The following is a 1,153,433-nucleotide window of genomic DNA, read 5'->3' on the forward strand; positions in this document are numbered from 1 at the left end:
AGTGACATTCATCACATTGTCATACGTCTAAAGTTATCCTCATAATTTTCAGCTGAACTGGAACCCAATAAAAAAATTATAAAACGAATCAAAGAAATCCTAGTAAAGTGATATAAATTACTACTTATAATTTACAATTTGTATGCAGTCAACAAGGAAAATTAATAATTATTTATCAAATTTGATTAGATGCCTCATAGCTGTAATTAAAGGTGTTTTGAATTTTAAATTTGTACTCTTGTTAATTTTAAGAATCATCTATCAAGAAGGATATAAGTTGGCCTGTGAAATTTGAATATTCTCCAGGGTTTTCCTGAAGATAGGAAATTTTGCCTGAGATTGTGGTTCAGATCACCTCCCCCATCTATCTGTTTCACAGTAAATGGACATGCATACTTAATTTGGGTGTTAAACCATAATCTTTGTGAATTTAGCCCAGCATGCAACTCAGCCCCACACAGCCACTCACTCATTTCCCACAATGGGATTGGAGAGATGGGGAAGGATAGCAATGAGAAAATTTCTGGATTGAGACAAAGACACTTTAGCAGGGAAAGAAAAAGCAATGCACAAACAAACCAAATGAGGCATTCATCCAACACTTCCCATTGGCAGTTAGATATTCTGCTATCCTGAGGAACGTCAGAATTCATGAAGCTTAGCAGTTACTTGAGAAGTCTAACACCATCACTCAGAACAGGACACAGCTGGAACAGCTGACCCCAATTGACCCAAGGGATATTCCTGCTATATGACATCATAAGCAGCACATGCAGCTGGAGGGAACATTCTAAGTTCTTGTGCACCCACAGACTACTTGCTGGTGGGCTGGGGGAGGAGGAGGAAATAATCAATGCCTAAAACTTGCCTATATTATCAAAACTGCTTTGGTCACAAATCCAAAACTCAGTACCATATGAGCTGCTATGAAAAACATTATCTCTCATCACAGCCATAAACCAGCAGAGCATTTAACCAAGTTATTTTACCTAGTATGTATAAGGACTTGCAGCAGACCTAGGCTCTTTTTAAACAGTCTCCAAAACCCTGTCTGGGATACCTTTGGCATCTCATATGACATCGGGTATCTGTAACCAGGCAATAAATAAGTTACAGGTGCTTAATCATTGCAGTTTACAGCCCAGCACTCTATCCAGCTCATGTGTTTGATTTTTAACAACCACTGAATACACACCTACCATAAGTGCTTAGGCAAATCAGCGTAAGTCCTATCCTATAAATGCAGCAGCCTTTTCCAGACTGGAAGTGTAGCTTCAACAATTTATTAAAAAATTACATGCAATTTACTCCTTGATTCAAAAAGTACTAACATTTTTGCAAGTGCTTTTAATTATGAGATTTTTGTAAACAGTGACTTAAAAAATGTAATGTGAAATTTGCCCAGCTTGATGAAAGCAATTTTAAAAAATCCCTTATAGCAGTCATCAGCTTAGGCTTTTAATTGTGTAGAAAGCTTCTTTTCTACAGAGATAATTATACAGAGCTATTTTGAAAAACAGTAATAGAATTGAAAACCAACTTCAGCTCTCCAACCAGATTTTGCAGTGTTCTGATGTAAGCCACACCACTGTAAAGCTCTGAACAGAATTAGCAGCCTTATTCTGTCATGCTAGGTCATCACATCTATATAATGGGCAATTGATAGTGTCAACACAATGGCAATTAATTCCTATACTCATGTTAGAACATAAAGCAAGGGAATTACTTCAGGACAGCACTGAAAGTCCAGACTAGCATGCAGGAATCATGCCAACATGTTTGCACTGTTTCTGGAATTTAATGTGACATCCACACTGTTGCCCTGAACTCTATGGATGAAGCAACACACTGAACAGTAGTTCAGACAGCTTTATGCCATATTCAATTCTTCACATAAGAAGCCCAGGTTCTCAAAACAAGGATGATCAGCACAGCTTGTTTAATTGGAAATAGTGACTGATGCAGTGAAAGACAAGAGCAGGTATCACTAAACTGTTATAATTTAGAGAGACACACCATTTTATATCAGATTGTATATCTCTGTGTGTAAGTGTACAAACAGCTAAACTACAGATCAAAGTATATATGTTCCATGAACAACACTCACAGCACAATAGCTTGCCATCAGAAGTTACCTTAAGCTCAGTCCAGGTTTATGCAAATTTCCTTGAACTAACTGCCACAGAAACAAAAAGTTTCAGAGTATAACCAAGAACAGCATTGGTCCCCATGCTGAGTCAACCTGCTTACTCCTTAACTATTAACAACGTTCAACCAGACAGAGATGGCATTCAGAGCCCAGCCCTGGAATACACAGCCGTAAACCAGTCTGGTGCTATGCACAAACTTGATAAAGGTGAATTTTCTTGCCATTTCCAGACTATTGATGAAAACATGAAACAGGATAGACACCAAGTTAAAACTCAGAGGAACTCCACTTGCAACTGGCCTCCAGGTAGAGTACACACTGTTAAGCCCTTTCCTTCAGATTCATCCACACAGCCAGCACTCTACCAAGCTATTAATCCACCCATCTACACTGTAACATCCTTCTCTGAACACAGAGATGCTCTGATAAGCAGGGTTAAAAGCCTTTGCAGTCCTGGAAGTAAAAAACCCACCACTCTCTGACATCCATAAACCCCATTGCAAATGCTGAACTTGTATTAAAGGGTAGTCAGGTTAGTCAAGATTTATTTACCCTTGGTAAACTCATGCATACCCACTACCTTCACATGGCCAGTATGTGCTTTATTCACAGAAAAGTTTTACAAGGGGTGAAATGTGGTTTATCAGCCCCTACCTGGAGTTCCACTGACATTCCCACTCACCATTTATAACAAGCGCAATGTCTCTGTCTGTTTCCAGTCATCAAGGGACTCTGCTGGTTCCATGAGCAGCTATAGATGATAGTAAGCAGCCTCACAATGACACGAGTTGTCTCTGTGACTTTCTCATTAATAAGAGTCTCAGGCCCTCTGCAGTCTCTCTGCCAAAAATATGGTGACTTTAAATCTATGGGCTTTAAATCTGTGGCCAGCAGTAAACTTTCTGTGCAGATGGTATGTTTGGTCAACAGCTAGATAATGCTTCTGCTCCCATCAAAACAGGGTCTCCATCTTGGTGCTGATAGCCTGTTAAGGTCCAATTCTCCCACAGATCCTCCTTAGTAGAGCTTGTTCCCCTTTATGGCTATTGTGGTGTAGTATCCATATCTATAAGATCAGATCTGACATCAGAGAAGCCTTTCTTTTACTCCAAAACCTTCAAGCCTGTCTCATCTTTCAGGTCTCCATTCATGAGTCACTCAAACACAGTCTCTCTATGTATGGCTTTCCTTCTCTATGAAAAGATCTTCCCAATGAGGGAAGAACTTAGGCTCTTCTCTCTGTAAAGTTTCTATGAAGCTCCAGTCAACCCTGGTTTTTTTCCTTTCTAATAGCACACAGCCTGCTCATCTGCCCCATGTAATATTTCACAGAATTACAGAATCATATAGGTTAGAAAATACTTCTAAGATCATCCCACCCTCACTTTTTCAGGTAGTTGTAGAGAGCTATAAGGTCTTCCCTGAGGTCCTTTGCTCCAGGGTAAACAACCCCAGCTCTATCTACTGTTCCTGAAGATACTTACCCCCTAGACCCTTCACCAGCTCCATTGACCTTCTCTGGACACACTCACAGTCTTTCCTGCTGTGAGGGCCCAGAACTGAACACAGGATCAGAGGTGCAGCCTCATGAGTATGGAGTATGGGGGGGAAATCACTGTTCTGGTCCTGCTGGCCACAATACTGCTGATAGAGGACAGGATGTCATTGGCCTTCTTGGCCACCTGGGCTGGCTTGTTCAGCTGGCTGTTGACCAGCACCTCCAGATCCTTTTATTGCTGGGCACCTTTCCAGATACTCCTTTCCCAGTCTGTAGCATTGCTTGGGGTTCTTATGACCCAAGCAGGGGGTGGTTTTCCACCCAGCAATGCAGGGCTTTTACCACCACTTATTTCCTGCAAGTGAGACCACTGTGTTCCACAGGCAGTCCTAGCTGCTCTAAATCCAAAGCCATCTTCTCATGACCCTCATCTGGGTCAGAGCCTCTGATATGCCCAGGTATCATCCCCAGAAGGAGACCATGCCCTCTGGAACACCACCACTTGAACTCCTACATAGTCTAGAGCAGCCTCCAGATGCTGCTGACTGTTGTCTCTGGGTATTCATACCAGCCAGATTGAGAGACTCTACCTGAATTGCACCTGTAGTACCCTTCTACACAGCAACCCAACAATCACAAAACAGACAAAAAAAATCAAGGACTCACCAATTATGAAAGAGATAAAACCAATAAGGGATAAAAATCTGACAAGTCCAAGTGACGGATTTGCACCAAGGATGGAGCAACACTGTACACAGTTACAGACTGGGAGAGGAGTGGCTGGAGGGTAGCCCTACAGAAAGGGATCTGGGGATGCTGGTCAGCAGCAGCTCAGTGTGAATCAGCAGTGTGCCCTGTCAGTCCAGAAGGGAATTGCCATAAGATAAACCACCACAGGGGGAACTTAAGCACATCTCTCTGCCTACCTCACATTTACTGTTAAATAAAATCCGTGTTATTGACTTAGGCATAAGGTCTCATTTGCACCTTAATTCAGGCAAAAGCTTAATCTAGTCATAAGACACAGGAAGCATCCTACCCTTTCTAAAGCAATTGTCAGCCTCTCAGTCAGCACTTAGAGTCACTTAGAATTCAATTGAATTTTCTGAATTCAAGTGTCTTTAGGTAACAGCTTACTGTTTGACTTACTTTTTTCAGAATAGTTCAGAGAAACACTCTGCATTCACAGGAATATTTGTGGTCCACTACTGGCAAGATATTGAACTAAGATATTGAACATATTGAACTAAGGTCTCGGTTGGGCTTTGACCTTGATGCATCAAAATCTATAGCAAAGGTCTACTAAGGCAGACCCACAGGAAATCCAATCCATTTCTCTCTGGAAGGACTTCATGAGAACTGTCAGATGAAACTGTAGATGCCACTGGAATGTATGAAGCTTATGTGCCATTCATAACTGAAATATAAATCCAGTTGTGCAGGTTTTGGAAGAGATAGAGTTAATTTTCTTCACAGTAGCTAATATGGGTCTATGCTTTGGATTTGTGCTGGAAACAAGGTTGATAATGCCCATATTTCCAATATTGTTGAGCAGTGCTTGCACAGAATTTTTTCCGCTTCTTGCAGTGCCCTGACAGTGTGGAGTCCAGAGGTGCACAGGAAGTTGGGAGGAGACAAATCTTGGACACCTGAACCCAAATGACTCAAGGGATATTACACATTACATAGTATCATGCCCAGCATATAAATATGAGGGAAGAAGAAGGAATGAGGGACATTTGAAGTGATGGCTTTTGTCTTCCCAAGTCACTGTTACACATGATGGAGCTCTGAAAACTTTCCTGGCTGAGCACCTCTCTGCCAATGGGCTGTTGTGAAGGAATTCCTTGTTTTTCTTGTTTTCCTTTGTTTGTGTGTATGGCTTTTGCTTTACTTATTAAACTGTCACTCTTTCAACCCACAAGTTCTCTCACTTTTACCCTTTTGGTGCTTTTCTGCATTCAACTGAGGGGGGATGAGCAAATGTCTATGTCAGGTTTCATTGCTAGCAGGGTTTAAAACACATGGTAACACTGCATCTATGATTAACTCGAAACAAACTCTCTTTTATCTCTATAATCTATGTAATTCTGTAATTCTCTTTTTTCTCTATCATCTATGAGACTGTCTGTCTCTTTAAAGCTGTAAATTCTCAGGGTAAGGTATGTCTCCAAGTATAACTAGATGAAATGACAGAATTTTTGTCATTAGTTAAGACTGAGTCACTATCTTGATTGAAATAATTATGCATGCATACCCACAGCTACAAAGAATCAGTGCTTCATTGCCAAGAGTGGGATAGCCATCAAACTTAGTTACTTCAGTATAAAGTGCTTAGTACATTAAAAATAGTTTATGTTAAAAATATTTAGTCCAATTCCCATCTTATAATGTAAACGTACTGAGACATTCAGCTTGTTAACATTATGTTGTCACTGAATGTAGTTTTCACAAGCCAATACCATCTGCTAATGCCCAAATATTTTCCTTCCATTCAGGCTAGTTGAAAGTAACAGTAAAAACAGTCTGGTAGGCAAAAGAAATGTGCTAAACATGCTGATACACATATATATCAATACAAGGCATTTTAATACTGCTTTATGCCATAGCTAAAATTTAAGCTCTTACTTTTGAAATTCAATAGAGGGAAAAGTGAAAAATTCTTGTGAAGATCTGGAAAAACAAAGGCATTTACTGACACATAGAAGTGTTAAGATCCTAATTCCACTTACTTTAAAAGAAATCTTAGAGAAAGTAATTACTACAGTAAGTAGCAAACACTCATAAGGTTCTTCTGTATTAGCAACATTTGTTTCAGACCTCATCTTCCATGAATTAAAAAGAAAGTCTCTTCCTTGAGTAATTTTTTTCTACTTATCCCAATGACACTTTTAACATTCTGTGATGTGGAGTTGTGTTTTCATGTTTTATGGTATTTCATTTCAAAATGGTTCCTTCCTTTGTACCTCTCTGTACCCTCTTGGTTTAGCCCTCGTTTTCCTGCCTCTCCTTATGTGTCAGTCACCCCCAAAAGTACTGAATCATTCCCCTGTCTCCTCCCGGGTGTCTTGCCTGTCACTCGGCATCCCCTCCCTTCTGTCTAGAAGCTTCTACAGAGGGTGTCGGGTGATTGGATAAGGGCCTGGGGTCTCTTCCCTGTTCCTCCCTAACTAGGTACCCTGATTGTCAGCCACCAAGAGAGCCACTCCTATGTTTTCTCCTATTGGTTAGCCAGGATTCCCCTCCCTCCATATATAAGTTGTTGCTTTCACCATTCCGGTGCTCTCTTCAGTTGGAGTCATTCGAGTTCGGTTGGGCTCCGGGGGTTTCCTCGGAGTCTCAATAAACTTTGAAGTTATCCCTCTGAAGAGTGTCGTCCCCATCATTTGCCAGTGAGATCAGCCCAGTCTCTTGATTCACGAAGGTACTTCCCAAAGCCTAGCAGGGTCCAGTGGGGAGTGCCTCCTGCTGTCCATACACCCCTTGGTGAGCTAGCCAGGGCTGGCAGGATATCAGATCCTGCAGAGCGGGGATAACGCAGCACTGTAACTCTTTATAGAACAGAAATACTGTTCCAAGTAATCCCCATTCATTGTTCAGCTTCTGTGCCTGACTCCAACCATCTTCTGTTTTCTAGTCATTATTTTCATGAAATAGACAAAAAAACAACAACCACAAGTTGTCTTCAGGAAGGCAAACTAGCTATGGTAGCATTTAAATCTATTTTTATTTGGCAGGGGAAGCATTTATAAATTTATAAATAGACTCCAATAAACTCATTTCACTTGGTTTTATTATCTGTATTGATTGCTGGTCTCAGTTGCATTCAGCCTCAAAGACAAACAGCCTCAGTAGCCAGCAGCTCTTCACATCAGCTGCCCTCTTACAAAGTCTCTTTTCCAGCTGGAGCCAGGGAAATTCTTTCACCTGTACTTTACTCAGAGGAACCTATGCAGAGGTAGAGAATAGGAACAAATATAAAAATACATAGCAGCCATGTCAAAAAAGCGTGTGCTGTGACTAGACAGTTTTCAGAGATATGGCTTGGGATTTATAGGCGAGTTGGTGATGTAATGTTCTTAAAACCTTTTCCTCTTACTCTTTTATTGTTGAGTTGGTGGCAATAATGAAAGCTATGGTGGAATAATCTTTCCATGTTGCAGCACTGATCATTAACTCACCAGTGACATTCCATTAAACAAGAGGGTTTATATTTTTCTCCCATAAATTGATTACTCTACCAGTTTTAGTCTCAATACTTTCTACTAAGTTCAGGAAGAAAATCTCAATTCAATTTAATGAGCATTGGATTGTCTTGCTCTTGTATGTACTCAATTTCTATTTCAGTGTTGAAAATGCTGACACTGAGGAAAGAAATGAAATTTCAGTTTTAATTTAAAAGACCATCATTTGAATATCTCATCACATCCTGGTGTTACATATGGCTTTCTCTAATTTACAAAGGTGATTTCACTGGTGTGGTTTGACATAAGGCAATACCATGTGAGGAAGTCGAATTAACCAACTTAAAGAAACATACCCTAATTCTGGTGTATAAAATCAAGATAGTTGCAAATGATAAGATTAAAAAAATTGTAATTATTTTTATTATCAGTAAAAATGTCTTCCATTCTCTCCCTAATGAAGGCTTTATATATAGAAATAAATAGTTCTTCTGTGTGACTGAAGATTACATTAGTCAATGATGCAAATTTTTGAAGAAATAAACCCAAGATACCAAGAGTTTTAGAAAGAATTTCTCCTAAGGAAAAAAAAGAAACGCAAACACATAAATACACATTTAGATACATACATGTCTTTAGATATATATACTTGCATCTCAGCTGAATACCTATTGTGAACATAAAAACTAATACTTTTTGTGCTCATTTTCTAGTTTTCATATGTATGAATAAACAACTGGAAGTGTTTCTAATGACAGTTCAATCTGCTGATAGCAAAGGCTATTTAAAAATATGGCAGTTTCCTAATTTCCAGCTGATAACAAGATGACTCTTTTTAAAAGAGGTTTACAATGAGTTTCAAGAAACAAAGCTATCAAACAAAAAAAATGGCTGCAAAGCGACAAGATGTAAAATATATGACTGTTCTCAACAATGATATTTATTGACTGACTTAAGAAATATGTGGCAACAATTTTTCAAATATCTTGGAGACCAGAAAGATGTCTATGCAATGCTTTCATTTAAAAAACAATTTTCTTCATAGAAAAGCTATTTTTGGCATGTCATTCTGAATTCCTGTACCACTGCTTGAAGATATTTTCTATGTTACCAGAAAATATTGCAGCATTGTAGTCAAAAATGGATCTTGACATCTGCCATTTATAAATAGAGATTTCTTGATAGAAATTTTTATCTGTAACAGAGTTAAAACCCCAAAGAAGATGAGAAACCAACCCAGCTTGGACCTAAGACATTATTTAATAATTAGTACTGCTTCACAATGATGAGATCACATTTTGAACTACCCTATGAGACTCAGATGATCTGTTAGGATAATTTTTAGACTAGAGGTAGAGGTTATGTCCACCACTTACATTCTTAGTCTCCTAGACCCATGAACATGATTCACTGAAGGCCTTCTGGAGCTTTTAAACAATTCAAAGTATTCATTCTTTAGAACAGCATAATAAGAAAATACATGATTTTATACTTGAAGGATAATTAGTAATTTAATTCTTCCCAGGTATTCAGATAGCCAATTTTTACAAGGCTGCACAAGGGGGAAAAACTTTTTCACTGTAGAAAGTGATAATTTTGTGATATGAAGAGTGAACTTTCCTTTAGTAAATTTGCGGTGTTAGACATCAAGTCTATCCATCACAGGATGATATACATATACTACAAAGAAGTGAATTTTCTCCTTTCTGACCCCCAGCTGTCCATTTGTTTCAACATTCTTTGTTGTTTTCTGATGCATGAAAATATGAAGGACTTGCCAAAGCCAATCACTATAAACTTAGTAATTCTGCATGTCTAAGTTAGCTGCTTCTGATTTTTTAATTTTGTGCTATCTTGTGATTCTAACTTTTACCTAAACCATCTAAAAGGATGGGAGTAAGGTTATGCCGTAACTGAGTGTTTAATAAAAAAAACAAAAAAAAAAGAATAAAAAAGGGAAAAAAGGAAAAGGAAAAGGAAAAGGAAAAGGAAAAGGAAAAGGAAAAGGAAAAGGAAAAGGAGGGAAGGGGAGGGGAGGGGAGGGGAGGGGAGGGGAGGGGAGGGGAGGGGAGGGGAGGGGAGGGGAGGGGAGGGGAGGGGAGGGGAGGGGAGGGGAGGGGAGGGGAGGGAGGGAAGGGAAGGGAAGGGAAGGGAAGGGAAGGGAAGGGAAGGGAAGGGAAGGGAAGGGAAGGGAAGGGAAGGGAAGGGAAGGGAAGGGAAGGGAAGGGAAGGGAAGGGAAGGGAAGGGAAGGGAAGGGAAGGGAAGGGAAGGGAAGGGAAGGGAAGGGAAGGGAAGGGAAGGGAAGGGAAGGGAAGGGAAGGGAAGGGAAGGGAAGGGAAGGGAGGAAAAGAAAAGAAAAGAAAAGAAAAAAGAAAAGAAAAGAAAAGAAAAGAAAAGAAAAGAAAAGAAAAGAAAAGAAAAGAAAAGAAAAGAAAAGAAAAGAAAAGAAAAGAAAAGAAAAGAAAGAAAAGAAAAGAAAAGAAGAAAAGAGAAAAAAGGAAGAAAAGAAGAAAAGAAAAGAAAGAAAGAAGAAAGAAGAAGAAGAAAGAAGAAAGAAGAAAGAAGAAAGAAGAAAGAAGAAAGAAGAAAGAAGAAAGAAGAAAGAAGAAAGAAGAAAGAAGAAAGAAAGAAGAAAGAAGAAAGAAGAAAGAAGAAAGAAAAAGAAGAAAGGTGATGGAGACTTAAGAGGCATTAGATTTTCTGTAAAGAAGTAAATGCTAGACATTAATCTCAATGTATTCAACACATAATCAGATTTCCTTTTTCATTCAATCAAGGAAGATTCATGAAAACAAATTTAAGTAAAGTAATACTGTATGATACTGGAAAGCAGAAAAAAAATTACAGGGTCAGAGCCTCAACTGAGTTTAAATGCATTCTAAAATTTCAAGGTAAATTGGTCTTTATTACTTTACATCAGCTGGTGATCTATAGCCTTATTTTTTATGTTTACCCATATCAACAGTACTTCTTCCTTCTCCCTAAATCTTTAGAAGAATAAAGTAAAGTCTGAGTCTTACAAGAGCAGATATTTAACATTATTGGCAGCAATTTAATATTATTGCCATTAATGCAGTATTTATTCTGTTACTCAAAGAATCTCACTGAAATATTTCAATTGTCATGTAATTTACACATTGAATTAGTTAACAATCATCTTTGCAAGTAGAAACTTGTTCTGTATTCTCTGTGCTTTACCAAATTTCAAAGGAAAGAGAGAAATATGCAGTTATTGTGGACAGAGTGCTAGGCTGAAGCAAAATTAAGATTTGTTTTGCATCAATCTAGTCTTTCTAAATTACTGAAGCTCTGTCTGAAAGCTCAGTCTAAAAAAAATATAAAAGAATCAGGTAACTGGCCCTTTCTTATATTAGACTAATGTCAGAAAAGAAAGAAAAAATTACAGGAGCAATCAGATGTATTAAATAATCAGGTCATGGTTTCCAAGGCAGTATGAAACAATTTCCTTCTGTAAAGAAAAAAAGCACTTATATAGCACAAATTTTCACAAAAGGACAGGTTTTCCCTTCAAATAGGATAGACTCTAACATGTAAAGAGGTAGGAGCTTTTCTGCTTCAGCAAAATGTAAGTATGCTGTGAGATGCAGCACCTGGGCCTGAATCTTTGGCAAAATAAAATTACAGATATTTTAAGAGACGACAAGTATTCAGCATCCCTTTACATACAAGGATATGCACTAGAAAGTCATGAGCCTGATCTTTTCACTGTAGAAAAGCATGATCATCCTCAGTGTGTAAAACTGCACCTTTCATAGAACCTGCACAATGGCCAAGGGCACACAAAATATTGCACAAACAAAAATCAGAAGATTATCTGGGCTTCTCTGCAGCACTCTAAACTCAAATACAGCGTGGCTAATGTTCCAGCAGGGTGTAAAGAAAAACAAAACTCCTGCAGATCTCAGGGTTTCACTTCTTACACCAGTGTTAAGTTTCAACACACACATTTCAAGCAATATCTTAAAAATATGATGAAGCTAAGACCTGTAATAAAAAGTGGATAGCAAATTTAACTTGTACCAGTGGAGTTCACAAAAAATCACCTGAGAATCTGGATTGAAGTGCTTCCTAAGACCAAATCTGTAATATCCAAGATATGTAATTTAGCACACACTTTTATCTAGCTTTTAGTTCACAACCTTTTTGTAGGAAGTAAAATTATGCTTCCTAATTTATAAGGTACAACTCAGCTTTTGCAAATAAAATAGCTGGAAGTGCAGAGCAGTAGATGAGGCAATTTTTTTAGTGTAAAATTAGTTTGACATCATCTTTCTTAAGTAACTGGAACATTGTATATTAAGCATGTAAGTAATCAGTGCTGCTGTTAATTCTTCAGATATAGGTCCTTTCTGTAGCAAAGGAGGACTACACCATCTGCACATAAGCTTGAAACTAATTGTTAATACAACCAATATTAATGTTGATTATCCAGATTTATATTAAATACAAGTAAATCTGAAGACAGCCTTTTCATGCCTTCCTTTTCCCACTAGCTAAAAAAGCACAAAACGTTTACTATGTAATGAAATATTCTTTTTTTAAACACACTGTTCACAAGCCTATTGAGGAAACTCAGTGTGCCATTGGTTCATATAATCCTTCCTTGGTTATAGCCAATGATAATGACAGTGTTTGAGGGACAATGGATTTTATTCCAGGCTACGAGGCAGAACATTATAAATCCTTTTAATAAAATAAACATTTCAAAGGCATTTAAGAAAAAACAACAACAACCAAGAGATCTTTTGAGTTTCCAAGTGTAACACTACTACTTTTCTAGGGTGATAAAAAAAATAATTAAATTTTTTGTACCCTGAGGCTTTGCTTTTGCTAGTAAAGTATACCTGGCCAGGTCCTAACTTTGAGTGCTGATATATGTTTGCATATATTGTTTAACTCTTTGCCTGTTCCTTGGCATGGAACACACCAAATTAGCATCTTCCCACACAACTCTTGTACAAAGACTGATGCCACTGCCTACTGGAGCCCAGGCTAGTTCTCTGATATTCTGGAGCAGTGTTGAGAGTAAGGAACTGCCCTGGCTGGGGAGAAGCCAAAGACAGAATCTTAGAACTATCACAGCTCTAAGCCGAGAAGTCTGCTCCAAGGCAGGTAAAAAAGGCAGAGGAGACTCTCCAGGCCTTGACGTTCCAACTGGTTTATTGAAGCCAAAGGGCTCAGAATGCAGAAAGACCCAACACTACTACAACAAAGCCAAAGGGGCCAGAACAAGGAGAGCCCCCAGCCCCTATGGTCTTGGGTTATAAAGCATCACAAAACAGGGGGTGGATACCAGAGAACAACCACTAGGGCAGCACTTGGGGTGGAATTTCAGGATTACAACCAATCAGGATGGGGGGAAGAGAAAGGGCTCAGTTGGGGATTGGTTCAGGGAACAAATGACATGGTACTTTCCAGACCAAGGGACAGGGTTACCTTGACAGGCAGGGCAGAACAGGCAGGGTTGCCTTGATAGGCAGGGAAGGGTCTGGAATAAGGGGAGGGGACACCTTGAGGGACAGCTGGAAGGGAGGGCACAAACTAGGAAGAAACCAAGTTCGGGCAAACATGGGGGATAACAGAGTATACCATTTAACAATCAACTTAAACTTAATAAAGTAAACATGAACCACAACAGATTGGGGAATGGCATGGGCTGTGGGCTCTTGAAGCAGCCTGGAGGAGATTATCTGAAGCCAGCATTATTATGTCCCTGAAAAAATAGTTTGGAAAGACTACTCAAAGCCACCACTGCTCAGAGTGGCTCACTAGCAGCAAAGTCAGTCTCAGTTAAGACAGGGACACAGAAATTTATCAGAAGGAGGAGGAGAGAAATATTTCTTATTGCAAGTAGATCAAGCATAGTTTCTTTCTTTTTCTCTACCTATATCAGATACTTGTATCTTCTGCCTGGTTTTATATGCTGTCAACACCATTTTGAGTTAGGTTAGTCCAAAAGGGATTTAAGATGCCTGTTTAGTACCAATACATTTCTTTCTCAAAGGTACACCAAATGTGCAAACTAAGACTCTGGAATATTTTACTATCCCAAAGAGCTAGAGCTTCCTATAATTCAAAGCATCCAAAGGGTAGCTGAATTTAACCTGAATAGGACAGGTGAAGAGGTGATGCCACTGGGGCTAAGGGAAGCAAACACGCTCCCTAGCATCCTTTGTAACATGGAAAGGACTTTGCATGCAATAAGATACGAGGGTGCACATATGAACCTGAAGTAATGCATCATAGAAAGGAGGCACACCAAAATGGTGCCATGTCCCTTGCTGCCAGAGCAGAAAATAAATACTAGACAACTTCATTTACTAACAGAATTATAGCCTCAGTAAAGTGGAAAACCATTTAAATACCTGCCTAAGCACCTATATCTATTGAATTACAAAGAGTATGAAGTCAGCCTCAAAATGAAAGCCCTTAAATACTATTAAAATATGTGGTATCATGCTAGTCAATTTTTGGATTATATGATTCAGTCACTATCAATAATATTCAATACATTTCATTCTCATTTTTTCATTAGTAATATTCAAATATGGATAGAAATATTTAATACTAATGCCCATATGGTAAATATTTTCCATGAATTTGTAAAACTGGGCTGAGAAATATTTTAAATTTTGAGTAGAGCATAAGAAAACCTCTATTTTAAAAATGGACTTCCCCTTGCTAATATCAGTGGACTCAAGCAGTCCATTTTAATCCAAATCAACCTCTAGAAAAATGAGATATACTCAAATATTTCAACGGGACATTTTGAATGGATTATAAAGTAAAAAGTAGTTTTAGTATAAGGGAAGGATTTTCAGAGGCACAATGGGCATTAGAACATTTGTTACTTTCGTGTACCTCTACCACTTCTATTAATTAATCTTCCCAAGCCTATGGAGATCAGAGCTTATTTATGTTATTTATGTTTGTGTCAGTGACAGGCCACTCAACAAATACTTGATTGATAAGCTTAATTTTCTAACACAGCATAAATACTGTCTTCTTTGAGTAACAGTCTAGATCAAGGACTGAAACTACAGGTCAGCCAAATTCTGCAATCTCACTACACCTAGTCTACAAAAGCTAAGCTACGTAACAAGCAAAGACATATAGAAAGACTGAACCTTTGATGTACCACGTTCTCAGAAACAAAACAGCAAATATGCATAAAGAGTGGGAGAAAAAAAAATATTTTATGATGTATCCTTGGAGTGAGGTTAACAGGGCCTCAATTCATTCTTCCACTAAGCAGTCTCCCTGCACCTCCCAAGGAAAGACAGGTGTGAACATGACTGCTCTGTGGATATACTGCTAGGTTGTCAGAAAGCCACAATGCCCTGGCTGCCTGAAGAACAGAGACTGTAGGAACATGCCGTGGCTCTCTCTGCCCTTGCATGCAAACTCCTCTTCGTTCAGAAGTCACTAGCTGTAACTGGGTCACTGTGGCATTTTCAGTAAGTATTACTACTCAGAAATCCATTCCCCCAGGTGTCTCTAACAAGACCTTTTCTTTGGTCCCAACAATTTCCCACATAGTACTTTTGCATAGATGCACAAGTGGAGTAAGTCTCATGTTTTACTTATGTCATCAAACTTCCAATCTCATGCTCAGTTTATGAAGCTCTGTCAAGTGTAGTTTCCTCTGCTATAAAGGTAAGGAGTTGCACTGAGACTGTGCTGTTGTTCACATCAGTTCCTAATTCAGAAAAATGTCTCATCACAATATTGTCAGTATAGTCATTATTCTCAGAAAAAAAATTAAAAATTAAAAATTAAGTAACTCCCATGTTCTTCCAGAGTGTTAAGATTAGTGTCCATGTAGAATCAGTGTTTAAATTAGCTCACTCTTCAGTCTTTTCCTGTCACTATTTCCTAGAAGGTTACAGACACTATTATTACACTTACTAGCTCAAAAATATGGCAGAACTGCTCTCCCAAAACTCTAAACATGCTTTCTGCACCTAAGAATAATATCATATTGTTTCTTTTGTATTTATGGGCATGTGGTTTACCAGAGTGCACTTGAATTAATAGGAAATTTCATCCATTGTAAAATTGTACCAATAAATGGATTGTCTTGTAACTGACACAGCCCAGGCATAAAAATGAGTTATAATTTCAGTATACTGCTACTCAACCATCAATGTCTATTTTTAAAATCTATGTGTGATGTGAATTATTATTGTAATCACTTGGCCTTTATCTATATGTAGCTAAGAGAGTTGAAGACAACATGAGTGTCTCATCTCTAGCCCATCTAGCCAATACCAAATTCATTTATATATCATATCTTTTGATTAAGTAAAAAATAAAAGCTTTTGAACAAATTATTTATTTATACAGATGTTAAAAATCAACAGGAAATTAAAATTGACAAAAATGTCAAACCACTTTAGCGTACAGGTTACAAATGAGAAGTGATGGATGATTTCAAGCTTCTGAAACAATTCTTTTACGAGAACAGGATTGGATCTCACTGAAGAATGTAAAAAATACTGACTTTGTTTTTAAGCAAGCTCTTGTGATAAGAAAAGATAATTGATCAAAGACAAACGATTCAGAAATAATTCAACCAGTCACGGCACAAAGCTGCTTCAATGCAACATATTCAAAAACTGCAGTAAATCTGTCTGTTATAATTGGAATTCAAATCACCTTGACCTTTCCTAGCACAGAGCAGAGTGCCCCTCTGAACCAACAGCAGCATCTGCATCCTCATTCCATTTTAATCAGAGCTCAATTTGGATTTCTCTGTCTCGGCAATCAGTGCATCATAGAGCAAGGAAACTGCAGAAATAAATGAGGTGTTGCCTTGTTCCAGTTGATTAAAACATGATTCAAGGTGACTTTTAGGTGACACCACAAGTTGTCAGAGCAGCAGTGTACTTTTCTTTATGATGGAAAAAAATGTGTGAGGGATGCTTATTTCCCCTTTCTCAGATAAGTGACATAATTGAAATGAGAGCACTGGTGTGTCCATGAAAATATATCAGTGTCTTAAAGAATCCTATTACTAGACACAGTAGAAACTACATCTTGGATAAGCTTCCCATACTGTGGGTAATTATCACAAGCCAGAATGCTAATTGCTTTTCGATCTGCTCTGTGCCTTCTGTGAGTCTTGTTGAGGGCTGCTGGGGCTGTACCAGACACTTAATGAGACCAAGTTTATCAAACTACAGCACCAGCTATTTCCAAGTGAAGAACAGGAAAAATAGGTCTTAAAATGAAAAGAAGGGGGGGAAAGAGAGGAAACTGTGGAACAACAAGAATTAAACTATAAACTTTTAATTAAAATTTATTTTCTGGTGTTAAGTAATTATGTCTTCATCACAGATAAAAAAGATGTAAGTTTATGTGTCATGGTTTGGTTACTTGGAAAGGTGAGTACTTGTTCTGTATTTTAAAAAGTTTGCTTGTTAGCACAAGAGAAATTAGGAATTCATAAAGCATTTTTCCTTTCAGTTCTGACTATTGTGGTTAAGAACAATTAAGGATGGGTGTCTATATATATTTTTTCACTTTCTTGTGAAAAGTGACAAAAAAAAAAAAATTGGAAATCATCTTCTGGATAACACACCATGCCTTTGATGGTAGATTTCATTTTACGCTCTGAGACTCCAAAAAATATGTAGGATGGGCAATGAGCATTTTCCTGAAAGCCAACCCAATACAAAATTACAGTCAGAAGACATGGGAACATTCCCACATTTATCTGTTTTACAATATTTGTTATCTTATAATCAGATCTTTTTAATGAACTCAAGGGACTACGCAGGTAATCACCAAAGTAAGCATTCAAGGTATCATTAAAACACGGTAAGATGTATTGACTGCTTTGGTGAAGTCACCAAGTTCTACTGAATCTTCAGGGAAAGAAAATCTTCAGAAAAGGGAAAAAATAGCATCAGTGCTTGTGATGTAATTATTTCTTCTTATCATCTCTAAATTAGAGATTAGAAAAACAGGTGAAGCAAGGTATGCACCTCTAAAGCAGAGAAATAGGTGTTTGACTTTAGTTCTGCAAAACCTGTCAGTTCTCAGTGCTGACAGTTTCAAGTGCAGAGGTCAAAAGAGCAGCACCAGAGAGCACCAGTCAGACCAGTAAGTTAAGGACCTCAACAACAGTGACACTGGTCACAGCAGCTGTGAAGATGAAAACAAACCTGAGTAGATCAAGTGTGCAGATTATATCACAAATTGTAGATGTCAGCATTTGTGCATGTGTGTGTATTCACCCACCTTAATAGAAAATACTTTACTATTCTTGTTACTACTTAAAAGAGTAAGACAGACTACTGAAAAATAAGGATTTTAAACCTACACTTCACACATTCTAGCCCTACCCATTCACACAAGCTGATGAAGTCAAGCTAGCCTTGCTAACAGGCTGTTTTGGGTCTTCATCTCTCAGTACTTAAAAAAACCCCAAACTTTTAATAGTCTAATTCAAGAGAAACAGATAAATCACAGAACACAGATTTACATATAATAAATATACATTTGATTCATCTGGTTGAATTCTGTTTCTCTTGTAATCATAATTATTATAATATGGTATTAAAGTCCCTGATCTCTGCCTCTCGAAATAGGTGCAAGCTTTACATCTAATAAGGATTTTTAATACCTGAATCATTCCCCGAACCTTACATTACTCCATCTCTAGGGCAATCTCATCTTCCCTCAGAAAAAGTAACCTACTTCCAAGATGAAGCCTAACAATCGGTTATTCAGTGAAAATACTATTTTTCTTTTCTCTTGATTTTCCTGAGAACAGTCTATTTCCCTTAAAACTGCCATGCCCTAATTTTCTAGAACTTTTTAGTCAAGTAAATTCTTGACAGCTTGTCTTAATATCAAGTATTATTGCAAATAAGATAAGTATGCCTCAGCAGTGGATATAACATTCTCTGAATTCTCAGTACAATCAGTCAACAAAAATATTTAATTTCATACATCCTTTACCACTTCTATAGTAATTGCAGAAGGTACTGCAAATGAATTCTAAAATGAAAGTTTAGAAGCAGCAGTTGATGCATGATGTATGTGTAAGATTGCCTTCTGCCAGTTCTTTCCACCTCTCCTCATCATGATCCATACATTATGGAATTAAACTTCGGAATGAAAACCACAGAAAAGCCATAGAAAGGAGAAAGAAAACAGAGATAAAAGATAGCTACATGGTAGATCTTTGTCCTCTGTATGGACCTACTCTTATTCATGAGATCATGACAGCAATTAGGTAAAGCAACATTTGAACAGTTAAAAAATGGGATAGGGGGAGGGAAAGAAAGGATGAAATAAGACAAGCTTTCCCTAGCTGGTATAAACAAGTACAATAAGAGTATGACTTTATCCATGGTATTATCCTCCTGCTGAGTCATTTTCTTTCCCCATTTTATTACTGTATGAAATAGAAGGGAGCACCAGTATATCTGTAAGATGACAGAGATCTTTAAAATCAGGTAACACATTGCAACAGGAATCTTTGAAGCTCAGAAAGTCTCTTCCCATGGAAATAATCTCAATATCATATGAGTTCTTTCTACTCTCTAACTCTCTAGATGTGCTGACCATGGTATCAGGAAGAGATGATGAATCTGCTCACAATGAAAACCAGTCAAAAGCAAAAAGCATTTTTTTCCATCTGTCCTGTGTTCCTCTCCTATTTTCCAAGCAAAATTTTAAAAAGAAATGAACCTGTGTTTTGGGGTTGTTTGATTGTTTGTTGGGGAGGGGTTGTTTGTTTATTTTGTGGAGGGTTATAATTTTTAAAATATATATCAAGTGATAGTTATCAGGGGAAATTACAATTCTGCTGAATTCTGAAGGCATATTTTCTTTTATTAGACCTTTATCTTTGAGATGCTTATATTAACACCTAACATTATAGCATGTTTTTGTTTGTTTTGCGTTTTGAGGGTTTGTGGTTTTTGACATCTAGACAATGTTTTGACTATTCTATCCTTTTTGTAGTTATGTTAGCAGTTCTGGATTGTGTTATGGACTACTTTCCAAATGTAGGCAGCTCAGCCCCACCCAGCTGCTCATTCACTGCCTCTCAGTGGAATGGGAAAGAGAATAGAAAGGGTAAAAGTGGAAAAACTCATAGTTTGAGATAAACACAGTTTAATAGGTAAAGCATCTTTAAGAATACACAGAAGGTTTTGTCAACTTTTCTCTTTTTGGTTATCTTCTAAGTATGATATATTATTATGATCCTTCGTTTAAGGAAGCCAGTGATGTTAGAATCAGGGATTGAACTCTGTTACAGTGACCAAATCTACAAGATTCAAGTTGATCTCGCTAGTAAGGGGCCACAGAGCCCACTGCAGTTAATTAAGAGTCATTCAGTGTATTTCAACAGAACTTTATATCCCTAGCTAATATTGTGGAATTCTTTGTCCATGAACTCATAACATCTCAAAATGCATCTAAATATTTATTCTACATTTAAAAATATTTTAAAAGTGAGAAATTAAGAAATAATACGAACAAGCATAAACAACGATCAAGGTTAAAAAATTAGAGAAGTGAAGGGCAAAATAACCTAGCACAACTTTGAACTTTATAGGTCATGAAATTGTTGCTTCTTTCAGAAATTATAACATTTTGAAATTGAAGATTGTATCTCTTTTTACACTTTGCTTTTTTAATTTTCTCCACTGTCCAAGTTTAAAAAGGTTAGATGCCAGTATAATCTAGACTAAGACCATCTGTGACTGATTTTGAAAGGTTACTGAGAGAGAAATCAGATGCGCGAGAAGCCTCAGGGAATCTAGCTGACTCCTATTGTTTTCTAATAGATCTGATATTCCAATGAAAGACAAAATTACTGAAGTCTTGCTTGGATTCCCAGACAACACATCAGGATTCCTAGGCAGTCAAATGAGAACATATTTTACTACCTTCTTCTCCCTAATATTGTGACAAATTTTTGTCAAAATCTGATGCTTGCCAGAGATGTTGCGAGCACTACCTGCATATCATATGCAAAGTCAAACAAATAACATGCATTTATTCTTTATAACCACTAACAACTGTTCAAACTTCACAAGTCCTGCTTAAGAAAATAGACAGACTATTGCAGTAGAGAAGAAAGGCCAAAATTAACATTCATCACATTATTTCTGCAATTTTCTACCTGTCTATCATCAGGTCACACCAATAATCAGGGTTAACCTGAGGAAAAGAAAATGTTGTCTAGTCTTAAATGGCGCAGTTTAGTCCTATAAAGGGCTTTGAATATTAAAGGGAGAATTCTCCCCAGGGTCTGTGAGAGACACCAAAGCATAGAAAAAAGAACTTTAACCACCATAGTAACCCTACTCATTAAAAAATGGGGATGTGATGCTTTCTAACCAGCAGTTTCCCAGGAATAGATATTATTCAATAGGTATGAATCAAAGAAATCTGTATATTTGGAATTCAGGAGTCTAATATTGTGCAATGCTAGTCAAGATTGGGAGAAAATTTTCAGATTAATAATTTCTTTGCCCAAAATGAAAGTAATCTGAACTGTTTCTGAGAGAGTGATTTACTCACAGAAGAAATACAGATGCAAAATATTTGCAAATTATACATTTCATTTGGGTCAATTCAGATAATCTATGTGACTTAAAGAAAAGGAAAATAAAGTTTTTTATTTCAGCCAGCAAACCAACCATCTATATGAGCACAATCTAAAATCTATTCAGAACAGATATCAAAAAACCATTGTGCAGTCTAGACTAGAAGCATGTAATCACCATATAGAAACAGGAGGGTTTTGATGTAGTGATCTTTTGTCAGATTGCTTCTTTCCTTCAAATACCATGATCTCCACCCTCCCCTGCATTCAGTTTTGGAGAAATTTCAGATTCTAATATGATGTTATGAAAACCAGGATAAGATATACCTACACTTGGTCTAAAGGACAAACAGGAATGCCATCTGTACAGGAAGCCAAGGAACTTGCATTCTTTTACCTTATCTCTCAATAGTTTTCTATTAAACAGGAATAATAAACAGGAAGAAGATTGACTTCAAGAAAGAGAAATACTGCCCACAATGAAAAATTCTGCTCCTTTGTGCAAGCTCTTGCAGAGATCAGAGATAATTTTGAAACTCATTGTTTTAAAACTATGATTTTTTAAACATTTAAAAAGTGCTTTCTCTGCACCATCTTTTCTCCTCATAAGGAAAAACATGCTTTAGTAAAACTTTGAAATACAGAAACTTTTAATGATAATTATTGAATTTGATATGCAGTAAGTTTTTGCTTTAAATCTCATGTATCAACTTGACAGGAAAAAAAAAGGTGATGGTACTTCTGGAATCCAGATACATGTTAACTTCTAGATCTAAATTACCTTTTCATAACTAATACAAATTTTCATAATTACCTAGATCTACATTTGTATTTATTCTGGACATCTAATAATCTGGACTGGTTATGTCAAGCTCCTCTTATCAAGTTCCTCTTAAAATGGTACCAAAATGCTTCTTGTAAGTAGTCCAGCAGAGAATGAAATCCCTAGACATTTAATTCCTAACCTTTAGAAGTAGTTATTTATTTTAACCATTTTTAATTATTTTATATAATGCATGATTTTGAAAAATGCAAGGACATATTGTTATTATAATCTATTAGGGAACTTAGAAGCATGAAAATAAAGTTGCATTTTATTTTCATGCTGTTTCTTTTATCAAAATAACCATATTTGGGTTTTCACTTTCTGTCTGCCATTTTAGCTACATTTTACTTGCCGTTATTTGGCATTTTATTTTGGCTCAGAGGATGAGGTGAAGACATAATTCATTTGTCTGAAGGGTGAAGACATAATTCATTTGTCCTTCTGAAAGCTGAACTGCCTCCACAGTTCCAAAACCACAGAGCAGGCAACTGAAATTAAAAGAGCAGGCAACTGAATCTCTGGTTTCTCTGAATCCTTCAAACTTATTGTGAGTGGCTGTTCTGCTTGTGCTAAGAAATTCTTTGAATTTGAACACATTTTCTAAGTGGGTTACTTGGTGAGATTAAATAAAACCCCAAGTCAGCTAATTGTTTCTCAATCAGGCTTGAATTATACTGACATATACCAGCTAGTAAGGCAATTTCTTAAGCTGACTAATCATACAGAGAGGCTGTAGCAAGTAGCAATCTTAACAGTAGCGGAAGAATATCATATTTTCCTGTAAATATAAGAAGCAAAAAGGAACAATCACTTTGGCTTTTATAACAACTTTTAAAAAAAGAGTCTTGTTTTTTAGTAATGTATAAGGTACAGAAATCATAAACAGGTTTCCAGACAGCATGTGGCTAAGTTGTACCATCTTAAGCATGTCATAGAAAGCTATTTTTTTGGGGAGTGAGGGTTTGGAATCCATCGGTTTTGGATCTGTGCTGATGCAAAGAGAGAGAAAAAAATTAAAATAAAGTATGCTTCAGCACAGTGTGCCAGTATAGAAATTTTACTTTTCTACTGAGACATAATTTTTATTTTTGTTCAGTACAGAATTACAGGACATACTGCCAAATTCTGGACTATGGTAAAACCAAGTCTGAATGCTGCAGAAAGTTCAAATTTCAGAGAAAAAAAAAAACACAAGCCTTCCATCTGGAAGGCCGTGACTCTACATTCCAGGTGCTAAAGTACTTTAAGTTATTAAACTGCTGCACCTAAGCAATACATTTTCCCTGCAATATTATGAATTGTGAGCCACATACATCTTTCTCAACTTGCCTTTTTCTACAATTTCTAAAGCATCTTTTTGGTTTGCCATGTGAAACTTCTGCTAAAGGACTTGATGATTAAATTTATCAGATTCTGGTATATGATATCAGAATTTCAGAGGCATAGCTTTTAATACATATCTCATTTTCTACATTGAACATGCCATTAAGAAACAAAGCAGAGAAATTTTCCCCCTTAATTTGTTTTTAAAAAGAGATAATGATTTTATTTGTTATTGTCCTGGGTTGTAAGATAAGCTTGTATTCTATTTGCCATCTGTCGAAAGGTTGGGCAGGTTTTGTTATCTCTCCCAAAGACAATGGTTTGCCCCGTAGAGGCAATGGTTTGTTTATACACTATTGACTGACTCACTGCCGGGCTGGTAAATGTAACACCGTGAGGGGTCCCACCCAGAGGGGGAAGCCAAGCACTCTATTATTGTATAAAGGGGTAGCTTTTTGGGGGAGGAGGCAGCTCTCTTTGCGGGACTCCCAGAGAAGCAGCTCGCTCTCTCTCTTTGCGGGATTCCCAGAGAAGCAGCTCTCTCTCTCTGCTTCGCGGGATCTCGCAGCGAAACAGCCGGGGAGGCGGCGGCGGCGGAGCTCGGAGGCAACCCCGGCGCAGAGGAAGACCGGCCCCACTGCCACCAGATCTTCAGAGGAAAACTATACCCTTCAAAAGATCACCACTGCAGCTGCAGTTCATCAACCACTGCAAGGGGAGCAATTATCCCAGCAGGACTGCTACTGGCACCCCGAATCCTCAGGTTCTGGACTTTTTCACTGGTTTTGTTTGTACCGATTGCATTTGCCTTTTTAAATTGTTGTCTAGTTTTCTCCTAGTAAAGAATTGTTACTCCCATTCCCATATCTTTGCCTGAGAGCCTTTTGATTTAAAACTCCTAGTAATTCGGAGGGAGGGGGTTTACCTTCTCCATTGCACAGGAGGCTTTAGCCCTCCTTCGCGGATTCCTGTCTTGTCGAACCTAGACAGATTTGTATCCACCCCTTATTCTATTTCCATCTGCACACCATGAAATCTTACACCCAGTTCTCTCTTAAGACCAAGTTCCCCTGTGGTACACAGCGGGTCTCCCCATCTTTCTGCATTACCCACCAAGTGTAACCAGGTCCTTGAGCAAAGACAATCCCACGAATGGGTTGGTCTTTGCCTGAGGTGGGATTAATCCAAACAGTTTTCCCTAAAATACCTTTCATATGTACTACAGGGACCTTATCTCCATCTACTGTGTGTAAGGGTTCTGACTGAGCAGGGCCAGCTCGATTGACAGACCCTCGGGTGTTGACCATCCAGGTTGCTTTTGCCAGGTTAATTTCCCAGTTTCTAAATGTTCCCCCACCAAGTGCCTTTAGGGTAGTCTTAAGGAGTCCGTTGCACCGTTCAACTTTGCTGGCATCTGGAGCATGATAGGGAATATGATATATCCATTCGATACCATGTTCTCTGGCCCAGGTGTTGATAAGGCTGTTCTTGAAATGGGTGCCGTTGTCAGACACAATTCTCTCAGGGGTGCCGTGTCTCCACAGGACTTGCTTTTCCAAGCCTAAGATGGTGTTCCGGGCAGTGGCATGAGGTACAGGGAAAGTCTCCAGCCATCCAGTGGTGGCTTCTACCATGGTCAACACGTAGCGCTTGCCTTGGCGTGTCTGGGGCAGTGTGATGTAGTCAATCTGCCAGGCCTCCCCATACTTGTACTTGGACCACCGCCCACCATACCATAGGGGCTTCACTCTCTTGGCCTGTTTGATGGCAGCACACGTCTCACAGTCATGGATAACCTGAGAAACACTGTCCATGGTTAGATCCACCCCTCGGTCTCGTGCCCACTTGTAGGTGGCATCTCTGCCCTGATGACCTGAGGAATCATGAGCCCATCGAGCCAGGAATAACTCCCCCTTATGGTGCCAATCTAAGTCTATCTTTGACACCTCTATTTTTGCTGCCTGATCTACCTGCTCGTTGTTTCGGTGCTCCTCATTAGCCCGACTTTTGGGGACATGGGCATCTACATGACGGATTTTCACTGTCAGCTTTTCCACCCGAGAGGCAATGTCTTTCCATATATCAGCAGCCCAGATTGGCTTTCCTCTATGTTGCCAGTTGGCCTTCCTCCACCTTCCCAGCCAGCCCCACAGAGCATTGGCTACCATCCATGAATCAGTATAAAGGTAGACCTTTGGCCACTTCTCCCTTTCAGCAATGTCCAGAGCCAGCTGAACGGCCTTGAGTTCAGCGAGTTGGCTTGATCCAACTTCTCCTTTGGTAGCTTGTGCAACTTGGTGTGTGGGGCTCCATATGGCTGCTTTCCACTTCCAGTTCATCCCTACAATGCGACAGGAACCGTCAGTGAAAAGAGCGTAGCAGGTCTCCTCTGCTGGTAGTTGGTTGTATGGTGGAGCTTCTTCAGCCCTTGCCACTTGTACCTGCTCCTCATCATCAGTGAGACCAAAGTTTTCACCTTCTGGCCAGTTCGTAATTATCTCCAAAATCCCAGGGCGATTCAGGTTTCCAATACAGGCGCGCTGAGTGATGAGGGCAATCCATTTGCTCCATGTGGCGTCAGTGGCATGGTGGGTAGTAGGAACCTTTCCTTTAAACATCCACCCCAGCACCGGTAGTCGGGGTGCCAGGAGGAGTTGTGTTTCTGTGCCAATTACCTCCGAGGCTGCTTGAATTCCTTCAAAGGCAGCCAAGATTTCCTTCTCTGTGGGAGTGTAGTTGGCTTCAGACCCTCTGTAACTTCGGCTCCAGAATCCCAGTGGTCGGCCTCGAGTCTCCCCAGGCACTTTCTGCCAAAGGCTCCAGGACAACCCATGGTTCCCGGCTGCAGAGTAGAGCACATTCTTGACCTCTGGTCCTGTCCTGACTGGGCCAAGGGCTACAGCATGAGCGATCTCCTGCTTGATCTGGGTGAAGGCTTGTTGCTGCTCAGGGCCCCAGTGGAAATCATTCTTCTTTCGGGTAACCAGATAAAGAGGGCTCACAATCTGGCTATACTCGGGAATGTGCATTCTCCAGAAACCTATGGCACCCAGGAAAGCTTGTGTTTCCTTTTTGCTGGTTGGTGGGGACATAGCTGTGATCTTGTTGATGACCTCAGTGGGAATCTGGCGCCGTCCATCTTGCCATTTCACTCCCAGGAACTGGATTTCTCGGGCTGGTCCCTTGACTTTGCTCTTCTTGATGGCAAAGCCAGCTTCTAGTAGTATCTGGATGATCCTCTCACCTTTCTCAAACACTTCTGCTGCTGTGCTCCCCCACACAATGATGTCATCAATGTATTGCAGGTGTTCTGGAGCCTCACCCTTTTCTAGTGCAGTCTGGATCAGTCCATGGCAGATGGTGGGGCTGTGTTTCCACCCCTGGGGCAGTCGGTTCCAGGTGTACTGCACACCCCTCCAGGTGAAAGCAAACTGAGGCCTGCATTCTGCTGCCAGAGGAATGGAGAAAAACGCATTAGCAATATCAATGGTGGCATACCACTTTGCTGCCTTGGACTCCAGCTCGTACTGGAGTTCCAGCATATCCGGTACAGCAGCGCTCAGCGGTGGAGTCACTTCATTTAAGCCACGATAGTCCACAGTCAATCTCTATTCTTTGTCAGATTTGCGCACAGGCCAGATGGGGCTGTTGAAGGGTGAGTGGGTTTTGCTGACCACCCCTTGGCTCTCCAGCTCCCGAATCATTTTGTGGATGGGGATCACGACATCTCGATCCGTCAGATATTGCCGGCGGTGCACTGTCGAGGTCGCAATTGACATTCGTTGTTCTTCCACCCTTAGGAGTCCTACTGCAGAGGGGTTTTCTGACAGTCCAGGCAAGGTGTTCAATTGCTTAATGTCTTCTGCCTCTACAGCGGCTATTCCAAAAGCCCACCTGAGTCCCTTTGGGTCTTTGTAATATCCGTTCCGGAGGAAGTCTATGCCTAGGATACACGGAGCATCTGTGCCAGTCACTATAGGATGTTTCTTCCACTCCTTCCCAGTCAGGCTCATCTCGGCTTCCACCAGAGTCAATTGTTGTGATCCCCCTGTCACACCAGCAATGGAAACAGGCTCTGCCCCCACATGTCCCAATGTTATCAGAGTACACTGTGCACCAGTATCAACTAAAGCATCATATTTTTGTGGCTCTGATGTGCCAGGCCATCAGATCCACACTGTCCAGAAGATCCGGTTTTCCCGTGCCTCTCCCTGGCTAGAGACAGGGCCTCTCTAACACTGGTTATTATTCCTTTCCTGGGCATACATACTAGGGGTCCCTTCAAGGGGGTCTGACAGATCATACCCACAAGCCTGGTCATGGGAGGTTGAGGCTACCTTCACTTTGGTGGAACTCCCCCGGTTAGAGTTTCCCTCCTTGAGTTGACGGACCCGTGCTGCCAGGACAGAAGTGGGTTTCCCATCCCACCTCCCCATGTCTTCCCCATGGTTACGCAGGAAGAACCACAGATTAGCCCTTGGGGTGTACCCTCTCTCTCTAGCTGGGGATTGTTGGGCGCTGATTCTGGGGCCTGTGACTCTCACGGGTGCTGTATTAACCTTCCTTATCTCCTCTTTAAACTCCTTAATCACAGCTGAGATATGAGCCTGCATTGGGCCATTAATCATACTCTCATAATTCCTAAGTTTGTTGGCAACAGAACCCACTGTCTCCCGGTGGGCATCAGCATTGATTGTTGCAATGAAGGTGGTGTATTGAGATGGCCCAAGATTTGCCAGACTCCACAGCATTTGTCCCGTACACCTGACCTTGTCGGGGTCATTATTGTGTCGTCCATCCCTCCCAAAGAGTACCTCCAATACTGCCACTTCCCTCAGCTGTTGGATCCCTTCCTCGCGGGTCTTCCAGCGCATTCTATGATGGTGCTCTTGCATTCTCTCTCTGTGGACAAACCTCTCCCTGACACTCATTAAGAGCCGCTCCCAGAGAGAAAGGGACCCTGGTTCCCTTACAAAAACCTGATTTATACCCGAGTCCTGGGTCAAGGGTCCCAAGTTCCTTGCCTCACCACCGTCCAGCTGCACGCCTGTACCCATAAGATCCCAAACCCGGAGTAGCCAGGTAGCATAAGCCTCACGCCCTCGTTGCACAATGTCTTTATGCAGATTACGAAGACTTTCGTACGTCAGGGACTCGGTGATGATAGCAATCTCTGGCTCCCCTGTGGGTTGTGAGGTTCCTCCATTCCTGTCCCTATCTGCAGGGTGCTCTGCTTTCACCTTAGGCTTCCTTGTTTCTACTGGGGCAACTGCTGCTGACCATGACTGCCTTTGTGGTTCAGCTGGAACCTGGACAGTTGTAACATCTGTGGGTTCCACAGCTGTACTATTAGACTGTCCCTCCTCAAGGCAAAGGGCCGGTTTCTCACCAGCTGGGGAAATGCACTCCTTCAGCATCTCTCGTATCTCCTTAACCAGAACCCTCACCCAATCTGGGCGGTTCATTTCTGAGGTGGGCTGTGGGGCAGGGTCAGGCTCTGGAGCAGCAGCATCTCGAGTCTGTGGTGTAGGTGTGAGGGTAGTTATCCAGGTTAATCTTCCCTTATCTCTGAATGCTAAATATAACAGGCCTATCAGCAACACCACCCATTGTATGATATCATTAGCACTTAGAAAGGATCTTAACCCTTTGAGAACTGGTGGAGCAGACCCAAAAAGATGGTTAAAAGGTTGGGAGAAAGTTTGCCCAGGCGCTATTTCCTCACAGTAGGTACCGTTATTAAAGTAACCCCAAAAACATACAGTTAATGTGTGATAGCTATGAATCCATGTACCTGCCTTCCAGAGGAAATTAAAGATCCATTAATTCCTCACCCAATTAACCCAGAAGCCAAACTTGATAACAGACACCGTAGCCTTAGTTATAGGACCCATTTTTAGATAAGGGTCTGCAAATGGGAAAAGTATAGCTACGATCACATGCCACCCAAACCAAGGTAAACTAGACCACATGGTGATGCTTAAGATGTTTCTACACGCAACAAAAAACCAAATTACTTAAGAACTGTTAATCCTTTTTGTTAGGAAAATAAGGCCTTTTTGTTCATAATATAGAGTCTCTCATATTCACAGAATAGAGTTTTAATTAGAGTTTTTACTTGTCTGAACATGTTCTCATTTTGCCAGGCATTCCAGTGACTATCTCTCAAGGACGACTTTGTTACAAACTTTTTAGGGAGTTAAAACTGTTTTGAGAAAGCTGCTGCTAGGCACCCAAACACCTAAGAGAATAGATATGTTTCAAGGACAGTTCCGTTACAGACTTAGCAAAACATGTAAACGTGCCTAGAGATAACATTTCTTGTTTTTGAGGGAATTTCCAGGTCGCAGAGACAACCTTAAAGAAGACCACTAGCGCCACCAAGAGGCAGAGAACGACCACCTAACAACAGGGTGCGCCTGCGCAGAAGAGACACCGGAGCGTCACCAGAACGTCACACATCCGGAAGAGACAACCCAATAAGTGGGGGGGAAACGGGGAACTAGGCGCGGTAGTTGAAACGACTGCCGCCCAGCGCGCGCTGGTTTGCTTTCGCTTTCCGCTATTAATAAATCCTTTTAATTGGATTTGACAGCCTATTGTGCTCGTTTATAACACTTTTTCCCTCTCAATGCCCTCGAGCCGCACGTTGGGCGCCAAAATCTGTCTAGGTTCGACAAGACAGGAATCTGCGAAGGAGGGCTAAAGCCTCCTGTGCAATGGAGAAGGTAAACCCCCTCCCTCCGAATTACTAGGAGTTTTAAATCAAAAGGCTCTCAGGCAAAGATATGGGAATGGGAGTAACAATTCTTTACTAGGAGAAAACTAGACAACAATTTAAAAAGGCAAATGCAATCGGTACAAACAAAACCAGTGAAAAAGTCCAGAACCTGAGGATTCGGGGTGCCAGTAGCAGTCCTGCTGGGATAATTGCTCCCCTTGCAGTGGTTGATGAACTGCAGCTGCAGTGGTGATCTTTTGAAGGGTATAGTTTTCCTCTGAAGATCTGGTGGCAGTGGGGCCGGTCTTCCTCTGCGCCGGGGTTGCCTCCGAGCTCCGCCGCCGCCGCCTCCCCGGCTGTTTCGCTGCGAGATCCCACGAAGCAGAGAGAGAGAGCTGCTTCTCTGGGAATCCCGCAAAGAGAGAGAGCGAGCTGCTTCTCTGGGAGTCCCGCAAAGAGAGCTGCCTCCTCCCCCAAAAAGCTACCCCTTTATACAATAATAGAGTGCTTGGCTTCCCCCTCTGGGTGGGACCCCTCACGGTGTTACATTTACCAGCCCGGCAGTGAGTCAGTCAATAGTGTATAAACAAACCATTGCCTCTACGGGGCAAACCATTGTCTTTGGGAGAGATAACAAAACCTGCCCAACCTTTCGACAGATGGCAAATAGAATACAAGCTTATTTTACAACCCAGGACAGTTATGAACTGCCAAGTACAGATTGAAATTTTGAGAGTCTAGTGAAAACATGCTTGGGCCCTTGAGATCCCTTGCCATTTATTCAGTTGAAGGGTCTAGTAGTAGGGAAGAATGTATGAGGAAAGAAAAAAGCATTAATGAAAATAAGATTTATACTAAAAATATATAATAAAGATACAAGATATGCTGCACTTCAGGTGTTTTCTGGAATCACAGGCAGAAGAGAAGTTGTAGCCACTAAGACCGCCTATTTGAAAGAAATAAAGACCATAAGTATGAACTCACCTACTGTATCTTCCTAGAGAAAGGAAATGCTGCTTCCAACAACACAATGATTTAACAGGAAATATTGTTATAACAGCCAAGAGATGCAGTGGTCACATATACATGTGTGTATACAAAGCATACATTTCTCCAGGGTTCTCACTTGCTAAATATTACTTGGTTTACTTTTCCTCACCAGTAATCAGCAAAGAGAAGTGACAAGGCTGATTGGCACTCTGAAGAAAAGAAGTTTTACTTGATACCATATACCTGCATTATATTGGCAAAATGAATCTAGATATTGTTTGCTACTAAGTCAGTTTTTTTCCATTAAAGTGTTAAACTTTTTGTTGTTGTTGTTGTTGTTTTTGTTGTGATGTAAACACATGAAGGACTGAGGATAAACAGGACTGAAGATAATTGCATCCATAAGTCTAACTTTCAAGGCACCTACATGTTGGTAAGGAATCATTAGATGTGTTGAACTTACTGACTTTCATTGACAGTTAAAGATAGAACATTTATATGCCTTCATTTGATGATGATTATAAATAAAGTTGCAGAGACTGGATTCAATCTAAAGATTCTCAGACATACTTAATAGTTGTGTGAAAGCTCTTAGGTTGTTCCTATATCATAGCATACATATTCATAAGAAAAATAAATAACATTTTATTATACAAAAGGTTTGGTGTTTTTTATTATTATTGTTGTTTCTTTGAAGCAAAATTCAGTCAATTCATTAGAAGTAGTAGAGATAAGGATGGTTTTATGTACAATTTTTTAGTAATTATTCAAGAGTCAAAGCCTGAAATGTCCATCCTTCATTTAAAGCTTGTCTTGTCTTAACCTCAGCTGGCAGCTCAGACCCAAATTGCTACTCACGCACTCAGCTCCAATGGAATGTGGGAGAGTAATGGTGAGAAAACTCATGGATGGAGATAAAGACAGTTTGATAGGGAAAGTAAAAGCCAAGTTCACAAGTAAAGCAGAGCAAAGAATTTACTCACCAGGCAGGCCTTCAGCCATCCACAGGAGAGCAGAGAGCCATTACACATGAAACAATGACTTGGGAAATAAATCACACCACTTTGAATATCCCCTCCTGCCATGAGCTGTTCCCACAATGGTGAGAGTAACCCAGGTTTTTATTAATTTATCACTTGGGGTGGATTAAAGTGAAATGACACTGAATGATCAGTATTTGTACATACATACATACATATATATATATGTGTGTGTGTGTGTGTATGTGTGTGTGTGTATGTGGGGCTTATTTTGGAACAATTTGTTTGCAATGGAAAGTAGTTATGTAGCCTTTTGTTTATTATTATCTATAGCAATATAGCAATATGAAACATAAAAATATTACCTAGGAAAATGTATAAGGGAGAGAAAGAAAGGATATGAATACAAATATAAATAACCACCATCCATTGATCTTCTGATGAGACTTGATTGTTGCAGCTCAGCTTTCCCTTGGTGCAAGTGGTAGTCCATCAGGACTGGGGTAAGAAGCCCACAAAATACATTCTGACAAGTTAAACTATACTCAGGTTAAGTTGGGAACAGTCTGGTACCTCTTCTAGGAGTAAGTAGCTTTCAGTCTTCTGGTGCAAGGCCTCAGAAATGAATCTGAAGGTGCTTTGGGCGCCTTTGGTAGTTTCTGACACCTTCTAAAACATGAGAGCTGTCTCTTATGTCAGCTCAGTTGAGGCAGTTATGTCCCATCAGATAGGAGATAGGAGATAGGAGATAGGAGATAGGAGATAGGAGGGGGGAATTTTACAACTGAGCTGTATAAGGCAGGGCCGTTAGCATGATAAGAGGCACCATCTTGAATTGCAGGATTTGGCTCTCATCCACCTCAAACCCTGGCTTGTAGCCACTAGACACTGCCAGTTCACCCTCTCAGTCTTTATGAAGATTGGCCATTGCACACCCAAAATCTCATCTCCTCCCCCTGGGAGGTTTAAACCTGGCCTCACCAAAGCACACTGGTGCCTCCACAAATGGGCAAATGTTTTGAAACATTAGATTTCAGAACCTTTGTGCTCCTCCATCTCCTCACTGTGGGTATCGTGAAGAGTGGAAATGTTGTATAAGCCCAGCTCAGCAATGACTAAAATATCCCTGGGTTATCAATGCTCTTTTGGTCACAAATCCAAAACAGTAGCTGCTATGAAGAAAAATAGCTCTCATCCCAGCCAAAACCAATAGACAACTTCAGTACAAATGGAGTTTAATTAACATCAAGTCATGCAAATTTAAATATTTTTATAAAAATATGGTGGTAGACACATATAAGACATTTCAATGGTCCTGAAGTAAAACGCAAGCCTTGGAAATCAGTTAAAACAATGAAAAAAATAAAACATGTAAAATATATGAACTGAATCTGAACTGAACTACACTGACAAATTCATGTTGTTCTCTAGCTACTGAATGTTTCTTAATAAGGTACATTAAACTGAAGTCCAAAGCTAGAGCTAATAAACACTAAGCTGATAATTCCACATTAAGGAGAGGGACACTGGTGAACAGCACACACCAGAATACTTTAAAAAATAATTTCATTAAGTCAAACTCATTCCTGCACATTTTTTTGCATACTATAATAGGTCATTGTCAAATGTGATATATTTTTAATATTCTACAAGGTCAGCAGCATGCTTTCTACTTGTAGGTATTTCTTTGTGCTGCTTAACAATTTGCATCCATAGAATTCAGCATCCATGTGGGGCTCTTATTATAGGACTTTTGAATACATTGTCCTTCTCTGTTGTAATTAATCTTTTAATTGCCTGATCCTACTTCAGAAGAAAGAATTGGTCAATTAATGCAGGTACACATGTCTACATATACTATCTGTGCCTGCCAATAGCATTTCTTTTGACACTTCATTTAATGAAAACAATCTTAGTGATTACTTTTTAGAGTTTACCATACCTTCATCAAAACACTTATGATTTTCAAGGAAGACTGCTTGATTTGTTTTGGTAAAACTTGTTAATTTTCTCTTATTTTGCTTCTATGAAAGAAGTTAGTTTCTCATTACATTTGTGATTTTGATTTTTCTCTAGCTCCCTGAACTCAATACACATTCAACATGCATTCTTCTGGCAGTTCGGGGTACCTGAGGCATTAAAATCAAGGACTGCAGTGATGACTTTTGTGACCTGTGATGTGGAGAATTTCTTAGGAATGTGTATCTGAACCAGTATAAAAACTACCATTACTAAACACCAAGTGGCAATCTGGAAGCAACCTATTTGAATGACATAACAGCAATGGATCATCTGACAAAAGGGTATGGTCTCCATTGAAATGCACAGTTAAGGTGTATGATAATAAAAAGTGTGACAAAATGCTACCCATCAAACTTGAAATCAGCTTTCAAATCAGTAAAAATCTGCAGTTAAGTGCTCAAAAACAAACTGAAAAAAAAAATCTAAGACCATGTTCCCAATACTAGGCAACAAAGAAATAGAAGTATTCAAATTGAAAAATGCAGTGATTGTTGTATCCATCATTTTTGTAGCATTTAAATTTACTTATCAATTATGGGATTAAGGTATTAATTTTCAGTCAGTAAGGTGAAATGTGCTTGATGGTTTTATTCAAGGTCAAATGGAAATAGGAATTCTAACAAGTGAAATATTAACAGTGTTTTTAAAATAGAAGCAATGTAGAAAAAGAGGAGGCAAAACAGTTAAAAGATTTCCACCATGATTCTTGAAAACTCTGGTAATCATTGAAGCTAAGCAAAACAGGGATACATTGGAATCCAAGATTTCAGTACAAGAAGAATAAATATATGGTTTTGGTAACTACTTTAATATTTTTAGTTCAGATTATAGAAGGAATATACAGAATTTGTGTTCTAGCTAGTAAATATTGCTGCTAAAAATACAATAGATCCATTTTTATCAAATGGAGAGTTAAATAGAAGCACAGAATTTTGAAAAATTCAAAATTTTGCCTTTCAGTCCTATAATTCTGCCAGCTTTTATAATCTTCTCTTTTTGCTTAAAGACTATTCACAATAAAAAAAAAAAAAGAACAAACTCACATAAAGAGCTTTTATATCAACAGCATCAAGTTATTTCAGTAAAAAGGACACACAAATAAAGAATTTGATTGGTTTGTAGGAAAACAGCTTTCTTTCAGTAGAGCTCAGATGAAACAACCTCTTCTGATTACTACTCATGAAGGTATAAAGATTGGATGTGAGACTTCTTGTTGCAGTCATTTCAATAATTTCTTAGTTTTCTGGAGCAGAAGCAAATCCCATCACCTGACACACTGGCTGCTCTGGAGATGACTATGGCTAGCCTGATCTCCTGACCAAGAGAGGCTGCCCCCTGTCCACCCCTTGGGTCAGTTTGGGTGGCAGTACAAGCAGGGCTGCTTAATTCCCAGAAGTCTCAAGGCTGCTCTGTGCGGCTACTGTTGGTATCCCAAGTCGAGAAATTGGGAGTAAAGTCAAGAGAGAGATCACCTGTGTGGGGTCCCAAGAAGTCTTCATCCTTGACTAGGTCCAGGGACACTTGACAGCAAATACAGGGTTACAACAGCAAAAGTATGGAGGAGGGAATGAGAGGGGGGATACAACTGTAACCAATGGCAGAAGTCCTGGGGAGGAGCACAAGGCGAGGAGTATATACTGACAACCAATGGGGGATAACAGGGGAGGAGAATAAACTAAACATACCAATGGGTACTCAAGGGATACAAGATAGACACAGAAGGTTCTAGGGATAAAGGTGGGATTTCTGTGATGGACAAAGGAAGAAGGCAGGGTTTCCCAAAGTGACAGGGAAGGGTCTGGAAAAAAGGGTAGGTCGATGGGTAAATGGACAGGGAAAATGGGAGGGTACAATTCCAGGGTAAACCAAACATAGGGGACAATCAGAACAAACCACTTAAAACCTGTAACAGGAAAACACTTTAAATTCATAACAGAAAGCACGACACCACAATCACCTTCACCTAGCTATGGCCAAAGCCAGTTTAATTCATGCTGACATTTGCAGATAGTCAACTGGCATACTTGCCCAGTTGTGTTCTCCAAATACACTTCAGATTCCACATTACCTGATTTTATACCAGAAACTGACACAATGAACCACCAAGGAAGCCATATGAAGTGCATGAAAAATGCCTCTATTTTCTCTTTCCATATTTTAGACAGTCTAAATGTACAGACTACTGTGATATTGATGCAGCAAGGACAAATATAAGAAAAAAAAATCAAGGTTTCATAACTTAAGGTATGCTTTGGTAGTCTGCGCATTTTGAGGTCATGCAGTATTTTTAGGTATTATAAATAAATATGACCTGTAAGCCATTAAGTCTGACTTGGAGACTGTGACATACAGCTGTTATACATACACAGTCCCTTGGATTTTTACAAAACCTGACTAAGGTCAAGGAACCCTGTGCCTTCCTTCTCTCATTTATATTTTATGATTCAGGAACAAGAGGAAGTTCTCTAGATAGCTATTACTGAGTCACACAGTAGATGGATATATTTCAGATTATGATTTATCAGGGTCAAAATGTGGTGTAATTCACCAGAGTTTGATACAATTGCCTTACAGATACTTAAATTATTAGGAAATAGCATATGACAGCTTTGTTTCACTTCAGAAATCCCTAGTACTTGAAAAGATATTCACATTGTTTCTTCCACAAGTTGTGATCATAGCATTAGTAATGTTATTATCAGTTCTCTAGGTAGCACACAATTAATGTATTCTGACATATTCATCATGTGCATATTTGTTTTGACATGACTAAGAGCTTTTTTCATTTTCATTATATTTCTTAGCCAAAGGCAAAATTAGGTCCTTTGCCAGTTTTTGTTCTGTGCTAAAACTAAAATTCTATACATGGAAAGAAAAAATAGTAAAAAGAAAGTATTGATAAATGTGAACTGAATTGTGAAGTATGTTCTTTGTTGTCTTATAGAAACTCTAACACAAAAATAATGAGATCATCACTAGCCTGGGGCTTGGATCCTAAAGCTCATGCTCCCACAGGACTTTATGAACTTCTACAGTCTCATTAAAATCAATAGTAGTATTCATGAGATGAAAATTATTTGCATGCTTAGGTCTTTTCAAAGTCAATGCTTTTATTATTTGGATTCAGGCTCAAAGTTTTCAGTGACTAACTGTGCCAGTAGCTGACTGAAAGAGTAACAGAAAAAATATGTCTGTCATGCTGAGTTCAAGAAAAAATACTTTATTCTTTTCACCTTCCCTCTTCTGTGTGCATTGAATATGTCAACAGCCTGATACAACAAATCAGCATACCAGTGGTTTATGAATTTTTTTTAAGTATGCTTAAATCAGCATTCACCAAGTATAGATTTATTTTCTATTATTGTAACTGGTTGTGGTTGTTGAAGTACAAAAATGTTACAGATTTTATACGTAAATCATGCAAAAGCACAAAAATAATAAAAATAAAAGGGCTAGTGTGGTGAAGACATCTAAGGTTCACATAAAAGAGAGACATCTAGGAATTTCAATTAAACAAGAGGTGGAGGAAATAGAACAGAGATCTTCTGTTAATGGGACCAACACTGACAATGCACAGATATCACCTAACTCTGATCTTTGCAGTTCAGCAACAGCCAGCAACAAGATGCAGCAACTGGATAAAGGAAAACCAGAAATATCTCACTGACCCCTTGTTAGAGAGTCAGCAGTAAGAGCCATAACAGAAGCACCAGTTAAATTGCAATGTCCATTTGTCTATTCTTTTTTTACTTCCTACAGATGAAAATAGGCTGTTCCTCTTACATATCTCTTCTGTAACAAGAACTTGATAGCCTAGTGCTCCTGTGTTCTTCAGCTAGGAGCTTCAGATGAGGGAGAAAGTAGATAAGAAAGTCAGTCACTCTACTTTTTTGAGAACTTAGTCTAGATGAGACCTTACAAGGTGTCAGCTTGATCAGGTTGCTCAAAGCTCCATCCATAGTAACTTTCTACATTTCCACAGATGGAGCATGCCCAATATCTCTGGGAAACCTGTTCCAGTGCTTCACCACCCTCACAGTGAATAATTTCCTCCCACTATCTCATCTAAGCCTTTCAGTCTTTCAGTTTAAAGACACACCCCCTTGCCATATCACTACATGCTCTTGTTGAAATCCCCTCTCTAGCTCTCTTGTAGACCCCTTTATGTACCATAAGGCTCATTTCTCCATGTAGAACAACCCCAACTCAGCCTGTCTTCATAGGAAAGATGCTCCAGACATCTGATCAGTGTCCCTCCTCTGGACTTTCTCAAACAGGTCCATTTCCTCATGTTGAGAGCCCCAGAGCTGGATGCAATACTCCAGGTGGTCTCATGAGTTCTGAAGAAAGAGGGAGAATAACCTCCTTCAACCTATTGCTGGATATACCTTGCTCACAATTTTATTAAAAATAACCATGTTGACATGTTGACATTTACTTCTTAGAGACAAAGATAAATACAGCTATAAGACTATTATTGCATTTTTGCATTTTTAAAATTTTCCTCCCTGACTTACTTGGATGAATTCCTTTTGCAGGTAAAAATCATGGGTATGTGTATTTCTATGCTTAACAAAACTGGGATAATATTTTCGATACTAAATTTCTTAAATAGCAAACAAGAAATGCCATGAAGTTCAACGAGCACATCCCCCCTCTCAGAAAACCCCAGAGGAATACACACAAGGACAGTATATGCAATGTACTTACAAAATTGTAGATTCTGAAGTTCCCAAAGATGATACGAGAGTCATACATCTGAAAATACTATTACAGGTTTTTTTACCTCCATTCTTTAGGAAAGGTGAATAGCAAAATTAGTATTGAAACAGCAACTGAATGGAGTAAATCCAAAGCATTTCAGAATATTAAATGAGATTATCCTTTTCACATATAAAGATACAGAATAGCTTTAACTTATATTTTGATTCATGCTGTATAAACCTATTTTTCAGATTTTATCAAATCTTGGTTTTCAATAACAACATTGTGTATCTAAGCTCCAAAACCTTCATTCTGACTAACTGAATCTTCAGACATACACTCTATTTAGCTACTTTTCATCATCTTACATATACTCTAAGCTATCTATTACATTTGCAACCACCATAAGTCAACTGAATTTTCTTTTAAAGTTTTCTTTTACTCTTTTTTTTTAAATATATTTTTTTTCTTTGCAAACATGTGCTATATAATTTTTATCTCCATGTCTCTTTCTCCAAAAAGCAAGAGAATTGTCAGGAAGTAAAAAAAAGAACACACAATCACTTGGTTTTGATAATATAAATGCTATGGGGAAGTACAGCCACAATGTTCTAAACTGAAGGACCTTCTAACACTGTCTGCTTATATGTAGGGGATATGTACAAAATAGGCACTGTGAAGTATAAGAAGTTGAAAGGGGAAAGATGATTACACAGAAAGAAGTGAGAAAAGAAAATCCTTCAGGAGAGGAGGGCTTGGAATATTGGCTACACAGACTTTATCATTCTGAAGCCATTTCCCACAGCATTCTCTTGGACAAGATGTCTGCTCATGGCTTGGCTTAGGAAACTCACTGCTGAGTAAAAACCTGGCTGGATGGCCAGGCTCAAAGAGTGCTGGTGAAAAATGTTGAATCCAGCTGGTGGCTGGTCACCAGTGGTGTTGCCCAAAGCTCAGTATTGGTTCTAGTCCTGTTTAACATCTTTGTGAATTATCTGGATGGAGTGTACCAGGGGATCGAGTGCACCCTTGGTGAGTTTGCAAAGAACACTAAGTTGGGAAAGAGTGTTAATCTGCTGGAAGGTAGGAAGGCTCTACAGAGGGATCTGTACAGGCTGGATCAACGGGATAAGGCCAGTGGTACGATGTTCAATAAGGTGAAGTGTCAGGTCCTGCACTTCAATCTCAACAAACCCATGGATCCAATTTCAGTTGTGTAGAAGTTTTGAAGCTACACAGACTGCTCACTTATTCTAATTCCTGGACTGACTAGTTCAATATATAGCTATCAGAAGCCAGTAGAATTTTCCTCTTTATGTTCAATTCATATAGGTTTGTCATGAAGTGTGGCTCCATTTCCAGTGTTTCTATTCAGAATGTAGCCTTAAGTATACTTGCTGCCATTTGCTCAAATTCAAGTAGCTGCTATTAATGCCTCTCTTGTATCCAAAGCAAGTCATTCTCATGTCAAACAGATAAAGAAATATTCTCTTAACACTTGCTAAATTTCACTGCACCATGTATATGGACTTCAACAATACAAGAAATTTTTTTTTTCGAAATTTTTTACGTTCCCCCCTTCGCACAGCCCCCTGAATATCAGGCTAGCCCAGAGGTCTGAGGCTGTGAGGGGAGGAATATCAGGAGATGGCAAAGATTTCCAAAAGAGGCTCTTACCCTGATATACGTTGGTTCAGCTCTCTTTATTCTGTGGTGTCCAAGAGGAAAGTGGGGCAAAAGAGGACGAACAGGAAATGTCAGGGGTCTATATAGACTTTGGACAGGGTGGGCTTCTCTGGCTCTCCACCAAACCCGTTGGGGCAGGAAGGAGGGGTCCAGGGTTATCTTGATGAGAGTCACAGGGTCCCGGGGAAGGGGAAATAGAGTGCCCATGAGCTCACTGTAACACCTCCCCCTTATTTGTTAAACAGGTTACAGGAATTCACTGGACTTGATTCAACCCTGAGTATGGGTTTCCCACCACCTACAGTTGGTGGCGTAGTCAGGCCTCCTCAGGTTAGCCAGCCCTATGTGGTTGACTTCTGAGGCAGAAGGTGTGAGATCCTTAATAGCCTTGAAAATCAAGTGATGCAGGATCCCGAATGCCAAGGTTACAAGGAACAAAATAACAAGGAGTAACAAAATTGATTTCTCTAAAAGGGGAAAGCAAACATTTTAAACATATTAAAGTTTCTGTTCCTGCCTGAAGGAATTCACGCTTGGGAACATTCTTCTTCTTCCATCCAGTGGCGTCTTCTCTTTGAAGCATCAGCTACTTGCTTCCTGTCCCCTTTTGTCTGACCTGGATTCTTGGGGACAAAAGGTTTCACCCACTTCTGGGGAATCCACCAAGGGCCTGAGGGAGTAGCTACACATGCACAGCCACGACCCCAGGTTACAAGTTCCTAGGGACCATTGGTTTCCCAAGTTTCTGGATCCCTAATCAAGACGGGGGGATGCCGAGACAATTTGAACTGCTTGCCATTGTTAAAGTGACGAACAACAGGTGGACTCATGTTTTCAAATGAGCAGTTCAGAAAATTGATGGTAAACATGCTTTACAGAGCCTGCCTCATGGAGACATCCACGGAGCTGAGCTGTTTTGTTTTTTCAATACCTGTTTGAGCATCTGGTGTGCATGCTCGACTACAGCTTGACCTGTGGGGGAGTGGGCAATGCCAGTTTTATGTTCCAGTCCCCACTGTTGGAGAAATTCTAGAAACTCCTTGGATATATACACTGGGCCATTATCTGTTTTGATCATTTTTGGAACCCCTAATACTGAAAATGCTTGCACTAGGTGTTGTTTGACATGTGCAGCCCTTTGTCCTATATGAGCAGAGGCACACACTGCACCTGAGAATGTGTCCACACTTACATGAACGCATTCAAGGCGATCAAAACTCTGAATGTGTGTGATGTCTGTCTGCCATGCCTCACAGCTGCTAAGGCCTCTGGGGTTTACCCCCATGCCCAACGATGGCACGGCCTGGAGCTGGCAATTAGGACAGTTGGTCACAATGGCTAGAGCCTGACTCCCTGTTGTCTGGAACTGTTGAATCAAACCTGGCACATTCTGATGGTAGGGCTGGTGACTCAGCTTTGCTTGTTGGAAGACATCAGGGAGACGTGCTTTTTCGACTGGTGCAGCAAGGGAGTCTGCTTTGCGATTCCCCTCTGCAATCTCACCTGGCAAATCAGTGTGTGACCTTACATGCATCACAAAGAATGGATGCTCTTGGTGAGATTAAATAAATCAGCTTTGAGAGCAACCTGAAGAGATGTTCATTTTCTATTTCTTTGAGCACAGCCTGCTCCGCCCTGGACACTACCCCTGCCACATAGGCAGAGTTTGTCACCAAGTTGCTTGGCTCAGAAAACTTCTCAAAAGCTCTCACCACTGCAGCCAGTTCAGCCACCTGGGGGGATCCTTCCACAAGCTCAACATCAGCTTCCCAGTGCTGAGTCTGTGGATTTCTCCAAGTCATCACTGACTTCTGAGAAGCCCCAGAGGCATCTGTGAACACTGTGAGAGCCTTGAGTGCCCTCTGGCTCCTCTTCTCTTGAGGAATAAGGTGGAATTCCTCATTGAACAACTTGTGAGATGGGGCATGGACTGGTATTTGTCCCCTGTAGTTGTCCAGAGATAACTGGAGACTGGCATTGCTCTGGAGCAAATGCTCAAACATCCCTTTGGTCAATCTCTCAGGAGAGTTCCTTCCCTCCTCAGAAAGCCTGACTGGGAGGTGAATACATGCAAAGTCACACCCTGCTAATTCACACAACCTCACCCTGGCCTTCTGAATCACCTTTGCTATCAGCTCTTGTGGCCTAGTGATGGTTTTGGATCTTTGGAGCGATAGGAAAACCCATTCTATGATTAAGAGTGGATCTTTCTGCCCCTCGATCCGCTGGAAAATCAACCCATGCAGGTGTAGCAGCTTTCCTGGAACAATGAACTGGAAAGGCACATTTGGGTCACACCGGTGTACCTGCCTTTCTGACAAGGCCTTTGTACCTTTTCCATTGCTGTCTTTGCCTCTGGGGTCAGCTCCCTGGGGGAGGCCAGCTCCCTCTCCCTTCAATAAATTGAAGAGGGGTTCTAGATCCTCATTTGTGAGGCCTAGCCAAGGCCTTACCCAATTTAAAGACCACACAGCGAGTGGAGGTCTGCTAGTGTTCTGGGGCTGCAATTGATCTCTAATTTCTGAGGGACAATGGTCCTTGCAGAGATTTCCAGGCACAGGTATCTCCGAGGTGGCATTCTTTGAACTTTGTTTTTCTGCAATTGAAATCCAACAGCGGTTAAAACTTCAACCACTAGGTTAAGTGTGTATTGGAGTATAGAGTCATTGGGAGTCCATGTAGTGAAGGATGATGGCATCCTTTCTCTCTTCATGTACCAGAGACAGTAGTGCTGCTACATACTGTTGGCATATGAAAGGACTGGATTTTAGACCTTGGGGCAAAACTTTCCAGTGATAGCACTTCATTGGGGCTTCTCGATTGATGGTAGGAACCAAGAATGCAAACCTTGGGGCATCTTCAGGGAGAAATGGAATTTGGAAGAAACAGTCCTTTATATCTAATACAGCTAATTTCCAGTCTTGGGGAAGAATAGCTGGACTAGGCATGCCTGGTTGGAGAGGTCCCATGTCCTCTACAATTTTGTTTATTTCTCTGAGATCGTGGAGCAATCTCCACTTTTCCTTCTCAGGCTTCTTTACTACAAAGACTGGGAAATTCCAAAGGCTGGCTGTCTCTTGCAGGTGCCCTTGAGCTAACTGCTCCTTCACAAGTTTCTCAAGCGCCTCAAGTTTCTCACTACTCAAAGGCCACTGTGCTACCCACTTTGGGGTGTTATCCAACCACTTTAGCTTGTGGGCAGGGCACCCGACAGTGGCTACTTCCAAAAATCCTGCGGTGTCTTAGGAATTGTTAGCTGGACTCCCCACTGGGACATGGTGTTGCTCCCCCACAGAGGAGCCTTATAGTCTGCCACAAATGGGCAAACACTTGCCAATTTCCCATCAAGTCCCTCAATTTGCACAACATTTTTTGAAATTTTTGCCAGTGTGGTTCCTCCTATACATTGAAGTTTGCCTGTCACAGGTTGCAGTTCCCAGTGTGGTGGCCACATGGTTTTAGGTATTACCGTGATGTCTGCACCTGTATCCAAAACCCCTTCCACCTGAAGGTGCTCCGACCCATGTGCTAGGTTGCATGCCATCAAGGGTCTATCCTCTCCTACTACCTCTGCCCAGTAGACTTCTGGTGATTTTCCTTCTACTGTTATTTCTACTGGGATGGGGATGGCTTGTACCAGAATTTTCCCCTTTTCTAGATAAAACGGAGGGTGTACACATTGTGCCAACAGCATAAGACTGGATATTTTTCCCTTAGTGGTCATGGGAACTATTTCAGTCTCTGGAGGTGTGTATGCTGTGTCCCCAATAACAAAATACTCACTGTCCAGTTCCATATCGTATGCCTGCCGGTCTTGTGAGCTGTTTGGCAGGTCCACTATAATAACTTTCCAATCAGTGGATCTGAAATGAAATCCTTTGGCAGTCACTAGGTGAGGTCACCCTAATGGCTGCCAAACCTTGTTAGTTGTACATTTTACATTTTTATTTATCTCTCCCCCCCCCACCATGAGTCCCACCCTCCCCATTATTTGTTAAGAGAGAGGCATTTTCCCGTGTGGGTCCTGCTATATTTATATCTTGGCGCGTAGTTGTTTTAGTAGCGGGTTCGCACTGAGAACCTAGTTTTCTTGTTTGTTGATCTGTCTCTGGTTCTGGTTTTGAGGACAGTTTCTGGCAAAGTGTCCTGGTTTCTTGCAATGCAGGCAGATGATGTGCTGCAGCTCTTGTGATGACATTGGTTGCCTCCTTGGACTTGGAGCAGCAGTGGCAACAGGCTGTAGTTCTGCAGATGTTGTATGGCTGTCAGGGGTATTGAGTAGCTCTGTTCTCCTGGAGCAGTCTCTCTGAGTGAGACTAGGTGCTGGGTCGAGAGGAAGACTGAGGATAATTCTGCGACAGGTCTCGTTTGCATTCCTCTGAGCCATTTCTTTAATCAGCTCTGTTTGTACTCTAGTGTCTTGCACCTGTCTTCCCACTTGCGTTCTCAAACAATCTACAAACTGTAAAAAACTCTCAGAAGGAAGCTGTTTAATGTTAATATAGCTGCTCTTAGCCTCAGTTATTGGTAACTGATACAATGCCTTTTCTGCAGCATTACAGATTTTTTTCAAAACCAACATAGATAACAGTCTGGTTTGTTTTTCTGGGCATTGTATGTCTCCTGTACCACATAAGTGATGCATTGTAATAGGATTGCCATCACTGTCAATGGCCTCACTGGGTGTCTGTTGTATTTCTTGTAAATTACTGTCAAAGCTGACTTCCACTTACTTTCCCATATCTCATATTCAGAAGGTGTTAGTAAACATTTAAATAAATCAGTGATATCTTTGGATACCATTTCATTTGAATTTAACGTTGCCCTTATCATCCCTTTAAAAATCTCACTGGACCTCCCAAATTCTCTCTGTATTTTGCAGATCTCTGTTTTGTCTCTATATGGTAGTGGTTGGTATGTTCTGGTACCGTTTCTCCTTGCTAAATAAACAACCGGTGCTGTAGATGGTATAGGGTCCTCGGCAGGGGCAGGGTTCTGTCCCCCCCGTCACTTCCTGGGTTCCGGTGAGAGGCAACTCCCACCCCTTTTCTCGGGGTGCTGGTGCCACTGTGGAAACTCTGGCCCCGCCCCGGCTGTGAGCTGCTGGGCTGCACTGACCTCTCGCCACCCTGCTGCCCTCAGTGCCGGGGCTGGGAGCTGTGCAGGGGCCGGCCCTGCCCCCGTTCCTGTTCCTGGGGAAACGCGGGAGGGACGGGTGGGTAGGGGCAGGAAAGGATTGTGACGGGGAGGGGGAGTGGATCGGAGCACATGGTCGCCGCCGTTATACTGCCGTGTAAGAGAAGGGTGACCTTTTTGTTCGATGCAGCTGCAGATAGTAATTTGTTTCAAGGAAGTTTGTTTTTTTTTTACAGCGGTAATAGGCAACAGGCTGTGACTTGCTGATAACACGCATTCCTAAGCTTTTACAGCGGTAGTAGGCAATAGGCTTTGCATTGCTTAACTGATAACACGCATTTCTAAGATAACACGTATACTTGAGACTGTGAGAATCCCTAGATCAAAGGACACCTGTGAGGAAGACAACCAGCCTTCATCCCACGACCACCAGAAGGCAGAAAACGACCACCTAGCAACAGAATGCGACTGCGCAGAAGAAACGAGTGAACTAAGGAAGAAGATAAAAAGAGCGAACTAGGGGATCACAGGCGTGGCAGTTTGGCGGAGCGGTTGCTCCCCTCTGTCGCCGCAGCGCTGCTTTTTGCTTTGCTCTCATATACTCTATTAAATGAATTAAATAAATTCTGTTAATTGGATCAGATGGCCTCTTGTGCTCACTCATAACAGCCGTGTGTGTTTCAGAGGCATTGCAGGGTGCTGTGGAGAGAATTCCTGTTTTGGAGAAATCCAGACTATATTTCTCAGAAGAACCAGGTGTTAGAAGAGGATACAGGGTGGGTGAAGGGATATTAGAGCTGGGGTACTGAGGGGGTGGTTAGGTGGGGGAAAAGGGATTATTCGGACTGTGATTCTGTGTTTGTTTGCTGTTTTCTGCTTCTAAAATCTTTTTTCGGGCTTGTAAAAATATCAGAATAAAGCGAGAAGCTTTATGTTCACCATTTTCGACTTTTAAAGCTAATATCTGTCCAATTTGGTCCCAAAAAGAAAGCGAATTCAGTTCTTGCACAGTAAAATTTGGTGTTTCTGCTAGTAGCCAGCATACGAAATGCAGGAGGAGCTTATTTGAGAACGGTACATTGTTTAAAATATTGCTAAGGTATTTTAGTGTGCTCTTTTGTTCCACCGATACTTTTGCACCCATTATTTTAATCGTATCGCTGGTCTATTCTCCACCAGACTTCGTAACACAGTACGAATTGTTTGAATTCCCGCCATCACAGGATCCAAACGGGGGCAGTGCGGGGGGAATGGGCGCTTGTGCCGCCGCAGCCGGAGCGGCTCCTGCCCTAACTCTGGGACAGGGGGTTTCCCCTGCTGCTGTGCCACAGCTGCTGTCTCCCTCCCGTCACTGCACCCCCTGGGAACGCGGGTCTCAGCCCGCCGGCTCCACGCTGGCGTGCGAAAGGTTCCTGGCTTTACTCCCGCAAGCAGATCCCCACAGTCACTATGGTAGCTCCTCCCAGTCAGGTGCAACCCTGGGGTGTCGCGATCGGAGGACTTACCAAGCCTGTGAACTGTGGGGTTCATCTGTGAACTCGTCTGGGATCCTTCTCCAGCCAGCCCACCTGGGGTCCGAAGGCAGGGTCCCCGACCTTTCCGTGTCACTCAAAGCCTTTAAAGGCAGCAAGAGTAATAGGGCAGTTGACTGTCCCAAAAAGCTATCGAGATCCTCTGAAATAGAACCTCCAGCTTCTTCGTGGGCTTATGGCAGCACACGTTGGGGGCCAACTGACGTTCCGCCCCTCACACAGCCCCATGAGTATCAGGCTAGCCCAGAGGTCCGAGGCTGTGAGGGGAGGAATATCAGGAGATGGCAAAGATTTCCAAAAGAGGCTCTTACCCCAGTATATGTTGGTTCAGCTCTCTTTATTCTGTGATGTCCATGTGGAGAGCGGTGCAAAAGAAAACGAACAGGAAATGTCAGGGGTCTATATAGACTTTGGACAGGGTGGGCTTCCCTGGATCTCCACCAACCCCGCTGGGGCAGGAAGGAGGAGTCTAGGGTTATTTGATCAGAGTCACAGGGTCCCGGGGAAGGGGAAATAGAGTGCCCATGAGCTCACTGTAACAAATTTTGTTTCTTCAAACATGACTGGGGTTAACTGAAGTTTCTCTTTATTCTCAGAACATTAAAACACTGCACAATTATGGAAAGGCTGCATCCAATTTCACTGCACCATGTACATGGATTTCAACAATACAAGAAATTTTTTTTTCAAAATTTTGTTTCTTCAATCATGACTGGTGTTAACTGAAGTTTCTCTTTATTCTCAGAACATTAAAACACTACACAATTATGGAAAGTCTGTGTAGAAAATTTCTGCCTCTCCAGGACGGTTTAGGTGAATGTAGACAGTGATCTCTCAAGGCTGCTCTTGGGGGATTAGGTTTATTGGGGATGCAGGAAGGTCCTGCCTTGTGCTCCCAGATGCAGCACGTGGCAGGGCTTGAGAGGGTGGGGGAGGGGAGAGACAAAAGGATGCTCAAGGAGAGGGGAAGTTCTAAGAGAGGTGAGGGAGTTCCAAGAGAAGCATGGCGCCTCAAAGCCCTCTTTTCAAGGAGCTTCAAGGTGGGCTGGAACAAGGCTCAGGCCAATGGGGTTACAGGCACTTGATGTTTTAGAAGAGGGTACAGGTGTGGGGTGAACCATACAGCTTCTGGGGGCTGAGATGGAATAGTCCACTTGACCCCAGGACCCATCCATAGCAGGGGCGTTGTCCGGCTAGCTGGGAGAACTGTTCTCATCCTGGATGCATTATTTATGGATAATCATATTTATCTATCTTCTGCAACAAGGCTGCATCCAATTTCAGTCCTGAAAATTAAGAAATTGTGCATTGGTCCCTCAATGGCTGATTAAAACCATGTCATCGCTGTTCCTATAGGAGATCTTTGATTTAATATTTTTCTCTCTGTCCTGGGGTGACTATGCTGCTGAATTGTATCCCCATTTGTCTGTTTAGCCCAGAAATAAGTTCTGCACCTTTAAAACCAGATCCAAGAGCAAAGGGAGGGGGAAGTGGTTGCGTGCAGTTTTGTGTGTGCAGAAGCTTCATTTTCACTGCCCTAGAATTCCTTTTCTCTTGGTGCATGTTGTCTGCAGCACAAACAGTGGGAAAGAGCTCTCCTTTGCTTTTAGTTAGTTTTTTTAAGATAGCTAAGGCAGAAAAGTTCCCCAAACTGTGACCTTTTTCTTCTTGGAACTGATCAGTTCTGCTCTGGACTGAAAATCCAGAAAAACACTGGGAGCTTACACCTGTGGCCCACCAGGGATTTTCCAGCACAGGAGGGACTGATAAGAGACTGAGTGAGCCAAGCTACAGCCCATGACAAGGACTTTCTGATTTTGCCATCTCTTCAGAACAGAATATGTTTTATTTTTTAATATTACTCATTTTTCCATGTTTGTGAGTACTTTGCTTGGAAAATAAACAGTTTTATTCTACTTTTCTCAAAAGAGGTTTGCCTCCCAAACTGACTGGGAGAAGGGCGGCTTGAATTTGCTTTCAAGAAAAGACCAGAAGTTTCCTCACAAAATTTGCCCTAAACCAGGACATGCTCTCAAAAGTATTCCAAGCACTTCACCATAGTTCTAGACACAAGACAACTAGTGAATATAATATCTCCACAGCCACTTCTTCACATCTGGGAGACGAACAACAGTGTTTTGTTTAACTTCTGCTAACAGCAGTAACTATTGTTCCATGGCAAAAGGAAATATATAAATTGCAAAGGGAGTTGTCTTTGAGAAAAGCTGAAGTTCTTCATTCTCCCACACATGAACAACTAATTGCAGATCATGTGAAGGACATGGTTTTCTTTGGCAGGCTCAACTAACTCAATATTTAGCTCAACTGTCTTCAGGGCTGTAGTACTGGACTCCCTTTCCATAAACAATTAAAATCATAAAGTTGCCCAGTTTCATTGAGGCATCATGTCCTTGTTTTCTCCAGAAGTCAAGTATGGCAGAGGGTACCAGCTGACACAGTAGAGTAACCAAGATTCTGACATTGCGTGCCAATGTTTTCACAGCTATCCAGGTAAAAAAGCATGTGTATCCTACAGATGTGATCAAAACCAAGCACTCAAAATGAGGCAGAGTAGCAATAAAATGTGAGAGTAATATCTAGATTCCTACTTCTAGACATACTTTGATCAAGTGCGTGCAGTTATACCCCCATCTCATGGCTAGTTGAAGCAGCTATTGTGACCTACTACTGACTGAAATAAAGGAGGTGATCTATAAATAAAGGTATAGAAATCTACTTCTGATTTTGACAACTTCCTCTTTGAGACACCTTTGTTTTTCTCTAGGAGAGACAACTTTTTGGCTCTGAAAGGAAATCTTAGAAGTACACAAAATTATCAGTTTTGTTCAAATGACTCCTTTCTCAGAGTTTCATAGGTCAAATGTTCACAAGTCTTCCAAATATTATGAAGGGATAAAACTCTATTCAAGGAATAAGAGAAATGCTACACAACTTTCTTGAAGAAATTGCTTTCATCAGGCACAGAATAGCCACAATTCAATATTCTCTTTGAAATAGAGTTGGTCAGTTCCAAGATTAAGATTTGACAATGCCTTATATGAATAAAGCTGAGCAATAAATAAAGCAATAGGGTAATCTAAACTGTATGGGTAGATAGTTGTTAATATTTTTAGGAAAAAATAGTTCACTGCCGAAAGAGAGGAAATACTAAATCAACAGTTTTGAAAGAACTGTACAGTAACCATGATTAAGAAGAGAATTAGCATACACAGATGCACTGACTTTGTTTGGGTGGTGGTAATATCATGCTTTCAATGGTCTTACTGGAATTATTTGTTTTAAGAATATAATTGATCTCATAATTAACTGATGTGCATTAGATCAAGCTTTTGTGTGTGGTACCTTCCCAAAAGTCTGTTCAGAAAACAGAATTAGGTTTGGAAAGGATACTGAATAACCTATAATTAAAACATAACTAGTTATTTTAGTAGATTGTATAGTAGGAAGCCTTTTTTAAATGAAATGTCAAGGCCTCTAGCTATATACAGAAGAACCTTAATATAAAAGAATTTAAGTCTTGAAACAAAAAAGAGGATCCTTGTTAAACATTAATACTGGATTGCTGTGGAAGAAATTGTGTTATAACCAGTCAAAATTTTTTTGTATAGCAAAGACTTGATTGGCAACTGCAATTTAGCAGATCTACATTCCATTCATTTCTGTTGGAACTTTTTACAGTCTTATGACTGGGACAAGGAAAAAAAAAAGTAACACATCAAACGTTTGAAAATTGGTACTGTGCATAAGCTGAAAGGTTTTTTATGTCTACCTAGAAGTCTAGAAAAACAAAACCAATAGGATTTCAGCAAGACTGAGAAGTTGTATGTCTCTGGGTCCCAGCGTGGTTCTCCAGTGGATGGAGATTTCTCGGGGCAGAGACGGTGGAATAAAGAGGACTCCAGCCGAAGGCGGGTTGACTCCGAAGTAGCTTTATTCTCTGAGGGCTAAGTGTCAGGGACTGAGCGAAGGGGTACAGGCAGACAGCCTCACAGAAAGGGAGCTTGCTTCAAGAGCCCCGTGCAGGGGGCGGGCTGAAACATATATCTGGTCCAGGGTAGGAGGGTCAGGGTATGAACTGTCCAATGGGGGAAGGGCTCGGGAGTGGGTGGAGGAAGGTAGACAGGGGGAACATCCAATGGGAGTAAGAGGAAGAAGTGGCAGCTGGGGAAAAACCAATGGGGTTACATAGAACAAAGAACTTTCCAGAACAAAAGGGGAATACAGATAATGATTGATACTGCAAAAAGGGGCGGTAACACATGACTGACAGTTTGGGGGGCAAGGACTTAAACTACTTCCCATGGCATTATTGGGGGGCTACTCTCCACACCCCCTCCCACATCTCCCCCATTTTTATTTAATAAATAAACTTCCCCTAAAGCCTTAACTAAAGTCTTCTTAAATATAACTAGGGCTGCAGAAATAATTAGGATGATGACAAAAATCCATAGGAGTCCTTTGATGATCGAGGCTGCCCATCCAGGGACTCCCCACTGTGTGAACAGTTTGTTAACTGGGTCCACAGCCAAAGTCTCAGTCTTGATGTCTTGAATTTGAGTTTGGATCCGCTGGATATTCACTTGTATGGAGGTACTTCTTGATGTAAGGTTGAAGCAACAAAGTCCTTCAAAGTCCTCTCAACTGTGGCCATGGGCTAGTAGCAGGAAATCAATTGCTGCCCTGTTTTGTAGGGTAGCATGCCTGGTGGTTTGCTCGTCTGCTAACAGGTCTGAGAGGGCAGCAGACGACGTGTTGGCATGCTTGCTAATCCAACACTCCAGGTGAGAAAGCTCACTGAGGGCTTTGGCGACTGCATACCATGGCAGAAAAATCGAAGCCGCAATCCTCTTTGTCTTGCCCCAATTATAAATTTCTGAATCACAATTTTGATCAAATTGGTCATAAGATCTTTTAGAGCGAGCCAATTGTCTTTCCCTTTTCCAATCCAAAATTTGAGTTCTGTTGGGAGTGAGGGTAGCGAGCTTGCCAAGGCTGCATGGACCTCCCTGGAGCCGAGACGGGATTCCTGACCATACTCGGTCCCCACAGATAAGGAACATCCCCCGGGGCAACGACTTAGGGCGAGTGGAGGAAATAGAGATAACTTGACTAGTATAGTTACACCATGTTTGTGAATTGTATTTCTTACTCAGAGGTGTTACATTTTTTCTATATGTATTTTTGGCCAAGTCAATTCCATGCCAATTTTGACTTGGCCGTCTATAATAAAACTTCACACAATACATGGCGGAGGAAAACCCCAACAGGTCCAATTCTTGGGGCTCCTCTTTGCTGCTAGGTAAGATCTTCGTCCACTCGTCCCAAGTGTCGACGGGGTTTGGTCTCCTACCTGTGGTTCGGAGCAGGTTGGAGTTTGAGACTGGCCAATCCTCAGCAACCAAGGGGACCCCCACCAGGCATGTGGACAATGGGTTGTCCACATTGCCCATGGCCAGACAGAGATTGTCTTGCTGCAAGGACTTTGCCAGCATGACCCAAACGTTCTCCTTCAGCTGTGGGACAATCCAGCCGTCTGCCGTTTGCAGCCACAGGGTGATGACAAGTGTGGCGACGACGGCCAGCTGGGCGCAGCGGGGTGAGTGTAGTGATTTCTGTTGTTTCATCTGGGTTGGTGTTCCTTGGGCAGCCATCTTTAAATAACTAAAGTATAGAAAGAAAATATTTAGGAAAAATGTGGTCTTCTTCCCCAACTCCCCCTTTAATTCTAACTAAAATAACATTTAACTGGGGTAGGAGCAACGGGTAAGGTAAGAGGGAAGAGGAAAAGGGATGGAAGGAGATGGGGTATTAGGGAGGTTGTCAGCCAAAGGTGGTGCATAGAACCGGGTGATGAGTGTTCTGGAGACTATATTTTGGTATTGTTTTGCTGTCTTTTTTTTCCTCCTCTTCCAGGCGGCCGCGGTGTCTGGCGGCACTGGAGCAGGTGCTGTTGAGGTGTTCTTCGGTTGGGAGTCCATGTCGGTAGAGCTTTCTAAGAATGGTTTTACATATCTTGCCGGAATCCACTTGGAGCCTTGTCCTGTGGAAACACAAGCATACCCTCTCCCCCAAGTGATGAGCGGGTATGGGCCGCTCACTTGCTTGGATTCCGGATCTTTTATGAATACCGGCGGGCGTTCTTTAAGTTGGGCTCTCGTGTTATTATAAAAATGTCGGAGGACTGGTGGATTTGGTTCCTTTTCCGAGCAGTTTAAAAAGTTTAACACATAAAGTGCTTTACAGACCCTTTCTATCGGGGTCATGGCAAGTGCTGAATCTTGTTGCTGTTCTAGCAGCTGTTTTATATTCTTGTGAGTCCTCTCGATGATGGCTTGGCCCATGGGATTGTGGGGAATGCCGGTGGTATGGGCAATTCCCCACTGTTGTAGAAATTGTTCAAAACGGGCAGATGTGAACCCAGGTCCATTATCTGTTTTAATTGCTCTTAGGACTCCCAGGGTAGCGAAAGCCATATAGAGATGTTTGATTGAGTCTTTTGTCTTCTCCCCCGTATGGAGAGAAGCAAAAACAGCACCTGAAAAGGTGTCTACAGATACATGCATATATTTTAGTCTGCCAAAAGGGCTGTAGTGGGTGACATTTGTCTGCCACAGCTCCAAAGCCCCCAGTCCTCGGGGATTGACCCCCGTTGCCATAGATGGTAGGGCAAATGTCTGGCAGCTGGAGCATGTGGCAACAATTGATCTTGCCTGAGCTTGTGATATTTTAAATTGGCGAGCGAGGGCCGGTGCGTTCTGATGGAAAAACGCGTGGCTGAGCCTCGCTTGGGCAAAAATGTCAGGTAGATTCGAGGAAAGTGCTGGTGCAGTAAAGGTAAGGGGCATGGCAAGTTGGTCCGCTCTCCGGTTACCCTCGGCAACAGGGCCTGGCAGGTCTGTGTGGGCTCTGACGTGCATTACATGATACAGTTGCTCTCGGTGGGAGATCAGCCAAATTAAATTCGAGAGCAAGTGGAATAATTTCTTTTTTGAGATGTCTTTGAGTAGGGCGTGTTCTGCCCTTTCTGCTATCCCAGCTACATATGCTGAATCCGTGACTAAGTTAAATGGCTGTTGAAATTTTTTGAAGGCTCTCACGACTGCTGCAAGTTCAGCAATCTGGGGGGAGCCCTTAACTATTTGGATGTCAGACTCCCACTTCTGACTATCCGGGTTCTTCCAAGTGATCACCGACTTGTGGGACTTTCCTGACCCATCAGTGAACACCGTGAGAGCACCTTTAATAGGCATTTTACTTTTGAAAGACTTTGGGGCCAAATAGAGTGTGTCTTTAAACAGTTTGTGTTTTGGATAGTGAATAAAAATATGACCAAGATAGCTGTCAAATGCAACTTGTAGATTTTCATTTGTTTGCAAAAGTGACTCTAATTGCTCCAAATTTAAAGGCACGTAAATGCACGCCGGGTCACACCCTGCGAGGGTCCGGAGGCGTTGCCTAGCCTTGATGATTATCTTTGCCATTAACTCTACGGTAGTTGAGATCGTTTTTGCTGGCTGGTGCGGAAGGAACAGCCACTCGATAATAAGGAGTGGGTCCCTCAGCCCAGCATCCCACTGAAGCAGCAGCCCATGGAAGTTGGGACACTTACCAAGGATGGCAAGCTCTAGAGGGAGGGACCAATCGACCCGATGTGCCTGGCGGGACCTGATGGCATCCGCGATGCTCTCCAGGGCTCCCTTTGCGACAGGTGTCAGCTCGCGTGGAGAAGCCAGGTCACCGTCTCCTCGCAGGAGATTGAAGAGTGGCGCCAGCTCCTCCGTGGTGAGTCCCAGGAGAGGCCAGATCCAGGTGATGGTTCTACAGATTTGTTGCAGGTCCCACAATGTCCGTGGCTTGTCGTTGATGGTTAATGACTGGGGTACGATGGTCCTCCCGGTGATGACGAATCCCAAATACTTCCATGGGGCTGACAGCTGTATCTTGTCCTTCGCAATCTCGAATCCTGTGGCCTCAATGGCATCAATGGTCTTTTTAAGTGTAGTCTTTAGGTAAGTCTCAGTTTTCGCACAGATTAGAACATCGTCCATATAATGAAGAATTATTGCTTCGGGGAAAATCTTCCTAATAGGGGACAACACCTGTGCCACAAAGATCTGGCAGAGCACTGGAGAATTTTTCATTCCCTGGGGCAAAGTGGTCCACTGATACCTCTTATAAGGTTACGCCCGATTGATGGATGGTACCAAGAAAGCGAACCTGGGAGCATCTCCGGGAAAAAGTGGGATGTTGAAAAAACAGTCCTTGATGTCGATGACTGCGAGCTGCCAATCTCGGGGAAGCATGGAAGGGGAGGGAAGGCCAGGTTGGAGTGGGCCCATGTCCTCGATGACTTCGTTGACCCTGCGTAGGTCTTGGAGCAGGCGCCACTTGTCTTTGCCGGGTTTTTTAATCACAAAGACAGGCATGTTCCAGGGACTGGTGGAGGGTATTAAATGTCCCTGGAGCACCTGCTCCTCCACTAGGTTATTGAGCGCAACCAATTTTTCCACCGGAAAGGGCCACTGGTCCACCCACACCGGATCATCTGTCTTCCAATTCAGTGGTGGGGAGGTGCGCTCCGCAGTGGCCCACACTAAAAATCCCATGCAGGGCAAGGAATATCCAGACGGGCACCCCACTGGGACAAGACGTCCCTGCCCAATAACATAATATTGGATGAAACAACAAATGGCCTAATTGTGGCGATCTGCCCCTCGGGACCCTCCACGCTTACCAGGTGGCGACTCTTGAGGGAGTTGACAGCTCCTCCCACCCCAGAGATTGTGCCGCAAGGGGGCATCAACTCCCAGTCGCGGGGCCACTTTGCTCGGGGAAGGATGGTCACATCCGCTCCGGTGTCTGCTATGAGTTTGAGCTGGATAGATTTTCCCTGCTGAGAAAAAGTGGTGTCAATAAGTGGTCTGTCCTTTGATACGTTATGTGTGAGGAAAACGTATTTGTTTTCCTCGTCCAAATCTATGGAGTCCAAAAAGTACATTAGAACGAGGGGGGACCCCTTATCCAAGGTATATGGTGGATGGTGGCACACTACCGATACAGTGGTTTCCGACCCTGGTGGAAAACTCACAACTTCTGGGAGGATTTCCAGTTCATGAGGGGTGTGCCTGCTGTCGCCAAGGATCAAGATGGTGGTTTCAAGGCCGGAGTAAGGGGGCTCCAAGAACCCTGCGGGAATGCGTACCAGGTCCTCGTCTTGGAAGGTGACTGTGATGGAGCTGATGAGGACCCGGCGGCGGCCAATATCTATATTGCTTGCTCTTTGGAGGAGGCGGAGTCCGTCCTCGGGGCTCTGCCAAACCTCTGGAATTGGCCGCTGGGCCACTGATCCTCCCAGATGGTAGGGAGGGCAGGGCGCTGAGAGGGGCAACTTGTTGTCCTCGCGCAGCCCCTCCTCGCGCTCCACGGCCCGTTTCCCGCTGGCAGGTGATGCTGCGGCTGGGGGTTCCTGTAACCTGGTCTTGGGGAGGAAGCATAAGGTTCGTGAAAGCGCTCGGGGGGCCAGTAGGGACAGTTGACTTGAATATGTCCAATCTGGCCACACCCAAAACATCGCACAGTGTTTAAGTTCAGCATGGCCTCCCCAATTCCCTTACTCATGGCCAAGGCGACTGTTGTTTCGGTGGATGTCGCCTTTGTGCAGGCTTCCACCATCTTGGCAATCGTTGGCTCAGGGTCTTGGGGTAGTGTGAGCAATACCTTTTTAGTTTCAGCAGTAGCGTTTGTAAAAGCCATCTTCCTTAACAGCTCTTCCCTCGCTGCCGGATTATCAATTTGCCTGTCGATAGCTTCTTTCAGGCGATCCACAAATCTAATGAAAGTCTCTTCTGGTCCTTGTATGATACTGGAGAAGCTCTGGAGGGGGGTTTTGCCATCTGGTATTTTGAGCAGGGTGACCCGGCCGGCCTCACGGATGTCATCGAGGAGGTTTGTTGGTAGCAGTATTTGGTCCTCCGGCTGGCTAAAGTCGCCTTCTCCCACCAGTGCTTCCACTCCCTCCTCGCCATCTCCTAGTGTGTGCCTCAAATCATATTTTTGTAGGAGAGGCTTGAGCAGCTTTTTCCAATGGATCTCCCATAAAAGAAGTTCAGTGGGAGTGAACAAAGATTTGGCTATGTATCTCAAATCATGCTGCACAAGGGTGTGACCAGAAAAGGTAAGATCAATTATATTTTTGAAGAATGGTGACTCTCTCCCATAGTCCTTGGCTGCCTTACGGAGTTCTTTTACTTCAGCGTAAGGCAGCTGTTCCCATTTCACCCTGTCCCCTCTACCCTTTATCACGGGTGCCGCAAATGGTCCAAGATCTTTAGCGAACTCCAAGTCCCCCTCCTCGATTGCCTTCTCCCTTATCTGTGCCCATCCGCCTCCTGACCGAGGTGTAGGCCGGGGGCTGTCGCTGTCCTCATCCTTGGAAGAGGATGAGGCAGGACGGGTCAGGGCCCAGATCTTCTCCCTGACCGAGGGGCCTCGATGACAAGAGGCCCAGTAGGCCAAGATGGCCTGCTTCCGGTCAGGCCTGCTTCCGGTTCCGGTAACATGAGAACCGGAAGTGGCTGGAGAAGGGGAGGCGTGGCTGGATCCACCCACCGGGGCGTGGTTTTCTTGAGGGTTGATCCCTCCCACCGGGGGTGTGGCCTTGGGGAGTGAGGGGGCAGATCCCGACGCTGTCACAATCAACGCAGGTGGAGGGGCGGGACCCGACGCGGGGGCGGCACCCGACGAAGGAGGGGCGGATGGGGGGGGTGAAGCAGGTAGAGGGATGGCGGGAAGGGAGCCATTTTGTGAGTTAAGAAGAGGCTGCTTGGCCATGTGGCCAGCGCCATTTTGAGTAACGTGCATGCATAACTCAGGGATGGAACAGCAGGGTTTTAAACCAGGAGATTTGGGATGTGGGACATGGGGGTCGGAGTGGCTTGAACTGGGATAGCCAGTCCCAGCACAAGAGAGGGACGGGGTGGAACGGGGAGCAGCAGGGAGACGGTGGCAACCCTGTGCCAGGGTTTGGCAGGTTCTGCTGCCCGATCCACCCTTAAGGGAAGTGGGAAGAGGATTGGGGGGGGGTGGAAGGAGGGCTAGGTGAACCAAGACCCAAAATCTCCCCTTTTTGTTTAAATAATGTAAAAATAGAATGAAATAAAGGAAAATAATGTCCCACCCTAAAATTCCCTTTGACCTGCTGGTCGTACAACAATCTCCCAACTCTTCCCCAAAAGGTGACAGAACAGAAATCATCGCTGCTAGTATCAGGGAGATGATCAAAAATAAAATTAACAAAAGATTTCAATTCCGTTTTGTTAAAAGAAACATTCCCCAGAACAAGGGAGGTTTTAACTTGGGAATAAAAATCCCGCCTGATTGGAGAAAGGCGGTTGCCCATTCTCCTAAAGTAGAAGAAATCCCCAGGAAGCAAAGGAGAGAAATGAAACAGAAGTGGCCGGGTCAGTGCCAGAAAGGAAGGGCATGAAACTCACCAAAGAGACGCCGGCTGAAAAGAAAAGAACCTCAGTGGGGTGGCAGGAGCACTGCAGGTCCTGTAGGTTCGAAGGCGTTGACCGAAGCTGCTGTTCCAAAGCGACGGGGTGTCTGCAGGTCACCAGGCAGCCGATCTCCTTAAACAAAGAGTGGTCGCCGGTGATACTGGACCCGAGCGGTGCTTTAAATCCTCGAGGAGCGGGTCACAGATCCTGTCTTCTCAAAGGAGTTGCTCAGGGCTGACACCCCAGTGGTGTCAGCCTGTTCGGGCGCCAGTTGTCTCTGGGTCCCAGCGTGGTTCTCCAGTGGATGGAGATTTCTCGGGGCAGAGATGGTGGAATAAAGAGGTCTCCAGCTGCAGGCGGGTTGACTCCGAAGTAGCTTTATTCTCTGAGGGCTAAGTGTCAGGGACTGAGCGAAGGGGTACAGGCAGACAGCCTCACAGAAAGGGAGCTTGCTTCAAGAGCCCTGTGCAGGGGGCGGGCTGAAACATATATCTGGTCCAGGGTAGGAGGGTCAGGGTATGAACTGTCCAATGGGGGAAGGGCTCGGGAGTGGGTGGAGGAAGGTAGACGGGGGAACATCCAATGGGTGTAAGAGGAAGAAGTGGCAGCTGGGGAAAAACCAATGGGGTTACATAGAACAAAGAACTTTCCAGAACAAAAGGGGAATACAGATAATGATTGATATTGCAAAAAGGGGCGGTAACACATGACTGACAATTTGGGGGGCAAGGACTTAAACTACTTCCCATGGCATTATTGGGGGGCTACTCTCCACACCCCCTCCCACAGTTGTATTCAGAGAAAAGAGGCAAAAACGCACTTGCACCTAATATTAGTCATTCTCAATCTTAAACTGAAAAGAAAGCAAATGAGCAACTTTGAACTGATTGCAGGCTTTTCCTGTGTTTTGTCTGTATGCAACATAAGCATGTATAAAACCTATATAATCTCAGCTTTTTGCAGCCAAAGCAAAAGGAGACTTAAGGAATCACAACACTATCAGGTGAATATATTCTTCAGAAATATAAAGAAGGTAACCTCATGGTTACCTTGTGATAAGAATAGGCATTTCCAAGAGAACACAACTTGTTAAAATGTACTCAGTAGTCATGAAAATTCAAGCATGTCAGACTGGGCAGCAAGCGCAACACAAAATAACTTGGTATATTTCCCTGAATATGACTACAAATGCAAGTCTAGAAGGTTTTTTTTTTCAGATTTCTTAGGAGAAAAACTTTATAAAATTTATTTGAATTGCAAAATACTGTATTCAAGGAGGAACCATTAACTGCATGATTATAGGATAAGGAACAATATCCTAGTATGCAGCTGTTTGGAAAAGAGAAGCCATGAATGATCGCAAGACTGGAGATCAGTTGAAGTCAATATAGGCCCAATGTTATAACCAAGATAGATGGAATACTTGGGAAATAAACAGCACTGTACCTCATTGAATCCTCAGGTAAATTTTGAGTAAGATAAACTTGTTTGAAAAACATCAATAGAATCATGTTTCCCAGAACTGCCACTGAAGAAAAACTGAATGAAGTAGTCTTTTGCAGTGAAGCCTGTGGTAGACATGCATCAGAAAACATGTTCATGTGCATGACTGCTGAAGAGAGAAAAGAAAGAATACACATTCAGAGTGCACTATCATCAGATCATACAGATAATACAGAATTGCATGTAATAGAACCCAGAACCTTTTTATCCAAGTACTTCTAGAAATTGTAAACGATAGTTCAAACTGATTTTCACATCAGATAACAACAGGTATGGTGAATGATCTTGAAAAAAGTACAAGTGGCTGGCTGACTCAATGGTGTAGTCCACCTGAGTGTATCCATACCCATGTTTCAAAAACTCTACCTGTAATAACAAGTATTCCCAAAGTAATTTTAGCTGTGCATCAGCTAGGATGTTTACTCACCTACCTAAAATTTCAGTAGGTCAGGGCATTAGTTGTTCTCCTGAAAGGTTTTAGAATACCTGTAAAAAAATAGGAGAATTAACATGCCAAATTTAAAGTGTACCTTTGCCATTCTTGTTACTTTGATAGTCATCCTCAAGAAAATGATCAATCAGAAGTAAGAGAATCATCCCCGTGAAGCCACAAGATGTATTTAACTGGGATTTCTATATTTTAGATTTAATCCTGGAAAAAAAAAAAAGGATATGAGAGGGTACAGCTTGAGCTGTAGAGAAAAGATCACTCGTCAACAATATTGATACTGAGAAAAAAAGGTAAAAGAACTATATCAACTTCAGGGAAAGATGCCCAAAGTTATTTGGACATACATTTTATACATTGGAAAATGTATAAAATATATGAAATAAGCTCTAGGATTTGTTGAGACCAATCTAAATGTAAGTCTGCCTAGTCATTTAAAGATAGACATGACAGTGTACCTCATTTTCTAACAAGGGAATATTATTTCTAAAGGTCAAAATGTACTATAATTCTAGTCTTCATGTAGAAAGAAAAGGTAACCACTCTTCTAGTAGTCCCCAAATACAGCCTTTTTTTTCTTCCTAGCAGTTTGCTATGTGTTTTATCGATAACAGAAGAGACATAGACTATAGTAAAGATCAATAAATGGGAATGTGTTGAAAGATAAGCAGAGTAGTGTAGCTGGGTAGCCCACAAGGGACGGCGATGACACTGGCAGTAAAAGACCACAAGCCTTTTGTCAGGCTCATGGCTCTCAGGACACACTTGAACTCATCTTGGCCTGTCTGTAGCCAAGTCTTTGCTTTTCTGTCTGTATCAGCAATCATCAATCAGCTGCTCTAGCTTTTTTTTGGCTTTATCAATCATGTTGTGGCTATTGTTGCATGTACAACTAACATGTAACAAGTGTTAGGTGGGCCATAGGCTGGGGCTTCAACATGGTTCCCCAGCACAAATTTCTCCCAGAACATTTGTACAATTTGTCCTTTCATCATCAGGCAGGTGATAAACCAGACAATTGCACCAAAACTTGGCCCTAAGCCAAGGCTGCAAAAGCCATGGAGAGAAGTGGTTGTACTCAGGGTGTGACAACAGCTTGATGAAACTGTGCAGAATGAAATCTCTATTATGGCTCTACAATCTAATGCAAGACAGATAAACACAGGAGACTCAATGGCTGTTAACAAGTCAGCAATGGTCCTTCACTCTTCATTAAAGGAATGCAATCACGAGAGTTGGCAAAAAAAGTTTTCAGAGTAGCAAACCTCCCAAAGGTAGTCAGCATCTATGTAGCACAGTCACTTTGCTCCTGGTGAAAGAGTCTGGGTGCTGATGGCTCACCTCTAATGATCATCTTTATGCAATTATAGGGAGGAAGAGAAGTGCATTAATGTCTGCCATAAGGTTCATATTGCTGGATGTTAGGGTTTTTTCTGTATTTTTTCCCCTTTTCTTTCTCTCAGGGAATTTTCTTCCATTTGTTGCCTAACAGATGGGAAGAACCAATACTTAAGAGACAAAAATGGCAAGGTGGGAGGAAGGGATGCAGATGGCTGCACTATTTTGGCTGGGGGGGTTTTCTCTTGAGAAGGGCAGAGATACTGTGAGATTTTGTCTGGGTGGGTCAGAGGCTGGTCTCAGTTCTTCTCTCTCTGTCGCTCTCAGGACTGGAAGAGGAGGTGGCATTGTTGCTGTTGTGGAGAGAATTCTCTCCCACTGTGAAGTTCAGCCCTTCAGTTGCTTCTCCTATTGTAAGTGAGGCTTTGCTTGTAACAACGGTTGTTGAACTGGGATCTTATAGATCATCCGCTAGCACTGGAAAGGACCCTCACCTTCTACTTGGGTGCCCCAGGGTAGAACCTGGGACCTCGACTCCTGAGCCCCTCCCAGGGAGTGTCTTCCAGCTATCTGTAGGAGAGCAGCAGCTGCTGCAATGTTCTGCTGTCTTCTGCTGCTGCTTCAGGCTTCTTGCTACACTTCAACCCAATATCCTGTGTCCACCCAATCCCCTGTGGCTCCTGCTATGCCTGTGGAGCTTCTATGACATTTTGTTTGCCAACCTGGGATCTGGTGTCCTGTGCCATTCCAGCTGCTGCCCCAAGGTTCCCGCTACTGCCTATTTCACCATATTGAGAGGCACTGGGACCAGCTGCCCTTGGGAGTTTGTAACAGAAGCCACATTTCTGTCTCTTCTGCTGGCGCACTTGCCCTTGTCCATGTGAGAGAGATGGCTGAACTCATACCACAGTGCCCCTGCAGCTTTTGAGGAATCATTGCACCTGTCCTGCCCATGGGGAGCCAGCAGTGCCCCTGCCAACTGTGACCAGAACTATGCTGATGGGGAACGTGCCTGTGGCCCAGAGGAAGCTGTCACTGGGTTTGTGCTTCTGTTTGGTGTTGCTGCTGTTGCTGTTTGTTTCCCATGTTATACGTATATAGATACTAGTAAGGGACTGTTATTCCTTTTCCCATAATCATTGCCCAAAAGCCCCTTAATTTCAAAGTTATAATAATGTGGAGGGAAAGGGGTCACATATCCATTCCAATAGAGGTTTGCATCTTGTTGTATTGTGTTTTTATATTTCTGTAACAGTTCTGTAATGGGTTGCCTCTCCACCCCCATTTTCTCTCAATGTTTCTGTGAAAAACTGCATTGATTTGTGTGTTCATTAAAAAGTGGAAGATTAGGGTAGAGGAAAAGTGTGGGGGTCAGGACATGGAACTGGCAGGCTTGAGCAAGGCTGGTAACCGCAAGCAAATTTCACATTGTAATAACTATATATGGAAGAAAGATCTTGCAGGACTGGCTGGAACTGATAACCACAGTGAGACCCATCACCCTTCTTGTGAAATCAATTGTTGCCATCTTAGCACAATGCATAGGGGAAGAAGAAGGGAAAAAAAAAAGTATAAAAAGGGACTGAAGAGAGGGAGGGGTGTCAGCCTTTAGTGAAGCACAGACTCCCGGCTGCGTCCAGCGCTGTTTGCTTGATATTGCTTGCTGTAATCAATAAAGAATATTAATTAATCTTAAAAGGCTAAATCAAATTATTCACCTCAATTTATAACAAATTTGGTGCCGTGACTCGGATTGGAACACGCCGGGGGGGAAGCCTCGCTAAGGAGGCTCCCCACTGCCTTTGCTTTAACAGTGGCCTTGTGGAGATGCTCCTCCCCGGTCTCTGACCAACCAACCTAAATTCCAATAGCAAGCAAAGAACTGCCGGCAACCCCCTTAATCTTTGTGCACGAAGCCCCGGGTGAAGATACTGGATGGTGTAAGTATTTTCCGAAGGACCTGGTGTCTGGAAGAGGCCTGTTCTGGGAGAACGGGACCGCTCAGTTGAGGGTGTTGGGGATCCTGGAGTGTGACGAGTGTGGTGCATGAGAGGGGAGCCGGCAGCTCAGATTCCCCAAGTGAGTGCAGACCTCATAGTAGTGCGGTTCCTATATCTGGCAACGGACTGGGCCACGAATTGAGAGAAGCAAGTGTGTGTGTGTCAGAAGGCACTCCAGAAAATGGGTCAGAGGAAAAGCAAGCCTGTTGAACCCATGGGTGGGGGACAACCTGTAAAACTTCCCCATATTCCAGAGGATAGTCCATTAGGCTTAATGATTAAGTATTGGAATGCCTTTCCCTCTAGGAAGGGAAAAAATAAAGTAAAAATGGTTCATTACTGCATGGAAGTTTGGGGGGGGGGAAGCAAATAAGAGGGGATCAGTTATATTGGCTGATATTTGGGTCTTTTGAGGATTGGATCTATCAGGCCTTAAATATTTATGTTAATTCCAATACCCTTTAATTCAGAAGAAAGTGAATATGCAGCTCTCTGGATAAGGGGAGAGACAAGGGCGAAATTATTTGCTCTCCATATCGGGAGGAAGAAAAAGAGGTCACAAAAAATTGAATTAGCCCCAGGTATCCCTCCTCCCTATATACCGCCACCACCACCACCTCTTCCATTGCCACCTCCACTGCCACAACCTTTATACCCCCCTCTCCTGGAACCTTTGCTAGTAGACCACCTGGGTCCCTCGGCACCCACTCAAGAATTATTGGAGGATGAGGAACCGGAAGGTGAAAGGTCAGAGGAAAGTATCCCTGAAGGTTCTCGGCGAGTAACCTGAAGCCAGACCCGACAAAAGGAAAGGCAAGAATTAGGTATATTTCCCCTTAGGGAGCATGGAATGGGAATGGTAGCTAGACCAAATGCAGCGCAGCCAGGTCAGCCTGCCCCGATTTTAGGAATAGGGTACATATCCGTCCAGTTGAATTCAGGAGACATTTGGAAATTTAAAAAGGAAATGGGACATTTATTAGAAGATCCTTTAGGGGTGGCAGAGCAGTTGGATCAATTTTTGGGACCTAATATTTCTACTTGGGAGGAGATGCAATCCATTTTAGAGATTTTGTTTTCTGCAGAAGAAAGGAGAATGATTCGAGAAACAGGCATGAGAATCTGGGATGATGAATATCAACAGGGACCATTCGCAGATCCTAAATGGCCCCTACAGAATCCCCAGTGGAATAATCAAGATCCATTACACCGTACCCATATGGGCAATTTGCGAAATATAATAATACAGGGAATAAAGAAGGCTGTCCCTTGTGGACAAAATGTACAAAAGGCATTCAAGGAACAACAAAAAAAGGATGAAGATCCAACTGAGTGGTTGGAGAGGCTGAGAAAAGCCTTTCAGTTATATTCAGGAGTGGACTGTAACACTCCTGGAGGGGAGACACTGTTGAAAGTTCATTTTGTGGTAAACTCATGGATGGATATTCAAAAGAAGTTTGAAAAGTTAGAAGGGTGGCAAGCAAGGGGGCTAAATGAGTTACTGCGGGAGGCTCAGAGGGTTTATGTTAGGAGGGAGGATGAGAACTACAAGAAGTAGTCTAAGATTATATTAGCAGCTGTAAGGGAAGGACAGAAGCAATCTCCCCAAAGGAGGGGTGGTGGCCACCCAGGAGGCTTGAGGGGAGCTGATCGACAGGTGCATGAAGGAAGACAAGGTGGAGGAGATAGGATTGCTTGCTTTTACTGTGGGAAAAAGTGACATATGAAGCGGGAATGCCGACAGAGGATGGCTGATGAAGAGCAGTTTAAGGAAGATCAGGGCTGTCAGGGGCTCTATCTGCTGAGGACCAGAGAGAGAACAGAGACCCTGGTAAAAATAAAAATAGGTCCCCAGCAGCAAGAATGTATGAGTTCCTTGCGGACTCAGGGGCGGAAAGATTGACCGTCCAGACCCTTCCCCAAGGGTGTAAGGTTTAATCTGAAATAATACAGGTGATTGAGGCCAAAGGGGAACCCTTTGGAGTACCTGTAATCAAGAATGTATTCTTAGAAAGTAACTCCAAATTTGGAATTGGGTCATTTTTATTAGTTCCAGAAGCAGATTATAATTTACTGGGAAGAGATTTGATGGTTGAATTGGGGATAAGGATAGAGATTATTAAGGGAGAACTAACACTAAAATTGTGTCCTCTCCAGGCTGAGGATGAGAAAAAGATTAATCCAGAGGTTTGGTACACCCCTGATAGTGTAGGAAAATTAAATACTGAACCCTTTGAAGTAACTATTAGGAACCCAGAGATACCTGTCAGAATTAGGCAATTTCCTATACCTAAGGAAGGGAGGGAAGGACTGAAACCAGAAATAGAAAGACTTTTGGAAAAGGGACTTATAGAGCCATGCATGTCCCCTTTTAATACCCCCATCTTACCAGTAAAGGAACTCAATGGTAGTTATAGATTAGTACATGATTTACAGGAAATTAACAAAAAAAACGTTGAAAGGTTCCTGGTGGTAGCTAACCCACATACTCTTTTAAGTCAACTTGGCCCAGAAACCAGTGGTATAGTGTAATAGATCTCAAAGATGCTTTCTGGGTTTGTCCCCTTTAAGGAATCTTCTAGAGATTATTTTGCTTTTGAATGGGAAGATCCGGATACACATAGAAAACAACAATTGAGATGGACAGTCCTTCCCCAGGGATTTACAGAATCCCCAAATCTGTTTAGACAAGCTTTGGAACAAATACTGTCAGGTTATTCTTTAGGAGAAGGGATGGTGTTATTACAATATGTGGATGATTTATTAATTGCAGGGAAAGAAGAAGAAAAAGTGAGGGAAGAAATTATAAAACTCCTAAATTATCTAAGCCTTAAGGGACTTAAAGTCTCTAAGTTGAAACTGCAGTTTGTGGAAGAGGAAGTCAAATATCTTGGGAATTGGTTAACAAGGGGAAACAAAAATTGGACACCAATAGAATCCAGGGAATACTTTCCCTACAGGCCCCACAGAACAAAAGACAAGTCTGGCAGTTACTGGGACTCTTTGGGTATTGCAGACAATGGATCAAAAATTTTAGTGGAAAAGTTAAATTTTTGTATGAGAAATTAACTAATGATGGGTTATTAAAATGGAGCACCAATGATGAAGACCAATTAAAAGCCTTAAAAACTGAATTAGTAAATGCTCCAGTCCTTAGCCTTCCAGATTTGAAGAGATAATTTTATTTATTTATTAATGTAAATGAAGGGGCAGCATATGGTGTATTAGCTCAGAATTGGGCTAGGAAAAAGAAACCAGTGGCATACCTCTCCAAACTCCTCAATCCCATTAACCGGGGATGGCCCACATGCTTGCAGGCGATAGTAGCTGCTGCTTTTCTGGTAGAGAAGGCTGGGAAGATAACCTTTGGAAGTGAGCTAAAAGTCTTATCTCCCCATAACATTCGTGGAGTTTTGCAACAGAAGGCCAACAAGTGGATAACGGATGCCAAACTCCTAAAGTATGAAAGCATCCTAGTCTCCTCTCCCAAGTTAAGCATAGAAACAACGGGCCTGCAAAACCCAGCCCAGTTCTTATATGGAGAACCAATTACAGAACTAACACATGCTTGCCTCCAACAGATAGAAGAACAAACAATAATAAGGCCAGATCTTGAGGCAGAGGAGCTAGAAGAAGGGGCTCGATTGTATGTAGATGAGTCCTCTCAAGTTCTGGAAGGGAGAAGGGAATGCAGGTATGCTATAATAGATGGGGAAACATTTAAGACAGTGGAATCTGGTCCCCTTAGCCCCAGCTGGTCAGCCCAAGCATATGAATTATATGTGGTGCTTAGGGCTCTAAATTTATTGGAAGGAAAAAGTGAGACTATTTTTACTGATTCTAAATATGTCTATGGAATAGTTCATACTTTTGGTAAAATCTGGGAAGAAAGGTGACTTATTAATTCACAGGGAAAGGGGCTGGTACATAAAGAATTAATTCAGCAGGTATTACAAGCTTTGAGGGGGCCGGAGAAAATAGCCATTGTCCATGTAAAAAGACATCAGGTAGGGATTGGAAATTCGATATGAGGAAACAATTTGGTGGACCAGGAAGTGAAACGAGCAGCCCTGATGAATCTAAAGCCATGGACAGGGCTTGTCACGCGGAGAGAGGATTGCTCCACTTGAGCTGATTTAGAAGATCCACCGTGTTGGGCTTGCTGGAAAGCCTATGGGATAGACTCAATAAAATGTGCCTGTGATACCCCTCGAAAGAAACATTGCTGGTTTCACGGACCTATTGGTTACATACTAGCCTTCAACATGCAAGAAAAGGAGAAATTAGGCCAGATGGGGATAAGAGAGAAAGAGGAAGGCAAATGGGTATTGCGCAATGGGTGGGAAGTACTCCCAAAAGGGATGGCAATAAGGGTCCTACAAACAATCCATGAGAAAACCTACTGGAGTACGCAAGCCTTAGTTGATCAATTTGCTATTAAATATATGTGTATAGGAGTCTATAACCTTGCAAAACAGGTAACTCAACAGTGTTTAACTTGCCAAAAAGTGAATAAACAACAATTGAGAGAAAGACCAATGGGCAGCAGGGAGCTAGCACAAAGACCCTTCTCACACATACAAGTAGATTTTACAAAATTGCCAAAAGTGGGGAGATATAAATACTTATTGGTACTGGTAGACCATTTGACTCATTACGTGGAAGCTTATCCTTCTGCCCGAGCCACCTCAAATACTGTAGTAAAAATATTACTAGAAGAAATTATTCCCCGATATGGATTAATTGAATATTTAGATTCAGATAGGGGACCTCATTTCACTTCTAAGGTCTCAAATGATGTTTTAACAGCATTAAGAACTCAGTGGAAATATCACACTCCTTGGCATCCACAGAGCTCAGGGAGAGTAGAAAGGATGAATGGGGAAATAAAAAAGCAACTGACAAAATTGATGCTAGAAACCAAGATGTCATGGGTCAAATGTTTGCCTCTGGCTTTATTAAATATTCGAACTCAACCCCGAACTGATGTAGGAATCTCCCCATTTGAAATGTTATTTGGAATGCCTTATGATATGGAAGCCCCCATGGACCATCCGTGCTTAAAAGATTCACAGATTAAGCATTATATCATACAAATTATGAACCGAAGGCAGGAATTGAGAGAAAAAGGGATGTTGACACAGAGGCCACCTTTAGACATTACATAAAATTAAACCAGGGGACAAAGTGCTTATTAAATCCTGGAAAGAAAATTCTTTAACCCCACATTGGGAAGGCCTCTTTATTGTTCTGCTTACCACAGGAACTGCTATACGGACAGCCGAGAAGGGGTGGACACATGCCAGTCGAGTTAAAGGTCTGGTCACCACAGATGACCAGTGGAAAGTGGCCAGCCAGCCTGGAGATTTGAAGGTTACCATTAAGAAAAATCAATGAACTCTGTGTGCATCATTTAAGTCGATTGCAAAGGGGAACAAAAAGATATATAATTACCTACTTGTTAGTGATTATTTGGTAGCTTCTAATAAGGTAGATTGTGATTGTTATCCTTTCGTGTGTGTTAGCAATTATTTTAGTGATTATTTAGTAATTTGTAGTAAGGTAGATTGTGATTGTTGTCCTTTTGGGTGCTTTGCATGTAAAGTTTGCAAGGAATAGTGGGGGGTCCATTGCCAAGGGGGGAGGCCACCAACTGGAGTCTGAACAGAAATCGTGTTAAAATCAGGGGAATTGGAAAATCAGTAGATTCATTTCAAGTCTGAGGACTGGTGAAGAATATACACTAAAGGAGTGCATCAGGAAACTTTTGTTTCCATACTAACGAACCCACTCCATTTGTTGCCCAAATTATAAAAGGGTGTTGTTGGAGGGAACTAAAGGGGGGTCCCATGCAACCCACCCCCAGTCAAAGATAAAAATTGGGAACAGTATGAGGTTAGATGGGAGCAAGGGAAAGGACGCCTAGGCAAGTACCGCTGCTGCCGAGAAGATGGTTTACCTCGCAGCTCAAAGCACCTGAGTCGATGAGCGAGGCAGAAGGGAAAAAGCCAGGTCCCCCCCAAATGGAATAATGTTGAAATGCTCCAACTATTGCCTACCGAGTACTAGCTCCCCCAGACGACCGGTCTGATTGCCCTCAAAACACCAGAAAGGCAACAAACCCAAAAGGGGAAAACAGGATATTATGCAGTAAAAACAAGGTCAGGACCCCACCCTTATTGGCAGATTATTAGTATTTTAATGCTTTGTATCATACATAAAAGGGAGGGTTCCCCGGCTCTGCACCAACCCTTTAAGTGGATGCTAACTAGAGTAGATGGTAGGGTAATTCGGAGTCAGATAACATCCGGACCCCCTAGTTTTACCCCACGGTTATGCAAATTAGCCCCTGTAGAGCCCTGTTTTAATAATGCGGGATTTTACATGTGTCCAGCATTGAACCCAGGGAAAGGGTATTGTAATTACCCTGGAGAATATTTCTGTAGGTACTGGGGGTGTGAAACAATAGCCTCAGTCTAGCAAGCAGCAGGAGATAGATTTCTTAAAGTATCATGGGGACCCCATGGATGTACACCTCCACAAAGGGATTCTAGCAGCACCTTAGTGGGCGAGTGGCAATGAAATTGCCAAATTGTGTACTTAAACATAACTGAGCCCATAGACCCAGGATGGATGGTGGGAAAATCATGGGGCTTTTGATATTAGGAACCTGGAAAAGACAGAGGGAGTGTATTTACCATAAAAAAAGAGCTTGCTCCGCCAGGCACACAGGCAGTGGGTCCTAATCCTGTAATAGCTGGGAAAGAAGAAAAGGCCTACTCTGAAATAAGAGTACTTCAAGGGATTTAACAGTTAGGAACCAGACAACTGATAACCAAAATGCAACACCTACAACACCACCAAGTGAGGATTCCCGGTTTAACACTCTCTGGAAGTTAGTTGAGGGAGTATATAAAGTCTTAAATGCTACTCAGCCAGAATTAACAGAACACTGCTGGCTCTGCTTTAATATTAGGCCTCCATTTTATGAAGCTGTGGAGATATCTGAAAAAGCACGACGTCTTAATGGTAGCAATCCCCCGCCATGTAATTAGAAAGATTCCCGGGGTCAAGGGATGACTTTGGCTTCAATAACAGGAAGGGGACGATGTATTGGCAAAGTACCCACACACATGGAATTTTTATGTGAGACTTTTACTAAAACTAAGTGGAAGGATACCCCAGCTAAATGGTTAGTTCCCGCTGAAAACACCAAGTGGATCTGCTCAAAAAGAGGACTCACCCCCTGTATTTCCCTAGAAATATTTAACGAAACCTCTGACTATTGTATACAGGTAGCTGTGATTCCCAAAATTATCTATCACCCCAATGAATATATGTATAATGTACAAAACACCCCAGTACATAACTTACAAAAACGAGAGCCTCTCACCGCACTTACAGTGGCAGTTTTGATGATAATGGGGGGAGTGGGTGTCAATACAGGAGTAGCCTCCCTAGTAAAACAAACAAAGGAATTTAATTCCCTGAGGGTTGCTGTAGACGAACATCTAGAACGTATAAAACAATCAATATCGGCATTGGAAAAGTCAGTAAGGTCCTTATCAGAAGTAGTTCTGCAGAATAGAAGAAGACTGAATCTACTATTCTTACAACAGGGAGGACTGTGTGCGGCTCTCCGGGAAGAATGTTGTGTGTACGCAGATCACACTGGGGTGGTACGAGACACCATGACAAAACTAAAAGCGGGACTTGAGAAAAGGAAGAGGGAAAGCGAGGCCCAACAGAGCTGGTATGAGACCTGGTTTAATTACTCCCCTTATTTAACTACCCTGCTATCTACAATTGCGAGTCCTTTGATATTATTAGTGTTACGATTAACATTTGGTCCATGTATATTCAACAATGTAATTGGAATAGTAAAAAGAAGATTGGAAGCAGCACAGCTGATGCTGATCAAAGCCAAATATGAAGCTCTCCCCAGAGATCCTGAAGTAGGAGAGACTTTGATTCTAGCCCATGAAGAAGTAAAATGATTTAATGAACAAAATGATAAAAGAGAAAAGAGGGGAATGTGAAAAACTACATTGATTTGTTTGTTCATCAAAAAGTGGAAGATTAGGGTAGAGGAAAAGTGTGGGGGTCAGGACATGGAACTGGCAGGCTTGAGCAAAGCTGGTAACCGCAAGCAAATTTCACATTGTAATAACTATATATGGAAGAAAGATCTTCCAGGACTGTCTGGAACTGATAACCGCAGCGAGACCCATCACCCTCTTGTGAAATCAACTATTGCTGGAACTGATAACCGCAGCGAGACCCATCACCATTCTTGTGAAATCAATTGTTGCCATCTTAGCACAATGCAGAGGAGAAGAAGAAAAGAAAAAAAAAGTATAAAAAGGGACTGAAGAGAGGGAGGGGTGTCAGCCTTTAGTGGAGCACAGACTCCCGGCTGCGTCCAGCGCTGTTTGCTTGATATTGTTTGCTGTAATCAATAAAGAATATTAATTAATCTTAAAAGGCTAAATCAAATTATTCACCTCAATTTATAGTAGTTTTCACCCTGAGTTTTCCCACCGTTTCCTCAATGTCAGTCTCCCTGACAATGCTCAGTCACTTCCCCCTCTCCTCCATGGTACCATGTCCATCACCCGGCTCCCCATCCCATTCTTCCCGAATCTTCTACTGTGGACCTCGAAGGACTGGATGAGGGCCAGGGGTCCTTCCCTTAAGTTTCCCCATTGGTTTTTGCATGTGTCTATCCTTTCACTTTCCACTCCCCCAAATCCCCCCATTGGTCAATGGGTGTTCCCTTCCTCCTGTTACCACCCTGGTATTTAAGATGTTGCAAAAGCCTTGAGGGCACTTTTTGCTGCTGGACACTGTAATTCGGAGCTCTCCAGATTTGGGATTAAACCTGAAACTCTTTCCCCAGCCTTGAGTCAGCTCCCTCATTACCTCCTTGGATGCCGCCTCTCCGCACAAGGCAGACAGTGTAACTTTCTGCCTTAGCTGCTCCCCGACTCTCCTCAAGGTACAGGGGAGTGTTCCCTGCAGCTGACTGTGTCTCTGTCGGGCAGCAGAAGCCAGGGGGCTTCAGATTAGCACGGTGGCAGCATCTTCCTTGGCAGGAGCCCGTCTCTCTAACCAAGACTTATGTAAAGGCTTTTTTTCTGAGAAATCTATAGAATCCAAGCCTGTACAACATGTAGATATATTGTTTACAGCAGATTATAAATCCACTAGTAACTTGCTATTCCAATTTTCATTAAGTATTGTTCCCATTTAAGTCACATTTTACTACATGGCTAATTTTCCATGTTTGGTGCTTACAATAATTACTTCTGAGAGAAAATACCAGAAGGAGGTTGTAAAAAAAGCTAGATGAAAATACAACAATGCTTTATCACCTCTAGTCTTCAAAAAAAAAAAAAAAATCAGAGACAGGAACTTCATAGTTAGACTGAAGATTGAAATGAAATATTCTAAACCTCTTCAGGCCTGTTGATGGCATTCTGTAACTGAGAAATATCAACATTTTGCTTACAATCCTCCATTGTGCCTCACAGGTAGATGAGGTACTTAGATAAAGAACTGGAGCTTTAAGTAAAGTAGTAATGATTCCAAATTAAATACAACTGTACAAATATCAATTCCATTGATAACTTTGCCTTGAAAAGCTACCTGCACAGTTTGTTCTTGTGTACCTTTCAAACTTAAATAAAAAAAAACCTCTTCCTTAGGTTACCTGAAATTTTCTTTCTGAGAATAATGCAAAGAAATATGCAAAAAAATGCATAAATTAATAATTCTTTCCATTTTTTCTTGACTTATATAGTCTAACAAATTCTTTCTCATTGAAATAAGAAAATAGTAGAAGTAGAACATCTCTCAGCTGTTACAATACAGAATAGCTAATCAGAACTTAATATGTTGTCGTTAGCAAAGAGATGGAAAAGAGGTAAATATTTGTTCACTTGACATAATGAGACATTCAAGACATTGCAGCAGAGGTAATTGTGCAAAAGCTGATATTTTTTAATGTTTTGCCTAGTCTGCACTTCCCCTCCCCCCCAAAAAGGTGGCTGTTTCCTTTTTTAACATTCTCACAAAAAATTGCCAAGTTCCTTGAGACAAAATTCTTAAGATTTTATGCATGAGTTTCTTCACTAGAATGTAGCATTTCTGTCTTAGTTACTATTGCATACACAAATGTTCTCAATAGTAAAACAAATTATTTCCTGAGAGCCGTGTTTGATATAATGCAAATCAGAAATGGAATACAATATCAGAAGTACATGATCAAGAGAATATTCATATTTCAGTAAATTATTTACTTGATATAAGACATGACTGTTTCTCACTATTCATGTAACTGATGAAGAGTTCTTTACTTTCATCATCATTCTTGAAGCATAAGGCTTTAACAAAAACTCTGTTCAGACATTTTTTAAAAAAAAAAGCAGGTAACAGTTTTCTATGTAAACTAAGGTTTGTATATATAAAGAATAAAGAAGAATATAATAAAGAAGTGAATAATATAATAAAGAAGTGAAGTATAAATTCAATTGATGTTAAACTATAAGGAGCTTGTAGAGACTAATATAATAGCTGCTTCTTGAAGAAAACCACAATATTTTTACCCTGCACAGACATTGTCACTGTTACTAAAACTAAAATCTGCAGGTTTTAAGTATTTATATTAAATATTCAATACATTCATCTTAGAAGAACACACCCCCCCGTAAAACTCCATCTCTTTTCCATTATTGAGACTAAAAATCATCCCAAATCACAGAATTTATCAAATAGACAAATCATTTCCTAATGTCAAATCTTCAAAGTTCTTCCTTTTATGTTGTTTGTAATTTACATCAACTAAACCTCTGATGTATGACATTTGTCTAAGAAAGGAAATAGGATTAGAATCTCACAGATTGGAAGGGACCTCCAGAATTCCTGTTGTCCAAGACACTGCAAAAATTCAGACCAGTCAGAGCAGGTGTTTCAGGGCTATGTTCAGTTGCATTTTAACGATCTCACAACCTCCTGAGGTAACCAGTCAGAGCAGGTGTTTCAGTGCTATGTTCAGTTGCATTTTAACGATCTCACAACCCCCTGAGGTACTTGTTCCAGTGTTTGAACATTGTTGTTCCAGTTTGAACACTTGTTCCAGTGTTGATCCTCATGGTAAAAACTTCCTTATATCAAGCAGGTATAGCCTCCTTTTGCAACCTGTGTTTTTGGTATGTCATCCTTCTACTGTGAACATCCTGTGAACAAAAAATCTGATCCTGTACTCAACATAACCTCTCAACTGAGAGTTATAGTTAGACTTAAAATTTACTCATCACTTTCAGTTCTTTAAATTGGACAAGTCCATTTTTCTTAGTCTCTAATTTCATGTCATACTACAGCCCACTACCATATTTGTGGTCCTCTTCTTGACTCACCCCAGAACATCACTGTATTTCTTGCATGGAAAAGTCCAAATCAAGCAGACCACACCCGAAGGGGTGTCACAGGTAAAAGAGATGCTGAACTCCTCAAGGCCGTCCTTTTCAGGATGTTCTGTGGGCAGGACTCAAGAAAGAGTAGGGACAGAGTCTGCCTGTAAAGAGTAGTGTCAGAACTTCAGGCTTCAGAATTTTTCAAATATCAGCATGGAAGGTAGCCAGGACAAGATGCCAAGACATGAGACACTGCTGTAATTAATTTCTACAAGGAACACCAGGTGAAAGATATCAGTGTTTGTGAGTTTCAGTAAACCTGGACATTTCCTGCCTCTACCTTCTTTCCTTCTTGTTTCAAAATTCTCTCTCACCAAAATTTCACCCTATAAATTCTATATTCATTCAAAAATTAACTATCACTTTTGGTCTGAGCTTCAAAAATTCACCATTTAGCATTGCCTTTGAATAAGTCAAACATTTTCTACTCCATGCAGGGAGTATTTAAATGACCTGATCAGAGGTTATTAGACTCCTGCGCTGCATCTCACTTCAGTTTCTGGATATCTGCTAGGTGCAGTGCTATACTACTCTAATGGTAAGTTATTCACAGGAGAAGCAGTGTGTGCATTATAAAGCTGTAACAGGTCACAGACTTTGCCTTTTCCTGCTTCTGGTATTGACTTTCATGAGCTTTAGCTAATGATTTCATTGCAGAGGGAGGTACTTGGGATCTGGTTTTGGAAACTTCTATTAGAGGGCAGCAAGAGTGAGGTTGCACTTCAAGGAATGACAAGGCAGGAGCCAACTCTGATAGCACAGGCAATGTCCTCACTGCCAGGGCATTATCTTGCAGCTCCTGTGCAGGATAAGCAATGTCAGATGGCAAAAACAATGGGTTCCAATGATAGTCCTGTGATCTTCAACCAAAGGCAAGGTCAACAAGTAGGGACTGAGGTTAATCCATTAAAGTTCTGTGACTGCTCAGGGAGGGCTCGAGACACGATCAGACCCTGGCATAACCACAGCATAATTCAGGCCTGATTGCCTTGACCTGAACTGAGATGGAGTCTTTTAATGGATTACTTTTTCTTTTTTTTTTTTTTAAGAGAATAATAATCTTTCCTCTTAAAGCCTTATCTTTATCCCTAAGCAGAAATCAAATGGATGGAGAAACAGGTTTTGCATGGTATGAATATTTATCATAACATTTTTATTTGTATTGATGCTTTCTGGTAATAAATTGTTCTTATTACTTTTATTTTCATTTTGTTGTCTTTTGACAGACTTGTGGATGTTTGTAAACACATTCTGTAAATCCATACTATGGCACAAGCTAAGTCCACCGCAGAACATAGAGACAGCTAGCTATTGCATAACATGGGGAATTAGATACCGGAAACTAGTGCTGTGGAAAGGGAGCTGGGGGTCCTGGTCAACAGAAAGTTGAACATGAAGCAGCAGTGCCCTGGCAGCCAGGAGGGCCAAGCATGTCCTGGGGAGCATCAGGCATTGCATCACCAGATGGGCAAGGGAGGGGATTGTCCTGCTGTGCTTTGCACTGCATTGTCATCACCTTAAGTGCTGGGGGCAGACTCTGAACTCCTATCTCTGTTGACCAGGACCTGAGGGAATGGCCTGAAGTTGTGTCAGGGAAGGTTTAGATTGGACATTAGAAGAAGTTCTTCACACAGGGGGGCTTGGGCACTGCCACAGGCTGCCCAGGGAAGTGATCACAGCACCAGCCTGACAGAGCTCAAGGAGCATTTGGACAATACTCTCAGACACATGGTGTCACACTTGGGTTGTCCTGTGAAGGTCCAGAAGTTGGACACAATGATCCTTTTGAGTCTCTTGCAAGTTAGCATAATCTGTGATTCTGTAATAAAGCTGGCTATCTCCCAAACAGAGTATTTCTTGACATAATAAGGCATAGTATTTGACCTCATTATCCTTGTCATTTCTTACAACATGAGTCCATAACAAATTAAACTGTAAGAGTTTTTAGATATAATTAGTGAAAGAATATTGAATAAGAGGACTTGAAATCAGCTAACAGCAGTAAAAGCATCTCTGTGAAGGGTGCTAAATGGAGCCTCTCCTTGACCTGAGATTTCAGTTCTATAAAACATTTTTAAAAAGACAGATCCTCAGTATTACACAAAGCCCCTCTAAAACAGATGAGGCTCAGTCATCCAATCTGTGCAGAGTTCATCTTTTCCTCTTGCTAGAGGGAACAGAGGCAGAGTCATACAAGACTGAGAAATTGCACACTGCCAGCGTTAGTAAATACAAACTGTATCAACGGTATCATCGGTTTTTATTTATAGATGGTAAACCTTTCATTTTCACATTTGCATGTCTCTTTTTAACCCAACTTTTTTCTTTTTGTTTCCTTTTTTGTTGTTGTTGTTGAAGAAAAGTAGATGAAGAGGAAAATGTTTTCCTGTTAGCAACCAAAAGTCAAACTCAGCTTAAAAACCCGTACCTGCTGCTTTACTAAAAGGGAACAAATAACAACAGACAATACAACATCCTATTAGGGACCAAACAATACAAGAGACGAAAGTAAAACACATAGCACCTACAGAAGTTTTTTTAGATTTAATAATAGATTTAGAACAAGTCTATTATTAGACTTACAAGCTTTGTAACTGAGCCAATCCACCAAAAAATCATGACAGAGCTTGTGGAACTAAATTAATCACTTACGATAGAAAAAAAACCTTTTAAAAATGCACATCTCCAGTCTTATCAGACAGAAAAATATCATGAAATTGAAAATCACCCTGCTGTGACCTCATATGCTATGTCCTTTTATCCTCACAGACCACTGGATTCCCTGAATATTCTCATTTCTCCTCTGTTTTCATAACCTGAATATGCCAAGATCCTACTCTTCAGAGCAAACTCTCTCCCACAATGAGTTATGTTGTGGGCTATTGATCAGATCTTCCAGCTGGCTCTGCACAAAACATGCATGGTTAAAGCAGTCTGTCCTCATCAGTGCACACAACAACAGAGCATTCTTGGCTCATACCTGCAAGCAGGACTTAAATATTAGGCAATAACATTATGGAGAAGGAGAAGAGGGAGAAATCTCAGCCACAGACTTTTAGTAGAATGTAATATTGAAAGCTATGAGGCAAATTGTTTCTGCTCTCTAAGCAGTTTATCTCTCTAAGGTTAAAAGAAACATTTTGGTTGGTTTTTTTTAGCTAAAAATAAATTTGGAATTTGAAGTAACTTTCAATAGGGAATACAGGCTAAGTATACAGCTAGTAAGTGTCTGTACAGTTTTCCCCTCAAATAAGTAATTTTTAATATTAGTTTATATTATTCTGTATTATCTCTAAAGAAGAACATGAAACAATAGTGTCCCTGAGTATTAGGCAGTCTAAACAGGCATGTTCATTCTTTTAAGGCATGTTTTATAGAAACTGAGTATGCCTTTTTTTTCAGTAGTGAAAGTCATTTCTACTCAAAGTAGAATTTATTCCATCTAAAGGAATTAATTTAATAACCTATTTATAATAAGGATGATTTAAAAAAATTAGTTTTTGTAGTGTAGTTACAATAACTGAGTAGTAACAGTAGCAATTAACATGTATGTGTGATAGCCAACCTGTATCTGGTCGCGGCTCTCCGGTATGGAGGCTCCGCCGATACGGTGGTAATAAGAATGCGTGCACCACGGCAGGTTGTCTCTCAGGCGCTGCTTTATTCGCTGAGGGCTGGGTGTCAGAGAGGATCCGCAACCCGTCCGCTCGGCAAGGGAGCAGGCTCCGAGAGCCCCGAATAAGGGGCGGGGTAGGGCTTATAACAGGTGGCAAGTAGGAGGGACAGGGTACAAAGGGTCCAGTAGGAATAGGGTTCGGAGGAGGAGTTGGGATGGGATAATTGGGGTACAGCAAATGGGGATGAGGGAAGGGGGCGATAACCGGGGAAGAACCAATTACAGACAGAGAACTTAGGAACATTCTGGAACTAAAGGCAAGTACAAAAATGATTGACACAAAGATGGGCATAACTGACAGTTACATAACATAAGGGGAGTGGTAGATTTGATGGGCAGCTTGGAGGCGGGAATCTATACAACAGCCTCCTCCCAAGGCATATTCGGGGGGGCTTTTCCCAAGTCCCCTACCACATCTCCCCCTTCTTTATTAATTAAATAAACATTCCCTAGAGTTTTAACTAACATCTTCTTAAAGATCGCTAAAGCAATAAAAATAATAAGAACGATAACTAAAATCCATAAAAGTCCTCTAATAATCGAGGCTGCCCATCCCGGGACGCCCCATTCAGATAGCAACTTGGTTGCAGGGTCCACAGCCGAAGTCTCAGTTTGTAGGTGCTGAACTTGCGTCTGGATCCGCTGGATGCTGGCTTGAATAGATTTGCTTCTCGATGTCAAGTTGAAACAGCACAGTCCTTCAAAGTCCTCACAGCTGTGGCCATGGGCTAACAGCAGAAAGTCTATTGCCGCCCGATTTTGGAGGGTGGCCTGCCTGGTGGTCTGTTCGTCCGCCAAGAGATCAGAGAGGGCGGCGGACGATGCGTTGGCATGCTTCGCTATCCAGCACTCCAGGTGAGAAAGCTCACCGAGGGCTTTAGCAACCGCATACCACGGTAGGAAAATGGAAGCGGCAACCCTCTTTGTTTTTCCCCAATTATAAATTTTGTCATCGCAATTTTGATCAAATTGGTTGTATGATCTTTTTCGTCTGGCCAATTGTCTCTCTTTCTTCCAATCCATAATTCGGGTTTTATTTGGAGTGAGGGTAGTAAGCTTGCCAAGGCTACACAGTCCTCCCTGGAGCCGAGATGGGATGCCTGACCATACTCTGTCCCCACAGACAAGAAACATCCCCCGGGGCAACGACTTGGGACGAATGGAGGAAACAGAGATAATTGGACTTGTATAGTTACACCAGCTAGCTGAATTGTATTTTTTGTTCAATGGCGTAACATCTTTTCTGTAGGTGTTTTTGGCCAAGTCAATTCCATGCCAATTCTGACTTGGCCTCTTGAAATAAAACTTTACACAGTAAGTGGCAGGAGAAGACCCCAACAGATCCAATTCTTGGGGCTCCTCTTTTGAATTTGGCAATATTTTCATCCACGCGTCCCAAGTGTCGACCGGGTTAGGTCTCCTGCCCGTGGTTCAGAGCAGGTCGGAGTTGGAAACCAGCCAATCGTCGGCTACCAGAGGGACCCCCACCAGGCATGTGGACAACGGGTTGTCCACATTGCCCATGGCTAAACAGAAGTTCTCTTGCTGCAAGGACTTTGCCAGCGTTACCCAGACGTTTTCCTTTGGCTGTGGCACAATCCAGCCGTCCGCTGCCTGCAACCACATGATGGTAAGAAGTGTGAGGCTTGCGGCCAGCCGGATACGTTGGGGTGTCCACTCTTGTGGGTTGTTGGTGGATGTTCTTTGGGCAGCCATCTCTTGAGGCTCGCTGTAACAAAAACATTTAATATAGAACTTATACTGTGATTCTCCCCCAGCTCCCCCTTTTCTTATTAATAAAAGTACTAAAATGAATTGTGGTGTGGGCAATCAGGGGCAAAGGGACGGCGGGTAAGGTAAGTGGGTAAGGGGAAGGAAATAGGAGGGGATGGAGTTTGAGGGGAGTCATTGATCGGTGGGGGAAGGTAGCGTCTGGTAAGCAGCGTCCTTAGCACGATGTTGGGTGTCCATTGTGACATCTTCTTTTTTCTTCGGCGCCAAGCGACCGCGGAGTCTGATGGCAATGAGGTAGGCGTTGTTGTAGTTCTCATGGGAGGATCGGCGATGGTGCTGTCTTCTAAAAACGGCTTGATGTTTTTCCCCGGGACCCATTTTGGACCTTGGCCTGTTGAAACACAAGCGTACCCTCTCCCCCAAGTGATGAGAGGGTACGGGCCGCTGATCTGCTTAGTCTCGGGGTCCCGGATGAGCACTGGAGGCCGCTTTTTTAAGTGTGCCCGCGTATTGTTAAAAAAGTGCCTAAGTACAGGAGGGTCAGGCTCTTTTTCTGAGCAGTTGAGGAAGTTTAATACATAAAGTGCTTTACAGACCCTTTCCACAGGAGTCATCACTAGAGTGGCATCATGCTGTTGTTCAATGAGTTTTTTAAGTTCTTTGTGGGTCCTCTCCACAATTGCCTGTCCTGTATGATTATGGGGGATGCCAGTGGTGTGGGCAATCCCCCATTGTTGGAGGAAGTGGTTGAACCGGGCTGATGTAAACCCTGGTCCATTGTCCGTCTTGATGGCCTTAGGCACCCCGAGGGTGGAAAAGGCCATGAAGAGGTGCTTAATGACATCCCGGGTCTTTTCTCCAGTGTGGAGAGAAGCAAAAACGGCGCCTGAGAAGGTGTCGACGGACACGTGCATGTACTTAAGTCGTCCGAATGGGTTATAGTGAGTAACATCTGTCTGCCACAGCTCCAATGCTCCCAGACCTCGGGGGTTGACCCCAGTGGGTAACGGTGGTAGAGCAAAAGTCTGGCAGCTTGGGCATGTGGCGACGATGGATTTGGCTTGTGATAGAGATAGTTTGAATTGGCGAGTGAGCGCAGGCGCATTTTGGTGAAAGAATGCGTGGGTCAGCTTCGCCTGTGCAAAGGTGTCCGGCAAGTTCGTAGAAAGTGCAGGTGCAGTGAATGTGGCAGGCATGGCAACTTGGTCCGCTCTCCGGTTGCCCTCGGCAATTGGGCCAGGCAGGTCTGTGTGAGCTCGGACATGCATTATGTGAAACAGTTGCTCCCGGTGGGAGATAAGCCAAATAAGATCCGAGAGCAGCTGAAATAATTTCTCGTTTTTGACTTCTTTGAGCAAGGCATGTTCAGCCCGCTCGGCTATCCCGGCGACATAAGCCGAATCTGTCACCAAATTAAATGGTTGTTGAAATTTTTTTAATGCTCTCACGACCGCAGCAAGTTCTGCGATCTGGGGGGAACCCTCAACTATCTGGATGTCGGACTCCCACTTCTGACTATCTGGGTCCTTCCAAGTGATCACCGACTTGTGGGATCTTCCCGACCCGTCGGTGAACACCGTGAGAGCACCTTTAATTGGTATTTTACTTTTGAACGATTTTGGAGCCAGATATAGAGTATCTTTAAACAATTTGTGTTTAGGATAATGGATCGAAATTTGGCCAGGATAGCTATCAATTGAAATTTGCAGATTTTCATTTGTTTGGAGCAAAGATTCCAATTGTTCCAGATTTAAGGGTAAGTAAATGCATGCCGGGTCACACCCTGCGAGGGTCCGGAGACGGTGCCGTGCCTTGATAATAAGTTGTGCCATTAATTCTGCGGGAGTAGAGATCGTTTTGGAGGGCTGGTGCGGAAGGAACAACCACTCGATGATAAGGAGTGGGTCCTTCCGCCCAGCGTCCCACTGGAACAGCAACCCATGGAAGTTGGGACACTTACCCAGGATGGCAAGGTCCAGGGGAAGCGACCGATCGACCCGATGAGCCTGGCGGGACCTGATGGCATCCGCGACTCTCTCCAGGGCTCCTTTAGCGGCAGGTGTCAGCTCGCGCGGAGAAGCCAGGTCACCATCTCCCCGCAGGAGGTTGAAGAGGGGCGCCAGCTCCTCCGTAGTGAGTCCCAGGAGAGGTCGGATCCAGGTGATGGTGCCACAGATCTGTTGCAGGTCCCGCAGTGTCTTCGGCTGGTCCTTGATGGTGACGGACTGGGGTACGATGGTCCTTCCCGTGATGACGAATCCAAGGTACTTCCATGGGGCCGTCAGCTGAATTTTCTCCTCTGCGATTTCAAATCCCGCAGATCTAATGGCTTTTACAGTCTTTGTTAACACAGTCTTTAAGTATGGAGATGTTTCTGCACAAATAAGCACGTCATCCATGTAATGTAGGATGGCGGCCTCTGGAAACAGTCTCCGAATCGGGGATAAAACTTGCGCTACAAACGTCTGGCACAACACAGGGGAATTTTTCATTCCCTGAGGCAAAGTGGTCCACTGATAGCGCTTGTAAGGCTCCGCCCGATTGATGGAGGGGATGGAGAAGGCAAACCTGGGAGCATCTCCGGGATAAAGTGGGATGTTAAAAAAGCAGTCCTTGATATCGATGACTGCGAGCTGCCAATCCCGGGGAAGCATGGAAGGGGAGGGAAGGCCAGGTTGGAGTGGGCCCATGTCCTCGATGACTTCGTTGACCCTGCGCAGGTCTTGGAGCAGGCGCCACCTGTCTTTGCCAGGTTTCTTTATTACAAAGACAGGTGTGTTCCAGGGACTGGTGGAAGGTATTAAATGCCCCTGGCGTACCTGCTCCTCTACCAAGTTGTTGAGCGCTATTAATTTTTCTTCTGGAAGGGGCCACTGGTCCACCCACACTGGATCATCAGTTTTCCAATTCAGCGGTGGGGAGGTGCGCTCCACAGTGGCCCATACTAAAAATCCCACGCAGGGCAAGGAATGTCCAGACGGGCACCCCACTGGGACAAAACATCCCTTCCCAACAGCATAATACTCGATGAGACAACAAAGGGTCTCACCGTGGCTATTTGTCCCTCCGGGCCCTCCACGCTTACCAGATGTCGGCTACGAAGGGAATTGACCGCTCCACCCACTCCAGAGATAGTGCCACAAGGGGACACCAACTCCCAGTCGCGAGGCCACTTTGCCCTGGGAATGATGGTGACATCTGCTCCGGTGTCTGCCATCAGTTTGAGTGAGATGGACTTCCCCTGCTGAGAGATGATGGTATCGATTAATGGTCTTTCTCGGCATACATTTTGGGTGAGGAAGACATATTTGTCCCCCCCACCCTGGTCCTGATTGAGTTCGTCGGCTGTGCTGTACAAAATATACATTAGGGCGAGAGGAACTCCCTTCTCCAGCGTGAATGGCGGGCTGTGACACGTAACGGAGACCGTTACCTCGAACCCCGGTGGAAAGCACACCACTTCTGGAAAGATGTCAAGTTCCAGGGGTGTGTGCCTGCTATCGCCAAGTATAAGGACGGTGGTATCATGGCCGGAGTAAGGGGGCTCCAGGAACCCTGCGGAGACGCGTACCAGGTCCTCATCCCTAAAGGTGACGTTGACTGAGCTGGAGAGGACCCGGCGACGGCCAGCATCTAGATTGTCTGTCCTTCAGAAGAGGCAGAGTCCGTCCTCTGGGCTCTGCCAATCCGCTGAAACTGGCCGCTGGGCCACTGGTCCTCCCGGATGGTAGGGAGGCCAGGGCGCCGTGAGGGGCCACTTGGTGTCCTCGCGCGGCCCCTCCTCGCGCTCCGCGGCCCGTTTCCCGCTGGTGGATAGGGCTGTGGCGGGGGGTTCCTGGGAGCTGGTCTTGGGGAGGGAGCATATTGATGGTAATAACGGTCGGGGGGCCAGTGGGGACAGTTGGCTTGAATGTGCCCCATCTGACCACACCCGAAACACCATATAGTGTTCATATTGAGCATCGCCTCTCCCACTCCCTTACTCACGGCCAAGGCGACGGTGGTTTCAGTCGACGTCGCTTTGGCGCAGGCTTCCACCATTTTAGCGATGGTCGGCTCGGGGTCCTGAGGCAACATGCGTAAGATTTTCTTTGTCTCCTTGGCCGCGTTGGTAAAGGCCATCTTACGCAGGAGCTCCTCTCTTGCAGCCGGATTGTCAATCTGTCTGTCGATCGCCTCCCGCAGGCGGTCGACGAACTTGATAAAAGACTCATCAGGTGCTTGGAGTATGTTAGAAAAGCTTTGGAGGGGTTTCCCCCCATCTGGTAATTTTAGGAGAGCAATCCGAGCGGCCTCTCTGATATCATTGAGAAGGTCCAGTGGCAGCAAAATCTGGTCCTCTGGCCTGCTCAGATCGCCCTCCCCAGCCAAAGCTTCAAGTCCTTCCTCTCCCTCTCCTAGTGTGGCTGCCAGGCTGTACTTTTTGAGGAGAGGTTTTAGTAACTTTTTCCACTGGACCTCCCACAGTAACAGTTCAGTCGGTGTAAACAGCGATTTCGCAATGTACCGGAGGTCGTGGGGAACAAGTGTATGTCCAGAAAAGGTAAGGTCCAAAACATTCTTAAAAAATGGCGAGTCTCTCCCGTAATCTTTTGCTGCCTTACGGAGCTCTTTAATCTCAACGTAAGGCAGCTGGTCCCACTGTGGCCTTCCCCCTCTACCCCGAGTCACGGGTGCCGCGAGGAGTTCCAAGTCCTTAGCGAACTCCACATCCCCCTCTTCGATCGCCTTCTCCCTTATCCGGGCCCACCCTTTCCCCGGCCGATGTGCGGGCCGGGGGCTGTCGCTGTCCTCATCCTCCGAGGAGGATGAGGCAGGACGGGCTAGGGCCCTGAGCCTCTCCCTGACCGAGGGGCCCCGGTGACGAGAGGCCCGGCAGGCCAAGATGGCCTGCTTCCGGGCAGGCCGACTTCCGGTTCCGGTGGCGTGGGAACCGGGAGTGGCTGGAGAGGGGGAGGCGTGTCCGGGCCCACCCACCGAGGTGTGGCCCTCCCCCCCGGGGGTCACACCCACTGGGGCGTGGTCATTGGGTGGGCAGGTCCCCCCCACCGGGGGTGCGGTCTCAGGGGCCAGAGGGGTGGATCCCGACGCCGGGGCGATCGACACTGGAGGAGGGGGGGGGGACCCGATGCAGGGGCGGCACCCGACGAACGAGGTGGTGGAGGTGGGGGTGGCTGAGTGATGGCGGGAACAAGGTGTCTTGGGAGGACATTTTCTGTCTTGTCTGAAGGCGACTCGGCCATGTGGCCGGCGCCATTTTGTTCTTCATGTCCCTTATGGGGACAAGGTTTCTCTATAGAACAAAAGGGGTTTGAACAGGGAGAATTGGGGAGCGGGACACGGGACTCGGAATGGCCCATACTGGGATGGCCAGTCCCAGCATGAGAGAGGGACAGGGTGGATTGGGGAACAGCAGGGAGTCGGCAGCAGCCCTGTGCCTCAGTGCGGCAGGGTCTGTCGCCCGATCCACCCTTAGGGGAAGCGGGGGTAGGAATGGGGGAATCGGAATGAGGGGTAGGAGAACTGGGTCCCAAGCATTCCCGCTTTTTATTAAATAATGTAAAAATAGAATGTAAGAGAGGAAAGAAATGTCCCACCCTAAAGTTCCCCTTAACTTGTAAATCGTATAGCAATCTCCCAACTTTACCCCAAAATGGAATAGAAATAAAATCATCCCTGTGTGTATCAGGGAGGTGATCGAAAATAAAATTAACAAAAGATTTCAACTGCCCTTTCTTAAAAGAAACATTCCCCAACACAAGGGAAGCTTTAACTTGGGAGTAAAAGTCCTGCCGGATCGGGGAGAGGCAGTTGCCCATTTCCCCGACTAACAAAAGCCCCAGGAAGCAAAGGAGAAAAGAAAAGAAAAGAAAAGAGGCTGGGTCGGTGCCCGCAGAAGGGGGCAAAATACTCACAAATCCAGATGGACCGCAGCCGAAAGAAAAGGTGCCTCGCTGGGGTGGTGCAGGCGCTGCGAGTCTCCGCGGCTTGGGCGCTCCACCGGAGCGGCGGTTTCCAAGCAGAGGAGGTGTCCGCAGCCCACGGAGCGAGCGGTCTCCTAAAACGAAGCTCGCACGCTGGTGGACCAGCTCCCAAACGGCGCTTGAAATCCGGCGAAGAGCGGGTCACGGATCCTGTCTCTTCGCGGAGACACTCCTGTGTGACACCCGGGTGGTGTCAACGTGTTCGGGCGCCAGTTGTATCGGGTCACGGCTCTCCGGTATGGAGGATCCGCAACCCGTCCGCTCGGCAAGGGAGCAGGCTCCGAGAGCCCCGAATAAGGGGCGGGGTAGGGCTTATAACAGGTGGCAAGTAGGAGGGACAGGGTACAAAGGGTCCAGTAGGAATAGGGTTCGGAGGAGGAGTTGGGATGGGATAATTGGGGTACAGCAAATGGGGATGAGGGAAGGGGGCGATAACCGGGGAAGAACCAATTACAGACAGAGAACTTAGGAACATTCTGGAACTAAAGGCAAGTACAAAAATGATTGACACAAAGATGGGCATAACTGACAGTTACATAACATAAGGGGAGTGGTAGATTTGATGGGCAGCTTGGAGGCGGGAATCTATACAACAGCCTCCTCCCAAGGCATATTCGGGGGGGCTTTTCCCAAGTGCCCTACCACACCAACCATCACAAAACAATAAGCTAATTAAATAAAAAATATTACCAGGAAGAAGCTATTGTCTCCTTGATGCATTTAACAGCCATTATAGATACAGGTTCACATCAGGAATGTTGCATATTTTTATATCTATCACTTTCTCTTAGAAATTTTATAAATATAAATATATGACATATATATCTTATTTCAGAATAACTGTTGAATAACATTTTTAAAACAAATGAGAAACTCCATAGATTAGTGTAATGCAGTAGAAAAAAACCCATGAAAATCTAAGTAGGAACATGGTGGGTTAGATGTTGGTTAATAGAACTGCTACCTGGGTCTTCCAGAGGGAAAACTGTTTAGAAGAAAATATCCATTGAGAGGCATTCCTGAAGAGTAAATGAGTCCAGAAAAGCTGGATATTTTTCATTAAGGAATTCTTAAATTTGCAGGAGTTGGTATTCTCCATGTGCTGAAAAACAAGCTGGCAGGGAAGAAAATCATACTGGTTCCATAGAGAGTTTTAGCTAGAATGCTGCAATAAAAGAGAGTTTACCACCTGTGGAAGAAGGGGCAAGCAAAGACTACAAGAACATCAAAGATTTTATAAAAGGATCCTTCTGACTTGCCTTGCATAGTTGACTTTAGGGGATTACTTGTACCTTTTCTTATTTTCCCTGTGATTTCCACTAGCCACTTCTAAGATAGCCAGTCTTGGTAATCACTTATATTGTTCTTAATTTCTAATTTCTAAGAAAGATCATTCCATTCCTTTCATGAACTATAACATAAATAAGAACATAAAAGAAAGTATTAGGTTAGAATACATTATACAAATTTAGCTGAAATTAATTTAGTGAGAATTTGTCTTATCACTTACAAGCTGGCACCAGTATAAGTACCACACACACACACACACACACACATAAGATAAAGTTTTCAGGATATTATAAATATATAGATTGCAATACTAAGATTAACAGGGAACACAGAAAAGAAAAACTAAATCCCAGTTAAATATTGTTGAACATGATCACTTCAAACTAACCTTTTAAATACATTATTTCATTATTAGAATACATTTGAAACAAAACCTAAATTTTCATTCCCACATAATATGACTGAAATGTTCTACACAGAAACTGAAATACATCTCTTTTGATTCAGACAAGAATGTAACATTTTATCCCACCACCCATTGTAAGACAGTGTCAGACTGTACAGAGGAAAGTAAAAAAAAGTGGAAGACTGATGGTTTGCTAAATTTACCTGTATTTCACACTATCCTCCTGTATATTTGCTGCACACAAACATGCTCAAGGACATGACCACTTAGAATCTCCTTTAAGCACTGAAATGATACATTTCGTGAATAGTCTAAATACCTCAAAAAAGACTAAGAAGACTTTCTCAGGACTAAGGAACATGGCAAAAAATATATCTGGAATAATTATGGTGAGTAAAAAGGGTAAATTGATGAAAAGGTCTTAGGCTACATCAGAACACGTCACTGGGAAAAAGAAGATAGTGCTGGGAGCTGAACCGGACAAAGAACCTGGGTATTAAAACATGCAGAAAACAAAGAAAATATTTGTTTGATGAGACCAGAATAAGAGGATAGAAACTATATCAATGAACAATTACATGAGAAATTTAAATGAAAGTTTGCATGGATTGGAGGAGAAGGAAAATATATCAAATATGCTCAAACTGGCTTATATGAGTAAAAAAACAGACAAGAAGTTGAAGGAAGCAAAATGAGATTTCCAAAGGCTGAAAATTACTGAGGTAAGGAGTATCAGCCTATAGCTGAAAAGAGACCAGATGGAAACCATTTGGAAAAAGCATATCAGGGTAACACAGGAGGATTCTTACATTCATCAGCACACATTTTATATCTCAGACTTGAAGTGAGAAAAAAAAAAACAACCAAACAACCAAAAGCCAAAAACTCAACAAAAAAGAAATCTCTGTGGCTTCATGAACACAAATTGCAGCATTTTGCATAGTTAGACCCCTATCTCAGCAGTAGGGTTCCATGTGATGAAGTTTTCAGGTAAGACAGAGGGAAGGACATTAGGAGGATGGGCAAACTGGAAACCAAACACTTTTTAAAGTCTTTATTATAAATGAAAAAAAATAGAATTCTAGCCATAGTCCATTACTTTTTAAATTCAATCTATATTTCTAAACACAAATACAGACCCATGTGTCGTGTTTTAAACCCAGCTAACAATCAAGCACCACACAGCTACTCACTCGCTTTCCCTCCACTGGTTCAATGAGGAAAGAAATTGGAGGATAAAAGGCAGAAAACTTCATGGATTGAGATAGTTTAATAGGGAAAACAAAAGCCATGCACATAAGTAAAGTAAATCAAAGGATTCATTCCCTACTTCCCACTAGCAGGCAGGCATTCAGCCATCACCCAAGGATTCTGTCACAGGTAACAGTTACTTAAGCAGACAAATGCTATCATGCCAAATGATTCCCTATTGCTCTTTCTTCCCTCAGGTTTATATGCAGAGTATGATTCCATATGGTGTGGAATATCTTTTTAATCCTTTTGAGTCAGCTGTCCCAGCTATGTCCTCTGTGCACCCCCAGCCTCTCCACTGGGAGGGCAAAACAAGTAGCAAAAGGCAGTGGCTCTATGTAAGCCATGCTCAGCAGTAACAAAAACATCTCTGTATTATACATGCTGTTTCCAGCACAATCTCAAAACATAGTCTAATATTAGTTTCCATTAAGACTATTAAATCTACCCCAAAACTATCATGTTTTGTCTTTATTTGCTGTGAAAGGCATACCAGAAAGTAAAATCATTCACCTTAGCTTTCAGGTCTATAGTCTAAAGAATTTGGTATTTTCATTTTTTCTGCTGTTTCTTCTGTTTCTGTTTAGATATATAGTCTAACCATTTTCCAACTTTCTTTCTGATTTACTGTCACAGTTGGAGGTAAGTGGATTAGTTAATCTGTGCCATTTTCCCCTTCCAACTGCTCCTGATAGCTCTCAATGTTCTCACTAAACCTGATGCTTATTCAGCTGCTCACTGTCTTCAGATGACTCTTCTTTGCATTCATTCCCTTCACCTAGCAAGGTGGCAAAACATGGCACAAGTACAGCTGATGTACAAACAGCTGATAGAGGCAGCTCCCTTCCTGAACATCTTAACTGTGAGCATATGGTTCACAGTTTATAGTTTAACATTACTAGCTTGCTACCAAAGTAGTTAGAGATAAAAATGATTACAGCTTAATCAGACTATATTTAAATTTTTGTCCTAGAGAATGAGCAGAAGCTACATCTTGATTTCTCCTAGTAACAATGACAGAAGTTGCAGCTGCTTCTGTTTTTACAACCAAAGAAACTATTATGATAATTTAATAGGATATTCCACATAACAGAGAAAATGTTCAACTAGTAATAGTTCAACTATTGCAACTTCTAATTGAGTTAGAATATATTGTTTATGAAAAGAATTCTGACAGTTTAAAGATGTCAGCTTATTAATGTTCATTCATTATTTAATTAGCATCTATGGATGCCTGCTCTGTGTGAACTAGAACTTCGATCCATGCTGTAAAAAATAGTCCTCCCAACTGAGGAGTTGAATAGGACCATGCAGAGACTATCTGTATTAAAAAGATCTTTACGACTGGAACGCTGGGGCTTCTGTGCCTTTTATCAATGTTTAATCTCAGAAATCTATTAGGGGGCTAGCTGGGTAAAATATAATGCTTGTGATACACTATGAAAACAGGTTAATGATTTTTCTCAGCTTTAAAATTTATTTCCTCAGACAGTAACTCAATGTATCCTGAAGAGCATGCTATACTGTCCAGTTTAATTCTCACTGTCATTAGTGTACTGTGGATCAAGGTGATGATTCAAAAAGAAAAATGTCTTGAACACTCACCGCCACTCATCTGGGGACAAAACTTCCCCAAAGGGGAAGGATGATTTTGCAAGTTTCTTTGGAGAGATGACAGCATACTAGGTGCACAGGATAGAGGTGGTGACTTCATACAGGCCTGAGCTGGTGCTCTCAGAGAAAGTTAATAGCCTTCACAGGAAGCAGATTTCTCAGATTTATCTAATTCCATAGAGTTTGTATTAAGCTTCTATTTGGACTACTATTTTTAACAATACCTTCAGAAAGCTCTTTTTTGCCATTCTAATGTAAATTTATAATTGCTATTAAGTGCTCAAAAACTTCATGTTTTTATAAGAAAAAAAAGAAACATCAGAACAGTTTATGACTGTGACGGTGTGACTGTAACCTGCTGCCCAAAAAAAAAACCAAACCAAAAACAAAAACAACAACAACAAAAAAGCAAAACAAAACAAAAAACAAGCAAACCAACCAGCAAAACAAAAGAAACCCACAAACCCAATTTTTTTTTAGTGACTAGTTTCTGAAACATTTTACACAATGGTATTTAAATAAAGACATTTTTCTTAAATTATGTTTTTAGTGAGGAAAACACATGCTCATCCAAAATATCCGTATGGAATTAATATGGAATTAACTTCAAAACTACTGTGTTTTCGTGCAGTCCTGAGAAGTAGAATGCTGAAAAATTTGAGAAGGATATCATCATGTGACATCAGTGGATCATATAAAAAAAACATATCATAAAATAAGAAAAGATCAAACCATATAGGCCAAATCATTAGTTTGACCCTTTAATGCACTGTATAAAATGACTCAAATGTCATAGCAGTGAAAATGGGTTAAGAGTATGTCTGGAACAAAAGTAAGAATTGAAAATATATGCTCCTATTTTGTTTAGAAAATTAGATGTTTGAAAAAATCAGAGGAGCTACTTTGGCTTTACAGTAGCTAACTTCAATAGACATATTTTTTTCTCCTGTGTAAATTTTTGGTTCATACCCATAGAAAATAAAGAAGGGATTTAGCTACAATTAGTTTCACTGAGCAGTAAATATGGATTCTTATGCCATTTTATGAGAGTTTGAGTCACCATTTTTTATCTCCTATGAGGAAAGAAAAAGATTATATACTGCATTTTTATACTTTGCAGAAACATTTTTACTTCAATTACTGTATATTTATTTGAAAAGATTTTATTCTCAAAGCTGACCATTATCTGTTCAGTTTGGTTTTGAGATCAATCAGCTTACATTCTTAGCTACACTGAGTGTTCCTCTGGATACTATTTAGTACAAACTCCTTCCAGTTCCAATCCAAGAAAAGATTGTAATGTTGTCTCCTAGGACAGGCTTTGCATTCAACTTTTTTAACAAGTTGCATTAATGAAGAAAACAGTAATAAGGTGAAAAGTAAATATTTGTGACTGAATTTCTAGAAATTTTTCTCCCCCAAAATTTTGAGAAAAGTACATAAAAGCATAAAAGATAGAAACAATACTTGTTTCCAGTCCTGTAGAAGAGAATAACATGGAGTGGAATAAAACAGAATGGAATGGAATGGAATGGAATGGAATGGAATGGAATGGAATGGAATGGAATGGAATAGAATAGAATAGAATAGAATAGAATAGAATAGAATAGAATAGAATAGAATAGCTTCATTTGGAAGGGACCTAAAATTATCATTTAGTCCAATTGCTGACCAAAAGCTAGAGCATGTTATAAAGGGCATTATCCAAACTGTTTCAACACTGACACGCTTGGAGCATTGGCCACCTCTCCAGTGTTTGACCACGCTCTTAGTAAAAAAATACTTTCTAAGGTTCAGTCAAAACCTTGCCTGGTGCACCTTTGAACCATTTCCATTTCCACACATGCTGTCACTGGATATAAAGGAGAAGAGATCAGAGCATCCATCTCCACATCCTGTCCTCAGTAAGATGTAGAGAGCAATAAGGTGATGCCTCAGCCTCCTTATCTCCAAACAGAGTGAATCCAAAGTACTCAACTGCTTCCCACAGGACATTTCTTCCAGCCCTTTCACCAACTTTGCTGCCCTTTGTGCCAGACCTTTACATCAGCCTGAAATGCTGGAGCCCAGAACTACATACAGTACTCTAGATGTCTCCTCCCATGTTTCCCCACAACCACAGCCTCCCAACCAGTGTGGCAGTATGGGAAAGAAAAAAGGACGTGCTGTTGTGCAAGGACTGTTAAGCAGTATCTAAAACATCCCTGAATTATCAATAATGCTTCCAGCACAAATCCAAAACATAGCCCCATACAATCCACTTTGAAACAAATGAACTCCATTGCAGTCATTGCAGTCAAAACCAGCATACAACTTCATGAAATACATCTGTGTTTTGGCCTTGCCCAAGACATTTTTTAAGAGTAATTTACTTCTTTTCCTTTAGCATTTAAGAAAAACAAAATGAATGTAAGCAAAAGTAGGAAAAACAAAACAAACAAAAAAAAAAAACCAAAAAAAAACCACCCCCCCCAAAAAAAAACAAACCCACCAACCACCCAATGAATAGCATTTATTTTCCCCAGTTTTCACCATGGCATTTAATTGCCTCCCCAACCTGTATTTCTTTTTTTTTTATTTTAGCCCCATCATAAAAATAAAATAAATAAAAAAATTCAGAAAGCATAAAACCCAGAAACAAAGCAAAACTGAGATTAAAAGATTCTATAAAGAAAGGAACCATCTGTTACACATGCACAGTTCACTCTGATCATTAGAACGTGTCTTGCCTCCCAAGACTTGAATGACAGTATCAAGCATTTACATCCTCCATGGAACTATATGAAAGTAAGAATTCTATGCCTCAGAAAGATCTTATAAAAAGCACAATCTCACACTAAACAAGCAAACAAGGAAAAGCTTATTTTCCCAGTTTACTGGTCATTGGTAAAAGAGATCTTGATTTTGGTGTTGATTTCTTTTTTTTCTCTTCCCTTCAACTCATATATAGACTTATAACTGACATATAGACACCCAACTCTGCTCCACTGAATGATATCCATACGAAAAGAGATATACAAGCAAATAAAACTACTTTACACATGGGTATGGACAAACTTCAAATGCATTGCTACTTTCAACAGAAACAATATATTCTGTAGCTAAAAAATATTTGGGGATGTTTTTTTCTTTAAAAAATTACTGCCTCTGTTGTGACTACAATTCACTGTAAAATGCCTACAGCTGCTGAGGCAGTACTGTTATCTAAATGTTGCATTACATTGAAGTTTCTTTCAAATTCTGATGCTCTTGGGTTTCACACTAGCCAGGAGGCATTTTCAGTGCAGAGCAACAGATCACAGAATGTGATTCTGCCTCTAGATCTTATATCACCTGGTAATAAAAGCTCACACCATACAGTTTATTTACAAGATTCTTAACTGAAAGATACCAAACCTTCTCGTATATCAAAATGATTCATGCAATGTAGTTTGTATGACTATTTTATCCAATGTCAGGCTTGTAAAATTGATAAAATTATCTGTTATTTCCAAAGACCAGTCTATTTCATGTAAATGGAGCTTCCTAGTGGAAACTTTTATGTGAAAATGAACATTTATAACGCAACCCCTAAATTCTAAATTACAGATACCAGCTCTAACAAAAACAACTCTCTGTGGCCTCAGCAGACAATTATTATCACATTTAATTGTAAAGTCCTTCTGAGGTTTAGTATCAGTGTCAAAAGTGGCAGTGTTAACCAAGATACTTATAAGTAGACCACATTGCTAAAATGTAAGGTAGTCTGAGAATAGTAAGATCATTATAGCTTGCTCTATAAGGGAATGTGACAAATTTCATGCATCTGTTATTTCTCAAAGTGATAATGTGGAAGTGGACCTTGTTATATATGTTCTTTCTTCCATGCCTCTCCTTATTTCACTCTGTGAACTGGCAAAGCAGATGATGAGGATAAACTTGTTCTGCATACTGGCATATAAAACCTCTATCCCCTATCCTTTGCTCATGCCTACACTATCCTTCATTCTTCAGCTATTAAATGGGTATTATTTTTCCATGTTTAACTGTTACTTTCTGAGAGATTCAATGATACTGCTTTTACTACAACAAAGACAATTGCTTTATTAGGGAGTGGTAACAACTTTTTAGAACAGTAAAATGACAGTGGTGTGTTATCCAGGAAAAACAATGCAGGCAGAGCGATTGGCCAAAACTAAGTACCTATGTCTTACAGCAGTTATCAATAAGTAGTAAAATGAGCATCCTGTTAGAATATATGATGTCTTCATGGATTGTTCTAGGAAAAATCCCTAACAATATATGTACAAAAGCATACTGAAGCTAGAGGGAAGTCATTAAAGAATACCTAATTTAATTTTGAGCTTTGTACTCAGAACTGGTATGGCTTTCTTAATACACAACATATTTATTATTAATTCACACTATAGGATGATCCTTCACAGTCTTCTTTGGATTCACAAAAGGCTGCTTGATAAACAAAAAGCAATAATTAACTGATCTCTCAAGAGGGAGAGGATACACAGTCTGTCACTAAACACATAAAAAAAAAAAAGCTTAATCCAAAAAAAGCTAATTAAATAAGTGTCTACAGATAAATGGAGGCAGACTAAACTATGCTTCAGAAGAAAATCTCTATGTAGTGCATTCATTACTTCAATATGTTTGTTACCTGAATAAATATAGCATTCTTCAGACTCCATGCATCTTCTGTCTGACTAATAAAATTGCATGCTACAAACTGAGTTAATTATCCTTGCTCTGTACTAACCCTGTGACTATCCCCAGGAAAGTACCTGAGGTTTTCATTCAGTGCCAGAGGACTACAAAACAGAGGGTTGGTAGAATAGCTGGTTTTGGATTGTTATCAGAAATATCTGAAAAATCAAAGAATTAATCACTCCTGGGCACCACATTTCACCTCTGGATGAAGATTTGATACATAGGTTTTTAAAAATCCATTAATTCAAACTTATTTAATGTACAGTCATAAAGTTTTTCTGTCTGACCGTTTGTTCTTTTAGTAGAAACTTTTTCTATCAGAGAAACTCTGGAACAAAAGATTGCCATTGCATCAAAGGCTTTGGGTCATGACTCTGTCTGCTAGCAAAAAGATATTTAAATTGTATTTTTCCTCAGAAAAGATAATACTTGCATGTACTTAAAGGAGTCCAAAAGCTAGACCTTCAAAGAAAATACAGTGCATCTTTGCACTATATGGTAGTGCATATATGGTAGTGCACCAGTATATGGTGGTAGTGTTACAAAAATCTTCAGATTTAATATTACAGTACTTCAAGAAGAGTTACTGTGATTTACTTTCAGCACACTTCTTAAATTTTTTCAGAGAAATGGGCACTTTAAAAGAGAAATAAAAATCCTATATATGCAAGTAGCTCTTTCTTGTTGGTGTTGTTATTTGTTTTTTGGTTTTCTGCTTGTTTGTTTTTCTTCTTCACTCATTGATCATTTCCTTAAGACCACTTATCCCCATTTGTAAAAACTCCAAAACAGCACATTGGCCATTCAGAGAAAAATTCAAAATTGTCAGTTCTCCATTCCATGGCATAAATTAATAAATGTAGTATTTATTAGGAATACAAATATTTTCATTTATAGTGAATACAGCTTCAGTACATGGTATTGAGTGCAAACAGAAGGCATGGAATGACTAAAACTGTAACCTATATTCAGAGATAAACAAGGTTAACAAAATATTTATAGATTCAAAGAAGCTTAAGGAAAATGTAGCCTATATTCAGAGAGGAGCAAGGCTGACAAAATATTTATAGATTCACAGAAGCTTAGGGAAAAAAGCTTTGAAATAAAAAAGCTTAAACAATTATATAGACTGTACTGTATTTGATAAAAATTGATCTTTAAAGCTGAGAACAGTGGTATAGAAGTGTAAACCAGTAGCAAATATGTTATGAAAGCCAAAGCAATGTTGCCAGGTTTGGAACACTGCAGTTTAATGACACTCCAGCAGAAACTCAATAGATATAAGATTTTGTTCTGGTGAGGTGTACCAGCAGAAGAAACAGAAACTGTACACATGTTTTGCAGCAGTTAGGCAACACCTGCATTCCCAAGAAGCTGCTCTGAATATTATTCTGACTGAAATGTAATTCTTCATCCCATAATACTGTGGGTTTCATTCATCTCCTTCTCAACTATTGATATGTTGTTGGTTCCCTAGCATTTTGAAAGGTTGATAACTGATTGCTTTGTACATATTACAGCAGAAAATGAAAGCTGGGTAGACATATATTTTTATATCAACCTGCTGTTTTTGTCCCTAGTTATATTAATATATTGGTGTGTACTTTGGTGAATAAACTTTATCAACTACCAATACAGCATATCTTAGGTCATATATCCTACTGCTTTTCACTTACATTAGTAGTGCTGTCCAAAATTACTCCACTTTACTGTTTTATAATATGTACTGTACTATTGTGTTGAAATGTTTCTGTTGTCTTTCCAGTCTGAGAATCATTCATACAGTTGTATTGAGAAAACAAGAGAGTTAACAGACTGTAATCATGATGTGCTGATGACACAGAGAATCTGTGCAATGAGAGTGACTCAGTTAGTTCAGCAAACTAGAGACTGTAAAAAACATATAGTAACAGATTTTAGTCAAGTAAATTAGGAAAGTTTACATAAAGTACATGAAAATACCTGATATTGGAATAAAATCATGGTTATTTCATCACTGGTAAAGTATCATAATTTCCACAGGAATGTTTTTCAGTGAATCATATAATTACCTAATCAAAGAAGAAAATAAAAGCTAACATGTTTAGCATGTTGTACCAAAGCCTGGAAAAAGAAATTCTAATTCCTCTCCCCAGGTGGTTAAAATAAATTACATTAAATAAAATTAATTTGTATTGAAAATATATGTCAGAATGGGATATCATAAATTGTATTGACTGCAAAGTTCACACTTTCAACCCATCAAGACTTCTAAAAAATTCTCACTGTTGATATAGCTGGGATGAAATCTCTCCTACATACATCAGCACAGGATGGACAGAAAAAGAACCCAAATGCAATTTTGTTGAAATATATGAGAAATCCTTTCTTATTCACTTTGATAAGACCATGATTAAGAACAATATTCTGTCAGACCCAAAGTGGAAAAAATATCTGTAATACTGCTGTGATAAAGTACAATGCCACTGTTTCCCTGTTAAATATGTTGCAAACATAACTTCCTCTGTGATATGAAGTTGAAAATTAGCTTTCATGCCAGTGCTACTAAATCAGAGTAGATTTGTAGTAAGTATAGAATGTCCAAAAACTTAATTAGTTCACTCACTATTAATGGAAAATACCAAAGGAAATGGGTTTCCAGTGACAGAACTCTAAATTTCCAAAGTCTCTGCACTTCTGCAGTGTCAGCAAGTTCCACTGAGTTCTGCAGTGGCCCCAGTTCAAAAAATTTAAGATAGAGAGTTTGTTAATGGGCAGTTTGGAAGATTTATCACTGCTTTGTACATACTACAACAGAAAATGAAGGCACATGGAAACTAAGGAAGTGATTGGGGACAGTCAGTGTGGCTTCAACAAGGAAAAGTCATGCCTGACAAAGTTGGTGGCTTTTTACGATGGGACTGGAACACTGGTAGATGAGAAAAGAGAAATTTACCTCATTTATCTGCTCCTGTGCAAAGCATTTGATGCTGTACTTCTTGCCATCCTTGTCCCTAAAGTGAAGACACATGGATTTGACAGATGAGACACACAGTAGGTAAGAAATCGGCTGCATGGTCATCCTCAAAGATTTACAATCAATTGCTTAATATCCAAGTGGAGACCAACAAGAAGTGACATTCCTTGGGTATTGATATTAAGATCAGCACCATTTAACATCTTTGTCAGTGACATGTGGGATTGAGTGCATTCTAAGTAAATTTGCTGATGACACAAAACTGTGTAGTGCAGTCCACATGGTGGAAGGAAGGGATGCAAAATCCAGAGGGACCTTGACAGGTTTGAGAAGTGGGCCTGTGAAAATATCACAAAGATCAACAAGGCCAAGTGTAAGGCCATAGTCCTGGGTCAGGACAACCCCAAGAACAAATACAGGCTGGGCAGAAAGTGGATGGGGGGGGGTAGCCCTGAGAAGAAGGACTTTGTGATGTTCATGGATGAGAAGTTCAATATGAAACAGCAATGTGCACCTGCAGCCCAGAGAGCCAGCTGCATCCTGGGCTGCATCAAAAGCAGTGTGACCAGCAGGGCAAGGGGGAGAATGGCCCCTCTACTCTGCAGCTGTGAGACCCCACCTGGAGTGCCGCATCCAGTGTTGGGGTCCCTGGCATAGGAGGGACATAGAACTGTTCGACTGAGTCCAGAAGAGGGGGACAAAGATGATCAGCCAGCTGGACCACCTCTCCTTTGAAGACAGAAGGAGAGAATTTGAGTTATTCAGCCTGGAGAACAGAAGTATCTCTTTTTATATCAACTTCCAGTAACTGAAGAGACATTACAAGACAGATGAAGAGAAACTTTACAAAGGTATCCTATAGTGATAGGACAAAGGGGAATGGCTTCAAACTGAAAGAGGGTAGATTGACACGGGATACCAGGAAGAAATTCTTCACTGTGAGGATGCTGAAGTTGCCCAGAGATGCTGTGGATGCCCTGTCCATGGAAGCATTAAAGGATAGGTTAGATGGAGATTTGAGCAAACAGGTCTAGTGGAAGGAGTCCTTGACCATAGCAGGGGTGTTGAAGCTAGACAATCCTTTAAAGTCACTTTCAACCCAAAGCATTTAATGATTCTGTGACAGACGACCTTCTTCAGGAGGAAACGTAAAAATATGACAAGCATCTGCTGTTTAAGCATAGGAAGGTAAGTGCCAATTATGTGAGGTCCTTTAGCAAAAATGAATAACCTATTGAGAAAATGAAAAAGATTCAGAGAAAGTTGAAAAAATGCTTGAAAAAAGCAAATTGGGAAATTTCTTCACTTGTTTACAGCACAATTAATTAGAATGCTTATTTTTCTGAAGCAGCTACCAGGTTGCTGGCAATGGTTCCCAGGTAAGTAGGAAGCAGACTGATTTCTACATTAAGAGAAAGCAGTTAAAAGTGATGCCATGGTGAAATGGTTTCTACACAAGAACAGTATTCATATAAGATAATAAAACACTGTGTGATCAAAATAGAGCTGAATGCATTTAAAACTGGTTAAGATAGAATTAGTCTGTATTAAGACAACTTGTATTCTTTTTGAATGTGAGTCTTTCTGTATTATAAATTCAAACTGATGGAAGCAATGAAACCAAGTTTTTTTAGATGATAGATATTAGCACATAATTGAAAATTAAACAAGAATGTTTCTGAAATATGCCCCTTCCCCATGCTGTACTGTGGGAACTTTGGCTTTATTCTGGGTTCCCATGTGGTGGTGAAATTCTTCTTTTAACTTGTGCTTCTAAAGAAAAACTCTGTAGGCTTTTGCTGTTTGGTCTCAAGGCAGTTTATTGTCAGTTATCTAAAAGATTGTCTTCTTGGGCTGTGGCTGCTTGGTCAGCGGCTTGGGCAGAGACACGCACACACTTTGACATCCTCTCTATTTGTTGTTTTTTTCGTCTCTCTCCCCGCTCAGGGCTGCTGCTATCTTTTATATGATATAGTATGTATTACATGTTTATAGTTTTTTTTTAATACCTACTACTTATATTACAAAGTGCTTTTCTACTTTAAACTAATCTGTGAGTGCCAACATCACTAAGAACATGGAGGTAAGGAAAAAGGAGGAAGAACAGGATCAGCTCATTTTCTTCTATTTTAGAACTTCTGACCCCCATGTATAAAGTAAAACCCCCCCTGTATAAGTATTAAAACTCCCTTGTACAATACTAAAAAAAATTCCCCTCTACTTTGTAATTACTTTTACTATACTATCTAACCTTTTGTGACTGCTTGTTCTACCTCTAAAGTTAGTAATTCATTTTATGGCTCAAACTTAAAATTACAGCTGTTTCCAGCTGTCTGTTAGGGTCTAAAATGCTTCTGACTAAGGCATGGAACTTCTAAAAATGTCTGAGAGACATTTTGAGTTCCCACACTGTACCATCCTCAGCATACTGTAAATTTTAAGTTTCTTTTTAAAGTCTTTTAGTTCTTATACAAAAATCTAGAGAGGCCCTTAATATTTTTCTGTCTTCTAACAGGCTAAATGTGAACATTAATTATATATCATAGAATCACAGAATGTCCTGCATTGGAAGGGACTAATGCAGGACAAAAATAATCTAGTTCAAAATCTAGCAACCAAAATCATCTAGTTCCAAACCTGCTGCTAAAGACAGAAAACCTTCCACTAGGCCATGTTACTCATCCATCCTGTTCTTGAATACCTCCAGGAATGAGGAGTTCACAAGCTCTCTGGGCAATCTGTTTCAGTGCATCACCACCCATACAGTAAAAAATTAATTCATAATATTTAATCTCAATCTATCCACCTTCATCCTAAAGTCATTGCCCCCTGTTCTATAACTACATGCCCTTGTGAAAAATTCCCTCTACACATTTCTTGTAGGCCTCCTTCAGGTACAGGAAGGCTGCTATAAAGTCACTCTGAAGCCTTCTCTTTTCCTGAACAACCTCAATGCTTTCAACCTGTCTTTATAGGAGAGGTGCTTGCAGACCTAGGATCAACTTAGTGGCCCTCCTCTGGACTCATTCCAATAGGTCCAAGTCTTTCTTGTGTTGACCCTACTTGATAATTTCACTAAAGCTCATACTTGTTATAAATCTTCAGTATCTGCTTAAATCACTCTGAAGATCAAGGAGATGCAGTAAGTGCCTTTAGATAAACATAACTTAAACAATGCAGACTTACATGGGATATCAGACGTCTGCATTAGGTTCTGAGATAGGAAGAAAAGATGTCATGTGATGCTCAAAACAATTAAGGCAATTAGAAGGCCAAATTACAAACACAAGCGTGACAGCTATTTTCAATTCTCGGTTCTTTATAGGGTGTTTATATTTACTCTAGAATTATACAATACATGGACCCAGATAAAAGTATCATAATTCACTCACAGGCAGCCTATAAAAAGGCATTAATCTCAGCATATTCACTGAATAGTAGTTGAGCACCATTTCCTAGGCGCACTATTCAAGTGCACTATTATGTTTGGGAGTATTTTCAGGACATTGTTGCATTCCTTCCAAAGAGAAAACTGTTTTAGAATTCTATGTAGCATTAACATGTATTAACTTATTTTGAAAAAGCATGACCTCTAAAGAATGAAGTTATTAATCCTTATTATTACAATCTATTATGTTCCATCAGTTCATCACACAGGTATTTTATTTTGATACTATGAATATGAGCCAGGATTCATATTACCCTGAAATATTTTTCGCACCATATATTATATTTTATCAATTTAACAATGGCTAGACTTTTGGAAATAAAATGTATTGTTTGCTTCATGTAAAGTTTAAGGTGTCAAGTCAGCAATGCTCTTAGAACTATGGCACAAATTCAATGGCAACATTGAGAAACTCTCTTTGGGAATATGTAGGGACAAGCAAAGTTCAATTAAACTATGAAAGGGGAGTAATCATATTTAAAATGAAAATTTGAAACAGAAAAATCAATCCTTAATAACAAAACAGGTTATTATTTATATTTTTAGGCAAATATACATTTTTACCTCCAGAGACTTTTTACACAAGATGATCAAAAGGAATATAATTATTTTTATGACTGTTTATTTCACAGAGCTGAACTGTAGCTCTAAGGAATGCTTAGCACTTGGCTGTTATTTCTGAAGGGCAGTTTGGGCCACCTTGGTTTATGTTATGATTGTGAACCTCTTACTTTGGTTTGCAATTCTTTCCCTTGCTTCAAGGCTGGGAAACTTACATATTATGCATATTATTATTATTAATATATATTATTATATGCATTATTTACATATATTATTATATACATATTATTATAACTTACATGTGTAATATACATATTACAAGATCTATAGCTTGGTAGAAATTATGAAAGTATTTTTGTAATTGTATTGAACATAATACTCACAAGCAATTCACTTTCAGTATTTTCAGTGCCTTCATTAAACTGAACAATCTCCTAGAAATTTAAAATTCTAGCAGCCATGTTATATATGGTGAAAGTAGTTTGCCTTCTTCCCCTAATTCTACACGTTAATCTAATTTTCAGTAGTGTTAATTTAATTTTCAACAGTATTCATCTATTTATTGGTTTTGTAAATCTAGCTGCTTTGTAGGGTTTCTCATCTGGTTTATATTTAACATGGCAGCACACACATGTTTGGGTTCTGCTTCAAGTATTATACAACTTGAATGCAAACAGGAAAAGCACGGTTGGAGTCAGCATGAACAGCTAAGTAGTTCCAATTCAAGCAATTTAATCAAGATGAAACAGCCCTGAGGTGATGTTGTTTTTGAATTCTTTATGGGGCTCTCAAAAGTGACAGGTGCCTGCAGGCCTACAAATTAGAAAACATGGATCTGCTTCTAGGAAAATCACAATTTGTGCCTTTTTGTAATCTAGTCTCAAGAAAAAATTAATGCATATTCAGCTACTCAGATGGAAAGTTGTAGGTCTTTGAAAGTAGCAAATCACATTCTACAGTTACCACCACGGTTCTTAAAGCTTCTCTGCTCTATAATGACTTCTTAAGTTTGCTACTCTCTTTTTCTTGTCATTCTATATATTGAATTAAGTGAAACAATTAAAATTCCAAAACCACTTTCCTTGAATTTGAACTAGGCTTAAATATGACTAATGTGTACACCTGGTGTATGCAAGGTTGTGCCTTATAGGAGATATGCATGGAAATATATTAAAGTGATTCTACTTTAGTATTTTTAAGACTGTATGAGGCAGAGTATCTGAAAGTTTGCTTAGGCCAAGTACAAGAAACTCTTATTCCTCCTAGCTGTAAGACAAAATCACCAGATTTGTGTCTGAAAGACACAAAACTGTCAATAGATGACACTTTGTTTTTGAATGCTGCTACAAAAAGTGGCTTTGGCCCTGCCTTAGCCATAGCAGCCAAAATGTCTCCTACTGGCTCAAGTCAGCATTAACCTCCTTGAGGCCTCATCAGGACAGGATTCTAAGATCTTTTAACTTCCATGCCTCCATCTTTTTTTTTCTGAGAAAAAGTACTTTAACATATCTTTCTGAACTTTATTTGTGGGTAAACCTATCACGCAACTCAGGAATAATAGAATTTTACCACCTGTTGCCACAGTTTAGCAATTTTAGGTAGCTTCATATAAATGTAGATTTAAAAGCCCCTTATAATAAAATATCATTACAGTATAGTTCTTCTAAAATAAGCCAAAAGTCCTAACACATTTAGTGATGTTTTACACCCATTTGTTTTTTCTGCAAGCAAACTGGGGCAATGAGTGTGCATGTCTTTGCTCAAAAGTCAACATCTTCAGAAAAAATTTTGTCTGAAAAATTGAGGAAAAGGGCTTTACTTATCTCATATAAGCTAATACTGATTGTTGGTAAATAAAATTTTTTTTTTAATTAAAGGGCAAGTCTATTCTTCTAAGCTAAGCATAACATGGAAATAACACGGAAATAATTCTGGGCATAAATGTTTCAAAACTTCAATATTTATTGAAAGGATTTCCAAATGGTCATTTTAAAAGCTGAAATATTAACATGAAAAAAAATTCTAAAAGAAAAAGAAAGAAGAGGATCTATGTGAACTCTTTGGAATTAGCTCAATAATTCTAAAGTTATTAGAAAGTCTCCTCTATTGGAAAGCAAAGCATGCTGAGCTACCTTGGCACTCTATTAGGGATGAACATATAATCAGGTACAATAAAGCTTAAAAAAAGCTTTATTAAGTATTCCAAACATGAAATATAGAAATAGATTGTAGTGTCATTTGCAGGGATGTACCAAAAAAAGGTCTACTTCTTCTACTGTAGACATTTTCATCATAATTCAATATTTCTTTTCTTAATTGAAATTTTCCAAGGAATCTTTCCAGTCTTTATTCAATATGGTAGAAAATACCTAGTTTGATTTCTCTTAGTATTTCAAAGCACTTTAGTGGGACTTTTCTGTTCTGACCATATGGCATAAGTATGAACACTTCTAAATTCTTTTTACAAGTGAATTCACAATAAGTTAAATAGATAGGTACATCTATCTATTAGATTAGTTATCTTTTTTTTTTTCTTTTCCAAACTAAGGGCAACACTAGACTTTTATCTTTCTTTCATTGATTTTAGATCTGTTAATAGCTGTAGCTTCTCAGAAAACAGGTATTTGAGGAAGAATTTTATGGCTTGACTTAATTAAGAAGCTGCTGCAACTACAAAAAGCAGTTACAACACTGCCAAACTCAAAAGACAGCATGTGGTGAAGACCATGGTGAGTGGGCTGTAACCTGTGCAGCCCATGGAGGCTAATGGTGGAGTCCCTGGAGGACCCCATGTTGGAGCAGGTGGATGAATGAAGGAAGCCATGGGAAATCCACAATGGAGCAGATTCCTGACAGGACCTGTGGCCTGGTGGAGAGAGGATCTCACACTGGAGCAAGTTTACTGTCAGTGATAGTAAAAGGGTTTTAAAATCTGGGGATTAAGGGTTAAAAGGGAAAATAGGCCCTGGAAAAATTAACACCCTAAGCACATGGAGAACTCATACTTGCTAGAACTGCACTGTGTAGCTAGTACATGATAATTGATATAATTGTTAGATGTGATGATTGTTTAGTAATTAAATATAATTACTGTTTAATCACAGGAATAATAATGAGAAACTCTGGTCAGTGACCTAAGAAAGATCATGAGAAACTCATGTCACTGTATTGTATTGTATTGTAGAACAATATTGTAGAACAATATAAATTTAATAATTAATATGTGAGTTATGTAATGATAGAATATAAAATATTTTCTGCTCGAAAGCTATGTTAGAGTCAGATTTGGGTCTATACCCCTGATTCCCAGAGCTCTTAATAAAAGCACCTGCACATAACCCGTGATTGTGTGTGTTTCCGAATGCTAACATCAGGACTTGTGACCCTGTGAGGAACCCACGCTGGATCAGCTTGTGAATAACTGCAATCAGTGGGATGGGCCCCCATTAGAGAAGCTCAGGTAGAAATGTCTCCCACAAGAAGGACCTCATGCTGGAGCATGGGGAGAGTATGAGGAAGGACGAGTGGATTACACAGCATGTCTTATCACAACCTCAATTTCCCATGCACGAGTGCCACTTGGGGGATAATGATAGAGAAGTCAGAAGTGGAGCTGAGCCCAGGAAGAAGGGAAGGATGGGAGGAAAGTGTTTTAAGATTTGATTTTACTCCTTGTTGTTCTGCTTTGATTTGCTTGATAATAAACTAATTTCCTCAAGGTTTTTTTGCCCATGGCGGTAATTGCTGAGTGATCTCTCCTTGTCCTTATCTCAACTGCTGAGCTTTTAATTGTATTTTCTCTCCCCTGTGGAATTTAGAATGGGAATGAGTGGCTTTGGTGGGCATGTGACGTCCAACCAAGGTCAAACCATGACACTCCTTAGAAGATTTCTGTATGGTAATAGTAGCTTAATTATATCCCATAACAATCTGTGGTGTTTGAGAAATCTAAAGTATTGCAAACCTACAGTAGTAGGTTGGTGAACACTTAATCTTGTTTCTCCAGCTGAAAATTCTTTTAAAATATTTTACCTCCAGAGGATTACATGCAACCATTCAAGATGTTCCTTAAAATGTGTTTGTAAATTATTGATAAATATTTGTGTAACATCCTCTTTTTATCCATACTTTGCATATAATGTGCATATAGTATACAGTATGCAGTCTTTTGCAGCTTTTTTTCAGAGATCAGTGCAAAGAAGTGACACTAAGCAGGCAACAAGGACAAATTTCTATGGAACTTGAGAACAAATCTTAATTTCTTGTCAAATATATTTATTTTTATACAGTGGTTTTTTTTTTTGTTCTTTTTTTTTTTGGGGGGGGAGTTTATTTGGGTTTTTTGTTAAGAATGTAGACACAGTTTATTATCTGGTTTACTTTTTTGTCACTGCTGTTTGGCTGTAGGCTTCAATTTAGCACTGCACCACTACTTCATAATAGCCCTCCAGCAGACCTAGCTGAACACAGATACCAATCTCAACAAATCTAGCTGAAACAGGAGAGAAAAAGAGTAACTTCCAGACCAAAGTGATCCCTGTCTTAAAAACTATAAACAACAAGCCAGCTTCAAGAGCCAAAGAAGGAAATACTGCTTATTCTACTCTGAGAAGTAGGGGACATAAAACTTGTACAGTATTTTACTACTTTTCAGCTGCTATGATGGCTCGCTAGGATCACAAGAAACTTGAAAGTTGTCATAATTTACATTTAAGGTAATTAAATTCAGCTTATTTATTCAGGTCCTTCCTAACACCCTTATACATATTACCTGCTACTCCTCTGTAGCAAAGGTGATAGCTTCTCTGTTATATCCTCCCTGATGCTGGAAATTAAACACATGGATAACAAGATGCCCAATATTTTAGAAGTGAAACCTTGCTACCTTCCATTCAAAAGGCAGATGTTCTCTAAAAATATTTTACTTTTGAAACAGTTATTTTTCCATGTGCATATCAGACAGACAGCAAAAGCCATGGTATTGCTGCATTTAGACATATCTTCCTGTTGAATGTTTCAATTCACCTGAAGAAGTAGGCATCTGATATTAATATTCCACAACATTAAAGATTTTTAAAAATCTATGAAGAAGTGGCATCTGAAGAAGTAGGCATCTGATATTAATATTCCACAACATTAAAGATTTTTAAAAATCTATGACTCAGGGGTGTGACTAAAATGAAATTATTTCCCCACACCTCTTTCCCCAGTACATTATAAATAATTTCTAAGTTTAAAGCATGAAATGAGAATTACTAGTTTAATCTAGCAATTTTTATTGTTTAAACTTTATTGTATTCCATTCTCACCCTCCCACATTTCATCTCAGAAAGGACAGAGACCCTGTTCAAGTTTCAGAAACACAGATATGAATTGTAATAATTTTTTGTATATTGATGATGCACAGATTTGAATTCTATTTGGGTTAGCCAGTCTGTCACTGTTTTCCTGATATTAATATCCAGTTAATATTTCTTCTTGTATACTGTGACCATAAACTCTCTGACAGACAAAAATGCATGTAGTAGTATTTTGGAGACAAAAAAAAAGTTTAAAAATGCTCAGCTGGCACTGAGAAAACCTCTATGTATTGGTACAGCTTTAATCACAACATATGACCTCTGGAAGCATTTTCCAAACCCTTTAATTCTGTGAGCTATGATTTCATACTTCTGTTTTAGAAGATTTCAAAAGTGGCTCACATTCTTTCAAAGACTTAAGAACAATGCTGGGAAAGGAAGGGAAGTTGAAAAGGTAAAAATAATATTCAGGTTTGGTTATGGGCAAATGACATGAATTAGTCAAAAGTACATTTTTTAGTCCTTAGCATTAAATTTGTCATAATTTCTTTCCCTAGAGTTCCTCAGATCTCATAGTGAGTGCATCACAGAAATGTCAAACACCCAAGAAAAAAATGTAAAACTATTTCTCTTTCTTTCTTCTACTCACTGAGTGAGCACTTGATGAGATGGAGACAAAGGGGCCAAATATAAATCTGTGATGATGGAAAGAATAAAAGTTCATTATGGAATAATGCCCTGAAATAATGTTTCCAATAATATTTCCTCAGCAAGTGATATGCTTTCCACATATATGACAAAAGAAAATATTTCACCTTTAGTACTCTTTCCATTCACTTTCTCCTTTATCAGTAAGCTCTTGCTTTTTGTCTGTTTGCTGCTGGGATTTGACAGTGAGTTAATCACCAGCTGTGACACAGTCATCTGCAGTCTGTAGTGCAGACTCAGATGGCCTAACTTCCACCTGTGGATTTTCCCAGCAGTCTTCTACTGGTTTAGTGCTTCTAAAAGTCTGGAGCAAGTCAATAGAAGGGCACTGCAGCTGAAGTGGAATCTGGACCTCAGTGCACTTCTGCTTAGGGATTTGATTTCTATTTCATTTCCTTCAAAGCTGTGTTAACAACATTCCACCCACAGTTCCTATGAAGCAATTTCAAGAAACCTGATCCCACCAGAAGCACAGCTCCTACTCTAAAGGATGTTTTCAGAGGAGGACTTTTTCAAGGCCAAACTCCCTCCAGTATGCAGCATAGTCTGTCTTCTACTTTTACTAGGGACAATTAAAACAGACATAAAGATGACTTTTTTTCCCATTTCATCCTATTCCCCTTTGTCTGTAACAGGATATAAAGTATATTTAATCATATCTAAGAAGAAGGTTTGTCTTAGGTAAAAATTCCCTTCTTTTCCAAAGCTTTCAGCATTTGATTTCCACGAGCTGAATTGGATCCCTCACATTCCTCTCAACTCTAGAATCTATGAAATTGACACTTCTTTTTGTGCAACATTTGTAAAGATTAAAAAAAAAAAAAAAAAAAAGAAAGAAAAAAAACCACAAACCAACCAAATGTCAGAAAACTACAAAATCCCAAAAACCAAACCCAAAAATTGCAGAGCAGAATTATTGTACTGCATATATCTTACTATTTGTAGAATTCCATAATTAAATCCAGTTTCTGAATTCCCAGGCTCTAAATAAGAGAGCACAAATTACAGAGAGACATTTTGGTGATGCTGTGACTCATATTCTTTCCTCAGCTACTAGAGGGTATATTTGAATTACCATATCCAGAAGTTTTCTGAGAGCCTTGGAAGCCAGGTGCTTGGTCCTCTTTCTAACATTCACGACAGAGCTATTTTTTTGCTTCAGACTTAAAAAGGAAACCTGAATACACAAATCAGATGTAGGCTGTTACATGCACTAATTTCATTTGGCTCCCAGTTATGATTTCCAGAAATTTACTGGAAATATGATTACAGCCAAACCATAACCTAATGCCTTGAGCGGTTTCTCAGTTACTTTTTTACATAAGGAAGAAAATACATTTTTCTCCTTGTTCTTCATCTGTCTTGTTTATGTGAACTCATATCTTGTAAGTGTATATATATCTGATTACAATGACACCAAGTGAAAAATGAGAACAGTGGGACCACACAGACACATGCAGCTAATCTTCCACATAAGTGCTCCTGGGATGTAGGACTTAGATTGTAAACAGTTCAAGGTAAGGATGCTCTCTTGATAAGGTGCATGTTTGCCTACGGTAGAAGATTTGATTCAGAATAAGCTACCTGTCTTAGGTTGACTGTATGATGCCTTTATCCCCAGTCGTCTGCCCTGTTTATGTGGAATAATAAATTCTACACCTTTAAGACTTATTCTGTAGAGGGTGGCCCTGAATACTGTGGCTGAGCCTCTACAATGTTAATAATAAGCTCGCACCAAGGCAGGATGTCTCTCTAAGGCTGGTTTATTCGTCGAGGGCTGGGTGTCAGTAGGGATCTGTGACACATCCACTCAGCGAGGGAACAGGCTCAGAGAGCCCTGAGCAAGGGGCGGGGTAGGGTTTATAACCAGGTGCAGAGTAGGAGGGGCAGGATACAAAAGATCCAATAGGAACAGGGTTCGGAGGAGGAGTTAGGATGGGGTGATAGGGATACAACAAATGAGAATGGGGGAAGGGGGCGGTAACTGGGGAAGAACCAATTAAAATCAGAGAACTTAAGAACATTCTAGAACAAAGGGTAAGTACAAAGGGTGATTGACAGAGAACTAAAGGTGGGTATAACAGATGATTATATATAACTCGGGGGGAGTGGTAGGTTTGATGGACATCCTGGGAGGCGGGAATTTACACCACATCCTCCCACCATGGCATGTCAGGGAGAACTCCTCCCAAATCCCCTACCACGTTATTCCAAGAGTGAAAGGGCTGGGGAGGGGGGGGGAGCGGAAGGAAGCGTGGACTCCTCCACATTCCTGCTCCTGGACTGTGTTGTCTGCGGATGGACAGACAGCGAGACAGAGCTCTCCTTTGCTTTTCTAGTTAGATTTAGTTAGCTGAGGCAAAGAAGTTCCCTGGACTGTGTTTTTTTCCCCGTTCTTTGGACCTGCTCTGGACTGAACCCAGAAAAACAGCGGCAGCTCCGGGCGTGGGCCGTGGCATTTCCAGCACCGGAGGGACTGAGTGAGCTGAGCTGCAGCCCAGGGGGATTTTTCTGAGTTTGTCTCTCTCTTGGAGTAGAAAGAAGTCTTATTGTTTAATATTGTTTAATTTTGCTTGTTTAATAAACAGGTTTTTTCAACTTTTCTCCAAAGAGGTATCTTTCCCTAACTGGTTGGGGGGAGGGGCCAATTGAATCTGCTTTCCTAAAAGGAACCCTTTTTGGGGTTCTCTCCCCAAATTTGCCCTGAACCAGGACACTACCAGTCACTAGTAACAATGAATCTTATATTTATAATTACATGGTACTCAAAACTGTGCAACTGGTTTTGGACAAATCTAATTTATTTGATAATCATCTCTGTTGGTATTATTAAGAGTTTTTTGCAAAGGTCAGGCAGCACAGAAACTGTTATGAATAAATTCAGTTTTATATTAAAAATGTTAATTAAAATGCTGCAAACTGTTCAAACCCCGTTAAAATCCCCTTATGTGCACCCTTGTTATGTTTCCCCCTTGTCCCCGTTTGCCCCTCACTTTGTGACCGCCAGGATGTTATCGCCGCTGCTCCCCAAAATGGTAGCCGCGCCGACTCCGGCAAATATGCAAATCGCTAACCGAGTGCAAAACCCCGAAAAAAGCCCCAAGGACAATGAGCCACACCAAATTTGGGGCCGCGGACCGGACCGGACGATCGGCAAAAGGTCCCTGGACATCGCCGGACCCGCGGAATAACTGCCGACATGCCACCCTAATATAAACAGCGCGACTGCAGAATCAGGACCCCGGGCAACGAGCTGCAAATTGCCTTCCTGGGCACACCCGTGAGGACAGAGGCCCTGGCTCTGCTGCCTAGCAGACCCGATCTCCTCCTCCTCCGCATCGCCACGTGGGAGCAACGGTGGTGCGCGCGACCCCTTGGGCCCCCACCCCAGAGCTGGTCACCTAATAAAGGCCTTAAGAAGGAGCAGGTCTCCTGGCCCATTTATTTCAGCTGGGGGCTCGTCCGGGATTCATGCCACACCTGAAGAGGGCGCCAGGATCGGGACGGCCACCCATCCTGGGCCTCCAGGACTGCTGGACAGACCCGGACAGCGAGGGACCAGCTCGAGGCAGACGACGCAGAGGAGCGCCAGAGGGTGAGAACCTCGGTGGCGGGCGTGGGAGACGTGCGAGTGAGGTGTGAATGAGACGAGGGCCGGCAGCTTGGACCCTTGAAGTGATGAGACCCCTAGTACCGCGGTTCCGGACTCCCGCGAGGGGGCTGGCCAGGAACGGGGGGAAGCGAAAGGAGGAGGAGTGAAAGAGGCGTCTCCCGGGGTTATTGAGGGCCCCCTCCAAGCATGCAGGGGATAGCCAGTGTGAGTGGCACGCAGGGGGTTAGGTTCCCTCAAAGGAACCGGAGTGGCTTGGGTAGGTCTGGGCGTGGGGACTACCCGGGCATTGTGCGAGTCCCACGCAGTCACTGAGTGCCCCCAGGCACTGCCGGCATCGAGCGCTCACGAGGGCCCTGACTTCCTAGGGTCGAGCCAGAAGCGCTATAGGTGGTGTGCTGCCGCGGTCCCAGGGAGTGGGGCCATAAACCCACGCCCGAGGGCACCGGGGTGGGGAGTCCAGTGGAGGGCAAGGATAGGTGCCACACACACCCGCACGCATCCCTATCAACTAGGCCACTCTGCTGGAGAGGGGTGGTCAAGCCCGTTCGGGCGGACGGCGATAGGGGGAGCAGACCGGAGTCTCCTGGACCCTTCCTGCCTCCGTGATCAAATCGAGGAAGGGGCCGTACCAGAACAGGGCGGTCTGACCTGGGAGAGGATCCGTCCGACCCGGCGGGAGGTCAGGCCAAGGAATGTCCTGGCGCAGGGGGCTTCTGGTACGGGGTACCCTGGCTGGTGCAGCCTAACAAGTGCCCAGGAGCAGGCAAGGCACGGGGGTACCTAGGGGGTCATACCACTAGGGTGGGCCCTGGCATCGGAATAGCCTAGGGGGTGGGCCTAGGGAGTCAGTGCCGAAGGAGTGTGTGCGGGGCATCGGGCTGGCCTAGGGGGTAGGCCTAGGGAGTCGGTTCCGTAGTTCCCTCCCTCAACTTGTAAAACAAATGGGCAAATCCGTGGGGGCGACCACCTCATAGAAGAGGACGGAGGGAAGAGGTGTGAGTATGATCACCCGGGTGAGCGAGTGTGAGTGTATTCTTTTGTGTTTGTCCCCTGGAGTGTAAGTGAGTATTTGAGAGGGATTAAGTTAGACTGGGGGGAAAAGGTTTGTGTTGGAGTTGAGCAGTTTTGTTTGAGGAGTGTATTAAGTTAAGTTGTTGGTTCCCTCCTTCATTTTGTAAATCAAATGGGCAAATTTGTGGGGGTGCTCGTCTCACAGGAAAGGAAGGAGGGAAAAGAAAAAGAGATTTTGTGTTGCCCGTCAGTAGTTTTCCGTTCTGGTAGGGGCACCTTAAAGGGATTTAAGTTAGAAGTTTAAAAATGGGAAAGTGTGTAAGAGAAGAATGCCCCAAGATGAAGAGGTGAAAAATATCCCCCTGGCAGAGGAGTGTCGGGATTGGTTCGCCTTTGAATGGGAATATCCAGACAGGAATAGGAAGATGCAATTGAGGTGGACACGCCTACCTCAGGGATTTACGGAATCCCCAAACTTGTTTGGGCAAGCTCTAGATGTGCTATTGGAGCAATTTCAGCAGGAAGAAGGGACCAAGATATTGCAATATGTGGATGATCTATTAGTATCAGGAGAGCAAGAGAGGAAAGTCAGGGCTGTGAGTGTACGGCTATTGAACTTTTTAGGAGAAAAGGGGCTGAAGGTATCACGGGACAAAGTGCAATTTGGAGAGTCAGAGGTCACTTATTTGTGGCACATAATTGGAGGGGGTATAAAAGACTGAGCCCTGAGAGAATAGCAGGGATAGTGTCTATTCCAGCTCCCAAAACAAAGAGAGATGTGCGAAAGCTTCTGGGGCTATTTGGATATTGTAAGTTGTGGCTGGATAATTATTCACAGAGTGAAGTTTTTATACAATAAACTAGTGGACCCAGAGCCAATCGAATGGACATTGGATGATGACCAAAGATTGCAGGATTTAAAAAGCAAGTTGTCCTCAGCCCCAGTATTAAGTCTACCTGACCTCAGGAAGGATTTTGATTTGTTTGTGAGTGCAGAAGAGGGAATTGCTTACGGGGTACTTGCCCAGGAATGGAGAGGGTCCAGGAAACCAGTGGCATTTCTATCAAAGCTACTGGACCCAGTGGCTAGGGGGTGGCCTACCTGTCTCCAGGCAATAGCAGCTGCAGCAATCCTGATAGAAGAAGCCCAGAAGTTAACACTACAGAGGAAAATTAAAGTGCACACACCACATGATATCAGGACAATCCTCAGCCAAAGAGCACAACAATGGCTCACAGACCCTAGAATTTTAAGATATGAGGTGATGCTAATAGACACTGAGAATCTAAGTCTTGATACCTCTAAATGTATTAATCCTGCCCAGTTCCTCTCCGGGGAGCCAGAGGACAAATTGGAACATGATTGTGTGGAATTAATAGACATGCAGACAAAAGTAAGGGAAGACCCTGGGGACGTACCTTTACCGTACGGGCGAATATTGTTTACAGACGGGTCCTCTAGAATGGTTGCTGGAAAGAGAGCCTCTGGATATGCAATAATAAATGGGAAAGATATGGAAGTGATAGAAAAAGGGAAGCTGCCTTCAACTTGGTCAGCCCAGTGCTGCGAGGTCTATGCTCTAAAAAGAGGATTGGATCTATTGGAGGAGGATTATGGCACTATTTATACTGACTCACAATATGCATTTGGGATAGTCCACACGTTTGGAAAAATATGGGAAGAAAGAGGGTATTTAAATTCAAAAGGCAAAGGCCTAGTGCATACTGAGCTGGTGAAATTAGTGCTGAAATCTTTGCAGAAACCATTTGAGATAGCAGTGGTACATGTAAGAGGACATCAAAGGAGGAATACCCTGGAAATAAAAGGAAACAGACTAGCAGACCAGGCAGCCAAGGAAGCAGCTTTGGAACAAGGGGAACCAATTAGGATCCTAAGGTTGGAGAGAGGGACAGAACAAAGAGGGGACGAAGCTGAGCCAATATTCAGTGAAAAGAAAAGAAAGGCTATAGAGGAACTAAAGCTACATCAGGGGAAGCAAGGGGAGTGGCTAACTCCAGATGGGTGGAGATTTTTAAACCAAGCATTAGCCCGAAAGATACTGAGATACACGAACTGACACACTGGGGAACCCAGGGGTTATGCGACCACTTCCTCAGGGAAAACCTTTGTATAGGAATATATGATCTGGCCAAAGCAATAACTAAAGGATGTATAATTTGCCAAAAGATAAATCAGAAGGTAATGAGAAAAGTAGAACCTGGAGGAAGAGAATTGGCTCTCAGACCTTTCAAAATATCCAAATAGACTTCACTGAAATGCCTCCAGTACAAGGGTACAAACATCTATTAGTAATGATAGATCACCTCACCCATTGGGTGGAAGCTTTTCCCACAAAGAAGGAAACCGCAGAAGTGGTCGCAAAACTGATCCTGGAGGAAATCCTTCCCAGATATGGTTTGGTAAATACTATTGATTCTGATAGGGGACCTCACTTTGCTGCTCAGGCATTACAGCAGGTAATCAAGGCATTGGGGATAAAATGGAGATTACATACTCCATGGCACCCCCAGAGCTCAGGCCAAATCAAGCGAATGAATAAGACCCTGAAAAATGTATTAACCAAATTAATAGCAGAGACCAAACTGAATTGGTGTTTACCCCTGGCTCTACTGCGTATTCGAACAAGGCCTAGAGTAGACATAGGAGTGTCCCTTTACGAAATGATGTTTGGGCTCCCCTTTCTGCTATCCCCATACAGTGTTGGCAACTATGATGATGGAGAAGAGGCTACCCGCAAATATCTAAGAGCTATTGGGAAGACTTTAGAGGGTCTCAGAAAAAAGGGATATATACCCCAAACTTCCCCCCATGACACCAATGTGCACTGTATTCAGCCCGGGGATTGGGTACTAATTAAGTCTTGGAATAATACTCCCTTAACCCCAAAATTTGAAGGTCCCTTTCAGGTATTGCTGACCACCCACACTGCAGTACGAACCCAGGAGAAGGGTTGGACCCATATTACCAGAGTCAAAGGGCCAGTGTCATCTCCAAGCCAGACATCTGACTCCTCTGCATCCTCTGAGAAACCAACAGACAAGACATCTCACACTAATCCAGGAGAGTGGACGGTAGTCCGGGACCCAGAAAACCTGAAAATCACATTCAAAAAGAAAACAGGAAACTAGGACTGTGCCAAATGAAATATTATTAGCATTGTTGCTAAGAACTGTTACAAGTCAGAATTGTTTTAAGGTTTTAATGTTTTAATGTTTTAAGTGTTAAGAGGTTTGAACCCCCTCTATAGGGAATAATTTCTCCTACTGAGCACTTTCTAAAGAGATGATAAGAAAAATTAACTAATAAGGAGTGAGGCAGCCGATAGTAAAAGACTCTATGGGGCTCTTAGGGAAACCTCAGACCCAAGAGGCAAGACCGGGGGGTGTCAAAAAAGGGAAAAGGGCCCCTACCGGACTCTTGGGGAAGTTAATGTTGCTGCTAATACTGGAGGGCTCTCTCAGTAGAGAAAGAGACCCTTGCACGAAGTGTTACCACCCCATTTATGATGGGGATGACTTGAGGTCCCTATTCAGAGTCCATACCAATATAAATCCAGGCTGCTTTAACCACTCCCAATTAATCACTTGTCAGGAAGACAGAAAAACATATTGGACCACAAAGAACACTGCCTCTTATAGGCAGCGCCTGCTTGGGGAGTGCCCAGTAGGAGAGGAATGGTTCTGTTTCGAGCATGAGGGACTAAAAGATCTGGTAAAAGAAAAACAAGTAATGCATGAGAATGGTAATTCTGACAATTTTGTGGGAAAGAACTTATTTATCGACCTGGTGGAAAAGATAAGTAGGGAATTGAATTTAACTAACTGTTGGGCCTGTGGGAGTACCCAGATGACAGAGATCTGGCCGTGGGAAGGGAGTAGCTTGAGCCCATTGGATGTTCTGCAGTGGAGATATGTAGGGGTAATCACTGTAGGGGTAATCAAGCCGGCCTTTTTCCTTCTCCCTAAGAAATCAGGGGCACACCTAGGAGTCCCAGTCTATGATGACTTAATCAAAAACATCTCCAAGGAAATTTGCAAATTGGCATACGTTGGAAATCAAAATTGGACACCCTTAATAAATAGTGACTGGTGGGACGAGTTCTGGTCCCTAAAAGGGACGTGGTGGAAAAAGGCCGCCTTCATTACTGTTTTGCTCCATAGCAGGGTTATTGTTTCTACCTTGCCTCTTCCCTTGTTTAGTTCGGGCACTAACTTCCATGGTCAGGGGTAGTATCCAGTTGTCTGAGGCATCTAACCAAGATCCAACAAAAATCATGTTAATGAAAAATAAAGAACAGAATCATGAGAATGCCAGGGAGATCTATAATAAATTCCAAAAGCTCAGGAAAGTCTATTTCCAGGAGCCTGAAACAGCTAATTGATGCGGGCAAAAGCCCGATCAAACAAATAGAGGGGGGAGTTGTTATGAATAAATTCAGTTTTATATTAAAAATGTTAATTAAAATGCTGCAAACTGTTCAAACCCTGTTAAAATCCCCTTATGTGCACCCTTGTTATGTTTCCCCCTTGCCCCCGTTTGCCCCTCACTTTGTGACCGCCAGGATGTTATCGCCGCTGCTCCCCAAAATGGTAGCCGCGCCGACTCCGGCAAATATGCAAATCACTAACCGAGTGCAAAACCCCGAAAAAAGCCCCAAGGACAACAAGCCACACCAAATTTGGGGCCGCGGACCGGACTGGACGATCGGCCAAATGTCCCCAGACATCGCCGGATCTGCGGAATAACCGCCGACATGCCGCCCTAATATAAACAGCGCGACTGCAGAATCAGGACCCTGGGCAACGAGCCACAAATTGCCTTCCTGGGCATGCCCGTGAGGACGGAAGCCCTGGCTCTGCTGCCTAGCAGACCCGATCTCCTCCTCCTCTGCATCGCCACGTGGGAGCAACGGTGGTGCGCGCGACCCCTCGGGCCCCCACCCCAGAGCTGGTCACCTAATAAAGGCTTTAAAAAGGAGCAGGTCTCCTGGCCCATTTATTTCAGAAACCTCATTTAAAACCCCTATTTACATTAGTTTCTTTTATTTCCCCAGAGGCATGAATGAATTGCTTACAATTTTTAGCTTTTCATTTTGCCTGAATAATAGAGAGAATGCATGACAAAATGTTTTACTGCTTTTAGAAGTGAACATGAGTCCAACATTCTTGCTTATTTTTTTTAAACCTCTAAAGCTCTATTAAAGTGAAATGTATGTTTTCATTCTTTGATGTATGGACTGTACCAGCTAATTACTCCTTTCTAGACAAATTAAATTTTTAAGAATGTCATAGGTTATACTTCATTCATGTGGAACCTTGCAGCTTGTTTTCTGCTGAAACAGAGAACAAGTGAAGTCTTTTTTCCATCACAGTCATTGTTCTGATGGTTAAATTGTTTGTATGCAGGAAAGTAATGTTCCTTGTTTCAAAATGCCTGGATATTTCAGATTCTTAGTATGTATTCTATGTACTACACTGTTCCACATTTTAAAGTCTTTTTCTTTATATACAGAAGAGAATTATTTCTCTTTTTTGTAAAAACACATCTTTTGGAAGTCTTTTTTCATTAACTTTCACTTTTATTTTTGACTAAATTATAATGATGTAATTATTTTTCATGTGTATATATAATTTTATCTATTATATAAAACTTCCCTAAAACTTATGAAAATTAGCAGATATACAGTGAATGTAAAGGAGTTTAATTTATGAATTTGGTCAGTATTTTAAAGACAGGAATATATCTTCTCCCTCAGGCTATATAACTCTATACTCTTTGCACTTCTTACTTTCTTTTACATAATATTATGCAAACAAAGAAGGGTTATCAGTGGTCACATAAATGATTCCTATTATTTTCTTACAGTGTACTGATTTCACATGCTTTAGTCATTAATTGGTATGAACTAACTTTTTTTTAACCTTCCAGCAGTCTTTGTAACTGGATTTTTTTTCTATTGTCTGAGTCACTTTAATGCTTTTTTTCTGAGTTTCTATTTTCACCCCTCTTCTGCCATTACCTTTTGTGTTTGCTTTTGTTCAAGCCCTGAGTTGTAACAGTTTGACAGACCCTTTATCATTTTTGCCCCATCTGTGATAAATATAGGTTAAATACAGTTGCTCCATGATAAACATACCAATTTATTGATATAGAACAATATAGGATTTCATTTTGAACCAGTGGTGCATTTTATAGTTGACATGTACTCCCTGTGGAAGCACTACCTCTGTCATCTTTGGTTTCCCTTTTTAGTGCAGATAAAACAGTTTTCGACCTAAAGTGCTTTGAAAAGCAGTGGACTGCTGCTTTGACCTATGGATGCCCTGCAGTCCCTGGACACTGGAAGACACAAAGACCTACAAAGGATTTGTTTCAGTTTATAATGGTAGCAGAGAGCACTCACTTTGTTTAGGCTTGATAGTCCATCATCCTTGCTTATTTTTTGTCATTGCTGTCAGTTTAGGTCTCCAATTTCATACTCAACAGAGCTTAAGTAACGCTCAAAGTTTAGAAGATTGTATGCTATTAGGAACCATTTGCCCTGTGTAGGTTAAGGCGTCCTTAAACCCTTCCGTGAAGAGCTCTGATTTGTATTTCTGCAAGGAAAGGCAAGGCAGAAAAATATAGGTGCAATTTCCCTTTGGGTTTCAGCTATGTCCCCTTATTCAAAAAAACAAGTCCTGCATCTACAGACTCTAACGCAGTTACAAGGGATGGTTCTTACTTTCTGGGTCAATTAGTCTTCTTCATTACCTCTGTCCCTCTATGATGCCTCCACAGTTCAGCACCACTTTCCAAGTTAACCTATAGTTTTCTCTGTTTCTCTGCTGTTGGGAGGAAAGGGTTAAAACCAGAAGATTTAGTGAGGAGGGGGAAATAGTTATAGCTAGTAGTGACTTTGCAGCTGGTAATACTAATAATATTGGTGTGGGAAAATTCCATTTATTATGCCCATTGTTGTTCATCCTCTGCCTATTTTGAGAGGTAGAATTCCTGTGTAGAGACAACACACTCTCACAGACGTGTGAGCCATGCTGGGAGAGAGGAATCACAAAACACAGCCTTGTGTTTAACTGCAGATGCCTTTTGTTATATTAAGTGGACTTCCCTGCCCCAGCCTTTAGGATGAACTAAACCTAATGGAGCCTGTGACCCCATGTGTCTCTGATTCCCAGTGTTGTTAGCAAGGCAATGAAATAATTCTGCTCTTTGTATTTCAGGTGTGGCTTGGTGGTTGTCCTGGCTACCAGGATGTGTCAATTCACACACTTACTCATTATATCTAGGCTGTAGATGTTTCAGAACAGGTGTTTCCCATTACAAAATGGGAAATACTCAGCTCCTTCATTGATGTAATTGAAATTTACTTTGACCTGGTCATTCATTTTGTTTGGGTAACATTTGTTTGCCCTGTACATCGAAGTACTGTAAAAACCAGTCAAAGTAGTGTAAAAAACTTCAGGAAATTATATATATATTACCTAAATATTCAGGTATTTTAATATCTGTTTTAATCATTATTCAGGATTGAAAGACAAATACTGTCATTTTATACCAGGTAAAATAAGTGAATTTACACATTTGTAAGCAAACATGATATTAGATATGTCAACAACTTGAAATTGTGATGTCCACTTTAAACTAAAATGCTGCTTTCAGATTATATTTAAAATTGTAATTTTGAAGTAAAATATCTAGTTCAAATTTGTAACTTGTTAGAAGACTTGTGATCAACAGAAGCATAACTTCAGAATATCCCATAGAAAAGTGTAGTTTTTTAGTACAGAGGATGAAAAGAACTGGAATAAAATTGCAAAATTTTGGAAGAATAATACTTTGGTACATTTTTCTGATGATCAAGGCATTTCTTCAGCAATGTCATAGTTTCTATATGAACAAAACTGGACTGTGTAAAGTATGCTATGTTTAGTATTGCATGAACATTGTTGAACCCATGTATTAGTAGGGAATTCATAAGAATTCAAGGTACTCAACACAATTAGACCAGGATTTCATGTTAACGAATAGGAAGAATTTACTTTACAGGCAAATGGCACCAAAAACCCCAAAGAACTTTGAAAACCCCATATGACAAGTCAATTTCTTTTTCTACAGACCTATTTAGGAAACATACATATGTGATGAATGTGTAACTAAAGAATGATAATGTAAATAAGTATGATGCAAATCTATGGAATGATGATTCTTTCAAAGAAAAAAATAGGTAGGTTATTTATTAAACTAGAAATCTTACCAGATTTAAGCTTCTAATTTTAAAGAATTTGGGACACTGCAAATGGAAATCTTTTCATTAGCAAAAAGTATGGAAGGTAATTGGACATCAGGTTTCAATCTAATTGTTTTAAGAAAATTCATGGCATTTCCTATTCTCAGGCCTGCCAAAGAATCAGGATTGAATCATAGACCTATAAATCTATCTATTATCTTTGAAAATATGAGAAACACCAACCATTTTAATAACTAAGTAAATGGCTAAAAAAGTCTTATTCAGCCCTAAATAAAACAAACATCAGTTAACATCAGTATTACATAAGTATGTTTGCCAGAGCATAGCTCTGTTTAACAGCTTGCAGAAATTGTTGTTCTACTTGAACTTATTCAACAAAACAAAAAAAGTAACACTGTAAAGTGTTAAAAAGCAATTGGATTACTTATACTGGTATATCTTTAGGAAAAATGAATTTATATTATAGTCAGAATGTCTTCTACATCAAGCCTGCAGCCAAATTCCACCTGAAAAAATGTTACTAGAACTGTATTCACAGAATCTACATGATTACCAAAGCCTGCTACCTTCTGAAAAGTTGTTGAAGATCTCTGTGTTTAACAAAATTTGCTAGCAGCTATATGATTATATAACATGAGTCATTGGAAACACTTTGAGACCTGTATCACAACAGGCATATGGAGATATACCTGATGACATTAGGAAATCCAAGCTGAAAGTGAAAATGGAAAAAAAAAAAACAAAAACAAAAGAATGGAAGATAATGCACCTAGATTTCTGCATGTTACAGCAAACTTCATTATCAGATTTCCAATAGAAGGGATCAAGGGTAAAATCTGATACTGTGGAAGACAGTAATAGAAGGGTCTGAATCCACATTAGGCAGGACCATTCTCTGAAAATGTGTCTCAAATGTAACAAAGGTGAAGAAACGTGTCCTTTCAATGTATTTAGTACTCAGGTTGGTGAAATAATTGGTAAAAATATGGTATTTCAACCCTCACAGAAATAAGATGCAGTGATTAGAAAAAAGGAAATGCAATTTCTAAATGTTAAAACCAGGATCTTGGGTAAATGAAACAGAGTTACTTAAGCAGTGTATCAGCAAATAATAAATCACCAATCAGTCACCTGACAAATAATAAAATAATAACTGAAACATAAATATAAAATAAAATATTGATTTTCAGAAGGGAAGAAAACCAAAACAAAGCAAGGATTAAGAATCAATCTTAGCAATAGCGAACATCTTCCTATACTGCACAAGGAACCATTTCCAAAGGTGTAAAATAATAAATTTAAAACATTCTTCTCAAAAGTTTTGTATTTCATGTTCATGGAACTCGTGAGAAATTTCATGAAATTTGTGAGCAAGAGAGCAAGGGTTGATTTTTATGTGGACATTGTCCAAGGCATTGCAGATATTTCTAAAATGCTGAAGGAAAAAAGAAATTATTTGCACCAAAAGCAATTTGATTTCAGAAATTACACCAACAGTATACAGTTAGGCAAAAGTTACATATTTAGAAAAAAAAAAATTTAAATTATGAAATGTTCAGGAGTTCTATGCTTCATTCATTGATTTGTTACTGTTTGAACTTAGACAAATAATTTAAGTTATGTCTTCATCTATCCAAAGATAGTGAAATGCTTCTGACCTCGTAAGCTCAACTGAAATTCTTGCTTGCAGAATGCCTCTTTACAGGGTTAAAAATATATATAGTCACCTATGTAATTTGTCAGAATACGGTGTCTTTCTTCATTCTGAGATCTATGAAAAACTTCCTCTTATGTATTTACAATGAAAATCTGTTGCTGGCCAGAGACTGTCTTTTGCCCCGATTATATGCATGTGAAACAGGGAGAATTTATTTTGATTAGGAATATTTTATGCCACTACAAAAAATAATTAACTTTTTTTTCTGCTTATATCTGTGTATGTTATGAAGAAGGGAAGTTTTCTATTTATTCTTTATTCTTTAAGGTATATTTTGTCATCATGCTACTTTTTTAGCCAAATATTTATAGCAAAATAGATACGAAGTAGAACATAATTTTTACTTTCCTAGCAACATTTTCATTTCTATAGATCCAGAAAAGGCAGAATTGAACAAATGTCATTTTTACTTAAGCTGGTTAAAGTAAATATTATTTCTGAAAGCAATTTGTTATGAATATCTTTGAAATACCCAGCATTTGAGAAGATATTTGACTTGTAGTTTCTTCTACTGGGGGAAGCTCAGGGTCATTGTAGTAAATTATTTGCCAGTTGAGAGGAAGTCAGATGTTCAGAAATATTTTCTGTTGCTGGAGCTTTTAAGAAATGTTTTAGATATGTACCAGAAATAGCAACTTATATTCAGTAAGCTACTCTTCAAACACCAGTGGTATAAACCTGTTTGCTTTAAAAATTATTCATATATGAGAGAGGTGGAAAAAATCATCAAATCTCTAGTGTTATGGGAAAAAAACCTTAGTTAGACTTTAATTAGTGCTTAGCAGTCATTTAATGAATGTGTCCTCAAAGCCTAATCCATCAGACTGTAAGTAGCATTATCACTGGCTTAAAAACTATGTATTAACAAAAAGTTTTATAAAAATTGTACAGAAGAGCACCAGGGAACTGCATCACTATGAATTCCACATCTGTGAGCTAGGTCTGATTCTCTTGGAGAATTGAATTCTATGAATGCAGCTGTAGTCTGAGTAAACAAGCTGAGGGCTGGTCTAATGCTTTTGATTCTTAGAAGTGTAAGATGATATCTTGGATTTTTATAAATAGTTTATGACAAAATTAACTACGTGCTGAATTTTATAGAATAATTATGAAGATTACCTGTTAATTTCTAAAAAATATTTCAATAATTGATAATTGGCACTCAGAGCCTTAGTAAAATCATAACACTGAAATCCTAAGTACTGGAGTTACTGCTACTTTTGAGAGTAACTGCAGTTAAAACATAAAACCATGAAATATATATATATAAAAGCTGGATTTTGCAGAAGAAGGATATGCTTTTCTGAGCTACTAGGATCATTAGAAAAAGTCTTTAAAGAAAAGCATTAGAGAAAAATCTATACTGATCAGAATTTTAGAAGAATTAGTGTATTTGGAAGAGAGGACAAAGATAATGTGTGTAATTTGTAGAGAATGCATAGATCTGTTGCACCCATGAATTAGAAATCTACTAAGCATAATGTAATTAATATTACTTTGCCTTGGTCATGAGCAATCAAAGTGTGGCTGCATCTCAGAAAGTTAATTGAATCTTGAACTTCATCACACAAAGAAGTGTGACCAAAAGGTGGGGGAGGTGATTCTGCCTCTACTCTAATGAGGCCCCAGGTGGAGTGCTATATCCAGGACTGGAGCCATCAACATAAGTGCAGGAACCTGCTGGAGGGAGTTCAGAGGAGTACCATGAAGATGATCAGAGTATTGGAGCACCTTTCCTACGAGGAAAAGCTGAGATAATTGGGATATTTTAGCCTGGAGAATGGAATGCTCTGGGGAGACATTATAGAAGCCTTTTAGTTCCTGAATAGGGCCTACAAGAAAGATAAAGACAATTTGAAAGGGCATGTAGTGATGGAACAAAGGGTAATTCATTTAAACTGGTAGGTAATTTCATTAAACTGGTAAACTTGAAAGATGGTAGGTTTAGATTGGTTATTTAGAAGGAATTCTTTATGGTGAGGATGATGAGGCACAGGAACCTGTTGTCCAAAAGAAGCTGTGGATGCCCCATCCCCAGGTGTCCAAGGCCAGGCTGGGTGGAGCTCTGAGCAACCTGGTCTAGTGCAAAGTATTCCTGTCCATGGCAAGGAAGGTGCAACTGGGTGATCTTTGAGATCCCTTCCAAACCATACTATTCTATGATTCCTTGATTAAATAGTTAACTCCCAAAGCAATTTACATAAACAAAACTGATGTAATTACCCTGAAACATAACCAAGGTAGTATAGGAAGAAACCTGTCATCTCTTTTTTATTACTAAATTAGTAGTAGTCTACAGAGATTATTTGGGTGTAGTGGAATTTTTTTGTACATAATGCAGGCAAGGCCCTTGGAAAGATTCTGAAAGGCTAATACAGCTGTTATGTTACTGGCAAGATGTGGCATGTATTATAACAAGATTTGAGACCATGTAAGTAACTATTTTCAAAGAAGTGATTCATGGTATATCAAGTTCAAGAAATAAGCCTCTTACATCTTATTGATAAATGTTGACACAGTGCTTGCTCCTGATAGTTATCTTTTGTTACTTTCCTCTGCCTATGAGTGTGACTTTTTTTTCTACACTTTTTCTTCTATTTCCTGGCAAATCCAAAATAATAATAATAAATATCCACAAACAAACACTATTTTTGTTTGTATAAACCAGCTTTTGGTGCATGCTGGTAAAGCTCCAGTAAAGCTGGTAGAATACATAGGTTCAAGACATTTAAATTATTAACTGTTTCATTCTGTCCATACTCCTCTTTTTAGATAATAATGATTTTGTTTTGTCAAGACCTATGACACACAAAGCCATGAAGACCAACAAATAAGTGTGATGTTTGAACTGGAAGTGCTGAGAACTGACATGTTGAATAGTTGTAGTGAAAAAGATTATAAATACCTCATTGTGCATTAGTCGTTATATCAATCATCCTCAAAATAACCACAAGACCTAAAAACATAAAGCAAGAAAACAAATACCTGCCTACACAGGTATTTGTCTCTGAGAGATCACTGGGGTGTATAGTGTTTTTTAAATTTTTTAGAAAAAAATAAGTGAAAACTGTTTTCACATTGCCAGTTTGTGCAGAGATATGCTTGAGGTATACTGTGTTACCTCTGAAGATTCATTGCCTGCAAATCTTTGCCCACATAGTTCAGCAAATTAAGAGCAACTTTTCTGTCTGTGGCAAAATCTCCAGGAAGTTCTGCATAACATTACTTTATGAGAAATATCATCATTTGAAGTATTTTTTTTTTTTTTAACAAGAAACTTCTTAGAGGTATTCCTATCTGTCCTGTAAAAGCTACAACTGATAATCATGCTTACATGACTCCCATATTTCTTAACTAAAATTTCAGCATATGAACTAGATTAGGCAAAATTTTAAAGTATGGTGATTTTTTAAAGCAGGTTGTTTGTGTTCAGTCACAACAGACCAAATTTCAGATGTTAAATATTGTAATTCTAACAATGCCACTGCCACCTCAACCTTCAGATTACAAAACTTATACATAATCACAAAATGGGTTGACATTATAGGAAATAGAATTTAAGAATGGAATTTGGGGTGATGGGGGGGAACAAAACAAAATAAGCCAAACACTTCAGATGTCAGCTTAGATTGGAGTTGGCCATAAATAAGTATCAAATATGATTTTGCATTTGTTAGCAGACTGTTAAGGAAAACATGATGCAGCCAAAGTATTATTCCCCTGGAATCTCTTTAACTTACACCTCTGCATTCAGGCTCAGATTTCTGTAAAACTGAATACAAGCAAATGCTGATTGCAGCTCTGGTAGAATTAAAATTAATCTATTGTACATTAAATAATTGGGATGATGATGACACAATTAGTAGATAGTGACTTCTCCTGTGCCTGTCTTTTTCTCCAAATTCTTATTAAGCAGATGGAAATTTTATACTTGTGAAATAAGAAAAGTATATCTCAGAGTTTTTAATCAAAGCTAATTGAAAATGAAACAATGTGTGATACATGCATGGCAGCTATCTCCCTTTATAGCTGCTGACAACACAAGATTGTTATTTGAAAGGACTTGCTTCTCCAGGAGTTACAGAAAGAAAAGCAATATTATCTAGTGCAGAAATTCTGGTGGAAAACAAGTTAAATTTGCTGTGGATTATTTCCTTCTCTTTTTCTAGGCCAAATCAAAACTTGATAGAATTACAGAAGGCTTGAACTGGAATGGACTTTAAAGATTATATACTTCCAGCACCTCTGTCATGGACAGGGATACCTTTCACTACACCAGGTTGTTCAGAGACCATTCAAACTGGCCTTGAAAGCTTCCATGGTAGTAGGGCATCCACAGTTTCTCTGGGCCTGTCATCTTTTGGGGGTTTTGTTTGTCTTTTTTTTTTTTTTTTTTAATGGCTTATCTCTTCTGACCTCAAAATCATAGACTCAATGGTTTTAACCTCCTTTTTATACTGATTCCTATGATTTAGGTGCCTTTCAGGTCAGGCATGCTCAACTATATTTTCCACAATTTTGCATACTGTCTGAGCTAGATATTGTTCTGTACTTTATGGCAGACCTACTTTTTAAATATAAATTTATGATCCATAATTACAAATGTACAGTGTTAATTGAGCAGGTTTAAGGTCTATACTTGTGGGGACGCGCTGCCTGCACCAGGACACTATAGGTGAATGGAGACAAGAGATCTCTGAAGGCTGCTCTTGGGGTTTAAGGTTTATTAGGGATGGAGAAAGGTCCTGCCTCGAGCTGCCAGACTCAGCATGTGGCAAGGCTTGAGAGGATGGGGGAGGGGAGAGACAAGAAGGTTCTTTAGGAGAGGGGAAGTTCCAAGAGGAGGGGAAGTTCCAAGAGAGTGTCTGGCCCCTCAGAGCCCCCTTATCAGGGGGCTTCAAGGTGGGCTGGAACAAGGCTTGGGTCAATGGGGTTACAGGCACTTGATGTTTTAGGAGAGGGATACAGGTGCGGGGTGAACCATACATTTTTTGGGGGGTGAGATGGAACAGTCCACTTGACCCCTGGACCCATCCGTAGGCAGGGGCATTGTCCGGCTAGCAGAGGACTGTTCTCATCCTGGCTATATTATTTATGAATAATTATATTTATCTATCTTCTCCAACATATACTCGTGTTCACTTCCATTTATTTCTCAGCCAAGTTTGAAAAATATTCCTTTACTTCTTAGCAGTCAAGGGTTTAACTTTTAAAGACTCAACCACCAGGCTTATAAATACCAAGCAAATATGCATTGTCAGTTTGCAGTGAGTATTCAAGTCAGTGGTGCTAATTGTCTTGTGGTTATGGAGAAAGTGAAGCTGCTAATCAGATATGAAGTATATTTAGGTCCCTAGCTGGCTTTGATTCTTTCAAGGGAAAAAAAAGTAAAGAAAAAAACAAAAACCACCACCACCACCACCCAAAAACCCCCAAAATACCCCACCCGAAACAGACCAAAACAAAACCAGAAAAACAAAACAAAACAAAACAAAACCAAAACCCTACCAAAACCAACAAAAAAAAAAAAAACACCAAAAAAAAAAAAAAAAAAAAACCAAGAAAAGATTTGGCTCTTTGTTTAGTCCAGAAAACTTTTGGAAGTCTTAATTTCTTTGCATCTCGTGTCCTCTTTTGCTCTGCATCACTGTAATTTATTTCTTAACATTTTGTATATTTTGAGAATTATTTCATTAATACTGCAAATAAATTGAAGTGTAATGAAATGGGAGCAGTATAAATAAAAAAAGAATTAGAGATTAGAGCAAATTTATTAAGGAATCTTGTGCTAAAACTAGCAGTGCCTTGGTTTGTAATCCATTACAACCACTGTTTTAAGTAATAAAATAATAGTGTGTGTCTTAAAAATCAATGTCAAGTTACCAGAAGAAAGTAGTAGTGCCTTGAAATACTGCAGGGCAATCCTATTATGTACAAGGTTGGCTTTGACAGTTCTGTAGGTTAATGAAAAAAGCCTGAAACTGTCTTTCTCTGCTAAACATCTTCAGCATTAGGCACTATATGCAGTAAGTGTGCAAAGATTAATTATGTGTCATGCTATTTTTTTCTCTTAAAAATTCAACCAGACGAAGTGGATTTAGATATCTTGTAAGCAGTTCTCTTTTAAAAAGAAAATTGTGAGGACCCCAGCCTTGTTTTGGGGCCACATGTGGTGGTGAAATTCCTCCTCCAACCCGTGCTTCCAAAGAAAAACTCCGCAGGCTTAGCTGTTCGGTCTCAAGGCAGTTTATTGCTAGTTATCTAACAGATTATGTTCTTGGACTGCAGCTATTTGATCAGTGGCCTGGGTAGAGGCACACACACACCCTGACATCCTCTCTATCTGCTGTCTTCTTCGTCTCTCCCTCCACCCAGGGTTGCTGCTATCTTTTATAAGATATATTACGTATAACATGTTTACAATTATTCCCCAATACCTACTACCTACGTTGCCAAGTATTTTTCTACTCTAAACCAATCTGTGAGTGCCAACATCACCAAGAACATGGAGGTAAGGAAGAAGAAGGAAGAAGGATGGGTTCAGCCCACTTTCCTCCATCTTAGAACTTCTGACCCCCATGTACAAAGTGAAAACCCCCCTGTACATGTGCTAAAACCCCCCTGTACAATACTAAAAAAATTTCCCCTCTACTTCGTAACTACTTATACTATACTATCTAACCTTTTGTGATTGCTTGTTCCACCTCCAAAGTTGGTAATTCATTCCATGGCTCAAACTCAAAATCACAGTTGTTTTTCAGCTGTCTGCCAGGGTCTAGAATGCTTCTGACCAAGGCCTGGAACCTCTAAAAATGTCTGAGAGACATTTTGAGTTCCCACAGAAAATTTATTAAACTAGAGAATATATATATCTATTCACTGAAATACTTTTTAAATATTTTCTGTTGTTCAAATAATTTGAATGCTAAAAATCTCAAGATAACATATCTAAGCAAAATGCGTGATAAAACTAGAAACTCATACTAATGCAGAGCTAACCTTCAACACTATTTTGTGTAATTCCAGTCTGGATGCAAGCAGTGCAGGTCAGGCCTATGACTGATTAAATATGAAAAACAATCTTCTGTGTATACCCTTCTACTAGTTTTGTTGATCTTTTTATTTTTTTTCCTCTCCTTTTCCTTGAGCAATACCCCAGAGTTTACCTTCACCCATTGCTGTTGTTTCAACACTTTCTCAAGAATTTGACTTGGGCTTACTGAATATCCATGTTGACCAAAAAAAGAAAAAATGTCTGATTGAGTCAAGAAAACTTCTGGGGATGGTTTTAAGACAGATTAAATTTCTCATGGTAAAGCTGAAATAAATTCTGGAGATGTGAAAAAGGAACAATATATTAATAGTTCAATTTTCTTGGTATTAATTTAAAGCATGTTAGATACATCATAAATATATATATTACTCTCTTTAGAATTACTATGACTGCTTTATTCTTATTATATGCAGACTGAGGAGGAAGATATGAAGGCCACAAGGAATCAAGGACATATTGTCTTGCTACAGAGAAACAAAGAAAGCAAAGAATGTCTAATTAAAAAAAAAAAAAATGATTACATTACTATCAAGGAAAACAAGCAAAATCTATAAATGTAAACACTTTTCAGCTATTTCAGTTAGCCTATATTTGTTCTGTGAAATATTGCAAGACACTCCAGACAAAAGCCACAATGCAAAGTAAAAACAAAGACTGTGAGAAAGTACCATTAAGAGATTTGGAAAATGACAGCTCTCTGTCCTAAGAAGAACACAATGTGTGAATGTCTATTTATCATTTATAGAAACTAAAACACCTGGGAAATGAAATCCTACTTGAGATATGTAGAAATAGTTAAAGGCACTGAAATTATTTCTCAAAGTAACACAATACAATGGTCATCTTAAAGACTACAAAACTAACAGTATGCCAAAAATTATGATGGTAAATTTGAGGAGCAATAGCAATTGGCAGCTGAAGACAAATACAAGATTTATGTATATGAAAACCTTATTTTGGAAGGTTATGTGATATTCCAGAATGTCAAAAATGACAAAGCACAAATCAGAATTTGCTGAGAACCTGCAATTTAATTTTAGGGAGTTAGATGGGGTATGGTGTTTCAACACTGTGTATCTATAGGGATTAATCTTAAAATCTGCTTTTGCATGTTTTTCTTCTATAATGCCATTATTAGAATGCTGGAAAAAAAAGAAGATTCATTTTTCTTCTTAGTAAATTATAAAGCTTTGAGGAACAAGCATTTCATTTTTCAACTTCTCTGCAGTATGATGAGCATTTTAAATAAGCACCAAAAAGCAAACAGAGAAAAACATCCAGACAAATGTGAAATTAAGCCTTGCATGAGGCTTAATTTCAGATGTCATTATTAGTGATGAGAAAAAGAAAAAGAAAATATAAGAATCAAGCCTGGAATCTGAAACATGCACCAATTGTAATTTCTGTTTATCAAAATCCAAGCTTGCCATAAATGTAATTTTGCTAATACCTTTAAGAAAGACATGTTCATGTGCTTTTGGGATCCTAAATTGAACTAAGAATATCTTTTAGAAATTTAATGAAAAAAATTGTAGTATCAATAACAGTTAATATAGGCACATTTCCTATCTTCATTACAAAGGGAGTTTGAATTATGACTTTTGGCTCAGTAAAAAAAAAATTAGTATTATGTTAGCAATCTTTTTACAAAGAAAAGAAGCACAAAATAATAATTAAAACATCATTTCAGTTTAGATTCTCTTGAACAACTTTGAAAATCTAAAGGGAAAAATATGTATCAGTAGTTACAGATAAAATTTTCTCTTGTTTTTGGATGGCAATGACCCTGCCAATATATTGAAGCAAAAGTTAATTAAATTAATTAAATGAAAAATGCATTAGAAAATATGTATATGAAGAAATTTACTGTCTTAACATTTCAGGAAAATCAGAATTGATTCTAGAGGGAACATGTTAAAAATTGTTAAAATAATTATATTTATTTAGGAATGTGCTGACTTCAGTGGAAGTTGATTTGAAACATAAATTAACATTCTGAGTAAAAGAAAGATAAGCAGGAGGTAGATGAAAATGCAAGAAATTATCCAAATCAGGAAATGAATTAGAAAATGAGACATTAATGATTTCCCATCTAGTAGATAATCAGTTGTTGCAGTGCCACCTGCAAAAATAGTCTGATGAGAACCAGATCTAGCAAACATGTATTCCACATAGTCCTAATATTTCATATTTGGTTTGAGAGACATAATTTTTATTTGATGCTTATGTGCCTCTTTACCTATTTCTACAGAAAATACATATTTTTACATCAGCAGCAAGGAGAACCTGTAATTAAACTTATAATTAAAAATATTAAGCTTACATATCAAAAGGTACAGAGCAGAAAAGTGATGTCAACTGCTTTCTGTTTTTGTCCTTTGTTCTTAACTGCACTTCAAGGGCAAGGGGAAAAAAAAAAAAAGAGGACAAATCCCTCCTTACACTGTACATATCTGTGAGAAAAGTAGTATCACTTCATATGATTTAGAATGTATTTCCCTTTTCTTTTAAATTTCCTCATTGTTTCTTTTGCTTTTAATTTTACTTTGGTATTTAATTAAGTTTTCTGTGTTCATGATGTTTCAACGTATCATCACAGAGTATAAAACAGCTGCCCCATAAAGCACAATTGAATTTAAACTTTTTATTTATTTATTTAGGCATCATACCAAAGAAAAACACACAGCCTTTCATTTTAATAATTGTCATTTTACATGTACTTTATCAGGCTGCAGTCACTAGTGAGTACCCAAGAGCAACCGCAAAATCAATTTCTTTTGATTGTTTAACTTTTAAACAATATTCTGTATAACATTTCCATGTCAAGAATGATAATGAAATTTCATAGAATTTTGAGGCTGAATGCCTCTCCCTTTAGTGAGTCAAGGACAACTGTAGAGCTGCTGCAAACCTACAGGTTCTCCCATATATTTTTACCTCAATAATGAGCAGTGTCATTGAAATTTTTCCCCTATATTTTCTTGCTGCTGGAAAGCTGTTGATATCAGCTGAGTATTGTAGGATATAACAATCTGATACATTCCGATAAAAATAGGAATATGGCTAAAGTATTGTGTAAACCATTATTGTTTTGAATATTTTCTTTTGACCTGAAATAAGGTTATTAAATACCATAAACATGAATTTAAAATCCAATAGTACACTGTATCTCTTACTATAGGAATTTTACTTGGGAATAGAATTTAGGAGATTGCAGTACTCTTCGGGACCAGATGAAGTCATTAGTAATGCTCGGGACAATAAAGGATAATGCAGTGTCATTTCACAAGGCATACACTTCTGCAACATTGGAGAAATCTTGCCATCTTTTAAATTTTAGAGGGATTTGACATAGATTTTAGTGCAGTTAGGATTTCAGCTGACACTATTAAAATGTGAAAAAAGACCATGTGTTCTTGAACTCAAAAGTCAGTACTAAAGACAAAGAATAGGAGGGTATGAAAACAGTTTTTATCTTGCCAATATTCAATGTAAGGTGATTGACTTTCACCCATGAGAAACTGAATGGTAGGTAGAGAGAAAGAGGTCTGTGGAGAGAAGGAAATGAATTTAATGAGTTGTGTAGCTAAAGGTATCCACCAACAGAAACATGACTTCCAAATAGCAGGCATAAAAAAGGAGCTGAAAATAAAGAACACTTGGACATACTTAACCTCTAAAGCAAACCATGAGAAAGTGTGAACATCATTTAATGGAACTTTTAAGCATGCTTTCGTCACTATTCTGTTGTATTAAGAGCAAACTAACTGCAGTTCAAGAGGAACAGAAACTAAAAGAGAAAACAAATATTTTTTAAATAAGTAATTAGACTAAGTTTAATACTAAATTTTCTGATGATTCTAAATTGCTAATAATTCCCTTGAGGGTGGAGAGGTTGTGCAGAGACCTGGACAAACTGGAAGCCTGAGCAATCACCAACAAGAGAAAGTTTAATAAAAAAAAATGCTGGATTCTGAACCTGGGATGGTGCAACTCTGGATGTACTGACAGACTGGGGAATGAGAGGCTGGGGAAATCAGGGCTGCAGAAAGGGACCTGGGTGTCCTGGTCAGTGGCAAGTTGAACATGAGCCAGCAGTGCCCTGGTAGCCAGGAGGGCCAACCCTGTCTTGGGGTGCATCAGGCACAGCATCACCAGCCGGGCAAGGGAGGGGATTGTCCTGCTCTGCTCTGAGCTGGGACAGCCTCACCTCGGGTGCTGGAGGCAGTTTTGGGTGCCACAATATAAAAATGACATTAAAGTATTAGAGAGTGTCTAAAGGAGGACAATGAGAAAGGTGAAAGGCCTTGAGGGGAAGCTGTATGAGGAGCAGCTGAGGCACTTGGTCTGCTCAGCCTGGAGAAGAGGAGACTGAGAGCAGACCTTATTGCAGTTACAACTTCCTTGTGATGGGAAGAGGAAAGGCTGCCTTTAACATGGGGACAAAAATTTATTAGTTTATCTGCAAGCAGAAAGGCTGAGATTTGTAATACTCATGTGTTCAAGACCTTTTTTCATGATGACGGTTGATAACAACAACAACAAAAAATTCTAATTCATCTACAATGAAATAACTGTGAACTTGAGCGTAGAGCATGATGCTACACAACATTACCAGATTTTTAATCTATTGTTGTTGAAATTTATATCTTATAAACATTTTCCACAAATGAATAAGATGGCCTTGCCCATCTCTCTCTTCTGTTAAATTTAAAGAGTAATTTAATACATTGTAATTTTTGTAGAAAAGGCTATTTAGTGACTTGGTAACTGAATAGGCTATTCAGTGATTTGGTCACTATATCAGTGACCAAGAATCACTGCCTGAAATTTCAAAATAGAGACCTCAAATCTGAAAGCATTTTTTTAACTTTTTAGAGTGTCTTCCTCTCTCTAAAAAATTTCTATAGAGTTTCGGATTATAACTAGAAAATGCATACTGATTGGTATTTTTTACTCTCAGTTGAAAATGTAACTCATTTCCAATCCTATGATGCTCATCTTGTCTGATAAAGAGTAAGTTTAAAAAATAAAAAAAGGTTGATATTTGTTAATAATTTTTTTCCAGATAAAATCTCCTATAATGTATAGTCATAAATTTGGGGGTACTCTTAAGTTTGGTGATTAATTTAAAAGCTACTTAAAAGTTGTTTTTATTAATCATTCTGGTTATTGTGTTGATATTCTGATGTTCATTAAAATTCAAAAAATGTTCATTCAATTACCAGAAACAGAGAAACACAGAGAGAAATTCACATTGAATTTATGCTGTCCTTCAAACATATGCTCACTGTTAAGCAGAAGTAGTTCACACTGAAAAATCTTAAGAGTATTGAAGGATTCTAGGCTGAACTGAAAGCCTAAGAAAAGTAAATAATCTACCTAAATTTGCATCACTATAGAAAATACTAAACTCAGATTTTTCAAGTTGTAAGCTTAAGAGACAATTTGAATTTGACATGCTCCTGCTTTGATTCATATTTTGTAACAAACTCCTCAGAAGTTTCTTACAATAAATGTGACAATTTTTTTTGTCCCTTTTCCTCTAAAGCCATGTCTTTTGCCATCATAACTTATTGACAAGTAGATTATCAACAATAGAAAGAATATTCAGAAGTTCTGTCCATACAACTAAATACCTTTGCTCTTATTCCTAAAATCTTTAATTTATCTGGATATATCTGGCATAGAGATGCCAAATTGCTGCAACTTTTTCTGATTAAAATTCTGATTCTAATTTTAAAATTGTTTCACAGTTCAATAAAACCCTGAAAGACAATGACATAAAACCCTTTAAAATCTTAGTATGAGTAAATTAGTCTTTTAGAATGCCTACTGATGTTCAAATTAATTTTAGTTTCAAAGACATTTTCTTTAAAGTGCATAGTACTCTGATTTGTGGAATGTAGCAATTTGAAATCCAGACAGTTAGAGAGGTAAGTAGTAAAAAATTAAAGTACTATTGGCATACAGAAATTTTAATTTTCTACTTTTTTATTCTGGTCTTGTAAAAAACCCTGATATATAGCAAACTAAATCTACATCAATACTACAAGGTAACATAAAAAAGGAATTAATAAATATTTGAGAAAAAAATGAAGTGTGTCTTTTTAATTGATGTCTTCTTGAAAGCATGTGTCTTTCCACTGTTCTATTGGAAAATTATCACACAACAGCTGAAGAGACTACACACACTGAGTGGATTTTTCAGGAAAAAGGGGATCCATTCCATTCTTTCATTCCAGTGTTTAGGAATCCAGACAAAAGCAAATAGTAAAAAATGCTAAATAGTACTAATGACTTAGTATACAAATATGAAAATAACACTTCTAATCAAAATCAATGTTTTTCATTTGATAAGAAAAGAGCTTTTAGTTGTCTCAATGGGCTTTGATCATATTTTGTCTCAGGACAATGTACAAGTTATGCATTTTACCACAATTCATTTGATCTAGAAAAGAATTTTTCTAAATTGCTGTATTTCCATCTCTGGCCTTCCACATAACTTGCATGTGATGTTGCTAAACATTCCTTTTTTGAGCAGCTTCAAGGCCAAGATTCTATCTGCCACATAATATTTGTTGTCATCTTTAGAGTACTCATCAGTTTAGGCTTCACGTGTGTTTATTTTTACAGGCTCTACTGTTGCTGTACTCCTCTCTCTGCAGTGCAGCAGCTGTACCCTGGGATTCAGCCAGCATTATACTGCAGAACCTCTTCCTGGCTCCTTTCAATGATAAATATGTTATGTATATGTAAAACTTGTATTGCCCCCATTTTCTGCTTCATATACTTTCCTGCAACACTTAAACAAAAAATGGGAGAAACCATTTCAGTGTGTGTTTATGAAAATAGGTTACTGCTTCTCTCTTCAGCTCCACTGTTCTATCAATCAACATCAAAATATTTATCAATACATTCTTCTGTCAGTACTGTCCCATCAAAAAACTGTGAGAAAGCATACTGTAAGAAGTCTAATCCAATTAAAATAAGACAGGAAAAGGACTATACACTATATCAAGAAACTACGCAATATATTTAAAAGGCTATGAAAATCCCTCTACTTTGCTAAGATCATGAAGCAAGTTCAATGAAAGAGTATGAAGTGAAAGATGTTTCAAGTGTTCAGAGGTACTAAAATAATTAATTTAAAAGTAAAAACGTTCAACCACAACTGTAATTCAGAGAGAGATGGTAAGTTCCACTGCCACATTAAAGCAATTTATACTGCATAGTTCACATAAGCCTATATTTAATATTGCCCTCAGAACAGGTTACACAGCGTTAATCAAATATGTAAGTCAGATTTTTATTGAATAGGCTTTGTTGCATAATCTGTAACAAACCCCCTTCTATAACTGAGTTACATTTTGCTTACTGAAAAGAATGTGATGAAGTAATTACTCCTGAATTTGTGCAGCCCATGATTTCCACAATTCAGTAACCTGGAGGGTTACTATGTATGAGAGGATGCCTGGGAGATCGGTCATAAAAGTGTGTTTTGTTTCTAACAGTGTTTAATATGATGGCCAGGAAAAGCTGGACAATAAAAACTAATTTTAATGAAGATGTGAAAGTTCAGTGAATGAAAACCTAATGTGCTCCAGAATGGATAAATTCAATAAACTGATCTGTTAGGTGACTAAGAATTCTGGATCTATTTATCTCATATTTTCTGGGGAGTTATGACATTTGATTATTCATATGTTTCTGAGGGAGAAGCTGAATTTAGCATAGAATCCAGAATCACTAGAAACACAATGATCATATAGCAACAAAATAGTAAATGTGTTTATATGGTAATTCTTACAAACATTCACTTTGAACTCAAAAAAATTGTGATTTTTTTCCTTTTTTCTTTTTTTTTTAATTTTTTTTTTCTCTTGGAAAAATTAAAGGTTATTTCTTTGTTCTCCTTGATACAGAAGAATGCTTTTTACAAATATCAAGTGCCTCTTCCCTTTCATGCTGAAGTACAATGGCACTGCTCTACTGTTCATCATTCTTTCAGAGAAGCCATCAGGAAAACTTCCACATGCTGAAGTTTTTCTTAAACAACAACAACCACAACAAAAACCATTCTCATTCTTTTTCCTAAAAACCTGTGAACAATTCTAACTCTCCAGTTGTGGGTCCTAATGCTACTGTTACCGTTGAGGATATGTGCAATTTCTACAATGCCTGGTCCTTTGACAATTTACTCCAGTGAGGAATGTCAGCAGCGCTCTGCCTTCTATGTTTAGTATTTTCAGAGTGAATTCTTGATATCCTCAAGGTCTTTTTATTACAGACCCTCTGCTGCTCCCTCTTTCTGTAGTAGGTGCAAAAATTGCCTGATAAAAACATGTGAACTATGCTCATCCAATAACTCCTCAAGAAATTCAAAAAAAACTTAGTAATTCTCACTATCCTAACCACACCTTAGTCTGCAAAATTGTTATCAATTTTCAGAGTATCTTACTCTGCTGTTCTTTTCGACCTTTCTTTCTTTCCTCATACCGCTCATGTAGGCATATTTTTTCAAGAGCTCTTGTCAATATTGCTATGTCACACGTTTTTCAGGGGAAAAAAAAAGATAGATTCCTATCACTAGTTTTGCAACATTTACCAGAGAAGGACATTAAAATGCATTAATCTTTTTTTCTATAATAGAATTCTGCAGTTGAGTTTGTACATTGCTGCTGTCTCATCTGTGTCTCCTCTGAAAACTGACACAATATTATTGCCTTATGTGTAAAGAACTTAGCAAACATTTAAATGGGCTCAATCTGCTATTCTGATCAAATTTTAAGATAATCTCTCTACAGAATTATTATTTTTTTCCTGAGAATACAGGAAATATTAAGTAATTTCAAAGACACACAGTCACCAAAATAGTTCAAATAGTCTTACAAATATGTTGTTATTTCTATCCTTCCCAACCTGAACAATGTGTGGTTCTTTCACATGACACTAGGAGCACCAACTGTCTAACCATAATCAAATTATTGTAAAGTATCATTAGTGTAATACAGAATTCTTATCATCACAATAGCAGAAACTTTAACTTTCTTTCTGATTATTTTTCCTGTTCATGGTATAAATTGAAGGCAGAGAATTCTTTTGTTGTTCTTAACTGCTTTCTCCCTCCCTCTTCCTCACTTAGTTCCAGTAAAGAACTGGTATCTTCCTAATGTGTGAAGGTTATTTTAGATTAAAAAAAAAAAAAAAAAACTACTAACCTTTATTTCTAAAAGGTTTTGATATTTTAAATAATTCTTGAAAGTCAGTGTTGAAAGATAAAGTATTCTGGATTTTTCTAAGATAAAATGAAATTGCAGATTTTTCTCATCTCTTCTAATATGTTTTGGCAGTTTATGCTTTTGTTGCTTCTCTTTGATTTCAGAAATAGGATTTTTTTTTGTACTGTAGACTGGAGAATATAAATCTTCTCATATGAAGTGTTTGCATATGTTTGCAAAATACAGATGGCAGTGGCAACACATGAAAAGAACCTGTGAGAAAGTTCATTCTTTAAAATACACTGTACAGTAATTAATACACAATGGTAAGGCAAAGTAATATTCATGCATGCAATGTAATAAATAAATAAAGAAGCAAGACTTGGGATGTTGTTGTATGCATGCTTTATGTTGTCAGCAATATGACATGACAAAAGTAAATATTATACACATTATACATGTGTGCAGTTCACAAAAGGGAAAGCAATTATTGTAGTAAAGGACAATAAGGAAGACAAGTTTTGAGTAGTCTACACTTAGCTGAGAAAATACTGATCTAATGACACCGGCATAAAAATAGTATGAACACTGGAGCATGAAATCCAGTGGAAGATTTTTAATAGTACTCTGATGCTATTTTTGTCAAATGTATAGATAGTACCATAAATAGTGAATAATACAGTAAATACTCTTGCTGCCTCTTCATTTATGGTAAGCAGCAACAGAATCCTTTCTCTAACAATCTTTTTAAAATATATTTAAATAGTGGAAATACTTTGAGAAATTGTCTTGAAAGATGCAGCTCTCTTTCAAGAGATACACCCAAGAGAAAAAGTGGTGTATATTTTACAATATTGAAGTTTTTGACCCTGGTCTTCACAGGTTCTCAAGTAAAGAAACATTTTCTTTAAGAGATGAAAATACTGTCATTTTTCCAATGCTCAGGATTCTGAAGGTAATTTTGAAAGTTAGAACACGGGCATATTGCATCCAATACTTAGACAAGAAGAAGCTGCAGGTATAATTACTTAATCTAAAGTATATCTATTAAAAAAAAAAAATCCAAGAAAACCCCAAAAACCCAAAACCAGATGCCAGAATTATTTAAATATTAAAAAGGTGAAATTAATCAATCTTTCTCACCCAAACCCCAAGATGTAGCCTTGGAGGAAGATCATGTCAGAGAATATTTAGGCAAATTTGACATACATAAGACCATATGCCCTGATGGGGTGCAGATATGAGTGCTGAGAAAGCTGGCTGGTGACACTGCTAGACCACTGTCACCTATGATGATGTCCACTTATGATGTCCACCAGCCTTCTCTGCAGTCACGAATGCATCCCCTCAAGGCCTATGAAATTGTGGATGTCAACTTTGTCTTGGTGTTTGTTTTGGGGTTATTTATGATGTTTAGTCTATTGCCTGATCCTCTGCTTTATGCCCAAAAATGCTTGCTTTATCTTTTAGGTGTAGACGGGGGAGATTTAAGCTCTTTGGCAGCTTTCCCAAAACCTCACTTCCCAGGCTTCAGGGATGTCTGGGTGCAGTCGTGGTTTTGCTTGGTTTTGTTAGCCCGGGCAAGAATTTTTTTCTTTCCTGGCTGTGGAGAAGATGCAGAAGCAATTTTTCTGCAAATTTTTGAGGTGACAGCTTCTTAGTCCAAGACCAGAGAAATAGGACCTGGAGTAGAGGGTTTAGTCAGGATCAGCAATAAAGAGACCACTCGGTTCCACCCCCAAACCTCGGGAAAGCCGAGCCAGGGAGCAAAAGCACATGCAGAGGCTCTAGCCCAGCTGCTTCATCTGCTATGGAGGGGAGGTCAATGCCAGAGACTCACCAAATTTTATCTGTTGCCCAAACTGCAGCATGAAACTCCTGTTTGGCTTTTTTTTTTTTTCCACTGAGACAGACACTGGTGCCATCTTCCACTACGTGGCATGAGCCAAGTTTTTTCCCTGGCATTCTGGGGTTTTGTGCTGGTGTGCATGAGGGTAAGGTTTAATATCTAGCATTTAATTACTTTTCTGCCCTTTGCCTTGTGGACGTGCTGTTTGTTAATTAACTGTTGAGGATTTTTTGCACTTTCACTGTTAGTATTCATTTCCTATTGGTGGAAAGGGATTGTTGGAACCCTTTTAGAGGAGACAACTCCTTCTAGAGTGTCTTTTCCTAAATTTGTTTGTAAACTGAGACAGGATTCTCTAATGTTGAGGTTCAGTATTATATGACCTGATACACATAGGGAAACGTTTGATAGAAATGCTCCAAGGAACTCCAGGACACAATTAGAGAACACTATAGTCATCAGGCATACAGTGACTGATAATTCTTTCACAGTGCAGACCTACTGCCAATTTTTGTAGGTCACAACTGTATCTGCTATCTGCATTAAACCATACTAGTCACTGCAGAGTATGACTGCTTTAGCTACAAGAAGAAACAAGTAAGTTTGGAAGTGTCGTTTACTTTCTCCTAGCAATGCTTCATATTTTATTAAAATACTGTAAAGAAGGATGTCCCTTTTGAAACAAAAATATACTGTCATGGATCTCACATAGGAGACATTTTGTGTGTCATCTTGAAATCTAAGAAGAGAGCTGGGAGAAGGGCAAGAAATATGTTGTTTGTTTTCTTCAGTGAGACAAGAAAAAGGGAAATCATTAAGTTACCATTGGCAATAAATAAAAAGGACTATTTTGTGAGATTGAGCATATATCAGATAAAGACGTGCCCTTTCCCTTTCCCTCCCTAACAGACCAGGTTATCAGTCAGAGTGACTTAACAGCCCTATTCTATGCAGTCCTGCAGAATCACAATTTAGCAAAAGGAGATGTTCTTGCAAGTGAACCTCAAGCACTCTTTCCCCTAGCCTCCCTGAATCTTGCTAAGCTTATTTTAGTATTAAGGCATTAACATTTTATCTCCAAAGTCCAGGCAAAATAGTAAATTCACGTTTTGCACTATATCCTTCTCAATGAATTCCAAATGACTACATTGCCTCTTGCCCAGGGATCAACTGCTTCACCCTAGGATAAAATGCATTTCAGTACTGTCAAATACTCCTTTTCTATGAGTACCATCTCCATCAGAAGAGACTCAAAAAATAAACACAAGACACAAGCACAAAAATAAAAAAATAAACACAATTGGCAGGCAAAGATTTTACCTTCACAATCGTGCAAACTATATGCCTGTATGTACAAACAAGGGGGTCTCAACAAAACACAAATGTAAAAATAAAACATACAAGAGATGGATGCAGGGATGTGAGTTAGGATAAAGACATTGTCAAAGCTTGCAGGGATTAGGTTAGAAGAGACAGGACAATATGTAAAAGATCTTTATTCATGACTTGGGTGATTATCAAGTCTGTGGATGATTTAAAACTTTAGGGAGCTGTTCATGCACCATGGTTGTGCTGCCATTCAGATGGACAATTCAGATCCTGCAGCAGTACGTGCTGGAGGACAATAGGCTGGAAGTCAGCCTTGAAGAAAATAACATCAGGATCCAGGAAGACTACAAATTTAACATGTTCCAGTGATGTTTGCTGTAACAAGAAGGTCAACAGCATTTGGAACTCTACTACAGGAATACTGTTGGCCGGTCAAGGGGAAATGACCAGTTTACTGGTAAGGTCAACCTAGAATTCTTGGTCCATTCCTGGACTTCACAGTATGAAAAAAGACATGGACACACTGGAGTGTGTCTGGTAAGAGACCATTAAAATTATTAAAGGGCTGCATGAGAGGCTGAAAGAGATGGGACTGCTCCACCTGCAGAGGATGAGCCAGCCTTAGAGAGGAAGAACAAGGAAATAAAGAGATGATAAGGCTCTTAGAGTAATTTTATGCCTTGCTTTTCTGTTTCTATCATTTTGGGAGTAAAACCTAAAACCTAAACCCAACAAACCAAAGTAATAAAGGAAAAAAAACTCACCTAGGGTGGTACCTTAATACCTTTAAGATGATCTTGACTAGGAGAATGGAAAAAACCTTTTACCAGTCTCCATGAACAAAAAGAAATATAAAACAGACAGCAAACAACATGCCCTTTGTAACCATAAGGAAAACTGAAAAAAAAAAATAAAAAAAAGAAACTTAAAAATAATCTTGGCAAACAAATTATTTGTTTGCTACTGTCTTCAGTGAAAAGATGAGGTAATAACTGCCAGGTCCAGAAGTGCACTTTCCCTTTCCACAAGATTACCTTGCTGGACTCAGGGTCAGCTTGATGATTAAAGTTGTTGCAAAAGGCCAGAACAAACCTCAATGGAGGCTCAGCTCTGCTTTTTGTAGGTGCTGCTTTTAAGCTGATGTCTTTGTTCCTGTCTCTCATCTGAGCTATCTTTTCACAGAACAATAGGAAGGGACTGATCTGCAAAGCAAGGTGAGCCAGGCACAGAGAACCCTCTCACAACCAGCAGGACAGTGACCTCACCAACATGGACACAGTCCACAATGTCTGAGCTGGAGAATGGGTCTGAGACAACATGCAGGATCGGCAATCACTCAGTAAGATCAAAGTAAGAAGAAAATATCGAGATTTAAAAGTAAAACAAGCCTTCAGGATACAATCAGGGAGGTATAAAAGTGCCAGAGCAGGTGCAGTGCAGCTTACAGGAGGTCTTGCAGCAGGTCCCAAGCAAAGGTGGTAGAAGGGAACATCTGCTGAGGCTTCTTCCAGCACTCCACAGAGCTCTTTCTACTTGTCAAACTGGTAGTCAGCTAAATTCCTAGAAGGAGGGAAGTGAACTCCAGGTCCTGACACATAACATAGGAATTCCCATTAAGATAATGATTCTTCAGTAAAGGAAAGAACTCTCCAGGAAAACATATTCTAACCTTTTGAGGCCAAAATGTAGACAGCTGAGCAGAATTTAGTGACACAGACTCAAAAAAAAAAAAAAAAAAAAGGCAAGTTTACTTATTTTCTTTGATTTTACACTGTTCTTACTTTTTTATTTATTCCCTATTATTCATTTGGGTTAATTACTAGTCTGTCCTTCACTGCACAAGAAGAAGCATTTGTGTTTCTCTTTACATCAAAATCTAAATCCATCATAACTGAGTAGGATTTAGATCCTGGAGAGGCTTCCAGGCAGCCCAGAAACTCTACGAAATATCAATCAATTTTCTTGATGGGCAGTTGTTAATCTTGTGCTGAATATTCCTGATTGTGTAAAAATAGGTGTTTTTGACAAGAAATATACATGACTAATTAAGATTGAAAATTATTCTATTAATTAAAATCCTGTTAACCTTATTCTCATTACTCTTAATTGTATTTCTGGTTGAACGACAGCAGTCATTAGATATGGTTTAAATACATTTGCAAAGTTTCATTTGTAAGTTTCTCTGTATTAAGTACATTTAAAATAAGTATTTGCAAATATATTGAAATATATTATCATCTGACCTCGTATTTTGGTAATTCTTACTCTATTTGGCAGGTGATTCTATTTTAAAGATGAATGGCATGTTACATTTGTTTGGGGCTTTTTTTCTGTTTGTTTGATTTGTTTTGGTTATAAGTTTTTTATTTGTTTTAGTTTTGGGGTTTTTTTTGGCCAGTGAACTTCTGAGGAAATCTTAAACTGCCTTAAATCAGAAAGATTATGAATATGACTCCTAGAAGTAATATAGTCAGTGAGTGCTTGCAATGAAGCATGACAGAGGATTAATTTCTCCTGTGTGATTTAGAGCCTTCTCTGCTAAATAGGACACATAATTTCCTGCAGTAGGAAATACATAGAGACTCTGTGTACATTATCTTTTTGCTTCGCTACTAGTGCGGCATTCACATGTTAAACCCTCTCTGCAGCAGTAAGCAATTCAGGGTAATGTTTCCCTGGGCTTTCTCTGTGCAAGCTAGAGAAATAAACTCAAAATATTTTTTAAATAATTAAAAATTGACTTATGGTTTCTATTTAGGTCCTCTACGTTTTTCTGGGTATACACCAGAAAAATTATATGTCCTATTCAAATTGATGACATAACATGGAGCTCAGTTCTGAGTATTAGCTGTGTTTTATCAGCTTATTTTGCTCTTTGTGCCTGGAGCATTTTCTATTGTCTCCATTGTTCAATAGATAAATATTTGGATATTGTGAGTTTAAATATTCGATTACAGAAATCTCACAGGCTAAAGCTAAATCTTATTGATAGGCCTGTTTGTCAGAATTTGAAACCCCAACAAAAAAAATCTGTTTTTCAATGCATATAGGCAAAATTATGTGGGCCTTATTCAATGACAAATTGCAATATATATTTCACAAAAGCTTAGGGAGAGATAACATTTGTACTATAACATTAATGACCTTTTGCTCCTCGTTGTGCAGTAAGCACATTTGCAACTTAAAATCATCATTTAGACTGTACTGTGTATTGTAAGTAAGCATTGTACAGTGCTAGCATCTTAACTACCATTACCGCAGTGCCACTGATGATAATAAAAGATAAAGAAATTTAAATAATTTTCCTCCATATAGACTTTCTTCTGAAATTTAATGTTTATACATTACCCAGAAGAAACAATGATGTCCATTATATCCATTTTAAAAACAGAAAAAGTTGAACACTGGCAGCTAAATAAATACATTACTTTTAAGAATTTGTTGTGAAAAGGTATGAAAATGTACATAATACACCACTCAAAACAAATTAACAGTTCTTATCAAGCTCCAAATGACAAGAATTTAATCAAAATACATAACTCTTTTTTGACAACAAAACCCATAATAGGGGAGAATTGAGTGAGTGCACGGAAATGTCATCAATGGCTCAAGATTATGTAGGACATCATCCAGTAAGGTAATACTACTGCAGGAAAAGCAACATTCAAAATTCCTGACAAGCTCAACATTCGTACTATTGCACTTCTCCTTTCAAAGTTTTTCCCAGTTTGGTCCTTCTAAGCCTTTCAGGACAATGTTACTTAGCATAATGCCACTGAAAGACCCTCCATCTTTTGACCCTTAATGAAAATACACTTTACTCCCCAGCAGAAGTTTACAATTTTCTGAGGCTGCTGCACGATGCTTTGTGCTAGGGAAAGGTCTTTCACTGTGTGTCTCTTGCACTGGGAGCTGGTCTTGTATACAATAACAGCACATTTAATTTGCTTATGTTTTGCAAGGCTTCAGTATCAAAAACAATAAAACTATAGAATATGGTTTGTCAGAAAAATTCTGTTATTGGCAGTGCCATCATATATTGTGGCTATTGCTAGGGGCAGGTCTCAGATTTTATATCAAACTGCTGCTCCTCACAATTTAGGTTTGTGTGGCTTTGAACCTCAGCTTTGTTTTAACTAGGTTAACTACTGCAGATTTTTTTTCTTCCCCAGATAATTTCTTTGATTTACCTTTCTATAGGGCTAAGCTTAGTTTTATAGGCATAGTAGCCTCAAATAGTTATTTTGTTTAGACGTAGGTATTTTTGACCCGCCAGGATGATATAAGATAGCTCAAGAGAGCCTAGAGAAGTGGACACCTAGGAGGCTCCAAATTACAGGCATGGGGTAACAAGAGACTGGACAAAAACAGACATGAAGAAAGAGAATTTAATTATTGCCTTTTAACAACATTCTGAATTTGAAAAAAAGTAACAAACAAGCAAAAATCAGTTGTCATGTGGGAACATCAGTCAGTGGCTGAAGGTTGTACTGGTGGATTAAATGTATCCTAGTAATGCATACAGGCTACTCTTTCTCTATATAAGTCACTGTGTTTTAGGGAACAGAAACTATTTCCAATGAGAATTAGGTCTCTATGCAAATATTTAATTCCTGAAGCTAGAGACCCTATGAATTTTCATGAAGATACTTTTATTTTTAAATACAGTCATTAGTTTTTCTGTGTTTTACTGAAAAGCTCAGAGAAATTTAATTCTATTGTGCTGGGATTTAGGAATTTGTACACAGTTGAAATAATTATCTGTATTTTAAATGTCTAAGAAAGTCTTGACCTAGGCTAACTCTACCAAACAATGCTTATGCAGAATTCAGAAATTATTACAAATACTCCATTCCAAGTAGATTAGATGTGGACATGATGTTCAGAAAAAGATAAATATTTAGGTGTTTGCTGAGGAAGAAAAACCTCTAGATGTTTGGTTATGAGTTTTTCCATTTCAGTGGGCTTTGAGAATAGCACAGCCCATTTCATTCACTAACATCAGTGTGGCCCTTTGAAGGTTTGAATTTTGTAAAAAAGACTAATTCCTGTTGTCTTAAATAGATCATAGAGAGACATAAATTTAAAGTAGATCTGATAAATTCCCAGACAAATGTTAAAAAATTTGAAGTGGATGATCTTTACATAGAGAAGGCAAATATAGTCCTAGAAATGTTACATATTTAGTTTTGCATCATATTTTAGTGAATTATTTGTCTGACCAAGAAAACAATATTATAAATATTAACAGTGATGAAAATAAAAAAATTCATTTAAATTGGTTTGCACTTTTATAACAATGTTCACCCTGAAGCTCATTAAAGCATTCAGATAGAAAATAAAGTATATTGTGATTTATGGACATGCATTGCATTATATCATATTCGTATACATAACTTTGATGGCTGAAGTCAAAGTCTTTAATAAATGGATATTTACCTTCTCTTATTCACCAGTATGTTTACCAAAACTGAATTGAGTAGCTCTAAACCTTAAATACTATCTTCTATATCTTAAAATAGATAAAAGAATCTAATTAAATTGTAACAGTTTCCTAGTCTATGAAGATAAGGACCCCAGTGGCCATCTGTTCCAACCTCCCTGCTCAGACAGGGTCATACTAGAGCACATGGCACAGGATTGTGTCCAGAGAGTTCTTGAATATCTCCACTTAGAGAGACTCTACAACCTCTCACGGCAACCTGTTCCAGTGCTTGATCACTCTTAAAATAAAGAAGTTTTTCCTCATGTTCAGGGGCAACTTCCTGTTCATTATTTTCTGCCCATTGTCTCTTGTCCTATTGCTTAGCATCACTGAGGAATAGCGAAAAATACCATATAGAACACAAAGAATTAAGTATCATTATCTTTTTTATCTCTCAGAGCTTGTACCTTGGCTTCTTTCCTAAGCATGCCCTTCCAGATCTGAAAAGGGGATTTTTCTAAGGAAATATGAAATAAAATTGACAAAATCTATCCTCAGTAGTCTTGTATTTACATTTGAGAATTTGAAACAAGTCTTATATATAGATTTTTCCCCATCTGTCAAAAAAGATTTATCTTAAGCATCATTAAAAATAATTAATATTTTAGGTTTCTACATTAAATAGCTGAATATGCAGTGCTTAATTTCAAGCCTGTGAGTAGTCTGAGAATTTTAGGAATGTGTTAAGACGTGGCAGAACTTGAAACCTGAATGATGTATTCAGCAATTGTATTAATTGATAGATTCAGTGTTTTTGTACAATGTAGAAAGCCCATTTAATTATTTCCCGTGAAAGGTGTAAAAATGTTGAATCCTGACTTATTATTTTCTTTGAAGAATTTATCAAAGGAATCTCTAGGAATAGGCAAATCTGCTATTTGTTATTAGATGTTCATAAGGTGTAGTCTCATGAAGCTGCATATCCCATATGCATATTCCATATCCTGTCTTACCTTTGATCATTGGACAGAGAAGAACTACCTTGATTATTTTTGGAATCACAACATAGGAACTACATATATTTCCTCTTTTTTAGTTGAATCTGAAATAGTGAAAGAACTATTTCTTATAAAGAATCACACTTGATAAGATATAAAAACATGATGCTTGCAAATAGAAGTGACCGATGCAACCTACCTTCTGGACTTCAGAGGATGGTCTGTATTCTCCCACAGTTTGCTTGAGCATTAGATTTAGTTCATAATTTTCACCTGCAAACAGAATGAACAGGCCTTAAATCAATGTCTTTATGTGTCCTTAGTGTCCCTGAATTATGAAATAAAATCAAATTTTAAAAAGTGGAAAAATAGTGCCAGTCTATTGCATAAAAGTACTTACTTTGCACAATATACTCCCTGAAATTTTATTTTTACCTAGTAAAGCACAGTCTATTTTTTGCATATGTGGGGAGAGAAGTGCAGAGTAAGATAAGGCATGCTATCTAGCTGTCCCATGTGAATCTTCTGAATAGATACTGTATCTTCACCTCTTGTATCTGAATCTATGATGTTTCCATACAAATGTTAAAAAAAAAACCCAAACAACAACAAATCTCCAAGCAAACAAAAATAAACAAGACCTCCAAACAAACAAAGAACAAAACCCACATAACCTCCCACAAGATGCACAAGGTGAAACACAGTGTAGGAAAAAGTTAGTTCAAGCTGACAGGTTAGGAACACAGTTTGTGAAGCCAATTTCTCATGAGTCTTGGCTTATGTTAAATTTCCACAACTGCCATAAACAATTTCAGTTACAGTACACACCACTGGGTTTTTCTGAACACAAACCCTGAGGCTTGGATGCAGCTTCATTTCTAGAGTGGACCATGGGGGTAGTGTGTGTGTGTGTGTGTTTATTTTCTTTGTTTTTAAATATGCATTCTAAAACATGTAAAATGGGTAAAAATTTTAAAGTGTTAAGAATACTACTGCAGTGCAATGTGTGTGTTTATGTAACTATCACAAAAAAACACTGAGAAAGATAGCTTTGAGCCTGGTCTCTCCTAAACAATTTTTCTTGAACAGAGATAAAATAATGAAAAATACTTAGTTAAACTGCTGGCCAAAATCTTATTTTTTGTATTGCTCCTGGTAAAGACCCTGGGGAGCAGCAGTGGAATCTGTGCTATTGATTGGCTGGTTAAAGAGAGACCTATTAGATTGAGACAGGCTAGATTGATTATACAGCAGCTGAAGGAGCTCAGATTCAGAGCTGAGTGAACATCAGGGTGAGAGAGAGGGAGAGCAAGCAAGAGAAAGCCTGCAATAGAGGGAGACTGTACCCACTGTAGCATCAGTGTGTGACAGCTGGTGCCTGATAACACTGATATTGAGCTCCTTCCATGGAGAACTTGCTGAGCTACCCTTTTTTCATTTGCAAGAGGATGACAGCTCTAAGCCAGTGCAACTGATGACAGACTGGATCGTGGAATAGCTCCTTTCACTTACAATTACATCTCTCATGTTCTGCTTCTCTGAAGAAAGGCTTATTACAGAAGACAAAAATTCATTCTCTCCCCCTACCTCACATATTATTGATGATATACAGAGTTTGATCTTCCAGGTAAGGAAATTATCATTTGCTTTTCTGAGCAGATAAGAAAGGAATTATTCTTTATGTATCTTTGCATGTTAAATACAAGCTTTGGCATTTGTTCTCAGAATGCATTTTTGCACTTGTATTTCTTTCACTCACAGACTATATGTTTCAATTGTTATGTACACTTAAAGAAAATTCACAGGACATGGTGTTTGCATTGCATTTATCATGCTTAACCCTTTAGGTGAATGGAATGAAACAAACAGAAAATATTATTTCTAACTACTTGGATGATGTTCTAATGTATCTTGTCCCACACACGCTAAACAGTCTGGAGTAATAATGGCACACAAGCTCTTTTATATTGATCTATTAATGTACATATTGTGATGCCAGGTAGAGAGAGAATTTATCTGAAGGATTTCTCAGTGCTTGTCAGCAGTTTGAAATAGTATCTGTCTTTCTACTGCAAGCATGCCACTGCTGAGCAAATACGGTCAGCCTTAAATAATTTATCATTAGACTGCTATTTTTTATCGATATAGTAGTTATTGCTAGCATTCTGCCTGCAAAGCAAAGATCAAGGCTTATGACTTGAAATATGAAACCTATGACATTCTGTTACATTGTGCTGTATGTTTGAAGCAGCCATCCCATGGACTGATTGCCTGTTTTGGTATGACATTGACTCTACTGTCTCTTTACTGCAGAGCTGCACATAAAGTTTCTATGTATTTCCTTCAGCTGTGTTTTAAGTGGTTATGCTGTCATAGGTGATAGATTCTGATAGTTTGGTGTGATTTTGAAGGTGATAGACTATATCTGAAATAACCCAGCTTTTGGATTTGAAGTATGTCAGGAAGTTGATTGACTGGATGTTTACAGGCCACAGGAGCATAACGCTAACACAGGTCCTTCATTAGCAGCATATTCCTGTCAGCTGTGACAACATGTACCACCTTCCTCATCAGTTTATGCACTCTGCCCCTTGTTCCATACTACAGAATTTTTCATATGCCAGATATTGTGATTATTCCCTCTGGGTGGAGTAGAGGCATCAATCTATTAATACAAGCATTTAAGTAGACTTTGACTCAGTCAAGTACACTGTTTCAATGCTTTGGCTAGTTAAGAAACTGCCTATAGCAAGGTCTTACTGCTAGGAGGTGGATCTATATGTAATCCAATTTATCCAATGACTAAAGAATCACAACTACAGAAAAGTACTTTCGTCACTTCCTTTACCAAGACATTTTTAATAAATTTCCATAAAACACCATACTTAAATAATTAATGACTTCTCAAAAACCCAAATGAGAAGTGGAGTTGCCAAAATGATTATTTATCATTTTTAAAAGACATATAAGAATTGAAGACCTTGGGTAGATAGAGAGATATTTTACAAATTAACAATAATTTGAAGGGGGTATCTAGGAGCCCACATGGATAAAATATGCAATACTTAAGAGAAAGTTTTGTCTTCCATGAAGTATCATATGAATAAGCATTGTTGTCATGGTTTGACACTGGCACAATGCCAGTGCCCCCATGAAAATGTGATCCCTACCTTGAATGCTGTGAAGTGGAATCTAGAATAGAGCAAAGCAGGCCCAAGCTTAATAACAGGAAAAAACCTTTATTAAACTACCACTACAAAAGAAAAGAGAAAACTAAAGAAGGGAAAAAAAAAACACACAAAGATCCAAATGAAAACCTTGCAAAACATTCCTCCCCCCCCACCACCCAAATCCAACAAACCACAGTGAGACACAATCTGGACCCCAATCAGGTTTCCACCCTCCAGACAATCGATACTCAGTCCATCAAGGGAACAGAGTCTCCCCTGTGCCACAGACCCCCCAAGAAACACACTGCCACATCCTGTGCTTCCATGTCACACATGGCACCGCCCGGAGAAAAAGTTTGCCATGGTGACCCTTCTCCTTTCCATGCACAGTGCTCTCACCACCAATGCATGGATGGTCAGACTGCCTTTAGGATTTTTCCTTTCAAGGATGCCCTGCCAAGAGGGGAGAAAACAACAGTTCAGTTTTTCATTGTTTGGGACCACAGTCCCCCCCCATTTTCCCCTGGGGCCGAGGGCTCAAGAACAGAGATCTTCTTCTCTTCTCTTTTCCTTTCCAGGGCAAGGGGGCACCACCACAAACCCCCTAACCTTTTCTCTGTTCACTCCACTTTTGTCTTTTTCTCAGCTGAAGCAGGTCTCTTGACTCACTGGCATCCTCCCAAAACACAGTCCCTCTTGACGGAGAAGATTTGGTTCAGGTTGTGGCTAACACGGAAAAGTCCAGCCAAAAGCCACTCCTTGTCCCCCTCCCATCCAGAATTCCTCCTTCCAACATCCCATCCCAGGGTCCAAGGTGTCCCTCTTCCTCTCTTTCAAACCAAGGAGGGGAAAGGAAAATTCACAAAGCTTTCATTTCTCAAGGAAGGGTTAAAAGTCCGAACTCCCAGGATGGCTCGATGCCCAGACATCCAGCAACTCCCACACAACTGGGCACCTTGCAGCAGCTCCCCCCGCTCCTCCTTCCTTGCGGCTTTCTCTCTCCCTCTCGGGAGAGGAACTCTGGGGGGGGAAATGGAGACATCCCAGATTTCTTCCACCCTTCCATCTGCAGGGGCCAGCCCGATTCCAGTCCTTTCACCACCCTTGGGGCTTTCAGCCTACCTTTCTCAGGCCATGGGGGCTTCCCCTCCCCCACCCAGCTCGTGGCTGGGCGGGGGAAGGTCTGCACTGCACGCTGACCGGAACCAAAGAGAGCGAGTTCCCCTGGGAATTCTGCTTTCAACCCCTCTGTGTTCTCAGAGGTGTGTCTACTTTCAATTGGTCAATATCTAAATTGACCTCTTCCTTCTGGGGAAAAATTATCTTTCCGTGTCAAACCACGACAATTGTCAAAACAGGAACTAAACTGATGACCCTGAACTAAAGGCTTACTTAAACTATAGCATCTGTGGTATTTTAATACCTTGTATCTTCTATATGAATAGTATTTGTGTTATTTTTTATATACACAAATGTCAGCAATTTTGATGTTTCCTTCTAAAACTCTTTCCAGGTAGCCAGAAATTCTCTTGGGAGCATATTTTGCCACCATAGGTTTATTGTGTGGTATTTTACTCCATAAAATACTGCCAAAGGTGAGCACAGCATACATTGACTATAGAATCAGAGTGCAGAATCTGACCATAAATAATGGAAGGAAACCCTTTACATTTTAATTACCTGACTGAAAATATTAGCACTGAGACAAAGACATGGGTATTGAGAGCTAGATTTACCAAACATAGACAGTATTCTATAAAGAGCTAAGATAATTGAATGTCTAATTCACTTTGTATTCTTGCAAAGCTTAAGGCCTGCCTCAGTATATTTCATGTGCAGTTTGACTAGCAAAAAAGTCCTTTATCTGTGCTCAAAAGCTTTCCTACAGCTCATATAATATCTCTCTTTTCTCTCTGAAAAGTCTTGTTCACTATACTGGGCTCTTTAAATACACCTTATAATTTTCTGACTAGAAAAAAAAATCACGGTAATTCTGCGATTTCAGCAAATTTTTTCCCTTGAGATTAATGTCTGTTACAAGGTTACATCTAAGCCATGAAACTGCAAATAACACTAAAAAGTTAAGTTTTCTTTTTGCAATGGGAATATTTCACTTGAACCTTATATTTATTTATTTAAAGCACAAAAGAGAATCAGAAACCCAAACAATTAGTTAAGCTTACATTCATATTTTTCTACTTGTAAGATATACTATTAATTTCCAAATTAAATATTTTAATTATCTTTTGCCAGATCCAGAAAAAATTGCATGAAAAAACCACAAATGTGAAAGAGTTAAAAGTTTGCATATTACAAACAGTGCATTTTCTTTCAGGTCTTTGATGTTGTTAATGTTAAACTGGACTTTTTGAAACACTTTAAACTAAATCAGTTATGTCATCTTTTTCTCAAAAGATTAATTTGATCTTTTTGAAATTAATGTTGCATTCCTTTCCAGGTTGAAGTCACAGAATGTGAAATTTGTTTTTATTTCCTTAGCTAACTTAAAGCCATTAGGGGGCTCTTTCCTCCTGTGATACCACACAGCAAACTGCAATACAAAGATACAGATAGTTCCTATATTTTTTACCAAAAAATTATTCTTGAATTAATTTATTTTGGGTGTAGACCATTTTAATGATACAGAGCTGCTAACAATCTATTTTTGTTCATTTGTTGGAGAGGGTTCGGTTTGTTTTGAATATTTTTATTGCACATAACTGAAAACTTTTACTGTCAATCAATGGTTTTGTGTAGAAGTTACTTTATGTCCCATAAAGGAGAAGCAGTAAACATATTCAGCAAAAATTTTGAAGTAATCCCTGGGATTACAAATACGAATATGCAGCATCACTTATATCCAAGAAACTAAAGTCTATTTATTTGAATAATTGTGAATAATGGTGCAACTAGCTTAAAAAAAAAAAAAAATCCCTTGTGTACTGTTATATTGAACTGAAAAGAACCTAGAGTATCTAGAAGTGACATACTCTTCCCTTACACAGCTTACTTTCGGAATGGCTAAGTATGGGATCAGGGTTTTTGGATCACTCTATTTCACAAAATGAGAAAGTTTCAACTCTGAAAACATTTACTCATATGAGCAGCTACACTGAAGTTACTGTGAGCCAAATTCCAACAACTTTGTTCTGCCTATTACCCTTTAGTTTCTGTAGATTCATTGCACCACTGGACCTGAAGCCAGTTGTGAAGTTTGTACTATTTCTTGTGGGGCTGTAAACTTTTTACCATTACTTGTGATACTTGTGATTCTTCAGAAGGAACTATAGAATAGTCTATTGCAGGCTAAGGAATAGAATTTAATTTGTTGTAAAGCATAGCAAGGTAGTTGTAAACACTGCAATGTCATGCTGAGGTGAGGCCAGGAAAAACATGAGTGTCACAAGACAAGCAAAAGAATTGTCCCCCTGTTCCAGTTTTGAAGAATTTTCTTATTCCTGCCATCCTTGAATGAAAAAAAATCCCGTGCTGGTAAATTGTTTTGCCTACCCTGAACCAACTTGCTACTTTAAATTGTTTAGCTTAGAGAGATTCCAATAATATCAACTCCATTCAAGAAAAAAAGGAAATAAAAAAGACTGATACACTTTGTGATGCATGACAGTCTCAACGCAGGAGTATTATGTAACTAACTTGAAATTTTAAAAAAGAGATTAAAAAATGTTAATTGTTGGTTTTACTACACATCTGAATAATCTCTATTTTTACATTCTTTAATAGCAACTATCTTATTACATATCAATGAAGAACTTTGTTCTAATAAACAGCATCTAGAAAGTCCAACTAGGATCTCAAGATACTTTGTTTATTGCTCTACACAGACAGGGGTTCATACAATATAATGCAATTGTTAAAAATATGGAATAAATCAAGTATTATTTCTAAGATAGATAATTGATGCTTCAAACTCTAAGATTATCTTCATTAGATATATTATTAGCACATTGCAAATTCAGCATCATACAAATTATCTTTCTGTTAGTAGAAGAGGTCTTATTCTTTACTAAAAGGAGGTTAAAGCTAACTATAATTTGTTTGCATTTCAAGTAATTAATTATGTAAACATGAACAGTCATTAAAACTGGCATGGCATTATTATTATTAGTAATTCCTCTGGCACAACATTGCCAGGGAGTCAAAGGAGGTGATTGGTCCGCTCTATTCTGCACTGGAGAGGTCTTACCTAGAGTCTTGTGTGTGGTTTTGGGTACCATAATATAAAAAAGGTATAAAGCCATTAGGGAGCATCCAAAGGAAGGCCACAAAGATAGTGAAAGGTGGATGGGTGGGGAGGACATCCAAGGAGTGGCTGAGGTCACTTGGTCTGTTCAGCCTGGAGAAGAGGAGACTGAGGGGTGACCTCACTGCAGATACAACTTCCTCATGAGGGGAAGAGAAGCGGGACTCTAAACTATTCTTTGTGGTGACCAGTGACAGGACCTGAGGGAATGACATGGAGTCTTCTCAAGGGAGATTTAGGCTGGATATTAGGAAAAAGTTTTTCACCTAAAGGGTGGTTGGGCACCAGAACAGGCTCCCCAGGGAAGTGGTCACAGCACCAAGCGTGACAGAGCTCAAGAAGCATTTGGACAATGCTCTCAGGCACTTGGTGTGATTCTTAGGTCATCCTGTACAGGGCCAGGAGTTGAACTTTAATTATTCTTTTGGTGCTTTTCCAAATCAGGATATTCTATGATCATATGACTTCTTTTAAGGCTCAAATCAGACCAAACAAATTGCTGGAGGAATGACAGGAAGTGTCAGAAGCATGAAGCAGAGACCACTTCTTGGCTGGAGTCAAGCACCCTAGTAGCAAGACTCTTTTCTCCTCTATAAAACACAGTTTAATTTAATTGTATTCTTTGCTTCCTTGAAATCAGTGAAATTTTATGTAAAAGATGACAAATTAAACCCATGTAAGAGTCTGGCACAAAGTTTCTGCAGAGTTTCCCTCCAGAGGTAACTCTAATTTACTGGTTGGTTAATTTATCCATTATATAAACATACTATGCAAAGCACTTTCAAATACTTTTATATGAAAACTGTTGTGTAAATGTAAAGTATTATTATGGTAAACAGATATAATTTAAAGTTGACAGAAGTAATTTCAGGTAATGAAAATGGCAAGAGTCTGGGGTGTTTTATTAAGCATGAACAAATAATTAATCTCTGATGAATGTTGAAAACAGAAAAAACAGTACTCGAATAAGTAATACTTAGGGGTTTTTTTTTTCCTATTTAATGTTTTCCATAATATATGAAGGGAATAATTCAAATTACTAGATTTTAGAAGTAGTTTACAAAAGCAATTATTACATGTACTGTCAAAATATTTTAAAGATAAGCAGTAACAATGCAATCTAAAATACACATCACAATACAATGAAAAGCAGAATATTTTGTATTTTTTAAATTTATTAAAATTTTTACTGGGAAAAAATGACAAAGCAAATGAAATTGCATTGAAACAGCACCTGCAGCTTCCTCAAATTTACATATAATCCTACATATATATATATATTTATTTATTTATTTAAATATAGACGGTGGCATTCTGGCCCAAGGCAGGGGTAGATAATCTTTAGGATCAGGGAACTAGATAATCTTTAGGGCCGCTTCCAACCCAAATCATGCAATTAAATGAATCTATTATACATGTGCATACACATGTGCATGTACCTGTGTTTAATCTTATCCTTCAATGTCTATATTCCACACAGAAGTATATAGTTTATATAAGTATATAAAGAAGTATATAGTATATAGTCTCCCTGTTAGAGAAAATTTGTAATTTTTAGGAATAAAGCCATGTAGAAACCAAACTTATTCCTTGAGTATCATAAAAGAAAAGGGTTTGTTGATTGTGAAGTCAGTTGAAGGTACAAGTTATAAGAGAGGTGTCACCAAGAAATGCAGATCATCAGGTACCAGGACCCTAACAAAATGCTATTTTCCCTTATATTAAAAACACTTTGTTCACATAATCTGCTTTAAAGCTGTGATGTGATGACAGAAAAGCTTTGCTGAGCAGCATGCAACAAACTACCATTAAAACACATGGGACAGTTTTGAGAAAAAACCTTTAAATTTTTGGGTTTGTTTGAATTCCAAAATATTTAGAAGTGAGCCAAAATTGTTGTTCCTTTGCAAAACACTGATTATGTTTGGTTCTGGAAAAAGACATGGATAAATCCTTGTCTGGTCTACGACTGTTAACATCAATCTGTGGAGTATAGAGTGAGTGAACAAAATTCTGCAGAGCAGCTGAGAGTGAGAAGTAATGCTGTTAAGGTAAACAAAATGAACTGTCAAAAATTAGTAAATTATGATAATTGTTTTTTTTTTAACATAGTGAAACAATAGTTTTGTTCTTAATACTATGTAATGATCAGAAGGTAGAAGCTCTTGTGTCCCAGAATACTTAACAATGACAGTATCAATATTTTGCAGCATATGGAAATTATGTATACCAGAAAGTAAAAATATACTATATTCTTTTAAATTCTATAAATTTCAGCTCTAGAAGTCTTTTTCATAGGGATACATAGAGTTCATCAAGTTCTAAAAACTTCTGAAAATAAATTGTAGTTTTGCTCCTCCTAGCTTCTTAACATGCATTAGTAATTCCTAATTCTCTACATCAGAGCTGTAGTGATGTGTAAGGACAGTTCTGAAATTAATGTGTAAATAAGAACAAGCTCATCTGAAAATTCCTCCTGCTGGTGCAGTTTATTGAAATGGATTAAATAATATAAACATATCCTTTATTTTTTTTTTTTAATTAACTTATAACAGACTATAACTTTTAAATACTGTGTGTGGAACCAGAATTTGAACCTATCTTCTTAAATGAAATAATGAGTAACTTCTGGTGGGGAAACATACTTTCCAGTTTCCTGCCCTCTTCGGAGTCACAGGAAATTTGAAGCAGCTTCAGGTGAGCTTGGATGATATTCAAGGGGCTCAATCTTGGATGTCTGTCCATTAATTCTAGGTACTGTTATACATCAGTACAGAATCTAACTGGTAAAATTATAGCAATGTCATCAGTACATGCTCTTTATTACCTTATGCCACTAAAACAAATATCAGTGCCTGGGATTACAGCTGTTATGAGGTGGTTTATCACCAGCAAAGCTGGAGCAAAGTGTGAAAGCTCTACAGTGTCCATCAAAAAATGGAAAATCATCCTTTAATTGCATGAGCAGGAGCATGATCAAGCATACGTGTCATACAGACATTAATCTGAAAATCAGGGAGAACACTGGGAAAAGATTTTTCTTTTGCACTCTGTATCCATATACTATTTGACTGCCACAACAGCTCTTACAATTCTTTGACCTGACTAACTCTCAGATGGATGGGATCAGGAGGACAACATCAGTGAAATGATGTAGATATAAAATTAGTAGCTCTTGTCACAATTTTTGTACTGTTTAGGAAAATTGTTCAAACTGGAGTTGTACCTTACTCTAAAATAGCACAGTTTAGTCGGTTTCTTTCCAGGGGAACAGCTAGATAATTATACATACCTGCCTCTAATGTGATGTGCAATATCAACCTCACTCTAGCTCATCTTTTCAACATCTTGCCCAAGTGCAGAAAATGCAACATGCTTGGGACATATCAAACTTCTTAGTAACTTTAAAGAATTTAATTAAATTATACTACACAAAGAGAAAAACATGCTGTTTTTAAAACCTGTCCAACTATAATACATATATTTCTAAACAAAAATCCTGTGTCTGATGATTCTATAATTCTCTTAGGCATCTAGTTTTTTTTTTTGTTGTTGTTTTTTTGGTTTGGTTTTTTTTTTGGTTCGGGTATATATACATGTATCTGAAACTCATTAAATTCTTCACCTGTTTTTATAACTAAGTGTTCCTGCCTTAAAATTTTGGAGATGCCCTACTGCAAGAACTGCTGTCAAGATTTACAGGGCATCAAGATTAACTCATCCATAAGCTTTTATCATGCAAAGCAGTTAAAATTCTTTTCTTTGAGGAGAGGTATCTTTCATTACTTTGTATAAATCTTGGCATAAGGGTATGCCAATAGATATTTACTAAGAACTAAATTATATACTGTGAATCTCCATTCTGGTCTACCATTATGTACTTTCTTTGTTTCTGTGATCATTAGCATTCTCAAGAGGAACAAAAAATACTTTAGCCATGAACATTTTTCAGACAATGATTTGTGGACCAGTCTTACTGGTCCTGATATGCATATGCATATGATATATGCATATGATATGCATATATCAGGAATATCAGTATTTCCTACTTCTATAACTACTCATCATCTTCACTTCCATAAGATAGCTGCAGATGCTTTAGATTTATGCTAAAATCCAGAAAGAAATGCTGTACGGTATGTGAAAGTATTCAATGTAGAAAATGTATGTATCTAGAAGATAAAAAAAACCCCCTACCTAACACTGATAGCATCAACTATTTCAGCCTGACCTCTTCCAGCCCAGCTGCGGTGGGATGCAGTGCTGGGTCCATATAGGAGGGATTTGCTGGCACTGCTCCTTTGTATTTGGAGAAGTTATGGGTCTCTGATACATTTGCCATTGATTTTACACAATTCTTCAAGTCTAGAACTTGTGCTAAAAAGAATTGGCATTTTCTTGGTGGCACAGTTTCAAGTGTTCTGTGCTGAAGATGCCAATTGTAAAACTAAAACTTCTTTGCAAGTCTCCTGTATCCAGGACCAGAAAGCTGTGTAACTTCCCTTCCCTCCCCTTCCCTTCCTTTCCCTTCCCGTTTGTTTGTTTATCAAGGTCTGCATCAAAGTCTGTATCACTTTTCTCCAGTTTTCCTGTCTTTTGAGAGGAATTTTTTTTTCCTTTATCTTTTTGGGAGAGTTGGTGTGCCAGAGTGGGCAGGGCAGGAAACATTATCCTTTATTAGGAAAAGTACATAAGGTCAGCTATTGAAGTCTGTAGCTATTTGGAATTTCTAATTTGGGGAGGATAAGGATGTTAAAATAATGTGAGGAGTTTAGTTATATTTGTTTGTGGTTTGTTTTTTCTTTAACTGGTTTTTTTAGCTAATGAATCTCTAGTCACTAAAGTGATAGGTGTTCTACACTTTGATTAGATAAATGTTTCATGTGGGCTGAATATGCTCTTCTGCTTTTTGAAAAAGCTTTATTTTATTAATGAGTGTTTCATTTCCACACCCTTCAGTAAATCATCAACTTGGGTATAAAATTAAATATAATTAGGTCACCCTGTAGTAAGCTTTTATTGTAGATGATGTATGAACCACTTTGGATTTAGCTGCACTTTTGCACTTTCTAAATATGTGTCAGTTAGGAAAATTCAACATAACCCATGTTCTTTACTCTCAGTAATGATAACGTGTCTGGAAATACAGTATTTGAAGTCTTATGGACATTAAAGTATAATCTTTAGGGAATAGAAACCCCAACTCTGTTCAAAACTATAGCTAGTGGATGCACTAGGAGACTATAATGTTCTACTTATAAGATAAAATTTAAATTACCACTTTAAAGGTAATTTAAAGTAGTAAACAAAATTATAACACATTCCACAAATACCATTATCTTGGTAGTATTATCTTGAACCTAAATAAGATATAGGGATGTTTTACATGATGTTTTAAAATCTCTCTTTCATTTTAGATGTATGTGTATGTACAACTGAGTCACTACAGAATTTCCTTTCAAGATCGCAAACAATCATTAGATCCACCACTCTTAGCTTTATTTCAGATAAAATGCAGAGTACACTGGAAATTTCATCCCTATTCTCAAAAAAATAGCATGAATAATCAAAATAATTGATTAAATAACCTAAATAAGTCCCTAATTCTCACAGGCAATCTACTTGTCCTGAAATCAGATCCTAAACATCATTTGCTTCCAGAGTTCCAAGAAGAAGGATGTTTAATTCCTCTGAGCTAGCAAAACTTTTCTGCCATAAAGTGGCATATAAATTTTGGTTAATATACTAAATTTTGGCTAATACACTATATGTAAGATGATATTTTGTCATAATAATTACCATAATTTTTAATTCTTCTTAGTTCATTATATTTTAAAGTATTGAAGCCAGTAACTTAATTTTGTGATTTTGTACCACACTGAGTTGTTTGCACTGTCGTTTTCTCATCATGAACACAGGTACTTTTCCTTGTGCCTAATACTGTGCACTATTCACAACATTAGATGCAAAAAGATATATATACTTAACAATTTTGTACACAGTTTTAACAAATAATAAAAAAAGTCTCTCTATAAAGTTCCTTGTTTAAGAAATGGAAAGCAAGATGTAAAGAAGGCCCTGATTTTTATTGTTGTTTGACCTTACAATTCTTTCTCAAACAATAAATCAATTCTTTAATACAAACCATACACATAGGATTGTTAATCTTGATAAGGACCACAGAAATATAATTCAACCATTCTTATTTTCTTACAAGTCTGCATGTTATCATTTTGTATTAATGGACATTTCTACTCTATTTCTCCCACTCTCTTCTCTGGAAGAAAATAGTTTGAGAAGTATTATGCTTTTACAGAATAGACATAATTCTTCTAGATGTAACTCATAAAACTCAGGAAGCCCTGAAACACTGTTAAAAATGTTCTACGACAGCATAACTTTCAGGATGTGAAATAATATTTAATGCCTCTATGTCATGAGAAATGCAAGATTTTTTTTTTAATACTAGAAAGTATAGACTAAATCAACAAACAAAACATTCTAGGTCTAAATTTGAACTTTGGAATGCTCCTTTTTTATCATGCAGCATTGGTTTCTCAATGTAATGTCATACATTAAAAATTACTAAGAGTAAAACCTGAAGACTTATTTTAAATTTCCTTTGAATATTGGTGATTTTGCCAATTACAGAATGAATTATTCAAGGATAGTTTTAGAATTACGTAGATAATAGTCTCCTTAATGTACTGAGAGAATAAAATCTTAATCAAATTCAAATAAGTTTTTTAGATGCCTCTATTTAAACTGCCTATTTTCCTATGCATTATCTTGCCTGAGAATTGTATTTGACATGCAAAGATATAACTTCCATTGAAATTACAAATGCAATTTATTTACAAGTAATCACACAAGTGCATATAGATATCTACAGTTGTAGATATCAGTGTCTCTATAACCACATCTCAGAAGATTTTGCTTGAAAATTGAAAAGTCCCACTGCTCCAGGACTCTAAAAATTAAAATTTATCCACCAAGAAAATTGAAATGGAAACAATCTCTGCATCTAGATAAAACCGTTTGCCTGTCTAGCAGTAATATTTTTCTGTAAAGTAGCTCCTTACCCACATTTAGCATATTGATTACTGAGACCACTGAAGCACACGGGGTGCTGTGCAGAGCCATCAGTCAATAAGGTAATTTATACTGATCACCCTTCTGGGCAAACTAGGGGAGGAACTAGTCATTTCTGTTTCCTTCAGGCTGAGGAAATATCTTCCTCTGTTGGTAAATATTCACCAAAAAGAAGAGGAAATCCACCAGTTTCTCTAACATTTTCTATTTACAGAGAAGTGAGAGGCTGTAGTTGAAACTGATTGTGCTTGAATACAGCTTAATAACAAGAAGCATCTCTTTTTAACCTACAAGACTGTGATAGATGTGTTCATCAATAATATAATTGGTTTAATGATACAAGAAGCTGCTGTTAGGGTGGCTTCAAGTTAGGGAAAAATACTTCCCTTAAATGAGTTGAAAGCAATGCACAAACATGGCCAGAATTCTACTGAAGCAGAGAGAAAAATACAGACTTCTCACGCTTCTTATCTCATCTCAATGACTGGAGCTGAATGTCCCTTGAAGGTGTGCGAAGGGTTGCTTTGTTTCAGCCTCCTGCCAAGGCACTCTTTGTGGGGTGAGTAACACCCTGACATGGCTGAGGGCCAGGGATCCAACTGGAGGCTTGGGCTGCCTAAAGAACCTTCTGGAAAATTTCTTCTAGTGTGGGAAGGAGCTACTCATGCCATGCACAGGACAGCTGGGGGCCAGGGAGTACTGGGCAGGGGCCAGGGTGATGGAGGGTAGTCTTATGCCATAGCATTGCTGTGGGAGCAGCCTCCTGTTCTGTGAGGGAATGGAGTGCCAAGGAGTGGGCTGTGAGAAGGTGGGCAGAGACCTGGAGTCATCTGTTTTGCTTTCTACTCTTTTGTGGGACCCTCTGTTGAGAGGCCTGTGCTATGGCCATGTACCTTGCTGTTTGTATCACCTGCCTGGAGCTAGGGTAGGTGGCTCAGATTGCTGCTGGGTTTGCTGTAAGCGGAATGTTTTGGTGGTCCTGGCTGTGTTTGCTGAGGGGGCATCCAGCCTTGGAGGCGCCAAGAGGGAGGTTTTTGTAGAACCGAGAAGTTAAAATCTCAGGGAAACTTGCCTGAGAGACTGCAACCAAGACCTCTTTGTGGTAGATGAGATGTCAGTCACTAAGGTTAACTTCTTTTAGATAAGTAGTGATTTAGGAAAAAAGGGGAAGAGGTAGGTGCAGATCCTGGACGTGGTGAATGCAGGAGTGCTAGAGGACAACAATTACTGTATAAGAGTTGTAGGTGGCAATACTATTTGCTAAATAAAGCCATGTTGTGGATCCTTGGCTTGTGTCTTGGACACTTCAGGGTGATGGTAAGATATGGAAGCAAAAGTATTCAGCTCTTGAAGGCTGGAGTTGTGGTGGTTGTGTTCAGTTTCATTTTCCTCTTTTTACTAAAATACGAAATCACAGAGTTGAATGGCACTCTCGTATGTTGCTGGGAAACTTGTCATCTGAGTGTTTCAGGCCTGGAGTGCTATTTGTTCAGTGTGCAAATCCAAGTGAAACAACGTCAAGAGAGCCTCAGAGAGATGTACAGCTGACATGTTTCACGGACTTGTGCTGAGTTAATTTAGCCAGGCTTCTGGCAGATGGAGGGAGTCTTTGGCCTCTGCCTTACCTAATCTTGCCATCCCATTGACAGTGGCCAGAGCAGCCCTTGTACAAGCTGTCATTCCTCATTGCTGCCACACCTGTTGCCAGCAATTCCCATAGCACTTTGGTAACTATCCATGACCTCCTTGTTTCAGAAGTCTTTGGTTTTCCAAATTATTTTTTTTATTCAAGCTGTCAGTCTCCTACAAAAATATAGAAAAATGATGGTCAGTTCATGAAATGACAATGACTTCATGGCATAGGCTTACATTCAGAGATTAATTTTGCCCCATCTCTCAAGCACAATATGTCATACTGATTGCAAAAAAGGGTATCCTGTACTGGAGAGAGAGTTTTCCAGTAATTCCCAGGTACAGTGGAAAGGATCCAGGAAGGCTGATAATGAATTAATGGACTCATAACTGATGACATTTGAACTCTTTTGAAAATACTGTTTACTGAATTAGATAATGGGAATGAAAAACAACATTCTTTATGTTCTCTACTCCCTAAATCTAGTGCCTAAGACTCACATTTAAGTGATTAATTAAATTCTGTATTTCATTCAAATGATTAATAATACTGAGTGGCATCTGCTAAACTGTGATAACTGGAAAAAAAAACCCAAACTATATTAGAAATAAGTTTTACACATAGTACAAATCTATCCTCTTATTTATCAAATGTTAAACAGCAAAAAAAAAAAAAAAAAAAAAAAAAAAAAAAAAAAAAAACAAACAAAAAAAATACCCACCCTAATTTTAGATGGACTATTTAGGATTGTTTCATTGTGAAAATGCAGTTTTGTCATTTTTCTCTCTAAACGGAGATTGGTGAATTGGTGATGAAGCCACTTAAAAGGCAGTCAAAATGTACTCTGCTTCTCCTTGGTCTCTAGCTTTATCGAGTCACCTACAAATATATGTAAGTCTAAGTCTTTAAATTTTTTTCTGGCTCACTGAACTTTTCAATATCTGTGATGGGACAGTGAAAGAAGATGCAGGTGATTTCTATAAAAAAGTACAATCTCTTTGCTTCTACTGAAGTGTATGTTTTGTATGTTTCTTCAAGTATACATGTAAATGGGCAACTTTCTATAATTGTTTTATTTCAGATGGACTCAAAATTATTAGAAAGCACCATAATTTTGTTAAATCAAAGAAGATAAATTCCTTTCTTTGTTCCAAAGACAAAAAAATCCAAATCTAATCAAATAAATAATACCCAAAACCAAAAACCAACTGAAATTTCAGAGCTTCTCTTACCTTGAGACAAATTAAGTTTTCTGTTTGAAGATATTTCTTCAGTTCAACTTCATATAGCAAAGGGTCCATAACTTTATAAATTGTGACTCTTAGGTTTTTATTTGACAAATGAGAGCAGAGCTTTTACTTCATTGTGGTGTTGTTTACAGGCTGTCAAAATATTTGCATGGCTTTGGAGTGCTATTATGTACAGCCATTCACTGACTTCAAAAAGCCAGGAGTCTAAGAGGTTTTTGTGAGCCAAATGATAAAGGACTATTCTTAAGAGTATTTACTTTTCCTACTGGATTTTAATATAATAACCTAGCACTCAAATTATATTTTTTTAAATTACCTTCTGAATTATTTCCAAATGCTGGTGGAATACGTAGAGCTCTGCCATCAAAATGGCAAGTGGGGTATGGTCAGTATAGGAGCTGTTACTTATCCATATTATGTCTTATTTTATACAGCTGCCTGTTATAATTTTCTTCTGCCCTGAAATCTTGCCCATATATTTGTGTTGTAGAATACTTCCTTTTTTCTTTCCAGCTAAATCTCAGCATATTTTGGTAATAGTGCAACCCAGGTGGTTTTTTTTTTTTTCCTGTCTGGGATACTTGTGGCAGCCTAGAAGAAAGAATCCAGAATTGAATGAATAGAAAACTTTATGGAAGATGAACAAAGGATTTCTTTGCAAGTTAGTAGGACAAATGAGTGTGTATAAGGAAGAGCAGTTATTATTTAAAAAAATTCCCTCAGTCAATCAGATTTTTTTTTACATGCTCTTAAAAATTTCTGTCTGCGTGGAATATTCTATTGTACATGCATCAGATAATAGACTGCAATTTCCTATAACTAGTAGAGTTATTCTGATATAGTACAAACTCCAAGATGCTGCAGATCTAGTGTTTAAACTCTAATCTATATCAGAGTATAATATAATTTATGAGTTATGATACATGACTGAGGGGCTTTTGAGTAGTGGTTTTTAATTAATATTGATATGATAAGCTTTAATTTTTGCCAGTCTGCATTGCAAAATTTCCCTTTATCAGGAGCATTGAAAATTTGACAAATTAACATTGATTCTGAGGTAAAACCGTACTATTGTGTCACTGGTATCAGCATTAGTGACATGTACAGTCACATTAATTCTTAGATTCAAACCTTGTCTGAGTTATGTGTGGAATACAATATGGAAACATGTATTGATGCTGAAACTTTAACACTAATTGCTACTAATTAAAATTAAGCTGCTTTTCTATGGTGAAGGATTATTCATCAATTTTATATAAAGACTGAATATCTTTCAAGTTTAATATTACAGTTTACGTAGATATTGGGTTATGTGTGCAGATTAAATCCTCTGATTTTTTGTTTGGTTGTTTGGTTGGTTTGGGGTTTTTGGTTCTATGCTATGAAAGAGAATCAGTCAAGTTAATAATGATCCTCTTCTCTGTCTTACTCCTTACTCATTTTTTTTTTTTTTTGATAAAAGAATAGTTACTCTCATGTCTTCATAGATCAAATCCTGTGATTTTTTTTTAAAAACCTTTTTTTATGCCATAGTGTTTTTATCTCAGCTCTGTGTCAGTCAGAATTTTTTTAAAAGCATCATTGGATCCGATAAAAAATTTCACTGATATTTTAATACTGTTCAGCTCCATAAAGTAACAGTTGCAGCTTTTACAAGTCTGGGATTACATATTCCCTGGACAGTTTTCTTTCCACAGGGACAAGTCTTGAGATATCAAAATTCTGGATATGCACAAAATTATTAGAGGAAAGCTGGCCCCAGTTGACAAAAGGAAATTGGAAGACAAAAGAAGAAATAAAAAATAGAGTCCTATTGCTGCAGAGGACCAGCTGCAATAGTTGCTTCTCTACTCCCATATATTTGTAAATCTTGACATCTCTTGTTAAAGGTGGAATTTTTACTAGGAAGAGCTTGACAAAAGCTTCATACACATGTACATGTATATAAAGATGAGGTATTAGCGCAACAGTGTCAAAGGGACTAGCATGGCTAGGAGATGGGAATAAGAAGGAGGGGGTATGAAAAGTGCTGTAGACCTTTACCTTATAGCCTACTTTTTGAGCTTTCACTTGCAGACACTGTGCAGTTAGTTCCTCTCATTCTACATATTAAGGAAAGCAGAAGATGGACACTAAAATATGAAATGTAACTTCCTGAAACTGAATAAAATTTCCTATTTTCTTATTCCTAAAATTTTCTTAATTTAAAAAACTGCTGAAACTAATTTCTTTGTTGTAAAATCAGTATTGAGGTGCTAGGGTTTCATTTTTCAGAGCAAGTCACAGTGAACCCCATGGATAGTGCCTGAAAGGTTGAAAGTGGTTAATGTGAATATCAATTAATAGTGTTCTAGAGACAAGGAGCTTTGCAATAATTTCTTGTTTATACTTCTGCTTTAATGCATAGATAAACATGAAAAATTACAAAATATTGTTTCAGTTTCTCTCAAAAAATTTATCACTTACAGCTTGACATAGATTTGCCGTGAAAGGATAGAGAGGACAGAAAACTGGGAAATCTTCAGATGGCTTGTTTCCTTTGTTATGAACTAGTCCCCTGGAGTTTCTGATCATATCTTAACTGTCATATGGACCTTGCTGTCTCTTCCTGTCCTGTAGTACCAGAAGCAAGAAGGCAAGAAATATTCAACCTAACAGAATTAATGCACAATCATGGAATACTTTGGAATACTCTGCAACAAATTAGAAGTCAAAAGAAAGACACTGTAAAAGCCAACTGTAGTACTTTGTAGCAGAACTCAAACATAGCATGTGCCTATCTTGGATAAAAATTTTGGAAAACAGCAGGAAATTTGTAGTACAAAAGAAAACTAAAAATGCTTAAAACATGTTGTTAAATTCTGGGACAGTATTTCTTCCTAATAACAAATCTCATGCCAAGTCTAATCACAAACATTTATCTGTTGATATATAAACTTAGTCGGCAGTTTAATATTTCTTTGGCAATTACATGCTCTTACATTGTCCTCATCTGGCCTCTAGTTACTGTAATCTGGAAAATGTTGGGAAATGGTTTGGAAAAGGATTTAGAGATCAAATTATTGATGTGTTATGTATTGGACCCACATCTATGCCCTACTTTTCCAAATGTTCAGTGATACCATATATGTTTAAGATAATTCCAAAGAAACAGTAAGCCTAGTCAATTTTGAATCCTTGGAGAAATAACATCCTTAATAATCATGCTATTTTGATACCTGTAACTTGAGCCTTGTCTTGCAAATTTAAATGTTTGTTTTATGTAATGTCTGTGCTTTGTGACATATGCAGTAAATGGAAAGTCCTTAGGAACCCACTGCATAATTTTATTTTTTTTTTTTTTTTTGCAGATTATGTGATGTTTTGATGGCAGAGATGTGACTTTTGAAATAAAGTGCAAAACAATTCTGTTAAACTCATGTTTACCTGTTGCTCAGTAGAATGTTCAACTTAGATAAACATTTCCATGTGGAAAACTCAAATATGCATTCTTAAATAATACAAAATTTCCTCTTTCTGTGTAAGTAGTTCAAAATTGGAAACACATAATTGACAACTCAAACAGCCTGCATTTAATCTGCCTTTAATTATGTATGTCCTTTTTTATCCTCTGTGATTTACTAAAATTTTAGTGGACTAAAATTTCAGTGATGTAGCAGGAATTCTGAATTTTTTATTTGCTTTTCTTTCCCCCATATAGCTTCCTTTCCCCACTCACCAGCTGAGACTGAAACAGCATCAAAATAGAGCAGTATAACTCAGTGTCGAGGAAAATATGTTAATTTTTTTTAAAAAGTTTAGAAAAAAAAATAGGAATTGAAATAAAAATTAAGGAACTAGAGAAAACAGTTAGAAATTATCTGATTTTTATTCTAGGTGTTTAGTGAAAAAAATTAGCCATAGATGTAATATGTTTGCACAAGTGTAATCGCTCTTCAGACCTTATATAAACATTGCAAAAAACTAAATATATTGAAGATGTCATAATAAATGCTTGACTTTTTATACTAAGGGATGTAAATCTTTATTGATTTATATGATGGCTCAAACTCCATAGAAACTATAGATCCAAGCAGTGTTTTGTCCTTCCTTTGTTTATTGTTGACCTTTAAGAAAGGTCTAACAAAGAGAAGAGGGCTGCAGTCATCTTAGTCTTGCAGTGTCTTGAGCCAGTTCATGAATGACCACTATGCGCCGGGAGGAAAAAAGTGCTCCTAAGTGCTGAAAGGCTACTAAACCATATTGAAGTAGTGATGAGTGTCTGCAGTTTAATAAAAGGCAAAAGCTTTAGGTCCTCTTTTGAACATCTATACAGAGGAGTTTTTACTTCCTAGCTAGTTGGAAACAGAAGAATCAATGCTTAAATTCACTTTGGAAAATTATTTTGGCTCCTCCTTCAGCTATTGTCTTAAGGATACTGCTTAATAAGAAAACAATAGTCAGACCAAGTTGATCTACTAAGAAAATGTGCTGTAACTTTAGGAACATAGAGACAGAAGGCTTTATCAAGACAAGTGGAATTTGGGTGTGAAATATTTGTAACATTTTGAGAGGAAGAAAAGTGACCTAACTGGTACTGCAGTATCTCATTCTTCACTTAAAAAGACCACTTACTGCTGATTCCTAGGCTTGGCCTGAAACTAATTTGTGTATCTGAAACACAAACACTCTGGTGGACTGAGGACATGCTTCTTGGCAAAGCCATTACCCAAACATATTTTCTTAACTTATAAAATGTATCTAGATGGTTATTTGGTTATTTAGCTCTGTGCATTGTCTGGGAAAAGCCCCCTACAAACCCAATGATAAACACACCTCATAATTCCTGCACACACACACCCACAGCCCTTTTCTGGTGTTCACAGCACATCTGAAGCTTGCAACTACCACTATTCATGCAATGCAATTAGCAATCTTTGTTATATGCAAAAGAAAATAAATCTCCCCTTCTCCTGTTTTATAAGTTCCACTGCATCCTGCACAAAATAAAAACTTTAAAGTTAAAATTAAAAGGGAATGTATTTTTTAAACCGCGTGATCATTAAAATGTTACATTATCCTTTTTTAATTAGTTATGCAAAGACAGATCTTACTACTTATGCATATTTTTCTTTTTCAAAATACATTTTTGGTTTGGAAGCTTATTGGCAGACATGAGAAATTCCAAGTTTGGGTTGGGTTTTTTTTTGCCATGCAAAGATAGCATGCAGTTGATTCCTTTTGTTATTCACAAAACAGGATATCAAGATTAATGACAAATTATTGTCTCTGTACAGCCAGTTCACCCCTGTCAAGGAGAATGCTGAGGCTACCATTTTTATTCTTCCTTGTCCCCTGCTGCTAATTGTAAGAGTACTAAGCAAGTTTGTCAACTAGAACACCTTTCTGTTATGACCTGGATATTCGTCACCAGTCTGACTTTAGAAGTGTGGAATAATGATAAATTTAGGTGCTATCTGGTCTAATCTGGCTGTCAAACAGCAACCTTGAGTTGAGATGATCTTTTATCTTGTGAAATATATTTGTGAGACATTCATTCTTCAAGTAAAATCAACTATTTAGCTTTTCTTTGCCCATCACCAAGGTTTGATGGTATTTTGAACATAATTTATGCAGTAAACAAACAATGAAAGCTGTTTCTCTCAGCACTTCCATCTTGGAAGACAGAAAACAAAAAAGAATGTACTGTAATGATTGTGATTAACTGTCTAGAGGTTATGGCTAATACCCCAGTGAATCTTCTGTCATTACTCTGGATAAGATGCTACATTAAGCACATATGCCTTCATCCATACAACTTTCTAAAAACCTAGAGGTTGACCTTAAGTATTTGTATTTTTCACAAATGCACTTTAAATGAAAGTGTAACTTCTGCATTTTAGGCTGAAGTAAAAGGAATGCTGTCCCTGAGTTAAAGGAGGTGATCTTTCCCTTCTACTCAGTACTTGACAGGACTCCACCTGGAGTTCTTTGTTCACTTTAGTGTTCCCGAGAACAGCAAGGACATGAACTAATTAGAAAGGGTCATAAGCTTGATGAAAGCACTAGAGCATCTTGCAAACCAAGAAAGGTTGAGAGAGCTAAGATTGTTGAGGATGAAGAAGAGAAAACTCCATGAGATCTCATCAATGTGCAAAAAACACCTGAAACAAGGCTACAAAGGCAGTAGAACTGGTTCTCTCTTTAGTGTTGACCAGAGGCAATGTGCATAATATACAACATAGAGGGTTTTCTCTGAACATCAGGAAACACTTCTTACTGTGAGTATGAGTGAGCACAGGTTTCCCAGGAAGGCTGTGTGGCATCAAACACTGGACATATTCAATGCTGCCTGGACATTATCCTGTGGAACCAGCAATGGGTGTCCCTGTCTGAACAGAGTAGGGCTGTACCAAATGATCTCAGGAGGTCGCTTCCAGCTTCAGTCATCCACGTTTTTGCCAATCCCTTTGTGCCACATTGTTGGGGGGAATGAGAAGAGGAGGTTTAGTTTTTCATTTCTTTCTCAGCTGCCTTGGTTTGACAAGACAGGAGTCTGTGAAGGAGGGCAAAAGCCTCCTGTGCAATGGAGAAGGTAAACCCCCTCCCTTCGAATTACCAGGATTTTTAAACTAAAAGGCTCTCAGGCAAAGATATGGGAATGGGAGTAACAATTCTTTACTAGGAGAAAACTAGATAACAATTTAAAAAGGCAAATGCAATTGGTACAAACAAAACTAGTGATTAAGTGCACAACCTGAGGATTCGGGGGTGTTGGTAGCAGTCCAGTTGAAATGACAGCTTCTCCTCTTGCAGTGGCTGATGAATTGCAGCTGAAGTGGTGATCTTTAGAAGGGTATAGTTTTCTCTGAAGATCTGGTGGCAGTGGGGCCGGTCTTCCTCTGCGCCGGGGCCACCTCTGAGCTCCGCTGCCGCAGCCGCCTCACCGCGCTCCGGCCGCTTCTCTGGGAATCCTGCCGAAAGGAGCTGCTTCTCTGGGAATCCCGCAAAGAGAGAGCTGCTCTGTCTCCCAAAAGGTACCCCTTTATACAATAAAAGAGTGCTCGGCTTCCCCCTCTGGGTGGAGCATCTCACAATGGGATGGTGTTACGTTACCAGCCCTGCAGTGAGTCAGTCAATGGCCCATTAACAAACCATTACCTCTTCGGAGCAAACCATTGTTCTTGGAAGAGATAACAAACCTGCCCAACCTCCAACAGATGGCAAATAGAATACAGGCTTATCTTACAAACCAGGACATCAGCATACAAGTTTATTTTTAGTTGCCAGTAAATTAAATTAATTTTTCTCAAGTTTCCTTGATTTTGGGTGTTTTGGTGATCTTTCTGTTTTTATTGTGAACCACAAGATTTTTGGTTTTATTTTCTCCCCTCCTCTGTTGAGCTGGAAGAATAAGAGAGTAGTTGGGTTGGGCCTGATGGTCTGGCAAAATCAATCCACCACAGACATAAATGGAAATAAAACCTTTCAGACTGATTTTAGCTTATTAAATTTCTAATTTTTAAAATTAGAGTGTACATTAACAGGAAAAACAGAACTATGATTCACATTCCAATTGCCACAGAATATATCTAGAGAAATGATTATGATTTTTTAATTAATCATGTTTTAGGACTAAAGAAGAAAAAAAATCTTAAAAGTTTTGAAGTCCTGTGTAACCCTATATATGTTACACATTTTCTTGGTTCTTCCTTAATAGGGAGCTCATTAAAAGACTATCTGTTTAAGTTACTGTTTAAGAAAGCTAATTTTTCATATTGTTTCAGTCTTTAGCAGTAAAAATCAAATAAATAAATTCTTTACTACTAAAGGTCATAGCATGGTTGAATGATTTGAGTGAGAATGGACCTATAAAGTTCCAACTCTGCCATGGGCAAGGGCACATTCTGCTAAATCAGTTTGCTCAAAGCCCCATCCACCCTGGTCTTGAACATAGTTTCTCTGGGCAACCCACCCCAGGTTACCACCACCTTTATCTTAAAATACTGTTGCCTTTTGTACTGTCCATACAGGCCTTGATATCTTTGATGCCTTTATCATAAGCTAAATTTATAGGTACTGAAAGTCACAGTGTCCAAGACTGAAGACCATGATGTTTCCTATTACCATCCGAGTAGCAGTTGCCTCTGGACAGTTTTCCTTATCTCCTGTTAATAGGCCCATCTATGTCTTGCCACATGACTCAGAGATAACACTCTCCAGGAGCCAGTTCTGTTTAACAGGTGATTAAGGACACACCTCCTGACTCAAGTAACATCAGCCCATTATGAGATGCTCCGCCCAGGGGGGAGGAGCTAAGCATTCCCACCTGGATAAATCTGGGGATTTCTAGACAGAGGGGCAGCCTTTCTGCAGGTTTCCAAGAAGATGCAATAACCACATCTACATCCTAAGAGTACTGCAGCCACTCCAATTCGGACTGCTACCAGCACGCTGGCCAGAGGGGTGTCAGGTTGTATTCTGACTTTGTCAGTGGTCTTCCTTTTATATCATTGCATGTATTTTTGTCTTTTTCCCTTTTCCCAATAAATTGTATTTCTGACTTGGAGTCTCTCACTGGTTTTGCTTTCAAAGAGAACACACAGTAAGATCTGCCTGAGGCCTTTTCTTTTCTGGACTGATTTTTTCCACTTCTCTCAGCCTTTCTTCATAAGAGAATTGTTCCAACCAACAACCAAATACCTTGGTTTCTTTGGTAGAGGATTGTTCTACCTACAAGTACATTTTATAAACTAATTTAATTTACTTACACAATCAAATTATGGATAAAATTCAGTTTTGCCCTTCTTCACAATATCATACAATTTTTACATTATTTTATTTTATTAATACATTGGGTGTTTTTTGCAGCATCTATTACAAAACAAAGAGTGCTTTAATTATACAAATAATAACTTCTTAAATACCTGGATAAATTTTGGGAAATAAACAATTTACAATTCCATTAAAAATATATTTTCTATTACAGATACTGCTTCACAAAATTTGGATTTATGTTGAAATAGACTCTTTCCTTGAAAAGCAAGCATTGATTTCTGCACTTCAAAAATATGATTTCTTCTACTTTTAATCAGGTTACCAAGCTCTTCCAGGAAACCTTGAACTATCCTTATTTCCAGCATATCTCTGCCACCATTTTTCAGAAGAAAATAGTTTGGGTATGTTAATGTTTTGGTACAGCCTTAGCTCTTATTCTAAAGACGATATTTTTGAAATTATATTTCTCTTCATTTACTATTCATCAAGGTTTTTAATATTTAAATTAATTGCATAAAGGTGTTATCCAACTGTAGAATTATTATTATAATTCCTACTTTTTTTAATGCATGCACTTTTAGAAGACACTTTATAAAAACTATTGTATCAGTGAATGCAGATTTAATCCTCCAGTAGAAATTTGCTTTTGAAATATGTCCTTAGTGCTTCAGAGCTTCCATTAATCAACACTATTGTATGTAGCATGCTTCAGAGAAACTTAAATTAATTTTTATAAGGAAAACTTCTTGTATTGTATTGACTTTTTTTATTATTTCCTTTTTCTCTGTAGTATAGGGGAAACTTTCTTCTCCTACTACCTTCCCCCAGCTATTTCATGTCAGTAAATTCTACCACATCTTGCTAATATTTTGTAAATACTTTTTGAGCAATCTGGCTCCCCTTTCTCCTTGGAAGTTAGGAACACCATTCTTACTTGGCAGAAAATTATTCAGGCTTTGTCACCCAAAAGACAAAGTTTGTTGCCAATGCTGACATTCTTAGAAAAATATATGGGAGCACTGATAAACTTTTGAAAAAGTAAAGTCTATTTCTAAAATTTCATTTCTTCTCATTACCTGATGACCTGTAAATTTGAGTAGGCCCAACATGATGTTGCATGGAAATGAGGGTGCTTCAAAGTGACATTCCAAAAGTTAACATCCAAGTTCAAGTTTAATTTTTTAAAGAAGCTGTCTGATTGCACAAGTCATCATCTTCTAGGGACTCTCAGTAAAAATTAGACCACTTAGTTTCCTACTACAGGAGCCTGTAGATGTATATCCATCCAAGTGAATTTGGTTAAGTAGCGCCACTTACAGGGAATCATCTAATTTGCTATACAAGATTGACCTTTTTGACAATAATTTGTTAACATGCATTTGGCACAGGTTTACAGTGTTAAATGATTAGACAATCAATACAACTTGATGTGTGACATAATTAATGCATGTTTTGGATTGCTGTAATGATTAGAATATAATCTGAAGTCTGTTGAACCCTGTCTCATTCTATTTAATACACTTGTTGGGTTACAATATAACATGCAGTGCCCCTGGAGTTCATCTGGACTACCTGTGTCAATAAAGACTGGGACAATTTACCGTAACTGCTGTGGCTCTGGAAATAGTAAAATCAAATTAATTACTTTCTGAGGAGATATTCTAGATATATCACAACTTGGTCAATAGCTAATTTGGAGAAATCTTACTTATCTGTAATATATATGGAAATTGATAAAAAGATAGGTGCTTTGAAAATGTTTCCATATGTCTTGTGAATGATGCTTAGGAAAGATGTATCAAGTAACAATAAATGAAAACTTTAATGAACACAAGCTCTATATGAAGGTTTGCATATGCATCATTCACTTGCAAGTTAAACACATTTTATCCATAGCTCAAAAAATTAGGTTTTGAGAATATGGGGACATTGTACATGGAATCATCCACAGTGCATAATAAACATAAACTGGAAATAAGTTTATTCTAGTCACAGATATTTTTAAAAAATTGCAGGGATTACTTGCAGGGATTCTTTTAGCTTGTCAAGAAAGTATATATATATTTATTTGATTTATATTATGCTAAAGAATGTTGTGGGAAAGTTGACATTGAAGGCTGAAAATTTGCAGTTACAATTTAGATATTATTCAGTCAATAGATACATGACATGAGGAAGTTTGGACAAAATTGGATGAAATTTGAAAGTGATTGTTCTAGATTTTCTTGCCCCTATAGCTGAAGGTAGTTGTAGAAAATAATATATTCTTGAAATATGTTCTGGAAACTTCCCACATGCATCAATTTCAATGTTTCTAGAAGTTGATAAGTTAGTCATGATAATGACTTCATTTATGAAATCATCCCTTTGGTTGTTGGCCCTATTTTATAAGTACATAAAGTCTGTAGTATTTCTAGTAGTATTGCAATCCATCATCAACTATTTCTTTATATTTTCTTATTTAAATAATAATCTAGAAAATGGATTGTAGATGGCATTATAATCCTGATATGTGAAGGATGTGACTTTAACCAAGTAATTTTAGTTTAATCAAATTGTAGTGTTATCATTTAGTAGATATTTTTGATGTGTTTGTACTGTTGTCACATGTGTGAATCTTAGTTTATTTTAGCAATTACATGTTGCTATTTTATTCAACTTTGATAAAGATAGAATAAAAATCAGTAGAATCAAGTCCTTGTAGTTCACCAAATAAACCTTCATCAAAGAGACTGTAGTCATAGGAAGATTTGGAAAATAACTCTGTTGGTTGGTTTGTTTGTCTGGTTTTATTGCTGGGGAGTTTTTTTGTAGTCTTGCATCACTAAACTTAAGTTAGGTAGTTCTTTTAGTCAATAGCACTTCTCATTTTATAACCTGGAGATAAGGTTAGAAAGACCTTGAGAAGGTCAGTGAAGTCTGTTTTACTTAAGATTTATGTGTGTTAGGCTTATAAGGAAAGAAGTCTCCAAGTGAGAGTTATAAGGTTTGCTTGCTTTTTGCCGTCAGGTACCCTGTGAATGGTCTTTAGTGGTCCTGTAAAATAGATAGTAACAGAAGCTCTTACCTTTGACAGAAATGTGAGAAATGTCACTGGGAAGCTTGTGTTTGGTGCTAAAAATATGGGAAGGAAAACCTTTTTCATCTCTGACTTGGTAAGAGTCCTGTGCTGGAGTAGATATTCTCTAGATTTTTAATGTTTTGGGGGCTTAATTTTTATTTTCTTTTCCTTGAAAGGAGGGTAAATGCAGCACATTATTTGACAACTCAGTTCTAGCTAGCAGCAGTATCCTCTCAAGGTATCCTAAGCTGAACTCTTGGAATTTCTTAATGCTTCTTGAAATAAAAGGATGCTCTTTAAAGGAGCATATTTTTGTATGAAGTACCTTAATCAAAACACTAAGATGTAGGGGAAGCCATCCAGTCTTTCTCAGCTTACTTTTATGGGCACTGGACAAAAACTGAGGAATGAGCTTTGCAGAAATCATGCAAAATATTGCCAAGCTGATCAAGATAGGTGTTAATGGAATTAATAAATCATGGTGTTTAAGATTGAATTGGTCTTACTTAATCTTTGCAGTCCAGTCTAACTCTTGAGTCTTAAGAAAGGAGATCAAGTCCTCAAAATTAATGTAGTATGTTTCTTTGTTTTAGTAATTGTAGAATTTTTTATTTCTTCCTGTTCCATTTAAATAGGACTTCAGATTTTTAATTCAATTGGGTATTGTTACTGACACAGATAAATGGGATTCCTCACAATGCTGTGTGCTAATATCTAGAAATGTTTTGATGAATGCCACAGTTGTGGTTTCTGCTGAGCAGTGCTGGCACAGCACCAGCACTATCTCTTCACCAGTCCTCCAGAGGGTGGACAAGGTCTTGGGAAAGGACATAACCAGGTCAGCTGATGCAGTCAGACCAGAGAGGATATTCCACATCACATGATGTCAGCTCAAATACAAAGTTTAAGAAAAGGAGTAGGAAGTGGGGTGTTCAATACTTACAATATTTTCCTTCCAGACCAAGTGCTACACTTTCTGAAACTGTGCTTCCCAGCAAGAGGAGAACATTCCTTGCTGGTGGAAAATAGAATTTTTTTCTTACTTTTGTTTAGTAAATTGTCCTTATCTTGATCCACAAGATGGTTTTTCCATCTCATTTTCTTCCACTTCCCACACAACATCCTGCTGAGGAGGTGAGAGGTAGGATGCCTTGTTGGGCATTTGGTGTCCAGTCAATGTCGGCATACCATACCCATTACTTCACCTACCTGTCCTTTTTTAAAAGAGGAAAAGTTGGAGAATTCTTCTAAATTTTTCAGTTTTTTCCTTTCCAAGATCTTTGGCATTACGTTGATGAAAGCAAAAAATAAACTTAGAAGATTGGCTGCAGGAGTCTTACAGAGAATAAGGTAGCACCAGCAAGCACACACTAATAAGCATGCATGAAAATTTGAAATGCTTTGGAGAAAAATTTTTCTGGGTTTGGGGTTTTTAGTGTCAAACATGAATGCAATTCCCATGTAAAGTGTGAATGTAATGTGTAAAAAGTATTCTTAATATTTTTCTAAGCAAGATTTTTGCATAGTTATGGAAACTTCTCTGTGCTAGGAAGGAAAATTTTCATTGTGCAAAGGTAGTGATTTTTCCTCTGTATGATATGCCTGCATTTAGAAAAAAGTTACTAAGTGACTGGGCACTCCAGTGGGTGAATGTCAAGAATTTTCATCTTTAGCAATTCACAGAGTAGACAATTTGGTATAGGTTTTTTGGTTTTGTTTTTATTTTTCTTTTTTTAATTGTTAAAAAAGCCCCATTAAACTGTCAGAAACTAGGGCCAATTTGAAACATATCTTGTGGTAGTTTTTGGATTAAGAATAGAGATTGGAATCAAATTTGGTTGATTCCAAAAACTGAATTTCAAGACTAAGTCACTGGGGTTTTTTTGCCAAATCATCAAATAGCAGCTCTAAGCATATGGAGGGAGGGAGTTATTTGTGTGTCTGAGTCAATGCTGAAACAGTAGGAGTACCTTTGTGTTTAGAATTAACCACAGATTTGAAATTATTCACTGAACATGAGATTCTCTGTGGGTTTTCACTACAATTATTTCTAAAAGGCACAGGTACTTCAACTTCCTGAACCACCTGTCAGCCAGATTAATAGCATCTTGGCAGCTGATTACAACCACTGTTATGTAGTGGCTACCAGATATTAATTTAGTTTTATATTAAGCATGCAAAGCAAGTAGAGAAAATATAATAATTTATTATTATAATAGTTCTAAGTTATAACCACCTGCATGATTTATGTTTCAATTAAACTATGCAGCTTGTACAAAGTCTTCTTCCTGTATTAATCATGCAAACTAGCTCATTATTTATGACTAAAAAAAGCAGATGAGCCAGGGTTTTCAGTGATGATTGGGAAAGGTTTCATTTTTGCAACACCCTACATATTAAGCATGGTGGAAAAGATAAAGTATTTAATATGAAGAAAAAATTTGGTAGTGTAGAATTTTCCAGTTTTGAATTGTAATACTATCAATCTGCTGTTACTCTGGAAAATTAAGTTAAATTATATTATTATTTACATCCCTCAAAGCCTGTAGACTGCTCAAAGTTGATATCTACCAGTGAAAGTAGTTTGATTTTTTTTTCCAAGTTTGGTTATATTTGATAAACTGTTCACTAAGAAAGACATAGTGAATGTCAGCAGACATGACAGCAAAGAGAGCTAGGGATAAAGATGTGGTTTTACTTTCCAAGCCCATTTGCGTCTCTTAGGTGTATTTGATTCAGTTGGTGTTGAGGAATAAAAACATTCCAAGACTGAAAATATTTCTTCCACTTTACAGAAGTTCTGTGAATTTCCAGATATTGTGTAAACTATTAGGATGATACAACCTCTCATGTTTTTCAAGGAGGAAAAGTAAAGGGTTGGATTACTGGGACTATTAAATCAAATTTATTAATTGACACCTGTCCTGTCCTAATTTTGGCTTGAGACAACAGCAGTTCTGTCAACTGTGTGAATACCCTGGGCTTTTGGTGAGTGGCTGTTTGCTGAAGTGTTTCTCCTGCTTTGTTCCTCTTGAGTTTATGTTAACTATAGCAAAATTTTCCCTGAAAACTGCATGCTGCACCAAAACAAACAAACAAACAAACAAAAAAAAAACAAACAAAAAGACCCAACCAAACAAAGCAAACAAACAAAACCCCCCAAAAACCATAAATCAATCAAACTTGGGGTTCACACTGGATTACTTAACATGTAATAGATGAAGCAAATTGATCCAAGCTACATATTTTTATAAAATAAATAACTAAAAGTTTACAAGGTAAAGTATAAGAATGAAGATCACAAATGAGCATAGCCTTATTTCTTCATTCCCCCACAACATTTTTTTCCTTCCTTTTCCTGATACTAATTTTTTTCTTCTTTGCCCACCTTCAACTTTAATTTACTTTATCTCCCAGTCTTCTGTCTGTCTGGGCCATCTTAATCCAAATCAATTGATTTCTATGATGCCAAGAATAGGTTGTGAGATTGACTAAAAATAATGAATTTAATGTCACCAGGCTATAATAATTTATTATTAAAGAAATTCAACATGTACTCAGAGTTATGGTGTAGGTATGTAAATGCCTAATTTAGAAGTCTAATTCTTTGTTACTGCAGTGTGCAAACTCTATAACTGGAAGTTCTGAAGCTTTCTTTTTTTGTTAGCTAAAAAGAAGTTTTTTTCCTCTATTAAAAGTAATTGAATAAATGTAATTTGGAATGTAAAAAGCCTTTAGTAAAAGATAGTAATATTTTCTTTGTTTTTCCATCTAAATAACAATAAGTACTGAATTTGATGGCAAATGAATGTAGTGTTTAATCTTGTTTCTTTCTGTACAGCAGTATTTTTTATTCATTAATTTAACCATGAACAGAAATAATCAATTGCAATACTCTTAGGTGATAATGGTATTAAATCATAGTCCAAGTTAAAACAAGCAAAAAACCTGACAAAACAACACCAAAATGAAAAACCACCCCAAAACCCAAGCAAACAGGAATTTTCTTTTGTCTTTCCAAGGCTTTTTATAGCTTATGGGGGTTTTTGGATAGAATTTTTCTTTCTTGTTTGTTGCTGTTCATGTTTCTAATGTGTTTTCTTAAATAGCGATTATTTGGCTAATGAAGTCAGTTAAATGTGTTTGGAGTAATAATGACTTTTTCCAAACACTTTTTTCTTAAATTCTGAAATCTATCAAAATTATCAAAGAGCTGGAGGAAACAGCACACTGGTTCTTTCTGATGCATTTTCTTAGCACAGTTTCTGTTACCCTGTGATCAAAGACTAGACATGAATGCCATAGTTATATGGCTACCCCCGAGGGGAAAAATAAAAAAAGAGTTCTCATAAATTCTGATTTTCATTGTAGCTTTGGATTGCTGAAATTTTTTGTTATTTGAACAGAGTAAAATTTGCCTGTGTCCTGAATTGTGAAAGAATCTCTTAGGGAAAGAAGTCTTGCAAATTAGGAGAATGTGATTTTGTTTAACAAGCAACTTCAGGGACATCATTGCATCTAAGAACATGTCAAAATACTTATGTAAGTTGCATACCATGATCAGGGTTTTTTTTCATGCTTCAAATCCTAAAGGAAAAGGGTGAAATGTGAAAACAATGAATCTAGACAATTCTCTATGAAGCACAAGGAGAGCATTCTTTCTGCTGCAGACATGGAAGCTCTTGGCTAGTCATAGATTGCAAAATGACAGCACATTCTCTCAAGATTAAGGACTGTATTAAGACTGTATCCTCAAAATGTATCAACTCAGTCTTGCTCTCTGCATTTGGAATACCTGATGTGTTTTTAGACAAGACAAGCTATTTTGAACAAAATAGCAAGTCACTTGTGGTTAGAAACAAGATCAATATCACTGAGGTTTTTTCCGTCTTTTGTCAGCTTATGCTACATTTGAAGATTATCTGGCATTTAATACTTTTGTGTGCATTAACAAGATGTAAATATTTGCAATTGCATTAACATTTATTACATATTTATAAATTGCATATTTATAAAGTAGCTAATGCTTATTTTGCTTCTAAATATTAATATTTTTTTGTGTTATGTTTTCAGTAGTCTTATATCCGCAAATTTACTAGGCATAATCATTACATGTTGTTTAGACCCCTTTCAAATTTTTGAAGAAGAGGTATAGGTGGGTGTAACTAATGAAGAAGCAAGACACTTAACATTTATATTGAGTGAGGAGGCTATCCTGTAGAAACTGGGTAGAAGGCTGGCTGGCTAAAAGATAGGGTGGTTGAAAAAAAATCTCTGGTGAGTGTTTGATAGTTTTGATGTCCCTGGAAGGTTTTAGTCTTTGCATCTCAGAGCAGAAGTCTTCTGCTTCTTCCATGACAGTGATTCTGATTTTGAAAGTTCTGTAGAATACATTTGCTGCTTACTTTCAGTACCAGTTAACATTTGAAGTTACGAACTTGGGAAGTCCATTCAGTTTATCATTGTGGTGAGATATTCCAATCCCTTTGTCATCTGTGAACCTTAGTTTGATTTTTTTTCCAGTTTGTCCATGTCCTTGCTGCACTGGGAGACCCTGAAGGTCTCTTCTAACCCAGAACATTTTATGATTTTATAAAGTGGACACAGTACTCCAGGAGCAACTTCACCAGTGCATTGTAGAGGTGAAGCAGCAACTTCCTCAGCCTAGGAACAACATTCTTCCTAATGCAGCCCAGGAAGCCACTGACCTGCTTTGCCAAAAGGACATATAGATAGCTCTTGTTCAGTTTGTATGTCTAAAAACATCTTCAAGGTCTTCCTTTCAAGTTTCTTTCCAGCTAGATTTCCCCCATCTTACGCTGGTATATAGGGTTCCTCTCCCTAGGTGAAGACAAGATTAATGTCTTGTTGAACTTTATTTTGCTGAACTTCATTTGGTTCCTGTCAGCTCAGTTCTCTAGCCTGTCCAGGTCCCTTAGGATAGCAACACGACCTCTGGGCTATCAGTCTCACCTCTCAGTTTTGTGTATTACTAGCCATCTAGAAATTCATGTGACTGTGAGTCTTCATTTTGTATGTTGGAAATGATGTTAAGAAAATGATAGACATTATTGTGAATAGATTATAAAGATTGCTTAAATAAAAAGCCTCGGTCCAGTTGAATTGACAGAATAGTTGTAATAAGTCAGTTTCAGGTTTCAAAATTTGTAATGCTTACCTTCTTAATCTATTTTCTGGTTGGTCAGTTTGAGCAGATTTTGATGTGTTAATTTTAAGAACGGGGTTTTAAAATAGCTTATAAAATGTCAGAATTGTAAACTCTGTGCTTTACCAAATGGTTTTCTGTGCAACTTCAGTTTATTGTCTTTCCCGAGAATACCAATAATATAATTCTGTATGTAAATGGTTAGTTACTAACTAATACTCTCAGTAAATGAATTATAGCAGACAATGCTGTCGCAGGAGTCAGCTATGTCTGCACTCCTCCTTGTATCTTCATTTTCTTATTTTCTTTCTAAACCCAATGATGCCATCCTGCAGAGATGCCACCCTGAGCTATCTGATCTAATGAGTGACATCCATGCCCATGGCAGGGGGGTTGGAACAAGACAATCTTTAGGATCCCTTCAAACCATGTCTTTCTAGGATTCTACAATACTGTGAAATCTGCAAATACATTCAGTCTTGGTTAGTTCATTTTAATTTTGAATTTGTGGTGTGGAGTTGAGACATGATGCTCACAATGTGTGTTCTCATAAGTACTATACTTTTTAAAAAAAACCTATATAATGGATCGATGTGTTAATATTCACCAATATCTTCTAGTATACCCTCCATCTCCATGATGAAACCAGCAGCTAAAAGGGTGCTTATATAATTTTGGTTTTAATATACTTTGGATGGTGTAACTGACATAGGAGGGGGGAGAAGAGTGCTTGCCCCTCCAGAACTACATGAAATAATTTGTTCCTCATTATACTGTGTATTATCACCTTGCTCAGAAACACTTTGAAAGATGTCTCTTCATAGAAAATTGCAGATCAATTTTTCCAGGTTATACTGAATATATTTTAACTAAATGCCTTAATTAGCATCCCTCACCTCAGACACCTTTTTTACTACAACCTTGTTCAAGATTCAGTAGGTAGTTTTACATTTATGTGTTGTTTTAACCACATTCTACCACATTCACTCTTTTATCTTTTTGTTAGCACACAGATACTTTCCTGAAAAAACCCAGAATAATGGCCATTTCATATTTACTTTAATGTAGTTCTGCAAGCAAGTTGCGAGCCCAGACAGTTGGGATCAAGAAAGCTTGCATATGCAGAAGATGTATCCTCATGGATGTATTTATTTTTTTGTGACTTGGCAGTGTTCGGAAATCTGTGAGTATTGTCTTTGTCTCCCTTTGTAGTCTTCTCTCAAATGAACAAACAAAACTAAACAGAATGTACAGGATGGAAGAAACACAAAGATACTACTCTGAAAGTTTTTTGCTCATTTATGTCTTTCTATTCCTTGGATATGGGGAGATTGCATTACCATTTCCTCATCCATATAAATGAATACGTAGCAAGGCCTAAGAGAAATTTCCAAACCAGTAAATTAGTTTTGAATCATAGAACCATAGATATGTTAACATTGGAAAAGACCCCTAAGATTATTAAGTCTAATAATTAATCCAGCACAGTCTTGTTCACCAATAAACCATATACCTAAGTGCCATGTACACATATTTTTTAAATGTTCCCAGGGATGGTGATTCCAGAACATGTCATATTTTCTACTTTTTTGTCTGTTTATCAAAGATAAAGTTCATGGTGCCCTGACTGTATATGCCAACATGTAAATTTTGCCAATGCTTCCAAGGAACTTTTTATATTCTGCTGCTTCTGATGCATACAATCTTGTGGCGAACTGAATCAGAAGTAATCTATAAGAAAACTTATTTTTCTAAAGTAGGGTAAATTATAAATTCATTAGGGGCTGACTGAATGCATGGAGTGAAGTCTAAAGAGCCAATCTGGACAAGGAACATCAATGGTAACATTGGAAGGAGGTGAACACTGGGGAGTCAGAAAAAAACAAAAATTGTGTATTATGTTGTGTAAGTAGACATTATTTTAGAGGCAGCTACAGCCACTTATTTATTGAGAACAGCCTTCTCAGGTAATTACTGTTCAAGAAGAAGGTTTTATTCTATTATTAATTCTGTAAATAAAATGAAACTGATGTATGCAGGAATGAATGTTCTCATTTAGTATTCCTTTAAAGACTAGCATTCTTTCATCAATGATTCAGTTTTACAAATCATTATTATGATGTAAATTATTAAGTTGCATAAATTATTCTTTGTATGTAATGTGTAAGTTTGAAGATAAATAGAATTTTATACTTTTCTCTAGATGACAGAATCCTATCTGCTCTTGTTATTCATTCATTTGGAAAGACTAATTTATTAAATTTGCTTTACATAACTGAATTAAGCTTTGACCTAAGAGTTATTTTACCATGTGGAACTTGCATCAATGAGTAGCAGAACTTCTTGAAGAAGCAATTTTCTGCATATTGAAGGGAAAAATATATAGGTAGTTAAATAGTATATGTCCTTAAATATACATGTAAATACTAAAAAAACTGTTGTGCTGGTAATGGTACTTGATAACCACCACCCCTAACACCCTCTCCCCCCCTCCAACCAAAAACCCTTTTATGCCCAACTTAAAACCTTTTAAAAACAGAACAGAGCCCTACAACAAAGAAAACTGAACCTTTGGGCTGAGTTTACCACATACAGATAAATCACAGGTGGTACTGTTAATTGGGTTGGAGGTAGGAAGTATATGAATACAGTTGACATTTTTACAAGAATGAAGTAGACTTTTTTGCTGTTGAAGCTTGTCAGCAAATATCTTAAGGGCAATTTGTCAATGGTAGAGTCTTTCTCACTGTTATGTCTACCTTCTTACAATGACAGCTAATTTCATGCTTAATTGTAAGACTGTCTTTGGTTTCTAATGTATATACCTGTGTGTCTTCTGTGAAGTGTTTTCTGTGACTTAGCTAGCCAATGTAATCTTGGAGAATAAAGCAATCCATTTATTTGTTTCATTCTTATATTTTTAAGAGCATATTAATGCATACGCCAAAATGGAAAAAATAATCTCCTGCCCAATCATTCTGCTCAAAGATGCTATTTTTGTCTTCACTGTTAGTAGTCATATTTCTGATGGATGGAACATTTTTCTATCTTAAGCAGCAACAGACATAACATATTACATATAGCTAGTTGTCTATTTTCAAAATGGTTGTGAAGTATTTTCCAATGATATGAAATTGGCAAACTAGCACTCTTCTGATGTAAAGCATGTCTGTCATCTTTGCAATTTATGAAAAACTAATTTATCAATTTATTTAATCATATTTTTACTCTTCTGCAAGGTTCATTCCTTTGTGTGTCCTTTTCCATAGTAATTGCGCTCATTAACTTGAACAAAGGAAAGTTGTAAAAAAATTTGACTTGTAAAAAAAATGATTGCAGTTGTTTGTGCATGGTTTAGTTTCCAGGTACTATTTCATTATAGTTATTTTCATTGTAAGCAGCAGCAATAGAATGAAAGAAGAGATGAGAGAAATGTAGTCCACATAATGCTGGAAGAATCCAATATTTTTTGTTTTTATATCTAGGAAGAAAAACAACAAAATGATAATTCTCTCTATCCATTTTTCACATTGAAATAAGACTAAATTATTTCCCCAGATTATTTTCCAGGAATGTGAATCCTTTGAAATCCAAGATTCTGCCCTGTATAATTACACACTGAGAAATTAGTTTACCATGTGAGGTAGGGCACGGCTCCAAAATTAAGATATCATTACTGGGTGTTGGATTTTAGTTTAGGTTTTCATGACAATAAGGCCAAAAGGCTGTAATAACAGTCCAGCACAAAGCTGATGTCCCTTTCCAAGGATTTAGTTCTAGGAAGAAAGAATAGTCTTCAAAGACATGTTCTAATTAGAGGTAGTCAGAAAACCCCTGGTTTGTACTTGTGTTGCCTTCATGGGAGGCAACAGTGACCTGGTTGCAAGGAACAGCACGGCAGCCCGGTCTCGCCCGGGCCACTCGGGCCAACGACATACGCAGGACACCAATGTGGTGGACGGTTGAAAGTCTTTATTATCTTATCTCATGGGTTTAAATAGTCTTGGGGGACTCTGCTACGTCAGGGGGGGGTTGGTAGGGTCTCTAGGGTTAGTCAGGAGTGGAAAACTACTGGGTTAGGTGTGGTTACATTCTTTGGGCTAATAGATAACGTGCTGCAGGAGGAGAGGGGGAAGGGAGTCTTTCTTTCCGTCACATCCCGAAAATCTTACAATCGCCTGTCCCTATCTACTACAACTTGTCTCTGAGTGATTTGCCTTCTCTCAACCCTTTATCCCATTGGCCACCTTCCTGTCTCTTCATAGGCAGGAAAATAGAATACCCAGTATAAATTTATTTTGCCCATTAAAGGTCAAATACTCTTCCTGTATAGAACTGTTTTGGAAACCCTAGCAATCTCCTGCTAGTGAAAAAGAACTTCTTCTGCATGTGTTGTTCTCTTTCAGAACTGCCCAGTAAATTATGTACATCCTGTTAATATTGCTTATCAAATTAAATAAATGGTTAGGTATTTGGTAACCATTGTAGTCTCTAGGTAGTATATTGCTTCCTTTCTTTATTGAAATTTTCTGGAGAAATTCTTAGTTACTTTCATATGTGGTTTCATTATACCATATAAAATTGTAGAAATTTAATTAAAACAAATTCACATTTACTTGAAGGTAATGGTGTTCCACATTGTGAGTACTGGAAGTATAATGCATTATAATGTTTTTGAAGCTCATTGAATATCTAGGAATCATCAGGAGAGGTGGGATTTTTCTTTGTGTGCTCTTTGTGGATTTGATTTTCTTTTATTGACTGGAAAACTTTTGCAACATTCTCAATTGGAATTATGCCCTATCCCTCTTCACAATCGAATGAGAACTCTATTCTTTTAGCAGTACCTCAAACCCCACACCATCAGCTCTTCATTGGTCTGTCAGAATAGGAAAATGTATTTAAATGAGTTTATGATATAATAACAGAGTAAGACCATTCATTAACTCTGTAGATTTTCCATTAGTCTGATTCTTAGTTTTTAAGAATAGTTCTATCAACTTATTTATCAAGGGAGGTAACCGGAAAAGGAAGTTTGGATTGTAAAGCAACTGTTTTTCTTGGGCATGTGTTAAACTCTGATCTAACAGTGCTTAATTTTTGACTCTTGGAGTCCACCCCCCATATAAAAATATTTGGATGTATTTTGTGTTTCAAGGCACTTCTTCTCTGTACATAATTGAATAAATGCATAAATCTTTAAGTTCTTCTATTTTATGTAGTTCTAGAATGCTATACCTCATTCTGTTTTGATATTAGATGTGTCATATTTAGAGTGCAGCAGAAGAAGCAGTCATCTAACATGAAACCTAAAATGGCAGCTGGACACAAATTGATCTAATCCAACTTAGGTCACTGTGCACACTCTTTCTTCTTTGACTCACTGAACCCAGGTATTACAGCTCACTGCAGTAGGTATTTATTTGGACACACAGCAGTCTGTGTAGCCTAAGAGTGAAGTGTGAGGATGGAAGATGGTTTAGTAATTTGAAGCTAATAAACTTGGTATTAGAGAAAGAAAATAATTTCTGTGATGTTTTCAAGGAAAGGGGTATAATTTCTTGGTAAGAATGTGCAAAATCTTTTAGAGACACTGGGCAGCTTGTAGTATAATGCCTAAAACAATGTTAGTCCAAAGGAGTCTTGGAAGCTGTTCTTCAATTCAAACTGATAATAAGGAGAACTATTTTCCCATTCCTTTCCATGTCAGTCAAGGCACAAATACATATGTACAGATAGACTGAAGGAGAAAGGAGGGAAGAACATCTATACAGATACATGAAGCTCTGTGTGTGTTGGAAATCTGTTTCTCTTAAATATCACTGACAAGATTTTGTTCTTGTCATACTTGAATACTCTCTGTATCAAAACTAAAAATATGTTCAGAAGTGTTTGACTTGTGTAAGCCCAGTCATGTAAGTTCTGTATTTCAGTAGTTGCTCTTTTCCTTCTTACCCAACTGTTTCAGATGATTATCACACATTTTGGAGCTTAATATATTACAAAATGCTTTTAATAATGAAAATAAGCATTATGCAAATACTAGGAAGTAGATTTTGTTAGGTGTTTGATATTGAATATATATTTATTGGCATTAACTGAATTATGATGGCTTAGAGATGTAGACAAATGACAATAGGTATCTTCTACATAGATCCAGCTACTACATAACCTGTTACCAGTTCTTAATATTGAACATGACAGTAACCTATATGTCATGGTCTTTCAGAATTCTGAGTGTTGTACAAAGAAGGTTTGTCTTCAAGTTCACATGGAATTTGAAGCCCTGTTTTTTTTCTGAACTTTCCTGCTTAATGAATAGATTGTGTAGTCCAACAACCACAATTTCAAATGTTTTTGTAACTCTTGAAAAATAAAGTTTTCATAATTAAATGTCAATTCAAAAGAAATTACTTATACAATTGGATATGCAGTGCAAATTTCTGCATAACAAAAAAATTCTCTGCTCCTTGAGGGCACTTCCTAAATCACTATACTTGAAGGCCGAAGTATGACTTTTGCATATGTAGATATGTGCTTTAAGAATGTCTGTATTTTTAATTACCACAAAGGATAAATTCTTAAGTTCACTATAAAATAATGTTAATAGTGTTCTAATAATATGAAAAAGAAAAATTTTCTGTAAAATTTGAAGGAATAAAAATAAAGATTTTATATGGTAGGATACAAAAGGTCAAGTGCAATGTTACCTGGTAAAAACAACTTATGGAAGACTTACTTCAGCCTCTGCTGCATTAAAATATCATCATATCTTCTAATGTGTTTTGAAACCATTAATAGCCACTGATTCAGCCCAAGGGTTAGGATTTGCTTGTTTTTGTGGAGAGGTTTCACTAATGCTGTCAATTATGAATTCTCTGAATAGGGAAAAGGGTTTAGACATATCAAATCATCATTGCGTGACTTTTTTCTCCGAAATGCTTTCAAGTGAAGAGTCTGCTTAAAAAGAAACAGATGAAATATATAAATCTGTCTTAAACCTGGAAGATTTAGCTTAGGGTTGAAGGATTTACTTTTAATTCTAGCCATTCTAGAGGCATAATTTAATATTTATGTATTACATACTATTATGTGGTAACCACTGTGACTATTTGTAAAAGTGAAGTTTTAACAGCAAATAATATAGTCCAGAATTCAAGGGAATAATATTTTCCTTAGTACAGACTTTAAAATATTGGTAGTATTTTAGATGGGAGGGACAATTACTAGACTATATTTATGTAATAATGACATATAATTGTAAAACTTGTCCACTACATTGCATTTTTTTTTTTACCATAAATCTACTATCTCTAAAGTACACAACTAAATTGTTCTAAATACAATTAGTAAATGTAACAATAAGACAGCTTTTTAAGATATTTTACAGCTGGTGGCAATGTCAGATAAAATGTCTGATTTCTAAAAGGTGTGTTCAACAAACTGAAAACCTGAAATTAATGAGGAAAATGAGATCCATTGAAAATCAATAGCTTTACAGTTTATGAAGCTCCCCTCGCAGCTGAAAAAAAATAAGTTATTGTATATAAGTTAATCAAGAAATACCTTGGCGTGGAAATTCACTAGTTTTGCAGGTGATGTATATCTTACTTGGATATGTCCTTCATTAAACTGTGTGAGAATGAAGTGGGCCAAGCAACCCCCATCAAGGACACACACACATTTTTTTCATGAACTTGAATATTTTGACATGTTAGGGTTTACAGTGGTGATTAGAGGATGATTGCAGCAAGTTTTGTGATAGACATTTCATAAGACAGTTCTTAAAAAAAGGGGTTTCTCCTTTTGTATAATTAAAGTTTTGTTCTGCCTTTTTTTAATCTTTAGATGGGGCCTGAATATGGAAAACGGTTTTCTAAATAAAAATATGTGCTATGGTTTGCAGTCTAAAGCTGAAGCAGCCTTTTCTTGCTCCTATCCTTTACATTGTCTCTGTACAGGATTATATAAATTCAAGAAAAAAAAATCAAGGAAATTACAATAAATCAGCTTAACTGTTTTAAATTAGTGACTCTGAGTATGTATTATACTCCTGATCTTCTGCCACCACAAGGTGATATTAAGCCTGTCAGTATAATATTACATCTTTGAGTAATTTAAACTAACAAGTTTTGGGGGGTTTTTTTTGTTTGTTTTGTTTTTGGGTTTTTTTTTAACCAACAATAAAATACATATTTTTATGTTTGAAGGGTTGTTTTTTTCTTTTGAATAGTTGTGGTGTAATTGGATAAAAACTAGTTTTCCCTTTGTTTGAGAAAAAAGTTGGAAAGACACTTGAAACTTAAATTTCATATGGGCATCAACTATGAGAGCCTTGGATGGAAGATGCTGTATGGCTGTCATGTGCTAATGTGTTTGACGTATCTCCAGAGATGCTTGCTTCTGAACGTGTTGGTGTTTTTGTAACTGAAAACCGTTAAGAAATATATTTATTAAAATAAATGATGAAGTACATTAGAATATGTTCCATTATTTTACTGCAGAAAGCCTGTCTGTTTTTGTATTGTAGGTATGTGAATAGTTCCCAAAAGAATAGAAAGAAAATAATTTACTTTTCACCATGTTATGATAAAGAATGATGCAGTTTATGTTATTTTCTATTACAAGAGTCTGATTAATCCAATAAATTTATATCTTTTTGTTTGCTTGTTTACTTTTGTTGGTTTTTTTCTGTTTCATTGGGGATTTTTTTGTTTGTTTGTTTGTTTTTTTAAGTTAGTTTAGTCTTCCCTGGGCAAGAAAAGGTCTATTTTTGTGCAGAGCTACAAATGTACAAAAAAAAGGTAAGCTACAAATTGTGGGGTCATAACTTATTAGATTCAATGGATTTAGATTTCCTATTCTCAGATTTTATATGTGTTAAATTATGCATGTGACTTTCAGGAGAAGAACAGCCCTGTTCAGCTCAAGGTAAATATTGCACTGAGATCAGCTGGGACCTTTAATAAATAATGAGGCAATTGATCAGATATCATGTCTTAACCCCAGAAAGCAACCAAGCAACACGTACTTCTTGCTCACTTCCCCACAAGCAGGATCAGAATCAGAACAGTAGCTTAACCCAAAGGTTTTTCCACTTGTAAAGCCATTTTAATAAATAAGTGAAAAGCCATGGGCTACCATTTCCATGGGCAGGCAGGTGTTCAGCCATTTCCAGGGGATCAGGGCCCTGTCACATGTATCAGTCACTTGGCAAGGCATCATGCCACAAATATCCCCTTTCCTCCTTCTTTTCCCCAGTTTTGCATACTCAGCATGACACTAGTGTGGTATGGAATATCCCTTGTGTAATTTGGAGTCAGTTGTCCAGGCTGTGTCTGTCCCCCAAGTTCCTGTGCTCCCCCAGTCTCCCTGCAGGTGGAATGGTGTGAGGGGCAGAAAAGGTCTTGGTTTTGTGTAAGCTCTGCTCAGAAATAACAAAAAACACCTCTGTAATATCAACACTGTGTTCAGCACAATACCAGAACAGGACCCCATATAAGCTACTGTGAAGAAAATTAACTCAACCCCAGCCAAAACCAGCACATCAGGTGTTTTTCTAAGTTTGATTTTTTTTTTTTTTTTTTTAAAATTTTGCTTCTTTATAAACTGCTGTGTTTTTTGTTTGGCCGGGGTTTTATTAATACCCAAATGACAAGTTAGTCTTCAGGAAGACTGAAATCTGATGTTGTAATACTGAAATCCCTTTAGTAAGTGTGTTCACCTTCCAGCAAGCTGATACCTCTTGCTGCTGCCTGAAACAAACCAAAACAGCCTCTCAATTTTGAACTTCCATATGTTCATCAATCATTCAGTCATTGCTACTTTTGGAAGTCATATCTCTAGTGACTTTTAAGTCAATTATGTAGAAGTAAAAAAGGGATTCTTAATTTTACTTAAGATAAAATCCAAATAAGAAATGTAATGCATAGAAAATTTTTGTATTATTAAAGTATAATGTCTTGCATTATTTTTGTATTTATCACAGAAAAATAATTAAGAAGGAAAATATAAATTCTTGTTAAAATATTTCTGACTTTTTAAAATAATGTAATAATGGAAGACTGTACAAGAACTGTTGGTGGTTATACAGGAGGAGTAGAACACTCTAATGGCTTGAAATAAGCCTTGGGGGAAGAAAAGGATAAACAGTTGTAAAGCAGGTGTGAGAGAAATGTATAAGAGGAGACAATAGCAGGAGGGAAGAGTAAATCATAACAAGAACAGAAGTGCATATTTTACAACCTTATAAAAAAATATTTGCATCAGAATTCTCTAATATTTTTGCAGAACTGCTGGAGCCTGATAGTGTTTTTTTAGCTATGAAGTGTGTCAGTTGTTCTGTGTCTTTCTTGAATATATAATGTCAGCCATTGTAGTACATTTAAAATATGATTACATACATAATCTATAAGAATTCATAATCGCTAAGTCTCATTTGAAAATGCATTACTTACTTTTGTTCTATTGGATAAATTAAGCTAGTTCTTCAGGAAGGAGGTGACAATGCAGTAGCTTATGGTACTATTTAGACTATGCTGTTGGCTTTGAGGTCACCTATGTAGCTGAGGGAAGAAATCTTTTTTTTTGGGAAACAGGGGGGAGGACATATGTGTACAGCTCCTATAAAACCATTTGATCTATAGAGACTTGTAAATTCTGTGCAGGGCTCTGCATAACAAAACTTAACACTTTGCAACAATTATCATCACAGCTCGCATCTAGATTTTCATCTCCATCTGTTGTTCTTGAAATCAAAGATCTTACAGGAAGTAGTTTTTTTTTTCAGAATACCCCTCTTTCTGGACAGTAGAGATAGGATACTGTCATTGAGGAAAGCAGATATAGTAACAGGGAGGTACAACTAGCCAATATTACGATGAGATGGAGAGTGTGCACAGATTACAGAGGCAGAAAGGGATCTGTGAAGCTGACCAGTCCCAGGCCAACTTCATGGCCTATATTATGGTAGCTCATGCAGGGTTTTACTGAATTAAAATCAGATTAATTAAAATTAGAGAAATTGAAGGTATTAAAGTTTACTTCAGATTAAGTCTCTGTCTTTGAGCATGCCTGTCAAGTCTTACACAGTTTTGAGGGCTGACAGTCTGAGTAAGTGAAAGCTGTCTTGGTCTGTTCTGCTTTGATATTTTCCACAGTGGCCCACATAGCAGGATTGGTTCTGCCCACCAATTTTCTGTGTATCTGGCACCTTTAGACAAACATACTCTTCTTTTGGAGTAGAAGCTAAGGATTAACCAAAATTCATTTTGTCTGCTTCTTTCACACTGTCTTGCAGAAGAACATATAGAGCAGTGATTTAAGGGAGCAGAGGATACTTACTATTATGTGATAATGATGATGCTATAGAAACCCTAGTGTGAAGATGAATATTTTTGAAAGACAGAAATAAAACCTACAAATTCTTGCCAATGCCTATTGTCTCATCTACAAATACTAGATATATTCATTCTGACATTCCTAAACTTTGAAATCATTGTGCTGTTTCTCAAGTAGTTGGAAACACATGCAAAATTGTTCTTATTGATATCTTGCTAGCAGACAGTTATTTGCAGAATCTCTGCAAGTATGATGTGCTTTATATGTGGAAATTCTTGAAGGTATGTAAATTTAAAAGGCTGAAAAAGAGCATCTTTAAATTAAGATACCTTAAGATAAACTGTTGCATTGGTGATTACCTAATTAGATAATTGGTTTCTAACTCTTGGAACCATATATACATTGGAGGAGTAGATCAGTAGGCTATTTTCCCTTGCATAGATATGTTATTTTTTTGGCCTTTGCATCACTATTTAATTATTGAAGAAGAAGGCCTTCAGAAGACACTCTGAAATGCATTAAGTTTTCAACTTCTTTGAGTTTTATCTGTACAGACAAAAACATGTAGAAAAAGGAAGCCTGTAGTTAGCCTTTAAGTAAATTATTTACAGTTGAAGTCTCACAATAAAAACAGTGATCAATTGGGCCATAAATGGAGATGTTAGTTTTGTGTTAGTGAATGTTTTACATAACATGTCAAAGGTAATTCCTAAAGTTTTGACTTAAAGTTTGAGATTAGCAGGGACACATTCTTGTTTTAGTGAACAGCCAACACTGAATCCATAATAAGTTTCGAGTGGTTTTTTTCCGATTTAAAGCTGTGAACATCACACTCCTAGGCAGGATTTTAAAAATAATTAGGGCATACATAATCAAATGCATTGACAGTCACAGAAGAACACAATCTTTTACTAGATATTTATAGAAATTATTCCATGAGCAGTGACTACAGCATCACTCTTACTGTTGTTTGCTTCAGAAACAACAGGGAAAATATTGTGTCTTGGGTGTCAAAACACAACTATCGTTGGAACTATTTTTCAGGTGCTAGCATGTTTTTTATTAATAGAAAATTATGTAGAAGACAAAGGATATAATAATTCATCATAAAAGGAATGCATTAGAGGACATTAGGTGGATTATGTTCCATGTTTATTTAAGCTACTTTTCACTAGAAATTACCCTTATTTAATATTCAGTCTCACAGTGGTAGTAATGGACAATTTTTACCATAAATTTCAATCTTCCACATTGGAGAAACAAGTGAGGCTTTTCTACTCTGAAACCAGCTTTTTCTTAACACTTACCTCACAAATGGCCAGAGTCCTTTGGTGTGAAGGACTGTATTGGGAAGAAGATAGTGAGGATAGTTGAGCCATTATCCTGGGAGACCCTTCTGTCCCCCTTGTATTTGTAAAAGGTGAATGTTTGTACTTAATCTTTTGCTGATTGCAGATGGGTTTTCAGAGCCTTGGCATGTGCTGAGTCATTCTTTGATGGACAAGAAGTTTCAATGACATTTCAAACTGCATTTGGTTGAGCTGGGGCAGTCCTTGTATATTGCAGGGATTAGCAGCAAATCCAATATTTAAACTTGTGATAGAGTGTTCTGTCCTATCAGTCACCTCCACAGGACATGGGATGTGGAACTCGGGACCTGTGTCTCACCTGGAACGCCACAGAGTGTACAGTCTGCCAGAGCCGGATAGCTATAGCGAAGCTTCCACCGAGGCAGGATGATGCTCAGGCTGCTGTAGTTTCCAGAGGGTTTTATTGAGGGGAAGAGAAGTCGGAGGTGCAGGGAGACACCCTCTCAGGAAAGGAGCGGGCTCTGAGCGCGCGGTCCCGAGGGCGGGGTAAGGTATATAACGGCAACGGGCTCAGAGGGTCAGGAGACATATCAGCCAATAATGGACCGATACAGGGGAGGAGTAGGGGATGACCAACAGGGTGAGGATTGATAGGGACAGGGGGAAGGGATGGCTAACAATAGGGAACCAATGCAAGCATAAAGAACAAGGAACATTCTAGAACAAAGACATAGCTCAAACAATGATGGACATGAACAGGGATAAATGATTAGCATCGGGGGAGGTGGGAAAATTACAAAGAAGTGGTCTCCAAGGGAATCCCAGGTGGATTGTCCCCGGGACCCCCTCCCACAATGGGAGATTTTATTTCTTTTCTTGAGCATTTATGTCCTTTTAGGAACTGGGACAGGTAAGATAACTTTTTTAAAAAATTTGGTTTGAATCATTGGTTGTGTAAAGATGGTTGTCTTTGGATTATGCTATAATTTTCAGCTAATTTTGTGCAAATGAACAGTAACAATACTCTAAGACCTCTGTGTAGAGAGGACTACTCACAAAGTTCTACCTCTATCACATAGAAATGAAGCAGGAGTAAAAAGAACTCTCACCATAATGAATATCATGTTCCCTTAGATATAGGGGTATAATATCTACTTGGTTAAAATCTCTTTGAAGAACAGATCCAAATACAGAATACCTCTGTACCTGCCCCTGAAGCATCGAAGTCTGTAACCCCATTGGCCCATGCCTTGTCCCAGCCCACCTAGGAGCCCCTGATAAGGGGGCTCCGAGGGTCCATGCGGCCTCTTGGCCCTGTCCTCCTCTCTTGGACTTCCTCCCCCCCTGGGGCTTCCCCTCTTCTAAACCCTCCGTTTCTCTCTCCCCTCCCCCATCCTCTTAAGCCCGGCCACGTGCTACGCCTGAGAGCACGAGGCTTGGGCATTCCTGAATCCTCCAATAAACCTCTCTCCCCAAGAGCAAGCTTCAGAGATCTCTGCCTCCCTACACCCCCACCGTGCAGGAGAATAATCTTCTCACAGAGGGATAGATTTGAAACAGTAAATAAGCATTTTATGCATCTAATGTGTAGGTTGAAGTGTTCCAAAATAAAATTGTTGAGGAGGACTAAGAATAGCTGCAGTGCTTTTGTTATCCAAGTTTGTATTCATGCTACATATTTGTCATGGTTTGACACGGAAAAAGAATTTTCTCAGAAGGAAGAAGTCAATTTGGATATTGACCAATTGAAGGTGTACATGCACTGGAACCGGGCTTGGCCCCCTGCAGATGGAAGGGTGGAGAAATCTGGGATGTCTCTGTTCCCCCAGAGTCTCTCTCTCTCCCTCGAGAAGGAGACAGCAGTAGCTTCTCAGCAGTACACCATGGGGAAGGAGAAGAGGATGCCGGTGAGCCAAAGAGACCATGCTTCACCTGGGAAAAGACAGAAGTGGAGCAAACAGAGAAAAGTTAGGGAGGTTTGTGGTGGTGCCCCCTGTCATCAGAGAAGAAAGGAAGAAGATCTCTATTCTTGGACCCTCGGCCCCAAGGGAAAATGGCAGGGGACTGTGGTCCCAAAAATGAAAAACTGAACTGTTGTTTTTTCCCCTCTTGGCAGGGCATCCTTGAAAGGAAAAATCCTAAAAGCAGTCTGTCCATCCATGCATTGGTGGTGAGAGCACTGTGCATGGAAAGGAGAGGGTCACCATGGCAAACTTTTTCTCTGGGTGGTGCCATGTGTGACATGGAAGCACAGGATGTGGCATCTGTGTTTCTTGGGGGGGTCTGTGGCACAGGAGGGACTCCTCTCTCCCTCGATGGACTGAGTATCGATTGTCTGGAGGGTGGAAACCTGACTGGGGTCCAGATTGTGTCTCACTGTAGTTTGTTGGAGTTGGGTGGTGAGAGAAGGAATGCTTTGCAAGGTTTTCTTTTTGATCTTTGTGTGTGGTTTTTTTTCTTTCTTTTTTTCTTTTATAGTAGTAGCTTAATAAAGTTTTTTTCCCTTGTTATTAAGCTTGGGCCTGCTTTAGCTCTGTTCTTGATCGCGTTTCACAGCATTCAATTGAGAGGTTGCATTTTCATGGGGGCGCTGGCATTGTGCCAGTGTCAAACAATGACAATATTGCAGTCTATTCATTCAAGTAATTTAAAGCCCTGATAAAGCTATAATTGCATCCTCACACAGATTAATATTTTTGTCTGTAAGACCAAGAGAGATCTTAGCCCTCAGTAGAAGCAGTGGTTTTATACTTATGTAAAACTAGAAATAACGTATAATGAAACTTTAGAAATACCTCCAGAGAAAGGCATAGTTCTTTTCATGCACAATCATTATTGCAATTGCACGTGGCCTGAATTTGCTAAGAATATCATATAAATTCTATGATGGCTGATGAATGGTTTACAGTGTCTAGATTATCTACACAGGTATGTACACTGACCAAAGACCTCTAGTTTGGCATGCTAAGATGATATGCTTGGAGCATCATCTGTTCAAGGAGTTGCAGGCACAGCAGTTCACAACCACAGAATATTTGACAAGCTGGCTATTGCATATCTGGGTTTCATAGGTCTCATAGAGTAAACATATGTTCATTTTTTGTAATTCCACCTTTAGTAAACTTCTGCAAAGTATTTTGTGAATTAGCTTCTTGGTTTTCTTCCAAGTGTGTAAGAATGACACTGTATTGGGCAGTATAGACCATTTCAGTTCATAAAATTGTATCTATTAAAAAATAAAAAATATATTTTCTTTCCCCACAAAAAAACAAAGAAAGAATTTTTTTTTAATTTTGGAATATTGGTGACACATTTTCTATTCATAGTACTCTGTGTCTAGCATTAGTATCTGTAAGGCAGATGCTTGAAAAGTGAAAAGAATTTTTGTGTGCTCTAAATTTCCTTACTTTTGTGACCTTGCAATATGATGATGTAGTAGCAGAATTCTTCAATAATAAACACATGTCGTTGTGCCGTGAAAATGATGCCTCAGCACTGCAGCAGAATTTAAAATGGGAGCATCCTGTGGTTTCCATGGTGACCAGGGAGTGCCAGGCTGTTTGCACTGTAGAAGGCAGTGGGTAGCATTTACCTCAATACATGGCAATATTTATTAAGACTGTTACAACTGCAATTTCTGCCTACTGCATTGCAATTTATGCCTAATTTAAAGTTTCAGTCTTTTGCAGTGTCAGCTGCTTGCAACTCCCATTTCCTCTAGTGGAAATGAAGATAATTGGCAATGGTTAACATTGTGTTCTAACATCAGCAGCTCCAAGTGCATCCATTATTCTGAGAGGATGAATGATGCACACAGGGAAGCAAAGAAAAGCTAGCTGTTCTGCTGAGGCTATGGTGGCTTTCTGTTTTGTTTGTGTTTTGGCTTTTATTTTTTGTTTGCTTATTTGGGATCGTGATTTTTAATAGTTTATTTTGTGGGTTTTTTTTTAAGTAATATGAGTGTTATGTAAGTAGCTTCTGACACTTAGGAAGAAACACAGTAAAACCTGTACAGTTTACCCAACACACCCACAGGTTGTTCTCTGTAGGAGTTCCAGTTTAATGAGCTGCAGACTTGCTTACATGATGAAAAGTTCAATAGATTTGTGTTTAGCTTCATGATCCCCCTGTTAGGAGATCAAGAAGTTTTCTTCTGTGTAGCGCAAGCTTGCCTTTGGTGATGAGGAATTTTCACTTTATAGTCAAATGAGTTTTCAAAATCTCAATCTGCCATACACTTAGTAATAAAGAATTTGTGTTGGCTTAGGAAAGGGATACATAATGAGATATCAGCTACATCACAGTCTGTTCATATATACTTGGAATTTGTGCCTGCTGGCTTAACAGAAGCAGCTATCATGTTTGCTTAGGTTTATCTGATGTGAAAGTTTAGTGGAGCTATGCCACTGTGCTTGAAAGAGAAACTGTATTTTCTGTGCCTTGATGTGTCAGTAGCTTTGTGTGAATGTTTTTCAGAAGAGGGTCCGCTGGTGTCCTTCCTGCTAGCTTGGAATTTGAGCAGAGAAAAACAAACACATCTTCCTTAGAGTCTGAGAAGACAGCTCTGCAGTCCTCCTGAAGGGTCTAAAAGGGATGCTGTTTTTTCTTGGTTGTTTTCTTACTCAGTGGTCACTCAGACTTTCATTTGCTAAATTAGGACAAGTCTAGAGCATCTTTGGTTATTTGAACTGTTCCTCCAACTCTAGAAAATCATGTGTCAGCTATTTATATAACTATTTATTAAAATTTGCATACATAATAATCTTAGCAAAGTGATTTTTCCTGCTGTTTAATAATCTTCATAAAAATGTTTCACTTTAATTTTACTAAGTGTATTAAAATCTTATCTATCCAGTCAGATAATATGAGACATGCATTTTGAGGTTTAAAGAGATAAAAAACAAGATTTAAAAGAGTTATCTTTGCTTTGACATGAACATGCTTTGAATCTGGCCCCTAGTGCCAGTCATTTTACATTGACTCTAGAGCAACCTTACTTTTCATTGAATATTATACTATTTTATTGAGTGACTTTTAAAATATCTGTCAATCTTCTAAAATTCCTGAAATGTAAATGGAAATGTAAATTCTGTCATAGTGAAGTGCTGAGTATGAAAAGTCAGGAAATAAATTAGATTGTGGCAGTAGTCCAAAGCTGATTTTCAGAAAGTTGATTTGTTCAGGAAATGTACTGAAAAGAAAAGTTGCACTTAGAGTGGATTTCCTATGGGCCAAACAAGGATTCCCATAATAGTAATTTCTCTGTTTCCATATGCTTTGAACCAGTCCTGCCTCTATGTGTATGTATTATTTTTTACATATGTTTCGTTATTTTATTTCAGTATCAGTGCACAGCAAGCCATAAGAATCAATTCCTTGGTTACATATTTTGGTCGTTGTTTTTCTGACTGAGTAGTCTGTATTTTTAGTGCTCTTCTAATATCATGTATTAAATTTAAAGCATTTGTATGATTTGTTTTAGAGCAGGATGAAAAACTCATCCATAGGCTTAGATGAGATCAGTTTATCCCAAAGGTCTTGATTCTGCATGTACATAGTAATGTGAAAATCTTTTACTTCACTTGGTTTTCCAAATTTCTAGAATCTGAATGTACACATTTTAAATATAGGTCAATTTTCTCCCTCAGCAGATTATGTACATATTAGTATATCCTCCTTTTCAGTAATGCATTTAACTGTCAGTTCTTATTGCTGAATTGTACAAATTATGAACATTTTATAAATCATTATAATAGTTTCACCTATTGTAATATTGATTTATTCTACTGTCTTTCTCTAGGGTAAAACAATTACTTTCCTCCCCATACATCTCCATACACTAAAAAATGACCTGTTATCTTAAGATACCCTCTAGAACAAAGGTGTCTTTATGATAAAATTCAGTATTGGTGTTGATCTGCAGAGTTTGGCACATGCTATGATACAACTACCTCTTTCTGACACTTGGTTCTTATAGATGCAGTGTACATGAGCCTAAACCAATGTCTTCTTGAGGACAATGATTTAACATTGCTGGACATGATGCTGAGACTCCTGATTACTTATGTCTTCATTAGTGTGTGATAAAAACTGCAGGTCAAAAAGAAAAAAAACAAGTCTTTTATTAAGCTACTCTTGACTTAGTTAATTGTAAATTTAATAGAGTTTTTGAAGGATATTTAATAATGTTGCTTCATGCTTTCAACTGTCCCTGAACTTCTGTTATTGTCATGTCACTAATATTGAAAAATATCAAAAAAGAGCAGTGCATAAAACATCTTCGATAAAAGTCTTTTCCCTCTAAAACTGAAATTTCATAAATAAATGTTGGTTCACTCTGCCTGAGTAAATGTACCATGTCCTTGGCTTGACATATCTGCAGAAATGTATTAAAATGCAAATTCATGTATTTCAGCCCTTGAGCTGTTTCATTTCATCCCTAAACTAAATAATCATCATCATCATCATCATCATCAAATTTTATTAGTCTACCAGTTATTAAAACCAATACTCAGTCATCTAAGAATAATCTGATTGATCTTGTTTGATTCTCAAGTTTAACGGCTTAAAAATGATTTTCAAGTTTGACAACTTAAAATATAATTTTTAATGTATATTTTAAAGGTTAAACCATGGTTTTATTTAAGTAAAGGTAATGGGGAAGATATTTTAATTGTGGGCTTAACTTCAATTTTTAATAGGACAGGTCTTTCCTCTTTTTTTTTTTAATTTTATCTTTTTGTACATGCACTTTTAAAATACAAGTACACTCCTGAAAATTAACTGGCATAAAAACAAAGATGAGGGTATAGTTGGAATGTTTCTGTTTCATTTACCAAGATTACTAAAGTTGCAAGGTTATAGATAATGCAGGTCCCAGAAATGTCCATCAGAATAAAATACATTACATTTGTGTTCTCACAAGCTTAATATTAGATATATTTTCATGAGATTGCAAAGAAAAAGAGATTATGCTAAGAGGGAATTATTGCCGGCCGGGGGCTATATACAAGTAACGAAATGGACAGGACTGCTGTGGTATGCATCTCAAGCTGTTTATTTTTTAGCATCAGTCTCATTACATGTTTATGACAATGGGAAGATGCCAGCAGCTCACATCCAGGCAACAGACCAAGAACTTAATGTTACAATTTACTTTAGAAACTTTTTGACCAGTCACACAACGCAAAAGCATATTGACAGTAGTTCTATCCAATCACTATAAGCACACATACCTTTAGTTAAAACAATGCTTGCTTATTTCGAATACAATACTTGCTTGTAAGCCTCATGATACAATGCAGAGAGCTCCATTATTAAGCTTAGACCTTCCTAATATCTCACCAGATATACTTTTCTGCAACTTAGGAAGTTACTCTACCCAAGCATTAATACACAGACTATTGTTCTATTTGTCCTTTCTTTCTACTTCTTGTGTACTTTTTCTGCTGACAAGTCTTATAGCTACTGCTTAGCTCTAATCACCATCCTGCTGTCCCTGACGCCTGCCTTTTGCAATGTGCCCAAAACCCTCTGATTTTAAGGAATCCCACAGGAATAAGTCATAACTTTCAAAAAAGTGCACTGATTTCCCTAAGTTTGGAAAAGATTAGGGAAAAAGATGATCCAGGAAAAGGAACAAGCTGGTGGCTGTGTATAGGATTGACAAGTAGCGTACAGTTGGCTCCAGAAAAAATAATTCCAGTTAATTATATTTATATTTTAATTGTTACTTAAATTTAATTGCAGTAATTCTGCAAAAAAGCTGTATGGCAAAGCACACAGTTCATGAAAGGAGAACACAAGAAATACTAAAGACAACATTTTGGAAAGCAGCTGTGAAAGTAAATGTCATGGACCTGATGACAGGACTTCACCTTGTATACCATGTTAATGTCAAAAGCCATTTTGAGTTATAAAATTGAGTGCTCTTTGTAACAGAGATAAGACATGGAAAAAATCATTATGTGCACACAGGCACTCACTGCAATGTTTAGCTGGGAAAAAAAAAGAAATAGACAAAAGTTCATTTCTAGCTTGGTACAATTCTTCATGGTGCTCTGTGATATTGACATTGTGGAGCCAAAACTTTAGGAAAGGAACAACTGAAGATATTTCACATATGCATGTGCACTATTTATATTTGAAATCAAAAATTGTTTTGATTTTAACTGATCTTGGAAATTAAACATTTTTGGATCTGTCAAATAGAGTACTGGGAGACCATCTGGAAATCCCAGGTAACTGACAAACTAGCCAAGTACCATAATGTGGCGGGTAATACTGTTAGCATTCAGAAACACACATAATCAATGGAATATGATTATATGCAGGTGCTTTTATTAAGAGCTCTGGGAATCAGGGGTACAGACCCAAATCTGATTCCGACATGGCTTTCGAGCTGAACATATTTTATATTCTATCATTACATAACACACATATTAATTATTAAACTTATATTGTTCTGTTGTATACATTGACATGAGCTTCTCGTGATCTTTCTTAGGTCACTGACCAGAGTTTCTCATGATTATTCTTATGATTAAACAGCAATTATATTTAATTACTAAACAATCATCACATCTAACAATTATATCAATTATCATGTACTAGCTACATGGTGCAGTTCTAGCAAGTACGAGTTCCTCATGTGCTTAGGGAGTTTATTTTTCCAGGGCCTACTAAGCTTATTTTTCCTTTTAACCCTTAATCCCCATGATTTTAAAACCCTTTTACTATCATTTTCCCCTTTTTGAAAGTATTTTCACTTCATCATAAGTGCAAATACTTTCACTTGATACAGTCTTTAGTTTCTACGTTTATACATGATGTTCTTTCAAATCCAGGATTGACATGAACGTTGTCATGGACTGGAGGATCAGAGGATGATGGGTGTGGATCCCGTGTCAGTGCCCTGATTATTTTCCGGTTCTAGGATGTCCTCTTCCGTATTTCTCCTTTTAGGACACTGTAGACTAATCAAATTACTAAGAATACAATTAATAGGATTATTATACTCTCAATGATAGACTTAATCCATGAACTCACATTCCACCCTAACCCTTTAAAGACTTTGTCTAACCAGCTCGTAGTCAAATTTTTCTGCTCTTCTTGTACTTCATGCTCTATTTGTTTTAACTGATTGATGTCATATTCTACATCTGCAGTTACATTTGGGATGTGGATGCAGCAATGCTATTAGTAAAGCCTGTGGCCACTGCAGTTTGGATTCTTGACATATTTTACTGATTTTCTTTTTTAGTGTCTGATTCATCCTCTCTACCTGTCCCCTTGCCTGGGGTCTCCATGGTGTGTGGAGGTCTTAAGTTATTCCCAGCAGCCTACTTACATCTTTTACCACCGTGGCTATGAAGTGGGGTGCCCTATCTGATGATATCCCTAGAGGTACCCCGAATCTGGGAATGATTTCTTGTAGTAACCACTTAACTGTTTCTTTTGCTTGATTTGTGTGACAGGGAAGGGCTTCTGGCCATCCAGAAAATGTATCAACCCCTACTAACAAATATTTGTATCCTTGAGTTCTTGGTAATTCTACAAAATCTACCTGCCAATAATCTCCTGGTTCTATCCTTTCCTGAACCCTTCCTAGTTGTGCCTGTCATCTAGCCACTGGGTTATTTTTCAAGCAAATCTCACACTTCTACATTACTGATTTTGCCATTGTTAACATTTGTACTGAGACCAAATAACATTTTAGAAATTTTACCAATGCCCCTGCACCCCAATGACATTTGTTATGTTTAATTTGTAGAACCTCTCTCATTACCAAGAGGGGTACCACTATCTGACCCTGTGCAGTTACATACCACACTTCTGGATTTTTCTGTGCATTCAGTAAATGTCCCAATTTCTCATCTTCTGCTGAATATTTTGTCTGTGGAGGTAAATTGAATTGAGATACATTAAGTTTTAAAGGGACCAATGCCATTGTTGTTTGCACCTTTCGAGCAGCCTGTCAAGCTGTCCAATCTGCCTTTCGATTTCCCTCACAAATTTTGGAGTTTCCTGATTGATGTGCTTTACAGTGCATAATTGCTACTTGTTCAGGTTTTTGTACTGCTCTTATCAGCTGCAGAACTGCATCTTGATGTTTAATGTGCATCCCTTGAGACGAAAACAGGCCCCGTTCTTTCCATAGGGCCCCATGCACATGCACTACTCCAAATGCATATTTTGAATCAGTCCATACGTTCACCTTTTTCCCTTCACTTAATTCTATTGCTCTGGGTTAAAGCAACCAGTTCTGCCTTCTGGGTGGATGTACTTGGTGGCAATGCTTTTGCCTCTACCACTGTACTGATTGTTGTTACCGCACATCCAGCGTGTCTGATTCCGTTCTCCATGAAAGTGCTTCCGTCTGTGAACAACTCCCAGTCTGGCTGTTCTAGGGGGACATCTTTCAGATCTGCTCGAGCTGCACAGGTGTGTTCTATTACTTCCACGCAATCCTGTTCCAATGGGCTTTCTTCAGATGTTGTACCTAGGAACAAGGCTGGGTTCAAAAGGTTAGTTGTTTTTAATGTTACATCATCCTGCTCCGTTAAGATTACCTGGAATTTCATCATTAGATTCGGGGAGAGCCAATGGCCCCCCTTCTGTTCCAACACAGTAGTTACCATATGTGGTACATAGACATCTATGTGCCTTCCCATGGTGAGTTTCCTGGCTGCTTGTATCAGGATCACAGTGGCTGCGACTGCCCACAGGCATGAAGGCCATCCAGCACTGACTTTGTCAAGTTGTTTGGAAAAGTAGCCTACCAGCCTTTTCCAGCTTCCCAAACGTTGGGTTAAGACTCCCAATGCCAGACACATCCTTTCGTGTACAAACAGCTGAAAATCTTTGGACAAATCAGGTAACTCCAATGCAAGAGCAGTTGTCAAGGCCTCCTTTAGTTTGAGGAAAGCCTCCTTCTGTAGTTTGTCCCAGGTAAATGGCTGTGTCTTCTGGGCCTCATACAGGGTTTTGCAATTAGTCCATAGTCCATGATCCACAGGCGGCACCACCCTGTCATTCCAAGGAAGACTCGCAGCTCATGTAGAATCTGGGGCTCTGGAATGGCACAAATAGCTTGAATATGGTTAGTACCCAGTTTTCACTGCCCTTGTGAGATTTCACATCCCAGGTAAATTACAGTTTGTTGGGCAATTTGTGCTTTTTCTTTAGATACCTTATATCCTGCCATTCCCAGTGAATTTAAAATCTCAATTGTTACCTTTATGCAGGTTGCTTTCTCCTCTGTGGCTATCAGTATATCGTCAACATACTGTAGGAGGAGGTATTGTTCTCTCAGTACTTGCCCTCTTGTTGTCCAGGTCTCCAACTCCTTTGCCAGTTAGTTTCCGAATAGGGTCAGACTGTTCTTGAACCCTTGTGGGACCTGTGTCCAGGTGAGCTGGGTCTTTCTTCCATTTCCTGGGTTTTCCCACTCAAAGGCAAACAGGTTCCTACTTTCTTTGTCAAGGGGTATGCAGAAAAAGGCATCTTTTAGATCAATTACTGTAAACCATTTATATGTCTCTTTCACGGATGTTATCAATGTGTAAGGATTGGCAACCACTGAGTAAATGTCCTTAGTTATTTCATTTATTGCTCTCAAATCCTGCACTAGTCTATACTCACCATTGGGTTTCCTCACTGGAAATATAGGTGTATTATATTCTGATTCACATTCTTCTAAAATTTGGTATTTCAAGAATTTTACTATTTTACTATTCCCTGCTGTCCAAGATTAAAAAAACTGTTTTCTTATTTACCATCCCTGTAGGAGTTGCCTTGGGGCAGTTTTCCTTATCTGCTGTTAATGGCCCCATCGATGCCTTGCCACATGACTCAGAGATAACACTGTCCAGGAGCAGGTGATTAATGACACACCTTGTGACTCATAATAACCCATTGTGAGATGCTCTGCCCAGGGGTGAGGAGCTAGGCATTCCCACCTGGATAAAACTGGGGATTTCTAGACAGAGGGGCAGCCTTTTCACAGGTTCTCAGAGAAGACACAGCAACTACATCTGCCATCCCAAGAGGACTGCAGCTACTCCAATTTGGTCTGCTACCAGCACACTAGCCAGCTGGTATTCTGACTTTGTCAGTAGTCTTTCCCTTTGTATTGTTGCATGTATTTTTTGTCCTTTTCCCCTTTTCCCAATAAATTGTATTTCTGACTTGGAGTCTCTCACTGGTTTTGCTTTCAAACCAGAACACCTGCCGTGCTTCTGGTTTTATAGGATACCGTTTAACCTGTACTGCTTTTGCCCCTTCCTTTAATTCAACATGTATTGTTGTGATAATTTAGATTTCCCAGGTATATCTGTTTCCCATACTGAAGGAATTACTGCATCTTCTACTTCCCTAGGAATAGAGGGAGCTGGTTTTTCCTTAATCATTAAAATTTTTCCTGTCTTTGATTCAGGTATTTTCATTAAAACCTCCCCATTCTCAAAGTTTATCACTGCATCAAGTTTTGCCAATACATCTCTACCTAAAAGGGAAATTGGACACTCAGGCACATACAAGAATTCATGCGTCAGGACCTTATTTCCAAAACACAGATCTAAGGGTTGTAGGAATGGCCAATTTTCCTCCTTCCCTATGGCCCCAACTATTGTTGTTTATTTGTCCCCAATTTGTCCTTGCAAATCATTCAGTACAGAATATGTGGCCCCCGTATCCACCAGGAATTTTACTGCTCTATCACCTAGCTGTATGGTCACTAAAGGTTCCTTGCTATTTTCTAGACAGCTGCTGTATTGTCCCACCACCATTAATTTTGCAATATCTTGATCTTGGCTTGGCTGGTTGCCTTGGTAAAACCGGTTTGGACACTCGTTCTTCCAGTGACCTTCTTGCAGGGAAAAAGCGCACTGGTTAAATCCTAATTTAGTATTTCCCCCATGTCCCCTGTCAAGTCCACCTCACCTCCCCCATCCATGGCCACCTTTGTGGTTGTTTTTTTTTTTTTTTTTTAATGCTTGAGTTTCCTTTCCCTTGTATTACTGCTAAGAAGTTTTGCTGTTACTTTTTACTTATTTTTTTGGCTGCTTTAAGTACCATCTCTTTCTCTGTAGAATCCATTAGGGTGTCTAATATTACTTGTATATCATCCCAATCTGAATTCTGAGTTTTCATAATCATTTTTACCACTCTTGCCACTTTATCAGTATTTTCCCTATAAGTTCCAGCTGATTGTTTCCAAATTACTAAATCCGCAGGGGGAAAATGCTACCTTTACAAACATCGGCCCTTCCGGTCCTATTCCCTGTTGTAAGGGGGCAATCACAGTCCACTTTTGTCTACTCAGATCTTTTCTGGCCAAATCTGGGGCAGGCTTTGACTTATTCTGAGTCCTATGAGATACTGGTATCGCAGATTCACTTTCATCTCCACTCTTGCTATCTCCTTTACTTGCATTCTCCCCACTTCTATGCATCACAGTTAAATTTAGATCATCTACAGGGGAAGAGGGGTCAGGTGATGGTGGAAGAGGAGGTTAGGGAGAGAAGGGTTGAGTCAGTGAAATAGGACTAGACAAAATAGTATTGGGTGAAGCAGGGGATGAAGTAGGGGTAGGGGCAGGCAGGATAGGATTAGGTTCTCTTGGTCTTGCGGGGGCTACCTGTAAATCAACATCTATATCGTTCCTCTGACTCAGACTTTCTTTCAATGCAAAATGTTCTAAACAATGTTTCTCCTTCACACAAACCTCACACTTATCACCTGTAGATGCCTTAACTACCATCAATCCACATTCAACCTGCCATTCTGGCTTATCTCACAAGTGAAAAAACAAATCAATATACGGAACCTCACCCCATTTTCCTTCGCGTTTACAAAACAACATCAATTGCAAAATAGTGTTATGTTGCAATGTTCCATTCGGTGGCCATTTTTCACCACCTTCCAAAACATATTCTGGTCACCATGTATTACAGTAATCAATTAACTTACCCTTATGTAAGTCTTGCCCAAAATTACCTTGTTTCCAATGTGCTAATAAGCACCCCAAAGGAGAAGAACGTGGTATGGGGGCATTGCTGACCAATAGACCTTTAAGCTTCTCCATATTACAGCTACAAGGCACCACAGAATGCTGAACCTGCAACGCTTTTGCGATGTCTAACAGACAAATTAAAAGCACCTTACCTCTCTTCAGGGGACATTGTGAGCGGCGGAGGGTCGCGGCACCGATGGGCTCCCCGAGAATCCCTCGGTGCCGGCTGGAGAGTGATTGTGTTGCAGGGTCCTCAGCAGAGCTCGCAGGGTCCCATCTGGGTCGCGAAAATGTTAGCGTTCAGAAACACACATAATCAATGGAATATGATTATATGCAGGTGCTTTTATTAAGAGCTCTGGGAATCAGGGGTACAGACCCAAATCTGACTCCGATATGGCTTTCAGGCTGAATGTATTTTATATTCTATCATTACGTGACACACATATTAATTATTAAACTTATATTGTTCTGTTGTATACATTGACATGAGCTTCTCGTGATCTTTCTTAGGTCACTGACCAGAGTTTCTCATGATTATTCTTATGATTAAACAGCAATTATATTTAATTACTAAACAATCATCACATCTAACAATTATATCAATTATCATGTACTAGCTACATGGTGCAGTTCTAGCAAGTACGAGTTCTCCATGTGCTTAAGGTGTTTATTTTTCCAGGGCCTACTAAGCTTATTTTTCCTTTTAACCCTTAATCCCCATGATTTTGAAACCCTTTTACTATCAATACAAAAAGCAAAGGAGGTGAAAGGCTCCGTCTGCCTTTGTTGTCACTCCGGAGCTGACAGAAAGTTAGGATGGAGAGTGCTGCTTCATACGGATAAAAAGTGTGCCCTGCCATGGTACCCAGTAAACAGAAACATGCTGTGCTTAGCAGGGGTGGGGAATTCCCAGGCAGTTACTCCTAGGAGAAGTTGTGCTTCTCTGCCACCATCCAGCTTTACAATGAGAGGAGAAAAAGTAGATTAAAAAGAAGGCATGCTGGAATAGTTCTTCATTCTTGGAATGTCCCATGCATGTATGATTAATGATAAAGATTACTTCAACTTATTTTATGGTGTTTTAATCTGTTAAAAAAAGAGAATATAACACTGTGAGTTACCATTTTAGATCCTGTGTTGTGTACCTTTCATATATAACTCCCAGAAGAACCCCATGATTTGTTATAGGCTGTGGTTATGTAGTGGAAAACTGAATTCCAAATTACATTTGAATTAATATAACTCATCAGAAAAAAATAATTAAATTTAATAATCAATAAGCTTTTAGATATGATTCACTCAGAAGGAAATCAGCCATCTCTTTTTAACTTGATCCCTTTATGCATTACAAATATAAACCAATGTGAGTGAAAGACCTGCATACTGCTGAAATAGGAGTTCCAATACCTAGACTAGTCTATTCCATGCCCTCTCAGGTCATTCGTATTTCTTCTTAAAATAAAAACAATTATTTTCTCTTAAGGTAAAATTTCAGATAAAGTTTCTGATGTATTACCTCGAACTTTTAATTGGATTCCAGTATTTATGACTATACCTTCAAGTTGTGTGAACATTCATTTATTTTCAGTGGCCCAAATTTAATGCTTTGAATAGTCTTCATGTAAGGATTTTGTTTCCACATAAGTCAGTATACCTGCTATGTTCTTGTAAAACATGACTACTTCTGCTGAACAGATGTCATCTGCATTGTAAAATAACTGTGTTTATGGGAAGCTTTTAGGCAAAACCACTGTAATTTAGTTTGCTTAATGTCAGACATGAACCCACACTACAACAGAAGTGCTCTAAATGTCAAAACAAATCAATTTTGCAAATGTCAGACCAACATTAATGAAAGCTCAGCTCTTTCACTAAGGATATACCCCTAATTCATAATAAATACTACAATTTATACTGTGGTAATTTATAACAGAAGATGTGCATACAGTTACCACCACTATTATGGATTTCCTTTCACAGTTCAGGTGTATACTTTAAAACCCTGTTTATTATAACAACAGAAGTTTCCAATCACAGAATAATCTAGGTAGGAAGGAACCTCAAAAGGCTAGCTACCCTGCTCAACCTCTTTTTTTACACTTGGAACAGTGTTCTGGTATAGTATCCTGAGGCACCTGAGGAAAACGTGGCTTTGAAAACTGAGGTAAAGAAAGCAGTGATTACCTCAGCCTTTTCCATGTGGTTACCCTCTTTGGAAGATCCCAAAAAAAAGCTTTTTGGAATCTTCCTTCTATTCATATCAGTATAATATGTATAAAAATGTATATTCATGTACTTTATATTACATGGAAAGTTGGATATTTAGCAATTAACAGCTTGACTAGTTTAAGCAAATGAGTCCTGTCATTGAAGTGAAAACTCTAAGTGCCTTGATGAATTAGGAAAGAGAACCGGTACCATGTAACTCAGTAAACCAAATGTAGCTAAATATCAGAGCTGTTGTTTAGAATATCTGTGGCTCATCCTTCAAAAAGATTGTATTTGAAGGACTTTGAGATAGTGAAGAAATTTCAGACCACCAACAAAAATTCTCCAGTGTAGATATTTAAAAAATCATGTTTTTTTCTGTTTTATCACTCATCTGCAATAAACTATATGGAACAAATGCCTGTTACATGGTTAGACAAGGAGTAGCCATGTCAATTGTAAATAAAAAATGCTTATACTTCTTACAAGCAGAATACAGTTGTGCTTAGACACTTACTATGTCCATTCCCTCTTGACCCAATGTCTGATACTGAATGAAAGATAATTACCTAAAGAAAGTGTATTCTGTATGCACATGATATTTATACCATTTAGAGACTTCAGCAAAATTATAAGGAGTATATTTGCTTCACCCAAGCCCTTAGTAAATAATCATCAAATAACAAAAATATTCTGAAAGGTTTAGGTAGAGTGTATGGTGATTACACTTCTTTCCTATAAATATATAATGAATATCTCACTAACCTTATGGTTACCACATGAAAAATGACACTTATTTTTCAGATCACTTTGTAGAAGAAGGCAACATGATGGTTTTCTAGATGTCATAAGCAGCTTTCTGTGTTGCAGTCCCAGACTGTGTCTGTATCTAGACTCAGACTGGGGAGTACGCTCCAGTTGCCAAGTTTGACTTTGTTGCAGTGTGTTGGGAAAAGAGCTGAAAAGCATTTACCTCCTTTACCTCCTGTTCCCGTTCTCTACCATCTCTGTTTGGAAAAATTTTGAGCATGAAAACTGGAGAGCATCATGGAAGGCCAGGCCTCATTGCAGAATCTACAGGACACATATATTCCCAAGGACATCTCAAGTAGCTTGTTCAGTTGGTGTCTTCTCTGCTATATTGTTCTGCATGAAGGTTGTCACCCATGTTGAAGAACATATAATATAAAGAAATAAACAAATAATTTTTTTAGGGAATATTAATTCATCTTTCATTCTAGTTTGCAAATGAGAGAGAACAGCAGGAAGTAGAGCTTCTGCAATTTTGACTAAAACCGGTTTGGCTGTTAGTTTGGTGAGATGTTGTTCAATTTATGCTTAATTGACTGAAATTATTTGAAATTACTTCCAAGGAATGATGATACATAAATGCATAACACAACTTAACAGGATAATGATTGGTGGAAACCTCTAGTTCTGACTGAGTAAGATGTTCTCTCAGGTGAAAAGTTACAAAAGGACTATTTTGGACCAGGTGAGGACTATTGAGTGGGCTTCTTTAAAGGCAGTTCAAAGTCTAAACAGGGTTTTACCTCACTAATCTTTGCTTGTGCCCCTCTACCCCACTTCTGACTTCTCCAGTTTTTAGTGAACACTTCTAAAAATATCTGTGAAAGAGGCAAAGAGACATTTCACAATATTTTATATTTTAAGAAGTACTTAGTCTTGAGAGTTGGAGAACTCTTCTGAAAATTAGCAATGATTTCTGAGGACATCTTTCATAATGTGTTTATCAGCATGAATAGCTGCCATATCTCAGTAATAGTAAGGGAAAAAATCTGCCTTGCAAAACAGTGGAATTTGCTCAAACATGATCCAACTGGTAAAAAATTCCTTGACATTGTTTTACCCTTACCTTATCTTGTTGATATATTTAAAAATGATTATATCTTTGAAGTTCAGAGGATACTAATTATCATAATGTTTAGTCCTGGCGCAATCTCAGCTCACCACTGGAAGGCTTTAAATAATTGTTAGCATTACTGTTTCAACATCTCATGAATTTGTGCCACTGTGATGACTAGAATAATTTTAACTGAAATAATTCTGAAATAATTTATTCCTAACATTTGATTTTGCCTCTGCCACCCAAAAATCATATTCATAACCAAGAAGTACTTGAAATATATATCTTTATTCTTTCAAAACAATAAATTTATTTCCAAATTTTTCATATGTATTGTATTACTAAGTGGCAATCTAAAATATCCCTCATGACCTAGTGATAATGCTTTTGTTTCCTTATCATTAAAAAGGATTGGGAAGGAGTTTAAAAATTTACTGAAATTATTTATCATGGTTTCTTCCAAGCAGGAATTTCACCCAAAGTGAAGTCTGGCAATACAGTTTTACAGCTCTGGGATTTACCTCTTGCAAGCTATTGTAAAGGACATATTTTATCCTACTGGGCACAAAACAAGTGTATCACTCACTTTTAGTGTGCTTATACCACACCTAGTAAGGTAGGCAATTTAACGCATGTTCTGCTCAGAATGGTTAGTATGTCTAGCAATGTTTGTCACATTTTTATGCCCACTATTTCACTGGTCCTAGAGTACGAAGAGGAGTAATTTGGTCAGGAAACACAGAATTTTAAAATGGATATATTATACCTACCTAATCAGTAGAATGCATGACAGTAATTTTAACATTATTATTGAATTGACTTCTCTTTCTTATTCAGTGACAGAGCCATATGTGGCCACATGGACAAAATAAATTTTGTTCTGAATGCCACAAGGTTTTCCTTTGTTATTCTAATCTATTTCTGGTTCCACACTGATGATATCTAGAGCATCAGGGCTTACTTGCTATTCATTCCATGCGGGCCAGAATAATCAGACTGCTGTGGGGGACTAACGTGATTACAGCAGAATGGTCTCTTCTCTCTCTTTGATGTAATTGTCTCTGCATAGCCAGAAAGGTATCCACACTTGAGACAGAACTGCTAGCTACAGTTTACTGGCCTTGAAATAAATGCTTTTATATTAAGCTGTTCTTTCAATTTTGATTAAATAATAATCAGTACATCCTTTGGCTTCTTTTCTGGGTTTTTCTTTGTTTGCTTGTTTTTATGTGTGGTGGATTTTGGGTTTTTTTCTGAAATCTCAAGCAAAGTTTGCACCCTTACTGCTACAAAAAAATCATGGAATATCCTTGAGCTTTTATTGGTGAGTACTTAAAAAATTGAATGTGGCACTAAGGAGGTAGCTTTTCCTGGGTTAAAAAGAAATTGTGACCATAAAATGCTGGCTATAGGATATACTAAAGTGTTAGGGAAGTTTCCCTCTCTGACCATCCAGGAACCATTCTGGTAGACACACTCACACCAGCTGAGCAGGAATTGAGGTCCATTCACAGCTACACAGCCTTTACTCAGAGTCACATTAAGCTTCCTCACTGGGTCAGCCCCAGGTGTCCAATAGCAGAGTTTCAGATATCCAGATCCTTCAGATGATTTAATCTTGGTCCAGTAATTAAATTAACAAAATAGCAAAATAACAGCTTGATTTGGTGCCTCTGCGGAAGGACCCAGAACAAAGGAACCCCTGGGCTTTTCTACCCTCACAGTCCAAGGGTGGAAAATTCTTTAGGTCTTTGGTCCTGCTGTCTCTCATTGTCCAGTACCCTGACTGGGCCAAGGGTCCCCAGGTGTCGCTGTCGAGGCAGGATGGGAATGACGAGACTGACTCAGAAGGCTGTTAAGAGAAAAACTCCGCTTTATTCAAAATACACTGCTCTTTTATACAGAGCTCCACAAGGACCAAATCCATTGGTTCTGAAGTGAAAACAACTCACACCATTGGTTCAGAGTGCTTGACACACAGTGATAGAACTTAACTATAAACAATGTGAAAAACAAGAGAGATAAAGAATTATTTACATTCTTTCCCAGCACTTTCCCAGGCTTTTTGCCTGGCTAGAAACTCTCAGTTTCTTTCTTTGACTGAATCTGAGACCCACACCCAGGCCCTTTGTTCTGCTCATCTTCTTGCCTGGGGCTCCCACCCAGAGCTCAGCTTGCTTCTCCCACTTCAGCTGCACCCCAAGCTACCTGCACTGAAGAGGTCAAGAATGCTCCTCACAGAATTTTGTGTCTGTATAAAACATATAGACTTCCTTTGGCTGACTAATTTCTTGTGTATTCGGTGACTGCACAGTGAGGCAAATTCAATGGGTTCTGCCAATTTACTGCGACATTTTCATATTTTTACAAGTGACAAAATCTGTTTTGTTTTTATTAAATTCCTACTTAAAGGTAGTTTAAATATGTGAACTTTTAGATTTATAATTAATTTACAATACATTAAGAAGTATAATTTTTTAAATATACACTTGTAATTAGTAACTTATAACATTTTACCTTTGGTTTAATAGCTGATACAAAGGAATTAAGAGCAGAAGCTACTTGAATGCATCCTTCAGATCATTTGTAAAACTTGAAAGTGTATAAGCATGTGCCATTTTGGATTTTGTGGGTTGTTTGTTTTGATTTTTTTTAAATTTTATTTTGAAAGTAGTATATTTATCAGTTTTTTAAATACAGAAATGCTGACACATGTTTAAAAATATTTGTGGTGCTTTGAAAAACGGAGACTGCAGATGTCTGGATTTGTGAATTTTAAGTTATATGGATATGAATCATAGTACACATTGTGCAAAAGAACTCCAAAACCACTGTTTTGAAGATGACTGTAAAAAAGAGTGTGAAATATAATATTGAGAATGTAATTTACCTTCTGTAATACCAGTTAAAGAGGAGGAGGGCCAAAAAACACAGAACATTCAATGAAGACATTGGCACTGGGAGTATAGCAAGACGCTTTAGATACATCAGCCTCTTAATAGTAGGAGAATTTTACTTATAAATTTTTATTTTCTAAATATTTAGGGTTTATTCCAAAATATCTCAGATCTCCAAACATTATTCTAACTGTTCAGTTTTATCAGCAGGAACATTTCTATCTGCACATTTGCACATACAGTTATTTAATCTCATATATTTTAATCAACAAAATATAAAATAATTAGACAGAAGAAGGTATCATTCTTAGTTTTAACAGGTGTCTGGAGAAAGATCGACAAAATTATAAAAAATTCTCTGCATCTTCTGTCCAGATTTATCCTGTGTAAAATATGGCATGTATATGCTTTTGTCAAAGTGTGTGAAACTGTAATATGGTAACATATTTAAGATTCTCTTAAATATGTGCTAGAAACATTAGAACAGAGTCTTCTTTACAGAGCATGGTCTACTGCTTACCGTACTCATTTGAGCATAACATACCATCCACCACTTGACAGGGTGTCTTGCTTGTGCTCTGCTGTGTGCCACATATCTTTTCCTCTTTCCTCCTCCCAGTTATGTGCTACCGTGCTGAAACTTCACCTTGACATTTGCCAAAATGCTCTGTTTCAGGTCACTGTGCAGCTGTTCTCTTCCTCATGTACAGATAACCTCCCTTGCTGCCTGAAGCATCCACATTTGGCTGATCCTGAGCTGCTAATCTCCCCTTGCTGCTACAGGATCCAATTTTCTGTATGTCCTTGTTGTGCTTTTAAGGAGGTCTTCTCAGTCTGCTACGGGGGTGGTATGCCCACGTGGTTTGACACAGAAAAAGAATTTTTTCAGAAGAAAAAGGTCAATTTGGATATTGACCAATTGAAGGTGGACATGCCTCTGAGAACACAGAGGGGTTAAAAGCAGAATTCCCAGGAGAACTGGCTCTCTTTGGTTCCGGTCAGCCGCAGTGCAGCCTCTCCCCTGCCTGGCCCGTGGCTGGGTGGGGGAGGGGAAGGCCCATGGTCTGACTGAGGTGGGCCCAAGGGTGGAGGGACTGGAACCCCCCTGCAGATGGAAGGGTGGAGAAATCTGGGATGTCTCCGTTCCCACCCCCCCCACCCCCCCCCCCGCCCCCGAAGGACTCTCTCGAGAGAGAGAAGGAGACAGTGGTAGCTTGTCAGCAGTACGCCGCGGGGAAGGAGAAGAGCGGACAGGCCGCAAGGTGCCCAACTGGCTGTGGGAGCCAGAGCCTGGGCAGCAGCCATCTTTGGGAGTCAGGACTTTTAACCCTTCCTGAGAAATGAAAGCTTTGTGAAATTTTACTCCTCCTCGGTTTGAAAGAGAGGAAGAGAGACAGCTTGGACCTTGGGATGTTAGAAGGAGAAATTCTAGGTGGGAGGAGATGATGGAGTGGCTTTTGGCTAAACTTTTTCTTGGTAGCCACAGACTGAACCGATTTTCTCCTCCAAGAGAGACTGTATTTTAGGAGGATGCCGGTGAGCCAAAGAGACCATGCTTCACCTGGGAAAAGACAGAAGTGGAGCGAACAGAGAAAAGTTAGGGAGGTTTGTGGTGGTGCCCCCTGTCATCAGAGAAGAAAGGAAGAAGATCTCTATTCTTGGACCCTCGGCCCCAAGGGAAAATGGCGGGGGACTGTGGTCCCAAAAAATGAAAATCTGAACTGTTGTTTTTTCCGTCTTGGCAGGCCATCTTTGAAAGGAAAAATCCTAAAAGCAGTCTGTCCATCCATGCATTGGTGGTGAGAGCACTGTGCATGGAAAGGAGAAGGGTCACCATGGCAAACTTTTTCTCTGGGTGGTGCCATGTGTGACATGGAAACACAGGTTGTGGCAGCTGTGTTTCTTGGGGGGTTTGTGGCACAGGAGGGACTCCTCTCTCCCTCGATGGACTGAGTATCGATTGTCTGGAGGGTGGGAACCTGACTGGGGTCCAGATTGTGTCTCACTGTGGTTTGTTGGAGTTGGGTGGTGGGAGGAGGAATACTTTGCAAGGTTTTCATTTTGATCTTTGTGTGTGGTTTTTTTTTTTTTCATAGTAGTAGCTTAATAAAGTTTTTTTCCTTGTTATTAAGCTTGGGCCTGCTTTGCTCTGTTCTCGATTGCGTTTCACAGCATTCAATTGAGAGATTGCATTTTTATGGGGGCACTGGCATTGTGCCAGTGTCAAACCATGACAATGTGGTGTTCAGGCTTGCAGTTGCTTTACAGTTTTAGCTTCAGTTATGCTGCTTCTTTCCCTCTCTATGAACTGTAATGGATTTCTTTGGTACTGCCTGGTAATTGTTTTCTTGTCTGTCTATGCTACAACACCCATCAAAATAACAAAGTGCAACAGGCTGTCCTAAGCCTGCATACAGGTAACTAGCAAGGTCAATCCATCCTTATGTAAGTCTGTTCCATTTAGAAAAAATACAGGAAGCAGAAGGTGAACTTTTTTTTTTTCTCGTGGGAGAGATTCCTTGGAAAGATGAAAAGCAGAATTAAGTTGCTGTACTACCCCATGAATTATTATGGTGGCAACAGGTCCCATTCTTTAGTTGAATGTTCAGGGAACAATTTTGGGTTACTAAGAGGTTCCAAGGGACTGAGATTGAACAAAAAACAATGTGCAAATGGAACTCCTATGAAACTGAATGTCAATGAAGAATGTTTTCTTGCAAAATCTGGGACTTCCTCCAACTTATAAATATAGCAGTTTTAGGACATGTTACCATTTCTGTTGTGGCATCTTTTGCTTATGAAATGTTAATATTTTCAGAACCTGGTCATTTGATATGTTGAAACATATAACTTAGAAATTGCTAGCTGTGTAAGGATGATTTGTGCCCTCCATTCTGCACTTTACTGTAACCTGCAGCTTTGACAGAAACTTTTCTATATTGCCTGGTTAACTTTTTTCTTTAATGCTTCAAATTGCTAAGCAACTTTTTTTTTCTTCTATTGTACACTATGATTTCAGCTTTCTTCACAGGCAGCATCTGCGATTAATTACAGGATAGCATAATGTGGGTATGTTTGTGTCAATAAATAGAGCAGATATGGCTGTTTTTGGTGTGCAGTGATGTGGCTGCTCCTTCAGATGAACAGGCATTAGTAGTAAGGGTTTGTCTATAAAAGGCCAGCTAGGGAAATATAATATATAGGACATAATGTGGATCATGTCTCGGGCCTCTTGAGAGCAGGCTTAACATGGTGAGAGAAATCTCACAAAACTACAACTTGCACTGCAATAATCATGTGCTATAAATCCACACAGAGCAAAGTAACTTGTGAAGTGATTCATACTTCCTGTAGGTCTGTTAGACTAAGTGCTACAACAGCTGCCATCACTTAACATCCATCACCTACTAAAGTTCTGCTGAATAATTCACAATTTCTTTTTATTTCTGTATTGAATTATATTTCAGTATATGTGTACTTTATAAAACACAACAAAACGCTTCAAAGTCTTATTCCCAAAATATAGAAGCCTTACCAAAGAATTCTCACTAGCTAGAAGAGGTGCCTTATTAGCTACCTCAAGATCTTGCAAAACATGATTATCAAAACCTCTTCAAATGCTGCCTAAGCCAGCCCTTTTTAAAAACACATTTTGGTATAATATAGCTTCAGGACATGTAACTGCAGAACTGTAATAAATTGTATTATTTCAAATGTCTTTGTTTGCCTGAAAAATTATGTATGGGGCCATGTTTTACCCTAGAGCGTCTCAACTTAGTGTACTTAAGGAAATTACACCGATTGGTTTCTTTACAGCAAACTCAAGCCTTCTACATTTCATTATAGATTGGCAGTTTAAACAGGAAAAGAAAATCTTCTGAAGAAATCTATATGTCATTTCATCATTAGGAGCAAAAGAGCCAGGGCATGCACTCAAGCAAATATTATATATTCTAGTCCTGATTTTCCTGAATAAATCAAGTGCTGTACTGTGAAATGTGTTGTTGGGTTTTTTAAAACCTTGATCATATCAGATAATTAATTTTATGCTTCATGACAGCAGGCCCTTTTTTTCTTTTTCCAGGTGACAAAAAGGAAATTAAAGTTTGATTTCTTTAGTGCTTAGACATTCCAGACAATTCATTTTTTATCTGCCACCTACATAAGTTATTTTTTGTGTCACCTTTTTTATATCTCAGTGCAAATACAAAGAAACAACTGTATTTGTAATGGTGAGAAATAATTTTATTTTCATCTGCCCTTTCTGTCATTGAAGGCAAGGAGGCAATAATTCTACAACAGAAAACGGCCTTTGTAGATGTACAAAGATGGGTTACATGGTTGAATTTGTCTCTGAGAATGTTGGAGGCTGAGTGATAATGAAGTTGATGGAAATGGGTCCTATGTCGTCTTTTATTAATTTGTGGTTGATAAGCTACTCAATAACTTACACTGAGTGATTTAACCACTTAGAAACAAATTCCATCCTACCTCACAAGCTAAAGCAAAGAAACCCTCTAGATAAATGTACAAAAGAAGAAATATTTTGGGGGGAGGTATGGGGAGGTTGTGTTTTTTATTTTGCTTTGTGTGTTGGTTTTTGGGGGGTTTTTGGTTGGGGTTTTTTTGTTGTTTTGTTTTGTGGGTGGGTTTTCTGTTGTTTTTGTTCATTTGTTTTATATGGGTTTTTGTTGATTTTTGTTTGTTTTTTGATCAGACTTTTCTCAGTATGACTGTTAACTGAAGATGAATTCTGTGATCTCCAAAGCCAGTGGAGCTTCTTTCATTATAAATTGGCTTCGTTTCACCTCTATCATGTGCTGTATCAACTCCAAAATCCCCCTGTGTCTTTTGATGTTCTCACAAGGGAGAAAACTGAGACTTTTGGGGAGCTAAGCCAGGTATTTTATGACAGGCTACAGGTTAGCCACAGGTTAACTCATTAATTGGATACTAAGAGTATTAAACAGTTGTGGTTTTCACACTTTTCCTCAGTAAGTGATTTGTATCTGTCTTCAATATGTAACTACTAAGCAGTTTTTCAAACAAAGTCTGGGATTTGAAATATCTACCCACCCTTAAAGTTGACTGATAATCACCCGAAGGATCAAAAACTATTGAGTAACTTAAAAATCCTGTATATTTAATTTATTTGAGAACCTAGACTAAAAGCAAGATACCATTCTGCCTTCTCATGCTGTTGCACCATAGTGTGGAGTTGCGTTTTTATGTTTTATTACATTTTTATTCTGTCATGGTTTGTTGCAGTGTACCCCCATACTGTATTGGTTTCTCCCTGAGTTTTCCTGCCTTCCCTCATGTGTCAGTCTCCCTAGAAAATACCAAGTCAGTCCCCTATCCCTTCCCAAGTGCCTTGTCTGTCACTCGGTGCCCCTTCCCCTACCTCTAGAAACTTCCATCCAGGGCACCGAGTGATTGGATGAGGTCCTGGGACCCCTACCCTGTCTCCCCCTCACTGGATCCCCCAGATGTCAATCCCCACAAGAGTCACTCCTGTCTGTTCCCCACTGGCTGATCGGCCCCCCTCCCTCCCCCTATGTAACCTGTTGCCAGCACCCCCGAGTTGCATTTGTTGGCTGGCCCCCTCCGGTGTGCTGTTGGATCCACAGGACCTCAATAAACATCGGATTTTCGCCCCCAGCAAGTGTCTCTCCTCATTTCCTTGCCGTTGGAATCAGCAGCGGCCTCAGGACCCACAAAGCACTCTCCAAAGCCCAGCCGGTACAGCGGAGGGTGCTTCTACTCGCCCTACTCGCTCCGCAGGAGAGCTAGCCGGGGCTGAGGACAGGGGTCTGGGGTGGGGACGCGGCACCATAGAAATAAGTTTGATCTATTTTTCATCTTTCATTACACCTGTCCTGGCACTGCCAGTGATTTTTCATGTCAGTAAAGTAAGGCTTGACAAAGCAGTAGACTGTACCTTTCGTTTGCATGTTTGGTGTGAAGCAGAAGTATTCTGTTATATTCTCATAAGTAAAACTTAAATTGATTCCTACAGATTTGCACTTTACTGATGTGTTTATTGCTACTATTTTTTTTGGTCAGAAAAACTTTGTAATACATAATCTTGTGGTGATATTTATTGTGCAAGTCTGACTCTGTGAAGATGACTAACATAGTCTGTTGAAGATAACGTAAGGATGTGGGGTTTATCAGAATACATAGTTGATAGCTCATCATCTGGTAAACCAGAAGGGAGAGAAAATAACAGAGAAAGTAACAAAGATCATATCTCTGGTCACTGATCCAGGGAAAACTGAAGAAATCACTTGGGCCTTTGAAGAAGTTAAACCAGAACTTTGTAGTTGAGAAGTAACTAGGGAAACAAGATAATTATTGGACCTCCAGGAAAATAATTTTTATTGGAATTTTGAAGATGTTTCCAGGATTTTATAAAACTTCTACAGATATTCTGTGCATGTGAAGAACTATTACAGGATCTTTAGGAGAAGGGCCAAAGGCAGGGAAAGGTAGGAACTGAGTTGGATCAGAGAGGAGCAAGCAAAGGAAAGGAGATGAATGAAAAAGTTGCAGCTGCATATAAGCTGCTGATCAGTCTGCTTGTGAGGCCAAGTCCTATACCTGACTACTGTAGTCTGTCCTCCCTTCTAACTCATTTCTTTCCTGTATATTTTGTATATATACAGGACATTTTTCTCCATTCTGTATCTAGCAGAGATAGGACCTGCTAACAAATTTCAAGCCAGGCTAGCTAGGGCATCTTCAAAGACCCAAGATCTGAACTGGTGAATAGATAAGGTATGTAGGATCCTGACAGGAATATTTGATTAACTTAGGCCATTCCAATATTTAGTGGTTCTATGAATATCAATGTGCTTGTGAGGTGAAAACATGTGTCCTGTTAAATAGGCTTTGGTGCAGATATTTACATTCATCTTGAATTTAAAGGTATTTGGAAGAATTCATTTCATTCAGGTATTTCCATTCTTGAATAAAAAGAATAATTTACTTGAGGGTTTTGTACTTGCAATTACCTTGTTTGCAAATGTTTGCTAGGTTTTGTAAATGAAAAGACATGTATGTAGTTTTCTAAAACTGATGGTATAACTTTGTCAGCTTTATGAAATGCCAGAAAAAAAGACATTTATTATTTATATTATTTTGTAGCAATATAATAGCTAGCAAATCCCTTGGAGCGCTAATATTAAAGAAATATTTGAGTCTTGTTGATAACATTTTCCTAGCAGACATTCATGTTGGGTTTGAGGATTGTTTTGCATTCTAATCCTAATTTTTCATTCAGTCGATGAACTATAGTATCTGAGACTTATGAATAACATTATATCAGAGGTTATTGGTGTTAGTCACTAAAAATCAATTCTGAACAGCCAGGTTACCTAGTGGAAGCCTGAGGGCAATGAGGTCTGCACTCCGGGGCTGACTGTAACAGCCTTATGTCACACTACCTGGCAGAGAAAGAAGCAGTGCTCATCCTAGCCCCTAGGAAAGGCACTTGGATTAAACTTTCTGCTTGAAAAATGGTAAGGAGAAATCAGGCATTGTGTTCATAGCAGGGAAGAGGGAGTTTGTGTGATGTAAACAGCAATGGGAATTTTGCTGACAAGATCAATCTTATATTTCAAAGTTCAGAGGGGGAGGTGTTTTGTGCTGCATTTTTCTCCGCCGTTGCTATTGTTATTAGAGGACCTGAAACTCCAGTCATATTTGTCTTCCCTTTCCCATCCCTAGTGATTATTAATTTAATGGTAACATGTGTTTTCTTATTTTTTTTATGCCTCATTATACTGTTAGTATGAGTACATCTTTTATTCTTCTGACTTCTTTCATGTGACTTTTTTTCCAGATGCCTCCAAAAATAGAAACAACCTGGCCCATACATGAAACTGTTATACTTAAAGCTTTCTTGTTCTAAATGAAGAGAAGGTATAACAAAGACGGTTAGCCCTTCTTTTTCTTCCTTCATACCATGTCTATTACCATTAGCACACAGACATTTGGTGTGATCTCCCTCTCTGGAGACACTGAAAACCCACCTGGACACTTCTCTGTATAATCTGTTATTAGTGACCCTGCCTTGGCAAAGGGAGGGAACTAGATAATCTCCAGAGATCATCCAAGTGAGGAAGACATTCTGACTCTGCAAAGTATTGTTAAAAATGCCATTTATTAGAGATAAAACTATAAAGACAGAATAGTATCAGTAACATTACATCCCTTCAGGTGCCAGTAACCCTAATTTGTGCTGCCTTGAAAGGGCTTCCCATTGGGAAATGGAATCACCGGTACTAACAGGGAGCTGTGAACAGGTTTCCTTGTAATCATCAAATTGAAGTTTATATTGTGCCCATAGGATATGGCCTCAATGCCAAGCTGTGCATGTAGTACAGCATGAGCTAGGGATGATTCAAATGGTATCTTGATCACGACTCCTTGGTGTGCAGTGGTCTTCCAGGCGTGGTCTCTGTACTGCTCAAAAAGAAAGATGTTCAGGGTGATTGTAGCATTCCCACTTACCTAGAAACTGTTGTCCTGGGGGAGCATGAAGGCACTATTGATGTAATAAATAACAAAATGAGATTTTTTTCTCCACAACCTTGTCTAAATAAGGATAATTAAAACAAATTAAAGATACTCTTGTTATAAGAGAACCCGATGGTGGTTACTTGAGTGATAATCCAAATTATCTATTTTAGGCAGTTTTTAAAAATTAGGAGGAGAAACTAAATTAATAATGAAGTCGACTTGAGACACTGTGTGCTGATTTCATATCAGAATTTCAAAAAATACTTATGCTTGTTGACAGGTAAAAGTATTTGTTCTTACAGTGAACTCACTGTTGCCATATAGTGGTGCTCCAGCAAAAAAATTATAACTCTTACTCTGACCTCCCCCTGAGAACTGTGCTTGTTCAGGGGTTATCTGGTTTCTTTTCTTTTTTTTCCTTATTCCTTACCTTCTCTGGAGACCCAATTAAGTCTATGCTGAGAGCTGAGGGTCACAGCTTGTTAATTATTACGGTCAACCAATTTCTGCTGACTCAGTTCAAGAAATCTATTACAAAAGAGATTAATTCAGCAGGATTCCAAAATTAAACATTCATTGTGTTTATATTATACTGAGAATGTCCAGGTATCTTAAAAGTGACACTGATTTACGAGCAACATGTAATGGGAATTCTCAACATTACACATTTTTTTGAATGAAAGAGTAAAGTCATATTTTTTAAATACTTATTCAAATCTTTATGGTCATTCAGCATATGTGAATTTAAAAAAAAAATGTTCAGGCTGAGATAAAACTACTGTCTGCAAGGTATCAATCATAAAATTAAACAGTTATCTTGAAAGATTCTTTGTTTGTTTTGTTTTTGATGGGTTTGTTTGTGTTTGTTTTGGCATTTTAGTTTTTTACTTGTTGGAAGAAGTGGAAAATATAATAGAGGATTTTTTTCCCCAAAAAACAAATTTTAAAGTCAGTAACACTGTCATATAGGGAAAACTCTGATTCTTATAATTAAAAAAAAAGAAGTCTGCAAAAGATAAAGTAGAAATAGTGGAGATTATATTTCTCAAAATGGTTAGACTTCTCATGAGAGTATTTAGGATGAACAGAAAGGATGTTATGATGTTTTAGAAAGGATTGAAATGTACCCCATTGTTAATCTGTGCTCCTTTAAGCCTCATTGATCCGTCAGGTTAGCAAATACTTTCTAAACATGTTTCACTAGTTACAAGGGTGAAAATTACAAAAAGCAGCACATCTCTCCATAGTGAATTCAATGTCACAAGACAAAACCATGTACATCGTTATTAATACTGAACCTAGATGAAATGTTTGGCTTAAAAAGGGTAAGTCTACACAATTGTCCATGATAACAGAAAAGAACCCTTCTTAGGAAAGAAATCTGTAAAATACAGTGCTATAGTAAATACCAGTTTGATATCATTACTGTGCAATGAAGGAGAATGCAAGGAATAGGCATTCATTAAATCTTTATTCTGATAGCACTTTTAAAACCTCAGTCTAAGAACACTTGTGATTTTGAGCAGAAACAAAGAAGATTTCGGCTGGAAATTCTTATTAATTTATGCTCCCTCAGGTGATATCACAGAATAGTTAACTGATCCAGTTTTATGAACATCTTTTGTAAAGTAAAAAAAAAAATAAACCTAAAGACAAGGAATTATTCTTTTTGTCTTCTATTCAAGTGTGTACCAGCTGCAAATTTAGTACTTGACATAAAATCCAAGCAGAGTCTGAAAAGAGAATTGTATTTCTTCTGTCACAGTAAGACTGGTAGATGATTGTACTCTGAACTGCCTGAAGGGAGAATTCTCTTCTATTTTATGTTCTTTTCTATCCAATTTCCTTTTACTATGAAAAAGTTAACACTGATTTTCTTGTTGAAGATAAATTGTGGCCATTCTCATAAACTCAAAAAGTAAATAGCATAGTGTTTTGCTATATTTATACCCAGTGTTAATATTGAGATGGGCAAAAAATCCAAACTTCAAAAAAGTCTGGAAGTTGTAATAATGTTTCTGGGTTTTTGTTTGTTTCTTGGGGAAAAAAAATTAGCAAATTTTTCTGTTGTGGGATAATTTACTTTAGTTTTGATTTTTTTATTTTCTAAGAGAATAATCATAATGTATAGCTATATCCAGAATGCAAACTATGTCAAAGAAGTATTTTTCCACGTGTATGTAAAAACTCACATCCAGAAAAAATTCTGATGAGACTGGGTAAGCTTGGAAGGAACCCCACTGGGTCATCTGATCCAACCTCCCAGCTCAAGTAGGGTCATCCTAGAGCACATGGCACAGGATTGTGGCCAGATGGCTCTTGAATATCTCCAGTAAGGGACACTTTACAACCTCTCATGGCATTATGCTCCAGCACACAGGTACCTTACCTGCACAGTAACAAAGACCTTTTTCTTATTCTAGTGGAATCTCCTCCATGTCAGTTTCTGCCTATTGATTCTCATGCTATTGCTAGGCTGTACCAAGAAGAGGCTGGCTTGATTCTCTTGACACTGTCCCTGCAGATTCTTATAGTCATTTATATGCTTCTCTTTCTGTTGTCTGTCCTCAGGGCTGAACAGGCCCAGCTCCCTCAACCTTTTCTTGTATAAGTAATGTTGCAATCTCTTAAACATCTTTGTCACCTGACACTGGACCTGTTACAGGAACTCCATGTCTCTCTTGTATTGAGTTCATTGAGATACATCATTTTTGAGTCTGGAGGAAGTGATCCTTGAATCACCAACTTTCTTGGATCCCTCTTCCCTGCAAGGCCTATTCACATGGAATTCTTCCAATAAGATCCTCAAAGGGCTTAAATTTAGCTCTCCGGAAACCCAGATTTATTATGGATGTACAAGATAGTATACTGCTGTTCCTAAGAACCTCACAGATTTTCTTTCTTCATGGCCATGTCTCCCTCATAAAATTAAGTAGTACTAGTAGCTGCTGTTAAGTGAGTCAAATATGTCTTCTAATTAGACAGGAATATGCCTACTGAGAAATTTCTATGCAGTATAATATGAAGGCACACTGAAATGTATTATAGTCTTTTTCATACCTTCATATCTTCACCCTGAAAGACATTACATACTTTGAGGACAGATAAAATGCAACAAAAAATATTTATTCTGGAGTGGAATAAAGAGGAAAATGCATACAATGAATGGAAGGTCACATTTATCTAGAAAATCTCCCAAATTCTTAGACAGGTGTAAACTTCTGTTATTTTTTGCTATTTGCAGGAAAATGTTAGCAAGGTATTATCTCTTTCCATTTTTCAAAGTACAAGAGAAACTGAGGAATAGGCTTACATCTTAGAATCATGTAAGTGATGATTTTTCAAAAAAAACTCTGATTATTGCACTATTTTAAGAACTGCACAATTTCCTTGCCACAGATCAGACTCAACAAATCCTTGCCAACCAACCGACAAACCAACCAGAAAATCCCTAAAACATACCAAATCTATCCAGAGTAGAAAGAATCGTGTGTGATAAGAACACTAAATAGTTGAGTGCATGGTATTCAAAAAGTAGAATATTCCGATTTGAAGCTTACCTGTAAAATTACAGTGTTAAGATTTGAAATAATGGAATGGAAATCCATCAAGGGATCAATTGAGAATAGTAAAACACAAATGCTTTTGCTCCCACTGAACTTTAATGAAGTAGGTGCTCATACACAATGTCAAAGTATCTTGACTTAAAACCAATCAGGGAGTCTTCAAGTAAAACAGGGAAAATATTTTAAAGGTATTACGTGGTTATTTAGTTGAATTGAAAAAATAGTATATTATATTTTTCTTCATCATTTAATTTGCTTTTCAGTGTATCCTGGTTTGTAAGATAAGCTTGTATTCTATTTGCCATCTGTTGGAGGTTGGGCAGGCTTGCTATCTCTTCCAAGAACAATGGTTTCCTCCAAAGAGGTAATGGTTTGTTAATGGGCCATTGACTGACTCACTGCAGGGCTGGAAACATAACACCATCCCATTGTGAGATGCTCCACCCAGAGGGGGAAGCCAAGCACTCTTTTTTTGTATAAAGGGGTACCTTTTGGGAGACAGAGCAGCTCGCTCTCTTTGCGGGATTCCCAGAGAAGCAGCTCCTTCGGCGGGATTCCCAGAGAAATGGCCGGAGCGTGGTGAGGCAGCGGCGGCGGAGCTCGGAGGCGGCCCCAGCGCAGAGGAAGACCGGCCCAACTGCCACCAGATCTTCAGAGAAAACTATACCCTTCTAAAGATCACCACTTCAGCTGCAATTCATCAGCCACTGCAAGAGGAGCAGCTATCATTTCAACTGGACTGCTACCAACACCCCGAATCCTCAGAGTGTCAGGTTGTGGACTTTATCACTAGTTTTGTTTGTACCAATTGCATTTGCCTTTTTAAACTGTTATTTAGTTTCTCCTAGTAAAGAATTGTTACTCCCATTCCCATATCTTTGCCTGAGAGCCTTTTAATTTAAAAATCCTGGTAATTCGGAGGGAGGGGGTTTACCTTCTCCATTGCACAGGAGGCTTTTGCCCTCCTTCACAGACTCCTGTCTTGTCAAACCAAGACGGTGTATCTTTGTACCTGAATTGTTACTCTGAAACTAGGCAATTACATGCTAAGTAGTTGCACTTTGTGGCTTTTTCTAAGCTGACAGTAAAAGTATTGATTGTTTTTATGTGAATCAGGCTTTTTGTATGCCAACAGTTGTGGCGGCTACCTGCCACAGCCCCAGGCGATTGGAAGGGTTCGTCTGGCAAAACCCACGTGAGGCCGCATGGCTGCCATGTGAGTGGCACCTCAGGGGAGAATCATCTGCCCCCGATGGTGCTGAGTGCTGCTCGTGGGTGCACAGCTTCAGTAACTCTGCACGCTGAGAGGAGGTGAAGGGATGAGGGAGGACACTTGTATGCCAGCCCAAAGAGTTCTTTATTTCCCCAGGTGGGGCAAGAAAGGTGCCCTCTGAGTGGGTTCAGTGACAAATGCTGAAGAAATCAATGATTACAGCAACTTAAATAGAGGGTGGGTGGACAGGGGTGTAAATCTGTCTTGCCCAATGGGGATAAACCAGAGAGGGACACAACAAACTATGATAATGTGGCAGGGGTAGGTACAAGGTCAGAGAACAAATAGAAAAGCTAAACTGGAGTGATTGATGCAAAACTTTCTGGAAGAAACTGGGGGTGGTTATAGGATTGACAGACAAAAGGGTATGAACCAACTCGGATTGATGGAACCAAATAAGGAGAAAACAGGGAGAGGTGAGATTATTGACACAAAACTGGGGAGGCAAGTGGTGGGAACTTTTGGGGTAAGGGGACACATGGGGGAGCTTAAGGCTAACTAACATTGATAAAACCATCTTTACTCTGTGGTGGCTGGTGATAGGACCCAAGGGAATGGCCTGAAGTTGTGTCATAGGAGATTTAGGCTATATTACTTAGAGGGTGGTTTGACACCACAACAAGCTCCTCAGGGAAGTGGTCAGAGCACCAAGCCTGGCAGAGCTCAAGAAGCATTTGGCCAATGCTGTCAGGTATATAGTGGGACTCTTGGGTTGTCCTGTGTAGAGCCAGGAGCTGGATTCAATGATCCTTGTGGTTCCCTTCCAAGTCAGCATATTATATGATTCTGTGTGAGTCTGTGCTGTCTTCCTATGTTTTAAATTGCTCTGAGGGGGAATTATTTTCTCTTTATACATATCCATGACAAAAAAAAAGTTTGAAACAATCCAGTTGTAGTTAGTATTTGGAACTTGACATGTCAGATTATTATTAAATAAAAAGTAAATTAAAATATACTAGAAATTTAAGGAACAGGATAGCACCTGAAGCCATGAGTAAAAACAATGAGATTATCAACTCTGTGTTCCTGAGATTAAACTAGACTTTCTCCCCCAAACCACAGTCAATGAATAATTCCTGCTTAAATAGGTATGTGTTGTTAATTGTGGTGGCAGATAGTTCAGTTCCAGGGTGGAGTTAGAAACAATATCTCCTATTATCTAAAACTATTTAACCATTCTAACAGCAGTTCAACTATTCTAACAGGTGGGAGCAACACTGTTAAAAATGAACAATGGCATCAAGACTGGGTGTTTGGTCTGAACATTGCACATGTGGTTGAAATAAGCTGGGGGATAGGACAGGCACAGATAGTTCTTTGCTGAACTTATAGGAACATATATATATGTATATGTGTGTATTTTTATATATAATATTTTATCATTATTTCTACATTTCCTTAAAGAAGTAGTAGGTGGGGAAGGTGAGATTGCAATCGTGTATTTGCAAAGATGCTTTTATCTAGCTAGTTGGGTTAAGCTGTCATAAATAACATAACTAGTCACACTGCAGTCACTCTAAAATGTTTGCTCACACATTAACTAATGGGGCAACAGTTGGAAGATGAATCCCAGCTGCATACTCTGAAGAAAGCTGTTGGACTGAAGTAGGCTACATGGGACCCAGTAGCCACTGGTGGCTTCTGGGGTAGATATTCATAATGGCCCTTAATCAGTCTTCTATTTCATTCATATATAGATTCCTGTAGTCTTTATATGCATATGGAAGATACTATCTTCCTGAATGTGGTCTCAAGTAGTCAAGTAGTCAAGTAACCTATTGCTGGTATTGTGTGTGCTGCGGTTCTTGGGATTCGGTACGTTATTGGTGCCAGATTATTGTTATGAATAGAATCAACAGCTAGAGATTCACAGAATATGCTGATGTGCAAGAACCCCAGAGTCCAACTCTTGTCCCGCAGAGGACAGCTCCTAGAGTCATGCTATGTGCCTGAGAGCATTAGCCAAATACTTCATGAGCTCTGTCAGGCTTACCAGCTCTGACCACTTCTCTGGGGAGCTTCTTCTGGTGCCCAACTATCGCCAGCCTGGGGCTATATACAAGTCACAAACGGGATGGGACTGCTGTAGTATGCGTCTCGAGCTGTTTGTTTTTTAGCATCAGTCTCATTACATGGTTATGACAATGGGAAGATGCCAGCAGCTCACATCCAGGCAACAGACCAAGAACTTAATGTTACAATTTACTTTAGAAACTTTTTGACCAGTCACACAACGCAAAAGCATATTGACAGCAGTTCTATCCAATCACTATAAGCACACATACCTTTAGTTAAAACAATGCTTGCTTATTTTGAATACAATACTTGCTTGTAAGCCTCACGATACAATGCAGAGAGCTCCATTATTAAGCTTAGACCTTCCTAATATCTCACCAGATATACTTTTCTGCAACTTAGGAAGTTATTCTACCCAAGTGTTAATACACAGACTATTGTTCTATTTGTCCTTTCTAATTCTTGTATACTTTTTCTGCTGACAACTCATAGCTACTGCTTAGCTCTAATCACCATCCTGCTGTCCCTGACGCCTGCCTTTTGCAATGTGTCCAAAACCCTCTGATTTTAAGGAATCCCACACCCAACCACCCTCTGGGTGAAGAACCCTTTCCTAATCTCATGTGACACATCTTCAGGCCATTCCCTTGGGTCTTATCATCAGCCACCACAGAGTAAAGATCAATGTCTGCCCATCCTCTTCCCCGCATAAGAAAATTGTTGACTGCAATGAGGTCTCCCCTCAATCTCCTCTTCTCCAGGCTGAACAGACCAACTGACCTCAGCTGCACCTCATATGGCTTCTCCTCAATGCTCTTCACCATCCTCATTGCCTTCTGCTGTGTCTCACCCTCAAATCCACAGGGATCAGTCCCCAGTGTACCCCAGCCAGCTGGGCAGTGGGGCAAGTCGGGCAGAGGGAAGGAACTTCTCCTTGGATCCCAGGGGGCTTTGAGAAGCTCCCTCATGAGTCCAAAGACCAGCTGGTCCCACAGGCAAATGAAAGAGGGACTCCTCCTCAGGATTAGTTCCGAAGTTTAATGAGGGCCTGGAGGGATTCCAGGCCACATCCGACCCCAAAGGACATCCGGAGCAAGAGAGAGAGGTCCCTGCCCGGAGCAGCCAGACATAGGGCGGGCGGGGAAACCTAAGCATGGGAGTGGCTCTCTGGGGACAAGGCCTCAAAGTGACCACTGAGGAGGGGGTAGGGGAGGAGCCCAAAGCCAGGGTCCAGTTACCTGGTGACCCTGGGAAAAAGGTCTGGACAAAGGGGAAGGGTCACGAGGTGATGGACACCTCACCTGGGAGGAGACAGGGGGGTGAGTCAGGGATTTTGGGGTTTGATGGACATACAGGTACTGATGGGAAATGAACCAAATGGATACAAAAAAGGGGATATGGAGGAACAAACCATTATGAGGGGATATACAGTGCAAACACAACTCCACAGCCTTCCTTGGCACAGTCTCTAATAGTTTAATGTTTTTTTTATATATTGTAGCATCCAAAATTGCCCCCAGCACTCGAGGTGAGGTTGCCCCAGTACAGAGCAGAGCAGGAAAATTCCCTCCCTTTCCCAGCTGGTGATGCCTGATGCACCCCACGACAGGGTTGGGTCTCCTGGCTGCCAGAACACTTCTGACACACATTTAACTTGCAATCCATCAGGACTCCCAGGTCCCTTTATGCAGCACTGCTCTCCAGCTGCTACCCTGCAGAATTTATCAGTCATTGGCCAACTACCTTTTCAGAATATATTTTTCCTAGGAAGGCTTTTCCATCCAAATATCTAGGAACCTATTCATAGGACATTCATACCAATGAAGCCTTTTGGCATCACCACTACTCATCAAAGTTTTTTGACATTATTTTCCCTTTATCTTACCACTGGCGCTTGATAAGATCTGTAATCATTACATTTACTCATGTTTTTATGCTACACTGTGACTGGGATTATAATGCGTAATAAAGCACTATATAAAAATGCAATTAAATACAGTGAAAGATACACTAAGAGGGGTAAAATAAAATTCCCCTTTGGGTTCCATTCCGTAAAAGCACAAGCCTGATATCTCCACATGAAATAATAATAATAATAATAATGGTATGTTTTCAAGTCTTTATGCAAGTGTTCTTTTATCAAGTATGTTCTCTTATCTCAATTAATTTGCAGAACATTAGTAGATGTACAATAGATGTCCAGTTCTTTTATACAAGTAAGGATATTAAATAACATGGTATCAGTGTCCTGTAACTTAGCTCAAAGAAATTATTGGCCATTACTGACCATCATATCATACATATGATAATGTTTGCCAAAGCATTCTCATGCCAGTCTCATTTTTCAATACTGATGACTTGATCTGACTGAAAAGTCTTAGCTAAGAAAAACTGCTTTCAAAGTTATATCTGCTTTAAATGTTTTAAAAACCTTTCAGTAAAGATTACGAGGTCATTTTGTATCAAGCTCTAGGAACCAACACATTTGCAAACAAAAAAATAACGCATTAAAAAAAAAACATAACACATTTTCAAATTAAACTATTTTACAAAAATTGCATACTATTGCATATTCCATTACTGTAGCTGTTTTGTATATTACACAACGACCTAGAACCAGCATTTCCCTTCAGAGGAAAAGGATTTATCTGCTATGGAAATAGATTGGGTCATATTCATCTCCTCTATCCTAAAGCTGGCAGTGGCTAATTTTTTCAGTCACTGGTGCCAAAATTACATAAGGAAAACTGTAATTTAAGGCTTTTTGTGCCAGTCTAAATCTATGTCAATGCCAAAATAGGCACTATTATGGAGGGACCACCATTGCTGCTGCAGTCATTTATTAAACGCTTGACTCAGAATTCTAACTACGTTATATTCATAACAGTAGTTTATTCCCTCCTGTGAAGATTGCCTACCTTTGAGTGTATAAAGACCTCATTTTATTTAGTATGTAAGCAATTTAAAAAAAATCATATGAAAACTTCTCCAATTTGTTTACATGCATACTCTTAAAAATTGAAAGTAAGATTTCTTTTTTTTTCACTGTGATTGCATGACCAGATAACTTCTTGGTGAAAATATTCTATTGTATTACTTTACACAGCATAAGCCAATTTTAACTCTAATTATGAAGACTAATTTAGCTATTACCTTAAGATAATGCTTTTAATTTTGCATGAATACTGTCCTGAAGTAGAAAATGTATTTTATAAGAGTTTGGTTAGTAGCTAAACACCTGACAAAACAATTCTGAGAAAGTTCAACAGTACAGGAAAAAACAAAAAGATTGCATCTGTTTTGTTTTATTCTTTCTTGGAAAAGGACAGGACAAGGACATCAACAATTCATCAATCAACAGTTCCAGCAAGGGGTGCCTCCCATAGGAGACAGTCCTCTATTTACTTCTCCAACATGAGTCCTTCCCATGAGCTGCAGTTCCTCCCAAACTGCTCCAGCATTTGTCTCTTCCACAGGGTACAGTCCTTCAGGAAGAGTCTGCTTCTGCATGGAATCCCACGGAGAAGTCTTGCCAGCAAAGCTGCTTCAGCATAGGGTCCTCTTTCCATTGGTCTGCAGGTCCTGCCAGGACCCTGTTCTAACATTGGCTGTTCACAGGGTTACAGCTGCCTTTGGGCATCCATCTGCACCAGTGTGGGCTCCTCTGTAGCTGGATCTCTGCTCCACTGTGGACCTCTATGGGCTGCAGGAGCACAGCCAGTCCCACCACAGTCTTCACCACAAACTTAATGGGAATCTCCTCGCTTTCATTCCCCACTGACCCTGGTGTCTGCAGAGTTACTTCTCCCAAATGTTCCCATTCCTCTCTTCTCTGTCTGCAACTGCTTCTGCCCAGTAACTTCCTTCCCTTTCTTAAATAAGTTTTCCCAGTACCACTGTCACTGATGAGTTTAGCCTCAGTCAGTGGCAGGCCTTGAAGCTGGCTGGCATTGGCCCTTTCAGACATGGGAGAAGGTCCCTTCTATCAGGTGTTGGCTGTGGGGCAAAGGTATGCTCCTGCCACAAAACTAATTTCGCCCTCTTTCATGGATCTTATCTACTAGTATTCACCTGATTTTTCCTCATTAGATTAATTCAGTGTGTTAGCTGTTTGTTAGCAAAGGATATTTTGTAGCATCATTTCAGCTGTAGTTTTAATGGGCTATGCAGATGAGAGTGATTCACAAAGTTCAGTGTGAACTTGAACTGTATTTTTAGAGCAACATAAAATGAAGGGATAAAAAATATATGTTAAAAAATATATAGTTTCTGTGCAGAGAGTTGATGGGCAGAAAAATAATAACTTTCCAAGAGTCTTGAGGTTGGTTTTTTTTTTTTTTTCTTTGCACTGCTTTGGATTTGTAGCATTCACAGTGTAGGGCTAAAGTACCTTAATAAATTATTGACTGTTTGCATCCAGCTGAATTTTTCCCAAGGTATTCTGAAGCTGTAGACTTTAGGAAGTTGTTCTCTTTAGGAAACACTAAAGAAACAAAATAAGACATACTGTATGTTCCAGACACATTCTCTAAAATTAGAATGTGCCATGCACATCAACTTATTTTGGGTATGCTTTTTTGTTTGTTTTGGATTTTTGGTTTTGTTTTATTTGGGTTCTTTTTAAACACAGGGAATATAGAAAAGTAATTCAGCTTTTTCTCACAAATTATCTTCTGATTTCTCTGTTGGAGAAGTCACACTGAGATTGCAATTCCCAGATCTACTGTGATTCATTCAGAGTATGAATCTCCCATATGGACTTCTACTCAGACAAAAACACTTGAATTACAAACTCAATGTTCCAAATTAGTTTTAGTCAAGGAATTATTGCAGAGAGAATTATGGCTATAGATAATTTTCTTGCAGATAAAAATAAATATTTGTTCCATAACATATAATTTATTAATTTTAGTCCTCTGTATTAAAATGAGCTTAATTTTACTTTGCTCAATATGAGTAATAACTAAGGTCTATTTAAAGAATCAAATAGCTTTCAACTCAGTGCAAGCATGTTACTCACTTGTCATGTTTGCTGAATTGAAGCAAAAGCAAGCTAAACTAATTTTTTCCATTCCTAATTTAAGAGTTTTACTGAAAGACAACAGGATGAAGAGTTAGGTTTGTATACTGCCTGTGAGAATGGGAAGGAAGGAGTTTTGATTTGTTGTTTTGGTTGGTTGAGGTTTTTTTCCTTTTGTTGCATTTTATTTAATTTTAAGACTTAGAATCTCAGTAAGTGGTGAAAACTAGTTTATTTTTTCTCCCTAATAAACTTTTAAATCCACACCTAACTCACCACATCTAACGGAGACACCGTAACTGCTTGTTCTGTCTTGGTCCCTTAGGAAGGACCAACAAAAGGGGTTGGACTTGGACCTGCACCTCACTGCCACTGGTCTGTAGAATATAACATGTGGTCATATCTGTCTCTCTCTGTATGTGGCATTGCACACAATGTGAGCTACAAAATGGCACAGTATTTCTCGTAGCCTGTATTTATGTTCTTGCATCTATAACACATAAATACCTCTATAATCTTCCATAATGGTATACAAAGATATAATACCAAGCAAGAAGGGCTTCCATATGAAATCTTTTAATCTGATGACCCTGAAATTACTTATACTAAATTTATTAGAGAATGATAGTCTGAAATGTAAATTTGGTTCCCTTTAAGGAAATAAGGAAACCTATCTTATTTATTAGTATTTGTCACAACTCACTGGTAGAGGATGTGATATTTGTTATGATCTTCTCAGGCTGAACAAAGACACCAGATATGTGTCAGTCTTTTATTGTAGTCTCCATAACCCCATCAGCCAATCCACTGCTTTAGACTCACAAGGGGTTGGCTAACAAGCCATTAAATGTATACAGTACACTTCAATAAGTTCTTAACTCTCACAACACACAACCGAAGGTGCTCACAAGCCACAAACACTTGAAAACAGAGTGTGGAGTAGAATATATTTTTTTTTTCCCTTTTTGTCAATTCTTTTTTTTCTTTATTTTCTTTTAAACTTGCTTGTATCACAAAAGAAACCAAAACCAAACCCCAAAACCAATCTAAACCAAAAAATGCACAACATTAGGGTCTTCTAGAAAAGGTTTTGAGGCTAGAAATCTGATATTCTTCATCTTCATCAAACCCCTCAGAACAACCTCAAATTGAACTGTGTTTAAGCCAAACACACTAAAATTAGTAATTGAGCTTTAATACTTTCTATTTTAAGAGCCTGAATCTTTGCAGTTCTGTAAACGTGTAAGTACTGAAATATACAATTGCTCAGTGTGGTTAGTAATGAAAATACAATGCACAGTCTTGTAACTGTTACAGAGGTTAAATTCATTCCATGTCATTGAAGACCTGAGATGCTCTTGATTTGGAATCAAAAAGCAGTGTGCTAACTGTTCCTGTAAGGCTGCCTGATATTTTCTTTCTGTGCTGCTATGGTATTGTGTTCCCAGACATGTAAAAAGAGAATGGCCAGCGAGTGTAGTTGTGAAACAACATTTGAGTGAACCAGAACAGGAATTTTGCAAAGCATGTGGATGATGGATTCAGGCATTGTTTTGGCTCACCAGCGTCTTCAGTATCAAAAAAAGATAGGAATTGCTGATACAAGGACAGAACTAGCATCTGACTGCATTCACACTTGTCTACTATAATTTGTGATTTAGTGAGACAATGATTAGTATATATACAATGCACCTATTGCATTTAGTTTGCCCACAGGATGAGTGAATATAATGAGATTTATATGAGACAGTTCGCTAGAGGTTGGAATGTGCAATTGCTAAAATGGCAATAGGTATGGCAAAGGTATTGATGGAATTTATAGTGACCTGTTTAAGTTGTAATAGGTGAGAAATCATTATCTTGAAGTTATGTATGTTAAACAGTAAAGTCTTATGCTGTCTCATAAGAATTACAAGTGTGTCACTCCTTTCTGAAGAGATATTCTATCTCTTCTACAGGGTTTGAGGAATAAAAGGGAAGACAAGATAGCTGGGAAGATGGGCAACAATTTTTTTCATATAAAAATTAGTTGTATTCTATTTATTTTTATGTGCATAACAAGGTGTTTCCTGTGCCTTTTCAATATAGGCTTTTATTTTCTTCAGCCCATCATTAACAAGGTTTTTTCCTCATTCTCACTTACTGGAGTGGGTTTATGGTATGTACATACTTGTGGGTATTTATAAAACCAAAATAAGGTTGATTCTTGTGGGTTCATATAGGGGGGACATAGTACAACTTCAGGATATTTAAGATCATCCTGGTAGAAAAAGTATACATAAAGATCACCAATATGCCTGTAGACAGGAAACAGATGCATACATACCTTATTTTTCCACTTCATTCCCATCTTTATCTTTTAAACTCAATGTGAACATAGAAGCTTTGCAATGCACCATTTGGGTCTGTCATGGTTTGACACTGGCACAATGCCAGCACCCCCATGAAAATGTAACCTATCAACTGAATGCTGTGAAATACGATCGAGAACAGAGCAAAGCAGGCCAAACTTAATAACAAACGTAAAACTTTATTACACTACTACTACTACTACTATAAAGGGGAAAAAAAACCACACAAAATTAGAAATGAAAACCTTTCAAAACATTCCTCCTCCCCCCACCCAACTCCAATAAATCACAGCGAGACACATTTGGACCCTTAATCCAGTCTTCACCCTTCCACATAATCAATACTGAGTCCATCAGGGGAGAGAGGAGTCTCCCTTGCACCATAGAGCCCCAGGAAACACAGCTGCCACCTCTTGTGTTTCCATGTCACACATGGCACCGCCCAAACACACCGAGCCAGTGTGACACTCTCCTCTCCATGTCACAGTGCTCTCACCACTGTGCATGGACAGAGACTGCTTATAGAGCCCCTTTAAGGATGCTTTTCCAAGGACAAACAGGAACAACAGTCCAGTGTCTCATTTTGGGACTACAGTCCCCCCCATTTTCCCCTGGGGCTGGGGGTCCAAGAACAGAGATCGCCTTCTCTTCTTCTCTGAAGATGGAGGGCATCCTCACACCCTCTGCTGACCTCTGTTCATTCCTGAACTGGTGTTGCTGGAGGAGTTTCTTGGCTCACCATTGCATCCCCCTGAAATGCAGTCTCTCTTGGAGGAGAAATTGGTTCACTCTATGGCTAACAAGAAGAGTCCAGCCAACAGCCACTCCATCATCTCCCCCCAACCTTCTTTCCCTAACAACTGAGGTCCCCAGCTGTCTCTCTTTCTTTCAAATTGAGGAGGAACAATATTTCACAAAGGCTTCATTTCACAGGAAAGGGTTAAAATTCCCAGACTCCCCGTATGGCTGAAATCTCTCAGCCCAGGATGCTGTGCTGTCTCCCATGCTGGGCATCTTCCCCCCCACTCCTCCTTCTCCTCTGCCGGCAAACTCCCAGGTGTCTGCAGGCTCTCTATCTCTTTTCCTCTAGGTTGGGGGAGGGGGGGTAAACAAAGACATCTCAGACGTTCTCCACCCTTCTGTCCTCAGGAACTGGCCCAGCTCGGTTCCCAATCCTTCACCCCCTGACCTACCTCTGCAGGCCACATGGCTTTTCCCCTCCCCCACCCAGTTCGCTGCTGGGCAGGGGAGGTCTGCACTCTCCGCTGACCGAAACCAAAGAGGGCGAATTCTCCTGGGAGTTCTGCTTTTAACCCCTCTGTGTTCTCAGAAGCGTGTCCACCTTCAATTGGTCACCCTAAGTGTCAGTATCCAAACCTGACCCCTAACTGGACTGACCTTTTCCTTCCAAGAAAATTCTTTTCCTATGTCAAACCACAACAGGGTCAAATAAATTGAACAGTCCACAGAGAAAAAGGCAGTTTAAATAAGGATGTATATGAAGAGTAGTTTTATGCTGTTTTGCAGCTGAGGCTGAGTAAACAGCTATAAACTGAAATAGGGACTTAAAGTACTTTTTATAATTGTGGTATGATAGTTTTGGTTCTTAATTTTAAAATAAAAAGTAGACCCTTTTGCATTTGAATAATAATACATTTTAGGAAATCTCACAGAGTATCTACAAAGTAACTACAGTGACAATCTATCCCTATATCCATTCAAGCACAATGATTTTTATTTTTGTGTATTTGGTGCACATTTATCCTAAACTTTCTATTTGACTCAACTTTCTGTTTAAACCAGCAATGACTTGCATTTACTTCAGAGGAGCTGGATCAGGACCACAGTTAATTACTTCCCAAAAATTAATTTGTTCTTCCCTGTTCTGGATCAGCTCTTAAGACAACTTGTAATACAGCAGGAAACTAGGGGAAAATTTATATTTATTATACTTTGAAAAGCTAGAACTCTGATCAGTACATGGATTACAGCTCTATTTCTGGTAATTGATGTATCCCCATTAAAAATAAAAAATTAAAAAATAATTCTTGTATATTAAGCATGAATGAAAATTCATTTTCTTCTTAAAATGGGAGACATGGGTGATTTTATGTGTAAAAAAAAACCCAAACCTGTATCGGGGCGCGGCTCTCCGGTACGGAGGCTCCGTCGATACGGTGGTAATAAGAATGCGTACACCACGGCAGGTTGTCTCTCAGGCGCTGCTTTATTCGCTGAGGGCTGGGTGTCAGGGAGGATCCGTGACCCGTCCGCTCGGCAAGGGAGCAGGCTCCGAGAGCCCCGAATAAGGGGCGGGGTAGGGCTTATAACAGGTGGCAAATAGGAGGGACAGGGTACAAAGGGTCCAGTAGGAATGGGGTTCGGAGGAGGAGTTGGGATGGAATAATTGGGGTACAGCAAATGGGGATGAGGGAAGGGGGCGATAACCGGGGAAGAGCCAATTACAGACAGAGAACTTAGGAACATTCTGGAACTAAAGGCAAGTACAAAAATGATTGACATAAAGATGGACATAACTGACAGTTACATAACATAAGGGGAGTGGTAGATTCGATGGGCAGCTTGGAGGTGGGAATTTATACAACAGCCTCCTCCCAAGGCATATTCGGGGGGGCTTTTCCCAAGTCCCCTACCACATCTCCCCCTTCTTTATTAATTAAATAAACATTCCCTAGAGTTTTAACTAACATCTTCTTAAAGATCGCTAAAGCAATAAAAATAATAAGAACGATAACTAAAATCCATAAAAGTCCTCTAATAATCGAGGCTGCCCATCCCGGGACGCCCCATTCAGATAGCAACTTGGTTGCAGGGTCCACAGCCGAAGTTTCAGTTTGTAGGTGCTGTACTTGCGTCTGGATCTGCTGGATGCTGGCTTGAATAGATTTGCTTCTCGATGTCAAGTTGAAACAGCACAGTCCTTCAAAGTCCTCACAGCTGTGGCCATGGGCTAACAGCAGAAAGTCTATTGCCGCCCGATTTTGGAGGGTGGCCTGCCTGGTGGTCTGTTCGTCCGCCAAGAGATCGGAGAGGGCGGCGGACGATGCGTTGGCATGCTTCGCTATCCAGCACTCCAGGTGAGAAAGCTCACCGAGGGCTTTAGCAACCGCATACCACGGTAGAAAAATGGAAGCGGCAACCGTCTTTGTTTTTCCCCAATTGTAAATTTTGTCATCGCAATTTTGATCAAATTGGTTGTATGATCTTTTTCGTCTGGCCAATTGTCTCTCTTTCTTCCAATCCATAATTTGGGTTTTATTTGGAGTGAGGGTAGTAAGCTTGCCAAGGCTACACGGTCCTCCCTGGAGCCGAGATGGGATGCCTGACCATACTCTGTCCCCACAGACAAGAAACATCCCCCGGGGCAACGACTTGGGATGAATGGAGGAAACAGAGATAATTGGACTTGTATAGTTACACCAGCTAGCCGAATTGTATTTTTTGTTCAATGGCGTAACATCTTTTCTGTAGGTGTTTTTGGCCAAGTCAATCCCATGCCAATTCTGACTTGGCCTCTTAAAATAAAACTTTACACAGTAAGTGGCAGGAGAGGACCCCAACAGATCCAATTCTTGGGGCTCCTCTTTTGAATTTGGCAATATTTTCGTCCACGCGTCCCAAGTGTCGACCGGGTTAGGTCTCCTGCCCGTGGTTCGGAGCAGGTCTGAGTTGGAAACCGGCCAATTGTCGGCTACCAGAGGGACCCCCACCAGGCATGTGGACAACGGGTTGTCCACATTGCCCATGGCCAAACAGAAGTTCTCTTGCTGCAAGGACTTTGCCAGCATTACCCAGACGTTTTCCTTCGGCTGTGGCACAATCCAGCCGTCCGCCGCCTGCAGCCACATGATGATCAGAAGTGTGAGGCTTGCGGCCAGCCGGATACGTTGGGGCGTCCACTCTTGTGGGTTGTTGGTGGATGTTCTTTGGGCAGCCATCTCTTGAGGCTCGCTGTAACAAAAACATTTAATATAAAACTTATACTGTGATTTTCCCCCAGCTCCCCCTTTTCTTATTAAGAAAAGGACTAAAATGAATTGTGGGGTAGGCAATCAGGGGCAAAGGGACGGCGGGTAAGGTAAGTGGGTAAGGGGAAGGGAACAGGAGGGGATGGAGTTTGAGGGGAGTCATTGATCGGTGGGGGAAGGTAGCGTCTGGTAAGCAGAGTTCTTAGCACGATGTTGGGTGTCCGTTGTGACATCTTCTTTTTTCGTCGGCACCAGGCGACTGCGGAGTCTGGTGGCAATGAGGTAGGCGTTGTTGTAGTTCTGGTGGGAGGATCGGCGATGGTGCTGTCTTCTAAAAACGGCTTGATGTTTTTCCCCGGGACCCATTTTGGACCTTGGCCTGTTGAAACACAAGCGTACCCTCTCCCCCAAGTGATGAGTGGGTACGGGCCGCTGATCTGCTTAGTCTCAGGGTCCCGGATGAGCACCGGAGGCCGCTCTTTTAAGTGTGCCCGTGTATTGTTAAAAAAGTGCCTAAGTACAGGAGGGTCAGGCTCTTTTTCTGAGCAGTTGAGGAAGTTTAATACATAAAGTGCTTTACAGACTCTTTCCACAGGGGTCATCACTAGAGCGGCATCATGCTGTTGTTCAATGAGTTTTTTAAGTTCTTTGTGGGTCCTCTCCACAATAGCCTGTCCTGTTGGATTATGGGGGATGCCAGTGGTGTGGGCAATCCCCCATTGTTGGAGGAAGTGGTTGAACCGGGCTGATGTAAACCCTGGCCCATTGTCCGTCTTGATGGCCTTAGGCACCCCGAGGGTGGAAAAGGCCATGAAGAGGTGCTTAATGACATCCCGGGTCTTCTCTCCAGTGTGGAGAGAAGCAAAAACGGCGCCTGAGAAGGTGTCGACGGACACGTGCATGTACTTAAGTCGTCCGAATGGGTTATAGTGAGTAACGTCTGTCTGCCACAGCTCCAATGCTCCCAGACCTCGGGGGTTGACCCCAGTGGGTAACGGTGGTAGAGCAAAAGTCTGGCAGCTTGGGCATGTGGCAACGATGGATTTGGCTTGTGATAGAGATAGTTTGAATTGGCGAGTGAGCGCAGGCGCATTTTGGTGAAAGAACGCGTGGCTCAGCTTCGCCTGTGCAAAGGTGTCTGGCAAGTTTGTAGAAAGTGCAGGTGCAGTGAATGTGGCAGGCATGGCGAGATGGTCCGCTCTCCGGTTGCCCTCGGCAATTGGGCCAGGCAGGTCTGTGTGAGCTCTGACATGCATTATGTGAAACAGTTGCTCCCGGTGGGAGATAAGCCAAATAAGATCTGAGAGCAGCTGAAATAATTTCTCGTTTTTGACTTCTTTGAGCAAGGCATGTTCAGCCCGCTCGGCTATCCCGGCGACATAAGCCGAATCTGTCACCAAATTAAATGGTTGTTGAAATTTTTTAAATGCTCTCACAACTGCAGCAAGTTCTGCGATCTGGAGGGAACCCTCAACTATCTGGATGTCAGACTCCCACTTCTGACTATCTGGGTCCTTCCAAGTGATCACCGACTTGTGGGATCTTCCCGACCCGTCGGTGAACAGCGTGAGAGCACCTTTAATTGGTATTTTACTTTTGAATGATTTTGGAGCCAGATATAGAGTATCTTTAAACAATTTGTGTTTAGGATAATGGATCGAAATTTGGCCAGGATAACTATCAATTGAAATTTGCAGATCTTCATTTGTTTGGAGCAATGATTCCAATTGTTCCAGATTTAAGGGTAAGTAAATGCATGCCGGGTCACACCCTGCGAGGGTCCGGAGACGGTGCCGTGCCTTGATAATAAGTTTTGCCATCAATTCTGCGGGAGTAGAGATCGTTTTGGAGGGCTGGTGCGGAAGGAATAACCACTCGATGATAAGGAGTGGGTCCTTCCGCCCAGCGTCCCACTGGAATAGCAACCCATGGAAGTTGGGACACTTACCCAGGATGGCAAGGTCCAGGGGAAGTGACCGATAGACCCGATGAGCCTGGCGGGACCTGATGGCGTCTGCGACTCTCTCCAGGGCTCCTTTAGCGGCAGGTGTCAGCTCTCGCGGAGAAGCCAGGTCACCGTCTCCCCGCAGGAGGTTGAAGAGGGGTGCCAGCTCCTCCGTCGTGAGTCCCAGGAGAGGTCGGATCCAGGTGATGGTGCCACAGATCTGTTGCAGGTCCCGCAGTGTCTTCGGCTGGTCCTTGATGGTGACGGACTGGGGTACGATGGTCCTTCCCGTGATGATGAATCCAAGGTATTTCCATGGGGCCGTCAGCTGAATTTTCTCCTCTGCGATTTCAAATCCTGCAGATCTAATGGCTTTTACAGTCTTTGTTAACACAGTCTTTAAGTATGAGGATGTTTCTGCACAGATAAGCACGTCATCCATGTAATGTAGGATGACGGCCTCTGGAAACAGTCTCCGAATCGGGGATAAAACTTGCGCTACAAACGTCTGGCACAACACTGGAGAATTTTTCATTCCCTGAGGCAAAGTGGTCCACTGATAGTGCTTGTAAGGCTCCGCCCAATTGATGGAGGGGACGGAGAAGGCGAACCTGGGAGCATCTCCAGGATAAAGTGGGATGTTAAAAAAGCAGTCCTTGATATCGATGACTGCGAGCTGCCAATCCCAGGGGAGCATGGAAGGGGAGGGAAGGCCAGGTTGGAGTGGGCCCATGTCCTCGATGACTTCGTTGACCCTGCGCAGGTCTTGGAGCAGGCGCCACCTGTCTTTGCCAGGTTTCTTTATTACAAAGACAGGTGTGTTCCAGGGACTGGTGGAAGGTATTAAATGCCCCTGGCGTACCTGCTCCTCTACCAAGTTGTTGAGCGCTATTAATTTTTCTTCTGGAAGGGGCCACTGGTCCACCCACACCGGATCATCAGTTTTCCAATTCAGCGGTGGGGAGGTGCGCTCCGCAGTGGCCCATACTAAAAATCCCACGCAGGGCAAGGAATGTCCAGACGGGCACCCCACTGGGACAAAACATCCCTTCCCAACAGCATAATATTCGATGAGACGACAAAGGGTCTCACCGTGGCTATTTGTCCCTCCGGGCCCTCCACGCTTACCAGATGTCAGCTACGAAGGGAATTGACCGCTCCACCCACTCCAGAGATAGTGCCACAAGGGGACACCAACTCCCAGTCGCGAGGCCACTTTGCCCTGGGAATGATGGTGACATCTGCTCCGGTGTCTGCCATCAGTTTGAGTGAGATGGACTTCCCCTGCTGAGAGATGATGGTATCGATTAATGGTCTTTCTCGGCATACATTTTGGGTGAGGAAGACATATTTGTCCCCCCCACCCTGGTCCTGATCGAGTTCGTCGGCTGTGCTGTCCAAAATATACATTAGGGCGAGAGGAACTCCCTTCTCCAGCGTGAATGGCGGGCTGTGACACGTAACGGAGACTGTTACCTCGAACCCCGGTGGAAAGCACACCACTTCTGGAAAGATGTCAAGTTCCAGGGGTGTGTGCCTGCTATCGCCAAGTATAAGGACGGTGGTATTATGGCTGGAGTAAGGTGGCTCCAGGAACCCTGCAGAGACGCGTACCAGGTCCTCGTCCCTAAAGGTGACGTTGACTGAGCTGGAGAGGACCCGGCGGCGGCCAGCATCTAGATTGTCTGTCCTTCGGAAGAGGCGGAGTCCATCCTCTGGGCTCCGCCAATCCGCTGAAACTGGCCGCTGGGCCACTGGTTCTCCCGGATGGTAGGGAGGCCAGGGCGCCGTGAGGGGCCACTTGGTGTCCTCGCGCGGCCCCTCCTCGCGCTCCGCGGCCCGTTTCCCGCCGGTGGATAGGGCTGTGGCGGGGGGTTCCTGGGAGCTGGTCTTGGGGAGGGAGCATATTGATGGTAATAACGGTCGGGGGGCCAGTGGGGACAATTGGCTTGAATGTGCCCCATCTGACCGCACCCAAAACACCGTATAGTGTTCATATTGAGCATCGCCTCCCCCACTCCCTTACTCACGGCCAAGGCGACGGTGGTTTCAGTCGACGTCGCTTTGGCGCAGGCTTCCACCATTTTAGCGATGGTCGGCTCGGGGTCCTGAGGCAACGTGCGTAAGATTTTCTTTGTCTCCTCGGCCGCGTTGGTAAAGGCCATCTTACGCAGGAGCTCCTCTCTTGCAGCCGGATTGTCGATCTGTCTGTCGATCGCCTCCCGCAGGCGGTCAGCGAACTTGATAAAAGACTCGTTAGGTGCTTGTATTATGTTAGAAAAGCTTTGGAGGGGTTTCCCCCCATCTGGTATTTTTAGGAGAGCAATCCGAGCAGCCTCTCTGATGTCATTGAGAAGGTCCAGTGGCAGCAAAATCTGGTCCTCTGGCCTGCTCAGATCGCCCTCCCCCGCCAAAGCTTCAAGTCCTTCCTCTCCCTCTCCTAGTGTGGCTGCCAGGCTGTACTTTTTGAGGAGAGGTTTTAGTAACTTTTTCCACTGGACCTCCCACAGTAACAGTTCAGTCGGTGTAAACAGCGATTTTGCAATGTACATACAAGTGTATGTCCAGAAAAGGTAAGGTCCAAAACATTCTTAAAAAATGGCGAGTCTCTCCCGTAATCTTTTGCTGCCTTACGGAGCTCTTTAATCTCAACGTAAGGCAGCTGGTCCCACTGTGGCCTTCCCCCTCTACCCCGAGTCACGGGTGCCGCGAGGAGTTCCAAGTCCTTAGCGAACTCCACATCCCCCTCTTCGATCGCCTTCTCCCTTATCCGGGCCCACCCTTTCCCCGGCCGATGTGCGGGCCGGGGGCTGTCGCTGTCCTCATCCTCCGAGGAGGATGAGGCAGGACGGGCTAGGGCCATGAGCCTCTCCCTGACCGAGGGGCCCCGGTGACGAGAGGCCCGGCAGGCCAAGATGGCCTGCTTCCGGTCAGGCCGACTTCCGGTTCCGGTGGCGTGGGAACCGGGAGTGGCTGGAGAGGGGGAGGCGTGTCCGGGCCCACCCACCGAGGCGTGGCCCTCTCCCCCGGGGGTCCCACCCACTGGGGCGGGGTCATTGGGTGGGCAGGTCCCTCCCACCGGGGGTGCGGTCTCAGGGGCCAGAGGGGTGGATCCCGACACCGGGGCGATCGACGCTGGAGGGGGGGGGGGGACCCGACGCAGGGGCGGCACCCGACGAACGAGGTGGTGGAGGTGGGGGTGGCTGAGTGATGGCGGGAACAAGGTGTCTTGGGAGGCCATTTTCTGTCTTGTCTGAAGGCGACTCGGCCATGTGGCCGGCGCCATTTTGTCCCTCTTGTCCCTTATGGGGACAAGGTTTGTCTATAGAACAAAAGGGGTTTGAACAGGGAGAATTGGGGAGCGGGACACGGGACTCGGAATGGCCCATACTGGGATGGCCAGTCCCAGCATGAGAGAGGGACAGGGTGGATTGGGGAACAGCAGGGAGTCGGCAGCAGCCCTGTGCCTCAGTGCGGCAGGGACTGTCGCCCGATCCACCCTTAGGGGAAGCGGGGGTAGGAATGGGGGAATCGGCATGAGGGGTAGGAGAACTGGGTCCCAAGCATTCCCGCTTTTTATTAAATAATGTAAAAATAGAATGAAAGAGAGGAAAGAAATGTCCCACCCTAAAATTCCCCTTAACTTGTAAATCGTATAACAGTCTCCCGACTTTACCCCAAAACGGAACAGAATTAAAATCCTCCCTGTGTGTATCAGGGAGGTGATCGAAAATAAAATTAACAAAGGATTTCAACTGCCCTTTTTTAAAAGAAACATTCCCCAAGACAAGGGACGTTTTAACTTGGGAGTAAAAGTCCTGCCGGATCGGGGAGAGGCGGTTGCCCATTTCCCCGACTAACAAAAGCCCCAGGAAGCAAAGGAGAAAAGAAAAGAAAAGAAAAGAAAAGAGGCTGGGTCGGTGCCCGCAGAAGGGGGCAAAATACTCACAAATCCAGATGGACCGCAGCCGAAAGAAAAGGTGCCTCGCTGGGGTGGTGCAGGCGCTGCGAGTCTCCGCGGCTTGGGCGCTCCACCGGAGCGGCGGTTTCCAAGCAGAGGAGGTGTCCGCAGCCCACGGAGCGAGCGGTCTCCTAAAACGAAGCTCGCACGCTGGTGGACCAGCTCCCGAACGGCGCTTGAAATCCGGCAAAGAGCGGGTCACGGATCCTGTCTCTTCGTGGAGACGCTCCCGTGTGACACCCGGGTGGTGTCAACGTGTTCGGGCGCCAGTTGTATCGGGGCGCGGCTCTCCGGTACGGAGGCTCCGTCGATACGGTGGTAATAAGAATGCGTACACCACGGCAGGTTTTCTCTCAGGCGCTGCTTTATTCGCTGAGGGCTGGGTGTCAGGGAGGATCCGCGACCCGTCCGCTCGGCAAGGGAGCAGGCTCCGAGAGCCCCGAATAAGGGGCGGGGTGGGGCTTATAACAGGTGGCAAATAGAAGGGACAGGGTACAAAGGGTCCAGTAGGAATGGGGTTCGGAGGAGGAGTTGGGATGGAATAATTGGGGTACAGCAAATGGCGATGAAGGAAGGGGGCGATAACCGGGGAAGAGCCAATTACAGACAGAGAACTTAGGAACATTCTGGAACTAAAGGCAAGTACAAAAATGATTGACATAAAGATGGACATAACTGACAGTTACATAACATAAGGGGAGTGGTAGATTCGATGGGCAGCTTGGAGGCGGGAATTTATACAACAGCCTCCTCCCAAGGCATATTCGGGGGGGCTTTTCCCAAGTCCCCTACCACACAAACCCTGCAAAACAAGCTCTGAAATTCACTGCTACCAGTAAAAGATACATTTCTTACATCCCCATAGACTAGAGGAACACTGGATTTAGATGACTAAATTTAAAAACCGGTTTGACACTGATTAACTTGAAAACTACATTTTCCCTCACATGTAAGTGGTGTCCTCATAGTGGTGTTGCAATGAGTTCTCTTATCTCTGCAGCTATTTGAAAGACCTCAATATATGTACTCATTTATACTGGTCATGTGGCAACATTTCCCTTCTCTCTGGAAAAGCAAATGTAACAATAAATTAAGTATTTGTGCATTAGACATCAGAAAAAGTGAAGATGTTGAGAAGACACCTTCAGTCTGGTTATTTCTGGAACCATGAGCTGAAATTCTCCACTTCTGATATGTTACAGATTAGGCTGAAGATGAGCCATTGGGCTCTTAGGCCTGTACAGCTACTCATGGCAAAAGAAATTTTGATTATCTCTGACTCAGCTCAGTGAGCTGTTTGCCATTCAGTAGAGACAAAATGTAGAAGCTGTCCTTGTACATCAGCATATCAGTGTTAATCTGGTAAATTTTCTTCACCTTTTAGTGTGCAACAGCCATCTGACTTGGTGAGAAATTTTAAGAGAGATATTATTAGGATTAGTAATGTTTTTAACTACTCTGGAAAGTTACACCAAAACATACCTTACTTTGCTATGAAGTCAACCCACCCCAAAATAAATATATTTTACACTCTTATATTTATGTGACTGGTGCATGTTTTCTTGTACTTTGGGGAAATATGAAGCAATTTTTACACAAATATTTGAAAAGGAAATATTTTTTTCACTTAAAAATAGTTATAAGTCCTCAATCCAAAATGCGTATTTTGCTCCTCAGATACTCTGGAATGCTAAAATTGGAGAGCAGCCTAATTCTCAGCATTTTAGTGAGATATATGTATTTTTTTACTGTTTTCTATGTAGCTTCAATCTTATCTCTAAAAATTATGGTCATTGTAAAGTTTTATGTAGGAAAAAAATACTCAGTCATTTGTGTTGAGTGCTAGCTCAAGTGACATTTTCTTGTTTTGCAGAATCGGATCTAAATGCAATGCATTTTCTTTGTAACCACAGTAGGTTAACATTGGATGTGCACCTCACCTAGGAACTGGTCCTTTACTCATTGTCAGTGCCTCTTTTTATAGGTTTTTCCTTATTTTTGTCCACAGTCCAAGACAGGATTTCTGCCCAAGTATATACACATGGATTTAAATGCCTTTATAACCAGCACTGCAATGTGCTCTGTTTGCACAGGTATGCTCTGTATAATGATAACATACTTGGTGTGAATTTTACTTCAATCATAAGAACCCTGTATGTTCTGTTTGCTTCACTGGATGTTTGTTGGAGGTTTAAGCTTTGAATGCATATCTAAATTTCAAGTCATTAAGTTCTTTATGTTAGAATTATTTTTAAAAAATCTTGAAACTCAGGCTTTGCCTTAGCTTTGTCATAATGTATTCAGAAAGACCATGAAAAAGTGCAGTACTTTGGACATTTCCAAGTCTGTTTTGCTTCTAGAAATCAAGTAGAAAAAAATGTATTGCATCCTTCCACTTCCACCACTCTCTATCAATAAGTGAAATCATTCAAAAAATTCAAAGCAACTTTTCATGAAGAAAAACATTCTTAAATGAACGTCATTACTGACTTGTCAGCCTGTTTTGCTGTAGGCATCAATCTTCAGAGTGTTCTGAATGTCCCTGAGAAAGGGAGAACCAAAAATGGTTTATTTGTTTTCACTGGTGGGTTACTCTAAATAGAGAAGGCAACATTTGCTCAGGACGGGTCAGAAGCAGCTTAACAGCTCAGCTAAGACCTTAACTGTGGGTTAGGTACGCAGATATTGAAACTGTGGGGCTGTCATGGTTTGATGCTGACGGAGTGCTAGTGCTGCCATGAAAATACAGCTTCTTTAAATGAGTGCTGTGAGATGTGACTAGAAAGAGCAGAGCAGGTTTGAGCTTAAATACAAAGAAAAAAAACTTTATCAACTTACAACTATATTAATAAAGGGAACACACATAATTTAGAATGAAAACCTTTTAAAACATTTTTCCTTCTCCCTATTTAATTTCTAATAAAGCACATTGAGACAAAGCTTGGACTCTCAATTAAGTTACTACCCTTCAGATAATCAATACTCAGTTTAATAATGAAGAGAGAAAGGTTTTTTTACTATAGACCCCCCAAGAAACACAGTTACAACTTCTTGTGTTTTCATGTTGCACATGGCACTGACTGGAGAAAATCTGTCAGCGTGACATCTTCCTCCCATGTACAGTGCTCTCACCACCATGCATGGACTGAGACTGCTTATAGGGTTTTTCTTTTAAGTATGCTCTGCAAAGCACTAAAGAACAACAGTTTCTCATTTTGGGACCACATTCCTCCCTGTTTTCTCCTCCCCTGGGACCGAGGGTCTTGAGAATGGAGATCTTCCTTTCCCTGAAGACAGAGGGCACCACCATACCCTCCTAATCACTGCAGCAGGTCACTCTCTTGGCTCTAATTATTGCATTCCCTGATAAATGCAGTCTCTGTTGCAGGAAAAATTGGTTCAGTTCATGGTTATACAAGAAAACTCTAGCTAAAAGCTACTCCATCATCTCATTTTACTTAAGATTCTTTTCATCTTCTTTTGACATCTCAGGCCCCAGGCTGTCTCTTTTCTCTTTCAGATTAAGGAGGATTACTGTTTTACAAAGCTTTCCTTGTCTAAGAAGGGGTTAAAAGTCTAGGACTCCCAGGACTGATGAAATTTCAGCCTAGAACTCCCACTCCAATGGCTGGGCACCTTCTCTTCCCTTCTCTTTCTCCTCTGCTGGCATACTCCCAGCACAGTCTCTGTCTCTCTCACTCTCTCTCCCTCTGTGGGGGGAACAATGGCATCTTAGTTTTTCTCCACCCTTCCGTCCTGATGGGGCCGGCTCAGTTATAGTCCCTTCACACCCTGGCCTAACTCTCCCAGGCCACATGTCTTCCCCTCCCTGACCCAGACTGTGGCTGGGCAGGGGAGGTCCGAACTCTTCACTGACTGGAAGAAAAGAGAGTGTTCTACTGGGAGTTCTCTGCTTTTAATCCCCTGTGTTCTCAGAGGCGTGTCCAATGTCTCCAGTGGTTACACCAGGTGTCAACATTCAAATCTGAACACTGATTGGTTTGACCCCAACTTCCTGAGAAAACTCACTTTCTTGTCAACCCAGGACAGGGGCTCAATTTCAATTTAAGAATGCATAAATCAAAAGATGTCTCATGTTACAGCACAGCTGAGTAGCAGAAGCTATCTGGAACACAGCCACATAACTAAAGTGATCAATAATGGCAATTAACAAGTGGTTTATGACAATTTGGAATGTTGCTTCACCTTGTGGAAATGAAATGAAATTAATCTTTCTCTGCCTTTTACTTCACCTAGCCTAGTTTAAACCTTCTTGTAAATGGTTCACAGCAAGAAAGAATTATGTCTAAGCTAGCTTGTCCTCCAAACAATTTTATTGCCTTATTTATTTTAGTACTCTAACTGCTTTCATAAACTCTCTGTTATTTTCTACTCTATTTGGTGCCTCTTATTTATCTAGAGATTTACATAATGCTTCTTTTTTGGTTCCCACATATAATCTGATGGTTCAATTTTTTGTGTTCACTATGCCTGCAATTAAATGTGCCTTTCTTGTACCTTGTGTCTTATTTCAAATCTCTACAAGAATTATTATATCAGGTTTATCTACATGCTACAGAATAAAAGAAAGTAAATTGTAAAAAAGATAGTGATTTAAACTAATTCATACCTCCAAGAAGAAACATAATTAAGATCTTTGCAATAAAAATGGCCTGTAATATTTCAAACTTGACACTTCAGATTACAAACTCTTTAGCTCATCTCAATGCCAAGATCAGTAAATGAAATTGTCTTTCAGGTGGGCACAAGGCATTCCCAACAGGTTTCCTTGGCTAAAGGTAGACCAGGACAGCAGGCTGAAATAAAAATAAAGAAGACTGTTCACACTCTCAATCTATCACAGATTTTATTGCTTGTTGGGTTGTAAAACCAGGTGCTTTTACGTTTCTGCAGAAGGCCCTTATAGAATGCTTCTGGTAGTATACAGGTAAATGGGGAGATGGGTACAAAAAGTACAACTGGTTTTCAGTTCAGCAGTTAATAAATTTATCTGACACAGGTGCTTTTTGGCTTTGCAAACTCAGTGAATTGAGTCTTGGGTACTTCTCTGAGATATTTTTCATTTTATATTGTCCTGAGAGAGCACCTGTCCACTGGATATACCTCCAGTTTATTCCCAAAATTGTTTCTCATTATCTTTATTATGGATTTCATGACAAGCTAGCTGTAGCTGACAAGTCACAGATTCAAAAGGTGAATTGATGATAGCCTGTGATATTTGGTTTTGTTGATGGAGAATTTTTTCAGATTTGGGAGCACTATGAAATTTAGTCTCTTTTCAGATGTTTGTGCAACATATAATCTGTAATTGCAGAAATTTTTTTGTTCTCTTTGCTTCTGCATATGGAAGATATATCATTGTGTAAGACAATCCAAAATTACCTGAGCTTTGTGTGCATGTTTGTTCTTCACAAAGAAAGGGGGATTGGGCATTGGAATGAGTTTCTCAGGAAGGTGGTAGAGTCGCTGTCCCTGGAGCTTTTTAAGAAAAGACTTAATGCAGGCAGTGCCATGGTCTATTTGACAAGGTGGTGTTAGTTCATGGGTGGAATTCAATTATCTCAAAGGTCTTTTCCAACCTATTCAGTTCCGTGATTCTGTGAAAGAGTAGGCTCTTCACTTTGTCTGATGTAACAAGAATCAGTCTTCTGTAATTATCAGGTTTAATAGGAAAGTAGACTTATTTGATTAGGGAAGTTGTGCTGTGTTCTTTCCTGACATTTATGTGTTGCTTTTGTGTAGGTGTTTAGGTTTAGGTTGGGTTTATTGTTAGGTTTGGTTTGTGGTTTTTTTAGTAATAACTCATCAACAGTATATCAGGTCAAAGACATTGCACAGATTTGTTGTGTTGGCAAAATTGGAAAGGTCTCCAATAAGTGCTTGAAATATTTTGCTTCATGTTGTTGGCTGATGCTGCTCAACACTCTCTAGCTGTTAGTATATTATCAAACTTCAGTGTCATACAAGAAGATTTTTATTACAATTAGAACTTCAGTACTCAAATTTCAAGTTTTTAAATATTTTTTGTGATTTAATTTCAATATAGTGCTGTCTTTAATGTGCTTAACTTCAAAGTATGTTATCAACAGACTTCTACATTTATTTTTACTCTAGATGTATGACTTTATTTCATGAACTAAATGCAGTCTTCATGTTTTCTTCTATACATGTTCAACTTATAATTAAAATTAGTTTTTATAACCACTATTTTTTTATCTGTGCCAGGGATTAGTATTCTCCTTTGTGTACTAATATTTTACCGAAACATTAAAAGTTTCAAAGACCTGTACATTTTTCTATTTTTTATTTTTAAATTAAGTTAGGTTTTATGGTATTAATTCAGGAAATCAACCTGGCAATTCAACTAATTTTCTATTTTTGCATTTTCAGGAAAAAATGGGATAAACTTGTTCATTCATAATCTTTGAAATTTTCCATTGTATATATAAGTCTAAATTGTTGTGATAGCATTATTCCAGTCTGCATTTAATCCAGTGATGATACCGTGTCGCAGTTGAGACAGACAAGACACTTTTCCTTCTTGGATGGAAAGATGGGCAGCAATACCCCATCTTTCTTGTTCACAGCTCATATTTATATGGTTTTCTAAAAGTATCATGTTTCATTCCAATTGTTTAGTAACCTGTTGCTACCCAGTTAATTGGGTAGTAGTTGCTAGAATATGTGCTCACCAAAACCTTTTTTCCCTAAAGATGTTTACCTTCTTTTTTCATGGGTAAAGAATGATTCCCATGTGTACAAATTCCTTTTCTCAGGGGTACTTGTCAGGGCAGCTGTTAGCCGTTCTTAGCCAAATAGCAGGCCTGCGCCATGATTTTACAAGGCCTTTATTTTGTAAGGTTTTACCTATGTACAACAATATGATGAGACGTTCCTATTCTTTAATCTCTTCTGATGATTTCTTCTTCTCTGTTTTATAAGCCAATCTACTAATTCAAATTACTGCTCAATGAACTAAATTGAAATTAACTTGTAGGAGTTAAGGTAAATTGGTATTTCCCCTTCACTTAATAGGGAAATTAAAGAAAACATTAAAACATATCAATTTTTAAAAAAAATTTTTCTAAAATCTGCCAAGTCTGATTTATCATGTGTATCATGCATGTTTCCATTATTTCAACTTAAATGATACAGCACCATAGGCAGTAATCTAAAATCCAGATTCAGATAGGAAAAAGAAAGACAGTTACACTGGTAGGCATCAGTTTAAGCAAACAAATACTTGTGATAAAATACATTGCAATAAAGTATTTCCTGATACTGCAGATCTCTGGGTAGCACCTTTCATAACAATGGATCCCAAAACTGTCACATAAAGGTGTTACTTTATGTGGTCTCTGTAATACAATGTAGGAAAGCAGAGAGAAAATATAATTCTTCAGTTTGTTAGAATACTATGTTATGTATAATAATAAGTAATAATTCAGGAGCTGATTATAATTTTCATGTCTCATTAAAAGTTTGATAATTTTATTTCAGAGATATTTTAAATGCAAACACTAATATTGGTGTTGAGTATATCTTACTGTAAGGTGACATGATGGTAACTTGAAAGAGATGTGAACAGGTAATGACTTCACAGCCCCTTGTATAATAAGAAATTGCAGAGTTTGGACAAAGACCTTTTAGTCTCCAGTTTAGAAAAAGGCACTTCATCTAAACTCAGACTTTGCTGTCACACTGGTATGACACATGTTGAGACGACTGATGGTGAATACATGGGTTCTTCTTAACAGAAGATTGCCAGTATGGATTTTCAGCTGAGCTCTATGAAGAATCCCAGGCAAGAATGACAAATGTAGTTTTAAGGAGGAAGAGAAGATTAAAAGTTGCTGGATGGTGGATGAGAATTTCACATATTGGAAAGAAATCAGTCATCATAAAGACTTTATCTGCTGCAGTATTTCCTTTGTAAAGAATTATAATTATTTTGTAAGTGGTTTCTTTATATTAATGGAAAATAAAATTATTAAATGCAGTATGTGCACTTTGTTTGTTTAACTGAAAGAAAATGAAATGGTTAATACTGGGAAATGATGGCTTACACGTGAGCACCCTGGCATTTAGGAAGGTTTCCAGTGCAGCTTAATTTACTTGGCTTCCTGTCCCAGACCTGAACCTCCCATTAGCAGCAGTTATGGAGAGTACCATATATAATAGATGGTCTCCATGGGCAAATAAGAGTCATGTAGTGAAAAAGCTGAGGATGCAGATGAGTTTCCTGATGTGATCTAATAAGCAGGAAATGCCTCCAGTGTGTACATTAAAACCTATCCCCTATATGTATGTATGTATGTCAAGAAATTGTTCCTGCTTTATTTTTCCTTTTTTGCTTTGGAATTAGGAACACATACTTAATACATCTGATAAACTTGTTATTGAGGCATAGGAATTCAAGATACCCCATATTTTAAAGTTTACGTTGCTGCAGGGAGGAGAATAAATAATGTAATTTTAGGAGGATTGCTAGCAGGTTGCAAGCCTTGTAATCAGCAGCTTATGGCACCAGCAATCAAAAGGCTTCTTTGCAGCTGTGCAGCAGAAAGGCCCACAAGGTTTTCCATTCTGATCACCATAATGGAAAGTAGAAGGCAAGACAGCCTGAAAACACTGTGTGGGTGACATAGAGTTTGGTGCCAACAGCAGTCTCCCTAGGCTTTAAAATAAAATGTGCCACACAGATTAGACCAGGTGAAGACCTCTGGGGACCTTGTGTGTGCTGATGAAGCTGCTGCCTCAGCAGCTGTGAAGCATCTGCAGCTCTATATAAGGAAAGATCAGGCGGTAGATGTTTCTGCTTACAGCATAAACATGATCTTCCAGATGGCTCTGCAGTTGTTGTAGAGATGCATTAGCATTTTTCTCTGTGAAAGTGCAGCACATATTTTCTGAAGTATTTTAAAATAAATAATATTAAAATTGATACCACATTTAAATTTAATTTGTCTAATTGTACATTGAACTCAATGATGGTAGTTCTCACTGAAGTCAGCTTGAGTTTCTAACATGAGAGTATCAGTACTGTGAGACAATCTCATTTTCTAATAATTTTCATAGTTACAGTTTAGTGGTTTAATTCTTTTTCTTATAATATTCTATGCTGATAGATTTGACTGCTTGCTACACAAAGGGACTGTTTTCTGTGTAAGTGGAGTGAATTGATAATTTGCAAAGATAATGAAACCTTACCAATCAGAGAAATAAATATATAAATTACAAAAGAGGTTGCAGGTTAATATAAAATTTTAACAAATTCAGTTAGAACTGTAACTAGACCTGAAAGTCCTTAAGATAATTGTTGTAACTAGCATAGTAACAAATGAGGAAAAGCAAGATCTCACATTACTGTCAGTGCAGTTTAAATGAAATCTTTTGTTATTAAATTATAATTTGTAAAAATCTAGTTAACTATACAGTTTTGATTATATATAAAGTGTTTATCTTAAAAACGTGCATGGTTTTATCACTGGCTAACAAAAAATGTAATTGCTTTTGTTTCCTTCTAAACCTGAGTCTTCAAATGCAGAGAAGCTAGTCTGGGCATGATGTGCTTTTCTTTCTCCTTACCAACACCTTTATTTTGTACAAAAAAAAGCTAACCAGACCCTTCTCAATGACACCAGGGAGGAGATAACTTGGAAAATAATAGTGGGGTGTGTAAGTTCAGTGTAGAATTACTTAGATTGCTTTTTGCTCTGTGGGTTTTTAAACAATAATATATAGTGTCATTTTATTTTACTGAGTCTTTATATCTAAACAGTACTAGTTTTGATTTACCTCATCACCTTTGTATCATATGACATGACAATATATGCATTCTCATTTAAGAAGTGAACTCTTCTCCATTTTCTTTCAGGATTATGCATGTGTATGTATGCTTCAGACAATAGGACAGTAATCTTCCAGCTACACTTACTAAGTGTATGATAATAATACTAAAGCAGTATTGCAAATACCCTTTTGTCTGAGGAGGGTTAGCTCACCAAGGTTTACAGGACTTTTTTTTTCCAGTTCATAACATTTTCTGAAGGTTTAATAAATTATCAGTAAACTTTCTCATTAAAAGTATTTGATAGTGCAATAACAATAGTGTGGAAAACTACTGATCTGATTTGGTTTTTTTATGTCTGTGGTATGGAAAAATATATTACATACCAAACAACGTGATCCAAACTTGAAACTTTCTTGACACTGGGCAAGGATATATATGGGTAATTTAATTTCAAAGATATTTTTTCTTTTATTTTAGAACAATTGATAATTACTAAGTCGACAAACACTATTTGATATGTTAAAATATGGAGGGCAGCCGGTTTCTGTTTTTCAATTCACAGGCACAAAACTATTTTCCTTGCATAGTAAATCAAAGGAAAGATCATAGTCTTTCCAGGAGAAAGGACTCTCTAATCTTCCACAGTCTTCAGCAGTTTAGGTGGCTTCAACTTCACTATATGGGTGAATTACATAAGTAATTTATCCACGAGGGACTCAAGCTTAAGCAAAATAGAACTTTCTGGTAATTGTATCAACTCAGTTTCCATTCTATTTTTTTTATTTTCACATAGAAATATACAGTGATCATAACACCAAGAAAGAAGGAGAAAAATAGGGAGAAAGAGAAAACCAATCTCTTGGCATTCTTCTGTAAATAAGCTGGTGTTGCACGTAGGAACCAATATTAATGCTCTGTTTCTATAAAATAACAGCTTGGAAAGCATTTACTCTCTCATTGTTACTATTTAGTCAGTCTAGCAAACAATAATCTAGTTATACAATGAAAAATGTTCTTAGATAACAGTGCTTTCATTTTTGAATTGCATGAAACTTCATCACATTTTTAGCTATTCCTTCCCTTCTGTATACAGTCCAAATATTGAGATTCATGTCTTTTGTTCTTAAGAGCTTTTCATAGGGAAAAGTTTGGTTAGGTTTCCTATTAAATAACAAAAGAAATAAAATTACTCTGTTTTTCATATATTGTGGGGTGGATGTTTGCTTTTGTTTTGGTTTTGTTTGGTTTGGTTTTTGTTACAGAATTTCTGAGAGACATAGGTCATGATTTATGTTTGGAATAAGGTTTGAGCTACCCAGTCAGACTAGGCCCTGATAAGTGGCCCTGATGGGGCCTCGAAGCCTTTGATGCAGTGAGAATTCATTTGTGGAGCAGTCAGAAATTGTGTTAAAGTAACTACAAAGTAATCATCTATCCGAGCATGAATTAGAGTAGATCTGCAGTGTGAAAAGTTTGGCCACCTTAAGGAAAAGGTAAACTATGTTAATGTGCCAATCAGAGTGTCTTTGTTTTTTTAAACTATGTATAAGCTTATATAAACTACCATCTTATCTCGAATAAAGGGAGAAGGTTTGATTAACCACATTGGTTCAGATCTGCGTTTGTCCTGTCCACTTTCCCATTTTCCTGATATTCCCTGGCTTTTGGTTTTTTTGTTATTAGTTTAATAAGGAGGCTAGATCTGTGATCTTTCAGGACACAATTCTTGTGTCTGTTCTAAAACCTGACTATTTCCATGTACATAGGACTATATAGATTCAGGTGATGTAGGCACACATAAATATATTTTTTATCTTAAATCATGAGCATTGTTGGCTACTGAAAGTCTTTATATAACAGTGTGACCAATTATGACCAAAAACTGTAAAAACTCCAAATTATCTTAGATTTTTAAGAAGGCTCTGCTGTACTTATTTGGAGGATGTGTTTGCTAGTAAGATATATTGATGTTTGTGTTTGAAACATTTAAAAGAAATAAGTTTGATTTGCTTAATTTCTCCTTGAGCAAATGCTGCAGGTGTTTATTGCTGTTCCTTTCTAGTTGAGATGAATATTGATTTTAGATATAAAATTAGGTATAATCTTTTGCAGCATACAGCTAAATAACATGGTAATGAAAATTAATCATAAGCCAGCTTTGCAATTACTCATAACTAAAAATTTTAGCAGGAACATTTCATTGCCATGTTAAAATAAAAGCATCATGACTGACCAGCTGTTTGGTTTCCCCAAGTAATTTAATCCTGCAATTGATGCCATTTGGTTTTTGCCTTTTTTCCTTTTATATATTCTCTATATTCTTCACACATGTATTTGTATCTCTGTAGCCTTTTGCACTGTATTAGTGACTAGTTTTCCCAGTAATTTTCCATGCCCTTTCCCTTAGCAGAAAGACAAAACAAATTCCAGAGCCCCAAGCCCCAGGGGGTACAAGGTCCCAGTGCTATCATGGTTCTTCCTGGGAACCAAGGTTGAGAACAACATTTCAAGATATATTTCATGGACAAAGTACAGCTAGTGCTGAGGGGGGGCTCCAGAGAAGGGGCTTGAACTGGGTGGGGAATTGCCTCATCATTAGTGCTTTTTAGCAATTATGCTAATTTTCTAAAACCTATAAAACTGTACTCACTCTTGATGGGATGGTCTTTTGTGGACATCTTTCCATAACTGCTCCTGAAGGCCTTCAAATAAAGACCCACTCTTGTATTATTACCTCCTTACTAAAATTCTCTCGAGTTTCATTTCCAGGTTGAGCAAAAGGCAACACAATGGTAGAAGATTTTGGATAGAACAGTGATGTCATATTTGTATACTATCCCTTTCAAAGTGTTTTGTTCAAGTTTGTTTAGTGTAGCAACATCAGTGAAATGAAGCTAAAAGTGCTCTTGACAGGTCTCCCCAAGAAAATATACTTTTTTGACTTAAAAGGGTCATAATTCTCAAGTCGTTACATTGCTGGAAAAAACCCAGCATGGTTCTGGCATATAGATACTACAAAATGCAAATAACCTCTTGGGGATATACGCCAGAAATGGAGATAAAATTTGTAGATGCATTTTAAGGTAATTCTTCAGTTTTCTTCTTTTTTTTTCTGATTTTGGAATGTAAAACTGTATCAGAACAAAAAACAAAAAACAACAACAAAAACAAACTAACAAACAAAAACCAACAAAAAAACCTGTAAATAAAATATAAATGTCACTGTAAAAACAAATGTAAACTGTTCTAAGACAATGAAATAAGCTAGAAAGTCTGAAGTAGAAAGAAGTCTAATGTCTTTTTCAGGATGAAAAATACTTTTTTCAATTGCATAATTCTCCACATATGATATTCCAATCCTCTGATTTTTCAGACAAGGTTAATGAAAAATACAAGTCCCAACAGAAGTCCTTGATGTAGCATAGTAGGAATTTTACTATAACCTTAATTTTTACCACTAATCTAATATTCTCCATTTACCATCTTCTTAGCAATTTTAAAATTCTTTCACTGATACACATATTCTTCAATTTAAGTAGCAACTCCTAACAATATTTTATCACACTACTCACCAAAATCTAGATAGGTGAGAACAATTCCATTTTTTCTAATAAAAAAATCAATTCCCTTATCAAAGGAAATTATTGAGACAAAATAATGCAGTCTAATTTGTGTTTACTAGTATAGTATTTCTTTCAGAATTCTGAAATGAGAAAAGGAGAACCTTGATAATTTTAGTATTAATTTCATCTTGCAGAGTTCCTGCTGGTTCCTGCTACTTACAGTAGTCTGCTTCATTAATTGCATTCAAACAGACTAGGTGCAATCTAGTTTTCAGAACACATAGATGGCTTTTAATTGGTACTCTACTGTCATTATTGATGAGGCTCAAGTTTTTCTCTGAATCTTTTTGCTTATATTTCAGCTGCAAAATTCATTGCTGTTCTTGAAAGTGCTTACGTTAGACCTATGGTTTCTGATGCCAGAGATAATTTTTTTTCAAATTTGATATGCAGTTAAGGTTTAGTTCATTCAGCGTCTCTCTGTGTTTCTTGATATCACGAAATTACGGAATCATTAGTGTTGGAAGGTGCCTAATGTTGAAGTCATCTAGTCTAAACCATCTGCCAAGGCAGGTTCACTTTGAGCAGGTGACACAGGAACATGTCCTGGTGGGTTTGGAATATCTCAGGAGAGATATTCCTCTCTGGGCTACCTGGCAGTACTTTGCCACTCCTCAATGTAAGTTACTCCTTATGTTTAGGGGGAACTTTTTGTGGCTTAATTTATTGTCATTACTCCTTATCCTGTCACTGAGCACCACTGAAAATGTCTGGAACCATCCTCCTGACACACACTTTTGATGTAGCTTTTAGGTGTTGATGAGATGTAAGGATGGTGACTTAGACACTGATACTATGTCCTTGATGGTATCCCTCACGTTTGTCCATTCAAACATTCAAGGCAGTTGTGGAATTATTTTCTAGAATCAAGTCTTCCTTAGTGTCCTCTTCAAAACCATTTATGAAAAAATTTCCTATTGATTCAGTGATTTACAAGTAAATAAAATGTTAGCTGGTGTTTTCAGAGTTGAAGGAACTTTGTGATGCATTTCAAGGAATTCTATTTCCTAGGAAAGGTTAGTGTTAACTTACTGGAAAAGTTTCAGATAACTGTGTTGATGTTCAGTGTGACCATTAAAGCGGCAATCAAGTCTAAAGCTATCCTTGCGACCTAATGAGTGCTGGGCTTGATGCTTGGGCCCTGCTTGCTTTGGCAACATGACTTTGTACAGTTGTCTCAGCCTCTAGAGTGTGTGGGGCTGCATCTGTGTGGGGCTACACTGCTTCCTACACAATGGAGGAGGAAGGCATGTGGAGAACACTCAGTCATCCAAAGCAAGTGTGCCAGGGAAGGCTTCAACAATACTGCTGCCAATAAAACCTCTTTTTTTTCCTTCTGAAGTTACTTTGATTCACTTGATTCTTCTGTCCATATGAACTGTACTGAATTTCATAATCCATATTTTGACATAATCTCTTCTTATTTTATAGTAATTATTTATATTTGTTTTTAATTTTTTAAAGTTATTTATTATTTAATAACTATGCTGTAATGACATTGTCATTGCATCATGTTTTTGATATTCCTGCTTTTTTTCTTCTTTCCTCTTTTTCTGGCCCTGTGTGTGTTTTTTCACTAATATTTAAAGTATTTATATCATATGGTCTAAGTTGATGGTATAAACAATTCTTGACATTAAGTGTTATTTTTCTTGAAAATTTCTTTTTTCTTAGAGACATTCACTTCAATACTTTCACTAAGTGTACTAGTGGCCTAAATTCCTCTTTCTGTGCTAGTAATTTGTTCTTCACTCCTGGCAGTTAATCCATTTCGAGATCCATTTATTTTCCCATTAAACGTGCTAAACTCTCGTTCTTCTTCTAGTGATTAAAATTTGACATTCATATAATTTCAAAAATTTTTATCTGTATTTGATGATTTAATGTTCTTACTGCTCATACCTGTTTCAATCTTTACTAGAATCTGTGTCTGGAAAAGTCCCCTTTTTGTGATTACTTTCTGATTTTTGGAAGAATTTTAGATATTCTATGGACTATATTTTGCTTCTTTATTATATAGTGTGCCTCATGTTTATAGAAAGTTTGCTTTTATTTCTTTAGCTCCTTCTTTAAGTAAATATATTGATCTTTGGTTTCAATGTTATACAGAATCACAGAATCTTTAAGGTTGGAAAAGGATGCCAAGATCATCAGATCCAACCTTTGACTAATCAGCACCTTGTCAACTTTACCAAAATACTATGTGCTGTGTCCAATCATTTCTTTAACATTCCCAGGGTGGTGACTCCACCACCTCCCTGGGCAGTCCATTCCAATGCTTAACAACCCGTTGCATTAAGAAATTCCTTCTGACTGCTAAGCTGTACCTCCCCTCCCAGAGCAACTTGTGTCTGTGCCCTCTCATTCTGTCATTAGTTTTGTGGGAGAAGAGGTCAATCCCCACCTTGCCAGACAGCAATAAGGCCTCCTGTGAGCCTCCTTTGTTCCAGGCTAAACAACCCCAGATGCCTCAGCCTCTCCTCATATGACTTACTCTCTAGACACATTACTCACTTAGGCAAAATGTTTGCCTATTCTGTGGTTATGTTATCACACTGTTGCAAAATATAAATCCACTGTTGTTGTTTGTATTATTCAACTATGTCTATATTCCAGTTTACAGCACCTTTTTTGCTTGTTTAATAGACTTACAATTTAAAAGACAATTTAAAACTGCTAGATAGTTTTCTTTTTCCCGCATAATCCTATTACATCAGGTGCCCTTCTGCTCTTTGGATATACTCTACAGATTGTCCAATTGCAACCTTTTAAACAGGACTTATTTTTTTTTTAACTGCTTGAATCTATTGACATCTCCTTTCTGAGTTTGTGTAAATGTAAGGGATGTTCTTTTACACTATTCTTGTCCTGTGTTAGAGCCATTTTATCCCAGTGTTTTTGGGATAATTTCTTCATTTCTTCTCCTCAGTTCTCAGATCCCTATAATACTGATAAAGCCATTGTAATCATATCTGCTATGTAAGCTCAGGTTTAATTCCATTCCTAAGTAATATTCATCAGGTTTCTGCTGAAGGAGAATGTATGTATTGTAGACATATAGAAAGCCTGTTCTAACTTTTGCCATTTTCTCCATTTTTAGGGCTATTTTTTTCTGTCAGTCTTGTTTCTCTGTTCTGATAAGACTTCTAGGACAATAATAAAAACAAACAAAACAACAACAACACATCCAGGTATTTCAGCAAGCTTTCTGAGTGCTACTGTTTTCACCTGATTATTGAGTTCTCAAATACTCTCCACTGGACCATTTCATCAATGTTTAAGCTGTCAAGCAGACAATATTTCCCACACAAACGATTTACCTTGAATGAAGAAGAGTTAAAAGGTAATGTGTGTAAAAATCCATTATAGTTTTTACTTTAGGAAACCTGTAGCACTGAAGATCTGTAAGATGTCAGTAGATGCTTTGTAAGAAATGTTAATGCTAAAGATGTACTGATAATTCCTTCTTATACCCTACAGATAGCGCAGCTTATACTGGCCTGTTCAGATCTCAAGTCTTAAAGACATAGACAAACGAGATCTGACTTATAATGTTAACTTAAAAGATGACTCACTTTTGAGACAGTAGAAACAAAAGCCTTAGCAAAGAATTAGTAGATACAGCTGTCAAGAACTTCTCTTTTTTTTCTCTGTACTGACTTTTTCATAGTTTTACATGAAATAGAATTGAAACCAGAAGCCCTTGAAATCTTTTGTGGTATTAGTCAGAAGGTGGCACCTCTGCTTTCTTATCAGATCTCCTAATAAGAACTTTATTTAAACATAAAACTTCTGAATAATCTGCTGTTGATTCCAAGTTCATCCCAAAGCTAATGCTGAGCATGTTAACACTCTCTTGTGTTAGGCATCCACCCAGAATCACAGGGTTATTAAGGTTGGAAATTACCCTTAGGATCTGGCACTACTTTGTTCACCATTAAACTACCTCCAAAATGCCACATCCGCACATCTTTTGAACATTTCCTGGGATGATGATTCTAACTTCCTGGGCAGCCCATTCCTGCCAGGGCTTGTCCTGACCGATCTTTCAGTGAATAAATTTTTCCTAATATCTAATCTAAACCTCCCCTGGTGCAACTTGAGGCCATTTTCTCAGATCCATCTACAAAGCCTTTCTACTCTTAAGCAGATCAACAGTCTGGTATTGATCAACATGATGCCATCTGCGAAATAAGGGTGCACTCAATCTCCATGCTCAGATCATCAATAAAGGTATTAAACAGAACTGGTTCGAGTACAGAACCCTTGCGATCAACCACTGTCGTGGTTTGACACGGAAAAAGAATTTTCTTGGAAGGAAGAGGTCAATCCAGTCAGGGGTCAGGTTTGGATACTGACACTTGGGGTGACCAATTGAAGGTGGACACGCCTCTGAGAACACAGAGGGGTTAAAAGCAGAATTCCCAGGAGAACTCGCTCTCTTTGGTTCCGGTCAGCGTGCAGTGCAGGACTCTCCCCTGCCCGGCCGTGGCTGGCTCGGGGAGGGGAAGCCCCATGACCTGACTGAGGTAGGCCCAAACGGTGGAGGGGGACTGGAACCAGGCTGGCTCCCTGCAGATGGAAGGGTGGAGAAAATCAATGCGGGGAAGGAGAAGAGCGGGGCAGCCCCCGCTGTGGGAACCAGAGAATCCAGGCAGAGAGCCATCCTGGGAGTCAGAACTTTTAACCCTTCCTTGAGAAATGAAAGCTTTGTGAAATTTTACTCCTCCTCGGTTTGAAAGAGAGGAAGAGAGACAGCTTGGACCCTGGGATGTTAGAAGGAGAAATTCTAGGTGGGAGGAGAAGATGGAGTGGCTTTTTGGCTGGACTTTTTCTTGTAGCCACAGACTGAACAGATTTTTCACCTCCAGGATAGACTGTATTTTAAGAGGATGCCAGTGAGCCAAAGAGACCTTCTTCAGCATTTGGGAAAAGACAGAAGTGGAGCAAACAGAGAAAAGTTAGGGAGGTTTGTGGTGGTGCCCCCTGTCATCAGAGAAGAAGAAGAGAAGAAGATCTCTGTTCTTGGACCCTCGGCCCCAGGGGGAAATGGGGGGGACTGCAGTCCCAAAAATGGAAAAACTGAACTGTTGTTTTTTCCCTCTTAGCAGGACATCCTTGAAAGGAAAAATCCTAAAAGCAGCCTGTCTGTCCATGCATTGGTGGTGAGAGCATTGTGCATGGAAAGGAGAAGGGTCACCATGGCAAACTTTTTTCTCCGGGCGGTGCCATGTGTGACATGGAAGCACAGGATTTGGCAGCTGTATTTCTTGGGGGGTTTGTGGCACAGGAGGGACTCCTCTCTCCCTCGATGGACTGCATATTGATAATCTGGAGGGTGGGAACCTGACTGGGGTCCAGGTTGTGTCTCACTGTGGTTCGTTGGAGTTGGGTGGTGAGAGGAGGAATGTTTTGAAAGGTTTTCATTTTGAATTTTGTGTGGTTTTTTTTCCTTTTTTTTTTTCTCTTATAGTAGTATAGTAGTAGTAGTCGTAGCTTAATAAAGTTTTTTTCCCTTGTTATTAAGCTTGGGCTCTGTTCTCGATTGCGTTTCACAGCATTCCATTGAGAGGTTGCATTTTCATGGGGGCGCTGGCATTGTGCCAGTGTCAAACCATGACAACCACCAACTGGATGCAGCTTCATACACCACCTCTCTCTGCTCCCAGTCATTCAGACAGCTTTTTTGCCCAGGGATGAGTGCCCCCGTCCGAGCCAGATACCCAGTTTCACAGAAGCCCAGAATGAGACAAGTTGGAAGGGATCACAGTGGGTCATGGGATACAACCTCCTTGCTCAAGCAGTGTGATCCTAGAGCACATTGCACAAGCTTGCATCCAGACTGTTCTTGAAGATCTCCAATGAGGGACACTCCACCACTTCTCTGGGCAATTTGCTCCTGGGTGCAGCCATCTGCACAATAAAGAATTTTTTCCTCTTATTTCAGTGGAACTTCCTGTGCATCCATTTCTGCCTTTTGCTCTATTGCTTGGCCCCACCAAACTGAGCCTGGCTGAATCCTCTTGGCACCCTCCCTTCATATATTTAAAGACATGTATGTGGTCCCCTGTTTTTTCTTCTTGAGGCTGAACAAACCTGACACCCTCAGCTTTTCCTTACAACAGAGATGTTCCCATTTCTTAATCATCTTCATAGCCCTCTGCTGGACCTGCTCCAGGAGCCCCATGTCTCACTGGTATTGGGGAGCCCAGAACAGGGCACAGCACTCCAGAAGTAGCTTCACCACACTGTGTGGAGCAGAATCACCTCCCTTGACCTGTAATGCTATTCCTAATGCATTTGCCTTCTTGGCCATTAAGACACACTGTTGGCTCATGGACATTTGGTTGTTCATCAGGACTCTCAGGTTCTTTTCCAGAGCACTGCTTTCCAGCAGGTCAGGCCCCAGACTCTCCTGATCCATGGGATTACTCTCCTCCAAGTGTGGGACCCTGCAAATTTTTTTGTTGAATTTCAGTTAGTTTTTCTCAGCCATCTCTCCAACTTGACAAGGTACTTCTGAAAAGCTCTACAGTACTCTGGGGTACTGGCCATTCCTCACAGATTTGTTTTGAAGGAAAATGTTGTGGGAGATAATTTCAAAGCATTTACTAAAGTTCAGATACACAACGTGCTTCAGTTTATGCATGTCTGTACATGCCATAGTGCATATGGAAACATTTGCTTAAAATCACATGCATATGGAAACATTTGCTTAAAAACACAATGGCAATCACATGAACTTACGTGATCAAAACCTAAAAATCCTGATTTCTACTTATGCTTTGCCTAATGCAAACAGGATAAAAATTCTCCACATGAAGTTTTTGGGCACCCTGGGGGGCCATCCCCTAAGTTAAGGAGACACAAGAATCTTCCCTCAAAGCTGTTAAAACCCCATTGGCTCTTCCCCCATTTCTATGTCTGTTCCTATGTCCCTGAGCCACTCCCTCCCTATTCCCTGATTGTTCCTCATATTTGTACTGCCTGAGACCAGGTTCACCCCCCGACCTCTCGGGACAGGGTGGGCAGAGCTGAGACAAGTGTGCTGGGGGGACTCTGAACATCTCACTGCGTGGCTGAATTAAACATCTGTGGATACCATACAAAGGCCTTTTCTGCTTCTTTACCCTGGACTTTACTAGCAACAATTCAGGCTGCTACAAATGGTGCTAGAACGTGAGGCCTCCTGATTAATCTGAAATTTGCTGCATAATTTATTTTATTACCTTAGTTTATTAACAAGTTTGAGCATATCATATGGTGTTGCTTGATGAGGAATTTTACAAAACAACAAGAATTACTTTGCTTGTGAGAGGTAAGAGTTGAGGGAATTTTTCTTTGAAAGTTGATAGGTGTTTTGCAGAGCTAAAAAAAAATCTATTGCGTGTTCTTTAGTATTAATCTCACTTTGAGGATAATGTTAAATAATCTTGGAATATGAATTCTCTGTAATTAAGCTGTCTTCTCTAGATATGTACCTACTTTAATATTAAGAACTCTAGAAGAAAAAGTATCCTCAAACATACAGCCCTTCAAAGCAAGTGAGGAGGGAGGAGTTAAAAAGTCTATGGTTGTATACATCCTCTCAGGTCACCAGTTGTTTTATGTATGCTGCTGAATAGTGGCATATCTAAGATAGTCTAAGATTGCCTCTAAAGGGCAAGCACATCTCACCTTGAAGCTAGAGATTTGCATTCTTCACCAGGTTTGGACAGGCAGAGTGCAGAGATAGCATAGGGGTCAGCATATTATTTAATTGAGTAATCAAGGGGAAATTAGTTTGGGAAAGCATGCTTGTTGTGTTAATAATGTCCCTTGGTTTTTTTTTTTTTGTTTGTTTTTTTTTTTCTTTTTTGTGATGGTGGTTTGTTTTTGGGGTTGTTTCTTCCATTTTTTTTTTTTTTTCATATTGTCTCAGATTGTTTTTCTATTCAAGCATTTCACTGACCTTTTTTAATCTCCTCTGGAAAGTCTGTGACACTCCACCTCCTGGAGTCATCCTCTAAAGGGCAGAGATACTTTTCTAGTGATTTAATTTCACTGCTCTTGGCATAGTCAGGATTCATCTCAAATCTGGTTTGAAAACATCACAGCATAGATGAGTGGGATTTATCTGCCTTAATATCATGCTAGATATCTCGTAATATTTACTCATGGCCAGACAACCACTTCAAAGGTTAACTGTAGAATACAGTTCTATATCTGACTCTCCAATTTGGAGGTCATTAGACATCTATATTTAGCCAGTCTCACCTACAATGTGTTCTCACTCTGAATGTTTGTCTAAAAGAAGTTGGTGGCTGACCACTAGTGTCCTTTCGCCCTTTGAACCAAAACTTTGTTTCCAATGTACCAAGAGCTTTTTTTTCCTATTATGATAATTTTCAGTATTTATAGTGCATATTAAGCTTATTTATTATACTATTGAGCCAAACATTTGCAAACCCAGAAAAAAAATGGACACTTGCCAATCACTACCAGTTTAATACCGGGTAGTTAATTATTCATCACATCAAGAAGAAAAAATTGGTCATGAATTCCCAGAAGTAGTGTAGAGCAGAAGAAAAACTCTTGGACAAATTTGGGATCCTAAGAAAACACACTAATAGAAGCAAAATAATAAATACATTCAAAATGGCTTGATATATTGAGTTCCACTCTCTGTGAATACTGTAGCTTAGAGAAAACAAGATCTAAAACTAATTAATAATGACAACAGCAATTGATGATTAGTATGGGAAATAATATTAATATTAATAATATTGATATTAATGACAACAATATTATTATATTATTTGCTTAAAATCACAATGGCAATCACATGAACTTAATATATTATTAATAATGATATTATGGTTTCCACATATCTCAGTGTTTCAACAGATCCTTAATACTCGTAGGAAACATATCAGGATCAAAGAACAACTCAGCTGTCATTCTTAATAGAATTATAGTTCATAAATATATCAATAACAGTTCCTGTAAGATTAACCCTTTCCAAAGATCAATTATCCCTGTGAAATATTGAAAGAAATATTAAGGGGGAGATCAGTGGAAGTAAGGCAGAAAATTATAGCAAAGGTTAAAACAGAGAATTTAGCAATGAAGAAATTTAAAAATTCTGAAGAAGAGAATGGGGAAAAAACCCAGCTAGGACTGTAACTCTGATAATATTTTAAAAGGAAAAACTCATCCAGACTAATATTTTTTCTGTTGTATGAAACAATTATAGGTTCATGTGCAATTAAGCCATGTCACTGATAACACATTTCAGTTATAACCAAGAATCAGCAGCCTTGCTCTGGAACAGTTGGCACTTTATCCATGAATGGCTTACACTATGCAATATAGGTACTTTTGGTTTTCTAGCTATTACTATTCATATTTTCTCTGGTTTGACTAGAGATTTCTGATACTTACCAGCCATATTACAAGAAGGCAAATGAGAAGCAGTAAATGTAATATTATTATGGAGCCAGTTTTAAATTTCTGACAATACCTTTACTTGAACATTTGTTCACAGACTTTGGGATATATTTGAAAACTTCTTTGTCAGTAGCAAGGTTTCTTGCCTTGAAAAATGGTACCTTGTTGGGGGGCAAAGCAAAACCTGCATGTGAAACCAAGAGTTAGGCTTTCCTGTAGTTTTCCTATTTGTTATGAATGATTCATGAGTATTTTAAAGCAAGCAGTGCATTTTAATAAAGCTAACAAAGCTTCCTGGCAAAGGAAGTTCACATATTTTCCTGGTAGAATTTACAGTACAGTGATAATTCTTTGTCTCTAATGCTTTTTTAAAACTGACTTGTCATCTATATAAAGCAGATTATTTCAGTGTCATAAATCCATATACACTAAAGCTTATCAAGTTAAAAAAAAAAAGTTTATTTCAGTTTTTAAATTGTATACCTAGATTCCATTTATGGAGTCACATTAACTAAGAATCTACATACATTTAGTTGGATATTTTGACAGAGTGCTTACAGAAACAATGCAAAATAATTTCTTGGTGATTTAATAGATCCTTATTTAACTTTTTCTTGGATAATATATTCATTTTTATTGGTATCATACACTGTGAGATTAGTTAGGTGACAATAACTAAGAAAAGTGTTTAATGAGATTATATTGATATAGGCCATATTTGAGGAGGGCTGGTAAGCAACGTATATAATGGAGAAAAATAATCTCTACAACAGATTTAGCTCTAAATTTGTCCAAAAGCAGGACAAGATAATTTTTGTTGTTTGAGTATTTTTAGTGGTTTCTGAAGTTTCAGAATCAATGCCTCTTTTTTTCTCTAAGACAGTAATTATTTGATTGTACTCAACAAGTTTTCAAATTAACTTATTTTCCAGTATTTGGCATGAAATATGAATTTACATATTACTCCCAAGTGACTTACATACCTTGAAAATACTATTGCTATACATTATTTCAATTAGACTTCCAGTTTCGAACACCTGTTCAAAAATAAAAAATCCGTGCATTACTGTAATACAGATTCTATGGATTTACCAAGATAAATGTCTTAACATCTACGTATTCTTCTGCAAAGGACAGACCAATGCCTATGCTGTTTTCTGTTTGGTACAGTACCATGCCAAAAAAACCCAGTATTTTCTAACCATGTTTAAAACTTTGTTGTTCTGTTTCAGTGAAAGCTACTAAATTATCAGGATTTAGTGTCTTCAGTGGAAATTTGCAAGACTGTTTGGTGGAAAACATATTTCTAAGGTCTTGGTTAGTCATCAAGTATCTTCTTGTCTTTTTGTATAGTTTTCATTCAGATCCAATGAAGTGTTTGTGCTGTCTTAGATAAATAACAAAAATTGCTTCACCATTATTTTGACTTTATTTTCTATAAAGACATTTTTCTCTAATGTCTGATGCTCCTTTGCAGTCTATAACCATTTAAGTCAGTTTATAAGTATTTTAGCAAAAAAACCAATAAACCTAAAGGAACCTTTTCTTGGTATTCCTTTTCAGTATCTCTCAGAATGCTGTTTACTGATCCTGGTAAAATTGTTCAAGAATGGTGTCGGGCAATCAATTAATAGAATAGATAAATCCAGTTAAATGGTACTCAAGCAGTCAGGTTCTATTATTATCATCCACCTGACTCATTTTTTGATTCTCTCATTTTTCTTACTATATCACGTGCCTTGTTCTTCCTACCAATATAGTCTTAAATATTTTTAATTCAATTAGATGAAGAATAAGCGACTCAGTTAAAGCAGATACTCTTGTATCTTATACTTGTTGTCTGGCATAATGTTTGTTATAATCTATTCTTTCACTCTGTTTTTAAACCTAAAGAAGAAAATTGAGTTGGTGGGAAAGTATTTAAAATAGGAAAATTATAATAAAACCCACAAACGATAAAAGTGCAAAATAGGGGGAAGCTAGCTGTAACATTTAAATTATACTTACATATTCTACTCAGATTATAGACTTAACCTTTTAAAAATTATGCTGATGGAGATTAGAGAATTGATGCACTCTTTATGTCACTTCTCACCAAAATATAGTGATTTTGATTTTTCTCAAAGAATGCATAAATGTTATTTTAAGTTTCAGTTAAAAATTGCTTTAGTCTGAGTGGCAATGCTTGAACTTGTCTCAAAGATATGTATTTGAATCCAAAATATTCTGTGCCTTAATAAGTCATAGTCCATGAAAACCAGAAATGCTTATTTATTCATTTGCTCTTTGATGTAATAGAAAATAAAATTTTTGTGATGGAAATGATTTCCAATTAGTCAGTCCAATAAAATAATTGTATTTAACCACTTGGCTGTATCAAAAATAAAAAAGTATTTGTCTATAAGGAACAAGAAGCAAGTTTATTTATTTTAGAATTTGATTGTTCTGACTGTGTCATTCATTATCGTTTCACTTATAAAATAAGAGAGTGACAATTATGTCCTCATTTTATTGCTGTTTTATGAATTTAGCCTAACAAAAATAGATGTTGATTGAACTGGTTGAATTATCAGGAAGGATGGTGAAATGCAGTTGTTTAATTCAGTTAGCATTCATAGAAGGCAGTATCTAACCTAAATTTGGGAAGCAAAATTAGGCTTAAACTCAGTAAAAAATCAAACATGATTTGAGTACTAGAAATCAAAGAAATAAAATTTGAGTTTTTAACCAGCTGACCTATCTAGAAAGTTTTGCACAGCTAGTCTTGCTCTGGATTAATTTGGAATAATTGTGACTTTGTATGCCTCTAAGGCTCTAAATGCAGTCTGAATGTATAGATTTATAAGTTCAATACTTTTTCTTGCTTTGTAACAAGTTAATTCAATTTACAAATTCAGAATTATTATATTAGAGTGCACATCTGTGTCATTCAAAAGGTTACACAAAATACTTACATATGCTCCATCTTCAAACGTACAAAAAAGGGAACCTATTCAGTCACATGCCTGCTCATAGACTGAGAAATGTGATAGAGATCATATTAATTTTTTCTTACTATATCCCATTATTTTGTTCATACTCTGTCTAAATAACTTCAGTGTTCATTGTGTCAGTCATGTATTGCCAAATTAGAGAAGATGGTTTTAAGGATATGAATACTACAGGTGTCTTTTTCAATGTCATTGAATGTCATGAAGTTTTTTATATGCTTTTAAATGTTGAATAATTTTGTTTTGCTTTTTCTTTTATCACATTAACATAAAAGTGAAAAATCTCTTATATGGAACAAAGCCACTTGTTTAGTTTTTTTTCTGGTGTGCTAAAAAAGCAAGAGTGATTGGTGTCAGTGACTCATGGTTAAAGATGTTGGTGCTTAAGTGGTGTGACACTGGCATGATCCTTTGAGTCAGTTAAAGTGTAACACAGAGAGGTGGAATAAAGACATTCAGTTATGAGGGACGCATCAGATGACGCGTTCCCAAATTCACAATCTCATTGACTACTATTATAATGCTGTAAATCTTCAAAACTTCTGAAGAGCTTTAGCTGTGCAGTTCCCTTTCATGTCAGCAGGAGATAAGCTTTATTGTGATAAGATATAGCTGGCTTCCTTTCACATATTTTTTTTACTGAGCAAAACAGACCATGATCAGTTTTGTTATGATGTGCTATGTATTCTGAAAGTATGTTTAGGCAAGTAGTAAATTAATTAAGTAATGAAGCATGCAATAAGTCATCAGTGCAAGCTTTCATATTGTCTTAGCAGTCTCATTTTCATCTATACATTTCTTTCTCTATTTCAGTCCCTGAACAATTAATATGTTTTCAATATATCTTGGATACTATTTTATCTGTGGTCCATATTTTGTGTTCCTTTTACTTAGATGAAAATAAGAAAATTTAGATTTGTGGCTGTGAATTACTAGTTGTAAAAGCAACAAAAAGACTTCCATCTGAGTTAGTGCTAAAATTTTTATTGATATTAATTTTAGGACAGAATTTTACAGATATGATACTCAGTGAACTGAAAATAGGTTGTATATGCTAAATAAATGCTCATAGTGTTTTTAAGAAAGAAATAAATAATCTATCTCTCACAAATATTTGCTTTTTTTAGTAAAAACATTCTTGCATTTAAAAAAGATTATACTAAAATATGAGAAATAAAGCATCAGCTGCACTACTGCACTACAGTACTTGAAATTTCTGAACTTAAAGGAAAAGTAGTGTTGGTCACGATTCTCTCTTTTTAGTTTGAAGGCAAATGGACCATGAATGAAATGAAAACACTGTTTTATGGTGTAGATTTCTTGTACCATCAGAAGAATTGTTATGGTTATAAGAAATGTTATATCACCTCTGTTTGAAGGACCTCCACCTGCCAGGAAGGATGAGTTGGTATGGGGACAGCTATGTTAGCATTTTGGTATTGATTAAGATAGTTTGAGATTCTTTAGGACATCTTGCCATGAACTGGTGTGTAGCTCAGCTGCTCTGTTGCATCCTGAAGAAATGTAAATGGTCAGAAAAGCATGATGTATTTAAAAAAATGCAGTGGGTGAATTGTGAATACATAGAAGCACTTGTAATATGTGTTTTCAATGCAATTTGTCACAGGACTGTCACAGGATGCTACATTAGGGACTGGTACCTTGTATATGAAAACAAATGAGGTGAAGAATCTTATGTCTAGAAATAAGTATGTATCTTTAAAAACACAGTAGTTCCACAGAAACATAGTGAAGACTTAATTAAATGATACATGTAACAGACAAAAGACAATTAATTCCTACCCAGACTGCATCACCAGTTTGCATTAAAGGAATGCAGGCAGAGATTTTCTAATTTGCTTCTTTCTGATGATGAACTGCAAGATCCAGGCACAGTCCAAAACTCATCAGTTGATTTTTACAAAGCATATTCAGCAAATAAACTTATGAAGAAAAGTAATTAATAGAAATGTATTTAAGCTTTGAAGAAATAGACCCACTAACCTCTATTTCAGTTGGTTAAAAAATAAGAAGACTTAGCATAGTTTATGATTAACATTTGGACCCTATGCTCTACTTCTTGAATAGAAATTCTCATGCTTGGCATCCATTAAAATTTTCCACTGTCTTAGGAATCATAATGAGAAATAATTGAGTACGATTTTGGATTTTGGCGCATAAACATTTATAAAGGAACTGACTAGCATTCTAAACATTATCATTTGCAAACCTACAAAAGTGATTATAAAAAATGACAGTGAATTTTTCCTAAAATAAAACAAGCAGGAGATGCCTCTGCTCAAATTAAGGTGCAAACTAGACCATATGCCAAAGTCAAGAATACAGAGTTTTTTAAAAAATAAATGTGAGACAGAGAGACAGAAAGAACTAGAAAAGGGAGAGGGAGAGGCAGAAGACCTGGCAGAGTGTGGAGGGGAGAGAGAGAGAGGGCAGAGGGTAAGCTAGGTTACTCTACCTGACTACTATTGAATGGGGACTATCTATTACCACCATCATATTATCATGGATTTTTTTTCAATGTTTATCGCTTCTGAAGGACTACTTACCTCAAGAAGTCATTGTAAAATTCTGTTATTTCCTCAGGATCTTCACACTATTTTTATATAACTAGATGATACAGATGATTTGCACAGTAATGATTAATGGGAGACAGCTGACTAGAGATTTTGTTTGTTATTATGTGCAGTCTTTATGATAGATAATTATTTTAAACCAATTAGGTATCCCTTGATGGACTCCTGAGTTGTATCTAGTTATGATAATTGCTGAAAATATTCTTGTGAGATTGTTACAGCTCACTGTGATACGTGCTTAGCCTTATCTAAACATTGTGACAAGAAAATAAGTAATCCTTAGTCATATAAACATACTTAAGTCCTGGTTTAGGACAAATTTGGGAGGAAACCTCCAAAGGGGTCCCTCTAGAAAGTGGATTCAAGCAGCCCTTTCTCCAGCTGGTTCAGGAAAAGATTTCCTTGGAGAAAAAGTGGAGAAAAACTGTTTATTTAACAGGCAAATTATTCACAAGTATAAAAAATGAATAATATTAAACAATAAAACCTCCTGCTGTTCTGAACAGCTGGCAAATTTAGAAAGTCCTTTTTGTGGGGTAAAGGTCAGCTTGCTCAGTCTCTTATCAGTCCTTCCTGCACTGGAAATGTTTGCATCCTGGGCCCCAGTGGGCCACAGGCATGAGCTCCTGGTATTTTTCTGGGGTTTTAGTCTAGAGCAGGTATGAACAGTTCCAAGAAAAAGTAAAACCACACACCAGGGAACTTCTCTGCCTTACCTGGCTAAAAGACTAACTAAAAGCAAAGGAGAGCTCTCTCCCGCTGTCCGTGCTGCAGTCAACGCAGTCTGTGAGAAGGAAAGCTGTGTTGCTTCTCTTTCGACCGCCACTTTGCTCTCGGGGGTTTCTCGCCGCTGTCCCCTGTCCCTCCCCGGCCCCCCGGGACCCTCCGGCTAGCTGTCCCCTCCGGGGCCGGGGTTTTCCACGGTCCCGCTGCCCTGGGCTTACCAGGCAGCGTCTGGGTTAGCACGGTCCGAGCTGCGGCGCTGCCTCAGTCACCGCTAGGATTCGAGATAAAGAGACCAAGAGAGACCAATGGTATGCTTGTCCAGAAAGATTGTATTGCCTGAAGCGTTGCAGTGACCAAAGGCCCTGGGCTATTGCCCAGATACAGTTTTATACAGCAAAATTAAGAGATAAGGTCTTAAACAATAGAGACAGTGTCCAGCTAAGGCACATCAGAACCACCCCAGGGGCCAGGTCCAATGGGAACTGCTCAGGGGTGGGGAGAAGGGGGTCTACAGAGGAATGCTGAAGCGGGACTTTCCTGAGACAGTGGAGCATACATAAATGTATCTTTTACCTCAGTTTACCATTCCCAAGGCCTTTCTAATACAATGGGGCATACATGAATGTATCCTTTTCCTCAGTTTACCATTCCCAAGGCCTTTCTAAAATCTTCCTCCACGCTACCATGCCAGCATGACAGCAACAAAGCTGAAGGTCTTACTTTTACATTTTTGAATACAGCTACCTCAGACAATCCTCTTATTCTCCTTCTTTCTCTCTTCACTCTCAGATTTAGTTTTAAAGGTGTAAAACTTATTTCTGGGCTAAACAGATGAATGGAGATACAATTTAGCAACATAAAGTCACCCTAGGACAACATAGTAAAGATATTATGCTTCCAAAAGGTAAATTGGTACAATCTGGTGTCTAAATACTGGATGAGGATTTGAATAAATAATCTAACTTTTCTCTGTGGACAATAATTGCAACATATATCTGATGAAATCACTTTTCTGATTTAGAATAAGAAGTGCTCTGGTTCTTGAAATGTTATGGGACAGAGAACAAATGGACAGAAGCTCCAGAATTATTTCATTATGATGGTATGCTTTTATTTAGAGATGTAGCCCTCATGCAAAATATTTTTTAAACGAGATTAGATTTACTGAGAGTGACACACTCCAGGCTGCATGCATAAGCCTATGTGTATGAATAGTTCCTAAGCAGAGTCACCTTAGATAACTCATTAGATAGATTCTTTTCTTTAGAGCCCTGTTTCTCTGCAGATAATTCCTTTTGAACACAACATTAAGGCTGTGACCTAATTTCAAACATATTTTCCTTAGCCTTCTATATTTGGTTTCTCCCAAATGTGTGTTATTTTTTTTTCCTTGTGTTTTTAGTAGTGTGCTTTAAGAGATGCTGTATGGTAATGAGCAGCTGGTAGTGTGGCATTCCACCCTGAGGGGAAAAAAAAGATTTTTAGATGCCATTAGTCAAGCACAAATGGCAAAAGTCAGAGGGTCCACAATACTTAAAAAGTTTTATTAATACATTATGTAGACAACATGGAAATTGGTATAATCTAGTCCCTTTTCTAATAGTATACACTCAAAACAGTGGAATCTAAAAAAGGGGTAGGGTGAAAGAGGGAGGGAGGGAGTGGAAGGAAGGAAGGAAGGAAGGAAGGAAGGAAGGAAGGAAGGAAGGAAGGAAGGAAGGAAGGAAGGAAGGAAGGAAGGAAGGAAGGAATTATAAAGCCATCACTGTGCTTTGTAATTTGGTTTTGCCTCAATTGTGTATTCCTTCATTATCAAGAGATAATTTTTCTTTTCTATTCTTTACAAAAAGAGAATATTCAGTTTTGCTCCTTTAAGTTAATCACAGTTACACTAATTCACTTCATTCTCTGTTTTGCCTGACAGATATCAAGACAAAAGAAGCAGAAGTAGTTTAGATTTGTTATCGTCACCCTCTTACAGAATCAAACAGTCCACAATGATGAAAATAAAAATTTTGTATGTGAGGAACAAAGGTACATTGCTCTCCCATAAGCTCCTTTTTTTACTGTATACTCACTGAAACCTCAACTTCCCTCATTGTAACTTCACTGGTGAATTCAGACATATTGGTTTATGAACACTGTAAACAAAATCTTCACAAGCTCCTTTTGTTTTCCCTAGTTTTAGTTTACTCAATTTAGTTTGAGACCCTGCCTTCTAAGGTGTTTGGGAATCTATTTGCATGTCTAATTACACAAATATCTAATTACACTGATATCTAATTACACAGATTAGGAGTAAGGAGCTCAGAATAGCAAATTAATTTATGGAAACACTGGTACTCATACATGTTCTCTGAAGAACATCTCTTATCTCTAGAATAAAGTTTATTTTATAATATTATTTACTGCCATAGAATTTTAATCGCAGAAAATGTCCTATCATATTGATACTTTCTTATTTACATTTTTTCTCACCAGAACTGGTTATTGTTATTCTCTACAGTGCCATTGCAACAAAACCTACTGGTAGCAGGACTTTTGGTTCTCATTACATGTTTTTCTACTTTTCAGAAATTGTTTTCTGAGACATACTTTCTCAGTCAGCTGAGGCCTTTATGTCAGCGGTTTATAAGCAGAAAAAACGTGATTCTCGTAGAAGGGGAAAGCCTTGGCTTTCCTGTTTCTTGCCATGAATCTGCTAAGGAAAATTTTCAATTCACTTGTCAATGGGAACAGTGCCCACATAGCAGATGGCTATGAGTGAAAGCATAGAGAAGATGATGTCCACACATTAAATGTCCACATTTACTGAGGGCAGACTTCCCAGGTTAAAATTTCATGTATATATAGCTCTTATGCCAGGGACTGGGAGGATATGCTACTATTAGTCATTTCCAAAAGAAGTCTAACTTGGAGAAATTACAACATTTTTCTGCATAAAAATCTTCATAAGAAGTCTTCTGTGAAGACATAGGAAACATTTTATTTTTCATATGGGATTTAACAACAATTTAATTTTTTTTTAAACCGTATGTGAAAATTTTAAATAAAATCAAAGATAATTAAAAGTATATAATTGAAGAGAAGATGAATTATTAAATAAAATTAACACAGCTGTTTATCCCCAAATTATCATAGCATTAATAGCTTAAATTGAGATGTATTAGTTCCCCAGATTTAAAATATTTTTTCTGTTGCAAAACTATTTTATTATCAGATTCTACAAAGATTATCTGTATAATTATATTACTGTAGAGGAACTTCCTCGCACAGATACAATTGCTGAATGTCACCACTAATTTTCTTCTTAAAGTTTATTCCTCTGTTGCTTCTTATGGGACACACTTATCATTGTCATTTATTTCATAATACCACTGTGTCTATTGATAAAATCAGCAAACAAGCCCAGGGTAATCTCTTCTAGACACATGTCCTTGAATCACTTTTTTTGTACCAACTACACATGATTGTATGATTCAAAATAAATACAGATATTAAATCTATTTATAATTCTGGTCAAGTGAAATAATCAATAGTTGGTCTTAAACACCTTCAGTACAAGAAAAATGATGGAAAATTACTATAATGTTTGAATGAGTACAGAATATTGCTTTTAGGGTTTGGGGTTTTCTCCTTCCTTTTTAAAATGAGTAGACTGGTGTCCTTACACTTTAAACTATATGGTAAGTACAGTTAGGATGATTAACTGAAATTTAATATCAGGTTATTATTGCAGTCAAGGATTACACTAGTTGACTAGCTGCATTATTGAAAACATTATTAACATATTTTTAGTATACCACATATGTAATCAAAATAAGTATTTCTCAACAATTTGATTTTTGCTAATCACCTGTTCTGTATTTTAGAGCTTTTTCAACTTGGCTTATGGTAATTTTTAAATATATGCTTAAATATATTTAATATTATTATTCAAAAGATTAGATATTGAAGGCTGTGAGCCTCTGTTTGATGGGTTAAAGTCTGGGGAAAAAATGAAATTATGATGCTCATTTATTCCTTTGGAAAGAGGAAGCAGTGTCAGCTACTTTCTTGTATACTATTATCCATCTTCACTCTTCTTTATACTGGTGAGGATGTAATCTTTTGTGCAAATGGGAATTTCATTGTTTCTTTAAGTCTTATATTCTTCTAAACACTCAAATAGAAATATGGACAGTCAAAAAATGCTTGGTATCTGCCAGGAGATTATTGTATAAATTATGATAATCTGTGGGAGGCATTTTTTTGAAAACCCTGTTCAAATCAGAGTGGTTGTATTTTGAATTACAGAAAGATCTGCAAATAATCTGTCAAGCAAAACATTGAATTAAAGCTGTTTTTTTGGTCTGTTAAAAAGACTAAGCAGAAATTAGTAGACTTCAGAAGCCAGGTATCTGGACATAAAGTACTACCATCTGAGTAAATACGGTAAAATCTAAAGTCTAGATAACTTAGACTACCTTAAGGAATTAATTATTTAGCCCTTTAATATAGGGCTTTCCATAACCTTAATTGAGCTTTGACAGTAAAAAAAATTCTCATATTTTGAATTTTGCAGAAAAGTCCTTGACATCTTCAAGCATACGAGGGGTATGACTTCAGATATACATAGAAATTCGATTTTCGGCAGGATACAGAACCCAAACTTAATTTTCAAATTTCTTCCCTTCTTCTACTTGCAATAACTGGTTCCATCCTCCTCTCCCATAAAGAAAGTATTTGTTTTAAAAGGGTGTTGCCAATTACTTATTTTTGTTGTTTTTAATCACTAGCATCTGATTACATTATAGAATGTGTAGTCTGGACTACAAAAGAATTTTTTCACTTCAAGTAAGACTAACAGTTTAGAAAGCTGTGTACAATATTTGTCTAATAAATTAGCTGTATCTTCTTGTTTACTGCATTATATTTACTCACAAATCTTTGTCTAGGCAGTGAATTATTGCTGTTTAAGATGTTAACAGTATTCAACATTAATAAAATGAACAATGCTTAGTACAACTAATATAGTCTAAAGTAATTTGAATAATTGAATATCACTTTGTCCAGAGAAAACCATTTGTAGCAGCACTTGCTTTTTCAATTGAAAACAGAGTGAAAACTCCAAATGTTATGTTGATAAATGTTTTGTAAAACCTGCTGATCCCATTACATATATGTGGATAATGCATCTTGACATTGATATTCTCTTAGTATTATTTATAGCTGCAGCAAAAAGCAAATGGTAAGTACACTCAAGTGCACAGAATGTTAAGTGCATAAGATGGCAGCTTAAAAAGAGATCTATGTATTCAGAGGAGAAATAGCCTTTAGGCTGTTCACAGCAGGAAGAACCTGAGACAGCAGATGAAAGCAGGCTTGGAAATAGCAGAGTATTCCTTCTTTCCGCTGAAGATGTTGAGAATTTAGTTCAAGGGATTGCAGTTTCAATCTACACCTTTCTTAGCTTTCTTTCTTTGATTTAGCTGTGATTAGAAAATATTATAATAAAATATTTAGTTTAAAGAAGATGCAGATTAAGTAACCTGCCATAGTGGCTTTGAAGGTCTGGTGAAAACTTCAGAAGAAAATACTCAACAGAGAGGGGAAAAAAAAGAGAGCCAGGTATAAACTTGGGGGTAAGGGGAATTCAAACCAGACAGAAACCTAGAGTGTCTCTTAAAATAGCACACTTAAACTAGAACATGACACTTTGATGAAAGGTTAGTAAAATGTTAAAAATATATGGAGAACCCCCCCATTTGTATACCATACTTACTGTTGTATACAATGGCAAACAATAGCCATGCCAATTATTTGCCTGAAGAAAACCAAGCTGAAAGACCCCAAACTGAGTGGGGTATATTAGATTAGGCTGAAGAATGGGCTGCCATCCAGAGGGGACTGGACAAGCCTGAGAAGTGGGAAATCTCATAAGGTTCCAGAAGACCAAGTACAAGATGCTGCACCCAGGTCAGGGCAAACTGCACTGCTGATTCAGGCTGGGGAAGAACAGATTGAGACAGCCCTGCAGACACGGTCTTGGAGTGGTTGGTCAGTGAGAAGCTAAATATGAGCTGGCCATGTGCACTCTTAGTCCAGAGAGCCAGGAGTATCCTGGGCTGTAGAAAACAAAGTGTGACCAGCAGGTCTAGGGCAGAGTAGACAGGATTGTTCCTATCTACTGCATCCAGCTTTGGGGCCTCCAGCAAGAGGAAGATATGCTCTTGTTGGAGTGGGGCCAGATGAGGGCCACAAAAATGATCACAGAGGATGGAACACCTCTCCTGTGAGAACAGACTGAGAGATCTAGGTTTGTTCAACCTTGAGAAAACTTCAGGCAGACTTTGTTTCAGCCTTTCAGTATCTAAAGGGGTCTTATAAGGAAGACAGAGGTTAGCTTTTCAGCAGAGCTAGCTGTGACAGAACAAGGGTTAATTTTTTTAAATTAAATGATACTAGTTTCAGACTGAATGTAATTAAGAAATTTTTTTACGATGAGGATGGTGAAAGATGTGTACAGATTGTCCAGAAATGTGGTAGATGCTTCATCCCAGGAAATGTCAACCTGATCTAATTGAAGATGTCCCTGACCATGGTAGGAGGGTAGGACTAGAAAACTTTTAAAGCTCTCTTTCAGCCCAAACTATGATTTTATTCTACAGTAAAAGTAATCCCTCATGCTCAATCAGCTTCTTTAACCATCTCACTTTAATCATGATGTGGCTTAGAAGTTTATAATTAGAACTTTATCTAACCTACGACTTCAGCTGCTTGGATGCGTTACGCTAGTTGTAGTATATTCTAGATACTGTCACAAGACTTGTATCAGAGCTACTTTAGGGGAATGAAGAGAAGAAAACTTCACAGAATGGTTCTATTTTAAATATTTAAATGTATTCAGAGTAAACTTAATGAATTTAAGTGAATTTTTTCCAGGGGACATATAAATTTTAACATGATGATTGAAATACCAGTATTTACAATAGTGTGCTAACAGAAATTCTCCTATGCATTTTCAGAGATATTTCAAAATCATCACATCCCTTGTCTCACATTAGCCTTAATTTAAAAAAAAAAAAAAGTGTATAGAAAATATTAAGCATGTATTTTTTACTAAGTTCACAACTAAATGGAAAAAATACATGCATAAGAGAGATGTTTTTCAAGTATGAGGAAAGATTGATGTTTCTAGTTACAAGAAGAGGACTTAAATTCTTTTCTTCTACTGGCTAATGAAAAATTTATGGGGAATTGTCCAATCTTGCTGCTGCATTATCATTTTAGAGATGCTAGTGTAAACATGTGGAATATTGCCCTGTATCTGCTATAAAGAAAGAGTGAAGTTATTGTCCAGTGAATTAACTGTTCTTCCAATAGAGTGTAATAATCACATTTTTTGAAGTGTCCCAGTGTCCCATTTGATCTCCTCACATGTGTTTACTGTAAATTGGAATTTTTGTTATGGTTGACATCTCAGATTTCCTATAGCAGTCTGTTCAACAGTGGCTAAATCCCACTTCTGTCTGTTTTCAGCCACACTAACAAATGTCATAAACTTGATTGAAAAAGAGCTTGCATTTCCTAAGATTTCTCTCAGTGTTTCTCTACATTGTACATTGTCATAGCATACAGAGAGTAATCACCAACACTGCAGGGATCATGCAACATAACAGCAGCAGGAGGGGGATATAATTTACTGTAAGGCAAGGAACAAAATTACCTGACAATTGCTAAGGTTATATCTTACAAGTACAAGAAGAGGACAGGACTGTGGTTTGTTTCTGTTTTGGTTGGTTTTTTTAATAGAATTTTACATAATGCAGATGAGTAGTAAGCGGTAAGACTAGGTTGGTAGTGTTAACAATTGGACTACATCTACATTGGTCTTTTCCAATCTAAATTATTATATAATTCTAATAGATTGCTACAAATATAATTTTGTGCTAGAGCTTAGTAAAAGCAGTAAAGCTCTAATGTTAAGTTTTGGATCTCTCTGCTTACAAAGGTGATCAGATCCCAATGTTCTATTTAGTATGCACCCAGAGAATAAAGCTGATCAGTAAAAGAATCCTCAGCCAAGCTAGTGGAGGAAGTTGTCTCTATTTGCCATATGGCTGCTGTGAGGTCTTAAAAGGCAGCATGCCATGCTGTAGCAATTTCTTGTGTGCTTTTATTATTAGTATTAGTATTAGTATTAGTATTAGTATTAGTATTAGTATTATTTCACTGTAAAAACACTGGGTGGAAGTTATGCATATGGAGATTAGTCCAGTAATTTCTGGACTGCAGGTGTCAGATCTTTGCCCTTGAGGAAATAGTTGCAAGTTTTCTCCCTCCAGAGGTAACTCTGATCATGCTCAGCTTGGTTACAGCTTAAAGTTTAGACACTGTTTTCCAGGGAATCTGTGTTTTCTATATATATAGACAGAAGCATTATTGCTGAAGGTATGAGAAATATGTACTGATTTTGCTTGCCACTGTCAGTGAGAAATGTCAAGGCAAGAGCCTTGAAAGTATAAGCAGTAACAGCTCTCAAGTCCAAGTAATAAAGGAGGGGATTTGCATTTTAGACTGCAAAAAAGGAAGGGCAAGAAGAAGGAGAGGAAGACTACTTACTCCTTTAAAAGACATAAAGTAAGGAAGTATGTTAGTGATTATTGACTGGGAACAATGAAAAATTAAATGTGATTAAACTATTCCTTAAATTTGCCCAACAACCTATGTGGAAGAGCAGAACTTGGGTGGGAAGGAATAAAAGAATAATGAGAATGGTAAGAGAAATGGAAACAGAGCAACAACAAGTATGTAGCAACAGAACAGACAGGTGAGCTTTAGGCAAATGACAGAAGTAGAACACAGGACTAAAATATTCATACCTGAATAGGTAAAGGTACGGAGTTATGTAACAGAAGCTTTTTTTTTTTTTCCTGAACATGAATGGTAGCAGAGTATAACCAGAAAACTACATGGGTTACTTTTGAGAAACAGGTATTTTGGATAATAGCAGTAGCTGTATGCCTGATGGAGTTATGCTGCGTGGAATATATCTCTACTAATGTTTGTGGAACTCATATAAAACTCTTGTGTACTTAATCCATATAGTGGTGGTGACACTTCTAAACTGGTCAAGTTTTGGCTCACTAACAAATTATGTCAGAAAAGATGGATTTTTGGGACTAGTGTAATAATTTTTTTTTTTCCTGCCTCTTGGCTCCCTATTGTACGTTGTTACAAAGAAATAACTCATATATGCAGATGTGTGTCATAACTTTCAACATTATTTGTTTTAGATGCTGCCTTTTCCAAACTGCACACTCTCTTCCCAGTCTATGTAAGGTCATAGTCTTCTTCTACCTTTGCTGTTGTCTTAACTGTCTTACCACTACTGTACTTTGATCCTGTCTTTCTTTCCCTGACTTGTTTTTTGCCTCTGTTTTTGAATGATTCAGGGGGGACTGATAGCATTTTAATACAGATTTAACAATAACCTTTACCACTATATTGTTAAAACATAATTCAGTGTTTTGTTTTTTGGATTTTTTTTCCTGCAGAATGACTTTCAAATCTTGCATATAAAACACTACTTTTTCCCGGTGAAAGAATTTATAGGGATTATACATTCTGCATAAAATGCTGTTTTGTCCACAAGAAAATGACTTTTGTGTCCTGTAGAGAAGTCAGGATGATTTCTGGCAACCTTTTATTTCTCCTTTGTGACTTCTGGCTGACTGGATGCAGTCTGCCATAAATGCATTCTCCTCAGAGTCTGCTTATGCATAAAAGTGTTGGAAGCAATAAGCACTTGGGTTTTCTAGCATACGAGTCAGTAAATACATAAACAGGTACAGATTTATGACTCTGCACTTTAGAGTATCATGGTGCTTGATGTATAATGCAGTCAACTTTATCTGAATGCCACAGAGAGTAGTGAATATATCTGTAATACCAAGGTCATTCTTGATGTAATTAATGGGTTGGGATTTCTTTTATAACACAGTTTCAAATAACTTAATTTCTCCTAATCTCCTAATTGGCTATCGAATTATTGTCCTTGAAATATGTACATTATCCTGTAAAATACAAGAATACAAATCTTAAGTGTAGGCTAATGCCATTTTATCAGTGGGACTATTTTAGTGGATAGCATTTATTTTGGAGATATATTAACTCTTTAACAGGTAGCGCACATTTCAAAGTGTTTATTCACATTATGAGCATTAGTGAAGCCTTCTTTGGTTCAGTTAGTGGAGGAACTCTGGTCTTAGTGGATTAAATATTTCAGTCTTCAAAACTGCCAGGTCACGCTGTTCTCAAGGTAACTATGTTTTATCTCACCTTCACCACTTTCCATCTTACAGTTCTGCTGAGCATATATGAGGTACACATTATTATTTTGCAGTGCTTTGTTTTGTGCTGAAGAAATACGCCATGACTGTAACAGCTACAGTAGTAGACCAACATTTTTTTCCTTTGCAAATGGGAGTGGTAAACTCGGATAATATTCCAAGAGCCTCATCTACATATCTATATTGTTTTAAATGTAAAAGTAATGTTCTCAGCTATGTCTCACTTCTAGAACTAGAAGGAAAAAAGTGACTTAAAGTGTTTTTGATCAGTAAGCAAACCTTTTTCTGTTGCATATGTCAAGCTAAGACATTGGAAGAGAGACCTTTATTTTTAGCATTCAATTTAACCTTGCAGGAAACTTAAATAGCAACTATGGATAGACAACAAATGTGGAAGAGAAGGGAAGATCCATCCTGGGACAGTGTGTGCTACATTCTGCACAGTTCTATTTGACACCTAAGAAAAGTCTGATAACAGCCCTTGCTCTTCAGAATTTTACTTAGTGCTATTCTTTGTGATAAGTCTTTTTCTGCTCATGTGTCAAATGAGTCCTTGCAAGCTATTTTAGTTATGAACTGTTATTGTTCAATGTCTGGATATGTTGTGATAGTGTGAGCTTGATTGGGAAATTTCAACAGAAATCAATCTTACTGAATAGAAGATTATTCTATTTCATTTAAACCGTAAGTAAACCTTGGATTTTATATAATTAATTAGACTTCATTATTGTTGAATACATAAAAGGGAAGCTTTAGTGAATAACATAAGCTTAGCTTATCATCTTCTCTGGATATCATGCTTGGATAATTCCTGGGGAAAATTCCTTAATGGTATGTAATTTTCAAATTGTTTAGTGTCCAGTGTTTTTCTTTTTCTTTTTCTTTTTCTTTTTCTTTTTCTTTTTCTTTTTCTTTTTCTTTTTCTTTTTCTTTTTCTTTTTCTTTTTCTTTTTCTTTTTCTTTTTCTTTTTCTTTTTCTTTTTCTTTTTCTTTTTCTTTTTCTTTTTCTTTTTCTTTTTCTTTTCACAAATAATTCAAATTAATCTATGAAAATATATTACTATATCATTATTTTTCTATTCACTGGGGATTCTGTCTGAACACAAGGAAAAGCTTATTTATTGTGAAGGTGACCAAGTACTGGCAAATGTTGACCAGACACACATTGTAGATTCTCTATCCTTGGAAACAACCAAAAGCTGGCTAGACACAGTGCTAAGCAATCTTTTCCAAGTGATTCAAACTGAGCAGAGAATTGGACCAGACAACCTCCAGAGGTTCCTTCCAACCAAAACAATTCTCTGATTCTGTAATACTGGAACTGTATAGGAAAAGGAATTGATTGTCATGTTTGCATTACTTCAGTTTCACAGTGGAAAATGTTTATGTTGTCATCATCTCTACACAAGAAATATCATTATTCAACTTTTGCAGTCCCTAGTAGAACCACCTTTTAAGAGCTTTGCATAACTTATCTATATTAGCAATAGCTATTTGGCTATAAATTCATTGAAGAAATTATGTATGGTGGCAGAGTTTGAACTGTCTAACAAAAAAATCTTTTTGGAAAGATTTTTTTAAATTATATAATTGTTTTCTACATTATAAATAGTAAACAGCTGCCTTAGTGGAGACTGTCCTCCTCCAGCAGCCTGTTTCTTTGCAAACCACATGATTTCGCAGCTTTGTTTTCACTCTCTCTCCCACCCTTAAGTTGTAATGCAGACTAGAATTTAGAAGGGGAATTTGCACCCATTGTTATTCTTGCTGGCATAGAAATAGCGAGAGTGGGACTGTAACTCTTGGTTAGGAGGGTGCAGCAGGGTACCAGAAACAAAATATCCCTATCTATGGCAGGCAGTTTGGGTTACAAGCAGCTACAGAACCTTCCATTCTTATATTTTGAATTCCCTCAATTTATCTACGCATCATACCCAGCAACAGGATATATTGTGGCTGCTGGTCAGTCTTAACAGAGGAAACATATAGAGAGAAGGATGTCTCTGTGTAAATTTGTTAGCAATATATGGGTGGCTCCAGGTGGGTGCTGCAACATCAGAATGAACTGTTTTCTGTGGAGGCACAAAAAGCACTGAAGAACATGTAATTTCTTTCCCCTTTGCCAGAGATTCTGAGCACTGGTGCTGTATTGGAAGTAATGAGGTTCAGCAGAAATACTTTGAGGGCTTAGATTAGTTCCATTCTCCTTTTGATTGAAAAGATTTCTTGAATTTTGGACATGGTGCTAAGAAGAGCTGGAAGATCAAATAATCCTTGATTAAGTTGAAAGGCTCCACAATGGTAAAATGTTGTAATGTGTACCACGAATCATGATTTCACAGACAGATTTGTATTTAAATAAACTATAATGAATGAGGCACTTAACTTACATAAGGCTGTAAGTTCTCTGGCTGACTATAGTACTAGTATCTAGTGCTTGTTTCCTCATTGGAGTATAACCCAGCCAATCAACAGCTGTAAGAATGTACCACTAGAATTAAACTTACTTGAGGACAGAAGAAATCACAAGGTTGAATATGAGGATATGTGGTCATTAATTTGGACCACTTATGGTGACTACACTGATAGTTCCTGAGAACAGCTGTGACCATGAAGCTGTAGATTAGACAAGCCCAAAGACTGACACATTATAGATACTAGCATAATTTTTAACAGCAACCAAATATTATAGCATGGATCAGATTAAGAGGAATTAATTTTTTAAAAAATCTTGTGTGGGAAAATTGCAGCATCTCACTTGTGTCTCCACTTGTTCTGCAGCTACCTCCCTTGACTCTTTTTTCCTCATGTAATGGGGGCACATGGGGGTCTTTTTTTTGTAATGACACATTTTTTCTCTCACTTAGTTTTCTAACTTTATTGTTTACCAATAAGATCCTTCAAAGTTGTTTTCTTGGGTAAGCTGGCATTATATTGTATGTGAATTGTTTCCATATTTTCATTATTTTGATTTATTTCTTTATTTTATTTATAATAAGTAACTAAAGTTAATACCTTCCAAAAGTGGGTGTAGACACAGAAAAGACCAAACTATCTAATCACTTGAAAATTTTCAAGATAGGTCTGACTAGTGACATGAAAATTAGGAAAAAACTAGTTGAGTATGCAAAGATAAAATTAGGATAGTATACTACCAAACCTACAATAAACAAAGGAAATTGAATCAAAATTACATAGATTAGTAACAGCATTAGACTGCAATTGAATAAATTCTAGTAGACCAGATAATCAAATTTTAAGGGCTGAATTACAGATGGATATTCTGCTGATTAACTCCATACATCGTGTTTTTTCTTCCCAAAATAAGAACATTCTTTTTTCAATCTTGATGCCATTGAACAGTCTACCTTTATGTCATCTGTATATAGAATGATCCAGTGAGAGCTAAAAAACTACTGTAAAAAGAGAATTATTCAGGTAGCTTTCTGTTGATTATAATCACAATTAAGTGATTCATCCAGGTTAAGAAAAAATGTAACTTAGAACTGATGGTATATATTAATGGTTTATCTGAATGAATAATTCAGCATTTGATGTCAGTCACAACTTAACATAGAGTATATTTGGAATTTCAGTGATATAACAGAAATATTCAGGAAAGTCTTTCCTAATTTTTTTAATTGTAGACTTTATTGAGGCTTTCTGAAAAGATTTTAGTATATACATGGCCATTACAGAAATGATTGTGTCTTTTTAGGACATGAAAATGCATATTACTCTTGTATATGAACACTATGTTATAGTAATTAAGGCAAAGAAAATATATGCATGCATATGAAAAACTGAAAAAATTCAAGCCATTCAGTAAGTACATTTCTCATGAGCTGAACCCACATGTCTTTTCTTCATTAAGAGACTTTAAGAACTGAAGGTTCTTATCTTTCATCGATACACCAATCACAACTTAATTATCAGTCTTATTTTTATTAATTTCTTTCCAACGGGAAAAAACCCCCAAATTTTCAGTCTGTCTTCATATATGTATTTTACATTTTGGTAGGGGCACATTCCTATTTTTTTATATTAATTTCCATTTTCTATGCATATTGGTTGCAGAACAAGCAGGATATTAGGTAGTCTCTCTTACAAACACTGAAATTAATAGAAGTCAATATTCTAGGACCATGTTTCTGTTTTGCTTCAATTATTCCTGAATACAAAGTACTCTTTTAATTCATACTTTTAATGGCTTTTGATTGAATGCAAGTAAGATTTAAAGCAACTAATGCATGTTGAGAAGGAAGTAAATAAAATTAATCATCTGTCAGTTCAATCTTACTTATATAGAAATTATACTAAAATTATTTTGAGATAATATTTTTGTGGCATTATTTTTACAAAATATAGGTCAGTTATTTCTTTTTAGAAATTTAGTAAACAATTTCAAGTAAAGAACAGCCACCTGGCATTTGTTTTGTCTTAATTGTTTTTTGTTTATTTTATTCTCATAATATTTTTCTTCTTTCCTCAATGAGGAATTCTGTTTGGTGTAGTTATTTCAGAATTTATAAGATTTCAGTTGGGTATATTTTTGTCTAAGAATACACAGCAATGCTTTCCAGTAACTTTTGTCTCCTCACATGACTTCCTGTGTTCAAATAGTAAGGTTCTGGTGATTCCATGTTTCAGTGATGGGAACAGTCTAAAAAAGAAAGATGGAAGTGAAAGATTTTATTTTATTTTATTTGTCTTTAAGTAGAAGAGAATATTTTGTTGAAATTTTATTATTCTCTTTTTGTAAATGGAAATTTTTCCTGTTGTAAATAGAAAATAATATTAAGGCCCTTTTTGCTCTTTCTTTTCTTAAGTTAATTCTCTCCACTTTGTTTTCTTGATAGCTGGGCTATTTCTCTCTGAAAGCAAAGTAGTACTCAATTAAGTCAAAGAATTCTAACCAAAGGCTGAGTTTAATTTAAATTTTGGGTTTCTAAGATTAATTACTCTGCATTCCTACAAAAGAACACCACATTCCCTTAAAAGTTTCTGATGGCATGGCTGCTTCATTTGTAAGCTGTGTGGATCATCTTTAGTGTGATGCTGGTTGGATTTCTGAGAACGGTGATTTTTCAGATAAAATGTTCAGAAGCATATTGCACAATTTGTGACTTTTAAATACTTTAACTAAAAAATTATTGACTGCATTTTGTAACAATTCAATGACGCCTGAAACAGTAGTAACAAATGAAATCCTTAATTATTTTGCCATTTTAAGAAACAGTGCATACAGAGCTATCTATAGCTTTAAAAACCTCCTACTAGTTTTTATTACTGGATGAGGAAGAAGGCAGGATTCTTACAGTGTGATGAACCATTAGTTCAGGTATTGGGAATAACTCAGATATAGATTTTTTTTTAGCAGATTTCACATCAGCTTGATACTCCAGTTCTCCATCATGACCCACAGCTAATGATGAATGAAAAGATATTATCTCTTTTTCTGTGTGCTCATGTTTGTTTTGTATTTTTGGACAGACCTAGTCCAAGTCTAGACCAATAGAGAGAAGTGAGCACTGCAATCAGCAAACTCACATATATGTGACCTGTGCATATTTATGCATAATTTTACTCAATGATCATATAAGCTATATATGGATGTAGGATTTCCTCTAAGACTGAGGAACCTGGTAAGATTTTCTTTCTGTAATTCTGTTTATTTTACTGTTCTATATACTAAACTGCAGTTCAACTGCCATATGGGTCTCAGATTCAGTCAAAGAGAGAAAGTGAGAGTTTCTAGCCAGGCCTGGGAAAGGGCTGGAGAAGAATGCAAATAATTCTTTATCTCTTTTGTTATTCACATTGTTTATAGTCAAGTTCCATCACTGTGCATCAAGTACTTTGCACCAATGCTTTGGGTTGTTTTCACTTCATGAAGCTCTGTATAAAAGAGCGGTGTATTTTGAATAAAACTGGAGTTTTACTCTCAGCAGTCTTCTGATCAGAGTCTCTTCATTCCCATCCTGCCTTGACAGCAACACTGCCATGCCTATATCTTTTGAAATTCATAGAATTGACATCTGACCTACACTCTCCTAGGATTTTTGTGGGGGTTTTTTTGTTATTTTTTCTGGAAAGTGAATTAATTGTGGTTTAGTGGGACTCCAAGATATATGCTGGATCTAGTCAGAATAAGAAGTTTACACAATATATTTTAGATCATGATATTTCTAGTAATTATGGAATTCATTAATGAAGTATTTTTCTCTGAGACAGAGAGGTTGATAGACCTATCTAGATAGATAGATAGATACTAATTATTCTCAACATTAAATGTTGTTCATGGACAAAAAGTTTTGCACAGTGACAGAGTCAAGCCACATGCAGTAATGGATGAAAACATTTACTGAGTTTATTATTGCAGAACTCTGAAGAACATTTACATATATAGCTGTGAATACAATAAATCTGATCTCAAAATTAATCCCATATTTATAAATAAATGGAAAAAAAATGCATTGTGACAGTATACCTGTAATCACCTGGGTGGTGGGGGGTTTTTCTTCATCTGATTGCTTGTTTTTAAACCTATGTTTAGTAATAGTAGATTTGAGCATCCCGAGAGGTTATTTATTTTCTTTACTTCCTATTGGGAAACCCAGTGATAATGAGTTGGCACGGATAATAGAGGTGTTAGATATGTATTCTATGAGTGTAAGCAACCTTGTAATACTTTAAACCTATTTTTGCCTTGAAAATTATGTATGGAGAATAGTGTGGTCTTTCCCTTATAAAACTGTGCATTGTTGTTCTTTATTCTTCACAGAACAAAAGGTGTCCCTTTCTAGGCTCAGTTACCTTCAAAAACTGGAAAATAACTTTTACTTGTAACTCCAACTATACATAAAGTGCCAATGCCATAGAAAATTGTGAAGTATGTTATCAAGGCTAGCACTGCAACATTACCTCTAGCTGATCTCTTACTGTTGTTGAGCCAGAGCATGACATGTTTCTCCCAGACAACCATCAAAAAAAGTGATTTACTCAGGATTTAGGGCTTTCAGATTTGAGTTTTGAGATACTGTTCATTGTCTGTACTGTTCATGGAGAGGCTAGAGTTCCTCACATTCCATCTTTTATAGCTTTTCAAGCATTTTCTGGTTTTATTCTGCCTCCATTGTGTCTTGCCTAGGTTCACTGATCAAGATCAAATGAGACAGCTCTGCTTTCTCCACTCATATTTCAAAGGCTCAGTCTTTGCAACTGTACTCTCAAGTCTTGTCCTCTCACTATATGCCCTTAGAGGTCAATTTCCAGCTTTTTTGTAGGCTCCCTTCAGGTACTGTAGGGCTGCAATTAAGTAACCCCAAAGTCTTCTCTTTTCCAGACAGAAAAATCCCAATTATTTCAGCCTTTCATTGTAGGAGAGGTGTTTCATTCCTCTTACCATCTTGGTGTCACTCCTCAGGACATGATTTGACAGGTGGATGCCATTCCTGTGCTGGGACCTGCAGAGCTGGATGCAGCACTGCAGATGGAGTCTCATTAGAGCAGAGCAGAGGGGCAGAATCCCCTCCCTGGCCCTACTGGCCACGTTGCTTTGGATGCAGCCCAGGATACATTTGATTTCTGGGCTGGGAGTGCACATGGCTGGGTCATGTACAACCTCTCAAGTCCTTCTCAGCAGGGCTGGTCTCCATCTGCCCATCTCCCAGTCTGGGTTGATACTGGGAGGCTGCCCCAAGCTGGGTTAAGCACCTCACACTTGGTCTTGCTAAACCTCATGAGATTCCCGTGTTCTCAGTTCTTGAGCTTGTCAGCTCTGTGTGAGTACAATCTTGTCCTTCAGGTGTGTCAACTGCACCACTCAGCTTGGTGTCATCTACAAATTTTCTGAGGGTGCACCTGATGCCACTGGTCTGTCATTGATTAGGCTATTAAATAACACTGGTCCCAATATGGGCCCCTGTGTGAACACCAGTTGTCACTGATGTCAGCTGGGACTCTGAGCCATTGACCACTTCCCTCTGGATGTGACTGTCCTACAAGTTTCTTATCCACCATCAAACCCATCTCTTGCCAATATAGAGAGAAGGATATTATTGGCTTTACAGAAGTCCAGGTAAATAATATCTGTAAGCCTTTCCTTGTCCACTGAGATAGCTCCATCACAGATTGCCACTGGGTTGGTCAGGCAAGACTTGCCCTGGATGAAGCTATGCAGGCTGTCCTGAATCACTTCTCTGTTCTCCACGTGTCTTAGCAAAGCTTCTAGGAGGATCTGTTCCATGATCTTCTCAGGCACAGAGGTGATGCTGATTGGTCACTTGTTCCCAGGGTCCTCCTTTCTTTCTACCCTTTTTAAAGATGGGTACAAATCCTCCCTTTTTCCAATCCTCTAGGACTTCACCTGACCACCACGACTTTTCAAATATCACGGAGAGTTTCCAATTTCATCAGGACTCTGAGATGCATCTCATAGATTTATGTATGTTCAGATTTCTCAGGTGGAGATGAACCTGATCTTTGCTTACAGTGGGAATCACTTTGTTATCTTTGGGACAAACAGGATTTTCCTTGAATGAGTCTACTTGTCCCCTTAATAGACAGGTCAATTAGTAATATTTTTAATTAGAATTCTGGACACAAATTAATTTTAACTTTCAATCCAATAGTAATATTTTAAGACTGTTTGAAAATTAAGGATGGGTGATTAAAATGTGGTACCTGCTTCTTCAGCCCTATCATCTTCTATAAAATCTGTCCCTAAAGTGCAGTCTAAGAATAGCTTTTGTTATTCTTAAAATGATACATACTTGCTTTTACGCCTCCTTTGACAGTGAAAGAGTTAACAAGGTTAATGATGTTGACATTTAAAGTATCATAATTGGAATCTGATTTAGTGTCCATTAACATGAATGAGTCCTATTACCTGGAGTTATTCAGTCATTTACTTTGCAAACCTAGATAAATTACTGTATGCATAAACGAAGCATGTTTAAGCTTTTGATATTTGTTTATAATCCTAATTCATATAGATTATGTGAGAATCAGACACTAAAAATTTTGTATGGATATTTCAGATGGCTGTCCACATTAGCTTTGCTCCCAATAAATGTTTTTTTTAACACATATGCAATGATTCATATACTTAATGAAAATTAGTGGTACCACACTTAGCATTCTGCTTTCATAGATGCATTTTGTAATTTTTTTGTGCTTTTGGTGTATTTGAGTCTCATTTTACCTCAATTTTCTAAAACTACTTATTAAATTGCAGCAATACTGATTTTCAGACTTTTCTCCCCACTCTTTTACCTTCCATAATGAGCTCCAAACCCAGTGTGATAGACAAATGTAGTGAAGCCCTTTGGACTATTTAAGTGCCTACAGTCAGGGAATCCTTATGTAGATGAATGTTTTACAGTAGTTCTGCCATGAAACCAGATGAGTGAAGGTGTGCAGCAAGAATGTAACTTACCATTTTCAGTCAAACTGATGTCACCAATTTAATCAACAATTAAATTAGCCAACACAGAGCAACTGCCTTGTCCCGCCTCTTGCACTTGACCCTTCAGGGAAGCAATGGCTAGTGGAAAAGGACAGTCTGAAGGGAGGCAGAAAACCAAGCATGAGTTGATCTGGGAAAGGTAAGAAATTGTGGAGATGTAGAACATAAATTTATAGAAAATTAAGCTTTATTAATTCCTAAAATAATTAATTAATTCCTCTGCTTTCCTCTGAAGTACTTTGTTATATAATATTCTGAGTTAATTAAAACCTCAGGTGTCTGATTTAGTTTGAAACAGTTACAAAGTGAGAGGCCTCCCAAGAAGAAAAACTACGTACTGAAATGAGTTTTCAGTAGATTAAAATTCAGGTAATTTAGCTTTTGTTTGTCCCTCTTGCATTAACTGCAGCTGCCAAGGATCCACATTTTCCTCTTATTTAAAAATAAAGGTTTAGACACCTATTCAGATTTTCAGACTAAACATATTTATGTAGCAAAAAGGTTTTTGCCTATGCAAACCAGCAAAATGTTTCTCTGTGGCAAGTAGAGTTTTGCATGTAAATGGCTGTTGGTTTCAAATGAAAATTTATGCTTATCATATAAACCATGGAAATAATTTTTGGTTTAAACAAATATATATACTATATCTCTCATAACTTTATCTAACTTCTCTTTTATTAAAAACTCTGAATGCTCATCCATTTTTAAATTTTAGACTTTCTTGGGACGAAGTTTGCAAGAAAAAAAGAGGAGCAGCAATAAAATGCTTTCATCTAATACTATGCAATATTAGGAAATTAAAAGGAAAGACTTGCTTTGCACAGAATAGATTTGAATATGAAGAATGCAAGAATGTTTCTGTATTTAATTTTATTTCATCTAACTGCTATATTGCATTCTAGTTTCTCTGTTGTAAAATATGAACTAAATATATTTCATGAGCACTTCAACTCTTAAGTGTAGGGGTGTTTTTGAAAAAAAGGTATTGTCCTAGTCTTATTTATGAAAAAATATTTCAATGAATATGGCTCAGAACATGCCTCTTTGCAAAAAGATATAATGAAAATATTTAATGAAAATTACTTAATATATTCACTGAGACCGGGAAGAGCCATACCAATATTGTTCAATCATCATCTTCTGCTAATGGAAACCCAAATAAAGAAATTTTGTGCCAGTCAGATAATGGCTTATGTTATATAATGCACCAACACGAAGTGAAAAAATGGGAATGCATAACAGCTTTAGAAAATTTTATTTGAATGATTCTGAACTGTGTGATTCAGACTTTTGGTTTTCATTCTTCAGCTTCCAAGCACTGACCCATGGGATAAAAGGTTGAAGATCAGGTAAAATATTATCAAGGAACTGGCATTACATGCTCCTAGAATTTCTCTTTCACTATGCTGAGCCAGGTGGGGAGAGCGTGACCATGTACATGTATTACAGAGTGTGTGTGAGTGTGTACATGTATTCTAGAAAAAAGGGAAGGAGTCCTGTCAAGTACAACCATCTCAGTCACAGCTTAATGCTGTATCCTTTGCCTGCCACGTAGGCGTGATTGTTGGAGGTTCATCAAATGGAACCACCAGACATATCTTGGTGAGAGTAACAGATTGTGACAGGAACCATTATGCTGAAAATATGACTCTTTCTGCAAACACCTGTAAGCCTCTGCAAATGAAAAAAAGTGGCTGTGATTTGTAAACAAGTATGAAGAAAATAATTTTCCCTGGTTACACACAGGAGAACATTTCTAAAAATATAATCAGTGCTTGTGCCTCAGTAACACAGGTTTTATTCTAATTACAATATTAATATTCTCATTGTAAATTAATATTAACATATTTTTGTTTGTTTTACAGTCATCATTAAAAGACTTTACTATACCTTACACAGCTTCTCAGTTTCTACCACAGTACTTTCTTTGCATGTAGGATTATTTCACAACCTAAGCTACAATATCTATGATATTTTATACTTTAAATTTACTTAGTGTCAACTACCTTCCCTCATGTGTACCATATATCACATACAAGAAAATCTTTTAAAATAGGGAGGTTTAGCTACAGTTTCCAAACCTTAACTCATCAGCCATTCCTATGAAGAGAATGTTTTCAGTTATGGGATGCATGGAAAAGTCTTGTTTGGGAAAAGTTGTGGGGAGAGAGTTTGTAGCTGATAGAATAGCTCATGAAGGTGTACACTTGAATTACATTGGGTTGATTCTAATCTGTAATTAAGATATTAATGAAATTAAAATATCCTGTGTCAATATAGACACATTTAAAGTTAGCATGATTATTAAGGGATGTGTGTTTTTGTTTAGCTTCTTCTGGGCTTTTTGCTTTTCTTTTAAAGATAATAAAAAAAGAGGCAAAGTATGTTTTGTGTAAGGCCTGTTAGACTTCTAAATATTATAGTACTGGTGTCCTTGAGAGTGTTAATAATTTTTCTAGTACAGGACACCATATGTGATATGTGTAGAGTCACTAAAAGTGGCTGAATATTATCTGTTGAAAAATATAGTAAATGAACAGTGCTTGATGTTAACTTTTTCCTCAAATATTCTTTCTTCAGAAACTTTTCCTTGAATAGGTAAAATTGCTTCCATATTAGAAGTGTATATTACACAGTGCAAGTCACATATAATATAGGTATTGAATAGAAAGAACACATGTTGAGGTGTGGGTGGATTTAGTCAGTTGGTTTCATCAGTGTTAGTTAGCCTTATGCTCCCCCATGTGTCCCCTTACCCCAAAAGTTCCTGCCACTTGGCTCCCCAGTTATCTGTCAATCTTCTCACCTCTCTCTGTGTTCTCCTTATTTGGTTCCATTAGTCCGAGTTTGTTCATGTCCCTTCGGCTGTCAATCCTATAACCACCCCCAGTTTCTTCCAGAAAGTTCTGTATCAATCACTCCAGCTTAGCTTTTCTATTTGTCCCCTGACTTCGTACCTACCCCTGCTACATTATCATAGGTTATTGTATCCCTCTCTGGTTTATCCCCATTGGGCAAGATGGGTTTACACCCCTGTCTGCCCACCTCCTATTTAAGTTGCTGTAATAATTGATTTCTTCAGCATTTGTCCCTGCACCCACTCAGAGGGCACCTTTCTTGCCCCACCTGGGGAAATAAAGAACTCTTTGGGCTCACAGAATGTCCTTCTCTCATCCCTTCATCTCCTCTTAGCGTGCAGAGTTCTTGAAGCTGCGCACCCACGAGCAGCACTTAGCACCGTCAGGGGCAGACGATTCTCCCCTGAGGTGCCACTCACGTGGCGGCAGCACAGCCTCACACAGGTTGTGCCAGCCAGACCCTTCCACCCACTCGGGGCCGTGGCAGGTAACCGCTGCAAACACACACTAGCATTTTCGATTTAAAATAATTATTATGAAGTATTCAGTGTAGCATAACTATGGCACCATGATGAAAGTGTGAACTGAATTTATAGGTTGGGTGTTGTCATCTATTAAAAGATACATAATTCCAGTGGAAAACAATTTTTTTGTCTAGTCCACTTTCTCCTGGAAACTATTGAGAAACTATTGATTTTACTGTATATGGTTTGTTTTGGTTTTATTACCTTTTATATATTATTGAATTAAAACCATCAAGCCTTATTTTTTCAAAGTAACTAGTTCCAGCTGTAAATGGTGTAAGACTGCACTTTGACAAAAATGGCCTGGAATAAGTTTCTACAGCAGAGAACCACAAAAACTCTCATCTCACTTAAAAAATATTACGAAATGTTAGGTATGTATACGAATATCTATTTTCAATAGCACAAAGGCTTTTCATATTCTGACCAAAGTACTGTGCAAAAAGTTAAGAAGGAAATGAGACTGGCCAAATATTTATTTTCAGTATTTATGTGACTTTCAATTGATTGTGTTAGTTTGTATTATCTTACAAAAATTTAATTATGTATTGCAGAAGTATTTATCCAACCAAGTAATTAACCAAGTAATATTTTGAGAAAGGTCAGGTAGAAAATCTTTGGCTATTTATAACAATGAATAGCTGATTCTAAAAAATTAAAATGTTCTGTGGAAATATATTGATTGCATCAATGTATTTCTGCAGTATCTTGGCTTAAGATCAGAAAATCTGGATGTTTGATAAGATAAAACAAAAACTAAGCTGAGAAATAAGTAATTTCTTATATGCAGTAAGTTAAGAGTTTGCAGAGCATCATCTTTCTTGATGACTGAGAATTTTTGCAGAGCTAATGAGTGGAAATGCTTTAATACAGTGAAATTTAGGATCAATTTAAGGTTTTCCAGTACACATATGTTTTCCTGGAATTTCTTATTCATATCTTGTGTTTTTTTAATCTCATATTTTCTCTTAAAATATTTTAAGGAAGTTATCACAATTACTGAGGAGAAGAGAATGATTACCAACTTTGTAATATAACTTCTAAACTAAATGGAGCCAAAGCAGACGATCCTTTTTCCAAAACCTGGCCTTTGGCATATAGCCAAAGAAGGTAAAAATTATAAGTATATTTAGAGTTCCGCAGATGCTACTTTGTTACATGAAAAAAAATTTTCTTGTATTTTTTTCTTCTGTCAACACCTCAAAGTTCCAAGAGCTCAATATTCTGTGTCCAAAACTGCCTCTAAACAAATGTTTAGGGAAGAAATACATAAATATGATCAGCCTATATGAAATTTTTCTCATATTATCTCAGCCTTACAATGTTCTTAGTTACCAGACCAGATATCTAGGTACCTTGTTACCATCAGTGTATGTCTCTTCTATTTCCTCTGTTGAATCCATGTAAATTTTATGTATCTACAGCAATTTTTTTGCATTTTTTTTAAAAGACAACTCCATGTAGCATCTACTTTAATATTTTTGTAGTCTGGTCCTTAAAAGCCTCATTTCATAAGCCTTCATTCTTGGAAGACTGAATAGTCATTATCTATTCCCTAAAAGTAAAAGCCATACATTTATTACATAGTATGACATATCTGTCTAAACTATTTCTTTCTGTGTAAAGTTTTATATAATTTGATCATCCTTTTCATAGTCTTCTTATACTATATTATTTAAAAAATACGAGACCACAACTGAACACCATAGTTTGACAAAACTGACAATGCCCATGAAAGAATAATATTATTCGGTCTTTTTTTTTTTTTTCCTTCTTTCTCTTAATACATCCTTAATATTTGAGTACAATTGTGAATAACTGTTAAAATAAAAGTTTTTTCTGGAAAGTTTTCTATTAAAAACTCATAAATTTGGTCCTAAATTTTTAATGAGTAACTCAGCATCCATTATTTTATTTGTGATGCTGGGATTGATTTTTTTTTAACTTGAATTTTAAATTTATCCTCATTCACTTTTGGTTCTATGATAATCATGGGGATTTGTACAGTCTTTCTGCACTTCTCTGCAGTCAATTTTTGTATTTATTGTGTGGGTAAAAGTATCAAGAGCAGACTTTCACATTTTGCTGTGTATTTTCTTTTCTGTCTCATTTACTAAATTATGTAATTTAGTGATACAGTTTATATTTTCATTATCATAAATAATATACTTTAGATATTTTTCTTTAAACATTTATTGAAGAATAAGTGTTCTTTTTAAGGTGAAATACGTTCTGAACAGATCTTGCATTTCCAAATTCATTACTAAGATTACTGCCAATAACACATGACAAATTCTAAATGATAAAAGTATATCCTTCTGCAATGAATAAGCCTTTTCTCCCAATGTTTTTCTCTATTAAATCTATATTAGCAGGATCTGAACACTGTAGTATCTAATACTTTAAAAAATGTTGTTAACACAGATGCAAAGCAGTTAAGAAATAAAAACTACTTTTATTACTGCAAGTGGCTATTCCCTCTTCCAGCCAAGAAAGACAGATGGAATAGACTGTGATTCTGGTTATGTACCATGCAATGTGTAACTACTTTTGTAGTTGTAACTAGTTTTCACTTGTCAGTCACTGATTTTATAGCATTTGATAACATTTCTTAGTTATATAATTTGTCTTGAATTGTCGTTCTTTTCTTCACATTTCTGTTACAACTGTTGTTCTGGAGGGAAAAAAATTGAGAATGTACACCAGTCCTAGGGGAAAATATTTGACTTTTACAAGCATGTGATATACAGCCCTATAAAAATTTTATTTGCTGCATTTAAAATTGAATGATAGATTAATTAATCATGCATTAATATTTATTATTTAGTAGCATGATTTTTATCCATGTAACTCTTATAGATTTTCTTGATTTTCTCACAAACATGGATTAATATGAAATGGTGGATAAGTCTTACTAGTTCTTGGTTTCCATGGGAAGGAAAATAGTTTTTGTCCTCTTCTGTGCCACGTGTGCAATGTCAATGAACTAGGTAATAATTGCTATAGAGATACTCATATTTTTATGCAGTTAATTTTTAAGCACTCTGATTCTTCAGAGTAACATATGCATGGTGGGTTTTTTTGTTGTTGTTTTATCATCACAAAGTGTTACATAAAACTGTAAAGAAGTTTTGGTTTGTTTGGGTATTTCTGCTATTCATTGCAAAGTGAATACACATCTTAGCTCTGCAGTTCTGATGTTTCATTTAACTTTCAAGAGTAAGTATGAGTCCCTCAACATGACATTTTTAAAATTTCAGATCCTAGGCCCATTTTACTTGTATTTAAGATAAAAGATCTTAGATTCTGGCTGCCTGAAAATATAAACTAATATTAGTTAAGAAAAAACACAATTCAAGAGAAGGTGCCTTTGTCTAAAATCTCATATTTTAAATTAAATCTGTCCTGTAATTTCTGAAACCTTGCAGCTGTCAGTATTGAAGGCTAAATAAAATTATGGCTGCAATTAAAAAATAGAAAAAATAGTAGAATGTTATTTGCAAGAAATACTTTTTTTGTCTACAAAATCATGCCAGTTTTATTAAATCAATTTATCTGCTGAGGAACTGCAAATGGTTCATGTATGTCCTACAAAGATAACTTCTCTTAAATCACTTTGAATCTTTCTGAAATATTTGTCATTCATCAACCAAAATCAATGAAACATTTCAGTCTAAAATTTCTTAAAATTCTTTTTCCTGATAACTCTTTGATAAACGTCTGCATAACTCCAAAGTTTTCCCATCCTGACATTTACCAGAGAAGTGTTTAAATAATAGCAATGAACAATCAATAATAACATCCTTTATAGAGCAGAATTTGGACTGCCTTTTAACTGCCTAAAAATAAATAATCTTCTGTTTCTAAGTCTAGTTTAAATTTTAAGATAAATACAACCTGCTAATAAAGAGGGCTATTCCCTGCTCTCAACTGTTTTTCTGCCTCCTTCCTGACTAGCACTACTGCCACTGTACAGCTGAATGAGGGGGACTGCCATTCCCCAAAACTGATCTTTATTTTGATAGTGATTGGAGAAGGAGGTGGAGAAAAGACTGGCTGAACAACATCCTGAGCTTAACTTGTCTCAGAGAAATAGTGGCCTTTCGAAGCTGTGCTTTTCTGAAACATCAACATGTGGATTAGCCAGATGACAGTAAGTGCTCTAATTCTTGTTCCAGATGTCCAGGGACTTTAGTTTCTGAACCTGGTGTGATTATTTTATTTCTGGAGATTTTTGAGACAAAGTTGACAAGTGTGCAATTGGCTCCTGAATATCTAACGTGTGAAAAGAATTGTGAATATTGGAGTAATTGTGTGCTTGACATCTTTAAAAAACTGTGTATATGGTCTTCCCTAGCAAATAGATTTTTGTGGTGCAGCAGAAGTTTTTAAGAATCCAAATTCTTTCAAGTAAGTTTTCATTGCTTATGTTTATTTGATTTGATATATTTTTGTTATTCAGAAAGGATTTTTTTGGTTCTGCTGCCACACTGCCCTCTGCATTATGGAAAGTTAAGAACTAAAAAAGTAGAGATTTTGCTGGTTCAAAAGATGGAGGGGTCTCATACCCAACTGGCAGTTCTGAAAGACCTTCACGCAGTTTTCTTAATGAAAAGGGCAGCTCTCCTGGTAAGCCTGAAACACTCCTCTTTGATGTGAGGAGCATAAAGTTAAAATTTCCCGCTATTCCTAATAGGGCAAAACTCCTCATTCTTTTGTTTTCTAGAAAAATGTAAGACTGATTGTGAAACTGTGCATTCATGTCCCTCTGTTATTCATTATAGTGGAAGACAGGAACTACCAGTCTTCAGCAGCCATTTCAGTTTACTTTTGTGTTGAAGGAAATGTTCTTATTTTATTTAACTTTTTATGGCTAGTTTTCTCCAAGCATCCTAATTTTGGAAGACTAATTCCTGTAGGATTGTGACATATTTGGCTTAATGGACAATACTAGGCATTCCTCAGCCTTTGGAAATTATTCAACTGTTTAGTGGGCTTTTATTTCCTTGCACCTTCCTGAATACGCACACCACTAAGGGGTCACTTACAAAACAAAAATTACATCTTTTCCTAGTCAGTTATTGTTTTTTATATTGCAACAACCTTACTTAGCATAGAACCACCACTCTATTGTAATAGTGTTTCTGAAGTTGAAAATAGTTTGCTAAAGAAAATAAATATTTATGATTTTTAATCATTACTGTCCACACTATAAAATATAAAATCTTCCTTTGGCCAATCCAATTCCTTGTTTTAAATTGGTTTGCAATATATTGACAGTTGGATTGAAAGAACTGACTATGACATTTTGTATTGTATGGAGTAAACCAGCTATGATTAAGGATCTACATAATTATATTTTGACTTGTTTTGTTTTTTTTTTTTTCAGTTTCTTTTAAGGTGAGAGGATTATGCATAATGATTCTAATAATGTTTTGGAATGCTCTCTCAGACATTAATATGAAAATGTTAAAGAAAACTCTATAAAAATTATTTAAAGGAAGACATGAAAGCAGAGATGAAATATGAAGTCCTTTTAGGTATAATTTTGTCAGTCTCAAGAGAGTTACCTGTGATTAATTCAGACATATCTTTCTATACTGAAATAAGACTGTTTAACCTCATAAGCATCTTAATTTAGTTGCTGCTTTAAATGCTGGTTTCTTCATATGCTTATAATTTTAAAAAGAACTATGAGAAAATGTCAAAATAAGTGCTATCTTTACCTCACTTGCACATTGTAAAAAGTCAAAACCTAGGGTCTGAAAAAACACAAACTGCAAATGGAAACAATTTAGAATTTTGTGTGACGAACCTACAGGGATATGTTGATCCACTGTGAAAGTAGATGACAGCGTAGTCCTGTAATGTGTGTAGCTATGAGATTGTGTCTGATGCTTAGTGCATCCTCTCCTCACTCAAGAGAACTCACCTAACTGCATGTTGACACAAAGTGCACCCTCTTCTGAAGTCTCATGACAGAGTGATGCAGGATTTTAAGCAAGAGAGAAGCAGTCACCAGCTACAGTGTGCTGCATACTCCTCTTTGATAACTTGCATACAAGGTAAAATTCCAGCAGAGTGGCTGACTGCAACCAAGGGCTATAAATGTGGTCAGGGGTCAGGAAAGATTGTACTGCAATGTGGTCACTATTCATGTTTTCATTTATGAGAATACATTGGAGGAATCTTTGAATTATTGTACAGTTTCATTACTGATTTCTGATCAGTTAATACTGTTGGTTGTATGAAACAAAACTACATATATCTATATAAAAATCCTTTCTTCTTTTAAGTATCTGAGACATTTTATACAGTAACGATGCTTTTGAAGTTAAAATGGTTGTGATTTCATTATTATTTTCAAGCTTCTGCTGTAAAACACTACAGGGTGTGAAGAGAGCAGAGAGAAATAATGTCTGAACTTCCATATCAAGATTTGGGCCTTTCTGTACTGCCATAATATTTTAGTGTCTTGCGTGGTATAAAAACATACATTGAAGACGTGATGTTAGTACTCTTTTGAATCACCTTTGGAATTAGATGTGTGTAAATTGTCTTACAGAGTAAAAGTATTAGCTTCTGTGGTCTTTTAAAATTAGGCTTTGTTTGTTTGCTAAAAGAAACCTGCCCAAAAATTAATTGTCTCAATTTTTACTGTGAAGTTGAGTTTTGTGTTGACATTTGTTAACTTGTTTGTAGGAGCCACATAGAAAGGCAAAATTAAAAGCTGGCAAATGTAGAGTTATAATATCCAGTGAAGTCTAAATAGAGAAAATTCCATAGAAAGGGGCAAATGAGTATACTTATGTTCACATTAGTACCAATTAGTATATTCAAAAATTAAAATGCTTTAAATCAATACAAAACAAATATTAGAATACATGGAATAGACACTGGTGACTTCACTGTAGACCATCTGCAGAACGAAATAAGTGACTATCCAGTATTTTCTTCTATTTCCTAAAATGGCTTTTAAAATATGGCTGAAAAATAATATTCACAGTCAAAGTTTCAATTTCTGCTGTCAAGGAGAAGTAGCTTTCTGCACAGGAGAGCTGATGTTGCAGTAAATGGAGTGTTAGTGGTTTCTTTGTTTGGGATTTTTTGTTTGATTTATTGATTGGTTTTATTGGGTTTTTTGGGGGATTCTATTTTGTTGTTGGTTTTGTTCATTTGTTTGTTTTTTAATTTTATTATTTTTTGTTTGGTTTGGGTGGGTCTTTTTTTTTGTTGTTTTTAAGTATGGCTTCAACCTTGTTTATATGAATCAAGGAGGAACTAGATTTATCAAAGGCTTTGGGCTGCTGTGATGCTGAATATGCCCAAAAATTTTGTTGTGTTAAGCAGAAAGCAAGTTTCCTTTCTAAAATATGTGCACAGATGTGTACATGCACCTCCTTCTCTCAACAAAAAAGATTGGAATAACAGAGATAAAAAAGTTGCTACTCTTTTACTTTTATCTAGAAGGCCTCAGGTTGTATTTAAAAATGAAGATTACTGTCAGACCCTGTTCATTTAAACAAAATTAAAGATTAAAATTTAGGATATTGCAAGGTTAAATGTGAGGGAAAACAGTTCAGAGAAGACTGACAGTTGCTTAGAAAATATTTGTTTAAAAATAAAACACCTTTAAAGCTACTGATATCAGGTGGATCTATGTTACTGCACAATACTGAGGTGAAAAAGTATGTAAACATTTATGGAGTATTTAAATACGTGGTTTTTTGTTGTTTTTTTTTTTTTTGCCATCAGGGCAGAAATAAAGGTATTAATGGGATCTCACCTTCTATAAATTATTAAAGTCACCATGTTTTCTCCATATGGGAAAAAACAGATGAGCATTTACGTTCATCCCAGTAGCAACATGGAAATTTCATTTAAGTACTTTGGGCTAAATTTGTAGCAAACAAAAAGAAGTATATATTTTCAGAATTTTAAATGCTGTAATTTACCACCACAAAAATAGAGATAAAATTTACATAGGAGTAATATATGGCATTCTCTTTTACTTAAATGTTTTATTAGGGATGTTGTTATGTAGAAACAAAATGGCTTTGTACTAGATTTTGTTAACACTTTGAAGTACTTAGTAGAGAGAAAATATATCTAGCAGGTTATCCTAAATCAAGTAGGATTGAAGGAAACAAAATGTGGGACATAATCAAGGAAGAGTAAAAGAAGCATGAGGCAGGAGCATGTCTGGGAGTAAGGCAACATAATTTCTAATCTGTTTCAGATTTTGGTCATTTAAAACCGTAACTATTGCGTGCTGTTCTGGTCTGTGTGTGAAAATCAAGTGGTGGTGATAGAGCACTAAAATGTTACTGCAGAACCTGCACCAGAACCAGGGTAGGTGAGGAGTGAGATGGGGGAAGAGAGAGGAAACAGTATGAGAGACCCATTGTCCTACCTGAAAGAAAGATGAACATCTTTTACTTTCTGGAGATGAAGGAAAATGTGATGGGAAGAAGAGACAAGGAGGAAAGGGGAAAAGTTCATACTCTTTACAAACTTGGAAAAAGAGAGAATAACCTCTTTGCTGGAAATATCTCCCATGTCTGAAATAGTAAGTTCTTTACTACTAAAAACTATAATACGTTGTCAATGTTTCTTCTGCATATTGCAATAGTAGAATAATCATGGTGGGTAGTTTAACATGGGATTTATTTTCGTGATTAGTTCACACAATCATAGCTTTTCATCATTAAAAGTTATAATTCACTATTCATGATTTAATAGTGTGTATTTATAGTTACGTGTGACAATATTTTGTGAGTATTCATAATCAGTTGGTTCCTAGCAGAGATATTTGGAATTAGTAATGTTTAATTCATATGAGAAACATGAAAAATATTAAGAAATTTTATATATTGATAGTCCAGAATCTTAAAGTCTTCAGTTTGCCACTCAAAGTAAAACTATTTTGTTTTATGTTTTGCACAGTATCAATAATTTATGAATTTTCTTAACATGATGAAGCTTGAGGAGTTTTCTCTTGAGAAAACTGAGAAGCATGTTGTTGAATATAATCTCAGATGTAAATGACAAAATACCCTTCTCTATCCTTTTCCTTCTTCACCTAATCTAAAGAACTGATAATTTCTACCAGTTTTTATATCACTGTCTTCTTTTGATATTCCATCATTAATACTACTTGAGAGAAGAAACGCATTTGATCTACAAATATCCAAAATCCAAATGGATTTGTACGGACACAAATATCCAATATTTGTAAAGGATGTAAAGGATGAAACTAAGGGCTTTTATTTTCTTGTGGTATTTCTTTAATTACCTGGACTGGGATTATTTTTGGAAATTGTGAAAATAACACAATCAGAATGTAGGTATGTTTAGCTGAGCATAACTAACATAAGATAATGTTGACCTCTGTGGTCTATGACAAGCATAATACACTCAAGAGTCTTAATGTTATTCTACTTTGTAGTTGGCCCTTAAGATTTATTATTTGTGATATTTAAGTAGCAAATACTACTGAACATGCAGAATCAAATCGAAGTATTGAAGGAATTTAATAAAATAAATAATTACCAAAATTAATGAAGTGCTTAGAATAAAATATGACTTCATTTGGACATTTAATTTAGAAAGAAAAAGTAAACCTTCTTGTAATGTTTTGCTTAGTAAAGTAATTACACTGTTGTATCACAAATATACTACATTCATAATTTTGTTTTTTCTACATGTTTTGTCCGTGATGAAAACAATTATTATTTCCAGTGAAACATATGCTGCAATTCAGTTATTTTTCTGATAAGGTTATGCTGTCTGCTCCTTAACAGGAAACAATTAACATGCTTAGCACTTCATTGAAAACTAGAAGAATTAGTAAAGAGGACAATAAATGATATTCAGTGGTAGTCAGTTTACATGCAAAATATCAGTGAGGTATTGTAGAAAAATAACAGAAATCACATGGCCTTAATAAAATAATTTATCTTCTATACAGGTGAATGCTCATTGGAAGTGTAATATGTTTTCTTTAAACCAATTATTTTGTATTAATTGTCACATACAACACATAAAACACAGAAGTATATCTCATATTAATGTTATTCTGAGTATTGTCTTTATGACTGCCCATTTTGATAATGAATTATGTGCATTGCTTTAGGACTTTTATTCCTTTGGGAATAAACTCTTCCTAGATAACCAAGAATTGTGAAGGGCCCATAAAGATGACAAGAAAATGCTACTATCTGTCAGAATTTTAACAGTTTTCTTTTAAATAAAGGACATATAAATGCTAACTAAATTTTCTATTGATGTATGTGCTGTCTTCCAACACTTACTGATCCTGGGAAAAATTTTTACACACTCTGTGATTTAAATTTCATCAGTGTGATAAAAGTTTACTGGTATCAAGTGATGAACAGTCACACATAGCCCCATTCTTCCTGGTCCTGCTTTCCAAAAGCTCTTCATCCCCCATGTTTCTGAACCCATTTGGCTCTGAGTAACAGGACATATAAAGTCTCAAAGGCCTATATCTCTTGGGACTTACACCATACCCCAGGCTTTTTGTGAATCCCGAAAGTCTCCATTGCTTAGGGAAGGATGACTCTTCTTCCTTTTAGTAATTAATCAGTAGACTGTTTTTTCACTGCTGTGGAAACTAGCCTGTGATTATTCATTAAATATATTTTTCTTTAAGGTGTTTTGATTTTATTTGGGTAAGAATAACACTTTACCCATTACAGCCTTCCATTTAAATTAAGTTTTCCTATTATCTTCGAAACATGTTTTTGAATTTAAACCATGTTTTTGTAGACAGCAGCCTTGTTGGATTTTTTAGCCCCTTTAGGTATGTGCCTTTCAAAGAGGAGTATCAAAGCAACACTAGTTTTTTGTACTTAAACTTATATTTCAGGTTATCACAGTCAGGTTATTATAGCCCAGTCCTGTGAGTTCCAACAGTAAAGAATCTATTATTTCCACGCAGTTTATGAGGTAGATTTGACAACCCATACTGTTTCATTGTTTAAAAAACAATTAAAGATTAAATTTATGTTTACTTAGTAATAATATAAGTAAAATGTACTCAACATAAAACAATATGATTTTTAATATATGCAGTTACCTAGAACTTCTGGAAAAAAGGATCATAGAATTGTATAGTTGGAATAAACCCATCAGGATTATTGAGTCCAACTCCTGGCTCTACACAGAACATCCCCAAGAGTCACACCCTGTGCCTGACAGCATTATTCAAACTGATAGAGCTCTGTCTGGCTTGGTGCTGGGACCACTTCACTGGGGAGCCTGTTCCCACCCTCTGTGGGAAGAATTTTTTCCTGGTATCCAGCTTAAACCTTCCCTGACTCAGCCTCATGCCATGATGAAGGAATAGCAGCTCTTGGGAAGATGCTAAATAAAAATAAATTCCTGACTATGCAGCTGTGGAGAGGACAGAAGCTAGCCTGAGGATACAGGTTATCCATCTATTACCTAGCTCGGCTCTATTGGTTGATAACAATTTGATGGTTTTTTAATGGTTGGACTTGATTTTAGTGTCCTTTTCCAACCTTAACAATTCTCTGATTCTGTAATTTGGCAGTATTGGATAAAACTTAGTGTAAACTCTAATAAAGGTATTGTAAATCTTTTGTCCTTTTTCTTGTACATAAAGGTAGCAAATTCTTCTTACTAATGAAAATATTTACAAGTTCTTTTTATTTATTTGCCGCTCTTTATTTACCAAGTGTCCAAATTATTTTTACTTGGTCTTTTGGTTGTTTTTTTCTCCATATTACACTTTGTTTTGAGTGAAGCATAATGGCTTCTTTAAAGCAATATGAATTTTAGTAGCATAAACAGACATAAATTTTTAAAAGTGCATAGATAATTCTGAAATAATTATTAATAATATTTTCAATTAACTTAAAATCTGACCATTTTTCTATGGTAGCTGGCTTCTATTTATATGTGTTATTTGTTTAGTTTATTTCATTATTTATTTAAGGTCAGACTTTAAATAAACGTAAATGATGTTTGTGTTAAGCCATTTGGGCTTAAAAGTAAAAATCAGGCCAGAAGTATCTGTAAATAACATGAGAAAATTAATAACTGAATGGCCTTTTAAGTGCAATCTTCAGAAGACACACATTAAGAGTTTAACTCAGCAAACTTACTAGGTCACTTGAACACCATCACAGAACATAAAATACACTCTAATGATAGCACTATGGAATTTTGTAAGCAACATAAGTCCTGTAATAAACCAGCAAAAGTCATGGGAATTTTGTGGTACAGAAAGAAAACAGCAAGGGCTAAAGACATCATGGATGTACCTGAATGCACAAAGACTGAATGAACAAAATCTGCACTGCCATAGTTGTTAAATATAAGAGAAGGTAAAAATCATCCATGCATTTCTACAAATTGCATCTGAAAGAGAAATTATTTTTTAACATCCAGTTGTCAGGGTTGATGTTTAAGTTTAGGAGGAAAGAAATGTGAGAACAAAACACTATTTATTTGTTGTTAACAGTAGCTTTAGGAGTTAAATTGACTCATTAAAGAGTAAAATTCATTCCAGATTAAAATATAAAGTGCATTCTTGTTTAATACTGAGTATTTTTTAGAACATTAAATTCAGCAATTGGACAATATTTTCCCCCATAAGTTTTTGGTAGGTGAATAGTACAATTTGAATGTCATTAAGTATCTTTGAAGAAATGATACTGTGTTCACCTGTTTGTTTTCATTCTAATGATCAGATATATTAATAAAGATACAGGTTAATTTACCTGTAATTCACACCTATGTTTATTTAGGCATACAGGTGAAGATAGAAAAATAAGCAAACAAGTATCAGGTGGAGTTTTTTTACACTTTTGGGAGGGGATGGGAACAATTTGTGGCTTTTTTTCACAATGGTGAGAATCCCTACTTAAAAGGGCCCTCCCTCTATGATAATCCTAAAAGTACTTGGTGAGAAATTCTATCTTTATTGAAGGTTATGCCAAAACTTTTTGTTTATTTTTTGCAGGAGAAGATCATTGTAGCCAGTGTGTGCTGCAAAAACAACATTAAACCTAATCTCATTCCTTTCTATAGATGTATGAGTTATGTATTCTGGGGGGAATTATTTCAATCATTATGGTTAAAAAATACTTAGAGCTGTTATACAGTACAAGCAGAATGTGACCAAGAATGTGTGAACTTTATTTCTTTTTTCTAAGTGGCAAATAATATTTTTGAATTTGTTTGGCAGTGAGTGAGTGAAATAATAATATTTCATGTGGAGTATTATGAAGACACCAAAAATTACTATTGCTAATAGTTGGATTGCAGCATTTTATCTTCAGTCTGCAAGGTCTCCAGGCTAGGACTTGCAGGTTTGCTTTGCCTGGACTTGCTTTAGGCTTACCTGAATATTGGTTTAGCTGTGTTAGTCTCTTCAAGGATTTCTTGTAGATACATAAGTTTTCAAAGCAGTTTGTTACACAACTACATAAAACATTACATAATTCAACATGTATCAGGTGAAAATCTTCAGAATCATGTGAAACACTGATATATTTATGCATGTTGGCTTCTAAGTTAGCCATTTCTATATTTGCCTTTTCTATATTTGTCAGAATTATTTATTTCTGCTGACAAAAGTTCAACTGAACATTAATTAATGTAGATAGTTTTGTCTGGTTTCTATTGAACCCAAAGGCACTATGCAGCATAAGTAGTCTGTTGTGTTCTGACCTCTTTATATACAGTGGGTTTTAAAATGTAAGCGAAAAGAAATACAGCAGTGGAAGACAAAATTTTACCAGTAGCATCCAGTGGTCTCATTCAATGACACAATAAAATTACAGTGGCAATATTCACATGAACAGACCTCAGTTGTTCTGATACTTTAAGAGGTTTCCTTATTTTTGGTTTGCTTTTTTTGTTTCATGGTTTTGGTTTTTTTGTTGGTTTTTTTTTTTGTTTGTTTGTTTGTTTGTTTTTTTTTGTTTTTTTTTTCATAAAAATGGGTAGTGATTCATCACAGCATTCAAACTGTCAGAGAGGTTTATGCAGTTACGAGACAGACATTATAGAGAAATACACATGTCATAATTAGAATAGGTGGGTTCAAGTGTGTGAGAATAAAGTGGTCGGTGGGATCAAGTGTGTGAGAATAAAGTGGCCACTGTCTACCTCTTTTAATACATACTATTTGTGTATCAGTAAATCTAGTTTATGCTTTGCTTCCTTTCTTGCTGTGTATGTGGTTTGAATAATTTAAGTGTGTAAGAATAAAATTGTGAACTAAAAGTTATCACCCATTCTTTTACAAAAAGTAAAAATATTTCTTTCACAGCTTTGGCTTCTCACATAGCTGTCTGTGGCAGACAGACTTAAATAGTTTGCACCAGAAGCATGCATCAACCCCCACACAGTAGTTTTTTAGACTTGTTCATGTTGCTTTTTAAAAAAAGTCCTGCTAAGCAGAAATGTCAGAATTCATGTCACATTGAATTGTCACTTTTTTATTAAGATTGTGTTCTGAGACAGGGAGAAAACAGTGTGTAATATATATATATATATAAATTCTCTTTTTAGTCCTTAAAAGTTCCCTCTTTTAATTGTTTATCTGAACATTTGTTCCCCTTCATAAGTACTAATGTAATTCCTGATAGTGTTACCTCTTGAGACATGCTGTGGCACAAACAAGATTCTTTGATATTGTGAAATCTTCCATTTGTATTTCTGAAATGGCTAAAAACCTTCCTACGAGATGTGGGTAGGGGGAGATTTTATCCAAAATAAAAGCTGAATATTCCTAGCACTTAGGGTCCAAGAATCTATCTCTACAAATGAGAGCACCAAGTTTAAATAAAATGTATTTGGTAAAAAACGAGAAATTTATGCATATGGATAAATATATATCAAGGATATAAATGAATGTTTAAATTGCATATTGTTTTTATGCTTGTTCTTGAATAAATTTAAAAGAGACTGTTTCTTCAGAAATTCTGTAAGATTCCAGTAAAAAAGTATTCCAGGAATCAATCATTGATTGATATCTGACACATAGGGAAAATGTATCTTACCCAGAAAGAAATACCTTTTGTTAAAAACAAAATAAAACATAAATTGACACTATCACCATCCCTGAAAATCAACCACACCATTAATTCAAAATTTTCTCTTTTCTTTAAATTAAAACTTTAGTCTAAATTCATGTTTTGTTGTGTGTTTTTGGTCAAAAGTACCAATATGCTATGGGGAGATTGGAGATGAGAATCAGATCAACAGAATAGAAAAATCCTCATTTACTAAATCTAGGAAAAAATATGAATGGGTGTGTGTATTATAGAATTACAGTTATTTTGTAAGGATGTCTAATTTTTTTTTTTATATAAATAAGTTATTTCTATAAAAATTATAATGAGATAAATGAAGACTTTAAAAATAAAATATGCTTTTGGTACATTACTGCTTTCAGGGATTCTTACCCCCTTTACTTCATAGTTTTGTATTCTGTGGCAATAGAATATTGTCAGGTATGGTTATTATTTCTGTCAGAAGTATATCTTTCTATCTGATTCTGAAAGGTCAGGCAGATAAAAAAAAAAACTCTAAGTGTTCATTTGGGTCTCCATTTATATACATGAATCCATTAATATTAAATATGTAGTGGTTGCAGGTATATATTAAAAAAAATGACTTTGTCTTTAAGACAAAGATTATTGATACTCCTTTTCCATCTGTAGACACATACCCAACAATATCAATTGGGCTTTTGTGAGTATTGGGACTGGTATGTAATCATAAGAAAATTAGGAGTAAAGTGATGCTGTTCACATAGTGAGTAGAATGGCAATATGACTGGAAATGGTCAATTCCACACATTTCGTTTCAATGTGTGATTGCAACATACAGAAGATTGTTGGTTGCAGTGGGTCAGTGGCTGTATAAAAGTTGTAAAACTGTTAAAACTGTCTGGGCCCTAAAACAAATGCAGACCCAACTTCACGTTTTTAAAACAGATATATGTGGTTATATAGAAGAGTAGTAGATCCAACAGATAGGAGAACATTATTGCGACCGCTTATTTGGTAAATGTACATTGGGAGTACTAAGAAAGATTTTCATGACCAGGAGCAATAAACACTTATAAATACCAAAAGCAACAAGACCATTTTGCAGTCACTGCAGTCTCTATGACTCCAGGCAGTATTTGACAACATTCAGATCCCATTTAGAGGTAATTCAGATATGTGTCTGATTTCTGGAATGCTGCCTTGATACACCAGGTCCATTAGAGAAAAAAAGTGTCTTTACAGTCTCTCCTGTAGTTAAATCTCTCTGTCATGAAGTTCATATTTTGCAAATACTACAGGGAGTCAGTAATGGCAGATTAACTTTCTTGCATTATTATAGTCTCCATTGCTTCAGATTTTGGAATTCCTGTACACTGACCTTTTCTTTTCCCCTTGTTTCACTTATATGGAATAATTTGTATTTACTTACTGGAAAAGTAATTTATTATCATAAACACATCAGTACATACTTTCAAGTTGTATCCACTCAGTATTGATGAATATTACATTTTGATTTATTCAAGTATTTATCTTCACTTATTCAAAATTGATGGGTTTTATGTTATTTTACAGTGATTTGTAGATCCAGATAGTATTAACATTTGTACTTGGGTTATATACATGACATTTATTTTGTTCTAACTTTCATACCATTTTACTGTTTGGGCTTTCCCTTGGAAGACAAGGATTACCTATATGTTTCTACTGTTGCTAGAAGCAATTGAATATTTTTTTCAAGTCTTAGATGGAATTTGCCATGGCAGAATTGAGAGAAAATTACGCCTTGTTCTGATTTTAAATACCTCCAACACTGTAAGGTGCTGAATGAATGCTTCCTTTCTGAGTGGTCATTAATTAGCAGGGGTTTGATTGTTAGTTTTAATGTTGAGTCTATTTTTCTTTTGAAATATTTTTAATGCTGTTCTTAGATCTTGTGTATCAGTTCTGTCAATGCTACATTCTCTGAGTGGCAATACTTTATGTCTGGTATTTTCTGATAATTTCTTCACTTTTTGATTTTCAAGTGCTTCTGAGACAATGGGGTGAAATCAAACAAAAATATCTCATTACATCAACTAACTCTGTTTATTTCAGCATATGTTGCCAAAGATATCAATTACAAAACTCAAAGTGCTGTTTGAAATATTTTACAAATTTTCTTTGCTAAGTTGATCATTTTAGACCTTTTTGCTCTGGACACATTGTTAGTCCATTTCACAACTCAGTGTAGAAATTCTGGTTATTTGTTTAAATGTTTTGACTTAAAAATAAATGGGCAAGCCATTCCTCTGCAAGGAAGTGAGACTTTTTCTTTTTTTCCTGATTTATAGAACTATCATTATTCTGTGGGCTTCTCTGATAATGGTGGGATCAGTGTTAAAAAAGGTATCATCAACCAACCTGTTCCTTGTTAATTTTGTTGGTTTGGTGTAATTTTTAAAATACAGCAATAGCTTAATTAATATTGACTCAGTTTTATGCCAAAGCTTATTCAAACCTTTTCTCAGAGTTTAGAAAAAGGAGCCAAATTCATTCATAATTAAAAACTGCTTATTTTTGGATGCAAATTATTTTGTTTTGCTTTGCTTGGAAATAAATATTTAGCTTTAATTCTAGTGAAAGGTTATTTTAATGTTGTCTGTTCAAAAAAAAGCCACCAAAACAAAACATATTTTTGCTGTTCAGTAAGGTCTGTAAAGGATAACAAGGATGAAAAGCGACTGAAGACAACATTTTACTTTGATCCAACACCTTATATTTGCTTACTTTCATCTTCCAGTTTAAGTGATGTTGGTTTTGAACTCAATGATTTGACCATCAACTGTAGAACTTCTAAGGGAATCCACATGGATGCATATTCCTGCATATTACCTCTTGCTTCTTCAGACTCTTTCTGAGTAACTTGTATCTGTGCCAAGCTTTAATGCAATTCCCAGTTTATGTCTAATAATTACTATTGGACAGTCCTAAGTCAAGCCCAAATATGCTTTTATGTGAGGCAGAAAAAGTTAACTTACAAATCTAAATTTATGCTCTTAAACATTTTACCTCTAAGTTCGACTTGAATTTGATACTTTCATTTACAAAATAACCATGCTTATTAAGAAAAAAAGAAAAATTAAGGCCTTGTTAGACCAAATTATGAAAGAACTGAATGCAATTTTAGCTCTCATCATGAAATTTCTTACTATAAATGTCAGATTCTTAATATGAAAATATTTAAATTTATATTTAGTAGTCCAGTGTCCTTCTGTGACAAATTTAAAAGGCTACGGGAAGAAAATATAATTTTCAAACTGTTCACAAAGATATGCTTCATAAATTTAAAAATCACATTTCCCTAAATATGAATATACTCTGAAACATCAGATATAACTGAGAAAAATAAAATTAACTATTGGTCAGCAAGTTGGCATATATCCTATTTAGGTTAAATGCAGCAAAGATTTACATGATGTTGACTTCTTTTCTGATACTTAAAAGGAAATTCTAGATATCTATGTCTCTGTCAGCAATGCACTTAAAAAAAGGTACTCTATGAAACAATTATATGAAAAGGTTAGAAGGAAATTAGAATTAGAAAGAAAAAATATCATAATGTTATAAAATTAGATAGAAATGGCTAAAGGTGAGGCAGTATGTTATGCTTTAAGAATAACTACTCTGAAACAAAGTTAATAGTATTGTTCCCTATTTAGGAGATCACTCATATTTTATTTAATGACTGCCTCCATAACAAGAAGTGTGAACATATGTTCATAAAGTATTTTCAGATATTTTGGCTAGAAATGTGACCTGGGATATCATTTGAAGAGTGATAGCACTGGAGTTTGAAACAATTGTAATGAATAGTTCTGTTTTTAAAATTAGAAACAATCACATTTTAAAAAAGTCAACCATACCATTAGAAGAGGTAGAGAAATACAATACTTACCTTCCTAAGTGTTACTATATCTATATTCAGGTGTAAAATGATTATCAGATAAATTGAACTTCTGTCTTTTCAGTTGAGTCTTTTATTATCCTGCCTAGAAAAATGATGGCAAAGGGGCAAAATATTTGCTCTCCTTTAATACCTTCAGAGTAACCAACATTTTTTCATGTTATTTTCTCCCCCTGTTCTGTTGAGCAGGGAGAATAGGAGAGTGACTGGGTGAGTGTCTGGTAGCTAGCTAAGGTAAATTCATCACAGGCTATCAAGCTAGAAAAAATATCTGCTTTATTTTGACTCCAGTTTTTGCAATAATTTAAAATACAATTAATTGCAGTAATATATATATATATATATATATGTATATATATATATATATATATATATATCATAAATCTGGGTATCCAGGCAAAACATAAACACTAGGCATTGTGATATTTTTAATGACCATCAAAGTTAGAATCTGGTCTCCTTCATTAAATAACTGAAGGAAGCACAACAGTTTTTTTAGTTTTTTCCACCCTCTGCTATCTTTTTCTCTGAAACTCAGCCTATTAAATCTTTATCAATACTAACGATGACAGAGTATATTAAATTTTCCAGCCTGCTACAGCATGTTTGTCTGAGAACAGCACATAATTTCAGAAGCTGTTTTTTCTAAAGTAGAGTGAATAACCCATTGTGAGCCCCTGGAAAGTCTACTGAGTGAAGCAGTGCTGCCCAGCTGTCCATAGGACAATTGCCAATTTGTAATCTCTGCTGGTTTTTAGAATTTATCTGAATGGTCTATTGTAGCATTGCAACTGAGGAAGAAGGTATATGGGAATCTACTATTAGAAATGGCTTTTATACATAAATAACAAAAGATGTTCATATAAGGAGGAGCAAGCAGCAATTATAACCTCTCATGTCCTTGCTAATAATCTTTGAGTAGAAATGAATTCAGACTAACTTTAACAGAGGACAGAAACTAATCCTGAAAATGACAAGCTTATGAGCTGTGACAAATGAGAGTAGAGATACTATTCTTTGCTTTAACTAAGCAGAAGGAATACAGAACTGCTCATGATTTACTATGTGATTTCACTCCTGTTTTATGAAAATACTTTAGTCAAAGGCTGAATGAACTTTGCAAGCAATATGATCACATTGATTGAGATGTATCATAACTTACCATTACACAAGAAGGACATGTAACTGTTGGAGTGAGTTCAGAGGGGGGCCATGAAGATGAGCACAGGACTGGAACACCACTCCTATGATGACAGGCTGAGAGAGCTGGGCTTGTACACCCTGGAGAAGAGAAGGCTCCAAGGAAACTGAACTGCAGCCTTCCAGTACCAAAGGAGCTCTACAAGGGAGCTTAAGAGAGACTTTTAAAAAGGGTGTGTAAGCTAGGACAAAGGACAATGTCTTTAAACTGAAACAGGGTAGATTTAAATTAAATATCAGAAATAGATTCCTTAATGTGAGAGGCACTGAAACAGATTACACTGGAGAAGTTGGGGATATCCCAGGCCTGGAGGTGTTCAGTGCCAGCTTGGGTGTCGCTCTGAGCGATCTGGTCTAGTGGAAGGTGTCCCTGTCCATGGTAGGGCCATTGGAACTAGATCATCTTTAAGGTTCCTTCCATTCCAAACCATTGCCTATTTCTATGATTACTTTAATTACTATATAATGAATGTTTTAACACACACATTCCCTTTTTATTTAATTCTTTATGTTTTAAAAGTTAATGTGAATATTAACTGTTGACTAATCATCAGTAAGAGAAAATTAAATTTCTTAGTGTGATGGATGTAGCACTTTACTATATTCAAAATTAGTTACTTTGCATACCAAATGCTGTAGCAGGCTTGCCCTGTAAATACCCAATCCTTGACCTGTAAATACCCAATGTACATCTGTACAGCCATATCCTTGCCAGGATAGTGTAACATAACTGGTCTTGGGACATGTTTAACTTTAAAATAATGTAAACACTTTGAAAAAAGGCCATTTTTTCTTTTTGTATTCATCTTTCTTAGTATTGTAGCAAGCAGAAAAAAAAAATTCTCTTGCCATAATTTCAACTCTAAACGAGTTACATTTAGCTGTCAGCTCTAATTGCTGAGCAGCAAGAATATTCTAAAAGAAGCTGGTCAAACCCCAGCTCACACAAAAGAATACAAAATCAATAAAAGAAAATATGGACATAAATGAAACATGGCATAGTGAGGTGAGAATATCTGGCCTGTTGGCCTTTGGAAAAGAATAAATAATTTGTATTGGACAAGACTGACATCAGAAAAGGAGTTGCATCTGATGTATCTGGGAAACAATACAGAACTCTAAATACCATCAATAAGTTGGGTTAACTGGCAAGAAGAAAAACTGAGAACTCACTAAGTAGATTTTTTTAAAGAAAAACATCAGTGTAAGTCTTTAAATATGAGAAGAGAAAAAATTGATTAGCTGAGTAATTTTTTTCTTCTATTAGTGAATTGATGAACACCTTCTGATATTTTTCTGTCACCCCAGACCTAAGATCTGCTGAAAAAATACTTTTCTTTCTGGTATCTGAGATGGGTGCTAAATTCTTCAATTCTTTTAGATGACTTTCATTTTAGAAAACAAAACTTACTTTCTTCATCCATTTCACAAATAAGGGAAAGCTGTATTGATTATCAAACCTTTGAAGAGTGACAGTGTACACTGTAATTGTTGATGGAAAAAGGTTTTCTGCATGTAATTATGTCTAAAGTATATTATTTCTAACAAAACATATAATTCACAAAGTGCAAAGAGAAAAAAAAGGGAGAGAATGTTCTCATTTCACATTCACAAAACCAAGCATTTTTTATATTTCAAATAAAATTATGGCAGTGGCTTCATATTTTATTCTTTTTCTCTTAAAATGTGTGTTTTTCTCTGAGTGCCTTATTTTGCCTGAGAAGGACACAGCATGCTAGATAAAAAAATCTTTTGTAAATTTAGTTCACATGTAACCAAAAAATACTTTTCTACATAAGGACACTAAGCTCAATGAACAGTGTGTTCATGGGTGGAATTTTTAAGGTAGGTAGCAACTCAACTCTTCATAGCAGACCCTGGAATTTTCCAGGTGAAGGTCTTATCAGAACTCTTTGTGAAATTTCTTTCACACTCAGCAGAATATCAATGCAGAAGGATGTTACTGTGCATCACTGTTGTGTGATCTGAATGTTTTCTGAGTTCTTTACATAGGAGGGGGTTAAAGCCATTGAGTAGAACTGGGAAATTACCTTGCTTTCATCTTAAGAATTGGTGAAAGCATCAAAGAATAAGTGAGTTGAAGGACTCTCTCCAAGACTGGTAGAGATTTATTCATGCTCTAAACAGGACACATTGTTTACAAACTGAAAAATCTAGGCTGGGATGTAAAGAAATAGGAATACTGAAGGAAAGTGCTATAATTTTATACCACTTCTGAAGGACTTTTGAATAAATAAGTATGAGGAACTTTGCTCTTTTCCAAGAATTTCTTGCTGATGTTTAGATTGCCTTGTGTCCTAGATCTCAAACATTTTTTACAAAGTAGTTTTGTAAGCTACTACAAAATCAAAATTCCTTTTTATCACCAGAAACTTCAAGAAGTGTTTTCAATCCTTAAATGAAGTGAAAAATTCATCTGAGGTGAATTTTCCAGAAAATTCATTCCATCTAGAAGACTATAATTAGCACTCTTTTTATGATCAGGCTTTTTATTTTATACTGCATGTTTTTTACAGGTAAGTATTTGTGTAGTGGAATACAAACAAACAAAATGCTTTATATTATCCCGCCACACGAAAGATGTTTAGTGCTTTGATCCTAAACTGAAGTTGAGACTGAAACTTACTTGTTTTTAGTTGGTTAAGTTGTATTACCATGTGAACCATTCCACCCTTATCTTCCTTTCCATCTGTTTTCCCACTCTTTCATCTACTTTTATCACCTCATATGTAGCAATGAGAAACTTAAAAAAAAAAACAAAAACACAAACGGAACCATAAAAAAGTAGAAAAGTAGATCAAATAAGAAAACAATGGCTTCTTATAGGCTTTTTCTGTGCTTTGTCCAGAAGAAGTCAGAACTGTGGAATCTAAGATGGCAGTAGGTAATAAAAATAATTCTGGTGTATCTTTAAAACTGAACAATGGTGAAAGCTACAGTTGTTTCTAAGAAAATAAGATATCTTCTGCAGACACAATTAAACCGCACAACAGTGTGATCCATGGTCATAGATCCACGGGTTGTTTGATTAAGGTGGAAAACCTACTAGTTTTGTTTGCTGAAATTTACCTATGAAAGACACACCTTCTTGTGGTGCTGGATATGAAAGAAATGACTTTGTCTATTGCCAACAGAATCTTAACACCTCTTTTAGTTAGAAAAAATATGACAGATCTGGTTGAAAAAGAGTGTAGTTTTGTTTAACATCACTGTTTCTTCCTAAAAACCTATCAAAATATTAGAGACTATTTTATGTTTAAATATAGGTTAAAAATTTCAAGGCAGCAAAGAAAGCACGGACAGAAAATGAATAAGATTTGTGATTGTAGCCTAAAAATGATATGTTTGACTTTGTGAGAAATTACTCCATAAATAAATTACCAGAGAACTATAATGAATATTTGCTTACAGTTAGTTGCTCAGTTTCCATAATACACAATAGAGGTAAGTACAAAAGAGATTCATCATTTGATCTTGAAGGTTGTATAATCAAAGTTTTCAATAATTTTTCCCCTCCTGCTTAAACAGATAGAAATTTGCAGGAGATATTTCATTTTGAAAGCATTGAATGCCACAAAATAATGAGATATGCCCCTACACAATGATTATACTTTGGAGATAAAGATATCCTAATCTATAGCTCATATAATCAAAGTTATATTCTTTCATTGAAAGGTACTTGCCCAGAGACTCTTTTGGCAATTAAGTAATTTTCTTCTTTTTCTTTTTTCTCCTTGACTTTTAAAATTAGGAAAATTTTACTTTTGTAGCTATAACTGAAATATTAACTACTGTGGGTTTCATACAGAGGTTATAGTCATGTTTCAAAAGGTCACTTGTTACCAAAAAATCCCTCTACAAAGCAACTTCCTTTTTTATATTTTCTTTGCAGGGTACTTTCCAAGAAATATATCATATTTCAAGTAAATGAAAATATTTAATTAGGCAGCATGTAGATTGAGTAGGTCACTGTCACAGGTAATAACACCTAGTAGATTTCTAAGTAGATATGAGGACATGTGTGAATGAAACAAAAAAAAACTCTGCTGGTCTTTGTGTGGAACATGATAAATTTGTGCATCACTGATATCTGGAAGAGATTACAGCTGTAGAACTATGTGCGGCTGTTGGAGGCATTATGGGTTCCTTCCTAGCATTACCTTCTGAAAATATTCTGCATTATTAGTTTTTTCAGTACTATATGCATTATTGATCTTTCCCGTACTGAATGTCTCACATCCCAGCTTTTATGGTAATTATGGAAATAAGTGTTAGAACTGGTGTTACTACTGAGTGAGCTATATGATATCTTATATGAAATGGGTTGTTGCTCTGTTGGTTTATTAATAGATTTTATCAGCTCTCTTTGAGAGTGTGCTATGTTCTGAATTAATTTTGAAATGTAAACTGAGTAATGCATGTGCTTCTCAATATCACAATGCGATATTATTCCAGAATCTTCTTTGTGTAACTGAATTTTATTAATTTTAACAAAAAAGCTAAATTTTCACTTCTCTTGCTTAATAAAATTAATGCCAGAATAGTTTATTTTACTAGACTTCAAAGGATTTTACTCAGAGCTTCAAATAATTATATTTTAAAATATGAATGTAAGCCTTTAAAACAATTTTGTGATGTTAATATTTAAATACAGTTATGAAAACATTTTGTTGACCATTATTACAGTACAGTAATAAAGAGAGCAGTATATTCACAGTGAGCATGTGAAGTCTGAAAGTGATAATGAAATTTTTGATAGACAGAGAAGAAATTTCTTGGTTTTTTTTTTATTAGAGGGTTGGTATTGGTGCCATAATTGTATATTGTTCTGACTGATTATTCACATTTTTACTGACTTTTGAATAATTATAATAATAGGGTTTATAATTATAATAATAGGGTTAAAAGGAACACTTCTCAAGTGATTGTGAGGAGGACCAGGACAATGCCACCTTCAAATTAGAAGTACTGAAACATAAGTTCAGTTGATTTACCCTTCAGCTAACATAAGAAGGTAACCCTATATTTTATATTAGGTCCTGTGTAGAATACATGATCAAACTAAATATAGAGACAGAATTCTAATTTACATCATCTGTGTTCAGGTTCCTTTATCTTTTCTATATATCAATAGAAAGAGAATGTAATATAGTCATCATTTATTTCTGCAGTATAGATACTAATTTTCAATTCACTGCAATGTTTAAAGTCATTTAAAACTTGGTTGATTGGGTTTTTTTTTTTTAGTTTTTCAGATGAAAACTTGGATATTTAGAATTACAATTTGTATCTTATTGAAAGAATTCTTGTTTAAATTTTGTCTTTTAAAAAACCTTGAAGTATTTTGCTTTACATTATACCTAACACTTGTGGTTTGATTTTATTTTTTGGGGTTTTTTTTGTTGTTTTTTTTTCCTCCTGTTCCCCTTTCTTCAGTTGGAAAATTTGGGGGCAAAATGCAGATAAAATAAATAGCTGGGGAAAGGTATTTACAAGTATGAAAAAGCAGAGAGATAAAAATGGTTTTGTTGGACCTAACATTTTAGGTTGTAGATGTTAAATCACACAGACACAAAACCAGTCAGTAATTAAGGCAGGAATCTCAGAAAGACTTTTGATTTCTGTACTCTGAGTCAGAGAGAATGAGGATCAGAACCTGGATTTTTTCAACTTTTTATCAAATTTGGTTTTCATATTCTTGTTTTTGTACTGTGTGCTCTTTCCACCAAAGTTGTCCTTGCTTCTGACCTTTTCATTTTTTATAGAATTATAATGATTATACTGAGCAATAATAAGGAAAAAGACATAACTTGATGTTCGAGTGATTAAGAAAGTCCCAAAGTAATCGAGATGCCTATTTGCCTATTGAATTTGACATTCCAAAAGAGGCAGGCAACTGTCTGAAATCAGACTCCTTTGCAGGACACTTTTCTGCCTCAACACCTGTCAGTTTCTTGAGTTGCTTCACTTTTGTGCTTGTTGCATATACAAAGTTCAGAAGCTCTTTTTTGTTGTTGTTTTTTTTTTTTTTTTCGGGGGGGGGATTCTTGGGGTTTTGTTTTGTTTTGTTTTGTATTTTATTTTCCCTTTTTTTAAAAAAAGGCTTGATTTTAGAGCTACCTCAGGATATAGCCAACAACTGGATGTACTAGTGGCTTCCTGTGATCAGAAGCTTTATGTTACAACATACTGTATTTTAAACAGAAAAAAACAACCACCAAACCCTATGCCTATTTTGAGTGGTCTTCCTGTCTAGCAAAAATTTCTCATGCTACATTGGGAGTTTTATGTTTTGTAATGGAAATATGTTTAAAATTATAATCTGAGTCACTAGGAACCCTCCCTCAATAGTTTTACCTTCTCATACTTTTCTTTGAATGAAGTTCTTCTCTAACTTGCACGATATACTTGACACAAACTGAAAACAAAACCAGTGTAGGTGTAATCACAGCTTACCTGTGATTCTGCTGTAACTAGATAGTGTGCTACACTTACCATCTATGTGTTTCTAACTACTGAAATATTTTATTTATCCCAAGAGAGTGAAGAACAATAAATTGATTACTTTACTTATCATGATTGTGACATATGAATGAGGCCTCAGTGAAATAAAAGTCACTGGTAATAATCAGCTCAAGTTTTTAAACATTTCCAGATTTTTTTATTATGACACTTCAATAATGAGAACAAATATTTGATTTTTTTTTACCTTAATCTGCATTAAGTTATATTGTGCCTGGCCTCCAGTGAAGCAAGAAAACAAGCATATGAGGAGCATGAATACCAGCTTCCAGCACAGCAGTCAATGAAAAGAGAATAGCCTACACTGACAAGGGGATGTGTTTGGATTGCTTGGTTCTTCACCTGCAGAGTTGGGGATTTTTTGCTTGAGTTTTGTTTTGTTTTGCTTTTGAAAAAAATATTTGCGCTTGAGAATGAACAAGTGGTATGACTGTAGAACCTGCTGACAAGCTGACAAAGGGTAGCAGCTCTACAGGCAGAGCTCAGACAAGAAGAAAAATATTCAATAAGACTTTATATTGAGATGTTTGTGTTTGCTTGGAATTCTGTGCATGTCTGGTTTTGTTTCAATTTCCAGGAGGCTTATTTTATGTACCAGAACTTCTGCCTGAGGATTCAAAGATCATAGAGTAATGAAACTTATAGATCATATGTGATAGGAAGAAAAATCACTGAGTTCAATTTGCCTTGTCTCAAATTGCCTTGTTTTCCAAGCTGTGGGCGGAAAACAATCGGCATTTCTACCCTTTCTTTATCAGTAAAATGAAGAGATGAAAATCAACTTCTACCAACATTAGGAAAAGCCAATTTAGTATTTCTGCTCTCCAGTTCCTGTAGGGTATTTCATTTTGCTGTTGCTGCAAAGCCCCAGTATTTCTGGAAAATTAAAAATAGTTCTGTAGTTGGTGTTTTAAGCTACTGAATTTAATATTATTTTTAATTTTTTGCTTTCTGCAATGCTTCATCTGCTATTAAAACTAGTTGTCTCCCAGGTGTTATGTGTAGTAGATATAATTTGCACAATTTCTAGTATGATATATGTGATATTGAATATTTGTTAGAGTATACAAGTTTGTATTAGGAGCCCCCTCCCCACCCTCTGCAAAATCTGGTGTATATTAGAACCTGATTTACAAGTAACAGGATGTGGCTCGGCCAGGAGATGGGCCATGTCTGGAGAGATACGGGGACGGGGACGCCAGGCGCTGATCATTGCGTAAACGACCCGAGACGAATATCATAGAAATCCTCGGGCAGATACATGTGAATGCAGGTTCCCGTGAATTTCATCAAGAGATTCAACAACTCTGCACACTGAATTGTTCTTCTTCATCACCAAAAACGAAAATCTTATGAATCAATAAACTCTGAATGCCGAAATCGTGGCCTCAGGCAGAATTTTTCCTATAAAAACCACTTGTGCCAGGATGGAGGTGTGTGGGCATAGAGGAAAACCTCTGCTGAGGCTGACTCCTTGTTGCACACCCAGGGCTGACCCCAGGCTTGGCTCTGTTCTTTCCTTGTGGCTGGCTAGAAAGAATTTGATTGCAAAATAAATATTTTATTTTTCATTTTAATTTAGCTAGACAAATTTTCATTTATAAGACAGGTAGAGACCATTTTATATAATTGTCTTGCATCCTGCCTCATCTGAACCGTTCCTTGCTTTTTTAAATTATGTAGTTCAAAGTAGATTTTAAGAGTTCTTTGTGTACTTGTTCACTCAGACCAGCAAAAACATTTCTAAATGTAATCTACTATCAGAACAGAGATCAAAGATTGGGATGGTTGAAGTCATCATCATCAATATACAGAACTAGCTGGGCACACAGAAGAGGTCTCTGCAGGGCTGTGATAGTAAATAACTATTGCAAGGAAATTGAGATGTACCTGTAAGCTGCTCCAGTGCAGCCTCCTGAGGGTGGGTTCCTGCTGCATGAAATGAGGACAGCTTTTGCACAATGCTGAGGGCTGAGTTGTTCAGTTAAGGGCAGCAGAGTATATGCTGTAGAGCTGTAAGAAGATAGCTTCTTGTATAACTAATTTCATAGTAATGGAATTTAAAGCCAATGAAGGCCATCCAGAAGGCTGTTGGGGAATGATGGTGTGTTGTACTAGCATACAGGATTACTTCTATAAAGGGAAGCATTGTGAAATTCTGGGCTTCATTAAAATAATAGTATAATATTTAAACATGTCAGTGTTGACTTGAGTTAGTGTTGACACAGTTTGCTAGCTATTTAGACATTCAAGCTCACAGAAGTACACTTTCAAAGCAATACAGATCCCTGAAATTCAGAAAGAATCCACATATAAGTCAGGCTAAAGATACTCTTATTTTCTATAGTGCACTTGAATTTAGACTAAAAGCTTTGAAATTTAATAAAAAATACAGGATGTTCAGAGTTCCTTGTCAGAAAAAAAAAAAAAAAAAAGGTGTTTACATATTTAATGGATTTAATTTGATGGATTTTTGTTGTCATCTGTTTTCTAACCAGCCAAGATAACTAAAGAAAAAAAGTGGGGAGTGGGAAAAAAGTCAATGCTTTTGACATAAGTATTGTTTTTATCCATGTTTGTAAAAAGCACTTATGCTTTTTAAGAACCACTGAAATAGTAATACTGGAGGTTGCTCTTTCAGAAGAAAAGAATTACATTCCATTTTGCAATTTCCTTTTCTTCCTGCCAATAGACTGCCAATATTTTGCATGACCTTTGCCTAGAAAACAAAGTGTTTTTTTTGTCAGAACGAATTAATTTCATTTGATCATGTTGTCTCTTGGCCACTTCTCATGATATAATCCTGGATCTCTAGCGATAACTTCTTTAGCTTGAACTATAGATGCTTAGTGTTTTGTGACAATGACTGTCTTATTCCCAGTGATGATTTGTGGAGTAAGTTGTAGTAAAAAGTAGACACACTATTTTGAAGGTTTGCTGAAGACCTTTGTAGAAGGAAATCTTACTTATGTTCCACATAAGACTGAGCTTGCACTTTATGTTCCTTTCTTGAGGAAACAAAAATAATGTATTATGGAGATATGGATATTTATTTAGACATTGCATTAAATTTTTAAGTTAGCACACTTCTGGGAGTTTGTGCTGACTCACAATGAGGTGGCAACAACTTTTATTATGCCTCTGTAATCAAAATAATATGTATATTTGTATGTATACAATACACAGAGTCCGTGTTCCATTTTCCTGAAGCATATACCTCTTAAAAGAACTTTTCTCCTAGGAAATGCTCTTTTTCTAAAAGGGTGATTATCCTTGCCAATCTTTGAGACTTTACTGTCCCAATAAGGCCTGTGGTAGTATTCTGTATATGTCTGTCATATTCTGTATATGTTGCATGTTTGGCATATAATTAAGCTTCGGTATAGAGTGTTAGAAGTACATGCTCAGCCTTTGTGTGTAGCTCTTCACAATATTAATCAGTGAATGTTTATAACTGTTAATTATGTTTCTGTCCTTCAAAAAAAAATTGACAGTAATCCCAACGTTTTCCTCCCTCTGCTCTATCAGTAACATGATATAGTTATTATAGTGTATCTGAAGCAAAAGCCACAGCCTTTAAACATCACTGTGAAAATGCTTCATCTGAACAAACAATATGTTCATTATGTTAACACATTGTTTTCTGTGTTTCAGACTGTTAATTACATTAATTGCCCAAAATGAGTTTGCAGTTGAAATCCTGATTGGCAAATCTACATTGATTTTAATTGCTAACTGCTCTGAAAATATAGACTCATAAATTCAAATAATACTGTTATTTTCTCTCTGTAATGAGAAGTTTTAGAAGCCTCTTTGGATATCTGTTTTAAAGTACACAGATTGAGTATTTCAGCAGTAATATTAACTTTTCTGTTCTGACAAAATCTGTGGCTTTATTCTGGAAACTTTGGTTACTTTAATAATGAGAACACCTACTGATCACAAAACATCTAAAGCTGACAATTTTTATGGACTGATAATCCTATTTTTATAGAGTTGGATTATGATTAATTTTTCAATATTGTTGATGAGCATTGAACAGAGTTTTTCAGTGAAAAAACACATATTCCTTGATTGAATCATAGTCTGGCTCCCTGTAAATGTGTCCCTCTGCAAAGTTAAAATATGGTTTTGGCAAGTCTGTCTTCTGTAACCAGCTTCCTTCTGAGATCCCTGAAACACTGGTGATACTCAAACTTATTAACCTGGGGAGGAGATAAACTGGTTTATATAGAAATATGCTTGTGGTGGTGTCCCTTTTGAAAAGTTAAAAGTGTTGTGAGGCTGTGATTTCGCTGAATAACATCTGTAAGAAAGTGACATGACATGGCATGACATGACATGACATGACATGACATGACATGACATGAGCATAGGAGCAGAAATACAGTGTAAGATGTACTAGACACTGTCAAACTAATATTACATGGGGGCAACTACCATATCTCTGGCAGTGACAAGTTTTCTAGTGATTATGGAAGCATATAAGAACATGGACTAAGGCATCCTTCTCATATGTTTTCTTCTACTAATTAACTTCTACTAACTTCTGTAGTTCATACACTCTTAAGATTCTATGGAAAAGATCTATCCCATTAAGATAGTGTCCTTATGAAGCTGTACACATTTGTGTTTTTGACCTCCTAAATACCTTGTGGCAATGTGACCTCTATTAGCAATCTCAGATTTAATCTGTTTCTTCTGGAACAGCTTCAGTGTTTCAGTGCCTTCTGTTGCAGTTTAATAACTAGGATAAACCCAGTATGAGATTCTCAAATATATTCTGTAAATTACAAGATTTCATATATATGTTTTAGACTATGTGTTATAAAATATCACAATTATTTAAGATTGTTTCATACTTAATAAAACAGAGACATAAAATAAATACATATTCTGAGATTGAAAAATCCTTAAAACAACAAGGGAATGGTTTTGAAACAGGTGTAGGATTTTAGATTCTCATAAAGTGCTGCTTCTAGTTCTTGACATAAATATGTGTTCTATAAGCATCTTATAGAATTTATATATACTTTCTTTCAGTTTTAGATAAATAGCTCTAAGGAATGAAGATTTAATGAGTATTAAAAAAAAGGAGGAAAATTGGTAAAGTATATATATGACTTCCATGCTTTATGGCTGGAATGGTGTTACTGAATAAAAACAAATGTGAGGGAAAAACTGTCTTATATCTTAAAGTAAGTATTGGTAAAAAGAGAGGCAAGAAATCTAGAAGAAAGTGAATCCATCTCTAGTCTTTCATTCAAGGTTTCATAAAGAAAATAAAAAAGAAATATTTTATTGTCTTTTAATTCAGAACTTGTAAACTTGCATTGCTTTTGCCATACAGCAACTGTATGCTGTATACTTGCCCTTGCAGGGAGTAAATAAATCCAGAATATGTGGACACATTCCTATGGGTCTGGCACATGAATTTTAGGCTAAATTGACTCTGTTGATTATGTGGTTAGTTTTATTTCACAGTGGGGCAGCAGAGCACCTACCCCAATTCTTGAGTTATAGGCTCACTGTGAACAGAAGAAATGCAATTCATTTTGTCCAGTGTGGTACCTGGCTCTGCACAAGGCAACATTTTCATGAAACATCAATGTGTGTGTGGGTGTTCCATGAAAACACACTGTCCTACTCTGAATTTCAAACAAAGCACATAAAATACATCAGCTCTGGTACCCGGTTTTTCTCTTAAAATTAGTGTGTTTTCTACCAAACACCTTTCTTGGATACTGAATCATAATAGATGAATAAAAAAACAGTTTGGAGAGCTTCTTATGGATTCACACAAAGAAAGCAAAAAAATTAATCTAGTCAGTTCAGGAAGGAATTTATCAAAAAAGTGTTTATGACCTCATGCTCATGCCTATGTTCATTTACTCCTCACTGAGTGTTTCACAGATCAGTGCTGTGTTTTATGTTCCTGGAATATATTATCATAGTTTTTATTACATTTAGATTATGAGTGTAGTTAGAGATTGCAATAAAAGAAGAAAATAATTGGGAAAATTTCTGATTTTATTGTTTTTAGGACAGATTATCAGACTTTTCGATGGAAAGATATTTAAATGAGTGAGTGGTTCAAAGAAAGGTAAAATATTCATTGCAACAGAGTATGGGTGGTTTTTTTTTCCAGTCAAGACAATATTTTTTAAATTAATATTTAACTTAAAATAACTTTCAAAATACATGTAAAATATTCCATTATATACTGGACATAATTGCTGTCAGAAAAAAAATATTTTGTCCACCTCTCATCAGATTCGGACATCCTATCAATTTAGGTTGAAAACCATCTTGGCTCAAAAGAAAACTTAAGCTCAGTGAAATGTGAGTTTTGATTTCATGTTTTATGTACTGGCACTGCATATTGGATTGGAATTATTGTGGAATGTGAGTTAGTGTTTAGGAAAACAAAACAAACACAGCAGCACTACATGGTGAGCTGTGCTTCACCTTCCATTTTTTGTTAACATCATAAATGTGCTATGCATGTGGAAGCTATTTTCAACAATTAGGGCTTTTTTTTTTTTTTTTTTTTTTTTCATTTTATGTGTTCTTCATATGAGTCTGGCTCTCTTTGGCCACGGGCTGGAGGTTTGCTGGCAGCTGTCCTGCTTGTGGCCAAAGGGGCCACAGGCGAGCGGCCATCCTGAGTCTCTGCCGAGACTGTTACAGGTGGCAGTGATCGCTGCAGCATGGGCAGCAGAGCAGAGGCACAGAGCACGAGGAAATCGAGGCAAAGGAATAAGGGAAATACACTTGTCTGAGTCTCCAAAGATTTAATGTCAAAGTGGAGCAGAGCAAGTGACAAATCTGAACCCGAACAGACCTGAACCTGAACCTTTTTTATAGGGTAGAGGGAACACGGGGAGGACACAACCTTTGACCAACAGGAGGTCATTAGGGGAGGGGTGCAGGGTAAGGGCTCCCCAAAAGAAGCCAACATGGGGAGTGAGCAAACCTCAGAATACAATTCTGCTTCTGGGAAGGGCTGAAAGACAGGGAACACTCCAGAACCAAAGGAGTGTGCTATCTTTGACAGGCAGGGGTAAGACAAGGGAACAAGGGAGGTATGCAGGTGGATTGACATAAAGATTGACATGCATTTTGGTGGGGAAAACTCTGGTAAACAACTCAGAACTGAACCATTAGGGAAGCCAAATAGGGTACCTAGAATGAACCATTACAAACTTATAACAAGGAATGTTAAAACATACTACAGAAGAGCAAACTTTAACAGACTACAACATTCATCTTTTACTTCTTACATTTGCAGTTATATTTTAACATGGAGAGTTGTTGGTTGAATACTCTCCAACAAAAAAAACCAATAAAGTTCTAATACTGAATTATTCTAAAATGAAACCACTATAAAGAAAAGAACTTTCATCTGAACTAGCTCATATCACAGAATGGCTCTTCTCTGGAGCACAGAAAATGTAACAAGCACTATTGTTTTCCAGTACAGAAAACAATCCAAAGATGAATATTTCAATGGAACCATAAATAGAGAATAATGGGAATATCATTAGCCATAAAAGTACCTATTACTGATGACACTTCAAGCAGGAAAGACTATTTTAAAGATTAATTTGGAAAACTGCATACATTCCTTTGTAGCTAACTCCATTAGGGCATTCAAACATATTCCTGAGGGTTTTGAACAAGGAGTAAAACTAAAATAGTTATGACATGTTGAAGAAAAAAAATTGGAAAGTTTTTTAATGAATTTTACTGAAAACAACCTTTCTAAGTAAATAATGTTTGCCCCTATTTTCTAAAAGCTGAATTTGCTTATAAAAGTTATTGTTTTATACCAAACATATAGGTTTTAAAGTACCTATTTTAAATGTATATACAGAAAATTTACTGCAAATGCGTTTTTAAAAAATTATTTTTATTGCTAAGTTTATTTTTTGTTTTCTCCTACAAATTGTGAACTTCTGTGCCTATTTGATTTGCTCTCTTTGAAAGAGTTACTGAGCAAATCTTACTTTATAATTTTAATAAAAATATCAATATATTCAAAAGGCAAAATTAACTGCCATCTGTTCTGATCAACAATATGATCTCACTTTATCTCATATATACTTCAAAAGTAGAAAGAAAAAGAAATTTTGAATTAGAATACACTCAATGTAGCTTTGTAATTTCACACACATTGTCAAGGAAGAGTCAAAATCTAAACTTTAGAACCCAATTATTTAAATCCATTAAAGGAATCTCTCAGGACAGAAGAAAATACATCCTTGAAGAAAAGAAATCATGCCACACTTAAATGAGAAGTACATTTCTATTAGGATGGGGGAAAATCAACATTGCAACCAAACTGCTTTTAAATCTCATATTTACACATGCATATAATAAAATAAACTGCCTTGCTCAACAGATGTGAAAGAGTCCTAGTTCTTCAGGGGCACTGGTCATTTCTTTAGCAGAAAATTTATTGAAGTTTCTGATGAGAGGCCAATCTCAAATGGAAAAAGAAGCATTATGGTGTACCAGTTTTGAAAATGTTTAGACATATAGAGTTTCATTGAGTAGAACATATAAGAAAATATTATTTCTTTTCACTTTGGGTTTTTTTAGGGTTTGTTTTTTTGTTCTCAATTCATAACAGGAAACCAGCAAATTTTATTACACAATGAAAAAGTCTGATTTTCTGAGTTCATAGGCAAATTCCTTATCATGTCGTTATTTCAAGGGGCTGCAGCATTTACTGCCAAAAAAGCAGGTTGCACAATCTTCATTATGTCCCTGTACATATGGAGAGCAACCACTGAAAATTCTATTTGAAGATGATAAACTTTAATACTGCCTTGCTAAAGCTCAGTGTTGGCTTGGTGTGATGGTTTTCTGTCACTTAAATATTTTTCCTCTTAAATTCTGAAAGTAGTGTTAGAGATTTGAGATAAATACCTGCTTAACATCTGGGTTTCTCACCCTAGAGATAAGGACTGAGGGTTGAAATATGTATTGTCAGCAGGGTCTTTCAATAATTGCTGTTAGTGAAGGATTAACTACTGACATGACACATCCATTGGCTTCAACTGCCTTTGTTAGTGATCTCAGAGGGGTACCTTCCTGTAATTTGAACAGCCCAGTTCTCACATTAAAGTTCCTTGATTTGCAGTACTGAATTAATCTCTTGTGTTTTAGTAAAGAGGAGCTATTTCTAAAAGTTAATAATGTCTTCAGGCTGTGAAATTTTGTGAACTTTTATCCCTTGACACTGAAATTTGCCTGAAATATTCATACATGTTTCCATAATTTCATTTGAAACAATGTGCTTGGTATTTTAGCTGTTAGATATTGCTGAGTTAGTTTGGGGTTTTTTAATTAGTATGAAGATACAGGAACCTCCCCCACAGAAAAATACTTACATTTATTGAGAAAAAATTGTCTCTCTTACAATAGTCTTATTGTTTCTGAATGTAAAAATATATATTTTTTTTTTGCTTATATGGAGTTATGAGGTAAATAAACAAGATATGCCAGATAAAAAGTTCAAACTCAGTGAACTCTGATACTTGACTTTTAAAATATAATAACAACAGATGAAATGAAAGTTGACTATATTTGTAGTATATATATGTTCATCCTTACAGTATTTGAACTTTGGCTACACCATCCTTCATCACAAGTTTTTGGTTTGCTTTGTGTGTGTTTGTTTTCTGGTTTTGGGGTTTGGTTTGGTTGGTTGTTTTTTGTTGTTGTTGTTGTTTTTGTTTGGTTGGTTTTTTGTTTTGTTTTGTTTGGGTTTTTTTTGTTTGGGGTGGTTTTTTTGGGTTTTTTTGTTGTGATGATGACTGGAAATTGGTCTGTGTGGGATTTTATTTCTTTCCATGACAGAAAATTTCTCACTCATTGTGACTATGAAAAATATGAAGTGTTGCTTCCACAAAGTTTTTGAAAATGCAGTCACCTCACAATGAATTTTTTGCGTCTGTCAGGAAGTGGTCCTTGGCAGCACACTGCCCTGATGATTTCTGAGTACAACAATGTTTGGATGACTCTATCCCATTTTCAAGCTTTTGCTTCAGCTTCTATCATTCATCTTATTAGCGATGTCCTTCCCCTATGAAAGCCAGTTTTGAAATGGAACCCTGACTTTCTCCACCTCCCAGTATAACCAGATACTTAATTCCCTAAGTGATTGGAGCAGCATAGGAACAAATATGCAGGAGTGACTGTATGATAAGACAGATAGTAATGATCAACATTTTAAAAGTATTTAAATTAATTGCTTATTTCAAGCTATAACAAATCAACTATATCCTTAGCTTATCAGAAGGAAAGGGTCTTCATTAGAAGAGCATTGATATAGGAAAGTAATGTAAGACAAAAAGAGAAGTTATCAAATATAGATAAAGCACTTCAATATGGTCATGTTATTACTTAGTTTAGTTATTCTTTTATCTTTGTAAGAAGACAATTGAGTGGGAAATGAAAATCATATGTACAAAATTGTTACCAATCCAAGTTTCAGATTAACTTGCTTCAATTTCCATCAATTGAAGACAGTGTTGTTGAATACTATCATTTAATTTTTAATCTAACAAGAATATTGTTATTATTATTAATTGAGTTATGATATTGCTAAAACTTGTGGTTCAGTTCAGTATATTCTGTTAAAATGAGAGACATACAAAATCTGCAAGAACGTACCCCTTTTTCTAATTTCTTATTGTCCTCACCCTGCCCTGTGGTGTCCCAAGGCTCACTCTGCAAGGCTGAAGAAGGACTGCAGACCAAAAGGACACCCTTTGTGATTTCTCCCAGGGATGAGATTGAGGTTCATGAGCCCACAGGTTTCAAGGATTTTTCTTTTTGACACTTTTTGAAGGTGATTGCAACACCCATCTCTCTTTTATCTTTTCTGCTGATCTATATCCAGGGCTTTTGTGGGCAGCCTTGGAGAGGCTTAAGGCCTTGCCTGAAGCACTGTGGCGGATTCCACAGTTTTCTCAGTTCACTTCATGCACAGCAAGGCAGGGCAGGTGTTTGCCTGCAGAGCTGGAGGCAGCACGCAGCAAAGCCTGTATGCCAAGGCCAGTGGGAAGAGAGGGAAGAGATGCTGAGGAAAAGTGTATTTCAGTATTGTACTGACATGGGTAAGTTGCCAATCGGTGAGCAGTATACAGTGAGAACTCTGAAATCGATACTCAAGTCTGAACTAGATGTGGCTTCAGGTGGATATGGGAATATATCAGTTTAATCAAGAACACTAATATGTTGTTTGTAGGTTTACCTAGCCAGTGGATTACTTGAAGTGTACTTTAATGGTGACATTAAAGGCTAGGGCTGCTGGCAAGAAATTGTCCATGTAGAATTCTGGAAGATTCTGTTTGTGAGAGATTGGGAGTTTTTAAAATATATTTTTAACGTTGCTTTTAATTATCTTTAATTTCTTTGAGTAATTTTCTGCTGTCCCAAATCTGTAGCACTTAACAAATTGCTGGAGAGCAATTGTTCCCCTCTTGGCCTTAATTTTGTTAAGTTCTTTTAGTTTTCTTGTATGAAAAGTCCCTGCAATTCTATTAATATGTTACTAGCTTTTCTAGGCTTTTTCTTGAGTTCGAATGCATTGGACAGCTGGGCCAACACTATAGGATATTCTAGACAAAACACTGGTGAAACATCAACAGTGTTTTGCATAGAAACACTGGATATTTTTACCTTTTTTGTTTTTGTTTTTGTTTTTTTTTTTTTCTAGTATGCTTTGTTCTTTCTTTAAGGTAAAGTATTTTTGCATAAAATAAAGTAAATCTCTTCTAAAAAAAGTTGCATGTAAGATAAGAACTGATCATGAGCACAGTAGAATGATGTTGCAAACTGACCAGAGAGAGTACTGTCAGGTTATGTTCAGGTAAAATAATATGTTATTCCTTTATACACATTGAAAATTACACATTTTTGCTTCTCTTTCAAATCATTACTAAAATGTGTCTTGAAGTAATTCTGACTATTCAGTGGGGTTTTTTCATTCATATGAGTAAAGAATGACCTTTACTGCAGTATCTGGTTTCTGGTTAATTTTCTGTCTTTCTGCTTTTGTTCATCCAACTAATTTCTGCAGAACTTCAGCTTATGTATCAGGGTAAGCAATGTGATTACTGTTCTGATGCTCTGCTGATTTATAGCTCTGTGTTGTCATTAGGACAGCTGTGCATATGTGAATCTCAAAAGACTAGATTTCAAGAGACAGTTTGTTGTGTATCAAAATAATGTGGATCAGCTTGAGAAAAGATTAATCACTTCAGCAAGGGATTTGTTTTCTACAGTCAGACCACTATGTTACTTTATACATACACTTAATTATTCAGAAGTATTTTAATAATTATGTCTGAAACTCTGCATATAGGAGGATGTGGAAACTTTAAGTTCTATTTTAATGATTTTTGCTCTTTTCTCAGAATTTTCTAGACTACTTTATCTGACTGTATATGAACTGCAAAAATGTCTGTATTTGGTTAAGGAAAGCCATGATAGACAATATTTTTTTGCTGTATACATAATTGACCTATAAATTTATTCAAAGTCTTGCTCTTGACTCTGTTGTGTAACCTTTTGTTTCCATTTGGCAGTTTTGTGGAGTTTTTGAGTAAGTTCGAGATCTTTCCTTCTCTTTCAATAGTGGCATTTCTTTTGAGAAAATAAATCAGGATCCTTTGAAACCCATGCCAATCTGTTCTATGAACATTGTAAAGTTTAACTGTACCTCCTCTCTTTCTCTTAATAGTTTGTTACTTCTTGTAATGCAACAGGTAAAAATGTAGGAGGAGGAATGCTTGGCCCACCTGTTGATTTAAAAGAACTTCAGTGTTACTGCCTTCAGAAAATGAAGCAGCTGCAATAAGCAAACATCTATTTGAAGAGAAATGGGAACTAATGAATTGAACAGATCGCTTAGGGCATATTCAAAAAGTCTACAGCTGGTTAATTTAGAATTAATTAAAGTGTGAACTAATATCTAAAAAAATTATTTGGTTTTTTTTCTAATCAAATTATAGCTACTCTAATTCTCTTGTGGTTCACAAGTTACTTTTAACAGCTTTTAAATTTTGGTCCCTAAAATACTTAGAAAAAGACCTTTAGGTGAGAGTCACTTGAAGACTGGGAGAAGATGTCATGTTTATTTTGGCTACAGAAATATTTTTTTCACACTCTTTTTGTCTTCAATTATCTGTGAATGTGTAAAACAGATATTTTGCTAATTTACTTGGCAGGGAATTAATTTAGGTTCATAAAATGAGTTGTATTAGAGTTTTTCCTTAGTTTTGTCTTTTCTTTAGTTTTAAATTATTGTACAGATTATTTCAAAGATTGTTTAACAGCCATGTAAATTAACCTGTAATTTAAAATGCACTAAGTTTGGTGTTCAGAGAGTCACAAAACACACAGATTCAGGGACAGTAGGGCAAAAGCCTTCAGCCCTGGAGTCCCTGGAGATGTAGAATTTGTAGATCTCGTAACTGTAATGGCAGCTTGGATGAAAGATGGAGGTGTATTTGAGGCTGAGTTCTTGTGGGTGGCCCAGATGAGAAAGGTTTGGAGACAGCAATGTTGGTACAGTAGCACACTGCCCTTAGTCTGCCTTTTGAAGTCCCAGTGTCCCATGATAGCAAAACAAGCTGCTACAACATCCCCTCCCTTTCATCCCACATAGAGAGCACCAAAAAGTGCAGTTCAGGAGTGTCTCTTGCTTTGAAGATGCCCTGGCTTCCGGGAGAATTCTGTGTTAGCTTTCTGCTTGCTAGATGGGGTTATGGATATATATTAAAATAACTGTTAGTATCTATGATGAACAGGAAAGGATATACTAGTCTTCAAATTAGCCTAGAGATGTAGACTCCCAGTTGCGGTGGTGTGTTTTTCTTTCATTTGATATTTGTTTAATATCTGTTTCCCCCCCCCCCATCCCTAATCTCCTCCTCTCCCCAGTGTCAGTCTTCCCTGTCATTCATCCTAATCCCCTCATCTCCAAGTGGTCAATCCTCCCTTTCCCTGCCCCTTTCCCTGGAACCTTCCCTGTCTATTTAGTGAGGCTCAACACTCTATTGATCCATTTGTACTATTCCACTCCCCTGTTTCCCCTGATAGGTTTGTGATATGTTAGTTCTGCCCTAAACTCCTCCCCTGCTATTCCCTTATTGGTTACTGTTCCTACACCCCTCCTCCTGAGTTCTGTATAAAACCTCTGCTCCCGCCCCCGAGGGGGTCTTGGGGCTCACGGAATAAAACCATCCCGTTCACCCCCCAAGTCCCGTGCCGCCTTCGTCTGTCCCTGCGCCCCACGAACTGAAACTGCAGAGCTTGCAGGGGGAAGCGGCCGCCCGTTCTCTTCCCTCACCGCCCAGCCTGGCACGGCTCGGAGTGCCGCGGTGAGAGGAGCGCATGCCGCGCCACAACACCCAGTATCTTTGAATTTATGTAAGAAATGTTCATATTTAACAAAGGCCATTCTATAATGTCGTGTTTGTGATGTTATACAATTTTTATAACTAAAAAAAAATTAATGACACTAAATATACAAATTTGGGACCATGTAACTGTGTCAAGTACATATTGTTTCTTCAAACCTTGAGATTTTAGCTGGAGGGATAAAAATTTTGCTAGGTAAGTAGAGACCATATTAAACTAAGCTTCAGTTAGAAAATAGGTATTAAAAAACTGAAGTCATAGTTCAAAAAACTGGTTTGGGATTATATTGTTAAAAAAAGTATAAAATATTTCAGTAAGGTACATGCAAATTTTTGTTTATTTCTTAGTTTCCTAAGAGGACAAATTAGTAAAAATTAAAATCATCTATTGATTTAACCATGGAATTGCCAGTATTTGTTGCATAAGACTACATGAAGAATTTCTGCACATCTAAATCTTGTGTCTGAGGAGCTTTAGAGTAACAATAATCATCTATGTGTACAAACTAGTTCTATGTTTAGTCAAACAGCTGAAAAGCTGAAAATTCCAGTGAAACCTGTTAATTGGAAGATAAGAATAGCAATACTTACCAAAATTTGGCATTTGGGGTTTTCCCCCCTTGTCTCAAAATTGGGAATAAAATTCAAGAATAAGTATCAATTACTGATTCTCAAAAAATATTCTTCAGTGATATGTTACTAAATTTAAAAGTGATCAGAACTGAGCAAAGCAACAGCAAGGAAAAAGGGAGAAATTTATTCTATTTCATTTAATTTCTTCACAAGTTTTTGGGTTTTGCCTGTTTGGATTTTTTTAAATTTTATTTTCTAGTGAAGAATGTGTTTTATAAAAAAGTATCTTTCCCAGCACACTACTTTTTTATCAAGTAATGAGCCAAGGAAAGCAATCCATTAGTACTGCTCTTACTCAGCCTTCCATTTATCAGATGAATCAGTGGTATTGATGGGAATGTTTTGCTTGTCTTTTTCAATAGCCATGATGTTACTTGAGTTCCAATCATTCACAAAATACAGTCATCAATGTTTTCTTCATGAGATTACAGAATGTAGAATGCAAGCTATTGATGTTAATACCCTGGCTTCATTCACTTAATTATTATTGTATTTTATGCTGATAAATTTCAACCAAGCATACAGGAGCACACACTCTTTACTGAAAACTTGAGAAACTGAGATTTAGGTGGTGTGTAGTACAAAATAAAGAATATAACTGTTGCAGCTGGTTAGACTATAAGTAAGATTCATCTGGAAGATAAAATAAACCATGATCTATACAAGTTTGGTTGCAGCTGTTACTAATCTTATTGAGCTGTGTATCATTTGTAGTATAATTCAGGGTGTGCTTTCCACACGTTGAATGAAGTTATTTACCTAAGCCATAGATTTGAAGTTCAGTCTAGACTTGAATAGACACATCTATTCAAGTTGTGTAATACATCTTAGAAAAGGGATTTTGTCTGGATAATAAAATGCTTGAATTTCATTCATTATCCTATTGTAGTTTGTCTCTGGGGAAAGAGTTACTCAGTTTTTTGGATTGGTTTCAAGTTAGAAGGGAGTTTCTTTGTGGGTTTGTGTTTGGTGTTTGTTTGGTTTTTTTTTGTCTTCTGTCATTCTTAATAGCTGTGTTCCTTCTTTTACTTAATTTCCCCTTCACCACTGTGAATTGCTTATTTATTTTAAGGTTGTGAGATAATGGTGTATGAAGTACTCCTCCCTGCAGAAAATATAATTATCTTTGATAAAGAAGCACCTGAAGTCTGGAGGATGCTGCAATAGTGACATCTAACAAGTTGATATAAGTGTGTTTGGAACTGGAAGAGAAAATTTGCTTAGCTGATAAAGTCAAGAATATCAAGACTCTTTGGCAAGCTGTATTTTTCTTATAGCATCAGAAGGCTATCTAGGATGTTCTGTTTGTTTTAATGAATTGATTAATCAGTCTAGTGAGGTAAACAGCTATCTTTCAGAAGAACTGTAAACTCAAAGGAGGAGAAAATAAGTCACTATTTTACCTTTGGTCTAAAGAAGTTGGAAACAGTTTAGAGAAATTTCCTGTTACAAGAAGAGACCAAGAACAAGCAAATGTAGAGCTGTCTTATTTTGCCAAAGTAGGACTGGTGTCATCACACAGAAATTAAATCTATCCTTCTACTATTTTCTGAAACAAGCTGATTACTCAGTGGTTGTGAGGAGTAATTTTCATTATCTGTTATTAATTTGTTATTAATATAAACTCTTTACAGAAATAAACCAGTACATTTTTAATTGTATGTAGTTTTAAAAATATATTGCTAGGATGTTCCCACATAGTCTACAATGATACTGATAATTAATTGAAATTTATTTGATTGCTATAAATTTATATATTTGTATTGATTGCAAAAGTAGTATTTTTAATTCAGATATATATTAAAAAATTATGTAGTTTTAAAGTTTCTAATATGTTTTAGAAATGTATTTTTTGCATTTATACATATTATATTCCAGTATGCTCTTCAAGATATTTCTTCCTATAATTCCTTTTTATTTCAGTCAGCCAATTCTTTAATTTCACTTTTATTAGTGTAAGATTGTGATGATTATTATTGAATATCATTAGCATATTTTTTCTTTATTAACTTTTAATTAAATACTTAACTTACAACTCCATTATTTAGATTTTGCCCTGCTTTCTACAAGGATGGATCAAATATATTAAAAAAATTCTTCCTGCTATTAAAAAAAGAAGTGATATATATTAATTTTTGATGAATTCAGACCAGGTATACCTGCAGTCAGCTAAAAGTGTGCAGTTCATATTGGCTTAAATAGGGAAAATAATTTGTAAGCTATTCAAGTGAAAGAAATTTTTTTCAGTTACTAATTGATATATTTTTCTTACCTTGTACATTGAATCATAAAATGAGAATTCTGATCCAAGAAATTAATCTTACATTATTTGAAATAACTTATTTTGTTTTAAATGTTTTTGATAGAGTAAAATTCAACTACAGTTGGTGGTGATTTATTAGATTTTCTTTGAACAATACTAAGATCTGTAGTTGGGATTTTTTAGATTTTTTTTTCTGTTACTTAAAACACTGTATTGATTTATTATGTTACTCATGTGACATTTCATTTAAAAAAATACTGAATTATTAAAATTCAAGTGAGAAATTATTAAGTTCATTTTTTTTAAACTAATTTTAGAGTTCTGGGAAAAATTTTGGATTACCTATTGCATTTACCCCCTATAAATTCTATAGTTATGACCACATGTTCATATGGATTCAATCGCAGGCTTTAAATTTGCATTCTGTTTTCAAGTGTGCTAAAATTGTACTGACACCTCATATAGCTTATTTAAGCAAAAGACATGCACATATGGCAAGCATAGTGTGAAGAATGATTTTATAACTGGTTCTCATGCACAGTGCTTTGCCAGGCTCAGTCAATCAACACGATCTTGGCAGAGTGGCAGAGCAGGATCTGCATAGCAATTGTACTCCATCAGTGTGTACTGTTCTACAGTTCACAATGACTATTTTACTAGTGCTGTACAAAATGAATTCTTCATCCACACTTTCACTGCATTCTTTGGTTGCTCTTGGCCTGTTTTCCTTTTCAAATGTGGCTTAGCAAGGCTGCCTGCTTCTATTTTCCAGTCTCTCCTGAATTGATTTGCCAGTATGTAGTGAAGGTCAAAGTAAGGAAGTCTTTAGGTTTGTTCATGGTTTGTGGGGAAACTGGTTAATGGGTTGAATGTGGGAGTAGTTTTGCTGTTCCCTTGAGGGGAGGACAGACAACACAGGGATCTGAGCATCATACATTGTATTTGTAGCAGCTAATCAACCAGTCATTTTAGTTTTTCTAACTACCCTTTCAACGCACAAATAGCTGCAGGCCCAGCATTTACAATTTTTTGTTTAGAAGGGATATGGTAGGGATGTTTGGGAGCTGGTGTCATTGTCATAAAAATAAGAACAAATACAAATCTGAAGGAAGAATAATTTAGATGTTTTTCTCGTGAAACAACTTGTTCATATGTGTTTGTAGAGATGACTGCTAATGTTTGTTTGGGTTATTCATGTTTGTCTTGTGATATCAAGAGAGGAAATAGTAAAATGAAAAAAGTTCCCTCTCTCAGAAGATAGTTACTGGCTCTATTCTGTGCCATTCTTGGTTGAGGTAATAATTCATTGCTCTGCTACTATATTGCATAACCCTGAGGAGGAGGTCACGAACTCTGCTCACAACTGAATAATCATATGGGTAACTGCAATTGTTGCAAAACTTAATACATAATTAAAAATATCTAATGAGTACTGAAGGCTTGGTGGTTTATTTCTTCCTTACATTGCGCAGTTCTTGCATTTTTGCAGAATATGTGTAAAACGTCACAGTACTTGAAAAGTGTCAATAGCTTGCTGGGTACAGAAAAAGTTCTTTAAGCTTTGAAGTTCCCTGAGTGCTGGTGCAGCACTTTGAAAAATTCCTTAATGACTGAGTGGCAGTTCTTGAACTAACTTGGGAGTCCCCTGCAAGCACACTAATGATTCAATCAGCAGTATTAAATCAGTTGTTTTACTTTAAGTACTTCTTGAATGTACATGAAGTCTCACTTTACTGGGAATTGAACTAACTACCTGCAGTCTGAAAAGCAATAAGTTGTTCACTTAAGCAATTTGAATTACGTATAAAGATAGTTTTTTCAGTATGTGCTTTTTGAAAGCTCTTAGCTGTTTGGGTAGAAGGATTGTACAGCAGTTGTTGAAGCTTCACATGTTGGACTCTACCAGTCCTTGGAGAGATCTTTTTAACAATTTTCAGGAAAAAAAGTGACACAGAAATACCATGATAAAGGGTTTTGGAAGACACAAGAGGCAATATTTTGATAGTATTTCACAGAACATTACATTTCCTTAATCTCTTCTTGGTTTTTTTGCTCTGACACTGACCTTAGAATAAAATTAAGATGGTGCTACTGGTAGAGTTTACCTTCTGTCTATGTTGATTTCCTGCATGTTTTACTTAAATATTATTAAAAGGTGACTTTATGGGTTACATTGCTGAGTAACCATTTGATAAATACTTTATCTGTTTTAGATTTTATTGTGCTCAGTCCAGACCTACATCAGAAGGTCAGCCAAAAATATCAGGAACAGTTCATAGATGAGCTAGGATCTCCTGAGCAAACTCAAACACCAAAAGGAAGCATGCAGCAGGTGGAAGCAGGGACAGATTATCTGGGAGGAGTACAGAGGCAACATTTGAGCAGAGATGCAGTTAGGAGGGACAAAGCCTGAATTGAACAGAATCTGGTCAAGGATATTAAAAGACAATGAGAAGGATTTCAATGCATACATAGGTGATAAAAGGAAAAATAGGGAATATGAGGGCCCACTGCTGAATTAACCTACTGACACAGGACATGGAAAAGGCTGAGGTTCTGAATTCCTCTTAGTTTTAACTGGCAAAACCATTCTTCAGAAATCTTAATTACTGAAGCCAGGGAAAAGCCTGGTGCAAGGAAAATGTACTCATGGAAGATGATCAGGTCAGTGAATATTTACGCGAACTGGACATATATAAGTCCATGGGCTGTGATGGGAGGTCATGTTAGACCAAAGTGATAACCTGACATGAGAAAATGACAGTCTCAGTAGATGAGTGTAGAGCAGTGGGTAGTCATTAAGGCTACCTAGGTGTAAACAAGGCGTTTTACACTCTTTCCTCTAAGAGCCTCATGGAGAAGCTGACAAAGTATGGATTGGATGAACAGACATTGAGATGGACTGTAAACTGTCTAAAGGCTCAGACTGTGGTGGCCAGTGGTATTAAGTCTAGTTGAGGGTCAGTAGCTGGCAATGTACCCCAGAGGTCAACACTGGGTTCATCTGCTTACAATCTTACAATCTTCATTACAGATCTGGATGATGGGGCAGAGTGTAGCCTCAGCTGGTTTGTTGATATCACAACACAGGAAGGAGTGGATGACCAGAAGTTGTGATGACCTCCAGAGGAACCTGGACAGGCTGGAGAAATGGCCTGACAGGAACCTCATGAAGTTCAACAAGGGTAAATGTGAGCTCATGCACAGGGAGAGGAATAAACTAAGGCAGTGTAGTAAGGAAGACTATGTGAGGGGGCTGATTAGCTGGAAAGCAGCTTGGAAAGAACTGTGGCACCTGGTGGATACAAAGCAAAACACAAAGAAGCCCAATGGTGCCCAAGCTGCTTTAGGAGTGTTGTTACAGATAAATGGTGTAACCTGCACAACAGAGTTGGACAACCCAAATAAATAGATCAATATAAAGAACTGTGTACAAACAGATATAAAGCAATACAAAGCCAGCAGATGAAAGGATGCAGAGCTAACAGATAAAGCCTGTCTGGGAGAAAGGAACACACAGAAGGTTCCATTGGTCATAGAAGCATGGAATAATGGGGTGTTTCATTAGGAATAAATACAAAATTGTCTTACATACATGAATTGAATTTTTTATCTTAAAATATTTATTCATGTTTGGAGGTTGTTTTTTGTTTTGTTTTGTTTTTTAATTTACATTGATTTAAGTGACTTTGTTTTAATAGTTTACATACCTAATTGTTTACATATAGACTGAGGGCTTCTGGGTCTCTGACCACTCTGCTTGTCAGAGAGCCGAGTCCTCGGAAGCCGGATAGCGTAATGAAATCTTCCTCTATGAAGGCGGGACGACTCACAGGCGGCTTTAATTCCAGGAGGGTTTATTGAGGAACAGCAATTCAGGGAGCGAAGGGAAAACAACCTCTCCGGGAGCTCGCTCGCTCTGAGAGCGCCGAACAGGGGGCGGAATCGGGATTATAACTGGGACAAGAGAGGGAGGGTCCAGGCATGAAGCGTTCAGTGAAGGAAGGCTTCGGGGGCAGAGTCAGGGTCGAGTGGCAGGGTTATAACCAATGAGGGTAAGGGGAAAGAGCGGCTTCAGGGAAGGAACCAATGGGGGTATGAAGAACAAAGAATTTTCTAGCACCAAGGGATGACAGACATACTGATTGATAACAGGGGAGGCGGGGAACTACACACCTGTCACCTCCCAGGGTAATTCGGGGGGACAGTTTCCCAAGTCCCCTCCCACATCTCCCCCGTTCTTGTTAATTAAATAAATATTTGCCAAAGTCTTGGTAAGCGTCTTTTTGAAGATGGTTAAGGCAACTGAAATGAGAAGGATAATTATGAAAATCCAAAAGAGTCCTTTTAAAATGGAGGCTGCCCACCCGGGAATGCCCCACTGCATCAATAGTTTGTGGACGGGGTCCACAGCCGAAGTTTCCGTTTTGATGTCCTGTACTTCGGTCCGGATCCGCTGGATGTTGGCTTGGATGGAAGTGCTCCGTGATGTTAAATTGAAGCAACACAATCCTTCGAAGTCCTCGCAGCTGTGGCCATGGGTGAGCAGCAGGAAATCAATAGCCGCTCTGTTTTGTAATGTGGCTTGCCTGGTGGTTTGCTGGTCTGCCAGAAGATCGGAGAGGGCGGCAGACGAGGCGTTGGCATGCTTGCTTATCCAACACTCCAGGTGAGAAAGCTCACCGAGGGCCTTAGCTGCTGCATACCATGGTAAAAAGATGGATACAGCGACCCTCTTTGTTTTTCCCCAATCGTAAATTTCGGAGTCACAATTTTCGTCGAATTGAGCATATGATCTTTTGGTGCGTGCCAATTGTCTCTCTTTTTTCCAATCCAGAATTTGAGTTCTGTTTGGAGTGAGGGTAGCAAGCTTGCCAAGGCTGCATGGGCCTCCCTGGAGCCGAGATGGAATTCCCGACCATACTCTGTCCCCACAGATAAGAAACATCCCCCTGGGCAATGTCTTGGGATGAGTGGATGAAACCGAAATCACCTGGCTAGTATAATTGCACCAGGTTTGGCTGTTATATTTTTTACTGATAGGTGTTACATCTTTCCGGTATGTGTCTTTGGCCAAGTCAATTCCGTGCCAATTTTGACTTGGCCTCCTATAATAGAATTTGACACAATATCTAGCTGTGGAGGACCTCAGTAAGTCCAATTCTTGGGGTTCCTCTTTGCTGTTGGGCAAAATTTTGGTCCACTCATCCCAAGTATCGACCGGGTTAGGCCTCCTACCCGTGGTTCGGAGCAGGTCGGAATTGGATACCGGCCAATCATCAGCTACCAAGGGGACCCCCACCAGGCAAGTGGACAGGGGATTGTCCACGTTGCCCATGGCCAGACATAGGTTATCCTGCTGCAAGGACTTTGCCAGCGTGATCCAGACGTTTTCTTTCGGCTGTGGTACCACCCAGCCATCTGCTACATGCAGCCACAGGAGGATGGAAAGCGTGGCTGCAACCAGCTGGGCGCAGTGGGACATCTTCTGTTGTTTCTTTTGGGTGAATGATGTTCTGGCAGCCATCCTAGTACTAAAATTAAACAAAACAATATTACCAACATACATTTGGTTCCCTCCCCTCCCCCAGCTCCCCCTTTTGGGTTAAAATAAAAATAAATTTCAGGACGGAGGGGTAAAGGGATGACGGGTTAGGTATGAGGGTAGAGGGAATGGCACAGGAGGGGATGGGGTGGCGGAAGTTGTTAAGTCCTGCAGAGGTAGGTATGTCCTTGTGATGAGGACCCGGGAGACGATGTTGGATGGTCTTCCGGTCCTCTTCTTTTTTCTCCGTCGCCACGCCACTGCATTATCTGGTGGTGATCGTGATGGGGTCGCTGGGTTGCTCTTCGCTGGGGGGTCCGTGGTAGTGCTCTCCAGGTACGGTTTGACGTATTTTCCAGGAATCCATTTGGGACCCTGGGCTGTGGAAACACAAGCGTACCCTCTCCCCCACGTTATCAGAGGGTACGGCCCTGAGATGATTTTTGATTCTGGGTCTCTGATGAGGACTGGCGGACGCTCTTTCAAAACTGCCCTGGTGTTATTGCAAAAGTGTCTGAGTGCAGGGGGATTCGGCTCCCGGTCAGAACAATTTAAGAAATTAAGAACATAAAGTGCCTTGCATAATCTTTCAACTGGTGTCATGGCCAGAGCCGAATCGTGTTGTTGTTCTAGCAGCCTTTTTAACTCTTTGTGGGAGCGTTCCACTATTGCCTGTCCTGTGGGGTTATGGGGAATGCCGGTGGAATGGGCAATTCCCCATTGTTGTAGAAATTGTGCGAATCTTGTCGAGGTGAACCCAGGCCCATTGTCCGTTTTGATGGCTTTTGGGACTCCTAATGTGGCAAATGCCATGAATAGATGTTTGATGATATCTTTTGTTTTCTCACCAGTGTGGAGTGACGCGAACACGGCCCCAGAAAATGTGTCTATGGACACATGCAGGTATTTCAGGCGGCCAAAAGGATTATAGTGAGTGATGTCTGTTTGCCACAGCTCCAATGCTGCCAACCCTCGGGGGTTTATCCCCGTTGGCAGCGGTGGAAGGGCGAAGGACTGACAGCTTGGGCATGTGGCTAGTATGGCTTTGGCTTGTTCTTTTGATATTTTAAATTGTCGGGCAAGGGCAGGTGCATTTTGATGGAAAAACGCATGGCTGAGCCTTGCCTGTGCAAAGATGTCTGGTAAGGTTAATGAGAGTGCAGGTGCAGAGTAATGAGATGTCATTGCAAGGAGGTCGGCCATCCGGTTCCCCTCTGCAATAGCTCCTGGCAGGTCTGTGTGAGCCCGGACGTGCATAATATAATAGAGTTGCTCTCGGTGGGAGATCAGCCAGATTAATTCCGTGAGCAAATCGAATAACTGTTTGTTTTGAACTTCTTTGAGCAGGGCGTGTTCTGCCCGTTCTGCTACCCCGGCAACATAAGCCGAATCTGTTACCAGATTGAAAGGTTGCTGAAATTTTTTGAATGCTCTCACGACCGCAGCAAGTTCTGCGATCTGGGGGGAACCCTCAACCAGTTGGATGTCAGACTCCCACTTCTGACTCTCCGGGTCCTTCCAAGTGATCACCGATTTGTGGGATTTTCCTGACCCATCGGTGAACACCGTGAGAGCACCTTTAATAGGTGTTTTATTTTTGAATGACTTTGGGGCCAAATATAACGTGTCTTTGAATATTTTATGTTTAGGGTAATGAATGGAAATCTGTCCAGGGTAACTGTCTAAAGCAATTTGCAAACTTTCGTTTGTCTGAAGCAGGGATTCCAATTGTTCCAAATTAAGAGGTAGGTAAATGCACGCCGGGTCACACCCTGCGAGGGTCCAGAGGCGTTGTCTGGCCTTTATTATTATCCTAGCCATCAACTCTGCAGGAGTTGAAATAGTTTTCGCTGGCTGGTGCGGGAGAAACAGCCACTCAATGATAAGGAGTGGGTCCTTCCGCCCAGCGTCCCATTGAAAAAGCAGACCATGGAAGTTTGGGCACTTACCCAGTATGGCAAGGGTGACGGGAAGGAGCCGATCCACATGGTGGGCCTGACGGGATCGTATGGCTTCAGCGACTCTCTCTAGGGCTCCTTTGGCGGCAGGTGTTAGCTCGCGAGGGGAAGCTAGGTCGCCATCTCCTCGTAGCAGGTTGAAGAGCGGCGCCAGCTCCTCCGTGGTGAGTCCCAGGAGAGGTCGGATCCACGTGATGGTACCGCAGATCTGCTGGAGATCCCGCAGGGTCCGTGGGTCGTCTTTGACGGTGACAGATTGGGGCGCGACAGTCCTTCCCGTAATGTGAAAGCCCAAATACTTCCATGGCGCTGACAGCTGGATCTTTTCTTCGGCAATTTCAAACCCTGCAGCTTTAATGGCCTTAACAGTCTTGGAAAGTGTGATCTGCAGATAAGCTTGTGTTTCAGCGCAGATCAAGACATCATCCATATAATGCAGGATGATCGCTTCAGGGAACAGCTTCCTGATCGGCGAAAGCACCTGGGCCACAAAAGTTTGGCAGAGCACTGGAGAATTTTTCATTCCCTGGGGCAAAGTGGTCCATTGGTACCTCTTATAAGGCTCCGCCCTATTGATGGAAGGGACGGAGAACGCGAATCTGGGGGCATCTCCGGGATACAATGGGATGTTGAAAAAGCAGTCCTTGATGTCAATGACTGCGAGCTGCCAATCCCGGGGAAGCATGGAGGGTGAGGGAAGGCCAGGCTGCAGGGGGCCCATGTCCTCGATTACCTCATTGACCCTGCGCAGGTCTTGGAGCAGGCGCCATTTGTCTTTGCCAGGTTTTTTAATAACAAAGACAGGAGTGTTCCAGGGGCTGGTGGAGGGTATTAAATGCCCCAGGCGGACCTGCTCCTCTACTAATTCATGGAGCGCTTTTAATTTCTCCTCCACAAGGGGCCACTGGTCCACCCACACTGGAACATCGGTCTTCCAATTCAGCGGTGGGGAGGTGCGCTCCGCAGTGGCCCATACTAAAAATCCCATGCAGGGCTAGGGATATCGAGGCGGGCACCCCATTGGGACAAAACGTCCCTGCCTAATAACATGATGTTAGATGAAACAACAAAAGGCCGAATGGTGGCAATCTGTCCCTCAGGGCCCTCCACACTTACCAGGTGTTTGCTGCGCATGGAGTTGACAGCTCCTCCCACTCCGGAGATTGTGCCACAAGGGGGCACCAACTCCCAGTCACGGGGCCACTTTGACCGGGGTATGATGGTGACGTCTGCCCCGGTGTCTGCCATCAGGTCCAGTTTGATGGACTTTCCCTGAAGCGATAAAACAGTCTCAATCATTGGTCTGGATTTGCAAACATTTTGTGTGAGGAAGACAAAATTGTCTTCCCCGGAGTCATGTCCAGCGAAATAGTCCTGTACTGGTGGATCGGTGAGGTCGGCCACGTCGAGGAGGTACATGGCAGCGAAGGGGAGCCCCTTGGTGATGGTGCAAGGTGGTTGATGGCAGACGACCGAGACGGTGACCTCGGACCCCGGCTGAAAACACACCACCTCAGAAACGACGGTAACACGGTCTGGTGTGAGCCTGCAATCTCCGAGTATTAACACTGTCACCTCACAATTGCGGTAAGGGGGTTCCAGGAACCCAGCGGGAACTCTCACCAGGTCCTCATCCTGGAGAGTCACAGTGATGGAGCTTTTGAGGACCCGGTGAGTGTCTGAATCTAAGTTGCGGATTCTACGGAAGAGGCGGAGCCCGTCGTCTTGGCTCCGCCAACCCTCCGGAACTCTCCGCTGGGCCACCGGTCCTCCTGGATGGTGGGGAGGCCTGGGCGCTGTGAGGGGCCACTTGTTGTCCTCGCGCGGCCCCTCCCCGCGCTCCGCGACCCGTTTCCCGCCTGCTGATGGTAGGGCATCGGGTTCCTGGGTATTGGTCTTGGGGAGGGTGTGTACGAGTAGTGTGGTTGCTCCGGGGGCCAGTATGGGCAGTTGGCTTGTATGTGGCCCATCTGGCCACACCTGAAGCACCGGATGGTGTTCATCGTCAACATCGCCTCCCCAATCCCCTTACTTACTGCAAGGGCGACAGTGGTCTCGGTGGAGGCGGCTTTCGTGCAGGCCTCCACCATCTGTGCGATGGTGGGTTCGGGGTCCTGAGGTAAAGTCCTTAATATCTTCTTTGTCTCGGCTGTCGCGTTGGTCATGGCCATCTTTCTCAGGAGCTCTTCCCTCGCTGCAGGATGGTCTATTTGCCGGTCGATGGCCTCCCTCAGCCGGTCCACGAATTTTATGAAAGATTCCTCTGGGCCCTGGGTAATAGCTGAAAAGTTCTGGAGCGGGGTTTTCCCATCGGGGATTTTTAACAGTGCCGCTCGGCCGGCCTCCTTGATGTCATCTAGGACCTCCGTGGGTAACAGTATTTGGTCCTCTGGCTGGCTGAACTCCCCCTCCCCTGCCAGGGCTTCTATGGCTTCCTCTCCCTCTCCAATTGCCTCTGCTAAATTGTGTTTTTTCAGAAGAGGCTTGAGGAGCTTTCTCCATTGAATGTCCCACAATAAAAGCTCGGTGGGAGTGAGCAGGGACTTGGCAATATATTTAACGTCATGCTGGACCAATGTATGGCCCGAGAAAGTGAGGTCTAATACATTCTTAAAGAAAGGAGAGTCTCGACCATAGTCTTTGGCAGCCTTCCTCAGTTCTTTAATCTCCACATATGGGAGTTGCTCCCAGTGTGGCCGCTGCCCCCTGGTCCTCACCACAGGTGCTGCGAACGGCCCCAGATCTTTTGCGAATTCCAAATCCCCATCCTTAATTGCCTCTGCCCTGATCCGGGCCCACCCACCTCCCGGCCTAGGTGTGGGCCGGGGGCTGTCGCTGTCCTCATCCTCATCGGAGGACGAGGCAGGACGAGCAAGGGCTCGGACCTTCCCCTTGGCCGGTGGGCTTCGGTGGCATGAAGCCCGGCAGGCCAAGATGGCCTGCTTCCGGCCAGGCCGACTTCCGGTTCCGGTGGCGTGGGAACCAGAAGAGGCCTGAGGGGAGGCGTGGCCAGGCTCACCCACCGGGGCGTGGCCTTCCGGCAGGGGGTTCCCTCCCACCGGGGCGTGGCCTTCCTGCAGGCCGGTCCCTCCCACCGGGGGCCCACCCAGGGGTGTGGCCATGGGGGCTGGAGGGGCGGGTCCCGACGACGTAACAATCGACGCGGTGGTAGGGGCGGGACCCGACGCAGGGGCGGCACTCGACGGAGGTGGAGCCTGAGGGGGACTGGCAGGGGCCCGAAGGGAGTGAGGAGGTGGAGAGGAGGCGCCATTTTGTCCCTCGGTGGCGGGCTGCTCGGCCATGTGGCCGGCGCCATTTTGTGAGGTGTGGTCACAGAGATCAGGAATCGAATAACATGGTTTTAAACTGGGTACAGGGGTTTGAGGGCTTTGGGGAGAGGAAAGAGTCGCACTGGGATGGCCAGTCCCAGGACGAGGAGAGGACAGAGTGGGGCGGGGAGCAGCAGGGAGACGGTAGCAGCCCTGTGCCTGGTTATGGCAGGGTCTGCTGCCCGACCCACCCTTAGGGGAAACCGAGTTAGGAGTGGGGGGGGCGGGATGAAGGTTAGGAGAACCGGGGACCCAACTCTCACCCTTTTGTTTAAATAAAGTGTAAATAGAATGAAAAAGTGGAAAAAAATGCCCCACAGAAAAATTCCCCTTTACTTGTAATGCGCATAACAGTTTCCCAATATTTCCCCAGAAAATAAGAGAAGAAAAATCATCCCTGGAGGTGTCAGGGAAGTTATCGAAAATAAGATTAACAAAAGCCTTAAGGTCCCTCTTTTTAAAAGAAATGTTCCCCGAAACAAGGGAGGATTTAACGTGGAGGTAAAAATCCCGCCGGGCAGGAGACAGGCGATTGCCCATTCTCACTGCAGAAAAAAGGAAATCCCCAAAGAGACAAAGAGAGAAACAAAAAGGAAAAGAGACAGGGTCGGGTGCCAGACAGGGCACCAGGAACTCACCACAAAGAAGACCGCTGTCAAAACGAAAAGCCTCTGAGGGGGAGAGGAAGCGCTGCAGATCTCGTCCCGTTCGGAGTCTGCTCCCAAAGTCGAAGTCGAACCAGTACGAGGTGTCTGCAGCCCGCGAGGTAGGCGATCTTCTTCAACGAAGAGCAGCCGCTCGTGGAACTGGCGGCGAACGGCGCTTTTCGTCCTCGGGCAGCCGGATCACAGAGCCGATGGAGCCGAGGAGACGCTCTGCGGCTGACTCCTGAGAGGGGCCAGTCTGTTCGGGCGCCAGTTGAGGGCTTCTGGGTCTCTGACCACTCTGCTTGTCAGAGAGCCGAGTCCTCGAAAGCCGGATAGCGTAATGAAATCTTCCTCTATGAAGGCGGGACGACTCACAGGCGGCTTTAATTCCAGGAGGGTTTATTGAGGAACAGCAATTCAGGGAGCGAAGGGAAAACAACCTCTCCGGGAGGGAGCTCGCTCTGAGAGCGCCGAACAGGGGGCGGAATCGGGATTATAACTGGGACAAGAGAGGGAGGGTCCAGGCATGAAGCGTTCAGTGAAGGAAGGCTTCGGGGGCAGAGTCAGGGTCGAGTGGCAGGGTTATAACCAATGAGGGTAAGGGGAAAGAGCGGCTTCAGGGAAGGAACCAATGGGGGTATGAAGAACAAAGAATTTTCTAGCACCAAGGGATGACAGACATACTGATTGATAACAGGGGAGGCGGGGAACTACACACCTGTCACCTCCCAGGGTAATTCGGGGGGACAGTTTCCCAAGTCCCCTCCCACAATAGACTTATCTTTTTCTGTTGGTATAAAACTAGTAGCCTTCTAAAAGTTAAATATTTCTATGTTTCTGACTGTTCTTAAATGTCCATAGTAGACATTTTAGCATCAAGAGACTGCTCTCTTGATAATCAATGTATTTTTTTTTTAATAACTCAGAAAAAGTCTTACTTTTGTGTGTGCAGATGCTTATGTATGCTGTCTCAAACTAAAAAGAGAAAAGATAGGCCAGAACATGCAGAGGCTCAGTATGTTTTCCATTTCCTTTGTCAGCTGGAGAAATAAAAGTGTACATTTGTACAATAATATTAGTAGAAAGTTGGCAAATCTTTCTTCCCAGATGTGTTTTCTTCAGTGAGTGTTATGTTCCAGGTTTATTGAAGGATGCATTTGTAAACTTTAGAAATCAGAAACTGTCCAAGACCATGCAGATTTTCTGAATAATGTATGTCTCATTTGCTATAGAGGAGAGAAAATTCCAAGGAAAGTAAGTGAAGCAAATTAATTTGTACTTTCTTGGAGGAAATTTTGTCTTTCACCTGAATTTTTTTCAAATAAGACAAGAGCACTTCCCAATAAAGGTGGGGTGGCATGCTTATTTTACAGTACAAGAATCTCACTTCTGATTCTCTTTCTCACATTTTTAGGCATTATATGATGTCTCTAATGGAACAATGTCTTGCCTCAGGCTTGCAGTTTTTTTCTTTGAATATGTCAGATTGGAGGAGAACATTATTTTTAATCAACTTTCAGATTTGACTTAATAAACATTTAAGCCTTGAGTACAGTCATATTTATCTGTCTCAATAGGCAATCATCTTTAGTTTGTTACGTTTCTGATTGTAGCATGCTGGAATTCCAAGGACAGTCTTTTCGTATCACCCTATGCAAGCCCCAGCAAGAGTCTGAGCACCTCATGAGCCAAAAAAAGGGAATATAAGACAAAGGAAAAAAGAAAGTTTTATTCACGTTTGGTAGGTTAGAAAACTGAAGCAAAATCTACCAAAACTATTCATGATCATACAGCAGTAAATGATTGATCAGGCTACTCGTTCCTGAGTTTTCTCACCTCAAAATTTTGTTTCAGTTGACATAGAAGTCTAAATTTTTTTCTATACAGTTTTAATTTTTACTGTATTTTTGAAATTTAAAGAACCAGTCTGAGGAAAACAAAACATTTTTTAATGTTCTCCTAGTACAAGGACTGTTGTATTTGAGTCTCTTTCCTTTTGCTCCTAAGACAAGCACAGGCTTCTATGCTCTCCTTATATGCAGACAACTACAGTCAGCACCATATACTAAATAAAGTCTTCAGCTTCTTCAAGTTCAAAGTTCAAAGCTGTTTCCTTTCCTTCAAGTCACAAATTGTTTTCAGCCTAGAGTCAATTTATGGGAAATCAAAAACTGTTTTTTAACCTCACTGAACACACCAAGACCCAATTACGCTTTATGAGGATGAGATGTATGTCAGTGTGTAATTTAAAATATGCTGTGAGACTTCCTGTGAGCTCAGAAATTATCTTCTATGTCATGGCTTAAAAAAAGTGTTTGCTTCCTTTATCTTGGAATGTTTCTTTCTATGTAATGAACATTATCAGACTTCAAGCAGTCTGAAGGAAAGAAGAGCTTTTGCCTCTATATATCCAAGGGAAACTATCTGCTATCACTCATGATGTTTGAGAGGAATATAAGCGCATACCAGTTTTTGCTTTCAGTACCATTCTCTGAAGAAAATTTATGATGCTGCTATGGTGAACCTAAAGCTGTTCCTCTGCTTTCTATTTTGTTGTGTTTCTGCTTGATACAATTATATTCCACTTTCTTGTGTATTTGCCTTTTAGTAAGTCTGATTTTCAGTTCATGCTAGATATTTAGATTCTTTTGGTACTGTAAATTAAAATGTCACTGCAGACAGAAGTCTTAGATTGAACTGAGAGTAAGCAAATCTTGAATTTTAAGAACAGAGTATTTGCATACAGAGTTTGTGCATTTGAGAAAATGTAACTTTCTATATTTAAGCTTCACTAAATTTGACCAAATCTTGTTTTGGGAAGCTCTTCAATTTTCTGATAATACCAGTATTGAATGTTTTTACTTTTATCAGATTTTGTTATTAAGGACCTAAGGTATATAAAAATTGATGGTGGTTATCTATACATGTGTGAGTGAAATTCTATTTAAAATAGTAAAATATGATTTCTCTCTTTTCCATCTTATTAAGTGAAGATTTTTTTTTAATAAATTGAGATCAGTAGCTGAGTTGTACTGCTTGTATAAGAACATTTTCCATTTACAATGAGCTGGAAACAAAATCACTAGAAATCACTTAGGGTATTGTGCATTGAAAGGTTAATTGGTAAGACACAGCTATGATCTATTTCAGCCAGAGATTTAGATAACTAATTTAGTATGGCTTCCTTGTAAATTTGATGCAAAACTTTAGTAAGTGAAGAGTCACTTTTTCCAATGGAATTCAAATGTGATCTCTAAAGGCTGTTTTTTAGTTTATATATATAAGTACTAGTGAAAATGACCTTAGGACTGTTATAGTAAATCTTTACCAGTCATCATTACAGACATCTGAATATGCTGCCTATGCCCACATTATGCTTCCAGTTTTTCACTTCCAGGGCATGTTTGCATAGACCATGAGGAGTTGTTTTTGATAATATAGACTTCAGTGGTTAATCACTTTTTAACCAAAGTGTTTAAGTCAAAATTGGATATTTCATTCAGGTCTTGAAATCATATTAAATTATGAACAAAGCATAATACAAATATATTTAAATCTATAGGTGACATTTTAAATTCAATGTTGAGAATTATAATGTAAACAGTAAAATACTACTAAGCCCTAAAAATTTAAGAAGACTTTTGCTTAGAAGAGGAAAACATTATAACAGTCATGTTTATTTTCTATTTTCATAGAGTAGTAGAATCATTAGGAGCATCAAATGCACATCTGAGTATCATATCTACACACATCTCTTAAATATCTCCAGGGATGGTGACTCAACAATTTATTTGCCTTTGCTCCCTTTACCCTTCACTTCCTTTCTCCTTTGCACACCTCTGAATATAAATTTGAATTTGTGTATGGGAACTGTGGAGTTGTGGTTTTATATGTTTTATTACATCTTTATTCTGTCATGGTTTGTTGCAGTGTACCCCCATACTGTATTGGTTTCTCCCTGAGTTTTCCTGCCTTCCCTCATGTGTCAGTCTCCCTAGAAAATACCAAATCAGTCCCCTGTCCCTTCCCAAGTGCCTTGTCTGTCACTCGGTGCCCCTTCCCCTACCTCTAGAAACTTCCATCCAGGGCACCGAGTGATTGGATGAGGTCCTGGGACCCCTACCCTGTCTCCCCCTCACTGGATCCCCCAGATGTCAATCCCCACAAGAGTCACTCCTGTCTGTTCCCCACTGGCTGATCGGCCCCCCTCCCTCCCCCTATGTAACCTGTTGCCAGCACCCCCGAGTTGCATTTGTTGGCTGGCCCCCTCCGGTGTGCTGTTGGATCCACAGGACCTCAATAAACATCGGATTTTTACCCCCAACAAGTGTCTCTCCTCATTTCCTTGTCGTTGGAAAAAGCAGCGACCTCAGGACCCACAAAGCACTCTCCGAAGCCCAGCCGGTACAGCGGAGGGTGCTTCCACTCGCCCCGCAGGAGAGCTAGCCGGGGCTGAGGACAGGGGTCTGGGGCGGGGACGCGGCAGGGAACAAAACAGAAAAATCAATGCTTCTCCTCTTTCCACAGTGGTGGCAGAGACAGAATTCAGTCTAGAATCTGCTTTCCTTCAACTGAATAACTGAATTGCTCTTTAGTCAAGTAAGATTTTCTGATGCTATACTGGTTCCAAATCATACAGTAATACAATATAAAGGAAAGAAATTATATCAAAAATGGAAAAAAGCAAGGCTACATTCTTGACAAGAAAAGATTTGGGTTCTAAAATTTTAGCTGAAAAGAACACCCTAGTAGTGTAGCACTTATCTAATTTCTATGAATCAATATATATGTAAGGCTGTAGAGACTTAACACATTAAAAATAATATTTTTAATACTTTCAGGATCTAATTTCTGCTCAAAATGTTTTTATTTTATTGGTCCACTTGACTTTCAAATATCTTTTCTCTTGAACTGCTCTATATATGATTTTCAACAACCTCTTATAATCACATATCCACTTCAGTGATATAGCTGCATTTATATCCACCAACATTTTTTCCCTGATCTCAAATAGTTAAACTTAATTGGTGTAGTGGTAGAGTTAATTTCTATATTTTATGACTATTTCTATGGATTTTTAGAGAAGCAGACATATGAGAAAAAATTTTTAAGAAGTGCCTTTTCAGAATACCAAGATTAGATATGGTAAAACAAGAGTACTTCTTTACTACATTTTTCTTAGTGATGAGAAATCTGCTAAATGTTTAATAATTCATTAGTAGTTCTAAGTAAAAATTCTGAATGCTTCATTCCTTTTCAGTAAAGAAATAAAATTAATGCCAGTTTTCCATTTTAGAGGCTTCCATGCCCAGACAGATGTTAATGCCTTATTAATATCAAATAATAGACAAGAGGTATTTTCCCTATTAAATGCATGTCCTTAATTATAAAATCTAAATAATATTTAATAAATAGAAAGTAAGTTTCTATTTATAACAGAAATATGGTATTATTTATATACAATATTTATATTTATTTCTAAATTCCATTTAATACAATTTTATAAAATAAGAGAGAAATTTTAAAAATGCATCATAGGTTATTTAATTTGCAGGCAAGAGAAGAACTTCCATCAGGAAAGATAAGTATAAAGTAAGCCTATGTTTTATAGTTACCAATGCTCTATAGAGCTGGCATTGTAAGAAATTATTGTAAATGTATTCTTAGACCAAAAGAGGTGATTAGTTCATTGCATTCATCACTGGTGGAATCTCATCTTGAGTAATGTGTGCAGCTCTGGGCCCCCAAATATAGGAAAGTTTTGAAGGGCCTTGGATGCATTCAGAAGAGTGCAAAAAAGTTGGTGAAAGGGATGGAAGAAAGGAACTGCTGAGGACTTTGGACTTGTACAGTTTCGAGAAAAGAAGGCTGAGTGGCTCTTTTCAGCTTCTGAGGTGGGAAATAAAAGAAGGAAGTGCTTATCTCTTGTGCCTGGGACTCATGGGAATGGTTTCCAGGGTAGAATTTTTTGGACAGTGGGAAATATTTCTTTACTTACGTGGTGGTGAACCACAGGAACAGGCTTCCTAGAAAAGTGGTTGATACCTCAAGACTGTCAGTGTTGAAGAGATGTTTGGGCAATGCCCTTGTTAATATGCTTTAGTATTTGGCCATCTATGAAGTGGTCAGGTAGTTGGACTTGATAATTGCTGGTCCCCTCCAACTGAAATACTCTATTGTGTTTTTTGTTTGGTTTTTTTTTTTTTTAAATCTAAATCTGTGTTCATTAGTTCTTTTATTGTCAAACAAATTGCTGAAATAGTCAAATTTAATATCTGGCAAGTTTTTATCCCAAGTATATTTAGATGTTTCTTATAGTAAGGCACTGTCATTATAGTGGGAATTTAACTGAAAATACCAGTTGAAAAGTGGCAAGCCAAGTTCAGAACTCATTACTGTTCTAGATCTCAGGTATCTAGCACCTCATTGTGCATTTGAGTGTAAAACAGTGTTCATTAGATTGTCTGAAAATACATATCTAGAATGCAATTTGAAATATTAAGTTCTTCTAACAATTCTTAGCTCTAAGGGGAAACAAATGGAAAGAATCAGTTGCACCTCCCTGAACTTTGGAAAATGAAGGATTTAAAGTTGCCTCACACTCATCTGTGTCTAATTAAACTCTGCATTTAATGAAAAGCAACTTATAAAGGAAAATAAGAGAAGGAAAAATTATGCTGATAACACTAAAAATATCAGTATGTACAACCTTGATCGTCATTTTCACAGGGTATTCCCCATGAAGTAATGCTCTCTTTAGCATTAATGAAAGAATTAAACTGTTCAGCTAGAAATCTATCTATTTAACAGATGTAAAGAAAAAATAATGTCAGAAACTAAGAAAAAAACCGTAGATTTAGTCAACCATTATATATTTCGCATCACTTCAGCTTAAAATCCTTTACAGGTCTGTGAGGGCACTGTTTGAACATAGGCAATAGTTCAGTAGTAGTCCTGTAAATGCATTTAGACTGATAAAGTTTGCCAACTATCTCTACCTGTCATTGTCTTGGTTAACACGTTATTGATCAAGAGGTTTTTGAAAGGATTTTCATTCTTTTTTATTATTTCACATTCTCTTTAATGACATGAGACTGTTTTGATTTTAAGATATTTGCCTTTTTTTGGTTAGTTTTTTTTTTGTTATAGAGACATCTAAATTATGTCAATGCCACCACTCAAATGTAGTTCTTCTGTGGTGGTGCTTAAGTTCTCTTTCCTTTGCCAGGTGCCAAGTATTTGGCAACAAAATTATTCAGCTTCTTGCCTCGGGAAAGTGAACTTTGTTGTGGTTTTAGCTGTACCTTGAATTGTTTGAGAACAAGTAATTGATTATTTATTTTAGATCACAGGTAAGTAATAACTAAAGACTTTAGTGTTTGTCTCTGTTGTCTCCAAGTTTGCCTTTTTCTGTAAGTAAAGATATCAAATTTCCTTTTTTTTGTAGGTAAAGATATGTCAAGATATTTATGAATTTTGATCTCTAGTAGCACCAAGAGAAAACAGGTTTTAAAGATGTCTTTTTTGGTTTTTGTAAGCTTGGGGATATCCTTTTCATCTGTGTACTGCAACACAAACAAATAGTAGCTAATAATCCACATTTACAATGGTTAAACAAACTGAGCTTTAATGAAAGGGTAGATGACACTACTAGCTAGTGACAGTAGTCAGAACTCACAAAATCAAGATAATATCAAAATAGTTATCTGTACTCCCATAGTCTGATTAACATTTTTACTTTCTGGCTGTTTTGTTATTTGGAGGGGTTTTTTGCTTTATAGTCATAAATTCATTATTCATTTAATCAGTCTCTTTTTACTCATAGTATTTTTTCTAACTTGGAAACCATAAGTTGACATTTCAATTGATACAAGACATTGGAGAACTTGTAAAAGAAAGAATTTTCATTTTTCTTTTTACTGAAACCTGTAAATGATGATTTCCAAGAACACAGTCAGTACCACAATGACTCTTGAAATTATGTAAGTACTTCATAACACAACATAACTGACTCTGTTCTGTACGTTTGTTAATTTTTTGTTTTTTTTAAATAATTTTACTTGTATTTGGCAGAAATTTCCCTTAGGAGACCTCGGGTTCTAGATGTCACTAGAATTCAAGTTTTCTGAATGTTAGAGTATAAATTGATTGGTGATTCTTTATTTTAGCCTTGCACACAATTGTGCACTACAGCAATAAAATGACTAGAGAAAGGAAACTGAAAGGTTTTGTAAGGGCAAAATCTTTCTGACAATAAATATGTGTCTTCAAATGCCAAGAGGGATTAGATTAAATCCATGGGTTTCTTTCAATCTAATATCATTAAGAATAATTACTTTATATTTTTTCATTAAATGTTTGGCTAGTACAGATGCATGTAGTACTGAAGTCATATCTCTGAAAGCACATTAGAGTCGAAAACATCAGCTTTCAAAGTTTTGACCAAATGCAGTTTTGTGATTTTACACTGGCCAAACACCAGGCATCCATGAAAGACACTCTCTCACCCTCCCTGCCACAGCTGGACAGATGAGAGAAAAAAATTTCATGAAGGGTTCATGAGTTGAGATAAGTACTGGGAGAAAACACTTCAAGGGCAAAACAGGCTCAACTTGAAGATATAAAGTGAATTTATTATTAACAGAAACAGAGAAGGATAATGAGAAGTAAAATAAGCTCTTAAAAACCACATTTTTTCTCCAAACCCTTCCGCCTTCCCACTGACAGAGCACGGGGGTTTTGGTCAGTTCATCACCCAAGGTTTTCCTTTACCACCCATTGAGAGGAGTCCTTCCCCGGTGAGACTGTGGGGAATCTCCCATGGGAAGTAGCTCTTCTTCTCCCACATGGCTCCAATCTCATGAGCAGCAGTCCTGCCAAAACTGCTGCACCATGAGTCCTTCCCACAGGCACAGAGTCCTCCCAAAACTGCCCTGGTGTGGGTCTGTCTTCCATTGGGTGCAGTCCTCCAAGGACAGGCTGCTCCAGCCTGGAAACAGGGACCCCCTCTCTCTACTGTGTTTCCCACTGCATGACAGCTCCTCCAAGCATCTGCTGCTCCAGCATGGGCACCTCCCCACAGGCTACGGGTGGATCTCTGCATCCTCCATGGATCCCACAGGCTGCAGGGGCACAGCTGCTTCACCCTGGTCCTCACAATGGGCTGCAGGGGAATCTTGGTTCTGGCACCTCCCCCTCCTTCTCCACTGACCTTGGTGTCTCCATGTGGTTTCCCTCACATGTTCTCATCTCCTCCTCCTCTCTGACTAGTAGAAGAAAAATTGTGTGCACTTTGTTTTGATTTTCCTCTTAAATAAGTAATCACAGAGGCATTACCAAGCTCAAGTCTCAGCAAACACCATAAAAAAATAAGTCCGATGAAAATATTCCAACTACTGTAACAATACAGAGATAGAAGGATTTCTAGACAACTAGAAACTACTTTTAAATGTGTGCTCTTGTTCCATGAAAAAAGTCTTTTGAATCCTTTTAGTGTTTAAAAAATGAAAAGAAAGATGTAAGTATGAAAAGATCCACTTTGTTGACAATTTTCACCTAAATATTGATTAAAAGCAATATTCAAGCAATATATCTTCCTTCAAGCAAGAATTATTTTTACCACTGTCACTCCATTATCTTGTTTTCAATGTTTCATGAAAATGTTCTAGCACTCAGATGAAAATAGGCTTTGGCTGAAGAGACATCAGTTAATCTTGAAATTTGCAAGACTTGAAAATTGTTATCAAAGGAGAAATAAGAAAAATTGTATGAGACTCCATTCATTATATTACCATTGAGAAAGTAATAAAAAATCCTCAAGTCATGGCTACTCTGACATAAAAATAGTTATAATCAAGATTTTCTTTAATGATAGCAGTGTGATTATTTTAATTTTACAAACTATAAGTATATAGTTCCCTAGCCCTTAGAGAATCTTGAATGATAGCATAATATATACTATTTCTGGGATATTATTATGAATACTGGATGCCTTGTTTTACCTTCTGTATTCTGCATTGGCTTTCATGTATTCAAATTGTGTGTGATTATATATTTTGTTCTTGAGAAACATTGAAGTAAAAGACTTTGAAGCAGATTGACAGAAATCAGAAATTAGTTTCCTGACTTCTTTCTGCCTAACTACATCACTGGTTTGTGGGTACAAATGAAACCCTGATTAACCCTTTTTAGTTGTTTTTAATTTCTGTCTTGGCTTTGTTTATCTTTTATTACTTTCTTCATTAGTTTCTTCCACATATACCACAATCAATTTCCAGAGTTGAGTTCACTTAAATTCACATTCCCTTCAGATTCATTTAGATTCATATTCATTTTAGATTCACTGAGTTCACTTAAATATACACATTCCCTTCTAGCAAGCTGGCTTCTGTGTTGGCTTTATTTAACATAAATTTTTTGTGTTGGTACAGATAAATCAAAAAATTTGACGAAAGGAGTAACTCTCAGGATTATTAAGATGAGTATTTTAAAGTGAAACTGAGAGGTTCAATACAAATTAAGCTAAAAATGCAATTTTTTTTTAAATTAATGTCTGTTGTTTTCTTTTAAGTTAGTGATAAAGCTGTCACAGAATCACAGACTGGTTTCTTCTTAATGAAAAAATTATTTGTGTAATGGTATTGATGTTTATTCGTAGGACTTTGATAGCCCATGGTATCTAATTCTAACTTAAATATATCAAAAAAGCCTTAGAATTGGTAATTATTTTCCTGAGAAAACTTAAAACATTCTAACAATAAAAATTACTTCAGTAGTTTGATTTCTATTGATAGTGTCTGCTGCTTCTTCACTGCTTATATACTCCATGTGCATTTCTAAAATTGTGTAATGAATATTAAGGACCTATGCATCCTGACTTTTACATGGTTATTGAAATAAAGTAAAAACATAACAACCTTACTTGTGATTTGGGTTTTTTATAATTCTCAGTAAATCAAAAATTATAATGGTGTGCAGGAGTGGGAAGTATGACAGTTAAATAGCTGCTCTTGCTATGTTTTGCATAGAATCTTAGAATGTTAAAGGGTTGGAAGAGACCTTAAAGATCATCAAGTCCAAACAACTCCCACTACACCAGGCTGCTCAAGGCCTTGTCTAAACTGACTTTGAACATTGCCAGTGTTGGGACATCCACAACCTCCCTGAGCAACCTGTTCCAGTGTCTCACCAATCTCACAGTAAATAATTTCTTCCTAATATCGAACCTAAATTTCACATCTTTCAGTTTGTACCTATTACCCCTAATCCCATCACTACAGTTCCTGACAAAGAGTCCCTCTCAAGCTTCACTGTAGGGAAAGATACTGGAAAGTTGCTGTTAGGTTTCCACATAATTTTCTGCTCTGCATGCTGAACAGCACCACCTTTCTCATCCTGGCTTCATAGTGAAAGTTCTCCAGTCCTCTTGTCAACTTGATGGCCCTACTCTGGACTGGATCCAACAGTTGCATGAACTTCATAATTTCGGGACACCAGAACTGTACACAGTTCTAGAGGTGGGGTCTCACAAGAGCAGAGGAGGCAGTGAGAATCACCTGCTTCAGTCTATTTCTCCCTTTGATGCAGTCCAAGGTTCCATTGGCCTTCTGGGCTGTAAACAGAAATCTGACTGCCATGTTTTTTTTAGAAATTATGGATAATGGCTTAGCAGCTTTGTCTGCCAGCTCTCTCAGGACCTGCAAATTAATCTCATTAGGTCCCATGGACATGCGAATATTAACGTTCCTTGGTTTTGTACCTGGTCTTCTTCTACAGTGGGCTCAGTGTTTTCATTCTCCCAGTCTGTACATTTTCCATTCTTGACATGGGTGGAGTGGCAGGAGCACTTGCAGTTGAAGATACATAAAGAATATATCTTTATGATATTGTTCTTTTGAATCTAAATGAGTACATTTTTTTAGACTATTGAATGTTTGTGGTAAATGATGTAAAAACATTTTATTTTAGGAATTTGTGAAATTATAGTTACATACACATCTGTTGAAAATCTGCTAAGGATTGCCTAATAGGAATATTTTTATATAGTGGCCCATTTATGAGCTTCCTTGCTGATTGCATTTTAAAAGAATGTCTCCCTGCACAGATAACATTCAGTTTTCTAATTTGCTTTTAAAATAGTAATCCGTTTTGGAGATTTATTTGCTTAAGATAATGAGGTAGGATTACAATAGAATTAACTGCAATGCTATTAAGTGTTGTTTTTTTTTTTTCCTTGGTCTAGCCTTATGCTTTCAGTTTGAAAGTAAGCTGAGATTTATTTTTCCTAGGCTACAAAACAAATTCAAGACAAGAAGACAAAAAGGCAGCTGAGATAGTAATTCTCCTGAAGAATTAAGACTCCGGTGTCATTGAGGTATGTTTGTTTTGGAAATGTTAATTATTTATTAATCTTGACAATATATTTGAGAGTAATTATGAGTGCTTTTGAACATTAGTGACTATTTCACATCTTCAGATGTAGTTCCTTTGAAAGCAAACTCCAGAATACATATACATATATATATATGGGATTTTTTAATAAGTATGCTAAATTAGTTGTCAATGTGCTTCTGTTTTATCTGACACTATCTTTCTGTCTAGAAAATTAGGTATACCCACCTGCAAAGTTAAAAATCTAGAAGTGTTCTATGTTCTTTCTGACTTAACAATTGCTGCTTTCTTTATGTACCATAGGTACTGAGAAAAATTTCAAAATAAGAATATTCAGGAAAAAGCTGTAAAAAATTTTATATGCAATAGGTATTACTATATTTTAAATAGCAACTATAAACATTTCTATCACCAAGATGTTAAAGAGAATATATAGGAATAAATTATTAACTCCATAAGGGACACAACAGAAAGTCACCAATAGGTAGCAGATTAATGGAAGATAAACTAAAGAAATTCATCACTACCTTTTCACATGTTTAAAAATAGCCTATTTAACACTGTTTTTCAGTTGAAAAATATTTGAACTCAGTACATTGGATTCCACTTTTGTAAATGTACCAGCAAAACTTGCAGGAAACTAAGGAAATGGAGCTGATGCTAATTTCATTTTAGATCTAGTTATCACTTAGCATGTTCAGGAGCTTAAACAGTCTTCATACATTCAAAAAGTACTGGGGCCTGGAAAGCATTATTTATTTTTATTACATTTGGGAAATATTCGTTTGTAGTTTATTTTTCTTGGAATGCCTTCCATCCCTAGTTTTCTCTTTCATTCAATATATTGAGTTTCAAAGGATTTTTTTTTTTGCCCTAGAGGAGGTATTTTCTCACAACAGTAAAACCACAATTCCTCTATATTTTATTTTTTCAGTACTCATCTGAAGCTTCTTCTTTTTGCAGGAAGTATATTTCACCAGCATAGGCTCTTGTCTCTTCTACATTCCCACTAGATCTGAGTAATTTTGTTCACATTCGACCTGATAGAAGGAGCATGTAGAAGTTTGGCTAGTCAGCAAAATATCTCATGGTTGTTAAATTCTGTGAGCCTATAGTGTGATGCAGAGATTTTGTCCAAAAATAATTTCCTACTAAACAAACAAACAAAAAAAAAACCCAAAACACAAACACAAATTCAGTTTCCTCCTCTCTAAAAGACAATTATTTATTTCAGCTCTCTTTAAAGCCACATACCTGCTCAAGACTGTTGACCTCTAGGATTCTTTTCATTTTCTTTGCTTTAGATGTTTAGGTGTTCAATAACAGATTTGAAGTCTTTAGAACTGAGAAGCTGAGTTTTGTATGCTATCTTTAAATAATATCATTCACAGTGAATAGATTCAGATTTTTTGCCTCTAGCATTTGTAACCACAAGTACCTCTCCTTTGTTGTCAGTCTTTTTCCCTGGAGAAACAATATTTGAAGTATTGTAATATACAGCACGAAGGAAATCAGCAAGTATTCACATAGTTTACCCTACTATTCTTTTATTTCTCAGCATACCTAAATTTTGTATTGGAGAAAGGAATTTAAAAGGAATTGTTGAAAATTTGATAAGACTCTACACACATGCCAGTGACATCTGGGAAAAGTGTTTTTTAATAAATGAAAAATCTCCTTGGCCTTTTCCTGACTCCCATTGAGATATATACTTGTTCCTCAGGGCACAATTTATCTTGCAGATTGTATTTGATTTGTAGTCTAAGGATAGAAGCTCCTCCTATCTGTGATAAATATATGTAGCTTTCAGAAGCAGGGTAAGGAAATATTTTTATATTCAGTAATGCGGGAAAATGTGTAAAAAAAGATAGATCTCACTTCACTAGATCTATCTGAAACAAGATATCAAGTAAATATTTAATGATTTTTAATCAGTGTGCTTTAGCTTGAGATCTATTGATATTGATGTATTTTTATCTAGCCTGATCCCTGAGTGTTCACATGTATGCAGTGTTTGTTATTATACATTTGTAAAGCCTTTATAAAATCTTCATTTTCTCTCAGTTATGGAAAAATAATTGTAAAACAGCAGACAAAAAATAGTATAGTATAAGGAAAAACAAAAGAAGCAATCATGTCTGACCTTTCTCATTCCATCTGCCAGAATATTTAATCTTACTCAGTTTAGTATTTCTGTCATTTTAGACTATTATGTGATGGACAAGTTGCCATCTGATTTTAAGTGGATTTTGAGTGGATTATTTAATCTGCAGTTCAACATTTCTGACTCTTTATAGAAGTGTAAACATTGCCCTTGGTGGCAGAGAAGACTGACTTTCCCACATGAGAGCCTTTGTTATATAATAATCAGAATAATGAAGACATAGTTTTAGTAGCAAACAATTGGTATACATATGTGTATATATATGTATATATATATATATATAATCTTTCTCTGAGACATCATATTAGAGTTTAAAAAATGGGTTTATGTTATCTGAAGCTATGCTTTCAAATCTTCTCCTGGTGATACAGGCCTTCTTGAGCAAGCAGTGTAAGGAACTACTAACAAAGTTTATACTGGAGCTTTTGAAAGAGTCTGCCTTACTGATTTAATAAATGCTAAGAATCTAAGTAAATAGAAACTTGTAAATGCCACAGAGGCTCTCTACCAGATGACTGATATTTCTGTTTGTAGCTTATATATATCAGTTAGGTCCACCTATTTATCTGTTCCAAACCCACATAGCTAATTTTGCTTCTCTGATTTAGAATGAAGTTACCTGATCTTTCCAGTGCTCTTATGCATATTCTGCATTTTTATATGGTTATAAGCACATGTACAATTTTGCTAAAGTGCTGAATGCCTACTGTATTCTTTTGATACATTTACCTTTCAAAATTACTACATGAAAATAGTTTACACATGGAGCAGCCTATATTTTCATGTCTGTTTAAAAGCCTGACTTGGTAAATGCAAATGAAGGTTTTAGAGCTACCTTGTGACAGATGTGTGTTTATCATGGGGATAAAGGAACTCAGCCTTCTTGCAAGTGTTGCTAGATGTTGACGTTACTTTTCAAGATATAAACCAAGAAATTCATTGTCTAGAGTAATGTACTTTGAGTCAACCTTGGATTTTAGCCTACTGCAAGACTGATTGGTAAATTACTTCCCTGAAAATTCAGAAATATTGCAGAATGTTTTGAGTGTTTTGTGAAATGGAGTTGGAAAATATTTTAAAGCAGGAAGTTTACTTAAATGTACAAAAAACTGTCAACCTAAATTTTGAATATATGAGCTTTTCAAGGTTTTCCACTCTGAAAGTAATTTAAAAATTTAAATTATGTTGCAAAAAAATTCTGTCTCCAAAATATTTTCTGGCTTCAAAAGCAGTATAAACAGATCCATATTATTGTCAGGTTTAAAAGGATTTGATTTCATTTGAGATAATAATGTAAAAGACAGAGGATTTAATAGAAAAATTTTTCACACTGTATGTCTTGAGAAAAGACAATATATTTGAGACCATTTTGTATTGTTTATGTGTGTCAGAAAATATTATTAATTTGGTTATGTAACAACCACAATATGCAAGTTTTCTTGAAAAATCATTATAGTATATATTATAGTATATCAAATAGTAGATATTCAACCATCTTATCCAAATATGTGAGAAGGATTTCAAGGCAAATTTATAAACACTAGATCAAAACTTAGTGAAAAGTCAGTCATTAATATGACTAGTCTGAATTAGAAGGTGGATTATTTGGAACCTGTCTGCAGTTTTCTTTTGTGCAACCATTCTTGTTTAAAAGTACAAAAGCTAGGTATTTTGTGAAATCAATCACAGCTCAAAGTAAACTGTGTGCTCCCTTTTTGGAGTCATAAAAAAAATCATTATATACTCATCAGATAGCTTTCCTTTGTGAATTCAGTGGCAGGTACTTCCACTCTAGGACTAAAGCAGCAGAAGTACAGGTGAAGATTGCACATGAAATGTAACAGCAGGAGGATGCAGGAAGAAGGGGAAGAATTAATTGTATTATTTCTTCAGTTGATAGAAATAGCAAAAGATTCTAACCTGAAATGGCCCGGATGTCAACCTGCCTGTGTAGAAGAGGTGTATCTTCAAGCAAGGGCAGAGAGGTGCAGCTCCACAACACCAGGGCTGAAGTAGCTGCCAAGGACAGCCAGTGGTGATGCAGGGTCCCCGTCCCGGCCCTTGGCCATGGGGCACTGCTTTGACTGGGCTCTGCTGCAGAAGCTATACCCTTGGAAGCAGCTTGAGAGTGATAGGCAGGCTTGTTTCTCACTTGCAAAGTGTGCACTGGGTGTGATCTGATCAACAGGGGTCAGTTTGTATACAGGAGCTTGATTCTAATTGGCTACTACTGGCATATGCTAATCTGCTGTCTGTGCTTTCACAGTCTTTGGTTTAAATAATTTATTTGAAATCTATTTTTAAAAAATTTAATTTATTTAAATGAATCCAGAAAGACACAGACATTCAGATTTCTGTTAGCAGTTTTCCCTTGACATATATAACTTGAAGTGTTTATTGCAGCTGCTCCAGGGAAATTGCAGGAAATGAAAAAACTACAGGTTTCTTTCTTTCAGAATGGGAGCTGCTTAGCAAATGCCACTAACAGCACTTAAATTCTAGTATAAACAAATGCACAAACATCTGGTTTTACCTAAAATTTTACTATTTTCTGTGTTCTAGTGTTATGGATTTGCTACCAATGTGATGATTTTTTATTTCTGGCAAATAATTGCTTCTGATTTTTGATGTTTGGTTCTTATGGTTGGGGTTTTTTACACTGCTTTCTTATGAAACAGCTAAATAGTGTAGTATAACTCTTTCAAAATATGGATTAAAAATAATGTCTCTTCTGATGGAAAGAGTAGTTTCTCCTTCTCTTTCTTACAGTGAAGTTTGTTTAATTCTAAAAGACATTCAAGTTCAAATAAATAGTGTTTAAACTAAGCTGTAAGGTTGCCTGAAAAGGAGTATGGACTGGCTTTATTTTTTCCTAATACTCTAAAATCACAATGTCCAGATTTGGCCCATGCTCTGGGGAATTTTTGCTATTTATTTTTAATTTTTGAATGCTGAAGCTGATCAGTCCCTGCTCTTCCGATAATGTTCCAGCCATCTATAGATAGCACACAAGTAACTTGATGCAAAAGAGGGGAAAACCAGAAAGGAAATATACACTAGACACAGAGCATTTCTCTATGTTCTGTATTCTATGTCAGTTTTAATGGGTCTGTAATTAGGTCACATGACTGATTGATATCAGCACTTAGCTTCCTAGGTGACATCACCCTCTGCTTCATTACCTAATGGAGATTAAGATGTTGACACATAGAAAATTCTGCTTCCTGGACTGGGAAAAGTAACCAATTAATCAAGCTGTAGACTTGACACTGTCTGAATTATTTACTAATACACCCACATAAATGTATCTCCTACTGGAGACTAATAGGAAGGGAGAACACAGAGTGCATGAGGAAACATACATGCTTACAGTCAATGTGTTGGAAGGAGTTTAAAGAAACTATTTTAGAACTAGTCTGGAACAAAACCTGTTGTGAGTAAAATCATGGTGCACTTAAAATTTTTAGGCAGAAAAACTAAGTCAAAATACTGACAAGATGCTTTGAGATTAAGCAAGAACACAGATGTTATAATGCATGGTCAAATAGACGGAGATCTTGGCATGATCCAAAGAGCATGTGATTCAAAGAGATCAGCAAAAAGAAATAATGAGTTCCTTACATATCTATGCATAGAAAGCTCTTAAGTCCAGCAAAGAACACAGCTTAGAATGGTTCTTAATTTAAAAATATTTGCTGTTTTAAACTGAACATACCTGTGTATGTTGCCTCTGTGTAACACTGTAAAACACAGAAAGAATCTTGCACTCACTCTTATGAAATGTATTATGATTGAAATGCTGTATGTTGCAGCTGAAAGAGATTGATGCAGCCATTAGTGATTTTTATTATGTTGTTGCTAGGGGGCCTCTTCCTTTTTTTCCTTCTTTTTACTTTTCGGAGACAGTATTTTCTCAATATTGGTTTAAATTTATAAGATGAAATATTTAAAACATGAATTTTGAGATTTTAAAAATTTTGTTGTTAAGAATGAAAAAGCAAGGAAGTATATTTTTCTTATCATTGTGTCTTAAGATATATTTGTGTTTGAGATAGTCTGCTCAGTGATATAAGATTACCTTTACTCTTGAGAGGATTACAAGGAGTTAGGTTTGACAGGACTGTAAGAATTCACACCTGGTCATAGCAGCAGGCTGCAGCATGAAAATAAATGCCTGGCTGTGAGAATAAAAGAAAGATTTGTAAAATTTTTTGGTAGAAAATACTTATGAATTAGTTGAATCTCAGAGATTTCTATTACAATTGTAAGAACTTAGTTCACATGTGCCATGTATAAAAATTTGCTTTTCCTTTTGATATCCTGCAAGAGTCCTCAGACATACAGCTGCAAGAAGTAAAAATTGACTGTTAAACATATATATATATATATATTTGCTTTCAAATAAATTAGGAAATATTGTGCAAATAACATTTTGATGATGTTTCATACAGGTGTTCATCTCCGATTTATCATTTGTAAGTTCTGATTGTCATAAAATGCACTGACAAATTAACATCTATGTTAGTTTGGAAGTTGTTTCTGTTGAGAGGTCTTAGTGTCATGTTTGATGTAGGAAATAGTAGGGATACCCCATGAAATTCTGCTCCAGTATTGCTTCTGACAAAAAGAAGATCAAATACACTGATTTAGAAGCACTAAAAATAGGCTTAATCTAAGTCTGAAAGCTCTAATCCAAAATTATAGAGAAGCTGTAATGAACAAGATGAATGGCTTACCAGCACCTGATCTGACAGAGGAAGAGGCAGAAATTAGATATAATGCATATCTCAAAGTTTTTTTAAAAAAATACTTGCATCCATTTGTCTGTTAAGGCTAGGATCGTCAGAATAAATTTTTTTCAACATGCCTTCTTTTGTGTTCCACTCTAAGACTGAATTCTTTGTTAGTCTGTGGCTCAGTTATAGATCTGAATGCAACAAATCTCATGAGTTGCTATTTTCATCAAATAGAGGAAGAGAAAGCAGAAATTAATTTAAGTAAACACCCATGCTTCTTCTAAAATGGCTTGTGTTTCTTTGCAACATATGTCTTTAGAAATCACTGTTATAATTTTAAAAAGAAAAGTAATGGATATTAACTACCCTTCACAGGTCATCTTACCAGTCATTAGCCAGGGGTTTTATCTCATTTGCTTCCGGAGTTAAAATTGTGAGCAAAAATTGAGTGGTGAGTGAAAACAGCTGCTGTCCAAAATTTCCAGCCATACAGTAGTTTGAATGGATAATAGAGAGATAAGCTTGATACTTCATATAATCTAATAAGATGAATATAAATATTTGGACATTTCAATTTTATGCTGTCTGTGAAGACATATTCACTTGAAGAGCTAGATAGTCCTACTCCTGTGGCTTTCAGAAGTATGCAGGGTCACTTTAACAAAACAACAAAAATAGCTGACCAACTAACCAACCAGAAAAAAAAAAAAATCAAAAAACAAAGCCATCTCACCACCCCCAAACATGAAACAAAATAAATGAAAAAGAGAAACTACCATGTTTTTCCCCAATTTTTTAAAACATGTGGACAGGAGATTTCTCACTCTCCTTTCTCACCTTCCTGCACTCCCGAAGCATATGTCTCAGCTAAGAGAAAAATCATTGATTTTTGACAATTACTAGTAAATATCACCTGGTCGGCTCCCACAAGCTTTTACTTATCTATTTAAAACCTTTTATTCAGGACAACTTGTACCAACATTTCAGAAATAAATTAGGCAGTCAGTTACTTTTAGATTTGCTGCAGTCTCATAGAAGTGTGTCTTTGTCTGTACAGACTTGTCACTTTTTTACCCACTTTCTACAGCAGTGTCCATGTTTTCTTAAAGGGATCCCAATCAATGTCTTTTCATCACAGCTGACTTTGGCTGGTATCAGTGCAGCTCTCCAAAGAGCAAGTCCCAGCACGGAGTTTTATTTTCTTAGAAATCCTTAGTTTTTCTAGACTATCCTTGACTGGCAGACTGCTATGAAATGGTTGTGACTATTTTTTCATATTGGTTTTGTTGCTTTCTTTTTTTTTTTCTTTTTATTGTAATGGTTTATCTTGATATAATTATGTGACCCCTCAGGTCTTGCTTCTTTTAAGTTTCTGCTATAGGCTAATCAATTTCTCCTTGATGAAATGAAGAATTTTAAGTTGAAAAAATTACCTGCCAAAATTTTCACTGAATATTTTAGTAATTTTTCTAATTGAATTAAACCAGTGATCTACTCATGAACAGTTTGGTTTACATTTTGGGTACATAGTTGCAGTGAGGAGCTTTTTATTTTCATTCATGTCAAGCATTTTCAGAGTATATGGAAGATTTTATCTCTTCTTGATTTAGATCCCAAAATTCCTCAATGCATCTGAATGAAGAGTTTCTGTGCACCCCTGCAATGAGTTATATTACACCAGTGAAATAATTATTGATACCTGGAAAATAGAAGAAAACTGCATAAATTTTAGCCCCTCTTCTTAAATGCACTGAATTCAACTGGTCCTCATGTTTCAATATAAGCAAATAAGTGGATAGACAAAAGTAACTTTTTTTGAAAGCAGGCTTATACATCATCCAAATTTGAAAAAGAAACACATGGAGGGTTTAATAATTGATAGACATGTATAATCCCTGTTAAAAAGGTTTATACTGAACATCAGCAGCTGATATGATTCTGTAGTGTAAATCTGAATTTCCAAGTTTCACAATACATATTGATTTTGGGTATCTTTCCTAATGTGATGCAAAATTGTTTTTACACTGAACATTTGCAGTAAATTTAAAAATTTAAATTAATGCAACTTATCAATGGGTAAAGCAGATGTTTTTTATTTATTGTTCAAGGTGATTTATGTATCATCTTACATTTGTGACTCTTGTGAGGCAAAAGTTGAGTGACTATTTTTGGGGAGACTGACTAATCTTAATTTTAACAGTTAATATAGGAGTAAGTTTCTAAAATAAAAAGCACAGATAATCCCAACACATTACTAAAGGTTTTAAAAGTAGGCATACAGGATTTAATTGAGAAACAGAAGATCACTGGTGCAGATGAGGGTAGAATGTAGACATTTTCAAGCAAGCACCCACTCAAGGCTCTATATGCACATGACTTTGCTGTTGAAATATACCCAAACTCCTTTTGTAATCAATCTAGCTTATGTTTCTAACAATATATAACTGAATGCTGACTGAACATTGTAGTTAAAGCATGTGAAGGGAGAAAAAAACACACCCACCCCAAAAATCTTTCAGTAATGTATTAATTCCTGTTTCCAAGTAACATTGAAGTTACTCTTTTAAAGTGACATATATTATAGTAAGATTCCTTCCAGTGAGTGATGGTTGAGAGTAGAGGGTCATTTATATATCCATTTGCTTTTCTTGTTTTGGGGTATTTTTCCTTTAGTTTGAGAAATTGTGGCTTGGTAATATTCCAGACACAGCACCAAGTCCTTCCTAGTCCCATTTCACCAAAAAGAAATACAACAGATATACTGTACTGAAACCTTTTTGTTAGTATTTGTGTAATTTAGGAAGTTTTTATTTAAAAGAGCATTTGGTTTAGAATTTGACAGTGAGTATGATGTTTCATTCAATGAAATCTGACTTTTTCTTTGTGGGACAAATCAGGAGTGTCTGATTTGGTCTTTGCTTTATTTTTGTTTGTGTTTTTTTGTGTTTGTTTTTTGGGTTTTTTTTGTTTTCTTTTGTTGTGTTTTGTTTTGTTTGAAGACTTTTTCTGATTTGCAAGCAAAACCAGTGAGACACTCCAAGTCAGAAATACAGTTTATTGGGAAAAGGGAAAAAGACAAAAATACATGCAATGATACAAAAGGAAGACCACTGGCAAAGTCAGAATACAATCTGACACCCCTCTGGCCAGCGTGCTGGTAGCAGTCCAAATTGGAGTGGCTGCAGTCCTCTTGGGGTGGCAGATGTGGTTGCTGTGTCTTCTCGGAAACCTGCAGAAAGGCTGCCTCTCTGTCTAGAAATCCCTGGATTTATCCAGGTGGGAATTCCCAGTTCCTCCCCCTGGGCGGAGCATCTCATAATGGGCTGATGTTACTCTGAGTCATGAGGTGTGTCCTTAATCACCTGTTAAACAGAACTGGCTCCTGGAGAGTGTTATCTCTGAGTCATGTGGCAAGACAGATGGGCCTATTAACAGGAGATAAGGAAAACTGTCCAGAGGCAACTGCTACTTGGATAGTAATAGGAAATATATTGGTACTTCAGTCTTGGACAAGATTGGAATACCTATAAATTGCAATCAGAATGTGATGCACAGCTAAATAAATACTTTAAAGAAGATAAATAAAATTAATGAAAACCCTGGTATTCAGCAGCATTATTTCTTTCTGCCTTTTCTGGGATACTTTGAATTTCTTAAATTGGTCTTTTACTATATTTTCTGCTAAGGCAAGTAAAAGAGGAAATGCATGTGTACTAAGAACAGCCTCTGAATGTTAAATCAACCTAGTGAAATCACTTCTTAAAAATTCTGTGTTATTCTCTTGATGGAGAGTTTTCTCATTTGCATATAATGTCCAGGCTTGCATTTCATGGATCACATTAAAACTATCCTTCCACAAGGTCTTCCTCAGGTGATCCAGAAATTCTCTGGTGTGATACTTTTCAATTGCCTGTATAACTTACACTTTGTTACATTACATGATCAATGATCTATAGAACAAAAAGTAACTTGGTCATAGTTGCATAGTCTGCCAAGTCCTAACAGTCTAATCGTGTTTCTTCTTGATAGAGTGACTCTAGCAGTTCCAGAAGAAGAAGGTTTAGGCTTTGAACACATTATTCGTCTCTGACATTTTTGGTTTTCAAGTGGTGTTAAGGTTAAATGAGAGTTCATTTATTTCATTATCCTCTATTTCATTTAGTAAGTGCTCTCATAATTAAGTTCATATCCATGTAAGTTAGTGATAAAAAAAGGAATTCATTAAGATTGAGTGAGAAAAAGTGTTAACAGAACTGGAAAGGTTATTGAAATTTAGCCTCTGCTTAAGGTAAATTAAGCACAAAGCACATTTCTGTAACATGAATGAGATTGCCTAAACTGTAACTGACAAGAAAATTCAAAATTAATTTTCATCATCTGTGCACACCAATAGTGAAAGAAAACATGCATTTAATAAAGCAATACACTTTACATAGCTTTCATGCATTTTATAATGTATTTTCTTATATTGAGTATAACAATATTATTGCAAACATTTATGAAACTGTCATGGACTTTATTTCAAATTTTATTTTTGAAGGAAAATTCTTAAAGTGAGTTAAATTAAAGGATAATTGCTCAGTATCTCAGGAAAAACTGGTGGCCTTTTATGACTTCTAGTGCCAAATTTTGTATTTCATCTAAACTGTCACTTACAAAAAGTTTTAAAATTCAGTAGAGATTAAATTCAACAAAAAAGTTAGTAATATTTGGGTAATATAATGATATGATAATAAGGAAACATGGAAGGTCTGGTTTCTATAATAAAATTTAAAATATTTTGATTTTGGTTTATATATTTGCTTAGATACATCTGCATGAGAGAAACAAGTTTTTCACCTAATTCTTGAAAGTATTTTCTTACTATTCCCATAGCATTTTTCTCATTATGGCATTCAAACATATTTTGACAAAGAATTAATTCCCAAATGTCATGGTTTGACACTGGTACAAATATCTGATGTTTCTCCTGTAAGTGAAAAAGTATGTTCAAAATCTGTAATCAAATTCCTCTTGGACTGCTATAAACTTTCTCAGTTCACTAATGCCAGTCTAAATCTAGGATACTTTTTTTATTCTCTTCTTAAATCTCGATTAGCTATTCATTCAAGTAGTGTTTTTTCTTGGTCATTTTCACATTGGTTCAAAGAAAAAAAAAACAGAATACTGAGTTAAAATTCCATGTCTGCACTTGACTTTTCAAATATCTGACAGAAAATGGAAAATATTCCAAATCAACAAGATATTTTCCTTCATGACATTCCACACTCTCCTGTGTTGTTTGGTCTGTAAGTCATCTTCCATTTTGGACATGTTAATCTCTTTAGCATGGTTTTTATACTTTTTTTTCAGATTGCTAATGAGGAATTTAATTAAAACATGACCTAACACTCATCCCATTCATCAGCATTCAACAGACAGATCCTTTTGACATGATGCATTGCTGTTTTTCACAGATCCACACTTTAAATATTAGCCAGTTTTCAAAGCAGTGGTGAGCAGAGGTGGGATACCCTGTTATTAGGGACAAGTTATTGAATCCTAAAAATAATGAAAATTTAAAATGTCTTCAGGAAAAAAATTCTACTTTTCTTTGAGCCATAGCTTCAAAACAATTACATTTAATTTCTTGTTTTAAGAAGAAAAGAAAGAATAAAGGCAAATATTAACTGACAAGCACTTGTCATATTTTTCAAAGAATTATGTCATCAGGCCTAAATTTACAGCTCTTCAATCTGAAGTATATTCTGTGATAGCAGTGTTGGAAAATTTGTGCGGGAGTGCTAAAATAATGTTTCACTAGCTTGACTAGGGCCTTTGGTAATGTAATTACAGTGGCTAATGTTAATCTATTGCTTCAGGAGTTGTTATTATGCAACAAATTCCCTCCCTGTAATTATTTTACATTTGCTGGTGCCTAAATCTCTTGAGATATTTGGATTTCTGTAAAACATAGAAAGGATAAGGAGAAGAAAAAAGTGTAGTAGAAAGTGTAGAGCTGGATTAACTAAGTTATATTTTTCTGGGGCTGTGTCTACTCAGGTTCTAAATTTCTCCAAGGATATTGACATTTTCAGAATCTATAACAGTGTTTAATAACCTCTTTAGTGAAAAAATTTGTTATTTATTAGGTTTAAATATATTTTATTGCAATATAATTTGTGCCTATTATCTGCTGGCCTCTCACTGGGCACCATAGAGATGTCTTCTTCACTGCCCTCTTCACCAGTATTTAAGTGCATTGACCACCTGGGACTCCATTCAGCTGCTGGTGTGAGTCATTCCGGATGCCCTTGATTGTCCACCTCCACAAAAGGGAGGAAGATACCAAAAAACCAAAAGTCCGGAGAAGCAAGGGACTTCTTATAAAATAGGGAATGCTGGACAGGACAAACACAGATTAAGCCAATATGGTTAATGCTATGTTCCCCGTTTATTGTTTATAAGATGGCAGTTTATATACACTTCAATATAGTTTACAAATTGTGAGCACACTATCATTGGCCAGCAAACATTGTTTGTCTTCGTCTTAAGGTGGGTAGAGTTTCAAACTCCAGACCTATATCAATTCACACTCAGACAGCTCATTAATACTGTGGTTACCTTAACATAATTTCTAATTACGCCACGACTAATTTCTTACTGTGTCAAAGGCTTCAAGACCTCACCAAGGCCCATTATCTGAGGCCTAGACTGGGGGTAGCTCAACCTTCACTCTAAATATAAATCATGTTCTCTCTCTCAGAAATATCGCTACATCCAGTGTGTGATTGCGCCCCTGTTGGAACAGCTACTGTAAAACACACTGCATTGTTCAAATAGTGATAATGCTTGTGTTTGCAAAATTTGCAAAAATCCTGAAGTACTGGTATGAAAGATTCAATTAAATATTCAGAAACCTAGTTCATAAAATTAATCAGGGTGCATATACTCTGATTATTACACCTAAACATATATGTATACTAAAGCATGAGTTACATGAGAACATGTCTGAGTTTATTTTCTAATTTCTGGAGAAGCTGTCTTCATCATATGTGGTGGATTTTGTCTTCTGTTACATGGTGGGAGACTTCAGGGAATTTTAAAATTAACTTTCAGGGATCTTAATGAATGGGTGGAACTGTTTCACCATGTCACATTAAAGCTGTACCTACTGTGTGTTTCCAGTGACAGCAGTCCCTTGTCTTAAGCATAAATTATATAAATAGGGGTGATTTTACGCTTTTATATTTGGACAGCAGACTGTTAACAAGCAATAATTTGAATAAAAGACATAACAGTCAGGACTCCTGGAATTATAAATGGTCACTAACTACTGAGACACACTGCAGAAATAGGAGATACAAAGCTAAATAATCAAGAAATGTTTCCCCAAAACAGGAGTTGCTATAGTATGTGAGATAATTGAAGCCATTTTTACTTGGGAAGTAGAACAATTGGACAGATAATTAGTTTTATGGCACATTCAAAGCACTTCAATATGTTTTCAGGACTTGAATTTTATGGTATATTAAAGCCTATATTATTGACATTATCCACTAAAATACACACAAAAAATCCTATGTGGAGATGGTAAAGTGGGAAGAGCAAGACATTGGAACCTTTGCAAAAATGTGAATGATAATGCTGCATGAATCCCATTTTAGAGGTACACTTGCACATCAGTTAGAGTTCTAATTTACTTTCCTTTAGTGAATAAAATTGTGTAATAGTAGAGTAATTTAAATAGATCACTGTGAAGAATATTTTTTCTCTCCCCTTAATACCTTGCTTAGGGTTTTGCAGTTCTACATTTCTGTCTTTCTATTAAAAAATACCTTTTGAGAAGATAGTCCACTGCTACCATTCTTCAAGAAATGTGTTGTGAGGAGGCTAGAATTAAGTTTGGATTTTCCACTTGTAAATAAAGAAATTTCATGAGATTATAGAAACTGGACCAGTTTCATAGTTTCACAGGATATAGATTAGGCAGTAAGAGTAGAAATTATTTGGGTTTAGTTCAGTTATATTTATATGAGACAAAAAAAATTGTATTCACAAATGTGTTTAGAAATGTTATAGTTTCTCCATCCTCATCTTGTTTCTAAAATAAGTAGGTCATTATCTTAATTATAAGATCTAAACAGCAATTTCCTTATGAAATACAAAGTTAATGACAGTAACTATAATATACTGTTTCTATATATATTCAGTGACATAACACACCAGTCTGGGTTGAAGATGTTTCAAGTCAACAGCAGTGCTACTTTTAGTGTTTATGTTTTCTACTTCTTCTGCCATGAATATTTAAAATATTTAATTGCCTAGAGTTTTATTCCTTTTTTTTTCCAGATGTTCTTCCAGTAATCAGCATATTTGTCCAATAATCATCATATTTGTCCTAATTGTATGTCTGTTTGTTATGAGAAATAATTTGATCTCAAGTATTTCACTTACGTGTGTAGTGCTGTGCAATCTTTGTGCATGATATGTAGTGAATGGTAGATGAGATTTGAAATACTGTCTTAGTTATGTTTATCATCTGCAGTGTCTAAGCTTTATTGCATCTCTTTAGAATCTTCTTAAAATGCCAGATCAAATGCACCATAGCAGTTATAGTTGTGTTATCAAAACACAGATAAAAAGAGAAAATTAAGTTCACATACATATTCTTCAGCATTGTGAAAGATATTTATGTGGAAAACTGGCTAATGGGTATAAGAGGAGTTTGACATTATCATAAACTCAGTGTTGTCCTCTTTACCAAAACATAGTGGACTACTTGAGATGAGTGTTCTTTAGGAAGGCTGTGAAGGTCCAGACTGGACCCTACACCAGCAACGCACTACAAGTGCTACCAGTCTGTGCCTCTTGCACTCTAGAAATCACAATAACTGATAATATTTTGAGTGGGTCTTCCCAGTATTCAGTTATTATATTCACTTGGCTCTCACACACTTAGTCCTCACTGATAAGAAACATAGTGAGAACATATAGCTTATTATATATGTTACTTTGATAAAAAAAATATTTATACTGGTTTATACTGGATTTGTGACAACAATTTGGTCATTATTCCTGAGGGAAAATATTAAATGAAAGAGCATAAAATTTCAGGGCTGAACTTTCGTTCAAACCAGAATATCTCTGTTTGGTTTCTTAGAATTTTGTTTTGTTTTGTTTGGAATGCTTGTTTGTTTGTTTGGAGTACCTCTATAGGTGAATTATTAGTGTCTGTGTACAATTTTTCCCAACTCAAGCATAGTTCTTGGGAATAATTTCTGAGTACAGAACTACCTAATACTGGTCCCTCTCTGCTCTGTTCTGCACTGGGGCAGCCTCACATTGAGTTGTGTGTGCAGTTTTGAGTGCTACAATACAAAAATTATGTTAAGCCATCAGGAAGCTTCTCAAGGAGGACAGTGAGGATGGTGAAGAGCTTGGAGGAGTGGCTGAGGCCACTTGGTCTATTCATCCTGGAGAAGAGGAGACTGAGGGGAAATGTCGCTGTGGTCTTCAACAGCCTGACAAGGGGAACCGGAGGGGCAAGTACTGATCTTTTCATTCTTGTGACCAGTGACAGGACTTGAAGAAACACCTTGAAACTGAGCTGGAGGGTGCTTAGATTAGATGCTAGGGAAATTTTTTCACCTAGAGGTTTCTGGGTAGTGGAGCAGGCTCCCCAGGGAAGTGGTCACAGCACCAAGCCTGAGTTCAAGCAGTATTTGGACAGTGCTCTCAGACACATGGTGTGATCTTTGGGGTTTCCTGTGAAGGGCCAGGAGTTGGACTCAATGATTCTTGTGGATCCCTTCCAACTTATCCAATTCTACTATTAATTCAAAAAACCACATTAATTCTGGATGATGAGCTAAATTTAAAGGAGTTATGGTCTGATTTTATGTGAGATGGTCACACATTTTAAGGATGGGTAATGAAATGGGGCCAACTGATATAATCTGGTGCAGCAGAATCATTACGGAGTCAATCGTATTAGTTCACGTAAGATTTTCATGCAAGATTTTAATTCTTTCATGGTGCTTTATGATACGTATAATGGGAAAATAAAGTAAATATGGAAGTGCATAGGAAATAGAGCGAAGACATAAAGGTTTCTATTCTTTATTCCTTAATCTCAGTAAAACTCCTTGATATGCAGTGTGTCAAATTATATTTGATCTTTGAATATAAATTATTATAGAGTTACATTTCTAGGCAGTTTCAGTACAGCAAGTTAGAAGTGTGACATGGAGTACTCCTGAGATTATGCCTGTGATAGACAGAGCTTTTATTTCCTAATCTAAACATGATTCAGTTAATAACTACCTTTAGGGTACATATCAACTCATGACATTCAATCTTGCCATTTGTTTAGTGTTTTATTCCCCAGAAATCTTCCTTTCAGATAATTATTGTTACTATTTGAAGTATGTGTCTGGATAATGCAGTGTGTTTATCTGTGATTACAAAACTCGGTTTATGTTTTGAAAGTTTTCTAATATTTGTTCCAACTTACAAGATGTTTAAGAAATACTAAAATTTCAAAATTATAAAAACAGGTGACATATTTAACTCCATTTTGAAAGTATATTCATTCAAGCATTGTTGCTGAATTTCTTGTACAGCATACAAGTGTGTCCTTCGGCTTTATTTTCTGAATAAGGTTTGAGTTATTCAGCAGGAGTTAATAATTTTATGGATACTAAAAGCATTGAATTGTCAACTGTTAAGACAACTACCAGATTATAGACAGTAGATGTCACTACACAATTTTAAAATTGTGAAAGCACTCATCAAGAGCTGCCCTAGAGTTATTAAATATTCTGAACCCATATTAATATTTGTTAAACAGGGTTTTCTTAGTGAGCTTGTTTGTGAGGTTTAGGTTTTTGTGACATTCAAAGAAATGCAAATGTGAACCATTAATTTAAATTATTACTTGCTCATTTTTCTATGATATATTAATCAATTTTCTATGATATATTAGTCAAAATATTACCAGTGGTCTACTACAATAAGAGTTTAGAATAGTATCTATAAACTGAAAATAAGATTTTTTTTTACTACCTTTGTAATTTAAATGATGGTCAGCAATACTTTCAAAATTGTATGATAAGGAGTTACATAGGTATTCAGGGACATCAAATAAATGGAGATACATCCCATCTAAATGAAAGTTAAAAGCTGTTAATTAAAACTGAATCTTAACAATTATGCAGGGAGAGTGTAGTCTCAGAAACTACATGATTAAAATGTGTTAGTGAAGAACTGAATCTAACTTCCCTGTGGTGTTTCATATGAAAACTGGTTTTCATTTTACTTGCTTCAATGGAAGGTATGGTTTTAATATGGCTTGCTGAACAACTTGAACAACTATTTTCATTAGTAAATTTCAAAATTTATCTATGGGACTTGGTATCATTCTCAGGGGAAAATAAAAAATATATTAATATCCCTTGAGAAAAATGTTTCTTTGACAAGCAAAAATGTCTATATTACACAAGATGGCACTGTTTCACTTGTGAAAATGTCTATTTTTCACAAATGACTGTGAAAAACCTGATATAAGAGTGCAGTAGGTTTTAAATTTTTGTATAATTGCAGTGAAAACAAGTTTACATAACTGGATAGTTTGGGGTTTTTTTAAATTATTGATCAGCTAAAATATACAAATGCAAGACTGCATAATTGTGGCAAGTGAAAATGCCTCTGAAGTTACTGTTGACAAAACTGAATGATTCAGGAACTGAAAATCAGATATGAGCTGAAATTCTCTGTAACTTATTCTTCTGCTTCTAAGAATTCTGGAGAATTTGGAATTTAGCTTTCAAATGGTTGTCTTCCCTTGGATCTTCTTTGAATTCCTCTAACATGCATAATAAGCATATAATCTCAGTTTCTACATTCTTCTTTAAGGTTAGTTTATAAAGAGCAAAAGGTATGTGCTAAAGTAAATGAGAATTTCCTGTTGTGTAGGGGACTTAATTTTTTAATTGAGTATTGAATTCTAATGTAGTTTTAAACTTTTCATTGAAAAAAAATATATAGAATAATTTCAGAATTTTTTTCCTATTGTAGACATTTTTAATCTTAGGCCACATTCATATGTTCCGTTTTTTCTGAAAACACAGATAAATCTATTAATGTACCTAAGCACAATAAAGAAAGGTAATTCTTAATATTTTATAACCTTTCTCCAGGATTTATTCAATAAATTGACAGTGCTTACTTATTATATTATTCTTCTCAGAGACAGAGCAGAAAATCTGCAAGCCTTCCAGCAGGTTAGATGCAGTAGTTGTAATAATACTTCATAATTTCTGTGTCAGATGTCTAAATTTAAGTACATATATACTGATAGGTTGTTAATCCTTTATCTGTTCTAGAGAGGAATTCTTTTGTTCTTAAGTAAATATCAGAATTCAGTTGTCTAATTTTAGATAAATTTTGCAAGGTAGACAGCGGTTTACTTTTCAGAGATTTGAGTTCTATTTAAAGACATTCAGAAACCAGTCAATGAAGGTGCTATTCTTACCCACCTGTATATTTTTAAAAGGGTTAAAGAATTTCACTTTGAAATTTAGGTTTGCATTTATTCAATCTGAAATTTCACCTGTTGTTTATTTGCAAAATATCAGTGGGAGTGTATTTGAAGCAGCTCTGTCTTTAACAACTGTCACTTTTTGCTTAGCATCTGTGAGCAATTTCAGCATTATTCCATTTTAAAGAATGAACTGGAAGATGTTCCCTGGAAGCACATGGCCCCATATTTTGTGGCTGTTATGTGGTGCTTCATTACAGGATGAAATTAGAAGTAGATGCCATGAAAGATGTACATTGTGGTTATAGGGTCCACAACACTAATAGCTTCTCTTTGTAATCTGTTTCTACTCCACTTCCTAATGTAGCCAGTATCTGTAATTCTTGCTAGTGTACCATGCAAGCAGGAGGGCTTAGAACTTAAGAATGCAGCATGCAGTCTGTAAATAAAACTGCAAACTCTCAAAAGTTGACTATTTCCTTATAGCACTTGTAGATTTTCCTTGGCCTGCACATTCATATTGTTTCTTTGCCATAGCCACCCTATTTATAAATTTGCAGAATTTGTAATTTTCTTCCCCCCCAATTCCCCCTCCCCCCTTCCCACACGTTCCCCCTTTTGTTCTGCATTCCCTTATCACTCCCCCTCCCCGCCGCGGTCCCTTGTCCCGACCCTGCGTTCCCTTATCATCCCCCTCGCCACGTGGTCTGTCCCTGTCCCCCCACCTTTCCCATCGCTGTCTCCGGGGTTTCCCTGCCCCAGTCCCCTGCCGTGTCCCATTGGCCGCCGCTCAGGTCCCCCCCGCCCCCGGCACGGGGTATAACCGACCCCCGGGTCGGTGTGCCGGGAACACGCTTCCACAATAAACGTGTTTGCACGCGAGCTCCGTCTTGCCATTTCATCTGTTCCCATGCTGGAACTGAGCCTCTTAGAAACGAAGGGGAAAAGCGGCGCCGCCTCTCCCAACCTCCCGCCGTGTCCCGCCAGCGTCCACCCAGAGCTGGTCTCGCACGGCAACACAAATTGCTGTAGAAAACGGTTCTGATTTATAGACCCCAAAGTGCTCTATAATCACAATGTATGTATAATTGAGATCATTTTCATCCTGTTTTCTGGATACAGGAATTTGAGCATGGTAAGACTTTGTGCTTCAAGCAACAAGACAGTAATGTAGTTTTGTAAAATGACCACTTGTGGTAAATGCATTTTGTAGATCTTGACCATCTCCTAATGATAAGGGACATTGTGCAAGTGAATCATAATAAATTGGTCTGGACCAAGTTTCTCTGGATGTGCTGATTTATTTAACCATTTCATATAAAAGTCTAAAAGGCTTGTGTACTTCTTCATGTAAATGTCTTTGGAGTGATTAATTGCATTTTGATACTTCTGCTTTGATTAAAAAAGTAGTTGTGATCCTCAACTAGAGATGCATATGTCTGTGCTAAAATGACCCTCTGCTATGTAATTACTCAAGGAAAGTTTTAATCAAGAATATTTACAAGTAGATCTGGTTAGTTTTCTGCATTAAATAGCAAAAAGATCTTCAACCATTTTTATGTAGAAACATTGTCTAGAGACTAATTTCAAACTAAAAATGACATGTTCTATTAATTTTAATTTGCTTGTAAATATTGCTTGTATGTTGTTCTCTTCAAATCATAATTTTGATATAAACTTGCAACTATGAAGTCTGTAAGTGGTAATTTTTCATTTGATGGAGACTAATAATATATTTTAAATTTTATGTTTTGAATTTCTCCTGTTGCTAACACACAACTAAAATTTCAAGGTGCTCTTGGGTGAGGTTTTTTGGTTCGTAGTGGTTGGGGATTTTACCTCTTATTTTCTGAAATACTGTTTGGGCCACCAGGAATGGTCAACAGTCCAATTTTACTCTGAGGTTGCATGCAGTTGGCATTGGAGATATTTTCAAGAAACAAATCCATGGAAAGTGTCTGTGTCCTGATTATACTGAGGAATGCAAATAGGGCTCAATGAATGTTTACAATCTTAAACATTTTTTCTAAAAAAACTTCTTTTTTGATATTTTGATATTGTTTTAAAGTGCATTATCAACTAACAGAAGGCAATTCTTCAGTAAGCAAAATGAGATTGGAAGGATACCAGCAAGAGAACCAGTGTCTTGCACTTGCCATGTTTCTGAAATCTAATGAATGATGAAGAAATATGAACATAATTAAGAAACTGAAGCACTAGCTGCCTCAAAGCCTCCAGTTAAGACTTGAGTGTCTTTTAAGTGTCCCCGGGTCCTTTACCACTGTGCTGTTTTTCAGCTACTCTGCACCCAACCTGCAGTGATGCCTGGAGTTGTTGTGTCCCAGGTGCAGGACCCAGCACTTGGCCTTGTTGAAGCTCATACAATAAGCCTCAACCCATCAGTCCAGCCTGTGTAGAGCCTTTGACACTCCAACACATTGACACTCCAGCCCAGCTTGGTATCTTCTGCAAATTGACCTGGGATGAACTCAATTCCCTCATCCAGATCATTGGTAGAGATATTAAAATTACCTATCCCCTTACCTGAACGCTGGGGAAAACCAGTTTTGACCAGCCAACTGGACTTAATTGCAGTCACCATCACACTTTAGGCTAAGCCATCCAGTATTTTTTTTTTTGCCAGTGAAATGTATACATATACAACCCATGAGAACCCAGTTTCTCCAGAACATTACAGGAAATAATATCAGAAGTTTTGCTTAAGTTCAAGTAAAGAACATATTCCACTAATCCAGTCACTTTGTCACAGAAAGAAAACAGATTGGTCAAGCATGATTTGCTTTTCATAAACCCATAAACCCAAGGCTAGCTAGGCCTTGTTCCCTGGTTGTCCTGCACATGCTATGGTGATGATGCTCTTAGATTATGCTCATAATCTTTCCTGGCACTGAGGTCAGGCTGACAGACCTGTAGCTCTCCAGATCCTCTTTTTGATCTTTTTTATGGATAAGCATCACACTGGCCAATCTCAAGTCCACTGGAACATCCCCATTTAGACAAGACTGAGAGTAAATTATTGTAAGTGGCGCTTTGAGCCTTTCTGCCAGCTTCCTGAGTAACTTTGGGTGAATTCCACCCAGCCCTTTAGACTTATATGTGTCTGAGTGGTGTAGCTGGTCATTTCCCCTTGGATTATCGAGACTTCATTTTGCTCTGTGTTACTGTCTTTCAGCTTAGGGGACTGGGTACTCCAAGAAAACTATTTTACATTTAAAGACTGAGGGAAAGAAGGCAGCCTTTTTCTCATTCTTTGTCATTATGTTTCACTCTGCATCCATTAAAGAAGGAATATTGTTCTTAATTTCTTTTTTGTTGCTGATGTATTTACAATATTTACGGATTTTTTTGTATTTTATTTAGGGCATTTAGGTATTTATGTATTTACTTTTATCCCTGCATAACTTCATGACATCCTTGTAGTTCTCATTTTCCTGTTCCTTCCTTCAAAGCTCAGCAATTATTTTTTTGACCTGAGTTCCAGTAAAAGCTCTCTCTTCTAAGGTTCAGTTACCTGCGGTGCCTTCATGCAGAATTATGGTTTGATTTTTTTAAGCATGAAACTATGGCATGGCCTGAGAAAGTATAATCTGTTTACTCAGGCACTTTTGACCATCTCTATTTCTCTCATTTTCAGTTGAGATATCAAATAAACTGAAAATTTAATTTAAATTTACTGAAATTCTGATTGAAGAGCAATAAAGCTACCAGAATGTAATAGGATGATAATAGATATCACTTAATTTGAATTTTTTAGCCTAGCAGGGTGATACTCTTTTTTTAGTTTCCTAGAATACTCATCATATCTACAAAGGCAATAAATAGGAACTAGGTACCTAGTTGCTGTCTATGCTTTCAGAGATGTTCCTTACCATTACTGAATAATACGGTTCAAATAACTCTCTAGATGTTTTTAAATGCTAATTAAATCTTATCAGATTTTTACAACTCCTGGCATTCTAAGCAAGCATGTTAATAAAAACAGACTTAAGGTATTTAGAACATCTGTGAAAACATAAGTAGACCATAAACCATTATATTTTCTAGAGTTTTAGATGTATTTTCTTCATTAGTTGATAGAAACCGGGAATATGCTTCACTTCCCTCTTCTCAAGGAATGTAAGCATCAAAGTGCATTAATATTTTATATTATTTTTCTTTTGCCTACTTAGTCCATGCTCTTTTTTCTACAGATATGAAAATTTTATTATGTGCCATTGTCTGTTTCTCCCTAATCACAGTGGGAAGTTTACTGTGATTCTGATTGTACCGAGAAACTGCCCTGTTAAGTTGAAGACAGCATCTTCTAAAGATTTTTCCCAGCTTTCTGCTTTCAACAAAAGTATCCAGATAACTATACAGGGATTTTAGGAGTATTTGTAGAGAGTACAATGATGTCAAGCTTCAAAAATTTTTTCCATATTTTCCCATCTCCTTCAGTTTCTGGTAAACTGTATAAAATTAGTGGATTTTCTTAAGAGTTAAATTTGATTCATTCTGTATCTTTACATGGACTGTATTTCTTTCTAAGTTTTGGCTAAAGGTAACATTAAAACCTTGCAATAATAGAAAGTAGGACTTGAACAGTTTTCAAGCTTAGCAAATAGTAATAGCATTTTCTTTCTTTCACTAGAATACTATTCATCAAAACATTAGTTTGGAAGGTGAAACTCGAAGAAAAATCAAAACCCCACAATTCCAATAAAGATTTGTAGGGAACGGTATGTTTATTCACAGCATGTGGGGACTCATTGCCCTGACTAATTTCCATATGCATAGAATTTCACAATAGGTTCTTGCATATTCATTATGCTGATTTTGCATTACACTTACAGCTAGTTACACTTGTACTCAGTTTTTGTCAGAAAGTACAGAAAGAACTCCTGGGTCATTCTGCCCTGTCTCTTTCAAGGTCCAAGGAGTCTTTCTTATCTCTTCCTTAGCTGGGACAACTTTGCTAGTGCTGTAGTTATTAGACTAAACAACATATTTCACTTATGTTAGCAAGCTGAAAGTGGTCATGTCACCTAAATCCAAATAGATTTCTACCCTGTTAAATTTTCACTCTGTCTCACTGGTAGAATATAGATTTTCTTAAGCTATCCATAAACATGCTTATATAAAAAAAATTCTAAGATGATATAATTCTTTTTAATATCTATGCCTCTCACATAAAAATATTTTAATGCACATTTGCACAAGGTCACTAATAACTTACAATACCTTTTCATTTTGGATTTATGTAAAAATAAAATATATTTTGCCATTTCAAAGGACTTAAATATGATATTTTGCTGTCATATACTGTCATCAGTATTTTATGTAAAGCAAGGATGAAAAGCATATTTTACTAAATGAAATACTCTGAAAATTATATATATTTTCCTTTCTTTTCCTGTTTTTTTCCTTTTTTTAATATGTAAATGTGAATAAGGATCTGAAAATCAAGAAAGATCTCCTTGACAATAAGATGGGTGATAAGACTATATTTACTGGAGGATTAGCCACCTTCATGTTGCTCCAATATGGTTTTTGGGAGTGGTCCACAAGAGTAGAGAATTTGGGAATGAATCCCCACTGGTGAACAAACAAGACCATCCAGCAGGCAGCAATACAAAAAATGCTGATTTAGCAAATCAGGCCTGAAGCTAGTCTGGAAAATCCTAATGGGAGTGAAGAAACAACCAGGATCAGGCCTGGGAACAGCTGTACCTCTGAGAAGTGCACCTGTCTCAGTCCTGGTCCAGATGCCCCCAGATTCATGTGCATGGGTGCACAAATGAGTGTCTCTGCTGAAATGAATCTGGGCAATTAAGGCCTGTTGGTGCCTGCAGGTGTCTGCGCTGATTGCAATGAAATGTTTCAGTTCTCTGATGGAGAATGTAGTTTCACAGAGACCCCCATGGCACGCTCAGGATGATGGGGAAATGTAAACCAATCAGACAAATCATGTTGCGTATCAGCCATAGATTTGCAGGTGAAATTTAAGCACAGGATGTGAACTGACAGAAAGAAGGTGGCAGTGAAGGCATGGATTGCTCCTGTCATGAAACTGCTTTACATTGAAGCATGCAGGATGCTGTTTTCTCACATATTCATATAATTTCATGGGTGAAAGACTGTCATTGCAGGAGATTGTATTTTAGCAATCATCTCTTAGAAATCAGTTTTGTGATTTTGACAGGAGAGGTAGAAGAAAATGGACAGTAATGGACACCTCAGTGCTCTCAGATGGTATTAGATTTATGCTTATTTCCTTGTGTAGGGTATCTTTTTGTGAAAGACAGCTGATGTGATCATATCCACAGGGATATATTAATCCTGTTACATCAATGCAAGTTTAAAGAAATGCCACTGACAGTAGTTTTTCTGATCTCCTTTAGAGTGGTTTAAATTTCTTTGATAGTCAGAATCACTGAATTGATGGAAATCAAGTACTTGCCTTTAGAGCTCAGCAAGAACAGACTTTGGCTGGTATATCAGAAGTCAGTTCTCTTAGTTTTATTGAAAGATTCCTATGTTACAAAATCTTGAACACATTTATTTTTATGCTATTAACTATGTCAGATTACTAGCATGTATTTTGTTAATTATTTAGAAGGAACCAGAAGTCTGCAGGGATTTGAGGCAATTTTGTTAGTAATTTGTTGACAAAAAGCCCTTCTTTATTTTGATATTAATATTTAAATATTTTTGGACATTTTTAAGCACAGTTATTAAACAGTGAGAGTTGTGGTAATAAACCTGTTCTTTAAACATGTGGGATTATAATTGTGTGTCTTTTGGCAATTTTATTTTTTAATTTTGTTTAAAACCAGTGCATCAAATCAGAGCATCTGCTGCATAGTCACTCATGTTGCTGACTTGATCGTAAATTTTTGTTTCATTGTTTTTTTCTTTATATTGTGGTGTGCTCTGTGTTGCTCCCTTCTTTCCCTCCCCATTCCCTCCTTTCCCTTTCCACCTTACCCCTCTCTTGCAGACTAAGGAGATGCAAGACAGATATTAATGCCTCCATTTCTAATATGCAGTTATTGATATTGTTGTTGTTGTCATGGGACATAGAGCAAGGGAGACAGATTTTTCTATATGAGTTAGCCTTATATAGAAGAATATAGTCTTCTTCAATTATATTTTCTAGACTTTATCTTTGGGCTTCATGGTTTCCCAGCTTATCTTCTTGAGTACTACAATTCACTGCAGAACAGACGGGGGAAAAGAAAATATGTACAAAAAGAAGGTTCAAATGTTCAGCTCTCATTTATGGTGATGACATTCATCTCATGAGTTCTATTTATGTCACAGTTTTTCATAGTTTCTATGGTTTCATAGAAATTTGCAAGTTGCAATTCATGCAAGTGTACTCTCTAAAACAGTGTCAAGAATTATCTACAGAAATAATTCCTAACCTTTGGCAGAGTCCTTGAGTTATGCAGATTTGGAAATAGACAGTCCTTAGAAATATCTCTGGGGAATAAGGAAGGGGGAAAACACAGCTTTCAGTGGGCATAATGTATAGATACTTCAGAAAGCACAGAAACTATATTCTTCTAGTTCCTTCTCTTCTACTGAGTTCCTCCTCTTCTACTGGTTAGTCTATCTGGTCTACATTCCTTTGCCGAGCCAAATACTCCTTATGAAAGTGCATTAAAGAGTTCAGTTATTGTCAAAGGAGTCAATTATGGCACAAACCCACAATCATTTGATTGTTGTAATGAATGTAAATTATATTTCAGAATTTTTACTTTTGTAATATATTGCAAATTGAAAAGGATACAGACAATCAATTTGAAGTGCTCCTTTTAAGAAACAAAAATTTAACTGTGTTCTCCTTGGCCAGGTATTTTAGGCATTAGGGCTTAGAGGAAAAGCATGGTTAAACAAACTCTTTCACCTTTCTTTGTCTTTTTTGTCAGAACTTCTGCAGCACCCTGTTTCAATCACTATTGAAATCACTATAGTCAGCTCCTATAGTTGCTAAGAATTTCATAGATAACCTAAGTGGAAGAATTGTATTAGAATCATTCTAAGAAGATTTCCAAGTCCTTCTTTGTAACACTTTAAACTTTCCATATTCTGTTTACCTTTGATAAACACCTGGCTTTATAAAAACAAAATCAATTATTCTAACTGAGAAAATAATAAGCATGCTTATAGAAAACAGCATTCATTTTTCTGTGTATTTGTGGAAGACCAAGAAAACTATCCTGTGGAAAGAAGATTTGACACCTCCATATTTGTAGATGGAAGGAATTTGGAAGAATGGGATCTTGCACATTATCTTTGTATGCTTATTGAATCACTCCTAAGTCAAAAATTGGGAGAAAATACTTCCTTTTAACAACTAGAATTGCCTACCAATTAATCTAGGAGTTTTACCAAATCAATTGCTTCAAAGGCAACTAAAATTTTAAATTTAGTAGTGCACAGCTATCTGTGATGTTAAAATACCCCACTCTGCAATGTAACAGTCTGTGCTATCCCACAAAAGAAATACAGGCAGTTTCAATTAAAATGTCCCACGTATATAAATAGGCAGATCAATTCTGTAAACCTAGAAATATTTTCCATGTTATCAGGGTCTAAGAGAAAACCACTAGTGAATGAGTAGTACTGTATAAGAATACATATCAACTTTTAAAAACAATCAAATTATATCTGTCTGAAAACAGTATTCTAGGCTTGTATTTTAGTAGGAGCTTTCTTATCTTAAAGCAGGGGAAGAGAATAAAGGTTCAGGGCATGGCACTGCAGTGAAAAACACAAAGGTATAACAGTCCATAATTTATCAGTCTGTATAATTGTCTTACCAATGAATGAAAGTAGAAAATTATTTAAATCAATGCAAATAGGATACCTATCATGCAGATGTGCTCTTAATTTCACTATGAAAAGTTTGGATTTTCTCTTTGACTTAAGAATAATTGAAGTAATCTTTGCCTTTGCTCTGTCACATCTAAAAAATTCAGGCGTTATGGAAAATTAACAATTAAAGAGTAATTCCATGCTGTGGCAAGCACTGCTGGACAAGATGAGAAGGCGGGATTTCTGTTGTTTGTCAGAGCAGTGCTCCTTTCATCCTGGAGCTTTGTCTCCTGAGGATGGTACCATTAACAGCTGGAAGTGTCTAAAGGTTCTCCTGCACCACTGCTCTCCTAGTGGTGGTAGGAGAAGATATTCAAAAGGGAAGAGGGGGAAGGCAGGTGACTTTGGCCATCTCCTGGGGGCCAGTCCCCTCCGAGTGCTAGCACTTTTTGACTTCATCTGCTGGTTCTGTCAGATCCACTTTTGAGCATGCCAATGCAGCTTGCTATCAGAGCCTTCCACATTTAAGGCTCCACATTTCAATCATTCTCTGTTTGCTGTGTAGAGTGGCACATTCTTCCATTTCTTTAAGCAATCTCCAAACAGTTTGCTAGTCATCATGTACTTTGGTTTTATCAGGATAGGCCAAGTAAGAGCTGTATGTTCATCTTACTGCTGCAGGAGTTAGCAAACCCTGGTTGTGCCCCTCTCAAGTCCCTGCAAGCTGAAGAGTCATAGCTTGTTAGCTCTTTTCTTACAAGGTGGTTGCTTCATCTTATTTAATATGAAATTTGTCTTCTTTGTATGTAATGTCAATCAATTAGTAGGGAAAATTAAGTATTGACTTATCTAGCTTCATATAAATCACTGTAATACAAGATCTTCAAGCCAGTTATACTTGTGTCTGGATACTTAGAGTATTTAAAATTTACTTAGCATGAAGTAATTAAACAGTAATATGGATAATTTTATGGTTTTAATACTGTGATTATTTGAAATTAAATTTCCAATGGGAAGATATGGCATTCTGGTGATTAAAAATTAAAGAAATATGCAACATAATATGGCAAAATGAAATACTGAGAGCATGGGAATTAAGACGAAAGAGTTCTTCACATTTACTTTTTATGTGCCTCTCGGTACTTGAGCATTTTCTGGTGTACCTTTACAGTACAATTGAGAGCAAAATGTGGGATGTTGCTGAAAAAGAGCGGTTTATTATTCTCCTTCTCTCACTGTTGTCTTGTTTTCCTCATTGCTGGCATTGGTATTCCTCTGGCACAATGGGATAGTTTAAAAAGCTGAACAGAAAATAGATTAAAACCTATCACTCTTCCATCACCCTTCTCCACTCCCCTTTGTTCTTTTTTCCTTGATAATTTCTGCAAACTAGGTCAAAATGCTTCATATAGTGTCTGTTGGGTGTTATACAAAAACAGAGAGAGCTGGTTAGTGGGAACCACCCAACAGCAGCAGAAACAGCCCAAGGATAAGAATTTCCTTGCCAGCAAAAAAAATTCCCCCGTGTGATTCCAGACTGCCAGGAAAGGATTTTACTAAATCTTGATCATTTATGTTAAGCTGCCAAATGACATCTTAGAGTGACAATGAGTATATTTTAACTCAATTACAAATTTGCTCCTTTGAATTTATTTCAGTATTTTTCTAGATTGCAGCAGGCATTTCGTTTTCAGAGTTGAAAATTGATAGACTGTGGTAGTGCCTTAGATCTCTGAGCAATGAAATGTCTCAACTCTTATTTGAAGTTCAAATTTTGCTGGGCACAGCTTCATATTCAGATATCTCTGAAGAACATCCCATAGGTTTAATATCTGGAAATTTAAAAGCATGTTTCATGTCTACTGTTTAATTTTATAGTTGTGGCACTGCCACAGAATGCTGCTGTTTATTGAATTAATGTCTATTAAGTCCTACCAGTATCAGTGCTTTACTTGATACTGGAAATTATTGCGGTATCCTAAAGGGTATACACTGGGTTTTAAACATTTTTTATTATTATTCAGATTTTAAACATCAAAAATGTTTTGTTTGGTTAAATAAACACACAAGCAAGAAAAAATGTAGTGGAGAATTAATTAATTGATTGTGTAATGTCTTCCTTATCCACTATGGAATTCATATTACACAGAAGATAACCACTCCACACTCTAAAAATAGATATTTTGCAAAATTGTGCTTTTGAAATACATAATTGCCTGGATTTGTTTTTTTCTTGTAATTCTTTCTCTCTTTATAGAAACACTGACGTGTGTTCAAAATCTCATTAATTTATTTAAACGTGATTGAAACAGGTAAACTAGTCCATTGGATGGAGAGTCAGTTACATTGTAATTTTATCATATAACATGCCAACTTTTCCATCTTCATTTAATATGATTTTTCAGGTTGCCAGTGTATATCTAATGCTAATACCACAGAAGGTTCAGGGAATCATTTGTATTACATTAATTGTTTTTGTTAATAATTCCTTCACTTCCAATTGATGATTGCTAATTTTTAGATTTTCTGCTATCTGATGATTGAGTGGACTAATTACTTTTTAATCCATTGTACAAATTATGTGGTAAAGTACTATTTCTTTTTTGGAGGGCTTCTTGAGCAGATTTCTTAGGATAATGCTTGGTATTATTACAAATTTCATTTTCTACAGATATCTGACATGAGTAATACCAAATTTTGTTTTCTATGTTGTAGATACACCTTTTTTAGGTAAATAATTATATTTGTTACAGCAATGAAGTATAAATGGGCACCAAAAGTAGTCCTGCAGATGGGCAGGGAGCTAGCAATAATTAAATCTTTCTATTAAGCTTAAAATATTTAAAAGCTCAAAAAGTCAAAAGGCAACTTTTGACATGCCACGGTGTCATTTTTCTCAGGGGTTTCACAGCACTGTACTGGGTGTTTGACTTAACACAGCCAAGTGACTGGAAGTATCATTAGAGTTTGGCTTTTACAATGTGCAGTGCAGGGATCTGTATCTAAAGTGGAGAGGGCAGGCATGTATCCAACATGGTAATTGATGGACTGGTAATATTTGTACTCGTACATCCACAATTACTAAATAATCAGTAAATGCAGGTGAATTATTTTGCACTGTATTGGGTCATATGATGGACCTGATGTCAGAGCATGGTGTGGTGTGCTGGAGGCAATCTCACTGAAGTAGTAGTATTCAGACTATGTGAGATAAGCTAGAAGTGAAATTAAGCAAGACAACCATGCTCTCCTCTCAAGTGGAGAAGAAAATCAGAAAGGATGATTGGCTTAATTAAATTGGTAGATAGGGTTCATTTTAAATTTGATATTCTCGTTTATCTTGGAAGTAGACTGCTGATATCTAAACCCTATTGTGAATCAGTATTCCTTTTTCAAATTGAAAAATGCCTGTAAAGTTGCTCATGTTGAACAAGATGCTCTTAGTAGCAATGAATAATAGCATTTGCATTTCTATAATGATATCAGAAGAGTATCATAGTAATGCTATTTGTGAAAAGATTGTTAAACTTGTCTGAACAAAACCACAATTGGCTTAGTGTTTTAGAAACCTACAGGACTGCAGAGGGTAAAAGGAAGGAACTTTGGGATAGGACAAATGAGCAGTAGAGACATGCAAAGATGTGATTCATGCTGCAGTCAGCTTCTCACAAAAATTGCAGAATATGGGTAATCAGAAACTTCATTAACAGCTACAGTGTCTGGATGCAAATTTCATGGACTACTGTAGCCCCTAGCTCTAACAGTAATTGTATTTTTGGATACTCCATCACTTTACATCTGTGGTTCTAATTAAGCACTGTAACAGTGTTTGCCTGTGTCTAGAGCATAAATGTGAAAATGGTGGTAGAGGTGTACATCTAATGACATAAAAGTGCTTATTACAAAATAATTTTAAAAAGGAACCATCTTTTTCACTCTTATTAAGACAGGACTGAGTCCTGTGTAAATGTTACATTTTGTATGGCTATTTGTAGGACCTATTTACATATACTTCATTGGTTAAGTGCTATTTATTTGTCTGTTGAAAATAAATTTCTTCAATTTGATTTACAGGATCAGAAAATATGATGCTGTCCTCTGTAGAGGAATAAAACAGGATATAAATAGTTACAATTTACCTAAATGAAAAATCACTTCATATGAATATATTTTTTTGTTAATTTACTATTTGTGCACACATACTACATGTTAGTCAATTAAATATAACCTCATGATATTGTTTTACTCCTTCCACAAAATTGGTAAACTGTCATAAAGATGAGATGCTTTCATCTTCAAGTGTGAAGGTTGTTGGGTTTTTCCAAAGCTCTATATATTTCTGGTTTTAACAACATGAAAAGAAATCCCACAACTCTTCTTTCCTCCTAACCTCAGAAGAAAGAAATACTCCCTCCCAGTAAAATGCCAGATAATGTCTTGGTGTTTATAAGGGGGCAGAAATGTGGGAGAAGACAGTTGCATCTTTTGGGGAAAAACATTTAGAAAAGGAAATTCTAATTCTCTCATCTCCTCTTAATCATTAATTCTAGTAGAAATTTTTTGAATCTGATAATATACTAAGAAATTTCAAATTTTATTCTCATAATATTAAGAGGAGCAAAACATTAAAGGTACGGTTCTTGCAATAGGAGCAGAATATGTGGCTCTTCTAAATGGCAAAGCAAGATACTGTGACTTCGGTCACAAAAACTTTGCACCCTCAAGAATAATTAATCTGTGATGTTGGGGCTGGGGGGTTGGCCTTAGAGAGATTTGTAAAGCTTCAGACGAGCAGGTAGATGTTACAAGGTACATTTTTTATCCACTGTAGAACTAGTTCTGTCCCATTAATAAGGCTGTTTAGAAGTGCTGCGGATGGTGGAAGAAGGCCATATGAAAGCCCAAAGAAAGAAAGACACAGCCTCTGAAGGCACATTCCACAGCCTTTGGTCTTCCTTCCTCTGCTCTTTGTTCTTTCAGCCTTTAAGACTTTTTCTTTAAAATGTGCTGAGGAAAACAGAGCTGTGTAATCTGTCAACTTTACACCAAATATTAAGTTCACATTTATGCTTTTCACATATATTTTTCATATATAGAAATTTAATATATTGAAATGTGTATGGGATCCTCTTGTTCTTTAAAAAGAACAATGTATGAGTTTCTGCATACCCTTTAATACTAGAATTTGCTCTTAAGAATCTCAAAACTTAATTTCAAACCAGCTGCCTTTTTTCACCATCTACGTTAAACATCAAAAATTAATTTCTTCCTTTAAGACATTAGAAAACAGGTGCATTATCTGAGGTCATAATTTTGCTTTCCAAGAGATGAGGTGGCAAAAGACCAACAGGAGAAAAATAGATTTCATCAAAGGAAGGCAATGTCAGACCTCCTGGGTGCCTCCACTAATTGAATTAGTGTGCTTCCCTTCTTTCTTTTTCTCTTGCCAGCTGATCCCATCATGCCAACTCTGCGGGGAGTTCTCTCTGGAAAAACAAGTCTACCAATGTGACAGCAAGATGAAAGTAATCTCAGAGAAGTTAAAACCAGTAATAAACATTTATGTTAATTTTCTTACAAACAATAAGATCAGTACTTGTCTTGTGGAGGGGTTGTTTACATCAAAACAATTTTTGGCTTCAGTGCATTGTGCCATCCTCACATTTTCTTGAATGTTGTCAGTGTCAATAGTGTTTAGTGTGAAACCTATAACTTTGCAAGAGTTGTTCCACTGAAGTTTCCTTTTTTGTCTTGGAGTAGGACTATAATTTAATTTTGAGAATTGGATAGAATAAGAATTTGGGATAAATTCTGAACCTCATTCTTCAGCACATAACCATTTATCAATGAGACAATCAATACATGATGCCCACAAAGTGTTTGGGAGCTCTTTCTTCAAGTGTCTATGAGGTAGGACTTTAAAAACCTGGATCTTGTGGGAATAAACACAATAGTTTCCACTTATAAAAGAGCAATTGAAGGATGTCTGTAAAATTATCCTGTGGACAACACTGAACAGAAGAAGGAAGAAAATATTTAAAATTCATATGATATAGAACTTGATATAATGATGATGATATTTGATAGAACTTGTGATATAATGATGGCAAACTGAATCTGTTTAAATTCTGACAGATATGAGTGCTCAGAGAGACCATAAATTATGCACTTAATTCACTTAACACTGACAGTGACCCAGTCATGAAGGAAAAAAAAAAGATCATTGCTTCTGGTTTGATTCAGAGAGTTTGCATCTTAAAATGTATTTGATTTTCACCCTAAAAAAACTAAAGTAGTCCTCTCCAGTACTTGGCACAGGTTAAATTTCAGCTCTCCCTAGAGATATCAGGAACAGGCTCAGTCCTGTGAAGAAGTTTCTGTGCAAGCAGAGACATAGCATTTTGCATATACCATTCTTTATCATTTGATACAAATCTTTTGACACTGGTAATTCTGAGTGTTATTTGTAGCCAAGTGTACTGAGCGTGAGCTTCACAATGAATACAGTGAATAAAATCAACTGGGTTGTTTCTATCAACTTCAGGACTGTAAAAGTAGCAAGAAAATAGCGAGAGGATGAAAAAATATTTTTTGTAATTTTTCAGATTAATATTCTTAGAAAATTCTATTAAATTATTTGAACTACTAAAATCACATTATTCGAGCATAGTTTATGGCTTTCAGTAATTTTAATAAAAAAATTGTGGGAAAGGAACAGAGATTTAAGTTGTACATGATAGATTTGCTGAAGTCTGCTACTCTTTTGGGAAAGAATATGGCTGTTGTCTGATGTTGATCCCAGGAGTGTTTAGGAGCAAACCTATGTAATATGATATTGATTTATTCTTAATTTTCTCATGTTTGATGTCTTGTATACAGATGTACCTTTGCTGGACAAGAAAATTTAGGAAGGAGTTATAGGGATTTTAGCCTTCTGCTTCTACCTATGAGCTAAATATTATCAGCCCATTTATTCCCAAACAGCCTTCTCTAAATTCCTCAATCCCAAATGTCTTATGCAGCCTGTCTCCTCAGCTGCACCGTAACTGTATCAAGGCAAAGGGGTTGCAACTTCCTCATGTGAAGGGGAGAATTTTGTGCTTGACATTTACATTACTGAATGGCACAGATCAGCATCCACTGATATTTCATTTACTGAATGTGTTGTGCATATGGCAACTTGTCATCCTTGTATTTTAATACAATAAAATCATTAGGAAATCACATCCTAACTCAGTGGTATGAAATAACCTACATTACTATCAATCACTCGATTTTTTTTTTTTTTTTTTTTTTTTTTTTTTTTTTTTTTTTTTTTTTTTTTTTTTTTACTTCTCAGGTAAAAATCATAAGTTATCATTCAGACAGACCAAGGGAGGCTTAAGGTTAAATTGATTCTGGATAGTAGCTGCGGAACACTAAAACCCTGGCTTTTCTTCAGGAGGGGAAAAATATTTGCTTGCAGAATTCTGTTCCTTAGCAGGAGTCTGGCTTTTTTGAAACACAGAGGACATTTACCAAACTGAACAGAAAGTTAGTGCTTGGGATGATTATACTGTGAAGAAAACTTAAAGTCTAAGCTAACATTTCTGCAGCCATCTGCCTTAGGAGTCGCTAAGCAGTCTCTGCTCAAAACTGGACAGCTGGTGACTTGTGGGCTTACTGAGGGATTGATAGAACAGTATCTTCTTAGGAGTTTTTTTGACCTTTGGGGTTTGCTTTCCTTCGCTCCTCTGCCATCTATTTCCCTCCACATCAAATTGAGTAGGGAAAGCTTTGTAAGCTGAAGGAGTCTGGTACAAATGAGGATACGTAGAGTACTCTAAGGATAGTAGATAGCACATGGAAATAGGGATCATGTGCATATGAGCATGTTTGACGTGAGTGGGTATCTGACACAACTAGAAATCTATTTGTAATTAATCAGGTATGGTAGTAGTGATTGCGTGGAGTGGAATCTCAGTTCCACTGGAATTTGTGTCAGAAAAACATCAATTTAAATAACACTATAATATTGGCTGTAATATGTTGGCACCCTGTTGCTTTCCTAAACTCTCTCATTTCCTGACCTCTTCAAATTCCTAATCTCCAGGTTATTAAAAATCTGTAGGAAGAAAATCAGGTGTTCATGGTTTACTCCAGGACATAAGACTGGACTAGAGTAGTTTATCAACTTGAGTAATTACATCAGAATTTGATCCTCCTTACAAGGCATGTGTTCCGGATTCAAATGCAACTTCCTTAACTGAGCCTCAGCAACCAAGCAGGAGAGGTTGTTAGGAAATTTGGACTCTGTGTTTGGGATCAGGGAATTTATAGGCCTTACAACAGACTTCTCCAATTATCTCAAGTTTTCTCACGTCTTTCCAGATGTCTGGATAAATGGGATTATATGTTGAATTGTTTTATTTAATTGTGAACTAGTGCTTGTTTAGCTGAGCTTTAGTGCTTGGAAAGTTTTTAGTTTTAGTTTTTATTTTTTGATGTCTCTACCAATGCAGTGTATCTCTAGTCAGAACTTAGAGAAATCATACATTTGCTCTGCCTATAAGTCGTGCAAAAGTTGTTTTTTGATTAAATGAATGTCTAAAAGAATTTTCTGTTTGGATTTATTTCTAAACTCCTATTCACTTTGGATGTGCTTTGATCTTGACTGTTTCCAAGGGAGTATCTGCTGAGATCTTGGAAATTAGAAAAATCTTTCTAATAATAAGTGGGAGTAACAATTGTAATGTGCTATCAAAATCCTTTTCAAACAAAGCCCTTCCTTTGTCATTTTAGTAATTAACTGATGAAAACCAAAGAACCTGTGCTCCATTGTTCAGCAGTTTTTTGACATAGAATAAAATCCAAATCAATCCAGAGTAGCAAAATCAAAAACAGCACATGCCAGTCTTTTTCCAAACTGTCATATGTTTACTGCTCTTATATTAGCAGCAATTCTTGTTTTGAGATGACATGTTATACCCTTTCCTCACTTCTTGCTACATTTCCAAGATAACAGAAGGAAGAGCATCCAGGAATTTGGGAGAAAAAGAGAAGAAATGGGCTTATATTAAGAATGTTAGCAAGTCTGTTTGCTTTGTAGTACAGAGGTTCACGTGTGAGATATGGTGGATGCCCATTGGTATTATGACAGCTCTGAAATATGTGCAATATTTCAGTATTTGGATCCTCATCCTTTTACAATATATTTCTCGAGAAAGTGGTAGCAGCCATATTTTTTAATGGAAAGTATAGAAGTGGAAAGACTGTGTTATGTTGGTAAGAGCTTAACCTTTCCCTGTCTCTGTTGCTTTTTCTTTTTTCATTTTTTTTTCCTGTTTTTTCTTTTTATTCTTAATCCTGATGTCACTATCAAGCAAGATATCCCTATCTCTTTCTGCTTGGGTCAGAGCAGTTTAGTAAAAGCTTTCTGCAGTTCTTATAGAAATTTCATCATCTCTTTTCTCCTTTCCACCTAACTGGGAAAGTTGGAATCCTAGTGTTATTTCTTGACTGAAGGTAGACACTGCAGTGACAGACAGTCCTTGTGCTGCCTAGTAAACCAGTCCTGCTAATAAATTCTCACTTGGCTACAAACATAAATGTCGTGTACCATCTGGTGCTTAACAATATATAACAACCACACTTGCCTGTGCTGAGAGATAATTAGCCTGCCCTCTATAGCTTTTCCATGTTAACAATAATAATAAACATTCAGCCACTAGATTGGTACAATGAAAAAGTATGGGGTTTAAAGAGCTCTAAAAAGTCATCTAGTGTTGCTGTGTTTTCTGTTTTTGAATAGAAATAAAAATGCTGGCACCTAAGAGGTACTAAAAGTAAAGAAACTATAGATCATAAAAATCAAAGCTAAATCTACTAAAAGAAACCTCACAAGCTACTGAACAGTTAGCATTAGGAACCGACACCCTTCTTCCAATTAATGGTACATCTTACCTAATGGAATAAACTGAATATAACCAATTTGCCAGAAAGTATCAATTCCTTACAAGACACAGAATATCACAATTACTCTGAAGGTAAAATATAAGATATTATCAAGAAAATAAATTAGAGGTGGTAATAATAAATTATAGGTCTTAAGAATTGCTGTAATAAAATAGAGCTGCAGCTAAAATCCAAGTTCATACCTTTTTTATTTTTAAGTTTGATTTTCTCTAAGATGTGAGTCTGTACTTAGGAATATGTAAGCCAGCATTCTTTTTGAGATCTCTGCCATGTATCTATACTATTTGAATTTGGTTGCTTTATATTTTGCAGGCAGAAATCGGCCTAATGGGGGTTGAATATGGAGAAGAGCAACTCTGAGAGTTTCATCTGTCACATTCAAATTTTGTAGTATTTTGGTAGCTATAGGATGAATACCAATACTTCATTTCTTTCAAAATTGGTACATACAATCTTTATTAGGTGGAACTTAATTATACTTTTTAAATTACTGCATGTCCTGCCTTTAAACATAATTTGATTTACTGAAGACTGAATTAAATTCTACTTCAAAATATGACAGAACTCTTCATATTAAAAATATTTTGTTTTCTCTTAGTGGCATGGGGAAAGACTTTTGACTTCAGTAAATTTCATTTCAGCTTCTTACATCTTGTGCATTACTTCTGGAGCCTATGAAAGGAACACTTTATACAGTGAATTCTGGATTGAGGTATATTTTACCTACATGTAGCTTTTATATGTATGGATAATTCAATTTTGTAATTTGTACATGCAAAGTGTCAGCATATTTTGAAAACAAATGTAACATTTATAAAATATATCCTAAATGTATATGTTAATTACATTATTTTCTTGCCTATTTTAATTTGTATAAAACTGTGTTCTCAATTTCATATGATGACTCCTTTTAAAATTTATGCCATATATTCTTGGAACAAAAATATATTTGACTAGGATATTTTTATAGCAGCCTTCTTCAAGAAGAAGAGGAACTGATTCCCACTTAGAAATGCTTATTCCATCTCTGTACTGACAGCTGTTCTTCTTTCCTGCGTTAAGGCCAGAATTAATTTTTGCTTTACAACGACACTGGACAGACCTAGGGAAACCCAGTCTGTCCTGGTTTTGCATTTGTTATGTAGACTCTGTAGTCAGATGTAGATTACACCCCATGCTCATCCTTTTAGGCAGAAACCTATATGAACAGAAGAACGGATGTCCTCTTTCTCAAATGACTGAAGAGTTTAATCTGTAGTGAAGGAGGACATAACATGAGCTGAAATTAAAGGTATTCAAACAGGAACCCATGAGGAACTTAAGATGAGACATCTTTCAAGAATGTTTTGAATGATTTTAAACTGCTAGCATTATTTTTTGAAAAAGGCTAATTCTTAGAAGATGGATAGTATAGAAAAAGATAAAGCTTTGGGATGTGTATACACTAGTTACTCTGATACAGATCCCTGGAAATCATTTAAGTGTCATAATTCAGTTTAGGAAATACCATATGTCATGTGATGTCGTGTGAACCCACCATGTCAATGTGAACCCACCTCCGTTGTATGAATTACATGTTTATAAACAAGACGTTCTGGTATCCATGTCAAACATCTAATTGATACATGTGTTTGAATTCATACAGCATACTCAAATTCTCTAAATTATCTGCTTTATCAGCAGCTTTTTGATTCAAGAAAACTTGTTTTATGTATCATCTCATATTAGGCAGATTCAAAAATGAAATTGTTAAATTGTTCATTAAAGAGGTAACTTCAGGATTACCTGAGGGGAAAAAAAATATCTAGACAACTTTTTCATATTTAGTAGAAGTCTGAGTAATTAAGGTTTGTCCATAATCTTGTATTGGTAAATTGCAGGTCAAATAAATACTGGGAGAGCATGCAGGTGAAATATATATTGGTTATATTGTAAATTATGAGAAAGGCAAGACACAGCTAGTAGAACGATCCTCTAATCTATCTCCTAATGAAAGTAGAGCAATTCAACAAAAGGAAATTTAATACTCCAAAATTACATTCTTTCATGATCCAGTCTTCTCTTATGATGGTGCACTTTTTTCTGAAAATTGCTCTCTATAAATTGCCAATGAATCATCACAGAAAATTGCCTCAAAAATAAGTTTCAATACCCTAATATGACAAAGGAAAAAACCCTGAATTGGTCTTTAAATGTGCAGGAATGGGACCAAAAAAAAAAAAAGAAAGGAGAAAGTGATATTATATTGGTGCATACATACAAAGGCCACTATTCAAATATAATGTATATCTCAGGTCAATTTATTGCCAAAACAATGTGAAGAGAGCTATGCAACACTTCTACAAAGAAGGTAAAACAATTATCCAAGATGAGAAAAGTAAGTCTCCTGTAACAAGAGTTGAAGAGTTCAATTTAGTCCAGCATGATCTTTAGAGATAGGAACAGTGTCAATAGACAAGATAGCTGAAAATTACAGGTTTTACCAGCCATAGTGACAAAGTGTGACAATATGCATGATTAAAAATTGTCCAAAATTACCATTTTACTTATATACACATTCTAGCTGTCAGGATAATTAATTAAACTGAATTAATAAAGGTAAGGAAAATAGAAAGCATATCACTGTTGTAAAAATGAAGTAGGTTTCAAAAAGAGAAATTTTAATCCTTTTCTTAGTGTGATTTTTAGTTTAGGGCATTGGGGGAGAATTCTGGGTGGTTTTTTGTTTGTTTGTATCTTGTATTTTTCCTTTTTTTCCCCTTAAAATACTTATCAGCTTTGTTCTACACTCACAGGCCTGTAGTTTACAGCAGAGAAGGAGATCTAATAATTCCTGCTGGATTGTGATAATGCAGATCTAGAGCAGCCATAGCATACTCAGAGTCTGCATATCTATGTGTACTTCCCTGTCTGCTCTAGTCATGATTTCTTTATTTTTCCTACTGTAGTATTTATTTTTATTCCTTTACTGTCTTAAGCCCATGGGTTGCAGCTTTTGCACTTTATAGTCACTACATCAACATTGCTAAAACACAGAATAGTGATGACTTCTGTACTGCCAAAAATACTGTGTTCTTTTTAATTTTCTATGCTTTCTCCACACTAAGGGCTTTTTGCTTGGTAAAGTATTTTAACCATCTGCTAGAAGACAGTGTAGCTTTCCTTAAGAACCAGTGCTCTCTTTCAAGTTTCCTTTCAGAATGTGTGAACTTCACAACATGTGAATTGTTCAAGAACCAGATGAGAGGAACTGCTTGCAATTGAATATTTTGTGAATAAACAATCCCTTTTCAATCTTCTGTCCTAAATCTTGTTTATTGTTTGTATAGTATCTTTGTTCTATCATCATGTAGAAGATATAGAACTATATTTAAAATATCTGAAATTTTAAAAATTGAATACATAAAGCATGAAAAAGGTCATGGATTATATTTAAATATTGAAAGGTAATTGACAGCTTCAATTGTCTGTAGCAATCCTGAGAAGAGAGGCTGGGAAATTTCTGCAACTTGAAACAAACTGAAACTTTAAAAACACATCTCTTTCCCAGAAACTTTCACAGGAGGACAGAATACAGGAAATAAGATTACGATTAGGATTTCACCTCTAACATTTGGGTTCAGACTTTTACTTGACTTACTCAGACTTAAAATGAAGAGCCTTGTTTGTTTGTGCCTTTCTTGCCCCAGTGCAGTAACTAGTGCACTAGTTGATAGATTCCCCCTGTAAAATAACTTTGTATTGACATTTCACTCAGAGTATGGGAACAGATACATGGATTTGACTAAATTTCTGGTTTTCCTCTTATTTTTAAACAACTTGAGAAATTTTACAGGGAAACGGGTAATTACTGATGGAAATGTAACAAGAAAAAAAAAGAAAAATAATAAATACTAAAAAAAGAGCAGTGTGTACAAGCATAGTGAAAAACTCAAGACTTTAGGAATGACAGGAAGTAGTAGCAGTTACCAATTTCTGGTGGAATACTTTCTAAAGATTTTGCCTCACACTTTGGAGAGGGAGATAATATCAGAACAAAGAGGGGAATCACGCACAGACCACACACCACAGAGGCTGGAACTGTCCAAGATGAGGATAGCCTTTTATGTGCTAATGGCTGAAATTCGATAAATTGATATAACATGAAAACTGTTTAGATTGGTTATGCTTTGTGACAAACAGAAATAACTGTAGATCAAAGCAACAGAATCCCAGAATCCTAGGAGAGCTGAAGCTTGCTGAGATCTCGGAAGGTCACCCAATCCAAAACCCATGCTCAGGCAGGAACACCTAGATCCTGTTCTCCAAGACTATGTCCAGACAACTTCTGCATATTCACAGGGATGGATACTTCACCATCTCTCTGGCAAAACTTTTGCCACTGTTTGGTCATTCTCACTGTGGGAGCTTGTCCTGGAGGGGATAGGCTGGAGACTGGCCACATAGCCACACCACAGACTACTAACAACAAGCTTCAAAAAATAAGAACAATACAACTAATGACATCCAGGCAGATTATGGTGAGGACCAAATGATTTGCAAAGGACTCTGGGACTAACTGGGAATGGCCATGCAGATCAACAGCCTATGATTGGCCAGAAGTCTTCTAGATCTAGAACATTCTATGAGAGAAGAAAAAAAAAAAAAAAAAAAAAAAAGTGTGTGTGTGTGTGTGGGGGTCTTATAAAGCAGTCTCTTTATGTGTTGTTTTGTGCCCTTGTTTGTGCCTTTTTTATTTATTTAATAAATATCTTCAATTTTGGCACTTCAGTTGTACCTTTCCCTCCCTTGTTCCTGTGCCACATGACCACACCATCATCCAGCTCCCAAGCGCATATGTGCCCTGCAGATCCCTTGGGGTGTTGTTGCCAGCCTGTCTCTGGCCGCTCTGCTGTTAGCTAGGTCAGAGAGATCACCAGCAGTTGGATGCATGCCACAACACTCACAGGTGACAAACTGTTTCCTGATGTTCAGAAGGAACCTCCTGCATTTCAGTTTGTGACCATTGCCTCTGGTCCTGCCACCACTGGGATAGCTCCCCCTTGCACCCTTCCTTCAAAACTGTATATGTTTATTGGTGAGACAACCTTGGGCTCCAGTGCTTTGGAAGCATAGAAAATGGGATCTATTGGGAAAATACAGCTCTATCATCTTAATGATCCCTCTATCATTTTGCTTTTTCATCAGCTCCTATTGTGTCTAACTAGTTGTGAATTAACAGTCATTTTCATGAAAGAGCTTCTTCTAAATGACTTTTCCTTACCTGCTTTCCACCCCACTCCCCCGCCCCCCCACTTATGTTTCTTTTTAAAAAAGAAGATATGTATTTTCATCAAAGAATTTCAAGAAATATTTAAATCCCATTCTTATCAAGGAATGAACTTTAGTATTATATACAGAGATAAGAGATAATAAATATCCTAAACATCTGATTTACATAATTTTATCTAAAGAACATGGTATACCACAGTATCAAAAGTCAAACCTTTTAGTCATTCAATTTAAATTAGAAATGGTTTATTATATTGTAAACTTTTTATCCTTCTTCTTGTATCTCTGTAAAGTGGGCAACAGATAGTCAAGTCTGAAGGATCAGTCAGGCTCAGAAAAAATGGATGCAATAAAAAAAATGTATGAGGAGGCTGAGATCTTTTACCTTTTTTTTAGAGAATGTTTCATATGGGATGACTTCATCTGTTTTTGTCTCTTCAGATTATCTCAAACAAACTTTCTTTCCTTCTTGTGAAACAAAGAAATTCCATTCTTTCCTCATCAGTCAATTACTTCTCTTGAGAATTTTTATTTAATGTGTTTTGAATTCATGGAAATTTTTCTATGCCTTTCTGATAGGACATTTCCCAAAGACATTTCCCAAAGCTTAGTCACCCTAAGCAAATTTCAGAAGCATTTATGTTGGTATTAGCCTGCACTTATACCAAAAAGATCACTCAATCTTGCTGTTTTGTCACTCATTATCTTGCATGCATTTGTGTGATGTACTATTTCGTGTAGAAATACCCATGTAAATTTAGGTTTGTATTGATATCAGAGAAGATGCAACTGAAGCTGCTTTCATTTGAAGTGCAATGTAATGATAGCAGTAGCTCACTTTATGGTCCCCATCAATTCTCAAGAAAGCTCTGTACAGACCACAAAGAACTTGCTGTACTTTGGCAATAGAATGGTCCACTGTGTTTAGGGATTAAAGCTGTCAATCACATTCTCTTCCTCTTCAGTATAGCCAACTTTAAAGAATCTTGGTATTCAGCAACAATTGTTTGAAGCGACAATTACAAAGAGGGAAAAAGAGATGGAACCTTTTTCTTTTAACTTTTTAAACCCATTATTTTGAAAAGAAAGAACATAGGTAAGGAGCCCAAAATATTAATTTTATTCCAACACAGCTTTTATAGCTAAAAGAGGTATTTTCTTAGTCTTCAAGGAATAACATAATGCTGTAGCAACCTTACTCATCAAAAAAAAAAAAAAAAAAAAAAAAAAGTGCCACTAATACAAATGCATGTAAGAAGTTATTTCAAACTATGAGAGCAAATGAAAGAAATATCCTCAGAAACAAAACAACAACAACAACAACAAAACAAACCAAACCAGTAAATATTTGCAAGTTTGCATTTCCTATACTGACAACAGAGGGGAAAAAATGCAAAAAGGAGAGGATGAAAAATAGCAATTTAGAAGAAATTTTACATTGATACTAAAAATAGTAAAAGAGGATATAGTATGAATAAAAATAATATCTGAAAGCTTTGAACCTAACTTTATTTAATACCTATTAAAACATTAATACTGAAAGATATAGATGAATTTTTAATTCTAAGGGCATATGGAGTTTGCTGAAAATCTGCAAGAGCTGGTAGCAGACAAAAAGGCTGAAAAATAAGGTTTCACTATTCCTGTCAAAAAGTAACCTGTATAAGAAAGGAATGCTAGGGAATTGAATGGGACAATTTTTCAAGGGAATAAAATCAAAATATATATCTGTTTCAACCCTAGAAATAAGATAGAAATAATGGAAAAAACCCAAGTATTTTATATTGCATTATATTCTTTGACAGATATAGAGAGAAGTTACCTTAAATCATTTCAGTGAGTCACTTTTGTGAGTGCATCTCAGTATCTTAATTTTATCATGGTGTGGTCCCCAAGTATCTTTCTCTTGATTTGGCAGTCAGATGTATGCGCATGTATTCTTGTACAGCCACATTGTCTGAAAGCTGTTTACTCCTAGAACATGCAGAACACTGTAATAATTTTCACATACAGAAAATAAATCTCCACAGTAGGACTATGATACGTGTTATTTTGTCTGTCTTTAATCTGTAGACACATTTCCATCTTTCTATAGTGATTCAACTTCTAGATGGACCCCAGCTATAATGTAAATTTTTAAATAGCATGTGGAAACAACAGTGAAATTTGTTAACAGCAGCAGAATTTAATTCCCAATTCCCATTCCATTATTCTCTTTATTTTTAAGAGGTCCCACTAATGAGTTCATTCTGTAATTAATCATGTTGATACAGTTCAAAGTAGATGATTTAAATCTTAGCTGAGAAGTAAGAATTTGGCAAGCTCTCACTTATTTAAAATTCAGTGAAGTTAATAGTGAGTTGAATGTACTATGGTGTTTCTCAGTGTAATACCATACTGGACTTGATCTTGAGTTTGTAAAATATTTAACACAAATTATTTTAGTGTATCTCTACTGTTTACTGCAAAATTATCTCCATTTTGTTGCTGGAGATTATTTTAGCATTGTAGGAAATACATAGATTCCAACAAAAACTTTTTTTTTGTCACAAGTGATTCCTGCTAACTATGAACACATTAACTAATTAAGAAACAGTGTTATGTGTCTGAAAGTTGCAGTTTGTGATAACATTTGTAAAATTTAAACTATATAAGTGTTCTAAAAGTGTACTATTGCAAGCAGATCAGCAGAAACCTTTTAGAGATCCTGCAAGCACATGGAAAGTCACTGCAATCTTGAAGCTGCTCATGCAAATAATTAGTCCATCCACATGAATGTTTTAGAATCCAGAGGCTAATCTAGTATAATGATGACAAAAACTAAAATTGCATAAAACACTAGTGTCTCTTTCGTGGTGTATGATAGCACTGAAATCAGCAGAATTTAAAGAAACAAATTTTAAAAATTCACAAAGTGATACAAATGACCATATGTTCCATTGAAAAATTTGATATTGAAGCTCTCATTTGCTATCAAGCAATGGAATACAGGAGATACCAAAGATATTGTGAAAAGGGATTTCCTCAAACCTTCTGTGTTGATATAGATAGTCAGCATCCCAAGAAAGCCTAGATCCTGTGCCCAACCAGTCTGTCAACATCCAGTTATGGGGACCCTTCACTGGACAGTCTTCTGAGAGTGATTGGACTGATTTGGTCAGGGTCACAAGCAAACAGAGAGACCCCCTCCTGGGTCTCCACATCTTTATTTTAGTATGTTACCTGCTGACAGTGACTGCCAGCACCCATGAAGTACTCACACTAACAGTTTACAGAACACTCTTTATTAATAAGATTGTGACAGGTTAAGGTTGGCTGATTGTCAGTGATAGTATCTGACTGAAAAAATGTATTCAAAGCAATATAACAAGAAGCTCTAATCCCTAACACAAGCTGCCTTGAGATAATAATTCAGCACACATAAGAGTACAGTTTTCACCCAATAGTAGTCCCTATGGGGAAGAAGACAGGTTCAGCCCATCAACTGATTCCAAAAATTACAATGGAGTCTTCCCTAAATTTGTCGCACTCTCAACTTTTATATTTGTTTTTTATGTCTCAGTCAAGCTGGTGTAACTCCAGTAGTACATACATTTGTCACTGATTGGTGTAAAATTCTAAGATATAGTCAGTAAAATATAGAATTCCTCTCTTTGAGGGGTGGTGGTAACCTTGGAGACAGGTAGCTTTGAGATAGAGGTGTGCAACAGCATAACATCTGTGATCTCACCATGGTTGCTGGTTCAACAGCAAGACATTTTTCTCCCTTGATTAACACCTCGTATGGGGATTATCAGCTACAAGGTGCCACCAAGATCCCTCCCTTTCAAGGATTTTAACAAAGCCTGGCTACAGTGTATCCAGTCTACTCCACCCTCCATTTCAATTCATTTAGCATGTCTTGTGGGAGGAAATCAGGCATGATCACTGCATCCCATCCAAAGATGCAACTGCATTTCACCCTAAGATTTCTGCGCTGTTATAACTCCTGTTAGAGTGTGAATATAACTTCTCAGCTTTCTCTGAATCCCCCAGCCATTTCCCCACATTCTGATACCCTGAAAAAACAAATGGTGGAAAAGGGCAAAAAAAGGAGAGAGTAATAATGAAGCTAAAGATACTATAACAATAAGGACTTCACAATTGGAGGCTTAACAGTCTGTTTTGACTGCTTCTTAAATCAGAGGAAAGAAATAAACTGATGTCAGAATTTGTCTGAAGACAATAGGAAAAAGCAAAAGTACATTGGTGATGATTGAGCATCTTTCATGTGGCAGTTATGAAACATAGGGAGAGTGTCTTAAATTTTGAGGATGTCATCATTGACACTGACTAAATATTATTATACTGGCAGTTATATCCAATTTATCAGGCAAGCTAGGAGTGTAATCTGTGTAATCATTCCAGTTTTGTTCTTTAAAAGATTATGAATGAAGATCATTTTGTTTGTTTTGTCTCTAGAGCCTTTCACTAAAAACATCAGTTTAACATGCTAGTCTTCAAGAAAATGTGATAGCTGAAAAGACAGACCAGTGCTTAAAGCATATTGACACCTGCAATGTTATAAAGACAATTTATCTACTTTAAGGTATGACAGAAATGTCTTCAGGAAATGTTTTGGGTTTACCTGAGAACTGCATGGGAGGAAACGTCCATGTGCACAAAAATAATGGTATCTCTGAGGCACTAATAAATTTGAATCTATAAAAATAATCAATCATGACTGGTTCCTGGTATTTCTTTGACATTATGAAATAGTATTTATTTTACAAGTCAATTAACATTTTTTAGTCAAAGCAGATTGATATGAGTAATCAATTTAACAGTCCTAAATTTTGGCATATTATGCATCAATAAACACTCCTTCTTGCTCATTCTTTTCATAGCTAGGTCTATTTGATTTTTCTTTTCTTTGAAAGCTCAGATCACATCAGCAATGAAGACGTGGGATCCTATTTTGCTAAACCATATAACATAGAAGACATTCAAAATGAGAACCAATTACAGTATACAGATGACTGACTTTCTTTCTATTGCAAAATACAATTAAGTTTTTTCTTAGGTATAGCTAAGAAGAAAACCTGGTTTTCAGGAATTAGTGTGAATTTTTGTTAAAAAAAAATTAAAACTATTCAGTTGGGATTTTTATTTGCAGATTTTCCTGTCTATGTGTGATTATTATACAGTTATTACTTTGCTTTAGTTGCATTTGTTTGAAATGCTTAAATGATGGCAGCTTTATAAATAAAATAGTTCTCATGCCTGTATCAGACACAAGTGTTTGGTTTTATCTAGAAAGTTTTTGCATTACATATCATTGGTTTTGTTTGGGGAAACAGTATAGTGAAAGAACTGATACATTTTTTTTTTTAAATCCCTTTTCCTAGCTCTTGTCAAAGTTCTACCAAAGCTTTTTAAGTTGACTGTAGACTTTTTTAATTCATTCATTTATATGAATGCTTTTCCCTGCTATCAGCAGTATAAAGCTATCATATCTATCTGTTCTGGAACTGGCTTTTGCTGGTCTGGAAGCCAGATGGTTTTGCTTTCTGATGTGTTCTCCCTTCCAGAGCCATCCCCAGCGCTTGCTCACCCTTTAAAGGTGCTATGGGCAGAATGTTTCCCTGTTCTTTTGTACTGCTGAACTCACTAAGTAAACCTAACTCAGCAGGAGGTTTTTAAGAGTAGTCTCCCATTCTCTACTTATGGGAAGTAGAAATGTGACCAGCTTAAAAAAAAGAGTAAAAAAAGAAGAAAATTTCTGTGTATCAATTATTGTCTTGCAAGCATAAGCCCTTGACATGGGCGATAGGCATTCAAGCATCTTTCCCTTGTGTGTCTACCTCTGGGTTGGCTTGTGGTACTTAGTGTAATGCATGCAGTGCCAGCAGTTTTTGTGATTGCTGCATGCCTTGCTGCCCTCAGGTGTGCAGTTCCCCTTGGGATCAAGTCAGTGCAGATGGCTGGTGCACTTTGTACATTATCTGGCTTCCCCCTCCAGGCATGGGAAAGTTTCTGGACAACCTTAAAAGGCAGCTGCTCTCAAGGAGTGTTTCTGCTTCTGGATGTTTCTTCTTTCCCCTTAGTAATATAAGGACTTCAGAGAAGTTCTGCACTTTCCAGGTAGAAAAGTTTGAGTTGTCCCCTGACTAGTTTTGAAAATGTATGTTCTGTAACAGGCTCTTTGAACTTAGGTTTCCATAAAATTAACAAAAGCATGTTAATTACTGTCATTAGATAAGAGTGTTTTATCTTCCAACTTTGGTGATACTTATGAATCTTTTTACAGTAGATAGGCTTAAAAAACACTACAGCAGAAACAAAGAAATTAGAAATACATTATTAATTAAGAGGCATATTAAAAGACTTAGGTCTTGGACATGGAAATAAAACTTTAAATTTAATAATGTCTGTGTTGGAATTTAATAATGTCTGTTATTTATACTGATATTGCATTGGGACAAAAAAAAAGAGTGCTGGAGATTGATTTTTGCCTATTCATTTAGGTTATGGTGATGTACTGATTCCATTAAATGCCACTGATAAAAATATTTTTACATGTGGTACAACACAGCATGTAAGGTCAAAATCAAATTAATATTAAATTAAATTAATAAGCTTAAAACATCTGAACATGCAATAGTCCACATACTGTAACTGTTAAAACACAGGCAGTGAAATGTTATATGCATAAATTTATGCATAGTGTACACTGAGTTTTCATTTACAACAATAAAGCTCCACTTCTATTGAGTTATTCAGAAGAATTAGAAAGGATCAGTGATCTACAGCCCTATATTAAAAAGGATTAGAAAGATTAAAACTTTGAAAAATGTGTTAAATATTTTTATCTTAAAAATTCTTGAAGGAACAACTGGCTAACTCTTCCTTATCAATTATCATTTTAAATAGTGTAATTGGTTTAGATCATGCTTTTCTGTTGCACTATAATTGAATATTGCAAAACTACTAGTTTTCTTACTGTGCAGGCTGTTGTTTGCATCCGTACAGATATATCTAACTCTTTTAGTAATACATGAAAATTTCTGATTTTTTTTTTTTCTCATTGCAGATCCTATAAATATATTACTTGCTGGTTTTTAGCACAGCCAACTGAGAATAAAATTTCTTATGACATTGAGAAATAAGACTGGCTGGTTTGTTGGGTGACTGGCATACAAAGATATTATAGGTGACTAATGCGCAAAATACTTTTGCTATTGTCAATGTAGGAAAGGAAAAAGGAACTACTGGTCTGTTTTTAAAATATCTAGCTTAGCTTTGCAGTTTCAAAGAAATTTCCAATGCAATTTCATCTGTCAACTTGCATACAATCCTGTTGTTCATGTTGTTGACAAAGGTGCTAAATAGTGTCTAGACCAATATTGACTCTTGATACATGTGATTATGAGAGAATTGCAGTCCAGCCAGACTTTCACTACTTTATGTTATATGCAACCAATAAAGTCCTTAGTATGACTGTGGAGATGTTGGGAGAGAATGTGTAAAAACCTTCATCAGGTTGAAGGAAGGTGTTTGTCCTGTTGTCTACATCCACTTATTTCATCAGAGAGGACAAGTTTGTCAAGATTTTACCAAGATTTTCTCTTGGTAAATCCATGTTTGCCAGTCCAAGTCAGGCTGCTGTCCTGACAAGATTTTTGGGGATGACCTGCTCTGTAAATTATACAGGGATGTGAGTAAGGTTGACCAGCCTTGTGGTTCTGTGGATCTTCCTTGTTACTGTTTTTTGGAGATGGACATAGTTTGCCATTTTTCAGTTACAGAAGAATTTCTGTTTGTTTAACAGATAGCAATGTACACTTGCAGCCCAGACAGCCAACTGTATCCTGAACTGCACCGAAGAAAACATGACAAACAGGTTTAGGAAGGTGATTCTCCCCTTCTACTCTGCCCTTATGAGATCCTGCCTGAAATACTGAGTCCATCTCTGGGAACACCAGCAAAATAAGGACATGGGCCTGTTGTTCCCTCCTTCTAGAGGAGGGAAATTAAGATGATCAAAGGGCTGAATCACCTTCTCTGTAAAAACAGGCTGAGAGAGTTGTGGTTGGTCAGCCAGGTGAAGAGGAGTCTCTGGTGAGACTTTAATGCAATCTTCCAGTATGTAAAGATGTCTACAGATTATGGCAAGGGCATGTAGTACTAAGACAAAGGACAATGCCTTTAAGAGAAAAGTGGGTAGATTTAGATTGGATTTTTTCTTCACTGGGAGGGCAATGAGACACTGGCATAAGTTCCACAGAGGAGTTGTGGATGCACACTACTGGTAGTGTTCAAGTCCATCTTAGATGGTGCATTGAGGAGCACGATCTAGCAAAAGGTGTGCCTGCTCATGGCTGGGGGGTTTAAACTAGAAGACTTTTAAAGGTCTCTTCCAACTCAAACCTTTCAGTTATTTGGTAGCAGGAAGTATCTCCCCAGTGATGACAGTCACTCCACTCAACACTGCTGGATGTATCCTGTCCCATTTTGTATTTCTCCTGTTTACCTACACACCTATAAAAGGACTGAAAGAATGAGGCATTTTATCAGTAGATGGATTAAAAACTCCTGAAAGCCAGTAAATTGAGTTACCAAATACAAAAAGAAGAATTACAAGAAATACAGAAATACAGAAAAGAAGAATTATATTAGAAAAAAAGAATACCAAGAGAAGTGGCTGATAGTTCAGTTCTTCAGTTTCTTAAAGCAAAATTCAAACCTTCCTGGACTATATGCATCAATCAAACCTCAGTTGTTAGGCTTACCACAAGAGAAAGTGAGTGGAGTCTTTTGTCTTGTCTTGCATGTGACTACCTACTTAATGGTTCCTTCTTGGCTAGAATCTATAGAATTGCCATTGCAATAATTTCCTCAAGGGTAGTCATTCTCCAGGAGCTTTGATATAATGGTAGAAAAAATCAGAAGAATAAAACAATGATAATAGCTTACCTAATGTTATACCAAAACAGAATTGATGAATTTTACTTCTTGAAAACTTTTTTTTTTTTTTTAATTTTGGAAGATATGGGATCAAAACCAAAGTATTTCAGCAAGCCTTTTTAAGAGAATAACACTTTATATGATGTGCCTTTCCTACACCTTTAGCGAACAGATGGGTAGTAATCGGTTATGAGTGCAGTTGGAGCACTAAAGAAAATGTTGTCATTTTTTTTCCTGCTAGCCATTTATCTATTTAATTCTTTGACAGAACAGAGGAAATGTAACTAAATGTGTTCTGTTTTAATTAAAATGAAAGTAAATTTATTAGTCATGGAAACTCTGTGTTCTATTTATGCTTGGGGAACAGAATAAACATATGCCTCTGCCTCATTATCACCATCCAACATGAGGTTATTCCTTGTTGCTTATTTGGCTTATTAAACAGATCATACTAGTCATAAACTTGATTTTTTTCTTAATTCTAACTAATTACAGTGGGAATGAATAAGTAAATGGCAAAAGAAAAGCACATCCTGAGAAGCATTACAGTAGATGGCTGTTCTATTAAATAAATGGCAGCCATGACATTATATACATGGAAGCATGTAGTTGGTTTGTGGAATTGCAGTATTTCTTTGCATAAAATAAAGACAGTAAGAATCAAATTGTTTCTTGACTCTTATTTCCATTTGTTCAGCAGTCTATTGCCTGGCTAGAGGAATGAAACAGAAGGGCAGCAGGGAGGGGCTTTTACTTTGGTAATACCAGAGACTTAACCCCACTGGAATTTGTAAACCTTTAATAAAATCTTATGATCTACCACTTCTGCTAAGCACACTGGAGGGGAATAGACACACAAGGCTAAGCATGCAGAATAGGAACATTAGCCTTTATCGGGGGGAATCCCTATCAGACACAGTACTGAAGGGTGCTGGACAGCATTATATGACTTTTAACCTTATTTTCTCATTTGACACTTCTAAATAAAAATATTGTCAATCTAAGCTTTCAGAATTTAGAAGCGACCAAAAAGTTTATCTTTTGTTTCACTTCTGCTGTTTCTTCTTCTTTCAGAAACATAGATTTCTTTTTCCTACTCTAATTAGAAATTAGATTAGTCCAGTTAAGAGAACAACTGGGATAAATATTAACTGGCTTTACAGCCCTGCACTAAACACTGTTGTCCCACAAATTATATGTGATTCAGCAACTAGGAGTTCTACTACAAAGCACAGCAAATTTCAAAACTCAACTTTGGTCCTATGTTAGTGCTCAATATAATTACAAAACATGGCTACTAAAATATAGTGCAAATTTTTCCCCTTGTGAGAAAAAAGGCCAGCAGAATCCTCAGCTGCATTAGAAAAGCATTACAAGCAGCTTAAGGGAAGTTGTCCATTGTCTTAGTCCTGGTGAGACCATTTGGAGTGCTGAGTCCCCTTCTTAACTCCTCAGTACCCAACTCATGAGCATGTACTAGAGCAAGTGCAACAGTTATGTACCTCATTCATGGATAAGAATATCCACCATCAGGTGAAAGAGACACGAGACAAGAAGGCTCTGGGGAGGTCTTATAAAAATGTAAAAAGTACATGATGAAGCAGGAGAGGTAAGGAAGAGGAAACCAGACTCCTCTCAGTGTTGCACACTGACTGGGCATGAAACTATTAGCATATATTGCTATATTTAAGTATGTTGTTGGTTATACACCTTTTTGGAAGGAGCAAAATTATATCTGTACACATTTTCATAGTGGAAGAAGTGGTAAAAATTAATAACTGGAAAAACATACAGCTATAGTGCAGAAAGTATAGGATACATTACAGAAGGACTGCTAAGTTTCAGTGAAGATTCTATATCAAAAATTACCCAATTTTTCCTTCACATATCTTCAGCATCATTCAGCTTTATGGTTTCAGTGGAAAGGATATTCCAACTTCAGTTGAAGTTGTATCATCATCTTGTAACATTTCCCCTTTTTTTGATCTGCCTTTAGCATACTGTGTGCTGAGTCTAAGAGAAGCAATTTCTTTGTCTTGGTAAAAAAACCAATACATAAAAAGCCCCAGAAATAATGTCCTTTTATATGATTTTTACAGTGAGCTCATGGGCACTCTGTGCCCCCTTCCCCAAGACCCTGTGACTCTAATCAAGATAACCCTGGACCCCTCCTTCCTGCCCCAACAGGGTTGGCAGAGAGCCAGGGAAGCCCACCCTGTCCAAAGTCTATATAGACCCCTGATATTTCCTGTTCTTTCTCTTTTGCACTGCTCTCCCCTAGGACATCACAGAATAAAGAGAGCTGAACCAACGTATATCGGGGTAAGAGCCTCTTTTGGAAATCTTTGCCATCTCCTGATATTCCTCCCCTCAAAGCCTCAGATCTCTGGGCTAGCCTGATAATTCAGGGGGCTGTGTGAGGGGGGGAACGTCAGATGATATTATGAAAATCTGTCTTTATATTGTCCCAGGAGCCTTTCCTTGCTAGTATTTTCCTACTGCTAAGCAATAATTTATTAAAGCTCTAGTTACAGTGGGAAAGAAGGTTGTATCTTGCTGCCAGCTGTAAGAGCCAAACTCCACCAAATATAATGTTCATAGTTTGAAATAGGGCATATTTTTATCTGATGTTTTATATAGAGTATCTGAATAACCATTCACAACAATTCAGAAAGAACCTTGACTTGTGAGGATTTAATACCAGTCTGTGTATGAAAAAGGTTTATTTTTGCCTACATTAATTTCAAAACCATCAAGATAATTTCATTGACATATTTAAACTTACAAAAATGCCACCCATTACACATGAACATTATACAGTTACCAGAATGTATCCCATTTTACATTGGTCAGTGCATGATCTACAATTTCACAATTGTATTAGTTTCCCAGGAAACACCTAAATTAAGCAAGTTTCTTGGTTGAATGGTGTATATTATGAGCATTAGTGTGAAATTCCACAGGATGGGCAGAAAGATCTACTAATGTCTAAGCTAATTAATTTACTGCCTTTAGCTGAGTCTTTTTTCTTGTCTGTTTTCAAGCAGAGACTGGGAGATTGACACACCATGCTATTCTTTTGTGGCCCTTTATATTTTTTTAATCTTTCCTGCATTCAGAAAGGGACTTATTAGCTCAGAGTTTTATGGTAAGAGGTAGCAAAATGCCAGGAATTATGTTGTTTTCTCCAAGTCTTGTCAGTATATTTTGCTTGCTGTTTCATGGAATACTAAAGGCAAGTGACTATATTATCACAGGTTTTTGTGACTGGCAACAGTTTTGGCATCATATATCTAGTAACAGCTGTTGTTTTATTACAAAATACTCCAGTGATGCTTAGTGTAGAAGGAGCCAAGGCAGAATCAGCAATGCCATTCCCTATGGAATTAGTATAGTGTAGAATTTGCTAACCTATATTAAAAATTTACTTTTTCTAATCAACTATTTAAATTTTCTAGAGAAAATTCAGAGAGACCATATGCAAAATAATATGTTTTAATCCTATTTCCTCTGAATATTGTACACATCACCAAATTAAAAATGAAAATATGGTGGCATGATATGAGAAAACTCCAAAGAGTCTTCATTAGAAACATGAAGATAGTTCAGCTGTATGTTCATTTACTAGACAAGTTAAAAATTTCTGTCCCACTGTTATGTATCAAAATATGAAAATTTTTACTGCCATGATCTATTTTGGTATGATTTTTTTTAGTTATCTAGAGATAGAAATGTAACAATATTGTAACAATGTAACAATTTTATGTCAAAATTTTTTTTGCATTTTTACATTTTACTACATTTAGGTCCTCTTGGAAATTGAAATACCATTAATGTGGTGAGTTATTTATGCCTCATTGTGATGCATCATCAAAATATATACACTATTTTTATAATCAACTTGACATATTATGCTTTTTAACTTGAGGCCCAATTGTTAATTCCACTTAGTGATATATTTTTGGATGACCATTTCTAAAGAATTGTCATTAGTAAACCATATACAAACTTTTAAGGAAATTAATTTCTACATAAATTAGTAGTTGTAAGAATATTTATTAATAACTCAGCAAGTAAAACTATTCATCTCTACTAGGAAAAGAAATAGATATTGGTAGGGAGTGTCAAATATGTTCTCTGACATATGGCTAGGACCAGTTCCTATGCACTGCAGCTGAGAAGAAAAATAATGATTAGTGAATGTGAAATTTGTGGCAGGTTTTCGTTCTTTCAAATCTAGGAGAAAGGGAAGAGGTTTGTAAGTTTTTGCAGACTGAGAAGTTGCTGCTGGAGGCACGGGTTGCTATGTTATTCCCTGGTGTTTTTAAACGAGAACATGAAAATTCCTAGTGTAATTGCTCTCAGTGTGTGAGCGGAGGTCCCTGGAAGTGACGGAGCAAATTTTCTTTGGCTGCAGCTATTAAGAGTACACATGTTTAAGAGAGAATTGGATGTAAGCTTGGCAACATCCTTATCTCAATATGATATTAGCTATTCCTCATTTCTCAATCTTGTGTACAGGAACTTTGTAATCTATAAATGAACTGGAATTTTCATTACTTTTTGTATAAATTAACCACTTAGTGTTTTTCTAATTGGTTGACTGGATGATTAGTTCTCTAGCAGTTACCTGCAAGACAATCAATTCATGTTTAGCATATTAAACACTTCCAAAGAGAGACTGATTTTGTGAGCATATTCTATAGCTTATTAACTAGAGTAGCAAAACAATATTTTTTTTTTAAATCTGCAGAAACCAGTTTACTTTTGGTACAGCTATATATTTCCTACACAATTAGTCTATGTCCTTTTCAGTACTGCTTTTAAACATAGGAAGTCCACAAGTTAGAAGGCACAAAAACAGCCCCTTCTTTTCTTCTACCCCTGTAAACATTGTCACAAGCTCTTGAGTCTAGGAAGGGAACTTAATGAATGTGATTGATGAAGTTCTGTATTTTAATATACTGCTAGAATTGTGTAAGTTTGCTGGATTTCTTAGGCAAGACCCATGCATACAATGACGTCAAGGGCTGCATCCAAATTTCCCTGGAATTCCTGTGGGAATACTGCTGCAGTCCCAGACAGTAACTTCATTTTGAGGTTCTTTTCACCAGACTTTTTTCCCCCATGACAAATTCAAATTCTTTTAGCATTCAAACTGATGAAAGGATTGACCTAACATCAGTAACACCAAATCTTGGTATTTAGTCTTAAAATGTAGGGTTAAAAGGAATGTCAGAGTTCATTGAGGCTAGTTTTTTCAAACTGTCAGCTTTTTCCTTGAAATGGCATAATTTTGAACTCCTAAGAAAACTTTGATCATTGTATATCGAATTAGTCTTCAATAATGAATAAAATCTCTTTAAACAGAGATTCTTTACTCCTGCCTCTGAGATGTCTCTGAAAAATAAAAATACAAATGCATGTATTTATTATATATATATATTATTTATATATATATAAAGAATTTCAGATTTTCACCTTCTAAATGCTTTTCTGAAGCATCAAGACTTCCCTCTGCTTGTCAAACATAACAGAAAAAATTATTTGATGACATATGTTCTATCTGGTGAATATTCATAGTTTTGTATTATTCACTGAAATTACTGAGAAAATACCTTAAAATAAAATGTTTTGTTTCCAGCCATATCCCTGGGTTGTTACACCTAAGCAGCATTTTATCCAAGGGTAGGTAGGCTGAAAGGTAACCATGTTTTTTATCCCTTTCACTTTGTGCATTGAGGTGGAAATCTTTGGAGGATGGTTTGACGCGAATTCATTTTCATGTTATATTGTCTGGAGTTTAAGAGAATGAAAGGAAACATGTCTTTTCATTCCTTTTTTCCCTCCTTTTTTCCACTCCCTGTTACTAATACAACTACTTCCCTGGCAAAGAGATTAAAAAATTTGCTCCTGCCATAGTGCAATAAAATAGTGAAAGCATCTGGATAGAAGCAGCCCATCCTCCAGATCATGAGATCTGTCTGAATCTGGAGCTATGCACAACCTAACAGAAGTTGCATGAGAGGGAACACTCTGAAGACTGTGTATTAAAGCATTGATTCATATGTGCTGCAGCTGCAAGCCAGAGGACATATAAATAGTAAATTGAAGCAGCTTCCATTTCATTCCTTCCAAGAGCTTACATCCCCCAAATTCAAACAACTAGCTGCTTCTTGCTTTCAATTCCCTATCATGCTAGTAAAATAATTTTAATGTATATTTCTGAGCAGCTCAGAGCGATTTTGTTTAAAAAGTTCTCAAAATCCAGAAGTCCAAGTGATCTCAGTGAGCAGTGTTGTTCTTTCCATCTAATCTGGTGCAACAGTTTCTCTTCCAGTAATGTTAAATTGTAGAATTACTTTTTTCAGCTCTGGTTTGCAAATCTAGATCATTTTTACATGGGGTACCTATCATTTATACTTCAGATGCTGCTTCTGGCTCATAATATATTAAAAAAAAAAAAAAAAAAAAAAAAAAAGGATTAGCTTTCTTTTCTTTCATCCTGTTGTTTCCTGCTGGAGCTTTGGGACTCAAGCACGCTCCGGTTTCATGGCTCACTCCAGGGTACATGTCCTGCTGGCTGGAAGGAAGGCTTCTTTGCATCAGCAAGGAATGTGCCACAGCTTTCCCTTATATGTTAATTACATTTTTAATATGCTGCTTTAGCAGGTTGAGTAATCAGAGTCTGACATGGTTGCCCCATTCCTGAAACCCTGAATCAGGAGAATGCTATTAATCTTAATTCTGAATAAAGTATGCTTGGAGTAAAGATGTTACACAAGGTCCAGATTTTTAAATTACTTTTGTATCAACCAGCCTGCCTCGATCCAGACCAACCTGAAAGGGCACAAATAATCCACCAGTTTACAGTCACTGGTGTAGTGATATGAATATAGGGGTGTCAGAGGCCAGGAAGTCTTTAAAGGAGTGGGACTCATCTGGTAAGGGATGGGTTGCTAATGTGACACCTCCTGTGTCCCACTAGGATTGGAATGAGGTATTAAAGGGCATCATTCAGTCTGAATCTTACAGCCGGACCGTGTGGACGGCTGATGAAGGAGCCAGCAGTGGAATGTTTAGCAGGCTGTGACGACTTTGCACAGAAATAGGAAAATTTATCACCAGCTTGCCACAGCAGTACCGCACTGCCCGCTTTCGGTGGTGTGCCCCTTCTGTGCGCTCCCGCCCCGCTCGGCAGCCCAGCCCTCCCGGCTCCCGGCCTCCCTTCCCGGCCCCGAATTTAGGGACTCGCTGTCAGCAAGCTGGAGCCGTCCTCCAGCACAAACAGGGGGGTTCGCAGCCTCTGCGCAGTTACCGAACAAAGATATCCTTGTGCCTGAACACACCGGTTATATTGGTACGGGAGTACGGACGGACGGACGGACGGATGAACGGATGGATGGATGGACGGATGGATGGATGGATCGGTATGCAGATGATGAATCGTGCATCTGTCCGAGAGGGGGCTAGCCCGCGTCTGCCATTGCGCGCAGGAGGCTGCTTGCATCCCCGAAGTGCTAGAAACGGAGAAAACAAGGCGGGGAGAGGAGAAGAACGGGGGCGGGCAGGGAGGGGAGGCGGGCGGGCGGGCGGCGCGGCCAATCGCTCGGGCTGCCGGCGCTGCAGGAACGGCGGCGCGGAGCTCAGGGCTCCGAGGGATACAGAGCCGGGGCCGGGTATCTCTCTGAGGACGGCGAGCAGCTGTGCCGCCAGCACTACGAAAAGTCCCCATTTCCTTCTTATAAATTAAAGTGCCTTGTCACCAGTTAGGGCAAATCAGCCAAGGTAAGGCTTAAATAAAATGACACTTTAATATGCAGCAACATGGGTATTTCTAGACAGCGATGCCGCTAACACAGCCTTCTAAGTAGCACAAAATATTTAAATATTTTGTGCAATAATGCTGTCGTAGTGGGTGCACAACCTGTAATTTTTCTGTGTTAAAGTTGCCCCTGGTATGTAAGCCTTACCCTTGTGGTGCTGTAGAAACGTGTTTGCTTATCCGAGGCAGTTGCAAAGGGACCTGCGAAATACAGGCATAGAAAGGTAGCGGCGCTCTGTGTATGTGTTTGTGTGTGACCGTGTACGTAATACCTACAGTTTTGCTCCTTAACCTATGGGGATAATGTACAGATGCATTTTAATGGTGGCAGCAGTCAGATTCTTTAGCTCAGCTCACATATGTGAGCCTTTTTATTCAATAAAACCGCATGCCATGTTGAACTATATGTGAAAAACATTAAGCTTGGTATTTGAATAGCAATTTCGGCGTTTTGGGTTCGTTCCCCACCACCCCCGTCTTCCCCCCCCTCCCCCCGCCCCCCCCATGTTTGTAACATTATGTGTGATAACTGAGGATTGAAATTGCAGCAAGACCTGCAGATTTACCTTTAGCTGCTTGTTAAAGCTTAAGCAGTCACCTAACTTTACTTTGTGTAAAGGGCACTGTAAATAATGCACAGGCAGAAAGAAATCCTTGCTTCATTGTCTCCTAGCCCACCCCAGTAGTACCTCTCCTAACAAACAAAAACTACTATGTACCTTTAGTTCACACCACATTTTGACTGGTGGAATGTCAGTGGTCTAGAACTGAGTGTTTTGGCAAGCAAGGAGTTCCCTAGGATGACTTTGCTGAAAACAACATAGTTCTGGACCTGTGTGTGTGTGTGTGTATGTGTCTGTGTGTGCCTGTTAGTCTGTTTTGTATACATGAGTGGCAAGATACAAGGAGGACAGGGTACAGAACCCAATGAAACGTGGCAAACGTATATGCCTGCATGTATTTCTCTGACTGGATCTCTGTAAAACAATATGAGCATTTCTTATATATCAATGTAATTTATCATTCAGATTAAGGGTTGGGATAAATTCAATCTCATGTACATCAATGCCCCATTAGTTTTTCACAATCAAAGGAAATACAGTGGAAAATACAGGTAAAATTATGACTTCAGTTACTACAGGTGATAAAATCAGTGCCTATATTCAAGGTACAGAATGTGTTTTTCATTCTGAGATACTAGGCATAGCTCCTTCTTTTCCAAATCTTTACTTCTTTGCTGCAGTCTACCATGCGCAGTTGTGTGAAAACACTGAAGCCTTCCTTATGAATAAATTGTCCTCTACTGAATAATATTAAATGTTTGTTTTCTGGGCAAATATAAAATGAATTTAAAAGTTTGCCATGTTTGGCATTTTGCCTAACTGTAAAGGTAAGAAGATTTAGAGAAATAACCAAAAAGTTAATCTACCTCACTGCCTTTGACAAAATATTACATTTTATTCCATTTTATATTTTTGTGAAGAAGACATATTATGGTATAGCTACCTAATACAAATTAAGATGTGACTCTAATTTTCTTTTTTGTTATGTATACCTATGGAAACAATGCAATATTTTTCTTTTGTAATTAAAGTTTCTAATTATCTTACTTAAGGACTACAATAAATAACTTTTTCATTTCTTCTTAGAAAGTGTCAATCAAACAGAAAACAAACAAACAATCCAACAAAAACCCTACAAAATGAATCAAGAAAACAACCAAACCAACACATTCACTGTTGTCTGGTTTTTTCTAAAACTTGACTGGAGAAATAGTGTGTCAGACTGCACTTTCCTTTAAATAGAAGCAAATTCAGTGCACAAGCATGGCTTAGGGGGCACTGTGCTGCTGACTGAACCATTTACAGATGAGATGCAAAACTAAATGCCTTCCACTTGCAGGTACTGAATATCCTGTAAGACTTCCTAGGATAGGATTGTTGACTCTGCTGTTAGGACAAAATGCCAGTCAAAGTTTTTATACTTTGTCTAGTTTAATTCCTTAAGTATCTTAATTTGAGAGCATTGTTCTTTACTACTTACATTAAAAATGTTGTTCAGTCTGTTTGTTCTGCAATGCAGAGACTGTAACTCAGCCACTTTGTTGGTGCATGGTGTGCTAATTCATGGTAGTAGTTCTGGTGAACATATGCAAAGTTATAAAACAACTGGGGATAAATGTCTTCATCATCCAAAATTAGTGTATGAGGGTGCATGTGTGCATGCCAGAGAGGCACACAGTTGTTACTGCACCAGAACTGACATTCTTGTGTGCATAAAATTTACATAATACCCTTCAGAGAATAATCTGTACTTAAAAGTGACTTTATTTTTTTTTTTTCCAATAATTTTGTCTCTGAACTCTTAAACATTTAACACATGAGCTCTAAACATTAAAAATATGAGCAATTGAATTGCTAATTTTCAATATGGTCATATGGAAGATTTCAACCTTTATCTCTGGCTGATAAATGAAACTTGAAAGGTATGAAAAATTCTGTTAACTATAGCTCCTGCTTCTGGTTAAGAGCTGCATTTCTGTTAATACAATTAGTGCTAAAAATTATCAGTCTTATCAGATTGAATAAAACCAGCTAAATACCAGTGAGTCATCTGTTCCATGCAGATGAACATGAGCTCCTGTTTGGACAGCAAGCAGCTAGTTAGCCCTGGCAGACCTGTCCTGCAAAGGGGCCTAAATCAGCCATCATGACACCTTGGGGCACAGTTGCATTGCTTGGAGGCAATGCAAAATAAAGGTGGCAGCTGACAGGGCAGGAAGCAGACAAAATAAAGTGATTGCATTCATAGAAGATATTCCATGCATCTTCTCTTAGGAGAAGATGATACATGTGCAAAGGTCATAAGAAGAAACTCCATATGAAAACCCCAGCATAGCCTACACAGGTTTATGTAGGCCAGCACATATCTCTCACTATCATAATTATGGTGGAAAACTTATTTTGCATTATCAGTACAGCTGCAGTTTAAATAGCATGTGTATAGTCTGGTGATAATTCAGGGTGAAGTGCTTAAACTTCATCATATACTTGATTGGCAGACTTGGACAAGACCCTAAAGCACTCTATAACTTCATGTATGACATGAGCATTGCATAGTAATTATAGAATAAACAATGAATATTACATGATCCGATTTTAAATAAATATTTAACCCGATACTGAAGTGTATTGTCTCCATTACTCTATTCCTTCAGTTTTGAGTTATGCACAATTTTGCTATCCATTTCCAGCAAATGAAACTACATGGAATTTGGAATTCAAAGAATGGAAGTGGAATTTTTAAGAAGCTTCTGAACTGAGGGTTAAACAAATCATGTCTCATATAAGGGATAACAAAGATTGGCAGGATAAGATTTTTTTTTCCTCCAAAACCAGGTTTTATCCAGAAACCAATTAATACTGAAATGTTTTAAAAGATGGCTTTAATAATGTACCATTAGCTTGTTTTTTAAAATTGATTTTAATATGCACAAAGAGAATCAACAAAATTTAAAATAAAAAAGTTTGAGATTTGAAAGGAGTGAATAAGGCTATCTCCTATTTAGGGGTTGTGCTTATGTGGAGGAAGTTGTTGCTTCAGGGGTTTGGGTTTGGTTTTTTTTAAAGTAACATCTTTGTGAAACTTAGTAGCCATTTGCACATCTGCAGTCCTTATATAATGAAAATACATTCAGCAGTTTCTTGAAGCCTGTAAGAAATATAGTTTTATTTGATGGCAATTGTCATTTATATTTTAATGGAATTTATTCAAACCTGAGTAGAGTTAAAGCTGGGTTTGTTATAATAGAAAAGACAAAGCATTACTCCTTGTAAAATTCTTTTGCTTCTTTTAAGCAGATCTTCTTGCAAAAGGGGGTATATTTAGGTCACAGACAAATTATTCCATTCTCACTTCAGCTTACCTAGGTTTCAGTAAAATTTATCCAGTGCTTACAAGGCCAGATTTTCAAGGCTGTTTGTGAAATATGGTGTAAAAATACTGAAGCTAGCTGAGGTACCATATGCATTTCTATGATAGGACTGTAATGAAGATCTGTGACGTTGTTCTTTGTAGTACTGCACAGTCTACTATAATATTGAACCCTGAAATTACAAGAGGGATCAGCCACATTTAGCAGATGGAATGGATGATGTGATAGGACCAGAAGGCTTTTCCTCAGGACAGTCTATTGGATGGAGAAGTGGGAACTGCCATTTCTTCATTCATGTCCTCTCTTAGATGGGGACAGTGAACTGTGCACTTCCAAATCAGATATCTTCAAGTTTTTCATTTAATTTCAATTGCTTTGAACCATTCTTTGGAGAAATCTCCCTCTCTTTGCTAGTGATATAGAAGTACATGCTTCAGTATAGGTGGTCTAAATACTTCCTAACATGTCTTCTCCCTGTACAGTATTCCTGTTGAAAACAACCAACTCTATTTGATTGACTCCTTGTTTTGTTATTTCCAAGCATATCATATGATCATGAAATGGTTTGAGTTGAAAGAGACCTTTGAAGAACATTTGATCGAACCTGCTCTGCCCTGCCACTGATTTAACCCTTTTTCAATAGACCAGTGTTCAAAGCCTTGAACACTACCTGGGATGGGACATTGACACCTTCCTTGGGCAGCCTGTTCCAGTGTCTCCATCATGCACTGTGGTGTTTCAAAATTAATTGCCATTCAGCTCTTACAGAACATTTATGGGTGCATATACAGTAAGCATATGCACACATATTCTTTAAGAAGGTAAAAGAAATTAGTATTAACTTAAGAAAAAATACAATGTTTGGTACTCTAAAAGCAAGTAAAAATTATGGGTAATATTGTGTGGCACTAGACTGAGCAATTTATTTTTTTTTCCCAAGATGGGAATGAGCATTTTCATTATTATATTAAATTATTTATTTGAATTCTATGATTAGTCAACTTAACCAAATCAGTAATATATTGTTTTACAAAAATTATTCATTTGGATTTGAATTCTGTTTATTTTACATCTTGTTCTTGCTCAGTGGTATGAAAGCTGTGAAGGAATTTTCTTTTTTTTTGGTTCAAGAGACTATGGTTGCCTTCATTTTCAGTAATTATACTTTGTCCAGAGAAAATAATCTTGTAGTGTCTTTTACTTGTAAACATTTGTGTACTGGGGAGCTGTTTGAAGGAGACTTCATGTTGGAGTGAAATTTCTCAGGCTTGTATTCAGTCAAAGTTTCAGTCCTGTTCTGCTGTTGATGATAGGATAATATGAAAGAAAAATATTTTTTAAAAATAGCAACATGAATACTATCTCTGTAATTGCAGGGTAAGCATTTGAGATATTCAGAGCCAGGTTTCAGACTGTCTCTGTGAGTTCTGTTCTAAATGTAAAACACAAGTGCTCCTTCAGTAGAGAACCTTTCTATTATTAGTGAAAAATTTAGTAGGTTAGCAATGGTTTCAGGCCAATAATGCTGCTATTAATTTTTGGGATGGTGGAGTGCTTATGCATGCGTTTGTGCATATTTGAAGGAAAGAGTAGTTCCTAAATGGGAGGTAGCTCCTTTAGTTTGTCCAATAGTGAGAAATATTTAATTTAACTGTAAAAAGGTATTTTTAACACTGATGTATTGTTTTTACACCTGGTAAATCCTGACTGGTCTAAATTTATAATCTTGGGTTTCAGGAGAAGTGAAATAAAAGTAGGGTGTATGAGCATTGTAGCATGTTAGCCATTAACTGGTCATGGCAACTGTCAATATTTAAAAATACCAGGAAAGTAATTAATGTCTGGGTTACAGTCCTCAATCACTATTTATTGTATGTTTTACATTTGGTCTTTCAATAAATAATAAGCTTTCTTACTGGAGTAATAAAATCAAGAAAAAAGCTACTCATCATTTATTGCATGCAATTTCCACACACTTTGCTGATGAAGAAAAATTTTTATATATTTGCTATTGAGGAGGATTGCTTTTTATATACTTGCTGTTCATTAAAGTATGAATTCTTGCATTCATATTAGTGAATTTGAGCTTAGAGTTATTATTTGACTATTCAGGCTAGAGAGATTAATATTTTTCTATGTGCAGGAGGTAAGGTGCAAAATAATCTGTCCATTTAGCATTGCATGTTTAGTTAATTTTTGTATTTTTTTTAAGTTATGAACCATCTAAGAAATTTCATGTAGAAAACTTGTGAAAAAGTATAATGTTTTTTCCTATACTCATTCATTTTCAATGAATGCATAACTAACACTTTGAAATCCTGTGTTGCTTTGTACTAGAAACTCTTCTAAGTGATTTTGGAAAATGTCAAGGCAATCAGCAAGCTAACATGTTTTCAAATGGAATTCAACATTTCTAGCTGGTTGAGCTTCTTCCGGTGTTATTTTGTATACTCTCAGGACAACTATCCCAGGCATACAGTTTCCTGTGCAATAACAGAGTTGGTGCACCAGAATTGTGCCAAGAAGCAGCAGAGTGGGAAGTCAACTACTGATGCTGGAGCAGATGATATGTCCTGCTGCCATAAGTCCCTTCAAGCAGCTGGTACCTCTTCCCAGGTGTTTAGCAGGAGCATTATGGGCAGCAGACTATGCACAGCTTTTAGATAGGGAGTGAGTTCCCAGAGCCGACCAAGTCCTGTGGTTCAGTTCCCAACTTGTTAAATGGACATAAAAGCATTGGCTTGATCATGCCACTTGGGTGCTAGAAATTGGACATTAGGTTTAGAGGACTCAGGGAGACTGATCATGTTACATGAATACTTTCCTGGAGGAGGCCTTTATATTTCTCAGATCCCACTCAATCAACTGCATCATTCTAATACCAACCATGTTTTAAACTATTAGGGAAAAACATAATGTTGGAGACCTCTTGCTCTGTTAAGGAGGAGTTAGTATATGGATACATGTTACCAGAGAATTGATCCTCAGAGAGCATAAAGGAGCTCACGGAGAATGTATGCAAAATTATTCAGCCAACAGGTTCCTGCTTTTCCCTAGTAATTTTTTTCCCCCCTGGGTTAATTTTCTGCTGGATTAGAGAGCTATGTCATTTTATAGGAAGGTTTGTCATATTCTGGATCTAAAGCAAAGAAAGTTGGTGGAGTAACAGGCTGAATTCAGGGAAAAAAAAAATAGGGCATCATTATTTTGATAATCTTTCTTTAGACATGAGGTAGATGAATGGAAAAGATGACCAGAGGGATAAGAACCTTTGAAAAGTTGCCTCCTAAATGAAAACCTTTTCAGGAGGTTTATAAATACCTCTCTATGAAAGCCAGCTGGAAGGCAGGAAGACAACTGACTATGTAGCCTTGCATTGTGACGAAGGCTAATGAACTTGAGCTCTTTCAGACTATATAGGTCAGGTGATAACTGATTTCCTAAAGCTATTAATATCTACTGTGCAACTGAAACCAGTTTGGATTACATTGTTACACTATTATAACATGTTGGCTATGCTATATCATCATGTCAACATACCTATAAATTTTCTAGCTCTGAAGTGAGATGGGAGATGTCCCCATTTATATTTGTTTGGATTTTTTGTTTGTTGTTTTTCTTTTTTGTTTGTTTTTGGTTTGGTTTTGGTTTTGGTTTGTTTTTTAATGAAAAAGAGGTATAACATTCTTGAAATGCAGTGAGTTTCCTCCACATAACCATTGTATGATAATTTACTCATTATATTATAATGAGCACTTGCTCTATTTATTGCAGAGATTAATATATTTTAATGATGGTTGTGACTCCCCCATAGAGCCAAACTCAAAGAGTGTCTCCATGCACATGATTCATTTAAGTGGATTTGTTAAAAGTTTTGTCACTTGTGAGCACATACTTTTTTGCAACATACAGGTATAATTTTGCTTTTAAAAGCAGAACATTACTTTCCTTAACTTTGGAGAAATCCCAAAACATAGATGCTTGTATATTTAGCATTAATATTTTATATAAGGTGAAAGATGAGTGGTTTCATTAAAGCATTCTTGTATTAAGGGCAGCTTGTAAAGTTTTTGAAGTTTTTGTTTGGGACTTTGATGAAATAATTAAAATGTAAGCTTGTTAATTAATATAATTTGTTACATGATTCCACACGCCCCCCCCCCCAAAAAAAAAAAAATCTGTACTTTTTAGATTCAGGTATGTGTTTTTTGAAAAACATTAGTCAGTATTTGAGTAGGTTTATGACATCTGCAAATTAATTAGAGGCACATCAATGTGGAATTGTTTTTTGTCTTCTGAAGATTGTCAATGTTCTGGCAATAACACTGTGATTGTCAAATGTCTGGCAATAACATACTTTCTCATGAAAATGAGAGTTGGAAAAAGAACGTCATACAAATTGATTTGTAGACAAGGTCTTTAGCCTGTCAGTCTGTCTAGTCAATCTTTGTAGATTGCTGGTGATCTTGCTGTGACACCATTGCTTTCTATAATTACATATCTGTAATATCTATGTATAGTGTTAGCCCTAAAGAAAATATTTTGCTCTTCTCTATGCTTTCATAATGTTGCCACAAAAGTCAGATTCAAAATGAGGCAGTTGTTTGAAAAATACTGTTTTATCAACATTGAGACTTAAAAATATTAACTGATTTTCTGAATTGGCAAAGAGTTTATTTTTTGCAAACCTGAAGGCCAGCTTAATTTTCTTATTTTAAAAACTTCAGTGTTACTACATTCAAACTGATAGATAAATCTTTAATGAAACCATTATTTTTTTTCTATACTCTTTCTCTACTTTGACACTTTTATTTGAACAACTCTTATCATACCCAGAGACTTGCAAGCAGAAATTTACTGAATTTATGAGTACACAGCAATCATCTATTTGCTGATAGAAACATTAGATAGGTAAGCTGCTCCCAGGCAGAATGTTACAATGCCTGATTACTTTAATGTGAGGTCCTGCTGAGTCCCTGAACACCAGACAGCTACCACTCAGGTAGGTAATGGTGAACTTCCATGGCACCTGAGGATAGGGCATTTGTTATTCCTGCTGAGTTCTTGTCTTCCCAGTTCCCCACTTTTTCCATTATGTCTTTACACCTTTTAATGACTTTTTCGTTAATGCCCAATCTATGTTTTCACTTCTGTCTTTATTTTAGCTGTAGCTATTTTTCGAACACATACACGTATATGTCCCTTTTCCGGGTTAAGTAACGGTGGCCCGTCCACCTGCCAGATTGGAATTTGTTGCCCAAACTTGGGCCTGACACGGTTATGAAGGATGAGCCCCTCCCACCCGTGACCGATTACCACTGTCCAGCCACCACTGCCGGGAAGGGCTCACCGACTAGGAGGCTGGAACCCCGAAAGCCATGACCCGTTGGAACCTCTCTAGCCTCGTTGTAGAGAGGCCTTGGGCCGGAGGGCCTCCGGGGCTCCCCTTGTCAGTCCGGTAGAAAGCGAGGGTGTCATCAGTCAGCAGATGGGCCCTCTCCCCAATCTGCCAGCTTTGTCCAACTATTTTGCTTATGGACAAGGCTTTGGCCAACCAGTTAACGAAGTGGATGGTGGCTGCAGGTGTTTCGCTGGTTGTGAAACTCATTAAAGGTCCAAGTTGTTTGCTCCATTTTTGTAGAGTCCTGACATTAGAGAACATTATATTTGGAGCAAAGATGGACTTCAAATAATTGCAGAAAAAAAGAAATAGTTTAAAACAAATTTAGCCTCTTTCTTGCTATAACTGTGAACATATATTGTCTGCAGGAAATGATAGCTTATGGACTGCACATGACTGGCCTTTTGATCTCCTGCATTCCATGTATCTCGTGCCAATAAAAGGAAGTGTTGTGTACCTGATGTTCAGTTCTGCTGACCAATTTTAGAAATTGATTAAAAAGAGTAGAAAATAAAGGATAAAAGAGATTAAATAAAGAATTCAATAAGGAAGTAAAAGTATGTCATTTAAGAAAGAAATTGAAACATTTTTTTGGCATATGATACAAAAAAAAAGGGCATGGCTACACCTGTTTTTTGCTCTTCTTGAAGTATTGTTCCAGATCATCGTAAGAAAGGTGTCAATTAGAGTAAGCTCCTTCATGCCTTCTTATCTCTTTTTTTTTCAAAAGAAGATGTAGTTAGTTTTACAGTTTGCCACACAAAGGAGTTGATTTTTTTCCCTCTCAAGAAGGTATTTATGCAGTAGATATCTTACTCCTAAAAAGGATTACAGGCTTAAACCAAATAATCAAGGTTTGTAAATACTTTTTATGATATTATAAGCAATATACTAGATAGTAAAAATTATACCTATCTTCTGCCTAATTTTGGCTCACCAGGGCAAAATATATTTGCATATTGAGTTGAATCTTAACCTTGAGATATACTGAGATCCTCAGCCAAGAGCCTCAGCTTTTTATTGACATTTCTGCTTAACAGCACAGAAGGAAATTCTGCAATGGAGGTGGATTCTGTTGGTATTAACGTTCCCATCACAGAGACCAAAGGGCTTCTGCACAGCTGCCACCATTATTTTAGCCTGAATCAAGTGCATCAAAAATTTGTCTTCAGGAAGGCAGGTCTTTGCAACAAGGTTGACATGAGGACTTATTCAAAAAGCCTTCTTCCAACATATATATAAATTTCATTTTTGGATGTAGGCTACAACTCTTGTCCTATCTACAACTCTGCAACAGTTGTAACAGTAGTACTGTAATAAACTTTACATATTTAGGAAACTGTTCCTCATCCAGTTGCTAATGTCTGCTTTATTTATGCTAAGGAGATTTCTTCATTCTATAAGGACTAAATGAATACTGCATGTCAAATCTTTGCATAAACTGGGGGAAATAGCCCTGCTAACCAAACCAATTTTTCAACACTTGAAATAGATTACTTTTTTTACACTTAGTATTTCTTATAGCATAGCCCAGTTAAAAGTTATCACTTTGGTGTGGGGTTTTTTTTGGAGATTTGTGGGTTTTTTTCTTTCGTTGTTTGTTTTGCTTTCTTTCTTTACAACTTACCTTAAAATGGTGGTCATTTAATATGTGCTACATGTTCCCATGCAGATATTTCCTTTGTCTTTGACTCTATCCCTTGTTGCATACACATCCTTTCATTTTTATTTGGTTACTCTGCAAGTTGTATATGTAACTACAACAAATACACCATTCCTGTGTGTGACATCTCAAAAATATTGTTATTGCATAGATTCCCAAAGGCCCTGTGAGACTGGTATCTTAACATTTATTCAGTCTGATCCTCTACAGTTTACACTTTTTCAGCTCAAAAGACCACATAATTCTGTACTGCCTAAAGGCATGAGAGATTGGTTTTTCTCACAAGCAAAAGGAATAGGTATTTTCAGGTCTCTCCATTTTGTTTAAAGTTTGTCTTTGAAAACTTAGGAAGATGAATTTGAGATTTCCTTTCAGGCACATGCTTATTTCTTTCTATCACTTCTATTTTAAGGTTATACTTTTCATTCCTTATTGTTCAAGTGCAGTAAAGGCTTATTGAACTCTTCCTTGTCAGATAGTACAGACACATTGCAGTACTACTTTTCCTTGTGAAGACCTTTTTGTACCTGAAGTGCCTTGTGGTATCTTTGATATTGCCTAATTGGTATCTCAGAAGTGACAAAATAAATAGCTGAATGAAGACATGAGTGGCAGGCCTAAGGTTGTACATAATCATATTTTGCTTTTAATCATTGTTATATTCTTATGCCTTATAGTCAGGTAGCCCTCTAATACTATTGCTTTATTTCTTTCTATCACCTATTTTTGCATTTAAGTTTCTCAGTTACCAGTCTCCCACACTTTGAACAGAAGCTCCTGAATTTTCATTTGTCTTCATGATCCCTCTGAAGCTGTCTCAGAACTTTTAACCAGCCTTCCTTTTAATGACTTATCTTTCTTGAACTGTTGATTTTTATCCTATCTCACCTACTTATATTGCTTAGTTTAGGCTCAAGTTTCTTAGGACAGGAGTATCTGTCTTAAAACTCTGTATAAATATGCTTCACACAGACAGCTCAGCAGAAGTTCTGCATCTAATTTGAGATTACCCAATGCAATGCCCAGTGCAGAGCCCAGCTGCCAATATTCACATGCAAAGAGGCATGGGGATCTGGTAGGATATGAATTACAGGTGGAAAGTGCTCTTACAGCAAGGAATGGCACGTACAGCAGCAGGGTTGGGGCACAGAATTCTTCTCTTTTATTGCAGTGAAACAGTTGTGCCAAATTTTCAGAGCTCTAAAACAAGGAGGTCAAGAAAATATAGTGATAAGTGGGAGGCCTTGAGTTTCTGGCAGTAGAATTGCCAGGAGACAAGGAAAGGGCACTGCAGGGAGCTAGTTGCAGCAGTAGAGGAGTCAGTCAGGCTCCCCTGGGAGGTACACAGCAGTAGGGCAGATGACAGTGGCCACAAGTGTCAATGAAGGAGACTCCTGTTGGATTTGAAGAGGTTGCCTTTCACAGGGAGCAAGGTTAAGCACTGGGACAAGTTGCTTAGAGAGAGACCTCCAGACTTAGAGGTTTTTAAAATTCACCTGGAATATGGCCCAAAAACAACCCCAAAAAACTTAGAAGGTAGCCATATTTTGGGGAGGATCTCCAAAAGTCCTTTCTCTTTTTGGATCTCCAAAAGTCCTTTCTACCTAAATTTTTACTCTTACTGCTCAGTCTTATTTGCATCAAGTGTTGACTTTATCATTTGCTATTTTTTAGAAATAGCAATCTATAGAGTTCTGTGGAGCTATTAGTGCTTTCACAGGGACAAATTCAGTGCTAAGTCTTCAGCACTACATTTTCCTGACTTGGGAATGCATTGCATCTATTAAGTGTTCTTTTCTAGTCACATTGGATGTTAACCTCTACTTCAAACTTCAGTAATTGGAGGACCCAGATTAGAGACATAGACCCATTTTTTAAAAGATACTTTTTTTTTACATGCACTCACTACTAAATCAAGTACCCTTCCAAAAATATATTGTTTTGAGGGAGGTAAGAGTATTTGTGGAGAGGCAAGAGTATAAGTGAATGGAAATATTCAAGACTTGGAGCAAAAGAAGGGTAAGTAACTTGTCTGTCATTATGGCAAGAGCAGAATTGATTTATAGTTTTACATCTTAAGGGCCAAAGGAAAATATGAACCTGTGAATGTGAAACAAAATATTTATGTCATCTTGGGGTAAGATATGCGAAACAAGTAATGACCATGAGGACCAAAGACTTGTTTGGCACTGGAGTACTATCTGAAGGAAAGACATTTAAGCTCGTGAAAAAAAATTGCTCAGATGGACACCAGATCATTCTAGAAAATAACAATGACAGAAACATTCTTTGTGTGCTTAAAATATTTCCTTATCTAAGATAACCCTGTTGCTTAGTAGAGCAGAATTAAAGTCCTTCTGATTTATCTGAGTTTAGAATTAGTTTTTACCCTCAAGCACCATGCCAGTACAATTAAGAGTGTTAATTTACAGCATGGCCTGGCAGAAAATACTAATCTATAGAGCTTTTCTTAGTGGGTTGGGGCCTAGCTGGCATTAAGTGTAAGGAAGCATCAACTGCCCCTAAGAACAAACTTTACTGCTCCATTTCTGTATATGTTTAATAATTTCCTAATTTTCACTGTAGGTTTTGCTAATCCTAAATAAATATTACATGTGTAGTGCATTGTGCAACCTTTGGAGAAATCTCAAACAACCTTATTATCTCTTCCCAGCAAATGCTAAATAGTGTAGAGAAAAGATGTCTCTTACAGATGGACACAGAAAACAATGCAGACATTGAATTATTATAATCTTTTTAATTACTTGTGATCTTTTACAAAAAGAATAATACATGTTATATGTTTTTCTGCTTTAAATTCTGCAGGATTGTGTTTTTGAAACAAAGGACTTTAATATTAGTCTGCTAAGTTGGTTTTATCCTTTAGTTTTAATGCATTAGATTTTTTTTATCTTGAATGCACGACCTATTCATGGGCAGGGTGCAGCTCAGCATCAGCTTAGTAAGAGGCTTTTCCATTCTGATTTGCATGGACTACTATATTTCATCTTCTCTCAATATTGAATGTATTAGCTGGCCCCTGATAGAATCATAATTGAGTTCAACTGCCAGCTCTGGACAGCTACTTCAAAATATTCAAATATTTCTATTTCTTGGAAGGAGCACATACAGTATATAATTTTTGTTATTGTAGTGCCTCTTAGAAACATCTTTTTTTCTACTTTTTTTAGTGAGAAAGGTAGATTTAGTGAGAAATTTGGATTTTTGTTTTCTTCCCAGCATAGAAATCAGAGTGTATTCTATCCAGACAGAAATTATAGAAGTAAAAGCTTCACTCTTGCCTTTTCTTTCTTTTCCATGGAATCAGTGTGTTATATTTTTGAATATATTACAGATGGTTGACCATGGAGAAAGGAAACATTACATCTCTCTAGTGTTAATTAATCACAGCCTGTCTTTTATTTAATGTGAAAATGTTAATGTGAATTAACATTTGCAAGTGCCTTTGATATTCCCATCTAAAATTTGTGAATCTCTTGTACAGAACCAGGACTACAAACAACTCCTAATCAAGTTTCGGGAAAGTGACTAAGTTAAAAGAATATTTCCAATACTATCTCAGTAAGATCTCCTTTTTTATTTTTAGCTGTTGTGAAATTAGCAGAGAATAAATTATATTTGAAGTAAACAGAGAGAAAGTACATAGGAGCTAAACCATGGGTCTGGAGCCCAAGCAGAAGGTGAATTTGCCATTTTCTTACTTGCAAGATAGAAATTTTTCGCTTGTGTTGCAGTCAACATTTACTTGTGTTTAATGATAGATCTTTGTTACATAAATATCCAAAAGGGCTGAACCACTGCCTAACTTTTACCCAGGGTCTGTGTGACTTGGAAACAACTGGGTTCCCAGAGATGGGGTTTACATGATCACAACGCATAAGCTCTGGAGCCAGCTTTTGTAACCATAAGATGAGCAAGGGAGGGGAAGAACTGCATTGTGAATTTTATATGCTATTCGGTTCAGTAAATGCTTCACATCAGTTACTTCCTGTAGCATTGTATTAATGTAGCCAGTCTTGGGAAAAAAAATCTTATCTTGTAAGGATATAGTTATATTACATGCTGCCATATGCCTTTTGAGAATTCTCATGGTTCCATATTTTTACTGATTTTGATTATTCCATAAATGCTATCTAGCATAGAAAACTGAGGACATTTGTTCTCACTTTTTAGTTCCATAAGACAGTTTTTTTCTTAAGCCATAGCCAATTTCCAAAAGAATTTAGTGTTCTGTCTGTGATAATCTGCCACTTCTTCCTCTCATATGTCTCTAAAACTTTGAGGTTGTGGTCTGAAATGCTGACTTGGTTGCTACTGAGCTTGGTGGAAAGATTACAACACTCAGTCGCTCTTCACTGTATCCTGCCAGAAATTATTATAGCCACCTATCTACCAGTAGAATTGCATTTGTAGCCTCTCCTTACCATGTGTCTGTCAAATATCTTGAACTTAAAAGCAAAGTTTAATTTGACACTAAACATTTTGATCAGCACCAGCTCTGATTGTGCATGAAGTTAAGCTAGTGGACTTGAGGGTCCATAAGAAGAAAGATGCTAATGAGCAACTGGGGTATGTTGTGGATGGTAACTTTTTGCTTTTTGACTTAACTCACTGTCAGCCAAAAAGAAAGCTAGCAACAACTGTGTAGTTCTAGAAGTGTGAAAAGATGGGAAAACTAGCAAAAAACCAGCAAAATATGTCATAAATTATATGATAAAACTATTTACTTCTAGATTTCCTTTTTTGGCTTTTTTCTTGCTGTGATTGGATCCAAATGAAAGTTTTCTTCCTTGTAACACAATATTTTTATCCCATGAGCAACTGGGCAGTGATGCCTCAATAGGAGATTAGTTTTTATTTTAAAAAAATTTAGAGAACTAGGAAAAAACCCAGCTTAATGAGCAGGTCTCCCAAAAATTAACTCTGAAGATAATGAGTCAGAAATTTTGCTGATTAATTCCTAATGCAACATCAATGAAGTCCAAACAGCTGCATAGAATGTCACTTGGAAATAGCTTGAGAACATGGGCAGAAATCTCTCTTCAGATTTTTTTTTAATTATTTTTGAGAAGTTCCTGGTGTTACCTGAAATTCTGCATCATTGTTTTCAAAAGTCATTGCTGTGTCTGTAGGTCACAGGGCAGTTGAAATAATTTTGAGTCTAAAGATTTACTTTTTTTCTCCTCAAAGAAATGTCTGGTCAAATATTACTCTGGACGTTATGAGGCATTGGTCACAATTTAGTTCCACTGCTTTTGTGGTTGCAACATAGTTAAATGTTCTTTGGCATGTCTTTCAGAAAGGCACACTTAATTTGGAAGATAAATAGAGTTATAAGCCTTGGTGGACATATGCTTTTATGTGCTCATATGAAGGCTGACTTTCTAATAAACTCACACAAAAAATATATGGAGAGACACAGGAGCTGTAGTGTCTTTATCTCATCATATTATTGTTATTTTTGATAAATCTAAGAATCCTTTAAATTAAATTAATTAAATTTGTATGTACAGTTTCCATGTTCTAATGGGTCTATTAAATAATGCAAAAGTTTTTGTAGCTAGATGTACCAGTTTAATTATTAAAGGAAAGGAAAAAAAATATAGTTTAAAAAAGTGCACTTTTGAGAGACTGTAGCATTTTCATTTATTTTAACAATATTTTGACAGGTAACTGGTTCAAGCTGATAAAATGATAGGAGATTTCTTTCCTGTCTCAGATCTGTTTTATGCCTTAGTTAGCTACAACAATATTTATGTTTGCACTCAGGTTACAGTTTTTCAGAACACAAATATTTTACAATCACTGTAATCACTGTTGCCATACAAGACCGGCTCTGGCGGGCTCCTGCGGGAGCACAGTGGGAGGAGGGGAGAGGCGGCGGCCGCTTTTCCCCTTTGGCTCTGCAAGGCTCAGTTCTAGAGTGGGAACAGATGAAATAGTGACACAGGGATCAAGTGAAAACACGTGTTTATTGTGGAAGCGTATTCCCGACACCCCGGGGCACCGACCCCGCGGGTCGGTTATACCCTGTGCCGGGGGTAGGGGGGAACCTGAGCTGCGGCCAATGGAACGGGAGGCACGGGACAGGGGCAGGGAAACCCTGGAGACCCTGGGGAGGCAGGAGCGGTGATGGGGAAGGCGGTGGGGGGACAGGGACAGACCAGACCGCATGGTGAGGGGGAGTAATAAGGGAACAAAGGATTAGGACAAGGGACTGCGGCGGGGAGGGGGAGTGATAAGGAAATGCAGGGTCGGGACAAAGGACTGTGGGGGGAAGGGGGAGGGGGAATGGGGGGGGGAAGAAGAGAAAATTACAAATCCTGCAACTCAGTCTTTTGAATTTACATAAAGGAAAGGAAGTTCTGAGGTAAAAACAAATTAGCAACAGTACAAATTACTGAGAAAACGTAAGTCGAGAGACATCAGAAAGTGATACACCAATCATAGTTACAATGAATGGGGCAAAAATCTTTTCCACATTACAATTTAAGATAAAAGGTACAAAATTATCATAAACACATTCTGTATCGAGGATGAAAGCAGGATTCATGACACGATGATTATGGTTTTCAAATTCTAGCAGAGCAGAAGCAGCAACGTGGTTTCTCCAATTTGATTATTTGATTGCAAAGTTAGCATAGCATTGTGGGCAATAATTAGAGAGGATGATATTTCGTTCTATAAGATATAGCTCAATCCAAAAAGTTATTTCCAAATTATTACAAGTAATGGGGAAAACTTGTATTGAAATAATAAGGGAACTTTGGGCAAGGTACATTTAGGAGACGGGATAAAGGGATGAACCTGGGCACCACTGTTTCAGGGGAAAAAAACCAGTGGAGCTCTGGTCTGGGTTTCCAGCTCCACTCCCTTCAAAGGGGGCCCCCCCACACAGCAAAAGGGAAAGCTCACCTACAAAGGGAGGTCCTCTAATGGAGGGGCCCCACTGGCAATCCCTCCCATCAGAGGGGGGGCCAGAAGAAGGGCTGAGGGATTAATCCAACCTCACCTCCCCCCCAGTAGGGGCTGGCTCGCTGCAGGATGGTGCAGGACCATTGGGGGAAGGGTGGGGCTGGCGGGAAAACTTGGGGTGGAAGAGAAGGATCAAGGTGGGAAAATGGGATCCCTGTAGCATGGCCAGTGCCATCTTGGGGGGGTGCCGGGTACACTGCATCTCGCCCAGGGAGGCATGGCCAATGCCATCCCCAAGGAAGGATAACAGTGTCTGGCAGGGCGCCTGGGGCGGCTTGGCCGCTGCCATTCCCAAGGGAGGAGGTTTGGGGAAGTCCGTGGGGAAAAGGGAAGGGGGGGCTTTGCAGAAGCCAAGGGAAAAATCTACAGGAGAGGGGCCCAATGTGGCTGGAAGACGACGAAATGTGTGGATGTGAATGGCCTCTCTTAGGATGTTAACAATTCTCCCATAGCTGATGTGTTGCCATTTACAATTCTGTCCCATTGGTGTCCTTTCGACCCCCTCTGCCCCGATAGCCCAGAATAGGGAGGAGAGGGTAGAAAAGGCAACTTTCCAAGAAGGAGAAGGAGCTTTCCAGTATGAGTTACCCCAAAAAAGATCAAGTGAGGTTGCGTCCTCCTCGGAAAAGAAAAAGCCTCCCGGCCACCAGGGACATGCAAGGCTACAGTCCCCATCTGGGCGTGGACGGTGGTTAAAACTCAGAAAAGAAAAAAAAGGTAGCTCAGCCAGGGTCCCACCCTGCTCTGACCCAACTTACCCTCCGGGCTCGGGCGGTGAAATCTCTATCTCTCTCCTCGGTGGTGGAAAATTGCACTGAACTGAGGATGTATTCTTTCGCGGTTTGGCTCACCTAGAAGCCTGGGTGTTCCCATTAATCAGAGCTCATCCCTGAAACTCTGGGTTCGGCCACTGTCAGCCTCTGGTCTCCATTCAAATGCCATCCCCTGATGGGCCACTCTCTGAGCTCAGTCCATCGAGCCACTGCCAAACTGTCCTCTTTGTCCTCAGGTAAGTCTACTCGGCTCCCGGCCCCTGCAGTCTGGCTGCCCCTGCAGCATAGCTGCTCCTGGGCGGGGTAGAGAGCATGCCGGCGAGGACAGAAGAGGATTCCTGGAGCTTCGGGTTTGTTTTCTGCACAGCAGATCCACTCCTCTTAGCGTGAACAGAGCTCTTATGGCAGAAGAATTCCTTTCTCTCTCCCCCCTTTCACAAGTTGATGGACATAGCCATCTTCTGCTACCATTTGTTGCCATATGAGACTGGCTCCGGGTGAGCACCTGCAGGAGCACGGCGGGAGGAGGGGGGAGGTGGCAGCCGCTTTTCCCCTTCGGCTCTGTGAGGCTCAGTTCTAGCACAGGAACAGACGAAATAGCAACACGGGGCTCAGGTGAAAACACATGTTTTTTGTAGAAGCGTGTTCCCGAGAAAGTTTACTCCACAGATCAAGTTTCATTTCCTCCCGGAGATCTGAGAGATTTCCTTTGTAAAAGTGATTACTGATCATACTTGTTTATTGTTACAGACTTATTAAAAGTCAAAAAGAGAGAAAAATCTAGGCATTGATCTTTACTTTCACAGATTCTTAACATGTAGTGTGTCTAATTCTGTTCCAGTGGTGGAATAAGTCAGTCTGTAATGCCAGACATCCAGATAAACCTGCAGAGAATCAGAATTGGATAACCTGCTGGCAAGTATGTGACAAAGGCTAAAAGAGCATCTAAGACTCAATGTTGTAGCTTCTTTCCTTACAATATATGCGACACAGTTGACATGAAATGGAAAGGTTCAGTTGTTAGATATATAAAAATACCTACAAAGCATGACCAAGATAAAAAGCACAGAGTGGAAGGTCGTATTCTCTTCTCAAATTGATGGTTCCTTGACTATAGGTGGTTTAGCAACTAAAACTTGTGAAAAAAATATTTATTTTTTTAACCTTTCTTTTTTTCTCCGTGGGAGATCTTTTTGTTGTTATATCTTTTAGAATAAAGGCTTTTCTTTTTCCTTTTGTATTATCACAAACCCTGAAGTGGCTGATTAATGTTGTAGGAGAACCTTGTCTAACAAAGTCACATCTGAAGAGGTGAAACAATGCTTAAAGGAATGCCAAAGAATGAAAAATGTCAAAATGTCAAGCATGTCTTTTGGCTAGGTTCAAGCTATGTTCAAGAGTACATACTGAAAGTGAAATTAAGTTTGTTGGACCTAAGTCCAAAATACAGTTTGGCTGTGAAAACTAGCCGTGCTTATACAGTGCAGCAGCTACCTGCCACGACCTCGGGCAGATGGGATGAGCCTCTGGCACTGTCTGTGTGAGGCCAGGTGACCACCATGAGAGAGGCACCCCAGGGGAACAGCATCTGCCACCCTGGTGGTGCTGAGTGCTGCTCATGGGTGAGCAGCTTTGGCAGCTCTGCACACTGAGAGGAGGTGAAGGGATGAGAGAAGGACACTTGTCTGTGAGTCCAAAGAGTCCTTTATTTCCCCAGGTGGGGCAAGAACAAGGTGCTCTCTGAGTGGATGCAGTGACAAATGCCAAAGAAATCAAAGATTACAGCAACTTAAAAAGGGAGTGGGCAGACAGGGGTGCAAACCTGTCTCGCCCAATGGGGGCAAACCAGAGAGGGATGACACAAATTACAACAATCTATGGTAACGTAATAGGGGTAAGCACAAGGTGAAGGGACAAATAGAAAAGCTAAACTGGAGTGATTGATACAGAACTTTCTCAAAGAAACTGGGAGTGGTTACAAGATTGACAACCAAAAGGGTATAAACAAACTCAGATTGATGGAACCAAATAAGGAGAAAACAGGGAGAGGTGAGAAGATTGACAGATAACTGGGGAGCCAAGTGGAGGGAACTTTTGGGGTAAACAACTTGGATCAAACCAACTGTGAAGGGACAAATGGGGGAGCAAAAAGGCTAACTACCACTAATAAAACCAACTGACTAAATCAAACCACACCACAACAATACAGCAACAGGATTTTGTCTGAGAAATACAACAAACAATGTAAAAAGAGCCTAAAGCAAGTCATCTGTAGTTCAGATTTAACCTTGTAATAAAGAGGTTAAGCATTTTTTCTTTTACAAGTACAATGTTTATAATTAGATTTATTGTTACTCATTTTTTGGTTTCACTGTATTTTGGTTTTATTTGAAAAAGTAAGACCAAAAAAGAAGAAACTGTTGAGTATGTTGTCCTGGTTTAGGATTGCAGATTATCACAAGAAGGGATCTCTCTAGAGCTTTCAAAGGTAAAAAACTTCATGTACCTTGCTTTCAGAACTTGTATGAAAACCTTCTGGGGAAAAAGGTCTTGCAGTTATTGTTAAGGGTCTACCTAACTGTGCAAAACATACAACAACTTATGTGAATATTCAGGACATAGGAAAAACATTTCTGTTGAATCTTCGAATGTTTAAACAAATATTCACTTCCATTGTCTTCATTTTTTGGTCAAAGTGGACAAGAGAAGGGAATGTAACTCACTACATAGGGGACATAGGTTGTCTCGGGTACACTTCACTTGTCTTGTGATATAGGATATTTTGAAGAAAAACAAATGTCTTGATTAAGCATAGCACTGAAGGAAATTCAAACTCCCCAGATTCTTGAAACTTAATGCTGTATAAAGAGCAAAAAAAGTGAAGTATGTATCAAAATCTGAAAGTAAATAATAATCTAGAAATTTTTTATTGGTTAGGTCATTAATATAGTATGTATGTGTTAGACTGTGTCAGTAAGAGCAGCAAAGTAATCAAAAAAGGGAAAGGGAGAAAAATGAACCTTGTTATATTTCTCACTTAATGCAATTTAATATATGGAATGCAATTTAATACATGGAAGAGTTCTTTTCATAATAGTTTTAAAATCAGTAATTATTTCAGGATTTGGCTGCAGTATATTTCTGATTTCTTTTTGTTTTATTATAAATATCTTCTGTCAGAGGGAATAAAATTTTGGTATGACATTGTAGTATTTTAGTTACAGTCTTAGAGTAGGCCTTAGGACTTGCTGTCCAAGGCGCTTCCAGGGGAAATACCAATAAATTATTTATTTTCTTGTAACTCTGTGAAGAACTTAATGTGTTTAACAAAAGTAAAACAACAACAAAAAAAATCCCACATATCTGTTAATGGTTCAAAAAAAATAGTTATGAACATTTTATACTGATGATAAATTATCTGATTACACATTGGACTATTACAAGGATAATTCTTCATTTAAATATCTCTTCCTTTATTGTGCTGATTAGTCAGACCATTGCACCCTTCAAAATGTTTCATAAGGAATCTAGAACTAGGAGATTTAGCACAACCATTTGATTTTTTTTTTATTCAGAAGTCTTCAAACTAAGTTTTTGAGTAACAAGCACTCTCCACTGTTTTAAAAAAAATTGAATTTTTTTTAAAAATAATAATTTAATATTAAATGTGTTAGATGCATCTAAATAAGGGACTGCACCTTGATTTTCAAATCAGAGGTGCATTTTATATCAGAGATATATTATCAGGAGATCTTAAATTATGGGTTTATAAAGACTGATTATGAATTATGTTGGCTGTGGACATTTTTGTAGATTTTTTTTCTTTTGTATAGATTTTTTTTCCATTGCATGAAAGGAAGGGTAAAGCTGATGGACGTATATATTTCAGATAAGCCTGAGATACAGGAGGCAAGCTCCTAGCTTAACACTCTCAGGTGCTGGTGTCAAGCAATGATGCAATTCAGTAGTATATGTCAATGCTTCTGTAATCTTGTGTGGTGTTTACTCATTGTATGGATTTACTCCATCATGTAAATTAACAGAGTATTGAAAGAAAAGCAATCAACATTTATGTAATGGAGTTAATCAGATGTTTGATACATACAACTGCGAATTGTGATGATTTAAGGTGTTTTTTCCCTCTCTACTTGAACATAGGTCATAAGTACAGTTCTTTTGAATGACATGCTCTACATCCAAATACAGACATTTCAAAAGTACACCTTGCTCTTATTTTCTGAGTGAAAAACATATTATATCCTGATGTTGACATATCTTAGTTGACATTTGGAAAGGATGCCTATCTAAATTAAATTTGCTGTCTTTTACCCACTTATGTGCTTTGTGAATACATTCTTATGTAACTTATAGAACACATTAACTGCTTCACAATTGACTATGTCTTCTCAAAAGTGCAATGATGTGCTCATATATCAGAAACCTGCATTTTGTTTGTTTTTTTTAAGTTGAAAACAGTATGGTTTTGAGCGCAGATAAACACTAAGATTGAAAAAGTTGTATTTTAATGTACAAGGTATGTTTAGAACTTTTTGCTTTAAGACCAGTTTGTGCAAAATTGTGCAGTGTATACCAAATGCTCAAAGTCATCTCTGTTAATCACTTAACACTTAACTTAAAGACTCTGTTTACGTGTTTTGGCTTTTGAAGTACATTTTATTATGCCTTAAAACTTTTAATTTTGCATTCTTCGCATTCCCCAATTATCTTATATGTTGTCAGCAAGGTCTTTTACTTACTACTGATTAGGATGGCATGCACTTGTAAAGTGAATATATTTTCTTAGCCCCATTGATTGCTGGTGCTGAAGAGCAATCTAGTCTGTGTATATGTGATATATTTTCCATATATATAAAAGCTTATCTTTTTTTGGTAAATACCATATGGAAAGGTGTTTACACTTCATGTCATCCTTTATCTGTTTTTGTCACAAAATACTGTCTGAGATGTAGTGTTTGTGTACACATAAAAAGACAGAAGATGAGCACATGACTTGCACTACTGTGATAATTCAGCAAGTGGCCTTTTTGCAGGTGTGGGTAGAAGTGGTAACCTAAGTAATTTGTCTGTTTTACTTAATTATCTTTCCCCACCAAAGAGGAAAACCTGCTCATGTTTAAGTGACTTTATAATAACACTGCATAAACATACAGCTTTAATTATAGATTCACATAATTGAAAGAATAGTTATGGCAATTAGGTGTATTTTTTTATTCCTCCTGTCTAGTAAAACTGTAATTGAAAAACAGTGGATATGTTCATGATCAGAAATGTCTGAGATGATTATATTTATCTACTTCAAGAGTAAAATATTTGCATAGAATTTTGAGTCACCTTCTGAAACTCTTGTCTTTTTGATTGGTATGACAAAAAGAGTGTTAAATTATGTCAACAATTGCATGGAATTTCATATATGGAAATGTCAATGTACATATATACAAATGAGTTATATTTATGCTAAAAAAAGTTGGTTTTAGTCACAAAAGATCACAGACATACCTAGCCCAAATTCTCAATTTCTTCACTGTTTGCCCACTTTATTTTAAATGTTCTCTTTTGTTGTATCCTTACTCTTACTGCCCAAACTATATATCAGATTTTATAGTCACCTGATAAAAATGAAATCTAGGTCTTCCTCTAGAGAAGTAGGAGTAGAGCTGCAAATGTGAACCTGAAATCTAGGAGATTACACAGGGAGAATTTTGCGTCAAACTCTCAAATGTACAGATTCCTTGGGGCTGAAGGGTTTCTTTTACCTCAGGAATGTTTTTTGCCTGAAGAGCCAGGTTTATCAGAATGATTATCCCTGTTCTGTTAGGCTGGGATAGTATACATTAGTCTTAGTGGAACTGCTCTATAATGTCTAACAGCCTAATTATACCAAAGGCTCAATCTAATTAATTGCCTGGAGCTCACAGTAAGGAGCTGTTCTTTATCTGTGGTACAGTAAAGTATTGTGCAGAAGTATTCTTCTAAACCTTGTCTGCGTGGTTCAAAAGACTTCTGGCACGTGCCAACCAAGCTTAGAGAAATCTCACCTGGATTCTGAAAATACTGAAGAAATTTTAAGGCTTTTTTTTTTTCGCTATGCTGCATATTCATAATCATTGGATCATTATTGCTTAGAGATTTATAGAGATGTTAAAAAATTAGAAAACTCAAACAATGTAAAAAATTACATTCACACACTTTAGCCTCTACATGCACAGGTAGATGGTAAGTTAACCAAGACTTTTGGGGATTTTTTTTTAGTATTTCACCCTATGGCCATTAATATTTTCTTTTATACATTGTTTGCATGATTTCTGTTATAGTATTGTTTGCAGTTACAGGCCCTTGTTAGTACAATGCATGGAGAGAGGTAATGTAGTGATGAAATTAAAATTTAAAAGCCTTTGTTGTAATTGCTGTGTCTCATAGTACTTTAGAGCATTTGTTATTTAAATATAATTCCTAGTGTGGTGTTGTATGTATGGTTGTCTGGAAATGCTTTTGATAGAAGACCTTTTAAATTTAGGGAGTCAAAAATCATGTGGGTTGGAAAGGACCTCTTGAGATCACTTAGTCTGCGCCCCCAGCTCAAGCATGATCAGCTGCAGCATATTGTCCAGAACATGTCCAGTTGGATGGTAAATATTTCCACAGAAGAAAAATTTATGACCTCACTGGACAGCCTGCCTTACTGCCGTGAAGATGTGTTTTCTTGTGTTCATTTGAAATTTCCTGTTTTTCAGTTTGTGCTTGTTGCCTCTTGCCCTGTCACCAGGCAGCACTCAGAATAGTCTGTTTCCCTCTTATTAATTATTTTCCTTCAGATATTTATACTCCTTGGTAACATCCAATCTAAGTATTTTCTTCTCTAAGATGACCTGTTCTGGTTCTCTCATATTTTTCTTGTAGGAGAGATGCTCCAGTCCCTTCACTATCTTCTTGGTCATTTGTTGAACTTTCTCCAATATGTCCATGTCTCTCTTGTATTGGGGAGCTCAGAACTGGACCCAGGAGTCCAGGTGTGGTCACTCAAGTGTTCTGTAGAGAGAAAGGATCACCTCCTTCAATGTTCCTGACAAGACAATGACATAACTGTAAAAGGGATGTGATATTACAAGATTTTGTCTTTTGTTTTGCAGAGCCACTTTAAATACTATCAAGCTGGAAATCCCTCCCCACAGATATCACCATGTTTTCAAAGTCAAGAGAAATCAATAGTTAGTAATTTGAACTCACTCAATCAATTAAATTTTTCATGCTGTGGAGTCAATAACTCATTAAATATATTTTAATGGAGCCAAGAAAGAAGATAATATTTTTATAAGGCTGTGAAATATGCCACTTACAATTAACTAATGCAAAATTCTTAGCAAAATTTTGCAGTCTAAGTAAGTTTATAGGTAATTTGATCCCACATGCTCCTAGTACTGAGACTAATGAATGGCTTATAATGTCAATATTCATTACTGCTAATAAGAACTCTGAAAGTTTCCAACATATCCTTTGCAAAATGACTAATGAAAAGCCATATAGTTTCTTCTTGATAATTTAATTTCTGTGTGCCACTTTGCATTATTTGCTAGTTTTTCTTTTGCTGGGAAAATAAAATGCAATTGAAAACTTAAAGTTCCATTCAGTTCCTCTTGCTAATGCTTTCATTTGGACTTGATATTATTGTCAGAATTACAGCACAGAGATAAAATGAATCAAAACTCTAATTTTTCTGAGTTTGAAAGAAAACTTATGAGTCAGACCAAATCACCTGCATAGTTGGTGTGAAAAACAAATGTTTGTCAGTAGTATCAGGAGTAAGAAAAAATAGAAAGTATTTGTCAGCATGATGCCTTAGGGTGCCATTCTTAGCATGGCAGTAAAATGAAAATTTAAGTGAAAGGAAAGGAACAGGCTACCTTTTACTGATCTAGGGATAAAAGTGTCTCTGGAAAGGATGGCCACTTCTGACAGACCTTACAGAATTTTGTAATATGTGAATGAGAGAATTAGCTCAGAAGGTGGTGGAAAATTGGTATTGTTGTTTTTTTTTTTAATTATTTAATAGAAAATATTCCTTCATTGTGTTGCCTCTGGTCACAGATGGTACATATATAACTTCTTAGAGAAAGGCTTGAAAGGTCAAAGTGTCATGTTGGAAAAGATCTTCAAGATCATTGACTCCAACCATTACCCTAACACTGCCAAGTCCACTGCCAAACTATCTCCCTGAACATCACATCTATGGGTCTGTTTAATACCTCCAGGGATGATGACTCCACCACTTCCCTGGGCAGTCTGTTACAATGTCTGACTACATTTTCAATGAAGAAATTTTCCCACTATCTAGTCTAAACCACCCCTGGTGCAACCTGAGCCCATTTCCTATTTTCTCATCATTGATTACCTTAAAAAAAAAAAGACTGGTGAGTTATGAAAAGACACTAAGGATGTATTGAATGATATGCAGAATCTATACTACTATGTAGTACTGTTCTACTTCTGATGAGCAGATCTTAATCAAAACACTTAATTTGCACCTTTTCAAAGTTGCTATTCTCCATTTGCTCTGTCCCCTATGCTTGGGAAAAGGGTTTTGTGTTGTGTCCTGTGACTCATCAAATGTAGGAAGAAAGTGGTTTGCAGATTTTTCACATAAAATATCCTGCTATTTGTCACACAGACTGGAGTTCAGTTTTGTTGGTGGTTTGGTTTTTTCGCCTGATAAGCTTGTGGTTGTGACAAATGCTGCTATATGAAAAGAGTTGTAGCAAAGACTCTCTGGCAGAAGAAGTTTTCAAATTATGTCAGTTTTCAGAGGTGGAAAATGAAAGTGTAAACCTAAAATCATTTACAGTGTGAGGAACATCCAATTTATTAACTTAGCTCTGCTGTAGTTGCTCTTTCTGCATATTTCTGCTCTATGATCCTGTGCAGGGCTTATTTCAAAGAATATTTTCTCGCTGAGAGTAGATAGAAAATATTGTTGGAATGGTATTTGAGAAGAAAGTTTAATGCCTTTTCCAGATACTGTTTAAAGACAGTGTTCCTAACCCCGGCAGACAGAATCTTGGGATTCAACATATCTTTGTATTGAGAAATTTTGAAAGCTAGGCATATCTTGACATCCTTTAAAATCTTATTTTCTTTTATTACACTGCTTTTCCATATATATATATATATATATATATATCATTATATAATAAAAAAATATTAGACTAAAGTCGTGTGTGTAAATCTGTATTGGGGTTATGCACTTGAACTGTTGGACTAACCATACAACATGGATTGTCATTCTTTCTCTTTTTTTTTACTCTCTCAATACTAACTTCTGTTAGGTGTACTAAGTTGTACATATCTATATAGACTTGAATTATGAGGAGCACCTTACATACTTAACCCTCCCTATTCCTTAATAACTTTAAAATTATTCCATTTATACTTCTATGATTTCTTTCTTCATAGAAAAAGGAAAAAAAGGTGCTGTCAGTAATATGGTGTCATGTATGTACAATATGTTTCTATATGTTACTCCCAAGAAACAGAAAAATGTTAATCCCCTTATACTATGTTCTTACATTTTTCCTGGAAATTAAAGAACAACAGAGTTTGTCTTAGTGTATTTTGATGAAATTTGTGAATCCTCACTATGCAAGAGGGACAACATTATTCTACCAATTAAATTGCCTGAAACAGAGAAATTTCTAATATCTAGTAGGTAATTATAACTTGTGCTGACTGCTCAGATAACTGTATAAAATTTACAAGGTTTGTAGTGACTAATGAACAAAGCGAGGCAAGATAGTATTATCATTTTTTTGGCTATTTTGCAGTATTGAAATACAATTTCAGATGAAGTTTCTTCTACCAGCAGAACCTGTTTCTTGGCAAGGACCTGAATATATATCTCCTAGGTAATCCCACTTCCAAATATCACTTATTAGAACCAGCTTGTGAATAATAAAGATCATAATTAAGTTCTTTACTGGATAGGTAACAAACTGCTTTAGGCACCAGACATCCTTGGTGCTTATTGAGTGTTGCAGATCTTAGCAATACTCTGATTATTTTGCAGTTGTAATGATCAGACAGTAGTTAGTTGTACACAGAAGTGTGTTTTATCAGTAAAGGGAATGCATCCAAAAGACCTAACCTTAATTTTGATTTATCCAGTGTGGCTTCATGCTCCATATATTTGGTGGATACCTGAGTTGAGATAATTTAATACTGTTAGATTCCTTTTATGACTTTTATTTTGAGCTTCTTCTGTAAGGAAGGGAACCACACATAAAATGGCACTCAGATGCAAGAGATGCAATCTGTATTTTAGTTAAAATTACTTTTTATTGGCATATGGAGATGATTCCTCACAGACATGGAAAAGTCTCAAGTAATAAAACCATTGCTAACACACATAGTCTAATTCAGGTATGGTCTAACACCTAATTTAATAATACATATTGTTTGTATGTCTATCTGTTATCCTGCCCTCCTCCACTGCTAACAATTTTTTAAACCATTGGCCAGATCTTGCCAAGTTTCACAGACAGCTGGAAGGCTCAAAGATGTAAAATATCCTTTCAAATTTACAAAAATAAGTACTACTTCAATGAGAAAAGATTGATGTGTGATAACACCTTCTACTAAATATCTCACAATCCAGAAAAAACTTGAGTTATTTTTATTTAGCTATATATTATGATATAGCTACGTAGTTCTGATATTTCCAGGGCTGCTGTGAAACAAGGTGTTAGTTGCATCACAAAGAGACTGTCTTCAGTTGGCAGTTAAAAAGGACTTCAAATGATTCTTTTTTGCCATTTCTCTGGTAAAAATATAATTTTATAAATATCTTTTATGGTTTTGGGGCTTTTTTTGTTCCTTTTGGGGAGAGGGGTTGGGTTTTTTGTTTTGTTTTTGGGGGTTTTTTTGTGTTGGTTTTGGTGGTTTGTTTTGTTTTGGTTTGGTTTGTTTTTTTTTTTTTGGTGTGTGTTTTTTTGTTTGTTTGTTTTTGGATTTTTTTTGGGTTTTTTTTTGCTTTTATTTTACCAGTGAAAAATTGTGCAAGGAATTTTCTTTCTTATTCATTCCTGGACTAGAAGCCATTCAATGTTACACCAGTTTGCTTCCACAAAATGTTAAAATTATTCCTCAATTATGCTAGTACATATGGAAGGAGATTTTATTTCCTTTTTTGGACCTTGTTGAAACTTTGGGAGTATTATTGTGATTATTTTCATCTTCTCTTACAGTATGTTTATGCATTAGAAGTAGATGAAAAGGCATATAGCAACTTTTAGAATTGCAATTTGAATGAATTATAATTTATCATCCAGAAGCTAAAGTAAAATATAATTCTGAATGGAATACTCATAACTCAAATCAAATTCTAGATATGGAAAGTGTTTAGAACCTTCTGATACAAGAATACAGTAAGAAAATATGTGCTTTAAATACAGAAAAAAATCTCAAAATTGAGCAAAAGTCAAAATGCTTTAATCTTTGACACCAGCTGAAGGGAGTGAATGTGGACATAAGAAAAGAAATCTGCTACAAGTATGAGAATTTAAGGACTGTTAAAATAAGATTTTTTAAATCTTATGGAAAATATTAGGGAAACATTATTTACATCATGTGAAACACGATTTTGCAGTCAAATATTTAAAATATTATTTACAGAGTTACTGCCTAAAAAATATTTTTTTTCTTAGATACAAACAAAAGGTGCTGTTCAATACAATGAATAATAAATATTCTGTCTTAACATAGGCAAAACTTACTTAACTATGTCGTTTAGCATGCATAGCATAGCACTATCACTAAAATATACTAATGGAAAACTTTACCTGATAGTCACTTCCTAAAGACCAAGTGTGGATAGCCCAGAAGTTACAGGTAACTTAGTTTAAATAATAGTTTGTTCAACACTTCAGTGATAGATTATGATTAAGCAGAAAATGGAGGACTCTCCACACTATGGTTCACCGACTGGCTGACAAGTAAAGAAAGACTCAGATACCAGAATCAAGCTCTGAAAGTCTTATTTTGGATAGAGAATGAAAAATTAATAGATTTTACATCAGGCTTTGTAAGGAGTGAATATATTTTCTTTTAATGCCTGGACACAAATATTTATTAAAATATCAGAAAATCAGACTCCAAGAGCTGGAATTTTGTCCTATAAAATACATTGATTTAGGATTACTTCAGCATATAAATATTTGCAAAACATTAATCTGAATTTGTGCTTGTAGCAAAGAGTATCAGACACTGAAAGAATTTGAACCTCTGAATTTCAAATTTCAAGTAATTAAGCTACTTTTTTTTGAAAACATGACTTAAGAACTTACTTAATTTTGACATTCTTAAAAATATCTTCCACCGCCTCTTTCATGGATGTGTTTACCAACATTAACACTACTATTTATTTATTTATTTATTCATCTTCCTAATTACAAAAGGAGTTTGAAAGTTTCCTGTTTAATGGACATTTTCATGCTTATTCATTAATTTGTACTTAAATTATATAACCAGGAAACACTCTCTAATGAAATTTTAAATTTTTCATTGAATAGCCAGTTGGTGTTGATTCTATTGTAGCTAGTGTCAATAAGCCAGCACTTTCTCTAAGCCAGGAGGTGAGTGAGCATGATGCTTATTTTGTATGTAAATACCTGGATATTTTCCATTTTGGTTTTCATTGTACTTAACATCAACTCTTTTCTTTGGTCATAAGTGGTCAGGTTTTGAGGGAGCAGAAACCTTGAATAAAAAATGTCCTTGTGAACATGTATTTTATTTCTCTGTTTTGGGAATTGTTTTTCACTAGAATGTTAGAATGTTTTTCATTAGAATCTCCAACTAGACCTTTGGAAAATGATATAACTTCTATCATTTCAGTCTGAATAGAAATGGAAGACCCGCCTGCTTTCTTTTCTAATCCTGAACTGCATGTTTTGGTAAATACACAAAAAAAAATATTTGGAAAGCATTTTAGCATCTGAGAATATTGCTTTAACAGCAATTGTTAAGGCATTCTAATAAAAAGCATAATTGTGGTTTTAAATTTTTTATAATTCTAATAAAAACATAATTGTTAGCATTCTAATCAAATATGCCAACACTGTTTATTCAGGAGGTTTACATAAATAATTAAGGTGTTTTACCACATGAAAATATCTTGCTTTCTACTCATGTGAAATATCACCCTTTTCAAAAGTAGTCAGTAAATACCACTTCTGGAAAAAAAGAAACCTAAAGTTTACGAACACAAAATTTTATCAACCACATGAGACATTTTAGGAAAGGAAATATAAGATTTTAAAATCATTATATTTCACAGAATTAGGAAATATCCTGAGTTGGAAGAGACTGTTAAGCACAGCTCCTTACTCAAAACAGAAAGTATTCCTGTCAGTTTAAAACTTAAACCACATACCTACAGGGTTTGACCAGCTCTTTCTTTAAAAGTACTTATAGGTCTGGGGCCATAACTGGTTCCCATTAGGAGTTTGCTCTGGTGCTGGACCACCATCTCAATAAAGAACTTTTTCCTGATATCCAGTCTCAACATTATGTGACGCAGCTTTAAGCCATTCGCTCACACTGGGTCACCAGAGAGAAGGGATCACCAAGTCCCTCTCTGTTCCCCCTCACAGCAAGGGGATGAGGAATCCCTCAGTCTTTTCTAAGGGGAATACATACCTTCTAGACATTTTGCCATCTTTGTTGCCCTCCTTTGAACAAATTCTGATTTTTTTTATTCTTTTGATATTGTAAGAGCCCTGAACTGCACACAGTTCATGCCAGTGAGGTGAGGTCATGCCGGTGCAGAGTAGAGCACAACAATCCTTTTTTTCAGCTGGTCAGCTGTGAACCATAGTGTGGAGAGTCCCTCATCTTCTGCTTAAGCATAATCTATCACTAAGCATTACCATGCTTAATGCTCCCCAGGACAGGGGTGATCTTTTTAGCCATCAGTGACATTGTTGACTCAAGTCAGTCTTACCATATCCATTGTACAAATGCTGTTCAGTATCTTTGTTTTTTTTCCCAGAATATAAACAGTGAAAACTCTCAACTTTTTCTGTGAGATAGTTGGATAAAGACACTGTAATTATTTTTATTTTTTTTTTTTTTTTTTTTTTTTTTTTTTGTCTATTGCCTATTAGTGCTACCCCTTATGCAGTAAGAGCTTACTGCATGGTACAAAATGGAATAGCCTCAGCAATTGGGATCATCTGCTATAGAGAGATCAGTTTCATGCACAAAGCATTGGACAGAATATATTTTCCATCAGGCTTACCTTAGGAACTTGGCCTTCCATGAGTTTATTTGTTCAGCACATCTCTGTATTGCTCCAGATTTTTCTTCTTGCTACAGATGTAGCAACAGCAATATCTTCAAATTAATTTTTAAGTCTTTCATTACAACTTTGAATTACAAATACTGAGATAGTGGCTGTGTAGCTCTATTGCTGGCTGTATAGTCATAGATTTTTCTAGTTGTGCTTTTGGCTCCTAAAGAGTTATTTACACTAAATAGCTTTGCAAAACATGATACAAGTGTTTGGAGAATATAATATAAACAGAATTTTTGGTAGTAGGTACATTTCAACCAAAAGCCCCAATCTATCTTAGTGGGGTCTGGCTGACTTACTGAGCTTTTACCAGAGTGCTCATTATCACTCTGCTGATGTGTTCTATAGATGCATTTAAGGCTTTTGAAAATTATTTGAGTTTAGTAGATTTGGCATGCTTTCAATCCTCATATTCTATGTCTCAGGAAAGAAGATGTGCTTATGTAAATTATGCATTTGGTTTGCTTTGTAAGAGCCCCTGAAACAACTTTTTGCGACTGTGCTTTTCATATTTATTTAAGTATATATTTACAATCAAAACATCATTATACCTGTTATTGTGTACAGGTGATTTCCCAGTCTTTCAGAATGATATCCAGCTATCACTAACCAAAATATATTTGCTCTTGAATTTACTTGTGAAATACTTTCCGGATTCTACAGTGTTGAGCTTAATGTTGCACAGTTTAAGCTACTGTTATTGAGACTATTGACATGGTTACCCTGCAAATTTACAATGGACTGCAAGGTGTTACAGGAAAGGAGTTTTAAGTGTTTCCCTTGCTCAAAAAATTGTGTATCTGCAGCACCATAGGTCTTATAAAACTCTTCTTTGTTCTTCAGAAAACAAGGTAATTTTTGTAAATCTTGGATTGTTTTTACCTCCTCACCATTTGGAAGTATTACAAAACCGTCAGTTTCCTCTCCTTGCCAGTATTAAAGAACTTACAGTTCTACTTGACCAGAGTGAGTAGTAGCATTGATTCCTTCTCAGGAAGTGAGAAACGGATGTTGGATCTGTACTTGCACACTATGTTAAAGATAGATTAATGAGAGCTACTTTGAAGTCTTAATGGGTAAGTAAAAGGGGATAAATAGAAATTTGTGATTTAGCAAGTGAGTATGATTGGATGACATGTGTGAGTATAAGACTTGGATATTTCTTTCTAGGACACGACAATAATTAGTGTTTGGACAAATAATTTTAAGAATGGTCCTGGATATGCTGGGTTTTTATCCAGCATAACTAAATGGACATATTGAAACAAGGAAATAGGCAAAATCTATGCCAGTCAGAAGTGTCACCACACGAAAAAAAATAGCTTGTAGAATGATTGTGATATATGACCAATTTTCTTATTAAGAAGAAAAAACAAAGACGGAAAAAATCAGAAATTACTGTGTAATGAGCCTGCCAATTAATTTTCATAGATACCAAGAAAAAGAAGTGTTTACCTGCAGTATGTCTTAGATAATCACAACTCATGAGGTTAAATTCAGTATTTTTCATTTAGTAAAAAAAAAAAAAAGTAAGGGAGATCCTTATTTTTTTTAAGTATTATCCTAAATACTTACTATGAACATTGGTTTTCTATAAAATGCACACATATTAAAAAAATATATCTTTTTGTATTTCAAAAGAGATTAATTTCCTGAGTACTTCTTGTAATACTATCAGGATTGTAGAAGAAGAAAATTATTCCTAATTCTATGAGTAATTGTTCTTGATATTGAATGTGAGAGAAAAGAAGATTCTAGAGAGAGGTCATAGTACTAGTCCTGTATTACATGAAATGTAATAGAAACAAACATAGAAAAAATGAGAAGAATTAAGTGCAAGAAGTGTTTCAGCTAAATTTTTAAGATCAGCAACTACTCTGCCTTTACTTGTAACACTTCAACCAAATTTTTAAAAGCCCCTGTCATCAATTTACTGTTCCCCTACTGAACGACAGGGTAGCCAAGTTAACATTAAGTCAAAAACGTAGTCTGCATGGTGTATCTTGTATTGATAATGGAAAATTTTAAGTGAAGGATAGATAGCAACAGGGGGTTATTTTTCTGTGCGGATTTTTTTTAATGTTATAGATCACATCTTTTCATGAATATGAGGGGCTAACTTATAGTTATCACTTCTATGACATTCTCTCAGGCTTTTATAAAGACTTCTCACAACATCTGCATTGTGAATGTTGGTGCATTCATTTAAGCAAATCTAGAGCTGCACCTTCTGCCACATCACACATTTCACAATGTCAGCCAAGAAGATAATTTAGTAGGATGATTTTTGCATACTAAGAATCATTCTGAGAACATTTGCACTCCTTTAAGTATTCAATTTATGCCTTGTCAATAATCACAAAGATAGAAAACAGATACCTCAAGCTCTGGGCACTTATCCAGCTGGGCCACTTATTCTGGAGCATGGAGAAGTGTGGGTTTTCGTAGGGTGCTCTGATCACCATCAAAATCCCAAGTTGTAGTAGAGGGGCCTAACATCAATGGAGTCAGTTATAGAAAAAGCAGGTGTTTTCCTGTAATGTGACAGAAAACTACAGCTGCATTATTTTCATATGGAAGCCAATTTTTTATCTTATCAGAAAATCAATATAATTAGAAAATTTCTTATAATGTTGCATCCTAGCTCTCAATAGGAAAATATTTGAACATAATTTCTTTTTCTAAGTTTATATATGACTGTAAAATATTTGCTTAAAATACAATCTAAAAAGTAGGTAGAAAGTCTTCTTTTTTTTTTTAATTATTCATCTCCTAATAATAAAGCAATAATTATTCTACAATGGAGTTAATGTTTCCCACCTTATATTATTATATTGCCTTTTTTCTCTGACTTCCAATGGCCTAACAGAATACAACTATTCATTTTGAAAAAAAATGCACTTTCTTGTGCATTACTGAATAAATAAATACAATCTTGCTGCTATTCTGTGACAAAAGAACTACTTGGTATTATAACACTTCAATGAGGAAGAGGTTTCCAAGCGTAAGAGATTTGAAACATTATACAGAATTAGATGGTTTTTGTTGGTATTTAATGTTTCCAATTTTTATTTTAATTATAATTTGTCAAACCTATACTCTAAATTTTCATTTGTGGTACTAGAACCTTTGGATTTTTAATTTTTTTTTCTGTTTTTGATGCTCAAAATGGGAAAATATTGTTTTGGAAGAAAATGAAAACTGGAAAATGCAGCTTCTAGACATTGAAATCATCAAATGATTGATTTTTGCTTAAATATATATTTTCAAATATTTTGGAAAATAATTGAAAATGAGAAGGTAACATTCTAATGTAGATGTATACAACAACAATTTTTTACAAAATTCAATCATTCTGCAACAAAATCATTCTGACCTGATTCAGTTGATGGCTATGCAAGTGGAAAGCAGAAAGAGTTTTGTGACCTGGGACCCATTCTCTGTAGTAATTTTGTTTTGAAGATGGTGGGATTTAATTTTATCCTTGGCAAAATACTGATCATGAATTTACTTTGGCCATGACCCTTCATGGTAATTTAAGCTGTTGGTCCTCAATATCTTAAATTATAGAATGGAACAACATTTATTTCATTACTGGTACAACAGCCTTAATAATTACAAGCTTATTCAAAAAGTATTAAGGTTGATGATATTCCATGTGAATGCTTAGCAATTGCAAAAAAAAAAAAAAAAAAAAAAAAAAAACCAAAAAAAACCAAAGCCAAAAAAAAATTAAGGTGAAAAAAAATAGAGAATACAGGCCAAATTAAGAGGAAACTAAAATCCCTTAATTTTGCAGTTCCACAGGTATGGAAGCAAAACATTTTTTTCAGCCTCCACTTAATACTAAATTTATTTTTTAATATTTGGGAATATGACAGGAATCAACATAATCAACAGAATGGAATGATAAAATTGCTAATGATATAAGCATGTGCATTCATTCCTCACCTTTTTTTTTTTTTCTAAAAGGCCATATTCTTTAATTTTAGAATATTGTTAATGTGTTGGTGAGGAATAAGGCTGTTGAAAGGGTGAATAGCAGTTTAAACTGAAACAGTTTTTTGTCTTGGAAGGTAGGTATTTTTTACTGTTTCATGTAGTAATGCTTTGAGCTTCTCTTCTGGATATTTAGTTCAGATTGAATCAGAAATATTTCAAGGCAGATAAGAGTAAAAGAGATAGTACAGTACAATTTAAATGTAAGGAATTTTTGCCATATAATATGTGTGGTAATGTGTGTGTGCAAAAATTCAATTCATGCTGCAGACTTATGTTTTAAGATATCTTCTTAGCAATTTAAGGAACCACAAGAGTAAATATTATAGACTTACATTTTAAGGACACAGGACCATGGAACTGAAATGTTGCTTTCAGCTAAGAACTGAAATTCCATTTGCTCAGTTCAGTTTTATGCAAGTGCTCTGAGCTCATCAGGGTACGCTTTGTTGACCATTTCCTCTTTCTTTTTTTGAATCACACATCATGTGATAAAGCAGTTGCAGGACCTATTACAGAAGAAAACATCTGGGCAGTTTGCCTTCCTAGTTAATATGAAATGAACATTTTGTTATAGTGGGGTTAGAGTTTTACTCCTTTTTATCTGCCAGCTAAGAGTAATTTCCAAAATTCCTGGGACCAATGGACATTCAGCCATGATTCCTGGCATCACAGGAACTGTTTTCTTTAACCTGGAACCCTGAGGAACCATGTAATACATAGGGTTTTTGCAGATAAGGAGTTTTACTCTTTTCCTTCCCTCACATTCTTATCCTGTCTTCAGTCCACCTGGAAGTGTGATCATGACTGAAAGAGAAAGTGGGGATTTTACCTGTGCAAAAATCTCAAAAATAGTTCCTTTTATATGCATGAAATATTTAGGGCTTCAGTGGCTATTTGCACTTATACTATATTTTCTGGGTTTCACGCAAAATTTCTTTCACAGTCACTAGCACAAAGTAAAGGGTCCTCTTCATCTGCATGGCTTTTTTTTTTCTCTAAGAAATCAAGGATTTGATGAACCAAGTCACTTATTTTGCTCTCATGTGTGTTGCCTCCTCCATTTATTAAAAAGCTGTGAGCTATTTCTTCAGAATTTGTTTGAGGGAGAAAGAAAACAAAACTTGCAAGAAACAGGGATGTTAAGTTAATGTTACTGAAGTCAATCATACAATAAAAGTGATTACAATGTGACAAGGATTTACTCCTGTTTTTTTCCATCAGCTCAAATGGAAAAATTAAAATTAATCAATTTTTCCTCTTTTTATAGCATTTTTATTATAATGTTGATAGAAAAAAAAACCTCAAGTTCTTTGGAGCTACAGGCTATGTAGAAAAATGATGAAAAAAGATGCTTCCTAAATAATACTAATCACAATTATTAGGCATATAAATGCCCTGTGAGCCAACTGTCCCAAAAAACCTTTTTCCCCCTGTATTATAGGCATCAACACCCCTGCTGTCACCTCATTGTGTCTTCAATTGTTCTTCTCCTTCATCTTTAAAGCATCTTTAAAGAGATGCTTTTCTCTTTTGGCAGCACCATCATTGGAATTCTATTTAACCTATTTTGACTTAATTGATTATCCAGAGTTTGCAGTTCCACAACTCGATCCAAGAAACAATGGAACTTATGGAGATATTAAAGAATTGTCTGGACACAATTCTGTGGTGTGTGCTCTAGGATGACCCTACTTGAGCAGTGAGGTTGGACCAGACAACCACCTGTGGTCCTTTCCAACTTTACTAATTCTGTGACTCTCTGATATTGAGGCATGAAGAGGCTTATTGATGTTGTGTAGAAACCTGATTCTCAAAGATACATTTTTATTACCACTTTCCATTCTTCTTCTCTCTTCTACTTTTTACATGTCTATAGAAAAACTGCAATGCATACTTGTGAACAGAGAAAGCTGAAGGATTAGTTGCTGCCTATGTGATTACCTCATTGTATTTTAGATTTGGTATTTAAAGAAGCATAAATCAAAAACCCCAAACCCTTCAGCGCACAAGATCATCAAAGATGTTTTTATAGAATGTGATTTCTATTGATCTTTTTGTTATAAGGACAATATCAGATACTGACTGATCCTATGCATGAGTTTGTTGATTCTACTTGCATTTCACACATGAAGAGTTTCTTTCAATGGCCTGAGGAGAAGAAAGACCTTTTTCTACTGGACCTTGGTGTATACTTATATAAAAGGGATCCTAATTTTTTAATTCCTTTAAAATATGAAGTCACAGGGGCAAAAAAAAAAAAAAAAAAAAAAAAAAAGGTAAAGTTTTAGTAATAATAAATAGTATTTCAAAGGCCATTCAGTTTTTAAACCAGTGTGAAAACAGCTGGCTTTGTTTTGTGTTAACGGAGAGAAAAGAACATCAGAAAGGTCTTCCTTGCACTAAAGTAAGAGGTCTGTGTCTCAGTCTGTTCACACTATGCTGCCTTTGTAGTAATGACTCCCACACCCCCATAGAACGGGTCACTGCTGAAGTGGGTTAAGGATCTGTGTTACTCATTCAGCTTCCTGAAATTACTAACAAAGGACATGTTTTAAATAGCATGAGGTGTATCTCAGTGGAAGGAACCCCTTTTGATCCAGGGTTCTGATTTTATGACCCAACTCCCTGAGGAAGCAGGGGGAACCCTGTCCTGGGTCTTCTGTTGTGAAGAGCGCAGCAGGGTTCACTGTAGATGAAACACACTGCGGCAGTGCCATCTGAACCACTTTATCAGAATTAACTGGAAAAAGTGTATGTTTAATTCCTGTAACTGAGCCCTCCAATTCAAATGCAGAGTGCCCTTATATTTTCTGCTCTGTTTGAATGGAAGAAATGGGAGAGAGACCACTGAGAATAATATTGTAAGGTACAGAAAAGCTATTTATATGCAGGAATATAAATACAGTTGGAAAGCAAAACCTGCGTAAAATCAATGTAGAATATATCATGGATACACATAGATGGATAGAAACTTGTGCATGTTCAGATATAAATAAGAGGCTGATTAAAAATGTGCACTTTTTCCCTTTCTTGTGACCTTTTCCCAGTTCCATGTTTTCCACTAATATATATATGTACAACAAGGAGACAGGTGCTGTTGTATATAGAGAGATTCCAATTTTAGTTTGATTCAATGTTCTCTTTCTGTACAGCCAAATCTGAAGGACTCTTTCAGCCCATTCAAGTAATCAAAATGAATCCAAACAAATAGTTATTTATATCTATGTTTTGTAACTTTGGTGAATTAGTATTACACATACAAGATACTTTGCTTTGTCCAAATAAGCAAAAATACCATGCTGTTTTCCCTCAGCAAGTAGCATCACTTTTGAGAATGTTTCTCTAGTAACCTCATTTCACAGCAGCTATCACACAAATTAAAGACGTATATGATGAATGCACATAACAAAAGCTACAGGGACATTATGGCTATCTGATAGAGGATATTTTTGTTTTGAACATGGTTTTGAGAGGTAGATTTAACACATGAACAGAATCTTGTGTGCTGTTGTAGTTTCAAGTGTTGTCCTGCAGAGTGATTATTTACTTTGCTATTATGCAGACTCGGATGTTAAAGAGATATTATGATGAAAAAATAAATATTTATTTCTGTTACAGGGTACAATCTGCAGAAAAAATAAAGTTGAAGCAAAAAAAAATTATCTCTTAAAGAAATTTTTTGTTTTACATATACTTTTTTTTTTTAATTATAACAGGAGTAGATTGTGAAATTTGTCCTTAAAGAAGCCTTGAACACTATGGTATCTAACATTTCCCTTAAAGGTGAGCCTTAAGAACAAGAAAAAATTTTATTACTCATATGGCTGTGATTATACCCAAGTCACTGTGGATCTTTTCTAAGTAGGGAAATCATGATTAGCATTATCCTTTATTTATTGTGGAGTGTTCAAGTGAGTATATCAAAGACCTAAAAATAAAACTGCTTTTTTATTTTCTTTTTGATACCTTTGTTAATATTTTATAAACCTTTTCAAAATAAAGCAAACCACAAGAAGTGTGTACTAGCTTAGCGGAATGAGAACTTGTATTCCTGTATAGGTACATTAAATTATTAATTTTTATTTCTGTAATTTAGCGTGAGTCCAAAGAAGCAAACAGACAGAGGGCTAAGCATCTACAATTTGACCTCTCTGCATGGTTTCTACACTTTGCATCTCACATTTGATAAGCTTCCGTATTATTTGAAAAAGTCAATGTATTTCATCAATTAATGTATGTGAGATAATTTTATTTTCTTCTGTGAGCTTATTATTGCACACTGTTTTCTATTGAACATATAAATTCATGCCAGTTATGTTCATTATAAATAGACAGGATGATCTGTGGATTCAAAAGTGACTGAGGTGATTTGCTTATGGCTATGTCTTTAGCAGATACGGTGAAAAAGTGCACTGAAGAACATGCAAAATAAGTTTCAGTTCCCATAGAGTTGTAGGATTAAAATAAATTGTTTGAATTGCAAAAGTGCTTGGAAGCTAGAACATTCTTTGAGGTTCAGGCAAGTTAATTAGTGCAGGAATAGTTCTTTTCATAATGAATGAGCACTGTGATTTTTTTATGTTAGCAGTCACTGTAATCATCTGCGCTGAGTGGCTTGATTGTACAGAGCTTCATCTTGGTGCAGTTACAGGTCAGTAAATAGCTGTCCCATGGCATCAGTAATGATCATGGGACAGACTAGCATCAGTTATATAGTGAAAAGCATCTGCTACAAATCATATGCCAAAATGGAGAGAGTAGATAAATTCTATGACCAGCTTAAGGAAGACTTGTGACTAGAAAAATCATGGAAAATCTTACCAAATTTTCTATCTGCTGGAAGGGCAAAATAACATGACAGAGTGGAAGCAAAGATATGCCTGTTGTGTGTTAAAGACAATTTTTTGACACAAGTAATCGATAGGGCATTTACAACAGATGTTCTGAAGACCTGTTATTCACAAAAAAAAAAAAAATGAACTGGACATATATATATATATATGTATATATATATATATATATATATATACACACATGTATTTAAAGATAGGAAGTCCCTTAATTACAGTGACCACAAGACTGCAAAGTTTAAAATTCTGAAACAAGCAAAATGACCAAGGCAAATAGAATCACATGGACTTTGGGAGAAACGCCTTTGGCTTGTTCAGGAATCTTCTTGGCAGGATCCCATAAGAGTCTGAACTGAAGAACAGAAGCACCGTGGAGAGCTGATTAACCTTTAAAGACAATGCCATCAGTTAGAGTAGTCTATGCCAGCATGCAGAAAGAAACCACACAGGTATTGCAGAAGACCCATAGGAATGAACAGCAGAATCTTGACTGAAGATAAGCAAAACTAGAATGTACACAGAAGGTATAATTGGGATTGGCTTCCTGATTATTTCCAACAGAGGCATTGCCCAAGCGTGTAGAGGTGAGGTTAGGAAAGCAGTAGCTCAGTTGGATCAGCAACTATAAAAGAAACATAGCTGACTTTTGTGAGTACATTGACAGCAAAAGGCAGCCTAGGAAAATTGGGCGCATTGTTCAGTGGGGCAGAGGATTTGATGACAAAGGATTTGACGACAAAGGACAGGATAAAGGTCAAACAGAGAGAAAGTTCATGAATTTCAACACAGGTGGATGCTGAGTCTTAGATGCAGGTTGAAATAATTTGCCATGCAGTGGTATAGGCTTGGTGCCAGCAGGGCAGAAAACATCTTTGCAGAGGTCATGAGCAGGTCTTGGTAAAGACAGCTAAGGAAAGAATTCCGACTGCATTCTGCAGAATATTAGTAGGAAAGAAGCCGGTAGGCTGACGGGGGTAAACCTCTATCTCTATTAAGCACTTGTGGGACTGCATCTGGAGTATTGTGTGCAGTTTGAGCACCCCATTTACATAAAATGCATTGATGTCTTGGAGCAAAATGAAGAAACTACTGAGATTGTGCGAGCGATTGGAGAGGTTAAGAGATATGGGTTTGTACAGTCCTAAGAAGATAAGCCGCAGGGAGAGTCTTGTTGCTCTCTTCAAGTACTAGAGTACAGTGTACAGAGAAGATGGAGATAGATTATTCATGCATGACAATATAGCAAAATACAATGGGTACTGCTGGTGCATGAGGAATTTTGGTCAGAAAAACATAAATATAATAGGAACAATCAAACACTGGAATGGAATTCCCAGTGTGGTGTGAAATCTCCACATTAAAGATATGCTAACTTGACTAGACAAGTATGTGAATAACCTGATCTCCTTGTCCTTACTTTGAAAAGAGGTCCCATGAGACTACGTAATTCTACTGCTCTATAGACACTGCTTAAAATAAGATAGACCATGAGAAAAAAAAAAGAACAAAGTGTCATGAGTATAAAATAAATATTTAAATACCTAATTTTAATGTTAAAATTTGCTTTATTTTTTGAATGTAAAACTTTGCTGTATTTCTGAGAAACCAGATAGAAACTGAAATGCAGCACTGTCACTGTTTCTAGCACAAATAACAAAAGATGTGTGGAAAAGTTCTTGCTAGGAGCTCCTGAGTTTTACCTAATGATTTTCACAAAAGGATTGTATGCAGAAGTATCAAGATAAGCACTGAAGATGCTTCTGATTTTATCTGAATTGAACTCTACTGTCAAAAAAATTTCAATATTTTCTAATTATTTATGATAGGCCCACAAATTAATGGAATGCAAACCTATCGTATAGTGCTGTTTTTTTGACCACATTTTGATTTTTCACAGTTGCTAAAAGATCAATACAGCTTTTTGTACTACTAGTATTTTTGTTACATCAGAACATCATTAAGTGAAAACCATTTCCTGCATTCTTATTAAAAAAAATTACTGGAGGTAGAGCCAGGATTTTAATATCACTTTGTCATTTCACTGCACAATTTAAACAGAAAGAAATAACAAAAATATTCCTGGTTAACCTGAAAGTGAATTTGCATTAACATTCTTAGTCACTAATATTTCTAGCAGCATAAGTGTATTTTCCTTCTAGTAAAAATGTCTGAATATTTGAGAATATAAATAAATATACTCCCAGTGGTAATTAAGGCTGACATGGATTTTAACAGAGGCATTGAGGTTTCTTTGTTGGTTTGGTTTGTTGTGGTTTTTGTTTAATCCATTGAACTGAGTAATGTACTCTTATCTAGAAAAAATATTCCAATGCTGCTAATTTGCCAGGAATTCTGGGCTCTAAGGAAATACATAAATAATAACCAGAGGTTTATTTATTTGTGTAGAACAAAACATAACTGTTTCTGTTTAACTGTAATGATTGTACTGTACTTAGTCTCCAGCCTTTCACAGTTTTGTAAATAAAACTGAATTTCTTTCAATTTGCCTGAAATACATGTATGCATTTACATTGTCAGTAAAGGAGTATAAGCATTATTTATGCCTATTAAAAGAAAGATATATTTATGGAAATTTATTGTTAATTTTTGCTACTGAAGTGGAGGAGACACAAATTTTTATATGTTGTTAAATGCAGCTTCAACAATATATTGATGAACCTTAGAGGCTTGACTGTGAAAATTGTCAAAATTATAGCCAGGGACCCGTTAATAGCTGTGGTGTTGTCTTCTGCCTAAAGATGGACTGAGGGAGGTGACCTTACTGTGGGATTTCTTTTAAGACTTTGCACAGGACAGAGGATCAGACTGTGGTTACAATTTTTATTTCCCATTAGCTGTCAGTTAAAAAATCTGCTGGAAAGAGATTTTTCACAGATTTTTTTATAGTACAGCCTAAAATTATGTATTTGATCATATTCAGCTGACAGTTACATGAAAGTAATGATACAGTTGAGAGGCAATAAATACTTTGAAGCCAAAGAAACTTAGTTCCATGAGTGAATGGAAATTTTCTCAGAACATGTCCTCCAAGGGATGAATGTAATTTAAACATAGATGAAACAAGAAATAGTCTTATAATTGCACATATTTAAGGGCTATTCTAACATAAAGCAGTGTGTGATAATTATCTTTTACAGTTGTATTCTTATGTATTCTGCAATTTTCAGTTTGCACTATTTTGCTCAAAATATTGCAGGCTTACAAAATTGTAAAATTGATTGATTGACTCAACTACTTTGCAGTAATTGTTGAAGGTGGGGTGGAGAGGAGGAGTTAGTTGATGGTTGGGAAGATTTTGAAATTGGCAGACGATTTTCTCACTGAGCTCAAGTCATCTTCATGCTGTGTGAACCAGCAGCCTCTCTGGCTTTTGCAAAAAGAATGTCAAATTCCCTTCCTGAGCTATTTCAGTCACAGATGCAAAAAATGTGGCTGTACAATTCCACGGCATTTATCTTTGACTTACACTTAGAGATGGGAATGTCTTGCTCTGATGGGGATGTAAGCTGAGGGCAAGGAGTGATTTTCTGGATCAGAGAGAACTACATTTTTGGTAGGAACAGGGAATGCCTTTAGAATATGTCCTATGAGGGAAATTAAGATTGAAGTTTTTTTTACTCTGTTGAGATATAAGGCGAAACCCTAGGACTTGACATAGAACATATGATGATTTTCCGTGATGGGAAATCACTTTATGGAGAGACCCACCCAGACAGCAAGAGAAGCTGGAGCAAGCTTTTTGTGTTTTATGTTTTAGGGATTTGGGGGTAAGTTGTTGATTGAGTTAAAATAGTCAAGAGAGGAATGGCAGTCCCTGCCTGTTAACTTAAAAATCAACTAGACAATTGTAAATTGAGGTAAATTAATACATTTAGAAGGGTAGTATTTTTATTTTTTTGTATGTGTACTTTAATTTTTTGGGGTACCTATGCAGGTATCTCTCTTCTAAGCACTGCAGAAGATGTATTAAAAAAAGTAACTATTTTTTTCTTTTGCATAATTTTTTTAATCAACACATATTGTAACTGGCTGTTCAAGTCTTTGTCAACATTTTTTCCCTTCTGTTTCATGATAAATTATGGACATAATGTCTTATGATCCTTATTTGGGAAACTGCTTGAGCAAAAGCATTTGATTTTTCTGAGGGTGGTCTCTGTTAGAATATACACTGTGGGGCAGGATGGCTTAACTCTCAAGGTGTGGATTCAAACTGATATCTTGTTTGCATCCCAACTGCAACTCTATGTTCAGCTAAAAAGAAAACTCATTACCAGGTTCCTCCATCTGACTTGCACACTGTTTAAATAGGAGCAGGATGTGTCATGATCATAGCAAAGACAAGGGAAGCAACACAGTGAATATACAAGGAATCTCAACTGTTGCTTGAAATGGCACTTTCCTAAAACAAAACTGAGAGGTTTTACATTTTCTAATCCACGAGATTAGAATGGTGACAACCATTGAAGAACACTAGGTCAAGTCACTGTTCCATCTCCCTTGTAGATCTTTATTTTTCATATAATTTTTAGACTGCATGGAAAACACTGGAAAATTAATGAAGATTGTGTTTGATGAAAAAATGTGCAACAGTATAAAATAATAAAGAAAAAAAAAGAAAGCAGGACTAAGAGAAATTAACCTCTTTAATGACTAATTACGTTTAGTTAACTTTCCTGGTTAACTACCCTTGTGAGGTAACTATCCTTGCAGTCTTTTCTAGCAACAGGGAAGCATTTTTTAACTTTACCATATATCATGTTATTTAATTATTATCTAAGTGATCTTCATTAAAATTATCTTTAATTATTTTAGACCTTGGCCCCTAATTATTCAAGCCTGAATTGATATGAATAGTCCTTTCTTTCTGAATTGCATCTGTTGTGAAAACAGAATGTAAGAACTTTGAGATTCTAAGTATATGGTTTGTAGATTTACACAAAGATCTTTAAAAACTTTACACCACTGAAGAAATTTTTTTCAATTTTTTTTCTGCTATATAGGCAAATATTTAATTTTTTGTGTATCAGATCGACATTTTTCGTAGAAATGTTTCTCTCAACAGAAGAATTGTGCATTTGAGATTGAAAGAAGTTTAGAAAGCTAGCTTTGACTATGTCCATTAAAAAATCTTTACTTTCCTTTTTCTGAATTCTTTGAAGTAAATCTTTTTTTAGGGAAAGTAGAGATCAGGGTGTAAGAATAATATTTGCAGCTGATTTAAACCTTTACTTCCATGTATAATTCTATGAGTTGCTCTAAAACATCTAGACCTCAAACATCAAACCTAAATGCAAAATCCATCGCAGTTATACTTCTATAAAGCTAGAGGCTAAAATGTGCACCAGAAAATTATACTGTGTCCCAGAGATTCCTCAAGGTCAACAGTAGTGACTAGAAGATGCTTATGTTTCCATTTGCCTTGTAGTATCAACTATCTATATCCATCCTCACTACAGCCACAGAACAGGAGGAAGAAATCTATATCTGGGGTTCTCATTAGACTGTTCCATTATCCAGTTTGTAAATTTTAGACACACTTAGGTAAGGGCTAGTTTGTTATCCAGTTGCTGCTAATCAAACTCAACAAAAGCAAAGTTAAGGTCAAATTTAAATGCTAGCATCTGTCTATAGGATTCAAAACAGTCTAGACCACACAGTTTAAAACATTTTTAGGCTAAAGTGAGAGGCGTTGCAGTTATCCTTGCTGTACAAACCTTGCATCAAATTATTTGTTCCTTAATCCTTGAGCTGATTTATATATATGCTGTCAAAATGGCAGTCAATCTTACACTATTTCTGCTTGTATTAAACCTCAAATTACACTTGCTCAAAAGGTTTTGTAAGGTAATTTACAAAGCACACTTGGTGGCCTCTTACATTCCTTTGCATGTGAGTTAACACTGTATAACAATCTGTACTTTAAAACTGTGTGTTGCAAAGGTCTCTGTAGAATAACTGAATTATAACATTTCATAAGGACCAGTTGTATTACATGCCAAGATCACCCCTATCTAGACATAATGTGAAAGTAAAACTAACAGGAGCACAAGAAACAGCAGCAAGTGTTCATGATGTATGAAAATGTGTAAAAAAGTTGATAAAAAAGTTACCAGTTTGTGCTTATTTATTGGCATTGCTGCTGAGAATGCCTGCCTGAACCATGCTAGGATATTTAATTCTGAAGTACTTGCACAGACAAATGGAAACATTTTGATTGTATTACTGTCTAACTGTACTGTTAATATCAGAACTGCTCACCTCTTCATTTCTTGGTACAACATTTTCTTGAAGGTCTAAAATCTGTGATATGGAAAAATCATTCAGTTCATATAGTCTATTTTTCACAAAGGATTTGCATCATCAGAGCTATATAGAAGATTTTACCTGTGGACAAATTCCTGAAATTCACTGTTAAGCTGCACATTTAGTTTACAATTTCTGTATTAAGAGAATGCATATGTTTGATCTGTAGACAGAGCAGCACTGGCTCTTGAAGTGTAAAGCTAAGTCATGTCATTATATTCATTAGCATTCATTACCAGAGGGATTTTGGTCAATTAAAGGCTTTAAATATGTGACAAAAAGACTTACAGAACAGCAGGAACCAAAATTACTTTCCTGTGTTTGAATTTAAGCATGATAACAGTTGACTGTACAAGAGGCCATCAAGCATACTTCTAGCATACACCATAATTCTATGCACCCACCTAAGGGAATTGGGTATTAAATTTGTTTTTTCTGTGAATGATCTGTCATTTGTGTGAACATATACCTCCCCAGTTGCAGGACTTGGTGTTTTTTCTTGCTGAAATTCCTGACATTGCTCTCTATCCATTTCTCCTGCCTGTTGATATCGTACTGAGTGGCAGTACAACCATCTGGCTCATTTCTCACTCCACCCACCCACCACTGGATTTATATCATCTGCAATCCCCAAAAGAGTGGACTATGTCCCATTTTTCAGTACATATATGAAGATGTAAATAGTACTGTGGCCCCACTACTGGCACCTGGGGTACAGCACTGGCTTCCAGCTGGACTTTGTGCTGCGTACCACAACCCTATCTGCCTGGCCCATCAGCCAATTTTTAATCCACCTCACTGCATTTACATAACCCATACTTCATCAGCTTGTCTGTGAAGATGTTACAGCAGTATCAAAAACCTCCCTGATGAGGAGGAAGCAATCAACACCACTGCTCCTCCCTCAGCCACCAAGATGATCTCCTCATTATTGAAGGGGAATCAGGTTGGTTAACCACAATTTTCACTTCATAAATCTATGCTGACTGCTCCTGATAATTTTGTTGTCTTTCATGTTTCTGGAAATATTTTCCAATATTAGATGTTCCATCATCATCCCAGTAGTGAAGGTGAGGTTGATCAACCTGTAGATCTCTGGATCTTTCCCCTTCTCCCTCTTGAATATTGGAGTGATATTTGCTTTCTTCAAGTCTTCAAGAACCTCTTCTGTTTGCACACAATGACATCAGTCAGTTCCCACTGTACTCATGTGTGCTTTCTATCACGCTTCATGTTCAGATTATTTTAAATTTCCCTAATATTGTTCTCCTCTAACAATGTCTTCCTTACTCCAGACTTTACCACTGGACAAAAATTCCTGTGATTCCTGAAAATTAGTTTTCAAAAAAAGGCAGAGCTGCAGAAGTCATTGAGTACCTCAAGGCAAAATATTTAATCAGAACTATGTTTGGTTTGAGTCATTTAATAGAAATTTTTTCTAGACCATTGCCTGAATTTCTATTAGAGTGTTGTAAAGCACAGGTTTTCCAGGCCACATGGACATTGTATCCATGGAGTTAGAAGTCTGCCTACACCATGTGTTCATATCTCAGAGTCATAGCACAAGGTAGCAAAGTGCCATTGGGTTTAATGGTTCCTTTGCATGGAATGCAAAAACAGCCTGAAGGTTTGGGAGGTTACAATGCACTTTACAGCAATGCACTTTGCAGCAATGCACTTTGTTTTTTTCCCTTGTTCTGAGAATTTTAAAATACTGATGTCAGATGGTAGCTAATTTTATTTGTTCTGCTTTCACAGTGATTAACCTACACTGAAAAGAGAGTTAAGCAACTTACTTAGCTTGTAAGTGACTTATTTCCTGCACTCCTTGAAATTTAATGGTTTTATGTTGTGTAAGTGTATAGTTAATGCTGGTTATGTGTAAACCTTAGAAAATGGCTTTCTAAAACCTGCTGTGCATTTGTCTGGTAAATATCTTCCCTGAAATGATTTATGTTTATTCTTTTCTTCCAGACAGTGTAGGGAGAAAAATTGTCACACTAAAAGCCTGATTTTGTTCTGCTCTTGCTCATGCAATCCATTTGCTCAGAACGATTCCAAATAAATATAGAAACAAGAATATCACACTGGGGGATGTAGGCACCTAACAGAGACCTGAAAGCTTCCAACATTAAGCTTTGCTAAAGAAAAATGATCTTAGTGATCTTACTCTGCTCTATCTCAGGCAAGAGTTAGAGAAAAATGAAAAAACTTGTCTTGCTCACTTCAAACTTACTTGATAATATATATCATATTGTTTAAATTGTTATCTGTATCTTGTAATTTCTTCAAGATACAGAAGGTACCGTTGAACTTTACTTTTTTTCTTAAAAAGTCAGGAGCTTTTTTTGTTGGCACAGTTGGAATATGAATTAAAATATAACTCCTTGCTCTGCTTAGGGGTGTGTAGCAGACCACAAAATTTAGTGCTGTGTGTTCTGCTCTGTACAATGAGCTTTAGCCTGTTTCTCCAGTAAGCCCACTGCAATTACTGGAGCCACTCAAGGAATGAAGCCTCTCACAGTTCAAGTCAAGGCTTTGATTGTGCCCTATTTGGTCTAGCACTTGGTCAACAGATATACTGAATTGTTTCAGACACTAGGTTTTTTCTTTAATCATAAGTGAAAGGAGTAAACACATATAGTGTTTGTTTCTCCTTAGTAATAATATCTTCTGTATAGTGGGAGACATTACTTAAGAAATAATTTAAATAAGCCTTTCAGAAACAGCATTTCAGCAGTTTAATTTGGTTTCCAGAAGTTGTTTCCTAAAATTTTCTTCTTTCAGTCACTGGCAGGACTGATGAATATATAAGTAGCCTTTCCTTAGCAAACACTGAAAATACATCTGTAAGTTAAATTGTTTTTATTTCTCATGTGCCTAAATTTTATAAACATTTTAGACTTCCAGAGGACCATTTTGGATCATTCTGTTAGCATAAATTATAATTAGATGTATTGTAACTGGATTTGTTATGCTACACTATAATTTTCAACAGAGCAATTGAGAAAATAATAATGATACAAAGCAGATGGACAGTTCCTACTAACTACATTCTTCATTAAGAATTACACAAATTGCAAGATGATGAAATACATCTGTAGGAATACAGAGCATTCAGCATCTTCTAAGGGACAATACATGGATGTTTTCAAATAAATTACTTGGTATCTGAAATCACTTAATAAGATTTTTAATTCTGCCCAAGAATAAAATATGCACTGATAAAGCTAAGCCATTTCTGTATTGTAATTTTCTAGTCTTGGTTTTAATATTAGTAAAGTCTTACACAACAAAGAAAGGATGCAGGATGAGGGAGGCAAGCTGAAGATCAGACAAAAATAAGCAAAAGTTAGTGGGTTGTTCTAAAAAGTAGACAGACGATGCTTGATGTTGCAATAGTGTCTAGTAGAAATTGTGGAGCACATTCTCATTTTGGAAAAAAAAGATAAATCACTGACCTCAACCCAAAAAATCTTCAGGAATTACCCTAATATTTGTAAACAGAGTTATAAACTCTTATCACTTGCTGTCACTGTGAGAAGGTGCATGTTTCTTTATTTGATTGAAATAAGCATAGTTACAGTAACTGATGGAATGAGACATGCTTTATTTTACTAGAGTTCAAGAACAGAAATACATAATTTATTTTCAATATTACTAATTTTCCAATATTAGATTGTTTTTTAAAAATAACTTGTCAAATGAACCCTACAGTATTTTGTACTTAGAAGCTGAAAGAAGAGTAGGTTATGCAGTTTGAAAATTGTTTATAAATCTTCCTTCAGGCCCTCTTATTGCAAAAGATACACAACACTATTTGGAATACAGAAGGTGGCAGACATGTAGGTGGCTGAGGTCCAGCCACTGGAGACTGAGTGTTGAGAGTTTGGTTCTATTGGGTAGATTGCTTAGCCCACTCTGTTTTCATCATTTGGTTATCTAAAACAAGAAAATACCAAAATGCTGAAGAAAGCCTTTTTGGATTGTTCTTTTACAGTTTCTCAGTCAAACAATTTGTCTTGGCCTTCTAAATCCATTGAGCTGCTCTAATGTCCTACTGCTTCACATGCTACTGATCTTCTTCATAACCCTTTTGATAACTCTTTTTTTATTTCCTGAACCAGTTCGTTAGCGAAGTTTCCTTAAGGAAACTAGTTTCCTTAAGGGTAAACAGTTGCTTCCACAGAGATCATGGAATCGTAAAATCATAGGATGGTTTGGGTTAGAAAGGATCTTTAAAGGTCATCTAGTCCAACTTCCATGCAATGAGTAGGGACATCTTCAACTAAATCAGGTTTCTCAGAGTCCTATCCAACCTGACCTCAAATGTTTCCATAGGTGGGGCAACCACAACTTCTCTGAACAGCCTGTTCCAATGTTTCATCATGTCATTGTAAAAAGCTTCTTCGTGCACTCAGTCTAAATCTACCTTCTTTTACTTTAAAATCACAACCCTTCTCCTACAGACTGGTAAAAGATTTGTTACCACCTTTCTTATAATTACCCTTAGTTATATACAGTAGAAGACAGGAGTCTTGTAGCATGTCTCACTTATGATTTTCCTTGTGATCTAATGCCTTACTTTGCCTCTTCTGCTTTTCTGTTGGTGATTTGCAAATTCCTTCACCTTTTTCTCTCTACGGGTTCTGAAAAAGAAGATAGGAAAGTATTTCACCCTTTCTATGCCTTGACATTTTTTCCCAGGTCTTTTCTGAAATATTATAGCAATAATATATTCTTTTTCCTGAAGTAGCCTTGGGAATTAGAGCATGAAACAACTCCAATAATGTCCTGGTTAGTGCCCCTCCATTTTGTCCCGACTCCAATTCTGTTTTCATTTTTCAGGACTTGAGCACACACAGAAATAACAAGTAAAACAGCTGTAGGCAGGTGTCATTCTGGAGATGAGAATGACATTAAATTGAAATAGGTGAGGAAGGCAAATTACTTAAGCACTTGATTAAGTACTCTATCTTTAGAAAATAAGCTTTTTTTTTTTTTTTTTTACAGGATCTCTCATCTCTAAATTCAGGTTTTCTGCAGGGCAAGAATACAAATGTGAATAACAGAAAGTTGAAAAAATATTACTCCAAATGAAAAATAAATAAAATAATTATCTTCTTGATGAAAATTTAATTGTAACCTTGCAAGGATATGAAGTTGGTAGCAGCTCATCTGTGTTTCTATCCTGCACAAAGTTACTCAAGTAGAGTGGGTGAAGGTTCAGATCTCATTTTATCTGAGTGCTGCTTGCATGTAGATTTTACCCTATGAAATTTGGCATGCCTCATTTTTCTGTTTGTAACATGGAAATAATAGTAATTTTAATTCAGGGAAGGTGTCTCTTCAAAAATACATTTTTTAATACATTTCCACCTATGCAGTAAAAGAGCTGTTTCCTTGCAGTGTGTAAATGGTGATTGTGTAGTGCAACAGGAGTCTTCATGTTGTCTGTCAGTATCACCACCAGCTGCTGTGAAGAGAAAAATATTTTGTGGCTGGTGGTGGTCATTTAAAAGCTGTGTCTGGTCTTGACAGGAGGTGTGAGAATGATGCTGACTTTTAGAAAGCAAACTGTTCCTATTTCATGCTTTAGTCAGAATGCATTTTACATACCTTGTGAAACAGTATTGTGCTCAACACAGTGGCATGTCTAATATATGTTACATTTGAAACAGCTATTTAAACTTTAATTTTTGAAGATGCTATCTGGTGTCTTGTAAATGAGGCTTACTGTACATTGTAGGTGCTTCATCACAGTAGTGTTATAGGAATAATATCAGCACATTTTATTTGTGCTAGAATCACAGCTATTAATAACTGTTGAATAGCCAATATTAGCACTGCATTGCTTACTGAAATCTCTGGGGAATGCTAAGCAATCAGCAGCTTTCAGGTACTTCAGAAAATGTTTTTCTTACAGTTGCCTTTTTTTAAAATTGCATTTTCTCCAGTGGAATTTTTCAGGTTTTTTATAAAATAAAAAATAAATAAAGCAAAAGTGTTTTCAAAGAAGCTTAATTCTTTATCAAGGGGAAAACATTTGCATTTGCAAATAAAAAACAAAGATACTAATATGGTGGTAGACAAACCTTGGTTAATCCGTTAATACAGTTGACTAGTGGAGTTGACAGTGGAGAACACACTAGGAAAATATAAGTCATTGAATTATTGATGGTTCACAGTTCAGTAAAAAGACAAATGATTGAGCTAGTTTTATGCATATTTTTCTATTTTTAATATAATTTTTTGGTTTTGGGTTTTGTTTTTTTTTGTTGTAGTTGTTCTTATTGTTCAAAGATGTTAACTCTGTGTCCCACCACAGCACTCCTGAGATGGGATTTTTTTGGTCAGAATTTCTTGTTAGCTGTTATGAGAAAAAGCTGAAGTGTTAATACCACCATTACACTGCTCTTTCCTTTTCTGAGAGATTTTTTTAGTAAAATGCCCTCTCCCTCAGTTCCTTGAATTCTGACATGTGTGTGGGGTTTTTGCTTTTGTTTCCCAGCAGCTAAAGAGGCAGTAGGATTGATTTGGCAAATCATTTGGAAAAGGAGGAGTGGAGAAGTGCTCTGTAACTATTGAACAGTAAGTGCCAGTTTTACCTGCTATTTTAGCCACAGATGTAAATAGGATATGCAGATGGATTGGCATGAAACTTTTATAATACTGAGAGGCATTAAAAATGTGCACACATAGGAGTCTAACTACTTCAAAATACTTCAAAAAGAAGGCCAAGAGATCTGCTTGGATGTAATTATGGATCAGGTCATGAGCAGTGTTGAGGTATACAATGTAAATTATTGAAAGTCAAAACTGAAAAGTATATTAAGTGGCATTCTGTTAAATTGATTTGGATACTTAGTTTGAAATATTCTAAAATTAGAAAATGCAGTTTGGATGTGTGCACACTGCTCTGCCCTTGGAAACTAGGAACTAATTGAGTAAAGACATGCCTGTCAACAATATTTGCATGCTATTAAAAACACTGCTCTGTTTTATACTAAAAATTCTGTCAGCTTTGTTTGCAGCATGCTTTTCTGTTAATTTTAATGTTTTTTTGATTCATGTCAAATTAAAATTTCAATTTCAAAATGCAGGTGTCAACTTCTTTCAATTTCTCCACAGAAGAAAATATCTCTGTAGCAAAAAGCACTATATAATACTGAATATTATAGGGTAGATTTTGATGTGAAAAGCTGAGCTATCCTAATGAACGGTTATGTATGACTCTCAGTCTTAGAAGCATTTAAACATATTTGTGAGTATATTATGCACTTAAGCTGTTTTTCGAGAAAAGTTACACAAGAAAAATATTTTAACTCTGCACTTCGTATATAATACGTTAAAAATTTGATTGTTGAAGAAATTAATTGAAAATAAAATTTTTGCTTTTCTTGCAATTAAAAATATTACACTGCTGAGACAGAAGTTCATAATGCTTGATTGTACTTTGGTTAGCTGAGGAAATATGAACATGGCTTTAATATACTCTAGTGCATTTTGTTTATACACAAGTGCAGGGAAGGAGAATGCCATAATACCTCCCTGAGAGTGTAACAAACAGCTCCCTGCATATTTTTGAATACATAGAATATTGATCCTTTTAGAGCAGCAAATAGCACTGTAGAAAATTAAAAGAACAGTGTCGTGTTTTTGTGGAATAGGATTAGCTGGAGAATGGAGTATTTTTTTTTTTTTTTAACGTTGATGTACCTAAGAAGCAGATTAGACCCCAGTAAAATTAATCTTCTTGTTCACTGCTAGTATATGTATGGCTCTCAGCTATGTTTTCTCTCTCATTTTTGTACTATATGTGATACTCAGTTATTTCTTTGGGAAGTCAGATACAGCACAATAGCCAGAGAAAGACTGAGTCAGCTAAAAAAGATGAAGGGTTTTCTGTCCATTAGGTGAAATAGATTAAAGTGACAGGGCAGGAAATGAAAGGAAATCTAGAGGAAGTGGACCACAAATTTCAATATTTTCGGAGTGCTGAAGGAAATCCTCTGTCTTGCCTAGCTGCAAACTTCTTCCACCCACAAAACTTAGTTTCAATACTTCTGCCTCTGAGGGATTGCACACCTTCCTCTGCTGTCTCCTTGGGTTTTGGATGGAAGCTAACTTCAGCTCTTTAGTAATGAATACTGGTTTGCTAGAGAGAAAGGGTGGAACTGAAAAAGTGAGAAAATTTATAAATTGCACAAACTAAAAGGGAATAATGGAACAATGTGTTTTGCTTTTTTTTAAAATAAATATTACATATTTTAGGAATGACTATGATATTATAGGACATCTCCTGTGTCTGGTAGAAATATGGCTTGAGAAATTATATGAAAGCAAGTTGCCATGGCTGCAATACTGTATTAGCAATCAATGTCAAGGCAATGTTGTACACAGCAATCACTGAATTGCAAGTGTCATAGAAGTAAAACCAAAAAAATTGAATAAGATGTTGGAGACAATGATGAAGATTGCAAGACTTATAATCCCTTTACCAGAATTTTGTGAGCAGTAAATAGCTGATGATCTTATTCTCAGAAACAAGATTCTGATCCTAGGTTACTTGTAAAAATCTTGCCCTGCCTAGCAGGATCAGAGGAGTTGCTATCTAAGGGTTTTTCTATGCACTTGGAACTAATTGTGCTCTTATTAAAGAATTTAATTGAAGATATGCTACAAAGTACTTGTGTTATGGGCCTGAAGAATATTTTCTCCTGTATTTCCCTAAAGACTATTTTTCAGGACACAACATGTATGAGTGAGTTTGTGTCAGGGATAAAGACTGATTACTTTGACATTAGCTGTTGAGACCTTGTCTGTGCATATGAGAAGCTTCATGATTACTGAGAGTGCACAGTCAGTGATGAACAGTTGTTCTGATGGTCTGTAATTGTTCAGGGTGGGAATATATTGACATCAGTAGCACATTGCAGTTACTGTTTATTTAAGAAACACTGATAAACTAAAATAAGCTAGATGTTTTTTGTGTGTTGATGTTATTCTGGTTGTTCATGATATTTTGACATGTAAATTTTTGATGCATTGGATTTTATGGCCAAGTGTTGAAATAAATAGAAGTAGAACTGTCCCATAGATTGTTTGCTTTTAGTAATTTATTTTTGTACATATCAAATGATTCACATCTTCTAGGTTGTGTATTACCACTAGCATGTGTAGTCAGTTTCCCTGGAGTCCCATTTCCATTCTCCCTGGTGAAAATGCAGTAAAAAATGAATTAGAAAAAAGTATGGTCTCTAGTGCATTACTTTCATATCACTATTGCTAAAAGCAGCTGTAGTAGATGAGGTGGAACTCCACCTGTCTATAAGTTCTTTATTCTAAAATATTGCTTATGAAGAGGTGGTTTTTTTTTCTTTGCCATCAAGAGAAAATAGATGTGCAGCAGAAAGTGAATTTTAGAAATGCAGCGAGATTTTTCCCTGTATTTAGAATGCTTGCATTTAGAATAAGATAGTGTAGGTATATAGCCATATTGCATTAAGAAAATATTTTGAATTATTACAGTCCACATAATAAAAATAGTGAAAGGTAGAAGATGGATGGATTAAGCACTGAATATGACATTCTTTACTGGATATTTTGTTCGGTGTGTGTATCTTTTCATGTGTTTCTATTCCACCTCATGCATAAATCTGCATTATTGCAATAATCATAGAAGAGCCCTTCATTTTCATGCAAGGGGCAGGCACAAGTGTTTAACACTGGTCAGTGTTGCTTGAATCTGACACAGGTATCTTTTACAGACTGTTCAATCTCAAGATGTGTACAAACCCAATAATGCCAGCACCTCACAATTCAGAGTTTTAGAAACAAAACTTATATTCAAGTTTTAAATTTACATCAAGCTGCATGATGATGATGGTGAGGATGGTGTGTAGGAGGTGATTTCATAACCATGAGAAAAAATGCAGCTTTGTTCTGCTCCTTGAAAAGTGATGTCACCTCAGAAAACAAACAAACAAAATGGCTGTTTTTCCAATATAGGATGAGGTATGGGATGGAAGATAGTTGCTATACAAGCTCTTATTCCATCAGCCATCACCTGGGGTTAAAGATCAGCTGGGGTTAAAGAGTGGCCCCTTAATCATCTATTTGCTAAGTTGCCTTAGCCTCCTGTGCAAATAATTTGTCTATGAAGAAGGAAGACATTTAAAGCTTCCTTAATGCTGCTAAATCGGCATCAGATCAGGATTATGATCTTTTATTAGCTTTTTAAGCTTTTCTAATCACTGTTGGTAGCTTTTGGTTTGTTTGGTTTTGGGTTTTTTTTTTTTTATAATGACCTGTCTTCTGCTGAAAATTGTTGCTTGTTGATAACTGAATCCTTTTTTATTCTCAGAGGCTGATGAGGTTTTGCTAGTAGTCTCAAAAATAAACCAATCCATACCTAGTAACAGAAGCTCTGTGTTAGAATATGTGGAAATTCATTAATTCACTCTTAACAGTGAAATATTTATTAATTTTAATCAAAAGTAGCAGGTGAAATTACAGATACAAGATTTTGGTTATTATTTGTCTTGATTGATTTCATACTACATATTGCAAACCTCTTTAAAATAAAACAAAAACAAAAACCAAACACCAAAAACCAAAAACAAACAAACAACAACAAACAAAACCAAACCAAAACAAAAAAAAAAAAAACCAACCAAAAAAAATCAAAACCAAACCTGGAAGCTGTTGCACTTTAAAATTTCTTTTTTATTGTTCTATTGGTCCTTAAGTTATTCTCTCTTGAGTAACTCTGATGAATGACTACTTTAAATCAGTAGGAAATAACTTATTGCAACTTGTTCAAATATAGTTTTCCTGTTTATTTAGGTATCTTAGTCTACCATTTTCATGACTTGCTTGAATAACATACTCTGAACACAGTGTAAGAACTGTCAAATAAGGCTCAAAATGGGAATGAGAAATGAGTCCTTGCTCAAATATGGATCCTTGCTGTAAACGATTTCCATCTTAGAAAGAGAGTACAATTTTGCTAGTCCTTCAGTTCTTTTTCTGTTGCTCTTTTAGTGATGCTCAACATCAACTAAACCCTCATCCTGGTCACTTGCAGAAACAATGCTAACTCCAGAAAACATGCAAGTGACAGTTTTAGGGTCTCTCTGGATGCAAAAAGTCCAATTTTTTTCTATAAAGCACATGGTGAATGCTTTAGTGAATGTCTTCAACCCACAGTAGAAAGTTTTGTATAAGATACCGTGCCTTTATGAACAATGTCAAAGTAATCTTACATGTTTTCATTTGTTGTTAGACTACTATTGTGATAATGTAGAACAAACATATTTTGAAACTTGAATTCTGCATTCTTAAGTTTTCCTGGTAAATTTATGCACATAATATTATCTGTGTATAGAATCTGTTCATCTAGCACCATAAAACACCAATGATGTGATATTTAAAATGTTCAATTTTAAGCTAAGTTTTACTCAGACAAGCCAATTAATGTGAATGAGCTTTTCTTTAATAGGCCTAAACCTAAGTAACTCTTTTCTTGTTTACTCAATCAGAACCTAAGAGATGATCCTACTGATTAACCTAGATTCTCCTCTTCTTCTGTTTATGAGGATTTGCTGGTGTTATGGCTTGAACATTAAATGTATGTTTATCCACCTGTTTATACGTTCCTGTGAAATTGTCAGGACAATAATGAAAGCTAAAATTTTTACAAGCACAAAATAAAGTTGCATATAAAAAGTCTATGGCCATCAGTAGGATTAGTATATTTAACACAGTTTTCTGTTTAAGTCTTAAACTAGTTTGTGAAAATTGTCCACTGTATAAAACTGAAATTAATCTTAAGTCCATTAGTAAGGTATGACTTTGGTTTAAATTAAAAATAACTTTTCTAGAATAACAGAGAACTTTTTAAGGAGGAACTCAGGTGACATATCTAGAAAAAAAAAAGAATAGAGGATTAACATAAAAGTTATAAAAGCCTACCTTGTCTGAAATGAAGAACAGGCTCTCTGCATCAGAAAAGAAGCTTAGGAAAGAGAGTAAAGAAGAATTTGAAATAAAAGCATAGAAATCAGTCTTTCTGCTCTGAACAAATGAGTGAGAATGAACATGACTTTGTGTGTTTTAGTATTAACACAAAACTAGTTTCTTAAAGATTAATATAGCAGCATTCATTAATTAATATTATGAAATACTATGTTTTTTAAGACACTGTTACATGAATCAAAATTGAAAGAGTTGAATTTTTTGTTGTTGTTTTGGCATTCTTTCACCTTCCTGAGAATAAAAGTTGTGATGATATGCATAGATATTAGGAAAAACAAGGTATAAAATAGTCCACAAACACAAGAAAATGTCACTGTCTTCCTCATGTCAATATTGACTTCCACTGATAACTGAACATTGTTATTTAACAAGTACACTGTCATTTTTATAGTTATTTTTACCTGTTTTAGAAATACCATGTTGTGTAATGCACAGTTTCTTAAGACAGAAAAGACATTCCACTCATCCTGTTTATGAACTCTCCTCCCCTTAAAGAAATAAAAAAAATATGCCTATATGTATACAATGCAAACCAGCATGCATACAAGATAATTTTCTGACAGAAAAAAATGCAAGATTAAAGAACCACAGACTGAGCCAGGTTGGAAGGAAGCAAAGGGGGTCGTCTGCCCCAGCCTCCCAGTTCAAGCAGAATCATCCTAGAGCACATTGTGTAGGATTTTCTCCAGATGGTTCTTGAATATCTCCAGGGAGGGAGAGTACACAGACTCCATTCATTCCAGTGCTTGGTCACCCTCCAGAAGTTCTTCAAGGATAGTACCTACAAACAATTTTTAATGATTGAGTGTTTTGGTTGTGGAGTTTTTTTGTTGTTTTTTTTTTTCTGTCCATAACTTTGAGTACTGGAAATTGAAAACTGGGCAAAAATTAATTAATCAGGGGAGATTTATTTAGAAATTTAAACAGACCAGTGTGACTACTTGTCACTGTTGAGGCGGGACGGGAATGAGGAGACTGACTCAGAAGGCTGTGAGAGTAGAACTCTGGTTTATTCAAATGCATCGCTCTTTATACAGAGCTTCGTCCAGGCCAATTCCATTGGTCCTGAAGTGAAAACAACTTACACTATTGGTGCAGAGTGCATGATGCACAGTGATAGAACTTTACCATAAACAATGTGAACAACAAGGAGATAAAACTCTTATTTACATTCTTTTCTAACAGATTCCCAGTCTCCTACCTGGTTAGAAAAGTTCCGTTTCTCTCTTTGACTGAATATGAGACCGACAACTACTGAAAGATGGAAACTTGTAGAAATTTTGTTCACATAAGTACACACATACAATATTTATATCTATGTGGAGACACCAGAGTAGCAAGATTATGTGGCTAACATTGATTCTAGAATGTTTGGCTGAAGAAATGTCACAGGAGCAATCATAGACTTAAGGACATCTGAGTTAAAATGCGATGTGATAATCAGTGCCTATAATTCCTTTTCCTTATTTGTCTTAGTTTTTCTACAGGTACACCCAAGCTCAGCATCTCTGGTAGCATTACCTAGGTAGTCTCAGCTTTAAAGAGTAGTATACTCAGATAGTACTCAGTAGAACTCAGATAAGGCAGTGTGGACTTTGCAAGACTTAACTGTCCAAAATATGCTTCTGGAATGATATGTGAAATTCATCTGTTTCTCTCACAGGTCTCTGTGAAATTGAGATGTTCCTCTTGGCTCTGTCTCTAATTTCTCTGTTGCCTCTTGTTTTGCCATATTTGCTATTTTCTGAATACCTATTCAGTTAGCCTAACACAGACAACAAATTTCTCTGCAGTTAAACAGTAGTGTGCAGCCTAGAAACCCCCCAAAATTACTTTATATTATATATCATTAAGATTTTTGTAACAAGATTATTAGTAATATACAAGATTTTAAGGAGTTTAAATGCAGTGCTGAACTGCAAAGCAAAGAACTATAGGTAAATGCTTGTAACTGCTTTGGAAGCCTCAAACATCTGCATTACATCTCTCTTCCATTTCTTTATTTTTTGCTAGTCAATGAGATGCTACCATACTGCTCAGAGGAGCTCTTGCTATTCATTTTTGAAAAATAATTTGTTAGGACAAACAGTACATGTGGACACAAGTGGGTTATTGCAAGTTCTTTCTATTTAAACTAAGTAATTGCTCATCAGTGTCTCATGTATTTGCTTTGTTCCCTGATTAGGTGACCTGACCTTAATATATGGGGGGAATGACTCAGGAAATCAGTGAGATCTTTATTATGCTAGCAAGTTCCTTAGGAAGAGAAATAGCACACAGAAGATAAGCCTCTGCTGCTTTGGGAATATAAAGCGACCTTTGCACTGCCTTGCATACCTGTATTACTCTTGACTTGTACATGGACCTAAGATACAGATGTAGATAGCTTCCTCTCTGGTTTAGGAAAAGAGAGAGACAAGAGTCAGATTAATTAATCATCTCTCTGTGTTTCACAGTTGTTCTTTTCACAGCAGGTAATGGCTAGCATGACTGTGTGTGCCATTATATTTACAGAAGCAGTGGCTGGGTTTTATCTGACTAATTGTGTTGTTACTGTGTTGTGCTTCTGACAGCACTCTGTGCAAATCATTTGGGTATAGTTGCAAAAATTATTCTTCAGTCATTGATTATGTAATTTCATTTTTTTATACTGTAGTTTCCATATCCCTGCTTATCATAGGGAAAATAATTTTTTATGCCAACTGAGGATGGCACTGAATCCCTTAATCTTGTTTTAATGTCATGTTTAGATTATCTGTTCATTGTAGCCTGTGTACATGCAGTGCTCATTATCTGTTCATTAATTACCTCTGTACATGCAGTGCTGTTTGTAGATTAAGAACTTTTTCAGTCTTGTTTGCAAACTTTTCAGATTGTTTTTTGTTCCAGAAAGATCTGATTCATAATACATTTAACTCTCTTTCCTTAAATAATTGGTCAACAGGGTACCAAGTCCACTGGTTTGTAGTGTTTAATAATTTCCTGTACCTATTTATGAATATAAGAATGCTTTCTAATAACCATCTTCAACATTTTTTCAAAATTCAAGGAATCTTAAATCATCTTTACAGTTAGCAACTCACATTTAGTGTAAAAGACAGCATAGCAGAACACAGCTCATCTTGCACATCATCTAACCAAAGCATCAATTAGATAAACTTAAAAATCTTGCTATGACAATACAACTTTGCATAGTGGTTCTGGTATATTTTCAGCAGATGAGGCTCTTATGTGACCCATCTGTTTGTAGTCTGGCAATGATAAAACCTCTTCAAGGTTTTCAAATTTTTCAAATTGCAAGGGTTTATAGTGTTTTGCTATGAAGCATTGATAGTTTGTATATTTTATTATTTTATTATTAAATACTGCATAGTTTTTTATATAAAAAAGACTAAACTCCCCCACAATTTTTAAAGAAATGTTATTGTTGTTGTTGATTAAAGCAAAATTGTTTTTTTATTTGAAATAGAGAGTTTTGTGTTTGTTGGTTTGGTTTTTAAATTTTGTATTGTATTGGGAGTCAGTGTGCCTAGAATCCTTTATTTGGACCATTTAGTATGAATCTCCCTGGCCATGTAAGGTGCTGGATTAATCACCTAGTGTAATGTGCCTGGCTTTCATTTTTTGTAAGTGGTGCTTCAGTTAATGATATCCATTAAGAAATGCATTAAAGCTTGTGTTTGGTGATAAGCTATGCACAGTCCCAGAAGAAAGTACTTGATCACTTCATGTTTATTTTGACAAATTCCATGAACTCCTATTAAATCTGCTATTTTAAGACATTGGTAAACAACAGTCTTGATCATCTATTTTATTTTTCAAAAAAATGAATTATAAATCAGATGCTAGCCCAGTAAATATCGAGGAGTTTCTTTTGCCAACATTAAAACCTTCTGAATGTTTTTTGTCTTCTAAGACTCTTTCAGCATTTCACACTTCGTTCATCTTCATGGTATAGCTAGGAAGGATTCCAGTTGGTTTTCCTTCCCAGTGAAGCCCATCTAGATAAAAGACATGACTAATCTCCTTTAATCCAGGTGGGAAGGTGTTTGGCCAGAACTGCTTGCACAGGTTCAGGATTTCTGTGCTCTTTTAATTGCAGGTGCTGCTAGGCTGTCCTTAAAATTGTTTTTATAACAAAATTGGAACTACAGTTCATGCCTCCTTCTGTAAGGAATGTGACACTTCTATTAATAATTGTAGAATCACAGAATATCTCGAGTTTGAAGGCACCCACAAGGATTATCAAACTCCAACTCCTGGCACTGCACAGGACATCCCCAAGTGTCACACCATGTGCCTGAGAGCATTCGTCAAATATTTTTGGAACTCTGACAGGCTTGATGCTGTGACCAGTTCTCTGCACTCTTAGGTGAAGATTTCTTTCCTTACATCAAACCTAAACCTTCCTTGACACTAGTACATGCCATTTTCTCAGGCTACTGGTCAGCAGAGAGAAGAGATCAGTGTCTGCCCCTCTGCTTCCCCTTGTGAGGAAGCTGCAGACAGTAATGAGGTTGCAAAAGCTCTTATTTCTATGATGTCTGTTTTCTTTTGTGGCCTCAGCATTAACTGATGCAACCTGTTCCAGCTAACCAGATAAGTTTTTAATGTTTACTAAGTTAACAGACAGTCTAGACTCTGAATAATGTAATTATTTCTTATACTGGAGATAAAATTTTACTTTTAATTCCAGGACATGGATTCCATATCCTGGATATGGATATGGCTACTTCAGGATATGGCTGCTGTTTTTTGTTTCTTCCTGAGCTTTTGGTATAACTCTTTCTGTCCTTGTAGGTAGATATAAAATAATGGGTGAGAAAAAAAAAAAAAAAACCAAACAAAAAAGGAGAGCATTTATTTTTGATTTTCATTTGGGCAATATCAGTGAGAGTGATGTATTCATCTAAGTAATTAATTTTGTATAATGTGTTTCACTGATTGTAAACTGAATCAAAGAATATCCCAGCATTTTGCACATACTACATTAAATTTGCAATCATTAAGCCTCTACAGTTGTCCTTACACTGTTTTATTTATTTCTACGGCATATATTTTTTAAAATTTTTTGATATCAAATGTGTTAGCAGTTGGCTTTATCTGTGAATTATATGTGAAAATGTGGAAGTAAGAAGAGCTTTATGGGTTTGGAATGTAAAAATGATAGGGAAATATATATCAGCTTTCTACTTCCCTTGCCATTTTCAGCATACCAATTCCCAGAAATCTATATTAATTGTGGAATTTTGTTCCATGGTTTTTGTTACCAATTCATGTTTTCTTTATTCAACTGTCCTGATTTGAACTGTATAAAATACATTTCTTAGATTTCATAGACATTGTACTGCTGAACTTTTTACATCTTCTCTAACAACTTCAGCTGTTTCCACTTGAACTTTCCAATCTGCTTCTCTGTATTGATTTGTTTTCCAGTGATTTTCAGTCTCTCTTTCTTATATTTTTCTATTTTTTTTCTCATGCTATTTGGTTTTTTTATAATGTCTGATTTTTTTTGTTGGTATTTTTGATTCTCCTATCCACCCTTTTCTTCCCACAACAGAATTTTTGTTGTGAAAGAATTGTCTTTATTTTTCATGGATGTTTTTATTCTTTTTTCTTGTAGTTGTTGTTTCTATTTATTTTGTAAAGGAGAGTTTATGTTGAATAATAGGTAAAGTAATAGTTGGTATTAGATTACTATAAACACTTTTTGGCTTTCTGCTAATAGATATGCTCTTTATCAAATTCTGTGTGTAAATGTGAAAGAGTGGTACAAGAAATAACACCCCTTGACACTGTACAGTCATCAACTAGAAATGCTGGCTTAAAGAGGTGAGGAGAGTGGCATTCAGTGCTCTTTTCTCTCTATTTCTTTAGGAAACGGATCAATTTCCAGAGTGATAAAGACTAGGTTTCAGAAGAATAATGTAATTAACTTTATATTACTATATAGTAATAATATAATATTTAAAATAAATATTATTTATTTTAATTAACAAATACATTTAACAATAATTTAGGAGTTTGATATCTCATGCAATTATTTTACTAATTAATGAAAATTTCTTTATGCTATTGAAGTAAAAAAGAAGTGCAGTTTCTCATTTCTAGAAGATCTGCCAATATAGAACTATAGTTAAAACATTTTTTATTATTGGAATCACTATTTAACTATTTCAAGAGCATTTTCTTAATTAGAGTTTTTTTAGTTTTCAGTTTCATACACATAGCTATAACTAAAAACAACAAAGGGGCAAGACCACAACATGTAATACAGTTTTAAATGCATTCCAAAACAGTTTTGCCACTACTTTTGTCAGATTAACTAGCAAGTGCAGAAGATAGACAATTATATATTGTGTCTCTATTACCTAGGTTGAGAGGAACTTGCTGCTTCAGTTTATCGTGTAACTTCCCATAGCTCAGGTATACCAGCCCTGGGAGTAGAGAATGGAGATCAACTACAGATGAACAACTTTCCTTCATCTACCTAGAAATGTAACTTTTTTTTCTGCCAGTTACCTGAGGTCCTCAGTAATACTATATGTTCTCTTGGCAATCTATCAAAGGATGCAACAAAAAATCATATTCAATTTTCCTTTCTGACACTAGTGCATTATTCTGCCTTTGGTCTCCAGGTGAATATAGCATTGTTTCTGCAGTGCTGTAGGATATAATATTGGCAGTAAGCAATAAACACATGCAATCCAGGATATAAGATTTTTCCAGGTGATTATTTATATATAAACAATGACAGTGATTTGAAACTGTTCAGATTTTGATAATCAATTTTTTTTCCTGATAGGAGATTTACAGTGCAAAGGGCAGAGGCAGAAGTCAGAAAGCATATAAACAATTTAATTTATTACAAGCTCCATAGTTAATTGTCACTTTGTCACCATGAAACTTTAAATAGATCTGTAAAAGATAAGTTGAATTGTGCTAAATGTTCATCTGCAAAACTTGATCGTTCAGAAGAATTCAAATGGGGGTCAATTTGATGGAAGATAGAGGACACTGAGATTCAGGGAAAGTACCTATTACAAAGGATGCATCTCTTCATGGTGGTGAAACATGCACATTTTGCATCTCTATGCTCCTGTTAGTTTCCTGGGAATTCATTTTAGGGTCTTACACTAAGCAGTAACTACTGTGCTGTAATGATTTCCAGCAATGTTGGTGGAACTTTCCCATCTCATCTCATTTAATTATTTATTTTATTTTTAACTCACTCTAACAGTCTCTTGAGCTACACAACTCATTTTCATGAAGGCTCCCAGAGGATGGCTATAACACAAATCAACTTTGCAGTTGCATGCATCTTTATAACAAAAGCCATAAATCAAGACACTTACTCTGAAGCTGCAGACAAGAGCAATGAGCAGGTAGCATCTCAGTATGTTAGCTTCAATTCAAGGGATTTCAGAAAGTTAATTTTTTTTGTCCTTCTGTTCAGTTTTCTTGTCTAGTCTTTGTTTTATTTTCTCTTCTGTGTTAACTGTATGAGCTGTTTCCATCTGAACTTTCCCCTGTAGACTCACTCTGCTTTCTTCAAGGTAGATTTTGGTGTGTGTGTCAGGTCTTTATTAAATGCTTATTCTAGGCATTTAGTAAGAGAGTGCTGAAATAAGGACCTTTGTGTTGAGGATTAATTAGGCTTTGGCCTTAAAGATGTTTACCAGAGGTGTAACACTTCAAAGAATTGACATTTAAAACCCCTCCTCTTTTGATTGTTGAATTTGTCTCTGTGGAAATCATTCTTTAGGCTTCATGTACAATTCAGGAACTGTTGAAGGCATGAATTTCTAAGTATGATTATAACAGGAAGTAAATATTGCAATGTCTTTTTCCTGCTGCTGCTGTTGTTGTTATTTATTAGTATTATTAGTATTACTAATAAGCATATTTGTTCAGAATAAAGAATTTTAAAACTTTATTTTTCAATTCAGGTGCTTAAAATTAAATCTCTTAATTGAATTTAATAAAATAGTGGTTTTACTAAATAAAAATGTATTGCCTCCTAATTAATGTTCATGCTAAGATGAACAGACCTTTTTTAAGATGTAAAAGCCCTTCATATTTTGCTGGGTTTTTGTCTTATTTTTTCCAATATATTTTTAATATTATATTAAATATTATAATATAAATTTATGTTATTTAAAATATGTATGATACACATATAAAAACATACATCTATATCTATATTCATATAATATGTCATTAATATTTGTTCTGACTCATATGTGACTGTGGCATAACAATTTGAAACAACTTGGTGTTTTGTTTTGTTTGTATGTTTTTTTTTTCCCTATGGAGGACTTCTGAGAGGGAAGAGAAACAAAGTTGTGTTTAGTAAATCTTGATTTGTGGGTAGCTTCTGCTGCTCATATATACATTTTTATGAAGCAAGAATTTTCCATCACAACTATTCCCACAGATTTTGTAAAAGAAAGTTTAATAGTAATGATCTAAAATACATTTTAAATGTGCTATTCTGAGAAATCTCAATGTACTTTACATATCATTTGTAAGTTATTACCTGCTGCTTGTGGTCTTTAGATAACTGAAAAAATGGTTAATTTAATGTAACTGTTTCTCTAAGGTTGAAGAAATATTTTACTATCAAGGTACTTGGCTTTAAGCAGTACATCAACTTCCACATATATTCACATTTTACTATTGTAATAAAAGAGGTTACATTTACCTTTTTGAGGTGGAGAAAATATTGTCAATATACTGAAAATACTGATAGCAAAACAACATGAACTTCCTGTCAGTATGACATAATTTTATGATGTCCTAGATGATATTGGTTTGAATTTATATAAAGCACAAGGTGTAAAAATGCATATTTTGACTGAAGCTTCCTGTCAGTATGCTCTAGTATTGACTCAGAATTTTCAAAGCCCATTTTGGTGGCATTCTTTCAAAACCCAGTATAGACTAGGTATTTTTCATCAAGCTGGAAATCTGTGTGGTGAATCAAAAACTCATGTGAAATGATTCAGTGATCACACTGTAGCACTGATTTTGTGCTACTGCCAGACTAGGTCAATGTTTTGTGGGTAAAAGCCAAAGAAACTGTTCTTAATCATCCAGGTTTTAATGATGTGAGTGTTTTCACAGCTTATGGGAGCCATGCTTAGTGTATTTTAACATAAACATTTAGGAAATGCTTTTACATGAAGGATTGAAAGTTTTAGTGCCAATGACAGCCTTTGACTGAGTGCTTAGTAAAACTTTGAGTGTAATCTAAGGTCAGAAACCTGAAAATTGCTGGTTTTAGTGATGAGTAAGTGTCTTTCTTTCCTTTTCATATTAGATAGAAAATGGTCAGCTGTGGAACTCTATTGTGAAGACCTCAGAAGAAATACCAATTTTTCCAGTCAGCTTTTCATAATGTAAATATAATTTGAGCTTTCCTAAATGGGCAGCTAAGCCATGAACAATCAGAAAAACCCAATTTGGACTGTATTTCTGAAGCAGACTTCACCTTCTCCCTTGGGAATTTATTGAAGGATTACAGCTGAAAAGGACAAGAGAAAGAAAACCTTCAACAGGAATCTTATCCTACAATGAGAATTACAAGTACATCTTGTATCTGCCCAGTCCTAGTTTGTCTCTGTTTTGTGCAGAGGTGTTATGGAGCTGCTCACCATGGCTCCACCAAGCTGACCAGAAATCAAACCAAACACATAGAAGGCGAAACAGAAGTGCATCATCGTCCAAAGCGTGGATGGGTGTGGAATCAGTTCTTTGTTTTAGAAGAACACATGGGACCAGATCCTCAATATGTAGGAAAGGTAAGGTGGTTGTTCTCTTTTGGCTTTGGTTTTTTGTTTTCCATTCCATGAAACGTGGCACAGATAAGAGGCAGATAATTTATTTCCTTAGATGGCACCTCCTCTTTTAATGGAAGACATCTCTTGGATTGCTACATATATTTACAGTGAACTTGCCACTTGCCTATGAATACTGTATTTATTATAAAAAGGATAAATAAAAGTATATAGGATGTAGATACTAAAATATGATAAAATAGTTTTTCTTCTGAGGTCAGCTAAACACAGAGTGTGTGCAGCTGATCCTGTTACATCAGTTTCCAAAATCCTAAATGCATGGGGTCACTGGTAATGGCTTTTCCAGACAATTTCAGAATTATATTCAGTTCTGATTCAGGGAATATTACAAATGTAATCTAAGCTCCATAGGGTATTCATTCCACTCTGAGTGTAGGGTGGAAAAGGTCTCCTCCAAAAGGAAATACTTTGTGGCTTTTTTCATATGAGGAGATACAAGTTGTGTTACTTAGAGTTCCTCAGAAGTCTGTGAGAACAAGCCCTGCATTTGTGTTCTGATATATAGAGTGAACTTCAGACATAATGTTCAGACTAATGTAATTGAACTGAAGCCTGGCCAGCTAAGTCTGATTCATCATGTGTGATGTTGCCTGTAGAGCTTGGGTTTTAATTTTTAACAACTCTCTATATAGTTTCAACCCATGATATATGACAGAGGAAGTTTTGCTCTCCTTGAAGACTGTCTTGCGGCATTATGATAGATTTTTTTTATTAGATAATCTACATGAGTCTTAATTTCCTTAATGAAATCAGAGGAATACATATAATGTGATGGGTAAAGTAAGATGGTTAATGGGGAAGAGGACATGGAAAAAAGAATTATTTCATTTTAGTTTCCCTTGAAATTAGAAATTCTAAAAATTGTATAGTACAAAAATATGCAAGGGAAACAGTAGCCTCTGAAATCACAGATGGCTGGTAACAAGGGCTTCCAAATTTGAAGAGTATCTTCTGAATTAAAAATAGGAAGTGGAACAACTGTATTTGAGAGACTGTTAACACAAAGGCTGAAAAAAATAAGTATTTCAGAATGCCAAAAATTATTGAGATATGTAAACTGAGAAAGGACCTTTCAAAATGGAGGTAATGATTTGCATTGAAAGAGAAGCTTATAAAAGGGGTAAGGGGATAAGGAGATATGCCTTCAGACTGCTTTACATTGATTAACATTTTCATAAATTATTTTGGAATAGAAAAAGAATTGCATAAATATTGATGCAAAGCTATGCAGGAGAATCAAAATACTGTCTGGAAAGAGATAGATATTAAGAATATGGTTTGGATAGAGAAATAAAGAGTAAACCTTGGGAATACAGAACATTGTAATGAATTTCTGTTATGCACTAGTGATAAATTGTAATTGACGGTGGAAGAGAAAGAGCTGGTTATCAGGTCTAATGTCATGCCTTAAAGAAGGTGAATGTGATACTAAGCTGTAAAAGCTGATATATAAAAAACAGGGATAAAGGGCACTGAAGCCATTGTGAAAAATAATGTTGACCTATTTGCTATTCTGATTACTTTTAGACAAGAAAAATGGATTTATATGTGAAGCTGTACAGAAGGAATTGGACATTCTGGCTGGGATAGTAATGGAGAATAAAATATGTTTGTTTAATTATTTCCACAAATAATAGAGGAGAGCACATAATATTCCGTAAATACATGTCTGAATAAACCACAATGAAAAATAAAAGCTATTTCAGTTGATTGCAATTTTACTTGAGAAAATAAGGTTTTGGTGGCCATGAATTAATTTAAATTAAGATTTAGTAAATTTAGAATGAAAACAAGAATAACTCATATTCTGAAAGAGGCTATTAACAGGAAGATAAAAAATAAAAGCTGAAGGTATTTCAAAGTACAGCATATTTTTCATTATGAAAGCTTTTGTTGACATGACTGCTGCCAGAAGAGAAGCCTGAATTCATTTAGCTAAAGCATGGTCCCTTTCAATTTTATGTTCTTATGATGTTATATTTTATTTCGTTTCATCCTCTGACCACTCTAGTAATGAATGCCACATTTACAGAGATCAATGAATAGAATTTCTTTCCATCCTTTGTGGTCAAAATGTGACTTCATGGCATGTTTGAGGACATTTCTGCCTGTGTACTTACCAGTTTGTCTCCCATTTTCCTCAAATAATTCCTTCTGGTGCTCATAATTTTCTACTGAGTATTTCACAACATTAGTAAGATTGTCTTTGCAAAAGCTTAGTGGAACTTAAAAGCAACTGTACTCTATTTTCCATTCAGCGTGATTATTCAGCTGACCTGATTTGAAGAAAAAAATCAATTATAGTAGCTCAAGCATATATTTTTAATTAAAAAATAAAAAATAAATTAAAAAAGGAGGGGGGGGGTGGGGAGGGAGAAAGCCTGGCTGAGACTGTCACAATATCAGTAATTAGAAAAATTTCAGTAGTGGTCATTTAACACAAAAACCAGACATTTTAGAAAAATAGATTTTTTGCTAATGTTGCATAAAATTGTACATACCTCATCAAGGTCTCATTTTACATGCCTTTAATTTAGCAAGTAATTTTCACACAAAGCCCCTCAGTTATAAAGGAAGCCAGTGCCCTTTAATTCCAGGCTTCAGTTGGGTGGCAGCACACTGTCAATTCTGTCAATTGTTAATTCTGTAGAATACTCTGCTTCACTGGTGAGTGTTCTGCCATTTCAGATCAGTCCTTTCACATATTTCACACCCAATTTGGGAGTAACATCACAGAAAGCAGAGTCATTATATACTATGGTGTTATAATGCTCACAGTCATTGTCATAGAAATGCACAGTGAGGACAAGAATAGGGTAGGCCTGCAATGAAAATGGTAAGCTTTCTCATTTTTACTGTGAAATGACTGTCAAGAGGATGGATTAATTCACTGCCATCATCATAAAAACAGTGTTAGGACAACAAATTATGATTATATTTTAATATCAAGCATGCCCCCCATTCCTCAGTAATTTTTCCTTTTCTCCAAGAAAATGTCATTTGGAGAATTCTGTATAGAATTAATCCCTATTAAACATACAAAGTTTTTTCTAGGAACATGGCAAGGCACAGTGCTGGAAAGATTAGCTTGTTGTAGAAATGGAAAATGATTCCTTTGTAGATATTTTCTGAGGTTCCCAGATTATTGAGCAGGTTCCCTGCTGTTGCATGTGGGGTAATTTTTCAGTGTTTCAAAGTATATTTCACTCATGAAAGAACCCCAAAAATAGTTTTGTATTTAAAAAGGTATCTTAAAAGTGTTTAAAACCATAGTGACTTATTTTACCAAAGTTATAAATTATTTGTGGATGGTTTCTGGAAAACTTCTGAATGATCAATGGTATTTGGAAGTGTTAGTTCAGAGAGACTATTCACATGCAGGTGAAAGTATGTGTGTATGTGTGTGTCTGCATGGGTGTGTTTGCAATGCAGAATCTGCAGAATCTGAATTTTGAGTAAGGAAGATAAAATATCATTGTCTCAGATAAGCAACTTGAATGCAGAGACTGAGCTTTCAGTTATATGAGACTTCTTGTCTTTTGAGTGTCTCTGATGTAAATTTCTAAAGAAATAATAGCCATGAGTGCAGAAAGGGGTTAGTGAACGCACTAAGACCTGGTGATGAATCAGTTACCTACTGCACCAGCTCAGAGGAATGAAGGTTTTCCTGCAGAAATCTATAAAAATTTGGGCTGTAATACTGCAGGCTTTTATATTTCCCAGTTGTCATCGTTGACATCATTAACATTTCTCTTGCATTTTCTGAATTTTTCTAGGTTACATAACTCATGTCTCAACACTTGGAAAAAATAGCAAATAAAGAATTTTAGGAAATAAGTGAAGAGGACTACATGTTTCAGTCCATAATATTTTTCATTTTGAACCTTCACACCTCTATCTCCAGAGGGCCTGCTCCTTCTTAAAAAGATATTTCTAAGAATCATTTGTACTAGAAGCAAGTCAGAACTGCACATTTGCTGTGCTTTTCTTTTGGAGAAGGATGTAAAAGCGGTGATAACATGAAGGTCACTGTAGATTTGGGGCTGAGTGAGTCATGCTATTAAGACTGAATAGCAGAGGAATATTATGCACAAGACTGAAAATTTATCTGTGAAGCCTTTGGATCTCTGAAATATCAAACCTATACCTCTTAATCCACTTCAGATGACTTCTGAAGAACAAATAAGAGTGACTGCTCAGGTATTCAGATCTGCATTAATTTTCAAATACTTTTTCTTTCCTAGTTTGGGGGATGGCACTTCCCTTAGTTCTTACATGTTTACCTGAAATGCAAAAACAGTTTCAGATTAATGTTGATGTAGGAGATAAGGAAGTATGGGGCAGTTGGAAATGAGTGTGAATATAGGAAAGGGGAGAAGGAAGTAACAATTTTTAATGTGCCTTGAAATGTGTGTACTGAAAGTTAGATTAGGAAAGGAATCCCAGGTGTTATATTGGATTTACAAGATAGCAATTCTTTTAATTCATCATTTTATTTTTGAAAACATAAATACAGCATAACAGACTTGTCATTCAAAATTATTTTTTTTACAAAAAAATAATATGTGACATGTTATTGCAATAAGTTAGTTCTAATACAAGACAGTGAATCTAATCTTCCCAGCCCATATCAAGAAAATTTCCCATCTCTGATTTCATGACAGTAAGGGGACATTATATATGTTTTAGAATAAGGTCCAAGGAAGAAATAAAATTTGAGTTTAACAATTAAAACACTTATATTTGATTTTGGATGTTTACATAAGGTAAAATATATCAGATGATTCAGCATTTTTAGCACAAGCAAATAGTTCCAAAATTTATTTTGATAAAAAAGAGTTTTATTTTACAGTAAAGAAAACTAAAAGGAAAGTGTAGATGACACAGTCTAAACATTTTGCACATGATTTGTTAGCATTTTCATACCTTTGTAAGAAGGTAGACAAGTGTCATCAGCAACAAAATGCAAATAACATGCATCTCACTTTCTACTTTTTAGGTTGTTAGTTTCACAAATAATTAATTTATATAAAATAATTTTCCTCTATACCTAGGGAAAATGTAGTAGCAAGAACATGAATAATAAACCTGTTGTCAGTATACCACATGTCCCATATCACATTAGCCATCTCCTTTTCTAATATAATTTCTACAAAAAGCTAGCTCAATATTCTTTCCAAACCCAAAGCTTTCCCAAATAAAAAGGCATTCATATGTATTTGTTTTGTTCTGAGTTCTGTTTGCACAGACAACTTTGCTGCCTCCTACCTTCATTTGAGAAAATTTATATGGCTTCACATTTAAAAGTTGAAGGCATACTACTCGAATTCTACAAGTCATAAAATGCTGTGGACCTTTGCATTTTTGGGTTTGGGTTTTTTTTTAAGTGGAATCTCTAAATATTCAAAGGTCATTTGGAGGAAGATCAGATTCAAGAGAAGAGAGAGCTTTCATCAGCTGGATCAGTCTGACTTTCTTCCAGTGTCCACCTATATCTGAGGATTCTTGAAGCATAGCACTGACAGGGGCATTTTGACTTGACAGGCCAACCAAAGAAACAGAAAAGCATGAACATATTGAAGTTCAGTCCTAGTCCAAAGATATAGTATGAAGTGTTCAATTTCATTTAAATCGACATGAAATTGTACCAAAAAGAAACTGGCTCTGCTATGTCAAAACAGCTACATTAAATCTAATATGTGAAAGTAATAACCGGTTTTGTAAAGAAACTTTATAGATTCTGTCAGTTCTATATTGCAAAACATCAGCTCTCTATGTGAAGACTGTTACTTAAATTAATTGTTCAAATACTTTTGTCAAGGTGACCTAATCTTCCCTGAAGTTATGGACTGAATAACTTTATTTATTTATTTATTTATTTATTTATTTATTTATGTTTTACTTCTTATTCTTTCATGAATTTGCCACAGCCAAGTTCCCTGACTTTTACATCATCTTTACACTGAACAATGACAATGACAAAACAAACATATTTTGTGTAGAACTGCTATTTCTCACTTAAATGGTTTAGCTGTAATTCTTTTGAGAGTAAATCCAGATTTGTGTCTACCTAGCCATGTTCCTGCCTTTCTTTTTTTTCTTACTTTGGTCATGAATTGGTTTCCAAGTGCTGGCGCCCGGGCTGTGCCGGGGCTGCCGGGCCGGCCCCGGGCGGTGCCAGCGGCTGCAGCGGCCCCAGCGCAGGGCACGGCTGAGCCCCTCAGCCCCGGGGAAAGCCTGGGCAAGGCAGGGCAAAAGGCTGCCCGGCAGCCAGGGCTGAGCAAGGAACAGCGAGAGAGAAACAGCCCTGAGAGCCCCGAGGGGACAGCGGGAGCGGGGCCGGGACAGGAGGGAGCCGGCAGGGATGGCCCTGCAGGGATGGGCAGGAGGGACCCGGCAGGTATGGTCCTGCAGGGATGGGCAGGAGGGACCTGGCAGGGATGGTCCTGCAGGGATGGGCAGGAGGGACCCGGCAGGGATGGTCCTGCAGGGATGGGCAGGAGGGACCCGGCAGGGATGGCCCTGCAGGGATGGGCAGGAGGGACCCGGCAGGGATGGCCCTGCAGGGATGGGCAGGAGGGACCCGGCAGGGATGGCCCTGCAGGGATGGGCAGGAGGGACCCGGCAGGGATGGCCCTGCGGCCTCTGGAATGGACTCACATTAGAGGAGGGAAATGTGAGGACAGAGGATGCAGAGGGAAGCTGCTATGGGCTGCCCGCTGATCTCCGTTCCCCATCTGCCTGTGCCCCTAGGGTAGAAGAGAGAGACCAGTCATGACTTGCCGCGTTTTCCGCCCCAGTTCCCTTTTCTCTCAGCCCCGGCTAGCTCTTGTGGGGCAAGGGCGGGCGATGGAGGCACCCTCCGCCGCTCCCAGCTGGGGTTTGGAGAGTGCCTTTGTGGGTTCCGGGCAGCGCTAGCAAGCCTCGCGGTGGTAAATGAAGAGCGGATCCTGCTGGGGGCTAAGTCCGAGTTTATTGTAGCCCAACGGGGCCAAATATCTTAGAACGATGCCAGCCAACAGGAACAAGCACAAGGTGCTTGCACTGGCTTATAAACTGTAAGGGAGGGGTATCCAACGACCAATGGGGATAGGGATAGGGGGTGGCTCCGGGATGGGGGGATATGGTGGGGTCCAATGGGGGAAGGATATGGGGGGAGCCCCAGGTCCTCGCCCAATCACCCGGTGCCCAAGGTGGAAGCTTCTGGATGGATGGGAAGGGGCACCGAGTGATAGATAAGGCACCCGGGGGGGGGGTAAAGGGAAAGACTGCGCCCCTTCCAGGGCGATGGACAGCCACTGGAGAGGCGGGAAGGGAGGACAAGGCGGGAAAACTGGGGACAAACCAAGTTGCACACGGGGGTACAAAGGAATAAACCGATACATAATGTAGGGATAATAAAACATACAAATAACGCAACTCCACAATGACTGAACGTGAACTTGGGAAAAAGTCGGGTGTGGAGGAATTGTTTCTAATTTTTTTGCATTTTTTTTCCCTCAACAACCAACTCTATTTTAGTTACCAGGAAATTTAATTCAATTTCCTCATGTTAAATATGTTATAGGTACTAGTCAGTGACCTCTCTTTTTTTTTCCTGACCTATGAACTTTGCTTCATCACATTTTCTCCCTCTGTGATCTTAAGAAGACTGAGAGAATAGCTGGGTTGATGATAAGGAGCCAGCGAAGACTGACTCACCATGAAGATGATGTGGTACAACATGCCTGCTCTGTAATTGCTTCTTCAACTCATGCCATACTCTGAATGCCTCTTAGCCTCAGAACCTCTTAGCTTCTGACAGTCTTTATATGAAAACTATATAAAATGGCCATATAATTGCTGTCTGTTTAAAAAAAAAACAAAAACCCTCCAAAAAACCCAACAAAAACAACGCAGAAAAACAAACAAATATACAAAAACATAAAAAAGGTAATTACATCAATCAGATGTAGCAAAGAGAAAGCAAAGATAATTCTGCATATTTTTATATTAATCATGATCTTAATAACTTTGTTTTTAAAACATATTTAACATCTAATTGTAAATCAATAGCTAATGAAGCTGAAAGTATGCTGATAAACTCCAGTGTGAATTAGCATGTCAGTTACTACTCAAGTATCTTCTTGACCTTAAGAGAGGTGCTCATTCATGTTCATTATCTGTGTAATGTTCAACACCCACATGCCTTGTTGTCTTTTAAAAGATTTTGATACATCAGTTTGTTATTCAATATAGTTTATCAACTCATTCAGGATATATTTGTAAAATTACATGATATCTGGATGTGGCTTGTTTAAACACTGACAGGAACACTTCTATTGAATTATTCAAACTATAATCTAAATAATTTTGTTTACTGTAGAACAAGCTACAAAAGTTTAAAAAAGGTGAAGTAAATTGAACATCAAAATTAAGTCTCTTTCATCTAGACTTATGTGCCAAATGAAACCATGCAGAACATACTTTTCTGGCCCGCTTTTCTAAGGTGAAGATGCTGTAACAAAATAGGGATTGCAGGTCTAGTAGTTTATTAATTACTCTCAAAATGAGAAGAAGGTGAAGATCAAACTTCAATATTCCTAGACTCATGGGAGGTAGCCAAGGGTGATTTGTATACCATATTCTGTACACCTGTAAAATTGTTACTCAGATTTGTTGATTTTGAGTGTGGTGCCTTCTCAGCAATTGATTCTTTGCCTTAGAAGTTACACTGCCTACATGTTATCCTTCAAGTCTCATAAAAAATTTGTATCTAATGTCCAAATTTTAATTTTTTGTTCTAAAACACATGCACATTTTTTAATGGCAATAAAAATGTGTGAGACAATAAGAAGTAAAGCAGGAGACCTAAGGTTTAAATCTAAGTTCTCTGTCATTTCTAATCATATAACACACAGTCTATAGAACAAAAATCACAGTGATGAATATTGAGATGAAATGTCTTTGTAAATGTTTAATTTCTTAAATGAACTAGGTTTTTCTCCTTATTGTAGTGGAAAACTCCAGCCTATAAAAACATGAAAGCACTCTTTCAGAATGCTTTTATTTGTTTTTTTTGGTTTTTTTTTTTTTTTTTTAATGCCTAGCTGGATTAGCTCTGGCTGGTTCTTGGCAAGCACTTCATTCTCATTTAAATAGTTATTACTTCAAGTTTATCATCTCCAATTTAAACATACTTTAAATAGCAGTAAGAAGAACACAAGCATCTTTGTTTGGAAAGAAAGTGCAGAGATGAAGTCTGCATTTAGATTATGCACAATGGTTTACAGTCAAGAACCTGAGCAGTGATAAATATTTACATCTGAGATTAGAGCAGAATAATTTTTAAATCATCATCTATTCAAGACAGGAGATTCAACTGTTATAGAAATGTCCCTCTGCATAAAGTTGTTATTAAAGGGCTTGGGGAATAAACTCACCAGAAGAACTTGTCCTGTCTGTTACTGAAGAATAGTGCTGTAGCTGTCCTATATTTAAACATTTGTATCAGGTCTTCATTTTAGCTCTTCTAATATTTTTAAATTTTTCATCAATTACAAATAAAAAAAAAAATCCAATCATCAGAGTTAATAGTTTGCATTCATAAACTGACACTTTGGATTTAAGTAAGGCTTAGTGTACAATTAATTTTTGTAGCATGAGATCACTGCATATTCTTGTCTGTTTTGTTGTCAAATATGTGTAACCTTAACTGTTGTCAAAATGTGGGGTTTTTTATTGTCTTCTTGTGAACTTTAATAATGGATACTTAAGATATCAGCATAAAAAAGAGAGCCTTTCAAGGTTGCATATGAAAGACATACTAGTAATTACACTTCTAACGAAGAGATCTTTTCATAATATTCAAAGGTCCCACTTGAGACATCCTTGTGATATTGATAAAAGAGGTGCTATACAACAAACATTCTCCTCTACATTAAGAAAGCCTGTTCAGGAAAGGTTTTCTGTATACATTTGCAAAGCAAATAAAAATGTTTATAACTAATATAAATGTACATAATAAAAATCTATTTTGAAATGCATGGTAGATTTTTACCTTTCTTTTAGTAAGTTTTTTAATAAGTGTTTATAACCATATATATATATAAATACTTAGTATTATAATTGTAATTGTAAAAGTCAAGAGTGACTTAAAGAAGTATAATTCTGAATTTGGAAGTTTTACAGAAGCAATGTTTGCACACTCTAGATATATGAATATTTTCTATCTGAATACTTTGGGTGAAATCACGTCAATGTAACTTTCAAAAAAATCAAATAACGTCTAACATCTGTGTAGATGTTTCAGATGTACTATTAAAACTGTGAGAACATCATCATTATTCCACTGACTGAAATAACAAAGTTGCTGATAATGTGTTGAGTGTTCAGATAGATTCTAAGACAGGAAAATTGTAGCAATGATGGGAGACTTCACTTACTCCCTGGAACATTGAGCTTGAACACTGATATCAAAAGGCTCTAAGCATAAAAAATGTCTGTCTGCCTCTAAAGTTATCTAGTCATCAATCTAAAAAAGAGGAACTAAATCAAAAACTTAAGTAATGCATGAAGCTAATACAAAACACCCAACAGAAAGACCAGAGGAGGTTGGAATGACCAAATTGTACAGTAGTGAGGGCAAATAAAAGTGTAGCTTTTAAAAAAAAAGTCTGTTTCCAAATTAGAGAAATAGAAAGGATTTAGAAATGTTACATGTTAATTGTAAAGCAAAATAACCCATTAAAGTGAGTTTGAGCAAAAACTGGCAATAAAAATTTCTTTAGAAACATGAGGATCTGGAAGCCTACCAGAAGCTGCTGTAACAGAAGATATTTCTTGGACATGAAACACCTAATGAAAACAAAACAAAACTGTTGTAGGAAAGCTAAAAGAATGCTTTTTAATATCTTTAAGAGACTTTGAATAGTTATTTTATGAGCAATGCATCAAAAGTGAAGTCTCAAGCTGATGCATTGTGGAAAGACTATGAAGAATATCAACAAATGAACAGTAATTATCAGACATAGCTGCTGCAGTAATCCAGGAAGAAATACGCAGCTTTGGTATACAGATGTATAAAACTACTTTGGTACCTGAGGAACAAAGTGTGCAGTTATAGCAACACAGTAAACAAATGAAATACAATCTCCAAAAAATCCCCAAAACTTTAATGTTGGAAAAAGCAATACCACTTAGCATTTTAAACTACTTGTTGGAAGCAGGTAGGTGGCAAATAGCTAGGTGACAAATTTTATCAATTATATGAAGCTGAGAAGAAAAAGACCAACCATAATGAAATCTAGCAGAAAGATCTTCCAAGAATGACTGAAATTCAGTACAGATAAAAATAGAATGAGGCACATAAGCGACAACTGACTTGAGTAGTTTTAACAGCATTAACAGTTAACTGTGAGTTACCACACAGAACTGTGAGGTTCTATGATCTCTAAGATAAAACTCCATCAGCTAAATGCTTGGAAACTATCCAATGAACAAACTGAATATTAGAAATCATTGGGAAGGGGAAATAACCCCACCAGTAACTCTTTAAAACCACAGTGCACCTGTACCTCAAATGCAAAGCATGGTTTTAATTTTCTTATCTCTGCACAGCAAAAGAAATATTTCAGTGAAGAGCTACAAGGCTGATGTAAAGTATATGACAATCTCTGTATGAGACTAATTAGATTATTAGACACAAATTAATTAGATTATTAGCTACATTCTTTGATAAATTCCATATTATCAATTAACAACTTCATTTCTGGAGTTTTTATATTCTTTTATAGCTGTTGTCTTTTTGGGTACAGGATTTTTTTTTCATGGGAAGGGATGGCTTTGGAAGTAGTATTATGGACACCTGAATAGAGGAGGACTCTTCTGACTGAAAAAAAAGTAGTGGCCTAGACAATTTTAAGTTATAGGAATCAGGAATGTTTTTTCACTTTCTTTCCCTTTCCTCCAACATGCAGTTGGAGTCATACAAAAAAACCTTCCAAAACTATAAAACCCCAAACCAATAAAAAATGGCCAATTAAAAAAAAGAAAGGTTGACAGCCTAAAAATAGAGGAAACAATGCAGTTGTTTATGTATTAATTGGTGAAATTTCTTAGTATAGCATTATTTGATATTTAATGCTCCTCAGTAATGAGAGTGCTCCTTATTAGACTCTCAATAATGAATTGAAGTAATTCATGAGGTAAAAACTATGGCACTTTGACAGAAAGGCCATACATTCAGTAAATCATAGCAGTATGTCTGAAAATACAGATAGCTCAGATAAATGTTCACAAAAATCACTTTCACCTGTCACACACCTATATCACAAGGGTTTGTTGTGATACTAAACATTATTCCAAGCTTGACCATGTCAGAGGATATCAGTGATGAATTCAGAATTTCCAGTCCATACTCCCTTCTTAGAAAAACTCCACTAGCAACTCTTATTTTACATTTTACTTGTAATAAATAGTTTCTCGATTTTATATCTACATTGCATGAAAACTTAGTAACACAATTCTTTCCAAGAATAAGGAATAGTTTGCATACTTAGAGAAAAATGACAATTTACTCATTCAAAGCTTATTTAAATTATTAATCATAAGGATCATGTAAAATTTGAATGTAGGTTCCAGGTAAAAGCTGAAATATGTGCAGTGTATGGTAGTATTTTAATGCTTTTCTGTTTTCTGAGCTTGGTCTTATAAGCTCTCAGAAAAAAGTATTATACCCTTGATAGCTCAGCTACCTCAGGTAGCATAAAGAAGCAGGATGGCTCCTGTGTTGGAAACAAAAAGTTTTAATAAAAGGAAAAAATAAAAAAGCTCTTTACAGAGTAAAGCTGGGTCAGGGCAAGAGTTTCTTGCTGCTGTTAAACCACTTCACAAAAGTGATTAACTTCTTTTGTTCTCTTATTTTTCTAGAGAATTGCTTAGGTGGGACTTTTTGGCTCCTGTCCAGTTAGCTATCCTTAAGTTTGAGGTGAAGTCCCCAAGGTCCTATAAAGTGTCTTTTAACCAAATAGAGGAGAGAAACTTCTGGGTTTTTTTCCTTTTGAAGGGAACAAAGAGCAACTTGTTTACTCTGTCAACAGGGGGCACATTCCTACAGTATTTCTTTAAATACTGACAACAGTTTGTGGGGAAAAAAGTCCAATCCAAGCCAAAAAAACTCTTCAGTCTCACAAGCAGCTAGTGATACTCAGTAGCTCCAGTTTAGTGCACTGTTTAGGAATTAAATCATATTGTTGTCTTGTTTGATTTGTTTCTTTCCAGTTTTGACTTTAGGGTATAGATACCAAGTACTGTCAGAAAATCAGATCCCACTGAGAAGCCTCTCTGTATGAACCCTAAACCAGTGACACCCAGAGTTCACTTCCATCTATATACTTGTTCAAAATAAAAGCAATTTTAGGTGAAAATTCTGTAATTTGTTCTTAGCTATGGCTACTTTCTTATAGAGCTATTAACTTTTACCTTGGACTATGCTGTCTCATCTATTATGTATTACTTTTCTCTTGGTGAATTAACTGCAGAAAGTGATAGTTTCTATTAAAGTGACACCTCTGCATCTTTCAAGTTTACTTTTTATTACAGTGGTTAATAAAATCACAGAATCACAGAACATGATGAGTTGGAAGGGCCCCCACTATAATCATCCAAGTCCAACTCCTGGCTCTACACAGGTACATCCCAAGAGCCACGCTATGTGCTTGATAACACTGTCCAAACACTTCTTGAACTTTGTCAGGCTTGGTGCTGTGAACACTTCCCTGGGGAGCAGTTCCAGTGCCCAAACACCCTCTGGGTGAAGAATATTTTCCTAATATCCAGCCTACACCTCCCCAACACAATTTCAGGCCATTGCTTCAGGCCCTGATAGTGGTCATCACAGAGAAAAGATTAGTGTCAGTCCTGCCTCTTCCCCTGAAGGAAATGCAACTGCAACTACATCTCCTCTCAGTCTCCTCTTCTCCAGGCCAAACAGACCAAGTGATTTCAGCTTCTCCTCATATGGCTTCCCCTCAAGGCCCTTCACCATCTTCCGAAATTTCTTTGTACACTCTCCAACAGCTCTATGTTTTTCTTACATTGCAGCATCCAAAACTGCCCCAGCACCCAAGCTGAGGCAGCCCCAGTGCAGAGCAGAGCAGGACAATCCCCTCCCTTGCCCAGCTGGTGATGCTGTGCCTGATGCCTCCCAGGACAGGGTTTGCCCTCCTGGCTGCCAGGGCACTGCTGGCAATATTCAACTTGCCACTGACAGGACCCCCAGGTGCCTTTCTGCAGCCCTGATTTCCAGCATCTCATTCCCTAGTCTGTCTGAACATACAGGGTTTCCCCATTCCAGGTGCAGAAGGAATGCATATGACCTAATCAGGCAGAATATACAAATATAATGAAGTGGAAATCAGATTATTAGGGTAATATTTCTGATTTTTTAACAGTAAGACATTAAGTAGAAATGTTTTTATCTGACAGCCCTTTGTAGCAAACCATGATCTAAAAAGCCCTAGGTAGAAATGTGATACAAGTATCAAGCCACAGAGGCATCCCACAGGGAATGTAAAAGTTTCCTTTCTGGCCTAGTAGATACTGAGTAAGGTAACTTAAAGTTTCTTGAAAATTGAAAGACCCATTTGTGATATCTATAATAAATATCCTTCCCATCCTTCTTCCTCCTCCCTCCGTGCCCCCCTGCAAAACAAAAACAAAACCAAAAACACACACAAAAACCCCCAAAAAACAACAACAACAAAAAAACCCCACCCCCAAAACCAATAAAACACGCAAAAAAAAAAAAAAAAGAAATCAAACAAACCAAAACAAAAAAAAAGCGAAACCAACAACCTGAGAATCTAACGTTATAATAAGACAATACTCTTATTCCAAAAAAATTATCTGTAATGTTTCAGTCTCTTGAAAACCAAGTACAGAAAAGGAATCTTCTCTGTGTGGGAGACTGTTCCAGTTTGTCAGCCCTTCTGATTTACCTTGAATAAACTTCTTTTGAAATGTTCCTAATTTCTCATGGTATTCCCCTCTGTTGAATTGTTGCCAGTAACTGCATTTTCTAACACCTGCATACCTCCCCCATTGTCAGTATTATCAAAGAAGTGAAGACAAACTTAAAAATCTGTTCATAATCTGAAGAAATTCTCTCCTCAGCCTTCATTATTCAGCTGGATTCCATTAATTTACTGAAATTCACATTGCAGTTTCCACTTTCCAGTGGTCTGTGGGTGCATTTCCTTCTTCTTATCTTTCTTTGCCTTGTTTCACCTGTAACTCCAAATGATCAGCTTGCTCTAACTTCTTGTGGATCCTTTGGAGGCTAAGAGGATTCAATCTTCACATTACTGCAGCCCCACTGACATTTTATGGAAGATTATATAAATATGTGAGCATTATGTATGTGGGCACCAGAAGCTGAAACAAAGCTATTCAATGCACCTTTCTTCAAATCTTTTTCATTCTGAAAAATACTAAATAGGAAGATAATGTATGTTTTCAGACTATATATTACAGCTACATGTACTGATAATGGGGAGCAAGATAGGAAAAATGTGAATGATTTTGGTTTGTATTGCCTACAATCTTGCATGCAAAGATTCATGGGAGATATCAATTAATTCACCTTCACAGCATTTTTCTGAATCTTAAGATTAGTTTACCATATATCAACAAACTGCTTCTCCCTATTCCAACACATATGAATTAAAAGAAAAAAAAAATTAAAATGTGTGCACATGGAGTGGCTTTCAGTTTTTCTGGATTTTGTCACCACAACAGACAAATGTATTTTACATCAGAAAGATGCAGACTTGCTACCAGTGTCTATTCAAATATGTCTGAAGGCATAAACCAAGAACACAAAACAAGTGACTTTAACAGGCAGAGTTTTACCCTGAAGTGTTCATCACTCCACTGAAGCCAATAATTAACAGGTAGTCATGCAGTATAAAAGGGAGCTCTGTGCCTCCCATTTCCTTGTTTTCTTCTTCTTTGTGCAGATTCTGTGCAGAGAGAAAGATGTATCTCTATTGTCATGTTAAGAGAACATAAGCACTAAAGTATTGGAGATCTGCAGCTTTCTAGAGAGTAGGTGTAGCATCTCCTATGATAATTAATAACATCTAATGTAACATTAACATCTTATAGCAGTTATGCAGCTACATTGAGTTTCTGAGAAAACTCTAGCAAACCACAGTAATATGACAATAACCTGAATTTCACAGACTGGCTTCTCAACTGATGTAAATGAAAAATCATTGGATTTTTTTCCTCTAAATTGTATTGATGATTTTGACAAGTTTGTAGGGAATTGTACACAATGTCATTATATGTTGAAGTGTGTGACCTAGTTGGTGTTTTCTTCATGCACCCTCTGAAGAATTTTGACAGAAATCAGGAACAAATTAAGTGTATGAAGCTTTCCCAGCGGGGGAAACATGACTTAGCTTTGCATAGTAAGATGTTTTATGGAAGCATATGTTATAAGGTGACATGTAGATTTTGGTATCTCTTCTGTTAATCATTGAATAATATCATGTGTGGAGCAAAAGTACATTGGAAATATGGAACAGAGCTTACAGGAGCAAGAAAAAGTGCAAGTGTAGAAAGATCCAAGGGGTCACTATGCAGTTTAGAGTGTAATCCCAGATCAGCCAGATTTCAGGCATGAAATTACAGTGAACTTTTTTGGTTAAGATATTCCATCACTTTTTTGAATGACTTCTGCTTTGGGTCAGTGCTTTAAATTCTATCCCTTTTGTCAGATGTCTTTAGGCTTTGTACTTGTTATAGGAGATGCTTGAATTTTGAAAGAGATTAAAATGCTTACCTATGAGAATAAAATGGATGGCTTGTATTTAATATCAATGGAGAAGAATTTTTTTAATTCTTTTAAAGTTCCTATATCTGCAGATCACAAAGATTTATTTTTTCCCTTGTTCCTTTTCAAATTAAAACAAAAGAATTGCAAATATGAGATATTAGAGTTCTGAAAAAAATGAAATTAAAATATTAAAGTTTTGGGCTTTATCATAGTCAGTATTTCTAAGAATTTCACAGAACCCTAACTTCAGAAAATTTCCTAAGCATTGAAGCAATGCTTTATAGTTTTTGTTAACATTCAGTTGACAGTCAGAAGCTAAATTTGGAATTGACTTTTGTTTGATAGGTCTTTTTTATGTGGCAGTAGCAGGATGTGGATGAGGTAATGGATAAAAGAATCTGTGTTATTCATACACTGAGAGTTTCAGAGTGTAAAGGAGCAATTCTCATACATTCTGCAGAGGTGGGATGCCCAGCAGAGGACACACTGAGAAGCTGTGCAGCTGAATTAATTGTGCATGTGATACATACAACAAATAGAACTTGATTAATAAATTAACTAGCATGTTTGTTGATTAGAAGAGACATTAGAATGTCTCTATTTATGTCTGATTAGTTTCCTGATATTAGTTTCCTGATAAGGAGGGAAATTGAGAACTAAAGACATTTGTTCGTACATGTTTATGAATCTCTGCATGAGGGAGGAGAAATAAGCCCCCGTTCAACTCTGAATTTAACTATATGACTGCAAAATTGAATGTGTGTTCTTGGAGAAGAGTTTTGCTTTTCCTGCTTAAACTAAACAGAAATGTGTGACAAGAAGGCCAGTTTCACATTCTATGTAGATTTCACTGTTCCTTTTTGTGTCTTGTTCTACAAAAGTGTCAAAAATATTTTTATGCATCAGATTCTGACATTACATTTTTACATTGGATTGTCTTCTGTAGAGCTCCTTTATTTTGTGGATTGGTGTCCTTAAATTTTGGATGCCTACTATTATTGTTTCCTATTTAGTTTTCACAAATGCTCATCATGTTGAAGTTAAACTGCCTGTTAATATTTTTCCTCTTCCTCTGCCTTGAGGATTTATACAGTATTCTGAGTACAGGGTGGCAGTGGAGAGAGGCAGCAGCTGGACTCAGGAGGTGGAGCAGCAGAGAGCACTGCTAAAAGGTGCTGCTAAGTCTCAAAGCAGACTCTTAGGTCTCAGGCTGCCATGAGGAGCAGCCAGAACAACATTATAGTGAGTCATTGCACAAGACTGGTAGAGGGAACAAGGAACAATTAGGTGCAAAATAACTTGGAAAGTTGGAAATAACAGCCAGAACTGGAAGCATGAGGATGGTGAGAGTAAGGCTTCAAATCAGTTTTAGCTTCACTATTTATGTACTATTAAGTTACCCACTGCAATTTTGAACCATAGTTGAACTATAATTTAAATTACACTGTCAGCTCTCTGAGATATTTGGATTTCCAGTACAATGGAAAGGATTATTAGTTAAATAAGACTCAGTACTGTTGCATTTTCAGTAGAATCTATTCGTTGTGTAGTTGTACTGACTGGCATTACCTTTCACAGTTTTAACATTGCCTTTTTAAAAACAGTTAAAAAAATATAAAATATCAGGTTTAGAGTATTCAGTAGTGTACAAATATCCAAGAGCTTTAGATTTTTTTCCTTTGTGTTCTGCTTTGTAGCTCTAAAGGGGAAAGAAGCTTTTGTCATGATTTGCTTAAAAATGAGAAAATATGAAACTCCTCTAAATGGGAGGATCACCAAGTATTTAGGGAAGTCTTCCCATTTTGTTGAAATGATGGGCAGGAGATAAAATTACACATGTAACTGTAACAAGTAAATATGTAACTCTATGAGTTCAAAATATAATATTTTATTTAAAAGTTCCTCCATAACTGTCACCTCAGTAAAAACTTCTGTTGTCTTTTCCAGAAATTATTAATTTCTTCTGATGACCTTGTATTTGTGTGTTTGAAGAGTACAGCAGAATATTGCCTGTTATGTGTATATATATATATATATATATATATATATATATATATATATATAATTATATATAATTATATGTGTACATATAATGATACATTTCTGAACCATATATATATATGTATGATTCAGAAAGACAACTAATTAGCACAGGATAAATTCTCTAACTGAGAACTAACACATGATAATTCCCTAATATTAGTGGTATGATTACACATTATTTTTGTATTTAAACCCCCATTTATTAATATGGGGCTAAATCTAAACATAAATATAAATAGCTAGTTCAAGAAACATAAGAAGATTAATAAATATGTTATTTTCAAGCCTTACACCTCTTTAGAAATTTGAAGTAGAAACTACCTGCCTTGTTTCTATGCTTGGGGTTTTTTTGCAGATTTTGTTTGAGTCACAATAATATGTTGTGGTAATATTTCAGCACTCATGTCTGCAAGATAAATTACGTGTTGCTGATGTGTAATGAAATAATGATTCTCTGAAAAAAATAGACCCTTTTTCTACTCTTTATAAATGCTACCTTAAAAAGTTAGAGTCTAATTTACTTTTCCCTAATCAAAGAAGGATAACAGATTGAAAGGAGATGATTTATACATGAAATAGCCAAAATGCTTTCTAAAAATTAGAAAGCCACAGAATTTTAGGTCAGGATGAAACATCAAAATATCATTCATTCCATAATGATAGCCTGCTATGGGTCCAGCTATAACTAAACCTTTTCAAAAAGAGTTTTGTCTACTCTGTCTCATTTAATCAGTAATATTTTGCATAATCTTGTTAATTTCTTTATTCATTTTACATTCATTTTCATTTTTGTGTTTGTGTTTGTGTGGAATTTTGTGGGGTGTGGGGTTCTGCTGGGGTTTTTCTGCTTTTTGTTCTATTTTGGGATTATTGTTTGGTAGTTTTTTGCTTCTTTTGAGTTGTTGTTTGCAGAGGTTTTTTTTGTTATTTTTTTTTGTTATTGTTTATTATGTCTAAGGCAATTGGCCATAAGCCAGAGCTACTTGTATATTAACTACTGAAACTACATTATCAAGTTGGGGATGTTTTAGGGAATAAGTAGAATCCTTTGCAAACTAAAATGAAAACATATCCAGAACTAATCAGATTGAAACTTTTATCTGTCTTAACATGACTTTTAAGTGTATAGTTATTACTAGGACATCAGAAAATGTCGCAAGATTCCCTGGTGTGGTAACATTAATACTGGACATTCCAAGGCCCACTTGATCTTTTTTCTGGAGTCCCTGAGCCAATGTGTCTTTTGCATAGAGAGGTGCCTCTTCCATGTAGAGGGCCCTTGGAGAAATCCTATATAAGAGTGTCCAAAACCAGTTATTTTAAATAATTGGTTAGTAGGGAATATTTCTAATAATCTGGCCTGGATACCTTACCAGCCAAGGTTTTGAAATATCACCTCTCTCCTCCTTTTGCATGAGTTAGGGGAACAGAACTGTGAAAAAAATTGTTCATCTACCATAAAGAATAATATTTTTATTGTCAATATTGTCACTATTATTGGAGAGATTGTCCAAAATTGGTATTTTTCATTATCAGACTACTCTGAAAAAAATATTTTATTGCTTACTAAATACATACTGAAACTGACATTGAAGGCCAGCTGAAAAATCTTTTGTTAGATGCATTTATATACAGTAAGCTGTGCTTGCATTGGGTCAGGAGAAAGTGGGAAAAATTCATATTAGCTAGAAAGAAATGTACTGATTTAATATCAGGTAAACATTTGTTTCTATTTCACAGGCGTTCAGTTTTCCCTGGAACAAGTTTTAAGACCAAATGGAACTTGAATAGGAAAGAAAGAAAAAAATTTAAAAACTCACAAAACAAAGCTCGAGGTGTATGTAGTGTAAGAGGTAAAACTATACAGACAGAAGTAAAGCAGCAACATTACTTCTGTAAGATATAAATGGAATTAATCAGAAATTAGGTGTACTAATCCCAACTGTGGGTTATGAAACCAGTTTCTGTATTGTTATCATTAATTAAACTATGCTTTCACAAGACTTCAGTTGTCCTTGAGCGTTTTCAGAATTTTTCAAGCAACTATTCCCCTCACATGCTAATTTGAATAACATCATGATACTGAAAGTACCACTCCCAGAGAGGAAATAAATGGCAGGCAAACTCAAGCTTTACCAAATGTGTCTTTCTGCAGAGCTGCTATCAGAGCCATATCATATGCTTTAAGATGACTGCTGGAAGGTTTCTTCTTTATATTAGAAATTTATGTAGAATTGTGGAAAATGTCTTCATTCCCCATTCAAAAAAAAAAAAAAGAAAGGGAGTGAAGTATTCTAAAATACTTGTTTATCTAAGCTGTCTTTCTCAACTTCACTGAGATTGTATATGTGCTGTATATATAAATATGTGTACACATGTCTTCACAGAACTAAATGTGGATATTTTGGTGGGAAGGGCAAGGTTGTGTTTTTAAACTGAAATGCATTTTTTTTGCCTGCCTATGGAGCCTTTGGATTTGTTTAAGAAAGGCTGAAACACAGATGATCCTGAAAAAGAAGGCTCCTTAACTTTGAATTACTCTAATGAAAATTTCACATTGGCTACCTTAATTGTTAAACAAACAGCTTTAGTTTTAGACTTCTTTCTATTTGAAAACATACATGTTTCTATAACTCTCTATTCCCTGCAGTTTTTCATCCAATATCCTTCCGAAATTCTCTATATCATTCAGCAACAAATTTAAGTGCCAAAATCTTTTGTTTAAATTTTCATATGTCCTTGACATGACAGTCTATCAGTGCATTCTGTGTGCATGCTGCAGGAGGTGGGATTGTAGGAACTGCAGTGCGCATGGAGCATGCAAACAAGAGCGTTACATGTTAGGATGCATACAAGAACATAGTGTAAAGAGGGAAAGCGAAGAGCATGGCAGAACTTTTTGAAGAGGTATGTAAGATAGCCCAAGGAAAAGAGCTTTAGAGCTTGATCTTCTGGGTTGAAGAGCGGGATTTCCCTCTTTGGACTAAAGATTCAATACAACAATCCACCTCAGTTTATGAAATTAAAAAGAAAAAAAGAAAAAAGAAAAGTAAATCTGCTCTGAAAAATTTGAAGTCTTCAGAAAGCTTCTTCTTTGATCTCCTGTACAACTGAGTACTCTGCAGCTTGACTGAGTGTCACTGCTCCTGCCCTGACTTTACACAGATAGCTGAGCCTGAGAAAGCAATTAATTTAATAATAAACATTTAATATTTTGAGAACCACCTTACTCTGCCATTCATGACCTAGTGTGAATTACAACTTTGGAGACTTGTACTAGGTATTGCATAAGTAGTATTTTAACTATGTGATGTCTGCAGATGTTGTTGGAAGCTGAAGGAGCATCACTGGTTGGCTCAATAGGCTTCATCTTCAGAGTTGGATATATTATCTCTTTTTGTTTATTTTCATGCAGCTTGAATCTAAACCTGGGTCTAAAAAGGAAATAGCTCTTCTCTTGTACATAAGACAAAAGGGTCTTTGTAATTCAGACCATAAGATATTTGTATGAATAAGTTCTTAGTATGACTTTTTTTTTTAAGTGCAACCATTTGATGATTATATATAAAAAAATATTAAAAAACATAAATGTTTTTTCTGATTTTATGTATTGTACAAAAAGTCAGGCATTAATAAAAGAAAATGTAGGTTTTAAGCCTACAGATTATGACATGTCATAGAAGACATATGCAACATTGTTAGTATAACTTCTTTCAAAATTTGTTGCGAGCCAGATAGATTAAAAAGGTGCTCTAAGATAAAACTACTTCATTTCTAATGTTACTAATCTCTAAGGAAATTATAAGTGTCTGTAGATTTTTTTTTTTAGATGAAGTCAGGAATTTACCCTTCTTAGGAAAGAAATATTCATTGGCATTTACAGAGGAACTGTTTTGATACAGTTTTTTTTTTTGTTTGTTTTAATCCTACAGCCAGAATTGTTGTGATGTTGAATAGTTATTTTGCATTTGCTCCTCTCATGCATATGTTAAATTCTCCAAGATGTGAATTTTTGTCTGAACAAAAATTTTATTTATATTAAGAGAAGAGTCAGGAAGCAGGAGTCATTCCTGGTTTTACTCAGACTTTTCTTGAGCACACTTTCAGAGAATGTGATATTTACTACATTTCCAACATTTGTCTGGGTTTTCTTTATTTCTAAGAGCACAACATTGTTTGGGTGAGAAGAAACATATTTCCAGTTGATTATGTGATTTTAAAATTATTATTTAAGGGGGTAAAAAAAAGTTGACCTCGTGCCAAAATAGGATTTTTATTTCTGCTGCCTAAATAGTAGTCATTTTTGTTGCCCTGAATTCTTATATTAAACTATATAGCACCACTGAACAGGGCAACCTGATAGATCATTCCTTACATGGTATAAATAGGATTTTAGCAATATGAGTAATATTTACTCACTTTAGGATGACTAAGTGAAAACTTGTATTCAGTGGGTGTTTGAAATATCAAACAATATGTTTTTATTATTTTCATTTTTTTCCCGAAAAAGAAAAAAAATATTTTTGGACTTCACAGTATTAGGTTAGGAAAAAAAGACACTGGAACATCAGAATCATACCCCTAGATCTTCTGCTGGGAAATATGGGCACTTCCTCCTGAGGTGATTAAATGTAAAGAAAACAGTCTGTTATGGAAAATGTGTTAATGAATAAACTATACATCCAAAGGGGACTATATGTGATCTATATTGACACTCTTTTCTACTGCTAGCAAGAATGTGTAATGCTTCTATTAATGATCATTTTAATGGCCTCCCAGAATTAACTATATTTATGTTACTTTCCCTGTCATTTTACACATATTGTTTTAAAGAATCATTTGTACCTAACAGTTTCTTATAGCTTTAGGGATTATAATCCTATCCTGCCTGAGTATTTTTTGAGAAGGGAGAAGGTGTCAGAGCATCTCTGTAAAGAGAAATCATCAAAATGTTAATGATAAATTACATCTGTATCGATGTATCAGCATACCCATAAGAAACACTAAGGACAGGAATATATTGCTTTAAAGTGTGAATAGTATGATTCTAACTTTCAATATAATTTGAATACTGGTACTGGAGAAAAATCAAATTTTAACAGATTTCATGCCTTAGTTTAGTAAGTGATAGCAGTGAATGAACCATCATGTCTGTGATTCTTTACACATACAGAAAGAGAATATTGGTGCTACCTATTGGAATTAGATGATAGTGAACATAGAATAGTTCTTTCTTAATCAGAAACATAGATTTTTTGTTAAAAGTAACATGCAGATTATATTGCTATTCATTTTAGTAAATCAATAAGCCTCTGTCATGCTTTGTTGAAATGCATTCTATTAAACACTTTCAAAGGGTAACTGAAAGGAAGTAGTTCTCAACTAGATTTTTCTTGTGTTAAATTCAAGATAATTCCATGGTTCAGATATATCTGTCCTACAGAAAAATGAAAAAAGTTCAAGCATGAAGCATATATGACTTTACAATAGACAGCAAAGAGCATAAGTATTTTTCAGTGAGAAAAGTAGAACTTAGAGAATAACATATTATTTCATTATACAATATCAATTTATCTAAAGCGATGTAATATAAATTCTTTTGCATGCTTTCAGTGTTTTTTAACGTATGGGACCATGTTAATGCAAATGTTATTGCTTTTACTAGAGCAATACTAGAACAACAATTGTTACACAATTTTATACAATGATGTCATCTGCAGATACTTCTTTTACATCCCATTATAGAAAAATATACTACAGCTGTTTTTAAAAGCATTTATTTCATGGATTAAACAGAGAACAAATTAAGTATATTACAAATTTAACTGTGAGTCTCTAAAAATTTGGACAGCTTAGTCTCTTTGGTAGCTATTTCAAAAGTCCAGCATATTTTCTTATTCTCATTGTTAGACTGTGTGTTGTCAGTCACAATGAAGAATGGTAGTTGTCCATGAAAATACGGAAATTGTCCATACTGTGCTGAAAAAATATCATGCAGCACTTGCAAGTATATTTTCAGGTGCAAAATGCACCAAAACCTTACATATTACACCAGGCCTCTACACGAATGTTGTTTCAAAACAATCAGCCATTAATTAAGATGTAAAACTGTTTTATTACTCTTTTCAGAACTTATGTTTTACTAGTCTGGAAGTTGCACTGAAGTAAATGGGAAAATGAGGGGTTTGTTCTATCTTAAAATCAAAAACTTACATAAGTGGCAGTTCAGGTTTTTATGGACTGCAGTGGGTCACGTTAAATCTAGAAAGACAAAAGCAGTAACACTTTAAGAAAAATGTGCTAATATGTAAAAGTTACCTGATTAAAAAACCTTGAGCTCAGAAATTGTATTTATTCTTGGGAATGCTTGTGTGAACTAGAGACATAGACAGAAAAGATTCTTAAATTTCTCTAGTTTACATACATATGGGATCCAAACAGTTTTTTTAACACCCACAAAAAGCATGATAAAGTTAAGGAAAGTTGTTTACATTCCCATTCACTTGAATTGATATGATTGTATTTTTTTATTCCTACCTGTGAAAGTATTGTCATCTTTGTGACAGCCAGGATCCCTTTGTCACTTTGTTATTGCAGTCATTGCATGACATATCTGTGGAGAGGGCTGGTGATAAGCTTCTGCTCTGAACATGAACCTTCTGACTTACACAACAAAGATGTTCAAAGTAGCAGAACTGGGATTTTTCATTATTAAAGGATTTTGAGGCACAGGTGATATTTCAAATTTATGGAAACTTTCCCTCTATATGTTGTTGCTAAGTTTTTTTACTGTATCATGTAGTATTTTTTGTTTCTAGCAAACAAGAAGAGTTCTTCCATAGACGGAGAAGGAAAATGTCTGTAAACAGAAAAAAAAAATGTACTCTCTTTAAAGACAGATGCAGAAGAGAGATGTGAGAGATCACATGCAAGAGTTTTAATCGAAATTCTATACAGAAGCAGGTTGTTTATGAATATAAACAAGAAGAAAAGTTGTAGACCACATGAAATTGATGTAATCACATTCCAGATGCAGAACCAGAACATGATTTTAAGTGTTTAATACTGAATAAGCAGTGACTCAATACACCAATAAATTAGTATTCTGATATTCAGTGTTATGATACTACTTCCTAATATTTCAAAAGTATACAATAAAAAGTCTTAACAAATAAAGTGACCAAAAGAAAAAAAAAATCTCAATAATAAAAAGCATGTATTTATTTTACCTGGAAAATGCATTATTATGCTCTGATAGGGAGTTCAAAAAAATATGGAGATTAAATCCTTTTTAAACAATGATGTATGAAGTCCTTGATGACACACAGTAGTGCATTCTTTTCAGTTTCTTCAGAATGAAATAACTTTTTCACCTGAAATAGAAGCCATTGGACATTAGCTAACCTGTTTTCTTTACACAGTCTTAAAAATGTCTCATCAAATTAGCTTCAAAGACATCAAACTCAAAAATGTGTGAATGTTTTGTGGAAGGATGGGATAAAAGGAAGCTGGAAAATTAATTATCTCTCCTTGATCTTTTACACATAATAGTTTTTCCTATTCAAACTCTGTAATTGGGTACGTAATCAGGTTCCTGGCAAAAAAAAATTTCTTCTGGCTGATTTTATGTATCTCATAAATACTACATCAGAAAATCACATATTTGTTTTTTTCACTTCACAGTATTTCTTAGGAAGAGCAAAGTAAAAAAAAAGTAATTTAGACTATCACATGAGTACACAGCAGGTTGTTTTCCCAGAGCTTAAAAATTAATGTGCTGTCTTCAGATCTTTCATAGAATAAACAGTATTACCTTAGCACTGTCAAACAAACAAGCAAACAAATGGTTCTTTCAGAAAGAGTTTGAGTATGATTACACTTACAGCTATGTGCTGCAGGGAGCTATTTCTATCATTCTCAATATCAAGAGGAGATCTATGCATAGGACAAAATTCATTGATCAGGGTTTTAGAGAACTAATAGCTTTTTCACATATTGAAAAATCCTAAATAATCCTTAGCATGACATTCCTGTTCAGTAAAAGATATACATATTTTCTTTTTGGAAGACCCTATTGTTAGCGTTCAGGAAACACACATAATCAGGGGATATGATTATATGCAGGTGCTTTTATTAAGAGCTCTGGGGATCAGGGGTCCAGACCCAAATCTGACTCCAACATGGCTTTCGAGCTGAACGTATTTTATATTCTATCATTATATAACTTACATATTAATTATTAAACTTATATTGTTCTACTGTATACATGAGTTTCTCGTGATCTTTCTTAGGTCCCTGACCACAGTTTCTCATGATAATTCTTATGATTAAACAGTAATTATATTTAATTACTAAACAATCATCACATCTAACAATTATATCATGTACTTATTTATCATGTACTAGCTACAAAGGTGCAGTTCTAGCAAGTACAAGTTCCTCATGTGCTTAGGGTATTTGTTGTTCAGGGCCTACTAAACTTATTTTTCCTGTTGACCCTAAATCCCCATGATTTTAAAACCCTTTTACTACCACTATTACCAAGGATTTTTTCCATTTTTTCTCTCTGTACTGGAAATGGAAAGAAAAAGAAGAGTTTGAATTTCTGTTTGTACACATGGAAAAAAAAAAGTCCAATGAGACTAGTGTGACCAAAGAAGAAATGAAAATCAAAATCACTTGTAGAAAGTCTGCAGAACCAGTGTGTGGAAACACACTGTTTTTACACATGCTTTTACTCTATTTTTACTCTATTTTTGTCACAAATGTGCAATGTTTTTCAGTGAAGAATAGCTTTTCACTGCATCAGTGACCTTCCAAGACCCAAAATCTTGCATCTCTTGGGTCAGAAGATATATGTATGTATTTACTGTTTTTATGACCTTGACCTCTTCAATGTCTTAAGCAAACATCCAGGCTGACTTGAGCAGGCAATGCAAGTTATGATATTGGTACCTAGGACTGCTTTTGGCATCTTTGAGGTTTAATGTGTCTGTGACTGTGTAACTGAATGCTGAGACATTTATAGACAAAGAAGAGCTTTAATTATCCAAGTGAGAGGTTTGCAGGACCTGTGCCCAAGAGTACTTCCATCAACTGAAAAGCTTCTATTTCCCATGCTTGTGCCCATCTATAGGAATGGTGAGATTTTTAGAAGTGCTTTATGCTGGCATATCATCGCCTTATTATGATTTAGTAAAACTAATAGAAGCAAATAATGATGCGTGATGAAGGCTTATTTGAGTAGCAATGTATCATCAAGACACCTGGATCAAAGCTGTCAAATTTATGGTCCTCCTGAATGGATCGAGGAATCTAAGTTATCACCATGATTACATATTTATTGATTTTAAAGTGAGATTTAGTGACAGTAATTGTGAAGAGGTACTGAAAACTAAGACCAAATATGATTTTTTTTCTTATTTTCTTAATAATTTGTTTCTGTTCAAGTCTGTGAAACTCTTAAAAACCTCTAAAACTCATATACTATGTAAAACCCAGTTACTGGGAAAAATAGAATGGTTTCTATGCCCATCACAGCATTTGCCCAAGTAAAAGATGTCTGAAATGAAAGCTTACTGCTGTGAAGAGAGCTCAGATAAAAACTTTACTAGAGTGTAATTATTTTTTTTCCATACAGAAAACACATATAATGGACATACGGTATGCTAGAAGAACAATTTGGGATTCTATTTTTCTTAAAAATATATAGTGTTCTTTGAAAAAAAAAAAAAAAAAGACAGGCTTTTTATATATAGAAATTTATTGTGTTTTACAATTACTTTTCTTTTTTTTCTTTTTCATTCCCAAGAGTTCTTTTGTTTAGAGAGAAAATAGAAGTTAATGTTGACCACTTATGGCTGCTTTAGTACATCTGATGTTGTTCCAGATATGATTGCTTATGCATCTGCATACGTCTGCCATTGCAGTCTCCCTAATGGCTGCAGAAAAGGAGCAAACTTCAGAGAAGCTGCTTCCAGGCAAACATCTTGCAAGAAAGATGTTTTTGTGCTATAGTGTTATATTGTTAAGTTAATATTGTTTCAGTTGCGTTTTTCCTAGATGATTGCAATCCAATTATTTTTCTTCTGTCTTGGAAAACTCATTCAGCAGATGGGGGAAATTGCTGTTTTCTATTTTCTTCCTCTGTTTGACAAGAGTGTGGAATAACTTTTTGTCAATTTGTGGACGCTGCTATGGTTAGAACACTTATCTCCTGGGCTAATGATTCCCTCTGCAAATTCCATCAAAATGTGTGACATTGCCCTCAGCACTGCCTTTCATTAAAATATATATTATAGCTCAGACCAAGGGAAGCAAATCAGCAGCAACTCTGACAATGTTTTTACTGCATAGATATAATGAACATTTCTGCAGTATCAGCTAGACTCTGCTTTTGCAGTATGCACCATCAAGAAAAATCTTAAATGTAGTTTTTGCTACTAATATGTTACTTTAACATTTATTTTAAATTAAATATTTTGTCTATATAAACATCAAAGGAAGTCAGTATGATTGCAGTTCTTATTAAAGGGAAGATTAAAATATTTTTACTAAGTGTGTTAATGCTCTGCCATTAATTATTTATCTCTCAACATTTTGATGTTTTTAGTGAGGCAATAAACCATTCTTTGTAACAAAAGCAATGTAACAATACATTCCTCTATGTTTTGCTAAAGCTCATACCTCCTGTTGAGCTAATTTTGTCATTCCTCTGATCTGGGCAGTCATTGGTAGACTTTACTGCGGTAGTGTTATGCTAGGTCCCTCTTGTGAAGTTAAACAGATTGACAGTGACAACAAAAAAATTAAGAACGGGAGATTCTGCTGCTTTCCTTGAATTAATGTGATGCTCTCTAAACAGAACACAATATTTATTCAAGACATAATGGTAGTGTCACTAGTATAACTCAGGCTTTGCTTCAGGAATCCTGTACAAATTATTTTTATTTTTTATTATTATACAACAGTATTTTTTTAATTTTCCACTTATTTCAAACTAAGTGTTTATGTGCATAGCCACTTCTACTCTAATTAAATTCATTAGCTTAGTGCAACAGTTCTAGATTTTTTTCAAATCAGCCTTGGATTTGAATTTATTTTATATAAGGCAATCTCTTCATAATATTTTTTGTTTCTGGAACAAGATATATCCTGATCATATATCAAGAATTCATTGGTAGTCCAATTAAAAATATTGTAAAAGTTATAAGCAGTCCACTTAAAATGTCACCCACACTACACTCCAAGAAGAAAGATTTTTCAACTAAAGCAAACAGGAGGAAGCAGTCATACAGTTAAAACACTAACAGACAGCTCTTCTGCTTTTCATTTGCCCCTCTTATCCAGGCTTTTTTCTCTTCTGGTCATGCATGGTTTCCTGGTTTCAGCTTGTTTTCCTGAGGCAAGTGCATGGGAGCATGGTGATCACTATGAGTTGCTAACATTCTGCATTCCCAGGAGAAGTAGGACATTGGCATTCTTCTCAAATTTTGGATTGAGTTTTGGTGTTTTAGTACCTATTGGTGTATTTTTTTTCCCATTGGGCCTCTTTCCTATTGTCCAGTAGTTTCTGCCTATGTTGCAGTTTCAGTTGCTTGACAAGTAGGTATTTAAATATTATTAGGTTTAAATATTTAGATGTATGAAATGGCTAAATATCAGCTAAAACAATGCAGATGTATGAAATTGATTGGTTGTGGATAAGGCCAGTGACTAAGCAGCAGCCACCTGATATTTGTGTCTGTGATTAGGCTTTAGCCACTTGATCATTTTTCAGTTACAAACAGTAACAACATTTTACTAGGTGGGTAATTAGCCTTCAATCTGTAAATTAATTTTACAGCAGTTTATATGCTAGTGCTTCAAAAAAAGTATTTAAAGATTCATAGTATGAAAATTAATATAAGAATATAAAGAATACTCATTAACTGAAATATTTGCATATATCAGCAAATCAAGCCTTTGATTAATGTAGCCCTTCTGAATTTTCTGCAGGAATTCTAAAAGAAAATGAGCTTTAAAATGGACTGATGGAAGAAAAATATTGAAGTCTTAGCAAAACAGGGACATCTTGGTTACTGTTCTGCAAAATCAGTCATATACTGCTGATATGGGATAGTTAAAGACTGAGGTACCATCATAAATCTTCTTGGATGCAACTTGCTATTAAATATGTCAAGAAGTGTAGGCCACTGGGTTGACAAAGGGGGTATTCCAGATATGCACATTTACTATTCTTTTCAGCTTCTTTTTTCCCTAAAAAATCAGAGAAATAAAGACAGGAACAATGACCAAAGGGGATGAAAGTTGAATACTTTCTGGCAGCTTGTGGTTGTGGACAGATTCAGAATATTAAACAGGTATATTCTTGTTGGAAGCATAACCAAACCACCAGTAAGCCAGCCCATCACTTAGAATAGATCCGCATTTCCTCAGGGAATTCAGAAGTCTTCACTGCCTGCAGTTCGAAGAACTGGAGATGTTGCTGTCACAGATCAGTGGAGTGAGGAAGCTCCCTGGGACTGGGACACTGAGACATCCCCAAGTGGATCATGACTGGGCTACACCCTTTCTAGGGATCTGGTTTGAAAAGATTTCCCAAAGTTGCACAAGTAAGGTCTGAACAAAACATGGGTTGGCATGCATTTGCATTGCTTAGTGACATTCTGCTTAGTGCCAAATTAATCTGAAGGAGAAATAGCTATACCAGTCCCAAACAGAGCGAAAGGCCACCACTGTCCAATTATATTTTGCTCCCTCAATATTTTTTAGAATCTATTATAGGCAGCACTGCAGAAATACACTCTCCCAAACCATGTATTTGTAACCAAAGAGGTGAATCATATTTATTCTAATTGGAAATGTTTTTGTGGAGTGAGCTTCTTGTTGTGGAGATGACTTCATAGTACAGAAAGAAAAGAGAGAAATGCACCATGCTTAGGGACATAAATCTCTAGTTAATCTAGTAAACATTGTCTGAAGTAGGGATTCCCAGGGGCTCTCTCAGCACAACACATATTGCAAATAAGCATTTGAGAGAAGTCTTGATGTATTTCTACTTGGACCAATTTGTACTAAGATGGAAGAATTAAAGAAGACAAACAGTTCCTTAATCTTTACTTTGCAGGGAAACTAAAATAGAAACAACTTACAAAGAAAGTGCCATTTTGCTATGCAAAATCCTCCTCTGTGAGTTTAAAATACAGCATTAGAAGTTTAAAGGCATAAATCAAAGTGTTATATTTCAAACAATATAAGACATATCTAGCAGGAGCTTCTTTTAGCTTTTACTTCTTTCCAGTTGTTGCCTTACAACTGCCGTTTAAAATACCCTGTTGTAAATAGAAGGATTTCAGTTATTATTAATATACAGATAGTTTTCCTCTGATTATATTCTTGCCTGTATTTTTCAGTTGAAGCTTATTGAGTAATACAATGTTTAGCAGGAATAACATATAACATATAACATATGTTGACCATGAAAGCAGCTGAGTATCTTTTGTATTTCTTAACATACTTTTAGATGCAAAAACCCTCTGACTCAAAAAAAAAATCTGTATTTTCTTCACTGATGACAAGTACAAAGAGCAATTCTTCACAATAAAAAAAAAATAGCTAAGGTTATTAATTTTCAAAATGGTCCATGTATTTTCTGCCATCATAGTGAATTTGTGAATGTGCCTTTCTGCAGTATTGTATTGGAATGGGAATGGCATGCCTATGTTATTTGCTGTTTTGGAGAACCTTACTTTTTATATTCTACAGTAATTCCTTATTCTGTGTATTTCTTTCCTAGCAATTTTTGATTGATTCATATGTTCATAATTCCAGTAATAAATTCAGTGATTTTTGCTGAGATCTTTATTTGGTATACCTGAATATAATTTTACATATACTCTTGTAGAGGTAAAAGGAGAGAAGTACGATGGGAAGCTTTCAGATATTTTTCAATTTGGATTAGTTTTGAGCTCCTTATAAGCTCATCCAATTTGTCATTTTGCTGTTGGCATTTGCAAACAAATAAAATGAGCATTGAGGGCTCATTTTATCCCAAAAAGATCCTACAATTCTAATTGGTTCTGAAAAATTAAAGTATCAGTAAGCCTATTCTAGAACACCAGAATACCTACTACTCTTATTTTTTAGAAATAAATCACTTCAAATAACATTTTGACTGTAGGAAGTTTGGATTCCTGGTGTTTTATATAAAGTGAATTTTTCCTTTGTTAATACAGTCTAAGGATAGGAAGCGATTAATTTTGCCAATGACTACTGTAAATGAAATGTGTAAGATTCTTCTGCTGTCCTATAAAAGCATGCCAAACAGACCCGTTTGCTACTTCTTTCTTTCATTAAGAAAAAAAAAAAAAAGGGGTCCACAGTAGTGACCCAGTTTTGTGTTGGTTACTCGGTCAGACCTTCACATGACTCAAATAAGTATATAGTGCATTGACTGAAGTTGTGCTGAAATTTATATGAGTTGAAAAACTCCAATTTATTATATTTCCTCCTTCTAAGCCCCCTTCCATAAAATATATAAATTATGTAAAACACCATAATTTCATGAATTTACTAGAAAAGATGAAAAATCTTATCAAACACCATATGCTTACTCCTTTTACAAATAGCAAGGACGTTTTAAAGGCAAGACAAAGACTCAGAAAAAAGAGATACACCTAGTGTGTGAGAAAATACCATCACTTCTACACCTTGTGCTTTAAGTAAAAAAAAAAAAAAAAGTTTTCTACCATACAAGTTTTATTTTCTTTCTATTCAACCCTCTATTATTTTTGAACTGAGAATGAAAACAGGAAAGTAACACCTTGCATCCTATGAATTAAAAATATCTGTTTAAAAATATTCTCTTTCTGCTTTCCTCAGGCTCTCTATCAAAATTTCATAATGACACACTGCAGATATTAAACAATATTCAGGGCAGTAGGATAAAGGTAAAAATGTATGTCTTCTTAAAATAAGAAAGTTTCCCTTCTGATTTCACATCACAGTATAACTGCACAATACCTGAGGCTGTTCATTTCTGCATTAACATCTTGTTCATATTATATTCCTCAATAAATACATTATGTTCCTAAAGTTTTTCCACAGGAAAAAAAAAAGGCAGATATACAAATCTTCTCAGTTTGTATAAAAATCACTCTTTCTTATCAAAGAACACATGTTTATTTTTGTTATAAACAGGCAATTCTTTAAAGTCAGGTTAGGAGCAGTGAGGCAGTGGGAAGCCATTTCATGTTATCTTTCAACATACCAATCTATTTACTGGGTTTTCCTTCCACCCACCCTCCACTCCCCCAACCGATTAAAACTTTACTGTACTAAAGGAAGAGTATAATATATTTAATGTGTATTTCATAGCACAAGATGTTATTAGCAATGAAAATGCTGAAAGTGTCTGTCAGACTTCATCATTTAACTATAAATAATTTAATATAAGCAAACTAGATAACTTTCTAGCTAAAAATAAACAAAATCCAAAGAAAATTACGCTTTGTTGTGGGATAGAGTAATTCTGGACAAACATCTACCACTGGCACAGTGTGCAGTTTCCTTTCACAGTAAATGATGCTGTCCTTGGGGTCACAGAGGAAAATGTAGGTGGGACTGAAATACCACCATTGCAGTGGACAATACTCAGTGGGAATGCATCTGGTTTATTGGTTAGGACAGGGTTTCAAGCAATGAGTGCTGAAAAATAATGACGAGAAGGACTAAAACCAAAACCAAATAAATCAAAAACCATCACAGTTACTAGAATATTCTTGACTTAGGGAAGTTTTCTAGAATGGATGCATAACCCAAGGAATCCCAGTTAAAGAAATTAACTATGCTGGGTGGAAAATTACCCTCAACAAAGTGGCTGTGTTGCCAGAAAGACTATATGAGGAATTATGGCAAAAACTGTGAGAGGTGAAAACAAAATAGAAGGGTGCTGACAGTAATATTATAGTTTTTATAGCTTATGAAGTATTTAATTCAATTTATATGATTTAATGTGTTTTTATTCTACAGCTGCATTCCAATTCTGACAAAGGTGATGGATCAGTCAAATACATTCTTACTGGAGAAGGGGCAGGGACTATATTCATTATTGATGACACAACTGGAGACATCCATTCAACCAAAAGCCTAGATCGAGAGCAGAAGACACACTATGTGCTTCATGCCCAAGCTATTGATAGACGGACAAACAAGCCACTCGAGCCCGAATCTGAGTTCATTATCAAAGTGCAGGATATCAACGACAATGCACCAAAATTTACAGATGGACCATACATTGTTACTGTGCCAGAGATGTCTGAAATGGGTAAGGAAATAAACTGTGCTATTCAACAGTCCTTTAACAAGTGCAAATGCCACATACTCTTTGTCAAAGTTATCATCACATCACTGAGTGTATGTTAAATATATTGGAGTTAAGAAGATATGAGAAGAAGACATTAAATAGAACCAGTATGTTACCTGTGGCTTTCATAGTAAGATAACAGTATGCACACACACATGTTGGTTGTAAGAGAAGAGTCTCAATCTTGAATGCTTTAAACATACATTCTTTGGCTAATTGTAGTTTCCATTCTAGAAAAAAGATGTATTCCTATATCCTCATTCAACTGCACATTTTAAGGCATTCCCTTATGTCTACATAAGCAGTCTATACAATTCACAGAGTTAAACACAAAGGAACAGTAGTTCCCTGGATTATTTTAGACATATGTGTCTTTATCAAGTTTCTTATAAAGTGAACTGACATTTAAAAAAATACCTATCTTTGGTTTTCCCTGTTACATAGTTCAGATATTCTTATTCTATGAGGTGCTGAATTATGCAATCAGTTTTCTTTATTTATTACTTCTCTGGTGTTGAAGTTAGTTTATAACTTTCCTCTAATAGAAGAATTTTTTACAAGGACAAAAGTGCAGCATTTCTGTGAGTAATATCATAAATCCAGGACAATTAAACAATACATGTTTGTGTGGATTACTAGTGAATGCATAGAGCTTCCAGTATGAATATTGTGGCTCTTCAGCTGTCTTTAATATTTCACTGTGGCACAAAGCTTTACTGCTAGAGTTGCAGTTCATTTCAGTATCATCTAAGTTTTTATCTCAGTTATTTCTCATTACAACACAGGCTGTCTTATCGAGTAATTAATTTCCTTTACCAACTGTTTCCAAAAATGCATAACACCATCTTTCTCTTTCTTTGGTTTTCTTTGTCTTTAATGGAAACCATTTATTTGATTCTTTCCTTCACATTTTGAGGCATTTTATTTTATGCATAGGAGGAAAAACAGTGGAAGAGAGATCAATATTATCTTCAAAATCAAAAGTAGCTGATGTAATAAGTTTTATTTGTATTATATTCATGAAAGATGTTTTTGGTTTTTTTTCATCTTCTCAATATTGACCACTCTTACATAAATATTTGTCATAATTCTGCAGTAATCAGAATCTGGTATTACTATTCAACTACATCATACAGGTACTGTTTTCCAAAGAATTATTTGAATAATCTGTAATGATATTTTGCAAGACAGAGTGGATTATGGTAAACCAATGAAGTTTTACAAGTGAAATAGAGAATTGATGCTTATGTTTTATAAATAAAACACTTTACTGGTTGTACTTGAGGCAAATTATTAAAATATCTATTCCATAAGGCTTTTGTCTTGTGTGAATAAAACTGGATTTCCATATCCTAGCATATAGGCATTCTGTTATAGGTATACATTATATTTTCATTTCAGATTTATTATCTCTATTGTCTTTTTTCTCCTATTGATTTTTTTTTTGTATTTGTTGCATTCTGAAAGCATTTTTACTGTCTGCAATTTTAGGAAGACTAATTATATTACTAATTCCACAGGATGCATTCTTTATGTCAAATGATGGAGATACTTCTGTCACTTTTATTAGTTCTATAATTAGCACATATTTTTTGACATTTACCTGTGGAGTCTATATATAACTGAACTTGCTGTTGTTATTCTGTGAATTTCTGAGGCTGCACTCCAAATATTTCTTCTGATTTTTACATTATCATTTAAAAATCTTTTGATGCTACTGTCTCCCTGCAACAGTTCTCATGCTAAGGGGCATTATTTTTGATCTCCATTATTTTGCTTAATTTTAGCAGAGGGTTCTTGTTTATCTCCTCAAGATCTGAGCTGCTATTTTCCCTACAATTTGAACTGAATCTAGTTGTAAAAAATGTCAGACATTTATGGCTTTTCTTTTTCAAGTCACTGACAAGTAACTAGAGAAAAGTTTTGTTAATTTTTTTAGCAAATATTAGATCAGTTTTCACTGTGACACAAAATAAACATACTATTTATGCTTTATGTACTACTCTGTGAGAGATGAAAGAAAATTTCTATTCCTTGGCTTCAGTGAAACTTTTCCATAAAATTTGGCTCAAGAAAAAATTTATATCTGAAATTATTTCTTCTGTAGTATGAAAAACTCAGTTACCTTGATATATCTGTAGTATACTCAAAGGTTTATGAAAGTCATCTTTATGAAAATTAAAAGAAAATAAGAATATTTTCTTCCAGAATATCTTCTGGAAGTCAGTAAAAGACTTCCAGATGTGTTGACAACTACAAAATTAGTGAAACTCTCCATGCTAAATTTTTAGTGTTGAGATAGTTTAGAGGTGAGACTAGATGACCTCTTGATGACCCTTCCAACCCTAACAATTGTCTGATTCTCTAATAAGAAGAGTATTCCCAATAAATTCTACTTAAGAAATTGATAGGCACAGTAGATGTTTCTGAACTTCTTTTGAGAGTATCCAAATGTGGGGTAGTCATAATTTCAGATAATCTGGAAGACAATGCTGTTCATAAATATGATTTTTATTAGAAGCGCCTATTCAACTTCCTGTGTAGTGAAATTCAATTACTTTTTGTTGAAGTTTTGGTGGTTTCAGACAGTACTAAGAATTCCTTTAGTTAGGAAGAGAATCCCTGCATTTATTAAACTTCATCTTTTTATCATTTCTTTTAAGTTTTTCAACATTGATCCATTTGAGATTTAATAGTATAGACAACTATGAAAAGTAATGCATAAAAATTTTCATTCTCAAAAAACATATTTTATAAAACTGTCTCATTAAAAAATATAAGTTTGTCTTCAGAGACAAATGGCAATATTCCTTTTCAGCATTTCTTTGACATATAATTTCACAAAATTTTTATTGCAAACTATATATTAAAACAAAAAAGAGAAAACCAAATAGAAGTATTTTGAAATAAAAATACAATTTCGTTCCCCAACTGAATAACCCTTTTTATATACTAGAAAAACTTTGTAGAAAACTTACAAAGTAGAATTCAGAGCATACAGACATGTTTTACAGCTCTTTATAGAATATTAACTAAGAAAACAGAATACCCAAAATATAATCTCTGAAATATAGTTAGAAAGCATATGAAATGCTAGTTGTATCTGAATAAACAGAGACTACAGTTGGGGGAAAAATGTAATTTTTATTTCTTAAATGGAGAGACAAACTTCTTTCATACCAAAACTTTCTTGACAGGAACTTTCACATTGAACTAGTAAAGAATGGAAGGTATGGGTGTGATGTTCATATCTCTCCTCTGGTGTCCAGAGAAATTACACCCTTATTTTTGTAGCTAGTTACTTTTTTCTTTTTTGGACTTCATAACATTTAAAATAGCAAGAGAGCACTACTGTGTAATTCCCTATCTAAATCCATAATGACACCTATCTCAACCACAAAAAATTATGCTGCATGTAAATCATAGAAATGTATCCAGAACTGTGATTTGTCTGTTGTGCAGATGAGCCTGAATGATGCTAACTTTGAAAGGAGTTGTTAGAAGGTAAAAGTACCCTCTTTCTTTTTTTTTTTTTTTTTTTTTTTTTTTTTTTTTTTTTGTAAGGTATTCTAACCTGCAGCTTTCACAAGCTGCCATTCCTCTGTGCTCAGCATCTCTTTGGTAAGAGATGGGCCAAAGGCTCCTATGGGGATATTTTATAAAATGCTGAGCCTGGTAGTGTAAGATAGTGATCAAGTTGAGCTTCTGAAGTTCTGCATTCTTCTGAATGAGAGGTTGAGAGGTAGGATGGGAGGTTGAGTTAAAATTTGCAAATCAAAGGGTTCTTTTAGGTAGAAAGAGAGCACTTTGCCACTATTTGATACTAAATTTTTTATCAGGTGTTTCTTGGAGGAGCGTTACAGTTGTGTTAGAAAATCACTGTGGCAAATTTTTGGATACAATGGCATTCCATTCACATTAGAATGACCAGTCAGCTGCTTGTATCAGATGCTGCCTTGCACTGACTCTTTCTTTTCTCTCACATCAATGAGTAGTACAAGCACTAAGATTCTTTTAAAATAAGAAGAGAGAAGAAAGTCTTCAAAGGAAAGAATTATTAAATCACAATATTTCTGATTTTTTTTTCTTCTGAAATAGCCAAAATATGTTTATCAAGTTCATGACCTATCTTGATTTCCTAGAATTCTAGGGAAAAGTACTAATGAAAACTCACACTGTTGGTAACTGTTTTCGTGGAAAAAGGAAAAACTATAGGCAAAAAGATACAGAGGTTGCCCAGCATTCTGAATAGAATAGCATATCTAGTTTACTGGATATGCTTTATACCCGTTGAATGGATATGCTATACCAGGTGAATGGATACGCTTTTGTTTTACACAACTACAAAATAAAATCATTCTGCATCCATAACCTATTAATCGTCAGTGATTCCACAAGGTTGAACCATACATGTTCCTCTCAAGCTAGAAATTATTTGCAAACTGGGCCACAGAAATATATCATTACAGCATTTCAATGCCATGGACCAGCAGGGGGAAATGTCTGTTCCTGGAAGTGACCTCTTTTTCTATGTTTAGATATCAAATAAATAGACTCGAACTGATTTCTAGAACATTTTAAGAAAAAAGACACAAACTTTCATTCACATTGGTTTACCTTTCCACATGAACACAAACACAGTATTTTAGTTACCTAGAACATTAATATCTGAATAATTGTGAACCTACAACTGGCTCCAGCTTGATTTTATTACAGTATTCCACTTCTAAGTCATCCAAGTATCCTTATACTTGTTTTGTTAATACATTTATCTGTGAAACTGTATATACTTGGGCTTTTCAGAGACCCAAAGACACTGTGTTTAAGTATGCAGACCATTTGCATGCAGTTTTACTAAGTCTCCAATAGAGATAAAAAGAGCAACTCATGATGTCCAAGTTAGCATGGTAAAAGTGAATGAAGAGCTTCTCAAAGAGGGTAGAAACCAAATCTCTGAAGGTCTGCATGCTTAGTTTGCTGGACCGGAAGTGAGACTCCATGGCTTTACATACTTCTAAATTAATAGTATACTGAGGGTGAGCACATTAACAAATGTTTCTGTGCAATAGATACTGATCTAAGAGGCTGAATAACTGGAACTGAGAAACTGATGCCTATGCCATCCATACGTATTTGTGAAATCTTATTTTAGATTAGCTCTTGCCTAGTCTGTGAAACATGTGCCTATTAGCAGTCAGAATAAATCAGATGTGGTGCTAAAGCACATCTCCTGGTTTAGTCGCGTTGGAAGAAATCTAGTTAGCATGCTCTGAAATTGTTGTATAAAGAAAATCAAAGCGCAACAAATGAAGGAGATCAAGGGTTTCAATTCAAAAACATACTTCTCTCCACTAAATGTGAAATTGAAAACCTCAATGTGGTACCTCAGTGGCTAATTTAGATGAGAGATGCAGAGTTATGTGAGAGTATCCTGCTCTGTAATAATTATGGTATTTTAATGCTGGACCAAGGACCCTATATAAATCTGTGTCTGAATAAAGATAAACAAATTGAATGAAGTCTGAGTCTTTATTAACTCACAGTCTTATTCTTACTGATTTCTTATGGGAAGTGTTTGGCAGTGATAGCAAAGATTCATCATTACATGCCTTGAAAAATGCACTAGAATTAAAAAATCACTTGTCTTCATTCTATCTGTGAAGTACTTATGCATTTTATTCTCCCAAAAGGGTTGCTCATAACTTATCCCACCTAGTGATATGCTAGAAACTGTGATTTTATTCTTCTTGTGCTTTTATTACTAGCATAAAAAAATTTGTCTTTTTAACTTATCTTTCTATTTTGCATCCTCAACAACTTTCTAGAAGTTATTTCATTTTCAGATCTTTGATGCTTTCCAACAGCTAGATTTTTTATTCATTTAGTGACTTTTGTTCATTTGAGGGCATTTATACAAGTTACTTTGAATACTTCAACTTTCATTTATATTGTGGATGAAGATATTCCTGAAGTCCATAAATCTGTGTTATATAAGTCAATATCCAGTTTGGGGTCTATGTTTATGAACATATAAATATGCATGCTATGTAGCTACTATTTATATTTACGTCTCTGCAATTTCTGTTTAAATTTGTATGTTTGTAATCACTTTACACATACACATATAATGACATTTTTTTTTTTCAAATTAGTGTTAACTATTTTTCCTTAAAAAATACTATAATGATAACATGTTATTAATCACTCCATTTTAGAATGTGAAGACTTTAGAGACTTTTAAAAATTAAAAATGTATTTGAAAACATTTGTTGGAAAATTTTATTTATTGGAAGTTAATGTTTATTTTCCTGTCTATACAGGTACATCTGTTCTACAGGTGACAGCCACAGATGCAGATGACCCCACATATGGAAACAGTGCCAGAATAGTGTACAGTATTCTTCAGGGACAGCCATATTTCTCTGTTGACCCCAAAACAGGTGGGTATTTTATCTTTCCGTTGAAATTATTTAGCTAATATGTTGCAGTTAACTAAGTCTGGTAGGTGAAATGCAATGTACACAATGCAGATATATGGACTTTTTTTTCTTAGTGTTTTTATAGGCTGCTTCTTTAGCACTATGAAATTTATAAGTTTCTATGTTTTGCTGAATACTAAAATGAGCCTGCTGCGTACAGAATTAATTCTGCATCATGTTATGATGTGAATCATTCAGCCAAACTGCAATAGCACTTCTTTCATCATTTCAAACCTCTGTTTAGGAAGCGACTCGAGTATGCCTAACACGTGATTTTCAATTCTTTGTTTTGTCTGAAGGATAGGCTTGGGAGGATTAGTGGATGCATGTTTCAACTCATGTGCCAACATAAATTGTTATAATTTGTGTTCTTTATAAAACTACAGGATTGCCATTTAACTGGAAATTAATTATATGATTTGAGAAGTAGAATAAACTGAAATATTTATGCTTAAACTCTATGGATCACCGTTTTATTTTTTTCTTTTCCACAAAGTGCAAATCATGTATAATGTATCCAAACTGTTTTATTTAAAGAGAGGAGAAATGTCTTTTGGGGATGGGAGTTGTTATTAGTTTGTGACTTTTTGAAGAGCATTAGTATGATAATGATATTAACGTGATTATACATTTTTAGTGTGCATTTGACGTCCTCAATAATTGGTAAATAAAATTTAAGAGAGTATATTTTTATATAAAATTTTTAACTGTTTTTCCCTGTCTATATCAAAGCTTTAATACTGAGGAGGAAAAATAAAGCACACTGAACAGTGTCGTTTTCCTTAGTTAACTGTAGAGAATAATAATTGAGTTTTTGAATGTGCTGAAGTGAAATAACTATAGATTAAATAGTTTCCATTTTACTGTTTTTGCACTTAAGTCTCTTGGCTTGTGTACACTGGTCTCTTTGGCACTTGGAGGTGTACCCTGGTTTCACTACAAAGAGGTGTATCTGTGCCATCTCAGAGAGCTTTGAGGTTAGTGCTGCTTTGATTAGGAGACCGAACTCCATGACCCTCAGAGGAAGGTCTCTCTATACCTAAAATTTTCTATAAATTTGTGGGCTCATGTTAGAAAGGCCTAAAAAAAGAATGGAAAATCTGTAGTACAGTCTTCATGCTCCCCTTGCCCTTAGAAATATAACTAGTTCATATTTCTAAAACTGTTTAGGCACACTGAGGCAATGGCCTGCATTTTTTATTTTTATACTGGTGTAGAACTTGTATTCTGGACTTGCTATTCAGTCAGTGAAGAATTATAATGGATATTCTCTGTATCAAGTCTGTATCATACAAGAAATAGTATTGCAATGAAACAACAGATGATAGTGTGTTTTCACTCCTCAAGAACTAGGCTTTGACAAGGATTTAATAACACTTTATAAACTTAAACTCTTTTTCATATTTGTCTAGAATACAAAAATTATTCTGATACTATAATCTATGAAAAAGTGAAAATTAGGTAAATAGTACAACAGTGAAAAAACAGGAGAAAGCTTTTTGCTTTTATAAGTTGCCTTTTTATAATTGTAGAATAACAGTTAATTTGGCATGATAAAATGGAAAGAAGACTATTGGAAAAGATGGAAAAGCCTTTGTGAATAGAGTTTTTCACTATGAAATTTCACTTTGAATTTTTGGGATTTAAGACTCATTTTTAAAAATATCACTCTTCTGAATTTGCAAGCATTTCTGTGACCTTTTTTTTTCCTAATACCTCAATTGTTCAATTCCAGTTTAACTATGCTTTATCTGGAAGTCTTCTGAATTTACACTTACATGCACAAGCTTCCTTTACAACAAAGGAGATCTAAAAGAGGGAAAGGTCCTGACAGTCATGACTGAAAGTTGTTTATGTAGCCTAAAGATCTCATATCATGATCAGCAAAGTTTCTTGAAGCTATCAGAAATAGATATCAGGCTCTAGTGTGAATACTCATCTTAAAAAGTCTGCTACTTCTAGCTTAGTACTGCCCATATTTGGTTTTAAACAAGTTAATATCTGAAGACTTTAAAGTTATGGATTTTTAGAAGCTTCAGTTAGAACAGTTTAAATAAGATTATAGAATAAGGCTATATAATTCATGCATTTAAAGTATAATAAGGGAACAGCACCAAATTACAAACTCTGAAACAGCAAAAAAGTGTGGTTTTGGCAGAAGAGCTTTGTCAGCTTATCTAATAAAAGGGTCTTCTTCACACACTCAAAGTGGGGCAGAGGAGCAGTGCAGGGAGACTAAAAACCCACTGCCTTAAATAAACTGGAGCCTGAGCTCCTCCTAGGGTTGACCCAGGATAGCTTCAGCCCCATGGGCCAGGGCTGAAACCCATCATGAGTAATCAAAAGGAGATACTGCTCTGATCACCCTTCTGACTGAGAAAGCTACTGCTTACAGGCCTATGGGACACATCTTGAGATGCAGATAATGGGAATTGTGCAGACTTATTCTTAGGTATCTAGAGGGAGGACCATAATCAGGAAAGAGGATGATTGAGATAGAGTAGGGAAAGAAAAGCAAAAGAAAATGGAGAGGTAAGAGGATAAAAGGACCCATCCATATGCAAACAGATGTTGCTCAGCAGTATTATCTGGCCATACCCTGCCCTAGATCAGCAGTCTGTTCTGTGTTTTATTATGCTCCATTTCCAACTCCATTTCCTGAGTAAAAGGTCTCTCTTGTGTGCATGTGTGCATGGAGAATTAAGTGCTAGCAGCTGGAGCAGACAATGAGTCAAAGGGGTCTGGTGTGTGTCTGGTGTCAGCAAACTGGAAAATGCAGACTGTAAGTATATTACATGGGTGTCTATGCCAGTATGGTATTGCTACAGGGTCAGCAAGCTGGATGAGTGGTTTGAGTAATGGATATCCATTTGGCCAAAAGTCCAGACTAGAAAGCTCAGGAGTCAGCTGTTGGATAAGTCAAGACCAGTGTAGAACAACTGCATGATATGTGATTTGAGCACACTGTTTGTAGTTGTGCATCTCTGTGCATGAGGCAGGAGGAGACCAGGGAACCACAAGCCAACTGGATGGCATGGGGAACTAAGAGCCCAAGGGGTCCAGGTACTGCTACTGGATGTACTCAGTGTGTAAGGCTGTGGGGTATCAATAAGTGTGTAGGTTGAATGGAGATGTGGGACTATGTCCAGGATAAAAAGGAGGTCTGTACCTGGAACTGAAGGGCAGCTGAAGGCCCCAGAATTGTTTGTCCAGATGGCACTTAGTGCAAGGTGCTTTCTATTGGATAGACCAAGTATGGCAAATTACTGGAGCAATCCATGCTGAGTTTGTGAGTGTATTTCCAGTTATAAATTGTTCTTCCTTCTGGTAAGCTGAAGGAAAAAAAAGGCTGTTTGTGCTGTTTGTGTTTGAGTGCTAAGCCGTCACATTTGCGTGTCACCCGTTGCGTGTTGCATCTGTGTATGTGCCTTGCGGGAACAGTGCTTGTCCACACATTGCTTCTAAATCATGAATTAAAAATGGGAAGGTTCAGCAACCCCATCTCCATCAGGCTACCAACAATCTAGTTTATTAGTTGATTGACTTGAAGACCTGTGCTTTTGTTTTCCCCTGGGGAAAAATTGTGAATTGTCTGCATAGAAATTTGCTGCAACTCTGTAATTTTGGCTGTGAATGTCAAAACTCCTTTCCATGAATAACCTAAAGTTTTAAGACTTTCAAAAATCCTTTGATATTGAATGGTTCTCTATGAATTGCTCTTTATTTGGTTTTATTAATTACTTTTGGTGCAATTGTAACTAGTTATGTAATTAATAATTACCTGCAGTAGCCTCTAGTGTTTACTGTTTGTTTTCCTCCCCAGCTGCAGCAAAACACTTTGCTGAAATTTTATAAATAAAAATGCACTAATAATGATGGAAAGGGAGAGGGAAGGAGGCAATTTCTAGATCTTATGCATATTTGCAAAGACTATGCATATGGAATTGTATGTTTTCTAAATATTCAAGGAAGCCCAGAAAACATGAAATGCTTATAATTTTAAAGTATCATTAACTTCTCTGTAAAGAGAAAATAAAAACCAAAGTTATTAGTGAACAGTGGAGCAAAGAATTTATTCAGATACTTAAGTGTTTTAATATGGTTGTCCCATCTTCTACTCACAGCTTTTCACATACACATCCCCCTCATTATCTGTCTTCAAACACTGAGCATCTTTTAAATGCCTAAATACACATCAAGACTTTTTTCCAGGAAACTTGAACTGCAAATTCATACTTCCACCTTTCCCAAACCATGAGATCTTTTGATCCACAAACTTGATCTAAGATCGATCCTTGCTTGTTTATTGCTTATGTCAAGTGTGGCTTATCAAACAGCAACAGACAATATTTGACTGGTAACCCAGCCTCAGGAGCATTTTTGTTTTCTGAGGAAACCTCGAATTAGACTATTTGCTTTTTGTTGCAGCTATATCAGCACACTTTCTGTTGCCACTTGCTTTAGGAATGAAAGTGAAACCTGTAGTCCAATTCCACTGCTTACATGGTAAATCCTATCTGGAGTATGTTAGTTCCACACAGCTCTTTTCAAGTACGCCTGTCTTTCTGAATCAAATATGCAGAGTAAAGTAACCTGTAGGGCACATGTATTTTCAAATCAGAAGTTCTGCTGCAACTGTTATAAAATAAGAAATATAATCTTTATTCATTGAAGTTTTGAATTTAAGTGTAGACATTGGCAGGATGGGAAACTCCTTTGTCATAGAATTGAATGTAGAAAAAGCCTCAGATATTTGTATTTGTATTTAAAATGTTCTGCTGTTGCAACAACAATATTACAAAGATCTTAGTCATGTATAAGATTGGGGTTTTTTTTGTTTTGTTTTACTTTAAGATATTAAATAGTAAAGAAATATGTATTTCTATTTATCAAAGAATGTCTCTGCAAATTAGTCCAGGGTAATCATTAACAAGGAGATGAGTATCAATTTCCTTCTGCTTTCTGTCTTCACAAGATATGAACAATAGCTTCAAGGATCCCTACAAAAAATTACCTACCCACTGATTATCTAGTTTGGTTCCTGACTGAGACCACAATACAAATAGTAAATAAACAGTCAATGGCTAAATAGATGCTTCCAAACATAGAGATGAGTCTTATAAACACCAATTACCTACCCTGGAAGTTCAAGACTTTTGTCTGACGTTCCCCCCCTTGCACAGCCCCCTAAATATCCTAGGCTAGCCCAGAGGTAAGCAGGCTGTGAGGGGAGGAATACCAGGAAATGGCAAAGATTTCCAAAAGAGGCTCTTACCCCGAAATACATTGGTTCAGCTCTCTTTATTCTGTGGTGTCCAAGAGGAAAGCGGTGCAAAAGAGAACGAACAGGAAATATCAGGGGTCTATATAGACTTTGGACAGGGTGGGCTTCTCTGGCTCTCCACCAAACCCGTTGGGGCAGGAAGGAGGGGTCCAGGGTTATCTTGATCAGAGTCACAGGGTCCCGGGGAAGGGGAAATAGAGTGCCCATGAGCTCAGTGTAACACCTCCCCCTTATTTGTTAAACAAGCTTACAGGAATTCACTGGGCTCGATTCAACCCTGAATATGGGTTTCCTACCACCTACAGCTGGTGGCGTAGTCAGGCCTCCTCAGGTTAGCCAGCTCTATGTGGTTGACTTCTGAGGCAGAAGGTACAAGACCCTTGATAGCCTTGAAAATCAAGTGATGCAGGATCCCAAACACCAAGGTTACAAGGAATAAAATAACAAGGGGTAACAAAATTGATTTCTTTAAAAGGGGAAAACAAACATTTTGAAAACATAATAGTTTCTGTTCCTGCCTGAAGGAATTCACGCTTGGGAACATTCTTCTTCTTCCATCCGGTGGCATCTTCTCTTTGAAGTATCAGCTACTTGCTTCCTGTCCCCTTTTGTCTGACCTGGATTCTTGGGGACAAAAGGTTTCACACACTTCTGGGGAATCCACCAAGGGCCTGAGGGAGTAGCTACACACACATAGCCATGACCCCAGGTTACAAGTTCCTAGGGACCATTGGTTTCCCAAGTTTCTGGATCCCTAATCAAGACCAGGGGATTCTGAGACAATTTGAACTGCTTGCTACTGTTAAAGTGACGTACAACAGGTGGACTCATGTCAAATGAGCAGTTCAGAAAATTGATGTCAAACATGGCTTTACAGAGCCTCTTTTGTGGAGACATCCACGGAGCTGAGCTGTTTTGTTTTTTCAATACCTGTTTGAGCGTCTGGTGTGCATGCTTGACTACAGCTTGACCTGTGGGGGAGTGGGCAATGCTTGTTTTATGTTCCACTCCCCACTGTTTGAGAAAATCCAGAAACTCCTTGGATATATACGCTGGGCCATTATCTGTTTTGATCATTTTTGGAACCCCTAATACTGAAAATGCTTGCACTAGGTGTTGTTTGACATGTTCAGCCCTTTGTCCTATATGAGCAGAGGCACACACTGCACCTGAGAATGTGTCCACGCTTACATGAACGCATTCAAGGTGGCCAAAACTCTGAATGTGTGTGATGTCTGTCTGCCATACCTCACAGCTGCTAAGGCCTCTGAGGTTTACTCCCATGCCCAACGATGGCACGGCCTGGAGCTGGCAATTAGGACAGTTGGTCACAATGGCTCGAGCCTGACTCCGTGTTATCTGGAGCTGTCGAATCAAACCTGGCACATTCTGATGGTAGTACTGGTGACTCAGCTTTGTCTGTTGGAAAACACTGGGGAGATGTGCTTTTTCGACTGGTGCAGCAAGGGAGTCTGCTTTGCGATTCCCCTCTGCAATCTCACCTGGAAAATCAGTGTGTGACCTTACATGCATCACAAAGAATGGATGCTCTCGGTGAGAGATTAAATAAATCAGCTTTGAGAGCAACCTGAAGAGATGTTCATTTTCTATTTCTTTGAGCACAGCCTGCTCCGCCCTAGACACTACTCCTGCCACATAGGCAGAGTCTGTCACCAAGTTGATTGGCTCAGAAAACTTTTCAAAAGCTCTCAACCACTGCAGCCAGTTCAGCCACCTGGGGGGATCCCTCCACAAGCTCAACATCACCTTCCCAATGCTGAGTCTGTGGATTTCTCCACGTCATCACCGACTTCTGGGAAGTCCCAGAGGCATCCGTGAACACTGTGAGAGCCTTGAGTGCCCTCCGGCTCCTCTTCTCTTGTGGAATAAGGTAGAATTCCTCATTGAACAACTTGTGAGACCGGGCATGGACTGATATTTGTCCCCTGTAGTTGTCCAGAGATAACTGGAGACTGGCATTGCTCTGGAGCAAATGCTCAAACATCCCTTTGGTCAGTCTCTCAGGAGAGTTCCTCCTCCTCCAGCCTGACTGGAAGGTGAATACATGCAAAGTCACACCCTGCTAATTCGCACAACCTCACCCTGGCCTTCTGAATCAGCTTTGCTATCAGCTCTTGTGGCCTAGTGATGGTTTTGGATCTTTGGAGCGATAGGAAAACCCATTCTATGATTAAGAGTGGATCTTTCTGCCCCTTAATCCACTGGAAAATCAACCCGTGCAAGTGTGGCAGCTTTCCTAGAACAATGAACTGGAAAGGCACGTTTGGGTCACACCAATGTGCCTGCCTTTCTGACAAGGCCTTCTGTGCCTTTTCGATTGCTGTCTTTGCTTCTGGGATCAGCTCCCTGGGGGAGGCCAGCTGCCTCTCCCCCTTCAATAAATTGAAGAGAGGGTCTAGATCCTCATTTGTGAGGCCTAGCCAGGGCCTTATCCAATTCAAAGATCCACAGAGTGAGTGGAGGTCTGCTAGTGTTCTGGGGTTGCAATTGATCTCCAATTTCTGAGGGACAATGGTCCTTGCAGAGATTTCCAGGCCCAGGTATCTCCAAGGTGGCATTCTTTGAACTTTGTTTTTCTGTAATTGAAATCCAACAGCAGTTAAAACTTCAACCACTAGGTTAAGCGTGTATTGGAGTATAGAGTCATTGGGAGCACACACAAGAACATCATCCATGTAGTGAAGGATGATGGTATCCTTTCTCTCTGCATGTACCAGAGACAGTAGTGCTGCTACATACTGTTGGCATATGAAAGGACTGGATTTTAGACCTTGGGGCAAAACTTTCCAGTGATAGCCTTTCACTGGGGCTTCCCAATTGATGGTGGGAACCAAGAATGCAAACCTCGGGGCATCTTCAGGGTGCAATGGAATTTGGAAGAAACAGTCCTTTATATCTAATACAGCTAATTTCCAATCTAGGGGGAGCATACCTGGACTAGGCATGCCTGGTTGGAGAGGTCCCATGTCCTCTACAATTTTCTTTATTTATCTGAAATTGTGGAGCAATCTCCACTTGTCTTTCCCAGGCTTCTTTATTACAAAGACTGGGAAATTCCAAGGCCTGACTGTCTCTTGCAGGTGTCCTTGAGCCACCTGCTCCTTCACAAGTTTCTCAAGCACCTGGAGTTTGTCACTACTCAAAGGCCACTGTGCTACCCACTTTGGGATGTTATCCAACCACTTTAGCTTGTGGGCAGGGCACCCCACAGTGGCTACTTCCAAAAATCCTGCGGTGTCTTAGGAATGATTAGCTGGACTCCCCACTGGGACATGGTGTCGCTCCCCCACAGAGGAGCCTTATAGTCTGCCACAAATGGGTGAACACTTGCTAATTTCCCATCAGGTCCCTTAATTTGCACAACATTTTTTTTTAATTTTTGCCAATGTGGTTCCTCCTATACCCTGTTCCCAGTGTGGTGGCCACATGGTTTTAGGTATTACTGTGATGTCTTCACCTGTGTCCAGAACCCCTTCCACCTGAAGGTGCTCTGACCCATGTGCTAGGTTGCATGCCATCGAGGGTCTATTCTCTCCTACCACCTCTGCCCAGTAGACTTCTGGTGATTTTCCTTCTACTGTTATTTCTACTGGGATGGGGACGGCTTGTGCCAGAATTTTCCCCTTTTCTAGATAAAATGGAGGGTGTACGCATTGTGCCAACAGCATAATACTGGCTATTTTTCCCTTAGTGGTCATGGAAACTATTTCAATCTCTGGAGGTGTGTATGCTGTGTCCCCAATAACAAAATACTCACTGTCCAGTTCCATATCGTACGCCTGCCGGTCTTGTGAGCTGTGTGACAGGTCCACTATAATAACTTTCCAATCAGTGGATCTGAAATTAAATCCTTTGGCAGTCACTAGGCGAGGTCAGCCTAATGGCTGCCAAACCTTGTTAGTTGTACATTTTACATTTTTATTTTTCTCTCCCCCCCACCATGATTTCCACCCTCCCCCCTATTTGTTAAGAGAGAGGCATTTTCCCGTGGGGGTCCCGCTATATTTATGTCTTTGCACGTAATTGCTGTAGCAGAAGCACGCTGGGAAATCAGTTTTTTTGTTTGTTGATCTGTCTCTGGTGCTGGTTTGGAGGACAGTTCTGGCTAAGTGTCCTGGTTTCTTGCAATGCAGGCAGATGATGTGCTGCAGCTCTTGTGATGACATTGGTTGCCTCCTTAGACTTGGAGCAGCAGTGGCAACAGGCTGTAGTTCTGCAGATGTTGTATGGCTGTCAGGGGTATCGTGCAGCTCTGCTCTCCTGGCACAGACATCAGTCATCTGAGCAAGACTAGGTGCTGGGTCAAGAGGAAGACTGAGAAGAATTTTGCGACAGGTCTTGTTTTCATCCCCCTGAGCCATTTCTTTAATCAGCTCTGTTTGTACTCTAGTGTCTTGCACCTGTCTTTCCACCTGGGTTCTTAAACGATTGACAAACTGTAAAAAACTCTCTGATGGAAGCTGTTTAATGTTAATATAGCTGCCCTTTGCCTCAGTTATTGGTAACTGGTACAATGCCTTTTCTGCAGCATTACAGATTTTTTCCAAAACCAACGTAGATAACAGTCTGGTTTGTTTTTCTGGGCATTGTATGTCTCCTGCACTGCACAAATGATGCATTGTAATAGGATTGCCATCAGTGTCTATGGCCTCACCAGGCGTCTGTTGTATTTCTTGTAAAACTACTGTCAAAGCTAACTTCGACTTACTTTCCCATATCTCATACTCAGAAGGTGTTAGTAAACATTTAAATAAATCAGTGATATCTTTAGGTACCATTTCATTTGAATTGAACCTTGCCATTTAAAAAACTCACTGGACCTTCCAAACTCTCTGTATTTTACAGATCTCTGTTTTGTCTCTATATGGTAGTGGTTGGTATGTTCTGGTACCGTTTCTCCTTGCTAAATAAACAACCGGTGCTGTAGATGGTATAGGGTCCTCGGCAGGGGCAGGGTTCTGTCCCCCCCGTCACTTCCTGGGTTCCGGTGAGAGGCAACTCCCACCCCTTTTCTCGGGGTGCTGGTGCCACTGTGGAAACTCTGGCCCCGCCCCGGCTGTGAGCTGCTGGGCTGCACTGACCTCTCGCCACCCTGCTGCCCTCAGTGCCGGGGCTGGAAGCTGTGCAGGGGCCGGCCCTGCCCCCGTTCCTGTTCCTGGGGAAACGCGGGAGGGACGGGTGGGTAGGGGCAGGAAAGGATTGTGACGGGGAGGGGGAGTGGGTCGGAGCACATGGTCGCCGCCGTTATACTGCCGTGTGTGTTTCAGAGGCATTGCAGGGTGCTGTGGAGAGAAATCCTCGGAGAAATCCAGACTATATTTCTCAGAAGAACTAGGTGATAGAGGAGGATACAGGGTGGGTGAAGGGAATTCAGGGCTGGAATACTGAGGGGGTGGATAGGTGGGGGAAAAGGGATTATTCGGACTGTGATTCTATGTCTGTATGCTCCTTTCTGCTTCTAAAATCCTTTTTCGGGCTTGTAAAAATATCAGAATAAAGCGAGAAGCTTTATGTTCACCATTTTCGACTTTTAAAGCTAATATCTGTCCAATTTGGTCCCAAAAAGAAAGCGAATTCAGTTCTTGCACAGTAAAATTTGGTGTTTCTGCTAGTAGCCAGCATACGAAATGCAGGAGGAGCTTATTTGAGAACGGTACATTGTTTAAAATATTGCTAAGGTATTTTAGTGTGCTCTTTTGTTCCACCGATACTTTTGCACCCATTATTTTAATCGTATCGCTGGTCTATTCTCCACCAGACTTCGTAACACAGTACGAATTGTTTGAATTCCCGCCATCACAGGATCCAAACGGGGGCAGTGCGGGGGGAATGGGCGCTTGTGCCGCCGCAGCCGGAGCGGCTCCTGCCCTAACTCTGGGACAGGGGGTTTCCCCTGCTGCTGTGCCACAGCTGCTGTCTCCCTCCCGTCACTGCACCCCCTGGGAACGCGGGTCTCAGCCCGCCGGCTCCACGCTGGCGTGCGAAGGGTTCCTGGCTTTACCCCCGCATGTAGCTTCCCGCAGTCACTATGGTAATAACCCTCCCTGCCAGACGCGATTCCTGGGGTGACGCGATCGGAGGACTTACCACGCCTGTGAACTGTTTGGGGTCGTCTATGAACTCGTCTGGGATCCTTCTCCAGCCGGCCCGCCTGGGGTACACAGTCGAGGTCCCCGACCTTTCCCTGTAACTCAAGGCCTTTAAAGGCAGCAAGAGTAATAGGGCAGTTGACTGTCTCAAAAAGCTACCAAGATCCTATGAAATAGTACCTCCAGCTTCTTCGTGGGCTCATGGCAGCACACGTTGGGGGCCAACTGATGTTCCCCCCCTTGCACAGCCCCCTAAATATCCTAGGCTAGCTCAGAGGTAAGCAGGCTGTGAGGGGAGGTGCGGTGGTGTGTTTTTCTTTCATTTAATATTTGTTCAATATCTGTTCACCCCCCCATCCCTAATCTCCTCCTCTCCCCAGTTGTCAATCTTCCCTAGCTCTCCCCTAACCCCCTCATCTCCAAGTTGTCAATCCTCCCTTTCCCTGCCCCTTTCCCTGGAACCTTCCCTGTCATTCTTCCTAGCCCCCTCCTCTGCTTCCAGAGCATTCCCTGTGAGGCTCAACACCCTATTGATTACTTTGTGCTATTCCACTCCCTTGCTTCCCCTGATAGGTTTGTCATATGTTAGTCCTGCCCTAAACTCCTCCCCTGCTATTCCCTTATTGGTTGCTGTTCCTATACCCCTCCTCCTGAATTCTTGTATAAAACCTCTGCTCCCGCTCCTGAAGAGGTCTTGGGGCTCACTGAATAAAACCATCCTGTTCACCCCCAAGTCCCGTGTCGCCTTCGTCTGTCCCTGCGTCACCAACTGGGACAGCAGAGCTTTGCAGGGGGAGCGGCCGCCCGTTCTCTTCCCTCTCGCAGCCCAGCATGGCACCGCTCGGGGTGCCGCGGCGAGGGGAGTGCCTGCCGCGTCACAACAGGGAGGAATATCAGGAAATGGCAAAGATTTCCAAAAGGGGCTCTTACCCCAATATATGTTGGTTCAGCTCTCTTTATTCTGTGGTGTCCGTGTGGAGAGCGGGGCAAAAGAGAACAAACAGGAAATGTCACAGGGTCCCTGGGGAAGGGGAAATAGAGTGCCCACGAGCTCACTGTAACATTTGTCCACATCTGTAACTATTCCTATACATTTTTTTTATGTTCTTGGCCATGGTTCATATGGGAAAGGCAGGTTTTGTGGCATTATAGTAACAAGAGTGTAATTTTAAAGTTGCATATGTACTCCTCTGCAAAACAAGAAAAATATATTGTTTATCAAGTTATTCACAAGTTTAATACCGCTAAATAAGCATGAATACTTCATAATATAATTAAGGAATTAACCTATTAAAATAAAGTTATTTTAGTGGTGAAATATTTATTATTAATTTAATGAATTAAGGCCCACTACATCTTCTTATAATAGACAAGAGAATTTATACTGCTATAAAGACAAACTGAATAAACTTTCCAGTTCAAAAAATATCATTCTTTTTATGCTTTAGTAGAACAGTCCGTCATGATATTCCAGATAAGAGTCTACTGTCCTAATTGAAATAATGATCAGATATTCTATGACCTTATGTCCCTGCATGCATAGAAAATCATATCAGTTAAGAAAATAATTTCAGAAATCAATTTCTGCCACTTTCTTGAACAAGCATCCCTATTTTTCCTAATAAGATTTTTTAAGTTGAAATATCTTTCTTAGTGACATCTGTTTAAAATTAGCATGTTTACTGGGATTAGTGATTTCCTGCTGAAATGCAGGTTAGTTCATATTGGACTGCTAAATGAATATGAAAATGAAGTGCATTGAGTATCTCATTGCATTCTGATCGGAGGCTCCAACAATTTTTAAATAACCTTACAGTGCCATAGCAGTATCTTACATAAATTGAATACTTCTACTCTGAAGGAATATCGCATGACAACCCCCAAAATCCACAACTAAGGCACCACAGCCAGTTCCCAGGCTCATGTAGAGGTCTTAAAGTGAACGTAACCTCATATATCAGTTTTTGGAGATGGGCTTTTAAACTGTAATTTGAAACCATGTGTGTAAAGGACAATATAAAGTGGGTGAAGGGCCTGGAGCACAAGTCTTATGAGAAGCAACTGAAAAAGATTATACTGGCCTATCTGGATGTTCTGGTTTGAAAGCAAAACCAGTGAGAGACTCCAAGTCAGAAATACAATTTATTGGGAAAAGGGAAAAAGACAATAATACATGCAATGATACAAAAGGAAGACCACTGACCATGTCAGAATACAACCTGACACCCCTCTGGCCAGTGTGCTGGTAGCAGTCCAAATTGGAGTGGCTGCAGTCCTCTTGGAATGGCAGATGTGGTTGCTGTACCTTCTCGGAAAACTGTGGAAAGGCTGCCTCTCTGTCTAGAAATCCCTGGATTTATCCAGGTGGGAATGCCCAGTTCCTCCCCCTGGGCGGAGCATCTCACAATGGGCTGATGGTATTCTGAGTCATGAAGCGTGTCCTTAATCACCTGTTAAACAGAACTGTCTCCTAGAATGTGTTATCTCTGAGTCATGTGGCAAGACATTGATGGGCCTATTAATAGGAGATAAGGAAAACTGCCCAGAGACAACTCCTACTCGGATGGTAATAGGAAACATTTTCGTCTTCAGTCTTGGACACTGGAGTGAAGGAAGCTCAGAAGAAATCTGATTGTTCTCTATAACTGCCTGAAAGGAGGTAGGATATAGCATAGTGGACGACTGTCTCCCCTCACAAGTAACGAGTCAAATGAAAATGGCCACAAGGGGGCCAGGCAAGGTTTAGGTTAGATATTAGGAAAATACTCTTCACCAAAAGGGTTGTCAACTGTAAAATTCTGCTAATGACACATTCTTCTTGGGCTAGATAAAGAAATACCTGTGATGAAACTTCAGAATTTTACATGTGCTTGCACTGCAGAACACTTTTTAATAGCTATTGCTGAAAACTCCAACTTCATTATATGTGATTGGTTTCTACTCAGTACCAAGGGGAGGTCACAATGAAGAATCAGTTTGAAAGTTTATTGTAATGAGTGAGACGTTTTTCAAAAAATGTGTAGGATTAAAATAACATGATTTTGTGCATAGGTACTGAAATTTTATCTTGAAGTTCTAATAGCTGTATTTCATATTCAGGTTTCCATAGGTTTGATTTCCCTCAAGGAATTTCTGAAATGTTGTAACAGAAATTGTGTCTCTAGTGTAGACCTTTTCCAATGTCTGCAGTTCACTGACAAGAAGGTCACTAGGAATTCAAACTCAAAATTTGAAGGAGTCTTTCTTTGTTTTTCTAATTCCACCAGGTACTGTACAGTGTGCTCCTCCATTCCTGAAGGAACAGAAATATATACATAATCTAAAAATATTGCCATGAACACTTGTTTGAGAGTGTCATCTGTCAGCTCTCAGCTAAGAGTAAATATTGTAATGTCTTTTGCTTTCAATTTAAAATAAATATTGGAATTTCTACACCTACAGTTTTGACACTTTAAAAAAAACTTCTCTGAACAATGGACTTAATTCTCACACTTTTCTTTTGTGTTCAAAATATTGATATACTCTTACTGTTTTCTAAAGAGGCATTTGAAGAATAACTTAGACCATCAGACAACATAAAAATCTGCTGGTTCTTTTAGATTTTTAACTAGAAAAATTTCCATTTTGTATAGTTAGAGATTTTGTGTGGGCATTGGTACAACTAAAAACCTTGTTGCTTAGACCTTGTTTTCCATTATCATAGAAACAATGCAGAAAGTTCTTTGCTAATCAAAATTGTACAGAATGGAGAGGCAGAATGTTTTGTTCAACGTAGCTCAATTTCACTTAGGGTGACTGATATTTGGTGGTATGTCATCCCTCTTATGTATCCTTATGCAATTTTTGGCATAAAAGTTTCCTCCAGGAAACTTTGTGGAGCAGTCTTTGCAGGGCACAAGATGGATTGGTCACTCATCAGGAACAGTGTTCTGGCACTGTATTTTCTTTGTTTGATATCTACCAATAATTTATCTCCCATATAGTTAAAAAGGACAAGCATAGGAGGCAGACAAGCTGGGAAAAAAGATTGCCTAATGTTCTAAACTTGTTTTTCTTCTGTGAGATGAACCATGTGATTTGGACATTGAGATCAGAAGTAGGGAAGAAACAATTCCTTGGCTTTTCCTCTCTTGTTTGTTTCTGTGTTTGTTACTCTTTCCCCATCTAGTGGTGTGAACAACTACCCTGGAACATCTTTGCTGCTCTTCAGCCACAAGTTGTTCTCAAAAAAAAAAAAAATTTATATCACCCCCCCCCCCCCAAAAAAAAAAGAAAACACATGTGTTTCTGTAGCCATTAATTGGCAATTGACAAGTTCCCAGGCTATAATATCATTTTCACTTCCTAACCACGACTTCTGTACTGTGTTCCTTTTGTTGGTAGACATTATTTTATTTTTTATATTTTCCACTTAAAACATAATGATATCTTAATCTGGGCTAAGCCTGGTAGACAGCTCAGACACACACAGCCTCTTACTCGCTCCCCACACAATGCAATGGGAGAGAGAAAAGGAATGATGCAAGTGGATAAAGACATTTTAATAGGGAAGGTAAAAGTAATGTAATGCAAAGGGAAAAAAGGAGTTGATTCACCACTTCCCATAGGCATGCAGTAGTTCAGCTCTCCTCAGGAAAGCAGAGGTCTACCATACATTACAGTGACCAGGGACAACAAATGCCATAACTCTGAGTGTCTTTTATTTCTCCTTCTTCTTCCCACTTTTCTTGCTTTTTGCGATTTCATGCGATATGGAATGTCCATTGGGTCAGCTCTTCCAGGTGTGTTCCTTCTGAGCTCCTTGTGCACCCCAAGCCTTGGCAATGGTGGAGTGGTGTGAGAAGCAGAAAAGTCTGTGTTGATGTAAGCACTCCTTGACAAGGCTAAAATATCCCTGTGTCGTCAGCACTGTTGGTGTGACAAATCCAAAACAGCACCATATGAGCTGCTATGGAGAAAATGATCTATTCCAATCAAGATCAGTGCACAGGTAAAGCACTGTTTTTATTTATGTTATCAGACTCAAAGTCCTGAACTGAAAACAGTGAGACATACACAATGTAGGATAGATTCTGTTGCCACCTCCTTTAAGGTCTTTCTCTTGGATACAAAATTGCTCTCTGTTTACCATTTAATATCTTTGCTTTTACTTTCTATTAGACACTGGAAAAGACTCCTAATCTTAATATTTGTTAGGCTTGGTTTTTTATACTTCCAGACATTCATATCTTTTCAGAGATATTGAGAGCTGTAAAGAGTTTGTTCTGTTTTAAAGGTCTAAAATACCATGCTGTATCTCTTAGAAAAATTTAAAGATCTTGCTATGATGAAAACATTGCATCGCAAGTGCCTGTAAAATGTCTATTTCTCTAGAGTAGAGGTATTTTTATAAATCCATGTTTATGTCTGTATCTTTGAACCTTACACAAGGCAGATATGAACCAATAATTTAAGTTTGCTGTTTTTAAACATAGAAGGCTTATTCGTCCTAACAAAGTATGAAAATTACATGTGTGATAAAATGTGTTTAGAGAAAGGGAATTAATAAGATTACACCCTAAAACAAATAAAACATTACTGTAGTTTTTAGCTCAGCTGGGATGAGAATCAGGACAGTGGCTGAGAAGATTGGTGCACTAGACTGTTAAAAGGCTCTGCCCCAGGCAATACTTTCACAGATCAGTCTTTATAGTTGTGAAATAAGGAGGTGATTTTGCTGTCTTTAATTTAGTTAATAGGTGTCCTTTTCCTAGACAAGAGGTTATTATTTACATACCTATTTCTAGAAGAAAGAATCACCAAGGCATTGAAAAAAATTTGTCCCCACACACAGGCTTAAAGTTTTGGCTAGAGAAATGAAAATAAAATACAGAACCAGGCATTAAGTTGAACTTCACAGGGGCATCCTAATTCATAGTTATGTCTCCTTCTTGATCCACATTTCCCTTTTCCAGCTTAATTTTCCCTTTCACAAACTCTTACATATATTGCTATAGTTGAGGATATATTTTCAGAAATACAGTTAAAGGTGACAATGGAACTTTGCAGTGAAAATGAGGCAAAGTGTCATTGAGGTTCTATTTCAGGGGTTGTTATCTACCAGTTTGGTAATGTTAAAATGTCTGCTTATGGTTGGTGATACACTGTTTATATATATTTTTAAAGGACCTAATTCCTTGCAGTTCTGTTTTATGTTGTTTTAGTTTATGTTGTTTTATGTTGTTTTTGATTTATTTGTTGGGTTTTCTTTCAGATATATTGTGTTAATAATGTTATTGCTTTAATAATAAGCTTCAGTAAGGTCAGATTTTTGCCATTCATATTTTGATATTTTATGCTAATTCACATTGGAGTGGAGAAGACCAGTAGTGGTAGACATGTGAAAAGGAAATTATAAATACAGAACTGCTTGAAGATACTGTTTTCTTTTTTATTAATGTATTTATTTTAGTTTTGAAATTCTCACAAATCCTGTGGTTTAAAAACAGGGCTAGTCTCAGAATTCATGAGTAATCTACATTAGGTCAATAAATGTATGCATCTGCTTTCCCATCAGTCTCGCCTCTTAGAACAATGCGTACATTTTCAGTTACAATTTGAATAAATGTGTCTGATAACATCTTGCCTTGCAATAGACCATACATAACAAAAAACTAGTATGATGACAATGATTTGCCAAGGAAGTATAAAGAAGTATAAAGAAAATGGTCCTAAAGAAATCTTAACCAGCAAAATAATCTATCTGCAGTTGAGATGCCTTTCAAGAAAAAGTGAAAAAAAACTTTATAAAATTAACAAAACCTCCATATCTGTTGGCCATCTATATGAATAAAGAAGCACAGCATATATATAAACCAACTCTACACCACCTTTACAGTAATAACCAAGAAAACATTTGGGGACTGTTATAATTCAGTTCATACCTGATGAGAAAGGGAAAAATAAATTACTTTCAGAAAACATCAAGAAACTTGTGATTTATCCAGGAAATTCAACATTTGCCAGTTGTATGACAGCATTTTTCTTGTCTTGAATATTCAAATTTGCCACCTTCCCACCATCAGTGCCTGTGCGAGTGGGGAATATGAAGTCTTACAATAAATTTAGTCCATTTCCCTTGGGTGGTGTTCATATTTTCTGAATGTGCTCCACAATGAGTTTTCATTCCCTTGCCAGCTATATCAAGACCAGGAGCTGCAGCTGAAGCAGTAGAAGTAGGCTTTCCCTGGTCCCTAAGACTGAAGATAGACTCTGATCAAACACAGTAACCAGCAAATTCCCTTCTTTGTAACTGCCTTTATGAGTTGTCATCATATTTTTAAATTTAAAATTTAGGAGAGACTTAACCAGACTTCCTGAGACTCTGTAACTGTATTTCCAGTAGAAGATTCTGTTTAGTTTTGGTTTTGTTTTTTTTTTTAATTTTTTTTTTTTTTACTTATCTTTGTTTACACCTACATACTGTGACTTGACTTGTGAATGATAGCAAGAATTATTTGTTTGGTTTGGTTTTTTTAGAAGAGTTAGATTAGTCAGCATGTGTCAGCCAGGCTGAGGTAGTCTGTTCCTTTCCCCAGGTGCTTCCCCCTAAGGAGATGCCAAGGCCTGGGACTGGAGTTGCTCCAGTGCCCCGGCTGGGGGTGGCACAGGCTGCCAGGACCTGCCATCACCATACCAGGACCCCCTGTCACCTGGCTCCTAGAAGCTGCCAGGCCGTCTGGTGCCCTGATAGTTTTGCAGGTGCTGCTCTCAACAAACTTCTGTAAGATGGATGTCTTTATTCATATTTTAAAACCATTTTTAAAACTCATCCCTCAGTCAAAAAAAACCCCAGAACTTTTCAAATTTGCAGTTAGTACATTCCTTATGCAGTATTTTAAGCACTAGGTAAAGCCCCTGAAAATTCTCACACTAGAAGAGGCAAAAGCAGTTTTATGTTCACTACCCATTGCAGAGGAGTGAAGCTCTGTCTGCAGTCTATAATTTAGGTCCCTAAGGAAGTATTTTTTTTCTTTTTCACATAGTTTTGTCTTGTTTTTCTCTTGGCACATTCTTCAGGATTAACGTTTCAGGATTGACATTTTTTATTATATTTATAACCATGATTCAATATTAACGTATTCTAAAGTTGCTGATCCTCTTTCTATTTCCTTAGCTGGTCCTTATTTCCTTCCTATTTCCTTATCTAATTATCAGTATTTCTGTTACATAATATTTTCAAAGCATGCCTATGATGTTTTCAAGGAAAGGTTCAACTCCATCTGTAACACTAGGAAAGGTGCAAGAATAGAAACCTGTCTGGAATTTGGTGAAGCACTTGCAGTCCCAGAAGCAGATATAGCTATCATGGGAGAAATCCTAAGGGAAGCGGGTAGATGAAATGCAATTTTATTCTCTCCCAAACTGTTCTTTCAAGAAATAGATTTTAGATCAATAGATTGCATCCAATTCCCTGTATATATAACCACCTCTCAGTTAAACTTTCCCTTACTTGAATTGAAGATGAAAATACAATGAGGGACTTCAGAAGCTAAGGCTGTTTCATCCTCAGAAATCTCTCTTATGATGAGGTTTTTTCTTAGTCTTTTTCTTAGTCTTCAACTTGAAATGGCAATGGCAAGTATCACAGTGTAGAACCTTCCACTTCAGTGGATTTCCTAAGTCTAGGCTTTAATCTAATTGTTACCAGTTCTGATTAAAAGTAACTTTCCTAGCAAAATGGATATGTAAAAATCATCTGTAAAAATAACTGCATCAGTGAAAGAACATACAAGTGTGTTTACTTGTGTAATCCTTTGCATTTGGTAAAATATTCTTCTGTGCTTTAAAGAGGAATCCTTCATTTTAAAAGTGGACATCTTTATGGTAAATTTCTGGTTTATTTTGCCCTTTTGAAGAGAACAAAAAAAGAATACTGGTTTAAATTAGGCAAATTAAACAAAGTTTTAAATTTTTCAACAGAACTTTGCACTCCTATATAATCATGCTTCTGGATTTTTCCTTATGATCCTCTGTTTTAGTAAGTAGATTAGATTTGTTTCAGGCGTGATACTGTCTCCAAGATGTTCTCAATAATTCTGATAATATATACTAACTACTGCATTTTCCGATTCTGAAAAAAAATTGATGTTAAATACTTTTTTTTTAAAGTATTCAATTTTTTTTCTTCTAACCTCAAATTTATGTAGTGCAGTACATTGTCCAAGAGTTTTGAAATGCTGTGGTTTCATTTTATGCTGAGCTATTAGAAATAACAGAATTTAAATAATAAAAATAATAGAATTGCATTAAAAAATCCAATAACATCTTCTTGTTCAGGAAACTAAGAGTGAGTAAAATGTAATATGAAACACTTGTAGTGCAAATTAATTTGACTTTTGTAACAGTTTTTAAAATTCTGCTTCTTTTCATAGGTTTTGGATAGTCATCATTCTTGTAAATTCTGTATTTTGGATTTTATTTTGGTGATAGCTTTTCCATTATAAACATCTTGCAAATGGATTTTTTAATCTGGACTGCTGAAAAAAATTTAGAGAAATATATAAATACCTAAAATCAGAATTTCTTAATTTTAATAAATTTTGAAACATCCATTTCAGGAGTTGCACCTTTTCAGAGAAGAGCAGATGTAAAATGAAACACTTTTTAAAAATGAACATTTAAATATAGTTGCTTAGTCTGTGACTTTTTGGTAGAGGGTGAAAAAAGGGCGATACATATTTACCATCCATGTGTTTCTCTTAGGATTCTCTTGTTCTTTAAAGATATGAAGAGTTATAAAATCTGGTTTCTCATAGGAATGGCCTCCTGGTGCAAGAACTTATTACTGGTTTATATATCAGATACACATTACCACCAAAACAAATACTGAGATGCATGGAACTGACTATTTTTCTTAACCAGTTAACCATAAAAGAGGTGAAATGCCTGCAGATGTATTTAATTTGAAAGTGGACTAATTTGGCTTCACAGGAATTTTGTCCACCTGGCAAGACTTTAGGAACGCCCTAACCTCCACAAACCTTTTTTGTGGGTTATCTACTGTATTCATCAAGTACTGCATTAGGTTGCCTGTAAAAATCTAATAATATTTTTTTGTTTTGATTCATTTTCAATTAATAATACTACTAACAGATGTTGCCAAATGACATCCACAATTCTGTGGTATTTTAATTTTTTTCTTATTTTCTTTCTGAAGATCCTTTCTTTCTGATGTGAATCCTCAGGGTGAATTTCAAGGCTTCAAAATTAAAAATTATTCATGTAGCTGCTGACACATACTCCTAGGCAGAAGCAGAATAACAAATCAAAGCCAAATGTCCTTTACATTTTCTCCTAAGTCAGCCATTTTACTTAAAATATTCTGAATTATAAGTAAGAATTTCATTTTTGATAGGGCTGTACTACATGGTAAGAACATAAAAAGCAATAGGTAAAAAAGTGGCAGTGGTTTTAAATTCATGTTAGGTTTAGGATTTTTTAATCTAATGTTTTCTCTGCATTACTAGCTATCTTTTATCGATTGCTAGGAATTTTACACCATTGATTTTTTGACAAATAACATCTTGTAGAGCATGAGTTGAAATACTCATTGGTGCAAATATAGAGAGGAAAATATTTTTTTATTACAGGATGTAGGACTTGGAAGAATATCTAGACACATGTCTTTTTCAGTACTTGGAACTTTTGTGGTACTTTTAAAACCCAGCCAATTATGTTAGCCGTGCTGCAAACTGCCTGTGGCTCAAAAGAATATCAGAGTACCTTTCTCTGCAAGTGCCCCAGTTATCTCAATTCACTTTATATCTGGGACTTTCTTCAGGGCTCACTCAATTTGCATATGATAAGGACAGTCCAGCACATTCTAACCAGTCAGTGTCCCCTGACCACATTCGTACTTTCTGTCCTCAGGAGCAAGCAGGATCTGGGGACAGAGACTTGTGAAGGGAGCAACCAACCTTTGAACTGGTGTTCCCTGCAGCTGTGGGCTTTTGTGGACATTCTCTGCTTGCAAACCCTGCCTGATACGTAGTGAAGAGCAGAAAAAGGCTTTGATAGCATTTTCATTTTGACTAGTTGAAGTGGAAAGAGGCAGGTCATGTTCAGATCATCAACCTACATGATTCTAGTACTCCATGTTAACATTTGTTTGTGCTGGCCAGTTTCCTATAACATGGACACTGAAACATCCATTCATCAAATGGTAAGGGAGTCTGTCTGAGGATCACTTGTCCTCATATTCATAGTAAAAAGGGTCTCCTCTCTGGTGATAAACATCACAGTGCTTGTGCAACACTGTAATGTCATCTGGTTCCATAGCAAGTACTTCTGATTTCATATAGATTTAATTTAACGGCAATATATATATATAGATAGATAGATGGACAGATAGATATAGATAATTATACTGTTCTGAGAGAATGGTTTAGTAGACCTTAGTGTAATCCAAAACATAATATGATGGCATTGCTCCTTTTTCATTGCCCATTGATGGCCTACTTCAGTGACTTTGCTGTAACAGAAGTCAGTGGTAGAAAATCTGATTAAACTCTATTTATTTGAAAGAGATTTTCTTTTGCTATTCAGTAAAAGGTGTATTAAGCTTCTGAAGTCTAACCGTTCAGTACTGAATCAGAAATCATTAAGACAAAAATGCAGGATTTAACTGTACTTTATTGTCTTTATGTGTGGTTTGGTTTGTTACAGTGTCTCCTTTCTGCCATTAGAAATACGAACAGGTAGAGAAAAAATGTCAAGTCTATTTGAAGAAGAAAGATGTTTTTAAAAGAATTTTTGTTTTTAATCTCTTTGTAAATATCACATGATAACATATTTTAAGAAATATTGCAGAGTGTTTTTTTATCCTTATAATTTTAGCTGAAAATTAATGTTTATTGCTGAGGATAATTTGAATAACTATCTTATAAGAAGTGGTAATTTTTTTTTTTTTCTGAATCAAAATGGAATTGTTAGTGGTGTACTTAGTAGGTATAAGACTTCACTTATGAAATAATTAAATAAAGTTTGTCTGATTAAACATCAAAGCTCTGATTTGCTGTTGAAATTGGCAGTCACAATGTTTTTTAGATAGTTTAGTGTAAGACGTTAAGTGGAAGGGATTCCTGTCTAGCATCCAAGTGAGAAGGAAGAACTTTTTTCGCTCAACCACCTGCTTTCTTGCACAAGAAAAAGCACAAAAGTACCTGTGTGTATTAGAAAGTGCATTTATCTTTGAAAAACAATTTCTACAGAAAACCTTCAGTTGTCTTTTGAATATATTTTTTATGTTACTTGTCATTCTCATATATATTTTTAGTTCATGCTCCATGATTCAGTAACTGTCGATGAAGTAATATGAAATAATCTAGTTTTGCTATTGTGCTTGCTGGAAATGTGGGTGTAACATTGAGAACATAACATAAAAAGTAACGTGTTTAAAGTTAGAAATTACTAGTGGTAGGTGGTAGCTTAGACTGCTGTTAACTCTGAATTAATTAAGTTACTGCTGCGTCTCTCCCTCGAATCCTTGGGGATAGAACCCCTGTGGAGCCCGGCCAGCTGGGCAGTGGGGCGAGATGGGCAGAGGGAAGGAATTTCTCCTTGGATCCCGGGGGGCTTGGAGAAGCTCCCATGTGAGTCCAAAGACGAGCTGGTCCCACAAACAAAGGAAAGAGGCGCTCTCCCTCAGGATTAGTTCTAAAGTTTAATGAGGGCCTGGAGAGATCCCAGGCCACATCTGACTTCGAAGGACCTCCAGAGCAAGAGAGAGGGTCTCCTGGCCCGGAGCTGCCAGATATAGGGGGGCGGGGAAAACCGAACGGCCAGTGGGGAAGGACATGGGAGTGGCTCTCTGGGGGCAAGGCCTCAGAGTGACCACTGAGGAGGGGGTCTGGGAGGAGTCCCAGCCAGGGTCCAGTTACCTGGTGATCCTGGGGAAAGGATCTGGACAAAGGGGAAGGGTCACCAGGTGATGGACACATCACCTGGGAGGAGACAGGGGGATGGGTTGGGGCTTGATGGACATACAGGTGCTGATGGGAAAGCTGGGATGAACCAAACAGGTACAAAGAGGGGATATGGAGGGACAAACCATTATGAGGGGATATACAGTGCAAACACAACTCTACAAGTTACAAATTCTGCAAACTGGAAAAAGGATCAGCTTTCAGATGTTTTGGGTTTTTGTACTGTATTCTGAAAAGAGCTTATAACAATACCTGTAGTTGAGGTTAAGTAACAATTACACTATGAGGCATATAGTCTTTGATACATTTTATTATTTAAGCTGAAATGGTCTATTATATAGCTGTTATGTCTGGTGATTGTGTTATTTCAGCAAAACTCTATAGACTTACTATTAAGATCTATAAAAGGCTATTCTTGGAGGCCTTTATGGATAACATGACTCAGAAACTGCAGTAGGTCAGCTCTAGAAATCAGAGATTAATCTGAAAAATTGACAAAATCTACCCAGTACAAACTTGCTCAAGTTGTAAGATGCTCAAAATAACTCTTCTACCACTGTAAAGAAAATAAAAATAAAAAACAAAACCAAAATCCAAATGAGGAAGACACTAGTATATGATTATAGAATTATTTAGAACAATTTAGAATAATACATTTCTTTAAGTTGAAAAACATCTATAAGAACATCTAGTCCAGCCATTAACATAAAACTACTACGTCCACCACAAAATCATGACCCTAAGTGACACATCTACACTTATTTTGGTGACTCAACCACTTCCTTTACAAGCCTGTTCTCAAGACTGAAAACTCTTTCCACAAAGAAATTTCCTAATATCCAATTTAAACTTGCTATGATGCAACTTGAGGTAATTTTCTCTTGTTTGTTGCTGGTTGCCTGGGAGAAGAAACCAACACCCACCTGGCTACAACCTCCTTTCAGATAGTTGTAAAAGGTATTACGATCTCCCCTCAGCCAACTTTTCTCCAGGCTAAACAACCCCAGTTCCCTCAACTGTTCCTCATAAGACCTCTAGATTCTTCACTAGCTTTATTTTCCCCTGGACACACTCCAGGACCTCAGTGTCTTTCTTGTAGTGAGTGGGCCAGAACTGAACTCAAGATTCAAAGTGCCAAGAACAGATAAAAATTGCTGCCCTGCTCCTGCTGGCCACACTATTGCTGATACAATCCAGGATGCCATTGGCTTTTCTGGGTACATGGTGGCTCATGTTCAGCTTACTGATCATTCTTACAACCATGGTCCTCCAGCTTAAGGCACAGAGATGCTCTTGGTTGTCTTGGATCTGTGTTGAAGACAGAGACAAAGAATGCATTAAACACCCCTGCCTTGTCTATGTCCCTATTTGTGACATGCCCATCCTCATCCTGTAATGAGTAGATGTTATTTCTACACTACCTTTCAGCATTAATATAATTGAAAAATTCTTCTTATTGCCTCTCACATTTCTGGCCAGCTTAATGTCCTATTTGAGCTTTGGCTGCATACATTTTCTCCTTACAGTGACAACCAGTATCTCTGTATTCTTCCCACACTTGACCTTGCTTTCACTGGACATACATCTTCTTTTTCCATCTAATTTCCAAGAGAAGATTCCTGTTCAGCCAAGCCAGCCTTCTGCCTCACCTGCTTGACTTCTGACATTTGGGAATAGTTTGATCCTGTGCCCTTAGAAGGTGAAGTTTAAAAAGTAACCAGCATTGATGAACCCTAGCAATTCCAAAAACATTTTCCCAGGGACTTTACTCACTAGTTCCCTGATCAGCCGGAAGTTGGTTCTCCTCATGTCCAGAGTTTAACTTTTTCTGTCACTTTTCCTTCAGTCACCAAGGATTTTAAACTTGTTCACTTCATGGTCATTGTGGCCAAGATGGCTGTTGACCACCATTTCACTCATAAGAGCCTCTCTGTTGACAAGCAGCAGGTTGAGAAGGGCATCTTTCCAAATTGATTCCTTTAGGACCTGCTCTGTAAAAGCTGTCATCTAAGTTTTTTAAGAATCTTCTGGCCTGAGTTGTACCAGCCAGTGTGATGCTCCCAGTTGATGTCAAGTCCACCATAAGGATGAGGGTGGCTGACTTGGAAATGTCCCTCAGTTCCTCAGAGGTTTATTTTTCAGTGTCATTGTTCTGGCTAGGAATTCTATAGTAGACTCCCACAAAGACATCCAAATTATTAGTTTTTGTCCCTTGATTCTTACCTAGAGGCTTTCAACTGTACCATTGCCAACTGTGAGCTCCCTATACTCTAACCCTTCTATTACATACAATCCACCCCTCCACCTCTTCTGCCCTGTCTATCTCTCAAAAAGAGCCTGTAACCATCAAACAGGGCACTCCAGTCATTGGTGTCATCCCCACAGGTTTCATTTATATCAGTGATATCAAATCTCAGCGACTGTGCCAAAGCTTGGAGCTCATCTTCTTTGCTCTTCATGCTGTGTGCATTAGGGTAGAAACATTTCAGTTTGGTACTTTGTAGACAATACCTTGTGCAGCAGATTGAGATATCCCATTAGTGATCATTTCCTCAAGATTTGGCATATCATCACTTTTGTTCATCACTGGTAAGCCTGGTATTTTCCCTTTCCCCCTTCCAAACTCTGTCAATGAGCTCTGCTACTCTGAGCTTTCCTCCTCTGAGAAAGTCACATGCTGTCGGTGGACCAGTATTGAATAGATCATCCCATGGTCAAAAACTCCCAAATTTTTCTGCCTACACCAGCCCCAGAGCCACACATTCACCTTATGGATTTGCCTATTCTGATAAATATTATTCATTGTTAAAGGATATATGTGCTCCTGTTTCTTCAACACGTCATCTCAGAGCCCTTGAATTCTCTTTTGATTTCCCTCAGACTACTCTGTTATTTTGATGCTGCTGACTTGAATCACCAATAACAGCTAGTAATCAGAGGGCCATACTAGAGACTGTGCAATATAATATAATGTAATTATAATACATACTATGAAATCTCTACCTAGAACTACTCTCACAAATGAGATTGTGTGTTTACATTTATACTCAGCATGATAGAATAAATCAACAAATATAGTAAAAAATAGCTCTGATTATCAGTAGTACACAATCAGAGTTCATGACTTTCATAATTCGGACCTATTTGAAATGGTAAATGGATATTTTTGTACTGTTATTCCTTGTGTGTATTAATTTCTGCAACTCCAAGATAAAACTCTAATCTTGTAAACAGTTGTATGCATGCTTAGCTTTAATACTAGCCTCTGTGTACATTGGCTAATGCCCTAATGTAGATGAAATGGATTAAGATAATGCAAATAGATTTTTAAGTGTTTCAATCTGTGGTCTTACACATGTGAACTCTGACACTTTGTGAAGTGTTGATATCTTTCAAGTGAAAGTTGAAATTTTCTTTTCATTTCATTTAAAAATTTCTTCCTTCTAAGCTATTAATAGGAGATAAAACAATATGCAGGCCTTTATAAAATAAAGAAACCATGAGGTACAAAAACATGCAAAAGCTCTTTCAAAAGGCTGGAATATCAAATATTGCCAGTTACAAGATGACCATACTTAAGAATAAAATTATGTTTGGCAAATAGGAAGATAGGAAAAAATATCCAATACTTTTTGAGAAGTTAAGAACTATTATTTTCAGTACTGCAAGAGATAAAAATATCTTTAATGAGATATTGAAGAAAAATAAGAATCATCTTGGGGATTAATATGAACTGTGTGTCTCTAGAGAATCTGCATTTAAAAAAAGTGAATTTGTAGAAACCATGAAAGAAATTGCTGTATTATTCTAGGCAAGAAAAAATGAAATGATGAGTGACGATCTTATCTGAAGTAGAATTGAAGTATTTCATTATAATGTCTATGAACTTTACATCTGTGAGGACCTTAGGACTGTGTTTATATAAACAATACCTTTATTTGAAATTAATATTCTCTGTTTTTGAAACCATGTGCCCTCACAAAATCTTTTCCTATCAGAACTGGTACAAAATAAATATCTCACTGGTACCTAAATTGCATTTTAGGTACCAGTGAGATGTTTCTGGGTGTCCTTATAGGGACATGAGGTGGATCATACTAAATGTTCTGGTATCTTATTTCCTAACATATTCTTATTCTCTGATGACAGGAAGTATCTTTAATACATAGCCAAAATCCAGATACCCCATTTTCATTCTTACTGTGTGAGAGGACACTGTTGTGTTGGCTGTGTAACACGGGAAGGCCCATTATTTTATTGCAGACACCTACCTTATGTGTTGCTGTTGACAATCCCAGTACATTTTTTATTAAACATATTATATACATGCTCCTCTTTTCTATTATTAATAATTGAAATGTTATTTCTTCAGAAATGGTCTTAGTTGGACATGACATTCTTCTCTTTGGTAATGAGCAATTGCATACTCTTGCATATTAGCAGAAAAGTTTCTGTATGATTGGAATATAGAATAGATTATACTGATTATGCTCAGGTAGTGATTTTGTCTGATATTTCAAGGAATCAATGATTATTGATTTCTTGGAAAATGTGTTAGAACATAATCATTCTCACTCATCAACTTCTGTGGGTCTTTTTCGTGTCAAGTACAAAATGGTCTAATTATTTTTGCATTAAAAAGAGTTAACTTATTTCCATTTTCACATGGACAAATAAGAAAAAAGCTCACAATACTAATAAAGCCAATAGAGTCATGCTAGTATATCCCAGGCATGATCTGACTACTCTGATTTTACAGTATTTGCTCTTAATTATTCATAGTACATATGCTGCAGTAAAACCTCATGACAGCCATCATCTTTAACACTCATATTTTATATTAATAGTAGGTTATTTCATCTTGTGACTCTTGTTAACCAAACAGGTGAAAGACTGGTAATTTTAATGAGACCATTGAAAAACAATAATTTGCATTTCTTTATCAGGAGCTGTAGTGATAGGACAAGGAGTAATGGGTACAAATTGAAAGTGGGGAAATTTAGCTTAGATATTAGGAAGGAAATGTGTTACTGTAAGGCTGGTGAGGCACTGAAACAGGCTAGCCAGGAAGTTTATGGCTGCCCCTTTCCTGGCAATGTTAAAAGCCAGGTTGGATAAGGCTTTGAGTCTAGTGGGAGCTGCCTCTGCCCAGGCCAAGGGGTTGGGACTGGATTATCATCATAATTTAAGGCCCTTTCCAACACCTTAACATCCTATGATTCTATGATTCAGGGGGTTTTGTAGCTCAATATGAAGATACGTACACCTTTAGCTTGCCACTTTGTTGATTCTTATTTCATTGATATAAACATAATAAATGTTGTTGTCTTTGCACATTTGCCAAATTATCTAATAGAAAACAAATTTGCAATTGATGCCACTAACATAATGAAAATCTTCTGCTCTGTTATGGAGCAGTGGCTTTGGCTGCTATCACTGCATGTTGATGAAGAAATCTCTTTATTTTGGGATGTGCATCCTAGGCAGTAGGAGTGGGATATCATACTGACAAAATTCTAGCTTATGTGTTAAGTGGTAATTATTACAACAGTGCAAGCTGGAGCTGAATCAAATGTTTTTTCTCAGCTATGAAGTCATGATTTTGTGCTGTGATAGTTATTGGCTTGACTTCTTTGTCAATAGCAATAATATATTATTTGTTCACTCTTTCATTTAATTACATTTTTGTTTAATTTTGAAATATCTTGTGCAATTAATTCTAAAAGAATGTATTAAATACTTTTTACACTTGCATATATCATGTGTCTCTGTTTAGCTCCTTCAAATTATATCAGCAGTGAGTGTAGCCACCAATGAAACAGCAGCACATTGCAGTTGAGCCTGAAAAAAAGATTGGTCCCTCCAATGTTGATAACTTAGCATTAATGGAGTTATTTGTTTATTTTGTTAGGTTGCAGGATTAGTTGGGAAAAGGATGGAAGAAATTAATGTCAAACTGATCTTTTTTCAACATCATTCTTCAGTGGAAATAAACCACCAAATATTTTTGTTCAATCATTTGTTCAGAACTTGTGACACAAAATATACAATTAGTTTTAGTGCATTCATGATAAAGTTGAGAAATTGAGGACTGGAATTACAATGCTGCCAATAGAAAGATGATGATTTAATTGTCCAATTTATCTAGTAGGCAATTAGGTAGGAGATGGCATTTCATATTTTGCTTTGCTTAGGGTGTTTGAGCCTACTAAAATGATCAGACTGTTATTGTTTAGCTGCACTTTCAGGTTAAAAAAATGGAAGTGGCAATGATTGTTTTTGCCAGAAATGAAGTAAAATATTACACAGTGCAATATTATTGTTTTGATGCCTTTAGCACGAAAATTTTTAACTCCTTTTTGAAATTGGCTTATCTAAAAGTTTGTTTACTAAAATTTATTTGCTATTTAAATTGATGTACCAGTTTCCCATACAGACTAGAACAGTTTAAATATCAAAAACTGTTCTGTAATTTTTGACTAAAATATACCCACGAGATGGAAGTCCCAACTGAGATTCCTTTTCGACTTTCTATTAATGAAACATTTTATATGAGAGGGTAAAGTGGGGTAGTTTTTCTCCATTAATAAGCTCTTCTCTGAAAAGACATTTGTGGCACTTATAAGAAAGTGTCCTGATTCTAGAACCTTTTGTTATTATTATGGTGGGTATGTGCCTATTTTATGTCTTCAGAAAGAGTAGCAAAATATCTAATATTAAATAAATTTATAATATTTACATTTAAAACGAAATGTTTAATGAAAGTACTTTAAATTACTGAAACAACAATTAAATGAGTGGTGAATTGTTAATAATTTATTGGACATGACCATAATCAGACAGCAAATTGGAAAACTTTTTTTGTTTTAAACGCAACTTTAAAAAAAGTATTGTGACAAGGAACTGCAAATTTATTTATCATTTTAAAGCCTTCCCTCGGGAAAAGGTCTGGACTTTATTTGGTAACTACATTTTCCTTAATGGAATTGTTTTCCAATAAATAATATTTTTAACATTTTAAAGTACAGTTCCTTGAAAATATATCTCTAAAGAAAACATTTCTTCTGAAAAGTATCACTCCTCAGATATTTGTGGAAGTGTTATCATGAAAGCTACTGAAGGAAAAATAGACTGGGCAGTCAAACGAAGAAGAGAGGGGCACAGACAAGTGTGGGAACAGTGACTGTCCATTTGTGGATATTGAAATTGTAAGGGATCAGCTGCATCAAATGAATGTTGACAAATCCATGTGTCCATAGTAAGGCATTTTGTACTGTCCTTTACAGCACCCTTCTGGAGAAGTTGCCTGACTGTGGGATGAGTGAGTTTGCAGTGTGTTGAGGGAAGAACCAGCTGAAGGGTCAGAGCTCAAAGGGTTGTGGTAAATAGGGTTACATCTGGCTGGTGATTCATTGATGGTCACCAGTGTTGTTCCTCAAGTGCAATTCTAGGCCCAATCTTATTTGATCTGTTTATCAGTGATCTGCAATGAATGCACCTTTAGCAAGTTTGCTGATGATGCCAAAGTGAGGAGTGCTGTTGAGTCTCTTGAGGGACAGGAAGTTTTACAGTGTCATCTAGATAGATTGGTGCTTTTGGCTGTGGTTAATGGGATAAAATTTGACAAGTCTAAATATCGGATTCTTCATCTAGGATGTTGGACACAGGTAGAAACTGGGAGAAGATTTTCTGGGGAACAGTCCTATAGAAAGGGATATGGGGGTGCTGATCAGCAGCAGCTCTACATGAGTCAGCGGTGTGTGGCAGTGGACCTGGCAGTCCAGAGGTGACTGATCCTGCATCCTGATATGTACCAGAAAGGCCATCCCCATCTGGTCAAAGTGGTGATTATCTCACTTTATTCAGTGTTGGGGTGACCTCACCTTGAGTATGATGTGAACTTCTGGGCCCCACCACTTAAGAAGGATGTGAAGGTCTTTCAAGGTGCCCAGAGATAAGAAATAAAGCTGGTGATAGAGCTGGAAGGGATGTCCAGTCCAGTAGCTGAGGAGTTTGATTCTGTCTAGTTTGCAGAGAAGGAGACTGAGGAGTGACCCTCTACAGGTTCCTGAGGAGTTGAAGGAGAGAAGTAGGTGCTGAGCTCTGCTCCTTGGTAATCAGTGACAGGATGTGTGGGAATGGTTCAAAATGGGCCAAGGAAAGGTTTAGACTGGGAGACATGGTCGATGCCCCAAGCCTGTTAGCATTGAAAACACATTTAGATTATGACCTTAATAACATGTTTTAACTTAGTTGACCCTGAGCTGGTTAGGCAGTTAGACTGGATGATCATTACAAGTCCCTTCCAACTGAAATAATCTATTCTATTCTCTTGTATTCTGTATTCCTTCTGAAATTGTGAAAATGTTAAACTCCCATGGCTATGTACATCCTACTGCTACTGGCCTTGCTAAAATATCTGTCCTCACCCTTCTTCTAGGCCTCCTTCAAGAAAGGCCACAGTAAGGCTCCTGGCTGAATAATCTCAACTCTGTAAGCCTACCATCACAGGAGAGGTGCTTCAACCCTCTTGTAGTTCTTATTGTATTCTTTTAGACCCACTCCAAAAGTTCCATATCTTCTACTGTGACCTCCACAGCTGGATGCAGTACTCCATAAAAAAGTCAAAGTCATCATAAATTAGTAATTTACTAGAAAATAATTATAAACTAGTCTTTATTCTTTATAATACAGTCAAAAACTGTTATATTAAATTTTAAATATTTCTTAGCTTTTGTCATTAACTCATCTTCTGAACTGAATGCAAGAAATTCTAAGATTTTGCTTCATGACAGATGTGCTGTTTCAAGTTATGAATTTAGTGGTCCCTAGGGTCAAAGCATTTTTAAGAAAACATGGATTTGAAATTTCAGTTCCAAATAATAGGATTGTACTACACTAATTCATGTAAAGAGAAAAATGTAGATAGAAGGAGAGAGTATAGTTTATTTATCTTTTTTATTCAATATCCTTTCACACTCTGATTTTCACCTCCAGTCAAAATAATTTCTTTCTGATTAAACTGGTACTGTCTTTTGCATTGATTATTGACAGAGTGAAGACTTAAATAATGTGAACTAAATAAGCAAATCAATTCAACAAAATTAATAACTGTTTGCTGCGTTTAAGTCCTATATAATAACTCTGCCATGTTTATTGTAATTTTGTGCTGCATTTTTATTCTCAACTGCTTCTGCACCAGCTTCTGCTGCTTGTGTAAAACCAAGCTGCTGGGTTATCATTTCACACATAGTAGCTATCCAAGGGAAAGAGTTAGATCAAATCTTCTTTCAGATTGTCCTCTCTTTCTACCATTCTAGTGTTCTTTCTTTGACCACTAGTGGCATTTAAACCTTCAGTTATTGTCTCTTTGTTTGTATGTGTGTATTCCTTCATCTTGTATCTTGTTAGTATTTTTTACATTACTATAACACATCACAGAGTTTTTGATTCCTGAGTGAGTGGAATTGAAAATCAATGTAAGTCTTGACTTTGGCAAAAGTTGTCATATTCTCTTAGAACTGACCTTACCTATCAGACCTAAGCCTGTACTTTATTAGATATATTTGATTTTATTTTACTTGAACCGTGAATGCACTAATAATTCAGTCTTGTCTCAGATGCAAAATAGAAAATCTTATTGAACAAAGCCATCTTAAATAATCAAGATATAATAAAAGCTTTCTGGGTTAGTGGTCCATCTAGCAGAGTATCCTGCCTCTGACAGTAGATATGACAGTGTCAGGAGGATTACTTGGGCACCTTTTGCTCCTGTAATACTTTCCCAGCATCCACAAATGTTGCATTAGGGTTGTAAGGGTTTGTCACATTGCCCTAGTCTTTACAATATCTTTCTATGAATCTATTGTCTGTAACGTTGTCAATTTCTGAACTTTCTACTACTCTTCTGTGATAACACGTTCCAAAAGTTCACTATCTGCATTTAAAGAAGCAATTTCTACCTCTTTCAAACCAGCCACTCTTAGGATTACATTTGTTGTCTTCAATTATAATGTTGTTGAATTTGCTGAACAACAGTTTAATGTAAATTTTATCTTACATTTCATCACCCAGTAGAACCTAGTGTTGTCTTCTGACTTTGAGATTTCACTGAACACTCCTTTGTCTTTGATAGAAATACTAAATAATAGTACAATAAAAAAAGCAAACAAAATGCTATAACAATCATAGTTTTCTTGCAGCAAAATGCATTAGCTTTCCCATTCATAAACCTTGAGTGTATCTTCCTGCAGTTCTCAGTCAATAGATTATAGAATGTTAGCCTCTCTAGTTCCTCCTTGTAAAGTACTTACACTGAACAATCAATCTACTGGTTCATTTCTGTTCCTGACTTTCCTTGGACTGTAAGATGTGTGTTTCTGTACTTGAAGGCCTGTACAGCACTTAAAATATGGACACATTAGGATTTAATGAATGGCACAATGTCATGCTCTCTTCTATTCATAATACATATCCAATGTGCTGAAAATTTCATTCTCTGTCATTATTCCTGTCATCTAAACCCACCAACATTAACTAAAACCTTTGCATTCCTTAGTTTTAACCACAAGTATGCATAGGCAGAGTTTAGGACATTTTTCTGTAGTTTGTTACTGCACCTTTCTCTACACTAAAACTGATCTTTCACCTTTCTGCCCAGGTTTTTATAAGTTTTTATAAAAACTTAAAACTTTATAAAACTTGCAGGAAGTGGTGTTCTGTGACCTTTTTACTTTCCAGCACCAGAAGCTTGGCTCTATTACTATTAAAGTATAGACTGATGGTTTTCTTCAGATTTCTCTTGTCTCAAAATGTTCCCTAGTTCCAGTCTGCAAAATTCTTCCTCTCTACACTACACTATCATCCACATAGAGAGATCATAAATCCCTACCTGCATTTCAGGTTTTGTATATCAACCTGGCAGTTTTCCTTAGAGACCCTGGAGTTGAGTTTCCTTGCTGTGAAGCCATGAGCAATCCACCAGAACATCCCTCTTGCATTTTTCTGCATCCCTGATAACAATATGAAGTACACCTACTGGTTCCTCCCTTTCACCTCCCATTTCTCTTGACATATTAGGAGACCAGTGTAACATTTACACCTAGCAGACAAGTTAACTTGTGACCTCTCAAATATCACAGAAGTAATTACCTACGTTTATAGCAGTTAAATCTTTCCACTGCCAGTATACGCCTGCTTTTATTTCTCTGAAGTGTGTCCCTATGGAAGGAACATCCTGCAAGAAAGAAGAAAAAATTTCAGTATCAGGGCAGATCTCAAACATTGGGTTGATCTCTGTTTCTCAGCTGGGTACCTTCAGTTGCTGAGACTCCTATACTCTGTACTAGGAACTTTGGTCCACTTCTGCTGTAGAAGAGAAATTGTTCTATTATACTCCTACAAACCTCAGATATTGACCTTTCAGATTTTCTTAGCTGTTTCTGGGAGGTACAATAGCAACAGATGTTGTTGAGTAACCATGGTGCTGGATCTTGTTAGGGTGTTGGAGCTTTATGTGATCCTTTTGCAGTACATTAGCAAAAATTTATCAGTAGATTGAATAAATTATGTAATCACCACTTATTGCTTAATACTAACAAATAGAGTGGAAAACGACAAGAGAATGGACAAGAGTGAGCTGGAACATTGAGAAATTGCCATAGTCTAAAATACCACAGAATGTAAATACTGTTCAAGTCCACCTTTCTTTGTCTGAGCCAGTCAGCCTCAAATCCTTTTATGTTTTGGGAAAATGGGAATTTCTGTGAGTTCTCATTTCACTGAAAAATCTAAAGAATCCTAGAACCATCTAGTTCTCTTAGTTTGATAGAAAATCTAGACAAACAAGGTCAAGCTTAAATATTAAAGGTATTTAAAGTTAAATCAGATGAGTACACAAATGCCCAGTTAACATATAGAAGAGAATTACAATAGGCTTCAACATGCACTGGTCCAAACCTACTCTGGGTAACAGGTGTATTTTCACTTGAATGACTGAAGTATAATATTTTTCACTTCAAAATTTGCTGAAGAAATTCAAACTCTATTTTAAAAAAATACCTTGAAGATATCCAACAGCCCACAGTCTTTATCCTTTAACAGTCTTTAATGAGTTATTTTAAAATATATATCTATTACTTCCTTATAGATTACATTTTACTGGAGGTCAAGGAATGAATGAGTAACACTGACCTCCAGGCTACTCTTTTTTAGCAAATCAAGCTCATAGTTTCTCTTTTTCCATGGCTTTTCTAGAACTTTACAGCTCAGCTTTCTACACTTTAAGAAATTTAATATGACCTAGATGATAACCAAATTAAATTATTTAATTTAATAATTTAACTAGTGAACTGCTTGCCTCTTCCATATTTTCTTGTTGTATTTAGGAGAATGTGCTATTTTGAAAGGCTTTAGAAAATTGTCATTAGAGATGGCCAAGGAAAAATTGTTTAAAAGCTTAAATTTTTTCTCTTTCATGGGCAAGTTGATGAAACTGTGGAACTTTAAAATCCTCAAAAATATAAATCTTTAAGCATAGCTTACATTTTTTTACTCTAAATCCCTTTTTCCTTCTCTTATATAAAGTTTTTCTTCTGAAATTGTTATTTATATATGTTCATATAGTTAAATATACCCTTCTGCATCTTTTCTACTTGGTCTTGACTAGCTTTATGGGTCATTGAGGGAAATGGGTATTTCTGTCACTTTTTTTTCCATTGGAAAGTCTTCAGTGTCCCAGAGGCATAGTTTCTCTTCATCAGTTAAAAAGATATATCATTGGTTAGAAGATAGCATGATTGTATATCTGAATGGGAATATAAAAGTTACCTCTCATCATACCTGGATAAATATCTTCCAAGATGCTATATTTTAGCTGAAATTTCCTGTTTGGAAAAAAAAAAAACCAACAAAAAAAAAAAGAAGAAGAGTAATAAGTACTGTGTGTAATACAAAGGTTACAAAATATTAACTTAGTAAAAACTTAGAATATAATGGTGACTGAAAGATGTACAGGGCACTGTTGTGAATGCTATGTAGTAACACTCCCCTTACCAAAATCTTTCATTAAATTACTAGAAGACACAATATAATTATCTTTCTACTTTGTTTGACCTTGGTGTATCCTCAGCTTGAGTCTTGCACCAGGTTCTTGGTACTCAAAAAATGATGGAGGTTACGAGTCCTGTAAAGCTAACAAGTATGATAAAGATTTCAGGGAACATTTTTTGAAAAGACATATTGATATCCTTGTCCTTGTTTGCAGAGAAGGAAGTGACTGGGAAAATAAATCATAAGAGTCCTCAAATATCTAAAAATTGACTGTAGCAAAATGAAAATTACTTTCCGTGTCTGTTGCATATGGAAGTGTTAATTAATGTGGATTTCCAGATTCCATAAAGTGTCATCTTTTGTTTAGATTAGCTACAAGAAAGATTTTTTTTTTTTGTTTCTTTGGTTGGTTTTTTTTGCAATGATGTTGGTAGAACACTAACACAGGTTGCACAGACAGGTGCTAGATGTCCCATTTCTGGAAACATTCAAGGTCAGGTTGGACCATATCTGGATGAAAATGCCCCTACTCATTGCATAAGGTTTGGTCTAGATGGCCTGTAAAAGTTCCTTTTCCAATCCAAGCTGTTCTATGGCTCCGTGAGTTTAAAGGAGACAAAACCCACAAATAAACAAAGAAAAAAAACCCCACACATGCATGAAAAAACAAAAATCAAATAAGCAAAAATCCAAAGCCAACTGCTGCAACAACTTTGGTTTTAAAGGAAGAGAAAATCCACTCAGCCAAACAGTATCCAAGTTATCCACATTATTCAAAATGCTTTGGAACCCAGATAAAACCAGCACACAAGTTCTAAGTCTTGCTAGTGGGAGAACTGCAGAGCAAGCTGCTTAGCTGGAGTTGTTTATCTGGAGAAAAGGAAGCTGATGGGAGACCTTGTCACTCCCTACAACTACCTGCAAGAAATCTGTATAAGGTGTGAGTCAATATCTTCTTCCAAGTAACAAAAAATAGAACAAAAGGAAGTGGCCTCAAGTTGCACAAGAGGAGGCTTAGATTCGACATTAAGAAAAATCTCCTTCCTGAACAGGACACAAAGCAGTAACTTCCCATCTCTGGATGTATTTTAAAGACATGTAGATAGGGTACTTAGGGGCATGGTTTAGTAACCAGACTTGGCAGTGCTGGCTTCATGGTTGAACATAATGTTCTTAGAGGTCTTCTCCAACCAAAACGATTCTATGATTTTAGTATTTGTAGAATAAAAGAGTAGCTAAGAGGCATTCTGCTACAAATGTTAAAAAAACCCACAGTTGCAATGGGAAAACTATGAAGAGCTTTATATATATATATATGTACCTTGTTCCGAAAGTGGCATGTTCTTTAGAAGTGTTTTCGACTGACATTTAGATAAACTTTTTAAAAATTTATCCATAAGTATGACAATAATGTCAGCATTGATAGGAAAAACAGATTAAGAACAACATTCGTGAAAAATTTTGAGAATAACACATTAAAATTCTAAAAATGTTACAGAATATAGAATAAAAAGGAGATTTGTAAATCAAATTAATTCAACAATTACTATGCAGTTTACGTAGCTTGATAGTAGGGGTGCTTTTTGCAATCATCAGGCAACACATGAAATGGCAGCATTAGAACTGAGAAACTAGCTACTCACGTGTAATGCCATAGCTCCTCCAGATTTATCTGAGCTGACATAATGAATACAGGAAAAATTTGCTTGGAATATGTATTTAAACTGCTCACAGTATGAGTGATGTCTCTATACTGAGGGTTTTCTTGCAGAAGCCCAGCTTTGCTAGTGCACAGACTCTGAAGCCCCCCAGCCTACAGTGTTGCACACCTTATCATATGCCAATAAAGGCAGGACAGGAAGGGAAATTAAAGATATTTTATTTGTCTATCATGTGTATCTTTATTTCAGTTCTATGGTATGGTCATATAAATATTTGAATAGATAGCTTTTAAGAAAAAAATAGTGTATTCTGTCAATAGGTGTTTTAAAAATAGTTCATAAATCTATGTTTGTTTCTGTTTTCTCAGTGATGCTTTGTGTTCACAGTAATAAGATTACTTTTCCATAAGCCTAGTGAAAAAATGAAAGCTCCATCAAGTAGTTTTAGACCATGAGATTGTCAATTTGTTGATTATTTACTAGAAACCAGACCTTCACTGGCAAAAAGAATAGGACCAGTAAGCTGTAATGTTCTTTTTCGCTAATCTATCCAAGATGTATGTATTTACCAGTAATAACAACACAAAACTAAATGCTTTACTTTTAATGTTTTAATACTGAGTTTTTTCTCCTTTGCATCAAGGGAGCCCATTTAGATGTATTGCCTGATTTTTCTAGTGTACATCCCTGTGTGTAAAGAATTCATTCCTGGCCATGAATGTGTCAAGTAGCCAGTTCTCAAAAAGACAGAGCCCCATCTGACTAGGAAAAGTGTTTTCTTAAGATAAAGACTCCCACTGTGTCAATTCATATCTTATCACAGCTTAAAAAAATTAAATGGAAAGAAATAAACAAATGGAAACAACAACAACAAAAATCAAACAATGAACAACAAACAAATTTTGGGGCATTAGGTCTTGGTAAACAAGATTAGCGCAGTGCAGTGTTTGTCTACACAGGAAACAGCCCGATGTAAATGTGACTTGCAAGTTATTTGTACTAAGAATAAATTTACTGCCAACTGTTGATGTGGGTGGTATCCACATCACAGTTAAGCAATCAATCACATATACTTTTTATATCCCTTGTTTTTGCATTCCTGCATATGTTCACATAGAAAACACAAAGATGGAAGAATTTTAATACTAACATAGTTTTTCATAGTTACCATTTCACAGTTACATACATATGCAAAGGTTTATAGAGGGTACTCCTCAAAAGTATCAAAAGGAAGGAAAAGAAATTTATTGAGACTTGTGTCTAAATACGTATGTATGTACGTATGTAAAGAATAGATATAGGCTCCAAATAGGATGGAATGTAATTACAGGGTTTTTATGCAGGAGTGATTGGGACTAAAGTGAATGAACAGAGCTTGTGTATAAACTGAAATGCATTACTGGTTTTACCAATTCATTCAGATTAGTGAGCAAAATTTTTGACAGAATGGAAAAAATCTTCCAAAAAAAAAAAAAAAAAAAAGCATAGCACTATTTCCCTCCTTGTTCCACTGCAGCAAATCCCCTTTGAACATATAAATATTCACTACTGTGGAAAAATCAAATCCTTGAATTCATCCTTGGAATTTGGGAATACTCTTTTCTGGCAGACAACTGAAGTTGTGTCAGAGCTCTTTTATCTAGGATGGTGGCCACAGTAATATGGGGCCTCTAGGATAGAAGAAAGGAGGATGAAGGAGGAATTACTGAGCTCCATAAACCATTGCTTATTTTTGAAGTAAGAAAAAAATTGCACTTTTACACTTCCTTTGGATATGGTCTTCTTTTTTTTCTCCCCTATGATATTTTTCAAGACTATCTAATGTCAGAATTTTTAAGTTGTTTTGGCTCTGCTTATATTCTGTTCCTGGGATAGTAATGTATTGTCTTCACAAGGGGAAACTATGCCAAATGCACAAATAACATATTCAAAATTACTATACAAAGGTTTCTGAAATCTGCTGTCTGTTCTGTGTTTTTCTCTCTGATAAATTTCTGCTTATTTGGATGCATTTTTGACCTGTCTCAGGATATTTAGCATACTTATTATATTAGAAATAATTTTTTGTTTAGATATTCCAAATGAAGTAGCTATCCTTTTAAAATTATTCAAAGGTGGACTGGTGTACTTCCTTATTTAGCAGTGAATTTAGACATATACAATGTTAGTGGATCATTTATTTAAGCTATCCTCAAGTGCGACACTTAAGGACTCACAAAAAGAAATGAATCCATATTCTATTCCTTGCCCTGCCAACCAAGATAAGGTGTGGAGTAGTGGTAATTTTTTTTCTCTTTATTTATGAGAGAGTGAAGACTAAAGAACATCATTCATGAAACCTGTCAATGGAAATCTCATTAGTGCTATTATATAGAAGTGACTGGAAGAAGATGGGTGTTTGGAAGAAAGGAATGCAAAGAAGTCAGTACTCAAATATTTTCACTTTTACACAACAGAATATTGATCTTCACAATGTAAATTAATATCAGTGTCTTAGATAAATTAAGACCTAAGGAAAATTTATGTCAAGTGGCATTGCAGCACCTTATATGCATCATCAAAACCACATTTGGTTTGTGTAGTTTTCAGTCAAGATCTCCTACTGAAAATTACCAGATTCACATGCTTATATATTTATTCAAGTTAACAAATGCTATGTTAGATAATTCAGCAAACTAAAATGATAAATAAAAGCAGTCATTATTTAAGATGGTCTATATCTTTACTGTGAGGAGTTACAGCTAAAAATTATCTGCTTCAGTTCCACTCAGAAACAAGTGAGAAGCAAAAAACTCTAACAATATTGAAAGTAAAATAGAAGTACAATCATGTTCAAAATTTGGAGCTAAGGGTCTAACACAAACCCCCACTGAGAGTCCAGTTATGCTCTTTTCGTGGCTTTTAGACCTTTTTTTAAAAGGTATAATCACAATCTGCTTCTGCTTACTATAAAAACAACTATATTTACAAATCAATAGAGAAAAGGAACAAGGGATAATCCATACAATGTGGTTTGAACAGGTGGATTTTGGCAAAGTGAAAAAGGAATCAGACACCCAATTAATACTAATATGATTGCTCATATCTGCAAAGCCAAAGCAGAAAAAAAACAGAGATACTGAATATGCTAATGAAATAACTGTGAAGATTTGTTGAAAAGATACTGTGTGAGTTGACTTTTTCTTTAAATCTATTTAGATGCATGGTCAATTCTACTATTTCAATTATATCTAGCAATAATGCATCTAGGGAAAGTTATTTTGTATAGAAATTACACTTCAGTTAAATATTCCTTTGTAGCTTCCCGAACCAGAATTCCAATTACATCTTGGTTTGTCTTAGCATGCCACTCAAAACCTTTTTGAAAGGCTTGCAGAAGAAAACTGACCTGTTTCCTTATGCTGTGAACATTAAGAGAATAGGTCAATTTACTTACATTCTAACCCTAAATGGAATAAATTACTTCCATTGAAATCTAGCATGATTTGTTGCAGGCTTCCTCTTAGATATCACTTTCTGAAGATGATAGAAGATGTTAATTGATTTTGTAGTTCAGTGACACTAGGTTAAGTGATTTTCTCAATCATACAGCTTGGCTTTGAGACTTGTTTTCATTTTTCTTCTTCTTCATTTGAAAGGTTTTTGTCAAATATGTGGGAGGCACTTGATGGGAGAAACATAGCATGCAACACATAATTAGTATGATGAATGTATCTGCCAGTGTCTGCCTTTGGTTAACTTACTGTATTTTAGAGTAATGGTATTAGTGGCTTAGGAGGAAAAGCAGAGGATAAATGAGAGAGAATAAAAAGAGTAAATAAGAATGTTCTTCAGTACTAAGGGTTAGGTAGAAACTATCACTATTGTATTAGAAAATAAAAGCTATTTTTTTCAAACAGCAAAGTTACTGTCAGCATTGTCTAGCAACCAGTAGCTGATATTGCGTATTATCCAAATTATGCTTATATAAAATCCAAGACCTGTTTAAGATGCTATGTATTCTGTAAACAAATACCAAACTTTTCTTGTTCAAACACCCAGTTCCAGCACCTTGTTGTTTAGTGAAGAATGAGTAAATTCATCAGTCCCTTTTCACTTCTCCTTTTCTCAGATAAATTGTACAGAGCAGAGTTCTGTGACCAGATCTTGCTGATTTAAAAGATCATCCTCTCTTGCTGTGTGTTTTGATAGTTATCCAATACCTATGGTTTCTTCATCCCTGGCCTTATAATGAATGAAAAAGAAAACATATATTATAGATGCAATTCTCATAAGTGGGGGGTGGTGAGGGAGGGAAGAAGGGTGGGTGGAGTACGACACATTCATTTTCTTGTTAGCATACCTCCAGATTCTAATAAATAACATGGGAGTATTGCTAATAACAGAAAAGGACAAAAAAATCTTGATGGTTTTGACTAAGTATACATATATCACCAAAGAAAGTTAAAATAAAGACAAATGTTGCTGAAATTAGAATTTTATAATGGAATAAACAAGATAAAATAGCTTTGCAAGTCTGTTCCCTCCCACTTGAAACCTGTACATGGATTAATTTCTACAGACTGTATTTAAGTTGATCAGAGAAGAGTCTTTTGCATTTGTAAAGCACTTAATGTCCACTTCTGCAGTAAGCAGTAAGCTTCTGCAGACCTTGCATTTTCATTTTGTTTCATTTTTTCCAGACTTATATAGCTGTATGTCTGTGCACTTATGCTGAATTTATTCCTGATAGAATTACTTTGAAGGGTATTGCGCCAGCTTGATTTTAAGTGTGTCTTGGACCTCTGGCTTTGAAATGTATTTGTTATCAGAGACTGTAATAAGAACTAGCTGCAAAGCTAAGTTCTGGTTATAAATTTATATTTCTCCAATACTGCATGTTCCAGTGTAACTTCTATTATGTATCACGTCTAGTAAGGAAAATATTTTCTACTGACAATGTATTCCTAACTGGGGGTGCTGGTGGATGAAAATCTGGACATGAATTAGCAGCATGCCCTTGCAGCCCAAAAAGCCAGCCTGGTGAAAGAAGGTAACAGTGCTCCTCTGCTCTGGTCTGCTCTGGTGAGACTCCTCCAGCTACTGTGTTGCATCCAGCTCTGGCATCCCCAGCGCAAGAAGGACATGGGCCTGTTAGGATGAGTCCATAGGAGGTCGATCACAGGTGATCAGAGGTCTGGGGCAACTCTCCCGTGAGGAAAGGCTGAGGTAGGGCTGTTTAGCCTGGAAAAGAGAAAGCTCTAAGGCAACCTTACAGCAACCTTCCAGTACATAAACAAGGCCGATAAGAAAGAGTGAGAGAAACTTAGGAGAAAGTCTTGCAATCCAGCAAGTGGCAATGATTTTAAACTGGTAGAAGGTAGATACAGGCTGGATATAAGGAAGAATTTTTTGCAGTGGGAGTGGGGAAACACTAGAAAATGCTGCCCAGAGAGGCAATGACTGCTCTACCTTTGGAAACATTGAGGGTCAGTTTGGACAGGGCTCTGAACAGATGGATCTGTCTTAAAATCTCCTGCTCATTGCAGAGAGATTAGACTATATGATTTTTAAATGTTACTTCCATCACAAATGTGTTGATAATTCTACTGTTTTAACAAACCATTTAAAAGCTGAGCAAAACTTGCAATCAGGACATTTCAGTATCAGAGATACCTTATTAAAAATTCTGTGGTTGGTAACAAAAGATATTAAAATTATAAGATGGGGAAGGGTGAGTGAAAGTGAAAGTGATAGCTGTGACAAATATAAGCAAATGTGTCAGCAGAGATAAAATCACGGGTTGCTATACACTAGGACATTTAGCTGTGATCTGTAGAGAGCAAGTTTATATAAGCATTGTTCCTTCTCAGGACACTCAAGCAGGAAGTATGAGAGATTGCTAGGGGTTATGCTATCAAAGGCTTTTAACAAAAAATAACGTTAACAATACTTTAACAATATAAAGTTATTCTACCACATTCTAGGAAGTCAGCCTGAAAGACAAGCATGATGATTGAACAGTTTTTCAAGGCTGCATGCTATTCTGTATTAGAAAAAAAAAAATAAAACCTGTATAGCTTCCAACAGTCACCTCTGGCAGGATATTGCAATAGTCAAGAATTTTAGTTACTCACACACTTTTTTTCCCCCACAAAGTCATCAAGATGTAAAAATAAGGATTTTGTGAAAGAAAAAAATCCCTTTCAAGCTTTCAGGTATATAAAATTTTCCCTCACAACTGATAATGGTTATGTTAGAAGATATGTTTTTGGGTTTTTTTAATCCTGGATAACAGAAATCAAAACATTTCATATAGTTGCAGTATCACAGAATCACAGAATTAACTAGATTTGAAAAGTCCTTTGAGATGATTGAGTCCAGACAATGACCTAACACTACCTTGTCCACTAGACCATGGCACTAAGTGCCATGTCTAGTCTTTTCTTAAACATCTCCAGGAGCAGTGACTCCACCACCTCCCTGGGAAGCCCACTCCAATGTCCAATCACTCTTTTCTATGAATAATTTGTTTTTATTAGGTTTTTTTTTAAAGACTTTTTTTTAAAGTCTTTGTAATATTTTATTTTTATGCTCATAACTGGGAATCCAATTTAACTTTAAAAAAAGGACTTAAAAGGAACACCTTCAATATTAGTAATCTTTATTTTTTTTCTTCTCATAAAGATTCATGAAGCTGTTTTATTTTTCGTCCTGATGTGAATGGGGACATATTTTGCTGTTTCAAACTTTGACAGACATTGGAAAATATTTTAAAAATATACTTGATATATATCAGACAGGACATCAAGAGTCTTAGCCAGACACTTGTTTCCTATGTTTCTTCAATGTCCACAAAGGATATGTTGTCACTTACTGAAGTATGAATAACTGATGTTTTTGCAACTTCTGACATATCTTGCAAATGGCTTAATGCGAATATACTTGCATAGCTGGGAAATAATAAAAAGGTTTTACAAGAAAGGGAGATTGAAAATCCTCTGAATCTGGAAGCAAATTTTTTTTTTTTCCTACTGAGCAGAAAATAATTAAATTGAATAGAAGGCAGCTCCATTTGTATTTTGTAATTATGGTTTAAGGAAGAACCTGCTTTCAGGTAGTTGTAGCTAGAGATAAGGTCTCCCCTGGGACTCCTTTTCTCCAGGCTGAACAAGCCCAGATACCTCAGCTGCTCCTCATATGACTCACTCTCCAGATCCTTCACCAGCTCTGTTGCCCTTCTCTGGTCATGCTGCAACACCTCAATGTCCTTCTCGCTGTGAGGGGCCCAGAACTGAACACAGGATTTAATGTGTGGACTCCCCAGTGCCGAGTACAGGGGGATGGTCACTGCCCTGGTCCTGCTGGCCACACTGTTGCTAATACAGAACAGGATGCCATTGGCCCTTGGTCTCCTGAGCACATACTGACTCATGTTCAGCTGGCTGTCAACCAGCACCACCAGGTCCTTTTCCCACAGGCAGTAGAAACCATTGTATGAAACAAGGGAGTAAAGGCTACAGTCATTTAAATGTTTTTTTTTCTTCAACTTCTAAGAAATTGCTTTGAAAGTCATAAATTAAATGTTTCTGCCTAAAATTTGCAGTGTTCAGCTGCTAAGATAGCCCTTGCAAAATAATAATTAGGATGTTTTGCACATGAATTATTAGGCCTTCATAAATTTGGAGGAATCTGTAAATCCCCTAATATTAAAGCAGCTTAAGTAGGTGTTCTCTCTGAGAAAGCTTCAGAGGAATTTTGCCTTTAGGGATTTCTTACTACTCATCATTTTGAGCATGCACAAAATTGAGTGCTGCTGCTTTGTTTCTTCATAAGTGTATATGTCAAGGTATTTCACTTCCTTTTCATGTTTTAAATCACTACAGAGATGAATGGAGATAATGGCACAAAGCCATTACTGTGCATGAAAAAAATGATTGTCATTTCTTGTTGACTTTCTTATTAATTTATTCGCGTAAAGTAGCCGTATGGTTTATACCCGTTGCATTAAGGTTATGGAAATATAGCAGAAAATAAAACCTTTGCATTTCAGCTGGTTCTTAGGGATGAGAGGGGCTGTATGAAGGTGGGCTTAGTTTCTGATTATAGCCAATCTCACACTGCAAGTCTCCTAGAGTTCAGTCACAGCTTTCACAACAACAGATTCACAAATACTGCAGTTTTGTCACCATAGGTGTGGTTGTATACAATAGGAACTAATGTAATCACAGATTCACAAATAGTGCAGTTTGTCAATCTGATGCCATAGGCCTGTCCAGGTTCAATGAGAACTTACAGAATCCAGGTTCACAAATGCTGCAGTTTATTGAAGCAACAGAATGGTAGGTTGAGGATTGCTGGTGATAAATGCACTAATTACAGTGGTATATGTTTTGAGACAAAATATAGTAACAGATCTATTAGTACTATACATATATATATGTATTGTTATGGTTTGACACTGGCACAATGCCAGTGCTCTTATGAAAATGTGATCCTTATCTTGAATGCTGTGAAGTGGAATTTAGAATAGAGCAAAGCAGGCCCAAGCTTAATAACAGGAAAAAAAACTTTATTAAACTACTACTATAAAAGAAAAGAGAAAACTAAAGAAGGGAAAAAAAAAAAAAAAAAAACTAAACAAGGATCTAAATGAAAACCTTGCAAAACATTCCTCCCCCCTACTACCTAACTTTAACAAACCATAGTGAGACACAATCTGGACTCTAATCAGGTTTCCGCCCTCCAGACAATTAATACTCAGTCTATTGAGGGAATAGAGTCTCTCCTGTGCCACAGACCCCCCAAGAAACACAGCTCCACATCTTGTGTTTCCATGTTACACATGGCACCGCCCGGAGAAAAAGTTTGTTATAGTGACCCTTCTCCTTTCTATGCACAGTGCTCTCACTACTAATGTATGGATGGTCAGACTGCCTTTAGGATTTTTTCTTTCAAGGATGCCCTGCCAAGAGGGGAGAAAACAACAGTTTAGTTTTTCATTGTTTGGGACCACAGTCCCCCCCCATTTTCCCCTGGGGCCGAGGGCTCAAGAACAGAGATCTTCTTCTCTTCTCTTTTCTTTCTAGGGCAAGTGGGTGCTACCACAAACTCCCTAACTTTTTCTCTGTTTACTCCACTTTTGTCTTTTTTCTAGCTGAAACAGGTCTCTTGACTTACTGGCATCCTCCCAAAGCACAGTCTTTCTTGAAGGAGAAGATTGGTTTAGATTGTGGCTAATACGGAAAAGTCCAGCTAAAAGCTATTCCTTGTCCCCTTCCCATCTAGAATTCCTTCTTCCAACATCCCATCCCAGGGTCCAAGGTGTCCCTCTTCCTCTCTTTCAAACCAAGGAGGGGAAAGGAAAATTCACAAAGTTTTCATTTCTCAAGGAAGGGTTAAAAGTCCGAACTCCCAGGATGGCTTGATGCCTGGACATCCAGCAACTCCCACACAACTGGGCACCTTGCAGCAACTCCCCCCGCTCCTCCTTCCTTGCGGCTTTCTCTCTCCCTCTCGGAAGAGGAACTCTGGGGGGGGAAATGGAGACATCCCAGATTTCTTCCACCCTTCCATCTGCAGGGGCCAGCCCGATTCTAGTCTTTTTACTACCTTTGGGGCTTTCGGCCTACCTTTCTCAGGCCATGAGCCTCCCCTCCCCCACCCAGCTCGTGGCTGGGCAGTTGAGGTTTGCACTGCACGCTGACCGGAACCAAAAAGAGCGAGTTCCCCTGGGAATTCTGCTTTCAACCCCTCTGTGTTCTCAGAGGCGTGTCTACTTTCAATTGGTCAATATCTAAATTGACCTCTTCCTTCTGGAAAAAATTATCTATCCGTCTCAAACCACGACATTCTACCCTTTGCCTCTAAGAACACAGATTACAAAAAAAAAATCATTATCAAAATTACATTCAACACATTCTACATAAAACAAGAACTTATACTAAATCTCTACCCTAATTTATCTAAAAACCCAACACATGCTTTGCTCTTATTTCTCTTGATCTCATCTCACAGCATTCACCTTATCACCATCTTATCTTATCTTATCTTATCTTATCTTATCTTATCTTATCTTATCTTATCTTATCTTATCTTTTCCAGGTGAGGGAACCAAATGTCATGGTTTGACACTGGCACAATGCCAGTGCTCTTATGAAAATGTGATACTTATCTTGAATGCTGTGAAGTGGAATTTAGAATAGAGCAAAGCAGGCCCAAGCTTAATAACAGGAAAAAAAACTTTATTAAACTACTACTATAAAAGAAAAGAGAAAACTAAAGAAGGGAAAAAAAAAAAAAAACCTACACAAAGATCTAAATGAAAACCTTGCAAAACATTCCTCCCCCCTACTACCTAACTCTAACAAACTACAGTGAGACACAATCTGGACTCCAGTCAGGTTTCCGCCCTCCAGACAATTAATACTCAGTCTATTGAGGGAATAGAGTCTCTCCTGTGCCACAGACCCCCCAAGAAACACAGCTCCACATCCTGTGTTTCCATGTCACACATGGCACCGCCCAGAGAAAAAGTTTGTTATAGTGACCCTTCTCCTTTCTATGCACAGTGCTCTCACTACTAATGCATGGATGGTCAGACTGCCTTTAGGATTTTTCCTTTCAAGGATGCCCTGCCAAGAGGGGAGAAAACAACAGTTTAGTTTTTCATTGTTTGGGACCACAGTCCCCCCCATTTTCCCCTGGGGCCAAGGGCTCAAGAACAGAGATCTTCTTCTCTTCTCTTTTCTTTCTAGGGCAAGGGGGCGCCACCACAAACCCCCTAACCTTTTCTCTGTTCACTCCACTTTTGTCTTTTTCCCAGCTGAAGCAGGTCTCTTGACTCACTGGCATCCTCCCAAAACACAGTCCCTCTTGAAGGAGAAGATTGGTTCAGGTTGTGGCTAACACGGAAAAGTCCAGCCAAAAGCCACTCCTTGTCCCCCTCCCATCCAGAATTCCTCCTTCCAACATCCCATCCCAGGGTCCAAGGTGTCCCTCTTCCTCTCTTTCAAACCGAGGAGGGGAAAGGAAAATTCACAAAGCTTTCATTTCTCGAGGGAAGGGTTAAAAGTCCGAACTCCCAGGATGGCTCGATGCCCGGACATCCAGCAACTCCCACACAACTGGGCACCTTGGAGCTCCCCCCGCTCCTCCTTCCTCGCGGTGGAATTGCTGACAGGACAGGATTGCCGCCGCCTCTTTCTCTCTCCCCCTCGGGAGAGAAACCGGGGCGGGGGGGGGAAAATAGAGACATCCCAGATTTCTTCCACCCTTCCATCTGCAGGGGCCAGCCCGGTTCCAGTCCTTCCACCACCCTTGGGGCCTACCTTTCAGGCCATGGGGGCTTCCCCTCCCCCACCCAGCTTGTGGCTGGGCAGTTGAGGTTTGCACTGCACGCTGACCGGAACCAAAAAGAGCGAGTTCCCCTGGGAATTCTGCTTTCAACCCCTCTGTGTTCTCAGAGGCGTGTCTACTTTCAATTGGTCAATATCTAAATTAACCTCTTCCTTCTAAAAAAAATTATCTTTCCATGTCAAACCACGACATGTATATATACACACACAAAAGTATTCCTGTATCTATTCCAACACAGTTGGAGAGACAAAGTTCACCTGAAGTTGTCCCTTTAGAAGAAGAGGAGAGATGGAGTCCATCAATTCATACTGATCCAGCAGAGGGTTTTTTCCCCTTCTCTGTCTTGTTACCCTGAACTCCTTCTTTTATATTATAATTTTTGGCCCTTCCCAAAAGGATGGAACAATTGTTCCGTGCTATAAGAGGGGTTTTGGTGACTGTGACTTATACATGTAAGGCATATTCTCTTTTCTCTTAATTTTCTCTGTTAGGAGTGTTTAAGTTAATATATAAATAGGGCTTAATGAGGGTCTTCATTACTTGTTTATTTACTGTCAGTCAGAATTTGCAGTTCATACAAAGGTGAAACAAACCCACTGGTCCTCCTCTACCTGCTGAAGTAGCAGTAATGCCTCTCTGACCTTTTCCAGAGTGTCTCTGTGAGCATTCTAATCTCCTTGAAGGACCAGTTTTACAAGCCTTGTTGAGCCCAGTGAGGGGGAGTAAGGCTGATGCCTGGTACATCTTTGTGGGTGCTCTTCTGTACCTCACTGAGAGGCTTTTAGGACTCCTCTTCACCCAAAATATCCTTCCAACATTAGGCCTGGTCTGAGCCTAGTGTGAGATCACCGAGGGGCCAAGCTTGTGTTTTTCTCAAGAAGCCTTATCAGTTCTTCATTAACTTAAAGCAATTCCAAAGCAATTCTGACAATTTACCACAAAACCAGAGAAAACATATCATTTAGACTTCAAAAATGTGATGACCTCCTTCATTCCCTTCGAAATTCCTGCTGAAGTCAGGTTGTTTAACCAAAATTTGATTCCATTCTTTAGGCTTTTTAGGCTTTGCAAATAATCTGTTGTTGTCAAGCAATATTATGCCAGCTGATCAGGAAATACATATACTAAACACAAACGCTGCATTGAAGTAGAGGATTATAAGTGATGACTGAAAACTCATTTTTCTTCCAGTGTTTTGCCATTTGACGAGTTTGCAGCTTTGTGTACTTGTTTGAATTATTTCTGCATTACTATAAGCATCTCAGTCTTTTAAGTAGGGAATGAACCTAATGGTCTGGAAAATTATTTCAGTGTTGCTCAAAAGCTGTATGTGATACTGTAATGTATGGTGCAATAAATTCTTGGCAGTTAACACAACCATGAATGGAGTGAAATATAGTTATAGATAGTGCATTGTAAAAAAACACATAAAAGTAGCTTTTCTTCTCATTAAATAATTTTAAAAAAGAGGATAATTCTATCTAATGAGAGTATGCTTATATATATATTTTTTAGCAAGGTATTTATCTTAAAGTTGAGCATGGTTTATAATTATCTTTCTGAATCTCTTTTTGAATAAAATTGAAAATAAATAAACAACAACCCCACAAAATCTATTTATAGTCAAAGATGTCTATTTTAACCCATCTGTATCTCACTGAATTTCATTTTCAAGGAAAATTGAACAAGAGACAATGACCTTGCACTGTAACTAGACAGGTTAGGGCTAGTCATTAGGAAAAATTATAATGGGATTTTTAAAGCACTGTAATGCATAACCTGTTAAGAAATGACAATTTTCTTAAAAGATGTCTTTAAAACCTGTTAGATCAACTTGTGTTAATAATGGTTCAAACACAGTTGATCCCTCCTTAGGAGAGGAAATCCTGTTTCTCTGTGAATCTTTATACTTGGGCAGATAAATTTACAGAAGTAACACTTAATGCTTTAAACTGCTATCCTTGTAGAGTGTATTCATGTAGAAATTAAAGATTAATTCAGGTATATATATTGGAGAGGGGAGGTTAGAGACTAAGAATTTCATTGCTTCCAGAGTGATTTTCACAGTGAAATCACTATTTTGCATCTCAGAAGAAAAATAAAACTTATTTTGTTTGGGGTTTCTTGGGAAAATGCAACTGTTTCATTAAAAGTGTGAAATTCAAACTATTCTATTTTTTAAGTCTATAATATATCAGAAAAAAATCAGCCAAGAGCTATTGAGGAGTCTAATGAATATTCTCTCAAGATGCAAGAAATAGACTAGCCTGGAAAGAAGATACTTGCTCCTGAGCTATCATTAATAAATGGGCTGAATGGATTTCTGGGAAAAGCAGTTAAAGAACAAAATGCCAATATGCTAGGAGGTAGTAAACACAGATCTCATTCAGTGGAGGAAGGAGTCTCCTGGTTCTATCTGGTACTTTCAGAAGTATATGTTCATCTGTATTAGACTCCTACATGTACAAATTGCAATTTGTCTGTGCATAGTCAGTGAATTCTTCACTTTCAGGATGCACCAAACCATGGAGCATCTAAAGACTCAATTTACAGTAAGATCTCTTTACAAAAGAATTTACAGGAAGATCTCTTTACTCCCTGGATGCATGACACTGGCTGTGTAGGTACTTATCATCTGTTTAGTACCTCAACATTAAATCTAAAACTGGAATATATTTCACTGGGAGCATCAGCTGGTAAGATTTTCTGTGCATGGGAAAAATGCACAGAATCCTTAAAGCTTGCCAAGATAGTTTTGGACAGGTTATACAGAAGTACCTTGGAAAAAAAAATCGGTATGCAAAGAAACACTGGTTAGAAATTGGCTCTTTTTTTTGTCTAATCTTTAGTGTAGTTTTACACCATTGTTTACAGTGTAAGATTCTAATTAATGTAAATTTGAACATTAGAGATTGTCACATGATAAAGGAATCCTTTTCATAACCTTTGTTTCCCCAGTTCAAAAGGAGGGAGGAAAGAATTGAACATTATGCAGGTACACACACAGGCATATACAACATGAAAGGAGCATGAAATAGCTTTCTTTTATTTTCTTTCCCTCTTTTATTTGAGTCCTTGTTGGATAAGTTATTGACAACTCTTGCACTTTTATGCTATAGCAATATTCTCTTTGATTGTAAAAGATTATTATATTAAACTCATTTTATTGTCCATAAACAGAGAAGTGAGAACATCATCACACTGCAAACTAAGATAGGTAATCACAGAATAAACAAACAAGAAGAAAAAGCAGTCCTTTTAACCATACAGAAATACTCACAGTTGATAGTGAAGTGCAGTGCTTAAATAACCTTAATAAGAGTTCTTATGTGAAAAAAATCTGTACTAAAATATTTGGGGTATTTCAGAGGATTTCTTGAAATGTGTTCCTGAACAAGCTCATTTTAAGGGATGCTCAAGTATTCTTCAGTGTAAAGCTGAAGGACACTGAAATTTGGTTGAAAATTTATAGGCATTTTCATAAGCATTTTTAGAACATCAGGCATCATCATTTGGGTTGTATTACTCATTAAAATATCTTTAGAGTATATTAGTATATTTGTTTGTTTTCCATTTTGCACCACTAAAAAGAGACAATATTTTCTCCACAGAAAATGTAGCCTTAATAATGAGGCAAAATGCAAAAAAGCATTGTGTAGCTTTCAGACTTCATAATTGCAAGGCTGGTAGTATTAAAAAAAATTAAACACATTTTGAAGTATGAGAAAAGGTTAAGTTCTTCATATATTTTTTCACTGTTTGCTCAATATGTCCTGTTGAATATAGTGTTCACTAAATTCAGTAAACAGATATATAATTATCAAGATGTCCTTTGTGCCATTACCAAGTGTGAATTTAATTCATAAATCCCTGGTGTGACGAGTCAGTCTTTTTATATGCTGTGTAATAACAATAATCCTATAAAAGAAAATAAAAAACTCCATTTTGACACATTTATGAGAATTTATGGTGTTTATGCAGAACTGTCATACACAGACATATCTTCAGTCCTTTGGTAGAAATTGCTTTAAAAAATGTATCTAAAAAAAACTTTTGTGGAATTGAAATGACTTCAAAAAATGTTTCCTATATGCTGGATTTGTAAAGCTCAGATAAATAGTGAGAACTTGTAAAATGCACAGAGCTGCAACCATAGAGAGTGCAAGGGAAGATATTTTGTGTCTCTGGATACTAAAGTACATTTTTCCTGAAATCAAAATGGAATGGTAATCTGTGCCTGAATTATATACCTACATTATGCAACAGTCATAGTCTGAGCAGCACCTTTTTAAAACTTGAAAATATGAAGGCACTATGGCTATAGGTCAAAGGCATTGCTCTGGAGCCAGCTGGCCTGGACTGCTTTCTAATCATCCCTAAATATTTGCTATGCATCATGATATGAAGTGCACATAAAAATTGGAAGGAGCTCTGGGTCAGAAGTGTCTGCCTAAGTAGTCAGTTCATTTAGTGGTATGTGAAGCACTGGGCTTGTCATGGACATGCATTCATTTCCCTGGACATGGGAGCTCCTGGTCTTGATTCCCACCTGTCACTGATAGGGAAGATGAGCTGACTGACAAATAATAGACCAACATTAGACTGTTGGAACTTTGCTCCTAAATGTTCTGCCCTTTGGTCATTGTCACTTAGGCAGGCACAGATTTTCAGTAATTAATTAGCAGTGGTATTAGCCAGGAAATAAAAAATGGTCAAACCCTTCTTTCTCTCTAATCTTAGCACTGTCCTCTGCTTTACACAGAAAGGCTGAATACTTTTTATTCTGCAATCAGTTTTATAGATACAATAAACCAAGGATGAAGAAAATTATTTGAAATTTCATTGTCTGGGGTTAGGGCTGATTTTTCAGAGACAAGTGGGTACACTTAATTTCAGGCCATGTTTTCAAATGACCATTTTAAGGCATTTACAATTGAAAATTGCATCTTTTATCTATATTATCTTGCTATTGTGTAAAGAAAATTATCTTGCTAAGTCTTTATATTTTTCAGAATTAGAACAAAAATAGTAGATGTAAGGTTCTGAGAAAACTTTTAGTAACCTCAAATATCTTGTTGGGAAAAAAGAGAATTTATTACAAACAGAGCAATATAGTGTGAGAACCCTGGCCTTGCTTTGGAGCCTCATATGGTGGTGAAATTCCTCCTCCAACCCGTGCTTCCAAAGAAAAACTCCGCAGGCTTAGCTGTTCGGTCTCAAGGCAGTTTATTGCTAGTTATCTAACAGATTATGTTCTTGGACTGCGGCTATTTGATCAGCGGCCTGGGTAGAGGCACACACACACACTGACATCCTCTCTATCTGCTGTCTTCTTCGTCTCTCCCTCTCCGCCCAGGGCTGCTGCTATCTTTTATAAGATATATTACGTATTACATGTTTACAATTATTCCCCAATACCTACTACCTATGTTGCCAAGTGTTTTTCTACTCTAAACCAATCTGTGAGTGCCAACATCACCAAGAACATGGAGGTAAGGAAAAGGAAGGAGGAAGAACAGGATCAGCCCACTTTCCTCCATCTTAGAACTTCTGACCCCCATGTACAAAGTGAAAACCCCCCTGGACATGTGTTAAAACCCCCCTGTACAGTACTAAAAAAATTTCCCCTCTACTTTGTAACTACTTATACTATACTATCTAACCTTTTGTGATTGCTTGTTCCACCTCCAAAGTTGGTAATTCATTCCATGGCTCAAACTCAAAATCACAGTTGTTTTTCAGCTGTCTGCCAGGGTCTAGAATGCTTCTGACCAAGGCCTGGAACCTCTAAAAATGTCTGAGAGACATTTTGAGTTCCCACAATATAGTAATTTCTTTTCCAAGCTATGCATATATATGGCATTAAATTATCTTAAGATCCTGAGGATTTGTGTGTCATTTTCCTTTGGCAAATGAAATCATTAAAAATGGGTACTAAAAGTCTGTTCTTCAATCTTTCTGTAAATTACTTCTGTAACACTTTTCACGATAAACCCTATGTGATATTGTATTACTGTTATGTGTCACCATGTGCAAATTTTGTGCATGTCAAAATTTAATTTTAAGGTTTATGTTTTTTTTTTTTCTCCTGACAATCAGAATGCAAATTTTTGTTATATCTTTCAAAGTATTTAAAAGAATTTATTAGCTCAGTATATCCTCTGAGGTCAAGCAGTAGATTTTTCCATACACAGGAGAATGTCACTAAAAAAACATTTTACAAGTGTAAGAGTTTCTAATAAAAATTAAGAAACTATTGTTGCCACAAATGGGCAATATCTACTCATGCTAAAGCAAATACTGTGCACCATTTTCACTTCATGGACTATTATATATTAGAAGTTTTCTCACAGAAACAGCAGAGCTACTTAAATACAGTAGAAAAATATCCTTAGCATTTATGCAAATATGAAATTCCTTAAAATATGTTCCATTTTAATTTTCAGTTTCCTGAGAGTTGCCACAACTAATTTTTTGCAAATAACTATTCTGGATCCAGGAAATACATGGTTCTTTGTAGTTGTGTCTTGACTTAGATTTATTTAATTTTCAATTTTTGATTGAATCTACAATAACTGAGTTTTAGGAAGTCAGAATTTTATTTCACAATCACTCTGTTTCTTTAGTTAAGTCTTTTCTCAAAAGATGCAGTTCTAAATTTCTCCATCAGAGTTTAATTGGTAGAAGCATACAACTGACAAAGCTCCTTCCTGTAGTTATTGCATGCTGTATATTGGAGCATCACTGTGACCCTGTACCAGATAATGTGCTTCACTTGCGTGCTGAACTTTCTCCAGTAAGACAAGTTGGTAAAAGACTCTGGAGAGTCTAAAATGTAAGATGGAAAGTAAAGGTAGAGAGATTTTAATTTAATTGCCTGTTCCTAAAAGGAAGTAAACGGCCCAAATAGGTATGCTGTCTGTGCAGCCTGTTCTTGACCTCAAAACATTGATTCAAATATATTCTGTTCTTTGCCTGTGATTTTATTAACATTATGGTAAAAACAAAACATGAGATTTTATATCCAGATTCTCAGGAGCTGTAATAGCAACATTGCTCATATAAGACACTCTTTCTTGATATGAGCTTCCATCACCAGTAACACCGTAGAGCAAAAACTCTTCAACCAGATTACTGGATTGACAACTTAGTCCTAATCGTACTAAGAAGCTTTTTGCCTAAAAATAACAGGTAAGATTCTTTACTGGTGTCAATCAGCATAACTTCATTACCTTGATATGAAGTTTCTGGACTTATCCAGACTGACAATATGAGGTCCTGCTCACCCTGATTGGGTATGTTCTTTAAGAAGGTCTTAAGGAGGATGGACAAGAAAAGTATTTGACAGTTCCAAACATGTCAGGTGATAATAGGTTCAATATCTGCACTTTAAAACCTACTGTCCACACTGTTTGGAACTCCCCGTTCATCCTGGTACCATGGAGTTTTACGTTTTTTCCTAGTACGTGAGATAATTTTTTAAAATTACATATCAGAGAAATGCTTGTTATAGTAGATTCAATTTAGAGGATAGACTTAATACAGACATATATAAAGAAAATAATGGGTAAAAATGTTTCTGTGATTCATTCAATAAGGAAGAATGCTGGAAAGAATTCAGAATGAAAACTTGCATACTGCCCTATTGCTGTTTCATTTTGTCATTAGAATTAGAAGCAGGGTATTTTTATATAGCCTGTGGATTGGTGTTCAAGAACAAGTAGGCCAGGAATAATAATTTAGCCTTCTTCTTCACAAACTTTAAGAAATAATCTTACTCCTCCTAAATGTTAGTAGAGTGGGAAATAAGTTTTTTTTTTTTTTTTCATTTATGTTTAAGAATTGCAGTAGCAGATTAATTTGCGGTCAGCCATGTTAAGGAAGATGGCTTTGCTTTTTGTAATTGAAAGTTTATTTCCTAATGGTTGGATTACAAGCACATTTGAATAAGTTTCAATGAATCTTCAGATCATTATTTAGAATATGCACTTAGAGGAATTACTGACCTTTTGTACCAAACTCAAGGTAGGCCCCTATCTGTATTGTCCTTCTGTGAATTTTTTATATGAAACAGAGTAATTCAAAATTATTATAGAAAATTTTATTTGCTTTGGAAAGAAAAAACTGAGGCTATTGAGGTCCACTTTTTAAAATCCTTCCAGGTCCTCAGAAGGCAAAAAAATTCACAAGATAGAACCCCAGTGGAGGAAAAAACCTCTCTAACACTGCTATTGATCTGTTTTCTTGCATTTTGTTTATTAATTTTATTGAGCAAGTAAGTTAAGTCTTAAGTTGTTAGATTTTGTTCTTTTCTCATAGTGAAAATTAAACCTGAAGGTACAAAACAAAGCCTGTTGCATTTTTGAGTAATTTTAAATGAGGATGGTAAGTAGGAAGAAGAAAAGGATAGAATATTTCTTTTTTTCCTTTCCTTTTTTTTTACAGAACCCAGCATGGAAGTTTGTAATATATGGTGCTTGAAAACATGGTGTTTGTGATTGGATTAATGAAATTATATAACTTCTCACACTGGGTGACAAAGTCATGAGTTTTCCAGGACAAATAACAAAATGTATGCAGAGTTATTCCTAAATAAGTATTCTCCAGTAAGTTTTTCAAAGTCAGAGCTAGTATTTTCAAATTTGTGATTTTTTTTCTAAATTCAGAATAATTTCAAATGCAGACAATGCTTCTTTCAAGTCAAGAGGTGTTCAACACAAATTCGTACAGCAGAAGTTGAGCACTTTGTTGAATAATGAATTGACTCAAATTAGAAAGAGAAACAGCTGCATAAAATTGATTTGTACATATTTTATGTTCTGTGTGACCTTATTTTGAAGCTTTTTAATTTATTGTAGTGTGAGAATGCCTCTTTTCAACAAGTTACACCAGTAATTCAGTAATCCAGTAATCATTTTCTTGATAGAAGTATACTGTAACAAATGAACAACAAAGACTGCTGTTTTCAGCCAACTGTAAGATTTATTGCACTTCCAGGTAGAGATTTATCTTTCCTCTGACTATATCGATATAACTTCAGGTCAATAATTCCTGATTGAATCTCTACAGAAGTCAATAGCTACTTATTATGTCATCTAATGCACAAAGATTTTGTGGATGTCAGGTCTATGGAAGAAAATAACATTTGTGAACATGTGTCACATTCTTTATTATAAGATTCCTTTAAGTTTTCTTTATATATCACAATTATTTTTGTGTCCATAAGAAAATTCTGAAAACTGTGGTTAACTTAAGGCTACCACAGACACATTTTCAGCATTCAAAAATATGTGTGTGTTGTCTGCCATGGTTCCTTGGTCAGCCTTCTGTTTATCCAGAATACAGTTCTTAGATATTTTTTCTCTTATGCAGAGTTTGATATTTTTTTATTGTGCAAATATATTAGGCTTTTTATACAAGTATGGAAACCTCAAAGAATTTATAATTTTTTTGGTCATTAATTTTGCTTTTCAATAGAATATTATGATAATATTTTTTTCTGGAATTTTTCTTTCAAGGACCTCTAAGGAAGCCAAATACTTATATTTTAAGGCAGCTGTTGTATCATGTATAAATATATACATATTTAGAGTTTGTTGCACTAAATCTAGCACTAAAGCACTTCCCACAATTAAGAACTGTTTTTTCATTAATGGAATTCTACTGGTTATTGAATTTATTTGTTTCTCTTTAAAAATGTATTCGCTTGCATGACCATTGTCATAGGACATTAACAGAACGGTTTTCCTTGTAATCCAGGTACCTGGGGTAGATGGAAAAATTATTCACATTCATGTATTGACACAAGTCTTAATGTATTTCATTCACACTTTGCAGATATGCATGCTAAAGTGCTTAGAAAGGTTACACCCTAAGTGACACATAAAAGTATATGTTATGCCATACTGTCGTACTGCTGTCCAAAACATTATGCAAAAGTCAGTGAAGCATTGCAGCTCAGTAGAATGTTCCATGGGTGTGTAAGGAGTGAGCATCACAGGGAGAAAGGAATACAACCTTTGTGTAAATGTTTGGTGTGTTGGCCAAGCAGGTTTTTTTATTAACAGATAATCTGAATTATATGTCTTGACCTTGTCAGTCAGTTGTAATTCAATTATTCAACAGATGAATTTTTGTCCAGAGATGGAATCTTTTCAAGACTGTAAGTTGAATTCAGGTTTTTTTATTAGCTGGACACCATTTTGGATCTATTAGAAAGGGGGCATTTATGCCTACAGTCATTGTCTCTCTTCTTGACCTCTTATTAAGGTGATCTACCTTGAAAAGAAGCGAAAATATAATTCAAAATAATGGGCAACTATGTTAGTCATCTCAAATTATTTTGATATATTATTATGTATTTATTAAAGACAAAAAGGTTAATTTGCATAAAAGCAAATTAATTTACTAATACTATATGGGAAATATAATGTAAAGTCTGTGGCTCCATCTTTCTTTTTTTCATTATGAAGGAAGTAATAATGAGGTTTGGATTATTACTGGAATATTAGCAGCTTTAATCTTCATCTGCATCTTCCTTTGTCATTTTCATTCAAGCTATACATTAAATATATAAGTTTGTGTCGGCCAGAAGACATGTGATATTACAAGAAGAAATGTTCAATACTAGCAGTCTATTTTATTTTAAGAGAGTAGGATTACCAAGTTTGTGAATATAAGTAGTTAGATTTCAGATTGTTTTCAGCTCTTTCTTGTCAAATGTGATGTCCTTTGAGAAGATTTATGTACTTAATTCCGATCTGCTATCAGAGATTCAGAGGTTACTGAATATATCCTCTTTTTACTTCATTGCTTTTTTTGTCACGTCATTATGTTGTTCCTCCTCACAAAGGATTAAATACACCTATACGAAGTTTATATCTGAAGAAATTGCACTTAATAAGTAATTTAATCTCTTCCAACATTCTTTGCCCTTGCCTCCACAGTGATATCATTTGCTTGGTTCCTCTGCTTGCGTATCTGACAAGTAAACTGTGGTGCAGAATGCCTCAATATCTAAATGGCATTGAAAGAATTGTAAGTCATGTATATCTGTATCTAGGTGGGTTCCACAGCTATCTTGGCCTAACATTTCATTCTGTTATACAATCAGCCATCACTTCTTACCATCTTTGAGCAATTATTCTGTTCCCCTTCCCTTGGGGTTCAGGTTCTTCTTTGCTTATTAAATACATTTTAAATTGAATTATTGAAAAAAGCATTTTCAACAGAGCAGTAACATCATACTTATGCAGGTTTTGTCTTAGACACATGCCTACTACATTAACAGGAACATATCAGAGTTTGAGCATCATATTGGTCAAGATGGAGGATCAAACCATTTATCCCTTTGGCTTCTAGCTACATGTTTTATCAGAACTATAGAAATACCCATAATTTGGATTCCAATTCCAAAGAACTCCTGAGTCTGTGCAAAAGCACCAATATGTCCTTCTATGAAAATTGAATTATTTAATTATGCACAATTATGCAGAGAATTAATGTATAGTGGTAGGTTGCCAAGGCACAGGAATTATTTTATTCTGTCTCTAAGACTTTCTTCTGCTTATCCATACCACATCTCCAACAATTTTGTGTGGAAAAAATGTGTGTTCAAAAATGGAAAAACAATTTTATAAGAGATCAAAACCACTCAGGTAGGAGATTTGCTTGAAAGAATGATTAACTCTATTTTTATGTCTGAAAAATCATAGGAATTTATGCGCAATTTGTATTCCATAAGAAATTACTTGCACATTTTCAGAACTTAGCATATTGATAAATAGTTTTTGAGGAATTAAACCTTCTTTGAAGTCTTTTCAGAATCTCCACATGAAAAAAAAAAAAAAAAAGCAGAATTCCACTTATCTTTACCCTGAATTGTTGAATCTTTTAGGAACAGAACTAGATTAATGGGGGAAGGATATCTAGGAAGGGTAGTAGATTGTCCTAGAGTAAAAGATAAACAAGTTTGCAGAATTTAAATGTGTTTCAGTTTCCTGAAAGGCCAAGCAAAACAAATTTGCAATATGAGGTTGGTAAATTTAGGCAAAGAGTGAAAAAAGAAAAACAGAGAAGCTAGAAGGAATTTAGCCAACTTAAAAGATTTAAATAGTAATAATGTATTTCCATGTGTTTTTCTGGAAAATAGGCCATATTAAAAAATCTTATTTATTTGTTTTGTGAAATGCCAGGTTATAGCAAAAAAGATAATTGCCATGCCACATACAACTCTAGTTAAACAGATCACAATTAGTAGCGACAAGGCACATATTAAATGGCTCTGAACTGGCTACCTGGGAGGTAGGAAAAAAGTTATCATCAAGACAGAATGAAAGGAAGAGATTCCTCTAGGGCTCTACAGGGATCAGTGTAAGAGCAATTCTATTCAACTTCTTTCTGTGTGGATTAAAAGTAAACAAAAGACAACCACTGGCCAAATTTTTGGATGACGATTTCTATAATAGATATCCCTTTGATTACAGCATTTGCATATTGCACATTAGAGTTTATTGTCATCTTTCTGGAGGTGTCATTGCAGCAAATTTTAAATTTAATTTACTTGATTGTCCTATTATAAAAACTGAGCGGTGTTATGATGACATTTGGTATCCATGCCATTGCCACATAAATGGATGTATTTTTCACTCGGTGAAAATTCTTCATATTCCTTAATTTAGGAGTATGAGCAAAATACTTTTTTTCAATATTTAATTTCTGTCTGTTACACATAAATATTTTAGAGAAGGTTATTTTTACTAACAGTTATTTTTAAAGATTTTTTTTTCTTCTGGGGGTATTCATTGTAGTACAATTAGTCTGGTCAATCCAGCTTTTCATTTAATACCATATTAATGCTATTATAACCGATTTCTTTAAAATGTTTGCTATTTTCCTTTTAAAATATTCTTATTCTTCAGCACTTTATTTTTACCAGTTATCCTTAAATGTTGGATTCATGTGTTTCATTTCAATGCTAATTTTCTCTAAGTAAGGATATACTATCTTTCAGTACTATAGTCATGACCAGAGAAGAAAATTGACCACTAGTTGCCATTTCTATAGTGTTGTGGCTTTCATCCATGAAGTATGTAGGTATGTCTCTGTAGAGAAACAAAGTTTTATTTATATAAAGCTTATCTGAGTCAAAGGGCTAGATTAAAAAACATCTTTGTTAGAGAAGAATTCAGAATGTGGAGTAGGACCATCACCCTTATATTGCACATTTCTGTTTAGGGTTATATTTTGAACTAAATCACAAATTCAAGTCAATGTCTATTGAGAATTCTAAATTTTAATTTTATTTTGAAATTTTAAGGAAAAAAAGTATTTTCTTACTTTTTCAGTATCTGTCTTAAAATGGAAAAAAATTGCTTCTCTTTCAAGGTAGAATAATATTAGAATTTGAAATGTGTTTTAATACATACAATATGTTCAGAATATTAAGTTACAATAAAATAGGCTAAAGTCATACCCTAGAAAAAGCAATTATAAAAATAGTGCATTTATTCCAAAAGAAAGAATAATATTAATGAAATTACCATCTGCAATACTTCAAATCCCTCTGTAAATTTTAAACTCCCACATTTAGTTAGCTATTAAATAGATGTTTAGAATTACATTTGAATCATAATTGTCTTCATCAAATATCTAATAACCACGCTCTTGTTTCAACAACAGAATGAAAATTTTCCAATCAAAAAAATACTTACTTCTCCATGACAAAATAATTTACCATTAAAGTGGAGTTGTGTGATTGTTTTCTTTTTGTTTTCCCCACTAGATAGAAAACCTCTGAGTTCAAAACATTAAAATAGACCATGTTTTATATGGGGCAATTCAGACATCATGCAGAAGTAGGCTGTAAAATAAAGATGACTAAAATTTTGAGGTGGTTACTGAATGTAAATGAGTTCTTATTTTGTGTAAGTAATAAGGTAAATTCTTTCAAGTGTACCAGACTAATAGTTAAGTACATAGTAAAATGCTTCAGTAAATGCATAGTTATGCATCTGGCTGTGGCAGATATTTTCTTAGAATTTGTCTGCACTCAAATTAAAAAGGTCTTGCTTTTTGCAGTCTCAGTTACAGTGGATACTTCTGTTATAGCTTTTCTTTGATGTAAGTTAAATGGTTCTACACAGGATGCTAAAAAAGACAACATAACACATTATCAGATTCTGCAGAGCATATAAGTATCTTTAAGAAAATTTGGTATATGTCATGGTTTGACACGGAAAGAGAATTTTTTTCCGGAAGGAAGAGGTCAATTTAGATATTGACCAATTGAAAGTAGACACGCCTCTGAGAACACAGAGGGGTTGAAAGCAGAATTCCCAGGGGAACTCGCTCTTTTTGGTTCCAGTCAGCGTGCAGTGCAAACCTCAACTGCCCAGCCACAAGCTGGGTGGGGGAGGGGAAGCCCCCATGGCCTGAAAGGTAGGCCCCAAGGGTGGTGGAAGGACTGGAACCGGGCTGGCCCCTGCAGATGGAAGGGTGGAAGAAATCTGGGATGTCTCTATTTTCCCCCCCCCCCGTCCCGGTTTCTCTCCCGAGGGGGAGAGAGAAAGAGGCGGCGGCAATCCTGTCCTGTCAGCAATTCCACCGCGAGGAAGGAGGAGCGGGGGGAGCTCCAAGGTGCCCAGTTGTGTGGGAGTTGCTGGATGTCCGGGCATCGAGCCATCCTGGGAGTTCGGACTTTTAACCCTTCCCTCGAGAAATGAAAGCTTTGTGAATTTTCCTTTCCCCTCCTCGGTTTGAAAGAGAGGAAGAGGGACACCTTGGACCCTGGGATGGGATGTTGGAAGGAGGAATTCTGGATGGGAGGGGGACAAGGAGTGGCTTTTGGCTGGACTTTTCTGTGTTAGCCACAACCTGAACCAATCTTCTCCTTCAAGAGGGACTGTGTTTTGGGAGGATGCCAGTGAGTCAAGAGACCTGCTTCAGCTGGGAAAAAGACAAAAGTGAACAGAGAAAAGGTTAGGGGCTTTGTGGTGGCGCCTCCTTGCCCTGGAAAGGAAAGAGAAGAGAAGAAGATCTCTGTTCTTGAGCCCTTGGCCCCAGGGGAAAATGGGGGGGACTGTGGTCCCAAACAATGAAAAACTGAACTGTTGTTTTCTCCCCTCTTGGCAGGGCGTCCTTGAAAGGAAAAATCCTAAAGGCAGTCTGACCATCCATGCATTGTGGTGAGAGCACTGTGCATGGAAAGGAGAAGGGTCACTATGGCAAACTTTTTCTCTGGGCGGTGCCATGTGTGACATGGAAACACAGGATGTGGAGCTGTGTTTCTTGGGGGGTCTGTGGCACAGGAGAGACTCTGTTCCCTCGATGGACTGAGTATCGGTTGTTTGGAGGGTGGAAACCTGATTGGGGTCCAGATTGTGTCTCACTGTGGTTTGTTGGAGTTGGGTGGTGGGGGGAGGAATGTTTTGCAAGGTTTTCATTTGGATCTTTGTGTGGTTTTTTTTTCCCCTTCTTTAGTTTTCTCTTTTCTTTTGTAGTAGTAGTTTAATAAAGTTTTTTTCCTGTTATTAAGCTTGGGCCTGCTTTGCTCTATTCTAGATTCCACTTCACAGCATTCAAGGTAGGGATCACATTTTCACGGGGGCACTGGCATTGTGCCAGTGTCAAACCATGACAGTATAAAAGAAAAGGTTACTGACTGCAATTCAGTAACAAGAATTAATTCAGAGAGCCTGAGAGTGAAGTAAAATTTGCCAAAAATGAAGTTATTTTCAGGTCTTTCTCAAATCCAGAGGTGTTGGGGAAAAGGAAAGAAAAGGAGCTATCCACAATAGTAGATATATCAATATTTAATCTCAGAGTTCTTTTTTCTCAGTTTTATCTGATAATTTTAGGATAAATACAGGACCATCATGAAGAAATTTCTTAATTGCAAAAGGTTGTGAAGAACTGTCAGTACAGAGAATGCTATGGGTATTAGGTTATGGGCAAGAGCAAGAAAAGCATAATCGAGTTTAATAGGATTCGGTAATAAAAGTACTTATAAGACCTATTGTTTAGTTGTAGTTATTCCTTTGAGTAATAGGGGGTAGGACTTGATCCTTATTGGTCCTATTCACATTAACAGGTTCTATGGTTTTACAGTATTCTGGCCTCATTAATTTGGAAATGTCATTGGGGAAAAATACCATGGGTTTATTAGTCAGTTAAAGATCATTCATCATTATAAAAAAACTGTTGCAATTAAAAAAGGTGGTAAAATCTTAATTGGAAAGTAAGTGGGTTTCTCATCATACATGGTCAAGAAAGATAAATTCAAATTGGAAAATGTGCTTTCCAAAACTATTGAAATCGTAACGCTAAAAAAAAATAAATTAATATTTAAAAATCCTAGCAAAACTGGTGTTCTTTACAGGTGAATAAACTTATACAGGAAGTTAGAAGACAATGTGATTTTTGGGAGAGCCTTCTACGTAGGAAAAAAAACCATCTCTCTTAATTTTAAGATGGAAATATGTATGAGTATTTGTGACCTGTGTGTTCTTCTCAGCTTCATTCCAGTAGATTTACCCTTCCATGTGTTGTATTTGATTTTTGACATAGAAGTCAAACTTCCGTAGAAATTCTTTACTTAATACCAGAAATAATATGGGGTGTAGCTGTAATGATGTCTACATACTTTTTTTTTTTATTTTCTTGTTTGCTTTTCCTACCAAAGATGCATAAGTATTGAAGGCATAGATGAGAAGTACTTGGTTAACAGGGTCACAGTACTGCCTAAAAAATATGAGGCAAAATTAGGGCTGTGTTTCAATTTACAATATCTGTGACAGCTTTCTTTTTCAGTTTTTTTTTTTTGGAAAATGTGTTAGGGAAATATATTTCCTAAGATTAACTTCCCGTCTTCTTGTGGGATGTATACCAACCCCTGCCAAGGATACAGTAGATACTCAGGAGCAATTCCTGCTTTAAAAGAAACTGCTGGATCATTTAATTTTATCTTAGTAATAAGGCAACTAAGTTCTCCTTACACATTTTGGGATCAATAGTGAAATTTGAGATTATGAATGATTTTAGTGCTGCACTGCCAAGAGCTGCTGGACCTGCTAGTGACAAGGACAGAGCATTAGAGTCCTCACAGTAGTGACATACCTCATACTGATGATATGATTTCAGGATGTATAAATGGATATGAAACACAGGAAAAAGGGAGAAGTAAATCTTCTCTCACTCCCTGCCTTCAGCCCATCAAAACTTTAACATTAGTTTTCTTATTTTAAACTACAAGGTTTTGAAATTAAGAGCCTGCCCAATTCCATTGTCTCAGTTTTCAGAAAAGAGGAATCTGATGCAAGTGAGAGAGATTAAATGATTAGTCATGATTAGTCATCCACAAATCCTTATTAACTACCTACAAGCCTTAATTAAGTGTCATACCCCTTGAAGCAAACAGAGAAAAGTAACCATAAATCAGGGGAATTTCTTTTTGTTTAGATTAATTTTAAAATGTAAGTGGCTAATACTGGGGAGGTTAGTGTAGAAGGCATGTTACATTTGAACTGTTACAAGCGGAAATGGAATGTTCTTTTAAAAAATGCCATATTTCTTACATGGATATGCATAAGCATGATACCTTTGGTTTCAAAAGAACTAAAACAATTAATTTGCAAAGTCAAAGCAGGACATTCTCAGTTCTACGACATTCCCATATTCCTATTTATCAGTAAAATATATTTTCAGAACAGTAGTACCAGATTTTGTGAACTGTATTTATTTTTATGAAAATGCTCATTTAAATTATAGCAGTTTCTTTTATCTAAATGACTCTGTAAATTTCCTTTTCTAAATTTATAGTGTGTATAAGTTGTTGTTATTTTCAATATATCATGTTGCAATTTCTGAAAAACATATCTGTTTCAAATGGTATCATTTTGAGGAAAAAAACCCTTGATGAACTAAAACAGACTGGCATCCTATTTTTAGCCAGTTTGTCCCAATCTACACTTCTGATGGAACGTAATTTACAGCTCAAAACTGTGTTGAAATAATTCTAAAACTTTGTGGATGCTTAAAAATATTCTTTCTGCATAGATCTCCTTGGTTTTGTGTGATTTGCTTTCAGAACAGAATGGAAACAATGGTATAAGCTACATGTAATTTTCCATCTTTTATCTAGCAATGGTTAAATGGTTTTATTGAAGAAATGCAAAGAAATTAATTTTAAAATACAAGAAAGATAATGCTCTGGAAAATATTTTCTACATGATCTGAAACTGTGGGAGTCAGAAAAAAGCTTGAGAATTGTGATGTACATAAAGTTCTCCTGAAATTATGGCTCTTCTTCTTAAGACTCTTTGCATTACTAATTATTATATGATTAAAATTTACCCAGAAGCAACATCTGATGGTGTCACACTATTTACTTGTTTGTAGCAAGAGCTCACTTTCAGAGTCCAATAGAAGTTATGCTAAAATTTTAGCTGTTTAAAAATGTAACGTTAATAAATTGGGCATGTTACATATTTATTTATTTATTTATTTTTATGAAACTCACTCCAGATTTCATGAGCAGAGGGGAAGGATCCCATCTATCAACTGGCTGGCAATGCATTTCATGATGCAGCCTGGGAAGATCCTGACCTTGTTTGCTGCAAGGACACATCGCTGGCTCATGCTCAACTTGAGGACCACACCAGATTATTTTCTGAAAAGCTCCTTCCCAGCTAGCTGGTCCACAGCACATACTGGTTCTCTATCACTGCACTTCACATTTCTCTTTACTGAATTCCATGATTTTTCTGTCAGTCCGTGATCAAAGAAATTATCAGGATTTAATTTACGGGTATCATCACAGGGGGAAAATGTCTCCTAATTGAAGCTGTGCCCATAGAGATGTCTCTCCCTACTTTTATTTTAATCTTTACTTCTACATGTATAGGCAACTAAATGCAAAAAAAGATTATGATGATGATGGATAAAAAAAATACAATTTTAGGATCATTCAGTTTTGGTTTTCTCTTTCTAGCACAGAAATAACAATAAAAATCTTATCTATTACTTTATAATTATTAATTAAGTCAAACATAAACCAAAATCTATATTACTGACATGTATCAAAAACAAAAATACTTTTTTTTGAGATTTGCCAAATAGGAAAGTCTAGGTTTTTGGTAGTTTTAAGAGATATATTATATATTAATTAGGTAATTACCTTTTGTTAGAAAACACCTTGTGTCTTATTCCTTGTGGTAAGAGATCCAATTAATTCATTTTTATATTAAGTAGCTATTTAAAGCATTATATGAGAAAACACTGTTATTTTCGCAACGTAACTTGAGGTCAGGAAAGTTATAAGTTATAATTATTATTTAATAATATAATAATTGATTCAGTAAATATTGTTTCAATTTTATCATATTATGAAGCAGGTTTATTGTATGGAGGCATCTGGAATTCTGTTTTATATATTCTATATACATATATATATACATACACATATACACATATACACATATATATACATATATACATATATACATATATACATATATACATATATACATATATACATATATATGACACAAACAACTTAAAACCACTTAGCTTCAGCTTTCCTTTAATGAAAGGTTATGCCCAGCCTTTGATCTTGCTTGAACAAGCTAATCCTGATCTTTTGTTTGTTTGTTTGTTTTCTTTCCCTCACAGGAGTCATCAGGACTGCCTTGCACAATATGGACAGGGAAGCCAGAGAGCATTATTCCGTTGTCATTCAAGCCAAAGATATGGCTGGGCAGGTCGGAGGGCTGTCAGGGTCAACAACTGTAAATATCACACTCACAGATGTCAACGATAATCCACCCAGGTTTCCTCAGAGTATGTACAATTTCAAAATATAACTGGCTTGAAAATCAGTGAAGTAAGAAGCTATTAGCAAAATCCAGTTAGTAGTCAAATTCATGGGGGAAAAGGCTGTTTGGAAAACATTTGAATTCACCAATATTTTTTAATTTTTAGGTATTTCCAGATAAAGCACAGAGATGGCATAGCTAAAATACTGAAACTAGTAAAGATTTCTTTCAGTCTAACCACTGAATAATATTGAGATGGGTTACAAAGGTATACTGTTCTCATATGTGGGTTATTCTCCAGCCCTTGTGAAATGCATATTGCAATAACTGTGTGATTTTGATCTCAGGAGGGAATTATGATGTTCCTATGGTAGATAACAGGAAAAGGCAATTCCTTAAAATATTTAACCCAACATGCCTTTGGCTGCTTCCATATGTGTCTATCAAATTTTTTTCTTTTGCTTTCTCTATACCAAAATAAATTTTTAAGATCAATTACTGCATTTCAGACAATTAAAATCTAAGATGTTTTTCACTATTGTTGAGCAATGGTGGAGCCTGACTTTATCATAGTTAAATGAATTGCTGATGTTAATTTCAAATAATATTATCACATGAATATACAAAGAGTAAATACCAGAATAGAATATCTTAATGTGACCACTAATAGAAAGTTAATTTCTACCCATCTCATTGGGTAAACATTGATCTGACACAGTAGCTGGGATCTTGTAGGAATTCTGAATTCAGTCGACTATTTAAAAATCTTCTGAAACATAAATATGTTTCCTCTGCATATTGGCCCAAGGCCAACAAAAATGTTGTAATCTGGTCTCAGATATTGCGTGAGCTGTTGTAGAACATAATGGGCTGGTAGCTATAGGTACATCCATCAGGAAATGCCTTAGGTTGTTTGAATTAAAACATTTATAAACAATAGTAGAGATCACAAGGCTCCAAGGAAAAACAAAGCTCTCTGGCAGTACACATTGTATAAAATCTGGCCAAACAGTAAGTAGGCTTATTAAGAGTGTTATAGAAATGAGCATCTTCGCTGTGCCTCACAAAGGCCTGAAAACATAAAGCTTTTGAAACATACGCTTAAGTAAAACATTTTTTGTTTTATGTTCCACAAATTCTGCATTGCATCCATCATTCTATTTAGTGCTTCCTAACTATTGGAAAGACAAAAGATAAGGCTTATCTTTGAACAATAACTAAATTAAAAAGTAAGCATGTCCTCAGTTTCCTGCAGACTCAATGGATGCAGGAATGGATCCCTACCCATCAGGTTTCAAGAACTGGCCTCTTTTATTTTGAATGGAAGTGTTTAGATGGTAAACTGATTGGCAGGCAGAAATGTGCATTGGCATATGTATTTGTCTGTATTAATATTTTTGCAGAAACCAAAGAAATAGAAAATGTTCATATTATAATTTATACATTTTAAGTGATTCTAATATCATTGGAAATGACAAAACATTTCACATTTAATGAAAACTTATTAGGCAGAATAAAATTGTATTTTAATTTTTATTCTTTTTAACATAAAATATTATTTCTAGAACAAGTCTTGTAGAATGCAAACATTTTCTTTTTTTCCTTACAGAAGATTCCTATACACAGTGACATTATTTCTTTACTCCTTTTCAAGAACACCCCTTGCAAATGAGCAGTAGCTACATGTTAATAATAAAGAGTGAAAATGCAGTTGATTTAAAAAAGGCCATTTTACCATCATGAACTATATACACGAATCTTACCCTAAAAGAATAACTTCTTTTTTTATTTTTCCTGTTTCCTTTGTGTACCATGATTTTCAGTTAAATTTCTCTTCAATTTCCATATTAGACAGAATGCTAAATGAGATTTACTGAGGCTTGTCACATTCAGAATTAAATTCAAGGGAAGTGCTAACCAAAACTGCCTATATTGAGTGTATAATCCTTGGGACAGGCTAAGCCTCAGCTAAACCACAGACTTTATTTTGGTTAGTTTCCTTTTCTCTGTTACCATACTTGTGAGTTTTGAATCTGATTCTAACTGTATGAGTACTTGAGAACATGCTGGAAAGTACATCTGATTGATGCTGTTATTTTTGTTTTATTTATAAAAATACTTTTTTGTATATATTTAAAAGATGTACCATTCTGACTTTAGTAGATCAGTGTTCATTAGACATTGAAAATGCAGTGAGATATGCAGGATTTTTCCCCTTAAAGAAACAGTTTAAATCCCTAATTAAAACTTAGAAATAAAGGTTGTAAATATTTCCTTTCTTTTGAGTGACAAGTAATAAATGAACAATCTGTTCAATGTAAGCTGACAGACAATGTTTGGCATGGGAAGATTTTTGCATCTCTCAGTACTTGCTGGTTTTACCACTGATGGATCCATGTGGTTGATGACTGAGGGCCTAATTTAAATTTATTTCATAATTTGATAGCGTACAAGAAGGGTGTGGACCTGCTAGAGTGGGTCCAGAGGAGGGCCATGAAGGCGAAGAGAAATCTGGAACACCTTACTGATGAAGACAACCTGAAAGATTTCAGGTTGTTAACCTGGAAAAGGGAAGGCTCTAGAGAGACTTCATTGCAGACTTTCAGTATCTAGAAAGGACCTATAAAAAAGATGGAGAACATCTTTTTACATAGGCAGGTAATGATATCAGAAAGGACATTTTTTAAAGGGAAAGAGAGTAAGTGTAGACTAGGTATCAGAACAGGCTACCCAGAGAAGCTTTGAATGTCTTATACCTGGAAGTGTTCAAGACCAAGTTAGATGGGGCTCTGAGCACCCCGGTGTAGTGAAAGGTGTCCCTGTCCATTGTAGAGGAGTTAAAATCAGATTGTCTTTAAGCTGCATTCTAACTTAAGCCATTCTATGAGTCTATGATTCTACATATGGATGAGTCCAGCAGTGATCCAGTAGCCAGTGAGTATTAGGAAGCAGTCAGATAATAATAATTTCAGTCCAGAAATTATTCTACTTTTAAAGGTTGCTTATTTACTAAGTTTTTTTTTCATTTTAATTAGACTAATGTCTTATTTCATGCTCATCATTTCTCATCAACTATCACATTTTGATGTAATAGTTGCACAACATAATTGTGGTACTGAAAACTTTTTCTTCTCACACATTCTTAAAGGTAGATATATGTTGAATTGATTGAGGTTTCAAAGTCAGTGCTCAGGTTTCAAAATGGATGCCTAGTGAGTGACACTTCCTTTGTAAGTACAGCTGGTGTTCAGTATACTGATTTTCAGACTACAGAGAATTATCACAAGGCCCCTGACTTTTTTCTTTTTTAATGGCTGAAGTGTTACATCAGAAACAGAATGAGGGGCAGATATCAGGTTTCTATTTCTGTCAGTTTTCAGAAACTTCCTCCTGACTGTGACAGCCAGGAGCAAAGGTAACAGGGGAAAGCTGCTATTGTGTGCCTATATTACCTGGTGAAGATGTTAATTTTAAGCAGAAAAGTGTGTTGGGGCTTGATTTTCTAGGAATATTTAGAATCACCCGCTTAGCAAGGCTGCTGCACAAGGACAACAAGCTATTTTAGGGAGTGGTAAAAGAGACAAGCCTTGCTGAGTGATTTTTCAGAATGTCTCTCTTTGTAAAAGACATACTGTATCCGTGATGCGCTAGAATCAATCATTCATCTGTGGGATGCCTTGGACGTATGAGAAACACATTAGTTGAGATGTGTTCATTAAGTTCAAAAGGGACTTAAGACATATGAAATAAAAATATGTATGTCTTTGAGTGTATGCTTCCATAGACTGGAAAATGTTATCTAAAGTGATTTGTTTAATTGTCTTCTTCCTTTTTTTTTATTTAGTGAGAAGAATGGTATGCTCTGATATTTGTACAATATTTGAAATTAAATCTACCAAATTATTTCATATATCACTGAAATCTGACATGAATTATTCAATGGCATTTGATCATGTAGGAAATCTCATGATGTTCTGTTTCCTGAGCAGAATACGTATGATTTCCAGAATCAGTTTTTACAGTAAAATTTAATTGCAGCATTATATAAATATAATACTTTTCAAGAGTATTGAATAGCTTATTGTAAAACTCTCCTTTAATGAAAATTCATGACAATAAAAGTTGGTGACAGAATTGTTTATGGATTTAAAATATTACAGGAAGTTTGATGGGGAAAAAATATATTTATATCTAAGTCAGGTTACATACTTGTAATAAATATGTGGTCTACTTAACTGAGTTTTAGCACCACCTAGGTACATCAGCTTTACTCATAACAGTACCGTGGAGTGTTATTTCATTTTATTGAGTATTATCCATAAGGAGTTCTGTGTACCAGATCCATTATAAATTACATATATCATACATACCATAATAATTTCAAAACATTCTAGACAGAAAAAAAAGTGAAGGTTTTTGTTAGTTTGTTAGTTAGTTAGTTAGTTAGTTAGTTAGTTTGTTTGTTTGTTTGTTTTTCTATGGGTTTCTGAATAAGTCTGTAATGGTTTTGGGAATGAGGGAATGTTGTTTGTTTTTCTCTCAGAGTAGAGAACTGGGAGCACTCCTCCATTTGGAGGAGTGCTCTGTGGCAAACCTTAATTTTCATGTCCTTTGTGAAATTAAACCCCAGTGTTTAAATTCCTAAATCCTAGCTGTACTAGTGCCAGGGAAAAGCAAGCATAAAAACATCAAAATAAACACAGTCCAAATGGGGTTGAACTCTTTCACAGGTATTAGTATTGCTCTTTGCTTTACCCAAGCTGCCTAATGCAGCCATGGTACCCCTTTAAATGGCATAAAATATGCTGAACAGAGCCTCTGGAGACTGCTACAGATCACAACTAACAATTAAGCTCCTCATTAGTGATTCTTATGGAGTGCATATGTTTCTTTTCCCATGTCATTTGCACAGAAACTATGTATGTGGGGATTCAATACCTACAGGCAAGTAGTAAATCTGAACATCCAGGAGAAACTCAGTTTTCTTTATGTTACTGATTTTAGCTATGAGCAGCATAAACATCACAATTTTTACAAGAAGACAGAACACTTTTGTTCTGCAAGATTGAAAGTTCAGTATTCTGAGGTCATAAAGTTTTCAAGAACTTTTAGTTATTGTCTCTAAAGGCAAAGTGTCATGGAACATAAACTCATCACTGATTAAAATCTTAATTCAAATCATAACCCCTGTTTTACACTGAGACATAAAAAGAAGAGACATTTAGAAGTACAAGTCTTGTTTCAGCCAAAGGAATCTCCTGCATCAAAGAAGAATATTTGTTGGTTTTTTTTCCTAAATTGACCTAAGGTTTCTGTATTCACACTTTCGAGGCAAGCAAAAGTTTGAAGGGTTTGAATTTTGAAGTTTTTTGATTGTCATATTTTCAAATAAGAAGTAATACCACTTATAATTCAAATACATTTAGAAAGTGCAACAGCCATTGGAGTTTTTGGGAAAGAAGAAGAGGAAGGCAAACATACCTCTTAAAAATTTCTTAGTTTAGTTTTATGAAAGAGATGTTGTCATCAAAAAGAATATCCAGATCAAAATTAGTAAATATAAATTTGACTGAACTTCTGCAATCATAAAAGTTTCTGTACTTATAATGATGATGGATTAAAATTGGATTTATTACATTAAAAAAATGTAAAAATAGTAAAGGAATATGTGACATACGTCCAAGACATACTGTGACAAATAAGCTTCTAAAAAGACTGCAGTTGCTAGGAGAAATCCAGAATAATCTATTCCATGTAATGAAAACACGCAGCTCTGTGAATGAAGAATAGCTTTCTCAAAAAAAGTTACCAAGGAAGATTGAGCACAGTCCACAGCTGAAGCTCCAGTTTAGTTTTATCAGAGATGGCAGGCAGTAAAACATGAGACATACCTTTGTAAACTACAGGATCATAGGTTCACGTGAGACTTTAAAATTAATCTTACCCAAAGCCCAGCTTAAAGCCCAGGTTCAGTTAAGTAAGTTACTAAGAGTCTTGTCTAGTAAAGCCTTGAAAGTTCCTTTTTAGGTCCCTTTGTGCAAAACTGCTTTACAACTGTCTGGCCCCAGCATGTACTGATGAATGGCATTATTCCTCCCCTGGTGCTGTCACTGAATGTCATGAGGTTTGTTTTAGCACATTTCTCCAGCATGTCCAGGTCCCTTTGAGCAGCAGCCCAGCCCTCCAGTGTAATAAACACTTTTTCCTAAGTTGCTGTTCCATATTGTCTTTTCTCCTTCCCGTTGTTAAATACGGTAATGGCTACTGTTCAAGAAGACATTGTAAACTATAAAAGTAAATCAAAATTATCAACAGACTAGAATAGATTAATAAATACAATAATTTCAATAGTATGCTTATTGATTTTCATTAAATACTGTTACACTCCTTTTTTGAGAGATTCAGACAGAGAACTCTCTTTTCTGAGTAAGATACAGCATTGGAGGTTGCCTATAGGCTAATTGAAACTATCTATCAACATCTGATAGCAAACAACTAGTGCTGTGATAGTTGTCAGCTACCACATAGTTGACAACTATCACAGCACTAGTTGTTTGCTAGCACTATGGGCTAGAATGAAAAAAATAATTCAAAACAATAAATAGGTTTAGGAACTCTTGTGCAAGGAATTATATAAATTTAGAAATCTTCAGTTTTCTAGGAGGTGACTATAAAGGCAGTTATATTTTAGTGATGACATCTACTTTGTTGTCAACTGCAGCTTCTGTAGACTGATAATTTCTTCAATGCATGCAACCAGCAGTGGGTTTCTGCCACACTTCAGGTTTAATCTCTGAATTCAATTTAAATTTTGCCTTTCTTTTTCTACAAGCTTAACAAGGGTACCTCTGCAGTCATGCTACCTGGCTTAAGCCCAGCAAACCATAACAATATGCTAATTTTATATGTCTGTTTTGAAATCTGCTGATTCACTGTCCTGCCACTCAGTCTTGCACTATTGCACTGACTGCCACAGATTGCCTTCAAGGAACCGAAAAGGAATCTGGTAGAGTTTCAAAAGATATGTAATGACAGAAGTTATTTTTCTTTTTTTACTGTGTTGGTGGTTGGACTGTGATGTAAACTCTGCAGACTGTTAGGTAAGCATTTGGATTGAGGTATTTTAGATGGGAAAATTAGTATGTTGTTGATATGTGCACATCTTCAATTGGTTGTGAATTATTCTTTTCAGTTCTGGTAGACTTCATCATCCCTGCTGTATTATAAGGGTAGTATTGTTGGAGAAATCTTCTTTAAGCTGCTTTTCTGGCCTAGTTGCAGGTGGAGATTGAGGTTTATGTAATGACATTATGTCTCTTTGCCGCTTTTATTTCCATGTGGCAGCTTCTTGTCCACCAGAAAACTTTGTACTTTTTAGAAAATTTCACACAAAAGCATACAGACAGTTAAGAAAATTATCTTTCAAAAAATATTTAGGTTACTAATTATTAATCTAACAGGTTATAAAAACAGTGAAAGGAGGCCAGAGTTGTAAAGAAAAATTTTTCTGGGCATAAATGTGTAATACTTCTTTGTACCCATTATGTTTATTTTCATTTACTGTGGATGGCAGCTAAAATTTTTGTGCAAAGGGTAAATCATTAAGATTTATTATATTTTTATTTAGTACAAATCATGGGTTGAAAATGTTGATGCAATGCTACAAAAAGGATTGGGTCTTGGGAAAAAATGCAACATATTTTTCTATTCAAAAGTACTTACTTGACCATGCATTTCATTGTAAAGTTGGTGAAATATATATATTTTGGTTATGGAGAATATAAACTTGTAAAAATGCTGGTATGAAGTAAATTCTGTATTATGTGATGTACAGCAGTAGCTGTGAAAACTAAAATCCTACATTAGGTAATATGGATGTTGAATAGGGAATGAAGACATCCCAAGTAAAATACAATTTAGTTTTGAATTCTTTCAGAAATCTAAAAAATTCCTATGTTTATTTGTCACTTTACAAAATACATAAATAGCCTTCCATTGACTCAGACATCTATCAAGCAGATAATGGTTCTCTAATTTAGTTTGACTAGAAAATGTCCAAGCTATTATGTTTTTTTTCCCCCCCTCAGAACATTATCAACTATATGTTCCTGAATCAGCTCAAGTTGGATCAGCAGTTGGCAAAATCAAAGCAAACGATGCAGACACTGGTTCAAATGCAGACATGAAGTACACAATTATAAATGGCAATGGCTCTGGGGTATTCTCCATAACTACTGACAAAGAAACAAGGGAAGGAATTCTCTCTCTGAAGAAGGTAAGCCATTGAAGATGTAAAATTTGGATGAAAATTCTACTTTTGTTCCCAGCCTGCCTTAATCTTGGCATAAAAATTAATCTGTGGCAATGAATGTGTAAGTCAGATTTCACAGACTGTTATTCTTTGATTTACTTTCCAGTTCATATCTAAATTATCCAGTATTGTGCTAAAGACTTAAAATGTTACTGGTCAAGTTATCACAGAGTTATTATTTATATGTAGTTCCTCTATTTGTCCCAGTCAGTTGAGAGTTCTTATGTGATTTTGTTGTTATTGAGTCTTGTTATTTATATATTAATTATAATATTACATATATATATTAATATTATATGTTATATAGTAAGATTTATTTCATATGTATCCATAGACCCTAAAAATTAAAAGTGAGTATATATTCATAATTGCTCATATGTATTCTGGTCTTGATTAATGGTTGGATAAATGAAGTCCTGTAAGAATATGAAGGAAGAAAATAAATAAAAATTTACTTCTGGATAGATGTATATGTATTTAAGATATGAAAAATAGTTTCTAACTCAAGGAAACATAAATTTTTTAATTCATAAATATTTAAAATATCTCTTTCAATATCTTAAAAAGTTAGAAAGCTTTAACTCAGTATCTTTTGTAAAGGTTATGTAATACCCACCTTTTTCAACCACATAAAAAAACCTGTCTTTTTTATACTACTGAATTTACTTCCTAATGGCCTTGTTATACCTAAATCCATATTCTGTTATTTCTTCTTTAAAATGAGCATTGTGCCCTCATCATGGCTGCTGTTCATTAACTATAACATTTATGAACATTCAAAACATGAAGCAGAAAGGAAGAATTTTCAACAAAATGAAAGACATGGAAAAATCCGTTAAATCACATTTCTTACTGGTTTTAGCTTACATTTTTCACTATTATTTAGAATATGACAAAGGCATATATAACCTTTTCTTTTACATACACATGACAATAATTTTAATCATTTTTACATCAAGACAAGAAGACGTAATCTTTGCTTAAGTATTGTTATATTCCAGTTGAGCAGAAATTGGCACTTAAAAGTTACATAAACTTGTGTATAATACCTCCATTATTTCCTTGGATACCTTATCCCTTTGTACAGTATTAAAAAATTGCTCTTGTTTTTTTTTTCCCTTTTTTTTTCTTTTTTTTCCTTTTTTTACTCAGAACTTTTATGCAGTTTAATAAGTATATTATATGCTGTGTGCTGTAATTTTTTTAAATTTAAATTAGGTTTCAAGCTGAATTTTTTAAAAGCCACCCAAAATAAATAACCTGGACTAAGAACAGAAGTGTTTTGGTTTTGTATATCAGATACCACTGCCTTCTATAACAGTAAAATAGAATGATATATCTTCTAGTACTTCTTCAGAAGAATTTACAGTAGACACATCAGAAAAGCCAAAAGTAAATATTTTGTCTATTATTTTGTCTAATGACCTGAAATCCTCATAAAAATATTAAAACTTCCCTTATGTGAGATTCTGATGGAAAAATAAAATTTTTCAGTGCCTCCATTTATATGCAAAGGCTAGGAGCATGAGAACTTTTTTTAGTCTCATTCTGCACTGATCCAAAACACACAGTACTTTCATTATCTAACTTATTGACAAACCTCTAGAGCCATTCTTCAGTCTCAAAGATACTGCCACAAAGGATTGATTGTAAACTGTCATGAAGTATTACTACTTTACCTTATGCATTTCCTCCTTTGAGTAAGAAACTGGAGGAAACCAAAATAAATTAGCCCAGTAAAAGCTATTATTCTCTGTATCCTTCAAAAAAAGAATTGTCACCATGCTCTCCCTTTGTCAAGGTTTTCAGAAAAATGTGTTAGAGCTTTCCTGACCTCAAGTAGGCAAGTATCATTCAGGCTTCCAAGAAAAAGTGTCTAACAGCCCATGTCTCTTCAATTTTGTATAATGAGACTGAAAATGTTCCAGAAACAGATAGTTATTTCCCATAAAATTCTGTATCTTTTTAGGGGCTACAGTTACCCTAATATGAAATTCCTTTTGGGAGCCTCACTTTAGACACTCAAACTGCAGTATAGTGCACAGCAGCATTTTCCAGTTAGCCCTGTAACTGGTCACTTGAGATACATTTGGTATTTTCAGTTTGGCATAAAAATCATAATAGCCAATGAATACATACTGCAGTTATTTCTGCTAATTGTAATGGAAAGATATTATTAATTGGGAAAATATAAAACATGAACAAAATTTCTGTTTAATTAATCTAAAATATAAATGTTTTGCTTTCTTTATGGGAAAGACAATAATCTTCAGTGTTATAATAATTTTAAGTAAATACAGAAATAATTTGCATATTTAGAGACACAAGACCAGTCTGTCTCTCACCTTATATCTACAGCTAATAATTGAGATGTTATAGGAAGAACAAAAAGCAAATTAAAGCAAAAAACTACTCTGACTATATTAAAAATGGCAGCTTTTTCTGATTATCTGAATGGATTATTCCCTTAAAAAATTTTATTGTCTGATCAAAGAACTAGATAAAAGGGTTTGTCTTACTAAAAGACTTTGTGTCATTCCTCATGTGTTTTCTGAGAGAAATTAATCTTCCTGTTGAAGTTAATTCAGTCATTGTCAATATAAACTGAGTTTTCCAAAAAGACATCAAAGTTGCAGTCCTATTTAAACCTGTTTATTCTTAGAATATACATGCTGCAGAGAAATGAAAATCACTAGATAATATTTCGCTGCTCATAACAAAAAAACCCCATAAATTAATACACATCTACAAATTTATTAAACATATATTTCATTATGAATTTACTTGAGTAGCCTACTCAGCTGCTCTTTCTAGCATAGTAATAGATTTACGAGGCTATGGTAAATTTCTATGCCTTTAAAACTTTTTATTTTACATTCAAGAAAGGGAAACAGAGAATATGAGGGTCACAAAAGCCTTTTACTGTTAGAGTTCAGAGAATGAATTAATTGTCCTTAAGTACACAGAGGAGGAATCAAAGAAATATATAAAGTCTATAAACACCCTGACCATTTTTTCTTGTACACCATCAGTCAAATTTATTGTAGATTTCATCTACAAAATTCACAATGACAGTGACAAGCCATATATTGAGTTTCTCATATGTCTTGCCTAATACTTTGCCCCTACTTGGGCAAATACTATTTTAAACTTGGATGAAGAGTTTTTGTAGATAGACTGTAATGCCCACACAGAATGATGCTGGTATCAGTGGAATTCTGCCATGCCGTTGTGGAAATAAAAATTCTGGTTCTGAAAAAACAAAAATTCCACCCATATGCAACTTCTTTTAATGATTTGACTGTGTTTTGAAACTGTTAGAAATAGACTACATCTGCTCTCTTACAGTGACTGAATGTTCTCCTACAATAAGTTGCTTTTATTCAGTTGAGGATAAAAAAGATGCCCAAAAGAATTTTAATGTTCCCGTCACTGTCTATGAATCTTTCTTATTTAAGATGTGAAGCTATTTTAATTCAGGATACATCAATCTCTACCTTATTCAGGATTTAGAATTTACTGATTAAAACCTAAAGGTGACAAAATCTAGACACTACATTATCATGAAAGTAGAATCTGAGGTTCATTCTAAACCCAGGGTTATTTCCAAAACTAGTATATTTTACATAATTCTATTGTAGAGAAAATCTGAAACCATCCAGCTTCATTTATATCCTTCTACATACAAGGTATGGCAGTGATCGCCAGAATATCAGAGAATATCATCCCTTTCTAATAACATGAAGAAATGTTTAACAGAAAAGATGTTGTTAAGTTGCTAGCAGGCTAAACTTAGAAAAGAATTTCTCTGAGAATTGTTTTCTTTTTCTGCCAACAGCCACTCAACTATGAAAAAAAGAAATCATATACACTTAATATAGAAGGAGCAAATACTCACTTGGATTTTCGCTTTTCGCACTTGGGACCATTCAAAGATGTAACAATGTTGAAGGTCATTGTTGGCGATGTGGATGAACCTCCGCTCTTCACTATGCCTTCCTATGTCATGGAAGTTTATGAAAACGCAAAGATTGGGACTCCTGTTGGCACAGTAACTGCACATGATCCTGATGCTGCAAACAGTTTAGTGAGGTATAGTAAATCCATATTATAGGGATTAATTATTCAACCATGACATTGAATTTCACAAGCTTAATAGTTAATGAGATCTGGAATATATGAAGACTGTTTATTTTAGTACATAAAGGTAAACATATGTCAGAACAGTGTAATGATCAGTCTGTATAGATTTTAGTAACGTAACCTTCAGCCTTTATTTGGTTTGCACTCTAATTCCCATCACTGGTCTGAGCAAAGGCCTAATTTTCCAGTGGTGTCCTACTGTACATATGTTAAATGTCATACCACTGGTTTTCCCCTGTCTGTCAAAATTGCGCTGGCCCTCTGCATGCATGCTGCACTGTAGTAGTCCCAGGTGCTTGTTAAAGACAGCAACTGGTTTAGATACATCTTCCTTTTAGAGACAAGCAGGATCATTTTTGCAAAACTTTGGTTGAGGATGAACCCAATATTTTGTAACATGCTTCAGCTTCAATAGAGCATCAAAAGAATCAAATATGTAAAAAAATGAATTTTGTGTACAATATATGAAATGCATGTGTCAAAGGTGGCAGTAGATCTAAAAAGTTTCCAAAAAATATCCAGAAAAAACAGTTTTGATGCTTTTCCTTTCCATGACATAATGATATATCCTTTGTAGAAATCATATTATTATATCTTTGAAAAGCAGTTTTTCTTCAGCTAGTTAGGGATATTCAACTCCTGACTGAGTTGAAATCTGCTGGGTATGTGTAATAGTCTTGGTAAGATGAAACAATCTTTTCAGAGCAATGATGCCATCATATTTTTATGGTTCTTTTGTGATAATAGTCTAAGATTCAGAATGTTTTGTCTCAAAGAATCAATATATGCAATTTCTTAGTGGAAAGTTATTGCCTTTGAAAAATTTCCACTGTGGTTTTTGTGCCTAAATTGTAACATACATAATAAAACTTTGCTAAAAATAGCTGCCAAATGCCTGTAGGTCTAATATGATTCTGAAGCTATTCACAGTCAGACCAATCACCATTGTGGAAATTTGGAGAAGGCAAGTGCATATTTGACTGGTCCATAATTCAACTCTCTGTTGCCTGTAACAGTTTTGTCTAGAAAGAGATAAATCTGGCAAAAGGGAAGCAGCAGCAGTTTGTATAAAGCCTGGGAAGGCCAGAAGTAGATTTTAGGGGTGAAACAGGCGATAAGTAATCTGGAGATAGTGGGATCAGAAGGAAAAAAATTCCAAATATTGAGCTTTTAGTATTTGCTTTTTTTTTTTCCAAACCTGAACTTGTAACCAGTGATTGAGGACAGGATATTAAGTATCCATATTACTCATATAATTGAGGGGAAAAAAAACAATTGTAAAATTGTTCTTACTTGTGTCTATCGTGTTTTTCCCTCAATTGAGATACATTTTTGTATCCAAATACTGTAAGGCTATAGGACAAGATTCAGAGCACAGATTTGCTAATCAGTCTTCCCTAATCCACTTGTGCATCCTTTCCACTTTATGAGGACACTTGCTGCTGTGTATGAGATTGATGAAGCATTTAGGCACACCCAGTTGAAACCATATCACTTTGCTATTCAGCTACTAGATGAGATACAGTGCTGTGATTTGTTCACTGTCCAATTAAGTAACGGTTTTATTTGATGGCAGGAACAATTCTTGTATACAGAAAAATGGTTGGAAGTGTAGTTGAGGTAATTAGCAGTGTTGAAATCTTTTTAAGTTATCTGCTATCAGTAGAGGGGTACAATGTGGGTTTTGTCCTTATTTCCTCACTGCAATTTCATCACAGTGATTTCATCTTGTTCCTGAGCTGAGCAGTATTCAGAAGGCACTGACTTTTTGCCAGTGCTTGTACTAGTGTTTGAGTCTTTAGATCCCAGCAGAACAACCTCGGTAATAACAAATGTAGCTAATAGCTGTGGGGTCTTTTCATTCAGTACTTATCTAATTGGCAATTTGGAGTGTTTGAAAGGATTTTTCTTTTCAAGTTCAGGGAAACTTTTTAAAATGCTATGTTTTAGAATAAGATTATTATTCTACTGAAATATAAAAAGCATGATATAATAGAAAGCATACGAAATAAATATAATAAAACTTCATCATGTATTAGTTTAAAATATAAAGGGTTTTGAGTAGTTTGAAAATCACTTAAAATTTTATCTAGAAAATTATTCTTGAAATCAAAGGAAACATCCTTATTTGTCGTTCATTCACAGGTATTACTGCCCTGTTGGAACATATATGAGAAACTAATCCCCTTTCATTGCTTTGTATCAAGTATTTTGCTTCCATACTGATATCTTTTGTTGCTTGAAAAGGTCAGCATTAAGTCATGTCTTATAATAATATCTAATGTGCAAGTGGATCTTGAAAAGTATCTTCCCACACAATACAGAAGAAAGCATGACTATTGCATACTCTAATTCATTTTTTTCTTAGTCCATTATTCATTTTAAATATCTGTATATCTACTTAGAAATTATCTTTCTTTTTTTTTCCTTTCTGAAACCATACACAGAAAACCTGCATGGAGATTAGGGGTGTAAACAGCTTTTAATTGGCTGTTATTGCTGCCTCAGGGCAGGGCAGCACCTCTTGAAACCCTGACATTCTCCTGTACTGAGTCATCCTTGGGTGGTGAGTCTGTCCAGGCAGAGCTCATACTCCACATGATCCTTGGAGCTTTCCAACTGCCTCTGCTCTGTTGCCAGTGGAATGTTTTTCAGAAACATAATGCTGCAGCTGTTCCCCAAGCCACCTCCAAGGCAGTGATTCAGAAAAGAGCTAAGATGTAGTTTTAAGACCATGACATTTTCTTCAGCTCTGATGTAGTAGTGAAATTAGTTTGATGACGTAGACCAGTTTCCTCAGAATAACTTCCCCATTTGATAATGAATACCTTTGTTAACCTAATACACTTAAGAGTAGTGTTTGAGAAATAAGACATCCCATTATAGAAATAAAACAGCATCAGCTCACTACTTTGAGTGCTGCTTTGTCATGCAGTGATACAGAAGGTAAATCACTATTTTGAGCATTAATGATAGGACCTCTGCCCCCTCTAGTAATTTTTTACACCGACTTATTATGTTTAACTTACATTGCTTACATTTCTGGGAAGAATTTTTCTTTTCCTGGTATCTAACAGAAAACTTATGGTGAATGGGGTACAGGTCCTGATCAGGATTCTAGCTGTGACAGTACTGTCAAATGATAAAAAAGATAAGCATCTTCTCTTTTCAGAAGGTCTACAATTCCTTGGCTAAAATCAACTTTGTATTTTTTTTTTTTTTTTTTTTGGTCCTTGGAAGATTTATTTGTTATATTAATATTTTGGAATTCAAGTAAATTTTCTGTTGGACCCTAAGCAGGCTCTAATATGTCTTGCTATAATGCATTTTATTCACAAGGATTAATCAGCTATAAGAAACAGAAGTCAGAAAAACCCTGTTGCTTTGGTTTTGGTTTGGGCTTTATTTATTTTTTCTTTTTTAAATTTTCTGCTAAAAATTAATTTTTATTTTGTCCTAAAAATTGACTTTTAATTTTGTGCTAAGTTGGTGAAGAACAAGAGTACAATATCAGCCATGACCCTGCTTCCCATTTTTCTAGTGGTCTTATATTGTGATCTTAAAATGGATGATATATCATAATGATTATAATACATGTATATACTAATGAGTACAAAAATTACAAAAAGTACAAAAAGTAGAGGCTGTAATAAATTCTTAGTTCCCTTCTCTATTTTGATTTAAATTAACAAAGTTCTCTTTCCTTCTTTCAGAAAGAATAATAAAAAAATTAGAGGTACATATGATTATAACAATTAATGTGGTGTAGGAATTTTGTTTTCAATTCCTATATTAGGTAGAGAAACTTGTTTTAACTTTTGCTTCTTTGATTGTAAAAGATAATAATCTTTTAGATTCATCTGAAAGTGAATACTTTTTGTCATCAGCCTTTAGAAAGTAATCTTAATTTTCAGTAAACAGTATTTTAAGATGTATTCTTATATGTAGATGAAAGAGCATAACCCATAAGTTTTATGCTGTCCTATAATTATTTCTCAAAGTCTTAAAGGCATAAAGTATTAGGAAAAAAATCAGATTTTATACATCTTTTCTAATGTAAAGTTGCTAGAGATAGAATAAAACTTCAACTTGTGATTCAAATTAAAGGAAGGTGCAAGACAATTGCATGAAAGGATCAAAGGGAAGGGCTGAACATTAAATTATATTTTTAAGGTTCTCCCCCCTCTTCCCCCATTCTCTGAGATCAATTCAGTTTCTATGCTACTCTCAGTAGGGAGATGGGATAAGCCTGTTCCCTTGTGGAAAATACAGAAGTCCCTTCTCCTAGTTATTTTCATTTGCTTTACTTGCTCTTTAAATCTCATATAAGAGAAATAAAAGCATTTTGTTTCCTGCTGTCCTGTGTACAACCAGCACACATTTCCTAAGGACAAGTCTTTGACCAGACTAGTGGCCTTTACCAGTCTAGTGGCCTTAATGGAGTGACTGTATCAGTGGACAATGGAAGTGTTAGAGATGTTATTTATCTGGACTTCTGTAAAGCCTTTGACACAGTCCTCCACCACATAATTTTCTCTAAACTGGTAACAGATGGATTGGATGAGTGGACTGTTGGACTGTTTGAGGTGACATAATTGCAGCTTCCCAGTTCTTGAAGTGAGCCTACACGAAAGATGGAGAGGAGCTATATACAAGAGTATGTAGTGACAGGACAAGAGGGAATGGCTTCAAACTGAGAGTTGGTTTAGCTTAGATGTTAGCAAAAAATTCTCCACTATGAGGGTGGTAAGACCTCATAAGGGTTGAAAAATGTTGTCCAGAGAAGTTGTGGATGCCACATACCTGAAAATGTGTAAAGCCTGGTTGGATGGAGCTCTGAGCAATCTGGTCTAGGGGAAGGTCTTACAACGCATGTCAGAGATGTTGGAACTAGATGATATCCAAGGTCCCTTCCAAGCCAGGCTATGATTAAATGAGTCTATGACTCTCTATTGGCTGTACTTAGGGCAGCTTGCTGAGATCAGTGACATCATGCAGTGTGCCCATCCCTCCCTCATATGCCTGTGGAGGAGCCTGTAAAATTTTCCAGATCCTGCAAGACCTGTGCTGGTGAAGACAAGGGCAGAAATCTGCCCTTCTCAAAGGAGATCTCAAAGCACAACACCATCATAATCCTCCAGTATCCTCTCCCCAACTGTCAGTAAACTGAGACAGAAAAAGAGCACTTTATTTTGAATGGCTGCTGAGACATGGGAATTTTTCTTCAATTTCTTCACTAATTCTCCATCTGATTTCACAGCAAGAAAACATTTTAAAACTTTTATTTAATAGTGTCAAGGTCTCTTGCTGTTTTGTTTCCTGAGACCTCAAATTAGTTTTGATTCTTGTCAAATTATGTGTCCTAGGTTTCCCAGTAACAAATATGTCCATGTCCTTGACCAGTAATTGGTAAGATGTTCTGACAGCTCTGTTGACAAGGAAGAATCCATGTCAGGATAGTGATCATAATCCCACAAGAACCAGAACCACCTCCATCCCTCCCTGAGAGCTGAGAGAGGAAATGGTAACAGATAACTTTTTGGCCATGACTGATTTTTCATGCCAGAATATAATCTTTATGTTTCTATAATTTCTACTGACTTCAAAATGTCTCAAGTATTAACAGTCTTTTATGGTTTTAGAGTCAGCCTTCTTATATGGACATCTCTAGAGTGTAGTAATTCGATAGGGTCATACAATTCTGATGAATAGGCATAAATCTATCAATCTTGGTTTTATTTGGTTTAGTGTATAATATGTTGAGAAAAAAAAAAGATAGTATGTAAGTAGAATACCAGTTTTTAGCTGGTAGTTAGAAAAGTAGGTGTAGCTGCAGACAAGTAGCTGTAGCTGTAGCTATCTTGTCGCGGGAAATAAAAGTGTTTCTTATGTAACACTGACTGCACACTGACTGCACCTTATTTCTTATCAGCATCTGAATGTTAATCTCTTTGAATAACAAGTAATTTGGATACTAGTAAGATAATAAGATATCGTTCTGCAATCAACATATCTACTTGAATGCTTTTGGACAGTCATAATCCTCTGAAGAAATTCATAAAGTAATGAAAAGAAGGCAAATCTTTATCTTGCTGTGAATTCTGAATTATGCCTTGAAGGGTGTGGCCCATTCTTAGCCTACACTGACTGGTAGAATTAGCTGGAAAAATGATCACTGATTAACACATGCAGACAGAAACTGCCAGTTATAAATGATGGGTGTCTAGAAAGGGCTTATTTCGTTCAAATGAGCAATGTTCCAAATTTCTTGTGTCCAAGGTGAGTAGTGTGCTAGAGGATGGGAATAAGAACTGGAGCAGGAAGCTGACTTTTGCATAAAATTCAAACCAGCAGTGTCTGCCTCTCAAAGACTTTCCTGGGAGACAGTGGTTCACTGTTGTGAAGTCCCCTGCGTCCCCTGGGATCCTGCAACTCGCATCTTTAGGACTGGAACATGGAACATTGACACTCTGGCTGTGCTGAGATTTCAGTATGAGAGGTGAGCCAGGAGTCCTGTATGGGAACAACAAGGTACTGCTGATCAGCTGGTGGATGTCAGGTGGCAGCCAGCACCAGAGAGTCTCAGTGGGAACAGCATATTTAATCAACTTCCTTTAAATGCTGTTAGAGGAATAGCACCTTTCTCAAAGTTATGCTGTGTCTGTTTGAAAAGAAAGTAAAGGAACAGTAAACAGAGGGAATACCTTATCCAAGCTATCTTCTAATGTATTCAGTTTTCACACATGGAAAGCACAATTGAAGGCTGCAGTTCTCAGTAGCGGTCTTCTGCCAAGGAGCTCTGGAACATCGAATGTCTCCTTAATGTAACAGACATGGTTGCCTTCTGATTGGCATGACTTCTCAGTCATATTTCACAATTCCTTTTCTCTCCTGGCTGAATTTGTTTGAACTATGGGGAAATTGGTCTGAAGTGCATGACAGTCACAACAACAGAATGTTTCCTCACCACCTCATTTGGGTTCAAGGCTTTGCTGCTGGTTCCCAGGCTCATGAGTGCTGCTGTCAGGAGGCAGAGAGACATAAAAGGCACTGAAGTTATGTCCCAGCATGGGCCACTTCTTGTTGCTCTCCACCTGGTCAAACACAGAGAGTGTCAGCTGGTTGGTTCTCTCAGTCTTTCCCATGATACACCTCCTTTTCTCTATGCAGTTGCTTACTCATCCTTTTCTAAGATATTTTATAAAATTAAATAAAAAAATCTGTACTTTATCTCTTTCTGGTAAAATTTCTTGCTTAAATATTTAACTGAACAGGTTTCCTTTTAAAGATATTTGACTTTTAACTGATAAGTCCTTAATAGTTCGACAAGGTTCTGTTCCATTCCCATGGACTTTTTTTAGTAATTCTTTGTAAGCAGCTTCACTTGTTATTTGAGGACTGGATATTTGCCTATACCTCAGAAGTCCAAGGAAGTGCTGTGATCTTTGAATTCACATCTGGCTGAAGTTTATTTTTGGAAGCTTATTATCAATATGAGATTTGCAGCCAAGGTAGAAATATGTAACAGAGTTCATTTTTACAGTTGATAAATAGGGTAATTAATAAATGAAAAATAACATAATGAAAAGATGAGTTTTTAATCTAATCTAAAAGATTAGATTAAAAAAAAAGAAACAACTTAAAATCTCAAAACTATTTTAAAAGTTTAAACTCAAGGTTTGTCCTTAAAACACAGTAACTAGATAGAACCATACCAGAACAGTAACAGCCTATGCCAGTTATCTATCCAGTGAATGACTGGTATTAATAGTAAGACAATAATTTAGGCAGAGAGATTCTGAAAATGCTTATGCCTTTTAGCTTCAGAAGCCCTCCTAAACAATTTCGAGATAATTAATATTTCTAAACTACTTTAGCACCTCTGAAATTTTTCTCCGTTTTAAGCAATCTTTGCATTATTAGAGTCTGACAGGTTGAATACTGCAAGCAGATTTGTATGTTCCATAGTGACCTTCTGCCCAAGGGCCATCATTCATATATATTTAGCTTAATTTTCTAATTGATGCAAATGCTTTTAGTTTTCAGCAAAATGGGGGAATATCTGTCATCACTGACTCACTGCTACACTAAAAAGCAAGAAATGAGGAACAAAGCCAGAAGAGCCAGTGGCTTGCTTTGGTCAGAAGGATTGGATGAAGCTGGGAATGTACTTCTGTTCACTGAGACTACATAATAAAAACATGGCACATGTTGCATTTGCCAGTGTTAGCAGGATGAGTTTTGGTATTTAATTTCATTCAGATTGTCTTCAGATAGTGTGACTATTAAGTTTTCTATATTCATGATTTTTTTAAATGAAATTTCTTTCAGATTGGTTTCTGCTGCTGGTTTGCATATAAACAGTTTTTGGAGAGCTGTTAATCTAGGCATGTCTTGTAATTAAGTCTCCTTATTAACATGTGCCATGCAGCTCTGATGTGCAGATTTAATGTGCAGTGGTTATAAGCATGCTGAGTCACATGGTATTGTCATGAGTAAGTGCTTATAAATAAATATCTCAAATGGATATTTTTAATTAATTTTTGAATTAATGTATTCTAAGTGAGCAGAGACCATCAACTGACTTAAGGTGAAAAATCTCTTTTGAAATCACTCTTTGAAATTCAAAACTTGTACTATATATTTTTGTGGTCTAGAAAAAGCATTGAAAAGCAGATCAGTAGATGTGGAGGGAAGGGTAGGCGCAGAAGGGAATGACTGTGTCTGTTGCCACTATTATCCAGATGAATTTAATTTTTTTTATCAGATGAAGTAAATTCAAAAGCTTAAGTAAAGCATCCTTGGCTCAAGAATGTGGTCTATTTATGGATATATCTAGTCTCTATTCTCAACATGTAGATAAACAAGTGACTAGTATTTATAAAGGTCTAAATTGTTCAGCACTTTGTAAAAATATTGAAACTTGTTCTAAATGTCCTCTTATATGACAAAAATTAGTTGATTTACCAAGAGAGTTATTTTACAAAATATTTTTAAAGCACTTGGAAGAAGAACTAGCATTCCTATGTTTTTTAGTGTGTGGGAATATCTTCTGTAACTTGTTATACTGATACATTCATGAAAGTTGGGGAACAGGGAAGAGCAAATGGCTACTTTAGATGTGATGAACAAAACAGTTTTAAGGAAGAATCTGGAGTAATGGAGGAGAACTGAACATTTTAATAATGGGAAAACTTAAGAAAGTACCACGCCCTTATTTAGTAATTGATGAAGAAAAGAATTGTCAATCTGTGAATATTTCAAACTGTATGCAAAAGTTAGCACATGAAAGGGAAGTGCAACTGTGGATAATTTTTTTTAAAAAAATCATTATTCTACCAAAATTGGAAGTAGAAGTTTTAGTACAATGAGTTACCACAGGATTATTTTGTTTTCATTAATGACACAGAAAATACAGTTGAAGTTATTCATCCAATCCTAAATTCTTTAAACAGACATTTGAGTTTCTGTAGAACACACTTAAATAATTGATTTATAAAAAGATGGTCCTATTGAAAAAGAAAAAAATACCATAATTTACAATACGTTTATGAAAATGAATTTTTAGATTATCACAATTAATCAGAAAATCAAACATCAGGTTTTTTACACAAGCTTCATTTTTGGGACAGGTATTTTCCTTTTTTTTCCTGTACTTTGCTCAGAGGAAGAGGTAACATTTTTTTATAACTCATATACACATAACAGCAGCTAAGAATTTGTATTAAGTTTTTCCTCATTGAAGCCCAATATGAAATTCTGTCTATTTTTAAGTTACTGCTAGAAATAATACATAGCCTTATTTTTATGGTTCTAGGGGTTAGCACAATAATGACTAATAGAATAGTCACTGTGCCTGATGTTGATAATAAGCAAAAAGTGTCCAGACTAATTAATGTTTGCAGGGATGAGACTCTTGTATTATAAGCTGATATGGATTTGCAGTGCACATATTCTATAAGCACAGGTCAGGAAAGAATATTTGATTTCTTTTTTTCAGTAAATAATCCTTGTTGTTATCAGGAGACTCCTAAAGGCAAGAAAAACAAAGCTATAGGAGAGAAGTAGTTAAATTTTATCACTGCATAGCTGATTGTAAGCTCTACCAGCAAAAGGTCTCCAAGAAAACTGAAGGACAATTATGCTTTCCACATTTTCTCTTTTAACCTTCTAGTTCATAATGTAAAAGATACTTGTATATCTGTGTATATATCTCACCCAACACAATCAGACATTCATTATTTCTGTGTTAATAGTAGTATGATCAAAATATTCCAACTATTTTTCCTAGTTAAGTTTTCCTACACTGCCAAGCATAAGGTATAAGGTATGGGGGCATTTCTCCACCTGAAGCATGTATCTTCTGGACAAAGTTCAGATGTCAACATGGCTCTGTAGCAAATATGGCAGCTTTATTGATTTTTAGAGGTTGATACCACAATGTCTCCAAGTTTTTATAAATAGTTGAAGGCAATGCTATCTGTGGACATGAGAGATACAACTTCTCCACTGAGACTGGCATAGTCTTAAAGAGGTGATTATAGCTTGTACAAATAGGGCCACATAAAATAATGCCAAGAAGATAATTGTGTGGTCCATTTTAGTTCTTTTCTGTGATGTGTCCTCAGAGGATTCCAATATTCCTCAAAGCAAAATAAATTTCTAAAGTTCATCAGGAGTTTTCTTTTATTTCCTATCCTGAGTTTACCAAGCATGGAGAACCACAGCAACTTTTAGAAGCATGTCTGCAATGACCGCTGTATATAAATTCACTAGCTTTTTTGTTCTTTTTCTGGCAGCATCACTATTTTGTTTTTTGTTTTTTGTTTTTTTCCTATTCAGTTACCAATACACTGAATAATGTCCTTTGAAAAAAAATTCCTGACTTAAACTTTTAAAAATTGCCCCGTCACCTAAATAATCAAGATCTTCTTAGTCCACTTGTTTGAAGCAACTTGAGCTGCCATCTTGCACATCCAAATTGTCACTATTGTGTACTTCTGGTATATTTTGTAATGAGATATTCTGAAATCTTGGTAATAATGAAATGCACAAGGGTTTCTGACTTAGCTTATGGGAAACAGTAAGTACAATCCTTGCTCCAGAAAAACATAAAATGGGTAGGAATTGAGATCTGCTGCCTCTCCAACAACTTCAACAGTCCCGCAGTGGGGCTTTCACTTTTCATGCTATTGAAAGGAAGGATGGAGAACAGACAAAAAGAAAGATATTCTATCCTAGCTTTGGCTTATTTGATTTCCAGTGACTAAACTATTGTGCTTTAGCTGCTGAAAATACTTGAGGTATGGTAAGAAAATATGGAGTTCCAAAAGGCAAGTTAACATACTATAAGGCAGGTAGGAGAGGGAGGTTCGGGTTCTCTCCAGTAAGGAAGATCTACCCTAAGTCACCAAACCCTATCTGGCTTTTCCACTGAGTGTTCAATCCTTTGACCAGTTAAGGTGACTAATTCAGATTTCTGCTTTCCCTTCTAAGTGCTTACTTTATTTTACTTTTTCACATCATCTCTGCCTTTAATATGTCATTCAATTAATTGTTTGTTTGCTTGCTTTTTATTTACACAACTAGTATAAATAAGTACATTGTGAGTGAAAAAAACCTTATTTTTAATTGATTTGTGCTTTGCAACTTTTATGTGCACCACTCTTTTTATTAGCTAGGAATTATATTCTGGTGATGTAAAAATAAGAGCAATTGGATGGGGCAAATAAATAATTTTAATCTTTATATGCCTTCCATATATTAAATATATATGGAATTTCACAAAATGAAAGCAGGGATGACAAATTATCAGGAAAAGTAGTTATGGTATATAAAAAGAATATTTTTCCTTTGTTTTCTTTTTTTTTCCAGAGTTAGTCAAGAAAGCTTGGAAGAGTTCTGTAATTGCTTCATTTGTTAAAAGCCATTGTAAATAATTCCAGCTTTGAGAAAAGTCTTGTCAATCTCTTCTTTTGTGCTCCCTCTGCTTCCATTACCCACTTCAAGGCTTTGAATTCCCCTGCTAGGCAAAGTACCCTGAAACCAAGGGAGTAAAGCAGGGAAGTTTAGCTTTTCTTCTAGGGTACTGTCAATGGCTGCTCTGGGAACCAGATGTTTCTGATATGCTGTAATGGTGATGTTCCAAATGACTTATGTGTTACCTTGTCATCAAGTTAACATCAGAGAGGTGTGCTTCAAAAAAGGGACCAAGGCTGATCACACTGCTTTGCAGTGACAGGCAAATAAGCCGAATAATAGTATCTTAGTTTCTGCTTTCTTTTTTGCTTTTCCATTTCATGATTTTTAGTCAGAACACATATATATCTTACCTTTGACAGGGTTGTATACTGCCGTGCAAAATACCACCTGCTAGCAATTGATATCTTTGTGACTCATGGTAGAAATATTGTTATGTATGAAAAGAAATAAAACATTATCACAGAAATTAAATACGGTGTTACTTTGGGTTTCTCCAAATTATAGATTTTTTCAGGTTGTTTTTAAAAGTGTCTGTGATTTTAAAAGCTGGAAAGTAAATTCATGTATAGCTTTCTGTTACTTTGGATTATATATATACTACAATGAATATATATTTATTGTTTTATTTCTTCATAGATATTTCATTGATCATAACACAGAAGAAGATAGGTATTTCACCATTGATGCTAGTACTGGAACCATTAAGACTGCCAAGATCTTTGACAGAGAGGAGACACCTTGGTACAACATCACAGTGGCTGCTTCTGAGATAGGTAAATAATTTATTTGACATATAATATGAAAAATAAAATTAGAAAGGAAAATTATCACTCTCAGATTTTAAGAAAGACTACCTTAATATGTTATGTTATTTTTAACACCAGTGGGTTTTCACTAGTCCAGATAAAGGAGAATTTTCTTTATGCTTGTGAATAATCTTACTCCACGGAACAATTAAACAAAATCACATGCCTATGTGACTTCACCTCTGTAAATATGCCACATTTCTCTGAATGGGACAGAAGGCTGCCAACTTGCCCAGCAACATTTCTAAGCATTTAATCTCCTAAAATAAACAGCTTGTCCCATTTGTGTTTCACAATTCATATGTCTTACAAGTTAACACTACTTAGTACAGTCTGAGAAATTCATTTTTCCTTTTTATATCTACTATCAACTATTAGCGAATTGCATGCTAATTGTATGCCCATGTTAATTTATACTTCACAGATGCCTAGTAGTTTCTAATTATGTTTCTGACCTTTTAATAGGCAAATTGCCAAGATACAATAAATATTTACCCATGCATTTGAAAGTACTCTAATTTTGATGAATATCCATTGCCTCAGATAAGCCCTGCAATGATCAAAAGCCACCAGGGTGAGGACTCTGAAACAAATATTTTTACTTGAGGCAAGGTCAGTTAGTCTTTTTTATTACAGGGTCTTTATTTTTCCACAGTGAAGGTTTTTAATTTAAATTACTCAACAAGGCAAATGAAGAAAGAAAAAGTCCCATCCTGGGTTGATAGATTCAGTCCTCCTAAGCACTATTCATGATACCATCTTTCAGTGATCAAAACTGTGAAATGCATTTATGTATATTCATTTTCCTTTTTTTTTTTTTTTAATGATAAAATGCAGGTTTTACTTTTAACAGGTTCCACTGATTATCGAGCCTGGTCTGCTTTCATCTGTTTCATCTCTTGGTTAAAATTTAATCTGTTCTGCCACTACAGCACTAGCACATGCTACAAAATAAGCAGCATGAATGTGTTTCATAAAGACAACAAATTGTTTCTTATTATTGTACCTGCATTCAGAACTAAATTGACATTTTGACCTAAGTACTTTCCTTTAGTAAATAATAGGATCTAGAATTTTATTATTAGCTCCTTGAAAAAATGAACACTAACATTCCTGTGTGCTTGACAGTGTTGCCATATATATAATGTCAGTTCAGTTCAAAAAACTGAATTCAGTATGAAATGAAATGAAATATAATTAAAGCTTAATCATAAACAGGTGCATACTGTTAATTAAAAAAACAAAAAGATTTAAAAGCTACACTGGGACATTGAAAAAAGGAGCATTCATGAGTCCTTTTTTGGAAGCCATTGAAATGCAATTGTTTTCCAGAAAGAAATCTCAATAGCATAAAACTTAAACATAGCTTTCTCCTCGTTATTTGTTTCACATAATCAAAAGAGTGCTGGTACATGCATCATGCTGAGAATAGTATGAAGAAGGAGGATTATGCTTATAACTAAAACAGAATGGAATAAATTATAAGAATTATACTCCTTTTTTCTTGTTGTTTTTTTGTTTGTTTGTTTGTTTTTGTTTTTTTGTTGTTGTTGTTGTTTGTTTGTTTTTTTGTTTTATTTTATTTTATTTTATTTTGCTTTTAGATACTCTGCTTAGAAGTCTATTTCAGGTTCAATTTGTTACAGGAAAACACAAATCTGATTTTCTTGTCCCTTGCACTGCCTTTGTTACCATTAAAGCTGGAGTTAGAAAAATAAGTAAACCTATAGTGTCAGTTGGAAAAACAATTCATTTATGAAAAAAGGAAGAGATAGTAGTGAGGAAGAGATGGATGACAGACAGACTCATAGCCAGCCTAAATGACAGACAGCCTTTCCTTGTATCTACTTCCTCAACCATTTTGTTATTTGCAGTAATTTGGAAATTACAACACTGTTGTCTTCCATATTCATTGTGAACTTAATAATTTAATTTATGGTGGAGCAAGGAGCATAATCTGTCTATGGCTGAAGCTGCTCCTTTAAGTGCTATAGATCCCATATTTAGTCTTATGGCTTTTGCTTTCAAGTTCATGCACAAGGTTTTGCAGAACTAAGACTAAAGCCATAGTATCAGTCAAAGGCTATGACAAAAGTGTTACTTAGCTGTGGGGGTGGTAGTCCTCAAATTTTTCTGATATAGTAGAAAGCATTTGCAGTTTCTGACACCATTTGCCTGGCCAAGGACACAGCAGAACCTGCAAGGCCCATAAATATTTTATTCCTTCAGCAACAAGAGGTGCTCTGTGAGTATAAAGCATTGATTATAGTTACTTTCTTGAAGTGCTTTCCTCTCTTCACTTTGTGCTACATTTCACTAATATAATTCAGTTTCTACCTATCATCCTTCTGACCACTATTTGCAACCTGGCTTATTTTACATAAATGAAATTTAGAGTCAACATTATATTTCTAGCCCCAAATGTGTGATATGTTGATTGCGATGCCTCAACCTTATTCTTTCTTAAACTTTCAGATATTTACTTTCACTTTTCATCTCTGTATGTGATATATACTGTCTGCATTGTTCAAATGTCCTCTCTGAAATCTGAAAAAGTCCTATCACTTTGGTCTGTGGAAGTAATGCTGATGTAATAATCCACATTTTTTTTCTGTTTGTGCTCTTACTTCTTAAAGCACACCATTACCATAAAAATGGATGGGCAATCCTTTTCTTTCTTTAACATGCATTGCTCTTAAACAGCAGCATACAGGGAGGGAGAGTGGAATTTTTGAGTCCAGAAGCATTTACTTTGATTGTTTCAGTATTGGTATTACCTGAAATCTCTTTGTGGTATTAGGAAATAAGATGATAAAGTAGTACTATAGTTTATGTTGAAGGATCTAGAGACTAAATCTGGGGCAGAGAGAAGAAGTAGTCATACTAACAGTAGTAGTAATACTTTAAAATACAGATTCACATAGAATTATTACAACTTAATTGACTTAGAATTCTTTGAAAAAAAAATTACAAAGGTCTATTTGAAAAGGGAGAAGATGTAATTTATTTTATCCGAGTAAAGGTTTTTAAACAAATCTTTGACAAAAGTAATGAGAATAGGAAAGTACAGATCAAATGCACACATGAAAGACTGATTTAGAGGAAAGAAATACAGTATATAGTATAGTACAGTATAGTATAGTAAAACCAATAGTACAATCTGTCCCACTGGAAGTGGAAAAACTTAAGGCTGAGCTAATTTAAGGACTAGCATAGAATCTGTCAATTAGAATTCATTATAATGATAGCACTCAATGATAGGAAGTAATTCAAATTCCAAAATTACCTCCTTAGCTGGTAAGAATTAAGGAAGATTGAGAGAGATACATGTAAGAGTAAGAGACGCAGAAGAACAGGCTAGATAAATTAAAAGTGAAGTGGATGGAATTTGTCTGGAATGGAAGGTTCAAAGGGCTGTAACCAGCAGCCTAAATAGCAGCTGGAGTCCAGTCACTAGGAAGTACTCCTGGTGGCTTTTGATGTGGTATGTGGAACAGAGTGCTTTCTCAACCACTCTCACTCTCTTTGCAAATGGCACAAAACTCAGGGCCAACTGTCAGATGAATAGCAGAAGGACATGGTGGAGATCCAGGTGGATGAAAGCTGGGTGTGAGCTAGTGATGTGCTCTTGTGGCAAAGGTCAACCCCATTCTGCACTGGGTGAGAAAACCTGTTTTCAGCAGGCTGAGAGAGGTGATCCTTCTGCTCTATACAGCCCTGGTGAAGCTGCTTGAGGAATGCTCCCAGATCTGGGATCCTCAGTACAAAGGAGACATGGACATACTGGACTAAGTCCAGTACAGGGGCATGAAATCATGAAGACTAGAGTATCTCTCACATGAGGAGAGACTGGAAAAGCTGGGATTGTTCAGCCTGGAGATGTGAAGGCTCAGAAGGAGCTTCTCAGTCTGCGGTGGTGTGTTTTTCTTTCATTTAATATTTGTTTAATATCTGTTCCCCCCCCCCCCAAACCCCCCAATCTCCTCCTCTCCCCAGTGTCAGTCTTCCCTAGCTCTCCCCTGTTTCCCCTGATAGGTTTGTGATATGTTAGTTCTGCCCTAAACTCCTCCCCTGCTATTCCCTTATTGGTTACTGTTCCTACACCTGTCCTCCTGAGTTCTGTATAAAACCTTTGCCCCCCCGCCCGCCGGGGTCTTGGGGCTCACTGAATAAAACCATCCCGTTCACCCCCAAGTCCCGTGGTCGCCTTCGTCTGTCCCCGTGCGCCACGAACTGAACTGCAGAGCTTGCAGGGGGAAGCGGCCGCCCGTTCTCTTCCCTCACCGCCCAGCACGGCACGGCTCGGAGTGCTGCGGCGAGAGGAGCGCATGCCGCTCCACAACATCAGTCTGTTTAGATAACTGTTAGGGGGAGTCTAAGAGGTGACTAAAGATGATCAACATCAGAAAAGACTCATCTGATAGTATCCAGTATAATGACAGGAGGCAATGTACACAAATTGAAGCACAGAAAATTAAATTTAAACCAAATAAGAAAAATGGTTTGACTGTGAGATTAATTAAACATTGGAACAGGTCACATTGAGAGGTTGTGAATTCTCTGTCTTGGAAACATTCAGAACCCAATTGGAATGGCCCAGAGCAATGTACACTGTAGATCCAGCTTTGAGCAAAGGAGTTGGACTTGCAGATCTATGGAAGCATGTTCAAAAGCAATGAATCTGTGATTTTTTGATATGGGGAGCTGTGTTTTTAACATATAGAAGAACATAAAGGAAGAAAAGAGAGCTTCTTGATATGTTTTTCAGGTGATGTTAACCTGAAAAGGTTATCGGAGTTCATAAAATACTGGACAATTAGATGGATAATACCTGTGCTTCTAATTAAAAATGTGATGATTTTTTTTTTTTTTAAAGAAAGATAAGTGCTTATATTTTAATGATTTTAAAGGGACCTTTAACTGGGAAGTTTTCACATGTTTCTCTTATGCAGTTGGTTATCATATCAGTGTATAGGATGTATTTCTGTATTTATTAGATTATTGACAGTTTGGGGATCAAGTTGTGGTGCTCCTGATTGTCTCCAAAATGCTCTGCAGTGGCCAAAAATGGAAAATCAGTCCATTTTCCACTATTTGCTTAAAAGACCAACTTTAATGCAATGGGTGCAAAAACTTGTGATTGAAGGGTCAATAAAGAACTCCTAATATGTAAAGTTGTGGAGAGGCTGTATAGAACAGGAGAATTGAAATAATGGTGCTTCATGCCAGGTTCTGTCAGATCCCCCAAACTTAATGAAATCCTATCAAGAGACAGTAAAAAGTAACCACTTTAAAGGAACCTGTATATACAGAGCTTTGAAACTGTAATGGATTAGAAATCAAACTACTTGATGTCAAGAGACATCAATATGCAGTTGATTTTACAGAAAAAAAAAAAACCAAAAACATAAATCTCCAAGGTTTTAAGAAAATATCAGATATTGGAAAAAAAAAAAAAAAAAACAAAAAGAACCCCAAAACCCCAATTTTTTCTTTGTTTATATGCTTTCTGTATTTTCTTTGCCATACGTATTCCTTATGAACTTCAGGGGGGAAAAATACCAAAGTGTTGAGTTAGAGCAGTACTTCATTGACAAACTATGCAATGCCCTATATTCTACGGAAAAGATACCAGGAAAAAGTCATTGCAAAAAACTACTCAAAGCAATAACTTTTGGACACATTTTAACAGAGTGCCACAAACCCTGCTCAGAATTTAAATTTGAGAAAATTTGGGATAACCCACTAGAACAGAAGTTTGGAACAGTCATTTTACAAGACTTAGAGTAAAAAGCACTAAAGTGCCTTTCCTAATTATAACATAAGTAGTTTATTAATGAGTCTTGGTAAAAACAATAACAGAAACATGCAGTTACATAATTCAGAGAAAAAGAGGATTCACAGAGACAACTAATCATATGCAGCAGTGAAATATAAAACCCCTTGAGTTGCTGAATAATGAAAGTCCTATAATTACATCAGATAAACAGATAAAGTGTATTGTTATAGTGAGTTGAGGTTATGTCTGTTCTTTACAATCATGGGGATATTGCTACCTGTATTACCATAATTAAACAGCAAGTTTTATGAGAAGAATTTGACAGTTCTTTTTCACATTTTATAGTTGCAGAAAAGAAATTACTGAGATTTGGGTAGGGTATTAAAATATATTACTCCGGATAGCACTACATGAGGCTGTTATATGGAGAAGGATAACTGAAGCTAGAGACGAGATATAAAGTATACATAGTATTTCTGTTAATGCTATAAAGAGACAAACTGATTTATTTTACAAAAAGTGAAATCAAAAGACAAAAATGCACAATTATTTTTGTTTATTTTGAAACACATGAAAGAAACATGTATTGCCTGAAGGAAAGAAGTCTTTGGAAGAATAGCTTCTTGGCTTACAACACTAAAAGAAAAGAATGAGAATTCGTGTCAATTTATTTTCTCATTTTACATTTTTCCACATAGCCAAGAATAACTCTAATAGCTTGTGTCAAATAGTTGCTATTTAGAAAATATTTCCTTTACAATATCTTTAAGAAAGTAACCTAAAGCAGAACAAAATGATGTTGCGTTTTATAAACTCCTAACTACTTGTATCTGGTGGACAGCAGGATTGTAATGAACAGGGCTTATGCCTTTATTAATGTTCAGCTCTTTATTAAAAAGATCATCTGGGCAGGGGGCTCGACATGGAGCTCGCCCCCGTTGTAGCTTTTTCCAGGTAGCTGAAGGGGGAGAAGGCATGCAGAGTCTGTCCCTGAAGTCTTCTTGGCACACTGGTAGCTGAAGGGTGAAGAGGTGTCCAGTCTGTATCTGAAGTCCCGATCAGCAGACTGTCCTCTCTCCTTTCCTCCTGGCACACTGGTAGCCGAAGGGTGGGGGGATGTGCAGAGCCTGCTGCTGAGGTCCAGCAGCAGTTGTCCTCTCTCCTTTCCTCCTGGTAACACCAGGAAAAGCTGCTTCTTTGTTCCTGCTTCCCATAGCCCAGTCCAGTCCAGTCCTCTGGAGGCTATGGTGACAGGTCAAACATAGACTAGGGATGTGGTTCCATTTTCCCCAATCAGCGTGCCCATCCAGTCCCCTCCACTGTACCCAGCCTTCCATTTAGGGGTGTTTTCATCCCCAAAACCCCCTCCCATGATTCCACAGGTTCCTCTATTTGCATCCCAGTCCTAGAATGGCAGTGTGGGTGGGGGTGTAGGCGATTCCCAGGAGCAATTAGCTAATTGACATTTCAATGTCAGTACTTAGCTCAAGCCCAAGTGTCCCAGCAAGGCTGTTTTGTCATAACAAGGATGATTGTTTAAAATCAGTGAGTTTGTTGCTAGAGTGCTGCTTCAGTTTTTCTTTGAAGTGATTTTTTTCTTACAAGAAATATAAAATGTCCTCACAGTGATTTTGTCTCAGTTTTTTTCTTCAAAACTAGTAATTTTTGTAGTAATAGAGAATAAATTTAAAGAATGAAATTCAGTATTTTTTTAAATATTATTAGAGGGTAATACTGTTTTTCATATTGTTTTTTATATTTATGATTATCTCTATAGGTACTTAACAGAAATAGAAACAAAATTGTTACCATAACCCCGAATTCACCAAGGAAGAAAAAATCACATTCATTCTTTATCTTTGACCTCACTTACAGTCTGCCTGCTAGTTAGTTTCAGAAAGAGTTTTGGTATTGGTGACATTTATTTTATTTTTCCAGGAATCAGAATCTGTAAAAACAGAAACTGTAAAAAAAGTATTTCCCTAAATCTGAAAGAGATTAAAGTAGATTGTAAAAACAAATCTACAGGATCTGAGTTTTGAGATTGTGTTGGTCATGGTTTAGTGACAATTACCTGGATATCTGCTATTTTTTTTTTGACTGCTGAGCGCTGGACACAGTACTGGTACCCAGTCCAAACTTACCAATGACACCCAGTTTACTTTCAGCCTTGGCAAGCTGTCTACTATTGCATCACAACAATATGAATTTATAGCATCATAAAATCATTAAGGTTGGAAAAGACTACTAGGATTATTGAAGCTAACCATTTAGCCAGGAGTAAAGGAGTCTCAGGGAAAATGCTATTCCTCTCTACCACTGCCTGAGAGGAGGTTCCAGCAAGGTGGGAATTGGCGTCTTCCATCTAGTAACAAGTGAGAGGGCAAGAGGAAATGGTTTAAAGTTGTAGCAGGGGAGATTCTATCTTGATATTAGGAAAAATTTCTTTGTTGACAGGGTGGTCAGGCTTTGGAGCAAGCTTCCCAGAGAAGCAGTAGAATAACAATTTCTGGAAGTGTTAAAAACTGATGTGGATATAGCAGCTTCTACTGTTCTTTTAAATATGATTACCCATGCAATACAGAAAGACTACAAAAAAGCTATTTTAAAAATCTAGCAGTTGTTGAAAGGCAGTGAGTTCTCCATGTTGTCCAAGAAATTAAACTCCTAATTCCAATTTCAATGCTTATTCCCTGTTTATATTGGCTTAGTCATTGGCTTCTAGGCATGCTGGATATTCTTTTCCTGTTTCTTTGGGAAAAATGATGAACATATTATTACATTTTCATCTGAAAGTGGGGTAGGGCATGGCTCTTCTTAGCTACCAAGGTGGGGCCCTAGAGAAGGGATAGAATTTTGAATCATATGACATTTACTTCCCCTTTGAAGCTTTGTGACAGAAATCTCAAAATGGGCATTTTCAGCCAAAGAACCAGTATGTTTTGTGGTGCCCTGCTCTAATCAGGCAATGCCAACATCGTCTGTGAGAATTTTGCTTGCATTAAGGCAAGAGAAGTTTTCCAGCTTGAAAACTCTAAATGTTTTTGGTCTACTACAGTGCTATGATTATTACTATTGCCTCTATAGTTGCTGCTGCTATCACTACTACTGTGACACAAGAGAAGCGAGCAGTGCCTTCAGCTTTATATTTATCAGTAGAAAGTTAAATTTTGCTACAAGAAAAAAATAAAAACATTTGCTATCCATCTTCAGGTAACATTATTTAGAAGTACCCTCTTCCTTAAAATGAAGACTAGAACATTAAACTTATTCTTAGATTCTGCATAATTTTCTCCTTATCAGAAAATTTAGTTTATCATATATACATCATCCTGAATTAAACCCAGTATTTTATTAATTTTGCCACTCTCACTTGCATGTTGGACATTCTTCCATCACTTAGGCTTTTTTTTTGGTAGTATATTTTATCCATGCTATATCTATGTTTATTTTTCAAATGTGTTAAAACTAATCTTTATTCGAGAAATGTGAAGAGTTCTTTGTACTTCTCTTTAAAAATTAATTGTATAGAGAGCTAGTTGAATTTCCTAAGTATAGATTTGCATTGTAAGGTCTTGAAAAGATGTCAAATGAGCTTATATAGTAAACAGTTATGAACAAGCCTACAGTTAGCTAGCTTATTTTTAAAAATAATTGAAAAACAAGAAAACAAAACAAGCAAAAAGCAAATAAGCAAACCCACATAAGATTGTTCATGTCAGGACTTCTATTCTGAAAGTCATCCAGATAGAATATTTTTTTATGAATGCTATGAGAATTTTGTTAGTGCGAAAAGAAACTCAGACATCAGTAACTGTATTAAAAATCTTTCTTCCTAAATAGGGGTTTTAACATTTGCTCACAGAAACTAATAGAAGACAAGCTCCAAGGCTGCACATTGGCTGTTAATTTGGTCTTCTGTATATTTAGAGTGGACTTACCAATGGAAGATATGAATATGAGGATCTGGATAATAAAATTTATTTACTTTACAGATGTTAGTATTCTGGAAGAAGGACTCTCTTTCAGTTGCCTCTAAAAAGAGATAGCCTTCACTTCAAAAAATATACTCTTGAGGCATAATGTTAATACGGCACAGAATATTTTGTGATGCTCAGGCCTGAAATGTATGTCAGCATGAAATTTGCCATACTGCTGCAAGAAATTTTTCTTATTAAAAAAAATGTATTATTAAAAGTGCCAGTTGTTAGATTGCAGGTGAATTGTATTCTCAAAAAAGACTGGAGTATATGATGTTGATCAAAATCAAAACATTTAAAAAAAGAGAACAAAAATATTTCCTTCAATTCCTTCTCATTCTCTTCCTCCATTATCAATTGTTCTGTCACCTTGCATGCAAATTTAGGTTGTATGCACACTGTTCAAGACTGTTTAGGTAATTGGTGTTAATACTGTACCCTTAGCATTTTGTAGTTAGTAGCCTGTCAGTATGTAAATTTGCCTGCAAATGTCAGTGATTCCATGAGCTACCGGCTTCCAGAGAGTTACTAATATTACTTTGTGCATAAAGAGCTCTTTTGAATTGATGAGGTATTTGTAAATTCTTCATACTGTAAAACAGCTGCAAAAGAAATAAAGGTAAACTTTCTGAATCTCCATAAAATATTCCCGTAAAACTACTACAAATCTAACTGACTGAGTTGCTCTGGGTAGTAGTGACAGGCATACAAGAGGACTCATTCAGGATGGGGCAAAGACGTCTGCAGCACTGTACTGAAACAAAAGGATTTAGCTCTTTTTGTCACGCACTGAAATAAAAAGTTTTATTTTTTCTTCCCCAGTAACTATATGCCAGACCTACAGAGCAGTCCTTTATCTGTGGTACCCACTACCCTGTGCTCTCTGCTTTTTCCTGCATCCTCTTGGATGTTTTATACCTTTGAAGTCGGCCCTGCTTTGAGCTGAAAACTGGATCAGTGACCTCCAGCAGTCCCTTTCAACTAAGATTTTTCAGTGATCCTATGATTATCTGATAATCACAACTTCTGTTGCCTTCTTGCTAAAACCCTTCCAGGTTTTTTGTAGTATTAAGATGTTCAAATTCTTCATTATAGTTTATGAATCTTGTCAAAAATTACTTTAATAATCTTTAACCCACAGTAATCCCTGTTTTCTAGCTCCTTATTAAGCTTTATGTACTTTGTATACTCTGTGTATTGTGTCCTTCCTTTTATGTATACCATTTTCTAGTTCACATACCTCACAAATTATGTTCAACAAAGGCTCCCCAACAAAGCTTCAAAACCAATGTTTCTTTAAGCCATAGATATCATATTCTGTAATTGTAATTACAAGATTTTTAAAGTTCATTGTCAGATTACATTAGCAGAGGACATTGCCAAAATGAGTTGTAAGCTACAATTAAGTGAGCAGTAAGTTATGTTAAATCTATAATGCCTGTGGTGTTCTGCACAATCCTTTGACCTACCTTCAGAAAAGGAAAAAAAAATTTGTATTAATACTCATACTGCAAATGTTCTCATCGAGAGAATATTGTTTCCTTCAGAAAAAAAAAAAAAAAAAAAAAAAAAAAGTAAAGAAAGAGATAGCTCCCTTCTCCCAAATACTTGGTGGACAGACAAGTGTAGTTCTTCTCTCACTTATATATCCCTAGCATTTTAATTTTCCTCAAAATTTGCTACTAAAGGTGTTTTTTAGATGGCAATAGAGAGCCTCATTTTTGCATAAACACAGTTGAGATAGTCCAGTTTGTCTCTTTGTTCACCTCCTACAAAGATACTTATAGATTCAGGATAAAGATGAAAAAAACAGTAAAGGAAAATTTCAGCAAGATAATGGAATTCACAAGCCTATAAATGTCTTCTAATGCCTTATAAATGTGTTCTAACTTCTAATCCTAGTGGTAATTGGGAATAGAATAGCATTCCTCTGTTAAAGTCTTTTGTTGACTTTTTTATCTCCTTTCTACTACATTTTATGGGGATTATTGATTAAGTTTCAAAAGTATTAAAATTGTGTGAACATGCACGTTAGTTAAAAAGTGAATGTGAAAAATCTGAGGGAACTTCTAAGACCTATATCCTTTGGCCAGTATCGTATGTGAAAACATAAAAAGAGAGATCACTCCATTTGTCAAATAAACTTCAACATTCTCAAATATTCTTTCATTGAGAGCCTACATCACTGGTGGTTTTAAAGCTAAGTATGTGTCTAGTCAATGTTTTCCAGAATTCTGAGCAGAGATCATTAAATGTGTGACAAATATAAGGCATTTTATAAATGACCCTTTTTTTTTTTTTTTTTAACAGAAACATGGTAAAGATTAATTATGATCAAAATAACCATGGTGAATGAAGTTTCATCATGAGTGAAGCTTGGACTACTAATGTTTCCCTCTTTTTTTTGTTTTTTTTTCCTTCTCATGAACACACATGTGAACTTTTAAATGTCAATCTGTTATACCCCTTTCTTCCATTTTATTCTATTTGAAAGATTGACTTTACTGTATTCTACTGATAGTCACATTTAGTTGGTGAATGTAAGATGAAGTTTATTATCTAACTGATTGATACCTGTACAGACTTCAGAAGGCATGTATTAGATAATCATAAAAAGTTTAAATATATAATTCTTTCAACAAAATAAAATTATCTTAGTACTTAGAAGTAAGAACAAGGGTGTTACGGACTGAAAGAAATTATGAGGTGGTGGTTTTCTGTCCATTTTCTTATGGAAAGTGTATTCTTTTTAAAAGGATTCTATTTATTGTGCTTTTTTGAGGGTGTAATCTTTCTAAGGGTGAGCCATCATAAAAGTACAGATCATAGCCTGAGGCATTGGTACTTAAATATTATTTTCTTTGTGCAAAACCCAGACTGACTTCTGCTAAAGTTTCTTTCTTTTCTTCTGCTAAAGTCACACTCACCAACTACCATGTGAAATGCCATAGTAACTTGTAAGAAATCGGAACTCAAGCTTGGGAAAAGTTTATATATACTTATGTGGTTTATTATAATATTTTCATTTTATTTTCTAAACCCTTTAAGGAACTGTGAAAAAAATGTTTTAATATTTTTTTGTATTAGCTTTAATTCAAAACTGTGATGACAGTTTCACATTCATTATCAAGAAATTCATCACTTTTTAGCATGCAGTGTTATAGTATAAGTCCAGCAGCTTACTCCTACTTTATTTCCAGAGTAGCTTGTATTTGATTTGAGTGACTTAAAACTCATGCCATACTTTCCACTCTTTTTAATTGCTATTTTTTCAAAACAGTTAATGAAGCACAGCAAATATGTTTTAGTATGTTGTTACTTAAATTTCTGTAGCTCTATCCAGTTTTCATCTAGTTATTCTGTTAATAAACCACATTTAAATTAAGGATGACATGCAATATTGAGTATTTTAAAAGGCTTAATGGCATCCCATGTGTTTTGCAGATAATCCTGGGCTAGTGAGCCATGTTCCAGTTGGTGTTAGAATCCTGGATGTCAATGACAATCCTCCCGAGCTTGCCAGAGATTATGATGTAGTCATCTGTGAAAATACAAAGCCTGGTCAGGTAACTCTCACAGCTATATTTTTTCCAGTGACAAAGAACAATTGCTTTGTTAATGTCACATATGTCAGAAATTTGGAACATATCATAGTTCTTTCTGATTTTGCTTTAGCATTTTGTATTTGATTGAAATTTTAATTGTATGTGGCAAAATGGAGAAAATTTTGACATTTGTTCAATATCTCTTTCTTGTTGCTGCAAAAAAAAAAAAAATACAAAAAATACTCAAGCTATCTTCTGTAAAGACAGGTGAAACTTTAATCCTGTCAGATAAGGGATAGAATATGACAAGCCACAATCCTGAACAAAGTGAATAAAGATTTAACATCTCTTATCCAAGTGCCACATAGTAGCAATGTTTCAAGTGCAGCTCACTGAAGTGGCTGGTGACCATGGCTCACAGTCCTTGTCTATAATAGGTCATTACACAAAAGATCTTGAATGAGTTTTTCACAACTATGGGGATGGGGAGGGCCAGAACTGTAACTGAATACCTGATTCATACTCCAGTCACTGCTCCTCTGATTGACACATGCCATTACAGCCCAGTGTTTGACAGTTTTGCAAAGTGCTTTTTCTTTTCTGCATAGACTGTTTTACCCACAACACTGTGCTTGTTTTGCATTATTGCACAGGTTGTATGTTTCAATTATGAGCTCATATATATCCCGAGGGATAGATTACTAGTAATAACATTATTTTCATCAAATCCTTAAAAAGAGCATACACAAATGCATAGTGACATATTTCTGTTTTTAAAGCTGAGACTATAAAAATGCCATCATCATCTGACTGTAGCCTGATCAAATTTATTTTCACTCCACCAGTAGCCAAAAACTGGCACCTAAAGCATAGTATAAGAAAACGGCAAGTATGTATGATACTTACCACAAATTCTTCCCTGGGATCAGATAATTTATTTTCCTAAAGGTCATTTCCTGATCTAAATGTGGTTTGTGTATTTTTAAATAATCCTTTTATAACAATCTCATATGAACCTGTCTAACTTTTCCTACAACAAACATAAATTTTTGATATCTGCTACCTTATGCACCTAGAAATGTTGTAGTTTAATTGCATGCTTCAGTAAGACCTAATCTAATCTATTTTTTTTAATTTTTCCATACTGTCTTCAATCAATATTTACCAGTTCTTTTGGGAAAGAAAGAGGGAGTGAAGTAGATCTCTATTTATTATTGCTGTGACATGCATAAATCCTTAGCATATTGTCCCTTAGCTGTTTCTTGTCCAGACTGAGTCAGTCTTACTTAACTGGAGCAGTTGGTGATAAAGCCCTTCCAGACTTTTGGTCATTCATCTTTTCATCTTTTAAACTTTCTCTAATTCCTCTCTATTCACCTTGAGATAGAATGAAGATTCAAGATGCAGATATGCAGTAGTTTAAAATTTTTATAATATTTCATGTTTCATAGTATATGAAGATCTCTGCTTTGATCTTCAGTACTTTCATAGCAATTTCTAAGAATTACTTTGCTTTCCAGTAATTATGGAATGCAAAAAACTATTCCTGCTATAACACCAATATCATTAAAAGTAGATCAGAGGTCACCATCATGAGTGTGAAGTTAAGATCTTATGTCTATGTATAATGAATTTCACTTCTCTTGTATTGCCTGGCTGAGTATTGCAAGGTTTTTAATGTCAGCCTTTCCTCTTTTCTTCTTTGAACAAATCAATATCATAAGTAGATTTGGTGGGCTGATAATCATACTCTTTATAAAAAAATAATTTATTATTACACTGATCAATAAGTGGCCCAGCTTAAGCCGGAAATCACTGTGGCTTTCTCTCCTTGTGTAATATACAATTTACAGGAGAGTTCCTATTTCATGTCTTTAGTGCAATTGTGTGTGCAAGGACTTTCCTTCTTACTAATGATTGTATAGTGTTCTTCAGTGGTCTTATTGAGACACTGGAAAATCCAAATAGGTCTGTCTGTCAACTGAATATCTCTTATTAAATGCTTATTAAAGTAAAAATAATATTCTGAAAACCTCAAATAAATGAACATATAGAATAATTAGAACTTGTAAAAAATTAAGAAAAAATATCTCTTTTAAGCATTAGTTGCAATTGATTTAAACTTTTTCTGATATTTTTTAAAATATATTATTTAAAAATCAATGTTAAATTCTTATAACAAATAATAAGGTAAATAATGCAAATCTGAAGCTATGTCAGAAATGTTTTTTTGCTGGGGCTGCTGGGGCTGTTGTTGCTGGTAAGTAGCTAATGTTTTGTAGCAAAGTTTTAATTCTCCAATAGTAGTTTTACAAATGATAATTTCTGGGCAAGATCTTTAAGGGATTCAATAGCATTTGCTCACTCTTTGGGCCAGCCTTGTACTTTTCCCTGAGCTACTGTTGCACATCTGAATGACTCCTGACCTTGGCCACACTGCAGTTTAACACCTGAGGTTAGTGCCACTATGCAAGACTCTACAAGCTGTAGTTAATACCAAAGGCTGGACGAGCTTGATGTTGTATTCTTCAGCTAACAGGGCTCCTTTACATATGTGCTGTGAACTGTTTTTTATTTGCATTTAACAACAAAGTTTCAGAAAAATTATAACACTAAGCAAAAGCCAAAACAAAACTCAAAAGCACGTGTTAAAATCTAGTCTAAGGAAAGAAAAAATGTAAGATGGTGTTCAACAAATATTAGGGAGGGGCAAATAAACTGATTGCAGAAGAAGACAATGCTATGCTATAAAGTGCTCCCAGATGGGTGGTTCTGAATCACTGAAAGGACTTTCACACTATAAGGATCTTGCCCAGTGACGCTGACAGTTTAACTTTGAGTTATTCACCATCCTGTGAGAATATTTCATAAGATTTATGCCTAAATAACAAATTCTGTATTGCTGGGGACATCCACTTGACTTGAGCTTCCATGTTGCACTGTCCTGTAAGGTTCATTATTTCTTTCCTCAGCACATCTATTTTGAAATGTTTATGTGTGAGGTAAATTAACCAGTCATTGAAAGACTTCTTGTGTTTGCTTGTTTATTATCAGAAGACAGTTTAATGGAATGAAATCACAGTATCATCTAACCATAGAGCCTGTCTCCTGCTTTTTTCTGTCCACTGCTCTGTTTTTTGGAAAAAGAAAACAAGAACAAAAAACATTCAGTGTTTAATGCTTAAGTGTTATGTCTAAATGACCAAACCTAAGGCATGTCAAAAAGAAAATGCTTATGAGGATACAATAATTTCCAGGCTGAAGTGAGAGCTTTAGTCACTTAATAATCATATAGTTGAGAAAATAGACTAAGTATCTACAACAGATTCCAAGTGAAGCCTGGTTGACATTATATATTAAAGTAGATAAAGTAGCTGTGATTTGATTTTATATGATTTTCAGACTTGGAGAATACTGACTTCTCGACATATACTGATTTTTGTAGACTGTGAAATGTAGCCAATGTAGGAAATGATATTTTGCTATCTTCCAAAAAGGAAATAAGTGTTAGTTGGCAAGGAATGCCTCTGCTATATGTTTGTCATGTGTATATTTGCTTTCTTACTGATTCAATTCTGAAATAATTCTGAGTAGAATTTAACAGCTGCTCTCTGTCCTCTTCGATCGCTCCCCTCAGTTCCTGAAATTCTCTTTTATCATTACTTCTTGCCTTTAAAAAAATATCATGACCCTTCAGTTTCATCCTATCAGTGTTGTCAGCTGGGCTTTACTGAAGCTGAGATTATGTCTACATTTTTATTTTAATGAGTCCTGGCATGGTACATGTTAATGTCTGCTAATGGGCTATTAAGTACTTGGCCAATTAATAAGAAAAGGGTTAATAATACATTTGGGTGTCAAGATGACATGTACTTTTGTTTCTGACTGCTGAATAAATGTCTTAGAAATCTTTTCTGAAATTGCGTGAACTTTCTGTTTAAAAACAGGTCTCTAAAAATGCTTTGACCTATCCTAGTAAACATACAATATTTCTTCTCTATGTGAAAAAGCATAACTTTTATACCATGTGGTTCTATACTTTTTACATACATTCATGAATTCAGGGAATACTTGAATTTACATGTGTGAAATCGGGGAATATAGACCCTATATTTTGAGTTATAAAGTTAGTCTTAAAACCAAATAATTTTTACACAAGTCATGTGTCACCGAGGTCTTGATCAAAGGTATTTTTGTTGCAGAATGGTATACTCTTGAAGCAGCATTCTGTAAAATGTCACTGAATGTTTTATGTAGAATAGGATGAAAATTTATCCACCATGCTGTCAAATAAAAGCTGAAGCTACATGGCAAATTGACTTACATTTCATTGAGAAATAATATTGGAGATTTACAAAAAATACTTAATAAAATAATATTTTTTCTTATGGTCTTATCTGAAGTTTTTACAGATGTGTATGGTATTTAATGACATTTTTAGTATTTGAATAATAACAGAAATCTATTCTTTTGAACATAGTGTTCTATCACCCCTTTTTTTTGTCGTAATGTGCCAAATACCATTTTAACAACTATGAACTAAATATATAGCTAAGAAAATCCTATCTTTCTGGTTTTAGATGGTAGTTTCACTAACAGTTGTGTTACCTTTGCAAAATTCAGTAGTGAAAAATTAGCTTTTGCCAAAATTTTCAACCAGTATTGCCATGACTTAGATAAAAGTCATATGCATGATTATAGCTATTTCAGATATTTTTCAGATAGAGCAAAAAGTATTATGACAAGCTAGTAAAATATTATTTGTGACCATTGTAAGTACTGTTAATTGTCTCAGATGTCAATGAAATGTACTTTATTCTATAAAGTAAATGGAATAAGCATTATACCCTATTGAGTTGTCATGGTTTAATGCCAGCTCATCCCCACACAGCCACTCATTCACTCCCCCACCAGTGGGATGGAGAAGAGAATCAGGAAAGTAAAGAGAGAGAGTTTGTGGGTTGAGATAAAGACAGTGTAATGGGTACAGCCAAAGCTGCAGATACCAGCTAAGAAAAGCAAGGAAATGGCCACTTCCCATGGGCAGGCAGATGTTCAGCCATCTCCAGGACACCATCATGTGTAGCAACACTGACTTTGGAAGATAAACACAGTCACTCCAAACATCCCCTCCTTCTTTCCTCTTCCTCCAGTTCTGTAAGTCAGCACTACATCATATTGTATGGAAAATCCATCTGAACTTCTGTTCAGTTGGAGTCAACTGTCTTAGCAGTGTCCTCTCACAACTTTTCCTGCACCTCCACCCCCTTGCTGGTGAGGCTGTACAAGAAACAGAAAAGACCCTGATGCTGTGCAAGCCCTGCTTAGCAATGACAGAAACATCTCTGTGTCACCAACACTTTTTCCAGCACAAATTAAAACCACAGCCTCATACCAACTACTGTGAAGAGAATTGACTCTACCCCAGTCCAAACCAGAACATGGTTTAAAAAGAAATCTGTTTTGCTTCTCTTATGAGAATGAGGGTAGAGATCTCTGTGGTGTTTTTCAGTTTTAAAATAGACCAAGCCACTGGAGTCGGTGCTGTGCATGTTTCAGGTTCAGACGATGTGGATATTTCAGACAGAGTATAACTGAACAGTGAACAGAAAAATTCGTATGAAAAGATCACTTTCCCTCCCTGCTTTATGTTTCCCTCAGGATATCTATCAGCTCTGGGCAGCAGTCTGTATGGGCTTTGTTCCCCATATCACAGTAAAACTTTTATTGGATTCCACTTTAGCACGTGAGTTTCAAGACCCAGCATGAAAATGAAAGCAGAGGTAGAAATATTGTTTGGTGCCACATTCCAAGAGCTTAGATCAATTTTAGTTGAAAGTAAATTTAAAAAACCACCAGGGCTTTTGAAGGCAAAGGTCCTACCTTTCAAAAGTACCTCTCTCAGACATGGTTCTGGCTACATACAGTTCTGTTGCTTTTGGGAAAACTAAACTAAAGCCAGGAGTGGCTTCTCTTCTTCCTGTTCTGTTCTCTGGCAATTTAAAACTGATTCTTAACTGGATTTTTTTAGCAGAGATATGGTTAGCAGAAATATTTTAGTTATTTTTTTTTTCCTTACCAATATTGAAGTACATTCAATTATTAGGACAGCAGGCAGATGACACTTCGCATAGACCATCCTAGTTCAGCCTGCATTTTGGTTCCATAAAAACAGATATTTAGCTAAAACTGTAGTTCAGGAAGTCAGCAGGATACAATGCAGATGGTGATAATCTCTACACCAGCTCCTGACCTTATCAAAACATCAGAAAGTATAGATCCTTTAGATGCTTTTACCTGGCTCTGAAGTGTGGTTCCCAAAATATTTCCTGCTAGAGAAATCAAGTTAATGACCCAGTAATTTCACCTGTTGAATTCAGCACCAGTCAAGTAGAAAATTAAAACAAAGTAAACTTGAGCATCCTGCTGAAGTCAGGAACTATATGGGTCAAGTTCAAATTTCAACACATTCACTGTTAAATTTTATTTCAGGTAATTCAGACTATCACTGCTACTGACAAAGATAACTCTGCAAATGGTGCAAGATTCCATTTTTCTCTTGATGAAGGTCTTTCTTTGAATCCCAACTTTACTCTAAGGAACAATGAAGGTAAATCAAATACATAAATATCAAAGAAATGGGCTTCTGTTTTATCTGGGCTGTGTCAATTGAACATAACAATTTCCATGCATTTCCTGATAGAAACGGAAAACTGTAATATGTCATCACTGAGCTGCTGGATATCAAGGACATGTGTACGCAATATATTGCAAACTATGAATAATTAGATATTGCATTTTGAATTTATATTCCATTTTATTTTAGCATTTATACTTCATACTTTCAGGAATGTTTTTGAAAAGTGGATTAATGAAAAATATGTAAATTTGTTCTACTTTTAGGTGAATAGCACTAGGTTATTGCCAATTATTGCTTAAAGGAGAAAAAAAATAAGGGGCATAAAAATTGGAATTCATGCTTGCTTTTACAGATATGACATCAAGAGCAGGTCCTTCTGCGGTTCCTGGATGATAGTCTATCTCTTCTTGCCATTCCTAAGCAGCTGTTCCTAAACATTGCAATCAGAAATTCATAACACATAGTCCCAGAAGGAAAACAGCCCTGAGTCGGCCAAACAAGTGTTTCTGGATATTTCTTGAGTGAAAAACTGTCCAACCTCCAAAACCCAAACCTAAATCAGCCTTGCTTTTGATCAAGTATTACCTCATAGTCTACACTTTGCAACCTGATGAAAATAAAAGTAACTTTTAAATGTTTGTCTAAATTTTCTTCCTGAGATTTTGTGTTTATGTATTGTGGGGCTTTCTTTGTATGCCTATGTGGAAGTGTATGGGATTTTCTTTGTTTTACAGTTACGTATTTGTAGTACTACTGTGATTTTGAGATCCTACAGATCACTAGTCCTCTGTAATGCATTAACTCCATCATTGTTATATTTGGTACATACAGTGATATTGAAACAATTCTTTACAGATTTTAACTGTTTGTAAAATCAATCAGGGAAGGAGATTGGATAATCTTCCTAAAGAATCTGTGTTTAACTAAATTTACAGAAGAAAAATAATCATGCTCTTTATTTAGAATACATAAATGGATTTCATATTCAAGTTCCAGAAGAGATCAATAAATATATATCAATATTAATAAATAGTTATAAATATTGAAGGACTAATATAATTAATATATTTAAAATGTTCCCTAAGTGAGACCAGCACTTTCCCACATGAATACATCAATCCCATTCAGATTGTGATGCAACATTATATAAAAAGCCAGACTGTTGTTCCTGAAATGAAGGACGGGTACTGTTACATATTTCTGTATTTTAGTCTATGTTTCCAATAAACTCCTTGGGTATTAGCCTGTGATCTCATGAGAAAGACCATGTGCATGATCATTTCAATATGAGATATTTACATCAAGGAGTTTTTTGAACAGCTCTACTAAAATTGTGGTTTGTGACAAAGTACATCTTTTATGATTTTGAAGATATTTAAAGCTGGGTCTGTATTATGTCTGTTCATTGCTACATAAATTATTTAACTACAGAGATTTATAAGAGGGCATGTTTCTATCAAATGTTCTAGCAAACATTTGATGCTGCAATGTCATATGTTGGATAGAAATATTCAATTTTGGATAGAAGCATTTGCTGCTTTTTCTTTACTTCTCTAAGATCAACGAGCAATGACTTAGCAATCAACAGCTGAAAACAGTGTTTGGACTGCCCTAAATTGGATTTTCTTGGGGGAAGTAGAGGAAGGAACTGAAAAGGGTGTCTTTTAAAGTAAAAGCCTGTTGTGCATTATGTTTTTATTTCACCTAAGGAATTTCAAAATTTTGCATTTCCTATAGTATCTTGCATAAAACTTCTCACACACACAGAGACTCAAAAAATGCAACTTCCAAAATGGACATATAATTAAAAAATGGCTGCCTAATTCAAATCATAACAAAAAATTTATTTTAAAAGCAATTACATAGTTATGATTTTGCTTGGGACAAGACACTTCGAATCTGTTGTTTAAACATTGTCTTTTATTGGGACTTTTTCTTTGTGACACAATCTATACATAAAGAATTAGTGAAACACCTATGAAATGCATGCACAATATGCAGCAATTCAGCATTTACAGTTTTCATATTTCCCATCTACTTCTATTCAGAAACATTTTCTGAATATTTTTCTATTCCGATTTTTTTATTGTTTTCTATTATATTAAATAGCAGAAAGAAGGTGGGCAAGAAAGGCTTTTCTTATGTCTGTGATAATTTTGCACTTTTGAAAACTCATGTTTTCAGGCATCAGTCATTAAAAATAATCAGAATGCTCTGGACAGAAGACAGCTGCTCTGGATTTTCCAAATTCTATAAAGAATGATATTCTGGGAGGGTTTTATTTGTTTGTTTGTTGTATTTTTAAAGGAAAAAAAAGCTACAAAAATTGCCTTGAGAGAATTTTTATAATATTTTGTAGGATGATAAAACCCAAATTCTTGATTTCACATAGAAAATGGTAGTCATTGCTACCTGAATCTGTCTCTACAGAACTATATTCCTCTTGCAATTGCCTTCCAATTCAGTCATCCTCTTATTTCTTCAGGAACAGATTTCATTTCATTAAAATATCAGTAGACATTTTTTCCTCTTGTTTTCATAACCCAAAACAATAGAGTTTTGTTCTTGAACCCCAAATAGATTTTGCAGAGACAGGTAAAAGCATGAATGAATATTCATTTATTATCAGTATACTCCACAGCTGTGCACTGGATCTTAAAATATTCATGCTTATATCTATGCACTTTGACTGAAATCTAGGGATTATACAAGCATAAGATTCTGTAGTTTGTTCCTATCTACCTATATAGATCGCAGCAATATACAATCCCAGCATGTGTATGATTCAGCTCAATAATATTCTATGACTTCAGCAAACTTAATAAATATTAAAACCTCAGTCCCTGTTATTGATCATTTGACCAGTTAAACTTTTATCTCTTGGGCCTGAAATTGTGCATTTTCTAAATGAAAATCTCCACCATATCAAATATCTATTTGTGAAATATTCACACTTATAATTCATAGCTTAAAACCCTCAGGGAAATGTTGGTCAGAATAAAGTCACAGGGCTATACCAAATATAACATCCAGCAAAATTAAGAGTTCCTAGGATCCTCTTATGTATTCTGTTTGTGCTGCAATTTTCAGTTTAACGAAAAATAAAAAAGGAAAAATGCAGAATATGATACATTTTCTCTACTGCATTCTTAAGGTAAAAGAGATTCTGTATTGCTATTTAAGTTTTATTACATATTTTAAAAGTGCTGTTCAGAGAGAGTAAAGTGTGAACAAGAGGACAGGACAACAACAAAATGATGCAGTATCTGTGCTCATCTAAGAAAGGCAGAACTGGAATAGAATTTCTCCATTATACAAAGAAAATACATTAAGTTGTAATAATTTTCTGCAGCTTTAGAGAGCAAACCCAGAGAAGAATCCTTTCTTTTTTATTTGAGAATTGAACTTATGAAGATCTTTTAATGCAAACAGGTTTGTTTGCAATTTATTTTGCCTAGAAAATTGTTACCATTTCTATTAAAACTTGAGAAGCCAAGTACTTTTTCTACTCAGCTTTTATATTGTAAATTAGATTATACATAACTCATTTCATTGTTGTCTGTGTTCTCCTTACTTTTTTTTTAGGATATTGTCATAGATAATTTTGTAATCCTTTTTCTAATATCACAAATTTCACTTTTTGCATAATCAGAAATATCTACTTTTGCATATCCCATTAGAAATTTACCATAACTATATGGGGCTAAAACAATCTCCTGTTTGGAAATCAGAATAAAGACAATAGAAATTTTTCCCAGTAGATCAATTTCTATGTATTGAATTCTAGACTTTTACTTTTTTTTTTCCTTACTCTAAAATAATATTTTTCCAGATGCCTAAGAAATTGTGGATGTATTTGTCAAATTATTTTTTGTCTGATGAAAAATGCATCTGAGCATGTCATTATTATCATATTTCCAAGAATTAATATGTAGACATGTCTGTCAGAACTTACATAATATTTTTCAAGAGAGGAAAAAAGATTGAACCTTCAGGGAACAGTTTACTTAGAACATCTAAGAAATTTCTGCACTGTAAAGCACTGTTTTGCTGGTGTTATTTTTTAATCACAAGATATACAGTTTTCCATGGATGCTTAGTGGTATTGTAAATTTCCTAGACAAGAAGGATTTATACAGATAATGGACACATTCACCTGACAGTGTCATTGAGACCTGTGCATTCTCTTACCTCAGTAAATTGAGATTGCCGACTTCTGATAGCTAAGTTTAGCTTACTTTCAGTGAAGAACACCTCCCTAGAGAATGCTTCGCATTTGTTTTTTCTCTTCTTTTATTTCTTCAGGACAGAGGTTTCATATGACAAAAGCATTTTCAATTTATTTTTCCCCTCTTCCCACTTATCTCAAAGATCTGGCCCTTTGATTTTTGCCCAGTGATGGAGAATATTCTGGAACTGGAATAAAGGTATGCCATTTTTCTGACACTATAATTCTGGAGATTCCATTCCATATCTTAGTTGTTCTAGACATCTAAAGTGGCATTTAAAATGGTTGGATTGAAGCCTCCGCTTTGCAACCCATCACAAGAGAAAAATGTTCACACAGTGCTTGCTTTCATTTACATCACAGAGTCGTGGTTGTTCTAGTTATGTGGCACTGTGAATCACTGCTGACCTTCTGTAAAATATCATCCTGTAAAGAAGACAAGTTGTAACTGGAGAAAAATGATATCTGAGAAAGTGCAAAGTTAATATCATACATGGTGACTGTAAGTACAGTCCACAGAAGTACTGTTACTGTAAATGAATTGAATGTCTGAGTAGCTATTATCACAGATTCAACACATGGAAGTTAAAAAGGAATTCTACCATGAGTATAACAGAAAACCAGGAGCAGCTACTGTGGAGGGAAGACATTTTCCCTCTTCATGCCTCTGAACATCTTTGACATTTTTTTTTTTAAAGCTGGCTCTAGGTTTGATAGTAAAGTTACTTTAGCACATCGTGTAGAGGTTCTTGCTTTTCTTTTCTGGACTGCAACTTGTTAGTGATTCACAAACCAACTATAAGCAAATAACTATATTTCAGGCCAAAAATGTGTACTATGTTGCTTTTCATTTTTGCTACCTACTGAAACTTATAGAAACTAATAGCTTCGGCCCATTGGCAATAGCTTTGAAGACAGCAAAGGAGAAAAAATACTTACAAAAATTATCAATAAAGAAATGAAACAGAAATACCTATCATGTAGTTCACATAAACAAATTAACAACTCCAACTTTAGAAATGTAAGAAATTAAAATCATTCCAATATATCTCCTTTGTTTTTAATTAGTTTATGACTTCTCAGAAAATGTAACTGCTGACACAAGCAGAACTGAAAATTGAAACATGCCTTAAGATATAAACAGGATTTTACTTTTTTTTTTTTTTTTTTTGTCTTGTCTCTGCTTTAAATGCATAATGTGTCAAAGGAATTCTCAAATTGTGAATAATAAATGAGCATCTTCCAATGTGCTCTAGTTGTCACCTACCATGGTCTTACCATTGTATCTCTGCTTCCTGGATTTTCCTATGCCCTCATTTCTTTATTTAGATTAGAAGCTCAATATAAAAAGGCAGAGATGATGGAAAAAAGACTGTGATAACAGCCTTGCATACAGTGTACAGCTTGGCTTAGTAAACTATGACATCTTCCGAGTGTGAAGAGTTGCTGTGTTACAGCCATGCATCATTTCCCATGGGTAACCTCAAATGCACTTAAGATAAAGCTTAACTTCTAGTTGACATATTTACAAAGAGCAGCCCAAACAGGAGTAGGTTTAAATCATTAGAAAATTTAGATCATTAAATGGAGCAATGTATAACACAAGGTAGAAGATAAATATTTCTTTCCCTATGTGGGAGTTGTTAGTTTTCCTTAGCAGTCAGTCCGATAATCTCCAGTAAGTCCTGGTTCTTACCATACCTCAGAGGTGAAGTTCACCATTTAAATCTACTGATATAAAAAAATCTTTCCTTCCAGGCCTAGAAGTGTGAGATCTGTAGTGCTCATCATCCTGCTGCTATTACTGCTATTCCATATGCTTGTCTTCCCCGACTATTTGCTGTATCTTTTTTTCAGATACCAAAGAAATTTCTCACTGCATAACCCCCTGGCTCCCTTTCAAACTATTGCTGTTGATATAACTTTTTTCCCCTTTTCAATAAACTCTTTTCTATATCATCAGTGTCAGACTTTATCCTTGGCTGCCTACAGCTTTTACTGATTGAGAGATTTTTTGTTCTGTGCAAAGCTCTTAAAAGTTACTGCCTTTCTAGCTCTTCTCTCCACACATTCCTATAATGGTTTTTGACAAGAAACAAAAGCAATTAAAATCTGAAAGCTCAGAACACCAGAATTTTGGATGCTCAGTGACCTTTGGAAAACCAGACACAGTTTCCTCTTTTGAGAAAATGTTAGATATCTTATTTTAAGATTTTAAGAAATAATATTTTAAGAAATTTAATGGGACAAAAATAGCATGTGAGAGTTCAGATACTTTCCAGTATTTTACTTATATGTAAACACAATGCACTAAGTTACCATATCTAAACCTGTGATAGAGAAATAATGAGAAATGACACCTCTGATGATATTGGGAACAGAAAATTTCCAAGCCAGTGTCTCAAAGATAATACTTTTTATTTGTGTCAAAATAATGAAATTTCATTGAAGTAAAAACTTTACATTGTTTCTTTGAGAATGTTTATCACTGGGTATGTTATTACAGAAACTTCTGGGTATATCATGTAACATCTGTTTCTACAGAAATCTAGTTACTACTCAAGAGAATACAAAAAACAAAAATTCACCATGACAATTCTTTGAAATTAAAAATTTTGTATTGGTTCCCTTTTTCATTTAATTGTGTCTTACACCAATATTTCATTGTATCTTGTATTTAATTATATAATGTTAACAGTCCAAGAAAAACAATTTAATATTGAATGAACAAATACAACACTGAAAGAAAAAAAAATCTATTTTTTAATTTGTATTTATTCTATACAGTATAAAAATATCAGTTCTTTGTTTGGCAAGGCCTTCCTCACAGAGAAGCAAGGTTTAATTATAGCTTTTTTCACATTTTTTCACTGTAAAATTGAATTGTATAATTTTCTCATTTCTTCATTGTTTTCTCTTTTCTTTTTTTCTCTTAGCTTTAATAGTTTTTTTCTTCACACTTTTCCTCCCATCTGTCCACATTTACCCTTGTAGCATACATTCTCACATCTCAATGTTCTTTCCTTTACATCTTTGCCAGTATTGTCTGTGCTAAAATTACTGCAAGATCCCTGAGCAGGAGTCCTCAGTTTTTCTTCATTATATTCAGTCTCTGATGCTTTTGTTGTCAGCCAACATTTTCATCACTGCTACTGGACCTGTGCACTGGACAATTGACTCTTTTTAAAATTTAAGTCACAGGCAACAAGGACAGCACTCGGCCATTTACCTCCTCTTCACTCTGTATAGAAACCAGTGGAAACCAGACTTCATTATCAATAGGTTTTTCTCTTTTGAATTTCCAAAATAACGTGAAAGTTGTATTGCAGCTCAACAACATACTGTTATCATATTGGAAAAGGAATATACATGCCACAATGTATTATAGCGCCTGCATGAGGCTATTAAGGAATGCTTAAGGATCTGTAGATTGTTGAAATAATGTTGAGGCAGGAAAAAAACCTGGTGCACTCTTGTCCATACTGCTTGAGAAGGGTCGCTGGTGTATGTTTATAACAGTAACTCTGCTTGGGTGTTATGCGAGAGTCCTAGCAGTCCCAGAACAACAAAATGCAAAATATTATGGGAGCAGGATGTATATGCAACAAATAAACTTCACAAAAATGAAGAGAACACAATGAATTTATAACAAACTCACCATGCTGTATATTTGATATTTCCAAAATGGGGAGGAGTGTGGAGGAGTGTTGTGGGTACTGCTTATGTATGGAAGTAAAGCTAAAGGATTTCAGTGCTGAGTTCTTGGCTTACCAGCAAGGGTATCAATTCCCAGCTTATATATGTATTTCTTCTGTGAAACCTGCTACCAAAATATATTATGTTGATGTGGGATGATATTACCAGTTTTTCTAAATATCACTGTCAGATGGCATGCAAAATAAAATGTTGGCAAAAGTGGGTTAAAATGAATGTTTTAAAATTTTGCACAGAGCTTGACAGAAAGTAGCATGGAGAGTAACCACCTGAAACAGATCTTGTATCCAGTTTAAACAAAAACTTAACTCTTTCACTCAAATGTGTGTGCAGCAGTCCAATGGGCAAACATATGGCATACTGACTATATTATTGCACTAGATTTTCACAGAGTGACATGGATTTCATTTTTCCATAGATTAAGATAAAGCTATTTAATACTGTAGATACAGAGGTAAGGAAAAATAAAAAAAAATTATTGTTTGTTTGAAATAGGAAGAGAAACATGGCAGATGTATTCAGCACTTATTAACTTTCTATTGTTTACTAAAATACTCCAATCTCATAACACCACAATTTGGAAACCATGTGACAAGCAATACAAGAAGAAAGCTCTTTTCTTCTAATGTCTCTTTCCATGTATCAGTCCTCATCTCTCTCCATAACTGCTTGTGTTTCAAATTATCACTGTTTCAAATTTTTTTATTTTTTATTTATCTTGGACTTTTATTCAGAGGCATTTTAACAAATTTAAACAATGGTGGCAACAAACTGAAAATAAATTTTACACATATGAATATTAGCTATAACTATATATTGTTAAAACATTTCTTCCCCTGCATGATCTTTATGCCTCTTAGTTTCTTAGACTTGAAGGGATATGTGTAGTAACTTCCTACTCTCATTAGCACCTACAAATGCTCGTGCAATGTGTGTGTAACAAGCATTAGATTTTCATTGTCTATGCCATATGGACCCGTAGGTAACAGAAGGGTGAAAAAGTCTTTTGTTACTACCTCCCCCTTTCTTATTTATCTTTAAATTCTACTAGTGTAGAACATGCAATATCTACTCTTTTCCCCTTCCTTTGCCTTCCCACTTTCTCCAGACCTCTCCAAAGCATGTGTCTTTGGTGACTGTCCTTTCAGATGTTTCCTGAAAGCTCAATAAAACTCTAAAACCTTTTGCAAACACTAAAACATGAAAGTCTTATTTTAGCTTTTACTAAAGAAGTTTTAATATTCTTCTGAGAGTCTGGAGGATTTTGCTGTGCAAAAATTTCACAATAGATATCCTCATAATTCCAGCTAGTCAGTTTGACAAGGGTCCATATGTTATCAGCAGTATAACATGGGAGGAAAACACCTGCAAATTTGGCCCAAAATTTGTGTCAAGGTTCACTTGATTCCAATAAAAATGCAACAGTTTTAAATATTCTTATTTATATAATGTTACTTTCCAACTCCTCCCCTTTTTCCTCTATTGGCCAGAGAGGCTTCCTGACAAACTTTAATTCTAGATTGTGCATTTTCATAGATTAGGGCTGGCTAGTTTTAATATGTCTCATGCTTCCATTGATGGGAAACAAACAGTAAATAACTTCTTTCCTTTTTTTTCATTTTTTACTTCACTGAAATGTTATTCTTGTTTTGACATTTTAGATAATACAGCCAGTATTCTAACAAAGCGAAGGAGATACAGTCGAACCACTCAAGATATCTATTACCTCCCAGTTTTGATTTCTGATGGTGGCATGCCCCCTCTCAGCAGCAGCAGTACCCTCACCATCCGGGTTTGTGCCTGTGAGAGAGATGGACGAGTGAGAACTTGTCATGCTGAAGCTTTCCTCTCCTCGGCTGGCTTGAGCACAGGAGCTTTAATTGCAATCCTGCTCTGCATTGTCATCCTTCTTGGTGAGCCATTTGCAATACTAAGTAATACTATACCTCCAATGCCTCTCAGAATGTGACAGGGCACAAGGTTACAAATGGTATGTTTTTAAAACAATGGTTGCCTTGTAGTAGGAGACAATTAGAAACACTCAGCTCTGATTAGAGGGTAGAAGTTTAGCTACAGTTAATAAGAGAAATTGCCTTTAAAGTAAATTTTTGAATATCTGGAATCCAGTAGAAATTATTTTCAGAAGTTATCAAGTAATTAGGACTGGAGATACTTTTTTTTCCATAATTTGGAAGGATTTCAAAAAGAGATGACTCTAATATCATGTCTTGAACAGTATGAAAAGTTATAGAAAATAGATGGGCAAAGCTTTATGAATTGCATTATGCTGTAAGAAGCATCATTAGCTCTCTACAAAAGCCATTTCTTAATTACCTTTGTGGAATAAACTGATAGCAATGCACAACATAATCCATAGGGACAAGGGACACAGGAGACTATAAGCAGACTCATAAGATTAATGCCATTGCAAGTGCATTTCTTCTTCACTCTTTTATGTTTTTTATTTTCCCCTAATTCAAATGTTACCTATTAGTAAATACTGTGGCTGATTTTAGTTTGTTTTTTTTTTTTTCTGTCAGAGACACAACTTTCTGCATACATGACTCTGTGCTACTCATGTGATTTTCTGCATTTGTACAGAGAAGGCAAGAAATAATAGCAATTGCAGTGTAACTGAGAGGATATTTTGTGGGCTTTGTTCCCAAAGAGTACATTTTCTAAGACCTACTTTTTTTACAGATTGCTTCAGTATTTCTTGTCAGAAGGCTGTTTTAAAATATATAGTTATATGTATATGTATTTTATTACACAAAATTGAAAATTCATAAGAAAAAATAAATGTTTTACATATCAATTCAATTTATATGCTAAACATTGGTTTTAATGAACGACTGAAAGCCCTGGATTATGCTTCTGAAAAAAGCCAACTTTAGTTACTCATTTTTCTTTTACCTGAAAGAATGTTATCTCCATTATCTCCTTTATGAGATCCCTAATAAACTAAGTAGCAGGTGATCCCAAATACCAGTACTGAAAATATCAGCCTGAAAATATTGCACCTTTGTATTTTTGACTTAGTGTATGCTATTTATGTAACATACTCAGATGTAAACTTTAAACCTATTCTAATATCTGCAGTTTTCTCTTTAGCAATTGTGGTCCTTTTCATCACCCTAAGACGTAGCAAGAAGGAGCCTTTGATCATTTCAGAAGAAGATGTGCGGGAAAATGTTGTGACATATGATGATGAGGGAGGTGGAGAGGAAGATACAGAAGCATTTGACATCACAGCACTGAGGAATCCATCTGCTGCTGAAGAGCTAAAATACCGGAGGGATGTTCATCCTGAAGTGAAGCCTCTGTCCAGGCATCATCCCTCCTCAAGCCTTGACAGTATAGATGTTCAGGAGTTCCTTAATCAAAGACTAGCAGAGGCTGATCTGGACCCCAGTGTGCCCCCCTATGACTCCCTGCAGACATATGCCTATGAGGGTCATAGATCAGAAGCTGGGTCTATCAGCTCTTTGGATTCAGCAACGACACACTCTGACCAGGATTATAATTACCTTGGAGACTGGGGACCTGAGTTCAAGAAGCTAGCTGAACTCTATGGGGAAGTAGAACCAGAAAGAACAACTAAGTTGTAATTCCCAGAACAGAGAAGTTCCTAAATAACTGGACAGATAATGATAACAATGGTAACAAAAAAGTGAATACTGTACTTGGAACTGAGTAAATTGTATGCAGTTACTGTAGAACAAGTGCCCTTTTCATATTTGAAACTGGGTTCTCCAATTAAAAGAAAGTCAAATCTTGGAAAATACAGAAAAAAATCTATTGTCCCTTGTGTATTTTTTTAAATTGCTCATTAAAATGTCTGGTATCTTATCTACAACAATGCCTAAAGTAAAGCCAAGAAATGGCATTTTTATTGCAATATGCATAACAGCTCCAAGTTACAGTAAGTTTATGGTCATGTCTGTTTGAGAAGAGAGCTAACAGAAGATCAAATCTCTTGCAGGTGATTGTGATGTTGCATTTCTAGCTGTGCTCTAGGCCTTGCGATCCCAACATGAGGTAGACAATGAGGTTTATTATCAGTATGAGAAGTGCTGTCAGTCTGTTTCCTTTACAGAGGTGATAAGCCACACTTCTCCTCTTAAATAAATGGTCCTTTGATGATTTAATCTTATTGACTTAGCAGGTTGCATTGAGAAGCTGTCATTTCATTATGTCCTTCATAATCTTGTCGTCCATAACCAGCTAACAGATGGAGGACATCATTATCTGTAGCTCAAACTCTAGCCCATAACCCCAGACCTGCTCTGTTACTAAATGCTAGAGGAACGGTTGTTTCCAGTATTGTGCTTTTTCTTTTTGTCTTTTCATGGGAACATAATTCATCTAAATGGAATAGGCCCAAAGTACTCTTTATGCAGCTAAGCAGATGAAGCATAGGCTTTTTCAATAAAAACAAAAATGGCGGCATCATTAAACTATGTGGGGTTTTTTGGTTCACTGTGCTTCACTTATATCAAGAGCTGAAGCTTTTTAAATCTTTTACTGGTCTGAGTCCAGAAGCTACAACAGTCTGTTTAAAACTCAGAGTTCTTAATCACAATGTTTTTCTATTTCTGTGTGTGATTAAAAGCAAAATAGAGCTGCTGGTAATACACTGGTATAGCAAAAATTGAAGCAAGGATAATAAGATGATTATGCTTTTTTCTTTTAAATTCAATCTACTGATATCTATTTTTTCTTAGAATAATTGCCACCTCAGAAGAACAACATGTTTTTTTCCCTATTTCAAGCATCATGGAAACAAGAGCATTTTAAGTCAGTGAAGGAAATATCCCATTACTGTGGTTCCTATGGATTAAATAAATTGATTTTTTACATTAGTAACTTTGTAGCATTGCAGAAATGATAGTTCTCCTTAACACAGCAAGGTGCTTAACACCTAATCCAGCAATTATTTTTTTTCTTTTTTTAGCATTACAGCAGCAGAACTGCTAAACAGTTCTGCTTACCATAACAGCCTGATTAGCTCCTCATCTGACAGCTTCTGATTTTTCCTTTCCTTTGTTAGGAATTTTAACCTTTTCTTTGTCTTTCTGGTGATAATACTGTGAGCGGACTAGAAACTGGGTTTCTGACCTATAATACTCACGATCACTATCAACAGTCCTCTGCTTCTAATTCTAATTCCACTTTAGGCAAATTGACTTCTTCCAGTATGCGTTTGATTGGAAAACTATCCAGAGTAGAAGTTGTGTACTTTTTTTCTTACTCTGTGGCTTGGTGTGTAGAGTGATACAAATTTGAATGCTGCCCTAGATTCCTCGCTCTGCATTTTAGGTGCAACTTATATCCACTTATATTCAGCTTAGTAAAGAAGGGTGTATATTTATTGCTGATCTACTGTAGGCCACACAGGTGAACTAGATAATTAAGCCTTCTTTTCTTTACTCTATAGTTGGATAGGTCCTAGACATAACTGAAATTTTTGATCAGTTTATTTTGAAGAGTTGTTTTTTTTGTTTTTTTCCTGAGCTGTAGTTGACTGCTTTTGGTTTAAACAGCCTTCTGGAAAAAATAGAAAGTATCTTTGTAAGCAACTTTTACACTCTATAAAGTATTAGTTGTACTGTAGTTCCAGAATTGTTTTTTTTTACACTACTTTGTTTAAAAATCGTAATTACTCTTCTCTCTTTCAGAATATGAACCCACAGGAAAATTTAGTATGGAAAAACACCTGAACCCTAAAATATTCTCCTGATGATTTGAAAGTAGTTTAATAATTTCTGTTAAATTTTTATATACTTTCATGAAATACAGAATCTTTTAGAAAAGCATTCAAGGAGGCATTCTTACTGTAGAGTGAAGTTAGATGCAGTTAGAGTTACACACAAGCTGAGAATGGTTGTCTTTTATTGTCTTTTTGGGGGTAGAACTAGGATATGTTTCAGTTTTGTCCCAAATAAAGCAACTAGTATTGTGGGATTTTATTAGGATAAATTTTCTTTTTATTTAAGTCACACTTGCTTTACGCCAACATCTAAATTTTTATACTGTATGAGTAGTGTGTTAAAAACAAAATGTTTCAGCATTACTAGTACCATAATACTTTGTATCACAGCTGCATGAAAATTGCATTCATTGTTGTATAATAGTTTTGAGAACTAGTATTAGTTATCTTTATGCCTATTCCCTCTGTCTCTACACCAAAGTAAGGGAAATTGATTGTATTTTTTGTTTAAAGCAATGTTCATGCTGTTGTTTTTTTTTTATTTACATCACAGAATGGTCAGGTTTACAGGCAACAGAAGTGTAGTGACAAGCAAATAGTCACTCCTTACACTAATGGTCAGTTTAAGTTAATTATATTGCAGAGAAATAATATTTCACTTTTCTCCATTCCTGGTGCTGTCTTTGCTGCTATACAGCACATTCATCATACCCAGGAAACCTGAATCCTTTAAAACTTTGCAGGGTTATTGAGACACTGCTTCTGTGATGCTGCGGTGTGTCCTGTTTGGTACGTCCTATCCACAGTGATTGCCAAATGTGCTTTTCTATCATGATATGTCTGCATGATTGCTATGCTTTCTGTGTTTTATTCAAATACACATCACAGTGTCGTGTTTGCATGACAAATAACAGAATATTAAATCTTCAGGGCCACAGAAGAAGGCCTTACAGTGCAGAAATAACAACTTTACAATTTTATAACCCCTTTGATCCTTTGTATCCTAAAATCAAATTTAAACTATATTTGAGAAATTCTATGTTGACCTAGATTCTGTGTTGACCTTCCTAGAAGTGGAAGAAAATTAACACTGGATCGCACAATCATTTTGTAGCATTGCTGATTTAAAAAAAGCATATATTCAGTGAAAGTATTGTGGGAATTTTTTTCTCAGTTTATGGTTAAATCTCATAATATACACTATGCTTAAAGCTTTCATGGATCTTTCTTGTACTGATATTCTCAAATATTTTCCTATTAGCATAAATAGTAATCCCATTGCTGCTGAACAACTAATATTGAAAGCTGCCAGTTTGACTTAAACTGAGAATACTGAGTAAAGTTAAATGGCACATGCAAAGTGATACTTAAGGGCTTTTCTATTTACAGTTTTATTTCTACAACAACCATTCAATTAATAGTACATTTCCACCAAAATAATTAGCTGCATTCCTTCAAATGCAGCTTCAAATTCCTTCAAATTCCTTCAAACCCTCTTTCTTGTAATGGTGAGGGCACTCAGTAAACTGTAATCTTGACAAGTCAAAATAATCTGAAAAAATGGTCAGTAGAAGAATTGTAAAATGTGAAACTAAATTGTCAAATTAAAACCCATCAAAAATGTAGTTTAAGGCACTTTAAAGACAAGGAGGAGCTTGAATTCAACTGGCATTAGATTAAGATTCGTACATTGAAAACAAATTAATTTGTTTATCAGGGTTACCTTTTAATGCATACATATAGACTACTGTAAATTTTAAAAGTAACTTCATTCTGTTATGCACTTTATTTTTTTGCATTCTTCTTAGAAAACTGAAATAACTGCAAGCATTTTTGAGTTTTAATTCTAATTTATGCAGTTGTTTAAATTGTGACTACTTTAAGAAAATGCCTATGGGAAAGTATTATTTCTGATATTTAAATGGAATTATAAAATTTTTGTGATCTAAGAATTTTTTAAAACATCCTTTAGAAAATGTAATTATTGGACCAGTCTGAAATTAACCAAACTCATAAGCTCACAAAAGGGTAACAAAGGGAATATTCTGAATGAAAAAAAGGATATGAAAATATGCTGCCTAGCATTAATTTGTGGATTATTATAAAATGTTAAAACCTTGTATTTGCAGTATATATAAATGGCGCAGTGCATTCTAAGGAGCATTATAAGTGTGTTACCACTTTTGGACCATTCATATTTTTCCAAAATCTCCAAAAATATATATTTTTTTTTTAAACAAAAGAGTAATGTAAAGTATACCTCCTTATGCAAGTGTTATTGATAGAAAATTGTTACATTTTCTTTTAATAAACAAAAGGGACAAAATATTTTTTTTTTGTATTTTTCAAATAAAATGTTCTCTTTGCTATGGTGATGGGTTATTGTATTCCTCATCACAACCAGAATGTGTTATTTTGCCTTCACTTCTGTATTCTGTACTCACCAAGGAACAAAAACATCTACAGACACTCCATCTTTACGACTCAGGTGTGACATAGTTGTATTAATGAAGTCAATGTCAGAAATGGGATGGGAAGCTGAACTGGATCTGTAATGCCTGATATAGTCCCTTGGTTGTGCCACTATTTCAAAGACTGTCTCACATGATTATTGCTACAGATGGATAGGGGTGGAGAGAGACACCATAAGATACTTTAGAACAGATTGCAGTATAGCTGCTAAATGGTTCTTTACTTGTGACTACTGTTCCTCTCCAACCATCACTGTCCTGAAATAGAATGCTATAGGATGAATGCATTATCCACATGAGTGAATTGGGGAATTGCACATCTATGAATCCAAATTGGTGGTAAAAGCCATGGTTATGATCCCAAGTTGACACAGAAGGCAAAAGTAGACAAGGACATTTACAATGGTCAAGTTCAGGCACATGTAATAAAAGTGAACAGGAATCAATCACTCTTTCTCAAAGGAATTGACAGGCTTTATCAACAAATGACATCTAAGAAAATAATGACACCATAGCTCACAACAAACTTGCTGCAAACAAGGCTGTCTTTCCCAAACTGTTTTAAAATTCAAACATAAAGCGAGGGTAGACAGGAAATGAAGATAGAATGCTCTTGTTGAACCCCACTTACTCTACTTTAATGTCCATGAGTCAATTTAGATTGTGTACCACCATACTATGCAATTTTCACATGTGTCTCACCACAAACAGAGAAAAAAAAAATTATGGTAAGATAATATTTGCAAGATAACTGTTGCCAACCTGAATTTGAATGCAAATTTAGGGAGGTTTTGTGGTATTTGTTTTAGTCCTCAGTTGAAATGTTAAAACTTTCAAAATAATTTTTAGAAATATTTTAGACAATCTCTTATATTCAAGATTGAATTTTTTTTTGTCTTAACAAAGCTATCATCTTATATTATCCTGAAATTTATTTCCAGTTTGGAGTCTATACTACTTCTATATATGTGGCAAATGTATCATTTATATTTAGGTTCAGAGGGTCTCCAAAAGCTAGAACATTTTGCTTGTGAGTTTAGCAGACTTCTTCTGTGGGCTTCATGATTCCATGTAGCATTTTTGTGTTTTTGCAACTCCTCACAAGTCCATCAAGGAAGTCCCAAAGATCCAACAGAATTTCCACACTAGCTGTCTTGTAACCTGTTCTGTTCTGGAAGTACATGCAACAGAGCTGATAGGCAGTCAGTACCTGCAGAAACATACTCATCCAGCAGAGATACCCTCAAAGCAAAAATGGACATTGGTATTAACACTCCTAGAGGATCATAGGGCACAAAGACCTTGGAAGGTGATAGATGCCTAACAAAGTTGAATAAAATCAGGGTCTACAGGAACTCCCACCATAGTGGACCTTGTCATCATGTGTGTTCAATGCCCAAATGACTGGTGAGCTCAACGGAAACTTTGTGCAGGAACATGTAAATAAGTGAGCTGCTCAAATATCAGACCTGCTGTATCTTCTGCTAGAATTCTAGGTGGGAATGGGTCTGTCTTAATACATTTTTCAGGCTAACAGTGTCAACATAATTCTGAGATATTCTGCAGTTCTTACACACAACTTTACCTACCATGTTAACTGTCTTGAAACAAACTGGATTACTCTCTATCATATTCTTAAGATTATGAATTTTTTCTTTAAATCTGAATTATATCCTTGGTTTAAGAGCAATTCTTCCCTTTATTTTCTGGAACTGATCTAGGTACAAAGCATCTACAATTAAAATTCAGCCCTGTTTTGAAGTCTCAAGCACACACATCTTAATAGCCAGCTTCATTATTGGATTTGAGCTAGCCAAAAATCAAATACTGCTTGTGTATGAAAAGTAAAGCTCATTTATTAAGGCTATTTTGCTTCTGCTAGTGTAGGTCTGTTGATCAAAAACTATGCTTGATGTGAAAAAGTGTATGATCCTGATTATGTCATCTAAACCACATTTGGATTTCTCAAAAAGAAGTACACACAGCTCATAATCTGTACTACTTACAAACTATGTTAACTTTTTTTTTAAATCAAACTTGCATTTTCCAGAGAGTTTCAATGCTTTGTGCAATATAATTTTTTATCTGTGAAATGGTAACATGGAGAAGAATAGTCGAGAGATCAAAATCTTTCTAATCTCTAGATGTTCTAACTATTAAAAAGAAGAAAACTTGAAAATATATTTCTTTATTGAATTATCAGCTCTGAAAAACAAGTTTCCTGCATATTGGTAACAATAAAAATAATTATATTACTGTTCTTTCTTACTTGTTTTTAGCATTTTTTTTAAGGCAGGATGCCAAAGTATACCTTAAGTTTTGGCTAAATGGGTTATATAACTGAGAGTATAGCATGCGATTTTCTGAGAGAAGGAAACTAAATAGAAAATAAAACTCTCAAGTCTGTATGTGAAGCAGGCTATATAAGTGTATCAGAGACCAACACCTCATAAACATATTTCATCCCATTTAGTGCTAAAAAAAAAAGAAAAATAGCCTCTAATGTGCAGAGGTTGCCTGCTATGGCCCTGAGCAGATTGAATGAGCCTGCTGGCACAACCCACATGAGGCCGCGTGGCCGCCACGTGAGTGGCACCTCAGGGGAGAATCGTCTGCCCCTGATGGTGCTGAGTGCTGCTCGTGGGTGCGCAGCTTGGGTATCTCTGCACTCTGAGAGGAGGTGAAGAGATGAGAGAGGACACTTGTATGCCAGCCCAAAGAGTCCTTTATTTCCCCAGGTGGGGCAAGAAAGGTGCCCTCTGGCTGGGTGCAGGAACAAATGCCGAAGAAATCAATGATTACAGCAACTTAAATAGGGGGTGGGCAGACAGGGGTTTAAAACTGTTTTGCCCAATGGGTATAAACCAGAGAGGGATACAACAACCTATGATAATGTGGCAGGGATAGGTACAAAGTAAGGGGACAAATAGAAAAGCTAAACTGGAGTGATTGATGCAAAACTTCCTGGAAGAAACTGGGGATGGTTATAGGATTGGCAGACAAAAGGGTATAAACAAACTTGGATTGATGGAACCAAATAAGGAGAAAACAGGGAGAGGTGAGAAGATTGACAGATAACTGGGGAGCCAAGTGGTGGGAACTTTTGGGACTTGTTCCAAGTCCAACTGGAACAGTTGGAACTTGAATCAAACCAACTGTGAGGGGACAAATGGGGGAGCATAAAGGCTAACAAACATTAATAAAGCCAGTTGACTAAATAAAGCCACACCACAACACTAGTGCTCACCTGATATTTTATTCTTTACAAATGACCATTTCATGTGTATTTATCAATAGGGTCTTTTTACTTTTTCAGTAAGACTCACAGCATTTTTTTGACAAAATTTCTTTTTGTGATTACCTCAGAATATTATGAAATCACTTCTGTTGGATTTTATGGAAACACTATCAGGAGGACAATTCTTTGACCAAGTTCAGGATAGAACTTCTCACTAAAATCTGCAAGGAGTAATCATTAACTAACCAGTCACAGCACTTTATCATGGATGTGCAAGATAGACTTCAGAGGAGGATGTTACTTGGAGATCTCCCACTTCAGCTATGTCTTGATCATAATCCCACATTAGAAGCTTTAATTAATTTATACTGATTGTTTAATGATAATTTTTTAATAAAACAACATTCCTGTTTTCCGTCAAGATTTGTGGGGATGAAGGATCCTGAAAATATGACATACACATTTTTCACATTGTGTCCTGCTTTATTGTTCCTTTTTATTTTTTCCTTGGAGCACTGCGGAATAATAACTCATGTTAAGAATATCAGAGGAATCTAGGAATTTACCTCTCTGAAAAAATGGAAATACTTTTCAGTGGTATTGGATGTGAGACGTACTAATTTTCATTGTTGTACCCTGGGGCAAACATTTAGATTGGACTTTATCACAGCTGAATTCCTTACCTTTTTTGACTTGCATGATATTCCAAAATTCAAATAACTTTTTATTATAACTTTAAAAGTCTTGCTGGTTTTTAGTATTTATACTGTCCAAGACCTTAGTGTCTGATGTCACAGAGAAAATTATATTATTTCCCTAAGTAATTGCTTACTTTAAAGGCAATTTAAGTGTTACAAATTGTTTAAAGTGATTTAAGTGTTACAAAGTAAAGACTTATAAGGGAGGAAAGGGAATTACAGGAAGCATGAAGAGCAATAGAAGGGTAGTAGAGCAGATAATAAACACCAAATGTGATAACACAGAAATGATCAGAAATTCATCACAAAATAAAGTACGCAGTGATACAGGACAGATTTTTCAGTGAGACATTACAGTTTTATTGTAAATTTTATGAATTAAAATTGCAATATTTTATGACTAGTCGCCTTCAAGTTAATACAAACATGAATCATATGTGATATAAAATAGGGATAGGTTAGGAAATACCAAAAAAAATCCAGTGGAAAATGTGGAAAATAAATTAAATTTTATTTATCTGTTTCTTATTGTGTTTCTTTATATTATTCAGATTATGCTAATTTTTTTTTGCTGATATTGTGAATGATCCACACTTCTGGATCAGTCATCTACATAACGATTCCCACCGGTATGCCTAGGTTTTTGTCTTGTCAATTCAACATAAATTTTGAAAGTATTTCATTTGTTTTGCAGGAAGTTATGGACTTTACTTTTCTAATGAAAAGCTGCTACAACTTCCTCACTTCCGGAGCAGAATTTTAATTTTTCTGATAAAGTATATGGATTACAGGAGCAGTGATAAAAGCTATCCAAATGGCTGCAGGTGAAAACAGTCATGTGCCTACTTACAGGAATCTATTGCTTTTTACCTCATTTGTATCTACATGAAATATTGTCAGAGCTCAGAAGGCATTGGAGAAAGCTGTGGTCATGATGTGCATAAGAAAACTTTTGCGGACTCTATTCTATTTCTTTCAAATCTAACCAAATTTAAAGTTAGGTGGGTTTAACATGACTTCATTGCTCATACTTTATTTAGCTTGTGTGAAAAAAAACCCCACAAAAAATATTGACGTTACATGAAACACAGAACATAAATGTACTATATGTGACCTTATGCTATAGTTAGCTTACTATGCAAGCTTTATCCATAAAAGGGCAAAGTAAAAAGGGGCAAAACCTCAGGCTATATTGAACATTCAAGCTCCACACTGGATTCTCAACTGTCAGGTCTGTGAAATAATAGTTTTAATGTGGACATGCAAAGATGCAGTGTGTCAATCAAAAAGTGAGTGACTTTGGACGGCAGTTTACACTTGAACTCAGACTGTCTGTTCTCAAGTTATATTTAGAGAGGAAGAACAGATTTTGATAAAATGGGTCAGATGATAGAAACATTTTAATTCAAGAGTAGAAAGAGCACTTGGTATTTGTAGAGTTCTACATGATTCTGACAGCCAGGAAGATGCTGCTATGATGTGCTACTGTGGAAAAGAAAAATTTTGGCCTCTGAAAGTGAAAAGACTCTCCTTATTTTTTGTGATATTTTATGACAGATGTTATCACAGCTTGAAAGGATTTATCCTGAATGTGAGAGGTTGTGATGGTCAATCTGTCTTTTTGCACCTTGGGCAGTTCTTGTTGATGGTGCAGGCTTCATGGTCCCCTGGTACTGATCAGGAACACCCCATTCTTGACAGACATTTAAATAAAAGTATGGTGGTAAATGTACTGGGTTCAAGAAATTAACATGAAACTCTGAGCATTTAATTTCAAGGTCACAAGTTCATATTTCACACGGAAATGTGAAATGCAAATATGAGTAGCAGTAGATGACTACATCTGCCGCTGTAGAACATGTGAAAGCACGACGCGAGCCACCTGCTATTTGCAAGGTAAAGAAGAAAGTTTATTATCTGACTCTGTCTTTTATATTTTCCCAAAGGTGACATTGGATTGGAGAGTGAATGGGCCACCTCTCCAAAGACATTGGACAAACCACCAGTACATCAAGTGTTCTCCACCTCCATAAAAGAATGTAAACAATATGTTGTTTACAGAAATTGTGTGGGAAAGTTCTCCAAAGGAATGTAAACTCAGAAGGCTTTAGAAAGTCTTAAGAATCAGGGTGACATACATCTTTACGGGAAATTTGTTTCTAATCTCACTTCAGTGTTGGTACAGAAAACCCCCATGATGGCAGTGCCAAAGAAATAGTCACTCAGTACAATCAGCATATTTCTGTCTAGTCCTAGTTATTCTGAATCTCTAGTTTGACTATGGGGATTTGACAAATAATCCTGTAACAGACATATCCAGATTTTAGGTAAAAGCATTATGTCTGTGTTCAGCTCAGCATTCCATTTCCAGCTTCCACCCTTGCTGTATCACTGCTGTTGTTCCCAGATTGCAGTGGAACTAAAGAATTTATGGATGATAAGGATATGAACTTCTTTCTGCTGAACAAACACCAGCCGAAATTTGCTGCCTCAGGAACATTAATATCTACAAGAGGCTGATAAACACTCTCATCTAAATGTTGACAGAAACAATATCAATAAAAATAAAATAGGTTATGTTTTGTAATTGAAAGTCAAGAGACAGATAAACTAAGGAAAAGATAAGACTGAAACATGTTTGAGAGAAGTGGAATAAACAGCTTGATGCTTCTGGATGGCTTGATATATCTGGTTATTCAAAATGGAAAATTTATGGATTAGCAAAAATCCTTCTTACACTTTTTTAAAATTGATAAAGGATAGCTACACAGTGCACACAGGAAAGAGGAATAGCCATATGGGATCCAGTAATAATGGATATGAAACCACAGTTTATTTATTTATAAGAAAGCTCTTTGTATATGCAATGATATAGAGTCAAGGCCAAATATTTTGTATATGAGAACAGTACAATAGAAGAAAACCAGTTTCCTGAGCTTAGTATACTAAAAGCAAAATTCTGTTCCATGAAAAATAAATGATGATGCATCCATAAACAAATATACTTTCCTGTCTCTGTCATTGAATCTTTGTCTGTCCTTAAGAAAATACCTTAAAATATGCCTGTTAGTAAAGCACTGATATTTTGATATTTTTTCCAATCCAGAATTAGACCTCACTGTTCATATATGCTTTCTTGAAATCAAACCTCTCCATATATAAATGTACTCTAAACAGAAGATGCTAAAAAAATTGTGCAGAAGCTTCCAAGTCATAATTTCTGCTAATAACTTGGAACCTTGAATCTAAGTGATTTAGAATCTCAACTTTAATTTTCAGCTTTGAAAATCCTTTTTCGTTAGGTACTTTAAGAACCTGGGGTGAAAGTGTTGAAAAAGTCCAAAACCTACACATTCTATTTTGAAAATATTCTTAGAAATTGTCTAGAAACTACCACAAACAGCAAAATCAAGTGGACACAGCAATGCCTAGGATATACAAGTTAAGAGTAAACCTAGTTTATATAGAAGGTTAATCTTCTAGGTTTTCTTGAAGGACACAATAAGCCTTTGAATACAGGTAATACAATTTTGTAATTTGGATTTCCAATAAGACTTTGATAAAAATAAAAAAAAATTCATCAAACCTATAACTACATGATATTAAAGACAGATTTAAGAACAGAAAAAAAGTGCAGGGCTACTTTGTAAGGTTCCTCAGTGTAAAGAGTACTTTTAGGCATTTTTTTAGGATGGGAATTGTTTGATACAGCCAAAGATAATCTAGAAAACCAAATTGTGACTACGTTAAAACCAATCAGTGGATCATTATTGTTGTTATCATGCTGGCATGGTAGCGTGGAGGAAGGTTTTAGAAAGGCCTTGGGAATGGTAACCTGAGGAAATGGATACATTCATGTATGCCCCATTGTTTTAGAAAGGCCTTGGGAATGGTAAACTGAGGTAAAAGATACATTTATGTATGCTCCACTGTTTCGGGAAAGTCCCGCTTCAGCATTCCTCTGTAGGCCCCCTTCTCCCCACCCCTGAGCAGTTCCCATTGGACCTGGCCCCTGGGGTGGTTCTGATGTGCCTTAGCTGAACACTGTCTCTATTGTTTAAGACCTTATCTCTTAATTTTGCTGTATAAAACTGTATCTGGGCAATAGCCCAGGGCCTTTGGTCCCTGCTACGGTTCAGGCAATACAATCTATCTGGACAAGCATACCATTGGTCTCTCTTGGTCTCTTTATCTCGAACCCTAGCGGCGACTGAGGCAGCGCCGCAGCTCGGACCGTGCTAACCCAGACGCTGCCTGGTAAGCCCAGGGCAGCGGGACCGCGGAAAACCCCGGCCCCGAGAGGGGACAGCTAGCCGGAGGGTCCCGGGGGGCCGGGGAGGGACAGGGGGCAGTGGCGAGAAACCCCCGAAAACAACAAGTAGCAGTCCAAGGAGAAGCAACACATTATTGTGTGAATTGAAGCTGTAGTTGAAACTGAAAAAATACAAGGTAATGGTCAAAAGAAAAACCTATGCAAAAGGCACCTGTTCCTTGAACTCAGAATTAATTTATTACTCATGGGAAACATTTTGAGTTAATAACTAAATATTTGCTAGGTAGTGGCCAAAACCAACATAAACAAATCTGGTATTAAAATGTATTAGGTAATAAGAGAAAAAAAACAATTGAAAGTGTCATTATGCTGTATCAAAAATTTAGAGTGATTCCACATCTCACCTACTCAGTAAAACAGGCACACAGAAACCACAGAAATCAAGAAAATGGTTAATAGTAGTGAAACAGTTTGCATACCAGGAGCTTTTAAAAATTAGTTCTCTTCAATATGGAAAAGAAATGAGGGATGAGAATTATATCTAATAAATTAAAAATTTCAAAATTACAGCTGATATGGGAAATAAATAAAAAGCTATTATTATTTTTTTTTCACAATAGAAAAGTGAAAATAAAAAACTAGGAACTATAAAATAAGTTTTTACTTAACAGATTTGAAATGAACAAAATGAGACAGCTTTTCACATGGCATACAACCAAGTGGTAAAAGTCAAGAGATGACACAGTCTTTTTTCCACAATAGATGTGACTTTGGAAATCACACAGCTGCATTTTTTTTCTTTAGCTATGGTATTGTTGACTTGAACTATTGTCCTGCCTAACAGTTTGGAATAAAAAAAAAAACAACTAATTTCCAGCCCTGCAATGCTTACCTCCATCCTCTTCTGCATCTTTTTAAATTTTCCAGTCACCCAGTTACAGAAGTAGTTCATGAACCTTCTTCAGCTGACTTGGTTCATCCATAATGTACATATTACCAGACAGGAAAATGAACCCACAAGTTCATTTAAAGTCCAATGAGTTTTGAAATGGAAGTCAATGAACTGATGGCCCCCACTCGTCCTGTACAGTCCACAGGCTTCTATTATCCCATTCAAAATGCTCTGAAGTGAATGATTACTTAATTAAATTACTGAGAGCTGAGATTACAGACAAACCACATAAAATATTCAGATAATCATTTTTCAAGAGAAACAGAAAGGTGAACCACTATGTTTCTCAACTATTAATCACATCATCTGTGACAGTTGGGGGTTCTTCCATTTTATTCATTAGACTGTAGCCGACAAAATACCTGTTGAGAAAATAACTCAGCTATGTGGTTTTTTGGTATTAGGATACCACAAAGACAACTTTGAAAGTAATTATTCCAATTATATATGTTAAAACTTACTTAATAAATTCAAAGTAAGCCCAACTAACCATTTAAATCCATCCATTGTTGAAAGTGGTTATTTAGAAGAATACTTTGAACAATAACATCTATTTATTCAAATATGACAAATTGAAAGAAAGAAAATTACTATTCAAGGCATATGAAATTATACATTTTACATTGTTCATGTAATAAGCAAATAAATTACTAATATTATACAGAAGGAAAAGACATGTGTGGGCAAAAGACATTTACTTTTTACCTGAAAATTAGTGAGTGATTTTATTATAATTACTTCTCTTCCAGTGCTTAAAATTTTTAGAAAATCACTCTTTTCACTGATAAAATTTTATAGGGCCTACATAAAAATATACTTTTGTGTAGATAAAGAAGCCCTGTGGCTTACTGAGAAAAAAAAAAATCATGTATTTAATTTAACAAAAGACAGGATAAACATATTATTATGGTAAAAAGGATATAATGGGACTGGGACTATCTATGGCTCTATGGAGGCCTTTCTGTGTGTAAACATATCATGTAAATACATTAAAACTTATAATTCTGACTTCCTCTTGCAGAACGAAGATTGCATTCTTTGTTTAGTAAGAGTTTACTGCTAATACATAAAAATTCTTTGGGGTATTGATCGTTTTGCAGTGAACTATTTCTTTCTTTCTTCTTGAGCAGTCAAACGTTTATTTGTTTCTTGTCTTTAAAATTCATCATTCTACCCAGGCTTGTACCTAGTTGACTGCATTTTATTAGGTCTGTCAATGTCATTTGCAAATGTGACAGCTATAACCCATGGTTAACAGCTTATTTATTTATACAGAAATTGCACCAATATCCTGGTCAAAACAGTCATAAAACCCAGTAAGGAATAAGGCATGTAATGTGCTTTGCAGAAAATGCAAGTGAAAATATTGATCATAAAAATAAGTAACTCCATCTATTTAATTTAGAATAGTTTGAATTTTCTAAGATAAGAGCCTTATATTATGAAGTTCTGCTAACAGATCCAATTTTACTCAGTAAATCAGATAACCCCTCCCACAGCGTCATACCACACATACATACCCCTGATATACTGTTTAATTTTAAACATATTAAATAAATGGTAAAATTACAAACCTCATTTGAATAGAGAGTAAGAAACAATGGCCTGAAGAGAGAAGCACAGTTATAGCAGAGCAACAAATTTCGTGCAGTCATGATGTCGTGATATGACGGGGAAAAAGAATTTTCTTGGAAGGAAGAGGTCAATCCAGTCAGGGGTCAGGTTTGGATACTGACAATTGGGGTGACCAATTGAAGGTGGATACGCCTCTGAGAACACAGAGGCGTTAAAAGCAGAACTCCCAAGAGAACTCGCTCTCTTAGGTTTCGGTGCAATGAGCTGGGTGGGGAGGGGAAAAGCCATGTAGCCTGCAGAGGTAGGCCAGTGGGTGAAGGGTCTGGAATCGAGCTGGGCCAGCTCCTGAGGACAGAAGGGTGGAGAACGTCTGAGATGTCTTTGTTCCGCCCCCCCCCCCCCCCCCCCCCCCCCGCTTAGAGGGAAAAGAGATAGAGAGCCTGAAGGCACCTGGAAGTTTGCTGGCAGAGGAGAAGGGGGGGGTGAGGGGGGAAAAGATGCCCAGCGTGGGAGATGGGAGACAGAGTCCTGGGCCAAGATTTCAGCCGTTTGGGGAGTCCAGGACTTTTAACCCTTCCTTGAGGAATGAAAGCTTTGAGAAATTTTACTCCTCCTTGGTTTGAAAAAGAGGAAGAGAGACCAGCCTGGAACCTGAGATGTTAGAAGGAGAAATTCTAGGTGGGAGGGGATGTTGAAGTGGCTTTTGGCTGGACTTTTTCTTGGTAGCCACAGACTGATTTTTCTCCTCCAAGAGAGACTATATTTTAGGAGGATGCCGGTGAGCCAAAGAGATCTGGGTAAAGACAGATGTGGAACAAACAGAGTAAAGTTAGGTAGGTTTGTGGTGGTGCCCTCTGTCTTCAGAGAAGAAGAAGAGAAGATCTCTGTTCTTGGACCCTCAGCCCCAGGGGGAAATGGGGGGGACGGCGGTCCCAAAAATGAAAAAAACTGAACTGTTGTTTTTTCCCTTCTTGGCAGACCATCTTTGAAATAAAAATCCTAAGAGTAGTCTGTCCGTCCATACATTGGTTGTGAGAGCACTGTGCATGGAAAGGAGAGTGTTACACTGGCAGATTTTCTCTGGGTGGTGCCATGTGTGACATGGAAGCACAGGATGTGGCATTTGTGTTTCTTGGGAGGTCTGTGGCAAGGGAGGGGCTCCTCTCTTCCTCGATGGACTGAGTATCGATTGTCTGGAAGGTGGGAACCTGATTGGGGTCCAATTGTATCAGTGGGACACAACTGTGGTTTGTTGGAGTTGGGTTGTGGGAGGAGGAATGTTTTGGAATGTTTTCATTTTGAATTTTGTGTGGTTTTTTTCTTTCTTTTTTCCTTTTATAGTAGTATAGTAGTAGTAGCTTAATAAAGTTTTTTCCCTTGTTATTAAGCTTGGGCCTGCTTTGCTCTGTTCTCAATCACATTTCACAGCATTCTATTGGGAGACTGCATTTTCATGGGGGCTCTGGCATTGTGCCAGTGTCAAACCATGACGCGTGTCAAACTAGACAGATATTATTTTTGTACTAAAAATTTTCAATACATCATCTTTACTATTGTGTTTATTTGATAGAAACAAGTTGGAGTTTCTTTCCATCAGAGGGAAAAAAAGTCTTTCTGATTGATGAGATATACTAACTGACAGGGATATTATTTTTCATCCATTTCGGATAACATTTGAGCTAGATTATTTCTTTATGATGTATTTAGATTTATGTGTCTGATTTTTAAGGATGAAACACAAGACTGAACGGAACACTTAGTTCTGGGATGGCTGGCATCCTTGCTCTACTGCTTCCATTTGATATAGACTCAATTTTTAACTTTTGTTCAAAATGCTACACTGATAGCCTTCCTGGAGAAAAATTGCTTTACATTATAAGATGTAGGGGGCATATTAGGGTAAAAATGGCAGTGGGTGTGTGCTCAGAGGCAGTTAATTTTCTGTTTCAAAATAACTGAGGTGGCTACAGTTCTGATCTATATTTTAGTCATGACTGATGCATCTACATTACCTAAGAGCCTTGTAGCACATACAAAACATTATATATGTGAAAAATATTACTCATTTGTGAAATTCAAAGATTTTTTATTGAAAAATTTTCTATTTTAACCATTCTATATGAGACAAAATGTAGATAACTGCCTATAAATCAAGGCTATTGTGTGAAAAGAGATAATGATGTGTTTTGTCCTTCTATCCTGCAGAAGCACAGTGACAGTCTGACCTACATCAGAATAGTTCTTCTCTTGAAGTTGGAATTTTGTGCAGCTGGGCATGATGATCTACCTTTTGTATATTGGATAGAGCAAAACTGGATGAGCTAGCTTTTGTTGGATGGAGTGAAACCACTTCCCAGCAGGGCAGTCTTTCTAAATGAATTTTTCCTGTAAGTCACATATCTAACTGCAGTGTATTCACACTGTTGTCAGTGACACAACACTGAGAAAGAGGTTTCTGTATGAAGAAGTCACACAGTTCAGCACTTGGGAGTCATAGCTGTTGATGTCTTATCATGGAATATAAGCATGAGGGAATAAGAAACTCTGCTTTCCCATGCTCCTGGGAGCTGAAAAGCATTTGTTTGTGTTGATTTGCACTTAGACCTCTGTCTAATAGAAGACTTTATTTTATTTGTTAGCCTCAAGACTGGGTGGACAAGGTCTAGACTACACTAATACAATGCCACTGTCTAGTTTTTATTTGTAAGTAAACTTGATTTTAACTTACTGTATGATTTGATTTATAGGCATGACAGAAATATGAGCAAATAGGAAATCTAGAGCAGAAAAATACTTCCTGAACTTCTCTGGTTTTCTTACATTCTTCAGTTTGTGGAAAATAAATCATTATCCACTCAAAGGCTTTCAAAAATTTAATTATTGATATTTGCTATCAAGTTTGGGCAGACAATTATATGATGATTTATGTTAATGTGTTCTTGTGCATTTAACTTGATAACCATGCACTGGGGTCACCCCTGTCCTAGTGATGCTGCAGCAGGACTGGTCTCCATCTCCCCATAGTGCTGCACTTAATGGCCATGGGCACCACTAAGCACCCACTCTCAGGCCCAAATCTTGGCCACTTCATCCAGGGATCAATCCTGCAGCCCACCCTTGCTGTCAAAGTCTGGCCATCTGGACACAACACAGGCACAATTCTTCCATGATTTTAACATACCTGGAATTCCTTTTTCAGAGACTTCTATGTGATTTCCAAAAGACTGTCTCATCTCATCTCATCTCATCTCATCTCATCTCATCTCATCTCATCTCATCTCATCTCATCTCATCTCATCATCATCTCATCTCATCTCATCTCATCTCATCTCATCTCATCTCATCTCATCTCATCTCATCCATATGTTGTCCAGGCTAACTTCTATAAAAGCCAATAAGAATGTTGCTGCCTTTTGGACTGCCCTTTGAATCAACTGTGCCTACAGCTTGCATTCTGTAAACTTATGAGTAGGTACTCATAAGCTCTTCTTAAACCTTCTGTTTACTGGTCAGACAAGAAATGGCTTCAGATGATGCAACATTTGTCCAGTGTACTGGGTTTGTGTGGGCAGATTTTGGTTCCAGGGAGGCTACAGTAGTGGCTTCTGTGAGAATCTTCTAGAAGCTTCCTCCATGTCCAACAGAGCCAATGCCAGACAGTTCCAGGACAGCCTCACTTCCAGCCAAGATTGGGCTAATCAGAAATGGTGGCAAACACTCTGTGGTATGATACTTAAGAGGGAGAAAAAGAATTATTGTGCAGTAGTAATTGCAGCTAGAGTAGAGCAGAGTGAAAACATATAAGATGAGCAACTCTGCAGACACCAAAGTCAGTGGAGAAGGAGAGAGAAAGTGCTGCAGACACCAGAGCTGATTCACCTGTGGTCTGTAGTGCAGACCATGGTAAAGAAGCTCTACCCCTGCAGTACATGGAGGAACACATGGATGCAGAGATCCACCTGCAGCCCATGAAGGAAACCCAGGCCAGAGCAGGGGAAGGACTGAGAGGAATCTATGAATGTGTGTGAGACTCATGCTGGAGGAGTCTCCTGGCAGAGACCGGTGAGCAATGGAGGCCGTACTGGAGCCGATTTGCAGGTAGAACTTATGACCTAATGGTCCTGATGGACCTGAAGGTCTGTGCCTTAAGGACTACATCCCATGGATTGTGACCCATATTGCAGCAGTTTGTGAACTGTTGGCTGTGGTATGGATTCACTGGAAAAGATAATGAAGAACTTACAGAGCAGGGGAAGGACTCTTCTCCATCAGCAGCAGAAAAAAAAAAAACATGCAATGAACTATCTGTAACCACTACTCCATGTCTCCCTGTGTATTTTAGAAGTGGATGGAGAGGGGATTTGGGGGGGAAAAGTGTTTTAAGGTCTTATTTTGCTTCTCATTATTCTGATTGTTGCTAGTAATAAATTCAATTAATATATAATTCAAGTCTGTTGTTTTCTCTGACAGTATATGATGAGTGATCTTTCTCTGTCCTTATTTCACCTTATGAATCCTTCCTTATATTTTCTCTCCTCTGTCCAGATGCAGAGGGGAGTGATAGAGATGCTTTGGTGGGTGTCTGGCATCCAACACTTGACTATTTTTATTTTGTTGCTTTTCATAGCTTGAGAGCAGCAGATGTGGTTTAATACATCTAGCTCAGAGAATAATATTCTGTGGTTTTCTGCTTGGCAGGAAAGCCAAACAGAATTGCAGAGAGGAAAACTCATTCTCTCCTTTCCATTGGATTTTGCCACTCCTATAAACTTCAAACCGAATCTGAGGTAGCACAAACAGAAGTGTGATCAATTTCTCAGTGTGAATGAAGATAGAGGAGTCTCTAAAACATAACATGATAAAAACTATGACCTACAAGAAAAACTCCTCTGTATTGAAAAATTTCTTTGGACAGTTTTCCACAGTATATGCAGGACAAAATCATGAATATTGCATAACATGCATTTGGAACATAATACGTGGTGTAACTCCTAAATTGTTACTGTTCATCACCATGTGTAATGGTGTTTGCCACAAGATAATATAAATTTTATTTCAGGCATAGAAAGAGATACTATTTTCTTGTGCCTTTAAATCAAATTGCTTAGAATATTGCATAAAATTACATATAGTTCTGTGCAGAGAACAAGACATCAAAAAATTCTTTCTTTAGTCAATTTTAAACATTGCTTTCTTTACCTCATATTTTCCACAGAAGTGATCAAGGCTCAAAGAAGCTTTTGTAACACTTTTCAGATAGTTTCAGTCATTTTTGCTTCACTTGATGGAGATTACTATTCCCATGTGTTGTGTTACCAAGGTAGTCATGTAACATATCTTAAGCTTGAATTAAAAGTCCATGTTTTTACCTGAACAAGATTCATAAATAAAAAAATATCTTCTCTGAATAGAATTCAGGTATTGCACTGAAGGGAAAAGACTTTATAAGTTAACACTGTCAAGAGTAAATGATGCATAGTAAAATGGCTCCACGAGTGATGAAATTCAGATTTTGAGCTAAATTCTCTAACTTTCATTTTAAGATAATGCTCTAGTTTCACTCAAATGTAATATTTCTGTCAGTATCTGTTCAATTTCAGCATGCAAGTGTGCTAAATAAAAGTCTCAAATATATAGGCCTTTCTGTACCTTAAATCATCATTCATAGGGTTGATCCACTGCCCTAGAGGAAATAACTTTCAGAACATTATATCTGAGAGACAGTGTTTGGTGACATCCAGATGCATCCATTTATCACTCACATACTTTTCCTCCCCCTAACTCAAAAGTTCATTCACCAGGTTGTATTCCACTTCATCCCAGTACCCTTAGCTGACTGTCTGTGATAAAGAAGTGAAGACTGTTGTGGGAACTCAAAATGTCTCTCAGACATTTTTAGAGGTTCCAGGCCTTGGTCAGAAGCATTCTAGACCCTGGCAGACAGCTGAAAAACAACTGTGATTTTGAGTTTGAGCCATGGAATGAATTACCAACTTTGGAGGTGGAACAAGCAATCACAAAAGGTTAGATAGTATAGTAAAAGTAGTTACAAAGTAGAGGGAAATATTTTTTAGTATTGTACAGGGGGGTTTTCACTTTGTACATGGGGGTCAGAAGTTCTAAGATGGAGGAAAGTGGGCTGAACCCATCCTTCTTCCTTCTTCTTCCTTACCTCCATGTTCTTGGTGATGTTGGCACTCACAGATTGGTTTAGAGTAGAAAAACACTTGGCAACGTAGGTAGTAGGTATTGGGGAATAATTGTAAACATGTTATACGTAATATATCTTATAAAAGATAGCAGCAACCCTGGGCGGAGGGAGACGAAGAAGACAGCAGATAGAGAGGATGTCAGGGTGTGTGCGTGCCTCTACCCAGGCCACTGATCAAATAGCTGCAGTCCAAGAACATAATCTGTTAGATAACTAGCAATAAACTGCCTTGAGACCGAACAGCTAAAGCCTGCGGAGTTTTTCTTTGGAAGCACGGGTTGGAGGAGGAATTTCACCACCACATGTGGCCCCAAAACAAGGCTGGGGTTCCCACAGACTGTTACCAGTCTTTCGGTTCTCATTAAAATGACCCGTTGAAAGGTGTCAAATCACATCTCTTCCTGCAGCTGACAAAGGAAAGCAGTTGTTGAGATTATGGTCTTTCCAAGGACTGGTAGTTCTCTTAGTTCCCTTGAAAAAACACTGACAATTGTACACCTTCAGTTCACATCAGTTAGGCATTTTAAGGGCGGTGTCCATACTCAGTGCTAATTCTTTGTGCATGAACAGTGTGTCTGGGTAATAGGTATCTAAGGCTGTTTATAGGCATTATTAGGATAGTTATGCAGGATGTTCAGCTGGGGCAGCTGAAGCTCTTTACCTGTCAAGTGTTCAAGTTCCATACTGATATAATACTCAGTATTTAAAAGTGTGCACCTATAGTTTGAATGAGAGCAAGTTCATTTTTTAAGTTGTGCTTTTAGAGTTTAATTAGTTTTATGTTAATTTAACTGGGATTTTTTGCTTCTTTGTCCTTCAGTGTTGAAAAGACCACTATAATAAAACTAAACTTAAAGACAAAAGTAGATTTGAAGGGAAAAGTATATTAGAAAGAATTAATTGCCTTGGTTATATGTACAGGTCTCTTAAAAAAAATAAAATTAAACCTACTCTAAAAGTTCAAAACTTGCTTTATATTTATTAGACAATTTTCCTAAGAAAAGTCATATATCATATTTTGGAAAATATAGCCACTTTCAGAAATTAACTGATTTAAAGAGTACAAATATGTCAAATGTACCTTTTGAAATTAATTGTACAGATTTGCACAGATAATATTGAAAAAACCCTCTGTCTTACTATATCCTTCTTTGGTACTATGAATTGATTACATGTCAGATAGACATACAGAACAGTCATGAAAATTTACAGCTCCTTAAATATTTTTATGTGCTGAAACAACACTTGATTTCCTTGCTGTTTTACTATTGTTCTCACCAAAGGGAGACACGGTGTTTTTGCTCATTATGTCAATAGAGCTGTAACTGTTTCTGTGCAGTTGGTGTCCTCTCATGTTTTTTGAAAGTAGCGGAAATCTTTAAAATCCTTTAGTTGGCTTGATTAGACAGTGACCATTTGCCTGTCATTGATTTCAGGATCTAGAGTTTATTAGCAGGTCACCAGGGTATGTTTTTCCCCTTTGTTTTGTTGGCCATTACTTAATTTAAACAACTAAATAATAAGCCAAATCAGAACCATTGTTGTCCTCTTTATAAGGTTTCAGGTTTGTTTTTTTTTCCTTTGTATAGTTACAGAATTTTCATGTATATACTAGTACTTTAATATATTTGACATGCTTATGTGCTAATTCTAGAATTCTTATTGATTTTTAAATAAAGGAATGCATGTGAAAAATAAATGATGACTCAGTATGGATTTCAGTTAAAGGTTAATCCATATTAAAGGCTTTTAATGAAAAACGAAACCCAAGTCCCAAAACAAACTAAAAACAAACCAGATGGAAAAAGCCCAATAAGACATCATTAAAGTAAAACTCATTAAGTAATTTGCAGCATACCATATCCCTCCTTTCTGAAAACAGAAGCAGAATGATAGATTTTCTGTATAGTACTTACACGGAAAGAGCATTCAGTGACTAAAGTGCAGAGGAAAAAAGGTTACAGTCTGCAGATTGGTGGCTGTAGCGTGGTTGTGCATAAAGCATTGATGGAAGTCATTGGAAGCAGAGCATCTAACTGTGTAAACAACAGAATAAAATGGATACTGTCCAGCACAGCTTTCAATACCTCCTCTTTCAGTGCAGTTTGCATACTCGCTAAATGCACCTGCTATTCCATCATTATGGAGCGTGCAAGTAGTGAATAGTAAAGAATTATGGTCCAATATCCGTATGGTCCAAAATCCACACTTAATCCATTATTTGTAGTTTTGACTGTGATGTTCAGTAGGCTACTCTCTGAACAGTTTCCTGATAAGTTCTGCATGCATTTGATTGACACTGCAGTCAGGTTCTGGTCCCCTAACCTGCTCATGAATATCACATGAAAGAGCATCCCAGTCTTTACTTGTGTAAAACATTGTATATGTGAAACATTTTCTTTATTCATAAAAGTCAATGCATTGTAGAAGGTGGAATATTGGACAGACAGAGAAATATCTTCACCAGCTGAGTTTTGGCTGATAAAAATAAGATGTAAGACTATTTTCTTCAAAGTTCTGCTGTGAATTGCACCTCAAATGATTGATACCAGCTGATTGAGTATTTTGAGTGTTTTTGTTTGCTTGTTTCAGACAGGCAAAACCATAGAAAGATAGAATGGTTTGAGTTGGAAGGGACATTTAAAAGTCATCTAGTTCCAGTGCTCTTCCAATCGGCAGGGACATCTTCCACTAGATCAGGTTGCTTAGAGCCCTGTCCACCCTGCCTATGAACATGTCCAGGGATAGGGCATCTACGACATATAGACAACATACCCCAGTGTCTCACCACCCTGAATATCTAATTCAAATTGATCCTATTTCAGTTTAAAACCACTACCTCTTATCTTAACACAGCAAGTCCTGCTGAAATTTTGTCTCTTTGTTTCTTTAAAGCCACTCTCAAATCTGAAAGGCCACAAAAAATCTCCCAGGTACTTTCCCTTCTCCAGGATGAGAAACCCCAACTGCCCCAGCCTATCCTTATAAGAAGTTTTCCATTCCCTTAATAATTTTTTTCACTCTCCTCTAGACCTGCCCCAAGAGGTTCTCATCTTCCCTTGCATTAAAGGACCCCAGAGCTGGATGCAGTATTCCAGGTGAGATCATACAAGAGTGGAGCAGAGGGGAAGAATCCTCCCCATCGCCCTGCTGGTCATGCTGGTTTGGATGCAGCCTAGGACACCAATGCTTTCTGGGCTGCAAAAAGACATAATTGACTCATTTCCATCCTTTCATCCACCAGCACTGCTAAGTCTCTCTCAACAGGACTGCTGTGAATTTGTCCATCCCCCAGCTGAACTATTTCTAGTTTTCTGAGATATTATTTACCTTATATTGATTTTAAAATAGAAATTAATATTTAGTACCATTAGTTGTGTAAGAGCTTTATCTCATAAATGTAGTCAGTGAATTTCCTAATAAATATTCTGACAAAGCAGTTACTTTGATTTTTGTCCTAATGTGCATGCTATCCTGTATTGTAAATTCAGGTGAACCCGATGGGAAGAAATTATGGTCTCTGACTCTAGTTCAGAAGGCTGAATGATTTCTTTATTATAACGATGATATAATACATTAAAATACTATATAAAGGAAGATTCTAAGTCTACATACATACTTGTTCTAACTACAATATCTCCCCAGGTAAACAATTCTCCAAACACATTCCACATGAGAAAGACAAGGAGAAGAAAGAGAAATTCTTTTCTCTTTCTTTCTCTCTGTGCACCCCTATGAAAAATCCTGAGAGAGAGAAAAATGTGCTTACCACAAACCTACAGAGTTTATTCTTAGTAGACGTGATTATCCACTTTGTAAGTTGTCTGTAGACATCTGAAGTTCATGAAAAAACATCTTATCTCTCATTAGGGCTCCCATATTTCTTTCAAAAGGGGTACTTTGAAGCTGTGCTTTTAATATAGTTTCTTCAAGAAATTCTTGGTTGTTTTTGATAATTTTTCACTCTAGAATAGTTTTATTTATTCTGAGGAACTTTTCAAAAATCTCTTTTTTTTATTCTGGACTTTCATGCAAAAGGGAATACACCTGAGCAGCTCTGACTACCACCCCTGCAGCCTATCTTCAACTACAAAAATCTTGCAATGTAAGATAAATACACAGATTCTTATCTGTTGCTTTTGATGAATAAATTGACAACACTGTTCTCTGCACTTTTTCTTTCTTATTTAAAGTTTTCATCTCTAAATGGGAGAAAGCAATAAACTCATTTGATTTTTTCAACAATTCATGTAATATTTACATTATGTTATGAATATTATTTTAATTTGTCATCAATAATGAAAAAAATTTTTAACAGTTACAGTTTTTCTATATTATAATTGTTTTTCTTTCCTGTCCTGGAGAAATATAAATTATATTTTCCTACACTCATTTCTCCAATTCATTTCAAAACATACATTCTTTTTCATTTATTGAGGGAATTGTTTTGACACATATCTTAAATTATGAGGTAAGAATTGTAATTTTGAAACATACTTCTTTCTTTTTTTTTTCATTTGGTTAAATTATCTGGGGCAAAAAGGAAAATATTTTATCAAAAAAGACTACATTTGTTTATAATTCCTCTGGTAAAAGCATTCATCATACCTCCCTGTTCTCTCCCATCTTTTCATCCTGAGCTATAATCCCATCATTTGCTTGACTGTCTTGCTTGAACTTTGACCTCACTTTTAGTCGTGCAGTGTGAAAACTATTAATCTGGCACATGCATACAGGTGTGCTCTGCTTGCCTATGCAGTCATAGCTTCCCTACCTCTCATTTGTCATAAAAATACAGCTAGAAGCATGAAGAAGCCCAGTCTTGTTTCAGACCAAATTTTCTTGTTAGAGGCAGAAGGGAACCATTTCAATGTTAGATATCTTCATGACATTATCTATCTGTATACTTTCCCCCTCCACTGCAAGTTCTTCTGTCTAAATTATCACTGGTTTTAATTAATATCCCCTCTATCTTTCTTTGAGTCAGTGAGCCAGCAATAACCTATGATGTGTCATTTTCTGTTAAGTTATACTATTTGTATGCTAATATTTGAGCATGGCATTAGATCCCACTCTGCAGCTGAAGACCTACTGTTTATTGTTATAGACCATTGAAAAGATAGTCAGAGTATTACGTTCTAATTTTTTTTTCTTAAATGTGGCATATTTTTTGAAGAAAATACCAATTAAATTACTAAGCAGTTTATTATTCATATTAGTGCTGAATTCACAATATAAAATGATAATACATATAGATCCTAGTAGCAACAGGATATGATCCCTAATTGCACTACAAAAAGTTGAATTTCAGATGATTTTTTTCATTAACATAGTAGAATGGGGGGATACATTCTTTAATTTTATTAAGATTCAGATTAAAATATAAGGAATCTTGGCAAGAAACATGATTGGAAGTGGATGAGAAATCTTTTCCAGCACTGGTCATTCTTTTTATAATTTAAATGGTGTCTTTTTTTTTTTTTTTCCCTGCATTTTTCATAGCTCATAGCCTGCTTCCAACCTTGCTTTCAGAAGACAAACCTTTTCTCTTGTCCTGGTTTTGGCCAGATCAGCAGGAGGGGGGTGTGGCCAAGACTGTAATGTTATTCAGTAGAGAGGATGTTCAGAATGATGTAAAGTCCTTGCTTCCTCAGAGACTTACGATGGGGACACTAAATCTAAAAAAAATCAGTACTGAAAACCTTAACCATGGTTGATTTCAAGACAAATTATAAAGCTTCTTTAGAATTGATTAAAATTTAAAACTGATATTTACTTGATTAACGCAAGAGAGTTAACAAATTAGTTGTCATATTGTAAGTCAAATGTTTAATTTTTGAATTATTCATTAATTATTATTCATGAGTTATAATGTCAAGAATTTTTGAAGCTTTTGCTGATTGCCAGATATATCTCTGACATATGACTGGTTTTGTTTAGCTATTTCTATCATTTGCTGTTTGAGAAAGCATGAATGTGTCTATTCTACTAAAGGATTCCTTCCCATATCAGATTAAGCATCTATGTAAAAGCATTATACAGTCATAAATCTATGCAAAATATTAGTGCTGTTTTATTTCTCAGGCTGAAGAAAGCAGTGTAAGTTCAGAAAACTATGAACTTCACTGAACACAGGCAAACACCTGATTGATCCAGTCTCACCATCACTGCATAGTTGGAATTTTTGTTTTCATCTAAAAGAGCAAAAGGCAGCTGTGTAGCAACACAGTACCAAATTCTGACTAAAAAATCACTTCCATAAACACAGTCAGACCTGCAGATTAGATTTTTATCTGAAGAGAGAACTTTTCATGCAGGTAGGCAGAGAATTCTCATTTCACCTTTAGTGCTGAAAAACTAATAGGTCATTGTTTCTGCTTAATGAAAACATTTTTGGCTTGTGCAGTTAAGCATAGATGAATAAATAATATAATTTTTAAAAGTTATTTATATGTTTTACATAAACTTATGTCTTGCATTTAATAGGCTATAATGCATGGATAATCAAACTACTTGTAGGACTGGACTATTATGTTTTGAGAATACTTCTGGAAATACTTTATGTTGCACAGCCTGAATAATTTGAACTTACATAAATATAGTGCAGTAGCATTTAAAGAAACTCCCTATATCTTATAAACTTAGTGAAATCACAAAGAGCTCAATATATATTAGGTGGATAAAAATACTTTTGTCCTTTTGACATACCCACATTTTGGTAGACTTCAGTTTCTAAACTGTTACTGATTGAGTTTTCCCTGAGTTATCTAAAATACTTACTTTAGGACTATCTACCATTACTATATGTATTATTTCTGCTACAGTGATTTGCCATTCAAAACCAGGTGACAAGATAGTTTTTAAGAACTGATCAATTGAACCATTATTTTGTTCAGCTTCCAGCACAGCTAGTTAAACAAAAAGAAGTAAAAATAAATTTTAAAAGCATCTTTTGTAATATGAACAGTTATTAAATCTCCAGCAGAGGCAATGGAGACTTTAATTTAATTTAAATAGAAAGTGGATGGTAGTGATGGAGAGGATAAAACAATATGAAGAGGTAAAATCTGCAGCAGTACCTCTGTCACACAAAGATGATGAAGTCTCCTCCAGGAGGAAGAAAGGGGAGCTGATCAGCTGAACAGGAAAGATAAAGTACAACGCTTCTCCCTTAGACAAAAGCATTCACCTCCTCTTGCTTCTCACCCTGCATTGTGGTCTACCAGCTAGATCCCCTCTTTCCTTTTCGGACTACCACAAACAGTTTGACACGTCTTTTGGACACATCTGTTGCTTCAGTTATCACTGGACACGGATTGGTCTGCTGTCATCTATTTCATCAAAATTAATGTTAAATAGTAAGTATAGTTCTATAGTAAGACCAATTGTACCTGCAAAAGCTGACATATTTTCTGTTTCTTATTTAACATAGCAAATTAAATCCTTTCCTAAGGAGCCAGATAGGAGCACTGGCTCACCATTGCAGGATATGCATCTGGTCAAACCTAGAGTCTGTGTCTGGGATGAGAGCTGAACAGTTTTACTCAAATAAAATTTAGTACTACACTTGCCTTTTTCTCTAAATTCCAAAAGTTTGCACTAATTTCTAATAAGTTATTCTGCAACATGAACACTATGTCATGCTTTCTATATTATGCTAAGTGCATTTATTTAAATATCATCAGCTCAAGTGAAGCTGTATGTGTGACAGATATACTGAACTGATCAGAGATGCTTCCCTGGAATAAGGTCAAATTAATGATGCAAGTGTAAAAAATGTCTCATAAGTTGATTTACAGATGATGTAGGTATACGTCTATGCTGTAAATTATGCAAAGAATTATCAGAAAATAAATGCATGGTACTTGTAAAAGTTTCTGAAGCACTATAGAAAGTAGTGTTTTCTAAAAATTCATAAAATGTTCACTTGGCTATCCAAATCAAGTCTGAAATTTGTTGCTTTTTTCAAAAGTAAGGAATAAACAAGCCAGCTGAATTGATGATATTTCAAAGAAAATATGTAACCCCAGAAGCTCTTTTTAAAGTTAATATTTGTGAATGTTTTGCTGTTTGTTCTTCTTTATTATAGTGAAGTGCTTTTCATACTGTTATCTAAAGCTACAAATATCACATGTGAAATACAGGCACATATATATGCATACAGGCTGTAGTGGCATGTCATTCTTTTCACTTATAAAACTGAAAATTAATAAAAACATTGCAATTTTATACACTTGTTTTTATACACAGAAGCATACTTTTGAAGGGTAAAAGTTCTTAATTTGCCAGTCATCCATTCTTTTCTAGGAATACACTTTCTAGAAGTGTGAAATATATTAGCTTAATACTTTGCTGTAGCCCAGAAATCATAATAAAATAGAAATAAATTCAGCAGTTTGCATATATTCACTAGAGATTAAATGTTCTAATCTATGAGACCGTGCAAGTGTTGGCATTATTAACTGGAGTAATGACCTGAACCTGTGGGCAAAGAGAATTTAGATATAGAACTACAGATACTGCTAGCATCATTCCTTCCTTAATAACTAATTTCAATGTAAAAATATGTGAAAAGGGTCTAGTCGTAGAAAAGGGATTTTACCCTTCTGTAGTTCTCATTCTTACTACAGATTCTTCATTACTCATGCCTTTACAAATTCTCTGCCTTCAGAGTAATTGCTCAGTGATCTGTCTTGGATGCCTGGTGTTTTGTGTCTTACTAGTTTTCTGTCATCTTGTATTTTACAAAACTGTTTTCCAAAAACCCAGGTAGTTTTTGTCACATGAACCATTTTTACCAAACTTGTTTGGGTTCATACCTCCATTAATACCACAAAGTAGTTAAACAACATCTCTAAGATTTTTAGAAATGCTTCCTCTTCTTACTTGGTCCTCCATCTTTTCAGTGCTTTTTGAACTAAAGATACAACCATCAATATTTCAAAAGAAACAAAAAAAAAACCAAAAAAAACCAAAACAGACAAAAAAATCAGAAAAAACCTTCTGTCTAAATTCCATGTACTTTCAGATTTAAGAAATGCATATCTCAACAATGGCTTCTTTCTAGGAGCTAGAAAGTCAGAGAAAGAACCTATTTAGAGAGTTAATATTTGCATTATTCCAGAGATGCAATATGTATAGGTAAACCCAAGGCATAGACAAACTTTCCATTTAGTTATTTCAATCTTTTCTTCTCTTGGAGACATCTGTTTTTGTGAGATTCTCAGATACTATGTTATATCTACATTAGTCTCTAAGAAAGATTTCTGGATGTGTACAGGCAAAAGAGATGAGCAAATGGTCTTGGTGCTTTGGTTGTCACTATTAATTTTCCTGAACTTGTTTGCTTACTATTAATTATGCATCCACTAGAAAAGATGTTATGAATGTCAGACCAGTTTTGCTAAAATGGTAAGTAAAGTTGTAACAAACTCAAAGGAATGAAAACACTGAACAAGTAAAAGGTTGTTATTCATAATAGATGGGCTTTCTTAAGTGTTATTGATTTAGAAAAGGCTCACTTGACAAGAAATATCACTATGCTTTTAACAGGCATTAGTCACCAGATGGCAGGGGCCTTTTAGAAAATGTTTATTTGATTATATTATTACTAAAGTCCAGATGATGGTATGATACATTATACTCAAATTAAGTATTTGCAGAAACTTTCCAGAACATTAATGCTTCCCCTATAATGGTAATTCCCACCAAAGACTATGGGTAAATCTCAATTTCTTTAGACAGTTTCATCCACTTGTTTTTAATTTTTTGGACAGAATATCATGTATTACTAGCAGAACACAAGTCTGAGTGAATTCAAATGAAATTTCTTCCCTGAAACTCTGTACTCTATGGGAAAGTGACAAACATATTAGAGTAAACTTGATGTCTGGAATTGTCTTGATTTGTTTTAATATTTTATTGCACTAGCTATGAAATATTTGTGTGGCTAAAGTTTACTCGAAAAACAAAATGGTGTTTGCTGTTAAACTACAGACCTTGTTCAATATTATTAATCTCTGCACTTATTCAAACTTGTTTTATTAAATGGTTTTATCCAATGCTTAATTATTTGAGCTAATGCAAACCAATAGCATATATGACAGTACTTTCCTGTACCATTTCTCTAAGGCCCAGCATGCAATGATAAGAAAACCATTTTTGCACTCTATAATTGCAGACCAGATGGAAAAGATGCATATTGACAAACACCAATATAAAAAAGAAGAAAAAAATCTAAAATTTTGAAGATGACCTGAAGAAGTTTTCTCTGTAAACATGGAGCTAGCATACCATTATGGATTCCATGTACCTGCCTAATAAGGGGTCATGAAACTATTTGCAACCAAACAGTGAGAAAGAAGTTCAGGTTATAGTGACATCTGTAAAGTACACTACTAATAATTTAACTGTGTGATTAATTTCCCCTCTCATTTTGGTTAAACAATTTTGCTTACTGGTGTGTTGTGTGGGTATAGCTTTGCCAGGGAGGGTAATGACTTCTGCCGCATATCAATATGAGCCATAATAATACCAGTGGTATCACCGGTAAATCCATAGTTCTGCATATGAGATATGCTTTTATTTTGCTCATAACACACTTTTGGACATAAATCCATGGAGCATGGAGGAAATACCTAGCATTTTGAAAGTCTGGAATACCTCAGAGGACTAGGAGGAGGAAGAGGAGATGACATGTTTTCTCTAAGCTACTTGGCAGAATACCTTAACCCCCTTTACTGTCTGAATGTTCAGAAGTCAGTCATATATATTCATATATGTCATTAGATGTTTTCACCTATGTGTGCTAATGTGCAACAATCTCATTCTGATTTTACTGTTCGTATCTTGCTGAGGGAAAGATCCAAAATTTAAAACTCCCCACAACCCAATATATTTGCAAAAGTGATTTTTTTCCACGTAAAGAAACATATAATATCTGGGAATAATCTTCTCTTCAAGATTTTTAATAACAAAAATGTTATTAGAGTTATAGCCTCCCTGAGGCTGAGGTTTTATTGTTTAGCTTTTGTCCTAAAAATCATCTCATCCAAGATTTATGCACTGGTTCTTAGTCTATGTAAATAGACCTGGATGGTGATTAGTCATTCTGTTCTTTCTCCTTTCTCTGCTTTTTTTTTTTTTTTATTTTTCTTATAAATTATTGTATTAGGACTCATCTCAATAAGTACTAGTCTCCCCTGCTTTTTCTAATTATTAAAAATTCTTCCTTGTGTTGCTTCTCATATTATCCTTCCCAGCTTTTAAAAACAGACTTTTTCATATTATTCTACTACACACTTGTATACACAAAATATATATATAATATACATGTATACACACACACATACACATACATATATATATATATATATATATGTATGCAGAAAATCACAAATGCTTCTAGACAAAGTTCAACAATGATACATAGTCCTAAGCTTTGTCTGGAAATGAAAAAACAAATGGGTAGGTTCCCTAATGATGAACACCAATGCAGATCAGAATTTAATTTCACTCAGTTCTCACCACTTTTTCATACTTACTTAAGCAGGGGAACTTCAGCTGAGAGGTGACTGCATCATCTAAAACAGTAATGTTCTAGCATGATGTTTCTGCACTATAAGTTAATAGGTTTGACTCAACTTTTTCCTGGGTGGCAGTGGGGGGATTATCTTGCCTTTCCTTCTGGGCTGATTTTCTGCTAGACCACAGCTTTTGGCCTTTTGGCATACTGGAGGTGAAAGCAGTGAAATTCCCATCACTATCCATGTGTACCTGCTGTGTACTTCTAAAAAACTCTCAAGCCCTAAGTAAGATAGAAGGATAAAAGTCCTTCCATTGATTTCAGTTCACTGGTTGAAAGATAGAAACCAACACAAAATTCTGAACAGCTCCATCTGCATCATGTAACCACCTGCAAGTTATGCTCTAATAGGAGCAGATCAAACAGGATAAAAGAAAAAATATGCTTATGGGATTGTTCAACCGTAAAATACTTCTCTGTTTCAATTTTGTCATGATTACCAAGTACAAGAATTAAACATTGTTCTGGTTTAAAAGCAAAGCCAGCGAGACACTCCAAGTCAGAAATCCAATTTATTGGGAAAAGGGAAAAAGACAAAAATACATGCAATGATATAAAAGGAAGACTACTGACAAAGTCAGAATATAACCTGACACCACTCTGGCCAGTGTGCTGGTAGCAGTCCAAATTAGAGGGGCAACTGCTACTCGGATGGTAATAGGAAACATTTTGGTACTTCAGTCTTGGACATTATCCACCCCTTTTCCTATTTCCATCTGCATCATGATGAAATCTTACACATGGTTGTCATTTAAGACATACGTTCCTTGTGGTACACAATGGGTTTTCTCATCCTTCTGCATTACCCACTAAGTATAAACAGGTCCTTGAGCAAAAACAATCCCATGGATGGGTTTGTCTTTGCATGGGGTGGGACTAATTTAAACATTCTTTCATAAAATACCTTTCATATGTACCACAGGGACTTTATCTACATCCACTGTGTGCAAGGGTTCAGATTGGGCAGGACCAGCTCAATTGATGGACCCCCGGGTGTTGACTATCCAAATACCTTTTGCCAAGTTCAATTCTGAATTCTTGAAGGTTCCCCCACTGACTGCTTAAGACCACCCCACCAAGTGCGGGTGTTCTTAAGCAGTCCATTGCATCGTTCAACTTTCCCAGCATATGGTGCATGATAGGGGATATAATATATATCCATTCAATGCCATGTTCTCTGGCCCAGGTGTTGATAAGGCCGTTCTTGAAATGTGTTCCATTGTCCAACTCAATTCTCTCAGGGGTGCCGTGTCTCCACAAGACCTGCTTTTCTAGGCTTAGTGGCATGAGGCACAGGGTAGGTTTCCAACTATGCTGCGGTTGCTTCTACCATGGTCAGTACATAGCGTTTGCCTTGGTGGGTTTGGGAAAGAGTGATATAGTCAACTTGCCAGGCTTCCCCATATCTGTATTTCAACCATCGCCCCCTGTACCAAAGAGGCTTCATCTGTTTGGCCTGTTTGCAGCACAGGTCTTGCAGTCGTGCATGACCTGTGAGATGTTGTCTATAGTAAGGTCCACCCCTCGGTCATGGGCTCATCGGTATGTTGTGTCTCTCCCCTGATGACCAGAAGCATCATGGGCCCAAAAAGCTAGGAATAATTCTCCCTTATGCTGCCAATCTAGGTCTATTTGTGATATTTTCACTTTGGCAGCTTGGTCTACCTGTTCGTTATTGTGATGCTCTTCAGTAGCCCGACTCTTGGGTATGTATGCATCCGCGTATCAAATCTTTATGGTCAGCTTCTCTACTCGAGTGGCAATGTCCTGCCAGATCTCGGCGGCCCAGATGGGTTTCCCTCTGTGCTGCCAGTTAGCCTTTTTTTAGCGACTCTGCCATCTCCACAGAGCATCAGCTACTATCTATGAGTCAGTGTAGAGATAGAGCCTCGGCCACTTTCCTCGTTCAGTAGTATGTAAAGCCAGCTGGATGGCTTTAAGCTCTGCAAGCTGACTCAATCCACCTTGTCCCTCAGTAGCTTGTGCCACTTGTCATGTGGGGCTCCACACTGCAGCTTTCTATTTCTGGTTAGTGCTTATGATTTGGCAGGAACTATCTGTAAAAAGGTTATACTGTCTTTTAGTTTCTGGTAGCTCATTATATGGTTGGGCCTCCTTGGCACACGCCACTTGCTCTTCTTCTTCAGAAGACAATCCAAAAGTCTCCCCCTCAGGCTAGTTTGTTATAATTTCCAGAATCCTAGGGCAATTCAGATTTCCAATACGGCGCACTGAGTGATAAGGGGAATTTATTTACTCCATGTGGTGTCTGTGGCATGATGTGTGGAAGGAAACATTTCTTTAAACATCCACTCTAGCACTGGTAGCTGGGGTGCCAGAAGCAGTGCTAATTACTCCTGAGGCAGCTTGGACTCTTTCATAGGTAGCCAAGATTTCTTTTTCTGTGGGAGTGAAGTTTGCTTCAGAGCCTTTGTAGCTCTGGCTCCAGAATCCTAGTGGTCGACCTCAACCTCGAGTCTCCCCAGGCACCTTCTGCCAAAGGCTCCAGGATAGACCATGATTCCCAGCTGCAGAGTAGAGCACATTCTTTACTTCTGGTCCCATCCTGATGGGGCCAAGGGCTGCCGCATGAGCGATCTCCTGCTTGATCTGGGTGAAAGCTTGTTGCTATTCAGGGCCCCAGCGGAAATCATTCTTTTTGTGGGTGACCAGGTAGACAGGGTTCACATTCTGGCTGTACTTGGGAATGTGCATCCTCTAAAAGCCTATGGCACTTAGGAAAGCTTGTGTCTCCTTGTTGGTAGGTGGAGACATAGCAGTGATCTTGTCAATTACTTCTGTCAGGATCTGATGACGACTATCTTGCCACTTGACTCTTAGAAACTGAATTTCTTGAACTGGTCCCTTAACTTTGCTTTGCTTAATGGCAAAACCAGGTTTCAGCAGAATCTAGATAATGCTTTCTCTTTTTTTGAAGACTTCCCCTGCTGTGCTCCCCCACACAATGGTGTCATCGATATACTGTAGATGTTTGGGAGCCTCGCTGTTTTCCAGTGCAGCCTGGATCAGTCCATGGCAGATGGTGGGACTGTGCTTCTACCCCTGGGGAAGTCAGTTCCAGGTCTACTGCACTCCCTTCTAGGCAAAAGCAAACTGAGGTCTGCATTTTGCTGGCAAAAGAATGGAGAAGAAGGCATTTGCAATATTGATGGTCGCATACTACTTTGCAGCATTGGACTCCAGCTCTTACTGAAGCTCGAACATGTCTGGCACAGCAGCTCTTAGTGGTGGTGTGTCATGGTTTGACACTGGCACAATGTCAGTGCCCCCATGAAAATGCAGTCTCCCAATAGAATGCTGTGAAATGCAATTGAGAACAGAGCAAATCAGGCCCAAGCTTAATAACAAGGAGAAAAAACTTTATTAAGTTACTACTACTATACTAGTATAAAAGGAAAAAGGAAGGAAAAAAAACACACACAAAATTCAAAATTAAAACCTTCCAAAGCATTCCTCCTCCCACCACCCAACTCCAACAAACCACAGTGAGACACAACCTGGACCCCAATCAGGTTCCCACCCTCCAGACAATCGATACTCAGTCCATCAAGGGAGAAAGGAGCCCCCCCTGTGCCACAGACCCCCCAAGAAACACAGATGCCACGTCCTGTGCTTCCATGTCACACATAGCACTGCCCAAAGAAAAAAAATTTGCCATGGTGACCCTCTCCTTTCCATGCACAGTGCTCTCACCACCAATGCATGGGTGGACAGACTACTCTTAGGATTTTTCCTTTCAAGGATGCCCTGTCAAGAGGGGAAAAAAAAACAACAGTTCAGTTTTGCATTTTTGGGACTGCAGTCCCCCCCATTTTCCCTTGGGGCCGAGGGTCCAAGAACAGAGATCTTCTTCTTCTCTGAAGACAGGGGGCACCACCACAAACCTCCTAACTTTTCTCTGTTCGCTCCACTTCTGTATTTTCCCAGCTGAAGCATGGTCTCTTTGGCTCACCAGCATCCTCCTTAAAATACAGTCTCTCTTGGAGGAGAAGGTCGGTTCAGTCTGTGGCTACCAAGGAAAAGTCCAGCCAAAAGCCACTTCAACATCCCCTCCCACCTAGAATTTCTCCTTCTAACATCCTAGGGTCCAAGCTGTCTCTCTTCCTCTCTTTCAAACCAAGGAGGAGAAAAATTTCACAAAGCCTTCATTTCTCAAGGAAGGGTTAAAAGTCTTGACTCCCAAGGATGGCTCACTGCCCAGGGTCCAGCTCCCACAGGCAGCTGGACACTTTGCGCCCCCCCCCACCCCCCGCAGCTCTTCTCTTTCCCCGCAGTGAACTGCTGAAAAACTGCTGCTGTCTCTCTCTCTCTCTCTCTCCCTCTCTCTCTCTCTCAAATCTGGGGGAGGGGAACGGAGACATCCCAGATTTCTCCACCTTTCAGATTGAGGGTTCCTGAAATAACTGAAAAATCCTGACTACTACTATCAATTCTACAATTTGTGGTGAATCCTGTACCATTTTGATATTTGATTCTCATTTCCCCGTTTTTGGATTTTTCCATGTGATCACTGATTTGAGTTTTCCCTGAACCATCAGTGAACACTGTCACCCTTTCCACTGGTTCCTGACTTAGTTTTGGTTTTTCTTTAAAACTTAGTTTTGCATTTAACATTCTGTGAGCTGGAAAGTGAACTGTGCAAAATTCTGGATACCCTAAAAATGTGATTGGAAAATCTTGTGACTTTGCATAGTCCACTCAAAATATTTTTTCTTTAAAGGTAAATGAATGATTGAGAAATCTTTGCCTGACATTGTCAGCAACCTGGTTATTGCCTTAATAATGATCTGAGCTATCATCTCTAAATTATTTTTGAGGGTCTGTAAGCTAAAAAAAAAACAAAACAAAACAAAAAACCAACACTTTCAACTCCTGTGAAAACATTAACACAATCCTTGCCCAGAGTTATTAATATGAATGATTTTTTAAATTTGATCTGTCCAGTGTCTGGGACTCTCCTCACATTTCTCTCAATGATCAGCAAAATCAGGTCTACAAAAGAATTATTTCAAAAGATTAAAATATACATAATCTTCATCCTCATTCCAGCCTTATTTCAGTCACTTCTTCACTCCTTTTCCTTTTTCTTTCTTTCTCTTCTTCCCTTTTGAAACAGGAAGGTTGAAATATAAAACAGAATATAAAATAAGACAAAATACCTCAGTGATAAAATGCATAAAACCTATCAAAATCGATAACAATTTAAGAAAGTTCAAAAGAAAGAGATTCTAAATAACATATATAAAACTGAACAAAGCATGATCATTAGAAACACTGTGCCAGCATTTCAGAGTCTGCAGACAACTGAAACATTTGTTTCCAGTGAAAATTGGCATCCCTTCCCAGGCAGGGCTTGACAAGTTTCACCTCAAAGCTGTGTCAGCTGTCACATTTGTAGGATCGAATTGGTAGATCAAAGTGATCTACATATCATTAATTTTTGTGCAAAACCTCTGGATTTTGCTGGCAAAACTCATCCATCCAAGTTGAAATCAGGGCCTGGCCAGTACCCAAACTTTAAATTGGAGTGATGTCCTTTAACATATTATCTTAAACAAAGCTTATATCAACAATACATATATGATACTTAAAACATAACAATTCATTATAACATTTTCACATAAAATAAACACTTGAAGTTCAAGCTGATAAATTGATCAAATGACACAAGGATTCATTTTTCTTGAAACTTCTTTGAGGGAAAAGGATGTCAATTAGAAGAAATTATAAGATTAACAGTGACAAAAAGTTGTCAGAATGCTTTAGGCATCTCTCTCTGAGATCTTCTGAAAATCATTTGAGAATGATAAAAAATAGAAATGCAATAATTCCATTCACAAGAGATATAAAAACAAACCAGAAATTCCACCTAGAAAAATGCACAATATAGTTAAAATCCAAAATGAGGCTTCAGAATGGCATGCAACATGGATAAGATTATATGAACAACAATAAAACATATGAAAATTTGCTATGAAGAAACAAAGCACAAAGCTTCACCTGATAACATGATAAAATTTCTTAACAATAACATTTATAAAACACTTAAATAGTTAAAAATAAAATAAAAGATTCGAAAACAAACACCCTTTGGATCATTATACAAAGAAATAACAGACTATAAAACTGACTATTAAACAACTAAATCAATCTCAGAAAACTTAAAATAAATTCCTTTAAAACTCTTATATACTGATAAACTTATAATAAAACAGAAAAGACTAAAACTAAACCAAGGATCCAACAAATTGTGTCTGCTCCTTAAATCAATGGTCATTATTATTTCATGAGCTCTCTCAGTCAAAACCTTCACATCCTTAAAATAAAAACAAATAAACTTTGTTAGCTAAATAAACTTGACCTTTGAAAAACTTAAAATAAATTTTGAATCAAACAGTATTTAAACTAAATATATAAAAAATCTTGGTAAAGAATCCCTAAATTATGTTAACTTTATGAAATCCATATGTATAAAATGAAAAATATATAAATCCATTATCAATTAAACCTTTATAAACTTAACTTCTTCAGGGCCCAAACCTAAAATAAACTTAAAGTGATATACTCTAATTAAACAATACTTAAATTAAACTCAAACCAAACTATATAAAAATCAACTCTGTCATTAATAGAATGTTAAAATGCAACCTAACTTAAACCTTAATATAAGAAATTATTAAAATTTTATGCTATTTAATTTTCTATTTTAATTTTCATTATGATAAGATGTCTCTTTGTCACATTGTGTTCCACACAATCATAACCTATTACGACACCAGCTGGGTGTGTCTGCTTATCAGGTTCTGTGACTTAACTGAAAAGTCTGGGGTTAGTGTTTAGAAACATTGGAGAAGTTTGGAGAAACTCTTATGTTGCAATGATTTCAAAGGGCGACTTGACTGAGCCTCAGTTTTGGGGTGAATAGGAGAATGACTTCATGGTATATGTTTTACAGCATTGAATAAGTAAGAAGGCAAGAGTGAGAAAACATTCTCAAATTTATTAAACTGAGAAACACAGGGAAAATTCAAAAAATTCATATTTATTAAATAATTTTTGTTTTTTTTAAAGAATAACCTAAAAAAAGGATAAGCTTGGAATGTCTTCTAAATCTTGGAGCCTTTACATTGCAGTATAGTAGCAAAGCACCAATTTCAGATTACGTTCCACTCATCACATTGCATCCTGAAGGACTACTTGAGCACTTTTTACTGAAAACACCTAAAAGTCACTGCTTTGGTGCTTTCTGGCAGATAGGACCTTTGATAGATTTCCAAAACCAAGCAAATTGTTGTGTTCTGATGTGTGTTCAGTACCTATTAATTGCAAGCAGGACAAGTAGATTTTAATGGCTTTTCCTACTATTATTAACATTTAGCAGTAATCCAATTATATCACATTCTCCATTTTTTTTGCCAGACTTTCTGGGTATTTTTTTTTTTTTTTCACCTGGATGCAGCATTCATTCCTTCACTTCAAGAAACATGTTGTCCCAAGTACCACTGTTCCCAGTTCACATTTGGCCTACTGTGTGCACAATAGAAACTATGTACTACTGACGTATTGAGGAGAAGAGGAAAAGGCTTATGCAGGAGCAAGATGTACAAGATGTGTACTGCTCATCTCTTGACACAGGGCTCTACCACAACCCAGGGATAAGAACAAGGCTTTCTCTCGGTTTTTCCCTGTCTGAAATTCCTTTCATGTATGTCTGATTTCATCATATATAATATTATTTTTAAAGAAATTTCCAAATGTTTATCAAAATATCCACACAGACCTTGTAAACTGACACTTTACCATCAGCAAATGGGTAAGTATTCCTCCTCTGGCCTTGATTCCTTGAGAGACTACTTATAACAGAGATTAGACAGAGTTAAAGAATAAAGTAGACATTTATTAAAAGGCCTTCAAAGGATACAACTTGGGCAGTACAAGACCCTGGTCGATGCTACACACAAGATGGATGATAGATCACACGTTTTCACATTTTAATAAGATTTGGTTTGTTTACATATTTGGGTTAATTTTCCAATTACAGCTTCAGGTTATGAAGTCCCATCCTCCCAGTATGGTCTGCTCAAATTGTCATTGTTTATACTTTTTGGGCCTGGAGCAGCAATGGTTGTCAGGCTGGCAAAGGATTGTTTTGTCTAACTAAACTGTGAAGAGAACTTGCTAACACTTTATATGAAGTTCAGACTTATATACAAATGCAGTACAGAATTTGGAAAATATGAAATCTAAATCTTAATAAGCCTACCTATAGTGTCTACCTGTGTACTTTCCTCTGGGACATTATTTCTCTCTCCTACTGGAAACTCAATCTTAGTGTCATCCTGTTAGAATCTTTTCTGTGTTATGTCTGGTATTTTGTTGCCGCCTTACCAAGAATGTTACCTTCCTTATTTCTTTCCCTTTCCCTTTCCCTTTCCCTTTCCCTTTCCCTTTCCCTTTCCCTTTCCCTTCCCCTTTCCCTTTCCCTTTCCTTCCATTTTACCATAGCCATCTCCTTGTTTGGACTGCTCTTTTTGCTTCAAAGACTACTCATTAGAGTGGCTTTAAGGACATGTTCAAATGTTGTATTACAAAAATGCCTGAACAAACCCTGCGTGAGATTCAAAAGCCATGTAGTGAGTCTGGCTCTCTTTGGCCACAGGTTGGAGGTTTGCTGGCAGCTGTCCTGCTTGTGGCCACAGGGGCCACAGGCGAGCGGCCGCCCTGAGTCTCTGCCGAGACTGTTACAGGTGGCAGTGATCGCTGCAGTGTGGGCAACAGAGCAGAGGCACAGAGCACGAGGAAATCGAGGCAAAGGAATAAGGGAAATACACTTGTCTGAGTCTCCAAAGATTTAATCTCAAAGCGGAGAGGCAGAGCAAGTGACAAATCTGAACATGAAGGGGCTACTTTTAAAGAGTAGGAGGAACATGGGGAGGACACAACCTTTGACCAATAGGAGGGCATTAGGGGAGGGGTGCAGGGTAAGGGCTTCCCAAAAGAAGCGAACAGGGAGAGGGTGCAAACCTCACAATCCAATTCTGCTTTGAGGAAAGGATGAAAGACAGGGAACACTCCAGAACCAAAGAAGTGTGCTATCTTTGACAGGCAGGGGTAAGACAAGGGAACAAGGGAGGCATGCAGGTGGATTGACATATAGATTGACATACATTTTGGCGGGGAAAACTGTGGTAAGCAACTCAGGACTGAACCATTAGGGAAGCCAAATGGGCTACTAGACTGAACGATTACAAACTTATATCAAGGAATATTAAAATCTACTACAGAAGAACAAACTGTAAAATAACAGACTACCACAATATAGACTGGCATTTAATCTAAGGTAGTATTGCTGAGAGTCAAGGATTTCGGCAATCAGTCCTTTCTTCTGTTCGGAGTCCCATAGTTTGATGAGATTTCTATTCTTGGCAATGAGGTAGAACAATTCAATGTCCAGAGTTGGTGAATCCCTTGATGACATTTACAGGAACACTGCATTCACATGTATCTGTCTGGAGCATTTCCATCATATCCCTCTTGGGTTGTTCACATGATGATCAGCGCCTGGACATCCCATATTGCTTCAGATATAGCCCATCTCCTGATGAGCCACATCCTTTTACGTGTAAATTGGGTTTCAACATACACCAGGTTGTTGCTTCTCTTTCGACCGCCACTTTGCTCTCGGGGGTTTCTCGCCGCTGTCCCCTGTCCCTCCCCGGCCCCCCGGGACCCTCCGGCTAGCTGTCCCCTCCGGGGCCGGGGTTTTCTGCGGTCCCGCTGCCCTGGGCTTACCAGGCAGCGTCTGGGTTAGCACGGTCCGAGCTGCGGCGCTGCCTCAGTCACCGCTAGGGTTCGAGATAAAGAGACCAAGAGAGACCAATGGTATGCTTGTCCAGATAGATTGTATTGCCTGAAGCGTTGCAGTGACCAAAGGCCCTGGGCTATTGCCCAGATACAGTTTTATACAGCAAAATTAAGAGATAAGGTCTTAAACAATAGAGACAGTGTTCAGCTAAGGCACATCAGAACCACCCCAGGGGCCAGGTCCAATGGGAACTGCTCAGGGGTGGGGAGAAGGGGGTCTACAGAGGAATGCTGAAGCGGGACTTTCCCGAAACAGTGGAGCATACATAAATGTATCTTTTACCTCGGTTTACCATTCCCAAGGCCTTTCTAATATAATGGGGCATACATGAATGTATCCTTTTCCTCAGTTTACCATTCCCAAGGCCTTTCTAAAACCTTCCTCCACGCTACCATGCCAGCATGACTGCAACACCAGGTTTCGCCTGCAAGGGTAGGGGGGGGACTCCTAATATAAACCAAACAAATATTAAATATCACATATATCATACTAGAAATGGCACTAATTATATCTACTACACATAACACTATCTTACTAATGATGTGTATGTCAATTCCCTGCTCATATATATTCATTGCAGTTATGCATGGAAAAAGGCAGTAGCAACAAAATTAGTAAAATTTTTATGAACATTTATTTGAGGAAAGCCTGCACTGGCTAAATGTCTTCAGCATGGTAGGTGGATTTGGAGTATTTATTAGATATCAAAAAAGGCAACATCATAGAGAAGATCAGTAAGGAATACTTTATATAAAAAAAAATCTATAAGGTTTGTTTCCCCACTTTCAGCTTAGTCTAAACTGATTTGAAAAAGTACTAAACACATACATGAAGGAGAGACCTAACAGTGAATTTTGAAAATAAAACTCTAGGTAAAATTCAAATCTCTAGGAGACCCCAAACTAGAAGTTAGAAAGATAAAGCAGAAGGGTATTTCTTTAACTAACCAAAATTGTTCACTCTCACATGTATGAAACTGGGTAAGCTGCAACTTTTAGTCTGATCATGCAGACTTTTCATCTGTCACATACTGTTTATTAAGGTGAAACCAAATAATTTGTCTAACATAATACATACTCAAAAAGCATAAAGAGGAAAAAACCCTGGGAAAACATACTTGTTTTCTTCTTTTGTATTTTATCACCTCCATTCTATATTTACAGTGTCACTGACTGAAAAAAATTTCAATCAAACAAGCAGAGAAGTTATTTCCAATACAGCTAACAAACTATTTCCACTAATCAGAAACTTTTGATAAAATAATCCCAAATTTTATGTTGGAATAAAACTAGAGGATTTTTGTATTCTTTAAGAGTACATTCTGTTAGTCGAGTGACTGTATAACAGAGAATAATACTTACTCAACAGTTTGCAGCTATAAGTTGAAATAAAATAACAAGGTCTTGCTGAATTTGACTTTCTAAGCCCTCTTGAGGAAATACAGATTAGAACAGATATATAAAAACTGAAGTAATTCTTAAGCTTTATGTCATATATTTCTGGGAAATTAAGTTCAACTTCCATAATACTTTTATAAGCAAATTATTTAAAAAATTCTAGCATTCTAAAAAAATCTGCATCAATAGTTGTAGCAATAATCATATTTCCAGTTACAAGAATAAGTCTGATACACTTAGTCCACTTTATTAGGGCATCATGTGGAAAAGGAAATAAAAGTTTTAGGAAAATCCACCCAACCACTGTTTTTCCTTCGCCCCACTCATATTTCCCATGTAACCTTCTTCCCATGTAAAAAATTGACACCCTCCATCTTAAAGACATGGTAATTTACTGATTTTTTATCATGAGTGTGGTTAATCCATTTCAGGATACATTTATATTCCTGAACTTAATAACCTTTGTTAGGAGGAAAAAGGGACATGTAGATATAGTGGCTGTATTTTAAATTTAAATGAGCTATATATTCCGGCTCTTGACTATTTAATAGATAGAATGGGAAGCAGAACTTCTATGCATATGCAAAAGAGTATTGCCAAAAATATTAGTTGGCCAAATAGCTTAGCATTTCAAAAATCAGTTTTCTTATACTGTGTCTGTAGAACAGATATGGTGGTGTGAACCTTTTATTCTGCAATCTAATTTTTTTATTATGATTTGTCACAATAAAATTTAAGATTGTGTTTTGTAACATTTCTTGTAGGATTTTTTACAAAATGTTTAGTTGCTTCAAGAAATCTGTCTGCACACTCCCCTCTAATGAAAACCTGAGAAGCTTTTGAAAAAAAGTAGCTGAGGATGTGAAATTGTGTCTACTGTTTTTAAACATATTATTTAAAGAAATAAGGATAATTGCTGACATTCATGCAGACAACTGCTTATAAGGAAAGAAAAATGCAAAACCTAAGAACAGAAAATAAGGGAAAAAATAAAGAAATACTGATTTAAATGGATTGCTTCTTTTGCAGAGAACTATTGAATAATAACAACATTCCAAGCAAGGTAGTCAAAGGAATGTCGGAAATACTCCTGTTTAGGAATTTGAATTTCTATTTCAAAGTTTATATATTTTGTTTCAAAATCAGTTGAGATTGTGGGAGTTTTTTGTTTTGTTCAGTTTGGTTTGTTTGTAATTTTCGGACACAAACTGCCAGAGCAATTCATACTGTCTAGTCAGACGTATATTTTTTGAAATGGTTGATGCAACATTTTTTTACTTGCAACTTTTATTTCTTAGACAAGATGAGAAGCTGGGGATAAAGGATTGGAGTTGATACATTTAATCAAATAGTAGCTGGATTATAAAGACTTATGATGAAACAAATGGCAATTATGGTGTAAAGCAATATTCTCCATATTCTGTGTTTTGCATAGTAAGATATCTGGATGGCTTGGACAAAAACTAACAGCTGAGATCTGGCATATTGACAATGGAGAAGAGCCTAAACAGCTAACAACAGCCAGGTCTGAATATTTGGTTAAAAATTGGCATTTCCTTAATTTTTCTGTCTCTGAGGGTGTATTGCAGATGAAATCTTAAGGATGCATACACTGCAAAATTTATAGTTAAATTTGTAATTAAGTTAGCAAAAGCTAACAACACTGTCTATGTGCTCCATATGTTATTGAACTGAAAATCAATAGTTTGCAACCTAATGGAAATGAGGCACAGGAGACTCAATATATTTGCTTTTTTCTGTGAAAGCCATATTCTGTGAATAAGGAAATTAGATCTTAGATTGTTAGATATGATATTTAGTATTAATTTTAGCTTAATGACTTGCTTGATCCATTTAGCAATGCAAAAAACTTTGACTCAGGGATTTGGAGGATTTGTTATTCCTTTGTTCTGCTCCAGGAAAGCTTTGAATAAGACCTCAAAAGAAAATTTAAAAATTAAAGCATTATATATTTTTAAAAATTCAATTAAATGGCAGGGAAGTGTTTGAAGATTATTCTAGAAGGTTAATTTTTCTGCATGCCATTAGATGCTTTGTCACTGCTGGGTGGTTAAAGCTGGAATCTCTAAGAAAGCAAGAAAGCTAGTCTCTAGTGAGACTATATCTCTTGCTGAGATAAATGTTTATGCATATTTCCCTGCCTCACAACAATTTGCATGCAAGGTCTTAGAGATCTGAGATTATGATTTTTACCCAAATTTGACAAGTGAACAACTGGAGTTAGAAATTTCTTTATCAAACTGTATGCCTGGATACAAGAGTGATGCTGCGGGCAGAGGGAAGACAAGCACAATGATTGATAAGCAAGCTTCGTTTATTCAAAAATCCTGTCAGTTTATATAGGGTTTGCTACAAGCAAAGTCAGCAACAGATCTCATCGGTCAAGTTTACAAAGGTCTTTGTTTTACTTCTCCTATGTGCAGTTACAGCTGTAGCTAAGTTCTCCAAGCCAAGTTCTCATTGCTAAGTCATGCCTTACAAGGACAAAGCATATCTTCGCTGCTTATGCCTATCCTTATTATCTCATTCCGACCTTGTTCTATTTCCCCGGCCTAGACAGACCTTGCACAGTTTCCCAGGCCTAGACACAGAGCCTGTTTCCCAAGCTCTGTTCCTGACCAGACACAGGCTGATTCTGATTCTGGGGTCTTAGACAGAGGTATCAATGAATAACTGTTCCATTGATCCATGACCCCTCTCCTGCAACCATTCTTCAACACAAGAGGGTACCCTAAATAGAGGAAAGCTCTCTCTGTTCTGGAAATAATCCATCCCAGCTCACCAAAGAGTAGTGCTGGTGCATAAGGACATTTTGTAACACACAATAGAGACTCTTCTTGTAAGTGTAAGAAAATCCTTTGAACCGTAAATTTAAATCAAGTCAGGATATATTAGTTCTCCTGTTCATAGAAAAGCTTGTTTCTATAACCACTTGTTTGTGCCAGCAAAAAAATCCCAGCACACTGACCAAGGGATTCTTATCTATCAAGCCTGATAAGAGCTTGGCACATATAATTTCTTCCTTGGATAAAAATTTAAGTCAGGAGGTTGGACTTTGACATGACACTTTCTTCAAATTTTACAACTCTCTCTGAAGTAAATATATTAATGACAAGGAGACGGTTAATAGAGTCTATCTCAATAATGGACATCAGGCACTGAACTCTGAATGAATTTCTAAGCCTAATTAAAAACAAAATGAAAGGACTGAGGTACTATGGGGTTATTTCTTTGTCCACACATTTGTGCTTTACAAGGTTCCTTAACACTTTCTCTTCCAGTAACTGCCCATCGACATTAGGCCAGATCCTATTTAAGAGTAATTTGGCCAAATACTATCATTACCAAGCCACTCATTATGTATGCTTGCAGAACAGAATCCAAGCCCCAATAAAGATGTAACCCTTTCTGTTAAAACATAGTTTCTGTGTTTCTAGCACCCATTTTATGGCATAAAAGCAAATGTCCTGATTTACACCAAAGAAATACACTGTGAAAGAGAAAGCAATAGTGCCTAGTCAGCCCTCCACACTATGAGGTGTGATGTCTTTTGCAGCATATATTATTTTAATTGATTTTATCTTGAACTGTTGAAACAATTCTGTCTCTCTTGGTCTTTTGACTGAAAAAAAAAAAAAGGTTGTTTTATGCTCCAAGTAGCACTAGTTGTGCATAGCACTGCTGGAGTTTCCTGAAGAGATTTGAAATGAGACCTGTAGGATGGAAGCTTTTCTTGCTGTTGATCTTGTGTATGGAGACAAGTGGGGTCTTGCTTTTACACTCCTACCTTTATGCTTTCATTTTTTTCACCAGTTTTGGAAATCAGGAACTCCCAGTGTTACATACCTGGCTTCAAACATATATCTAGAAAGAATGTAAATTATGTAAAACTAGATCTGATGTGAACCAGTATCAGGGTGAGTTCAGCTTATTAATAGCTTCAAGACTGAAAAACCTGTGGTTCTTGTTGAGACCTCCAAATATGACTCAAACCACCAGAAGAAACTGCTTTAAATTTCAAATATTGTAGAGTGAAAACATAAATCTAAACACTTATCATCAAGAAAAGCAAGGTGTCAGAAACATTACCAGTGTTTTAACTGAAACTTAACTTTATGCATTTTTCACATGCATAGGGAAATAAGTTTTTTTTAAATTTTGGTTTCTTTTGTAACCCAAAATAATAAATCACCAAGAGCTCTTCTAATTGTGAATCTGATGATAAAAGCAAAAATTATATCAACTTGGATCTCAGAAATATTTACAGGCTGACCTTTTGGTCAATGCCATTCTGAGAGCTTTGTTTAATCTCTGGGAGTCTGTATGCAGTGGTTGAATTGGTCTATTTTTTCTAATATTTTGAAGTCTATTCATTAATTCAATAAAGATAATAAAGTAAAAGTATTTGTGCAGAGGAGCAGTGAGATATGGGGATTATATTTCCCCAGATATTTAACTTGTGTACCTAAATTAAAACTCTATTTTGCTGTAAGCTCTTAACATAAGTCATGAAGTTAAACAGAAATGCACTCTTGTCTCTTTTCTGAGGAAGTCTGCAGTGTTTAAAAACATAATTTAAGTATCTGGTTTGCATACAACTAAGCAGTTAAATCTCATGTTTGGTACTGTTATCTTCCAGCTCTTACTGTCACATCCTATGGCCAGGCATAATGAAAATTCACCCTGTTGCTGGTGACTGACCTTCTGAGTTACCTGCACTGAAGCACATAGTAAGGTTTTCAACATGAGATGAAGTGCATCTTACTATGAAAAGCTGTTAAAGACCTCTGTAGCACAGGAATCCAGACAGATCTGATCTGAGGCTTCCAGCAGTGACTGTCTGTATGCTTGATGATGAAAAGGCTCCTGGATTGTATCCCTCTGGAAAAGACTTGGATGGAAATAGTCAAGAATTTTGTTAAAAAGAAAAAAAAAAAACAACCCACTCACAAAAAAAAAAAAAAAAAAAAACCAAAAAAACCAACCAAACAAAAAAAGCACCAACCACAAAAACTACAACCAATGCCAAATAAATAAATAAATAAATAAATAAGTAAAATTCCAAACTATACAAGAATACATTTATCTAAATGTGACAAATTAATTGGTCAGATGAGAGAGAGACACAGACTATCTTTAAGGCATACAGATTTATTAGTCATTGTGGGTATTGAAGACCTAAGTTCTGCCTCAGATCTTCTCAGATGACAGAGGTTACATTCATTATTTTGGTGAGGGTTTTTTATTGCTTTTTCTTTCTAGCATGAGAGATTGAGAATGACCTTATTCTGACTGATCAATAGATAAAAGACAAAATGTGAGGAAACTTCAAAATATGATCTTCCCTCAGGGTCTTCTACACTGCCAACTAGGACTCCTTTTTGTACAGATATTGTCGTTGTACTTCTAGGAGAAAAAAAAAGGGAAAAATAACAGCTTAGTGTTGCCTATAATTTTTTTTATCAGTTGAAAAATCTTCTTAGAGCAAAAGAGGATGATTCACAGTGAAAAAACTGGCCAGTGTTGCTGCAAATTGAGCAGACACCTGATAGCCTGTGTCGTAGACTGCAGAGGAGATACTTTGAGGGTGTTGTGAGAGCCCAGTGTCCAGTCTGGGGTCTGCTGCCCCAGTGTTGCTGCTGCATTCAGCTATCACTGACCTTATGACTGCAGCTTTGTTAGCACTGGGTTTTAGTCTAAAAAAAGCACAGGAATGGCTTATCCATCAGCTGCTCTTTGAAGTGAAATAAGTGAGGAGACTGCAGCATAAACTAAAAGTTAACTGCGTGGTGTCAAAAGAAATTCAGTCTCCTGGCATGAGTTCCTTGAAGTGTCTACTAAAATAATTTTGTGTTAAGGATTCTTTGCCAGTAAGTAAAATATTCTTGCAAATAAAAATATTCGCACACAGGTCTTGAAAAAACAGCTTTGGAAATGCATACACCAACACACTTAAGTGTTCATTTTTTTGGGTACAGCAAGAAGTAAATTCTCACAATACACCTTCTTCCTGATCTCTGTGTACTGACACATCAGGAGTCTGAGCTATGAGAATTTTTAATAGGAGAGCCTATTGTTTTTACTGGTGTTCAGAGTGAAAAGAACAAAGCCAAGGACATAGTTTGCATTCTGGATTTAAACAACAGCTGATTAGGTGATAACAGCATTAATTACTCACTGGCAGGCAAACCACCCGAGGTAATCAAAACTGTATTTTCTGCAGTGAGATTTGTATTGTCATGAGAAAATAGGTGCCAGACACAATGTTTTGGAAAGGAATCTGGACAAACTCAGGCTCCTCTCACTCTAGATGTAGTAGCAATACTGCCAGCAGGTAGGTTGATTGTTGCACACCATTGAGCATTGGGCTAAGGCTGCACCTTCCTACTAGAGGAAATGTCATTATTGTATGAGTACTAAAAAGACTTGCACAGAAAAATGATAAAATAATAGATACTACTTTCTAAAAAAATATAAAAAATATTATATTAAAGCTAATATTAAACTATAATTCCTAGATTTTTTGGGGGGGGAGATAATACGGTTTCCTGTTTTCTTTTAAGTATACAAGATGTAACTTCTGGCATTGATGCAGTTTGAAAATGAAGTAAAATTTTACAATGAAGTAAAATCAAGTACCAAAGTAAAATTACAGTTAAATATCACAAATATTTACTAGGAAATCCATGACCAACAATAATTAACATTATGAATTAGGTACATCCTACATATTATCTCTGGAAGGACACTCCAGCTCATTCATTTTCACTGATACTTTTTTGTTGACATTTCATTGAATCCTTATTTATTTACATTTTATTGAATCCCTCTTTTCTTTTATGTTAAAAAAATGCAGTTCCAATTGTGATCAAGTCAAAAATGTGTTCATTTAGAAACATAATCTGAAAATTAGACAATATACCTCTCTAAAGAGTTTAGTTTAGTTAATTTTTCTTATATTTCAGTTACTAGTTTCAGAATTTTTTATTTAAAATAAAGCTAAATTTTCATTATAACAAAGCTGTCAAGAAAATTGAGAAGAAAAATTGTCCTGAAAGTTATCTACAATGTACATTTTTTCAAGGACCTATTGATTGCTTCTCCTTCAAGATGAGTGAGGTTAGGTGAACCCACATAACTAGGACTTTACTTGTCCTCTTCTGAAAACAGTTCCAGAAAACAGAGGAGTTCTTCTTATGATATTCAGAAATTGAAAGAAATATAACACCCATTCAAAAAGATGGGAGAGTACTCTAAATCTCAGGAGACTGAAAAAAATTTTAATCCTTTATGATGTGGCTAGCGCAAATTTTTTTTTTTTTAAATAATGCCTTGCATGTGGTATTTCTCTTTTGTTTGGTGTTTTATTTAATTGCAGGTTTTGTTTCAGTTTTAACGGGAACTCCTCATTTAGGTTTCATTAGGTGTCATTGTGTTATTAGAATCATTGTATTAATGCCAGGGTCTTGTCACAAATTCAATTACAACAGCTGTTGCATGCAAGCAATTAGACATCTGCACAGCAGCTCCCTCCTTGCCGTTGCCTTTTATAATTCTGTTGCTGCAACTAGACTCATAATTTATATCTGTACAGTGCCTTCCGTGCATGGTATCTTGAACAATTAACTGCTCATAACCTCTTCCAAGGCAGGTAAAATGCCAATATTTTCACCTTCCCTTGTGGAGCAGCTGGCAGAGCATTTGGAGCCTGATTTGCATGTAGAAGGACAAAGGACAGAAGGCAAATAGCCAAGACCAGTTGCATCAAACCTTGTTTTAAATTGAAAAGAACAGAGGGTCAAAGATAGACACTCAAGCACATCCTTGCTCACCAAGGGGGAATAAAAATTAGTTGAGAGAAAGATAAAAGATTGTTGGATTTTTTGTTGGAAAGCTGTACAAAATTGTATTACAAGTGATATATTCTTTCTTTCCCTGCAGAAATATGGTGGTATTAAAAAAAACCCTTTGTACTGGTATTTTTATTCTGCACAAAAAAATCCCCATCACTGCTCATCATGGTTACACAGCCTTACTGTATACATATGGGGGTTTATTAGTGCAGATGTTTGTCTGAAAAGAAATCACGGATCAGATTGAAGTAGATCTTCTTAAAACCATTACGCTATTTAGCTGAGGGTTGTTTAAGATGGAATGAAGGAAATTAAGCAATATTTTTTCTCATAAAATTCATATTTGTCTAAATTTTTTTGTATATAATACCCCTCCATCTCCTGTTTGTGCCATTAGTCACTGCAGGATGGGATGAACAGGTGTGTTACACAAACATACTGTGAATGATACTGAATTCCAGCAGTGTTGCCCTGGATCAAGACTTCACAAACAGCAAGTGAGTATCCTGTGATTCTCATGTCATGGTGCAATTCCATGAGCCAAGGGACTCGATAGCAACACCAAATAAACGAATTATTACCACTTCTCAGTGCCGACTCTGCACTGGAGTTTGCATCCCCTTTACTCTTTCTTGGCAGACGCCAAATGGATACCTAGGGAATGTTCACATTTAAGTGAGAATACCATAATACTAACCTTCCTCAATCCTTGGCTCTTCAGAGTTTGCTTTTTAACCAAGATCAACTCAAGTGTTCAGATTACAGCTATTTTAACAAAACGAGGAGAACTTTAAAGGTAAGCACATTCAAGCAGAGGAAGGAAGTGAAACTCTTAAGGTGAATGTGTGGCCAAATCACACATTCACACATATGACCGTTATTATGTGTTATAAATTACTGTCAGACACCCTGTTTCTTTGATAATGAATTTTGAGAAATGACTTGGATATTTATCTGACAGAGAGGGACACTGCTGCAACATGACATAATCAACTATTCCTGGTGTGTTTATGGGAAAGAAACAAGATTAGCACTTACTCTAACTCTTTCCTTTGAAGCAGAACTGATTTTTATATTCTTGTCACTTAATCTTCTAAATATATCAGGGGTAGGTCCCTACTGAAGTTCATGGTTTTAGAACTATGTCAGAATTCTGCAGAAAATTTTCATACACATTTCCATAAATTGAATGTACTATAGCTCTGCGTGTCTGGAGATAAAGGTTTATTGTAACAAAGGATTTCACTTTTCTAAACACAGAGACTTAGACAAATTAGTGGGAAGATTAACAGTAAATGAGTTGAGACTAACTATTCCATCTCTTCAATTCAGTCTTTATATTTTAACTAGTTCTATATTGTTTTTCTATTTCAGCAAAAATCATACTCTTTGTCTAGTTCTCTAACAGTTTTTCCATCCTGTCACTTCTGACGTTTGCCTATTTCTTCCATTGTTCTCCCAAGTCTTTCTTTACATCTTACAGTTTCTTCTGTTCATTTTCTGTTGCTGCCTGTCCCCTGTATGTATAGGACAGTCACCAACTTGAGCAGTGTGAGGCATGCTCTGCAACGGTATTACTCACCCTTGCTCTCTAGAGGGTTTTTCTGAATGCAGAGGTTAGCAGGCAAAACAAGGAAAACAGGATTCTTTCTGGCCAGCCATGCTCTTTATTAGAAAAGATTAACTGTGAGAAGATCAGATAACACTCCTCACAGAGAGCAACATTTGCAATTGGTTTTCGAAGGGAAAATAAGAGTGTTGTATACAAAACCATACTTTTTTTGCACTTAGAATTATGATCATTCACTGTGATAGCTCTTTCTGCAGTGAATTCTGTTTTTCTGGAGGAGGAGGAAAATGCATTTATCTTCTGTTGGATTTAAAACTGCAGTACAGTCTGATTGCAGCAATTTCAAATCTAAATACATGATTTCTATGGTAGCCCTCTGTGAAAGGTTCATTTTATGAATAGTGTAATCATGTTTAACGTAGAAGATGTTTGTGCTGCTTAGTAGGCAATGTTTCAAAGAAAGTTTAGATAAGAAAAAGCATTGGGAAACAAGACCTGTTATAAAGCTTCTTCAATTTGTGTGGAGTTGATAGGAAGAAGAGACTTCATCACATCATATGATGGTTCATTGCTTGATAAATGAGCCATAAATATGTTCACTTGTACATGCAGCTCACACTACTTTCAAAATCACAGCAAGATTTTCTCTTGGTGAGGCTTATGGGCAGTTATTTTATCTTCATTGCTCTAACTCCAGTCTCATGCACCATAGGATTTTTCTTGCCACATATTTTATGATAAAAATGAGAGCCAGCTGGAAGCAATAGCAATTCTGGCACCAGAAGTCAAGCACCAAGGTTCTCTTTTTCAAATATCCTCTGTTTTCTCTTGTTTTGCCAGAGTGACTCCATTTATAATTCACAAAAGGACAAAACATTGTTCTTTGCTATGAGTAGGTAACTTCAAATATGTGTTGCTTTGCTAAGGAACATGAAACAAACCGCCTAAGTGCCAGGCTTGCTATCATTTTCCTGCTGGATCTCCACCCTTCTAAGCACCATTTGCAGCAGATTTTTTATCTATATTGGCAGATACCAATAGTTGCCAATAGTTGTCATGATAGGACAATGCCTACCAGCTGCTTTGGAAAGAACCCTTTTGGTATGGAGTAACATGTCTACATATGCTGGTATCGATACACTAATATCTGGGGGGCAGGTTTTGCTATTCTTTTATTTTCTCTGTTATTTTGGTTTTTGTTTGAGGTTTTTTTTTACAGTAACTGCTGATAAGGGAAGTAACTAATAAGTGCTTATGGGACAATCTTTCAGATGTTTTCAGAATGTTATGAGCAGGACAAAGACATTCTCCTTAAAAAAACAATGCCCATAGTGATGAACACTGAATGCCATGTGTTCCTGCAACAAAAATAACAGTCTTTGCAAATTTTCTTAATTCACATGATGTGAAATATATAGCCATATTTCATGTAATTTTGTCAGAACTTCAAGGACTATGAAAGAATTATTTATGTAAAATTTGAAAATAGGTATGTCCTAGATTTCTTCTGTTGGTGTGTTTAAATATATGCAATTTAATTCCAAGTTTACCTACTTTAAAAGGCATACAATTCATTTAATTTGTATTTTTTTTGAAATTTAAAAAATATATTTGATTTTATATTTTATTCATTCTTTGCTATTGCTGAGAAAGCCTATTGCTTAATGTTCCCCTCAAATCCAAATTAAAGTGTATATAAATATTTTTAGTAGAAAATGTGTAAATATTTAATTAAAATTCAAAACTAGAGCAAACAAATATAAAACTGAAACATACCATTTCAGATCTTATTCTGTTGGAAGCCCTTACTTGGAAAGTTCCACCCATATAGCAGAAAGCAAAAATAAACCCAAACTGTACTTTTTAGGAGGGATGGCATAATTTCTTTGGAAGAAAAGCACAACTGTCTGATATGGAATGACCTGAAAAACAATTTTCTGCTTGTAACTTCAAGGATGATCACATTAAGTACCTTATAGTTTTATACTTTCTTCAATGTACCTATCAAAATTAAACTAGTAGATGTTTTCAATTATTTACAACTACTGAGCCTTAATTGAGCCCTTATTATACTTCATACCAGTTACTTTTACTGTCTCATTTTTCGTATTTTGTTTCCTTTTGCAAATGCTTCAAACACCTATTTTGTAAAAAGGTGGGATTTTCTGTTTGTTTGTTTGTAATTTTTTTTCTTTTCTCACAGTGACCTCTTAGGATGACAAGGACATTCGCAATCCTTCAATGGCTTTAACAGAATGTATTTCATCTGGAATTGCATCATAGTGTCATACAGGTATGGACTTTGGATGAGTACAACAATCAGCCAACCAAATCTGAGGGAGACCAGATCAAGTGAACGGGATTTCAAACCATGAACGCACACTTAAACAAAAGTCCTGATAAAATGCTTCTCAAAATCTGTGTTATGTGCAAAGGAGTGTGAGATTACAGGTAGGCAGCTGTCCAAGAAGCATTCTTCCATCTGTTGCCAAACCTACACTAGGTTATCATTCACTGAAGAGAGAGTCCAGAATCTGCACCATCTTGTCAAGGACTATCAGTGCAAGTCATTCCTATGTGTAGAAACTAGGCTTTGACTCCTGCAAGCTAAGCACAAGACCAAAGGCAAGAAGCAGGTGAAAAATAAGAGACTTTTTAAAATGGCCTAACTAATCTTTCTGGAGTAGGACAAGCCAGCCAAACAGTCGCAGCTCTGCTTCTAAATTTTCAACCTGCAATGGGATTTCCTAGGAAATAATTGCTTACTACTAAATTTAAAAAAGCAAACTGCTATTTGGTAGAGGACTGTTTCCTTAGTCTGTTTGCTCTAGGTCTTTGAAAGCCCTATTATACCTTCAATGCTGATTGCACTTTCCTTCCATTTCTGGCACTGCAAGACTGAACAGAGGAAATACTGTTCAAGACTGCTCCTTGGGACTCAGTCTCTCATACTCAGAAACCTTGAAAAATCATAAAAATATGTTAATGCATCATAACATATTTTAACACAATTATAATTTTCAACTTAATGGAGGGCAGAAATTCAGGCACATCATTTAGAAGCATTTATTTTTCATTTCTCAGAATTGAGGTAGATATTAATTAACCTTTTTATCATTCACTCTTGGCATACATACATGGTGAAGATGTTACAGTTTTGTTCTACTAATTCAGTTATCTTTACAACAAATTTGGAAGTTAATACTTAGAACTCAAGATTGACACTAAAATTGCCCAGAGGTCATGTATCTCTGGGTGAGGTCTTACTTGTCTGACACTCCCTAATGGGCCTCATCCATAAGATTTCAAGCAAGTATTGGATTGTACTTCTTTACCACAACTTTCCTTTCTGATACCTTTTTGTCTAGGGAGTTTCTGTTCTATTCTTTTGTCCTTCAGAATTGCAACTTTAATTAAAACCCCCAGTATATTATATAAATTGGAAAAATTATTTATTTATTTATGTTGAAATAAATACCTTGATGTTCATCAAGATTAGAAACATATTTAACTTTATCTGCCTAGAGTCAGTGTCTTCTTCAATGTTTTCATGTCATCTGGTATTCTCTTCATCTAGACAAATCCAGAAAAAAAAAAAATCTCTGTTCCCGTCTTCAAGAATATTTCATGAAAAACTATATTGGGGTAGCTATCTCATCCCTAAAAGACATCTAAAAATGCATGAAGTAAATAAATTATGTCTGTGTTAGGAAAGACACTCATCTGAGTCCTTGAGTAGCCCACACACTGAATTATTTGTAGAAGTTTGTGTCCAGGCAATTTACCTCCCAGAGTTGTGTTCCCCAGCACTTTGTATAGTACCTGCCTCATGTTCATGACTAGAATGCATGTAGAATAGACCATGGGAGCTGTCCACATTCATCCTCAACTCTGCTCTGGCTCATGGCTTTATGCACTTTGCAAATAGAGCACTGAGGAGATCTAAAATTAGAGCATTTGCTGTAGAGTGACAACACATCCCACTACAGGATACCGAGGTTGCCATGTGTTGGAAACAAAGACAGAATTATGAGCGTGCTTTACTATCTTATTCAGTGAACATCTGGTTTAGTTTGGGGTTTTGTCAAGGATTACTTTTCTTTTCCTAGCTCTTATTTTATTCTGATTAGGCTGGCAGAATACTTATTGTTACTATCGTTAAAGAAATCTGCTCTGATACTGTTCTGTTAAACCACAATGAAAGCCTTAGGCAAGCATGCTTAAAATATGCCAGTGCAGGTCCACTGAAGAACAACAGCAAGTAAATTGCACCAGTGTGAACTTACTAATGCAGATGATGTTTGAATTCAGCACAGAAATATTCCTGATAGGCTTGCTAAGGAATGCTTGAGAATATGACAAGTATGTGTCTAAGGCTGACCCTTATTAGTAAACCTCCCCTGAAATTTTACACATTCATTATCCAAACCAGTCCAGTGAAGAGGAACTTTAAATGAAATCCTGTGGTCCATTATGTCATCTGAATATGTCTCCTACCCTTTCATGTAGACTGTCTCAAACATTAGTTTAGAGAACTAATTCAAACCCATAAAAGTTAAATTTTGAGATTGGAGAAAGCTGAAAATGTTTTGAGAGACAATCAAACATTCTATTATGTCTGATCATATACTCATCTGTTACTTCATTGTAAACATTTTATCACATGCTGTGGTGACCTGATCAGCTTAAATGATACTAAATATCTTGAAAGAAGGGTAGCAGCTCAAGCCCTGTAGTATTAAATTAAGAAGCATGTTATTTATTTTTTGAAACAAAGCCTTAAGGAATTGAGGATCTTCATTCTGGCTTCCTCCTTCAAAGTCTCTAATTCAATCTTACTCATTTTACTTGTCCTCAGACCTTTCTGAAAACGTCTGCTTCTCCCATCTTGATAGCTGCAGTGTTCCTAACATGGAATAATAAGCATGCTTCATTACGGATGCACAAAAAGGATAGGGATTTGCCAGAATGAAGATGCATATGCAGCTTTAACCCTGCTATTGCCCACTGAACCAAGAATGCCATTTAAAAAAATAGATGAATATCCTCATGAACAATAATTAAATTACCAGGGATGAAGGTCAAGAATTGGCAGACCTTCAAAAAAAAACTTCAGTGATTTTCTTGAATCAAGCTGTATTTTCATTTCATCAAAAAAGGTTTCTGATACTTGCAGTACATTTTCATAGCTGCTAAGTCATATCCAGTAGATAACAAAGAGGAAAGGTTGCTCTCATCAGACTAAAGAACTGAAACATGCAAAATAAAATTATTCATTTAATGGATTAAAAGTCTATGCTGCTGCGTGTGGGAAAAATAACAAAGGATTTCAGATTTCAGAATTCTGAACACTTTTTAATTTTTTAAAAATTTATTTTTGTGGGTAACATCTTGTAAAAGGTAGAATCTCATGCATCAGGTATACATTCTACTCCTTACAGAGATTATCATTTTACTCTTTTAAGAGGAAAAATATTATATTTAAATCAAAAGCTCTTTTGTTCTGAAGATTCCCATTATAAGAGGTTGGCAATAAGAGGGGATTATAAGATGCTGGAATAAGAGGGGATACTGTCTGTTTCAAAGGTCAGTAATAACTTTTTGAAGCTACTGATATTTTAATTGTATAAGTGTTGCCACTTTCATTTCACACAGTTTTATCATACTGAGCCCCTATAGTAACATCAATTATTTATTCTTCCATTAAGTTTTCCAGTGGTAGGATTCTTAGGTCATCACACATTTCAAGTTTGCCCAGAGAATGGTTGGGCACTGGAATAGGCTCCCCAGGTCACAGCACCAACCTTGTCAGAGTTCAAGTGTTTGGACAACACTCCCAGGCACATGGCTGGAGTCTTGGGGTGTTCTGTGCAGGGTCAGGAGGTAGACTGATGATCCTTGAGGGTCCCTTCCAACTCATCATATTCTGTGATTCCATGAAATATCAGGAATCATACCCCAATTTATGACAATGCCTTTGTACTTTTTTCTTTGTGTATGGGGGAGAATACTTTGTTTCTCCTTTGCCAATTACATTTTCTTAAGCTTAGTCTGAGTCTGTTTTTATCCTTACTTTGTGCTACAAGTTTTCAAACTTCCAACTCCAAGATATTTCATGAGGAGCAGAACTGATTTCAAGTCAAATTTCATGTGAATATATTACACAGGCTTTTTAGCTGTTTCTCAAATTGTTAATACTTTGTCTCTAATCTTGCCTTCTAGCATGTTAGCTTTGGTCCTCACCTCTTTTTCTCCTCCACAAAAGCTTTTATGTTCTGTGTGCTTGGCAACACGGCTGAGCTGAACTGAACTTTTTTTCTTGTAGGAGGGGCAATAATCTTTATATTCCTGTGCCTGTTTTCATGAGACTTATTGGAACTTAATAACTGTGAGCTCTCTATTTCTGTACTAAATGTGGTAGTGATTGGACAAATGCTTCAAAATTATTAGGGAAAGAATTAGCAGATCACATAATCCATACGTCACAGAAATAAAATGTGTTTTTTATGAGGATAATTATGGTTAGGACACAAAGAATAATAGTTTTCAGGATTTTATTTTGTTGAAGAAAAGTCAAATTGGTAATTAATAAAACTAAAAATATATTTTTTTGTATGATATACAATCAACCCTCACTTACTAAGGGTTTCTGTACAACAGTCCTATTTTTTGGCATATTATTCACTACCCTCAGCTTAGGTTTACCTTTGTATTTTCTGAGGTTGTTTTCTTTTCCATCAGACCATAAATACAGATTGTAAACAGTAACAGTGCCAGTATCAACACCAGATAAATATCAGCCATAATGATCTTAAAACATTTTGAGATCACTAGTTGAGCCAATTTCCCTCATAGCTCCACTATCCACTTAGTATTTTACAAATCTAGACATGATTGGTAACTAAGTTTATTTAGCCTGAATGCAAGTATTAATATAGAAATCTATGGTTTTACTGAGCTGTGAGACAAAGCAGCTGCTGCAATTGTGTGGCTATATCCCAGAGTATTTTTCCCTGTACTGATCTGAGGCACTTTATATGGTATCTTTTCCAATCCAAGTGTGAAAATTTTATTTTAGGTTCATGGATCATGCCAATGAGCTGTTACAGGTCTATGAGACCCATGGTGACTTGCCTGTGTTGCCACTGCAAAATTAGCAGACAATAAGCACAAATTACTTTTGTCCTGCCAGGAAAGACTACATGGGATTCATCAGACCTCTAGAGGAATCTGCCTCTCCCTGAGGGTATGAAGCAGCAAGCACAATTCCCTGTGACAAAGCTGGCAGAATCTTATTTGAAGCAGAATGATTTCCTCTGTGCTTTTTGTGACTAGAGTTATAATAATGACATGACCCTGCTAGTGGGGAGCCACAGAATATAAGTAAATACCTCATCTCTCATAAATTATAGGCACTACTGTTTACCTTGAACACTGCCAAAACATTTTCCTGGAAAAATGGACAAACCTATTTTTTTCAAGTATCCTATCTCAGAACACATATAACTAAGACCTAACTGAAATACCTCTTTATTGTGATAAAACAAGTCCTGCAAAAAACACTTGTGTTAAAATAAAAATATAGAAATTGCAGCAAGATTTCTGCTATTTTTTTCTATACATCATCTTTGCCGCCTAACTGCAGTTGCATTGCAACTGATGCATTTTCCTAGATCCAACCCCTACAGGAGAGGACTGGACATTTGGAACATCTGTCATTTAATATAAATAGGATAATTATTACATTTTTTCTGGTATTCTTAGTTGAGAAAGTACACAATAGCTTAGAAAAAAAAAAGGTTAGGAAAATATAGGAGACCAGTGGATGTTTTAGAAAGAGTAACTCACCTTATAATTTCAATAAATGATAGAAGTGTGCACATATATATTTTTATAAATGGACATGAAATTCAATTTCCTTTGGGTGTGAATAGTTTGTGCTCCTCTTACAAAACTAGCTTATTAGCTCTACGGGTGATTATGAGACAGACAAAGAAAAAAGACTGATATTCTGCCTTTGAAAAAAATAAATTCAAATTAATAAAATTTTTTTAAAAACCCATATTTTAGTGAGATAATAAAGTTACCGCTGGATAAGAGAAGCAGGAATGTTCTTTTGTTGTATAAACAAGGAAAACAGACAGCAAATCAAAACTAATTCAATAAAAACATTTTGGGGTAAATGAAAATCTCTAAGGTTTTTTCTTTCTTTTCTCCATGGAAATAAATAATCTATATAAATCCCTGCTTGAGTATGTTGCAAAATTTTTCCCACAGAAGGAATAAAAAAAATCAGAAATAATATTAGTTTCTATTGGACTCCCAAGGATTTTGAAATACAGAAGCCCTGTGTTAGAATTGCATTTGCAGATTACATATATGAACAATGATGTCAGCATTTATTCATTATTTTGACTGAGATGGCTAGCATGATGCAAATTATTTATTTATACTCTTTCAGAATCTGTTGACATTTAAGGTTTTATTGGAACTCAGCAAACATCTGTTGACAGAATTGCTACTTACAACCTTGAATACATCATGCCTTATGAGAGAAACTTAATCAGGACTATGATTCAGTTTTCAGGACACACCAGCTGGTCTCCACAAAACATCTCATTTATCCTCATACCTAAGAAGATCTCAGAATATGAATATGTAGTTGGTGTCTTTGATACCTTTCTTCATGCTTCTTTAAAGATGCTACAATGGTGTTTACAGTATAGGGATTCTGACAGCATGACCCCATACAAATCTACTTTTCAGCAACTTGCTTTCTTTATTTGTATCCTCAAAAAAATTATTTCCAAGAGAAAACAGGGTAGGTTTTGTTCTCAATGTTTTAGGTTTCTTTGTATCCATTTCTCAAAATTTTGGGCCATGAAGAAATAGGGCTTAATGAACTTCACCAGAACAGTGATTCTGCCTTCCTCAGTGTCCTGCCTCTACCTCTAGATTTGCATCTGATACTTCAAGAGAAGGTGAAAAACTACTCTCTCTTTGCCTGCTCAGTTAAGGTTCTGTGGATCAAACACCTTTTTATTCCCAATCTTTTCAGAAAAGTACCTAGACCTCTAAAGTATGAGATTTTATTCTTAATCCTTAAAGTCAGGACCTCAGGAACAGCTTCAGTCTTTACTTCTCTGTACAGAAGGAATACAGTAATGTTGCTTATTCTGTCTCACTCTATACTTCTAAACGCTTTTCATTTTTTACAGACACTGACTGAAAATAGTTTATAGATTGTAGGAACCTATGGAAACCTGCTATGAGCTTTAAGACAAAGGGATAGAGGAGAAGAGTAGGAAAATATCTTCTCCATTGTCAGTTCCAGTGATTACATCTGAGGGATAGAACAGATGCTATAGGAAGTTCCTTAGAACCATCCTCCTTTAATTCCACATTTCAGTCTATTTTCAGCTTCAAGAGATAAAATACATTTTATTTGTATCCTAAAACAAATACAACTTTTTCTGGATGACAGAAGCCTTTTAATATCCTATGGAAACACAGACAATTTTGCATGCATACAAGAAATTATTTGGACATGTTTTCCACTCCTTTCTGACTGCCTTCAGAAAAGTAACTTGATTTGCGACTCAGTACCTGGATGAAGGACCCCTGGTTTATAGTACCATATAATTTATTATGGGTACTTACCAACTAAATTAAGGAAGGGAAAAAAAGAAATTAACCCCTAGCAAGTTTCAAAATGTTTATCTCACATCCAGTTATGATCACTGAAGACCCCTTGAGCAAAAGTCAGAGCTCAAAGAGCAACTGCTTTTTCTTCTTCTTCTGACAGTTTTGGACACTGAAAAACTAAGAGATGTGTCTGAGATGTGTTCTTGCCAGTAAAAGTGTGTAGAGAAGATGAAACTGCCATGCAACCAATCAAGTCCGGCATTAGTTTGAACCAAAGCCTCCCTTCCTGCCAACATAAAGATCATGCAACTTTTTCAACCCATTTTTAAATTATTCCCTTAGGTAAAGAGCTGCTTTATCTAGATTCACAGTTTTTACTATTCACTCTAATGCTTGTCTTCGGTGAGAATCAAGATACATCTCACTGTCTGGTTTGCTATTCAAAAATATAATAGTAAAAAAGCCAGAACTAAAGCATGTCTGAAAAGTGTTGGATGTGGTTTTCTTGTGAAACTGAGTGCCACTTCCTCAGGAAGCACTGTCCTATGCTTCTGTTAGTAAATATTTATATTGTAGATTCAGCTTCTCTCTTCCTTTCTGTGATAAACACTAACCAAACTAATTTATCTATTGGGTGGAAAATTTAGGCACAAGTAATTTCACTTTTTTTTAATCGAACAACATTGGAAAAATATTTCAGAGAATCAAAGAATCATAAAATATGCTGAGATGGAAGGGACCCATCAAGATCACTGAGTCCAGCTCCTGACCTTGTGCAGGATACCTCAAAAATAACCACGTGCCTAAAAGCATTGTCCAAACACTTCCTGAAGCCAGGCTTAGTGCTTTCGTCGCTTCCCTGGGGAACTTGTTCCCTTCTACAGAGCATTATGTTATTAATATGGAATCCTCATTATACCATTCTGACAATAGTTTTAAACATGTAAACACTTGATGATATTAAGCTGAGAATCCTGGAGTCTGAATCAACCCAGGCTTTCCTAAGGCAATTTTAGGAGTTCAGTGCATGAAAAAGAATTGCAGCATACCATATAATCTTCTCACTTTTTACATGCTTGTAAGAAATCTAGGAACTGCTTGATACAGATGTAAATTTTTTAATTATGGAAAAGCATGCTTATAATGCAATCACTATGTCATCCATACTTTTCTATGTCCTCCATCCAAGTTTGTCTAACAACTTAAGTCAACAGAACACCTTACAACAAAATGCTTTCAGCCACTGAGGACATAAGATTTACTTGAAGAAAAGTTTGCTTTAAGTCCTTTACTGAGTTTTTTACTTTTGTCTTACTATCATTTTTAATGTACTCATACTCATTGTCACAAAGATCTAAAATTTATAGGATTAAATTTCAGTTCCAGTAGGAAAAAGGGTTTGTTTTCCAAAGCAACTACATTTGTAATTTTGTATATTCCCCTCAAAGATAATTTCTTGATTGCATTTGCAAAAATGAATAATAAATATTCTTTGTAGTACTTTTGGTAACATATACCACATAGAATTTACTGTACCAATGTTTATATTGTAAGCTGTCTATTGTCTATACTGAATTGAAAATATGATCAGAATTATATATATTTTGAGTGTGTAACTTCTAGTAATCTTCCCAAGATCAAATTGGACAGAACAAAAGACCACAATCTCATGTATATTTTTCATATTGTAAAGAGATCTTATCGAACTCTACAACTAAGTGAAACAAGATTGTAGTGGGGTGAGCGTCAGTTTCTTCCAAAAACAAGCAATTGGACAAGAGTGTGCCAGCAGAAGTTTCAGTTGGATACTAGGAAAAAAATAAGCAAAAATGTTGATCTTCAAAATGGACTGTTCAGGGAAGTAATTGAGTCACCAGCCATGAAGGCATTTAATAGTCAAGGCTGTAGATGTAGTTGTTAGGGATACGGCTTAGTCGTAGACTTGGCAGTCCTGGGTTAATGTTAGATTTGGTGCTCGTAGAAGTCTTTGCCAACCTAAATGACTTTATGAGTCTGTGATTGAAAAGTTTGACACAGGAAAGATTCCTTTGATACTAAAAGACACCACCTCATTAACAAAATAATTATCATGCAGGTAATCCTCCTACCAATCCTTAGGAAGATCACCTTTCTAAAAAGTCTGGTTTATCCTGTCAATTTTCATTTTGAAACAATTTCCTTTTTATGTATTTCTGACAGAACCTTGCTTAGTGGCCTCGAGATGACAAAGTGACATGTTATGAATTAGAAGAAAAAAGTTCTTTTTGTTTTTATCTTTTTAGTGACATTCATTAGTGTAAGCAGCTTTTTGTGTCCTTTGTAAAATTAATGAATTGATGCAAAGGAAATCCTTTACTTTGTTAAAATCAATTTCTCAGCACTACTTGTGAAGGAAAGACCAAACACAGTACGGACTTTAAGGGACGTTCAGCATTAGATGTTAGATATAAAGAAGAGAACAAAAAGATGGAGAAGAAAATATAAACTATAAAAAATGGCAAGATTTGTTAGGAAGTCACTGAAGGACAGGAAAAAATAAACAGGTTTTATAAATTTTAAGAAAAGAAAAGAAGAATGTTCACAGTGAATTCTATGACGTGTTTATTTTATTTGTATTGCATAAATAATGATATGCTCTTCCTCTAGTCTTCATAAATCTAGCTGATATGATATATCCACTGAAAAGTACAGGACAAAAGTAGAATAGTGGTATGGATTTCCACACCCATGTCAAGGACATACTAGATATACAGCAAATTATTTACATCTTATGCCTAAAAACAGTGCAAAAGAATTATCTGAAATAAGAATGTGAGAATTCTCTATCTCGTGTTTTTCCATACTTCTAATTTCACTGGATAAAAACCTTTTATAATGGGGCCTCTTACTGTTGTTGTTGTTACTGATCTGTTCTAGTTGATCAGGATTTTCTTGGAGTTCTTTCTTAACATCATTAATTTCTTCTATTTCTTTCATTTTGAAGCTAACAGATCCAAAAGATACCTGTATGGGTGTTTTGGTTTGAAAGCAAAACTAGTGAGAGACTCTAAGTCAGAAATACAATTTATTGGGAAAAGGGAAAAAGACAAAAATTCATGCAATGATATAAAAGGAAGACCACTAACAAAGTCAGAATACAACTTGACACCCTTTTGGCTACGTGCTGGTAGCAGTTCACATTGGAGTGGCTGCAGTCCTCTTGGGGTGGCAGATGTGGTTGCTGTGTTTTCTTGGAAACCTGTGGAAAGGCTACCTCTCTGTCTAGAAATCTCCGGATTTATCCAGGTGGGAATGCCTAGCTCCTCCCCCTGGGCAGAGCATCTCATAATGGGTTGATGTTATTCTGAGTCACAAGGTGTGTCCTTAATCACCTGTTAAACAGAACTGGCTCCTGGAGAGTGTTATCTCTGAGTCATGTGGCAAGACATTGATGGGCAAATAAAGAGGAGATTAAGAAAACTGCCCAGAGGCAACTGCTACTCGGATGGTAATAGGAAACATTTTGGTACTTCAGTCTTGGACATTATCCACCTCTTTTCCTATTTCCATCTGCATCATGATGAAATCTTACACATGGTTGTCATTTAAGACATAGGTTCCTTGTACAAAATGGGTTTTCTCATCCTTCTGCATTACCCACTAAGTATAAACAGGTCCTTGAGCAAAAACAATTCCACGGATGGGTTTGTCTTTGCATGGGGTGGGACTAATTTAAACAGTCTTTCATAAAATACCTTTCATATGTACCACAGGGACTTATCCACTGTGTGCAAGGGTTCAGATTGGGCAGGACCAGCTCGATTGATGGACCCCCGGGTGTTGACTATCCAAATACCTTTTGCCAAGTTCAATTCTGAATTCTTGAAGGTTCCCCCACTGACTGCTTAAGACCACCCCACCAAGTGCGGGTGCTCTTAAGCAGTCCATTGCATCGTTCAACTTTCCCAGCATATGGTGCATTATAGGGGATATAATATATATCCACTCAATGTCATGTTCTCTGGCCCAGGTGTTGATAAGGCCGTTCTTGAAATGTGTTCCATTGTCCAACTCAATTCTCTCAGGGGTGCCGTGTCTCCACAAGACCTGCTTTTCTAGGCTTAGTGGCATGAGGCACAGGGCAGGTTTCCAACTATGCTGTGGTTGCTTCTACCATGGTCAGTACATAGCGCTTGCCTTGGTGGGTTTGGGAAAGAGTGATATAGTCAACTTGCCAGGTTTCCCCATATCTGTATTTCAACCATCGCCCCCTGTACCAAAGAGGCTTCATCTGTTTGGCCTGTTTGCAGCACAGGTCTTGCAGTCGTGCATGACCTGTGAGATGTTGTCTATAGTAAGGTCCACCCCTCGGTCATGGGCTCATCGGTATGTTGTGTCTCTCCCCTGATGACCAGAAGCATCATGGGCCCAAAAAGCTAGGAATAATTCTCCCTTATGCTGCCAATCTAGGTCTATTTGTGATATTTTCACTTTGGCAGCTTGGTCTACCTGTTCGTTATTGTGATGCTCTTCAGTAGCCCGACTCTTGGAAGATTCCACGTATCGAATCTTTATGGTCAGTTTCTCTACTCGAGTGGCAATGTCCTGCCAGATCTCGGCGGCCCAGATGGGTTTCCCTCTGTGCCGCCAGTTAGCCTTTTTTTAGCGACTCTGCCATCTCCACAGAGCATCAGCTACTATCTATGAGTCGGTGTAGAGATAGAGCCTCGGCCACTTTCCTCGTTCAGCAATATGTAAAGCCAGCTGGATGGCTTTAAGCTCTGCAAGCTGACTCAATCCACCTTGTCCCTCAGTAGCTTGTGCCACTTGTCATGTGGGGCTCCACACTGCAGCTTTCTATTTCTGGTTAGTGCTTATGATTTGGCAGGAACTATCTGTAAAAAGGTTATACTGTCTTTTAGTTTCTGGTAGCTCATTATATGGTTGGGCCTCCTTGGCACGCGCCACTTGCTCTTCTTCTTCAGAAGACAATCCAAAAGTCTCCCCCTCAGGCTAGTTTGTTATAATTTCCAGAATCCTAGGGCAATTCAGATTTCCAATACGGCGCACTGAGTGATAAGGGGAATTTATTTACTCCATGTGGTGTCTGTGGCATGATGTGTGGAAGGAAATTTTTCTTTAAACATCCACTCTAGCACTGGTAGCTGGGGTGCCAGAAGCAGTGCTAATTACTCCTGAGGCAGCTTGAACTCTTTCATAGGTAGCCAAGATTTCTTTTTCTGTGGGAGTGAATTTTGCTTCAGAGCCTTTGTAGCTCTGGCTCCAGAATCCTTGTGGTCGACCTTGAGTCTCCCCAGGCACCTTCTGCCAAAGTCTCCAGGAAAAACTATGGTTCCTGGCTGCAGAGTTGAGCACATTCTTTACTTCTGGTCCCATCCTGATGGGGCCAAGGGCTGCCGCATGAGTGATTTCCTGCTTGATCTGGGCAAAGGCTTGTTGCTTCTCAGGGCCCCAGTGGAAATCATTCTTGCAGGTGACCAGGTAGACAGGGTTCACAATCTGGCTGTACTCCGGAATATGCATCCTCCAAAAGCCTATGGCACCTAGGAAAGTTTGTGTCTCCTTCTTGTCGGTAGCTGAAGACATAGCAGTGATCTTGTCAATTACTTCTGTCAGGATCTGATGACGTCTAACTTGCCACTTGACTCTTAGAAACTGAATTTCTTGAGCTGGTCCCTTAACCTTGCTTTGCCAAATGGAAAAACTAGCTTTCAGCAGAATCTGGATAATTTTTTCTTTTTTCAAGACTTCCCCTGCTGTGCTCCCAGACACAATGATGTCATTGATATAGTGTAGATGTTCGGGAGCCTCGCTCTTTCCCAGTGCAGCCTGGATCAGTCCATGGCAGATAGTGGGACTGTGCTTCCACCCCTGGGGCAGTCGGTTCCAGGTGTACTGCACTCCCTTCCAGGTGAAGGCAAACTGAGGTCTGCATTCTGCTGCTAAAGGAATGGAGAAGAAGGCGTTCGTAATACCAATGGTCACATACCACTTTGCTGCCTTGGACAGCAGCTTGTACTGAGGCTCTAACATGTCTGGCACAACAGCTCTCAGTGGCAGTGTGACCTCATTCAGGCCACGGTAATCCATTGTCAGTCTCCATTCCCCACTGGATTTCCGCACTGGCCATATAGGGCTTTTGAAAGGTGAATGGACTTTTCTGACCACCCCTTGGCTCTTGAGTTTACAAATCATCTCATGGATGGGGATCACAGAGTCTCTGCTGGTACGATATTGCCGATGGTGCACTGTTGTCATGGCAATTGGTACCTGTTGTTCCTCAACTGTCAGCTGTCCCACAGCAGAAGGGTCATCTGAGAGACCAGGCAAGGTATTCAGTTTCCAGATGTCTTCTGTCTCTACAGCAGCTATCCCGAAAGTCCAACGATGTCCTTTTGGGTCTTTGAAATGTCCATTTCTGAGATAGTCTATGCCAAGGATGCATGGGGCCTCTGCGCCAGTCACAATGGGGTGTTTCTGCCACCTGTGTGCAGTTAAACTCACTTTGGCCTCCAATACAGTAAGCTGCTGGGACCCTCTTGTTACCCCATAAATAGAAATGGATTCTGCTCCTACATATTTTGATGGTATCAGGGTACACTGGGCACTGGTGTCAAACAAAGCTGTGTATTTTTGTGGTTCAGAGGTGCCGGGCCATCAAATCTACACAGTCTAATAGCTCTGATTGTCCCTGTCCTCTACCTGGATAGAGGCAGGGCCCTGTTGCAGATACTAGATAAATATGATTGCTCATAAATAATACAGGTAGGATGACAAAAATTCTCCCAGATAGCTGAATGACACCCCTGCCTTTGGATGGGTCCTGGGGTGAAATGGACTGTTCCATCTCACCCCCCAAAAGATGTATGGTTCACCCCACACCTCTATCCCTCCCCTAAAACATCAAGTGCCTGTAACCCCATTGCCCATGCCTTGTTCCAACCCACCTTGAAGCCCCTTAATAAGGAGGCTTCAAGGGGCCACGCGGTCTCTTGGAGCTTCCTTCACCCTTGGAACCTTCTCCCTCCTTTTGTCTCTCCCCTCCCCCACCCTCTCAGGCCTGGTCACGTGCTGCATCTGGGAGCACGAGGCAGAACCTTCTGCACCCCCAATAAACCTCTTTCCCCAAGAGCAAACTTCAGAGATCTCTGCCTCCATTCATCTAAACCATGCTGGAGCCTGATATTTTCTACAGAGCCCCTCTATTCTCGGTCATGGTACACGTTGCTCTCTTCCAGTAAATAGGTTCTTGAGGTTCCTTCAAGAGGATCAGTTATATCATCATTCCTATGTCTGGAATTCTGTGTGTGAGAGACTGGATCAGCATTGACTCTAGATGAGCTTTTTTGCGGTGGTGTGTTTTTATTTTATTTGATATTTGTTCAGTGTCTGTTCACCCCCCAATCTCCTCCTCTCCCCGGCTGTCAATCTCCCCAAGCTCTTCCCTAACCCACTCCTCTCCAAGTTGTCAATCCTCCTTTTCCCTGCCCCTTTCCCCAGAACATTCCCTGTCATTCCTCTCAGCCTCCTCCCTTGCTTCCAGACCATTCCCTGTCTATTTAGTGAGGCTCAACACCCTATTGGTTACTTTGTGTTACTCCACTCCCCTGTTTCCCCTGATTAGTTTGTGCTATGTTAGTCCCTCCTTAAACTCCTCCCCAGCCCTACCCTCATTGGTTGCTGTTCCTACTCCCCTCCTCTTGAGTTCTGTATAAAACCTTTGTTCACCCTCTCCACAAGGTCTTGGGGCTCACCGAATAAATCCATCTTGTTCACCCCCAAGTCCCGTGTCGCCTCCCTCTGTTCCCGCGCCACCGACTGGGACAGCAGAGCACCCCAGGGGGAGCGGCCGCCCGTTCTCTTCCCTCTCGCCGCCCAGCACGCCACCGCTCGGGGTATCGCAGCGAGGGGGGGCGCATGCCGCGACGCGACACTTTTTGTGTTAGGTGTTCTTTTTAGTTCACGTACTCAGGCTGCTAAGGAGGAGGTGGATTTTCCATCCCACTTCCTCATGTCTTCTCCATGCTCCTGAAAAAAAAACTAGAGGTTTCTTCATGGAGTGTATCCTCTCTCCTTGGCTTGGCAACACTGGCTCCTAATGGCAGAGACTTTTGTTGGTTCTGGTGAAATATGGTAGCCTTCTACCTTAAGATCCTTTTTTAGTTTCTGATGACTCTCTTCAATCAAATCCCAGACTTGCTCAGACAACCTTGTTTCCACGGATGAAACATGGGTACAAAATGGGGCGGTGACAGTATCATAAATTCTTAACTTATTGGCTAAGACGCCCACCCTCTCCTCACCTTCCCTCCACTGCAGTTTTGCCAGGTAATGGGAGTACATCTCTGGTCCAAGCCGTGCAAATCTCAACCACATTTGCAATGTGCACTGGACACAGTCTGGACTCTTAGGAAATCTCTCTTCTTCTGAGAAAATTATCTTTAACACAGCCAATTCCCTCAGGCATCGGATACCTTGTTCCATAGTGTTCTATTTTCCTTGGAGCACCTGGAGGTCTTCTTTACAAAGGTATCTGTCCCTCACACTTGTGAGCAGTCGCCGCCAGAGGCTGAGAGTTTCCTGGGTTCTCCCAATCCCCTGGTCAATGACCACATCCCGGGATAGTGATCCCAGTTGTCTGGTCTCACTTCCATCCAGAATGGTGTCATTGGCTGCAGTGTCCCAGATGCGGAGCAGCCAGGTCAGGATGGACTCGTTCATCTGGCGGGTGAATTCTCTCCGACGGTCACGCAGCTCACCCAGGGACAGAGACTGAGTGATGATTTTTGACTCTGTCTCTTCTGCTGGGTGTGAGGGCCCTGCAGCGTCCTCTTTAGTCACTATGTGGACTGATTTGCTCCTTCATTTCTTCTTCTGAACGGGGGCAACTACTATTGGTTCAGGCTGCTCTGGTTTGCTGATGGTTTGCGTGGAGATGCTGATGTCGCTTTTGGTTCCACCAGTCTGTGTAGACATATACACTTTTGCTTTGCTTTTGGTTTCCTCCTGCGTGACAATCTGCATAGACACAGACACTGTTGTTTTGCTTTTGGTTCCTTCCTCCTCTGTGACGGTCTGTGTTGACATGGATGCTGTTGTGGCATTCTGTACGGACACAGACACTGCTGCTTTGCTTCTTGTTTCCTCTTCCTCAAGAAGACGCTGCACCACACTATGTATGTTTTGCTGCATCACACTATGTACTGTTTTGTTTCTAAGTATGTTGCAGACTGTGCAGAGAAGACAAAGCAGAACTTACAATAACATTATGCTGTCCTTGGCATTCAGAGAGAACTTAACATTTTCAAAAACTGCTGTGTCAAGCCTGAAAGGTTGGAAAAAATCAGTCTTTACCCGTCCACCCAGGGGCTGAGTGTGGTTGCCGAGGCCCCAGACGTATTAGCCTAGATTAGGACAAGCAAACAGAATTGAGTACATGTTGGAAAGGATGAATAAATATAATTGCCTGGCAAAAGTTTCACAATAGTACAGCCAGGATGAAAACAATTCCCCCTACTGGCTGGACAATGCCCTTACCTACAGATAGTTCCAAAAGTCAAATGGACTGTTCTATCTCACCCCCCAAAATGTATGGTTCATCCCACACCTGTAACCCTCCCCTGAAACATCAGGTGTCTGTGACCCCATTGGCCCAAGTCTTGTTCCAGCCCACCTTGAAGCCTCCTGATAAGGGGTCTCTGAGTGGCCAGCCACCCTCTTGGATCTTCCCCTCTCTTGGACCTTCCCCTCCCTTGGAATCCCCGCTCTCTTAGAACTTCCACCCTTTCCTAGAGCATCCTCTCTACCCCTTGTCTCTTCCCTCCCCCATCCCCTCAGGCCTTGTGACATGCTGCATCTGGCAGCTCCAAGCAAGACCTTACACCATCCCTAATAAACCATATATTCTAAGAGCAGCCTTCAGAGATCTCTTGTCTCCATTCATCAAAGCTGTCCTGGAGCACAGCCTTCCCTACAAGTACGTATTCCAAATCATGTTCATTGCTTCGGAGGTTATAATGCAATAGACAATAGATCAATAAAGCAATTCTCATACCATACCCTGGTCTACACATGAGCATTATAACCACCAGATAATTCCCCACATTCAGGAAAATATAGAGAGCTAGGTATAAGACCCAAAAGAGCATGTTAAGCATGGTAGTAAACAGGTATCCTCTACAATATAAAATTGTAATTCTAACTTCTCCCAGTACCTTCTTGGCTCACATTGGGCACCAAAAATATGTTTTGGTTTGAAAGCAAAACTAGTGAGAGACTCTAAGTCAGAAATAAAATTTATTGGGAAAAGGGAAAAAGACAAAAATTCATGCAATGATATAAAAGGAAGACTCCTGACAAAGTCAGAATGTGACCTGACACCCCTCTGGCCAGCGTGTTGGTGGCAGCCAAATTGGAGTGGCTGCAGTCCTCTTGGGATGGCAGATGTGGTTGCTGTGTCTTCTCAGAAACCTGTGCAAAGGCTGCCTCTCTGTCTAGAAATCCCCGGATTTATCCAGGTGGGAATGCCTAGCTCTTTCCCCCTGGGCAGAGCATCTCACAATGGGTTGATGTTATTCTGAGTCACAAGGTGTGTCCTTAATCACCTGTTAAACAGAACTGGCTCCTGGAGAGTGTTATCTCTGAGTCATGTGGCAAGACATAGATGGGCTTATTAACAGGAGCTAAGGAAAACTGTCCAGAGGTAACTCCTACTCAGATGGTAATAGGAAACATCTTGGTACTTCAATCTTGGACAATGAGTACTGGAGGTACGTGCATGGAACAGAACATCTGCTTCTTAGAAGAAGCCTCATGAGTGATTTATTCAATGTCACAAATTGTGCAGAAGGAACAAAGGCAGCCACAGGTTACTTACAAGTGTATGTATTTTAAAAAACCTTTACAAAATTAGATTTTATTCAATATATAATATTCAATGTATAATAAAAACAGGGGATGATACAGTGGCTGATACCTAATAAATGAAAAAGGGGGACAGAAGAAAAAGCTACAGGGAGAAACAAAGTCATAGCAACATAATGTCCATGGAGATGCCTGCATAATTACAAAGATTTCAAAATTAACAGTATCCAGATCAATAGTCAGCCAGGCACAACATCAGAGTTGTGGCTAATACTCTGTTATCTAGTATTTGCACATTTTGAAATGAAAATGAGAAAATACACACTCTATCACTAGTATTAGTCTGACAGCATAGAAAATATCACAACTGGAGGCTCGATAGAAAGTTTCAAGAAAGAACAATGGGCTGTAAAATGTACTGGTTAACAATCAGAATTAACCACTTGGCTAAAATTGAAAAAGATTAAGCTATTCCTATTTTCTATCAAAGATAATGGATTTTCTTGTTTCCCTTAGGAATAGGATGTCAATTTTTTCTATTTGAGATTGAAATACAAACCCTAGGGACCTGTAGAACTTAAAGGGAAAAGTAAATTTTTATTCTTTTCCCCCACCTCTTTTGTACAGTTCTCATTATTTAAATAAGCCATATAAAGAAGATAAAATAGTAGCTATGTTTTATTAAAAAAATAAATAATGATAGAAAAGTACTAGTCAAAAGAAAAACCAGCTGATTTTATGTAAGTTTTATATAGTTAACTTGCAGAAGTGACAGTAGATTTGTTGAAGTTTGTCTCTATTTTCACCTCTTCAGCACACAAACCACACTAGATGCTACTATCCAAGAAACTGTAGGCTAACATAGCAGTGTCTAAAATAAAGGTAATTTATCCATTTGGGTTTTCTTCTACCACTTGGACTTTCACTGAATTAAGTTTTAGAAAACTCTGCATGATTTCAGTCTCAAGGTATGTTTATCTTATAATCATGCAACTTTGGGAAAATGCTTTCATTTGCTCTACTTTTTGTACTGCTGGATTTAAAATGACAATTTTTCCTTCTCAGCAGCAGTGATGAATCTTGTATACTAATCACAGCCTATAAATTACTGAGTGCTAGTTCCTCTGAAATAGATTGCAATAATATTCTCTGATTCCTTGTAATGACAGAATGGTTGGGATTGAAAGGGACGTCTGGATATCATTTAGTGTAAAGCCCTGCTAAAGGAGGTTCACCCAGAACAGGTTGCACAGGATAACATCCTGGCAGGTTATTAATTTCTCCAGAGAAGACTCCACAGTCTCCTTGAGAAGCCTGTTCCAATGCTCTGTAAGCTCACAGCAAAAACATCTTTCATCATATTGAGTTGGAACTTCCTGTGTTTCACTTTGTGCCCATTGCCCCTTTTCCTGTCACTAGGCACCACAGAAATGAGTCTCACCCAATCCTCTTCACACATGCCTTAAGATATATCTATATATGTTGTTAAAAGCCTCTCTCATTCTTCTCTTTTTGAGACTAGAATGTGCTTGTAATGAGGGATTAAATCATGCATCAGACCTTGGTGAACTTTTAAGTATTTTGTATTCCACAGATAAACAGCTAGTGTATTCCACTATTCCAATCTCAGAGGTCTGAGAACTATACTGAGAAGTTCACAATGAGTTGCTAAATATGTAACAACCAAGAGCAATGCATGTTTTGTCTAATCACTCTTAGCACACATTTCTTTTGGACTGCAAATTTGTGTATCTCGTAACAGAACCTACATGCAATGAAGTGGCTTTGGCCTCAAGAAAGTATTTTAAAAGCAAAATCTGAACTTGGCCTTCCCACTGAATGGTTTTAAGTCTGGTATCCTTCAGAGTATTTCAGGTTGAGGTGCCCTGAAAGATCATGACACCTTTTCCAAAATAGGCCTTTGCCATATTTTCCTGCTTGCCATAACACCTGTCCGTCACTGAGCCCAACCCTGTTGATGCTGCACACAGTACTATACACAGGACACTGTGTGACTCATGCTGTTATCTCCCAGAATAGGAACAAAAGGCAAGCAAAAAAAGGCAATTTTGACTGGGAAGCAACTTAAAAAAATTTACTCAATACTGAGCTATGAAATCTCTTTACTTGAGGGATTATCAGTCCCCATATGATGGAGATTTTTTCATGGGAATACAAAGACTTGACCCAACGAAATATAAAGCAGAACAGGCTGCCTGTCCCTTACATGGTAAAAGTTCAAGTACATACATGTCATAGGCTTCATCCATTTTCTCTTTCAAGTTCTGCCTGTTTTTTCTGATTGTTTGTATATATGTTAGTTGTACATTTTCCTGTCCAAAACCACCACAGCTAGTTGAGATGATCTCTCTAACTGAAGGGGTCATGGGGGTCATAAAGGCAGGGAGCTCATGCAGAGTAAGAGCTGTGAGCAGTGAGTGCTGAAACATAAAGTTCTGTCAGGCATGTGTGCATGTTTGTATGTGTGCAAACTGTCCATCTAGGTATCATGTATGCTACTCATTCATGTATCCATGGTGGCAAGGCAGTAGTGGTTCAGTTTGCTTAGGTTGCAGGTTTCCTTAATAATAGAAGCTGAAGACAGGTTTCCCACTAACAAGCAAAAAGCTCAGTTCTGTCAAGTGTAAGCTGACAACAAGAGATGCAGAGGTTTTTATGCACTCACTGCAAGACCAAAGTACATTTCTGCTATCCTGTGGGTTTAAGAACAAGACAATACAAAACTGTAGCATAAACAGGTCCTGTGAAGATGTCCGACTGGAGACTATCTGACCACATGGAAGTTTTTTTTTTCTCTGCTTTTAAATGCAGAGGTTTTGGATTGCTGCTCAGGGTCTTGAAAATAAAGAGTTTGTATCTGGGCAGAAGGCAGGGCAAGTGTACCTCAGAGAAGGCTGTCAAAAGGTAATATAGATGCAAGAGTATTTCATTTTATTTCCTTCCACTTTCAATGTAGAGTTATGGTCTTGATGTTCAAAACAGTCAAAGAAAAATAAAGTTGCAGAAAAAAGTTACAGCTTCACCACTAAACACAAAGTAAGTTTTGTTTCTCTAGATCTGTACATCTCACCCTGACTTGATGACTCAGATTCCTGGCTTGACTCAAAGCTGCCCCATTGGGATGGACATGCCTGGTGACACAGACTCTTGGATACACCTGACTACTATGAGCAGACTGGTTCTACTTGCCTTGTTCATGTACTATGAGACTGCTGCAGATCACTCTGTGAGGAATTGGTCCTATATCAACTCTATTCCTATGCAAATTGTGCTTCTGCTCCCTACAGTAATGGGTCTACAGTGGACAGTCCTTGTGTGAAGTGTGGCATTTGCCCAGATTCACAGTAATGTAATATCTATGCAATATTTCAGCCAGGAGAACACATAGGCAGAGGAAAAGAACCAGTTAGAAGAATAATGATTGAAATGTGAGAAGAAGTGAACACCTTTATGTCAGACAAGCATTACTGCAAGAATATTCATTGTCTTGAGATGTCAGGAAATCTCTGCCTGCTACTGTAACTACTTTCTCTCTCAATCCACTTACCTATGTTTGGATCAATACTACTCCCTCAGGACAATGTAGTGAATTAACTAACTTTGCTAATGCCAGTCTTACTTTGTCAGCAGATTTCTCATTGGCTCAGAGAATGTATGGAGCATTAGTCCATGTGTGTGCTATTTCAATTATATTATATATTATATAGTGGATACACTCCAGTGATATTTCCAAAATAAAAATCTTAAGAAAGGCTATTTTGTCATGGAAGGTAGACCCACCCTGTCAAGCAAATATCATGCAGGTTTTTTCATAAACATCAATGTAGCATTCACACACTGGCAACATCAGGAGTGCTGATACTATTAAACTATGCCATATATCTCTAAGTATGAACAAGTCATTTTCCATTGAATGCTAAAAATGGGGAAATCATAGAAAATATTATTTTATCTTCAAACTAAATTTTAACAAAAACAAAAGAGAACTTTGAGCAACATCAAAATCACATCACCTTCATGTGAATAATAAACATTAATATTATTATTGTAGTTGACTGAATCCAAAGTGTCTGTGTAAATTAATAGTTAATAACAAAGTACATTTACTAAGAAATTAAACACTTAGAGTCAATTTAAACAGAATACCAACTTAGTTTCTTCACTGGTAATGTCATGGCATAACTATAACTCTAGAAAATAAAGAGAAACTTAATCTTATATCTATTGGAAGGTTTAGCATTTTTCATTTTCTTTAATTTACAGGTTTATTGGGCAAATAGATTGAGAAGGAATGTTTTTCTGGACTAAAATGGCACATCCTAATGGCTCATTGATTCAGCAGTAGGAATGTTTTTTTATTAAACAGTTGTCTATATGCAAATCTTCCTAACTTTTGGCAATGTTATACTTTCTAAAAGTTCACAGTACTTTTCTTTTTAGAGGTAGGTTAGATGATCTGCTCAATAAAATCCAGGAATTGTGCACAAAAGTCTTGCCACCTGTCATCTTGCCACCTGTTGATCACTACATAGTTTCTTTTTAATGGTATTAAATTATTTTGTTTAATATATTGGTGCAGGCCCACTTCAGTAAGATGTGTTGCATCTGCATTATGGGTTCCTAATCTAGCCATTGTGAAGTCAAACTGAAAATAGTTCTTCTAAGTAATGTAGAATTAAAATTTTTAAGGATTTTTCTTCCTACTGCTGCATGTGCTGCACTGCAGACATAATTTGACTTCATCTCTCTTAAATATTATAGTAGCAACAAAATACATAGAAACATTATGGAACATTATGGCAGGTTATTTTTTTCTTTCTGCCTCTCTGGTACAGCTACCATTATTATTTTTTTAAATGGTAAACAATATTAAGCATTTTATTGCAAATATTTGGGTACAAGATGTAGAAAATATGAACATATAAATTTGACAGTGGGTAGTGTTTTCCTGGGATCTACTATTGCTTTAAATTTTATGTCAAGTTGTCCATAAAGCAACAAATTATGCACACAGACAAATGTACAAAAATAGTTAAAGCTTTAGGTGAAACAAGTCAGTTTTATTCCCAACAGAGAGAGAAATAAGAGAGTGTAAGACGTGATGTCCTACCTTAATCCTGAGCTGCAGCTAAACTGTTACAAGCATAGGATCATAAAAAAGACAGAAATTCAGACTCTGTCTCTGGAAGGAGAGACTTCATTTAATCAGTCTGCAAATTAGTATGAAAGCCATTTAACTGAGAGATCTTTCAGGGGAACAGATGTAAACCTCATAATACTGACAGTAATGGTGATTTAATGTCAGACATGTTAGTACTTGGTAGGTTGTCTAGGGGTATGATAGTGAACATTACACCTTTTGGCCGTCTCATGTTTGTTCTCACCTTCTTGTCAATTTATCAGCTCTGAAGCCTTCCTTTGACAGTGGGCAGTGAAAAAAGCCTTCCTTTGAAAGTACACACTATGGGTAGAGTTTATATTCCAGCTGCTGAGCTTGCAACCAGAAAACCAGCTGTTATCTGTATGTGTAGTCAGGCCAAAATCAGCTGTATGAAAATGTTAAAAAAGAGAAATCAAATAATACATTAGAGCAACAATTACTTGGTATTTCCTACACGTAATTAATATGCAAACTTCAAATAGTAAAATTGGTCAGGGCATTGGTAAATGTACACATCACTGACATGCATTATTAATAACAGAAATATTCTTGCAAAGAGCAGGCTTTAGCTCCATGCCAGCTGCTGGACATGGTACATAACACTTTTATTTTACAGCTTGTCGTGGTTTGACACGGAAAAAGAAATTTCTCAGAGGAAGAGGTCAATTTGGATATTGACCAATTGAAGGTGGACACGCCTCTGAGAACACAGAGGGGTTAAAAGCAGAATTCCCAGGAGAACTCGCTCTCTTTGGTTCCGGTCAGCGTGCAGTGCAGCCTCTCCCCTGCCTGGCCTGTGGCTGGGTGGGGAGGGGAAGGCCCATGGCCTGACTGAGGTGGGCCCAAGGGTGGAGGGACTGGAACCCCCCTGCAGATGGAAGGGTGGAGGAAATCTCTGATGTCTCTGTTCCCCCTCCAGAGTCCCTCTTTCTATCTCTCTCTCTCTCTCTCTCAAGAGACAGCAGCGGTTTTTCAGCAGTACACTGTGGGGAAGGAGAAGAGCAGGGGCGGGGGGTGCCGAGGGCCGCAAGTTGCCCAACCACCCGTGGAAGCTGGAGAATCTGGGCAGAGACCCAGCCAGGGAGTCGAGACTTTTAACCCATCCTTGAGAAATGAAAGCTTTGTGAAATTTCACTCCTCCTTGGTTTGAAAGAGAGGAAGAAAGACAGCCTGGACCCTGGGATGTTAGAAGGAGAAATAATAGGTGGGAGGAGATGATGGAATGGGTTTTTTTTGGCTGGACTTTTCCTTGTTAGCCACAGACTGAACCGATCTTCTCCTCCAAGAGAGACTGTATTTTAGGAGGATGCCAGTGAGCCAAGAGATCATGCTTCAGCTGGGAAAAGACAGAAGTGGAGCAAACAGAGAAAAGTTAAGGAGGTTTGTGGTGGTGTCCCCTGTCCTCAAAGATGAAGAAGAGATCTCTGTTCTTGGACCTACGGCCCCAAGGGAAAATGGGGGGGGGGGGGGGGACTGTGGTCCCAAAAAAATGAAAAACTGAACTGTTGTTTTTTCCCCTCTTGGCAGGGTATCCTTGAAAGGAAAAATCCTAAAAGCAGCCTGTACATCCATGCATTGGTGGTGAGAGCACTGTGCATGAGAAAGGACAAGGGTCACCATGGCAAACTTTTTCTCTGGGTGGTGCCATGTGTGACATGGAAGCACAGGACGTGGCATCTGTGTTTCTTGGGGGGTTTGTGGCACAGGAGAGACTCCTCTCTCCCTCGATGGACTGAGTATCGATTGTCTGGAAGGTGGAAACCTGACTGGGGTCCAGGTTGTGTCTTGCTGTGGTTTGTTGGAGTTGGGTGGTGGGAGGAAGAATGTTTTGCAAGGTTTTAATTTTGATCTTTGCATGTGTTTTTTTCTTTCTTTTTTTTCTTTTATAGTAGTAACTTAATAAAGTTTTTTTTTCCCCTTGTTATTAAGCTTGGGCCTGCTTTGCTCTGTTCTCAATTGCATTTCACAGCATTCGAGAGATTGCATTTTCATGGGGGCACTGGAATTGTGCCAGTGTCAAACCATGACACTGCCTTCCTTACTTTCCATAGGCAATGAACAAGGTATGCCTCTGTCCAAGTGCATACCCTTGCCTACTCTGCTAGAATGTTTGTGCCCTGAGACTGTCCAGCTGATCAGTTATTCAAGCTTTGAGACTGAGCACAGCTCCAGGTACAGACTGTAGGAACCTCCCAGGTCATGCAGGTCATTGTGTGCAGAAACACATCCAATGGGTTTGCAAACTCAAACAATGCTCTCTTGGTACTGTGACCACCAGTCCACACACTGTTCAGGTGTAGTTCTGCAGATGGATCACAGTTATCACGCAGGAGATTCCAGAACCCATTTTATCCATGTATATAAACTCCACACCATTGGAGTCTCCCTGGCTTCTCAGCAAGTCATAGTGCAACTTTCTTACTACAGGTAAAAGGGAATTGGAGTTGAAGAGTGTAAAAAGGGGGTTATAGACCTCTCAAATTCAGAAATTTCTAGAGGATGAAAATGTTTCAAAATGGATGCAATAATTAACATCAATGTTGAATGATTCTAAGGTATTATTAAAATTTGCTAATTCTAATTCACTTTCAACTTACCAGCACAGGCCATGAAAAAGAGCATGAATAGGCTTTTGTTGTATAGCTTTGTTGGTTGACTGAATTCTTGGATGTTAGATTATTTAAATCTGATACCATTATATTTCAAAGCATTATTATTTCTCTTTAATGAATATTATATGTGTATTTAATATTTTATTGTTATAATCTCTGCCTTTTACCAGTAGAGAAGCATCAAGTCACACTAATGTCTGACATTCCCAAACAAGCTACAAGTGGCTGCAAAACAGGAAAAATAATTGAATGGCTGAACAATGAATATATGTATGCAATATAAAAGAATCCATCCAATTTCAGGAAATGCTGCTCTTTACCTCTTTGTTGGGTGGACTTTTTGTAACCCTGCTATATTTATTTTCTCAATAAAAAGAAGATATAATATGAAGATGTGGTAAGAAAAATTAAAGAACTTAAAAAGTGCCAGAAACTGAAAGATAATCCAGTTTTCATAGAAATAGGTAATTAACATGTCAACTACAGTATATTTGATGTGAAATATAAAGCATTCTTTAAAGGGTGCAAGTATGTATTTTTCTTTAGTATTTCCTATAATGTTTATTTGATGTTGCCATTAATATAGGTGCTCTTACAACAATATACACTGGAAGCCAGATATCTGCTTTTGAGGCAATTTGCATATGGAATATGTTTTATACAAATATTACTACTTGAACAATTTCTTTTACAAGTATATTTAAAGGCTGGGATATGGGTCTTAAACAAAGAAGGGACGTTATCTTGTCTCACTATTCATCTATAATCTGTGGATAAAGATGTTTATCTCTTTAGCAATATGTGTACAGATCTACTAAAAAGAAGATCACGATATATTTGAGTACTAGTAGTTCTCATAAAGGGATGCAAGGAAGTTATTTGTTGAGATGTCAGATAACTCTGTCCTCACAGGGAAAAAAAATATTTAAGAATGTTGAATAAAATGACCATTCCGATTTTATTATTTTTATTTCCTTTTTAAACCAGTGTATTTCCATATTACAGGGGGATTTATGTACTTCCAGTTGCACACATTATTGTGTTCTCTGAAATTTTTAGCATCTTTAAGGTGACTGGGTTCAAAACAATTATCCTTATGTTAACTAGGGCTAGTAAAATAACCAGAAAATGCTAAGAAATTTTTGAAAGTTAATGCATTTTCCAAAATTTGAGAATGAACATTGTCTGAAAATGCAATGCCTGCTATGAATCACGTGTTGTTATGCTTCTTACATTTGCCAGTGTCAGGACTGTGCTGAGATTCCAATGTTGCCATGTGTACTTGGTATGCACAAAGTTCCACTGAAGTGTCTGCTGGTGATACATGGAAAAAACAGCTCTATGACTGCAGGGCATACTGAGAGAAAGGATATGGGATCACACTGTCACATCAAAAACACTAGGACTGTTTCATCATGGCATACACACTCTGTAGTCCAATACACCTGTGAAAAGGATTAATAAAATCCCATCAGTGTCTTTTGACAAGTTTTTGCAATGAGCACACGAGTATGTGTCACTCACAGTAATAAACCTAGGGAGACTAGAACATTAAGATTTAAAACTTTTTCTGGTCTGTAAAGAACTACAAGGAAAAAAACCCTGCCTGGAATGCAACAGAGCTACTTTTACACATCCTATAAGCCCATGAAACTTTCTGATATTTTACACCATATCTAAAAATTCATCTTGCAAAATATCTTATAGGAAAAGTGGCTTGGATTTTGACTTGAGACAGCAGGCTTATTTAAGACAATGATTCTTCAAAAAATGGACCACATCTAAATGCACTTTTTCACATGTTCAACTTGAATAACTGGTAATATTCTACAAATGTCATTATTACAATTAGAATGTTAGTCTAACATTCAATGGCTTCAATGGTTTAATTCAGGTGCTGGCCGTATTGTTGGCATTTAAAAACAGTAAATATCTAGCTATAAATGTTTATCCATCTGAAGTTTGCCAAATCTTGTGTAACCAAGCAAAACACATTTTTTCAAAAGTTTATATAACCTCAAAACCCTGTTGCTACTGTTGTTTTTTTCTTCACACAAATGACAAGTGTATACTCAATTTTGTGAGTTGTTTAGAGCTGTTTGCGTCAATTGAGCAATTAAGTATTTTTACAGTGAGATTAAAAAGGCAGTGAGTATACAACACAGCGCAACAGACATCATTTACATTGTATTTTTATGAGTACGGAAATATATGTGTCCTGGGTTGTAAGATAAGCTTGTATTCTATTTGCCATCTGTTGGAGGTTGGGCAGGTTTGTTATCTCTTCCAAGAACAATGGTTTGCTCCGAAGAGGTAATGGTTTGTTAATGGGCCATTGACTGACTCAATGCAGGGCTGGTAACGTAACACCATCCCATTGTGAGATGCTCCACCCAGAGGGGGAAGCCAAGCACTCTATTATTGGATAAAGGGGTACCTTTTGGGGGACAGAGCAGCTCTCTCTTTGCGGGATTTCCCAGAGAAGCAGTTCCTTCGGCGGGAAATCCCAGAGAAGCAGCTGGAGCGCGGTGAGGCGGCGGCAGCGGAGCTCGAAGGCAGCCCTGGTGCAGAGGAAGACCAGCCCAACTGCCACCAGATCTTCAGAGAAAACTATACCCTTCTAAAGATCACCACTGCAGCTGCAATTCATCAGCCACTGCAAGAGGAGCAGCTATCATTTCAACCGGACTGTTACCAACACCCCGAATCCTCAGGTTTTGGACTTTATCACTAGTTTTGTTTGTACCAATCGCATTTGCCTTTTTAAATAGTTATCTAGTTTTCTCCTAGTAAAGAATTGTTACTCCCATTCCCATATCTTTGCCTGAGAGCCTTTTAATTTAAAAATCCTGGTAATTCAGAGGGAGGGGGTTTACCTTCTCCATTGCACAGGAGGCTTTTGCCCTCCTTCACAGACTCCTGTCTTGTCAAACCAAGACAGATTTTGGTGCTTCAACGTGGGGCTCGAGGGCATTGAGAGGGAAAAAGGATTAACAGCTCTTAAGTAATTTGTTTTTTGTTGTGTGTAGAAACATCTTAAGCATCACCATGTGGTCTAGTTTACCTTGGTTTGGGTGGCATGTGATCGTAGCTATACTTTTCCCATTTGCAGACCCTTATCTAAAAATGGGTCCTATAATTAAGGCTAATGTGTCTGTTATCAAATTTGGCTTCTGGGTTAATTGGGTGAGGAATTCAGGGATCTTTAATTTCCTCTGGGAGGCAGGTACATGGATTCATAGCTATCACACACTAAATGTATGTTTTTGGGGTTCCTTTAATAACGGTACACACTGCGAGGAAATAGCACCTGGGGAAACTTTCTCCCAACCTTTTAACCATTTTTTTTGGTCTGCTCTACCAGTTCTCAAAGGGTTAAGATCCTCTCTAAGTGCTAATTATATCATACAATGGGTGGTGTTGCTGATAGGCCTGTTATATTTAGCACTCAGAGATAAGGGAAGATTAACCTGGATAACTACCCTCACACCTACACCAGAGGCTAGGGATGCTCCTGCAGAACCTGACACTGCCCCAGAGACTTGAGATGCTGCTGCTCCAGAGCCTGACCCTGCCCCACAGCCCACCTCAGAAATGAACTGCCCAGATTGGGTGAGGGTTCTGGTTAAGGAGATATGAGAGATGCTGAAGGAGTGCATTTCCCCAGCTGGTGAGAAACCGGCCCTTTGCCTTGAGGAGGGACAGTCTAATAGTACAGCTGTGGAACCCACAAATGTTACAACTGTCTGGGTTCCAGCTGAACCACAAAGGCAGTCATAGCCAGCAGCAGTTGCCCCAGTAGAAACAAGGAAGTCTAAGGGGAAAGCAGAGCACCCTGCAGATAGGGACAGGAATGGAGGAACCTCACAACCCACAGGGGAGCCAGAGATTGCTATCATCACCGAGTCCCTGACGTACGAAAGTCTTCGTAATCTGCATAAAGACATTGTGCGATGAGGGCGTGAGGCTTATACTACTTGGTTACTCCGGGTTTGGGATCTTATGGGTACAGGCGTGCAGCTGGACGGTGGTGAGGCAAGGAACTTGGGACCCTTGACCCAGGACTCGGGTATAAATCAGACTTTTGTAAGGGAACCAGGGTCCCTTTCTCTCTGGGAGTGGCTCTTAATGAGTGTCAGGGAGAGGTTTGTCCACAGGGAGAGAATGCAGGAGCACCATCATAGAATGCGCTGGAAGACCCTTGAGGAAGGGATCCAACAGCTGAGGGAAGTGGCAGTATTGGAGGTACACTTTGGGAGGGATGGACGACACAATAATGACCCCGACAAGGTCAGGTGTACAGGACAAATGCTGTGGAGTCTAGCAAATCTTGGGCCATCTCAATACACCACTTTCATTGCAACAATTGATGCTGACGCCCACCGAGAGACAGTGGGCTCTGTTGCCAACAAACTTAGGAATTATGAGAGTATGATTAATGGCCCAATGCAGGCTCATATCTCAGCCGTGATTAAGGAGTTTAAAGATGAGATGAGGGAGGAGATAAGGAAGGTTAATGCAGCACCCGTGAGAGTCGCAGGCCCCAGAATCAGCGCCCAACAATCCCCAGCTAGAGAGAGAGGGTACACCCCAAGGGCTAATCTGTGGTTCTTCCTGCGTGACCATGGGGAAGACATGGGGAGGTGGGATGGGAAACCCACTTCTGTCCTGGCAGCACGAGTCTGTCAACTCAAGGAGGGAAACTCCAACCGGGGGAGTTCCACCAAAGTGAAGGTAGCCTCAACCTCCCGTGACCAAGCTTGTGGGTACGATCTGTCAGACCCCCTTGAAGGGTCCTCTAGTATGTATGCCCAGGAAAGGAATAATAACCAGTGTTAGAGGGGCCCTGTCTCTAGCCAGGGAGAGGCACGGGAAAACCGGATCTTCTGGACAGTGTGGATCTGATGGCCTGGCACATCAGAGCCACAAAAATATGATGCTTTAGTTGATACTGGTGCACAGTGTACTCTGATACTATTGGGACATGTGGGGGCAGAGCCTGTTTCCATTGCTGGTGTGACAGGGGGATCACAACAATTGACTCTGGTGGAAGCCGAGGTGAGCCTGACTGGGAAAGAGTGGAAGAAACATCCTATAGTGACTGGCCCAGATGCTCCGTGTATCCTAGGCATAGACTTCCTCCAGAACGGCTATTACAAAGACCCAAAGGGACTCAGGTGGGCTTTTGGAATAGCCGCTGTAGAGGCAGAAGACATTAAGCAATTGAACACCTTGCCTGGACTGTCAGAAAACCCCTCTGCAGTAGGACTCCTAAGGCTGGAAGAACGACGCGTGCCAATTGCGACCTCAACAGTGCACCGCCGGCAGTATCGGACGGATTGAGATGCCGTGATCCCCATCCACAAAATGATTCGGGAGTTGGAGAGCCAAGGGGTGGTCAGCAAAACCCACTCACCCTTCAACAGCCCCATCTGGCCTGTGCGCAAATCTGACAAAGAATGGAGATTGACTGTGGACTATCGTGGCTTAAATGAAGTGACTCCACCGCTGAGCGCTGCTGTACCGGATATGCTGGAACTCCAGTACGAGCTGGAGTCCAAGGCAGCAAAGTGGTATGCCACCATTGATATTGCTAATGTGTTTTTCTCCATTCCTCTGGCAGCAGAATGCAGGCCTCAGTTCGCTTTCACCTGGAGGGGCGTGCAGTACACCTGGAACCGACTGCCCCAGGGGTGGAAACACACCCCCACCATCTGCCATGGACTGATCCAGGCTGCACTAGAAAAGGGTGAGGCTCCAGAACACCTGCAATACATTGATGACATCATTGTGTGGGGGAGCACAGCGGCAGAAGTGTTTGAGAAAGGTGAGAGGATCATCCAGATACTACTAGAACCTGGCTTTGCCATCAAGGAGAGCAAAGTCAAGGGACCTGCCCAAGAGATGCAGCTCCTGGCAAGACGGACGGCGCCAGATTCCCACTGAGGTCATCAACAAGATCACAGCTATGTCCCCACCAACCAGCAAAAAGGAAACACAAGCTTTCCTGGGTGCCATAGGTTTCTGGAGAATGCACATTCCCGAGTATAGCCAGATTGTGAGCCCTCTTTATCTGGTTACCCGAAAGAAGAATGATTTCCACTGGGGCCCTGAGCAGCAACAAGCCTTCAGACAGAACAAGCAGGAGATCACTCATGCTGTAGCCCTTGGCCCAGTCAGGACGGGACCAGAGGTCAAGAATGTGCTCTACTCTGCAGCCGGGAACCATGGGTTGTCCTGGAGCCTTTGGCAAAAGGTGCCTGGGGAGACTCGAGGCCGACCACTGGGATTCTGGAGCCGAAGTTACAGAGGGTCTGAAGCCAACTACACTCCCACAGAGAAGGAAATCTTGGCTGCCTTTGAAGGAATTCAAGCCGCCTCAGAGGTAATTGGCACAGAAACACAACTCCTCCTGGCACCCCGACTACCGGTGCTGGGGTGGATGTTTAAAGGAAAGGTTCCTACTACCCACCATGCCACTGACACCACATGGAGCAAATGGATTGCCCTCATCACTCAACGCGCCCGTATTGGAAACCTGAATCGCCCTGGGATTTTGGAGATAATTACGAACTGGCCAGAAGGTGAAAACTTTGGTCTCACTGATGATGAGGAGCAGGTACAAGTGGCAAGGGCTGAAGAAGCTCCACCATACAACCAACTACCAGCAGAGGAGACCTGCTACGCTCTTTTCACTGACGGTTCCTGTCGCATCGTAGGGATGAACCGGAAGTGGAAAGCAGCCGTATGGAGCCCCACATGCCAAGTTGCACAAGCTACCGAAGGAGAAGGTGGATCAAGCCAACTCGCTGAACTCAAGGCCGTTCAGCTGGCTCTGGACATTGCTGAAAGGGAGAAGTGGCCAAAGCTCTACCTTTATACTGATTCGTGGATGGTAGCCAATGCTCTGTGGGGCTGGCTGGGAAGGTGGAGGAAGGCCAACTGGCAACGTAGAGGAAAGCCAATCTGGGCTGCTGATATATGGAAAGACATTGCCTCTCGAGTGGAAAAGCTAACGGTGAAAGTCCATCATGTAGATGCCCATGTCCCCAAAAGTCGGGCTAATGAGGAGCACCGAAACAACGAGCAGGTAGATCAGGCAGCAAAAATAGAGGTGTCAAAGATAGACTTAGATTGGCACCATAAGGGGGAGTTGTTCCTGGCTCGATGGGCTCATGATGCCTCAGGTCATCAGGGCAGAGATGCCACCTACAAGTGGGCACGAGACCAAGGGGTGGGTCTAACCATGGACAGTGTTTCCCAGGTTATCCATGACTGTGAGACGTGTGCTGCCATCAAACAGGCAAAGAGAGTGAAGCCCCTATGGTATGGTGGGCGGTGGTCCAAGTACAAGTATGGGGAGGCCTGGCAGATTGACTATATCACACTGCCCCAGACACGCCAAGGCAAGCGCTACGTGCTGACCATGGTGGAAGCCACCACTGGATGGCTGGAGACTTTCCCTGTACCTCATGCCACTGCCCGGAACACCATCTTATGCTTGGAAAAGCAAGTCCTGTGGAGACACGGCACACCTGAGAGAATTGCGTCTGACAACGGCAACCATTTCAACAACAGCCTTATCAACACCTGGGCCAGAGAACATGGTATAGAATGGATATATCATATTCCCTATCATGCTCCAGCTGCCGGCAAAGTTGAACGGTGCAACGGACTCCTTAAGACTACCCTAAAGGCAATTGGTGGGGGAACACTTAGAAACTGGGAAATTAACCTGGCAAAAGCAACCTGGATGGTCAACACCTGAGGGTCTGTCAATCGAGCTGGCCCTGCCCAGTCAGAACCCTTACACACAATAGATGGAGATAAGGTCCCTGTAGTACATATGAAAGGTATTTTAGGGAAAACTGTTTGGATTAATCCCACCTCAGGCAAAGACCAACCCATTCGTGGGATTGTCTTTGCTCAAGGACCTTGTTACACTTGGTGGGTAATGCAGAAAGATGGGGAGACCCGCTGTGTACCATAGGGAAACTTGGTCTTAAGTGAGAACTGGGTGTAAGATTTCATGGTGTGCAGATGGAAATAGAATAAGGGGTGGATAATGTCCTGGTTTGTAAGATAAGCTTGTATTCTATTTGCCATCTGTTGGAGGTTGGGCAGGTTTGTTATCTCTTCCAAGAACAATAGTTTGCTCCAAAGAGGTAATGGTTTGTTAATGGGCCATTGACTGACTCAATGCAGGGCTGGTAACGTAACACCATCCCATTGTGAGATGCTCCACCCAGAGGGGGAAGCCAAGCACTCTATTATTGGATAAAGGGGTACCTTTTGGGGGACAGAGCAGCTCTCTCTTTGCGGGATTTCCCAGAGAAGCAGTTCCTTCGGCGGGAAATCCCAGAGAAGCAGCTGGAGCGCGGTGAGGCGGCGGCAGCGGAGCTCGGAGGCAGCCCCGGTGCAGAGGAAGACCAGCCCAACTGCCACCAGATCTTCAGAGAAAACTATACCCTTCTAAAGATCACCACTGCAGCTGCAATTCATCAGCCACTGCAAGAGGAGCAGCTGTCATTTCAACCAGACTGCTACCAACACCCCGAATCCTCAGGTTTTGGACTTTATCACTAGTTTTGTTTGTACCAATCGCATTTGCCTTTTTAAATAGTTATCTAGTTTTCTCCTAGTAAAGAATTGTTACTCCCATTCCCATATCTTTGCCTGAGAGCCTTTTAATTTAAAAATCCTGGTAATTCAGAGGGAGGGGGTTTACCTTCTCCATTGCACAGGAGGCTTTTGCCCTCCTTCACAGACTCCTGTCTTGTCAAACCAAGACAATATGGTATAAGTAGAAATTGAGAAAGAAGTGATCTAGAAAGCTTCAGCAGGAAAAAAATAGGAAAAGACAGCAGAGTAGATATATATTTACTTTGTTGATTCATTGACTAGAGAAATGAAATAATCTCATATAGATAAAGGGAGGTTTTAATGGATGAAATTATTTGCACTTCCTCATAGATGTAAACATGAGAAATATCAGATTATTTTAGAGTTTGCTAACTCAAGACTACTAATACAGAAATTAAGAAGGGCAACAAAAATGACACAAAGGTGGGAGGGAAAGATATATGACTGAATGAGATTTGTATATATTAATAAAATGACAAAACATAATCAAGAAAAGCCTGGGAGTTAGGAGTAGCAAGCAACTAGGGGTATAGCTCCTGTAGAAGTCACCTACTGGAGGGACCAGCAGGGTGTTTGACATATGGACAGGTGAGTGGGTTGTGCTTTAAACATGTAAGGTACAGTGAAAAGAAACAGTACTTGGGAAGACCACAAGCAAAGTGTCTCAGACAGGTCTCCAGGAGACATTTTTATTTTAAATTGTCTGTTCCCATCTGTAACAATGGCATAATAAATATCAGACTTCATCTCACTCAGATATTGTGGAAATGTTTCATACTTGTGAAACACTTAATTATAGTGTAATTATTAGTTTTATACAAAACCCCAGATCTAAATAAATATTTCTGAGTTTATAAAGAGGTTGAAAACTGTGCAATAAATACAGTATAGATCAACAAAATGCACAAGACCAAAACAAAATATTGAACAGCTGTTTCCTAACTAACCATTATCCTGCCAGTGCACAGAACTAAACACAGGGGAAAAGTCCATTGCAATCATATAATTAAGATTGAATCAAGATGTAAATCTAATAAGCCTCTGAATTAAGAATATATAGGAGCTTCAATTTTGCATTTCTTACCACCTGGATGGTGAATGTTCCAGCACGAATAATTTGTGTGCCATTTCCTAAGCTTTTTTTCTAAAAACCTCACAGAGACAACAGTTTTCTTAGTTTTCTTTTTATAACATTGCATTGATAGTCTTTGGCTCCATGCAGAATGTTGCTACTTGGTCTAATAAGGAACCTGATAACAAGTGTTTAGCTTTTATGGAGACCAGAACAAGAGCAGTATGAAAAGCAATGCTTTGCTGGCATGTGTCACAGAATTTGATCAGAAGAAGAGCAGGGTTTGGAGTAGGGCATTTTCTGAACCGAAAACTCTGCTAGACACAAATGCCTCTTCCCTGTCTCTTCAAGTATGACCCCATTTTATCCTAGGGGCTGGAAGAAGCTGTTTTACACATATGTGAAGGGTACATGTCCCTTCCTTGGCTTCTCCAACAAGCCAAGCAGGGCTGAGGCCAAATCCAGGGCCCAGTGTCTGTGCCACAGGGATGACACTGATCAGTACGACCCTAATGAAGTCCTACCCAACAAATCCTTGACTCACTCCTGTAGTGCTGAAGAATAGCCAGTGCTGGATACTTAGAAAGAGTACAACAAATGAGCTTATTAGTGATCCTTCTTATTTTCTGTGTTTCTGTCAGTCCCAGCTCCTCAGGAGTTCCCTGAGCTAGAGAAACCTTGCTTTACAAAGAGATAATGTCCCCATGAAACACTGCTGTCCTTCTGTGCCCCTCAAACCCATACCCATATCCAAACCTAATTTGTATTTCTCTGCTTCTTTCCTTTCTAATAATGCATTTGTTCTGCTTTAGACTCCAAAGCTATCCTCAGCAACATAGGACAGATGGATGTCTGTTCTCAGATAAGCATCCTGGAACCATCATAAACTGTAGCATCAGCTCAAAATGGCATTAAATATAAATAAATCTAGTCTCTGAGTTTAAGTAGGCCCAAGACTGAGAAGAAAATGTAAGTTTATAATTTCATAAGGCCTTTTTAAGGTTTACTGAGTTTATGACTTTTAATGCAAACAGATGTCAATAGTTTTCTCCCTCAAAAAGTTCAAAAAGCTTTAGTAAAAAAAGTAAAAGTGAAAAATTTTTTGATTTCCTTTAGCATTGTTCTCTGAAATAACTAATCAATTCAAACTAATGTAAAATTTTAAAAAACAGCCTTTCAGACATACTCCCAAACAATTAAGATTTGTGAGGCTTTTTACAAAATATCTTTCAACCTTTCTGACAGGGTGATGAGGAGCAACAAATCTTGAGGTGGAAGATGCACTCTGAGGAAGAGTCCTTGTGAGAAGTCTCTGATGAAGGTTGCAGCATGCTTTGGAGATTTTTATCACATGAACCCTAGTGTTTATGCAATTTTTTGTATAGCAAATCTAGCTTAAATGGCCTAAAGTGTGAGTCCAATGCATTAAGTTTTTCTAAATTTCCAGGTCTATTTACAATGCAAGGTAAAGTAAATATAAGATGGGCTATTCTGGGATGATCACTAAAACTTTAAAAATAAAAATGTCTTTCAGGTCTAATTAAAAGAATAAACCTTTAATTAATGATAGACAACTGATGAGTCCTTACCCTGTATTATAGTGAATGCATATTTTTCTATGGAAGATACTTGAATTCCTAAGAAAGCAACAAGAAGACAGATGCTCGTGCAACATTTACTTCTATTCACTACCTGACACAAATCAGATGTCACCTTTTTGCTTCTTAGGAATGCAATTAGCAGACATGTGAACAATCAGTGAAAGGCCATCCTACAAAGGTGAAAGAAAAAGATTAATTTGCATAATGTCTTCTCTGGAGACTTTGTAGCTATTTAGTAGCCTAAACAATCAAGGGTAGTGTAGAGGAGAAGTGACTAAATCAAAGTTCTCCTGACTTTGAGAAGAATTTATAGTTTAGAGTTTGAATTGTATAGATGGGTATTGTTGGAACCTTGCAACGAGTTTTTATCTTATTGAAAACTCTAGGAAAAATACATTATTGAAAGAAACCAATGATTTCTCTGACCTAATTAAAAATCATAAATAGTAAAGAAATGGAGCTGACAAGTTTTTTATAAAAGAACTGAACAAATAGCAAAAATAATGTAACAGTATAAGAAATTGATGTTTGAGTTAATCTCACATTAAAAACCTGTTAGGAACATGATAACTGGCCCAGATTTGCATAAACTATTTTAACATGCAAAAACATTGTGCATATGTTATTTTAAATGGAAGTCTCAGCATTTTTCTTTTTTTAAAAACTTCTTTATTTTTACAGAAAGCACTTTACTTCTTCTCCGACTTCTTTAATGTTATGCTTTATCTGATTTCCCAGGAATCTTCTTTGGTGCTTTACTCCAAATTAAAAGAAAACCAAACAACTAAAAGTGTTATTTTCACATTCCCTGCTGCTTAAAAAGTATTTGCATGATACAATGTTTCAGGTTTCATAAGAGCTCATCTGTGTGTGTGTGAGAGCACCTGTGTGTCTCTAAGGCTGAGAGCAGAGGGGCTTAGGTGTGCTATCAGGGGAGTCCCTGGCAAGTCTAGGTGAGTGTTTATGCGTGCCTGGAAGTGTACAAGAATCCATATCAGCAAGCAGAATGGGACTTTTTATGCCCAGGGCCAGCACAGCTAAGGTGACTGGGGTGCAGGACCCAGGAACTGGACAGACTCAGCCCATATGCTGGAGATATCCTCATTGTACCTATGCACATAAATAGATTTTCACCAGTGAACATTTTTCATGCTTAGACAGAGAGGAGAGCAGAATGAAACCATTGTTTATATCTGTATTCATGCAAGCCATGCTACTAGCTGAACCTGCGGACATGGAGCGGCAGCAGCCTTGTTTCTCTCATACCTTGGATTGAGACATGATTTATCTTCCTTGAAGATGATGATTCTTCTTTTCCCCTCTTTGGTCAAATACAGTTTAAAACAAACCACTTGTGATGATGTGTGATATTCACATTAGCGGATATCTCCCATTTTTCATTCTCTACACACAGTCATATTGTATCAAAAGTACAAAGAAAATATATGCGCTAGATGTTAAAAATGCACAGCAGATTTTACTTTCTTTATATAATTCTCTTTTGTGTGAATGCAATTCTTTCTAGATTCCTTGTTGAGGCAGTGGTCTCGTCTGTGTTTTCTAAGTAAACGGTGCTTCACTGTGTCTTAATTTATATTTTTCCTCCAGTGGCTCACCACAGAAAAAGTGATGAAAGCATTTGTTGTCTTATCTGCCCAAGGTACAGTAGCTCTTTGTCTCAAATTAAATTATGACTCTTCTTCTGGTACAGTGTTCTTCACAGAAAGAGTGGTGACTTTTTTACAGGAGTTCTGACTGGAGACTGCTTATCTACTCTACTACTATTTGCATGATGCCTAATGAGTAACAATATTGCAACCACTCCTCATTTTGGAGTTTAAAACTTCCATTAATAAAAAGTTCAATTTGAAAAGTAAATGCTTCAGAATCAATGCTATCATTAATAACTTAATTATCCACAGCTTCCATATGATGATGACACACTTCTGTATTCAGGTTTTCAAATCATGTGTGTACTAAAAGGTAGGAAGCCTTTGTGAGAGTTCTAGTTCTCATATTGGCACACCTGAGACTGTGACTTGTGCAGTGGCCCTTGTCAGTAGGGTTCTCCTGCTGCTGTTCTTGTGCTTCTCACATTACAAAGAGAAAGAGGAGAATAAGTATTAATTAAAATGCAACATTCAGTGAGGTAAATTCCATATTTTTGATTAGGCTAAGTTGTGATCACAGAATCACAGAATTAATTAGGTTGCAAAAGATCTTTGAGATCATCAAGTCCAACCTATAACATAACACCACCTTATCAACTAAACTATGGCACTGAGTGCCACACCGTCATTTTTAAAACACCTCCATGAGTGGGGCCTCCACCACCTCCCTGGGCAGCCCATTCCAGTATCCATTTACTCTTATTGTGAAGAATATTTTTGATAATCTCCAGTCTAAACATCCCCTGGTGCAGCTTAATTCTGTGATCTCTTGTTCTGTCACTGGTTACCTGGAAGAAGAGACCAACCACCACCTAGGATAAAACCTCCTTTTAGGTAGCTTTAGAGAGCAATAAGGTCTCCCTAAACCTCTTCTTCTCTAGAATAAACAATCTCAGCTCCCTCAGCTGTTTCTCACAGGGCTTGTGTTCCAGGCCCTCCACCACTCTTGTTGCCTTTCTCTGGATGTGTTTGAGCATCTCAAGATCTTTCCCAAACTGGGAAGCCCAGAACTGGATACCAATTGATATTGTTTTATTTGGTGTTTGTTTAATCTGCCTGTGAATAAAGAACTATAGCATTGCAGTATTTGTGCAAGCAATCCATCAGTTTGATTGTGTGAACATCTTTACAGATCATTCCAATCCTTTCTAAATCACATTAGCTTGTGCTGAACAGTAAGCAACAGATTGTTCCACATGCCCCAAAGTGAAATGATTAAGACTGAAAATCCAGTTTTGTTTCCTTTGACAATAAAATTTTTGAAAAAATTTTGAAAGAGAAAAATATACATTTTGGAAAGACTTCCAAGATCTGAGCTTTCAAAATTACCTAGAAGATGCTTATGTGTATTCTTAATGGTTTATAAGAACTATGGACTTTCAGAAAATTTTAATCTTCTACAAATGGATGGGATACAAGAGAGTTCATCGTTCTCTCAAATTAAACATACATGCTAGATTCTAAGAAAAATAATTCCTTTGCCTTTGATAACTGGAATGACTTGTAAAAAATGCAGTTCATTACAATGTCAGAAAACATGAAACAAATTATTCTGGTATAACTGTCTTAAAAATACCCCCAAACCATAAGCTTTTCTGTGTTATCATTTCAATCACCTATAATTAGTAGTTTGATGAACTAGTCAGCTACAAATTATTAAGGTGTACTTTATAAAATATTAAAGAGATGGTGACAGTAGCTCTCAGGAATCATAGTGGGGCTCAAAAAAAACCCAAAAAACAAAACAAATGTCAAACAGCTAGGATACTACCACTTTCTTTCTTTGGACCAGTTGGTGGAAGGAAGCAGACAGGCCAGTCCCTGTGAACTGGTACTTGTCTAACTGTCCTCTTTAAGTTGAGAATACAAGTGAGAAAGACTTGCTGGTCATTTTTGTTTGGATCAGGAAAAGGAAACACTGATATTACCTCAGCAAAGACCATAACTAATAAAAAGATCTGCACACTTCTGTGTGCAGAAGTTTCTGGCTGGCCCTTCTTCTCATAAGCAGAGGGATAGCTGGGAAGACAAGTATGGCTGCCTTCTATTTGCTGAATAAGAGGGTTCAAGGCTTTTTTTTTTCTATTGTTTTACTGCGTTTTTAAAAATACCCTCCAACAGAAGAGACAAAAAATCCCAGTTGAAAAATTGCATCAATGCACAGTATAATGTGCATTGATGCAATTTTAAGTCGCATTCCAATGTTGGGAGTTGAGAGGAGTCATTTTAAGCCAAATGAGGGAAACATTGTATCTGATAACCATTTATTGGTAACTAAAAGACAGAGAAGACAGAGCAAGAGGAATAAAAGTGTGAGGGAGAGAGAAGACAGAGGGGAAAAGACGGCATTACCCCTGGAGGTCGGGGAGTGCCGTTGATGTCCTGAGGCAGGGCTATGCAAGGTGCCTGCCTGGGCATGGCTCCTGTGGTGGCTGGACATGAAGTGAGGGGGGATCGGAGCCTGAAGGATGGATGGTGGTCAGGCTCGGAGGCAGGCAGGGTTGGACACAGGGACAGGGATGCTGGGACAAAGCAGGCAGGGACACAGGGAGGCAGGATAGATTCAAGGGTGAGCAGGAGGCAGCAAGGGCAGGAGAGCCCAAAGGCAGGACTCCAAAAGCAAGTTTGAAAAGCCCCACAAAGAGTCAAAAAGCAAAGGACAGGCCAGCCCCTGGAGCTTGGGGTGCAGTTACTTTTTATGCCCCTGGCTCCTCCTAAGGTATGCCTGCTGACAGGACACCATGGCCCAGTCCAATGTCCCAGTGCAGTCCATTGACAGAGACCTTTTGCCATCTGACTGGAGAGTGTCTCTGGGGTACAGTGCCTTCGGTGTTCCCCTGCTGACTGCCTGTCCCATGTGACACATGACCCGGTGGCCAGGCAAAGTCCCCCAGAGATAAGGCTTTCTTCCATCTTTTCCTGGCTGCCTCCTGGACATGTCACATGTACAACCCCTCCCTGATGTGCCTCTGACAACCATTTTTGAGGATAGCAAACTGAATTGGCTCCTCACAAGTGTCTTCTAGAGTTGTCATATTTGTAGTCATGTGACTTTCTTTAATTTGCAAGAAAGTGTCTGAGAAATAAACATTCACATCTACTTATCTTCTAGTAAATAAATAAACAAATTACTAAACTGTTTTTGAAAAAACTTCTGGTGGTCGCTTACAATAATTTATTTTTTTAAACACTAGAAGTTCTAAATCTTTTTCCAAATATTCTCAGGCCTGTTCTGACCCCAGCAGAATTGGTTCAGTGCTTAGGAATAGTGTTTGATATTTTATCTGAATTAAGAGATCCATCAAGTCTCTTATTAGGAAAGAATATAACCTTGCCAGAGGCTCAGTCATTAATGTCCAGACAGATTTTGGATGGTTTGTATTACTGGTTGGAAAACATTTAATATTACAGGGAGAAAAGTAAGCAGAGAGTGTATGATTTGGAAATATTTCACCTGTCATTTTATCTGTCAGTGCAGATGCTTTATAATTAATGCTGGATCACTTTCCAAGAGCCCAGTAAGCAACATGAAAAACTAATATACTAGTATATGAATACCAAAGTAAATTTAATTGCAGAAATCAATATATTATGTGCTTCTAGGATTCTTCATACATGTTTATGAATAAGGAGATGAGATAAAAATGTTCGCCAAATATTGAAAAATCTTGCTCTGGATGAGATCAGTTCAGATAAACCATCTAATTTTGATTTCTCATTAGTGCATTAAAAGTCATAATCTTAAATTATGCTATTCCATATGATACTAAATGAAATCTCACTTGTATTAGTAATAAAAGAGGATAGTTACACTGTAGCCATTGGATTGCTTCAAACTCATCAGTGTCTAGACTATGGAAGATGAGGCAATAATTTTTCAGTAGAAATGATTTAAAAAATGGTGTTTAGCTATCAAAATATTTTGAAAAGTGTTTTTATATTACATGAAGAAAATATATTCATATTGCTGAGAACACCTATGAAGCCATGTTAAATTGAAGACATTTAAGTATGGACTAGATCTGGTGACTGTCATTGGGTTAAATGTAACTTAAATCCCATTGCATCCTGTGAATAGAGAACTTCTATACAGTAAGTATTGTCTTATTTTACTCTTTTGGAAACGGGGAAACCAGACAGATCACTCCTCTACTGCTTTCAAGGGCAAACAGCTATGTTCTCTTGCTGAGTATAATGTGGGATTTACAAAATGTAAAGACTGCTGCACTAAACCAGATCATCATTATTCTACTCCCTGCAGAGAATATTAGGGAGAGAAGCACCAGCCTTACTCATCCCCAGAGAGTTTCAGAACAAAATGTTCTGAACAAAGTGCTGCACTGAAAGAGGTAGTGAAGAATAATCACAGACCCCTACACCAGCTGGATATTGTCTATATAAAATGAATTGTGGGATACAGTATTTGTATTAGTATCTAATCAGCATCAGTATTTAAACACTGATGACATTACCTTGAACAGCAGTACTTAAACTGTATTATAAGCTTATTAACAATTAGAAAGATAAATTTATACATTGCTAGGCTCAACCACTTCAGAAGAAAGGGTTTTTTTTCAGCAAAAAATCAAATTACTTTTCTTTGCAATATGAAGTTGATTTACACTTGATCTTTATTCTAAGGCATTTCAGGCAGCATATTTGGATGGCAACTACTAGTGGATGGTATTCAAAAATGTCAACATCCATTTTCAGGGTTCTGCATTGGGCTTTTCAGGAAGAATTATATGAAGACAGAGTCACATTCTCAGGAAATAATATACTTTGAGGCAAATTACAAGCAAGCCCCTTGACAGGTTCATTATAAGTCTTTTTGTACCTTAGATTTATTAAAGTCTTTTAACTCATACTATGAAAATTATATGAAAAAAAGCAAGAAAAAAAAATGAGTCTCAGAGAATTCTATTACTGATCTGACAAACAAGTGACTCAGTTTTTACAAATAGATCTTGATCTGGGTGTCTTGGCCTCCAGTAAAAGAGCTTCTATCTATTTCTTCACAGGAGTTAGAGCTGATTTTTTTTTTTTTTTCTGCAAAAGAGATAAAAGACAAAAATGTGCCAGGATTTCTGTGTCATGAAAAGTGTTTAAAAAAAAAATGGAATTGTAGTAACAGGGCACTGAGAATTCTGGACATGTTACTTGTCAGATTTTCAACATTGCAAAGATTTATGAAAAGTGATGCCTTTTTCTTTTTCTTTTATCTGTTACCTCTAGGTGACTTATGGCATTTTTATGGTATTCTAGCATTATTTTGTAAAAGTCCTGGTTCATTATTCAGAACAGTCCAAGTTTAACCCAGGGAAGTACAGGTATCTCCAGCTAAGACCAAACTGAATTCAGAATCTGTATAAAACAGATCATTTAGACTATCATATATGGAGCTATTGAAGCTGTGTTGGAATTTATATGGAAGGATGTCTATAGATCTAAAATCTCATTTCTTCTCCTTCCTTGTCCAATAGATCACCAGTGATTATCAATGAGGTTGTAAAAACTACCCTTGTCTCCCTCTGCCACAGACAATATTTATTTTATAAAGTCCATTTTGATCTAAAACCCCAAATGACAGCTATAGTTACAGAAAAGAGCTGTGGTTGTACTTTATCATGAGACTGAAATGTTATCACCTTCAGGAAGAAGCATGGATAGAAAGAAAATAATAGCATACCTTTTTTTCAAGCTTTAGCTCACATGAGAATATCCCCAAAAACAAATATGGCAAGTCTTCCAAGAATTTGACTCTCATAGATATGTGATAAAGCCTAATTTATGGACATTATCTCTTAACATAAGGAGAATAGGAATTAAAGAGAGGAGAAATCATATGCATGATTCTTAATGGTTTTGTTAGTAAACCTTAGCTCTTCTGAATATTTTCAGCTTTCCCATAGGATAAAGATTGAAGAAACAATTAGATAAACTGTAGATAAAGTTTTCCTTTCTCCTTAACAATTTCTATATTTTTATCAGATATCAAAGTATTTAAAGTATTAATGGGTTTGAGTTGTTGTCAGGATATCTTAAAATTACTATTTAAATAGCACAGAAAGGAATTTATAAGGAATATATTTCTAGTACCTTCAGGGAAAATTTTCCAAACAATCTGATAAATTGTTAGGTGAACTACACCCACTAAAATTCTTACTAGGTGATTTATATTTAAAAATAAAATCCATGCCTCCTGGGATATATCTTATTTCTGACAGTTTTCTCTTTCTAAAGCAATGATAATCAAAATTTTTTAACTATATTTGTAACAAAGCTCTAAATCTCATTTTGCTTATGTGCTAGATTTATACATATGCCTGTATTAATTTAACTTTAAGCAGTTTTGTATTATTTATTCAGTATGTATATGCTTTCAAAAGCTAAAGATAAATTATGCTGTTCAATGCCTTACAAATACAGCATCCAGATCTATGTCTGTGCCAGGAATACTTTGAGCAAAAGAGAAGAAAGACTATAGTTAAATCAAATAAATTTATCTTGGCACAACACTGTGTAAGTTCATAAACCTAGGTGACAATGATCTGTAAGCAATTTCTCTCAACATTGAGAAGAACTACAAGAAGAAAAGTACAAATAAATACACACAAAAAAAGGTCAACATAACTATAGCATTGACTCTTATTTTCAGAGTTATAGGAAGATCCAGATTTAAATCCCTGCTGTGAACCTGTGGGTCACAAATCATAAGGGAAGGCTCACAGTTGGAGACTGGGGCTCTCCTTATCCCTACAGCTGCCTGCAGAAGAAAATACAGAGTTGCTGCTTTGATTGCACACCTCAAAGAGGAAAGGGAAGAACATGCAAGAGTGGAAAGCAGCTGTACTGACAAAGTGATGAGAAGAAACTCAAGACTTTAAAAAGAAGCCTTTTGTTAGTGATCATATTTAAACATAAATGCTGACATACCTCACAAGCAGTAGAGGGGAAGGTGGGTCAGGCAGATGAGAATATAATTGTTGTCCCTGATAGGGCTCCCAAGTGCTGTGCTGCCCAGGGATACTCCCTTGTCCTGGCATAATCTCAGACCAGCTTCACAGCTGCCCTTCAGTCACACTGTGGTTGTCCTCTTGGAAGTACAGCTTTCTGCACAGGTCAGTGTTCCCCCTGCCACAGTCATACCTGGGGATGACAAGGAGCTAAAGCAGAGTGTGGGGTTTGATTCATGCACACAGGTTTGATTCGTGCACATAGCATATGTTCTCATACATTCATTGTTTCTTTAACACACCAACTGCTTCAGTCAGTTTTAGTCAACAGGAAAGGAAAGCAACTAAGAGAGCAAGAGAACCATAAAATCTGAAGGAGACCTCAGAAAAGCAAAGAAATCCACAGTTGTAATTGTCAGCTGTTGTCTCATTCTGGAAGGGATCTTACTGTTTTCTTAACCTAAAGATCAGGCTTTGCAACTCTAGAAACAGAATTGTTATCACAGAAGCACACCATTGAAACAGGAGAATTGCTATCACATCGTATTGAGTTGACTGTCCTCCAGTAACTACTTTTAAGTGATTTATGTGGTTGTAGTTAGTTAATAATTTTTTTTACTAATCTGGCCTGTTTCCACCTAAATATGGAAAATTTTCATGTGTAAAGCTTTACAAATGGCTTATCCCATTTTCTATGGTTTATTTGTTTTTATACTGTTATTTTTAAAAGAAAATGCTCTGAATGAGAGTGCAGATAAAGTAAATTTCCAAAGTCAGTATAATCAATTGCTTTTCCAGTCATGTCTCAGTGATGAGGTAGAAAGCTCAGAATCATTATTAAATAGGAGCATATATATCAATTGATGCATCATAAACAGTAAACAAGTATATAACATAGAAAGATCAAGTTTAAAGTTTAGACTTAAATTTATGTAAATATATTTAGACTTTTCCACGGGCAAGATTGTCATGTTATGTCTTGAAAAGAAAATTAGGATCTAAGTACCACATAGAAGTACCATCTTCTAAAAACCCATTTATTGCAGAAACAGAATGTTCCTCAGAACAGTCATGCTTCTTACTTCCTAATATACATATTAGGAAGTAAGAAAAATGTTTTAATAGTATTATCTGTGAGGTTCAGAAAGTTGTTCTGTGTTAACTGGCAATATGCTTCACTTTTAAGTCCTGTGAAGAACAAGGCTTGACATAAAACACCACGCAGCATGTGTTGTCAAACTGAGCTTTTTCAGGCAATTATTTTCTGGAACTAACAGGTTGAATGTTGAGGATTGTTCTAATGATGCTCACTGATGTCAAGAAGTACAATAATAAATTTCCAATTATAGCATTTCAATTAGAAGCTACAGCCAAAAATCCCCATTATTTAGTCAAAAATGCCTTTCAGGATTACTTTGCTCCATTCTGGTTTTGGGGTTTCTCCAATGAGGAATTCTACCATTCAAAACTGGCTAGAAGCAGTAGGTGAAATTCAAATCTCACTTTCATGTTAATAAAATATTGTTGTACCTTAGTATTAAAAAATCTTGGCATAAACAGAACTAGAAAGTGGTGTAACATTTGATACTCAAAATTTGTCCAAATACTTCCAGGTTTTTTCCCATTCAGGGTACCTCTGCTACCTCTCAGATACTTTATTCTCTTAGGTTTTTCAAATTTTTATCTAAGAATATTTTAGAATGAAAGTCATTCTATCGTTCAAAATTATTTATAAGTAAGCCATTTCTAGTATTAGCCATTTCAGGTCACAGAATTGATTTTTAGACAAATCTTTCCTTTGAGAAAGGGTAATAACCTCACATATTTCATGGTGTGCTCTAACAAAGACTAATATTTAGATAAAAGAGAGGCTTTGTCTGCTTCTTTTTTCTTATCTTTCCATCTGCTATTAAAAGTTCTGTTATGATAACAGTTATGATTGGCAATAATAATTTGTTTCTTTTTATATCAGGAATCTCTTTTATTGTTGTGCAATAGCTCAAAAGCTCCACTTTCATGTTCTGTCCAGTTTCAATAAGAAAATTATTAAACCTTTATTAAGTATTGAATCAGTGTTAACACCACTGATTTGAATACCATAATATAACCTATTTGTTATAGGTCCTTAGAAGGGAGGTAGTGTTGCTATCATGTTGATTATGAAATTAGGAAGGTAAAAAGAGAAAACGTCTGCATCTTGTGCCAAGGTGTAAAAACAAAACCCTAGAATAATACAGATACACCTGCATTTTAAAAACAGACAAACAGATAAAGAATTTATATACAATTTATCTGCAGATTTTTTATAGCTTTAATATTTTTCTCTATGTTAAAGATGTTTGAGCTAGAAAACCTAGAAGCAAGCATGATAGGAAAACTGTCTAGAAGCATTGTACAGAGAATAGTGGCCCAAAATGTACTGCATTATTTCTTTTTCATTCTTTCATGACTTAGGTTTTGCTATTTTCACAGTTACTAATACGCTAAACACAAGTACAATAAAATCATTCATTTTACAGAATTACAAAGATGCTGTTTTTATATTATATTGTATCTGATTAAAAACCAGATTTCCAAAATACATAGGAAGCTGATACAAGACTGAAAGCTGCAGTTACTTAGAGAAGAGAGATATTCCTTAACTTTCAAATTATTCTCTCAAATACTGGCTTTCATTTCATATGTAAGACACTAGTGTACTTCCTTCAGGAAGGGGAGAAAATGTTGGAGAAACCACCCCAAGAAATGTGTAAAACTAATTGTTAAAATATTGCTTTGATATAAGAGAAAATGAAAAGTCCTTTTAATGTTCATTCAACACAGGTGAAAAAAAAATAGAAAACAATAAGGTGCCTTTTGTATAATTCTTAATTTTCAATGGTTGATTTGATAAATTTTCTTCATATGTATTCAGGATTTTTTAAATGAAAAATTGTGTCTGACAAGTTTATGGTGGCAATAGCTAATACTGACTGTATATGTATGGCACAGTGTTGCAATAATGTAACCTTTTAAAGAGTACAGTAACTCCTCTGATGTGTAATGCCCTTGATGCCTCTTTACCATGAAGAGCCATAGCTAGATAAGAAAAACCATTAATTTTAAACAGTTGCAACAGATATATTTGCCCTATTCAAAAACATCTTTAGCATTGTTTGAAGTTGTATCTACAATGAGAGCTACTTCTCTATTTTAGAGAAGATATCAGATAAAAATAAAGATGATAGATTTAAGATAAGAATCTTTTATTAATGAAACATATTTTTGATGTAACAGTATACATTCCCTTCAGATTTTTTTAAGATAAAGATAATCATATACAGAGACAGCTCTCATAATTATAGATTTTGATGCTCAGAGATATAAAGTGGAGATTTTGTATTTCTTTTGTAACTCAGATTACTGATATTATCAGGAATAGGTGTTGCAGATATAGAAGAGTAAATACTGGTTTAAGAGTTACAGGAAAGATCTTGAAATGGATCAGAGTACAGAAAAATAAAATTCTGTTTAAAGTGTTCATTTCCTTCAAAGAGATTTCTTCTCAGCAGAAAAGTGAATGATGATATTAAAAAATGCAAGGTTGTTCTAGGTGGACTATAATGAATATATTTGATGATGCACTTGAGGCCTATTAAAAATATGCAAATTCTTTAAGATACTGTGTGATTGTTGTGTACTCTTTGCACACAGATAATATATAAATGAGAAAAAGAGATTTCTGTAGGGTGCACTCCCAGGAAAACAAATTTTAAATCACTAATATAAATTATGAAAATGGCTTTATAATTTGGAAAAGTAATTATGCAGATCAATTTCCTATACCAATACTATGTCTTGTTGATTTTGATGTCTCAGAATATATTTTAACTAACAAGAAGTAAGAAATCTAAGTTACTCAAGTGAATATATTCAAATTTTATAATTCTTACTCACTATATTTCTTAGCTGTTAAATATTATAGACAAAGAAGGGATGCAGCAAAGCCAGATAAAATCCTATTAAAATGCAAATGACATGAATTTCTAGATAATGAAGTATGCATTGGAACACTAATGACCATAATAGTAAAAAGTATATGGATTATTTTATGTACCTCTACTTTGTGTTCAACTTAGATGACTGTATTGACAAAATTATAGAGATTTTATATTCTCTTTGGCCCAAAACTAATTGAGAGTTTTAAGACTACCATTTTCTTATCTGTGTATTTGTTTCTTCTGCGAATACACACAAAATATTTCTGATACAACATAAAGATTCTCAGATATCAGCAGCCACTTTTGGAGATTTTTGGGAATCCTTAAAAAAGATTTTTTTTCTTACAGAATCAAATGCAAGTAATTCCATTTGCACTAGACACATAGTTTGACTGGCGTTTCAAGTGATCACTGCTGTTACTTTTTTCAAAAAAAAAGGAGGCAGCCATTAAGACACTACAAAAACATCATTTCATCTATGTCAGCTTTTCTGAATTTGGTTTTGATCTGTAGTTAATCTGAACTATCTTACCTCCAACCACTTCCTCAATAATGAGCTTGTTCTTTACAAAAGAGACTTTTCCTTTCATTTCAGTCCATTAGTAAAATGTCAACCAAGGCAAAATTTCCCTTTGTTAACCTGGCAATTTTTTTTTTAAATGGAAGTATAAAGCTACTCTCAGGAATGTGAGAAATTATTTAGAAACCTGCAAAATTCTCTTCATACAGTATTTATGATGAATATTACATGAGTCACACACAAAGTGAACAAAATAATCATAAATTTAATAGATTTAACTGTAAAGGATTTACTAATAACAAAGTTAAAACCTTGCATAGCCATTGCCTGTGAGGGCACCTTGTGAAATGCAAACTTGAAGGGCCAATCATAGGGATCTGGCACAGGTATGGGAGGGTAAGATTAGGGAAGATACATTCTGATCATACCTGTTGTGGGATCATCTTGAGGCTGAGGAGGATTTGTCAAGAAGAACAAAGGTAGGAGAACAGCATGAGAATTTAGTTTAACAAGCAGCTTTTTTAACAAGCAGCCTTTGAGCTGCCAGTTCTTTTAAATTTTGAGTTACTGTTGGCAGGGTCCTATATATCTCTAAGCAGTCATATTAAAAAAAAACAATCCACTTTGAAGCTTTTAGATTGGCTAGGTCACACTGATTTTCATAAGTCACTAAAATTACTTTGAAATATTTTGTAACTACCTTCTTCTTTTATTGGGCATAATTTATTATTACAACAATTAGAGGAATAAAAGGATATTTAACTATACCCTGCTTGGGATGATTCATAGAGACAAAAGTGGCTACCATCAATACTAAAAAGAATCAAAGAATGGTTTGTGGTAGAAGGGGCCTTAATGATCACCTATTCTCAACTTTCCTGCTATTGATGCCTTGTGAAAGCTGACCTAGAACAGACACTAGATGGAGCTAAAGAATAAAGTAGGTATTTATTAAAAGGCCTCAATAGTAATATTTATTAAAAGGCCTCACCTTGGGCAGTACAAGACCCCAGTCAGAGCTACACCCAAGATGAACCCAAAATGGTCACAAAATGCACAACCGGTCATGAGGTCTCTCACTTTTATAAGCTCTGGTCCATTAGCATATTTGAGTTAATTGTCCAGTTATAGTTTTAGGTTATAAAGTCCCATCCTTCTTATTTTCTCTCTTCATTCTGCTGTTGCTATGCTCTTGGGCCTGAGATTTGGATCATCTGTCCTTGGTCCCCAGCTAGAGAAGGAATTGTTTTGCCTACTTAGTGAAGAGAGCTTGCTGTCCCCTAATATGAAGCTCAGAAGTGCACACTAAAGCAGCACAGAATCTGAAAAATATAAAAGCTAAAACCTGAGGCCTCACTATGGTTAGGGGACACTTTCTGCCAGACCAAGTAATTCAAAGACCCATCCAACCTGAACACTTCCAGAGACATGGTATCCACAGCATCTCTAGGTAACCTGTTCCAGGGCCTCAGCACCCTCACAATAAATAATTACTTCCTAATATCTAATCTAAATAAAAAACTGGAACTGGGGACACCAACTTTCTTAGCAGGTAGGAACAGTAGCTTTTTAATAAATGGGAGAAGTGCTTGGCCAAAATTGCTCTTTGAAAATAGTATGATGTCATTTAGTTAACTTGATGCTCAGAACACTGAGAGTAATTGTGAAGTAAAAATTCCAAATGATTAAAGAATTTTGAATATATTTCATGTGTCCAGTAAGCTCAACCTTAAAAATAATATTAAGATAACAAATGTGGGTATAAACACTTGCTAGCCAGTGTTATCTTTGCAGACAAGTGAATCCATGTATCAAACAGCATTAATTTTTCCAGTAACCTGCTTCCTTATCTAAGTTATCTTTTGCTGTAACTTAGGCCACAGTGATAGAAAATTTGTCTTCTACATCTGGTAACCTAATCTTTTTTTAAACTGAATTAGTGGTTTATTCCTGTCAAATACTCTGTCTTTTGTTAACTAAAAATTATTTTGCTTGTCTTATATTTAAATACTTGACCTATTCAGGTTTTAAGTTCACAAGTTCTGTGTGAAACATTAAGAGTAAACAGCAGATCTAAATGATTGCATTTAAAATTACATTGTTTTATGTAAAAGATCATGAAAGAGTAATAATTAAATAATTCTTGGCAAGTAATAACTAGCTCCTTATTATAAAATATTTACTCTGTTTTGTATCAAATAAACAAAAATAAAGTGAAATCAATGAATCAAACCTATTTTGCAATGTTAGGCAGCAACCCTTGATTGACATCTCCTTTGTTTCCATATACATTTCAGCACAGTTGTTTAACAAAAAACAGAAATCCAAACATAAAATTTTAAAAGGGTGGGAGTACATTTTTTTTGTATTATTCCATCATCCTCCCTAAAAGGACATCCATTGATGCATCTATATATTTGTGACTTTACATTTTTGAAATAAGATTCTCCAGGTGACACATGGAAATAATAAAACCTGTAAGAAAACCCATTAATGGCTGTGCAAACAGAAAGTCAACTTGAATATTACTGTGTTCTATTGAAAAAGTCCAGGGAATTCTGTATAGAGGTTAGGTCTTTGAAACAAGATAATCATCCAACACCTACTGTGAGCATCTGGCCTTTTCTAGATAAGGGGCATGACTGGAGTTCCTCAGAAATTTGTATCACCTACTTATAAATAGAGAAAGTTTCCATCCCCTAATAGACTACATTAATATCTGTTTTGAGTATGTTCTGAGCTATTGGGGAGACTGAAGGAGATTTGGAAGTGATTTGGTAGAAACCTAAAAGATAAATTGAGTTTAGGACAAAAATAGGGTTGAAAAATTCAGAGAAAAACTCTAAACTTTGTGTTACTGAGAAAACTGGGGCAGGGACTTTGAGTGAGTCACTTGCTCCATCTGTCACATTGCTCCTATCTTCAGCTTACATATCTAATTTAATAGCAACCTTTCATATTTGATTGTGTTGATTTGTTTCTGGAAACAGGAGAATCAGAAACCATTTAGCTGAGGAATGGTGAGGGTAGATGTTTATGTAGTCAACAAGGATAACAAAATATTAATTAGAATATACTTATTAATACTAAATCCAGTAAGAGATATTTAATCTTCTGACTACTGTTTTCACAACTTTCTCCATTAATCTTTACACCATATGAACTAAAAATGTGAAAGGGAAAATACAGAACTACAAGGAGAATTATGTGAAAAAGACAAGCATTAATTTCAGGCCAGAAGTCCCCTGAACCATATAACACAAAGGTAAACAGTTTGAATGTCTTCAAAATACTCCTTTTTGCTACTTTTTTTAATGGATTAAGGAAAAGTATTTTTTAGTTCATGAGCTCTCTTATTTTTATTTACAGAACTCATGAACTAGTTAAATAGTTTGTAAATCTTTTAACGAAACATTCCTTATGTGTTGCAAAATTCAAACACAGCTTTCAAATGTGTTTTTGGTCTTTATTATTAATTTATTTTTCAGAGACCCATTTTAATTGGATGATCATTTACATACTTTCCGCAACAGCCAGGAAAATATGAAGTATCTCTGTGAATCTTAAACATCACTGTCCTGCTAGTCTCAATATCACATTCAGATATTAAAAATATAAAGGGGAACACTTGGCAATTAGAGACTCCCTCAGAAGAAGAGCAGGTTGACAGTTTCTGGTGGTAACAAGTCAAGATGTTGTCACTAAAGTCTGAAATTAACAGAGAGCGAGCAGTGGTTGAGCTTGTGGAAGCTGATGTTTTTTTTCTTGTGTCCTCAACTTTTCTCATAGGTACCAAACACTTCCGACATATTTTCAATGGGGAAAAGTCCATGTCAGGACAGATACTATAAAGGAACAGGGGTCTGTAGGGGAAGGTGAGATGGATTGTCTTCAGCATTAGAAAGCAAATGTGATTTTCGTTTTTGAATTCATGTAGATATGTATGAATATCATACAGACACACACACACACATATATTTGGATGCCTCCAAAATTTTTTGTGTCCAAATATGGACTTGTAATCCTGTCTACTTCCACTTTTATCCTCTCAGAGTCACTGAAACCACGCAATGTCCTTCTTAACAAGTGGACTTATAGAATAATAAGCAATTCTATCCTTTCAATTCTTCTTACAGGGTTATGGCTATGGCTAAGGAAAACTGTAGTCAACAGGTTATAGCATTCTCTTCTTTTGTATCTAATAGCATTTTACTCCAAAAAAGTTTCTGCTAGCAAGTAGCTTGCTTGATATCCCTGCTGCCTTTCTCCTTTTTTACCACCACTGCCATTGCACATGATGTAGCTGTTCTATGAACATGCTGTTTACCAACTGACTCATTATGGTACTCTCATCGAGTTATTAATCCACTCACTGGTGTACATTAATGCAGGCTTTTTTTTTTTTTCCAGAAAAAATGAACAATTTGGGTTGCTGGCTTAACATTCACTCAATTTTCAGGTATGTAGCCATTGCTGTATCAGGTCCTGTTGCTATGATGGAAGTCACTGTTGGAAACAGCAGGTGTATTTTGTCTCCATAGTGTTTAACTCCATAGGTGTAGGTACCTTGGATTTGACATCTAGCAAGAAAATAAGAACATTCACACTGAATAATCTGAACACCATTGATTAACTGATCCATCTCCAGCAGATGAGAAGTTGGATTTGTGGTAAGTTTGCCAATGCTGAACAGTTTCACAAGGAAGAAGCCAATCATCCACATTGCAAGGCCATTCAAATGCTCTTTTTTCTAAAGACAAGTCTGAGAGTAAAGTTGGTACCCATGAAGGTTTGTGGTTATTTATTTTCTCAAGGCTAGAACAGCACATCAGATTTCTCATTTAAAGTGTTTTTAGACAAAAAAAATCTATACAAAGGTTTTTATGTAATAACTGCCATAGCTGTCTCTAAAGACTTGGAAAAAAAAAAGAAAAGTTTTCCAGAATTCAAAATTATTTCACTTGTTCATATGTTCCTTATGTACTTGTACAAGGACAACAAATAATGAGTTTAATGTCCATCAATTAGGAAACAATTACTCAGTTCCATGTATTATAATATATGTGTGGATGTAGCCAGGGATGGGAAGAGGTTGTTTTTTTAAGGAAGACACTATGATATCAGTTCTGTTCTGCTTTTGCCACCAATGATCTACATTATATCTGAGGTATGGCTTTCAAAGCATTGTCTACCCATCTCTGAGGTTTTGTGAGAATAAGTGTATTGGTGTCTGAATCATCAAGATGCTCTGATGGCAAGACACAAAATACCTGTGAAGACAAAATTAATAGGCTTTTTCTTCATTCTTGTACACTAAGCTTGTCTTTGTTCCCTGCTGAATTAATCTGTTACTAATCAGGCCTATCTTTGCTTCTGTACATTGATCTCTGGCTTTTCTTTTCGTCTGTGCAATCTTCTTGTAGGCCTCCACAACATCAGCATGTCAGGTAAAATATTTCTGCCTGTATTATTGAATAATTTATACAATGTTGGTAACTAATGTTCTGTCAGACTCTCCACCATGTAAATAATTGCATATGCACAGTGTGCCTGCAACCAGCCAAAAGAAGAAGTAAGATTTTTAGTGAGATGTAGGTGCATATGTTTAAGCTTTCTTTAATGATAATACTTCTCAAAAATTAAGTCTGAGAAAATACCACCAACACCATTATCTTTTCCTTATTGCAAATTTTTCTTCTTAATGACATGTGAAAATTGTCTTGATTTAAGACTACCACTTACAGATAAGTAGGATTACTCTTCTTTGTTTATGACAGCTGTAACGAGCTGACAGAGCCTGATGACTCTGTTCCAAAGAGAAGTGCAGATCAACACCTAACAGAAGAATTCCAAAAGAAAAAAACCTGACATAGCCAGGAAAATTCTACCTACTGTGGTAGTGGTTCAATCCTCCAGAGTACACATAAACTTCTGTGGATTGAACTTATGCTGACTTGGGGTTTTGAAAAACAGATGAGAAAAATAAGGTAATATTCTCAGAAATTTGAAGATCCACTCCTTAATGAAAATACATCAAAGTCTACATCTATGTTGATATCACTCTTACATATTCTTCCAATTCTCTTGCAAATTTACAAAGCATATCCCATTTCCAAATATGCACACTACAAATCCAGTTATGTCTGATGAAATAAATGGAGTATGGTCTTCTCATAGAGATTTTTTGTATGCAGTTATCCTGGGAGCTCTTAGTTTAAAACATAACCTAAATATTAATAAGGACAAATGTTCAGAACTCAGAACAGGTGTTAATGCATGCACCTTGCAGATAAAGCCAGTAGTAACTGTTAAGCTAAATCCTCCTAAACATCTCTGAAATGTTACCTCTTAGCTGGTATGATTGACTGCTCAAGAAGATGCCAAGAATTTAGTGCCAAGTTTCTGTGACTGCTCTTGACTTTTCTTGAAAAGACCGAGAATATTATATTGGATTATTGCTAAACTATACTGGAAAATTGTGACAAATTTTATAACATTGATAGTGGAAATTAAAAAAAAAAAAAAAAACTGGAAATATTAGCTAACTAAATAATTAAAATATTTGAAATATAAAAATACTGGGAATATTAAATAATTAATATTAAAATATTAACAGCAGTTAATATTTTAGTGTCACAATGATGCAAGGAATGGGTGTTCCCTATAGGCTGGTTGCCACAGAATGACCCTGGGCTGCCACTGCTGGGGCCTTATCAGGCAGGGCTTGTACCATTGTCCCTAGTGAGGTCCTTCATTCAGCTATAGAACTGATGGTAAGAAAGTCTTAAATCTGCATAATTTTGAAATACTATTGTGCTAAACTATGAACCAAAAACCAATCTCTTTGAAGGTCTTTGTTATATTTACAATCTGTACCTAAGTACTCTGAGGAGGATTTGCTACTCACATAAAAAATTATATTCTTTGGGGTTGAAATAAAAGCACTGAATGTATAGTCAAATTGTGTTAATTACTAGTAAAAAACCCTGTTTTTCTTTTTCCCTTGCATGCTTCCAGGAAAATAGGAAAATATTTCCTTATCGACAGATGTAGTTTCTCATAAACAGATGCATTTATGAGATTTTACAACTGGGAGAACCAGCTATTGATAATCCCGTCTAGGTCAACAGGAGGCAAATTTCCACAGCTAATTCTTACTTTCAGGATCTTTAGAATCTGGAAAAGTGTAGTACATAAGGAGTGAAGCAGAGAAAGAAGAAAGGGAAGGGAAAGGGAAGAAAGGAAGGGGAAGCTCAACTGTGTTGTTTATTTTTTTCCCAAATTTAGTAGCTATACAAAACCGAGAAGGCAATATGATGTTAAACTTGAATGTATTTTATAAGTTACATTCAACAAGGTGAAATATTAATTGCACATTTTCCTGCATTTGTTAGCAATACAAGCATTTTTAAACTTGACTTTCTTGTAATAAAGGCAGACAGAAAAATTTTGCCCTGATATCCCTCATTCAACCTGAGTTCTCTATTTTTCACATATTTTCTTTTCTTTTAATGTACTCCTTTTCTGTTCTGCATCCTCTATTCCACTTGAAACTATGCACAAAAACACAGTAACATTGTACACAAGAGGAAAAATATTTTTGGTATTCTTAACAAACTCAGAAATACCCAAAGCATAGATGGTGTTTATTTCTAAAAACACACAAAGTGTTTGACTCAATAAATCATATGGAAGATAAAAGCAAAATTACCAGTTAGTTTACTGGTGGCTAAATAGGCTGACATGGCATCAAGGTACAAAACATCGTGTCTTACTGGACTATGAAGTCACTGAGAATACTTATTGACGTAACTTTTTTGAAAGGTCTCCTACCGATGCAAATGTTAAAAATAAACATTATAAATATAAATATGTTTCTGTTTTAATAGCTAGTGCTCATATATGCTTTCTTCTCTTCTTTCAGGCATTTTCCAAAGGAAATCTTTAATAGCTCTTGAATGAGCATAGTTTTTATCTCAGTGCACCATCTTTATTTAAACTACAAATCTAGAAGAAAACTGTGATGACTCAGGGACTGCTTCATGATCTATTGAGACTTTCTGTCGCTGTAGGACACGTGAAAGCACGACGCGAGCAACCTGCTATTTGCAAGGTAAAGAAGAAAGTTTATTATCCGACTCTGTCTTTTATACTTTCCCAAAGGTGACATTGGATTGGAAAGAGAATGGGCCACCTCTCCAAAGACATTGGACAAACCACCAGTACATCAAGTGTTCTCCACCGCCATAAAAGAATGTAAACAATATGTTGTTTACAGAAATTGTGTGGGAAAGTTCTCCAAAGGAATGTAAACTCAGAAGGCTTTAGAAAGTCTTAAGAATCAGGGTGACAACTTTCTCCTATGAAGAGCCATTTGAGGTGAGGGGCAGTGGCTGGAGTGAGGCCAGGAAATGCAGTTTTCTAATAGCACTGTGGGTGCAGTCAGTCAGTCAGTCAGTCAGTCATTCCTTCAAACACAGGCGAACGCTGCAGTCTGGAGAGTTAGACTTTCAGAACATCTTTGTGACAGCAAGATAGAAAAAACAGATGAAGATCCTTTATAATCAATAACTACCCACATATTTCAAAAGGAGTGGAAATTAATAATAATGCATTGTCTTCACAGCTTCACTGTGGAAACTGTCTCTTTAGAGTCAGAATGTTCAGAAGCTGTTAGCCATGTTATGTGCTCTATTTTTGCAGAGAAAAAGAAAAGTGAAAAAAACTTCTATTGGTGAAAAGAACTTCTATTTAATGAAACAATTTTGGAGTTTAGCATGCAATTCAACTTACAAATCCCAGTGTTTTTCTACCAGTATTTGAAGAAGTATTAATTTTGCTTTTCAAGGTTTTACCTTGCCAATGCTTGTAGATGCTTCTAACTGACTAGAATTTCAGTTGCTATAACAATGCTATCAAGACTGTGTAAGTTTTTCTACAAAAACATAAGAAGTCCAAGATGATGCATCACGTTGCAAGGTCCTGAAGTTTCTTTCTTTGAAATAAGTCAAATATTGTATGGATGAACAATAATAGATCTTTATCTTAAAATTCTTCCAGATTTGACCTTCAAAGTAAATTCTCTTTCTCCTTCTCTGCTTATCATCTTTCACAGAAACTTCTTCCTTTCTCTGGTTCAGGTCTTTAGTAAAATCACCAGCAAGGATAAAACATGCTGCATTTAGTACAGTTTCCATGTAGTTGTGATAGTAGCTCATTGTAGCCAATTGTGTAAAACCAAAAAAATAACGAAAATTTATGAACAATATGGTTAAAGCTTTGAGGACTGTAGTTTTACTTACAGTGTTTCCTACTTTGTGAATCTTTTCTTGATAATCTCACTCTTTCTAAAGCAAATAGTCTTATTCAGCAAAACTTTCTTCTCTCAAAGCCAAGTTCTTTTCATTAAAAAATCAGCAAGAAAATGGAATGTCATGATTTGGAAGTCCTGCCTTGGTATGTTGAGGGAATTTTCAAGCAGATATGCTTTCTTTCTTTGGGTTGAGATTTTGTTGAAATCAGATCAAAGAAGCATCATCTCTTTTCTTGATAGAAGAGCTTGTTATTGCAGTCATGACATACAGTGTTGTCTTGTCTCTGAGAGTATAAATTACAAAAATAAGGTATCCAAGGAGTATTTTCAATTGAAAAGACTTGACTTTAGCATGAAAAGCTAAACTTACCAGAAAATAGATTTTTTGGGAAAATATTGTTTAAATGAAAACTCAAGTTTTCATTAAAAATAAATCCAGTATGTTTTTCCAATCTGTTTTATTCTTCATTGCTTTTCACTTTGTTATTCCTCTTCTAAGATGCATTACTTCTTATTGAGTGCACTACATGATATCTGTTTGATAGCATCCTGTCTTCATCTATTTTTTCATGTTTGTTTTTTTTATTTTGTTTTGTTTTGTTTTGTTTCTGTTTTGGTTTTTGTTTTGTTTTGTTTCTGTTTTCATTTTTTGTTGGGTTTTTTTTGTTTTTGGTTTGTTTTGTTTTCTTCTTTGGCTTCTTACAGCTTGTGTTGTATTTAAAAGGCATGATATAGGAGATGAAACAATAAGAAAACTTATTTCCTTTTCCTTTAAAATAGTCTTGAAATTTCTGTGTAATTGATCAAATATCCAGTTAGGGTATCTGATGATATAATGTTGCTGCAAGTGCTCTCAGTTCAGTCTGCTGAATTTCTACAAAGGCTCTCCAAGACCTCTACCAAAATCCTTTCATTAACCAGAGGCATAATAGGTGCAGTGCTTCTTTCTGACTGTCATCTTTTACTTAACAAGTAGCAATTAAGTATATTCTTCTCAGTTCCCTTAAGAATACAACAACCTATGAGATATCTGTTGCAGTCTGTGCCTTTTAAATGAGTAAAATGTTCATAATTAGCATTTCTATTAAAAAAAAATAATTACAGATTGTTTCTTTCTCCATTTTCATCCCTGCAATTAGATAGTTTTAGATGTATCCCAGCTACTTGGTTACTTTCTGGCTTGAAATACTCAGTTTGATAGATACCATATATCATTACTATTGGTTAAATTATCTGAAGTAGTGTCTTGGAAAACCTGAGTGCTATTATGCATGCAGAACATATAAAGGACCAATGGTCTGAACTTTTTGCATTTAATGTGTTGCCATGGATGTTTTGAAATGTGGAGGTAATTTATTACAGATAATGTAAACACCAAAGCAACTCTGATTACTTTCTTTTCACACTTGCTTGTCTTTAAGGTCAAGCAGCAAAAGTGTGCATTCAAAAGAAAGACTTCCATGACAACAAAAGGGAGTGAGAGAAAGAAGAGATTGTTGATTTGCGTATTCCTTTTTAGCCAAGAGAGATCCTGAGATGCTCTTACTTCATTTGTTTACGTGACAATAAAGCAAACAAACAATAATCAAGGGTAATTTTAAACTATTATGCATGATGGGACCCTGCTCTCCTGGAGATGACTGATAACCTGTTTGCCCATGGGAATGGGTAAATTAACTCCCTGTTTGGCTTTGCTTGCCTGCATGGCTTTTGTTTTCCCTATGGTTTTGTATCAATCCATGTTTTTCTACTTTTTACTCTTTCAATCCTCTCCACTGATGGGGGAGTAAGGAAAGGACTGTGTAGTGCTTGGCAGCTGGCTGGGATTAAACCATGACACCAAATCAGACTCCTGGTCAGATTAAACATGCCATAAATCCAGCTGAGCTGTTGCAAAACCTGTTGGAACCTCCTGATCAAGTCCTGGGACTGTGCAAAGTGCAAAATACGCCCCTGCTAGACCTGTGGTGTGGCTCTACTGAGTTGGAATACACTCATCACAGGAATATATTACATGAAGGAAATGAAAAATAATAAAAGATAAATCATAGCAGACAAGTCGTAGCATTTCAACAGATATGTCTCTTTAACATTCATCATACTACTAACAGGCACTGTTAGTAGCACTGGAGATTAGTGGAGCTTCTTTTGCCATAGCTTCATGATAGATAAAATCTGCACCAAAAGTATGTTAACAGTTAGAGAGAGCAAGTGTGGGCCTCAGTGGGAGGAAAGAAAGAAAAGGAAAACCTCGTTCTTTACACTGAAGCAATTCTATTCAGATTCCTAGCAGAACAAGCATGATGCAGCTTCCTAAGCTGCTACTTTAAGCACTATATTTTGCCAAAAGATACTCAGCAAATAAGTCTTAACTGTGGTATAAGATACCTAAAGCTGTATAACCCTGTAAAAGTAAGTTCAACAGATGTTTAAATTAATCCATTTCATTCTATGATGATTATAAATCACAAAAAGGCTGGAAAACTTTATTCTACAAAGAGTGTGCCTACTGCAAAGAGAGGAATATGAATGTAACACACTTATGTGTGATTTTTGTATAACTAGGACACAGAATATTCTTTAATTATGATCTCTCTATCTATCTCACTATGGTTTTCTATCAAGGATTCCAACCACTGAATTCACATGCAGATAGACATATAGATACACAAAGAAGTAGTGTTTGAAAGCACAAAGTTTCTTACTTCAAGTGACATTACTAGTGGTAACATGTTGAACTTTGGTGGTATCTGGAGACAAATATCAATAACATATTCAAAAATATTTGGTCTATTTAGGTATTCAGCCTATGGATACTGGTCTTTAATATATTACATATTGTCTCCAAACTACAGATTATGTACTTCGCACTGTACCTCGTGTATGCTGTCTCAAAATCCAGACTATCATTTTCTCACCAAACAATTTTAATGCAACACATGACTTGTAACTGCAAGAGATAGGCTAAAGGAGGTAAATCTACCAAATTTACTTCCATTTTCTTCCCTGTCTAATATACTTCTGTGTGTATGCTACCTTGCTGAAGTGCTGAACTTGTTTTTACTTTTAGTAGAGCTATTTTCCTGGTTGCCACAAACATAGAAAAGGTTTTTTAAACTAGGGCATATTTTGTAATACAGGCACTAGCTGTTCCTTCTTGCAGGTTTTCATCATCTCTGGCACTGTGATTTCTTGGTCATAAATGTGTCTTGCTAACCAAGATACTGCAGGAAATTGTGGAAAGATTTAAGATATTGTTGGTTGCAATATGTAAATATATGCATCGAGTAATAATTAATTACAAGAAAGAGAGGTTAAGAAAAGAGAAAAAAACTAAGTTTTTATAATTATGTGGGTTTTTTCTTAGCAGAAAATAATGTAAACCAAAAACCAACCATGCTCCATACTCTAAGAACATTTGGGCAACTTACAACTAGTTTTTCTAGGAAATTATAATAAATAATCATATAAATATATCTAATGTAAAATTTTTCAATTTCTATAATTTTTAAGTTTGTTACCATATCCAGCAGTGGACAGATATAAAAGCAGAATCAAGAAGTTTCCAATTGGAAGACATGTCATTTAAATAAGCACTTGTAAAGGACCACTGAATCAAAATTCCTGATAAATCAGAATAACCACAAGGGATGGTTTTGTTTACCATGGTTTTTTTAACCAAAACTTTTTAAAAGATGTTAAGTAAGCATCAGCAAATAGATTAATAAATGCCAGTTGGCATTGCTGCTCTGGGATGTGATTTGCCTAGATGTAGGCTATTTGTTGAGTATTAATTAAATTAAGTAAAAACTTACTGGAAGTTTGAGGCCCTAATAGAGACAGAATTATTAGTTTATTAACTGCCTGCAGGCAGACAATTATTTCCATGTCATTACAGTTTATTTTGTCCTGCTCTTTTGTGCATTAAGGAACACTCTGCTGAAGATTAAACATATGATGATATTCCCATCTACATCATTTAGGAAATTGCTTCACTCATTTCTGTGGCTGTCAATACATACAAACATGTCTAAGAAAGAATTCAAATCCGAATATATTTTTTTTGCTATATTTAATGCAGTATGTGATTTATACCAGAAACCAGTGTTAAGAAAGGGAAAGATCCATCTGCCTGTAGCAACTACAAGGAGAGTGTAGCCTTGTTTCTCACTTCCCTGTAGAAGCAGTGTCTTTACTTGTCTCTGCCTCACCATTCCCACTTTTCTTCGCCTCTCCAAGGCATGTGAGACAAAGGAGCACAGGAGCTAAAATGCTCCTTTGAGGCAGAAAGGACATTTCAGTGAAAAGAGAGGTTACACTAAAATTCATCAGCCAAGTTTTATGCATGTGAAAGAAGAAACAGAAATGCATACACAGATATTTATTTACAGCACAATCTACCACTGGGAAGACAGGAAAGAAGAACACACAAATGGTTTCAAAAATGGCTTTCAAGACCCAGCTGCAAACAGCAAGGCCAGGTTCTCCAACAAAGTCCTGAATTAAAGATGTAGCTGCTATCTCTCTCATATTCTCCATTTTTTAAAAGCAGTTTAATTCAAGTTTATTTTAGGTAAGTACAATTTTCCCTTACTGAACATTTATGTCCCATCTGAGGTCTCTGATGTTTTCCGATTTAGAAGTGAGTATTCATGGGAGTGGTGTGGAAATGCTAGTGGATTATGTGAAAAGGAAAATAGAGAGAATACCTGAAAAACTGAATCACTTTAGTAAGTAGTGGCTGTACCTACAGTTAGGACTGGGAGAAATCTATATTTATCTAATATTCTAGTTACTACTGTAAACCATATTTCGGACACAATAATGAAACAGACTTCAAGATCATGGACTTATTTCCCATCTGGAAAAAATAAACTGGCAGATGAATCACAGGAATGAACCTGGTTTTGTCCCCTGGGCATTTTTTCCCCAGGGCGTTTTGTCCCCAGATCTAGGCTGATCTGAGTTAGGTTTAAATAATTTAAAGCTTGGGAAATGTCAAGTCCTGAGTGCCAGTTGGTGAGGTCACAGATGTACATATATTCCTCCATATTACTTCATAACGTAGACATAGTAAGAGTCACTTCATGGGTATGGTCCCTTCCAGGAGAGTAAGATGTCAAGTTTCCATATAATTACTGTGGTTAACTAAAAATGATTAATTGTTTTTAAGTTGTAGCTGGTTAAATTACAAAATGCCTTAAATTAATAGTTTGCTCAGATCTGTTTTAAAAAAAAAAAAAGCGCTTCTCAGATTGTTTTGAAGTTCATATTAAATTCCTCTCATCTGTCAAATTCCTCTCATCTGTCAAATAAAATATGCCTCATCCAACTCAAACAATGCTGCACTATAAGAAAGTATTTTTGTTCAAAGTAAATTATTCTTATCTTCAGATATGGGATTTTTCTTCATGTAGAAGGTACTACATAATTAGATTATTTAAGTTCAAAGTAAGATTTTAGATTCAGCTATTAGTCTAGGTAGAAAAGCTCAAAACAAGTTTTCATTGCAGTTCCAGATGACTTATTCATTTGATGAAGGGTCTCTTCTGTCAAAAGCCCACAGAAAATAAAGTAGTAGAGTATCTTTGGCTTACGTAAGGAGTCAGTGGCCTCTACAAAAGCATAACAAAAACACCCAAACAACTCACCCTGCTAGTTACTAGCATTATTATCCCTCCTCCAAGCAGGCTGTGGTTTCAGTAGCTTCTGTGACTCAGTCAGGCTGTCACTTCTGAAGAGTGGCTGCAGCAGCTGAGGAAGCCTGTTGTCTTCATGTAATCCTGATGAGTGACACTGTGACACCCTGTGAACCTGATATGCAAAATCCTGATATGGGCTCCTACATTGTAAGAGCCCATGCAAATCCTTTGTCAATTTTTATCTACATTAATTTTTAGACTGAGTTCTGCTTTGTCTGGAATATAATGATAGGCTTACAGGCAAAACAATCCCCTTAACAAGTGTTCTTTTTGTTCCATGTTTAAGCCTTGCAAAATTGAAATTTGCTAGTGGTTTTGATGATAATAAATAAAGAGAATTTCCTTTGATTATGGGTTCTTTTAAAAGGTCACATAGCCATTAGCAATTTTATATTGAACAGGAGTCATAACTGAGATTTTCAACAATCTATTGGAGCACTAGTAAAAGGGACTGAGGGTTTGTACTGAAGTTTTGTCAGAACTGGTTTGAAGCTCAAAGAACAGGCTACTTGATTTTTACTGGTTTTTACGCAGAGAGGAGATTGTGAGTCAAGTCAAGACATTTGTTTAGTGTCTGTTTTGAAACCAAAACCTGAAGCTCATGTTATTGCTAGACTCATTAATGAGAACAGATGGGAAGCAGTGGGAATATGTTTAATATTTCACTGTAAAGGGAGGAAAAATCTGAGAAAGAAGTTTCTTGTGTCTGGGTGAACTTCTAACCTAGTTTCTAGAAAGAAAACCTTTTGTATTTCTAAGCATGTATAAAAATGGTGCTATGAAACAGGAGGGAGTTTGCCTTATTTAATGTATTCAGCAATATTGAGAAGTCTTAGTAGTTGAGCTATAGCATAAATCAGCAATCAAATACCTGTCATGAAACCATTATGTATATTAAACATCTGATAGGCTTGTATTTCTAGGCATGCTCTTTCTCAAAGTAGAATCTGAGGTCAGATTTTTTGTCCATACAGAAATTAAACATTGACCTCTACTCTAGTACTCCCAAAAGCCTTTAAAGCTCTTGTAGGACAAGGTGTGAGATGAGTCAGGCTGGAAGGCCAAAAAACAATGTGGGTAGATGCAATGTTTGAAGGGGATGGTATTGACTGTGTGAATACTTGTGCTTCAGAGTTTAGTCAAGCAGATGATCTTTAACAACTCGAGGGCTCTGCAGTGAGGCAACCTACTGGATAAGAGCTTGCGCTATTTTCATTTGGGAGGTGGCAATAAGGATCACTGTTTATTACTAAGTCTGGTGTGTGCCACCCCAAGGGGAGGAACGTGCCAAACTGAAACTTGTTTTTTCAGATCAATAGTAGCCCACAATGTTATTAGGCAGAGGCAAATGATCAGCCTGAGAACAGACATATGATGAAACCATATATACTTACAATCACATGGTTTTTATGAAAGATCATTTGGGAAATATGAGAAATGTCTGAAATAATCATATTTTAGATACTAATAAAATGAAATCTGAAGGCATAGCTGAAGGTTGTATAGGTATGTGAGATATAATGTTAAGCTAACTGCATGAAGGAATTTAAAAATTGTTTTTAGCAGTAGAGGATTCCAAGTAATATGGAAAATCTGTCCAATGTCCTGCATAAACCTTCAGGAAGCTATACTATATTCTAATACTCCTTTGTCTGTCTTGTTAGGAAGATTCAAGATTGCTTTATTAAATTTAACTGAGACAAATCTTTCTTTCTTAAAGTTGGCATAACCAGAATGTGCTTTATTTTTTCTATTATCATATTCAACTTGCTATAATTTACATATTATAAATGATGAGAATTTGGGTTGTCTAAATTTCCTTATCTTATTTAAAATAATTTAGTAATAGGGCAAAGGCTTCTCCCTTTTTTCTTTTACAAATACATAGCCAATTGTATTTCTTCATTTGAATAAAAAACTAATAATACTGAATAATATCATTACTTTGACTATAGTGAAAAATGCAATTAATCAGATCCTAGATCATGTCTGAATACATGAACAGTTTAAAAAATGGGGAGCAGAGTAATATGTATGACATAACATGTCATGCTCAGGACAGAATTAATTTCCACCATGAAACTGAAGTCAAATATTTTCTCTTTATCACAGAATTATTGCACTTAAATATATAGTGTTAATCAAATTAAGTATCATGTAAAGTCAGGGACTATTTAATCTGTGTAAATTATGAAGTAAATAATTATTGTAGTCTGTATTTACATTGTCTTTTGCAGGCTGGTGATATTTGCCCTTTCTTGGCATGTAGATGAGCATGTTTTAACTCCAGAATTTTAGAAGTTCTACTGTTGTATTGCGGTCAGCTCCTCTCGCCGCGATACCCCCTAGCGGTGGCGTGCTGGGCGGTGAGGGAAGAGAACGGGCAGCTGCTCCCCCTGTGAAGCTCTGTGATCCCAGTTGTCGGTGTGGGGACAGACAGATAGACTTGGGGGTGAATAGGATGGCTTTTTTCAGTGAGCGCCAAGACCCCCACGGGGAGGGCAAACAAAGGTTTTATACAGGAAAGTAAGAGGAGGGGTGTAGGAACAGCAACCAATGAGGGTAGAGCTGGGGAGGAGTCTAGGGTGGGACTAACATAGCACAAACCTATCAGGGGAAACTGGAGGGGAGTAACACAAAGTAACCAACAGGGTGTTGAGCCTCACTAAATGAACAGGAACTCTCTGTAAGCAGAGGAGGGGGCTAGGAGGAATGTCAGGGAATGTTCTGGGGAAAGGGGCAGGGAAAGGGAGGATTAACAATTTGGAGAGGAGGGGGTTAGGGAAGAGCTTGGGAAGATTGACAACTGGGGAAGGGAGGAGATTGGGGGGGGGTGAACAGACACTGAAAAAAATATTAATTAAAAGAAAAAACACACCACCACATTTTACAGTAGTATATTTTTCTCATTTAGATTTTGTAAGAATTTCCAGGAATGTTTGGGGATTTTGGTGACCTAAAATGCACTGATTCCTGGAACTGACAACACTCTCAGTCTAGAGTAATGGCACCTGCTTTGCTTGTCATCATTCATTCTCCTTTTACTCACTTTCCCTCAGAGAACATAAGTAGATAAATAAAGTATAATCATGATTTGTGTTTAGGCCCCCTTTCTTTGTCTTCTCCTTTGTGTTGTGAAAGCACACAAAAAGTGGAGCTATAACTAAAGCAGGCTAATGATGTCTGATTTGCTATTAATTTTTTTTTTTTTAGGCTATAAGTTACTTTTTTGACAAATCAGCATAGAATTATCAAGGATGTGAAGGACTTCCAAGATCAAGTCCAGCCTTTGAGTGAACACCATCACACCAACTAAATCATAGTACTAAGTGCCAAGTCTGGTCATGTCTTGAACACTTCCAGGGATGGTGATTCCATCATCTCCCTGGGACACTCATTCCAATTCTTAACAACCCTTTCTATAAAAAGAATTATTCCTGATTTCCAACCTGAAACTCCCCTGATGTAGCCTGAGGATATATACTCCTGTCCTGTTGCTAATTGCCTGGGAGATTGACCCCCACTCTGCTACCTCCTTTCAGGTAGCTGTAAAGAGCAATAAGGTCACCCTTGAGCTTCCTTTTTTCCAGCCTAAACAGTCCCAGCTCCCTCAGCCGTTCCTCATATAATTCATTCTCTAGGTCCTTCACCAGCTTTTTTGCCCTTCTGTGTGCTGCAGCCCTTTAATGTCTTCTTTGAACTGAGGGTTCAGGGGATATGAGATGTGGCCTCACTGTACCAAATACAGGGAAAAATCACTTTCCTGGTCCAGCTGGCCACACTATTCCTGATATAAGCCAGGATGCCATTGGCCTTCTTGGCTACCTGGGCACAGCTGGCTCATGTTCAGCCACTGTTGAGCAGTACTCCCAGGTCCTTTTCCACTTGCCCAGCTACTGTCCCTAGCCTGCAGTACTGTATTGGGTTGTAGCATTGCAAGGGCAGGACCTGGCATGTCACTTTATTGAACAGCACACTGCCTCAGCAGAACTTTTGTGCCCGTCAGCAGATCAACCCTCCTGCCCAACTTAGTATCTTATCTGTGAACTTACTGAGGGTACATTCGATCCCCTTATCCAGATCATCCATAAGTATGTTGAGCAGCACTGTGCAGAATATAGAGCTTTGGGGAATACCGCTAGTGACAGGATGCCAATTGGAATTCCTTTCACCACCACTGGGCCTGACCATCCAGCCAGTTTTTGCACCAGTGAACAGTGCACCTGTCCGAGCCATGGGCTGACAGCTTTTCCAGAGAATCCTGTTAGAAACAAAGTCAAGGGCTAGGGCTTTGCTGAAGTCTGGTCAGGCAAATCTACAGCCTTTTTCTCATCCCTTAGGCAGGTCACTTGGTCATGAAAGGAGATTAGTCTGGTCAAACAGGACTGACTTTCTTAGATCCATGCTGGCCTGGTCTGAGTCCTTGGTTGTCCTGTATGTGCCGTGTAATTACACTCAAGATGATTTGTTATTTAACCTTCCCTGGCACCAAGGTCAATCTGACAGATCTGTAGCTCCCCAGATCCTTCTTCTGGCCCTTATTGTAGATGGACATCACATTAACCAACCTCCAGTCATCTGGGACCTCCCTGCTTAACAAGGACTACTATAAATTATGGAGAATGGCTCAATGAGCTCTTCTGAGAGCTCCCTAAGTAACCTCAAGTAAATCCCATCCAGTCCCACAGACTTGTGAGTACCTTAGTGGCACAGCAGGTTGCTAACAACTTCCTCCAGCATTGGTGCAGATGCACTTCAGGTGGGCTATTGTGATTTCATCACCAAAATGTTTGGATGAACTTTCAAGAAAATATTAATTAGTGTACCTTGTTTTCCAAAATGGTGGAAATCCAGCATCATTATGCTGTTGGCATAGCACATGGAGTATACAAGCTAAACAATTATCTTATTTGGTGGCAGGCAAGATGTAAAATGATTTCTGCAAAATTTTTTTGGATAGACCTTCACCCCAGCCCTGGAAGAGCTCAGATCTGATGATTGTCAAGGCATGGTTCTGATCACACCTGTTTGACTACTGAGGGTACTGTAAAGGATGGTTATGAATTAGAAAACTGTACATGGAACATAGAGAGCTGGTGACTATTTGTTTTAATTTCTCTTGTAATAGGAGTTATGTGTCTTTTTAAAACTTGATTATTAAAAAATCACATTAATATATTGCTGAAATATAACAGTTCTTGTATTTATAATCAAATTTTCAAATAACTCTGTATTTTTGAAATACCTTTAGGGTGCTCTATATTGGTGTTCACCTTATTGCTTGTAACTTTCTATATTTGCAAATGTGTTGAAATCAGAATAATTTTTACCAATTATTTTTAGAATACTGTAGAAATAGCAATATAATGTTTGATTTTTGTTAAGTGGTGTTTTGAGTTGGTTTTATTGCTGATCCAGTTTAACTTGTTTAGTCTTTTATTAAAAAATGGTTTTGGTACACCTTGCTTAATGATTAATTTAATCATTAAATGCAATTTAAATATGAATCTTAATAATGTAGTTGACAGGTTAATTGGTTGTTAATTTCTTTCCATTCTTTTAATTCGTGTTTTCTTAGCAAATCAACAGCTGTGTTACCTTTTAATGAGAGTTACTGTGTGATTGCAGGACAGAAAACTGCATCACTCACTCTACTGGAAAAATAAGTACATTCTCATACTGACAGAAATTTTCAGCAGCCCCACATCTCTCCCTCTTTCTCCAAAAAAGCACCGATCAGGAAGAATTTTATTTATCTCATTGGTGTCATGGTTTAGGAATGGTGTTCCCCAAGTTAGTGTTCTCACTGCAACATTTCAAATCATGATCTGCTCGCTCATTCTCCCCTTCTCCTCGTCCCTGTGGATGGATGGAGATGAGGATTGGAGGTACAAAAGGAACAGGCCACAGACTGGGATAAGAATGATTTACTTATTACAATAAGTAATACTTAAGTACAATACTTAAGAGATAAGAAAATGAACATTAACAGCAAGAATACGAATGATAGAGGGTACAAGAAAGAGGCAAATTATTCAGACAGAAACCCCCAGCAATCCCAAACCACTCCTTCTACAACACTCCATATCCAAAAGGGACCCCTTGCCCCCATCACCAGCAAATGAGGTAAGGAAGTATAGAGTAACCTCAGGGTCCTGGCCATGCAAAAATTAACGCTGTCCTGCCTAGAACCAGGAAATTGTCCAATATTTATTTACCACAGATAATGTAAAGAACTAAAAATGAAAATCAGTATATATCTTTGTTTTCAATTCTATGAAATATTTCTGTGTACTACAGATAGCTGAAATACTATTTAAGTATTTACTCCAGCAATGTAAGTTATATTGGTCAGATGTGATTGGCCTACTGAAATTACTATTGATATGTACACTATATGTAAAGATGTATTAGATTTTTTAAATATGTTTGAAATTGGATGTTTACCAAAAATTTAAAATTAACCTTTCACAAACATACCAGATGAACTCAAAACTTGACCAAAAAAGGGCAAAATAAATTGTCAAGAGAATCCTTGTAAAATCTTATTATTAAAAAATAATTATTTAAAGAATTTGTCAATCTTGTCCTGGGTTGTAAGATAAGCTTGTATTCTATTTGCCATCTGTTGAAGGCAAACCTGTTGAGCAGGTTTTGCTATCTCTCCCAAAGACAATGTTTTGCCCTGTAGAGGCAATGGTTTGTTTATACACTATTGACTGACTCACTGCCGGGCTGGTAAATGTAACACTATCCTATTGTGAGGGGTCCCACCCAGAGGGGGAAGCCAAGCACTCTATTATTGTATAAAGGGGTAGCTTTTTGGGGAGAGAGGCAGCTGGCTCTCTCTCTTAGCGGGATTCCCAGAGAAGCAGCTCTCTTCGGCGGCACTCGCAGCGAAGCAGCTGGAGCGCGCTGAGGCGACAGTGGCGGAGCTCGGAGGCAACCCCGGCACAGAGGGAGACCGGCCCCACTGCCACCAGATCTTCAGAGAAAACTAAACCCTTCTAAAGATCACCACTGCAGCTGCAATTCATCAACCACTGCAAGGGGAGCAATAGTCCCAGCAGGACTGCTACTGGCACCCCGAATCCTCAGGTTCTGGACTTTTTTCACTGGTTTTGTTTGTACCGATTGCATTTGCCTTTTTAAATTGTTGTCTAGTTTTCTCCTAGTAAAGAATTGTTACTCCCATTCCCATATCTTTGCCTGAGAGCCTTTTAATTTAAAGATCCTGGTAATTCAGAGGGAGGGGGGTTTGCCGTTCTCCATTGCACAGGAGGCTTTGCCCTCTTTCACAGACTCCTGTCTTGTCAAACCAAGACAAATCTCAAGCTGAAATTAGAAAGCCATACTAGTGTTTTAGATTTTTTTGGAAGATACCTGATAATGTCTGTACAGACCAAGACAAATAGGCAAAGTATTTTTAATGCCATTTTTATTTCAGTTTGAAGGAAAAAATCTGAGCATCCTCTTTACCCGGCTGAGAGAGTGGTCTTGAGAGCCATTTTTAAAAACAGCAGTAACTTCTGCAGTTAAATGTTTTCAGTCACTTTTAATCTTCATTAAGGTGTATTAGGTGGCCTCTAATACAGGTGACCTGCAGAATACTATAATCAATAGTATATCAGGACTCCATCCAAAGGATTCCTCTAGTGTTACACTTTGACACAAAACAAAGCACAGCAGTGCATTTGAAACCATGAATGCTGTATGAATGGTAGCACTATCACTAGTTTAAATTTAAAAAGACATATTCATACCATAGATATCAATATGAAAGCCTACTCACACTGGTACATTGCAATAATTTACTGAGTACAAAACTGTGCTAATAACTCTCATTCTTCCCACACTTTAGTTAGAATACATGTGAGATGCTTTAGTAGAAAATACTTTCATACTTATGAGACAAATCCAGAATATGGTTTCTTTGTTAAAATGATAGCAGTTATAATTCCAATTTACTGGAGAATAGTAGCTTCTCATGTATATTCAGCTATTCACTGCTGTTTACAATAAACTAACAAACAAATCAGTGAACAGGGGCCGCTATGATAAAGTCATAACTGAAAGAAACAAGTAAACCTTTCCTCAAATTAGACTGTTTTCTAATGAAATGCTATATTGCATAGCTAAATGTCTAAAAGTCTTCCTATAAATGCTCAGTATGCAAATTTAGGCTTAGAAGAATGCTTATGCTTGAACCTGCTGAAAATAACTGTTCAGACAGCAGGTTGTTAGAGACTGAGTAAGACCAACTCTCCCAGCCTGTCCTCATAAAAGAGATGCTTCAGTCCTTTAATTGTCTTTGTCACCTTCTGCTGGACCCACTCTAGGAAATCCATCTCTCTCTTGTGCTGAGAAGCCCAGAACTTCCCAGAATCCTCCGAACAAGTCTTCACCAGAGCTGATTAGAGGGACTGGAGAACCTTCCTCAGTCTGCTGGTAATGTTCTTCCTAATGCACCCCGGTGTTGCAGATGATAGATAAATATAATTGTTCATAAATAATACATCGGGATGAGAACAGTCCTCCCAGCTAGACGGGCAATGCCCCTGCCTTTGGATGGGTCCTGGGGTGAAATAGACTGTTCCATCCCACCCCCCAAAAGATGTATGGTTCACCCCACACCTCTATCCCTCCCTTCAAACATCAAATGTCTGTAACCCCATTGGCCCATGCCTTATTCCAACCCACCTAGAAGCCCCTGATAAGGAGGGGAGATAAGAGCTCCCCTCTTGAAGCTTCCCCTCTCCTAAACCCTCCTTTTGTCTCTCCCTTCCCCCACCCTCTCAGGCCTGGCCACGTGCTGTGCCTGGGAGCACGAAGCAGGACCTTCTGGACCCCCAATAAACCTCTTTCCCCAAGAGCAAACTTCAAAGATCTCTGCCTCCTTTCATCCACACCATGCAAGGAGCAAGCTATTTTCTTCACCCTGGGACACTGTTGAGCTTCTTGGCTGCACTTCTGGCTCATGGCACCCAGGTCTTTCTCCACAGAGCTGCTTTCTAGCCGGTCAGCCCCAGCCTGTCCTGGTGCATGGGGATATTCTTCACTTGGTGCAGGATCCTGCATTTGCCTTTGTTGGATTCCATATAATTCTCCGCCCACATCTCTAGCCTGTCGAAGTCCATATGAAGTTATGTAACTGTTTTCCACTCTATGTAAATATATTATCCCAGAGGCACTAGCACTGTGACTGAAGTGCTTAGCCTTGAGTAGTAGTGGGTCCATCTTCGAGATGGCTGGCATTGGCTCTGTTGGACACGGCAAAAGCTTCTATCATCTTGCAGAAGTCAGTCCCACGGCCCTTCCCTGAATATCAAAACCTTGACACACAAATCTAACTATAAAAATATATGGAAGGAAAATATTACTTGAATTATTGCTTGAGAGCTGAAAATGAGGACCAGGTTTAGAGATTGGAGTACTTTATCTCTTAAGTTGTAATTACTCTTTTTTTCAACATTAATTTTGTCTCTGGAGGTAAAATCTAAAACTTTTAGACTAAGACACAATATGGGCTGTTGCAACTTGATTTAGTTTTGGGATCTCAAGGGACTGAACCATTTCTTTTGATTTCTAAGGCCTGGGCATTTGCTGAACTAGTAGCTAAGCATATGAGTGATTTGGGCAGATATTTTCTGAATCTTTTATGGCAATATGTCCTGTTCTAATTAACAATTAAGGTATTGACCCCTTGTGTGACTGGGCTATGGGGATCTTTGACTGGAGTGGATCTGTAGCTTGGCTGACTATTTTTAAGCTTTTTAGTTCAAAATGTGCCTGAATTATCTGAAATAACCCTATAGACAGATGAAGACAGATTAAATTAACAAAGAATTTCTCTTTGATTTCTTCTGCATAGCACAGCCATTTTTTCACTTCATGACAATGTTGCAACCTTTAAAGACAGTTCTCAACAATTGTATAGATATTTCAGGAGACTTTTTGATGGGTATTCATGATCTTTCAAGACATATTTGGAAGAATAGTATGAATTATACAGCAGGAAGCAAGGATGACTAAAATCCTCCTATTCCAGGTAATTGTTTTAGTTTTTTAGTTGCTTCTTTCTTGGATGAGGTTGAAGAGTGTTGGGGGAAGTGAACCTATACTCACAGGGTCAACTTCAGGCTTCTGACATGTTTGCTCCTTCTCTTTCCTGGGACCATGTGTTTCTGCTGACAACTTAAAATCATAACCTTTATACCCTGAATAATATTTTAACATGACTGCATTCTTCACTGAAAATAGATTGGCCACCATAGTCTTTGCATTCTCTCTAAAATAAAAATATTAGTAATTTTCCTCCTCTCATGCTCCTGTATAACTGGGGCACTAAAAGGAGGACTGTCAATTCTGAATGCAAATCTCCCTAATAACAGAGGTTTTAACCCATGCTATTGTTCTTGTACAGTGAAAATTAAGTACATTTGTTTGGGATTTTTACAGAATATAGAGACCCTAATTTTTTGCTTTAAAGAATATTGATTTCTACTTAATTCACCGCTATATATTTGATTTGCAATAACTCAGAAGTGGGCACTTTGTTTCTCCTTTTAAGGTTAAAAAACAGATTAATTTTTAGAGGTGCGGCTGATTGTAGCTCCTACTGAAATGAAAGCAATTTTCATAATATCATGCTGGCACAGAAGCATATGTTATTAAGATCAGAGAATGGATGTTTTTGTTCATAAATAGCATCTGTTTCCAAAGAGGGAAGAATTTGAAGAGGGAAATTATACTGTTATTTCTTTGCGGATTATTGTGTGGTATCTCTTCCTAGCACAATAACAGTTCATAAAGAGATGAAAAATTGCAGAGATAGTTTGCTTTTCTAGCTTTCCTGAGCTTTATAATTGATGCAGTTGTATTTTTCTCTTCTAGGCTAAATCATAAAAATTAAGTGAAATGTACTTCATGCAAATATTCTTTTTCCATTCTGCCCCTAACAGGAGGAACCCTACCTCACTCTCAAAAGCTCCCAGTTCAAAGTACCTCCAAGAACTTGCATCATTATAAATTCAAATATCTTCTGTGATTATTGTGTCAAAAGAACTAATCACTTTACACAAATTTTTCTCTGACTTGAAAACAAGGGTGTACCCTTGATCTATTTTCACTATCAATGCCAAAATCCAGGAATTTTCAATTCAGCATAAGATACCCATGTGGGCAGTGGGAGCTAATAGAAAGAGTGGACCATTACTCTATAACCTGCTGCCAACATTTGTCTTCCTTCATCCACCTCACTCTCTTTACTCTGTGTAGACGATACCTGGGTAGAACTCTGAAAATATATTTGCCTCCTGGTTCTCCCCTAAATGATCAGAACAACCACTCTCAATGGTAAAATTGCTTCAAATTTTTGATTTTCTAACCAGCTTGTTTTTTTCAACATCTGTAAGATGGTGAGAAAGCCTTTTGAAGATATGAATATCTAGAATGCTGCAAAGCACGCAGGTGGTGTGGGAGATGTACCTTGTCGAGTGATGTTGAATGAAACACCAGCGGGGTGAAGCCTCAGAACACTGCTTACTAGTATCAGAAGATACAAAAAGGACACTGCTTCTGTGGTAGTTCTCCAGCCTCCCCTCTTATTTAGATAGACAAGGGGATATGTTTAAGTTTTGGTCATTAGAAACAGTACCATAATTATTCTTTACATAGAGATTGTGTTTTTCTTTTACACTTTTATTTTTTCTCACTACATAAATTGCTAACTTTCAATTTGGTGGGTTTTTGTTTGTTTGTTTGGGTGGTTTTTTTTGGTTTTTTTTTTTGTTTTGTTTTGTTTTTTTTGTATTCATGTTTCCTTTCCTTTCTTCTGTTATCCCAGCTTCTATTTTTTTCAATCAATTTTGTTTTAGTTTCAGTGGTTATTTCCACACAGTAGGAAGTAAATTTTTTGAGACAATCTCTATGCTTTCTACTTGTGTAAAAAGCCCAGCACTTATTATGTGTTATGTACCTTAGCAAGACTGATTTTCTGGAAGTAGAGGTGAAAGATAGGGTGAATTATATTAAGGAAGTAATGGCAATCTTACTTCATGCAGTATTACTGCACTGTGTGACAAAAGTAAAAATATGCAGTTACACAGCTCTTCTTTCTCCTTTTCCCCTACTTTGCACACCACTGAAAATGGAATTGACATTGAAAATAGTATTTTGAATTATTAGTATACCTATTTTCACCACCAGGACTACCTTCAGATATGAAATATTAATGTCTGTTTTAAACTATAAGAAATACTCAATGTTTTTGTAAATATTATTCCCTCTTCTATTCCAAATACATTGATGGAATATTAAAAGTACATAATATTTAGAAAATTATATTTAGCTTAGAATTTGGATGTCAAAAAGGCTCCTTTATCTACCCACTTGATAATCAATAATCAAGCTTACTTCAAAAGAGCAAAACAGGATCTGAGTTTTGAAAATATTAATTCAGAATGTAATTAACAACATTGAGGTATGCTCAGCTGTAAGATTTCTGTTTTTCAAGGATAATCAAAAAGTAGCCCCTTCCTGTGAAATAAAATATATTAACCCTGATGTTGGTGTCATTCAAAAAAGTTGAATACCTAGAGATTCAAATAAGTATTTTGAAATATTCATACAAGTCCTCTCTAAGTCAATAAACATTTTTCTATTTGCTTCAATAATGTGAAACCTGGGGCTCAGTTTTTTATAAGATGTTTTCAGGTGATAGAATAAGCCTGAGAATTTCATGGACTTGTAATTAACTTTATGGGACTAATACAATACAGTGAACAGATGTTTTAGTATGGTAGATTCTGTGTTATCGTAATCTGTATTGCTTTCCTAATACTGAATATAATGTACATCTATATTTACATGTGTTAAATAGCATCGTATAGTTTTAAGATTAACTGGAAAATGTGTACTGTTGCTGGATACAAGCCATCTCAGCAATAACACCGTGTTGTTTTACTCACACACATTGTTGTATTTCTGAGTCTTTTTTCATAATCATCCTTCACATCCGTAGAAATAGATGATAGTGATATCTTTCTGAGGGCTGCTGTTACATTTGGGTGCAATTAAAGCTGTATAAGTATTCTACTGTATAACTGCCCTAATAGCATGCAAAGTATAACTTTATATAGAGTTCAGCTATATATCACACTGCATTATTTGGCCCTCCACTGTAATAGACCAAAAAGCATAATCTGTTTCATAGTTGCTTTCATCTTCCAAACAATATAATTTAAGCAGTTAGCAGGAAACCTTAGTAAAAAGAATTGATGCATATATTGTCCCCTTAATTGTGAAAAAGTAAATAAAGAAAGATGTTTTTGTGTAACCTGTCCATATCTTCAGGAAACTTGCTAGAGACATGTAGAAGGAGGAACACTTATCCACCTTGGCCCCAAGAAGACAGGAAGAACTACCAGAATAAATTCTTCTCATTCTTTGATGTCTTCTCAGTCTTGAGGGACTTTGCAGATGCAATACAACAGTTATCTCTCCTCCTCCTCTATGTAGGTTGCTCATGAGAAACTGAGGTTATATTTATGTTTACAGGTACATGGTTTTAATAAGTTATTTCAAACTTGAATGATAGATATTTTCATTTGGTTTATGCAGAAAGCTTTTAGTAGCAAGAGGCTATAGAGGTGGATGTTGTGGAAAGAGACAGCTGCCCCTGTAGTGTACAGAGCCAATTCCACCTGGCTCCAAAACAGGCCTGCTAATAGCCAACGCTGAAATCACCAGAAAGTCTGGTGGTACCTTGATCATAATATATATATAAGAAAGGATGAAAACCTCTGTGCAGCAATTGTGAGAGAGAGGAGTTTAGGTACTGTTTAAGAGTCTATAATTCACTCTTGCTCCAAGGTGTGTGAAAATACCTATGTCCTTTATTTGCCTAAGAAAATAGATTTCTGATGTTGAAAGTTTTGGGAAAATTTTTAGCTTTCTTCAAATCAGATTTTACTTACAGGAATTGTGTCTTTTAATACCTATGTTGATATTTCCAATTGCATTCTAATTGCCTTACTATTTCTCTTTAGAATACCTTGAATTTCACTCATTTGACTCAAGTACTAGAAAGAAAATAATAGCTTAGGATACAGACTGAAGTTTTTGTTTAATCTTCTTGGAAGAGCAATGTTAAATTAATTTGATTGCTATATAGACTGCACTTTACAAATTAAGACTATGATGTTTGCACATGACTTTCTTTTCTCCATCTGGAAGACTTGCTTTCTGGAAGATTTTCAGAAAAATATTGACATTTCAAAAGCAAATTATAATTTCCATGAACCTTTATATCAATATGAAAATTATCCTGCATAGCACGTATGTAATGAACTATTATCATAACAGTCTAAACCAGGCCTATGAAAATCAAATTTCTTGAGTTTGTGGTTTTTATGATACCTTGGAATGTCTCTGAGCATTTGCTCTTACTAGCAGGGATGATCCTGGAACTGCATTTTCTTTGACTGATGTTTCCACAAATATTCTACATTGTTATAATTTTCCTTGTGCTGCATCAATGTCACTAACTTCAGTGAGAGGAGATCTGTGTACCAAGAAGCTGCAGGAAAAATTTTCCCCTCCCTCCCTCCCTTCCTCATTTTTGTCTTTTCTTTCATTATAAAACCTTGGTTTTGAACATGCATAATGAAATGCTTTTCACAATATCTATAATTTAGCATCATTAGCAAAGTTAAATACAAGCCCAAGGAAACCCTGCTATAATGTTAAATAACTAACATCAAAAAGTAAAATAATATTAGATTTAGGTTGTGTTTTAGTGAGCATTTCAGCCTGAAGCAAGAAATCACTCCTTTTGTCAGTACACACTGCAAAGACAAGTGTGTGCACCTTTATTTAGAATGGCCAACTATTCTCAAACAGCAATATGAATTTGAGTGCAGAAATGGAACTGAAGGTAAATATAAACAGAGGATCCCAAATTGAGCAATGCTTTTGAAAATAATGGAAGGGATTTTAAAATCAATTTGTTATTTGATCAAATTCCACTTTAGGTTTTAGAAGATGGAATTGAAATGCTGAGACCACTTGGTGAGATAAAGTCCTTGTAACAAAAGCTCTGCAGTTTGAATGAGTTTGAATGCTACACTACTTTTTTCTTCAGAACATAAAAAATAAGTCATATGGCTCTGATGTGCTGGCAGTGCACCACAGTGCTTTGGCTGAGCCTGCCAAATAATTTGTGATGACTGCCTTTTTAAATTTTTCTGGTGGATTTGTTTTTGTTTGATTTGTTTTGTATTTCATACTTGAAATGCTTCATTGCAGCTATAGTTATTTAAATATGTGTTTCAGCCTGCTATGAAAAATGTGTGAACACACACCGTTATTGCCATAAGAGCTTCTCTGGTAAGAGAAGTATGCTTGTGAATCCTAGATGTGGATGCTGGTCCTGCTTTTGTCTGTTGAGAATTCTCACATCTTATACTTGCTTAAGTGGCACAGTTAATGAGATACATAAACAAATCATTCTCCATCCTTTATACAAGAGGAATCATGGTTGGTTAGTAATGGTTGTCCTGTTAATATTAACTGGAGGTGTAATTTCTCCAGGGCATTAAAGTCGTACTGCATGTTTCCCTGTCCAGTTTCCAGTTTCCAAGACAACCCTGGTCCTAAATATTATTTAGCACTGCGCAGTTCTGTTTAGGAGTAAAACCACAGTGAAAATGGTGAGGAAAATACAGACAGAGCCACAGCAGAGCAGAATGTTACTTGCTCCATCTAGAGCATATATGGCCTGTTGAACCCAATTTCCTTCCCACTGCTGGACCCATAGAAGATGAAAGTGAGGTATGTACATTGAAAGGTGCATTAATTGCATTCCTCTCTCTCTCTAGCAGAAGAGTAAAACAATGACTTCATCTTTCCCTGCAGTAACCACAGCTCTACTGTTGCCGTGCGGGACCAGGCCGGGTGGGCGCCGGCGGAGCGCAGGGGAGGAGGGGAGAGGCGGGCGCCGCTTTCCCCTTAAGCTCTTCGAGGGCTCCGTTTCAGCGCAGGGACAGACGAATGGTGACACGGGGCTTGGGTGAATATACGTGTTCATTGTAGAAGCATGCAGCCCGAGACACCCTGGCATACCGGCGGGATCTCGGATACAACTTTTCGAACTGTGTGGGGGTGGGGGGAACGGAGCCGCGGCCAATTAGGATAGGACAGGGATGGGGGAAACCCCCGGAGACTGCTGGGAAGGCAGGAGACCACGGGGAGGCAGCAACGGGTATGGGAACGGAGGGGAGGGGGTGGGGGAACTGACCGCGTGGCAACGGGTGAGGGAACACAGGGTAGCAGGACAAAAGGGGACCGTATGGGGAGGGGGAGGGGGGGGGGAAAGAAGAAAAATTACAAGCTCTCCACACTCCACTCTCTGACTAATGTTTACAAGCTCAGAATTCTATTTATGTTTGAAACGGCTTTTCCAGTTGCCAAGTGTGGTTGAACTCTGACCAATAAATTAAACAAAGAATAGGTATCAGGGATAGGGTGATAATGAATAGGGTGACAAATGAATAAACTATGTAAATATATTGAAGTGATATGTGGAATAAATAAATAGACTCCACAACTCGATGTAGTTATGAAGTGGGTATGTATGACAGCAGCCGGCACAAGTGAGATCGCTCTCCAAAATCTTGTGCCCCGAGCTGGAGTTTGTCCCACAATTTTATTCACAAAGGTGTTCCATATGCAATACATTACACAACTTTTCTATGCATATTCAACCCCTGGCCCCGCCTGTCTTCGCCTCTCATGCTAAATAGGTCCACGCCCTTCTGGGCATGCGTGGTTTTCTGTGGTGGTCTTTATGGGGATCTCTGGTGGTCTTCTGAGGCTGAAACCATAGTCTTCCTCTGCATTGAACTTTTGAACTCTTCTCCTCTGCACATATGCTTTTGTTCTTCTGCTATCTTATCTGGATAAGTCCATCATCCTTGACAGAGGGGCCTCCTTTATCTGAGTTCTTTGCATTCCTGGTCTTCTCTGGTATTTGTCTTTTTGCAAGAAGCTTTAAAGATTTTTTTTCTTCTCTCTTTCCTATGTCTTTTGCACCATGGCAGAGGTTTCTTAAAATTCAACACATGATTCTACAAACATGATACATTCATTTTTTTGATACATGCATTTTTGATACATTCATTTTTGATACATTCATTTTGTTAGCTCAAGTGATCTCTGGAAAATCTCTTATTTCAGTCCCCCCTTTTCTTAAAACATAGTAAATTCTTTTACTACAGGGGTCCTGGTCTAGATTTTATCCCACTATTATGACAGTTTTCTTTTAGCAGGATTCCATGAGTTCTAGAGAATGAAGTCAGAATGGCCACATGTTGTAACATATTCCAATTCCACAAGAGTGTTAAAATAGACATTATTAGACTTATAGTAACTAATATTAATAAAACAATAATGGGGTGACACAGAGTGTTCATGATCCTTGTTGCAGTCGGTGACCATCCAAATAGTGCATCCCACCAGTTATGACTTCCGTCTTGTTTTATTCTTTGCAGGACTCTGTTTATTTCAGTTACGTCATGATGGACTGTAACCAGAGTTCTCTGCCCATTCTTGTGAATCTCTTCTATAATTTTGATTAGATCTTGATGTTTCATTAATTGTTTTACCAGGGTTAAATTCATTCCAATAGGTGTGGGTGGTAATTCATTGTAGGTTGTGTAGTTTGATTTTATTAACTGGTGGGATACGACTGGTGCTGAGTATATAAAGTCACACCCAGTAATCTTGATGAAGTTGCAAATGCAGAAATTGGAATTATTTTTACTAGATAGGGGGACTTTGTTTTTATCAATTTCTATAACATTACACACAGTTCTCAAACATACACAGCCATCGCCTATATATACTAGTATAGTTTGTTGGTTGGTGTCTCGGTGGATTTCAAAGTGGCAAATGCCCTGATTAGTGTCAAGGCATACATCTTGAGCACTAATCAGATTACTCTCACAGATGAATCCCTGTTGTTCTTGAGCAATGCAAGGCTCTAGGTTAATGGTTTGCCATTTCCCTTGGTTTTTCCAGGCCCCTGCCCTGTGTTCTGAGGGGTATAGTACTGACTTTTCATGACCCAACCCTAGAGCAACAATGGGGTGAATAGTGTGAACCGTGGCATTACAAATAGTGAGCACAAAGGCAGTAGCAGTGTTAGTGGTAGGATCATATGTAAAATTTACCATGGTCCACCAAAACTGGAGGTCTTTCTCAAAGTCTGTAGCACTGTCCCAGACAACTTTTCATATTTCAGCTGGAAACACCCCTTCACTCCCTTCCCTTATGATTAAAGCAGCTGTTGACTGTATCCATAATTGCGCTTGTATACAGCTAAGGGCTAAAGATATGTTCTCTTGTGCTCTTTCTAATGCATCTACCAGTAAGCTAAGGTCCTGATCTTCAAAGTCTCTCCATTTTGGCAGCACTCTTGAGACTTGCCACTGACTATTTCCTAGTGCTAATAGAGATGACTGTAAAGGCTGTTTTAATTTTGTCAGATCGCTAGTTGCTATAGCTAATTTATTCATTAATATTTCGGAGTCAATCTCATTCAAAACTCCTAACCTGGTCCCTAATATCCCAGTTAAATCCCTTCGCATTCTATCTCGAAGGTGTACTTGTTTTTGTAGCCACTTTGTCCATCCTTCGAAGGATGACCTTAGGAAAGGGGGGCAGGCTGGCTGAACTGTCGAGATATTAGCTTGCATTAACAGTTCAACACGTTTAAGGGACCATTCTGGGTTAAATAACAGTTTTTGTTGACCCGTATTCCTTATAACATATGGCCCGATTTCATAAACTCTGGGTTCAAGATTGAATGGTATATTTTGGGTTTGCTCTTGAGTACTGGAGTGGGTTGTAGTAGGTTTGGCTATAGAACTTATTGTAAATTTGAAAGACAGCCTAATAGTGTCACGGGCCCAGAGGCAAACCACATCAACAGTTTGTCTTAATTTGAATTTGTACCAACAGTCTAATTCACTTGGATGATTGCAGATCTTCTGGCGCTTATTCACACTGATTTGGGTAACTTTATTGTGGGTAGTCCCATTAATCATCTGACACCCTATTTCAATTACCTCTCCTATGGTCCCTTGAAGTGACCACAACTTCTGGTTATGCCACTCTTGTTGTGTATATATTTGGTTACTGTGCATGACCAGAGTTGTTAGATTTAAACCTTTTAAATCGGAAGACTTCCCCATGGATCCCGTGTATTGAGTAAAGGCTTGGGACCAAAGCCATTTAGCGTTGTTCTGACTAGGTTTACCTTCTAATTGTTGGAATACAGCTATGATTGTAAACAACATTTCAGCAAGAGTCCCCACCCACCATGATACATTCATTTTGTCAGAGTAAATTTTTGTTTCAGTTCACCATCACCCGGTGTTATCTTCCAAGTGTCTTCCGGAGCTTTCTTAACCCGGCTGTGGTAAATCCACGTGTTTTTTTCTTTAATCTTGATTGCAGTGAAGGTAGTAAGGAGTACTTGGTATGGTCCCTTCCACTGTGGTTCTAGGGCTTTCTCTGTAAGAGACTTAATATATACATAGTCTCCAGGTTGTACATCATGAACCGGTGCATCCAGCCCCGCACCCCGAGTTCCGGCCACATATTTCTTGATTGCTCTAAGTTGTTTATTTAGAGCGATCATATAGGAGGTTAGTGATACGTCCTGGGCAGACGTTCCCTTTTGCACCCCATATGGTCTCCCATAAAGCAATTCAAAGGGACTCAGTTTTCCTTTGGTCCTGGGTTTGGTTCGAATCCGCAGTAGTGCTAATGGGAGGGATTGAGGCCACGGCAAATTAGCCTCCTGTCCCAATCGTACAATTTGTTGTTTGATCAAGTGATTCATTTTCTCTACTTGACCACTTGATTGTGGGTTATATGGGGTGTGAAGTTCCCAGTCTATGCCCAAGTATTGGCTCACCTGTTGTACTAATTTTGCAATAAAATGTGATCCTCTATCTGAGGAGATTGTAGCCGGGACCCAAAATCGTGGTATGATTTCTTGTACCAATACCTTAGTTATCTCCCGAGCTTTAGAAGTCCTGGTGGGGAATGCTTCTGGCCATCCTGAAAAGGTATCTGTTAAGACCAGTAAAAACTTATACCCCCCCTTTCTTGGCAATTCCGTGAAATCAATCTGCCACTGTTGCCCCGGCCCCTGGCCCTTCCCAATCTGGCCAAGTTTTGGTTTGGGAATATTCTTGGGGTTTGTCTGGAGGCAAAGGTCACATTGTTGAGTCACTTGAGTGATGGTGGCTCGTAAATGTCTAGCTATGATCCTTTCATTCAGATATTTGTACAGAGCATCAATTCCCCAATGTGTTTTCCGGTGCTCCTCCCTTACTAGGGACCATAATAAATAGGAGGGTGTGACTAACTTTCCTTCTACGGTGGCCCATCCCTCTGGGTTGTAATCCGCTTTTTGCTCTTGAATCAATTTTGTGTCCAATTTATTGTATTTTGGCTTATTTTCAAGGGAAATTTTCCCATCTGGAATCAGGGCTGCCTCAGTTATTACCTCAATTTTTGCCGCTTCTTTTGCTTTCCTATCCGCCAGCTCGTTTCCTTCTTCCAATTCTGAGTTTATCCTCTGATGTTCTTTAATGTGCATGATCGCTACTTTCTCTGGCAACTGAACTGCTTCCAGAAGTTGCAGTATTTCAGATGCATGTTTAATGTTGTTCCCTTGAGAGTTCATCAGTCCTCTCTCTTTCCAGATGGCTCGATGAGCGTGCACTACTCCAAATGCATACTTTGAGTCCATATATATATTTATCTCTTTCCCTTTTGCCAATTCTAAGAGCGACTATCTCGACCTTTTGTGCAGAGGTATTCATTGGCAGGGGTCCGGATTCTCTTACCTCTTAGCAGGTAGTTACTGCGTACCCGGCGTGCCGTTTTCCACTGATGACGTAACTGCTTCCATCAGTAAACCAGACTTCTGCATTCTCAAGAGGGGTGTCCTTCAGGTCAGGGCAGCTGGAATAGGTGGCCTCGATGGTCTCTAGGCAGTCGTGTTCCACTGGTTCTCCTTGGTTTCCACTGAGGAAGGAGGCTGGATTGACAATGTTAGTCACCACTATCTCTACATCATCTTGCTTTACCATAATAGCTTGGTATTTCAGGAATCACTGTGGGGAAAGCCAGTGCCTGCCTTTCACCTCCAGTACTGCAGACACCGTGTGGAACACCAGCACAGTCATTTTCTGGCCCAGGGTGAATTTACGTGCTTCTTGGATGTTCATTATGACTGCTGCCACAGCCCTGAGGCACCCAGGCCACCCTTTGGCGGCTGTGTCCAATTGCTTAGAGAAATAAGCAACTGCTCTCCGGTATGGGCCGAGGTCCTGTGCTAATATTCCCAAGGCAATTCCTTGCTTCTCATGGGAGAACAAAAGGAAAGGCTTACTCACGTCTGGCAATCCCAGAGCCGGAGCTGACATGAGGGCTTTTTTTAGTTGGTTGAAAGCCTGCGTAGCTTCCATTGTCCATTGGATGTCCCTGCTTTCGGTTGCAATTAGTTCATATAAGGGCTTCACAAACAGTCCATAATTATAGATCCATAATCTGCACCACCCCGTCATCCCCAGGAAAGTTCGCAATTCCTTTACAGTTTGAGGTTTTGGGGTTTGACATATTGCTTCCTTCTGGCTTTGGTCCAGGCTATGTTGTCCAGCACTGACTTCGTAACCCAGATAAATTACTTTCTGTTTGACTACTTGGGCCTTTTTCTTTGATACCTGGTACCCTTGGAGCCCCAGAAAGTTCAAGAGGCTTACCGTCCAGGCCACGCATGCTTCCTTCGTTCGTGTGGCTATCAGGATGTCATCTACGTACTGTAGCAGCTTCCCTTCCTCGGGAGGGGCTTTCCAGGTCTCTAATTCCTTTGCAAGTTGCTCTCTAAACAGAGTGGGTGAGTTTTTGTATCCTTGTGGGAGTCTCATCCACGTAAGTTGGGTCCTTCACCCACTTTTGGGGCTTTCCCATTCAAATGCAAAAATTTTCTGACTGGCTTCATGGATAGGAAGGCAAAAGAAGGCATCTTTTAAATCTAAAACGGTAAACCAAGTTAATTCGGGTGTTAAGCAAGTTAATAACATGTAGGGATTGGCCACCACAGGATACAGATCTTCAGTTACCTTGTTCACAGCTCGCAGATCTTGTACTAACCGGTATGACCCATCAGGTTTGCGGACCAGTAGGATAGGGGTATTAAAATCAGACTGACATTCCTTTAATAATCCTAGACGCAAAAAGTTCTCAATAACTGGGCTAATCCCTTCCCTATCCTCCCTCCTCAAGGGATACTGTTTAATTCTGACCGGTTGCTTTCCTTCTTTTAGCCGGATCTGTATAGGGGAAGCGTTTTTCGCTCTCCCTGGTACATCAGAGGCCCACACCCCAGGGAATACCTGATCCATTACCTCTTTATTAATTTCAGTTTCCCTCATGATTTCGTTAGTGGTTAATATCAAACTTAATATTTCTACATATTTTTGATTGTTTACCTCCAGGGTAATTTCCCCATTTTTAAATGTAATGGTTGCTTGTAATTATGCTAGCAAATCTCTGCCAAAAAGGTGACTCAGGGGAGTTGGGCATATATAGGAATTTGTGGATTCCCCACTGCTTTCCCAGTTTGTATTTGAGTGGCTTGAAGAAAAATGCCTTTTCAGTTTGGCCAGTCGCACCCGTAACTATAGCATAATCATCTCCTATGGGCATCAAAGCTGTATTTAGAACTGAGTATGTTTCCCCAGTGTCAATTAGGAATTTTACTTCTTTCTCCATTTCCCCCAGCTTCAGATTTATAACCAGAGGGCCTGCTGGGGTAGTCTCCTCTGGTCCCCCCTAATTTTCCTGCACATGGGCCACTACTCCCCCCCTTTGATTCCCTTGACCATTTTGTTTCCATTCTGGACAGTCCCTCTTCCAATGGCCCTGTTTCCGACAGTTTGCACATTGATTTCTGCCCAACCAGGGGGGGCCTTGCCTGGATGGCCCCTGCCTGCTTCCATGTTTTCCTCTCTGCTCCTCCTGTACTATTGCTACTAAATTTTTCATCCCTCGCTTATATCCTTCTTCCCTGTTGCTAAAGACCCTCCAAGCTTCTCCCAGTAAAGTTTCTAAATTCCGGGCATTTTCTTCTCGAACCTTTTGGAGTTTGCGCCTAATATCCCCTGTGGACTGCCCCAAAAATAGATTAATTAGTTGTTGTATCCCCACCTCAGATGCAGGGTCTAGTGGTGTATAGCTCCGCATTGCATTTCTCAAATGGTCTAGGAACTCTGTGGGGGATTCCGAGGGTCCCTGTTTAATAGCATATAGAGCTGACCAATTTATGGTTTTAGGCATTGCTCTTTCCACTCCCAATATCACCCAGTCTTGATATTTCTTTAGCTTTTGTCTCTCTTCTGGTTGGTTTGGGTTCCAGCCCGGTCTTGAAGTGAAAAATGTTCCCTTGGATCTACTTGTTGTTGTCTAAAGTGGTCCGCTACCAGATCTCCTGCTGTTTTTAGAACCAACTGCTTTTCTGTTTCAGTGAATGCATCTAATAACAATTGAATGTCACCCCAGTCTGGGTTGTGTTGCTTCATAATGTATCGTAAACGTTTGGCAGTGTTGAAAGGGTCATTTCGGTAATCTCCCGCGACCCTTTCCCATGCTTCCAAATCAAGGGTGGAGAATGGTACCTTAACTAGTACCTTTTCTCCCTCCGATGTTACTGTCTCTCATAAAGGGCCTTGCAATATTTGTCCTCTGGTTCGAGATGCAATTGGGCTGCTTATGGGGGTTGGAGCATGTGTTCTTTCTGAAGGAAGAGAAGGGGTAGGTGGACCAGGTGGTGTAGGTGGTATAGGTGGTGTATGTGATGTAGGTGATGCAGGTGATGCAGGTGGTGTGTGTAGTGTAGGTGTTGCAGGTGATGCAGGTGGTGTATGTAGTGTAGGTGTTGCAGGTGATGCAGGTGGTGTATGTAGTATAGGTGTTGCAGGTGGTGCTGATGCCTCTCCTAAGTTCTCACCCCTTCCTTCTTCCCTTCCTAAGTGAGGAATAGATAGCTTAGATCTTGTTCTTGTTCTTCTAGTGCTGTGCGATAAACTTTATCTATCCTGGTGCACCTCTGGCCTATACTACAGGCTGAGCAGCATTGTTTAAGTTTCCTTGTTTTGCTTCTGTTTTCTTTTTCAAGAGCTAGAATGAGGGGATCAGAGGGGGCTCTGATGCCACAGTCCCTTTGCCAATCAGGGTTATTTCGGAGGGAGAAAAACATATCACAATAAGAAACTTCCTCCCATTTCCCTTCCCTTCGTAAAAATAGCATTAGCTGTAACAAGGTATTATACTCTAATGTACCTGTAGGAGGCCATCTGGCCCCCTCCTCTAGGTGATAGAGTGGCCACCAATGGGAGCAATATTTGATTAAACTCTTTTTATTTTCCACACCCCCTTTGCCTGCTATTTCTTTCCAGTGAGCTAAGATGCATCCTAATGGGCTGGCCTTGGATACTTCTGTATTTTGTTTTGCTCCCATTATGTCTCCTTTACTTATTTTAATTACGTATGTAACTTGTTGTTTGCCCCTTCCCACACAAATTACCAATTCCTACGAGTTTAATCCAGACCACTGGGGAGGAAAAAGAAAAAAATAAAAATTTATTTTTTTTTTTTTTTTTTTTTTAGTTAGAACTCAGCAGCATATGCTCTTGATCTTGAACGGCAGTATCACCGCATAACAAACACTTAGTAACCAGTGATGCTTGTAAGTGGTGCTTGCAAGTCCTAACTTGTACTAGCTGCGCTAGTAGCTAGCCGTGTTTAAAACAATTTTATAAACCGCAGTTTGTGCACACCCACTGCGCTATTGGCCACACTGGGCTTAGAGCACTTTTCTTAGCTCTGAGCTGCGCTCTCACTCAGCAGAGACAGCCCTTGCCCTGCATGTGCACTGCTTACCCTACTAAGCAGATGCGCCCATCTGCTCTATCAGACAGTGCTGACTGAGAGTTGCCTCACTCCCGCGCTTTCCAGCAATATCGCAATGCCGCGCCGTGTTCAGGTATCCTAGCACCGCCACGTCTCACCCCCGCGCTTTCCAGCAATATCGCAACGCCACGCGGCGAGCTGTCTCACCCCCGTGCTTTCCAGCAATATCACAACGCCGCACCGCGTTCAGGTATCCTAGCATTGCCACGTCACACTCTCTTAGTTCTGAGCTGCGCTCTCACTCACCAGAGACAGCCCTTGCCCTGCATGCGCACTGCTTACCCCACTAAGCAGATGTGCCCGTCTGCTCTATCAGACAGTGCTGGCTGAGAGCTGCCTCACCCCCACGCTTTCCAGCAATATCGCAACGCCGTGCTGTGTTCAGATATCCTAGCACCGCCAGTTCTCACCCCAGCACTTTCCAGCAATATCGAAACGCCGCGCGGCGAGCTATCTCACCCTCTTAAACTCACACAGACACCCACACGTATGCAAGCACGCACGGCCAGGTGTAACAAACACACCACACTGAAACTGGGATTTCTCCCTTTCCCCAAGCCACTCTATCGACCATGGGGAAACCTTTTCCCCCCCTCCAGCCGCGCAATCAGCTTTGGGGGGGTGCAACCTCTCTCCTTCCCCGAGCTGTGCAATCAGCCTCGGGGGGGAACCTCTCCTCCGCTGATCTGCTTGCAAGCCCCTTTGGCAAACCTGTGCGCAAAAACGTCTTAATGCAACTTATCAGTGCTGTTCCTTAACAAAAGAAAATAATACATACCGCTTTTGGTCCGCTTATCGACGGGCCGTGGTCTGCTCTCCTTAGTGTACAGCCGAGGCACAGAATCCCTCCGGGGAAGTGCCCCGCGGCGCCTGAGGGTGTCTGCCCTCAACTGGACCCACAGACGAGCAGAGAAGTCCCTTCGTGGTCGCCAAATGAAGCGATACGCGGAATAAATAAATAGACTCCACAACTCGATGTAGTTATGAAGTGGGTATGTATGACAGCAGCCGGCACAAGTGAGATCGCTCTCCAAAATCTTGTGCCCCGAGCTGGAGTTTGTCCCACAATTTTATTCACAAAGGTGTTCCATATGCAATACATTACACAACTTTTCTATGCATATTCAACCCCTGGCCCCGCCTGTCTTCGCCTCTCATGCTAAATAGGTCCACGCCCTTCTGGGCATGCGTGGTTTTTTGTGGTGGTCTTTAGGGGGTCTCTGGTGGTCTTTTGAGTCTGATACCATAGTCTTCCTCTGCATTGAACTTTTGAACTCTTCTCCTCTGCGCATATGCTTTTGTTCTTCTGCTATCTTATCTGGATAAGTCCATCATCCTTGACAGAGGGGCCTCCTTTATCTGAGTTCTTTGCATTCCTGGTCTTCTCTGGTATTTGTCTTTTTGCAAGAAGCTTTAAAGATTTTTTTTCTTCTCTCTTTCCTATGTCTTTTGCACCATGGCAGAGGTTTCTTAAAATTCAACATATGATTCTACAAACATGATACATTCATTTTTTTGATACATGCATTTTTGATACATTCATTTTTGATACATTCATTTTGTTAGCTCAAGTGATCTCTGGAAAATCTCTTATTTCAGTATTAGTTTAATTTCCTCATAAAATCAAAGTTAAAGAATGTCTACAGATATTTAAGGAGCATACTAACCATGAGTTTTAGTAGTAGCATGAGCATGTTAAGAGAGTATGTGTGTCTGTAGATCAACCTACTTGACAAGGGCCATTAAATTTCTATGAAATGTTCTTCTGAACTAGCGTCATCCAGAGGACACAGAAAACATACAAAAAAGGAAAAAGCCCAGTGCTTGGAAAAATGGCAAAGCATGTGGGAAGACCTTGCCTTAAGGCTCTCACCTGAAAATAGACTGAATTTACTAATGGCTGTTTTGAAGCAGTACAACAGCAGGATTAAATATTCAAAGCTGGAATTTTAAGAGCGATAAATCACTTTCTTTAGATGAAGTTGTGTATTGGGGAAATCAGACCCTATGAACATCCTTTACTTTTATGACACATTCTCATGTACAAAATAAATTACAGGCAAACAGATCTCAAGACTTCCATGTTTTAACAGCTTTTCTATATATGCTACATATATAAGAATTGTCACAATCTGACATTTTTAAAGATGTGCATGGATGTTAAATCAAAGTGTTCATTGAAAATTGGAAAATAATTTTATGTCATCTTAATAGGCTGAAGGATGTCACACTGTGACATGAAATAACTCACAGAAGCAGATGTAATGTAACAGGAGAGAAAAAGAACCCAAAAAGAACCCAAAAAAGCAAACTTTATTTTCTGACTCCACTATATATAGAATAGCAAAAGTGACGGTGGTTTGGAGGGTGAATCTGCCACCTCTTCAACCACACTGGTCAAACCAACAGTCCATCTATTTTTTCCACCCTCAAAGAAGAAAGCAAAACAATCATTATTTACATAAACATGCGTGAGAAAACTCGGTTGAAATATGTAAATATCAGAAGGCATAGGAACCTTTAGAAGAACATTAAAACTCTCAAAAGAACAGGGCGACAGAAGGATATTAGGCAGGTGGACTGAAATTCAGCCATACCATTTACCTACTAGTATGTAAATATGATTCCTCATTGGACAATCAAGTTGTAAAAGGAGGCAGATCTGCCTTTCTGCTTCAGTCAGAGGTCATACAATTAGGATGAAGTGTCTTGTTTAATAACTTAAATTCATGGCTACCAGACTAAAAACTCTGTCTGGCTCGTCTAGGAAAACAAGACAAGGGCTGAGAACTGTCTTCTGTGGTTAGCAGTCTCCTGTTGCATGGCTGCAAAATGAGAGTGAAGACCAGTGAATGCCTATCTGTTGATGGCTAAACCTTGACTCTTCCAGAGCAAGAAACAGAGAATTGTATAACCAAATGAGGTTGAGGGATGATAGAAACTATTCAAGTTGGCCTCAGACCAGGATACTAGGTTTCACATCTGTAAAGTCAGAGTCACTACGTCACTAGACAGAGAAGACAATAATTATATGTCTTGTCTTGGATAGGGTTAAACACATGTAATGGGTACTACTTCATTAGCAGCCCAGTGGGAATGCTGCTATGGGAATTTCTGCTTGGATGTTTCCTAAATGGCTCTCATCTGAGCACTGAGTCAGCCTGTTGTCACATATCTTTTGAGATATGAACTCACAGCTTGAGGTGACAGAGGTATAAGTTTAGCAGTTGTGGTTAAGATGTTATTTCCATTTTAAGTGCTTAATTTCTGCTGCTTATATCTTTCCAAGCCATTTACTCTTAGAAGGAAATTTCTCACACTGCTGTCCAATTCAGAAGTGAAATGTCTCAAAAGTTTGATAAAATCCCATTTGGTTGTTACTGAGGTATCTGAATGCAGTAAGGCTAGAGAGGAGTGAGGAAGCACTTCCCTATACCAGATACTTTCTTAGTTTCTGGAAATTATTAGTGTAATTCATTTGTATGCTGACACATTTCAGGCTGTCATAAAGCTGTCACTTTTCTGTCTGGTAATATTCACCCCATACACATTTTATCTTACCATTAGGTATGTGTTTTGTGGTCTCATATTCCCCTTGTACATTTTTATAGGGCTCCATTGGAAAAAATAGAGACTATCTACTTTGATACAGTAGATGAAAATAAGTTTAGAAACTAGAAAGGTACTCTGAAACAAAACAAAACAAAACAAAACAAAACAAAAAAAAAAAAAAAGAAAGAACACTGGGAAGATATTTTAGTCCATCCCTTAGAGAAATAGTAAAATCTATTTTGCACTAAGTTTTGGCATTTTTTTGCATTTTGCCAGCTGAACTTGAACCCAATGCATTCTGGAATCTCAAACCAAGTTTCAAAAAACCTCCAGGATTTTCCTTAAACTGTTCTGAAATAGAAATGAATGTGCAAAATCTTATTTTTACTTCCAAATTTCTGAAAGGAAGTTATTTACCCAAAATTAGACACAGCAGACCAAATCCAAGTTTGAAGAGACAACGCATTCTTATGCACAAGTTCTCTATCTATATAGATGCCCCCATATAATTCATTGTATATTCTGCATTACATCCTGCCTGTGTTTTTCTACAGCTGCCTGTTCTGCATATGTCTCTTGCTCTTTTTGTGTTTTTTTCTCTCTCTCCCATTGCACTGTAAACTGACAATTTTTTTACTTGCCAGCATGATGATGGTACCTTTAAAACATCCAGAATATGTTTTTTAACCCATAAAAGTGTATATAGAGGAGTCACAGCTTCCTACTTCTTAGGGAGGTACTTTCAAAGGTACAGGTAACATTTTAAATTGTTCTGGGAAAGAGAAGCTTGCAATTTAATCACAGATTAATACAATGAAGAAGTTCTTTTTTGGGCTACAATGTTCCAGATTAGCTGGCAGAGGGGAAGAATAGGTGAGAGGAGTCAAAGACATACCTTCTGCTAATTTCTGGAAGGTAGAAGAGTACAGAAACAAACTGGAGACTCAGAGGAATGTAAATTTCCTTCCTGGGTCCTGTCTGTACACCCCATTCATTCATTATGACTAGACTTGCTGATATGCAATGGAGAGGGAGATCAACTCACAAAGGATGATAAAAAATTGATGTAGAGGGAGTTTCCAGCAACTCCCAAGAGAAAACAGAGTGGGAAGCTACAGCTAATGAAAATAAATAATCTGTTAGAAGTCCTGGGTTTAGTGGTTATCTTGGTTTAGGAGTCACCCTAGGACATTGGTCTAGTAGAAGTGTGCCTGAGAGAAACCCTGTGCATTATTTTACCCATAAGATACAAGTGAAAAGATGTGATATCCTCAATTCATGAATGCTGGAAAATTTTCAACCTAAAATACAGCAAGATTTATGCAAGGACAATTAAAAGCCTAGAAAAAAAAATCCACAGAGCCACTGTCTGCAAAATTAGAAAATGTTTTCTTGCTGTGTGATATCAAAACTGCTTGTATAGGAATTTTATGACTTAGTTTCTTATCCTGGTACATGGAGAAATGGGAAAATTATACTTGACTATACTTGGACTCTGAAGCCTTCTGTAGATGGAGTGGCAGACTAAATGAAAATGTCAAGAAATTTTTTTCTTGACTGCAGAATATTTTACCATTTTAATGACAGAATCACTCTTGAGATGCAACTTATCTCACTGGTATACAGACTGAAAAATATTGATTATACTTGTAGTGTTATCCATTTTTTTTTTAATTTACATTTCTGTTGTTAGATGAAGGAATGAAACAGATCTGTCTTTCCCATACTCACTTAAAGTTTAGCATGATAATACCTTCTTGGCTCTTTGCACTATTTCTCATTGCCTACTGTAGCTGCCATATGCACAAAAGTACATTTGCCACCTCTTAATAGGCAGCAGATTTCATACTTTGACAATAAGACTGGCCTAGAGAGGTTGCTTAGATCGACTTTAGGGATCTAAATACAAAAAGATTTATTCCTCTGTTACTGGATTTTGTTCTTCCATTGCCACTCTGCCTCACCAACAAACCACAGAAAGAAAGTTAGTTTTCTTTCTCTTCAGAGAGACATGCCAGAACTTAGCAAGTTTGTGGGATGTTTTTGTCAGCAAGCATGTTGCCTCTGTTCATTCTTATCATTATGAATAGTTCCTGTTTTCCTTTTTCTCAACTGTTCTCTCTACAATGTCTAGGGAAAAAAATTCTGAGAATTCTTGCTGAAAAATATTCTTTCCTATTTTAAACTCTCATTTATTACTTCTATTCTTATTTCTTGGCAACCTACATATATCATTACATTAAAAGAAACTAAGTATGCAGCTTTATAATGGCTTTGAAAAATTGAAGTTTACATTAAAGTCATTCTGAAGCCATGATTTATTCAACAAGGAAAACAGAAAATAACACTTTGCTGTGCTTTCAAAAGTCTTTAATTTGTATCCATAAAAGGATGCACCTGATCTATCCCTTTAAAATTCCATGGAAAAATCAGACATACTAATTTATTGCTTTCTTAAATTCTTCATTATGTTAATTGAAATTATTTCTATTAAAAAAAGAGACCAAAACCCAAACAAGAAGATGATGAATATACACTAGCCACTGAGTAATTTTCTTTTCCTGTTATTAGAACTGAAAAAAGAACACATATTTATTGACATATATTGTAATATATTATGTAATGTACATATGTAGTATATTATTAAAATATAATTCAAGATATTTTAGTCTACTTATTTTTGTGAAGGGCTAAATTGTTCTTTATAAACAGGGAAGAATGAAAATGTTCAGAACACATGATGATTGAAAACCAACAGACTTTCCCTTTTTTATAAAATACCCTAAATTGCTGTACTCAGTCTAACAATATTACATTCAGAATAAACATGTTGTGCCATATGGATACAAGTTTCAGTCCCTTTCTGCTGAAGGGAGGATATTAACATAAATATCATTATAGGGCAATGGATACATCAGTTTTAGAATGTGATTGCAAGATCCACAGCAATTTAAATGAGACACTTTATTACAAGCTCTTTTTAAAATTTGCATTCTCCTTTTTTATAATAATCAATTATAGTATGTAATAGGATGAGCTAAGTATGGCACTAGGTACTGCTTTCTGAAGAAATGTAATTAGAATTTAGTTACCCTTTAATGCATCATCTTCCTCTAGATGGGTTTGAAAGCTGAATAAGCTATTCTGATAGATAACAATCCCTGACCTCCTCTTCTCTTCCTTAAGTCTTATGATTTCCACTCAACATGTGACAGAAAATATAGTTTTTTACATGAGTCCTGCTACCATACTATGCAGCAGGTGCACGTATGTCATTTTTGTCCCTTTCCTTGCCTTGTCTTGCCCTGTCACTTGTGTTTGTTTCCCTTATTTTCCTTTCTAATTTAGTCTCCCTAAACATGCATAAAAGGTCAATCTTTTTTAATAAACAGTGAAGTTAAGAGGGCTGCAGTTACAGTGGTGCATAGCAAGAAGTAGGAAGTAGGCAGAGCAGCTCTATGTTTTTGAAGATAACTATGATGGCCTATACCCATAGGAACTCCATGAACTAAATTATATAATCCTTACGTTAAGCAGCTGATGCTTAGAGAGTGACTATGGCAGTGTAAGAATGGAGCACAAAAAAAATTTTACTTGTATTTCCAATTCTTACATCAGTTACTATTTCCACATCTAGAAAGTGCTGTTTGTTTGAGAAAGAGATGAGAACATAAACCTAGAATGAACATTCTGGAATCCGGAAGACTTTCATGGTGAATAGCCACAGAGAGAAATTCTCTGAGCTAACCACTGTTTCTGAAATGTTTATCACTGTTAAGCATCCTGTTCCTGAAATATAGAGAGCAAAATTAAAGTTTTTTTGGAACTTATTTAAGAATAAGTTAATTTAAAAAGTTTTTTTTTGGAACTTATTTAAGAGTAAGTTTCCTTCTTGGGATACATTCCTGGTGTTTGGGAAATGCCATAACTAATTTTTTTCTGATGGAAATATGTTTATGTTTGAATTGTGAATTTATTGAATAATAGATTTATTCAGTTATTTGAAGATGACAGGACACAGTTGCACACCAAAAAGGTGTTAAAATATAATAGGGGAAAAATATAAAATGGGAAAAGAGAAAGGTTATTTGAATAGTGTCAAACTTGTTTAAAAAGAGTTTGCACTTTTATCAAATTCTCTATTTCTCCTTGACACTTTTTAAGGTATCATTTCTTGCTGTTAATTGCCAGAGAAAAGCATGCTGGCAGTGCGAAGCTGTGGAAATTGTGGAATGTCTCTTTTTATGCACTAATTGCTGCTTCAGATACATTGTACAGAGCTTTTTCTCTGTGTGCCACAGGAAAATTTCAATATGATGTTAAAAATTGGCTCATTTTTCTGTTTGTATTTTTGATCAAAACTAAAAAGTTGTCTCTTGCTTTGCTTAGAAAGATGCATAGAAGCAATCCCTGGTGTGTAGTCTGTATAAGACCAAAACTCTTTCAAACTCAAGCTCTTGGTACTTGCTTCTACAGTCTTGGATTAGTCAACACGTTCTTGGGAGTGATATGGTTTGACGTTTTTCGCAGGGACCCACTTAATTCCTGCACCTGTAGAGACAGAAGTATACCCTTTGCCCCAAGTGATTAATTGGAAAGGACCTTCAATTTGTCCTGTCACAGGGTTTCTAATGAAAACAAGGGGATTTTCTTTCCATTTCTCATGTGTGTTATTTGAAAAATACCTAAAAATTGGTGGATTGGATTTTGCAACAGAGCTGTTTAAGAAAATAAAAACATATAAAGCTTTGTTCAACCTCATGTCTGGTGAAGCCCCCATTCCTCCCCCTCTGTTGATCAAGTATGTATTTTAATGTCTGATGTGCCCTCTCAACAATCACTTGACCTGTGGGAGAATGAGGAATACCAAAGATGTGGCAAACACTCCAATCTTTTAAAAATGTGGCAAATTTTTGAGATATATATGGGGGACCGTTGTCAATTTTTACTTCTTGGGGCACACCCAACAGAGCAAAAGCTTGCAAAAAATGGTGACAGGCATCATTACCTGCTTCACCTGTGTGAAGAGAAGCAAAAACTGCACCAGAGAAAGTGTCCACTGAAACATGAATATTTTTAAATTTACCAAAAGAAGGATATTTAGCGATATCCGTTTGCCATAATTGCAGGCTTTGCAAGCCTCGTGGGTTGACTGCTCCTGTAGAAACAGGAGGCTGCACAAGCTGACAGTCAGGACAAGCACTAATGATAGCCTTAGCTTGACTTTTGGAATTTGAAACATTCGCACAAGTGCTTGTGCATTTTAGTGAAAAAGGCATGACTCACTTTTGCTTGTTCAAAAATGTTTGGTAGAGTGTTTGAAATAACCATTGTCAATTTGTCAGCTCTCGTGTTTCCTTCCACTAGAAATCCAGGAAGTGAAGAATGAGCCCTAATGTGAGAAACAAAATATGGATTAGTTCTGTTTTGCAAAGCTGTATAAAGACATGAAAGCCAATGATATAAAATATCATTACTAACATCCTTTCTTCTATTCTTTTGACCATATTAGCAACATAAGCAGCATCTGTAATTAAATTAAAAGGTTGTGGAAAGAGCTGAAAAGCCTGAACCACAGCAGCAAGTTCAACAATCTGAGGAGATCCTTCTACTATTTAGACATCTGATTCCCAAGATTTAGTTGTTTGGTAAAACCAAGTTATTACCAATTTGTGACTTTTGCCAGATCCATCAGTGAAGAGAGTTATTGCATTTAAAGGTTCTTCACTTAACACAGTTTTTTTCTCTAAAACTCAATTTTGTCTGTAATAATTTGTGAGCTGGGTAATGAACAGAACAAATACGTGGGAAATTTAGCAATGCATATTGCAAATCATCAGAATTTTGCATTGTCCAATCAAGATAATCTTTTTTCAATGGTAAATAGGTACCTGAAAATTCTTGACCTGCTAAAGTTGACATTCTTGTTCTGGCCTTAATTACAATTTGTGCTATCATCTCTAGAACTGTAAAAATAGTCTTAGGAGACCTATAGGGAAGAAAAATCCATTCTATTATCAACAAAGGATCTCTCTCAGAGGGGTCCCATTAGAAAATTAGACCAAAAAGTTGCATTTTTTCTCCCAAAATGGCAAAAAGGAAAGGCTTTTCCGGAACACAGCAATGAGCTTGTCATCTTTGGAGAACTTCCATGACCTTGTCAAGAGCTGCACGAGCTTCAGGTGTTAGAGTTCTAGGAGAGTTGATGTCACAACTTCCTCTCAGCAAATCAAAAAGTGGACCCAGTTCATCATTGGTAATTCCCAAAACAGGTCTAACCCAATTGATTTCTTCTAGAAGTTGTTGTAAATCTTGTAGGTTGTTGACAGTGGTCCAGAGCTGTTTCCTTTGAGATGTAATTGTTTTTTTCAGTCATCTTCCATCCCAGATACTTCCAGGGTGGAACTTCTTGAATTTTGGTTATAGAAATTTCAAATCCAGCATTTTGGATTTCAGTAACAACACTAGCACAACTTTGCTCCATCTCTGGTAGCGTTGGAGCAGCGATGAGCAAATCATCCATGTAGTGTAGAATTACGGATCTGGGATACTTCTGCCGAACTGGAGACAAAACTTGTGCAATAAAATATTGGCAAATTATAGGCAAATTCTTCATTCCTTGAGGCAATGATTTCCAGTGGTATCTCTGCATAGGTTCTCTTCTATTGATGACTGGAACAGAAAACGCAAATCTTGGAGCATCATCGGGATGAAGTGGGATGTGGACAAAGCGGTCCTTTAAATCAATGACAACAAGTGGCCAATGTTTCAGGATCATTGATAAAAAAGGAAGTCCATATTGAAGAGGTCCCATGTCTTCAATCACTTCATTGATTCTTCTCAGATCATGAAGCAACCTCCAGGAGTCTGATGTCTTTTTGTGGATGATGAATACTGGTGAATTCCAGGGACTGTTCGTGGGAGTGATGTGACCTTGCTGTAATTGTTCCTTTATCAATTTTTTAAGAATATTTAATTTTTTCTCTGTTAAAAGCCATTGGTCAATCCATATAGGATGATCAGTTTTCCAGTTCAGCTTTAAAGTGGCAGGTTTTGAAGTGGTTCCCATCACAGGCCTACTTCCAGTTTTGCTCCCCACTGGGATAGGACGTCTCTCCCCCAGAAAGTAAGAGGCTTCTGAACATCGCTGTTTTTCCTTCAGGACCTGTAATGTTAATCATGCATTCACTTTTCAAACACACAGTAGCACCTCCAATCCCTGTGAGGGAACCTGAAGGAGCTACCAAATCCCAATCAAAAGGCCAAAATATGTGAGAAATTACAATGTCATCTGCACCAGTATCCGGCATACCTGTAATATAAATTGTTTTACCATGATGAGTCAGGCTACTAGTCAATTTTGGTTGGCTGTGGCCCACACATTTCACCCAAATGACCTCAGGACCTGAGGTACTAAATGGCACAGACATAACTGAAATCTCTGGAAAGTTGTTTTTTTTGGGTGTATTCATGGGTAAAAGAAATGCAATAGCTATAGGTGTTTTTGGTGGTATAACCATAGGAACATTAGGTGAAAGAGCTCAAATTACTAGCTCCTCATTACAATTTACTGGAACAACAGTTGGAAGGACTGAAAGTCCTAAAATTTTGTTGCTGGCTTTGCCCAGAATCAAAAAATCTTGCCTTTGTTGAAAGAAATTGATAAATCCAGTAGAAATGCTTCCATGACAAAAATTATTTAAAAGGTATATCAATTTTGAGAGGGCCAATTCTAACCTTGAGGGTATTGAGCTGGGACCATTTGAGGAATGGTTGACTGAGGTAGGAATGACTGAGGTACCAATATCATTTGACTGGGTAATTGACTGTAAGGAGGAATTACTACTTGTGTTGAAGCGCAGTGGTAGTACACGCTCTATTTTGAGTTTAACAGCAAAGGCCTGCCATCAATGTCAAATTGAGAGTGACAGTATTTAGCAAGATGCTTCCCTTTCTGACATCGAGGGCAAATAGAAAGTTGTTTAGGTTGGATTGTTTTTGTAGGACAATCCTTTTTCATGTGTCCTGATTTACCACAAGCAAAGCAACATACCTTTTTATCAGAGTCCAACTGTACAGTACCAACAAATTTTTCAAAAAATTTTGTTTGCGTTTCCAGGACCTTTTCGAGCTTTTCCATTTGTTGTCCCAAATTTTCTCCCAAAGCTTTAGCCAAATTATCTCCCAATGTTTTTCCTAACTTTTCTTGGGATTCTGTAATTTGCTTTCCAAAAGCATTAACTTGCACATTAGCAAGATGTTGTGGAGAAGTGAACTTACTGCAAGCTGTTAGCATCTGTGTTACAGTTGGAGGCTGATCAGGTAAAGTTAAAATAATTTTTCTACATTCTTCATTAGCCTTGACAAAACAAGGTTTTGGATAATACAGGAATGAGCTTGCTCATCTGGACAGTGTTTTTCAACTGCTTGGATCAATCTATCTAAGAAAGAGACAAAGGATTCCGATTCACCTTGTCTGATAGCAGTATAAGCATTTACATGGGTACCAGCTGGCTCAACTGAAAACAAAGCTTTTCTAGCAGCATCTGTGAGCACAGGCCGAGGCAATTCTGCTGCCTGATTTTCTGGTCTATGGAAAGGTGGATCACCTGCTAGTTGGACAATATCTATGTTCTCATAAGGAGAGTTTTCATATTTTTCACCCAATTTATTAATAAGGTTTTTCCATTGTAATTCCCATAAGAGATATTGTGAATTGGTTAAGATCAGGGAAACCGCATTTCGACAATCAGCAGGGACTAAGTCATAAGAATTAAATATACTTTTCAATACATTGTTAAAATAAGGCGAAGAGAACCCACTGTCTTTCAAAGCCTGACGGAGCTCTTTTATAACATGGTGAGAAAGAGTTTCATCATTATGACCATACCTTACCGATAAGGTGAGGAGTTGTTTATTTGAATTCAAATTTTTTTATAAATTTTGACTAATATTAGTCCAATTAGGTGGTTGCAGTGGAAGGTTTACCTCTGATTTAGACCCTGTTTTGTTTTTCCCTCTCATCACTCCTGTGTCTGACCCAGAATAACAGGTAGTATTGTTACAACAATCAGCTGTCCCAGGAACCCTGCCAAGAAACTCCAAGTTCTTGGCGGTAGCATTGCTGTAGCAACAGGCCTCCCCGGGGAGCCCTGCCAGGGAGGAGGGAGGAGGAGAGCTCCACTTTCCCAACATCGCCCCCCCTATTGGAGGTAGCAGCTGCAGAATGCGTTGTATCAGGTACAGAAAGAAAGCCAGAGCCCTCTAAATCATGTCTCAGTTCACTAAATTGGATCCTTTTAGATTAATACAAATTGGGGTGCTCTTGAGCTGCAGATCCCAAATTTGTATTTGTGACACTTTCCAATGAACTGTTAAAAGTTCCACACCATATCCCCACCAGTGGGGATGCAGCTGGAAAACTCTCAGTTCCAAACTGCAATTTTGACATTCTTTTTTCCCCCCCAACAGCGAATGAGACAGGCTTCAAGGCTTCCAAACGATCTGTCTGTATCTCCGCAGAAACTTTCCTGAGCTCTCCCACCTCCACCCCATCCATCTCTCTGCGCAGAGACATCCCTGCCCTGTCCAACCCCTGGCTGTCACGTGTCACGTCCTTCTGCCCTCCTGCCTGCTCCCCTGCAGGCAGAGCCAAATCCAAAGCCCCCCCTCCAGCTACAACCGGAGGCTGGGGGGTTACAAATGGCAAAAATCCCGGAAGGGGCTTGAGGGAAGAAGTAACAGGAAAAGAAGTCTCTGAACTGCAAAGCAATCTGTCCGCCTAAGCCCAATATGAGGGAGTAACCTCTTGAGAAGGGGAAACTGTGGCAGGGGTGACTCCCACAGCCCCCTGGCCAGGCAGAGCAGATCCAGAGCCCCACTCAGCAAACCCAGCCTGCAACACTTCCAAACAAAACCCGGCCGCAGCCTACTTGGAAGAAAAGCAGGGCACAGAAACAGCAGCCACTGTTTTGCTAATCTTCCCCAAACTCTCATCTCCCGGACCCATTAGAATCCCAGCCTCCCCAGAACATGACCATGGACCCCCCAGATTCTCAGAGCACAAAAAAAATCCTGAAAGCTTTCCTGGGAGCCCTGGGGGTGGATGATTTCGCGGAGGGATGGGAGGACGCCCGGTGGTAGCATCAGTGATGCAGGGAATTCCGGAAGAAACAAAGCACACAACTGAAGCTGGAAGCTGATCGGATTCCCCCTTCTCAGGGGTCGGGGTGTTGTTCACACTGCCTGGGGAAACCCCGGACATGCCAGGAGAAGGGAAGGAACCCCGAACAAAACCCGACACCCCCCCCAGAGAAGGACGAAGACCCAGCAGCAGTCAGAATTAAAGTTTCAGAACCAGGTGTCCTGTTTTGGTACTCAAGAAAGTCTTTGCTAAGATCATTTGGTTTGAAACTTTCCATTAAAGCTCTGGAGACAGGCGTTAGTTTTACCAAAGCCTCTTCTTTTTTAAGAGAGAACAGATTGTAAATTTTCCAGTTTATCTGGTCCCAAAAAATCACAGGTAAAAGCAGACTTCAAGTCTATATTTTAAGTATTTGCCTTTACCCAGATGAATAAGTCTTTTAGTTCATGTTTTGAGATATCTGAATGTCCTTTATCCTGTAAAATTGTCTCAAGCCAGTAAAAGACATCCCATTCTGTTTTAGATAGAAAACTCCCATCATGATGCCCAGGAACCACTAAAATTGCTACTGGGTGCTTACAAGCATATAAGATACTGACGACGAAGGGGATGAACCATTCTATTTATTAACACCTGGGCCTCCAGCAACCGAGTAATCCACAATCTTATTTTTTATTCCACTAGTCTAACCGTCGTCCTCACAGAGGAACACCATTTATCGCCGGCCGGGAGCTATATACAAGTCACAAATGGGACGGGACTGCGGTGGTATGCATCTTCAGCTGTTTAGTTTTTAGCATCAGTTTCATTACATGGCTATTTCAATGGGAAGATGCCAGCTCACATCCAGGCAACAGACCAAGAACTTAATGTTACAACTTACTTTATAAGCTTTTTGACCAGTCACACAAAGCAAAAGCATATTGACAGTAGTGATAGTAAAAGGGTTTTAAAATCATGGGGATTTAGGGTTAACAGGAAAATAAGCTTAGTAGGCCCTGGAAAAATAAACACCCTAAGCACATGAAGAACTTGTACTTGCTAGAACTGCACCTGTGTAGCTAGTACATGATAAATGATATAATTGTTAGATGTGACGATTGTTTAGTAATTAAATATAATTACTGTTTAATCTTAAGAATAATCATGAGAAACTGTGGTCAGGGACCTAAGAAAGATCATGAGAAACTCATGTCAATGTATACAATATAGCAATATAATTTTAATAATTAATATGTAACTTATATAATTATAGAATATAAAATATGTTAAGCCCGAAAGCCATGTCGGAGTCACATTTGGGTCTGTACCCCCGACTCCCAGAGCTCTTAATAAAAGCACCTGCATATAATCATATTCCATTGATTATGTGTGTTTCTGAACGCTAACATTTTCGTGACCCAGATGGGACCCTGCGAGCTCTGCTGAGGACCCTGCAACACAATCACTCTCCAGCCGGCACCGAGGGATTCTCGGGGAGCCCATCGGTGCCGCGACCCTCCGCCACTCACAACGTCCCCTGGAGAGAGGTAAGGTTCTTTTAATTTGGTGTGGAACCTGCCAATAAGAGCAGTGAAAGCTACGCTCGGTTGGGTTAAAGGAATTCCTGTGGTATTGCCTAGGCGTTGTCCATTAGACTTCGCGAAAGTGTTGCAGGTTTGGCATTCTGTGGTGTCTTGTAGCTGTAATATGGAGAAGCTTAAAGGTCTCTTGGTCAGCAATGCCCCCATACCACGTTCTCCTTTGGGGTGCTTATTAGCACATTGGAAACAAGGCAATTTTGGGCAAGACTTACATAGGGGTAAGTTAATTGATTACTGTAATACATGGTGGCCAGAATATGTTTTGGAAGGTGGTGAAAAATGGCCACTGAATGGAACATTACAACATAACACTATTTTGCAAATAATGTTGTTTTGTAAACATGAAGGAAAATGGGATGAGGTTCCATATATTGATTTGTTTTTCTACTTGTAAGATAAGCCAGAATGGCAGGTTGAATGAGGTTTGATGGTAGTTAAGGCATCTACAAGTGATAAGTGTGAGGTTTGTATGAAGGAGAAACATTGTTTAGAATATTTTGCATTGAAAGAAAGTCTGAGTTTGAGGAACGATACAGATGTTGATTTACAGGTAGCCCCCGCAAGACCAAGAGAACCTAATCCTATCCTGCCTGCCCCTACCCCTACTTCATCCCCTGCTTCACCCAATCCTATTTTGTCTAGTCCTATTTCACCCACTCAAACCCTCTCTCCCGATCACCTATCATCCCTCTTTCACCATTACCTGACCCCTCTTCCCCTAGAAATGCTCTAAATTTAACTGTGATGCATAGAAGGGGGGAGGATGAAAGTGAAGGAGATAGTGAGAGTAGAGATGAAAGTGAATCTGCGATACCAGTATCTCATAGGACTTGGAATCAGTCAAAGCCCACCCCAGTCTTGGCCAGAAAAGATCTGGGTAGACAGAAGAGGACTGTGATTGCCCCCTTATGACAGGGAATAGGAGCAGAGGGGCCAGTGTTTGTAAAAGTACCTTTTTCCCCTGCAGATTTAGTAATTTGGAAACAATCGGCTGGAACTCATAGAGAAAATCCTGATGAAGTGGCAAGAGTGATAAAAATTATTATGAAAACTCAGAATGCAGATTGGGATGATATACAAGTAATATTAGACACCCTAATGGATTCTACAGAGAAAGAAATGGTACTTAAAGCAGCCAAGGAAAAGGCAAGGCAGGATATCATAAACAGGCTTGTAATGGGAACACTAGATGATAATTTTCCAACCAAGGATCCAGGGTGGGATCCTAATGTATCTGGGCATGTGCAGAGACTGAAGAAATATCAGGAGTGGGTGCAGATAGGTGTTCAGCATGCTGTACCTAAGACTATAAATTGGTCTAAATTATATGAGATAAGGCAGGAGAAGAAAGAATCCCCTACTGTGTTTTTGGAAAGGCTTAAGGAAGCAGTGAGAAAATACACAGATCTCCAAATAGATGCACCACAAGCAAAGGTTCAGATCGCTCTCATTTTCCTGGGGCAGTCACAGGATGACATTAGGAGAAAACTGCAAAAACTAGAAGGGGAAGAATTAAGAAATCTGGACAAATTGCTTGAAGTAGCTTGGAAAGTATACAATAACAGGGAAAAGGAAATAAGTAAAAGGCAACAACAAAACCTCTTGGTAGTAATACAAGGGAAAGGAAACCCAGGCATCAGAGGGAGGGGCAGGGGTGGCTGTGGACTGGGGAGGGGAGGTGGATTTGGCAGGGGACATGGGAGAACTGCTGTGCCAAAATTAGGATTTAACCAGTGTGCTTTTTGCATGCAAGGTCACTGGGAGAATGAGTGTCCAAACCAGTTTTACCAAGGCAACCAGCCAAGCCAGGATCAAGATACTGCAAAATTAATGGTGCTGGGGAAATGCAGTAATTGACTAAATATGGGAAATACCAAGGAACCTTTTGTGACCATACAGCTAGGTGAAAGAGTAGTAAAATTCCTGGTGGATACGGGTGCCATGTATTCTGTACTGAATGATTTGCAAAGACAAATTGGGGACAAACAAACAACAGTAGTCAGGGCCACAGGGAAAGTGGAAAATTGGCCATTCCTACAACCCCTAGATCTGTGTTTTGGAAATAAGGTCCTGACGCATTAATTCCTGTATGTGCCTGAGTGTCCAATTCCCCTTTTAGGTAGAGATTTATTGGCAAAACTTGATGCGGTGATAACCTTTGAGAATGTGGAGCTTTTAATATAAATTCTTGAAATACAAAATTTTAGAAGAATGTGAATACACCTATATTTCTAGTGAGGAAACTCAGTGGTGAGTATAGACTATTGCAGGATTTGAGAGCAAAAAATGAAATAACTAAGGACATTTATTCAGTGGTTGCCAATCCTTACACATTGTTAACATCCATGAAAGAGACATATAAATGGTTTACAGTAATTGATCTAAAAGATGCCTTTTTCTGCATACCCCTTGACAAAGAAAGTAGGAACTTGTTTGCCTTTGAGTGGGAAAATCCAGGAAATGGAAGAAAGGCCCAGCTCACCTGGTTTCAAGAACAGTCCAACCCTATTCAGAAACCAACTGGCAAAGGAGCTGGACACCTGGACGGCAAGAGGGCAAGTACCAAGAGAACAATACCTGCTGCTACAGTATGTTGATGATATACTGATAGCCACAGAGGAGAAAACAACCTGCATAAAGGTAACAATTGAGATTTTAAATTCACTGGGAATGGGAGGATATAAGGTATTTAAAGAAAAAGCACGAATTGACCTACTGTGATTTACCTGGGATGTGAAATCTCACAAGGGCAGCGAAAATTGGGTACTAACCATATTCAAGCTATTTGTGCCATTCCAGAGCCCCAGAATCGACATAAGCTGCGAGTCTTCCTTGGGATGACAGGGTGGTGCCACCTGTGGATCATTTACCTGGGGCAAACCACAGAGGGAGACTTTCCTCAAACTAAAGGAGGCCTTGACAACTGCTCTTGCATTGGAGTTACCTGATTTGTCCAAAGATTTTCAGCTGTTTGTACATGAAAGGATGTGTCTGGCATTGGGAGTCTTAACCCAACGTTTGGGAAGCTGGAAAAGGCCAGTGGGCTACTTTTCCAAACAACTTGACAACGTCAGTGCTGGATGGCATTCATGTCTGCGGGCAGTCGCAGCCACTGTGATCCTGATACAAGAAGCCAGGAAGCTCACCATGGGAAGGCACATAGATGTCTATGTACCACATATGGTAACTACTGTGTTGGAACAGAAGGGGGGCCATTGGCTCTCCCTGAGTTGAATGATTAAATTCCAGGTAATCTTAATGGAGCAGGATGATGTAACATTAAAAACAACTAACCTTTTGAACCCAGCCTTGTTCCTAGGTACAACATCTGAAGAAAGCCCATTGGAACACGATTGCGTGGAAGTAATAGAACACACCTGTGCAGCTTGAGCAGATCTGAAAGATGTCCCCCTAGAACAGCCAGACTGGGAGTTGTTCACAGACGGAAGCACTTTCATGGAGAACGGAATCAGACACGCTGGATATGCGGTAACAACAATCAGTACAGTGATAGAGGCAAAAGCATTGCCACCAAATACATCTGCCCAGAAGGCAGAACTGGTTGTTTTAACCAGAGCAATAGAATTAAGTGAAGGGAAAAAGGTGAACATATGGACTGATTCAAAATATGCATTTGAAGTAGTGCATGTGCATGGGGCTCTATGGAAAGAACAGGGCCCGCTTTCATCTCAAGGGATGCACATTAAACATCAAAATGTAGTTCTGCAGCTGATAAGAGCAGTACAAAAACCTGAACAAGTAGCAATTATGCACTGTAAGGCACACCAATCAGGAAACTCCAAAATTTATGAGGGAAATCAAAAGGCAGATTGGACAGCTCAACAGGCTGCTCGAAAGGTGCAAACAGCAATGGCATTGGTCCCTTTAAAACTTAATGTATCTCAATTCAATTTACCTTCACAGCTGAAATATTCAGCAGAAAATGAGAAACTGGGACATTCGCTGAATGCACGGAAGAATCCAGAAGGGTGGTAGGTAACTGCACACGGACAGATAGTGGTACCCCCCTTGGTAATGAGAAAGGTTCTACAAATTAAACATAACAAATGTCATTGGGGTGCAGAGGCGTTGGTAAAGTTTCTAAAACGTTATTTGGTCTCAGTACGAATGTTAACAATGGCAAAATCAGTAATGTCGAAGTGTGAGATTTGCTTGAAAAATAACCCAGTGGCTAAAAGACAGGCACAACTAGGAAGGATTTGGGTAGGGATAGAACCAGGAGATTATTGGCAGGTAGATTTTGTAGAACTACCAAGAACTAGAGGATACAAATATTTGTTAGTAGGGGTTGATACATTTTCTGGATGGCCAGAAGCCCTTCCCTGTCGCACGAACCAAGCAAAAGAAACAGTTAAGTGGTTACTACAAGAAATCATTCCCAGATTCAGGGTGCCTCTAGAGATAGCATCAGATAGGGGACCCCACTTCATAGCCACAGTGGTTAAAAGATGTAAGTAGGTTACTAGGAATAACTTGGGACTTCCACACACCATGGAGACCCCAGTCAAGTGGACAGGTGGAGAGGATGAATCAGACACTAAAAAGGCAGATCAGTAAAATATGTTAAGAAGGCAAACTGCAGTGGCCACAGGCTTTACCAATAGCATTACTGAGAATCTGGATAAAGCCTAGGAGTGGGATGTCAGTCAGTCCTTATGAGATATTGTATGGGAAACCATATGAATCTCCTGGACCCAATCCAAATATACATGTCACGGGAAAACAGGAAGTATATAACCATGTTCTGTCTCTCGGGAAAACTTTAGCATGACTTCAGAGCATCCTCATGTAGAATAGGCCACTGACTCTCGAGAATCCAGTTCATTACATAAATCCAGAAGACGAGGTGTACATTAAGAATTGGAATGAAGAACCATTGAAAGAAAAGTGGACTGGACCCCATCAGGTACTACTGATCACCTTTACAGCAGTCAAGGTAGCTGGAGTGGACTCCTGCATACACTACACTCGAGTGAAGAAAACCCATCCCGAACTGCGGACTGTGTAAACTGTGGGACCAACAAAGCTGCAGATAAGATGTGTTTAATTGTTTCAGGAATGTTACCAGTAATTGTACCAATGCTTATTTCATGGTCTTTGGGATGTGGAATGCAAAAAGATCAATTAACCACTCTTCATTCTAGAATGAAGAGAGGGGTGCAGGCAGAAACACAGGTGATAAAGGTTTCCAGTGCAATTTGGGCTGAGAATGTAATGATTGGATTCGTTAAAAATTTTGCCAAAATGCAGAACACTAGCAGAATAACTGCTTGTCTGCCAATACCTAAGGCAGAGGGAGACCCAATAAATTGGGGAATCATAATGACATTACTATCTGAAATACAAAAGAACAAAACAATTACATGCAAACAGGTACCAGAATCGAATCAAGACAGGTAATCAAGGTAACCTGGAAAGTAATAGAACAATGGTTACATCCTTTGAGTCAACGAGACTGTCTTCAAAATAATGGCACAATAGGATATCAAATAGAATGGGCAGGGGGCATCCCAAATCAATGGCAATGCTTCTTACCACATTATAAAAAGGTTACATAAAATGTTACAGAAACTACTCTAGTGTGGAAGTGCGAGGCAAAAGACCACAAAGGTTAAATAGAGCCTTGGGACACTGCATGGTCTCTGAGTATACTTCAAAAATTCCAGTACATGGCTACCACTCCTTCGTTCATTACATGGGAAGGTTCAGAAAATGAAACAGATCCAACAGTAGTGAACACTGCCACTAGTAGTAGAACAAAGGCAGACAAAGTAAGTTGGTGGACATGTAATAAAACATATAATTGCACTTCTGATGATAGAAATAAAACAAATTCCATGACTGGCAGTAGCCTTACAAATTGGTTGTGCCTGCAGAGGTATCAAACACAAACAGGGTAAAGTGAATAATAAAATACTTATAGGATGTACCAAGAGTACACTCTGAAGTCCAGGACAATTTGTATGGGCAACAAGTGATGGTACCTGGACAACCCATCTACCTGTAGACGGGAAAGTAAAAGAAATTACTTTAGGCCTCCCTACTTTTTGTCCAATTTGGGAAAGTCCCCATTTAAGGGAAAAGATGAACTTCTGCAGATAAGAACAAGACGAGAAGTTCCAGATAGTGAAAATCAAGATGCAACTTGGCAAGAACCCTCTAGTGGAGTGAAATTTATGTGGGCCTTAGAGTCTTTGCTTGGTCCTATAGCAAACTTATCAGAATAAAGAAATGTTGTACAAACTTTCAGGTCAAGTAGATAGACAGGCTAGGGTCACTAGGGAAGGATTTAAAGAACTAAACGTACAATTACAAGCCACCACAAAAATGACCTTACAAAATCGATTTGCTTTAGATTTGTTACTTCTGAAAGAGCATGAAGTGTGTGGATTTTTAAAGGGACAGATTGATCATTGCTGCATCCACATCCCAAATGTAACTGCAGACGTAGAATATGACATCAATAAGTTAAAACAAATAGAGCATGAAGTACAAGAAGAACAGAAAGATTTGACTATGAGCTGGTTAGACAAAGTCTTTAATGGGTTAGGGTAGAATGTGAGTTCATGGATTAAGTCTATCATTGAGAGTGTAATAATCCTACTAATTGTGTTTTAGTAATTTGGTTAGTCTACAGTGTCCTAAAAGGAGAGATACAGAAGAGGACATCCTGGAACCGGAAAATAATCAAGGTACTGGCACAGCATCCACACCCATCATCCTCTGATCCTCCAGTCCATGACAATCAATCCTGGATTTGAAGAATGTCATGTATAAACTTAGAAACTAAAGACTGAATCAAGTGAAAATATTTGCACGTATAGTGAAGTGAAAATACTTTCAAAGAGGAGAAAATGATAGTAAAAGGGTTTTAAAATCATGGGGATTTAGGGTTAACAGGAAAGTAAGCTTAGTAGGCCCTGGAAAAATAAATACCCTAAGCACATGAAGAACTTGTACTTGCTAGAACTGCACCTGTGTAGCTAGTACATGATAAATGATATAATTGTTAGATGTGATGATTGTTTAGTAATTAAATATAATTGCTGTTTAATTATAAGAATATTCATGAGAAACTGTGGTCAGGGACCTAAGAAAGATCACGAGAAACTCATGTCAATGTATACAATATAACAATATAAGTTTAATATGTAACTTATATAACGATAGAATATAAAATATGTTCAGCTCAAAAGCCATGTTGGAGTCAGATATGGGTTTTTACCCCTGACTCCCAGAGCTCTTAATAAAAGCACCTGCATATAATCATATCCTGTGATTATGTGTGTTCCAGAATGCTAACAGTAGTTCTATCCAATCACTATAAGCACACGTACCTTTAGTTAAAACAATGCTTGCTTAGTTAGAATATAACACTTGCTTGTAAGCCTCAAGATACAATGCACAGAGCTCCATTATTAAGCTTAGACTTTCTTAATATCTCACCAGATATACTTTTCTGCAACTTAGGAAATAGTTCTACTCAAGCATTAATACACAGACCATTGCTCTATTTGTTCTTTCTTTCTACTTCTTGTATAATTTTTCTGCTGACAAATCTTACAGCTACTGCTTAGTTCTAATCATCATCCTGCTGTCTCTGAGGCCTGCCTTTTGCAATGTGCCCAAAACCCTCTGATTTTAAGGAATCCCACAGGTATTTATATGTGCTGCATGAAGTAGTTAACTAAATCTCTGTGCAATTTGCTTTTCTTAGTTCAAAAGCATTTTTTGAAAGATAACTACCCCATGGTTACTTAGAAAATACTCTTACATGAGATAATTTTATTTTCTCCCTTGGTCTTTATATGCTGTTAATAAATGGTGTCACAAATTAAGTTAAAACACTAATGGAAAGATTACGAAATTACTGTGATAACAGGTTTATAATAATCAAAAGTAAAATAATGGTCCTCAGTTACTAGGCCTATTCTAAACACTGTCTCCTGTTTTAAGGCCAGATTCCAAAACAGTTTTCAAGTTTACTGCTTTTCCAACTATTATCCTAAAAAATTTTTTTTTCATCTTCTTCTCTGGACCATTGGTATATTCATTATCACTTACTGAATTTGCTGTTAAGAATTTTGTATTGTTAGGAAAATGGCTATTACCCATGATGCAATATTCTCTGGGAAGTTTTTTATTAGTTATTTGGTGGCTTACATACATTCCTGGCAACTTTCCTAGATTCCAGTTTCCTGGATGATAGTTATTTTTTTCCATCCACTTGGAAACTACTCTTCTTTTTTGGAAAGTCTATGCAAATAAGGTTTCACATAATTCAAATTAATTTTGGAAGGGAGAGGACTACTTATAACATGAAAAAGTTCTAATAAAGTTTGTTCTTAGATGACAAGGTTACCAATTAACTGCATTAATTGTTAGCTGAATTCTAAAAAGTGGCAAAAGATATAGAACATTCAGCAGTTACTTCTGTTATAAAGTAATTAATTTGTTTTCTGTCTTTATGCAATTGGTAAGAGCATCTAGAAACTACATTTTTAAATAAGAACATTCAGAGTTTAAATCTTGTAAGACAGTATGCAGAAAAAATAACTTTGTACTCTTTTTTATTAAAAAACCCTCTTTTATCTAGAAAAAGGTAAATAATTTATTCACCCAAAATAAAAGAAGAATCAAAATCTTGTGATACTAGCTGAAAAATAAATCTGTGAAAAGCCAGGGACCTCATAACGTGGGACAGCTGGACAGGACAGAATGCACATCCAACCAATATGATTAATGCAACGTTCTCCATTTATTTGAGAGAAGATGGCAGTTTTATACACTTCTACATAGTTTACAGTTTGAAAGGCACTCTAATTGGCAAGCTAACATTGATTATCTTTGTCTTAAGGTGGTCAGACCTTTCACACTGCAGCTCTACTCTAATTTGCACTCAGATAGCTGATTACTTTGTAGTTACCGTAACATAATTTCTAACTGCGCCACAAACTCTTAATTTCTAACTGCATCAGAGGCTGGAAGGCCTTGCAAGGCCCAAATCTGAAGCCTTGACTGGAGTAGCTCAAATCTCATTCCAAACATAAATCATGACCTCTGTCTCTCAGAAATGTTGCAACATCTGCGTGTAAGTTGAATGGCTGTGTTGAGCTATGACTTTATATGCAGGTGGAACATGACTGATCAGTTTCTGGGATTTCAATTTTGGTTCAGGATTTAATTTTATTTTAGGATTTCAAATCGTCCAGTGCCTAGGCAAGATCATGTGATTTAGCACCCAAGCCTATTGTGCCATGGAAAATCTCTCATTTACTTCACCAGTATATGCCTGTATCCATTAATATTTCTTATATATTGTAAGAAGAATAGTTGATTACATGGGCAGACAAATACTGGGCTTTGATCCTGAGTGATCATGCATGGTGTAGATTCCTGATCAGAGTCCATTAATCAAATAAGTGTCATAAAAGATTACTCCTATGAAATATGAAATATACAGAGACTGTATATTCAGAGACAGTAAACAGAGACTGTTGTTATCATGCTGGCATGGTAGCGTGGAGGAAGGTTTTAGAAAGGCCTTGGGAATGGTAAACTGAGGAAAAGGATACATTCATGTATGCCCCATTGTATTAGAAAGGCCTTGGGAATGGTAAACTGAGGTAAAAGATACATTTATGTATGCTCCACTGTTTCGGGAAAGTCCCGCTTCAGCATTCCTCTGTAAACCCCCTTCTCCCCACCCCTGAGCAGTTCCCATTGGACCTGGCCCCTGGGGTGGTTCTGATGTGCCTTAGCTGAACACTGTCTCTATTGTTTAATCCTTATCTCTTAATTTTGCTGTATAAAACTGTATCTGGGCAATAGCCCAGGGCCTTTGGTCACTGCAACGCTTCAGGCAATACAATCTCTCTGGACAAGCATACCATTGGTCTCTCTTGGTCTCTTTATCTCGAATCCTAGCGGCGACTGAGGCAACGCCGCAGCTCGAACCGTGCTAACCCAGACGCTGCCTGGTAAGCCCAGGGCAGCGGGACCGTGGAAAACCCCGGCCCCGGAGGGGACAGCTAGCCGGAGGGTCCCGGGGGGCCGGGGAGGGACGGGGGACAGCGGCGAGTAACCCCCGAGAGCAAAGTGGCGGTCGAAAGAGAAGCAACAAGAGTCCCCATGCTTTCAACAAGGTGAGTTACGTGGAAAAACTAAATAGTAGATGAAAATTCCTTGCTTAAAAATTCAAAATCAGTTTGATTTGATTCAAATTATTGTGATTTGCCGCGCTCCCGCCCCGGTTCCCTTTTCTCTCAGCCCCGGCTAGCTCTTGTGGGGCGAGGGCGGGCGATGGAGGCACCCTCCGCCGCTCCCAGCTGGGGTTTGGAGAGTGCCTTTGTGGGTTCCGGGCAGCGCTAGCAAGCCTCGCGGTGGTAAATGAAGAGCGGATCCTGCTGGGGGCTAAGTCCGAGTTTATTGCAGCCCAACGGGGCCAAATATCCTAGAACGATGCCAGCCAACAGGAAGAAGCACAAGGTGCTTGCACTGGCTTATAAACTGTAAGGGAGGGGTATCCAACGACCAATGGGGATAGGGATAGGGGGTGGCTCCGGGATGGGGGGATATGGTGGGGTCCAATGGGGGAAGGATATGGGGGGAGCCCCAGGTCCTCGCCCAATCACCCGGTGCCCTGAGTAGAAGCTTCTGGATGGATGGGAAGGGGCACTGAGTGATAGACAAGGCACCCGGGGGGGGTAAAATGCCTCTTTCAGGGTGATGGATAGATACTGGGAAGGCGGGAAGGGAGGACAAGGCGGGAAAACTGGGGATAAACCAAGTTGCACACGGGGGTACAAAGGAATAAACCAATACATAATACAGGGATAATAAAACATACAAATAACGCAACTCCACATCTCCTCCTTTTTTTGTTTAAAAAGAAAGAAAGGTGAAGAGGATAAAGTAAGTCTTTAAACGGGGGCTTTACAGTCACTGGGCTCATCTTGAAACTAGATGTTGTTTTCTTCAGGAAGTTCTTCTTCTTGGAACCCTTCCTTGTTCAAGTGTTCCAGTTCATCACTACGCTAAAGCCTGTAATAAACACAATGAGTCCCAGCAGCAGCAAAAGTCCTGTTTTTTTAGAAAGCAACTGAAATTAATAGTCGAGGTAGGGGAGGTCTAACTCAAAGGGGAACAGAGAATCCCAGGAGCTAGAGAGGGAAGCGGGGGGATCAGGTGAGGGGGACCTTTTCCGCCGTCGGAGGGCGGCGTACTCAACTTGAGGACTGTCCGGTTTTCTCTTCTCGGTCTTAGGGACATATGGTCTGACGAATTTGGAAGGGACCCATCTCAGGCCTGAGGGCGTGGATACGCAAGCGTACCCCCGTCCCCAGGTGACCAAGTCATAGGGTCCTTCCTGCCGCCAGGTCTCAGGGTCTTTAATGAGAACTGGCGGCTTTTCCCTGACCTTGCTCTGCTCGTAGGAATTAAAGTGCCTTGCGATGGGGGGGTTGAGGCACTCGAAGGAACAGTTTAAGAAATTGATGGTAAAAAGGGCCCGCGCCAACTGAACCTGGGGGGACTCATTTTTAGCTGACGACTGTTGTTGTTTAAGCATCCTTTTGATGCTCTGATGAGTCCGTTCCACCACGGCTTGACCTGATGGGGAATAGGCAATGCCAGTTTTATGTTCTATTCCCCATTGCTGCAGGAAGCCTGCGAATTCCTTGGACGTGTACCCGGGGGCATTGTCTGTTTTTATCTGTTTTGGGACGCCCAGCATGGAGAAGGCTAGGTGTTTCTCTACTTCCTTGGCCTTCTCCCCTGTGTGGGCAGAGGCGAAAACTGCTCCAGAGAAGGTGTCCACGGAGACATGGACGTACTTCATCCTCCCGAAGGAGGGGATATGAGTAACGTCCATCTGCCACACTTCACAGGACTTCAGACCCCTAGGATTAGCCCCTGCGCTCACTGATGGTAGAGGGAGCGACTTACAGGACGGGCATGTGGCCACAATGGCCTTGGCCTGGTCCCGGGTTAGATGGAACTGCCGGACCAGACCAGGCGCATTTTGGTGGTAAAGCTGGTGGCTGATCTTTGCTTGCTGGAACTTGTCTGGGAGCGGCGCCAGCTGTGCGGGGGCGGCAGCGAGGGAATCGGCACGCCGATTGCCCTCTGCCAAGAACCCCGGCAGGTCGGTGTGTGACCTGATATGCATCACATAAAACGGTTGCTCTCGGTGGGAGACTAACCTTATCAGCTTTGAGAGCAACCTGTGAAGGGCATCGTTGGAAACACCTTGCAGGATGGCATCCTGTGCTCTAGACACTACACCTGCTACATAGGCTGAATCGGTTACCAAATTAAAAGGTTCAGAGAACCGCTCAAAAGCTCGAACGACTGCGGCCAACTCAGCTACTTGAGGGGATCCTTCCACCTCAACAACATCCGCCTCCCACTGCTGAGTTTGAGGATCTTTCCAAGTCACTACTGACTTGTGGGACCCTCCGGACGCGTCCGTAAAAACTGTTACAGCCTTTAAGGGTTTTTTACTCTGAATTTGTTTTGTTGACAGAGTGAATTGGATTTCCGAATTGAAAATTTTGTGGGCCGGTCTCAAAACAGAAATTTTTCCGGTGTAGCTGTCCAGTGCAAACTGCAATGATTCATTCTCTTGCAGCAGGTGTTCCAACATTGCCTTTGTGAATTGGCCCGATTCCAATTTCAAAGGAATGTGGATGTGATCAAATCACACCCCGCCAGCTCCCGAATCCGCGTTCTAGCCTTGCGGATTAGCTCTGCCACCAGCTCTTGTGGCCGTGTCAACCTTTTGGATCGTGAATGACTCAGGAATACCCACTCTATGATGGAGAGTGGGTCCCTTTTGTCCTGATCCTTGCCCTTTCTAGGGTGTCTGCCCATTGGAAGATGACACCGTGGAGGTGTGGCAGTCTGCCCAATATGATGAATCTGAAGGGCAGGCCCGGATCGTACCTGTGGGCCTGCCTGGCAGACATTGCCTCCTGAACCTTCTGCAAAGCAGCTTTGGCCTCTGGAGTGAGTTTCCTGGGAGAACTAGGCTCTTCCCCCACTTTCAATAAATTGAAAAGGGGGGCTAGGTCTTCGTTGTTAATACCTAACCAGGGTCTCACCCAATTTAAAGACCCACACAGCTGCTGCACGTCGGCTAGAGTCTGAATTGAATTTTTTATGGCCAATTTCTGCGGAACAATGGTCCACTTGTTTATCTCCAAACCCAGGTACTTCCAAGGTGGCATTCTTTGAATCTTATCTTCTCGCAGCTCGAACTCTACAGCAACCAACGCACTGGTTGTCAGTTCAAGCGCGTGTGTAAGTAGATCGCTGTTGGGGGCACAGGTAAGAATATCATCCATATAGTGCTGGATGATCATGCCCTCGGTGGCTGCACGCACAGGGGACAGCAATGAAGAGACGTACCACTGGCAAATGCTTGGGCTGACTTTCATGCCTTGGGGAAGAACTTTCCAGTAGTATCTCTCCATTGGGGCTTCTCGGTTGATGGAAGGAACCGAGAAGGCGAACCGTGGTGCGTCATCAGGGTGTAGGGGAATTTGGAAAAAACAATTTTTGATGTCAATGACAGCCAATTCCCAATTTTCTGGTAACATCGTGGGGGATGGCATCCCTGGCTGGAGAGGACCCATGTCTTCTATTACATTGTTGATGGCACGAAGGTCATGAAGGAGGCGCCACTCGTCTTTGCCAGGTTTTTTCAGGACAAAGACGGGGGAATTCCAGGGGGATGTTGTTTCCTGGATATTCCCTTTGGCGAGTTGCTCCTTCACGAGCTCCCGAAGCGCTTTTAATTTCTGTTTATTGAGCGGCCACTGCTCTACCCACACTGGTGTATCTGTGAGCCAATTAAGTTTCCAGGTAGGACGCTCCTCAGTGACCGCTGCCCGAAAAACCTGAGGGGTCGGGATGTTAATTGTGACCCCCCACTGGGCCATCAGGTCTCTCCCCCATAAGGGTTCCGTGTAATCTAATACGAACGGGCGTAAATAGGCCGATTGTCCGTTCGGCCCCTCAAATTTTACGATGTTTTTTGACTGTTTTGCCAATTGAGAACCCCCTACACCTTGAATTTTCCCCGCCACGTTTTGCAGCTCCCAGCGAGGCGGCCAATCCCGTGCGGGGATGACCGTCACGTCTGCCCCTGTGTCCAGGAGACCACTTAGGTGTTTGTACTCCCCATCCTTCCGTATATAGCAGGAGAGCTTTGGTCTTTCCTTCCCTATGACCTGGGCCTGGCACACCTGGTAGCTCTTCTTCGCTGACTTCTTCCATAGATCCTCAGGGTGTGCCGGAGGCCCAGATGCTGGAATGGCCTGGGCGATGATTTGGCCCTTGGGAAGGAAGACCGGAGGATGGGGGCAGTGCAGCCACACCACTAATCGCTCGGTGTTCCTAGATGTTAAGGATGGTGCAATAGTGACTTTGAGAGGCGTGAATTTTGTGTCCCCAAGAACGATGTACTTACTGTGGAGGTTCCTCCAGGTTCCTGGGTCTTCTGTGTCGACGGCGATGGAGTGCCAGTCACTGTCCCTTAGGTGCAGAGCTTCAGTCAGGGCCAACCTATATGGGGAGAAATCAGATACGATGTTAAGTATCGGCTTGGGCTGGTTTGGGCCTCGACCCAGCCAGGCAGTGGGAATGAAATCTTCCCTCATATAGTCTGGTTTGTCAGCCATAATCCGGTGTGTCAAGTCCAGTGAAATGTCCTCAGGTGGGCATTGCAGGTAGTCGTCCCTCCCCTCCTCTGATGTTATAGAACCCACCATATTTATGTCCTCGCGCAGGGAGGGACTGCGCTGATGACTCAGTTTTTTTGTTTTCCCCCTGAGTTGGGGGCACTCATTTCTTGTTGCTGCTGTTTAAACCTAAAAAACTCGTCCCTCAGCGGGCATTGGGAAGCCCAATGTCCCTTCTGCCTACATAGATTGCAGGCCTGATGGTGCTGTTGTCCTCTCGGGGGTGCTCCTGTAGGGCGGCGATCTGGAGAAGGGGTGGCTGGCGGTGTCACGGCTTCAACGAAGGCTACACTCCTAGTAGATGGTTTAGGAGTCCTTGGAATGTCTTTAGCAGGAACTGTCACCTTCCTCGCACAGACCTGAAGCATACTTTGAAGGGTAGGCTCAGGGTCCAGGGGCAGGCTGAGGATTGCTTGCCGGCACGCATCGTTGGCGTTCTGCCTCGCAACTGTGGCAAGCATCCCCTCTCGCAGCCTCTCGTCCGGGACCTGAGCCTCCATCGCGTAATGCAAGCGACCCACGAAAGCGACAAAAGGTTCTAGGGGTTCCTGCTTTAGGGACAAGAAGTTAATAACCGTACCGCTGGGACTTAACTTAAAAAACGCCTTTTCTGCCGCCCTAGTGCTGACTTGCAGCGCCTCTCTGGGAATTTTTTCCGCCTGCTTGGTCCCCATTTTCCAATCCCCCTCCCCGCACAAGTGGTCTAGCGATATTACAGCCCCATCCTCATCCCTAGAGCTATCTGCATTGGCCCAGAGGTCAGGTAACACCTCTCTGATCTCCTGCTTCCACTCGGACTCCCAGATGAGGAATTCTCCGTGGGTAATTAAACAGGAGAAGAGAGTTCGCATGTCTGCTGGGGCATATTCTTTGGAGGAGAGGGTTGCTTTTAATAAGCCTCGGAAGTACTCACTTTCTATCCCGAACCCCTTCTTGGCCTTGCAGAGCTCTTTGATGGTCTGCTGGGGGATGGGGGACCACTGTGCAAGGGGCCTACCCCCCGCCGCGGGGTACAGGTGACAGGTGCGGCCGAGAAGGCAGGTAGGGATTGGGGTGGATCGGGGTTCCCACGCTCCCCCCCCCCCGGAACCGAAAGCGTGGGAACGGGCTGTGGGGTCGTGGGAACCAGGGGACGAGGCGTGGTCTGGAGCAGGGGGAGTGGTATGGTGGGGACTCCCCTCCCCGGGGGTGGAGCTGAGGGGTGGGGTGTTGAATAATTCAAGAGAGGGGGAGTTGACGGGGGGTGGAGGAGGGAGGTGAGCGGAGAAATCCGGGGAGCAGAAGGGGTTGGTCTGCCGGAAGGGATTATGGGAGGGGGGAGGACAGGGATCATGGGAAGAAGGAGCACGAGTGGCGGGAAAACCCACGCGGTCACCTCCATCTTGTGTCCAGGGGAAGGGGGGAGAAGGGGAGACATTTTGTGGGGTTTGGGGATGGAGGATGGGGGATGAGGGATCTTCGGGGGTCTGGGATAACTGAAAACGAACGGAGTCTCTACGGGACGGGGCTGTACAGCGTGGGGAAGAAGGGGAACGGGTAGAAGCAGAGACAGTGCCTGCACCGCCCTGCGGGATGTCTAGGGTATTCTCAGAGGGGCCAGAATCTGCCTGCGGGCAATGCCGGGATGCCTGTCTGATAATACCCGACTTCGGGAGAGAGGGAGAGTTTTGCTGCAGTTTTCCCGCAGCGCCCGCCGCAGCCGCATCCTCGGGAGCAGCGACAGCAGCCGCCCCGCGCCCCGCCGCAGCCGCAGCCTCGGGAGCAGCGGCAGCAGCCGCCCTGCGCCCCGCCGCAGCTGCAAGCGCCGCATCGTACTGCAGCGACTGGGCTGAGGGACAGGGAAGCGGAGTAGCGTTATATGAACTACCCGCCGAACTGGGGATCGGTTTGTTTGCGGCTGGCTGTGGCAGACTTTTGTAGCGATATTTAATTATATCGCGAATTTGGAGAGCCAAATGGGTGAATATGGAGAGAGAGAGATCTGACTGTCGCAGGATCTCCCCTGCTACCTGTTCCCAAAAAGGGGCTTGGTATAATTTAGCTGCCGAAATATCAGGGAAAGTCTGCGACAACCACTGAACAAACTTCTTAACTTCAGATTTTTTAACCTTAATTCCCCCCACTAAAAGGATACCCACAACTTGGGAATAAATGCTCTTCTGCAGCACGGACAGCCTTGCACCCATGGCTGTTAGATGTTAAATCGTGCCGCAGCGCCTACGATTGGGAAAACACGAACGAAAAACAAAAGACCACACTTCCGGCTTTGTCGCGGTCCTTAAGCTTCCCGCCCGGAAAGGGAAGCACCAAAAACAGGAATTTTTTCCCCAAACCCCGGGAAAAAAGAAACCCACCAAAAAGGGATCCTTCCCCTAAACCCTAGGGGAAAGGAACCAACCAAAAAAGGACCGGGAAAGCCCCAGGGGCCCCTATACTCACAAACCACAGGGGTCCGAGAGGGAAGGGTGGAAAAGAAAATCCAATCGTAGGACTCCTCCGCGAGAGGATCGACTCCGGCGGTGCGTTCCAGAGCTGCCGATCCTGTCCCCGAGAGTGCCACCCACTAGAACGTGGGTCTGCTCTCGCCGGGGAAGCTGACGGCCAGGAGGACGATTCTTCGGGTCCGCACGACCCTAAAATCCTCAAACGAGGGTCCAACGCAGCAAAAACAGGGCCGCTCGTTGGGCGCCACCTGCCGCGCTCCTGCCCCGGTTCCCTTTTCTCTCAGCCCTGGCTAGCTCTTGTGGGGCGAGGGCGGGCGATGGAGGCACCCTCCGCCGCTCCCAGCTGGGGTTTGGAGAGTGCCTTTGTGGGTTCCGGGCAGCGCTAGCAAGCCTCGCAGTGGTAAATGAAGAGCAGATCCTGCTGGGGGCTAAGTCCGAGTTTATTGTAGCCCAACGGGGCCAAATATTCTAGAACGGTGCCAGCCAACAGGAACAAGCACAAGGTGCTTGAACTGGCTTATAAACTGTAAGGGAGGGGTATCCAACGACCAATGGGGATAGGGATAGGGGGTGGCTCCGGGATGGGGGGATATGGTGGGGTCTAATGGGGGAAGGATATGGGGGGAGCCCCAGGTTCTCGCCCAATCACCCAGTGCCCTGAGTAGAAGCTTCTGGATGGATGGGAAGGGGCACTGAGTGATAGACAAGGCACCCGGGGGGGGTAAAATGCCTCTTTCAGGGTGATGGATAGATACTGGGAAGGCGGGAAGGGAGGACAAGGCGGGAAAACTGGGGATAAACCAAGTTGCACACGGGGGTACAAAGGAATAAACCAATACATAATACAGGGATAATAAAACATACAAATAACGCAACTCCACAGTGATTAACACAGATTCATTTAAGAAACAATTTGGAAACTTGCATATGATTGTTGATGTTCATGTTTTATGTTTATTTTATTAAGTTGATTGTCAAATGGTCTCTTCTGTTATGCTCCCTGTTTATCCCTAGTTGATATCTCCCAAAGTTGTGCCCTCCCTTCCAGTTTTCTTTCAAGGCATCCCCTCCCCTCATCCCAGCCACTTCTCTGCCTATCAAGGCAATCCTGCCCCTTCTTCCCCGCCTATGAAAGCAACCCAGCCCCTTGTTCTAGAACTTTCCCTGCTATTAATTTCCTGGACCAATCCCCAGAACTTCTCTCCTCCCCCTATTCTACTTGATTATTACCTCAAAACTCCAGCTCTGATACTACCCTATTGGTTTTCATTGTATGTACACCCCCTGTTTCGCCGTGCTTTAAAACTCCGTGCACAGAGGTGCTTGGGGCTCTCCTTGTCCTGATGCATCTGACATCGTTAAAGTTTGTTGGAACATTATGACTGAAGAGTGTCCTCTTTCTTCTTTGCCCAGTCCCTGCCCTGCCGCATAGGAGCACTGTCTCTCTCCTGCTTCTCTGCTTGCAGCTTAGATAGCTCTAAGGGTCTGCCTGTGGCTTCATCCCAGCCAGGGCAGTTCCCCACTCTTGTCACCACACCGGAATAGCAAGAGAGCTAGCCTGGACTCTGGTGTGCAGTGGCATATGCTGTATTTGAAAACAAACATTGAACATTTTTGTGAGAAATCATTAAAGAACCATTGTTTCATGGTATAGTTCAATGCAGGGTATCAACATTGACTTTCAGCAGTTATAGTCTTAGAAGCATAGAATGTTTTGAGTTGAAAGAGACTTAAAAGATGATCTCATTTCAATCCCTCCACCACAGACAGGACCACCTTTCACTGGATGAGGTTGTTCAAGCACCCATCGAACCAGCCTTGAATACTTCCAGGCAGGGCTTTCTCTGGGCAACTTCTTCCAGTGTCTCACAACTCTCACAGTAAAAAATTTCTTCTTTGTATCTAATTTAAGCATGCCTTCTTTCAATTTGAAGGCATTGCACCTTGTTCTACCACTACATGGCCATGTAAAAAGTCCCTCTCCAGCTCTCTTTTAAGGTCCCCTTTAGGTACTGGAAAGCTGCTATAATGCTCTTCAAGGAGCTCTCTTTTCTGCAGTCTGAACAGCCCCAATTCACTCAACCTCTCTTCAATAGAAGAGGTGCTCCGGCTGTCTTACCAGCTTGGTGGCCCTGCTCTGGATCTGCTCCAATAGGTCCATGTTTTTCTTGTGCTTGGCACTCCAGAGCTGGATGCAGCATTCCAGGTGGGGCCTCCTAAAGTAGAGTAGAGCCGGAAAATCATCCTCTTAGACCTGCTGGCCACTCCTTTTTTGGTGCAGCCCAGGATATGGTTGGCTCTCTGGGCTGTGAATATGTACAGCCAGATCATGCCAAGCTTTTCATCTACCAACACACCCAAGCCCTTCTTTTCATAGCCCTTATACTCTGTTCTCTTCCCAACCTGTATTTGTACTTGGGATTGCCCAGATCCATGTGCAGGACACCTACAGTTGTTGAACTTCATAAGGGTTTCATGGGCCCACCTCTCAAGCCTGTCAAAGTCCCTCGGGATGGCATCCCTTCCTTCCAGTGTATCAACTGTACTACTCAGCTTGATAATGTTTGAAAATTTGTGGAGGGTGCACTTGATACCACTTCTTTGTCACCACAAAGATCTTAAAAAGTGAGTCCCAATAACAGCCCCTGAGGAAATTCCTCTTATCATTGCTTTCCACTTTTCTTTGAGTGAGTGCGACTGAATTACCCATTTGCCAAAGGCATGTCTCTCCAATTTAAAGATAAGGACATTGTGTGTAACAGTATCAAATGCTTTGAGCAAGGTAGATAGCGTCAGTCACTCTTCACTTGTCCAACATTGCTGTTACCTCATCATAGAAGGACAGTAAGTTTTTCAGGTAAAATTTCCCCTTAGTGAAGCCATTCTGGGTGTGACCAACTACCACCTTGTTTTCCATGTGCCTTAGTACAATGCTGTGCTCTGATGTGCACAATGATCACGCTAGGCACAGAGATTAGACTCACTGGCTTGTAATTCCCCACATCTTTTTTTTCCCTTTTTAAAAGTAGTGATTATGTTTTCTCTTTTCCAGTCAGTGGGAGCTTCAGCAGAATGCCAAATGTCTCAAATATGATGGACAGTGGTTCATCCATCTCTTTCAACAATTCCCTCAGGATCTGTGGTGCATATGATCAGGACCCATGGAATTGTGGACCTTCAGGTTCTTTAAATGGTCTCAAACATGATCTTCTCCTACAATGTGCAGTTCTTCATTCTCCCAGTGCCTGTCTTTCTGAAACTTCAGTAGCGTGGTTGGAGCACTTGATAGTGAAGACTGAGGAGAAAAAGTCATTGAGTACATCAGCCTTCTCCATGTCACAGGTAAACAGGTATCCTATTTCTTTCCAAAGTGATCTCACTTTTTCCCTAATCTTCCTTTTATCACCAAGTTACCTATTGAAATTTTTCATACTGGCCTTAATATCCCTGGCCGAGTTTGATTCTTTCAGGGCTTGCCTGATCCTTTCCTCTTCAGATTATTCCTCCCAGGTGAAAAGACGTAAAAGATCACAGTTTTCTGTCTCAAATCACAGTTGCCTATCTCAAACATTGTTTCCACCAAAGAACTCCCACTGTGAAAAACTGTGTAAAGAAGCAACTGCTCATCTGTGACTAGTAAAGCCCAACCCCCTGCCGAATATTTCTCTAAGAATACCTGAAACCTGGACTGTAAATTAAGCCACTGTGATAAGATAAAGGTGGAAAAGTTGTCCAAGTGTTATCTCAAGCCTATGTGGACCTAAACAAAGCTGTGAGAGAAAAATGTGTCACTGCTCATGGACACAAAGAACCACAAGGAAAACCAGCTCAACAACTGTGCTGAAATCATTCTAGGTAAAAGAATGTCAGGGGGAGATTGAGGCCCACTGACTCCAGAAACTCCTTGACTCAAAAGGACTAATTAGCATTAGAAGAAACAGAATCATTTAACCAATAGAATAAGAGAAATGTGTAGCCAACAAGCATAAATTCCTTTTTGTGCAAAAATAGTGAAAAGTTTTGAAAGAACTTGGAACCTGCAGCATCAAGGAGACCAGGGTGAAAAAGGGCCAACAGGATGCCACTTGGTGCATGGGTGGTGGCTATCTTCTTCTTAATCTTTCTCTCTTCACCCCCTCTCTCTTTTTTTTTTTTTTTTTTTTTTTCTATGTCTCTACCTGATAATTTACTGTTAAATAAAATCCCTGCTATTGACTTTGGTATGTGGTCTCATCTGCAACTTAATTAGGGTAGAAGCATCTCTCAGTAGTCAGACTTTATCAGGCTACCTTTCTCTGCTTCCATTCTCTGTGGGCTTCCTCTTTGCTTGCCTTTTTCCAGGATTTCCTTGTCCATATATGCAGGGCTCCTGGTGTTTTTGCCTGACTTCCCCTTTGCTAGGATGTATAATTTCTGAGGTGGGAGGGTATGACTCTTGAATATCAACAGTCTTTCTTGAGCCTCTCTTCCCTCCAAAGCTTTATTCCATAGTACCAAATGGACTCCTGAAGAGACAAAAGTCTGCTTTTCTGAAGTCCAGGACAGTGAGTTTGCCATGAGACCTTCTTTCTCCTTAAGGATCATGTACACCACTATTTTGTTGTCACTTCAGCCAAGGCTGCCCCTAAACTTCACATTGCCAATAAATCCCTTCTCATTGCTGTGGGTAAGCTCCAGCATAGCATCTCTCCTCATGTGATTCTCTGTCACTTGGAAGGAAGTTGTCATCCATGCATTCCAGAAATGTGCTGTGTTACTTGTGTCCTGCTGTGTTCTTCCTTCAGCAGATATTGGTGTGGTTGAAATTGCACATGAAGTCAGGGCTTATGAACATGTGGCTGTTCTTATCTCTCTATAGAGGGTGACATCTACTCAGTGCCCTGACTGGGCAGCCTTTAGGACACCCCTACTATAATGTCACATGACCCTGCCCTCCCTTTAATGCTGACCCATTAGCTCTTGTTCAGCTCCTCATCCATTCTCAGGCAGAGCTCCATGTACTCCATCTGGTCATTGACACAGAGAGTGACAATTCCTCTTCATCTTCCCTGCCTGGGTCTGTATCCTTCTGTTTCGACACTCCAACTGTAGGAGGTATCCCACTATGTCTCAGTGATGACAGTAAGATCATTGCCCTGCAGGTGTGCCCATGTCTCTGACCCTACTTGTTTAATTCCATCCAGTCAATTTTGTTGTTTTTTGGTTTATACATATTTTCTATAAATTCCTTTAATTGGATAAAGCAACTGCCATGTGCTTTTCAACAGTATTTGTTTTACTTACAAGCACCCAGCATGAAGCGTGAGAGTAGTAACTCAACCAAATCCCTAGGAAGGAGTCATGGTACTCACAGTCTAGAATTTTTTGTGGCTAGATGGCCATAAAACAAACTGACTTTGAACACGTGTATTTCAATTTATTAACTGAGCCCTGTTCATAACAATATCAAACCAAAATTGCTTCCCCAACAGCAGAACTGATGAGGCTTTGTTTCCTACAGAAGCTCTTAAGTACTAAAGACATTGTGCAATGTCACTGGTATTAGACCAGTCTTCCAACCCTTTGTGGAAAGCATACCTTCTTGTGGTCCCTAAACAGGACCTAGTAACCACTGGTCACTTCCACAAATTTAGCAGTTTCAATGCCAGTCCCCATCTCTTTTCCTACTCTCTATCTTTCTTTGCATGGCTTGTCAAGTAAGTGCTATGTCCTTGATGAAAAGCTACTTTCCAATTACCTGGCCTGGTAAATATATCCTGGCTGCCTATGTACTAGCAGTTAAATGAATGAGGTTTACAAATGACCTCACTATTTAGCAGTTCCCACACAGAAGTATTACAGTGATGTCTCTTTTTGGTGACAGTTTTTATTCAGCTTGTAGAGAGGGATAATATTTTGTAGATATTTACCCTCTTTTTCTTCAACTGTGATTAGGTACTGGGTTCAAACATAGTAGGATAGATCTAGTAGATAAACACATATTCTTTATGAATTTGGAAGTTACTTTTCCCTAACAACATGGATGGCAAATGCAAATGATTAACATTTTAAAATTTGTTGAACTTGATATCCTCCACTTTGAATTTGTTATACTGATCTGTCACTGGAAAACAGTGACATCTTTTTTGTAACACTTTTTATTTTTTTGACTCACAGTTAGAAACTGTAGCATTTCAAAATTTCAAAATTTCAAAGCCAAAGCAACTTAATTTTAACTTTAAATAAAGACTAGGAGTACTCAAAGCCATTCATTATGTTAGGTATTTTTGGTTTGAGTTTTGCTTTGATTTTGTTAGTTTGTTTTTTTTTTTTTTAATCCACTAACATATTACTGATTTCCTTTAGCATTTCATGCATAATTTTTTTTTCAGTTATGAAGGTCCAGTATATAGTAAATGTTCTCTTTTAAGGATGATATCTAGGTTCTATGTGACTTTCTGTACTAGGAAAGTAATTTTTGATTTATTAAAAGGGACTGCTGTAGCAAAATCTATCAAAATAAAAAAATAAATTAAAAAAACCCACAACAACCCAGGAATATAAAATGTGTGAACCATTGGTGCATATGAATATTGTTATACCAAAAACTTCTTTCTGAAATAGGCATCAATACAACTCTAAATCTTTAAAAACTTTATAAATATACATTCTCACCCCCTCATTTTTAATTCTTATATGTAGTAGATTTACAGTATCACTCAAAGTAGCTAGATTTGAGCTATTTTGAATTAAAAGAGACTCATGATGACTCAAGAAAGCCTAATGTCTGCTTATTACTGTTTGTTCAAAGTAATTTTTTTTCTGCTGTTCTGAACTGGGGAAAAATGATGGTGAATAAAAGACTGTTCCTTACATGATTATCTCATGAGCCCACAGAGTCACAGAGGTCAAAACAGTATCGTGATGCATACATAGATAGCTACAGAACAAAATGATCCATGTCTATACTATTTTTTTTTTTTTTTTTTTAACAGAGTGGCTGCAAAGATGTTGTTAATGACTTTTTGGTTTATGTTTTTGTTTCTAAGAGTTACAGCTCTGAGAAGGTGTAATACTGTGCATCACCTTTATATTGCGTCCTCCCTTCTTTCTTAAATCATTATTTTACTCTCTTAAGAGGTTAAAAAATATAGTTAAAGCAAATATCCTTCACTCCAAAGATTTCTACTAGAAGACATTGGAAGAGGTAATATTATTTCATCCAAAGGTCAGTAATAATTTCCCAAAGCTACTGCCATTTTAATTTCATAAGTATTGCTACTTTCATTTTACACAATTTTGTCAGATGCTCTATAGTGATTTCTTCTTCCAACAAGTTTTCCAGTGTTGGGATCCTTCAGTCATCATATATTTAAAGACTTGTCTATTTTAATCCACTGTGGAAATGTTGTAATGCATATCCAGACATATAATGGATATGCAATGCATATCCAGAAACACTTTGCATTTTTTTAATTCTTTGAAAGAATACTTCATTTCTGTTTTGACATTTACTTTTAAGGAGACATACACTCACAGAAGAGTTCAGATTGGAAGTGGCCTTTAAAAGTCATCTAGTCCAACCTCCCTGCAGTGAGCAGAGACATCTTCAACCTGATGAGGTTGTTCAGAGCCCCATCCAACCTGACCTTGAGTGTTTCCATAGATGCGGCATCTACCACCTCTGTGGCACACCTGTTCCAGTGTTTAACCACTGTCATTGCACAAAAATTTTCTTATACCTCATCTAAATCTGCCCTTTTCTAGTTCAAAACCAAACCCCCTTGTTCCATTGCAAGAGGCCCTACTAGAAAAGCTTGTCCTCAACTACTTCTAGCCTGTGCCAACTCAAATGCAATCAGGAATTTTTTGCAAAGATGCAAATCACAATGGGCCAGAGTAATGCCATGGACCATTTTGGTAACTTCAAAACATAGAAACAACAGTTTTGCTTTACTTGGTAACAGTACTGGTATTGTTTAATTTCCTAGTAGATACACCAATGCCCAGTAAGAATTTTCAGCTGCCGATCTCACCAATCAATTGTATATACATTTTCAAAAGGACATATTTTCCACCATGTGCTCTGCTTTTCTTCATACAGCTTAATATTTTATTTCATCTGCAGAAAGCTTTGGTCAGTTACTCTTCATTAATAACTCAGTATAAATTAACCTAGGTAGAAGAGTATAAACAGATATTTCAAAAAACATGCAAAAGATATTTTGATTCTTTCTGGAGAGTTTTAGTGCTCTCAGAGTTAAGTTGCCTAGTCACATTTCTAAATGTGGGATAGGATTTCATAGACCTGTATGGGTATATAAATTTTACATTTCATTGTTGTTCCAATCTATTTTCAGTAAGGTTTTCACCAGAGAACCCCATGAATAGGGTTTGGAGAAAAGGTTTGTAAAGCATCTACAGTGTTGAACTGTTTTAATGCAGAATATTCACCTTAGTTTCCTGAAGAAATCAGGCATGCAGCCAAATTGTCTCAATCTGTATATTTGTAAATATCTCTTTAGCATCTGTTGGTCATTTCAGTTAAGTCTTCTTGAGTGTAGAGTTGTCAAGAGTATTCTATTACTATTATCTAGTAAAAATTGAGTGAGCAGACATATATTAGTAAAGAAAAAGTAAATGTAAATCTGGCCTGTACTCCCTCCAGAGTGAAATAAACATCTTCCTAATCAATAAACTTGAAACTTTGAACCCAGCATTTTTCCTGTTAAATGAGAAATGGAAGGGAATCTTGTTCAAGTGAGGAAAAAAAAAGTTTTAAGGACATGAGAGGAAATAGGAGAAATAGACAAATTATTAGAAAATACAGAACACAATCAAATAAAATTTTGAATTTAATTATCTCTGCTTTTCTTGCAACAACTCCCTTTACTTAGCCATGTCATTATAATTGCACCAGTGGATGAGAAAGTGGTAACAACAAGAGAAAGGTGCTAATACAAATTCATTGTTTAAGTGCCTTTAAATATAAGGGTAAGAAAGTTTTCAGGCAGCTGACATAGCAGGGGCTGCTAACAGGCAGTCTAGGTGCCAAAAACAGATAGAGGGATTTGTCTGAGGCAAATTTTTAAATAAAAATAGGAGGTACAACACTGAAGCATTATATCTGGACAGTGGCATCTATGAGAAATAGTTGGTTTTTCTGATTTCCAGGAGGTCCAAACTCAGCAAAAAATCTCAGGGATCTGCTGCTTCACCCAGAGACAAAATAGAGAAATTAAGATACTTGGACTCCTTTTCCTCTGAGACGAGGCATCCTCAGGATGCCACTGCATTCAGTCTCCAATTTGAGGATGAAAAAATGCAGCCTGACACAGCAACCTTGATAGATTGTTGATCCTCTGTTGTAGTTTTTACATTGGATGCAATCTAAATTCAAAGCTGCTTTTGCTCTTTTCTGAGTGGTTCTAAGTTTTCAGAAAGAAACATGCATTTCTAAATTTTCTGTAAGAGAATAGAAGATCTGGAGGGGAAAATATAAGCTTATGAAATGGGCTTTTTTTGTTTTTATGGGGTTTTACCTTGGAATTTTGGGAGTGAGTTTCAGGTCACTGTTGGAATGAAAAAAATTGAAATTGAATCTAAACCAGGCTTAGACTTTGACTAATCCTGAAACCTAATCTACTATTAGATGCCATTAACTTTGCATAGTTATATTCAAGAAACTTAAATAACTGCTTGGCACCTTTGAAACCTTGTGATAAGTCAATGGAATAATAATTTAAAATATACTACCCTTGAATATATGAGAGCTACAGCAGATAGTTAAATGGATAGATAGAGGGAGGGAGCATTAGCTATCACCAAAATAGCTGGTGAAGAAGGGAAGCTGTGAAAGACTATGCCTCTCTTCAACAAATAAGCTTTATAGAAGAATACACATTTCTACATTCCCTGCCTTTAATACCTAAGAATAGAAATTATTAGCAGAGATTACAGCAGTGGACATATGCCAAAGTAATCACACTTTATTTTTAGAGGTGTAGATAAAATTAAAAATAGTCTATCTATGTGAAAGGTGCTCTCTTTGCAAGGAGGCATGTAAGTAAAACATAAACATGCATCAACATATATCTATATATATAGTAAATGTAGGCAGAATTTCCTTCCTCTGATCTGCATTGCAGATATCCTATCTACATCAGGAAATTGTGCTGCATATTCTATAGTCATTTTTCATACAGAGTAGCCTGAAAAAAATTGCATTTGAGTTCCACAATTTATATGATGAGAGTATTTTTTTCTAGATATCTAGAATGACAGTTTTTTCTTGTATAAGAACACTAGGGGTTTTATGTAGCTTATTTATTTATTCATGCATTTATTCTTTCATTTCTTAATTGTAACATTTATAAGATATGGGGTCTCGTTAGTTAAAATTCTCTGGATTTGATCATCCAAACAAACCTATTCATTGTGATTCATTAAACATGAAAAAAAAATATTTTTTTCCATGTACCTCAATGATGATTTACTCTGTATATGAAAGAGTTTGCAGAATCATGACCTTAGATTCTAATGCATCTTTTACCCAGAAAGTGGTAACTTTTTGAAGCTAAAAGAAAAAATACAGAAGTGAAATATTGGTTTCCTTTTGATGTTGCTAATAGGGCATTATATGTTCATACAGAATTTAATTACATTACTTAGGATTAATAATATTCTTAATCTACACAACAACACTTTAAATATCTAAATGAATGATTACACATAAGCGTGTTCATTAACAAAGATATATTAATGTCAATTGATTTCAGAGACAGGTTATTGATTATTTAACAACAAAGAGTTTCAGTGAAATATTCATGGCATTCTTTATTAGTATAGAAAAAGCTAATGATGTCTTTGACTTTGCACCAATTATGAAAAATCTTAGTGCAGGCAGAAGATTTGACACTTTTAATATTTTTACAGCTTCAAGAATCACCAGCAAATAATCCTTTTTCCTTTAAGGCAAACTGCAACAAAATCCATTGCAAAAAGAAATTAAGGTCTCAATTTTAAGAGACCTTTAGAATATTAGTTTGAATCCGTATTATCTTATAGTCTCTCTGAAAATCCAGAAAGCCACAACTTAGAATGAATGCAGAAATCTGTATCCCACATCTCATAAGAAATTCTTCATTTGTTTTGTTGTTCTTTAGTTCTTAAAAGAAAAAATATTATGAGTCTATTATAAGAACTACTCTTCTGACATGGATATCAGTCATATACATATGCATCAGTATACATATGGCAATTGCATCAACCATTGCCTGCCTAAAAATTGAAAAGAGATTTTTTGCTCTACTGAAATATTTTGCATTATATTGTCATTTGGTTTGTTGTTGGCTATATCTTCAATACAAATTTCTTAACTCTGGACTGTGTCATTTCCATGTATTTTGATTTAGCGTTACGACATGAATTTGTCAACTTCTGTTTCAAATACTTTGTAGGTTGTTTGCTAAAAGAAGCTGCTCAGCATAAAGTTATTGTAGAAATTAGTATTGAAGATTGAAATAGCTCTCATTCACATGATGTTGTAAAAAAAAATGCTGCCTTTAATATACAGTATCAGAAGCAGTTTTTAATGCAGAAAAAAAGATAATAGATAATATATTGAACATAAAATGTTTTTCTCCATAACAAGGAAATATTGTTCCAAAGAGGTAAAACATTTCTACCATAAACTGCTGCTTAAGTCACACACCTAAATGAGAGTATATTTACATTTTAAAGAACAGAAATGAAATTCAAAATTTACAGTTCTTCACTTGATGTATGCTCTTAATTGGAGTTTTCTTCATGAACTTTTTACAAAGTTTCTCTGCCCTTAATGAATTTTTCATTTTTCAGATTAGTCTACAAAGGCAGAAAACATTAGAAGTCAGTATCAGAATATTATAAATAACAATACAATGACAAAAAATTACTTTCATCATAGAATACCAGAAAACATGAGAAGTTTGGATTCTTCATTTGTTGAAGACTTGATGAAGATCATGAAGCATGGCTTTCAGGTCAAGGGAGGTGATTCTTCCTCTCTACTGCATTGTCCTGAAACACCACTCAGCATTCTGCATGCAGTTATAGATCCATCCTCAGCATAAAAGGGACATGGATCTGCTTGAGTAGGTCCAGAGGAGGGCCGTGAACATGAGCCAAGGCTGGAGTATGTCTCCTTTGAAGAAAGGATAGGAATATTGGAGTAGTTCAGCCTGGTGAAAAGGAGGTTATGCAGGGACCTTATTGCATTCTTTCTGTACTTAAAAGAGTTCTTAAAAAATGGTGAGGAGGGATCTTTTATCAGGGAGTGTAGTGAAAGGATGAGGGGCAATAGTTTTTAACTGATAGGTTTAGTTTAAATAAAACGCTTCTCTGTGAGGATGTAGAGGCACTGGAACCGGTTGCTGGGAGAAGTTGTGTATACCCCATTCCTGAAAAAGTTCAAGGACAGGTCAGATGGGACGTTGAGTAACCTGGTCTAGTTGAATATGTCCCATGACACAGGGATTGGAAGCAAATTATATTTAAAGTCCCTTCCAACCCAAGGCACTCTATTATTGCATACATTATTGATGATAAATCAACAGAAGAAATCAACCAAAGAAAATATTAGTAAACATAGTTTAATCCCTTTTTTATTGTGCTTAACTTTTCCATGGTTATTCAAAGAAGAAACCATCTTGCCCATTTCCACAAGTCAACACCCAGCACTTCCTTCCCAATATCAAAGATGTAGATTAACTTTTTTAGAATAATAATTTAAACTCCAGGTTTGACTTGTGACTTTTTCAGGCAGAAAATCTCTGGGACCATTTGTAATTGACCTGCCCTGGCCTGCAGCAAAGGTAAACTAAGTCCAGAGTTTTCTCCAATAAAGTGGATGTCAATCAAATCTAACTAGATTAAATACAAGACAGAGCACAAATAGAGCATGGCTGAGAAAAATACACTTTGCCTTCAGCTACGGAGTGGAAGACAGATGATACCATATTGTAATATAATGTCATTTGACTTGTAAAAGAATGGGAACTGCTGCCTTTTGTACCTGTTCCTCCTAAATGTTCAAAATGTCATAACCTACATTATCTGCTGTATGGTATTTCTTTTGTCCGATGAATTCTGACACCTTAGGTCTTAGTGAACAGTCCTAACGAGCAAAGGACAATAATCTTACATTTGAAAAAAGTATATTACAAATGTAGTTGAAGAGAAGTATAATACAGCCACTGCTGTTGTTTTTTATTTTACACTTCTCTTCAACATACATGTCTTAGTTTGACAAAACAGGAGTCTGTGAAGGAGGGCAAAAGCCTCCTGTGCAATGGAGAAGGTAAACCCCCTCCCTCCAAATTACCAGAATTTTTAAATTAAAAGGCTCTCAGGCAAAGATATGGGAATGGGAATAACAATTCTTTACTAGGAGAAACTAGATAACAATTTAAAAAGGCAAATGCAATTGGTACAAACAGAACTAGTGATAAAGTCCACAACCTGACACCCTGAGGAGTCGGGGTGTTGGTAGCAGTCCAGTTGACATGACAGCTGCTCCTCTTGCAGTGGCTGATGAATTGCAGCTGAAGTGGTGATCTTTAGAAGGGTATAGTTTTCTCTGAAGATCTGGTGGCAGTTGGGCCGGTCTTCCTCTGGGAATCCAGCGAAGGGGCCACTTCTCTGGGAATTCCGCCGAAGGAGCTGCTTCTCTGGGAATCCCGCAAAGAGAGCAAGCTGCTCTGTCTCCCAAAAGGTACCACTTTATACCATAAAAGAGTGCTTGGCTTCCCCCTCTGGGTGGAGCATCTCACAATGGGATGGTGTAACGTTACCAGGCCTGCAGTGAGTCAGTCAATGGCCCATTAACAAACGATTACCTCTTTGGAGCAAACCATTGTTATTGGAAGAGATAATAAACCTACCCAACCTCCAACAGATGGCAAATAGAATACAAGCTTATCTTACAAACCAGGACAACTTTCCATGTCCATTTTCAAGATTTTAAAACTATCTAAAGACAAATGTGAGTCAATTTTTTAATTCAAGATTGTACATGCATATTCCAGTTATCACATATCTATGTCCCATGTGCATAATTTTATGACAATATATTTGCAACTGTAATCATTATATTGTATTTGTAATTTATATTATTTTTTTCCTCCCATATATATGCTTTTTTCTCCCATTATATGCTTTTTTCTCACATACTTCCTGGTTGATAAGGCAAGCCAATAATGCGCTGGGTATTTAAAATTTTATAAGCAAAATAAATACTTTTGTTAATAGCAATAAAGGAACTGGCTGAATTATTTGCATTTATGCCTCTTGTTAAAAAAATGTGTAGAACAGTAAATACATTGCTGTCAAGAAGGCCATTTCATTTCTCAGTTTATAGAATTTGATATAGCAGGCTAAAACATACAAGTGGAACTTTACTGAGGTGAACTTTGTGTATCTCCATAAAAAGCGTAATTCCTGTTTATAAAAGACACACAGGATTTAGAAGTAAATGCATATACAACTAAACCAGTAATTTTGATTACAGTTCTGAGAAATAAGTTATATTCTAGTAAAATTAAGGTGTCCAGCGCATGCTTTAGTGGAAGAAAAATAGAATAACCTTAAAATCTGAAGGCTGTAAAATAAAAATTTCAAATTACAATATTTAATATGACGCTCATTATTTGGATTATGTAAAATAGGAGACAAAAAAGGTAAAAAAGAGAACAGAGGCTTTGCTATTTGGTAAATTTTACCAAAGTATTCTTTGTTATCTATCTGCAATCTTCAAAGAAACCTGAAAGGATATTTATTCATATGACAATTTTAGACAGAGGTACACCATATCTCAACAATTACACAGATCAGATGACTTGCTCGCTGTCATTTAAAATATCTGCACATGAAAAATAGCACAGTAATCATGTATTAGCAGTCCCAAGTTGCCCTAAAATGCATAGATGACTTTTCCAAACTGGTGAGATCAATAAGATTTTTCAATGCTTTGAGTGACTTCATTGGAGTTTGTTTAGCTAGCAGCCCAGGAAAGTGCCTGAGGATGACAACAATTTCATCAAGGTCAGCTGAACACTTTTGGATTTGCCTAACTGGAGCCCTAAAATGCTTCATCCCAGCACTGCATTGTCAAGGTCCTGAAGGCAATGCTTTTAATCAGAATGTTTTTGAACTCTTTCTAAAGAATTCCTTTTCATTTACCTTTCTGTTTACTTTTCATCTAGGGCTTGACATGACACTTAGAACACCCCATGCATAAACATTGCAGAGGCTTGGTTAAATGCACTTCTATCTTTTGCTCTGTGACAGAAATACCAAGCAGATTGACTATCCTTTTCTATTAACTTGAAAGCCATTCTGTTGACACCACTCTGAGAAACTTCTGTATTCCTCAGGCAAGAAAGTATAAGCAAAGCATGACAACATTTTTCGCAGTAGCTGCTGCTGAACTGCACATCTAGAGCTCCCACAGACACAGAAAACCTTTTGCAAAGGCCAAATCCTATTCCTCATTTGCAGGCTGTACTGACATGATCCAGAATAAGAAATAAACCTAGTATTAAGTTACAGTAACATTAAGTCTTGCCATCTGTCAAGAGGCTAACATATATATATATATATATATACATATATATACACACACTTACAATATATATATATATAAAATGCATACTTTTATGCATGTGCTTTGGGAAGCTGCATTCAATTGAAACATGCATATACACGATTTAAAAAAAACCCCAAATTTTAGTGCATTGTTTTCAGTTATAAAACTTTGAAACATGATAATTTTTGCAGAATCAAAGCATAAGAGATGCTTGAATTCATATCAGAAGATGTGTTTCTAGAAATGTGGAATCAGTGGCATTTGTTACATATTTAACATGTTTAGCAAAGCCATAGGACTCATGTGTTATCATTGTTTACTGGTTACTAGTTATTCTAATGGACTTCTCAAGGATGAATTATGTTAAAGGACCATGGCTAATGGAGATAGGTTTCCATTCTTGCTTATTAGGCATTATGTTCTTATCACATTCCCATCAAAATTCAAGGATGCCAGAAGACAGCAACCATTTCCTGACAGTTCCAGCTTATTGCATGGTCATTCATACCACCATTTAAAAAGGATTCAATAGACAATATGCTTTAACACCACTGGCTGAAAGCCAGACATATCATGACAGAAGGTGAGTGACATTGATTCCAGTATCCTTCCACCAACAATAGAAGGATACTGCATTTGTGAATGCATAAAACTGCAGCTCTGTCCTCTTACTGGCAGCTCTACATGCTGAATATGAGCTGTTTTAAATTCATTTTTAAAATTTAATTTTACATCAGCCTAATTTTACAGTTTTATCTCCCAAACAACTTTTTAAGGTTAATGGTTTTTGCCTCTACACTACAGATATTATCTATGCTATTTTCTGACAAACTGTGAGTATTTCCCTTGTTGCACTCTTCAAAGTGTCAGATTGAAATGGAATAAATAGCTATTAAAACAATTAAAGTAATTAGTTACATAGGCTTCATTATTTTCATACTGTATGTTCTATAGGGACAGAATTAAGAAAGAAAGAGGTACAAATCTATTAAATATATTTAAGTTTTGACGCTTAGTTTACTTTAAACTTACTTCATAACTAACATAATTATCTTTAATATTTATTGATTATTTCTAACTTTGTTCAATTACAAAATATTTTATGAGTAAATAAATGTCTCAGTTACATTAATTTCAAATTTCTGCTCTGAAGGGAGAGGGAGCTACATACAGAGACCTGCTGTTTGCTCAGCAAAGGTATCACCAGTATCCTGCCTGTGTTGGCTTCCCTGGGCTGTTTTCTTCCCTAGAAAACAGTCTGCTTTTAGAATGATAAAGCTTTATTGGGCACAATTGTAATGTGATAATGCAAATGTCAACCTGTTCTTGCATGAAAGGCTTTCAGTCACAACCTCAGTCAATCTCTGCAAGAGTTTATAAGCAGTATATTTCCCTTCCTGCCCACCCTCTTCAACTGACTACTGTCCATGTTAGCCAAAGAGTTAAAACATCCACCTGCAGCAGACACAAATGACAATCCAGAATATCATCTTGCACTGGCACTCATTCCACATTTTGCCTTAAGGTGCATAACTGCAAGCTGTGGCAGCTGAGAAAACAGCCATGCCACCCATCCTGCAGCTTGTGGTGCAATTGTGTAGGTGAGTGCTGGGATTACTTAGCATGTGACATGAATATTGCAGGAGTGTAAATCAGAATGCTTAAATTAATGATACCTATGTTTTATTCAGCTGAATTAATTTTGGTTTATTCAGATCAGCTCATATTTTTCTAAAACAGTCTATTGAGCTCTAATTTTCTGATTTTAGCCTCTGTCCTAAAATTGCATCATTGGTTCATTAAAGTCCAAGAAACTCAAAAAGCTCTCAAAATAATTGAACAAGATGAAATTCTCTTTGTGAAATTGAGAACTACCTTTTTCCCTAATTAATTTGTTGCAGTACTAACAACAAATACAGCAGGAACAAAATAGTCAAGAAAATGGTTTTGTGAAAGCAAGCCTCCATGGTCACCAGCTACCTTTTTCTCTTTACCATTTTCAAAGTAGTTTGAATTTTACTAAAATCACAGTGCACAGAGAAGCATGACTTCAATTTTCACAAAAAATAATAATATAGCCTTTAGAGCCCTGGACAGCTTCCTTCCTTTAATACATCTCCTTACTTATAGGCCAAGGTCTTCTGGTGTATAACGTAAGTATTTATAGAATTTGAAGGAATTTCTAATTTTTATTAACAAGAACATACTAACCAATTTACAAGAAGTGACAGGTCCCTGTCATTATTGAGAATTTGAACACCTGACAACAAATGGGAAAACAAAATCACAGATTCACTAGGAGACAATTAAAAACACTTGTCAATATAAGACACAATACAGAATACATTAAAAACTTGCTCCTGCTAGCTTATGGTTTGAGGAGACATCATAATAATTTGATATTCAAGTACATAATTGTGAAAGCTGTAGCCAAAATATGTGTTTTGGTTTTATTTTTTCTTTTTTCCCAAACAAACAAACTTTTATTCTCCAGGAACCTTACAGAAGAAAACAATATTATATCCCTATGAGTATTACACAGACATAGCTCCTTGTCTACCTGCTTAAGCAGAAAACATTCCTAAAATTCAATAAAAAACCCACTGAAGAAAGTTACTTACTATCATCTTGGAAACAGATAATGAATTCAAAATTAAATTAGTCAGGGAGGTATAAACAATAATTTATTATTCTTGAATAATCACGCAAGATATAGCTGTGGTGAAAGTGTTTGTGAGAAGCTAATTGGCAAAGTGGAGTTCTCTCTGTTCTATTTTTCTGTAAGAGAAATAGTTAAAGTATCAAGGTTGCATATATAGAGATTTTTTCATTTATTCTTTATAAACAACAATATGCTAAATATAAAATTTATTGAGAATCGCTTACAAAGGTGTATGTGGGAGATGTGGAAAGAATCTTTTAAATTTTTTTTACAACAAAAAATGTTATAGAAACTAGTAGATTTTCAACTAGAAGTGACAGGTTTGTTTCACATGATGCATTTTATTATCTTTTTCAGATACTTCAAGGAGCTAAGGAAGTATGCTTTTAGTGAAAAATTTATAGGAAAGCAAAAGGACAACATTTCAATAAAAGAACATAATGAAAAAAAAACAAACTGTGGGCTGCTCTATACAATTATTGGGTTTGTGTATATTTTACTGTCATGTCTGTTTTGTTCCCAGGCATTACCAGAAATTATTTCTACCTTTAAAATTTATATCAATAACAAACCATTAACAATGGAGATAATTTACAAATATATTTTGCACTTCAATTTTTCCTTCTAATGTCACATTTTTCACTTTTTTTTTTTCTTTTAATTCCATAGGAATCAAGAACAGAAATAGATAGGCTACACATTTGAAACATCTAGAATGTGGGTCTTCAAGAAGAGTCTGGATTTACAGTGTTCAGGACAACATCTTGTCCTGGTTCCAGCCAGGACAGGGTGAATAGCTGAACTAGCCAGAAGGGGCTATGCTGTGCAACCTGATATCCCTGGTGAGGGAAGGGGAAAAGGTCTCTTCAGTCATGAAGAGAGGCAGCAGTTTGCACATTACTAGTTTGCATATGACCAGTTTCCACATTAGCAGTTTACACATGGGGAGCCTTTCTGGCACTTTTATCAGCATTGTTGCCATTATCCTCAGCATCTTATCTCATTGCAGTTTCCTATAAATTGTTCTCATCTCATCCTGTAACTTGTACCTTTTGTGACTCCAGTTCTCCTCTCCATCCTTACACAGACACAGAGGAAGAGAAAGGGTAAGGGTGAGTGAGCGAACAGAGCATGGTTTGAAGTGTTTCAATCAGAACACTAAACTGGGGGACACCATTCCACAGACCTGGTGAAAACCACAATGAATTATTGACACGCTGATTTTGGTACACAAAATAAAACATGTGAAAACTCATTATTTCTTTTATAAATACATTATGGAACTTTTTTTACCTTTGTTTCCATGCTGCAGAAAAAAACCATGGCCTTTTAACTATATGTCCTGAATAGCTTCAGCATCTTTTTAAAAACCTCAGAAATTATTTCGCTGTGCTTATATTCATCTACATGGAATACTGGTCTAGTGCTCAAAATCAATTTCCAAAAGCCAATAGACAAAAATGGTATTCAAGATTCAACTCTTCAAATAAAATACACAGTGTTCATTTTAACAATTTTTACAGTTCAATATTCAAATGATGAGCAAGAGAAGAAACATCCTCTGGTGACAATTTCTGGATGTTTGAGTCAGTTCAGGACACAACAGTTACTAGGCTGATTTTCACTTGCAGCAAGTTAAAACAGGGACAGAAAACATCCACTGCAGTAGTCTTTCCTTCCTCCTGAGCACAGGGTGTAGGCAGTGAAGGAAGATGCTTATCTTGCCAGTTTCACTCCTGTTTGAAGAGGCTGTACTGATTCTAAGTCTTATTTTCTTAAGCTTTTTATATAGCAGCAATCTGTTTGTCTGATCCTTGTTCTACTTTAAAGGGACTGCCCAGTATATTTGTGAACAATTTAGAAAATGTAGACAGAGAGAAAGAAATACATATTAGATAACTCCTGTTAATGTTCCCTTGGCTACATTCGAGACAGAAATAAGAAAGATTTGGAAGCAGTTTGTGGTACTTTATCTCAGATCCAGAACACAGAAACCTTGCATCTACATTTATGCAGACTTAGCCTGCCTGGGGTATGTGAATTTCTCAGCCTTTGAGCTCATTCCAGAAACTTTTTTAATTGTTTGTTTTTTGTTTTGGTTTGGTTTTTTTTGGAAAAGCAGAATATCAAACAAAGATATGGTGTTTGGATTTTTTCTGAAAATAAGAATTAGGCTAAGGAGAAAGACTTAATGTGTGTAGTTGATAGTAGAGCTGCTGCATGAGCTCATTATTAGCTACAGAGACTACTACAGAAAGTATGGATATGTACTACAACGCAGAGCAACATTTGTATAAAGTATACTTCAATTTCTGATAAGTTTTGCTCATAATGTCACATTGCTTTAGGGAAAAAAAATAATTTTGTTTTGGGAATAGGAAATGATAGTGTACCTTTCCATAGATGAAGATTTTAGCTTTTCTTTATCTGTGGAGTACACCTGTGAGATACAGGCAAGAATGGAGGTTATATGTAACCCATTATAAGAAAGGCATATTTCCTTTATAGATCTTTAAAATAGAAAGATTTAGTCATGCTTAAGTAGCAGAAACAGTCCAGTTGTAATAGCACAGAACTTGATGAAGACCCTCACTTTTATTCTAGTAGCCTCATGCTGCATCACCCCAAATAACTTCTGATTTTGACTTCTTTTTTTTTTTCATTTAGTCATGATGTGTTGGAAAGCAAAAGCATTTTGCTGCATCTCCTTGCACATTTTTCTCTGTGAAACTATGAGAACATCCAGGGATGGTTTTGTTTTGCTTAACACTCTTCAAAGGTTGAAAGTTGGTGTGAGTCATCTGCACAGCTACGCAAAAATAAATTATTCATAAAATACACGGAAATCACATAGGATTTCTGTGGCTAGTTTGGAAAAGGCAATGAGCTGCATAGCTCTCTTCTTTTTTTTTAAGTTTACTTCTACTTCCACAATAAAATTGAAATTGAATTGTGGGGCTGTACAAACTGAAAAAGCAATAGGTCTGAAATATTTTGTCTTAAAAATAATCACCAAGTTAGTTAAGATAAATTATTTGGTTCACAGTCAATGAAAGTATAAACTCATTGCCATTCAGATAAAGGTTATATTTTTTAGACAGAAAATGTAGCTCTACTAGCCCTTTAAAATATTTTACTCCAAATTGTGTTGTAATTAGATTTTAAGGATTGTAACAACAATCTAGATTTCCTTATAAAAAAGAGCTGTAGTTTTTTAGTTCATTAATAACCCAGGAATCAGTCTTGATCATTTTGTTCACATTTATTATCTTTATTTATTTAATTAATTCCTTGGAATAGATGACAACTAATTTGTAAATATGTTTTTACTGTTTGTGTTCTCTGTGGATTTTGATTGAGATTTTGGGGTGGGCACATATATATAACACATGTTTTTCTACTGCTTTACAAAATGGTGGCAATATTTTAATGAAGAATTATTAAATATCTCAACATGGAGTAGACTGGGGATGCAGAAGAGTTTAGAAAGAAACGCAGCTTAGACAGTTGACCCCAACTGACTAAAGGTTTATTTCATACCCAGTATTCAACAATACAAAGCTGGTAAAATAAGAACAGGGTGACATTAGTAGAGATGACGTTTGCCTTCCCAAGTAACTGTAATGTGCCTTTGTTTCCTGGGGATGGCTGAACACTTGCATATTCATGAGAAGTAGTGAATGAATTCCATATTTTCATTTGATTGTGTGCATGTTTGGGATTTTTTTTACCATAAACTGTCCTTTTCTCAACTTATGAGTTTTTCTTACTTTTATACTTTGGATTCTCTCCCCTATCTTAAAATTGCAAGAATGAGCAAGAGACTGGACACCGTTAGACTACAATGGACTTGAACTATTTAAAGTATGCCTATTTGTTAGTTAAATGAGACTGACTCTCAGTTATTGCTGCACAATCCAGCATCTAAACTTATAGGACAGTAAGTAAAATTCAGTACCTTTTCAAAGACAAACAAAAATAGCAGGAAAAATTAGGGATGTCTGTTGCAGTAAGGTAGAAAAATTATAATGAAAGGCCTCATAAAATCAGGACTGCTCTGTTATATCAGTGGCTAGCTTGTCAAGCTAACACTGCAAGTTCCCATGTGAAAGAAATACTGGTGTGAACAGTTTATTACCATACCAATCTATTTCTGGGTTAAAAACAACTAACACTGGCATAAATATTAAATCTAACCCATGAGAACCAGTGAAGAAAATATGCAAAAAATTCAAGACTAGAGAGATTTGATAGACAAGCAAAATACCTTTTACTAACCATAAAGTAATAGGCAAGAAAGATACTAACCAAATGGAGTCACACGCAAGGTCTCTAAAACTGTATAAAAATGAGTTATGTAAGTAAAGAATGGGCTTTTTCCTCCATGAAGAAAATGGAGTCTCATGCGATTCATTCCGATAGATGTCAACTGGCCTAGCGACTTCATGGTGTCCATGCTTAGATTTTGTTTTGGATGGAAGAGGCCATAGAATACTCACAAAAATTATTTAAAAGTGGTTTTTTTAGAAGCTTCTGAGCAGAATACATTCCTCCACAAAAAAATACATAATCAAAAAACACATAGATGTTATAAGTCATGAAACCACTATGGGTAGTCTCAAAAAAGAAGACATGACAATTCTGAAACACAAAGCAGATATATATTGGATATATGCATAAATAAAAAAGATATGCATATTTTCAAAATCTGAAAAGTAATGAGTACTTTCTGCTCCATTGAGTACATGTCAAGTTGTGTATTGATGGAGAAGAATAGCTCGTAAAATATTGATGCAATCTCCTGTATGTGACAGATCAGTAAGCTATCTTGTCTCTTCTCCTCTCATTGTGTGTTGCATATCTTAGTCTTCTGAGACTTGTACTGAAATATAGTTTTAAATTCAGATTGTGAAGAAAATTCTGAGTGTTTAGGGCAACTTGGCATTAAAGTAGGTGATTTCTTTGATCTTTTTAATTTTTAATTTAATAATCATTGATTAAATCTACTGTATAGGGAAAGAAAAGTCCTTACTCACACCATGATCTAATACTAACTTGATAAGATAAGAGTTAACAAGTCTTCTCTCAGTAAAATTTTATGTTATTTCAGTGTATCATCAAGTATGTCTTTTGAAATTGATGTAAAAAGGAAATTTCATATTTATATATTTTTTGATTTTAACATTTATCCAAGGCAAATGAGCTATTTACATTAAAACCTATTACTGACATGATGCTAAACTGAAATATATGAAACAAAATAATGTGAGGCTCAAAAATTTCTCCACCTATAGAAAAATCAGCCTTTGGAAGAGCTCTTCATTTGGAACAGTAAGTTTAAATCATCTGACTAAGTTAGATGTGGAGGCAACAAAGTTAGTCAACAAAGTACATTGGCTAAACTAGGAAGAAACTGGAGTCTGGGGTTGTCTACCTTTCACCATATCATATTCAATAATGCAACATAGTATAGAGACATCAAATAGTTCAAGTTCACGCAACTGCCGTCAACCCTAAAGTATTTTCATTATGATTCTACCTGGAGTACTCATGTTTCTGCTGTAAAGGACTACAGCACAGATTGCTTCAGAAATAATACTGTTTATCAGAAAAAGATTGAAACCCAAAGAAATGACCCCAGGTTTTCAAGAGAGTAACCTGTTACTGAGTATATGGGTCTGTGATGAATTTCAGACTTCCCTGATTGATGAGGTAAGAGGAGTAAAAATCACCCTTGTTGCCTGAGCATCAGTGAAAAATTTTAGTCTGTTTTTGGACCTCTCTTAGTGCTGTCTGTGGACTACCACTCTTACCACTCTTGAGAGTTGGGAACAGCTGTTCCAACATTGAAGACTGACACTTTAAAGTACAATCACACATTATTGACCAGTTACTCAATGTATTATCTCATAATCAACAAACAAAATTTCTATTAAAATTACTCTATCATAAGGCAGCATTTAAAGTAGTTTGTTTAAGTTAAGGTTCTTGCCATTCTTTGTTGCTACATCATGACCTTCTTTGTTTTGCTTTACCGCAATGTTATCCTGCCCTCATCAGTCACTTCCTTATTCCCAGATGAGAACTAGGCCTAATCTCTTCTAGCAGAACAGAAGAATTATCTTGTCTGCCATGGGTAGCCAAGTTTTCCTTCACATTTTCACCCTCTTGTTGCAGTTTTTAATGGGTTTGGTCAAGTTCATGCTATTGCTGAGTTAGGTTAAATTCAAATGCTGCATCCTCGTTTACAAAGTTGCCATCTTTCTTGTGATTAGTTTTCCAAAGCCTAGAACCCAAGCTGAAAAACAGTATTACCTGCTGGCTCTGAAAAATATGTTTCAATTCAGAGTGCAACTGAAAAACCCCACCAAAATCTAGGGTTTCTTAGACAGCAATCAAAATCTGGAAGTATCATACAAGGCTGGATTTTCTGATAAATACTGACAAACAGTCATTACAGGAATAATTGCAGCAAAACATATATCATTGCTTTTGCATAAATCCTACAGATTACCCAGTCTTAAAAAAATTAAACAGTGTGACACTTATACTTTCAGTTGGTAACCAGACCAAGCATTTAATTTTTAAATTTCTTTTTTCTAATTTGATATTTTATTTTTGTAAGCCTTCAGTTTCTGCTTGTGTCATTGCATTAAGAACAAGTCTGGATTTCATGTTTATTTAGTAGCCTTCTATCAGTTCAACCCAACACTGCTGCACAGTAAGAAGCTGTAAAATATTGGTACCTTTAAATGTTAATTTCAAATAATGATGCAAGAAAAATTGTTGAAATATCTCTGTATTATAGAAAGCTTTATCAAATCAAAGAGTTAAGATTAGTTAAAGAAAATATGAAGCAGACAAAGAGTTTGATGCCTTAAGACAAGATAAATCTAAGCATCTTTGAACTGCAGAACATCACAGCAAAATTCAGGCCCCATAATGATGCCAGATATTCTACTCAGAAGCTTAGAATTCTGGGTTTCATTTATGATATTTACATCTGTTTTTTTATATTACTCTTGGCCATTTAAATGATTTTGCATAATTTTAATTATTATGAAACAGACTAATGCTGTGATTTTATAATTATAAAATCTCGTGAAGTTGGATTAATGATATATTAGAAAAGTCATATTTAGTATATTTTTCAAAGGCTGGATACATCTCAGTATTTCTCAGTGAATTTTCTCTTTGTTTTGGAAAATCAAAAGAGTTTTTTCATATAGCAATCAGATCTCTAGAGAACCAAGTCTTTGAGACGTTTTCAACAAATTGAAAAAAACTCTACTTCACATCAAATAAAAATTGGATTCAATTTCACTTTTCATGAGATTGACATTAGCACAAATAGAAAGTAACTCGTTTAATGATTGAATTAAATATCTGGCAAAACTAGATAAGGTTAATGATCTGGTTTAACCTCATATTTAACATACCTACTGAGACTACATTTCACAAAAATTTGTTGTGTGTTTCTGTGTATTGAGTAAGACATAAAACAAATTCATTAATAACATAAAAAACAAGGGGTTTTTTAAGCCTTATATATAAGGCTTAATATATATGTCTACATATAGACACAGAAAATGCAAAAAATCTTTGAATGAAAGTGAGATTTCAAGTTTGTTAAAATAATGCATTTTTACTTATTTCCATAGATCATAATTATGGGTTCTTGTTTGCATTTTAACAAACATGGTTGCCAAGAGCAATAAATACTGACAAGTTTATTCACAAAGTGCAACTATATTATGTTTATTAGGGATTTTTTAATTTTTCCTTGGAAATATGGTTTATAAAACTGAAATATATCTTTTTTCAACAGGCAGCCTCCTTTTACTGCTGTTTAGATTACATGGTACATCTTTATATATTTTAATGGATTTCATAAACATTTTATAAATTATTTTTTGAAGTAAATGTATTAGAATAATGCACAGCAGTTAACATAATTCACACTAGACTTTCCTTTTCTTAGTTGTTACTGATGACATATTTATATTGTGATCATTTAACTATAATTAAAACAGCTTAAATAAATTGCATAGTTCAATAAAAATATGCATATACCAATAAAAAGATGCATTTATCAATAAAAAGATGCACTTACCAATGCCATCAAATATTTTTAAACTGACTTGGAACCCTTTGAAATGGATTGTCATATAATCTGTATGGGTACCCAGGAATTTATATAAAAAACTTCTCCTTCAAGATCTAATGCCAGTATCTCAGTTTTCAGTTCACCCCTTCACATTAGCCTCACACTGCTATGGACTTTTTGGGTCATGTATAAATTTGTAAATATGTGATGTATGCATGCATCCTATATGTATACTAATATATATATACACACACATATACACACACACAAATATAGGTACACTATTATATACATATATATACTGATAAATGTGTGTGTATATATGTGTGTGTGTGTGTGTCTGTGTGTCTGTGTGTGTCTGTGTTATAGATATTGATCAAATATAGCCAAGGAAAATTGCATTATAAAGGGAAGCAAATTCCTAAGTATTTTTGATTGGTACTTCTCCAGTCACATTTGTGATTACAAAGTGAATAATGGGGGACCCCTGCTGAACAACATGAAACACTTTTTTTACATGAAACACTTTTTTTTGGGGTGACTGAGCACTGGCACTGGTTTCCTGAAGAGGTTGTGGAGGTAATACATCCTTGTAGGCATCAAAAAACCCATCTAGATGTGGTCACGGGCAAATGCCTCTAGGGGGATCAGATGAATTCCAGAGCTCCCTTCCAAATCTAAACCATTCTGTGCTTATGTGATAAAACTACATTTGATAACCAGTCTTAAAACTGTGTCTTCTCAAACTCTTGATTTCACAATTCTTTGACTTTATGAGTTGTGGTGTAATGTTATCATTCACAGAGCCTTCAGATCAAAAGGAGCAGTTCCAGTCTTCTCCTGTGGTTCTTCCACCAGAAAAGCCAATGTATTAGGAATCAGTACTTAAAAAAAAAAAAAAATATTCCAGCTGGGCTGGTTAAAAGCATTAACAGTTTGGAAACTATTCAGAAATCCCTTCAGTCCTTTGGCTAGTTTTCTTTTACCTCACTTTCACTCCACTAATCCAGTTTACAAAAATAGAGTTCATTTAAGGAATTACTTAAGAGCATGCATTGAATTTATACGTAAATACTGTACTGTGTTGCCCTTATTCTTAAGATTTTCTAAAGCCTTCTGAGTTTACATTCTGTTAGAGAACTTTCTCATACAACTTTCTGTAAACCTATTATTTTGCATTCCTTCATAGAGATGGAGAAACTTGATGTACTAGTAGTTTGTCCAATGTCATTGGAGAGGTGGCATCTTCACTCTCCAATCCACTGTCACCTTTGGGAAAGTGTAAATGCTGGATCAGAAAGTAAACTCTCTTTTTTTCACCTTTGCAATAGCAGTGGCTCACATTGTGCTTTCACGTGTCCTACAATGACATCTGGTGACCGCCGGCGTGTATTGCAGCTTAGGCTGGGAACCGCATTTGGTGAAGTCTCTCTCTGTTCGGCACTTTGCCTGCTGCTGCTTTGGTAATGGAGAGCTTTGAGGAAGTCAGGGAGGAGTCTTTGGTTTTGGACGTTTGGAAGGATGTGCTGAAGCGGAAATGCATTCCTTTTTATTGGGATGATTTTGAGAGGCTGTTTTTATGGGCAAGGCAGCAAGGGTTCTTTCCCAGGATTGTGGAGGCCCTCTTCTGGGAGAATTGGTCTTCCATAGGGGATCGCCTCGTGGACGCCCTTCTTGATAATAGTTTTGTAGATATTGGGCCACTGATGATGCTGTGGAAGAGGCTGGATGCGATTTGACAGGGGTCTGAGATTGGTAGCTCTCGGAGTTCTCTGGGGGACCCATCTGTCTTGAATGTAGATGACGGGGAATTTGAGTCCCTATGGGATGCCCCTGGCTCCCCTTGTCCCCAGGAGAGTGTGCTGGAAGACGGCTCCTCCTCTGGGGTCGTTCGGGCTCCCAGCCCACTAGCTCTGAGTGTCCAGTCAGTGGACGAAGCCTCACAGATTTCTGGGGGCTTGGTGGAGCTTGCTCAGCTTCCTTGTCCCGCCACGTGCCGCAGGCATAGTGGGCTGGGGGAGAAATCACTTTCTCTTTGTGCCTTCCCAGCGCTCGGGGTGAATGGGGGCCTGTGGATCAGCCCCCGCCTCGGATTTCATCTGACTCGGTGACGATGCTTTGTCCAAATTGCAGTGTTGCATTCCCCCTGGGGATGACAGGGGCGGGTTCGCCCATTTTAGTCTCAGGTTCGTCTTCTGAGGGGGAGTTGGGTCCCATTTCTGAGTCTGCACGGCCTACTGGGCATGAGCAGGCGGTGGGGGCCGCCAAAGGCATTGGTCAGTATTCCATTGGGCCCCACCCCAGCAGGTGGGCAGCCTGTCCCACCCCACTTGATGAGGGTGGTCCCCGCTGTGCGGCTGCACGTCGCAGCTCCAACACTCCTTGGGGCCATGCCAGACTCCCTTGTGTCATCCTGCGGTGACGTGTCTCCATGCGCTGTGTCTCCCTCTGCGCCCTGCCCTTCCCCCACCTTGGGGGAGGGGAGTGCTGTGCTGGGGTTGTGGTTCGCGCCACCACCTGTGTCTGCCGTGGTGTCCTCTGCTGATACTGCAGACAGCACTGCCAGGGCGCCGGATGGTTTGGCTCCGCCTTCCCTGCCTGCCACGGGGACCAGGACTGCGGCACAGCAGGGCGCTGGGGTGTTTACCTTTAGCATGACTTCTGACGCGGCTGACAGGAGACCAATGAGTTCCTGTGTCCGCGGATCCTCCCCATCAACTTTGTAGACCCTCCCCACCTGCCGGGTGATTGTGCATCCAAAGGACCACAGGCGGATTTGGCAGGAAGTCCTGGATAAGGCTGAGGAGATGTGTGACTCTGCCTCCTTGTGGAGCCTGACAGATCATGGGGAAGGCTCCTCTGGTTCTGCTGATGCTGCAGGGGGCATGGTGTCAAGTGGTATTGCACTACCTCACAGCCCAGTGGCTGCCACTGTCCCTGTGGGGTCCACGGGACATGACACAGTGCGTGATGCAGCCTTACCAGGGGGTCCTCAGGCTTTCCCTGTGCTTAGGGGCATTACTCATAACACTTATCACCCTTTCTCGTTTAAGGTATGAAAGGAAATTCGAGACACCATTGCACAGATGGTCTTGGGTCTGCTGAAGTTATGCAGACGATCCAATTACTTGTTGCTGACCTGCTGATGCCTTCCGATATTCATTCTGTGGCACAAGCTCTTTTTAATCCTGTGCAATTTGATGTGTTTAAGGACAAGTGGGCTTGTTTGGTGGCTAGTGCAGTGCCAAAGAATGCTATGCGGGGGCCACAGGATCCCAGGCGTGTGGTTACCGCTGACATGTTGATGGGCAAATGCAATGTGTAGATCCTCAGGGGCAGGCTGGATATGATCCTCTTGTGCTTGATCAATGCAGGATGTTAGCAGCTGTGGTTCAGACCCTGGAAATGGCTGCTCCATTGGATCCCTTTCTGACCATTGTTTGCAGGGAGGTTGACTGCCTCCATGGAGCGGCAGGTGATAGAACCTGAGCTAAGGGGACTAGTGCTTGTGAGATTTGCTAGGATCCATTGCAATGTGGAATGCAAGAAAGTCATACAGGCTCTTCCTGAAGGGGCTACACTCTCGCAGATGGCAGCGGCTTGTGCAGACTTAGGCCTCTCGGTTCGGAAGGTGGCTCCTTGGGCTACTGCTGCACAGCCGGTCTGGGCAGTGCTGCAGGGCTGGCAGCAGCTGCGGGGGATTGCTCAGATGAGCACCAAACAGGGAAAGAAAGCACAGAACAGAAAATTTCTCTCATATGTGTGTGGCCGGTGTGGAAGGCCAGGCCATCCGGTGGATGTTTGCAAGGCAACTGTTCATGTTAGAGGCCAAGCACTCCTGGGCTCGGGAAGCGGGAAGCAGAGCACAAAACAGGGGTGCACTCAGACACAAGCTCCTCTCCAGACCCCGGAGCCCATGGAGGTCTGCTCAGCCAGCTCATAGCCAGCACCTGCAGGTCAGCAGGTGTCGATGTGTGCACAGCAGCAACAGTCGTTTTAGACTCTTGCAAGGTGCACAAGGTTCCCCTGGACACCTTTGGTCCTTTGGGTGAGGGCATGAGTGCCTTCCTTATGGGGAGGTCTAGTGCCACCCTTCAGGGCATCATTGTACACCTGAATCTCATTGATGCAGACTTCACAGGGCAGATTTGTGCAATGGTTTCCACACCCACCCCCCCATTACAATCCTGAAAGGGACACGGCTTGCTCAACTTGTGCCTTTTAAGACTTCTGTTCACAGGACAGCTGACTGGTGGCGAGGTGATGGCAGTTTTGGATCCACTGGACTGCCTCAAGTTCACTGGAGCGCTGTCCTGACCAAAGATCGTCCCGAGATGCTGTGTACTCTGTCCATCCCTGGTGTGACGCCGTCAGAGATCCGCCTGCGCGGGCTCCTTGACAGTGGCGCTGATGTCACGGTTCTCTCCCTTGCCGCCTGGCCTCCAGACTGGCCCCTGAATCCAGCGGAGACGTCTGTTGCGGGCCTGGGAGGAACAGCGCGATGTTATGTGAACCAGAGGCCTGTGCTGGTCACAAACCCAGAGGGACAAACGGCTTGGATTAGGCCTCATGTTACTTCTTCTCCTGCTAACCTCTGGGGGAGGGATGTTCTGTCTGTGTGGGGGGTGCGCATCAGGACGGGTTTTTGATGGGGGCCACTGCAGTGAAGGGCGAGGAGTGTCCTACGCCTCCTATATGGTGGCTGGTGGATACACCTGTTTGGGAAAACCAGTGGCCTCTCCCTCAAGATAAACTGACTGCCCTTCAAAATTTAGTGCAGGAACAGTTGGACCAGGGTCATCTGGAGCCTTCCAAAAGCCCCTGGAACACCCCTGTTTTCTGCATCAAAAAGAAGTCTGGGAAATGGAGGTTGTTACAGGACTTCCGAAAGGTCAATGCCATAATGGAAGGCATGGGAATGTTGCAGGCGGGCATGCCATCGCCTACCATGCTCCCTGCAGGCTGGCCAATCTTCATCGTGTATTTGAAGGATTGTTTCTTTACAATTCCTTTGCATCCTGATGACAGACCAAAATTTGCCTTCATTGTGCCAGCAATTGAAAATTATGAGCCCGCACAGCGATATCAATGGAAAGTTCTGCCACAGGGGATGCGCAATTCTCCAGTCATATGCCAATGGTACGTGGCTCATGCCTTGTCTGGAGTTAGCAAGCAGTTTCCTGATGAACGTCTGTATCATTATATGGATGAGATCTTGGTGGCTGCTTCCACTCAGGATGAGCTGCTGAGGATTTAGCCTCAGTTTCTTGATGTTTTGCATGCTCATGGATTGCAGGTGGCTCCAGAAAAGGTTCAACAGCAACCTCCTTGGAAGTATTTGGGGATCAAAATTCTGGAACGCACAATCTGACACCAGGAGGTGCAATTTGCACACTCGGTGAAGACACTGATGTTCAAAAACTAATGGGTGTCATCACCTGGTTATGTCCATACTTGAGACTAACCAACGCACAACTGTCTCCTGCGTATGATCTGTAGAAAGGAGACCCTGATTTAAAATCACCTCGCACATTGACCCCTGAGGCACGTCAGGTGCTGGAGGAGGTTCAGCAGGCTGTCTCTGCCTGCCAAGTTTAACGCACTGATCCTTCCATTGATGTCACTCTGTTCATTATCACTCCAGATTCGCATCCCACAGGTATCATTGGTCAATGGAGTGACAAATGGTCCGATCCCTTGCACATCTTGGAATGGGTTTTCCTGCCCCATCAGCTGCAGAAGACGGCAACGACATTGGCTGAGTTGATTGTTCGGTTGATAATCAAATGCCAACAACAGTGTTTGCAATTGATGGGTGCAGATCCTGCAAAGATCGTACTCCTGGTATCCCGGGAGGAATTTGACTGGAGTTTTGCATGCAGTGTGTCCCTGCAAAGTGCCCTGGAAAATTTTTCAGGGCAAATCACTTATCATTTGCCCAGCCACAAGCTACTGCAGGTGGCAAAATCTACGCAGATCTCTTTGCGGCCCAAAAATAGTCAGGAATCCATGCAAGGACCCACCGTCTTTACTGACAGTTCAGGGAAAACAGGAAAGGCCATTGTTACTTGGAAGGACGTGTTGCTGTCATGCTGGCATGGTAGCATGGAGGAAGGTTTTAGAAAGGCCTTGGGAATGGTAAACTGAGGAAAAGGATACATTCATGTATGCCCCATTGTATTAGAAAGGCCTTGGGAATGGTAAACTGAGGTAAAAGATACATTTATGTATGCTCCACTGTTTCGGGAAAGTCCCGCTTCAGCATTCCTCTGTAGACCCCCTTCTCCCCACCCCTGAGCAGTTCCTATTGGACCTGGCCCCTGGGGTGGTTCTGATGTGCCTTAGCTGAACACTGTCTCTATTGTTTAAGACCTTATCTCTTAATTTTGCTGTATAAAACTGTATCTGGGCAATAGCCCAGGGCCTTTGGTCACTGCAACGCTTCAGGCAATACAATCTTTCTGGACAAGCATACCATTGGTCTCTCTTGGTCTCTTTATCTCGAATCCTAGCGGCGACTGAGGCAGCGCCGCAGCTCGGACCGTGCTAACCCAGATGCTGCCTGGTAAGCCCAGGGCAGCGGGACCATGGAAAACCCCGGCCCCGGAGGGGACAGCTAGCCGGAGGGTCCCGGGGGGCCGGGGAGGGACGGGGGGCAGCCGCGAGAAACCCCCGAGAGCAAAGTGGCGGTCGAAAGAGAAGCAACAGGACGAATCTGAGTGGCAGGATCTGAAAGGTTACCAGGATGGGTCAGCCCAATTGGTTGAGTTGAGGGCTGCTGTCATGGCATTTGAGAGATTTTCCCAGGAACCTTTCAATTTGGTCACGGATTCTGCCTACGTGGCTGACATCGCACAGCAGTTGGGTCACTCAGTTTTGAAGGAGGTCCATAACCCTACCTTGTTTCATTTACTGAAGATCTTGTGGTGCTCCATTCTAGCCCGGGTTCATCCGTTTTACGTTCTGCATGTGAGAAGTCACACCAATTTACCAGGGTTTGTGGCGGAAGGTAACGCGAGGGCTGACAGGTTGGCTAATCTGGCGTGGGTAGCACCTCAGCCTGATACACTCACGCAGGCCAAGGCATTGCATGGGTTTTTCCATCAGAATGCACATACTCTGCAGAAGCAGTTTCAGCTGATGCCAACAGAGGCTCATGGAATTGAGTCCTGTGACGACTGCCATGCACTTGCTCCGCCTCTACCAGCAGGGGTAAACCCTAGAGGCCTTAAACCCCTGGAGCTTTGGCAGACCGATGTCACCGAGATTGCCGAGTTTGGCCGGCTCAAGTATGTGCATGTCACGGTGGACACATTCTTCTCTGCAATGTGGGCTTCCGCTCACACTGGAGAAAAGGCACGCAATGTCATTGCCCACTGGAGGCAGGCCTTTGCCATTCTGGGTATACCTTCTGCTGTGAAAACCGACAATGGTCCTGCTTACGCATCGCAGCAGGTGCGGCAGTTCCTGCAGTTGTGGGGTGTGTCACACAAGTTTGGTATCGCCCATTCTCCAACTGGCCAAGCTATTGTAGAACGCGCTTATGGTACTCTGAAGCGGGTTCATCAAAAACAAAAATGGGGAATGCAGGGTGAGACCCTGCACAGTCGGTTGGAGAAAGCATTGTACACTATCAATCATCTTACGGTGCAGCAGAATTCAAATAACCCTGTCATTTTAAATCATCATCTCTCATTGCAGGCTTCAGATGAGGCACATCAGCCTCGAGCAAAAGTTCGAGTGCGCAATTTAATCACCAAACAATGGGAAGGTCCCTATGACCTTATCGCTTCGGGGAGCGGGTACGCTTGTGTGTCCACAGATACTGGGGTACGCTGGGTACCTTCGAAGCGTGTTCGTCCTGATCTGCAACCACAGAGACAGAACCTGATCAATGGGCAACATGGAAACTGTGACGAAACTGAAAGGCATCAAGTTGCTGGATTGTTGAGTGATGACTTGGCTGAAGACGATGTGTGTGATCACTCTGATGATTCCTCCATGAACGGACACTGAGCCTTGTTCATTTTTCCTTTTCTTTTTAAACTAAGAAGGTTGAGATGTCACACTTATTCTTAAGATTTTCTAAAGCCTTCTGAGTTTACATTCTGTTAGAGAACTTTCTCACACAACTTTCTGTAAACAACCTATTATTTTGCATTCCTTCATAGAGGTGGAGAAACTTGATGTACTAGTAGTTTCTCCAGTGTCATTGGAGAGGTGGCACCTTCACCCTCCAATCCACTGTCACCTTTGCAATAGCAGCGGCTCGTGTCGTGCTTTCACGTGTCCTACAGTGACAGTACTGTACTTTATATCTGGAACAAAACACAGCCTGAAAAATACCTCCTCTTACATATAAAGAGAAAATTATTGTAAACAAGCAGCTGTTAACTTTGCAGAAATGTGTTTCAAGCAGTTCAGCAAGGTGAAGAAGCTTGTAACTTCAAGAAGTTTTGATTTATTGTGAAAGTAAGACAAGGAGGATAAATGATTAAATTGAACACTCTGCAGTGTATCAGTTGTGTATAAATCATGTTTATTTCCTGGTCTTTTTAATTTAAGTTGTTTCATGATTATGCTTATGAATGATAAAACAAGTTTAAGAAAATGTCCATAAAATTGTTAATGTTTGAAACTTAGTTAGTCTTCTCAGGCAGGTCACTTTTATATCAATTTATATTTTTTGCATTGCTTGGATATTGCAATAATAATAGAGCATGACCCAATAGAAAATACTTGGGTTTTCTTAAATTAAAATATACATAAACTCAACACCTATCAACAAGTGAAACATAAGATATCTCTACCTCTCCACAGAATTCTATGTACAATTCTCTCAGCAAATATTGATCAATTTTAATTACTTCAACACATAAAGCCTGTTTTTTTACTATTATTTTTCTTAATATACCCAAGAAACATTATTTTTAAGTATTTGTTCTTCTGAAGAGTATATTCACAGATGTACAGTAGATTATCTGATGCTTATATACCTCTGGTTCTTCATAGCACAATATTTCTTTGTGTTTATAGAAAGCATCTAGCTTTGACTTGTGAATTTTGCAGTATTTGAACCAAGTTTTTGTCTCAGCTGTAGAATGTTGTGTACACTTTACATAAGTAAAAGCAAAACAGTTTTAAACTTCTTGTGATGTAATACTTCCCCCCACCCTCATACTGGTTGCCAGTTTTGTTACATTTTCCCTCGAAATGATACATTAAATTAGTATTTTCAGCTTTTTAACATAAATACAGCCTGTCAATTTGAAAGGAACACTATGCACCTATAAAGAATTCTCCTTTTGGAGTCTTCTAAAGAGAACCAGCTACCACTTCAATCATTGAGAATTTTTCGGTATTGTCTTTGATTCCAAGGGAGTGCACATGTGAGCTCTAGGAATTTTTCTGAATGCTGATGTCAGGCTGCCTAGAATGTACCATGTTCTCTTACTGCACAGAACACCTAATATGGAACCTATTATAGCTGCTGACGTATCTTTTTACTGTAAATAAATAGAATATATCTCACAAAAGTCATGAAGAAAAGTGGAAACAAATTCCTTTCTTAGTAAATACAAAATACTCTGCACCAAATTCAGGATCACAACTGCATACTTGTTTAGAGTCATGCATGTCTCAGTATACTGGAGTCAGCACTATCTGACACTCCATGATAATTGCTTTATGAGCAACCCAGTTAGGCAGATTTGTCATATGAAACACAAAATAAATTTGACGAGGATTTTTAAAACCTTATAGCTTGCTGTAGGATAACTATTGTATCCTGTTAGTTCTATTACAGAATTCCAAGGACCTAATACAAATTAAACTAAAAAAACTATTTTTCCAAATATTTTTCATAGACATTATTCTATGGATACATGTTTTCACAGTATACCTTGCAAAATGGAAGCCATTTACCATCCTTCTTAATATCTTCATGATTCAACAGTAACAGTGGAAATAAATGAGAGAAGAACCATTGGAAATCTTCCCCTGAAAATAAAAGGGCTTAAATATCCACAAAAGAGACCTTGAAGAGTGTTAATTGGAGGTCATCATGTCATATTTAGTCTTGTTCCAACTTAGGAATAATTTCTAAATCTAGCTCTTATTTAAAAGAGTAAAAGCTCAAATAAATTCCTTAAATTAATTTTAAACATACCCCTGATAAGATTTTCTATTTGTCTTTCATTATTTTCCATAATTTGTTCATCAAATTTGTTTACAAAGGAATGTAAAACTATAGGGGTTTTTTAAAGCATAGAACACTAACATAGAATTGTGAAAATAATGTGAAAATAAATATTTTATGTGAAATTTTTCTCAGGCAAAAAAAAAAAAAAAAAGTGTATTTCATTATGCCAGAGTAGTGCCTACCAAAGAAAACATAAAAGTCAACATAAACAGAATTATTTGGTGATCAAATATTGCAGGATCAGGGCAGAGCTCTCCTCTTCACTAAATATTTGCAAATATATAGCCTGACTATGTTGATACCACGTGCTAAGTACATATTATGTATGCTCTGTGATACTTTATATAAGTCTGCTTTTCATCAAATGCCTTATCTTGTAAATTGTACAAGATAATAAATTTTTTTCGTCATGGCAAAGTACAAAATAAAACGGAGACTGGTTCTAAAGAGATTCTATTAGCTGGACTCCTCTAACTGAACAAAACAATAGCTTATACAAGTGGAACAGTATGATGAAGAATTCCCATATAGGGTCACATGCATTCAGTGTTGCAAGTGACAAATCTAAGTTATTTGGAAAAAGAAATTTCTTTTTTTTTTTTTTTTTTTTTGTGTGTGTGTGTGTGTGTGGTGAGCTTATCTTTAGAAAGAAATGTTCTATGAAGAGTGAATAGCTGTTCAAATAAAGTCCTGGCAGATTTCAGTCCTGATATTTTTTCTCACAGTTCTTTAAATGACTTGTCAGTTCCTGACTTTTGGCAGGTGGATGCTCATACACTCATCAGCTAGCTTATGGCATCCCAGTCCTCCCTGCCCCTGTCAATAATCACTCCCAATCTTGGCAGATACTGCTGATTTCTCCTTTACTCCTTTACTGGTAATTTACTTGCTTTAAAATAGCTGCTCTCATTTCTGTGTCACTGAATTTTCTTCAGTGCTCTTCTCTTGTAGCACAGGAATCCTCTCCACTCATATCATTCACTGCTAATGTCCTTCTTCTACTGTCTTGCTCTAATAAGCTGTTAGATTTAATGAGGTGTGATTACTGTTGCTCTCATGTTTTCAGTGCTTGCTATTTTGTCACTTCCAAAGATTCACGTGAACATAAGAACTCACTTTGAAATATCTATGTTTGGCTAATTGCAGAAGTGGATATATACTGTCTGCATAAAAGGGTCGTTGTTTGCTGTAAAAATTAATTATTAGACACTTCATTCTATAAGCTAAAGGTAGTAGTGATCTTTGAAACAGAGGTTTGCAAATTTCAGAAAGATTTGCACCTCTCAAGACACATAATCAGAAGAAATTTTATTAGGGATCCCTGTAATTTAATAGCTTTTAAATTATTTTTTGCAGGTTGTTCTAATATTGGATTTCTAATGTATCAAAGGCTATATTTATTAATTGAATTGGGGATTTATGTGATGGTTGAAAAAAGAGATTGGGGAATCTAGACTTAGTGTGCAAATTTGATGTTTTTCACATTGAGAAAGAGATTTGACATAGGTCTACAGTTACAATGATTGTTCTGGGCCTTCTTTTTAGGTTTCCTTTTACAAATAATTTAGAAACATAAATTTTCCATAAGGTATAATTACTCACAAGAAGCAGTGTTTCCTTCTCATCAAATCAGAGACTATTTTCTAAATTACCTTTCAGCTTCACTAAGGCATAGTAGGTCAGACTTCTCCACATGCAAGCTGTTACTAGAAATCAGAATCATATAGCTGGTGCAGCACTTGTTTCATGAAAAAGAGTCAAGCAAGAGGGCTGTAAATAGTGAAATATTAAGAAAATAATTCAGTAGACATTGGGTGCTGCCCAGTTAATCTGTGTTACTGAATTTCTCTCTGTAATGAAATGTTCTTCTTGAAATGAAATAATTTGTATTTTAAGAGGGGAAAATTAAGTCACTCTCTACCCAAAGGTTTAGAACAATTTTCTCCATTTTCTCTGTGGTATATGAGGCTAGTGTATTATTGTCATTCCACTAAGATGAAAACTATCATCAGGAAATTAGCTGGCTAAGTTGAAGATCTTACTGTGACTCAAACACTTCCCTGGGCAACTTGTTTCAATACCTGATCACTTTCAGTCAATAAATTTTTCCTAATATCCAAGCAATATCTCCCCCAGTGCAATTTGACAATATTTTCTCATGGCCTTTTGCTTGTTTCTTGGAAGAAGAGACTTACCTCCTACTTCACTATATCCTCCTTTCGGGCAGTTGTAGAGAGCACTAAGATCTCCCCTGAGCCTTCTTTTCTCCAGGCTAAACACCCCCAGCTCCCTCAGCTGCTCCTCATGAGACTTGTACTTCAGACCCTTCACCAGGTCTGTTGCTCTTTTCTGGACTCATTCTAGTCCCTTTTTCTCATGTCTTTCTCATAGTGAGGGACCCAAAACTGAACAGGATTTGAGGTGTGACTTCACCGGTGCTGAGTACAAGGGGACAATCACACCCTGGTCCTGCTGACCACACTATTGCTGACGCAGGTCAGGAGGCCTTTAGCCTTCTTGGACATCTAGGCACATGCTCCTCAGCCACTGTCAACCAGCACCTCCAAGTCCTTTCTTATCTCAACCCACTGATCCAGTCCGTCCAGATCCCTCTGCAGAGCCTTCCTACCCTTAAACAGGTCCATACTCCCAAACAACATGATCTCATCTCCAAACTTAAAAACAGTGTACTCAGTCCCCTCATCCAGATCATTAATTATGACTGCATTCAACAAAAGATGTAACCAAATGCTTCAGTTCAACCAATGAACATTCTTTTGAATTAAACAAAACAAAACAAAACAAAACAAAAAAAAAAAAAAAAAAAAAAGGAAAAAAAAAAGGAAAAAGCATATTTGGTAGCCTTATGCTCAGATTTTATTTAGAAGACATTATTTAAAGACATTATTTAAATTTGCAGGATTATATTTATCATCAGTGTAAATTTGTACCCTTTTTAATTTTCATCTAAGATAACAATGAGTTAGCTCTTAAGACATGCCAGACCAGTGCAATTTTTGAAGTGTTGGAAACTATGAAAACACAAAAAACAAGACTTCAAGGTGAAAGAAAAACTGATTTGTCCTCACTATTCTGTAAAATACCAGTGCATTTTCACCACTGAGTCTGTATTTAGCAAAGAATTACATATTTCAATCATTAAAAACAATGACCTAATATGGGCAATCTGCTCTAGAAAATGAAATTTGCAAGTTTTGGTCATGTCCCAGTGAGAAAACACAAAGAGACCTATTTTTTAATGGGAGAAGAATATTTCTGGACTCATTTGACCTGTGGGCTACCTGAATGTCTCTTTTTATAAACTGCCAGAGAAGAACACTGGTAAGTTGACAACTCTAAAAAATTATTTAAAAACTTACGGTACCAGCTTATAGCTACTTAATGACAATAAGGATAATTTTGAGAATAAGATATAATCATATTTTACTTTGGGAATCAGATGACAGAGAAGGTGATAAATGAAAAGAATTTATTTTAAAAAACCTATATCCCTGGGCTCATAAAAAGTGTGACATCAATTTCAGGTTAAATTGCTCTTAATTATTTAATAATATCCTCAAGACATCTTGATACATTGTTTATACATTTTTAACACATCTTTAACTTTCAGGTCCCTTTTAATTTCAAATATATATAAAAAAAAATGCTGTGTGTTTCTCAGTATTGTTATTTCTGTAGGAAAAGTAGTATGAGCAGCAACAAAGACCTGTGTACTCTACTACAGCTGCCTCTATGAGGGCTGCAAGCCAGACTTCATAATTCATGAAAAAGATGTCTTACATAGAGCATGGTTCTGGGAAGTATTGACTCATCTATGCAGACTGGTTAAGGGCAGGTGTGAGCTTCTGCTTGCTTGAATGTGAATCAGTTATAGCTGAGAAGTCATTAAATTTGTCTGGTATACTGCCTAAAATAACATTGTTTTCTCCTAAAAAGAAAAAGAAAAACATAAATAAATCATGCAGCCAAAGGTTGACTCCAATTTTAACTCAAAATACTAGTTCAGAAAAAAATATATACATAATTTCCTAAATGGGTTCAAAAAGAACCAGTATTTTGATTCATGCAGAGTCAATATATTTTAAAATATGATTCTAATAGAACTATTCAAGTTCCACACAAAACAAGCTATCTCTATGTTCTTTCATTAGAATCTAACAAAATGAATGCTGGTCACAGGAATAATTCTCTAAAATTCATTATCCTCTCTGCATTCTTTTCACAGCCCAGTGTTTTTTTCATGTGTTGAATGTCTGCTGGCATTTAATACTCATTATTTGAAAGCAAATATCTTGAAGGATTTTGGAAGTTATCCTAATGGGGTCCTTAGAATTTAATGGAAAACAATGAATGAATGTTCTAGTAACTTTATTGTGAAGGGCAATCATATGAGAAATACGTATAATTTCTAAAATGCATTGACAGATTGATGGATGAGATATGGTGAAATTGCTCAGGAGAACTGCAGAGAGTACAGTGTCACTACCTGCTAATAAATCAACTGGAAACACCAAAGGAGCTGCAAGCCAAGCCTGCAATATTAGTCTAGTCAATGCCCAGATTTCTACTTTTATTGAGTTTTAGAAATGATCATCTGTTCCAGCTTGGGCATGACTGTCAGCATGGGACTGAAACTCTTATCTGTGATAACCTTTTGCTGAGGAAAACAATGAACTGAAAAATGTCTCAGTCATCTTTAATCACCATTGACTCTTCATCTTCTACACAGGAATGCATTAAGCCACAACAAGAAGTAGTTCAAGAACAGTTTTGGCCATCAAAACAGCCTGCTTTTGAAGTTGAATTCCAAAACATTTTATTTCTCAGCCTTTAATGAGATGCCATGATTCCCTTTTTTTTGTTTTTTTCTTCTTAATGATTCTTCCTCATTTGCAACAATAGACATGCACAAGAAATTGCCACATGCTATTTCATTAGAAATATAACATTTTCAGTACAGAATCCTACTTTGTGTTCTTCACAGAAAGGAATAAACTCCTAGATTCAATATATATTTTAATTGGTTTTCCTTAGAATAAGGATTATTATTTTATTAGAGATTATCAGATATAATTGGCATATTCATCTTAAAAGCAAAAAATAATCAATTTATGTGTCTTTTTGACAAGTGGAAATGCTGTCAAGATAGTCTTTTCCATACACTTGTGGTAGCTTGACCTTGACTTGACACCAGGTGCCCACCAAACTGCTCTATCACTTCTCTTCCCAGCTGGACAGGGAAGAGATGGAAAATGACTCATAGGTTGGGATAAAGCAGTTTATGAAAGAGAAAACAAAATTTGTATTAGCACAAATAAAAAAAAAAAAAAAAAAGAGGTTAATTCTCTACCCAACATACAGATTTATATATTTTCATTAACTACTACCATCCATCCTTATAGAGAGAGATAATATTTTCCCATTTTATGGGCTTCCTCCACATCACCAGATATTCAAAAACAGGCCATGACTTGCATTCCATTGGGATGGGTGGTCAGGACAGGGAAAACAGTACACTTGAGCCTTAGGCACCGACACTGGCCCAGCGGGGTCATCATGCTCTCTTTTCTCCTTACAAAATTCATTCTTTCTTGGGTTCATGTCATTCCAGCTACTTTGTTTCATGCCATGTGGAGATGGGCTTGTGATCAAGAGGTCGGCCTGACCATGGAGGTCATCACAAAGATTGTCCATGAATGTGAAACATGCTGCAATTGAAAGAGCCATGCAAGTGAAATCTCCTTAAAATAGACAGTGATGGATGGGTTAGGTAGAGCTTGAATAGAGCCACTTGGTGGGCAATGAGCATCCAGCTAAAGTCCAATCACCACAACAATCAAGTCTCCTTTTTCCATTTTGAAATGGACAGGAGACACTGCTATGCACTGCAGTATTTGGTTGAACAGCAAATTGCAAACTATTAATAAATGTTATACCGTAATTCCTCATATGGATCATTATTAAATTCACAAGTTGTGAAACCAATCCCTCCTCAATCACAATGTAAGTACTTTTGGCCCCTACTTAAAAAGGAAAACTTACTGGAAAAAGAAAGGAGTTTGTGTATGAACAACAAATAAGAAAATAATTACTCTGACAATGGAATGTGCCTTACTGAATGTGATCTTAGAACATCAGAATTGATCTTGAAAAGCAAGCAGACACATACATATTTATTTTTTTTAATCTTCCTTCCTATTTATTTTTTCCACTGAAAAATTTGAAAGCTGGATTTTGTTGGGGAAAAAAAAAAAAAAAAACAGAAGCACAAAACTCTCCAAAGTAAAATGAAAACAAACTTACCAAAACCCAGCACTCACATATCATTTTTATTTTTGATAATTACAGTTTGGCTTCTTTTTGATCAGTATTTTCATGATCCAGCTTGCAACATGATTGCCACTGATGGCAGGTGGTGTTTATTTATGAACACTAGATTCTGCAGAGTCCATGGTTTTTCCATGTAAAGTGGAATATGCTGGCAAAACAAAAAATCCTCAAAGTTAGACACCAGAAATTAGATCTTGGAACACTTAAAATGCAAAAATATGTCCTGCCTGTTACACATGATCAAACTTTGTATTTTGTTTTAAAGTAAAAACATCTCTCACATGCCTGAATGTGGTACAGTCAGGTAAGAATTTTGTGACTGCGTTGGGTTCAGCTGAGATAGTTTATTTTTTTCATAGTGGCTTGTGTGGGGCTGTATTTTGGATTAATACTGAATACAGTGATGATAACACAAAGGTGTTTCAGGTATTTCTGAGCAGGGCTTACACAGAATCAAGGCCTTTTCTGCTCCTCACAGCACCATGGGCTGCACCCATTGAGGGAGCCAGGAATGCACAAGATGGTGGGAAGGGACACTGCCACTGTAGCTGACCCCAAATGCCCCAAAAGATATTAACAGAACCACAGAATCAATGAGGGTGAAAAAGACCTTTGAGATCATTGAGTCCAACCTATGACCTAACATCTCCTTTTCAACTAGACTAACACAATCCAGACTACAGGGAGTCATGCTCAGCATGGTGGAAGAAGGAAGGGGGACGATGTTGAAAGTGATGGTATTTGTCTTCCCAAGTCATCATAATGAGTGATGGGGCCCTGCTTTCCTGGATATGTCTGAACACATGCTTGCCCATGAGAAGCAATGAATGAATTCCTTAGTTTGCTTTGTCTGCATGTGAAGTTTTTGCTTTCCCTATTAAACTGACTTTATTTCAGCATATGAGTTTTCTCTGTCTTAACTTGTCTTTCTGTCTCCCTCTGTGAGGAGAGTGAGCACATAGATGTGGGACTGAGCTGTCAGTCAAAGTTAAAGCATGAGGGTGGTACATTGTCATTTGCATAGCTTTAAAACAATTTTCAATATAAACATTTTCTCTGGAAAATGTTAGTGCTGCACATGATTTTCTAAGGAGTGAAGGAGTTACCAAAGTAAATTTTTGCACATGCTTAGATAAATTAGACATTATAAACATAAACCTGGTTAATTAAATGGTCTTTTGTTCACTTACATATATATACACATGTACTGTATGTATGTATGTGTATATGTATTTTTTTTTTTTTACATTCAGCCTTTGAAATACAATTCTGAGAGAAAATATCTAGAAAGTATAAAATGGCAAAGTAGGTGTAGACATTGATATACCCATATGGTTTTGGAAATAGCCAACATCATGTTGAAAAAGAGAGAGAGAGAGAGAGACAACTATAAAGCACAAGTGCAAATACTTATATATTCTTGAATACAGATGAGAATAGGATATGAATAACTGTACTATATGTGTATGAAATGTTTAACGTCTATCACATATAAATTTTAATTTAATAATGAAAGTTAGATTAGCAGACTACAACTGACAAATGTTTATCCTTCCTTTTTGTACTTCTTCTATCAAAGAACTCCTCTTGCTAGCATGCAGGATATACTAAAGGCATACACAAAACCCATCAAAATAGTAAAATGAGAATTTGGCTGTCAAAATAAAGCAGAACTGTTTTGGAACAGTGTGGGAACCCCAGGCTTGCTCTGGGGTCCCATGTGGTGGTGAAATTTCTCCTCCAGCCCGTGCTTCCAAAGAAAAACTGCGCAGGCTTTTGCTGTTCGGTCTCAAGGCAGTTTATTGTTAGTTATCTAAAAGATTGTCTTCTCGGGCTGCGGCTGCTTGGTCAGCGGCCTGGACAGAGGTGCACACACACACCCTGACATCCTCTCTGTCTGGTGTCTTCTTCTCTCCCCTCGCCCAGGGCTGCTGCTATCTTTTATGATATATTACGTATTACATGTTTATAGTTTTTCTCCAATACCTACTACCTATATTACCAAGTGCTTTTCTACTCTAAACCAATCTGTGAGTGCCAACATCACCAAGAACATGGAGGCAAGGAAGAAGAAGGAGGAAGAACAGGATCAGCCCACTTTCCTCCATCTTAGAACTTCTGACCCCCATGTACAAAGTAAAAACCCTCCTGTACAAGTGCTAAAACCCCCCTGTACAATACTAAAAACAATTCCCCTCTGTTTTGTAACTACTTTTACTATACTAACCCTTTGTGACTGCTTGTTCCACCTCCAAAGTTGGCAACTCATTCCATGGCTCAAACTCAAAATCACAGCTGTTTCCAGCTGTCTGTCAGGGTCTAAAATGCTTCTGACCAAGGCCTGGAACCTCTAAAAATGTCTGAGAGACGTTTTGAATTCCAACAGAACAGGAGCAGGGCTCAGAAACAGTAGATGCTTGTGTACCAGCTTGTGCTGCACAAGCACTCTTGCAATTCTTATTTTACAGATATTCAGGGGGAAAAAAAAGCATCATAAACAGTAATAGTGACAAAGCAAGCACTTGAAAATAATGTAAAGATACAGCAATCTGTAATGCACATGAACAGCAGTAGAAAAGTTTGCTTCACAAAATCAGTAGGTTAATTAATCTATTCAATAGTGGAAATAATTTGAATGCTTGCAAAAACAATTAGAACAATTAGAAGTGAGAACTGTTTTGGTGCTCTAAGTGGACCAGGGCAATGCTCATTGTGAAAGAAGCCCTGTGGTTTCACTCAAGCTCCAAAGTCACCTACCAGCAGTAAACCCTGAAGAGCTATGTGAGGCTGTGCCCTGAACGTAATGGCTTTGCATACTCTACAGTGGGCAGCTCCTGACTCTGCCTATCATGTCACTGTCCTAAAACATGAGAAAAAAAGTGCACCACCCAGTGGCCAGATAAATTTGATAGGAACTTCTCTAAAAATTGTATGGAAGAAATTTGTAAGGTGCTTCAAGAGGCAATCAAATTGCATCTTAACCATTTCCTATGAATACCTGTACTTGTTAAATATGTTATTTTTAAATGTCATTATGAAGTTTCTGCAAATATTTTTTTTATATATTCAGCTATGGCCTGTGGTGAGGTCACTGGAGCCACTGGAATCAACTCTGTAAGGCATGAGGCAGCTCCAGCTGCTCCTCACAGGGGCTGACCCTGCACCCCTCAGTGCTACTGCCACCCCAGATACTGCAAGTGGTACAGTACTGCTTTCACAAATTTGGCAATTTCTCAATATTTGAGATGCTGGAATTCATGCACTGCCTGAATTTAGAACTCCTGTAACAGATTTTTTTGATTGAAACATGAGAGCACACCCAGAAAGCTGAATGCACAATAATGACTGGTACTCAGTTTTTCATCCAGCTCAGTATCTCTTTCTGACCATGAGAGTGGATGTACTGAAATGTGAGAAAAGTTTTCCTTACTGTTGCTCTTGACCCATCTAGGAGGGTTGCATATAACTTTCCTCTTTCTCCCACTCTTATCCTTGTCTGAAGAAAAATCTGAATTTGGGAAGATATTTAAACCAAATTTCCAGGCTCAGGTGTCTAGTGAGGAGGATTAATATCTGAAGATGAATGTGGCAATCTAGGCCCTTATTTAATTAAATCATGATTGTTTAATTATCACAATTATTTAAAATTTCTACTAACATTTTAAATTATTATCTATAAATCATAGTTCAAAATATTTTGGTCTTGTATAATTTATCATGCTTTGTATTTTTACTGAAGTGGAAAGATACTTACTCAACAGATGAACTGCCTATGCCTTTACTAATAATGAGAGTTGCAGAAGAAAAATATTACTAGTAAACATAGAGCAAGGAGGCTAATTAGACTAATATTCATTATAATTATCATATTTCAATGTAGTTTTAGAAAATATGCAGATTTTTCTTACAGCAAGATTTCTTATATTACAGTTCATTGTCTTTTGATGGGCTATAAATCAGTATGAACAGGTTGCTAAAACTGCCCCAAGAAAAACAAAAAAAGAAAAATATAAAAATATCTGCCAAAACATAAGCATCACAAGTTCTTATTCACCCCTTTATATACATTGCTAACTTCAAACATGAAAAATTTTATGTAAATATTAAAAATACATTTAGAAATAAATCAGTCTGGTAATAAAAATGTTTTTTGAACCTTGTTGTAGACAATCTTTATTTTTTTCTCCATAAACAGCATGTGGCTTATTGCATTTTATATGGGCTGAAAGCCAATGAACAATAGTTTAACCCAAAGCAACTATAAGTTACTATCCGAATGAAAAACAAGTTAAATTAGAGTACCATTACTGACTTGTTGTTACTCACAAGGGTACCCAAGCAATCTGATGCATGAAAATGATAATAATGCAATAGGATAACCTGAAATGTAATGCCCCCATTGTTATTCCATGATCAGACATGAAAACTGGAGGTTAATTTTCTTTCTCTTTTTGACAATTTCCTTGATTAAAATGACTGGACTTTTCTCTCCTGATCACTTTCAAGATGAACAGCCTTTGCTAACTGAAATAATCAAGGATCATAAATCACATAAGAGGAAAATGCTGTGAACTTCAGTCTCTGGAATTTTATCTATGTAATTATCAAGTCAGCAACTAATGCCAATGAAAGCTTTATTACAAAAAAGCCCAATCATGGTAGGTAACATGTAATAAATTATTTTAAAAAGAGTTTTCAAGATGTCTTTAATTATTCTTTCTAAGAATAAACTTCATTTACAACTACCAGTATCTTTATATTTTATTGAAGGCTGTAGCAGAGGACTAACTGGAAAATGGAATTGAACAGTTGCTAGCTCTAGGATGGGTGAGTAAAAGAGCCTGTGCTTATGCTGAAATATAACAGCAGCTACAGATTTAGTGGTCAGTTACTTCAACTACTGCTGAAGAAGTAGGGAGGCAAGGAACTTCACAACTCTTATTGAAACTGCAGCTATTGAAGTAAATCTTCAGTCCTATGCTAGATTATGTAAATAATGTCTGAAATAAATCTTTCTAAGTATTGGAGATGGGGGGATTTTAACCTCTAACCACATCACTACTACCATTTCAATGTTAAAATAAAATTAATATTGGATGCTATCCTTACTCCTACTTAGCAAAAGACAACTGTTGTGGTTTGACATGGGAAAAAGAATCTTCCTGGAAGGAAGAGGTCAATTTGGATATTAACACTTGGAGTGGTGGACACGCCTCTGAGAACACAGAGGGGTTAAAAGCAGAATTCCCAGGAGAACTTGCTCTCTCTTTGGTTCCAGTCAGGGTGCAGTGCAGTGCACTGCCCGGCCTGTGGTTGGGTGGAGGAGGGGAGCCATGTGGCCCAGGTTGAGGTAGGCAAAAGGGTGGAGGGGCTGGAACCAGGCTGGACCCCTGCAGATGGAAGGGTGGAGAAATCTGGGATGTCTGCATTCTCCCCAGAGTCTCACTATCTCAAGAGAGAAAGAGACAGCGACGGTCTGCCAGCAATACACCGCAGGGAAGGAGAAGAGTGGGGGGGTGCGAAGGAAGGTGCCCAGCTGTGGGAGCCGGAGATCCGGGCAGAGAGCCATCCAGGGAGTCAGGACTTTTAACCCTTCCTTGAGAAATGAAAGCTTTGTGAAATTTTATTCCTCCTTGGTTTGAAAGAGAGGAAGAGAGACAGCCTGGGACATGGGATGTTAGGGAAAGAAGATTGGGGGGGAAGATGATGGAATGGCTTTTGGCTGGACTTTTTCTTGTTAGATTTTGATAGACTGAACTGATTTTCTCCTCTAAGAGAGACTGCATTTTAGAAGTATGCCGGTGAGCCAAGAGACCTTGTTCAGCAGATGAGAAAAGACAGGAGTGGAGGGAACAGAGAAAAGCTGGGGAGATTTGTAGTGGTGCCCCCTGTCTTCAGAGAAGAAGAGAAGAAGATCTCTGTTCCTGAGACCCTCGGCTCCAGGGGAGGAAGAAAATGGGGGGACTGTAGTCCCAAAAATGAAAAACTGAACTGTTGTTTTTTCCCCTCTTGGCAGAGCATCCTTGAAAGGAAAAAAATCCTTAAAAGCAGCCTGTCCATCCATGCATTGGTGGTGAGACTGTGCATGAGCATGGAAAGGAGAGTGTTACCATGGCAGATTCTTCTCCGGGTGGTGCCATGTGTGACATGGAAACACAAGAAGTGGCATCTGTGCTTCCTGGGGGTCTGTGGTGCAAGGAGACTCCTATCTCCCCTGATGGACTTAGTATTGATTATATTGAAGGGTGAATACTTGATTAAGGGTTCAAGTCATGTCTCACTGTGGTTTGTTGGAGTTGGGTGGTGGGAGGAGGAATGTTTTGGAATGTTTTCATTTTGAATTTTGTGTGTGTTTTTATTTATTTTTTCTTGTATAGTACTATAGTAGTAGTAGCTTAATAATTTTTTTTCCTTGTTATTAAGCTTGGGCCTGCTTTGGTCTGTTCTCGATTGCATTTCAAAGCATTCAGTTGAGAGGTTGCATTTTCATGGGGGTGCTGGCATTGTGCCAGCATCAAACCATGACAACAACTCAATCTACAATAGTTCCCAAAATTACTTGTGATGCTTTTCTCAGCATAGAATAGCATCCCTTCTATGTCCACACACCACAACCCATTTCTCTAGGCTCACCTTTCTGCTCCAGCTCTCAGGTTTGGAATTCTGTTATCAGAGCCATTCACTCATTCATTCACAGAGCTGGGTTCTGTCTAGTAGCAAGGATTTGACTTGTATACAGAAAATAATTCAGGAGCCATATAACAGCCTTGTGGAAAGTTCTCTTTGGCACAGATTGTCCTTGACACCAAATAACAGATACAGCCCAACACCCAGAATTTTTCTTTAAAATATTCAGCCATTTGTAGTTCACACACAGGCGAGTTCTGAGACCCAGATGATCACAGATACCATGGTGATGACACTATGACTTTCTTTCTGTGAAAAATTTGGTTCAGATTTTTAGATTACAATATTACAAAGTATTTTATGAGCTTCTCCAGATGTTTTCATGTTCACTTTTTCATGTTTGAAGCATCAACTTGCCATGATTCCATCTGATCCAGCAGCAGTGAGCTTACAAACATTTTCTACTTACAAATATCTCAGCATATTGGTACCTGATTCTGTGCCACTATAGCATCTTCCTTTTCTTTTGAGGAATCTTCTTAGCCTATGATAAATGTTATGAAATGGATGGAAGTCTCTGCTCAGGAAGGCACAGAAAGCACATCTGACTGAGGAAGGCTCCCACAAGCAGGAGGATCCTGCATAAACCACAGTGCTGTCTGCTATGGAAATTAAACACCTGGATGGGCTGGGCCCTGCAGTGGGAGATTCAGACATGCAGAACACCAAAGGCTGCACTCTGAAATGACTGTGAACATTCCCATACTTTTTCTATGGCCAACAAGAGTATCTTCATCTGTGTTTCAATATGTTACTCTAAGAAGAAATGGAAACTGTATGGAAATTTTAAAATTTATTTTACCTACTAACTGCCGGAGCTCACCTCTAGGTCAGGGGTGGCTCCGAGTGGTGGAAAAGTCTCTCCTCCAACCCGTGCTTTCAAAGAAAGACTCAGTAATCTTCTGTTGTCTGGTCTCAAGGTAGTTTATTGGATGTTAGCTAAAAGATTTTCTTCTTGAGCTGCTGCGGTCTGCTCAGCTGCTCAGGCAAAGGGAGACACACACCCTGACATCCTCTCTGACTCCTGTCTTTTTCTCTCTCCCCCTGCCCAGGGCTGCTGCTATCTTTATATGATACATTACATGTTAAATGTTTATTGTTTTTCCCCAATGCCTATTACCTATATTAAATAAAGCCCTTCTACTTTAAACAAATCTGTGAGTGCCAACATCACCAAGAACATGGAGGTAAGGAAGAAGAAAGAGGGAGGACAGGGCAGGCCCAAATCCCTCCATCTTAAAATCTCTGACCCCCATGTAAAGACCTAAAACCCCCCTGTACAGCACTCAAAAATTCTTCCCTCTACTTTGTGACTACTTCTACTATAACATCTAAACTTTTGTGACTTCTTGTTCTTCTTGCAAGGTTGGTAAATAGTTCCATGGTTCAAATATAAAATCACAGCTATTTCCAGCTGCCTGCCAGGGTCTCAAATGCTTCTGACCTGGACCCGGAACATCCAAAAATGTCTGAGGGACATTTTGAATTCCAACAACTAACTGTGGTGCTTGTCTATTTTATTGTTCTGTTATGATTATGAGACAGTAGAAATAAATGAACACAAGAAATATAAACTCTTCTCAAGTGCACATTCTTTGCAATGACCAGAAACCATGAGACATACAGAAATTGTCATATTCAATGAACACCCATTTCAAAATATAATCTCCAAAGAAAAAAAATTAGTAAGATGCCAGAATTCTTTATGGAAGGGAATATTAATTTTTGATGCTGTTATCTCTTATCCATCCCTTTATCGAAAAAGCTTAATGATGCATAAAAGTTTACACAAGCCTATTGCAATAGCCTGTATTGGATCAATTGTGTAAATGTTGACATATATCTGGAAACACATGGGTGAGGAAAGAAATTACTTCAGGTTAGAGTTGCCAAAACAGAAATCTAAGGATTCATCCAATCCTTAACAAATGTAATGGAAAACATTTAACTTTTACTTTGCACTTTACAATGTGTGCTTCTGTCCTTTTATAAAGATTGCTTCTTTTTGTTGTTGTCATGGTTTAGGAATGGTATTCCTCCATTTAGTTTTCCCAAGGCTCTCCAAAGCCATGCAGCCACTCAGTCCCTCCCCTATTTCTCTTCTTTCCCAACCTTACCCCTTCCACAGGTGGCTGGAAAGGAGAATTGGAGGCACAAAAGGCAAAGGTCACAGGTTGATGTAAGCACAACTTACTTTAAACAACAATGACATAAGAAAATTAAAAATAGCAGCAACAATACTAAAACCAAAATGTATAAGAAAAGAAAAATATTCACATGCATGACAATAAAACAGTAATGGATGGCTCTCTCACCATGTTTTCTTTACCAGCTACTGCAAAATTAACTCTATCCAGGCTAAAGCCAGGGCAGCCATCCTGGTAGCTCCACAGAGAGGGGGGTGTAAGCATATGAAGGAACATATATATGTCTCAGAAATTTCATCTGAGAAAAAAATGACAAATGTTTGTACAGAGAAGCTTCTAGAGCATAAGGGTTGGATATCCATGAAGAGATTATGCTGAGTGTGTGAGAAACAGAGTCAGCACTAACTTAACAGCACAGTAGAAACAGGAAAGTCTCAGTAGATCAAGATGCTCTAGCAGGGCATCAGAGGGAGCACACTGAAAAATAGTGCCAGGGGATGAAGAAAGATGTATGTAATGTCTTCTGCAAACCAGAAAATCTCCAAAAGTATACTGGCACACATGGGAACCTGTAAAAAATAAAGTAATAGTGATGATGAAAACAGAGGCACAAGAATGACCCTCCTTCACTGGGTAACTTTTTCCAGGTGTCTTTTATTCCATGAAAGAAATTCTTTCAGCAGAATGGAAACAATTTAAAGCAGAGAATAATTATTTATTCACTAGTATATGCAGTAGGTAAGTAGGATGACCATGTCACTCTGCCAAGCACTAGCATATCTAAGGCTGTGTGATGGAGGCTGCATTTGCTATAAACACAGCTGCTGTTTGCATTGTTTCTTCTAAGAATGAAATCCAGTCAATGTGATTAGATTCTATCATCTGTTGTAAAAGCATATCTGTGATATGCTTCATAACAGAGGGCAACAATTCTCTTGCCCAAACACAGATATCCAGTGCCACTTAAGGTGCTCTAGGTTGTCCAAAAAATTCTCACAGGGCTATCAGGCACAGCCAGGAGAAGACCCACATCCTTGTGGAGAACCAGCTGACTGTACACTAGGGGTGCAGAGAATCACAGTGGCACTATGTTTAGGCACTTGAGCTGGCTAAATGATTCCTAATGATCCCTGATCTGTGAACTATTGTTTGCACTGTTGAGATGAGTTTGATGTAGTAATTGAGGAATAAATTGTGTTTTGTGCATTTTTGTTTTTATTGCATCTGTTATCTGTTTAGTTGTTGCCTCTTGCAAAAAATGTTATTCAAAATCTTTGTGATACAGGCTTTTCTATGCAATTTAAGTTTCCAAGTGGTTTTTTTTTTTTTTTTTTTTGCCTATATTGATAAAATCTTTAAATAAGTAAAAGTATCTATTAATTTCTTTGCAAATCCTAGACAGGATTTTATTTTTCTTTTAAAGAAACAGGTATCTCTAGAGATTAAACAGAGAACTTTTTGCAAACAGATAAGTTACAATCCAAAGCGATTCTGTTAAAAATGTAGTGCAATGAAATGTGACAGGAATAAGAATAGGGAAAATGCAATATGATGCAAAAGGAATAAAATAACCCAACAAGACTTAAGATAATCTTGCCTGCATCTTCACTAATTTAATAAATTTTCTGTAGTGAGCCCATTATTGATTGTACACGTATAGGTGTGTTGACTACATAAAATCATACTAGGACTACAAATAGGAAAGAATTAGGGTCTTAAAACTGTGTTTCCATGTAAGTTTCTACTTTAATGTTACCTTAAACAACCACAGTCCTCTTCAAGTACTCATGAACTGCTGTCAGCACAAGTACAATGTATGATGAAATAGTCTGGGGATTTCACACAGAATCACAAGGCTGAAAGGGATAATTGAGTCTAACCCATGCCCTAACACCTCAACTAGGCTGTGGTACTGCGTGCCACATCCAGTGTTTTTTTGAAACACATCTAGGGATGGTGACCCCACTGTTAGGGTTCAGGAACACATATAATCACAGGATATGATTATTTGCAGGTGTTTTTATTGTAGAGCTCTGGGAATCAGGGGTACAGACCCAAATCTGACTCTGACATGGCTTTCGAACTGAATGTACTTTATATTCTATCGTTATATAACTTACTTAATTAATTAATATAATATTAATTATTAAACTCATAATCTTCTATTGTCTACATTGATCTTACTCAACCATGAGTTTCTCATTATCTTTTTCAAGCCCCTGACTACAGTTTCTCATGATTATTCTTATGATTAAACAGTAATTATATTTAATTACTAGACAATCATCACATCTAACAATTATATCATTTATCATATACTAGCTACTCAGGTGCAGTTCTAGCAAGTACAAGGCCTACACTTTCCCAGGGGATTTTCCAGGGTCTACTAAGCTTAATTTTCCTTCTAACTTCCCAAATCCCCATGATTTTAAAACCTTTTAACTATCACCACCACTTCCCAGGAAGACCATTCCAGTATTTTATCAATCTAAGTGTAAAAAACCTTTTCCTAATATCTAATCTGTATTTCTCCTGATGCAGCTTAAGACTGTGTCCTTTGGTTCTGTCAGTTGCTGCCTGGAGAAAGAGACCAACCCCACCTGACTACAACCACCTTTCAGGGAGTTGTAGAGGGTGATAAGGTCACCTCTGGGTTTCCTTCTCTCCAGCTAAACAACCCTAGCTCCCTCAGTTGTTCCTCACAGGGCGTGTTCCAAGCCCCTTACCAGCCTCACTGCCCTCCTCTGGATGCATTCTAGTGTCCCAACATCCTTTCTAAATGCAGGAGCCCAGAACTGGACAAAGAACTTGAGGTGCAGCCTCACCTCATAAAGTTGAAAAATATTGCTGCAAATACAGGTTATTTTCCAGCTAGTCTAGTTATGCCTTCTCCAGTAGCACTCAGAGCATCGCTGCATAAACAAATGTTCCCACATTTTTTTCTTAGTGGACAAAACCCACAAACAAACAAACAAAAATAACAACATAAAGACTAAACAGAAAAAAATCCAAACCAACAAAAACCAACCTCAAATCAACAACCACAAAAAAAGAGCCTTTTGATTATTTCCCTCATTTCTGTTTAATGTACTGGAGGTTACAATGAGTCTGATTTACTAAAAATCTGTGTTGTAGCACAGTCCGCTCCTCCTGCGTGATACCCCCGAGAGGCAGCGTGCTGGGCGGCGGGAGGGAAGAGAGATGGTGCGGCCGTCCCCACTGCGAGCTCTGCTGCCCCAGTTATCAGCGCAGGGACAGATAGAGGCTACACGGGACTTGGGGTGTAACAAGGTGGGTTTATACAGTGAGTCCCAAGACACTCCGGGGCGGGCAGACAAAGGTTTTATACCAGAGCTCAAGGGGCAGGTGTACGAACAGCAACCACAGCAACCAATGAGGGCAGAGCTGGGAAGGAGTCTGAGGTGGGACTAACATATCACAAACCTATCAGGGGAAACAGGGGAGTGGAATAACACAAAGTAACCAACAGGGTGTTGAGTCTCACTAAATGGAAAGGGAATGCTCCAGGAGCGGGGCGTGGTGGGGGGGGCGGGGGCGGGGTGGAGTGGTGCTGGAAGGAATGACAGGGAGTGCTCCAGGGAAAGGGGCAGGGAAAGGGAGGACATACAACCCGGGGCGGGGGGGTGGGGGTGGGGGTGGGGGTGGGGGGGGGGAGAACTAGGGAGGAGGTTAATGAACAGACACCAACCAGACATCAATCTAGAGAAAAACCACACCAACACAAATCTGTAAAGTTGAATACCAATTACTAAGGTATTTCATCCTTTTTACCCTATTGAATATGGGAATATAAAGTTATGTGCATTGATGATCTATGAATGAGATAATCCAGTCCAGTATTGTGAGATACAAATCAATAAGTAAGCACACCAGGAAGATTTGGTCCCAAAAAACATATTTGAAGAGGGGTTTTCCACTTTTCCTTTTTTTCCCATTTGAGTATATATTTTCATTTCTTTTTGCTGTATATCTTTTATGCTTGCTAGTATTTGGTATTTTTTCATATTACTCCTCTTCCATTGTATCTTTGCAGCTCAGCCACCTGCTGAGCTCTCTTTTGTTCCCCTCACTGCTATCTTTCCACATGCTAAGTCTTTCGTGCCTGACTAAGTTTTTCTAATATAAAAATTCCTGTCAAGATTATGAAAGAAAGAAGTCTGGTTTCAAGGAAGACAAGCAATGTACCTCAGTTTAGAGGAAATATTTCATTTCTTATATCTTTATATGACTACTTTTCATATGTGAGATCTGATAAGCTGAAAAAGTGGGCAGAGGAAAGATACTCCTTGTGATAGTGTTCCATTTAAAAACATCACCTCTTTTTAAACAGCTCTTTAAGCTGTTAAGAAGCTTAAAGTTCTGGCCCTGTGAAATCTCCTGTTAACCTTTCCTTATTTAGGGCAAATGGGCAGAGCATCTCACAATGGGGATATTTACCTAGTACTCTGGCCTCATGAAGGTGTATCTTAAGAGAATTTGATTGTCTCTCACCATTGGAAACCTTTTGGTCCAACTAATGAGTGGCTTTAGGGAGCTATAGGAATGACATAAACTATTGGAGCTATTTTTAAATAGTGCTCCTGGGAATAGTCTTCCCAGGCAAATTATGTGCAGAGCTAGCAATTGTACCAAATTGCAAGGACAGTCTAAACTGTTAGCATATTTTCAGATTCCCATTTCATCCTGTGTGACTAAGGAAGCTATTAATGCTGTTGCACTGTGAGACTGGAATATGCAGGTAGAATAGGGCAGTACTATAGAGGAGGTGACTGCACTGGCACTTGATAAGAATATAATCCTCTTGATGCCTGTGAGCACTACTGTGCAGCTTAAGTAGCTAGGTGATTAGTTAAAGTTTTTGAAAGTTCAAAATACACCTCTTTGCTTTGTAGCAAGTTGCTTCAGTTAAAAAACTTCATTTTAAAGAGAAAAATATATTAAGCAGTGTGCTAGTTTGAAAGCAAACCAGTGAGGCACTCCAAGTCAGAACTACAATATATGAGGAATATTAAAATAAATGCTATAGTACAAAAAAACACTGACAGGGTCAGAATACAACCTGACACCCTGTTGGTCAGGGTTGGTAGCAGTCTAATAAAATTGAAATAAAAAAGTCTGCAGTCCTCTTGGAAGTATAGATATGGTCCCGTTGAAGCAGTGATCCTGTAGAAGGGTCTAGTCTTCCTCTCAGAATCTGGAAAAGGCTGACTGACTGTGGTGTTCCAAAGCTCTGATTATATCCAGGTAGGAATGCTGTTTCCTACCCATGGGCACAATGGGATGGTGTAATTTTGAATCGTGCAGTGAGACTCAATGGCCCATTAACAGAAGATATTCTCTGGAGTTATCAGGGATGATTCACAAAAGAGATAAGCAACACTGCTCTACCTGGTTTAAACAGTTTATGAAGATGGAGATAGAATTTTGGGTACATCTTACATTGTAACCTAAGACAGGCAGTGTCTTTCAGAGCACATAACACTCTGGGGTAAATGCTATACTCTCTCTGAGTGGTCTTTCCAAATTCTGTCTTATTTCATTAATCTGATTCAAGAAGCTTTATAGATAACAGAGACAAAGATGCCCATGAATACTGATTTAAGTTTGGAAAACAAAATTACAATATATTCTGGATTGTTTTTGAAAATAATCTGCTATATTTGTTGCCAAGTATATCTACTTTCAAATAAAATTGTGTTTTGATTTTCCTCTATTATGGTCTACAAGATACTTTAAAGCATTTTTCCTCTTTGAAGTTGTAAGGAGAAGAAAAATGTCTCTAGTATAAATTGTGGCTTCAAAGCTAAATGTCAGTCTTTACACCAAAACTCCACCTGAAAACCAGGAACCCACCTTAAGATAGATGAGTTTAAGACTTGCAGCATATGCCAGTGAGAGCAAGGATGACTGCACATCCCTAATACAATTCATTATCATTTATCACTGATTTCATTCATTAAACAATAATCTCAGTTTGCAATCCAAACTGCTGTTTGTGACCTGTATCTTTCTTTTTTTAGTTCTCTCATGCTGTAGTACATTGGAGAAGAGGTCTAGCCTGTTATTCTATTTATGACAGAAAGAAAGAACACCTTTTGGAAGAAAGAGGAAATTGGGAAACATCTAGTGACATTTATCCAGTGTACTTTGCTGGTTTCTAGTGATTTATGGCAGAGACTGCCTGAATCCTATCCACATTTTAGCGATCTAATAATTTTTCTCCCCACACACCCTGTTGTATATTTTGTTGTTGCTGGTGGTTGCTTGTGTTATGTGTGTGTATGATTTGGTTTTATTTAATTTGTTTATCTTTTTGGTGACTTTGTTGTTTGGGTTTGGTTCAGCTTTTGAACTTTCATGCAATTTTAGCACTTTAAACACCTTTTTTACGTGACTGTGGCTGCTTATTAGGTGAAGGGTACCTTGTTTGTTAGAAGCATTCCCTCCTACACACATTTGTTGTATCAGTCCATTGCAATGATAATGAACACATGCTTAAAAAAAACTATTGCATTTTTCAAGACTCAGCATGAAAAATATACTGTGAAAAGATCTGTGTGCTGTGTGAGCGGATAATTGAATGACTACTCAGGTTCAGGTTGGTTTTCTGATTTTTCTTTATCCGATTCCACACAATTGCCATAGGCTTGGGCATGGACACTAAGATATCATGGTGTAGGTTTGTGCAGCACTTGTCTGGGACACAGGGGATTATCTGCAGCTTGGCATGTTCAGAGATTTTCAACCTATATTAAAGCAATTTACTCACTCTGGGGACTAAAGCAATACAAGAAGAATAGGAGCAGCCTCTGGGCAAAATAAAGGGCTATTTTAACTCTTAATAGTAGCTTACATTTCTATTTCCTCCAGAAAGAAAAAATTCTTTCTCCAGAAAGAAAATATTCTTCACCAGGGATTGTTTTGTCTTTTCATTTCTCTGCCAACATACCAGTTTAGAGTATGAAAAGTATTAATGCTTGTGTAGCATTATTTTATAAGTATCAAATGAATTTTTTTTTTTTAATCAGAATTTATATATGACTATAGCTTCACAGGTAGCTCTTTTTTCTGGTTTGTTTGGGTTTTGTTTTTGTTTTTTTTTTTTTTGGTTTTTTTTTTGGTTTTTTTTTCCTTGGTTTTTTTTGGGTTTTTTTCAGTCAGTATTCTATTTTGGAAAATGTATAAAGACCTGGGATTTCAAAGGAGTCTGACTTATGTTTCCAGTTTGTTTTTAGAGATATAAATGTGGTTTAAGTCCTTTGGGATTCCATGGAGAGATGGAAGACCATTTTTCCAGATGTATTCAAAGGGATCATAAATGACAGGTTAATTTACAGAACATTTGATTTAGAAATTCAAAGGCACTATCTATCCCCAGATCTAGCTTCAAAAGGATGTAAATGTGGTATAGGGAAAAAATCAATGGTGTATAGAAAATTTGTTTTTCTATTTATCTATTAAAAATGCTTAAGATGGGATCTCTGCAGAAAAGTGTATTCATGAAATTATATTAAATGTTTTTTTTAAGTACAGACTTCCCAGGTCATGAATGCTAGGAGTATGTGAGGAAAGTCCTAGAAATAGGTTGATTCATCCAAACAAATAATGAATGGATTATTACCAGCAAGCTAAAAGTATCACAGCTTGTGTTTACTGAAAAAAGGAAACAAATAAACAAACAAAATTTAAATAAAAACCAGCAATCAGCATTTGTAACTTCATTGTTAGGTAGCTTTATTTACCATCTTCATTTTTGGTGGTATTGCTGAGAATAAAATTTTTAAGGAAAAAACCCACCACTATTACTAAAGAAATAATCAATTTGCTGTAGTGTGGGGGGGGGGGGGTGGGGGGAAGCTGCTTTTATTTTGAAGGATTTTACTCCTGCCTGTCAAAGAAATATGAAAATGGGCTGAAGTTGTCTGCTGGCATGTCAGCGACAGTGAAGTGTAGTATAGACACCTGCAGCCTTGCTGTATGAGCAAGAAAAGGCTTCTGCAGCAGTCTCCTGAGGAATTTGTGAAAACAAGCTCTGCTCCAGACAGAGCCAGGAACAAATACAGGTTAAAGAAATACAGAACAACAAGAAAATCACTCCTTTGCATGCTACCGTAGAAAATACTCCTGCAATAATACATCAGATTTGGAAAAATATATAAATGCAAAATGCAAGTTTCCAAGTTTAGATTTCTAGATAATGTCATAAACAACCAGCACAGAAAGAGGACAAGGATACATCTTTCCGCCAGTTGATGTATTTTTAGGTATGTTAATGGTATGCTGTGGAGGTTGCCCAAGTGCATTGCATCCTGAGCAATACACATTATGCAACTAAGCAAGAGAAGAGTTGAATGTGACTCCTCACACTGTTAGTAGTCAGCAGCCCTAAATACAGGCCAAAAATGCACTTAATAGCATAGACCCTCTGCAAATGTTATAAAACAATAAATAGGACACTATGGTGCAATGTGTTGACCTGAATGTTTTCTGGCCCTAGTGCCAGCATTTGAAGCGTATATGTGCGATTAAGCTATTTTTTCTGTAGTTTTATTTTGAGTATTGCTAAAATTTAATTTGTGGAAATACTATGCTCATTATGAACCATTTGGACTTAAACATTATGAATGTTTGTTAATCCTGTGGCATGCTATTTATATTTCTTAAAAAGCAAGCACTGGAGTGAAGAAATAAACCTTTTAACAAAAGCTATATATATTGGAGTGAGATCCATTTTGCTACTTTTCCCATCTTCTAAGCTGGGGCTGCAAAATATCTCAAAACAGAGTGTGTCATGCAACAGCTGCTGAAAAGACATTTTCTCTGTCCAAATAAACTTGAGGTTTCAATTGGGGAATTTAAAATGCTTGTCCTTTTAGAGTAAGAAAGGGTGTGTATGAAGCCTGTTTAGATCAGCAAAGACTAACTGTCCTTAAGCTCCTATTGCAAGCACTATACTCCAAGCAATGGGTAGAAAGACACACCCTTGTCATGGGTAAGGTGTCAGCTTGGCTGCTCGCTGACGTGTACAGAGAGAGCTGCCTGTGTTTGTACAGGGGAGTTATCACTGTTGCCTTTTGCCTTGCGTACATCTCACCTGTCCAGAGGGAATGCATCCCACACTGCAACCTGAAAATTCAAAGCAGGAGAGATGAGTTCAGTGTAGCTCAAGCAGGGAAATGAAAGTAGTCCCAGATTGGTTCATTTTAGTTATGCCAGATGTTGCTTCTGTTGGGGAATTGAAGCAAACTACAGTGAGCTGCCAAGTGTGACTGTGAAAAGGATTCCTGTTGTTGTGATTTTCTTTGCCTTGGCAGAGAAATGAAGGACAGAGGCAAGAGCTCATGAAGCATCTGTGAGATCAAGCTAGGAAAGTAGGAATTGTAATCAAATCCAACATTAAAAATCTGCTTTAAAATTATTTTTTATGTGAAAATAATTCCTCTGATCACAAACAGCACTATGGGAGGGCAGAGAGGGCAATTTTCAGAGATGCTGACCAAGTAGACAGGTCATTGTAGTTGAGTGGCTTTTGTAATAATTATACAAAAATAGATTGAGCTTAATTTAAATTGATTGAAATGTGATTGAATGGTAATAATTTTTGGTTTGCTTGTCTGCCCATAGTTATGAGAAGTTGTTTACAGTTCATGTTTCAGATGTTACAATTCCTTAAGATTTTTATTTGTATGTGCACCTCCCTGAAATCATCATTCTGACCACAGTACTCACAAGCTGGAATAAAATATTTTTTCTAATATCAGTAGCCATTTTCTTCCTATAAGTCCATAATTTTGTAGGTTATTATTTGATTTTTGTTCACACAATCCATTATAATAAAGGAAGACTGGGAGGAGTGACACTTTTTCTTAACTTCTGAGAAATCCATAATATTTTGCTGAGCATCAGAGGCTGGTATTTTCAGTGACACCCATCAGGTGACTTGAAGGTTGTAGTCCATCCACAAGGTATAAGCATCCACCTGGCTGCTGGTTTTCTGGGAAAAAAAATGGAGCAGGTGTTTGGAAAGCAAACACCTGATTTCACACTAAAAGCCAAATCTCTTTCCTTGTGAATGGCTTGGCAATGAGCAAGTTGCAGATGTAACAGGAGTGGGCATCACGGGTCTGCAGACACAACTCCTCTCAAGCCTGCACAGCCTAGCACAGAGTCTCCTCTCAGGCAGGGGAGGGGAGTCCAAAATTGAGATTCATCTCTCCTTGCTGTTGAGGTTGAACCAGTTTATAAAAACAATTGTGAGATGCTTCACTGCAGTTAGCCAGGCTTACTGTGCTGAACAAAATCACATCTCCTGATAATACTACAGCTCAGATGACTCAGAGACACTGTGAATGCAGTAAATGTGGGACCATAACATAGCAAATAATTCTGGTCAGCACACAGAAAATCATATTCCAATAAACGTTACCTAGTACACAGTATCTCTGTCCACATATATATGGAGAAAGACAGCTTAGGAACCACGAGCTTTTTTGCTGCAAACATGAGATCATTGAATTATCGCCTCTTCTAGATAAGCCCTGTTACTGATTTAAGAAGTAATGAGCTGGTTTTGGATGCCTGTCCACTAAATGTACAAGGCAAACAGTTCATACCCTCATATTTTCAGAATGAATTACACACACACACACACACACACACACACATATATATATAATATATATACACATATATGTGTGTGTGTATTTATTACTCACAAGCCCATTATGCAGTCAAAACCACACACACCTGGAAAAATAATTTTGAAATGAAAGATGTCAATGTTTTTCTTAAACATAAATATTTCTATCCCATGAAATAGGATGAGGCATATTAGACTGAAATTAAGGTTGGGCCTAACAGAGGGGTTTGTTTCTAAGATCTCAGGAAGGCACTAGAGATCTCAAATACTTATTTCTCATATGCTTTGGCCTTTGACAAAGTAAGATGTGAAATGTAACTAAGCAGGTGAATTCACAACAGCTTGGCATGTCAAAAAATGAGTCAGATCTTTCTGATTTTGACCCAGAAAAGAAAACAAACATTTCTCAAATTACCTTCTACTTTGCAGTTAATAATTTCAAGCTCTCTAGAGACCCTCTAACTTCCTCCTAGATCTTCATGTTGCATCTAGTCAAGAAATAAAAGCTGCAAAAGAATGAATAGACATAATTAGCCAATGCTGTTTCCATATTATCTTTCTGAAATATTTAAAATGCTAAATGCTCTCACTGTTTATAATCAACGTACATGTTAACAACTCCACAAATATGCCCATATCAAGTAAGTCAAACTGAGATCCATTTGCAAAATGAAGAGTACATCCTTATACTGGTGGAACAATTACTTGATTATGCAAACTGCATTCAACACTTTTTCTAAATGAGTTATCCCTTTATGTAGATCTGTGTCATATGGATTTATTTTGTTTATTTGGGCTTTTTCTTATGAAGAAACAAAATTTATTACAGTTTGCTTTCAAGACAAGTTGAACCTTGCATACTTAATTCAAAACCATTTATCCTGGTGGTTTTGCAATGTAATTGCAATATCTTGTGTGAAACTTGAGAATTGAATCCTTGTATAGATATTAATAAAATATCATATTTTAATATGGTATTATGTTTATATGATATGATATTAATAAAATACTCACTACAACCCATTGAAACAAGCTTGCTACACTTTTACCAAATGTTGCTGTAATTTTTTTTTTTTTAACACAGTAAATGTTGTGCTAGCATGATTGCTGTATTTCTGCTTTTCCAGCCTTGCCTAGCCTCTCATTTGGAAGGGCAATATAAGTATTTGTTTTCCTTTTTTCTTTGAGATATGAACACAATTATTTCTTTTTTTTCTTGGCAGAATAAAAACAATAATCAGATCTCTTTCTAGCCAGGAGTAATAAGAAAAGAAGAAAAAAAGGAGAGATATTGCTTGGGTTTTTTAAGCTACAATTATTAATCTTGGGCTGATAGTACACTTTTTGACATTTCCTTCACTGTCTACACACTATAATTAACTTCCCTTCCTACAGCATTTTCCCCCTGCCTTTTTCTTTCCTTTCTCCTCCCATCATCATCTCTACTCCCATAATACAGAAAATACCTTCTACACTTAACTTTTAAGCTTTTCATTTCTCATTTTGCATAATAAGATTAGATTTAATAGGCTACACAGGGTAAGCCTAAAGATAGATACTGGTAAAGTATGGTTCAACTAGGGAGTCTGTATTTGCTCTATTCTTTCATCTGAATGCAACAAGCAAACCTGGTATACAATTTAGCCCTGCAATAAAAATAATATTTAATATTTTGGGAGACATTAATGTACTGTAATATGTATAAATGTATTTAGGAAAAAAAAATATATATGTTCTAAATTATAATTAAATACTTAATTTTAAAAATTACTAAATATTTAAGCTGTTTTAAAAATTAAACCTAAAGTTAAACCTAATCGTAACTCTAACATAATGCCAGCCTAACCCTAACCCTAACCCTAACCCTAACCCTAATCCTAAAGCAACCCTAACCCCAAACCTAACCCTAATCGAACCCTAACCCTAAATTTAAAACTAAACCTCACCCTAATCCAAGACCTAACACTAAACTTAAAACAAAACCTAACATTAAGCAAAGCCTAAGTCTAAGGATAAGCCTAACTCTAACCCTAAATCTAACCCTAACCCTAACCCTAACCCTAACCCTAACCCTAACCCTAACCCTAACCCTAACCCTAACCCTAACCCTAACCCTAACCCTAACCCTAACCCTAAACCTGAGCCTAACCTCAACCTAACCCAAAACACTAACCCTAACCATAACCCTAACCCTAAACCTAACTGTAATCCTAAATTTAAACCTAATCCTAAACCAAACCTAATACTAACCCTAAACCTAAACCTAACCCTGAACCTAAACCAAACCCTAACCCTAAACTTAATCCTAACCCTAACTGTAGCCCTAACCCTAAACCTAAGCGTTACCCTAATCCCCAACACCAATCCTAAATTTAATCCTAACCTAACTCTAATCCTAAATCTAAAATTAAACGCAATGGTAATAATAACACTAATCCTCTTGCAAACACTATATGTAACCCCAACCCTAAACCTAACACTAACAAAAATTATAATACAAATCCTAAACCTAAAACTAAACATAAACCTAACCCTAACTCTAAACTGAATCCCAACCTAACCCAAACCCAAACAGTAAAATAAACCTAATCCTATTCCTCAACCTAACCCTAACCCGAAAACCAAACCTAACACTAAACCAAACCCTAAGCCAAATGCTAAACTTCACTGTAAGCCTATCCCCATGGCTAACCCAAAACCTAAACTTAAACCAACATTAATCCTAACCCTAACTCTAACCCTTACCCTAACCAAAACGCTAAACAAACACCTAACCCTAAACCAGATCCTTAGCCTAACCCTAAAACTAACCCTAACCCTAAATCCTATTACTAACCCAAAATATAAACCTAACCCTGAACCTAACCCTAACCCTAAACCTAACCTTAGCCTTAACCCTAACCCTAACCCTAAGATTAACACTAATCTAAATTTAAGACTAAGCCTAACCCTAACCCTAACCTTAAAACTGAACCAAAAACTAAACTAAGCCTAAGCCTAAACATAAGCCTAAACCTAAGCCTAAACCTAACCCTAACCCTAACCCTAACCCAAAACCTGAAACCAAACCTAATCCTAAATCCTAATCCCAAACACTAACCCTAAAATTAATCCTAAGCCTAATCCTAACCCTAACCCTAAAAATAAACCTAACACTAACCTAAACCAAAGATTAAGCCTAAACCTTAACTTAAATCTGACACTAACCCTAAAACCAAACTTAAACCGAACCCTAATCTAACCCTAACCCTAAACCTAAAACTAAACCTAACACTAACCTAAGCCTAAACCTAGCCGGAACCCTGACCCTAACCCTAACCCCAACCCTAACCCTAACCCTAAATTTAACACTAATCTAACCTTAAGCCTAAACCTAAATCTAAACCTAAACCTAATCCTAATCCTGAAACTAAGACTAACACTAACCTAACTAAAAGCCTCGACCAAAGCCTAAAACTAAGCATAACCCTAACCCTAAAACTAAACCTAAAGCAAACCCTTTCCCTAACCCTAATCCTAACTTAATTCAAACCCTATCCCTAACCGTAAAACTAAACCAAACCCTAAACCTAACTCAAAACCTAACTGTAAAACTAAAGCTAACACTCACCTAACTGTAAGACTAAGCCTAAAACTAAAGCAAAGCCTAAGGCTAAACCTAAACCTGAAATTAACCTAACCATAAGACTAACCCTAACCCTACACCCTAACCCAAATCTGATCCATAACACTAACCCTAATCATAAACCTAACCCTAAACCTAACACTAAACCTAACCTTAAGACTAAAGTGAAACCTAACAGTAAACCCAAACCTAAACCTCAGCTTGATCTTAACTGTGAATCTAAATCTAAACCTAAGGCTAATCCTAACCCTAAATTTAAACCAAAACCTGACCCTAACCCCTAACACTAATCCTAACCATAACCCTAAACACAATACTAACCCTAACACTAACCCTAACCCTAACCATAATCTAACACTAACGCTAATCTTAAACTAAATCTAACATTAATCTTAACCCTAAACCAAACCCTAACTGTAACCCTAACCCAAACCCTAGTAGTAACTATAATGTGACCCTAACCCTAACCCTAAAATTAATCCTAATTCTAATCCTAACCCTAAAATTAATCCTAATCCTAATCCTAATCCTAATCCTAATCCTAATCCTATCACCAAAACCTAACCCTAACTCTAAACCTTAACCTAATCAAAACCTAAAGGTAGCCCTAACCCTAGACATAAACCTAACCCAAACCCTAAACGAAACCTTAACCCACAGACGACCCCTAACCCTAACCCTAACCCTAAGTGAAAAGCAATTCATTTGCTCGTCTCATCTCTCCTCCTTGTGCTGAGAAAAGTTGCTGTATCAAACTATGCAACTAGAAGGATGAGTTGAAAATAGTCTTTTTTCACTTGTCTTGTACTTCTGTACCAATTTTTGGTTATTTTCTTTAGACAAGGATTTGACATGGTGAAACCAGTGGGAGTGGTCATCTTCCTTGTTACCTGCTCCCATTAAACTTGTGTTATTTTTTATTTATTTAATAAAATATATTATATATTTATTTATTTAATATAGGCCAGTCCTCTTAAATTAATGGCAGATAACTACATTTAATACAGACCTCCTTGGAATTTTACATACGTGAAGTACTGCGCAAAATTTTGCTAATGTAGTAGAATACTGGAAGAAACAATTCACTGATCTTGGAATTCATTATCCAGAATAAGGATTTTCAAAGTTACAAGAATCTTTCCAGGAATAGCTTATGCAATTAAGTACAGAAGAAAATCAGGATCACATTTCGGGTAGGGCTAAAATGAGTTCATATATGTCAAATGTGCATTAGTACTTGCACATTTTAAATACTGTTATATTTTCTTAGGAATCTAAGGCTATGAAATTATTGGTTTTAATGTGGATAGAAGGATTTATTGTAAGTAAATTTGATTAATAATAATGATCAGATCAGGAGGCATTTTCAGAAGGGACCCTTCTGACTGCTTTATTAGAGATACTACTACCAAAACGTTGTTCAGAAGGCTACCAACTGGACAAATTGTGAGGGAGTGGATATAAGAAGCAAAATAAATCCTGATCTCATATTTGGTTCAAGACTTGAGATTCAAGGGAACGTTTCTGTTGACATAAAAAATGAGAACATATGGTTTATGATGCGCAGTAAAATTTTAAAGGCTCACTGACAGCCTTGATGTGAAGCTGGAGATTTTAAATTTAAAATCTGTCAAGGAGAAGGTTAAGGCTTATGCTTTATTAGGAGTGAGGACAAGATGATACTAGAAAGTATTAAGTGTACAAATAGTAAGCCTATGCTTGTCTATCCCATTGAACATGTTTTTCTGCATAATTTTGCAGAAGTCTGACATCATGTTTTAGGGTAAAATAAAGTGTGTCAGTTATTCTTTTCAATGATAAATGACATAAAAGTTGTGAGAAGAGAATTAAATAGTGTGACCAAGATCATCAATGAGATTGTATTAGTCTACAAACTTTTGAAATTCCTTGTTAATTTTTTTGAGTTACTGTTGTGGGATTTTTGTTTTTTTATTTAGGTTTTATTTGAAGAGTAATGCACTATTTTTTTCCATTAGTTGTCACTGAGTTAATATATATAAATAAATATACAAAAAGTGAGTTCTCCACATTATGCACTTCTCACAATGGCAAACTCGACTTAAAAATTTCTTAAAAATTCTTTTAGGGGACACAACACATAGAACTTTCACTGTCCATAATTAGTTACTTTCTTGCTTTCTCTTTCATAGAATTAGCATTTTTCATTGGTTGAATGCCAAGTAGTTGTGCTGAAAATTAAAACTGATTATAAAAGAGGATAAAATATCTGAAGCTCTTCAGCCATGCAGATGTCAAATCTGAAAATCTAGTGGCAAGTATTGCATAATTCCTGGATTTAAAAGAAATAAACAAAAGAATATTTGCATTGTCATCTTTACTGCTATCCAGATGAACAGACAGTATTTCAATTATAAATCCATTTCAACAACAATAGCTATTTATTTTTGTTCATTAAAATAAAAAAGCCTAAATAACATATGATGTGACACTTGGATTTTTCTATAATTTCATATTTATTCATAAGGGACAATGTATATTCCAGATGTACAAAATACATTTTTTTTTTGCATGGGTTTGAAAAAATATTTCTATAAATGTAATACATGCCTATATGTGTTTTTGTTTGTCACCTGTGTGTGTATAAATACAGCATATGTGAGAGTATTCTGTGCCTGTTGTCTGTTCATGCATTTTCAAACTATTGTGATAATAGAGCCTTGTATATATTTAAGGCTTTATAAATACAGCTTTGAAAGCAGTTAACTGGACAGGTGGCATAACAGCTGAAAAGTGTTGTTATAGGATGTGAACAAACAAGTTGTTCTTCAAGATAATACTTAAAATCATACTCTAATGATCTACTGTATTAACTGTTGAGAAAAACCTGTGGTAGCTATTATTTTATCATTGCTCCTTAGTCTCCTTAGTACTTCAGCCTTCTCATCCGTGATTCATAACTTTAGGTTGCATGTCAGATTTGTAGAGGTAGTGAGAACAGCAATGATTTTAAAAATCTGAGCTCACATTATCTATGTGGTGTCTAGTCTTCCAGTATACAGAACCTCTGCCCTGACAAATCACACAAGAATTATAAAAAGATGTTTTATTCATGCCTTAATGGACTGTAAGGCATCAGAATAACAACATTAAGCCCAGCATGCTTCCTGAGCAAATGGCTTAAGCCTTTGTGTTTTTTCTCTGTGGCCAGAGATTTACTACCACAAGCCTTCACTGGTGGAATTAGTTCCTTCCACTGGCAGAGGAAGCTGCCTGTAAACTGTGAATTTCTCCTTACTTTTTATAACAGGTTTGTGGTTGTGATAGATTGATGGAAGAAACATTACAGAAGTATAGGGCTACATTTTCCATCACTTTCACAGCAAGAAACTGGAAATCTGAATTCTGGACTTTTTTTCAGAATAGACTGCAGCAAGCCATCTTTGCTACTTTCTCATACATTTGGTTTTGAGTGTACCACACACAGACTGCTTAAATTTTATATTTATCCCGTAGCCTGAGAATATAAACTACAGAAATATATTATTATGGGATATCATGGAACAAGGTGTAAGATGTAACAAGGTGTAAAGCATTATGCTTTAAGAGTCTATGCATATTTAAAATTATTACTGTTCCTGTTCATCTATGTTGTTTTACCCACAGAAAAGGGGAGCAGGCATTTGGGCATTCTTTAGATGTACAAAAGCTCAACAGCTAAAACTATTTTTAATCCTCCATTTCACTGGTTAAGAATTTAACATTGTTTTGATTTTATTTAAGATTGATCTTGATCTTATTTTAGACATTCTTTAAGAAGAAATAATCTCTGACATAATATAAACTAGTTATTTCTTGTTCCAAATAACTCTAAGATGCTGCTTCAGGAGTCTCCTAAGACTTCAGTTGTTTGAACCCTGGCTGATACTAGCAACTTGAAGATAGATGTGGAAAATGTACTTGCAATATTTGTAATCCTAAATGCATTTTTCTTTGGTGAACTTGTTTTGATTACATATTAAATGATTCCCTACCTTATCAGTAACAGTATCTTAGCTTCACCACCTACCTCATGTGCTCATTTCAGAAGCTCCATAGATGAGTAACTACTGTAGAACATGTCCAAGTGTACCTATTGTACACTCTTTCTGTGCCCTTATTTCTCACTACATATTTGCAAAGCTGAATCTCTGTTCTCAGTTGGGGAGTTCTTAGTGATGTGCGGTCTTTGACTTTCCCTGAAATGTTACTGTCATGTTACTCACAGGCTCCTGGCAGTCCCTCTAGCACACACACAACCTATCTCTAGTGAACTGACCTACAGTGGAATGAGGCATGCCTCGATCAAGTACAGCTGAGTGTCTCACAGCTCCATCTAATTTGCTTCACTTTGTGTGCAGCTGAAGCACTGAGTGCAGCTGTAAATCCTCTCTGGACCATAAATCTGGAGAGTGCAGCACATCCCGAGTTTTAATATGTCTGCTTTCAACAGCAGCATCCTTACCTGTTTTCCATATCATTTGCCAGCTGAAAAAAGGTGAAATTTTCTTGTAATAATGGTTTGTTTACTTTATCCACATATTAATCTACCTTTTGCAATCAAAAGTGTAGGTGAAGTGGCAGATGGACAGGGAAGGCTCTTCACTGCAAGGATAGAGAATAGCTCTTGGCATTTGTGATCGTTAAAGTAGAGCCAATATTTTCCTCTGCAAATTTATTCAGAGTCCCTGAGCTGTAACACCTTGCTTCACTGGAACTTCTGCTGCCAATTTGCCCTCAGCAAGTGCACAGAATATTATGGCAAAGCATGGCTAATTGCCACAGAATGAATACTTACTGCTTGCTTGTCTTAGTGCTTATACTGGAATTCCTGTCTTGGATGTGAAAGTATGTTAGTACCTTGTTTAAACACAGGTAATATTACCAGGCACATACTTCCCAGTTATACGGAAGAGGAGGAATTAGACATTTTTCTGTCATTGCAAAGTTCAGCATCACTAAAAGCTTTATCTGCAGTAGTTTACGGGTATGATCACATAAATACTTTGCAGGCTTATTACATTATCTGGTTCTAGCTGCTTGCACAGCCCTCTTCCTGGTAGGTATAGAGTGAAAAGGCAATGGGATTTTTCTCATGCATTTCATTCCATAATCTGGAAGTTTACTTTGAGTTGTCACAAAGCCTTTGCTTTCTCTAATAGAAATTTGCATACTTCATACTAAGATGTTAGAAGGTAAAATAGATACTAGTTAATTTTAACTTAAAGCCTAAGAGTTGATGTTAGCAGCAATAAAATCCACCAGAAAGCCAGGATATTCAGCTATAAGCATCACCATGAGAAAATTGTCTGAGTATGGAGAATTATGCAGCATGAAACTTGGGGATTTCTGAGTAGGAAAGCTGGATCTGGTTCTGTTTTGTGTTTGTCAGCATTCAGGGAATAATTTCTCTCTGCTTCCTTTACCCTCCCTTAATACCCGAAACAGCTACTTGCAGAGTCCAAAGAGATTATCCACATCTATTAGTATCTTCTCAATTATAATATAAGCTATTCCAGGAAGGTGTCAAATATTGACTAACTTCTTAGTTTCAGGAGTAGCAATACTAACAGTTGCTCCTAACTAGCCAGGCAGAAAAAGCCAGGAAATTTGCTTTTAAATAATTAAAATATGGGGGTATTTGTACATTTTCAAAAATATGACTGATGATACTTTTTTTACCATGTGAGTCCTCTCAATTTGAGTTGTTCAGATTTATATTTTTTCAGATTTTTTTTTAGAAAAATATATACTTCTGTTTCACTGTTCCACTGCTATTTCATATCAAATGGGAAACTTTATGTAATTTATTAATCTAAAAAAAGGTCTTTAAGATGTTCACCTTCAGTTGTTACTACACACTATGTGAACAAACCAATACAAACTGATCTCATTGACATGAGTGATTATGTTTCATTATATTGAAAAAAATGCAATCACAAACGTATTCTTGTCTCATAACTTTAGTTAGTTGTTAACATCCAGTATTATTAATACAGTGCCTCATATCTAGTTTGTTCTTCACATTGTTTCCACTACCACTGTGTTTATCACTCTTAAGGGACTTAAATTGCTTTTCCTTTTTGTGTCATCACATCTGTCAGTGCAATAATTGTTTATTTTTTTATTTGGAAAATGTTTATTTCTTCATTTGGATTCAATTTTCACCAAAAGAGACTCTAAATGGTTTCATCATTCAAATATTTTTTCTGTAAATTCAAATATTTTATAAAAATTTGTACTGAATTAGGCATGTTTTGATGTTAAAGCTGCAGCTATCTGTATGTATTCTTTAAACAGAATTTCCTCAACAATAAAGATTGAACATAAAATGTAAAACATGTACTAAAATATGTAATACCATTCCTAACTTAGTAGTAAACTTTTATTTTTCTAGTCTCTGATTTATTAATTGATATTTCATCTCATCTTTTGTAAAATCAAAGAGAAAAAAATAAGCAACAAGGCAAATTATTTTCATTACTTTGCTCTCTTTTGTTAGATAACAAAGTAATTCAAACAGCCATGAAGCATAAGTTTTTTTTATGAATACTGTCTCACAAAACCAAAAAATTCTTTATAATGTAGTCTTATATTCATTATTGATGTTTTTAAGTTATGAAACAAGAGAGATAAAAAAAGGTAAAAACAAAGCCACTATATATATTTTTTTATGTATATATTCTATATAGTGAGAGTTAGTTCTATTTGGTCTGTCTCATTCCAGATATACAACTCATTTTTTAAAATTTGACAGTGTAAAAATAAATAAATATCAGTACTGCACTTTTGTGTTTGCGAATTGTATCACAGGCTCTGAGTGTCTTAAGACCTTTTGTTGAGTATTGTGACTCTCAAAAAAGGCTTCTCCAGATCCAGATATTGCATGACAGTCATGTTATTGAAGAAGAGAGGAAAGAGTAATTTTATCACTGACTGTTCTATATATAGAATGAGAGAATAGTATTTATTCAGATTCACATAATAATCTTATTATGTAACCAAATCTATATACTTTGTGTCATCTTTCTCAATGATAGGTGATGTACAAACAAGAAACTGATTTATTAATCTTTTTTAATTCCAATAAAGCTGGTGTGTGAAACATTTTTTTCTTCTCAAAAGGTTATACATTAAAGAAAATGTTTGTAATCCTGGCTTGCAGGCATAAGTTATTCAGCTTTGCTTCACAGGTAATCCTTTCTTACAAGTCTTCCTTCAGGTTGCACAGACAATTAGTTTAAGTGATTTTGAATCATCAAGTGATGAAGGACTAGAAGGTATTATGTTTCATGGAGCTTATTTTTCTGCTAGCTATAAAAATTCACTTTATATTGAGATTCAGTAGGAAAGATGAGTGCAGAAGAAAGACTTGAAGATATTTGCAGATGAAAAATTAGACATCATAGTGCAATGTGGACTTGCAGCCCACAAAGCCAAATGTATCCTAAGCTGTATAAAAAAAAGGTTGACAGCAGGTCAAGGGAGGTGATTTTCCCCCTTTGCTCTCACAGGAGACCCCACCTGGAGTGCTGCATCTAGTTCTGGGGTCCTCAGCACAGGAAAGACATGGACCTGATGGAATGGGTCCAGAGGAAAGCTACAAATGTAGTCAGAAGGATGGAACACGTCCTTATAAAGAAAAGCTGAGACAGTTGGAGTTGTTCAGCCTGAAGAAATGAAGGCTGCAGGAAGACCTTATTGCAACCTTTCAGTACTTGAAAGAGCCTGATAAGAAAGATGAAGAGGGATTTTTTACCCGGGTCTATAGTAATAGGACAAGGCACAACTGTTTTAAACTGAAAGAAGGTAGATTTAAATTGAATATAATGAAGAATGTTTTTTGCTATTAGAGTGATGAGACACTGGAAGAGATTGTCCAGAGATATTGGGGATTTTCTTACTTTGGAAGTTTTCTGGGTCAGGATAGATGGAGCTATAAGCAATCTGAAGTAGTAAAAGATATCCCTGACCACAGCAAGGGGCTTGGAACAAAAGGGGACCTACATGTTTGCCAGCGTGACCTTGCCAGGTGGGCCATGTGGCAGATGATCTTCTGTGGCATCACATGTCACCTACAGGATAACTAGGTCATCAGGTCCACTCAGCATGGGTTTATGAGAAGCAGCTGCTGCTTGATTATCCTGACCTTTTTCAATCATAGAATCACAGAATCATAAAGATTGGAAGAGACCTTCAAGATCATCTAATCTGACCATCAACCTAGCACTACCACAGTCACCCCTGGATGACCCTCATGTCCCACATAGTAGATGAGAGAAAGGCTGTGTATGTCATTTGCCTAGTCTTTACTAAAGCATTCTTCAAGAATAAGTATTTTAGTGTACAAAACTGTTGGAAAGGAATCTTCTATATTAATATTTTCTTTCTACTCTCCTGTGGATAATAATTTATAAGCAGAAAGGAACATTTCCCTTACTAGACTATAAAATTCATATTTCAGACCTTGAGTTTTTCTTTTCTGTGATGCCTTTCATAGTAAATGGGCACTTCATGAGTTACTGTGGACCATTTGATGTGCAACAGCCAAAGTAAGGAGTAATAAGATTCCTAACTCAGTGCCAGGCTTGGGTACCTTAGGTACTGTATTACCCAGTGCATTTAGCAAAAAATAGCTAAAATTTGTACCCTCTGCTAATGAGGTCAGGGACCTGGGGACAAAGAAAATGGAAAGGGCTTAGATTCTGGTTGACTTCTTTGCCTTCATTTTCACAGAAGAATTGTACTCTCAAGCTGGCTGGTCAAAGCCTTTTGAGAGAAACATTGGGAATGAAACACTCCCTAGAGCAGCAGGACAAAGGGATAGAGTACCCAAGCAAGTTGGACCTACAGGAACAAATAAGGTGCTGGCAGAGCTCACCAAGGTTGATGAGACTCCTGCTACTTAAAAGATTGCATGCAATGAAGGGAGGTTTCTGATGGCTGGTCAAAAGCAAACATCTCATCCTCTTCAAGACAGGCTAAGAGGGTGAGCAAAGACACTACAAGATTTTACAAGTTTTAACACTGGTTTCTTTTCAGTTTATATACTATCTGATAGAACTAAATAGGTTTCCAAATAGCTGTACTCCTGCTACTTAAGAGGCAGGTGTGTGTGTGAGAATTAATACACATGCATTCTGTTTTGCTCAAACACAAACTCAAGTAAACTAAACCTTGTGTGGTCTTCTGGAAATGTACTCATTCTAAGCAAGACAAGGAGTTTTGTTTTCTGGGTTGCATTCCTAGCACACCTCTACTCTTCTTTTGGGAGCAGGGGAGATAGAAGGGCTGCTGCTGAGCAGCAGCTGTCACCAGAAAGGTCTATGTGTAATATTGTGGTAGAGGATTAAGTGCCACTGAAGTACCTCTCTTCTGAAGACTTTCTGTTAACTGTTGAAATAATTTATAGCCATGGTATTCAGCCTAATGTATAAATCCATTTTCCCCTTTCCACTCATCCATATTGACTGTGATGTCTGGTGACTTAAGAGCTGTCTATATTTCTTGATGTTAGTATTCTGAGGAAGTCTGGCCTTAGAGACAGGCTGGACAGTGCTGGAGTAAAAGTCTATCTGTACTGACTTGCTACTCACTAACATGATCCCTAGTCCTACCATTTTGTTAAGAAAAACAAAGTTAGCTGTATGAATAGCTCCTTAATACTGTCATGGTTTGACACTGGCACAATGCCAGTGCCCCCATGAAAATGCAGCCTCTCAATTGAATGCTGTAAAATGTGATCAAGAACAGAGCAAAAGCAGGCCCAAGTTTAATAACAAGGGCTAAGAAAACTTTAGTAAGCTACTACTACTATACTACTATAAAAGAAAAAAGAAAGGAAAAAAAACCCACAAAATTCAAAATTAAAACCTTTCAAAACATTCCTCCTCCCACCACCCAACTCCAACAAATCACAGCGAGACACAACCTGGACCCCAGTCAGGTTTCCACCCTCCAGACAATTGATACTCAGTCCACTGAGGGGGAGAGGAGTCTCCTGTGCCACAAACCCCCCAAGAAACACAGCTGCCACATCCTGTGCTTCCATGTCACACATGGCACCACCCGGAGAAAAAGTTTGCCATGGTGACCCTCTCCTTTCCATGCTCAGTGCTCTCACCACCAATGCATGGATGGACAGGCTGCTTTTAGGATTTTTTTTCCTTTCAAGGATGCTCTGCCAAGAGGGAAAAAACAACAGTTCTGTTTTTTTTTCATTTTTGGTACCGCAGTCCCCCCATTTCCCCCTGGGGTTGAGGGTCCAAGAACAGAGATCTTCTTCTTTTCTTCTTCTCTGATGACAGGGGCACCACCACAAACCTCCCTAACTTTTCTCTGTTCGCTCCACTTCTGTCTTTTCCCAGCTGAAGCAGGTCTCTTTGGCTCACTGGCATCCTCCTAAAATACAGTCTCTCTTGGAGGAAAAAATCGGTTCAGTCTGTGGCTACCAAGAAAAAGTCCAGCCAAAAGCCACTCCATCATCTCCCCCCCACCTTATTTCCCTCACAATCTCAGGTCCAAGCCTTCATTCCTCAAGGAAGGGTTAAAAGTCCCAACTCCCAAGGATGGCTGCTGCCCAGATTCTCCAACTCCCACGGGCAGCTGGGTACCTTGCGGTCCCCCTGCTCTTCTCCTTCCCCGCGGTGTACTGCTGACAAACTGCCGCTGTCTCTTTGTCTCTCTCTTGAGAGAGAGACTCTGGGGGGGAACGGAGACATCCCAGATTTTCTCCACCCTTCCATCTGCAGGGGGCCAGTCCCTCCATCCTTCGGCCTACCTCAAGCTGGGCCATATGGGTCCCCTCCCCCACCCAACCACGGGCCGGGCAGGGGAGAGGTTGCACTGCACGGTGACCGGAACCAAAGAGAGCTAGTTCTCCTGGGAATTCTGCTTTTAACTCCTTTGTGTTCTCAAAGGCGTGTCCACCTTCAATTGGTCAATATCCAAATTCATCTCTTCCTTCTGAGAAATTTTTTTTTCCGTGTCAAACCACGACATACTTATCTTCTTTTCCCATAAAAAAATCTCTTTTCTTCCTCAGAGACAGAGTTGTTATGGCCAACTCCCAAAATACTGGCTGCAGAAAATACATCTGAGAACAATTTTTCTCTGCTTGTGAGAAAGTTATTTCAATAAATACATTTAATGAAAACTCAAATCAGAACAAGTACTATCTTTCCCACAGAAAAACTAGCCTTGATTGGGGATCACACACTTTTCTTAAATTGACTTTGAAGACTACAGCTATGCAGACATGCTAATGCTGCATAGACATCATAAAAAGTTATTTTTAAAAGATACAAAAAGTATGATATTGTTTCTTACATAACCTTTTTTCTGGCTTTGAATTACTGCCTACAAGAAATTCAGAAGTTTTATTACATTCTGATGAGCAGAAATTACAGAAACACCCATGTAAAATGTAGTAATGTACTTTGGAAAGACAGACAACTAATGCCTTCTCATGCTTATGCATCGTTGTGACTAAGAAAAACCCTTCTCCACTTGGAGACTTTTTAAGTTGTATTCAACCTTGATATTTGGCAGTGTAATTTGGAAAGATGTGTTAGTTATGTACCACTGCGCAGATAAAATCTTGGCAAGAGATGAAACACAGAAAAAAATCACATCCATACAGGTTGTAGCTGCCTGAAATTTACCTGGGGTTGTGGTCCAGATGTCTATGGCAGTGATACTGTCCTCTGACATGAAAAAGCTTGTCTTGCATTAATTGATATTGGCTGGTACAAACTGCAGGTGTGGATCTGCTTTCTAGACACCCCCATATATATTTATTTAGTTCTGAATAGCTTCAACTATTAATGAATTCTAAAACCCATGTTACAGACACTTAATGAGAACTGATTTTTGTATTTTTCTTCTTGATAGAATTTCTAACCTGATCAGCTTTATCCTGGGATACATTAAATTGCAGTACAACTTCCTCTGGAGTATGTCTGACCACTAAAAAAAAACCAAACCCCACAAGATATGAATATAACCAAACCAGGCTCTGAAATCTAAATTGATTTTACAGTTTACTGTCCAACTGCCAGTGCATAGAAACTTTGACACAAAGTAATTACAGTAGTTTAAACATTTTAAGACTCTAGTCTGCTGGCTGATTTTGTCAGAACTTGGGGTATACTGTTCCTCACACATGTTTCTGGAGGAAAAAAGAAAGCAAGTATGTGTATTTGGTTCCACTCCTGAAACACTGATACAAAAAGTGTAGTATTTCAGTCAAAGCTTACATCCTAACATGAGTGCAAAATATATGTAAACTCTCTAATTTTATGTCAGGGCAGTGAGAAATAGATAAACTGCATAGGGCCCAAATCAGATAAAATGTATGTTATAGCATTTATCTATAGTTAAATAATCACTTATATTGTCCTGAGGCAAACTTAACCTGACTGAAGGCAACTGTAGTTGTACATATGTCTGGAAAAGGGAAAAGATATAAGGAAATCTGATGTGTGGAAATATGTGTTAAATTACCGTTAGATTCTGCAGTCCCGAGAGCTTTTTTTCCTAGTGTGCAAACCAATTTCTATTCGTCAAAGTCCACATAAACAGTTTGCTGGTTATGAGACCTTGTTACAGCCTGTCTGTGCTCCCAAACATCGATCACTTCGACAGCTTTTAAGAAGCTATTGTGATAAGTAAGAAACACTGAACAAACATATGAACACCCAGTACCTTCCTTTCTGATTATTGGGGTGGCTCAGGCAGTGCTGGAGTGCACAGCAATAAGAACAAGGGGGACTGATACTCAGTGATATAGGAAATGTCTACTCCAATGCATACCTCCTATTCAAGTTTGCAATCCATCATGCTTTAGTACAACTTAGCTTTTTTCAACATTTTGTGTATTGGCATATTCACATTTTCTAAAATTTGGGAAATTGTGCTTTAGTCAGTTTTTAGACCACAGGGATTCACCAGCTATGAAAGCTTATCTTCATTTATCTAACTTTTTATTGAACAGAACTTATAAATTTATTTTAATTTAAATTGTCACTAGTATTAGAATCAACTCATCATTTAAATTTGAATTAAATATTTAAACTTTCTCAAGCTGACCAATTTAATTTTTGCCTTAGGGACTGGGGGTTAAGCGATGTTTTGGAACCTAAAATGGAGAAAAAACTGAACTGAGCTCATGTAAAATAAGCTGAAGTTTTAACTTAAGACTTGACTTTTGTATTTAAAATAGCAGTTTTAGTAGAAATGGCTACAGGTTTCTAATAATCCTTTTAGGGATTGCAGAAAGACGTGATTAGCATATGAAAGATTGGCAGATTAGGATCTTTTGAATTACAACTATGTTAGTGTGATTAGTTTTTATTTTGCAAAGCATTATGCATATATATATAGCAGTCTTTCCTTTTATTCCTCATTGTGTGATTTAATATTTAGATATATAATTCTGAAGTTATATAATAACTCTATTTTTGTGTAGAAGCAACACATCACAAAGTGGAAAATTATGGACCAAAATAGGAAAACCAAAATAGCAATTTTTTCCTTTTTAACAACCAATTTAACTCTTTTTACTTTCAGGAATTTCAATAAAATCTTGCATCATTAAATTTGTTATGATCCTCTTCTTCAAATTTGGAGGCAAAAACTTTTTTACTTCCATTAGAGTTTGTATGAAAAGCTTTCAATTAAATTAATTTCAGTCATCCAGGAGCTTTGTTTGTCATATTGAACCATTTGATATTTACTTTTTCTTGATTATTCATTATTTATTATCATTATTTCTTATTATTTATTATTTCTTGATAAGTCTCAAATATTCAGACTTGAATGTCTAAATATTTGAGACCTGGAGCTCTCATACTGAGTATGTGATGGGGTTGTGAAATGTCCTTGAGTATGTTTTCTTTTGGTAGGGAAGATGGGTTCCTTGAGGCTAGAGGTTATTAAGATTTTGTGATCTCCTGGAAAAGTATTGAAAAACCTCTAATAAACTCCAAACAATTATAAAATGAAAAGTGTTTTATAGAGAAAAATTAAATTATTCAATTTTTACCAGTGATCATTCTTTATAATTTCCTCCTGTATATTTTAATGCACATGATAAGCACAAGACCCTTAACTGTCCTGTTGTGTCTTGAATGTGGTGGTAAATCAGAGACATTGAAAGATATTCCATGAGAAAGCTTAAATAGTACTTAACAAAACCCTTCCTTACTGAGGTTTAGGAGGGGCATGTGTGTGTGTTTTTATTATTAATAACTCTGCAGTATCTCTATCTTTGCTTTAATTTCTCTGGAACCAGGGTAGCTCCTGGTAGTTCTGTGGATTTTATTGTCACTTTTGAGAGAAAACCTGGGATAAAATAGCCTTGCTGCATAGTTCTTTTCAAGGAGATAATTTGGTTTGTCACCAAACCAAAGTGAAAAATTACAGTCTCAACACCATGAGGATGATGATTTTCTGTCCCAGAACTGGACATATGCATCTGCCAATAAATGCTATTGAACAGTAAAATGAAGGTAAAAATATTTTATTTAATTTGAGAAATAGTAACAATTCTTCTTCTGGTGTGTTCACATTATCCAAGACATAATTTTAAGGTGCTCTATGCTAGCATGCAACATTACCACAGGATTCTAACAAACCACCAAAGATATTAATTGCTCAGTTTCAGAAAGATGGCTTAAATAAGGTAGCTATAGCAGCTTCCTTGCTCTGCAAAATTTCAGCTGTGATTCTTATACTCCTCTGTTTATTCCCAGGTCTAAAACCTCTTCCAGTGCTCCTGGAAACCCTGTATACTCTCCTATGGTGCAGTGGGATCTCTTCTTAAGCATTGTGTATCTCTTCTGGGAAAGGCACTTGTTTCTCCCATGAGACCTATTGTTCAGGAGCAGCCAGCCAGAATTCCCTGGACCACAGTTATTAACATTTTCACCTTCATCTGCTATTCATAGAAATCTTTGGAAAGACTCTTGACTACCTCATGTAAATTAATGGCATATGGATTGTGTAATTTGGTAATTTGACAACAGTGCACAGCATTGAGATTTGTAATCCTGTCAGAACTGTAGAGGATCATACATTGAAAAGATGCATCTTTTGGGTTTTTTTGGTTTGGTTTTTTTTTTTTTTTTTTCAAAAATTAAGAAACTGGAACTTGTCAGATATTAAGCTTGCCTTAAATAAATAAAGATAATATATTGATTATAGACTAAGAAGATGATTAGAAGATATAGTAAAAGCTAATCCACTTTCTCTCATAGATGAAATCTGTGACACAGTTTATGACACTTTCACATTTGGAAAAAAAATGAATGCAACTCTTTAACTCAGCTTCAAAAAAACAAGTCTGTATGGCCACTTGCACTTCCTTAAGATGCTACAGACCTCTTTTTTGGTCCCTGGCATATTTCATAGATAAAGTCTCTCTTGAAACATTGTGTAACTGTAATTTAACCTCTGTGATGCATATGTTGATTTTCAACAGTGAAAGAAGACTCTCTGCAATTACATTTTCCACAGATAAAACATTAAAACTATCCTGCAAGTTGTTTTCTACCTATTCAATAATTATCTGGCTATATTAAGATGTTGGTGTTAGAAAAAGTCCTTATAAATCAGACATCCAGACTATAATAGAAACATCCTTGTATTGGACGTTTCTACTATAGTCTGTGAACTGGTTAGTGAATTTAAAAATCCGCACTACTGGGCAACTGATGAGACTTATCAAAAATCCCTTTTTAAACTCTTTGTGATCATGGTCTCTACCCAGGTGCTATAACAATTCTGTTCAAAGGTGTTATTTTTTAAGCCTTTATTCCCACGAGGTGTCATGTAGTTGCTGAAGGACTGTTTTCAAGTTTAATCCCTCACCATAGAAAGCATTGCCATTCTTATATCTGGTATTCAGAACAGATTAGACAGTCTGCTTTTCAAAAATCTTCCAAAAAAGAGGGAAATGACCAAGGATAGAATTTGCAGGATTAAGGGAAAATATAAGGAAAACCTGAAAAGGATTAACAGACTTTATTATATATTAACATTGGGTCATTTCATGTGTTCACTTGTTGTTGGGTTGTGTTTTTACGTTTTCCCCCTTAATGGTTGTTTCTGTCCCCCCTTTTATGTAGAATGGTCCTTCCCTCCTCCTCCTCCTTCCTCTCCGCCTGTCAATCCTCCCTCCCTCCACCCACTCCCTGTGAAATCCTGCTGAGTCATTCCCCTGACCCCACCCCGGAGCCCATCTGTCACTCGGAGGCCGCTCCCTTCCACCTAGAAAGTTCCATCCGGGGCCTCGAGTGATAGGCTGGTCTCCGGGATCCCCTCCTCCCCCCTCTCTCCATTGGATACTTTCCCGTATGTCACCCCGATTGCCACACCCAGTTATTGTTCCATTGGTTCACTGTTATCCCCACCCTACACTGTGCTCGGGGCCTTTTGGAGGCATCTCCCCCTAAGTTGAGATAACTCTTCAAAGCATGCCAATAAACTTGGACAATAGATCTCTCCAGAAGGACAACTCCGTGTTTTCTGTCATAGTTGCAACATGTCTCCTCGGGCCTGGTCAATCCAAACCCAGAAGCCACCGTCCCTGTCATCCGTGGCCTATAAGTGTTGGGCAAGCCAGACTGAGGGACAGGCACCGGAACAACTTGTGTTTGCAAGTGTAAATAAAAATGGTAGGGTGTTCATTTATTCAGGTTTGTAGATTTTTAAAGGAATGAAATGTAATCAGCATTTTACAGTACAGCATTACAAAGACTTTGAATTAATGTTCAGTACACACAGAATACATCTGGAGACTTTGTAAGCCTCATCCAAAGTAATTTTGAGTAGTTACAGAGAAAATAAAACTTTCCAAAAGTTTTTATATTGGCTTTGTTTAGAAAATGAAATTACCAAGAAATGGTAAGAGAATGTGGTGCAGTGGGATATGTAATTTACATTTATACTTTTTTCTAGAAGCATTTACCAAAAAAGGTTGCTAACAAAAAAGCAGCTAAAATTTTGATTGTCTCAAGTGGTTTTCAAATAAAATACAGATTACAAACTTGAAGTTGCCCACTTGTTAAGGTAAATACAATATTAAATAATTGAAGATTAATGTCCCCACAGTCTTTTGATAACTTGTTCTTTTAACTAGGCAAGACAGTATTTGTTTTCTTTTTCTACTTTCACTTAAAGATTTTTTCACAAGAACAGGATAAAGTGGAATTACTTATGGGGTAGTTAAAAATCAAGATAATTACAGTTTAGAGAAAGCAAAAATGTATTAATGTGATTCATGCAGTAGTATTACTTGCTTTGTCAGAAAATATAGTGCTTCCATTAGAATTAATAATATCACTGACATGAATGACAGTGATAGCAGACAGTAGAATAAATATTGGGTGCTAGACATTAGTTTCGACTTACTCTCTTCTGGTTGCTTTCCTTGGTGCGCTCTGGTGATTCAGGACAGACACCAATAATTGTAGCACCAAAGCTGGAAAGGGGGAAACTCTTACTGCTCTTAGAAGTATCTGGCTGAGCTGGAGTTCAGTTTCTCTAATTTTACTATTCCTATCCAAACTAATTTCCAATATTAAAGAGTTTTTAATTTTTTTTTCTATCCTGAGATCACATTTAGAAATACACTTTCTCTCTTTAATCTTTAGAGTATTTACAACTTTTGTGCGTCAGTATTTTTATTTGTAAAGGTTTTAATATTAATGCCAGAGGAAAACAATTATTTGGTTCTTTCTTGCCTTGAGTAGTCTTTTGTTCACTTTAAGAAAAATTTATTTTCCTCCTCTGTCTGTAATAGAACAGCACTGAACTTTCTTTTTTTGCCCATTGAAGATAAAAATTCACCTAATAGATTTTTCTCTTCCTTTGGACCATGTCTCTCTATGGACTTTCAATGTTGATTTTTTATGAATAAAAACGAATTCCTTCAGCTTTCTATGATCCTGTGTGTTTTTACATTCTTTCTTTCATACAAACTACTTCTATATAGGGCCAAAAAAACCCAACAAAAAAGAGGTGGCAATAATCTCTAGGTAAAAAGATCAATACAAACTATACATGTAATTTTCATATCCTTTTGACTAAGAATCTATTCAGACATGACCTTGACTCTCAGCAGCAAAAAATTTTGGACAAAACCATACCCGCCCTCTGCTGCTTTGTGTTCTGGATCCATTATGGCTGTACTTGCTTGAAGTCTCAATAAAAAATTATCATTATAAGGAACTCTTGGGGTTGAATCTGAGATAAATCTACTCTTGCTTTGAATTCCAGAAATTCTTCATGTAGTATGTTAGCCAAGACAGCAGCTGTTGCATTACCTCCTTTATATTAAGTATAACTTTCGGTTTCCAAAAAATTTCCTGTAATACCAAGGAAAGAAAAGCTATTAAAATATAAACTGTCTTGTATTTTGAACATTATATTTCAGTAATTCATTATGCCTTCAAAGTATGGAAGGAGAAATATTACTCCTGTTCCATTTTTATTTTTAGTTTACAAGACAACAGGTTATTAAAAATCACAAATTAAATCCTTAGTTTTTTGAAAATCAAATAACTGCACATAGAAAATATTTACAATAATAAGCTTCTTGAGTCGATACAAAAATTTTGTCTGAAATGCAAAGGTCTACTTTTCTCACATTAAAACACATTTCATTACTATCATCCTGACACAACAAATGACAGCTTCTATTCAGAGATCTAAAGCTGACTGACCAAATCAGCTGTCTGAACAATCCTATTCACAGCAAAATCATTCCATTACTGCACATGACAACTCTTCAAACAATCAGTCATTATGAGCCCAAACAATCCATATGTGGAGGTGATGGACAGCATAAAAGCGCAATTATATGAAATAAATGGAAATATAATAATAGCTTTTGAAACAAAATGACAATTTTTAGTTGAACATATTTGTTTGAAAAAGTTTTTCTACATTCTTGAGGGACTTGCACAAAAAGGAACAAGCAGTAGAGAAGCTACATTAACTAGTGGATTAAGGTCACAAATAGATATATGCTTTAAGCCTTCTCAATCAAGTGAATCTAATAAATAGATATATAAATGACGTCTTGTAGCTGAGAGAATGCACATATTAATAGGGTACCTCTCCTGTCAATTTTTGTTCAATAGAACTGACAATTAAACAATTTCTGCTTTGTAAATTTCATAAAGAACTTGCTGCAGACAACTGCTAATGGAAATTACATATGAATATATGAAACTTGAATGACAACAGATACTTCTTTATAATAGTTCTTGACATTTTTTCATCCCTAATTTCTCTTGCCTGGTACTAAGGCTATGTTTATATTTCTGAACTGATTTTGTAAATTAATGCTTCATATGCAAATCAAAATCTGATATATTTTTCTTCCATTTTAGTGAGAGTAATATCTCAACTGCAGAGTAACTTATTTTATCATGTTTAGGAATGCACTTGTTACATATCAGATGTAGGAAGCAACGTTTACAGTACAGAGTAAAAACAAGATTTTAAAAAAGTATATATTTCTTCTTCTTCTTCTTCTTCTTCTTCTTCTTCTTCTGCTGCTGCTGCTGCTGCTGCTGCTGCTGCTGCTGCTGCTGTTGCTGCTGCTGTTGCTGCTACTTCTTCTTCTATGTCTTCTTCTTCTCCATACTAAATTCTCTTACATCATTTGCTGAATCCCCTCCTAAACTATGTATAAAAATATTAGCAACTCAAAGTTCATTGTTTTCTCTGACAAGTCATCCTGGTTCAAGCAGTATCCAGTAAGGGGAATGACCAGGACCCAGAGGTTATTTTATGCCACCGTACATAATTTTCAGGGGACAGGGAAATGTTGCATTCCCTTCTGGGTTGAGTATCATGGAAGAGGGAACAGTCGTAGAATTTCCATGGAGGAAGGAACAGTCAGGGAATTTCTGAGGAGGGGAACCATGACATGTAAATCATTAATCTCTTTTCTTGTACACTGTGTCATTACTGTCGTTGCTGTTACTGTTAATTTTCTTAACTCGTTGCTCTTTCCAGTAAATTGTTATCTCAGTCCATTATATTTCCCTTTTGTGAGTCCCATCCTCCCTCCCAGCCCACCATTGGGGGAAGGGGATGGGAGAATGGAGAATGAGCAAATGGTGCATGGTTTTGAGTGTTTCAGAGGGAATGCTAAATTGGGGACTACCATTCCTAAATCATGACACAAGTGGAAACACTTAAGAACACTCAGATTTCATCTTTTTTGCCTAACAGACCAATTTCTCCCCAAAACAAGTCCAATAAGGTCAGTTCAGTACTGCTTTTCTGAAATGCTTTCATTCTCACAGAAGAGGACAAGCATTGACATTACCATGGTCAGGGGTGATGAACAATTTTCCATCAAAACTGTCTTTCTAAGGTCTTTAAAAAAATGAACTGTTCATGTGAGACAGAATAACAGCGCATGCACACACATAAATAAAAAAAATTCAAAATAACATTTTTTTTTGTGTTTGAAAGTCAGTTTCTCGTTGAACTTTCAGACTTAATTGCATCAAAAAAGTATTTGCCTTACATGCTTGAGAAAGCTTATCCAAATCGAGTGTGTAAATAAAAGGGATATACCGAACATGTCAAAGTAAGATATGAATAAATGACCATCATGTCCCATCCCATTACAAGACAAGAATATCTTACATTGAAACAACTCTGGAGAAAGTATGCGAGCACAGGCAGCTGTTATTAAATAAGTAATTCACTGTAGGGGTTTTTTTTACAGTTTCTGTAGTCTTGTGCATGTTAAATGCTAAAGGTGTTAAAATGCATTAGCCCCAGTGTAGACACATATTCAGAATTAAGATGTCCCTAATTTAATTAATTCACTTTGAAGTCTTAAGTAGACTACATTGAATTAAAGGCATTGAAAATCTGAATACAAGGATCAATGCATGGTTTTAATTAATTTAATTAATCCACTTTAAAAGTTACTTCAGATTAACTTTCTTAAGTGTTTCTGCATTGACAAATTCAATAGGTCTTGAGTCTTTAGATGGAAGCTTATGATTAATTAGGAAATTATCTGTTCGTTCCTTTGCAACCTAAAGAGCTCATGGCATAAGATGTAGCTGTTCTGAAACCAATGCAAAACATAGAGAATAAAAGCACAGAACTTTTTAGACTCTGGAACTTCATTTTCTCTAAAGCTTTTCCAATCATTGAAAAGTGGGCAGTAAATTTATTTGACAATTAAAAACTAATCTATCAGTAGTTAGAATGTTGCAAGTCATTCAAATACTTTATTATATCATCTTTTAAAATGGGCTGTGTTTCACGTGAATAAAAGGCAATATATGATCTTTTTCATAATTATTTTCTTTTGAGCAAATTAGATTGTTTCTTAGTTCAGGGTGACAATGAATATTTTAATAATTAAATATAGTGTCAATATAAACATAAAGTGGTCTTTTATATTATTTTTTTTCAAGTACACAAGGACTTATTGTAACATTTCACATGACTAAACTGGAATAAAATTTGTGTTACTGAATTAGTGTCACATGATGTCCTGGGTTGTAAAATAAGCTTGTATTCTATTTGCCATCTGTTGAAGGCAAACCTGTCGGACAGGTTTTGTTATCTCTCTCAGAGACAATGGTTTGCCCCGTAAAGGCAATGGTTTGTTTATACACTATTGACTGACTCCCTGCCGGGCTGGTAAGTGAGGGGGGTCCCGCCCAGAGGGGGAAGCCAAGCACTCTATTATGGTATAAAGGGGTAGCTTTTAGGGAGAGAAGCAGCTCGCTTTTTCTCTCTTCGCGGGATTCCCGGAGAAGCAGCTCTCTTCGGCGGCACTCGCAGCGAAGCAGCCGGCGCGCGCTGAGCCGACGGCGGCGGAGCTCAGAGGCAACCCCGGCGCAGAGGAAGACCGGCCCCACTGCCACCAGATCTTCAGAGGAAAACTATACCCTTCTAAAGATCACCACTGCAGCTACAATTCATCAGCCACTGCAAGGGAAGCAATTGTCCCAGCAGAACTGATACTGGCACCCCTCAGGTTCTGGACTTTTTTTTTCTTTCACTGGTTTTGTTTGTACCGATTGCATTTGCCTTTTTAAATTGTTGTCTAGTCTTCTCCTAGTAAAGAATTGTTACTCCCACTCCCATATCTTTGCCTGAGAGCCTTTTATTTTAAAGATCCTGGTAATTCAGAGGGAGGGGGGTTTGCCGTTCTCCATTGCACAGGAGGCTTTGCCTTCTTTCACAGACTCCTGTCTTGTCAAACCAAGACACATGAGTAGCAGAAGAATCCAGGATGATGTTTCTTTTCAGGCTTTTGTTCCACCACAATTTAAAGGAAACATATTTTACCCTTATTTGTATATATTTGAAAGGCCTCATAATTTAGGTGACAGAGATGAACCTTGAGTCAAACTATATATAAAACCCGTATTGTTAGCATCTGTTTCCCTTATGCCAAAGTAAGTCTCCAAAGCAATGTTTTAATGGAATTCAGAGAGATGTTAATCAGTTTTTCTTGTAGGATCTCCTTTTCTGTTGTTTACATAATCATAAAGTTATCAAATCTTGACCTTAAATAGTGATCCTGAAAACATCTAAAAGAATGTTCTTAAACAAAGAACATTTTCCATTGGTTGGCTTTATAGCATGGAGGCAGCACCTGTTGGAAAATGTCATTTCCAGAGAGATAATAGGCATCACTGTTAAAAGAGATAGCTAGGTCAAATTCATGCTCTGTACATGTATTATTCTTCATTATTATTAATGGCCAGGTTGAAATATAAATGAAATATAAAATATGCTTAATATGCTTACTAAATTTGAAGTTGAAACAAACCTGGAGAAAGCTGCAGGTGTGGAGGAGAAGATTAGAATTCAAAGCCATCTGGATAGTTTGGGAAATGGCCTGAAAAACTGGATGAATGTACAAAGTACTTTACACAGCAATAATTAATAGCACATATACAGAAATGGGAGCAACAGCTTGAGCAATCGTTATTTGAAAAAACATCAGAAAATTAAGATGTCACAAGGAGGTGAATAGATGCCAGCTATATTGAAAGAGGCACAAAGATTGTATTATGAAAAAAATAACAAAAAGATACTTGACAAGAAATTTGAAATAAAACTCCAATGAAAAAGAGATGTATGTAGAGCCCTTCTACAGACACTGCCTGCCTTCAGAAAAGCCTAGAAGGTCTCACCTTTGCAGATCTCTCATCCTGACCTGAGTCTGCATCAGGGCCATACATAGCAGAGCAACATTTACTGTTGAGTACAATGGCTTTTGGCCTGCACTGGATTGGTAAGGCTTTCCTGATAACACTACTGAAAATACGGGGGACATTGAACAAGAAGAGATTTGAATATTACTTGGAAAATGTCCAAAGACCTCACTAAAATGTATCAGGGCTTGAGAGCACATCAAGAAAAATTAAATTTGTTACAAGAAAAAAACTACTACAGAGGGGATGAAACAGTCTCCAAGCATGAAATAAGCTGATGCAAAAGGGAAGGAAAAGGTCTATCTTACCTATCTGCCTTAACTAGATACATGATATAATGGACTTCTGTTGCAACAAAACAAAGTCAAGTAAAATACTAGGAAAAAAATATTAGTGAAACACGGAAGATGCCTGGTGACAGGGCAGTCACATGTCCATTGCTAGTCATCCTAAGAAAAGGATAGGAAAGCATCTGCAAGTATGGATAATGCCTCATACAGTATGGGGGAGGGAGTAATGCTGTCTCACTGGAATGGGAGAAAAGAGTAATGCAGTCCACTTGCAATTTTCCATGTAATTTACTGGAATTTGCTGACATTTCCTCTGAAGCATACAGCAAAATGTTTATGTTATTAAGTTTTTAAAAAGAATATTTGTTTCATTCAAGAGTGGTATGCAGAATTTTCATAATTTTTAATTTTTTTTTTCATTTCTGTATATTATAGATACTTGGAAGATACTCTTCACGTTTTTTTCTTTTATATCCAGTGAAAATATTGATGTAACATAAAAGGGTTTTTTCAACAGAGCCTTGCATTATAAAGACAAAGTTTTTTCCAGGGTCTTTTTTAAAATTTTTAGATTAATTCAACAGAAAGACATAAACTTGTAAATGAAAGCACAACATTAAGAGACCTGTTTCAGGAGTAAGGATGTTTTCCATTTTTCTTACTTTTTCTTCCATTTCTCATTTAGATAATTTAGATAACACATTATCAGCTTTATTTACAAAATCCTGAAGCCATTGAAATAATTTTTCATTTCCAAAGTATCAGTGTTTGGAATGATTTAGTTATGGATTAAGTATTTGAAGATATATTACTGTCATTTTCTTGTGTTTGGATTGCCTTGTTTGACTCTGTCGTCTTTTAAATTAATGTATAAAAGTAACAGAAACCTCTTTTATACAAATGCCCATTTTGTTCAAATAATTAAAATGCTTATAAATCAAGATTATATTGTATTGAGAAATTGGGTTTTATGAATAGACAGATAAATGATTTAAAATACTTCTGCCTGAATTAACTTTATTTCATAAGTCATAATTTGAAAAATCATTTTCTTTTATTAAAAAATATTATTATAGAGGAAATAAAAAACATGTAGAAAATTAACAAATGCAGTTATAGATCACCTGAAATGAGTATAGTTTCCTGAAAAGTATAAAACACTGAAGTTGTGTCTGGGAGCTCTGAAGAGATTAACTTCTATTTCCTTGGATTTAAACCACAAGGTGCTTATTACATAGGAACCCCTAATGACATGATGGAACATTATTTCTTTTGAAATTTCTCTTGTAATTTGAGATTACATTGTCATCTATTGAAAAGGTATTGTCGTGGTTTGACACGGAAAGATAATTTTTTCCGGAAGGAAGAGGTCAATTTAGATATTGACCAATTGAAAGTAGACACGCCTCTGAGAACACAGAGGGGTTGCAAGCAGAATTCCCAGGGGAACTCGCTCTCTTTGGTTCCGGTCAGCGTGCAGTGCAGACCTTCCCCCGCCCAGCCACGAGCTGGGTGGGGGAGGGGAAGCCCCCATGGCCTGAGAAAGGTAGGCCGAAAGCCCCAAGGGTGGTGAAAGGACTGGAACCGGGCTGGCCCCTGCAGATGGAAGGGTGGAAGAAATCTGGGATGTCTCCATTTCCCCCCCCAGAGTTCCTCTCCCGAGAGGGAGAGAGAAAGCTGCAAGGAAGGAGGAGCGGGGGGAGCTGCTGCAAGGTGCCCAGTTGTGTGGGAGTTGCTGGATGTCCGGGCATCAAGCCATCCTGGGAGTTCGGACTTTTAACCCTTCCTTGAGAAATGAAAGCTTTGTGAATTTTCCTTTCCCCTCCTCGGTTTGAAAGAGAGGAAGAGGGACACCTTGGACCCTGGGATGGGATGTTAAAAGGAAGAATTCTAAATGAGAGAGAGACAAGGAGTAGCTTTTAGCTGGACTTTTCCGTGTTGGCCACAACCTGAACCAAATCTTCTCCGTCAAGAGGGACTGTGTTTTGGGAGGATGCCAGTGAGTCAAGAGACCTGCTTCAGCTGAGAAAAAGACAAAAGTGGAGTGAACAGAGAAAAGGTTAGGGGGTTTGTGGTGGCGCCCCCTTGCCCTGGAAAGGAAAAGAGAAGAGAAGAAGATCTCTGTTCTTGAGCCCTCGGCCCCAGGGGAAAATGGGGGGGGACTGTGGTCCTAAACAATGAAAAACTGAACTGTTGTTTTCTCCCCTCTTGGCAGGGCATCCTTGAAAGGAAAAATCCTAAAGGCAGTGACCATCCATGCATTGGTGGTGAGAGCACTGTGCATGGAAAGGAGAAGGGTCACCATGGCAAACTTTTTCTCTGGGCGGTGCCATGTGTGACATGGAAACACAGGATATGGAGCTGTGTTTCTTGGGGGGTCTGTGGCACAGGAGAGACTCTGTTCCCTCGATGGACTGAGTATCGGTTGCTTGGAGGGTGGAAACCTGATTGGGGTCCAGATTGTGTCTCACTGTGGTTTGTTGGAGTTGGGTGGTGGGGGGAGGAATGTTTTGCAAGGTTTTCATTTGGATCTTTGTTTTTTTTTTTTCCCTTCTTTAGTTTTCTCTTTTCTTTTGTAGTGGTAGTTTAATAAAGTTTTTTTTCCTGTTATCAAGCTTGGGCCTGCTTTGCTCTATTCTAGATTCCACTTCACAGCATTCAAGGTAGGGATCACATTTTCATGGGGGCACTGGCATTGTGCCAGTGTCAAACCATGACAGGTATATTGGATCTGAAGATTAGAAACACACAATTATAAGGCACTCCTCCAGAATACTTATACGTTCAGTTTAGCGTTAATGCAGATAAGTTTGAATACCAATCTGAGTCATAGAATCTCTAATACTGTCTATGCTCTTTGTTTTCATCTAACCCAAGATGCTATCTGTCTGTGAAAAAGACACTGGGTCTCCAACAGAAACCACAGATGTGATTATATGCCTCATTTTTCATGTTAATTTTCCAGAAAAGAGCAAACCCAAATGCTAAACACAGCTCCATAAATATAAATATCCTTCACAGGAATGTATTGTACTACACAAAGTAACTGAAGAATTATTCTCCTTGGTATTTTTATTTAGCAATCCATATATTAAAATGCAGTTTTAGTCACAATGTTCATTCATTCATTCCTAGCCCATGAAATTGAGAGGCTACTATCAGTTCATGCTTTGTACAGCAACAACACTCTAAAGTTGTGTGTTCATTGACTTTGAATAGGAATTTTGCACAATTTTACAGTTGTTGAGAGAAATGGCACATGACCTTTTAAGCTGTAGCTGTAGCTGCAGGCAGTTCAGGTAGAGCCATAATTCTGTCACCTTCTAAATGACATTTCTTATTTCTGAATTTTTTAGTGTCATATATAAGCTGAATGTCTGCATCAGTCCTCCTGATCAGAGGGAAAGGGTTTGAAAAGGCCAGCCAAATTAACCGTTAACCATTTGTTTGTCAACCATTAACAAATGGTTAAAAAAACACAGCCAGGAGTTTGACTAATTAACCATAGGACTTGCTTTGGGAGACCTGGTCTACAGCAGGCTGGTCAGGGTTCATCTGCCAGAGAAGAAGCACAACTTCAGCCATGGGCTTGCCAAGTTGATAAAGTGGGCTCTACCCATCCCACTCCTACCAGTTTGATGCTACTGCCAGAAAGTGATACCCTGAGGCTAGAAAGGGATCACAGGTCAGGAGGACAACACCAGAAGGACAGTAGCTAAAGAATTCCAGCTAACCCATCCAATAAGTTATTTAACGGGGGGCTCAACTTAAATTCCTCTATGCAAATATGTATCATGGGAAAAAAACAAGAAAAGTTAGGGATGTGTACATGTCTGTAGGGCTGTGATGTTGCTGGCATCATAGAGACATTGTGGAATGGTTCTTGTGATTGAAGTGTTGGGTTGGAAGCATAAAGGCTCTTTAGGAAGGATGGGTAGGGAGATGAGGAGTCAGAGTTGATGTCTTTGTCCATGATCAGCTGGAGTGCATGGAATGCTGCCTGTGGAGAGATGAGGAGCTGACCAAGAGCTCCTCCAGAACTAAATGGAGCTCCAGAAGAAGAGCTCCAGAATTAAATGGAGGACATGGACAGGTGATTTTATGGTGGGAATCTGCAATGGGCCACCTGACAAGGAATATTAAGTGCATAAAGCCCTCTATAGAGAGATAGAGTAAACTTCACATTCACAAGCCCTGATCTTCATAGGGGACTCCAAACACTAAAATCTCTATTGGAGGGACGACACATTAGGGTGTTAGAAATCCAGAAGTTTCTGGAAATGCTATGAGGATAAATTCCTTCTCCATGTGACAGAGCCAGTAAGGAGAGATGCTGTGCGGGACCTTTTTCTCACCAACAAGGACGTGATGATAAGGAATGTGGAGCTCAAGGGTAGCTGATTGTGGAATGATGGCATTCAAAATTCTTAGGACAGGAAGGAAGGTGCAAAGCAGGCTCACTCCCTGGACTTCAGGAGAGAAGACCTTCACCTCTTAGGGGTCTGTTTGGTAGAGTACAATGGGCTAGAGCCCTGCAAGGAAGAGGGGTCCAAGGAATCTGGTTCAAGGATCACCTTCTCCAAGCTCAGGAGTGATGAATTTCAGCAAAGAGGAAGAAAGGCAAGAACACCAGGAGGGCTGCATAGATTAACAGGGAGCTCCTGGAAAAATATCAACACTAAAAGGAAGTCTACAGTGCAAGCAAGGACAGGTAGCTTGGGAAGAATACAGAGAGACTGTGTGAGCCATCAAGGATCAGGTTAGGAAAGCAAAAGTCCTGATAGAATTAAACCTGGCCATCCAAGTCAAGGATAAAACGATAATCTTCTATAGTTAACTGGTAAACTGATAAAAGGAAACCTGGGGAAAATATAGGATGTTACAGAATTTCTGAGAGAGAGAGGGCATGATTTATATCTGGAGTGAGAATTGAGCTACCCCCTCAGACTAGGCCCCTGATAAGCAGCCTTGATGGGGCCTAGAAGCCTTTGATGCAGTAAGAATTCAGTTTTGGCGCAGTTAGAAATTATGTTAAGGTAACTACAAAGTAATGAGCTATCCAAGTGTGAATTAGAGTAAAGCTGCAATGTGAAAAGCCTGACCACCTTAAGGCAAAGGTAAACAATATTATCATGCCAATCAGAGTGCCTTTGTAAACTGTAAACTATGTAGAAGTGTATATAAACTGCCATCTTCTCACGAATAAACTAGAGAATGTTGCATTAATCATATTGGTTGGATGTGCATTCTGTCGTGTCCAGCTTTCCCATTATCCGAGGTCCTGGCTTTAATAGGATCTCTTTGAAAGAAAATATAAGATCTGATGACCTGGGACATAGGCAAGGCTTAGGTACTCAATTACTTTCTTGCCTCAGTCTTCACTGTTAAGTTCTTCAGCCACACTACCTGAATCACAGAAAGCAAAGTCAGGGACTGGAAGAATTAATAGCTTCACATTGCGGAAGATCATACTATCTAAGGAACTCAATGCTGCACAAGTCTATTGCACCTGCTGAGATGCACCCATAGGTGCAATGAGATGTACCTTATGGTCCTGTGGGAACAAGCTGACAAAGTGGTTAAAACAGTCACCTTGATATTTGAAAAATTGTGGTAGTCCAAAGGATTTTTTTCCCCCCTTGTCTTGTGCTCTGTCATTGAGGAGGTGCACAAAAGAAACTGGAAGGCACCATAGCTGATCAGGCACAGGTGACCCAAACTTACAAAGGGGTATTTCACACACCATAATGGACGTTTTTCTGCCCAGTAATCTATTTTAAAAAAATCTGTGATATGCTATTTTTGAGTTTCCTGTGTGTTCTTCCAGTATTATTACTATTAGCAGACATGAATTCTATGTGAAATAGATGGACAGGCAGACATAGTTTGATAAACAGCACATACAGAGAAACACAATCTTTTCTTTTGCTCCCAATCTTTTCTTTGGCTCCAGACCCTTTACAAACAGGAAATAACAGTTTAAGTGAAGTGGACTAAATTAATGAAGTGCATCAGAATTTTAAGACAACATAAAATATATTACAGCATACCACACAATGCATGCATTGCTGCAGTAAAGAATATCATTATGACTTCTTAGTCTGCAGAAATCATATACTTCAGAATGCTTTACTTGTGAGTAATTCAGATCATTCCAAAAGAATGCCGTGACACAGAAATTTTTATTAATACTTTACTGTTTAAGTTTTGGAGGGAATATTTCGTCTCACTTTATTTTATACCTGCATTGAACTTCTGTGCAAACACAATAGGAGGCTTTAGAGTGCTTAAAAAAGCTATTTCCTTATACATGCTATTGTTTGATGCATGTAAGGAATTATTTGGAAGTCTGGAAGGAAATCCTTTTATGAATTATTCAAAAGTTGAGATGCCTCTCCTTTTTCTGTAGGAAAGCTATACTGTACCAAGCAAAGAGATAATACCTCTTTGTCTCAGAACAAAAACTTTGGTGTCTTAGGAACGCCCTCTATTTTTTCTGCTTGGTTGCTTGATTGGTTTTAAATGTACAAAGGAAGATAATAAATGTTGTTTTTGATTTAATCTGCTCTGGTAGCTGATTTGCTATCAACTAAACTGCTCAAAATTACTCAGGTTCTCAGCATATCTCAATGCTAAGTGATGTGTTAGTGCAAAGACAGGGTTTCTGAGCAGCCTTCCACCATATTTATCCATTTAAATGTTTAATCCATTTATACATACATTGCTAGTATGGTCATATTTTATCACACAGACTTAAACCTCCATAAAAATGTAACAAAAGTGAAACATTGAACAATTTAGGAGATTTTCCATTGTTTGAATATAAAGGCAGGTAGGCAAATCTGAGCTTCCACATACACACTAAAATAATGCATCCCAGGACAGATCTGGCCTGAAACTTGCATAAATAAACTAACATTTCTCTGTCACTGAAACAGTTGTGACTTTTCAACATACTGGGCTTACTCGTGTAGGTATCATACTTTCATTTAATGTATGTCCTGATGGCATGATATTAATTTCCAAGCTTAGTTTTAACCTTTTCAAGGTGGATTTTTTTTTAGTAAAAATTTAGTCTAGCAGTAGATAAATGTTATCTTTTTTGCATAAGGAATTAAGTTAAAGATACAGAAGTATTCAGGATACAAAAAGGGGGTATTACAGGACAAGAAATCTAATAATGACATATTATTTTTAGATTTTGTATGTCTATAATATGAGAAATTTCATCTCCTATAGTTCTTTCTCAGTTCAGTTTTTAATTCCTCAAGATCATCTACAAAAAAAATCCCATTTGAAGAATTTTCCTTAAAATCCTGTTTTCATTAGTGGTATTCTTAGCCCAGATTTGGTTTTTTGGTTGTTTTTTTGGTTGGTTTTTTTTTGTTTTTTTTTTTAAATCAGGTTTCTACAGCAGGAGTCTAGGTGATTTTTGTTTTTTCAAAATTTAATGAGAATACTAACACCATTGCCAATATTAATTGTTAAGCTTGAAAGGGCAAACATGATTTACATTAATTTTGCCCTCCTCATAACTAACTAGTATGTCAGCCTTGTAGCTATGCTTTCAGACGTCTTTGCATTTCCATTTGACAGCAGAAGGCTGTTAGTCACTCTCTTGTGTGAAATTTGTTTATTTCTTGACATTATTAAAAGCGTCTTATAATCTGAAGGTTAATTAATCTTAACTACAGATTTCACACTCTGCACTGTTCAAAGCTTTAATTAAATGCCTTGCTAAAAAATACCGTGCAACACTGAGTTTAGTCTCTATTCCTCCTTCATAATGGTTCTGTGTTAGGCCAATTACTACTGGTGTATTGGTCATAAATTTTATATATTAAAAAATACTTGATAAAGATCACAAAATTTCTGTTAAAATAAATGCATGTAGATGATGAAAGATAACTTAAGTGGCAAATAACTTTTTTTCAAAATATCTTCAGTTCTCACGGCATTTATGTACATTCTAATTGCAGAGAGGTACCATAGATAGTCTTAGTTTCTGCACAATTGACCCACTGAGAATCTGCCACTATTGCTTCCAAAAAAAAGCAAAAATATTTTAAAAAATTAAATCAAACTATCGGTATGATTTTAATAATAAGCATTAGAATGATGATAGTAGAGTTGACTTGTGGGTGGAGATAAACAGATGCTTAATAAGGGAAAGGAGAAGGGTTAGAGTCTTAAGATGGAACAAACAAGAAAGGAACTGTAAGGAAGCTGGAAATAACATGATGCATGTGTGATAACACAGCTGATAGTATGGAGAGAAACAATAGAACCTCATTCTGATATGTGCATTTTTGATCCCATATTTTGGAGGAGCTTTTAGATAGGCCAGATTAAAAATGCTCTTCTCCCAGGGAAGGTGGAAACTGGATGTCTCTGATTCTGTGACTGTGTCTGAGTCCATTTTCCCTTTTAGTGTTACAGTCTGGGAATTCAGCATCTATGATTCATTCCTCTTCCATGGATATATCATGAATATCATCTTACTGACCTATTCTCAGGAGGAAGATTTCAGGTGTGGAGTAAATATGACTTTCTTTAGGTGTTATAATTTTCCTAGAACTTACGGTTATTGCTATCATTTCCTAAGCAGCAGATGTGACTAGGAATCCTTGCCTTTTACACCTTGCACAGGTAGCTCTGCATAAAAACCATAAAACTTGAGGAAATTACTATGAATGAAGTAGACTCTATTAAATTTTGCAATTAAGCATGAGTAACTGAGGAAAGGCATGGTGCAAAAGGGGAAAAAAGGGATAGAAATCAGCTGCTAGTCTTTCAGATCTGCATCTGTGCTTGGGAGGGATATACTGAGCTAGTAATTCAATGATCACTTTGTGATCTTTATAGCAGCCTAGCAATCTAAATAATGGACTGTAGCACTAAATCAATATAATCTGTAATTCTGCAATGTAACCTAGACTTCCAAGACAACTGCAAGGTTCTTGAGGTTTGGTTGGTTGCTTGAGTTTGTTTTCAGTATCAATGAAAGAAATCCAATCTTTCCCATATGGTAAATTAATAATTGAAATAGAATGTTGCTTACTTTGATAGGTGACTTTTATAGGCACATATTTGACAAAAACAAGGACATTTTCTGACATAAATTCCTACCACAGATTAACATGTTATTAGGGTGTGGGAAAAATTAAGATTAAGGACCTTTAATAGTATACAATTTTATTTGATATTTCTTTATATTTGTCACTCATTTTCTTAAATAAACATTTATATCCCTGTGTCATATCTGACCATTTCTACCATTTATATCTACATACTTATTTCACTTTAATAAAGATGTCATTTAAGTCCCCTCATCTTTTCTCAATTCCTTCTCAATGTGAATCCTTATTTGCTTATTATTCCTTAATATTTTATCTTCAGACATTCTCATGACAGTCTTGAATTACAGAATCTAACTGAGATCACATTCTGTGGTTTATTTAATCTTTCAGCTGCCCCTTGGTACCTTTGGTCCTGTGTCCTGGTTTCTGTGTTGCTTATGTGTTTTCACAGCTTCCTTCAATCTCAGATTCTCTCTTGTTAGTGCTCCTTTCAGGGTCTTTTTCATCTACCTTCCTATTGCCTTAATTTTGTAGTTTTGCATTATTGTTTTTTCTTAGATACTATCTCAAATTTCAATCACAGTCTGCGGGTCTCAGATTCAGTCAAAGAGATGGAGAAGAATGTAAATAATTCTTTATCTCTCTTGTTATTCACATTGTTTATAGTTAAGTTCTATCACTGTGTGTGTCAAGCACTTTGCACCAATGGGTGGGTTGTTTTCACTTCAGGACCAATGGAGTTGGTCCTCACGAAGCTCTGTATAAAAGAGCGGTGTATTTTGAATAAACCAGAGTTTTACTCTGAGCAGCCTTCTGATCAGTCTTCTCATTCCCATCCTGCCTCGACAGCAACAACAGTCTTCATAAAAATTATGCATTTAGAAATCTGTGTTTAAAGTTTCAACAGACTAAAAATCTTTTGGAGAATGCTCTAAGATTTCTCTCTCCACTTTTCATTGTAATTTGCAGTCAATGGCAAATTTCCTGAGGGAAACTATTCTCTGATGCATGGCTTGTATGTTTATGCACTGTCTGTGTATGTCTTGGCAAGTCCACATCACTGATTTCATGAAAGGAATGATAGAATCATAGAATCGTCATCATGGTTTAGACCATACACTATGTGCCATATACAGTCATTTCTTGAACACCTCCAGGGATGATGACTCCACCACCTCCCTGGGCAACTCATTCCAATGCAGAACCACCCTTTTAGTGAAATTGATGCCCAACCTCAACCCTCCTTGCTGCAACTTGAGGTTGTGTTCTCTTGTCCTGTTGCTTGCTGTCTGGGAGAAGATGTCAAAACTCAGCTGGCTGCAACCTCCTTTCAAGCAGTTGTAGAGAGAAAAAGTATGCCTTAAGCCTTGGCTTTTCTCCAAGTTAATAAACCTGGCTCCCTCAGCTGCTCTTCATAAGACTTATTGTTACACCACCAGCTCTCAAATCTAGGGCTAAACCAAGGCTCTTTTGCTATGGGTAGGTGTAAAGGAGAAATGTCCAACCAAGTATTCTCAAGATTTAAAAATACACAAAAGTTTACTGGCAAATTAAGGAACTTTTGCAAAAGAATAAATACTGCATAACATCACTTACTACATTGAACGTAGAAAATCTTGAACATAGAAAATCTTGTAACTCATTCAATGTTAAAGTTTTTTTGAGAAGACAGAAAAAAGGGATAAACACAGAAAGATGGGAAGGCTATAGAAAAACAGCCACTTAGCTATCAATTCCTGGTTTCCAGGAATGCAAAACTCCAAGATGAAGGTAAGGTTAAAGGACAACATGCTCACCTCATGGTTACCCTTCTTAAACCTTTTTGGCCCATCTTGCACCTTCCTCCCAGGAGAGACTTCCAGTCTCTTGCCCACTCAGGAACTGGGTTATGCCAAACAGGGGCTGCCTCCAGTGTGCTATGATTGACAGATGGTGTTGTGCTGGGGGGTATCGGGAGTAGGGTACCACTTCACCAGAGCAAGCTCTGACCCTCTGCTACATATTCTAAGAACCCAAGATGTCTTGAAACACATCAAAGACCTTTTCCAGGCTCTGAAGCTTACTCATTAGACCCTTCACCAGCTCTGTTGCCCTTCTTTGGACATGCTCCAGCACCTCAATGTCTGTCTTGCTGCACAGGGCCCAGAACTGGATGCAGGATTCGAGGTGTGACTGTCCTGGTCCTGCTGTACACACTGCTGATACAGGCCAGAATGCCTTTGGCCTTCTTAGCCACTTGGGCACATGCTGAATCATGTTCAGCTGGCTGTCAACCAGTAGCCCCAGGTCCTTTTCCACTGGGTCACTTTTCAGTCATTCTTCCCCCAGCCTGTAGCACTGAAAGAATTATTGTGACCCAAATCTAGGACCCAGCACTTCACCTTGTTGTACCTCATACAACTGGCCTTGGCCAATTGATCCAGCCTGTCCAGATCACTCTGCAAAGTCTTCCTACACTCTACCAGATTAAACTCCTGCCCAGCTTATGTCATCTGTGTACTTACTGAGGGTACACTCAAACTCCTCATCCAGATCATTGATAAAGGTATTTAACAGGACTCACCTCAAGGCTGAGCTCTGGGAAGCACTACTGATGCCCAGCCACAACTGGATAAAAATACATTCACCACCACTCTCTGGACCAAGCAATCCGACAAGTTTTTAATGCACCCAAAGTAAACACATAAGAAAATGGAGGAGACTAGAGGAATCTTTCAAGTAAAAGTGTCTTTAGAGGGCAGTATTGTCGGAATCTGAGGTTATTGATGATTCCAAGATTTCAAAAAGTCTCTGTCTTTCTGCCCCATTGCCAAAGAAGAAGCCATAATTCGTCTGTGCTGTTTTCAAGGTTGTTTATTCTTGCTCATCTCTAACATGTCCTGCTGCCCTGCCGTAGGTCTGTCCTGCAGGGTAGCGTGTGGGGCTCTGCCCCTCAGTGGGATGTTACAAACATTATATACCAGAAACTACGTGTGCTATATTTACAATAATGTGCCAAAATCTATCATCTACCTTGAACAGTGTGTCCCCAGCCTAAACCAATAGAAAAATGCCAACACTACAGTGAAACATGGAGGGCATGAAGAGGGAGAAAAAGGAAAAAACACACCAAATTTCCTCCATCTTGTCCCCTTTGAACCCCTAATCTAGATCCTAAAATTTTACTTTTGCACCCGTGCCACACTTAATTATTACTTATATCAAACACTCAGAGCTTGTAATTAATCCTGTAAGATTGAAAACTCTTTTCCATGGACAGAGATCATGGACAGTGTCTCTTGGGGCTCTGTACAGGTGGGTTCCTGATCCCCTGCCAGGGTCCCAGGCCCTCCAGGGCAGCCAGAGGGAAGGCCTGGATTCCCACACAGTATAAAAATCTAAATTAAATATGGGCAATAGTACAGCAGCTTTTGTGGTTGCAAAATATCTCTTATTTTTAAAAATAATATGGAAGAGTATATTCACCCACCAAAATTTGCAGAAAAGCTCTGTGTGACTGGATTCACATGTGTGTAAAAATTCAGCAAAAATAATAATTTATATGACGCGTGTCTAACTTACAATGGAGATAAAATGTTACAATAATTTATAATACTTGTCTTTAAATTATTTGCTGTGCTTTTTATCATTAAAGCATTTTTTAACCTAGGATCTGTATTTAATATCTATATATGTCTTGTTATCAATGTATGTGACTTGGTATAGGGAATAATTTTCTTACGCTGTGTCAAGTTGTTCTGATGAATGATTGGTATCTGGGTAACTTTAATGTGTTCTTAAAGACAACATTTTGATTTATCACTAACTGAAGTGGGCATATGCACACACACTGGAGAAAATTAATTTCTTTTTGACAAGGACATTTTGTTGCTGTGCGACCAGCTCCGGGTGAGCGCCGGTGGGACACAGTGGGAGGGGGGGAGAGGCGGCGCCGCTTTTCCCCTTCGACTCTGCGAGGCTCAGTTCTAGCGCAGGGACAGACGAGAGGGCGACACGGGGCTCGGGTGCAGACGTGTTTATTGTGGGAGCGTGCTCCCGAGACACCGGGGCACCGACCGGGGGTCGGTTATACCCCGTGCCGGGGGCGGGGGGAACGTGAGCTGCGGCCAATGCATATGGGAGGCAGGGGAGAGGGGCAGGGAAACCCTGGAGACAGCGATGGGAAAGGCGGTGGGGGCAGGGACCAGACTTCGTGGCGAGGGGGATGATAAGGGAACGAAGGGTTCGGGACAAGGGACCGCAGGAGGGAGGGGGAACACGTGGGAAGGGGGGAGGGGGAATGGGGGGACAAAAGGAAAATTACAAACCCGCGCAACATGTGGAACAAATTAGAACATAAGAAAAACAGGCATACTTCGAAATATATCTGTAAGTATTCTTCAAGAAATAGAATCGTAATTATACTTCTAAACCAATTAAAAACAAATTATGTAGTTACACATCTGATACACAGATTATAGATATATTTTTCTGTATCAATTGACTATGAATTTGGCAACAGCTCAGTAGATATTCTGTTCTGACTGGTGAAACTGCAGCCAGTGCTGCAGAAAATATTTGAACACAAGCAAAAAATATTTTGCTTTAATGGGGTTGTGCTTGTCTAATGAAAGACACTTCAGCATTAACACAGATAGCTTTCCATTCAGCTCCTTTGTTTGGTGATTAGAACCAATTGGTTCTAATTGGTTGTGCAGGGCAGTTATTCTCCATTAACATTAGCCAGCACATTCTTCTGATATCCAGCACAAAAGAAAACTACAAGAGCTGCTGCTTCTTATCATCCTGCCTACTGACTCTAAACTGGAATGAGTTGTATTATTTAATAAATTGCACAAATAAGTCAACAGTCTTCTTTCTCAAAGCTCGGTATATCTTCCATAAAGCTTTGGATAATTTGGTTTACCATTTCTGCTTGGATTTTGCTGAAAATTTATTTTGAATTTAACTCTTAAGCAGCTGATGTACTCTAGATTAAAATGAGAAGAAAAGTAGAAAATTATAGCCATCTAAAGGACTAAACAATGGAAATGTTTAATTTTTTTTTCTCCAACTGGTCAACAGTCTACATTGATCCTACAATTTTATACAACTGTAGCATTTTGTATCCCAGTCATTGGGAAAGAAAGATTTGTTTGCCCCATTTTGTTTTGCATTTGAATGCAAAACCACTGCAATTACAGACACAGATGTGTGTTTAGTTTTGTCAGTTAAAAAGAAGAACATAATGTTGTAAAAGATCCTTGTTTGGGGGGGAAAGTAACAAAAACAAGTGTTGTCAGTTCAGTCCATTCAACTTCTAGAGTAGGTTGTTGGAATTTTCATCAATTTTTTATATTCAAAATCTTTTTTAAAAAAAGCTGTTTGCACCAACGCAAACAAAAGAATTCATCATTAGAATCAAAATCTTATCTGTATAAAAAAGAATTATTATTAGTTTGGCAACAGTGATAACATTTCACAGTCAAATTATGTAAAGTTAAAAAGAGATGTGCATTAAGTTTCTAGGGAATTTTCCTTTCTCTCTTGTCAATCTCATTTCACTTAGGTGTGAACCATCAGTTTGGGAGGGCTTTCTGTTGCAAGATTTCTGAGAGAGAGAGGACATGATTTATATTTAGAGTAAAGGTTGAGCTACCCCCAGCCTAGGCCTCAGATATGGGCCTCGGCAAGGCCTTTGAAACTTATAACGCAGTTAGGAATTAGTTTGTGATGCAGTTAGAAATTATGTTAAGGTGTAAGGTTAAGCTTTCTGAGTGTAAATTAGTATAGATCTGCAGTGTGAAACTTTAGCCACCTTAAGACAAAGACAAACAATGTTTGCTGGCCAATGACAGTGTGCTCACAACTTGTAAACTATACTGAAGTGTATATAAACTGCCATCTTACAAACAATAAACGGGGAACATAGCATTAACCATATTGGCTTGATCTGCATTTGCCCTGTCCAGCATTCCCTATTATTTCAAAACAGAACAATAAAACAAACAACCTAATAAAACCCCCACAGACGTGGGCTATTTTTTAATTAATTTTCTACTTCAGGGCATGGTGAGCTGTAAATTTGCTTCTTCTCCAAATTTTGCAAGTACTGTCTAAACATCAAACTGACTAGATTTATCACCAGAATGAAAACTGGATGAGTGTTTCATCACTTCGCAGAAGCTATGATGTGTACCTAGCTTCAGGGTTAGCATAAGTTCATATGTGGGTGAGAGGCGATCATGAGGTACAATTTCCCTTTACTTTAGCTGGGCTTTCAACACCATCTCCCACAATTGCTAGACAGTAACAGGAGTAAAAGATGTTACAGTTTACTGGCCTCAGAGGGCAGTGGTAAATAGGGAATACTGGTGACATATAGAGTACAAGGATGACATATCCAGTTTAAGAGTATTATAAGGGACTTGGAAGAGGTTTTGGAGAGCACAATTATCAAGTAGGTGAAAAATGAAAAGTTCTGCCCCTGTGGAGCATCAGTGCAACATCACAGGCTCATGCCTGCCTGTCTGGGAGCTGCTCTTCTGAAAGGGACCTGGAGGCCTTGACCCATAGAAAGTGAGTATGAGCCAGCAATGTGTCCTGGCTGTAGAAATGGACAACAATCAGTATCCTGGACAGTATTCACAGGGGTACAGCCTGGACACTGAGAACGTTTTCACACTACTTGGCACCTATGAGATACCATCTAGGTACTGCATCCAGCCTTGATGACCCCATGCCCACCCCTCCCAGGAAAGCCACTGACAAACTGAATCAGGCTTGGCAGAGAGACCTTAAACTGGTCAGGGATGGAGAAGTTTTCCTGGGTGAAGAGGCTGAGGGACTGGGACTTGCTCATTCTGAAGAAGAGGTAGCACCAAGGTGAACCTAAAAGCAGCTTCTTAGCACCTGTAAGGAGTTCATCAGAGATAACGTTAGGCTCTTTACTGTGGCACATGATGGAAGAATGATAGGCAGTGGTCACTAAAATAAACAAGTAAATCTTAGACTGGATAGAAGAGAAAACCTTTTCTATTCAAAGACATCAAGCAGCAAAACAAGTTTTCCAGATATTCTGTACTTGAGACTCTGTCCTTGGAGATGTCAATATGAAGTTGGGTAAGTGCTGAGCAACCTCTTCTGACCACAGACTTGATGATGCTATGAGAAGGAAGTTGGACAAGACACTTCCTGAAGTAATTTCCAACCTGAACTTTCCTGTGACTTCTGTATCTACTGTATGAAAGAACAGAATTAGAACACTATTTACAGAAAATATTGTTATTAAACCTTACATTTTTAGCCAAAATCAAAGTTATATCCTTAAAATTTGCATATAGAACGATATCTGTTGGCATAAATATATTAGCTCCATGGAATTCTAGCACTGGTCTCAAAATACGTGTTTTAAGACATGAATAAGACTTTTTTATTCTCTTCATCCACTATAGAATGAAGTAATTAAAATCCATGCAAAATACCTGAGAGTAAAGTTCAACGAATATTCACAGCTTGATAATAAAGTCTATATAAATAACAAAATCTACTAGTTCTCAAAAGTGTTTTGCACATAGCAACATTATATAGTTTTTGGTAATCTGGAGTTTTATTCTATTTCTGTGCATGCATCTGAGATTTTGTACCATTTTTGGGTGCTGTTGTAAGTAAAAGCATTTTTTTTTCATGGACTGTTCAGAAGCCTTTTACAGTTTTCTGGATTTACAGAGCTAGAATTAAATATACACAACTGCTATTAAGATCTGTACCTGGAGAACTATTAAAGGCTAAGTATTCATTTTCCAGTGTGCCATTGTAGTGGAGTCAACTGCGCAATAATAATGAGATTGCTACTGATACAGCTGTTGGGAGGAAAGGATTAAAACGGAAAGATTTGGTGAGCAGGTAATAGTTTCATTCAAAGGGGCCTTGCAGTTGGAAGGGCTAAGAATATTGGTATGAGAAAACACTCACTATGCCTATTGCTGATTATCCTCTGTCTGTTTTGAGAAGTAGAATTTCTGCAGAGATAACATAAACGTTATCAGATACTTGAGAGGCATTTTTACAGACAGGCTTGAGCCTCCTGCTGGGAGAAAAAGCTCAAAAGCCCAGAGCTTGTAAAAAGCACAGAAGCCTTTTGATAAAATGGGGCGAGCAGTGAATCCACCCCCCACTTCTGCTCTGGGCTAGGATGAAATAAGCCTAAGGGAGCCTGTGTCCCCAAGTCTCTCTGCTGTCCAGCATTGTTAGCAAGGTAATGAAACAAATCAGCTCTCTTCTTTTCAGTTCTGGCTTAGTGGTCACCCTGGTTGTCTGAATGTGTTGATTCACACAATAATTAAACAATCAGCTGTATGGGAGAAAAGACGTGGTATTAGACACTCGCATAGGAGCCTACTAAAATTCATAAAATACTTGTATGTTAACTGTAGCTTCACAAATACATTTGAATAATCTGCAACATTGAAAAAATATATTTAGAAGTTGTCAGCCTTCAGTAACCCCCAGTAAGTGATGATATTCATGATCTTTTGAGTTGAAAGTTATTGCTGATCAAGAAAAAAATTGTTGTATTGAATTATTGTGTTTAATAGCTAATTTCTGGCCGATATAAAAGGCAAGTGCATTAGGCTGATGTAGAACTCTTGAAATACTCTGCTTGCGAATAGAGTTTGTTTATGGACAAATCAGTATAGTAAAATACATATGCAATATTGTCAGTAAAATGTCCTTTATATATGCATGTAGAATTTTTATTCAGCCTATATTTAGTCCACCACAAATGCAGGCAGACAGTTTTTCCTTTCACAATTTTGGGCTGCAGGCCAATGTTAAGTTCATGGGTCCCCAGACTTAATTAGGAATATGTCTGATCATAATAACTGTGAAGTCTGATTTTGTCTATTTGTGGCTGTGGATCACACTGTAAACCTATCTGTGGAAACAGAGCAAGTAAGCATCTTGAGCTTCTTGTTCAGTGCCAAGATTTGATCACAGCTACTGTTATGTCAAAAATTGCAGAAATCCTTCCCTTGAGTAGCCTATGATCTAACAATTAACACTAACAATCCTCATGTTGACGTTCCTTCTATTTTTAGGTACATAACTAATTTGCATAGTACATTTTTATGTGTTTCCCTCCCAGGAGCTATGGAGTACATCATTATACTAGATGGGGTTAGTAGCATAGTTAAATAGAAAATAATACTAGAGATAGACATAATATCAGTCTTTTGCATTAGGTGTGACATTTACAGTTAAACCTCAGAGTAAACAAACAAAATACCTTGAGGGCTTCTGGGTCTCTGACCACTCTGCTTGTCAGAGAGCCGAGTCCTCGAAAGCCGGATAGCGTAATGAAATCTTCCTCTATGAAGGCGGGACGGCTCACAGGCGGCTTTATTTCCAGGAGGGTTTATTGAGGAACAGCAATTCAGGGAGCGAAGGGAAAACAACCACTCCGGGAGGGAGCTCGCTCTGAGAGCGCCGAACAGGGGGCGGAATCGGGATTATAACTGGGACAAGAGAGGGAGGGTCCAGGCATGAAGCGTTCAGTGAAGGAAGGCTTCGGGGGCAGAGTCAGGGTCGAGTGGCAGGGTTACAACCAATGAGGGTAAGGGGAAAGAGCGGCTTCAGGGAAGGAACCAATGGAGGTATAAAGAACAAAGAATTTTCTAGCACCAAGGGATGACAGACATACTGATTGATAACAGGGGAGGCGGGGAACTACACACCTGTCACCTCCCAGGGTAATTCGGGGGGACAGTTTCCCAAGTCCCCTCCCACATCTCCCCCGTTCTTGTTAATTAAATAAATATTTGCCAAAGTCTTGGTAAGCGTCTTTTTGAAGATGGTTAAGGCAACTGAAATGAGAAGGATAATTATGAAAATCCAAAAGAGTCCTTTTAAAATGGAGGCTGCCCACCCGGGAATGCCCCACTGCATCAATAGTTTGTGGACGGGGTCCACAGCCGAAGTTTCCGTTTTGATGTCCTGTACTTCGGTCCGGATCCGCTGGATGTTGGCTTGGATGGAAGTGCTCCGTGATGTTAAATTGAAGCAACACAATCCTTCGAAGTCCTCGCAGCTGTGGCCATGGGCGAGCAGCAGGAAATCAATAGCCGCTCTGTTTTGTAATGTGGCTTGCCTGGTGGTTTGCTGGTCTGCCAGAAGATCGGAGAGGGCGGCAGACGAGGCGTTGGCATGCTTGCTTATCCAACACTCCAGGTGAGAAAGCTCACCGAGGGCCTTAGCTGCTGCATACCATGGTAAAAAGATGGATACAGCGACCCTCTTTGTTTTTCCCCAATCGTAAATTTCGGAGTCACAATTTTCGTCGAATTGAGCATATGATCTTTTGGTGCGTGCCAGTTGTCTTTCTTTTTTCCAATCTAGAATTTGAGTTCTGTTTGGAGTGAGGGTAGCAAGCTTGCCAAGGCTGCATGGGCCTCCCTGGAGCCGAGATGGAATTCCCGACCATACTCTGTCCCCACAGATAAGAAACATCCCCCTGGGCAATGTCTTGGGATGAGTGGATGAAACCGAAATCACCTGGCTAGTATAATTGCACCAGGTTTGGCTGTTATATTTTTTACTGATAGGTGTTACATCTTTCCGGTATGTGTTTTTGGCCAAGTCAATTCCGTGCCAATTTTGACTTGGCCTCCTATAATAGAATTTGACACAATATCTAGCTGTGGAGGACCCCAGTAAGTCCAATTCTTGGGGTTCCTCTTTGCTGTTGGGCAAAATTTTGGTCCACTCATCCCAAGTATCGACCGGGTTAGGCCTCCTACCCGTGGTTCGGAGCAGGTCGGAATTGGATACCGGCCGATCATCAGCTACCAAGGGGACCCCTACCAGGCAAGTGGACAGGGGATTGTCCACGTTGCCCATGGCCAGACATAGGTTATCCTGCTGCAAGGACTTTGCCAGCGTGATCCAGACGTTTTCTTTCGGCTGTGGTACCACCCAGCCATCTGCTACATGCAGCCACAGGAGGATGGAAAGCGTGGCTGCAACCAGCTGGGCGCAGTGGGACATCTTCTGTTGTTCCTTTTGGGTGAATGATGTTTTGGCAGCCATCCTAGTACTAAAATTAAACAAAACAATATTACCAACATACATTTGGTTCCCTCCCCTCCCCCAGCTCCCCCTTTTGGGTTAAAATAAAAATAAATTTCAGGACGGAGGGGTAAAGGGATGACGGGTTAGGTATGAGGGTAGAGGGAACGGCACAGGAGGGGATGGGGTGGCGGAAGTTGTTAAGTCTTGCAGAGGTAGGTATGTCCTTGTGATGAGGACCCGGGAGACGATGTTGGGTGGTCTTCCGGTCCTCTTCTTTTTTCTCCGTCGCCACGCCACTGCATTATCTGGTGGTGATTGTGATGGGGTCGCTGGGTTGCTCCTCGCTGGGGGGTCCGTGGTAGTGCTCTCCAGGTACGGTTTGACGTATTTTCCAGGAATCCATTTGGGACCCTGGGCTGTGGAAACACAAGCGTACCCTCTCCCCCACGTTATCAGAGGGTACGGCCCTGAGATGATTTTTGATTCTGGGTCTCTGATGAGGACTGGCGGACGCTCTTTCAAAACTGCCCTGGTGTTATTGCAAAAGTGTCTGAGTGCAGGGGGATTCGGCTCCCGGTCAGAACAATTTAAGAAATTAAGAACATAAAGTGCCTTGCATAATCTTTCAACTGGTGTCATGGCCAGAGCCGAATCGTGTTGTTGTTCTAGCAGCCTTTTTAACTCTTTGTGGGAGCGTTCCACTATTGCCTGTCCTGTGGGGTTATGGGGAATGCCGGTGGAATGGGCAATTCCCCATTGTTGTAGAAATTGTGCGAATCTTGTCGAGGTGAATCCAGGCCCATTGTCCGTTTTGATGGCTTTTGGGACTCCTAATGTGGCAAATGCCATGAATAGATGTTTGATGATATCTTTTGTTTTCTCACCAGTGTGGAGTGATGCGAACACGGCCCCAGAAAATGTGTCTATGGACACATGCAGGTATTTCAGGCGGCCAAAAGGATTATAGTGAGTGATGTCTGTTTGCCACAGCTCCAATGCTGCCAACCCTCGGGGGTTTATCCCCGTTGGCAGCGGTGGAAGGGCGAAGGACTGACAGCTTGGGCATGTGGCTAGTATGGCTTTGGCTTGTTCTTTTGATATTTTAAATTGTCGGGCAAGGGCAGGTGCATTTTGATGGAAAAACGCATGGCTGAGCCTTGCCTGTGCAAAGATGTCTGGTAAGGTTAATGAAAGTGCAGGTGCAGAGTAATGAGATGTCATTGCAAGGAGGTCGGCCATCCGGTTCCCCTCTGCAATAGCTCCTGGCAGGTCTGTGTGAGCCCGGACGTGCATAATATAATAGAGTTGCTCTCGGTGGGAGATCAGCCAGATTAATTCTGTGAGCAAATCGAATAACTGTTTGTTTTGAACTTCTTTGAGCAGGGCGTGTTCTGCCCGTTCTGCTACCCCGGCAACATAAGCCGAATCTGTTACCAGATTGAAAGGTTGCTGAAATTTTTTGAATGCTCTCACGACCGCAGCAAGTTCTGCGATCTGAGGGGAACCCTCAACCAGTTGGATGTCAGACTCCCACTTCTGACTCTCCGGGTCCTTCCAAGTGATCACCGATTTGTGGGATTTTCCCGACCCATCGGTGAACACCGTGAGAGCACCTTTAATAGGTGTTTTATTTTTGAATGACTTTGGGGCCAAATATAACGTGTCTTTGAATATTTTATGTTTAGGGTAATGAATGGAAATTTGTCCAGGGTAACTGTCTAAAGCAATTTGCAAACTTTCGTTTGTCTGAAGCAGGGATTCCAATTGTTCCAAATTAAGAGGTAGGTAAATGCACGCCGGGTCACACCCTGCGAGGGTCCGGAGGCGTTGTCTGGCCTTTATTATTATTCTAGCCATCAACTCTGCAGGAGTTGAAATAGTTTTCGCTGGCTGGTGCGGGAGAAACAGCCACTCAATGATAAGGAGTGGGTCCTTCCGCCCAGCGTCCCATTGAAAAAGCAGACCATGGAAGTTTGGGCACTTACCCAGTATGGCAAGGGTGACGGGAAGGAGCCGATCCACACGGTGGGCCTGACGGGATTGTATGGCCTCAGCGACTCTCTCCAGGGCTCCTTTGGCGGCAGGTGTTAGCTCGCGAGGGGAAGCTAGGTCGCCATCTCCTCGTAGCAGGTTGAAGAGCGGCGCCAGCTCCTCCGTGGTGAGTCCCAGGAGAGGTCGGATCCACGTGATGGTACCGCAGATCTGCTGGAGATCCCGCAGGGTCCGTGGGTCGTCTTTGACGGTGACAGATTGGGGCGCGACAGTCCTTCCCGTAATGTGAAAGCCCAAATACTTCCATGGCGCTGACAGCTGGATCTTTTCTTCGGCAATTTCAAACCCTGCAGCTTTAATGGCCTTAACAGTTTTGGAAAGTGTGATCTGCAGATAAGCTTGTGTTTCAGCGCAGATCAAGACATCATCCATATAATGCAGGATGATCGCTTCAGGGAACAGCTTCCTGATCGGCGAAAGCACCTGGGCCACAAAAGTTTGGCAGAGCACTGGAGAATTTTTCATTCCCTGGGGCAAAGTGGCCCATTGGTATCTCTTATAAGGCTCCGCCCTATTGATGGAAGGGACGGAGAACGCGAATCTGGGGGCATCTCCGGGATACAATGGGATGTTGAAAAAGCAGTCCTTGATGTCAATGACTGCGAGCTGCCAATCCCGGGGAAGCATGGAGGGTGAGGGAAGGCCAGGCTGCAGGGGGCCCATGTCCTCGATTACCTCATTGACCCTGCGCAGGTCTTGGAGCAGGCGCCATTTGTCTTTGCCAGGTTTTTTAATAACAAAGACAGGAGTGTTCCAGGGGCTGGTGGAGGGTATTAAATGCCCCAGGCGGACCTGCTCCTCTACTAATTCATGGAGCGCTTTTAATGTCTCCTCCACAAGGGGCCACTGGTCCACCCACACTGGAACATCGGTCTTCCAATTCAGCGGTGGGGAGGTGCGCTCCGCAGTGGCCCATACTAAAAATCCCATGCAGGGCTAGGGATATCGAGGCGGGCACCCCATTGGGACAAAATGTCCCTGCCTAATAACATGATGTTAGATGAAACAACAAAAGGCCGAATGGTGGCAATCTGTCCCTCAGGGCCCTCCACACTTACCAGGTGTTTGCTGCGCATGGAGTTGACAGCTCCTCCCACTCCGGAGATTGTGCCACAAGGGGGCACCAACTCCCAGTCGCGGGGCCACTTTGACCGGGGTATGATGGTGACGTCTGCCCCGGTGTCTGCCATCAGGTCCAGTTTGATGGACTTTCCCTGAAGCGATAAAACAGTCTCAATCATTGGTCTGGATTTGCAAACATTTTGTGTGAGGAAGACAAAATTGTCTTCCCCGGAGTCATGTCCAGCGAAATAGTCCTGTACTGGTGGATCGGTGAGGTCGGCCACGTCGAGGAGGTACATGGCAGCGAAGGGGAGCCCCTTGGTGATGGTGCAAGGTGGTTGATGGCAGACGACTGAGACGGTGACCTCGGACCCCGGCTGAAAACACACCACTTCAGGAACGACGGTAACACGGTCTGGTGTGAGCCTGCAATCTCCGAGTATTAACACTGTTACCTCACAATTACGGTAAGGGGGTTCCAGGAACCCAGCGGGAACTCTCACCAGGTCCTCATCCTGGAGAGTCACAGTGATGGAGCTTTTGAGGACCCGGTGAGTGTCTGAATCTAAGTTGCGGATTCTACGGAAGAGGCGGAGCCCGTCGTCGTGGCTCCGCCAACCCTCCGGAACTGTCCGCTGGGCCACCGGTCCTCCCGGATGGTGGGGAGGCCTGGGCGCTGTGAGGGGCCACTTGTTGTCCTTGCGCGGCCCCTCCCCGCGCTCCGCGACCCGTTTCCCGCCTGCTGATGGTAGGGCATCGGGTTCCTGGGTATTGGTCTTGGGGAGGGTGTGTACGAGTAGTGTGGTTGCTCCGGGGGCCAGTATGGGCAGTTGGCTTGTATGTGGCCCATCTGGCCACACCCGAAGCACCGGATGGTGTTCATCGTCAACATCGCCTCCCCAATCCCCTTACTTACTGCAAGGGCGACAGTGGTCTCGGTGGAGGCGGCTTTCGTGCAGGCCTCCACCATCTGTGCGATGGTGGGTTCGGGGTCCTGAGGTAAAGTCCTTAATATCTTCTTTGTCTCGGCTGTCGCGTTGGTCATGGCCATCTTTCTCAGGAGCTCTTCCCTCGCTGCAGGATGGTCTATTTGCCGGTCGATGGCCTCCCTCAGCCGGTCCACGAATTTTATGAAAGATTCCTCTGGGCCCTGGGTAATAGCTGAAAAGTTCTGGAGCGGGGTTTTCCCATCGGGGATTTTTAACAGTGCCGCTCGGCCGGCCTCCTTGATGTCATCTAGGACCTCCGTGGGTAACAGTATTTGGTCCTCTGGCTGGCTGAACTCCCCCTCCCCTGCCAGGGCTTCTATGGCTTCCTCTCCCTCTCCAATTGCCTCTGCTAAATTGTGTTTTTTCAGAAGAGGCTTGAGGAGCTTTCTCCATTGAATGTCCCACAATAAAAGCTCGGTGGGAGTGAGCAGGGACTTGGCAATATATTTAACGTCATGCTGGACCAATGTATGGCCCGAGAAAGTGAGGTCTAATACATTCTTAAAGAAAGGAGAGTCTCGACCATAGTCTTTGGCAGCCTTCCTCAGTTCTTTAATCTCCACATATGGGAGTTGCTCCCAGTGTGGCCGCTGCCCCCTGGTCCTCACCACAGGTGCTGCGAATGGCCCCAGATCTTTTGCGAATTCCAAATCCCCATCCTTAATTGCCTCTGCCCTGATCCGGGCCCACCCACCTCCCGGCCTAGGTGTGGGCCGGGGGCTGTCGCTGTCCTCATCCTCATCGGAGGACGAGGCAGGACGAGCAAGGGCTCAGACCTTCCCCTTGGCCGGTGGGCTTCGGTGGCATGAAGCCCGGCAGGCCAAGATGGCCTGCTTCCGGCCAGGCCGACTTCCGGTTCCGGTGGAGTGGGAACCAGAAGAGGCCTGAGGGGCGGCGTGGCCAGGCTCACCCACCGGGGTGTGGCCTTCCGGCAGGGGGTTCCCTCCCACAGGGGCGTGGCCTTCCTGCAGGCCGGTCCCTCCCACCGGGGGCCCACCCAGGGGTGTGGCCATGGGGGCTGGAGGGGCGGGTCCCGACGACGTAACAATCGACGCGGTGGTAGGGGCGGGACCCGACGCAGGGGCGGCACTCGACGGAGGTGGAGCCTGAGGGGGACTGGCAGGGGCCCGAAGGGAGTGAGGAGGTGGAGAGGAGGCGCCATTTTTTCCCTCGGTGGCGGGCTGCTCGGCCATGTGGCCGGCGCCATTTTGTGAGGTGTGGTGACAGAGATCAGGAATCGAATAACATGGTTTTAAACTGGGTACAGGGGTTTGAGGGCTTTGGGGAGAGGAAAGAGTCGCACTGGGATGGCCAGTCCCAGGACGAGGAGAGGACAGAGTGGGGCGGGGAGCAGCAGGGAGACGGTAGCAGCCCTGTGCCTGGTTATGGCAGGGTCTGCTGCCCGACCCACCCTTAGGGGAAACCGAGTTAGGAGTGGGGGGGGCGGGATGAAGGTTAGGAGAACCGGGGACCCAACTCTCACCCTTTTGTTTAAATAAAGTGTAAATAGAATGAAAAAGTGGAAAAAAATGCCCCACAGAAAAATTCCCCTTTACTTGTAATGCGTATAACAGTTTCCCAATATTTCCCCAGAAAATAAGAGAAGAAAAATCATCCCTGGAGGTGTCAGGGAAGTTATCGAAAATAAGATTAACAAAAGCCTTAAGGTCCCTCTTTTTAAAAGAAATGTTCCCCGAAACAAGGGAGGATTTAACGTGGAGGTAAAAATCCCGCCGGGCAGGAGACAGGCGATTGCCCATTCTCACTGCAGAAAAAGGAAATCCCCAAAGAGACAAAGAGAGAAACGAAAAGGAAAAGAGACAGGGTCGGGTGCCAGACAGGGCACCAGGAACTCACCACAAAGAAGACCGCTGTCAAAACGAAAAAGCCTCTGAGGGGGAGAGGAAGCGCTGCAGGTCTCGTCCCGTTCGGAGTCTGCTCCCAAACTCGAAGTCGAACCAGGACGAGGTGTCTGCAGCCCGCGAGGTAGGCGATCTTCTTCAACGAAGAGCAGCCGCTCGTGGAACTGGCGGCGAACGGCGCTTTTCGTCCTCGGGCAGCCGGATCACAGAGCCGAGGCAGCCGAGGAGACGCTCTGCGGCTGACTCCTGAGAGGGGCCAGTCTGTTCGGGCGCCAGTTGAGGGCTTCTGGGTCTCTGACCACTCTGCTTGTCAGAGAGCCGAGTCCTCGAAAGCCGGATAGCGTAATGAAATCTTCCTCTATGAAGGCGGGACGGCTCACAGGCGGCTTTATTTCCAGGAGGGTTTATTGAGGAACAGCAATTCAGGGAGCGAAGGGAAAACAACCACTCCGGGAGGGAGCTCGCTCTGAGAGCGCCGAACAGGGGGCGGAATCGGGATTATAACTGGGACAAGAGAGGGAGGGTCCAGGCATGAAGCGTTCAGTGAAGGAAGGCTTCGGGGGCAGAGTCAGGGTCGAGTGGCAGGGTTACAACCAATGAGGGTAAGGGGAAAGAGCGGCTTCAGGGAAGGAACCAATGGAGGTATAAAGAACAAAGAATTTTCTAGCACCAAGGGATGACAGACATACTGATTGATAACAGGGGAGGCGGGGAACTACACACCTGTCACCTCCCAGGGTAATTCGGGGGGACAGTTTCCCAAGTCCCCTCCCACAATACCTTGTAATACAAAACAGTCTAGAAGCCATTGTGTTAGAGTGTATTACTGAGTTTACAGGTACTGTGAGACATTGCTAAATTCCTAGGTTTTTTTATTATTATTTGGTTTGGTGTAAGAAGTCATACCTTTCTCTTTAGTTTCCTTTGTTTTAAACAAATTACTTATTAAAAAAAAGGTAGATGGATGAAAAAAATCTGTGCTACATTGAATGGTTTCTTAAATATAAACTTCATATTAGAGGTAATTGAAGATTTTGTTCATTACTTAAGAAGTTTATCATTCCTGAAGTCCTGAAGGGAAGAACTTCAATTATGACACTAATTTTTCCAAAATTTAGTGTCTTCAGCGTACACATAGATGCCACCTTTGGCTCTCCTGTAATGGAATGAAAATTATATTCCAGGAGAAAATAACTCATGGTGTCTTGTAATGAGGCCTTTATGGCATGATGCCCTTATTTCCCGGAATTACATTTCATGTCCCTGCTATATTCTTATCAAAAATCCTGAACTATTTTTTTTTAGTGTTTCCAGTAGTACAGGTATTCCCTAACTTGTTCTCTAAATTTATCATTTGTTCCTGCCTAGTGGCTATTTAGCTCCAGTTTGCTATACTAAAGGACTACAAACAGTAGTAGTAATATAATCTGAAAGAGCTCATTTTTGGGTTTCATGGTGAGAAATGTAAACTTCAAGATCAAATAATGCCTCTAGAGTTTTCTTCCTGAGATAAGCCTGAAAGAGTAAACAGGTATAAAACAATCACTAGAGACTTGAAGTGATTCATGAACAAGAGCTAAGGACTTAGTGCAGAGGTAAAACAGACACACATTTACTTGCAGACAGAGTATCAGTTACTTTTGACAGCTATGCTTGAAAAATCACTGCACCAAACTGACTGCAGGTACACAAGGCAGACACCTACATTGGGGTGCAGTGCTAGTAGGCTAATGTCTCTTGAAGAAATGACAAAAAACTATTAATTCTGAGGCTAAATTGAGGTATACTTTGCTCATTTAACAGGTCTTATGATACAGTGCTCACTGCTTCACATCTGCTGTTGCCAAGGAAAAGCTTGTTGACCAAGGGCTGACCAAGTGTATTTCAGTGAATACATTTCCAAGCATTACATTTCTGGTGTCTCTGTGATAAAATATGCAAAATGATGCAGCTTGAAAGAAACTAATGAGCAGATACATGAACTGAATTACAAAGCAAATTTCAGGAAATAACTTCTTTCTAACACAGGCAGAATTGGGTAATCAGTCACAGATGACAAAGGCAATATTGCTTTTCAGGGTATGTACTGCATTGCAGCATAATTAACACCTAACATTACAGAGCTCTGGAGGCAATTTTGCTACAGTTAAAGAAAAATATCAGTGATTTCAGACCCGGTTTGTGAACCCAAAATCTAATACCATTTCTTCAGTGCAATAAGAAAAAAAAAAAAAAAAGAAAGTGAATGCCTCATTCCTTGGTGCTAGTTACCTCTTCTTTTAAGCTTACTTAATTGTAATCCCTTCCAATTCCTATTCTAATCTTAGACGTTTCTACATACATTTTATATGTAATCTGTCTTTCTCTGGGACATTTACATCACAATCTATAATTTAAGAAAAATGCTTAATTTTCTCTTCATTTGGACTCTGAAATTTGTCCATTTCTTTACAAGCTTGATTCCTGGATCAGTTATGAGCTGTCCCTTGGAAAGCTCCTAATTTTTAATAGCTAAATTAATGTGAGGGTTTTTCCATCCTACTTAAAAGAGAAGTTCAAAATTTCAGAGAAAATGGAATATCTGACTATCAGTCAAACTGCAGCTTAGGAAGGGGAGAATTTCCCCGTGTATTATTTCTTTAAATATTTAATAGAAATTTACATAAATATGTGCCAAAGGAGGTTGATCCTAAGTTGTGATGGTCTAAGAGATCAAATAATTCAAACTGTTCATGAGGTTCTTTTTGATATATGGCAATATCTTAAACTTGCAAAAGTATCTATAAGTTGAAAAATTGAAAGGTATGATTTCTTACTTGAAGCAAAAGCACATATTGCATGTCTACAGTGAGATCTACTGTGAAATTTAACAATACTCACTTCTATTTATATACCAAAACCTCATTATGAGTAATGAAGTCTTAGAGACTCAAATTTTGGTACACTTTTTGCATTTACAAAGATAACACAATGAATGTCTTTTGTTTTTTTTTTTTAAGGTGATTTCCAAAACATTTCTAAAGAAGTTATGCTGATAAACATTCTGTATAGTACTTTAAATATTTAAGATAAGAGTTTTAATATTTTTAATAGTTAGGTTTGTTAAGACAAACCCTCAGAATTCTATAGCATTTACATTTTCACATATTTGAAATTGACCTAGATCTGTCTACTCATGTATCTGATTTATTTCAAGTTCTTAGAATTGTAAGTGTTCAGGTGGCCATCTTTGGGACTTATTCTTGTTTATCTAATTTTTTACCTTTTGTTTAATTCAAGAAAGAAAAGACGAAGAAGAAAAATAAAGTTCCTGTCAGAATAAGGGGGCTTAGACATCCATTCTTCCTGGAGGGCAGGTAACCTCTCTCAAACAACTCTCCACCTTTTGTTGTCAATGTATGACATGCTGCCAATTTGTGCCAATAGCACACCTCTGTAATTAACATTACATGAGCTACTGAACAGACTTGAAATGTTTTTGTGTGAATGTTTACACAGCTATGTATGCATGTATTTTAAACATATGACTAAATTTACTTAACCTGCACATAGTTAAGAGCTGGGAGACCACTTGAGAGTCGGATCCAAAGGCTTCTCTCATCAATATTCAAGTGTGAATATTGATTAAACATCATATTTAAGGGTCGTTCACCAAGCTACCTTTCTGTTTTAACTGTAGAGTTCCCAATGATATATGAACAGAATGCAAAGCAAAGTTCTGGGAAAAAAAATGACAGAAAAATGAAATCTATACAGCTGTTAGTATTTCATTCATAGTGTAAAAAATATGATGTGAGGGTAAGCTTCTTCTTCATTAAGTCCATCTAATCAAGGACCATTTGCAGTGTCAAAGGCAACAAGTAAAGAGGGAGGTGATAGCCAAAATCATATGGAGACATAAGCTTAGTAGATCAAGGACAAAGGATACATGGTCAAATATTAAAGTCTCCAATTACTAAGCAATAGGCTATCAAGAAACTCAACACACACCTTTGCAGAGGGCCACGTGATCATTTTTACTGATAAGGAGGGGGAAATGAAAAGAATATGGGGATTTGAGATATTCAGGTGACATTTGTGGGTCCATGCAAAACTTACGGAGAAATTTTTAAGCAAAGGGACATGAAAGAACAAGTTGCAGTAGTTTGGTGAAACTTCTTATTTCTAATGCTGTAGCTCTTGAAGAACAACCCTGTTTCTAACCAAAATACCAAAGACCATACCAAAATTTTCTGGAGGAATTGCCTGTTCTCATAAGAAAAAATTTTTTTCTCATTCAATATATTTGGCAGTGGAAAATAATGAAAATAAAATAATGTAGTGTCAACAAGAGAAGCACTGTTTAAGTTCATTGAAAGGAAATATTTAATTATTTGACAGAAAACAAGTATCAAAGATCTTCATCTCTTCTATCTCTCTTATTAGTGGTGAAGACATACATGTATATCCAAAATATGCAATTTAAAAAGCTATATAACATCAGGGAGCTTTGTTCCTGTGTTGAAGAATACATTTGTCTTTGTAGTTTAGACTTTTGTCATTTGTTTGTCAAATGACAAACTCATTTTTTTCCTAGTGCAGGAATTAATAAGTTCAGTAAAATTTAGAGTTTTGATATAAAAGAACAATAAGCCTATATAAAATTATATTCGTGAAAATTGAGACAAACATTGCAATAGGATTTTTAGGTGGGGGGGGCAGGAGGGTGAGTGGGGTGGGGTTTTTTTAATTTTTTTTTGTGTATTTTACTTTTAAATTTTTTTTTAGGTGTTCTATGTAAACTTTTCTGGGGATAAACTGAGACAGGACATGTTTTACATTCTTTCAGACTTTGAGCAGAACATGTTGCTTGTAAAACATTTTTCAGTCTTTGATTTTTGGTGTTGAGACTGTAAAGCATTCCAATGGAAAATTTTTTAAGAAGCATTTACAATATTAAGAAATGTCTTAGAAGATAGTTTGTAAAAAATATATCTGTCACACAGTATTCAATTAGAATTTTGCAACCATGTCTACAATTTCAAAAATTTACCATTTTACTCCATATTCAAACTCCTTTAAATCTGTAATTCTTTCAAGTTTTCCCTATCTTTCTCATTACCAATTACTTTATTGATATTGAAAATCCACTTTCTCAAGTTTTTTTTATGTCATATAACTCAAACCACTTTGAGTTAGAGTAGAATATCCACCTTTTTAGATTTTAAAATTGGTAGATGTGTGAAGTTGAACTTTATCTATCTCATGTCCCAGACTTTAGATGCAAAATGGAAGCTTTCTTATAAAAACAATTCTCATCCTACAGCTGTAACTATTTTCTTTCTGGATCTTGTCAAAGTTATTGATGGCTTCATTTTTGAAAATGTTCATGTACTTTATAAAGTGAATGACTGACTACTTTGCTTCTGCTGGTTGAACAAATTGGGAGGCAGTGAACAAATATCTAGCATGCAATTTCTGTTGCAAGCACTTTTCTTCCACTATATTTTTTAAAATAAAGAAATAATATTAATCCAATTGTGCAAAATTGAACACCTTACAGAATCTTCCTGGAGGTTTTGTCTTTCTTTATATCCTCTTAATCCTCTTTGTGCAGAAAAAGTTGAGTTATACCAACAGCACTGGTATTGCTTAACCATGAGTAGAATCTATTTGAATAATATGAAAACAAATGCTCCTGTTTGAGAGTCAAAAGTGATCAAAAGCTAGTTTCCCTCATCTCTCCTGATCTTTGCTGGGAAGTGGCCTGTGCTATCATGAGAAATACTAAAAGCAGTGAAGCCAGTGACACGAAAAGCATAAATTAAAAACCCTGATAAGCAATGAAGTATTTACAATACATGTATTTTGTATGTCAGTTACACCATGTGGAAAGATGAGGTAAATTTTTTGCAAGAAGCCCTTGTACATTGATTTTAGTATTATTGAAAAATCACTTAAACATGGTAAAAAAACACACCAAACCAAACCAAACATTTACTATAGTGAAGTTTTTTTTTTTTTTATTCTGTTATTTATGAACAATACTTGTGTGTTGTGAGTGAACTGGGCTACATTAGTCAAAATATTTTGATTCTATTAATTATTTCTAAAGCCCTACATGTGATTACATGGACAAGCCATTTTCCCAATTAAACAGATTTTTAAGTTTTCATATTCTTGCATTTTAAAGAGCATCTAGATCACCCTGAAATAAAAGGTGAAGATGGGATGAGTTGCCTAGTCTGCAGATTAGTATTTTTTACATCCTAGAAAGACCCATGAGATTCCCTTACTGTCTGGAATCGAGTTGCCTACAATTGACAGTATTCATGGTTACAAATCTCCAGAAACCTACGAACTGCAATTTTTATGTTTGTTACAAATTTCCATGCTTCCCTGTTTTAATGTCTCAAATTATAGTGTGGATACAACCTTTAAAGTGTTCCGTGAGAAAAAGCTCTCTCAGTTATTAATTCAGTGTTGTAGTGTGAGTTGAAATATATTTTTTTCAAAATTTCCTATTGTGAATGTTTTAATTGTTCAGCCATGTTGAAAGGCATTTGATGTTTTAAGGGGAAACTAATGAAACAACAGTGGGACTGAAGGAAGAGAAGTTTTAATTAGCACTTTTATTCCCATATTTGAGTATGTTCTGTCATGTCATTGAATGTGACACTTTACCGAAAACTAGAATATTTTTGTTGAGCAAAATGTGAATGTTCATTTTCATGCACCACCTCATGGCTTCCAGACTTCTGAACAAACTGTACACTGACTGGAGGACATTTTTCTTTATGCATGCAGCATTTTCCATTGTCATTATTATGCTTCACTTGTAGTTTGGCAGTGAGCCTATGGAGCAGCAGTTAATAAAATAACTTAATTCTTCAGTTTCACAATCCTAAATTAATTTTCTCTCACAGTGAACAGAAATGAAAGAATCAACAATTAGCAACTCATAAGAACATCCGTAACTGTAATCTTAGTTTTATGTGACGTACCTGTTGCTTATTTTCCATTTACTATTGCTTGTTCCCAGAAAATAGAGTCCAGTTGTATTATTGTTCTAAATGTAGTGCTCTTAGAAGTGTATAATAAGTATAATTTCAAGTTAATATAATAAATATAATTTCAAGTCTGTTTATTCACAGGATGAGTTTACTCCAGTGAAAAATATGAAATGGATGATCATATATTTTCATAACTATTTTAAGACTCAGGTTAGTTAACAAAATGTTCTTGTGAACATTTTATACCCATACTTCAAATCTGATTCCTCACTGACATCCCATTCCTGCCCATGTGTTTAGAGTCTACCTTTTCTAAAGCTATCTGTGCTCTTTAACGTGCTATTTCATCAGTTCACAGAGTGTTGTGGACTTCACAGCTACAATAAAAATGAAGGTAAGACTCAGGTTTCAATTAATTTTAATCTCATACAACAACAAAAAATCCTACTGGAGTGAAGATAATAAGTATATAAAAACAATTCATTTGGAAGATGGTAGACAACACAGTGACAGCACTTTGTGGTTGTTTTTTCTGTTTAATGTGTAGACTGATGTTAGAAAATAGTACAGTTTGGAGTGAATATGTCACGGGAACCATACCTAATATTTTGAAAAATGAGCTAGCACTTCTATAGTGTAGCTCACAATCATCATGTCCTGAGGGGAAAAAAAAAAAACATGGGTCTCTCATTTGAAGATTCATCATGTTTGACTCAAGAATACTCAGATTATAGATCAATCACAATATGAAACACAGGAACATATGTTAAGCTGAAATCTAACAGACTCTTAAATATTTCAGTGTCATGGTTTGACACTGGCACAATGCCAGTGCCCCCATGAAAATGTGATCCTTACCTTGAATGCTGTGAAGTGGAATCTAGAATAGAGCAAAGCAGGCCCAAGCTTAATAACAGGAAAAAAACTTTATTAAACTACTACTATTAAAGAAAAGAGAAAACTAAAGAAGAGGGGGGGAAAAAAACCACACAAAGATCAAATGAAAACCTTGCAAAACATTCCTCCCACCACCACCCAACTCCAACAAACTACAGTGAGACACAATCTGGACCTCAATCAGGTTTCCACCCTCCAAGCAATCGATACTCAGTCCATCGAGGGAACAGAGTCTCTCCTGTGCCACAGACCCCCCAAGAAACACAGCTCCACATCCTGTGTTTCCATGTCACACATGGCACCGCCCGGAGAAAAAGTTTGCCATGGTGATCTTTCTCCTTTCCATGCACAGTGCTCTCACCACCAATGCATGGATGGTCAGACTGCCTTTAGGATTTTTCCTTTCAAGGATGCCCTGCCAAGAGGGGAGAAAACAACAGTTCAGTTTTTCATTGTTTGGGACCACAGTCCCCCCCCATTTTCCCCTGGGGCCGAGGGCTCAAGAACAGAGATCTTCTTCTCTTCTCTTTCCTTTCCAGGGCAAGGGGGCGCCACCACAAACCCCCTAACCTTTTCTCTGTTCACTCCACTTTTGTCTTTTTCCCAGCTGAAGCAGGTCTCTTGACTCACTGGCATCCTCCCAAAACACAGTCCCTCTTGACGGAGAAGATTTGGTTCAGGTTGTGGCTAACACGGAAAAGTCCAGCCAAAAGCCACTCCTTGTCCCCCTCCCATCCAGAATTCTTCCTTCCAACATCCCATCCTAGGGTCCAAGGTGTCCCTCTTCCTCTCTTTCAAACCGAGGAGGGGAAAGGAAAATTCACAAAGCTTTCATTTCTCAAGGAAGGGTTAAAAGTCCGAACTCCCAGGATGGCTCGATGCCCGGACATCCAGCAGCTCCCACACAACTGGGCACCTTGCAGCTCCCCCCGCTCCTCCTTCCTTGCGGCTTTCTCTCTCCCTCTCGGGAGAGGAACTCTGGGGGGGGAAATGGAGACATCCCAGATTTCTTCCACCCTTCCATCTGCAGGGGCCAGCCCGGTTCCAGTCCCTCCACCCTTCGGAGTTACCTCCATCAGGCCATGGGGGCTTCCCCTCCCCCACCCAGCTCGTGGCTGGGGGGGGAAGGTCTGCACTGCACGCTGACCGGAACCAAAGAGAGCGAGTTCCCCTGGGAATTCTGCTTTCAACCCCTCTGTGTTCTCAGAGGCGTGTCTACTTTCAATTGGTCAATATCTAAATTGACCCCTTCCTTCCGGAAAAAATTATCTTTCCGTGTCAAACCACGACATTCAGAGAGACTTATAACCACGAATACTTTCTGGCGCTTATATTTACTATCTCATTATTCCTGCTCCATTACTTTGAGATACAGCCCTATAATAGATATTCTGGAAAACACATCTTTAAGAATCCAGCATGAGCCACTTGTATCAAGTTATTACATTTTTTCAGTAGCTCATTCCTTACCAGACTAATGACCCCAGATTCAGACATTTCAGCTATGCCTAAACCATAGAAGCAGGGCTAACACTCTGGAGGCAGTACTTTGCATGCCACTCCATGACTGCTCTGCTTGCTGTCACCTACAGGTGATCCAAAGCCAAGTCCCACAGGGCAGCCAGCTGCTGGCTGTCTCTAGGTGCCTGGATAGTGTAATAAAATATCCACCTAAAGACGAAAGGACTCTTGAGCCGCTGCCATGGTTTGCTTGCTTCTCTCTTATTATTTCCAAGGATGGCACATCCATTACCTCTCTGGGCTATCTGTTCCAATAATTCACCATTCTTATAATAAAAATATCTTCCTTGTATCTCATCTAAATCTACCCTCTTCTAACTTAAAGCTGTTACCCTTTGTCCAAACAAAACAGGTCCTTAATCGTTCTTAAAGGGCCCCTTTAAACATTGAAAAGACAATAAGATCACCCCAGAGGCTCCTTTTCTTCTCCCCTCTATCGTGACAGACAGGCCTAGGCTGTATGCAAAGATAGGAAGGCCTGCTTCCAGTGTGAACAACCACTCTTAAGACTTTGCAGCTGAGGTAAAGAAAGCATGGGCATATTGGAAGCTCTTTGAAAGAATCACTACTTGGAAACCTCCACTTTACTAAGACTTTGTGCTGTAGAACTATTGAAATGCTCATTGGCACTGGCATTCAAGACACAAGTGTCTGTAACCTGTTAAAGCTTTTCTTTGCAAAGTCTGATATGGATTATATTATGGGTGTTCTTACCATGGATGCACAAATGTAAACCTCCTGTGCTTAGAGATTTGATCAAAGAAAATGTTCTTAGGTAAAACTATTTTTTTTATTGTTTTAACTGATTTGCATGGGTTATTGGTAGTCTCATTGCATGAGGAGAGGGCCTTGAGGAAAAAGTAGTTCCATGTTGATATTTATTGGACATCAGTGACTAAGGAATTGATGAATGAATATTATGAGATAAAACTTCAGAGAGGAGAAGCAAATTAGCAAAGAAATATGCAAGTTAGAGAAATCTGATTATATTATCCAAAAAATATATAGGCTTGAGAGATGTCAAGAAAAAAAACAACTTTTAGGATTAAATAGAACAATGTCTGGGCAATAGGAGCCATAGCATATAAAGTAAATTTAAACAGGAAAATTCTTGAATTTAATTTATCCATTTGGATGAACAACTGATGAAATCTGAGAGAAAAACATAGCCAAATAAAATGTGTCATTGAAATAAGCATTGATAGTAAGAGGGTTTTAAAATCATGGGGATTAAGGGTTAAAAGGAAAATTAAGCTTAGTAGGCCCTGGAAAAATAAACACCCTAAGCACATGAAGAAGTAGTACTTGCTAGAACTGCACCTGTGTAGCTAGTACATGATAAATGATATAATTGTTAAATGTGATGATTGTCTAGTAATTAAATATAATTACTGTTTAATCATAAGAATAATCATGAGAAACTGTGGCCAGGGACCTAACAAAGATCACGAGAAACTCATATCAATGTATACAATAGAACAATATAAGTTTAATAATTAATATGTAAGTTATATAACGATAGAATATAAAATATGTTCAGCTCGAAAGCCATGTTGGAGTCAGATTTGGGTTTGTACCCCGACTCCCAGAGCTCTTAATAAAAGCACCTGCATATAATCATATCCCATGATTATGTGTGTTTCTGAACACTAACAGCATGACTAAAACAACTTCAAGAATTGAAACATAGCCCTTAACTTGATAGAAATGTCTAATTACAACAATTGGGAATGGATGCCAGCATTTCTGAAATGAAGATATCCAGTAGGAGATGTGAATGAAAAAGCCAACCACTAATCCAGATTTATACACTTCTATATTAGCAAATCAACTCATAACAAGGACTATCAGTTTAAATAGAAATATATTTAAATATAGATTAAAATTTAAATATAATTATGCTCATATTTAAAATACACTGCCTTGACTTCAACTAAAAATCAATTGGCAATGTATTTTGTGAACTGGAAAATTCTTAATATTTTCAATAATTATTCATATTTGAAAAATTGCTTTCATATGGATAATATTTCTCTCCTGAATAGTAGGTATGAAGAGCACTGCAAAGGTACAAGTTTTAAAATGTCTGACTGTGGTGAGGTGATACTGTTAGGATGAATTTAGCTGCTTAAACCACAAGCACATCTGAGACTCAAGTGCCCGCTCTGCATATTGACTTTTGTCAGGATGGGATCTGAACATACATATTTTTCTCTATAATTTAGAGAAATAAAACTGAGATACTGCTATGGGCAGGTTCCCAAACATGGACTCCTGGAAATGTTAGAGATTTATGCACCCCATCTTGTGGGAACTCAAAATGTCTCTCAGACATTTTTAGAGGTTCCAGGCCTTGGTCAGAAGCATTTTAGACCCTGGCAGACAGCTGAAAAACAGCTGTGATTTTGAGTTTGAGCCATGGAATGAGTTACCAACTTTGGAGGTGGAACAAGCAGTCACAAAAGGTTAGATAGTATAGTAAAAGTAATTACAAAGTAGAGGGGAATTTTTTTTAGTATTGTACAGGGAGGTTTTAACACTTGTACAGGAGGGTTTTTACTTTGTACATGGGGGTCAGAAGTTCTAAGATGGAGGAAAGTGGGCTGATCCTGTTCTTCCTCCTTCCTTTTCCTTGCCTCCGTGTTCTTGGTGATGTTGGTACTCACAGATTAGTTTAGAGTAGAAAAGCACTTTGTAATATAGGTAGTAGGTATTGGGGGAAAACTATAAACATGTAATACGTAATATATCATATAAAAGATAGCAGCAGCCCTGGGCAGGGGGAGAGACGAAGAAGACAGCAGACAGAGAGGATGTCAGTGTGTGTGTGTGTGCCTCTACCCAGGCCGCTGACCAAGCAGCCGCAGCCCACAAACACAATCTGTTAGATAACTAGCAATAAACTGCCTTGAGACCAAACAGCTAAAGCCTGCAGAGTTTTTCTTTGGAAGCACGGGTTGGAGGAGGAATTTCACCACCATATGAGACCCCAGAGCAAGGCTGGGGTTCTCACACCATCTGAACAGCATTCTTAAAATAGCTGTTTGAGCATAATGTACAGGCTCCCTAGTCTTTGGTAGCAGTAGCATCCAAAACTCTAGTATATTAAAGGCGACTTTATTAAAAGTACCTGGGAAATAATTTCAAAATAAAAAGAAAACAGACTGGAAATTCTTCAGCAATTGGATCATCATGTGCCAATCTGTGTATTTTCTTTTAAGTGACCCACTTTGGGTCTTATCTAAGAGCAAATTTTCTTCATAACCTTCAATAGGACAAAAGAATGTTGCTTTCTATAATATTTCCACTTTCACCTTGAAGTTTTCAGAACAGTCTGAAGTTTTCTTGTTACTTTTCCCCTTTCCAATCACTTTTAGGGTTCATAAACTTTTAATTGCTACTGCTATGTGTAGAATAAATGACCCTGTAAATTTATGAAGAATTTTTCAGAATTCTTATCTCTGGTCAATGAATCTGTTGGCACAACCTCCCATACCATGTAGTTCACCCATGCAAGGATTAAAAATTTATATCAGTGTAAAGTATGACCATTCTTTTTTACCAGTTACGTTATAGGAGATAATTTTAATAGGTCAGAAGTTTGGAAAACCAAAATGCAACAAAAGAAATCATTATCTTTCCACAGACACACTGCTGGCTAAAGTTGGTCTTTGAGTTTCATTGTGATTTTTCTGCTCAGCTCTAATTAATGTTTTCTGCTAGCAGGATATGTTTGCTACATTATAAAGTCGTAGATTTCAGAGAATTATATTTTTAGCTCCAGTTGAGTGCTATTAAAGTTCTGGTTTATTGGATTTACTCTCCACAGAAACTTACTTTTCTTTGGTTTTCATAAGTATTTCAAAGTATTTTAATTGCAGTGGAAAATGCCAATTGTTAGTTTTTTCCTACTGTTGTTTATGGCTCATATTAAACAATTATGACCATACAGAGTGTTACATATTTATCAACTGTTTAATTTTATCCTTTATATAGAGCTACATAGCTGTTTTATTGAAGTATGAAGGTGACAGAGCCTTCTTTGGGGTTGTGGCGATAACTTGCCATTAGTACAGCAATATGAAGCAAGATTTATTTATCCACATGTCCAAAGACATACCTTCAATGTGAACTAGCATAAGCAAAGTACTAGAAAATAGTAAACTCTACCTCTACATGATGCTTTTTCAAATATTTATCTATTTTTTTCCTTCTAATGGCTGTTGTTGTTAGGCATTTTGTTCATATAGACAGACCAGTGAGAAAGATGTTTAAAAACTGGTGTCATGGGCTTTAGTTTCTGAGTGTAAAATTTACTACCTTCACTAAATAGCTGTTTTAATTAGCAACTTTGTGAAATTAAAGTAGTATATAAAAATTACCCCAAGAAAATTTCAGAGACAGGTGAATTCTGATCACTGCTAAAAGAAGAGTAAACTCTGTGGTGACTAGATGAAACATATAGCCTACCAGTTTGTTTTTTGTTTGGTTGTGGTTTTTTTGTTGTTTTTTTTTTTTCCAGAGGAACTAATTCCAGAGAATGAAAGGAGATATTACTGTATCTTAATGAGGCAATAAGACTCAGTATTTTTTCTCATTATATTAGATTAGTATTTAACTGTTCAGAAAATTTCTGTCTTGCAAAAGCACACATGTACACTCTCTCCTTCTCTAAAAGAAACTGATATGTGACCTAGTTCTGATCCATCAATCTGCTTTGTGCAACTGCATCTAAGAAGAAAAACCTTCAAAAAGAAACACATCTTCCTACTGGGTTACTGAAGGATGCATCTTCAAAAAGAATCTTGAAATGTTTTTTACAATTGCCAAGAAATTTGTATCCTGTTAATTTTCCTGTTCAGTTTTTTATTTTGTGGCAAGTTGCCACAATCTAAACCAATTTTTTGGTTAATGAGGTAAAGCTGATTTTCAAACATGTAAAAGTAGCCACATATTCAAAAGAGAGAGATGTTGGTTAAAGAGTAATTTGGTAACCTATTCCATTACCTCCTATTGGGAACTGTAATCTTAACATCCCCTTTACCTTTTTTTGAAAACCTGGAAGTTAGAGTTCGGTTAGTAACTTCAAAACTCAGGCTCTGCTGTATTTGCTGTTAAACTAGGCTGTGCATGAAGTCAGTATATTTTGAAGTCAGAGTATATTTTAGCCATGTAAGTTTGTTAATAAAGTGATATTTTAGTGGTACATTTTTTTCTTTGTTGTAAAAAATGCCACATGAATCTAGAACAAGGAATCAGCAAGATAATTAAGATAAAATGTTCAAATATAATTAGAAAATAAATTTAAAATAATAGAATGGTAGAATTGCTAGAGTTTTCAGGGTCCTTAAAGATCATCTCATCCCAATCCCCCATCTTCCCATGGGTAGGAATGCCACTCACTAGATCAGACTACAAGGACTCCATCCAACACTACCTTCAATGCTTCCAAGGATAGGGTGTCCACAACTTCGCTGGACAAACTGTTCTGGTGTTTCACCACTCTCTGAGTAAAGAATTTCTACTAAAATATATAAAGACATGAAATCTGAACTCCAGTGTGCAAGTCTAGTGATGATTACTGATGTGGGGTAGAAATTTGAGTTTAAGCAATTCAACCTGGAACATCTATTGGTACACTATATTTTATATTATATCACATCTAAAAAACTCCTCCTAATTATATATTGCCATTCAAACTGTGTACTAGTATGTGTACTAGTTTCTGTAAATTAATCCTGTTCCTCCTAAAATTGATTCTATTTTATTCTCGTTGTCTGACACAACCAAAACAGTACACACACAGGTAATCCCCTCCGTGAATATCTGGCTATTTTGGCAACACATAACTAGTAAATATCCCAAACTCAGAGCACTCTTAATTAAAATTAAGGTTTTAAAACTACTTTCACTGTAAGATTGATAGTTGTTACAGCTACATTTATGCTAAAATAAATATTTGAAGTTACAGAAATTAAAAGTTGCCTTTAAACAATAATGTCAAAGAAAGCATATCAGTGTTCAGATGCTAAATAACATTAGCTTATTCAATTGCTTAATACCTGATTCAAAACTTGCCTGAAAAATTTGTTAAAAGTCTTAGGTAATTTACTTTGGATTTATATTTGGGTGGGTTTTTTTTTTGTTTTGTGGTTGTTTCTTGGTTTTGGGTTTTTTTTTTAAATTTGTGTTTGTCTGGGGTTTTTGGTATTTTTTGGTGGGTTGTTTTTGGTTTTTTTGGTGGGTTTTTTTGGGGTTGTTTTTGTTTTTGTTTTTGTTTTTGTTTTTGTTTTTTTCAATAAAGCCAGTTGAACATAATTCCGGTTGTCGTAGCTGCAGTTTTAATTTTTTGGGGGAGGTCATTTTAACTCAGGTCAAAATCTGAACTCTTAAGTGTAGTATCGTATTTTCAGACTTATCTTGCTCATTAATCTTATTAAAACATCAGAGATTTTTAAATGTGTGTGTGTGTGCTGTGTGATATCACTTGTATTTTCTCTTTCCTTGAAGTCACAAATAATTTTGTTGCAATAAAATACATGGGGTTATATGTTTTGGAAAAATTGACCTATATTGTTTATATATGATAATTATGCAGAAACATGGAAAAATGATTAGAATTAATAAAGGTATTTATTAATTAACTTTGATCTTTGTGCAATTGTGTCAAATGTAAAACATTTAAAATTGCAATGTGTATAAAAAGGAAATTTTGCACAACCTTTTGGAAAAGTCTATGATAAATTAATAAAGCTTACTTAGTGTTTTAAAGATGCATCTCTTCTGAAATAAAATTATGTAGCTAATGTGTTGGTCACTGACCTTTAGTTAGATATTAAATTTCTACTTAGAACTATTTCAATATTAGTATTCTGTGCATTCACTAGTCACATGCACATATAAATTAGCATTTGTAGATGCAACACATATAGTAACTGTATCTTAAATGTGTCTTTACATTTTTTTTAGCTACTAGTTTACAAAAAAACAATGTTTGTACAGGGAATGACAGAATCCTAGTGACATCTTGCAAACCATTAAGGGTTTTTTTGCAATTGAAGTAGTTTTTTCTCATCTCCTAATACCTGTTCTCCTGACTCCAGAGCTGAATGCATTAGCCAAGACAGATAGAAGCCAGATACCCACCAGCTTTATACATACATACATACATACATACATATATATATATATATAATGATATCAGGTTTTTTTAGGTTATAATTGCTGGTCAGATTGCTCTGCTCTGCTGAGAGTCACTTCTCTTCCCATAGCTTGAAAATTAATGCTTTGATTTTCAAGCAGTTCCATTTCTAAGTTCCAAAGTGATAGAAACATAGAAAAATGTAGGAATGGCCATGATTAAAAGCTTATTTTTCAGGTGGACATACTAGCATTGGATCTGCATGTACAAATGTAGCTGCGTCATGCAGATCAGAAATGATTTGTACCCCACTGGATCAGAGCATAGGTGACATTCGTATGACATTCCTCATAACCCTACATCAAGGTCTGTTTTTCCCCCATATCTGGCTGTAATCTTTTCCCTATTTTCAGTGATTTCTTCAAGTCCACAGACTCTATTGTCTCCCACTGAATTTGTTTCTGCAGATAGCCCAACACATATTGGAAATAATATTTACCAATTTGAAATGAACGTACAATAGTCAAGGAAAATGTGAGAACCCTTAAAGTTTGAAAATCACAATTTTTTCTCACTTTTGATTAGAGAGTCCCTAGTGAAAAAGTTGCACAAAGTTACTACTGACTTTCTAACAGCTCTGTGCTGAATTCCAGTGTGTAGGCTCTAAAGGCACTGACTGGTTAATTGCAGGTATCAAGCACTGACACATCTTGTGGTGTACAAAATTATGAAATATTTTTGTTATGTTTATACACAATTTTTTTGATCAAACAATCTTAAAGAAGACATGGTGTATCTGCTTTTTCTTCCCAAAATTTTTTGTTACATTCAAAAGCCAAAGGTATTTAGAAACTAATTATTACTCTGGATACCTGGATAAGTGATAAAGTGTGTATTTTTTTTCTCCAATAACCAAAAACTATCACAAATGTTTTCTTCAGTTATGATATTAACTGTAGCAACATCTAAATTGCATCTTAGGTAGTAATTATCCTAAGATTTCATTTTTTTTAGCCACTTCTATAATAAAAATCATAAGTAGACAATTGCAATTTTATGCTAGCAACTCATTTTGTGTTCCCTTTTTCTTTTTTTTTCCCTTTATCTGATTTTAAAGCTTATTTCACTGCAGCGTCTTATTGCTATTCATTTTTTTTACACAAACCTCCATTCATAGAAGGTAATTTTTTAAATTTTGGAGACATTTTTCTGGCCATAAAATGTAATCTGCCCTATTAAGGAAAGATCATGGCATACAGTACTGTGCAATTTCCCCCCCCCCCCCCCTTCATTATCAGTTAATTTTCTGAATTTTGAAGATTATATCAGGTTCTGGTGACTCCAGTTTAATATTTATCACAGCACTAAAGGTGCACTGAAGTTCCTTATACATGAGAAGAATTTATTCATAGCTGATTTCTACCCTAATAAAAATGTTATCTTGTATTAGTAGACTTATATTTTGCATTTAAGGCGTTTAAAAATGCATCCTGTGTTCTCTAAAACCAAAATGAGATTAACTAAGTCTATATTTGTACAGAATTTCCTGAGTTTGTCACCACAGAAGAAGGCTTGCCCTTTTATTCCATGATTACATTTGAGTATTTAAATATTTAGTGCTGAGGCATTGACTGGACCAAAACCCTGCTCTGACTTACACCTGAAGAAATGCAGTATCTCTGCTTATTTTAACTGACAACAGCTTTCTCTCAATAAAAGAGGAGTCTATAGGGATATAAGACCATTTTTCTGCCTTGCCTCTTTCACCTCCCAGTATGAAAATGCGGTGTCTGTGGAGGCTCTGGGGGATTATGAGAATTCTTTGTAAATAACACAATCTTTATTTTAATAACTTCTCAAAACAGAACCTGCTTGGTGTCCCATGCAAGAAACTTTATTTTTGGATTTATTTTTTATGTCCTACTCATCTGAAGCTAAACTATCTTCATATTTTAGTTAGTGATTTTTGGAAAATGGGAAGGATAACAATGCTTATAATACACAGACCTAATTTTAAACTGTGTAGGAAGGTTGTGGTAGGAAAGAAAGAGTCAAGGGGAGTGAAATTTGATTTCTTTGAAAAAACAGAGGGAAAGAAAGAAATGAGGAGGAAGTTCTGCCCTATTGCTGTTACAGGTAATTTAATCAAAGTTGGAAAAAAGATAAAACTGCTTCTTAAATATTTAGTTTTAAAATGCACAGTTAAAAAAAGTTCTTAAGGGGTTGTATCTCAAAAGATTCTGGACATTTCAGTATCCAATAAAACATTTGCTTGTTTAAACATCTTGTTTTGAATTTCTAAAGATGTGTACACCCTTTTTCTGTAAGCAGGACTTAGCAGGCTGTCAAGGAACTAGAGGGATCTTCATCTGATTGCATTTAGAGACAGCAGAAAGGCATTACTAGTAATATTTAAATGTATGTGCTCAAATCCACAGAGGATTTATCATGGATGCAAGCACCTGGTTTAAATTATCAGACACAGTCCTCAAAAACACAATTAAAATCTTTAGGCATCTAATACCTACCTGTAGGCACTTGAAATTTTGTCAGTGAGTTAGTGTCCAGACAATTTGCTTCCAAATCTTTCCCTATTTGATATCACTGAGTGGCTTAATGCATCCTGTACATTTGCTTTCAGCTGGAAACATCTGCACAGTCAATTGACACAGACCAATCCAGAAAGTCTGTCCAGAGTGAGAGAAGAAACATGCATACTTCCTTTTACTAAAAAGAGCAAGTGGTGCTGCTTTCCTTTCCAGAATATCTGCTTCCACCTATACAAAATATACTAATGAACATTTTAAATCAGAAACAGTTCTTGTTCACTGGTTTTCAGTGTTCAGATGTATCATTGTTTGGAAATTTTCAAATAATTTATTTTTATTCTTGAAATGACTCTCAAGTGGCTTACAGCTACTTTGAACTCTGACTAATGTTAATTAGTGTAGCAATATAAAAAACTTTTTGCTGTAAACATTTGCTATCATATGTTTTGTAGTCACAGAAAAAAAACAAATTAATTTAGCTCCAGAACTGCTGCCTAGAAGCAATACAGTCTGATGCAAAATAATGATGTGTTATGAGAATGGTTGAGATATGTGCAAGGATGTTATTCATCTGAGATCCCATAAAGCACAAAATGAGTTCACAGCACAAATGATCACTCTGACTCTGAATTACTGTTATTTACTACAAAATCTTTTTGTAAGATTTCATGGAGTTCAAAAGAACATATAGGCCTTTGGAAAGAGCATGGAAATAGAGAGTGATGTGTTATATGAGTGCAGTCCTTTACAATAAAATGAACAATTTTTTAGTTGTGTTCTGATGTATGTTATTGAAGCTTATGAGAATACATAGCTTTTGTAACTTTCCTGGTAGTTTTACAGGCAGTTCTTCACATAATTATTATCAAAATTATATTACAAAATTATATAATGTTGTATTACTACAGAAAACTGTTGTTATTTAGATGGATCTGGAGAATGGTCCTAACCTGTGCAGTTTATCCCCCAAGCTTTTTATACACCCTTTGTACTCTGTTGACTTATTCCACCAGATGATTCTCCAGAATGTCATCCAGTTAAAATTCCAAGACTAGGGATGGCCCAGACCATACCTTTATCTACAGTGAATCTTTGTAATTTTCTTATGCAAAGCTACAGATGTATTCAGTAAAAAATTCCATGCATATTACTCTACTTTTGACTAATGAAGAGCATTACTTGGAGGGCAGATATTCCTATGACATCTATGTGTGTTGTTGCTGGTAATTTCACTGTGATTTTGCAGAACAATTCTAATCAAACCTACTATTCCAAACTTGAAACAATTTTAAAATCAGAAATTAGAAAAATATTATTAGTAATTTCTGGTCATTCTTGCATTATTCTTCTACTACATTTTATCAAATTACATCAGTGTTTTCTGCTTACTAACACTGGGGAAATCACAACCTCCCTCTCCCAACTGAATCTTGAAGCAAATAAGAAGCAATCAAAATTAAGAAGAGTTCTTATGCTATTTTAAACTAGAAAAACATAACTATCACAAATTAATACATTTTTTTCTAATAGTTTCCTTAAATAATTTTGTTTCCTGTAATTTTTAGCAAATATTATTAAAATTTTAAATACTGTCTTAGCTTGCTTCAGATGTAGTGTTTCTTTATTAAAATAAGTGCAGCTTTACCAATCGAGACAATTCTTCTAGACTGTCTTAGTCATTTTAGTATTGAGTGTCCTTGTTATAGTTCAAAGGCATAACTCTTAAACATGTAAAATTACATAGTTCATTAAGATAGCTGCTTCCAACAGTAGAAGTTTTTAATTTTATGTATCTTAAGTACTCTTAAATTCTTTGAAATATTGTATCAGGATAGAAAGAAGAAGAAACAAGTGAAAAAATTGCATTGGTCTTTGTACCTTTATTTCACGTGCTATATATGACAAATGTGTTTTGTGGTTTTGCAAGGAAATAATGGCATGACAAATAAATATACTCATTCTATTTTTAAACTTACGATCATTTAGCAGATGTGTTTGTCAAAATCTATTTCTGGTTTTCATCTCTGAATTTCTCTTTCAAAATCTTCCATTCCCTTGATCTGACCAGTTACGGTCACTTCCTTTTTCTGTAATGTTGCAAGCAAAGAGATTATTGCAGTAGTTGTACAAAAAATACCTCTTTGTAGTCACTCTCAATGTTGATTTACTGCTCACGAGACAACACTGCCACTCAACAATGAATGGTTTGAGCAACACAGGATTTGGGAGAACAAATGAATCAAGTACAGGAGATGGGTAACAAACTAAAAATAACTGGCCTAAGAACAATTCCCCAGATCCATCTGAATAATTATAGTCTTCCAGAGCAATAAAACCATTGGCTAGAAATATTTTATAATAGTTATGTGAAGGATTTTCAATTAAACTGTCAAGAAATTTAGGAAAGTTATGTATTTCTGCTTTCTATCACAATTATTTCAGAAACATATTGCTTGTGCAGTAATGTATGTCCATATTGTTACCTGGCTGTGCAGCTGTTGATTTGTACAAAGGACTCTAACTTAATAAACCCTGACATTAAATGTAGGAAGTGGGTTTTACCTAGAAAAGCAGGTTTTTCCCAGTTCTGTATGAATTCTGGGTCAAGACTGACATGCTAACGCTTGAGTTTATTCTACATTGGACATACAATTAGCAGTAACCCTTCTCTTAAGTGCTAATACAATTTAAAGATTAACTGCTTACTAGTTATTTTTCTTAAGAAATAATTGTTCTGGATTGCAAGGGTAAAATGTCATACATGAGTAGCAACCTGAGCCTTATCTGATTTGGGGGGAAAAAAAAGCATCTTGCCTTTTCAATGGTAAGATTTTACTCTGTTTTAAGCTCAATGTCTACAAGCACAGGCATTCAGTTACTTGTTTTATAATTTTATAATTTGGAATTACTTTACAGTAAGTAGTTTGGAGAATTCTGCACTGCTCATATTTGGTTTTTATTGCTTCTCTGGGTATCTTGCTGTTTTTGAGAAGTAGTTTATACTACATCACATCACTAGTATTTTCATAAACATAGGAACTATAGAAAATAGGGTTGTGTTTGCTTTTAAGAAAGAAATCTGTCATCTTATTGGAATGAGAACTCAATATGAAAGGGAAAGCCAGATTTTTGCAGATATAAATAATGTTTTCTTTTTTTTTTAATATTTATCAGGCAAAGATTTCTCTTTAATGATATTTGCTTTATGGTTTAAAACATTCCTATGTGGGAAGAGATACTTGTACAGAAACTTTCTTTTATTGTAATAAAGCCATTTCAATAAACCTTCAGCCAGTGCCAGTAAAGGTTTTCTAATACTCAAACCCCCAACCAATTGCTGCATATTTTATCACTGAACTTCAAACCAATTAAAGAGTGGTGATATTTATTGTGTTTCTAGAATTAGTCAAACAGTAGAATTCTGCTAGAAAATATTAACACTGTGAAGTTGATCTCAATCATCACTGAGAAGGAATGTTTTTTCAGTAGTTTGATGAGCTCAAATATTTTCATTGAGTTTGGGGTGTTTTGCAACAATTGAACACTGTATCTTGGAATTATTTTAGTGTATCAGAAATGTAAATCAATACAGAATAATTGCAAACTTCATAAAATTTCCAAGTTAATATAATAGAAGATAGAAAACAATATAAATAACACAGTTGAAACACTAATAATTAAGTTGCAAGTAATTACAATTAAATGTAGTAAATTTTAGTACTGTATTTCTTTTATTTTAATTCATTTTTGGAAAACAGTTATTAAAGTTGCCCAAAGTGTCTAACTGTAAAATGACACAGACATGCATGCAGTGACTGTTCAGGGTTGCGAGGAGGTTGATCTCTCTGTTTAATATAAGACATGCTAACACAATAATTTTTCAAGCATTCATGAGGATGTAATCACTAATAAGACATGATCTCTGATGTCCATGTAAAATGAAATCAGCAAATCAGTTCTACGGAAAGTAATTTCTGAAGAGGAGTGAAATGTTTCCAGCAAACCCCAAATTGTATTCTAAAAGTGTTAAGTGTTGAGATAAGATTTTTGCTTAAATTTTCAGAACTGAATGATTTCATTTTCTTGGTCATGGATACACATGTATTAAGGAAATGTAACTAAAATAGTTTTTTAATTTACTCTAAAGCTTAAATACATACAAATACTGAAATGTAAAATGTATTCTAGTAACAATATAAGGATAGATAGTGTAATATAGAGGAAAACAGTGTTTTGAAAGGACAAACAAATCTGTCAGACCAGGTCTCCAGGAGCTGTCTTTCTTTATTTTACTAGGTAAGGTATAAGAAAAAGTACCTTTAATTTTTTTTTTTTTTTTTTTTAATTTGGCAAGAGGTTCTTGTCATTTCCCTCAGAAAAGTAGTACTGCTGCTTAATAGGACTTGGGATATGTTTGAAATAGCCAGTTGAACTTTCTTCATTGTTATTCAACATTGTAACAACACTATTTCTTGTTACACTCTCTTGCATTCTTTAAAATAACAATTTTGTCTTTTGGGTTTTCATTCTTCAAATGCTTATTGATTTCTTGTTTCACTCCAGGCATTAGACAAGCCAGAGATGTGTAATTTTCTAGAATTGTCATGGTTGTTTCTGAAGTCCCTACAGTTTACAAATGTTTATGTGGAAGATAGTTTCTTGCACTGAATCCTGTATTTCAAGTATTACTCCACCAGAAATGCCCAGAGAAAAGTGCTGCCTGTTTTCCTTCTTTCAAGATATCTCTGCATATTCAGCCCTAAATTGGAAAGAATTTTCTCTGCCTTTCTGTCATCTCACATTGTAAACTTGCAGTTTATTATTACATGAACAAATTCTTTCAATTTCTGAGGCTGTCCATCAGGGAGGTCTCCCTATCACACTGATAATTTATTCTTTGCATAGTTGCCTCCATTTACACTTTCAGCTCTCTGTTTCCAAGGTTCATCTCAAAATTTCAATAATAAAGTAATTAAAAAAATAACAATTGTCAGAAATCCCAATACTTAGCATCATATATTGCCATACTGTAGCTATCATATGTACGCATTTGCACAGTACATTGTGAATAACCTTGAACAAATATGTATCTTGAGAAAAACTCTGACCTACATGCCAAAGAAAAAGATATTGAGTGTCATTGAGCTGGCTCACTAAACCTAGAAATTTCTCTTGCTAATCTACAGGATAGGTAAAATTGCTTTCTGATTTCTTCAGACTGTGGAACAGGCAAAACACATCCATTACACAAACATAACATGATCTACTAGAAGAATTTCTCTCTCACAGATTTTTGGCAAGCTAAAGTGGATAAGTAAAGATAACATATTTTACCATATCAGCTACCGAACTTATCACAAGTTAGAAAGGGTCCATAAGTTTCAAATGCAGGCAGAAAGCAGTGATGGGAGCAGGACTGCACATTTTTAAAGGGAATTACATATATTTTGCAGGTCTGAGTTTCTGTAAAGCAACAAACATAAACTTAACAGCAAACACCCACAAAGCATTAAGGAGCCTTTCAAAGAAAACAGAAGATTTAATAGACGGCAGGACTAAAAAAGGGTCTGCCCTGGTTCAATTTCTTGTGATGTATGGTTTAACCGTGCTGATTACAGAGCACAGCCTAAACCCAGAGAAGGAATTTGTACCTGTAGTTGTGACATAGAACGAAATTAAGACAGAAAAGTGGTGATTTTCAGGGGAAACTGATTTTAATAAATGAAATGTCTGAACCTAAATATCTCCTGTGCAAAAAGATATTTTTTTATCTATTAACAGTTGTGGGCAATACAGACAAAGTTATCTTAAATACCAGAGATTTTGCAGACTTCGCTGCTTGTAATGTTGCCAATTGAAAAGAAATGCCAAGCACAGTTTCAGGCTTGTCTGGAAACATTTACTTGCTTAGTGTTATTTTTCACTGGTGCGCTTCAAAAACTAGCTGTGCCTAATCCTTGTGCACCCTAAATGTATTTGTTACATAAAATGTCTACTGAAGTTTTCCAAATTAATATTTCACTCTTTTTCACATGGAGAAATTTTATTTACATAGATCATTTTGGAAATTAAAGGTAGATGTTTTTGCCAGTGGCCTCAATAAAAGAGCTATTTTGACATGTTAAAGTTTTTGTTAATTTTTTCCTTATGTGAGTTAATAGCCTAAGGTGACAAAATGCAGCTTTATTTTGCAATCTTTAGAAGATTTTATCATGTTGCATAGCACAATCCAAAGGCATCTTACTACCAAGCAAGCATGAGAAATTAAACATAGACTTTTGTTCAATTTGGAAAGAAGATGTCATTCACTGGAACACTGGGTGTGGGGAATGAGTACTAAGGGTGTAGTGTAAGACTCCTCCATTAACTTCAGAAATTTTGTCTGTAATTTGCATTTCATCAGTTTCAAAATGAATGTAGTATAATAATCACACGTAAAAGTAAGGATGAGACTTAATGCATATTTAATGAAATGTTTCCCCAGACAGATAGGAATTTCACATTTGTCTAGATTTGAATTAGTTTTGGGTTAGAATGCAGAGCTTAAAAAATATGTGCAAAAGCTCTGAACAAATTTCTTCTGGACATAAGGACAAAATAAAGATGACCCTTAAAATGCTTATTGTAAGATTCTGTACTCTCAAAAATATGGCTGTGACTTTTATACAAAGAAAATATTAGTCCTCTTGACAAATATTTGCAAACAAATCTGAATTTCTATTTTATTACATGTTAATGGGTAAGATTAATACACAGCTCTGAGCTTATCTCAGGACTCATGGAAGTTTTTTCACATTATGCAGCTGGTGATCTGGCAGCTTTTCTGATCACAAAGGCAACTGTAAGGCAAATAGGAAGGTTTTAACACCCTTCTGACAAACAAACAGCTGACAGCATCCCTTGATGGTGTTTGTGATATAGATTTGGCAAACACTGTCTCATTTACTTGAAAATGTCACCAGCTGGAATAGGGAACAAGATGGTGACTAATAATCCTGAATTAATTGCAGCCATTAATTTTAATTTGGATTCAAAATGTTCCTATTTGGTTTACATTAAATTACTAATTAAGTTTCACTCTGTGTATATCTCATATGAAGCAATTACTGATACTTCTCTCTGAGATAAATACCTTAAAAGCAAACTGAAGAAAGATTGTAATTTCCATCATAAACTGTATGCATTTAATCTTGGCATTCCCTTTATTAGTCATATCTAGTAAAATTCTGTAAGGACTAGAAAGATTAAAAAAAAAAATACCAAAAAACAATTGTTTTAATAAAATACATGTTTATATAGAAAAAAATGTTATAATTTTCAGGGCACTACACAATAGTGTATTTTAGGATTCTGGGGTTTGGTTAGTTCATTAGTTTGTTTGTAAAGTGATTTTGCACAAAGAGATATCTCCTAATTGCCTGAAATCACATTAGTATTTTTCACCATTTCGGAAAAGTCAACCATCCAACCATGGAGAATTTTCTGTTATCTAAATGATTACTCCATGCACTTTGAACAATAAAAAAGGAGGTTGTTAAAAGGGAATTGTTTGTGAACTGGATCAATTAGGCACAGAAAAAAGTCTGATAAAAATACTTACTTAGAAGTAAAGCAATAATAAGTAAATAAAAATAACAAACTATAAAAATAAATAAGTAAGAATATCAAGGACTGACATTACCTAAAGACTCCATGTTTTCCAAAAAATGTTGAGGTATAAGTAACAATACAATTTACCACTATAATCAAGGACTGACATTACCTAAAGACTCCATGTTTTCCAAAAACTGTTGAGGTATAAGTAACAATACAATTTACCACTATAAGCAGCTAATCATATCATGCAGTAATATGGAAAATGGATCACCCTCCAAAAAAGAACCAACTGAGATTAAGAAAATCCATGTTAAAATATACAAGGTTATCTGGTGATACTGAGTAGAGATAGGAAACTAAAGTCTTCCTTTCAGATCCTAGTAACCTAGTAGTAAAATCAAAATAACAGTCAGATATTCTATAAGACATAACCCATCATATAATTTGCCTGTAAGATTTTTAATTTATAGTCATATATGTTAAACAATCACTCCTTCTCTTCAGGTGACCACCTACTAATTTTACTATATTGAAAACAATTTTTTATTCTTTTTATTTAAAAATTCTATTTTTTCTAGCACCTCAGCTAAAAAAATATTAGGAGTCAAGCCAGGTTATATATCCAGGAAATTTAACAATAAAAGTTGTTTGCTAAAGGGAAATTTACTTCAGATTTTTCTTCAAGGGTTACTTTAGATTACTTCAGGGTATTTTTTTTCTCAAAAAGTAGGAATGAACTCTGTATCTACTTCCAAGTTGCTAATTAACTTTTTTTCCCTTTATTTCTAAATTTAGTAGAAACAAGGTTGCAGAAGCCTTACAGCTTATCTTCTGGTTCTATGTTACTTGCATCTACCAAAATACTTTTGTTTTAGTGGTTTTGGCTTGGCTGGAGTTAATTTTCTTCACAGTAGCTGTTATGGGGCCATGTTCTGTATTTGTGCTGAAAACAGCATTGATAACAGGGATGTTTCAGTTCCTGTTGAGCAGTATTTGCACAGTGTCAAGGCCTTTTTGGCTCTTCACAGAACCCCATCAGGTCGGAGGCCAAGCCAGGAGGTTGGGGGTGCAGAGGAGCTGGGACAGACAGAACAGCTGACCCCAGCTGACCAAAGGCATATTCCAGACCACATGGCACCGTGCTCAGCATACAAAGGTAAGGGGAAAAGGAGAAAGAAAGGAAGTTCGGCGTGATGATGTTTGCCTTCTCAATCACCATTTTGTGTGATGGAGCCCTGCTCTCCTGGAAATGGTGGAACACCTGCCTGCCTTTGGGAATTGGTGAATAGAATCCTTGTTTCACTTTGCTTGTGCATGGATTTTTCTTTGCCTATTAAACTGTGTTTACCTCAACCTATGAGTTTCCTCACTTTTATTCTTCTGAATCTCTCCCCACATCTTATTGAAGGGGTCAGAGAATGAACAGCTGCATTGAGTTTAATTACTTACTAGAATTAAACTACTGCAAACTTTTAACAGAGATTTGTGCAGTTATTTTAATCTGTTTATTTTGCTCCTTTTATTTTATTTTTTATTTTTTATAATTTTTAACAAAGTTGTGATTATTTAATTCTGTACTGGGCCCTCATGTTCCTTATTTTTCATGCTGTAAGTTTAGTAAACCATTGAGGATTCATTGAGGAATATCATTGTCAACAGCTGAATTCATTCAGGAGCTTCTTATGCAAATTGTGAACAAGAGCACTCCGCCATATTTAGGTTCAATTAAAAAAATAATATTTTCTTTTCTTTCCATCTTGGGGTGGAAATAGAAAAATATGGATATATAATAAGAAGGAAATGACAACCCAGCTCTACTCCTGATATACAGAACAAATTTTTAATAGACTGTGAGACTCTGTAGGCATTAAGGAGTATATATGTATATGGCATCAGAAATAGCATAGAAGGTTTTGTGACTGCAGGAGAAAATCTGATTTCTATTTGCTTGCAACATAGCTTGATAGGTTTTTTTTTGCTCGTTTATTTGCGGTTTTAAAAAACACAATAAATGTTGGAGTAAAAGTGTAATGGGGCATAATGCTGAAATTGCAGGAATTTACATATTACTGGGTATCTAATTAATAGGAAAAAAAGAAATTAAGAAGGTAAGATGAATTCTGTTGAGAGAATGCAAAGTGTCCAGAGAAACCTAGAGAGCATTTTCTGCTCCTAAAAGACAAAAAATATAACCAGCTTATTTTTCTGTGAACTTGAGTGGGTGATGACAGAATCAAATATAAAAAATCCATCATGCTACTATGGAAGATGAACAGTGTCCTCCAGGCAAAACTAATACAAGAAGAAGGACAGGTTTGATCACAGGCAGAAGTGATCACAGATCTCTCCCTCAAACTGTTTTGTCACTAAAAATTCCCCCCATGCAAGTGAACCTGAATTTCAAAGAAAAATCAAGGAAATACAGTGTTGAATTAGAAAATGTACATGAATAGCACAACCTAAATATCAAACTTTGCATTAATAATATCTTTAACCCCAAGTGAATAATTATTTCTCATTTTATGATTATAATTTGTATAATTTTGATTTCTTTTCTTCAATAGGTTTTAAGGTCAAATTATTATTATCATTATCACTACCATTATCTTTATTCATTCCTTTTCTGATGGGCACCAAATAAAAAAGCACTTTTTCTAAGGACAACATTAAATTATAAATGAATCAATAGTTTATAAAAGATATTTTGCACTGAGAGACATTAGGACAAAACTAAGTGTCCTCTATAATTCTGTATTTTATAGAAATTTTTATATCAGCAAAATATCATAGAAATTTCTATTTTCAGTGGAAAATTTTAGTTAATGAAATACCTTGGCTGAGCAGTGTCTGTCTTGGAATAGCTTTATTTCATTTATTGTGCAAAATTATAGCAAATATTTCAACATTAGTTGATTAAAATCTGGCAGAGATTCAACCCTCTCTGGCTTCCATTTGTTTGGGGTTTTGTTTGCATTAATCCATTTTCTTCAGATCTCTATTAATTTTCTACGCTTCCAAAATATTTTAAGACATTATAGAAATAATAATAATTTTTTAACTTATGCATGTCATTGTGCAGTGTTCTATAAATAAATCTTTTTGCCCATGGACCTAAAATGTCTATTTAACAATATTTAACAAAAAAAGAGGAAAATTACAGTTCTCTTGTTATGATTAGCAAAAAAAGTTAGAGGCTGTAACTAGGGTGCTGCAATCATTTAGTTCAATGAATAAACATCAATAGTTACAAAAATGTTATAGAAATATCAGAAAACTGAATAGAAATATGAATAAGTAAGGAAATGCATTGTTTACAAAGTTTTCTCAAAGGAAAGCAAAAGTATCTTGTGACCAAGAGTCGAGCAAAGTAAATATAAATTCTCAGAATCTCTTTTCTTCTTAGAGCATCCCTCATAAAGGTAGAGCTCTTTAGTTAGAATACATACAATTGTTGGTAAGTATGAAAATGGAAATAACAGGATCCATAGCAATATAAAAGCAATTTAGATAGTTGCAGATTTTTTTTTTCTGCAGAATACCTGTTCTTTGACAAAAACAGAAATTCCAAACTTCAGAAAACTGTGGACAAAAAATGTGTTCTATGACAATAAATGGAGATCACACTCACATTAACAAACAGGAATTTCCATATTTGCCTGGAAAGAGATGTGGGCTGAAGTATGGTCTGCAAGAAGAGGTTTCACAGAGCTTACAGGTAGAGAAAGAAATACCTGTTCTTATACCTACAGTTGAACTACCCAAAGCTGAAGTAACTGAAATATTTTAGTTGAGTGTTTGTACCAAAAAGTGACAGATGTTTCAGTTCATAAAATTATTTCTGTCTTGAGTGAACAATCCAACATAGAACACTGCTAATTATTTCTCTACTACACTCACCTGTACTAGACATAAATTAAAAATAAATTAAATTAAATATTTTATTGGAAACCAGGGGAAAATAATTTCATATTAATTAATACTTCATTGTTAGTGCAATAAGATATTCTGACACAATCATTGTGTTAGATCTACTGCTATTTATGAATTCAGAATAATGATCCAAGAATCAATAAAAAGGTTCTGAATAGATGCAGACCACATTAGGAAATAACAAACCAAAGCAACCAACTGAGTACAATAGAAACTTCTGCTTGTTGCTTATTGCATCTGATTTAATTGTTGATTATAATAAATACAAAATTACTTCTAAGTGATTTATACATAAGAAATTCATTAGAAGATAAATCTTCCTAGGACTTACAATGCTATAAGGCAAATTAGACCAAAAGTATGGTATTGGTGCTACGTAATTCAAATAGTGACAGTGATGACTGAGAATGGATTTTTTCATCAATCCCATTAAAGAGTTCAATAAATTTCATTTCATTATTGTGTATAAAGCAGGCTTTTAAGGTTGCATAGCAACCTAGTATTTTATGTTGTCACATGAGTTTGAAAATAAAAAAGGAGAGAAAAAATAAAATAAATGCAATTACCTTTGATCAAGAATTGCAGTGCTTTAAATCTTAACAAATCTGCACCCAGAACTCTTGATTTCTTCAATAATACAGTGGAATGGGAAGTCATTAAGAAAATTACATCAGAATATTTCCAAACATGGATAGAGGTGATTGAGAAAAGCTATGGTCTTAATGATCCAGAAGATTATTGCTTCAAGTTTGGCACTGGCTGTGATGATCTTGAGAAAGGCATTTAACTACTAAGCCACTAACCCTTGATGTTGGCTTTTCTGGCTTACATCACTTGATGCTGAGAATACTCTTAATTTAACTATATGATCATTGAATCTGTTGAGTTAAATAGAATTAGCATTTATCATATTTTATTTCAATATATATATCCAAAAAGCTAGAATTCATATGTATAATCTTCTATTTTTTTAATGGACAAAACCAAAATATTCTTTCCTGTGCACAAGAGGCCCAAGGAGATGTGCTGCTTGATGCTTGAAAGATTGAAAGAATATGCTTGACGAATTTATGCAGTTCTTGGTTTGGTGCTTTCTTGTGTCTTGACAAGATTGTGCCTCCAGCAAAGCAAGGGCATGCCTTCTGGAAGTGATGGCATATGGAGATATTAATATTTTAGTAGTGGGGTACTGCTGTGGGGTTTACATCTACTTTTGAAAAATTTCATTTTGAGGTGCCAAAGCAAAGGATGCAGTGTCTTTATTTACTCAGATAAATATTGGATAACTCATTATTAAACAAGTTATGGGCTATAAGAACCCTTCTGGCAGACCAGATGTCACTGGAAGCATATCATAAAACATTGACTGTTGCAGACAAGTAACAGCAGTTACTGGGCCACTGGGCCAAGGTTATGTATTCACTTAGCTCTACTGTGGAGAGCAGAGCTATGAAGTTTTCCTTTCAATTTTCTTTGTTTTCCACTGATTCATCAACTCTCAGGTTGTCTGTCTTACTTTTCCTTAAGTTCAGCCCTTTCCTTGAGACTTTCTTCCTCCCATCTCTCAGATATGGCATACCTGTGCAAAGATGATCCTCTCAGTCTTTGAAAAATGCAGTTGGGATGGGAGACAAAATTGTTTGCAGGGATGATACCACTTCTGATATTTCCCTTGCCCACCTTCCAGGCAGGAAGATCATTTTCTGCCAAAATTTGACAGAATAGTACTTTTGTTCTTAAATAGTAAAAACTACTTCACTTCCATAGGAAAAAAAGAAAAAAATCCCTAGCATTCATCTGTGCATTAACTGGTCTTAATAACTCAAGCTTTAAGTTCCCTGATGGTCCCTTCCAAATCTCTGAGAATGTATGCAATTATTTGCTTCTTTTCCTTCTTCCTTTGGCAGTTTTCTAGAGTTCAATTCCATATGTTGAGTAAGTGAGGTTGAACAACAGAATTCACTAATTTCATTGCAATTCATTATTTTTTTCCCCTAAATTTTGGAGAAAATATCACTATGTCAAAAATTGACAATTCAGTTTTAATTTTGGTATTTATTTTCCTATAAGTCATCTTTGACATCACTATTATTGACGGAATTTAAACATAGAAATATTTAATTATTGTGGGAAGTGCACTTATTTTAGAAGACAGCTCACAACAGATTCATGTATGAAAATATAGTGAGAAGCATAATAATTCATCATTATATTTCATAAATAACTGGCAGCTGGATGGAAAGGATGATAAAAATTCCATCTGTTCCAATTAAGCATTTCATATGGGTCGAATTTCTGTTGATTTATTTATTCTGTAATTCACTTTTTTTCTCAAAGTTTTGCAGTAACAGGAGCTGTAGTCCAACATGAGGAGCAAGGTCTAATTCTGCAAAGCAAGGTTTCTTTTATGACTCTGAACCAGGTACACAGTATGCCTCATAATAGCTGTCATCCTGATTAAATTTTAATCCTCCAGCCAAGATCATACCTGAGGGTTTGGAATCTTTTCATAGTGTAGAGATATATTTGAAGATTTGATATCCTAAGGACTTTTTCCAAACATTTCAGATAAGGTAATGCTGTAAATACATTCTTATTTAATTAAACAATTTAATTAGCTGGCTCTGCAAAAAAATTAGTAAAATTCTTGAAAGTATTTTTTAATTTGATCTTTCGGGTGGTTTGTTAGTTTGTTTGTTTTGGGGTTTGGGGGTTTTTTGGTGTTTGTTTTCAATTTTTTAAGTTCAGTGAAAATATATAATTATGTATGGAATTTAAAATTTAAAGTATCCCTAACTTAATTTTCAATGGAGTTAATGTACAAGTCTTCTAGAACAGGTTAATTGCATATCTCTTGGGACTGAAAAATGTATGTGTGGGTATATCTTTGCAACTAAGGAAATTCTCAAGGTAACATATAATACTTGGTGGGAAACCATCTCCTTCCCCCCCGCCCCCCGCCCTCAAAAAAGATAAACACCAAGTAGGAGAAGTTAAGAAGTAAATAAAAGCAAGTAAGGACAAGAATTGAGATTCTGTATTTTAAGATTTATTTTGCAATTTAGAAAAACAAATTTTATTTTAGAATACAGAAAAATTAATTCTCCATCACATCTGTAATCCATTCAAATTCCTCACACAGGAATTAAATTAAATAAAAATTTAAAATTATTTTTAAAATGCATTTCTGGTGTATGTATACTATGTACAGTCAAGGCTAGTTTAATGGTTATCGAGCATTGTAAAAATGCTTGACATTAAGATTACCCTCCACGGCCTCACTTGGTTATAAAGCAAAACAGTTTTGTAATAACAATACCATCTCCTTAACTAAAATTCTGCAAGATTTTTATATTGGATTAATGCTAAATGTATAAGCATATTTCATTCATCAGCCAAGTTCCAGGCAGCTAATTCAACATTAGCTGTGTAATAGAATGTCACATACTGTTACTCTGCAGAGCCCTCTGCATTTCCAGTAGCGTAAATCATTTATGCATGCTGGCAACACAGTTGGTCAACTAACCGAGGCCCAGGTTCTTATTTTCAGTCTATGTCCTGATGTTTTTCGTGTTCAACCATCAAGTTCTGAGTAAAGCATATGGTGAGAAACTACCGCCAGCTTGAATTTCAACTGCTTAATTTATAAGTTTTGGTTTTCTATTCTTAATTATATTCATTTCCCTTCAGAACTCTCATCAAGAACAAAAATCCTGTGTGCTGTCCAGCATTCAGATATATTGCATTCTTGGTGAATAATGCTTCATGCATTTGAATTAAAAATAGAATTGTTTAGTGTTAAGTGCAACTTTTTCTGAATCCATTTCATCTTGTATGAAAATTACTGAATTTTATCTCCTTTTCTAAAGCACACTGAGGCCTCTGAATAAAAACATTTTCCAAGCCTTATAATGATAGTTGTCATTCTTAGTAAAAAAGAGTGGAATGGATATAATCTAGGGATGAATGCAATGTGTCCATACTCACACACTTGCTCACTGGCAGAAAAGAGACAATTTTACCTTGCTCCTGGATTAATTTACAATAAAACACACTGTATTTTGTGGAGTTGCATTATGTATATGTTTTATTATCCCTGTATTATGTATTGGTTTATTCCTTTGTACCCCCGTGTGCAACTTGGTTTATCCCCAGTTTTCCCGCCTTGTCCTCCCTTCCCGCCTTCCCAGTATCTATCCATCACCCTGAAAGAGGCATTTTACCCCCCCCCGGGTGCCTTGTCTATCACTCGGTGCCCCTTCCCATCCATCCAGAAGCTTCTACTCAGGGCACCGGGTGATTGGGCGAGAACCTGGGGCTCCCCCCATATCCTTCCCCCATTGGACCCCACCATATCCCCCCATCCCGGAGCCACCCCTTATCCCTATCCCCATTGGTCGTTGGATACCCCTCCCTTACAGTTTATAAGCCAGTGCAAGCACCTTGTGCTTGTTCCTGTTGGCTGGCATCGTTCTAGGATATTTGGCCCCGTTGGGCTACAATAAACTCGGACTTAGCCCCCAGCAGGATCCGCTCTTCATTTACCACCGCGAGGCTTGCTAGCGCTGCCCGGAACCCACAAAGGCACTCTCCAAACCCCAGCTGGGAGCGGCGGAGGGTGCCTCCATCGCCCGCCCTCGCCCCAGGATGAGAGCTAGCCGGGGCTGAGACAAAGGGAACCGGGGCGGGAGCGCGGCAGTATTTCTTCTAGATATAGAACCTTCTCAGAGTATGTCAAGAGTTTTATTGTACATCCTTCAGAAAATACTTCTGAAATAGTAAAAAAAGTGGTTTTTACTTCCTAATAAAAACCAAGATGGATATTTAGAACTGAAATGTTCTTCATATTCTGCAGTATTTGAACTTTGCGTCTTTCCAGAATGAATATCTTCTTTCAGTGATATTTTCAAGGAGATGCAATATTCTGTCACATTTTCTGGTGTCTTTTTGTTAGGGCATTGCTTCCCTAAAAAGCACTGAACCAGCACATCTATTGTCCTACAGCTCTAGGTCTGCTCCTTGCACTGTCAAGTCAGGCTACAGATCCTCATAGTTTAGTGAATACTTTATCACAACAGAACATAGCAGCTTTATCCAAGTCCTTTAATAATTCTGACTTCAGAATAGTATCAACTCCAGAATATTTGTAGGGATGACAGGGTAGTCTTCAAGTACTTGATTTTTATGTAAGAAGATGATTTTCTCTGGAAGGGCATTTTTAACTTTCCGTGTCTAGCATAAGGTCCAGGAGACCAGTAAATACAAAATCTCACATCTGATGAAATAGCTCTTTCTACCTGTCATGTCCACACACTTTTCCAGTGTATTTAAATCTTTAGATATTTAATATTTTTTTCCTTATGTACCGTGTACCTACTCCCAGTTTAAGGTCTTAAGGTGACCTTTTTCCAATAAATGGCTGATTCTTTAAGCCCGTGAATGTAAGCACAAAAAAAGACCAAGTATCCTCCCTTGCTTCCTGAATGGACAATTTCATTTGAAATGGATGTTTATATAGAGGAGTGATACTGAACTATAAATTTCAGGTTAAGTGACCATTTATTTTGTTTTTCCGTCTACTTCTATTCCTCCATCCATTAAATATAATGCAGTTGCACTTGTTACATATAATTTATAAATGCAGTTTTATTTGTTTTGTAGTGGCCTTGCTCCTATACTCTCTTAGGAGTTTTCACTGCATTTGCAAACTGATTAAAAATTATAAGGAATATGAAGGTGTTTCTATTTAAAATTTCAGTTTGGAAATAGAGAAGATGTTTTTCATACTTTGCTACAAAAACAGTCTAAAAGCTACTAAAACTCTTGTACATATTTGTTGTCAACCAAAATGTACCAATCAAAATTGTATTTTTACCCTAAATACATATACAGGTTTAAGCTAAGCAAATACTAATATAAGCATAGAAACAACCTATTTAAGGAAGAAATAGGATCCAAATATTTTTTCTTCTAGTTGTTTTGCTAAATTTAAAAAAACCCAAACAAACTATCTTTTATACAAAGTGTATTCAAGTACCAATTAGTTCACTCCTAGACTGAAGTAATGTTTATCAAAAAAATGTTTAATTCAAGAAATTGCAATTGGCTTAATGCATCAGCAGCTCATTGACTGCACTGTCATTTTTTGTGGAATAAGATTCTAATACAAAGCTTCAGGCTGAGCCAAAATTTCTCACCATAGAAAAAGCTTTTATAGTCATTACAAAGTGTTAAGAAATTCAGTCAATGACTAAGTGATAGACCATCAAGGATTAATAGCATTAGACTAGAGGGCTTATCAAGTACCTATTTTTAACTTCATTTTTTATTACAATTAAAACTGTTGCTTTGCTCTGGCTCTCTCATGGTGTCACATGCTATCTCTGATTCTCTTGCATTTTAAGCAAGGAGATCAGAAAGGACTTTTTGGACAGATGGTGATGTTGTCTCTGAGTTGTAATTCATATGCAGTCTCTGTCCAGAATTACATTTGTGCTGTATGTACTGACTTTTAGATTCCCTTTGGAAATGGTTTTAAGAACAGGAACAGCAAGATCTCAAAATGTGTAATTTCTCTTCCCCTATGCTTATCCTCAATGCCCTTCTGCAAGGTGCTAATGGACAAGGTGTCTCAAGCCTCACATCACATCTCCATAAGGGTGAGACCAGCCTCAGCTGCTGAGGACAGGTCTCCTAGAATAACTAGTTTTGCAAAAGATGGAAATTAATTTATAGTGAGACATTAAATTGAAATTAATTATTTAAATTTCAGCCATAGTTTGGAGCCAGAAACACTATATCAATTGTCTTCCAAAAACTCTGTCCCTCTCAAAAATAGAATTGAACAGAAGGGGATGTTTTCCTATTTATAAGCTGTAATATAAGACTGCTTTCTGTACCTTTAAGTAACATGGAATGTGGTAGTCATGCTTATAGTAACTCATTATAAACAAAAATACAGAAGGGAAATAGGCGAAATACTATATTCAAATAGTGCATGTGTAGTGTGGTTTACATTGAAAGGGTAAAGGGTAGGGTTCTAGTATAACAGCACAACCAACCAAAGGTAGGGCAGGAAAGTTAAATTCACTATTGTAAAAGTAAAAACAGGCTACAGAATACAAGGCATTTACTAACTGAAGTAATCAGGAAGAAGGTTCTTTCATGCAGATAATGTCAATTTTTGATTAAGATGATTTTTCAGTTTCCATGAAGCTCAACTGAAGAAGTATAACCAGGCAGACAAGACTATCAGGTGAGACCTAACCTTACTTATATTTTTAAAATAGCACCAGTAGTTTTAGAAGCAAGTTGCCATTTGTTAAATTTAATTTTTTTTAATTTAAAAATTTTTAAAATGCAGTGATTTCAGGGTCCAGTCCTTGACTCTTAAAAGAGGATTAGACTGTTCAATGGTGACAGCTTTACAGGTCATTCAAGGATTTCCCTGATGTACATAAGCAAGCTTCACATGTTAAAACTTAACTGCTCTCTTTGTCACCACCTTTTTTTCAATAATGGCTCTCATTGCAGAAATATAGCTACAGCATCTCAGGGAGAATTAGCCAAGAATAATCTGTTGGAATTATATTGTTTTATAAAATATCTTATTCATTTTCCAGTCGGAAAATTGCAATGCTATATTTTTTCTTGTTAGGAGAGTTGAAATTAAATTACCTAAGAGACACCCTTACGTGTCTGCTTTGAAAGTCCTAAATTTTACTCTCTTCTAGAGTAAAAAAGATAATGCATTGGAGGACAGAAAATTTGATCAGTATCCAGATAGTTCTATATTATGCAACCTATTATCTGGTAGACCTAGACACAGAAAAATGTTGAAGTCTTTTCTTTGGGCTTCCAGTAACATGCCAATGCACTGTAAGCTGCAAAAGATACCAAAAGGTTGTGACAGAATGTTAATGTTTTCTTGATAATTCATTCTGTGCATTTGAAGACCTTTTTGCAGACTTCCAGTACCAAAAAGGGATATACAGGAAGGGCATGCAGAGACAGGACAAGGGGAAATGACTTCAAACTGAAAGAAGGTAGATTTAGATTGGATATTAAGAATAAATTAATTATTGTGAAGGTGGTGAGGCACAGAAAGAAGTTGCCCAGCGAAGCTGTAAGTGTTTAAGGCCAGGCTGAATGGAGCTCTGAGCAACCTAGCCTAGTGGAAGGTGTCTCTGTCCCTGGCAGGAAAGTTGGAAGTAGGTGATCTTCACAATTCCTCCAAGCCTAAACCATTCTGATTTTCAAAAAGAAGAAAATGTATATATTAATCTGGAGTTTAGTGGAATATTATGTACTTGAGACAATGATTTAAAGCTTCTAGAAGAAAAATAAATATGTTAAGCACAAACAGATTAATATTAAATAATGCTTTCCTGTCTTAAAAAAAGAAAAAAACAATTTATTTTTGTCTTTTCTTTCCCCCACACATGGATTTTAATTGTCTCTGAAAACAGCAGATCAATATAAAGGAGAATACCATTTCCTTTCTTTGAATATTATAGGGTTGAAAAATGCTATTTGCAATTTCTTTTAGGATGCTTTCTACCAACTCAAAGCATAAAACAATTTAATTATCATGTGATAATCATCAAGGCCTATATCATCCTGGATTCATCTAACAATTTTTTTTTCTGGTATTCAGATTAAATGTTTCTTTCAAGGTCTTGTTGAACAGAAATTTTTCTATATGCATAGCAGGTGAAAAAGAAATGAAATTAATATAACTAAATATCACATACTCTATGTATGTGATAGCAAATATATCCCATAAAAACTGCCAGACTATAGTTCATGCTATATGTTTTTTCCCTTGAGTGCAGTGAGAAAGCTGAAACCTCTGTGTGCTAAATACCTTTTGGGTGGCAAGGACATTCAATAAATCAATGAGAAGTCTCTAAAAATCATAAATGGTAAAGTTTTATCGAATTTTTAATCCTATTACAGCAATTTTATTTATTACATTTTAATAATTATCAGGCCATCTGGGGGTTGGCATTTTTTTCATTTATGGTAACATGTTTTGGGGGGTTGTATATTTATCCCTGATTTTTCTTATTTGTTTGTGGGGTTTTTGCACAAAACTCAGCACTAAGGACCTTATCTCACCCTGGCTAGTCTCATTGAATCTGATTTTCTCTCCCATTGAGTTGATATGTTTGAACTATTGCCAAGCCAACTTGATCTTTAATTATTTTGGATAGCAATGCTAGCATTATTCTGATTATGCATTTTGGGAGGAGAAATTGTGTGTACATGTTATATTTAAATTTCTTCAATTAAATGAAAACGTATTCTTAATAATACAAGCTGCCAAAATCTATAAAGACAGAAACAAAGAAGGGATAAAGCAATATGACATTACTTCCATCCAGTCATCTTTTGTAATTCAGTTTATTGTAAATGCCATAGACTTTGCAAACATTTGTTTACATGTGTTTTGACTGCACATTTTTCCATCCCCTTTCTTCCTTCTTGGAAAGGAGAAGGAATTTCATAAACTCTGATCTCTGAAGTGAAAATATTAAAGCAAATCCATATTTCATTCTTTTACACAATACTTTTCAAATTTTCAGTGGTATTACCTGCAAGAGATCTAAAGAATCAAAGAAAATTAGACCATTTCATTGATGAAAATTATCTCAGTAGAACATTTATTTTTGCCAAATTAGAACAATGAGTTCTGTAATTCTAACTATTCTTTAAGTTTGATGAAAATGTCTAAATCAATTTCGCAAAAGAGTAAATTCATCATTGTATTAAGGAGACAGTTCAAACTAGTATCTAATACCATTTCTGTAGAAGAAGAAAAAAGAAAATGCATATATTCTAGTGGCCTAAGTTTTTCAAAGACATCTTAGAGTGATTTATTAAAAAAATAATGGAAAAATCTGGAAAATATTGCAATATACTAGATTGTTACTAGTTATCTAGAGAAAAGAAAACTGATACTAGTAGGGCACCTATAACTCAGTGGTAGATAATATCACCAGAGACAATATTAGAAATTATTACCAGAGCAATAATCTTAGCAGAGTACTACAGCTAAAATAGAATGTCTTGAGTATTGAGGTAAATTCCACCTTCATTGTTGGAAGCATACTGTTAGACAAACTCAGAGTAGATACTACACTTTAACAATGACATATGGAATGACAAATTTGGGAACTGGGAGCAAACAGTAATGAGAAAATAATGAGGAAACTAAAGCTTAATATACATTCGTAGGTTGTGTTTCTGTGAACAGAATTAACCCACAGAACAGTACTGTAAATGATGAACAGAATTATATTTTACAGCATCAGCCAAATTGCCTTCATTTAAATCAGAAGCTTTCTAAATTCAAGGAAATGTAAATAAAGTTGTCATTAGCAGTGTATTTCCCTAGTCAAGATTAATTGACAGGTTTTTAAACTGATCAGTAATGTGTGTTTTCTATGTAAAACTTTTGATACTCCAAAGAAATCAGATAACACTTTATAATGTTAACTTATGGAATATCCATTGTAAATGTGGTAGTGGTAGCTCAATATGGGGGATGGTTGCATGTGAAACTCTAATCTTGAACTAAATTTTTGAAGCCCCACCCAACACGGGTAGTGTTAAAACCCAGGTTGGATAAATCCTGGAGCAACCTTGTCTAGTGGGATGTAGTTTGTATATTGTGGCACCCAAAACTGGATTAAAAAGTGACATGAAGAATTTTCTGGAGACAGAATCTGAATAGAACTGTGAATAGCTTTATATGTAGGACCCCCCAGTCTAGAGAGAAACAAACTTGTTACCTTAGTTCATAAGTAAAGGAAGGTTTCACATCCCACCATGAACCCTTACTGAATTACATCTTTGAATTTCTCACCAGAAAAAAAACACTTCAATAACTATTTTATAAAATGTAATTGCACTACTTATTATATTTATAATCTTTAAGATCTAGTCTTGTAGTTGACATTAAGTCTTCTGGAATAAGTCCTTTGCTTATTTTTAGCAATATGTGTGATGCTGAAGAATAGTGATGCATGGCATGATGCTGTATGTATGCCACAAAAATAGCCTGATGTGTTTACTTAATGAAATGAAAGAACATAGATAAAATATCATGAAAAGGTCCTCCCAAGAGAACTATATGTGCTAATATGTTTAACATAAGAAGAAACTGGGCAATAATTTGTGTCACACTTCAGAGAATCACTGAGGGATGGAAGAGAGATGGTATAGACAAGTATATGTATTGGGCAAGAATTCTGTTTAAAAAATGCATTAACTCTCACACTTTTCCTACAAAAGCACATGGCTGTGTAACATATTGCAGTTTCAAAGCCAACTCAGAGTTCCACAGAAGGGTGTTCCCTTGAGTAATGAAGCTGGTTATAGCAAAAAAAAAAAAAAAAAAAAAAAAAAGGTAGCTTACCAGTTGCCTGAAATAAAGATGAAGGAGAGAGCAATAGGCCTTATTAAAGAGACTGACCAACCTCATATATTTGATAATGTCCTAATAAATGGCATTAAAGATAGTAGTGGATTGCAAACCTGCAAGTGTTGTAATTTTATCTGTAATTTAACCTTGCCATATCTCATGCCTGATGGAGGCTGCATCTTCCCTGAAACGCACTTTCAACTTATATGCAATTTCTTATTGAATAGATAAATAGAAAATAACATTTATTTTTTTAAAATACAAAGAATATATTCATAAAAATTCCATTATATTGAATTTAAAAGAGCAGATGAAATGATGTGAAGCTGAGTTAGTAATTGAATATACAAAAGCAAGATCAATAAGATTTAGATTGGCAGCCTTGACAAAAACAGAACTGCCTGTTCACAATGTAAAGGATCACTGGCTGTATTTAATGCAAACGTAATTGTTCTGTTCTATGAAGCAAAGAAATAGCTTTTTTTATGAGTGTGTCTGCATATTTGGCAGCATTGCCTATAAGTATGCCAATAAAGAGCATATGCCACATTAATTCCTTTCATATGTAAAAACTTTTTTCAAAAGTTTCATTATCTATAGGGTATTAAAAATTATACAAATAACTGAAGATAAAATTTGTCAGACAACATAAAATAAATTTTCACTTTCAAATTCCATGAGCATCTTTTGAATATGTGTGTTTGCAAAACTCCAGTATGCATAAAAGCATGCTGAATGACTTTTATAAAGTCATGGCAGTCAGGTGGTATCCCCAATGACTAAAGAAAATGGAATACTGAACACATTTTCAAAAAGGATGATAAGGAGAACCCTGGGAACTATTGATCCAAAAGGCTCATCTTTGGACCCATGAAACAGGTTATGCTGGAAGACATGCTGAAGCATATGGAACACAGGGAGGTGATTAGAGAGAGCCAAGATGGTTTAATCCAGGGCAGATCATGCCTCAGTAATTATGGTCTTCAGCAATGGAGTGACTGTATCCAGGAAGAGCTAGTAATGTCATTTACTTGGACTTCTGTAAGGCCACTCATATGGTCCCACAAAAAAAAATCTTGCCTCTAAACTGGCTCTGAAGAACTGTTAGATAAGAAATTGGCTGGATGGTCCTCTTCAAAGTGTTACAGTCAATGTCTCTATGTCCAACTGCAAAGTAGTGAATGGTGTTCCTCAGGGGTGTATACTGGGACCAACACTATTAAGTATTTTCATCAGTGACATGGATAATGAAATGGAGTGCGCCCTCTGCAAGTCTGCAGGTGACACAAGTTGAATTGCACTTAAGTGAAAGGATGATGCCCATAAGAATCTTGACCAGTTTGAGGAGTGGGCTGATGTAAACCTCATGAAATTCAGCAAGGCAAATTTCAAAGTCCTGAACCTGGGTGAGGCAATCCCAAATATTTGTACACACTAGTGATTAACTGATTGAGAGCAGCCCTACAGGGAAGGACTTAAAGATATTGAGAGATGAAAAATTATGTATGAAATGTCAAGGTGCCCTTGAAGCTTAGAAAGCCATCATATCCTGGGCTGCATAAAAGAAATGTAGCCAGCAAGTCTTGGAGCACAATTCTCCCTCTTTTCTACACCTTATGAAATGTCACCTGGAGTAACAAGTCCATCTCTGGGATCCTCAATACAAAACAGACATAGACCTGTTGGAGTAGTTCCAAAGGATGAATACAAAAATTATGAGAGGGCTGGAGAAACTCTCCTATGAAGAGAGGCTGGGAGAATTAGGGTTGTTCAGCCTGAGTTGTTCAGAGAAGACTCCAGGAAGACTTTATTGTGGTCTTTGAATACTTACAAGGGGATTACAAGAAATACAGATAAAGACTTTTTGCTAGGACATCTAATGACAAGACAAGGGACAATGTTTTTAAATAGAAAGAGAGTAGATTTATATTAAATATAAGGAAGAAATTTTTTTCTCATGAGAGTGGTGAGCCTCTGGAACAAATTGTCCAGAGAAGAAATTAAAAAGTTATTTGGGAAAAAAAATATATAATTGTTTTTTTCCTCTAACAGAATAGAAAGGGAATTTCTTTTACCCTCAATAGAATCTAGACAGCACTTGTCATGAAAGGTGATGATTCACTAAGTGTTTAGTCCACTAAAAATATTTTTATGACTGTTTATTAAGTAATTGCACAGATGTTTTACTCCTTAGCCATTTATTAACTGTTAATTTAATGCAAATTGCTCACATAATGTGTTAGGTAAAGCTGAGCATGTGATAAAGTGGCCATAATTCTTTATAAAGTAGTTTAAAGTTGTGTTCCATTTCTCTGGGGTTTAATTGTGTGGGGTTTTTTTAACATCATTAACAAATTAGTTTTTCACAGAATCTGTGGTTACTATTGGTTCATGTTTGTTCTTATTCATCTTAATTGATACTCAATAAAATATGCTTTCCTATCTCACTAGGTATTTGTTTTGTCAGTGTGTATGTGGATAAAAAACACTTCAGTATGATCTCAATGACTTTTACATGAATAGCTGAGTTAACAACCAGTAGTGCATTCAGCAGGAAATGCCATTTGTTGTTTAAAAGACAATAAATTATACCAAGTCAGAGGTATGACAGAAATTCACTAATATAATACAAAAGTCATTAACTCAGACTGGGACCTGGCTTATTTCCAGTGATTTTATTGGAATTTAGCCAATGCTAAATTTAGCCCATTAACTTCTGTATGGTTTTTACTATACATAAGTTTGTTCATTCTGTATTCAAACATATTATTACCAAGATTAATAGCCAATTTCATATTGCATTAATAATCCAATAGCATGACAAGGCTAGCACAATGTAAAAGGCATAAACTCATTAAAAATAATGACTTTCACACAATGTGTTGTGCTATTCAGAGATTAATTTCAAATCCTGGCTGAAGTATATTGCTGTATTGGCAAAATGTCATAGATTTGTGGGATCTACAACACACCCTGTAAACCATCTGAATGGCATCATACATAGTATCTGTAACAATTATCTACAGAATATCTTTCTAATTCTAAGAAACTACAACTTTTATTTATATTATAAAAATTAACATATGGATATGACCAGATGTCTCCAAAATTCTTTGTTAGGCTATGAAATACTTAGCTTTTGATGCTATTTGGCCCAAGAGCCAAGAAGACTTTATCTTCACTAGATTAGATGAAGAATCATTTGCATTAAATGTAGGCTTTCCTTTCTTCATCATATAATTTTTCTATTAATACTTTTTCACAAAAAGGTATGGTCCATCTTGAGATAAATTTAAACAGACTTTCAGGAACATATGGAGTATTTTGCCCATGTTGATGTTGGTTTTCAGTACTATTGAGTTTGCATTTTATTTTCAAAAAATGAGTTATCTTCATTTAGTTTTGAAAATGGCTTGTCTGCATTTATGCAAATTTTGTATTTCTGAGCCAAACAATGCACAGATGTAATGATTATCAGGAAAAGAAAACAACCCCACAGGGTTCTGCATAAGGTATATTGCTGAGATAAAGCACAGGGTGAAAACTTGTGCAACCAAAGCTCAGTTGGATATGAAGCTGGCCAGAAATGTGGGGTCAATAAAAAGAGGTTTTTTCTAATATACTAACTGCAAAAGGTAGTGCAGAAATAACGTCTGTCCATTACAGAAAGACTATTGGTACCTCACAAATAGGGATGTAGGCAAGGCAGAGATGTGTAATGCTTTCTTTGCCTCTGTCTTCAACACAGACGACAGACCAAGGATGTCTCAGTGCCCTTAGCTGGAGGACCCATGACTACTAGAATGATGAATTCTCAGTTGATCCTGAGCTTGATCCTGGATCTGCTGAGCCAGCTGAATCTCTACAAATCTATGGGTCCTGATAGGATTCATCCAAGAATTCCCAAAGACCTAGCTGATGCCATTGCAAAGCCTCTCTCAAATGATGATTCTGACTGACCCCTTCCAACTCAGCATATTTTATGATCACTGTTCCTGCTTTATATTAATTTTGCTTATCTGTATAGAGGGCCCAGAACAAGGGCAAATCAAGTCTGATTACATTCTTATGCCACAGTCATGTTTTTAAGCACACATTTTCTTATAGCTCATTATTTGGTGGCAACATTTGTGATATTGTAACAAAAGAAGAAATTTATTGATTTATTTACCTGTTCACTATAGCATAATTTGTGAATGTCTCTTTGATTGCAATAATGTAATGGATGTTACAATGCAGTTTATCACTGAGTTCTACAAGTGTTTGTTTCTCATCACTTGAATGGAAGTAGAAATATTAAGACCTCACCTGAACAAAAAGACTGGTGTAGATCGTGCAAAGCAGTTGACTTTCATAAGCTTGCATAGTAATTCATCAAAACCTCTAAAAATAAATGGAATCTCTTTTCCACTTCGCCACTTGTGTTGGAATAAAATACTTAAAATAAGAAGCAAATTATATACTATAAATGCAGTTCTTTTGTATGCAGTCATCACTATGATTGCTTGACTAGAAAATCACAACACTGTATGAGTTTGTTTATAGAGGAAAGGGTACAAGAAAGAAAAACAACCTCAGCAGCCAGAGAAAATATGACATGACTGCATAATACCCATGCATGACAGTGCTTCACTACCACTTAATAAACTACAGAAACATTCAATTCTAAAAAAATCAAATTCCTAGCAGACAACCCCCTAGATAACCTGCCAGTCTTTATTTCCAAGTTCTTTACTGTCATTAAAAGAGTTGAATTCAGCTTGATTAATTTAAAAAGCATTCTAGATCACTGTTAATTAGTTGTAGTATGTCTTTTACTCACCTGTCAGCGTTTCCTTTCTTTTTGACTAATGCACTATGATGATAAATAGTACGTTTTAACCCATGTTTTGTCAACTATGCTTTTCCGAATTTTAGTCATTTATTATTGTGTATATTTATATTCCAGAGACACGTGTCATCTTGACAACCATTTCTCAGCATACAACTTAGCAGGTATATTGCTTAGCAAGTAGACTTTACATTTTCAAATGTTTGTCCTCTGTCCTGTTAAATCCATTTTCCAGATAATATGAAAACTTGAATCTGAACTTTTCTGAAATTGATGGGTTTTCAATTGTGTCTAAAAAAGTATCATATGGGGTTTGTTAAGAATATATTCTTAAGAAATATATTAATGTAATGTTTGTGTGGGAAGAATCCAAGTGTCATATCTAGATTTTTTGGCATGACTGAAAGCTCAATACATGTGTGAATAGACACAGTCCTGCAAAATAGATTTTGACCCAATCATTGCACTGTCTACTGTTGTTTGTGGGCACAAGCAGTTCACATTAGAGGCAGCTGGCCACAAGTATGATGAAAATAAGCTAACTGGTTGCAAGAACAGGGAATGTTCTCCAAAGCAGATCAAAAATGTAGTACAGGCTAGCTAAAATGAGTAACAAGGCTGTTGAAATGCTCAGACATACTTCTGAACAATGATGAGACTTTGGGTTGGAAAAATAAAATGTAGATGATGGTTGGAAACAGTGAATGTCTCAGTGTTTTGAGGTATAACTGACTGGCTTTGGTTAATATAAATGAAACCAGTTATTTTATTTAAAGAGATTGTGCTAAAATGTTTGGATATCTGTCAATTTATTTGCTAAGATCAGCTTGCTCTTGATTTTGACTTCCATATATCATAGTACAAATATGGGCAGAGTGGAATGGTTTTTTGTGTTTCACTGGTTATGTTGCATTATGTTTTATGACAAGCATTTGCATTTAAAATATATTTAATCAAGTATGCTAGCTACTCTACATGTAAAATTCAAGCAGAGTACGTAATCTGTGGTGCAAAAGCTATTCTGTTGATAGGCTTTTTAACAGTAAGCAGGTCAACTGCATTTAGAAATATTACTATTTAAAGAAATCTAAGAGAGATAAAGAGCATATCTAATAATTTACATCTTTCTTATGTGACAGTGAAGAAGCATGCAAAGCATAACTGATTTAAGTTGAAATAATAAAGACATTGGTCATTGAAGTTTTTCTGTAGCCAGATGCTTAATTTGATTTTTTTTGGTTTTGTTTTCTAAATATATTACCCTAATTAGGGATCCAAAAATGCATTTTGAAATTGAGTACCAGAGAATAAGTCAAGGTTGATGATGTGTGTATTATGAAGAGTTAAACTTCTTTGTTCAGACATTTTGAAAATATGTATCGTTACACCTGATTTAAAAGTGTAAAAATAGGAGGAGGACTCCAGGAAGTATTGACCAATCATTCTCACCTCCATGCCTAATAACATAATGGAACATATCTTTCTGGAAGATATATTGAAATATATGAAAGATAGAGAGATTATTAGAGACAGGCTTTAAACTAAGAGTAGGTTTAGCTTTCACATAAAGATGAAATTTTTTACAATGCAGGTGGTGAGACAGTAAAGAAGCTGTGATTTTCAGATCACCAAAAGAGTTCAAAGTCAGGTTGGATAGGCTTTGAGCAACTTGATCTAGTGAGTGATGTTCCTGGCCAAAGCAAATGGTTGAACTAGATGATTTTTAAAGGCTGCTTTCAACTCAAACCATTCTGTCATTTTATATTATTACTAAAAAAATATATTTTTGTGTTGAAATAAGTTGAGGAATTTAATGAATTGCCACCATTTTTATTATGATTCAATCTAACTGCTAAGCACTGTAAAACAGAGTCTTGCTATCACTGGGGGTAAAAGGAAATTAATATATTATCTTCTACAAGTAGAGAGTGGAATAAGAGTGATTGGAAGTTGTTAAAAATAAACTCTTTCAGCTGGTTAAAATTAATAATTTATAAAATCATCTTTTCTAATAATGACTGAAGAAGTTACTGAGCAGCAGTATAACCTCTGACTACAATAGGCAGAAAAAGTAGAAGAATAATGGTCCCCTGATAATAATTTTGACATTGTTATTGTTGCAAATTAGGATTGAACTCACTCTTCCTGGCACACCATTGCAGCTGTGCTATAAATCCTTACACTTCTTACAAAGATAATCAGTTTTTATAGTTTTAAAATTTTATTAAATCTTATGAGGGAATGCCTTGAAATGAATTCAATACTGTGGTTTCATAAAGATTAACAGTACATGTCCTTTTCATGATATGGCAAAAGAAGATAAACTCTGGCTCTGATTAAAACCATAGAAAGAACACATATGTGTTTACAGACATAAGACAAAACTGAGCAGAATTTCCTAGTCTGATGTCATGGCTCAGTATCATAGAACCATGGAATCAGAGAACAGTTTGTGTTGGAAGGGACCTAAAAGGCCATTTAGTTCCAACACCACTGCTGTGGGCAGGGACACCTTCAGCTAGAACAGGTTGTTCAATGACCCATCCAAACTGACCCTAAACACTTGCAAGGATGGTACATGTACAGCTTCTCTAGGCAACCTAGCTGAGTACTTCACCATTCTTACAGTACAAATTTCTTTATCTAATGTAAGCCTATTCTCTTTCATTTTGAAGGCATTTTCCTTTGTTCTGTCACTACATGCCCTTGTCAATACTCTCCAACTTTCTTTTGGGCTGCTTTCAGGTACTGAAAAGCTGCTCTAAGGTCTTCCCAGAGCCTTGTCTTTTCCAAGATGAACTTCCTCAGCTTTCTCTAGCTATCTGGTCATCTTCATGGCCTTCCTCTGGACTCATTCAAAGGTATCCATGTCTCCCTTATGCTGATAGTCCCAGAGCTGAACACAGTACTCCATATAGAGAGTAGAGAGGGAGAATCACATCCCTTGACCTGTTAGGTTTCTTTTGATGCATCCCAAGATATGGTTGGATTTCCAGTCTGAAAACCTACATTACCTGATCATGTTGAGTTACTTTTCAAATCACACATCTGTTGTCTTCAGGGAAGGCAAGGCGACCTGGTTGCAAGGAACAGCACGGCAGCCCAGCCTAGTCCGGGCTACTCAGGCTAACAACAGACGCTGACACCAGTGTGGTGGACGGTCGAAAGCATTTATTATCTTATCTCATGGGTTTAAATAGTCTTGGGGGACTTTGCCACGTCAGGGGGGTTTGGTAGGGTCTCTAGGGTTAGTCAGGAGTGGAAAACTACTGGGTTAGGTGTGGTTACATTCTTTGGGGTAATAGATAACGTGCTGCAGGAGAAGAGGGGGAAGGGGGTCTTTCTTTCCATCACATCCCGAGATCTTCTGTTTGCCTGTCCCTATCTACTACATCTCCCCCCTCCTTTTCATAAATAAAATGAGGTAGTCATAGATATAGGCACTGGAGTGAGGTACAAACTTGTAACTCGGTAAGGAAAAAGGGGTTTGGTAAACCTGAGTAATTCTCTCAAGGTGAGTTTCGAAGGCTTTGCGACTGATTGTGTTCGCTGTGGTGACCTCTTTGAACACCTTGTCACTTGAAAGATGTTGCATGACCCACCTAAATGGCTGATGAGGATAGTGGCCTGGGTTGGCTTGGTCCCCAGCCACAAGCCCCAACAGCAAAATCGCACAAAGACACTGTGCATGTCTGGGTCTCACCGGTGTAGCACTCTTGGGTTTTGTCTGGCGGCTTGGTGGTTCGTCATCTCCCTCTGGAACAGGGGTGTATACGTCACGGGGACGGTCTACGAGCATGTCCTGCAAACAGAAACTCACAGTTTTTCATTAGTTTCATTCTGAAGGTCAGGTTTGATTGACCTGAGTGGACACCACCTGATTCTGTCCTCTTTTTTGACTGCCGCGTACCCTCGTCCCGTAAGCACCAGTCTCCAGCCCCGTTCCCATTCGCCTAGCTCATTTTTGATCCTGACCTGCGGGCCCTCCTCTAGTGTCTGAGTGGCCCAGTGCTTTCGAATGAGACTGTTTGTCTCATCTCCCCTAGGGAATTGGTTCAGTGCTAGCAACGCGGTTGCCAGCATGCGCGTTTGGTCTCTTGAGGGAATGGAATTGGCAAAGCCCTCTGCCTTTGTTAATACTTTTAACTTGGCTTTTAGGGTCTGATTTGCTCGCTCAACAATGACCTGTCCAGTGCTGTTATATGGGATCTCCTGTACTAAGGTGATGCCCCACACCGAGGCAAATTCCTGCACTGATTTGGAGATAAAATTGGAAGCATTGTCAGTTTTAATTTGCATGGGGATACCAAGCCATGCCATAACTGTCAGCCAGTGCTGAATTGTGGCTTTAGAGTTGGATTTGAGGTGCTGTGTTGCCACGATCACTCTGCTGTAAGTGTCTACTGTCACTGCAAGCCATACCTGGGATGGCCCTCCCACTCCATTCACTGGGGGGACTTCTTTGCATTGCCAGTGTTGGGGCCACAGTGTTTGGGGAAAAATCGAGCAGTCTGCTCCTGTGTCTGCCCAAAACTGAAGCCCTATGACATGGGGGTCCTGACTGCTGTAAAGGCGGCATGTCCCCCACACCTTCGGGGGCTCCTTCCCTATTTTCATGGCCAGGGCCACCCAGGGGTCCCGCTCTGGGGCGTCTCCTGCTGGCCCTGTGGCACAGGCGCTACTTGCGGTGGTAGTGGGTACGAAGGTACCGCAGGCTGTGTTGCAAAATTCTGCAATTGTGTCGCTGGCGGGGGTACGAAGCTGGCTGCCTCCTGTGTGGGTATGGGGTATAAGAGCGCCCCGCCCCACTGGGGGTTGGCATAGATGGGCCGCCTTGCATTCGCGGCGGGAGGAGGCTGAGTGTGGCCCGCGTGCCCCCTCCCTCTCCCGTTTCCCTGGGGCCGGGACCTGCATTCCTTAGCAAGATGCCCCTTCCTCCCGCAGCCCCAACAGGCTCCTCTCGAGCATGCTTGGGGTGGAGGCGCCGTGGGCTGCTGTGCTGGCTGGGGGCAGTTCACCACGATGTGACCTGCCTCTCCACACTTGAAACATGCCATGGCACTGGTCAGGGTGTGGACGGCTGCCTGAATGGGTGTCAGGTGCTCTTCCCTTACTACATGTCTGATCATGACAGCCAGGCTGGCTCCGGCTGGCAGGGAACGTAAGATATCCTTGGTGACAGAGTTGCACTGCTGCTGCAAGCAATCAGTTACCACGGGGCCCTTTGCCTCTGCCAGCAGGGTGGAGGAGTCTCGATCCACAAACTGCGTGAAGCTTTCGCTCTCTGCCTGCCTCACGGTGGACCATGGCGCTGGCTTTGCCACGACCCGAGAGGCGGCACGAATAGCCTCCCTAGCAGCCCGAGTGGTTGCCCTGACCTCCTCAGCCCGCATCTGCGTGGCTTGTTGCAGAGGCGTGATCATATCATCGTGCTTTCCTATCAGCCTGGATAAACTCGATCGACATAGTGGTTGCATCGCGCCAGATGCTTGGGCTAATAGCTTTGTACAATTATCCTCCCATTCCTGTCTAAACACAATCATTCCTGCACCATCAAGTATCATGCGACCTATTCGTTCGATATCAAAGGGAAGCAAGTCGTCATTACCAAAAAGACCATCACTTAAAGTGGAGACCATGACTGAATTGATTCCTTTTTCTGCAATGGCTTTGACAATTGACTGTACATCTTTTGGGTTTACCGGGGTATATACCCTCGGCTGGTTTCCTTCCGGACTGGTGATCCTCACCGGGAAGGTTTGTACGGCAGCCGCTGGGGACCATTCAGCACAGGCTATTTTTATTTCTTCCCAGTTGGTAAACTGGGCTGGTTCGTATTGTGGCTTCTTTTCGGTGCAGCTTAAAGCTTTACTCGGTTTTGTTTTAAATCGCGTTGGCTCTGTTCCCTCCGTTTCAGAGTCCCAGCTGGCTTCCGTCAGCTCTTCCGAGCTGCTGGAGCTGCTGTTGGACTCAGAGCCGGAAGTCGAATGCCAGCGAACTTCCGGGGCTCGGTGCCTTTTTGTCCGGCTCTGACCTCGCCCCTCCCCGCGGGGGTGGCACCGCTCCCGCCCCCCGGGCTTGCCCTGCCTCCTGCAGGGGGAGGTCTCTCCCTTAAATGGTAGCAGCGTCTGACACGGCTGCCGATTGGCTCCGTGCCCTCTGCCACTCTCGTCCTTTTTCTTCCACATACGCGCATTCCTAAAACACCGCACCTCCAGGCTTTTCGTGCCGAGACCGCCCACGTCCCGCCCCTCTCCTTGGCTGCCAGCGCCATTTGCAACGGAGTAGGTTGGCAGTGTGGTTAGGATCTTTTCCCGAGCTGCGATTTCTGCTTCTCTGGCTTCCCTTGCCAGCCCCTGACAAAAGGACTCCGCGCGCTGCTGCACCTCCAGCAACGGGTCGCTGATTGGTGGCGGTGGTACAGATTGGGAAACTGTGGATTTTTGGGAAGGTTCCGCGGGGGGGTTTGGGTTCTGGCCCGGGGAGGGGGGTGATGCGCCAGGCCACCCCAGATCCCCACTCCAGGGCGGATCTCCCTGAGGGGCAGTTTGTGTTCCCGCTCCTACCCCTAGCTTGGGTATAACCAATAAACACGTGCACGACACGCTCCATGTCTCTTGCTCTTCTAATGCTCTGCGTAGGGCTTTTTCTACTTTGCCCCATGCCTTAAGGCTTTTGCCACTGACTGAGGATTTCATGTCCTCGGCCAGCATGGCTGTGCATTTTTCCCATATTTCCGGATGCAAAACATCCATGGGGCGTTCAACTGCCCCAAGCTCAAGCAGCCTTGCTATAGCAAGATAAAAGTCTTTGAGCCTACACTCAATTCCCCATTGCTTATGAATCGCACTTACGACGCTTGCGATGGCGTCCATGACGATCGCGGGTCCCGGGACATCTCCCTCACCGAGATACGGTTTTACCGCTCCGGCCGCTGTTCTTGTCCAGGCGACACCCGCTACCCGAGCGAATCTTTCCCGGGTTTCGGCACCAGATATGTCGCCTTCAGGGAAGGCAAGGCGACCTGGTTGCAAGGAACAGCACGGCAGCCCAGCCTAGTCCGGGCTACTCAGGCTAACAACAGACGCTGACACCAGTGTGGTGGACGGTTGAAAAGCGTTTATTATCTTATCTCATGGGTTTAAATAGTTTTGGGGGACTTTGCCACGTCAGGGGGGTTTGGTAGGGTCTCTAGGGTTAGTCAGGAGTGGAAAACTACTGGGTTAGGTGTGGTTACATTCTTTGGGGTAATAGATAACGTGCTGCAGGAGAAGAGGGGGAAGGGGGTCTTTCTTTCCCTATCTACTACACACATCCAAGTCTTTCTCTGTAGAACTGCTCTCAATCAATTTTCTTCCCAGTTTGGGATTTGCACTTGGGATTGCCCTGACCTACATGCAGGCTATTGCACTTGCCTTGTTGAACTTCATAAAGTTCACATAGGCTTGCCACTGAAGCCTGTCCAGGTCCCTCTGGATGGCATCTCTTCCTTCCATGTTGGTGAACAGACTTTGGGTCTGTGAATAAAGCTGTTGAGGGTGCTCTCAATTTCACTGTACATGTCAACAACATGGATATTTAATAGCACTGTCCCCAGTATGGGTCTCTGAGGAACAACCAATCATCACTACTCTCCACTCAGACATTGAGATTTGACTACAATTCTTTAAATGTGACCATACAGCCAATTCAGAATCCATCAAGCAGATATTCCATGTCTCTCCAGTTTACAGACAAGGATGTCATGCAGGACCGTGTCATATGCTATGCACTAGAACATGTAGATGCTATCAGTTGTTCTTCCATTTTCCACCAAAAACTTCACCCTCTTGTACAAGGCCACTAACAATTTCAGACACAATATTTGTTGCAGACCAGCTTCTGTCTTATATATAGCCCTTTAAATAAAACATTTTCTATATGTGCAAAGTCCTTCTCTTTAAGTGAAAAAAAAAAAATTGTCAGATGCCTTTGAGTGACAGATTCCTTCCTTATACCAATATCATTCTCAAGCACTAGAACATTAGTTCTATATAAGATATTTTTAGCAGTGTTTGCACTAAATATTGAAATTAAAGCAGTGTATTTATATGTTTAAATAAATGTTTAAATAAATTATTCCCCTATAGAAAAGCAATTTACCTAAACACATATAGTATTATTGTTTCGTTCTGGGGGAAAAAAATAGTACAGTAATTTGGATTTTGCAATTGAAGTTAAAATATTGTAAAGAAATTGAGTTTCTGTTATGAATTTGTCTACATGTGCTGCCTCACGTCATGTAAGATGTGTGTCCTAAAAGTACATCTCCTGAATCCCTACCAAAAGCTGTTCTTAGCAGTATCTCACTTAATACTTGCCTCAGAACTTATATTAAATATATTTTCTATATAGTTCTATGTTTTTGCCTATACTATATACTTGCCTCAGAACTATGTACTAAGTGAGGCTGAGGTAAAAATTGGGAGATAGATTCTGCCTTCTGGTATACTTGATATGGTTTCATTATTACTGTATGGGTCATCTGCATGCCTCTGAGGAGATTTTACTCAATCAAGTAACTTCACACAATATTACAGGAAAAGAAAATTTCCAAAATTTCAGATGCCAGAAATCTCTGTTTAAACTCAGGAGAAAAGGACCTGAAGGAAAGAACAGAGAGGGAACATAAAACTGCGAAACTGACCTAATATGCAAGTGAGAAGTAAATCTGATGACTAAGGGGTTGCATTAACTGAAATAAGAAAATTTTGAAACCTGAAAACTAATGTATTGACAGTTTGGCAGTGAAAAAGGAGAAGAAAAAAAAAATCTTAACGCCAGACACATGTATGCTGGACCTTATACAATAAAAGACATAAGAAGGATGTCTGGAATAAAGACAAATCAATTGCTTGTGATGAAGGCATAGCAGGAATAGTTTGTCTTGATTGAATGAGGTACCTTGAAAATGTTTTTTTATTAGAATATGAGTGATGACAACACTATGTTAAACAGAAAAAGAAGATTCATTACTCCTGAGGAACTGAAAAATAATCTATTAAATCTATCTTCCAAACAAAGAATGACTTTCTGATGGATTTCCCACAAGTATTTTCAAGAAGTCACATACAGATTTTTACTCAACAGACATATTTTTCATAAATTTTGAGCAACTGTATAGCTGTCTTTTAGCAATATAAATGTACTATAAAATGCAATATTGGAATCTGGAATTACTTTTCCTTGGTGAAGTATCACAAACTTTATAATATTTCTCCATGCAAAAATTTCAAGTTCTTGCTTTTTGATGAACAATTAAAATCTAAATTACATTAATATAGATAGAAATTCGTATAATTGTAGACAAAAACATGCATACATTCTATTCTTTTTTTATTGTCAGTGTCATCTTCTGGTTGTTTTTGCTTTTCTCTCTTTCAAAACAGAAACAGTTTTCAGGCTGCTTTGTGCCTACACGTAGTCCTGGGCACTCCATTCAACAACACATGCTTAGGGTCTTGCGCAGTCCTCAGCGAGCTGACACTCCTACCTCCATTTGCCAAATAGAGCATAATTCCCTAGAAGTAAAGTTATGAAGTTCATATTGCACACTGTTTCATATATAAGAAAAAAATGTAGCAATATTTGTCTGTTTCAAAGCCTGGTTTATATTTTTCATTGTAAAATATAATTTTCAATTGCTTAGATAAATTAAGTATCAATGGAATGCATGGATAATCACATTTCTAAGAACTTGGTAAATTAATTCACCAAAGCGATGCTCTGCCTAAACAGGAGCTCCAGATTTGCAGAGAAATGGAATATTTCAGGGATGCAAGAATTGAGTAAAATTTCTCCTCTATTGACATGGATGATTCCCGGCTGAACTCTGTATAAGTTTGGTCTAGTTTTTGATTGTATCAACAGAATGTGCTGGAGAAGCATGAAAAAATAAACTAATTTCAAATGTGGAGTGGGATGAGAATAAAATTGTTGGACAATTTTGTGACTCAGATATGGGGCAACTGAGAGGCATTTTAAAAACTTTTATTCTATTTTCAGTCTCATGAGAAGGGTGAGACAATACAGATGTTTTAATTCACGCTATTACAATCAGAAGCTATTTTTTAATTATAAAAAAATATTAAGCATTTCATAATGATGGGCAAATCTTTCTTCTCTATGTTTTCTTTTGATGGCTTTTTAAACTTTAGGTACTATTATAGCGTACTATTATAGTGAATTTTCTAATGTTACATGGGCCACCTTTAATTTTTGAGGGAATGCCTTGCTAGGCTCTATCTCCATAAATGAGCTGGTATCTTTTTGGCAATTGCCGTGGGGACTCATCTAGGTCAGAAATTTTACCCTTAGGGAGCACTGGGATAATACAATTGCACAAAATTGAGTTTCTGTATACAGGATGAAGGGAAGTAACATTTAATTGTGGATCTCCTGGGTACTGAAACTCAGCAAAAAATTCTATTGCCAAAGAACTAAGAATTTCAAATTCTTGAGGTTCAGAAAGTGCTTTAAGAAGATCAGGGACTCAGTGATGCTAATTGGTTATGGGATTGGTCTCATTGGTATCTTCATGCTAATATTTGTCACGATTGGGTATTGGCCATTCTTTGGCTGACACTGGCACATTGCGTTATTGGTTTGGGCTTGAATTGGTCAAACATATGGTGTCTGAGCCAGCTGACTTGGCTAAAGCAACCCAAGCATTTGTTTTTGGTTGATCTACAGTCACATCTGCATTGCAAAGGTAAGTAAGTAAAACTAATAAGTGCTAATATATAATTTGACTAAACTCTATGTTCTTGTTCAGCTGCTTTTTGGCAAAAGTTTTTCATATATTTTAGTTTTTAAGCAAATCTTTTAGCACTTGCTCAGGGCCCTGAGAACTCTCTACAAATCAATTTCCCACATAAAATAATAAATACAAGAGCTAGAAGCAAAGATAAAGAGAAGGAAGGCGGAACTATATAAAAATGTGGGATGCCACTGGCAGAGAGGATGAGGAGCAAGAAGAGGGTGTGTTGGTATGAATAACAAGAAACAGTTTAGGAATATTCACCAGGAATTAATTTTCTTACAGAACATCTTTCTATCCTCACTCTTAAGTGGCTATTCATACAGATTGCTGTACTATGTCTGTTTGCAGTCCTGAATGTGAAATATGTTTGCAGATTTGAATCTATCCTTGTAAGCTATTCCAGTACCTGGAATACATTTGCATATTATTTTGCTTGAATTGCAGAAATAGCTGTGAAATACTTTTCTAAAAGCATTCCTCTTGCACACCCTTTAGAGGTCCAATTATTCAGAGAGTCTTTCAATGTCTGGAGGTATTAATGTTTTTAATCATAAAAGTATGCATTGTTACACTTAAATTCTTAATCTTAATGACAATTGAGACAAAAGTCTGAGCTTTTTGGTGTTTTTGTGGGGGTTTTTCTGAGTTTTTTTAAAATGTATTATTGAATATAAGAAATCACATAAAAAATCTGTCATAAATGAATTTTGAGAGGATGGACTTAACCACTCTAAAGATTACATATAGAGCTATCTGTGCATTATAACTTTTTTTTCCTTCCCTGCAAATTGTATTCTACACTGCAAAGTGTGAGGTAGCTATAAATCAGACATGTAAAAATATTCTCAATGTGAAAGTCTCACAGTTTTGATGCCTCATAATTACGCTGCAAGAAAGAAATATTATTTTCATTTCACCTAAAAGCATAGACATAAGCGATTTGTCCAAAGCTGCAGAGGAAACTTGTGTTACACCAGATAATTAAATGTCCCAAAACAGCTATAGGGCAGATGAATATTCTTCTGTTAATATTGTACAATATAATTTTGGGATAGGTTCAGACATTTACACACAAATCCATGGGCACATACAGACAGGACGTTTGGAAGGATTTACGTACTTTTTAATATCACTAAGCAAAAATTCAATAAGTCAAAAATTAAGTGTAACAGAGACATTCTCTTCTCTGTGTCTGAGGAACTTAATCTCTTGTCCTACTGTCCCACTTTTGAAACCTATGCTTTTTGAACTGTGGCACCACTTAACTGAAAGTCTCCTGTTGAAACCTCATACATGAATGCTGAGGGATATAATATTTTAATCTATTTAGACAATAAAGTCAAAATATGCCCCATGAAAAATGTGTCAGACAGATACTTAGATCCTTCATTGTCTCAAAGAGAACAACTAAGATCACTTTCTGAATTGCAAATTTGCAGTAAATGTTTTCAAATTAAACTATAAATTTGTGTTCTTGTATTTAAAGGTTACTCTCAGTTTAATTTATATAAATTCTTTTGGAGGCAATATTGCTTTTTTAGGCAACAACTTAAGCATCTTAGAAAGAAGAAATTACAACAGAACAATTCTTAGTTTAAACATTGCTACAGAATATAAAATATAGTATCAGTTCTTCTTGTGTATGGTAGTCTCTTGCTTATATCATTAAAAAGATACCACCTCTGTGTTCAGGAAACAATTTTGGTTCACACAAATGAGTAAAAGCTTGTCATATTTAAAGCAGAGAGTAGTTCAATATTTGCTCTGCTCCCTAGTCTATCCTGCCTGGGAGATAATTCAACTAATTTTGTCTTTTTTTTTTTTTTTTTTTTTTGTAGGTGGTGGCCAATATTGACTGAAACAAGGAGGCTGAGATTGTGATTCCATCACCTATGTTTATGTGTCTGCAGTGCAGACAATTGCATGGAAGCTAATTGTGTCTAAGCTCCTGCTGCAGTCCAAGACTAACAGAGAGTTAACACAGTCAATGAATCAAGAACTATTCAAATACAGACATCAAAGTTATGGTGAGATAAGCAGTTCCCCATTGTTCACAGCTGACAAGATCTGTATCTCTAACAAGCATCTAGCCTGCTAAAACTTATATGTGCCTAAACTTGTGTCTGGATATAGAGATGAATACTGCTCTAGGAGCTCATAGTAACCCGGGGGCAAAGATTCTTCTAGTCGTGCCTGCTTCAGTCTGTTGTGCATTTATAGCTATCTTAGCCCATTGGCCAGATAATTCATTGCTAGAGGAAGCAAAATTCCAAATGTTAGTAACTTTTGGAAGGTTTACATGTAACGTTTCTCTTGTATTAGAAAAGTAAAGCAAGGCTCTAATAAGTCCAGGTCTAAGGATACCATATTGTTTGATAGCAGAAGTTCATAGGTCTGTCAGGACTCAGGCTTTGGGTGACTTCTTTTTCAGACAATGGCTGGATTTGGATGTAGTAGACTGTCTGCAGAAGTTCAAGGAAAGATGAATACTGAATATACATGTGTCCCTTTTCATATGTAGTGTTTCTTCCTTTCCTAGGAGACTAAGACAGCAGACTCCTGCACTTTTCAGCCATTTTCAGCCCAGATGCAGTCAATACTGAAGCATCATCTGTTACCAAAGATCAGCATTTTATTACAAATATTCTGTTCCTTTTTCAAAGATAGGGAGTGTAAATCTTACTTGTCAACCAAGTTGGTACAGAATATTTTTATTATCTAACAGCTTTCAGTGCAATACAGTTAAAAACATGAAAGTGAATACAATCAAGTCCTACTGATATATTGCTACTAAAGGGTGGAATAGAAAAAGAAGATGCCACAACATACACAAAAACTTCAAATAGATATAAAAATACCAGATTATTCTATTATATATATATTATCCTTATGGACACCGGAAATATTAAAATTAATTGAAACTATTGAATTGAATCTCTTTACACAAGTCAAAGGGTTTTAATCATGCTGTTTTTATAACAATATAAGATTTAATTTTACTTTTCATTTTGTAGGAGAAAATTTTGTAGAGAAAGGCTAAACATGTCAATTGGTATGTAGGCAGCAGTATTTTCAGCTCTGAATATTTTATCTGGTTTCCTGGTCTTTATATTTCTTCAGATACTGCTCAGCACGTAGAATTTATACTGATCACTGTGCTACTCCATCAGAGTGTCTCTGAGGTTAATCCAGAGTCATGCCATCATAATTTAGAGCAAAAAATGCTTCACTATGCTCTCACAGAGGTTTTAAAATGTCAGAATTCTCCATTAATTTATAAGCAATGTCGTCGTTCTAATTTGTGCCAATAAAGGTCTTTTTATTTCCATGTCCCAGTCTTATGCCATACAATAAGATTCTCTGAGATGGGAATATATGGAGTAATAATTTATGCCTATATACTGTCATAGCTGTTGACCTTCAGTCTTACACTCAATACATTAAGTCTGAATTACCGGGTAGTATGTAGAGCTTTATAGTGATTCATTCCTCAGCCGTGGTGGTGTAGGTGAGGGAAGGACCCAGATAACATCATCAAAGTAAATTACTTCTCTAAAGGCAAAATTACTTAATTGTTCTAGTGAATCCTTACCATTTCCTTATAGAACTTCATGCATATAGAAAATAGAAGATTTGTTAAGAATGTAAGAAAAGATTTTTTTTTTTTTCCCAGTGGTAAACGAAAATATAAAATAAAGTATTTTTGCTTAACGTTTATTTTCCTGTTTTGATCTGGGAGCTGAATGCTTCTCAGTGCTGATCCCACATGGGAAATGTCGTCCATCTTTACATTCATCAACAACAAAAATATTTATTTTTAATAAACATGTTATCAGGTAGAATTTTTATTTTAGATACAACTTCATTCTCAGAAAATAAGTGTTTCTGCAGGTGCTACAAACATTTGTATGACATTACTGAACTTTTAAAAGCGCCACCATAGGAATTTCTTCACCACTAACTCTCAAAAATTGTATTTCCTGCTATCTTATGATTAATTATTTTGTTTTTATATATTAAGTTTCATGAAGTGAGTGATCATCTTTATATATTAACTACATCTCCAAATATGGTTTCTTTCATATCTAAAATATTTTGGTTTCATATGATGAAGCATAAACCAGATTCACCACAGATCACAGTATTTTAGGCAGTATAGGATACAGAATACCTGTGTCTGTTTCTGTTTAGGCAGTATAGGATACAGGATACCTATGTCTGTTTCTGTTCTCCTATTTGAGATTTGTAAAACTTTCTCTCATGGATGACATTTCCTCTGTCTCTCCAGTAAAGTTAGTGACAGAGCCCTGAGAGTGACAACAGGCTCTGCAGACATTCTCTACTGTGGATTTAGCCTCCTGTGCTCTAAGCTAGCTCTGACTTGGTGCAGCTGTTGGACTCTGACTTCTGTGAAAGAGCTCTGAGAGTAAAGGATTTGCCCCCATCGCATGGGGTTTGTATGGAATCAAGGGTTCAGATATTTTTCTTGAACTGAGCTAGGTTGTGATTGTGAGCCTCACTTTTCCAACCTACTGCCCTGATCACCTACAATGAGATTTGCCTCATTCATGTTGCTTTCCCTGGCCTGTGGCCACTCCAGCTCAGGAAGACTTGTTGGGACAGGCTGAGACTACATCTAGTTGGGCAGAGGAGGATGAGGTGGGCATTTGTGTAGCCCTTTGCATGAGCCAAGTTAGCACAGCTGTTAGCATAAACCTCAGAGCTCTAACCAACATTTTATTAAGTAGAAAAGACAAAATGTGACTGACATCTTTTCCCAAACATCAGAATGAAGCTTGAATAGGTTTTGCAAATTCAGTGAAATAGAAAGCTGAGCTATACAAACAACCTGATGATCCTCAAATCTAAATATGACCAGAAGTGTCCTGATCATATTGATGATGGCACTGACAATGGAAATAGCACTTGAGGACACAACAGCACAAGCTAAAAACATTGGTCATGTGAGAGACTGGACTGCTAGTGTTTAATGACTCAATCAACTAAAATATTCTTGACTCAACCCTATAACTTGGAAAACTAAAGACATTTAAGGGCACCGGAACCTGAGCATTGGCATTTGGTACAGAATCAAATACTGAACACCACTTGCTTTGAAAATTCATGTAAACTGGTTCAGTCTCCTTCTATCACGGCCGCAAAAACACCTCCAGCCCAAATTTTCCCTGTTGAGACCCCTCTTCAGTGTCCTAGGTCTAGTTTTACCATGCAAGTACAAAAGTTTCCATGGGTACGTCATAAAAGATGGAAAGGGGCTGTAGGTGATCAAAATGTTACCTGGTATAACTTCTGTCATTGATATCCAATCATAGATTGGACCAACTAAATTTCTTTATGAAAAGCTGTAGTTTTATTTTCACTTTGAAAGGCAGATATAGCTATAATTTCAGTCTTTAAATTTTATCATCCAATACCCAGCTATGCCTGACACATTTCTACAATATTTTTTTCCCTGATGGAAGCAATGAGCTATTCAGTGGAATTTCTTGATTTCACAGGAAGGTAACATAATCTCTGTAGGATTCTTTATTTTTTTTCTTATTTTTCTTTTTATTTTCCTTTTTTTTTTTTTTAATGGGGAAAATCTCCTTCAGTGCTCCCCATGGTATGTTTTGTACAAGATGCATTTACTGAACACTTTTGTCATTAACAATATTTATAAGGTCGTGAGAATTACTAACACTGGGGTACCTAATTTACAAGTTATTTAGCTTTTTTTTAGCATATTTCAACAGACATGTTAGCTAGTGTGACTGGATCCACTTGAAAGTTTTTTGTATGGAGCAAAGCTGATATCCAAGTGTAATGTGGGCTGAATTACTTCCTCTTTTTATTTCTTCTCCATGATAAAAAGGACTAAAATCAGAAGTGTTATTAATATGTATGGGAATAATGAAGCTTCAAGGAGGAAAACTCTAACATTTAAACATAAGTAAATGTGAATTTCTTATCAAGTGATTAATATTTGAACAATATATATTAAAGACAAGAAGAGTTCATTTGAGTTGCTCTACCTTCCTGAATATAAATAGAACAGACAAATAGATATGTTAATAGCAATGTCAAGGTGCAGTAGGAAAAATATTAAAGGATATTAAGCTGTCTCTGTGCTGAACAAATCAAAGTACAGCAAAACTGTGATGTGAAAATCCATGCTGACAAAATATTGTTTAAGGGATTTGCAGCACTAATTTTGTATTACTACAAATAGTTCTAGATTACTTTCGGAAAACCTTTTTTTTTTTTTTCAAAACCTTTGGAAATTCAAAACAAGCTAAGGAAAGCCCACTCTACAGAGTGAGACTTTACATAGTTCTTTCAAGCTGATACTCATGTAAGTAATAAGCAGAAAAAGGCAGATACTGCTATCAAAAATAAATAAATGAAAAATTTCAGTTTCTCCTGTCAGTACCAGAAGAACTGGTAATTATTATTATTTTTATCTTTGATCTTCATTGAATCATTTTATAGTTAATTATATTATGATTAACAAAAACCAATTAATTACACATCAGCCCTTGGTTTTTAATTCATCCTTCTAAGGCTGTTGCAATGATTTCATTTTCTAAAGAACAATGATTGAGTAGAGGTTAACTGACTTTGAAGCATAGAACTGAACTGAGCAACTGATGGTGGTTCTGAAGTAATGTGAACTCCCATTGTGTTTAGAAAGCATATCCTAAGATAAAGATTAACCATATATACAACAATTTATGTTTTTGACAATAATTCTAAGTGGAAAGGTGGGATCTTTTGATATTATTTTAATGCAGGATTCATGCATGTAATGCAGCCTCCACTCTGAAGCCCTGGGGAGAGCAGACAATCCCTCTCGGCGTCTCTTCCCTCTCTTTTAAAGTCATCCTGGGCCAACCATCTCCGTGAACCTGGGGTTCTGCTTCCAACCCCTGGGTTTGAGAGAGACAGTGATATCTTGGGCAGGTCAGCATAGGAAACATGTAGAATACCATATACATTTTTTCGGGTTACCCAGGACACATACCCTTGATGAACAAAATAAATACTTTTCAGTGAGCTAAAACACTATTTTTTTCAGTCCTCTACTGAAGTTTTAAGAAAATGAGATCTTTAAGAGTTGTCTTTAATAGCATGCTTTCATCTGTACTGTACAGTACTTACGACCTGGGAGTGAAATCTGCCAGTTCTCCTAAAAAATTTTAAATTCCTTTTTTTTTTTTGTAGAGGACCTAGGTCATTCTACAGCTAATGTGAAGATCAGCAGAATTTGCAAAACACCTCAGACAGTGAGTTTCCTAAGGTTTCATTGAAATCTGTCTCCAGGGAATTCCTTGAAATTCCTTGAAAGGCCTTTGGCCTTTGTTTCAATGTGCCCAAACGTTCCCAGCATTTCATTAGATGTCTGTGATAATATCATCACATCTGATAAAGAGAACTGATTTTGTTTTAAAGACAACATCAATTCCAGTCTTGTAGAGTAAAGGAAATGCACAGATAGTGAAATCCTGCTACCTCTGTTGTTCTTGTAGGCAAACTCAACAAAGCCCATGTTACTGTGACTACTTTGAAAAGACAAACCTGCTATGTCTGTTATTTCTTAGACTTTTTTCCTTATTTAGGATAGACAGACTTCATCTCTTCTACTTTCCTTTCCCAGTGTAGTTTAGACACAAAATATGACATTACTCTGTTTTCATTTTCATTCAAAGAAAGAAGAAGAAATGGATGTTACTTCATAGTTTATTGTGTGTCACAGAGAACCCTGTCATCCAAAAGAAAAGCAGAGGAACAATGATTTGGACTAAGTTGAACTCTCCTATTATCTAAGCTTTCATTATAGTATCCTAGAACCCACAATTACTGCATTATCCTTTTAAGGATTATCATGTAGAGGATGAAAATAAAAATAATAAATATATATAACATATAGATTAATTAATACTTTTCATTATTATTTTTTAAAGTATGGCTCTTCAGGATGCTGGTAATGTCGAGCTGCATACTGTGAAAGGAGCTTATGGTAGCAGTGAGTGCACTTCATGAAACACCAGAAAACCCTATAGAGATCAACCCTAATTAGATAAGATGTGAAAAATGTCACCTTCATCACTACTAGGGATGGAAATTCTGTTAAAAATCTTCTACAGATATGCTAACTTGCAACTTGTTTTGACTAATTCTCCTTTCTGGTTATTGTCTTATTAAGTGCTCATTAAGTATACTTTCTAAAAAGATAATGGCTCCTATCTCTTCCAAAAGAAGTTTCATGTCTAAAATATTGCCTAATTGGGAAATTGCCAATTGTACTGAGTTCTCTCAAAGACCATAACTGGATGATTGCTACCTCTCTGGATAGATAGAAAGAGGAAAGGTGTAATCTTTTTTGATTCCATCAAAGTTTTTGATATTGTCTCTCACAGGATCCTTCTGGATAAATGTCAAGCAAACAGCTGTAAAAACACATCATACAGTGAGTGTGCAACTGGCTCATGGGTGAAACACAAAGGATTGTAGAGAATAGGGTTCTATTTGGTCTGGCAGGGAGCCATCAGTGGGGTTCCTCAGGGCTTCATTTTATGTCCTGTGCACTTTAACATCTTCAAAAATTAATTGGATGCAAAACTCAAAGGAATACCAAGAAAATTGGCTGAAAATAATAAATTGAGAGGAGCTGTTGATTCCCTTAAAGTCAGAGAGGTCCTGCAGAGACCTCAACAAATTAGAGGGCTCAGCATCCATCAACCACATGAAGTTTAAAAAGAGCAAGTGTTAGATTCCACAGCTGGAATAGGGAACCATAAATATTTGGACTGATTGGTAAAGCAGAGGCTGGTGAGTGCTGCAGAAATGGACCTGGAGCTCCTGGTCAATGACAAGTTGAGTCTGAGTCAGCAGTGCCCTGGCAGCCAGCAGGTTCAGCCATGTCTAGGGGGCATCAGGCACAGCATCACCAGCCAGGCAAGGGAGGGGATTGTCCTGCTCTGCTCTGCACTGGGGAGGCCTCACCTTGAGTGCTAGGGGCAGTTGTCAGAAATAAAAAATTATTGTAATGGATCTACTGTTACACAATAATTATGTATATATTGCTAATAGATTTTTTTTTTTAGCTATTAAATAGGTAACCGACCAATCTGAAATTCTCTGGGATTCTATTAAATTACTTCCTACTATAATAATTAACATTAAAATGAATGTATGCTGCATGCAGGTGTTATACAGTTTGCTAAGTTACTGGTTGGTGTATTACTGTCTCTTGATCTGTTTTTAAACATATTTATTATGATACTAGGGATTAGAAAAAAAGTCAGGATTACATTGCTGCTTCACATCTCCATTAGTGTATCCTTCCAACTGGCCTGTGAGCCATCTCAGGCTCAAAATCTTTTTCTCAAGCAGCAACAGTCACTGCTTTTCAATAATTGATCTACCCTGCCACAGAAAATACTGGATTTAGACGCTTCTGGTTAGTTTAAAGTCATATAAAAACAGTCACAGTTTCTTCAGTACAAAGTCAGTGAGCTCACATCAGGCACACAAAGCAGCAGTATAAAGACATCAAGGCTTTAGGTATCACTGCAGGTATACTGGCAGTGTATTCCCTCTCCACAGCATCTATGTTGGCTGGTACCACTCTATGCCATAGAGAGGTACTGCAGTTCTAATGGACCTGGGAATCTGGCAAGCTCTTGAGGTCATGTCAAGATCAATGTCATATCAGTCTTTCCCCAACAGTGCTGTTTTCTTTTTGTTCTTCTTGCCAGTTTTTAAATGTCTGCAGCTTCTCATGATTTCTGTGTTACCCTGCTGAATTTCTAAAATACCTTCCATTATAGCTGAATCCTTCCTATTATAAACCATTTCTACCACCTCTCTGAGCATGAGGATAGGAAATAGTGACACCAGAGGGATTCAGATGAAGAGATGTATGCCAAAAACATGAATAGCTGCCTCAGCAAATGGGTACTAGGAACATGGTAGCAATCACAGGTTGGCAGGAGCACCCACGGATCCTTTTAACATAATTTTTGGATTCATACTTTTTTTTTTTTTTTTTCAACAGCAACCATATAATTTTTGCATATAGCAAGCAGCTTTTCCCGTGAGCTTGCCTTTCTGTTTCAGCTCACCGAATCATGAGTGGGATCTCTTCAATACAGTCAGGGATAAGTTAAAGCTGTTCTGGACTGACACCAATATTAGGAAAAAATGTGATCTTTCTGACCATGGAATAGAAACCAAGGACAATAGAAACCAAGATCATATTTAAAGCTGTAGATTAAGCAAATGGCAACATTATGTAAAATAATCCCTCTTTAAGTCAATCTAAAATACAGAGGATTTCAAATTATTTATTTGAAATCTAAGTCAGAAGATAAAGAAAGGCTTTTCTGTCCATGGACTCTCTTTTGTGAATTTTTTTTTTTTTTTACTCATGAAACTTTAAATCAATGGAACACTCAACCATTAATTTTGCAGAACATTGAGTATATAATAATGGTAATCTATCTTACCTTTTGATTTATATTTTTCTGAAAATATTTAATCTACAGTAAAACTATAAAAACTTAACCCAAAATTTTCAGACTTAGAAATTTATCACTTTTTAAAGCATGACTGTCCCATAGACATATGTTTAATGTAAACCAAATAAGTGCTTTTACTATTTTGTACTTAGATTATTAGACTCCATTTCATTTCATTTGAAAATTACTTCAAATGTAATTATCAGTTATATTATATGTAATAGCCCTGGCAGCCAGGATGGCCAGCCCTGTCTTGGGGGACATCAGGCACAGTATCACCTGTGGATATTCTCAGTTCAGTCAGAGAGAAAAAGAGAAAGATTTCTGTCAGGCTAAGTCTGGGAAAAAGTCCAGGAGGAACGTAAACAAATTATTATCTTGCTTTCCATTCATATTGTTTATAGATATATTCTACCACACTGACCTAAGTCCAGTGTACCAATCTCGTGAAATGTTTTTACTTTAAGACCAATGTAATTAATGCTCACAATGTTCTCTGTAAAAGAGAGAAGTGCTTTTGAATAAACATTCATTTGCCTTCTGAAATTGTCCAAGTCATTTCACCTGTCCCTGGCTCAACAGCATCAATCACCAGCCAGACAAGGGAGGGATTGTCCTGCTCTGCTCTGCACTGGGGCAGCCTCACCTCGAGTGCTGGGGGTAGGTTTGGGTGCCACAATATAAGAAAGACATTAGGCTATTAGAGGATTTCCAGGGGAGGGAAGAAAGGATGGAGGGTCTACAGTGGAATCTCCATGGGTAATGGCTGAGGTCAGTTGTGGTTCAGCCTGGAGGATGCTGAGAGGAGACCTCATTGTGGTCTTTGACAGCCTCACAAAAGGAATCAGAGGGGCAGACACTGATCTCTTCACCCTTGTGACCCATGATAGGATTGACAAAACAGCATGAAGCTGATTCTGGGGAGGATTAGGTTGGCTAACAGAAAAAAGTTCTTCACCCCTTTGGGGTTGATGAACACTGGAACAGGGTCTCCAGGGAAGTCATCACAGCACCAAGCCTGACAGAGTTCAAGAAGTGTTTGGGAAATGCTCTCAGGAGCATGGTGGGATTATTATGGAGTTCTGCATAGGATCAGAGGTTAGACCTGATGATCCTGAACAGTACATTCCAACACAGCATATTCTTTTATTTCATGAATCTATGATTCTCTTTCAAACATGTAGGATTTGACTGTTACTGTATTTCTTTCTGCATAAAATAAATTGGGATAAAGAGGACAGGAAAAATTGGTTTTGTTTTTTTTGTTTTGGTTTTTTTTTTGTTGTTGTTTGTTTGTTTTTTGGGGTTCTTTTTAAGTAGAGTAAGACTATAAATGAGTATGAAAAGTACAGGTGCTGACTCAGACTTTGTTGGGTACTGTTGACCAGAAGAAGAGGCAGCTAGTTTTCCCTTTTCATAGATTGTAAACTGCAACAGAAACACTAATATTTCCTTAAATTATGCACTTATAGCAGAGAAATATCATTGTATGAATCTGTTCCTTTCTTACTGTCCCTTGAATTCTTAAAATTGCCCCATTAATGCTTTCATCTGTCTTAAGCTCATTGATAGAGAGAAGGACAACATACCAGCAGAGAGTAAAGAAGATTAATATTTTCTAATGAAACAACATGAAGGACTATATCTAGGATGTATTTACAATATGTTCTGTAATGATTTTTTTCACAATAATTTTTTTCAGAACATGGAAAAGTTAAAGTGGCCTTTTAATTGTGAGTATTATAGAATTTAAATTAACATCCCAAGGTTTCAATATTTAAACACTCTAGTGTTTACACAGTAGACACAAATTAGGCAATTTTGATCTGTTAAGTTGATGAAGTTGTAGTGAAGCACACATTTTCATGTTTATTCCCTTTCTTAATGCCTTTGAAGAAATGTATGTGGGAAAGGTGCAAAATAATGTTTTTTCCTTCCCAGAAAAGTAGCATGCCCTTTTAGAGAGGAAAATTTTGTTGGTGCTAAGTAACTATTTTGGTATTTTGGACTCAATTTATTTCCCTGCTACAAGTTTTCTGTGTAATTTTGGATATGCCAAGTTCTTCCACTAGGGGCCCCTCTGGTGGAACTAGACTGCCTCCACATTCAATACAAAATTACAAAAGTCTTTTTTTTAAGGGGGTCACCACTTCAGTTAACCATTAAGCAATGTCGTTTGTCCCTTGAGGTGTAGGATACTTAAATATAAGCAGTTGAGTTAGAAGGGCCATATCTCAGTGCAGGCTTTTTAAGGACATCTGCGATCTGGTATCTTCTTTGGACTTCTCAGCTCCAGACTCCAGTTGTTCTTCACAAAGTCTCAGTGACTCAAGGCAACTCTGACTTCAGATGGGATTGCTAACGGTTCCAGAGCCCAACTGTAGTGCAGTTCTTCTCACTAATACAAGTTACAGGTGAGCTTCTGTATTTTAGGGTAACCAACCTAAAGCCTCAGCAAACATGACTGCTCCACGACTGCAGAGTCAGAAACTAATTTTCTGGCAGTGATGTATTTGATGAAGAATCCACACAGCATTTCCATGGATGTAGTTGAATTAGAGCAGTTGAAAGACAGTGCATGTTTATGATACCACTAAGATAATTTCCTGACCTATGACTTCCTGATCTCAATCACTAAGTATTTTTCACTAGTTTAATTCACAGACCGTTTGGTATTTTTTATTACCTTCTTGTTTTAACAAACATTATTGTTTCCTTGCTGTTCTGGGTAAGAAATGAATTCTTACTGTTTTTTTATTGGAGTATCGTAATGGAATGTTTTGCCTGCAGTTGTATTGCATGATTCATTTTAAAGCAACAACTTTTAGAACTTTGTTATTTATTAATGAAAAATAAAAAAATTCTGAAGCAATATTCAGAATCCATGGTAACAGATATTTATACATAAAATATGCAAGCAGTAGTATTTGCTCCTGAGAAATAATCACCCATAGTTGATTACATTTTAAGTAAAACTCACCATTTTCAATAATAAGAAATTGTTTATTATAAATACACATTACATTTTATCATTGAGATTCTTATTTCAGTTACATAACAAAGGAAAATTTATTTTATGGATAGAATAGAAACAGAACAACATCTTCTTTTCTTCCTCTATACGAGAGTGTAATTCTACTCTCCTCCTGGTTTGCTCTGACTTTGCCCAAAGATATTCTTTGCTGCAGAATTTGAGGTTGAGTAATTAAAGAACAGACTTAAAAGGAAGAAGAATGATTACTTCAGAAGAGATAGTCTTCTGAGGAAAAACAGAAGTTTTGGAATGAAGCTATTCTTTTATGTCATATTCAAAATAGTTTTACAATACTGTTTTTTTCAGAGTAGAGATGCAACTAAGTCCGTATTATGGCATATCTAAAACTTTTGGTTTATCTTGTATATCTTGTTTTGGTAAAATTCATAGAATCATAGAATATGCTGAGTTGGAAGGGACTCATCAGGATCAAGTCCTGTTCCTGGCTCTTTCTTTGCAGAACACCCCAGGAATCATACCATATGTCTGAGAGCATTGTTCAAATGCTTACTGAACTCTGTCCAGCTTGATGCTGTGACCACTTCTCCAAGGAGCCTGTTTCACTGCTCAGCCACCCTTTGGGGGAAGAACATTTTTCTAATATCGAGCCTAAATGTTCCCTGACACAACTTTAGGCCATTCCCTTGAGTTCTGTCACTGGTCACCACAAAAGAGATCAGTGTCTGCTTGTCCTCTTGCCCTTGTAAGGAAGTTGTAGACTTGATGAGGTCTCCCCTCAGTCTGCTCTTCTCCATCCTGAACAGACCAAGTGACCTCAGCAGCTCCTCATACAGCTTCCCCTCTACACTTTTCACCATCTTTGTTGCTCTCCTTTCAGCACTCTCTAATGGTTTTGTATCTTTTCTATATTGTGGTACCCAAAACTTAGCAAATTGTATAACAACTGCATGCAGCATACATTCATTTTAATGTTAATTATGATAGTAGGAAGTAAGTGAATAGAATCCCAGAGAATTTCAGATTGGTCGATTATCTATTTAATAGCTAAAAGAAAAATCTTTTAGCAATATATACGTAATTATTGTGTAACAGTAGATCCATTACATTATTTTTTTATTTATAACAACTGCCTCCAGCACCCAAGGTGAGGCCTCCCCAGTGCAGAGCAGAGCAGGACAATCCCCTCCCTTGCCTGGCTGGTGATGCTGTGCCTGATGCCCCCTAGGGCACGGCTGGACTTGCTGGCTGCCAGGGCAATGCTGACTCAGATTCAACTTGCCATTGACCAGGACACTCAGGGCCCTTCCCATGGTGCAGCTTTCCAGCTTCTCATTCTCTAGTCTATACACACAACCAGGGTTGCTCCATTCCAGGTGCAGAATCCAGAAACTGCCCTTGTTAAACTTTATATAGTATATCCCTATTATTATGTAGTGTATAAGTTTTATATTAGTGCTGTGGCTTATATCTTGGTGAAGATGCAAATGTAGAGAATACGATTCATGTACTATAAAAATTGAATGGCGTATTGTGTTCTGTAAAATTAAAAAAGGGTATAAAGTTCAACATAATTGTGAATGCACTTTTGGTATTCCCCTAGTTGCAGCTGTAACAGTGTTGTTAATTAAAAAATGTAAGCTGCAGGTACTCAGTGCCACAACTAACAGATGAATGTGTGATTAGAATCAAATGAAGGCAAATTGAATAAATTCCTCCTGGGGTACAATGTCGTATCTGGCATATGCTCCATAGTTCCAAAGTTTAGACCATTGTCTGTTGCACTCTATGAGACATCCCTGAAATGAAAGAATGTTTGGCAGATGACCAGAAAGCCACAGGAGAACTGCTAGATTTAACACTCAAAGAATGGTTGTGGTGCATAACTTTTTAGTATGCTTAAAATTCTTTTATGCTTATGACAAGGAATGTGATTTTTTTTCTGAAAAATCAGTTCCTAGGTGCTTTTTTTCCTTGGTGTTTTTTTGTTTTGTTTTGGTTGGGTTTTGTTTTGGGTTTTTTTTTTGTTGTTGTTTTTTGTGGGGTTTTTTGTTAATATGTGGGGACGTGAGTAGAGTTCTAAATTTTTGCAACAATTCTGCTTAGCCCAGCAAACAGAAGAAATGCCAACATGCTGAATATACACTTAATGTCACTATGAACATACACTTTAAGACACTATCCACATATAATGATCACAGTGGTTTTTGTGATGATGAAAAAGTAGGTCAAATGTAAGTGCTGTTAAATCATGATTTATAGCAGTGCTACATAAAGATAATCTGCTGATAAATCCTTGTCTCTGTAAAGAAATAAAATGTGGCCACATGCCTGGTAAGACTTACATGATGGTGTCACTCTATAATCTAGTTCTCTATCCAGCTAAGCATCTTATTGCCAAGCTGTGTCTTGAGAGTCTCCTTCATTTCTGTCTCTGAGGTAAGGAGTATCCATTTTCTACCCCTCAGCTAGACAAGATTTTAAGTCAGAAAAGCTGACCATCTTATTGATTCATTGATCTAATGAGATCTGAGTCAAATTCTAAGTTAACTCAATGTAACTCCAGTGTAAATTTGCTGAAGAACTGCTGCTACTCTGTATTTACAAGACATAGCAGAACGTGACAACATTATTGTGTCAGGACTGAAACTTTGGTTGCATTCTGATAGTTTTCTGCAGCTTGGATTTAGCAAGAAAGAAAATACAGTCATATGGTTCCAAAGGAAGTAAACTACTTTAGTAACATGCACTTTTTAGCTTTTTTCTTTAAAAAGTAAGTCATTCAGTAGTGAATCAACCCATGATGATTATTCAGCATGATCCTTATTTGTCCCATTGGTTTCTTTTCATAGTTAAAGAAAAGGAACAACAACAAAAAAAAAAAAAAAAAAAAAAGGAACCGAGAGAAAAACCCCTAAACATATATTGTAATAATATCTGAATGTCACAGAGCTGAGGAGTTCAACAATTTTTTGCCTCAGTATTCAATGAAACTTCTCTCCCTACACTTCTTGAGTAGATGGAGAGCAGGGTGGGGACTGGGGAAGCAAAGTGTTTCCCACTGTAAGTAAAGATCAGGCTCATGACCACCTGAAGTCCCTGAAGGTACATAAATGTTTGGGACCCAGAGTCCTGAGGGAATTGATCTATGTAGTTGCCAAGCCATTTCCATAATATTTGAAAAGTCCCGGTCAGCAAGTGAAGTCACAGGTGACTGGGAAAAAGGAAGCTTTGTACCCATTTTAAAAAAGGGTAGGATGGGGGATCTGGGTTGGGGTAATCCCTGTATTAACACAGGATGAGGAATGAACAGATCAAGAGTAGCCCTTACAAGAAGGACTTGGGGTTGCTGGTGGATGTGAAGCAGAATGTGAGCCATAGATGAGAGCTTCCATCCTAGAAAGAAAACCTTGTTCTGGGATACATCAAAAGAAGTGTGGCCTGCAGGTTGAGGGAGGTCATCCTGTTCCTCTGCTCTGGTGAGACCCCATCTGGAGCGCTGCATGCAGTTGCTAGGGCCCCAGCACAGGAAGGACATGGACCCATTAGAGTGGACCCAGAGGAGAGATTCAGAGATTCATGGAAAATCTCTCCTGCAAGTAAAACTGAAAGAACTTGAATTTTTCAGCTTGGAAAAGGGAAACCTTGGAGGTAGACAAATTGCTGCCCTTCAGTACCTGAGGGAATCCTACAATAAAGCAGGAGAGGGGCTTTTGACAAGGGTGTGTAGTGACAGGACAAGGAGGAATGGCTCCAAACTGAAAGGGAGTAAGTTTAGATTAGATATTAGGAAGAAATGCTTCACTGTGAGGATGGTTAAACTCTAGAATCAGTTGCCCAGAGCAGCTGTGGATACCTCATCACTGAATTGTTCAAGGCCAGTTTGGATAAGTCACTGAGGGTCTAATAGAAGGTGTTCTTGCCCACAACAGGGGTGTTGGAATTAGATGATCTTTAAGGTCCCATCCAACACAAGCCTTCTGTGGTCTCTTTTATACCTATTGATAGCATTTGGACAAGTCATGTGTTACTACTGTCTAAAAAATTTTTTTTCAAGAATATAGGATTTCTATACCAATGCATGGTTTAATACCTTGGTGACTGAAGGAAAGTTTAATTTTTAGTTTAATATATTTTTTGCCTCTGGCAGTTTGTTCTGAAATTCGAAGGCAGCAAATGTCAAACATACCTACTTGCCTGATTTGTTATCGTGAGAGGGAATTGTGACTCACATTGCTATCATTTTCCCATTGAGGTTTTTCTTGGATTCTAATGACAACAATGAAAATGAACCAGTTATATGACATGTAAGTTTAATCGGCTTGATAATATAATCCTGTGTAGTACTAATGTTCTGTTGCTCTTCTATCTATTCAATCTGCTGCTGTTCAACTTCTGTTTAATTTCTAATACATGCTTAGCTTCCACAGGAAACTCAGGTGGGTAGAACTGTGTCTATGGCTGTGGAGAGAATTAACTAATGTGCTGGTAATATTGTTGTCTGCAATCCTTGACAGATTGTGGAGATCCAGGGACTTCTCAATGTGTGGAGGAAGGAAAATGTTGCCCACAGCCAAAAGGAGAATCTGGGGATTTTTAAGACACCACTTTTAGGCCTCACTTTAGCTCTTGGGAGCATCTTGGAGGAAGCCCTCTTGGAGGTAATTTCAGGGCACATGCAGAAGGGAAAAGTGACTGGGAAGAGTCAGCATGGATTTACTAAGGATTTACTAAACCACTAATATATGATTTATTGCCTTCTGAGATTTATATTGTCTTTAGCAGAGCTATTGCAGTCTGCAGAACTAGACAATTAGGTGAGTAAAGAACTGGGTTGATATTTGAACCCCAAGAGCAGTCTTTAATGGGTCATACTCAACATCTTTGGCAAGTGGAATTCTATGTGGGTCTTTGCTGGGATCTTTTTTATTCAGTGTCTTTGTCAACAGCCCCTATTTTTTCAGCACAGAATCACTGAACCAAAAGTGGGTTTATTAATAAAGTTAACTTTATAGGTCAGAGAGCATTCACATTATCAAGGACTGGTATCATCTGTAGTAAGTGTGACAAGTGATTTCATAAACTAGTTTTACTGCTGACTATTAATTTATGGTATCAGACTAATGGGAGGTGTCTCACAACTCATAACAAATAGATGAAAGTCAGAAAATCCAGTTGTTGTGTTTTGTTTGCAGAGTATCTTTTTTGAAGTGTATTTATTGCATCTATGATTTAGTGGGCTTCAGTGAAGTTAGTGTTGTCATATAGGATATTTCAAAGGGTGTAGGTGTGCCTCTTTTGTTCATATTTATTTGTTAACTGAAAATAAAATTGCAAAGTTTTCAGCAAGATGAAATTGGTGTCAGCATCTGAGATGTCCAGCTGAGTAATGTGCCCAGACCTGCACCCTAAAGATTTTTATTTTAAATGGGAATACATTTTTCTTCACTCCTTTCTTTCTTTCCTATTGATTAATTTGAAGATAAATTTCTTTTCAGGTACAATCTGTCAGCACAGTATGGTGAAAATGAAGATGATGCAGGGAGCATTAGACACTACTGAAACCAAAAAGATAAATTAGTTAACAAACAGAAGGTTTTCTTTTTTTTTTTTGACCTTCTATGGCAGAACTATATGAGAGAGTCCAAACAGATTTTGATAAATTTAAGGTATTTCCTTTTCATGTCCTATGTTCACAGAACAATAATCAAGAGACCTATCCATGCAAAAAAAAAAAAATTTGAGATTAAATATTTTTTTTTGTAGAGGAATGATTTTAGGCTATTTTTCTAATTCTGTATGAAAATGTATGACTCATTGACTTTGTACAGTGCTTAGCTACAAGTACAGTGACCACACATTTTGTTTTGTTTCCTCATGAATCTTACAGATAACAAAATAAAGAAAGGCTTTTAAGGAAGTTTTAATTCAAAGACCCCGTGAATTTAAAAAAGATGGAAGGTATAGAAATTCACTAATCTATTTCTAATTCTCTGTTGTAATTATACAATGCCTATAAGCAATATATCATATTATTTTCACCAAAATAAAATGTTAGTTTCCAAGAACATAAGCATGTTCTTTTCCATGCTTAGTTCTTGTTCTTTCAAAGCTGAGTTGAGTTCTACTATTTTCTCCTTGTGATATCATCCATTTTCCACCATTGGAAGATTTTCTCACTACTTCTGAGAGTTCTTTTTTCAAGTCATGAGATGGAAACTGAACAGATACTATCACTAATACTCTTTTGGTACTCATAAACTTGCTCCTCCTTCAGGTCACCTCTACTGAGAAAAAGCTTCTGCTTTGAGTCTGTGGAAGGTATTCTTTTTTTCCTATCTCTCGCCAACTTCTTCGTTGTCCTAGACATATTTTACTGCACCACCGCTTCAGACTGTTTTCCAAATCAGGGAAAAAAATGCCCAAAATATCTTTCAGTGTCTTTTCTTCGAAGGTATATTTTAGGAGTGTTAAGATATGATAGTAAGGTTTTGATAATGAATACTATATATTCTTGTGAGGTTAATAGTTTCCTTACTTTTTCTGAGACACATCATCTGTAGTTCTCACATGGATATGGAAGGATATCAACAATAAGGATTTTTTTGTCTTGCTACCATGAGGAAATGATAAAATATGTTACTGGGATTTACTAATGGCATACATTCCATGGTGCCATTACCTGCAGCTGCTGGAGAAAAGCCCTGTATTACTTACATACTTACATACTTACCCTTATTTTCAAAGGCCTTACTGGAGAGAAATGAAAACTCTTCCACTTAGTATATGAAGTAATGTAGAAAAGTTCCTTCCTTAAAAAGGAACTGAAAAAATAGATGAATTTTGCTTTGTTTCTCATTTAATTAATCGAAATATTCAAAATTTCTGTGTCTATTTAAGAGCTTCTTTGCCTGGTATTTCCAAAGAGGCAACTTTTGTTAATATTTACTAGTTAATTGCCATTGAGCAGTGGAAGTTTTACCCAGTAAGAAGATTTTCATATATTAAAGTATGGAATATCTCATTATGACTGTTGTACTAAAAAAGCCAATTTCAAACTGGGATTTTAGTATGATTTATGTTCATTCATTCATGAATACCTGCTAACTGGCAAATGGTAACAGAACCAAGCGTAGCAGCAGCAAATGTAGTCTCCAACACAAATACATCTATTGTCCACAGAGATTTGCAATTTCTTTGGCAAAACATCCAAGCAGGTCAACATAAAAAAGCTGAAAGAAGTCATGGCACTTGCTGCTGATGTCTGACACTCTATGTTATTACTTATTTGACTTTTCCTAACTGGCACTTAAGAACACCTTCAATTCTAAGATTTCTCAATCTATTGACCTGCTTTTCATCTGGGTAATGCTCAACATTTAAATGTGTTATTAATTAAATTTAATAAATTAATGCTAAAAACTAGAACACTAAAGGAACTGAAGATCTTATTTTTTTCAAGAAAATTATAGGCAGAGCTAAAATAGTATGAAATGAAGAAGACCAGAGTTTAAAAAAGAGTACAGTAAACACATGAAAGGAGCTTAAAATGATCTCAAGATTTATGTAAACGATTACAAAAATTTATTATGTATTTTAAAAATGTAAGGATGTGTTCTATTTAATCCCTTTGTTGAATGCTTTTCTTCCACAGCATTAGTTTTAGTGTCCTCACTTGACTTGATGTTGTTTTACAGTGGTATTCCATGCTGATTTCAGTAGATTTATTCTGTTGCATACCATAGTAAATTAAATAGAAATCTATCTCACTAAGGTTCTTCATTACAAGTAAAGCTACTAAAAAAGCAGTGCCCTTTTGCAAGTTATTTTAAATTTTTATCTAGCATCTATTATGTATGTCAGTAACATTTTTTCCTATCTGAGTGTCACTGTTTATCTGTAAAAATAAATTAGGCATGTTGTGTACATTATTTTCTCATAGAATTATTGAACTGATTGCGTAAGATCAATATTGTCATCTATATCATGTTGCAGCTTAGATTTTAGCTAAAGATTTTTTTCTTCATGTTTCCCTAAAGGATCTTTCTGTACTAAGGAAATAAATAGTTTTATTAAGCATTTGTTTGGTAGATACCAAGAGGAAAACCCAAATTATTTATTTGAGTCCTATAAATTACATGTTTTTATTTTCTGATTATGTTATGTGCCATTACCACTTTTAATTTTAGACCCAGTAGTAATAGTGAAAGAAGTAAATATTTGCATCTTCTAGTAACAACTATAAATTACATTCTAATTATTCTCTGCATTTATAAAAGTTGAGAAGAATGCTAATGCATGCAGTTACATCAGACCTGTTTCAACAGAAATTTTTCACTACATAAATAAAGATTAGATGACAAAATCATAGAATTTTGTTTATTTTGCTTTGCAGGACTTCTCATTTTTTAATTATGATGAAACTGAAATAAATTAAAAATCCAGTTGGGGGTGCATAGAATGATTCCACAACAATAGAAAATAATATTAGGAGACAAATCTTAACAGAAAAGGTGGTTAAGCATTGGAATAAACTTCCCCGGGAAGTGGTAGAATCACTATCCCTGGAAGTGTTCAAAAAACTTGTGGATGTGGCACTCAGGGTTGTGGTTCAGTAGTGAATATAGTGGCTAATGGTTGGACTCAACAATCTCAGGGGTCTTTTCCAACTTTAATGATTCTATGATTTTATGAAATGTACATCCAAAAGACCTTGCAAATATCTAAAATTATGATAATTTGTATAATTTTGCCTGTAGACATAGAATTATTTGAGATTGCTTTAGACTAGAGTTTGGCAGTTAATAAACACAAAAATCTTTACTATCTGCCTTCATTTAGGAGCCCTATCATGAGCTGTTCCCTCTGATTCTTTGATTTAAAATTAATCTTAAATTACTAGCGAAACAAAGCTCACAGTATTCATAACAGAACAACTGAACCTATTGCAGCTTATTTGGGGTTTTAACTAGCTTTTTGCTTGTTTACTAGGTTGACTTTTTACTGCATTTAGAGATTAAAACATAATTTTTTTTCATTTGCTCTTTATAGTCTTTGTAACATTACCCTTTGAAGCATGCAATATATAGTTGTAAATAGCTTTCATGTAAGCCTCTTAGAAATGGTGCCACAGTCATAATGGCCTGAATGAATATGAAGGTAATCCTTATTAAACTGGTAAGAAATCCTGAGTCCTTGATGTAAAATGATTTGAAATAGAAGGAATGGACAAGATTTCCAAGGGCTTCTTCCAGTTAACTGTTGTGTCATATTAAATATATAATTTTGTTTTCCCTTGCAAACAAAATGTTGGGGTTTGAGTTTTTAATAGTTACTAAAGGAGTATTATTTTTTCACCATGTACAAATGAGTAAGCATGTTTTGATTCTCTCCCAGAAAAATATTTCGTGTCTTCTAACTTTTTTATTTTTTTCCATTTGGAAGCACTGGTTTTTGGGTGCACCTAAAGAAGCAGACAAAATAGACCAAGGTTCAGATATAAGGCAGGTTAAAATTCACATGGACTTTTGCTATTTTTCTTGTCCAGAGATGTCAGTAACACAAAACCTACATATTTTTATGCTTTTCTTGATTTTTTCTTTTCCTGGCCATCTGAACCAGCAACAGCTCAGTTGGACATCATGTTTAATCTGACCAGGAGTCTGACCTTTTCTTGTGGCTTAACCCCAGCCAGCTGCCAAGCCCCAAGTCACTCGCTCACTCTCCCAGCAGTGGGACCAGGGAGAGAACTGAAAGGGTAGAAAATGTAAAATGTAGAAAACTTGTAGATTGAGATAAAGAACAGTTTAATAGGGAAAGCAAATGGTGCACAAAAGCAAAGTAAAACAAGGAATTAATTCACTGCTTCCCATGTTCAGCCATTTCCAGAAGAGCAGGGCACCATGAGGTGTAACTGTGACTTGGGAAGAAAAATACCATCAATCCTAATGTTCCCCCCTTCCTCCTTCCCTCCAATTTATATATTTAGCATGATGTCACACAGTCTGGAATATGCCTGTCGTCAGTTTGGGTCACCTGTTCCAACTGTGTTTCCTCCCAACCTCCCAAGCACCCACAATTTCCTTGACAATGTGGCAGTATGGAAAACGAAAAAGGCTTGGCTCTGTGTAAGCCCTGCTCAGCAATAACACAAACATCTTTACCTCTATTCTGATCGCTGTTCAAATCAAAAGCACAGCCCCATACCAGCCACTGTGAAAAAAATTAACTCTACCCCAGCCAGAATCAACACACCTGTACAATATACTTGGAGGTAACTTCAGTATTTGAGGATTTACTTAGACATATGGTACATGCAATAATCCATTTACAGTATATTTAGATGAAATTTGTATGTACAGTAAAATTATATGGAAAAAAACAGATCTGTGGGTAACTGTCATATGTAGAGAGAATAATGAGAGTACCGAGGTAGTGCTAGACACCTTGGTTCTACCTAGGAAGAATCTTAGTCTGTATTTTCTCAAATGATCTGATAGAGTCAGAGGACTTGTGACCTCTCTATACATGAGATTGAGAAGACAGTCTTATAATATAAATACCCTTTGACTCAGATTTATTAAATGTATGAAGTTGTGTAACTTTTGTTTAATAAAATAATTGAAAAAGAACAAATCTATGTTTAACAAATACCTTCAGACTACATTTTCTCTCATTTATGTTAATTAATAAAGTGACAACCTCATTCTTTTCATCTCAAACCTGAAGTATTAATAAGCAAAAGGATTACAGCTTTGTAATTTTTATGATGCTATAATAGCTTTATAAATATTGAAAAATAATGAGGAAAAATCCCTAGGATTATATGAAAAAAGTATGAGCATTTCCTGATATGTTTGATGTCAGCATTTTGTGAAAACAAATGAATGTGTACATATGCAAGAGCTAAGTCTGCAAAATAGGTGATATTTCTGAATTTACCAAAAACAGCAAGTAGTAGTTTGAAATCCTTTTTCTTTCTTTTCATTGGCATTACAGGCAGTTTGGCTGTTTTCAAAAAATAATTATGGTGCTTGACTTATAAAACATAGAGAAATTGGAATATTTTAAAAAATCTTTGTATTAATTTGTCTTAAAAAATATTTGTATGCCAGACAGTAACACAATTACTTATATTAAAAATAAAAGCAGTTCTACTGCATAGGGGAGAGAAGTGGACCACTTCAATAATGTAGACATAAGATAAGCATTGTTTATTGAAGAAAACTACCTACTGAGAAATTTGTTTTCACTCTAGTATTTGCGTACAGTTTTGAGCTCACTGTAATGACAGTACCATTGAGAGATCTTCATATGGTAAAAATAATTAGATTCGTGTGGCCTAGAGATCATCAAATAATAGTAAAATTCTCTCATTTTCAGTGTCAGTTTTCAGGTTGTTGACTTTTCCAAGATCAGCTGCAACATTATCAAATTATAATAAAAGTACAGAAAGAATAGTAAAACACCCAAAATTTAATATACATTATATTGTAGAGCATAAGTAAAAATACCTTCTTTTACCAATTCAAACTTGAAATACTGGCTGGATGAAGTGCTTAGTTGTAGAGTGCAATTATGGACTATATATAATACAGAAAAAATCTAACTTCTAAACAAGAATTTCCAAGTGAAGATTTTTTGAACATAATTACAATTTAGTAGATTTAATTGCAACTCAACCAATTTCTTATGAATCATACTTTCAGGTGTTCAGTTGGTCTCCCACCTTTGCCACTACCTTTATGAGCTAGCAGCAAATGTGGTCTCTTGGATCTTTCCACCATGACAATCAGATTTATCTGATTTAACTCATTATGTTAATCACGTGACCTCTTTCTAAGTTTTTGCATGATTATGTATACTGCAACACAAAATAGTAAATCAATTTTCAAAAATTGGAAATTACTGCCTGCTTTGCACCATGTAAGCATGTAGAATTAATATGATTTTTGCATACATTGTTTATCTATTTTTTCTTGATAATTGTGTTCTCTTTTTAATCCACTTAATGATCATATGAATTCAGCTCTATGAATTGGGAAACCCTACTGAATTCTTTCAAAAGGAGAAAATAAATACAAATGGATTTCTGCTACATTCAGACAATTTTTTTTTCTTTTTTTATTTATTTATCCAATCTTAAGAGGAAAATGAGTTGTTTGAACAAATTGCTGAGTATTTCAGATGAAGATTTTATATTTTCCCACTTTTATTCTGTGGTCTGTTTTTTATAGACTTGCAGCACTAGCAGTTCTCGTGGTGGTGTTATCAAATTTACAATGTTTGTTACATTAATAAATATTTTACTTATTTTCTTTAATTGCTTATTAGGTATTAAAATAACAGTACCTCACTTAAGATTTGATACAACCACTAAAGAGAATATGGAAGCATCATATCTAATTTAAACAAATAAAATCAAGCACCTATATGTTGGGACAATCACAGCTTGAACAAACACATGTCCTATCTAAATCAGATATCATGAAACATATGCCTTGAAACTGATTATGGAGCATTTTTTTATTCCCCATTAATTTGAAAAATTTCTTCATAGAGTAACATTAGAATAAAAAACATGGAAGATTTCTCTACAAATTTCTGTTTACTTCCAAATGAGGTTCAGTGAAGAGAAGTCGGGTCTTTTCTGTTTTGTTTACATCTTATTTGTGAATAAATGGATGATGTGATCCAGCAGTTACTGCCACCAGTGCTGAACTCCAGTAGCCTATGACAGTTACCAGATAACCAGTCATTAATTTCTGTTGCCCTTCTTGTGGAAAATGAACTTTTCTATAAGCTGCTTAGTTCTTTTCTTCCCAAGCTATAATGCTACTGTTCTGAAACAGAATCAATCACATCAGTACAGTTATGTAGTTCATACTTAATTAAGATTTTAAGTGCTGCATAACAAAATGTGATATACGCTCCATCTCTGTTGTATCTATTTGCTCCATAAAGTGATTTGTACAATAATTGTAATGCACTTGGTCTCTTGTTCCTACATATGTCACAGGAATGAAAGAAAAAATATTTGAATGTCACAAAAAAAAAAGCAGCACCAACCAACCAACCCACTCCTCAAACTCCCCTCCTTTGCCCTGCTATTATAGCTAATGAGAGTGAAAACTCTTTTTTTTCAGCATCACAAGGATCAAAAAGAGTGAAGACCCTTACTGCAGAGGGAATTATAGGAATTGCAAGGCTTTGTGGCTATCTTGCACATGGGAAAGAATATAAAAGTGCAGAATCAAGGTATAATGTATCAATGTTTAATAATGTATATGCTTTATGGTGTATTGACGTTGGAAGTTTTTTGATCTTAGCATTAACTTTCAAGATTTTTTTTCTAACAGTTTTCTCAGTGAAAGTCCCAAGAGCAAAGTCTTCCTTTCCTCTTGCCTCCTTCAAAAGTACTACACTTGGCTTGTATTATTTTAAAGTATGTAACAGAACTGCATAGCATAAACAAAACTATTTTAGAAAAGATCCTACCATTGGGGATCAAATTCAGCAGTGTTTTTATATTAGTAATTTATACATTTTGCAACAGGCAATTGTTTGTGAAGTTCATTTGCATACCAGAAAGACCAGCATTCCTTCAAGTTCTTCCATTTTCCATGTCTTTCATCTTTGTATTGCTACTATTGCACCTTGAATGCAACTGGTAATCTGTCATGATTATAATCACTAGGTAAAATATAGCTATAACATATAGCTATAGCAGGGATTTTTGATTAAATGAAGGGGACAGATGAATGAAGGAATATAAAATAATAACTTGAAATTAACAAACGTATTTTTTACTCTGAAAAGAGTAAGCCCAAGGCGCACATTTTTAATTTATGGAATTCGTTGAGGCAGGAAAGTCTTTCCTGCCTCAACGAATTTCTCTCCTGACACCACATAATTTTCAGGTGCTAGATCTCTTCAAACTACAGCTGCAAGGTTACCAGTGTTCATATGCCCCAGGCTTGGAAATATCTGAGTAAATTGGGCATACTCTAGAGATGAGCTTGCACATCAAGTTAACTGTGAAGTTTCATTATTTATTTGTGCCTCACTTGTCTTTGCTCAACTGCTTCCCATGCCTGCAGCCTTTGCTTCAGTTCTCCAAAGCTGACATACTTATCTATGGCTTTTTAAAATACACATATTTTAACCAGATGGGGGGAAAAGTAATTTAGGAATCCATCCCTGATTTCTACTATTCTTAGAAAGCAACTGTATGAAAAGTTGTAGAGATGCTATAGTATTTTCTGCCTTCAAATAGGGAGGACAAGGGTAAGAATAGTGTCCCATCCCACAACATTCTCTCTTCTGTGTTTGATGTACAAAAAGATTTGATCTAATGCCCATTGTCAGCAGAAGTGGCCATAGAAAGTGCTTCTGCAGAACTGCACAGAAGGTTTAGCAGTTCAGTATTTAAAGATAACAAATAAAAATGCTGTGGAAATGGCAGAAATTTAGGTTCCGATTGAAGCTTTGTTAAGTGCCAAATAATGGGAAAATAAAATCACATGCATACTCTTTTCCAGTAAAATAAATTGGGTTTTCATCTGCAGTCTCAGGATGCAGCTTACTGATGTGCTCAGCATCCTCAAACATCCCTTTGTTTGTGGCTTTGATTAGGCTGCTCATCAGATCCACATGGCTAAAGCATGTCAGCTTCTGTAACCAGCAGCATGCCATCAATATTTTCAGCATCAGCTATTTTTGCTGTCTGATAGATGAAGAAATTTATAAACCTGCATCAGCAGCAGAAGCAATATGAGAAACAGTAGAGTTAAAAAAAGCGGAATTCCCTACTCTATTATCTTACTGCCTGTTTACTCAAATAAATGAGGAATAGCTTCCCATCTTGACCTTATGTCACAGCATGAATACCCACAGGAAGGAGACAGAAAAGGAAAGAAAGGAATGGGGAATCACTCAGAAGGCATTACTGCCCTAAGTCTTAAGAGATGCCTTTAAAATTCTGTTCACAATATATCATATTTGTATCCCCAAGTAAACACCTTTCATTCATTTTGGAAACAGTAGAAACTGGGATTATTGCTTTTTTTCCACAAATCTGCTGTATTTTAATTCCTTTACACATATTTATTTGTTTAGCATATGTCCTACTTTTTTTATGGCATTTGAGGAACAAACCTATGACGATTTTTTTAAGTGGAACGTTTTTTTTCCAGTTTTATTTTTTCTATAAGTTAATTTGTTTGATTTTTTTCTCTTTGCTGTCCATGCTTGATTTATAAATGCATCCAACTTAATAACTGAGCTGTTAGAAGTATATGTTTACTGTCCAGGTCTGATAAGAAACTCTGGCTTGGTAAACTATAGGACCTACTAAAAAAAAAAAAAAAAAACACCCAAAATTTTATAAAATTAATTAGTTTTAAAAAATCATTACTGAGCATAAGTAAGATTCCTCCTCCATACACACTGTTGTTTTAAATCTTAACATTTTTACAAGCAATTTTGAAGTAGGGGAATGTAAGAAAAAGTAAAATACGTTTGCATTTGACTGCATATGCCTAGCAGAAGCAGGAAATTATTTACTTTAACTGATCTACTAATTAGCTGCAAAAATAATAAAACTCATGTTTTATACAAATAAAACATACTCATACAAATTCCCCAAAGTAATTTTCTGAGGCTTAGGCCAATTATAAGTTGATTAGCATTTGTCTTCAGTTTCATAATGATAAGGTGATAGGTAAGCAGAAGAAGAAAAAAAAAAAAAGAGACAAAGAAATCAGTAAAGACAAAAATTTTCTTAGATGTGTTTTGGACTTGTTCTGTCAAATTATTAATAATTCTATGCCTTCTTGTTCCCTTCCTCCCTGTCTCTCCAGTAATTGTGATAACTGGTGATTATTTCTGTGGGAAGTCTAATGATGACAGAAATTATCTACAAACTCCTTTAGACCTGATGCACTAGAAGCAAAATTAATACTGTCTAATAAACCTTGTTTTTCAGAGAATTCATAAAAAAAAATTAAAGGTCTTAATAAAAAGGATGAAATTTCCAGTATATATGCAACTAGAAGAAGAAGGTTAGCATTTGGTACAAACCACAGAGTATAAAAATTTACCAAAAAAAATCAAAAGTTTAACTTAATAATATATTTAGACTAGTTTTTATTTTACTTTAGTAGATTTGTCAGTTTGCAGCAATCATGTGCCAGTTTGGAAGTACCTGTCTTATTTGCTTAGGCTAGTTGACTAGCTATCTCTAGATAGTGCCTGGCAGGAATTAATTTTCGCATTGTTTGATTTCAGTCTCTTAATACAACAAAACATGTTATTTCCCTTTGCAAATGAAATGGATTTAAAATTTAGGCCTGATCACAGAACAGTCAACTCTGAGGAATTTTTGATGTCCCAAAATGTTTTTGTCTGCATAGCAGTTCTCTCTATAATTCTGTGGTATAAAATATCATCTTACTAAGGAGATAACCCCCAATAGATTTGCTAAACCAAAACAGCAAAACCTTATCTTTGCCTGAGCATGGTATATGGGGAAAAAAAGTGGGGGGAGTGGAACATAAACATAGTTTAAAAAATTGAAAATAAATTCCATCGTGTGGCACAGAATATTGCAAGTGGCATCATAGTAGCTGACAACACAGCATCCAAAATAAGTGATTTGCTTTACAAAGGTGTGCAAAAAAGAAATATGCCTCAGCTGAAGTTTGGAATCTTCCCACATTTTTTTATGTAGAAACCCAAAAAGGTTCATATTTTGCTTATTAGCTGGAAGTAAATACCATTAAAAGCACAATTTCACAGCTTTCTCCATTTAGAATCAGAGGTAAAAGGTTTTGTAACATAACACATTCTTTAACCTGTAAAAAAAAGAGCAAAGTATAGCTGCCAATGAGGTTCAAGATGCTGAGTGACTTTAACACTTCCCAATTAGGATTTGTTGAGACTGAGGCCAGTATATGATTTTCTCTTCTCAGATATTTTGTTGACTGAATAATTTATTCTTAAATCTCTCTACCTGATAAGTAAGAATTGTTGTAAGATTTCTGAGAGAGACAGGACATGATTTATATTTAGAGTGAAGGGTTGAGCTACCCTTATGATGAGGCCCCTGATAAGCAGCCTTGGAAGGGCCTGGAAGCCTTGAGGCAGCAAGAAAATAGTGTGGCCCAGTTAGAAATTAAGTTAAGGTGACCACAAAGTAATGAGCTTTCTGAGTGTGAATTAGTGTAGAGCTGCAGTGTGAAAAGCCTGAGCACCTTAAGGCAAAAGTAAACAATGTTTGCTAACCAATGATACTGTACTCAGTCAAATGTGTAAACTATGTTGAATTGTATATAAACTGCCATTTTTTAGAGAACAGATAGAGAATGCAGCTTTAACCCTATTAGCTTGATCTGTGTTTGCCCAGTCCAGCTCCCCTCGTATTATAAGAAGTCCCTAGCTTCTGAGAATTATTCTGCTTCTGTTGGTCTTCCTAAGTCTGTAGAAGTCAAGTAATGACTAACAGAGTCCATAGGGATATCTATGTATTTATCAAGAGATAGACAAGAATAATGGATAAATTGCTCTGGACAGAAAAAGATCTCCCCAATCTTTGGCCATTCTTCATTGAACTAAAATTCAGTCATTTAAAGGGAACAAAATGCTTGCATATATTTAATTTCCTTTCCAGACATGGAAGAATTCAAATACTGTAAAGGAACCTCTCCTCCTCTCTAACTGAGCACTTCTCTTTCCTGAACACTTGAGAAAGTCAATCAGAATGGCACACCTGGTTAGTTTTGTTAGAGGGATGCCGCGGGAGACAAGACTCATGATATCATGATCATCAAGTCTCAGTTTATTGTAACAGATTACACAGTATATATATGTTCGTTAATTAGCTCATACATATTGCAAAAGCCAAGCTCATGATTGGTTGCTATGTGACTTGTACTATTACTTAAAAGTATCTTTGTGATCGATACATGCCTGTCCAGCTGGCCTTGTATTAGAACAGCTTAGTACTCCTTTGTTCTTCTCTATCTACTTCTACATACCAAGCAGTTTCAATATCCTGCTTTCTCCACACCATCTACTCTTCAGGGCCATGCGAACTTTGCAGCAGTCACGTAGCCCTCCCTATTTGGATTAATTTTACAGTATCATGTCCCTTGTCGTTCAACCATTCCTCTGTCAGGCTCTCTTCAAGTTTAACAGTGTCAATCCCTTATTTCAGAACTTATGGAGTTAATAAAGATAAATCATATATATGTCCACACAAAAATTTAGTGCAGCTAGCCAATGAGTTTTAAATTCACCCTCCAATTAATTCAGGTTGATTTTACCAAGTGTCCCTGAAGATAGTGGAGATGTTATAAATCCCAGTTAAGAACATGATCTTCTGTTTTCAGCTTATAGTGAAACAATATGTTTAGGCAAAAATCTCATTGCTTTTTATTTTGATTGAGGGCTGAATGTTAAACTTTTGAGGGCTGAAAACTTTTTGTCCTGTTTGGGAAAACAAACAAACAAACAAAAAACACCAACAAAAAGAAAGGCAAATCAAATCTATTTGCATCCTAATGAAAACTTTTCACTACTCAAGAGTTGCAATGTTAAGAGCATATATGGTTTAGGTCATCAATTAACAAGTATTTATTTCCTCAATATTTTGGGAAGTTTATATTACTTGAGGAATAAAAAGAGTCAAAATTGCTTTGTGGATAATTTTATTATACCTGTATAAGAGTTTTGTCCATTTGTGGAGTGTTTGTTTTCTTCATTTTTTTTTCAATTCATTATTCCCTGATCTTGTCTCTGCTCTTGCTGTTTAATAGTATATGGTTTCTTAAAAATTCTGTTCAGCTTACCTCTGAGTGTTGTACACAGAGGATGGTGAATGAGATATTTTCTTCCTGGGCACATGCAAAACAGACACCTGGATGATTTATTCTCATCATACCAAAGAATGACAATATTTTAGAGAAGGATGAGAGATTCCTACTTCACCCCAACTGAGTGGCTGACTTTTTGCTGCTGGAGTTTGCTTCTAGAGCTTTCCAGAATATAGTAATAAGGCCTGAGTATGCTTAATGTCATTGACAACTGCAAATGAGGAGCTGCAGTATGTATTCCTACAAGATAAATTTCTATTAATGAGGCTGTTTTGATCCCTTTACAGCACAAGGCACAGTTTTCTCCATTAGGAATCTGAAACAGTCCTTGTACTGAACAGGACATAGTCTTGGCAGAGCCAATGGTAAATGTGAAGCTTAAAATTACATATAAGGTTCCCAGATTTTTTCCATTGTTTTCTGGTTTGGTTTGGGGTTTTGTTATTGGTGGTTGGTTGGGTTGGTGTTTTTTTTGTTTTGGTTTGGTTTTGGTTAGGTTGGGGTTTTTTGTGTCTGTGTTGTTGTTGTCATCATTTTGTTTTTATTTGTTGTTCATATGGTTTTGTTTTGTTTTATTTTTCAAATTGTAAAGAGGCTGCTGAATTTCATAGACTTTAAGCTCCAAAATCTGTGTAAGTAGTTTTTTGTATGTGACGATCACAGGCCTCCTGATTGCAGTTAATCATCAGCAAAAAGAGCTGAGATTTATCCAATATTAATTATTAAAATTAGCATTATCTACACAATGAAAAAGGTAATCTGAAAAGGACACAAATTCTAAGTGATCAGGAAATATTAGGGTTATACAGACCTACAGAAACCATATGAAAATTCTGCCAAGAAATTAATTCTTTTGCTTAGATTTTTAGTCTTCCGATAATTATTGAAAGGCTTCTTTGTAGAATCCTCAATGAGATTGTTTGTTGCATCTAAATTTGCAAGTACTGGTGTTAAAAAGTTAGGGACCTTGGGAAAGGATTAGTCCAGATAATAAAACAGTGACATCAATCAATTCAGTAGAAGCAGAAACACACTGAATTTAAAAAAGTTCTAAAATCTGGCAGGTTTTATATACCTTCAGGAAGGGAACCCTTCAGGAACAGAACCAAAATACTGCTAATAGGTGCATTATTAAAGTGATTTGGTTTTGGTGGCAGTCTCTAGCACAGCTCTTACATTCTGGAAGTCATTAGTATTTCTCTCACTTGGAAAAAGTCATCCTTGTTCCTACTAAGTATTGTATTCTGATGGGACTGTACAGAAGACCCAGTGAAAACCTTAGCTAATTTAAAAAGAAGTAGACCAGTAGAAAGTAGAAAGAAGTAGACCAGAGGGGAGTTGCTGGTAGGGACAGGGGGAAGGTATTATTTAGTATTTTCCAATGCATGAGTGTGTTATTTTTGTTTTTACAAGAATCTGCATTTGCAAATAAATGTCTTGTTAATAATACTGAATAATTTTACAGAGCAGAAATTTTGTATTGCTGTAGCTTGAGATCATTCTGATTTTACACAAAGCAGCTGCAATGAATTAGTTTTCCCTTAAGCTTTGATTATATTTCTGCACAGAAAGTCAGTGGGAGGCTAATGACTTTAAGGAAGCCATTGTTGTGTACATGCTATTTAGCTGAATTATTCTTACTTAAATGTTACTTATTTTAATGTAATTATATTTTTGAAGCAGCCTCTTACAGATCAGAGAAGATAACCTGATAATGATAGTTTCTAGAAGTAGTGCATCCTTCTGCAGTGTTAGAACCTTGAACAACAACCTTCTTATCATTAAGATTGCCAGTCCTTCTTTAAATAATTTTATAAATTAGAGCATTCAGGAAAATCAAATTAATGTGAATTTAGTTCAAACAAATTGCTTAAACTGCATTAAACCTGCAGGTTGTTGTTTCTATTCAAAATATTCTGAATTCATTTTAGACAGAAACATAAATCCAGATGGAGTGTTTTTATGCTTGAACTCCTACACAAGTATTTGCCTGAATTTAATTATTTGGATTTAAAATGTTACAAGAAGTTCATAATGTCTCTATGTCCATAAGGTACAACTGAGATTGCAGTCAAGTGTAGATAATAAGCTGACTCCTTTTTAAGAATTCACCTTCCTATACTTAGTTCCTTTATAACAATTTTCTGCAGGGAATGTTTTCACAGTATTATCAAAGTGAATATTAAATTTGGTTTATTAATAAACTTTTTTAAATTGCTTCTATTAAATGTTATGTTTCACTAACTAGAATCAGTTTGAACTTAACACTATTCATGCACACTATGCAGACTTCAACATGCGCATTAGCAGCCTCATAGATATACTAATACAATAAAAACACCTAATATTTTATAGTGATATTTTAAAGAAATGAAGATTGACTTGTACAGTGGTTTGCCTCTGGAGAAAGTATAATGGGGGATGTAATCAATCCACATGAATCATCCCCATTGTACCCTTTTTAAGTCAACAGCACAATCCTTTCAGTCCCTGCATTGCAGGATTTATTGAGGGACATGATGGTTTGAGCTGCAGCAAACACCGATGAGTTTCATTGACCTACTGGTAAATATGATATTTTAGTTTGTTTTTCTAGTGTCTAGCAGAGATAAGAAAAAAACTGGAAACTAGTCAGCTGAGGCTGAGCACAGAAAAGGTAATAGTGGTACTTGGTGTAACCTAGGGCAGAGAGTAGGAAGACTCCTAAGAGGGATCTGAATAGGCTGGCTAAATGGACCAAGGCCAAGGGTGTGAGGTTCAACAAGGCCGTGTGCTGGGTCCTGCACTTGGGTGGCAACAACCCTATGTAGCACTACAGGCTGGGAAGAGAGAGATTGGAAAGGTGCCCGTGTTCACTGACAGGGTTATCAACATTTGGAACAGGCTGCCCAGGGAAGTGGCTGTGTCACCATCCATAGTAATACTTAAGGGATGGAACAGGAGTGATATTTAAGGGATGGAACAGGCTTTAGTGAGGAACTTTGTAGTATTAGGCTGATGGCTGGATGTAAGGACCTTAAGTGTTTTCTCTGGTCTAAATTACTCTGTGATTCCATAGATAAATAAAGATATTTTAATTTATGTAATGACTTTTAAGATTGTCAGATATCATCATGATTAAAGATTAATTTGAATTGTGAGTATCCTCAGAGAGAGGTGGTGGTCAGGAATTTTTTATTATCTATATTTTTCATAAACTACAGACTTTCAAGATTTGTAAATTTATGTTCAGTATGCTGTATTATTTACAAAAAATTCAGTCTCACCAGTGTCTGTCACACTGAGAAATGTTGTGGCTCAGGACCTGATCTTCCTGGAAATTTTTGATTTCAAACATACACTTGACAGCGGTGGAATTCTTGGTAGTTTTCTTAATGGCTCTTATTCTTAAATAGGAAAATGTTCTGACCTTGAACCTATGAAGAATATATAAATATTTAGTAAAAACACATTTTTGAAAAATGTCACCATGCCCTTAAAAAATGTCTAAATTTTTTAAAACCACTGAACGTTCCTCCTTGGGAGGGGTGAGCTGTAGGTGATCGTAGATATACAAGGAAGAATTTTTATGTACTACAGTGATCATATTCATGTTCTATTTTTTACCTCCAGAAGTAGTTTTCAATTCCTGCTAATAAATTTTGTTTCTTATTGTTATTTACATTTTAATTAAAAATTAATATTGACCTCAGATTAAGCCAGAAACTATGCATTCTGCTGGTGACGTTTTCAAATTGCATAAATCTTCTGATATTCATATGTCAGGAGATAAAAAGTGATGATCTAGTTCTTATTATAAGAAAGGAAAAAAAAAAAACTACTAAAATCAGTTCATGTCTGACGTTCCCTCCCTCGCACAGCTCCCTGAATATCAGGCTAGCCCAGAGAACCGAGGCTGTGAGGGGAGGAATATCAGGAAATGGCAAAGATTTCCAAAAGAGGCTCTTACCTGAGATATGTTGGTTCAGCTCTCTTTATTCTGTGGTGTCCAAGGGGAGAGCGGGGCATGAGAGGACGAACAGGAAATGTCAGGGGTCTATATAGACTTTGGACAGGGTGGGCTTCCCTGGCTCTCCACCAAACCCGCTGGGGCAGGAAGGAGGGGTCCAGGGTTATCTTGATCAGAGTCACAGGGTCCCGGGGAAGGGGAAATAGAATGCCCATGAGCTCACTGTAACACAGGTCAGTATGTGCAATGCCTTTTCACTGTTAACAAGAATCATCCTGTCAAACTGCATTTTGTTAGTTTTTTGGAAAATTAGTTTTAATGATCTATAGTTTGAGGCTCCTAATTTTGAATGGAAAAGCAGATAGCATCATATATTGTATCAATTTTCTGAGCACACTAAAGTGCAAAGTTAACTTCTCCAGTGTGACACAGTTTTAGCCTTTCAGCATGACTTTTAAATACTTTGGATTTTTTTTTAAGTTCTTCAACACAGGCTCTGCTATACAGGCTCTTTCTGTTCTATATGAAAAATGAAGGAAACATATGGATCACTCAGAATAATTAAGATTCACAGATTGATTGTTTATATATTTTACAAATCTTGAAAATCAATAGTTAGAAGAAAAATGTTAAAATAGTTAGACACAGTAATGGACTAGCAGTATTCCATAGCCTTGTTCCTAGGCTTCTCTAAGGCAATGACTCAGGAAAATCACAGGCAGATTTCCTCACTCTTGTGTCAATCAGTAACACAGAATTCTTTTTCCTAATTCTCCCCTCTTTTTCTTTTCTACATAAGAAATCTTATAAAGATGTCTGGGAGTGCTGCATAGCTCAGATTACATTAGTAAAAAGTCAGTACCTAATATAATTTTATTTATGTATTTTTTTTAAGTGTATACAATTTTAGTCTGTGGGGAGAATGGAAATCCTGTCCCCCACTTAGACAACAGCTTTTCAATTGTGGAATATGCCATTATAGAATTAGAATTTTGATGAAAATTTTGATTGAACTATCTACCACAGAGTTTGGCAGGCAAATTGTGAAAATCTTATATAAGTTTTTTGAAGTCATGCTATCAGCATTCACTTATTTCAAGAAAAGCTTCTATTCAGGATTGCTCAGGAAATTCCTTTTTACTGAGCATTTTTATGTTCTCTTGGAATGGATGTTAATTGTAACCCTCTCAGACAAAAACAGCATGATTTTTACTAGGTCTTTTACTGCTGCTTAGTGCTGACCAGCAAAAAACTGATAAAACAAAGGTCAGTTTTGGATAGTCTCATCTTACAAGGAACAGATGTTTCTGCTTCTGTAGGGACTGAAGAAAACATGAAATTTTTTGTCTTTGGCCACATTGACATGGAGTACCTTTAAAATTTTGACCTATCTGAAAGTGCAAGTCATTCCACCAGCTGCTCAAAAGAGCTAGTTCTTGTTTCAACTTAGTGTACTAGGAGCTTGACAGTGTTTCACAAAAATCTAACTCTTTTTTCCTTTCTAGGATGTATTTTGGAAGCCTTACTAGACCAATTACTTATGAGTGGTGACTGTAATTACAGGAATGCATTAATATGGCCCAGTACAATCAATATTAATTTAATTGAAAATAATTTGGATTTATAACTTCTTTCAAAAAGTAAAAATGTGAATTGCAACTTTCGAAACCATAGTTAGTTGCTAAGAAGTACTTACCTACTAAGACACTTATGCTAATTTATACTTTTAAATTAAAAATCCTCAATATATTTTAAAAATACTCTAGGGGGTTTTGTGATTAAAAAAACCCTCTGCCATTTATGAGTGTCATTTGTAGGAAATATGATTTTCTTTTGAATATTTTTTTACTAATTTATGCAGTCCCGTACTTAATTTTTAGCAAGAATAAACATGTACCTTATTATAGAGTGTAGAAATACCCTGTCTATTGTGTGATGATAAATTATCACTTGCGGATCATTGCAAGAAGGACAAATGTTTAATGACCAGGAAAGATGAATTGAACTCTCAATAAGTAATCATTCTCACTAAGTAGCAAATAGAAGTGTGAAATGAATGATGAAAAACACATAGGTGAAGTGGTGACATACTTTTTTGAAAGATCAGTTTAAACCTCTAGCATGGACCAAATTAAGAATGACTTTTAGAACCAACACAGATGAGTAAAATTCTACTGTAATCAACTAAACAGTCAGTAATATGAGATTTTGGTCTCAATCTCTCTAATAAAGTGTAAAGTATTTAAATATTCATATAAAATATTAACTTTCCATTGAAATTACCAAAATCTTCTACCATTATGCCCTAATCTGTATTTAAATGAGGGTTAGGTATCACATTTTATTGAACCCCTAAAATTTTATTGGAACATATTCTTCAAGATCTATTATAACTAGAATTCATCATTGCATTTTATTGCAAACACTACACTTAAATGTCTTAGAGGGGTTACTACAACTTACCTTTGTGTAATAATCTATTTAATGGTCTCACCCTTTCAGTATGCATATTTAGAAGCAGTAATACATCTAAAAGGCAGTTTTGTACAAATTAACTTTGCCAGTGGATCAAAGTAGGTAGGTACCTTGCCTCCTCACATATCACCTCTATACAATCGATCCATAATTCACCAGTAGTTTTCCCTTAGTTAGCAGCAATGGAAACAAAAAGGCTAAAAGTGCTGAGGTAAAGAAAAAGTTAGAGTTACCCAAACCATAAAACCTGAAATTCTTTCCAAATCCTTCCTCAAGGAGTATTTGTACTTTCTTTAGTGAAGTTTATTCCAAGGCTTGAGAAATACACTATGTTGTCCGTAGCTAAGAAGATCTTGTTTTGAATTTTCATATAAGATTTGTAATAGCTGTTCAACAATCCACATAGTATATATTAGATCTTTTAATCAATCATCAGGCAGCTGATGTACTTATTTATAATTAAGTCGCCTTGGATGAAGCTACGGGGATTACAAAAAAGCAAAACAAGCAAGAGACTTAGCAGGTATTTTTTAAGTGGCTCCCAGCCAGACAGGCACCTGCCCATATCCTTTCACAAATGCCTCTTGTGCCTTGCCAAATTTTTTACATTTCCTGTTGACCTGTTCCTCCACGTTGATTAGATATTTATGAACAGTATCCTTTCACTCTAGAGTTACTGACCATCTTCCCTGCTTTTGGTGTCATCTGTAATTTTTGACAGTGAGCTCTGACACTTTCTCCAAGGGACTGACAAAAATGATAAATGGGCCTGGTCCTGCAATATTGCCATCATGGTTCATAAAACAAAATTAACTGGAGAAAACATACTCAGAGAACAGCATGTGAGGTCTCAATTCTAGCAAATCCATCCCAGCCAGTTCCTTCTGCTGGTGTCATGATCTGGGTTCCACCAACAGGCTTTCCTTGCCCTGGCCAGCCTCACTGGGGTCTCTACCCAGGTGTCTTCTTCCGGGTCCAGGAATTCTGTTCAGGCTCAGGCTTGTCAGTCTGGAACACCCCATCACACCTTGTGCTGAGTTGTGGTTGTCCCTGTGTTCAGTCTTAACTTCTGCTCTTTCTGAGCAAACCCCCTGGGTGGACCCCAGCCCTGACTCATTCCTTCATCTTGCCTGGGGTTGCCATCCAGTGGATTGCCATCCCCAGTCCAGCCCTGCTTGGGTCCTGCCAGGCTGCTCCCTGTTAAGAACAGCATGGCTTGTGCTGTCAGCATCTGCTGCTCCTGGTGCAGCTTTGGAATTATGTTGTTGCCATTGCTGGTAAGAGGCTTGGTGCCAGTTACACTGATCGCATGAGCCTTTGGACCTGTCAGGCTTTATCTGGGATTGGCCTTTTCAGCTTGTTTAGCTGTAACACCAGATATGTAATGGCCAGGTAACTATTGCCTCTCTTGGTTTAATATTTTGTTTAGCCTTGTATTACTGTGTAGAATAACAGTAATTGCTATTATATGTTTGTAACTACTAGGCCACAATGACAAGTAATTTTTCTGCATAAAATAATGAAAAATGTATAGCCTTAGAAAAAAATGCAGAGCAAAGGGATACAGCTATGGGATAAGGTGAGAGTGATAGCCACAGGGCTACAAACAACTGGTAAATGCCCAGCAGTTGTTCAGCAGCAGAATGTTGCCTTGGAAGCTGGGCAAAACTAGTTTTAGGGATAAAAAAAAGTAAGGAAAGGGCAAGTAACCAATCTAAGCAACACAGACTTTAGTAAATCTGAGTATAACAGGGAGTTGCAAACCAGTAGGAGGAAAAACAGCAAGGTGGATCACATTAACAAATGTATTTAAAATTATACAAAATATGACAAAGAAGAAACCCTCAGCATTGTATCTGTGCTGCAGAAGAACCTGCTCTTGAAAATGCTTTGAGTGTAACAAAGTGATATTAATTCAAGCAAATCAGAAAGTAATAAAATAAAAGTAGCAAAGTTAGTAACCATATTTGAGCTTTGCACATAAAGTAGGATGTTGTTCTGCATTGCAGACACTGAGTTAAAAACCCCCAGTTTTATGTACAGCATTAGTGGTCTTTTTTTATTATTATTATTTTCTTTTTGTAGGTTCTGGCCGCACAAAGTATTCCATCGAAAGTTGGTAGCAGATTTAAAGCTGACTAGAGAGTAAATAACATGCCAGATGGAAAAAATACTTTTTCAAGTTTTATGTCTATTCTAACTTTTGCCTCCTTGAAATACTAGGATTAAATATCAGTTGAAGTCGACTATGCAGATTTTCACAGTGCTATTGTGATTTACATCATGTTCCATGGTTAAGGGGAAAAAAATCCAGACTAATAGCACAAAAAGTATTTCAATAAAAAAAATTCGTTTGAATAACAAAAGAACTCTTTATTTTTACATATGTAAATATTTGGATTTGTAATGTTTATAGTCTAAAGTACTTAATTCAGCAAAATTTTCTGTGCAGATTTTATTAATTTCATGGAATTAACCCTGAATTTTACAAAATTCATGAAGGCAATTATTTCAAATTCCCCAGATGATTCAAATGATTTCCTAACAATTTCATTAAGGCTGTATGCACTTACTTGTCCATGTGCTGTGGACAGCATGTATAAGTTAATTCAAGTTTACACTTGGCTCATAGGTATATTAGAAAAAAAGGTTTTACAGGAATGTGTTCAGCAATTTCTATTTTCTGTGAACAGAAAATACTATTCCTTAGGGCAGAGTCCATGGCATATGAGTTTTCTGTCAGAATCTGTATGATAAATAGAGATACTTCATAGATCTAAGGCTTCTGGTAGAGTCAAGATGGCCTCATAGGCCAGTGCTTATGGGATCAGATGTTTGAATTGATACACTGAGATGAGAAAGATTGTTTACTATCACAAAGTCTTTACCATTATCTGTTCAAAGACTTCTTGTATTATTTTAGTGAAAGCTTTGATAATTGCTTGTCTATGCTACAAAATTGTTTTCTTTAGTTTTGTGTTTCAAAATTGCAATTTGTTCTTTAGTAAGCAACTGAACTAATGCTCTGTTATTACATAGTTCCAGTTTGCATGCTCAGCCTTCACTAAATTGTGCTTATATGCCACTAAATTTTGCAAAGGATACAGCTTTTAGGAACAGCACTATTAATTGGGAATTTAGATGAAGATCTTTAATGTTAAATTATGTATTTAAACAGCTAAAATTAGAATGATTTCATAAGTGTTTGCCCAATGTTTCTTTAGATACAGACTCTTACTACAGTGCACTACACTCTGCACCTAAATGTTGCTAGAATTTTTTAAGAAGAAGAATAAAATTTAAAAGTCAGGAATAAAATTAGTGATTCATGTCAGCAAAAGAAATCACATATGAAGACTGTCATGTCCTAACAGACATATATACCTATTGTGTTTCTGTAAAACCAGATAAGGAAGACAGTCAGGAGAATATATAATTAACCAACTGCATCCTATTTGCTGTGGTTGTGTGTGGGTGAGATTGGCAGTCATCAACCCTTGTTCTTCACATCACCAGGGGATTTTTTTTTTCCTTTTGCCTAGGCTCCTAATTTGTAATCCCTATGAAAATGCAAGCAAAAAAATATGTTTTTTACATGCTTCCTTTTTTTAATGCTGTGTTATTTTTTTATAGCTTCCTTCTATTAAAAAGAAGAAGTGAATGGCCCTCAAGGGAATCAAAACCATGACCTTGGCATTATAAGCACCATGCTCTGATCAACTGAGCTAATTTCAGGGTCACACTATGAACTATGTTTAAAAATTCAAACTAAATTCTATGCATTTCAGCAGGTGTATTAATGAATAAATTCTAGTCTTTTAAACTGAATACTCCAAAAATATTTTGCACAATTCTATGGCACATTGTTAACATATCATTAAGTTGTCATGATATGTAAACCTAAGAATAAATAATTTTAAGATTAAATATTTGTACAGGGATCAAGATCTCAAAATTTTCTCAGGAGATAATCACAATTTTTAATATAATGGAGTGAATTATGGACTAATTTTACGATAACTCTTCACACTTTCTGTTTCCTTATTGATTTTGGGGGATTGGGGTGGTTGGCACCACAATGTTTCTTGTGAATTATTTTTAGTATATTTATGTGTTTTAAAGTTCTTTGACAGCATTTATAAGTATTAATTGTGGAATAATCTTATATTTATTGAGATATTTGTTCCTGTAACATGTTCATGGCATTTCAAAATGGTGAGCTGCATATTCAAATGTATTCCTATGATAATATTTATAATATATTAAAATAATTTCTATTTCATTTTTCATATATTCCTTGAAACTTTTACCAACTACAGTGGTAAATGCTTACACTGCCGATTATGGAAAGTTATGATTTTAAAAATCTTCGGCACAATGGTCCTCTTAGATGAATCTGGATGTAACCTTCTAGAAATAAAAATGCTTTTAAAATTAAATATTCACTGGCCTTGATGTCTTGGGGACATTTCTCAGGTACTGGATGGGATCTGAGCAAGTGCTTTAATTGCAATTTAGGAGAACTCCAAGGAGCCTGAAGATGAGTTAAAAATTCAAGAGGAAACATTTAAAATAAATCTGCATTTAGATTTTATGGTTAATAGAGTCTTTATGTGTTTGTGACTTTGTTTTTTATCTTGATTTTGTGTGACAACTGATTGGCCAGTTGCAGTTGACCAGCAGAACTGCGACATTACACTGAAGTCCTCACCTCTTAGAGCCCTTCTCAACAACAGTGGAGTAAGAGGTTGTTCTGCCTGGGGCTCAGCAGCCAGTTTCTACCACTATTAGAAAAGAGTGCCTGAAATGAGACTGATTTAATTCCATTCCTGTGATGCAGACATATTTTTAGTCATTACACTGCTAGTCTCTAAGCAGAAATATTTGTTGCAGTGTTCATATGTATGGGATAAGGCACTTAGAAGAAAAAGAAACTGATACCTGTTGAATCTGTGCATAGATAATTCAACCTTTTTTAAAGGAAAATAGGGGGTACTAACGTTATAGTATGCATGGTCCACATTAAATAGGGTTGGATTTCTTGGTTTTTTATTCCTGGTTGAGTAGGAAATATCTCTGCCTTTCCTGTGTTCCAGCACAGTGTGCTATGATCTCCTGAAGATTGCATAGCTTACTACTTCAATGGAAAATTATTGTAAACTTTATTCTGTAATTACCCTGAAAAATTATAAAATTAACACAAGTGACATCTACAAGAGACAAAACTAAGAAGTTTTAAAGCTTTAGCAGGAGAGGATAAAATATTATTTCTTTTAAAGAACTGAGAAAAGTTTTTCAGAGGTTTTTCATATGAGTATAAATGTGAACTATTTGGGAGAACTACATAGAACGTGCCTGGAGAAAATGGGTAAAGAAGGTTATGTAATATTAATAGTTATCCAAGAGCACTTTGTGATGACTTCTTTTGGATAATTCATTGCAAGAACTGTGTCAGTAGTGCTCTGTGCTCATCCATGAAATACTAAAAGCTTTGTAGCTGTAGCAAGGATAAATTCCCACATGTGAAAATGATCAGTGAAGGAAGAATTCCTTTGCAATACTGAAAGAATGTTAAGATTCTGAACATAACATTTCAAAAGCATCTGTCTCAACTTCATTTTACAAGTTCTGTCTCTGGTAGTTAAGGGTATGACAAGCACCAACTTGCTTTATAAAATTACTCTTGGATACCTGTATTTCTTTCTTCAGTCTGTAGTATCGGATTTAAAAAAATATCACTTTTTCTCAAAGAAGTATTTTTAGTTCAGGGAATAACGGAATTGCTGACCTAGCAATCTCTCAAAATATTGGATGAGTTTTCAACTGTCCCTAATTTGGAATACTTAGGAACTAGAAATTCAAGCACCTCAAGGCCAAGTCTTACCAGGTATTACCTATTAAGTTGCACAATTTAATGATGCAGCTTAGTCCCCAGTGAAAACTATTTTTAGACCAGCTTTGATCTGTCAGCCTGTGGAAGCTCTTACCTAGTGTCAAATCCTGACACTTGAATATATCATTTACTATAGGCTGAATTCTTTGCAAGTGTGTGGCATTTAAAAAGAAAATCAAGAAGGTAGATTTCCAGTAAAAGATGTGTTAACACAGTTACTATTGCTACAGAAAACATTCTGGTTTTGAGACTGCATTTTCTGTTGAAACTCTAAATCTGATAATCCTGAATTGGATTATCAGGAAAAATTCATGTAACGGTATGAAACCTCAACATGTAAAATATATTTTATTTTGGCCAAAAAAAGCACTGAAAAAAACAAGCTCTATCATGACTGTAGATTGTAAAAATATTTCTTATTATCAAAGAATCTGGTGTTCACTGCATAGCCTGAGGTCCCAGTGCCCCACTCACCCTTACAGCATAAAGCACCTTAAATGTATCTTCTCCTTCATCCTCTAAATTTTATGTTGAACAGTGTTAATAGTTCTTTGAAGGAAGCATGTCAGAGTTATCGTGAACCGCATTCCCAGAGATGACTGAGATCACTGAAAAGATGTTCCCTTAGCCACAGGTAGGCTAAGTTGGCCTAGGAGTTAATTTCTAGAGCCTTTAAAGGGTATGTCAGATCCTTGTGAAGCTATAACTTTGTCCAAAATATTCTAATTTTTCCTATTCACTATTATGATATCTGTAAAATGTGAAATTGGCATCATCAGGGAATTACATCCTCTGTAACAACTGGAAGCAGCAAAATTTTTTCACTTCAGAAACCTTTCAGATCAGCAGAAAATTTAGATTACACAAAAGGAGTTAGAAGGTAATGGTGATGTTTTTGTATCACACAGAAGGCAAATAGAATATTTCAATGAACACTCAAATAAATTTCTTGTAGTGTTTCAGCTACAGTGAGCCAAAAATGCAATACAGCAGAAAATAAGCTTGTATATGTTGCTGTGAATTATGCTTTTATTATTCCCCTTATGTTATGCCCTTGGGGTTATTTTATGTTCCGGAGTTTTCAATAAAGACATTACTTAAAATTCATCTCTTAAATTATAATGTCACCCTCTGTCCAATAAATCTGACTTAATCATGGGATAAACCTTGCATCTCTTGCCTGGGATTACTAATAATAGCTCTTCCTTAAAGTAATGCTGGAGTGATTAAAGAATCTATTTTAATTATTTTGCACATGAACTGCAAGAATAAAAGATGCTGTTTTTCAAGCATTTGTGTTCCAAAACAGATGATGAGATGGCTTCTTGAAGCTAAGTATAACAAGGCATAGAAGTGCCAGCAGTCATCAACTGGAAGAGACTTCATTATCTCCAACTGAAGAAAATCAAAATAGGTAATATACATCTTATGCATTATTAAATTGGCCTTTGTGAATGTGTGGTGGATGGAGTGACACACTTCACTCTTAAGAGATAAGTAGCAATATATTCATTGATATAAATCAGCAATTTAATAAATTTTGATAGTAAATATTTCAGTGGTTGAAGAAGATTTGATAACAAGGTACTCTTGACTATTTTCTGCATAGAGAACTGTGTCAGTTGAAACTGTCAGGGAAACCCTCCTATAGAGTTCTGAGTTTCAAAAGGACATTCTTATGTTCTAGACCCCTCCTAAGAGAGGAGTTTAGGTGAAGCTGGATCCAGATTTAGTCCCAAATTTGGTCAGTGTTTTATGTGTAAAGTATTATATATCCACAATCAAACCTTTATGTCAGCAAAGATTTCAGTATGAATTACTCACCAAGGATCTGCTGTGTTAAGGAATATTTCAGTCTAAAGAAGTAACCTTGAGAAGCATCTCTACTCAAAGGAAGATCCTGGCCTGTAGCCCACTGCCATGCAGAACTCAGCAAACCCTGGGCTGTCCAGTATTTATAGGGTAAAATAATTGACTTTAAGTCATATTTGCATACTGACTATAGATATTAATTTCTTCCAGACTTGGCTTAAGTCAAACCAGTGACCAGTGCTACTGTTAGGTATGTGCATTGATGACATTAGCTCTTTGCTCTTGGGTTGTTACCAGTCTCCTCCAAATGCACAAGACCTACAAACAAAATGAGCAGACACATCCATGATAGCCACTGGAACTGGTGGTTAACACTTAAGTAGACTAATGGAAATAAAGTTCACATTGGGATCATGGCAGATGGAGTGGAGAGCAAAGCATCACAGGATGTATCACACTAGTGGATATTTTTGAAGTGCTTTTGTTATAAGAGAAACTTGATCTAGCATGAGTATTACATATCTCTATCTTTCTTTGTCTGTTATGATTTCCATCTTCTATGCATTTTAAGATTTATTAGAGAGGAGACAACAAAAGCAAGTCTAGTGAAAAAGAGCTCTTAACAAAATTAAGTCATAATCTTTACAAGTGATTCACTAACAAGAACATAAAGAATTATACAATTCAGAATTTTAATCTTGTGCTGCTTTAGTACCTGGAAGTCATCCTCAGTTTAAGGAAAAGTTGAATACAATTTCACTTTGATAGTCTTGCTCACCAAGGTTTCCTCCACAAGTATGTGAGTAGGAATGCTGAAAGAGGACCCAGGTCTGAAAATAAAGAGGATATCATCTCCTTTAATAGCTCATATTCTGGAGAGAAAGTATTGATTACTTCACTGTGAAATATGCTAGTGTGTGAAGAAGAAAAATATGCTGGTGTTCTCAACAAAGCTGGCCTTGCTAAGATTTTTATGAACCAGTTCTGCTACTGTTCAGTCCATAAGATTAATTTAAACAAAATCATAATTCTAAAGGAACTTCAATTTATGAAGTTGTGCATAATTAACATTTTTGATGCTTGCTAATAAATTGATACATTATGCCAATTTTCTCTCTAACGCTGAGGTTTACTGAGCTATTGTAAGATCTGATTTCTGGTAAACAAAGGAAATTTTAATTTGTTCTGATTATCTCATTATGCCAGGAGTTCCCACATAAAATTGTTAGGTTGTTTTTGGTTTTTTTTGAGGATTTTTATTGCATTCCTTTGTTGATAGCAATATACCCTTAAATATCTTATGTTTGCCAAACATATGTCCCTGTCACCATCTGTGCACTCTTTAACTGAAACAAAGTTTCATGCAAACTGATGTTGTGTTCTGTGCTGCCAATGGAACTTTAGTCCAGATAGAATGACATAATCATGGAGGCTGGAAAAGTCCCTAAAGATTGTCAAGTCCAGCCATTAACCCCACACTGTTAAGTTCACCATTAAGTCATGTCCTCCCTGAAATCTACATTTACCCATCTCTCAAATACGGGGATGGTGACTCCTCCAGTTCCCTGGGCAAGCCATTCTAATGTTTGGCAACCCTTCCAGTAAAGCAGTAAAGCAATTTTTTCACAATATTCAGTCTAAACCTTCCCTGGTAAAATGTGAGGCTTATTCCTCTTGTCCTAACCCTTTTCACTTGGGAGACAGGACTTACCTTCACCTTGGTAGTCAATACTTTTCCTGCTGCACCAAGGCATATGGTTGGGTGCTTTTTCTTTGAGACAGCACTGCTGACTCATGTTCAACTTAGAGTCCACCAGGACCTCCAAGTCCTATTCTGCGCTTCAGCTTTCCAGAGAGTCAGCCTGTAGTTTATTCTGGCACAAGGGGTTACTTTTTACCAGGCAGGTCTTAGTTCTTTCCCTAGCTGAACTTCATGAGTTCAGCTAGGGAAAGAACTTCATGAACTTCATTTTCTCCAGGTTCAACATACCTCCTGGATTGGAGCACAACACTCTGGCATGTCAGCCACTCATCCCAGACATCTGCAAACTTGCTGAGTGTTTCCTCAGGATCATGAATCAAGGTGTTGAACAGAATTGGACCCAGTACTCTGGGGTACATCTCTAGTTTCTTGTGATTCATAAAACTGGGGTCCTGTATGTTGTATGACAGAACTGTTATTCCAGGATTTTATCCTTTTTTAAGTCATAAGTCTTTAAAGTACTAAAGAAACATTTTTACCAATTTATTGAAGTAAATTGATTTGCTGTCTGTAGGACTAAGTTGCTTATTATGAAATAAGTCCTCCTTGCCTGGTCTCTGAAATTTTTGAAAAAATGCGGCCCATGAAGAAAAGGTGGGGTTTTAAGATTAATTTTAGATAGCAGTTGCTACTAACAGTTAATTAATCATTATGCATGTTTTTCAGTTGATTTTTGGAAGCCGTTATAGAAAAATTATCAGAGAAGACAATTGCCTGCATTTAGTATACTCCACCTGAAATCCAGTTCTTTAATATTCAAAACTGATGTAGGGATGTCTATTTCTATGAAAGATGAAATATGACAAAATGTAAAACATTTTTATGTGTAGGTAGAATATGTATACTTCATACATAGCTAGAGAAAAAATAGTATCATTTAGCAGACTGTCTTTGATATGTTACCACTTACTTAGGTACTTTGCACAACTTACAAATTTGGTGAAAAACTCTACTGTCAGAGAGGTATTCTTACAATAAGTCATGTTTCTACTGAAATGAATACACTTTGAAAACATGTCAGGTTTGATTATATATGGTTATCAACCCATGTACTTAACATCTAAAATATAAATTCAAAATGGAATGTTGATTTGAATTTTGATATGAGAATAAAACCCTTCAAAAGTTGAAAATTATTTTATTTAATCACAGTGAATGTTCAAAAAATGAGAAATCATGTTTTTAAACTATGTGTTAAAATAGGGATCAACCCATAGAAATTCTTACACTGCTAGATTTTGTTCTTATTTACCACTACTAAAGTTTTTTTATACTGTTGGAACTCTATACATGCAAACATGTCTTATGATTAGATTTATTGCCTTAGGGAAGTAAAGGATGAGTATTAGGTTCAGCAGCTATAATCAAATGCTTTCTGTTTTCAAATTTCTTGTGTGTGGCTGTGTGTGTGTGTGTGTGTGTGTGTGTGTGTGTGTGAGAGAGAGAGAGAGAGAGAGAGAGACAGACATAGTGTTGCTTAGTATATGGACCTAGAGGAAATTATATGAGGTTGTGTGAATTGTAACATTTCTTTCCTTTTAATTCCAACTCCCTTGAAATGTGCTGAAAAATACTGCTGCAAGACTTTCAAGTGAAAAAAAGTCTGATTTTTTTTCTAAAAAGTAGAAGTATGCTTATCCAGTTATGGATTACTGATTATGCAAATGACAAGGTACTAGTGCTTAAGTTAAGCAAATACCTTTTTCTCCAGAGCTTTGTAATAGAGAACATCATTGCTCTTCCAAATAAGCCTGAAACCATTACCTTTCCCAAAATATTGTGCCTTGTTTTAATCTCTGAATACAATAAAAAATGTCATTCATAATACAGAAGTACCTGGTACTCTGAAGAAAGGTTGAGTCAAATTATATATGCCCTTGAGTAATATCACAGCAATCACTTCAATAAAGATAACTTCTGTTTATGTATCAGAGTATAAACTTCCATGGGGCTATGGAATTCATTCACTAAACTGCATTTTGTATTGAGAGCAACCTGAGGGATCAAATGGATTATGCAGTTTTCTGACATTTTCTTATTATTCTAGTTTAATGTGAAGCCAAACTGCTGCCAAAATATGGAGTACCTCTGCACTGAGGGTATTTGGCAACTCTCTAGAAACCTGGGAAGGTACCTTTTGCTGTTGGGCTGTTTGAGCTTATATTAATAGTCCTGGGCTGGTGGAAGTGTATAAGGTGTGTAAGATTGTACAGAATTTATTTATATTTTTTTTTTTTTTTTTTTTTTTTTTAGTGTAAACAGGTCATTTGTCTGCTTTTATATGTGAAATATGATATAGGGCAGGACTGATTATTTTTGAAGTACATTTGAGATTATATACAATTTGAGATCTAGATAAATAGAAGAAATTTAAAACCAAGCAAACAGAACTAATCTGTGACTGCCTTGCAGTCCTTTATTTCAGGCAAAATCTGTAGTAAATTATTGGATTACATCAGGTAGGATACAGCTCAATGGTGAAAGACCATGAATATCTCATCAACTATAAATTAGGATTAAACAGTTTTCTTGTGCTGACAGCATTTTACTACCTAATTGTAGTTTTACTTTGACTGTAGAAATCTTACTTGCTTAACCATAAAAATCTAAGATCTGCGGTGGTGTGTCTTTAATTTGATATTTGTTCAATATCTGTTCCCCCTCATCCCTAATCTCCTCCTCTCCCCAGTTGTCAATCTTCCCTAGCTCTTCCCTAACCCCCTCATCTCCAAGTTGTCAATCCTCCCTTTCCCTACAACTTTCCCTGGAACCTTCCCTGTCATTCATCCTAGCCCCCTCCTCTGCTTCCAGAGCATTCCCTGTCTGTTTAGTGAGACTCGAAACCCTATTGCTTATTCTGTGTTATTCCACTCCCCTGCTTCCCCTGATAGGTTTGTGATATGTTAGTCCTGCCCTAAACTCCTCCCCTGCTATTCCCTCATTGGTTGCTGTTCCTACACCCGTCTTCCTGAGTTCTCGTATAAAACCTCTGCTCCCGCTCCCGAGGGGGTCTTGGGGCTCACTGAATAAAACCATCCTGTTCACCCCCAAGTCCCGTGTCGCCTTCGTCTGTTCCCGCACCACCAACTGGGACAGCAGAGCTTCGCAGGGGGAGCGGCCGCCTGTTCTCTTCCCGCGCCGCTGAGCGCACTTCCGCTCGGGGAATCGCAGCGAGAGGAGCTTACCGCGATACAACAAAGATCTATCACAACAATCTGTTTTATAGCCTGAAAATTTATCAGGAATTTAAGATACAAGCTACCAGTAGAAAATATAAAAACCCCACCAGTGACAAATTATATCACTTATTTTATCACAGAAGATGAGGTTAGAGTGGAGCAAAGAAACATGATGGAATACTTTACAACATATTTAGAGGAAGATAAGCATGATGGAAGAAAAGTTTTTTGAAAGAAGACTTCACAGATACAAAATAGGAGGAATAAAGTGGTCAAGTTTTTCAGCAGAATATAATCAATATTGGTATCACTTAAATGTCAACATGCATGCTGTTCTATATAGAAGTGATTTGGTTAATAAAAATGAACTGAAAAGTAAAATTTGCTGATATTACAAAGATTACTTGACATCCAAAGAGAAAACAATTGTGAAGAATTAGTGGTTTCTATCTGCCCTATTCAGGAAGGTATTAAATACATTGATGGCAAAAAAAAAAAAAGTAAAATAGAGAAGACAAAAAAAATCTTCTCCTTGAAGAATAAGGTGAAGTATAGGTCTCTAAACTGAAAAAATACAGGACTTCTTCTGAGACATTTTGAAACTGGCCTACTGAAACCTGTTTTCAGAATCTTTAGAAAATGTTGTTAAGGAGCACAGTAATTTTTTGAGGGAATTTCCACGATCTTTAAGTTAGAAAGCCTTTGCATACCTTCCAGAATTTTGGCATTAACTTGTGAAATAAGTGGATTAGCCCTAATGAGGACAGGTGGAAGGATCTGCTAAAACACTGAAAGCAATCACAGACCAGCAAAGGGTATGATGAAAGCCACTTGGCCATAAAAATGACAGTGAAATTTAGTGCCAGGAAGCACAGTCATTTAGCTGACTACAGAGAGTTATATAGCAAAAACTGAAAGTCAACAGAAATACCTCAGGTCCAATCAGCTGTAAATCTTGTGATTTGAGCTCTGACTCTCATCTTCAATCCATGTATCTTTCCTTTGTACTTGATCAGCAGAATGAAACATCAGACATCCCTGCATGCTACAAATCAATTTCTATCACTCTATTGATGAAGATAATTTTCTTTGTCATACTTCAAGCCATTCAATCTCAGTGACATAGTTTAGTCCTAATTTTTAGTTTTGTCTAGAGCAAGTGGTTTTGTTTTATGTCCAAAATTCTCATGTTTAATCAAATATGCATTACGATTCAAACAGTGAGAAATTAATAATACGACTCGCTACTAATAAAATAGTAATTCCCTGAAATTCACTCTCTTGTTTACCATGGCATTGATATTTGCTTTCTAGAAGTGGTTTCTGTAATATTGACTCAGTTTATGTCAATCTACATTTTTTCACATTCTTGAACAGCTTGCTTTTTTTTTTTCCTGAAATCTAGAAGTGCTGTCAATCTTATTTACTTTCTATTGAAAGCATCATCTCTTTATAATAAAATTCAGAAACAATAAAACAAAAGTTTGTTTAAAATGCTTCCATGAACATAACCAAATAATACATATTAGAATTTTAAATAGCTCTCATTTCAAATGTATTGCTATTTCTTTTCTAGGCAACCAAAACTGAGGACTTGTTTCTATGGGTGCAGCCTGTTGAAAGTAATATTGACCTGTTGATTAATATTTTTTAATCATAAGATAATGAAAAGTTAGATATTTAGTCCTTCCATTTCAAAATCCCACTGTCCAAAGCTTAGGGAAAAAGAGCAAAAACCTTATGGATGTCTCTTGTCATCCCTCAAAGGATGTCCAACAGTAAAGGGCTGTGGTAGTTCTGAAGACTGGTGGTAAATTTATCTTGATAAGACATCAAGGACAGATGAAAATCCTGACCTTTACTCATGAGCAGCATTACTTCTGATGTTTTGGCACATACCCCAAATTAATATATTCAATATATATTCACTATATATTAATATATTCAATATATATCCCAAATAGTCATGCAGATACTTCCTTTAGTAGAAAAATCATAACAGGAGAAGTACTGAAAACAGAAAAATATTCCTGCCTACACACAGCTCAAGGCAATTGTTCTTTCATTTCTGAGACAGGAAAATTTGAAATCAAACACTATTATGTTGCCTCCCAAATCTGAACAGTCCCAAAAATTCTTGTCTTCAGTCTATACTCACTACAAACAGAGCAGCATCCAACACACCACAAGTTAAGGCCACATATACATGAGCTTTATTTATTAAGTAAAAATTATCCCAAATGTAGACATGTGTGCTCTGATTTACACAGTCAGAGAATGAACATCTAATACGGAAATTATTATTAAAAATTTTAGTGTAAGTCTTTTTGAATACAAAACAGAGATACAGGATCCTAAATTAGTCCAGAAAGCCATCTAGTCATACTGAAAAATTAAAACTGATATCCATATAATTTTAAACTACTGTTTTTATCTTTAAAAATGCCTTTATTGTCTATTTTAGGTAGGCTCTATAGATTACACCTCTACATCTGTAAAACATTGTTAAGGTGAATATATTTTCAGTACACATATTACAGAAAATTTTATTCTTTCTGCATATAGTTAATACCCACTCTTAGCAATGAAAAATCTAAAACCAAAGATGTTTTTCTAAATTATCAGATATATTGATTTGTACTCTCATATATTTATAAGAGACTTCAAGCACATGTTTAGCATCAAAATAAATTGCCTTAGAGCATTTTCAGGGGAAAACCAGCTTTGGCAGAGAGTAATACTAATTAATTTAAGATAAACCTGTCTTTCATGTTTCTCAGATTACTCCAATCAATGTCCTCAGGCCCCTTTTCAACAAAGGAGCTACAAGAGACATGCGAAGGATGAAGGCAACGGGCCAAGCCTGAGGTAGCTCTTTCCCTACCCTAGCCTCTCAAGCTGAAGTCATTCATTCAAAAGGCTGAAGGAGAAACAGGAAACTCCACCCTTTTTTACTCCTAAATGCATAAACCACTACCAAATAAAAAGTTATGATCAGTTAAATAACTGGCAGCAATAATTCAAACCAAAATATAACAAACTGTTATCCTAAATTAGATTCAGAAACAGTTTACATGTTAGATATTATTTTTTTCCTTGTGTTCTACAGGCTTTCCTCCATAGAACAAAATTTGACTTGAGATATGGCTTTCAGTGGAAGATAGGAGGGCATGGACTGCTTTTTCAGATAAGAAGAAAGTGTCTCTTCTCTTTTTGTTCACTTAATAAATACTGAGCAGGATCTCTAGCCAGGGTATTAAAATGTCCAGCTGAATACTCTCCTCTGACAAAGTTTGAGGTCACAGTGCCAACTCCCAGAAAAATGCACTTCTTGCCAGGGTATCATTAAACCTTCATATTGATATATTCAATCAGGAAACATTACTTGGAACAAGATCTGGAACTCCGGCATATCATGTACCTGCTTAGAGTGTTAACTATCCAGAAAACAAGATTTTAGGAGATTAAAATGTCATCCTATAGCAACCTTTTTCTAGAGAAAGGTTTGACAGGACACACATTCAATCTGACTTAATTCATCCATGGTTCTGACATAGTGCTTTTCCTCCAGACCCTTCATCATCATTTTGATACATTTAGCTTAGTTTACCTGAAACTGGCTCTCCTTCCTCTGTTCTACAGTCTCATTGCACAAACCACTTGAAATTAGATTCTTATCAGCTTTTGGTTTCATCATGGGTTGATCCCAAAACATGACAGGTTTTTTTGTCTTTTTTTTTTTTTTTTTTTTTTTTTAATGAGAACAATCACTCACTGGAGCAACCTCTCCAAGAACTTGATAGAGTCCCTGTCACTGAAAGTTTTCAAGATACAATTGACATGTTAGATAATCTCTTCCAGGCTGTCATTTTCATCAAAGTTTGGACTGGATGATATTTAGGCTTACCTTCCAGCATGGATTGTTTTATGTGTTTCTATGATTGCAAGTGCAGAGGTACTGTTCCTGGATGGGAGGATGGGATCTGACCTAGGCTCTGCCAGATTTTATGTGACTGCTGTGTTAGGCCTAAAACCATGCTTCTCTATAGTTAGTAATTCCAAGTCAGCTCTTAACAGAGCTCCCATCCCCAGAATATTCTACTTTATGGTAGCAATTATACTGAGTATGTGCATTAGATAGATTAAGAGCATGCAGATATCTTCATATTCTGGATTCTTGCCTTCAACACTAAACTAAATAATATAAGCATAATGACATTTCTTTAATAATATTGTAAGTATTCTCTTTAAAAAATGAAATAAATTTGAGTTGCACTGAGAAAGATGAAAACATAGTCCTAATGATTAGCCATACAAATTTTATGAATACACTGCAGTGTATAAATTATACAGTAGAATACTTGCTTCTGTCTTTGTAATCTAACCCTGAAGGATGTTTTTTTCCACAGTAGTATACAATTTAATTATCTATATTTTTTTCAAGCACTCATATGAAGCATAAGTACTCACCAGTTCATCACAGTACTGTACATTTATTTAAAAAAAAATTAGAAGATACAGGTGTCAATACAAATCTTGATATATGGACTTTTGCTATAATAAATCTATCCAGACAAAACACTGAATAACACATGGTCTAAGAAAATCACTGAACAATAGGTCTGACTTACAAAACTTTGGAATTGTTTTACCTGAGGTCATGTGTTATAAACAATTTAATATTTAAAAGACTGCAAATAAAAAAAAAATTAAAACCCCCAGAATATTTCATTATAGTTCAGCTCTTGTCTTAATTTTTAAAAAAGTAGCCACTTTTCACTGTTCACTCTGTCCAGTGTCAGTCAACAAAACATGATTGGAATTATTCTGGACTTGCATACCTGTAAGATAAATGAAATTGACACCAAAATAATGAATTTGCAGACTGTAGCAAAATATCAGAAATAAATCTGCAGAAATAATTTATCAATCCCTTGAATATACAAAATCATCTAATTTCATTAAATACTTCATCAAGCAGACAATGTGAATTTTCAAACTAATTCAAGGTTTTTAAAATTATTTTTCAGCTTTTTAAAAAATCCTAAAACTGCTTTTTCTGAGTAAGATGCTTTTTTTGTACTAATGATCTCCTTCATGTAATGCATGTTAGTCTTAGACTTCTGAGACCAGCAAATAGTTCAAATAATGCTATATTAACCTAATGAGGATAATCTTGGCAAGTGAGACAAGTCATTCTTCAATACCACACAAGGTAGTTCTAAAACTTTGTGGCAAGAGTACTTTTCCTGTTTCTCTTCAGCAGACTCGTATCAAGTAGTGTAGGCTCTTTGGAGGAGCCAAGGACAGAAGCATTCTCCACATCCCTTCCATTTTTCTCTAGCCTTGTTTGATTGCTATTCTCAGCCTCATCTGATATGTGATACCATTCCACCACCATTTTATCTGCTCATCTGCTGATTGCTTTACTGGCATTTCATCCTCCAGTAACACTAGTTTTGATTGTTATCCAGTCTTTTGCTAAAACAGAAAAAGAGTTTCAGTGTTGTATCTCAGATGTGTGTATTGAATGTCAATTGCACACCAACTGTTCAAGTATCTACCCCCTAGCAGTTCCAAACATTGGCTATTACAGATTAACAGGTATTAAAAGGAAAATACATGAAGATGATTATTTGAGCATAGTCTATTTATCAAGCATGAGAACTGTAGATGAAATAAATCTACACTTCTGATAGTTTTTAAATATGGATTCTCTATCAAGGGGTTCTACAAGCAAGATGAAGAAAAAGAAAGAAATCTGAAGGTTGCATACATTCTGAGGGAAAAAGTTCTCTTAATCACAATGGTGTTCTAGTGATGATTTAAATCAGTTATCTGCCTAGCCTACTGAAAATTAAAATACTCAGAATCTCACAGAGATTAAGGATCACTCTAAAAGTGTGAATAAGTTGGAATAAACTTGAAGTGTCTCAATGTGGAACAGATTCAACTCACTGCCTGTGGCAGGGTAGATATGAATGCCGTGGAGACAGTGCCAGATACAGTTTCGACACTCTTGTTTGCCACAAAGGAACTGTGTGTTGCTGGGCTGAAATCACTGTCAGAATGTGCAGCTGGATGCATATCCCTTATCTATTGACACGTGGAGAGATACTGTCTTTTGGGTTGGATTTCTTGTTGAAATGCTCAATAAGTACTTGAAAAGACAAATCTATGCTACCTGTCCAACACTGCTTAACCCTGTTATGAAGATAAAACAGAATGCTCAAAACATGAATTTTAATTTCAGTGAAAAAAAAACCAAAACAATCAAAACCAGAACCAAAACAACAAACTGCCTTTCTCCCTCATAAACGTGAAATGCTGACATCATCAACTCTAACAAGCGGACCATAGATTTATTTTTTCTTTGAACTTTCAGACAGAAATTGAAATTTTAGTGCAATCTCATGAAGACATGGAAAAGTTTAGTGAGAGCAGGTTTCTGAAATAATAAGGTAAAAAATGACAGATGGAGCTTAATAAGTAATATTTCAGGAAAATGCAAATTATGAGTGCTATCAAGACAATTAAGATCATGCAGAAATTAATGCAACAATTAATTCTTCCAAGAATATTTGATCTTTGTTGTGAAAATCTACTACCTGTCCAAACATAAAACTCTAATATTTTTTCATTGTGCCCTTCTCAGAAGAACAGAATGACAGAATGCTTGTTTCCAAATTCAAAACAAAATCATTTGCCTTTATGTTAAAAATCTCTATATTAATAAAATAAACACTGCAAAAGTACTGCCTTTGATGCAATTTTTGTTGCAGGCATTTTGTGCTTATTATTTCAAAATATGTTTAAAAACAATGTCTGAGTAAGGCAATCTGTGATAATTAGAAAAATTAACACATTTCCCACAATATTTGTATGGAAAATACTGCTTCTACTAAGCCTGCCTCTACTGAGAAAATATTTAGTAAGATTTCTGTATTTTAACTTCTCCAAAATTAACATTTTATTTCAGGCCATAGTGTTCATTAAGAACACTAATTAATACTTACTTCCTTTTGCAGTTCAGTTCAGGTCCTGATGACTCACTTTCCCCAGAGGGATTCCTATGATGTGCCTCAAAAATTTTGTTGAAACAGGGATTTCTAGCAGATAAAGAGAACAGGGATATATGGCACCTTGAATGACATTTCTTAAAGCAAACAAGTAGTACAAGAGAGATAAAGTTAACCTGAATGCAATATTGTCTTGATAACCCCCTCTTCCCCTCTACAATGGGGAAAGAATTAGGAATAAAAAGCAAATAAAATATTTTCACAATCTAAAATTAGATTTTAATGTAATCTATTTTATAAATAGTAATTTTTTTCCTTAGAGATAATACAGAAAAAAAATCATTGCTTATCTCCTGCCGGTTGTAATTTTGTATGAAATTTACTTTTAGAAACCGAAATACAAGGGACTATTATAAATGAAAGTAAATTTAAAAATTTTTATTCCACTCAGGGGTAGAAAACTGAAATATAAATCTATTCTGTAAAGACTACTGGAAAGATGACTCCAGATACGAGATCAAACCTTTGCCATCAAGGCCAAAGTAATACCATTTTATCCTTTATTAAATTTATTTTACATAATCTATGGAAAGATTATGTATTGGGTTTGCATCACCAGGTTTTGATAGCTGGCTGTCCTCCTGCAGCTCATGAATGACCATGGGGATGCAGCCCATGGAGGAAACCCACGCTAGAGCAGGTGGATGCTGAGAGGAGACTGTAAACCTGTGGGAGGCCCAGGTTGGAGAAGACTCCTGGCAGGACCTGCAGACCCAGGGACAGAGGAGCCCAGGCTAGACCAGATTTCCTGGTAGGACTTGCAGCCCTCTGGGGGACTCCTCGTGTAGCAGGCTGTCCTTGAAGAGTAGGCTTTATGCTATGGAAGAGTGAACCATATTGCAGCAGTTCATGGAGAACTCTTGCCCATGGGATGGACTTGCACTGGAGAAGTTCATGGAGAACTATCTCCTGTGGGAGGGACCCTGCCCTGAAGCAGGGGGAAGACCCTTCTCCCTGAGCAGCAGCAGGAACAATTACCATAATCCCCACCCATCCCCTGTCTACCTGGGCCTCTGCAGGGGAGGAGGTAGGGTTGGGGAGGAAATGGGGAGAAAAGGAAGTTTTGAAGATTTATTTCACTTTTCATTATCCTTCTCTGCTTTTGATATAAAATGTGTGAATTTCTTCAGCCTAATTTTAAAGTATTCCTGTGGAACAATGTATCTTCTCTGACCATTTGTTAAATTATCTCATCTTTTAAAAGAATGAAGATTAAACGGGTCTCAGTCTTGCAATACACGGTTTTAAGGTATCTTCATGAATATCCAATATAATATCTTCTATCTGACAGTTTCAAAGTTTATTGTAACAGGAGAAGAACAGTATCAGTATTGCAATTTAACCCCAGGTGGAAACTAAGCACCACACCACTGATCACTCACCTTTTCCTGATGGGGAGTGAGAGAAAATCAGAAAAGTGAGAAAACTGAGGGATTGAGATACAGATCATTTAATAGGCAAAGCAAAAGCCATGTACAAAAGAAAAGCAAAAGAAAGAACTAATTCACCACTTCCCATATCCAATCATCCCTGGTGTCTTGGTTTGACAAGACAGGAGTCTGTGAAAGAGGGCAAAGCCTCCTGTGCAATGGAGAAGGCAAACTCCCTTCCCTCCGAATTACTAGGATCTTTAAATTAAAAGGCTTTCAGGCAAAGATATGGGAATGGGAGTAACAATTTTTTATTAGGAGAAAACTAGATAATAATTTAAAAAGGCAAATGCAATTGGTACAAACAAAAACTGGTGATAAAGTCTATAACTTGAGGAGTCGGGGTGTTGGTAGCAGTCTGGTGGAAATGATAGCTGCTCCTCTTGAAGTGGCTGATGAATTGCAGCTGCAGTGGTGATTTTTTAAGGGTATAGTTTTTTTCTGAAGATCTGGTGGCAGTCGGGTCAGTCTTCCTCTGCACCGAAGCCGCTTCTGAGCTCTGCCGCTGCTGCCTTACCGCGCTCCAGCTGCTTCTCTGGGAATCTCGCTGAAGGAGCTGCTTCTCCGCAAAATCCCGCAAAGAGAGAGAGAGCTGCTTCTCTGGGAGTCCCGTAAAGAGAGAGAGAGAGCTGCTTCTCTGGGAAATCCCGCAAAGAGAGAGCTGCTCTGTCCCCCAAAAGGTACCACTTTATACAATAATAGAGTGCTTGCCTTCCCCCTCTGGGTGGAACATCTCACAATGGGATGGTGTTATGTTACCAGCCCTGCATTGAATCAGTCAATGGCCCATTAACAAACCATTACCTCTTCGCAGCAAACTATTGTTCTTGGAAAAGATAACAAACCTGCCCAACCTTCAACAGATGGCAAATAGAATACAAGCTTATCTTACAACCCAGGACATTATCCACCCCTTATTCTATTTCCATCTGCACACCATGAAATCTTATACCCAGTTCTTACTTAAGACTAAGTTTCCCTGTGGTACACAGTGGGTCTCCCCATCTTTCTGCATTACTCACCAAGTGTAACTAGGTCTTTGAGCAAAGACAATCCCATGAATGGGTTGGTCTTTGCCTGAGGTGGGATTAATCTAAACAGTTTTCCCTAAAATACCTTTCATATGTACTACAGGGACATTATCTCTATTTACTGTGTGTAAGGGTTTTGACTGAGCAGGGCTAGCTCGATTGACAGACTCTCGGGTGTTGTCTATCCAGGTTGCTTTTGCTAGGTTTATTTCCTAGTTTCTAAATGTTCCCCCACTAAGTGCCTTTAGGGTAGTTTTAAGGAGTCTGTTGCACTGTTTAACTTTGCCGGCAGCTGGAGCATGATAGAGAATATGATATATCCATTCGATACCATGTTCTCTGGCCCAGGTGTTGATAAGGCTGTTCTTGAAATGGGTGCTGTTGTCAGACTCAATTCTTTCAGGTGTGCCGTGTCTCCACAAGACTTTCTTTTTTAAGCCTAAGATGGTGTTCCGGGCAGTGGCATGAGGTACAGGGAAAGTCTCCAGCCATCCAGTGGTGGCTTCTACCATGGTCAGCACGTAGCGCTTGCCTTGGCGTGTCCGGGGCAGTGTGATGTAGTCAATCTGCCAGGCCTCCCCAGACTTGTACTTGGACCACCGCCCACTATACTATAGGGGCTTTACTCTTTTGGCCTGTTTGATAGCAGCACACGTCACACAGTCATGGATAACTTGAGAAATACTGTTTATGGTTAGATCAACCCCTCGGTTTCGTGCCTACTTGTAGGTGGCATCTCTGCCCTGATGACCTGAGGCATCATGAGCCTATTGAGCTAGGAATAACTTCCCCTTATGGTGCTAATCTAAGTCTATCTTTGACACCTCTATTTTTGCTGCCTGATCTACCTGCTCGTTGTTTCGGTGCTCCTCATCAGCCCGATTTTTGGGGACATGGGCATTTATATAACGGACTCTCTCTGTTAGCTTCTCCACCCGAGAGGCAATGTCTTTTCATATATTAGCCGCCCAGATTGGCTTTCTTCTACGTTGCCAGTTGGCCTTCTTTCACCTTTCTAGCCAGCCCTATAGAGAATTGGCTACCATCTATGAATCAGTATGAAGGTAGACCTTTGGCTACTTCTCTTTTTCAGCAATGTCTAGAGCCAGCTGAACGGCCTTGAGTTCAGTGAGTTGGCTTGATTTATCTTCTCCTTCGGTAGCTTGTGTAACTTGGCGTGTGGGGCTCCATACGGCTGCTTTCCACTTCCGGTTCATCCCTACAATGCGACAGGAACTGTCAGTGAAAAGAGCGTAGCAGGTCTCCTCTGCTGGTAGTTGGTTGTATGGTGGAGCTTCTTCAGCCCTTGCTATTTGTACCTGCTCCTCACTATTAGTGAGACTAAAGTTTTCACCTTTTGGCCTGTTTGTAATTATCTCCAAAATCCCAGGACGATTCAGGTTTCCAATACGGGCGCACTGAGTGATGAGGGCAATCCATTTGCTCCATGTGGCATCAGTGGCATGGTGGGTAGTAGGAACCTTTCTTTTAAACATCCACCCCAGCACCGGTCGTTGGGGTGCCAGGAGGAGTTGTGCTTCTGTGCTAATTACTTCTGAGGCGGCTTGAACTCTTTCAAAGGCAGCTAAGATTTCTTTCTCTGTGGGAGTGTAGTTGGCTTTAGACCTTCTGTAACTTCGGCTCTAGAATTCCAGTGGTCGGCCTCGAGTCTCCCCAGGCACTTTTTGCCAAAGGCTCCAGGACAACCCATGGTTCCCGGCTGCAGAGTAGAGCACATTCGTGACCTCTGGTCCCGTCTTGACTGGGCCAAGGGCTACAGCATGAGCGATCTCTTGCTTGATCTGGGTGAAGGCTTGTTGCTGCTTAGGGCTCTAGTGGAAATCATTCTTCTTTCAGGTAACTAGTTAAAGAGGGCTCACAATCTGGCTATACTCGGGAATGTGCATTCTCCAGAAACCTATGGCACCCAGGAAAGCTTGTGTTTCCTTTTTGCTGGTGGGTGGGGACATAGCTGTGATTTTGTTGATGACTTCAGTGGGAATTTGGCGCCATCTGTCTTGCCATTTCACTCCCAGGAACTGGATCTCTCGGGCAGGTCCTTTGACTTTGCTCTTTTTGATGGCGAAGCCAGCTTCTAGTAGTATCTGGATGATCCTCTCACCTTTTTTAAATTCTTCTGCCACTGTGCTCCCCCACATAATGATGTCATCAATGTATTGCAGGTGTTCTGGAGCCTTATCCTTTTTTAGTGTAGTCTGGATCAGTCCATGGCAGATGGTGGGGCTGTGTTTCTACTCCTGGGGCAGTCGGTTCCAGGTGTACTGCACGCCCCTCCAGGTGAAAGCGAACTGAGGCTTGCATTCTGCTGCCAGAGGAATGGAGAAAAACGCATTAGCAATATCAATGGTGGCATACTACTTTGCTGCCTTGGACTCTAGCTTGTATTGGAATTCCAGCATATCCAGTACAGCAGCGCTCAGCGGTGGAGTCATTTCATTTAAGCCACGATAGTCAACAGTCAATTTCTATTCTTTGTCTGATTTTTTAAGGGTATAGTTTTTTTCTGAAGATCTGGTGGCAGTCGGGTCGGTCTTCCTCTGCACCGGAGCTGCTTCTGAGCTCTGCCGCTGCTGCCTTACCGCGCTCCGGCTGCTTCTCTGGGAATCTCGCTGAAGGAGCTGCTTCTCTGGGACCGCCGAAGGAGCTGCTTCTCCGCAAAATCCCGCAAAGAGAGAGAGAGCTGCTTCTCTGGGAGTCCCGTAAAGAAAGAGAGAGAGCTGCGTTTCTGGGAAATCCTGCAAAGAGAGAGAGAGCTGTTTCTCTGGGAGTCCTGTAAAGAGAGAGAGAGAGCTGCTTCTCTGGGAAATCCCGCAAAGAGAGAGCTGCTCTGTCCCCCAAAAAGTACCCCTTTTATCCAATAAAAAAGTGCTTAGCTTCCCCCTCTAGGTGGAACATCTCACAATGAGATGGTGTTATGTTACCAGCCCTGCATTGAATCAGTCAATGGCCCATTAACAAACCATTACCTCTTCGGAGCAAACTATTGTTCTTGGAAAAGATAACAAACCTGCCCAACCTTCAACAGATGGCAAATAGAATACAAGCTTATCTTACAACCCAGGACACCTGGGAAATCAAGACTCTATTACACATAACAGCATCTTGGGAAGACAAATGTCCCTCTCTTTCTTCCTTCCTCACAGATTTTTGTGCTGAGCATGACATCATATGGTATTGAAAGTCACTTTGGTGAGTTGGGGTCAGCATTCCCAGCTGTGCCCCCTCCCAACAGATGGTGGACTCTCAACCTTATCACTGTCAGGGCAGTATGAGGAGTAGAAAAGCCTTGACTCCGTAAGCCCTGCTCAACAATAATGAATTATCAACACTGTTGCCAGCACAAATACAAAACATGGCCCCATACTACCTACTGTGAAGGAAATTGCTACAGCCAAACACAGCACAACCAAAGACATGGATATCAGTAAAAAAAGGATTATTCCATCTTGGGTCTGTACAGAATATAAAGTAATGAATGCAAACTCATGCTGAGGATACTAAAGATTTATTAGTCATCAAATGCTTGTAGTCTAAATACTTCCTTCATCTTTTATAATTAGCTGTCATTTCAGTTGTTTGATTCAGCCATGTCTTGAATTTGACTTTTACAAATTTAGCAGAATGAAATACTTAAAAGCTTCATAAACAGAGTTTTTGTTAAACTGAGAAGCAGATGGAAACCAGCAAGCAATAAGTGTCAATACATCAACAAATCATTATATAGGCTGTCTCTTGAGACAGTCTCACTGAGCTCAAACTCATTACCTTTACTTACACTGAATAATTATGCAGACTTAATTTCACAAAAGGCTACATACAAAATAGGATATTAAATGCCACTAACGAATGTAGAATCAGGCACATTGACAGAAGCAGGAGAACAATCACTGCTCTATGTTAGATTTGCTGAAACAAGGCAAATACTACTGTTTTAAACATACAGTCTCAGGTCATACATTTGAACCTTCCATGCAGCCATTTTCTAAATCTTACTTGCATCCTAACTATTCAGCTCATTTACTTTGTGAATTATGTATTTTGCTTAAATCCGCTGAAAACTGTGAAATCTTTGTGACATGATGAAGTAAAGGGGAACATACGCAAGCATAATGTTTATAATAGATTTTCCACATCTGTCTTTTATTAACAAAGTGTCACTGTCGAGGCAGGACGGGAATGAAGAGACTTTGACTAGAAGGCTGCTGAGAGTAAAACTCCGATTTATTCAAAATACACCGCTCTTTTATACAGAGATTCATGACGACCAACTCCATTGGTTCTTAAGTGAAAACAACCCAAGCATTGGTGCAAAGTGCTTGACACACAGTGATAGAACTTAACTATAAACAATGTGAATAACAAGAGAGATAGAGAATTTTTTACATTCTTCTCCAGCTCTTTCCCAAGCTCCTACCTGGCTAGAAACTCCCATTTCTCTCTTTGACTGAATCTGAGTCCCACATGTCCACCTTTTTTTTTTTTTTTTTTTTTTTTTTTAAAGAAGGAGGTGGCGTTTGTCAGGGCACCTTGCAGAGAAGAGGACAAACACGACTCTGAGTTTCACTAGATCATAATTCAAAACCTCATTGGATGTTGGCTCAGATCAGTCAAAACGCTTCCAAACTTACAATTTTCAAGAAATCAGTTACCAACTCTAAGCTAGTAACAACTCATTGTCAGACTGTCAAAGGACTGGCAGTACAGCTTGTCAAAACCCATTTCCCAGTGTGAATATGATATGACAGAAAAGAAGGTATTTTACAACACGTGCACATACCTAAATCAGCCAAATTTGAATTTGGCAAGATGAGTAACATCTGTTTGCCACAGCTGCAAAGCCTTTAGGCCTCTGGTGCAGCAGGTGAAGCCTTTGTTGGCATTCATCAGAATTGCTTTTGCAAGGTGTGTGCATTTAATAAAAGAATAATGCATGGCTTTACTTATGCAGTCATGTCTTCAATGGAGAGCTTGAGTGATGAAATTGAACTTAGGTCCAAATTGCATCCTCAAAGCTTTCAAAACAATCAAATGAAATTGACCCAATTCAGAACTGACGAAATTCAAAACACTTGAGAAACCTCTGAAATGCCATGGAATCTCTGAAATACCATGGCCAGAGCCCTTAATTCAATCACTTGGGCTGAGGTTGATTCATGGCTTTCCAGTACTTTGAGCTGTTAGTGAAAACACAGCTCTTTCCGCCTTTTTTTTTTTTTTTTTTTTTTTCCTAAGAGCCAGCAGCGGGCTCTAGGACCCAGTGATGCTAGGCAAGGCGGAGGACCTGGCCCCGTGGGCAGGGCCAAGTGTCCCAAACCCGGCCGGGGGGGCAGGGAGCCCAGGCTCTCTACTGAGCCAAGATTCACCCGGCTCGGCCCCCAACTTCTCTTGGTATTTCCTGGAGCTCCTGAATTTGGGGTCCCAGGGACACCCCATGACCACCAATAAATGAGCGACCTCCCCCAACCTTATAGTTCAGTGCGCGCTCCCAACAGGCTGCGAGAAACCCGGCAATTCCTCCGGGATTCTGCCCTTCCCCCACCCCGCCTAGCAATGAGTTTTCCCACAGTTCTCGGCATCTCGCTCCGTGAACCACAAGAGCAGGACGCGAAGGGTGCGAGAAGGGGCTGTTTCCCCGGGAATATAAAATTCCACCCGGGCTCCGGGGCTCCCTGCACCACCCACGCCCACCCAGTACAAGGGGCTGCTCCCCTGTCCCTGCACAGTTCCCTGATCCGCGACCTCACCCCCCTCATTCCCAGCTTCAGGACCATCAGCAGTAGCACTGCTGCTGGCCAAGCCGGTGCCCCCTCCCGCCGGCTCTCCCTCGGAGGGGCAGAGCTCGGCACAGTCTGGAGGGGATGAAGGGCTGGATTCATTGTCCAACACGGGGCTCTCGGTCGCCAGATCGCAGGGCGGAGCCGCTGCTGATGAGCCGGCTTCAGGGGGTGCGGCAGCGGGAGCCGCTGCGCCCTGTGGGCGCCCCTCCCCCGCCATGAGCGGGGCGGGCGGTGCGGCCGCGTCTCCCGGCGGGGCCGGGGCCGGGGCCGGGGCCGGGGGCGGCACTTCTGCCGATTCCGAGCTCGACGGCGGCGGCGGCGCTCTTGGCGCTCGCAGCTGCAACGCAGCAGGCAGCACAGGCACCGGAGCCGTAGTGGGCAGCACTGCGGCTGCGGCGGCTTCTCCCAGGAATGACACCGGTGGTCCCGGGGTGGGTGGAGGCGAGGCTGCTGCTGCTGCTGCTGCTGCTGCTGGAGAAGCGGTGGGTGGGACGATGAAGCCTGCTGTGAGCAGGGGCGGTGGCATGGCAGGCGTGGCATGGAAGGTAGGCACCACCACCGGCGTGGGAGTCCATCCCACAGTGGGCAGGGCAGAGAACAATTTGGCTGTGGAAGGAAAGGATTGGAGGGGCCTTTGCTGTCACTTTGCCAGTGAAAGACAGACTGAAATATTATGTTGTTATACCCAGAGAACTTTATTTGACAACAGACACAGAAATAGAACAGGTTCTTGCTAGCTTTTTTGTCTCTGTCTTTGGTGATAAATATGCTCTCAAGCCTTCCAGAACTCAGCCTCAAGGCAGTGTGGCATAGGGGAAACAACCCAAAGCAGAAAAATTAAAAAAGGACAACATAAGCTAACTGGAGTTCTACAATCCCATGAAATCAGCTACATGGTTAGAAGTGCTGGATGATATCATTGTGAGGTCTTGGTTAAAAGCCAAGTTCCCTTAGGGCTGGGAAATATGAATTATGCCTACATTCAAAAAAATCAAGAAGGATCTGAGCAACTACTGGTACTTGTCCTGACCTTATTACTAGAGAAAGTAATTTATCAGCTTTTCTTGGAAACAATTCACAAGGATAAGCAGGACAAGAAGGTGATAGAGAACAGTCAGTGTGGACCCTTGCCTAAAAGAGAAGTCAAAGTCCCTGATGTGAGACCCTCTCTATCCTAACCCAAACCCCACGTTTTTTTCCCCTCTGGTTATAAGTATTGTGTTTTCTTAATAAATATCCTTTTTTCTTTCCTCTAAAAGTTAGGATTTGCTAAATTTAGAAGGTGATGCTGCTATCTCTAATGTCTACATAGTCCAATTTATACCATTGTAACTAAATGACTTTGGGTTTTTATGGTGATAGATTTTTGTTTACAGTTCAAAAGGGAAAATATAATTTGATTTTTAGGGTTTGAAGTTATTTATGTAGTATTTTCTGGCTGCTGTAATCAAAATTGAAGAACTTATACTCCATGCACAGTGATCTAAGATTCCATCTATAAGCCTAATATATAATAAAACATTGAACTATCAATCAAGAAATTGAGACACTCATGACTAAATTATACAAAATGCGAAAGATTCATGACTCACTTACTGAGGCTGAAATTTCAGGGTACTGTAATATCAGAGAATTCAGCCTGCATTGATGCAAGTTTATAAATTCAGTTTACAAACATAGAGTCATGCAGAAAGGAGAAATATAAATACCAAGAGTAAAACATTTCTCCCCTCAGAAACATGACTTTCCTATTCCATATTTTTACTAAGAATGCATTCCAAGACAGAAATGCTGAAATAAAACAGCACAGAACTAAAAAAATATATTTGAATATAAGATATTTTCTTTTGGCGCTGATAAATTAAAAAAAAAAAAAAAAAAAACCAAAGTGTTACACACTGTGAACATTAGCTTTGCCTTCTGGTACATTATAGACAAATTAGAAGCCAAATCATACCTGACACCATTTCTTAAAAACTGCACTTCAAAGAAATTCTGACTAGGAGACCTAACTAGTCTTTAATTCATTTATAAGCATTGCTAATAGCTATTGCTTTCCATGGACCAAAATATTACAAATAGTTTTTTATGTATCAGAATAATGAAGAATGCTGAACTATTTCAGTATATAATAATACGACTTCATCATCACTGATTCTTAATTTTTTTATACCTTTCCTCTGAAAGTTTGGTCTGTGAGGCAAGTGCTATTTCTTCCTATATTTTGGCACAGAGAAGCTTGGCATTGAAGCAGAACTTCTACATCGTTCTGTTAGACAATAAATGATTAGGGGTTACTAAACCTAGCAGAAAATATAACTGAACCACAGAAAACTTGTGTGATATCTTTACTGGAAGTTCTGTCATGGGGCTGAGTGGGATTTAGTGGCTGGCATTGACATACAGTGGGTCATCATATTAACTTGTCTACAAATTAACTTGACTTCTGCCATACAGAAAACTATGAAAATGGATATCACCCTTCTTCTTTACCCATCTGATCATTAGCAATCACTTTGTAATTTAAAATATTAATTAGTTAAGTCTCAGACTCTCTCAAATTCCAAAATATCAGAAAAATGTTAAATAAGCATAAGAGAATTGTCCCTTTAAATGATAAATTGCCTTCTATGTTAGATCTGCCTTAAGGTAATTTTCTTCAGTGACGTTGTGCTTGATCTGTTTTGACGTTAACAACTTTCAGCAGTGGAAGTGGAGACTGAGACTTTGAGCAGCAGAGAGACATATGGTACCATCATTTTTCTTAAGTAGAATTCTGCACTGAGCTACATAAGCTGCTCTGTGTAAAACATTGGCATACTTTGTGTACAATATGAGCTGAATATATTTTCCAGCATGTTATCAGTGTTTATCAGTACAAATCAATAAGGACACATTGAAAAAAGTTTATGAAATAATTTTAACTATGATATTTTGTATTAGTGTTGCACTTTATGGCATTTGTCCCTTTATTACCTCATTTTTTCTAAGAAAATTAACATTAGAAATCTGTCAGGGTTTAAGTTTGTTTTCTCTGAATTAAGCATATATATTAATAGACATATTCTTAAGTGAAAAGCAAATGTTACACATTACAGTCCTGTAAAGTAACACAGAATCAGAATAAAGGAATAAATCCTTATTCTTTTATTGTAGTTTTTTATTTGACAGCTCTCCAATAACAGAGTTCCTACTTTAACTGTGATACTATGCCCTCCTATAATAAAAGACAAATAAAGAACTGCAACCCCAAGGTTAAACTAGAGCATTTTCTAATAAAAGATCATATTTATTTGATTCATTTGATTTATTTGATAAAGTGATGGTTATAACCCTATCCTGAATAATATTAATATTGTATGATGGCTAATAGAACATGAAAAGTTCTGCAGCATTAGTGAGAATTTCTTTATACATTTAATTCATAAAAATGTTTTTCAGTTTAAATTACTTATGTACGATGCTCAAGTAGACTAGGTTGTGTCACCAGTAATAAATGTGCAAGATTATTTAAATGACAAAATTTTAATATTGTTACAGGAATTAATTGGATAATGCAACTTGTTTATAACAGTCACTGTTGGCAAATGTTTACTTGTTCAGAAACCACACAGATACTAATATATTACTTTTGATTATTTATTTGGTAATTATTTAGTAATTTCTGGTGCCAATACCTTGAAAGTAAAAGAACCTGCAGATGTTCCCTCTTAAGCTAAATACTAAATATTTACATTCTTTGATTCTCTCATTTTCATAGGGGAATCCAGGTGCTCTTTTGATAAAGCAAGATTTAGAATATGTTTCAGATTGGCTACCCTTCTAGAGCTATCATACACTTATTGTTTTACATTCCTAGAAAATTGCCCTTCCTATATTTATGACAAAACCTGATACTGAATTACATATAAAAATAAAAATATGTTTTCTGTAGTATATTTGGCACACATGAAAACATAATGCAAAGCCATGCCACAATTTCAACTCTATTCTATTAAAATTAAGTCAATTAATAATTTCAACAGGATGTTCAATCATAGTGGAAAATTTCCTGGTTACTAATTAGGGGAAAAGATTTACTTTTCCCCTTGGAGCTTCTTGATAAATACATTATTTTGGTTTCTCAATATAATTTTTATGCATGCAAAGTTATGTGGTACAGTGGCATTTCTCACTAACACGTACAGTGAGACAGTCATATTCAGCATGTATGGCATGTAAGAAGCTTATTTTCTTCCTCTTGCTGAGTTAGAGGAGCAACATTATAATCAGCTATATAAACATATAGTTATGTTCTATTATCTGCAATTGTGTTGTAGAAACCTTCTTAAATCTCTTTGTTGACATGATAAAATGTCAACAAAATTGTTGACAGTAGTTTATCTGCATTAAATGACAGATAGAAAAAAATACCACTTTAAATATAGAATAACCTGAGTTTTGCTTTAAACATGCACTTTTTTTCTTACCAGAAAAGAGAATCACATGTTTTTAGAGGTGCTTTTATTTTAGGTTTTAACTTAATTGAATACTTGGGTTAAATAAAATAAGCATATCCATATGATTTCGTCAATGGATGCTGAGAAATTCTAAAGGTTTTTCACTGACTACAGGTCAAAGATACCGGTGGCACTCCTGAGATATAAAACTAAAACTGCAAGATATAGGAAGAAGTAGGTGAAACTAATAATCAATATTTTCAGAAATACTGCAACTTAAAAACTCCCTAGTTGAATTAACTTTTAACACATGCCAAATATTCACCTCTCGAAGGAAAAGAGAGGATTAAAGATGGAACGTACTGCAAAAAATATATGCAGAATATGAAAGGCAACAGCACTAACATTGAATATAATGTCAAAGTTTTCAGATTTAACAACCTGACTCAAAAGCAGTGAATAACTGTGAGATTCATACTTCTCAAATTATTAACTGTTTAAATACAAAGACTGACATTTCATTTTTTGATAGAATCCCTAAGCATAATTGCGAACATAAAAGTTATTGTACAAAAATGCAATGTCATTTCCTTAAAGAAAGGAATGCCTTAAAATTAAAATCTTTCTGAATAAACAAGAACTCCCTATAGAGAAGATGGTGAAGGGCCTTGAGGGGAAGCTGTATGAGGTCACTTGGTCTGTTCAGCTCGGAGAAGAGAAGGCTGAGAGGAGCCCTCGTTGCAGTTCCAACTTCCTCAAGAGGGGAAGATGAGAGACAGACACCGATGTCTTCCCTGTGGTGACTAGTGACAGGACTCACAAGAAAGGCGTGAAGATGTATCAGGGGGTTTAGGTTAGGTATTAGAAAAAAGTTTGTCCTGGTTTGTAAGATAAGCTTGTATTCTATTTGCCATCTGTTGGAGGTTGGGCAGGTTTGTTATCTCTTCCAAGAACAATGGTTTGCTCTGAAGAGGTAATGGTTTGTTCATGGGCCATTGACTGACTCAATGCAGGGCTGGTAACATAACACCATCCCATTGTGAGATGCTCCACCCAGAGGGGGAAGGCAAGCACTCTATTATTGTATAAAGTGGTACCTTTTGGGAGACAGAGCAGCTCTTTCTTTGCCCCATCCACAAAATGATTCGGGAGCTGGAGAGCCAAGGGATGGTCAGCAAAACCCACTCACCCTTCAACAGCCCCATCTGGCCTGTGCGCAAATTTGACAAAGAATGGAGATTGACTGTGGACTATCGTGGCTTAAATGAAGTGACTCCACCGCTGAGCGCTGCTGTACTGGATATGCTGGAACTCCAGTACGAGCTGGAGTCCAAGGCAGCAAAGTGGTATGCCACCATTGATATTGCTAATGCGTTTTTCTCCATTCCTCTGGCAGCAGAATGCAGGCCTCAGTTCGCTTTCACCTGGAGGGGCTTGCAGTACACCTGGAACCGACTGCCCCAGGGGTGGAAACACAGCCCCACCATCTGCCATGGACTGATCCAGGCTGCACTAGAAAAGGGTGAGGCTCCAGAACACCTGCAATACATTGATGACATCATTGTGTGGGGGAGCACAGCAGCAGAAGTGTTTGAGAAAGGTGAGAGGATCATCCAGATACTCCTAGAAGCTGGCTTCACCATCAAGAAGAGAAAAGTCAAGGGACCTGCCCGAGAGATCCAGTTCCTGGGAGTGAAATGGCAAGACAGACGGTGCCAGATTCCCACTGAGGTCATCAACAAGATCACAACTATGTCCCCACCAATCAGCAAAAAGGAAATACAAGCTTTCCTAGGTGCCATAGGTTTCTGGAGAATGCACATTCCCAAGTATAGCCAGATTGTGAGCCCTCTTTATCTGGTTATCCAAAAGAAGGATGATTTCCACTGTGGCCCTGGGCAGCAACAAGCCTTCACCCAGATCAAGCAGGAGATCGCTCATGCTGTAGCCCTTGGCCCAGTCAGGACAGGACCAGAGGTCAAGAATGTGCTCTACTCTGCAGCCAGGAACCATGGGTTGTCCTGGAGCCTTTGGCAGAAAGTGCCTGGGGAGACTCGAGGCCGACGACTGGGATTCTGGAGCCGAAGTTACAGAGGGTCTGAAGCCAACTACACTCCCACAGAGAAGGAAATCTTGGCTGCCTTTGAAGGAGTTCAAGCCGCCTCGGAGGTAATTGGCACAGAAGCACAACTCCTCCTGGCACCCTGACTACCGGTGCTGCGGTGGATGTTTAAAGGAAAGGTTCCCTCTACCCACCATGCCACTGACGCCACATGGAGCAAATGGATTACCCTCATCACTCAGCGCGCCCATATTGGAAACCTGAATCGTCCTGGGATTTTGGAGATAATTACGAACTGGCCAGAAGGTGAAAACTTTGGTCTCACTGATGATGAGGAGCAGGTACAAGTGACAAGGGCTGAAGAAGCTCCACCATACAACCAACTACCAGCAGAGGAGACCTGCTACGCTCTTTTCACTGACGGCTCCTGTCGCATTCTAGGGATGAACCGGAAGTGGATAGCAGTCGTATGGAGCCCCACACGCCAAGTTGCACAAGCTACCGAAGGAGAAGATAAATCAAGCCAACTTGCTGAACTCAAGGCCGTTCAGCTGGCTCTGGACATTGCTGAAAGGGAGAAGTGGCCAAAGCTCTACCTTTATACTGATTCGTGGATGGTAGCCAATGCTCTGTGGGGCTGGCTGGGAAGGTGGAGGAAGGCCAACTGGCAACGTAGAGGAAAGCCAATCTGGGCTGCTGATATATGGAAAGACATTGCCTCTCGAGTGGAAAAGCTAACAGTGAAAGTCTGTCATGTAGATGCCCATGTCCCCAAAAGTCGGGCTAATGAGGAGCACCGAAACAACGAGCAGGTAGATCAGGCAGCAAAAATAGAGGTGTCCAAGATAGATTGGCACCATAAGGGGGAGTTGTTCCTGGCTCGATGGGCTCATGATGCCTCAGGTCATCAGGGCAGAGATGCCACCTACAAGTGAGCACGAGACCGAGGAGTGGATCTAACCATGGACAGTATTTCTCAGGTTATCCATGACTGTGAGACGTGTGCTGCCATCAAACAGGCCAAGAGAGTGAAGCCCCTATGGCATGGTGGGCGGTGGTCCAAGTACAAGTATGGGGAGGCCTGGCAGATTGACTACATCACACTGCTCCAGACACGCCAAGGCAAGCGCTACGTGCTGACCATGGTGGAAGCCACCACTGGATGGCTGGAGACTTTCCCTGTACCTCATGCCACTGCCCGGAACACCATCTTAGGCTTGGAAAAGCAAGTCCTGTGGAGACACGGCACACCTGAGAGGATTGAGTCTGACAACGGCACTCATTTCAAGAACAGCCTTATCAACACCTGGGCCAGAGAACATGGTATAGAATGGATATATCATATTCCCTATCATGCTCCAGCTGCCGGCAAAGTTGAACGGTGCAACGGACTCCTTAGGACTACCCTAAAGGCACTTGGTGGGGGAACATTTAGAAACTGGGAAATTAACCTGGCAAAAGCAACCTGGATGGTCAACACCCGAGGGTCTGTCAATCGAGCTGGCCCTGCCCAGGCAGAACCCTTATACACAGTAGATGGAGATAAGGTCCCTGTAGTACATATGAAAGGTATTTTAGGGAAAACTGTTTGGATTAATCCCACCTCTGGCAAAGACCAACCCATTCGTGGGATTGTCTTTGCTCAAAGACCTGGTTACACTTGGTGGGTAATGCAGAAAGATGGGGAGACCCACTGTGTACCACAGGGAAACTTGGTCTTAAGTGAGAACTGGGTGTAAGATTTCATGGTGTGCAGATGGAAATAGAATAAGGGGTGGATAATGTCCTGGGTTGTAAGATAAGCTTGTATTCTATTTGCCATCTGTTGAAGGTTGGGCAGGTTTGTTATCTCTTCCAAGAACAATGGTTTGCTCCAAAGAGGTAATGGTTTGTTCATGGGCCATTGACTGACTCACTTGCAGGGCTGGTAACGTAACACCATCCCATTGTGAGATGCTCCACCCAGAGGGGGAAGGCAAGCACTCTGTTATTGTATAAAGTGGTACCTTTTGGGAGATAGAGCAGCTCTTTCTTTGCGGGATTCCCAGAGAAGCAGCTCCTTCAGCAGGACTCCCGAGAGAAGCGGCCGGAGCGCGGTGAGGCGGCGGCGGCGGAGCTCGGAGGCGGCCCCGGAGCAGAGGAAGACCGCCCAACTGCCACCAGATCTTCAGAGAAAACTATACCCTTCTAAAGATCACCACTTCAGCTGCAATTCATCAGCCACTGCAAGAGGAGCAGCTATCATTTCAACCGGACTGCTACCAACACCCCGAATCCTCAGGTTGTGGACTTTATCACTAGTTTTGTTTGTACTGTTTGCATTTGCCTTTTTAAATTGTTATCTAGTTTTCTCCTACTAAAGAATTGTTACTCCCATTCCCATATCTCTGCCTGAGAGCCTTTTAATTTAAAAATCCTAGTAATTCGGAGGGAGGGGGTTTACCTTCTCCATTGCACAGGAGGCTTTTGCCCTCCTTCACAGACTCGTGTCATGTCAAACCAAGACAAGGTTCTTCACACAGGTGGTGGTTAGGAATTTGAAAAGAATAAAGGATTAAATCCTTATTCTTTTATTGTAGGTTTTTGTTTGACAGCTCTCGAATAACTTCATCACCAGGGAAGTGGTTACATCACCGGCCTGTCCGAGTTCAAGAAGTGTTTGGGCAATGCTCTTAGGCATTTGGGGATGATTTTGTGAAGGGCCAGGGGTTGGATTTGATAATCCTTGTGAGTTTCTGAAAATTCAGCATATTCTATGAGTCTGTGATATTTGAAGGATGCACTGTGAAGTTAATTTTCTTAAACTTGGTAAGGCTCATTTATTTATCTAAACTGTGGAAGAAAAATCTCAGATATGCCATTTCAGCAAAAAAGACTAGTTACCAAGGGTCCAAAGAAAGACCAAATTCTCCAGTGATATAAAACCCCCATGTCTGAAAAACATTTAAGAGCACATACATGCCTCCATGCTGATACATGGGTCTACCAAAGGTGCAACCAGTGAAGCACACAAAACAAAAGATTTGAATAAACGCCATAGAAAGGATTGCAAGTAAAAAAAGAAGTGCTTAAGGATAAATATCTTTTAACCATAGCCAAATCCTAAAGAAATATGTTTTAGATTATACACATTCACATCCTCATATTTCCTTGTACTTTTTTCCAAAGAGTACTCTGCTGCAATATAAAGATTTCTCAAGTGAGAGTCATATGCTGTTCCCTGAACACATGAACTGAACTTTTATTTATCTCTCTTCAAACATAATTTTGAGCTATCCCACAGGGTTTCTAATACGTATCTACATAAACAATGGTTAGAGCTGTGAAAATAGCAAAGCTCAAAATAGATTTTATCTTTTCCAGTTATTTCAAGTTTCATTATCCATGTGAAACTAGATTCAAAAACTCTTTTATGGCTGAGAAAAAGACATCATTTCTCAAAGGCATTTGATGTCCAGGATAAGTAGAAAAATTCTCTGCCTGAAGTTGACATTTCTTCTCACCTAACTAAGGACTTAAAAATTTCAGTATCTAGTGACTAAATTTTAGAATATTTGCCAAAATTTTAGATGCGATGAATGGTAGACTTTGAAGGTTTGCCAGAGGGCTGTTTTTTGTTTAATAACTAGGATTCATCTTCTCTCTGCTTCACAACAAAGTCTATCTGTGATTCCATAGATAGTTCACACATATTAATATTTAAAATACATTATGGTTATACCTAATGCTCTGCATGTGACTCTTAAACTGGCAAAGGTCATCTTCCACACTTTTGCATTGCAGAATAGTGTCTGTTAAGGTGTTAACTCACTTGAAGATAATGATCCTGGTAAAGTTTTGTGGACCCAAAATTGGAAAATTACATTCTAGCATAGTATATTTCTACTCAAAATTAAAAACAAAAATTAAATATCTTCACTTGTTTGGTGCCCAAAAAATAGCATTCAGATCAAAATACAACACTAGAAGGAGGTTCTGTAACATATGACAACTGCTGGCAGTGGCATGGTGTTACATTATTTTACAAAATTTTGTAGTCTGTGAATTTATTTCTGCATGAACACAAGGCATTAATCAAGCAGATTTGGCTCACTAATTTCATATTCTTGGAGATCCATAGCAAATTTCAACATATACCTCATAGTATCAAATTGCACCAATATTGCCGTTTGCATTCTGAACAGCAAGTTTTGATTTTTCTTGCTGTTCCTTCCTGTTTCTTGAACTGGATAACATATTTTGGTAGCACATACTGAAACACATACTGAAATGTGTGTTATGTTTTGTTTAATATTTTAACTTAAATACAAGTCTCACAAAAACACCACAATAATTATTTACATCTTCATTTGTAATGACATACATTTAAACATTTTTCTCATTAAGCATGTTTTTCACTAACTATATTTTTTTGTATAAGAATACTAACATCTGTTCTTTTCTCCTGAAATTTACATAGTTGCATGGCAACTGAGACATGACTGTCCCTCAGTGACTATGCTTGGTAAACTATTCAGAACTGCCAAAAATTGGATGAAACATTAGACTTCTGTCACACACAACTGCTATGCAACTACACATACAGTCACAACACCTAACAGCAACCTATAGATAATTCTTCCTTTTAACACATCCCTTCTTCTAGGAGAAGCCAGATTAGTAGTCTAAATCTCTGACTAACAAAAAGTGTTAATTATCTTTTAAGTGTTAAGTCTTTTTTTTTTCAGAAAAAAATGCATTAAGAGGTCCTTACTTTTTCTGCCTTAGAAAATATTTTCTTATACAGCTGAAAACATAGAGCATCTCAACTAGTTACTTGATCATGGTCAGTACATCAGCTGAATGGCATATAGTCAAAATAGATTTCTGGTTTTTGAAACAGAAGCTAATCCCTATGTTCTGTTACGTTTTGAAGCCCAGCCAAGTCAGGAGTTGCAACATGGCTTGTTCCATTCTGCAGAGTGTGAATATTTACTTGCTTACAGTACATTTATGCCATAAAGACCTATGTAGGCAGTTTCAGGATGAAGAATGGATGAATAATTAATCAAAACATTGAAAAAATGGGAGAGTAGGGTTTTTGGGTTTTTTTAAGTAAAGGGAGTTAACAGTAGCATCACGGTCACTGAGGGAATCTGTGCAATTCAACATAATTTCAAAAGGAATGAATGACTTTACACAAGAACATTTTTTTTTAAATGTACATGACTGCTGTAATAAAAAAGACTAGCTAAGTTCTTCAAAGTTCTTTCAAAGACCTCCAACTTGATTTCACTATGTTTTGTCTGAGTATTTATTGAAATTAATGAGGATACCATGGCTGGAATATTTCTGCTCTCAATGTCTACTTCTGCTCTCTTGTACTACGCAAGACCCATGTTGTGGGGGCAGGGAAATATGCCACTTGGAGCTGATGTCACTGATTTTCTTTGAGAAGTATTCTGTAAGTTAAGTCATATTGATCATGTATTCTGGTTTACAGCAGAAAGTTAGTGAAGTCATATAGCAATTGAATTGGCACTGTTCATGGCATTGGCAGACCAGATAAAGTAGCATGAATGTTCTCTTCAAGCTGCTATTTTACCAGCCTCATTTAGAATTAATACAGATTTTCTCAGATGAATAATCCCCATGTTTCCTATACTTGTGTACTCAAATGGGAGAGTACCTTCACTAATTCTGTAAGCATATCTATTTTGTACTTTTCAAAGGCCTATTTTGTCTCTAAAAAAGTCATCCATTTGGCTATACCAAATCTATGAACTTAAGTTCTACCATGTTAATCCAAAATATGGGTGATTTTTCAGATATATTAACATATAAACATGTAATAGTTTAAAAAAATGCTGTTCTAATATTTTGTGTACTTTTATGAGTCTATTTGTCCAAAAATTTTAGTTAAGAAAATATAATGTCACCTGCCTCCGAGAACTCTCATTTCCTTCAGTTTAAGTAGAGGCTTCAAATTGTTTTTTGTGTTTTTTTAGAGCTCTAAACTTGCTATGAACTCTTATCTTCTCAAATGCCTTGAAATCCATCTAACAGTGGATCTGACCCTCTTGGCAGATTTCAGAAAGAAATTTTAGGTATTGGAATGAGAAAGTGTGTAGTGGGGTACATTGCACCCATAACACCCAAGGTCTTCCACAGGGTTAAAAACCTCTTTTCTAAACAAAATTTTAGAGAAACAGAATAAAAACAAATGCATCCTACAGTTCACTGATGGCTTTTCTTAACAAATGACACATAGCAGGGTAACATCTGTATGGAACAGGTTCAGTATCCACAACACCCAATTTTAACATCTCATTTAAATAGCTGCTGTTTCCAGGGTGGTTTTTCCAGGCTCTTGAGGGCACTACTTTCTGGCCCTGTCTGTCCTGAGCCCAGGGCATCACTCCACCCCATTCATGATCCAGACCCCATGTCATGTCAGCCCTTGGAATATAGGCACTGTCTGTACAACGTCTCAGGGCACTGAGGTGGTTCCTGTGGTTCTCCTGGGTGGATGACAGCAGAGCCTGGCAGCCAGAACCTGTCCCACCTCCAGCCAGGAGTGGCCCCAGCCCTGGCAGAAGAAAGCACAAACCTACATATTGCCCTGATGACTCAGGGATCAGGACCTGTCTGTCTTTAATATTTTGGCACGTGTTAGTATTATTTTAACTGGACTAATGGAAATTCCATCTTTATTTTCAATAGACTGTTAATATGCTAATTTGCTCACTGTAAATTGCTCGCTCCCCATACCAGCAGGGCTCCAGTTTTGTCCTCAACAGGGTTCTGAATTTATCAAATGCAATTGATTTTCTTTGGTGCTCTGTTATAGTGCAATCGGGCTATGCCTTCTCCCTTTCCAGGGACCCCGGTGACGGGGATCTGATAAGTGTGGTCCCTCCTTCCTGCCCTGATGGGGTTGGCAGAGAGCCAGGGAGCCCTCCTAGTCCTGAGCCTAGATAAGGCCCTGTCCCTTCTTGGTTCTCTCTCTTTTCCCCTTCATCTCATGGAATAAACAGCTGGACAACTACATTGGGGAATTGGAGCCTCTTTGGAATCTTTGCCCAACTCCTAATGTGCCTTCCCTCAAGGTCCTGTATATTGGAGTTAGCTTGGTGATTTGGGGGCTGAGAGGGATAGGCGTGTCAGTGCTCTAATTTTAAATTTATTGTAAATACACTACTGTAGCTAAACATAAATGAATGCAAAAGCTGATATCCAGCCAGCCTAACATTACCTAACTGACATTCAACTTCAGACACCTCACATGGGAGTCATATTAAAGTACCTGTCTAAATGCACGTACAGTTAAAAAACTCCGGGTTTGTTAGGGATTTAAAAAAAAAAAAAAATTAGCCATCTATCTGGCTTTTAGAAGACTTCTGAATGCAATAAAATTAGCATTCACTAGAACTGTATTTCCTGAAAAATGCTTGAGCTATCAGTCAGGTAAGGTACTGCAAAGCTGTTGTTTATTCCACTATCCATAATTCACAATCCAGTAGAAGAATTTTACTGCAATTCATGCCTGTTCAAGCTAACATGTAAAACCATACATTTTTCAGAAATAAACAATTAAAATTTTCAGCACCTTCCTCTTCCACTTGACAAATTATTTTGGTAAGAAAGAAGCCTGCAAAATTTGGTCAGCCCTAGAGTGACATCTACAGCTCAGAAATATGTGCAAGAGAAGCAAAATTTACATCCACTCATCAAGCTCTAACTAGGAAAAAAGAGTGTACTAATGATGACTGATCTATAAATTTAAGATATAAAAAAGGAATTCATTTTATCACAAAGCTTCCTGATGGCCAGGCATCAACAGAAATACCTCAGCCCACTGTCAATTCAACTCTTTTACCAGTAGGTTCCCAACTCTACTATTTCCTTACAAGTCTAGGAAGTTTTCATCTTGGAATAGGAAGAGAATATTGATTAAGTGTAGCTGTGAAACTATCAGATCTGGAGAATAGTCATCTGAGTAGTCTTTTTGGACAGAAAAAATAATAGAAATGGTAACCTGAGCAGGAATGCAAACGATTCAGTGCAATTATTGTAAGCCATCCTTGTAGATAAAATTCCACCACACAGTGATTGTTCAGTCTACGATACTGCTTCAATGATAATTAGCAGAATCAAGAATTTAAAAGCCAGAAAACAAAGTTTGATTTTTTTTTTCTAAATGTATTATGCTAATTAAAAGCTATTTTATAGGATAGATGTCTTTTCATTTCATTAAAATAAGCAAACACTAAGAATTTTTTTTAGAAAAGGTTAGTAGGCATTTCAGAAAGAGGAAAGTATTTAATATTGGCTTTAATACAGAGAGTAAAGAAAAGAATAACACCCTGTTGATCAGGCCAATATTATTATTGACTAATTTGATCTGATGGTGTTTCTGGAACTGTATATATGACATTTTAAACCTGAAGATTTCAGCAATAGAATAAAATTTAGTCATATGAAATGGATTAGTATGCTGAAAGTAAGAAAAGCTGTAAAGATACGAGATGCTGGTTGTATGACAATTCATTATCTCTTTAGGCACAATAATCAATGATAATTAACTTGGAAATCTGAGTCTATTATAGGTCAACTAGCTTTGAAATATGATTCTCAAGTTATATTTTTTGCTAATATTAGGTTGTGAACAGTCAGTGCAGTAGTTTACTTACATAAGATTGAGAATTCCTTTGCATCTTGTTGAAACAGCTGTAGAAAAATTTACCATGGCCTATTAAAACACTTCTGAAAGAAAAAAGTCCATAAGTTTTTCCTTTGGAAGTTCCTTTGGCTTGCTTTTTATGCTTTCAATTTTGTTAGTCTTTCAGTATCTAGAAAAGTAAAATTCTGACTTTTGTGTATCAATGATATTGTCCATGTGTGAGGATTTGCAGAAGGATGTGGGTAGGAAGAATTAATTTTAAAGGTGACAGAAAAGATTGGAGTAAGAATAGGGGAAGTACCACCATAAATAAAACATTTTCAATAGACTTACTATCCTTGTCAGAGAAGAACAGATGGTTTAAAAAGATTTAAATATTATGGACATGACAAGTTTATTCTTACAGAACATAAGCCAGAGATAAGCCAGTGTGAGTGAAGGTGAGATGAAAACACTAATTCATGATGACTACTTTGTGTCATTTTAACAACTTAGCCTTAAATGTGTATGTGTCTTATAATTCAGAAAAGATATAGAGCTCACTCATTTGGATGCACTCTAGTTCAAATTAGGTAGGCTGCTGTATCTATCATCTTTAAAATCAACCCAAAAAATCTGAATACGAGACAATATTTCTATTTTTTTCTATGCTGATGCAGGCAATGGGCACAAGTTGAAGTGCAGAAAATTCTATTTAAGCATCATAAAAATAATTTTAACTGTGAGGGTGATGAAACACCAGCCCAGTGAGACTGGGGAGTCTCTGCCCTTGGAGAGACTCCAGCCAGACACAGTCCTGCACAACTTGATCTAGTTGATCCTGTTTTCAGCAGAGGACCCTTCCAACATGACTCTCTATGACTCTGTGTTATAAAGCGCTTTTATTGGACAGGGCAACATTTTTGTCAGATGAACATTTCCAGAAGCTGTTATCTATTTTTATTTACTGCTCAGGTTTAGGAAGGTTACATTAAAAATAGTCCTTCCAATAACCAAGACAACTGTACATGTCTTTCCGCAAACACATTTTTTAAAGGATATTAATTTAGATGTTTTTCTGGATACATAGATGTATGAAATTACTTTTCAAACTATTATTTTTAATCCAATTGGAATTCATGCTCCCATAAGAGTGGTGTGAATATGTACCTGATTTATTTTAATAGGAACTGCTTAACACAGATGAAAAAAGATATTTTTGATGTATTGCTCAGTACTATTCCTGTAAGACACAAAGTCTCTGGGGTAAATGAGAGGTACTCCAGAGAAGCTGAAATTCACTTTATATAGCTAAATGTGTGGAAATTGTATCTTCCTATAAAAAGCACACATAGTCATGCATTTCTGATAACCCAAGATGTTTCCTATGTCTCTGTAGAGGAAACTGAATTAAATAGATGCTACTGAATTTAACATGAAATCGTATGGAACTAGGGCAGCACTTCATTTCGATGGAGAAAATTAGCTACTTTAAAAAAGCTACAGAGAAAACATCCAGGAAAGCATGTAATGAAAAGTGTGTGGAGAAAATGCTTTTATTTTCTTTGGCTTATTCTAGTTGGTTTTGTTGTGGGCTTTTTGATTTATTTTTAGTTGAAACATTTTTTAAAAAAGATTGCAACCACGATTTGTCTTGAATACTATGAAAATACAAACTCATGACAATCAAGAATATCCTTCAGATAGAATGAAACTACAAAACCACATAGTTAACAATTTATATGATTTATGGACAACACATTTTACTTTAAGAAAATTTTTTTCTAGTTGTATTGAGCTAACCATATGAAATCTCAGATTATGCTATGTTATGAGCAAGTAATGTCATTTTTGCAGCAATTATAACTGGTCTGTTAATTTTTAATATAACAATTAATTCCCACAAATATTACTTGCCTTGAAGAACTAATGCTGATTAACACTGGAATTATGTATTTCATTAAAAATTATAATTTATATTTCAGTGATGAAGATAAGCATCTATTGTCTTCCCTTGTATTTTATATAAAGTACTTTTCAAATGTTGTTAAAAAAAAAAAAAAAGGTTTGTTTGTTTCTGGTTTGTTTCCTTAATCCTTTTAGGTCATCGTGAAAAACTGAAATATATAGCAGGCTGTCCATAGATGCTTTTCAAATCAGTCCTATCAAAGACTAAGCAGCAATAAAGTCTTTGGGTTAAAAAAGATACACACTCATACTAAAGATTAAAATTCTCTTCATAAATAAGACAGACAGCAAACTGGTGGTTAAAACTTTTCAGGACATTCTCCCACGTTACTTTGGCTCAGTATAAGGAAAGTAAGAAGAAAAGGGTAAACAGCAATCAGAAGTTGAATAGTTCATGATCCTACAAGAATCTGGATCAAGTATAAGAGCTTGACACCAACTTTGTCTCATGTGCTGTAAAGTGAAAGTTAAAAAATTGTTAATATTCCTTGTCTGGTCATCTTGATTATTTTCTACTATGAAATTAATCATTCAATAGGATGAAATCAGTAGAAATTGATTATATGGATTTTAGTAAAGCTTTTGACACCATCTTCAGTTGCTATTCAAAGATCCTTATAGGATGTGCCCACTATTTTCAAGGCACCTTGATTTCAGGTAGGAGTCCCACTCTGATTCCATTACTCACCACTCTTACCATACTGTTCGTCAGACTCACGCTATCAGCATGGGCAAAAGCAATTCAAAGACTTGCCAGACCATGCAGGAGAAATAAGCCCAGTTTAGTACTCACCACACAACCAAGGATATTAGCAAGCTGCAGCAAATGCCCAAGAGGCCCTCGTGAGCAGGGAGACAGAACACAGATTTCATGAGGAAATGCTGCACAGCTGACTTGAGTCACTCTGGAGAAGAAAGGTCGACGAGGCTGCATCCTGCTCTGTTCAGCTGTCCTTCAACATCCTCAGGAGACCATAGCCAGGCTCATCTCAAAGCTTCACACTAAGGTCACAAGAAGCCAGAATGGATGCTCAGTTAATATCTGCAACAAATGGAACACAAAGGAACACCTGGCCTCCTGGTGACCTCATGATGAAAGACAGGGAAAAGCCCAAGGGCCACAAAGGTTTCTTTTTCCTCAGCCGTTGCTGGAAGGGTTTGCTTTTGGACTACCGAGGTGCATGCATCTGGTAGCAGAGTGGGAGTGAGCAAAGAAGCCTGAAATCTTTCCTCTCTTGAAAGGAGATTCAACTCAGAGATCACTAGGTGCTGTTATAGCAGGGCAATACCCATGCTGGTAAGATTAAAAATTTTGCATCTCTTGTGAGCTATTAACTAGAAGTAAGCCCTGCTAGTATAAATTTGCAAAGATGTGACATAGTAAAATATATAAACTGTAAACATATAATTTGTAAGATTGTAGTGAATGTCATCTAGTAAAGCATCAGCTTCTTCCACTGCCCTGAAAAGGATAATTCTAAGCATTCTTATAGGTGTGATCAAGACAGTTTTGCCCCATTTTTCATAAATCACATGAGATTTTGATCTCATTTGTACTAAGGCAGATCTCTCAAACACAGTACAGGTGAAATACTGTAGACAGAAGTTTCACTTTAAATGAAAGTTACATTCCAATACTGCATTAAATGCACCTAAATCCAGTACCACAAAGTAGTAAAAAATTTAAGTCAGCCACCTTATATAGCCATAGCAGTCCATTCCAAACAAATTTCAGCATTTATGAGGACAATCAACTGAGTATTTGCCCTGCTTCTTATTTGCATCAAACAGTATTGTTGCCAGAAAAATAAGCAGTGTCCAGTTACCCCATGTGTGTCAAACAGAGAGACTAGCAGCACAGTTTTGTTGATTTGTTAGTCTTCTTTAACAGGACACATCTTCAGTAGCACTGATTTATACAAAGCATTTGTGCTGTGCTTTTGAATATTATTTTGCATCTGTTATGGCAGACATACAAAAAGTCAAATAAGTCTTTGATTCAAAGCAACTTCTATTGAAAGATATATAAGCTTTATCTGCACAAAGACTTACACTGTTAGAAACAAACAGAAGCAGAAGAGAATGTTATTCCTATTTTTATGCAAAATCTGTGCCTTCAGCCAGTCATTGTACACAAAGACCACAAGATGGTAGTCTTGTCTTGAAAAGTTATATGCTGACTCATTTTTATATATAAGGCTGTCCTCTTTGTGGCATCAGAGATTTTCAGCTCCTATCCTATTTCTCTGAAATAACTTCTCATGTACAAGTAAAATTAAAGCAAATAGTGTCTAAATCTCAGCTCAGTTTTCAGCATGGAAGCACGATATATTTTTAGGAAAATTAATGTTTCCTATATGTCTAGTAATTTTGGGAAATTCAGAAAATTAGTGCAGATAAGAAATAACACTGGTATTTTAGTGGGGTAATGCTCTTTACTAGGCTGAAATTCATTCTTGTAATTTCGGCCTACGTCGGATTGTTTCTTATGGTAAAAATAATTATGATGGATTATCTGTAATAATCAACTACTTCAGCTTCCTTAGTACTAAAAATATACTGAGCATCAGCAATTTTAAAAACCTGGGAGATATTTACAAAGTTTTGATATAATCAAGCATTTAATTAGAGGATTCTAATATCAGTTTTCAAGGTCCATGATTTATTCTAGCTGTTACTATTCTAACTAGATAGAGTAGCTAATATCTTCTTCGCATGTCTTGACCACTAGGTGATACAGTTTTATATAAGAAAAGGTAGAATTTAAAATACATTGTTTGAAATAAGCATAGAAAGGCAATTCTTACATCTGTATTCTAAACTAGCCCCCTAAAGGTACATGTGCTTTGAAGGGCGAAATGGGCAAGTAAAAATTCACAAGAGTTTTATTTCTGTTCTGGCTCCTAATGCCGCAAAGCTGATGTAGCTTTTTGAGCTGTAAGAAAAGTTTCATTTCTTTGCCAAAAGTTCACTCCATGGTGAACAGTTATTTCAAGCATATGGAGAAAGAATGAATGGAGTTTTTTCCCAGACATCCTGTGATACACTAATTCACTGAGATGCAGACAGATCAGGTGCACAGCTTTTATTGACAAACTCTGTTTTGCAACTAATGAGAACTTCAGCAATCATTCTGTATATACTATGCCCTCATCTCCTTATATCATGTTCTACTTTTAGCAGATGGTCTTGTTTCAAAAAGAACATATTTACTTTTTTCGAGTCAACGTTTTTCATGTGTTCAGATTTCAATAATAATCGTTACAATGACTATTGCTGGATTTTTATTTTTTTAAGAGCAAACTTCAGGCATTTATAAAAGCTTTTAAACACTTTCAAGTAATGCTGAAAAAAGCATGGTTTAGGGTTCAGATGAAAATAAGAGAACTGCTGGTGGTCTACACTTAATCTATGACATCAGAAGTGTTAGCTACATCACAATGAGTTGATATGGCTAGAAAGGTTTTACAATACTGTGGTGCCCAAGAGCACTCTTCCACTTCTGGCAAAGAAAAGACTTTTCTCAGTTCTGCTAGCTAAAAGGCTCAGAAAGCTAGCACATCTTTGAGGAATTAGAAGATTTAAGTACCTAGCTACAGGATACGGCAATAGAAGTTATTCTTATATCAATTTAGTAAATTTCAAACAATTTTTTTGGGTTTCCTGGTAATTTTATGATTTGGTTCCCCAACTAATCATTCCAATAGTTTTGTAGAAAAAGCCTTTTTCAGCAAATAATATATTCCAGAAATATATTACAAGGAATTCACTCGGCAACCCTCTAGAGTTAAGTTGCTGTATATTTTCTTTTGACTCTATAAACAAAAGCAAGCAATTATGGAATAACTTTACACAAAAATAAGGCTATGGATAATTTCTTCAGGAAAATATATTTTATGTGTGAGTAATTATATTTTACCTGAGGAGTTAGACTTCACATGTCTTCTCTGAACAAAAATAGCAAATGCCGTAACTAGCAGAAATAGTCTGCAACACAATATGCAAAATTGATCAACACTGCCTGCACGAACAACTTTTGGGCTGGACATCTATATTTCCACCAGAATTTGAAAAGCATTTGAAGCCCACTTGCATCTTGTAGTTTCATTTCCTTGGAAACAAACCAAATTTATTTATACACCCCAAGGTCGCACATATTCATAGGCATCTCCACTAAGAGAAATATTTAAAAGTTTCTATGAAAAGGTTCAAAAGTAGTAAATTAAATATGTAAATAAATTATATCTTTTTTAAATTAAAAAAAATTGTGATGGAGATTTTTTAAATAAATTACTTAATTGAGGCTTTCTTGTTTTACACCACAGTTTAAATATGATGTACAGATAATTTCACACACATACACAGAAATACTGTCTAAACTTATTTGGATTAGAAATCCTCTAGTTGCTCACAGATGACCAGTTTAATTAAATAAAAACAATTTCAAGATGAAGATGTATAGTTTTAAGATTATAGTAATGAATGATGCGCATTACAGATTGCCATCCCAATTTAGGAAAAAAGCAAAATAATTACCCTAGTTGAATGACCTTTTTTTGCACCTTGTTTTCCCTTTAAGTTACTGACCATTGGCAGAAAAATAATTTTGGGGGAGAAGAATTTTGTCTTTCCTTTTAAGCTTCTGTTTAAACAAAGCTTTCTTTTAAAAAAACTTAACCTTGATTAAAAAACCGCTAAAAATCATTCTAGAATTCTGTCATATGCACCTTCATTCAGCTCACCATTGATTCCTCAGACCCAATGTGAAGCTAATGGTTGTTACTCATTGCTTCAAAATGTGAAGCTGACCCTGTAGTTCTGTTCCTTAAAATAGCGACCTTCTTGCTGCTGACTAGTTCATCCTTCCCTCCTCTACCATTATGTCTTTCCTTTTTCAATATTAGATGGCTTTTGACTTAATTCACAGACTTTTCAGAGTGCTGTCTGGTTATATCTGACTGACAGATGGACCTAATCTTTCTCCAGAAGTTCTGGATTAGACAGCTGTACAAATAGAAAGCAGAAGAGGCACATCAATACATTACGAAACAGAACTGTTTTGTCTGTTTCATATGTTTGTGAGAAGACAGCTAGACTATCCTACTTTATGTTAGAAGCCCAAATATTTTGACTAAAGCCATTAATCATTAATTCATGAAAGCAAAATAAAAACATATATTTCAAAGCCTGATCTCCATCAGCTTCAAGTAGAGCAGAGTGTTTTTGCCAGCTCAAAGATCCAAGATCTTAACTGTTATTCCCACTCGTCAAATGTACTTTGACAGCATCAGGAAAATCTTTCCTACAAGAACAATCCTCTCTTGCATGAATCTCTTGGCCCTTGCAGTTTATTCACATAGCCACTGGATGATGCTACTAACAATGACTATTTTTTAAAATGTAAGCATTTCAATGCTTTCTGTTTGCTGACCAGCTTTTCACTTTTTCATCAATGATCACAAAATGTCATTTTTTGACTCTCTGACAAATATGGAGTGGGGTCACCTTAGACATCTGCTGTGGACATTAGGTAAAGACTGACACTTTTTCCCACAGAATTCCTTACTGTTGGCTGGGTAAAAAAACTGCCTGAATGATGGAGCCCAGAGAGTAGTGGAGAATGGAATTACATCCAGTTGGTGGCCAGTCACAACTGGTGTTTGCCAGGGCTCAGGGCTGGGGCCAGCCCTGTTAAGTATCTTTATCAATTATTTGGACAAGTGGATAAAGTGCACCTTCAGTCAGTTTGCAGATGACACCAAGCAGGGCTGGAGTCTTGATCTGCTGGAGTATAGGAAGCCTTTGGTTATGCTGGATTGATTGGCCAAGGCCATTTGTATCGGGTTCAACAAGTCAAAGTGCTGGGTCCTGCACTTGGGTCACAACAACCCCAGTCAGCACTTACATGCTTGGAAAAAAGTGTCTGCAAAGTGGCCCAGTGGAAAAGGACCTGGAGTTTAAAGCATAAGCCTTATGAGGAGTGGATGAGGAAGTTGAGTTTGTTTAGCCTGAAGAAAAGAAGGCTGAGGGGAGACATAATTGTTCTGTACAACCCCCTGAAAGGACACTGTAGCCAGTTGGGTGTTGATTCTTCCTTCCAGATGTTCAACAATAAGACAGAGGAAACAGGCTCAAGTTGCATCAGGGGAAGTTTATATTTGATGTTACGAAAAAAATTTCACTGGAAGGGTTGTCAAGCACTGGAAGAGGCTACTCAGGGAAGTGGTGGAGTCACAGTCACATATTTAAAAGTCATGTAGATATGGCACTAACAGACATTGTTCAGTGGTAGTCTTGGCAGTGCTGGATTAATGGTTGAATTCTTAAAGATTTTTTCAATGTGTTTGTGTCAATGTACAATTTTATACTGATTTTCTTTCTTTTTATCTTTTCCAAATGCAGTGCTTTGCTATCTTTATTTTATCTTCTAGACTCCTGATTATGCATTTGGTTCTGTTTAGCAAAAAAAATGCCAGTTCTATGTCCATTGTCTCTGAATACCAGTCTTCAGTCTAAGAATTGTCATGACTAGGGACCATGGCACATGTATAAATAAATTATGCAAAAAAAAATCTTCACTGGTACATGCACCTTTCACTCTATTAAATTTTTAAAACACACTAAAGGTCTCCTTTATTTACTGAGATGCTTCAGAAACTCAGTGGATTTTGACAACTAAATATCTCAGTTATCAAGATACTTCCCTATGTGGAATTGAATAAGGTTCATCCATATTTTCAAATCACAATAGAATGATTTTCAGAATTACACTGTTTTATTATAGCATAAATGTCTTCTTTAGTGCAAGAATGAACACTGGATAGAAATTGCTAGCTAATTTCTGATCAAATAATTAACATTCAACTAACAAAACTATTCACAACTTCTTGTGGAATGACCGACTTAGAAATTTCCTCAAAATTACAGTGCCAGTCATGTGAAGTTACAGCCTTGTTAGCAAACACTACTGTGATTTTTATCTCTTCTAGAGAGTAGTCTTCAACCATGGCATTACTTATATCACATTGAATTCTGAAAAAATCAGGAAAAAATCCTCATTATCTCATATGTACAAGTATGTCAATATAGCCCACAAAATACATTTTCCACTTACATTCACCATGGAAAACTTTCTTCAGAACATAAAAGCTTCTAAAATTAATGTCTAATATATAATTGCTCTTAACCTAAAGATATAAAGAAAATCAGCAAAAATATTTTTTGCACTCTACTCCACCTTAGATTTTTAACCATGTCCCTTTTACAAGTTTTATGTTTATTAGTACCATTTAAAATTACTGAAGAAAATATTTGCTATTGATTTATATATTTTGCATCCCTTGGAAAGTCAAATACAAATTTTATGTAGTTCTTTTGTACAGCTTGAAATCTAATGCTAAGAAGTAATAAAAATATTTACTCAGTTTTACAGATGTATAACCAATAAACCCATAATCCAAAGATGTTTTCTTTCTCTATCCAACATCTTTGGGAAATTAAAAGAAAACAGAAAAGGAAATCCTTTTTTGTTTGTTTGGGATTATTTTTTTTCAATCTATTAAACAGATGTGGATACTCTGTTCTTTGCCCATACAGACCAAGTTCACCACAAGAGACTAGCAGGTAGCACCTGGAGTCTGTGCATCTGGGTATCAAATCATAACAGATGTGTAGGAAATAAGAGCTATTAATAAAAAACATACTTATTCAAGCTTTTATTAAAGTTAACTCTTTAAAAATTGTCTTTCCTCATGCCATCCTCAGTTAGCCTTTTTGTAAAGAGCTTTCTTGTAAAGAGGTCATCTGTTTTGCTGCAATGCAGACCTTACCTGGAAACAGATCACAGGGCAAGACAAACCTTATTCTTCAAAAAGTCTCACCAAGACATTCTTGGGTCTCTTATTACCTTTCTCATAGCAAGAGGTAGTACTGTGCCCCTTCAAATCTATGTTCAGATAATTTAATTAAGTCTTATATTTGAGCCTATAACTGATGAACTCATAAAACATTTGCTGACTCAAGGTCTCTTTTATGCTTTGGAGTTTTTTCCTTCACATGCAGTAGAACAGCTAATTCACAAATTTGGCTGTGTTTGTCTCTTTCCTATATATGAGAACAAACTCTAATAATGTGGCTAGAGGTCCACAACATTTCAGAAACCAGAAAACATTTTTATAGAAGTAAGCTTGACTTTTTTTGCTCTGGATTTAGTTGGCTTTACACAGTCTGTTGCACAGATTTTAGTGATGAAGACCACTGTTTTTTCTTAGCTATTTGTATTGTAAATAACAACATTTTCTAGCTCTGTGACTAAATCCTAGATAGAATAATTCTATTCTTATTAATTTTAATGACTTTATAGAATATGGTATCTTTTAAATTTAGTCACTTTCTTCCTACTAATTTAAATCACCTTTCCTAACTTTCATTTCTTCTCTTGACAGATTTTGTTTAATTTTTGTGAAATGGGAATACATGCTCAGAAGAGGATAAACTTACATAATTATTTTTGCCATTCTTTAATTACATTTTTCTAGGAGGATTTCTGTTAGGGCCTCACAAGAGGAATATTTCCTGCAAGAGAAAAAAATTTACCAGAATTTTGACAAGTTCAGCATGGCTAAGGGAATGTTTCTGTTGGACTTTATAAATTCTTTCCTTATTGTTTTCTGATCTTCTTATGGTTGAATAACTCATATTTTGAAATATATGATGCCATAATATTTCCAAGTGAGAAAATGCCATACTCAGGCTATTAATTTCAAAGAATGATTATACAACTACAAGGCATCTACACAGAGATATATCTCAGTGAGTTTGCTTTGGTTGCATTTCCTAAATAGGGATGAATTAATCTAATGTTAAATATGTCCTAATTTATCTTTGAAAACTGGAGATGGATGAGATTACTTCCAGGCCTTTAGATCTTTCAGATTTGGAGGCAGAATTTCCTGAAAATGTGGTTTTTAGTAGCTGGATAGTACCTTGACATATGAAGATCAACAGGAGATTTTACTCAACCAATTCATCAGGACTTTTGGCTAGAATCGATACCAACTTTATTACTCTAGCTATTAAAAGCAGTGATAATTTGAATGTAAGCAAATCAATACCTCTCTTTCCTATGATCCTTGTCATTGCTCAGGTATTCTGAGACCTATTATAAACACTGATAGATTACAAAAGTTGAATGATTTTAAAAGTGACCTCCTCCATATTTCAAATAAAAAATACCCCATTATTATACCACATTTATATTCCCTTAAATGGACAGTAATAGTATTTACTGCTTATCAAACATCATTTCCTTTTGTGACAGGGTAATCCACCTAGATGATCAATGGAAATAAGTATTTTAACAATTTCATTCAGATTATGAGCCAGGATGGAATGAATGCCATGATGGTACTCCTTGTGTGGAGTATGGTATAGTATAAGACACCATGTTTAAAAAAACCAAACCAAACCAAATAAATAAATAGAAGCAACCAAACTACAAATTAGTATGGTCTTGTTAGGTCAGGCAAAGCACCACATCACAAAAACATGGTATGGTATTCACATGAAAAAAAAAAGATGGAAATGTGTCTCTCAAAGTGTATAAGCCAGCTAAAAAAGTATTTCTTAAATTTGAACCAGTTTGGTGTTATTCTTACACTGACAGTCTACATATGTCTTCATTAAATTTTAAGAGTATCCCTGCAAGAAGCATAATTAAACATCCTGCTTTTGTTTTGGTCTGTTTTATTCCCAAGAATCTAGTAAAATTCTAAAGCATGCAGAACTTAATAGCATGAAATATGCATCACCTGTGAAACTCAGAGTGTTTCCTTTGTGTATTCAATCTGAGTTTCAGGAGTAAGGTAAGCCATGTATCTCAGAGGCATATCTTAACATGACTTTATCTCATTCAAAATTTGGAACTTGTCTAATTTGTCTCAGATGTCTCATCATTTTCCTATTACAAAATATTTAAAATTAGACCTGTTGCTTGCATGCATTGCTTTTACTTTCCCTATTAATCTTTCCTTATGTCAAACCATGAATTTTCTCATTTCTCCAGTTGTCTCCTCCATCCCACCCAAAAAGAGTGAGCAAGCAGCTCTGTAGGGTTTCATTGCCAACTGATGTTAAACCAAGCCAATCTTAAAAATTACCTGTATAATTCTGTTTTGATCACTTCATTCATATAATTTAACATTTTAACACACTTATTAAGGCCATCTGTATCAAAAAGAGACTTTTGACAGTAGAAAATTAACCTATTTGTTTATCAAAGTTCACCAGCTCAGATTTTTCTGAAATTACAGTTCCTCCAAAATTGTCATTCCATGAGTATTAGAGTCATCACATCTATGTTTCCTGGATTTTTTCTTTATTTGTTTTCTTATTTCACTCCCTGAAGTCACTTATCTCTGTTCCTAACAGGAGGCAAGTGTGAAATTATTGAATCTTGAGATATCTGTGAATTACAAGTTGTTTGTCCCAACTCATTATATAAACACAGCAAATAAATGTTTTAGGGCATGGGTTTATTGAAGGCAGAATGTGAATTGCATATGAAAACATCTCATCAACTTTTGTGATGAACTTTTTGTACAGAACTTTCTGCACAAGACAATTAAAAAATGTATTCTCGTAAGGAGAAATGTTACAGTATAAAAGCTGTCATTTATACTGTGGGAAAATTAAGCAATTAATAATTTATTATACGGCCAACCAGAATTTAAAATTTGTTTTCATAGTCATCCTCTGGAGTCTTAAAACTACATATATACATTTATCTCTTTACTTCTGCTTGTTTCAGTGAGACATTTTGGGAACCAATGACAGCAGTCCCTTTCTCAATCCCTTTCTCAGTTTTGCTATCTGTCAACACCTCATATTCTCAATTGTGTTAGGCTCTTGTGACCCGCCTCAAGACAACTTTGTAAGCAAACAAATTACACAGAGCTCTGTGCTTTTATCAGGTATGCAGTGCAACAGTTTTGATGATAAAGCCCCAAATGGGAAAACAGCCTGCAGGTTGTTATTCTATTGTAAAATGACAGAAAAATATAATTAGGTTGAAGAGTCTAAAACATTACGCAGAACATTGTGTAGGAAAACTTCACAAGCCTTAGTAGTGTAATATTTGATGGCAGCTCTATCTAAAGGATTTATAATAGATGCACCTTTACATTTGAGGATTAAAAAAATGGTTTCAAAACTCAAATATAACAAGTATTAATTTGGTTAAAAGACTATTCAGAGATGTAATTTTACATGTTTGAGCATATAGGCCTCCCTCTATATTTCCTTCCCCATGTAGAAAAAACAAAAAATTTACTTATGCCTATTTTAAGAAGGTAAATAGAGTATCATGAATAATATAGCACAAAAATGAACAGTTCAAATAAAGTTAATAACCCAAGAATTCTTTAACTACTATATATTCACAGTGTTTTTGCAGTCACAACACAAATAGAAAATAGACGAGGAATTCAATTTCAGCTTTAACAGAAAACATACAATTCCAAATCAAGTTTCCCAGGGCCATTGTAATTCCTTAAGTATTCAGGCTACCAAAACTTTTGAGGGCTCTTTGTGTTTGAAGGAAGACATGACCTTTTACATCAAACAAAAGATTAAAACCTTCAGATCTCAGGATTAGTAATCAGTGCAATATGAGTGGGAACACTGGCTGGAAGAATGATCGATCACTCATCTCTGTGGGAGTAAGTTTCTTCCAGCTGGGGCTGCCCATTAATTCAGGTAGCAGCAAGTGAACATGTGACTGCTGCAGTAGCCAAATGCCATGGCCAACAAGCAACAAATCACTGCTGGAAAATATGTTCAGTGGTCAGTGTGTACGACCACTAAGACTACACATGAGTAAAAGCACTTATATACCACTGCATTGTAAACCTAAGTCAGTCTAGACTTCTGCTTTAACCATCCTTCAGAAATGGTGACTGTATAATGCTACTGAAAAAGGCAGTAGTTTAAAAAATAAGTACAATAATGTGAATAAGTGTGCAATAATACATGCAATAAATGTGAAAATATTGAACATATAATTTGCAGTCTTATCATTTACTTTGTTCAGCCAAACAGGAAATAAGATGTGGCTGTATTCACTCACTTTTCTTCATTCTAGGAAATAGGTAGTCTGTGTATCTCCAGAGGTGTTACGTGACCCAAATGGAAATATGCAAAAAGCTCCTGAAGAATGCTGAATTTCAAAAATTACTAAACTTCACTACTGGAGAAATTTAGAATATACGTGGACTTGAGAATTCACAGAAATCACATTATCAAATAATATACATATCTAATTCAGACACAAGAAATTATGTATTAAATAGTAATTCACTTCAGCATGGTGTGCCACATTGACTGTGCTCTAGTAAGGAGACTAAATACGCCTGAGTTCATTCTCCAGTCCTGAGGCCAGCTGACACTGAACTGCCTGGATACCTAATATTAAGCTTACTTTTCCTTTGAATCAGGTTCACATACTAACTTCCAGCAGGGAATGATTCCTGGAAATGATCACTCTAGCTTGCAGACTGCACCCACTGGAGGGACAGGAGGCACCCAAGCTATTCTTCTAACAGTTTGGTGATACAGGATGCTCCTGGTCACTATTTAATTTAGAGCTATAGATGTGGCCTACAGGTCCTCTATTTTCAACATTTAAAGTATATAAAAAAAAAGTATGATAATACAAGACTAATTCAAATAAAAACTTTGCAAATTAGGTGAGTTACTTTTGTTTATTTTGCATAAATATGTACAAAGCTTGGTATAAATCTTAGGGTGAATGAAAAGCGCAATATCTGCTCACCAATAAGACCCACCATACTGGAGTTTAAGAGTACTATTTCAAAGTGAAAAAAATTAGGTATCTAGCTTCTATAGTAACCTTTAAAAATTCTGGTAAAGGTGTCTTGATTATTGCTATTTTACCTCAATTAATGCTTTTTTTCCTGGATTGTCTGTATATGAACTTTTGCTTGAATTTCCAGATCACAGTCTCCACACTATTAAGTCAAATATCCTGTCCTAAACAGAGACTGTTCTGAAACTTTCAGACTATAAAATAACACAAAAGAACAATTACTGACAGATATAACATAACCCTCTTAGATAGTCTTATGATTGGCATTTAGCCAGACATGTAAGATAAAACTGTGCAAATAATTTCTTGGCACAATCAGGCAATAAAATAAAATTAAAAAAAAAAAAAAAAACAAAAAAAAAACCAAAGGAAAACCAACCAAACAAAACAAGGAAACAAATGGAAAAAACCCAAACAACTGAATTTCCATGGGGAACGGAATTTAAAAAAATATCTTCTGCTTAATTTTGGCATAAAAACTTCAAAAGGAGGTGCTGTTTCAAAGGCAAAAAAAAAAAATTACCAACTGTTTCAGGTATCTGTACTTGTATTTGTAGGAAAAAATATTTTAAACAATTATTCTTGCTCAGCACTTACTTTGCTAACATTATTTTACACTGCTATTCTTAGAAGCTATCACATTGCTTTACTTTCCTTTAATTTACAGTTCCACAGCTGTTTAATCTAAGACAAAGATTCTTCCCATCCCCTATCTTCCTTATGCCAGTGCTAGGACCCATGCAGCCAGTTGGTTCAAAATGAGTCAATTTCTCCAAATTTTCCTTCTGGGTGAGATCCTGAATCTACTTTATTGTGTTTCCAACACAAGTGGGCTGGAATATCCAGCCAGAAGCAAGGAGAGAGAAGGAATATAAGACTAAAGTGGAAATAGGGGTAACCTTTTTATGGCAGTAGCTTATTCAGTTGCTTCATTACACTTGCATTAGTTTAAGTAAATTTCAAGTTTATCAGCTTGGTTTCTATGCTATTAAATCCTTCATCAGAGAAAATTGTTCAGCTTCTCATCAAAAATTTTCTCCCTAAGAAGGAGTAACTATAAAATCATAACATCATCTGTTGCTTTACCCTTAAGAATAATCTTATGTACAATGTAATTTTTACCTTATTTAAAACAATACAGTAACTTATTTGCAAACAAATAGTAGTTATATAAGAATCTTCAATAGCAAATATTTATGATCAAACTGAGAATTTTCCTTATGCCCAGATCTTAATTTAATATTCATTAAAGTCTTCTCAGAGGTGTTTCCTCTGGGCTGAAAATGTTCTAGAAACAAGAGTTATAGAAAACCTATGGGGATAAAATGTCTACTGAAGTTCAGGTAGACAATAATCCCTGCTTTTCTCTTGTCTTCCAAGCCTGTCTTTTCAGCATGGAAGTTGATCAGGTAATTCAATATTACATTGCAACTAGAACTTCAGAGAGACACCTGAGCTTTTCCACAAGGAATAAATATATTAATATACATATCAGGGTTCCTCAGCATAATGAGCAATATAGGAAAAATGGTATATTAAAATCTTTCTTTTTTCATCACACCTTGGTTTACTGGAATGTTTCCTTTTATTTGTTACTATACTTGCAAATATGCACTCCAAGTTTCCTTTTTAAATACAAGAGAAATATTCCAGACCTGTGGGAATGTACACAAGGGAGAATTCCTTTACTTTCTGCTTTATTGAAACACCAGTAAAGCCCCATTAAAACTTTAGTGTCTCCCTGGAAAGCTCAGATGTTCCCACATTACTCAGCAGAATTTGAAAGTTGAACCTGAAAGGCAGACATATAACAGGTAGAGTCTTGTGATGAACAAAAAACTGGCTCAAGCATAATAAAATCATAATATTTTGAAAAACTAACTCATATGAGATCCCCCCTCCCCGCAGTTTTATTTAAAGGAATATGCTTACTGATAAGTTTCAGATTTATACTGGCAGATTTTTTTTCCAGTGATTGCAGGTCTTCAGGCGGCCCAGGTCTTGACTCTGAAGGGACCTGGGTTCTTTTCAGGGTGGATAAAGAGATTATCCAGATCCCATTGGATAGTAGAGGCAATGGACATGTTGAGGAAAATTGAGAAAATAACAGAACATAGTATCTTTTTGGAAAATAAATAGATTCTTGAGCCATACAGGGAAGTGAGATTTATAAAAACAACAAAGCAGAAAGAAAAATATAGAGGGGAAGAAGACCTCAAGAGATGGTAGGGAAATAGGTCCAAATGGGTGTTAATCACTGAGCAGAAGCAAGTAAATATAACAGAGTCAGACTAGGAGACAGTTAAATGCTGGGGGAAAGGCTGATAGAAAAAGGGGCATCATTAAGTGGAAACAGGATTTGCTGCATACAGGGACTAGAAAAGCAGCCTAAGAGGAAAACAGTCTTTGAAAAATGAGAACAATGGAATAGTGATGAAGAAAGTGACATGGAAAGATAGGCAGGCAGAAAGCTCCAGCTATATAAAAAATGGGGGTTCAGCAACTTTCATAACATCTGGCAGAGCACATAACATCCACTCATGGATGCTATTTTCTTCCATAAAAGGTATTGTTAGAGCTGGCAGTCGCCCCATGATCTGGGCTGCTTGCCTCAAAATGCTTTGTTGACATACACAATACTATACCAAAAACATTGGTGATTTCATTTTTTGTGCATAACTCAGTCTAATGATATTTTTGCACACATCCTCTGGAGGACTACCTCATGAAATGGGCAGCTTTTATATAGTTTATTCTCTTTTTCAGTGTCATTCCTAAGTCTTATTTATAATGCACTGTTTCATTCCACTTTTAAGAAAGACTTGCTGAATTTTTAATTTCCCTGGTGCTTTTCACTGCCCATCATTATAGCATTTGAAGACTTTTCCAGATGATATATATCTTTACAACATCTTCTAAGTGAGGAAGCACTCTAATCTGAGTTTGAAGGTAGAATTCTAAGAGTTTTTAATAATTCTGTGCACTCATTTTGAAAGAGATTGCTGTTTACAGACAATGCATTCCAAACCAAGTTTGAATAGATTCAAATTCCCAGTTTGACTAGAATTGATATTGCAATTCTGAGCATTCAACCATTGGCAGTTAAGTATTTAGAATCTCAAACTGATCACGCTAAATGAAGGACACCATCCAAAATGTTTAGGCAGGTTTCCTAGCATTTCATATACTGATGGAGACATTGGAGGGATGTAAGTTTGTTTGCTTTTGCGACTTTCTGTTTTGTGGGTTATAAAATTAACTGTTGCCTTCATAAATACTCCTTCAGCTGCACAGGAATACACAGGCTGAAACCCAGAAAATGATTGGCTAATAGCTTTCACCATGGATTTTTGCTCATAAGTCTATTCAATACATTATTTCTAACTCCTGTTTTTTTTCAAAGGAAGCCAGGGAGGTTAAGTATTGCCATTTAAGAAATTGTAGAATAAGATTCATATTAGGAGTCCTATGCAGATATTTCAAAACTTAGATAGATAACCACACAAAACAAAAGCATATGTTCCAACCTAGTTAATTCTGTGAGTCTGTGATTCTGTTCCATACAAAGTCAGTCAACTTTTAACCTTTCTCTTCTATGAGAGAAAAGGAAGAAATTAACAAAATAAAAAAAAAAAAAAAGAAAAAGAAGAGGGGCAAAGTATTGTTAGATAAAGAAATAATTTCTCTCCTCACAGCGGTAAATACATAACAGTAGGAAGATAAAGTTCAATACATACAGCTTCCCTTCGTGGCATATTTATTCAATGCAAATGTGGATATAGACGTATAACTATACAAAACTATCGTGCTAAAAAAATTCTATACAAAGCAACTGTAACTGTAATTTAAAAAATACCCTGTTGCTACGAGGGATATTTTTCTACTTATGTGTTCTTCCTTTGCATCTGAATGATGCATGTTTTCTATATTTAATTTGCCCACTTAATAAGAAAAATGCAGATATTTTTGAAAATATATGCTGAAGTATTCCTAGGAGAATGCACTGCTTCAATTAAAATCTGATACTCTCCTCTTCAACAAATCAGAATTTTCATAACAGCAGAATTTGAGCCCTTTTTTACCATTAAACAAATTAAAGGAATTTTGGATTTTCTCATTTGAGCTGCTCATAGCAACAAGACTAACCATATAATATAAGCCTGCAGTGAGTCTTCCTTGCCTCCTTTAACCTGATCTGGATGGCATTGAGAATTTGGGCCTACAAGGGTCTATATTTTCATCTATAGCTTAAGTATCAAAGCATCTTCTAAATCTACAGTACAGGGAAAGGCTAAACTTTTAACAGATTTTTTCAGTTTCTCTGAATCCTTCCAAAATTTTCTGCCTCACTTTTTGGCAAATCTTATTTCTATATCCCTTAACATGGTTTTTCAAACTCATGATCTCAGTAGATCATGGAATTTTTGAGAAATACACATTTAATACTCCATTTATATGAGTGAACATGTAAATCTGATTTCAGAAAACCTCTTGCACCATCTATAGAGTTAACAGGTGTCTGCAGCTTTATATTGAAGAAAAAGGAATCTTTATTGCTTTCTTTTTGTAGTCTAAGTCTGTCCACTAAGGAAAGAATGGTTCCATCTTTCTTTATAGACAGTATCAAAGTATCAAAACAACTGCTTTCTTTTTTCCAAGTATGTCCCAAAGTATTTGAACACATGGATTTTTTAATTTTTTTTTATTTATTAGATCAGTAGAATAGCTTTATTGCCTTTTAATGTTTCTTTCCAAGTTCCTGAGTAGTAACCTATGTGATTATCCTATTCCAGCCTATGAACACAGTTCTGGGACCTAATTCCAATTATTTAACTTATCAATAGTGAATTCTACTTAGTTTAAACCTTTCATTTCAGATGACTATGTTGAAAAAACTCTTTGGGTTTTTTTTCCAGTATGTCAAACACACCTAATTTTCATTCTGTCCTCTGAGTAAAATGAATGAGATATGTGCTTGTACAGCAAAATAAAAATAAAATACTATTATTTTTTTTAAATAAATATTTTCAAATTACCTCTTCCATCCTGATATTAGTTTACTATTAGCATGTTTATATGCAAAAGGCTCCAAATTAAACTGTAAATGGATAATTAAAAATTAAAATATTTTCTTATAAACCCTTCTACCAAGAACTCTTTAAAAACCTACTTCAGCTACTCTGCTGATTATAAAAAATTTTTTGGATATTTGCTGATTTTGTAGCCTAGCATAAAATGGGGTCATATTGTCTAACCCAAACAAAGATTCGAATGAAACAAAATTATTTTGCACTCCTAAAGCCAGACATATAGCGGTCTAAGTAAAGACAAAATTTTGGAATAGCTTGTGCATATATTCACATGTCTTCTCTGTATGGTCAGATATTAGTTATCTTCCTGGAATTAAACCCTCAAATATAGAAGTCATAAAAAGTTTGTGAACTGGACTTTTAGCACTATATAATAGGCCATATTGATCACATTGCTTGCAGTGTTATTTTTACAGACAGAAATTAAACTAATATTAGTATCCAAAATAGAAAAATAGGTCTTAGCACCACTTTTATGACACTTCTTAGATGAAATGTAACATTGACTATTGTAAGATCTTGTAAAAAACATGCAGCTTTATATGTCTTGATTTTTTTTTTTTTTATTTGGGTGGTTTTGAAGTTTTGGTTTTTTGTTTTGTTTTTTGGGGTTTTTTTTTGCTTGTTTGTTTGTTTTTGTTTTTCTTTTGTTTTTTGGTTCTTTGGGGTTGATTTGTTTGTTGTGTTGTTTTTTATTTCTCCCAGAAAATCAAGCTTTCATCAAAATCCAAGAAAGAATGACTACATAGTGACCTACAGAAAACAGCTTTCCTGGAAGATCTGACCTCCATGTTGAACAGGTTTTAGGCTATGGTATAACTTGTACAGCTCACTGCTTGCTTTTCTGGATGAGGAGAGCAGATTGAAACCTGGAAAATGTCTTAGGTGAGAAATGCCAGAAAAAAGGGTCTCTAAGCCTATGGTATTCATACAAAACCATTTGCTCACCATATTAAAACCTTTAAAAATTTTCCAGGCTTTAGACTGATGTAGGCAGTTTAGGTTATATCCTCCAGCCTTGTTCTCACCAGTCTTGTAAAATGAGAAGTAGTATGACCAGCTTTTTTTTGCTATTCAAAGTTGCTCACCAAAACAATTATGCAACATATGGAATTACATTTGTCTTCAAGCAAAAGGAAAAAAAACACAGTTCAGCATTAAAGAGGTGTTAGAGGACACTAAGAATTGAGAAAGAAGCATTTATTTCAAAGAACTACAACTGCTCATGAGTTCTTTTTGAAGTGTTGTAAATACAATCCCATGTTCATTTTTTAAGTTCTTAAAATCCATTAAATGAGTAAGAAATTATGTGAACTAGTAACTGAAAAAAATTCTATGAGATACATAGATTTAAAAATGGAAGAAAACTGTACTGTAAGAAAGGATTTTTTAAAAGTCAAAATATTTTCAAGACTAATAAATTAATAAAACACCAAACCCCAAAATACAGACTTTGCTGCAGAAAGTATTTACTACAGGATTTTATTAATATTTTAGTTTTCCTAGGTCAAAAATATGTTATGACCCTACTGGGGAGCAGGGCAAGAGTGTGACAAGGCCTCTCCCTGATGAGAAAGAAGCAGCAGAGACAACGTGTGATGAACTGGCCACAGCCCCGATTCCATGTCCCCTGAACCTCTGATGAGAGGAAATAAAGAAACCAATCCCTGTGAAGGAGGGAGCAATGGGGCAAGGTGTTTGAAGATTTACTTATTGTTTCTCATTACCCTACTCTGATTTGACTGATAATAAATTAAACTAATTTCCCTGAGTCAGCTCTGCTTCACTCGTGTCAGTAATTGGTGAGTGATCCCTACCTGCCCTTATCCTGTCCCATGAACATTTTGTTTTCCTTTCTTTCCCCTGCCCAGCAGCTCTGGCAGGCACCTGATCTCCAGCCATGGTCAATTCAATGCCACTTCTTTTCCTTCTAGACCTTTATTCACACTCCCGGCCCACCGCCCCCTAATTAGTCCCACCTACAAAAGATTACATTAATTTATTTTCATAAAGATAATCTGGTTTATGAATTAACATTTTCTTTGAATTTTTACCATGCATCTAGAGAAACTGCACATACACGGACCAAGGCAAAGATACAGACAAGGAGAGGAAATTCAGTCCTGTTAAATCAACTCAATTTTTTCAGAGAATGAAAAAAGTAACTTGGAAGCAGCAAAGTCTGGCCCATATAGATAAATCAGAAAATCTCTTTTTTTTCAGATTTGAAGCTACAAAAATCTGTTTTGAGGTGAGCACAGATATCTGCTGTATGATGGAGATATCACCACAGGAAGAGCTATCATTGTCCCTATCTGACACCCAGAAAGTGGTAAGACACTGTTTTGGTGGGCTTATTGGCATCTTCACATGCATTTAAGAAGGCTATGAGCAGATGTGCTTTAGGACAACCAAAAGTTTCCACTTGAACAAAGACAGGTAAGTAATTGAGAGAAAATGTCAGAGAGGGTTAACTAACATCCTAAAGAAAGAGGTATATAAAGAGAGAGATTTTAATGAGCAAGTAAAAACAGAAAACCTAAGCTAAGAAAAAAAGGTGCTTGCAAGACTATTTGCCATTTGTTTTTCTACTAATATATAATGTGTTTTGTCATGAGACAGTCTTTACTCAGAGAACTATCCCTTTGCTAGTGCAGGAAAATGTGTACCCTTCAGCATATGGTTACTCCCCAAAAGTCTTTGCTAAAGAAAATGAAAAAAAGAAAATTCTTTCCATTTTTCCAGATGAGTTTGATAGTGTCTTAATGATTTTAATTGACCTCTGGTGTTTCTTTTCATGTACCAGCATTGCACCTCATTCGACCTCAGGCTTGCCGAAGCTAATTAAATATGAGCATAGAGAAAGCTTAAAAATTCCAGATCCAATACAGATAACAAAAGAAGACTTCCTCTACTTTTTTTCTCCTATTTTTTGAAGAAAGGAGTTCTATATTCTGAGCAAAAACCACACACTGTCCTAGTTAATAAGATCATCCAGGATCAATTACTACTAGGCATAATGATTCTTTATTCCATATGTGAGAATGAGATAGCTGCCTGTCTCTGTAGGAAATGAACACTGGCATTCAGCTGAAAGATTTATGCTTGCATCATTTTCATACACACATATTTGAAGGGGTTACTGTCCACTATGGTCCTCCTGAAGGGGACAATCAGTGAGGCAAATGAGTTTGTATAAAGGGCAGCACCCTCTAAAAAAAAAAAAAAGCTTTTAATTTTTTTTTTCTCTAAGTAGTAGGCGACTGATTTCAAAGAATTATGCCTGCATATACATGTTCTCTATTAAATACAAATTTCTCCCCAAAGAAATAAGCATTTTCCAAAGCTAGTCTAAACATGAGCTGCTGGAGGAGATGGTTCTATCTTCTTTCCTGAGCACTGTTTTCCATCCTCCTCCAGCTCTTTCACTCATGCAGCTATGCAGGTATACAAACCAAAGATATGATATGCCAATATGCAGGAAAGTTAAGATTTTCAATAGCAGGAGGCTTAAGGTAATTTAAGTCAATCAAGAAATTAAGTACTAAGAGGGAAATGAGGTGATTTTCATTACCTGTACAGTGCAGGGTTTACAAACAGGCATTCTGTAGCTTTACCCTACTGTACCGTGTATGGAAGTTTTGCAGGATATCGGGCTTTTATGAAGGTACTTTTTTCACATGTTGCAAACTGGTGATCAGCAAAAGGACAGGCTGAAGAAGCCACAAGTCAATGTGTTATAAAACAAAATGTACACAGTTCCATCGACTTCCATAGGAAATCTCATCTACTGAGATGTTTCTTGCATTTTTCTTTCTATTCAATATTATTTCTGAACCAAATAACCTCATCCCAACATACTGAATCATAAAAGACTACCTGGTATGATGTGAAGAGCACCAACTGCTGTAGTGAATATATACCAACACCTTTGAGACAATGTGTGTTTAATCTCAAAATATTGAGGCATAAAATTAAAAATACTGCAACAAAGAAGCACCCTGGGAAACAAAAACAAAAAAAAAAAAACAACCAACCAACAGCAGCATAAATAAAACCTGCACAGAGATGCAGAAAGTCTGTATAACAGCCACTTCCATTGTTTCATCTTCTGCTTGCAGCTTCTAGTTGCACAGATAATTTTTATAACTCTGGTCTAGTGTTGCAGGCTTTTCACTTTTCAGAATATACTGAAAGCATCACTTTTTGTAATCCTCCCAGTCAGAGAATAGATATTGCCCTAGGAGCTATAAATACTTCTGCATATTATACAATTAAGAGTCCATACATGATGTCTACACATAGGTATCTAAGGCACTGGAAAGGCCTGAGAGTTGGTCCTAAATAATTTGAGATTGAAAGCACATGTTGTCTTCACAGAATTGTCACACTTATATAGAGATATGTAGGGCAATGTTATCTTTTGGATTGCATCCAGTTTCCTTGAGTGAATGAACTATAAATAAACTAACCTACTTGAAAACTACTTACTACAAATGCAGCAGTTTCAGAGCATCAGCATTGAAATGTTCCAAACAGGCTTTTACAGGTATTTTACAGGTATTCCATTGCCTGTATGTAGTTCTGTGCTTGGAAGGCTGCAGTATCTTCCTTGGAGCCAGCAGGTGGAGAAATGCTTTCATTTAAAAAAGTATCCGTGGGGAAAGGCAAGTTCAGCAGCTACAGAGGGAAGGCAGCTGTATTTTCCAAATCTATTCCTTCCTGATCATGAAATCTATTCCAGTCAGTTTCCTAGGTAACCCTATGAAACTGAGAATGCTAGTAGAGACTGGAGGAAGTAAAAAATTCAAATATCATTTTAAGTTAGCCTTCCATAAAATAAGTTAAGAAATGTCAGCTTTGATTAGATTCAGAAATTTAGTTTGTTTCCCTATGCACACAATGGGTTGCAGATGACACTACCATTTTCACACAATGGCTTGGAATGATTTTATAAGATACTAGAAAATTGCACTTTTTTTTTTTTTTTTTAAGATTCGTACACTGGCCTCTCCTGGTTTTTACAGTTGAAACACAGTATTTTTATTGATCAGTCATCCTGAATATAAGCATGAACACTCATACTAAGGAATATGAATATCATACTGACATTTTCATTCACTTTAATTCTTCTCAGATAACCGTCTGAGTTATTCTCAGATAACAGTTAGTAAATGACACATATTCACACAGGAACAAACAATAGATACGTAGATAATAGAATATTTTTCTTATCTGTTCTTCTAGGAAAAAAAAACAAAGCAGATTGTACTGGAACAAAAACACATTTAAAATATACACAGAATTCATATAAAGCAAAACCAGTCACCTTACCCTTTCTCAAAATAAAATTTCTAGCCCTCTATATTCACATCATCCAGTCAGTATCTGTCTGTATTTAAAGCATGGAGATGCAGACTGTAAAATGCTCTGGGTGAAGAGAGACTATAAATCAAGGAAAAAACAGAGCAACATGCTATGATTACTTTCAAATTTGTACACATCCACTCTACCTTTTTGTCATATACAAAGCATGCATGGGTCTGAAATGTAGAAAGGAAAAAAGATAGAGATCTGTGTATTTTACAACAGCACTGCTCACAAAACTCAACTGGGTCAACACAGTGGACCAACAGATTGATAAATTTGGTCATTTGTATTTTAGATGTCAACTTTTCAGAGGATTTTAAGGGTACCAGCATGAAATATAATTTAAGCAGTCACTTTGCCTATATTCTATTGTTTCTTTTCAACCTCAACCCATCTTTTTTTCAAAACTCCTTGGTGATAGGCACAAGTACCAATAAGTAGCTCTACCTGCATCTTCTACTATGCAGGCTTTCAGCTGAAGACCTGCAGTAAAATTTAAGGGAGAAAACTGATTTTACTCAACTTGGTCTTTATGTACCAGTAAGTTTAATTGAATCCACAAACTAAGCATCTGATGTAACCACTCAGTGATATAATTTCTAAAGGCAGTTTCTTACAAGACTTTTAGTTTTAGGAAAGTGTTTATGCACAACTAAGAGATATTGCATGATCAGTGCTCAGTCAAGGTATGTTTTTCAGTACCGCAGTACCCAAAATACTTAACAAACATTTTCAACAAAGTAGCCTTTGAAAAAGTAGGCAACCAGATTTCTAGAGTGTGTGGGAGAGCTTTTCAACTGGTCCTGCCTTTCAGCCTCACATAAACTGATTTCCATTTCACACCTGATTTAAAATCAGAATTCTCATTAATATGGGTATTTCCTGCATTTTAGTTGTGAGGACTAAAATGCTCCTAACATGCAGCCTTTCCCTGCTAAGCCCCAGATCAACTAGCATTAATCAGAGGTTAAACTATCTGGCCATAATTATTCACCATTTTTAGTGGTTTCTGTCATTCCCACAGATTCACAGACCTGTAACCTCTCCAGCATGCTCTGTGTCACTGTCTGCAGCAAATGGTGGTGAATGAAGGCTGCACTTTGAACATCTGCAATCCTCAACAACCTAGAGGACCAACCATTTTACAATTTAGAAGTCCAGCTGAAACTGAAACAATTTGTCTGGGCAGGTGAAGTCACAAATAAATATACTTAGCCTGTGCTCTGGACAGACTTGCCAGCTGACTGTAATCTAGAAGCGCAAGCTCACCTGAAACTACACTTGAATACACAGGCCCTATCATGGGTTGCACAGCTTACATTTGCTGTCAGTCAGGTCTGGAGGCTTGCTTGGATGTTCCCCCATATAGACATGCCCCAGAAGGATCAATTGAAGGCATTTATTGCATAATTGATAGGTTCCTTCTAGGGAAAATTTTCTTAGCAATACTGGATTTAGTTGGTTGAGATATTTAGATATTTTTTTAAATATAGAAAAAGCAAACCTCATCAGCTCTCTAGTTGCCATAGCAACTGTAAGGCGTTATGGCACTTATCTGAGTATATATATATATATATATGTATATATATATATATATATATATATAAAAATTTTAATGTATAAGATTAATATCTGAATCAACTTCTATATATGCTGAGAATTTTTTTTCCATTTTGCCTCTTTTACAGGTGACCCCTCAGTGGAGATGCAGGAGTAGAAACCTGTTAGAATGCTATTGGAATCAAAGAATCATTTAGGCTGTAAAAGACCTTTAAGACTTACTCCAGCCATTAAACCAGCACTGCCAAGCCCAACACTAAAAGATGTCCCCAGGTGCCACATCTATACATTTTTTAAATATCTCCATGGAGGGTGATACAACCACTTCCCTACCTGCTTGTTCCAATGCTTTTCATTAATAAATCTTTCCTAATATCCAGTCTAAGCTTCCTCTGGCACAACTTGAGACCATTTGCTCCTCTTCTATCACTCACTACTTGGGAGAAAACACCACCCCCCATGTGGCTAGGCAGAGTGGAGAACAATAAATTTCCTTCTGAGCCTCCTTTTCTCCAGGCTAAACAGCCCCAGCTCCCTCGGCTGCTTCTCATAAGCCTTGTGCTCCCAACCCTTCACCTCCTGCCCTTCTCTGGACATGCTCCAGCACCTCAGTCTTTATTGTAGCAAGGGGCCCAGAACTGAGCACAGGATTGGAAGCATGGCCTCATCAGTGCTGAGTTCAAGAGGACAATCCCTCCCCTAGCCTTAGAATCGTAAGTATAGGTGTAGCAATTTGGGATTCATGACCAGTTGGTGTAATACAGGTAAAAGATATAACTGCTGAACTGTTGAATTAGTAACTGGAAAGGAATAAATTGCATATAGAGTCCAAAAATAGATAGACATGAACAAAGCAATAGGACATAAATTGACAGTGAATTGAGCACTACCAAGCCATACAAAAAAAACTTGTTCCGTAAGCTTAATTTACACTGGTTTTTCAGACACAACTTACCTATGCATTTTTTGACTTGCATTAAGATTTTAGGAACATCTCACTTGAACTGCCATGACAGTGTGAGAAAGAGAGCAGAAGCCTGTTTAATTTGTATGAAAGCAGCCTCAAGTTATGTTTAAGCCAAACACAAAACTAATGATTGAGAATATTTTTGACATTCATACTATGTCATAGCATGCAAACTTGAGGAGTTTTATTTTATCACAGAATCATGGAATGGTTTGGGTCAGAAAGGACATTAAAATAGATTTAGTTACAAACCACCTACCATAGGCAGGGATGCCTTCCATTAGGCAATGGGGTTCAGAGCTCCATCCAACCTGGCCTTGAACACTTAAGTGATTGGTTACCCACAATTTCTGCAGGCAACATCTTCCAGTGCCTCAAACAATAATAGTGAATAATTTCTTCCTTACAGACAATCTTAATATACTCTTTTGTGTTTAAAACCATTACCTCTTGTCCTATCACTAAATATTCTGCTTTTCTTGATTTTAAAGATACTAAAATAATTTTTAAGAGGAAAAAACAAACAAACAAAATAAACCAAAGGGAGGTTCTTTTGAACTTTTTTTTCAATTTTCTTTAATTAAATTTCTATTGTGATTAACCTAGTTCTATGTCAAATCAAGCATTTATCAGCTCTAAATTTCAAAATTGCAACTTAAGGCAACTTAACATAGAATTATATATCAGTTTTGTGTCATCATATTTGTCCTTTTCTGGGCATCCACATCAAAAGAAAAACAAATCATGAAATCTCTCACTGACTGAACTGACATAAAGGCTTAGATGTTTATTTCAACACCTTAAGCTACAATAAAGAACATCACTGCGCTTGAACACATGGTGTGTCTTCAGAAGAAAGGTATCATATGAAGCTCAAAATGACTGCTGAGAAGACTCCCACACTCTGAGGTAAGGATTCCTATACCAGCAGCAGCAGGAGCAATTCCAGCTAGCTCTGGGCTAGGCACTATAGCAGGAGGGTTTCTGTTGCTCATAAAATATGCACTGACTGCTTTGATGTAACTTCGGTGATAATAGCTCACACACTGAAATTTTAGTTCTTAGAGGTTGTTGAGTGCTTGCTGAAGGATACTTCAGCATTATGCTGGAAAAAGGTGCAGGCTCCCTTTGCCCATATTTAACTAAATGTGAATCAGGTCTGAACTGAACCAAAATCTCAACAGGCAGAATGTATTAACTTGGGCTCTCTGATGTGCTAACACAATCACTCTAACATGAGCTTATGGTACAGGCAGAGGGAACCCACATCTACCTGCACCAGATGTACTGATTGTAGGAAGGAATAAGCACCTTGGGGGGTCAAGTACTCTTTAGTAATCTGGGCTTGAACCTCTACATATAAGGCCTGTATAAGTGCAAAATTAGGATAAGCAAATGTGTCATGGGCTTACATTCAAAGTTTATATGCAAAACTAGAGCAATACTCAACTACTCTTATTGACTTAAAGAACCAGTTCCACTTTACTTCTAGCACTGGAACAGGCTCCCCAGGGAAGTGGTCACAGCACCAGCCTGATAGAATTCAAGAAGTATTTGGACAAGGCTCTCAGGCACCTTGGGGTGTCCTGAGCAGAGCCAGAGTTGGACTTGATGATCCTGATGTGTTCCTTCCAACTCAGCAATTGTGAGAAATCACAAAATGTGTGCTTTTTGTAGTATTTTCTATTTCCATGGCAATTTAAATAACCAAGATGAAAGAAAGCCAAGGCTCTGAATGTAGTGTTGGAGGCAGAACCTACACGTACGTATTATTAATAATGCAATATTATCTGTACTGACAACACAACACTATTTTATTAGTCAACCTTTGCAATCTTCCAAGAAACACTCTGTAACTATTTACTATCAATGGAGAAAGTCCTGACATAAAATAGCCATTTCTAAATATATGAAATCATATATGAAATCCAGAACACCCATCACTAATCTTAGATGCTTAAATATAAGCAATGCAATAATGAAAATATCTGGTGTTATGTAGCAATTTCATAATACAGGTTACTCTACTTATATTATTTAGAAGTTTCAAATACGATTTTAAAATCAGATTTAAAATAAGGTACTAAAACTGCCAAAACTCCACCCAAGTTTGCAAGTACCAGTACTGATGCATTATCATAGAACATGTTAATTTTAACAAAATGAAAATAAAAATTTTAGTGTTGATCATGGAAATACCTAAATAGGTAGGTAGAAGTAATATTCTCAATAGAATGTAAGTAAATAGAAGTAACATTCTCAAGTGCATGTTCTTGTGTTTAAGAAGTATACTCAATGAAACTATTTTCATAAATAGTTTTTTATTAAATAGATTTCATAAAATCTTTTTGAGGTCTTAAAGATACTTATTGTAATATATAGTTGAGTTTTTAAATTATAGCTTCCTTAAAATTCTTTCCTAGTTAGTAATTTAAAAAAGCTTCCTTTTCACTTTCTCAAGAGGGGAAATTAAAGTTCTACATAATTTTCACTTACATAGGACTATGCAGTTTAAATACAAAGAAATTAAAACTACAGTTTAAAAGTAAGTTTTTAAAAGGGAATAGATCCCTACCCTCTTTAAAGTCTCCTAATTCTGTAATTACAATATTACAATATTTAAGAGATTCTTGTCACCTATTTCAGGACAGATTTGTCTTTACTGATTTAAAATATGATTTCTTATACTCAAAATTGAGTTCTTAAAGTTCACAAGGCAGTTTTAGATATCTAATGAATTTCAAAAAGTTCATTTCTTAAAATAATTTTGTATCAAATACAGTATTCAGCCCTTCAATAGAGGTGTTTTCTGACCAAATGTGTGTGATTGATTTGCAGGAAGATGACTGAGCCAAGGCAGTTTTATGTTGGATTAGGGGCAAAATCACTTCTTTGCAATCTTAGATAGAAATGCATCTCTCCACTAGTTTCTGTATTTTGCCCCAAACTCCTCCAGTTTCTGTGGGCATATGAAAGATGTTTTCTGTGTACCTTGTCTTGAAAGATAGATTTTGTTTATAAAAATAAGTAAGCAAAATCTTGAAGAGCCAGGTTGAAATAGAAAGAACATTCTCATTTTTGAGTTGTTTGCCAAAGTAGTTATACAAATACTTATTGGTGAGATTGAACTGTTAAAGTACTGCAGTCATACAATATATGTTCTCAATATACCTTTATCTAAGTTTTGTTTAAGAATATAAGTGAATTCAATATCAACCCTAAGAAATTCTTTCATCTTCATAGTGATTTAAGTGCTGACCAGACACAAACTGGTGACACAAATATTTTATATTCATATATTATATGTTTATCAGCTAATATAAAAATAGATTACATAATATTTGCTATTTATGTTTGATTATGGTACAAAATGTAATTTAAAAATCAGGTGCTTATTGCAGTAATTCTATCTTCCAGATTTATGGAAATCTGTGCATTGTTTACCTCATTGTTGCACTCTAGCTATGATGATCCACAGAAGTAATACACCTGCATGTATGCATATATTTGTATAAAATGAGAAAGTCCATAAGGAGATGCAGTTTCTGGTATGTAGTCATAATAGCTGCTAAAAATAGCCAGACATGCACTAGCACAGATGAAATATGCTAATAGTAGTAGACATAGTTAACTCTGATATTAAAAGAAGTCAAATAAACGGCTCAGAACACTGAAGTTAGCGGGTACATTTCACAGTGGAAAAAAATCTTGTCTCCTTGAGGACTTTCAAAACAACAGAATGATATTTAAAAGACAGTGAAATGCCAAAAAATTATCATCTTTCTTGACAAGATATGCATACATTTTTCAAGGAAAAGAACTACTGTTGTGACTAATTTCACTCTGTTGGAAAACAAGTACAACTTTGCATACAGTTTTCAAGCGAAATTTTGAATATCAAGCTGAGCTTGACTAAATTGGTGTCTGTGTTGAAACAACATTATCTTACCTACTGTGTTAAAATGTTGGTTTTGGTGCATAGCAAGAAGTTGCCAAATGATTTAGAGCACAAAATTGGAAATTTGTTTATATACGGAACAAGATAAGTACCCAGCACCACCGCCATCACAATTTCAGGAGTATTATTAAACAAAACTAAGCTCTGTCATGATCATTCACCTCTCTGTTGAAAGAGTAACATCATGCAAAACTAATAAAATAAAAAAAGAACAAACATTCATTTTGGTTTGAACTAAATGGCTCAGAAGTCCATCACTCTTTAATGAGGGAGGAAATGACAGGCAGAAAGAGAGTGATGAATTTCAACTTACCTGTTTTAATTCTTTCAAAATAACTAAGATGTGTAATGATAATTAATTTATCTTCAAATGTATCTGTGTTCATAATCAGATTTTTTTTCTACAATAGAATATGATCTTGTTTATGTATTTTTTAAATTATTCATTTTAGCTAAGTGAGCTAAATTCAGCTATACATTAAATTTGACAAACTTGAATGATGTTTATATTTAAAACCATGAATAGGATAAAACGATCTTTCTTGTATTCCAATTTTTATTAAATCAGAAGAGTTGTTAATCAGCTGTGATAGCTCTCATAATTTTAGGATGATATCTCAAAAGAATACAATCACAGAAACAAAACACAAACTAGAGTTTTGCATTTTTTAGGAAATTACTATTAGGGTGGAAAAAGAAATATTACTTAATAGCTAAGAACCTTTTCAGAAGACATGACTGAAGACTGGCTTCTCCCTCTGAAAAATACACAAAGATCATTTCTGTTCAGCAAATAGGCTGTGGTATGCCATGAGGCTTGAACTCAGAAGTAGCTTTTAGACTTTTTTTAAAAGCCATGGTACTCATTAATTTGGAAATAAACTTGCTCAACAATTGTTGAAGATGACCAGACATTTCTTCTGCAGGTGTCTGTGCAGTGTAATCAACATTACACTGAGAAATCTGATGAGTGGAAATTAAAGACATGACCTGATGACCTCAGGAAAGGGTCTTTTAGTGGTGAGCAAAATTAAGGTCCTTCTGGTTTAAATCAAGTTCAAATTCAGGTCTTGTGCTGAGCCTAGAAAAGAAAAAATGCTAAATACATTTAACTAGGTTTTACAATGTTCCTTCCCCATCCTTTGCAAGTGAGTTAAATATTGAGTGAATCTCCGAAATGGAGAATGTTTTTATACTAGTACTGTACTTGAGATTCTTTCATATTTTGAGAGCAAGCTCTTCTCAGATGTGGTGCAAGGTCAGAGCCCTACTATTAAGCTGCCTTTAGAGCTGGAGATGCTTAGAGACTGGGGTTCATTGGTGACACACTGAGAGGAGGAACTGTATCATCAGAGTCTTCCATAATGCAAAAAAACATGAGGGTTCAACACACAGATCCAGTGAAGAGGAACGTGCAGGAAAGTGTTTTATTTATTCTTCTAGAGCTGCAAAAGAGTAATTGAAGTGATGAAGAGCCAATGGAGTGCACTGAGTGTTTTTTCTAAGAAATAATTCAGATAAAAAAACTTGTTTCTTCAGCAGAACTAAATTCTCCAAATGAAAATTTAATTTAGCAAGAAAGAATAAACAGCTTATGCTCTTCAGTGTTAAGAAAATTCTTTGAAGAGGAGAAATACTTTAAAATGCAAGAAGCATTTTAAATGGCACTCTCTAAGAGACACTGTAGGAAGATGCAGTATAGAAATGACCTCAAACCCCACAATGTGGCCTATCAAGTCGGAAAAACTGCTACAAAGTATATCAAAAAGACAAAAGCATATTGATGAAATGGAATTTCCTGCTAATAAGGATATATTGATTGCTTTACAAGCTAACCTCCCAAATTAATTGTTTCATGTAGATAATCTACTTCCTAGAGATATAAATTGGGACATAAATACATTATTGTGCTCTGTAGAGCAGACATTATTTTTAAGATCTCCATCACAAATATCTTCAGGCCTTACCAGGGAAATGGACAGGGTGAGGACCAAGGATAGGCTTTCTGAAACAAAATTAAGGAGTTCTCAGCCAAAGTTGTGGCAGGTGGAGTGCAGTGTCTCAGTAGCAGCCTTGAACATAACTCTGAGGGAAAATATTTGGCATTTTCCCACAGGAGCCCTGAATTATATAGAAGAGCAACACCATGCTTTCTGAAACAAAAAATGCCAACAATTCATCCTCAGAGAAAAAGTTCAGTCTGATCTCAAGCCACTCTAAAGTACCATGATGAAGTATACTCTTGACTGTAGCTAGATGTTGCTATGTGGACAGCTGTGACAGAGCCTAAAATACTGTCTCAAAAATATTTTCTGAAATTCTTGTTACAATATTTCAAAAGCATAACTTCAGTCAGAGCAATAAACATCCCCCAAAACCTTCTGGCATGTAGCTGTGCAGTGGTCATGCAGAGAACTGCCTATGCCAGCTCTAACTGGCACAGAATTTTCACCCCAAGGCAATCCACTGGTTCATGCACAGCCTGCTCTGACACCTCTCCATGAACAGCAGAGTCTGGTCCTCTGGGCTACAACTGTGATGCAAACATGCAGCATCAACAGCTAAGACCACACATGTGGCCAAGTGTGCAGGGATGTTTTGTACAACTGTCTCTAAGGATGACTTTCAGTCAGTCTTATATTCTCCCACTTAAAGTGCTTGGAGTGGAAAACAACTGTTGCATAGCTTAAAAGGTGGGAAAACCAATCAAAACATGGAAAGACCTAGTGCAGGCCATGCTTAGGAACACATAATTTTCCTTTCTCTTATGCAGTGTTTCACTATATGTAATAGATAACAACGATATTTATCACTACAATAAGTTTTAACACAACTTTACAGCTGGTTTCTTGTCTTCTAGTTTTAAGATCAGTTTTATCCATTAACCAGCCTTGGTGTACCAGTCCATTCTAAAACAAGTTTAAAACTGTGAGAAAAGTGTTAATGACAGTGTGACTGCAATGAAGGGGAACGTCGGACCCCCTTCAAGGGGCTACTTGATCCTGAGACTGCAGTCCTCTGAACCTCCCATTCAGAAAGTGCCCATACTTAAACTGGGCAGAAGCTTAATAGCTTTTACACTACTTAGCAATTTGCAATACTTCTGCTTCAGAAGATCTATATGGGAAAAGGAATACCTCTTTTTCTTCCCTGAAGAAAGTGAATGAGTCTTCGGGAAATTTCTTCTTGGTTGTATTATTAAAAAGTTATAAGTAACAATAACATAGGCCTTGTATTTAACTTTTTTGCTTTCCTTTACATTTCCCCAACATCTTGGCCCCTAGTGAAACTGAGTATTTCTTAAAAACTCTAAACATCCTCAGTATGACCTTTAGTTTTGTGACAATCTTTATCTTGGAATAGCAATCAAGTAAAATGTTTAAGTAGCATAAATAATAATTATTAGAAAAGTTTATATTACTATTACAAGCAAAGTAAAGCTTTTTAAAAATATTTCAAAATATCAAGTCCATACACTAAGAGAAATTCTTTAAAAATATCAATAATAAAGAATAAAACTCTAAATAAAAATAAGAGTTCAACCCAAATTGAGCATCTAGACATTACCACTGACATTGACTAAAACTGTGAACTTATGTTGACTGATATTATTTTTTTAATCTCCTGCATATCTTTTGAAAGCCACAAAATAAATATTTATGAGTTACAAAAAAAAAGTTCATAATCTTCACATACTTTCTCCTTAGTTTTGCCTGATGAGTTCTCTGACAACTTGTTGTTTGTCACCATAGAAAGCCCCAAGCCTCTATGCTAGCCTGGATTTCAATTTTCTACTTTTCATATCTTAGCCTTTATACGCACAGATCCCTTGCAGTTTTAGGAAATGACCACCACAGTACACTAAAAATCCTTTTAAAATGTGTTGCTTAGCACACAGTCTTTGAAAGGAATACATTTGATAACAGATTTTTGAAAATTGAGTCTGAGTGTCCAGTATGCATATACCCTCTCTTTCATTCTAGAGATAAGTGTCACAAATAAATGCCAGAATATATGTGTGATTAAAAAAAACATTTTATATTGTTAAATTTAGCCTTCAGTAGAGACTGGAACAACTTTTACATAGAATAAATATCTCAGGATATATATTTAACTTAGAGTAACTGATGGGCATTCCAGCAGCTTTAAAAAATGGACTCAAGATCTCAACTAAGCATATTTGATATTCACGATAGAGGTTGGATTGGTAACCCTAGGAAAAAACCGACTTGTTTTTGCACAGAATTGGATAATGGCAAAAGCTGCATGCAGTACTCATGTGGGCCATGAGAGGGACCACTCATGAGAGGGACCACTGTAATGTTGAATTCATACTTTCATTTTACCTCTAATCCAAACTTTACCATTATGTTAAGCCCACAGCAGAAAGTCTGGCTGCTGTGATGTGGAAAGGTTAGGGAGGCATAAATTGCAGAAGGAAAATCTATTTGGTAAGGATTGAGGATTTAATCTGAGTTTTAGCCCTGAAGTCAGAGGAAGTCCATAGACAGCCTCGTGCAAGATATAATCTTTCCTTAGAATGTCTCTGTAGAAAATAGGAATGTTTTCTCTGAAGAAAAATAAGGAAAACTTCTAGGACTTAGCATCACAACATTTAGTTTGAAGAAAGGGATTATCAAATGTCATTAGACTTCTGCTTCCACTGAAGAGTCTAAGGAAGCTTCTAACTTTATGCTTAAATTATGAAATTGCTTCTAAGAACATAATTAACTTTTATTAACATAGTTTGAGTCAAGTATTGATTCAATAATCTTATGTCCATTGCATAATTGCCATAAATCCTGCATATTTATGCTTTAAAGGTGTGTCTCTTCTGCCTCATTAAAATTGTTTTAGTTTATTTTGTGTTCAATACAGATAGCTGAAGAGGCAAATGATTTCTACTTTAAAAAATCCTCATTGTGTTTTATTTTAAATTACCTTTTAAAATTGTTTTATTGAATGAAAATATATTATATATAACTTGTGAAAATTAGGAGGAAGAAAAATTGGAGGAATATTGTATTAATGTTTGATCTGGCATCTAACCTTCTAAGGTTTAAGTAAGCTGTAATAGAAATTGTTTCAGCAGATCTTGGGATAATTTTAAATTTGGCATAAATCCAAGAGTCTCATCAGAACATTAAATTTTACTATTAAGAAATGAAAGCTTAAATCTTTTCAAGGCTGTGGCATCTACTGCACAAACAAAAACGCTGACTGATTTGTAAAATCAGTCTGGGATTTACAAAAGCTTCGAAATCTTATTTTATTAATTTTTCTGGTACTGTTTTAACCATCATAGATAAAAATGGTAACTGGGTTTCTGAAATGGAAGAATTCCGTTTCATCTATGAATTCTTATGTTCTTGTTAATTGCCAAATTTCTACCAAATTCAGTTCAGAAAGGTAATTATTTGCATTAAAACATGTCACTTATTTTTTCCGTTGTAATAAGTATATCAAAGGGATCAAGAATCCTTAAAAAATAATGGATTTTTCCTGATATTTCCCTCAATCTGTTTCACATTAAGAGTAAATATACAAACATATTAAATAATCTTATGTACTTGGAAATAATGTAGAAAAATATCCAGACTGCATCTGACTCTAGATATTCAGGTTCAGAGGGAAATGAAGTACAAATATGAAGCAGTGCTGGAGATGAGTTTTTCTTGTCAAGTATGCTAAAAGCCAGCAGAAAAAAAATCCCCTAATGACACATAGAAGTCCTTATACTGATCTTACTGGGAGAAGCCCACTGAACCTGGGCTCAAACTATTTGAAAAAAAAAAAAGTTAAATTCTTATAAAAAGGTAATCCTTGCTCTTTGTGTTGCAGGTTAGAAAGCCAACACAATGTTAAAATACAATATTGCAGGTTCTTTATGTAAGAATATGGACTTTGTTTTATTGCTACATCTTGAATTGAAATTATAAAAAGCTCAGATAAAAGAGAAAATAAAGGCTAGAATATCAAATAAAAGGGGTTGTTGATGCCCTTTCTTCCAAGAATGATATATTTACTTGAAGCTGGAAAAAAAATACAATTCTATTACATAGCATTTTATTTCAATACAACTTTTAAAAAACAGTCAAACTTGATTCCCAAAATATACTCAGAAAGTGATGATGAGAGTTCTGCTTTCTAATTCAATATTTATAAAGAAATAACTATATTATTTTACCTCTGTATCAGAGTGAAACACCATTGGTATAAAATACTCTGTAAACAGCTAGTATGAAATATTCTTTTGCTAAAGAGAAACCCAGGTTCTGAAAGAATAATGTTAAAGCTGTATTTAGAAGGCATCTGTATATTGAATGTCACAATAAAAATGATAGAAACTTTAAGTCATACAAATTTCTATCAATATTTTATTAGGCAATGCTGACAAGGGATTAAGACTAAAATCTTCAAATGTGTGCAGGAGAATTAGATGTTCATATTCTGATATAATCAGCTGTACATTAAACTTGTAATTCTCCTGCTTTTCACACAGATGATCTGCAGCTTCATTGTAGGAACAGGAATTGACTCATCTCACAGATCTCACTCCATGAAAGTGAGCTAAGCTATCCATATTTGCTCTCCATAACATAATATTAATTAAGTCCCTATTTAAACAGGATATGACCTAGAACATGATAAAATTAGCACAAATATAGCAAAGAATATATTTTCTACTTCATCTCCAACTGGGATGGCAATTCAAAAATCAGACTCTACATATTTTTATTCCAGTGTTTCCAGCAAATGTTAGATTAATCTTAATATTTGTGTAAATGAAGTGACCTTAGCATAATAAATAGAAAAAACCAACCAACCAACTAAAAACCAAGCAAAAATGCCCTCAACCAAACTAAAACACCGAGAACACTCTTAATAGTGTAGTAATTAAATTTCTGTGAATTATCCTGGAAAATAAAATTAAATTTAAAAATAAATAGAAACCAAACATAATTAAGTACAATGCAAGCAAATGATGATGTTATCAACTTGATAACTGGTTTCCTAATGTCCAGTAGAGCATGACACTGTTAATGAGGGTTTCTCTCTCAGGCATTTGTATGTAAGGACATGCCTTCTCTCACAACTACTTGTTCTCCTTTTGGGCTTTTGAGAGCATCTCTGAATACTTCCTGCCAAAGCATTTTTCATGTTTGAAGGGTGGGGGTGGGGGGAATGTTGGAAGAGAGGAGGAGAAGGGGGGAAAGGGGTGTTTGTTCAGAGTAAATTTTAGAATACTACAACTCCAAAATTTATCAAGGGATATGCCAGAGAGGCACCAAGCAGCATTTCCTCATGGCCCCAGCCAAGTGAAACAGTATTAGGCTTTAAGCATTCAACACAAGTATGGACTGTGAACTGCCATAGTACTGCCCCAAACTCTGCTATGTCTCAGAAATACTTTTTTCATCAGAAAAAAAGCTATTTATGTATACCTACTCAAGTAAAAATACCTGTGTTCACACATACCATTGTATACATCTCTTAGCCAAAATATGCATTCAAACAAGCCACGTGCCAATTATGAGGTGAGGAGTCTGGATATGAAAGAGATTGTTTCCTGAAGTATTTTCAGTAATGTGGCAAAGAGGATGATAATTATGATTACATGGACCAGACCTGTGTTGGATGCAGGGCTGATTGGGTCTAAGTGGCCAGGTGTTAGCAGCAGGGTGCTGCAGGCTGAGCCCTGTGGTGAGTGACTGGACAGTCCCAGCAGCCCTATTGCAAGGGGATTCATTAAGAATCATAAGATTTATGCTAAAAGAATTCAAGAAAATTGTAGGTCTTTAGGACACCTATCTCCATACATCTGCCTTGCAGTTCTGCAGCATGAAAAACATTTGCAATTGCAAAGCAAGAGGTGCAGGTACTGTCTCCCTCCCTCCCACTCTTATCTTTACTACCTATCAGACAGGAGGCTTAGTAATAGATTTTTAAATAAGAGGATGACAAAGAAAAAAAATAAAATCAAAAAGGATAATAAAACTGTAGATGGAAAATGTTCTTTTTAATGAATTAAGCTTACTGTCTTCTGATTCAAATTTAATTTAAATAAACAGAAGTCTTGTAATTGAGGAAAATTAAAATCAAAATGTTTTGGAGGCAAAGCAAAATAAGACTTTCCAAGAGAAAGGAAAACAAATATTAAAACTTCTCAAGGTGTCCATTTAGAATAAGTCCATATGATCTTTAAAGTACACACACATTTTAAAAAATGTATTGTTTTTGAATCTACACCTATCACATTACATACTCTCCAAATAGTATAAACTATCACTATCTCAATGAAAAATTTGTAAGTAAAATAATTTTGCTAGAACTTGTCTTGCACAATGAGTTTGCTTCAAGAAGGAAGATCTTACACTTTTTTCTTCATCATCCTAATAGATGCCTTCTATTGAAATCCAAGGTCCAAGAAAATAAAGATTCAAAAAATGCAAAGAACTCAAGTTGTAAATATATGCAATTAAATGTACTACTAAGAGTAGTTGCACTCAAGTTACTGAAGTTCTTTAACTGTACATGCAGCTAAGGGTATATACACTGAATAAGAGTATGGAGGAAAGAGACTTGTGTCTTTATTTCCACTTGTAACATGAAAAAATTATACTTGCTCTACTCTTCCATTTTCCAGTGTTCACTTACACACAAGAGATTAAGATAAAAATACAACAGGCCAATATAACTGATCTACAAATAAGATGTTTAATACCAGTTTCATTTTTTAGAGGCACAACATAGAATAAATACCTATATATCTTAGCATATTTTAACAAACATTCCACACACACAAAAAAAAAAAAAGTATAAAAATTTAAAATTAATTGCACTGCCCTATGTTATAGAAGAATGAATAAAAGTTCTTGCAGTGGATCTATCTAGATCTTTTTTACTTGTCCTCTCTAAAGGCATAAAGAAGTGAAAAGATTTTCAATTCTAAAAGTCAAGTTTTACTGGAACAAAAATTAGGATAGTTACTTTCTTAAGTGGAAAACTTGTTGCATAAGAAAGGTAAAAGACAAACAGAAAATGACCATTGAGTCACAACCAACCAACGCCTGTCTATCTAATCCCTGTTTTCCCATTATTTTGTTGTATTGTAAAATTGTGATTGTGAATCAATGTAGTGTTATCAGTTATTCCACTCCAGTTCATGTAAGTTGCAGGTTTCAACAGAGTGCTGTTGATATGCAGGATAGGATAGGATGAAAGCTGCATTCTGTCACATTCAAAAATTTTAATTATACTTACTTAGCGAAGTCAGACACAAAACCTCAAAAGCTACTAAACTTGGCAAATCATGACTAAAATCAAATAAGGTCTGATTTCACATGAAAAACAAATCTCAGAACTAAAAAAGGAGTATGCAGCTCTGGGCAAAATAGTCAGACAGATGATGTCCATTGAACCTTCACCGTGACTGTCTGGTTTCAATGTCAATACAAATTTCTTTCTAGAGTATTTCATCCAACACTCCAGAATTGTTTGAATGTGGGACTGCCTACCCACTTGATGGTGACTAATTGGTAATATGGGGAAAAAGCCCCTTGTTCTCATTTGAATGTCTAATGACGGATGTTTGGGGTTACATGTTGTTATTCTGCTGAGAACCATGCATGCAATACTTCACTATTGAAAAAATAGATTGTATAATTAAGCTCTATGCTCAGAAAAAATTTCTTCTGTTTACCATTATAATGACTGCATGACATATTAAGCTAATTTCAGGTTCATCTGATTCCTTCAGTGTTTCATAACTAACTAATATTCTCTGTCATTCACTACTTTTATAATGCCATCAAATCAGATTACACCATAGGGAAGAATGAATAAGACTATGTATACTATACTTGCATTTATTTTCCAAGATTGAGTGCAGGAGTAGCTGTTCTTATGAATTTTATATTTTTTCTTATCAAATTATTCATTGCTAATGTAGAAATTCAGTTTTCACAGAATTTGTATTAAGTTGGATGAATGAAGTCTATTAATTCAACAATTTGTGATTCTGGCAGTGTTCTCCTTCAAGTCAGGCCAAGTACCATAAAAGCTTTCACTAAAAATAATAGTGCATTCAATTCATTCTAAGCAACAGTTATGAAATAAATAATTGAAGTATAATGACCCTTCTGGCCTACAGTACCAGCAACATGAAATTAAATGCTGGTCAACAGATTCTTGCCTGAACTTCTTTTTGCAATTCCTAAAACAGTAATAATACTGATGTTCAGTCTAGACTGTCCAGTCAATTTCTGGATGACAGAATTTTTCAAGCAAGACTTTCTGATTAAGTATTTTTTTCCTGCAGGTTCTTTACTAAAATGCTTATTCTCACAGTTATTTATTTTCACTTTTACTGATTTCCAAACATTTCACTACTAAATAAGTACATTGATAAAATAGTGTACAATAGTGTAAAATCAATCTGTGTGATTCTTGAACAAATAATGATCAATATAAACAATCAAAATTACTTACACTCCTGTATTACTGAGGTAATGAACTGCAGATTCTGTAACTTGCGTCACAGAGTCACAGCTGTAGGGCATCCATTGAACTTGATGCTTCCACCACTGCCACCCCTTTACATGTACCCCAGGCACAGTCCTCAGATTATTTCCTTCTTGTATATACATTACTTTTATTAAACCTTGTGTAGGCTAATTTGCCCTGACATTTCAGCTGTGCATTCCCATGGCTTTCCTGCAATTACACTTTCATGTAATTTTATTTTGCTTTGAATATTTCTACAGTGTTTTACTGTTACAATCTTGCACTGTGAATGGGGGTGGTTTTGATTTGGTTTGGCTTTTTTCTCTATATTACATCCTCAGAATTCTTGGTATTAGAAATAAAACATCAAGGCTGGAACAAATATGGCCTCTTTATGCTTGGTAAGCAAAACTCCTGTGGAATTACAAGAAATATAAAATCTTTATTAGGAATGACCTTTTGTAAAACAGAGTTGGTGAAAGAAAGGGTCTAGGTGTAAGTTGACATAGGTACCATTTGGTATAAAAAAAAGACTTGTAAGAAGGAGTTCAAATCACCAGTCTAAAACCTGACATTTTAAGTGTATACCAAATGTGCCACAATTAAGTAGCCAATTTAACATACTCTTATTCTTGGTTTTCTTATTCTTCTTTAATAGTAAATCAAATAAAACCAGGGAGACAGACTTCATATCTTAATCTTTATTCTAACTCATAGCACACTTAACTGACTACTAAAGTTCTGTGATTCACATTCTTGCTCCAAATGATTTCTTTAATGAAATACATCAGTGTTATCAGGTGAGAGCAAAACCATCAGAGCCCATAGTATTGTGTAAAATGCACTTAATGGTTTTTCACCTGCACTGACCACTTATATTTCAGTGGGAAGGACTGATGCTATTCCCAACCTTGAGATGTCCACTCCAACCTTCCATTTGTTCGGCTTGTAAGACTAGGTTTCTCATTGCCTCATCAGACAGACCTTGAAAACCTACAAGTGTTAAGGCTACACAGTCTGCATGGGCAGCCTCTTCCACTGTGTGACTCTTCTCACAGTGAGAATACCATATATGCAGCCCAAACTTCCTTCACCAATGTTTCCTGTAAATCTATCCATCACTCCACTTGTCAACCTAGAAGCACACAGAGACAAACCATTTGCTTTCAGACTGAATGTAATCTGTCTGCCATCAATCTGAAATCAGTTTTCCCTACAGGATGGCTCCTCTTGGATTTTCATTTCAGCACATGAAATTACTTTAATTACTAGAAATCTGAACTTTCTGTTTGAGAACTAACTCTGTAACTGCCAGTCATTCACACGACCTTGATGAAAAGGAGAATAAGATCACAGTACAAGATTCTGGCTATCTTTGGCTGCATCTAAATGGCATGACTCGATGTCTGAATGCCTGGGTCAGCAAAACTATGCTGTAGTACTTCTTAATGAGTTGTACATTTGTGCAGCTCCTCAGCCCTGTTAGTAAGCCTACCACAAAACTAAGTTCTATATGAAGAAAAATATCAGAAATCATACTAAACATTTACATTTCTTTAAAAAATCAATTGTCTTTTAAATAGGCAAGACTAAAGATAGAATAAATAATGAATTGCAGAGTCATTCAGGCTGGAAAAGCCTCAGGAGTTCTCTAATCCAACTAAAGCTCTGAGGTCAGACCAGGTTGCTCAGGGCTTTATAAAGTCTGGTCTTTAAAACCTCCAGTATAGACATTCTGCATCATCTCTGGGAAGTCTGTTTCAACACTTGTCTGTCTTCTTATCATGGCTGCTCCTCTCAGCCCTTAAACTGGATCTTCTGTCTCTTTCAATTTAAGTCTATTATCCCATGTGTTGCTGTCGTGCACATATCTAAAGAGCCTGACTGCATCTTCTCATAACCCTCCATAAGGATGGGAAGGTTTCTACCACATTGCCTTTGCAGCCCACCTCCCTTTTTACTCTCTAGGCTAAATAATCTCAGCTCCCTGAGCCTTTCCTGGTGGGTCATGTGTTTCAAAGAGTAAGTCACAATTAACTTCAGCAGTAGGACATAGATCTGAATAAGAAATATGCAAAAATTCAGGTCCTCTTGCTTTAGTCTATTCTCCAGGTTTTTTTTCTGTAGCTGCCTAAATGTTTCTGCAGGCCACCACTAATTATCCACTTCCCTTGAATATTGACAGATAAATTTTTAGAGAATTTACTAATTTAATATAAGCTTCCAATTGAATAATCTTCATGCTCATTGAAAGAATTGCAAATTCTTGTAATATTGTAATATTTAATTATAATATTGTAATATTTAATTATTACAAGCTCATTTAGTTTGATTTTCTGAAAAAATTAATGTGGGCACCGTCAGTTTTGCTTTTTATTAGCTTGTGAACTGTACATCTATTTAAAATACTTGTTTTCTTGGAAGGATTGATACTTTAAATTGGAGTTTTGTTTAAGATAGAGAGTAACAGTCTCTCATTCTTTGAAAATAAATAAATGTTGTAAAGTGAAAATATTTATGTTTTATTTCTGACTAGTAGTCCTCATAGAAGATAAACTGGAAGCTTAAAGTACCTGCACCAAAGGTCCCTAAAGCACTTTAGGAACTCTCTTAATTGCATGATCCAGCTAGCTATTAACATTACTGACATTCACTGTCTGAAACATGAAAGTCAGTATGAGTACTCTGTATCTGCTCCAGACATCACAGCAGGTAATAAAGGAGAGTATTTCTCAATTTTAAAATAAAATATTATATAGACACAGTCTTGCAATAATAGCTCTTTGCATTGAACAGAAAGAAGACTAGCTGAGCTGCTTTGTGTTAGCTGTTTTCAGATCACATAATCTCTAAAATCCAATTCTAAAATTCTTTTATTTTTTTAAATTAAGTCTTAATTGCAAAAGAAACACAGATAGAAAATACAGCAACAAATTTCTAGAAACAAACTCTGCACCAAAATCTTCATATGGCTACAAGTTATCATTTTTCCTATCATAATCTTAGCCCTATATATCTGATTCTGATCTTCACTCTATAAATACATGTATTTCTGAATGCTTCTGCAAACAATGACACTAGGACTCAGCCCTAATAGGTCTTTCACAAGCAACTGTCACTTCTGAAATGGAGCAGCTAAAGGCTGCAATATATCATAAATAAGATGTTGCCATGCAGAGAAATATGCTATCTTCCTATTGTATGCAATTGTTTCTTTATTCCTGACAGGAGGACAAGCACAATGAGTTTTTTGCCTACATCACTGGGTGAGTCCTGCCTTACCTGCTTACAAGCCACAAGTTAAACTTTTCTGAAGTGAAAAAAGGAAGATCTAGAAGAGTTATGGTATAATGGCTCTCAAAGCAGTGTTTCAGTTTATCCCCACGAGCAATTTGAATCTGGGAGGCAGATAACAGGTTCTACAAGCTCAGGCTCACTGCCACCTGTTACCATTATAGAGACAGGCAGACCACAGCAGCCCTGACCCCCTTGTTATTGGGTGCTGCAGGTGCCCTAACTAGGAAACATTCCTTATTCGCACTGGTTGGTAAAAGTATTTTTATGGTAACAAAGTTCTCCTTTCAAAATGAAAACAGGTGGAAAAGAGACATCTGTGGCAGATGAAATATCAATAATAAGCATTATTTTAATGTTATATTCTTTAACCCACAGCTTGATGCAAAGAGCACCTTGCCTCTTTGGGACAGCTTGTGTTGCTTCTTTCTCAAGGAACCCACTCTGAAGCTCAGGCAAGCAGCAAGTGCTGCTGCTGCACATGTGTGCTCAACAACAGAATTGGGCTCCTGCAATATAGTTCTCTGAAGCTGATATTTGAAAATGTGAATTCTCAGCATTTTCCTCTTGCTTCTCTATTTAAGATTAAATTTTTAAAAAAATTGCTAAACTAACATTCCATGAGTGTACAAAATGCATTTATACATTAGAAGATGCAAACAAGATCTTCCATAGTAATATTTTTTTCTCACCAAGATTTTTAGTCTTTGCTTTTCCTTCACAGACACTGTGTGCTGTGAATGTGCTTAATACTCTATTATTGCAAGCCAACTCACCATTTCTACCAAGATGTTAAACAGTATTGACTATCTGCAATTTCTGACAAAATATTCCCAGATCCATTGCCATTTCAATTTGTAATACCATGCAATTATTTTTTTCAGTTGACTAAAAGTTCTGAAGAATTTTTATTCTCTTCACATAAAATGTCCATTTTTAATTTGCTTATCAAACCCATAGATTCTCCACTGAGTTAGTTTGTGCAATGCAGCTGCTAGGCAACCAAAGTAATTTTTCCTATCTTAGTTCAGCAAAGGAAGACATAAATTTACCAGCCTGAACCTTCCTGAAGCTTTTCTGGTTTAATTAAGTCTCTTTATAATCCCTTGTTACTCATATCTCGCCACCCTCATTTTTCATTGGAGTTTCATGGAGGTGGGAACAGATGTATCAGTTCTCAGAGTGCACGGTTTAGGCACAAGCCAGTAACAAATTACCTGTATTCACAGCTTAGGAGGGAATAGTATAAACATATAGAATTCTTCAATAGTTTTCTATTTGATGAAAAAGCACATCATAAGTCTGTAAAGTCATCTTCAAATGTCAAACATGGAATAGTTATTATCAGTTTTAGTGTTCTCAGTGTTCAGTTCTTCTAGATTGATAGAATGCTAAAAAAACTCATAATGGCTAATAGTTGCTGTGAATACTATTTTACCTGCCCCCAGCTTATTGTTTCATATTAAAATTGGACACATTCCATATTTATAAGTTTTTAATTGAGTGATCTCAAACAATTTTTTTCAAGAGATGGTATTGTTCCTATCAGAAGTGAAACGTTTTTATCCAGACATGTGCCAAATACAGAAATCATGAATATAGTTTTAAAAACACAAGACTTAGCATATTCAGTGAGTCATAAATTATATATAACTTTTTCAAACTGGAAGAGGAAGATAGGTTAGACAAGCATATGACTATATTCCATTTAAGATTAGGGCAGTTAAGAAGCAAGATAACAACTGGCAAATAATAATAGTTGCTCCCAAAATGATGAGAAGAAATCATTATAGGAAAGTAAGAGTATTGGAACAAAAAAAATCTAGCTTTGATGAATAATAGCACTGTTTTAAAGGGTTCTTCAGTTCCTTTCTTATTTTTCAGCCGAATTATAGATTTGCATGCTGATTCAGTGTTTTCTAGACATCGGAGTTCTGCAGCAACTGCTATAGCAGACTGAGCTTCAAGAAGAGCTCCTAGAAAACAACTTTTTGTTAAAATAACAGATTCTCTAACTGATGAACATTAAATACTGGGTACAAACCCTCCCCCCCCCCCCCCAATAAAAAAAAAAAAAACAGAGTGGAGTCTTTATTATCTTCACAGCCATTTTCAATTTCAGCAACTAAAGCTGAAAACAGCTCATCTTTCAGAATGGCTGACAAAAAAATTCCAATTAGACTCCAAATAAAATTTTCCTCCCCATATTAAAAATCCCAAAACACTGAGACCTACAGTGATAATTAGAGATCAGTAGGATTTAAGTAAGGTTTCATGGGGATTTCAGGTAAGGGAAGAACTTAATCATTAATATTCTACATCTAAAGAAAGATTTTTAGCATGAAAATTAATATACATCTCTGCTATAAAAAGATGTATCACTAGTTATTTGAACGTCTTTGAAGAACTAGTTTGGTGTGTGACAAAGACAGGGGTAAAAGAAAGCAGTACCTTCCAAAGGACCTAATATACCAGCTTTGGTGGCTATGATGTCCATAAAAGTGTATGTCAGATGCAAGAGGAATCTGGGGTCATTACAAAGATGATGGACTGTGGCAGGCAGTAGTTTAGGATGCCAAATGATTCATTACCTCGAC

The 1,153,433-nt window shown here is 37.3% G+C and overlaps 1 protein-coding gene and 4 long non-coding RNA genes across 16 annotated transcripts; 3 read left to right on the forward strand and 2 right to left on the reverse strand.

The window, feature by feature from the left end:
• Positions 1–150,999: 150,999 nt before the first annotated feature.
• Positions 151,000–677,664, forward strand: CDH18 (cadherin 18). Of its 9 annotated transcripts, XM_021526413.3 has the most exons (14): positions 151,000–151,371; positions 371,621–371,706; positions 486,776–486,855; positions 501,629–502,109; positions 537,064–537,358; positions 543,718–543,837; positions 613,952–614,119; positions 622,182–622,369; positions 626,244–626,497; positions 639,167–639,303; positions 652,540–652,661; positions 659,133–659,250; positions 668,884–669,135; positions 670,322–677,664. In XM_021526413.3, exons 4-14 carry the CDS (start codon positions 501,882–501,884, stop codon positions 670,828–670,830), a joined length of 2,391 nt encoding a protein of 796 aa, XP_021382088.2. In that variant the 5' UTR covers positions 151,000–151,371; positions 371,621–371,706; positions 486,776–486,855; positions 501,629–501,881; the 3' UTR covers positions 670,831–677,664. The 9 variants fall into 9 exon arrangements, with proteins under 9 accessions (XP_021382088.2, XP_031359821.2, XP_021382087.2 ...); XM_031503961.2 differs by lacking the exon at positions 486,776–486,855; XM_021526412.3 differs by lacking the exons at positions 151,000–151,371; positions 371,621–371,706 and adding an exon at positions 431,744–431,925.
• Positions 153,551–154,167, reverse strand: LOC144246757 (uncharacterized). Its single transcript, XR_013340441.1, has 2 exons — positions 154,037–154,167; positions 153,551–153,934 (listed from the first exon to the last, which is right to left on the reverse strand). It is a non-coding gene; the product is annotated as an uncharacterized LOC144246757 (long non-coding RNA).
• LOC110468461 (uncharacterized) lies at positions 569,523–594,438 on the reverse strand. 2 transcript variants are annotated; one of them, XR_013340434.1, is made up of 4 exons: positions 594,256–594,438; positions 581,076–581,119; positions 579,391–579,471; positions 569,523–569,543 (listed from the first exon to the last, which is right to left on the reverse strand). It is a non-coding gene; the product is annotated as an uncharacterized LOC110468461 (long non-coding RNA). The 2 variants fall into 2 exon arrangements; XR_013340433.1 differs by lacking the exon at positions 569,523–569,543 and adding an exon at positions 575,851–576,432.
• Positions 677,665–808,083: 130,419 nt separating the features above from the next.
• Positions 808,084–842,656, forward strand: LOC116183179 (uncharacterized). Of its 3 annotated transcripts, XR_013340437.1 has the most exons (5): positions 808,084–808,251; positions 808,336–808,489; positions 831,848–831,931; positions 832,568–832,692; positions 833,714–842,656. It is a non-coding gene; the product is annotated as an uncharacterized LOC116183179 (long non-coding RNA). The 3 variants fall into 3 exon arrangements; XR_013340435.1 differs by having other exon boundaries at positions 832,568–842,656; XR_013340436.1 differs by having other exon boundaries at positions 808,336–808,473; positions 832,568–842,656.
• Positions 842,657–940,937: 98,281 nt separating this feature from the next.
• Positions 940,938–942,137, forward strand: LOC144248040 (uncharacterized). Its single transcript, XR_013341495.1, has 2 exons — positions 940,938–941,582; positions 941,739–942,137. It is a non-coding gene; the product is annotated as an uncharacterized LOC144248040 (long non-coding RNA).
• The last annotated feature ends 211,296 nt before the right edge of the window (positions 942,138–1,153,433 follow it).

The sequence above is a fragment of the Lonchura striata genome, chromosome 1 (genome assembly GCF_046129695.1).
Source record: "Lonchura striata isolate bLonStr1 chromosome 1, bLonStr1.mat, whole genome shotgun sequence".
NCBI lineage: Eukaryota > Metazoa > Chordata > Aves > Passeriformes > Estrildidae > Lonchura > Lonchura striata.

What these genes read in the sequence shown, in the direction of transcription:
- CDH18 (XM_021526413.3), top strand. Translation starts at nt 501,882, where the DNA reads ATGAGAATTACAAGTACATCTTGTATCTGCCCAGTCCTAGTTTGTCTC. An exon ending in CTCTGTTGACCCCAAAACAG is followed by an intron (nt 543,838 to 613,951) that starts GTGGGTATTTTA and finishes TTTCCCTCACAG; the next exon opens with GAGTCATCAGGACTGCCTTG. An exon ending in AAAATACAAAGCCTGGTCAG is followed by an intron (nt 652,662 to 659,132) that starts GTAACTCTCACA and finishes ATTTTATTTCAG; the next exon opens with GTAATTCAGACTATCACTGC.